We start from the raw sequence: 1,153,433 nt of genomic DNA on the forward strand, positions 1-1,153,433 counted from the left end.
GAGCCGGGACTTGATACTTGAAACCCCCAGAGCCAGGACTAGATACTTGAAACCCCCAGAAACAGGACTTGATACTTGAAACCCCCAGAGTCAGGACTTGATACTTGAAACCCCCAGAGCCGGGACTTGATACTTGAAACCCCCAGAGCCAGGACTAGATACTTGAAACCCCCAGAGCCGGGACTTGATACTTGAAACCCCCAGAGCCGGGACTTGATACTTGAAACCCCCAGAGCCGGGACTAGATACTTGAAACCCCCAGAGCCAGGACTAGATACTTGAAACCCCCAGAGCCGGGACTTGATACCTGAAACCCCCAGAGCCGGGACTTGATACTTGAAACCCCCAGAAACAGGACTTGATACTTGAAGCCTCCAGGGCCAGGACTTGATACTTGAAGCCTCTCTGTGCCAGGACTTGATGCTTGAAGCCTCCAGAGCCACGGTCTCTTCTTATTCATGGGACAGACTCAGATACAGGACATAAAGCATTGAGCCGGGAATCCTCCTTAGACACAGGACAGAGTCGGGACTCTTCTTGACACAGGGTCAGGACCCTTCCAGGGTACAGGGCCGGGACCCCTTTTAGACACAGGACATGGATACGGAGACCACACAACAATGGACAGTGCTATAACTGGGCACAAGTACGCTCCAAGCAGCAGCGAGATCTTGACTCACCCCGACGGGTTAACGTTGACTGACCTGCTCTAGCAAGGGAAGGCGGCTTGCTGGCACTTGCTTCGGGAGGAGTCTTGGCTTGCTCTGGCAAGAAACTTAGTTGATTCCGGCCAGATGACATTGGCTCGCACTACCTTTGGTGATTTGGTTAACGCTCTCATGCCGAACGTCTGAAAGCCGGAGATTTATAAACTGCCGGATTAGCCGAGAGTAAATTGCCTCCAATCACCAAGCCTGAGGGACACGGGAAAACAGGGAACCAAAGGGAAACAAGGAGTCAACGGTCTGGATCATCACACAAACAAAGTAAATTTAAAGGCAACCCGATCTGGACCATGACACCTGCAGTATCTGTTGACCCTGTGTTCCCTGTCTTGGAGGGTGATATCAGAACATCTTTCAAGAGGGTGAACACTCGCAAGCTTCAGGCCCTGAGGGTGAACCTGCTGGGTCTCTGAAAACCTATGCCAGCCAAGTGATGGGAGTGTTGAAGGAATTCTTCAGTCTCTCAGTTGGAGGATTCCACTGTTTCAAAAGGATGACCATCATACCAGTGCCCAAGAAGAGCAGGCAGAGCTACCTAAATAACTATCACCCAGATATATTCTCATCTGCTGTGATGAAGTGCTTTAAGAGTTTGGTCATGGCCTGAGTTAACTCCTGCCTGGACTCACTGCAATTTGCCTATCTCCACATTAGGTCTACAGCAGATGCAATCTCATTGGCTGTCTGTTTGACTTTGAATCACCTGGACAATAGCAATATCTACATCAAGCTGCTGTTTATTGATTACTGTTCAGTGTTCAACACCATTAGTACCCTCAGTACTAATCAACAAGTTCCAAAACATGGGGCTCTGTACCTTCTTCAGCAAATGGATTCTTGACTTCCTCGTTGGGAGACCACAATCAATGTCAATTGGAAATAACATCTCCTCCTAGCTGACAATCAATACTGGTGCACCTCAAGGATACGTTATTTCACACACTGCTCTACTCTCTCTACATCTATGACTTTGTGGCAAGGCACAGCTCAAACACCATCTATACATTTGCCAATGACACATTGTCGCTGGCAGAAGTTAAGATTGTGACGAAGGGGCATACAGGAGAGAGGTAGATGAGCTGGTCGAGTGGTGTCACAACAACAATCTTGCACTCAACGTCAATTGGACCAAGGAGTTGATTGTGGACTTCACGGAGGGGAAGCTGAGGGAACACACCATGTCATGAGCCCTATGGGCCTCTACAGCGTGCTGTAGAGTGTTGGTCTTCTAGATTTCTTGAGCACCTGTAATTACTAATTGCTGTTTTAACAAGAGTTATTACACCCTTGTACTTTCTGTTCAATCTTGTCGAATTTATTGTTGCTGGATAGGTTTCTATGATTACTTATGTACACTTACGTTTAGTGCTGTTCGCGGAGACCTTGTGTTGAGAATGATCTGTCTCCACAGTGTTGCTCAGTCGTGCCACTGATATTCTGATGGTGTTCCTATGTCTAACCTCATGCTTCCATCTCTACATGGGAGTCTGCCTTTCCTCCACACCCGCGTTCAGTCAATTCCAGCATTCACCACGACAGAGTCCGCCTTTCCTCCATGCCCGGGTTCAGTCAATGCCAGCATTCACCATGACACAGTCTGCTGTTCCTCTGCACCTGGGTTCAGCCATTGCCGGTGCTCATCGTGACATACTGGTCCACATCGAGGGATCAGAATTGGAAAAGGTGAGCACTTTGATGTTTCTAGATGTCAACATTTCTGAGGATCTATCCTAGGACCAACATATTGATGCAATTACAAAGAAGGAACTACAGTGGGTATACTTCATTAGGAGCTTGAGGAGAATTGATATGTCATGAAACATTTTCACACATTTCCATAGATGTACCATGGAGATCATTCCATTTGGTTGCAATACCATCTGGTATAGAGGGGCCACTGCACAAAAATGGAAAAAGCTCCAGAAAGTTGTAAACTAAGATGGATCCCTCATGGGCATTAGCCTCCCCAGCACTAATGACACTTTCAAAAGATGATGCCTCAAAAGGAACAACATCCATCATTGAAGATCCCGTCACCCAGGACATGCCTTTTTCTCAATGCTATCATCAGGAAGGTGGTTCAGGAGCCTGAAGGCACACTCAATGTCTTAGGAACAGCTTCTTCCCCACTGTCATCAGATTTCTGAATGGACAATGAATCTTTGTACACTACCTTAAGAATTCTTTTTCTTTTTTTGCTCTCTTTTCTCACTACTAATTTAATTAAGTTTTTTGATATATTTCTTACTGTAATTTATAGTAATAAATTGCAATGTGCTGCTGCCACAAACCAACAAATTTCTTGACAAAAGTTAAACCTGACTCTGATTCTGATAAACGCAAACAACAGGAATTCTGCAGATGCTGGAAATTCAAGCAACACACATCAAAGTTGCTGGTGAACGCAGCAGGCCAGGCAGCATCTCTAGGAAGAGGTGCAGTCGACGTTTCAGGCCGAGACGCTTCGTCAGGACTAACTGAAGGAAGAGTGAGTAAGGGATTTGAAATGGAATAAGAAGGGGAGGGGGGGATCCAAAATGATAGTAGAAGACAGGAGGGGGAGGGATGGAGCCAAGAGCTGGACAGGTGATTGGCAAAAGGGGATACGAGAGGATCATGGGACAGGAGGTCCGGGAAGAAAGACAAGTGGGGGGGGGGAAACCCAGAGGATGGGCAAGGGGTATAGTCAGAGGGACAGAGGGAGAAAAAGGAGAGTGAGAGAAAGAATGGGTGTATAAAAATAAATAACAGATGGGGTACGAGGGGGAGGTGGGGCATTAGCGGAAGTTAGAGAAGTCGACGTTCATGCCATCAGTTTGGAGGGTACCCAGACAGAATATAAGGTGTTGTTCCTCCAACCTGAGTGTGGCTTCATCTTTACAGTAGAGGAGGCCGTGGATAGACATGTGAGAATGGGAATGGGATGTGGAATTAATATGTGTGGCCACTGGGAGATCCTGCTTTCTCTGGCGGACAGAGCGTAGGTGTTCAGCAAAGTGGTCTCCCAGTCTGCGTCGGGTCTCGCCAATATATAAAAGACCACATCGGGAGCACCGGACGCAGTATATCACCCCAGCCGACTCACAGGTGAAGTGTTGCCTCACCTGGAAGGACTGTTTGGGGCCCTGAATGGTGGTAAGGGAGGAAGTGTAAGGGCATGTGTAGCACTTATTCCGCTTCTAAGGATAAGTGCCAGGAGGGAGATCAGTGGGGAGGGATGGGGGTACGAATGGACAAGGGAGTTGCGTAGGGAGCGATCCCTGCGGAAAGCAGAGGGGGGGGAGGGAAAGATGTGCTTAGTAGTGGGATCCCGTTGGAGGTGGCGGATGTTACGGAGAATAATATGTTGGACCCAGAGGCTGGTGGGGTGGTAGGTGAGGACAAGGGGAACCCTATTCCTAGTGGGGTGGCGGGAGGATGGAGTGAGAGCAGATGTATGTGAAATGGGGGAGATGCGTTTGAGAGCAGAGTTGATAGTGGAGGAAGGGAAGCCCTTTTCTTTAAAAAAGGAGGACATCTCCCTCGTCCTAGAATGAAAAGCCTCATCCTGAGAGCAGATGTGGCAGAGACAGAGAAAGTGCGAGAAGGGGATGGCGTTTTTGCAAGAGACAGGGTGAGAAGAGGAATAGTCCAGATAGCTGTGAGAGTCAGTAGGCTTATAGTAGACATCAGTGGATAAGCTGTCTACAGAGACAGAGACAGAAAGATCTAGAAACGGGAGGGAGGTGTCGGAAATGGACCAGGTAAACTTGAGGGCAGGGTGAAAGTTGGAGGCAAAGTTGATAAAGTTAACGAGCTCAGCATGCGTGCAGGAAGCAGCGCCAATGCAGTCGTTGGTGTAGCGAAGGAAAAGTGGGGGAAAACTTTCACCCTGCCCTCAAGTTTACCTGGTCCATTTCCGACACCTCCCTCCCCTTTCTAGATCTTTCTGTCTGTCTCTGGAGACAGCTTATCCACTGATCTCCCAGTGGCCACACATTTTAATTCCACATCCCATTCCCATTCTCACATGTCTATCCACGGCCTCCTCTACTGTAAAGATGAAGCCACACTCAGGTTGGAGGAACAACACCTTATATTCCGTCTGGGTAGCCTCCAAGCTGATGGCATGAACATCGACTTCTCTAACTTCCGCTAATGCCCCACCTCCCCCTCGTACCCCATCTGTTATTTATTTTTATACACACATTCTTTCTCTCACTCTCCTTTTTCTCCCTCTGTCCCTCTGACTATACCCCTTGCCCATCCTCTGGGTTCCCCCCCCCCCAACTTGTCTTTCTTCCCAGACCTCCTGTCCCAAGATCCTCTCGTATCCCCTTTGCCAATCACCTGTCCAGCTCTTGGCTCCATCCCTCCCCCTCCTGTCTTCTCCTATCATTTTGGATCTCCCCCTCTCCCTCCCACTTTCAAATCTCTTACTAACTCTTCCTTCAGTTAGTCCTGACAAAGGGTCTCGGCCTGAAACGTCGACTGTAGCTCTTCCTAGAGATGTTGCCTGGCCTGCTGTGTTCACCAGCAACTTTGATGTGTGTTGTCTGATTCTGATAAAAGTTGTTTATGAGCAACTTAATAACTTTTTGGCATTAAGCAACTGTATGGATGTTTTCCAGTCTGAATTTAGACAATACCATAGCACCGAGACCCAAATCACGGGAAACAACAAAATAACCTACCTTAATTACACGGATGACACTCAGATATATATAAAAGTGCCATTAAGTGACTGTGGTCCCATACAATCACTAAAAAACTGTATTGAACAAATCACTTATTGGATGAGCCAGAATTTCCTCCAGTTAAACAAAGAGAAAACTGAAATAATTGTTTTTGGTGCTCACTTAGGATCCCTGTTGTTACAGACCACAAGCCAAGCCAGAAACCTTGGTGTAGTGATGGACTTTGGCTTAAATTTTAACGACCACACTAAGACAATTACAAAGCCAGCCTACTACTATCTTAAAAATGTAGAGAGAGTTAAAGGGATTATGTCTGAGCAAGATCTAGAAAAACTCACCATGCATTTGTTTTCAGTAGGCCTTACTACTGTAATGGCGTTTTCACAAGTTTCTGTGGAAAAAATCCTTCAGACTGCTGCAGCTCATTCAGAACACTGCTGCTAGAGTCCTCACTGAGACCAAGAAAGTAGAACATTTCACTCCAGTTCTCAGATTGCTACACTGGCTTCCTGTCCATCAAAGAATTGACTGTAAAATATTACTTTTGGGTTATAAAGCACTGAATGTTCTAGGGCCAATATACTTCCCTGATCTCTTGCTGCATTATGAACCGTCCTGAGTTCTCAGGTCATCTGGAGGCAGGTCTGTTTACCATCTCCAGGGTTAAAACTATACATGGTGAAGCAACTTCTAGTTACTATGCTCCACATATCAGGAATAACCTTCCAGAGGATCTGAAGTCTGCTCCAACTTCAAGCTCTTTTAAATCGTGGCTGTAGCTTTTAATTAGAATCTCCTGCACTGTAACTTCTATTTATCATATCTATTTTTGAGTGATTTTATTCTCTTATACATTGTCTGAAATTTGGGATTTGATTTTTATATCTTGTTCTATATAAAGCACTTTGAACTGCTTTGTGTTTGAGAAGTGCTATACAGATTAACTTGCTTGCTTGCTGATCTATCAGAAAGGGGGTGAGTTTCAGGATATTTTACTGCAGCAATATACACCAGAACTAACAAAAAGGCAATGCAGAATCTAGTAATGATTAATGAATAAGCTTTGCTTTATAGTACATAGGAGTAGAATTAGGCCATTTGGCCCATCGTCTGCTCCTCCTTTTCATCATGACTGATTTATTAACCCTCTCAACCCCATTCTCCTGCTTCCTCCTCATAATCTTTGACACCCTTACCAATCAAGAATCTATCAACCTCTGCTTTAAATATACCCAACGACTTGGCCTCCACAGTTATCTGTGGTAACACGTTCCACAGATACACCACTTTCTGGCTAAAGAAATTCCTTCTCATCCTTGTTCTAAAGGGATGTCATCTGATCGTAGACTCCCCTACTGTGGGAAACATCCTCTCCACATCCACTCCATCTAGGCTTTTCAATATTTGATAGGTTTCAAAGAGATCCCCCATCATTCTTCTAAACTTCTATGAGTACAGCCCAGAGCCATTAAATGCTTTTCATATGTTAAACCTTTCACTCTCAGATTCATTCTCGTGATCCTCCTCTCGACCCTCTCCAATGCCAGCACATGAGGGCCCCAAAACTGCTTACAACAAGTAATAGTAAAGGAGCATTTACTTAAAAGAGATTCTGAATTGCTGGATGCAATCTACTTATTGAAAGAAAACCACGTTATGGTCAACAAAACAGTTGAGGGATACCTAAAGGGCACATATATTGCAGACAGTGATGTTGATCTGGAGGCTTTAAAATGTTGCTAAGAATAGGAAGGAAGGACAAAAGAGATATTACAAATAGAAATATTGATTATGAGGGAAAGCTTGTGTGACCTATCACAATTAATACAAAATGAATTATGGATATGTTAGAAGAAAACAATAACTATGATAAATGTCAGCCCTTTAAAAGCAAATACATTAATGTTGGCAATGATGGAATTGGCAGCTGCTGAATAATCATTTTGTGTCAGTCTTCAGAGTAGGAAAGGAGAATAATGTATTTGGCATTGGAAGGGAATAAAGTTAATATCAGCAAGAAAACAGCATGAAGAAATAATTTCTTTAGAGACTGCCAAAATCTCTGGAACTGATAGTTTCCAATTTAGGGTTTTAAAGGAGAAGGGTGAAAAGAATTACTAATGTTTTTTTTCCATTATCTTTTAAAGTTCTCTCACTCAAAATTGTTCCTTTAGATTAGAAGACTGCATTTTATTTTGAAAACTTTATATTTGAAAACAGTGAGAGAGACGCAAATCTGGAAATTACAGGCCTATTAGTCAACAGTTGTCATGGGAATCTGTAATTAAGGAGAGAGTCAGCACATTGAGAAATTGGAACTCGTTAGAAAAGTAAATGTATTAGTGAAAGCCAAGCCATGTCTAGCAAAATATGTTGAATATTTTAAAGAAGCAATTAACATGTTAATTAGGAAAAGGCTTACACATTGACATGGTTTACATGGACATTATAACGGTGATTGATAAGATTCCACATGAGACTACCAGTTAAAATTAAAGATCATCGTGATGTTAACAAATAATGGTTAGATTAAAGTGTTGGTTAGAAAGAGAAGGTAGACGGGTGAGAGAATGGGCAAGCATAGAATCAGGTTTATTATCACCAGCATGTGATGTGAAATTTGTTAACTTAGCAGCAGCCTTGCTGAGACACTGCTCCCTAGAGATGTCCTTGGTACTTTGTAGGCTAGTGAAAAAGATGGAGCTGACTAGATTTACAAACTTCTGCAGCTTTTTTTGGTCCTGTGCAGTAGCCCCTCCATACCAGACAGTGATGCAGCCTGTCAGAATGCTCTCCATGGTACAACTATAGGAGTTTTTGAGTGTATTTGTTGACATGTCAAATCTCTTCAAACTCCTAATAAAGTATAGCCACTGTCTTGCCTTCTTTATGACTACATCAATATGTTGGGACCACCTCAGAGATCTTGACACCCAAGAACTTGAAGCTGCTCACTCTCTCCACTTCTGATCCCTCTATGGGGATTGGTATGTGTTCCTTCGTCTTACCCTTCCAGAAGTCCACAAACAGCTCTTTCGTCTTGCTGATGTAGAATGCCAGGTTGTTGCTGCAGCGCCATTTCACTAGTTGGCATATCTCACCCTTGTATGCCCTCTCATCAACACCTGAGATTCTACCAGCAATGGTTGTATCATCAGCAAATTTGCAGATGGTATTTGAGCTATGCCTAGCCACACAGTCATGTGTATACAGAGAGTAGAGCAGTAGGCTAAGCACATACCCCTGAGGTGCGCCAGTGTTAATCGTCAATGAGGAGGATATGTAATCACTAATCTGCACAGACTGTGGTCTTCTGGTTAGAAAGTCAAGGATCCAATTGCAGAGGGAGGTACAGAGGCCCAGAAGACCACTTCTCAATCAGAATTGTGGGAATGATGGTATTAAATGCTGAGCTATAGTTGATGAACAGCATCCTGACATAGGTGTTTGTGTTGTCTAGGTGGTCTAAAGCCATGTGGAGAGCCATTGAGATTGTGTCTGCCATTGACCTATTGTAACGATAGGCAAATTGCAATGGGTCCAGGTCCTTGCTGAGACAGGAGTTCAGTCTAGTCATAAACAACCTTTCAAAGCACTTCATCACTGTCGATGTGAGTGCTACCGGGCGATGGTCATTAAGGCTGCCCATATTGTTCTTCTTAGGCACTGGTATAATCGTTGCCTTTTTGAAGTAAGTGGGAACTTCTGCCCATAGCAATGAGAGGTTGAAAATGTCCTTGAATACTCTTGCTATTTGGTTGGCACAGGTTTTCAGAGCCTTACCAGACTTCCACTCTCTTTAAAGACAGTCTAACATCGGCCTCTGAGACAGAGATCACAGGGTCGTCAGGTGGAGCAGGGATCTTCACAGCTGTAGTTATGTTCTCCCTTTCAAAGCGTGCATAGAAGGTGTTGAGTTCATCTGGTAGTGAAGCATCGCTGCCATTCATACTATTGGGTTTTGCTTTGTGGGAAGTAATGTCTTACAGACCCTGCTAGAGTTGACGTGCATCTGATATCGCCTCCAATCTCATTCGTACTTTCAGCAGGAAAGGAAAGAAGCAACATGGAGGTGGATAATTTGCTCCTGTTTTTTCTGACACTTCATTCAACTGCCTTACCTGAATAGCTGCCATTACCTTGGGCTCTGACATGTGAAGTTATATTTGCCCTCCAGAAGAGCCAGAGAGGACATTGTGCAGCCTCTTCACCCTAGGATGCAGCATGTATGCAGGATGCCACATGTAAAAGAAATTCCCACAATTCTGAGGATTCCACTGTAAAATTTCCAAATTCCCCAAGCCCTTGATGCTTGGGTCCAAGTAAGTTCCTAGCCTGTGTGTGTCGGGTGTGCAGAAACAAGGAACTTATGCTTAGAAGCAATAATAGAAAGGGTTATTTACCCAGCGTGGCCTGGAGCAATAGCTGCACTTACACTGAAGATCGATGATTCCACGTTTGTCTGTGCTCTGTGTGGTGATATCACGTGCAATGATGTGCCAGTATATTATTGGAGAGCACTAAGCATGCGCGGGGTTTGCCAGAATGTTTCAGCATATGGCGAGTTTATATAAACCATATGGTTTAAGACGTGTTTGTTGATTTCAGAATATGATTCTTTACTGTTAACCCACGGTACGTTTAAACAGAAGTAACATAACGTGGTGTCAGAAGTGGTTCTGGAAGAATAATACGGGAGAATTGAGAGTCAAAGATAATCGGAAAAAAAAGAAGAAAAAAGTTTGAACGGTAATCGGTGAAATGGAAGGTTTACAACCCCCAGCAAAACTGCAGCTGACTGGCAGTGTAGCTGAGAATTGGACGATATTCAAGCAACAATTTGAAATATACTTATCGCGATCAGAGCTGATAGAAAAGTGGACAAAACCAAAGCTGCAATCCTGCTCCATGTAATTGGAAATGACACAGTAGAGTATATAATAATTTTGCCTTTGAAGATGGAGATAATTTCAATTTGAAGTCGATAATGGACAGATTTGAAGCATTTTGTGTACCTAAGTGTAGTTTAACGTATGAGTGGTATAAATTCTTCACATGTGCTCAGGGAGCTACTGAAACAATTGATCAATATGTGACTGAGTTAAGAAAGTGTAATAGAACGTGTGAGTTTGGATTGCTCACCGACTCTCTTATTAAAGATAGCCTAGTTTGTGGCATTCGAGGTAATGCACTGAGAGAAAGGCTTTTGCATGAGCAAAATTTAAATTTTGAAAAAGCTTTCACTCTCTGCAAATCTTCTGAGACCGTAATGTCACAGGCTGAAGAGCTTTTTGTCAAAAACTGCAATGTAAATGCTGTAAAAAAGCGCAAATATATCAAGAAATATAATAATCCGTCGACAAAACCGACAGAGAGCAAGACAGCATTTGAAAAAAAGTCATGTGATCACTGAGCACGGGAACACCGTCCAAATCAGTGTTTCGCATATGGCAAAATTTGCTACAACAGCGTGAAAAAAGATTAATCATTTTTCACGCTGTCGTAGAAGTAGAAAGAAGGAAAATGAAATGAAACAAATAAATGCAGTGATTGAAGATGAACGTGAGGAATTTTATATAGATGCGCTTTATGAAAACGCTGGCATGGAGAATATAAAGCAGTAACTGCAGCATCTGAGATGGCCAAACAGGAGGCAATTGATGATGTGAAAAAGTGATGGGAGGATGCAGTTGCTTCAATGCAAGCAATAATGAAAGAGACACTGAGGGAATATGAAATTCAGTCTAATCACCGTCTAGAGCAAGAACGTTCACAGTGGGCACAGTATAAGGAAGAAGTGAAAGCACAAGTGAGGGAATTGAGGAGTCGTATTGAAATGATGAAGTCTCTGCATAAAAAAGAGATTACACAGTTAGTCTTCCTTCAGTTAGTCCTGACGAAGGGTCTCGGCCTGAAACGTCGACTGCACCTCTTCCTAGAGATGCTGCCTGGCCTGCTGCGTTCACCAGCAACTTGTATGTGTGTTGCTTGAATTTCCAGCATCTGCAGAATTCCTGTTGTTTACACAGTTAATGAATGAATTAAATGAAGAAAAGAAGATTCGTATTTCATTACAAATGGAAGTGGAAGGAATTAGGAAAGATACAGTCCAAACAGAAGCAGGGAAGCAGATTGCTGAGGAGGATAGTGTGAACTGTTTACCTGAAATTCCAGATTCTAACCAGGAGACATGTGAGAGTATACCAAAAAGTTTAGATGAGATACATAAAGAAAAGCTTAAAGCAGGAAAGAAGAAGAAAAAGAAGCACAAGAAGTGTCATGGCTCAGATAACGAAGAGCCAACTTCAGAATTTCAGTTAGCTGATATAGATTTGTTTATTGGTTAATGTTGTTATTTATTGTTTTTCTTTTTAAGGAAAGGACGATGTGGTGATATCACGTGCAATGATGTGTCAGTACATGATTGGAGAGCACTGAGCATACGCGGGGTTTGCCAGAATGTTTCAGCATGTGGCGGGTTTCAGACATGTTTGTTTATTACTGTAAATAAAAGTTCTCTAATTCTTCCAGAATATGATTCTTTACTGTTAACCCATGGTACATTTAAACAGAAGTAGCATAACACTCTGAACACAGCTGGACTAAGCCACCTGTTGTAACAGACCATCTCTTCCTCAGATATTTCTAAAGCTCTCTGCTGGGTAGTTATGTCATAAAATAACAGCAATTTTTTTTGCAATTGGAATTGAAATAGAATTAGATAGAAAGTCAAAGGAATTCATAATTAACAATTTTTTAAAAAGGTATTGAAGCTCAACAAAGCTATCAAGTGCTAAGCAGTTGGGATTTTTTTCAAGGCGTATAAAGATCGAAAAATTGGAAAGATGTATTAAACTTGTATAAACACAAGAAAATCTTCAGATGCTACAAATACGAAGCAACACAAGCAAAATGCTGGAGGAGCTCAGCAGTCAGGCAGGATTGATGGAAATGGCTATACAGTCAATGTTGTGGGCTGAGACCCTTCTTCAAGATTGAGAAGGAAAGGGGAAGATGCCAGAATAAAATGGTGGGGGGAAGGGAAAGGAAGCTAGCTGGACAGTAATAGGTGAAGAAGGTGGGTGGGGAATGTCAAGGGCTGCAGAAGAAGGAGTTGGATAGGAGAGGAGAGTGGACAAATGGGAGAAAGGGGAGGAGGTGTAGACCTGGGGGAAGTGATAGGCAGGTGAGAAGAGGTAAAAGGTCAGAGTGGGGAAAAGAGGAAGGGAGCGGGGGATATTTGTTTACCAGAAGCAGAAGTCTATATTCATGCCATCAGGTTGGAGGGAATGTAAGGTGTTTCTCCTCCACCTTGAGGATGGTACAAGAGGAGCTCATGGATTGACATGTCAGAATGGGAATTAAAATGTTTGGCCACTGCATAGTCCTGCTTGTAGAGGATGGCGCGGAGGTGCTCAACAAAGTGGTCCCCCAACTTGTATAACCCCAGTCTAATCTCCACTTTCGAACACAAGATTAAAATCCAAAACTCGACTTAAAGAACAGTTGCAAAAATCTGTGTGATTGCAGTTATCTGAAACAATTGAACAGAATGTGACTTGTCTTCTTAGAAAACTTACAGGCAACCTTACAACTTTTAATTTCAAAATATTGCCAAAGATTTTGGAAAGCAGCCTCTTAAATATCACAATGATTGATCTCCTTTCCAGTGTCAGTTACTTGAACACACTAATATGTTTGTAGAATTCAGTCATGCTCCCTGAGCAGCGCCATCGTTCCTACGTGCTTCAAGGCCGCCACCATCGTCCCCGTGCCGAAGAAGTCTTCAGTGTCCTGCCTCAATGATTACCGTCCCGTTGCACTCACATCCATCATCATGAAGTGTTGCCAGAGGTCTGTCATGAGGCACATCAAATCCCTGCTGACCTCCTCAGTGGACCCCCTGCAGTTCGTGTACCCTCCCAACTGTTCAACAGACGACGCCTTTGCCATCACCCTCCACCTGGCCCTAACCCACCTGGACAAAAAAGACAGGTACGTTCGAATGCTGTTCATAGACCTCAGTTTAGCATTCAACATAATCATTCCTCAGAAACTGATTGGAAAGCTGAGCCTACTGGGCCTGAACACCTCCCTCTGCAACTGGATCCTAGACTTCCTGACTGGGAGACCTCAGTCAGTCCAAATTGGTAGCAGCATCTCCAACACCATCACACTGAGCACGGGGGCCCCCCAGGACTGTGTGTTCAGCCCACTGTTGTTCACTCCGCTGACCCACAACTGTGCTGCAACACACAGCTCGAACCATATCAGCAAGTTTGCCGATGACACGACCGTGGTGGGTCTCATCAGCAAGAATGATAAGTCAGCATACAGAGAGGAGGTGCAGTGGCTAACGGACTGGTGCAGAGCCAACAACCTGTCTCTGAATGTAAACAAAACAAAAGAGATGGTTGTTGACTTCAGGAGGACAAGGGGCGACCACTCTCTGCTGAACATCGACAACTCCTCCGTAGAGATTGTTAAGAGCACCAAATTTCTTGGTGTTAACCTGGCGGCGAATCTCACCTGGTCCCTCAACACCAGCTCCATAGCAAAGAAAGCCCAGCAGCATTTCTACTTTCTGCGACGGCTGAGAAAAGTCCATCTCCCACCCCCCATCCTCACCACATTCTACAAAGGTCGTATTGAGAGCATCCTGAGCAGCTGCATCATGGCCTGGCTCAGAAATTGCACCATCTCAGATCACAAGACCCTGCAGTGGATAGTGAAGTCAGCTGAGAAGATCATCGGTGTCTCTCTTCCCGCCATCACAGACATTTACACCACACGCTGCATCCGCAAAGCAAACAGCATTATGAAGGACCCCACGCACCCCTCATATAAACTCTTCTCCCTCCTGCCATCTGGCAAAAGGCACCAAAGCATTCGGGCTCTCACGACCAGACTATGTAACAGTTTCTTCCCCCAAGCCATCAGACTCCTCAATACTCAGAGCCTGGCTTGACACCAACCTACTACCCTCTACCGTGCCTACTTGTTTATTATTTATTATTTATTGTAGTGCCTGCACTGTTTTGTGCACTTTATGCAGTCCTGGATAGGTCTGTAGTCTAGTGTAGTTTTTGTGTTTTTTCTTACGTAGTTCAGTGTAGTTTTTGTATTGTTTCATGTAGCACCATGATCCTGGAAAACGGTGTCTCATTTTTACTATGTTTTGTACCAGCAGTTATGGTTGAAATGACAATAAAAAGTGACTTGACTTGAAAATATATCGCACATAAATTCAGTCCAGCTATAGTGTCCAAACCTGACAAAACAGAGCTACCCAAACTACTTCCATCACTAAGTATGGAGCCTAGTAAGGCCATCATTCTTGTAACAGCTAACCAAGCACTGAACAAATGTGATATGAGTTTCTGCTTCTATTGTCCTTTTAGGCAGTGAGTGCTGAACCCGTATGGCCTCTGGGTAAAAAAAAATAATCCCATCTCCTCTAACCATTCCAGCAATTGCTCTACATCTAAGTCCCCTGATGTTTCAGCGCTTTACATGGAAGATACGGTAGTTCCTTCCTACTTATTTTATCAAGGCCCCTCATGTTTCTATTGTACTTTACTTTAATAGAATTTCTCCACAAGCTCCTCTGTTACAAAGAAAACAACCCCGCATTATCCACTCTTTCCTCAGAGCTAAAGATTTATAGGCAAAATCTTCATAGATCTCCTCTGCACCCTCTTCTGTGCAATCATACCTTGTCTGTCACATGGGAACGAGAAATGAATGGAGTAACCAAGCTTTGGCTTAACAAGAATTGCAGCACAATCTCCCCACACTTCTTTCATTGCCACATCTAATTTAAAGCATGCTATATGTCCTTTTAACCGTATCTGTTGTGCTACCTTTAATAATCTGTGGATATACATCTATTCTAATATCCCTTCGTTCCTCCAGAGTTCCCAGTTTTTATTTTATATATATATATCCACTCCAAATATTTTACCTCACACTTATCCAGATTGAATTCCATTTTCCAATTCTCTGCCCATTATCCTCCCGCAGTCCAGAACTTTCCTTGCCACTGTCAACCACATAGCAATTTTTCTTTAATCAGCAGTCTGGAATCTTCTTTAACCAGGCCTTACGTTATCTTGTGCAATTTCATGGTGGTTTAGGATCTGATTTTATAAAGTTTTCAACTTCACCAAACTCTTCTGTATATTGTGGAGCGGTGAAGCTGCCTCCATAAATCTGATTTATGTTTGATGTCAATTCTTTAAAATTGGCAATTACTGAATATTTTTCTCAAGGGCCACAAACATATGGGATGATTTTCTTGAGGAGACTTGCAGAGGATGGCTATCAAGTGAATCTATATTTCTTAAATCATCTATGTTCCTCTTGTTCTTTTCTTTCAGCTTCAGCTGTGCAAGAGCATAGAAGCAGAATATAAATGAGGCTGAGAAACACATGACATAGAAGCTTCAGATAGGGGCCACAAAGTGGCCTGGAAAGGTAGTCCACTGCCTTTGCTTCAGATTTACTTGCTTATCTAAAACTCTTGGAGTATTCTGCAAAGGAGTCTATTAATCCTGTTATATTATTGGCTCATAAGCTGTGATAGATGTTCACTTCTATCTCAGGTTTGCTGAACTTGCTTTTGTATTTCAATAACCATATAACCATATAACAATTACAGCAGAGAAACAGGCCATCTCGGCCCTTCTAGTTCGTGCCGAACTCTTACTCTCACCTAGTCCCACTGACCTGCACTCAGCCAATAACCGTCCATTCCTTTCCTGTCCATATATCTATCCAATTTAACTTTAAATGACAACATCGAACCTGCCTCAACCACTTCTGCTGGAAGCTCGTTCCACACAGCTACCAATCTCTGAGTAAAGAAGTACCCCCCTTATGTTACCCCTAAACTTTTGCCCTTTAACTCTCAACTCATGTGCTCTTGTTTGAATCTCCCCCACTCTCAATGGAAAAAGCCTATCCACGTCAACTCTATCTATTCCCCTCATAATTTTTAATACCTCTATCAAATCCCCCCTCAACCTTCTGCCATCTTTCAGCCCACTCTTCTAAGTGGTCTATCTGCCAGCTTTGAAAACCTACTTCATTATCCACAACTCCACCTATCTTAGTATCATCTGCATACTTACTAATCCAATTTACCACCTCATCATCCAGATCATTAATATATATGACAAACAACATTGGACCCAGTACAGATCCCTGAGGCACACCACTAGACACCATCCTCCAATCTGACATATAGTTATCCACCACCACTCCCTGGCTTCTCCCATCCAGCCATTGCTGAATCCATTTCACTACTTCGATATTAATACTTAACGATTGAGCCTTCCTAACTAACCTTCCGTGTGGAACCTTGTCAAAGGCCTTACTGAAGTCCATATAGACAACATCCACCGCTTTACCCTCATCAACTTTCCTAGTAACCTCATCAAAAAATTCAATAAGATTTGTCAAACATGACGCACAAATCCATGTTGACCGTTCCTATTCAGACCCTATCTATCCAGATAATTACATATACCATTTCGAAGAATACTTTCCATCAATTTACCCACCAATGACATCAACCTCACGGCCGATAATTGCTAGGTTTACTCTTAGAACCCTTTTTAAACAATGGAACAACATGAGCAATATGCCAATCCTCCGGCACCATCCCCATTTCTAATGACATTTGAAATATTTCTGTCAGAGCCCCTGCTATTGTTCGGACCTGAAGACTTATCCAATCCTATCTTCCTTAAAAGCGCCAATACTTCCTCTTCTTTAATCATCACGCTTTCCATAACTACCCTTCTTGTTTCCCTTACCTTACACAATTCAATATCCTTCTCCTTAATGAGTATCGAAGAAAAGAAATTGTTCAAAATCTCCCCCATCTCTTTTGGCTCCGCACATAGCCATCCACTCTGATTCTCTAAGGGACCAATTTTATCCCTCACTATCACTTTGCTATTAATATAACTGTAGAAACCCTTTGGATTTATTTTCACCTTACTTGCCAAAGCAGCCTCATATCTTCTTTTAGTTTTTCTAATTTCTTTCTTAAGATTCTTTTTACCTTCTTTATATTCCTCGAGCACCTCATTCACTCCAAGCTGCCTGTATTTATTGTAGATCCCTCTCTTTTTCCAAACCAAGTTTCCAATATCCCTTGAAAATCATGGCTGTCTCAAACTTTTAACCTTTCAACCTAACAGGAGCGTAAAGATCCTGTACCCTGAAAATTTCACCTTTAAATGATCTCCATTTTTCTATTACATCCTTCCCATAAAACAAATTGCCCCAATCCACTCCTTCTACATCCTTTCACATCTCCTCAAAGTTAGCCTTTCTCCAATCAAAAATCTCAACCCTCTGTCCAGTCCTATCCTTCTCCATAATTATATTGAAACTGATGGTATTGTGATCACTGGACCCGAAGTGCTCCTCAACACATACCTCCGTCACCTGCCCTATCTCATTCGCTAACAGGCGATCCACACTGCCCCTTCTCTAGCTGGTACCTCTATGTATTGCTGCAGAAAACTATCTTGCACAAATTTGACAAACTCCAAACCATCCAGCCCTTTTACAGAATGGGCTTCCCAGTCAATGTGTGGAAAATTAAAATCTCCCATAAACACAACCTTGTGCTTACAATTAAAATCTCCCACAATCACAACCTTGTGCTTACAATGCCAGAAGTATTGTAGAAAAGGCAGATGATCTCAAGGCATGGATCAACAAATGGAATTATGATATTGTAGTCATTAGTGAGACTTGGTTGCAGGAGGGACAGGGCTGGCAGTTCAGTCTTCTGGGGTTTCATTGTTTTACAGACAACAAAGCAGGAAGGATTAAAGCAGGAAGGGTGGTCAGGGAAAATGTCACTGCAGTGCTTAGACAGGACAGAGTGAAAAACTCGTCTCGTGAGGCTTTTTGGGTGTAAATGAGAAATAAGAAAGGTATGACCACATTATTTTGGCTATATTACAGATCACCCGACAGTCTACAGGATTTAGAGGAACAAAATTATGGAGAGATCATAGACTGCTGCAAGAAACATAAGGTGGTGATAGCAGGTGAGTTTAACTTTTCACACATTGACTGGAACTCCCATACTCTAAAAGGACTAGATGGGATAGGGTTTGTCAAATGTGTTCAGGAGAGTTTCCTTAATCAGGATATTAAAGTCCCACCAAGAGAGTGTGTGATACTTGTTCAGCTATTAGGGAATGAGACAGGGCAGGTGATAGAACTTTGTGTAGGGGAGCACATTGCATCTAATGATCATAATGCCATTCATTTCAAAGTAAATATGGATAAAATAATTCAGGTCCATGAGTTCTGAACTGAAGAAAGGCCAATTTTGATGGTATCAGAAAGGATCTTGCAAGTATGGATTGGGACAGGCTGTTTTCTGGCAAAGGTGTACTTGGTAAATGGGAGGGCTTCAAAAGAGAAATTTTGAGAGTACAAGTCTTGTATGTTCCTGTCAGGATAAAAGGTGAAGATAACCAGTTTAGGGAATCTTGGTTTTCAAAAGATATTGAAGATTTGGTTAAGGGAAGAAGAAGGTGCATAGCAGGTATGGGCAGGTAGGAACAAATGAGGTATTTATGGAGTACAAGAAATGCAAGAGAACACATGAGGGGGTAGCTTTGGGGTTCTAACATTTAACTGTCATTCATTCTTTGGGGCACTCCTCTGTTTTTGTGGATGTTTGCAAAGAAAAAGAATTTCAGAATGTGCATTGTATACGCTTCTCTGACATTAAATGTACCTATTGACCTACCTATGGAAGAAATCAGGAGGGTTAAAAGAAAACATGAGGTTGCCCTAGCAGACAAGATGATAGAGAATCCGAAGGGATTTGACAGATATATTAAGAGCAAAAGGATTGCAAGGAACAAAACTGGTCCTCTGGAAGATCAGAATGGTAATCCATGCATGGAACCAGAAAAGATGAAGGAGATCTTAAATTGATTTTTTGCATCTGTATTTACTCAAGAGATGAACACAAAGTGAGGCAAAGCAGCATCAACTTCATGGGGCCTATACAGACTGCAGAGGAGGAAGTGTTTGCTGTCTTGAGGCAAGTTAGGCTGGATAAATCCCCAGGGCCTGACAAGGTATTCCGTCAGACCCTGTGGGAGGCAAGTGCAGAAATTGCAGGGGGCCTCTGCAGAGGTATTTATCAGATCCTCAGCCGGAGGTGAGGGACTGAAGGATTGGAGGATAGCTAATATTGTTCTGTTGTTTAAGAAAGGCTCCAAGAATAAGCCAAGAAATTATCGGCCAGTGAGCCTGATATCAGTAGTGGGTATGTTATTGCAAGGTATTGTAAAGGGCTGGATATATGAGAACTTGGATAGACAAGGATTTGTTAGGGATAGCCAGCATTGCTTTGTGTGTGGTAGGTCGTGTCTAACCAAACATATAGAGTTTTTGGAAGAAGTTAACAGGAAGGTTGCTGAAGACAGGGCATTACAGATAGATAGGGTTGTAATAAAAGCTTTTGGCATATTGGCCTCCATAAATCTAAGTATTGAGTACAGGAGATGGGATGTTATGTTGATGTTGCATAAGACATTGGTGAGGCCTAATGTGGAGTATTGTATGGAGTTTTGGTCAACTACCTACAGCAAAGATACAAATAAGGTTGAAAGAGTACAAAGAAAATTTACAATGATGTTGTCAGGGCTGGAGCACCTGAGTTATAAGGAAAGATTGAATAAGTCAGGACTTTCTTTCTTGGAACGTAGAAGATTAAGGAGAGATTTGATAGAGGAATATAGAATTATGAGGGTTATAGATAGGGTAAGTACAAGCAGGCTTTTCGTTGGTGGATGGAACTACAACTAGAGGTCAGGGGTTAAGGGTGAAAGGTGAAAAGTTTAAGGGGAACATGATGGGAAACTTCTTTACTCAGAGGGTTGTGAAAGTTTGGAATTGGCTGTAGTGCAATTTGTGCATGTGAGCTCAATTTCAATGCTTAAGAGAAGTTTGGATAGGTACATGGATGATAAGGGTATTGAGGGCAGGTTGATGGGAGTAGGCAGTTTAAGTGATTCAGCAGTTAAATAAAAGTCAGTCTTCAGTTCTTAAAATGTAAATGACAAGCAGTTTGAAGTTAGTAACTACAGCTTTACAAATAAGCTCGAATTTTAAAGACTGTCTGGAAAGAGTCACTGAAATGCTTTACTATTGCTTAAGGGTAGACAATGGGCAGTTTAATTTGGATTGTTTCAAACAGTCAAGCAGACTCTTAAGTTGCTTAGTTCAAGGTAGCTTGCAGAACAGATAGATAATATCATTTAGCATATCAATGACTAATGTTTTTATAGTTGAGAGTTTTATGAAATTAGCTTTACATCATTAATGATAGCTAGCTAAGATCTATGTTTCCAAAAATGCTTTTAAACTGTTTGTATTAAAAGGACATCTGAGGAAATATCACATGCTTATGAAGTCACTCAAGTGGGAGAAAAGGGGGTATAAATATAGAGAGCATTTCACGTTTATTAAGAAGGGGGTAAGGAACATTAAGACACATGGAAGAACTAGAATCTATTCCTCCAGGTTTGTTTCTGTGACAGACAATTTGTGAATCTGCACCTTTGGTACGTCTTTTTAATTTATAGGAATTGTACCTGTGTTTTGGAAATCCTTGGTGCTTCATGTTTGAGAAATACTTTGTGCTTTATGCTTAATGGTTTGTAATTTGGAAGTGTTTTATGATGTTTCAAGATTCACAATGATGATTCAAGATAAGACAGAAATCCTCTGTGAGTTTTAAATGTGTTTTGAGAATGTTATGTGGATTTAAATGTATCCCTGTAAATAAATGAACCATTTTATAAATTACCTTGTTAGCTGGAAATATCTTCTTCTTGGTAGCGAGAGGAGACCCACCACTCAAACAGTGGATAATGGCAGCTAAACTTGCCATGCAAAATAAATAGAGAGCTGAACTAGTCTTTGAAGATTGGGTAGTTACAGTATAACCTCCCTTTACTGTGAGTACTTGTGGCTATTTATATCTGATAGCTTCATTTGAGTTTAGAACTTCATGGTCAGCAAACCCAATACCATCACAAAGTAGTTAAGTTATATAGAAGTCACAATGGATATTCCCAAATGTTTAAATTCCTTCAATGGAAGAAATTGTAAAGATATAACTTTTTTTGGCAGATCAAAGTGAATAGCTTAAATGAGTCGAGGATGGGAATGCTTTAAGTACTTGGCTTTGTGGATCTGCAAGAAGTCACTGGAGGGCTTATTAACTGTGGTTAGAATCTTGGCCAGAGCCATAGAGATTAATGATACACCTCAGAGTGGAGATCAGCTGCAAGAGTTTTTTTCAAATTATAAATTAAAATCTTGGCCAAAAAGCATTAATTGTAAATTACAATATAATTTCCTATAATTTTTCTGTTTTTCTGTAACTGAGCACAGCTAAACTGAAAAATAAGGAAACAGCTGTCAGGAAGTAGAGTTCTCGAGGAAGCTCCACAATTTAATAGGCCCTGCTGAACTTCTACTTCAACTTTAACGGCTCTCCCAACCGGCAGTTTTTCCTTGATGGTCTTATTTTTTTTAATCTATTGATCTCTGTCATGCATATACTCAAAACTGAACTGCAATATTTCAAAGACTAATAATCCTTTAAGTAAATTGTTTATCTCCTTTCAATCCTTATGGCTGGTCCTTTACCCAGAGACAACATCCCTAATTTAAAAGCTCTGGCTACGAGAGTAAGTCTCTCAGCATCTGCCCTGTTAACCCCTAGCTGATTTGTCTATGTTTCTGTCATTCTTCTGAATGACCATTTCACTTGTCCAGCCTCTGCCACGGCATTCGTAAACCCGTAGCTGGATTATTAGTGCAAACTGCCCTAACCCTTCTTGCATGTTGTTGATATGAGGTGAGCAGTTATGGTCCGTATGCTGAGATAGAGATAGAGATAGAGAAATAGAGATAGAGATAGAGAGAGAGAGATAGAGAGAGAGAGAGTGAAATGAACTGACTTTCAAGAGGAACTGTGTAGAAATAGAGAAAACCAATTAATACTAGGCCATCCAGCCGTTAACTAGAACTTCCACACTGAAGCTAGCTCTGATACAGTGGCTTGGCAGAAGTAGCCTCGTGCTAAATATATACCTTAACAGTGTCAGTCTAAATGGTACTCTTCTTCTGAGAACCAGGACAATGGTAAACAGAGAGTGTTGACACTCCTGTGCTTTTGGCCAAGTCCCCACAAAACTGAAACAAAAGGAAGAGAGTTAAGTTCCACCAAAATGAAACACTAATTAGCTGGAATGTGCATACTCACATGCAGGATTGGTGACCCTATTCCACAGTCCGCCTGCAAGGAACCATGGACCTGTGCAGCACAGAAGCCCTGGCCTGTCTCCATGTGCACTTCTAGCATTGGACCAACTGTTAAGAGCGGTGGCAGGAATCTCTTCTGGCAGTCAATGGAGGACATGTCAGTTGAAGTCAACTGGAGGTTATTGTGGGCAATCTCTGCCCAGACCATTTAGGAGCTCCAGCATGTGTGGCTGAAAGAGGCAAGGTAGTGCAGAGTTGTCTCTAACTCCTGATTCTCAAGCACAGACTATGTCCTGGGGGAAGCCAGGCAGCATGCAGACTGAACGTATGCCGAACCATGAGGGAGTCTGTGTTCAGTCTGCATGGCTTCCCTCATGACATAGTCTCTGAATGAGGATAACAGTTCACGTCCCATTTTTGAATGACCTTCTGTTCTCTTGTGGGAGCTACCGCCAGCCTTTTATCTGGTTTCCACCCCCAATCTAACAGCCAAACAGAGAGAGTGAATCAGGAGCTCCTTAAGCAATGAAGCGGGCAGCATTGGAGAATCGGTCCACAACAAATTCTCCAACACCAGAGTGCTGGAATGAGATCACTCTCCCCGTTTTGTTGGACATCCAGGAATTCAACGCACCCTGGAATTTATCACTAGATGATTTTGGTGCTACCTTTGTCCCAGGACATCCACAACTTCATCTTTGCCCAGAATAAGACACCACACCAGTGTTAAAATTGTTTTTATCAAATGGGGGTAGACAAGTGATGAAATTCACCAGGTGGTGGGACCAGGGGAGGTGAGGCAAAGACAGCAGACATAGTAGATCCACAGAGCACTGGCATGACTTCTTGTTCTGCCTGGTGGAGGATCACTCAGTACTGGTCTGGAAGTGGTTGGGGAGTTGGCACTAGTGGTCGTGGTTGATGAGGCTGTTGAAGAGGAGGGCTTGGGGTATGCTGAGAGTGGGACTGACATGGCTAAAGGCTGCTGAATTGTAGCAGCAACAGCGGCAATGGCCATCACCTAATTCTGGCTATATCTGTGCTGCTGAATCATGGCCATGAGAGCATTATTGACTGTCACCTGATTCCAGCTGTCTGCAGTGAGCTGCCACACTGTTGCTGTGAAGACTGACTCCCGTTCTTCTAGTTAGAACTGAGCTAGCCATTCTGAAAGTAGCTGTCGCGTTGCGTGAGACACAAATGCCCGCACAGTCTCTACTGATTTTAGTTTCTACATCACAAACTTCAGTCTGGAATGGGCTTGTCATTTTGCAAATAACTAACGCACTGCTTGAATCACTTCTCCAAACACATCTTCAATGGACTGTAAACACAAGGAATTCTACAGATGCTGGAAATTCAAGCAACACACATCAAAGTTGCTGGTGAACGCAGCAGGCCAGGCAGCATCTCTAGGAAGAGGTACAGTCGATGTTTCGGGCCGAGACCCTTCGTCAGGACTAATTGAAAGAAGAGCTAGTAAGAGATTTGAAAGTGGGAGGGGGAAGTGGAGATCCAAAATGATAGGAGAAGACAGGAGGGGGAGGGATGGAGCCAAGAGCTGGACAGTTGATTGACAAAAGGGGATATGAGAGGATCATGGGACAGGAGGCCCAGAGAGAAAGAAAAGGGGGAGGGGGAGAAAACCCAGAGGATGGGCAAGGGGTATAGTGAGAGGGACAGAGGGAGAAAAAGGAGAGAGAGAAAAAGAATATGTGTATATAAATAAATAACGGATGGGGTACGAGGGGGAGGTGGGGCATTAGCGGAAGTTCATGCCATCAGGTTGGAGGCTACCCAGATGGAATATAAGGTGTTGTTCCTCCAACCTGAGTGTGGCTTCATCTTTACAGTAGAGGAGGCCGTGGATAGACATATCAGAATGGGAATGGGATGTGGAATTAAAATGTGTGGCCACTGGGAGATCCTGCTTTCTCTGGCGGACAGAGCGTAGGTGTTCAGCAAAGCGATCTCCCAGTCTGCGTCGGGTCTCGCCAATATATAGAAGGCCACATCGGGAGCACCGGACACAGTATATCACCCCAGCCGACTCACAGGTGAAGTGTCACCTCACCTGGAAGGACTGTCTGGGGCCCTGTGGTAAGGGAGGAAGTGTAAGGGCATGTGTAGCACATGTTCCGCTTACAAGGATAAGTGCCAGGAGGGAGATCGGTGGGGAGGGATGGGGGGAACGAATAGACAAGGGAGTCGCGTAGGGAGCGATCCCTGCGGAAAGCAGAGGTGGGGAAAGGGAAAGATGTGCTTAGTGGTGGGATCCCTTTGGAGGTGGTGGAAGTTAGGGCGAATAATACGTTGGACCCGGAGGCTGGTGGGGTGGTAGGTGAGGACAAGGGGAACCCTATTCCTAGTGGGGTGGCAGGATGATGGAGTGAGAGCAGCTGTGCGTGAAATGGGGGCTTCCCTTCCTCCACCATCAACTCTGCTCTCAAACGCATCTCCCCCATTTCAGGCACATCTGCTGTCACTCCATCCTCCCACCACTCCACTAGGAATAGGGTTCCCCTTGTCCTCACCTACCACCCCACCAGCCTCCGGGTCCAACGTATTATTTTCCCTAACTTCCGCCACCTCCAAAGGGATCCCACCACTAAACGCATCTTTCTCTCCCCCCCCCGCTCTGCTTTCCACAGGGATCGCTCCCTACGCGACTCCCTTGTCCATTCGTTTCCCCCCCCCATCCCTCCCCACTGATCTCCCTCCTGGCACTTATCCTTGTAAGTGGAACAAGTGCTACACATGCCCTTACACTTCCTCCCTTACCACCATTCAGGGACCCAGACAGTCCTTCCAGGTGAGGCGACACCTCACCTGTGAGGCGGCTGAGGTGATATAGATAGATAGATATACTTTATTGATCCCGAGGGAAATTGGGTTTCATTACAGCTGCACCAACCAAGAATAGAGCATAAATATAGCAATACAAAAACCACAAACAATCAAACAACAATATGCAAACTGTGCCAGATGGAAATAAGTCCAGGACCAGCCTATTGGCTCAGGGTGTCTGACCCTCCACGGGAGGAGATGCAAAGTTCGATGGCCACAGGCAGGAACAACCTCCCGTGATGCCCAGTGTTGTGTCTCGGTGGAATATGGCAGGAGTCCAACAACAAAAAGTTCAATATCCGGTCTACAAACACGTTCCTCGATTATAATATGACCTGGATTGCACCATCCGTTGTTAACCAGCACAGTAAGCACCCAACTCCTTCACGCTTACCGCTCTCAGTGCACTTCTGGTCAGCCCGAATGGTCTGGAAGCCCTCCATGGAAAAGTTTTGGTCGGGTATGTCCTCATGCAGCCATGTTTCAGTAAAACACATAACACTGCTCTCCCGAAATGTTCTCTGACTGCTGGCTAGCACCGTCAACTCATCCATTTTATTACCCACCGAACTCCTCTTCTCCATAAGTCTCTGTTGTCTCGACCCGGTCCTCTTTCCTCGCCTTTGTGATCCCCCTCTGCACCCTCTGTGCGTTTTCCTCCAGATTTCAGCCGGTGTGTCTGCCGCTCTGTTCGCTAAACCGGCCGGCATAAGCGCAATCAGCCGGTCCCTGAAATAAATAATGCGACCATACTGCTGCCCCGCTAATGAGACGTGTGCGAATGTAACTATTTCCAGCGCTAAAAACCCAAATAAAACTCTCTGCACCAGCATGTTAGAAAGGGTGCAGCTTCAATGTGTTACCGTGAAAAAAAATACAACAAATAACGTAAATTAAAAGAGTAAGAAGAAAAAAGTAAGAATACTAGTCGGAACGGCTGTAACAGGCTGCATGCACGACCGGCGCATGCGCACTTACTGCGTCTGGTGCTCCCGGTGGCCTTCTATATATTGGTGAGACCCAACGCAGACTGGAAGATCGTTTCACTGAACACCTACACTCTGTCTGCCAGAGAAAGCAGGATCTTCCAGTGGCCGCACATTTTAATTCCACATCCCATTCCCATTCTGAAATGTCTATCCATGGCCTCCTCTACTGTAAAGATGAAGCCACACTCAGGTTGGAGGAACAACACCTTATATTCCGTCTGGGTACCCTCCAACCTGATGGCATGAACATCGACTTCTCTAACTTCTGCTAATGCCCCACCTCCCCCTCGTACCCCATCCGGTAATTATTTATATACACACATTCTTTTTCTCTCTCTCCTTTTTCTCCCTCTGTCCCTCTGACTATACCCCTTGCCCATCCTCTGGGTTCCCCCCCCCCACCTTTTCTTTCTCCCTGGGCCTCCTGTCCCATGATCCTCTCATATCCTTTTTGCCAATCAACTGTCCAGCCCTTGGCTCCATCCCTCCCCCTCCTGTCTTCTCCTATCATTTCAGATCTCTTCCTCTCCCTCCCACTTTCAAATCTCTTACTAGCTCTTCTTTCAGTTAGCCCTGACGAAGGGTCTCAGCCCGAAACTTCAACTGTACCTCTTCCTAGAGATGCTGCCTGGCCTGCTTCGTTCACCAGCAACTTCAATGGACTGTAACTTCTTTCCTATCTGGCCAATAAATGTCAGGGCCAAAGTCAATTGTTCTCTCTCTGCTGGGTCCACTTTCTTTGGTTGAGACTTAATGACACAAGATTCAAATTTCAAAGTTCAAAGTAAATTTATTATCAAAGTACATATATGTCACCATATACACCTTTGAGATTAATTTTCCTGCATGCATACGCAATAAATCTAAGAAACACATTAGAGTTAATGAAAGACTACGCCCAACAGGACAGACAAACAACCAAAGTGGAAAGGACAACAACCATGCAAATCTGAATGAGAAAAATAAATAAATAAGCAATAAATATTGAGAACATGAGATGAAGAGTCCTTGAAAGTGAGTCCATAGGTTGTAGCAACAGTTCAGAATGGAACGAGTGAAGATGAAAGAAGTATCCCTTCCAGTTCAAGAGCCTGATGGTTGAGGGGTAATAACTGTTCCTGAACTTGAAGGTGTGGGTCCTGAGGCACCTGTACCTTCTTCCTGATGGCAGCAGTGAGAGGAAAGCAAGGCTTTGGTGATGGGTTCCTTCATGATGGATGCTGCTTCCCTGAGACTGCGCTCCATGTAGATGTGCTCAATGGTAGGGACAATTTACCTGTGATAAACTGGGCCATATCCATGACTTTTTGTAGGCTTTGGTGTTTCCTTACCAGGCCATGATGCAACCAGTCAATATAATCTACATATATAGAAGTTTGTCAAAGTTTTAAGTATCATGCTTAACCTTTGCAAACTTCTAAGGAAGCAGAGGCACTGCTGTGCTTTCTTAATAATTGCAACTATGTGCTGGGCCCAGTACCGATATTCTGAAGTTATAATCCTGAGGAATTTAAATTTGCTGACCCTCTGCATCTCTGATCCCCCCCAATGAGGGCTGGCTTACGGACCTCTGCTTTCCTCCACTTGAGGTCAATAACTAATTCCTTGGTCGTTCGGACATTAACTGAGAGCTTGAGCTGTTGTTGAGAGGTGTGCAGTTATTGCCCAAGTGCCAAGAGAGAGACACTGAGGTGGATCAACAGTTCACTGGCTTTAATAGGAATTGTGCAGACATAAACAAAAAAAACACGCTAGTCCAACAGGGCTGTTAACTAGAACCTTCAAGCTAAAGCTACCACCAATGAGGTGACCCGGCAGTAATAGTTTAATACTAAATAAATATCGTTCCTTAACAGCATCAGTCTAAGTGGTCGTATTCTTTCCTGAAATCAATACAATGGTAAGACGGGAGTGTTGACATTGGTATGCTTTTGGGCTACTGCAGTGGTCCCCAACCTCCAGGCCGTGGACCGATACCAGGCCACGAAGCATGCAGGGGTGCAGCAGTAGCTGGAGCGCACCCAGCACATCTTTAAGAAAAAAGCCAAAATAAACAAGCTAATTAATTAGGTGCCGCCCAGAAGCCAGTTTTCATTAGATGAACTGAGGTGGAGAGGATCAATAACTTTAAATTCTTCGGCATTAAGGATTGACGTTTCTCTCTCTGAAAAGTGTCAGAGGATCTGTCCTGGGACCAGCAAGTAACTGTCATTACAAAGAAAGCACGGCAGCGCCTATACTTTATTCGAAGTTTGGGAAGATTCAACATGTCACCTTGATCCTGACAGCCCTGTCTTTTCAGCCTGTTTGGGCTGGTGTTTAAAATACCGAACAATGGAACAGCTAAAGGCTCCAGTGCCCTGGAAAGAGGAGTGAACATTGCGTAGAGCAAGTGAAATCAGCAATCGCCTCTGATCTGGGCCGAAATTCATGTGCCAGGTAACACCTAATTAATTAGCTTGTTTATTTCTGCTTTTTTCTTAAAGCTGCGCTGGGTGCACTCCGGCTACCGCTGCACCACTGCATGCTTCGCGGCCCGGTATCAGTCCGCGGCCCGGAGGTTGGGGACCACGGGGCTACTGCACTGGACCAAAAGAAGCTGCAGAGGGTTGTAAATCTAGTCAGCTCCATCTTGGGTACTAACCAACAAAATACCCAGGATATCTTCAGGGAGCGGTGTCTCAGAAAGGCAGCGTCCATTATTAAAGACCTCCAGCACTCAGGACATGCCCTTTTCTCATGGTTACCATCAGGTAGGGGGTACAGAAGCCTGAAGGCACACACTCAGCGATTCAGAAACAGATTCCTCCCCTCTGCCATCCGAGTCCTAAATGGACTTTGAACCCTTAGATACTACCTCACGTTTTTTAGCATACAGTATTTCTGTTTTTTGCATGTTTTTAATCTATTCAATATATGTACACTGTAATTTATTTATTTATTATTATTTTTTTTATTTCATTTATCATTTTGTTCTATATTTTGTATTGCGTTGAACTGCTGTTGCTAAGTTAACAAATTTCACGTCACATGCCGGTGATAATAAACCTGATTCTGATTCTGTGGCTCCTGAATTGTGGAAATCAGTTTGTCAAATGTGTTTCCTGGAATGGATAGAAGCTCAGTCTGTCCCTGCTGATGGGATTGGCATCAGTAACAACTCTTGACTGAGGTCTTTGCTGTTGTAGACATTGCCGGACAATACCTGGACTATGTGAAAGACATATTGGCTAAGTGGTGAGGACCGCTTTTACTTGTCGAACTGAAGCACTGTCTTTTTTCAATAGCCAAAATGGATTAGGACATATACTTTGATAAGATGCATTGGCTGTAGCGACAGCAAAACATGACTGGTTCTGGTTATAGACTCACCACTGCTTAAGTCAGCTGCTGCTTCATACATATTTGACTCTGCTGAAAGTGCAGCTTCAGCTTCACTTCTTCCTTGAAGGCAATTAATGTAGCTTCAATGTGCACTCTCTCCATGTCTATAAATGCTTTCTCCATTTGCATCTCAACTTCACGCTTAGCATGTGCTACTTTTATTCTTACCGCTTCAGCTTTGATCATTGTGGCTTCACCTGAGTGTTGTGAAGATGCAGTAGACTAGCCATGTTCTGACCTGACCTCCAGGTCTTGGCGATTCACATTGCTCAGGTTGGAAGCTGACATTATCATCTACTGCATTCAGACCTCAGATGTATCTCTAGTCTGGGGCAATGTCCTTTGAAGGTGATTTCCCTTTTTGCTCTTCTGCCCACACTGTGCATGTGGACAAAGCAATCCAACAAGATAAACAACTTCTCAAAAATCACCCAAGATGGAAGCTTTCTTTCAGCATTTTAATGAGATTTCTTTCTTTCTTTCCTCAAAATATATCTGTTAAATGTGGAAACCATAGAAAGGGTACAGAGGAGATTTACAAGGATGTTGCCTGGATTGGGGAGCATGCTTTATGAGAATAGGTTGAGTGAACTCGGCCTTTTCTCCTTGGAGCGATGGAGGATGAGAGGTGACCTAATAGAGGTGTATAAGATGATGAGAGGCATTGATAGTGTGGATAGTCAGAGGCTGTTTCCCAGGGTTGAAATGGCTAGCACGAGAGGGCACAGTTTTAAGGTGCTTGGAAGTAGGTACAGAGGACATATCAGGGGTAAGTTTTTTACGCAGAGAGTGGTGAGTGCGTGGAATGGGCTGCCGGCGACGGTGGTGGAGGCGGATACGATGGGGTCTTTTAAGAGTCTCCTGGACTGGTCTATGGAGCTGAGCAAAATAGAGGGCTATGGGTAACCCTAGATAATTTCTCAGGTAGGGACATGTTTGGCACAGCTTTGTGGGCAGAAGGGCCTGTATTGTGCTGTAGGTTTTGTATGTTTCTATGTTTATAAATGTTTACCAATATTAACAAAAACTCAAGACACACAGATATTGCTGTTTCAAAGGCAAATAAAAAGTGGATAGAGAAGAGTGTTTTTTCACCATGTGCTTCAAAGCAGAATGAAAAGCCAGCTGTGCTGGTCTAAAGACAACTCATGTATAGGAAGTGATGTTCATACCAAATGAATTGCACCTCTAGAGGCCAGAACAACCTTGATGTGTTCAATTAGTGCAATGGCCTCAAATGAACCCCATCAGGAATCTCTTTCTGTTTTTTCTCATTGTTAAATGATTATTGACTTCATGGGCTTGAAATGTTAGTCCACCTGGAAGCCACTCTGGCCAATATAAAAATATCACACTCTGCTGTGTGGCTTGTGCTTATAGCCCACTGCTTTTGTTGTTACCAGTCTAAAGTGTTCAGAGTCTCAACTAATATTACAGTACAGTAAAGCTATTCAGCCCCCAACCCTTTGTTTGCATAAGTGAGTATTATAACCAGGAATCTTGATCAATTTAACTGAAAATTTTTGGTTGTGTATCACATGCTCCTTTTTTCACAGTTGAGCCCCAAAAAAGGGGAAATTGTAAAGCGTGAAACACTAAAAGTTCAAAACCTGAAATGGCAGCATTTCAAAAGTATTCGTCCCCCTTTTCTCAGTACTTAGTTGAACCACATATTGCAGCTATTACAACCAGTAGTCTTCTAGGATAAGTCTATTAGCTTTGCAGAATCTGATGGAGCAAGACTTGGCTATACCTCCTTGCGGAATTGAGGTCTTGCCAAAGATATTGGATTGAGTTGAGGTCAGGACTCTGAATGGGCACAGAAGGACATCAATTTTCTTCATTTGAAGCCAATCCATGGTTTCTCTGTACTTTGTGTCGTATTCCTGCTGAAGATAAATTTCCTCCCCAGTTTAAGTTTTCTGGCAGAGGCTAGCAGGTTTTTATTCAAGATTTTTCTGTATTTAGTAGCATTCATCTTCCCATTAATCCTGTCTTCCAGTCCCTGCTGCTGTAAAGCATCCCCATAGATTGATGATACCTTTACAGTAGGGATGGTGTTACTTGGCTGATGCACAGTATTAGATTTATGTCACACATATCCCTTACTGTTGAGGCCAAAAAGTTCCACTTTAGTCTAATCAAACACAAGACCTCTTTCCACATTTTTACAGTATCTTCTAAGTGATGCTTTTCCAAGTCTTTACGGGTAAGGATATGTGTTTATTTTTAGCTAGAGCTTTTTCTTTGACTGTGCTGAGCTCTGAGATATGTTCTGTACCTTTGAGATGGTTTTGTGCCCCTCCTTAGATCTGTGTTCCTCTGTCATCATTTCCCTGACCTGCCTCTTTTGTCTTAATTTTGAAAGGCAAATACGAGAAAATCTGCAGACGCTGGAAATTCAAGCAACACACACAAAATGCTGGTGGAACACAGCAGGCCAGGCAGCATCTATAGGAAGAAGTGCAGTCAATGTTTCAGGTCGAGACCCTTCATCAGAGTTGACTTGTCTTAATTTTGGTTTGGTCTGTTGAAAATCTAGAGAGAGAGGGGGTATTTATTCAGATGATCCTCCAAATTTCTACATCAATAAATTGGATGAGTTGGAAGGGTAACGTACAGTATTGCATCTGAAGAAAGTTAACATGGTAATTACAAAAGGGATGGATACTCACAATTTAAGTTTTTAATTTTTCATAAATTATTGACCGCTTTCAGAATTTTTCATTTGATTTGACATGATGCACAAGGTTTATTAGATTAACTCAAAAATTCTTACTTCAATATATTTTAAGTTTAGCCAATAGGACAGTAAAATGTGAGTTGTGAGGGTTGAATACTTTTTCAAGGCATTGTAGCATGCAGCTGATCTGAGCAAAATATATTCTATCTAGATCAAGGTGCCATGTATTGTGAAATACAGAGATTTTGCAGTAATCTATGAATAGCACAGGAATCATTCAGTACGGGTCAACTTACAGAGAAGCATATGAAGTTGAGAAGGTTTTATGCAATATCTGGGCTCTCTCAATGGTTATTGTGCAAAATCTTAACTTTGCTTGTATCTTAGGTGTCATTTCGCTTGCATTGGGAAACTTTATTTTGCAAGTTTTTTATGAAAATAACTTTCTATTAGAAAGTCTGTTATATACTCTCTGACCAAAGCCTGCTCCTTTCACTCAACATACATCAAAGTTGCTGGTGAACGCAGCAGGCCAGGCAGCATCTGTAGGAAGAGGTGCAATCGACGTTTCAGCCGAGACCCTTCGTCAGGACTAACTGAAGGAAGAGTGAGTAAGGGATTTGAAAGTTGGAGGGGGAGGGGGAGATCCAAAATGATAGGAGAAGACAGGAGGGGGAGGGATAGAGCCGAGAGCTGGACAGGTGATAGGCAAAAGGGGATACGAGAGGATCATGGGACAGGAGGTCCGGGAAGAAAGACGGGGGGGGGGTGACCCAGAGGATGGGCAAGAGGTATATTCAGAGGGACAGAGGGAGAAAAAGGAGAGTGAGAGAAAGAATATGTGCATAAAAATGAGTAACAGATGGGGTACGAGGGGAAGGTGGGGCCTTAGCGGAAGTTAGAGAAGTCGATGTTCATGCCATCAGGTTGGAGGCTACCCAGACGGAATATAAGGTGTTGTTCCTCCAACCTGAGTGTGGCTTCATCTTTACAGTAGAGGAGGCCGTGGATAGACATGTCAGAATGGGAATGGGATGTGGAATTAAAATGTGTGGCCACTGGGAGATCCTGCTTTCTCTGGCGGACAGAGCGTAGATGTTCAGCAAAGCGGTCTCCCAGTCTGCGTCGGGTCTCGCCAATATATAAAAGGCCACATCGGGAGCACCGGACGCAGTATATCACCCCAGCCGGCTCACAGGTGAAGTGATGCCTCACCTGGAAGGACTGTTTGGGGCCCTGAATGGTGGTAAGGGAGGAAGTGTAAGGGCATGTGTAGCACTTGTTCCGCTTACACGGATAAGTGCCAGGAGGGAGATCAGTGGGGAGGGATGGGGGGGACGAATGGACAAGGGAGTTGTGTAGGGAGCGATCCCTGCGGAATGCAGGGGGGGGGAGGGAAAGATGTGCTTAATGGTGGGATCCCGTTGGAGGTGGCGGAAGTTACGGAGAATAATATGTTGGACCCGGAGGCTGGTGGGGTGGTAGGTGAGGACCAGGGGAACAATATTCCTAGTGGGGTGGTGGGAGGATGGAGTGAGAGCAGATATACGTGAAATGGGGGAGATGCGTTTAAGAGCAGAGTTGATAGTGGAGGAAGGGAAGCCCCTTTCTTTAAAAAAGGAAGACATCTCCCTCGTCCTAGAATGAAAAGCCTCATCCTGAGAGCAGATGTGGCGGAGACGGAGGAATTGCGAGAAGGGGATGGTGTTTTTGCAAGAGACAGGATGAGAAGAGGAATAGTCCAGATAGCTGTGAGAAACTTCCGCCACCTCACCTGTGAGTCGACTGGGGTGATATACTGCGTCCGGTGCTCCTGATGTGGCCTTTTATATATTGGCGAGACCCGACGCAGACTGGGAGACCGCTTTGCTGAACATCTACGCTCTGTCTGCCAGAGAAAGCAGGATATCCCAGTGGCCACACATTTTAATTCCACATCCCATTCCCATTCTGACATGTCTATCCACGGCCTCCTCTACTGTAAAGATGAAGCCACACTCAGGTTGGAGGAACAACACCTTATATTCCGTCTGGGTAGCCTCCAACCTGATGGCATGAACATCGACTTCTCTAACTTCTGCTAAGGCCCCACCTCCCCCTCGTACCCCATCTGTTACTCATTTTTATGCACACATTCTTTCTCTCACTCTCCTTTTTCTCCCTCTGTCCCTCTGAATATACCTCTTGCCCATCCTCTGGGTCACCCCCCCCCAACCTTGTCTTTCTTCCCGGACCTCCTGTCCCATGATCCTCTCGTATCCCCTTTTGCCTATCACCTGTCCAGCTCTCGGCTCTATCCCTCCCCCTCCAACTTTCAAATCCCTTACTCACTCTTCCTTCAGTTAGTCCTGACGAAGGGTCTCGGCCTAAAACGTCGACTGCACCTCTTCCTACAGATGCTGCCTGGCCTGCTGCGTTCACCAGCAACTTTGATGTGTGTTGCTTGAATTTCCAGCATCTGCAGAATTCCTGTTGTTTTCCTTTCACTCAGCCGGGGTTTAGGACTGAATACAGAACCATAACATTTCCAGTCGTGCTGCTCTTGGTGGTGGTCGAAAACTGGGTCTCCATGGTGCTCTTCCTCTGGCATTGATTGCCGTTTTCAGGGAGTCGGTTTATAAGGCATGTGGCGAGCTTCCACATCTGCTCAGTGGGTACTCTGGTGTTCTTCCGGACTGACACAGGCAATAATAACTTATTTTGAGGAGACCGATGGTGGAAATAGTGTTACATGGTGAATAAGCTCATGGTAGGTGCCTGATGCTAAGAAAATATCAGAGGCACTAGTAAAAAAAAATGCACATATGTACTTTGAACCAGTCTTGTGCTTCGTACATCTTCACCCAGAAATTGCTTTGTTGTGATCTACATTGGGCCATATCAAAATTAGACCAAGCCCATATAAATCACAATACTGAAATTTTCTTCCTCCATTCCAAATTTTACTCCAGCCATGAGATAATTTGTTTGAAACCTGCTGTTGACCAACTATTGCAGAGTTCCTTAATTCCACACATAAAGGCAGAGAAAAGCATGAATTCTCTTTGGCGGAAAGGGTAGCAAAATTGGCTATTTTTAACAGTAAAAATATGACATGTGGGTACTAAGAATAATTTGAAGATCCTTTAATAAAACACAGAAAATTATCATGCAGGTAGAGCAGGTAATCACAAAGATAAATGAGGTGTGCATATTTATTGCAGGACAATGTTAGTGTAGCCACATACTGTGTATGGTTCTGAGTACTTATCTCAGAGAGCTGCCAATTTATTGATAGCAGCATATTGACTCTAAGTTATATTAGAACTAGGTGCTAATTATCAGACTGACAGGATGGCATATGAGTCAATCTTAATTCAATTGCAAGTCCAGTCCTTGTAGAGAGGGCTAAAACTAAAGTTCACATTATGATACTTCATGCCAAAAAGAAAGAAACAAAATGTAAGAAATAGGAGCAAGGTTAACTCATTCAGCCCCCTGAGCCAGATTTGCCATGCAACAAGTTCACTGCCAACTCTCTGGCTGAAAACCACCTTCCTTACCTAACCCCCATATCCATTCATTTTTCCAATATCCAGAATTCACCATCTCTATCTTGAAAGCTATCAATGCCAGGGGTATAGAACTCCAAAGACTCACCATATTCTGAGTAAAATAATTTCTTCGTATTTCCATCCCGAGCAACCCGTCACCCAAAAAAAAAAATCATCCTCACTGCATCTTCCATTTTGAGTCTTCCAAGAATTTTGGACAACTCAATGAAGTCACCACCAATTTATCTAAATACTACATATAGAGGCCTAGCCTACTCCAATACTTCTCAAATGAGAAACCTGCCATTCCAGGAACAAGTCTAACGACTCTTCATTGTGCTCCTTTGATAGCAGTTTTAACTATTTTTTTTTAAGTACGTAAAAAGCTGAAGCAGAATGCAGACATCCCACCTCTCCCGGAAGTTCCGGGAGTCTCCCGCAAATTAATAGTGGCTCCCTGATGCCCGCAAATTATATACAATGTCCCAGAAATTGATTTTTTTGAGAGCGAGCGTGAGAGAACGCGTGAGGGAGAGCGAGAGAGCGAGCTCAAGAGCAAGAAAGCAAGCGTGAGAGTGAGAGCGACCATGAGAGAGAGATCAAGAGAGTGCGCGCGAGAGAGAGCGAGAAAGCAAGGGTGAGAGAGAGTGAGAGCGAGAAAGCAAGTGTGAGAGAGCAAGAAAGCAAGCGCAAGAGAGCGAGATCAAGAGAGAGAACGAGAGCAAGAGTGAGAAAGCAAGCGCGCGAGAGAGAGAGCAAGAGCGAGAAAGCAAGCGCGAGAGAGCAAGCGCGAGTGAGAGCGACCATGAGCAAGAGAGCGCGCGTGATAGAGAGAGAGCAAGAGCGAGAGCGAGAGAGTTCCAAAAAAAGTCAGAGTGGCAGAGTTTTCCAAAAAAAATATAAAACGTACATCACCCCAGACTACACAAAAGTGTACCCCTGCCTAATAGGGGTCAAAATAATGACAGTGTTTCTCGCTGCACTGTTTGCAACAGTGACTTTTCTATTGCCCATGGTGTGTTAAAATGTAGGACATGTTGAGGTGAGTTTAACAGGTCTCATTCGTTCATTAGCATAGCTAACATTATTTAAACTAGCTGGCTGGCTGCTAAGGAGCTACTCTATTGCAGACATGCCACCTCTCCCGGAAGTCTCCTGCAAATTGATGGTGCTACCTCCCTGAAATGAGTTTTTGCAGGGTGGGATGTCTGAGAATGTGTCTGTGTTATTTGAAATTTAGAAAGAGAGAAACATCACCTATTTAATAGAAGTCTATAGAGTGTAGATGCTTGGCATTTTTTTGTCACTGGACTCTAGAATCACAGGATGTAGTGTCATCTAAGTGGTCAACCACTTAGGACTAGGTTGAGGAGAAATGTCTTTATTTAAGAGTCAGTCAATAAATAGAGTATTAATAGCAGGGATTAATCAGTCTTTGTAGTTTGGGATCAAAGAGGAAAGTGAAATCCAAGTGGACATTCAGCCATTACTTTAATGAGTGATGGTGTAAGCTTAATTGACCATCTGCTTACCTTTGCTCTTAGTCCTTGTGATCTTCAACTTAAACTCACTGGATTTGAAGGTTAAGGCAGTTTTGTGGCTGTAATCCTAAAGCCTGGACTGTTATTCAGAATAAGTTTAAGGCACATATCAGCCTGGTCATTTGCTGATCAGAATTCAGTTCTAGTACATTTTGGGTCCACATATTATTATCAATAAAATGAGTCTGATGCAAATAGATTATTGCAAAATTTCGACCACTTCATAATTACTGTTCGGAGAACCAATTCCACTTGTCTTTTATTTGGTTCTACATCCACACCAGCTGTCTTTTTAGCTGCAAAGAAAAGGTTCAAGAAAGTAGGTCATCGCTGTCTTCTCAGGACAACTCAGTATGAGGAATGACTGCCTCCTGTGCCAGGAATTTTAACATCACTCCAGTCACTCATGTCCATTCTCTGCTCAGTTGTTTTGTTTGAAAAACTAATGTTGAGTTGCTGGTGATATGTAATATAGAATTTCCTAGCCAATGGGATATCAGCTTTGATTCTGTTTAGGTCCTAATACATTTGAAGTTCAGGAAGTGTTCAAACATAAAAGTAATAGGGAAATATAAATTCCGAAATCAGTTGACAATATTCTAGTTCTAACATCAATGGATGGGAAATTCCATGGAATTGCTTCTGTACACCCTGACAGTTTTGGCAGGTTTTCTATTGTAAAATGTTATTGTGATGGAAAAGGAACAGTGCCAAAGAAATCCCATACCTTTTGCATGTATTGCTGACTATTCTCACTTGTGCCACACCAATCGGATAAGATCAAATTGTAAGAATCAATTCTATTCCTCGCTTGGCATTAATGATAACTAAGGTGTCACCACAACATGGCGATACATTGCAATCAGCCCTCAGCAGGTCTCATTCATTATTTCTATTGTAATCATCCCACTCTTTTGAATCTAAATTCTGAGACCTCGATATACCGGTGTGATGAAATGATCTGCATAGCATGCAAAGCACAGTTTTCACTGTGCCTTGGTATCAGTGATAACAATAAACCACCTTACAAATTTATCAGTATCGTTTTGCCCTTCATATATCACTTTGCGGTTTTAGAAGATTCAGACTCACTGATTCAGCAAAATGTAAAATGTAAGATTTTATTTGCCTCGTGTCAAGCAAATTTCTACATATACAACATTCACAAATTATGAAATCTATCACAGGACACAGAAAAAAATGTATATTTGACAGACACATGTTTACATAGAGACTTTTCATACTCTAGATGCCCACAAGATAGAACATTACTGGTAAAAAAGGGGACCATTTCAGTTACTACAAACTTAAACAATTTTATCAGTCAGAGGCAGTGCAGTCAAGCATAGAAATGGATTCTTCCTGCACACCTTATTTTCCCAACTAATAGATGGAAAACACAGAACCTAGCAGATGCTATATATAGACATGGTCATGGGTATAAAATCCTGATCACAAGACACAACTAGTTGAGTAACAAGTCAATCCAGTAAGACTCAAATTAAATCTAAAAATACAGTATTATCAGCCATTATTGGAGTACAGCACAATTTTCTCTGCCACATTTAACTATAGATTGTTAGATTTCTTTTACATTATTCTAACAATGTTAAACAGTTTGATGTATGCTGATTTAGAACTGACAGAATGTCTATTGAGGAAGGGGGACAAGTTGCTTCTCCTCATGCTCTATAACCCATGTTGAAAATGTACTGCGTTACTGAGTTAGTCAGCACTCGTTTGGTCCAGGTCTTGGCATTAATAATGGTATGCAGGATCCTCCAGTAATAAACAACTTGAGGCCATGGTGGGAATAATTAACCATCTCCCTGCATAATTAGCCCTTCAAGGCACAAAAACGCTGACAAACAATTCTGGATTTTTCAGACTAAACAAGAGCATTTTTGAATCGGTATCCAGAAGCAAAAGTCAATACTTTGCAAGCAGCTCTGGAAAAAAAAGGGTTAAAACACACAATTGGGTGTTAGTAGGCTTTCTATAATTCCCTGCAGCTATTACAATTTTCATAACTAAAACATTTAGTAGCCTCATTGCACAATTTAAATTTGCAACCTATCTTGTAGTTAAAAGCACTAACAAATTAGAAAACTCCAATTATTATCTATGTCACTTGGAAGTTCATGGTCTTTGTATCGCAAACTCATTTTACATTAATTAGGTACCTTTTGCAGTCTATAAAAGAACAGAATTTCTCTAATGCAAGTTGCAAACTAGGTGCAGTGGCAAACTACATACCAGGGGATAGGTTATCAACCTTTCCTTTTATGCTTCACCAACCCAGATTATTGTGTTGCCTTTTTCCACCTCTGTGATCTCACAGTTTAATTTATTAAGCCTTCCATCAAGAATAAACAGTGATTCCTTGGATGGTGTCATCAGATATTGGCCAAACAGGTCACTGTCCACAATAATTCGATTTTTACTATTCCATGGCCATTCTTCAGTCTTCATGGGTTCCTTCAGACTCTTCACCATCTTCACTTTCCCTGTGGAGAGTTCCACGAAGAGCACCTCCGTTTGCACACCTGAACTTGCGAAGATATTGTACTGGTTGGCTTCGGTGAAAGAAGGTTGGAAGGTGGCATCGGAGATGTGTAAATTGGTGTGAATATCAAAGGATTCGAGGATTTCCCCTTGGATGGTGATGGACTGGACTCTCAGGAGCCCCTTTTGATCATCAATACTGACCAAATAATGTCCATCTGGAGAAACGTAAGGTGCACCTGTTATATCACCATTGTAACCAATGACGGAATCTGTGACACTATCCACTATAATCTGTGGCTCAGTTGCTCCAGTGTTGTCAGCATTGCAGTGAACAAAGTAATATCCACCAAGATGAGTGTAGGCAAGTGACTGTGGAATGCAATTATAGTCTTTCAAACTGATGGTCTTGATATACATCATGGTTTCAAGATCAATTTTGTGAAGGGCTGGTTCACCTTTGTGAAGAATAAATCCAAACCTGTAAACAGAAACAAACAAAACAACATTGAAAAGGTGCAACATTTATAACAGGAACATAATTACAGGAGCATATAAAATATAAAAAACAAGTTTATTTTTATCATGTATTGTAGATAAAAAGAATTGACAGGAAAGGACTCTGTAATGTTTTAGAGGACTATATTTTCCAATGCTTTCACTGAAGTGCTATGAAACAAACATGTAATTTTTATATTGATTTCCCGTATTCTTTACCATAAAATCATCCTATCATTCAGTCAGATTCTGTCACAAGTAAAATACTGCACTCTATCCAGCTGATTATCTAATGTCTGTTGACGGAATGTAAAAGTCATCTCCCTGTCACTCACGTGGGTCTGCAGTGTACATGATGTATACCTTAGTTCAAGACTTAATGCATTAACATTTACCACAATTCTATGACCACGAATCAGAAGATTGACACCCACGGCTTTCAAACAGAGACTTCACCTGTTTCCCTGAGGTTTTCACAGATTCCAGTGCAATATCAGAGAGTGTGGAAGGGCATGGTGGGAGCAGTAACCAAAAATTGAGATGCCAACTTGGTGAAGCAGCATACAGCACCAGATGCACATTTAAAAGAAAAGTTACACGGAATAGATGGTGCTAAATGATTCTACAATGAATGTATCACTTCAAAGCTCTGTACGCCTGTCATCACCGGTCATGAATCATGTCTTTGTTTCAGGATTTCACAATGTGAAATTGGGCTGACTAGTAGAAATTGAAAATTTGGCCAGGATGTAATCAACAGTGACATTTCTATTTGCCGTTCTTACAAGTCAAGTCCCACTCCTGGAAGCTAACTTTCAACAACAGGGTCTGCGTTCACTTTGCTGAGCAGACATGTCTGACCCTTTATGCAGATGCGTTTGATAAGGTTTAAATAATTTTTACTTGAAGTCTTCAGATAATATCTGATTTCCATTGTTATTTTTAACTTAGTAATATTTCTTCTAGTCAAACTTTGAAGTATTGATTGAATATAGTCAAACAGAAATTTTGAGCATATTATTCAAGATACAAGGAGACTGGAATAAATGGAGAGAACAATAAGTCAGAATAAGGGAGCTACATTCTCCAGAGTAAGTAAGAGCTTCACATATGTGTAACTCCCTCTTCCAAGAGAGAGGGAATTACACACCTTCCTGGAGAGAGAGTTAAGCAGTGACCAACATACCAACTAACAGAGTGAGAGAAAGATTCCATTTCTCTCACTCTTTCTCAGAGGAAACAAACGAAAGAACAGAAAAGAGAAAGAAGGAGAGAGACAGCAGAAGGAGAGGAGAGAGGAGAAAGAGAGAAGAAAGTGAGGGGGGAGAGGGAGGGTGAGAGACAGAGAGAGAGAAAGAGAGACAGAGAGAGAGAGAGAATTGACATTTGTATTGTAGAGAATTAAAGAATGAGCGAGGTACACACCTAATGAGAAGATTGAGAAAGTGAGAGACTGAGAATTAGGAGGATAGACAAAGTACAGGAGATATAGGACCATACATGTGTTGAAAGAGAGACGTGAAGAGAAAGATAGGAAGGGAAAGTGCAGGTAGACTGGAATGGAGCACTAATCATCTATTGAGAGAAAGTGAGTGAAAACAACTGCAATATATAGAGTCAATGAGGGTGCTACCAGCTCATGGGAGATACATAGGGTTAATATGAAAAAGAGAAAGCGAGCAAGAGATACATGCCTACCAAGAGAGAAGAGGGGAGTGAGAGGGAGCAAGTGAGAGCTGCACACCTACCAAGAGAAGGTAAGAGAAGGTTTGGGGAGTGAAATAGACGAGAAAGAACGATAAAATAAACCATAAAATCCTATAATCTCAAGAAAGAGTTACAGATGGATTATAGAAACATGGAAATACAGAAGAGTACATCTTAGCCATTTGTCATTGAAGGTGATCAGGAGTCATCTATCTCAATATCATATTTCTGCTCTCTTGCAACACCTCTCTGACGCTCTTTGTAGCTAGAAATCTATCCACCTCCTTCTTAAATATATTCAGTGACTTGGTTTCCACTGCCTTCTGTGGTAGAGATTTCACAGGTTCACCACTCTGAGTGAAAAAAACAATCTCCCCAACACAGCTCTTCAGTCCGAAATGTCTTGCCTGGTATCCTGATGTTGTAACTTCTGGATTTAGATGGGATCCCATTGTCCATTAATATTTCCTATTCAAGTATCACCATTTAAATCACAGTTTGCATTTAGTTTCCTTCTACTGGTGGGTAAATTAACATTTATGCTTGTTTAATAGGTGCTTTATGCACCTATTTTCTATGTTTCTATGTTTCTATGTTATACCGCAAATGTTATATATTTGCCCAGTCATGCATCTTGTCTAAATCACCTGAGAGCCTCATGTATCTTTCTCACAGCTCAAAATCACACTCAGGTTTGTCCTGGCAGACTGAAATATTATGTATGGATCCATCATCCAATCTTTGTCATATATTGTGAATAATTCTGGTCCAAAGAGTGAACCCATAGATACTCCATAAGCCATCACCTGCCCGCAGAAAAAAGAACTACTTATTCCTTCTCATTGCCTCCTTTCAGTTAACTAACTTTCAATCTATGGCAGTCTATTAACCACAGTTACATGTACTTTAATTCGTTAACTAACTTTTTACATGGGACTTTATCAAAAGTCTTCAGAAAACTTAAATAAATTGTTCTCCCGTATATTCTGTTCTACCAGTTATATTTTCAAACAAACTGTGACAGGTTTATCAAAAATAATTTTCCCTTCATAAATCCATGTTCAATTTTTCCTATTCCTATTGATAAATTTACTATTATTGCATCATGTATAATAGACTCCAGCACTTTCCATACTACCGATGTTAGGCTTACTAGTCTACAGTTTCCTATTTTCCCTCTCCTTCAATTTTCATATTTGCTACTGTTCAACCAGCAGGAGCTGTTGCATAATTTATAAAATTTTGGACAACCACTAGTTTCATGACTACTTCTTTTTTAAAATCTGAGGTGCATATCAAGCCATGGGGATTTATCAGCTTTCAGTCCCATTAATTGGTTTGGAATTTTATTTTCCTAAAACTAATTCACTTTAATTACTCATTTTCATTCAATACTTGGTTCCTTAGCATTACTGGGAAGCTATTTGCATCTTTTTTCTAAGAAGACAGAGCCAACATATGTGCTTAAATTTCCTCTCCATTATAAATTCTCCCGCTTCTGACTGCAAGGTATCTACATTTATTTTCATTCATCTTTCTCCTTTTACCATGTGCTTTTAGGTAGCTTGCAAGTATAGTTTCGTATGTTATTTTACTCTCTTAATCAATCTCTTGGTCCATTTTTGCTGAATTCTGCATTGCATCCCACTCTCAAGACTGCAAATTTTAGTGGCAATTTTATCTAACTCCCCTTTTGAACAAATACTATCATTTTTTTTTTGCTAACCATAGTTTCTTTTGCTAATCATGTTTGTTCATCAGAAAAGGATGTAGATTTTTTTGTAGTCCCTGCATTTGTTCCTTAAGTGTTAGCCATTGCCTACCACCATTATACTTTTCAATGACGCCTCCCAATATTTCACAGCCAACTTATTCCTCATAATTTCATTGATTCCTTTGTTTAGATTTAGGATACTAGTTTCAGGTTACAATACTTCAGTTTAGAATCAGAATCAGATTTATTGTTACTGACTTATATGATGTGAAATGTGTTGTTTTGCGGCAACAGTGCAGTGCAAAGGCATAAAGATTATTTAGTAAAACTGTAAACAATGTCAAGAAAAGGAATGTTCATTGAACATTCAGGAATCTGTATGCAGAGGGGAAGAACTTGTTTCTGAATCATTGAGTGTCCATCTTAATCTTAATCTACTTTCTTACTGAGTGAAGAATTCTATTGTGTCATGGTTACTGTTGTGTATTTAATGTTTCAGTAATATTTGAGTAATCTTCTAAATGTATTGATTGATTAAGTATCCTTGTTCTTTTAAATAATTCATTATGGGTTATATGTATAAATATGTAAATTGCATACGTCATCACGATACCATGTAATATGTAAACACAAATTTACACTCACATTTTAGACTTCCGTGCCTTCCCTTAAATTAATTTAATGTTTTGAAGTTACAAAACATAACAGTCTCTCTTCCTGAAAGATCTTTATAAAATACCATCAAGCACTAATCCCATTACATTGAACAATATCCAGTCTTGGGTAACCTCTTCCCCAACATACTGGTCTAGAAACATATTATACATAACTTCAGGAATTTATCCTTCACAATGGCAATACCAATTTGCTTGACTAGTCATAATCACCCATGTTGCTCCTTGGTATTTCTTAGCGCCACTCAGACCTACTCTAGATTTTTAGATTCTGAGGCAATCTCTTTTCCCAAAATTGATCTGATTGCCTTCTTTAATAACAAGGATGCACCCTGCCTCCTTTTCCTATTGCTTCTCCTCCAAAGTATTGAACACATGGAAAATGAAAACAACTGTCCTCAGGAACCATAAATGGAATAATAATTTGACAATCAGAGAGAGTGACAGAAAAAGAGAATGTTAAATGTAAGTGTTGTAAAATGTTACACAGCAGTCATGATGAGAAAGAGGGCCACACTCCAACTAGCATAGATAGAGCATCACACCAACCAGGAAGGAGAGAGAAAGCTGTGCAACCATGAGGAAGACTTGTAACCTGATGGTAAGAGAGAGCCACAATCCATCCATGAGAGGCAGAGAGAGCTGGGCACCAGGCAGGAAAATGAGAGGAAACTATGCAACCATGGAAGAGAGCAATGCATTAGCCACAAGAGAGGGCCACAATGCAACCATGAGGGAGAGAAACACATCAGTCAGCAGAGAGCGGCCAAGAAAGAGAGAGGGCGTTATGCAATTATGAGAGAGAGAGCTATGATCTGACCACAGAAAAGAGACACAATCCATCGATCAGCATGGGCCATATCCTAACCAAGAGGTAGAGAGGGTATTACACACTCACTAGGAGAGAGAGGCGGTTATACAACCATGGGACAGAGTTTCAAATCTGACCACAAATGTTACGAAGAAACATTGTCTCACTTCTATATACATTATATGGTTATATATGTTATATACATGTAAGACAATAAACTTGACTTGAAGAGAGGGCCACAATAATCCGTGTGTGAGAGAAAGATAGAAAGAGATACCCACCAACTAGGAGAGGAAGAGAGACCAAGTTACACACATATCATGGAAGACCGAGTTATCCATCAACCATGAGAAAATGCTATGATCTGACCATGAGAGAATTTCACACTGAGGACAGAGAAAGAGTCATGTGTACCAACCCACAAGAGACAGATGAGGGTAATCCCAGAGCAAGAGGTAGAGCTAAATGTCAGCTGAAATAATTTCTCTTACTGATCCTATGCAGAGAGACGAATTTTAAGACAGGCAATATTTTCTAAATTTGTGGATTGTTTTATAAAATTTGGTGCACTTTCTGATGTGGCCAAATTTTGTACGGGTGGCTGACAGTAGGGTCATTAGATACTGTAATATCTTATTGCAACAACAAGTTGCTGGGTGTATCTGGGTGTAAGTGGAACAAGTGCTACACATGCCCTTACACTTCCTCCCTTACCACCATTCAGGGCCCCAAACAGTCCTTCCAGGTGAGGCAACACTTCACCTGTGAGTCGACTGGGGCGATATACTGCATCCGGTGCTCCTGATGTGGCCTTTTATATATTGGCGAGACCCGACGCAGACTGGGAGACCGCTTTGCTGAACATCTACGCTCTGTCCGCCAGAGAAAGCAGGATCTCCCAGTGGCCACACATTTTAATTCCACATCCCATTCCCATTCTGACATGTCTATCCACGGCCTCCTCTACTGTAAAGATGAAGCCACACTCAGGTTGGAGGAACAACACCTTATATTCCGTCTGGGTAGCCTCCAACCTGATGGCATGAACATTGACTTCTCTAACTTCCGCTAAGGCCCCACCTCCCCCTCGTACCCCATCTGTTACTTATTTTTATGCACACATTCTTTCTCTCACTCTCCTTTTTCTCCCTCTGTCCCTCTGAATATACCTCTTGCCCATCCTCTGGGTCACCCCCCCCCCCGTCTTTCTTCCCGGACCTCCTGTCCCATGATCCTCTCGTATCCCCTTTTGCCTATCACCTGTCCAGCTCTCGGCTCTATCCCTCCCCCTCCTGTCTTCTCCTATCATTTTGGATCTCCCCCTCCCCCTCCAGCTTTCAAATCCCTTACTCACTCTTCCTTCAGTTAGTCCTGACGAAGGGTCTCGGCCTGAAACGTCGACTGCACCTCTTCCTACAGATGCTGCCTGGCCTGCTGCGTTCACCAGCAACTTTGATGTGTGTTGCTTGAATTTCCAGCATCTGCAGAATTCCTGTTGTTTGGGTGTATCTGATGTTGGTTTGCTCAGTAAAAGGTTAATAAGGAGAAAAGCCACTTTATGTGGATAGTATGTGAATTCTGTTATCTGCTTCTGGATTTTGGTGATGCATTCATCACATCTGCTTCTTTGTCCCTGTTTTGGGTTCGCTGCCAGCTATCTAACTTCCACTCCTGACCAACAAGTTAGCTGATATTCTCAACTTTGAAACCAACAAAGGACTTAGAGGAATCCTGGGTTATTTGGTCTTATGGAGAATGTAATAAATTTTTAATAGCTGATTTTCTTTGGGTTTTTTTGAGTCAATTCTTCTCAACGTGATACCTCTCATTCTCCCCAACTGTAGAAATACAGGCCTAGTACAATTCGATAGCATTATAAAATGTGTTCAGTTCACAATTTGTGATCAACTCGTGCCTACTTATCCTGATATGACATCAGCAACTGGCCAACACTGACAATTCCGTCACAGTGAATCACTGCAGTCACCCCTGGTCACCAGTTCAAATTAGCTAGCCCACTCCTCTTTGAAATGGTGTCAGAAGTCATGGCACAAATTATTGGAGCTTTCTGGAGGAGATGGCAGAACAGAGGGAGGAGACGGCACTCTGATTTTGTGAAGTGGTATGGGAGATGCTGGTAGGCAGGATGGGAGAGGATGAACTTTTATCTGAGGAGGCCAAGGGGAACGCCGGTCACTACTCACAATTCAATTTTATTGGAGATTCAGTGCACATCCAATGTATGTATAGAAACAGAAATAAGACAAGCATCACTCTACACTATATCGTCTTATAGTGTAGGTCTGATGAAATGCCAAGCAAATTATTTTCAATCCTGAAACTGTATATAGACACTGCATAATGGTAAAAGCTTTCCTGAATTAATTCAAAGTCCCAAAGGCTCTTAACTTCAACCCTTTAGATGGATGCAGCAAAATTCAATGAGAATATATATCACATTTGATCTCTTGCACAGTTAGAAAAGTTGAAGTTCAAATTTACTATCGTCCTGCTGTGCATTTATACAGCCAAACAAAACAGCATTCCTCTGACCATGGTTCACCCTCACATTTATCACACACAGCCCATCAGCCCAAATATTATGCGATAAATAAGCTAATAAAATATAATTCAAAATGCATGTAGTTAAGTGCAGCACAGGTAAACAGTAAAGAGTATATTAAACAATTTGCTGTCCTAGTGATAAGACCTCGGTGTTGGTAAGGTATTCATTTGTCTCACAACCTGAGGAAAGGAGCTGTTACCCAGTCTGACAGTCCAAATCTTGACGCTTCGTTACCTCCTTCCTGATGGCAGTGGGTGAAAGAGATTGTGGGATGTGGAACCTCAACAATGCTTTGGGCCCTTCATTTGCAATGCTTCTGGTAAATATCACAAATGGGGGAAGGGGGAGGAAGGCCCCAATGATCTTTTTGTTATTCTTCACTGTCCTCTGTAGGGTCTCGTGCTCTGATGCCTTGCAGCTTCTGTACCACACAATGATACAGCCAGACAGGACACCTTCAATGGTGCTCTTGTAGAAAGTTGCTAAAAATGGGGGCAGAGAGCCTTGCACCCCTCAAGCTCCTCAAAAAGTGTCGAGGCTGCTGTGTCTTCTTGACTAATGAGGAGGTGTTTTAGGCATAGGTTAGATCACCCATTATGTGAGGAAATTACAGGCAGGGTTGACAAAGGAAATGCAGTAGACGTGGTGTACTTGGATTTTCAGAAGGCCTTTGACAAGATGCCGCACATGAGGCTGCTTAGCAAGATGGAATTACAGGGAAGTTACTAGCGTGGATGGAGCATTGGCTGGTCGGCAGAAAACAGAGAGCGAGAATAAAGGGATTCTATTCTGGCTGACTGCTAGTTACCAGTGGAGTTCCATAGGAGCAGGTGTTGGGACCACTGCTTTTTACAATGTACAAACGTTTGTATGTCAATGATTTGGACTATGCTATTAATGGATTTGTGGCTAAATTTGCTGATGATACAAAGATAGGTGGAGGAGCGGGAAGTGTTGAGGAAACAGGGAGCCTGCAGAGAGACTTAGATAGTTTAGGAAAATGAGCAAAGAAGTAGCAAATGAAATACAATGTTGGAAAGTGTACGGTCATGCACTTTGGTGGAAGAAGTCAACAGGCAGACTATTATATAGATGAGGAGAGAATTCAAAATGCAGAGGGCAAAGGGACCTGGGAGACCCTGTGCAAGATACCCTAAAGGTTAACCTCCAGGTTGAGTCGGTTGTGAAGAAGGCGAATGCAATTTTGGCATTCATTTCCAGAGGTATGAATGTAAGTAAAGGAGCCATTAGGAGGTAGTGACCATAAAATGATGTTTTTATCTGCAAGTTGAAAGGGATAAGGGCAGATCAGAAGTGTCAGTATTGCAGTTGAACAAAGGAGACTATGGAGCCATGAGGGAGGGGCTGGCCAAAGTTGTCTGGTCGGATATCCTAGCAGAAAAGACAGTGGAACAGCAATGGCAGGTATTCTTGGGAATAATGCACTAGGTGCAAAATCAGTTCATGCCCCCAGAGAAGGAAGGATTCAAAGGGGGGAATGTGGCCACAGTGGTTGACAAAGGAAGTCAGAGATAGCATAGCATTAAAAAAGAAGTATAACAGAGCTAAGGTGAGTGGATAGATGGATGATTGGGAAATTTTTAAGGAGCAACAGAACTTAACTAAAAAGGCAATACGGGGAGAAAAAATGAGATATGAACGCAAGCTAGCTAGGAATATAAAGGAGGATAGCAAATTTTTTTTTAGGTATGTGAAGGGAAGGAAGATAGTTAAGAACAATGTTGGGCCCTTGAAAAATGAATTGGGAGAAATTGTTATGGGAAACAGAGAAATGGCAGATGAATTTAGTAAGTACTTTGGATCTGTCTTCACTAGGGAAGACACAAGCAATCTCCCAGATGTATGGATAGGCCAAGGACATAGGGTAACAGAGGAACTGAAACAGATTGACATTAGGAAGGAAACGGTGATGAGTAGACTGATGGGACTGAAGGCTAACAAATCCCCAGGTCCAGGTGGTCTGCATCCTAGGGTACTAAAGGAGGTGGCTCTGGAAATTGCGAATGCATTGGTGATCATTTTCCAATGTTCCTTAGATTCAGGATCAGTTCCCGAGGATTGGCGAATGGCTAATGTTATCCCACTTTTTAAGAAAGGAGGGAGGGAGAAAACAGAGAACTATCGCCCTGTTAGCCTAACATCAGTAGTGGGGAAGATGCTAGAGTCCATTATTAAAGATGAAATAGTGGCATATCTTGATAGCAATGATAAGATTGGGCCGAGCCAGCATGGATTTACCAAGGGCAGATCATGCTTGACTAATCTATTGGAGTTTTTCGAGGATGTAACCAGGAAGATAGACGCGGGAGATCCAGTGGATGTGGTGTACCTTGACTTTCGGAAGGCATTCGATAAGGTACCACATAGGAGATTGGTGGATAAAATCAGAGCACATGGCATTGGGGGGAGGGTATTGACATGGATAGAAAACTGGTTGGCAGATTGAAAGCAAAGGGTGGCAGTGAATGGGTGTTTCTCGGAATGGCAGGTGGTGACTAGTGGGGTGCCACAGGGCTCGGTATTGGGACCACAGCTGTTTACGATTTACATCAATGATTTAGAGGAAGGCATTGTGAATAACATCAGCAAGTTTGCTGATGATACTAAGCTGGGTGGCAGTGTGACATGTGATGAGGATGTTAGGAGAATTCAAGGTGACTTGGATAGGCTGGGTGAGTGGGCAGAAACTTGGCAGATGGCAATTAATGTGAATAAGTATGAGGTTATTCACTTTGGGAGCAAGAACAGGAAGGCAGATTATTGTCTGAACGGTGTGGAGTTAGGTAAGGGAGAAATACAAAGAGATCTAGGAGTACTTGTTCATCAGTCTCTGAAGGTGAATGAGCAAGTGCAGCAGGCAGTGAAGAAGGCTAATGGAATGTTGGCCTTTATTACAAAGGGAATTGAGTACAAGAGCAAGGAAATCCTTTTGCATTTGGACAGGGCCCTGGTGAGACCACACCTGGAGTATTGTGTGCAGTTTTGGTCTCCAGAGTTAAGGAAGGACATCCTGGCTGTGGAGGAGGTGCAGCGTGGGTTCACTAAGTTAATTCCTGGGATGTCCCGACTGTCTTACGCAGAGAGGTTAGAGAGACTGGGCTTGTACACGCTGGAATTAAGGAGATTGAGGGGGGATCTGATTGAGGCATATAAGATTATTAAGGGATTGGACAAGATAGAGGCAGGAAATATTTTCCAGATGTTGGGAGAGTCCAGTACCAGAGGACATGGTTTAAGAATAAGGGGTAGGTCATTTAGGACAGAGTTGAGGAAGAACTTCTTCTCCCAGAGAGTTGTGGAGGTGTGGAACGCGCTGCCTCAGAAGGCAGTGGAGGCCAATTCTCTGGATGCTTTCAAGAAGGAGCTAGATAGGTACCTTATGGATAGGGGAATCAAGGGTTATGGGGACAAGGCAGGAACTGGGTATTGATAGTAGATGATCAGACATGATCTCAGAATGGCGGTGCAGGCTCGAAGGGTGGAATGGTCTACTTCTGCACCTATTGTCTATTGTATAGAATATAACAGCAGGGATGTGATGTTGATATAAAGCACTCATGAGACCACACATGGAGTATTGTGTGCAGTTTTGGGCTCCTTATTTGAGAAAGGATATACTGACATTGCAGAAGGTTCAGAGAAGATTCACGAGAATGATTCCAGGAATGAAAGGGTTACCACATGAGGAATGTCTGGCAGCTCTTGGGCTGTATTCCCTGGAGTTCAGGAGAATGAGAGAGGATCTCATAGAAACATTCCAAATATTAAAAGGCCTGAACAGATTAGATATGGCAAAGTTATTTCCCATGGTAGGGGAGATCCTTTTAGAACTGAGATGTGGAGAAATTCCTTTAGTCAGAGGTTGGTAAATCTGTGGAATTTGTTGCCACGAGCAGCTGTGGAGACTAGGTCATTGGGTGTATTTAAGGCAGAGAGGGATAGGTCCTTGATTAGCCTGGGCATCAATGGGTATGGGGTGAAGGCAGGGGAATGGATAGAATCAGCCCATGATTGAATGGTGGAACAGACCCAATGGGCTGAATGACCTACTTCTGCTCCTAAATCTTATGGTCTTATGTGCACACCAAGGCACTTTGTGCTCTTTACTCTCTCCATGGAGAAACCATTGATGTGCAATGGAAAGTAGTCGATCTGTGCCTTCCTTAAGTCCACAACCATCTCTTTGGCCTTGTCGATGTTGAGATTCAGGCTGTTCTCACACCATTTGACAAAACTCTCTACCTCCTCTCCGTGTGGTGACTCACTATTGTTGTCGATGAGGCCAACCACTGTAGTGTCATCAACGAATTTGATGATACAGTTTGAGTTGGATCTGGTAGTGAAGTCGTGAGTCAGCAGCGTGAGCAACAGTGAACTGAGCACACAACCCTGAGGGGCACCAGTGCTCAGTGTGACGGAGCTTGAGATGTTGCTGCCAGCTCAGACTGACTGGAGTCTTTCCATCAAGAAGTCCATGATCCAATTACAGAGAGGGCTGTAGAGTCCCAGTGAGGATTGTTTACCCACCAGCCTCTAAGGGATGATCGTGTTAAACACAAAGCTGAAATCGACGATCAACATCTTAGCATATGAGGCATCATTTTCTAGGTGGGACAGGACGGAGTGGAGGGCTGAGGCTACAGCATCATCAATAGACTAGTTTGTGCGGTAGATGAACAGGAAAGGGTCAATGTAGCTGGAAGGTGGGATTTTATATGATCCATTACCAGTCGTACAAAGCACTTCATGATTGTTCAAGTCATTGCCACTGGCGGCAAACATTTAGGTCAGTTACCATTGTTGCCTAGTGAATCAGATTGATGGTGGCTGCCTTGGAGCCTGCAGGGATAGTAGACTGTTTCAGAGAGATGTTAAGGATGTCCATTAATGCCTCTGTTACCTAGGCTGCACAGTCCCTCAGCACCTGACCAGGTATGTTGTCCAGCCCTGCAGCTTTGCCTGGATTTACTCTGGCTGGGGTCCTCCTCAGCTTGGCTGTGGACAGACAGGGTCCCTGTCCCTCAGGAAGAGTCGGGGCCTTCCTTGATATCATAGTATTCAATTGGTCAAATTGTGCATAGAAACCATTCAGCCTATCAGGGAGAGAGGCACTCTGTCATTGACACATAAGGTGAATTTGTAATCTGTTATGCACCGCAGGTTTCTGCTGTCATAAAGGTGTTTGTGCATTTTCTCTGCATATTCACGCTTTGGCTTCCTGATGGCATGGGAGAATATGGCTTTTGCTGACCTGTCCCCACTGTGAAGGCAAAGTCCTGATCCCTAAGCAGTGTACAAACCTTTGCGGTTAGCCATGGTTTCTGGTTTGCCCTGGTAGTGTGGTGTTTAATCATAGTAACGTCCTCAATGCACTTTCCTGTGTAGCCAGTCACTGATCCCACATCAACGTTGATGTGATGATCACAGGCAGCCACCTGCCTGAATGTGCTCCAGTCTGTGCTTTCAAAGCAGTCCCGCAGTGCTGAGGTGGCAACTTCTGGCCAGGTCTTATTCTTCTTGTGAACTGGTTTGACTCATTGAACCAGCAGTCCTGATGCAGGGATTAGCAAAATGGATATGTGGTCTGAGTAACTGAGGTGAGGACTGGGGATAACCTTAAATATTGGTATAAACAAGGTCTAATATAGTCTCACCTCTGGTCATGAAGTTGACATGCTGGTAGACCTTTGGTGCAGGACTGAGTAACACCCTGGTTAAGATTTTTACTGCTATGCTGTGTGTGGGCACGTGGCCAAGTGGTTAAGGCATCAGACTAGCAACCTGAAGGTCGTGAGTTCAAGCCCCAGCTGAGGGAACGTGTTGCGTCCTTGAGCAAGGCACTTAATCACCCATTGCTTCGCGGCGACACTGGTGCCAAGCTATATGGGTCCTAATGCCCTTCCCTTGGACAACATTGGTGTTGTGGAGAGGGGAGACTTGCTGCATGGGCAACTGCTGGTCTTCCATACAACCTTGCCCAGGCCTGCACCCTGGAGAGTGAAGACTTCCAGGCGCAGATCCATGGTCTCACAAGACTAACGGATGCTATGCTGTAGGTATTTAATTTTGCCAGCTCTATAAGAGCAGTGTCTTCTGCTTTTAGCATGTTTGGGTTTGAGCTAAAGATAAGAGGCTTTGTTGTTCAGGTTAGGAATGTTTTGTCAGCCAACCAGGATGATGAAATTGGGAGGAGGTGATGAAACTGGGAGGACGTTCTAGAGAACGCTGGGCGGAGAGGTTTTTGTGATGGGCACTGGTGTGGGTTGAGGTCTTTTTGATAGCAGCTGGGAGAAGACAGATGGCTGAGGATGCTGTCCCCGTTGCACAAAGTGATTTGTGCAGATGAATGGCCTCAAGGAGGAAGGGCCAATAATCCAATTTGTTCAAGATGGATTTTGAGCGAAATTCAGAAAGTGGTGTGTGCTTTCACGCAGACTGTAAGTCCAGCGCATGAGCTAAAGGCAACTTCAAGATAAGCTCCAACTTAAGTACACATTTGGACGGGGTTAACTAATGAACCCTTTTATTTTTTTTTCTATGTTTTTCCTTCTAACTGTTCAATTGAAAAAGCTGAAATTTGTAACTGTATTTTCTTTATAATTGTATGTAGTGTACGATCTGTTATTTCTTGCTGATAGCTAATTGCATGGGGGCAGCACTTACACAGTATTCGCACAAATTGAGGTTCAGGTGGTCAAAACATCCCAACTTTCTGGTTTTGGTGGGACTAAATTCATACGGAAAGGTGGTTTTCTCACTGCAGAGTTCCAGTGGCCGTTAGCAAGGGGCTAACAAGTCACGTCTCTAGAGACGCATAGTAAAAAGGCGTTCCAACTTTTTTTAAGTTGGCACGGTTGAAGTTGTCTGCAACAATGAAGATACCATTGGGGTGAGTGGCTGCGAGATTGCAGATGGCACTGTAGAGCTCCTGCAGCACTTTCTCAGCATTAACACGGGGGTAGTGGGAAGGTGTAGACAGCAACAATCACAAAAAAAAGTGGGTAGCGAAGTTTGCATTAAAAAAATATGAACTCACAACAGCTACTTAATCAAATCATGACTGAATAAAAAATCGGCTTGTGCACAAGAAGACAAATCCTCCCCTCTGAAGTAATCAGGAGCAGAGTATTGGTTTCACAGCAGTTTCAACTAAATGAAGCCACATTATTGGTCCTTGCTGTTACAGGAAAGTAAGTTTGAAAGGATCCAATCAATCTCCACCATATGTTTGACATGATAACAGAAAAAAATATCCTTTTAGAACATTGAACTTCTGTTCAATCAGCTCTGAAACCATTATGATCATCAATAAATTCTGATAATAGCTTTCTAAAATTGGAATCTCAGTTCCCATCCAACTGCAGTGCACTTGATTCTCTGCAGTAGAAATTCCCTTTCATACCATGTTAGATACACAATACAATTTAGAGAGCTGCATTTTACATTCCTCTGGAACTTTTCTCCATTCTAATCATTTGCTACAACCAACCAGTAATACAACTGAGGACAACTGTGGTCTAAATTTAATCTTTAGTCAAAAGAGACATTGTATTTTTTAAACAATTGGCAGAGTGCTTTTTTTTTAGCTTATCTGATTATATATTGTATTGAGTTTGAGATTTAAGATTAATTCAAAATTAAAACACTGCTGGTGATCCAAAATGAAAACAGAAAATGCTATGAATGGAAACTGTTGAAATGCCACAATCACCTCACTATAGGAAGGATGTGGAAACATTGGAAAGGGTACAGAGGAGATTTACCAGGATACTGTCTGGTTTAGAGAGTATGGATTACGATCAGAGATTAAGGGAGCTAGGGCTTTGCTCTTTGGAGAGGAGGATGAGAGGAGACATGATAGAGGTATACAAGATAATAAGAGGAATAGATCGAGTGGATAGCCAGCGTCTCTTCCCTAGGGGACCACTGCTCAATACAAGGGGACATGGCTTTAAGGTAAGGGGTGGGAAGTTTAAGGGGGATATTAGAGGAAGATTTTTTACTCAGAGAGTGGTTGGTGCGTGGAATACACTGCCTGAGTCAGTGGTGGAGGCAGATACACTAGTGAAATTTAAGAGACTACTAGACAGATATACAGAGGAATTTAAGGTGGGGGGGTTATGAGGGAGGCAGAGTTTGAGGGTCGGCATAACAATGTGGGCCGAAGGGCCTGTACTGTGCTGTACTGTTCTATGTTCTATGTTTATGAACAGCCAGCTTTTGGGTAGAAAAAGAGTCAACATTTTAAACTGATGCGCTTTCTTTGTTGCTGTGATTTCCCTTTAATTAAAAAGAATGGATATGAATCACAGGTGATGGATGTGTTAATTCCAATAAAAATTGGCAGTAAAAATTATTATATATTTATGTAACAAATTTGAGAAAAGAGCATGGTTTTGATTTCTCACATTTTTCCTCGGTTCTATTGATTGTTGTGATAAGATCATTAATGAGGCATTTAGGACAGTGTCATTAGCAAACTTATGTTTCAGTGCATTGAATATAATACAACATGATGGTTTATCTGCAGCATGTTCAATATAAAATACTATCTACTATGTTATATTCCAAATTTAAATTATTCGATCCGACTATCCATAAAACTTTGCTGCATGTGATCTGTGGGCTGAAAATCTTGATAGCCCTTGGCAAGGGGAATATTGTTTATTTATATTACTTCTCCTCTGTCCACACGTACAATTCCTCTGGTATTTAAGAATCAGCATAAGCAATAAACAAAGTAAGATGATTCAGAGTCCTCAGTGTCAGTAAATGCCAATATGCAAGTTGTGTTACCACTCACAGAGATTTATGGTACGAGGGCCAGGCAACTATTTGGATAAAAGGGGACTAATTGAAGCATTCAATAAGTGGTTAATTCTTACTTAATAATAGTAAATCGAAATGATGGGAGTACAAGATAATTACAGAATCAATTTTATTTTAAGTTTATTTTAAGGGAAATCTGGAATGACTAGAAACCGGCTTCCACTCAAAAACTGCTGAACGTCAGAACACAATTTGCTGGGAAAGATAATGCAGGAATTTAATTTAATCCTTCATGGTTACCAGTGAGAAATGATAGAATACTGATTTAGTGTCTTTTATATTATTCAGCAATATCTGAATTAGAGAATCTTACTCCGCTTGTTTTAGCACTGGCTTTATTCTCAAGAACAAAGGTTACACTGAAAGTTACCGGTTTGGGATTCAGTAGTCAATAGTGAAGAAATAGCAATAGCAAGTTGCAAAAACCAATGGACAATTTATGAGACGTTTCTCTAGATCAGAACTTGCAGTAATTAGAAAGCCAATTTGGTACATCATTCACCCTGGGGCATCTCAGACAGGGGTGAAGAGGGCAAGCAATTGCATTGCTACATAAATAAGCAATCCTTACTGAACCCTGCAAAACCTAATCCAGGAATTGTCAATTAAAACAATTGATAGTGAAAACATAGTCGATGGAAAGAAAGACATGATTAAGGGAGAGATTAAAAGATAAAGTGGGAAAAAAAGTAAAATAATGTTTTAGATTCCAAGTAATAATGAAAACCTGAAGCTCTATGTTTGCACATAATAATTTTCATTGGTAATGTTTGGCAACAATTAGTAGTTACCACAAAGCTGAGAATCATTTAGAACTACATGAACACGTTCTAACATTTTCTGGTGAGTTTAGTTGGTATCTATCATATTCACAACTCAGCTTCATTCTGCAGAATATCTCAGTAACACATTAATTTAATACAGCTTGTGGAAGACCGGGTTATGGTAGAAGCAACTTCCCCATGTCATTGTTTAAATGTGGGTGTATGTACTCTGGAAGTTGTTTGCTTTACATTAAGGGCAGCGAGATGCTGATGGCATCACTGTTATTTAGAAACTAAGCAGATTATGTTAACTGTGTAAATTTCAGTGCACCTACATAGTGGTGCTGGAATGACATTAAGATGTTATTACTTTCTGTTCAATTCCAATCAAAGGAGTGTCGCATGTTTCTTTAGTTGAAAATAGTGGAAATTCACAGCTAAGAAGTATTCTCTAGAAGTAAGCCATTGATTGCCTAAGGCAGAGATGGTGGATTTTTGTTTTCATCAAAAGGCTTTGGAATTAACTTCATTATTGGATGGTGGAAGCGGAGCCTTTAAGTATTCTTAAGACACGGATATATAGATACTTGAGAAGCATGGGTATAATTGATTCATATCATAAAATGGGAATGTGGCATTGAAGTTAAAATTAGATCAGTATGATATTATGAAATGGCAAAGCAGACTTGATGGTCTAAGAATCCTACTTTGCTCCTAACTTGTATGTTTGTAGATACGTAGGCAAATTGAGTGATCTTGCAGAATACAAAGCCTGATATGAACTGAACACAATTTGTATTTGAAAACATTATTCTTTTGGGTTTGCTGAACTGATATCAGACAAATTCTACCAAAGGAAAACTGCTCAACCCCATTGGACTCCAAGCCAAAATGCCAGGTAGCCACAGTCAAGTTTATTTTCATTTAAGTGAGGGAACAGATGTAATGATGCTGAGATACATCCTAGGATGCTCTGAGACACATTATCAGTAGGGTAACCTGTGGTCGTCAAGTGTTTCAAATCTTTCAACATCAGAGAGTCTCGCCCAGACGACCCAGCCAGGGTTGACGAGGCCCCGGCTTGTATCCAGCAGCATTGGTCCACGGATAAAACCTCCTGATCCATAGCCATTTTGAAGCTCACTCAATAGGCTCTGTAACAGTCCTGATAGCTGTTTTCTTTGCAGCCCCTGTAATGCCAAGGGGAGAATAGGTTCTGCATAGCGAACAGCCATCAAAACCTCTGCACCCCACATCTATGGGCTCTTATCGTGCCCTCCACCCCTGTCCCTGGCACTGCTCTACCAGCTCCTGGTATCTGGCTTTCTTACACTCAAACACCTCCTCAATCTGGTCTTTCCAAGGGACTGTCAACTCTACCATGACCACTGGCTTCGAGGTTTCAGGGATGATGATGCAATGAAGTCAGGGGGCTTTAATTGCTTGCTAAGATTGACTTTCGCAATAATAATGACTGGTCACCATCATTTGGTGAAGAAGCAAATTATTTGATGACCCAATTAGAATATTTTGTGACAGTAATAACATGAATTATAGTTTGGAGGTACCACTTGTCAGTTGGCAGGAGCACACCTCCTGCAGAATAAATCAAAGTGTTTCAGGAAAATTTCAGCTCTATAACTTTATGCCAAACTGTCTTTATTGACAAACATGTCAACTGTCTTTATTTTGTGTTAAGGTACATTATTTACATTGGACAAATACAATGCCATGTGGCATTCATTCACAAAAGACAAAAATAATACAAGATCTCTATTTAGTCAGGATTTATCTTTACATCTTTAATTTTTAATAACTGATCAGTGTAGAAAATATGTTTTACTTATGTGGGCATCTTTCAAATAGAAGAGGCTGAGAACTAATTTTAGAATCACATGATAAATGCAAACGAGGAAAATCATATCCAGCTATTTTAGTTTATCCATTCTAAGGGGGAGAAACAGGAGTTCTTCCATAAACATTATCTAAGTTACTATCCAAATGATACAAGACCTTATTCTCTTCTGTCCAATCATTCTGTGAGTAGCTTGATCCGTGTGTGAATAAAGTGCTAATCTGCCTTGCACTAGTTTTAAATGAGCTCCCCTGCCCTATCATTGTTCAATTTGATGTCATTTTCTGCATTTAAGTGCTTTATGTATCCATATATAATACTAACTCTCAGCAGAGAAGCCAGCACAATGTATCACACCACTCTGACAAGGAACTTATAATGTGTTTACCTTTTTCTATTAATGCAGTTCTCTTTAAAATGTAAAATATAGTCACAGAATTACACAACTTGGAAACAGATTCCAACAAAACATGATCCATTATACCCTGAGCTAAGATCTAATCAAGCCAGAGGATGTACTATAAAGTCATACCAAGTGATGCTGCTGCAAGTAAGTTTTTCATTGTACCAGTACAAACGTGTACTTGTGCATAGAACAACAAACTCAACTTCGACTTTGATTTAATTGTAATTTAGAGCACTTCTCCTTAGATTGTCACCTTATCGTGGTGGAGAAGCTTGTATGGTCCTGTGATCCCGAGAGCAATGCCATCTGGAGCTATGCTCTTGGTAGAGTCACTCATGGCAGTAAGGTTGAGGGTGAGGTCCCTGACAAAGAACAATCCAACCAAGACCTCAACGGTGGAACAAGCGGATGAAGTTACTTCGAACTCAATGGCTGTGAAGGCGGATGAAGGCTGCAACAAATCCATCAGCTCCAGTCGTCGTGGTTTCCATGCCATTGGAATCAGTTGGTTGATTTGTGAAGTATTGTGTGCTTCTTGGAGTGCATCATCAAGTACATCTCAAACAAATACACGCACAGTTGTCTTCGCTCTGTGGGCCACTTCTTCAGAATGAAGACCATCATCCTTGACCTCAAGGGATAGCCACGACGATGATTAATTTAGAGCATCAGGTGCATGTTCTGCTCACTCTTAATAAACTGAATTAAAAAAGTCCCCAGAAGAGCATGCAGTAAAAATATAATTTAATATTAATGGGTCATAAGAATAATCTAATATATTTTGATGTAGGAATTTACCTTGTTAATATTTGCTTTTCATGACAACATTTCATGATAAAGCAACATTGCTTTGCACTGCTGTAACTATATGTTATAATTATGTGGTTCTGTCAGTGTTAGTCTTTGGTTTGTCTTGTTTTTTTCTGTGATATCACTCTGAAGGAACATTGTATCATTTCTTAATGCATGTATGCATTTCTAAATGACTATAAAAGAGGACTGAGTGTTCTCATAACCTAATTTTTAAAAAAATATTGATTACTGATTAAAGAATTAATTTATCATGTTGTAAAACCAAGGGGTTGTGAAAGCTTATACTTATCACTTCCTTCCTCATTTTTTAAAATATCTTCCAAACTTTCTTTTGTTAGGGTTTTATCCTTTTTTTTACAGAGAAAGAAAACCTAATTAAGTGCATATCCACATATTTAAGATGAATCTTATTGTTGTTGTTGAGTTTCTCTCCATGCCTTGTGCGGCATCGGGCAGAAACCTTGCCGTTACTTCAGAATTTTGTCTGTTCTTTTATGAGGTTGAGTTGGTAGCTCAATTCTCAGCCCAGCACGGATGGAAAGCGTGCAAGGGGCTGACCGGATTCGAACCCGGGACCACTCGCCCCGAAGTCCAGTGTGGATGCCGCTATACCACAGGCCAGGTTAAGATGAATTTTGGAAGAATATTTTTACTATCTGAATTAAGGCAGAATAAATAATTTCTTTTAATTATGTTGTACTCTATTAAAACATATAATTAATAAAGGTATTTTCAAAGATTAAAAAACTAAATCTGTTTCGATATCATGAATATTTGATATTTTATCAGAGGTCACATGTCCATCTGATTCTCAGGAAACTATTGACTTTCTACTGCAAGAGAAGATTCAAAATGAGAATCTGTAAGAACTGTGCTGCACATAATTGACAAGGTCAAAGCTGATATTGGAAATCCCAACCTCCTTGCAAAACCTTCATTATCATTTTGATACTGTAAATATTCAATTGGGAGAATATTCCAATTTAAAATCTACCTGATGTCAGATGAAAATTAATGACCAATGTTTCAGTTAGTGATGCTTGGAATTCAGTAGCCTTAGCTTGGGGTCACTTCTTCTTTCTTATAAATATTATACATTTCGGCTTCCAAAAATAATGTTGTATTGGGTTAAAACTAGAAATCGATTGTGCACTACATACTCATGCTTCGAAGTAGTTGCATATGCACAATTCCCTCTTCACAGCCGCAGTGAAATCCTACTATTTATTGATTCATATGAAGCAGAGAATTAGTTTATGAAAAGTGCTGCAAATCTGAATAAATCCACTTAATTTTTGTTAACACTCTCACCATGCGTGAAATTAAATGAATCCTTATTTAGCTATTTTACTTAAATGCTTTATATAATTTTAATGCTAATCTAGGGGCTGACCTATAAGTTTGGTTTCTTCTCACATCCTAAAAATATGCCAGTAGCTTAATTAAGCTTAATTAACAATAGTGAATGCTAAGTATTTAATATTTCAGTAATAATTGAGTAATCTTATATATATATATAGTTTGATTAAGGATTTTTGTTTAAGTATTTCATACAGGTTATATGTATAAATGCATAAATTGCAGAAGTCATCATGCGACCACATGATGTGGGCATGCCCCGCCTTGCTTAAAGTAAAGAACAAAGTTTGGCTCTCTTTTCGGACTCCTAGCAATATGGCTTACCTGTACACAAGAAGTGAATGGCAAATTACTTAAAATGGAATTAGACACTGGTTCGGTTGTTTCAGTCATTCTACAAAATGAGTTTGAGGGGCATTTCAAAGATACTAAACTGAAGCCTGCAGATATCCAACTAATAACTTATTCTAAAGAAAAGATAACTCCTGTGGGAATGACATTTGTAGTAGTGAAATACAACAATCAACAAACGACATCGGGCTTGTATGGGGTAAAAACAGAGGTGCCAGCATTGAGAAGAAGTGATTGGATGAGCCAACTACAGCTTGATTGGAGATCCATCCACAATTACAAGCCATATCCCCTGCAATTAAACCATCTGAAAGCCAATTAAGGAAGGTGCTGGATGACTCCACTACTGTCTTCATGAACTGTTGCCCAACAGAGGGCAAACAGGCATTGGTACCAACCCCTTAAACAGCACATTGGACCAAGGAAGGAGGACTATGCTGCTCGGAGGAATCAAAAAGTGACACGAGCAGTGGTCCAACTACAGCAGTTAATTGGCAACATATCTGAGAAAGTTTCTGATATGTTAATGAGGAAGTTACTTGCAAAATGTTGCTTCACTTTAAGCTAGGACAGAGTTCAAGAAACTTCCAGAAAGTTGCAAGTATTTGGCTTTTGTGAATATAAAGAATGAGAATCTACTTTGCGTGCGTTAAGACTTACTGTATGAGTTTCAAGTGGGAGACAAAAAGCGGTTTGTAAAAGTAGATGCAAAGACTAAAGCTCAGCTGGATGAACGGAAGGTTAAAACGAAAGGAGTCAATGGAGCTATGAAAACAGAGGATTTGTCAGATGATGTTGTGGACATGGAAAAGAAAAGGAGAGATCAGATCATAAAGGGAGCAATAGAAGGATTAATACGAGAATACTCCAGTGAGCTAAATAGACCTTCCCAAGATGAAGAAGCATAAACTAGAAGAAGAAACAGGAATGAGAAGGAAGATGCCCAGAGCTGTCAGAACCACTTCCTGTAGTCTCCTAATCAACTCCTACAACCTCCACAGAGGAAGTCCCAAAACCTGAGATTGTTTCACAACTACTAGTCTTGTCTGCCAAACAGTGCGATCCCCCTTGTCAGGGAAGATGTTATCCAACAAGAGTAAGAAATCCTCCACACTGATTAAATCTTTAGGGCTGAATGGAACAATTTAAAATTTACTATGCTGTAGATATCTGTATGGAGCTGTATTATATAGTATACTGTATATATAGTTGAGATACATTCTATATTGAATTAAGAGTTTATAGCTAAGCAGGGAGGAGTGTTGTGTATTTAATATTCCAGTAATTTTTGAGTAATCATATATATATATATAGTTTGATTAAATAAGTCATTACATGTATAAATGCATGAATTGCATATGTCATCACATTACCATGTGATACGTGCACGTCACACTTAAAGTAAACTCAAAGTTAGGCTCATATTTCAGACTCCTGTGTCTTCCTTTGGAATAGTTTAACGTTTTGAAATTACAAAGCATAACAGTGATATAGCCCTTAGTTTACATTTATGCCAAGAAACGGTATGTAGATGGGCAGATATAAGAGAGAATAAAGGTACAGGAAGAATTAAACAAATGAAATTGGTGTGGTAAACCATGTATATATGTTGTAACTGGGTTAACTGTCTGGACACACCCCTCTGCTGACTGCCCCTGTGGCTCCTCCCACAAAATCCTGTATAAAGGTGTTCGCCTTGCCCCTCCCCCTCAGTCCGGGGGCAGACACTCACTGTGGAGGTCGTATTGTACAGCGAATAAAAGCCTTTCAGTATTTTACCAAACCTCAATCTTTTTGGAGTAATTGAAGGTGTTTCAATTGGCAAAGACCCGAATGGAGGGATTTGCTCCAACTGTATTGCTATAGGATAATGAAATGTGAAAACATTATAGGAAGGATAATGAGGAGGAGAAGATGGTGGTGCGACGCAGCACGCGCGGCCACTTCGGTGTTGATATCTGTTATTTGTCAAGTAGTGGACTGTGCACAATTCTGATTTGATGGAGACAGACATGAGAGTATGGAGGAACATCTGGAGAAACTTCTGAAATGCCCGCTTTGCTGCCGCTGTTACTGTGTGGTCTGGAATCTCCGGAGGAGAAGGCCCTGAATCCTCGGCTTTGCTTGTTTTGGCAGCCAGGCGAGGTCGAAGGCGCTTGGCAGAGGATGGTGCTCGGGAGGCTGTATTGGAGGGTCTGGTCGGAGGCTCGAAGTTTTCGGACGGATGGACTCAGTGTCGGCTGTTGTCGGGTGCTTCCAATGCATCGGCAGTTGTCAGTGCCTGGAGGTTTATGGCAGGGAGTTTCTCCCTTTGCCCCCTGCTATCAGAGACTGAGGAGTCGATCAACTTGGGACTTTGAGACTTGTTTTTGCCTTGCCCATGGTCTGTTCTTTATCAAATTATAGTATTGTTTTGCACTGCTGTAACTATATGTTATAATTATGTGGTTCTGTCAGTGTTAGCCTTTGGTTTGTCCTGTTTTTCTGTGATATCTCTCTGGAGAAACATTGTATCATTTCTTAATGCATGCATTCATTTCTAAATGACAATAAACGAGGACTGGGTGTTCTCATAATCTAATCTAAAACTATTTGTTACTTATGTAATATATTGTGGTGGAATTAACAGAAGGATAACATTCTTGGAAATACACAGTCAATAGAAACATTAGAAGTAAAAGCATATTGAAAGCATCTAGAAAGAGAATTTTTGTGTGTCAGCCTGCAGGCAAAATGCAGAATCAAACTTCCTCTCTGCATAGTCGAAGGCAAGTTGATTGATTAAGCCTCTGCCAATCGTTCAAAGGGATGTTTGGATGGTCCAATTCTCTTGTTCTTTCCCTAAAATGCTTACAATTTTTCTCTTCAACTGTTTATCCAGTCATATTTTTAAACTTACTATTGATTTTTTTCTGCTGTGCTTTCAGGATTCCAGAGCATAAACTGCAGAATAGATTTCCCGGTGGCCAGCCATTTCCATTCAACTTCCCATTCTGCTGTCTCAGTCCATGGCCTCTTCTACTGTCATGAGGAGGCCACTCTCAGGCTGGTGGAGCAACACCTCATATTCTGTCTGGGGAGCCTCTAGCCTGATGACATGAATATCAATTTCTCTAACTTCCAGCAATTTCTCTCCCATCTCCCTTCTCTCTTTTCCCATTGCCCATTTTTATTCCCTTCTCTTCTTCTCGCCTGCCCACCTTCTCCCTCTGGTGCTCCTCCTATTTCCCTTTCTCCCATGGTCCACTCACTTCTATCAGATTCTTTCTTCTTCAGCCCTTTACCTCTTCCACCAATCATCTCCCAGATTCTTACTTCATCCCACTTCCCCACTCACCCACCTTTCCCCTCACGTAGATTCACCTATCACCTTCCAGCCTGTACTCTTCCCCTCCCCCACTTTCTTACCCCTTCCTTCTCAGTCCTGAAGAAGGGTCTCTATCCGAAACATTGACTGTTAATTCATTTCCACAGACGCTGGCTGACCTGCTGAGTTCCTCCAGCATTTTGTGTGTGTTACTCTGGATTTCCACCCTCTGCAGAATCTTTTGTGTTTATCAACAGATTTCCCTTCTTTACTTCTCTCATGTGAGGTATCTTAAATCTGTGGCTTCTGTTCACCATCCTACTTGCCAATAGAAACACTTTTTACCTTTTTACTCCATGAACGTTCCACATAATTAGGTTGAGCTCCATTAAAAATAGTGGGAAGTGAAGGGCAGAGTATCTGAGATTTTCTGGCGTGTGTAGGTAGCATTGGAGGACTAAGAAAATGTACCTTAAGTGCCTTATAATCTTTCTCCTAGCAACTAATATTAATGCTTCATTCATGATCAGTAGCATTAAATCACTAAGTAGCCATCTCAATGTTTAGTTTTCAAAATTGACCAAATTAGCAATACCAAATGGGGTTGCATTTTGAGCACAAGATTACTACTGTTTGCCTATCAACAGGCTTGGTAATGAAGGGTGGGCTTTAGCAGTACAGTCATTATGGAACAATTATTTTGCAAAAAGCTAATCTGAGGTTACCATGCTGCCATGAACTCAAAAACATGAGCTTTTCTGGATGTCGGGCTTCAGAGAGGATAAGTAGGATAAGACAAGGATAAGACCAGACAATTTTCTTTTCTTCAGTTATTTAATGGGGCAGAAATGACAGTCAAAGGAGTGGTAATGCATCTTCTGTGAGATATGGGAAATCAAGGAATGGCCAAATGTCTCTGACGACTATGTCTCCAGGAAGTGTGTTCAGCTGCAATTCCTCTCTGACCTCAAGGAGCAGCTGGAGAGGCCACTGGACTTACTGAAGAGCATACAGAAGGCACAGGGAATTCTGAAAGGGCAGAGTGAGCAGGGTGGAGATACAACTCTACCAAAGGAGGTGTAAGACCTTCCCTCCACTAGCCTGCAGGCCACCCTTGGACAAGGTGTGGTACTTACTTAGCCACCCCCCTCCCCAGATCAGGGTCACATGAAGCCCCATAGCAGCAGGAAGTGGAAGGTCTAATGAGCAGCTTGTGTGTATCACAAGTCTTGGTTGTTCGACCACTGATGCCAGGCAGATGATGTCTAAGAGTATTGATAATGGCTGGGGTCACCCATGTTGTAAAAACACTGTCTAGAAGGTGGCAATGGCAAACCGATTCTGTAGAAAAATTTGCCAAGAACAATCATGGTCATGGAAAGATCGTTATTGTCTATGTCATACAGCATGGCACATAACGAATGGATGAAGAGTGAGCAGAAGGTTGTGTCCATATTGGGACTAACAGCATCAGCAGGACGAAAGATGAGGCTGTGAAAAGAAGGATCGGGGATGTTTCTGATCACGTCCATGATATCCTGAAGTGGGAAGGAGAACAGCCAGAGGTCGTGGTACATATTGGTACCAACAACATAGGTAGGAAAAGGGAGCAGGTTCTGAAAGCAGACTACAGGGAATTAGGAAGAAAGTTGAGAAACAGGATCACAAAGGTAGTCATCTCGGGATTACTGCCTGTGTCACACAACAGTGAGTATAGGAATAAAATGAGGTGGAGGATAAATGCGTGGCTGAGGGATTGGAGTGGGTGCAGGGATTCAGATTTCTGGATCAGTGGGACCTCTTTTGGGGCAGGAGTGACCTGTACAAAAAGGATGGGTTGCACTTGAATCCCAGGAGGACCAATATCCTGGTGGGGAGGTTTGCTAAGGCTACTGGGAAGAGTTTAAACTGGGATTGCTGGGGGGTGGGAACCAAACTGAAGAGACGGAGGAAGAGGTGGTTGGCTCACAAATAGAGAAAGCTTGGAGACAGTGCGGGAGGGAGGATAGGCAAATGAAAGAGAAGGGATGCGTTCAGACCGATAGTTTGAGATGTGTCTATTTTAATGCAAGCAGTATTATGAACAAAGTGAATGAGCTTAGAGCGTGGATCAGCACTTGGAGCTATGATGTTGTGGCCATTACAGAGACTTGGATGCCTCAGGGTCAGGAATGATTACTTCAAGTGTCAGGCTTTAGATGTTTCAGAAAGGACAGGGAGGGAGGCAAAAGAGGTGGGGGTGTGGCACTGTTGATCAGAGATAGTGTCACGGCTGCAGAAAAGGAGGAAGACATGGAGGGATTGTCTATGGAGTCTCCGTGGGTAGAAGTTAGGAACAGGAAGGGGTCGATAACTCTACGGGGTGTTTTTTAGAGACCATCCGATAGTAACAGGGACATCGAGGAGCAGACAGGGAGACAAATTCTGGAAAGGTATAATAATAACAGGATTGTTGTGTTGGGAGATTTTAATTTTCCAAATATCGATTGGCATGTCCCTAGAGCTAGGGATTTAGATGGGGTAGAGTTTGTTAGGTGTGATCAAGAAGGCTCCTTGACACAATATGTAGATAAGCCTACAAGAGGAGAGAATGTACTCGATCTGGTATTGGGAAATGAACCTGTTCAGGTGTCAGATCTCTCAGTGACAGAGCATTTTGGAGATAGTCATCACAATTCTATCTCCTTTACCATAGCATTGGAGAGGGATAGGAACAGACATATCAGGGAAACATTTAATTGGAGTAAGGGGAAATATGAGGCTATCAGGCAAGATGTTGAAAGCGTAAACTGGGAACAGATGTTCTCAGGGAAATGTATGGAAGAAATGTGGCAAATGTACAGGGGATATTTGCATGGAGTTCTGCATAGGTACGTTCCAATGAGACAGGAAGGTACAGAAACCATGGTGTACAAAAGCTGTTGTAAATCTAGTCAAGAAGAACTTATGAAAGGTTCAAAAAAACTAGGTAATGATTGAGATCTAGAAGATTATAAGGCTAGCAGGAAGGAGCTTAAGAAAAAAACTAGGAGAGTCAGAAGGGGCCAAGAGAAGGCCTTGGTGGACAGGATTAAGGAAAACCCCAAGGCATTCTACAAGTATGTGAAGAGCAAGAGGATAAGATGTGAGAGAACAGGACCAATCAAGTGTGACAGTGGAAAAGTGTGTATGGAACCAAAGGAAATAGCAGAGGTACTTAATGAGTACTTTGCTTCGGTATTCACTACGGAAAAGGATCTTGGCGATTGTAGGGATGACACAGCGGACTAAAAAGCTTGTAGATATTAAGAAAGAGCATGTACATATTAAGAAAGAGGATGTGCTGGAGCTTTTAGAAAGCATCAAATTGGATAAGTCACCGGACGAGATGTACCCCAGGCTGCTGTGGGAGGCGAGGGAGGAGATTGCTGAGCCTCTGGCGATGATTTTTGCATCATCAATGGGGACAGGAGGGGTTCTGAAGGGTTGGAGGGTTGTGAATGTTTTTCCCTTATTCAAGAAAGGGAGTAGGGATAGCCCAGGAAATTATAGACCAATGAGTCTTACTTCGGTGGTTGGTAAGTTGATGGAGAAGATTCTGAGAGGCAGGATTTATAATCATTTGGAGAGGCATAATATGATTAGGAATAGTCTGCATGGCTTTGTCAGAGGCAGGTCGTGCCTTGTGAGCTTGATTGAATTTTTTGAAGATGTGACATTGATGAAGGTAGAGCAGTAGATGCAGTGTATATGAATTTCAGCAAGGCATTTGACAAGGTACCCAAGGAAAGGCTTATTGAAAAAGTAAGAAGTCATGGGATCCAAGGGGACATTGCTTTGTGGATCCAGAACTGGTTTGCCCACAGAAGGCAAAGAGTGGTTGTAGACAGGTCATATTCTGCATGGAGGTCGGTCACCAATGGTGTGCCTCAGGGATCTGTTCTGGGACCCCTACTCTTTGTGATTTTTATAAATGACCTGGATGAGGAAGTTGAGGGATGGGTTAGTAAATTTGCTGATGACACAAAGGTTGGAGGTGTTGTGGATAGTGTGAGAGGTTACAGCTTGATATTTTTTAAGATGCAAAACTGGGCTGAGAAGTGGCAGATGGAGTTCAACCCAGATATGTGTGAGGTGGTTCATTTTGGTAGGTCAAGTATGATGGCAGAATATAGTATTAATAGTAAGACTCTTGGCACGTGTGGAGGATCAGAGGGATCTTGGGTTCCGAGTCCATAGGACACTCAATGCTGCTGTGCAGGTTGACTCTGTGGTTAAGAAAGCATAGAGTGCATTGGTCTTCATCAATCGTGGGATGAGATTAAGAGCCGAGAGCTAATGTTGTAGCTATGTAGGACACTGGTCAGACCCTACTTGGAATACTGTGCTCATTTCTGTTCGCCTCAGTATATGAAGTATGTGGAAATCATAGGAAGGGTGCAGAGGAGAATTACAAGGATGTTTCCTGGATTGGGGAGCATGCCTTATGAGAATAGATTGAGTGAACTTGGCCTTTTTTCCTTGGAGCGACGGAGGATGAGAGGTGACTTGATAGAGGTGTGTAAGATTATGAGAGGCATTGATCATGTGGATAGGCAGAGGCTTTTTCCCAGGGCTGAGGGCTGAAATGGCTAGCATGAGAGGGCACAGTTTTAAGGTGCTTGGAAGTAGGTACAGAAGCGATGTCGGGGTAAGTTTTTTACACAGAGAGTAGTGAGTGCGTGGAATGGGCTGCCGGCGACGGTGGTTGAGGCAGATACGATAGGGTCACTTAAGAGACTCCTGGACAGGTACATGGAGCTCAGAAAAGTAGAGGGCTATGGGTAACCCCAGGTAATTTCTAAGGTAAGGACATGTTCGGCGCAGTTTTGTGGGCCAAAGGACCTGTATTGTGCTATAGGTTTTCTGTTTCTCTATGAAAATACAGGGAGCTAGGTAGAATGTTAAAAAGCAATACCTTTAGGGTTGTAACCTTGGAATTACTTCCTGAGCCATGTCTTATTGAGGCAAGGAATAGGAGAATGGTACAGCTGAATTTTTGCTAAGAAATTGATGCCGGAGAGGGGGTTTTAGGTACATGGATCACGGGAATGTCCTCCAAAGGAGGTGAACCTTTACAAGAAAGACGGTTGACCAAAACTTGAGGGGTACCAAAGTCCTTGCAAGGAAGTTTTCTGGTGTTATTCAGAAATGTTTTAGTTAATAGTTGACAGATGGGAACGAAGGCAGTATATTGGCAAGTGGAGGGATTGAGGGGAATGTAGAGGATAGGTCAAGTAAGGCTGAAAGAAAGGACAGTTCAGTGAACATGGTGATACTGCTGGGCTGAAGTATATACACTCAAGTTCAAGTTTAATGTCTTCTGACTGTACATACAGTATTTCCAACCAAATGAAACAATACTCCACAATGCGCCCACACAACATATATCACACACAACACATAAATAAAAATATTATATGATAAATAAGCTAAGAAAATATAATTCAAAATGCATGTAGTAAAACGCAGCACAAGTAAACAGTAAACCATACAGTGAATACCTCGGTGTCCTAGTGATGAGACCCCAGTGTTTACAGGGTATTCATTAGTCTCACAGCCTGAGGGAAGAAGCTGTTGCCCAGTCTGACAGTCCTAGTCCAGATGCTCCTGTACCTCCTTCCTGATGGTAGTGGGTCAAAGAGATAATGGGATGCTCGGTTGGGATCCTCAACAATGATATGGCCCTTCATCTGTAACGCTCCTGGGAAATGTCACAAATAGGAGTGAGGGAGTCCCCAATGATCCTCTTGGTGATTTTCTACTATCCTCTGTAGGGTCTTGCCATCCATACCACAACAGGTAGTTGTGGGTCCAGGTTATATCATCTGTTATGTGCACTGTTACGTTTGTGGTATTGGGAAGCTGGTGGCCATGAATAACACACATAAGAAATGGTGAAGTGAGGAGCAAATTTGAAGATGTTTATTTTAGTTGTAAGTCATCTGCACAGAATGCCCTCTCACATTATGATCAGTATGTAACACACAGGGAAGCTCGACAGCAACCCCTGAGGGTCAAAATATACATAAATAGATATGTGTACACCAAGGAACTTCGTGCTCTTCACTCTCTCTGTGGCAGAGCCATTAATGAACAATGCAGAGTGGTTGATCTGTACCTTCCTGAAGTCCACAGTCTTCTCTTTTGTCTTGTCCACGTTGTGACTCAGGTTGTTTTTCTCACACCATTTGATAAGACTGTCTACCTCCTCTCTGTATACTAACTCATCATTGTTGCTGATAAGACCACCCACTTAGTATCATCAGCAAACTTGATGATGTGGTTTGATCTGAATCTGGCAGCGCAGACATGAGTCAGCAGCGGGCTGAGCACACAGCCCTGAGGGGAACCAGTGCTCAGCGTGATGGAGCTTGAGGTGCTGCTGCCAACTCGGACTGACTGGGGTCTTTCTGTCAAGAAGTCCAAGATCCAGTTACAGAGATTGGTGTTGAGTCCCAAAAAGGACAGTTTACCCCCCAGCCTCTGAGGGATGATTGTGTTAAACGCTGAGCTGAAGTCAATGAAAGACACCCTGGTGTATGAGGGACTGTTTTCTAGGTGGGACGGGATGGCGTGGAGGACTGAGGCTATAACACCATCAGTGGACAAGTTGAAGCAGTAGGTGAACTGGAAAGAGTCTGATGTAGCTAGGATTTTATACCATCCATCACTAAACGCTCAAAGCACTTCATGATTGTTGAAGTCAGTGCCACTGGGTGGTAATCATTTAGGCCAGTTACCATTGCTCTCTTGGACACTGGAATGATGGTGGCTGCCTTGAAGCTTGCAGGGACAGTGAACTGTTTCAGAAAGTTATTAAAGATGCAAAGAAGATTCCAGGGAAGGCAGGAGAACCAAGTGCCTGGATTAGTGTAAGGAACCACTATATTGTGGCCGTTTCAAAGACTTGATTGAGAAAGGAGCAGGACTAGCAGCTCGACATCCCCAGGCACAAAAGAGAGGGGTGTATAAGAGGTGAGTGAGTTAGTTGTGGTACTCTCCAGGGAGAATGTCACAGCTGCATGGAGAGGACATCTTGGGGGGGCTCATTCAGTGAGGCAATATGGATAGAGCCCTGAAATAAGAATGGTGCAAACACTGTGGTGGAGTTTATACAATAAGCCTCCAAATAATGTTGGAGGTAGAGAAACAGATAGATAGGAAGATCATGGAAAGATGTAAAAACACCTCATTGTAGTGGATATCTTTAACATTCTCAATAATGACTGTAGCTTCCTTACTGCCAGAGGCTTATATAGGGCAGAATTTGTTAAGGTGCTTTTAAAAGTTTTTTTTTAGTTTTGTACAATTAGCTAAAGTTGCTAATTTAAATTTATATCCTGTGATTAAGCATTCTTTACAAATTTGGCTCCAGTTTCGTATTTTTTTAACCTTAAAAAATTTAAACTTTTTAGTTTAATTTATCGAAGTTACTTTTTTAAGCCTTCATTGAGTGATCCAGTTTTTTTACTTTGGAAGAATAAAGGCATTAATTCTTTTTTGGATTTATTTATAGAAGATAGACTAATGCCTTTTGAGCAATTAGTTGAAAAATATTCTCTTTCATATTCACACTTTTTACAATACCTTTAAATTAGACATTTCTTACAAAAATATTTAAGTAATTTTCCTTACATATTGGATGCTGACCTGTTAGATATCATTACGAGTATGAATCCTTTGATGAAGGGTTACATTGGAAGAATTTATAATTTACTATTACAATGGGATAAGCGTCCTCTATTTAAGATTAAACAAGATTGGGAAAAGGAACTTAATTTGATTTTTGTGACGGAGGACTGGATGCGGATTCTGAAGTTGGTTAATTCTCCTTCAATCTGTGCTAGTCATCCACTGTTCCAATTCAAATTGTACACCGTTACTATTTAACGAAGGAGAGATTGTCTAAAATATTTCCTAACGTTGATAATTATTGTGATAGATGTAAAACTGAGACTGCTATATTAACGCATATGTTTTGCTCCTGTTCTATATTGGAACATTTCTGGAAGTCAGTTTTTTCTACAATTTCTAAAGCACTAAAAATTGACTTACAATCTAACAAATTAACTGTGCTTTTTGGAATAATTCCTCAAAATATAGGTGGTATCTCTTTGTCTGACCAACAGGTTATTGCATTTGTCACATTGATAGCTAGGACGGCCATTCTGTTGATGCATTCGCTTCCACTCTGCCACAGTGGCTCTCTCACGTGAAGCAATGTTTTAGTTTGGAGAAAATTAGAAGTCGAAATTTTGAACCTATGTTTGATTTTGAGAAAAGATGGGTTCATTTGCTTGCTATTATCATTTGAGTTAATTGATAGATTTCCTCACAATCTAGTTGTAAATTTTTGTATATTTTTTTGCTGGCAGTTTGATGTTTATGTTTTTTTTAGAAGCGTTTTGTATAACGCATGGCTCCGGGGTTGAACACCCAATGTTTTTTTTTCTTTCACCTTTTTTTTACTTTAGTAGGGTTTTTTTTTCTTTTTGTCATAAAAAAGTTTTCAATCTTTTAATATGAATGTCTTTTTTTTCTCTTCTCTTTGAGGCATTGTAAGTAATGTTTACTTCGATGTACTCTTGTTAATTTTGGATTGATAATAAAAGGATTTGAAAATGAAAAAAAAGTTTTTTGTTTAACAGTATATAGAGAGCAACACACACAAAATGCTGGAGGAACTCAGCAGATCATGCAGCATCTTTCTATACAGATAGTTCAAAAAGTGAAGGCCATACGAGACCATCTGTTGGAAAGTGAGCTTGGCTAGGTGATCAGATTTCACAGAGATGGAATTTTAGGGATTTTTATCATATAACTCCACAGCTTCAGATAGTTTTGGTTAAGGCTGAGATAGGGTCTTGGGGAATGTGCTAAACTGGGGTAAGGCTAACTACAACAGTATTAAGCTGGAAATGGGGAGTGCCGAATGGGAGCGGCTGTTACTGGGTAGTTCCCATCTAATATGTGGGAATCATTTAAAGGTCAGCTGGTTAGAAATCAGGGCCCATACGTTCCAGTGAGGAAGGAAGACACGTTTGAGAAACTTTGGATGCTGAGAGATGATGTAAATATCGTGAAAATGAGAACAAGAAAAGAAGCATATGTAAGGTGAAACTGGACAGGACCTTGAGGAATATAAATGAAGCAGGAAAGAACTTTTAAACAGGAAATCAGGAGTTCTAAAAGGCATCCTAAATGTTCTAAGTGAATAGGATTAAGGCAAATCCCAAAGCATTTTAAATAGACATTAAAAGTAAGTGGGTAGCTTGAGAGAGGGTAGTACTACTCAAGGACAAAGGATCAAAAAGGAAGCAAAGTTGAGTTTCTTGAAGAAAATTAAGGTGGGTAAGTCTCCAGAGAATGATAAAATTGATCCTAGTTTACTGAAAGAAGCAAGGAAGTATTTTGCTGGAGCCTTGATGGAGATCTTTGCATCCTCTCTAGCTGTAGGCAAAAGACTTGAAGAATAGTCCATGCTGTTCCTTCATTTACTATAGATATAAAGGTTGGTGAGCTGATTTTAATAAACCATCTGATAAGTTCCCTCATGGTAAATTAATCCAAAAGATTGCAATGAAAGCATGTTTACTTTCATTGATCAGAGCATCAATATAAACGTAAAATAGTCATGTCGCAGTTGTATCACAGGTTTCTTTGGGCCACATTTGGAGTATTGTGTGTGATTTTAGCTGCTGCATTACAAGAGGGATGCGGAGACTTTGGAGGGTGTGCAGAAGAGGTTTACTCGGATATTGCCTGGATTAGGGAGCACTATCTGTAAGAAGATTTTGGACAGGGACGGTAGTGCAATGGTTAGCACAACGCTTTACAGCACAGGCAAGCCGGGTTCATTCCCCACTGCTGCCTGTAATTAGTGTATATTTGTATATTCTCTCAGTGTCTGCGTGGGTTTCCTCCAGACGCTCCGGTTTCCTCCTCCAGTCCAAAGACATAGCGGTTGGTAGGTTAATTGGTCATTGCAAATTGTCCTGTGATTGGGCTAGGATTAAAAATTGGGATAACTGGGCGGCATGGCTCGAAGGGCCGGAAGAGCCTATTCCACACTGTATAAACAAATAAACTTGGAATGTTTTCTCTGGAGAACTGGAGACTGAGTTGCAACCTTAAAGAAGTATATAAAATTACCAGAGGCACAGACAAGGTAGTCAAAGCAAGCCTTTCTCCCAGAGTGGGAATGACAAGTAGCATTGAGCACAGGTTTAAGGTGAGAGGAGGAAAGTTTCAAGATGTATGCAGTGAGTTTATTTTTTTACACGGAGAGCAATAGGGGCCTGGAACATGCTGCCAGGGGAGGTTGTAGAAACAAATAACGCTTAAGAAACATTTAGGTACATGACAGGCCGGGGAACACAGAGGGATAGGGACTAATAGCAGACAGGTAAAATTAGTTTAATTTAGTATCATGGTCAAAGCAAACATTGTGGGCCCTAGGTCTCTCCCTGTGTTGTACTATACTATGCTCTTCAATAAACCTACTCAAAATACCTTTTATCTAGAAAGGTACATTGCAGAAAGTGCTGCAAGTAAAGTACTGAGGCAAATCAAGGCAACTCTATTTGCTAGTGTTGTTTTCCACAATTAGTAAGGCTGATGGTTTGAAATCCCAGTAGCTCAGTAAAATTACAAAAAAAATTCTCAAATATTCTCCGGGTGAAGTAATGAAAGCAGAGGGAAGACGAAATAACACAATACAGACCTCAAAATTCAGCTTCATATTCTGCTCTTACCCAAATGCCAAATCCTTCAAATATTTAATTCATTTTATTTAGGAAAGTTATTATTGAATCTTCTTATACCATCTTTTTTAGATTTTGCATTCCAGAATTCCAGATCTTAACAACTTGCTGCATTAAAAAGAAACACCGTTTGCTCTTTACTGAAACACTAGGGCCTGTTTGTTACTGACCTTTTTGTTGTTAGAAGCAATCTTTCCTTATTTACACTATCAAAATCCATCAAAATTTGAAGCAGATCATTAAATCTCCATTTAACATACTCTTGCCTAATGACAGTCTCCCATCGCTTCATTTGCAAAGCACTGGAAGAATAACTTAATATGATGCAACAGACACAATGCGCTGGAAGAACTATGCTGGTCAGGTAACATCTATGAAAAAGAGTAAACAGTCAATGCATTGGGCTGAGACCCTTCTTCAGGACTTAGCTCTAAATGTTGACTGTTTAATCTTTTCTATAGATGCTGCCTGACCTACTGAGTTCCTCCAGTATTTTATGTCTATTCCTTCGGATTTCCAGCATCTGCAGACTTTCTTGTGTTCTGTTTTGAACAATTATGATGATAGGCAAAATGAAATTAGTCTCACAAATTCTGAATCTGCAGAAAACATTTTACTTTTCTATCAAAGTTGTCTTAGATCAAGGTGGATTTTGTTTTCTTTTCAGCATTAATTTTTGCAAGATAGCTATTGCATTTGGGCCTCAAGTAACTTGCATGACATCATAATGTTTGGGAATTAAAAGTCAATATGAAAGCAATAGCACCTGCCACTGAGAATGAAGACAATCTCCATAAACATTTAGTGACCTTTGAGGTGACAGCTTCTTCGTTTTCACCTTCTGCTGCTGATGATAGGCTTCAGTTCAAAGTGTCCAGTGTGTCACTAACATCAAATTGACTGAGCTGCCAGTCACATTAAATAATTCTCATTATAAAACAGGAGAAAACAAATGATAATTTTGACTTAATAAATAAATGTTATACAGACTGTTAAATAAGGTTGCAGCATTCTCATTTGATTAAAAAAGCTGAAATATCATGAAAATGCTTGCTTTTTTAATTATGTTAAAGTACCATATAGTTTGAAATATGAGAGAAATTAGAATTCACAAATGACATGATTATTTAGGGTGTTAATTAGTTAAATATCAATTATGGCTTTGTGCATTAATCAGATCTTCTGTTACAAAGCACACCGTTTTAATATTCTTTTGCAGTGGGAGAAACAGCTAAATAATTTTAATTCAGATAACTTCAAGCGATTTCCCTCAATTGCAAAGGAGAAACTTGCAAATAATTCACTCTGTGGATGTACGCAAAATTACTGAAAGTTATCCTGAATTTGAGTAAAGCCACAATAACATTAAGCTGCAAACAAGAGAACATCTGCCAATGCTGGAAATCCAAACAACACACATAAATTAAGCTGCTGTCAGTTTTGTGTGGCAATAAAGGCAAACACATTGTTCACTATTGCTACCACTACAAATTGTGGGCTAATCTTTAAAATACTAATGTCAATTTGTCTTTTGTAAAAAATTAACATAGAACATAGAAACATAGAAACATAGAAAATAGGGGCAGGAGTAGGCCATTCGGCCCTTCGAGCCTGCACCGCCATTCAGTATGATCATGGCTGATCATCCAACTCAGAACCCTGTACTTGCCTTCCCTCCATACCCACTGATCCCTTTAGCCACAAGGGCCATATCTAACTCCCTCTTAAATATAGCCAATGAACTGGCCTCAACTGTTTCCTGTGGCAGAGAATTCCACAGATTCACCACTCTCTATGTGAAGAAGTTTTTCCTCATCTTGGTCCTGAAAGGCTTCCCCTTTATTCTCAAACTGTGACCCCTCGTTCTGGACTTCCCCAACATCGGGAACAATCTTCCTGCATCTAGCCTGTCCAATCCCTTTAGGATTTTATACATTTCAATAAGATCCCCCCTCAATCTTCTAAATTCCAACCAGTACAAGCCCAGTTCATCCAGTCTTTCTTCATATGAAAGTCCTGCCATCCCAGGAATCAATCTGGTGAACCTTCTTTGTACTCCCTCTATGGCAAGAATGTCTTTCCTCAGATTAGGGGACCAAAACTGCACACAATACTCCAGGTGTGGTCTCACTAAGGCCTTGTACAACTGCAGTAGTACCTCCCTGCTCCTGTACTCGAATCCTCTTGCTATGAATGCCAGCATACCATTCGCCTTTCTCACCGCCTGCTGGACCTGCATGCCTACTTTCAATGACTGGTGTATAATGACACCCAGGTCTCATTGCACCTCCCATTTTCCTAATAGGCCACCATTCAGATAATAATCTGTTTTCCTGTTTTTGCCACCAAAGTGGATAACCTCACATTTATCCACATTAAATTGCATCTGCCATGAATTTGCCCACTCACCTAACCTATCCAAGTCACCCTGCATCCTCTTAGCATCCTCCTCACAGCTAACACTGCCGCCCAGCTTTGTGTCATCCGCAAACTTGGAGATGCTGCATTTAATTCCCTCATCTAAGTCATTAATATATATTATAAGCAACTGGGGTCCCAGCACTGAGCCTTGTGGTACCCCACTAGTCACTGCCTGCCATTCTGAAAAGGTCCCGTTTATTCCCACTCTTTGCTTCCTGTCTGCCAACCAATTCTCTATCCACATCAATACCATACCCCCAATACCGTGTGTTTTAAGTTTGCACACTAATCTCCTGTGTGGGACCTTGTCAAAAGCCTTTTGAAAATCCAAATATACCACATCCACTGGTTCTCCCCTATCCACTCTACTAGTTACAACCTCAAAAAATTCTATGAGATTCGTCAGACATGATTTTCCTTTCATAAATCCATGCTGACTTTGTCTGATGATTTCACCGCTTTCCAAATGTGCTGTTATCACATCTTTGATAACTGACTCTAGCATTTTCCCCACCACCGATGTTAGGCTAACCGGTCTATAATTCCCCAGTTTCTCTCTCCCTCCTTTTTTAAAAAGCGGGGTTACATTAGCCACCCTCCAATCCTCAGGAACTAGTCCAGAATCTAAAGAGTTTTGAAAAATTATCACTAATGCATCCACTATTTCTTGGGCTACTTCCTTAAGCACTCTGGGATGCAGACCATCTGGAACATAGAATAGTACAGCACAGTACAGGCTCTTCGGCCCACGATGTTGTGCCGACCCTTAAACCCTGCCTCCCATATAACCCCCAACTTAAATTCCTCCATATACCTGTCTAGTAGTCTCTTAAATTTCACTAGTGTATCTGCCTCCACCACTGAATCAGGCAGTGCATTCCACGCACCAACCACTCTCTGAGTAAAAAATCTTTCTCTAATATTCCCCCTTGAACTTCCCACCCCTTACCTTAAAGCCACGTCCTCTTGTATTGAGCAGTGGTGCCCTGGGGAAAAGGCACTGGCTGTCCACTCTATGTATTCTTCTCAATATCTTGTATAGCTCTATCATGTCTCCTCTCATCTTCCTTTCCTCCAAAGAGTAAAGCCCTAGCTCCCTTAATCTCTGATCATAATGCATACTCTATAAACCAGGCAGTATCCTCTGTACCCTTTCCAATGCTTCCACATCCTTCCTATAGCGAGGCAACCAGAACTGGACACAGTACTCCAAGTGTGGCCTAACCAGAGTTTTATAGAGCTGCATCATTAAGTATTTCTTCTGAGAACCAAGTTATTTTGTCCGTAATACACACACATTGAATGCAAATAACCCATGAATTTGCTGGAGCTTTGCTTGATTTTTTCATAGCAAGGTAGGTCTGGATGTGAGAGTAAAGCAGTTTAGTTCAGTGCTCGCAGGAATTATAAGTTCTGAGATCATTTTGTGAAAATGGAGAACAGATGGGCAGTAACAGCTCATCCCCATTTAATCCGCAATCAATTTTGCTGGACTGTTGAAGTTAATTCCTCACAAATTTTTATGACCAATTTAATGTCTCTTTTTTAAAATAAATTTTACTGCATCAGTGTCCTGCAAATTGCAATACTTTATTTTTTTTAAAAGCAAAAATCTGGGTCACCCTCTTGCCTTTGGGAAGATGTTTATACTTTACAACTACCATGTTGTCTCCTGAGGAACACGTAGCTTGCACAGATGGTAAATTGTCAAATTTCAGTGCAAGACCTAGACTAATTACTGCTGGCAATTAAGACAAAATGCTTAATCAATGGGAGGCAAACAATTAACTGTTTATTAAGAATATAAACAAATATGGAAGGAAATTGTAAAACCTGGCATATTTACAGAAAATTATTTGATTTAGTACATACTAAAGTTAACAGTCAATGAAGTAAATTTAGAGGACTTCCCTGGGCTTTCTATAATCTGATAACTCTAAATTTAATACCGGTTTCAAATAACTTCCCTGATCTTTAATTCCACCTCTACTACTTTGTTTCCTTAACTACACTCGCTTGCCCCATCATCAAAATGTTCCCACAACCAATGTTATCACTTTAAGTACTCTTTATCTCATGTTCTCATTATTTATTGCCATTTATTTGTATTTGCATTTGCACACTTTGTTGTCTCCTGCGCTCTAATTGACACTGTTATAGCTAAATTTGCTGAGTATGCCCACAAGAAAATGAATCTCAGGGTTGTACATGGTGACATATATGTACTTTAATAATAAAATTTACTTTGAACTTTGAACTTTAAACTTTGAAATGAAGAAGAAGTATGTGGTCATTTCCTTTCTTTAAAAATGAAATGACAATATAGGTCAAGTTTGAGGTCTACAAAACAAACAATAAAAAACAAGTCTTTATCATATTTAAAAACACAGGCTAGTAATGCAGACTTCATTTTTGCTTTAGCGAGGGCTTGAATCTAGGCCAAATAGTGATTATTTTGGCTTGGTTGAAGTAAGCAAGACCTCTCTAAGGTTGAGCTGATATGAAAAATCATGTCCAAGTTTAATTCCTAAACCAGATAGGATTCCAGGGTGCAGGTCACAAATGATGATTTGAATTGGCTCATTCAGATGTTCTCTTTCAGTTGGATACCAAAAAGCGAGCTGATGATGACATTATAGTCATAGTCATACTTTATTGATTCCAGGGGAAATTGGTTTTCGTTACAGTTGCACCATAAATAATAAATAGTAATAGAACCATAAATAGTTAGATAGTAATATGTAAATTACGCCAGTAAATTATGAAATAAGTCCAGGACCAGCCTATTGGCTCAGGGTGTCTGACCCTCCAAGGGAGGAGTTGTAAAGTTTGATGGCCACAGGCAGGAATGACTTCCTATGACGCTCTGTGCTGCATCTCGGTGGAATGAGTCTCTGGCTGAATGTACTCCTGTGCCCACCCAGTACATTATGTAGTGGATGGGAGACATTGACCAAGATGGCATGCAACTTAGACAGCATCCTCTTTTCAGACACACCACCGTGAGAGAGTCCAGTTCCATCCCCACAACATCACTGGCCTTACGAATGAGTTTGTTGATTCTGTTGGTGTCTGCTACTCTCAGCCTGCTGCCCCAGCACACAACAGCAAACATGATAACACTGGCCACCACAGACTCGTAGAACATCCTCAGCATCGTTCGGTAGATGTTAAAGGACCTTAGTCTCCTCAGGAAATGGAGACGGCTCTGACCCTTCTTGTAGACAGCCTCAGTGTTCTTTGACCAGTCCAGTTTATTGTCAATTCGTATCCCCAGGTATTTGTAATTCTCCACCATGTCCACACTGACCCCCTGGATGGAAACAGGGGTCACTGGTACCTTAGCTCTCCTCAGGTCTACCACCAACTCCTTAGCCTTTTTCACATTAAGCTGCAGATAATTCTGCTCACACCATGTGACAAAGTTTCCTACCGTAGCCCTGTACTCAGCCTCATCTCCCTCGCTGATGCATCCAACCATGGCAGAGTCATCCGGAAACTTCTGAAGATGACAAGACTCTGTGCAGTAGTTGAAGTCCGAGGTGTAAATTATAAGAATATAAATGCTTAGACAATGTATTTTGAATTAGAATTTAGATTTCTGAGAGCTTGTTTATTTAGGCTGTACCTGGAGTAAGTAAGATTTAGAGATTTGAAGCTATTGACCCAAATTTTGCATTGAGGATAAGGTGAAGCTATCAGTGCACATAAACATTATCATATATATTAGACAACTTCTGCAGTCCTCATTTGTGCTGTGGAATGTAGACATCCAGAAATGCCTGTCCTGGCCACCCCACCCCTCCAAATTGCCTTCACAATAATATTACCTCGTTGACAGGCAACATTAAACTTCACGTTCTTTACTCAATAATTACCTATTGAACACAGCAGACAACATTAATGGGAATGGGCACTCTAATTTTCTCAAGCAATAACCAGAGACATTGCTTAGTGGTGAAGAAGGGACACTACTGTCAGGTTAAGGCTGGGGAATGTACTTGAACAAATTACTTTAGTCGAGAGCCAGTGTGGCTTGGTGAGCCTGGCCATTATTTTTTGTGTGTGAATTTCTTAGTCACCTATCTCAAACTCTGTAATTAGTACAGCGTCTTTCAAAGTTAGCATCATGTGAGACACTATGCTCCTTTTCATTATTATCTGTCTAGTTAATAATGTTTCGGGTAGTGAAACAATAGAAAATGATGGATAAAGAGGAGTGCAATATTCGTCCTGGTATGCAGTTTTTTCATGGCCATTTGCCACTTCTGTGTTCATCCACATGTCCAACCAAAGAATTGGACAAAAAAGTTAGCATTGATATACATTTATTTTGATATATATGTTTAATCGAATTTATAGCCTAGCTTGTAAAATTGAATACTTGGCTATATCAAAAGCTGCATGATATTTACTACTGTATGTACAAAATTGATGAAGTGCAGCCAGCTTTTCCTATGCTATAGACTCATGCTCTCTCACTTGACGCTACCAGAATCCCAGTGAGGAAAATTAATCCATAAACTACCTTCAATACAGGAAGCAGAAGTGTCTATAATCAAAAGGCCATTGCTTTAAGGCAAGGAATAGAAAGATTAGAGGACAAATTGTGACAGCTAAAGCACCTGAGTACCTGCCTCGCCCAGCTTCCTGTCAAAATTGGCATAAGCATGATTGATTGAATGATTCACCTCCATGCTGTCTAACTCTACGAAACTGTGACCCTCGCTACTGCATTTTAGATAAAATATAGAGGATAAGATGCACACAAGATTTTCTTGGAATGTTTCTAGGGATCATTCTTAGTTTCTAGGAAAAGGCAAAAAAAAGTATTTTTCTCCTTAGAGCAGTGAAGATGAAGAGGAAATGCAATAGGGCTGCTCTAAGTAAAGAAGGGAGTGAACCAAGAGAAATTATTCTCACTTCTGGAAGGTTGAATGAGAAAATGTAGAAGGGGCAAAAGAACCAAAGGAGACAGGTGGAAAATCACTTTTACGCCACCAGTGACTAGCATCCTGAATGCATTTCCTGACAGGAGGAAGATTCAGTCTAAAGGGAAAGGGATCATGACTTAACTGAAAATAATTGCAGTGACAGGAAAGTGAAATGGAGCAGAATGCATTCCTTTTACAGAGAGCTAGTACTGTATTGAATCCAATGGCTAATTCCTGTGCCTTTTCCATTTATTCTCTTTATAGTGTTATATAACAAGCTTAGGATTTGCTGCCACATGCTGGGGAACATATAACCATGCAAAAGTCTCTTTTGTTTATCATTACTCCCTTGTCGCTGAGGATAGTTTAATATTTTAGAAGAAAACTTTACACAAATATACATCATTTATGCTTTCTTAGGATAAGGATTTAGGATCTATCCACAGTAGAAAACTAATGACATGTTTAGCTTTGTATAAGTAAGTTAGGTATGATATAAAACCCATCAATAGTCAAAACAGCATCACGTTTTGTAGGAGAAGCAAAATTAAATCCTGCAGTTCATCCTGATTAACTCTGGGCAATTTCACTACACAAAGCATCGCCAAATTGTGATCATTAAGGGTGAATTTGGGGACTGCCGACAATGTGCAAAAGCCTTAGAGTAAGTCAGCAGCTCTACATGCTTTACAATAAAAAAGGCTGACCTGGCTTAAATGGGAGGTTACGTTCCTGTTAACATGTTCTCTGAAATCCACAATCAGCAGTTTCACTGTCCAGATGACTAATGTGTCCAAATGCAGGCAGTGTATTACAGTTACAAAAATCTATAGACAACAAAGAAATAAGTACACAGTGCAGTTGGTGGATAACACTTTACACTCCCTTTGAGACTAGTGGGCAGGCATCGATTCTCTGACATGTGCTCACCTTCAATGAGACTGTTCACCAGCAGTATTAAAATACTGAATAATTCTGACATTTGAAGTTCCTACTTTTAAATTAGATTTTATATTTTGAAGGGTGTTAAATTAGACATGCTGGTAAAGGGAGGTTTTAAACATCACCTGCTAGACCCTTTGCAGGCCACAGATGGAATTCATTGTTCAGTCTTATTTCAGAATCCGGTTAACATTAACGGCAGTATTAATTGTAGTTTTTAAATTATTCATTCTTGGAATTTGCATATTGCTGAAAAATGTGGCATTTATCGTCTATGTCTATTTGGATCCTAAAATGAGTGGCTTGCTAGCCCATTTCAGGGAACAGTTGGGAGTCACCCACTTCCATATAGGACAGATTGGGGCACACCAGTGAACAGATAGGTTTTTATGACACTACAATAGTTTTATGGTTATAGTTTCTGATACTAATTTTTCATTTTCATTCCAGATTTACTTAATTACTTGTACTTAAAATTCCCCACCTGCCATGCTGAGAGTGAAACTACCTTCAAATCAGTGATCCAAGTTTCTGGATGCCTGTCCAAAAACCCAAACATTGTGCCACAGTGCCCTTTCCTTCTGCCTGAATGCATAACCACAATTATCAGAACCAGTTCAGCACCTTAAAAAGTAGAATCCACACATTTTAAATGGTGTGCAGTTTAAATATTACACATAAACTCAACATCACCAGCACAGAGAGTCCTGCTGTAATGGATACTGGTCTTTACATTTATAGTCAAGATCGACAATTCCATCATCAAAACCCATTTCCTGCCTATAACTTCAGACACTGTTCGTTGAAACAGACCTGCGCCATTCAACTCTCGATTAAAGGTAGGACTGGAATGTACCACCACACGCTCACACATGTATCTCATGCATCCCACCACCACCGAAATTGGTGACACACATCAAAATAACAGCCAATACAGAATTTAATTACACAACCCACAGTTTTAGCTCTGACTAGTGAAATGGGTGTTGCTTCCAAAGCTTGGCGGTAATTAAATGAAAAACCCATCCATCTACTTATTCAATTAACTGTCAAAAGTATTAGCCATGGTAGATTGTTAATTAAGAAGCACTTGCTTATGTTGTTCAGAATCAGAATCATAATCATGTATAAGATGATGAGGGGCATTGATCATGTGGATAGCCAGAGGCTTTTCCCCAGGGCTGAAATGGCTAACAGGAGGGGCCATAGTTTTAAGATACTTGGAAAGAAGTACTGAGGGGATGTCAGAGATAGGTTTTTCACACAGAGAGTGGTGGGTGTGTGGAATGCACTGCCAGTGGTGGTGGTGGAAGCAGATACAATAGGCTCTTTTAAGAGCCTCTTAGATAAGTACATGGAGCTTAGAAAAATAGAGGGCTATGCAGTAGGGAAATTCTAGGCAGTCTCTAGAGTAGGTTACATGGTCGGCACAACATTGTGGGCCGAAGGACCTGTAATGTCCTGTAAATTTCTATGTTCTATGTTCTATAATCAGGTTTAATATCACTGGCATATGTCATGATGTTTGTTGTTTTGCAGAAGCAGTACTTTGCAATACATAAAAATAAAATCTATAAAACGAATTGAATGCACGTCAGTTCTGGCAGGGTTTGCAGGCCATTACTTCCAACAAAGCAGAACCTAACACCATGAATGGCCATGATGCTTCACTCGCAGATGAGCTCAATACCTTTTATGTATACTTTGAAAGGGACAGTAAAGCTACACCTGTGCAAATCCTTGTAGCATTTGGTGACTCTGTGATCTCTGTCTTGGAGGCCAACATCAGAACATATTTCAAGAGGATGAAGACTTGAAAGGTATCATGGACTGGTGGTGTACCTGATGGGGCTCTGAAAACCTGTGCTAACCAACTGCGGTTGCATTTTTTAATCTCTCAGTCAGAGGTTTCCACCTGCTTCAAAAGGGCAACAATCATATCTGTGCCCAAGAAGAGCAGGGTGAGCTGTCTCAACAACTATTACCCAGTGGCGCTCACATATACTGTGAGGAAGTGCTTTGAAAGGTTGGTCGTGGCTGGAGTCAACTCCTGCCTAAGCAAGGACCTGGACCCACTGCAATTTGCCTAGAGGCAATTAACACTTGGCTGAACCAATAGCTTATAGTCTCCAGCTTTCAGCCATTCGGTGCGGGAGTGTCTGCAAAGTCACGGCGTACCAATGTCATCTGACTGGAGCAAGCCTTATCTCTGCCCAAAGCGAATGCCGGTAATTTGCCTTTTCTCACCGGAGCAACCTTGTCAAGTTACCTCGCCAAAGCGAGCCTGCAAAGTTTCCTTACTGAGGTGGGTCCGTCAGTTAACCCGCCAGAGGGAATCAAGAACCGCTGTCTACTGTTCCCGGCCTGAGTCGAGAGCTCGCCACTATCTGAAGGCTCCAAGTCAAGTCCTGGCTCTGGTGGCGTTCAAGTACCATGTCAAGTCCTGTCCCTAGTGGCTTCCCAGTTCTGAGTCAAGTGCTGGCCCTGGCGGTCTGTGATTCCTGTCTTACCCCCTTGTCTGAATCCCTTCTCTGCCCCTCTCGCCTCTAGCCCTCGTCTGCAGCCCCAGCCTGCACTTTGGTCTAGTTCCATCGCCGGAGCTAGATAGGTACTGTCTGGTGTTCATTCGTGTTGGTCTTGTCGTGTCTTTGCCTCCGTGGGGTAACTCAGGCCGTCTTGCCGTTGCCCCGCAGGTGGTCATGTCTTGTCTTGTCTGGTCCTTGCCTCTGTAGGGGTAAGTCTGGCCGTCTTGCCGTTGCCCCGCAGGGAGTCATGTCTTGTCTTGTCTTGTCTTCGCGCTGTGGGGGTAAGTCAGGCCATCTTGCCTTAGCCCCGCTGGGGGTCATGTTCTGTCTTGTCGTGTCCTCGCCTCCGTGGGGTAAGTCAGGCCATCTTGCCGTTGCCCCGCGGAGGGTCATGAGACCCGGCCCTATGTCCTGTACCCTAGGAGGGGTCCCGGCTCTCTGTTCTGTGTGCGAGTCCCAGCTCTATGTCCTGTACCCAAGGAGCGGTCCCGACCCTGTGTTCTGTGTTTGTGTCCATGGTTCCATGTCCCGAGACGGAGGCTCTGTGTTCCCAAGTTCCTCCTCTCCCTAGCCCACGTCATGTCCATGCCTGGATCTGGGGTCCGAGCCCGAGGCAAGACCCAGGTACTGGGTCCTTGCCCAGTCTCGGGCTCGGAGTCCATACCCTAGCCTCTTCATGTCTCCTCTAGTTCTGGGAGCCGATTCCGAGTCCTAGCCCAGACCCTTGGTCCCAGCCTAGTTGTAGTCCTCAGTCCTTGTCCAGTTCGCTTCTCCTGCTCCTGCCTAGCTCTCCTGATATCAAACAATAAACTAACTTTAATTAACCTCACAAGATGTGTCTTGCATTTGGGTCCACCCTTGCTCCCAATGCCCCCGCCATTGTGACAACCTGGACTGTAATAATATCCACGTCAGGCTGTTGTTTATTGATTACAACTCAATGTTCAACACCATACCCTCAGTTCCAATCAACAAGCTCCAAAACCTGGACCTCTATACCTCCCTCTGGTTCTGGATCCTTGACTTCCTCACTGGGAGATCACAGTCTCTGCAGATCAGAAAAAAAACCACCTCCTGCTCACTGACAATCAACACTAATGCACCTCAAGGATGTGTGCTGAGCCTTTTGCTCTACACTCTACACTCCCAATTGTGTGGCTAGGCACAGCTCAGATGCTGTCTTTGCATTTGCCAACAACACAACCACTGTTGGCAGAACTCCAGAGGGTTATGAGGAGGCATTCAGGAGTGAGATGGATCAGCAGGTTGAACGATGTCACAGCAACAACCTTGCACTTAACATCAGTAAATGCCAAGGAATTGATTGTGGACTTCAGGAAGGAGAAGTGAAGGGAACACACACCAGTCCTCATCAAGGGATCAGCAGTGGAAAGTGTGAGCAGTAACATGTCAGGATGTTTACAACTTTTCCACTGGAGTGTTGTCGAGGAAAAGTACTGTATAAATACTGAAGGTGAAATGTAGGTCTATCCAATCTATCCAAACAAAAAGGGATCTGCAGTGGAAGGGTGAGCAGTTTCAAGTTCCTGGGTGCTAACATCTCTGAGCATCTACCCTGGACCCAACATGTTGATGTAATTAAAAAGAAGGAATGACAGTGGCTATATTTCATTAGGGGTTTGAGGAGAATTAGTATGCTACCAAAGACACTAGCATATTTCTGCAGATGTACCATGGAGAACATTCTTACTGCTTGCATCACCATCGAGAATGGAGGGGCCACTGAACAGGATCAGTAAAACTTTTAACTCTGCAGAAAGTTTTAACTCTGCCAGCTCCATCATGGACACTAGCCACTCCATCATGCACACTAGCCTCTCCATCGTGGACACTAGCCTCTCCATCATGGACACTAGCCTCTCCATCATGGACACTAACCTCTCCAACGTGGACACTAGCCTCTCCATCATGGACACTAGCCTCTCCATCATGGGCACTAGCCTCTCCATCATGCACTCTCCAACGTGGACACTAGCCTCTCCATCATGGACACTAGCCTCTCCATCATGGGCATTAGCCTCTCCATCATGGGCACTAGCCACTCCATCATGGACACTAGCCTCTCCATCATGGACACTAGCCTCTCCATCATGCATACTAGCCTCTCCATCATGCACACTCACCTCTCCAGTAGCCAGGGCACATTTAAAAGGCAATGCCTCAAAAAGACAGCATCCATCAATAAAGACCCCCATCACCCAGGACATGGTTTCTTCTCATTGCTATCATCTAGGAAGAAGTACAGGAGCCTGAAGACACACTCAAGATTTAAAGAACAGTTTCCCCTCTGCCATCAGATTTCAGAATAGAAACATAGAAACATAGAAAATAGGTGCAGGAGTAGGCCATTCGGCCCTTCGAGCCTGCACCACCATTCAGTATGATCATGGCTGATCATCCAACTCAGAACCCTGTACTAGCCTTCCCTCCATACCCCCTGATCCCTTTAGCCACAAGGGCCATATCTAACTCCCTCTTAAATATAGCCAATGAACTGGCCTCAACTGTTTCCTGTGGCAGAGAATTCCACAGATTCACCACTCTCTGTGTGAAGAAGTTTTTCCTAATCTCGGTCCTAAAAGGCTTCCCTTTTATCCTCAAACTGTGACCCCTCGTTCTGGACTTCCCCAACATCAGGAAAAATCTTCCTGCATCTAGCCTGTCCAATCCCTTTAGGATTTTATACGTTTCAATCAGATCCCCCCTCAATCTTCTAAATTCCAACAAGTATAAGCCTAGTTCATCCAGTCTTTCATCATATGAAAGTCCTGCCATCCCAGGAATCAATCTGGTGAACCTTCTTTGTACTCCCTCTGTGGCAAGGATGTCTTTCCTCAGATTAGGGGACCAAAACTGCACACAATATTCCAGGTGTGGTCTCACCAAGGCCTTGTACAACTGCAGTAGTACCTCCCTGCTCCTGTACTCGAATTCTCTTGCTATAAATGCCAGCATACCATTCGTCTTTTTCACCGCCTGCTGTACCTGCACGCCCACTTTCAATGACTGGTGTATAATGACACCCAGGTCTCATTGCACCTCCCCTTTTCCTAATCGGCCACCATTCAGATAATAATCTGTTTTCCTGTTTTTGCCACCAAAGTGGATAACCTCACATTTATCCACATTAAATTGCATCTGCCATGAATTTGCCCACTCACCTAACCTATCCAAGTCACCCTGCATCCTCTTAGCATCCTCCTCACAGCTAACACTGCCGCCCAGCTTCGTGTCATCCGCAAACTTGGAGATGCTGCATTTAATTCCCTCATCCAAGTCATTAATATAAATTGTAAACAACTGGGGTCCCAGCACTGAGCCTTGCGGTACCCCACTAGTCACTGCCTGCCATTCTGAAAAGGTCCCGTTTATTCCCACTCTTTGCTTCCTGTCTGCCAACCAATTCTCTATCCACATCAATACCTTACCCCCAATACCGTGTGCTTTAAGTTTGCACACTAATCTCCTGTGTGGGACCTTGTCAAAAGCCTTTTAAAAATCCAAATATACCACATCCACTGGTTCTCCCCTATCCACTCTACTAGTTACATCCTCAAAAAATTCTATGAGATTCGTCAGACATAATTGTGCTTTCACAAAACCATGCTGACTTTGTCCGATGATTTCACCGCTTGTCTGACAGTAAACCCATGAATGCTACCTCAATAGTTTTTTCCTCTCTTTTTGCACCACTTACTTAATTTAATTTTTCTTGTTTATATACGCTTACTGTATTTTATAGTTTTCATTATTATGTACACTGCAAAACAACATATTTCATGATGTATACCACTGATATTAAACTTGAATCTGTTTCTAAACTGTAAGTATTTATAAAAATAGAAAATTAAATGAAATCATTTCCTTGATCTTACTGATGTTGAGTGCAAGGTTGTTGTTGTGACACCATCCAACCATCTGATCTATCTCACTCCTTTTGTGCCTCCTCATCACCATCTGAAATTCTGCCAATAGTTGTGTCATTGGCAAATTTATAGATAGCATTAACCAAATTATGCCTTTTACCAGCTCGGTTAGATTTTCTGCACATTCAAGACAATGATAAAATCATGAATTTACTTGGATCTTCATGCATTATATTTGAAATAAACTGAAACTGCAGTAAAGCTAACCTATTTTTATCGAAAAGGCTCTATTGCATTCAATTCAGTTAATACTCAGTTATTATACGTTGTACCAGGTGCAACTTTGAGCAGTCTGACAGCTAAGTTTGCGACTTTAATTACCCTGAAACAGTAGTGTTAATCTGTGTACATCTTACATGACATGAAAATGTCTTTTCCAAATCACTATATGAATTCCATGAAAGTTACTTCAGATCAAAGCATTCCCTTTTGTTTTCAGTTACAATTAAGGAGCTACGTATTCATCCATGACAACAGGAAATGCATGTAAATTTTCATCCGAACTTCAAAAGGCAATCAACAATATATGATATCCCAGTTATATTGTGACGGTCTGTTTTTCCTGTTTCTGGAGCTTGGGAGGAAGTGACTATTAATGTTTCGCTCTTCAGAATTACGAAGGAAAGCAGGTTTCTGATTTTGATTATCCTTTGCCCTGCCTGGGGACCTTGAGTAGATCTCAAATAACCCCAATTTACTTCCTGCTAATGTTACCCTTGCAGTATCAAGTAAGAAAGCTCAATTCACACCAGCATTGAAATGTGGGGGGTTGTTAAAAGGTTTGAGAGGATGTATACGGAGGTGGTGTTTGTCCATTTAGGAGTATCTCAAAAGAAGGGGTCAGCTACTCTTCACTGTAGGCTGGTGAATGTTTTGAATTCACTAACCAAGGGAGTCAAAGAGACTCAGTGGGATGCTGATGGAAATGGCATTGGGGTGGTAGTTGGGGACAAAGGTGGATAGGTGAGGACCCCTATCCCTGTTATGTCATGGGGATTTGTGTGATGGGATGAGGGACAGATGCATAGAAAATGGAGGAGCTGTGGGTCAGGGCCACTTCGATGGTGGTGGAAGTGACTCCATATTTTTTGAAAACGTTCTGGAATGGAAAGCCTCATTCTGAGTACAGATGTGATGGAGCAGGAGGAACTGAGAGAAGTGAATAGCATTTTTCCTAGTGACAGGGTGGGAGGAGGTATAGTAAAGATAACTGTGCGAGACAGTGGGTTTGTAAAAGATGTTGGCAGATAACCTGTCTTAGGAGATGGGGTCAGAGAGATCAGTGCGAGGAAATGGCAGAGTTAAAACATCAGCCATGAATGTATTGAATAGGAAGAGGAGGGACACAGGCCATGAATGGACTTATGTTCTGATAACCACCAAACTTAACATGTCAACATCAACAATTACAGCTGTCTTCTGTCCTTTTTGTAATAGGACTTGAATTTGGTCAGAGTAATTATTACTTTTTAAAACTGCCTATACTATTTTACTCCTATTGCCTCGTGCCTGCTGAGTTTACACCAGATGCATTTTCAGTTTTATGACTGACTAAGGATTTAAACAGTATGCAAACAGCATGCACATTGATGTACACTGTTAACAACCACTGTGCACCACTATTATCCTGAAAGCCATGACTAACTTAGTGAATCAGTCTGCTTGGATCTGAGGCCAACATTTATTTATTTTCATCACCAAGTGAAAAAGTAGACCGCTGAACAAAAGAACGTTTTAAATCTCCCAAAACTCATCTTTAAAAAAATCCTCAAATTCACCGTTTTCCTCATCACTTACATAATATTGCATATTTTACTGATATCAGACATTCCTCTCTGTTACCACACTGAAGACATAATAAACTATATTTTGAAATATTTCAAACAATTTTAGATTGCTGAACAGTAATGAGATGTTTAATTACAAGAAAAAAAAACAATGTTATATAGCCTTCCCTGCAGTAAAAAAGGTGTTACTGCTACCTTTTAGCTGTCTTTAATATCACCCCCCACAGAAAGTCCAAGCTCTGAGTGAAATTGATCCTGTTGTGGGTGTACACACACACACCTACCTGATATGATTAATGATGAGAGTTGTAGATGGAATGAAAAAATCATCCACCCTATCAAACTGTTTGCCGACTGGTTGAGTATGGATGGTGTGATGGGCTGCACTCCCACTGGCCTGATTAATTACCTGCAGAGGAAAAGTCACCAAAATAGAAATATACTCAAATCAAAGAGAAAAATTTTTAAATGGCCATTTGTGAAAGGCACAAAAATTACTGCTATTTATTACAGTGCTTGGGTCTTCCATTAAAAAATGGAATGGACTTGAGGTAACATTGAAAAAGTAGATTTTTAAGAGACTTCATTGTTCAGAAAGCCAAACTGTGTTGCTTGGGTTTCTGGTATTTCCTCTTGTTTGTGGTATTCCTACCTTAATTGATCATTCAAAATAAAATAAAGATGATTTGTTGTTAGTGCAAATTAATATTTTATTTACTGGCTTCTGTTCTGATTTTATAATAATGCTGCTAAACCCCACTTATGGAACTAATGATCCTAATGTTTCCTGATGATGTATTTTAAAAAACTATTGAAGTATTTTTATTTGGTCATAACATGATGAATTAAAATTCATTTAGGCTGGAGAATTTTTAATGCTATTAAATGATTTTTACTTTCATTTACACTAACAGGTGATTTATGATGTATAAAAAATAGGATAGCTTATTATTGATGCAAAAAGTAATCAACACCTTCAATTGGAGGTCATATATATAAATATAGAGGCAAGGATGTAATGTTTTGGCTTTATAAAGCACTGGTTAGCAATTTTGGGCCCCTTATCTAAGAAATGATGTGCTGGCATTAGAGAGGGTTCAGAAAAATTATCCCGGGATTGAAAGGCTTGTCATATGAGGAGCATTTGATGGCCCTGGGCCTCTAGTCAATGGAATTCAGAAGAATAAGGGAGGATCTCATTGAGACCTATCAAAGACACAGCGTCAAAATAGAGGGGTATCCTTTTAGAACAGAGATAGATATGTGTTTGTTTTAAAGGCCAAGTAATGAAGAGCAAACCATGACTAAGAGGTTTTTAGCTAAGAAGGACAGGTTAAGATAATAAAGATAATAAAAACATTAAAAAGTGGAAGCAAACACAAATGGAGGCACCATATCTTTTGGTCTGTAGTTGTTTATAACATGTATGAAAACTTTTGCAGCTATAGCTACACTTGAGAGACATAAGTTCACATCAATATTGTAGAATGATAATTGTTTCCTGCTGTTAGTTTTAAATAGACATGAGGAACTTTGATGATAAATTAACATTTCTAAGTTATCGCTGTATTTTTCTCTGCAAAGACCTAAAGGCATCGTGCGTACATGGCATTGAGATATTAGGTTAAACATTGTTTCTTGGTTTTGAAGTAGATAGTGCAGAGCTTTACCCAAAAATTCATTAATTTTGTTTATACCTTCAGCAAATCATAATTTTCATAACAGTCCACATTCAGATCAGTGTATTAATGTCATTACAGTTTCCCATGGACTGACATCCACACTGTTGCTAAAGTTTTGAGCTGAAAGAACATAAATTTGATTTTGTTAATAGTTTAAAATGAATCACTTACTGCAAATGAAATTACCTGCAGTGTTGGTGATGTTTTCTCCATATCACCCCAGCTAAGAACCCAGACTTGATCATGTGATTTATCATAGTGAAGTTTTACTGGAACTGGATCAGTGATTACAACCTATAATGGAGAACAGAACTGAATGAAGTACTGTTACTATCCCTGAATTATTAATTAACAAAAAGCTCACATCTTTTCCAAAATATATTATAACTTACAGAGAAGATTACTCAACTGTCATGATCATCCCATTTCACTTGATTCAATAAATTCCAAAATGCTATCAACCTCTGACTTGATTATATTCAGTAACGTTGATCTTGAATGGTGAATTCCAAACATTCACTAACTTCTAAGTGAAGAAATTTATTCTTACCTCAGTCCTCAACGGCTGACCACTTCCTTAGAAACTGTGATCCCTGATTCCAGACACTCTAGCTTATAGAAAAGAGTTTTTGCACTCCCTATATCTCAAGTATGCTTTTTCCTGGATCAGAAGATCAGACTTTTACCCAACATTCAAGCTGCATTTGCAGTTGGGAGCTATGTAACAGAGGTAATATGTATTTTAATCTGTGTTCATTTCACTTCTGCTCATTTTTCTAACCATTTCCCATCCTGCTTGCGATTGCTGCATGCTAAACTTCAGTGAATTATAAAGTACAGCCAGTTCCCTCCAAACAACAATACTTTCAATGTCTCACCATTTTAAAAGAACTGTCTTTGTACATCATCTACTAAAGTGAATTATATTTCATCTGCTGTTTCCTTATCAATTCATTTAAGACCTTAAGATACAGAAGAAGAATTAGGCCATTTGACCAATCAAGTCTACTCCACCATTCAATCATTGCTGATAATTAGCCTTCTCAACCCCATTCTCCTGCCTTCACCCCACAACCTTTGATACTCTTACTAATTAAGAACCTATCAAACTCCATCTTCCATCTTCCCAATAACTTAGCCTCCAGCTTACACATACCTTTGGGAAAATTCTCTGCAGCTTCTTAAATCAATCTGCAATTTTCATCCTACCAAGCCTACCCAAATGAAACAGTTCCTTATGACCCATAGGCTGGTGCCAATGCCACATGAATTGAAACCCATGCCATATTTGCAATCATTTCTCTGATTTTTATGATCTCATATCCATTTGCAGAGAATGTCGCATTTGTGTATAAAGAAGGTAATAATTTTGATTATTAAGTGAGAGAAATATAAGCTCAAATCTCATAAACCCGATGATCTCTGACTTATATTTCTGAATGAAAAATAAGCAAGGCATTTTTCTATTCTCTGATGTTTTCCCTTAACATAAACCTGCATCCTTGTCCTTGACATACCAAAGTCCTATAAAGTTTCATCAAGACTCCTCTGTTTTTGTATTCCACTCTTATTACTGCCTTCAGAACTTTTCCTATGCTGGTTCTATGATATGATGCTCTTGGGGTACATCCTCCAAACCGTGTTTGTCAATTTGCATTATTCATCTTGGTGGGTTAGTTTTGTTAGTTTTGCTGCAATCTTATTCTATTTCTTGATTACAATAATACTTTGCCCAGAATTAAAGCGACTGAATGGAAACCTGTAAAACTACTCCTGATTATGTTTTGGACTCTCTCTGTTCTCTTATCTCTATCTGCTCTGTTTCCATTATCTGAACTTTCAGCTATTTTTTTCATCACCAGGACTGACACTGCATCGTCAGCCTTTATCTCTATTTCTATTCTGCTTGTCCATTTGCATCATCAAGTACTCTAGAATATTTAGCTACCAACCTTGGTCATCATGCAGCTATTCCTCTTTAATGACTATTAGATTGAATCTCTTTATCTCCAGTTGTTCCATCAGTCCTTCCAACTTGTTACAAATGCCTTGTGCAATTAGATAATTTTAACTCTTTAATCATTTCCTCCATAATTTGACCTTATTCACAGCTTTCTTACCATTAAATTTACTGTTTCAATCTATTTGGTTTTCACTAAACTGCTAGAAATCACTGATTTTTCTTTCTTAACAAATTTCCTCTTATGTCAGCTCATCAGCTCCTTGCCGCTTTTTGAAATGATGGTGATGGAAACAGTAAGGAGGCCAGGGTTGCATTTAAAACCCCATTTGCATTTGCATCCCATTATGTAACTTTAACAAAGCAAATAATAGCTTTCAAGTGAACTCAGGAGCACATAGAAGTGACTATAACTTCACAGCACGAGAAATGTTTGTGCAATAAAAGATCTTCAGCACAGCAAGATGCTTGGCTGCATGAAATCAATAATTAAACAAAAAAAGAGCCCAGCCTTCAGCTCTTGAAAACTGCCAGCTTTTAACCTCATCATCCCTACCAGCGTATTAGAATTGGTTATGGAAATTTAGTAACTAATGTAATCAAAAATTATTCTTATGCAATTATTTGAAAGTTATTATATGCTGATAACTGCCTGCAAATAAAGCATGTACATCTCTTTTGTTATTTATGATGTTTTGTTTCAAGGGAAGATCAAAAATTACTTATTTCTGAAGAAAGTTCCAGTGACTTGCTTGAATTAAATAATTTATAAATGAAAACTTACTGTTGATCGGGAAGAACAGTTAGAATTAATACTTCATTTTTCTGTAAGATTCTTCACATGCTTTTGCTCCCCACTCCCCTGTCCTCAGCCACACCACATCATGTCAATTCAGATATAGGAGCATCACCAACAACTTTAGAAAATAAAGATTTGAAAATAATGCCTGGCTCATTGGAAGTGTTAATCTTCTTTAATCATCCTTCATTTAATATCACAGGACAGCGTTGAAGCCAGGTTGCTGCGGGAGGAGGAAGCTGGAAGGTGATTGGTGGAAAGGGTAAAGGGCTAAAGAAGAAGGAATCTGATAAGAGAGGAGAGTGGGTCATGGGAAGAAGGAAAAGAGGAGGAGCACCAGGGGGAGGTGATAGGCAGGTGAGGAGGTTCCTGATGCCGTCTGACCTCTTGAGTTCCTCACCTGCCTATAAACTGCCCCTGGTGCCCCTTCACCAAACAGCCTTTCAACATTCCCCTCCCCCACTGATCTGTATTCATCTATCATCTTCTAGCTTGTACTACTTCCTCCTCCTAGGCGTGGAGAGGATGTTTCCTCCAGTGAAAGAGTCTTGGACAAGAGGCCACAGCCTCAGAGTACTATGATGTCCCTTCAGAACAGAGATGTGCTGGAATTTCTTTAGCCAGAGGGTGATGAAGTCATGGAATTCATTGCCATAGATGGCCATGGAGGCCAAGTCATTGAGTATATTTAAAGCAGAAAGTGATAGGCTCTTGATTAGTCAGGGTGTCAAAGATTAGGGGTTGAAGACAGGAGAATGGAACTAAGTGGTATAATAAATCAGCCATGATTTAAGATACCTCTTAATATGGACTGAATGGTCTAATTCTGGTCCTATGTCTATTGTCCTTAATATTTGATGCTAACATGCCTCTTTGGAGCATTTACCATTTCTATTGAGTCCTTTCTTCACAGCTCAAAACACAATTCTTTATAACCAGGTTCATTTTGTTCTTATGTTCTGCAGTTCTGTAAGTTACTTATTTCAATCTTTTACTTAGATCATCTAAATGTATTAATTATCATTTCAATAACTGTCCACTTAGTAAAAGCAAGGTCAAGTTATACCTTGAAATCACTTATGCAATACCATTCTAGCTTACGACTTTTCTTTGCAAAAGCAAGGATCTTGAATTTTGACATTTTGCACATCACAGTCCTGAGGAGACATCAGACTGTGTAGAGGGAGAAAGAGTATAAAAGAAGCGAACAGAGGCAGCTGGCACATTTGCATGCCATAGTTCCTGAGAAGACTTTGGATTGTGCACAATTAGGCACTTGGCAAGGACCAATAAAAAGATGGTAGATTTAAGCAGAGCAGTCGTTGTGTGAATAGGTCAGTTTTGGAGTGGGGGCAGATGATGCCAGAAGAGGCATAGGCCGTAGGCAGATAATACTATTTTCATTGATTAGAACATAGAACATAGAACATAGAACATAGAATAGTACAGCACAGTACAGGCCCTTCAGCCCACAATGTTGTGCCAACCCTTAAACCCTACCTCCCATATAACACCCCCCACCTAAAATTCCTCCATATACCTGTCTAGCAGTCTCTTAAATTTCATTAGTGTATCTGCCTCCACCACTGACTCAGGCAGTGCATTCCATGCACCAACCACTCTTTGAGTAAAAAACCTTCCTCTAATATCCCCCTTGAACTCCCCACCCCTTACCTTAAAGCCATGTCCTCTTGTACTGAGCAGTGGTGCCCTGGGGAAGAGGCGCTGGCTGTCCACTCTATCTATTCCTTTTAATAGCTTGTATACCTCTATCATGTCTCCTCTCATCCTCCTTCTCTCCAAAGAGTAAATCCCTAGCTCCCTTAATCTCTGATCATAATGCATACTCTCTAAACCAGGCAGCATCCTGGTTAATCTCCTCTGTACCCTTTCCAATGCTTCCACATCCTTCCTATAGTGAGGCAACCAAAACTGGACACAGTACTCCAAGCAACACACATCAAAGTTGCTGGTGAACGCAGAAGGCCAGGCAGCATCTATAAGAAGAGGCGCAGTCGACGTTTCAGGCCGAGACCCTTCGTCAGGACTAACTGAAGGAAGAGTGAGTAAGGGATTTGAAAGCTGGAGGGGGAGGGGGAGATGCAAAATGATAGGAGAAGACAGGAGGGGGAGGGATGGAGCCGAGAGCTGGACAGGTGATAGGCAGAAGGGGATACGAGAGGATCATGGGACAGGAGGTCCGGGAAGAAAGACGGGGGGGGGGTGACCCAGAGGATGGGCAAGAGGTATATTCAGAGGGACAGGGGGAGAAAAAGGAGAGTGAGAGAAAGAATGTGTGCATAAAAAAGAGTAACAGATGGGGTACGAGGGGGAGGTGGGGCCTAGCGGAAGTTAGAGAAGTCAATGTTCATGCCATCAGGTTGGAGGCTACCCATACGGAATATAAGGTGTTGTTCCTCCAACCTGAGTGTGGCTTCATCTTTACAGTAGAGGAGGCCGTGGATAGACATGTCAGAATGGGAATTCCCATTCTATGTCTATCCATGGCCTCCTCTACTGTAAAGATGAAGCCACACTCAGGTTGGAGGAACAACACCTTATATTCCGTATGGGTAGCCTCCAACCTGATGGCATGAACATTGACTTCTCTAACTTCCGCTAGGCCCCACCTCCCCCTCGTACCCCATCTGTTACTCTTTTTTATGCACACATTCTTTCTCTCACTCTCCTTTTTCTCCCTCTGTCCTTCTGAATATACCTCTTGCCCATCCTCTGGGTCACCCCTCCCCCCATCTTTCTTCCCGGACCTCCTGTCCCATGATCCTCTCATATTCCCTTCTGCCTATCACCTGTCCAGCTCTCGGCTCCATCCCTCCCCCTCCTGTCTTCTCCTATCATTTTGCATCTCCCCCTCCCCCTCCAGCTTTCAAATCCCTTACTCACTCTTCCTTCAGTTAGTCCTGACGAAGGGTCTCGGCCTGAAACGTCGACTGCGCCTCTTCCTATAGATGCTGCCTGGCCTGCTGCGTTCACCAGCAACTTTGATGTGTGTTGCTTGAATTTCCAGCATCTGCAGAATTCCTGTTGTTTACAGTACTCCAAGTGTGGCCTAACCAGAGTTTTATAGAGCTGCATCATTACCCCGCGACTCTTAAACTCTATCCCTCGACTTATGAAAGCTAACACCCCATAAGCTTTCTTAACTACCCTATCTACCTGTGAGGCAACTTTCAGGGATCTGTGGACATGTACCCCCAGATCCCTCTGCTCCTCCACACTACCAAGTATCCTGCCACTTACTTTGTACTCTGCCTTGGAGTTTGTCCTTCCAAAGTGTACCACCTCACACTTCTCCGGGTTGAACTCCATCTGCCACTTCTCAGTCCACTTCTGCATCCTATCATTGTCTCTCTGCAATCTTCGACAATCCTCTACACTATCCACAACACCACCAACCTTTGTCTTTCCTTGTTATTATACGGTTAGATCAGTGTGGATGCCAGACAAGATATTGGAATGCTTCTCATGCAGGATATGGGAGGGTAGGGAGACCGCCATTATCCCTAATGACTTCAGCTGTGAGAAGTGCATCCCGCTGCAGCTTCCAACAGACCATGTTAAGGCAATGGAGCTGGAACTGGATGTGTTTCAGATCATTTAGGAGGCTGAGGGGTTGGTAGACAAGATATACAGGGAGGTAGGTACACCCAAGGACACAGGTAACTGGGTGACAGTAGGAAGGGGGAAAGGGAATAGGCAGCCAGTGCAGAGTACACCTGTGCCCATTCCCTTCAACAACAGGTAGACCGTTTTGGATACTGTTGGGGAGGGATGACCAGCAAAGAAAAGCCACAGTGGCTGGGTCCCTGGCAATAAGCCTGGCTCGATGACTCAGAAGGGAAGTGGGGAGTGGTGATAGAAGATTCATTGATTAGGGGAATAGAAGGAGATTCTGTGGGAATGAATGAGATTGCAGAATGGCTTGTGCAAGGTTCAGAGACATTTTGAACTGAGTCCATAGCAATCTTAAGTGGAAGATGAGTAGCCGAAGGTCGTAGTCCATATGACATAGGCAGGAGGGTTGACGAGGTCCATTCAGGGTGTTAGGTGCTAAGTTAAAGGACAGGACCTCCAGGGTTGTGCTCTCAGCTTTGCTACCCATACCATGTGCTAGTAAGCTCAGAAATAGGAAAATCATACATGTGGCTAAGAAGTTAATACAGAAGGGAGGGCTTCAGATTTTTGGGTCATTGGGCTCTCTTCCAGGATAGGTGGGACCTGTACAGAAGAGACAGCTTGCACCTGAACTGGAAGGGGACTTGTATCCTAGCAGGAAGGTTTGCTAGTGCTGCATGGAGGGTTTCAAATTAGAGCTGCAGGGATGGGAACCAGGGTGTTGGAACAGACAGTGGAGTGGTTGTGGATAAAGATGTTGTTAAACCTACTTTCAAAGTCAGGAATTGAAAGGTCAAGCATGAAGCATGGTGGGACTAATGTTCTGAACTGCATACATTTCAATGCAAGAAGTATTGTAGGAAAGGCAGATGAGCTTAGGGTGTGGACTAACACATGCAATTATGACATTGTAGCCATTAGTGAGACTCGTTTGCAGGAGGGACAGGACAGGCAGCTCAATCTTTCTTGGTTCTGTTGCTTTAGATGCAATAGAGTGGGAGGGATTAATGGGGGAGGGGAAGCATTATTAGTCTGAGAAAATATCATGGGCAGTGCTCAGTCAGCCCAGACCGAAGAGCTCGTTGAGTGAGGCTTTATGGGTAGAACTGAGAAATAATAAATGAATAACCATGTTAATGGGATTATATTATAGACCATCCAATTACCTGTGGGACTTAGAGGTGCAAATTTGCAGAGAGATCACAGACTGTTACAACAAACAGAAGATTGTTATGGTAGGTGACTTTAACTTTCCTCATATTAACTGGGACTCCCATACTGTCGAAGGACTAAATGGGACAGAGCTTGTAAAGTGTGTTCAGGAGAATTTTCTTAATCAGTACATAGAAGTCCCGACTAGAGAAAGTGTGATACTAGATCTCCTACGAGGGAATGAGATGGGGCAGTTGACAGAAGTTTACGTAGAGGAACACCTTGTGACTGGAGGTGATAGTGGCATTAGTTTAAAGGTGATTATGGAAAAGGATATGTCTGGTCCTTGGTTGAAATTCTAACCAGAAAAAGGCCAATTTTGATGGTATCAGAAAAGAAAGGATCCACCAAGTGTGGATTGAGACAGGTCCTTTTTTGGCAAAGGTGTACTTGGTAAGTGCGAGGCCTTCAAAAGTGACATTTTGAGAGAATAGAGCTTGTATGTTCCTGTCAGAATAAAAGGCAAGCATAACAGGTTTATAGAACCTTGGATTTTGAGAGACATTGAGGCCCTGATTAACGAAAAGGAGTTGCATAGGAGTTATAGATAGGCAGGAACCAAGAGGTATTTCAGGAGTATAAGGAATGCACGAGAACACTTAAGGAAATCAGGAGAGCTAAAAGAAGACATGAGGTTGCTCTAGCAGACAAGGTGAAGGAAAAACCTCAGGGCTTCTATAGATATTTTAAAAGCAAAGGGGTAGCAAGGGACAAAATTGGAAGATCAGAAGGGTAATCTATGCATGGAGCTGAAAGGGATGGGGAGATATTAAATGGATTTTTTTGCATTTGTATTTACTCAGGCGATGGACCCCGAGTCTATAGATGTGAGGCAACGGAGCAGTGAGGTCATGGACCCTATACAGATTACAGAGGAGGAGGAGTTTTCTGTATTGAGGTAAATTAAGGCGGATAAATGCCCAGGGCTAGACCCTACAGGAAACTAGTGCAGAAATTGCAGGGGCTCTAGCAAAGATATTTAAAATACCTTTAGCCACAGGCGAGGTGCAGGAGAACTGGAGAATACTAATGTTGTTCCATTGTTTAAGAAAGTGTATAAGATGATGAGAGGCATTGATTGTGTGGAATTTTTTTTTATTTTAATAGCCCTTAACTCTGAGTGGAGTCATTGGGACGCCATAATAATGGTGTTTTTTTAGCAGGCTTTCTTATTTTTACAAGGCCGAGTCGCTAGCTCGACGCTCAACCCAGCACGGGTGGAAAGCGTACAATGGAGCTGGCTGGATTCCAACTTGGGAACCTTCACTCCGAAGTAAGGCGCTGATGCCACTACGCCACCAGCTGGCCGATTATGTGGATTGTCAGAGGCATTTTCCCAGGGCTGAAATGAATATCACAAGAGGGGACAGTTTTAAGGTGCTCGGAAGGAGGTACAGAGAAAATGACAGTGGTAAGTCTTTTACACAGAGAGTGGCGAGTGCATGGAATGGGCTGCTGGTGACGGTGGTGGAGGCGGATAATAAAGGGTGTTTTAAGAGACTCCTGGATAGATACATAGAGTTTAGAATGATAGAGGGCTATGGGTAACCCTAGGTAATTTCTAAAGTAAGTACATGTTCGGCACAGCATTGTGGGCCGAAGGGCCTGCATTATGCTGTAGGTTTTCTATGTTTCTAAAGGCTCTAAGAATAGGCCAAGAAATTATAGGCTGGTGAGCCTGACATCAGTCATGAGAAAGTTATTGGAAGGCATTCTAAGGGACTAGGTATATGAGTATTTGGATAGACAGGGACTGATTATGGAAAGTCAACATGACTAAGGTAAGGACATGTTCGGCACAGCTTTGTGGGCTGAAGGGCCTGTATTGTGCAGTAGGTTTTCTATGTTTCTATGTGTGCATGGTATGTCATGTCTACTCAATCTTATAGAGTTTTTTGAGGAAGTTGCTAGCAACGTTGAAGGCAAGGTAGTGGATGTTGTCGACATGAACCTTTAACCAAGGTTCTACATGGTAGGTTGGTCAAGAAGTTTCAGTTACTCAGCATTCAAGATGAAACAGTGAACTGGTTTCAACATTGGCTTTGTGAAAGAAGCCAGAGAGTGGTAATGGATGCTTGTCTCTCTGAATGGAGAACTTTGACTAGTGGAGTTCCGCAGAGATCGTTGGTACTTGGTCCATTGTTTTTGGTCATCTATATTGATGATCTGGATGATAATATGGTAAACTAGATCAGCAAATTAGTGGATGACACCAAGATTAGGGGAATAGTGGACTATCTATGCTTGCTGCAAGATCTGGATGAGCTGGTGAAATGGGCTGAAAAAATGGCAGATGGAACTTAATGCAGACAAATGTGAGTTGTTATAGTCTGGCAGAAGCAAACAGGATAGGACTTACATGATAGGGCACTGAGAAGTGCAATAAAACTGAGGGATCTGAGAATACAGATACATAATTACTTGAAAGTGGCATCTCAGATAGTCAGATTTTGGCGTATTGGCCTTCAAAAGTCACTGTATTGAGGACAAGAGTTGGCATGTAATGCTGAAATTGTATAAGATGTTGCTGAAGCCGAATTTGGAGTGTTGTGTACAGTTTTAGTCATCTACCTACAGGAAAGACGCAAATATGATTGAAAGAGTGTAGGGAAGATTTACAAGAATGTTGGCAGGACATAAGGGTCTGAATTATAGGGAACATAGGTCAGGACTTTATTTCTTACTAGGTAGAAGATAGAGTGGAGATCTGATAAAGGTATACACAATTATGAGGGGTATAGACAGGGTACATGCAAGCAGGCTTTTTTCCCACTGAGATTGGGTGAGACTAGAACTAAAGGTCATGGGATAAGGGGGAAAGGCGAAATGCTTAAGGGAAACATAAGGAGAAACTCCTTCACTTTGAGGGTGGCGAGAGTCTGCAATGAGCTTCAGGTGCAAGTTGTAAAAATGGGGTCAATTTCAAATCTGAAAACCACTGATTCACAAGTCACAGCGATTCGCTCTGCAGAGAGTCATCATACTCCAGGTCAGACGAGAGATAACCCAGGTCATGTTTCAGACCACAGTACCCAGGTAGATCCCTCGCATGATGGTGGTGGTGTGGAGGGAGAGAAGAAGAGGAAGTTCAAGTGGCCAGCAATGGCAGATGAGAAGGCTTGGCGTGTATTTGATGAGGATATCAGTATGATGTTGGAGAACACTCTCAGGGGAACGTCAAAGAGAAAGTTGGAAGTGATGGGCGATATGATTTACGATGTTGGAAAGTACAGGTTTGGTTTGGTTGAGTTGAAGAAGGCAAAGCCTACACAGCAACCAAACAGGCGCCAGAAGGAGATTAGTAGGTTGAGGAGAGAGCTTAGATTATTGAGACAGAAGTGGAAGGTAGCAAGTGAGGGCGACAAGCCAGGGCTTGCTGATCTCCGAGAGCATTTTTGAATAAAGTTAGCATCACTCCGTCATGCAGAGTTACAACGTAAAAAGAGAAAGAGAGAGAAGGCAAGAAAGTTGTTCTTTGAGAACCCTCAAGAGTTCACAAAGAAACTGTTTGAACAAAGTAAGAGTGGGCAGCTTATCATCTCTCAACAAGAACTTGAGGATCACCTGGCAAGCACTTACTCTAATGAACAGCAGGAGGCTCCTTTGCTTGACATTTCAGGGCTTGTGAAGCCTACCAAGACAGGAGTGAAGTTCGATCTGTCAGAACCCAAACTGGCACAAGTCAAACGGTTCATCAGAAAGGCAAGGTCAGGCTCAGTGCCAGAACTTAATGGAGTGCCGTATAAGGTGTTCAAGAAGTGTGAACAGCTGAGGAAATACTTGTGGAGGTTGTTAAAGGTGGTGTGGAGACAAGGTGTTGTTGCTTTGTCATGGAGTGAGGCTGAAGGAGTATACATCCGGAAAGAAGAGAATTCTACTGCATTGAATCAGTTCCGACCAATTTCACTCCTGAATGTAGAGGGGGGAGATTATGTTTGGAATGCTGGCAGAAAGAATATCTTCATTTGAGATAGAGAATGGATTAGTAAATACATCTGTGTAGAAGGCAGGAGTACCAGGTTTCCCAGGATGCTCTGAACATTCTAGTATGATATGGCATACCATCCAGGAGTCAAAAAGGTTGAGAGGAAATCTGGCTGTAGTTTGGCTTGATCTGGCAAATGCGTATGGTTCTGTTCCCCATGTCCTGATTGAGTTTGCGATGGAATTCCTATGGATTCTTGCTAAGGTGAGGAACTTTGTTATGCAGTACTACAACGATTTCTAGATGAGGTTTTCCACTCAGCAGTTTACAACCAGGTGGCAGAGCTTGGACGTTGGAATCCCAGTGGGATGTGCAATTTCACCCATCCTTTTTGTGTTAGCCATGGAGGTCATTGTGAGGGCTGCAGAATCAGTGGGACCAGGTGTCGCACTTGATGGCGGAGGGGAGTTACCACCAATATGAGCGTTCATGGACGATCTTACCCTTTTGGGTTCCAGCACGGAGGCAGTGGAAAATGTACTATTTAGACTCGAGGAGCTAATGGAGTGGGGAAGAATGAAGTTCAAGACCAAGAAGTCAAGGAGCCTTGTTCTTAGGAAAGGAAAGCTGGTTGACTTTCATTTCACCCTTTGTGGAGAGGAGATTCCATCCATTCAGGACCAACCAGTTAAGAGCCTCGGACGATGGTACACAGAGGAGCTAAGAGACACCAAGAGGGTTCAAGAGACAGGAGAACAGATCAGCAGAGGCCTGATGTCTGTTGACAAGTGTGGCTTGCCTGGCAAGTTGAAGTTGCGGTGCTTGCAGTACGGACTGATGCCACGGATAATGTGGCTACTAACTGTCTATGAAGTGGCAATGTCCCATGTTGAGGCAATGGAACGGAAGATCAGCAAGTATGTGAAGAAGTGGCTTGGAGTAATGAGCAGCCTCATCAATGTTGCAATCCACAGTAGCCAGACAAAGCTTACCATCCCAGTGCAATCCCTTGTTGAGGAGGTCAAGGTAGCCAAGGTGAGATCATTCTTGATGCTTTGAGACTCAAAAGACCCTGTCATCAAGAGCACCCAGCCGGATGTGAGATCAGGCAGGAAGTGGTCAGCCTATGTAGCAGTTGTTGAGGCAGAGTCTAGATTGAAGCACAAGGAGACGGTTGGGGCTATCCAGCTAGGCCGCCAGGGACTTGGATGGACAACCCACAAGTGGTGGTCATCTTCTACAGGTGAGGAGTTCTGTGAGCTTGTAACACAAGAAGTACGAGAGGTAGAAGAGGAGAAGAGGTTAACTAAAACAGCTGGCCTGGCCAAACAAGGGGCTTGGACCCGGTGGGAAAGTGTTAAACAATGACATCTATCTTGGAATGTTCTGTGGCAGATGGAACCGCTCCGCATTTCTTTTCTATGCAGAGCAGCGTATGATCTGCTCCCAACACCTGCCAACCTCAGCACCTGGTATGAAGATAAGACAGACAGGTGTGCTGCTTCTGGCGAGAAGGGAAAACTTCAACATATTTTGAGTGCATGCAGAGTCAATCTTTCCAGCGGCATGTACACTTGGAGACATAACAACGTTCTCAAAGTTGTAACAGGAGTGGTTGAGCAGAGAGTACTGCAGCACAACTTATCTCATGCCCCATGTTGCACAGAACATCGCATATCATTTGTGAAAGAAGGCTCCAAGTCAAGGGTGTACAGCGCAAGCTCACGATCAAGCATACTTTCTTCAGCCAATGATCGGTGTGTCAAGGCCGACCTGGATGGGAAAGGCAGTTTCCCGGAGCAAATAGCTTTCACGACATTGCGTCCAGATATAATCATATGGTCTGACACCAGTAGAGAAGTGGCTATTGGTGAACTCACAGTCCCCTGGGAAGACAACATCGATAAAGCTCACAGGCGCAAGTTAGCCAAGTATGCAGAATTAAGATCAGAGTGCAGAGACAGAGGGTGGAAGGTCTCATGCTATCCATTCGAAGTAGGTTGCCATGGGTTTATTGCGTTCACTCTCCAGAAGTGGCTGCGTGACCTTGACTTCACTAGAAGAGAGATCAAGTCAACCAGCAGGGCTGTAGCTGAGGCAGCAGAGAAAGGATCAGTATGGGTGTGGACCAAGTATCTCCAGAGGGGCAGATAGTCGGACAGTGTATACATATCTTACAAACCCTTCAGTAGTTGCATAGACACCTGAACAGCAGACTATCTGTTGGATGGAAGTAACCAACAAATCTGATAGAGGCAGATGCCAAGTTTTTAAGCTCACCAGTGGGAGGTGGTGCTTTAGCACTGCTGGCCCACCACCTCGAGGGAGTCTTGATCATAAGCAGACCGAAACTCCTGAAGACAGGTGGCAGATCAACTGATGATCCCACTGATGATAGCACAGGACAGTTAACATCTTAGTCCATGTGAATTTTTTAACTCTGGATAGGTACATGGATGGGAGGGGTATGCAGGCCTATGGTCTGGGTTAAGGTCAATGGGACTAGGCAGATGATTGGGTTTCTGTGCTGTTGTGTTCTATGTCTCTACCAACTACATGCAGCATGTTTAATGTGGATGCAATAATAGGTCAACCATATTTAAAGCTGTACACAAAATATAATATAAATGTCTATTACTTATTCCTAAACTCTGCCCATTGAATAATCCTCAGCTGACACCCTATAATACACCCTTACCAAGCACACTAATCTTGCTTAATAATCTCTTGAATATCACCAATATTAAAGGTTTACTGAAATTCCCAAGTAAACCCCATGAACCCTTACCTACCCTGCTGCTTACAACCTCACGAAATTCCAATAGATTGGCCAAAAGTAATTTCCCTTTCATATATTTCAAAGTGGTATTGTCAGATTATACTGTTATTTTTTCAAGCAAATTGTTGCCATTTTTCTTCCAATTGACACCAGGTTAACTGGTCTACAGTTCCCTATTTCCTTCCTCCCTTTTTTTTTAAATAGTTGAATGTTCTTGTGAATTTCACATCTGCAGTAACTGTTTGGGAATCTATGGGCATTTGAAAGATGACAATCTATGCATCCACCTTCTCCGTGGCCAACTCTTTCAGAAGCCTAGGATTTGAGTAAATACCGCTCAAGCCCCTTCAAATTCTTCATTTCCAGATTTTTACAAATGTTTCTTTCTTTGCCCTGCTCACTCATTCTATCTAGATCCCTAGTCCTCACTATTTCTTGAAGATGTCCTCCTCCATCCATGAAGATAGGTAAAACATATTTGTTTAAAATCTCTGCATTTCCTTTTTCCCCAAAAGAAGTTCTCTTGCTTCAATCTGAAATGGACCATTTTCTATATATTTCTTTTATTTTTACATATATACAAGTGTAATGTCCTACTTAAGATTTCTACTGCTATGCCATGAGTTACTTTTATTTTAGCAGTTCTCTGCAAAAGCAGTGTGTCCTGCTAGTGAGAGTGCTGTGGTTTGGGCTAAGGATAAGGAGCAATGTTGCAGAGTAGGTTGCAGAAACTTGTGAAATTACATGGGTACCAGCTTGCAGAGTATCTAAGACACCTTCAAAGAGCAGCGCCTGAGGAAGGCGGTGTCCATCTTTAAGGATCCCACCACCCATGACATACCCTCTTCACACTGTTACCATTTGAAAGGAGGTACAGAAGCCTAAAGGCACACATTCAGTGATTCAGGCGAAGCTTCTCCCCCTCTGCCATCCGATTTGTAAATGGACATTGAACCCACAAACACTACCTCACTACTTTTATAATTCTATTATTTTACACTATTTATTTTAACTTAACTATTTAAAAGACATATATATACTTAATGTAACTCAGTTTTTTCTCTATATTTATTTATTATGTATTTCATTGTACTGCTGCTGCAAAGTTAACAAATTTCAAAACATATGCTGATGATATTCAATCTGATTTTGATTGTGATGTTGTTTCAGCCAATCAGGATTGTCTTGGTACGTGTCGTAACCTTCTGCCCAGTGGGATGCCGTGGAAGATTCAAGAGCTGGGCGGGATCAGGTTTCTGAAGGACAGTAATCTTGCAGCGGGAGCTGCGGAGCAAGATACAAAGGAAGATGTTTGCAGAATGTTGCTCAAAGGAGAAACCCCGTTGTAAGAAGTGCTGTGTGAAAATGAATGGTTCTAAGGAGGTAGTGCCAGTACTCCTGAGTTAGCCAGTTTGTTTGAGATGGTTCTTGACAGGAAGTTCAAACCGTGGCTGGTGTATTTCACACAGAACATGGGTTCAGCATGTGAGTAAAGCAATACATCCCACTACTCCAGAAATGAGCTCCAACGTTTATGTGCACATTGGACTTGTATAACTGTAATGGGCATTTTAATTTTTCTTTTCTTTTTCCTCTTCACTGTTTGGTAAAGTTGATATATTGATAAATATCCTTTTTTTAAAATCATTTTATGCTGGTGTATGATCTGTCATTTCTTGGCAAATGATGACTGTGTATGGGGCAGTATTTACACAGCATTCACTACAATTAATGTTGTTTAACCAGAACATCCTAACTTTCCTGTTTGGTTAAACCCAAATCATACTGACCTTGACATATATTACATATGAAACGTGTCCTTCTCACTGCTGAGTCATGTGGCTGCTAGCAGAGTTTGCTAATGAGCTAGGTTTGTACACAAATACGATGAGGGGTTTGCATAAGTTTACCATTTGTTTTTATGTTTCTCACTAGCTTTCCTTTTCCCATTTTGCTCAATAGCCTGATCTTTTACAGAACTCTGGAATTTCTCATTGCTGTCTTTTGTTTTCATCACATTATATTCCTTTTCCTTTGACCTAATGCTATCTTTAACTTTTCCATAGCTACAGCTGAACCACTTTTTCTGTTGTGTTTCTTTCTTTCCAAATGATATTCTGTTTATAAAGTATCTGCTAATTGCTAACCACCGCTGGATGATGAACAGATCTTTTAATTTAACTTCGGTCCACCACAGCCAGCCAGCTCACATCTCAAGGCTTCACATTTAAACCTTGGAAAATCCAGAGCAGATTAAACAGGAATATAAGGATAAACCAATCATGGTCAGCACAGTAGCACAATGGTTAGTGTAACACTATTACTGCACACACAACCTGGGTTTATTCCCACCAATGCTTGTAAGGGGTAGATTTGTTCTTCCGTGACCATGAGCATTTCCCATGGGTCCTCTGGTTTCCTCCCACATTCCAAAGCCATATGGGTTAGTAAATTAATTGGTTACATGCTTGTAATTCGGTCACATGGACTCATGGGCTGGAAGGCCCTGTTACTGTGTGGTTATCTTACTTAATAAAATAATTGGAAGGCAGAATCTATCCAAGCATAAATAGCCACAGAGCTTGATAATTTAGAGAAGTTGTTAATAATACTGACCAAATCAAATTGAAAGTAATCATAGGAGAATGTGCTATGTGCCATAGTCACAAGAAGTGCCCTTCAACAATGGAAACTAATCATACAGTGGAACAGAAATGGAGAAATAGATAATGTTAGAGAAGAACAATTCTTCCTTTTAGACATTTTAGGAGCTAAACTGGAAAGGGGATGCTGAAGGCTATTAAACAATTTATTAGAGTTGATTCAAATTTAATACTGCGAAGGTTTTAAATTGCTAATTTGTTGCAATAGACCCATTTCATTCTTGTTTAATGCTAAGCTCAGTTTACACAAAAGTTATAAATGCCAAAATAGATGCTTCCTATTAAAATTCAGGATATCAAATTAGACAAGTTTGATGTGCATTCACCCAACAATGATCCAAGCGCTGGCAGGTATGTTAAGTGGGCTGCTTATTAAACAGCTCATTAGATTGAAGGATTCTTCCAAGGGTCTGGCAGGAGGATAATGGACCAATATTCAAAAAGAGCAGTGAATTAGAACCAAGAAATTATTGACCTATTAGCTTGATATGGTTATAGGCAATTTGTTATAATGGATCGTACGCGTTTTTCTATATTGCCCACCTTGAAAGAAGGTTTACTGCTGAATCTGAACATGTCTTCTGTTGAATTTTCTGAAAAGATTTCAAGGTTGGTAAGTGAGAGTTGTTTGGTTTGACAATGTGCTACACAAAAGGCTAATTATAAATTGGAGCTCGTAGAGATGCAAGGGCAGATTGAGGACTGACTTTAAAAAAAAATAGCAATGTTCCACAGTGAGAAAGCAATTATCAGGCTGTGAAATTTGTCTTTCCAGAAGCTGACTTTGGATGCTGAGGGCACTGATTTGCAGAGAACTTGTGAGAAGCCTGTGGGTATATCCATAGTAAAATTTTCACTGCCTTTCATGTCTGTAGGGATGATTGCTACCAATGCAAGGAAGTTTATGCCATTTTTTTCAACTTGCAGTTTAGTGTTTAGTAGCAAAAAAGATTCTGCCTTCCCTTAACTTCAGCACTCAAAACATCTGTATCATTTAAAGTGATCATTAATTAACACTTCATAACAAAGATTTTGCTTCCTGAGTACTTTTGGGTGTATCTTATGGATATTGGGCAACTGATCATGAAAAGCAAAATGAAATCTCCCTATCACGCACCATTTTAAAAAAAGCCTATACTTGTTACTTCAATTCATAATTTCCTCCAGTGGGACTGGAGAAAATTGTATGGAAGGCATTCAAGGATGTTGTTGAAAATTTTCTTGGTAACTACAGAGCACCAAACTACACACAGCTGGTTGATACCATGCTTCAAGAAGTGCAACATTCAATAAAGATTCATTTTCTCATTCCAATTTAGACTTCTTCCCTGCAAATCTTGGTGCTGTTAGAGATGAGCATAGTGGAAGGTTTCACCAGGACATTGCAGTCATGGAGAAACAGTGTCAGGGCAAATGGAATCCATCAGTGCTGGCTGTTTAATGTTGGACACTTAAGCAAGAAGCCTCAGACACTGAACACAAATGAAAATCATCAGCAAAACATTTTTAGCTTAGTTGAACTATTGCAAAGTGTCAGCACTATTATACAATTAAATACATTATATTCAATAAAAGTTAATTTCTTGTTTCTCCAAATTCCTGTGATACAAGTTGTCTGAAATTAAATTTATGTTCAGCTTCAAGCGGTCTATCATGCACCAAAAAAAAAATGTTGAGGAAGGAACATTTTCAAAAACATTGTTGTCCAGTGTTACTTAGTTATTCATGATGCAGTTGAAGAAAGGCTGGAGTTTAACTTCAATGGTTTTGATTGTCTACATTAGTAAAGTAAGCTGAGTCTATGTTTAGTACAAGATTCAAGGCAATTCTTCTACTCCTAGATTTGGGTGTTCGATTTGCAACATGACATGGAAATTGAAGGGAAGCTGTGCAGAGGGCAACAACCTGCTGCAAGAGGGAGAAGAGTGAAGGTGGGAAGACTCTGCCATTGGCAGTTTAAAGCAGCAGATTGTAAGGAGACAGTCTCCTTTGTACACAACAGGGAGGAGAACTGTGTTAGGAAACTCCTCTTCATGAAGAAGCTGATGACTGAGTTCAACCACTTGCCCCAGTGAAATGTAAGTGAGACTTGGAATGTTGAGAATTGGGCAAGGGGCAATGGGGCACATGAAAGGTAAGTCCATGTACAGATTGTTGGAGATGCTTGCTATGTCAGCGATGTGAGTCTGATGCAGGCAAGTAACAGATAATACTCCTGGTACCCTTGATGTGAGATAGCACTCGAAGATGAAATGACCTCAGAAATTTCCTCTTCTCACTCAGTCTTAAAGTATGTCCAGAGGGCATCTGAGCCCTGCACATAGAAATCCCAACACTGGTTGAACAATAGTGCTCCTAGAGTCAGGCAAAATTGTTGTGTCTACCCTTCCTATTGACCAGTCGTTGCTCCAAGCAAGCTGTTTAGCTCTTTGGAAAGATTTCTAACCCGATTTGCAGGCATGCAACATCTCTCCTTTAAGAGGCTTTAATTGCTCATTGGAACTGTTGCAGAAATTCATGACACTTAGCCCCATGCTGATACACAGAAATACTTTTTAACTCATGACTGACCCTGAATCCTGGCCCTGTTACACTGACCTCCAAACTTACTTACTCCAACTGCCGTATGTTTGTTGGGCCTCCTGACACCCTGTGAAATGAGATGCCTCCAATACATACGGCATGCTTAGTCAGTTTACAGATAACACCAAAAGAGAGTGGTATGGCGCACGTTGAAGAAAGGTGTCTCAGGTGGTAACAGGATCTCAATCAGCTGAGAAAGTGGGCAAGTGAATGGCTGATGGAATTTACCTCAGGCAAGTGCAAAGTGATGCATTGTGTACAAGAGTTAGGAATTCATATTCCAGCTGCAAATTGTTGCTTAGACCAGACTTAAATGTATTATGTACATTTCTGGTCACCATCCTTGTGGTGAGCAATGTGATAATGTTAGAGAAAGTGCAGAAAAGATTTACAGGAACGTTGCCTGGACTGGAAGACCTTAATTGTGCAGAGAGATTGCATAGGCTAGGACTGTTGACCCTGAAGAGAAGAAAGCTGAGGGATGAAAGGGTCAGGGTTATGGGCAACTGGGATTAGCACAGTTAGCATCATTGAATTGGGATAAAGGACTTAATTCCTTGTTATATATTCTTTGTTTATTGCTCTTTTGGGCAAGTTTGAAATGAGGCAGCCTGCAGATAATGAACACAGAACTGAACTGAGTATGCCTGGACTCTTTTGATTTTCACTTTTTCATTGTTGCCATTTGCATGATTTATTTTTTTTACTCTTGCACGCGAAGTGGGGGCGGGGGGTGGTTGATGTTTTTCTTTGTAAGGGTTCCATGGTTCTCTTTGTTTTCATGGCTGTCTGTGCAGAAGACAAATCTCAGCGTTGTATAATACATGCATATTTTGATAATATGTGTACTTTGAATTTGAATCTTTGAATATAACCCCATGAATCATCTTTTTATCTCCACGCCGCCCTCTATTTCTGTGCCTGAAAACCTTACTGCCTACTCTGTCCTGTTTTGCAGCATTCCTCCCTAATCTCTGATCCTCTTTGGTTACAGGAACCCACCAGCATCATCATCAGAATGCTCATGCTGGAATGTAGCTCCCTGTTAAAGGCACAGACCAGCTACTAGTGGAACCAACCATTCATGACATGGCCTCTGCTGACACCAGGTTCAACTGCACATGCTTGACGATTCAAATGCATTTTTCAGGGTGTTAAAGCGGCACAGATGCATTTTATTTTTCATATGCATAAAACTGTATGCATATATCATTTTTATTTTCATTCAAATCCTGAGGCCATAGACAAAACCATCCTCTCAAGCAGCACACTCTCAATATGATTTTCCAGAATGCTTCATCATCAGAATGCACAAAATAGTACACTTGGTTGCATAATAAAAGGGGATCTCCACATTAGATCTGATTTACACTGCAGTAGTCTCATTCACAATGCACACTGACTTTGAGATGGCTATGGTAAGTAAAGCTTGGAAAGGAACGCTAGAGTTTTTGTCAAGGTTTGTCCCTATCAGCTTTGTAACAGAGGACACCATGATCTTCCAGCTGTTCCCTGAGACAAACATCAACTACTGCTGGAAGATCAACTTGAGGAATGATGCATTTTGGTTTGCCCAAAGTAAAAATTTCTTAAGTGCATAGAAACATAGAAACATAGAAAATAGGTGCAGGAGTAGGCCATTCGGCCCTTCGAGCCTGCACCGCCATTCAGTATGATCATGGCTGATCATCCAACTCAGAACCCTGTACCAGCCTTCCCTCCATACCCCCTGATCCCTTTAGCCACAAAGGCCATATCTAACTCCCTCTTAAATATAGCCAATGAACTGGCCTCAACAGTTTCCTGTGGTAGAGAATTCCACAGATTCACCACTCTCTGTGTGAAGAAGTTTTTCCTCATCTCAGTCCTAAAAGGCTTCCCCTTTATCCTCAAACTGTGACTCCTCGTTCTGGACTTCCCCAACATCGGGAACAATCTTCCTGCATCTAGCCTGTCCAATCCCTTTAGGATTTTATACGTTTCAATCAGATCCCCCCTCAATCTTCTAAATTCCAATGAGTAATTCCCTCATCCAAGTCATTAATATATGACATGTTCTAGGGTGCGGGAGTATATATTGAGGGATAAACTCATGTTGGTGTAGTCATAACAAGGACTTTGAAAGAAATATGCTATAGTCTAGAGTCCTGCCTCACTGGACGCAGAGGGGCTGGGCCCTGTGTCCGGCTTCTCAGACACCGCATTGGTGTGTTGCTTACAGTAGGGTTGATGCATTATAATCGAATGTATTCAGTTGACGGTACAATAAATGTAGAGAAAAGTGTGAACTGAATACATGTATTGTATTTCCTGTATAAAATATATGTTTAAAGATGCCTTGAGATTTCTCTAATTCAAGATTTTGAGACAGTTATTGGAAGCAGATCCTTTAGCTCACTGGCTTCATGCTGACATCAACCATTAACTCTGTACTCTGCCTTCAAATGTAATCTTCCAAAGTGAATCACCTCACACTTTCTGGGTTAAATTCCATCTACCACCTCTCAGCTCAGCTCTGCATTCTGTCAATGTCACATTGCAACTTATGACAACCCTCCACACTGTCCATCAACCTCCGTGTCATCTGCAGTTACTGAACCACCTTCATCCAAGACATATATATATTAAAAAATCACAAAAAGCAGAACAGATCCTCATAGAACACCATGGTCTCCAATCTCCAGGCAGAATACTCTCCATTTACTACCACACTCTGTCATCTATGGCAAGACAACTCCTTATCCACACAGCCAAATTTCCCTGAATCCCATCCCTCCTGACTTTCTGAATGTGCATGGGGAATTAACTTGGGGAACCTTCTCCAATGCTACACTAAAATCCACGTACAACACGTGTACTGCTATGCCTTCATCAATCTGCTTTATCACATCCTCAAAGAATTTAATTAGGCTTGAGATGTGTGACTGGATCCTCACAAAGCCATGCTGACCATCCCTAATCAAACTATGTTTCTCTAAGCGCGAATATTCTTACTACAATGTAGGTCATAGTAATAAAATTGTATGCATTGGCCACTGTAGCAAAAGAAAATACAGTGGATATATAATGCACTGATAATATCTGTACCATTTATTCATATCAAGTATCTTTAAATGGAGTAACAAATGTAAAAGGTTGAAATTCATTATAACCCAAGCAACAGGATATTGTGAATAGACAATTAATTATATCAGAAACCAACTTTACAAATTTCTCTGTTTTTGTTTTCTAAAAATGGTTCCTATGAATAAGCAAACCCCTCCCCCAAATCTGGTGGGCTCAAATGTTACACTCACTAGACATTCCAAGTACACCTTACATATTACTAAGTAAATGGGAATCAAAATCAATGCAACTACATTGTAATCAATAGAGAAAAAGAGACACCTAATTTTCATGCAAACAAGGTACTTTCAAGTTAGCACTGCAAGCACTTTTCTATGCTTTGAAGCTTAAAAAATGGCTTTTAATCACTGCAACTTCCAATTAATCATCAGAACAATAAATAAAAGGTGTAAAGACCTGCACTGCTTTCTGGGACTGAATGTCAACAATCAGCACCCTGTTCAGTTTTGGCTGTGTCACGTAGATGTACTTGTCTTTGACGTTCACTGCGGTTGCCCAAACGCATCGCTGGAAGGCTTCACTCTCAGGTTTAGGGCAGACTTCATCCTAAGCAAGAATGAAGGGGATAAAAAACAAAGGGTACAGTAAAGTGAAACTAGCCTGAATTCCTTGGCACAAACAAGGACGTTGAAGTAATATATGATGCGGTTTTAAAATACTTCAGAAAATATTAACAGCAGCCCTCATACCCTTTCAAAAACCTAGGAATAAAATCCGTATCACCAATATTGTATAATGAGCAATAATTAGTATAGGCAAACAATCTTAGCTGACCATTAAAACTGACATATTGGGGAGAGGTAAACTGTTCTATTTTAGATCATAATTCTGTCATGGTTAACAATAACTGAGAAGGGACTGTATCACATTAACCTTATGGCTGGCAATAGAACTTCAGGAAGTCTCAGACTTCTGAATAGGCAGTGTAAAGCTCAGAAGATTGAGACATTGTGAAAGTTAAATACCACAACAATAATGAGCCTTATTGAAAGACTCATTATCATGCCCTACAGCAGGTTAGTATCTCAATGAAGAAGGAGTCTGGATACATTTTATGCCTAGTCCTTCATTTTACACCAGCATGGGAATGGTAACCTCATCCAGCTGGCAGACATCACTGACCTTGTGGAAACGACAAGTGCAGATAATTGCCTCACTTATTGCCTTACTTCAATGTTTTATTTTGAGCATTTTAAGGTACTTTTATTTAAATTCAACTTAATCTAATTATAATTTCTCCAACTAGAAGACATATAACACAATTGTTAGGAGGATTCCTGATGCTTTTGATAGCTGGCTAGCTGTCAACAATTGTATGGGTGTTCTGAGGTTTGGGCCTTGAGAGGCCCTACTGAGATCTACTCATATCCTGAGCCTCATTAGATAGTCATTGAGTGTGGAAGGGGAAGTTTATCCAGTCAAATGCATCCTGGGAAAGTAAATGTGGGCTTGCAGGAGTTGTGGACAAAAAAACCAGGCAACAGGCTAAGTTCAAGATAATAGGGACTCTTAACAGTTCAGGTTATCTGGCCACTATCCCATTGCTACTTCCAGGATTTTCTCTGTGCAAACCAAGTTCTCTGTTTCCTTAATTAAAATTATGTCCATTCACAAATCATATGAGTATATACATGGACTGTGTGAGGTGTTACATAAGGGTAAACATTTTGCTTGTATTAATTAATGCAGTGTACATGGCAGTAACAGTAGGAGACAGTTCGGCTTGAGTAAATTTCTAACCATGGTACAATCTTGTATTGCATTTCATGTAGATTTATATTTTGGACTGGGTTAGATGAGGAAAGGATGAGATGGTAAGTTATTGGAGGCTCCTAAGCCTAACGGCTACCATAGTCTAGACACACAAATAGAACAATCATAAGTAAAGCAAAATTGTTGACCTATTTTCACAGCTCAAAGCAAATGTTGAAGAGTAGAGAGAGTTTAGAATAACTCAACACGGCAGACATAAAGTTATAAAGCAATACTTGAGTATTGTGTATATGTATTGTATTGTATATTCCCTGTATGTGTTGACTAACGACTAGATGTGCTCAATGTATGTTTTTGTTCTGTGCAGAATCCGGTACTTATCACTTTAGAATTCTCGTGAAAATGGATTTTAAAGGCAGGGATCTATGTTTAGAATTACTCTGATGGACTAAGAGTGATATAATTATAACAAACAGGTTAATGACATGTTGCCGTGCTAATAAAATGTTCCATGTTCTACTAATAAAATGTTTAATTTTCTTTGGTAAAGAAAACTTTTAATAGGAAATATAAACAATGTTTTGAAGAAATTTATATACTGAATAATAGCCAATTGACCATAAATAATATTAATTAATCTATCACAATTTTTTTCAGACAACCAGTTAGAAAAGGCTGGTGTGTTATTTTAACCACATTTCAGTAAACATTAGCATGATAGAACAATCATAAATAAAAAACAGGCTTATTGCTCTAAGTAACTATTACCACAGAACAGAGAATGTGAGGGATGATTTAATACAGAAGATACAAACTTGTAAATTAATTTTTGATTGAAGTGCTCCACCAAGCTCCCTTTCTCACATTCCAACTTAATAATGAAAAATCTTCCACTAATTCAAGTCCATACGTACAAGGTTTTCTTGCATTACAAATTACTTGAGTTATGGAAATCCAAACTGATGCAAATGCTCCCATAAATTTTTAAAATATGTTTCAAGATAATAATAATCACTGCACAATAGCATGAAGCAATTAGGGCGATGCAGCAATATTTATCTACACTAAATCTCCAGAAAACCACAACACAAATGCCACTAGAATAGAAGAAAAAGTTAACCAATGGAAGAGCAAGACCCTCCGTGGAAGACATGTCCACGATCTGAGCAGACTAGATGTCAACAAAGAAGCGTCAAATGCCTGGTTCAGAATTGGAGACCTTTTCCCAGAAACACAAGGGTTCCTTGTGGCAATATACAGAACCAGGTGGTTAACACAAAAAAGAAGATCAAAATACATAATAAAAGACCAACAAATTCAAGAATAAATGCAGAAAATGCCAAGAGAAACCATTACAGAATTCTGCAGCAGTTTAACTCAATCTGATTACTTACACAAGCACAATCAAGTAGCAAACATTATTCACCAAAATCTTGCTTTAAGATACATATTCATAAAAGAAACCATACCTTACCCATAGATACAAGCCTGCTCCAGGTTTAAGGTCAGAGTCACACAAATTATATTTTCACTGATCTAATGTTACAGATATGACAATTCATAATAACTATCTGGATAGAATATTGCAGAATAACAAGTAAGAACAAATTACTTATTAGATATAACCATTCCAAACACACATAACTTACAGAAATCAATGTGAGAAACACCAGAAATATTCTCAATTAAAAGAGGAAATTGAAGGACTATGGAATATGAACAGGGTACACATTGTCCCAATAGTAATATCTGGGCTAAGTAACTACACAATAATATTAACCAATTAGGGCTGCGCAGCAATATCTATGTAAATCTTCAGAAAGCCCCAATAATAAACAGCCCTAGAATAATTGAAAAGTTCCTTGCATTTGAATGAAAGGGTTACCGTATGAGGAACGTCTGGCAGCTCTCAGAGTGGAGTTCAGGAGAATGAGGGGGCTCTCACTGAAACATTCTGAATGTTAAAAGGCCTGAACAGATTAGAAATGCCAAAGTTATTTCCCATGGTAGGGGAGTCTAGGACAAGAGGGCACGACTTCAGGATTGAAGGACGTCTATTTAGAACAGAGATGAGGAGAAATTTAGTCAGAAGGTGATAAATCTGTGGAATTTGTTGATACGAGTGGCTGTGGAGGCCAAGTTATTAGGTGCATTTAAGGAAGAGGTAGATAGGTTCTTGATTAGCCAGGGCGTCAAAGGGTATGGGGTGAGAGCAGGGGAATGGGAATGACTGGAAGAATTGGATCAGCCCATGATTGAATGGTGGAGCAGACTTGATGGGTCAAATGGCCTACTTCTGCTCTGATATCTTACGGTCTTGTGGTCTTACTTGAGAAATGAGCATGCTTGGCTATGCCTGTACCTCAGGTTTTACCAGCTTGAGCTGAGAAAAAAATAAACAATAATAACAATACTGTTTCAGGGTGAGCTGCACAATTGGCATAGAATTACCACCCTGCTAGGTCCTGGGTAACATTAACTTTATATCAACAGATAATAATGTCCAGCTCTGGATCTTTGGCTGGAATTCTAATAGCAAAGAGTGATAGATCTCTGTCACTGCCTGTGGAAGCATTACATTCAGGCACATTGCTCTTTGAAAAGTTAGGGGTAAGAATATAGAATCCTGTATCCACGAGAAGAAAGGGTGTGAAGCCTTGAGATGTTTTTCCTCTCTCCCTTGACATCCTCAGCCTTGTCTGCCTTGCCCAGAACCCCTCTCTTCTAGCTCCCTCAGAAGCTGATAGTTGAACTAATATCTTCATCACTAGCCAAAAGCTCTGTGAGCTTACTAACTCTCTTACTAATCTCTTACTAACTCTTCCTTCAGTTAGTCCTGACGAAGGGTCTCGGCCTGAAACGTCGACTGAAACGCTTCCAATAGATGCTGCCTGGCCTGCTGCGTTTACCAGCAACTTTGATGTGTGTTGCTCTGTGAGCCATTTGCTTTAAAGGTTTTGGAAGCAAGCCTAGTGTATAGAGATTAGATACAGAAATTTGTTATCTCACAGAATGACGGAACAGGCTCAGGTTTAAATAGCCCATTCTCGTCTCTATACTGTTTCTTCAATTCTTCTTTAAAATCAGCAATTTGTATGCTGCAAGTCCAATAAAGTTTCAATTTGTCGCCAAATACTTATGTAACTGTATTCAATTCTGCTGGGTAGAACTTCTAATTTAAAATCTCAAATAAATGATGACTGACTGTCATAATAACTGTGGGGGTGAAAATACAAACACATTGAACAAGAATTAATTCCAAACATTAACAATAATATGTACAAAGAGGTCAAAATGCATGATGATGCAAACAGATAACAATTGAAAATTGCAGTTAAATGTCAAGTAACAGCCATTGTCTATGTTTTTTTTCTCTTTCCTACAAAGCATCAATATGGTATTTGAGTTTCATCATCAATGAGTTATCTACCTGGGAGAAAATCACAGCTGCCAATAGAATACTGGAAAGATTCTCTCAAATACATTTCTTATTCAGCAGTCTGGAACAAGGTCCTCAATCACTTTAAGTGATTTTTTCTTTCACAACAGTGGCACATTTATAAGATTGTAAAATATAAATTGTACCATAAATCTTAGTGAAGTTGTGACCACAAATAAATCTCAAAAATGTAAAAAATGAAGTGGCGTATTAATCTAAAAAATCAATCTCTGAAAACATATTCCATAAGCTGTGCAGAATGGGAATTGGATTACATCAAGGAAATAAGAATGTAAAAAATAGTAGTTTTCCAAATGGTGTGGCACACACTCAGACATGGCTAAAACTGAATGGGCAGAATAATAATGATGTTCATATACTATCTTGAATCAAAAAAGTGAAAAAAAGAAACAGCTTTGTATGTAATAAGACAATGAGTTTGTGAAAGAAGAGTTTTTTTCTCCATCTGGCCTACCTACCTGTAACTGTATTTCCTTGATAATATTTCTATTCTCAAATCCCATTATTAGGAGAAAACTTTCACATTTCCTATCTATACAGAGTGTACTCATGCCCATTACAAAGATTCCTTTAAAATGTGATTGCCTGTGTCACATGCAGGTTCTTCCAAATATTCCATAATTTTAGCACCTTCATCACATTCTCTCCTTAATAAAGGAGATCGAAACTATGTGCCGTACTCTACTCATCAAAAAACATGTAGAGCTGTAGTAAGCATTCACTACTTTTACATTCTATCCTATTTGCAATGGTGTCTACCATTCCAGTGATGTAGGTGTTTGCTACAATTTGGACTCACATATGTGGACTCTCAGATTCATCCATCTGTGGTCTCTTATAAATTAAAAAAATACTAATAAATTTAATCATAATAATAAATTTAAATAATATTTTGCTTTTTCATTCTTCCTACCAATATGGATAACCTTACATTTCCCAATTTTTTTACCCCAATTGACAATTTTTTTGCCCACTGACTTTGTCTATCAATATTGCTTGTATCCATCACACACAATTTGTTTTCCCATTTAACATCAGCAAATCTGGTTGCAACATATGAGGACCCTTCAGAGAGTTATAGAGTGACAATGCTGTTTGTCCACTGAATCCATGCTGACCATTACGTACCTATTTCCATTTTATTGTCACACCTAAGTCATTAATGTAGAATGCAGTTAGAGATTGGCAGGTATGATGTTGTGGGTATCACAAAGCCATGGCTAAAAGATGATTGTAGTTGGGAGCTTAATATCCAAGGAAACACAATCTATCGAAAGGACAGACAAGTGGAAAAGACAGGCAGAGGATGAGGAACATACACCAAAAGCTGGAGGAACTCAGCAGGCCAGGCAGCATCTATAGAAAAGAGTACCGTTAATGTTTCAGGCAGAGACTCTTCATCAGGACTGGGGAGAAAAAGAGATGAGGCGTGAGGATTAGAAGGTGGGGAAGGGGAGGAAGAACGACAAGGTGATAGGTGAAACCAGGAGGGGCGGAGTAAAGAACTGGGAAGTTGATTGGTGAAAGAGATGCGCGGCAGGAGAAGGGGGAATCTGATAGGAGAGGATAGAAGGCCATGGAAGAAAGAAAAGGAGGAAGAGCACCAGAGGTGGGTGATAGGCAGGTAAGGAAATAAGGTGAGTGAGAGAAATGGGAATGGGGAATGATGAAAGGGGGTGGGAGATTTACCAGAAGTTTGAGAAATCAATGTTCATGTCATCAGGTTGGAGGCTACCCACACGATGGCCTCCTCTACTGCCGCAATGAGGCCACACTCAGGTTGGAGGAGCAACATCTTATATTCTATTTGAATAGCCTCCAACTTGATGGTATGAACATCAATTTCTCAAACTTACGGTAAATTCCCCCCTCCCCCTCCTTCACCATTCCCCATTCCCATTTCCCTCTCTCACCTTAAATGTTAAAAGGACTAGCAGAGGACAGGAATTTGAGTCACTGTCAGGTGAGGGAAGAGGAAAGGGCAGGCAGAGCAGGGTTCCCCTGTGGCCATTCCCCTCAACAACAACTATACTGCATTGGATACTGTTGGGGGGGATGACTTACCTGGGACAAGCTGCAGTAGCCGGATCTCTGGCACTGGGTCTGGCTCTGCAGTGCAGAAGGGAGGGTGGAAAAAGAGGAGAGCAGTAGTGATAGGGGACTCGATAGTTAGAGGTGCAGATAGGAGGTTCTGTGGTCATGACAGAGAATCCAGGATGGTTTGTTGCCTCCTGGGTGCCAGGGTCAAGGATCTCTCTGATCGCTTGCATGACATTCTGAAGTGGGAGGGTGACCAGCCAGATGTCATGGTGCACATCGGTACCAATGACATAGCAAGGAAGAGTGAGGAGGTCCTGGAGAGTGAGTATAGAGAGCTTGGTAGGAAGTTGAAAAGCAGGACCTCGAGTAATCTCAGGATTGCTACCTGTGCTACGTGCCAGTGAGGGTAGGAATAGGATGGTCTGGAGGATGAACAAGTGGCTGAGGAACTGGTGTAGGGGGCAGGGTTTCAGATTTCAGGATCATTGGGACCTCTTCTGGGGCAGGTGGGACCTGTACAAGAGAGATGCGTTACACTTGAACTACAGGGGGACCAATATCCTTTCAGGGAGGTTTGTTAGTGCTATTGGGGAGGCTTTAAACTAGATTTGCAGGGGGATGGGAACCAGAGTGTCAGAGCTGACAGTGTGGCTGGGGTGAAAATAAATGATGTTAAAAGTTCAAGCAAATCCGCTGATAGAAAGGTTGTGAGTGGTGGTAAAAATCTTCTGAGGTGTATATATTTCAATGCTAGTAGTATTGCGGGGAAGGCGGATGAGTTGAAGGCGAGGATTGACATGTGGAATTATGACGTTATAGCAATTAGTGAAACTTGGCTACAGGAGGGGCAGGACTGGCAGCTTAATATTCCAGGGTTCCGATGTTTCAGATGTGATCGAGGCAGGGGAACGAAAGGTGGGGGAAAAGCATTGCTTGTTAGGGAAAATATTACAGCAGTGCTCAGGCAGGACAGATTAGAGGGCTTGTCTACTGAGTCCTTATGGGTGGAGCTGAGAAACAGGAAAGGTATGGCCACATTAGTGGGATTGTATTACAAACCAATAGTCAACGAGACTTGGAAGAGCAAATCTGCAGAGAGATAGCAGGCAACTGCAGGAAACATAAAGTTGTGGTGGTAGGGGATTTTAATTTTCCATACATTGATTGGGACTCCCATACTGTTAGGGGTCTAGATGGTTTAGAGTTTGTAAAATGTGTTCAGGAACGTTTTCTAAATCAATATATAGAGGGACCAACTAGAGGGGATGCAATATTGGATCTCCTGTTAGGAAACGAGTTAGGACAAGTGACGGAAGTCTGTGTAGGGGAGCACTTTGGTTCCAGTGATCATAACACCATTAGTTTCAATTTGATCATGGACAAGGATAGATCTGGTCCTAGGGTTGAGGTTCTGAACTGGAATAAGGCCAAATTTGAAGAAATGAGAAAGGATCTAAAAAGCGTGGATTGGGACAGGTTGTTCTCTGGCAAAGATGTGATTGGTAGGTGGGAAGCCTTCAAAGGGGAAATTTTGAGAGTGCAGAGTTTGTATGTTCCTGTCAGGATTAAAGGCAAATTGAATAGGAATAAGGAACCTTGGTTCTCAAGGGATATTGCAACTGTGACAAAGAAGAAGAGGGAGTTGTATGAAATGTATAGGAAACAGGGAGTAAATCAGGTGCTTGAGGAGTATAAGAAGTGCAAGAAAATACTTAAGGAAGTAATCAGGAGGGCTAAAAGAAGACATGAGGTTGCCTTGGCAGTCAAAGTGAAGGATAATCCAAAGAGCTTTTACAGGTATATTAAGAGCCAAAGGATTGTAAGAGATAAAATTGGTCCTCTTGAAGATCAGAGTGGTCGGCTACGTGCGGAACAAAAGGAAATGGGGGAGATCTTAAATAGGTTTTTTGCATCTGTATTTACTAAGGAAACTGGCATGAAGTCTATGGAATTGAGGGAATCAAGTAGCGAGATCATGGAAACTGTACAGATTGAAAAGGAGGAGGTGCTTGCTGTCTTGAGGAAAATTAAAGTGGATAAATCCCCGGGACCTGATAGGGTGCTCCCTCGGACCTTGAAGGAGACTAGTGTTGAAATTGCAGGGGCCCTGGCAGAAATATTTAAAATGTCGCTGTCTACAGGTGAGGTGCCGAAGGGTTGGAGAGTGGCTCATGTTGTTCCGTTGTTTAAAAAAGGATCGAAAAGTAATCTGGGAAATTATAGGCCAGTGAGTTTAACGTCGGTAGTAGGTAAGTTATTGGAGGGAGTACTAAGAGACAGAATCTACAAGCATTTGGATAGTCAGGGACTTATTAGGGATAGTCAACATGGCTTTGTGCGCGGTAGGTCATGTTTGAGCAATCTATTGGAGTTTTTCGAGGAGGTTACCAGGAAAGTGGATGAAGGGAAGGCAGTGGATATTGTCTACATGGATTTCAGTAAGGCCTTTGACAAGGTCCTGCATGGGAGGATAGTTAGGAAAATTCAGTCGCTAGGTATACATGGAGAGGTGGAAAATTGGATTAGACATTGGCTCAATGGAAGAAGCCAAAGAGTGGTGGTAGAGAATTGCTTCTCTGAGTGGAGGCCTGTGATTAGTGGTGTGCCACAGGGATCAGTGCTGGGTCCATTATTATTTGTCATCTATATCAGTGATCTGGATGATAATGTGGTAAATTGGATCAGCAAGTTTGCTGATGATACAAAGATTGGAGGTGTAGTAGACAGTGAGGAAGGTTTTCAGAGCCTGCAGAGGGACTTGGACCCGCTGGAAAAATGGGCTGAAAAATGGCAGATGGTGTTTAATACAGACAAGTGTGAGGTATTGCACGTTGGAAGGTCAAACCAAGGTAGAACATACAGGGTTAATGGTAAGGCACTGAGGAGTGCAGTAGAACAGAGGGATCTGGGAATACAGATACAAAATTCCCTAAAAGTGGCGACACAAGTAGATAGGGTGATAAAGAGAGCTTTTGGTACATTGGCCTTTATTAATCAAAGTATTGAGTATAAGAGCTGGAATATTATAATGAGGTTGTATAAGGCATTGGTGAGGCCGAATCTGGAGTATTCTGTTCCGTTTTGGTCACCAAATTACAGGAAGGATATAAATAAGGTTGAAAGAGTGCAGAGAAGGTTTACAAGGATGTTGCCGGGACTGGAGAAACTCAGTTACAGAGAAAGGTTGAATAGGTTAGGACTTTATTCCTAGAGCATAGAAGAATGAGGGGAGATTTGATAGAGGTATATAAAATTATGATGGGTATAGATAGAGTGAATGCAAGCAGGATTTTTCCACTGAGGCAAGGGGAGAAAAAAAACAGAGGACGTGGGTTAAGGGTGAGGGGGGAAAAGTTTAAAGGGAACATTGGGGGGGGCTTCTTCACACAGAGAGTGGTGGGAGTATGGAATGAGCTGCCAGGTGAGGTGGTAAATGCAGGTTCTTTTTTAACATTTAAGAATAAATTGGACAGATACATGGATGGGAGGTGGTTGGAGGGATATGGTCCGTGTGCAGGTCAGTGGGACTAGGCAGAAAGTGGTTCGGCACAGCCAAGAAGGGCCAAAAGGCCTGTTTCTGTGCTGTAGTTTCTATGGTTTCTATGGTTTCTAGATAGAGTGATCTGAAGTATTGTGCGTATTGTATTGGTAGATTCAATCTCGTCATCCTGAAAGTCAGCATTCACTCTGTGTCATTTTCTTATCAACAAGAAGTACAGATAGAACCATAGAATACTACAGCACAGAAAACAGGCCATTCGGCCCTTCTAGTCTGTGCCGAAACTTCATTCCGCTAGTCCCATTGACCTGCACCCAGTCCATAACTCTCCAGACTTCTCCCATCCATGTAACTATCCAATTTATTCTTAAAACTTGAGTGAGCCCGCACTCACCACTTCAGATGGCAGCTCGTTCCACTCTCTGAGAGAAGAAGTTCCCCCTAATGTTCCACCTAAACCTTTCCCCTTTCACCCTAAAGCCATGTCCTCTCGTATTTATCTCTCCTAATCTAAGTGGAAAGAGCCTGCTCACATTTACTCTGTCTATACCCCTCATAATTTTATAAATCTCTATCAAAGCTCCCCTCATTCTCCTACGCTCCAAGGAATAAAGTCCCAACCTGTTCAATCTTTCCCTGTAACTCAACTCCTGAAGACCCAGAAACATCCTAGTAAATCTTCTCTGCAGTTTTTCAATCTTACTGATATCCTTCCTATAGTTAGGTGACCAGAACTGCATACAATACTCCAAATTTGGTCTCACCAATGTCTTGCACAACCTCACCATAACATCCCAACTCCTATACTCAATACATTGACTTATGAATGCCAGAATGCCAAAAGCCTTCTTTACAAATACTTGTATATCCGATCTCTCAGAACACCTACCAATAATTTACCTACTGTTGATGTCTACCTGTGGTGCCGCTTTCAGGGAATTATATATCTGAACTCCCAGATCTCTTTGTTCCTCCGCACCCCTCAGTGCCCTACTATTCACTGTGTATGTCCTACCTTGATTTGTCCTTCCAAAATGCAACACCTCACACTTGTCTGCATTAAATTCCATCTGCCATTTTCTGGCCCATTTTTCCAGTTGGTCCAGATCCCTCTGCAAGCTTTGAAAGCCTTCCTCGCTGTCCACGCCTCCAATCTTAGTGTCATCAGCAAACTTACTGATCCAATTTACCACATTATCATCTAAATCATTGATATAGACAACAAACAACAATGGTCCCAGCACAGATCCCTGAGGCACACCACTAGTCACAGGCCTTCGGTCTGAGAAGCAATTATCCACTACCACTCTCTGTCTTCTTCCACACAGCCAATTTCGAATCCAGTTTACAACCTCTCCATGGATACCTAGTGTCTGAACCACCTGAACTAACCTCCCATGTGGGACCTTGTCAAAGGCCTTACTAAAGTCCATGTAGACAAGATCCACAGCCTTTCCTTCATCTACTTTCTTGGTAACCTCCTCGAAAAACTCTGCAAGATTCGTTAAACACGATCTACCACGCACAAAGCCATGCTGACTATCCTTAATCAGTCCTTGGCTGTTCAAATACTTGTATATCCAATCTCTCAAAACATCTTCCAATAACTTACCTACTACTGATGTCAGGCTCACCAGCCTGTAATTACCTGGTTTACTTTTGGAGCCTTTTTCAAACAATGGAACAACACGAGCTACCCTCCAATCCTCCAGCACTGCACCCGTGGCTAAGGACATTTTAAATATTTCTGCCAGGGCCCCTCCAATTTCTACACTAGTCTCTCTCAATGTCTGAGAAAATATCATGTCAGGCCCGGGGATTTTATCTACCTTTATTTGCTGTAAGGCAGCAAGCACCTCCTCCTCTTTAATCTCTATATGTTCCATGAAACTACTGCTTGTTTCCCTTCCTTCCATATACGGTATGCCAGTTTCCTGAGTAAATACTATGCAAAAACACTGTTTAAGATCTCCCCCATCTCCTGAGGCTCCACACATAGACGACCACTCTGATCTTCTAGGGGACCAATTTTGTCCCTCACTATCCTTTTACTCTTAATATACTTGTAGAAACCCTTCAGGTTTACCTTAACATTATCTCATTATCTGCCAAAGCAACCTCATATCTTCTTTTTGCCTTCCTGATTTCCCTTTTTTAGTATTTTCTGACATTTCAAGTACCTCAATTGTTCCTTGTGGCCTATACTTGCTCTACACCTCTCTCTTTTTCTTAACTAGATCTCCAATATCTCTTGTAAACCAAGGTTCCCTGTGCCTGTTGACTCTGCTTTTAATCCTGGCAGGAACATGCAATCTCTGCACTCTCAAAAGATGGAGGTATTTACAGAATGAACTTTGAACCTTAAAGGCTTGGCAGTTGAAGACAGGACATCAAAACTACCCCAACTAAGATGCCCAAGCAGTTAGAATTTGCGGAACACAAATATCTCGAGTGTTAATGATAGTGATGGCCAGACCATGAAGGGATTTGCAAACATCCATTAGAAATTTCAACTTGAGCTACTGCATTAATGTGAGCCAAAATTATTCAGTCATCTTTGGAGTGATAGACAATCACTGACTCCATTGGACTTGAGGCATGCAGGATGTCTCTTAAAAACCAAGTCACGTGGTGCCCTGTAGAACATCGAAACATTCATTCTCAAAACATGCCTGTTTGATGACAGGAGTTGAGATTGGAAATTCCACTGGGTACCTCTACTCTTGTGGTAATCCAGTGTTGGCATACTTCAATGGCATCACTTCATGTGTAATGTTCCTTTTGGAATGTTATGCAGGAATCTAATTCTCAAGATTCAAGATGGTTTAATGTCATTTCCTGTACACTAGTGTAAAGCAGAATGAAATAATTGTTACTCCAGATCTAATGCAGTATAAAAAAAAACCCACAAAAGATAAAGAGCACAAAATAATTAAAAAAAATGCAATAAATATAAATACACAAGATTGTTTCTATACATAGATCAGCGGTCCCCAACCACCGGGCCGCGGACTGGTACCAGGCCGCAAATCGTGCTACCGGGCTGCGAGGAAATGATATGAGTCAGCTGCACCTTTCCTCATTCCCTGTCACGCACTGTTGAACTTGAATATAGGGTTGCCAACTGTCCCATATTTGCCGGGACATCCCGTATATTGGGCTAAATTGGTTTGTTCCGTATTTCCCCCGCTAAGGTAGAGCATTCCTATGAAACCTTTCATGCCGAAATGGCGTAAAGTGAAGAAAAATTTTTGAGCATTCCCAGACCCAAAAAATAACCTACCAAATCATACTAAATAACACATAAAACCTAAAATAACACTAACATATAGTAAAAGCAGGAATGGTATGATAACAGCACAGTCTAAATAAAGTAGAAATAATGTATGTACAATGTAGTTGGGAAGATTAAGCCAAAACCGATTTGTGGAAAAAAAATCGGCACGTACACGCATGCGCATGTCACATATGCACATGTCACTCACACATGCGCACACAGGTGCCCGTGCAAGGCTTCATGGTCATGGTAGTCTTTCACGGGGTAAACAAGTGTTCCGGGATTTGACTGCTATTTTTGTCCCTTATTTGGGAGTGAGAAAGTTGGCAACCCTAACTGTAAAAGACATGTTGAGGTGAGTTTAACCCTGCCTGAACACCACCAACCTCGGTCGGCTGGTCCGCAAGAATACTGAGAAATATTAAACCGGTCCGCGGTGCCAAAAAGCTTGGGGGACCCCTGACGTAGATTGTATGTCCGTAAATTGACGCTAAGCATAGGAATGTCTTTGCACAAGGTGACTGACAGGAAATAATAAAGTAGTGGTGGATGGAAGCATGGAGTAGTGAGTTGGTGGGTGGAGGTGTTGATCAGCCTTACTGCTTGGGGGAAGTAACTGTTTGAGTCTGGTGGCCCTTGTGTGGATGCTTCAGAGTCTCCTCCCTGATGTGAGTGACACAATCAGTCCATGAGCAGTGTGCCTGGAATCCTTTATGATGTTACTGGCCCTTTTCCAGTACATTTTTATGTATATGTCCTTGATGGTAAGTAGGTTGGAGGCCAACATGCGTTGGGCAGTTTTGACTACCCATTGTAGAGCCTCCCTGTCTGTCACAGGGCAGTTTCCGTACCAAGCATTGATGCAGCTTGTTAGGATACGCTCTACTGCGCAAATGTAGAATGACCTGAGTACGGATGTGCAAAGTCCAGTACTCTTCAGCCTCCTCAGAAAGTAGAGGAGTTGGTGCGCTTTCCTGACTGTGAAGGATATGTTCTGGGACCATCTGATGTTCACTCCCAGGAGTTTGAAACTGCTTGCAGTTTCCACTGCTTTGTCATCAATGGGGGTTGTGAGTGTGCAAGTTCTTCTGAAGTTGAAAACTGTCTCCTTTGTCTTGTCGACATTAAGGAAGAGGTTTCTTGTCTGGTTCCAGGCCTTGAGCTCTTCCAACTCCTCTCTCTAGGCTGTCTCATTGGTCTGAGAGCAAGTCAGGCAGTGGCCACTTATGGAACAACTGGGCTTTATTAACTATATATGGGAAGGTTTCTCAGGTAAATCCCTCTGTTTAGTCCTGTATTCAGGCCTGTGCACGTGTAAAACTGACTCCCAAATACTGACTCCCAATTTCCTTCCAACCTTTGTCTCCTTACCACAAAGCAAATCCCAGGCCTCCTGAGGCCCAATCCACACTTCATACCCTAGATCTGGACCTCACTCCCAATTCTCAGTGCAAACTTGTGTATTCGCGGTAGATTGACTTCATTGAGGTTAACCTATCATGTACACACCAGGGTCTCTGCTGCCAGGCATCACCGTGAAAGTCAACTACCTTGATCCTGATGCTCCTAGATCCAGATGTTCTTTGGAGCACTACACTCCCTGACAGTCTTCAAATCACAAAACACTCTGATGTTCTGAGAATGTTGATGTTAACCAAGTATATGACAGGTGCATAACAAAATGATTATAGGGCCGTCACTTACTCTGTTTGCAGCCTGTTTTACTGGTATTCTCTAGTGTTCAAACCATTAGGCTTACACTGTTTTTCTTTCAAGCAATTCCATTCACACACTGACTGATTGGATTGCCTTCTAATGTTCCCTAAAAGACCCTCCTCATTGTGAAAAAGACAGCAGTGGTTCACAAGGTCTGCCCATTAAAACAAACATATATCCATCACAAACTGATCCTATTGGCATTCTCTGTAACACAAGAATGAATTCAAATGCAAAATCATACTTTGTTAATATTTCAGGTGCTATTTATTCACTCTATAAATACAATGATTTCTCTCTTGAAAGAAAATAAAATGACAAATTAATTGCTGGTTTATCCAAGGAAAAGCAATGTTGCAACTGGATGGGGCAAGCTTTAGAAAGTGAGAGAAGACACAGATTTCTAGTGGTGACTAGCTCAGTTTGAAGACACAACAAATGTGGAGCCTGGGCTAGCAGCATTGCAGGAAATGGTGACATTCCTTGACATTGCTCCATGAATCAATAGCTTTGAATGCAATTACAGAAAGACAATTACCTGATGCCCTAGGAGTTTCTCCGAGGGCTTAATGTGCCTCTGAATCTCACATTCAATTGGCTGAATCACCTTGATCCCATCTTCATAAAATATATAGAACATGTTTCCTACTCCCAACCCTAGTGAGAGACAAAACATGAAAAGCAGGTTTAAAAGATAAAAGGAAATATTACAACACAGGAGATGGAAATTAGAACAAATAAGGCTGGAAGTGCACATTCAATCAGTAAGCAGGAAAAAAAAAGGGAAAATTCACCTATCATTGCCACCATTGCCACTATGCTACTTCCTGAACTATATTGAGGAAGATCCCACTGAAATTAACATTGTAGTCTTTTTCCAGAAGCTGGCTGACCAATTATGCACTTCCCTTGTTTATTTTTAAAAGCAGTATAAATTCTAGTGTATAAACAATCTATATTTAGACCAGATGCAATGCATAATTTTTTTTACAGTGGTTCAATGTGACCCGGGTAAACAATAATCTATAGCATTGGTCTAAGCTATTAAACATTCTCTAGAGAATTTTATAGCACTACTGCTATTAATGGCCAGCAGTTATGTACTTGCTATTACAAAATGTCCCAAGGGTAATTTACTATTTACCAACAGTACTTATTTAAATGTTTGGATGGAAACATTCATAGCAATAGCTTTAATGATAAATCAATTTTTAACAATTACTCCAGTAATGGAAAGGTGACAAGTACATAATCACTACAAGACAAGAACTTGCTTCAGTACCTTCCTCTCGCCACAGTATGTTTGCAACTGCAGCATCAAGAAAACAGAGAGAGCCAGAGTGTGATTAAACAGCTGCGAAAATATTAATTTCAACAACAAGCCAAAATGTCATAACTGACAATGTTAGATAGCAATGGTAATTTTTAACAAGACCGACAGAAATAAGCCATGCACAAAGTGTTCAGAAAATGTTCCAATATATTCCCAATGGTGGGAGCATCCTGAGAGAAATAAAATGATCTTACAGCTTTATTTATCAGAAAGCGGGTAAGTGCGGTAGCCACTGTTCTAACTCTTATCTCTCCTTGGAAAATTATAAATGTAAAATACGTAGCCATATAATTTCTGATAACTTACTGTACTTTAACCTTTCCTTAAATATTATCAGATATAGAGCATAAATAATCTCATTCAAATTTCGTGGTCTCTAAGAGAAAAATTGAAATATCCACGTATTCCTAGAGCTCAGGGATTAAATGTCAAAGGTAATAATAACAGTAATAATAAGTACTTTATTGATCCTGAGTGGGAAATTATTTCATTACAGCAGCAACATTTAAAAACACACTTAGCGATAATAATAAATATAATAATAATATTAACTAATAATAAAGCACCAAATAATAATGAACAAAATAATAAAGTAGAGACTATTGTACTCTGATATGTGTTCTCCTGTTGTACAGAGATGAAATGTTGTATATGCTTATTGCATTGGATAGGAAAGATTTTCTGTAGCGATCCTTGTGAGCGCAGAGCTGAATGAGCCTGTTCGAAAGGGTGCTCTGCTGCTTTTTCAGTCGGTCATGGAGAGGATGTGCCTGATTGTCCATAATGGATAACAATTTGTTTAGTGACCTCCTTTCCACCACTAACTCAAGAGCGTCTGGGTTGTATCCAAGGACGGATCCAGCCTTTTTGATGAGTTTATTTAGTCTTTTTGCATCACCAGTACCGATGCTGCTCCCCAACATAAAGCCGCAAAGACGACTGCACTCACTACAACAGACTGGTAAAAGATCTATAATATCCTGCTGCACACATTGGAGAATCTCAGCTTCCTTAGAAATTAGACTCTGCACATCCCTTTCTTGTAAACAGTCTAGTTTTCCACTCAAGTCTGTTGTCGAGGTGACCACCCAAGTATTTGCACTCCTTCACCACCTCAATTTCTCCTCCCAGAATGTATGCAGGACACTTCACAGTCCTCTTCTTCCTAAAATCAATTGTCTTCTCCCCAGTTTTGGCCACATTCAGGAGCAGGTGGTTCCTCCGGCACCATTCCACAAACCTGTCCACCAGTCCTCTGTACTCTGACTTCTGCTCATCTCTGATAAACACAACCACCGCAGAGTCATCTGAGAAAATTTGCAAGTGACAAGACTCAGATTTGTACTGAAAGTCTGAGCTGTACAGTGTGAACAGAAACAGAGACAGGACAGTCCCTTGTGGGGCTCCAGTGTCACTTACCACCATCTCAGACAGAGAACTACCCCAGGTGTAGAAACTGAGGTCTATCTGTCGGGTAGTCAGTAATCCAGGAGACAGTGGATTTGTCTATGCCTATCCTTTGCAACTTCTCACTCAGAAGTGGCTGAATTGTATTGAAGGCACTAGGGAAATCAAGAAATGAGATTCTCACAATGCCACAGCATCATCCAGGTGGGAGTGAGCTCTCTGAACAGGTAGATGATGGCATCATCCACTCCCGCATGGGGTTGGTAGGGAAACTGTAGCGGGTCCACTGAAAATCTCACCTGTGGTACAAGGTACGTCAGGACCAGCCGCTCCAGCACCTTCATCACATGAGATGTGAGGGCAATTGGTCTGTAGTCATTAAGATCAGATGGAGTCACCATCTTGGGTACAGGAACTAAGCAGGAAGTTTTCCATAGCACTGGCATCTTTTCCTGACTCAGACTCAAATTGTAAAGATGCTGCAAAATACCAGACAGCTGGCACACCCAGGCCTTCAATACCCTGGGCTGATACCATCTGGTCCAGCAGCTTTGCCTTGATGTCGTCTCTCCAGCTGTCTCCTAACCTGACCTGCAGTCACAATCAGGTGGGGGAGGGTGGTCACCCCCATGGAGATAGGATACCCCAAAGTTGAGGGGTTTGGAACACAAGCATTCACCAGAGGGGAGGGAGGGGTGTAGGGAGAAAGCTTCAGGGGCAGAGAGGGTGTGTGGTTTGGGCACATGGAGGAGGGGACAGCAAGAGGTCCCATGCTGAACCTGGTGAAAAACAAGTTCAGTTCGTTGGCCCTATCCAGGCAGCCCTCCATCTTCCTTTCCTTAATCTTGATCTGCTTCATGCCCAACCACACGTCCCCTGTGCTATTGTGCTGGAGCTTGTACTCCAGCTTCCTCTTGTAGGATTCTTTGCCCTCCCTCAGCTTTATCATCAGTTCACTCTGTACTCACCTCAGTACTTGTCTTTCTCCAGACTTGAAGATTTTCTTCTTCATATTCAAAACTTCTTGCAGGTCACTGGTGATGCAGGGCTTGTTGTTGGGGAGGCAACATACAGTCCTGGCTGGCAAGATGGTGTTCTCACAGAATTTGATATAGTCTGTGATACAATCAGTCATTTTGTTAATGTCCTCCCTGTGTGGCTCACATAACACACCCCAGTCCATCCTCTCAAAGCATTCCTGTAGTGTCTCATTAACATCCTGATCCACCTCCTTAGAATCCTTGTTGCCACAGGCTGCCGCTGGACAAGAGGTACGTACCTGGGTGTTAGCAGGACCAGGCTGTGATCAGATCTGTCAAGTCGGGGGAAAGTAGAGGCACGGTATGTGTCCTTTACATTCGCATAAAGAAGGTCCAGTGTTCCATTGTCCCATGTAGGGCAGCTGACATATTGACAAAATATTGGTATTGTTGCCTCGATTAAAATTCCCAGTAACAGCCACAAAAGCATTGGGATATTGAGTTTGCATTCTAGTGACGGCCAAAGGAACAGCATAGCACGTTACATTCAGAGGAACACGAGGGAAAACGTCTTTACTCAGAGGGTCGTGAAAGTGTGGAACGAGCTGCCAGTACAAGTGGTGCACGTGAGTTCAATTTCAACATTTAAGGGAAGTTTGGGGAAGTACATGGATGGTAGGGGTATGGAGGGCTATAGTTGCAGTGCAGGTTGATGGGAGTAGGCAGCTTAAATGGCACGGTACAGACTAGATGGGGCAAAAGGCCTGTTTCTGTGTTGTACTTTTCTATAACTCTATCAATCTATGTACTATGGTCCAAAATAATCCAACTGGAATTCAATTTTGATTACAGCAACAGAGTTTAAATGCAATCTAAATTAACCCCAATTATGGCAATTTTAAAGATGCAGTATGTACCATGCTATAAAACAATAGATCGGAACTACTGATGAATTCTTCCCATGGAGTAATGATGGAATGTTAATCTAAATTGATAGATGTACTGAATAGCACTTCAGTACTTCAAACTCAAAGAGGTCAATAGCTGCCTACAGTAAATTACCTTTAATAGTGATGTTGTGATGTAATTAAAGGATTGTCACAAATTACTATCTCTTTACCCAACACGGATTGTCTTTGATCAGTACGAAGATATTTTGAAGAGAAAATTTGATGTGAAAGGGAAAAAAGTTTTTTAAACAGTAGGGCAGAATTAGAATGTCTACCTTGATCAGACGTGAGAGTGTGGCCAAAACTGAAGGAGAATGTGAAAAGGTGGAGTGAATTATTTTTGGCTCGACTTGAGGAGCATACAGAAAAATGTGGTTTCAAAAAATTAGAAAAGACAAGTATTTTCATGAGGAAGGAGTCACAACCTTCTGATGTACATAACTGGAGCAAAATCTCAAAGACTTGTCTTTGCACTGTTTTCCAAGGATGGCTGACAATTTTAAAGCAAATTTGTGTCGTAATATTTTGAGTATTCCCACAAACATTATACAAGAAACTGTAACTCAAGAATAGAGCATTTACTCATTAGGTCAATTTCTCCAGAAATTTTGCTCACCCAAATTCTCTACAAGTCACAAACTTCTTTCATTTCTTCAACATAGGTTGTAGTATTTTTTTCCATCAATATGGATTGAAAGGGATGGATGATATTAGGTTAATTAGTGACAGTGGCAAACAGCAAAATAAGTAATCATTCCATTTGAATCTGCTCGAATTAGTTGTCCCAAACATTCAGAAAATGTCATTGTTATTATTTCAGCCGAAGGAACAATAGATTTGGAAAGTACTATTTAACTCTCATTATGAATAAAAATATATAAAATTGTATTTGCTATCAATATTTTTCAGTGAATGAGTCTCTAAATACTGTTATTGGTCACAATACCACCAAACATGCTTCTTTCTAAATACTAAAATAATCTAGGGAACAATCTCTGTTTTGTGATCTACAAGTTCTCTAACGATTTTTTGGGATATGTTCTTAGTGCTTAAAAAAAGCACAGTATACTACTGGTGCAGTAAGACATTAGAGCATCATAGAATGGCTACAGCTGAGGAGGAAATGGGCCATTTGGCCCATCATAAGCATGCCAGCTCTCTACCAGAGCAGCATTCTAGTTTCCGCCACTGGCCTTTTCTGTTGAACTCCAGTCTGATAAATTTATTGCGGCAAACAAGATGCTCGCCTAAAGGGGAAGTCTAACATCTGCAGTCTCTTATGCATTCTGTTATGTAGCTAAGAAAAAAAATAAGATAACATGCCTGAAGGACAATGACTAGTGGTTCTGACATCCGTCATCACGAAGTTCTTCAAGGGGTTGGTCAAGGCTTGAATTAACTTCAGCCTTCCGGACAACTTTGAGCTACTGCAATTCACCTACCACCAAAACAGGTCTACAGCGGATGCAATCTCCAAGGCTCTCCACTCATCCCTGGAGCATATGGACAGTAGAGACAACTATATTATACTATAGTTTATTGACTACAGCTGTGCCTTCAACACTATAATTCTAAGCAAACTCATTTCCAAACGTTGGACCCTGTAAGTCAACACCTCACTCTGCGATTAGATTTTTGACTTCCAGACCAAACGAGCACAATAAGGAAGATAGGCAGTAGCAACTCCAGCAAGATTATTCTAAACACGGGCCTCCAGAAGGTTGCGTGCTCAGCTCCCTACTGTAGTCCCTAAACACTTATGACTGCACGAGATCCATCTACAAGTTTGCAGATGATACCACTGTAGTGGACTATATTTCAAATAATGTGTCAGAGTACAGGAGGGAGATAGCTTAGTAAAATTTTTAATGATAACAACCTTTTCTTCAAAGTCAACAAAGCAAAACAGCTAGTCAGTAACTGCAAGAAGGGGGCAGTGCACTTGCTCCTGACTTTATCAAGAGTATTGAAGCTGAAAGATTTGAGAGCTTCAAGTTCATAGGAGTAAACATCACTAGTAGCCCGTCTTGTCCAATCACACAGATACCATGGCCAGAAAGCTCACCAATGCCTCTACTTCCTCAGGAGGCTAAAGAATGCTGGCATATTCCCATTGACCTTTACCAGTTTTTAATGTTGCACCACAGAAAGCATCCTATCTCAAATGGTTGAAATGGTTCAATTTAATATCAGATAATATATGCAGTATACAACCTGAAATTCTTACTCTTCACAGACATCCACGAAAGAAGAAACTCCATAGAATTTTAATATATATTATTTCTGTTTTTGCACGACTTTTAATCTATTCAACATTCATATACTGTAATTGATTTACTTATTTGTTTATATTTACTTTTTTCCTTCTATATTACGTATTGCATTGAACTGCTGCTGACAAATTAACAAATTTCATGACACATGCCGGTGATAATAAACCTGATTCTGATTCCCAATGGTAGGATAGAAACATCAGAACCCTGAAGGCCTCCTCTCCCTCCCTCGCACAAGCAGCAACAGAAGCATTAACCCTCCCCCCCCCCACTTGTGCCAACAGAAGCACAAACACCACACTGCCCCCCCTCCCAACCATCATGCAATCAATACGAAAAGCCCCCAAGGAGACCTTGATCTGGAGTCCATCAAGAGCATAACCCAGCACTTCGGTCTCTCAGATAGGCTCTCTCTCCTCATTGAGCAGAGAGAGGTTGCTCCTGCAACAATGAGAGCGGCAAGAGTAACTCACTGTTCCAATGTTACAATCTTCTGCGCCACCTCTCCAAGCCCCCCGCACCTGAAGACCAACAGGCTCTCACTCACCCTCAAAAGAACGAGATGAATGGCTTGGTATGGCAAATACTCTGCAGGCAACCATGAGAAACTGCAGAAAATTGTGGACACAGCTCAGTACGTCATGGAAATCAGACTCCCTTCCACGGTCTCTGTTTATACTTCGCACGGCTTCTATCAAGAGCCAGCATTATCAAAGAACCCACCTACCCTAAACATTCTCTCTTTCCCCCTCTCAGCAACAGGCAGAAGGTACAAAAGTCTGAAAGCACGGACCACCGGCTCATGGACATCTCCCTCCCTGCTGTTTTAAGACTATCAAATGGTTCCCCAGTATGATAAAATGGACTACTGACATCATAATCTACCAGGTTATGACCTTGCACCTCATTGTCTATATGCAATGCACATTTTCTATAGCTGTTGCACTTATACCTGTTTTCTATAGGCATTACACTTTATATTTTGTATTCTGTTATTGTTTTACCTTGCTCTACCTCAAAACACCGTGTAATGATGAGATCTTTGTGAGCAGCATGCAAGACAAGCTTTTCAGTGTATCTCAGTACATGAGACAATAAACCAATTATAATTCAAAAATTCTTTGTTAAATTGCTTGAAATACTAATGACGTTTGCAGTCATAATTACTGCAATGAAAGCTTGAATCAAGGAGTTACAAATATTTCAGGCTGAATGGATGAAAATGGCCTTGTGTTTAAATTGAACTTATTTTCTGGCTTCAGGCAGTGCTATTTTTTTCACCCAGCACGTCTGGTTAAATAAACAGTAGATGTTGCAACATGCTTAAGGGTGACACATAATTCTCCAGACAAATTGTGCCCAATGATTAGAAATTAGTTGTAGCTGCTCACAGCAGCTGATCTACAACAATGTGTTGCCTGGATCTTCTTGGTAAATATTATTTAAATTCTTTTATAATCCATTTAAACAGAGCAAGCCCGGGACTCCAGTGAACATTATTCAAACTGGCTGACAGATTCAGAGCATCAGCAAGGCTCCAAGACCAAATTCATTTCACTGGGGATTGCAAGGCTGCAGATAAATTTTGAAGTGTATTATCTATATACTTCATGTTTCCTGATATTTCCTTGGCCCAGGCTACTGTAATCTGTGATGATTCAGAATATTGCAGACAGCCTGTGTCAATAATACTTGGCTGAAATACTCTGACTGTGCTTAGTAGTAAGCTGTCGTAAATTGGCATTTTACATATTTAAATAAGAATAGGATTATATAGAATTATATAAGCACTATGATGGGTCCTTTTACACTTTGCTTAAACCTTCTTTACTCATCTACATCAATTTGCATAACTTTCTAGCCCTTCTGCAGTTTACACTTTAAAAATAATTTGCAATCCAAATGGCATCTTTTTACATTACTTTAAGGATTCCAGCAAGTCCAAATACTAATTGTTGTTGTTGTTCCTTTTTGTGTCTGCGTGGTTTTTTTTTTGCTGTTTCCTTAGCATTTGTCTGTTTTTTACAAGGCCGAGTTGCCAGCTCAACACCCAAGCTAGCATGGATGGAAAGCCGGTCGGATTCGAACCTGGAACCATTCGGCTCGAAGTCCATTGCTGATGCCACTACACCACCAGCCTGAAATACTAATTACAAGAGCACAATATGGGAAAGCTTGTGTAGCTGGACAAATTTCATCTCTCTTCCCCTTTTAATGTTTGTAATGGAGTGGTGTGCACAACCAAAATTGTGAACTTACGGCTACCTGTCTGACATTTTAAATTTTGATAAATGTACAGAACTGCATTAATTGCAAATTAGGACTAAATGATGTCTTTACAATCACAGAATTATTGGCTCTATCTGGTAGCAATTCTGGTTCTTGAAATAGCCACACATCTCAATGCATTGTTGCAACAAAATGGAAAACACCCAGTTTCAACTTTATTTAAGGAATCTCAGTTGCAGCAAGGGAAAGCTTGAAACAAGTTTGAAATAAAATTGACAGCAGTCACATGTGAACATCGAGCCTTAAATTCTTCCATCCTTTAATGCCTTTGACAATCAGGTTCTTCTTTGAAGAAATAACAGGCACAGGTCAGTGGATGCTGTTTGACATGAGATTGCTGAACAAGATTAGAGCCTATGGTATTACAGGAAAGATATAGGCATGGATAGAAGATTGGCTGACTGGCAGAAGGTAATGAATGGGAATAAAGGGACCCTTTTCCAGATGGCTGCCATTGACAAGTGGTGTTTCCCAGAGGTTGTTGTTGTGTCTGCTACTTTTCACTTGCTATGTTAATGATCTGGATAATGGAATTAATAGCTTTGTGGTCCAGCTTGCGGATAGTAGGTTGAGGGGTAGGTAGTGTTGAGGAAGCAGGCGGTATGCAGAAGGACTTGGGCAGATTAGAATGGGCAAAGTAGTGGGAGATGGAACACAGTGTAGGGCAGCGTACACTTTCTTAGAAGGAATAAATGTGTAGACTACGTTCTAAATGGAGAGTGAACTCAGAAACTGGAGTTGCAAAGGTGGGAATTGGGAGGAGCAAGGAAAGATGGTGCCAGAGGTTTTTGTAGACCCAGGTGACTTCTTCCAGATTGTCCACAAAACAGTTTATTCTTCCTTTCTTATGTCTTTCTTTTCAAGGTGGCCGGGATTCTGTCAGAGCCCGTGACCTACAGTTCAAACTATGTTTTTCCGCAAGTGGTGAGTTTTTGCACTGGCAGTTCGATATCTCCAGGAGCGGTCTGGAAGATGTGCACTTTTTGGGTTGGGGGGAGCCGGTGCAGCCCCGTAGATGACCCTACTCCTTTCTGATTTCCCCAACCGAAGCACTGTAGAAGACGGGAACATTGAGACAGCAGGCAGTGGAAGAAAGCCCCTGTACTCAAGTGATACTTCTCCCTGTCTCTCTCTCTCTCTCTCTCTCACTCTCTCTCTTGATGGAGGGGGAAAACCTGTTGGTCTCCGAGCCAGAGTGGGGGGGGGGGGAGATTTGGAGAAGTGACACAGAAGATTGTAACATCGGAACAGAGAGCTATTTGTCTCTCACCCTCGTTGTTGTAGGAGTGACCTCTCTCTCCCTCACTGGTGAGAGAGAGCCTATCTGAGATACCAAAGTCCTTTGTTATGGACTGTAGTTTTTGATGGACTTTAGATCATGGTCTCTTTGGGAACTTTTACTATTGATTGCATGGTGCGGTGGGAGGGGCTGAGCTTCTGCTGGTGCAAGTGAGGAAAGGGGGAGGGTCAATGCTCCTGTTGCTGCTTGTGTGTGGGAGGGGGTGGGGCCTTTGGGGTTCTGATATTACAATCATTCAGTTTTGGGGCTTCTTGTTTCATGGATATCTCTGTGAAGAGTAAGAATTTCAGGTTGTATACTGTAGACATTCTTGGATGTTAAATTAAACCACTTGAAAGGGATTTTGGAGTCCTGGTACATGATTTCCTAAAGATTAATTTGCTGGTTGAGTCATAAGTAAGGAAGGCAAATAAAACGTTAATATTCATTTCCAGAAGACGAGAATATAAAAGCAGGGACGTGATGCTGAGGCTTTACAAGACATGGGTCAGAGTAATTTTAGAGCTTCGTGAGCAGCTTTGGGCACCATATCCAAGAAATGATTCACTGGTATTGGAGAAGGTCCAGAGGAGGTTCACAAGAATAATCCTGGGAATAAAAGGGTTAAGCATTTGATGGCTCTGGGCCTGCACTCACCAGAGTTTCAGAGAATGATGGGGAATCTCAATCAAATCTATTGAATATTGAAAAGCCTAGAACAGATAGAGTAAACTGTATGTGCAAAAGATGTTTCAAATAGGGGAGAGTACATATATGACCAGAAGTCACATCCTTAGAGTGGAAGACCGTGGCTTTAGAAGAGAGATGAAGAGGAATTTCTTTAGTCAGAAGGTGGTGAATCCGTGAAAATTATTGCCATGGATGGCTGTGGGGACCAAGTCACTGGTTGATAGGTTCTTTTTATTGGTAAGGGTGTCAAATGCGAGGGGGTAAAGGTAGGAGAATGAGGGAAACTAAATCAGCCATGATTGAATGTCAGAGTAGGTTGAGGGGCCGAATGGCTTAATTCTGTTCCTACAGTATGTCTTATAGTCTTATGGTCTCAAAGCAGCTGTAAACTTCTAACCTTAAACTCTTCCATCATCTAATAGAAGTTATAAATTGTCTTTTTCATATTTAGCGTTCCACTTTAGCTGAAGATAAAATCATAAATTATACTAACTATTTCTAAAGGATTTGGAATTAATTCCAAGTTTGAAATTTTGGAAATACATTTATTAATATGCTTAAAATATCAATTGTTTAATACCAGACAAAAGTCATTGATTTGCAAATTGGATGATAACAATGCAGTGGGAATCTCAAGATCTATGGTGCTTTTCATCATGACTGACAAGTTAGAAGGGACAGACTGAAGGCATTCTGATGAATGCTGGAAAAATATTTTAAAAAATCAATTTTCTGTATTCTATGGTGCAGAATGTAACCTGATAGCACAGCAGCAGAAATCCCAAAGATTTGAAGAGATATTGACAGAGTGCAAATAGCAATGTCAAGAAGCCATGTGTCCTGATTATACCAATTATTAAAGCATTGATGAAATGGATGAAGGCAATCTGAGGTAAAATTTACAGTTTAAATAGAATGCGATACTACTGGAAGAGAAATTGGTCTTTGTTGTTGCCATTTCACTGACAGAAATGAACTAATTCCGGAGAGCTCTCTTCTGTACCTAGAATCCTTGAAAAAGGTCTGCCACAAAACTGGTCTTGGATCACATCCAGGCATTCAACAATTTCATGTGGAACATGGCTCAGGAGTTGGGGGCAGAGGAGACACTTCCAATGAAAGTCAAAACTGGGTAACAATCAGTTTTCAATTTGTTCATGAGTTGAAAAATACATTTAAAAAACACTCTATGGTCAGGACAGCTTCACAATATTGCAATAGCATCAAAACTGCTCCAGAGTGATTATAAAGAACAACTTCTAGAAATGGAGAAAGAGAAAAAACTAGTTATGTCAATCATAGGAACATATGTATCTTGACTGTTGAAAATAACATTAGGGGAGCTTCTTCATACCTACAGATGCTAACAAATTGAGCATCTTAACCCTGGTATGGTCTATATTTAAGAGGTGGCCAGCTGCATTTCTCAGGAGTAAGTGTGGCCTAACCAGTGGCAGTCAGGAGGACATATCTTCTATATTTTACCATTATTCAGAGCCCAGAGGAATGGGATTGGGAATGGGAATGTTCACAAGACTCCTGAGGGATAATGCCATCCCAAGTGACTGATACCCTGCCCCATTATCTTTTCACAAACAAGAGAATATCTGCAGATGCTGGAAATCCAAGCAACACAGACAAAATGCTGGAGGAACTCAGCAGACCAGGCAGCATCTATGGAAAAAAGTACAGTCAACACCTCAGGCCTAGTCCCTTCAGTAGGACAGGAGAAAAGAAGATGAGGAGTGGAGTTAAAAGGTGGGGGAAGGAGAAACTTAAGGTGATAGATAAAACTGGGATGAGGATGGGTGAAGTAAAGAGCTGGGAAGTTGACTGGTGAAAGAGGTTCAGGGCTGGAGAAGAGGGAATTTAATAGGAGAGGACAGAAGGCCATGGAATAAAGGAAAGGGGGAAGGAGCACCAGAGGGAGGTGATGGGCCGGCAAGTAGATTAGGTGAGAGAGGGAAAGGGGGAGCGGGACTGGTGAAGGAGGGTGGGGGTGGCATTACCACAAGTTCAAGAAATCGATGTTCATGCCATCAGGTTGGAGGCTACCCAGACGTAATATAAAGTGTTATTCCTCCAACCTGAGTGTGGCCTCATTGCAACAGTAGAGGAGGCCATGGATATATCAGAATGGGAATGGGAAGCGGAATTAAAATGGGTGGCCACTGGGAGATCGAGCTTTTTCTAGCAGACAGAGTGTAGGTGCTCGGTAAAGCGGTCCCCCAATCTACATTGGGTCTCACCAATATACAAGAGGCCTCACTGGGAGAAGCAGACACAGTAGATAACCCCAAAAGAGTCACAGGTGAAGTGTCGCCTCAACGGGAAGGACTGTTTGGGGTCCTGAATGGTAGTGAGGGAGGAGGTGTAGGGGCAGTTGTAGGACTTGTTCCACTTGCAAGGATAAGTGCCAGCAGTGAGATCAGCAGGGAGGGACAAATGGACGAGGGAGTTGGGTATGGAGCAATCCCTGCAGAAAGCAGAAAGTAGGGGGAAGCGGAAGATGAGCTCGGTAGTGGAATCCTGTTGGAGATGGCGGAATTTGAGCAGAATTATGTGCTGGACGTGGAAGCTGGTGAGGTAGTAGGTGAAGACAAGAGGAACCCTATCCCTGGTAGGGTTTTGGTAGGATGGGGTGAGAGCAGATGTGCATGAAATGGAAGAGGACAGTATTGATGGTGGAGGAAAAGAAGCCTCTTTCTTTGAAGAAGGAGGACATCTTCTTCACTCTGGAATGAAAATCCTCATCCAGAGAGGAGTTGCAGTGGAGACGGAGGAACTGAGAGAAGGGGATGGCGATTTTGCAAGTAACAGGATGGGAAGAGGTATAGTTCGGGGAGCTGTGAGAATCAAATGGCTTATAATAGATATCAGTAGATGAGCTGTCTCCAGAGATAGAGACAGAAAGATTGTGAATGGGGAGGGAGGTGTTGGAAATGGACCAGGTAAAATTGAGGGCAGGGTGGAAGTTGGATGCAAAGTGGATGAAGTTGACGAGTTCCACATGGGTGCTGGAAGAAACACCAATGAAGTCGTCAATGTAATGTTGGAAAAGTGGGGGGCGGCCACCAGTGTGGGCTTCAAACATAGACTGTTCCACGCAGCCAACATAAAGGCAGGCATGTCTTTATGGGACCCATGCACGTGCCCATGGCTGCACGTTTTGTTTGAAGGAAGTGGGAGGAGCCAAAGGAGAAACTATTAAGTTTGAGGGCAAGTTCCGCTAGACAGTGAAGAGTGGTAGTGGAGGGGAACTAGTTGGATCTGGTGTCCAGAAAAAAACACGGAGAGCTTTGAGGCCTTCCTGGTGGGGGAAATTATCTTTTTCTAATTCCTCCCACAACTGACAGCAGCAGCTGATAAAGAGAAACAATGCAAACTGGTACTGCAGTTACATCCTCCATTCTGCTGTGAAGGCATAGAGCACACAAACAGATCCTTGGGCAATGTTGGTGGTTTCTTGTTTGTACTTGAATAACTAAAAGAATTAAAGACTGTAGAAAAGCTACATAGTGGAGATCCATGATGAGGCAAAGTGATTCCATTAGGCTCATGAAGCAGTCAAAAGACCAGGCTGTAAGTCACGTTCTGAAAGCTTTTACTTTAACATAGTTAATGTTCTAACTGAGAGATTGCCACTTGATTTTGATAAACATCGGCCTGTCAAACCAGTTGCAACTGAACACATATCTGTTTATTTTATGAACATTCTGTGTAGAAAATTGTACTAGAAATGGATCAATTTAATGGCAAAAATGCTTATCATTTAACTGCCTCATATATGACATGCATGAGGCTGAATAGATAGACAAATAGGAAACTAATTCTGCTGTGGAATTACTCCACTGGAAACTGGCTGCTAAAACAGTAATTGCATTGTCCTTCTCATTTTAGAGTTCAATGAGAAAAATAAGCACAGTGCCTCTTCCCCCAATGTCTACCCTCATCGTTTATTTCTCAGTCTTGCATCTGGCCATTCAAAATATCATTGCAATTTATTTGTTTGTCATTGCTACTTCATTTACCTCTTATTGTTTGCAATCTTTCTTCAATTTAGTGTCAACTACAGGAGTGTACATATCTGCTTGCTGCAGGTCGTTCAAATCTATGTTAAACAATTAAAGACCAGAACTCTTTGACTGGGCACTCTGAAGTGGATCTCTTGCTGTGTCAACTCATGTTTATTCAATTTATTCAATGAGGGAATTTCTCTGAGTACAATTTTCTGAGCTTACGGCAAACCTGTCTCTTTCCCATAGATATAGCCACAGTGCCGCAGTGAATGCCTTAATGGAATAATTGGAAAAAGAGCTCAAACCCCACAATTGCATTTTAGAATTTCAAATTGGATTTAAAAAATCTTCAAGCTAAAAAACAAAATTGACATTAGCAAATTTAAGTCACAAGGCTGATGGATTATTGCAAAAATTTGACTGTTTTGCTGGCGGTGCAGGCTCGAAGGGCCGAATGGCCTACTCCTGCACCTATTTTCTATGTTTTCTATATTCATTAAAAGCCAGCCAATATTTAAGTTACAATATTGTCAGCTTTCGAGTGACTTATGAAGTGGCCTTTCATGGTACTTAGAAACTCCTCCAGTTGGTCAGCCTGATCACTGCAATGGTTTAGTATAAAGAACCTTCTCTCGGCAACTAGATAAAGGATAACACATGCTGCTGATGAGAATGAAGAACAGAAAATGAAGCTTCTTACTCCACCCTTTCACATTGTTCCTATAAATTTTCTACCTCAGTTTTAGCCTTACCTGGATCATTGGTGACCAGACCAAAGTCATTTCCTGGAGAAGTTCCTTTTGCTCTGCACCCCTTTATCCCCAGGCAGTTACTAATTTCCCTTCTAATTCAATTTCTTCTACCTGCAAATAACTTTCAAATGGAACCTTTCTTTGAGAAACTTTGGAAGCTGTTGGAAACTGACTGTAAGCTCCATACCCCTGAGCATTGTCAGTACAGTTCTGACTACTCGCCTTTAGCCCAGCTATTTCATAGATCCCGTAGCTCCCCACTGCAAATACCACATGCATCATTAGTCTCACTCCTGAACCTGCTGCAGCTATATATTTGAACTTTCATTTTACAATTTCTCCAAATGCTCAGGCTCTGCTTTGCCCTTTTTGGCCTTCCACCTCATGCGATAAAGGTGGCAGAGATTTAAATTACTATTGGCAGAACCAGCAAAGGGAAATGAATATATTTAAGCATTCAAAATCAAAACTTAAATCTCAGATATCTGAATGTTATGAAAGCTTAATCAATAAAATAAGAATTTGTCTTAAGTACAAATTTAAAACCAACTTAGCTGCAGTATAAGGAGTATTTCAACAAGATAAATCATAAACGTGCAACAGGAGAAAATGCAGGCAAGAACCATCTCATAGCCAATTGGGATTTTGTTTTATTCATTATTAGGCCAGGCTGTCACGTTCTAATAATACCCATTCCAATTATCACTCATCCCTAATTGCCAACAAGCTGTTCAGCATTGTTGTGTATTTAATATGTATCTAAGTAATATTTGAGTAATCATGTATAGATATTGTTTGATTAAGCATTCTTGTTTATTTAAATAATTTATTGTGAGTTATAATTATAAATAAGTGAATTGCATATGTCATGACACTACCATGTGATATGTGTGTGCCTCGTTAAAAGTAAACTTGAAACTAGGCTCACATTTCTGACTCTTGTGTCTTTCTTTGAATTAGTTTAATGTTTTGAAGTTATGAAACATAACAAGTTCATTTTGGTAGGTCAGATATGATGGCAGAACATAATATTAATGGTAAGACTCTTGGCAGTGTGGAGGATCCGAGGGTTCTTGGAGTCCGAGTCCATAGCTGCTGTGCAGGTTGACTGTGTGGTTAAGAAGGCATACGGTCCATTGGCCTTCATCAATCATGGGACTGAGTTCAAGAGTCGAGAGGTAATGTTACAGCTATATAGGACCCTAATCAGACCCCATTAGGAGTACTGTGTTCAGTTCTGGTCACCTCACTACAGGGAGAATGTGGAAACTACAGAAAGTGTGCAGAGGAGATTTACAAGGATGTTGCCTGGATTGGGGAGCATGCCTTATAAGAATAGGTTGAGTGAGCTTGGCCTTTTCTTCTTGGAGCGACGGAGGATGAGAGGTTACCTGATCGAGGTGTATAAGATGAGAGGCATTGATCATGTGGATAGTCAGAGGCTTTTTCCCAGGGTTGAAATGGCTAACATGAGAGGGCACAGTTTTAAAGTACTTGGAAGTAGGTACAGAGGAGATGTCAGGGGTAAGTTTTTTTACACAGAGAGTGGTGATTGCGTGGAATGGGCTGCCGGCGACGGTGGTGGAGGCTGATACAATAGGGTCTTTTAAGAGGCTCTTGGATAGGTACATGGAGCTTAGAAAAATAGAGGGCTACGGGTAACCCTAGGTAATTTCTAAAGTAAGTAATGTTTGGCACAGCATTGTGGGCCAAAGGAGCTGTATGGTGCTGTAGGTTTTCTATGTTTCCAAGTGTCAGCAATATTGCTGAAAGCCTGGTGTTACATATAACCCACAGAGAAGTTAGCTACTGGATTTTATGATCTATGATAATAGGGAAGAAAATTTTCTTTGACCCTTACATACTGTTCGGGTCAAATTTGACCCATTTTGACACTTGACAGCAGTAAAAACACCCTAAATGCCATTTTTTTTGCTGAAATTTGATGACTTTTCTTAAAGTGACACAAAATGCTCAAAAATGAAAATATTTAAAAATTTTATACTTTTGTACAGGTGCTACAGATTTTTGTACATTGAGGCTGTTCCGGATCAAATTTGACTCTTATCTATTGAAATGGATTTTAGATCTCTGACACATTAATTAAGGATTAATCACCCATTTATTAATGTCAGATAGGCTATTTATACATTCTAAATAGATCTGTGATTCAAAATTTGGTATAGACACTTGTTATGAGGGGATTCTTGGGCCGGGTCAAAATTGACCAGGAACATACTGTGAAGGTATAGAATATGAACAGGTTGTCTGGATTAATCATATTAAGAAATGTTTCTTTAAGCATATTCTTCATTTTACTCTGTGTGAATTCATACACTAGACTATCAATCATATAGTGTGCCTGTTATGCAACAATGTCAAAATGTCTCAGACATTCAGGTCATAGTGTGAGTTTAAAGCCTCAGTCTGTAAATAATGTAAATATCCTGCCTTAAAAGCAAGCCATTAACTGGATATATTGCCTAACAATTTTATTATGCAGTCCAATACTTTCATGGACACTGCATTAGTTTTTCTTTATGGATTCTTGCTTAATTAACTGAACTTAAATTCCCCTGTTGCTGGAACATAATTTGAACTGCATCTCTGAATTATTAGCCCAGGCTGCTGAATTATCAACCCAGTTAAATAATCTTCATGTCACCATAACCACTGCAGATGAGAAATGTTGAAATATTAGAAGAATCAAAGTGAAGATCAGCCAATATTTGGCAGAGGGATTTGAAGGCATGATTAACCTGCGCCCACTTGGCCTAATGTAGTCAGGACATTAAATTTAATCTATATTATGGTAATGATGATTACAGTAGGCACTGTTTTTGACCTCAGCAGAGGGACCAATTTCAACAGTGGCCACCAGCGAAACCTACCTAAAGAAGCTTTATAGTGGAGATGCAGAAGGATCTGGTAGCTACTGTTTAGTGCAACAAATGGGGAGACAGAGGCAGCCATTTCCTGGAACTCCTGCATTATATCCATAGTGTCCATCTCAGACTTCTAGTTATAGGTCATTTTAACTCTCTGCCCTACTCAGACACTGATCAATCTGTCATTGGTCCTCTCCATATACAGGAAGCAAACTGGAAGGAAACTGTTTCATATTCTGCTTACAATATGATGGCATTGTGGCGACCCACTTTCTGGCACCCACGAACCGGCTCACGAAACAGCACGCGCAGGCAGAGGGCCGGCAGCAAAAAGGGCGCCAGGCCATCTTCACCAGCAGGGGGAAAATCCCGCGCGCAGAAAGGGTCTGGGAATATGCATTCCCCACAGTAGTCCCGCCCAGGGAGGGCGGGAACGGGAAGGCTTTAAAGCGGGCTGCGAAGTTTGAATAAATCTCTTTCATCGCAACTCTAACTCACCGACTCCGTGTGGTTATTGTAGCGCTGTGTGTAGCACATCGCTACAATTGGTGACCCCGACGGCCCAAACGATATTTGGACCAGAGATGACCGACGCTGCATCTGTTCACGCAGTTTCGTTAAAACTGCCAAGCTTCTGGACGCTGCGACCCCATTTATGGTTCGAACAAGCAGAAGCACAATTCCACATTCGGCAGATAACCTCGGAGTCCACTCGCTACTACTACCTGCTGAGCTCCCTCGACCAGGAGACTGCTGCACAAGTTGAGGAGTTTATACAGTCGCCCCCGGAGGACGGCAAATACACAGCATTCAAAGCCCTGCTCATAAGGACTTTCGGACTCTCACGGCGTGAACGAGCACGCCGCTTAATGCACCTGGATGGTTTGAGAGACAGGCCGCCATCAGCATTAATAAACGAGATGCTGGCCCTGGCTGAAGGACACAAACCCTGCCTCATGTTTGAGCAGGCGTTCCTAGAGCAACTGCCCGAGGACATATGCCTGCTGCTGTCCGACGCAGATTTCAGCAACCCCCGGGAGGTGGTGGCCCGAGCAGATGTGCTGTGGAATGCCAGGAAAGAGAGAGGGGCATCTGTCGCACAGATCACCAAGCCGCGTGCCCAACGACAGACCAGACCAGGCCCGGCAGCAGAACCTACAAAACCCGGCGACGGGAGTGAGGAGCCCAACGAAGAATGGTGTTTCTACCACCAGCGGTGGGGCACGGAGGCCCGCCGCTGCAGACCGCCCTGCAAATTCCCGGGAAACGCCAGGGCCAGCCGCCGCTGATGGCTACGGCGGCTAGCCATCAGGACAGCCTCCTGTACGTCTGGGACAAGCAGTCGGGACGCCGCTTTTTGGTCGACACCGGAGCGGAGATCAGCGTCTTACCTCCAACGAGTTACGACACCCGCAACAGAGAACCGGGACCCACCCTGAGGGCCGCTAATGGCAGCACAATACGAACCTACGGCACCCGCACGGTGCGGCTACAGTTCAGCTCCAGCCGGTTCACGTGGGACTTCACACTGGCCGCCGTGGCCCAACCACTGCTGGGGGCAGATTTTCTACGAGCCCACAGCCTGCTGGTCGACTTGCAAGGGAAGCGATTAGTCCACGCCAAGACTTTTCAAACGTTCTCCCTGGGTGAAGCACAGTTGCCAGCCCCACACCTGGACTCCATCACGCTGTCCGACGATGAATTCACCAGGGTCCTGGCGGATTTCCCATCAGTACTGACACCGCAGTTCACGGCAGCCATGCCCAGACACGGAGTACAGCACCACATCCCGACGCAGGGACCACCCCTCCACTCCCGTGCTCGAAGGCTTCCCCCGGACAAGCTCCGACTGGCGAAGGAGGAGTTCAAGAAGATGGAGGAATTAGGGATCATACGACGGTCCGACAGCCCATGGGCCTCCCCCCTTCACATGGTGCCCAAGGCAACGGGGGGGGCTGGAGACCATGCGGTGACTACCGCAGACTGAACGAGGCTACAACGCCAGACCGCTACCCTGTGCCGCACATTCAAGACTTCGCAGCAAACCTACACGGCGCAAGGATCTTTTCCAAGGTAGACCTCATCCGGGGATACCATCAAATCCCTGTACATCCGGACGACATCCCCAAAACAGCACTTATCACCCCGTTCGGACTTTTCGAATTCCTCCGAATGCCGTTTGGTCTAAAGAATGCCGCACAGACTTTCCAGCGGCTAATGGACGCGGTGGGACGCGACCTGGACATTGCATTCATCTATTTGGACGACATCCTCATAGCCAGCAGTAGTCGGCAGGAGCATCTGTCCCACCTCCGCCAGCTCTACTCCCGCCTGAGTGAATTCGGCCTTACAATCAATCCAGCCAAATGCCAGTTCGGACTCGACACCATCGACTTCCTGGGCCACAGGATTACTAAAGACGGGGCAACCCCGCTGCCCGCCAAGGTAGACGCGGTCCGCCACTTCCCCCGACCCAACACAATCAAAGGCTTGCCGGAATTCGTGGGTATGGTGAATTTCTACCACCGTTTCCTCCCCTCAGCAGCCCGAACCATGCGCCCCTTGTTCACTCTAATGTCGGGTAAGGGCAAGGACATTACCTGGAACGAAGAGGCCGCAACCGCTTTCGTTAAAACCAAAGAAGCCTTGGCAAACGCCGCGATGCTAGTGCACCCCAGAACGGATGTTCCTACTGCCCTCATGGTGGACACATCCAACACAGCAGTCGGTGGAGTGCTGGAACAACTCATCGAGGGTCGCTGGCAACCCCTGGCGTTCTTCAGCAAACACCTACGACCACCCGAACTCAAATACAGTGCTTTCGACCGGGAGCTATTGGCACTATACCTGGCAATCCGGCATTTCAGGTACTTCTTAGAAGGTAGGCCCTTCACCGCGTTCACAGACCAGAAACCGCTTACCTTTGCGTTCACTAAGGTGTCCGACCCCTGGTCGTCCCGCCAGCAGCGACATCTGTCCTACATCTCCGAGTACACGACGGACATCCGGCATGTCTCTGGAAAGAACAATATCGTGGCAGACGCACTTTCCAGACCTACCATACAGGCCCTGTCCCAGGGGGTGGACTATGCAGCACTGGCAGAGGCACAGCAGGCAGACGCTGAGATCCCCAGTTACAGGACTGCAGTCTCCGGTTTGCAGCTCCAAGACCTCCCCGTAGGCCCAGGTGAGAGGACCCTACTGTGTGATGTAGCTACTGGCCAACCCCGCCCCGTCGTCCCAGCAGCCTGGCGCCGGCGGGTGTTCGAATCCATTCACAACTTAGCGCACCCCTCCATCAGGACAACTGTCCGGCTGGTCTCCAACAGGTTCGTGTGGCATGGATTTCGTAAGCAGGTCAGTGAATGGGCCAAAACGTGTATGCAGTGCCAAACGGCCAAGGTGCAGCGGCACACCAAGGCTCCACCGCAGCGGTTCGAACCCACCCGCTGGAGGTTCGACCACATCCATGTGGATATCGTGGGGCCCCTGCCAGTGTCACGAGGAGCGCGGTACCTCCTAACTATGATAGACCGGTTCACCAGATGGCCAGAGGCAGTCCCGCTCAGCGACACCACCTCCGAATCCTGCGCCCGAGCACTGATCGCAACCTGGGTAGCACGCTTTGGGGTACCGGCCCACATTACCTCCGATAGGGGTGCCCAGTTCACCTCCAGCCTGTGGTCGGCTATGGCCAGACTTTTAGGAACACAGCTACACCACACAACTGCCTACCACCCACAGTCGAACGGACTAGTGGAGCGCTTCCACCGTCACCTGAAATCGGCTCTCATGGCCCGCCTGGAGGGGCCTAACTGGGTGGACCAACTTCCCTGGGTCCTGCTCGGAATCCGCACGGCGCCCAAAGAGGATCTACACACCTCGTCGGCCGAGTTGGTGTATGGCGCGCCCCTGGTCGTCCCAGGAGAGTTCATACCAGCCCCAAGGGGGCAAGAGGAAGAACCCACAGCAGTCCTGGACAGACTACGGGAGAGGCTCGGTAACCTGGCCCCCATACCCACTTCACAGCACAGACAGAGCCCGACCTGCGTACCCAAAGACCTGCAGAACTGTAAGTTCCTATTTGTACGACGGGGCGGACACCGGGCACCGCTACAGCGGCCCTACGAGGGGCCGTTTAAGGTGATCAGGAACAACGGGTCCACGTTCGTGCTGGACATTGGGGGGAGAGAGGAGGTTTTCACGGTGGACCGACTCAAACCGGCCCATGTGGACTTGGCGCAACCGGTCCAGGCTCAGGCACCGCGGCGCAGGGGCAGACCTCCCAAACAGAGGCCGATCCAGACTGTGGACATTGGGGGAGGTATCGCCGGTTCTGGGTGGGGGGTTATGTGGCGACCCACTTTCTGGCACCCACGAACCGGCTCACGAAACAGCACGCGCAGGCAGAGGGCCGGCAGCAAAAAGGGCGCCAGGCCATCTTCACCAGCAGGGGGAAAATCCCGCGCGCAGAAAGGGTCTGGGAATATGCATTCCCCACAGTAGTCCCGCCCAGAGAGGGCGGGAACGGGAAGGCTTTAAAGCGGGCCGCGAAGTTTGAATAAATCTCTTTCATCGCAACTCTAACTCACCGACTCCGTGTGGTTATTCTAGCGCTGTGTGTAGCACATCGCTACAGCATCATCATTGTATTTTCCATTTTCAGATAATTCACACCTCCCGTGTTCTTCTCCCACACACATTTTCATCAGTTAAGTTTCTTCTCCTTTTGTTCACCTTTCACATCCCGTCCCTATCCACCTCCCCATCACTTACCAGCCTCTGCAAAACTCCTCCCTCGAACTGTTAAAAACTGGCAATCTCTCCCCTTATCTCTGTAGTGTTTTGAATATTTCAGTAATATTGTAAATATATAGTTTGAATAAGGATTCTTTGCTTGCATAACTCATTGTGGGTTATATGTATGAAGTACGTGAATTGCATGTGCTGTTATGCTATCCCGTCATATTTGAGCGCCTCACTTTCTTTCTTTTTAAATCTTTTTATTGAGTAAGTATACAAAAAAGGTAAGCCATATAAACATTAATACAATGTTAAAGTATAATAAAATTCCAAAAGATAACAATACCAAAAAGAAAATACTACAAACAATGTAATTTAAGCATAAGAAACCAAGATAACATAATAGTATACTAGATTTTATATATATCAATGGAAAAAAAGAAAAAAAAAACCCCAAAAAAAAAACCCACCGTGCAACTAACTAAAAGCAAAGCAAAGCAATGGGCTAACTTGAAACCAAACAGAGTTAAACTTAAAATCACGTCCTCAATCCCGACCTCCATTAAAACAGTGAAGAGAAAACAAGAAGGGTAAATATTACATTAAATGAAAATATCGAATAAAAGGTCCCCAAATCTGTTCAAATTTAAATGAAGAATCATAAAGGTTACTTCTAATTTTCTCCAGATTCAAACATAAAATCGTCTGAGAAAACCAAAAAAAGGTAGTTGGAGCATTAAGCTCTTTCCAATGTTGTAAAATACATCTTTTCGCCATTAAAGTAAGAAATGCAATCATTCTACGGGCTGAAGGGGAAAGATTACTAGAAATTTTAGGTAGTCCAAAGATAGCAGTAATAGGGTGAGGAGAGATATCTATATTTAATACCTTAGAAATAATATTGAAAATATCTCTCCAAAAAGTTTCCAAAGTAGGGCAAGACCAAAACATATGAGTTAAAGAGGCTATCTGCCCCGAACATCTATCACAGAAAGGATTAATATGCGAGTAAAAACGCGCTAACTTATCTTTGGACATATGTGCTCTATGAACCACTTTAAATTGAATTAGGGAATGTTTAGCACAAATAGAGGAAGTATTAACTAATTGTAAAATCTGCCCCCAATCATCCACAGAAATGGTTGAGCGCCTCACTAAAGAAAAAGAAACTAAGCTCATGCTTTCCAGGCTCCTGTGTTTTTCTTTCGATTAGACTCTGGAGTTACAAGATATAACAGTGGCAATGAGGAAGTTTTGCAACAAAGCCAAGACAATCACCTACCTTTTGAAGTGCAGCACACTTTTCTCTTCAGAAGGGGAGAGACGTTCAGATTTTTAAAAAGGCAGAAAATGGAGAAAAATCATGGATTCGTAAACAGAGGGTACTGGGTGATAATAATAAATCAGAAAAAAGCAAAAATGGTTGGCTACATCGGAAAGCTAATCATGTTTGATTGCACAATAGATAACTGGATGATGTATTCTGAACAAATTGAGCGAACATGTTGGAGGAACCACATACCAGTCATTTAAGCATGGTGAAAATGAATGCATTGGCTTGAAGCTTTGCTTGATGGCCTTGGATAGATTAGCAGATCAAGCAGCTTGCCATGCACTGTTTGGGATGCCAGTATGTCCAGAAATGTAAAGAGCAGTATCTCTGCATCACTGTGAATGGCCTGGCAGAGGATTCATGTGGATTTTGCCGGACCATTCATGGGTACAAATTTCTTGGTAGTACTCAATGCACAAAAGGGAAACCAAAATGTGCAAACATTAAAAGTGAGCAGTAACATTCAGAACTGAAGTTCACAAAAGTGAATCCACAGCCATGAAGACTGTGATCACTGCATCTGATCCAGGAGCCAATTAGTTGCAGACCACATCCTCAGTTTAGTACAGAGATGAGTAAACCTTGTGAAGCAGCCAGCTGAACACGGGCCTGTCCCTCTCCTCTGGTCCTGAAATCCTGACCTTTTCAGTCTGGCCAGGCTCTGAAATAGGCCAAACCTCGGGTCATTCCTTGCTCTTGCCTGGGCCCGGGCCTGGCCTCCTTGACTTGGCCTATACGTAAACTTTTCAATCTGGTCCGGTGTTTAAGTCATCCAAAGAGCAGGTTGTTCCTTGCTCTCAGGTCTGGACCCCAACATGTCGACTCTGCCTCGCCTTGGTTCTGTCGCACTGAATTGCTTCCAGGAAGTCATTGCTCTGCTTTATCAATTCCATTTGAAACTGGAAGATAGTGTAGGTGGTGTAGGAGAGAAAGATACCTCCCCTATCAGGCATGCATCCAGAAGTCATTGCCAGCAGTCAAATCTGAATGCAGCACTGCAATAGTCAGGAGTAGCTTTAAACGTTACATCCTCCCAAAGCACAGTTGGTGTCAGGTACTACTCTGTGTACTGCACCACATCAATCACCCACCAATACTCTCTGTCATTCAGGACTTTGAACTTCCTCTGGATAACCCAAACACTTCACAACATTGCTAACCTCACAGTTACATCTCACAGCTTGTACCTATTGTCAGCTATCTGTGGATGGCATATACCTCACCCAAGCGCATTGTGCATCAGTCATTGATGCACCGCTTTCTCTTGGTACAAGGGTGTGTCCAGCCAGGGCAGCAGCAGAAACCCAGAGGAGCACCATGACTAGTGACTGATTCGCAGTTTTTGATTCAGCCATTGTAGAGTCCGTAGACGTTAGAAGGGTGGAAAGTGTGAAAGCTGGTGGTATTCATCTCCTTATTCCTCAGCCTTACATCCCATTTGACTCACATCCCAAACAGTTGCTGACTTACAGGCTGTAAATGGTGAGAGTGTGCACCCCTTTCTCACATATCTACCTCCTCCTGCGACAACCTTACCCTTGTGCCAGATGTAGATTTGCCCAAAAAACAGCTGCTCCCAATTAACTCTCCTTACTTCCTGCCTAATTCCCTCATAATTTTTCCTGCTCCAACTTAATACTTTGGTCATCTATAGCTATCCTGGAAGTTAGGGAGTTGTGGGCACTGTTCCCTAAGTATTCACCTGGACAGGCTCACTAGCCAACACTAGGTCCAGTACAGTTCGACCTCTTGCTGGACCATCCACATAGTGAGTTAAGAAACCTTTCTGGATGCATCCAACAAATTCTGCCCCACCTAAACCTCTTGTACTGGAGTATTTTTCAAAACTCGTTAGATTCTGGACTAGTTCCTGAGGATTGGAGGGTGGCTAATGTAACCCCACTTTTTAAAAAAGGAGGGAGAGAGAAACTGGGGAATTATAGACCGGTTAGCCTAACGTCGGTGGTGGGGAAACTGCTGGAGTCAGTTATCAAGGATGTGATAACAGCACATTTGGAAAGCGGTGAAATGATCAGACAAAGTCAGCATGGATTTGTGAAAGGAAAATCATGTCTGACGAATCTCATAGAATTTTTTGAGGATGTAACTAGCAGAGTGGATAGGGGAGAACCAGTGGATGTGGTATATTTGGATTTTCAAAAGGCTTTTGACAAGGTCCAACACAGGAGATTAGTGTGCAAACTTAAAGCACACGGTATTGGGGGTAAGGTATTGGTGTGGGTGGAGAATTGGTTAGCAGACAGGAAGCAAAGAGTGGGAATAAACAGGACCTTTTCAGAATGGCAGGTGGTGTCTAGCGGGGTACCGCAAGGCTCAGTGCTGGGACCCCAGTTGTTTACAATATATATTAATGACTTGGATGAGGGAATTAAATGCAGCATCTCCAAGTTTGCGGATGACATGAAGCTGGGTGGCAGTGTTAGCAGTGAGGAGGATGCTAAGAGGATGCAGGGTGACTTGGATAGGTTGGGTGAGTGGGCAAATTCATGGCAGATGCAATTTAATGTGGATAAATGTGAAGTTATCCACTTTGGTGGCAAAAATAGAAAAACAGATTATTATCTGAATGGTGGCCGATTAGGAAAAGGGGAGGTGCAACGAAACCTGAATGTCATTATACACCAGTCATTGAAAGTGGGCATGCAGGTACAGCAGGCGGTGAAAAAGGCGAATGGTATGCTGGCATTTATAGCGAGAGGATTCGAGTACAGGAGGAGGGACGTACTATTGCAGTTGTACAAGGCCTTGGTGAGACCACACCTGGAGTATTGTGTGCAGTTTTGGTCCCCTAATCTGAGGAAAGACATCTTTGCCATAGAGGGAGTACAAAGAAGGTTCACCAGATTGATTCCTGGGATGGCGGGACTTTCATATGAAGAAAGACTGGATGAATTGGGCTTGTACTCGTTGGAATTTAGAAGATTGAGGGGGGATCTGATTGAAACGTATAAGATCCTAAAGGGGTTGGACAGGCTAGATGCAGGAAGATTGTTCCCGATGTTGGGGAAGTCCAGAACGAGGGGTCACAGTTTGAGGATAGAGGGGAAGCCTTTTAGGACCGAGATCAGGAAAAACTCCTTCACACAGAGAGTGGTGAATCTGTGGAATTCTCTGCCACAGGAAACTGTTGAGGCCAGTTCATTGGCTATATTTAAGAGGGAGTTAGATATGGCCCTTGTGGCTACGGGGGTCAGGGGGTATGGAGGGAAGGCTGGGGCGGGGTTCTGAGTTGGATGATCAGCCATGATCATAATAAATGGCGGTGCAGGCTTGAAGGGCTGAATGGCCTACTCCTGCACCTATTTTCTATGTTTTCTATGTACTCAGAAGTTCCCAGTTTATATTAGGGATGACCTCCTGACAACCCTATTATTTTTACACCTTTCCTTAATCAGCCTGCATATCAATGTCCCAATGGCTATATGAGGGGGTGAGGGTATATGTCGTACAATCCCATTCGAGTGATTTCATCCTTCCTGTTTTTGAGTTCAACCCATATAGACTCAGTGGACAAGCCTTCCACAGTGTCCCCTCTGAGTGCAGCTTTGATATTGTCCCTGATTAATAGTGCTTTTACATCCCTCTCTATCTTTTGTAAAAGATCAAAACCCTGAGACATTAAGCACCCATTCCTCTTCCTCCATCAATCAAGTCTCTGTAATGTCCACAGCATCACAGCTCCATGTACCGATCCAATCTCTAACTTCATCACCTTTACCAATAATATTCCTAGCATTTAAAATATACATGATTCGAACTATCCGTTCACATGTAGTTCACAGATCAAACTAGTTAAACCGAACTGGAACTCAGGTGGTGGATTTGTCTTCATGGTAATATTGAAAAAGAAAGCTTCAAATAAGGATAAATTAATATGCACTGAGAGAAGGTTTAAGGGTTGCTGAGAAAAATAACAACTTAAATAAAACCAGACAAGTTGTATTAGGAAATATAGCAAATTAATAATAATAAGGTACTAAGTAAGGCCACAAAAATAAAGTAAAATCGTGGGAGTGAACTGCAGAGTGCTTTTTTATTACCAACAGTAGATCATGTTAAAAGTCATTTCTGCAACACATTGTACCAATCACAAAATTGAATCTGGCATTCTGGGCGCCTCACTAACATGCCTGGCAATTTCCCAGCATCAGGCATTCTTGTAATGATGTCATTCATTATCACTGTCTTTAAGGATAATTTGATGATATCAGAAGGTTTGATAAGCAGCATGGGAAATCACTACAAATTGCTCAAACAGCTTCCAAAGCCACAGATTATGCTACAATTAGCAAGGCGTGTCTCTCTGAGCATTCAGCTTTGACACAACTCAGTGTATGTGTTCCTTAGTGATGGCACCTTTAGCAACAGTCCATTATTGAACCCTTTGGAAAAGGCACACTAGACCACTAAATACATGTTAGGTACCTCATGACAGAAGACAACAGCACACCTATCTTTGCAGAGCCCATTCCCAAATTATCGTCTCATCCACCACATGTACATACCTACACCTGTTTCAAAAGGAGAACATTAAAACTCTGTCAGGACTGCTGTGTGAAGATTTTCATGAATGCCCATGGCTCATGCTCATGTTTGACCTCTCTCTGTTGAGGTTAAATTGATGGTCATTTTCAGTTTTCTAACTACAAGATCATTTCAGGCAGTTGCAGCAGATCCTTGCCACATTTCTCAGTTCGCTGCTCGCAACAGCATGGGAAATTTTCACTGAGGCGTTATTGATGGAGTGATGGAGGGAAGTTCTCACCTTTTTGCTATTTCAGTGAAGATAGGGTGGCACCTCAACATTGGGATTTTGCAGCAGTGCTGGCTTCTGATCAGCGCAGGCAGCCTTTGAGGGCTCCATTATATAAAATGCAACTTCTCATCAACAGAAAGTTTCTTAACTCACTAAATCTATTTTGGAATGTATATCATCAGAAGAATTCCTTGGTGGTTAATGCTGTTTTTTTCCATTATCTCCCATCATACCTTCATCTGAGGGAGTGCACACTCCAGACATCTCAAGGTACAAAGACTATCTTTTACTTAGATCATTCTCCAAGTAATCTCTCCAACATCAGATGTGCACTGTTACAATGATAGCCACCAAAGTACTGGGATAGTTGTGAAAAATACCTTTGGTCTCTTTAAGATGAGATTCCATTGCCGTTGACAATCCAGAGCACTTAACAACATACACGAGCAGGCACAGAGGATTCCATGGTCCTGTGCTGCCCGCAATACATCCTCACAAATGTCAGTCAGCAGACTGTGTCAAAGGAAGAACTAAAGGAACCTAGAGCCCAAGGAAGCAGGAAGCAGGACTTAATGACTGCAGAAATAACAGATGCTGGACAACAATGAAGCCAAACATAGATGGCCCAGTTCAACAACAGTCTCTTTTCCCAAATGGGTAAAAGAGGAATGTATCGTTGACAGGGGCTGTGAGGGTTACACCATACCTGGAGTATAGTGTTAAGTTCTGGCCTCCTCATTATAGGAAGAGGAGGGGGCAGAATTTTATAGAGCTGTAACATTACCTCACAGCTCTTGAACTCAATCCCATGACTAATGAGGGCCACCCACACCTTGTACCTTAATTATCCTAATGATTTGCCCAGCAACTTTGAGTGATCTATGGACATGGATCTCAAGTTCCCTCTGTTCTTCCAAAATACTTAAATGGATTGCTACAATATCACTGATGAATGACATTTTACCTGAAAAACTCCAGGCTCTGCACAAAATATTCTTCCCTTTAAAGGATGTAAACGGTGTTGGGGAATTGAACTCTTTGGATTTCAGTTCTCCATTGATGATAGTGGATGACTATTGTAGCTAGCACATCCTTTGTTTTTGATGAACTCTAACAAACCATCCCAATGACCATCCATGCAAATCTTCTCATGAAAGCATCCTAATCATGGTCATTATCTGAGAATTGGGGCAATATATTTGTAAGGACTACCACATCTGGTGAGCTTCATGTGAGATCCATTTGTATCACCGTGCCTAGCTGCACCTTGCTTGCCTATGATATCTCTTCCCATGTCACGCACCCGTCTCTTCTAGTGTGACATTCTTCTCAATGCCTGTGTCTGAGATGGTGAATCAGAATCAGAATCAGGTTTAATATCACGGGCATATGTCGAGAAGTTTGTTGTTTTGCAGCAGCGGTACATTGCAATACATAATAAAGATCACTCTAAATTTACTCTAAAAAGTATATACAAAAAATAAATTTAAAAAGTGCTGCAAAAAGAGAGAGAAAAATAATACTGAGGCAGTGTTTATAGGTTCATTGTCCACTCAGAAATCTGTGGGCAGAGGGGAAGAAGCTGTTCCTGAAATGAAGAGGGTCTTCTGTACCCCCTCCTGATGGTCACTATGAGAAGAGGGCATGTCCTGGGTGATGAGAGGTCCTTAATGATGGATGCCGCCTTTTGGAGGCATTACCTTTTGAAGGTTTCCCGGATGCTGGGGAGGCTGGTGTCCATGATGAATCTGGCAGAGTTTCTGCAGCTTTTTCCAATCCTGTGCATCGGCCCCTCTATATCAGATGGTGGCACAACCAGTTAGAATGCTCTTCACGTTACAGCTATAGAAATCTGTGAGAGTCTTCAGTGACATACCAATTCTCCTCAAACTCCTAATGAAATATCGCCGCTGTTGTGCCTCCTTTGTAATTACATCAATATGTTGGGCCCAGGATAGATCCTCGGAGATATTGACCCCTCCTCCCCAGAAATTCACCCTTTCCACTGCTGATCCATCATTGAGGACTGATACGTGTTCCCTCGACTTACCCCTCCTGAAGTCCACAATCAATTCCTTGGTCATACTGATGTTGAGTGCCAGGTTGTTGCTGTGACACTACCCAACCTGCTGATCTATCTCACTCCTGTATACCTCCTCCTCACAATGTGAAATTCTGCCAGAAGTATTTGTGTTGTCGGCAAATTTATGGATAGCACTTGAGCTGTGCCTAGCCACACAGTCATGGTGGTAGAAAGAGTAGAGCTAAGGGCGAAGCATGCATCCTTGAGGTGCAGCAGAGTTGATTGTCAGTGAGAAGGGGTTGATATTTCTGATCTGCACAGACTGTGGTCTCCCAGAGAAGTCAAAGACCCAGTTGCAGAGAGAGGTACAGAGGCCCAGGTTTTGGAGCTTGTTGATCAGAAGGTATGATGGTGTTGAACACTGAGCTGTATTCAATACACAGCAGTGTGCCGTAAGTATTACTATTGTCCAGGTGACCCAAGGCCGAATGGACAGCCAGTGAGATTTCATTCTCTGTAGACCTAATGTGGCGATAGGCAAATTACAATGGTTTTTGCTTAGGCAGTATTTGATTCTAGCCATAACCAACCTCTCAAGCACTTCAGCACAGGAGATGTATGAGCGCCACTGGGCAGCAGTTGTTGAGGCAGCTCACCCTGCTTTTCTTGTGCACTGGAATGATGGTTGCCCTTTTGAAGCAGCTGGGAATCTCCGCTAATCAATCAGCAGTGAGAGATTACAGACGTCCTTGAACACTCCCGCCAATTGGTTGGCACAGGAATGTCAGGTACAAAGATTCCCTTAGATCGTGATTATTGAGTCCTTCTACTCTACTGTCTCCTTTTTTTTGTGCTCTTCTACGTCCTCCTGCTCCTTCTCCTCCTTGTGTCCTGGCAAATGGAAAGAGAAATGCTCTCTAAATGATGTAGAAGGGCAGTAGCAGAAGTGAGATGCACAGGTAAGCTACACCCAGAATACCTTCATGATCATTGAGGTGCGTACATCACAGTGAAAGTATATACTGCATATAAATTCAATAAATCTACTGTAATCACAGCAAAACATTGCAATTAGTGTTCCTGACATCTTCTGTATGAGCTTTTGCTTTGCGTAGTTGTGTGCCCTGAGGAGGAGGATGGAGTCCCTCAGCTTGGAGAGATGCAGACTTTGGTTGCATTTCCTCCTGGTTCTTTTGCCTCTTTTTTCACTATTTTAACCTAAATATGGGAGGTTCAGTGACCTTGTCATCGTTTTATTTTTAGACACTTGGCCACTGGAAGGGACAAGAAGTAGAAGGCCAGTGGAGGAGAAAGTTGTGTAGATGGCAATGGTTTTCAATATTGGTCCTGAAGAAGTTTCACTCCTGGAGACTTGATGATGCAATGACCAAAAGGCATTATTGTAACAAACACCTTCAGAAGCATAGATCCACCTCAGAGAACGACAAGTACAGTCCCCAAGCCGCCTTCTGCCAGGATCTTCTCACGGTAACTCTGACAACTCACTTGGCCCTCCTAGTGGTCATGTTCTGCCTCCTGCAATGGCTTTTTTAAGATTTTATATATATAGTCCCTTACAACATGCTCTATGCTAACATACTGTAGATTTACTTGAAAAGTTGAACGTATTCTTTGATGTCAAAAGGGCTACTTAAATGACTTTATAAAGGCATGAAACAGAATTTCAGTATGACCCATCTTATGATAGTGGAATTTCCACAGGCTCCTTATCTATTCATGCTTTGGTTTAGTTAACAACACCTGTAATTTTTTTATATAGTCTGAAAGCTGGAGATGCAAGTCCATCTACAGAGAAATTGCGACTACAATTTAGGCTGCCTTTTAGATGATATATTAAATGAGGGAATTAAAAATTAAAAAAAAACTGTAGGTGCTGGAAGTCTAAATTTAAATTTAAAATTTAAAGTAAATTTATTATCAAAGTACGTATATGTCATCATATACTACTTTGCGATTCATTATCTTGCAGGCATTCACAGACTGAAGCAGAAACAAAAGCTCATAGACCACATTATAGATTAGGTGACATCTGTGGTATGAGAACTTAAGTTAACGATTAGTACCAGAGTCCCTTTCCTGAATTCTGATGAGGGATCTTTGACCCCAGGAATTAACAGACGTCACCTTATCTTCTGACTGTTTACATCATTTGCTGTTTCAACTTTATGTTAATTCAGATCCCTGGTGTTATCAGGTTGTACAAGCTCTGATAAGTTGCATGGAACAGTTACCCCAAGTCTTCTAGCCAATCTTGATATCACAATCGGCATCATTAAAATGCATATTATATGATTATTTTCACATCATTGTGGGAACCTTCTGTGTGCAATTCAACTGTCAAATATTTCAACAGTGCTAACACTTTTAAAGTACTTTAATGTCCATAAACTCTTTTGGGTGGTACTTTAAGGGAGCAAATAGTGATATAGAAATTTTTAATATAGTATCTTTCAAAGTGTATGTGGGAATTCTGGGGAACTTTGTGAAGCTCTGTCAATTAAGGTAAGGGCGAGGCATCACTGGGAAATACTTGTGGATATCTCAGAACATGGGCAGAATAAACTTTGTAAGAACAGGAAGAACATCTGCACCATAAAAAATCGTATGTGTCTTGGCTCTGGCGAAAGGTGCAACAGTACCTTTAATTAGTGCTGATTAGGCTCTACAGCACAACATCTAGTCATTATTGATTTCACATTTTTAAGCAGAATCCTATTGATGCCCATAGGTCTAAATTTCAATGGAATGAGCAGGTGGATTGAGTTTCCTTCCTGTTTCCATCTGATAGGGAGATGGAGTGAGGCCCCTGTCTGTTTCCATTGGATGAGCAAGTTGGCATAGATCTGCATTGAACTGTGGGAAACGTTTGAGAGGCTGGATGGCCTACTTCTGCTTGTATTTTCTTGTGTTCATTTGTTTCAGCATCTGTTTCCATGGGATTATAAGACAGAGAGAGGCTGGTCTAGCAAGTACCACCTGCATCTGGAAAAATGAATTAAAAATCACTTTTCCAAGAATAAAAATTGAGGATTGAACAGCACATAATTTTTCAAGTGCTCCTTTAAATGGCTGGCTGATGAAGAATACCATTTATCTGAATTTTTATCTGCTTTTGGGAAACTGAAGTCAAGAGAATTTAAATATCAAACTGGCTACTCCATGCAATTGCTTACATTCCCAATTATTTTAAAGTGATCTTCATCTTAGCTTATAAATATATTTATCACTTTTACTCCCAAGATGAACATATTCTTGAAATCAATCTCTCGTTCCTCCTTGGATGTTGCAGCAGGACATAGGATGGGAGCAAACACATCTATGTCTCAAGTAGATCAGGAAATCAGATCACCTTTATTCCAGCTATCTAATCCACTCATTTTTCCCAGGAAATTGTTTACTCCCCAAACACAGAGGAAAACAAACCTATGCCTGGTTAATTAAATTCATTGCACTTTGTCTACAATAAATAAAGAATTGGGTTTGTTGCAAAAGCAAATAAATCCTTTAATCTTCATAGAGATGAAGAAACATCAGTGCAAAATGATGGTTTCCTGCACTATCTATAATTCTATTGCCTTTGCACTACGAAATGGATAGTGAAGTCGGTCTGTTTAATGGAAATAACCTTTCATTCATTTTTCACAAAGTTATTAGGCGTTGATTGCTATAGTGTTCATTAAAACATTTAGGTTTCTACAGGATTGGTTCTGAAGTGTTACTATTCCTCCTTACTGAAATTCTAGGGCTGTACCAGATCTCTTAAAGCATCTTACAATGAAGCTCTATTAATTCACACAACAAACATTCTCAAGGGCTGTACAGCTCTTACACTTGAAGTAACTGTGAAAACATTTCATTTCTTTCAATTTGGATATACATTTTAAAGATGTTTTGCACTACCAATATAGAATATTCAAAACAATATTTCTATAGATTCTACAATTTTTGGCAGGATTAGTTTACCATAATTAATATAATTTGATTTACAATTCAGTTTTGATGTGATACGAACGCCTCAGCGAACCACAGTCCACTAGGTGCAGTCAGTGGGGGTACAGTGATTCTGTGAATAGGGTTTCTGTTTCACAGGTCCAGCAAGATGGATTCCATCCTGATCACCTGTACAACCAGTGTCAAGTTCAAATTGTCCCGCTGTGACCACATAGATGTCCCCCCATGTGTTCCAGTTTTTTACCCTTAGTCAAAGCCATGTGGGTTAAAACATTAATTGGCCAACACAACTTGCTCTTAGTGAGTGGTAGAATCTGGTGGTGGTGGTAGTGGGAGCTGGGGTTATGGCGGCAAGGACGACAGCATCGTGTTGTAGGGAGATGGGGAAGTGAGAAGAATAAAACTGGATTGGTACTGGTGTAGTCTAAATGTGTGGACTCAGTAGGCTAAAGAGCTTGTTTCTGTACATATCTGCCGATCACTTTCATTTATTCTCCTACATCATTACGGATAAAAACATAGACTTTGATTGACACCCAACATTCGGTGAGGAATACCAATAGAATTCTCTACTCTACTATGGGCTCCAATAGGGGAAGGACATGTCCTATTATTGCAGGAATATTAGATGTAAACATGAAGCATCGGCACTCCCCGATGACCCTCCTATACCTGAGAGATACAGAGCACCAAATATTTCTGTCTTACATGATGCTGCAGCATTCCATTTGAGCCATCTTGCAGACTCCTACCATTTTAAAGAAACTAAAATGACAGACTTTGAAAACTTCCATGGTTAATATCCTGTCCTAATGTCAGCAAGAGCCCACTGACTCTCCTGATTTTAACATGGTGTTTCAGGCCAAAAACAACAGAGTCCATTTTCACAGCAGATGCCATCTCTCTGGCCCTACATTCCACCTTAAACATCTGGAGAATAAAGATGCAAATGTAAGGCTCCTTTTCATTGACTACAACTCTGACTTTAATATCATCTTTCCAAATAAACTGATTCCTAAGCTCCGGAACCTGGGCCTTAGCACTCAGATCTGCAGCTGGATCTTCAACTTCCTCACAGACAGGACCCAGGCTGTAAAAATAAGGGACGAGCTCTCCTCTACAATCACTCTGAGCACCGGTGCCCCACAAGACTGTGTACTCAGCCCCCTGCTGTACTCACTGTACACCCTTGATTGTGTTGCCAAGTCTCCATCGAACTTAATATATAAGTGCCATGGTCTGGTCCGTGAAGTCCGCATTCTGGTTCATGGTCCAGTCCATCGACCCTTGCTCCAGGTTTTCCTGTCTACCCTGTTTCTGTTCTTGTTGAGCTCTAATTGAGGCAGCTGATGCTCGTTGGGACTGGCTGCATAAATACCTCCAGAGACCAGGGTGTGGCTGCTGGATCGTTCTTGTCCTTACTCCTTGTATCCCTTCCTCTGCCTTCTGTTTCCACGCCTGAAGCCCTGCCTTGTCTTGCTGGTAACTTTCACCTCGCCTGAAGTTCTGTCTTGCCTTGCATTGCCTGAAGCCTTGCCTTGTCTTGCTATCTTGTCCTGGAGCCACCCCGTAACTAGCTTCCTTCCTGTCCCTTGCCTCCGTCGGGTAAGCCAGACCATCTTGCTGTTACCTGTGGTTGGTTCTGTCCCTTCCTGTCCTTTGCCTCCGTCGGGTAATCCAGGCCGTCTTGCCGTTACCTGTGCTTGGTTCTGTCCCTTCCTGTCCCCTGCCTCTGTCGGGTAAGCCAGGCTGTATTGTCGTTTTCTATGGTTGGTTCTGTCCCTTCCTGTCCCTTGCCTCCGTCGGGTGGAGTTCCGCACCCTGCCCAGGAGGAGCTTCCAATCTCCTGCCTCCAGCTTCCAGCCTCACCTCGCCTCAAGTCTCCTGCCTCCAGCCTCCTGCCAAGCCTCGCCTCAAGTCTCTAGCCTCAAGCCCAAAGACTCCAGCCTCGTCCTGCCTGCCAGCCTAGCCTCATCCTTGCCTAGCTCTGGGGTCCGAGCCAGAGGCAAGACCCAGGTACTGGGTCCTTGTCCAGTCTCTGGCTCGGAGTCCAAGCCCGGGCTCCTAGCTCTCTTGTCCAGTCCTGTTCCAGGTTCCTGGTTTTCCTGTCCATGTCCTTGCCATCGCCCTGTATCTTAGTCCTGTCCCTAGTACTTCAGTGTCTGTGTCTTGTACTTGGGTCCGTTCCCAGCCACCGCCTTATGAGAATAAGTTTGCTGATGACACCACAATTGTAAGCTGTATCTCCGTAATGATGAGTTTGAGTACAGAGAGGAAATTAAGAACCTGGTGACATGGTGCGAAGACAATAACCTATCCCTCAATGTCAGCAAGTTGAAGGAATTGGTTGTTGACTTCAGAAGGAGTAGCGGACCGTACAACCCCATTTACATTGGTGGTGCGCAAGTGGAACAGGTCAAAAGCTTTCAGTTCCTCGGGGTCAATATCACAAATGGCCTGACTTGGTCCAACCAAGCAGAGTCCACTGCCAAGAAGGCCAACCAGCGCCTTTACTTCCTGAGGAGACTAAAGAAATTTGGCCTGTCCTCTAAAACCCTCATTAATTTTTATAGCTGCACCATAGAAAGCATTCTTCTAGGGTGCATCACAACTTGGTATGGAAGTTGTCCTGTCCAAGTCTGGAAGATGCTGCAGAAGATTGTGAACTCAGCCCAGCACATCACACAAACCAATCTTCCGTCCTTGGACTCACTTTACACTGCACGCTGTCGGAGCAGTGCTGCCAGGATAATCAAGGACAAGACCCACCCAGCCAACACACTTTTCATCCCTTTTCTCTCCGAGAGAAGGTTCAGGAGCTTGAAGACTCGTACAGCCAGATTTGGGAACAGCTTCTTTCCAACTGTGATAAGACTGCTGAACGGATCCTGACCCAGATCTGGGCTGTACCCTCCAAATATCTGGACCTGCCTCTCGGTTTTTTTGCACTACCTTACTTTCCATTTTTCGATTTTCTATTTATGATTTATAATTTAAATTTTTAATATTTACTATCAATTTGTACTCCAGGGAGCGTGAAGTGCAGAATCAAATATCGCTGTGATGATTGTGTGCTCTAGTATCAATTGTTTGGCGACAATAAAGTATAAAATATAAAGATGCATGTTGCCTCAGCACACCATTAGGATAAGACAGCACTTTTACCCAGCAGCTTGACTCCAATCAGAGGGGTTGGTTTTGCCTTCTTTGTGAAAATAGGAGGTGTAAGACCCATGGTCATAGCTTCTGACTTCCTGATGAATGATACCTTGTCAGTTTCCGTTGAGTTCGGCCAACGCATTTTATGCCCAACATACACACAAGAGTATTCAACCCTGCATAGATTGCTTCCAACCCCTAGTAAATTCTGAAATACATGAATAATGCAAAATAATGGGAAAATAAATACTGAATTTTGAATAGTTGATGAACAGAAGTTTGTAGAAATTAGTTTCATTTGCTTCCTTCACAAATACAGTTAGTATATTACAGTGTAATCTAAGCAACACCATTGTAACGTCACCCCAATCATCTCTAATACCATTGTTGCAAGACCCTCCTTGTTCCTACCCTCATTTCTCTCCCTTGCCCAATAATTACTTATTCTCCATTTCCTTCTCTCACTCCCACTTCCCTTCCTCACTCCAACCCCTCTATTTCAACCTCTCTTTCCCACCAACCTTGTTCCACAACATGAAAGCTCCCTCCATCCCTCCCTCCCTCTTTCTCGGACGTTTTTCCTCTTCCAGTCCACTTCTACTTACTCCTCTCTTTCCTCCCATCTCTTGTTTCTCTGCTATTTACCCCTATTCTCACTCTAGCACTTGCCCTCTCCTTCCCACACACTTCCTTCCCATCTCTCTGCATCACCCCTCTGTCTCCACCCTTCCTCTACCTTTCTCAATTGCCTCTCTCACCTACCCTCTTCCCAACTTCTCCTCTTCACTGCCTTCCTCTGTTGTGTATTTAATATTTGTTAATAATATTTGAGTAATATTGCAAATATATTATTTGATCAAGCAATCTTTGTTGTTTAAATAATTTGTAATGGGTTATATGTAAAGGTACATGCATGACATATGTAATCACAAAGTCAAGTCATGTACTCTTGCCTCAATTAAAGTAAAACTAAGAATGTATATGAGTTATCCCAGCTCCATGTTTTTCTTTTTGTTAGTTCTTTATGTTTTGGAGTTACAAAATATAACAGTGATGATAGCGGAGTTTTAAATGAATCCCAGATGACTATAGACTTGTTGAAGTACAGCGAGACTTTCAAGTTAAAGAAAAGCACAGTGAGAAACTGTCAAGAAAAAACATGGTGCAGCAAGTGCTTCTTTGGGAGGAGACAGAGATGTTTGACTTTAAAGCAGGCAGAAAATGGACAAATCCACAGATTTATAAACTGAGAGTACTGGGTGATAATCATAAATTAAAAGAAACACAGAAATGGTTGTGATTGATTGCACAAGGGATAACTGGATTTTGTATTCAGAAGAAATTGAACAGATCTTTTTAAAACAAATTGAGTAGCCAATGAGAAACAAAAATCAGTCTTGCTGAAAGCATTCCATTGAAAAGCATACAGTTTGCTTAGGAGTTTAACTGGTCCAACAAAACACACCAAAATGAGCTTTACTGATATCATGAAAGTCATGCAGGAACACTTAGAACTGAAACCATTGATGACTGCTGAAAGGTTTTGGTTTTAGAGGTAGAATCAAAAGGAAGATACATTTCACTGTACATAGCTGAATTGAAGTAGTTTTTGAGCATTGTCAGGTCCATGACAGATCTAATGAAGCACTGAAAGACTGTTTAGTTTCTGGAATCTTACAAGAAAACATTCAAAAATGGCTCCTTGCTGAAGCATTTAGAAGAGCATTTGAAATAGCTTATCAATAGAAACTAGTCAGAGACACATTTGACTTGCAGTCGGGAATGAAGGTGAGCATGAGCAAAATTTTAATGACTGAACATAAATCAGCCTGGGTGAACAAATTGTGTTACTGTTGTGGCTGGGGCTCACATACACCAGAGCAATACCACTATAAAGGTGAAACTTGCAAAAAATGTAACAAAATAGAATATTTAAAAAGGAATTCTGCAGATGCTGGAAATCCTAAGCAACATATACAAAACTGTGGAGAAACTCAGCAGGCCAGGCAGCATCCATTGAAATGAACAAACAGTTGATGTTGTGATGTCACCTTTCTTCAGGACTGTGGGCAGACAAAAATAAATGGACTGCACGGGGAAGAGAAAAAGGTAAAAAGTCAAGTTGCAGATTCAAAAAGAGCATTAATTTGTATGCTGTTGATGAAAAATCTGATAATGATGAGAGTGACACAGAACTAACATTAGACAAGCAATTTGGCTTACACCAGAAGTGAATGGCAAATTATTTGAAATGAAATTCGATACTGGCTCAGCTATTTCAGTCATTCCACAAAATGAGTTTGAACAGCATTTCAAAGATACTGAACTGAAGCCTACAGATATCCAATGAAGGACTGATCCTGGAAAAGAGATAATGGCATTTGTAACAGTGAAATACAACAATGAACAAGCCACATTAGGCTTGTATATGGTAAAAACAGGAGGGCCAGCATTGTGGTGATAAGATTGACTGAGAAAACTACAACTTAATTGGAAATCCATCCATGTCACATTCCCTGCAATAGAGGCAACTGAAAGCAAAATTTAAAAGGTACTGGATGATGCCACAACAATCTTCTAGGATAGAATTAGAAAACTCAAAAATATCAAGTGCAAATAGTGTTAAAATGAAAATGCCATAACCAAGTTTTACGAAGCCCATTTGGTCTGTGATAAAGTAGCCAGTGAGCTAGATTGTATGGAGGCTGAAGGAATTCTTTCCAAGACTGATTAAAACCCATGGGCAACACTGGTGGTCCCAGTAGTCAAGAAGAACGAGTTGGTCAGGACCTTCAGTGTTATTCAGCACACTATCAACCCAGTACTGAAAGTGGTTTAATACCATCTGCCCAAGATTGAGGATGTCTTTGCAAACCTTTCTGGAGAAAAGCAATTCAGCAGAGTGGGCTTAGCTGAGAACAACCTACAGATAGAGATGGAAGAAGAATCCAAAGTGTTTCTGACCATGAACACTCACAAAGGGCTTTATCATTATAATAGACTTATTTCTGTAGCATTATCTGCATCTGCACTCCGGTGGAAAGCTATGGACAAGGGACTGCAAGACCGTCCAGGCTCTCAGTGTTACCTGGATAACATCATTGCTACTGGTGAGGATGACAAGGAACATCTCCAAAATCTCAGGACAGTGCTAAAAATATCAGAAGATTATTGACTTAGAGCATGATGCAACAAATGTGAATTCTTTAAACCAAGCACCAGTGACTGTGTTGATTCTACTGTTGCACAAGGATTACACAAGTGTGCTGAGAAAATTCAGGCGGTGGTGGATACCCCAAGGACAAAGGACATGTCTCAATTGCTGTCCTTTTTCGGGATCTGTCGGCTACTATAACAGGTTTCTGTCAAACCTGGCTATCCTGTCCTACCCCTTGAATTCATTATGGTATAGGTGCATTCATATCATATGTTATGAGTGATGGAAGTGAACTCCCCATACCTTTTGCACATGTTCACTTATTATTGCAGAGAAAATTTACGCACAGCTTGACAGAAAGGCTTTGAGTCTGCTTTGGGGTGTAAAACGTTTTAACCAGTACTTGAATGGGAGAGAATTTACCTTTGTTACTGATCATCAACCACTAGTGTCCATTTTCAATCCACAGAGGGGTGTTCCTTTAATACCAGCCAAATGAATGTACAGATGGGCTCTGTTTCTTAGAGGAAACAATTACAAGTTCAAATTCAAGGGGACTACTAATTATGAAAATATTGATTAATTTTCCTGTTCATCCTTGGAGAAGGAAATAACTGAAAAAGTTACAAAAGAGAACACACCTCTGGACGTATTCTCCCCAATGGAAATCCAAAATCTCCCTATTATGGCAGAGATGATCCAAAGGAAAACCAGGAAACATCCCATTCTGTCTTATGTCTACACGGCCATCCAAAATGGCTGGAATGTGCAATGGAAATTCCTGTTCCCCTATTTTAGCCAGCACTGGATTGACTTGACCTTGATAGAGGTCGCCTTATTTGGGGAATGAGAGTTGCTGTACTATCCAATTACTACATCGACTCAGGCCTAGGCAGCCGGCATCAGGCAAAAGCTGAGAGCTAAAGTATTGGAGGAACTACATGCCAGGTGTGGTTAAAATGAAAGCTTTGGCTTGAAGTTTTGTCTGGTGGCCTGGATTGATCAGCAGATCAAGCAACTTGCCATGTTCTGTTTGGGATGCCAACGTGTCCAGAAGATGCCAAGAGTTACATGTCTCCATCCCTGATAATGGCCTGGATTGCCCTGGCAGAGGATTAATGTGGATTTTGCTAGACTATTCATGGGCAGAAATTTCTTAATAGTAGTGGATGCAGCTACAATGTGGCCAGGAGATTTCCCAATAGACTCCACTACAGCCTCTTTGCAAGGACTGGGGTTCCAGAGCATTCAGTCAGTGACAATACACCAGTTTGTGGTGGAATAGCTTCAGTAATTCCTGAAAATGAATTGAATATGACAAATTACATCTCCACTGTACCAATCAGCTACAAATATCTTGGCAGAAAGGTTTGTCCAGAGTTTAAGGAAAGCACTGCCAGCAATGTCCACAGAACACTTTACACCGATACTGAATCAGAACCTCACCAATTTCTTCCTCACATATCATAATGCAGCGCACTCCTCAACCAACAACTCACCCACTGTACTGTTCCTGGGCCATCCCTTACGCCCATGCTTGGATCTCCTCAAACCCAGTCTCAGAAGGAGTATATAGGACAAAGAGCTGAGACATATTGAGAACCCCTCAAACAATGAAATTTGATGTTTCACTCCTGGCAAGGGACTACAGAGATGATCAAAAATTGGTAATCGGAAAGATTAAGGACACTCTCCTACACAGCAGAGATTGCATCTGATATCATCTGGAGATGATGCATTGATCATTGGTGAGGCGCAGACTCAATTGTCAGAGAAGGAAGGTGTCCAGAGCTGTCAGAACTGTTCCCTGCAGTCCCAGAGTCAACTCCTACAAGCACCATGGAAGATGTCCTAGAACCTGAGATTGTTTCATAGCCACATCTTGCCTGCCAAGCAGAGTGACCCCCTTCCCCCTTGTCAGGAAAGATGTTATCTCACAAGAGAAAGATATCTTCCGCAACTGTGCATGTCTATATAGCAGATTTTTAAAATATAGATTACATTAGTATAGTGTGTGTGTGTGTGTGTGTGTGTGTGTGTGTGTGTGTGTTTGCTTGCATGCACGTGAAGACAGATTCCGGCGGATTGAGCGGACGAGACCAATGGAAGGTCCAACAGTCAAGAAGGTGGTCTCTGCAAGCGTCATGGAACGTATAGAGCAGTACAAGACACAGAAGAAGTCCTGGTCATCCACTGCACCTAGTCCCATTTCTATGTTTCTATGTCTCTATCTCCAGCCCTCTCAACTCTGTCTTGCCACTGGATCCAGATGGGAATTGGGAAGAGAGAGTGAGGCTGACGCTGCGCAACTCTCCCTCAATTAAATCCAAATCATGCTCTAGTCTCGGCACTGTCATAACGGTGTCGAGGTCCTCATCGACGTCGACGATGGATGAACACACAAAAAAAGTGTGTGTGTATATATATATGTATACAAGTTAAGATGGATTTTATATTGAGCTAGCGTTTATAGCTAAGCAGAGAGGAGCATTATGTTTTTAATATTTCAGTAATATTTAAGTAATATTGTAAATATATTGTTTGATTAAACATTCTTTGTTGTTTAAATAATTCATTATGGGTCATACGTAAACATACGTGCATGGCATATATCATTACACCACCATGATGCTTGCACATCTCTCTAAAAGTAAAACAAAGAACATACACGAGGGGTGAATAAGAACTATTCCCTGGGTTGGGGGTAAGAACTAATGCAACCCTCTCACTGAGGCTTGTTTACAATCTTGGTTCTTTAACTAACTCTGCTAACAGCCACGTGACTCAGCAGTGAGGAGGTCACCTTTCATAAACTATATACATCTAGGGTTGGTATGATATGAGGTTCAATGAAGCTGGAAAGTTGGGATTTTCCAATAAAGGAACATTAATTGTCATGAATACTGTGTAAATAATGCTCACACATAATTATCAGTCACCAAGAAATGACAGAACGTACACCAGCATAAAACTATAATGAAAGGATATTTACCAATTTTTCAACTTTATCAAACAGTTAACAGAAAAGCAAGATAAAAGGGCCCATAACAGTTAAATGAGTCCAATGTGCACATAAGCATTGGAACTCGTTTCTGGAATATTCGGGTATATTGCTTTACTCATGCACTGAACCCACATTCTGTGTTAAAGACATCAATTCAGGAGTATTGACACTACCTCCTTAGAACCATTCATCTACATAAAGCACATTTTACAACAGGGTCCCTCCTTCGAGCAGCAATCTGCATCTTCACTTGTGCCCCATTCCGTAGCTCCTGCCAAAGACCCCAAACCAGACAACCGTCCTTCACCCAGCCCTCTCAAGTGTTCCTTGTCATTCCACTGGGCTGAAATTTACCGGATGTACCAAGACAACCCGAATTGGCTGACACAAAGTTCCTAAGTTGGACAATATGGCTCCTTATCTTTAGCCAAAGCCAAAACACTCTTACTAGCAGGACACACTGTTTTGCAGAAAACTGCTAAAATAAAAATACTTCACAGCATAGCAGTAGAGACCTTAACCAAGGCATTACACTAAGAACATACATGAGGGGTTAGAGGTTCCCAACCTGTGGTCTACGGACCACTTGCTAAATGTTATTGGTCCATGGCATAAAAGAGATTGGGAACTCCTACCTTAGGTGAACAAGTGTGGTCTACTTAGCAGCACCTACATATGATCTTGGTACTGAAGCATTTGGAGACTCATTGGGTCGGTAAAGGGTTAACAATGGTGGTACAGTGGCTGCTCATAACTTTAGAGGCACTTCGTCATCTATTCATTTTCTTGGAAGCACAGAGTTCATTCTGATAAGTAACACTGATAAAAATGACCACAAAGAATTAATGCAACACACATCAAAGTTGCTGGTGAATGCAGCAGGCCAGGCAGCATTTCTAGGAGGAGGTACAGTCGACGTTTCAGGCCGAGACCCTTCATCAGGAGCCTGACGAAGGGTCTCGGCCTGAAATGTCGACTGTACCTCCTCCTAGAGATGCTGCCTGGCCTGCTGCGTTCACCAGCAACTTTGATGTGTGTTGCTTGAATTTCCAGCATCTGCAGAATTCCTGTTGTTTACAAAGAATTAATATTCATGTCTTTCTGAGTGAAACTTTCACAAAGAAATATCTTCATCTATTTACAATGAAACAGTGGATTTGGGTTAGATTCCAGGCTATTATAGTTCTGTACATTTTAATTCCCTTTTATTGGGAATTCTGAGAATTGAACTAAGTGTAATGATGACTGTCTCAAAGAAGCTTTTTAAACCAATTGGCCACTCAGTTCCTTGAAATCATTACTCTTTATCCTTAAAATGAGATGCTTGTGGTGCTTCTGCGCAAGTTTCACTGTCCAATCCTCTTGATGTAATAAAATAATTCTCTTGAAATATTGTGTCCACTTAATGTACAGATGGACCTTGATTAGAAAATATTCAATTATCAAACCTTTATTTAATAAACTTTTTGAAAATGTAGTAATCATTCCAAATGTAAAATGTTTCTTCTTTATCACATTTTAGTAAGCAATGTTTCTTAAATAGAGCGTTGCTTCTGTTTTCTGGTATACTTTGAGTAAATGAAAGTACATTTGGAAATCAATCCTAATTATTTATTTCTCCAATCAGCCTTCTCTTAACATACCTTAGTAGCAAATATTTGATGAGCTTTACTTACTCATTGGAACATTGTATGAACACGTGTTAAATCTTACCAATAATAAACTAACTTCATAGTATAAATATTGCAGGATATGGGTTAGATCTTTTTGCACTTCAGTTTGTACAAGAATATCATGTACAGTACAGCAGAATCCGTTCACAGTCTTGGAAACATACAAAATTCATGCTGATTAAAGAAATGACAGGAATGCTGTCAGAGGTTTAACATACGTGTCTTTCTGGCTGAGTCTTCCACAAAAAGAGATGAGATGTCTTCATCCACTCCTGCATCATTCTTGGCAATGCAAGTATAAGCTCCAGTATCTTCATAGCGCACATTGCTAATGTGCACTCCACTTCCATTTGCTACAAATGAAAATCACACGTCACTCCATTTATTTTCATATTTCCATTACTGTACAGGCAATCATATTAAAGGATGCTATTTAGATATTTGATATTTCATTACTTAGGCATTTTAAAACTGCACTGCATAAAAGACTAATGCCCTTTCAAACAATGATGAAAATAGCCAAAATACACTGGAAACAGATTCAAAATACACTACAAACTAACACTCAGAAACCTGCTGCAAAACAGGACTTACACAGTTCCTAATGGAATCAAACTTACCTGAATGCAGCTTCTGACAATTTCCTATGTACCAAGCAGAGAAGGGTATCAGCAGGGGTTCCCAAACTAATTTTTTGCCATAGTGCCTGACCATTAACCAAGGGGTCCATGGACCCCACGTTGGGAACCCCTGCCTTGAAGGTACCCTCCCCACACATGCATTCATTCAACAACAAGCTACATTAGGGTTGCCAGTGAGAAAGCAGAAGTTACAGAAGAGTTAAGAGAGAAAACCTACCATCACTGAAAGGGACATGAAGACCTTAATAGTGAAGTAGAAGGAAGGAGAGAGGCCCTGTACCGCAGGGGAAAATGGAGACCCTGTACGTTCATTTGTAGAAGAAACTGGCAAAGCTGGCTTCAGCAATTCACTCCAGGTATGAGAAACCCCACTTATCCAAGAAATAAGTTTCATGTTCTCACAATATATATCAGGGTGAACTGTAGTTCAATATCTCAATCAAAAATCCCTTCATTTGAAAATATCTGTAAGGAAATATCATGTGGATTGACACAGCTGCATGCTTGGGCTATGTTGATGTTAAGGTTCATTGGGTGTGGCGGGTCCCTTTCATTCCGGCAAAGCTCCTTATAAAAAAAAAATTTCCTTATCAAAATTTCCTTCCAGCAGAAGTGGTTGAGGTAGGTTTGATGTTGTCGTTTAAAGTTATATTGGACAGCTATATGAATAGGAAAGGAATGGAGGGTTATGGGCTGAGTGCAGGTCGGTCGGACTAGGTGAGAGTAAGAGTTCGGCATGGACTAGAAGGGCCGAGATGGCCTGTTTCCATGCTGTAATTGTTATATGGTTATAATATCACTTACAGTCCATACAATAATGTCTATATCCTACACGCTGCTAGGACTTTCCCTTGATAATCTCGTTCCAGGATCACATTCATGAGAAGATCACTGGTATTTTATACTACACATATGCTGTTTATATGGTTTACAATGCTGCAGCACAGAGCTGCTGTTGCATTGTGAATAAGAATTAGTAAACAGGAAAGCAGATGGCATCACTTGCCTTTTAGGATCTATCCCTCCAGACTATGCTGGCTGTGGAAAATGCCTGCCTCCTTTGTCGCCCTAAACATGAAAGCATTTGTTGAGGAAAATATCTGTATTATTAATGATAGTCTTTATGACCAGATGTGCATTCAATGGCTGCCTGCACTCATGGGAAGCTGGAATATCCCAATGCCCCAGATGCCTCCTCGTCATCATTTGGATCAAAGTGTATGGAGGTGCACCTGGGTGATCCCATTAATGTGTGGTGAGCTGAAAATTGGGAGAGAGCACAGAGATATGGAGACAATCAATTGGTGAGGAAACTCAGAGTCAAGGTGAACTTGGTCTCCACGGAACGAGCAGCCCAGGCAAAAGAATGTGAGCAAAAACCAGTTCTGGAGAATTCCTCATTGACTCAGTGATGACAGTGTTGGAAAACTTGAGCTTGTGAGCCTTTTGAAACACTACCAATGGAAAAGATCAAAGTTCCATGGCCTTGACACATCCAGTGACTATTTTCTCTTAAGCAAGAGACTCCAAGCATTTCCCCTTCATCAGTGATGACAGAACCTATCACCAATGCTAAAGGCAAAAGCCAAAAATTCATAACTATGTTTGGATATAAGTGCAGATTAGATACTCCATCTCGGCTTCCTCCACCATTACAGAAAGCGGTCCTTCAGCTAATCTGATTCACTATGTATGATATCAAGAAACAAGAGTACTGGATATAGCAAAGATAATGAGATCAGACAATATCTTAGCTGTGGCATTGAAGACCCACTCTCCAGAATTAGAAATTTCTCTCTGTACTATTTCATTTACCACTCTGGAAATACTCATTAGGTTACACACACAAAATGCTGGAGGAACTCAGTAGGTCAGGCAGCATCTATGGAAAAGAGTAAAACATTGATTTTTCAGGCCAACATCCTTCTTCAGGACCGATAAGGAAGAGGGAAGATACAGTACCAGAATAAAAAGGTGGGAGGAGAGGAAAGAGGCTAGCTAGAAGATGCTGGTGAAACCAGGTGGGTGGGAAAGGTCAAGGGTTGGAAAAGAAGGAATCTGATAAGAGAAGAGAGTGGACTATACAAGAAAAGGAAGTAAGTGGGGACCCAGGGTGAAGTAATAGTCAGGTGAGAAGTGAAAGGTCAGAGTGGAGATTAGAGGAAGGGGCGAGGGAAGAAATTTGTGTACTAGAAGGAGAAATCGATATTCATGCCATCAGGTCGGAGGCTACTCAGGCAGAATATAAGATGTTGTTCCTCCATCCTGAGAGAGGCCTCATCTTGGCACAAGAGGAGGCCATGGATTGACATGTCAGAATGGGAATGGGAATGGAAATTAGAATGTTTCACCACCAGGAAGTCCCATTCGTGGCGGATGGTGTGGAGATGGTCGATGAAGCAGTCCCCCATTGATGTCGAGCCTCACCGATGTACGGGAGGTTAGCTCAGTAGGTTAGCAGCCTCTCTAGGATAAATCTGGAGTTTACATTTCTAATCCTTGACGTTTCATAAGAATGCCGCATTCCTAATTCTGTTTTTCTCTCTCTGCAAATTCTACCTGACCTGCTGAGTACTTTCACCATTCGCATTTTTTATTTCAGATTCACAGCATTTATAGTTTTGTTTTAATTTCCTCTTTTCAATTACTAAAGGAAATTGCCTTGGTACATTTTCACCAGAAAATTGGGTCAAATTAAATCAGCAAATTAGTCTAATTTCAGTCATCAGCTACATAATGGAAAACGTCATTGCATTTGCTACCAAGCTGCATTCATCCACCCAAAAAAGAAGTGTTCCTGGATAGCTGTTTTGTGTTCACCAGGATCATTCCACTCTGGACCTCATTACACAAGTCCAAAACATGGATGATGATGAAGAAGAAAGCCCTTAACTCCGGGTGGTGTCATCAGGACGCTATCATGATGGCGTTTTTTTTTTAGCAGGCTTTCTGATTTTTATGAGGCCGAGTTGTTAGTTCAACGGTTAAGCCAGCACAGATGGAAAGCATGCAAGGGAACCAGCTGGATTTGAATTCGGAAGCCTCCGCTCCAAACTCCGGCGCTGAAGCAACTACGCTACCAGCCGGCTTAAAACATGGATAGGTGTACTGAATTCAGTGGATGAGCTGGGAGTTACTGACCTCGACATCCAAGTAACATTTGATTGAGTGCAGTATCAAGGATTCTTGGTGAAACTGGTTAAAGGACACCACAGTGAAAACACACTAATGGTTGGAGTCATACCTCACACAAAAGAAGATGACTGCAGTTTCCCGACAATAATCACTCATTCTTACCCCAGGATATTATGGCAGCAGTTGGTGGTGGTGGTGGGGGGGAGCATCCTTAACTTTGGCTTTCCTTCCATCGTGAGGTTAGAAGTGGAATATTTTTTAATGTTTGCAAGATATTTAATTCATTCATAATTCTTCGACAAATGGAGTAGCCCATGCCTGCTCTCAGCAACAGGTTGACAACATTCAGGCATGGAGTGACATTTGGCAAAAATACATCCACACAACTAAAGTATCAGGCAATAACTATCTCAAAAATCAAGTCTAAACAGCTACTCTCGTCATTCTATGGCAGCAGTCGAAAATCTTTTGGGAGCATATGCCCAAGTTGCTGATAATCTTCTAAAAATTCTCTTACATGCCATGGTAACTTTGAGCAGAGATTATTATTGATTAATAAATTAGTAACAATAATTACAACCCTTTTTTAAGGAAAAAGGATGAGTACTGTTGCTTATTTATGTGAATTCATTGTAACACTATTGATAAGAATATAATGAAGATAGAGCAAAATAAATGAAGCATTTTAGAAAACCTGTTCAAATGATTATTAATCTTTTAAAAAGACAAGTGAAAAAAATAATTTCTAAAGGGTATTGCTATGGTACCTCATATATAACATAAAGTGTGAACTTGAAATTAGAAGTTTTGGTGTACGTTCATAAAAGGTCAAGAATAGGAAAGTAATTACACATTACTCCATAAACGCTATTGTTGTTTCACTAATGATGACAAATATTTTATATCTGGCTTGTAATACACAAAGCAGTAGTTTCATCAGTAAGCTTACTCCTATAATTAGACTTGACCAAGTTCATCACTGAAAATGCCTCAGAAAAATCATGCCAATGAAGATACTATTAATATTACCATTGCAAGATTTTTCAGACAGTTAAAAGTTTCAGGAATTGATTCCAGAGTTTCACAACCTCATTGTCTGGATTTTTATGCTTTGACTTAGTCACTAGTCAACCTCTTTCAATATTTTCCATTTCAGCTCTTAAATTGACAGATTATTTCCTCTAAATTTGAGCTGCTTTGTAAATCAATCAATCGTATTTCAAAATTTTCTAAATTAATCAACAGCAAAATTTCCGGATTCAGTTCATCTACTGCTACATTGTCTGCATACTTTACAAACTTTGCAGGTTTTTCACATGGCTTGGAATATAGTAAATTGTTAAGGAAATTGTTCAGTAGTTGAACCAATGATGATTAAAAATTGCTTTGGAAGGTTTTGAATGTCTGTCTTTTGGGAAATTTCAATATCTATGCGTTTCTTTAGATTTGGAAATATTTAAAAACACCATTTTGGTGTCATATTTAAACCATATTTTATTTCAAAGGCCTTTTTATTATCAAACATAACATCAAGTGCTTTATCAGATTCCTGTGATTTGATATTTATGTCACTTAAATGTGTAGAGGAATCTGCAAAAAAACATTAATTTACAAATCCACACAATGACAAATAATTTTTGACAATTTTTTTCATTCATCAAAAACTGACATGTTTCATCTAAATACGCAATCATTTAAGGACAGAATCTCTACTAAGCCAACAAACACTGTTGTACGTAAATAGTTCTGTGCACAATGTAGTCACTTCATTCAGTAAATTCTGAAATTGTCTTATTTCCAAAGCATGCCCAGAATTAAATTTAATTACCTTGGTTACAATTTGCATCACTTCTTCAAGTTCCTAAGGTCAGCTTTTGCACACAAAGCCATATAATGAAATTATCAGTGGAAACCCAACTTATTTTACAAACAGACTGATAAAACCTGTTTCTTTACCTATTATACTGGGTGGACCTTTGGTTAACTTGGAAACTAATATTGAAGGGTTAATGTGTCAACCAGAAAACTGTTTAACTACCTCCTTACATATTTCAACCCTGGTGGTATATTCAGGTAGCATTAACCAGTTCTTTGCATATTTCATTACCCCAACAGGATCAAGCAATAATGGTTAGCCTAGCTGATGATAAGTCCATAAGACAATAAGATGTAGGAACAGAATCAGGCCACCTGGCCCATTGAGTCTGCTCCACCATTTCATCATGGCTGATCCAATTTTCCTCTCAGCCCCAGTCTCCTGCCTTCTCCCTGTATCCCTTCATTCCCTCACCTTTCAAGAATCTATCAATCTCTGCCTTAAATATATAAAGGCTTGGCCTCTACAGCTGCCTGTGGCAAAGAATTCCAAAGATTCACCACTCTCTGGTTAAAGAACTTCCTCCTCATCTTTGATCTAAAAGGACACCCTTCTCTTCTGAGACTGTGTCCTCTGGTCTCAGGTACTCTCACCATAGGAAACATCCTCTGTGCATCCACTCTATTAAAGCCTTTTGCCATTCGATAGGTTTCGGTGAGGTCACCTCACATTCTTCTGAATGCTAGTGAACACAGGCCCAAAGCCATCAAACACCCTTCAATCCTGGAATCATTTTCGTAAACCTCCTTTGAACCTTCTTCAGTTTCAGCACATCCTTTTTAAGATAAGGGGCCCAAAACTGTTCACAATACTCCAAGTGATGCCTTAACTTATGCTTCATAAAGTCTCATAATTACATGCTTTCTTTAATATTCTAGTCCTCTTGAAATGAGTGCCAACATTGCATTTGCCTTCCTTACCACAGATTCAACCTGCAAATTAACATTTAGGGAATACTGCACAAGGACTCTGAAGTCCCTTTATGCTTCAGTTTTTTTTTGTATTTTCTCTCCATTCAGAAAATAGCCCATCTATTAATTTCTTCTACCAAAGTGCATGACCTTACACTTCCCGACACTGTATTTCAGCTGCCATTTCTTTTACCCATTCTCCTAATCTGTCTAAGTCTTTCTGTAGCCTTTTTACTTCCTCAAAACCAGCTGCCCCTCCACCTATCAACATATCATCTACAAACTTTGCAATAAAGCCATCAATTCCATTATCCAAATCACTGACATATAACATAAAAAGAATCAGTCCCAACACAAACCCCTGTGGAACACCACTGGTCACTGGCAGCCAACCAGATAAGGTTCCCTTTATTTCCACTCTTTGCTTCCTGCTAATCAACCACTCCTTTATCCATGCTAGAATCTTTCCTGTAATATCATGGGTGTTTAGCTTGTTAAGTATCCTCATGTGTGACACCTTGTGAAAGACCTTCTGAAAATCCAAGTATGAACATCAACCAATTCCCCTTTGTCTATCCTCCTTGTTGTTTCTTCTGTTACATACCTCGTGGGTATCTTGTGACTGTCTTATGACCATGATGTAATTGAGTATCTTGTGAGCATGATATAATGGTCTTGTGATGGTGGGATGATGTAATTCTCCTGCCGGTGTGAAGTCACGAGATGGCGTATTCCCAACAGGTATATAAAGGGGAATCCCCTGTGGTCACGCAGTTAATTCATCAGATAATTCGTTAATTACTTCGTTGTGCTGTGTATTCAGCTCGTGACGCAGTTTCGATTTGAAGTGGAGTTTTACTTTCTATTGTAAGGTACAAACACGTTGTACCAGCAGTTTCGCCAATCACTGCCAGTTTTTGTTTGTTGCACCTTTGATTTACCTTTAAAGTCTAGTATTGGAGAGTGAAGACCTTACTAAAGTATGGGAACCCGAAGGATTGAATAAAGTTCGTGTCATTCGGTGGTTTTATAAAGGATCGACCTTATTGATTCTTCGTTCAGGAATAGTGGCCTGCATCTGAGATAACCCCTGCAAGATTAGGAAGGTTTGGGCACTGTTTACCCTCCAGGAGAAAGGTCAGTTACTTTAAGCCATTTTATTTCCTTCATCGTGAATTCTTAGGACAAGGCATTTCTCAGCTGGGACCAGTAGTAATGTCATGTCTTCAAAGAAATCAGTTTTCAGGGAAGTCTCTCCTTACTGACTGTATAGATCACTTGGACTTTTGAGATAACCACTTTAAGACTATGTTCGAATTTACCACTTTAAGAACTGTTCCAGAGTTTGGCTGTTTGTTAAATTCCGTATAGCAGTTAACTTCTGGTTAAGTTAGTCATTTGTTTACTTTTCACTAGTGTTGAGCGGAGTTTAATAAATGTTTATGTTTGTTTATAAAACCTGACTCTATTCTACATTCATTTTTGCTGATGACATAACACTTCAAGGCATTCTAACAGATTTGTTGGCCAGGAATTTCCCTTGGGAAATTCATGCTGACCACTGCCTATTTTATCATGTGCCTCCAAGTACCCTGAGACCTCATCCTTGATGATCAACTCCAGGATCTTCCTAATCACTGAGTTCAAACTAACTGGCCTATAGTCTCTGCCCAAATGTTGACTATACTCATTTCCATAGATGCTGCTTGGCCTGCTGAGTTCCTGCAGTGTGTGCTGCTTGAATTTCCATTACAGGTGTCCCCCGCTTTTCGAACGTTCACTTTACGAAACCTCACTGTTACGAAAGACCTACATTAGTTACCTGTATTTGCTAACAGAAGGTGTTACCACTGTTACGAAAAAAGGCAGCACGTGCCCCGAGCAGCCGATCCTCCCCCGGAACTGCATTCAAGCCAGCATTGCCTAAACACGTGCCTGGGAGCAGTTGTTGGCAAGATGAGTTCTAAGGTATCGGAAAAGCCTAAAGGAGCTTGTAAGGGTGTTACACTTAAGTGTAAAACTAGACACAATTAAGCATTTCGATTGTGGTGAACGAAGTAAGGACAAAGTGAGTTTGGCTTGTGGAAGTTGACGAAGATGATGTTGAAGAGGTTTTGGCATCCCATGACCAAGAACTGATAGATGAAGAGCTGATGCAGTTGGAAGAGGAAAGGATAACAATTGAAACCGAATGCAGTAATGATCAGACCGAAAGTGAAGTCGTCTAGGAACTGAATGTGAAGCAACTGCATGAGATGACAGAAAAATGTGCGAGGCTAAGCAATCAAGCATACTGTCATTTTTCAAGCCTTCCACATCAGCCACAGCAGATGATGAACCTCGACCTTCGATATCGAGGCAGGTAGACATAGAAGAAGATGACCTGCCTGCCCTGATGGAAACAGACACGACGATCAGATGACACCCGATTGTCCCACCACCCCAACCCACGGACCAATACATTGAAGCGGTAGCTGGGACGCACCCAGCACATCTTTAAGAAAGAAGCTGAAATAAACAAGCTAATTAATTAGGTGCCGCCCAGCACGTAAATGTCGTCCCAGAGCAGAGGCGATTGCTGATTGTGTCGCCTCTGATCTGGGCCGAAATTTACTTGCTGGGCGGCACCGAATTAATTAGCTTGTTTATTTCAGCTTTTTTCTTAAAGATGTGCTGGGTGCGTCCCGGCTACCACTGTACCCCCGCATGCTTCGTGGCAATGTATCGGTCGGCGGCCTGGATGGTGGGGGCCACTGCACCACTCCAGCCTCCGACGACTCAGCCTAACACACCATCATCAGTGTGCTCGGCGCTGTCTTCCCAATTCCAGTAAGTGATACTACACTGTCCATACATTATTTCTACTTTATATTGGCTGTGTATTTTTATGTGTTATTTGGTATGATTTGGCAGCTTCATAGCTTAAAGGTTACTGGAGAGAGTGTTTCTGCCAAGAATGTTTGCGTGAGATTTTCGCTACGGAGATCAGCGCGGCAATGATTGTAGAGAAGTATTTCTACTTTATATAGGCTGTGTATTTATCATATTATTCCTGCTTTTACTATATGTTACTGTTATTTTAGATTTTATGTATTATTTGGCATGATTTGGTAGGTTACTTTTGGGTCTGTGAACGTTCATAAATTTTTCCCATATAAGTAAATGGTAATTGCTTCTTTGCTTTACGACATTCCGGCTTACAAACCATTTCATAGGAACGCTGTACCTTCGAATGGCAGGAGAAACCTGTATCTGCAGATTTTCCCTTGTTTGTGATTGGCCTATAGTTTATTTTCTTCTGCCTCTCTCCCTTCTTGAAGAGCAGAGTGACATTTGCAATTTTCCAGTTTTCCAGAACCATTCAAGAATCTAGTAATCCTTGACAGATCATTACTATTGCCTCCAAGATCTCTTCAGTCACCTCTTTTAAAACTCTGGTGTATACACTATCTGGTCCAGGTGACTTACCTACCTTCTGACCTTTCAGTTTCCCAAGAACCTTCTCTCCAGTGATGGTAACTTCACACTCTTCATGACCCTGACACCTACAACTACTACTATACTGCTAGTGTCTGCCACAATGACAACTGGTGCAAAATACTTATTCAGTTCATCCGCTATTTCTAGTGGTCTGATATCCACTTTAGCCTCCCTTTTTAGACTTTATGTATTTGAGGAAATTTTTGGTGGCCTCTTTAATATTATTAGCTAGCTTCCTTTCGTATTTCATCTTTACCTTCTTAACGACATTTTTAGATTCCTTCTGCTGATTTTTAAAAGCTTCTTAATCCTATAACTCTCCGTTAAGTTTTGCTCTATTATATACCCTCTCTTTGGCTTTTATGCTGGTTTTGACTTCTCTTGTTAGCCACAGTTATGTTACCTTTTCTTTGGAATACTTCTTCCTCTTTGTGATGTATATATCCTGTGCCTTCCGAATGGCTTCCAGAAATTCTAGCCATTTCTGTTCGGCCGTCATCCCTGCCAGTGTTCTTTTCCAATCAATCCTGGCCAACTCCTCTCCCATGCTTCCGTAATTCCCTTTACTCCACTGTAATACTGATGCATCTGACTTTAGCTTCTCCTTTTCAAATTTCAGGGTGAATTCAATCATATTATAATTACTTTCCCCTAAGGGTTCTTTTACCTTAAACTCTCCAATCAATGCTGGTTCATTGCACAACGCCTAATCCAGAATAACTGATCCCCTAGTGGGCTCAACCACAAGCCGCTATAAAAATCCATCTTGTAGACACTCTAGGTATTCCCCCTCCTGGAATCCAGCACCAACCTGATTTTCCTAATCTACCTGAATATTGAAATCCCCCATGAGTATTGTAATATTGCCCATTTGGCATGCATTTTCCATCTCCTTTTGTAATTTGTAGACTACATCCTTACTACCGTCTGGGATTCTGTATACATCTCCTATCAGGGTCTTTTTAACTTTGCCGTTCCTTACCTCCATCTACAATTATTCATCACCTTCTGACCTAGGTCACCTCTTTCTACTGATTTGATTTCACTTTTTACCAATAGAGCAACACCACCCTTTCTGCCTAACCTTTTGATATCATTGTGTATCATTGGACATTAAGTTCCCAGCAATCTTCTTTCAGCCATGATTCAGTGATGCCTGTAACATCATACCTGCGTCTGCAAATGTGCTACAAGTTCATCTACCTATTCTGTATACTGCGTGCCTTCAAATACAACACCTTCAGTCCTGTTTACATGCTTTCAAATTTGCCTGCCTTATTACATTGCAACTCATCTTGTTGACTGCAATTTCACTCTATCAGCAGCCTCTCTTCACTACACATTGCCTCTGTTTGTAAACCAGCTAGCTCATTTTCAGCACCATCATCTGCCTTTCCTACGATATTTCTTGTATTGAGATATATGCAGCTCAGGACACTAATCACACTATGCTCAATCTTTTGATTCCTAGCTTTGCTTGAGGTCTTACCAACAGCAAGGGAGGAGAAGATGGCAGCGCGACGCAGCACACGCTGCTATTCCGAATGAATATCGATTATGTGTAACTAGGGGGCATGCACAATCCGGATTTGATGGGGACAGCCGTGAGAAGCGCAAAGGAACATCTGGAGTAACTTCTGAAATGCCTGCTTTGCTGCCGTTGCTACTGTGCGATCGAGAATCTCCGGAGACGAAGGACCCAAATACTTGGCTCTGCATATTGCCCGTTGCCGGGGCCAGGGTTGAAATGCTCAGCAGAGATGGTGCTCGGTGCTCGGTGTCGAAGAGGTGGTCGGAGGCTCAGAGTTTTCGGACGGACTCGGAGTCGGACTGTGGTTGGATGCTTCCGGGATGATGCATCAGCAAGTTGGCAGCGCTGGTGGTTTACCGTCTGCGTGAGATGATGGGACTTCCAAGAGACTTTGAGACTTTTACTGTGCCATGGTCTGTTCTTATCAAATTACAGTATTGCTTTGCACTTTTGTAACTATATGTTATAATTATGTGGTTTTTGTTAGTTCTTAAGTTGGTTTGTCACGTGTTTTCGTGATATCATTCTGGAAAAACATTTTATCATTCTTAATGCATGCATTACTAAATGACAATAAAAGGGGACTGCGTGTCTTCATAAGCATATTCATAATCTGCCTCCATAACCTCTCCACTAACTCCTCTGGCACTCTAGTTCCCATCCCTCTGCAACTCTAGTTTAGACTCCACCATGCAGCATTAACAAGTCTTCCCACTAGGATATTAGTCCCCTTCCAGTTCGAGTGCAAGCCGTCCATTCTGTACAGGTCCCACTTTCCCCAAAGCAAGTCTAATGATCCAAAAATCTTATGTCCTCCCTCCTACACCAACTCCTTAGCCACGTATCAAACTGTATAATCTTCCTATTTCTGGCCTCGCTCATGGCACGGGTAGCAATCCTGAGATCACAACCCTGGAGGTCCTGCTCTTTAACTTAGCACCTAATTCCCTGAACTCTATATGCAGAACCTCCTCACTTATCCTACCCATGTTATTGGTACCTACATGGTCCACAACTTCTGGCTGTTCACTTAAGAACGCTGAGGACTCAATTCAGGAGACAACATACCATCTGGGAATCTCTTCTCGCTCACAGCTCCTAACTAACGAATCCCCTATCACCGCAGTATGCCTCTTCTCCTCTTTTCCCTTCTGAGACACAGAGGCAGTCTCAATGCCAGAGTCCCAACCACTGTGACTTCCCTCTGTTGGGTCAATCCCACTCCCCACCCCCACAACAGTATCCATAGTGATATACCTGTTGTTGAGGGAGATGGCCACAGGGGTACTATGCACTGATTTCTTAACCACTTTCCCCTTCTTGTCTGTCACACATCAGAGCTCTCATCAAGACAAATTGAAAGAAATTTACATGAACTAACATTGTTTGTTCGTTGCTCTGTTATGCTCGTTTCCAGAATCTATCTTTTACTGCATTTCTCTTCACTGGCAAATCCTTAATGCGCTAATATATTGTTCTCTTTCTGGAAAACTGTCAAAAACCCAAGAAGCACACTTCAGCCGTGATTTTTCAACATTTTCCCCATCACTGAGCAGTTTGCCGTGTTAATCAATAATCTTTGAAGCCTCAAAACTAGCAATAACTAGGATGGAACTACCTGAATACTCGACTGAAAATTTTGATGTTGATTTCTCAAGAAGTGTGTTACTTCTATTCTTGCTAACTTTATTTCAAAGCCATTTATGAACAGTTTCATAATGCTGCTTTACAGAGGAAGTCCTGCACACCACTGTATCATAATGTAAGATGTATAATGCTTTATCATCTTTTTTAATCATGCCAAATCTTTCACTCCATTGTTCTTGAATGCCTGCTATTTCTCCCATCATTTTTGTGTTTTTGCTGGTGTATCTGACATTCTGAACAAGTTGAAGAGTGTTAGGACTCGAGGCTGGTCAGCTGGGACAGACATAGTTCCCTCAGGGATTTTTCAGAACTGGACTCTCCTGTTATTGATCGTGTTCCCAATTAATGTCTGTGTATTTAAATACTATTCCCTGTACCTTAGTTTGATCAGTCTTAAAGTGTGGTTTTGTAAGTAGCAAGAGCCTCTGTGTGTGTGTTTTTTGAGTCTTTTCTGTGTATGTTTTATATGTCTACTTAATGCCTACCATTTCTGGATGTTATTGTTGCATCAAGAATTTTGATTACTGAATTTGTGTTTGGATTACTGCATTCTTGAGTTGGGCTGGTTCCTGTTTCTTGTCCATCTTGGCTAAAAGAAAGCAAAACTTGCTTTTGAATCTGCATATCAACTCCTGTCTGCATCATGGATTCTGCAATTGGGTTCACTCTCAATCCTCAGTGGTACAGTTGACTTGCAACCCAGTGACCTGAGTTTGACAGCTGATTGGGCCACTTCCTTTACACAATTTAAAAATATCTCAACAATAACTTTAAATAATGTAGTTTCACACAAAAATAAAATGCTTATTTTATTTCTAATAAAAATAAATATTCATGAAGGTGCTAAACTACATCCAGTATTTACCATTATCATCATTGAATTTCCAGTGTTCACTCACAAATAACAGAAGAAAGAATATAAGTGAGCGAAGCCAATGCCATCTGCCCAACTGTTTGCTATCCGAATACTGATGTGTCTCACTGGGTGAGTGAGGATTTCTAAACTACCGTCCAATGTCATGTGTTCTTGCCACTGTTTAGCGAGCACCAAGCCAGCGTAAGACACTTCCTGTGAAAAACATCTCACTGCTTTCGGGCCAGTTACTGCTTCATTGGGCCGTAAAGATCATTGTTGAGTATCTTTGTATTTGCGGGTGCGATTTAAAGAATCAAGGGTCACATTGCATGCTCGATGTCAATGAGTTTTTTTGCATGTGCCTTCTTTGGCACGCATGCCATAGTTGCCCCCAGCGTTTGCTCGGCAGAAGACAAGCTTTATTGTGTTCAACTGCAGAATGCTGCAGTATTCACTACTCAGGGTCTTGAACTATATAATTTTAGTGTGACTGTATTTTACTGATATCTTAGATGTGCTCTGTGCCTTGTGCTGAGGATGACTTGGTAATGTATATTGCACCTTGGCCCCAGAGTAACGTTGCTTCTTTTGGCTGTATTCTTAGGTATTAATGTGCGGTTGGATGACAACTAAACATGAACTTACACACAGATTCACCACCCCACTGACTACGGCATCTCCAGTACTGAATCTGCCGCGACCCATATCCTTCAGGGTCACCTCCCACCAGAAATTCAATTGAATTAGCCACACAAATAGATGGTTTTGCAAAAAGCTGGATATCTTGAGGCAAATGATTCATCTCCTGACACCTAAAACTCTTTTTTTTTTGTTATCTATAAGGCACAAATCAGATGTAAATGAAATAATTTATTGCAAGTTGTACCATGATTGCTCAAAAGTCATCAACGGCACCAGATTATATTGGTAAGGAAAAGAATGGGCACAGAGTAACTGGAGTTGTCACCTCACCAATGAGAAATGTTAATTTCATGGAGTTCAAAATTCAAGTTCAACTTACATTCATTATTTAAGTATTCACACTATAAACAACTTAGAGATTTGCCTTCTTGCAGGCAAAGAAACACAATAAAACCCATTAAAACCCACACAACAAAAACCGTCAAACAATCAACGTGCATAAAAAAGAACAGATCATGCAAATGATAAAAAAAAGTAATAAGTAACACAGAACATTAACCGGAGAGACCCTGATAGTGAGTCCATAGCCATGAAGACAGTTCAGTGCTGATATGAGTGAAGTCAGTCCAGGAGCCCGATGGTTGCAGGCCACAGTCACCGAGACAGTTCGGTGCTGAGGCGAGTGAAGCTGGTCCAGAAGCCCGATGGCTGCAGGTCACAGTCACGGAGCTGGTTCAGTGCTGAGGTGAGTAAAGATAGTCCAGGAGTCCGATGACTGCAGGTCACAGTCACGGAGCTGGTTCAGTGCTGAGGTGAGTAAAGATAGTCCAGGAGTCCGATGACTGCAGGTCACAGTCACGGAGCTGGTTCAGTGCTGAGGTGAGTAAAGATAGTCCAGGAGTCCGATGACTGCAGGCCACAGCCACAGAGATAGTTCAGCACTGTGATGAGTGCCGATGAGTGCATGCCACAGCTACAGAGCCAGTTCAGTGCTGAGGCGAGTAAAGCCTCACAAAATAGTGAGCTGAGCATCAGTTCGTCATTTGCCGTCAGCCTTAATCTTTTTAATCTGGGTCAGCATCTAAGTCAGCCAAATATTGATCTGATTTTCACTCGTGGGCCTGGATCCTGCTGCTTAAATCTGGCTCCACGTCCATTCCAGTAATGGCCGAACATTGGTTCACTTTTTGCTCTCGGGCCCAAAGTCCACTCAGCAATGGCAGCTGTGACAGTACCAGCATTCTAGAGAGTCCAGTTCACTGAATCTTTCAGGATACTACAGAAATGCCAGGCCGTACAGGTGGTTCAAAAACACAACTCCCAAAGAGTAGGATGTGGATGCAGTGATCATAATCCACAAAAAGTGTAATTAGTAGAATAATTAGTATTGACATTTGCTGCCTGCAAACCATCACCAAGTCTTGCAGGATTTTACTGTTATTCACATTTCTATAACTCTGCATAGCTATTATATCTCAGAACAGATTGGTAACTTACTTCCTAACCCTACCCAATATTCACCCCATCAAGCTTGCTGGTAGTAAAAGAACTGTAATGATAACAAGTTACAAACAAGAGAAATTCTGCAGATGCTGCAACTCCAAGCAACACACACAAAATGCTGGAGGAACTCAGCTGGCCAGGCAGCACCTATGGAAAAGAGTACAGTTGACGTTTCGGGCTGAGACCCTTCAGCAGACCTGTCAAAAGGGTCTCGGCCCAAAATATCAACTGTACTCTTTTCCATAGATGCTGCCTGACCTGCAGAGTTCCTCCGGTGTTTTGTGTGTGATAACTAGTTGTCTAATTGTCTGATCTTGACTTGATGCCTTCTCAATCTTAGATAGGAGAAGAAATCCTATCAAATAACAGTTTCTTTGAAAAGAACATTATTTTTGGAATGTGCAATTTATCTCTTTGCTTGGCATGCTATTTTTTGGTAAGTTCTATAAAACTGAAATTAAATTCAGAGCAGCAGGGAAGCACTGAAGATTGAGAAATAATGTGTTGGGAAACACAATGATAGGAAAATTGCTGCATTAGAGATATTAATAGAGCAGAGATCGATTAACCATTCTGAGATACTCCTGAGTTCTGCAGGAAGCAACAAGAACAGATATAAACTCTGCCAAGGTTTAGAGATATGCTTCATGGGCTGAAGCCTTTTTCCAAGATCACAAAGCTGTTCAAGTAAATGGGATATAGTACCTTAAAATGTTAACAAAAGGGGAACAAAAAGATGCATGAAAACTGCATTCTAATTCTATACTAGATTAATATAAAGACCTCAAGATTTTGCATTTTCTAAATAAACAGCACATCCATTTTCAAGGTTCCTGTTATCCATGCGATACCTCTAGTATTTTATATAATTTGATAAACAAACGTTCCTTGTTACAAGTAGAATATTTATAGACATGAGTGCAGTATTACCTTGCAGAGTAAGCTGCTTTGATAGTTTGGGCATAATGTCAACTCCATTTTTCAACCAATTGATCATGGGATTCGGAATGCCTTCGGCATGACATCTGAGACTTGCGGTCACACCTGGCTCACGAGCTTGGCTCTCGGGGTAAACCCTAATAACAGGAGGCACTGTAAAAGAAGAACAAAAAAATACAATTCAGAGCTTCCAATGCAGTATTGAAATAATTAATGGAATATTGTTCATTGTAAGACTATGACGGTAAAATGCCATGGGCAAGAAGATCAAATTGAATTCTGAAGAACACAAGGCCATATTTCATCTAAACTGGTGGCTACTAATAATGGTGCTACAGTATTGAGTTTATTATAGATGTCCTCTGCGGGTAGTTGAATCGGTTTTCGTCATTGCTGAGTTTTTGAAACTTTCTATTAACTTAAACCAAGTACAAGAAGGAGAATGGCAAACAGTAATTAGTTGAGAACATACTCAGTCTCAAACAAGCATCTGTTGCAATTAATAACACTAGAGGGTATGGGTGTGAAAGACTGCCTCAGCTGGAAGGATGGTATGAGGCCCTGGACGGTAATGTAGGGACACGTGTTTTACCTCCTGAAGATACGGGGAAGAGAGCCTGGAGAGTGAAGGGGTTGGGTCATAGAGTCACTGAGTCATAGAGCACTACATCTCAGAAACAGGCCCTTCAGTCCATCTAGTCGATGCCAAACCATTAATCTGCCAAGTCCCATCGATCTGCACCAGACTATAACCCTCCACATCCCTCCCATCCATGTTCCAATCCTAATTTCTCTGAATGTTGAAATTGAACCCACATCTACCACTTCTGCTGGCAGCTCATTCCACAGTTTCACCACCCTTTAATTGAAGTAATTCTACACCGCATGTTCCCCTTAACATTTCATCTTTCAGCTTTAACCCATAATCTCTGGTCTAGTATAACCTATCTTCAATGGAAAAAAGCCTGCTTGCATTTATCCTATCTATACCACCCATAATTTGTACACCTCTATCAAATCTCCCTTCATTTTTTACACTCTAGGGAATAAGGGTCCAACTTATTCAACCATTCCCGAAAACTCAGGCCCTCTAGTCTCAGCAACATCCTTGTAAATTTTCTCTGCACTCTTTCAATCTTAATTACATCTTTAATGATCCAACAAATGCACATAAAATGCACATAATAATCCAAATTAGGCCTCACCAATGTCTTCAACATAATATCCCCACTCCTGTACTCAGTACTTTGATTTATGAAGGCCAATATGCCAAAAGCTTTCTTTGTGATTCTACCTGTGATGTCTCTTTCAGTGTCATAGTCATAGTCATAGTCATAGTCATAGTCATACTTTATTGATCCCGGGGGAAATTGGTTTTCGTTACAGTTGCACCATAAATAATAAATAGTAATAAAACTGTAAATAGTTAAATAGTAATACGTAAATTACGCCAGGAAATAAGTCCAGGACCAGCCTATTGGCTCAGGGTGTCTGACCCTCCAAGGGAGGAGTTGTAAAGTTTGATGGCCACAGGCAGGAATGACTTCCTATGATGCTTTGTGTTGCATCTCGGTGGAATGAGTCTCTGGCTGAATGTACTCCTGTGCCCAACCAATACATTATGTAGTGGATGGGAGATATTGTCCAAGATGGCATGCAACTTGGACGGCATCCTCTTTTCAGACACTACTGTGAGAGAGTCCAGTTCCATCCCCACAACATCACTGGCCTTACGAATGAGTTTGTTGATTCTGTTGGTGTCTGCTACCCTCAGCCTACTGCCCCAGCACACAACAGCAAACATGACAGCACTGGCCACCACAGACTCGTAGAACATCCTCAGCATCGTCCGGCAGATGTTAAAGGACCTCAGTCTCCTCAGGAAATAAAGATGGCTCTGTCCCTTCTTGTAGACAGCCACAGTGTTCTTTGACCAGTCCAGTTTATTGTCAGTTCGTATCCCTAGGTATTTGTAATCATCCACCACGTCCACACTGACCCCCTGGATGGAAACAGGGGTCACCGGTACCTTAGCTCTCCTCAGGGCTACCACCAGCTCCTTAGTCTTTTTCACATTAAGCTGCAGATAACTCTGCTCACACCATGTGACAAAGTTTTCTACCGTAGCCCTGTACTCAGCCTCATCTCCCTTGCTGATGCATCCAACTATGGCTGAGTCATCAGAAAACTTCTGAAGATGACAAGACTCTGTGCAGTAGTTGAAGTCCGAGGTGTAAATGGTGAAGAGAAAGGGAGACAAGACATTCCCCTGTGGAGCCCCAGTGCTGCTGATCACTCTGTCGGACACACAGTGCTGCAAGCACACGTACTGTGGTCTGCCAGTCAGGTAATCAAGAATCCATGACACCAGGAAAGCATCCACCTGCGTTGCTGTCAGCTTCTACCCCAGAAGAGCAGGGCGGATGGTGTTGAACACACTGGAGAAGTCAAAAACATGACCCTCACAGTGCTCGCTGGCTTGTCCAGGTGGGCGTAGACACGGTTCAACATTATAGATCTGCATTCCCAGATCCCTCCATTCTTCTACACTCTTCAGTGCCCTACCACTCATTGAGGGTGTGGAAGGATGAGCAAAATGTCTGATTTATTTAAAGGACAATAGGATTTATGCATATATGATCACCCACTAGGGGATCCACTCTAATTTTTTAGATTCTTTTGCAACTTCACTGCAGCATCGAATTAAACTTTCAACAGCTTTTCAGGATGTGGGAGAAAATTCTCTTTGCCAACGGGGAGAACATGCAAACTCCACACAGACAGCACCCAAGTCAAGGATTGAAATTGTGTCCCTAATGCTGTGAAGCAGATGCATTGACAGCTATACCACCATGCTTCAGGATTTAAGTTGCACCTCAGGAGGTTGTGGTTTGTTTCACACACAAGAGTAGAAATAAAAACTCTGGAATTCTGGACTTGAGGTGCAACAATTTGACAATTTACTTCAGTCCTCTGATGTAGCAATCGGAACTAATGCGGTAACAACACTATACATTGTGCAATAGATAGGAAGTGCTCTTGCTGTTATAAAGTGGTACTTCCAATAGGCAACATCTTGTGCTTCATATCGCTAAAGAAGCAGAAGAATATTTCTCATCTCTGCTATCAACTTCTCAGCTCTTCTTCCTCTGCTCACATGTTTTCCATTCCTAATCACTTATTGGGTCATTTCATGCTTTTGCACATTGGTTGGAAAGTGATCATCAGAATCAGAATGAGATTTAATGGCACCTGCATATGCTGTGAAATTTGTTAACTTTGCAGCAGCAGGACAATGCAATACATAATAATAGAAAAAAAAACTGAATTACTTTAAAGTATATATATTATATATTAAATAATTAACCGTAAGTAAATAGTGCAAAAATAGAAATATAAAAAAAAGTAGTGAGGTAGTATTCATGGGTTCAACGTCTATTCAGAAATCAAAGGCCAGAGGGGAAGGAACAGTTCCTGAATTGTTGAGTGTATGCCTTCATGCTCCTGCACTTCGTTCCTGATGGTAGCAATGAGAAGAGGGCATAACCTGGGTGATGGGGATCCTTAATGATGGAAACCGCCTTTCTGAGGCACTGCTCTTTGAAGATGTCCTGGATACTGTGGATGTTAGAGCCCATGATGGAGCTGACTAAGTTTAACAGGTTACTTCGATCCTGTGTACCCCTCCGCCCCACCATACCAGATGGTGATGCAGCCAGTTAAAATGCTATCCATGGTACATTTGTAGACAACTGCGAGTGTTTTAGGTGACACACCAAATCTTCACAAACTCCTAATGAGATATAGCCACTGTTGTGCCTTCTTTGTAACTGCATCAATATGTTGACTCCAGGTAAGATTCTCAGAGATGTTGGCACAAAGGAACTTGAAATTACTCACTCTTTTCACTTCTGATCTCTCTATGAGGACTGTTGTGTATTCCCTTGTCTTACCTTTTCTGAAGTCCACAATCAGTTCTTTGGTCTTACTGATGTTGAGTGCAAGGCTGTTGTTGCAAAGCCTCCCAACCAGTTCTTGTTTCCATCTGAAATTCTGCCAGTGATGGCTGTATCATCAGAAAATTTATCGATTGGCATTGGAGCTGTGCCTAGCCACATTTCATAGGAGTAGAGCGAGTGGGTTAAGCACATGCTCCTGTGGTGCACCAGTTTTGATTGTCAGTGACGTGGAGATGTTACTTCCAATCCTCACAGATAGTGGTTTTCTGGTTAGGAAGCTGGGGATCTAGTTGCAGAGGGAGGTACAGGGGGACAGGTTCTGGAGCTTTTGATCAGAATTGTAGAAATGATTGTATTAAATGCTGAGCTGTAGTCAATATGCTGATTTATTGTCAATTTAATGAGATGGTAGTGCAGTTTAATTTCCATTTTTGCTGAAAGATTGCTATGCTCAAAACTCGTGTTTACCAACAGTACTGCAACTCTAAGGTGTTTCTGGTTCTGAGTGAACATTTTTTAAAATTTTTCTTTCTTTAAACATCTTTTATTAACATTGGCCTGTAAAAATTGGGGATTGTGCAAGCTTGCCACCTCTGAGAACAGGTCCAAATTTGTATGTTTTTCTTCACAACGTCATCCCCCCACGTGTCAGAATGCTATTTCTGACTCATTAACCTGTGATTTTTGAGGCAGAAACCTATCTTTATGATGTCACTGACTTCGAAGATCTTGTTCCATGCCGTTTCTAATCGGCTGTGCACCTACCTAGCAAAGAACACCTACATTGATACATCAGTCCAGAAGGGTGGCATTTCAGGGATGCCAGGCTGTCTGGAGTATACTGGTGTGGTGACACAGCTCATCAGGGAGGCCAGAAAGGACAAGGGAAACCTGTCAGTGTTGTGGCTCGACCTGGCAAATGCATATGGCTTCATTCTGCACAAGCTGGTGCAGCTCACACTGGCCAAATATCACGTCCCCAGCAGAATCAGTGACCTTATCGCTGATTATTACAGCAACTTTAGGAGCAATTACACCAACCTGGCACAAGGTGGAGGTCGGCATCATCACAGGGTGCACTATCTCAGTGACACTGTTCTCCATAGCCATGAACATGCTCACTAAGTCTGCTGAACCAGAGTGCAGAGGGCCCAGAATGAATTCCACTCAACAGCAACCACCTATCAGGGCATTCATGGATGACCTCACAGTCACCACAGAATCAGTCCCAGGCTGCCGGAGGATTCTGCAAGGGCTCGAAAAGCTGGTGGAGTGGGCCCGGATGCATTTCAAACCAGCCAAATCAAGATCGATGGAGCTGAGGAAAGGGAAGGTGGAGAACAAGTTCTGGTTCAGCATCGCAGGCACAGCCATCCCAACCATCACAGAAAAGCCAGTCAAGAGCTTAGGCAAGGTTTTTGACAGCTCTTTAAGGGACACAACACCCATTCAGGCAACCTGCACCAAATTGGATGGCTGGCTGAAATCTGTGGACAAGTCTGGCCTACCTGGGAAGTTTAAAGCCTGGGTGTATCAGCATGGCATTCTTCCCAGAATCCTGTGGCCTCTCCTTGTCTATGCAGTTCTGATCTCGACAGTCGAAACCTTAGAGAGAAGGGTTAGCAACCACCTCAGGAGATGGCTGGGGCTGCCAAAGAGCCTGAGCAGCATCGCACTCTATGGACACCACAACAAACTGCAACTGCCCTTCAAATCCTTGGAGGAAGAATTCAAGGTAACAAGAGCTGGAGAAGTGATACAGTATAGGGATCAAGTGATCTGAAGGAGTCTAGAGCAGGGATCCAAGTGAGGACTGGCAGGAAGTGGAGGGCAGAGGAAGCTGTTCAGGAGGCAGAGGCGAGGCTGCGTCACAGGAGGCTGGTGGAAGTGGTTACACGAGGCCGAGCTGGGCTAGGATCCTTTCCAACTCCCCAAATGGACACCAGAGGGAAGGAAAGGCGTCGTCTAGTTCAGGAGGAGGTGAGAGCAGTAGTGGAGGAGACGAGAACCTGCAAGGCAGTGGGAATGAAGCAACAGGGAGCTTGGACAAGATGGGAGAATGCGGTAGAGAGGAAAGTGACCTGGGCTGCGCTTTGGAAAGCTGAACCACACCGCATCTGATTTCTCATCTAGGCAGTGTACGATGTGCTTCCAATCCATCAAACCTGCACACATGGGGCAAGGCAGAGTCATCTGCGTGCCCACTGTGCTCCAAGCGAGGAACCCTGGAGCACATCCTCAGCGGCTGCGCAAGGGCACTTGGTGAGGGACGGTACAGGTGGAGGCATGATCAGGTCCTGAAGACCATCGCTGAAACCATCAGCGCAGGAGTTGAGTGGGCAAAGCGGTCCCGACCCTCCAAGCAGACCATTGCCTTTGTCAGAGCTGGGGAGCAGCCAATACCTGCCAAAAGAACATCTGCAGGCATTCTGACCTCTGAAGGGACTGGCAGCTGTTGGTGGACCTCGAAGGGCAGCTGAAGTTCCCCAACCATATCGCAGCCACCACCCTGCGACCAGACATTGTCCTAGTGTCTGAGTCTACTAAGCAAGTGGTGCTGCTGGAGCTGACAGTCCCATGAGAAGATAGCTTGGAGGAGGCCTTTGAAAGGAAGCTCTCCAAGTATGCAGGACTGGTCAGCAACTGTCAGCAGGCTGGATGGAGTGCGAGGTGTCTCCCAGTGGAGGTTGGTTGTAGGGGATTCACAGCCTGCAGTCCGTTCCTTAGTTAGAGCTTTCAGCAATTTGGGCATTGAGGGAGAGGGGAAGAGGAGAGCCATCCGCAGTACCACCGATGTGGCAGAGATGGCCTCAAGATGGCTGTAGCTGAAAAGAGGGGAGTCATGGAGTCATAAGTAGATAGCCATCTGGACACAAGCCGGGGTCAGATCAGCCCCGACTGGGTCACCTGGAGGAGAGTGTTGAATGACCGGAAACACCCAATGATTCCGGGAACATCACTGAAGATGTGTCCAGAGGCATCAGTAGATGTATGTACACAACTTGTATTAGTACTTCAAAATTTTCCATGGTAAGCTCTTGAATAACTGGCCTGACATGGAGTAATATATTGACTTCTCTTTCTAATACCACAGTTATGGAATGCTGCATAGCCTTACTTTTAAAGAACTTTAATGACACTGCTATCATATTGAATACAGTGAAGTCAATTGGGATCAGAAGGATGCTCCAGTGGCTGGAGTCACACCTAGCTCCGAAGGGAACTGTGACGATTCAAGGCATAATGTCAGTTGAAGGACATCATTGCAGGAAATACTTGGGTATTTATTTGCTTTATCAATGGCCATCTTTCCACTATGAAGTCAATATATATTTGTTCAGTATGGACACTTGCATGTTATTGAAAGCAGCATTAAGGTAGACTTGGTGATATAAATAGCATTTATCAGTCCGGGCACTGAGTGTAGGAGCTGGCACATTATGTTGTAGTTGTTTATGTCATTGGTGAGGTTGCACCTGGAGTACTGTGGGTATCTTGCTATAGGAAAGATGTGGTTAAACTGGAAAGAGTACAGAAAAGATTTATGAGGATGTTGCCGGAACTGACTTCTTACCCTATCCTTTCCAGTCCTGAAGTAGAGTCTTAGCCCGAAATGTTGACCGTTTATTCATTTCCATTGATGCTGCCTGACCTATGTTACTCAGTATGACTAGTGTGCTCCATTCACACAATATACTGCAGCAACTCCTGATGGCCTTTTTTCAGTGGCATCTGTTGGACGCTATCACTTGGAAAGACAAAGGCTACAGGCACAACGAAACACCACAATCTGCCATTGTTCCTCTGTAATGTACCGCCATGGCTTGGAAATACTCAACAAATTGATCAAAATCATGGACCACCCTACTTAGCACCAAGAAGTGCTTTGATCAGATGGAGGGCAGAGGTTCAAGTAGAAGGTTGAAACGGTACCTTTTCAAAGCCATTCTGGAATGGGCTTTAAGGACTAAACTTGTCAGAAATAATCACTTATTTTTTTCTTTTTACTGCTTATTGGTTTTCTTTTTCAAGATGATAATTTTTTTGAAGCAGGTATGTACCATCAGTTTCACCTAATGCTCTATGATTCGGTATTGGAAATGTTACTACACATTATAGGGCAGACAAATATTGATTTTGTAGTTACATTTTACAATAAAGAGCAGAATGGTTCAGATATACCTTGAGCCAATTAACACCCATAACTGTCATCAAATGCAATTCCAGTTTTATTTTATAACCAATTATAATGCTAATTCAAATAAAATTAATTTGGGAATTAACTTCATAAGTATGGTTAAGGAATGAACATAAAAATAATTTATTTCTATAATTATCAGCTGCTAATTTTCTCTTGTTGGGTATTAGTATTGACAGAATAGTGACATGGTCAGTCACAGCTCACCTCTTTGCATCTAAAATCAATTGGATGACAGCATTTGCAGAAGATAATTAATTAGATCTTTTTAGCTAAATAATTGGAGATTTTATCTCTATCTATTATTCAAATGACAGGTTTCTGTAATGAACATGCAGTTGCACAAATGAAGGTCACAACAAAACAAAGTTCCCCCCACCCCGCCACCTAAATGGATTTAATTTTTGTAAATTGAAAGGCGAGTGTTAATTCACAGTTACATTACTGGAAGTTCCAGAGCTGGTCTCCCTGTCACAGCTAAGAGTGATCTGTCAATCTATCATTTTACCTACTCAGTGTATTGAGCTGACTGTACTTTGAGGATAAGATATTAAATTGTTGATTTAGAGTTGCTGCTAAATGCAAATATGATCTTGCGGATTGGAGGAGGATATTATGATTGAAGACTCAATGGTAGAGAATATTTGGCCATAAGTATATTTGTTTCTACTCGGAGTAGAATAATTTTACAACACCAACTCATGCTAAAGTTCAGAAATTATTCCAATAATAACTAAGGATTCTACATCAATAATGAGATGTGGAAGTTGGTCCACCCTGTTTGACTCCTGCATTACAGAACATTCAAAATGCCAGTAATTTTATTCTGAATGCAATAGTTTTCAAACTATCTATAAGATAGTAAAAGTGGTTACTTCCGGCAAATGTGATGATGTATTATCAGAGATAGCACTGGTATCCTCCACGGAACTGGCAATGCTACCAGAGGTGGTGCCTGTGAGCTAGTGTTTCTGGATAAATTTCAGAAGAAGTTTCAAGCATACTATGAGGATTGTATTCATGCTTTATTGGCTATGGACAGGGAAGAAACAGCAAGGACCAGAGGGTGATTCCAATGACTTTAGAGACAGGCAAGGTATATTATGTATTCTTGTCACTTCACTCCACAGTGGCTCAATTGTGCAATGTATCTGCTTGGTAATTGCAGTACAGATTGCTTCTGAAGTCTGACCTTTAGAAAATGTGTAGTAACAAAGTCTTTTCCTCAAGGACAATGTTGTAGGCAGAGTCTCTAATGTTAAAACTTTGCCACTTAGAACATCCACAACCTTCAAATTTTTGCTGCTTGAAGGTGCAGCAGAAAAAAAATCACAGATGATATTCAGCTTCAAAATGCAATGCTACCTTCATTATTAACTACAACCAAGGAATGACAGGGGCCCACAATCTCCTATCTGCTAACTGAGGCTTCGGAGAGTAATTCAGTCAACTCGTGCTGCCTTTTAAGTAGCTTAGAACAATGTTATGCTCTGCAAGAATGGAGAAGAGATTTTTATTTTAAAGTGCTCTTTTTATATAATGTGAGCGGACTGCCATTGAAACATGTAGCTCAGTGCTTCCTGTTCTGCAGCTCTTGTAGAGCACTCAATTTCAAGAAATCTATTAAGCCGTTCTAAACTGAAGAAAACTGATGAACGCTAGTCCACCTTAAACTTCCCCGGTGGAAGGAGTATCTATAATTCCTCCGTGTCACTGAATTTCTTTAAAGACCCTAGTTCATCTGGTTGTAAGGCAGCATTCTGCTTCTGAGTCAGAAGATTAGGTGTTCCAATGCCATTTTAGAGAATTGAGTACAAATCTTTCACCAGTGTTCTAGAACAGTACCAGATGATTATAAGTACTATTTTTGAGATGAATAGTTAAACAAAGATCCTTTCTGGTCTTTCAAGTAGTGTTGGCTGCATTATCTTAAAATAGTAGTGAGGAGTATTCCCTGCTGCTTTTCCCAATACTTATTAACCAAACAACATTCTTACACTGATTATGTTTCCTCTGATCTTGTTGTTTGTGCAGGTGTTTTTGTGTTCTCCTCTAGATATGTGGCTTCCTTCAGTCCTATGGCATTTGGAAGCTCTGTAGAGGACTGGCTGAATGTGAGAAAGATTCTCACATTTCCATTCCTATTCTCCATAATCTAGGATTGGGGACTGCTACTTTGTAACTTGTCTGATCAATGGCGTAACAGAGTTAGATTTCATGAGCACATATTTATAAGTTGATTGCAGTCCTGTGTATGATATAACATGGAATAATATACAGAGGGATGAAGACTGAATGCCATTGAGGATTTCAACCGGGTCTGCTTCAATACAGAAGCTTAATGACAGGAAGACAGACTGAAATTTGTGGGAAAGATGGGCATGGAGCAATAACACATTCGAGCTTCTGGACAAGACAGTGGGGTAGGAGGTGTCTAGTCATTTACATGGCCAGTGGAGTTGAGGATATATTTTAAAGGATGTGGTTAATGCCAGTAGTTTTGAAACAGAGGAAAAGACTGACAAGAGAAGGAGAACCAATTATGGTACCAGCTGGAACAAAAGCAAGGAAAGAAAGTGGAATGCTAAATTCATGATCAGTACGTAAGAGGTGGCTCTTACCAACAAGCTGAAGTTAGGAGAAAGCATAGAAGGGGATTTGACAACAACAGAGGAGGAATAGAAACACAGGATCAGTATAGGAGTTGAATAATGGCATGCTTAGTATGGTAGAGAAGGGGAATAAAGTAGCAGCAACTTATCAACTTACATTAAATAGTTAAATTAAATAAGTCATTCAAAAAATAGAAATAAAAAAAGTGGTGAGGTAGTGCTCATGGGTTCAATGTCCTTTCAGAAATCAGATGGCAGAGGGGAAGAAGCTGTTCCTGAATCACTGAGTGTGTACCTTCAGGCTTCTGTACTTCGTTCCTGGGATGGAAACAGGGGCAATGTGTCCAACATGGGAATGAGGGAATGGTTGACCAGCTTAGCACCTTTGGAGATGTCCTGTGAAAGAGTCCAAACGCAGAATAGCTTGTGATTTGGGGCCATTGCAAGTTGTAGGGAAGATTCTTTCCAGAGGAGGTGCAGAATTTATGAGGAGTCAATAAATTACTAATTTTTATGATCAACCTAAATATAGGTTACTATTTATTTTACATAAATAACTTAGTCAGATTTTGCTGAGAGTATCATCTTTGTGTGATCATTACTGCGTGTGGTATTCCATTACATCAATGATAGCAATGTATAATTCAACTCCTAAACAGAACTGTATAAACCAAAAAGAAAGTAACAAACAAAAAAATAACATCATCAAATAAATTGAGCTATCTCTGAGCCAAACCTACAATTATGAGAAAAGTACTTTCTTCTACAGTGGGTGCTTTAATAAGGTACAAAAAAAAAGATAACTGTACTGGAATACATTTTACACATTCTGGGTTATGGTAGAAGATAAATAGTAAAAAAAAAATGGGAAGTGCAATTTTGTAGTAGCTTTGTGTTGATCCTTGTAGAAAATTTCAACCCAAGTTTGAAATGTCTAATGCCATGGTGGGAGGGGGTAAGTTCATAGGAGAATTGAGGGGCAAGTTTTATTTAACTTCACAGAGTGGTGGGCGCCTGGAATGCACTAGACTGGGGTGGTGGTAGAGGCAGATACATGAGTGAGTTTTAAGAAATGTTTAGATGGGCACATGATGTGAGGAAAATAGAAGGACATAGACATTGTGTAGGCAGAAGAGATTAGTTTTGTTAGCTATTTAATTGCTAAATTTAATTAGTTTGACACAACATTGTGGGATGAATGGCCCGTCCCTGTGCTCTACTAGTAGAACATGTAACTGTGATTTCTGAGTGTCTGCATATAGACAGGCACAACTTTTTAATTCCGGAGCCAAGTTATCAAAAATACTGGAAAGCTATGAATGCATACAGCAGAACAACTTTTAAACTATTGCACTGACCTAAACGGTGAAAAAAATCTCAATATCAGATTTAGATGCATTTATTTATCACATATATACTGAAACATACAGTGAAATGCGATGTTTGTGTTAACAACCAACACAGCCCAAGGATGTGCTGGGGGCAGCCCACAAGTGTCGCCATACATTCCAATACCAACATAGAACGCACACTATGTCTGCAGTACACACAAGCAACAACAAAGCAACAGCAACAAAACAAACCCTTTATTTCCCTACTGCCTACTCACCCACATGCACACAGACGATCCTCTAACCCCAGGACAGGCCATCTCTGGGCCTACAGTTTCCACAGGACTTGACTTGTTGATTTGCAAATAATCAGCCTTTGACTTCCCAGTGGGCATGCAGACCCAGGACTTCAGCCGTTGCGCCTTGACCTTTGATCAACTTTGGGGCTTTGATCTCATTGTTGACCCCAGGGCTCACCAATGATGACAAGTATGGACCTGAATGAGGACTTTGAACTCCAGATTTCGAACTCTGGACTTGCCGTTGATGGGATCCCACACATTAGACCTTGACCTTACCCTTGCCAACCAATGTACGCAGGGGGTCTCTGGCCCTCATGTCTGCACAGAATTCTGATTCCGAAACCCATCGATTACCCACTGACCTGGAGGAAGAGGGCACCAGCCCTTGTTCTTGCTGGTCTGCTAGCCTGATCCTCACCACAGGTGTCCTTTGTTACCCATCCACGTTGCTGGCATTTGTACACAGATTGGAGGCCTGGACTCTGATTTGACCTAATCCCCTCACATACTTGTCTCTGAACCTTCAGCTGACCCCTAATTTCCCTCCCTGTCCCAAAAACCATCCCTTTGAACTTAAAAATCAACTAAGTTTTAGTCTCCTCAGAGGACCACAACCTTGTTGTTGGGTTTGGAGGCTTGCATGTCTTGAAGACCCAGAAAACTATGTTGGCTGGAGTTGGGGTTTTATACTTTGGCTCTTGGTAAGATCACCCATGCCAAACAGGTCAAAGGGTAGATGACAAACTAAGATTGCTTCTCCAGATTTGTGGGTTCAGCTCAGGGCTAACAACCCTGACTGGTAAAACAAAATTGTTATGGAAACAGCAATGAAGCATTCTTCAGCATGCGAGTGTGGCGGTATTCCTGAGTCTCCACCCAGGACGTGCATGACTGATAGTAGTGAAAACCAAGAGGAAGCTACTGACACAATGGAGGAAGCCCTAAACACTGCCAGAGATGGAGGACCTTCCATGTTGCATTAAACACCAGCAGCATAACAGGCAGTAATGGAGAAGAAGAAGAAATTTGAGCCACGACCTTGAAGGAGACCGCAGCTCAGCACCATCTTGACTGGAAGATACATTTTTATAATCAGGCGCGCTATGGAAATCATCCTTGGGACAATATTGTATCACTTTTTCAGTCTTCACATTTAATTATTGTATTTAATCACTTTGAAGATATATATTTCTGTAAATCATTATACTATTTAAATGAATGCACATCCATCCCCGAAGTGTGTGCGGTACGACAGACCTAAACAAGACAACTTCAAGACTCATCTGCAGTTCTTTGGTGCTTTTACTGGAAGTATAAGTCTTTCTCCCATTAATATTATTCACAGCACAAACACTTTTTATTTTATGATAAATGTACTCAAAGGTTCAAAGGTTCATTTAATATCAGACAACGTATGCAGTATACAACCTGAAATTCGTACTCTTCACAGACATCCACAAAACAAGAACCACATTGTATGACTGTCAGAAACATCGAAGCCTCGAAACCCCCCTCCCTGTTCTTTGCATGAACAGTGGCAAAAACATTGACCCTCCCATTCACGCCAGCAGAAGCACCGACCGTCCCCACCTCCCCACCATGCAAGCAGCAACAGAGGCTCCACCCAAAGAGACTTTGATCCAGAGCGCATCAAAACTACAGACCACAAAACATCAATTATTTTGTAGTGCATGTTTCTTGTGTATTAACTCAGCTTAGTGGCTCCAAAAGACAATGACATTGTCCTTTGGTTACTGGACATATCCCATGGCTTTGAAATTTTCATTTGTTGCTCAGAAATTTTTAAAAAACATTTTGCCAAAACGGTAGAATATTGATATTCTTATATAATTCTGTTTTAAATAAAATAGAACTGAACTCGGTAGAAAATAAGTAAGTCTAAACGAGACTTATCACAATGAAGACCTAAGGATCAGAAATTATACAAAAGAAAAATGTATAAAACCTCTAAATGCATACAGTATATCTTAGAAATAAGGAATCGATTTTAATTCATAGGAGCATAACTTTAGAAGCTCCTCTGAGAGAATATGAATCAGAATTATCTCCAGATTAGAAACTTTCATTTCTTTATTAATATAACCAGATTTCAATGTCAATGTCATCTTCAACAAAAGGCTTTTGCTTCAAAATTCAATTCATTAAATTATTAAAATACCAAGCTGGTGAAAGAGTTATGGTATGATCAACTGAAGATATTAATAAAGCTCTACAGTTAGCTGCATTCAAATGCAAAATAAATTCAGTTCCATCAGAGAAAAGGCTCTTGCCAATATTTGTGAGGAGCCTTTTAATGCTGTTAACAGAGATTACTCTACTTAATTGAAATATTTTGTGCATAGGATTGTAGAAATGTTTAATTCTAGAAGTTTGCATCTTGGAGCTTTACTCAATTTCAATGGGATATTAACATTTGAGTCATTCAGGTCCTCACTGATGTTGATGGTGTGGCCTTCCTATGTACCTGAAGTCAACAGAGAGGCCAAAGCCTGTGAACTGTGGTTGCTAAGCATTGCCTTGTGTGTGTGTGTGGGGGGGGGAGGGGAGTGGGGGCAGAAAATAGATCAACCATTGTAAGCCACCTATCAGGTCAAGCTTAGAGAACTTCAGCGGTTTAGAAATTTATTTTGTGCACACAACCAAACTAATAATTTCAACATATTTTGTGGTCTTCCATGATCTGCTTTTGGCTACGCACTGTAAAGTAAACTGCACAATGTCTCTCAGAATTGAAGGGAGCAATGTCTGAAAACTTACATTAGTATCTAATAAGTAAGATAGATTAGCATATTTAAACCAACACCCACCAGAGTTGCATACCCACTTACAAGTCTGGGATTGAAAAATTGCAACAAGTGGGTCTTAGGCATCAGGAGAACAGTGTGCCTCCTTGTGAATTTTACCTTCCTTCATCCTTACTCTCAGTGGGAATCTGTGAGGCAGTGCTTGAAAATCACACCTTCTTTTAACCAGGCACTTTCTACCTTCCCAAAAAAAAACTGTGATTTTAATCAACTATGGTATAGTTAATACCTCTTATCATAAAACATGTTCATAGCCTTTGTCCAAAGCTTGCTCCCCATTGCACCATCTCTCCCATCCTTTATAACAAAAGCATCAATAGCAAAACTACCACTCAGTCATGAAGAAACAAACACATTCTAAAAAGGAAAACCTTGTGCCAAATTAAGTAAATTATATAATTATAATAATAATGAATTATACTTGCCATTCACTTGCAAGATATGAGTCTGGTACAGCTTTTCATAACCATCTGCATGGCAGCTATAATTTCCCATGTGAGTTGTGGTTACCTTGGTTATATACAGTGAGCCATCATCTCCAAAATCCTAAGGGATAAAGTTTTAGTGAAAATTGATTTATTAAGATAAACCTTGTATTTTGACCCTCTATAATAAAACACATATTTGTTAAAACTAAATAAATCCCATAAAAATCTTCCATCATTTAATATAATGACACTTAAAATCACTGCATAAGTTTATTATTAAACATGCAAATCAATGTTAAGCAACTAATTGCAGAATATTATCTTCTTAAACAATAAAATAGCTAAAGCACAATACAAAGGTTTTAAAAAGGGTCATCAATGCCTTGTATTAATAAATGTCATAAATGTGGCTGCTATGAGATGAGTGATAATTTCTATTTCAATTTTAAAGGCCAAATAGGAGCTGTGAATATTTAATGCTCAGCATGATGAATTTATATCACCAGAAGAGATATGCAGAACTGTAAACGTTTGACAGTAAATCATTCATATGAAGAGTATTTTTTATAGCAATTTTATTTTTTTCACTATTTTCAGATTATGCACGCCCATTGCTTATGTCAATAAAAATAGTGATCTATTGGTGACCAACTTTCAAATCACTTGTAGGTGACATTATCCAGGGGAGAACCTATCTCAATATCCACAGTAACTTCCTTTTACAATTCACTTTAATTCATTTCATTCAGAGAGATGAACTGTGATTAACAAGCTTGTCATCGCCATCTCTCAGCCAGCACAACCACAGTTGCTCATGTCCATTATTCTCCACCCTTTCACTGACAGCCCTTATGTTCTCCTCACCCTCTTTCCCTTTCTGCATCTCAAAGCCTGATTTCTGATTTGTCTTAGTTCTACCGACCCGAGGTGCTAACCTCCAGAGATTTCCTCCTTCTGATTAATGTTTCACTTTAACGTCAACAAACTCAATTTTATTAAACAGGCATTCTAAAGGAAAACTATAGTTCTCATGCATATATTCTGGCATATTTACAAACTGTTTGTGACCTTGTGAGTGTTGCAAAGTATACTGTGAAGTTCTATCAGTCTACTTTCTTAAAAGTGAAGTAATGACAGATGGAGTTACAATGAGATTGGGTTGGGATTCATAAAAAAACTTCATTATTCTCTGAGCATGAATTCAGAGAAAATTGAGAAACCATTTTCCTATGGCATATTAAACCATGGATGAAATTGATTTATGTGGAGTTGAATATGGCCTGAGATAATGGTGAGAATAAACTACAGGAGCAGAGGGGAATTTATGACGATATGATGTTGTGTCATGCTCTGTGATGTTCCAGGACCATTCCTATTAAGCTTGGACAGCGCTCTACAATTATACTTTTTTCTCTGCCACTTGGGTGACTTTACTCCAACACAACACTTTGATCTTTCCAAGTGTCAGCTGCTGTGTTTAGAAATCTGAGCTTGTCGAAAAAGAAAGACCCCTCTATGGTGACTATCCACCACACCCTGAGCACTGTGATCAGATACGGCTTCTGTTGAGAGCCCTTCTCCTCACCACACACCACCTCTTCCAGCCTTAATCTATGTATCCTCCACCCACTCTCTTAAGCATGCTACACTGTATCGTTTTGTAGAGGAACTTTTAATTCAGCAGAATTTCCTTCAGTATCATCCATATTAGTTCTTGTTGTCAAGTTAAGTCACGTCAAGTTTATTGCTATTTAACTATATATGTGTTTACCACCAAATGAGACAGTGATTCCCTGGACCAGGGTTTAAAGCACACTAGTGCACATAACACACAATAACTTAGGAAAGTAAAAATTAGACTACCATCACTTTAAAGCTGATTAACCAAGGCTATCTTTTAATACTCTGACAGAAGTCACTCTCATTCTTGCTAGAGTGTACTGTTTTTTGTTTATTAAAGGAAAATAGATAATTGAGCATAGATACCCTTTTGTTTATGTTCAAATTATCCCTCTGTTGATCCAATAGGGACTTTCTCTGTGATTGGCAGGCAGACAGGATCTTCTCTGTAACTGGCAGACAGGCTTTTTCATCAGTGATCCAGACCATGCCAATGGAAACTGGTGCACCTAAAGTACCGAAGGAGAATCTGCCATGGCTGAGACTTGGTCTATCCAAGCTTACTCCTGCATGCCTGGGCTCAAATGTATCCATGCAGGGCTTACTACTGATTGCCTGAACTCAGCTGCAAATAATTCAATCTTGCTTCCATTTTCTCTGAGCTCAGACCCATATTATTCCAGGCTTAGATTTAAGAGTCTGGCTTAGACCTGGTACGTCTCAAGTTTAATTTTTAGTGTCTGGACTGAGATCTACTCCATTCTAGCTTATTCCAAAATATTTGGGCACAGACCTGGTCTATCCTGGGCCTAGCCTGATTATCCTGTGCTCAGATCCATGTGATCCTGTGCTTAGTTGCAAGGATTCTGGACTCACAGGACCATCAAGGGCTAGGTTGTGAGTGTTGGAGTTCAGGCCAAGGCTACTAGTCCCCAGTATTACATACTCAGCTCCAATCTACTCTGGACTTAAAACCAAGGCTCCCGGTCTCAGTCCCAGTGTTGAGTGTGTACTACATTTAGAATAAGATTCTTCAAAGAGCTTGCTCCTTCTAGTAGTTGAGGAGATGAATATGAACAATACTATGCTATAAACTGAAGTGAAAGAAAATGGTCAGGCCAATTCTCCTCATTAAAGCAAGACTGAAATAAAACAAAATTAACAGATCATTCACTTGATGGAGTTTTTGCGATCTTGCTGTATACATCAGCTGTTTTTTTTTAACCATCTGAAGTTCAAAGTTATTCATCATACAGCATGTTTTACTGAGAGTTGCTGAAAAGTATAAATACAAGTTTCTTACAGTTAAAGATAATATTTGCTGAATAGATTTTAGTACAATTATTTTAGAAAGGACAACCATGTCTTTGCAGGCAGCACAGTGTACTCTTTATTAAAGGACCTCACTAATCATCTGCATCCAGCTTCAACTTCCAAAATGGTGCTTGGAAGCAGACTGATAAACACAGCATGCTCAAAATAGCAAGCTTAATCCAGCAAAGTCTGTGCCACAAATGTGCATGAAAGTGCCCAAAACAATTCTGCCGGCTGCAGTAACAATGCAACACAAATTATAGAACTGATCCAGTTGCTCCGTCTCTGAGAAAGCTAGTCAATTACAACAAGTAACATCTAAAACTTTAGTGCATGCTGTGTTTTCTGGCACATTGATGGATGCCTTGTGTTTTCAATGCCTACTTGTCAAGCCAACAATCTCTACAATTTCTACGAACATCGAGAACCATGGTTTCAAAATGATCAAAACAACATGCAGAGCTTATCCCAGTGAAAGGTTAACTAGGCAGTTTAAAAACGACTGGACAGCATGGGAAGCTGAAAAGCAAATCTTAGCATAAGTTTACCTAACCATTACTGAGCGAACAGCAATATAGAAAATTATGTAAACATCACTCTGAGCTCTGGTCAAGTGCCAATGTACTATGACTGACCACTTTAGCTGGCAAACAAAATTGTTACCACATGCAGCGATCTTTTCCAGAGCTTTACTTGTGTGTTATGATGCCAAAACAATATTTCAACTCTTGATGGAAACAGTTTCTGGCAATGAATGTGACAATAGTGACTGTTTTGACTTCTTTGGATGCTCGCTCTGAAGTGAATGTTTATTTGTCTAAGACAACTTGCAGCTACATATAATTTGCTAATTTTTTATGAAACATGATCAATATGCTGATAAATATTACTTTAAAGATTTTGGATAAAGCACAGAAAGGAACATGTTTGATGCGTTTGACGTCCTTTTGCCTATACTCAATGGAGTTCACAAGGATGAGGGGACCTCTCAATGGAATACTGGATACTGAAAAGACTGGATAGAGTGGACATGCAGAGGTTACTTTCATTAGTAGGAAAGTCTAGGATCTTATGGCACGGCCACAGAATAAAGGTTTGTCTCTTTAAAACTGTGATGAGGAAGAATTTCTTCAGCCAGAGGGTAGTGAGGAATATGTGGAATCTGTTACCACAGAGGGTGGTGCAGCCTTCAGTGGGTGTATTTAAGGCAGAGGTTGATAGGTTCTTGATTGGTAAAGGGGTTAAGTGTTACAGGGAGAAGTGTTTTGGGCTGAATGGGGTTGAGAAAAAACATCAGCCATGATTGAATGGTGGAGCAGGCTCAGTGGGCCGAATAGCCTAATTCTGCTCCTATATCTTATGGAAAATCAGGTGCAAAGAAACAGAACAGGATTTCAATGGATGCTGGCAGTTAATGCTGCTTTCTCACGGCTCCAGCAAACCGTGGCAGGGTCATACCTGACACATTCGGTGTCTGGAATTTGCACATTCTCCTGTGATTACATGCATTTCCCTGGGAGTCGAGTTTCCCCTCACATCCCAAAGAGCTGCTTGTTCATAGTATAATTGGTTGCTGTACATTGACCCTTGTGTGGCAAGAGAATCAGCAGGGAATTAAAGGGCATGAGTGACAGAATGGCTTTCAGTAAAACAACTGGTGACGAGGAATGCTGTGATTACTCTGATGGTCCAATTGGTCCCCTTCTATGTTGTAAGGAAATATGAAAATACAGTTTGATTCTGTAACTGATGCTATGGATCTTCATTGATATCATTCACTGAGAAGATGTTTAATACTTAAGTGGCAAGACAAAATCTCAGCACAATAGTTATTTTTATGGCAAAAGGGAATTCTATTCTATACAAGACCTTAGTTAGACTCCACTTGGAGTACTGCGTTCAGTTCTGGTCACTTCACTATGTGTTCAGTTCTGGTCACCTCACGACAGGAAGGTTGTGGATGCTACAGAGAGAGTGCAGAAGAGATTTACAAGGATGTTGCCTGGATTGGAGAGCATGACTTATGAGAATAGGTTGAGTGAACTTGACCTTTTCTCCTTGGAGCAACAGAGGATGAGAGGTGACCTGATAGAGGTGTATAAGATGATGAGAGGCATGGATCATGTGGATAGCAGAGGCTTTTTCCCAGGGCTGAAATGGCTAACATGAAGGGGCATAGTTTTAAGGTGCTTGGAAGTAGGTACAGAGGGGATGTCAGGGGTAAGTTTTTCCACACATAGAGTGTTGGGTGTGTGGAATGCACTGCCAGTGAAAGTGGTAGAGGCTGATACAATAGAGTCTTTTAAGAGACTCTTAGATAGATGCAAAGACTTGAGAAAAATAAGGGCTATGTGGTAGGAAAATTCTAGGCAGTTCCTAGAGTAGGTTACACAGTCGGCACAACATTGTGGGCCAAAGAGCCTGTAATGTGCTGTAGATTTCTATGTTTCTAAATATTTCACAATGGATTAGATTAGATTATGAGGACACTCAGTCCTCGTTTATTGTCATTTAGAAATGCATACATGCATTAAGAAATGATACAATGTTCCTCCAGAGTGATATCACAAAAAAAACAAGACAAACCAAAGACTAACACTGACAAGACAGCATAATTATAACATATAGTTACAGCAGTGCAAAGCAATACCATAATTTGATGAAGAGCAGACCATGGGAACCGTAAAAAAAAAGTCTCAAAGTTCCGATCGACTCCCAATAGTCCCCGATAGCAAGCGGCAGAAGGGAGAAACTCCCTCTGGCGTAAACCTCCAGGCACCGACAAAATGCATTGGAAGCACCCGACCACAGCCGACTCTGAGTCCGTCTGAAAACTTCGAGCTCCAAACAGCCCTTCGACACCAAGCACCGAGCACCATCTCTGCCGAGCGCTTCGACCCTGTCCCAGCCGCTGAGCAACAAGCAAAGTCAAGGATTCAGGGCCTTCAGAAGTGAAGGGCTTGTTAGTTCAGTGGCTAGGCATTGTAAAGAGGTATGGGGTTCAAGGTAATACATTACGAGGTGATGCTTCGATGAATATGACTGGACACGTGCCTGCAATAGGCACAAATTCAATATCCTAGTATGGAGGGTGAATGACTGAGTAAGGAAGTGTGTTGCGGTGTTACATTGATAGTATGGCCTTGGAACATTGCTTATGTCTCAAACTGTTTGTTTCACACTTCACTGTCTCTTTCTGTGAAGCTGTCAAACAACTGCCCCAAAAAAATTGGCTTGTCCTGCACAGCATGTAAGGAGAGCCTGAAGAAAAGTCTAACCACAGATGAGATGTTCACTGATTTCTTTTAGCAGTAGCTTTGAGGATTGGGGCAACAGAAGACTGAAAATGCTTGGCCCTATCTTTGATCTCAGGATTTGGTGCAAAGTTTGGCCAAGTTTGAGGATGGAAAGTGATGTTTCTGAACTGTGCCACCATCCAGGGGCAGAACAACGAATGTCTCTTGTATCTGATATTGAAGGGAGAAATAGGAAGAAAAGTATTCCATGGCATGTGAGCATCTTAAAAATGTATTTAAGTATGGATAATTTTCTTAAGAAATTATTAAGTTATTTTGACAACAGCAAAATACATCTTGCCATTTCTCTCTCCTTTGATTGAATTATCTACACCAATGAACAAAGAGGCAAACTTGTTGTTAATTGCACATATTAGACACCAATTCGTTCCGCAATGTCATTGCCTTTCTTTTCTCGCCACCTTCATTAGCACTTCCATCCTTCCCATCAGCCTTTCTTTGGATCCTTCCAGATTGGTAGAATGATCCTTTTGTCTCAGCGCTCAAAATTAATACAATCAATACACACATATCTCTGAGTTATTACCCTCTTCCACCATTGCAAGGCTAATTGTTCCATGGCAGACTGATGTAACAAAATTGACAGGCCTTTGGAGATCAGTGTAATGCATCCTGCTACACTGCCACTGCTCTGTGAGACTAGTAAAAAGCACAAATTCGCCAGAGCAACAGCAAACTGCTCACAAAGGAAATGAAAAATTGTAATTGCTGCTGTGATTTTTTTTGTCTTGCTGTGCAAATCTTCAGCCTTTTCTGGATTCTTTGCATAAATCTGACTGTGTATACAGTATTTGATAGGAATGTATTATACATTCTTGCATGAATGTTACGCAGATAACTAATTGGAAAGATGCCAAATGCTAGCCGTGCCTCCATACATATTTTATGTATTCATTTATCTATATCATATCTGGGGATTTGTATTATCACCACAAATCTCCTGACTGCAGTTTTCGGATTCCAATCAAAGTTATGACTTTAAAGCATTTAAGTCGGGTATGTTTAAATCTTGGTATACTTTGAATTCTCCGTGTGTGACTAAATGTGGAAAACCTAGTCTTGCTGAGTGACAGCTGATGTTTCACTATGGTCCTATATACATTGTATACAAGTCCACTTGTATACGATTCACTGTATAGGAGTCCACTTACCAATTCTAAACCAGTTAGCCATCGAGATCCCATTCAACTGAATGAGATTTCAAGACTGGGAGGAAAAAAAGTAATTTGTTTTTCATTTATTTTATTTGAATATTTTAATTTTAAAATTTGTGGATTTTATAATGTTTTAAATATTAATAATTTTTATACCTTGCTACTGATAAAACGCAGCAAACATTCGTCAGATTGATTCTTAAGATCACAGGCCTGTCATGTGAGGAAAGATTAAGTGGGTTAGGCCTCCAGTTGAGAGTTCAGAAGAATGAGTGCGACTGTCATTGAAATATACAAAATGCTTCGAGAGCTTGAGAGAGGGTAGATAGAAGAGGATGCTTCCTCTGACTGAAGAGTCTAAAATTAGGGCTTAAAGGTAGGTAATTTAGCAATGAAATGAGGAGAAATCTCTTAACTCAAAGGGTGGTGAATCTTTCAAATTTGCCGTCTCAGAGAGCCATGGAGGCTCAGCCACTGATTACATTCAAAACTGATTTTGAGAGATTTTTGAGTAACAAAAGAATCAAGTGATTTTGGACAGGAAAATAATTATCAAGGTGGAATATCACCCACCATTTTAATGATTGTCAGAATAGAATTCAGGGGCAAAATGACCTTTTCCTACTCTAAATTCTTATGTTCCTACTTGCGCTTGTTACAATAATTTGCATATATCCCTCAATGTTAAAGATTTAAAGGCAAAGATAGAAAACTTCCCAAGCTTTGACAGAGGCAAAGCTCTGCATCACCTTGTCCTCTGGCAGGGTGCTCTAGGGTGTTGTCCCAGCAGCACACCACCTGACTCCTAATTATGCCTGCAGACTCATCATCCATTTCCTGGATGGAGAGAATAACTTCGATCACCCCTCATATCTGAACAACTTGCAGCCAGAAAGCTCTCACGAAGAACAATGTAATTTATGGCAAATGTCATCCAAGCAATAGACATGCATACCTTTCTGAACTTCTGAATACTGCTATGGGATCTTAGATATTGAGTCTAGCATATCTGCGGATTTGTGTTTGTTACTTCTTGTTTTATCTAGAGGCATTAAGCCCTTGTGCTTTCTGTTGAATTTGTCAAGTTTATTTTGACTGGCACGGGTTTTCTGTGTGCTATGATTATTCCTGATTAGCACACCTTGCGGGGTCATTGTGTTTCCAGAATGATTCGTCTCGCAGTGTCGCTCGGTCGAGCCACCGAGCTATTTGAACTTGTATAGATAAGCTCTTGTTTCTGTCTCTACATGGGAATCTGTTGTTCATCCGCACCTGGGTTCAGTCACCTGTCAGCACACATCGAAACACATATCACTTGACACTTTCATAGTATTGGCTTAATACCTTGTTCTAAAGATGTTATGGCCTCCTGATAACAGGTTTCATTAGTACAGAAAGCAGAAGTTTTTGACCCACTTCACTTCTGCTTATGGAGTAATTTAAATAATTACTAAGACTGATATGTGAATTCAGAAGAATCAATTCAAAATTAAACAGAATATTAATTTTAACTTTCATGACATAATTTTAAAGGTTTATTCATTTTATCTTAAACAACTGAAAAAAAGATTTAAGTCTATGAAAACTCTGAAAAATCTTGAGGCTTTCTTTAATAAAATATGCTCATCATTATTGAGAAGTCTAGTAGTATATTGACACTGTGCAGCTCAGATCTTTGTGTGCAGCTGAAGTATATTACAGTGACTTATTTGTTAAGGTGATGTAGTTGCAGATGTTTCTAAAATCTGAGTGCTAAGGCTAGTGCTGTTTGATGCCACAAGCTCTTGTATCCCTATAGCCATGATAATCTCTTTCCCATGCTGTTTGCCACAGTCTGTATCAACTTTGTCTCTGAAGAAGATATCCTTTCACCTGGTGTGGTTCAATCAAGATGAGTACTCAGATTATGGTAGCTGAAAGCAGCAGGGCAGAACTTAATCACCCTCACCATACTTCTTTGGCTTTAGAAACATGAGAGGCTTTTTTCAGAGCACAGCACAAGGGTACATTTCATCTCACTGTATCCATCATGAGGCTGCTTGGAAGAATAATCCAATAATCCTCTGATCCTGCCTCTTAACCCAGCAATTACTTCGGGAAAACATTTTGTAATTCACTTCTGAAAACCATGACTGACATTTCAGTGAGTGTATTCTAAATCATAATTACTTGGGTAAAATTGTCCATTTTTTTTCACATTGGATTTATTTGTCAATTATTTTAAATATAAGACCATTAGACATAGACACAGAATTAGGCCATTTGGCCCAACGATTCTGCTCCATCATTCGATCATGTTTGATTTATTATCCCTCTCAACCCTATTTTCCTGCCTTCTCCCCGTAGTCTTTGATGCTCTGACTAATCAAGAATCTATCAAATTCCACTTTAACTATTTCCAATGACTTGGCCTCCACAACAGGCTGTGTCAATGAGTTCCACAGGTTATATACCCTCTGGCTAAAGAAATTCCTCCTCATATCTGTTCCCAATGGGTGTCCTTCTATTCTGAGGCTGTGTCCTTTGGTCCTAGACTTACTCATTTATTTCTTCTACCAAAGTTCATGACCAGACACTACGCTTCACTACATTCCATCTGCCATTTCTTTGCTCATCCTCCCAATCTGTCTACATCCTTTTACAGACACCCTGCTTCCTCAACACTATCTGCCAATCGACCTATCTTCATATCATCCACAAACCTAGCCACAAAGCCATCAGTTCTGTCACCCAAGTCATTGACATATAAAGTGAAAAGTAGTGTTTGCAACACCGCCATTTGTGGATCACCAATAGTCACTGGCAGCCAACCAGAAAAGGCCTTCTTTCTCCCATTCCTTACCTCCTGCCAGTCAGCCAATGCTATATTCATGCTAGTATCTTTCCTCTAATGCCATAGGCCCTCATCTTGTTAAGTGCCTCATGTGTGTGGCACGTTGTCAAAGGTTTTCTGAAAATCCGAGTAAACAACATCCAGTAACTCTCCTTTTTCTATCCTGTCTGTTACTTCCTCAAAGAATTCCTACATACACTATATGTCCTGGTGGTAGAACTGAATTGTCTCTGTCAACTCCAGTCAAATCCTGCCACGATCCTGAACTCAGTAAAATTTAATTTTATCCTTCTTTGCTCTAAAGAAAGTAACTCCATTTCTCCAATTCCTCCATGTAGCAAAAGCCCCTCATGTGGTAGCATGCTTCTACATCTCCTCTGTAGTATTCAGGGTTTTTACGTCCTTCTGTAGGTGTTTTATATTTCTGAAAACATCCTTGCTTCTGTACTGAAAAGGTTCAATATTAATTCATCCACTCTCCCTACAAGTAGCCAGACATCATTGCAACAAGGTAAATCTTATGATAAAAAACTATTGTGACTGCACCTCTGAAAAAGTTTCTGTAACCAGGAAGTTTAGAGTGCAGGTGTTCAGAGAAGAGGGACATTTTATACAAGATTAAATGTGTCTCCTACATTCAAATGCTGACCTGTTTTAAGGTCAATGTTTTTCATAGCATCCCATATGGGCCTGCAAGAAGAGCAGTGCATTCCCAATACCCCAAAGAAGCCCAGCCAGTGGTGACCCTCTCTACCTTCTGCTGGGATCATCACCTGGATCTCTGTCTGTTTATCAGCCCTCAAACCTTTGAGAATCATCAGCAACCCTCCCATTGTTGAACTCTGCTCAATGGACAGCCAGCTTATAAATCCGGTCATCCTCAAGATTCAAGATTGCTTATTGTCATTCTTCAGTCACAAGAGTAAAGAGAACAAAATCATTGTTACTCCAGATCCGATGCAGCATAAGAAACACAGACATAAAGAACACAATAAATATAAATACATAAAATAGTTTGTATACATAGACTGATGGTATGTACACAAAGTGGCAGGAGCTAGGTACAGAAGTATCTGTATATAAGGTGTGGTGGGTGGGTTAATGGGTGTAAGTGTTGATCAGCCTGATGGCTTGGGGGAAAGTAACTGTTCTTGAGACTGGGGATCCTGGTGTAGATGCTGAATAGCCTCTTCCCTGATGGGAAACCATCCATGAGCAGAGTGAGCAGGATCCTTCATGATATTGCTGGCTTTTTTCTGCAACCTTTTTATGTACACTCTATGTTCTTGGTGGTGGGTAGCCTGGAGTTGGTGATGCACTGGGCAGTCTTAACTACCTGCTGTAGAGTCCTCCTGTTTGCCACAGTGCAGTTTCTATACCCTGCAGGTATACGACATGTTAGGATGCTCTCAGCTGCACATCTATAGAAGCCATGAGTATTGAAGTGCTTGTCGCAGGAAGTGCAATACAATTTCCAGAGGTCCTACTGTCAAATTCAGCAGGCTTGCCAAAAATCTGCTTGGGTCCCCTGTAAATATTATGCCTTGCATGGCTGCTAATAAACCAAAATCCTACATGCTGCAGATGGACAAGGAATATTGGGCCTTCCAGTGATGATCATATAACAAATAAATAAATGTACTTTAACAGACAAAAACTTGTTTCACCACCTTCAAAGTTTTGTGAACATGAGCCAAAGTTTGTGCTCTTGTATCCTGTTAAATTATGTTATCTCTCTCCCACTTAATTTTCAAGATGCATACCTCTTCATATCAAATTTTATTTGCCAACTTTCTACCAATTTCATCCTTTTGTCATGACCCTCTCGTAATTGCCTTTTTGCTCTTTATAGTTCCATTGTTTGTGCAGTTTTCTTCAGCAAGTTGCGTGAAATGTAAGAAATATGTATTGTCAAATTAACCCTAGAAGTTTCAACTGGAGTGCTGTCATGAACCTTAAGAATCACCTTGGATACGGGCTAGGATACAAGTTGTTTAACACATTGATCTAATCATTGTGCCAAAGACATGAATGGCTTGTGCAATCATCTTGCACATTTGCACACTATCAAGAGAGGCTATAAAGTATGTGGGCATGATATTAGCTGGTATTAATGGAAAAAACACATAGGTAGTCATTAGAATACTAACTTCTGAGCATAATTCACCACTTTTGAGATAGCTTTCATTACATTTTTCACACATAACTATTTATAAAGTGGGATAAAAGTGAAATTTTACCTCTTACTAAAGGAGACTACAGTCAATGTCGATTAGTAACCCAATTTAGATGGCCGGTAAATGGTATAAAATATTTAGGTATAAGACTTGATAATGATCTAAAGAATTTATATAAATTTAACTATTTACCACTATTGAAAAAAATTCAAGAAGATCTTGACAAATGGATGATATTACCAATAACATTAGTAGGTAGAGTCAATGTTGTAAAAATGAATATATTTCCTAGATTACAGTATCTGTTTCAAACATTACCAATACAATTGCCACAGAAATTTTTTCAAGAGTTAAATAAATGTGTGAGAAAATTTCTTTGGAAAGGTAAAATGTCAAGAATATCACTGGAAAAATTGACATGTAAATTTGGGTTAGGAGGGTTACAACTTCCAAACTTTAAAAACTACTATAAAGCAAATCAACTTAGATTTATTGCATCTTTCTTCGATGATCGAAAACCAGCATGGATTAAAATAGAACTAGACAAGATAGGAGAAAATAGACCTGAAGATTTTATATATAAATGGGAATCTAAATTGATACGGGAAAAGAAAGAATCTCCTATATTAACACATTTGATTGATCTATGGAATAAGATAAATGTTGATAATGAAACACAGAAATCTCTATTAGCAAGGAGTCCTTTGTTCCAAAACAGACTTATTCCTTTTACAATGGACAATCAACTTTTATATAATTGGTACCAAAAAGGGATTAAATTTATAGGAGATTGTTTTGAACGAGGTATATTGATGTCATTTGAACAATTAAAGGATAAATATAAAATATCTAATAATACTTTCTTATGTTACTTTCAATTAAGGGCTTACTTAAAAGGTAAGCTGGGTCAAACAACGTTTTTTGCCAAAACCTAATGAAATTGAAATTTTAATTCAAAAAGGGAAAATTAAAAAATTTATTTCTTGTATGTATAATTTGATTCAAGAACAGACAATTAAACAAGGAACCCATAAGTCAAAGCAAAAATGGGAAACAAATCTGAATATTATTATTGATGAAACAAATTGGTCAAGACTTTGTCTTGACAAAGAAATTGGTACTTTTTTACATTCTACTTGGTCTTGTTTTAAAATTCAACCCTTTTGGATAAATTTAAGAATCTTATTGGAACAAATTACTGCAATTCAACTTCCACATAACCCTGTATTATTTTTATTAGGTGATATTGAAGGGATAAAACCGAAACTTAAATTGAATAAATATCAGAAAGAATTTATAAAAATTGCATTGGCAGTAGCTAAGAAGACTATAGAAGTTACTTGGAAATCTGATTCGTATTTAAGTATGGATCGTTGGAATAATAAAATGGCTAGTTCTATTCCACTTGAAAAAATTACTTATAATTTAAGAGATAAATATGTAACATTTTTGAATATTTGGCGCCCTTATTTACAAAAGATAGGATGGCATATTTAAGTGCTCCGATAAAGACTTTGGTCACTTGGGGAAAGTAACGAATAATTATACCAAATTCATTTTGAATCCCATGGAGCATGTGGAAACCTTCCAATAACCAGGCAGTTCTTTTCCTTTCTTTTTAGGTAGGACTATATATGGGGGGGGGGAGGGTTAAGGGGAGGGGGGAGGGTAGATTCTTTTTTTTCATGTATTCTTTTTGAAAATTCAATAAAAATTATATTAAAAAAAACTATTTATAAAGTGAAATAAAAATTTGCCTAATACATTGGCAATATTTTCAATTTATTTATCATGAGATGATGAAATGAAAATCCCTCTCCTAAAGAACTGATTATCAATGCTGAAGACATAAGTAAACCAACACCAGAAAATTTGGAGATTATGGGCAGACACACACCATTATCAAGTTGTCCAGCAACATGTGGATGAAATTTTTCTGGAGGACCAATGCCTGTGAGTTTGTGTGTCCAGGCCAGGAACTGGAGGTTGGAGGACTGATGCCTGTGAATCTAAGCGTCCAGGGCCAAGCACTGGAGGCGCCCAGTGCTGGGGTTGGAGTGTGAGTGTGAGTGTGTGGAGGTGGTAAAGGGGCTTGTTCTGGATTTGTGTTGTTGGTATTGCTTGTGTTGTTCTGCTGACCAATGTGGGCATGCTATGTTGGCACCAGAATGGGTGGTAAGACTTCTGGGCTGTCCTCAGCACATCCCAAGGTTGTGTTGGTTGTTAATGCAATCGACACAGTTCACTGTATGTTCCAATGTACATGCAATAAGTAAATAAGAATCATAATCGGAGATAATTATGATTGAAAAAACAGTCCAAATTGCAAACTAAATTCAAAGTTTTACAAGATAAAGAAACATTTACCTCAACAAAATATATCACTTACACTGATATCTTCCAGATCCAAGTTATTAAGAACAATATTGTTGCGTTTCCAAATTATTGGTGGCCTGAGGATTCCCTGAATTGAACATGTTAGGACTGCACTCTGCCCCACTGTTGCCGTAGTTACACTCACTTTCTGATCTTCTGCCAGAGTCAATTGAACCACCTCTGGAAAAATAATATTTTTAAAAATTAGTTAACATTTCCTATTGATCTGATTAAAATGTCTGTATATAATAACAAATCAGAAATATTTTTAAAAAGATTCCAGGAACTCTTCAAAGGACATTACATTTTAGCATTTATTCCTCATTGGGATTGACTAATATCATGCATGAAAAGCCTTTTACTTTAGATATGTTTGTAGTGAGATGGAAAGGAGTGCAGAAATTAAATGGGATGTAAATTTCCAAAAACAGTAAATGTTCAGAGAAACAACTAATTTGAATTATCATCTGCAGCAAGAAATATAATTATATTTCCATTCTCAACCAAAATATCACCAAATATTTGTATATTTATACAAAATACAAGTATTTGTATAATGCTAAATTCACTCAATATAATTCAGTAAGGTCTGGCTTGCATATCGTGATAGCAAAATCTTAAGAAATTAACAAATAAATTACTTTGGTGTAGCTATGATTCTATTATAAAAATAATTTTAATAAGCACATTTTATACCTATGAATGACAAAATGTTATTTTGATTGCATTGCGTTAAACAAGAGTATCAGCTCCACATTCACCAACAGAACAGGTGCACCACAAGTCTGTGTGCTTAGACACCTGCTCTGCACTTATGGCTGTGAGGCTAAGCATGGCTCGAATGCCGTATTCAAGTTGCTGAAGACACCATTGTCGGCTCAAAAGTGGTGATGAGTCAACATACAGGGGGGAGATTGAAAAGCTGACTGAATGGTGCCACAACACAACCTCTTACTCAATGTCAGCAAGACCAAGGACTTCAGGAAGAGGAACTATCAAATGATCAGAGTTGGAGAGGGTCAGCAACTTTAAATTCCTCGGTGCTGTCATTTCAGAGGACCTGTCATGGGCCCAGTACATAAGCACAATTATGAAGAAAGCATGGCAGTGTCTCTACTTCCTTAGAAGTTTGTGAAAATTCAATTTGACACCTAAAACTTTAACAAACTTCTATAGATGTATGGTGGAGAATATGTTGACTGGCTGCATCACAGCTTGGTATGGAAACACCAATGCCCTTGAAAAGAAAATCATGAAGAAGTAGTGGATACTGCTCAGTCCATTATGGGTAAAGCCCTCCCCACCATTGAGCACATTTACATGGTGCATTGTTGCAGGAAAGCAGTATCCATCATCAAGGATCATGCTCTCTTTTCACTGCTGCAATCAGGAAGAAGGTACAGGAGCCTCAGGACTCACACCATCAGGTTCAGGAACAATTATTACCCCATCAACCATCAGGCTCTTGAACGAAGGGAGATAACTTCATTCAACTTCATTTGCCCCATCATTGAAATGTTTCCACAATCTATGGACTCACTTTCAAGGACTATTCATCTGATGTTCTTAATATTTATTGCTTCTTTATTATTATTTCTTTCGTATTTGCACAGATTATTGTCTTTTGCACACTAGTTATACACCTAGTTGGTCTGGTCTTTCATTGATTCTACGAGGGGTGATTGATAAGTTTGTGGCCTAAGGTAGAAGGAGTCAATTTTAGAAAACCTAGCTCATTTATTTTTCCTACACTTACACACTTAGTCCAGCAGTCGTGGAGCATACAGATCCTTTCTTTGTAGAAGTCGGCATCTTGGACCTCCAGAAGTGGTCCACAGCAGGGGTGATTGATAAGTTCATGGCCTCAGATAGAAGGAAATGAGTTACTACCTTAAAACTTTCTGCATTTTCACTCAAAGAGCTGAACTGCATGTGCACGTAACGAGAACTCATTTCCTTCTACCTTAGGCCACAAACTTATCAATCATCCATCTCTGCTGTGGACCACCACCTGGAGGTCCAAGACGCTCTTGTTACATGCACATGCAGTTCAACTCTTTGAGTGAAAATGCAGAAAGTTTGAAGTTAATAACTCATCTCCTTCTACCTTAGGCCACGAACTTATCAATCACCCTGCTGTGGACCACTTCTACAAAGAAGGATCCGTATGCTCCACAACCACTGGACTAAGTGTGTAAATGTAGGAAAAATAAACGTGCTAGGTTTTCTAAAATTGGCTCCCTCTACGTTAGGCAACGAACTTATCAATCACCCCTCGTATTATGGTTTTTATTCTATTATAGATTTATTGAGTATGCTTGCAAGAAAATAAATCTCAGTATTGTACATGGTGACATGTTTCCTTTGATAATAAATGTACTTTGAACTTAAACTCATTCTGTCCAAGTGAACAATATTTTTCAGTTTAACTTTTCACTTTTACTTTTGGAAAATTATAGAAACATAGAGAAAAGGAATAGGTCAGCAAGTCCTCAAGCCTGCTGTATCATTCAATGAGATCATGGTTAATCTTTTATCTTGATATCATATTTGCAAACTTTTTTCCTACCATTTGAATGTTTTTCTGTCTAGAATTCTATCTCTTGCTTAAATACATCCAGCAAGCTGACTTCCACTGCGATTTGTGGTGGAATGTTCTACAGGTTCACCACTCTCTGGGTGAATTGTCATCATCTTTTTAAGGAATTCTTCATGATGTTCAGTCTGTTCCTAATTTCTCAACCAATATTACTAACTTGGTCATCTGGGCATTATCATAGGGCTATTTATGGGACTTTTTACTTTCCGGTAAAAAACATCCCCACCCCCTTTTCTCCACTCTGACCTTTTACCTCTACAGATCTGCATATTACTTCACTCTGGGTCCCTTTCTCCTATGGTCCACTCTCCTCTCCTATCAGATTCCTTCTTCTCCAGCCCTTGACATTTCCCACCCAGCTGGCTTCACCTATCACTTTCCAGCTAGCCTTCTTCCCCTTTCCACCACCTTTTTATTCTGGTGCCCTCTCCTTTCCTTTTCAGTCCTGAAGAAGGGTCACAGCCCAAAATGTTGACTTTCCATAGATGTTGCCTGATGTGCTGAGCTCCTCCTGCATTTTGTGTGTGTCGCTTTATAATTGACTTGTGTTTTCTACATTACAACTGGGCACAACACACCAGAAGAGATATTTCAATGAATATAAAGTGCTTTGGTAAGTTCTGAAAATGATTTGAAAGACTTTGTATAAATACAACACTTTCTTTTGTATTAAAAATCATCATATATACAAGGACTTGAAATGAATGTTAGCATTCATTTCAAGAGTCTAGAATACATGAGTATTGATGTGATGCTGAGACTTTATAAGGCATTGGTGAGGCCTCATCTTGACTATTGTGAACAGATTTGGGCTCCTCACCTAAAAGAAAGATGTGCTGGCATTGGAGAAGGTTCAGAGGAGGTTTGCAGGAATGGTTCCGAGAATGAAAAGGTTATCATACGAGGAATGTTTGATGGCTCTGGGTCTGTACTCACTGGAATTTAGAAGGATGGGGGGTGGGGTGGATCTCATTGAAACCTTTCTAATATTGAAAGACTTAGATAGAGTAGATGTGGAAAGGACGCTTCCCATGGTGGGGGAGTCTAGGACAAGAGGACACAGCTTCAGGATAGAGGAGGCATCCAGTTAAAACAGGTGTGGAGAAATTCTCTTTAGCCAGAGGGTGGTGAATTTGTGGAATTTGTTACTACAGGTTGCTGTGAAGGCCAGGTCATTGGGTATACTTAAGGTAAAGATTGATAGGTTCTTGATTGGACATGGCATCAAAGATTATGGGGAAAAGGCCGGGGAATGGGGCTGAAGAGGGGGAAAATGCATCAACCATGGTTGGAGCAGACTTGATGGGCCAAGTAGCCTAATTTTGCTCCGATATCTTCTAGTCTTATAGTTGTGGACTTGGAACTTACAGTACCACTTTATAACTTAGAGCCTTTTCTAAAACATTGTACCTGTCATATTGAAGGGTTGCTGTTGCATTTTCAAAGATCACATCAACATTTTTCATTATCCATATACTACAATTCACAATGCCTTAAAAAATCTTCAACCCGATCCCAATTCAATCTTATCCCAATTTTTGTCAAATCATAAAAAAAATGCTGATCTACTTGCAATGGAAGAAGATGTATTAAGACATGGACAGGTTATATTGATGGAAGAGGTATCTGAGTAGCTAGATGCACTAAAAGTGGACAAATTAGTCAGGTCAAATAGGATACATTTTAGTTTGCCTGGGGAAAGAAGGGAGTAAATTACAGGGAGTAGATGTCCTAAGTGTAATATTCTCGCCACCTATAAATTCAAGGATAGCACTCAAAGACTGGGAAATTGCAAGTGCTACATTCCTGTTCATGTTCATAACATCTATTTAATGTTCAACCAACCACAACAGCATTAATATTTTCTTGAACACAAGTCAAACTGGCACTCATGAGGTTTACCCCTATATGCCAAGACTGTAGGGATAAACTGATTGACTGGTAGTTATGGGATTTAAGTATAGGTGGAGCAGGTTACAGAAACAGCAGTTTGGAGCAGAAGTATATTGGTTTATTGTTACATGTACTGAGGTACTGTGAAAAATATTGTTTGTACAGATCAATAATTAAAACACTGCATTGAGGCAGTACAAGGTAAAACAATAACAGAATGCAGAATAAAGTTTTATGGTTGCAGAGAAAGTGCATCACAGGTAGACTATAAGATGCAAGATCATGATGATGTACATTGTGAAGTCAAGAGCCCATTCTTATCCATACTAGGGAACTGTTTTGTAGTCTTTTAACAGCAGGATAGAAGCTTCCCTTGAGCCCGGTGGTGCGTGCTTTCAGGCTTTTGTATCTCCTTCCCAATGGGAGAGAGAAGAAGACAGAATGTCGATGGCAGGTGGGGTCGTGGACAATACTGGCTGCTTCACCAAGGCAGCGAGAAGTGCAAACATGGAGTCCATGGAGAGGAGCAAATTTCCATCATTGTGTCCACAATTTGCTGCAGTTTCTGTCTTGCAGTCACTGGCAGAGCAATTGCCATATTGAGCCAATTTGCAGATAGGATGCCCTCTTTAGTGCATCCAGATAAGATGCATCAATAGTTTGATCATGGTCAGAGAGGACATGCCAAATTTTCTTTTGCCTCTTGAGGAGGTAGATGCATTGGTGAGCTCTCTTGGCCATGGCATCTACATGGTAGAATCAGGACTGTCTATTGGTGAAGTTCACCCTTAGAAACTTGAAGCTGTCTGACAGTTTGACCTCTGCGCCATTGACAGGCAGACCTACTCCAATTACCAGAAATGTCGAGAATCAGGAAACATTGAATGAAGGTCAAAGTTTTAAAAAAGCATGGTTAGAAACACTGAATGGGGCAAATGGTCAGTTCAATGTTCAAAGTTCAAAGAAACTCAACAGAATCCAAAAAAACACACACAAGACGGTCAGACATATAATGTGCAAAAAATAGAACAAATTGTGCAAACAATAAAAGAAACGTGGACAAAAATACGAGGGATGATTGATAAGTTCGTGGCCTCGGGTAGAAGGAGTCGATTTTAGAAAACCTAGCACATTTATTTTTCCTACATTTACACACATAGTCCAGCGGTCATGGAGCATACGGATCCCTTCTTTGTAGAAGTCGGCGTCTTGGACCTCCAGAAGTGGTCCACAACAGGGCTGATTGATAAGTTCGTGGCCTAAGGTAGAAGGAGATGAGTTATTAATTAAACTTTCTGCATTTTCAGTCAAAGAGATGAACTGCATGTGCATGTAACGAGAGCTGTATAACTCATCTCCTTCTACGTTAGGCCACAAAATTATCATTCACCCCTGCCGTGGACTACCTGGAGGTCCAAGATGTTCTCATTACATGCATGTGCAGTTCAACCCTCTGAGTGATAATGCAGAAAGTTTGAAGTTAATAACTCATTTCCTTCTACCTTAGGCCACAAACTTATCAATCAACCCTCATACATAAAACATGAACTGCAGAATCCCTGAAAGTTAGTCAACAATCAGTGAGCCATTTCAGTGCTCAAATGACATATACAGGAAGTGGAGAGGAGTGATAGGTTAAAGATGAAATTTAATTCTGCAAAATACAAAATACTTATAAGCATGCCATTTAGGAGCATAACTGCGCTCTGCCAGTTAAAGTTGATTATAGAAGATGTGATGTTAACCTTGGCTTCTTCGCAGAATGTTACACTATCATGAGAGGCAATATAAAGGAGGGGTTATAATTGTATAAGGGGTACACAGATGGAGAGATTAGTGGGTATTTGTGAATGGGTCATTGAAGATGGCAGGGCAGATTAGGAAAGAGATTAAGGTGGCATATGGAGGTGTACTTTAACAGATTTTGTGTGCATGAGGACTCATGGTGAGTACATCAGCTACATGTGGAGTGACAACTATGGGAACCACACTTTAAAGGTAAAGAAGAGATTTACTGAAGTGGATTCTGGTGATGAAAGACATTAGACCTGTGGATAGGCTAGAAAACAGAGGAGGATAAGAGGAGAACAACAGGAATTCTGCAGATGCTGGAAATTCAAGCAACACACATAAAAGTTGCTTCACCTGTGAGTCGGCTGGGGTGATATTCTGCGTCTGGTGCTCCCGATGTGGCCTTTTATATATTGGCGAGACCCGACGCAGACTGGGAGACCGCTTTGCTGAACATCTACGCTCTGTCCGCCAGAGAAAGCAGGATCTCCCAGTGGCCACACATTTTAATTCCACATCCCATTCCCATTCTGACATGTCTATCCACGGCCTCCTCTACTGTAAAGATGAAGCCACGCTCAGGTTGGAGGAACAACACCTTATATTCCGTCTGGGTAGCCTCCAACCTGATGGCATGAACATCGACTTCTCTAACTTCCGCTAAGGCCCCACCTCCCCCTCGTACCCCATCTGTTACTTATTTTTATGCACACATTCTTTCTCTCACTCACCTTTTTCTCCCTCTGTCCCTCTGAATATACCTCTTGCCCATCCTCTGGGCTCCCCCCCCTTGTCTTTCTTCCCGGACCTCCTGTCCCATGATCCTCTCGTATCCCCTTTTGCCTATCACCTGTCCAGCTCTCGGCTCTATCCCTCCCCCTCCTGTCTTCTCCTATCATTTTGGGTCTCCCCCTCCCCCTCCAACTTTCAAATCCCTTACTCACTCTTCCTTCAGTTAGTCCTGACAAAGGGTCTCGGCCTGAAACGTCGACTGCACCTCTTCCTAGAGATGCTGCCTGGCCTGCTGTGTTCACCAGCAACTTTTATGAGGATAAGAGGAGAACTGACACAGATAATTAAAATCATGAAGTAGAGTCTGTTCCCTTGGTGGAAGGATCAAGGCAAAAGAAAAACAAACTGACATGATGAAAATCTCTTTTTCTAAACGGAGCAAGTGGTTAGGGTTTGGAAGTCACTGCCTTGGCAAGAAATAGAGACAGCAGAGACAGCTTCAATATTATAGTGTTCAAAAGGGATTTGGATACGTGACTGAAATGAGAGCATGAGGAGGTTTGGAGTATAACAAGCTGGACTGTCTTCCAGAGAGCTATCGATGGTGGTGAACGCAAGTGCAGAGTGAGGTCTAGAATGCACATGGACTCAGACTCAAAATAAACAGGGTGACACAAATTAAATCCAAAAGCAAAATGACAAGCAATAGTACTAGAACTGGAACTTTTATGATTGAGTACTAAGCGCTCAGCACGAGGCCTTTATGCATGGACTTTCCATGAAGGAATGGATAATTGGCAGTCTGAGTCTTATATGGACAGCGGCAGCTAACCATACCCCAGAGGATGGGGGCATTGAAATTTGGATGCCAACCGCTGTTCAGTTGGGATCATGACAGACCCCACCCGCCCCCCACAGCCCCAATTACAGTTGGATCCTGACGGCCCAGGGTGACCTGGATGATGCTGCTGAAATTCCTCCATCAAGATAACATCTAGGGTGTCCCATGAAGGAATCCAGTTTCTTTCGTCTGGGCTATATCCTTGCTAATCGATGAGATACTGCCTTTTACCTCAAACAATGCCAGTGTCCAAAAGTTGCCAGACTGTGTAGGTGGGCTGTCCTTCAACAATTCTTGGAGGTGGAGGAGGTTTGGGAACCAGAGTCAAGGGGCTGGCACTCAAGGGCTTGAGGTGGGATGTGGAATGTAGTGTGGATCCATATAGTGCTCGGGAGTTGGAGATGTTAAATAATTGGGTTGGCACGTTGCAGGATTTTGAACGAGCCATCATAACAATTTTCTGGATTCAACCTGCACGGGGAGATGTCTGGTTGAGAGCCAGACCCACTGACCTGGATAAAATGCTCGTCACTGTCATCTCCAGCAGTTAAACTGGTCTTGTTGTTGTCACAAATTGGCCAGCAACATCTCACTCACCTTAACCCATTTCTGGCAACAGCTCTGGCCCAGTTGATCCGCTGATGGAACCCCTACTTCCGCTTCTTGTTGCACGAACAGCAGAGGATGGTACACAAATTGGCACTTGAAAGGGGACATCCTAATAAACGAATGCTAAAGTGTGTTGTGCCGAAGCTCCACCCAGAACAGACTGTCACTCCAAGTGGTAGGGTTCCACAAATCTAGACACCTGAGTGTCCCCTTTAGGTCCTGGTTAATGCTCTCCATTTGCCCATTGGTCTGCGATGGAACCCAGACAACAGACTGGCAGAAGCCCCAATGAACTCACAAAAAGCCTTCCAAAACCTACAGGGAAACTGGGGGCTGTGGTCGGAGATGATGTCCGGGGAAACCCTGAATCCTGAAGACATGCTGCACCATAAGCTTGGTGGACTCTAAAGGGGAAGGATATTTGGGAAGGGGTACAACGTGGTAGGGCTTGGAGAATTGTTCTATGATATCATGATAACTGTCACTGGTCTTCTGGCATCTCAGGGTAATAAAGTCCATAGAAATGTGGGACCAAGGGTGAATAGGATGGGGAGAGGCTGACGCAGACCATGAGCTGTGCTCGGGGTTGTTTATTTATTCATTTATGTGTGCAGACATCACACGCTAAGACATATTCCCAGATATCTTTAGTCACATCTGGCCTCCAGTAATGTCTCTGACAAACCCCTAAATGCCCCCAGTTGAGCACCTTTAAATGAGCAAGTTTGGGAACAAAGATACATTGGAGAGGGTCTGTCCCATGTTGCTCTTAGGCTTGGTGCACTCACTATCAAGTCCATGTTTCTGCGGATGGACGCCACCACTCTAGAGCTGGGAATTATAGTTGAAGGCTTCTCTTCCTCATTAGGTATCAAGAGAGGTCATCTGGTTTTTGATTTTTTTTATCCTGGGCGGTAAGAGTCTCAGGGGGTATTTCAGGGGCCCAGCCCAGAGTGACACCAATAGACTCTTAGATTGCGCAATGACAGCCAGAGATGGCCCAGAATGAGTGCACTTTTGGGGAAGTGAATGAGGTGCAGCAGGAACGATTCCATACGCTGGCCAACCTTGAGCTTAAGTGGGGACATTTGGTCGTTGATCTGCCTCAGCATCAAAGACCTCCCATCCAGGGCCATGGCAATGGGCCATTGGTTGAGAAACAAAAAGGGGATTTTTAATCTTCAGGCCAGTCTAAGGTCCAAAAAAGAAGTCCCACTGTACTGGAGTCAATAAATGCATTTAGGAAAAATTTTGTTCTCCCCATGAGAGCTACATGGGGAGCACCACACTGGATGGTGCTGAACTGGGAGTGAGGCTAGCAACCATCGTAGCCCTCACTATGCTGGACAATTCTGGGAGTTTCCTGGCAACTTAGGACAAGAGGTGCAGTAATGTCTGGTCTCTCCACAGTAAATGCAGCACCTCTTCCTCCCAACTTCACTCTTTCAGCTTGAAAGAGCCCGGTCTAGTCTAATTGTATAGGCTCCTCAGAGGTTGGGTTCAGCTGCGACCGAGGAGAAATCCTAGCCTAGGGAACAGGAGAGGGCAGCAGATGGTCAAGCTGCAGGATCCCTTTGGAATAATCTCTTGGGTCTCAAGGGCATCCTTTAGCTCGTCACTCAATCCCTTATGGAATAGAGCATCCAGTGCTTTCATATTCCAGCTGCTCTCTGCGGCCAAGGTACATAACCCAACGGAATAACTATCCACAAACCAATTCCCCTGGTGAGAATTGAAGAGCTTTATCACAGACCCATGTCCTCTATTGGGGTGATAGAACACCGTCCTCAAAGTCACTGAAAAGTGGTCTACACTGACACAAATGGGTGAATCATTCTCCCAGAGTACAGGTGTCCAGACAAGGGCTCTTCCAGTTAGGAGCAAGATGATATTGACTGCCTTACTGCATTCTGACTGGAACTTGGGAGGCTGTAACTTGCATTGTACCAGGAATCCTCAGTATACTTCAATTCACATTCATTCATATTCTGCAGGGTCTATGATGGCTCAACCAAAGTGCAGAGTAACATCTAGAACTTTAACTCAGAATCAAAATAAATAAGACAATACAAACAAAATCAAAAGGCACAATCACAAACAGCCAAACTAGAAATGGGACTCCTATGAATAATCACTGAGTGCTCAGTACAAGACCCTTAAGTACTGACTTTCCATGAAGGAATGTTGCAGGCAGTAATTAGCAGACTGAGTCTTATAACCATATAACAATTACAGTACGGAAACAGGCCATCTTGGCCCTTCTAGTCGCTGCCGAACTCTTAAAAGTCTTAAAGGGACAGTGTCAGCTAATCACATACGGGTGAAATGGAGCACCGAAACCTGGATGCCTGTTGCAGTTAGTCGGGGTGGGGTACCAATGGTCCCCCCTCTGTGTTTTTATCTCTGTGAACAACTTACTCTGAAGTGAACATTAAAATCTCAAAGTAACGTATTCCTGAGCAAGTTATCATGGGCGACAGCTTGACTTTTGTCCAAGGAAATATTGATGGTATTTTGATTAGTTGAGCGTAAAATGGATGTTGAGAACATGTCACAATCTGCTTCAGTCTTACCTTGGCATGGAAAAGAAATAAAACCTCCAAAGCCAAACAAGCATAATTAATACATGATTAAATCCATAATGTCAAAGATTGCTTTGTTATTTTTTTGTAGAATTTTTCCCTTGGTGCTTGTGGTACCAAGGCCGTTGGATGACAAACAGGGATACTGTAGCTACACAGCTTCAAATTTCAAAGTGAATTTTATTATCAGAGTACATATATGTCACCACATACAATCCTAAGATTCATCCTGGAATCAGGAAAGGACTAGTAATGTAAGACACAGAATGAAACAGATGAGAGGGAATGAAAATCTAACAGGGTGAGAACATGTAAAGAAAGATCTTGATGATGAATGTTATTAGAGTTGCATTATTATTCTAATATAGATAATAGTAAAATAAAGATAACAGTGGAGGTAATTATTGTTTGCAGTTGTAGCAATGGAAACTTAGGAACATTTAAATTAGCTGGATTACTCATAAATATAACATGATTTTACAGCTAATCAGAGGCTATGACCATAAGTAGCATAAAAAAAACAATCAGTCAGAAAGATCTGGAGTGGGCAAATAAATAGATATCTGGAGACCTTCTGGCCTGAAATTATGCCTTTTGATTCAGAGATGATGTGGCAAAATTAGTGCCTGCTTGCCCCAAGGACTCTCAGGACTAAGCACCATATTGAAACAGGTGGGCTACAGCAGCTCGGCACCTTACTGCTCGGGATCGTTCCAGCTTAAAGAAGGTTGAAGCCGATCACTGAGACACAAAAATCTCCCCAAAAGTCAGACTCATACTGTGGGTTCCTGTTGTCTATGCTTATTGAGTTGGGACTATCACTCATAACTGCTTTTTCCTGTCTTGCATTTAATCTCTGCAGAGAGACTAGAGAGTCCTCTTCAGGCACCAAGACTGGGCAGAAGGAATAGAAAGCCTGGGCTGCTCAAATGTTAAGGAGTCCCCTCAGCCATCCCAATTGTGTCCTAAGGAATGCAGGGAATTATATTTGGCACAGGCTTGGTTGCAGGAGCTATTAGGTAGATGAAAGTTTTTATGAAAAGTAGTCTGCTTTTTTTCTCCACAATAGAATTTCACCCAAGTTTATTCTCTTTCCGTTTTTCACTCCTCAGATACCTACAAAGACAATAAGGTTTCTGCTGTTTGGTTTACGAGTGCCTTGGGATTTTATACACTGGTACACCTGCAGGCCCTGAGGGCTAAACTTACTTTGAACTCCCCTGAAGCTTTAGCCTGGAACCAGAAGTATCCCAACATGGTAGAGGACTTGGACTGACAAGGAGAGGTTGACTCATTTGGCTTTCCACTTCATATTCAAGCAAGTCAGCAGAGATGGCTGAAAGTAAGAAGTGAACTACTGCACTTACACACAAATAGTGCCAACCATACGTGTGTAATATGTGCTCCTGGCATCGTTGCTGGACCAAAGTGGTATGTAAAACTTTGTTTTGTGTTTTTCTGCAGTCATGTTCCTCTTCCACGGGGCACAGCCATCCATACAGAGGTTAAGTGACCTCTCTGTTGACAATTAAAGCATCTCACTGTCCTGAACCAACACTTGTGCCGAATGATTTCTATAGCAGTGAGAGCAGAGTTTTCCACCAGACCTGTTTATTGTATCATTTATGTTCATGTATCATGAGCACAATGATGGAAACCCCCCTCCATGCTCATGTCATTGGCCCATGCACTGCTTTTGCGCAAACATTTGGTACTGGCAGAAATTGTTCCTTGTTTTTAAAGACTATTTTCATAGATGCAGTTATCTTACATGTCTATTCGAATGCCAGATTTACTGTGCTTAGTTACTTGGACTGGAAGTTTGATCAGTTCCACATACAGATAGAATATGGCACCTATAGGACATAGAGCAGTACAGAACAGAAATAAGTCCTTCAGCCCACAATTTTGTGCTGAACCAACTGAAAAGTAAATCAAAGAAAACAAAACTAATCCTTCCAACTACACAATGTCATATGCCTCCATCTTCCGCATATTCATGTGCCTATCTAAACGTTTCTTAAAAGTCTCTAATGTATTTACCTCTACCACTATACCAGGCAGTGCATTCCAGGCATCCACAAATCTCTAAGTAAGAAACTTACCCCTCACATCCCCTTTGAACCTATCCCCTCTCACTTTCAATGCATGCCCTCTGCTGTTAGACATCTCTACTCTGGGAAACAGATTCTATCTCTTCTATCTATGCCTCTCATAACCTTATCAATAGAACATCAAACAAATCTTAAATGTAAGAGATTCGGCAGTTGCTGTAAATCCAGAGCATCACACACACACACAATGTTGGAGAAACTCAGCAGGTCAGGCAGCATCTGTGGAAAAGAGTACAGTCGGTGTTTCAGGCCGAGACCCTTCATCAGGCCTGAAACGTTGACTGTACTCTTTTTCAAAGATGCTGCCTGGCCTGCTGAGTTCCTCCAGCATGTTGTGTGTGCTGCTTGGATTTCCAGCAACAGCAAATTTTCTTGTGTTTGTGTTACATAATTTATAGTGATCTGCATGGACTCATACTGCCTATGTCCTTGATGACTTTACCAGTTTTGATAGCTGCAATTCTTCAGACCCCTATCCTTATCAGCAGTATAAAATGTGCGTGCTCACTCAGTTCTTAATCCGTAGCACTGTGTCACAGATGGCAATGCTGCGAAATCAGAGACTAGAGCTTAATCCTGATCTCTGGCATTATCAGTGTAGAGTTTGCATATTCTCCCTTTTCCCCACAGGTTCTTCTGGGTGCTCTAGTTCCCTCCTACATCACAAATACATGTGGGTTACTGGGTGAACTGACAGGTGTAAATTGCCCTTCGTGTTTAGGTGAGTTGTAGATTTTTGGGTGATTTGAAGAGAACATGGGGAGAATAAGAAATGGGCTTAATGGAGGATTAGTTTCCAATGGATGACGGGAACTTGATGAGCTGAAGGGCTTTTCTCCATGCTTTTATAATCCTGATTAAGTCCATTGCAGAGCAAGACAGCCAAGGGATACATGTGAACAATGGGGAACCCAGAATGGATACAGTTTACTCAGGGCCACCCGACACTTCATATGCACAACACTGCAACTCGCGAGCAGTTGATTACATGAAACAATACTTAACTTGGTGAAGCACCAGCAATACATCCACAGTCAATCTCTGCTATCTGGCACATGACAGACATGCCTAATGCTGATTGATCACATTTGCCACTTAGTCAAGTTGGCCCAGCTGTTCCTTCAGTGTGGCCCCTCTTTCAGCCCTGTCACTTAATCAGAAATGCTGGTAACTATAACTGAATAATAAAACTTTCAATGTACTACCATCTGACGGAAGAAACTTTCATTAATTTCAGTGCGTGGAAATGTTTGGGGTGCTGCTGAAATAAAGGCATTTTAAGAGGTATTTATCAATTGATAGATTTTAGTTCTTTCAAGACATGTACTCCTTCAAACTATAAATGAATTAAGGATAGGCAGTATAGTTAGTCAAAACATTTTTGAGGAGGAAAAATTCAACTTACTTATAGCAGAAGCTGAACAATTACAGTACCTGCTAAAATTGTAGTATGCTGTTTACTTCCTTTAACTTAACAATATATACTTGGGTAAAAGAACAAGACTGAAAATATTATTATATTCCAGTAAGGCCTGACATGATAGAGCTGACTACCTCCTGTGTGCCAGCCTCAATGTAAAATATTGCTTGCCATGTAAAAAGCATGGCTGAATGTAGAGCTCAATACAAGCCACACAACATGCTTCCTTTTAGATTAGATTATGAGGACATGCAGTCCTCTTTAATTGCCATTTAGTAATGCACGCTTTAAGAAATGATACAATGTTCCTCCGGTGTGATATCACAGAAACACAAGACAGACCAAGACTGAAAAACTGACAAAAACCACATAATTATAACATATACAAACAGTACAAGCAATACCATAAAGAACAGACCATGGACACAGAAAAAAATAGTCTCAAAGTCTCCTGAAAGTCCCAACATCTCATGCAGTTAGTAGAAGGAAGAAAACTCTCCCTGCCATGAACTTCCAGCGCCGTAAACTTGCTGATGCAGCACCCTGGAAGCACCCAACCACAGTCTGACTCTGAGTCCGTATGAAAACTTCGTGCTTCCAACCAGCCCTCCGACACCAAGCACCGAGCACCATCTCTGCCGAGCGCTTTGACCCCAGCCCCAGCGCTTTGACCCCAGCCCCGGCCGCCAGCAACAGGCAAAGCGGAGGATTTGGGGCCTTCCCTCCGCAGATTCTCGATCGCACTGTAGCAGCGGCAGCGAACTGGGCATTTCAGAAGTTTCTCCAGATTTTCCTCCGTGCTTCTCAAGTCTGTCTCCATCAGATCAGAATTGTGCACGGCATCCTACTTACAAATACGATATCATTCACCAGAGAAGCTGCGTGCGCTGCATCGCACCACCATCTTCTCCTCCCTCCCTTTTTCTTAGAAACATGAGGAGCTCTTGGTTGTACAGGGGAAAAGAAAACAGCTTTACAGACACTTGAATGCCAAGGTTCAAGAGAAAACCTCTGGTTTAAAGAACAAATAGTAGGTGGAAAGACCCCAGGAGATCCAGCAACACTAGTTACTACAACAAGCATAGATTCTTCAATCATGGATGTACTACAAGACCAGCTAAAGCCCAAACACTTAACTGGTTCCAATGAGAGGACTAAGATCAGAAAACAGCTTTTCAAAAACAGAGAGGCAGTTCAGTAGCTGTTGAAAGTTAATTTGTTGGAGAACCATGATTCTGCCCTTGACAAGAGTGCCCTTGGGTTTATTCCACAGCTCTCTTGATCCTTTCTGCTATCACTGCCCAACAAGGAGCTGAAAATGCCATTATCTTGCTGGAAAACAAGGCCATGAGAACAGACAATGCCCTTGATGAAGCCCTAAAGCTTTCTGGGCTGGATTTCATTCTCAAACTCACAGCATCATCTACATCAGGGAAAAGGAGGATCAGGGAAAAGAAGGCTCTTGCATATACTGTTATCATGAACAGCATCAGAGGAGACAAATGCAATTGTCCATCATATGGAAAATTGTTACCAGACTCCTCCTCAACTACCTCCTTCCAATAGCCAAAAAGCAGCTCCCTGAATTACACCGTGGATTCCATTGGAAGCACAACAATCATGACTTGCAGAATGTATCAACTCCAGGAGAAATGCAAGGAGCAGTACATATCATGGCACACACCCATTCTAATTTTGCGGAAGATTTTGACTCCTTCAATCAAGAGTGACTGTGGAATATCCTACCAAAGTCTGCTTGCCTGCTGAAATTTATCTTTGTCTTACATCTGCTACATGACATCGAGCAAAACCATATATCTATCCAATAACTCCACAACAAACCCAACCTCAGTAGAGAATGATGTCAAGACTGTGACATTGGTCGAATGCTCTTCTAAATCTTTTCACTCCAGTACTACACCTATCTCACCTCTAGCCATCTTCCTGTTAGAGTGTAACTAACCTACATGGAATTTGGTCAGTCAGTCATCTCCACTCTTGAACCAATGTCACTCCAACATGAGTCATCAAGCTGTCATACGGAGATGAAATTTGTTTATGTGCATATTCAGAGATTGTGCTCAAATTTGTTCACTGGAGTACCTGATAGAATGAGTCTTATGCCTATCATCTGTACAATGATCCACTACTAATTTGTCCCAGCTACATGACAATAAATACCCATAATGATTCTTGGGAAACGATGTCTTAGAAGCTACTTCTCAGCAAAAACAGAGATCACTGCTGAAATTCACAATTACACGCAGTGAGTGAACACAGACTTTGGTCATCTGAGGAAAAGAATTTTTAAACATAGCCTAAAATGTGTGGTCTACAGGAGTAAACTCTGCCCTCCTGAGTGGTCCTAAAAGATGGATGATCGAAAGCACGTCACTCAAAGTACTGGTGAGACACCACCTGTGCTGTTTGTACAAATTCCTTCAAATTCACCAGTGGGATAAGGAACATCAGCATTCTCTCCTGAGCACTGAGGCTCTGATTTTACTGAGATGTCTCCAATGGCCAGCCCATGTTGTTCATTTAACAAGAGGTTACAAGGTGGACACTTGAACCAAATCAAGAATGTTGCAATCACACCATTTCTTACTAATCCCTGCCCTATAATAGAGGAGGATTCAGCAATGAGTACCTCAACATCTCTTTCAGAAGCATATAAAGCCTAGTTTCATACATTCCCAAATTGTTCACCCATCAACCCACTTAACTCCTCTTACACCTACTATGGAAGAAACTCTGAGTGCTACATTGACCTCGTTCAAACTGGAGAAAAAGGCAGTCACTCTTAAGCCCAAGGAACTGTTTAAAGTTTAAAACTTGCTGTATTGATCATTTGATTGCTTTGAGGATCAAGTTTCTTAAGGTTTCAAAAAGAAGACTATCAATAGTGAACCAGTGAGAGGGAAGAGAATAAATAAAAGTCAATGTAACAAAAATTAAAAGCATTAAAAGCACCGGGAACAATAACCTCAAAGTAAAGAAAATTTGAGCAGATTTCCTTTTTAATGGAGGTAGGGAGCATTTAACTGAGGTCCAAAACAATCGACTGCCACCAAGAAGTGTCCAACTGAACCAAAAACAAGGACATCATTCATATTTTATGGTTCTGCTTCCAACATTATTGACCTTTAGGGAGCAACAAAGTGGTTGGTGGTCACAACTGGCCACCTTTGGGGAATGAACCCTGGGAAGTTGCAGCAGTATGAGTGAAGCCAGGAACAGAATGACTGAACAGAATAATTAAAGTCAGAGGTTTCTGAGGGCTGAAAAGTATTCCTCCGCATCCTAGCCATCAGAGAAGGCTGAGAAATATGATTAACCTTATGGGTCACCTTGTTTCTGACTCCTGTAGCTGTTTATTAAAAGAGTTGAATGCAGTCTGAAGGCCAGATCATGGTGCATCTGAACTCCTACCATTTGACTTAAGCATATACAGCACTCCCTCGGCAGAATACAAACCTTCAGGACTGGTGACCAGATACACTTTGCAACTTGTACTATCCGCTCAATAGTGGGTGCAGTGATTTCCCGTAGGTACATTGTGTGTTTATTTATTTTATTTTATTGTAATGTAATTGACAAACATTATAAGGTCTTTGATGACATTGGAGAAACTGAAGTTTGACACACGTATCAATCAGTGCTCCACTATACAAAAACTACTTGGTACAATTTCAACCTCCTGCTAACAAAATGGTTGCTGCAATATTGTACAAACTACATAACAACAGGGGGTAATTAGCAATAAGCAACGTGATGACACAAACAATACGTACACAGTCCAAAATCAGTGATTCCCTAGGAACCAGTTCAGAAAGATGGAGGTTGGAAAGCAAGGTAGGTGCCAGGGATAGTTAAAACAGGCAGGAGCAAAGTAATAGATAAGATAGGATGCATAGTTTGAAGTGTGTGTATTTTAATGCTGGATAAAGGTGATGAATTAATACATGGAATCATGATGCTGTGGTCATTACCAAGACTTGGCTGAGAGAGGGACAGGGATGGGTGCTTAATGCCCCAGGATTTCAATGCTTTAGAAAAGATAGGGAAGGAGGTAAAACAGGTGGGAGAGTTACCGTACTAATGAGGGACAATATCACAGTTGAACTCAAAGGGGACATAATGGATGGTTTATCCACTGAGCCTACTTTGGTAGAACTCAAAAATAGGGAGGAAAAAAATCACTTTGGTGGGATTGTACTACATACCTCCCCCCCCCTCCCCACCCCCCGAAATTGCCACCAGGGCATTGAGGAACAGACATGCAGGCAGATTAAGCGAAGCTGTAAAAACAACAGGGTTGATGTCATTGGGGACTTCAATTCCCTAACATAAACTGGGACCTTCTGAGTAGAAGAGGTTTTGATGGGGCCAAGTTTGTTAGGTCCATCCAGGTGGGTTTCCTAAATCAATTATGTAGATAGTCTAACAAGAGGACGGGCTGTACTGGACCTGATGTTGGGTAATGAGCCTGGCCAGGTGACCACACTTTTAGTGTGTGAATAATTAGGGAGCAGTGACCACATCTCCTTAAGTTTTAAGATAGCTGTAGAAAAGGGATATTTCCAAGAAGACCACAGCCTTGTCATAAGGTTTGGAGGCTTGCCTGCTCAATGATCGGAGGGATACGGTGGCTGAAGTCATGACTTTATGCGTTGGGTTTTGATAGGTCACCATGCTGAACAGGTCAAAGAGTGGTCCACATGTCCTTCAGGTTCAGGGGTTCAGCTCAAGGATTACAACCCTTACTGGTAAAACAAAGTTATTACAGAAACGGCAATGAAAAATCCTTTTACATCTGAATGCGACGGTAGGCCGGTGAGGTTTGCCTGGATTAGGGGGCATGTACTACATCGAGAGGTCAGACAAACTTGGGTTGTTTTTTCTCTAGAGTGGCAGATGTTGCGAGGAGACTTGATAGAGGTTTATAAGATTATGGGAGGCATCCACAGATAGAGTAGATGGACAATATCTTTTTCCAAGGGTGGATATGTCTAATATCGGAAGGCATGCATTTAAGGTGAGAGGGAGTAATTTCAAAGGAGAACTGAGGGGTAGAGAGTGGTGGGTGCCTGGAATATGCTGCTTAAGATGGTGATAGAGGTAGAAGCATTAGAGATTTTTAAGAGAATTTTTAGGCACATGAATATGAGGGAATTGAAAGGATACGGACATTGTGTAAGCAGAAGAGATTCAGTTAGATGGCCGTTTGATTACTATTTTTACTTAGCTTGGCACAACACTGTAGGTTGAAGGGTATGTTCCTGTGTTGTACTGTTCTAAGTTCTGATGTAGAACACAAGATAACTGCACCATGGGCAGTCAATTTTCTGGAGATAAACCATGAAAGAGTGACAGCAATAGGAGGATTTATAGGAATTCATGTTTTCCATTGGGAATAAAGGGGACCTTTCCTGGATGGCTGCTGGTGAATAATGGTGTTCTACAGGAGTCAGTGTTGGATCTGTTATTTCTCATGTTATATGTTAATGACCTGTCTGATGGAATTGAAGGCTTTGTGGGCAAGTTTATGGATGATACAGAAATAGGTGGGGGAGCAGATAGTATTCAGCAAGCAGGGAGTCTGCTGAAGGACCCGGAAAGATTAGGAGAATAGGCAAAGGAGTAGCAAATGGGATACAGTGTAGGGAAATGTACGGTCATGAACTTTGGAAGAAGGATTAAAGGAGTAGACTACTTTCTAAACAGGGAGTGAATTCAGAAATTGAAGGTGCAAAGGCATTTGGGAATGCAAGTGGAGCATTCCCCAAGGGTTAACTTGCAAACTGAATCAGTAGTAAGGAGGGAAAACGCAATGTTAGCAGTCACTTCGAGAGACTAAAATATAAAATCAAGGATGTAATGCTGATGATTTCTAAGGCGTTGGTCAGACTTGGCTTCTAATTATGAACAGTTCTGAGCTGTACTGACCGTGCTGGGTTTGGACTGGGTCCAGAGGAGATTCGGGAGAATGATCCCAGAAATCAAATGGGTAACATATGAGTAACTTTTGATGGCTCTGGGTTTGTACTCACTGGAGTTTAAAAGAATAAGGGGGAATTTCATTGCAACCTATTGAATATATAAAAGCCTAGTGGTTGTGGGGAGGATGTTTTCCATAGTAGGTTAATCTATGACCAGAGGGCTCAGCCTCAGAATAGAGAGACCTCCACTTGGAACAAAGATGAGGAGGAACTTCTTTAGCCAGAGAGTATTGAATCTGGAACCCCTTGCCACAGGTGGCTATGGAGACTGGCAATGGGTATATTTAAAGCATAAGTCGATAGATTCTTGGTTAGTAAGGGCGTAAAAGGTTATGGGGTGAATGCAGGAGAATGGGGGTGTGAGGGAAAATAAATCAGCCATGATGGAATGGTGGAGTAAACCTGATGAGCCAAGGCCTAATTCTGTTCTTATGATTAGGAAGTCCAGCTATATGTGCATTAAATTGACAATAACAATGAGATAGTAGGCATTCAAAATCTTTGCTTTATTTTCTTTCCCTCTGCAGTTGCTGAGTGCCTCACCTGTAAAAGGTAAGCTGTGCATATCCCTGAATTTGCATTCATAGGAAGAGTCATGGGTACCTAGCATCAGGCTGAAGAACAGCTGACACAAAGTTCTTTTCGGTCTTTATGTTCAAGGAGTCAGTTTCATATTCATCTCCACTGTTTGGAGAAAAGTCACGGTGATCATACTTGCACAGGCAGTTTTCCTGTTTTTCCAATTATAGTCCTCACAAGACCTTGGCAGGAAATAGACCTAGCGTGGGGCCTGAGCTAAGAAATAAAAGTGTTTCCACAGTTGTCCATTTCTGGTTCACTGACTCTCCTCAAGGCTGATGAATGGGGTTAGTGGTAGAATGGATATCAGAAAAGAAATGGGTTCTTTTAATTTACTATTTATGAAAATTGGACAGTATATATTCTGCCAACAGATGTGATTGCCGCCATAGGGCTATGGTTCCCTTCCCCGTTAAGAAGACCTCCATCATCCTAGTATGAAGGAAAACAAGATAATGTGCTTTAATGACTAACGCCCAGTGACATCTACTATCATGAAGTACTTTGATAGGTTGAAGTACTTTGATAGAAAGCCGGGGAGTGGGACTAAATGGGAGAATGGATCAGCTCATGGTAAAATGGCCGAGCAGACTAGATGGGCCGAATGGCTGACTTCTGCTCCTTTGTCTTATGGTCTTATGGTCTTATGGTCATGGCATGCATCATCTCCAGCCTTCCAGGCAACCTTAACCCACTGCACTACTACTACTGCTGAAACAGGCCTATATCATCAGTCATCTCTCGTATCCTACACTTATCCCTTGAATTTCTGGACAGTAAAGACACCTACATTAGATGATTATTTATTGACTACAGTCTTTCTAAAATACTACTATTCTAAGCAAATTTATCACCAAATTCAGAACCCTGGGAGTCAATACCTCCCTCTGCAATCGGATCCTTGACTTCCTGACCAACAGACGACAATCTGTAAGAAATGACAGCAACACCTCTGCAGTTATTCTAAACACTGCCGCTCCACAAGGTTGTGTTTTCAGCTGTCTGCTTTACTCTCTGTATGCTCATGACTGTGTGGCCAGATTCTGCTCTAACTCCATCTAGACGTTTGCAGACTGATACCACTGTACTGGGAAGCATCTCAAATAATGAGGAATCAAAGTGCAGGTAGGAGACAGATAGCATCGCGACATGGCATCATGATAACAACCTTTTCCTCGATGTCAACAGAACAAAATGGCTGGATGTTGACTTCAGAAAGGGGCACAGTGCACATTCTCCCGTCTACATTAATGGTGTTGTGGTTGAGAGCTTCAGGTTCCTAGGTATGAACATCACCATGAGCCTGTCCTGATCCATCCATGTTATATCATGGCCAAGAAACCTCATCAATGCCTCCAATTCTTCAGGCAGCTAAGAAATTTGACCCTCAACTATTTTGTTGATGCACTATAAAAAACATTCTGTCTAGAGGCCTAAAAGCTTGGTATGGCAACTGCTCTGCACATAACTACAAGGAACAGTAGAGAGTTGTGTACATAGGTCAGCACAGCACAGAAATTAACCCTTCCTCTATGGATTCTGTTTGAACTTCTCACTGCCTCAGTAATGCAGCCAGCATCATCAAGACCCCACCTACCCAGACACTCCCTCTTCTCCACTTTCCCATTGGGCAGAAGGTACAAAAGCCTGAAAGCATGTATCACCAGCGCCAAGGACCGACTGCTTCTATCCCACTGTTTTGGACTCTTGAACAGACCTCTTGTATGCTAAGATGGACTCTTGGCCTCACAATCTATCTCATTATGATCTTGCACCTGTCATTTATCTGGACTATACTTCTTTTCTGTAGCTTTTACACTTCTACATTTTTTAACCTTGTTCTAGTTCAATGCACTGTGTAGTGATTTGATCTGAACAAACATATGCAAGACAGTCTTTCTACTATTTCTTGGTACACATGACAATAAACCAACACTAATACACTTTACTTGGATGCATCTTTGAAATGTATTCTTCTTCTTAAAACAAAGTACTCTGGAATTCAAGAGAGCCCATAGCTTGTTTCCTGTCATAGATTCTGGCTGTTTACTGTCTGCTCTTTGTTTTTTAATTGCAAAATTATCTACTTAGAGCGGGGATATAGGTCAGATGAAAGGAGGTGTTAAATAATGTCAAGCTTCACAAAGTGTGCCCAGAGAAATGACAAGCTCTTTAGCCTTGCATGCTCATCGCTGTATTTTTATTGAAGCAAAAAGCTCACCACTTACAAAATGGCCTGTCTGAGGTATTGCAAATCACGAGAAAATGCCATAAGGAATTCATTTAAAATTTCTTTATGTCCTTGAAAAAAGGCAGATGATCCTCCTAAAATCTGATCTCACTTTTAGCCTGAAGTAATTTTTAGTGCATATGAAGCTGTTCTATTTAACAAACTTAACTTGATCAGTATTTTAGTTTATATTCATGGAATATGTGGGAACAACATTTGAAGTACCATATTGAATGTCAAGGATCCCATCTTAAGGCAAGCAATGTATTTGTCCTTGATGGCCCAGTTAGCAAATAGTGCTGGGTATAAGCAGATATGAACTATCTATTAAAAATGTTTTACGTGATCATTTCACTTAAATTAGACATCTATTTGCTATCAAAAAATAACGTTAAACTACTTCAGATGTTCTTAATTTCCCAGAATTCCTCTCATTAGCCAAATGAAAGGAAATCATAAGGCATTAGTTTATGGTTATAACAACTTTGATTTTGGATTGTCTTTCATGTTAACAGACTTTTTCCACACTAGATAAAATTGAATTTTAATGCAATATCATTTACCCTGATACTTTAGTTTATTAAATGGTGGATGGGATCTTCGAGATGGTTTGATGAGCCATCTGTAATTCCATCTGCATGTCTTGTTTCCACTTCAGAAGCTGTCAAGTTAAACTATATTTATTAAAATCACATTCCATATTTTCAATATGAATTGCACAATGGATGATAGTGCTCTGGGTTTGGATAGAGTATCATACTAAATCTTCAAGAGTAACAGTAACTTGTATTCATAGCATACTTTTAAGGTATTAAGTTATTCCAAAGCTTTTCATGGGAGCATTACAAAGTAAAGTTTGATATAAAGCTACATATGGGGATCATAGTCATGACACTGGTCCCTCGCTAAGACAATAAGCAATTGATTGAAGCATGGCCGCACTTGCTGTGCACGGCAGTCACTGAAGCAAGGGAGGGGCGGATAGGTACAGAATAAAGTGTTCACACTGCCTGTACCAAATCAGAATTGATACACCTCATACATGCTCCATGAGGAGCTATCCAACTTAACTCCTTTATTCTTTTATTCTCTTTAGAAAACTTCCAATAGCTATTTGCTTTCAGCTGACATTTAGAAGCCCTATTTTGGCTTTAAGATGAACATTGAGCTAATTATGTAAACCCTGATGGTTGAAGTTCATATGAGGTTTATAATATTGATACAGTACACTTTTTATCACTCAATGTTGTACATTTCATTATGGTACAAAGAAATTATTTTCATTCAGGCACGTCATTAAATTAAACTGTTGCAAATCACATTACACAACAAAAAATTACATCTATTTAATGTTTAATGATAGCAATAACAACTTTTAAATAGACACAGGGTACACTGGCATTGGTGATCTGTAGTTGGATACAAATCAAGACAAATATTTCCTGATTACCAACTTTATTATATAAAACTATAAAAAGAGCTGCAGCATTGCTATGATTTGGAGTTTGTTCTTCTTTCAGATTTTAGATATAAGCATCTTCAGCTTCAGACTCAAAACTGATAATGACATTATTACCTTCTGTTTGGGTGGCGAGGTAGGGATTCATCTTTACGAAAGGAAGTGTAAGGCACTCCTTCCCTCTGCTGGCCTCCACGTCACACTTGGGCAAGGTGTAGCACCTGCTTAGCACCCCCCCGTGCCCACCCCCACCCATCAGGGTCACGTGAAGCCATGGGAGCAGGTGGTGGATGATTGGATGAACAGCTGGTGCTTATCACATGTCCTGGCTATGTGACCTGTACACCAAGCAGACAATCTCTGAAGAGTATTGATGATGGCTGGGGTCACCTGTCCTGTAAAGCCACTGCCCAGAAGAAGGCAACGGCAAACCACTACCGTAGAAAATTTTGCCAAGTACAATCATTAACCCTGATTGGGGTGGGGGGAGGGGGAAGCAGGTGTTTCACCTTACCCAAGGGTGACCTGCAGGCTAGCAGGGTAAGGAGTGCCCTACACCACCTTTGGTAAAGACGTATCTCCACCCCACCAGCTGAACAGCAGGTTATGATTTCATACCAGTTTTGAGTCTGAAAGACCATGATCACCCACATCATATGACTTGAGAATGAACCTTCTGAAGATTTTTGGTACACTCATTATTTATACCCTCTGCTCACAAAAATGTTTGCAGACTCCGCAGAGGCATTACTCATGAGAGTCGTATGCTGCTGTGAAGCTTTTGATTTGATTTTGACCTTTTATCTCAGTGTATGAGTTTGGCTGGGAAGTCCAATGCTTATTGCCAATTCAAACTCCCTGGGAAAAAAATGTGGTGAGCTAAACCCTTGAATTACTCCTATTGGAATGGTACAACAGCACACATTGCCAAGATTTTTGTGGGCTTGATGCCATACAAAGGATTACATATTTCCTGCCTTTAGATGCATTATTGAATCACTTGGTTTTATGTTATTCTTGGAGAACAGTCAAAAACCAACATGCATACCTACCTACTGACCTATCCAGCTATCTACCTATTCTTCAAGAATACCCTTTAATCTGGACACTTCTGTCTCTGTATCACTCTTCAGATTCTCAATAACTGGCCAATAATCTGTCCACTTTGCTCTCATCTCCAATGCTTATCTGCCTCAGTTAGCGGATGTCCATAGCTTTCTTATCTGCTTAACAACTGCTCTGTTTGTCTGTACCTTAATGTCCAAGGCATTACACCCCCACCATCACAAAGAAAGAGCATCCTCACCTCCACCCACCTCACAGCCACCTATCTCCCTTTCCCATCTGAGAACGTACTATATATTGGCCTGTGTCAAATTAAGCCATACTGAACACCTCAACACTGGCTTAATTATCACTTTGCTAAGAAGATCCATATCAGTCACATCTCTGATTCCTGGTCATTATCATTTAGATTTGGTATATCATCAAAGACCTTAACAAATTTCTACAGATGGATCATGGAGACATCAGCACCTGGTACAGAGGTTCCACTATGCAAGATTGAAAGGTGCTGCAGAGGGCTGTAGACACAGCCAGCTCTATTATGGACACAAGCCTCTCCACCATTGAGGACATCGTCAAAAGATGGTTCCTCAGTAGATGTCACCATTTAGGACATGCACACCTCATTACTACCATCAGGGAGGAGGTATAGGAGTCTGAAGACCTGCGCTCAGTGTTTTAGGAACAGCTTCTTCCCCTCTGCCATCTGATTTCTGAATGGTCCAGGAAACCATGAACACTATCTTGCTATTTCCCTTTTGTATTATGTATGTTACTTATCTTTATTGTAATCTATATTTATTATTTATGCCTTGCACTGTACTGCTGTCACAGAACAAAACCAATTTCATGACATACATCAGTAATACTCAACATGATTTTAATGATCAAATTTTATTTATTTATTTATTTATTGAGATACAGCGCAGAATAGGCCCTTCTGGCTCTTCAAGCCACACTGCCCAACAATCCTCTATTTAATCCTAGCCTAATCATAGGACAATTTACAATAACTAATTAATCTACCAACCGGTATATTCTTGGACTGTGGGAGGAAGCCAGAACACCCAAAGGGGAGAATGTACAAGCTCCTTAATGAAAATTGAACCCCAGTCACCTGTACTGTAAAGCATTGTGCTAACCATGCCCCCACAAAGTTTGTATACTATATACAACCTTGAGATTCATCTCCTTATAGTCAGCCACAAGACAAAGAAACCTGGGGTGAGAAAATGAGTAAAAGCTCAAATATGACTTCTGCATTTAATTTAATGGGCATCTACCTCATGACGGTCACCAGGATTTTCTTTATGAGCAAGTCAGATGAGGGCAGCTCATGATATGGAGATCAATGCTCCAACAGCATATCAACTATAGCTGACAAAGGCGAGGCACTGCCCAGTATAAGTAAGTTATCTTAGTAGTGCACAAAGATAAAAAAGAAATGATTTACACTAAAAACTTCACACAAGTGAAGAATTACATTGCACTCTAGGACATTGATAGTAAATGGCTGAACCTTTCATCTAACTCAATGGTGAAATCACTGTCTCGTGAGATTCATTCATTTTGTATTGGATCAGCATCTCTAGCATTGCCAGCAAGGTACATCATAAATTAATAAAAAAAAGTTTTCTATTAATTCTGCAATTATTTAAATTCATTCTTTCCCTAATGTTAATGCACAATGTTTCTGAGAAATGAGACTGATTAGGGCTGATTGCCTTTGATTGCGAATGATCTTTGCAACCTGTTCAGGAATATTTCAGATGAAAATTAAATAAGATGATGAACATAGATGTGATTATGACAATGCGGTTTCACAGTTGCCAGGTGAATTACATTTCCTGACACACTTTAGGTGCAATTGTCAAAGTGAAATAGGATGTAGTGCAGAAGATGGGAATTGGTGATCAGTTTGAGGGTAGAGAGTTGGGAATGGGACAGAGTGGTGAGTATGTTGTATGGAACATCTCAGCATAGAAATTACTTCATTATATTTTAATATCAGTAAATTAGCACTGCATGTGACCCATGATCAAAGTGACTTCTAATGATCATCCCAGAAAAGAGTTGCTATGTTTTCCTATGTGATGCCTGTAACAGTTTCAGAAGAAGTTTTAAGCTGGAAAGAGCGTGAAGGAGATTTACGAGGATGGTGCTGAGACTCAAGGGACCGAGTTATGCAGAGAGGTTGAGCAGGTTGGGCCTTTTTTCATTGAAGCATAGGAGGATGAGGGGTGATCTTATGGAAGTGTTCAAAATTATTAGGAGTATAGATAGAGTGCTTTTTCCAAGATTGGGGAATTAAGACCTAGAGGGCATAAGTTTAAGGTAAGATTTAATAGGAACTTGAGTGGAAACACCTTCATCAGGAGAGTGGTCAGAATATGGAATGAGCTGCCAGAGGAAGTGGTTGAGGCAGGTCCATTAATATTTACAAGGTACTTGAACATGCATGTGGAAAGGAAAGATTTGGAGGGATATGAGCCAAACGTAGGCAAATGGTAGAGTAGATTAAGATTCTTGATTGGTCAGGGCATGAAGGGATACGTGGAGAAGGCAGGAGATTGGAACTGAGAGGGAAAATGGATCAGCCATAATGAAGTGGTAGAGCAGACTTGATGAGCCAAAAGGCCTAATTCTGCTCCTATATCTTAAGGTTCAGTGGTCTAGTGTTCGGTTTGGAGCAGTTGGGCCAAAGCGTCTGGTTCTGTGCTATATGACTCAGGGAGTTTTGATCAACTCCATGTTCTCACAATTGCTGGTACTTGGCCTACCCTTCGAAGCAGGGGTTCCCAAACTTTTCTATGCTATGAACCAATACTATTAGGCAAGGTGTCTGTGGACCACAGGCTGGGAACCACCGTATTTCCACAATACGAGTAGCACTCTTCCAGCTCCATGGGAGTGGTGCTGCATATTAAATGGATACTTCACAGCTGTGTGTGGGCTGGGGGGGGGCAAATGTGGATGATGGGAGAATCCTCCTGGGGAGGGTAGCAGTAGGGTCGAACAGGCTTGTGAGGAATGGTGCTCACAGAAGGTCGCAGGTTCAGGTATTCCAGGCAGGAGGTGCCAAGGAGATCTCACACTTCATCATTCTAAACAGAACAGAGAGCAGTACCGCACAGGAACAGGCCCTTTGGAACATGATGCTGTGGCTAACTAATTAAAACAGCAATTAAAGGCCTAAATAATCTAATCCCTCTTGCCTACACAATATCCATATCGCTCTAATGTCTGCTCGTTCAGCTGCCTATCTAAGAGCCTCTTGAATGTCCTAATCACACTTGCCTCCACAATCATCCCCAGCAGCACATTCCACCCCTCTCAGTGAGTAAATGGTACTAAATGAGTGCAGTATGGGAACTCCTGCACTTTGGTGAATCATAGGAGAACTGATGAAATATTCTGGCAGTTTCCTGGCCTTGGCTACCAAGAAACACCATATCATAACCCCACTGAGCAAAGTAGACACAAACCTGAGCCTTTCTTTTTAAGATCACAGATGATCATAAACATTTATGAAGACAAAGGATGCTGTATGAGATCAGCTGATTAAATATCAATGTTCCAGGGAAAGCAAGATAAGTTAAAAAGTCAGTTGTATCATAATATCAATTTAGGCTGGGGGCAATATCTCCTGAAGAGCACAGGGACCCCCATAAATGTGCATAACTACCTGCTAATCTTTCACATTGGAGTGCTGGTTTTCCCAACGTGCAAAGTAACTTCTCATGAGTTTTATACCTGAAGTCTCCAGGGAATTGGAGAGAAAACACTGGAAGCAATCTGGGAAGAAGTGACACAGAAGCAAAATGAACTCAGGCTGAACACTGAGCTTGTTACGCTGGTGTTTTCCCTCACACACTTCCCTTTTCTAAATCGTTGTTTGGAAGGGGCTGAGTGGTCCTCAATGTTGACCTTCAACTAATATTACTGATCAGTTTTGCTATCATCAAGGACCTTATTTGTATATTCCTTGGCTGTATGATTAGTGTCGGGACACAGTGGAATGTGAGTAGCAGCAATGAAGATAAATGATTGGCTTTACTACATCTTTTCTGTCTTCTCCCCTGCACCCAGTTACCAACAGTTCAAGAGGAGTAAAGCTGATGCAAGAGACAAATAAATTCCAAACCAAAATTATACTGCGCTCCTGGTTATGTGCCGTTTCAATTCCCCTTCCTTTCCCACATCAGCCAATCCATCCTTGACCATTGGGTGAGGAAGGCCCAACAAGATATCATACTTAGGTAATCCACAACCTAATAGCATGAATACTGAGATTTCCACTTTTGTAACCCTCCCCCGGTGGGTTTCCCTCCTCCCTCCTTTTCTCCTTGCAATCCCTTTCTGGTCCTTCCATCTTTGTCTCCTTTCTCATTCTCCGCCCCTTTTCACTTCTCCACTACTCATCTCCAGTCTCCTCCCCTCCTGTTTCCATCCACCCATTACACACAGGGTTCTCCCATAGGTTTTCCCTCCCTCCTCCATCTGGTACTGGCTCCATCCACTATTCACCTTGATTCTAACGATTCACATTCTCACCTCCCTAATTTATCAATTCCAACACTGATAGTCACTTTGTGGTCCTGCCTATCACCCCCCAGTGGCTGCCTCCACCTTCACCATCCCCTCCGTCAACTTCACTTGATTTGTTTCCCCATTTCCCCCTTTTTTTCTCTACCTCCATCCAACATACCCCTGCCCGTGTCTTTCAGCTCCACCTCCCCGCTGTGAACGTCACTTCTCTTTGGACCACCAGTCAATTCAGGCACTTGTCTCACAACTCCCCCTGTCCCTTGCATACCGTCCACCTTTCCTCTCCTCTCTACTCTTAGCTCTGATGCAAAGTTTTGACCTGAAATAACAACACTGCCTTTGCCCTCATCATTGTTAATGAGTTCTTCCAGTAGATTGTTAAAAGAAATTATAACAGTGCATCTACAACATCATGTTAACTTTTTTTTACTTTTTATCTCTAAAAAGAGAAAGGAGCATATTAATATTCCCAAGAAATAATGTAAGAAGTGACTTTCACTATTGCTCTTTTTTACAAGCCATTTAGGTACCACAATTTCCAAACATTTTCTGGCTCCTGCGCCATTTGTCTTGCCAAAAATTTGGAACATTAACTAACATAACTGTCCCTCCATTAAAATCAAAAGTGATCACAAATAGCTTAATTAGCTGTAATTTCATCCCTGCTGCTTTCTTGAATAGAAAATAATAGCACTTGAAGCCATTTGGTGGCTTGGGAGCAGCACGATTTATTGCTCCAGGATTACTTTGCTTGAAACAATTGATATTTCAATTGTTCAATGTCACATCAGTAGTTTTTAACCAGAAAGTTAAACACAATAAATTCCCACTAATGTGAAGATTCTCTGCCTCAAAAAAGTTAAGCACTTACAACTTAAAGCTATCACTTTGTGTTTGAAACATTGAAATACAGGATGATCTGAATGTGTCAGAAATATCTTGTTTGATTAAATTAGCAGGGTAGGAAACACTGTTCAAACAGGATCAGGAAATATAGCTAATTTGTAAAATGTTTTGGCAAAATACTAGATAACCAATAGGATATCCTTCATGGTGGCATGAATATAGATTTCTCCTTCTGGTAAAAAAAATTCCTATCCCTCTTCTAATCCCCACTCTGGCCTTTTACCTCTTCTCACCTGCCTATCACTCCCCCCCCCCCCGCCCTGGGTCCCCTCCTCTTTCCCTTTCTCCTATGGTCCACTCTCCTCTCTTATCAGATTCCTTCTTCTCCAGTTCTTTACCTTTCCCACCCACCTGGCTTCATCTATCTCCTCCCAGCAAGCCTCCTTCCTCTCACCTCTGCCTTTTTATTCTGCTGTCTTCTCCCTTCTTCCTCGGTTCTGAAGAAGGGTCTTGACCTGAAAAGGCGAGTGTTCATTGATTGACATGGATGCTGTCTGACCTGCTGAGTTCCTCCAGCATTTTGTTTGTGTTGCTTTGGATTTCCAGCACCTGCAGATTTTCTCATGTTTAGGATATCCTTGTGTTTACAAGAATCACTTCAAGTGCCATCAAGGCTCAATATTAAAATTTTAATGTACAATCTTTGTCATGTTTGAGAAAGAAAATCTTTACCCAGCCTCTGCAGCAGAATACCCAATTATCCTGCTTCCTGAAATAAGTCTAGTTATAGGTTGTTAGCTCTGTTATGGTAAGTTCAAGTAAAATTTTACAACATTTACCCAAGCTCCTGTCACGTCTCATCTTCTTTGACAGTCCCTGAGGACAAGCATAATTTAGTTTCATGCAGTTCTGTAGATTCAGATTTGACTAATGAGTTCTATGCTAGGCTGGCAGTCTCTGTCACACTAGCTTGGGCATTACTTGGCAGCAGTGGAGTGTGTACTGTTTGAGATGCTGTGTATATCCTTGCTATGGAGACATGAGATGTTCAGCTCATTTTGTGTAGACGTGCCAGCGATCAGTGGGGAATTTGCAACTTTGATATTTAGTGGTACAGACAGGAGATTCAGTGGGCGAAGAAGAGATGCCAGAAGGGTATGATGCCTCATGAGTGCTAGGGGTGAGGATGTCTTGGAATGATCATGGAATATTCTCAAGGGGGACGGTGAGCAGCCAGAGGGTGTGGTGCACATTTACACTAATGACGTAGTAAGAAAGTAGGAACTTGAGGAACAGTTTCTTTATACAGACGTATGTGGAAGACCTGCCAGAAGAAGTGGCTGAGGCACATACAATCACACAAAACGCTGGAGGAGCTCTGCAGTGCTGCTGAAGGGTCTCAGCCCAAAACATCGACAGTACTCTTTTCCATAGAGATTGCCTGGCCTGGTGAGTTCCTCTAGCATTTTGTGCGTGTTACTTGGATTTCCAGCATCTGCGGATATTCTCTTGTTTGGAGAGACGTACAATTACAACCTTTAAAACAAGTTGGACAGGTACATAGATTGGAAAAGTTTCTAATGTTTTGGGCCAAACACTGGTAAATGGGATAAGCTTGGATGGGGAATCTGGTTCCCATGGACAGGCTGAAGGGTCTGTTCTGTGCTGTCTAAGTCTATAAAAATGTGAAGTAATGTATATTAGCTGGAGGTCACCACACATTCTGGCACCAAAATAGCATGCCCACAATGCTCTCTAAAATAGCACAGAACACAACAAGCAACAAAAAAAAGAACAGCAAAACAAGCCTCCTTCCCCCCATCACCAATACACATGGACAGTCTTCCAACTCCAGGCCTCCAGTCATCCTGTCCCAGTCTCCATCTAGGCTTCCTATCTTCCGTACTTCCAATCGACCCTTGAGCGTCACTGCATCTGCCACTCGCCTAGAGGCAACGAGCGTCCTTGGCAATCCTAACCAGCTCCCAGCGAGCTAGGGAGGCTGAGTCTGCAGCAAATCCCATCCCATGCTTCTCTGAATAGTGTGTGCAGAAGTCATCTGATCAGCTGTCTCACACGTAGATTGACAAAGGGTTCTTGACCTGAAACATTGGCCCACATTCTCTTTCCACAGATGCAGTCTGCAAGCCGAGTACTTCCAGCATGTACTGTTTTCACTTCAGCGCTCTCAATCTATCTTGGCTGATGCAAACTCCAAGGAATGAGAGCTAAATTCAGGACAGCCTGGAGGATTCTCAAATTGCCACAATTTGCCAGAAGTAGGAGTCCATCCAATGTAAAAAAAAATCACAAATTAAAACTTAATGTACATTAAAGTAAACATCAAATTATTTTCAATGCAGTTAATCCTATCAGTACTTCTAGATACAAGTATATGAGTGATTGTAGTGTACCTATACTTCTCTCCTCTCTGCCCTCCTATCAGGCAGATGATACAAAAGCCTGAAAGCACATACCACCAGGCTCCAGAGCAGGCGACCTCGTTGTTATAAAGCTACTGAATAAACAGCATGTACAATAAGACGGACTCTTGACCTCAAAATTTACCTCGTCGCCACCTTGCACTGCCTGCACTGCACTTTCTCTGTAACTATAAGAGCTATCATCTTTTTCTCCCTTGTGCCACCTTGATGATCTGATATGATGAAATGTTGTGTATGGGTGGCACGCATTCAATGATTTTCGTTGCACCTTAGTTTACTGACAATAATAAACCAATTTACCAATTTTGAGGATGGCTGATGCTTAATGATCTTCTGTGCTATGTTGTTGATCGTACTGCAATAAGGACATTATAAGTGATCACAATGCTTCTGTGCTGCTGAATGGAAAACTTAAGTCAGGGTTTCTGCTTCTAAAAAGTTCCTCACTAGAAATTCACATTTGGATATCACTAAGACAAGAATGGATTCAGCTTTTAGTCGCTAAATAATCCATGAACATTGGCTGGCCAGTAGTGTAGTGGTATCAGCACTGGACTTCAAAGTGAGTGGTTCCAGGTTCAAATCTGGCCAGGTCCTTGCACACTTTCCATTTGTGCTGGGTTGAGTGTTGAGCTAGCAACTTAGCCTTGTAAAAAAAAAGACAGAATTCTAAAGAAAAGACAAGGAGGATGATTTTTTTTTTTTTGCAGCCTGATGCGCTACAAGGCGTGGAGAGTAATAGCAATAACAATCCATGGACATACATTAGATTAGCTCAGACATGAAGAACTGTGACTAAAATAAGTCACTTGTGGGTGCCGGTGGGTTAACTCTTGCTGACATTAGGGCTATGCATAAGGCAAGAGGAAAAAAATTAAATTTCTAGAAATTGCTTTCAATGAAATTTGGAGATAATTCCAAGAAAAAGTGTGTGTTCTGAATTACAGATCCCTTATGAATTGGATTTGGTTTATTATTCAAAATTCGAGATTCAAGATTCCTTAACGTCATTTCCAGTACACAAGTGGAAAGAAGACTATTGTCTGATGTACTGAGACAAAGTGTAAAGCTTGTCTTGCAAGTTGTTCATACTGATCAAATCATTACACAGTGCATGCAGGTGGAACAAGGTAAACAAGTGTTTCCCATATATTATGCAAAATCTTTCATTGGAAGATGAAGACCTGTGTGTGATCAGCAAAATGTAAAGTGTGATATGGAAAACATATATATGCAGTGCAGTATTATTCATTCAAATTGTATATCAAGAAGTATTTCCATTGCTCAAATGCTCTGAAAACATTATAAGATCTTATTGAACAGTCAGGCAGATTGGACTGGCCATGTGATCTACCCCCGGTCCTATTTGTATCTAGGGCCGACCTCATTCATTCTTATTTCTCTAACAGTGCGAAATTCAGATGCAGATGGAGGCACTTGTTCAATTTCACTTTGTGCCGTAATCAAAGAGAGGGCTCCATCATCTTTGTTCTCATGCAAAAGAGCATCTGCTTCCTACAGCTGCTCTCCCCAGCTATCCTGTCTGTAGCAAAGCAATGATTGATCAACATCCTGCTCATAGTATGACACTGTGAAATAGATCTTATTCTAAAATAAATTTTCAACTCTGGATGGATTGGTTCCTTTTCGTTAACTGGGTATTAATGGTACTCAGAATTTTCTATGTCGCAAGGGAAAAGAACCCTTCTTCAGCAGTTGGAATGAAGTCATAGCTGCACATCCTGTGGCAGGATGCCCTTATTCATCCAAACTGAATCATCCATTCAGAGATACTTACGGTGCAATTTACCTCATCAAGCAGATTAAAGTCTGCTTTTCTCCTATAGCAATTGCTGTTTTCATAAGCAATCTGAGACTGTATATTTTGCTAATTTTAGGTTAAATTTACTTCCAGATCAAATAACATGCAAAGAGAATATGACATAGGCAAGATACTAAATAAATTGGTACTACACGGGAAAATTATTTATTTAATTGCTTAGCGATACAGCGCAGAATAGGCTCTTCCGGCCCTTGGAGCCATGCCGCCCCAGCAACCCCGGACAAACCCGATTAACACTAACCTAATCACAGGACAATTTACAATGACCAATTAACCTATCCAGTACATCTTTGGACTGTGGGAGGAAACTAGAGCACCTGGGGAAAAACCCAGGCATTCCACGGACTGCTTACAGAACAGCACTGGTTATGAAGTTCGAGAGCCCCCAAGCGTAATAGCATTGCACTACCTGCAACGCTACTGTGGCATGCAGTTTGTAAACTGAAACCTGTACCACCTGGAGCCTAACTGGCCTGGCACAGCACACAGTTCAAGTCATACACCATTGTCGTAACTGGTCTCTGATCACCGTATTTCCTTTCTCGCAATCTAAGTAACATTACTAATTTGTTCTGTATTCCCTTTCTAATCAGCACAGCGCACAGACTGAGTTACAAGCCCCACAGCTTTCGCAGCCAGGCACCTCCCACCATGCAGCAAAGTGACAAACTCTGAAGCACTAGTTGAGGACGTCACCCACCAGTGTGAATACTGGGAGATTCCATGGTTCCGGACAGTGAGTGTTTAGTACATAGATGCTCAGCAAGCCTGAAGGAACCTGAATTAAAACCATTAGTGGCCATTTACTTTCTTCAGTCACTATAAACTCATAATATTTAGTCCCAACCAAGTAGTCGAAGCTGAGCTACTCAGTAATTAATTATACTTAAATAATAATTCTTCCTCCTATGCTCTTAAATGATGTTAATGACTAAAACCTCCAGTAAATTAATTAGGGGATGTGCTAGAAGATTAAACTGCCTCTCAGAAAGGTATTTTAGTCTCATACTTCAAATTAAGAAAACATAAATTAAGAAAACATAAATGGCCTGAAATTTCAGGGGAGATGCAGACAATGTGTCAGCCTGCATTTGTCCATTTAAATGCCACATGTAATTACAATACTGGGGTCCTCATAAGGTGTCAGTTTCTTGTAGCTTGCTCTCAGATACACAGTGGAAGAAACTCACATCAGGTTGGACCTGGCACTGATTCAGCCAGCCCATTCACTTCCAAGTGATCAAATGGCTCATTGGAGGGCAATGAGTTTCAAACTATTTCCATTTTAAATCAATTAAGTTAATTTAAACAGTCAACTACTTTGGAGTGTTTTTTGATGTTCTCAAGTGTCTTATAATAGTTTATTCTATCTTTAATAGTTTTGATGTTTCCAAATGTGTGAAAACATTGAAACCAGTTAAGAAATTGAACAGGGAGTTCAGTTTGCAGGCTTGGTTTAACCATCTGTCAAAGCATTTTGTGTGGCCTACAACTGGAAGGCACTACAGTAATGAGGATTATGCCAATCAAGTTGAAGTCAGCTTTAGAACTGCTGGAAGATCAGCTCTGGGTTAGTGCACAACTCAGGGGAGGAGGTAGCTGCTGCTCCTAGGAAGTTCTGAGCCTTTAATTGAAGCATTTTTACTAATTGTGGAGGCTGGGGCTATGAAACTTGGTTCGAAGATAAGAGCCAGGTCTTTCAGTAAAGAAGTTACAAACATGACAAACTGAGATTAAGTTTAGAAATAAAATAGAAAATATTAGAGATACGCAGCAGACCAGGCTGTATATATGAAACTTAATTAATGTTTCAGATTGATGATCTTTCATCAGAACTAGCAATATGGGAAAACAATACACAATTCTGCATTTTAAATATGCAGAAAGGGTCGAGTCGTGGAGAGACAAATGGAGATTAGAGTGAAGACAAAATTACTCCACAATCTCTGTTGGTGCCATCTAAGAGAAATAGGAATACATTTGGTAATCACAGCTGATCTGTCCGGAATTGGTTTAAGTGGAAGTCAAAAACAGAAAATAGAACAAAATACATACTATTCAGAGCACATTTATTATCAAATTATGTATGCAAACTAAATTTTACCGTTCAAAGTACATAGACTTCACCACATACAACCCTGAGATTGCATACTCAGCAAATCTATAGAATAGTAACTGTAACAGAATCAATAAAAGATCAACCAGAGTGCAGAAGACAACAAACCGTGAATATACAAATATAAATAAATAGCAATAAATAACGAGAACATGAAATAGCAAGATAAATGTAGTATACATCCCTGAAATTTGTCTTCCTCACAGGCAGTCATGAAACAAAGAAGCATGGAACCAATCCGTTCAGACAGAACCATCAACCCCCTCCCCCCACATACAAAAACAATCACGGAAATGGCAACAAGAAAATGATCGGAAACAGAATATAAACCACGAAAGGCATACTTCTATAAAGTTCAATATGGGAACTGTGGGAGGCAAAACAGAGCAGCTGCTGCAAATCTGAAATGCTAGGGAATGTTGGAAGGCAGCTGTGAAAAGAAAAGTAATGTGTCAATATTATGGGTAAATGTCATTAAGTTCAGATGTGGGCTGATTCTGTTATATACAAGATATACATACTGTCAGAAGACGTTGAATTCAGTACTGAGTCCCAAGAGCTGCTACACACCTAGGTGGAAGATAAGCTGATGTCCACAGAGCTTTGCACATTGTAGGAACATTGTAAGAGGCTAAGGACAGAGAGGTGAAAGTAGGAGGGAAAGGGGTGAAAAATTAAGGTATTTGGAAGATCAGGGTCAACCTTGTAGGTTAAGTTCAGAAAATTCATTCACAAAGATACACATTCACTAACACTAAAGTTAGTAGACTGCTGTTAATTGAAAGCAGCAAGAGAAATTGGGCAAAAACTGGATTTTCGTCATAGGTTAGTAATTGAATAGATCTGAAGAATCTACTTCCTCACCATTCTTCTGACATTCCTGAATTCCTTGAAAGTAAATTTCATTCAGTACTTAGAAGAATTACAAATGATTTTCACTCATTTTACCTGGTAGAACCAGGACGTCGTGATATAAAAATGACCGAGCCACTTGCTGACCTGGTTTTGCTGCTAATCTGGCCACCGTCAAGTTGAGAAGAATCCTAATGGATCGGGAATTGTTCAGCGGAGAAACATTGATTCTATGATAATCTGAATTTCAATGTTAATGAGCAAATCGGCCAACATGCTTTGCTCATGGCCCATGTGTAATAGGACTACAGAAGAGCTCAGAGAAAATATAAAACCATAAGATAACGGAGCAGAATTGGGCTATTTGGCCCATCGCGTCTGCTCTGCAATATCATCATGGCTGATCAATTTTTCCTCTCAGCCCCAATCTCCTGCGTTCTCCCTATATCCTTTCATGCCCTGACTAATCAAGAATCTATCCACCTAAAGACTTGGCCTCCACAGCTCTCTATGGCAATAACTTCCACAGATTCAGCACCCTCTAGCTAAGGAAATACCTCACCATCTCTGTTTTAAAAGGACACCTGTCTATCCTGAGGCTGTGTCCTCCAGTCTTAAACTCTCCCACCATAGGAAACATCCTCTCCATATCCACTTTATCCAGACCTTCCACTATTCAATAGATGTCAATAAGTTCACCCCTCATTCTTCTGAATTCTAGTGAATACAGACTCAGAGCCGTCAAACACATTTCATGTGACAAGCTGTTCAATCCTGAAATCATTTTTGTGAACCTACATTGAACCCTCTCCAGTTTCAGCACATTCTTTCTAAGATAAGGGGCCCAAAACTGCTCACAATACACCAAGTGAGGCATCACCAGTGTTTTATAAAGTCTCAACATTACATCCTTGCTTTTATATTTTAGTCCTCTTGAAATGAATGCTATCATTGCGTTTTCCTTCCTCACCACAGACTCAACCTGCAAATTATCCTTTGGAGAATTCTGACAAGGACTCCCGACTCCCTTTGTGCCTCAGATTTTTGTATTTTGCTTTTAGAAAATAGTCTACCCTCTCATTTCTTCTATCAAAGTGCATGACCACACACCTTCTGACACTATTCTGTCTGCCACTTCTTTCTCCATTCTTCTAATCTGTCTATGTCCTTTTGTAGTCTCCTTATTTCCTCAAAACTACCTGCCCCTCCATCTATCTTCATATCGTCAGCAAACTTTGCAACAAACTCATCAACTCCATCATCCAAACGTCAGTGTTTTATTTTCAGCAGGATATAGTAGTTCAGAGAAAGATTTCCATTACCAAAAAAAATCCCAGTATTGCCAACATATCTAAGACTATCTCACTATGACTTATGTTCAACAGGGTACTTTCTTTATACATGTGGCTCAGTCCTTCTATCAGCAATGATGCATGGGGGCTGGTACTTACTGAATCCCAGTCCATAGATTATTGACCAAGTCAAAAATCATCCTTAACAAATAAGATTGCTTGCGCAAAGGTATATTTCCCTAACCATGTTCTTATAACATTTTTTTTCCTGCAGGTATTTGATAATCCTCTGAACTGGGTTAGTTATCTAGTTCTTTTCTTTCAAAGTCATTAATCAGTTTTATATTATCTGGAAACCTTTTTCAACTTTCCACAAATCAATAGGGGAAATAAATCTTAACCTCCACTCTTGCTTCAGGCATGTTAATTTTAAATCATGTCCTTTTATTCAATGCCTACCCTCCAAATTAAATGAATTACTCCCCTTTGCAATATCCACTATGCTCAGCATTTTACACAGCTCCCTCTGCCAAAGACCACTTGTGTTAATTGATGCTGCTAAAACAATATTCTACAAAATTCATTGATCCCAAATGACATTACACAATTCTAGCAAATTACTTCCATAATATGTAAATGGACTTTACTAAAGTTAAAACATTAAAATGCTCAGGAAATGATATGTTATAATATTAATTCTTGCAAATGAATTAATATTATTCCATTATCTACCCTGATATCTTATAAACAAGAAAATGCTCATAAATATTCAAAGTATCAGCTTAAAATCAGAAACATTTTGGTACCAGTGTCCTTCAAGAGGGTGAATCCACAGAAAGCAACGGGCCCAAATGTGGAAGCTGGCCAAGTACTAAAGACCTGTGCTGGCCAGCTGGCTGGAGTGTTGACGAATACCTCTAATCTCTTACTTCAGCAGTCTGAGGAACCCACCTGCTCCAAGCAAGCTTGAATTATACCACTGCCTGGAAAGGACATGGTAAGCTGCCTCAATAACTATTGTCCTGTAGCACTTAGATCCACAGTGATGAAGTTCTTCGAGAAGTTGGTGATGAAACATATCAACTTCTGTCTGAGAAGTGACTTGGATCCTCTCCAATTTGGGTACTATCACAACAGGTCAACAGAAAATTTCATCGGCTCTTCACTCAGCCCTGGAACACCTGGACAGCAATGGTGCATACATCAGGATGCTCATTATCGTATACAGCTTGGCATTCTACATTAACGTCGCCTCAAAACTTATCAATGATCTTTAGGACCTTGGCCTCAATACCTCCTTGTGCAACAGGATCCTTGATGTCCTCACTTGCAGACCCCAGTCAGTTTGGATGGGCAACAGCATCTTTTCCACAATCATCATCAGCACAGGTGCACCATAAAACTGTGTGCTTGGTCCCCTGCTCTACTCATTTTATATTTATGACAGTGAGGCTAAGCACAGCTCCATTACCTTATTTAAGTTTTCTAATGACACCACTGTCATTGGTCAAATCAAACGGATCAGCATATGGGAGGGAGATTGAAAACCTGGCTGAGTGCTGCCACAACAACAACCTCTCACCCAGTGTCAGCAAGACCAAAGAGTTGATTATTGACCTCGGGAGAAGGAAACTGTTGGTCCATGAGCCAGTCCTCATCAGAGGATCAAAGGTGGAAAGGATCAGCAAATTTCAATTCCTTGGTGTTATCATTTCAGAGGATCTGTTCTGGATCCAGCATGTTCGTGCTATTACGAAGAAAGCACAACCACACCTCTACTTTCATAGACGTTTGCAAAGAGATGGCATGTTACCTACAACTTTGATAAACTTCTATAGATGTGCACTGGTTCATCAGGGCCTAGTCTGGAAACATCAATGCCTCAGAATGGAAATGCCTACAAAAAGTAGTGGGCACAGCCCAGTCGATTATGGGTAAAGCCCCTCCCCAACCATCGAGTACATCAACATGAAGCGTTGTCACAGGAAAGCAGCATTATTACTCAAGGACCCCCTCCATCCAGGCCATGCTCTCTTCTCACTGTTGCCATTAGGAAGCAGGTACAGGACCTCAGTACCCATACCACCAGGTTCAGGGACAGTTATTACCCCTTACCCTTCAGGATTTGTACCAGATGTGACAACTTCACTCACCCCATCACTGAAATATTCTCACTTTCAAGGAATCCTGTGTTCTTGATATTTATTGCTTATTTGTTTGTTTGTTTATTATTTCTTTATTTTTCTTGCTTTTTGCATCTGCGCAGTTTGTTATCTTTTGCACGTTAGTTGTTTGTCCATCCTGAGAGTGCAGTCTTTCAATGATTCTATTGTGTTTCTTGTATTTATTGTGAATACCCACAAGAAAATGAATCTCAGGGTTGTATATGTTGACGTATAAGTACTCTGATAATAAATTTGCTTTGAACTTTAATTATCACGATATTTCGCAACATCAATGTTCCATCTTCATGGTACAAAAGCATGCTTTCAGAATTGTGTGAAGCCAAGAATTGCATGCAAGGTAACAGTAGTTTTCTGAATATAAATTGGCCTTGATGGATTCTACAAAATAGCCTCTAGCAAATTACAACCCACCTTATACATTGCTTGTCTTCCATTGAAGGGAAAGAAGTCTCTCGTATGAAGCAATGTGTTGAATCACCAATGCTTGCTTTGTGCCTCTGCCAATCACACTGTTTTAAATTAGACACTCTTCTTATCCATATCTTTTATATTTTCTTTATAGAGCACATCGTAAGAAGAAACACAAGTAGGTCAGTTTGTCCCCTAAGCTGTTTTGCCATCCAGTAAGTTCCTGGCAGATCTAGTTTTGGCCTCTACACGCCTCTCTGCTCTCTCTATATACAGTGGCCACTTTATTAGGTACATCTGCACACCAGCTCGTCAATGCAAATATATAATCGGCCAATCATGTGGTAGCAACTCAAAGCATAAAAGCATGCAGGCATGGTCAAGAGTTTCAGTGGTTGTTCAGACCAAATATCAGGATGGGGAAGAAGTGTGATCTAAGTTACTTTGACTGTGGAATGATTGTTGGTGCCAGACAGGTTGTTTTGAGTATCTCAGAAACTGCCGATCTCCAGGGATTTTCACACACAGCACTCTCCAGAGTTTACAGAGAATGACACGAAAAACAAAAAAGTAAGTCTGGAGAGCAGCAGGTTTGTGGGTGAAAATGCCTTGTTAATGAGAAGGGTCAGAGGAGATTAACCAGACTTATTCACACTGACAGAAAGGTGATAGTAATTCAAATAACCACACTTTTCAACAGCTGTGTGCAGAAGAGCATCTCTGAATGCACAACACATCGAACCTTGAATTAAATGTGCTTTAGCAGCAGAAGAGTGCGAACATACACTCAGATGCCACTTTATTAGGTACAGGAGGTACCTAATAAAGTGGCCACTGTGTACTACTGTCTGTCAGTCCCTGCCTTGAATATATTCAATGATTCCACCTCCACAGTTACCTGGTGTAAAGAATTCCAAAGATTCACAAACGTCAGGCAGAAATAATCCTGCCTCACCTCTGTGATGAAGCAGAGATCCCTTATTCTGAAATATTGTTGTTCTTGACATCTCCACTAGGGGACATATTCTGTCAGTACCTACCATATCAGAATACATCTCTCTTTCTCTCTGAAAATGCCTTGTTAAAGTACTTTGTTTAATATCAGTCACTCTTCAACTTGCTTAAACTCTTGTCCGAAAACTGGCATCTCCATTGGAACAACATTCCCTCAGCATAAACACTGAAAGGTCTGTCTGGGACCTGCAGGTGTCTGGACTATGACATTTGCTTTTCATGACTAAATGGTGAGAGATTCATTATGGAAACAAATATTCATTTAACATATTTTCTCCACTTTTATATTTTCAGTTTTTTTTAATCACCTTTTCTATTTCATCCTGCAATTCCATCCCTTTGATTTTAGTGGACCGTGTAATATATCCACAAGTGCACAGCTTTTAGCATGGCATTTTAATTAGTGATGTCGGTAGGTTGGCCGTCTTTTATTTTTTATGCAAAGTTCAGAAGGGCCACAAGATAGAATCACTTAACACTTCCTATAAGAGGACATGGAACTTACAGATATTTCTCCATCATATCTCTTTCTTAAGAAGATCTGTCATAGTTTAGGAGTTCTACATAGTATGGCTTCTTCCAGCTAAGGTGACACTATGATAGCGTGTGACAGCTCTCTGGTAGTTAAAGGATAAGAAATCTAACTAAAAACAACTTTACTGAGGTAATTTGTGGTAAATTATTACTGCAAACAATGAAGGGGTGAGTATTGGTGAGGCGAGGTCGGAGGATGAGTTGAGATTGTGTGTTGCAGATGGAGTTCCAATGCCTGCATGACTGGTCTGGTTATGAGGGTGGATTGCTCTGAGTGCTGAGAAGAGAAGTTCTGGCCTGGGCAGAGGAGATTCAGTTTCCGTACAACTGGCCAGGGTGCAAGTTGGATTGCACTGGGTGCCGAGCTGATTTGAAGAGCTTGAGAGCAACTTCAGGCTGGACAGTGAAATCTGGGCCCAAAGTGAGTCACTGAGCAGCTTGGTCTAGGCCCAGAGCCTTTCACTTCAGTGATGCCTAATTCTTAGCGTGAGGTACGATAAGATGTTTAGACAATTAAAACACCAGCCTAGATTGGAGACAAGAGCCGATTTTGCTCATTCTTCGTGATGGTTACTCCTCTCTCCATGGTACTGAGGCTATGAAGACTGCACCAGTTGCTTTGCTCCATGCTGGCTAACATGTTGAACAAGACTTTGGGCCTACTCTGGGCTGCTCCAGGGTTCAGATCTGAGGATTCCATTTTGGTTCAAAATGTTGTTTTTCGCTTCAATTGTTTGCATGATTTGTTTTTTTTTCCCCTTTCCCTTGCGTCTTGAGTGTTGGTCTTTTATTTTTATTTTTTATTTTTATTCTTTTTTCCTTTAATTGGGTCCCTTCGGGTTTCTTGCTTTGTGGCTACCTGTGAGAAAGCAAATCTCAAGGTTGTATAATTTATACATTCTGTGATAATAAATATATTTGAATCTTGAATCCTAGAGACTAATTTCACATTGCCCTGAATGATAAAAGCAAATGTGCCACATGCGTTCTTTACCACAATATCTATTTTCATTACCTCTTTTAGGGAACTGTCGACTTGGATCCCAAGATCGCTCAGTATTAATTCATGAAATGATTTTGCTCACATTCAGAGTCAAATTATTTGACTGCAGTAGTTCTAGAAAATCACTTGTTAATTACATGAAAAATCACCTCAGTCTATAGGGAATGAATTTCTGATAATTTTGATAATTCATTGTATTAGAAGTGAATGCTAGATATATTAAATAAATCTCATGAATTATAATATATTTCCATTCAAGGCATATCTATAGGACTGAGGAGTAAAAGGTAGTATTAATTTCAGCTCTGAAAATAATGAAAGGGAAGACGGTGTCAAATAGTCATGAATGGTTCTAAAGCTAAAAGGAAATTAAAACTTGGTTTCTTACTCATTTTTTGATTCAATCGCTCCACCATGGGTGATCGTGCTCTGGGACTGAAAACTTGTCGATCTTTCTGTTCCTTTGTAAAGTTATTCTACTTGGATTGATTTGCAAAAGAAGTGGCAAAATCATTTCCAGAACCAGACCTGACAGTTCTTAGCCTTTCAGTGGCCTCTGGAATATGACTGGAAGATATTAATCAGACAAAGTCAGTATCATTGGAGAGGTCAGCAGGGACATTCAGATCTTAGTTGATGAGTTAAATGCCAGAGGGTTGGTCTCGTATGCCGGATGTCAGGCCTACAATGAATAGAACCTTACAGGGGCTGATACAGCAGTCTGACAATCCCACACAACGGAACAATATGGAAGGAAATGTCATGTCCTCAGTAGACATGATGAGATAGTTTGTGCAGTACTACTTACTCAGAGTGAAGATCCAGAAGAAAATAATTTTTATGTAGTGTCTGTTTTTTTAAGAGTTAACGCTTGTACAGAGATGCTGTAATAACCCCATTTAAGTAAATCGAGCAAAATGAATGGCCCTAATACCGCTCCTATGCCTTATGGTTTTTTGTATTGATTTCTTCATGTTATAATCAGTATAGAAATCCTGATCCTACCAATATATTGATCAGTAGAAGGTCTAGGTACAATTCAGAGCCTCTGAAGATTGTCTGGGAGAATACTCTTCACTGGTGGGAAGCTCTTTGACTCCAGCCCCAAGGAAGGAGGCCCCATGTCATTATAGTCATGTTGTAAAGTTAAAGTTACTATTACGACAGAATGAACATCTTAGTAGATAAATAGTGGAGGAAGCACTCTGCGGACCTTGGAAGGAATCTGAACAGTATGCAGTGAATTCTGAAGTTGCCAGTCAAATATTCTGTCAGCTGCATTGTGATCCTTAAAATCTGTCTTTCCGACAAGCCAATGCAATGTGATCTACTTCTACAGAGACTGTTCCACGGTATGTGTTCGGATGCATGGAAGTTAATATTGCACAAGTAATGAAATCATTAGTTATATGTCTGATGAGGGGAGAAGGTCAGGCACACCAATACTAATCACACATGAAAGTGAACAATTCAAGTTCAAGTTCAAATTTAATTATCATTTAACCATATATGAATATAACCAAATGAAACAACATTCCTCTGGGCCCAAGGTGCAAAACACATTACCTATACCATGCAGCACACTGCACAGGGCACAAATAGCATGTAAGGTTATGATTTCAGAGAAACATACAGTTACAAAGAAAAAAGTAATATAGCCAAGTCCCAGAGTGGTATGACAGTACATTGTCCTGTTCCAGTTTGTTCCTCCATCAAGTGAACACCAGAAGGCAGCACCAAGCAAACACTAAAGGGCAACTGGTCCTGATTCGTGACTGGTGAAACTTCAGGCTTACTAGCATGATTGATTTCAGGTAAAAATCATACTGTATGTCACTTGAACTTAAGAAATAGGTGCATTGCAATTCAGTTTCTAGGCAGTGGCAAATGATTGAACATATATACACAAGAATTTTGGCTCCTTTCCACTCTATTTTCCTTAGCTTTGTTTTCTGGTCATTAATCTGAATATTTACAATGGAGAGAAGCAACTTTGCTCCTTGATGTACTGCCAGACATTGATTCATGGATGAAACAGAAATCCCATTGTTTTTCTTTTCATTTCTAATACTGCTCAGTGCTCAAGTTTTAGTTGGGATGAAACAAAATACCAGTGTCAGTTCTAATTTTGTGAGTGATACTGCCTATCATTATTTCTCTGTTGAACTTGACTTATTGTGGAGAAGGGATTTTATGTTGTGATGCATATGAATGATCTTGATGGATGGCCTTCTCGACACAATTAAGAGCCACTACAATTAATGTCAAAACTATACATTGCTGTCTAAGAAGGTTGAACATTTTTCAGCTAACCCAGAGAGACTTGTGGTAACCAACAATTAATAACAGATTATCAAGGAAACAGACCACAGGATAGGGCCACCTAGCTTAACCGGTTATGTTCCAGATGGATCATAGATTTCCAACTGACCAAGTAACTTCAAAACTTCCAATCCCTTGATGAAATCGGTCTTAGAACTTTTGGACAATATGCTGTTAATGTAATGTATTTTCAGTTTTTCTGTGTGATGTTGGTCAGTGCTGCTCTCTCAACATGTCCAGGCTTTCACATGATATGGTGAGGAATTATGGCCTAGAAAGTGGCTGCTTAGTACGCTATTCAGGAAGCAAAGTGCTTAGACCCACATGTTTGTGCTTGCAGCCCATTGCTAAATACTATTGCTCGTAAGGCCAAATATGTCCAGTGCGATAGAATCAGCTATGCACATTGTGATCTATTTAATATATCCGTCATGAATTTTGCAGAAGTTGAATCCAATTGTCTGCTAAATGATGTAGGAATTTTGTGCTTTGTCCAGGTCAGGAAAAACTAGATCCAGAAGCAAACTTACAACCTTTCCAAACTTGCCTGCAGGTATCCAAACATACTTAGCAACTGCTTTTTGATAAAATTCCATCATGTTGCACACAAAAAAATTGCATCAAGATAAATAATTTCAAGGCCCTGCACCTTAAGGTAATCATTCTTCAAATTCAAATGTTTTTTTTTTGCAAATTGCAAATCAACCAGGAAATTATTGATGTAAACTAATGATGAGCAAAACTTACGATTAGCAGATTCAATTTAAACTTAAAGCAGAATATAGATTGACTGACGACCCAGGTATTCAACAGGGTTGTTACTTATATACTGATTTAGATGGTGGTCTGAGATTTCACCGATTTCAGGTTACTTCTGTGGACAAATCAATATTAATGAAAGCTATACACTAACAGCTATTTTTAGCAGCCCTACAGCCAGAAAACCACTCACCAATTTTGTTTTGGTATGTACTAATGTTATAGAAGTAAAATTAGGGTATAAGTGCTAGTTTTATAGAGGGTGGTTAGAATCTGGATTGGCCTGAGGAAGTTGGGGGTCTGGGAATCCAGGGACGTAAAGAAACTTGGAGATCAGAATGTGGTTGATTGTGGTGTTGAAGGGGTATGAGTGGGGATCCAAAAAGATGCACGGTTAGTAAATAATGTCCCCAACAGCTGTGCCAGTCTGATGGTGTGATGTGTAAGCAACTTTGTCCAGAATCTGCCCTATGGACAAAGTGGTTCAAGTTCTCCTGATAAAGCAGCATTCCACAGAGAATGGTGATACCCATCTCTTTCTGAGGGAGAAATCATCAAGGATGACTCACACTTAGAGGTGCCTCATCAAATTTCCAGACCAATTGTGGTGACTTGGAAATGAATCACAAACAAGAGAAAATCTGCAGATGATGGAAATCCAAGCAACACATGCACAAAATACTGGAGGAACTCAGCAGACCAGGCAGCCTCTCCGGAAAAAAGTCGACCCTTCAGCAAGACTAGAGAAAAAAAAGATGAGGAGTAGATATAAAAGCTGGGGGAGGGGAGAGAGAAACACAAGGTGATAGGTGAAACCGGGAGGTGGCGGGGGGGGGGGGGCGCGCTGGAATGAAGTCAAGAGTTGGGAAGTTGATTGGTGAAAAAGATATAGGGGTGGAGAAGGGGGAGTCCGATTCATCCCTCCCCACTGATCTCCCTCCTGGCACTTATCCTTGCAAGCAGAACAAGTGCTACACCTGCTCCTACACCTCATCCCTCATTACCATTCAGGGACCAAAAATATCCTTCCAGGTGAGTCTGTTGGGGTCATATACTGTGTCCGGTGCTCCCGGTGTGGCCTCCTGTATATTGGTGAGACCTGACATAGATTGGAAGACCATTTCGCCGAGCACCAACGCTCCGTCCACCAGAAGAAGCAAAATCTACCAGTGCCTACCCATTTTAATTCCACTTCCCTTTCCCATTCTGGTATGTCAATCCATGGACTCCTCTACTGTCACGATGAGGGAATACTCAGGTTAGAGGAACAACACCTTATAAAACATCTGGGAAGCCTCCACTTTGATAGCATGAGCATGAATTTCTTGAACTTCAAGTAATGCTCCCCCCCCCTTCACCATTCCCCATTCCTTTTTCTCTCTCTCAGCTTATCTCCTTACCTGCCCATTGCCTCCCTCTGGTGGTCATCCCCCCTTTTCTTTCTTCCATGGCCTTCTGTCCTCTCCTTTCGGACTCCCCCTTCTCCAGTTTTGTATCTCTTTCACCAATCAACTTCCCAACTCTTTACTTCATCCTTCTCCCCTCCCGTTTCACCTGTCACCTTGTGTTTCTCTCTCCCCTCCTCCACCATTTAAATCTACTCCTCAGATTTTTTTCTCCTGTCCTGCTGAAGGGTCTTGGCCCAAAAGGTCAACTATACTCTTTTCCATAGATGCTGCCTGGCCTGCTGAGTTCCTCTAGCATTTTGTGTGTGTTACTTGGAAATGGATGCTATGTTTCACTCCAGGAAAAATCAATTTTCAATCACTCAATGATGAAAATGAAAAAAAGAATTGGTGCAATGGAGTTTCTTGGCAATGATGTTGGGCAGATCCAATTCCAGTTGAACTTCAGGATTTGAGAGCTCAGATTCTATTTCATTGTGTCAGCACCACTGTACACCTCTAAAAGTGCCACAGCAATAGGCTATCATTCATATTCAGTCTGTATAAAGACAATCTCTAACTGATCAGATATTAAACTCAAAGTTAGTATTTTTACATGCCTGTAATCTTGGATGGACAACTGTATTTAAATATATTACTGGAAACTTTAGCAGATGAAACATCGTACATGAACTAACAGGAATATGATTTTAACACTTTGAAACAGTTAGGATCATATTGACACTGAGCTTTGGTTCACATTTTGACTTTTGCCAGAATATTTGCATCTACAGAACTGAGTGTTCCTTACACGAATGGTTTGCACTGCTGTACACTGGGAGCTTTTGGAATCCCGACAAGCAGTTTTATACTGTCACCACCCTTGAATGTTCTACTCAAGTGTAGTTTATCTTTTAAAACTAAAGAGGGCTCTGAGACTACAGATCTATGTGCTCTTTAAGAGCTGTGATCTCTTGATCAGACAAATTTGTCTTTAGAACTGTCTGCAGTTCCCTAGGCAAACAAAATGGCTTGAATTGCATGATTAACAGCGGAGGTGTAGCTGTTCAGAAAATTATGGTGTGCTTGAGCTCCACCTCTGTAATTCTCCTCCACTCAGTCACTGCTGCTCTGAGTAGATGAGGTTCATTGATAGAGCATTCATAAATTAGATCCTCCCATAAAATGTTATAAGAGATCACTTGAGAGAGGTTATGAAATGTTTCTTGGTGCTTGCCTGAAAGCACTTTCTTTCCTTTAGCTAGAGGATCTTTGGCAGTGACTATCTGACATCCTAGTGTTGATACAAGCCTCACTTATGTATGCTCTCATAAGCAGAGTGCAAAAGTTTGATATGGCTCTCTGTGCAGGATTCACATCAGATTTTTCAGCCCTTGTCTCATCATTTTATCCCCATCAGTTTTTTTTCAGGCAGCTCATGTGAAAGTCATTCAACTGTGAAAACATGACACCAGTAGACCATCCAGGAGTCTTTTGACAACAGAATGCATTTTATACTTTCTGTGCTGTTCATTTTCTGATGCCTCTACACTCCCATAAAATTGCATGTAGACTTCCAACTCTGGCAGTTTGCTCTTGATTTTTACAGTAATGTGACAATGAAATTCAAAGGTAGGGGAATCTATTCACTGTAGGAGTAGTTTGGCCATTATCAGACCTTTTCAGAATGGCAGGCGGTGACTAGTGGGGTACCGCAAGGCTCAGTGCTGGGACCCCAGTTGTTTACAATATATATTAATGACTTGGATGAGGGAATTAAATGCAGCATCTCCAAGTTTGCGGATGACACGAAGCTGGGTGGCAGTGTTAGCTGTGAGGAGGATGCTAAGAGGATGCAGGGTGACTTGGATAGGTTGGGTGAGTGGGCAAATTCATGGCAGATGCAATTTAATGTGGATAAATGTGAAGTTATCCACTTTGGTGGCAAAAATAGGAAAACAGATTATTATCTGAATGGTGGCCGATTAGGAAAAGGGGAGGTGCAACGAGACCTGGGTGTCATTATACACCAGTCATTGAAAGTGGGCATGCAGGTACAGCAGGCGGTGAAAAAGGCGAATGGTATGCTGGCATTTATAGCGAGAGGATTCAAGTACAGGAGCAGGGAGGTGCTACTGCAGTTGTACAAGGCCTTGGTGAGACCACATCTGGAGTATTGTGTGCAGTTTTGGTCCCCTAATCTGAGGAAAGACATCTTTGCCATAGAGGGAGTACAAAGAAGGTTCACCAGATTGATTCCTGGGATGGCAGGACTTTCATATGAAGAAAGACTGGATGAATTGGGCTTGTACTCGTTGGAATTTAGAAGATTGAGGGGGGATCTGATTGAAACGTATAAGATCCTAAAGGGATTGGACAGGCTAGATGCAGGAAGATTGTTCCCGATGTTGGGGAAGTCCAGAACGAGGGGTCACAGTTTGAGGATAGAGGGGAAGCCTTTTAGGACCGAGATTAGGAAAAACTTCTTCACACAGAGAGTGGAATTCTCTGCCACAGGAAACTGTTGAGGCCAGTTCATTGGCTATATTTAAGAGGGAGTTAGATATGGCCCTTGTGGCTACGGGGGTCAGGGGGTATGGAGGGAAGGCTGGGGCGGGGTTCTGAGTTGGATGATCAGCCATGATCATAATAAATGGCGGTGCAGGCTCGAAGGGCCGAATGGCCTACTCCTGCACCTATTTTCTATGTTTCTATTATTTGGTAAGCTCAAAGAACAGCTTTCCTGCTGCATTATGATACATTATTTCCATTGTCTTGTATTTGGGTTTGAAACCAAAATTGTCATAAATTGAAGGGAAATGTTCAATTCACTGTTTCAGGCCAGACCTAGATTGGTCATTCACGGAAGAGTCATCTGTATACAGAAGATCAGAGTCTCTAATATTGCATTTGAAGACAGCAAAGTAAACATACCGCAAAACCTGACTGTCTTCAAACTGCAGAAAGGGAATTGCCAAAACAACATAACCATCAAACATATATTGATATGAATTCCAAAAATATTGAGGAAGACATGACATCCTTCAGATATGCAGCATACCTGATCACAACCAATAACTTCAAGAATTGTTTGACGGGAACAAGCTTGACATTGGGGGATTAGTAAGTATAAAACACTGAGGCTTATTTGGAAGAATGTTGTATTCTATAATATCAAGAGTAATTCCCAAGTAAACATAGATGAGAGAAGTAATATGCTGGCTGTGTTTAATGGGTGATGCATAGCAAGGGAAGAAACATTCTATTCAAAGTTTTTGTCAATGTAGAACACTTCAACATTAGCAGAACCGGCCTTGCAGATTTTATGGGTTCAGAGGGCTTTTCTTCACACACATACATTGTCAATACAGTGCAAATATAGGTTTGGGGTAAGGGTCCTATGAAAATGTGAAAGACACTGGAGTTAAGATAGGGCTGGAGTATCAGTTGGAAAAGACCAGGTGGTCAAATTGGATGATCAGTTGAGTAGGGGTTACGACTGGCATTACAAGAGTGGTGTCATCTTGCAAATGTTGTGATGGTGTTGGACAAAAATAAGGCTCAAGATCAGTTGATGAGTATCTGAAAATGGGTGGGAAAGTCCATTGGAGGACAAAAGCAAAGGTCACTCTAGAATTCATGGACTAGTAAATGCCCTGTTGGTACCGCAAGAAGTGCGCATTTTACATTAAGAGGATCTATCTAAGGTAGATTCCAAATATTAGAGTCCAAGGGCTGGGACCTGATAATTACAGAGCTAAATGATCAAAGCAGATTGTTCAACCGTTATGAGGTCTATGTTTGCATGATCTTACTGCACCACAGGTTGATCACGAAAGTGCAGACCAACATCAGATATATTTTATAAACAAATAGATGCCACTGAAGGTAGTAAGAAATAGGAACAGGAATCAATCTGGGGTAGTTTCACTGCACTCTCTGAATCTTCCTCAGATAAAGAGAAAAGACCCACAATGCTCTACAAGAGATCTTACCAGGACCCATATGATTGGAGTATGATTATTTTACTCCTCTACTCAAATAATTCTTCAATAAAGGTTCCATTCTACATCTATGCATCTGATATAAAGAGGACTTTCCCTCATAAATTAATTATTTAAACACAAGCGATTCTACAGATGTTGGAAATCCAGAGCAGCACAAACAAAATGCTGGAAGAACTCAGGCAGTATCTATAGAAATTAATAAACAGTCAACGCTTCAGTCCATGACCATCTATCAGGACCTTGATGAAACTGAAACATCTCCTGACTGTTCGTTCATTTCCATTGAAGTTACATGACCTGCTGAGTTCCTCCACCATTTTGAGTATGTTGATTTTTTTTTGCACTTACAGTATCCAATATATGAATGTAACATAAGAAGTAAAAACAGGCGTTGACTATTCAGCCCATTGTGTCTGCTCTGTCATTCAATAAGATCATAGATAATATTTCACTCTAGCATCACTTCCATGCATTAATCTCAGATTCTTCAAATTCCTTTATATTTAAAATCTACAATTTCTGTCTTAAGTATCCTTAATCACTGAGCCTCCACAGTCCTCTTGGGTGGAGAATTCCAAGAAATTCGGGTTAAGAAGTTTCTCTTTATTTATGTCCTAAATGCTTTATCTATTAACTTTAAACTATGGCACCTAGCTCCAGACACCTCAATCAGGAAATGCATAGTTGCCCAGCAATTCTGTCAAGCCTCTTAAGAATTTCAAATAGATCACCCCTTATTCTTCTATACTTATGAGTGTTTAGGCCTAGTTTGCTTATTTCCACCCGCCCACCCCCCACCATATGACAAATTCACCATCCTAAAAGTGAATCTTGTACAATGTGACCCAGTTTCTTGGCCAGATAGTCACAAATCTCAGAGATGATCAAATAGGACTAAGAATTGTTAACAGCTTTGCTCTCTATTGACATAACATAATTTACTGAGAAGTTCTTGAATTTTCTGTTTTTTATTCATTTCAGATTTCCTTATTTTCTTGCTTTTCACTTTATGAATTAATGAATTTGTGAGGGCAATCTAAAGGCTATAGGTATCAGGAATATTATCAACAATGTGTCTTAATGGTACCATAGTTCTCATTGATGAAGAAGGTATTGTGAGAATACTTCTATAACACCTTCAATGAACAATCAATTACTTGTGAGGGGGCCATTGATTTGTTGACCTTCCAATGTTGACTGAAGCCATGGAAGTAAATAACCTGCTGTCAAAAGGCAAAATACCTGGAAGCAGAGTGCAGAGCACAGGGCCAGGGATTTGCGTAAATTCCTGAAACTGCACGAACATGTCAATATGAACTCTAGGAAATATACCCCTGGCATACAAGGGTCTACAAGTGGATAGGTAATGACCAACAAGCCAGCTTTTTTGCTGTCAACAGTTGATGCAACAGATTAATGAAGGAGGTGTTAATTTATGTGAGATATTACATGCTACATCCTACAGGCAACACTGAAGTACTTTTCTCTTGTACCCTGATTACTTTCAGAATAAATTACTAGGAGTATTTCACATCATGATAATTCCATTGCATCAGTGATTTATTTTCTATATGCTGTAGTTACTTTTGAAGGCACTTAAAGTAACACCATTTATTTCTTTTAAACACAAGAGATTTTGCAGATGCTGGAAATCCAAGGCAACGCACACAGAATGCTGGAGGAATTCAGCAGGTCAAGCAGCATCTATGGAAATGATTAAAGAGTTGACGTTTTGGGCCGAGACCCTTCATCAAGACCATTCATTTCTTGTAGTGAATATCATACACAATATTTCAGCCAAACTAATTAGAGTTGGGCTAACTTAACTTTCATCTGACATTCAGGACATCCAGCTGATATAAAAAGGAACTTGGATATTGTCAAGTTTTTCAAGCCATTAACGTCACTTTTATAGCTTCTTAGTTCATTTTGCAGTGTTGTTACAGTAATCATATTAGTACACAAAGGAAGAAAATTGCATACAATAAAAGCCACATTGTAAATGCCAAGATGGTAGGACATATTTTGGGAAGAAGATGGCGCCAGCAAACCACGCTACCAAGGGAGACATCCTCCAGACAGTCCACAAAACTACTTCTTTCACTTATTTTACATCTTTTTCTTTCCAACATGGTTCTGATACTGTTGAAGCCTGTGATCTACAGTTTGGTGGTGTGTTTTCATGCTGATTGAGCAATCTGGCGCTTTGCTGTCTCTGTGAGGGATATGTTAGGTTTCAGGTGAAGCATGCAGTCTGGAGTTCAAGAAGTTTGGAGGCGGGGCATGAGCCCACGATTGACTCCATTTCTCAATGATCTTACTGATGAAAGCACTGAGAAAAATTGAAATCACCAAGGAGAGTAAGTGCTCTGCTTCTCGCTCGCTGATGCCTGAGGAAGGCATCTGCACGTTATGGTCTCTCTGTCCCTCAGTGCTGTTGAAGGATGGTGCTAGAGTTCTTGGGCAAGGTTTAAGTGACACAGCTTGTTGATTGGCCTCTGTAGCTCATGTTATAATGTGTTTCTGGTTTCTTGTCACTCTTTTTTCTTGCTATTTTGAATCGGGGTGGCCTGCTGATAACGAACACTGAGCTGAACTGAAATATGCTTAGACTCTTTTGATTTTGTGTTTCTCGCTTGTTTTTTTTCTTGCCGTTTGAGCAATTTATTTGTGCATGGAGGTTGGGGAGTGGAGGGAGGTTGATGCTTTTTCTTTGAATGGGTTCCATGGTTTTTCTTTGTTCTGTGGTTGTCTGTGGGGAAGGTGAATCTCAGGATTGTACACTACATACGTACTTTGATAATAAGTGCACTTTGAAGGTATGAGACGTGAATTAGCTAAGATAGACTGGCAAATGACACTTAAAGAGTTGACGGTGGATATGCAATGGCAAGCATTTAAAGATCGCATGGATGAACTACAACAATTGTTCATCCCAGTTTGGCAAAAGAATATATCAAGGAAGGTAGTGCACCTGTGGCTGACGAGAGAAATTAGGGATAGTATCAATTCCAAAGAAGAAGCATACAAATTAGCCAGAAAAAGTGGCTCACCTGAGGACTGGGAGAAATTCAAAGTTCAGCAGAGGAGGACGAAGGGCTTAATTAGGAAGGGAAAAAAGATTATGCGAGAAAACTGGCAGGGAACATAAAACAAAAACAAAAACAACAGGAATACTGCAGATGCTGGAAATTCAAGCAACACACATCAAAGTTGCTGGTGAATGCAGCAGGCCAGGCAGCATCTGTAGGAAGAGGTACAGTCGACGTTTCAGGCCGAGACCTTTCGTCAGGACTAACTGAAGGAAGAGTGAGTAAGGGATTTGAAAGTTGGAGGGGGAGGGGGAGATGCAAAATGATAGGAGAAGACAGGAGGGGGAGGGATATAGCCGAGAGCTGGACAGGTGATAGGCGAAAGGGGATACGAGAGGATCATGGGACAGGAGGTCCGGGAAGAGAGACAAGGGGGGGGGGTGACCCAGAGGATAGGCAAGAGGTATATTCAGAGGGACAGAGGGAGAAAAAGGAGAGTGAGAGAAAGAATGTGTGCATAAAAATGAGTAACAGATGGGGTACGAGGGGGAGGTGGGGCCTTAGCGGAAGTTAGAGAAGTCAATGTTCATGCCATCAGGTTGGAGGCTACCCAGACGGAATATAAGGTGTTGTTCCTCCAACCTGAGTGTGGCTTCATCTTTACAGTAGAGGAGGCCGTGGATAGACATGTCAGAATGGGAATTGGATGTGGAATTAAAATGTGTGGCCACTGGGAGATCCTGCTTTCTCTGGCAGACAGAGCAGGAACATAAAAACTGACTGTAAAAGCTTTTACAGATATGTGAAAAGAAAAAAGATTGGTTAAGACAAATGTAGGTCCCCTACAGACAGAAACAGGTGAATTGATTATGGGGAGCAAGGACATGGCAGACCAATTGAATAATTACTTTGGTTCTGTCTTCACTAAGGAGGACATAAATAATCTTCCAGAAATAGTAGGGGACAGAGGGTCCAGTGAGATGGAGGAACTGAGCGAAATACATGTTAGTAGGGAAGTGGTGTTAGGTAAATTGAAGGGATTGAAGGCAGATAAATCCCCAGGGCCAGATGGTCTGCATCCCAGAGTGCTTAAGGAAGTAGCCCAAGAAATAGTGGATGCATTAGTGATAATTTTTCAAAACTCTTTAGATTCTGGACTAGTTCCTGAGGATTGGAGGGTGGCTAATGTAACCCCACTTTTTAAAAAAGGAGGCAGAGAGAAACCAGGGAATTATAGACCCGTTAGTCTAACATCGGTGGTGGGGAAACTGCTAGAGTCAGTTATCAAAGATGTGATAACAGCACATTTGGAAAGCGGTGAAATCATCAGACAAAGACAGCATGGATTTGTGAAAGGAAAATCATGTCTGACGAATCTCATAGAATTTTTTGAGGATGTAACTAGTAGAGTGGATAGGGGAGAACCAGTGGATGTGGTATATTTGGATTTTCAAAAGGCTTTTGACAAGGTCCCACACAGGAGTTTAGTGTGCAAACTTAAAGCACACGGTATTGGGGGTAAGGTATTGATGTGGATAGAGAAGTGGTTGGCAGACAGGAAGCAAAGAGTGGGAATAAACGGGACCTTTTCAGAATGGCAGGCAGTGTCTAGTGGGGTACCGCAAGGCTCAGTGCTGGGACCCCAGTTGTTTACAATATATATTAATGACTTGGATGAGGGAATTAAATGCAGCATCTCCAAGTTTGCGGATGACACGAAGCTGGGTGGGAGTGTTAGCTGTGAGGAGGATGCTAAGAGGATGCAGGGTGACTTGGATAGGTTGGGTGAGTGGGCAAATTCATGGCAGATGCAATTTAATGTGGATAAATGTGAAGTTATCCACTTTGGTGGCAAAAATAGGAAAACAGATTATTATGGTGGCCGATTAGGAAAAGGGGAGGTGCAATGAGACCTGGGTGTCATTATACACCAGTCATTGAAAGTGGGCATGCAGGTACAGCAGGCGGTGAAAAGGGCGAATGGTATGCTGGCATTTATAGCAAGAGGATTCGAGTACAGGAGCAGGGAGGTATTACTGCAGTTGTACAAGGCCTTGGTGAGACTACACCTGGAGTATTGTGTGCAGTTTTGGTCCCCTAATCTGAGGAAAGACATCCTTGCCATAGAGGGAGTACAAAGAAGGTTCACCAAATTGATTCCTGGGATGGCAGGACTTTCATATGATGAAAGACTGTATGAACTAGGCTTGTACTCGTTGGAATTTAGAAGATTGAGGGAGGATCTGATTGAAACGTATAAAATCCTAAAGGGATTGGACAGGCTAGATGCAGGAAGATTGTTCCCGATGTTGGGGAAGTCCAGAACGAGGGGTCACAGTTTGAGGATAAAGGGGAAGTCTTTTAGGACCGAGATTAGGAAAAACTTCTTCACACAGAGAGTGGTGAATCTGTGGAATTCTCTGCCACAGGAAACAGTTGAGGCCAGTTCATTGGCTATATTTAAGAGGGAGTTAGATATGGCCCTTGTGGCTAAAGGGATCAGGGGGTATGGAGGGAAGGCTGGTACAGGGTTCTAAGTTGAATGATCAGCCATGATCATACTGAATGGCGGTGCAGGCTCAAAGGGCCGAATGGCCTACTCCTGCACCTATTTTCTATGTTTCTATGTTTCTATGAATCTTTGAAGAGCACTCCATTACATTTGTATGCAACTAACAATATGACAACTTTAATGTTTATCACTAACTAGAAAAATAAAAAAGAAAAAGCCTAAATTTAGCATCCTAGACAAAGGATTGCATTCCTGTTGCTATAGCAGACTTTATACATGAATGAGCCAGTCTAATACTGTTGCATATCATGGAGTGAAGCTTGAACTCTCAACTCTCTAATATATTACAATCGAATGTAATGCTATTTTCTTAAAGGCATTTTCAAGATATGGTATTACTGGCATGACCTCCATTAATTGCAGGTATCTAATTGCCAGAGTCATAACCATAGGAACAGGATCTGCTTACTGAGTCCACACCAACCATCGAACACACATCATCACCGATTCCTACACGATTCCCATTTTCTTCCCTCCACATTCCTATCATCAGTGAGATGTATAGTGCCAATAAGAGTCATGATTGATGATGTTCCTGATGTCAGTGGTCCTCGTCAATTTACAGATTCAGAAATTGTCCTCATCAATTTACAGATTGTTATGGTTGTACTGACCGAAATAAATTTTATTCATTCATTCATTCATAAACAAAGTAGAACAGAATCTGAAATAAAAAAACAGAAAAAAAAAACTGATAACATGTTGATGAACTGTCTCTTCGAACTGTTCTCCTTCTGGTAAAGACATTCCCAGAATACTCTTGGGGATTTTGACCCAGCAATATTTCCGGGTCAGTACGATATGCAGTTTTGAAGGGAGCCCCAATGTGGTGGTACTTCCACATCATGTGGCATTTGTCCTTCTATGTTAGGAAGAGCTGCTGGATTAACAGAGACAAGTATCTGCAGTGTATTTTATACACAATCTATAATGTAACTACGATGTGCTAGTGGTGGTTGGGGCATGTATCAAGGATGCTGCTTTGTCCAGAATGGTTCTGAACTTCTTGTGTGCTGTTGGAGCTGCACTAATCCAGGGAGCATTCTATTACTCTTTAGCTTCTGCCACATAGAGTGTGGATATCAGTGACTGAAAATAGAAGCATGGAAATCTACCGCACATTACAGGCCCTTTGGCCTGCAATGTTGGGTCAACCATGTAACCTACTATAGAAAATGCCTCGTTCCCCTACTGCATAGCCCTTTATTTTTCTAAGCTCAATATACCTACCTAGGAGTCTCTTAAAGAACGCATTGTACCCTCCTCTACCACCTTCGCTGGTAGTGCCTTCCACGCAACCACCACTCCCCGTGTGAAAACCTTATTTCGGACATACCCCCGCACCCCCCCCCACCCCACCCTGGTATCTAATTCCAAGCACCTGGCTACTTCACACGATCAATGCCTCTCATCATCTTATACACCTCTATCAGATCACCCCTCATCCTCCGTCGCTTCAAGGAAAAAGGCCAGCCCTGTTCCTTTGTTTAGGGGCTACAGGGAATTGCAAGCCAGTGTGCTTAAATTAGTGGAGGAACAATTATTGGAGAAGATCCTTAGCAACATGATTTACTTGATTTGGAAAAACAGACTTATTAGGGAGAGTTATATGGCTTTGCATGGGGTAGAGCCTGTCTTACAATTTGATTGAGGTTTTTGAGGAAGTGGCAAAGATGACTGACAAGGTAGGATAGTGAATGTTGTCTCCATGGACTTCAGTAAAGCATTTTTCAATGTTCTTCGTGGAAGGCTGGTTCAGAAGATTAAGTTGTATGCTATCCACGGTGAGTTGGTAAAGTGGATCCAAAACATGGCTTGGTCATAGAAGAAGGAGGGTAGTGGCCGAGGGATATAATGTGTTTCTAACTGGACATCTATGGTCCGTGGTGTTCCACAAGTGTCAGTTCTTGGTACTGTTGCTGTTTGTAATGCATTCTGATGATATGGATGAAAATGTAGGTTTGATCCCTAAGATGCAGATGACATGAACATTGATGGAGTTGTGGAGAGTGAGGAAGTTCTTCAAAGAGGCAGCAGGACAGAAACCGTTCAGAAATGTGGGTGGAGGAACAGCAGATGGGAGTTTAATCGGATGTGTGAGGTGATGTATTTTTGGAGGTCAAATGCAAGAGGAAAGTATATGGTAATGGCAGGACCTTTAGGAATACTGATATAGAGGGCTCCCGGAATTCAGGTCAACAGGTCCCTGAAAGTGGCAATGGACGTACACAGATGGTAATGAAGGATACAGCGTGTTTGCGTTCAGTATTTGGAACATTGAATATAAATATTGGGAAGATATGTTGCAGCTGATTAAAACTTTGGTTTAAAACAGAATTGTGGGCAGTTCTGGAGACCACGTTATTGTATGGATGTGGAGGCTTTGGAGGTTCACTTTTGGAGGTCTACAGAAGGGGTTCACAAGATGTTGCCTGGATTTTATAAAATTTATTCATTTACGGACGTGGGCATCGCCAGCTGAGCCCACACTTATTGCCATTCCCTAGTTGCCTTTGAGAAGGTGGTGATGAGCTGTCTTCATGAACCGCTGCAGTCCCTGAGGTGTAGGTACACCCACAGTGCTGTTAGAGAGGGAGTTCCGTGATCTTGACCCAGCAACAATGAAGGAACTGCGATATGCTTCCAAGTCGGGATGGTAAGTGACTTGGAGGGGGATTTCCAAGTGTTGGTGTTCCAGGTATCTGCTGTTCTTGTTCTTCTAGATGGTAGTAGCCGTGGAAAAGGAAGGTGCTGCCTTAGGAACTTTGATATGTCCCTGTTGATATGTGTCATTGCAGTGCATCTTGTAGATAGTACACACTTGCTGCAATTGTTCGTCGATGGTGGAGGGATTGGATGCTTGTGGAAGGGGTACCAATCAAGTGGGCTGCCTTGTACTGGATGGAGTCAAGCTTCCTGAGTGTTTATGGAGCTGCACTCATCCAGATGAGTGGCGAGTATTCCAGTACACTCCTGTCCTGAGCCTTGTAGATGGTGGACAGGCCTTGGGGAGTCAGGAGGTGAGTTACACACTGCAGGATTCCTAGCCTTTGACCTGCTCTGGTAGCCACAGTGTTTATGTGCCTAGACCAGTTCAGTTACTTGTCAATGGTAACCTCCAGGATGTTGATAGTAGGGGATTCAGTGATGGTGATGCCACTGAATGTTAAGGGACTCTGGTTAGAGCCTCTCTTGTTGGAGATTGTCATTGCCTGGCACTTGTGTGACGAGAATACACATAAAATTAAGATGTTTGCTGGCCTGGGTTAGCATCAGTGACATCAGCAAGTGGTCTGCCACCTGCCCTCAGGGGAAGGAGAGATAAGGAACAATGGAGCAGCGTCTGGAGATGTGTAATGAAGGGACGTGGGAGAGAGAGCTGTCTGGAACGGCTTCCCCTTTGAACCCTGAACTGTTTGAAGTGATGGACAGGCGATACCCCAGCAGGGGGATAAAAAGGGACCGGTTCGCTAAGGCAGGACACACACGCCACCCGAGGTAACGAGACCCTGGAAGCGGTACGCTTCTCACGAGTCGGTGGGAAATACCAGACAACGGCCAGGGTGGAAAGGTACGATCAGCGGGAACCTGGTGTGTGTCCGCCCTTGCCTGGGTGCCGGGTTCATTGCAGAGGATCGACCGCATCTGGTGGAGGGGTCACAGTCGGTGACCTCGGGTGACATCACCAAGGACCCACCCAAAAGCTGCTTGTGAGCTATCTCGCCGGTCTGTGAGTGAAGCCGTGTCTGAATGATCAGTTGTTCCTGTTCCCTCTCTCTCTCTCCCCCCACGTTGTCCATCGCCATGGCAACGATTACTGCGAACTGAACTACTAAACTGGACTGAACTTTGAGTCACTTTGAAATTTGGTCATTTACCCCTAGACAACGATAGAGCTTGATTGATGCTGTTATCTTAATTCTGTGCAAATGTGCGTTTATCATCGCTGAAATGTTGCATTTATCATCCTTTCGATTACTGTGTTGCTTGTTTCTTTAATAAAACTTTCTTAGTTCTAGTACTCCAGACTCCAACTGGGTGATCCATTTCTGCTGGTTTGGCAACCCAGTTACGGGGTACGTAACACTTGCATCACTCGAATGTTACTGTCCACTTGTCAGACCAAGCCTGGATATTGTCCAGGTCCTGCTACATTTGGGTATGAACTGCTTCACTCTCTGAGGAGTCACGAATGGTGCAGAACATTATGCAGTCATCTGCGAACATCCCCACTTCTGACCTTATGACAGAAGGATGATGAAGCAGCTGATGGTGGTTAGTCCTAGGACATTCCCTGAGGAACTCCTGCAGTGATGTCCTGAGGATGAGATGATTGTCCTCCAACCACCACAACTATCTTTCTTTGTGTCAGGTATGATTCCAACCAGCAGAGGCTTTTCCCCCTAATTCCCATTCACTCTACTTTAGCAAGGGGACCTTGATGCCAGTACGGAGCATTAACTAAAAATGAGGTTGGACAAACTTGTATCATTTCCTCTGAAGCGTCAGGAGCTGAGGGACGACTGTATGTAAGTATATTAAATTCTGAGAGGTATACAGGTCGGGTAGATGATCAGCCTTTAGGCCAGGGTGGAAATGCCAAATATTAGAGGGCATAAGTTTAAGGCATGAGTGGAAAAGTTGAAAGAGATTTGTGGAGCACTTTTGTTTAAGATGCCCCAAATGCCTGGGGTGCTGGTGGAAGCAGAAACAAAACAATAGCAATCCTTAGCAGGCACTTAGACAGAAATATGATCGAGCAGGGAAAAGAGGGATTCGGCCCAGGTGCAGGCCGACTGGATTAGTTTAGCTTGATATAATCATTGGTCCAGACGTGGTAGGCGGGAAGGACATGTTCCTGTACTCAGTACAGTGTACTGTACTGTTCCATGTTCTTCTCACTGTTCAAGAGGATGAACCATTCATTGTAGGATACTTGTTCTTGTTGAGTTTCTGATCAATGGTAGCCTCCAGTTTGTTGTTAGTTACTGCTGGTGGTGAAATTGACGATCAAGGTTACATTGTTGTTCCCTCTCTGTTTGGACTTACATTATTGCTCTTTAGCAGTCCATGTCTGAACATTATCTACGTCTGAGTCTTCAGGGCTATGGGGCTTCCTACTCAGGCATCTCAAAGAATAAAATGGAAAGGAAGAAATCATTACTCAAGGGACATGAGCTGCCAGGTTTCCTTCTCCCAACCCACTAGCACTCACAGAGCATAACAGAGTGCCAGACGTGTCTGTCTTGAAAATGTTGCTCCTTTTCTTTAAGTTTTCCACTCTATGCGTATTCTCCAAAAGGTAATTCTTTCAATATCTTCAGGAGTGATTTATAACAACTAGTGCATCCAGCAAAGGAACAAAAGAGCTTCTGATACAATTGAAGTACCTTTGAAATCAGATTATAATGGGTGATGATTTACACTATCAAATATCACATATCTACCAAAGGTATACCTCACAAATTTAAGCTTGTGTATTTCTTATTGCTTGCCTTCAGTGATGGTAGGTTATTTAGCTAAATCATGTATTTGTCATTAACCAGGATTCCAGGAGAAAAACGAAGATGTTTTCAGCACACAAATTGAGACATATAAGGCAGGAAAGTAATTTCTGCCTGAAATCTAACTCCAAGATAGCATACTAGCTAATAAAGTATTTGAAATAGAACAAATCACACTTCTCTGTGAAATTTAATTACATTGAATGTGGTAATGCATTTCATTTGATTTTTTTTTTCACCAACTAAATCAGTTTTGTTGGCAAATTTCACCCTGAAACGTTCTACTGGATATTTTCACCGAAGGGCATAAAAAATGGTTGTTAATATACTGTACTGTCAAACTGCAGAAATCATTCCCTTCAAGCCTTGCTCTCTTATACATTACAATAAAGGTTTCTAAAAAACATTTCCAGCGAGCACTTGGAAGCCAGGTCTATTCCATAATGCAGGGTATAAAGGCTAAACTTTATAATTTAATACACCTCACAAAAATGAAACACTATCTTTGACAGTATCACATTACAGTGATACTGTATGTATATTGAAAGTTTTTAACAAAGATGAAAGAGAATATATATGGTAATGACCTTCAAGCTTTTCTAAACATCAGTGTTGCTCTGTTCTTAAATTTCTATCCTGGTCATCCCAATTTGTCTGGAATAGCTCTGATTTTGCACTTGTTAAATTCCTGAATTTTCATCGAATCCCTAATATTTCACTGATTTTGAGACAACGTTTGAAAGAAATTATATTCTAAAATTTGATAGTTTAGCAGGGTTCGCTGTTTTTCTTTCATACAAACTCCATTTAAGAAGTAAGAATCTCTGTAGCTATGGCCACATTGTTTACAAAATCAATCTTGCAACATAACTGGTTTGACATTTATTTATTTAATATAGAGATATAGTGCGGAATAGGCCCTTTGGCCCTTCAAGCCATGCTGCCCGTTAACCCCTGATTTAACCTTAGCCTAATCACAGTACAATTTACAATAACTAATTAAAGTTCAAAGTTCAAAGTATATTTATTATCAAAGTACATATATGTCACCATGTATAACCTCGAGATTCATTTTCTTGTGGGCATACGCAATACATGCATAGAATAATAACCATAACAGAATCAATGAAAGACTGCACCGGCTTGGGAGTTCAGCCAGTGCACAATAGATAACAAATTGTGCAGATACAAAAAGAAATAATAATATTAATAAATAAGCAATAAATATCAAGAACATCAGATGAAGAGTCTTTGAAAGTGAGTCCATAGGTTGTGGGAACATTTCAACGATGGGGCACATGAAGTTAAGTGAGGTTATCCCCTTTAGCTCAAGAGCCTTATGGTTGAGGGGTAATAACTGGTCATGATCCTGCTGGTGTAAGTATTGAGGTTCCTGTACTTTCTTCCTGATGGCAGCAGTGGGAAGAACACATGTCCTGGCTGGTGAAGTCCCTGATGCTGCTTTCCTGAGATAGCTTTTAGTGTAGATGCACTCAATAGTGGGGAGGCTTTTACCCATGATGGACTGAACCATAAACACTCCTTTGTGCAGCATTTTCCATTTAAGGGCATTGGCATATGCACACCAGGCTGTGATGTAGCCAGTTAGTATACTCTCCACCACACATCTATAGAAGTTTTTCAAAGTTTTAGATGTCATTCTGAATCTTTACAAACTCCTAAGTAAGTAGAGGCACTGTTGTGCTTTCTTCATAATTGCACTTACGTTCTGGGCCCAGGATAGGTCCTCTGTAGTGGTAACCCCGTTGAATTTAAAGTCGCTGACCTTCTCCATCTCTGATCTTCTAATGAGGACTCTGGTTTTCTTCTCATGAAATCAATAATCAGCTTCTTGGTCTTGATGACAATGAGTGAGAGGGTGTTGTTACGGAATCAATAGAGATTATGGAGAGAATGATGTCAATCTAAACTGACGGGGGTCTGCAAGTGAGGAAGTCGAGGATCCAATTGCACAAGAAGGTATTGAGGCTAAGATCTTGAGCTTATTGATTCGTTTTGAAGGGATGATCGTATCGAATGCTGAGCTGTGGTCAATAAAGAGCATCCAGATGTGTGCATCTTTGCTAGCCAGATGTTCCAGGGTTGAGTGAAGAGCTAATGAGATGACATCTGCTGTGGATCTGTTGCTCCGGTAGGCAAACTGGAGCTGATCCAAGTCACTTCTCGGACAGGAGTTGATATGTTTCATCACCATCCTCTCAACACACTTCATCACAGTGGATGTAAGTGCTACTGGATGACAGTCATCAAGGCAGGTTTCCATGTTCTTCTTAGCCACTGGTACAGCTGAGGCCTGCTTGAAACAGGTGGATACCTCAGACTGCTGAAACAGGAGATTAAAGATCTCATTGAATACTCCCCAGCCAGTTGATCAGCAGAGGTTTTAAGTACTTGGCCAGGTACCTTATCTGGCTTAATGATTTTCACTGTGTTATGTACCCCGTAACTGGGTTGCCAAACCAGCAGAAATGGATCACTCAGTTGGAGTCTGGTTTACTAGAACTAAGAAAGTTTTATTAAAGAAACAAGCAACACAGTACTCTAATCAAAAGGATAATAAATGCAACAGTTCAGCAATGATAAACACACATGTACACAGAATTAAGATAACAGGATCAATCAAGCTCTATCGTCATCTAGGGGTTAATGACCAGTTTCAAAGTGACGCAAAGTTCAGTTCAATTGAATTCAGTTCAGTTCGCAGTAATGATTGCCGTGGGAGATGGAAAGTGGGGGGAAGGAGAGAGAGAGCAAAAGCGAATGAATATTCAAACGGCTTCCACACAGACCTTCGATATTCTTCACAGTCAGCTTTCGGGCGAGCCCTTTGTGATGTCTTCTGAGGTCACCGACCGTGACCCCTCCATTTCCAGATACGATCGTTTCTCTGTGGTGAACCTGGCACCCAGGCAAGGGCGGACACACACCAGGTTCCCGCTGATCGTGCCTTTCCACCCTGTGCGTCTATGGCTTGCCCCATGACCAGCCCTCCAAAACTTCCCACCGACTTATGGGAGGCGCACCGCTTCCAGGGTCTCATTACCTCAGGTGTCGTGTTGTGTCCTGCCTTAGCGAACCTGTCCCTTTTTATCCCCCTGCTGGGGTATCGCCTGTCCATCACTTCAAACAGTTCAGGGTTCAAAGCGGGAGCCGATCTTGACAGCTCTCCTTCCATTAAACTCTCCCGTCCCTTCATTAACATCTCCAAATGCTGCTCCATTGTTTTCCTTATCTCTCTTTCTCCTGAAGACAGCTGGCAGACCAACTGCTGATCCCACTGGTGCCAGCACAGGACAGCTAACATCTTAATCTATGTGTATTCTCGTCACAACGGGTTCACCCATCTGAAGGCTCCTCGCATGTTGTCCACAGGGACTGAAATCACTAGATCATCGGGGGTGGTGGGAGTTCGTGTTTTGATAGTCAGAGCAAGGATAGAAGGCATTAAGCTCATCCAGAAGCGAAGCCCTGTTGTCGCTTATGACCTTTGATTTAACTTCATAAGAGGTGATAATATTCATGCTCTGCCATAACTGTCGAGCACCCTTTGTTGACTCAAGTTTAGTCTGTAATTAACATTTGCCCATGAGGTGGCTTTTCGGACCTCCTGTAACCTTTTCGGTCACCAGGGTTGAATGTCTCTGATCTGGACCTCAGCGGATTGTGGATCTCATAGTTCATCCAGGGCTTCTGATTGGGGAAGACTCTGAATGATTTTGTGGGGATGCACTCATCTACAACCATTTTAATAAAGTCTGTGACAACCGCGGTGTATTCATTCAGATCCACAGATACACCCCAAATACACCCCAGTCTACTGACTCGAAGCTATCCTATAGCCACTCCTCTGCCTCCTGTGACCACCTTTATGTTCTCCTAATCTCTGGAGCTTTGATCTTTATCCTCTGCCTGTGTACAGGGAGGAGAAGGACAGCTGGCTGATCCAACAAAATGAAATGCAGTTTGGACATGGAACGGTAGGCATTCATTATCTTGTTCTATGTTGGGATCTCTGCTGCTACATATTATATGGTGATGATAATTGAGCAGGGTTTTCTTCAAACAGGACTGGTTGAAATCCCCAACTATGATTTTAAATGCGTCAGATGAACTGTTTCTTGATTGGAGACGGCATCATGCAGTATCTCAAGCACTTGATTATAGTCGGCTACAGGTTGTATGTAAAATACAGTCAGAATTATGTAAGAGAACCCCCGTGATAAATAGAATGGGTGACACCTGATCGTTCGGTGTTCAATAGGGGAACATGAGTTTCACAAAACTGTCACATCGGAGCACCACTGACAGCTTATCATGAAACACACACCTCCACCTTTTTGCCTTTTCCAAATCAACAGTTCAGTCCACATGGTAAATCGAGAAGCTTTCCAGTTTGATTGCTGTATCTGGTGTGCACAGTGAGAGCCATGTCTTGCTCAGACATAGAACACAGCAATCTCTCATTTCTCTCTGATATAGCAAGCTTGCCCTCAACTCCTCAATTTTGTTCTCCAGCAACTGCACATTTGCTAACAAGATCCTAGCTCCAGGCAGTCTCATCCTTCTGTGTTTCAGCCTGGCTTGGAGCCTCCATTCCATGCCCCCCCCAAACCCCACTCCTACCAGCCTTGCTTCTGGCCATGGCAATGAATCTTCGTCATTTTAGTGCCGTTCCTGTTCAGTCCACTGCGTGCTTCAGAAGAACATGAAGTTTCTAGATCATTAAGTTGATTTAAAAGTACATTGATTAAAAGGAAATTACATGCTGCAGAATGTAGCAAGAGTAATTCAAAAGAGATATATTTAGAATTATTGTCTGCAGCTTGCAGAACATTGCCAGGGTTTACCTGCACCATCTTGCAGATTAACCTACTAACCCGTATGTCTTTAGACTGCGATAGGAAGCCAGAGCAGCTGAAGGAAACCCATGGGGAGGACATACAGACTCCTTACAGAAGACATCAGAACTGAACTCCAAACTCCAATGCCCTGTCCTGTAATAACGTGTGCACACTATTTACCTTATGGTGGTAATTCTGATTTTGTAGTAATGCCAAACAATTGATAACAAATAACCATCCCATTATGATGATTTTTATATGAAAATCAATAGAAATAAAAATTTGAAGATATTTAAAACTAACTGATGAACTAACATCTACATCATAGTACAACCTTGGAATGGATTACTGTCTTCACTTCTTAAGCAATATTGTAGCAGTACCTATGCCAAGGGAATCCCATCGATTTTCCCTCTGTTAGTTTTAATTCAATGAACTGTCAATTGTTTGTTTAATTGTTGATACTGCACAGGAGCTATTCGTCACTCAACCTATGAAGACAAGTATTTTCCTTGGCATGTATGTTATACAATTCCACAGGATATCTGTAAGGTGGTATACAGTATAAGCAATGTCTGCCCTTCCCAGAATGCTGGGGTAGATTGGGTGTTGTTCTCTCTTCAATTCTACTTCATGCACTACGCACACTCCCTGAGAACTTTTTTGGACTTCAAAGTGACGTGTTTCCTCTTGGCAGTGGGAACCCCGGCATTTCAAATGATAAAAGTAGCTAACAGGAGAAGTTGTGTAGGAGAGGGAATTAGAGTTAACTACAGCTGTGTGCTAATGCAACATCACCGCTGGGAAGTAAACTCTAGCACATGCCTTTTGTTGGCCCACCCTGCATTCTTAACTTCCTCATAACTCTCAGCACTAGGCTACCCTTGCAGATTTCTCATTGCAAAAGGCTGTATTGCTTGTGGCCATCTACTGTTCGCTCCCTGTTGATAGCTAGAGCCCAGAAAATGTTAAGCACAATGGAATTAATTTTGATTTTGGATAGCAGTGTAAAAATTGTGAAATATGCTCAGTCACTCTTTGAGATATTACTCCAGATCTTTAAGTTCCACATTTTACGCAAACATTCAAAATTAAAATTATCTTTGTGGAGGTGAAATTCTTTGATTATGATGCTAGCCTTTTGCTTTAAATTTTAGATTCCAGTGTCAACAATTTTCATTGACAATGCAAACAGTTTTTTTGAAAGCACACCTTTGTACAAACTACTGAAATTAGATACTGGTTGAAAGAAGATAATAGTATGAATAATGTCGTTTTGGTTAACAAAAAAAAAGATTTATAAATTCCTTGTACAGCCGACATGAAATCAGGTTGAAAATTAGACTGCTAACATTAATTAAGTTAATGATTTTTTGATAACTAATGCTTAATGGTACATGTACATTTCAAGCAATTTATGTGATAAACAGCAGACAGTTCAATATAATTAAATAACATCTCATGAAATATCACATGTTTTATTTATGGAAGTAACGGTTTTGAGCCACAGTAATTGCTGTGTGGTAACGTATTTGATAAAGCAAATTTCAATTTTTTAAATTTGTTAAAAATGCAATAATATCTGATCAAGTATTAGATGATTTAATCAAAGTTACACGACTGTCTCTGGCAGCTCAATGGTCTCTATTATGGCACCTGAAAACTGAGCAACACAGTCATTATTCATTGGCATTCTGTCAATAATTTAAGCAACAGTTATTTGAGTTCCAATAATTTGATTGATTGAGGTTTCAAAAGAAATGGCTGGCTACCTGCCATTCATATCTCAGGATATCTCTGATTTCTGCAGTTGCTCAGTGTTCCATCACTGAACTCTCCATGAGCTCAGCAGAGGAGCACTGACCTACTGAAGAGAGAATGCAACTTGCAACCAGCTTTATGTCAGGAAACTCAGCCATGGGAACTGGGCCTTCTTCATTTGAATGAGATTGCTACTCTGTGAAACAGGATGATTGGGGTTATGGTCTACTTAGTTTAATTATTTACTTATTCGTTAATTATTTAATTAGTGCTTAAATATCTTTCATTATTTAAAATCACTTTTAAAGTTTTTTTTTAAATGTTTAGATCTGGTTGAATAGTTTCTAATTGCCTCTATCTGAGACATTTAAAAACCCACTACCTTTAGCAAGCTTCCAATGTCTGCATTGTTCTGGGCCATGCCCTCAGGATACACTGCCCTACCTTTCCATTGGAGACCCCTCTGCTTTGCCAGCTGCCTATCATGTCCAAAGGGTCAGCTTGGATAGCTGGCTGCATTAGGAAAGAGTGTGGGCCAGCAGGGACTGCAGATGGCAAATAAGGGCAGGATTATCCAACCAAACCCAATGAGAATAGTTTAGATCCATTGTTTGTCATCATAGCCTTGATAAATTGCTGGTTTAACAAATGCTGGTTGGTCTTTGATGGCAATAAGAAATTTCTGATTAACAGTTAAAACTTTTATCACCCTGACAGTTAAACACTGTTTGTTAGGATGGAATTTTGCCCACAATCATTTCAGTAATGCTGTATTTGAAATCCTGAAAAGCAAAACATACAAATAGAGTCTTTTATTTAGAAGCTACACTGTTTGAGGTTCTCAATCCCAGCACTACTGAAGTACTTCCATCAGCTGTCACCCCGTCAAGCAATTTTGCTTACAATTTGAAAGATTTTCATTTCCAGATGTAAATTCTTATTACCAATTTACATACTGCATCAATTTCGAAACATCTACTGAATAGATTCCTAATATCCATGTTGAGCAAATCTGATCAGACAGCCCTCAACTCCATACTCCTTTGAGGCATTCCCTGTATTAAACAGGAAATTGACTGTCGAACACAGCTCATTGGGAGGCACCCTTGCTCCTGTACAATTGTCCTGAACCAGGATTATGTCCTGGGTCAGTCCTGTGGTGAATGATTCAGGACACTACTTCTCGTGGATCTGCCAACTGGTACAATGGAGGGGGACTACCAAAATACATCAGAGTCCAAATAGGATTGACCAGAAATCACTGGGAATAACTTTTCAAGGCAACACAGAACAAACCAGCCTACAAAAGTGCCTACTGTATATGTTGCCATATACAACCCTGAGATTCATTTTTGCAGGCATACTGAGTACATCCAAGAACTCTAATGGAATCAGTTAAAAATCACACCCAAAATAGTGAGCAAACAATGTGCAAAAGGCAACAAACGGCAAACACAAAAGAAAAAAATATATACTAAATAAATAACCAATAAATATCAAGAACATGAGACAAAGCGTCTCGAAAGTTGTGGGAACAGTTCAGTGACGGGGCAAGTGAAGTTGAGTGAAGTTCATTAGTTCAAGAGCCTGATGGTCGAGGGGTAATGACTGCTCATGAACCTGGTGGTGTGAGTCTTGAGGCTCCTGTACCTTCTTTCTGATAGCAGCAGTGAGAAGAGAGCATGTTCTGGGCAGTGGGGTCCCTGATGATGGATGCTGCTTTCCTGTGACAGCGCTCCATGTAGATAGGCTCAACAGTGAGGTGCGCTTTATCTGTAATGGACTGGGTTGTATCCATTACTTTTTGTAAGATTTTCTATTCAATGGCATTGATGTTTCCATACTAGGCTGTGATGTAACCAGTCAATACACTCTCCACCACACACCTATGGAAGTTTGTAAAGGTTTTAGTTTTCATGCCGTATTTTCGCAAACTTCTAAAGAAGTAGACAATATTCCAAAAATACATATATATTTGATCAAAATATTTGACTGGAACAAGCAAGATGAAGGAATTGGTTGTTGACTTCAGAAGGAGTAGCAGACCGCGCGACCCAATTTACATCAGTGGTGTGCAAGTGGAACAGGTTAAAAGCTTTAAGTTCCTCGGGGTCAGTATCACAAATGACCTGACTTGGTGCAACCAAGCAGAGTTCACTGCCATGAAGGCCCACCAACGCCTTTACTTCCTGAGAAAACTAAAGAAATTTGGCCTGTCCCCTAAAACCCTCTCTAATTTTTATAGATGCTCCATAGAAAGCATTCTTCTAGGGTGCATCACAACCTGGTATGGAAGTTGTCCTGTCCAAGACCAGAAGAAGCTGCAGAAGATCGTGAACATGGTGCAGCACATCACACAAACCAATCTTCCGTCCTTGGACTCACTTTACAGCGCATGCTGTCGGAGCGGTGCTGCCAGGATAATCACGGACACGACCCACCCAGCCAACACACTTTTTGTCCCTCTTCCCTCTGGGAGAAGGCTCAGGAGCTTGAAGACTCCTACAGCCAGATTTGGAAACAGCTTCTTTCCAACTGTGATAAGACCGCTGAATGGATCCTGACCCGGATCTGGGCTGTACCCTCCAAATATCCGGACCTGCCTCTCGGTTTTTTTGCACTACCTTATTTTCCATGTTTCTATTTTCTATTTATGATTTATAATTTAAATTTTTAATATTTACTATTGATTTGTAATCCAGGGAGCGGGAAGCACAGAATCAAATATCACTGTGATGATTCTATGTTCTAGTATCAATTGTTTGGCGACAATAAAGTATAAAGTAATTACTCTGAAGTATGTTTTCTTTTAAATTATTGCTTGAAACTGTCCTGCAAGATACTAAGAAAGACAGTAAAGTGTTCACAGGAAAACCAGAACTGGAGCAGATTCAAAAAGCAAGAACTTGGAAAGGACACATTCCAGTGCGATCTTCTGTGGAAGCTCAGACAGCCATGAGGCAGTCAAGTGTAGCTTGACAATATCATAGTGTTCAGCATCAGAGAAGATTAATGAATGGATTTGATTTGCGTCATCCATATACCCTGCTTCATAGCTGAAGGAAAAAGAATTGCATCAAGAAAATACCTCTCACAACACCAGAAGAACCTAAGGCCATCAGTGTATTTCTTAAGTGCTCTCTCTGCTACAATGGGGAAACTGCATGAATCAAATGTACAGAGTAATCTTCCAAGAATAACAATGTAATCATGACCGGATAAATGCCGAAATTCCAGTTCAGTCAGGTTGATCAGTGCCCCTGTGGTTTAAGGGTCTGCGTTTTGTTAAGTGCCTGCAAATGGAAATTGTGACTCAGGAATACAGAGCAACTAAAAGGCTGCTTCACGTTTCCGTATCTAGAGAAAGTGTCACCAAAGACTGAAGCATGGTGCAGGGCAAGGTGTAGGGCAAAGTCCAGGCTCTGTTTGTGGATCAGATTCTGGTGGTCAGGTCTGTCCGCAGTCACCCTAAGCACCTGGTGACTGGAGGTATTAGACAGAAGAACAGGCACTTGGAGGAAGCAGGGCAGTTGGGGGTGAAGATAAGATGAAAGTCTGGCAGTATGCCAGGTGTTTGGGCCTTAGGTGGGTTGGGGTAATGGGAAAAGTAGAAAGGTTAAATGTTTCAGGGGTTTAGAGGATTGATTTGATATTTCGTGGTAGGGCTACTGGGGAGGATGAAGAATAAGGCCAAGATCTTATGGGGATGGAGATATGAGTGGTTGTGGCTAGTGCCCTATTTTGCTGATGTGCAGATTATGAGCGTGCCACGGAACTCTTCACTAATCCTCTCTGCTACATTGCAGAAGATTCTGTTACAAAGTGCATCAGATCCTCTCCAACAAACTGGGCTCAATAGTCCATCCAGCAGCTGAGCAGAAAGTTGTGTGCACCAGTAATTCAGGATTCCTTCATGCTTCCATGTTTATCAGACATTAGTTTCTAGCGCATCCAACATTATTCTCCTGCATTTTTTTGTATTCATTTTCATTGTTGCAAGCTCCTCTCTCTTTGTCTGCCATTACTTATCCTACTACTCCAACAGCATATCCCAAACCTCTGACTTCTACAAGGAAAGGGCAAGAACAGCAGCTGTTCAGGAACATCATGAGTAGACCGTATTCTTTTCTGACTTGGAAATATATTGCTAGCCCTTCATCGCTGTTGGGTCTGAGTCCCATTGGCACCCTAGGGGTAGCAAACAATTTGCAGGGGGATCTCAACTGGTTAAGCAGCACCTCTGGCTGGAAAGGAATTGTCGACGTCCAGGGAAGGGCAAAACAATATGCTGACCGTATCAGTGAATCCCTCATATCACAAGAACAAATGGATGAGTAACTGAAATAACCCGTTTCCTTCGCTGTTCATTTGTGACAGGCAGCTGAGATTAGATTTGCAACCCAATTACGGTGCCTTGCAAATGAGAGAAAACAGGCTACAGAATCATTGCCTGGATTGCAAAGTAGGAGGCTGAGACATTATCTTTCATCACAAAAAATACACACCCACAATGACATATATAAAGCTCTGCTGAAACAAATTGACAAGCATAAAATCACAAACATTGACCAATTCTTTCAAGAACTTTCTTTTGGACCATGAGTCCATCAGACACAGGAGCAGAATTAGGTCATTCAGCCCATAAAATACGTTGAGCCATTCCATCATGGCTCATTTATTATCTCTCTCAATCCTATTCTCCTGCCATCTCCCCGTAACCTTTGATGCCATGACTAATCAAGAACCTATCAACCTCTGCTTTAAACATACCCAATACCTTGGCCTCCACAGCTGGTTTTGGCAATAAATTCCAGAAATTCACTACACTATAGCTAAAGAAATTCTTCCTTATCTCTGCTCTAAATGGACGTCCCTTCACTCTGAAGCTGTGCCATCTGGTCCTGGACTCCCCCACGACAGGAAAGATCGTTTCCACATCCATTCTATCTAGGTCTTTCAATATTCAATAGGTTACAGTGAGATCCCACCTTATTCCTCCAAACTCCCGTGAGTACAGACCCAGAGACATTCAATGCTCCACATAAATTCACCCTTTCATTCTCCGTATCATTCTCATATCCCTCCTCTGAATCCTCTCTAAAATGACGGCACGTTTTTCTTAGATCAGGACCTAAAACTGCTCACAATACTGCAAGTGCTGTCTGACCAAGGCCTTGTAAAAACTCAGCATTACATCCTTGCTCTTATATTCTAGCCCTCTCAGAATAAATGCTAACATTGTATTTGTCTTCCTTACCACTGACTCAATCTGCAAGTTTTCGTGTGTGAGGAGGAATTTAGGGGTTGATGTGCCTGATCCATTTTGTTTTTTTTTATGGGGAGGTGGAACTTGGGGGTTAATGATCGTGCTGTCTTTCTTTTCATTCTTGGTTTCATGGCCAGAGAATTGAAGAATTTCAGAGTTTTATACTTTGATAGTAGAATGAACCTTTGAAATTAACCCCTAGGTAATCCTTCATAAGGATTCCCAAGTCCCTTTATACTCTTATTCCCACTCTTTGCCTCCTGCCAATCAGCCAATCTTCTATCCATACTAGTATCTTTCCTTGAAAATATCTGCCTCCAAGTATGCCTAAACTTCATCCTTAACAATGGACTCCAACATCTTCCCAACCACTGAAATCAGGCTAACTGACCTATTATTTCTTTTCTTCTGCCTCCCTCCCTTCTTGAAGAGCAGAGGGATGTTTGCAATTTTCCAAACCTCCAGAACTATTCCAGAATCTAGTGATTCTTGAAAAATCATTACTAATCCCTCCAAAATCTCTCTGCTCTGCTGCCTGTTAGGAGCTTGTACATTCTCCATGTGACTGTTTGGGTTTCCTCTGGGTGCTCCGATTTTCTCCCACAGACCAAAGACGTACCGGTTGGTAGGTTAAGTGGTCATCGTAAGTTGTCCTGTGATTAGGCTATGGATATATCAGAGCTGCTGGGCAGCGGGACTCAAAGGTCCCAAAGGGACTATTCAGTGTTGCATCTCTCTCTCTCTCTCTCTCTCTCTCTCTCTCTCTATATATATATATATATATATATATATATAAAAAATAAATCTCTTCAGGTACCTCTTTCAGAAGCCCGGAGCCAGAGTCTGTCTGATGCAGGTCATTTATCAACTTTCTGACCTTTCTGCTTCCCAAGCATCTTCTCCTTAGTAATAACAACTACACCCACTCTGCCTTCTAAAGCTCTCAAACATCTGGCATACTGCTAGTGTCTTCTACAGTGAAGACACTTCTCCCCAGTCTCCACTTGTGCCTCTCTTTTACTCTTCATATATCTGAAAAAACTTAACTGAAAAAACATCTGGTATCCTCTTATATTATTAGCTAGATTACCTTCGCAGTTCATCTTTTTCTCTCCTTATGGCTTTTTAATTGCCTTCATTTGATTTTTAAAAGCATTCTAATCCTCTAAATTACCACTATTTTTTTCTGTCTTATATTTCCTGTTTTACTGAATTTGACTTCTTTTGTCAGCCATGGTCACCTCATCCTCCCTTTAGAATAATTCTTCATCTTTGGGACGTATCTATCCTGCATGTTCCAAATATCCTCCAGAAACGTCAGCCAATGCTGTTCTGCTGTCACCCCTGCTAGTGTCCCCTTCCAATCAACTTTGGCCAGCTCCTCCCTCCTGCACCTATTGTTCCCTTTACTTCACTATAACACTGATACATCTGACGTTATCTTTTCCCTCGCAAACTACGGGGTGAATTCTATCATATTATCCTCACTGCCTCCTAAGAGTTTCTTTACCTTGACCTCTGTAATCAAATCTGGTTCATTACATAACATCCAATCCAGAGTTGTCCTTTCCATAGTGGGCTTAACCACAAGCTGCTCTAAAAAGTCATCTTGTAAGCATTCAACAAATTCCATCCCTTGGGATTAGGCACCAAATTGATTTTTCCTGTCTACCTGTATACTGAAATCCCCCATGACTAATGCAACATTACACTTTTTACATGCCTTTTCTATATCCTGTTGCAATTTGTATCCCACATCCTGGCTGCAGTTTGGAAGCATGTGTATATATATATATATATAGATATAATTCCCATCAGGGTCTTTTTTCCCTTTCAGTTTCCTAATTCTACCCACAAGGATTTTATATCTTCCTATCTTATATCACCTCTTTCTAAATATTTGATTTCATTTCTTGCTAATAATCCACACCACCCCCTCTGCCCACCTGTCTGCCCTTTTGATACAATATGTACCCTTAAGTGTTAAGCTCTCAACTATGATTTTATTTCAGTCACAGTTCAGTGATGCCCACTACATCATATCTGCTAATCTCTAACCATGCTACAAGAACGTCCACCTTATTCTGCATACTGCGTGCATTGAAATATAACACCTTCAGTCCTGTAGTCATCTCCTCTTTTAAATCTTCCCCCAAGTTACACTTCAACTCTTCCCACTGAGTGCAATTTTGCCCTATTGTCTGTCTGTCCTTCCTCACAGTCTCACTACGCACTGTATCTATGGTACTTGTATACCAACTACCCCATCCTCAGCCTTATCACTCCAGTTCCCATTCCCTTGCCATATTAGTTTAAACTCTCCCCATAGCTCTAGCAAACCTGTGCACAAGTCTCCCTCACGTTCAGGTGTAACCCATCCTGTTTGAACAGGTCATGCTGTACCCTTCCCAGAAGAGATACCCATGATCCAGAAATATGAAACCCTGCCCCTGTGCACCAATTTCTCAGCCACACACTCATCTGCCAAATCATCTTATTCTTATCCTCAGTGGTGCGTGGCACAGTCAGCAATCCAGAGATTATTACCCAGGAAGCCCTGCTTTTCAGCTTTCTACCTAACTCCCTATACCTTCTCTTCAGGACTCCTCGCTTTTCCTACTATGCCGTTGGTATTGATGTATAAAACAGCTTCTGGCTGCTCTTCTCACCCTTTAGAATGCTGTGGATCCAATTTGCGACATCCCGGACCTTGTTACCTGGGAGACAGCATACAATCTAGTTGTCTCTTTCAAATCCATAGAATCTCCTGTCTGCTCTTGTAACTATGGAATCCCCTATCACCACCTCACTCCTCATCTCCCCTCTTCCCTCTGAGCCACAGAGGCAGACTCAGTGCCTGATACCTGGTACGTTTGGCTTCCCCCGATAGGTTTTTCCATACCCTCCAACTGTATCCAAAGCTCCATAATTATTACTGACGGGAATGACCACAGGGGTACTCTGCACTGTCTGCCTATTCCCTTTCTCTTTCCTGACAGTTACCCAAGTACCTGCCTCCAGCAACTTAGGTGTGACTACCTCCCTGTAGCTCCTATCTACCATCTCCTCATTCTCCTGTATGAGCCGAAGGTCATCAACCTGCAGCTCCAGTTCCTAACATGGTCTGTAAGGAGCTGTAGCTTGGTTCCCCTGGTGCAGATATGGTTATCTAGGAGAGTGGTGGTCTCCTGCAGTTCCCACCATTTCACACAAAAAACATACCACTAACTCTGGACCTACTAGCTATGTACTAATAGACACACTCATCTGCCAAATCATCTTATTCTTATCCTCAGTGGTGTGTGGCACAGTCAGCCATCCAGAGGTTATTACCCAGGAATCCCTGCTTTTCAGCTTTCTACCTAACTCCCTATACCTTCTCTTCAGGACTCCTCGCTTTTCCTACCTACGCCGTCCGTCGACCGTCCAGCTTGGCGCAGCAAGATCACCACAGGAGCCCGTGCAGCTGAAGTCAGGCGCATCATCGAGGCGCAACGAAAGCGTGCTGTGCGCAAGGCCCGAGCAGCATCCACTGCCACGACAGCACCCACCCGCTTGTGTCCCTCATGTGGACGAGCCTTCAGGGCCCGGATTGGCCTCATCAGTCACCTCCAGACCCACAGCCACCAATCTCCCATTTGACTTTGAAGCCATGGTCATCTTCAACTATGAAGGACGAACAACAACAACTAATAGAAAAAGAAAGAGGGAAAAAAAAACTCACTGGAACATCTGCCTATACTTGCCCAAGCCTATTGAGCCAAAGCCTGACCACTCTAACATTGTCCGCTCACAAAATGACCATGCCACTTACAGCCCACCTCTTCTTATTGGCCTCTGCTGAGTTCCTAATAGATTATTATGATTGCTGTATGCTGAAAAGTTCAGAAATCCCCCAAGCTCTTTTTAAAACTCAGTCAATCAAGCAACTGCTCTTGATGATTGCAGCCTTGCCAAGAATTTCTGAATACAATGTTAAATCTTTAGTCATTTTACAGTGATACATGCCCTCATTTGCACTTCATTTCTGCCAAATGCTTCTTCATACACTGGAGTTAGAAAATTTAATTGTCAGGTCAATCAGCATTCATGACAAAATCCCACACAGCATTTTATTTTTTGATTGCAATATAGGGAATAGCCAATGGCAGGATGAGAACAGCACTGGAGGCTTTTGGCAGACATGCTATAGTATTATAGCACTATTTGGGTAAATGGCATGTTTGATTCGTACCTGACAAGTACAGGCTAGAATCAAATAAATTCTATTGGGAAATCTATTAAAAGTAATTAAATGATGAAAGCAAAAGAATGCTATTCTTTAAAATGGTGATTTTGAGGGGATCTTTGAGAATGATAGCAGCTTTGGTGTACTTGAATGAATACTTTATCCATGCAAGTCTTTTTACAGGTTAATTAGCAACACGAGATTTTCTATAATATGAAGACATTAAATTGCTATTGTGGTAACACTCAATTTTTACACAAGGTGTTATTACATCAATGGGACAATGTGTTTATGTGCTTCACAAATTACTCGAAATTTTACATCTGAAACATAAACCTCACAAATTTGCGATTGCATATTTGCCTGATATCTTGCGAATATTCTGGAATATATATATTCACAAAGGCAGTTGGCATTATTAAGTCCAGCAATTTGTGAAAGTAGGTTGTACTCTGTATATTCTGGCTCACCTCCCATGATGCCTTAGGCTAAGGAAAAGAGCTGTATTTAAATTTTCATTTTCCTATGAGAACTTTGGATCTTCCAAAACCTTAAAAGTTTTTCTCTGTGAGTAATCATATGGCAAGTGCTTAACTATTAAGTAGTAGTTAATAGTTCTAATAATAAGCTCTAACCATTCTAAAAACCGATTTATGATTATTATTACTCATAAAATCACCCAAAAAATTAGATGTAAACTTATTAAATAATCATATGCCAATATCTGTATGGTGCAGTTTCAAGTTTTAAATCATTAAAGATGTATTCGATGTTACCCTTCTTTTCGTTCATGATGAGTTTATTTCCACATCTTAGATAAATATTAAGGTATTGATTTTCTTTGGCCAGTAGGTTCCTTAACTTAAATGCAAAACTTAAATGCTACTAAGTTAATATTTCACGAGATCAGAGTTTAATTGCTCTTCCGGCTGATAATATCTGAACGCAATTGTTTTATATTCTGAGGATCATGGATATTTTACTCATTGTGTCAAATCAAGTGTATGTAAATATTGGCTCATTTTGCATATTCCATTCATTAACTTTATTTATTTCATTACAGACGACACAAATATTGGGCCATTTTGAAGGAAGTGTGAACTAAAAGCATTACTAAATATATATTTGTATTAAGGCTGCTGATGAACAGGGCGTCTCAGTAACACAGCAAATAAGAGGTATTACTGCATCACAGTTCCAGTGACCCTGTTTCAATCCTGCCCTCTGGTGCTGTCTATTCCTCTGTAAACATGTGGGGTTTCCCAGATGCTCTACTTTTCTCCCTTGTCCCAAAGACTGAGTTGGTAGGTTGATTGTATAACTTCTGTAAAATGTGGTGTGGGTGAAAATCAAAGGAGTGAAAGAGCAACAGATGTGAGCCTCTGCCCCTGTGACTAATCTGACAGCTCAACTACACCCGCTCTGACAACAGCTAGCACAAGTCTGGCTTACTCATTGACTGAAGGTGAGTTTAATGATGATGAATTCCTCAGCATGTCTCGGGAAAGTAGGACACCTCACAAAATGGATCCATGTAGAAGGTTTGAAAGCAGTTGAGGGGCTGATGTCACCAAGCCAATCCTTATCTGGAATGGCAAGATGAAACATTGCACTGTGTATCCGTAATTATGGGACACAGTTTCAATCTTGAGAAGAACAGCTACAGCAAAAACAGCTTTAATGACATTCAGTGGATCAGAGAACCATCATTGTTTCCATGGGTAACCATTTCATAATTACAATGCAGTAAATAGATAGTAGGTGTTTCAAAACAGTATATATCTGAACTGTAGCATTTGTCTACATGAAACAAATTCAACCAAGAGCTAAAAGTGAGGCAGTTTCTCACAAAGGCTTTTGAGTCTCCATTTAGTTTTGGTCTAAATAACAACAGCATCGGAATATAATTTGTTCCCTTTGAATCAGCCTATAAAAAACAAATTATAAAAAGGTCCTACGAGACAGCCTTGTTTTCTTAATGCTTTGGAAAAGATAGACTTTGCTGAAAATGGCTAGCAATTATTTCTCATCACTACCTCTTGAGCAGAAAGTGATTAGTCACCCTCTTGATGTGCTGCTGTCATTCTGGGGGAGTTACTCCAGCAAAGCTGCTTGGATAACGGCCTGCAAGGCTTGGACCTGGTGACAATTAAAGTCTAGCAATGATAAAAAATCGTTGGGCAAACATTATTTTTTCCCTCTTGCTTCAGGTGCCATCTGATCTGAAGAGCATTTCCAAAATGTTCTGCTTTTATTGTTGTGTGTGCAAATTGCTTTACTTCACTGCAATAAACTATTCATTATACAAACATTGTTTAGCCCAATTAAATCAAATTTAAATTCTCTTTTCAAGATGGTGAAAATCCAAAATTCCTTAGGACAGTAGAGTAATGTCTGGAATATAAGCCTGGACAGGGAAGCTCCTATCCCTGCTCTGATCTTGGCGATTATGTGGGGCCTTGAGAGGATTGGTCTTCTATATTCCATTAAACACCAGGGGCTTGGGAAAGGATGTGCTTCTAGTTCTGTTATTGTCGTTGTCATCATCTACACAATAAATAATTGCAGAAATCCAAAAGAAGAAAGGTGCTTTGACCTGCATGTGCAGTTATAAGGAAAGACAATAAGTTTAAGTCTTTATTCCTTGAAATGTTCAAGATTGAAGGGAGAGTTGATTGAGGTATGCAAATTTACTAGGGGTAGAGTTAAGTAAATGCAAGCAGGCTTTTTTCTCTGAGGTTGGGTGGGACTGCAACTAGAGGTCATGAGTTATGGGTGAAAGGTAAAAAGTTCAAGGGGAATATGAGAGAACACTTCACTCAAGGATCATGAGAGTCTAGAATGAGCTGCTGGCGCAAGTGGTGCATGTGAGCTTGATTTCAACGTTTAAGAGAAGCTTGGATCAGTACATTGATGGTAAGAATGTGGAGGGCAATGGCCCCAGTGCAGGTTGATGAGAGTTGGCAATTCAAATGATTGGTCTATGGACTAGGTGGGCCAAAAGGCCTGCTTCTGTGCTGTAGTTTTCTATGACCCTTTAACCTGACAAAGTGCATGTGCAGCTTCTGTCTGGGAAGTGCAACTAATGTTGTGGCTCAGGATCTCAGAGAGAGTAAACAAATTTAACTCCCAACAAAGAGCATCAAAGGCACTTCTATACTCAAGGGCACTATAATCATTACTGTACTTTATCTGACCTGTCAGAGATGTCAGGGATGTACACAAACAGCAAAGGAGAAACATAAACAAGAGAAAATCTGCAGATGCCGAAAATCCAAGTGACATACACAAAAAGCTGGGGGAACTCAGCAGGCCAGGCTAAAGCTATGGAAAAGAGTACAGTTGACATTTCAGGCTGAGACCCATCTTTCTTGTGTATGAAGAAGCTAGTGGCAGCTGGTGAGGTGAAGAGCTAAATGAAGCCCATAGCCTCTTTTATATACTCCTATATTGCACTTCTCTATGGGCCTGAGGGTGCATATAATCGACCCTGTGGGAGGCGAGAACTAGGCAGTAGGCCTACAGCACAGTCATAGGGTTGGTGTGGTGGAAGAATTGAGGGTTTTCCCTTGCTGAAGACCTCTTCCAAGTTCTTGTAGACGGAAGGGATTTCAACCGAGTTGAGTGTTGCAACCTCCTCCAGACTTTCCTTCGAGGAAGACTCCTGAGGCTTCTTAAAGTGGGAGAGGTGATTCAAAAGACTTCAGAGTCCCCTCCCTAGGTTTGCAAAACTCATTCAAATGCTCATCCAACCAGAAGAGATAACGAAGACAACATTTCTGCACACTGAAGGGATTTCGAACACTAAGAGCATTGAATGGGGAAGCTGTGGTAAGAGCCTGGGTCACGGTCGATTCTCTCCGGGATTGGAAGATGTACTGGCTCTCTAGAGCAACCAACTGGCTCTCCCGAGCGACTCTGGCTTCCTCCTTGCGAAAGAAGACAAATGGCTACCTGGAGCTCATGTATCTCCAGGCACAGCGGACGAAAGACTCTGATACCTTGCTGGGTCCATACTGGCTCAATCGTACTGTGATGAGAGTCCTTGACAAGGATGGCTTGGACACAAGTGCTGGAATATCTGAAGCAAAGATTGAGACACAAAATAAAACTGGATCGAGAACAGAGCACAAAACAAAATGCTAGACGATATTTCTTGTTGGGCTTCTGACTGACCATTGAGGCTCTTTAAATGCTCAATTCATGGCTCCCAAAACATTATTGCAGAATAGCGTGGCGGTACTGAATCCTTAAAGGAGCCATGCCAGTTATCTATACACCGGCGAGTTACCAAGATTTTCCCTGTAGAAGTGGGATGCTGGGGATTCTTTGCTACATCTATGGCCAGTCTATTGAGGAAGATAGGGGTGATGTGTCACTCCCTCCAACAAGCAATCAAGTCCTTGTCAAACACAGTAGAAGAAAGCAGCGATTGGATTTGGATTAAAAGGAAAGACAACAACTGGGCTGCAAGATGAAGACAGGAGGGTATTGAACTGAGGGAGGTGTATCTGGGACACCAGGTAGCACCGTTGAGCCCTCTGGAGACGTCGTGGGCATATCAACGAAACGTCAAAGAAGGAGGGTGCCCACCTGATGACCCCGATGACGTACCTCCCCTCCCTCCCTGTCACCGCTCCAAGCACACTGCCAACATTGAGAGTGCCGACTTACCACAGAGATTGAAACATCAAGTCCTGGTAGCTCTACAGCTCTACTAAACCCCAGAAGCTGGCGCAGTTGGGCACGTCTTGCATTGGTGCAAGAATATTTTCAACAATACCAAGAGTGTTGACTCAAAAAAAATGGATAAGATCTTTGGATAGTATTTAAGGCATTGAACATTCTTGCTTCACTTCAGTTTCTTGAAGTGAAAGTGCAAGAAAGGCACTTTGACGTGAGTATTGATTGTGCAGAAGAATATTCATCCTATTGCTAAAATTTTGCAGGATACTTCCAATCTCATCACAAGGATTACATGAGAGACTCAAAAATCAAAGAAACCGAGTTAAATGAAAGTCAACCCTCTGAATGTTTGAAATTTTTATTAAGTCAATTACGATTGAAAAACGGGCTGGATGTAATATAGGTTGGATTAGTTGAAGCTATTTTTGAACACTTTTCTAACAATGCAATAATGACAACACTTCTTCCATACCAGTCCTAATAAAGATTTAATTATTCGCTTTCTTCAAATGATCTTTTGCAGAGCTTTTGTTTCGTAAAAAGTTCCTATTAATTAGTGGACAAATGAGCAAATAATTATATTTAATAGCCCTTCATGGAGACATTCTAAATTGTTCAACAGAGAAACCATGTTATTTGTCTCATGATATGGATGAATATACAAGCTGGGAACTGAATTGAAATGTATTAATATCCATACCTTAATCTTTTTGGCTGTTGTTTTCCAATGAGAGAATATTGTACTTCTTGTTGTTATACACAGTTAAAGAATATAATACACTTTAATAAGAGTACATCAAATCAGGTCATATTTAATGTGCTCTTTGCTTCTCCTGGGAGGTGGTCAAGAAGAGAGATTTGATCCTGAATGATGCACGATCTGTAGGATAAGAATCATGTTCCTGACCTATGCTGGATTTATATAATATGAATTACATATGGCTGTATGATGAACAACAAGATAAGTGATGAAATGTTTTCACTTGTGATCTCCAACTCTGATTTACAGCTGAAGTACTGCATCCAGTGTGGGAGTCCTTACTGAAGGAAGAACATACTTACATTGTAGGAGGTTCAATGATGATACAACCAGATTAATTTGTATACAGGCTAGAGTTTGGAAAAAATGAGGGGATTTTATTGAAAATATAAGAAGTTGAGGGGGCTTCTCATGGTTGATGTAGAAAGGATATTTATCATCATGGGAATCTTGGAACTTGGGGGATGGTTTCAGAATACCCCTTCTATTCATGAATGTGGCATCAAGATGCTCCAAGGGACATGAGTATTCATGAAGTTAGACTTGCGGAGTGCATACAGTCTGGTCCGTATAAAGGAGGGTGATGATTGGGAGACGTCATTCAATACACCGATGAGGCACTATGAGTAGCTGGTTATGCCCTTTGCTCTTGTGAACACTCCAGCGGTCTCTCAGGCCTTTATAGATGATGTTCTCTGGGATACTCTCAGATTGCCTTGGTCTACTTGGATGATATCCTAATTGTCTTGATGACCATAGGGGAGCACATCGCTTATGTCAGGGACATCTTTAAAAGGCTTCTGGACCATGATCTTTATGTGAAGTTGGAGAAGTCTGAATTTCACTCGATGACAATTTCATTTTCTGATTTCATCATCTACAATGGCAGTCTCAAGATGAACCCTACCAAGACCCAGGCAGTCTGAGACCAGCCACAACCATCCAGCATCAAACAAGTCCAACAGTTCCTGAGGTTTGCAAACTTTTACTGGAAGTTCACCAGGAACTTTGACTTGGTGGCAGCCTCTGCTGAATATACTAATTCAGAAGTCCAGGGGCTCTTTTGTCTGGACTACTGAAGCAGAGACTGCTTTTGCAGAGCTTAGACAGTGGTTCACGTTAGCTCCCATCACATTTCTGGAGAGCATTCTGTAAGCTGACAGCGGCAACAGCAAGTCTTTCCTCTGGATCCGCAGTCCAACGACCAAATGGAGCAGGCCATTGAGATTTGGAATGAACCCTAGGATGCCTGGTCTCAGATAGACCTGAGGCATGGTGTGACCATTTAATAAGGGCAGAGGTCACCCACAGCACCTCAAAGCTCATAGAATGTCACTGTTCGAGTACCAGTTTGGTTATTCTCCACCACTCTTCTGGATCAGGAGGCTGAGGCTGGGACTCCTGTGGCCAAAGATCCAGTCCAACGTTGCAAGCAGAAATGGATCAGGGCAGGAGAGATTTTGCTGGCCTTTACCCAGAAGATCGAGATCAAGGCAAAGCAAAGGAGAAGTCAGAGACCAGCTTTGTAGTCTGGGCAACAGGTTTGGCTGTCCACTCATGATATACATCTCCAGGTGGAGTCTAGAAAGTTGGCCACCAGATTCATTGGACCTTTCAAAGTCCTGAGGGAAGTAAACCTGGTGGCTTACATCTTTAGCTCCCCAAGACCCTAAAGATCAATCCCACCTTCCACATCTCTATATTAAAACCTGTCAGTACCAGCCCCCTAGCCCCTCCACCATCAGCCCCGCCGCCACCCAGGTTTAGCAATGGAGAACGGTCTCATGCTGAGAAGACTTTTGGACTCATGAACTGTTTAGTGTTTAGCAGTACCTCGTGCACTGGGAGGGATTTGGACCTGAGGAGAGGTGCTGAGTGCCTGAAAGAGACATCTTAGATCCGATTCTCATCCATGACTACCAAGCAACAGCGCCATCAGCAGTCAACCGCAGGGGAGGGGTCCTGTTACGAGACATGCCCAAACATGCCAGTTTCCAGAGTTTAGAAGCTCTAACTCTCAGGAGTATGGATAGCTGGCACGGCCCCTTTAAGGGTTCAGGACTGTTCTGCTAATTGGCAGCCATGTTCTGGGTACCAAGAATTGAATACTAAAAGAGCACCTGAAAGAAGCCTCAGTTCTCAATTGAAAGCCCAACCAGAGATACTGTCTAGTATGTTGTTTTGTGCTCAGTTCTCGATCCTAGCCTTGAATACTCCAGCATATGGGTCCAAACCATCCTTGATAAGAACTCTTGTCACAATTTTAGCCTTTAGACATATCTGTTGCATGCCTGACAAATCACATAGTGGTCAGACTGGTAAGATACCACATAAACAATAATCTCAAAATATGCTTCCAGAGACCTTATTGCTTAAAAGCCTGTTCCAACGCAGATTCATAATTTCCTTGGGGGTTCTGAAGGTAGATTGGTATTAAACATTCTGAAAATTGTTCTGGATCACTGCTATTGCTTTCTAAGCAAACAATAAACAAATTAACAATTCTGCCTTTAACTTAGAAAAGAAGGAATAAAATTAAATTGTAGTGGGTGTTTATTACCACATCCTTTACATGTGTAAAGATATGTGTATATTTGTAAATCCCCATATCTGTTATATGAAAGGCGAGTAAAAATAGAATGGTTTCTATACGGAATCGATTGATCTGATTTTATATCAGGGCACAATGTTAAAAAATCAAACTTCATCCCTTTCCTCATGGGTCACACAAGCTTCGTTTTATTTTACTAAAAGAATTGCATATGAATTTTGTCTCAGTAAGTTTCTGAAATTTCCCTTCTTGATGGTTAAAATTATTGGAAAGGAAGGATTGGGTACTCTGGCAAAAATACGTCAGAAATGCAGCTAACTGAAAGGGACTCAAGGGTGATGGGTGTGAAGTATACCAAATAGGCTATCATTTCTTATTGAAATGCTTACCTATCATACTGAAGTTAACAGTTTACAAAATTTCACAAAGTTCTTGTCACAGTATTTATCCCACATTACTTCTAAAAATTATATTTCATATCATAGGAATTACTTTGCTAATCTCAGAGAAACCTTCAATCTCTTAATAGTGATCCCAGGCTCTGTCTGAAACAGAATTTCTCACTGCCTTGGTAAAGCTGTAAAATCTCATGTCTATCCCTTAATTCATGACGTCCATGGTTCACTGAATTTTAGAACAATGAGCCTGACTATTTCCCCAGATTAACTATCTGTTACTGGTTATTGGTACTCAAATCAATAGCCTATGGTGATGATGATGATGATGATGACGTCAACTCCGGCCTGAGAGGCCAGCGTCGGGCATTTTTCATGCCTGACAAGGCGCGGATCGGAAGGCTGTGTGGGGCACCACTCCTCACACAGACATTTCTCAGTATTTTTCTTTATTTTATGAGGTCGAGTTGCGAGCTCAACACTCAACCTGGCACGGATGGAAAGCATACTCGGGAGCGGCCCAACTGGATTCGAACCAGGGAACCTCCGTTCCGGAGTCCGGCGCTGATGTCACTGCGCCACCAGCCTATGGTGAAGTCTGGAAAAAAAACTGTGACATTTACACGTTTGATGTCTCCAGTATCTCCTCTGCTAAAATGGGGATAAAAATTGCTAAGTACAAACTGGTTATTGATTGAATCTTGTTAATCAGTTGTTATACTTGTTTGTGCAAAGCTTCAAGAGAAAATCATTGTTGTGAGAAAGTTCCTGGGATGATTTACAAACAGATTAGAATGGTAAAATTCACAATGTTGTTCCCTCTATTAGATGATATGGCCTTTAATAAAGAGACTTATCCAGCAATGTTCTTGGAGAAGGAACAAGAAGTGATTGTTTTACTATTCTAAAGGCCAAATCAATCTCTCAGTTAAATCTACGAAATTAATAAAACTGCTGAAAAGATCTTACAATTTCATTTACAATGCTGATAAAATAAAACAAACTGATCAGTTGCAAATTAACTTAATTTAAATTAATTCAAAGTATTTGACTAGAATCACGACTTCAAATCACAGCTAAATCATACAGGGTTACTTATTACACCAGTAAGCCAATTTCGAAATTCTCAGGAGACTCTGAGAGGAAAGAAATCCAATGCATAAAAAGATCTTGTCATTCACAGTCAAAACAAAACACTCTCTCTTCATTAATGGATTTAACCTAAGAAGTATATTTTCTATACTTTCAAAACAAAATCAAGTTTTACCACAGTTGTTAAAAGCAGTGATCCTACAGTTTAATAATAAAAGTCTTGAATCTTCGAGAGGATTTGATCGAATGTCCTGCTATCTTTCCAGGTGTTGCCTTCTGGAATGCCTTAAATGTATTTTTTTCTTCTTTCTTGATATTTCTGCACAATAGGTGTATTACGATGATGTGCATTAAAAGTTGTACATTCTATAAAAGGTGAACATTTGGATGTGCAATTAGTAATTTTAATTTGAAATTCTGCTCCTATTTTCTCCCCATCTTTACTGTGACTTCTGCTGAATAGATATTTATGGAATTCCCTCCCTTTTGATATGTATGTCACCAAAGGTATTTTATTTTTAACCTTATACCTTACCCCTTATTTTATCCATGACCCACCTCAATATAACACTGTCAGAATTCAAGAATGCAAACTATTGTTTATTTTCCACTTTCTAGCTGGAATACTGACTCCAGCTGTAAGCACCTTTAATGCATGCTAATGAGATAAACTAATAAGTACAAAGAGGCAAATTTGGTAGGCTTCTGGTTAGATCATGTGAATCCTGAGGAAGCTTGTACTATAAAGATGACCTGTTTTTCTGCTGGCCACTATAGATTAAGGAATAAGATCATTATGAATTCGGATTATAGCTATGATCCATACAATTGTGCCTCTCTGTTGATTGTCCCAATCAACTGGAGGAGCCTAAAAATATAGAGCATAAATGAAAGACGTGCCTTAATTACAAATAAGATTACTGGTAAGATTGTGGCGTGCTCAGATACAGCGGCCACTCTGGGCCCAATTAAAGGTGTATTTGTTTGTCCTGTATGTCTGTTTTTATGATCACAGTCACTGCTGTATATTTATATCAAGTACTGCGGGACTATCCTATCCTTGATAGCAATGGAGATGAAGATGGCTGACCTCACCTGGTCTGTTAATATCACCTCCCTGAACAAAAAGACAGAACAGCGCCTCCACTTCCTAAGAAGATTGAGGTAAGCAAGGCTCCCATTCTTACAGGAGCACCACTGGACTTGTTGTGTTGGGTCATGCTGTGATGGTGCACTGTGTAAGTGATTGCCTTAATGTTTTTATTTGGATCACAAGACCCTGTTGGGCATTGGTAATGCAGTTTACTGAAAGTACGGTTCACTGGTTCATTGGGAGACCGATGGCAGTGGAGCTGTGTTTCGTTGGTTGTGGAAAAGACCAGGCCAAAGCTGTGGGCTTGTCCCTTGCAATCACCCAGGAGAGGAGATGCCAAGTTGGTGTGGTACAGCCTCTCTGGGTGTGCCGGAATCTGTACTGGGTTGGGGCCTGGCTCCTCCCAACAGTGCTGCCCTCCAGTGTTCTCTCAGCAGAAGAACAAGTTGGACCAGGACAATAGTAATGCCACTCAAGGACTTGGGGCTATATCATTATTTTCTTTGTGACTCTATGTTTTACTGAAATTGTAACCATATGTGCTCTGTGCTGTTGGTAATGTGTGTTACACCTTGGCCCCAGAGGAACGCTGCCTTGTTTGGTTATATTTATGGGAAAATTAAATGAACATATAGAAGTGGCAATCAATGACTCGAGGAACTCAACAGGTCATGGAACGTATGTGAGAGGGGAGAAATTGTTGATTTTTCAGGTTGAAACTCTGTATCAGGACTGAGAGTGGAGAGGGCAGAAACGTATAAAAGGAAATAAATAGAATGCACAACGCAGAGACAAGCCATTTGCACAATCATTCCACACTGCTGCCTCTATCTCTTTGGAGCTTTCTTATCAAAGTTCAGCAAGATGATTAGATTGGAGTGAGAGGAAAGGAAGGAGATTATCATGGATCACAATTTCCCCCGGGATCAATAAAGTATGACTATGACTATGACTATGACTAAGACTAAACACTCTGCGTCACATGCAATTTCATCTAGTTGCAGGTGTAATTTTATGCAACTAATTCAATCACGTGTTTAACTACGGAGAAAGATAATATAGTTTAATTGTGTTTTGTGCAAGTTACAAGGTAATTTTCTGAGTTTCACAGGTCAGAAAAAATTGTAAAGAAAGGGAAACTATGATAAAACAGATTGTTGCCCTGTGTATCTTTTAAAGACACTTCATACTGAGGCTTAACAAACTGTCTCTGTTTCTCTGCACTTTGGCAAAATAAAAGAGCCATCCAATCTTCCAGTACAATGCCCATGAATTGCCTTTTCTACATAGGGTTACAAATCCAATACCACAGAAATGATATAAAAATCATATAAACATGAGAAAAACTGCAGACACTGAAAATCTGAAGGAACACACACAAAATGCTGGAGGAGCTCAGCAGGCCAGGCAGCATCTATGGAACAGAGTAAACAGTCAAGGTTTCGGGCTGAGACCCTTCATCATGACTGGAAAGAAAGAGGAGAAGTCAGAGTAAGAATATGGGGGGGGAGGGGCTCCACTCCCCCCCCCCCCCAACCTTCTTACTCTGACTCTTCTGTTTCCTTTCCGGTCCTGATGAAAGGTCTTGGCCTGAAACATCGACTGTTTGCTCTGTTCCATAGATCCAGAGATGCTGCCTGGCCTGCTGAGCTCCTCCAGCATTTTGTGTGTGTTGCTAAAAATAATATGTGGCGATTGGAAAGAAAATGCATTCAGAAAATTAATGGTTGGTGTCACTTCCACAGTCAGCAGCAATGTAACTGGAGCCACTCATGATCCCCTTAAAATAGGATCTGGGATTACCTGTACTTCTAACAAGTACTCTCACAAGACCTCAAATTCTATAAGCACCATACTCCGAATGGTATGGACAAAGTCCTTGCAGTACAGTGACCTTCTTTCTAGGGAACAACATTTATGACCACAACATTCCCGTGTATCCCGTTTCATCTCTGAGAATAAAAGAGTTATCAGTTGCAACAATTATCAGACCACTCTACAGAACAGCAAAATTTAAGTATCCAGGAGTAATTTTACACCCTCTTTCTGGCAGTGTTAACCATGTACATATTTGGAATCCTCAGTGTTACTAAGGTTAATTGTAACAAAAAAAAAGACTGCTGATACTTTTGCTATACCAGTTTGGGTGATTTATTATCACGTTAAATTGATGGCGACAATTCCAAGCTGACATTCACACACCTAAAATTAGATTTAATGCCTCCATTGTGATAAATCAGCATGGAAATTAGTCAGTGTAAAGGTCACAAATCATAACCTTTCAAATTATATGAACGTACATGTACATGATTGCTTAATCATTCTTTAACCATAATTATGATGAGTGAAGGCTGGCACTATGGAAACCATTTTATTAGTGGACAGCCAAAAAGAGCTGTTGTCTAAAATAATGCATCCCTCACAGTTCTTTTAACTCAAACTTTTAATCATTATATGCTAAAGTATGAAACTTTACCAATCTTTGGTAGAGAAGTTCTACATTTTAGGTATATAAATCTGACTTAATTTCTTGGAGTTCTGCCACGGTTTATTATGGCATTATGCTGTTAACAAAAATTGAGACAAATGCATTAAAATTGCTTTGAACCCTTCTTGAATAGTCACAAGGGGTTAGCTACATTAGCAATCAAAAGACGCACAGAACTGAAAATAAAATAAAGCATTCTGACCCTTATTATTCAATGAATTAATATTCACAGTGGCATCAAGATTCCTGATGTCTACCAGCTTTAAAATAATTTGCAAAACCATCAAAAATACATGTACAAGTCATGTTAGAGTATTCTTAACATCTGGCCTGGTAATATTATCAAAAAACTTCATTTGAGTAATATGGGCCATCGTGTTTTGCATTTTGTAAATTAATTTTATAATGTTTTCTCATAAATCTATTTCATCAATTAACAATTTTTCATCAAGCCTACTTTGAAGTCATTCTCCTAGTGACTTTAATAAAGTCATATGATGGAAATTTAATATTGATACTATATTATAACATTTGAATCATTATTTGTAAGCTTGGCTAGAAAAAATAAAGAAAATATTCACTTAGAGGGTTGTGAGAGTGTAGAATGAGCTGCCAGAAGAAGTGGTGCATGTGAGTTTGATTTCAATGTTTAAGGGCAGTTTGGATAGGTACATGGATGGGAGTGGTATGCGCCCTATGGTCCCAGTGCAGGTTGATGGAACTAGGCAATTTAAATGGTTCAGCATGGACTCGATGGGCTGAAGGGTCTATTTCTGTTCTGTACTTTTCTATGTCTCTATATTATATGCCATTTACATGAAAAATGTATTGATCTATATTACAGCAGTATAAATCTTGACATTTGAATATTATCATTTGAGGTTACAAAGGAGCACTGAAATTCATATCACATCAGCCTGATCATTACTGCTTTTCCTGGACTTATGTGTTCTGGGAGAATAATTTTGCACCTCATGGATATTTGCACTGATAATGGATTATGCTGAATGGGATTAATTGCTGGGTGACATTTGAGGTGCTAAGAGATTGCAGATTTATGTTCCCCATAATAGTTGTTTTCACAAATATCCATAGTGATGAAGCATTAGCAATATGTCCATCAAATAACGTTATCAAACAACTGTTAAATATCAGCCAAGTCCATGGAAATAGCAGAAGGATGTAAAATATGCACGTGTTGTAAAACTCGATGCTGGAATTAAGTCTTCACCAAAGTATTGTCCTTAACTTTGCAAAGTCCTCCCACTTCAGCTTTAGATGGACTAATCATAGAAAAACAGAAGACCGATTGTCTCATTGGCATAGATGTCATAGAATGCCCACATCATTTGTCTCTCTGGAGATTTTATGGAAGAAAAACAGAATCTCATTGGGAAGTCAATAAATGGTTGATTCAAATTGAAAGCATAGACACTGCAAATGGCTTCCTGCACTTTAAATAGCTTTCATTGATTCTTCTCTTAGTTTCAGGTCTATCAGGTTCAACTTTTGACCAAACAATTAGCTGTACTGAATTTACCATTATCTCAAAAAAGAATCTGTCCAAATTCAAGGCTTGGCTGCTCTACCAAGATTGTGGTCACCTTTCTCATATTCCAACCAGAACTAAGAGTCCACTGTATGTGGGAGAATGCCCGGTATATTTAGACTTATTCATGTATCTTCTGGTTTGCAAAATTTTGTCCACAAGTTTGTTGTCATCCTGATCCGGCGAACTACTGTGTACAATGGAGTGTATAGGTTGTCCTGGTATGGGTAGCACATCTGGTGAAGGGGCTTGTCGTGTTCATTCTGGGGCAGCTCACTCGGCTTTGACCTGTGACTCCAAGTAGCTATTTGCATGTGACAGCGGCCACACCCTGGTACACTGCTTCGACAGGCAGACTAAAGCAGGTGAGGGTAGCAGGTGGTCTCATCGGGACATGCCTATCCCAGCATCCAAAGTCAGCTCTGGCGGACTGGGCGGATGAGATCTACAGAGGGATCCAATGGTCAGGAAGGCAGTGCTGCAACACTCTGAGGAGAGCGAAAGGTAAGACAAGGCACAGAAGGTGTCATGGTCATCCACTACAACCAAGGAAGACCCCAGTTTGTGATATTTGTTTGTACCACTGGACCTGGACTTCTGAGGTCAAGAGAGTGGAACTGCGCCAGTGCAACAGATATTTCACTTTAAAAACTCTCCTGCAAAGGTTTCCCATCATAGTCAAACACAACAGACAAGCACCACCATTGTGCATACTAATGAAAGGTCATCGGACTAAATTTTTGAACCAGAACTTTCACCACATTGTTCATCAGGTATTCATCTTAATGTTAGATTTTTATTGATTGCCTCTCAGCAAACTTTGCCAGCTCTGTCTAACCCAGTAATCCATTGGGCTTATTGCTTAGTGCAAGTTGCCATGTGATGGTGCCAGTACTTAAAGCATGCCCTTCAAAAATTGCTTTTTAGCTTCATAGGCAATCCTTGACAGCGCTGTAACCTGAAGAAGCTGTGATCATTGCTCCTCCGCTAGGCACAAACTGAGTCCAAGTGATGTGGAATTTGAAATAAACATCAGGAATATTCGATCCTAAGTTCATGAAAAACAATTTAAGAGCAAATAAATCGCAGCCACATAATTCAGAACGTGAGAAAAGTCGATTTGTGTTTAACCCTATGTAGCAGGGATGGAAGTAAAGCCAACACAGTGTGAATTTGGAATTGTCCAACTCTAATGGTTTTAACTTTGGGCTTTTGCCTTTCTAGCGGTTTAAGATCTCACATACAGATAATTGTTTGTATAGATATTAAAATCAACTGGTAAAGCATGTAATGCCATCAGGACTATCAATACCTTTAACTAGCCAACTCAAAAACATAATCATACTGTTTAACGGGAATGTTTGTTTATCTATCAAGAGACAGAACATAGCTACATTTATTTAGGCACCAGATGAGAGCTTTGACGGGAATTGCCCAGTAGTACAGAAAAGAGTCAGGAGAAATTCTGAGCCTACTTCTCATCTCGCAGAGATAATGAATAGTGTTCTGGTTCAGTGCTATTTATTGGTCGGAGACAAACGAGGTCCTGGAGTTCAGGCTCACTTGTATTTCTGTGATATGTTGGAAAGAAGTGATTGTTATGTAGGAAAATTCAGCAACCAACTGTAACACAGCAAAGCCATTATGTACATAAACAAGATAACACAGTTGTTTTTCTTGTGTTGACTGAAGGAGGAGTGTTGGTCAGGAAATTGGAATAAACCTGTCTGTTCTGTGCATTCTGCCATGAGATCTTAATTGCTCATTTGAGAACTAGGCTGCTTGTTCTGGGCTAGTGTGACAGTCTTGAAGAGCATGACAGGACTAGAGGGGTTTGATTTAACAATTCATTTGGAGAACAACAGAGCTGACAAGCAATGCTCTCTCAGTATTGCAGTGGAGTTTATAGAGTTTAAAGCCCTGGAGGTAATAGTTCAAATTAGCTCAAATAACTAATCACACTATAGATGTATGTTCCTAATACACATGCAAGAGTGGGTTATGCCAAACCCTCTCAACCACATATGCTTTCTATAGATAAATAAACACTGTTACTGTGGAATACATCTTTTGAATCTCCAGAATCAGAATGTTTCTTTTTCTGATCATTTCTTTTTGTTCCCCTGGTTTTGTTTTCAATTAATTAATTGGAGACTTTATAACAAAATTTGAGATATTGTTGTTACTTTTTATGAATCACTATTTTTGTGTAATGTTATTCAACATCAAGGACAGTGTTTTTATAAAGATAAATTAGGGACCTACTGGTCATTTCAGGAAATCCATTAGTTATTTTGTAAATTATCTCTATAGGTGACACGGGAAGAGCCCAGTGGTATCCAGCAGCATGGAACACATGCAACACACTTCAAAGTTGCTGGTGAACGCAGCAGGCCAGGCAGCATCTCTAGGAAGAGGTACAGTCGATGTTTCAGGCCGAGACAAAGTCTTGATGAATTTCCAGCATCTGCAGAATTCCTCGTGTTAGCATGGAACACATATCTGGATGCCACTCTTGGAAACGTCATTGTCCTATTCGTTCCGGAACAGGCTTTCACAAGACTGAGAATTTGTTTGATATTGATTGAAAGGGACTGAATGCTGAAAACCTCCCATAGCTCACCCTCAAACATTATCTCAGCATAGCACCTCCCCCAGCTTCAAACCTACATCTAGGCCAGCAGGCAAACAAGTCTGACCATTTCCCATCCCCAATTTCCCTATGCACAACTCATTGTCCCAAGTGCCAAGTATACCAACCTGCAATAGGATTTATATTGACAGGTCCTTGTTATTTTGCAGGTATGTTGATACATGATTTCCCCAGCATGGCCAATGTAAGACCTGTTTAACCCAGGTGACAAAGAATATTCCAACAAAAAAGTACATTACAAATGAAAAGACACAGCAGAAGATAAAATCAAATCAATAACACTGAAAGGTTAAGTCATGGTTATTGCATTTTGGTTTTGTCTGAGGTCCAGCATATGGTGTGAAGAAAATGAAGGGACAACATGTCTCACATAGACTGCTGAGACAGACAACACAATGATAGGAAAACTGTGTAATAGGCATTGCAGAAGATTATCAAAGGAACAGAGAAGCAATTTCCCTGTTACTGACATCTTGTTCCTGCTAAATCATCAATCCTGTTTCTTGTTGAGACCTGTGATCTGCATCCTCAATTAGCTTCACAAACACTGCCCAGTATGGCACTCATTACAGACGCTATCAAAATATGCAAAAATTAGAACTCTTGCAAATAGAATTTTGCGAATATTGATTAAATTACAAAACTTACAAAAACAAGTGGAATGTCATTAACCATCACTGACTAAGAATGGGTGAGTGCAATGAATGAGTTCGACTCCAGTAATATTAAAAAATGCCAATACATTTCAGGGTTACTTCTAGCTCTGCCTTAAAAGTCTACAAAGACTCTGCTTTCACAACTTATAGCATAGAGAGATCCATAGACGCATGATGCCTCATTGTTATATTGCTACTGGATCATTGACTTCCTGACCTACAGACTGCATTTATTAAGGATAGGCAGCAATACCCCTGCCATGATTATTCTAAACACCAGTGCTCTACAAGTTATGTCCTCAGCCCCTTACTCTAATTCCTGTATAATCATGACTCTGGGGCCAGATTCTGCTCTATCTCCATCTACAAGTTTGCAGATGATACCATGGAAGGAGCCACACCTTGAATAATGATGAGTTGGAGTACAGGAAGGAGACAGAGCGCTTAGTGACATGGTCATGACAACCACCTTTCAATGTCAACAAGGGAAAAGAGTTGGCCATTGACTTCAGGAAGGGGGACAGTGCACATGCTCCTGTCCACATCAATGGTGCTGATGCTGAGAGGATTGAGAGCTTCTAACTTCAAAATAAATTTATTATTGAATTACATATAGGTCATCATATAGATTTAGATTATTTTAAATTTAGATTATGAAGACATGCAGTTCTCTTTTATTGTCATTGAATAATGCATGCATTAAGAAATGATACAATGTTTCTCCAGAATGATATCACAGAAACACATGACAAACCAACTGAAAAACTGACAAAAACCACATAATTATAACATATAGTTAAAACAGTGCAAAGCAATACCGTAATTTGATAAAGAACAGACCATAGGCACGGTAAAAAGTCACAAAGTCTCTCAAAAGTCCCATCATCTCACGCAGACGGTGAACCTCCAGCGCCGCAAACTTGCCGATGCAGCATCTGACCACAGTCCGACTCCGAGTCCATCCAAATACTCCGCACCTCCGACCAGCTCTCCGACACCGAGCACCGAGAACCATCTCTGCCGAGCACTTTGACCCCGGCCCTGGCAACAGGCAATAGGCAAAGCATAGGATTTGGGGCCTTCCCCTCCAGAGATTCTCGATTGCACAGTAGCAGCGACAGCAAACCGGGCATTTCAGAAATTTCTCCAAGTGTTCCTCCGTGCTTCTCACGGCTGTCTCCATCAACACATACGATATCATTCGGAATGGCCATGCGTGCTGCGTCGCGCCGCCATCTTCTCCTCCCTCCTTACAACCCTGAAACTCATTTTCTTTCAGGCATTCACAAGTAACAAGGAACACAATAGAATCAATGAAAGACTGCACACAACAAGATGGACAAAAGACAACAAACAGTGCAAATACAAAAAGAAAAAAAAATGATTATAATAAATAATTAAGCAATAAAAAATCATGAACTTGAGGTGAAGAGTCCTTCAAAGTGATTCCATAGGTTGTCTTCAGTTCAGAGTTGGGATGAGTGAAGTTATGCCCTCTGGTTGAGAGCCTGATGGTTGAAGGATTCCTGAACCTGCTGGTGTGGGCCCTGAGGCTCCTGCACCTCCTTCCTGTTGGCAGCACTGAGGAGAGAGCATGGTGGGGGTCCTTGATGATGGATGCTGCTTTCCTGCAACAGCACTCTATCTAGATATGCTCAGTGGTGGGAAGGACTTTACTCGTGATGGATTGGGCTCCATGCACTACTTTTTGTAGGGTTTTCTATTCAAAGGCATTGGTGTTTTCATATCAGGCATGATACAACCAGTCAATATACTCCCCATCGCACATCTATAGAATTTTGCCTAAGTTTTAAATGACATGCCAAATCTATGTGAATATCTGAGGAAGTAGACACTGTGTGCTTTCCTTGTAATGGCACTTATGTGCTGGATCCAGGACAGATCTGCTGAGATGATAACACAAAGGAATTTAAAGCTCCTCTCCACATTTGATCCTCTGATGAGGAATGGCTCAAGGACCTCTGGTTTCCTCCTCATGAAGCCAATTATCATCTCCATGGTTTTGCTGACATTGAGCGAGAGGTTGCAATCTCCCTCGTATACGTTAACTCATCAACTTCTTTGACTTGGCCAACAATAGTGATGATGCCAGCAAACTTAACTAGAGTAATGGAGCTGCACTTGTCCTCAATGGTATAAAGCAAGTAGAGCAGGAGACAAAGCACACAGCCTTGTGGTGCACCTGTTCTGACGGAGATTGTGGAGGAGATGTTGTTGCCAATCTGAACTGACTGGAGTCTGCAAGTGAGGAAATCAAGTATCTAATTGCACAAGGAGTTAATGAGGTCAAGGTCTTAAAGATTATTGATTAGCTCAGAGGGGATGATAGTATTGAATGCCAAGGTGTAGCTGACAAAGAGCAACCTGATGTACAGTATGTATCTTCATTGTCTTGATGTTGCAGGGTTGAGTGCAGAGTCAGTGAAATGGTATCTGCTATTGACTTGTGATGGTTTGCAAATTAAAGCGGATACAAGTTGCCTCTCAGGCAGGAATTGATATGTTTCATTATCAACCTCTCAAAGCACTTCATCATGGTGGGTGTAAGTGCTGTTGTATGATAGTCATTGAAGCAGGTTACCATGTTCCTCTTCAGCACCAGTGGAAATGAAGCATGCTTGAAGCAGATTCATGTTCTTAGGTGTTAACACAACCTATAGCCTGTCCTGGTCCAACGATGTTTATGTCATGGACAAGAAAATCTCATCAATGCCTATACTTCATCAGGAGGCAAAAAGAGTTTGGTATGTCCCCATTGACTCTTACCAATTTTTATCAATGCACCAGAAAGCATTTTGTCTGGATGCATAAATGCATGGTGTAGCAAGTGCTCTGCACACAACCACAAACAACTGCAAAGAGTTCTAGACACATTTCCGCAGATCACAGGAACCAGTCTCCCCTCTATGGACTCCGTTTATAGTTTTTGCTGCTTCAGTAAAGCGGACAGCATAATGAAAGACCCCACCCACCCTTTCTCTTCTCCACTCTCCCATTCGGGCAGCCTTAAATCACATATCACCAGGCTCAAGGTCAGTTTCTATCACATTGTTATCAGACTCTTGAATTGAATTCTTGTCTGATAAGATGGACTCTCAACCCCACAATGTATCTCATTATGATCCTGCAGTTTATCATTTACCTGCAATGCACTGTTTAGCTAGATTTTACTCTTCATTCTGCATTGTTATTGTTTTACATTATTCTAGCTCAATGCATTGTATTGATTTGATCTACATGAACAGTTTCCACAGTATATATGTACATGTGACAATAATAAACCAATACTAATACCAAGTAGTCTCTTGCCCTCTACCTCCTGTCCATTTTCTAGATTCTTCTGAAAGAGGAATCCTCCTCTTCAGATGCACTTAGTCAAGATTTTTATGTTTCAATGTGTCTCCATGCACTCTCTCAACAAACCTAACTTGTCTAAACTTAACAAACCTAACTTGTCTAAACGTAGAACCATCCCAGTATCAGTACATGAAATAGTCTTTGAACTGCTTCCAATGCATTAATGTCCTTCCAAGATCATTATTGTACACAGTACAGAAGATGTTGTCTCACCATGCCCTACACATCTGAAGCATAACTACACTATCTCTGCCTTCAATTCCTCCCAGAATGAACAATAATATTTTTATAGTATTCCTAATTACTTGCCGTACCTACATAGCAAGCCTTTGGTCACCCAAAAAGCTCTGCATCTCAGAAGCCAACAACTTCTCACTGCACTGATTCTTGTGATGTCTTTGGAAAATCAAAACAATCCCATCAATATCTCATGAGCCATTTTTGATAACATTAGGATGAAGCCTATTAGGACCTAGAGGTTTGTCAGCTCACAATAATTTACTCAGTGCCACTTCACTGGTGTTAATAATTTTCCAGAATTACTCCCTCCCTCCCAATTTGCAGTTACTTCTGGAATATTATTATCTCTGGCATTGAAAAACCTGATGAAAAGTTCACGTTTAATTCATCTGCTGATTCCTTGTTTTCTATCCCTAATTCCCAAGACTTACTTTCTATCAGTCATTGTTGATCCATTTCTTTTCAAAATATCTATAGTTATTCTCTCATATTTCTAGTTATATTTTACCTGATATTTTTTTTCCTCTTTATTGATCTTTTCATCATTTTTGCAGATATTTTAAGGCTTTTAGTTTAATTTTCTGTCCTGTTCTTCATCTCCATTCAATTATACACATTTTCATTGAGTCTGATGCTTTCAATAAATCAGAACCACAAATAGCCCAAATTTATCAATCCAATTACAACTCAAAGGAGATCTTCATATGAAAGGGAATTACAAATGATTATTGTGCCAAATGAGCAAACAGCATCAGTTCCTTGAGAAGATGTACTGAGAATGAAAAGAGAAACATAACAGCACATGTTGATATGTCAATCCTATGGATAATACCAAAAGTTGCAACATTAAAGATCAAGCAATTCAAGAATAAATCTGTGTTCTCAACATGGAGTTGTGCCACACTGAAGCATATGAAATGGACTGGGGGGCTAGAGTTTCTTTGCCTTCAACTAACTTCAATAAATTGGTACTTCATGGGTCACTTTGACCTGGTCCAACCTGCACTCAGCCTTCATTCACTTGTAAAACTTTGCCGATTACTGTGGCTACGTGTGTAATAAATAAATGAACGAATAAGTACTTGTGAACTTGATGCTGTGCAAAGTGATATCAGGGTACTAGTTACCAAAGGGCAATCGACCACAAAGCTACACCATTGCTTCAAATGGTTCTACACCTCTATGTACAGGTGAGTTGAGCTTCCTGTACACATACAAATACACACCAACGCACGCGCGTGCACCTTCACACAAACTCATCTGCACATACTTACACACAACAGTACTTGCAATCAACAGCTCACTGATGATGTCTCCTCACATGGTGATGAAACATTTGCAAGTAAATTGCCAAGATCAGTGAACAACTCAACCCAACTAAACAGACTTGTACAGACGCATGCATAAACATACATACGGTACATGTACCCTTGTACCACCCACACACACACAAACTCACCTGCATATACTTGCACATACACATGCATAAGCATGCATACAGTACATGTACCCTTGTACCACACACACACACACACACACACAAACACACTCACAGCCTCTGCAGCCGTCATTTAGTTGTAATACATTGAAACTCAAATTTGCTCTGACTTGCAGGATAAGGTCTGGGCAGGATTGCTGGATTTTGTGTGTAAAACTGAACCAGAGTGATTGCTAAAAGAAGTAGAAGTGACATGAGGAAACTTTCTTTTTTAACATGACAGATTATTGTGATGAAGAACACACTGCTTGAGAAAAGTAGTTGAAACACATTTAGTAGTAACTCCTGAAAGAAGTGGGATAAATAGTTGAAGACAGAAATATCGAAGGAGTGTGAATGAGAAAGGCATTGTATGTAGATGATGAGCCAATAGGTATTTTTCGTTCTGATTTTGAATTTGATACTACAAAAGATATCTGAATTAGAAAATGTACAACTGGAATATAGATATCCTGTTCTAATCCATTTCCATTCTATCTTTACTATTTAACAACAAACATTTATGGCAAATCTCTAGAAAACAAGGACTACTTGCCATATTTAGGAACCACCTCTCAGTGAAGGCAAACTTCAGTGATGAATTTCACTTTCATCTTCAGTTCATTAGCTCGGACTTTGGCCAACAGGGGAAAAGGTGTTTGCAGGTAATGTGGTAGCAGTGATCTCTGCACTTCCACATAGTTCTGAGTCCTGGATTGGAAGGATATCACCAACGTAATCTGTAAAATCCTCAAAATCCTAATCCAACACCCAAAATAGATATCTGCCTTCTGAGGAGAATTTTATCAGGTGGATAGAGGAAATGATTCAAAGATATTCTCAAAGCCACTTTGAAGAAAATAAAGTAATACCGAAAAAAACTGGAAATCTATAGGACATGAATGCTTAAAGTGAAGAAAGAGTATATGGGATGGCACTGAGAACGTTTAGGCCACGCCTTGGAAACGCATAGAAGCCCATCTTGAAGGAGGAAGAAGTGAAACATCTGACAAGTTACCCACAACCTGTTCATCCTATATATGCATTCCAGTTTATAGATTCTACACAAGTCTCCTCAGTCACTCAATGACTACCTGTAGTGGAAGTAAATTATCGTTCATCCTGTGGAACTGCCTAAGACAAAAACATGTATTTCAAAAATGCTTTTCTTCTCTATTTTTATCATAAGCAATGTGATCTAGAAAGGATGGAGACATTCCTCCCACACTGGGCAGTCTATAAAAAAGATAAAGATGTAGAGGTATAGTAACTCCAGATAATTCTGGGAGAAACTAAAGTTTAATGAGGGAAAATACTTGTTGAAGCTTAAGGCTGACTAGAATTACATGTGTAAGTACATGTAAGTATTTTGATTTTTATGTGACTGTCCAGTGAACGATACACTTGGATGAACTGTACATATATTTTGCAGATAGATCTCTTCTGAACGGAACTAAGGTCTTCATTATAGGTCAGCATATTTCTAACTTTTGTGTATGCAAGGGGTCAGATTCCAGAGGACTGTCTTCCACTTTGTGCCAGATTCCAGCACTGAGTCTAGAGCTGGGACTTAGCTGTCCTGAGCCAAGCAAGCAGATACACTTCATATCTGGACTCTGATCTTTGAGCTTCCATATCTATGAGCTGAGTGTCAGACATGGCAAACAGCACTGGGGCCCTACTGTTGTTGCCAGTATTGGCCCCTTTCCTGTTTACCCTGTATACCTTGGACATTAGTTACAACATTAACTCATGTCACCTGCAGAAATTCTCTGATGGCTTAGCAATAGTTCACTGTATAAAGGGATGATGGGAGGGTTACCACAGGGTGCTAATGGAGGACATTGTCAAATGGGGCAAACTGAAGCATCTGCAGTTCAACATCAGTAAGACAAAGAGATAGTGATGGACTTTAGGAAGACTAAGCCTGCATTGCTTCCTATTACTACTGATGGTGAGGACGTGGATATGGTGAGGACCTACCAATACCTGGGGGTGCACCTGGATGACAGGTTTGAGAGGAGCTCCACCACAGAGGCTGTGTACAAGAAGGGCTAGAGTTGTCTCTACTTCCTGAGCAGACTGAGGTCCTTTGGAGTATACAAGCCTCTCCTTCACATGTTCTACCAGTCTGTTGTCACCAGTACAATCTTCTATGCAGTTGTGTGCTGGGGCAATGGCATCAACACTAGTGATGTCAACAGGCTCAATAAACTGTTTAGAAAGGCTGGCTCTGTTATAGGAGTCAAACCAAACACACTGGAGGCTGTGGTAGAACAAAGGACCCTACAGAAAATCCTGGCAATTCTGAACGATGTTCATAACCTCTGCATGCCAACTTGGCTGAACAGAGGAGCACTTGTAGTAATAGACTAAAACAACTGTGCTGCCACAAAGAGCGCTATATGAAGTCAATCTTGCCCTCAGCCATTAGGCTCTATAATGAGTCAACCTACAGCCAGGGAAGTGATGATTCTTTCATGTCAGACTATTTGAGGTAAATTATTTTTCAGTCTTTCTACTTCTCCTCTAATATTTATATCTGTGCACTCATAATGCTACTGTGACACTGAAATTTCATTTGCGATCAGTAAAGTATCTATCTGTCTATCTATTACGTATACAAAAGTTTTAAGGAGAATAGATAGTGTATATAGTGAAAATATTTTTCCCTAAGACATGGGTATCTAAGACAAGAGGGTAGAAATATAAGATGAGAGGTGGAAGGTTTAGACTGGCTCTGAGGGGGAATCTTATTAGAGTGTGGATGGAATCTGGACTGTGGTGCCAGAGGAAGTGGTGGAGGCAGATACTCCCACAGTATTTGAGAAGTATCTGAACAAGCCGCTGAATCAGTGAGACACTGCAGGCTATAGACCAAATGCTGGTATATGGAATAAATATAAATGATTTTTTTATGGTTGTAATGAATGCATTTCACTCTGGGGCCTGTTTCTATGCTGTATGGCCAAATGCAATGGGCAATGGAGCCTGTTTCTATTTCGCATGATCGAATGCAGTGGGCAATGGGGCCTATTTCTATTCTGTATGGCCCAATGCAGTGGGCAATGGGGCCTGTTTCTATTCCGTATGGTCGAATGCATTTGGCAATGGAGCCTGTTTCTATTTCGCATGGTCGAATGCAGTGGGCAATGGGGCCCATTTCTATTCTGTATGGCCCAATGCAGTGGGCTTCGTGGCCTGTTTCTATGCTGTATGGGTGAATGCACTGGGCAATGGTGCCTATTTCTGTTCTGTCTGGCCCAATGCACTGGGCAACTGGGTCTGCTTCGATGCCGTATGGTTCTAGGGTGGTGCCATTATATTGAATAGAGTTACCAACCTACACAGAAAATATAAGTGGAGTTTAATAGTATATTTTCTTCCTCAATGACTATAACCCAGTAGCACTCACATCGACAGTGATGAAATGCTTTGAGAGGTTGGTCATGACTAGACTGAACTCCTGCCTCAGCAAGGACCTGGACCTGTTGCAAGTTGCCTATTGCCACAATAGGTCAACGGTAGATGCAACCTCAATGGCTCTCCACACGGTTTTAGACCACCTGGACAACACAAACACTTATGTCAGGATGCTATTCATCAACTATAATTCAGCATTTAATACCATCATTCCCACAATCCTGATTGAGAAGTTGCAGAACCTGGGCCTCTGTACCTCCCTCTGTAATTGGATCCTCGACTTCCTAACTGAAAGACCACAATCTGTGTGGATTGGTGATAACATCTCCTCCTCGCTGATGATCAACACTGGTGCACTTCAGGGGTGAGTGCTTAGTCCACTGCTCTACTCTCCATATTCCCATGACTGTGTGGCTAGGCATAGCTCAAATACCATCTATAAATTTGCTGATGATACAACCATTGTTGGTAGAATCTCAGGTGATGACGAAAGGGCGTACAAGAGTGAGATATGCCAACTAGTGGAATGGTGCCACAGCAACAACCTGGCTCTCAATGTCAGTAAGACAAAAGAGCTGATTGTGGATTTCCAGAAAGGTAAGATGAAGGAACCCATACCAATCTTCATAGAGGGATCAGAAGTCGAGAGGGTGAACAGCTTCAAGTTCCTGGGTGTCATGATCTCTGAGGATCTAACCTGGTCCCAACATATTGATGCAGTTATAAAGAAGGCTAGATAGTGGCTATACTTTATTAGGAGTTTGAAGAGATTTGTTATGTCCACAAATACACTCAAAAACTTCTATAGATGTGCCATGGAGAGCATTCTGCCAGGCTGCATCACTGTCTGGTATTGGGGGTGGCGGGGCCATTGCTACTGCACAGGACTTGAAGAAGCTGCAGAGGGTTGTAAATTTAGTCAGCTCCATCTTGGGTACTAGCCTACAAAGTACCCAGGACATCTTCAAGGAGTGATGTCTCAGAAAGGCAGAATCCATTATTAAGGACCTCCAGCACCCAGAGCATGCCCTTTTCTCACTGTTACCATCAGGTAGGAGATATAGAAGCCTGAAGGCACACACTCAGCAAATCAGGAACAGTTTCTTCCCATCTGCCATCCGATTCCTAAATGGACATTGAACCCTTGGACACGACTTCACTTCTTTTAAAAATATATAGTATTTCTGTTTCTTGCATGATTTTTAATCTATTCAATCTACGTATACTGTATAAAGTACACTGAATAAGATTAACTTATTTATTAATTATTATTATTTTTTTCTCTATGAAGTATTACATTGAACTGCTGCTACTAAGTTAACAAATTTCACATCACACCTGATTCTGACCCTGTCACCTGAGGCCTAGTAACCATGGTACAGTTGTACTACTTTGGTGCTGCTGCGGGCTGGCCTTCAGCTCAATTGAGATGTAAAAGTTTTATGGCTCCACAAGACTTATTGCAGAGCAAATGTGAGCCACATACTAAGTCAAACATTGTTCACCAATCAACTGTGATGGTCATGGTATCTGCTGCAATCTGTATACCTCCCTACTGGCCTAGTTTAAATGAGGATAGTGAACAGACATCATTGAGAGGCTCAATGAGTGAGGTATTAAAATAATCCCAAGGGGCAGCCACTACGAAATGAAGAGTTTCCAGAAGAGCCATTTTCCAAAGGAAAATAAGCCTGGTGAACCTGGAAAGGTGCAGTAACTGGGGAAAATGATGAGGAGGTGGAGTCGCAGCTTGGCAGTTGCACAAATCTCTGCTGTTCCCACAGAAATACTTTAGCATTACTGATAATTGATTTTGCAGGATCTATCATTTGTGTCACAGGTTGAAGCCTGTATCTGGCACGTTCCAACCTAAGGTGCCCTAAAGTGCTTAGAACACACGTTAAAAGACATCTATTAAAAGACACTTCTGATGTACAATGCAGCAACTTGCAAAATGTAGTCACTGCATCTCCAGTGATGGTTTGGCAGCCTGAACCTATTACCACTCCATTAATGCCAGAAGAAAGCAATTAAAATTGACTCTGCTGTCTCGGAACAGAACATAACAATTTGCATCTGACATTGTTTCACTTAACTAATTACAAGTTTGACAATCTGTTTGATTCAAATCATACAAGAGGATACGGGGAACGTACTAAATACAATGAAACAATCCAAGGCAAACCCAACTTTTCTATTTTACTTATTTCCCGAATTTAGACTTTCATGTGTGCTTTAAATAAAAGTAGACACAATTTAAAGTGCAGAGAAATTCCATTCACCTCAGGGTTTCAGACTTCCAGTTCCCCACCAGCCCTTATATTTTGATTTCCAGTCCAATTTTTACACATCTTACAGTGTGAGAGAAATAGACTTAGCATTCTCTGGACTGAGCTTGGATGTTCTAATCACATTGGGGAACCAAGGTTTTGGTTTTGCTATATAAGTTTCAAAAGAACTAGTTTATTACATTTAATTTTTTAATTCATTTAGATCACATCCAATGTATTTTCTCAGCACTCTCTGCTATCTCTCCATTCTGTGAACTTACTTGAGCCCAGTTACCTTTCAAAATTCTGTGTCCAAATATTACTAAATAGTACAAAAGAAACAAGAATCCAAGAAATCTGAATAAAATACCTGTGTACTTCTGCAAAAGTCTACTTGTGGCAATAACTTGCTGATGCTATTTGACTTGTTGGATGTCTTTTAACCTCACATACCTTTTGTAGGTTCTTATAAATTCTACTTTATAAAATTCAGAAGGTTGCCAACACTTAAGTGAAACTAACTGATTTATAATTTCCTTAACCTATCGCTGGATCATTTTTGTGATGTCCATATTTCTGGCATAATTGTTCTCTCAGTCTTTTACACACAATTCATTGAGATTGTCTTCACTACTAAAATGGAACAAATTGTTTGATCATAGTAATGAACTGGGATAAAACTTGGATGAGCTTGTCAAAGTTACCACTCAACTGATGAAAATACAGAATCATTTTCTTTTCTTAATATTTCAGCAAATAGGATAACTGGTTGGGTTGAATTGTTCTCTGATCTTGGCAACTTACCTGCAAACTTTTATCATCATGTGAAGTGACATCTTCAGTGTGCTGATGATGGTGGTGGGTCCTCTGAATACCTGGCCTTTATATACTTTTCAATCAGCTGATTGAACTTCATTTCAGAAACTGAATTGTGATGTGAGGAAGAAATATTATCACTGATTGGCTTTGCGGTGAACTTTGTGCGTTATGGTTTGGAATTTTGTCTACATTAGCTCATAAATAGTATCAAAGTCGACGTGTTTGTTTATAGAATTGTTTGCAAGAAACCATGTGTCTCGGAATTCTCTTACATGCCGCATGTTCGCTTATGCCAAGACTTTCACTGATGCCCTGCCAAATTTGTGCCCCTCTCAATGTTGATCATTCCACTTTACAGCCAATTGATGTTCATAGAAGCACGGGTTTCCACAGACTGAAAAGTACGTAAAGCCAAGCATTCGGAGAACACACCACAATCAGTAACACACCGACGATGTCTCCTCGTATGGCGATGAAACGTTTCCAAGTAAATTATCAAGATGGGAGAACAACTCAACCCAACCATCAACCACCTGAGCTACACATTTTCTGAATTATTTCCAATTGGATAACTGCAACAATGGATGTTTAGTGAGTATTCATTTTTAAATCTTTTTTATTAATTATTATTGAAGATCAACAAAAAATATATACATTAAAGCAATCAAGTCAACATGTCAATATGTACAATGAGAAATTAAATTATCAAATAACTGATTAACAAAGCTAAACAATATATCAATAATAAGAAGAAAAAATAAAATGTTAAAACCATTTTTTTTTGGAAAAAAGAAAGAAGGAAAAAAGAACCCCACTAACTAAAACAAAAAAAAACCCACTGACAAAAAAAATGAAAATAAAAACCATTGGGAGCTCAACCCTAGAGCTATACGCCATACAAGCTTCCATAAAAGAAAAACATCAATCCTCCAACTCAAATCCATTTAAACAAGAATCAGAAGGGAACCATCTTAATTAACTCAAATCAAGTGACAGTAGCAGGCAATAGAACCCCACCTTTTCTCAAAGTCAAATAGAGGATCAAAAGTTTGACTTCTGATTTTCTCCAGACTAAGACATAACATCACCCGAGAGAACCATTGTATCAAAGTGGGAGCAGAGGCATATTTCCATTTCAATATAATAGCCTTTCTGGCCAATAATGTAACAAATGCAATTACAAGTTGGTCTGATATCGAAATACCATGAATATATTGAAGGATTACACCAAACAAAACTTTCAATTTATTAGGTTGTAAATTAATTTTTAAAGCTTTAGAAATTGTCGAGAAAATAGATTCCTAAAACTGTTTCAATACAGAACATGACCAAAACATATGTGTCAATGTAGCTGTCTCAGTTCTACATCTATCACACTGACTATCAACATTAGGGAATATTTTAGACAATCTCTCAAATAGTAACGATGTACAATTTGAATTGAATCAGTGAATGACTAGCATAGATCGAAGAAGAATTAACCAACTTCAAAACTCGCAACCAATCCTCTGTTATCAAGGTCATGTTAAGCTCTCTTTCCCAATCTTGCTTAATCTTAAGTAAAGGATAATTGTACTGTTGTAATAGTAAATTATAGTTTAGTATGTATAAAGTGACAGCAGCACCTGTTCTAGTAGAGACCATAGTTGCATACATTTAAAATATTCTCTTAAGAGTAGAGCAGAATAAGTTCATGAAATGATAAGAAAATAAGCAATAAGTTTTGCCTCAGTATACAATTTGACATGACCTTGTTATATATGACACACAAAAAACTATTGGTGGCACATTGGATTTCAAGGCAATTTCAGCATTTGGCAGTGCCTATCCATAACAACAGACTTAGCTTCCTTCGTAACATTGATATTAAATTGAAAACATGCTTTTCAATTTTTTCAAACATTTATTTTGAGCCATTTATTTGGCTTGACCTTATTCTTGAGGAACCTTGCATACCTTTACAAAATGTCACTATATAACAAGAGGCAGGCATTTCCTTGTATACAAGGATATTGAACTGAAGGCAATAAGACAATAACAACAACATGCTTTTGTATAATATGTTCATGTATTAAATTGTGACAAGTACTTCAAGACAGTTGGATTTGACATCAATCTACTAAAGAAAAAGTTAGATCAGATGATGGGGAAAAAAAACTAGCCTAACAGATAGGTTTCAAGGAAAAAAATTAAAGAAGGAAGCAGGGAAGAAAGGTATGTTGATAGCAAAAAATCCAAAGATTATGCTCTGGTAGCTTAAGACAAGTCCTCACTAGTGAAGCAATTAAAGACAGGAATTATCAAGAGACCAGAACTGGAGATTTGTAAGGCTGGAGGAGAACAGGAGAAACAGAAATTGAAAGACTATGGAGGAATTTGAAAACAATTATGAGAAATTTAACTCCAAGGGAATGCTGATCTTGGAGCTAATCTATGTCAGCCAGTACAGTGATGGTGGGTAAACAGAAGAGTACAAATTGAGGCTCTGGTTGCTGATTATTAGAGAACTATAATTTGCTGAGGTAGAACAAATTAGTAAATTGGTTTATTATTCTCCTGTGTACTGATACAGTGCAAACCCTGTCTTACATACTGTTCATACAGATCAAATCATTACCAAGTGCATAATGTAGTGCAAGATAAACAGAAAAGCAGAGTGTAGAATAAAATGTTACAGAACAGGGAAAGTGTGGTGCATTTGGACAATAAGCTGAAAATAAGGTAGAATGTGAGGTTAAGGGACCATCTTATCATAGTAAGAAATGATAATGGGGCAGACTGGTAGTGTAGTGGTTAGCACAATGTTTTACAGTACCAGCAACCTGAGTTTAATTCCTGCTGCTGCCTGTAAGAAGTTTGACCACATAGGTTTTCTTCCACAAAACAAAGAAGTACAGGTTGGCAGGTTAATTGGTCATTGTCCATTGTCCTATGAGTAGGCTAGGAATAAATTTGGGGATCGCTGGGCAGTGTGGTTTGAAGTGCCAGAAGGGCCTATTCTGCTCTGTATCTCAATAAATAAATAAATATCTCCACAAATAAATTCAATAGTCTTAAAACTTTGCAGTAGAAGCTGTTGTTGAGCCTGACAGTAGGTGCCTTCAGGCTTTTGTGGGATGGGAGAAGGAGAAGGGGGAATGTCTGTGGTGGGTGAGGTCTTTGATTATGCTAACTGCTTTACCAAGACAGCAAGAAATGTACACAGAGCCCAGGGTAGGGAGATTTGTTTCTGTGATGTGCTGAACCACAACTCTCTGAAGTTTCTTGTGGTTCTATTGCCTTCCTGTACTCCGACTCATCATTATTTAAGAATAGAAACATAGAAACATGGAAAATAGGTGCAGGAGTAGGCCATTCAGCCCTTTGAGCCTGCACCACCATTCAGTATGATCATGGCTGATCATCCAACTCAGAACCCTCTACCAGCCTTCCCTCCATACCCCCTGATCCCTTTAGCCACAAGGACCATATCTAACTCCCTCTTAAATATAGCCAATGAACTGGCCTCAACTGTTTCCTGTGGGAGAGAATTCCACAGATTCACCACTCTCTGTGTGAAGAAGTTTTTCCTCATCTCGGTCCTAAAAGGCTTCCCCTTTATCCTCAAACTGTGACCCCTCGTTCTGGACTTCCCCAACATCGGGAACAATCTTCCTGCATCTAGCCTGTCCAATCCCTTTAGGATTTTATACGTTTCAATAATTCCAGAGAGTATAAGCCTAGTCGATTCAGTCTTTCATCATATGAAAGTCCTGCCATCTCAGGAATCAATATGGTGAACCTTCCTTGTACTCCCTCTATGGCAAGGATGTCTTTCCTCAGATTAGGGGACCAAAACTGCACACAATACTCCAGGTGTGGTCTCACCAAGGCCTTGTACAACTTCAGTAGTACCTCCCTGCTCCTGTATTTGAACCCTCTTGCTATGAATGCCAGCATACCATTCGCCTTTTTAACCGCCTGCTGTACCCACTTTCAATGACTGGTGTATAATGACACCCAGGTCTCGCTGCACCTCCTCTTTTCCTAATCGGCCACCATTCAGATAATAATCTGTTTTCCTGTTTTTGCCATCAAAGTGGATAACCTCACACTTATCCACATTAAATTGCATCTGCCATGAATTTGCCCACTCACCTAACCTATCCAAGTCACCCTGCATCCTCTTAGCATCCTCCTCACAGCTAACACTGCCGGCCAGCTTCGTGCCATCTGCAAACGTGGAGATGCTGCATTTAGTTCCCTCATCTAAGTCAATAATATGTATTGTAAACACCTGGGGTCCCAGCACTGAGCCTTGCGGTACCCCACTAGTTACTGCCTGCCATTCTGAAAAGGTCCCGTTTATTCCCACTCTTTGCTTCCTGTCTGCCAACCACTTCTCTATCCACATCAATACCTTACCCCCAATACCGTGTGCTTTAAGTTTGCACACTAATCTCCTGTGTGGGACCTTGTCAAAAGCCTTTTGAAAATCCAAATATACCACATCCACTGGTTCTTCCCTATCCACTCTACTAGTTACATTCTCAAAAAATTCTATGAGATTCGTCAGACATGATTTTCCTTTCACAAATCTATGCTGACTTTGTCCGATGATTTCACCGCTTTCCAAATGTGCTGTTATCACATCTTTGATAACTGACTCCAGCAGTTTCCCCACCACCAACGTTAGGCTAACCGGTCTATAATTCCCCAGTTTCTCTCTCCCTCCTTTTTAAAAAAGCAGGGTTACATTAACCACCCTCCAATCCTCAGGAACTAGTGCAGAATCTAAAGAGTTTTGAAAAATTATTACTAATGCATCCACTATTTCTTGGGCTACTTCCTTAAGCACTCTGGGATGCAGACCATCTGGCCCTGGGGATTTATCTGCCTTTAATCCCTTCAATTTATCTAACAGCACTTCCCTACTAACATGTATTTCCCTCAGTTCCTCCATCTCACTAGACCCTCTGTCCCCTACTATTTCCAGAAGATTATTTATGTCCTCCTTAGAGAAGACAGAATCAAAGTAGTTATTCAATTGGTCTGCCATGTCCTTGTTCCCCATAATCAAATCACCTGCTTCTGTCTGTAGGGGACCTACATTTGCCTTAACCAATATTATTCTTTTCACATATCTATAAAAGCTTTTACAGTCAATTTTTATGTTCCCTGCCAGTTTTCTCTCATAATCTTTTTTTCCCTTTCCTAATTAAGCCCTTTGTCCTCCTCTGCTGGACTCTGAATTTCTCCCAGTCCTCAGTTGAGCCGATTTTTCTGGCTAATTTGTATGCTTCTTCTTTGGAATTGATACTATCCCTAAATTCCCTTGTCAGCAATGGGTGCACTACCTTCCCTGATTTATTCTTTTGCCAGACTGGGATGAACAATTGTTGTAGTTCATCCATGCGATCTTTAAATGCTTGCCATTGCATATCCACCATCAACTATTTAGGTATTATTTGCCAGTCTATCTTAGCTAATTCACGTCTCATACCTTCAAAGTTACCCTTCTTTAAGTTCAGAACCTTTGTTTCTGAAGTAAGTGTGTCACTCTCCATCTTAATGAAGAATTCCGCCATATTATGTTCACTCTTACCCAAGGGGCCTCTCACGACAAGATTACTAATTAACCCTTCTTAATTGCTCAAACCCAGTCTAGAATAGCCTGCTCTCTAGTTGGTTCCTCGACATGTTGGTTCAAAAAACCATCCCGCATACATTCCAAGGAATCCTTTTCCTCAGCACCCTTACCAATTTTGTTCACCCAATCTATATGTAGATTGAAGTCACCCATTATAACTGCTGTTTCTTTATTGCACGCATTTCTAATTTCCTGTTTAATGCCATCCCCAACCTCACTACTACTGTTAGGTGGCCTGTACACAACTCCCACCAGCGTTTTCTGCCCCTTAGTGTTATGCAGATCTACCCATATCGATTCCACATCCTCCCGGCTAATGTCCTTCCTTTCTATTGCGTTAATCTCCTCTCTAACCAGCAATACTACCCCACCTCCTTTCCTTTCATGTCTATCCCTCCTGAATATTGAATATCCCTGAATGTTGAACTCCCATCCTTGGTCACCCTGGAGCCATGTCTCTGTGATCCCAACTATATCATATTCATTACTAACAATCTGCAATTTTAATTCATCCATCTTGTTACGAATGCTCCTTGCATTGACAAACAAAGCCTTCAGGCTTGCTTTTACAACACTCCTAGCCCTTATACAATTATGTTGAAAAGTGGCCCTTTTTGATTTTTGCCCTGGATTTGCCAGCTTGCCACTTTTACCTTTCACCTTACTACTTTTTGCTTCTACCCTCATTTTACACCCCTCTGTCTCTCTGTACTTGTTCCCATCCCCCTGTTGTGAACTAACCCTCCTCTCTCCTAGTCTCTTTAATTTGATTCCCGCCCCCCAACTATTCTAGCTTAAAGTCTCCTCAGTAGCCCTCGCAAATCTCCCAGCCAGCATATTGGTCCCCCTAGGATTCAAGTGTAACCCGTCCTGATGGTACAGGTCACACCTGCGCCAAAAGAGGTCCCAATCATCCAAAAACTTGAATCCCTGCCCCCTGCTCCAATCCCTCAGCCACGCATTTATCCTCCACCTCACTGCATTCCCACTCTCACTGTTGTGTAGCACAGGCAGTAATCCCGAGATTATTACCTTTGTAGTCCTTTTTCTCAACTCCCTTCCTAACTCCCTATATTCTCCTTTCAGGACCTCTTCCCTTTTCCTACCTATGTCATTGGTACCTACATGTACCACGACCCCTGGCTCCTCACTCTCCCACTTCAGGATATCTTGGACGCGATCAGAAATATCCCGGACCCCGGCAGTAGGGAGGCAAACTACCATCTGAGTCTCTGGGGTGCCTCCACAGAAGTGCCTATCTGACCCCCTTACTATCCAATCCCCTATTATTACTGCCCTCCTCTTCCTTTCCCTACTCTTCTGAGCTACAGGGCTGGATTCTGTGCCGGAGGCACGGCCACTGTCGCTTCCCCCAGGTAAGCTGTCCTCCCCAACAGTACTCAAACAGGAGCAACAGGGGTACTCTCTAGTACCTGACCCTTCCCCTTTCCCTTCCTAACCGTGGCCCCGGTGTGACCACCTGCCTGTAACTCCTCTCTATCAACTCCTCACTCTCCCTGACCAGACGAAGGTCATCGAGCTGCAGCTCCAGTTCCCTAACGCGGTCCCTTAGGAGCTGCATCTCGGCGCACCTGGCGCAGATGTGGATGTCCAGGAGGCCTAGAGACTCCAGGACCTCCCACATCCAGCACTGAGAACAACAAGCTGCCTCACATTCATACTGCCCCTCTCCTCAAATAACAACAAAAAATGAATACCAAACCTTCCTCGCCTCGCCTGTTTCCGCCTAAGCCCGTTGAGCCGAAGCCTTTAAGCCCTCACTCTGCTCCCGGCTCACTCTGCTGCCTGCAAACTACGCTGCCCGCTGTATAAGGCTCTGTTCCTTTTAAATCTTCCGCACTTCACTGCCCGACGTCACACGCCTGCACAGTCCCGCCTCGCTGAACACCGATGGAAAAAAAACCGAAAAATTCAAAAATGGCTTCCTCCGCACTCCCGCTCTGATTCTCAGACTTCCTTCTCCGAATTAAACCCAGAGCTGGATTTCTGTCCTTTTAAATCTTCTGCACTTCACTGCCCGATGTCACACGCCTGCGCAGTCCTGCCTTCTGAACGCCGATGGAAAAAAAACCGAAAAATTCAAAAATGGCTTCCTCTGCACTCCCGCTCCAATTCTCAGACTTCATTCTCCGAGTTCTCAGACTTCCTCAGAATTCTCAGAATGGAAGGATCCTAGGAATGTCAAGAGGGCCCTATCTATAGATTACATGAATTATGGTGGTGGCAGCAGATAAGATGAGACGGGAATGGAATTAGGTGAAAATATGATTTGGTGGTGAAAATGAGCTATCTTAATGACAAAGCAGATGTATGAACTGAAGCTTTTCTCAGGGCTAAAATGACATTGAGATTGCTTACAATTTGGTTCAACCTCAGACATTTACCACAGAAAGTCACAAAACTGCTGACTGAGGAACAGTATTTGTGACCAAAGACAATTGGCGAGGACTATACTTAATCCAGCAAAGCCTCAAGTCTGATCTCCTTACTTTTGCTGTGACCACAATTGCACCTTACTGCCAAGTGAACATCCAACAATATTGAGGCCCTGATGTCACGGCTACCCGATGAGCCAGACCTGTCTACAAGAATCAACTAGGCCTCCTGAAGTCCAACTCTTGGGCTGCCCTTTAAGTGCTGTTTATGGACGTGCCTGACCATTTACCTGGTTTATACTAAATAAAAGTATTAATATTAATTTAAAAAAGACAAACTACTTATCATTCCCATCCAAGTGAAATCATCAGCTGTGGTTGCCATAAGCTGAGTGACCAGTCCCACATGTGAAGATGACCATAAACTGCCTCAACCTTCTGAATTCACATCCAAACCTCACCACATTTGTTATCTCCATGTTGTTGTTTTCAGGTGTGTAAGTCTTGAGTGTGGCCACCTGCGAGGTACTTTTTTGGCAGCTCTCTTGAAAGCTATTGGTAAAAAGGATGTTCCAAAAAGTTCAAAATAAATTTATTATCAATGTATGCAGATGCCATTATACATGACCCTGGGATTCATTTCTTGCAGCCATTTAGAGTAAAAAAAAGCAATGCAATAGAATCAATGAAAATCTCCAAACAAAGAATTAGTGTGCAAAAACAAACCTTGCAAATAAAAAAACAAATAATTATAAATAAATAAACAAACAAATAAATAAGTACATTTGACAACACGAGTTGCAGAGTCCTTGAAAGAGAGTCCATAGATTATGGAATCAGTTCAGTGTTGAGGTGAGTGAAATTGTCCATGCTGGTTTAGGAGCCTGATGGTTGATAGATAATAACTGTTTCTGAACTTGGTGGTGGGAGACCTCAGGCTCCTTCCCAATGGCAACAGAGAGAAGAGAGCATGGCCTAAATGGATGGTGGAGGTGCTTGATGACTGATGCTGCATTTTTTGTGGCAGCACTCATTGTAGATGTGCTCACCAGTGGGGAGGGTTTAACCTCTGATGGGCTGGGCTGTATTCACTACTTTTTATAGGCTTTTCTGTTCTTGGGCATTGGTATTTCCATACCAGCCTGTGCTGTAAACGATCATGAATTTTGGCCTTCCCTATATTCAATCAAGGATAGTTTCTACTCATCTAGAATAGGATAACAGCCAGTCAATTCAATTTTGAGGAGAGTAAAGTGTACAATAAGTAACCTGTCAAGTAGGAGGCCGTGCACAATTCTGATTTGATGGAGGCAGACGTGAGAGCGTGGAGGAACATCTGGTGAAACTTCTGAAATGCCTGCTTTGCTGCCGCTGCTACTGTATGATCCGAAATCTTCATAGGGGAAGGCCCCGAATCCTCGGCTTTGCCTGTTGCTTGGTGGTCGGGGCTGGGGTCGAAGCACTCAGCAGAGATGGTGCTCAGCGCTTAGAGTCGGAGGCTCGAAGTTTTCGAACGACTCAGAGTCAGACTGTGGTTGGGTGCTTCCAGGATGCTGCATCGGCAAGTTTGCGGTGCTGGAAGCTCATGGCAGGGGAAGTTTCTTCCTTCTACCGTTTGCGTGAGATGATGGGTTATCGGGACTTTGAGACTTTTTTTTACCTTGCCCATGGTCTGCTCTTATCAAATTACAGTATTGCTTTGCACTGTTGTAACTATATGTTATAATTATGTGGTTTTTGTCAGTTTTAGTCTTGGTCTGTCTTGTGTTTCTGTGATATCATACCGGAGCAACATTGTACCATTTTTTAATGCATGCATTTCTAAATGACAATAAACGAGGAATGAGTGTCCTCATAATCTAAACCTAATCTAAAAAGATTAAGGTAGATTTTTGTTTCATTACTAAACATATGGAAACTTTGTCTTTGGATGGTGTTGGCAAGAGGCAGTATTTACTTGGGAGATTGGAGAGGGCATGGACTGAGCCTTGAGAAACAGCTGCATCAACAAGAAGAGATGCTGAATCCGGGATTGTGTGTGCATATCTGGATAGCAAATTTTGAATTAGCTGGGTGAGAACCCACTCAACTTGATTGTGATGTGGAGGTGTTGAAGACGACAATGAATTCAACAATGAACTAGGGTATAGGAGTTGCCCCATCACGGTGTGTGATTTATGGTTTAGAGAAGAACCAGCTTGGTACCTAGGCTGAAATGAAAGCATGATTGGAGTACCTCATTACTCAAAAGTTCTATGAACATCTCATGAACCAGGTCTAATCCTGGCAACACATGAACCAAAAACTGTGTAGTTCCAAATACTGGACACTGACCTGGGAGAAAACTGTATGGACAACAAATATTCTGTTATCCGAGTCAAAGTAGAGGTAAAGCAAACTAAAAACAAAAATGACATATTTCATAAATTCCCTGAAAGCTTATGTACGTGGCAAAGGGATGCTGACAGAAAAGTAATTGATGAATAATAGTCTATAGAAATAAAACTTAAACACATAAATATAGCAAATTTATCTAAGGCTTCTAGGAAGTATTATTTAATTATTACAAATAAAGCAAAATATTTAACAAGCTCTAGTTTGTTTACACAAATGAATCCATCTGGCACAAGTGGAACCACCCAGTGGCTAAACGCTTTAAATCTAGTTCCCATTCTCCTTTCATCATGTCAGTACATAGACTCCTCTTGTGCCACGATGAGACCTCTCTTAGCGTGGAGAAGCAACACCTCATATTCCACTTGAATAGCCTCCAACCTAATGGCATGAACATCAATTTCTCCTTCCAGTAAAAAAAATCCCCTCCCCCTCCTCTATTTCCATTCTGACCTTTTACCTCTTCGCACCTGCTTATCACTTCTCCCTGGGACCCTTCCTCCTTTGGTCTACTCTCTTCTCCTATCAGATTCCTTCTTCTTCAGCCCTTGACCTTTCCCACCCACCAGGCTTCACCTATCACCTTCCAGCTTGGCCTCAATTCCCTTCTTCCACCTTTTTTATTCTGGCATCTTCTCCTTTCCTTCTCAGTCCTGAAGAAGGATCTCGGCCTGAAACATTGGCTGTTTGTTCAATTCCATAGATGCTGCCTGACCTGTTGAGTTCCTCCAGCACTTCATGGGTGTTGCAATGAATAAAAAATATTATTTTGCTAAATAATTGTTTTGGGATTAAAGACATGATGTTCCGTTCTGTTCTGTTCTTATATTGCATTCGGTAAGATCCCAAACCTCTTTTCCTTGGAACAGTCCCTGACTCCCTCCTCAGCAGTATATCCGATCTGAGATGATTCTTTTCTCTCCATTGTCACAAAATCACATCAAGGTAACAGCAAGGAAGGAGACTGCTGAGTTTATTCCTGCTCTATGTCTGAACAATCAATTTGCTCCTTTCACCAGCTCTCTCCTTATGGCTTTGCAAATTCTTTCCTCCAAGATATTTACTCATCTGCCTTTCAAAAGCAAATCTACAATTAAATCTGCCTTCACTATTATTCTTGGGCATTCCAGATCCAAACCACTTAATGCATAAAAATATTTTTTCTCATGTTAGTCTTAGTTCTTTTATTGTCCCAAAGTCTTTGACTCCTCTGCCCATGGGGACATTTTCTTCCCATGTACTCTCTCCTTTATGATTGAAAAGATTTAAAGATTTTTTTAAGATCAGCATTATTTGCCACATGTGCAAGCATACATGAAATGTGTTGTTTGCATCAAATTAAGTCAGCAAGGGTTTTCCTGGGCACTCCACAAGTGCCGCCATGCTTCCAGTGCTAATCCTAACCTGTACGTCTTTGGAGTGTGGGAGAACACCGGAGCACCCAGAGGAAACCCACATGGTCACAGTGAGAACATTCAAACTGCTCACAGACTGTGGTGGGATTTGAACCCTGATCAGTGATTGCGGGTGCTGTAATAACATGACACTAACCACAACACTACTGTGTCACACTCTTTATTGGAAATCCTTACATTCATCTTGTTCCAAAGAGAACAACCATGACCCCTCTCATCTATCCACTTAACCCATTCTTGGTGCCATTTTGGTGAATCCCTTCTCCTTTCCTCTAAAGCCCTCTATATTTTTCTTAAAGTGGATATCCAGAATTGAACACAACTTTCCATTTCTGGCCAAAGCAGAGTTTTATGATGATTCAATGCAACTTCCTTGCTCTTGAATCTCCATATCTCCAATTACAAAGCCCAAGATTCCATGTGCTTTCTGAACCTAGCCAGCCACTTCATTCATGGCTCTAGTTTCCTCCCACAGTCCGAAGACATACTGGTTGGTAGGTTAATTTGTTATTGTAAGTCGTCCAGTGATTAGGCTAGGATTAACTCAGGGGATTGCACAGCTCAAAGGGCTGATAAGTATCTTAGATACATGGAAGAGAGACCCTGATGATCCTTTCAGCTCTCCTCATAAACTCTTTGTAGGGACTTGCGCTCGGATGTCCCGCAATTCCTGTACCGGACAGTGATGCAGCTGACCAGGACACTCTTAATGGTGCTCCTATAAAAATTGGTTTGAATGAGTGGGAGGGACGAGCATCGCTCACTTCAGTCTCCTCAGGAAATGGAGATGTTGCTGTGTTTTCTTAACTAAAGAAGTGGGGTTTATGATTGCATTAATTTTATCCTCTATTAATGCAACCACACTTTGAATGTAACTTGGACATTTGGTCAAATACTAACTCATCTGTTCTGGGTGGGTGAGGTTCAAACAGAGCTTTTAGTTCTTTCTCTAATTGTTGCATTTAAGTCTTCCCAGGATTCATATTGAATATTAAGTGCAACATTAAGGCAACACAATTAGCTTCATTGTTGGAGGATTTGAGCACTTCCACCCTGCTTGTGGTTGACCACTGCCTGTAAAACGTATTGAAACATATGACCCTTCAATGCTTGGGAAGAAGATTCCCAAAGGTGCCATCATGTTGAATCCACTGAAAACAGTCTAGTTAGTGAGCTTGGGTTCATAGAAAATCACATTACACTCTGTGATCACCTAACATGCAGTGATAGATCTACAAAGCACCTGATTAAGGAAAATTAGGGAAATCCTTAAAGTGTACATAACCTCAGCTACAATTTCAGGTCACAGGTGGTGCTTTGACTTAGCTGCCTAGCCTGTGATATTAACACTAGTCAGTGAATATAGAAGTAGGCTTTCATTAATGAGCCACAATCCACTCCTTCAGTGGAATTAAGAGTTGCTGTGGAAACCCTTAGTCACCTCTCCTTTCTGCTCAGTTTGGTGTAGCCTTGGGTCAATTAAAATTTTATCCCTGCTCATTAAAGAGATGATTTTCTGTGCTGACAGCCTTTTATATTAAGCATTTCACACTGATCAAAGAATGACTCCAATCAAACCATTGGATGAAAAGGAACTGATTCACAACTGTTAGTCTAATGTTATTGGTATATTAGGATAATAGCCACACCACAGAATCCATCTTGCAGTGCATACAAGCAATTAGTGGACTCCATTGTGGGATATGACAAATATATTAAGTTGTTAACAGTGCAGAAATATATGTTTTTGCCTCAGGGAACCTTTTTTTCCATTCCATTTTATTCAGTCTAAATACATATGTCTTCACTTGTCCAATTTCTCCCAATATTCACTTCTGAAATGCTTAGCTACTTGAAAACTAATCCTAGCCTTTTTAACATTGATTTCCAGCCCTTTTGCGTTGCTATCCTTCATTAGTGTGTCCTGTTAACACACTGCCAATTCCTGGAATAGCAGCCCACATCCTGCCCCACTATTACTGATTACAAAACTGTACAACTTTTCCTTTAAAGTCACCTGCTTTCTCCAAATAAATGTAGCTATGTCTATGCTTTTGGGGATTATGAAACACTGTTTGATGTAATGCTGTGTTGCAGGTATTAACCCTCAACAATAATGATCCGTCAGGCACAGAGAGGAGGAGTTGAGGATGCCATTGTCTACCTGCTGAACTGTGTCTATGCCCACCTGGACAAGCCAGCGAGCACTGTGAGGGTCATGTTTTTTGACTTCTCCAGTGCGTTCAACACCATCCGCCCTGCTCTGCTGGGGGAGAAGCTGATAGCGATGCAGGTGGATGCTTCCCTGGTATCATGGATTCTTGATTACCTGACTGGCAGACAACAGTACGTGTGCTTGCAACACTATGTGTCCAACAGAGTGATCAGCAGCACTGGGGCTCCACAGGGGACTGTCTTGTCTCCCTTTCTCTTCATCATTTACACATCGGACTTCAACTATTGCACAGAGTCTTGTCATCTTCAGAAGTTTTCGGATGACTCTGCCATAGTTGGATGCATCAGCAAGGGAGATGAGGCTGCGTACAGGGCTACGGTAGGAAACTTTGTCACATGGTGTGAGCAGAATTATCTGCAGCTTAATGTGAAAAAGACTAAGGAGCTGGTCGTAGACTTCAGGAGAGCTAAGGTACCAGTGACCCCTGTTTCCATCCAGGGGGTCAGTGTGGACATGGTGGAGGATTACAAATACCTGGGGATACGAACTGACAATAAACTGGACTGGTCAAAGAATACTGAGGCTGTCTACAAGAAGGGACAGAGCCGTCTCTATTTCCTAAGGAGACAGAGGTCCTTTATCATCTGTCAGATGATGCTGGGGAAGTTCTATGAGTCTCTGGTGGCCAGTGCTATCATGTTTGCTGTTGTGTGCTGGGGCAGCAGGCTGAGGGTAGCAGACACCAACAGAATCAACAAACTCATTCATAAGGCCAGTGATGTTGTGGGGATGGAACTGGACTCTCTCACGGTGGTGTCTGAAAAGAGGATGCTGTCCAAGTTGCATGCCATCTTGGTCAATGTCTCCCATCCACTACATAATGTACTGGTTGGGCACAGGAGTACATTCAGCTAGAGACTCATTCCTCCGAGATGCAGCACAGAACGTCATAGGAAGTCATTCCTGCCTGTGGCCATCAAACTTTACAATTCCTCCCTTGTAGGGTCAGACACCCTGAGCCAATAGGCCGGTCCTGGACTTATTTCATAATTTACTGGCATAATTTACATATTACTATTTAACTATTTATGGTTCTATTACTATTTATTATTTATGGTGCAACTGTAATGAAAACCAATTTCCCCCTGGATCAATAAAGTATGACTACTACTACTACTACTATTTGCTGACAAATACTTTTATTAACAACAGCCATGTGAATTATACAAAATTAAATACCTGTGTGGACACACACTAGGTTTCTCAGACCTTTGCTGAACAGTCAAAGAACAGAAATGGTGATACCTTGGGAAAGGAGTCTAGGGTGCCCAGATACTTCTCGTGATCCTGATCCACGTCTCCAACATGAGGTCATCCACTTCTATGATGGAAGGGCTTCAGAGTTGTTACTGCTTGTATTCCCAAAATCCTCCAATCTAACCCTCTCCTTTATCATATAAATTTGTTATGTTTTGATTTTGTTGGATCAGGCTCATCTAACATCTACGTCCACTTTTCATTTGATCTGGCCCAAAGCCCTAAGCATATACTTATGCCTCAGGTAACTTTCTTTGTTCTTTCCAAATCAGACCCGTTCAAACCAGCTTAGCCAGGCCAGCAAAACTCTGGGTTCAGGCTTCTTCAGATCATAAGCTGTTCTTTCTACAAGCCTGCCATTTCTACATAATCAAATATGTAGCCTATTGTCTCAGGTTTAGCAGATCATCAACAGGAAGTTCATTTCACTTTCAATTGCTCTGATTAAGCTTCCCCTAAGCAAGAACCAGTTCCCTGAAATGGAAGCTGCAAGAACAGTCTCAACAAATGGCAGCCTCCATTCCTTAGACCACATGGCAAGAACAAACATTTGCTTGGTCTCTTTCTGTTGCCTTTGCCCCATTCTGTTTGCTGATTTGTAGATCTGGCCAAAGCTGGTAAGAAGTAATTTCAGGGTCCACCCTAACTTCTTTATTTGGTGCACTGATGACTTAGTGTCATTTCCTGCTCTTAATAAACTGGAAACACCACCTTTACTTTGAATTACCACCACCCTGATGCCTGGACATTGCTATTTCTTTATCTCTATTTCTTTGGCTTTACTATTGTAGATTTTATGCAAAGGCTATCAACTAATATTCATTGAATGGTCATCAAGTTTTAGAGTTTCATTTGTAGCCCCTCTTCCTGTAAGGAGCATATTCCTTTCTCCCATTTTCTCTGTTTCCACTGCATCTTTTCTGATGATACCATCTACAATGCTGCAAGTGCATCCCATGCTCTTGAATTGTGGAATTAGGAGCGTCAAGGGAGATAGCGATTATCCAAGATTCCATATCTCCAAAGAAGAAACCTGGAATAACCCCCAACAGACAGGTCACTTCACATTCTCAGCCATTGCCAACACCGCCTACAAAAATGCCACCAACTTTGCCCTCTCCTTTTTCAGTTTTCTGAAGGAAACATTCATTTTTGGATAGACTGGTCCCTCTCCTTAACCACTCCCAAAATATCTCCCTTTTTCAATGCAACCCATGCAGTTGCAAGAGTTAAAACACTTGCTCTTTTACCTTTTTCCTCCCCACCATTCAGGATCATTCTAGATGAATCACTGTTTTAGCTGAAAATCTCTCAGTTTCATGTACTGCATTTGCTGACCACAACGTGACTTTCTATTACAATGGTGAAACAATTGATTATTTTTGCTGACAGTAAACATGAAAGTGAGATCTTGAAATTCCCACTCCCACTCTGGCCTCTCAATCCAGGGCCTCCTATACTGCTCCAACAAATTTCCAGATACTTCAGTCATTGGACTCAACATTGAGGATAGAATTATTGAATGTTTTTCCAAGAACAGCTGATGCTAGAATTTTTTTCTCTTAACATTCTTCACATCTTTGTCTCATGCGCACAATGTGGGCATTGGTGACAAAATTTATTGCTCATCTCTAACCTTAAGAAGGCGGTACTGAGCTGTGGTTTTAACTGCTGCAAACTCTATGATGACAGTGCTCTGATATGGTGCTTCTAAAATTATTTGTTCTCTTCTATTAACACAAATTTTCATGGAATCAATGAAGGGATCAGCATGTAAGCAAGCCACGTGTCATTAAGAGCTTACTAGCTCTTTGCAAGAGCAGTTAGACCCATGCCTCCCCCAGAATTTCTAACATGTAAATTCTCATGTCATTCACGCTAGAATGTCATTTTGTTCTTTCCTGTAGGTCAGCTCCTTGTAAACTTCATTTTCCTCTTTACTTAGAGTCTTTGAATTTGAATTGACTTCATTACTTAAATCCTTCATATACATGAGGAATAAAAATCTTTACGTTATGTCTCCGTCTAAATGTGCAATGTGAAATTTATTGTAATTTGTAATAAATAGTATGTACAACAGGGTAGTCAATATAACATAGAAATATAGTGGTGTCAGCATGAGCTAATCAGTCTGATGTCCTGGTGGAAGAAGCTGTCTCAGAGCCTGCTGGTCCTGGCTTTTATGCAGCGGTACCATTTCCTAGATGGTAGCAGCTGGGACAGTTTGTGGTTGGGACGACTCAGGTCCCCAGTGATTCTTCGAGCCCTTTTTACACACCTGTCTTTGTAAATGTCCTGAATAGTGGGAAGTTCACATCCACAGATGCACTGGGCTGTCCGCACTACTCTCTGCGGAGTCCTGCATTTTAGGGAAGTACAGTTCCCATGCCAGGCGGTGAGGCAGCCAGTCAGGATACTCGCAATTGTTCTGCTGTAGAAAGTTCTAAGGATTTGGGGGCCCACACCAAACTTCTTCAACCGTCTGAGGTGAAAGAACCGCTGTTGTGCATTTTTTACTGCACAGCCGATATGTACAACCACATGAGATCCTCAGTGATGTTTATGCCAAGGAACTTAAAGCTGTTCACCCTCTCAACCCCAGATCCGTTGATGTCTATAGGGCTTCGTTTGTCTCCATTCCTCCTGTAGTCAACAGCCAGCTCCTTTGTTTTTACGACATTGAGAGAGAGGTTGTTTTCTTGACACCATTGTGTCAGGGTGATGACTTCTTCTCTGTAGACTGCCTCATTATTATATGAGATTAGGCCTATCAGTGTAGTGTTGTCAGCAAATTGAATTAGCAGATTGGAGATGTGGGTGGTGACACAGTCATGAGTATACAGAGAGTAGAGGAGGGGGCTTAGTACACAGCCCTGAGGGGCACCTGTGTTGAGGGTCAGAGGGGCAGCGGTGAGGTGAGTCTGTTACATCTCCAGCTGTTTCTTTTCTTATTGGAAGGTTACAATCTGAAACATTAGCTTTAAATACTGTTCTGCACATCCTACCTGACTTTCGGTATACTTCACCACTCTCAGCTATTTTAACTTCCTATCTCCTGCATCTTACTTATGTTGTCCTTTTGCAGCAGCTCAAACAATACTTTATTGCTGATTGCCTCAGTTATACCCACACATAAAGTAAAATTAATTGCTTCAGGAATGAGAGGAACAATCATTCAACAACTTGCAAAATGCACTTCTTGCTCAGGCTACTCCAACATTAAAGCTGATGTTAATTGACATTGTTATTGATTTTGGTGGACCTTCGTATCTTTCAGAAGTTTGCAATTCTGTTGTTAAATCCAGTGAAGACATATTCAATAAATGCAGAAATGTGAATGACTGAAGTCAACCTTAAGCACCTTGTAAAATAATTCATCACCTTTGTGCCTCCGAGTTAAACAAATAACATCCTGTTGTCTCACCGGCATCGGAATCTAGAAAATAACAAAGAACAGCTCGCACTAGTATGTTTTTTCCCCTCTTTTTACAGTTGGAGAGATGTCAGTAGTGCCAAGAAAAATATTTTCCTTACACTGGCACCTTGTGATATAATTAAGTCCTTTGTTTTCCCAAGTACATTATAAGGCTATGGTAATGCCATCAAACTGAAACCTCTAAAGATCTTCTCTGTTGTAACAGCAGATTTATCCATTCCAAAATAACTTCAGCTCAGACATTTGGGAGTTCAGAGAAATGGATTCTTGTTAGTTTGCACTCTGAAAATGCCTGTAACAATTTTATTGTGAACCTTATCTATCACCAGAAGCACTGAAATACTGTCTTGCAGAAGCTGAATCTCCAAAGCAGTTTACAATATGCGTACCTGTGCTTGCTTTATTAATTTTAATAATTAGATGAGACTGATGTGTGGTGCTTTGGAACTATGTTGTAAGTTATTCAAGCCTTCCATTGAGTCACAGTGTTAAACATAATGGGAATAGGCCCCTTAGCCAATCTCATCATGTCAACCAAATTATCCACTTGTGATAGATGAAGGCCTAACCATTGACTTACAACACTGACTGTCCTTTGTGCTCCACTGATTACGTCCAGCCCTCTGGGTATTGCTGTTGACTCAAGCTAATCCCATTTCCTCATATTGGCCTATAACGCTCTAAACATTTCATATCCAAGTACCAGTCCAAAGGTCTACCTATCCATTCTCTCCATATAGATTGAGCTCTCAAGTTTTGGTGCCATCCTTCTGAATTTTCAGTTTACCTTTACCAGCTTAATAATATTCTTCTCATAATATACTCATGTGACCAGATGTGCCTGCTTCTTGTCGCCTGGAAGCAAAATTAGGATATTCAGTCCACAGAGTCTGTAAAGCCATTCAATCATGGCTGATTTATTTCCCCTATCAATTGCATTCTCCTTTCTCACCATAACCTTTGATGCCCTTACTAATTAATAACCTCTCAACTGCCTCTACAAATACATCCAACAACTTGGCCTTCACAGTTGCCCACGGCAATGAATTCCACAGATTCGACACCCTCAGGCTAAAGAAATTCCTCCTCATCTCTATTCTAAAGGGACATCCTTCTATTCTGCGGCTGTGTGCTAGACTCTCCCACTATCAGAATCCTCCTCTACACGCTCACTGTATCTGGGCCTTTAAATATTCAGTAGGCTTCAATAAAATCATCTCTCACTCTTCTAAACTCCAGCAAGTACAGGCCCAGAGTCATCAAATGCTCTTCATACATTAACCCTTCATTTCCAGGATCATTCTCATAAACTCACTCCGGACCTTTTTGCTAGTACATCTTTTTTTGAAGATATGGGACCCAAAACTGCTCACAATACTCTAAATGTGGTCTGACCAAGTCTGACCAATGTCTTATAAAGTCTCAGTATTACACCCTTGCTTTTATTTTCTAGTCCTCTTGAAATGAATGCAAACATTGTATTTGTCTTCCTTACCGTAACTTAACTTTGAGGGAATCCTGTGTGAGTCCCTTTGCACCTTTGATTTATGATTTACTCAATGTTTAGAAAATAGTCTATGCCTTTATTTCTCCTACCAAAGTGCATGACCATAGATTTCCCTGCACTGCATTCCATCCGCTGCAATTTGCCCATTCTCCTAATCTATCCATGTCCTTCTACAGATTCCCTACATCCTTAAAACTACCTGCTGCTCCAATTATCTTTGTATCACCACAAGCCTGGTCACAATCCCATCAATACTGTCACCCAGATCATTAACATATACCATGAAATGTAGTCGACCCAACACTGATCCCTCAGAACACCACTGGTCACTGGTAGCCAACCAGAGTATGAGTTCTCATCAACGTATTGAACAGCTCTAGCATGATAGCCCAAAACTAGTACTCAATGCCCTGACCGATACATGCACCCTTGCTGAATCCTTCTTTGCTGCCCTCCCTATCTGTACCTCAATTTTCAGGGATCTATGCAGCTGTACCCCAGATCCCTCCATTCTACCACACTTTTGAGGCTCTTACCAACCTACCATGTAGGCCCTTGTCAAAGTGTTGCTAAAGTCCATGTTCATTAATCAACTGTCAACCCTCTTGGTCATCTTTTCAAAGAAACAACATCAAGTATGTGATATGATTTCCATTGCACAAAGCTATCTTCTTTGTCCCTAATCAATCCTTGCCTTTTCCTCTCCCTCAGAATCCCTTCGAGTAAGTTTCCCATCATTGATATCAGGCTCACTGGCTTGTAGCTCCCTGGCTTGTCCTTGCAGCGCTTTCTGAACAAACCCACAACGTCAGCTGCCCTTTGATTTCTGTTACTGAACCGTGTATTTAACTATAAAAAAAGGAAGATACAAATAGTACTGCCAGGACCTCTGCAATTTCTTCCTTACTTTTCTGCAATGTCCCAGGATACATTTGGTCAGGCCCCAGGATATATCCATTTTAATATGCTTTAAGATCAGACTTCCTTTTTTGTAATTTGGATATTTTCCAAGACATTACTAATCGTATCCCTTAGTTCCTTAGCATGACCTTTTTCAGGAGTAAATACAGATGAGAAGAGTTAATTTGAAATCTCAGCTATCCTTTGTGGCTCCACACATGGGCAATTATATTGATTCTTAAGGGGGGTATTCTTTCCCTAGTTATACTTTTGCTCTTAATATAGTTGTAGAACCATTTTGGATTCTCCTTCATATTACCTACTAGAACTATCTCATGCCTTCTTTTGCCCATCTGACCATCCTCATTCATGTTTGGTCCCTTATTAAGCTAATATATCTGAGGCAATAGATCAGTTTATGCTGGACCAAAGTTTCAACGTTTCAAAGTGCATTTGTTATCAAAGAATGTAAAAAATATACAACCTTGAGATTTGTTTGCTTACAGGCAATCACAAAGCAAGGAACCTGAAAAAACTCAATTAAAAAAATAAGACTACCCCTCCCCAGCCCCTGTGCCCACAGAGAAAGAAAAAAAACACAAGACAAATCATATAAACGATAGGAGCAAGCAACAACAACAGTATTCAAACCAAATTGAGTCCTTAGATCCAATCCCTGGAGCAGGCCCAAAGCCTCGGTATTCAGCTCATCATATTAGCAAGGCAAATCACTGCAGATCATGCAGACACAAAGCACAGTAGCTGGGGGTTGTCTCACAGCCTTGGGCTTCATGGACAGAGAAGGCCCCAGACTATCTGGGCCAGCACATAAATTGTCTGAACCTCGCACTAGGACCTGGGCTCTGCAAACGGTGAATTGCTCCAGGCCTAGATTTCGCTGCCAAAGGAGCCATTCTTGACGTCTCCAAATTGGCTTGGCATTTAGAGCAATCCACCCTCATACCTGGGTCAGTTGGACAGGCACTGAAACTCCTCTGTCCTGTCTTCTCCCCTCTAAATCATTCACTCCAACTCCAAGTGTGTCAATTTTGCAGCACACCAGCAGGGCGCATCCCATAAATTTGCTTTTCCTTCTCTCGCTTGTTCATTGCTTGTAGTGATAGTTTACCGCAATTTACTTCAAAAAATGCATTATTAATCACCGTTTTAATCAAATTCCTTTGCTTTCGAACTACCAGTGAGCTGTCAAACATCTTCGGTAGCACCATTTTAAACTGTAAGTCCACTGTGCAGGATCAGCTTTTCAGCTCCCCCACCCCCCACCACCCCACCACCCCACCAACCCGATGCTACTTCAGACACGCCCAATCAGACAGCCTTGATAGTTGGCAAGGCTGGGGAGGAAGCTATAGGCAGTGGAACTTCAAAAGTTACTTGCACAGCTTTCTGATGAGTTAGTAAAGGGGAGGGAAGGAGAACTTAATGAGGACAGTGCACTTGTTGTCATCTATACAGATTTTAATGATAGTATCAATTCCAAAGAAGTAGCATACAAATTAGCCAGAGAAAGTGGCTCACCTGAGGACTGGGAGAAATTCAGAGTTCAGCAGAGGAGGACAAAGGGCTTAATTAGGAAGGGGAAAAAAGATTATGAGAGAAAACTGGCAGAGAACATAAAAACGGACTGTAAAAGCTTTTATAGATATGTAAAAAGGAAAAGACTGATAAAGACAAATGTAGGTCCCCTGCAAACAGAAACAGGTGAATTGATTATGGGGAGCAAGGACATGGCAGACCAATTGAATAATTACTTTGGTTCTGTCTTCACTAAGGAGGACATAAATAATCTTCCAGAAATAGTAAGGGACAGAGGGTCCAGTGAGATGGAGGAACTGAGCGAAATACATGTTAGTAGGGAAGTGGTGTTAGGTAAATTGAAGGGATTGAAGGCAGATAAATCCCCAGGGCCAGATGGTCTGCATCCCAGAGTGCTTAAGGAAGTGGCCCAAGAAATAGTGGATGCATTAGTGATAATTTTTCAAAACTCGTTAGATTCTGGACTAGTTCCTGAGGATTGGAGGGTGGCTAATGTAACCCCACTTTTTAAAAAAGGAGGGAGAGAGAAACCGGGGAATTATAGGCCGGTTAGCCTAACGTCGGTGGTGGGGAAACTGCTGGAGTCAGTTATCAAGGATGTGATAACAGCACATTTGGAAAGCGGTGAAATGATCGGACAAAGTCAGCATGGATTTGTGAAAGGAAAATCATGTCTGACGAATCTCATAGAATTTTTTGAGGATGTAACTAGTAGAGTGGATAGGGGAGAACCAGTGGATGTGGTATATTTGGATTTTCAAAAGGCTTTTGACAAGGTCCCACATAGGAGATTAGTGTGCAAACTTAAAGCACACGGTATTGGGGGTAAGGTATTGGTGTGGGTGGAGAATTGGTTAGCAGACAGGAAGCAAAGAGTGGGAATAAACGGGACCTTTTCAGAATGGCAGGCGGTGACTAGTGGGGTACCGCAAGGCTCAGTGCTGGGACCCCAGTTGTTTACAATATATATTAATGACTTGGATGAGGGAATTAAATGCAGCATCTCCAAGTTTGCGGATGACACGAAGCTGGGTGGCAGTGTTAGCAGTGAGGAGGATGCTAAGAGGATGCAGGGTGACTTGGATAGGTTGGGTGAGTGGGCAAACTCATGGCAGATGCAATTTAATGTGGATAAATGTGAAGTTATCCACTTTGGTGGCAAAAATAGGAAAACAGATTATTATCTGAATGGTGGCCGATTAGGAAAAGGGGAGGTGCAACGAGACCTGGGTGTCATTATACACCAGTCATTGAAAGTGGGCATGCAGGTACAGCAGGCGGTGAAAAAGGCGAACGGTATGCTGGCATTTATAGCGAGAGGATTCGAGTACAGGAGCAGGGAGGTACTACTGCAGTTGTACAAGGCCTTGGTGAGACCACACCTGGAGTATTGTGTGCAGTTTTGGTCCCCTAATCTGAGGAAAGACATCTTTGCCATAGAGGGAGTACAAAGAAGGTTCACCAGATTGATTCCTGGGATGGCAGGTCTTTCATATGAAGAAAGACTGGATGAACTGGGCTTGTACTCGTTGGAATTTAGAAGATTGAGGGGGGATCTGATTGAAACGTATAAGATCCTAAAGGGATTGGACAGGCTAGATGCGGGAAGATTGTTCCCGATGTTGGGGAGGTCTAGAACGAGGGGTCACAGTTTGAGGATAGAGGGGAAGCCTTTTAGGACCGAGGTTAGGAAAAACTTCTTCACACAGAGAGTGGTGAATCTGTGGAATTCTCTGCCACAGCAAACTGTTGAGGCCAGTTCATTAGCTATGTTTAAAAGGAAGTTAGATATGGCCCTTGTGGCTACAGGGGTCAGGGGGTATGGAGGGAAGGCTGGGTTCTGAGTTGGATGATCAGCCATGATCATAATAAATGGCGGTGCAGGCTCGAAGGGCCGAATGGCCTACTCCTGCACCTATTTTCTATGTTTCTATGTTTCTATGTCTTTAACCAAACCTCACGACAGGTAAATGTCCATGGAATCCAAGGGTGAGCGGCAAATGGTATCCACAGTCAGCTTAGTGACAGGAAGCAAATGATTGGCAGTTGTTTTTTATGACTGGAAGCTTTGTCTAGTGAGTTCCTCAGGTCTCAGTACTTAATTCCTTTGTTTCTTAATGTAGGTTAATGAGTAAAGCATCTCCACGGCACTTCACTCTGCCTTGACCCACCTGGACAGCCCCAACTCTTACGTCAGAATGCTGTTCATTGACTTTAGCTCAGCATTCAATACTGTGATCCCCTCCAAGCTGATCGCCAAACTTCGCCAGCTTGGTATCAGCTCATTCCTCTGCAACTGGACATTGGACTTTCTGACTAACAAACCCCAATCAGTTAAGTATCAAGCTTCAAATTCCTCGGTGTCCACATTTCCGAGGATCTCACCTGGTCCCTGAACTCCTCCATCCTGATCAAAAAGGCATAAAAGCGCCTTTATTTCCTGCAAAGCATCAAGAAGGCTAACCTCTGTCCCAGGATACTGATGGACTTTTACCACTGTACCATACACACCAACTGCATCTCAGTGTGGTATGGCAATTGTCCCATATTGGACCACAAAGCACTCCAGCGTGTGGTGAAAAACTGCCCAGCGGATTATCGGCACCCAGTTGCTCACCATTGATAACATCTACCATAAACACTGCCTGGGCAGGGCGAAAATCATTCTCGAGGATGCATCTCACCCTAACCATGGACATTTTACTCTCCTCCCATCAAATAGGCACTACAAGAGCCTCCGCTCCCGCACCAGCAGGCACAGGAAGAGCTTCTTCCCTGAGGCTGTGACACTGCTGAACCTCTCATCATAGCACGAAGCAGTATTGCACCCATATTGTACTGTCTCAGTACTTTTATATTTGTGTGCTGTAGCACTTACTTTTTGTTCACAGTTATTTTGTAAATAACACTATTCTTTACATTTCAGTTCAGATCCTAAATGCATTTCATTGGCTTTGTATCTGTACTTGGCACAATTAGGCCATTTGGCCTATAGAGTCTGCGCCGCCATTTCATCATGTCTGAGCCAATTTTTCTCTCAGCCCCAATCTCCTGCTTTCCCCCCATATCCCTTCATGCCCTGACCATTCAAGAATCCATCAACCTTTGCCTTAAATATACATAAAGACCTGACCTCCACATCTACCTTTGGCAAAGAATTCCACAGATTCACCACTCTCTGGCTAAAGAAATTTCTCCCCACCTGCATTCTAAAAGGATGTCCCTCTGTTCAGAGGCTGTCCTCTTGGGTCTTAGACTGTTCCACCATAGGAAACATACTCTCCACATCCACCCTATCAAGACCTTTCACCAGTTGCTAGGTTTCAATTAGGTTACCCATCATTCTTCTGAATACTAGTGAATACAGGCCCAAAGCCATCAAACACTCTTCATATGACAAGCCATTCAATGCTAGAATCATTTTCGTGAAACTCCTTTGAACCTTCTCCAGTTTCAGCACATCCTTTCTAAGATAAGGTGCCCAAACCTGCTCACAATACTTCAAGTGAGATCTCACCAGTGCTTTATAAAGTCTCAGTATTACATCCTTGCTTTTATATTCTAGTCTTCTTGAAATGAATGCTAACACTGCATTTACCTTCCTCACCACAGACTCAACCTGCAAGTTTACCTTTAGGGAATCCTGCCCAAGGACACTCAAGTTCCTTTGCACCTCAGTTTTTTTGTATTTCTCTCCATTTAGAAAAATTTCTTCCCTTTCATTTCTTCTACCAAAGTGCATGAAGGAAACCTAGACTGCAGGACAAGATAACTTGGAAGAAAATGGTAAATAGAGTTTAATTCTGTGAAATCGAAGGTAGGTGCCAAAAGGCAAGAGATGCAGAACAAATTGTATATGAGGTGTGAGGGTGGCAGGGAGATGTAGAAGAACAGACACTGAATCAAAACAGGTCAATATGCTGGTTAAAACACATACACAATGCTCTCCCTTAGATATAGGCATAAAATATGCAGCAGGAGAATATGCTTGAACTACGCGCAACATGGGATATGCCAGAGATTCCCAGCTTATACAGAACATTACACAGAATCCACAGAATATCCACAGAATAGTTTGGTTATAACATGAAAAGAAAGGCATGACTGCACAGGAGAAAGTGCAGAGGATTTACAAGGAATGAAAAGCTGCATCTGAGAGGAAAGATCAAATAGACTGAGGTTTTATTCCTTGGGTAAAAGAAGGTCAATTGAAGATTTGATCGAGGTATATAATATTATTTAGAGCTTAGATTATGTCAGTAGGAAATGCTTATTTCCCCTACCAGAGGGTTGCCAACTAAGTGCATAGATTTGTACAAATTAATATAATATAATTATATGATAGAATAATCTCCTTCTACAGTATATTGTACATTTTCTGACTCTGGTAAATTTTAAATCTCCTACATATTGAAAAATGAATAATCAAAAACAAAAACTACCAAGAAAAAATAAAAATTATACTAAATAATTAAGGATGATAAAACACATCAATGATAACAAATATTATATCAAATCAATTAAATGTTCTGGCATAGACTTGATGGGCCGAAGGGCCTGTTTCTGTGCTGTATTTTTCTTTGTGAATCCATGAGTGTAAGCTACAATGATTCACATAACGCTACCACCAGGTCTGAGTGAGAGATGTTTTACCAATGTTGCACTGGAAATTCCCAGCAAGCTTGAGCACTGCTGTTGGGCTCCACTCAAATCCATCAAACCTGGGACTTCCACATTTCATACAACATGCCTTGAAGTCTCCGACTTTGGGCGGTCTAAATATCCGATTGCTGGCAGTTCAAACTAGAACCATTGGTGAAACTCTGGAAAATCTGGTCAAATGTTTCTTGTGATAAATGAGAGAATAACAAGATCATACTGAAGGAAGGCAACTGGTTAATGGTCTGTGGTGGAAAATTAAAAGTTTATGATATAATGATACTTATTTTATACTCATGCTCTTTTTACTCTTCATCTGCAGAGATTAAACAGATAGTATATCTTCCCTAAATCAATAATTATTATTCTGAGATAATGGAAGTGTTAGGTTTAATGAACAGAATACTTCTGTATAATCAATACTTCCCTTGTATTTCTAAGATACAAGATAGATGCAAGGAGGCACAGGAAGGGATCAGTGCTTAGGACTGAAAGAAGAGGTGTCATAGAGCCCAGAAGCTTTGGAGATGAATATCTGGATTTGGAGAAGTAAACTGTGCTTGGGACAAAGAGTAAGGTTAGCTATGTGTGGGACTGCTAGGGAGAGGGTGCAGGTAACTGGAAACACACACTGAAGGGTGGGGTTGGTGAGAGAGCACTGAGGGAAAGGTAGGATTTACTGGGATTTCTGTTGGAAATTTAGCATACGTCAAGCTGTTAATATTCGTGGGTCAGGCCGGTTCTTCTCACTGCTCTGTGACATTTTCTCTGCTCCACGCTGCACTGAGGCTGTAGCCTGCTCCCAGCTTCGTCTGCGGGCTCCGAGCCGATTATCCCGCTCTGTGCTGAACTGATGTCGAGACCATGGCCTGCTCTGAGCTTCGTGCCTGTGGGATCCATGACATTTACTTGTCTCTGCGCTGAACTGAGCCTGAGGCTGTGGGCTGCCCTGGACTTTGTGTTTGAGGACTCACTTTTGATCTAAATGGTATCTGCTTACCTTTATTGTTTGCATGATTTGTTTTTTTTCACTTCCTGCACATTGGGTGTTTCTTTTTTTCTAGGTTCCTTGGGGTTTCTTTGTTTTGTGACTGCCTATAAGGAGATGAATCTCAAGGTTGTATAGCCTATATACAAACTTTGATAAATGTACTTTGACTTTGGAGGAGACAATGAAGACAAACATTAATTCCACTCTCTGTCGCAGCTGTTGTCTCCCAGGAAGAAATGCTGAATTCAGCTCCTGGAAGAGACAGGGAAGGTGAGGACAAAATTAGTTGTATGGTGGTACAGAGATCCACCTGGGAAAATAAGTGGCAGAAGGCAGCAACTGGATGCTTCCTGATAATATAATAATTGTTCCAAGTTTGAGTTAGCAAGTGAAAGGGTGGAGAAAAGGAGGTAGTAGGCTGACTATTCTGAAAATAACTAAAAGGAAACTGTGACTGGCAAAAATGAGACCCATGGAGGACAGTATATGAACTATAGATCCTGTGGTAAACACTTATCTTCTAGAGCCTCTAGTTCACATTTTTTTTCATATCAGGCTTCCAAGTATGACAAGAACTTTCGGTTTGAAAAGGGCTCACAACTACTCTATGGGAAACATGTTAGGGGGTTAACAGATATGCTCCTAGAATCTCACAGCTACTGACATTGAAAGTGGAACAGTGTTGTATATGATAGGAAGTTAACTGCGGTAAAATAATAGAAACATTTAAGCATAACTGGCTTGTAACACAGAACATGATGAGACAAGCATAAGGAGAAAATACTGCACTTGTGGGAAGTGTATATATAGATGCAAGCATTTTAGAGATAATTATTTTTCTTCATTTGGAACTGAACACTGAGAGAAAATACTGCAAATGTCAGCTCAAGCTTGACTTGCAGGCAAATCATTTTATGTCCGTTAACATGAAGCATTACGTATGCCCAAAGGCGAGAGATGAAAGCTAACTCTTCAATTTATGATATTGATCATCCATAAAATGGTGAAAAAAACTGGCGTATTAACAACACCAAATCTTATAATCCCAATAATATTTTAAATAGAAAAAAAGAATAGTACAGCACAGTGCAGGTCCCTCAGCCCATGATGTTGTGCCAACCTTTTAACCTACTCCAAGATCAATCTAATCCTTCCCTCCCACATAGCTCTCACTTTTCTTTCATCCCTGTGCCTATCTAAGAGTTCCTTGTGTTCCTAATGCATCTTTCTCAACTGTGATAAACCCTCATACCTTCCTCCAATCACCTTAAAATTATACCCTCTCATATTAGCCACTGTTACTCTGGGAAAAAGACACAGACTGTCTGTTCTAGCTTTGCCTCTTATCATTGTGTACACCTCTATCAAGTCACATTTTATCCTCCTTCACTTCAAAGAGAAAAGCCCCAGCTTGTTCAACCTATCATCATAAAACAAGCTGTCTAGTCCAGAGAGCATCCTGGTAAATTTCCTCTGCATCTTCACTAAACCTTCCACATGCTTCCTATAGCAACGTGACCAACCAGAACTGAACACAATACTCTAAGCAGAGTTTTATAGAGTTGCAACAGTACCTCTCAGTTCTAGAATTGAATCCCCTGACTAATAAAGACCAACGTATAATATACCTTCAAATCACAAACAAGAGAAAATCTGCAGATGCTGGAAATCCAAGCAACACACACAAAATGCTGGAGGAACTCAGCAGGCCAGGAAGCATCTGTGGAAAAAAGTACAGTCGATGATTTGGCCGAAACCCTTCAGCAGGACTGGAGAAGAAATGCTGAGGAGTAGCTTTGGAAGGTGGGGGGAGGGGAGAGAAAAACACCAGGTGATAGGTGAAACCTGGAGGGGGAGGGGTGAACCAAAGATCTAGGAAGTTGGTAAAACAGACAGAAGGCCATGGAAGAAAGAAGATGGGGGGGGGGGAAGGTGCCCTAGAGAGAGGTGATGGGCAGGCAAGGAGATAACATGAGAGAGGGAGAAGGGGATGGGAAATGGTGAGGGAGTTTGGAGGTATTACTGGAAGTTTGAGGAATTGATGTTCATGCCATCAAGTTGGAGGCTACCCAAAGGGAATATAAGGCATTGTTCCTCCAACCTAAGTGTGGCCTTATCACGACGGTGGAGACATATCAGAATGGGAATGGGAAGTGGAATTAAAATGGGTGGCCACTGTGAGATCCCACTTGTTCTGCCGAATGCCAAAGCGGGCTCCCAATTTACGTCAAGTCTCACCGATATACAAGAGGCCACACCGGGAGCACCGAACACAGTATATGACCCCAACAGACTCACAGGTGAAGTGTCGCCTCACCTGGAAGGATTGTTTGTGGCCCTGGATGGTAGCGAGAGAGGAGGTGTAGGGGCAGGTGAAGCACTTGTTCCCCTTACAAGGATAAGTGCCAGGAGGGAGATCAGTGGGGAGGGACGAATGGACAAGCGAGTTGCGTAGTGAGTGATCCCTGCTGAAAGCAGGAAGTGGGGGGGAGGGAAAGATATGATTCATGTGGAATCCAGTTGGAGGTGTCGGAGAATTATGTGCCGGACGCGGAGGCTGCTGGGGTGGTAGGTGAGGACAAGAGGAACCCTATCCCTGGTAGCGTGACGGGAGGATTGGATAAGAGCAGATGTGCGTGAAATGGAAGAGATAATGTGCCTTTTTAGCCACTCTAACAATTGCACAGCAACTTTAAGGGATCCACAGACATGGACCCCATGGTCCCTCTGTACCACTAAACTGCTAAGAACCCTGCCCTTTACCTTGTACTCTGCCTTCATCCTCCAAAAGGACCATAAACCTGTTGTAGGTTGGAGGCTTGCATGCCTCAATGATCCAGAGAGCTATGTTGGCTGGAGTGAAGACTTTATGTTTTGGCTCTTGATAGTGTCCCCCATGCCAAACAGGTCAAAGGGTAGAGGACAGACTAAGAATAGGTCAGTATTATTCCAGGTTTGGGGGTTCAGCTCATGGCTAACAGTCCTGACTGGTAAAACAAAATCGTTACAGAAACAGCAATGAAAAATCCTTCTTCATCTGAGTGCGATGGTATTCATGAGTCTCCATCCCGGACTTGCATTACCTTAGCAGCAAAAACTGAGGGGAAGCTACTGACATGATGAAGGGAGTTCTGAACACCACCAGAGATGGTGGAACTTCATTGATGCCCAACCTCCACAGGTATAACAGGCATACTTCTGCCTTCACATTCCACCTTTCAAAATGTGTTCCTTCTCTTCAAAATTTTCTGGATTAAGCTCCATCTGCCACTTCTCAGCCCAGCTCTGCTTCCTATCGCTATATCATAGTAACGTATGAAAACCTTCAACACTATCCAAAACAGCACTAATCATTGTGTCATCTGCAAACTTACTAAACTGCCCTTGTACCTCCTTATCTGTCATTTATAAAAATCAGTAAAAGCAAAGGTCCCAGAATAGATCCCTGTGGAATACTACTAGTCACCGACCTTCAGGCAGAATACACTCTACCATCTGCCTTCCGTGGGCAAGCTAATTCAGAATCTAAACAGCCAAGTTTTCCTGTATCCCATGCCCCTTGACTTTCTGAATGAGCCTACCATGGGGAACCTTGTCAAATGCTTTACTAAAACCCATATACTCCACATCCATTGCTCTGCCTTTATCAACTTATTTTGTCACTCTCTCAAAGAATTCAATCAGATTTATAAGGAATAATCTTCCCTCATGAAGCCATGTTGACCATCACTAATCAGACTATGCTTTCTCAAATGCACATACATCCTGTTTCCAGGAGCCATCTCTAAAAGTTTGCCCGTCACTGATGAGAGACTCACTGGGCTATAACTCCCACAATTATCCCGAATACCTTCTTTGAGCAAAAAAATTGCATTTGGCCCCACCAATCTTCAGGTACTACTCCTGTGGCCAGTGAGAATGCAAAGATAATCACCAAAGGTGCAGCAATCACTTCCTTCACTTCCATTGTAACCTGGTGTATATTCTATCTGGCCCTAGGGACTCAAATTTAATCACAATCCCTTTATGAAGATTAACTAATTAATAACCTCATTGAACCAGAGTGGGTCAGTCAGAACTGAGAAATAGATAACTCGGAGAAAAGACCATTCTGATGCAGGTTTCTTGACTCAAAGTTGAATTCTACAATGTCAATTTCTCTGTCTATACCTGTATTGGTCATTTCATGTAAATTATTAATGTATGATCATCAGTTCAGCTTTTTCTTCTCCATGATCTGCTGGATGTGTTCTAGGAAAGAATCTTGAGCTTGTATTTCATGTAACTCATCAATCTATGATATTGGCCAATCTCTTCTCTCACCATTTTGGCAGTCTAAACTGCTGGACGTGCCCTAACAATATAATTTGCATCTTCTCACAACACTTTTTGTGTCTTTCTACTTTCTTACTGCCCCCATTAATCCATCAAGTAGATGACATATGCAACTTAATCCAAAAACAAACCTGGCCATACAGTTTCATATATATATATCTCACCTGTGCCCAATTCATCATACCCCTGTTTTCTATGTAGCTTAAGCTAACTTGGTCTCTCTTTCCCCAGTTTTAAAAAAGGAACTTCAATCTGAGATGTTAATTTTCTTCTCTTTTCTTTCACACTTGTCAGTTAACAAGTTAAGTATTTACCGGTTCTATTTCAGACTTTTTGCATCTACAATTTTCCCTTGATTTTCGTTGTCTCTGCCAATAGTATATTGGGGTGGCATGGTAGCATAGCAGTTAGTGCAATGCTATTACAGTGTTACCAAGCGCTGATCGGTGCTCAATTCCCACCGTAGTGTGTAAGGTGCTTGTATGTTCTTCACATGACCATGTGGGTTTTCTCCAGGTTCTCTGGCTTCTTTCCACATTCTGAAGATGTATGGGTTAGGGTTAGCATGTTGTAGGCATGCTATGTTGACATCAGAAGTGTGCCTATGCCTGTACAGTCTTGGTTGATTGATTCGACACTAAGCATCGCCTTTCACTGTATCTTTCGATGTGCATGTGATAAATAAAGCTAACCTTTAAATCTTTACCTTTGTTGGATGTGGAAATACTTTCTTTTTGCGTGTGCCTGCGTGCGTGCGAGCCTGTGCGTGTGCGTGCGTGCGGATATATGTGTGCGTTTGTGATGATGTCTTTTTCATGGCTTTTACAGGGCGCGGAGCGAGAGAGAGACTGTGTGGTGGGCCACTCCTCACACAGACATTTCCGCAGTATTTTCCCTTTATTTTATGAGGTCGAGTTGCGATCTCGACACTCAACCCAGCACGGATGGAAAGCGTATTCGGGGGCGGACCCGACTCGTTTCAAACCCGAGAACCTCCGCTCCCGGGTCTGGGGCCAATGTTGTTGTGCCACCAGCCAGCCCGTGGAAATACTTTTAATAACTAAGTACACCAAGTGTTATTACTTCTGATGTGTTGTACCAACTAATACAGTTAAGCTGAGTGCCTTAAATAAAGTATGCTTCATTAGAAGCTCCACCTATGTTCCATATTTCTGCTTCACAAAAAGCAACAGAGATGCTGTATTGGCAACAAGTTTGAGAAAATGATGTGGAGTATCTGGTAAGGCACGAATCAGATGTGAGAGGAAAGGGATCAAGCTTCTCTGAAAGGAGTAGTCATGGCTGCATTTGATGAACATGGAAGATAATCATTCAGCTGACAAGTATTAGTGACTGCACTGAATTTGCCTGTCTTTGGAACTGGTGGAGATTTCCCTGAGAGTAATTCATGTTAACGAGGTCCTGCGGAAAGACAGAACAAAATAGAACATAGCTATACATGAAAAGAAGAAAGCAATGCTACTCTAGTACTATGGCTGGTCCACACAGAGAGCTAGCTAGCACTATGAACCAAAGTGAGATCTCTCACAAGGGTATTGTGGGGAATTTCCAAGGTCATTTTAATCTAGCACCTCCATAAGCCACATATCACATATGTGCAACCAAGCACAAAATAAATTGCTGGGGAATAGATTGTTAACTTAAAGATACTGACTGAATGCTGCATCCTCCAGATCTTGCTTCAGTCAGGTGCCATGGGATCTTCTGGACAGCAGGGTGCTGAGTGATTGAATTTAAATAAAGCTGTCTCATTAAGTCAGATGTTCATGTGAGAACACATGATAGATGCTAGTATGGAATGCATATTGATGAACACAAAACAGGTTCCCTTATTCAGATGTATAACACTGAGTAAGCCATGGGTTGGTAACAGCAGTGTGGATTTCTTCTGTGTTGCCAAGCTATGTAGTAGCTATAAGCGAGAGTTTAATACAAAAATAGGAGGTAACAAAAATGTCAAAGGTGGAAGGTTGTGAGTCACATGGGTGGGAAAGGCAGAGGTTATGCTATGACACGATAACTATTATGGAGGTCCCCCAGCCTTACAATGCACGTTCATGATGTTCCAGTCTTTTAGTTGCCACATTAAAAGTTCGACATATCGTATGAGTATGAAGATTCTATAAGTAAGTAATTGCTGTTAAGAATGGTAATCTCCCTTTGCCTCAGGTGTAAGATGGCAAAGATGTGGAACATTTTTGTTTCCGTGTCATATCTGAATTGGAAAGTGGAGTGGTGCAGGTGTAGTAAATGGAATTTACCCCACATCAACAGGGAAATTGTGCAAAAATACATTGGCAGACTATCAATCGAAGATACCATAATCACTGTGCACATTGCTACGACTGAAAGATGTGTGCCGCAGATATATTGAGCCTCCTGTTGAGGCAAAGTAACCACCTACATGGGAAAGACTCTTCAGGTAATAGGGGAGTTGCAAGAAGAGATGGACAAGTTCAATTATTTAGTATGTTAGTAGCCTAGCACTGTGCACTTGGGCATCAGTTGAATCAAGTGAGACTGTATGCTTCAAAATATTAGACACTGGGTAGTGACAAAATCCTGAAGCCACAAAAACTATGGCTTGCACTGGATAGAGATCATTGGTCAGATGAGGTCCAGAGGCAGAGAGCTCACAGAGGCATTCACACCAGAAATAACCACTACAGTTCTGACAAGGTCATGATGGAGCCACTGCTACACTGGCTTGTACAGTACATAGCAGTTTGAATGGAGAAGAGGATATGTGAAGGCAGGTGATTTGCTCTACGGCAGTCAAGTGATTGAGCTACAGGCAGTGATGCATCAACACTACTACCAGTAAGTCTCAGGACAATCCATGTGAAGCAGAGTATCCAACTTCTGCTGTCAGATGAACAAAGGGCGAAGCTTTTGCAACAGGAGGTCATTTAGGAAGTTAAATCGACATAGAGAATGGTTGTCAGCCTGGAAATACAGAGAAGATTTGATCTGCTGCAGTGGAAATGGGTGGTATTACAGTACATGGGAAAGTGATACTGTTTAGTCCGATGTTATGAGATGTGAGAAGATTAATGAAGAATACACAGAACCTTCTGAAAAATACACCTTCTGAGATAAGAATGCTATCCTTTAATCTAGAACTCTGCTTTGCTGATCGTTGTAATCGTCACCAGCGCACAAATTTAGCCTGCTATAGACTGCAGATATAGCAAATACAGCAGTACAGTCATCGAGATACTCAGATGCTGGGTGTCCACTGTGGAAGCATAAGTGGAGGCCACCCAAAGGGGAAAGGAGATATTAGATGACACGCTTGAGAAACCAGAAGTGCATATCAGGAAGAAATATCCTGAAGTGAAGATAAGTGTTTTATGAGCAGTTTCCAGGGTGCAGGGGAGACAATGATCGTTGCTTTTCTGAGTGAAGGGTTATTGGTAGCTTTCAGTAGTGAGCGGTTTGTAAGTGGGCTTTGCCGAGATGTTTAGATGTTGCAAGACAGCCAGTTGACAAGAGTGTCAGGATAACAGTTATGCCAGTGCGGGAATCCGCTGTAAAGATGGAAGGAGAGAAGCTCAACATGGTGCACAGCTGCTTATGACTATATGCACTTAGTGGCCACTTTATTAGGTACAGGGTTAGGACCTGGGGTAGTCTTCTGCTGCTGAAGCCCATTCACTTCAAGATTCAACGTTATGCATTTGACATGATGCTCTTCTCACACCACTGTCGTAACGAGTGGTTATTTGAGTTACTGTCGCCTTCCTGTCAGCTTGAACCAGGCTGGCCATTCTCCCCCGACCTCTCTTGTTAACAAAGCATTTTCACCAACAGAACTGCTGCTAAATGGATGCTTTTTGTTTTGTGCACCATTCTCTGTGAACTCTAGAGACTGCTGTGTATGAAAATCACAGGAGATTAGAAGTTTCTGAGATATTCAAATCACCCACGTGGCACCAATCATCATTTCACAGTCAAAGTCACTTAGATCACATTTCTTTCCCATTCTGATGTTTGGTCTGAACAACAACTGAAACTCTTGACCATGTCTACATGCTTTCATGCATTGATCTGCTGCCAGATGATTGGCTGATTAGATTTTTACATTAAAAAGCAAGTGTACAGATGTACCTAATAAAGTGGCCACTGAGTGTGTATACGTGTTTGTAAGTTATTAGTTTCTGGTACAATTTCACACTGTATGTAAAGATTGATAAAAGATTTTAATGTATGTATATAGTCCTTGTTTTATTCGTTTTTCCTTCTTTATGAAGTGTAGTATTTGTGTGTGTATATTAATATACTGCATATATTTTATGAATTTGATAAAGCAGATTATTATGACTTCTGATTCATTGCTGACCACACTTCTGTTGCTTTTTTCGCTCAAAAAGATGAGTGAGACCTGTTTCACAGAACTGTGAAATTATGCTTGTCTCTCAAGAATGAGACAAAACACTACATCTTTCATAAGACTAATAGAACAATTCCTTTGCAAAATCACTAAACCTACAGATGTTGACTGGCAGATCACATGCAGTGCAAGGAATAAACAATAATGAATGCAGATTTGTAATAGTTCCTCTTTGCAGTACTCAAAACACTGTTGGTGAATCCATCACTCCTTCCATCGCAGCCTTAGCCTGCTGCTCCATCGTCCATTTGAACTCCCATCCCAATTTAACATCCCACAAAAGATTTGCTCCTTCCTTGCTCAGTTTCAGCATGCATCTCAGCTCATGGCCCTCTCCAGGTCTCCATCTGGCACTCTTGTTGTCCATTCTAGCTTGATTTGGCCTCTCTATGTGCCTCAGAGCTCAGTCTGAGAATCCCACCTTAGGCTCATCCTTCTATTCTCAAAATACAATTCCTTTCCTTGGCATCCAAGCTGTCCTGGATCCCTCATGCCTTTATTTACCCTCCACCGGGCCTGTTGCTGGCAAGCTTCCCTGCAATTTGCAGATGATACCACTGTAATGGGCTGCATCTGAAATAACAAATCTCAGTACAGGAAGTGACACAGTGCCGCGACAACAACCTTTCCCTTAATGTCAACGAAACGAAAGAGCTGGTCATTGATTTCAGGAAGGGGTTTGGGGGTAGGAGGAGAGGATGAATGTGCATGCTCTTGTTTACATCAACAGTGCTGAGGTTGAGAGGATTGAGTCCGTCATGGGTAAAGTCCCCACCATCATCGAGCACTTCTACAGGGAGCGCTGTCACAGGAAAGCAGCATCCATCATCAAGGACCTCCACCATCCAGGCCCTGCTTGCTTCTTGCTGCTGCAATGAAGAAGGCAGCACAGCAGCTTCAGGACTGACGCCACCAGGTTCAGGAACAGTTATTACCTGTCAACTATCAGGTTCTTGAACTAGAGGGGAATAACTTGGATCAACTTCAGTCACCCCATCACTGAACTGTTTCCACAACCTATGGACTCACTTTCAAGGAATATTCACCTCATGTTCTCAATATATTTATTGTTTATTTATTTATTATTTCCTTTTATTCCTCTTGCTTTTTCAATTGCACATTTTGTTGTTTTTTGGGGTTTTTTTTGCACATTGTTTGTTATCCACCCTGTTGAATGTGGTCAGTCACTGATTCTATTGTGTTTTGTGTAGTTATTGTGATTGCCTGCTGAAAAGGAATCTCAGGGTTGTACACGTTTGGTGACAAATGTGTACATTGAGATATATATATATATCTTAGATGTCAACATCACCAAAAGCCTTTCCTAATCTAACCCCACTGATGTCACAACCAAGGAAGGTCATCAACATCTCTACTTCCTCAGAAAGCTAAAAGACATTTACCAACTTTTCTCAACGCACAATAGAAATCTTTCCGTCTGGATGCATAAAGGCCTAGTATGGTAATTGCTCTGCAGGTGACTGCAAGAAACTGCAAGGAGCTGTGGATGTAGCTCAGCACATCACAAAAAAACATCTCCTGTCTCTGGACTCTCCCTTCTCACTTCTCACTGCCTCAGTAAAGCAGCCAGCATATTCAAAGTAATACACACAAAATGCTGGAGGAACTCAGCAGGCCAGGCAGCATCTACGGAAAAGAGTAAATAGTTGACATTTTGGGCTGAGACCCTTCATCGGGGCTCCTTCATTGGGAGGAGCATTTTGTGTGTATTACATTGATTTCCAGCATCTGCAGATTTTCTCTTGTTTGAGCATAATCAAAGGCCCACCCACCCAGGGCATTCTCTCTTTTCCCCTCTCCCATTGGGCAGAAGATACAAAAGCCTGAAAGCCCGTACCACCAGGCCCAAGAACAACTTCTATCCCACTGTTATCAGACTTTTGAATGGACCTCTCGGCCTCACAATCAACCTCTTTATAATCGTGCACTTGATCGTTCGGCCTGAAACGTTGACTGTACTCTTTTCCATAGATGCTGCCTGGCCTGCTAAGTTCCTCCAGCATTTTGTGTGTGTTGCTTGGATTTCCAGCATCTGCAGATTTTCTCGTGTTTGTGACAGGACTGCACATATTTCATAGCTTTTACATTGTGTGCTGCATTGTTATTGTTTTACCTTATTCTAGCACAATGTACTGTGGACAATTTGATCTGTATAAGCATCGTACAAGACAATATTTTCACTGTATCTTGGTAGTGTACATGTGACAATAATAAACCAATACCAATATCAACTCCTTGTGTTTATTCCCATTTTTATGGCTCCACTGCCTCATGCAGGACCCCACCCCTGACAACCAGCTGTCACATTTTTATATTACTCCCAGTCATTCCTCCTGTTTTTCCCTTCTGTGGATGTACAGGTTATTTATGGTTTTTATTTTCCCCTATATTGCGTAGGAGACACGACAGAGAAGCAAACAACAGAGCACTTGAAACAGAGGGATGGTACAAAAGGCAGGATTGATACACAGGACAATGATGTAGATTAGTAAGAGCTCGCGGCAAAATAGAAAGTCAGAACAAGTCAGAGGGAAACAAGAGTACAGAGTGAAGTAAGCAAGAGAGGCACATCAGTGCAATGAAAGGGATCAGAATCAGATTCAGGTTTATTATCACTGACATACATTGTGAAATTTGTTGTTTTGTGGCAGTCGTACAGTGAAAGACTTAAAAACAACAACAACCAATTAGGAAGACACAGGCCCTGACATTGGAGTTTCTTCACATACCCTCCCACATCAGAACGATATAGGTATTGCAATTACAGTATATTGCGGTCAGGCTGTTTACCACGTTTTACAAAGACCAAATCATTTTTATTTTTTATTACAGAGAATATAATATGCAATAATGTGGAGGTGGATGTTCTTAAGCCATGAATTCTCATTGATTTGGAACTCTTTTTGCAATTGAGAATTACATTTTATGCTTAAGCACTATTATATTCTATGAGAGTAACAGATCTTAGTAAGATTTACATTTTTAAATATTTGATGCTGACTATTTATCTGGCACTCTATGCTATCTTCATTCTTAATTCTCTGTCATAAGATGATAATAGCAAGTGATGAAATAAGAATTCTTTGAAGTTTGAAATGCACACAGCTCTCTCATGCCTCAGAAGAAACCTCTTCCCTCTTATACCCTTCAGAGGTTTATGTGGTAAAATGAGATTATATTGTAGCAGCTGTTTAGCTGTATGCCATTCAAAATGATGGATGCAGTAAAATATGCCCTCTGACACTATCATTACTAATTAGTCTTGAAGGAAAGGTATCAGGGCTTTCATGCACTGTGAATCACACTCCTCCTGAAAATACGCTTCATGACGTTTGTGAAATAAGATGAACTTCTTTTCCTGGCAGCTACCTATCATCCGGAGGAGATGAGTGCCTTGCAATTAAGTTACAATGGAGAATATGCAGCATCAAGCCAACGATATAAAAGAAAGAAACTGTCTGCCTTCACATTATGGCTTTTGTAACATGGTGCCCTAATTGCAGTGTAACTCCATAGCAACTTGAATTTACAAACCACTCCTCAAATACACATTGCACAGTGATGTGCAGGTTGCGTGCTGAAAGTTAGCTACAATGAAGACCCTGCCATGGTGTATTTTAAAATCGTGGGTTATCTAATTGGCCTCAGCTCTTCTTTGATTCAGATTCCCATAATCCTCGATTCTCCTTTAGTCCGGAAATCTATTTTTTCAGTTAGGGATCTAAAAAAAGACTCAGCATTCAAACTTCTCCGGAAAAGAGGGCTTCTAAAATAAAGAGAAGAAATTCCTCCTGTTCTTGACTTTAAAGTGGTGTCCCTTTACCCTAAGACAATGCACTCTAATTGCTGCTTTGCCCCCAGAAGATGCATCCTCACAATGTTGTGAAACACCTAGCCCTCCTGTACGCCCGGAACGTCATCTCCGCACCCCACTGCCCACGGGAGGACTGCAGTGAGGAGGAGTCTGTGACCCACCTCTTTGCACACTGCCAGTTCGCAAAGAGGGTGTGGAGGAGGATGGATGGGCTAGTGTCACGGTTTATCCCCAGCAGCTGCGTAACAGAGGACTCTCTGATCTACGGGCTGTTCCCGGGGACACACATGGAGACCAACGTCCGGTGCTGCTGGCAGATCATCAACTCGGTGAAAGACGCTGTTTGGTCAGCCCGAAACTTGATGATCTACCAGCACATGGAGATGTCCGTGGGAGAATGCTGCCGACTGGCACATTCTCGGCTGCAGGAGTATGTGCTGAGGGACGCACTGAAACTTGGTGCAGCCACTGCAAGGGCCCGGTGGGGAAGGACCACAGTATAGGTTTCTCCACCCGTGGGAGTGGGAGGGGTCGGAGGGCGGGGAGTATACCCCTCAACAATGATATGGTAAGCTGAACTACTGGAGTGCCACGTGGGTGGCTATAAATACGGATATGTACTGTGTATAATGGAAACGTATGTAAAGGATGAAAAGTTATTGAATGGTTTATTGTATATATTTATTTTTGAATAAAGTATATTTTGAAATAAAAAAAAACCTATGCGTCATTGCCTGTTTGCCCGTTCCTTTGAGTCGAGTAAGACTCCCAGAAGCGACGGCTTACCGGTTGAGTTGTATCTGGCTCACAAACTTGCCAACAAGTGCCAAGATCCAGCTTGGCTGGTTTCTCACAATCACATCCTTCCTGTGCAGGTGCCATATAATTCCCTATGCACCTTGCCCTTGGGACAGCTACTCTGTGGAAGAGGCAGTGACCCATCTTCTTGTAGATGGTGGATTTACTAAGAGAAAATGGAGAAGTATGCAAGGGTCTTGTCTCAGCTCATCCCCAATGGCTCGATGACAGAGGGTTTTGAACTATAGGCTAATCCCAAAGGCATACCCTGGGACAGAGATCAAGTACTGTAGGAAGGACATTGGTTCAGTAAAAGACATCCTTTGATCAGACCGAATTTTATTGGTCTTTTAGTACAGTGAGGTGTCGAGAAAGAATCCTGCCAATTGGTATATTCCAGGTTGCAGGAGTACTTGTTGAAGGATGCACTGAAAGTTGGTGAAACCAATACAAAGGCGCTGTGGGGAAGCACTACCACCTCTAATCTGCTTCCACTACTGCACCTTCAGGGTTGAACCAGCTGGGAAGACCCTCAGATGATGAAAGGCTGTATCATCTCAGGAGCTCACAGATGTGTCAATGGTGATATGGTTTTGAAAATTAAGCTAACACTACTGAATTTAATGACCATGAATGTAAACATTTTCACTCTTTCTTCTTTTGTTTTTTTATTATGAATAAAGATTACTCTTGAAATATAAAGAAATCCTATTTCTTTCTTTTGAAATAATGGGTAATAATTCAGAGATGAAAAGGTGAATACATGAATCCATGGTAAAAAGCTAAATTGACCTGCCTACTTGGATGTCCATGCTAGCCCTTTTATATTCTGTTTGAGATTATAACCAGATGATTAATAAAATAAATACAATATCTGGCAAACAAATCTAATTACTCTCAGCCTAATGAGTTAATGCGCTTTGGAGAAATAAAGAAAATAATTTGTAACATGTCAGGTAAATAGCCCATTCAGGAATTGAACTCATATCATTGGGTTGAAAGTCCAGCACTCTACCAGTGTACCACAGAGTACTGTGAGTAAACAACATTGCAGAAACTATGATGGAGACAGGAGTTGATATGCAGATTCAAAAGCAAGTTTTACTTTATTTTAGCCAAGGTGGACAAGAAAAGGCAACTAGTCCAACTGAAAAATGCATTAATCCAAACACAACTCCTACAACCCAAGACCTTGATGCACAAATAAGATCCAGAAATGGCAGGCAATAAGCAAATATAAAAAAACACACAGAGGAGACTAAAAAAATACCAGAGGCTCTTGCTACTGACAAGATCACACATTAAGGCTGAGCTAACTAAGGAATAGGAAGCGGAGTTCAATACACAGACATATATTGGGAACATTGTGCAGTCACTGATCAATAACAAGAGAGTCCAACCAATTCAGAAAAAGCCCATAGGGAATGATGTCTGCCCCTTGCTGGTCAACCCCAGAATAGACCAGAGTCCTGACAGTAACAGTCTCATTGTAAAAAATACACTCATAGATCAAAATGATATCTTAGTATCAAAGATGAGGACTATAATTTTTCGATTTAAATCAGAACTGTGGTTGATAGTTTTCAAGATAACAGTGGAATAACAGGATCTAAGGACAGGGCAGGAAAATTATGTTTAGCTGGAAGATCAACTATGATCCTATTGAATGACAGAGCAGGATGGACTGGAGTTCTATCTTTTTTTATGTTCTTCTTTAGAGTGCCATGCTTGTTGGTATACATACTCTATGTGAGCCTCAATATATCTCACTATTCCCTTCTTCCCCAACTACTTATCTATCTCCATGTTAAATGCATTAACGATTTTCCTCACAACCACTCATGGTGACAAGTTTTTTTTTAATCATTCCCTAAATATAAACAAATTTCTGCTGACTTCCTTGTTGATTCTTTTATACTGATGGCCCTACACCCTATGCAAGTGGAGGCACTTACACTGTTGCCTGATAAAATGCTAGAGGATGCTGCACTGAAGTGTGTCCAGATCAGAAAAGGTATTATCCCCTGGCAGTAAACCAACTCTATCAATGCAAGTGCACAATATTAGGGGAGCTGGTGTTTAGCGCAGACATTTTTGTAATTGAGAAAAACTGTTGCAAATTAGCAGGGGCGATAGGTGCCCTGAATAGATGGTGGTTGGTAAATATTCATTTCAGTTGCAATGAATTACTGCATCAAGACAGTTAAACTCCTAAAACTGCTGACACTGCTTTTGGCTCCAAACCCTAAATCAGAATTGCAGCTCAGAGTATTGCACTGTATAAATTTAATGTCACCAGAGAGATGACCAAAAGTGCCACAAACATTACAATTTCATTTCAGGCAAGATCTTTTTTTTACACATCAGCTCCTGAAAGTTTCTTTCTCAATGTAGCCACAGACATTGAATTAGCCTCTCAGCTATGTTTTGCTCTTTTCCTCTTTTTCACATATTTATACCCTCATCAATGTCATACACCAAAGACCAATTAAAAAAAGACACTCATTCAGTTTACATTTAGACAACTACAAATAATGACTTACAACTGGCTATTGGTAATGTGAAAATAAAATAAAACAGTCTCTGCTTGCTTGCCAGTTATCAGCTGGATCCCTGCTTTTGTGAAATCCCTGTGGGAAGCTGCTTTCACGGGATATTGGGTTGGAGTTATGACAGCACATTGGATTTTACCCATTTCTAGTGTGATAAGTACATGCTAAGGTTAATCATAATATAAAGTCAGAAGTCATACAATAAAAATATGAAATTGGCGTATCCTTGATATATCAAGGTATTCTCTCTGAAAAGAAAGCTTCAAAAACTAATTCTTTCATTTGATATTTTTACTTGATGATAGGCTGGTGACTAGTGAAGTTCAATTAAATCAGATGAGCAGTGACAAAAATCACGAAAAGCTGAGAGTGGGAAGAGGGAAGAGACTTACAGCAAGTGTCTTCTGGGAAAACCATCCCATAAGTTTTGAGTTGGCTCTGGGTGCTCCTGAGCTCTCGTAATCAGGTCAAGACATTGTCTCAGAGGCTGAGGATTCGTTTGATAGGTAGAAGGATATTTACCCATCTTTTAATTTATGCATTAGAGATACAGCACATAAACTGGCTCTTCTGGACCAGCTATGATTGACAGCTCTCAATTCTCAGAAGTCTTGATCTATAACAAGGGCAGCTTGAAGTTTTGTGGAAATGAGAAGTTATAAGGCATGATTTCGACATGTAAAATTGAAATCCCTGGGAAACACATTAAACTGCATACATATCATTGCTTTCAACATGATATCCATTTTTGTGGTGCACATTAATTATGCAGGCTGCAAATCATAACATTTTAATCCAACTTCTGCTGCAAATAATATAGAGAAATAGCATAGTATAAGGGTAAATTGCAACATGAAGCACCTGGTCTAGTTTTTAAATGGCTGGTATTTCATCAGATTAAGATAATAACAAAATATGCAAACATGTTTATGATTAACAGTTGGAAAAAAATTGATATTTTAAATTCAACTTTATGCAGCTGGGTTTCCTGCAAATGGCCCCTGTTACTAAGGGAGAAACACTATTTTAATTTTCTCTCTTCCTAATACAAAGATTTTCCACTCATTTCCTTTCCTCAATTGGGATCAGAAATGAATGAACTGTATAAATTGGTATTCTAATGTCTATTGCACAATGATAGCCATTTTGACTTTGTGCAATGGTGTACAATAGGTCTTATCACTTCAGCAACCCATTGAATGCCTTTCTCTATTCTACTGCCAATGACATAAAGACAAATAGTAAACAACAGAATCAATAACACCCATTTTAAACAGTACCATAAGGTTAAATTTAACTTCTGTGCATTGGTGCAGACAATAGAATATTTTCAGGTGCACAATTACCTGAATGGAAGTAGAAGGTTTCTTTTCCACCAAATTAGACCTCTCAGAATCAGAGCGAGAATCAGGTTTATTATCAATGGCACATGTCATGAAATTTGTTGTCTTTGTGGCAGCAGTACATCTCAATACATAATAATAGAGAAAAAGGGAATTACAGTAAATGTATGCATAAATAGTTAAATTAATTAAGTAGCGCAAAATTTAAAAAATAAAAGTAGTGAGGTAGTGTTCATGGGTTCAATGTCCATTTAGAAATCAGATGACAGGGGAAGAAGCTGATCCTGAGTCATTGAGTGTGTGCCTTCAGGCTCCTGTACCTCCTTCCTGATGGTATCAATTAGAACAAGGCATGACCTGGGTGACAGGGGTCCTTAAAGATTGATGTCGCCTTTTTAAGGCATCGCTCCTTGAAGATGTCTTGGATACTATTAAGGCTAGTGCAAATGATGGAGCTGATTAAGTTTACAACTCTCTGCAGCGTATTTCGATCCTGTGCAGTGGCACCACCCTACCATATCAGACAGTGATACAGCCACGAGGAAATCTGCAGATGCTGGAATTTCAAGCAACACACATCAAAGTTGCTGGTGAACGCAGCAGGCCAGGCAGCATTTCTAGGAAGAGGTACAGTCGACGTTTTGGGCCAAGACCCTTCGTCAGAACTAACTGAAAGAAGAGATAGTAAGAGATTTGAAAGTGGGAGGGGGAGGGGGTGATCCAAAATGATAGGAGAAGACAGGAGGGGGAGGGATGGAGCCAAGAGCTGGACAGTTGATTGGCAAAAGGGATATGAGAGGATCTTGGGACAGGAGACCTAGGGAGAAAGAAAAGGGGGGGGGGGAAGCCCAGAGGATGGGCAAGGGGTATAGTGAGAGGGACAGAGGGAGAAAAAGGAGAGAGAGAGAAAGAATGTGTGTATATAAATAAATAACGGATGGGGTACAAAGGGGAGGAGGGGCATTAGCGGAAGTTTGAGAAGTCAATGTTCATGCCATCAGGTTGGAGGCTACCCAGACGGAATATAAGGTGTTGTTCCTCCAACCTGAGTGTGGCTTCATCTTTACAGTAGAGGAGGCCGTGGATAGACATATCGCAATGGGAAAGGGACGTGGAATTGAAATGTGTAGCCAAAGGGAGATCCTGCTTTCTCTGGCTGACAGAGCATAGGTGTTCAGCGAAACGATCTCCCAGCCTGTGTTGGGTCTTGCCAATATATAGAAGGCCACATCGGGAGCACCGGACGCAGTATATCACCCCAGCCAACTCACAGGTGAAGTGTTGCCTCACCTGGATACAGCCAGTTAGAATGCTCTCTACAGTACATCTGTAGAAATTTGCGAGTGTCTTCAGTGACATAGCAAACCTCTTTAAGCTCCTAATGAAATAGAGCCACTGTTGTGCTTTCTTTGTAGCTACATCGATATGTTGGGCCCAGGATAGATCCTCAGAGATATTGACACCCAGGAACGTGCTCACTCTTTACACTTCCCATCCCTCTATGAGGACTGGCATTTGTTTTCTCGTTTTACCCTTTCTGAAGCCCACAATCAGTTCTTTGGTCTTACTGACAATGAGTTCAAGTTTGTGGCTGTGACACCACTCAACTAGCTGATAGATCTCATTCTTGTACACTCTCTCATCACCATCTACAGACTTTTTAAAATTTCTTTTCAGACAGAGGATAAAAGACAAGGTCCTTGCCATTCCACTAATAGGACATACTTCTTCATTGTTTAATTCATAACATCAAGTTTCTTATCATAATTGTACATGTTATTGGAGTTTAGTTATATCTGCACGTGCTCTATTGGAGCTCTAATAAAGCAAGAAATACAGCACATGAATATAACATGAACAATAAAGAAATTTACTTTTAAAAACTGAAGTATCAGCCTCTATTTGTTGTGGCAGAAATGACAAGATTTCCCTAGTGGGAGATACTGTACAAATTTAATTATACACTGAGATCCTATTGAGTGGAAGGTAATAAAATTGGAGAAGGAGTCTTTGGCTGTGCATGTGGCATTTTCTTACTGAATTTGGATTCTGATTTTAAAAAGTCCTTATTTTTCAGATGTCTCAGCCTCTTTTCCATCCACTGGATGGTTGGCTAAAAAGAGAAAATCTTTTGTATAAAATAATCCTGCACCTGATTCATTTATCATATTTTTGAAAGTTAATCTGTTTTTGACATCTTCTGAAGATACTTAAAGTAATGCATGAAAGCTAGATGAGATGTCACAGGAGCGAAGATTGGATTCAAAATCCATATATGAATTGTCAATATTGTATGTTTCAACAATGAATCTGTGGTGCATGAGAGTACACGGGGAAGTGAAATATTCAACAATCCACTATTATATCTAATGGCAGTGTTGAAATTGAAATAATCATAGTAAATGAATAATTGAATTTTATCCACCTCATATTTGTGTTCTATTTTCCCACCACGCTGCTTCACTCTGACTAGTATGACTTGATAAGAACACAACCGAACACAATGATTCCCCAAAGTGATATGGTGTGTCTTGCTGTAAGTTCTTAACTTACACAGGTCAACTGTTGGAGAGGGAAATACTTCAACGTCAGGCAAATGCTATTTTTTTTTACTTTTATTTTGCAATACAGCACATAGTAGGCCCTTCTGGTCCTTTGAGCCACGCAGCCCCAGTAATCCCTAACAACCCCAATTAACCCTTTCTTAATCACAGGACAATTTGCAATGACCAATTCATCTATCTGATACGTCTTTGGACTGTAGGAGGAAACTGGAGGACACAAAAAAATGGATTCCACAGGGAGAACATACAGAAACTACTTACAGAACAGTGCCATAATTGCCTACAAACTCTGGAGCTGTAATAGCGTTGTGCTAACCACTGCGCTACTGTGGCATATGAAGTCAGTCATGGTGTAGTACAAACATTTCATCCTTGTGTTTCATTAAAGAAGAGAATTGCAATAATAGTCCAAGGCATAGTTGTAGCTTTTGTTCCTTCCGACCCCCAATCTCAACCATCTGGAAATTAGATGGCTGTTACCATAAACTCTCCCTTTCTTGCCCCTTGACCATCCGGATTGCCTAATTTTGTGCCCTTCTTGAACCCAAAGGCAGGCCTGAGATACTTGGCTTGAGGTAAACAACCTTTATGAGGAACAAACCCTAGAAGGGGTCAATCCTCTTGTTGGTGCTACCAAGCAACTGGTTTGCCCATTTCAATGTTACCTGCTCAACTTCCTCACATGTGAAAGGGTAAAGAGGAAGTAAAATAAAGTGAGTAATAGCAAGCATCACAGTCTTCATTTCAATCATCATGGATGAAACGTGCTTCCAAATATGAACAGTTGGCAGGTCTTCAACTTACTGGTTTTATGGAGACTGCATTTTGTTAAACTTAAGGACAATATTAAATTTTAAAAGGCAAAGGTACACAGTGATTAAGTTGTACTTAAATTTATTTTCTTTGTCAGTTTCATTTTCTGAATGGTAAATTCTAGACTTCCATTAGGTTGGAGATGCACTTGATGAAGATAAAGTACACTTGACTGGACGTTCATTTATATAATGCTATTTCAGCTCTGTATTAATGAAAATGAGCTCTCCCCAGAGAAACTATCACAATTTCTGTGTTACTTCAAATTCACTACAGAAAAGTGGGATGGGTAGTTCCTGGAATGAATCCCAAAATTTCATTACCTGTTGTACATCTGATTCCTTCAGTCAACACTATCAGATGCATTGCTGACGAGATTAGATAACTGGTTCTGAAGAGCAATGATCATCCTCTGCACTGGGCGCAACCTTTGTGCTGTTCAGGATGGAGATCCCACTGAGGTAAGTCCCATTCCTCATCTTTAATCCATCAGGCTCTCTTTCTGTCCCACGGTGATCCCAACATTCCAACCTCAAATGTAATTCACACCTCAGTACCAACCAATAAGCTTCAAAACCTGGGCCACCGTACCTCCCTCTGCAACTGGATCCTTGAGTTCCTCCTTGGGAGACCACAGTCAATGTGGATCTGTAGTAACATCTCCTCATTGTTGAATCTCAAGATACGTGCTTATTCCGCTGCTCTACTCTCTCTACACCCATGACTGTGCGGTTAGGCCCCGCACAAGTATCGTCTATAAATCTGCCAGTGACACTACTGCTGTTGGCAGAATCTCAGATGGTGATGAGGGGGCGACAGGAGTGTGATGGATTAGCAGGTTGAATGATGTCGCAACAACAACCTTGCACTCAGCATCAGTAAGACCAAGAGATTGATTGTGAATTTAAGGAATGGAAAGTCAAGGGAACATACACCGCGGTCAAGGGTGAGCAGTTTCAAGTTCCTGGCTGTTGACATCTCTGGAGACCTATGTATCCTGAGATGTCAGCGTTAGGAGTTTGAGGAGCCCTTATATGTCACCAGAGGCTCTAACAAATTTCTTCAGGTGTTCTGTGGAGAGCGTCACTATCTGGTAAGGAGGGACCACTGCACATGATTAGAAAATGCTGCAGACGGTTGCAAAAACTCAGCCAGCTGCTTCATACCACTACCCTCCCCAGCACCGAGAACATCTCCGAGAGACAATGCCTCAAGAGGGTGGCATCCATGATCAAAGACCCCCACCACCTATGTCATGACCTCTTCTCATTCCTACCATCAGAGGGGTGGTAGTTGGAAACAGCTTCTTTTCTTCTACCATCAGATTTCTGAGCAGACAATGAACCCTTGAACACTACCTCACTATTTTCCGTCTCTTTTTTGCACTACCTTTTTTGATATGCAGATATATTAAAATTAATAGTATACTTTATGTCATGCACTGTACTAATAGCAAAATACATCAAATTTCATGACATACGTTAGTGATAATGAACCTGATTCTGTTTCTGAATGTTCTATTGCCCTAAAACTTAGCACCAGTTGTCCCCCCTCTGTCCCCACCACTACACTCAATTGATTTCTTGATCCACAGCCTTCTAAACTGATCGATACCTGAAGCTCCTCGTTGCTCACCACAAACTCCCCACCCCAACCTCTTCCTTCCAGGGAGTCAATCCCTGTCTAGTTTAACCCCTCCTCCACTCCTGTCAGGCATCTGAATATGAGGGAAAATGTAATATCACTATGGAGAGGCCGAAGGTCTGGGACCCTGGGACACTTCATAGTTTGCTGCAGCAAGGCCGCGACCAAATTGTCCGCTGGTACATAGCACAAACACTAGATGGGGGACTTTCCATTCCAAACCCAGCCACTTCCCTTTCCATGGAACATTTCACAAGTTGTGCCTTCGTGGCTTTAAATGTAAACAAGTGATAAAGCTGAATGTGCTGAGAATTTAAATTAATCTATTTTCTAATGGTTAGAGCTCCACATGATGTCAATACCGCTGAGAAACAAAAATTACTCTGACAAGACCCTCTAAAATAACAAGACATATTTGCTACCTAATTATCTAATTGCATATTCTATTAAAATGTGTCAAACATGTGCTGGCAGCAAAATCAGTGCAGAGACATGTGAACTAAATGTTTCTTCTGAGGTCAGTTTATCTCTAACCTCAACTGCCTAGTGTACCCTCAGCTGGTTAGGCTATTCAGTGACGTGTACATAGGCCTGGAGGGTGGACAATGCATTCTGCCTTTTCAACCCTGAAAACTTTCAAGACTTTTTTTTCTTAAAACAGCCACTTGCAAAAATGGGGAGAGGCTTTCTGCTCTGTCTTTCTGTGTAATGTGATAAGGCAGTGGATTGGATCCCATACATAAGGCACAGTCTATCCATAACTAGACTTGAGAAGCAGTCATGTTAACTATCAGCATCAAGGCTATCAGTCCTGCCGTATAAATCTAGCAGTAGACATATTTATCGTGCCTGTTAAAAAATGGTACCATTCTTATTTGGTCAAGGAAGTACTCAGCATTGATTTCACATGCTTCAATACCTGGATAAATTCATCTACAAGAGACAAGAGAACATAAGCTCAATGAAAAATATTTGAGAGCATTCCATCATCTCAGCACGGAGTACCACTTAGTGAAATGATAAATCTGATCTGGCTTAAAATCCGTCATACACTCTTCCAAGATTTTGTTGGAAAATCCCACTAATACTGCGCTCCGCCACAGGACTCTATGGGGAGTGCTATAGGGGAGCAAATTCACAGATCTGGTCATTCTAACATGTCAACATGTTGTGGACCTGAGTGGTTTACAGGGAGGGAGTTACACTCAAGGTGGAGGGCACAGTAAACTGGGGGATCGACAGGAGGGGAAAACCGGATAGGCAACCACTGCAGACTACCCCTGTGGCCATTCCCTTCAACAATAGGTACACCACTTTGAATATTGTTGGGAGGATGACTTAACTAAAAAAAGCCACAGCAGTCAGGTCACTGGAACTGAGCCTGACTCTGTGGCTCAGTAGAAAAGGGGGAGAAGAGGCCGGCGTCAATGATAGGGATTTTGCAGGTTAGGGGAACAGAAAGGAAGTTCTGTGAGCGAGAACAACATTCCTGGATGGTATGTTGCCTCCCAGGTGCCAGGGTCAGGGATATCTCGGACCAAGTCCACAGCATTCTTAAGTGGAAGGTTGAACAGGCAGTGGTTGTGGTCCACGTCAGGACCAACGACGTTGGTAGGAGCGGTGTTGAATCCTACAAAGTGAGTTCACGGAATTAAGTACCACATGCCAGCAGGGTCAGAAAAATGGCGGGTAGAATTTAATGCAGACAAGTGTGAAGCATTGCACTATGGTAAGACCAACCAGGGTAGGTAGACCTAACACAATCCACTGAGGAGTGTGGGAGAACTGAGGGATCTGGGAATTCCTTGAAAGAGACGTCACAGGTAGATAGGTTCATAAAGAAATCATCTGGCACTTTGGCCATCATAAATCAATGTATTGAGTACAGAAGAAGGGATATTCTGTTGAAGTTGTATAAGACATTGTTGAGGCCTAATTTGGAGTATTTTGTGCAGTTTTGGTCACCTACATACAGGAAAGGTGTAAATAAGATTGAAAAAATGCAGAGAAAATTTACAGGCATGTTGCCAGAAATTGAGGACCTGAGTTATAGGGAAAAATTTAATAAATTAAGATTTTATCACCAGAACATAGAAAATTGAGGGAGGATTTGATAGACGTATACAAAATTATAAAAGCATCTACGGAAAAGAGTGGACATTTTGGGCCGAGACCCTTCAGCTGGACTGGAGAAAAAAAGATCATGATGAAGGGTTTCGGCTTAAAACATAAACTGTCCTCTTTCCCACAGATGCTGCCTGGCCTGCTGAGTTCCTCCAGCAACTTGTGTGTGTGTTGCTTCCATCACCGCCTCTTTCGTAGGCTCCAAAGTGTAGGATCAAAAGACACAGCAGAGGTTCATAGCCTCAGCCGACATCATCACTGACACAACCCTCCCCAGCATCGAAGACATTTTCAAGAGGCAGCGTCCATTGTTAAAGACCCACATGACCGGAGGCATGCCCTCATCGTGTTGCTACCATCAGGGAGGGGGCACAGGAGCCTGAAGACCCAGAGGCAAAATTTCAAAAGCAGCCTCTTCCCCTCCTCCACCAGATGTCTGAATTGTCCATAAACATCTCATTATTCGCTTTTGCATTATTTATTTATGTTTGAACTTACAGTAATTTTTATGTCCTGTACTGTATTGCTGCCACAAAACAAATAAAATTCACAATATATGTCAATTATAATAAACCTAATTCTGACTCTTGTTTATTGCTGCTGTCGTATATGACTTGAAATTTGCTATTTTGTGCTTGCAATGTAATGAAAAGGCATAAAATTACTATAAATTACAAAATAAATAAATTGTGCACTGTAAAGCATTTACAATGGAGTGTACATAGGTTCCTGGAGCACTAAGAAATCTGATGGCAGAGGAGGAGAAACTATTCCTGAATCACTGAGTGTGGGTCTTTAGGCTTCTGTACCTCCTCCCCAATGAAAGGAATAAGAAGAGAGCATTTTGTGGATGGAAGGGGCTCTTAGTGAAGGATATCACCTTCCTGAGGAACCAGCTCTTAAAGATGACCGAGATGCTGGGGAGTATTGCGCCTGTGGTGGAGCCGATTTAATCTACAGCCACCTCTTGGTATTTTGTGGATTGGAGCCTATGTATCAGGTTGTGACACAACCAGTCCGAATGCTCTTCACCATACATCTACAGAAATTTGAAAGTGTCTTTGGTGCCTTCCCAACTCTCCTCAAAACTCTAATGAAGTTGAGCTGCTGGCAGGCCTTCTTCATGATTGCATCAGTGTGTTGGGCCCCAGATAGATGCTGCTCGTCTTTCCACTGTTGACCACATAATGGATGTGTGTGTTCTCTGAAATTCCTCTTCCTGAAATCCATCATCAGTGCTGTCTTCACCCATATCTCCTCCATTTCCTGCACATCTGCCCTCACCCCATCCTTCCGCAACAATAACAGAGATGGAATTCCCCTTGTCCTTGTCTACCACTCCACAAGTCTCCATATCCAGAACACTATTCTCTGTAACTTCTGCCATCTACAACAGGATCCTACCACTAAGCATATCTTTCCCTCTGCTCACTCTCCACATTCCATAGGAATCACTCTCAATGTGACTCCTTTGTATACTTGTCCCTTCCCACTGATCTCCCACCTGGCACTTATCGCTGCAAGTGGGACAGGTGCCATACCCATCTCCTACACCTTCTCCTTTACTGCCATTCAGGGTCCCAAACAGCCCTTCCAGGTGAGGTGATACTTCACCTGTGAGTCTGTTGGCATCATTGACTGTATCTGGTGCTCCTGATGAGGCTTGCTTTACATTTCAGAGTAGTTAATGGTGACATATATGTACTTTGATAATTTACTTTGAACATCAGTGACACCGAACATAGTTTGGGGAACCGCTTCATCAAACTCCTTTGCTATGAATACCACCAAAGGTGGGATTTCCCATTCGCCACCCATTTCATTTTGACTTCCCTTTCCTATTCTGACATGTCAGTCCATGGCCTCCTCCCATGATGAAGCTGCCTTCACGTTAGAGGAGCAACGCCTCATATCTGGTCTGGGTAATATCCAACCTGATAGCAAGAACGTCAATTTCTATACCTTCTGGTAATTTCTCCCCCCTCCCCCTTTCCTCTTTTTTCATTCCCATTCTGGTATCCCTCTCACTCTTCTCTTCTCACCTGCCCAACACTCCCTCTGGTGTCCTGCTTTCTTTCCTTGTTTCTATGGTCCACTATCCTGTCCTATCAGATTCCTTGTTCTTCATCATTTCACCTCTTGCACCTATCACCTCCCAGCTTCTTACATCATTACCCCCCCCACCCCCCAGCCTGGTTTTGCCTATCATGTGCTAGCTTGTATTCTTCCCCTCCCCTACTTAAGGAGCTCAGCCCAAAATATTGACTGTTTATTCCCCACCATAGGTGCTGCCTGACTTGCTGAGTTCCTCTGGCACTTTGTGCTGCTCAAGATTTCCAGCATCTGCAAAATCTCTTGTGTTTATGGTTTGCTGCTCCACAATCTATTCCTTGGTCTTGCTGATATTGAGTGTGTGGTACTATCAATCTCAATTTAATAACCCACATCTCAGACAATGGGTTGAATTCCCTTACATTAAGGGTGAAGACTAACCATACCACTGGAGCTAATTTATTTCCAAAATTTATAACCTAAAAATGGGATCGCAAGGAAGTTATAGTTCCAACAATTTGTCTCAAATGTGTAAAAATTAGTAGGAATGTTTCTGAAACTGCTATCCTGAGGAAATGGGCATATTTATATTGGATATCACTAAAAATGTGTACCAAGATTGCAATTAACTCATGTCTACTATTTCCGGTACAAGCCAATTAACTTTAGACATCTTGTTCATTTACCTGATTACTCTATGCAGCTGAATCTAACAACATGATTCACAGAATGTGCATAATCAGATGAGACCCAATCACAACTTAAAACTGGCCAAGAGGGGAGGAGCATTCAGCCTTCACAGATGCTGATAAGTATTCTACAATTTACATTGCTTGTGTTAAATTGTTGAATGATACAGCAAAGGAGAGAGTAGGTTCTGCTGTTCTTGGGCAGTCTGGGGAACAGGGTTGAAGGTAAGAGAGATGCATGGTATTTGCAGTAAAAGGGTTAGCTCTTAACATGAACTGCAAAGGATAGCTGAAGAACCTAATATAAGTGCTTAATCTGCCATTCCAAGCTTATTAAAGCCATACTCATACTTTGCACTTCACTTGGTTCTGGAAATTGAAAATTGCTTCCAATAAAGAGACTGGACATCCTGCTTTCCTACGTGTAAGTGTTGCTTCCACAGAATTGTGTTTTTGTTATGATACACCACTTGAAGCTGAACACAGATGTAATTTCAGACTGCTTATATCATGTAGAAATTTGGATAAACAAGAAATTATCTTTTATTGAACATACTGTGTTTTATTGCATAATGGTGCGGATGCTTTGCAATAGTTCAACTAAGCTAAATAAGTTTTGTTGATGATTTTCATTTGTACTGAGTGCCTGAGGCTTCTTGTGAAAGGGTCCAACAATAATCAGGCAGCATTGATGGATTCTAGTTGCCCTGACACTGTTTCTCCATGACCACAATGTTTCACCATGCTCGTCACCGACAGCACCAAATTAGTAGGGAAGACGTCTAAATGGGAATGCAGGAAATGAATCTTTAGTGGCCTGTTGCACCACGGTTTTTTATGCTTGAAGCATGTGGTCAACCAGCTGCACGTAGTTTGGTGTTCTGTAGCTGTCAAGGACATTTTCAACAATTCTGTGAATGTCTTCCATGTGATTATCTCCAGTCTCACTAGAAGTTCTTTGAATTGCCCATCATTGATGACTTGTTTGATTTGTGGACCAACAAAAATGCCTACCTCAACCTTGGCATCAGTTATTCTGAATTGAATATTGAATTGAAATAACAAATATAGGCAATTTCAAAGGAAATGGTGCACAATAGGGAAATTTCATAGTGATTTTTATGATCAGCATCCCAAAATCCATAAGGTACACCAAAAATATTCGGGAAGCAAAACCTTTGTTGTCCAGTGATATCAGAATATCTTGTCAGCATGTGAAAATTTCACTGACACTTAACCAACACCTATTTTGGTCTCTAACTTATATAAGTGCTGTGCATTTCCTCCTTACGGGATTCCTAACTGGCACTTCTAGACTCTGAATCTCTACTCTCTGTAGATAGGGGGATATCTTTCCTTCTCTGGACATCACAAACCTTTGTGGCTTTTCTGAATCCAGGACACATACAGTGCCTATAAAAAGTATTCACCCCCTTGGAAGTTTTCATGTTTTATTGTTTTATAACATTGAATCGCAATAGATTTAATTTGGTTTTTTTGACACTAATTAACAGAAAAGGATTCTTTCATGTCAGAGTAAGACAGGTGTCTACAAAGTGATCTAGATTAATTATAATATAAAACACAAAATTGATTGCATAAGTATTCACCTCTTTTAATATGACACATCAAATTATCACTGGTTCAGCCAATTGGTTTTAGAAGTCACATAATTAGTTAAATAGAGATCTGTGTGCAATCAAGGTGTTTCAATTCATTGTAGTGAAAATACACCTGTATCTGGAAGGTCCAACTGCTGGTGAGTCAGTATCCTGGCAAAAACTACACTATGAAGGCAAAAGAAAACTCCAAGCAACTTCATAAAAAGACTTTTGAAAAGCACAAGTCAAGAGATACTTACGAGAAAATTTCCTAGTCACTAAATATCCCTTGGAGTACAGTTAAGTCAACCATCAAGTAATGGAAAGAATATGGTACAGCTGTAAATCTGCCTAGAGCTGCCCGTCCTCAAAAACTGAGTGACTGTGCAAGTGAGGGAGGTCACCAGGAGACCTATGGCAACTCTAGAGGAATTACAAACTTCAGTGGCTGAGATAGGAGAGACTGCCCGTGTAACAACTGTTGCCCAGGTGCATCACCAGTCGCAGTTTTATGGGAGAGTGGCAAAGAGAAAGCCACTGTTGAGGAAAAAAAAAGACACATGAAATCTTGGCTACTGTTTGCCAGAAGGCATGTGGGAGACTCTGAAGTCAGCTGGGAAAAGGTTCTATGGTCTGATGAAACCAAAATTCAACTTCTTGGCCATCAGACTAAATGCTATGTTTGGCATAAGCACATCATCAAAAACACACCATCCCTACTGTGAAGCATGGTGGTGGTTGCATCATGCTGTGGGGATGCTTCACTGCAGCAGGCCCTGCAAGGCTTGTGAAGGTAGAGGGTAAAATGAATGCAGCAAATTACAGGGAAATCCTGGAGGAAAACCTAATGCAGTCTGCAAGCGAACTGCAACCAGAGAAAAGATTTGTTTTCCAGCAAGACAATGACCCCAAGCATAAAGCCAAAGCTACATAGGAATGGCTTAAAAACAACAAGTTAGTGTCCTAGAGTGGCCAAGTTAGAATCCAGACCTCAATACAAATGAGAATTTGTGGCTGACTTGAAAAGGGCTGTTCACTCACGATCCCCATGCAATCTTATACAGCTTGAGCAGTTTTGTAAAGAAGAATGGGGAAAAATTGCAGAGTCCAGTTGGACAAAGCTGACAGAGACTTATCCACACAGACTCAAGGCTGTAATTGCTGCCAGAGGTGCATCTACCGAATACTGACTTGAAAGAGACAAATACTTATGCAATCCATTACTTTGTGTTTTATACTTGTAATTAATTTAGATCACTTTGTAGAGATCTGTTTTCACTGTGACATGAAAGAGTCTTTTCTGTTGATCAGTGTCAAAACAGCCAAATTAAATCCATCGAAGGGTCTCAGCCTGAAATGTCGACTGTACCTCGTCCTAGAGATGCTGCCTGGCCTGCTGCGTTCACCAGCAACTTTGATGTGTGTTGCTTGAATTTCCAGCATCTGCAGAATTCCTGTTGTTTAAATCCATTGTGATTCAATATTGTAAAACAATAAAACATGAAAACTTTCAAGGGGGTGAATACTTACACTGTATAACCTCCCTGTGCAGATCAGTGCAAGCTTTCAGTGTAACTGAATGTATGGAGTCTAACAACAAAAATGTCTAATCTTCACTTCACTGCTAAAACTGCAGATGTCTCTTGGAAGTTTGAACAGAGTTTAAATTGAGCTTAACCAGCAGTTAAGACTATAATTGTGCATTAAATCCAGATATTCTATTGGACTTGTCTTAGAACCACAGCACATGCTTATTGCTTTACAATTACATCAAACAAAAATTTCTTCCAGTTTCGCTTGGATCAAGTAGTCTCTGGTATCTGGTTAAATCCTTCCAGGACAGAAGCTAATTGTCTGATTCCATTAAAAGCACGATAGAAGTTTAGCGAGTACACTGAAGGATGAGATATTCAATTTGGTCTGAAGGTCAGCGTTCTTGATATTCAAGGAGTAATATGATTAGTTTTCATCAGAATGTGTCTTGGGAAAGTATGCATTGATTTTCTTCCCTACAGAAAAAGCAATGTCTTAAAGCAATGTATGTTCTATCATTGCTAGATGTAACTTCAGATTATAAATGACTTTTGCAACAGTTTTTTTTAATAAAAAAGGCAGAAGTATCATGATTAGAAAGCCCTGGTAACTGTCACATTATTGTCAAGAGAGTGGGGGATTGCAGATGTGCAATAAACTATCATAACAGAAGCAAAATAGAATAGTGTCCCTTTAACCTTCAACTGTATAAGCCCATAAGAAAATATTTAATTTTCACTTATTTATACTGAAAAACTACAATTACATATGGAGTTATCAAAACTTCATAATGGCCTATTTTCAATTACAAACAGCTAAATTTATGATTTTAAGGAATTCTTTAAAAATTTCTAAGTCAGCACAATTAAGCTTAACACCATGCAGGTTAAAGTCGCTCAGTCGATTGAAACTGATTTCACTTCTCTAAGTCATTGTCCCCTCCCTCCACACACAGTGGCAGGCTCATGCACTCTCAGCAAAATGCACTGCAATTACCCTCCAGGATATTCTGACAGCATCTCCAAACCCACAACATCCATTACCATTGAGAGGGAAGGGCACCAGTTGCATGGGAAGAATACCACCTCCAAGTCATACACCATCCTGACTTAGAAATACATTGTCCTACCTTTATTTTTGCTCTGTCAAAGTGCATAAACTCTTCGTTTACAACACTGACTCTTTATCTGAAAGGCTAATTGTGGTTCAAGAATCTTCTTACAAGCAGTTTGGAATGGGCAATGGGCGATTGCTTCAGCAGCAACATGTGAATTCCCCCAAACTAAGACAAATAAGTGAATAACTAACAAAATAATCTCTCCTCAGTTAATATAGTTACTGCCCCTGCAATTGATTCTCAGTGAATATATCCATTTAAATGTATTTCTTTTCTGCAATAGCTCCTGGAAAACCTGGCTAACAGTTTTGGTATTATCAGCAAAAATATAACGAGTAATCAATCTTAGGACTTCATCCCATTGTTTGGATTCATTAATAGCATAGCCATCTATAGCTGTGCTGAAAGTATATGCTTGGGATGGGATGTGGATTTGATGTTTCTCTGAACGGGTTGGTTCCATGGTTTTTCTTTGTTTCCTGACTGTCTCTGGTAAAGACAAATTTCAGGGCATATGTAATTTGATAATAAATGTACTTTGAATCTTTGAATCAAAATTATTTCAGCAAGCTATCTTGAAAATGGATAAGTGTTCCTGGAGAATAATCTCTGTGCAAACTCTCTGCTCGCCTGTGGTATCAGATCATTGGCGGCACCAATGTTTATTAGATTTAAACTAAGAGTTGAGTGTATAATACCTCTTTTTGGTGGTCAATACTTCAGCACAGGATGGAGAATTTGAAGTGATAATAGTTCGGGGGGGGGGGAGACAGCAAAGATATTGAAGAAAATGGGAAGACCGGTATTATGGAATGTCTGAGTTTAATGGGATATTTCTCCATGTTATATGCATGTGGAATTCTGAGCAGTTGCAGTATGTATGGAGTTTCTTGGCAAATGTGTATGTGAGTGATGCTATTCACAAGCTAAAAATCACATTTTTTTCACCAGTGCTTTGTCTTCAGAGTGTGTCCACAGACTGCATGATACTATTAAGTTTTATTCTAATGCATTTACCTTCAAATGTATCTTATTGATGCATGATGGGCTTTGGGATAGGATCGTGGTGAATGAAGAGAGTCATTTCAAAATAAAATGAGAGTTACAAAAATTATTCATTTCTGCATTATACATGAGAAGAAAGTTGCTCCTCCTTGTTTAATTAAACCATTTTAATTACAGGGGATTCAGTAAATCTATAAGCCCAGATTAATGCAGTGGAAACCAGTAGCCCACATATTGTTAAGGTATAAACAGATATAAAAGCATTTACACTAAATTAATTAAAGGTAGGTGAATGAATGACACTTTTGAAGCCTGAATATGAAATTAAATTTAAAGAGTACGAATAGAAACAGGATTTAACTGCATGTTTAGTTTATATGTCATTCCATGCATGGCAAATTTATAAAATAGGCACATATCAAACCATGGAACAAATCCAAAGACATTGATATTGCTGAAGGATATGATACCCTAGGAAAGATAATGTAAACATAGAATTAAACAGTGATTCCAGTATCCAAGTAAACATATTGTAATACCATCAATAGCTTTTGTTCCAAAAAATTATTTGTTTATTGGAAACAATGCGGAATAGATCCTTCTGGCCCTTTAAGCTGTGCCACCCAGCAATCCTAGCCTAATCATGAGACAATTTACAATTACCATTTAACCTACCAAACAGTAAGTCTTTGGACTGAGAGATGAAGTAGGAGCACCCAATGAGTCAAGAGAAGAATATACGAACTCCTTATAAACAAAGGCAGGAAATTGAACCCGGGTCACTAGTACTGTAAAGCATTTTGCTACCCAGTATGTCACCACCACCCATAACAATGACAAAGAGGAAGAAATCTATCCTTGAATGTACTTTCAGCACAATGTTGTAACAACTTTCTACCTAGCTCCACCACGGAGGTACCTTCATACCAACAACTGAGGAAGTTCCGGAAGGCATCCCAACTTCATTAGGGCAATTTGTGCGCGGCCAAATTTTTATTTCTTGTATCTATTCTGTTTCTTTCCAGCTAGGACAACCTTAACCTTAATTATATTGCATTGTAAATTTATTAATATTTTCTCATTCTTGAGGAAAACCTGTTATTGCTAACTAATAAAATACATATTTGCAATCCGATATTTATCTGATTATATACTCTGTACCAAATGAATAATAAGTTACCTGTTGTTCAATTTCTAAGTTTAGAAACAGAATACTGACAGGGAATAACATGTGCCTTGGACAGAAGAATTTAGTCAATAGTAAACTTACAGCCTGTGCTGCCCTCCCACAGCATTTTGTGTGTGTAGCATATTTTATGCTCTGCCATATTTCCCAGGCAGACATGAATACAGAAGCAATGCACAGAAATACATTAGGCATGTTTTTTTTTTAAAGGCATTATTCTGAAGAATCTACAAGACAGAACTACATGTATGCCAAACAACATCCAGAAGTCCAAAATGACTCCAAAACCAATAGCTCAGAGCAATAACTGTTCATTCTTGCCATCTCGCTTTGTGAATTATGATAGACAAGTAGGAAGTGAATGGGAGGAAAAAGAATCAAGTTAATTTCCACTTTCAAGAGCCTAGCTAAAGACAAGACAGAAATTTTCGCAATCATGCTCAGCCAGAACAATGAGCTCCTTCGTCACCATCACAGAAACCGGACACTAACCAACTCTGTTCACTCCATGTGATATTGAAGAATGCTTAATTTACAGCAAAAGATATGAAATTAGAAAACATTATTGCTATGGCACTGCAATTTGCACATCACAATAAACTGGCTCCAGCCAAGCTATTCTAATACAATGATATCACTGGAATCTATCAGATACTAATCTGATATGTCCTGTTCACAAAAAAAAAAGCAGGGTGAATCCAACTTGGTTAATCAGTCTCCTCTCAAACATCAGTTGGATCATTGTTAAGGCAGTAGAATGGCACTTGCTCTCCAATAGTCTGTTCAATAATGTGCAGTTTTAGTTCCACCAGGACAACTGGGCTTCAGATCTCATTTGTCCTGGTCTATAAAGACCAAAGAGCTCACTTTCAGTGATGAGTTGAGAGTGGCTGCCCTTCACATCAAAACAATGTTCGTCTGCATGTGCGATTAAGAAGCCCTGGTTAAATTCCTCCCCGCTACCATCAGGAAGGAGGCACAGAAGTATGAATGTATACACTCAACAATTTGGGAACAGCTTCTTCCTCTCTGCCACCTATTTTTAAATGGACATTGAGCCCATGAACACTACCTCACTAATACCAATTTTTTGCACTACTTATTTAACGTAACTAATATTTTTTCTACTGTAATTCACAACTTTCTCTCTTGTGTATTGCATTGTACTACTGCTGCAAAGTCAACAAATCTCAACATAGGCGGTGATATTAAACCTAATTCTCATTCTGATTAATTGGGCAGGCCACAGGGGGAGTAAAAATCAATAGTTGGAGGCCATGCACAGGAAGTTGCTTATGGTTGCAATGCACCATCTACAAAACACAGAATCAGAATCAGGTTTATTATCACCGGCATGTGTCGTAAAATTTGTTAACTTAGCAGCAGCAGTTCAATGGAATACATAATCTAGAAGAAAAACATATAACAATAAATAAATCAATCAATTATAGTATATGTATATTGAATAGATTAAAAGTCGTGCAGAAAACAGAAATAATATCTTTTAAAAAGTGAGGTAGTGCTCATGGGTTCAATGTCCATTTAGGAATCAGATGGCAGAAGGGAAGAAGCTGTTCCTGAATCGCTGAGTGTGTGCCTTCAGGCTTCTGTATCTCCTACCTGATGGTAACAATGAGAAAAGGGCATGCCCTGGCTGCTGGAGGTCCTTAACGATAGACGCTGCCTTTGTGAGACACTGCTCCTTGAAGATGTCCTGAGTACTTTGTAGGCTAATACCCAATATGGAGCCGACTAAAGTTACAACCCTCTGCAGCTTTTTTGGATCCTGTGCAATAGCCCCCACCACCCCCCCATACCAGACAGTGATGTAGCCTGTCAGAATGCTCTCCACAGTACATCTATAGAAGTTTTTGAGCGTATTTGTTGACATACCAAATCTCTTCAAACTCCTAATAAAGTATAGTCACTGTCTTGCCTTCTTTATAACTGCATTGATATGTTGGGACTAGGTTAGGTCCTCAGAGATAGAAACATAGAAAATAGGTGCAGAAGTAGGCCATTCGGCCCTTCGGGCCTGCACCGCCATTTATTATGATCATGGCTGATCATCCAACTCAGAACCCTGCCCCAGCCTTCCCTCCATACCCCCTGATCCCTGTAGCCACAAGGGCCATATCTAACTCCCTCTTAAATATAGCCAATGAACTGGCCTCAACTGTTTCCTGTGGCAGAGAATTCCACAGATTCACCACTCTCTGTATGAAGAAGTTTTTCCTAATCTCGGTCCTAAACGGCTTCCCCTTTATCCTCAAACTGTGGCCCCTTGTTCTGGACTTCCCCAACATCGGGAACAATCTTCCTGCATCTAGCCTGTCCAATCCCTTTAGGATTTTATATGTTTCAATCAGATCCCCCCTCAATCTTCTAAATTCCAACGAGTACAAGCCCAGTTCATCCAGTCTTTCTTCATATGAAAGTCCTGCCATCCCAGGAATCAATCTGGTGAACCTTCTTTGTACTCCCTCTATGGCAAGGATGTCTTTCCTCAGATCAGGGGACCAAAACTGCACACAATACTCCAGGTGTGGTCTCACCAAGGCCTTGTACAACTGCAGTAGTACCTCCCTGCTCCTGTACTCGAATCCTCTCGCTATAAATGCCAGCATACCATTGGCCTTTTTCACCGCCTGCTGTACCTGCATGCCCACTTTCAATGACTGGTGTATAATGACACCCAGGTCTCGTTGCACCTCCCCTTTTCCTAATTGGCCACCATTCAGATAATAATCTGTTTTCCTATTTTTGCCACCAAAGTGGATAACTTCACATTTATCCACATTAAATTGCATCTGCCATGAATTTGCCCACTCACCCAACCTATCCAAGTCACCCTGCATCCTCTTAGCATCCTCCTCACTGCTAACACTGCCACCCAGCTTCGTGTCATCCGCAAACTTGGAGATGCCGCATTTAATTCCCTCATCCAAGTCATTAATATATATTGTAAACAACTGGGGTCCCAGCACTGAGCCTTGCGGTACCCCACTAGTCACCGCCTGCCATTCTGAAAAGGTCCCGTTTATTCCCACTCTTTGCTTCCTGTCTGCTAACCAATTCTCCATCCAGATCAATACCTTACCCCCAATACCGTGTGCTTTAAGTTTGCACACTAATCTCCTGTGTGGGACCTTGTCAAAAGCCTTTTGAAAATCCAAATATACCACATCCACTGGTTCTCCCCTATCCACTCTACTAGTTACATCCTCAAAAAATTCTGAGATTCGTCAGACATGATTTTCATTTCACAAATCCATGCTGACTTTGTCCGATGATTTCACCGCTTTCCAAATGTGCTGTAATCACATCTTTGATAACTGACTCCAGCAGTTTCCCCACCACTAACGTTAGGCTAACCGGTCTATAATTCCCCGGTTTCTCTCTCCCTCCTTTTTTAAAAAGTGAGGTTACATTAGCCACCTTCCAATCCTCAGGAACTAGTCCAGAATCTAACGAGTTTTGAAAAATTATCACTAATGCATCCACTATTTCTTGGGCTACTTCCTTAAGCACTCTGGGATGCAGACCATCTGGCCCTGGGGATTTATCTGCCTTCAATCCCTTCAATTTACCTAACACCACTTCCCTACTAACAAGTATTTCGCTCAGTTCCTCCATCTCACTGGACCCTCTGTCCCCTACTATTTCTGGAAGATTATTTATGTTCTCCTTAGTGAAGACAGAACCAAAGTAATTATTCAATTGGTCTGCCATGTCCTTGCTCCCCATAATCAATTCACCTGTTTCTGTCTGCAGGGGACCTACATTTGTCTTTACCAGTCTTTTCCTTTTTACATATCTATAAAAGCTTTTACAGTCAGTTTTTATGTTCCCTGCCAGTTTTCTCTCATAATCTTTTTTTCCCCTTCCTAATTAAGCCCTTTGTCCTCCTCTGCTGAACTCTGAATTTCTCCCAGTCCTCAGGTGAGCCACTTTCTCTGGCTAATTTGTATGCTTCTTTGGAATTGATACTATCCCTAATTTCTCTTGTCAGCCACGGGTGCACTACCTTCCTTGATTTATTCTTTTGCCAAACTGGGATGAACAATTGTTGTAGTTCATCCATGCAACCTTTAAATGCTTGCCATTGCATATCCACTGTCAATCCTTTAAGTGTCATTTGCCAGTCTATCTTAGCTAATTCATGTCTCATACCTTCAAAGTTACACCTCTTTAAGTTCAGAACCTTTGTTTCTGAATGAACTATGTCACTCTCCATCTTAATGAAGAATTCCACCATATTATGGTCACTCTTACCCAAAGGGCCTCTCACGACAAGATTGCTAATTAACCCTTCCTCACTGCTCAAAACCCAGTCCAGAATAGCCTGCTCTCCAGTTGGTTCCTCGACATGTTGGTTCAAAAAACCATCCCGCATACATTCCAAGAAATCCTCTTCCTCAGCACCTTTACCAAGTTGTTTCACCCAATCTACATGTAGATTGAAGTCACCCATTATAACTGCTGTTCCTTTATTGCACACATTTCTAATTTCCTGTTTAATACCATCTCCGACCTCACTACTACTGTTAGGTGGCCTGTACACAACTCCCACCAACGTCTTCTGCCCCTTAGTGTTATGCAGGTCTACCCATATCGATTCCACATCTTCCCGGCTTATGTCCTTCCTTTCTATTGCGTTAATCTCTTCTTTTACCAGCAACACCACCCCACCTCCCCTTCCTTCATGTCTATCCCTCCTGAATATTGAATATCCCTGAACGTTGAGCTCCCATCTTTGGTCACCCTGGAGCCATGTCTCTGTGATCCCAACTATATCATAATCATTAATAACAATCTGCACTTTCAATTCATCCACCTTATTACAAATGCTCCTTGCATTGACACACAAAGCCTTCAGGCGCTCTTTTACAACTCTCTTAGCCCTTATAAAATTATGTTGAAAAGTGGCCCTTTTTAATGCTTGCCCTGGATTTGTCGGCTTGCCACTTTTACTCTTCTCCTTAGTACTTTTTGCTTCTACCCTCATTTTACACCCCCCTGTCTCTCTGCACTGGTTCCCATCCCCCTGTTGTGAACTAACCTCCTCACGCCTAGCCTCTTTAATTTGATTCCCACCCCCCAACCATTCTAGTTTAAAGTCACCTCAGTAGCCCTCACTAATCTCCCTGCCAGGATATTGGTCCCCCTAGGATTTAAGTGTAACCCGTCCTTTTTGTACAGGTCACGCCTGCGCCAAAAGAGGTCCCAATGATCCAAAAACTTGAATCCCTGCCCCCTGCTCCAATCCCTCAGCCACGCATTTATCCTCCACCTCATCGCATTCCTACTCTCACTGTCGCGTGGCACCCAGGAACTTGAAGCTGCTCACTCTCTCCACTTCTGATCCCTCTTTGAGGATTGGTATGTGTTCCTTTGTCTTCTCCTTCTTGAAGTCCACAATCAGCTCTTTTGTCTATAATACATTACATTTACACGCCACAGCTACATTGACAAACCAGTAACTCTACCACCAAATAGGACGAGAATAGCAGGCACCTGTAAGCTCTCTCCTGAGTGACACACTATCTTAACTTGGAAATGTATTATCACTGTGGCTCACTGCTACCTCCCAAAGGGCAATTAAGAATGGGTAATAACTGATGGTCTTGCTGACAACTGCCAGATCTTTAAAATCAAATTGAAAACTGCAAAAGAAAAAATCAGCAGATGCTGGAAATACAGAGCAACACACACAAAGCGATGGAGGAACTCAGCAAGTAGCCTGAGTGCTATTCTTGCCCATATAGCTCCTCCCTCACCTCCATACAGGACCCCAAGCAGTCTTTCCAGGCAAGGCAACACTTCACCTGCGAATCTGCTGAGATTGTCTATTGTGTCCAGTGCTCCCGATGCTGCCTCCTCTACATGGATGAGACCTGTCATAAATTGGGAGACCGCTTCGTTGAGCCCTCCGCACCATACGTCAGAGGCAGGACTTCCTGATGGCCAAATATTTTAATTTGGATTCCCATTCCCATTCCAACATTTCAGCCCATGGTCATAGCTCAGCATTTAATACCATCATTCCCACAATCCTGATTGATAAGTTACAAAACCTGGGCCTCTGTACCTCCCTTTGCAATTGGATCCTCGACTTCCTAACCAGCAGACCACAATCTGTGCAGATTGGTGATGACATATCCCCCTTGCTGACGATCAACACTGGTGCACCCCAGGGGTGTGTGCTTAGCCCATTGCTCTGCTCTCTTCATACATATGACTATGCAGCTGGGCATAGCTCAAATACCATCTATTAATTTGTTGACAATACAAATATTGTTGGTAGAATCTCTGGTGGTGACGCGATGGCGTACAGGAGTGAGATATGCCAACTAGTGGAGTGGTGCTGCAGCAACAACCTGGCACTCAACATCAGTAAGACGAAAGAGCTGATTGTGGACTTCAGGAAGGGGAAGACAAAAGAACACATACCAATCCTCATAGAGAATCAGAAGTGGAGAGAGTGAGCAGCTTCAAGTTCCTGGGTGTCAAGATCTCTGAGGATCTAACCGGGTCCCAACATACTGAAGTAGTTATAAAGAAAGCAAGACAGTGGCTATACTTTATTAGGAGATTGAAGAGATTTGGCATGTCAACAAATACACTCAAAAACTTCTATAGATGTTTTGTGGAGAGCATTCTGACAGGCTGCATCACTGTCTGGTATGGAGGGGCTAGTGCACAGGACTAAAAGAAGCTGCAGAGGGTTGTAAATCTAGTCAGCTCCATCTTGGGTACTTGCCTACAAAGTACCCAGGACATCTTCAGGAAGCGGTGTCTCAGAAAGGCAGTGTCTATTATTAAGGAACTCCAGCACCCAGGGCATGCCCTTTTCTCACTGTTACCATCAGGTAGGAGATGCAGAAGCCTGAAGGCACACACTCAGTGATTCAGGAACAGCTTCTTCCCCTCTGATATCTGATTAAATGGACTTTGAACCCTTGTACGCTACCTCATTCTTTTTAAAAAATATACCGTATTTCTGAATTTTGCATTTTAAAATCTATTCAATATACATACTGTAATTGATTTACTTTTTTTTTATTTTATTATTTTTATTTTATTTTTTTTCTCTTCTATATTATGTATTGCGTTGAACTGCTGCTGCTAAGTTAACAAATTTCATATCACATGCCGGTGATAATAAACCTGATTCTGATTCTTGTGCCAAGATGAGATCACCCTCAGGGTGGAGTAGCAACAGCTTATGTTCCATTTGGTTAGCTTCCAGCCTGATGGCATGAATATTGATTTCTCCTTCCAGAGAACAAATTCCTCACCCCACTTCCTCTATTCCCTACTCTGACCTTTCACTTCTTCTCAACAGCCTGTTACTTCCCCCGTCCCCCCTCCTCCTTTCCTTTCTCCTTTTGTCCAGCTTCTTCTCCACCTGTTGACTTTTCCCATCTACCTGGCATCACCTATCACTAGCTAGCCTCTTTCCCCTCCCTCCACCTCTTAATTCAGTCATCTCTTCCCTTCCCTCTCGGTCCTGATGAAGAATCTCAGCTTGAAACATTGACTGTTTACTCATTTCCATAGATGCTGGCTGACCTGCTGAGTTCCTCTAGCAATTTGTGTGTGTTAAATTGAAAACTTCATTCATTATTGTCATTTTTAAAAATTTTATCTATATAAATTTCCACTCTTTATGAAATGGCTACGCAACCCCTGAGAAACCCAATTAAACCTAACTTAATCATGGGACAATTTACAATGACTAATTAACTGGACTGTGGGAAGAAACTAGAGCAGCCAGAGGAAACCCATGCATTCCATGTACAGAGACTCCTTATAGACGGTGTTACGTACCCCGTAACTGGGTTGCCAAACCAGCAGAAATGGATCACTCAGTTGGAGTCTGGAGTACTAGAACTAAGAAAGTTTTATTAAAGAAACAAGCAACACAGTAATCGAAAGGATAATAAATGCAACAGTTCAGTGATGATAAACACACATGTGCACAGAATTAAGATAACAGCATCAATCAAGCTCTATCGTTGTCTAGGGGTAAATGACCAATTTCAAAATGACTCAAAGTTCAGTCCAGTTTAGTAGTTCAGTTCGCAGTAATCGTTGCCATGGCGGTGGACAACGTGGGGGAAGAGAGAGATAGAATAGGAACAACTCATCATTCAGAACGGCTTCACTCACAGACCAGCAAGATGGCTCACAGACCAGCGAGATGGCTCACAAAACAGCTTTTTGGGCGGGTCCTTGGTGATGTCACCTGAGGTCACCGACTGTGACCCCTCCTCCAGATGCGGTCGATCCTCTGCAGTGAACCCGGCACCCAGGCAAGGGCGGACACACACCGGGTTCCCGCTGATCGTACCTTTTCACCCTGTGCGTTGTCCGATACTTCTCACCACTCGTGAGAGGCGCACCGCTTCCAGGGTCTCGTTACCTCGGGTGGCGTGTGTGTCTGTCTTAGCGAACCTGTCCCTTTTTATCCCCCTGTTGGGGTATCGCCTGTCCATCACTTCAAACAGTTCAGGGTTCAAAGGGGGGAGCCGCTCCAGACAGCTCTTCCTCCCACATCCCTTCATTACACATCTCCAGACGCTGCTCCATTGTTCCTTATCTCTCCTTCCCCTGAGGGCAGGTGGCAGACCAACTGCTGATGCCACTGATGCTAGCCCAGGCCAGCAAACATCTTAATTTTATGTGTATTCTCGTAACAACGGCACCAAACAGAACTCTGAACTCTGGAATGCCCGAGCTGCAAAAGTATCGCGCTAACCACCATGTTACCATAGTGCCCTGTCTTCGTCACCATAATATGTTAGAATTTTTTGCACTATTATTTTTCCAAACAATTTCTTGCCCCATCTGTATTTATTAATTTTCAACTGTTTTTATCCCTATCAAAAAATACCATTAGTTCATGTTAAGTTTGGCTTTGCTTTGCAGTTCATCAATCATTTGAAAGTAATCGTCCACGTCTGGCTGCATTAATGTACATTGATGATTTTATTTGGTTTAAAAGCTCATTAGGTGTTGCAGAAGCATTAAAATATCATTATCGCATGGGTAAAGGTTACTAATTGTTCATTATTATTAACAAAAGTACATCCTATTAACTTGCTAATTTTAAAACCACACTCCACTTCAAGTTGAAATGAGATTAGCTATTAATTTTAAGTAAGGAAGAAAATTGTCCTAAATGGAACAATCCATAAAAGGAAAGAAAATCCATTTTGACAGTACACTGTATCATTGTAAGGCACAAATAGATAAAATCTTTGAAAGTATCCAATAGTTACTCAAATTTTTACAATGCCTGTTTTTGTTCTCCAAAACCTCAGGTTAAGGATAAACATTTAACTTGCCTGGAAATTTCACGTGAATGTGATTCCAATAAGGGATAATTTTCACCAAAGTCTATATACAGCAGATATGCTGGATGATATACCCTTAAACAGGCAATTCCTGGGTGGAGGCTGTAGCACTATGTACCACTCAGCAGAATTCCAAACGTGACATTTCTGTGCTATTCTGCAACGTTTGGAGTCAAGGATGAGGAACTTCAAATGATTTCCCAGCCCTCAGTCCGGGAAATCTACATACTGAACTGATGCTAGTTTAATCTGGCTGGGGGGAGAAAAAAGCTTTGAAATTCCTTTCCACCACAATTCATAGTTGCAAAGTGGGACAGTATACCAATCTGGTCAGTAAACACAGAAGTTCCATAAAATACTGACAAGAATTCCTCCGTGTTTTGAGATGTCACAATAAAAATAAATTCCAAAGAGTACAAACAGAATTTTGAAGCAGCTGATGGTGTTAACTATCACCTCCAAAATCCTACAGTATTTTTCATTGGAGAAGGCTGACCAGTAGAGTTAATTTGAAAATGTAGCATTGAATTTCTCCATCCCATCAATGATCTAAGGATCATTGGCTTTCCCCAGCAAGACTTGAAACATGCTTTATTACATTTGTGCAAATTGCTTTCAGTTGGAAGCTCTTGCCATGCAACAAAGGCTTCAGCAAATTTCTACAGATGTACAATGGACAGCATTCTAACCGGTTGCATCACTGTCTGGTATGGAAGGCCACAACACTGGATTGGAAAAAGCTGCAGGGAAAAAGCTGAACCTCAGCCAGCTCCATCGTGGGCACTAGCCTCCCCAGCACTGAGCACATCTTTAAAAGGAGATGCCTCAAAAAGACAGTATACGTAATTTCAGGCTCTCACTACTCAGCACATGCTCTCTTCTTGCTACTGCCATCAGAGAGGAGGATAGGAGCCTGAATACACACACTCAATGTCTTCCTTTCCACCATCAGATTTTTTGAACAGGCGAAGAACCAACCTTGTGTATATAGGACCTGCACAGGCAGCCACCTCCTACTGTCCACCCAGCTAACAGAAGTCACCTGCCATTCAGTTCCAACTCATCACCTGCAGCCTATTTAAACCCAGCTCTCATCCACAGTTCTATTCACCCTTTGAACCTTGTCATGTTGAGTATCTTTTCCTTATTCTACATACAGACTGAGCCAAGATTGGCTTCATCATCTCCCAGGTGAGCTCTAACCAAGGCTGCTGCCAACTGGGACAATAAAACCACCATTTACAATAACTATCACCGCTGAGATGCATCAGGTTTTCGACCATCCAGGAAGTCAAAGGGGGTCATCAGATTGGATACCTCACCAGCGTCAAGTCTCATGCTTGGTGCTGGATTATATGGTGGAATTCAGGACCCTCCCAGTGCAGAGCAGCTGGAATGTAGAAGTATTGCTGGCCCATCACCATCACAGCCTCTCAGAGCACTTCAAAGCTGAGCTGGCTACTTGGGAGATGCTCACTGACCTTGAAAGTCTCATCTCTCTGGCCTTCTGAGTTGACAGACATCCACAAGATCAGTGGTCCCCAGCCACCGGGCCGCAAAGCATGTGCTACCGGGCCATAAGGAAACAATATGATTTGGCGATATGAAACGATATGAGTCAGCTGCACCTTTCCTCATTCCCTGTCACGCACTGTTGAACTTGAACATAGGGTTGCCAACTGTCCCGTATTAGCCAGGACATCCTGTATGTTGGGCTAAATTGGTTTGTCTCATACAGGACCGCCCTTGTCCCGTATTTTCCCCGCTATGGTAGAGTGTTCTTGTGAAACCATTCGTAAGCTGAAATGTCGTAAAGTGAAGAAGCAATTACCATTAATTTATATGGGAAATGTTTTTGAGCGTTCCCAGACCCAAAAAATAACCTACCAAATCATACCAAATAACACATAAAACCTAAAATAACCCTAACATATAGTAAAAGCAGGAATGATATGATAAGTACACAGCCTGTATAAAGTAGAAATAATGTATGTACAGTGTAGTTTCACAGAATTGGGAAGATTAAGCCAAAACCAATTTGTAGAAAAAAATCCGCATGTACACATATGCGCACACAGTTGCCTGCGCAAGGCTTCATGATCATGGTCATCTTTCTCGGGGTAAACACAAGTGTCCCATATTTGACTGTTGCTTTTGTCCCTTATTTGGGAGTGAGAAAGTTGGCAACCCTACTTGAACAACCTCCCCCCACCCCACTGTCCGCCGGTCTGCAAGAATATTGTCAATATTAAACCGGTCCACGGTGCAAAAATGGTTGGGGACCCCTGCACAAGATTATCAGCCAGAACCCCATTTCCATGCCCAGAATCAGTTCAGGCTACAGGACTCTTATCACCAGTGTCTCCAGAACTCAGTTAATTAAGAAGAACACCCTTAAACACCCCTCCCCAGGTGTCAATAGAGAAACAACTTGTATACTTACTGAAGGGCCACCAATCACCCATGCATCAAATGCCCACCACGTCCAGAAAAAACACCAAGTGACGAAGGTCCTTCTATTTGATAAGTCCTTCGTTCCAGCTCCATAGCCTGACTCGCTCTCTCTGTCCTCCATTACATGTCGATGGCTCTATGCACACCAGTGGATTCCAGCGCAGCAGGCAGCTTTCAGCACCGGACTGTGTGTGTGTGTGTGCGCGCGCGCACGCGCGCTGCTTGAACTCCCTACCATGCACATCTCTCACCACGTCTGCATTACAGCCATTGATGGATGTTCTTTGGGGTTAGAGATGGTCAGAGTGTACTCATGGCCTGAGCACACGAGCGTCAGAGAACACTATGTATCCATCCAATTCCTCCTTATCGACTCACCCAACACTCCTCCCTTCTTGAGTTACTCCTGGCTCTTCACTCATGACTCACTTTGCCTGATCACTACTAAGTTGGGGATCCTCCTGTTGGACCACCTGCCTACAACATCGGGTGACCTCACGCCAGGTAAATCCGTGGAGGCAGAGGAAACTCTCAACCTCACCAAATGCCCAGAAGACTACCATCATCTTCAGTAAAAAGGATGTCTGCACCCTGCCGCCTCTCAGACCATCTGACTGTGCCATCAATTACCTCCTTACCACCCCTCCCTCAGGGTAATTTCTTCTGCCTCACCCCTCCGATGACCCAAGCCATGAATGACTGCATCACTGAAGCGCGACAGCATGGATTCATTCGACCATCCCAGTCCCCAGCCGGTGCAGGATTCTTCTTTGTCTAAAAGAAAGATGAGTGTCTTTGTCCTTGTACTGACTACCATGGACTCAACAAAATCACCATTAGGAATTGCTACTTCCTCCCCCTTGATGGACAATGCATTTGAGACACTCAATGAGGACCAGATCTTCACCAAACTGCATCTATAGAGTGCTTACAACCAGATCCACATCTGCCATGGGATTGAATGGAAAATGCCCACTACAAATACTTAATGATACCTTTCAGACTTTCCAACAGTCCAGGCATGCTGTAAGCCTTCAGTAGATCCTCCGAGTCATGCTAACAGTATGTATTCGTCTACCTTGATAACATCCTCACCTTCACCATGGACCCCTGAGATCACATCCGTCAACTCTATTCAGTCCTTCAGCAGCTCCTTGAAAACCAACTGTACTACTAGTTAGAAAAATGCAAGTTCCACATCCCAGTCATTTCCCCCCTGGGTTATGTCCTTTTACCCCAAGGCATAACCAAGGGACCAAGAGAATGTGTGCACCATGTTTGTATGGCCCGGACTGTGCCCCCTCAGAAATAGCTACAGCGCTTCTTGCGTTTCTCCAACATCTACTGCCGTTTCATCAGGAACTTCAGCCAAATCAATACTCCTCTCTCCTCCCTCGCCAAATCACCTACTTCATGGATAACCATGCCTGCTGCCACATACCGCACTTCTGAGAGCTCAAGATGCTTCACCACCGTTCCCATTCTCCACCATCCGAACCTGTCTGGACCTTTTATGGTAAAGGTGGACACATCCTCTCCCAGTAAGGGCCAGACTAGAAGACACCATCTTCTCACACAAGTTCATCTCACACAAGTTCAACTCACACAGCACCGTATGGAGTAGGAAACAGGGAGCTACTCATCATCAAATGGGCCTTGGGGGAATGGAGACATTGGCAGATGGGAAACACCGAGCCCTTCCTGATCTGAACTGACCACCAGAAACTTGTATACACAACAAACCTACCAACTCAATCACCATCAGGCTTGCTGGGCTCTCATCTTTTGCCATATCCCACAGACCTGGCTCCTAGAACACCAAGGTGGATGCCCTGTCACAATAGTTTGACCCAGCTGAAATGGAGATTGACCCTCTGCCCATCATCTCATCCCCCCCAGATCTTCACCCCAATCATCTGGGACTTTGAGAAACAGATCCACTTGCAGCATGATCCTGCTCCCCACAACACACCTACGTCCCAGTAGTCGTGCAATCTAAGACACTCCATTGGACTCTTTCCTCGCCCCTCTCTGGCCATTCAGGTGCTGGATTTTCTGTGATAATGGTTCTGGTGGCCCACCATGATCACAGATGTCTGTCAGTTCCGATTCCTCCAGCCAACAGCCCTCTGGGCTCCTGCGGCCAATGCCAGTCCCTTGATGCCTGTGGTCTCACAGCACCATGGTTTTCATCACGGGGCATACCACCTTCTGATGGGGCCAAGGTGACCATGACAGTGGTGGATTGGTCCTCCCAGGCGTCCACTTCATTGCTCTTACCACTACAGCAAAATTGTCTCTGGGTCTCTGTGTCTGGGACAGGCCTCCTCTACCTATTCTGACATCTTGTTGTAATTTGTAGCTTTTGTATATATATTGCACTGTACTGCTGTCGCAATACAACAAATTTCATGACAGTGATGTCAAACCTGATTCTAATTCTGAAATAGTAACTAATTTAGGGTTTAATATCTGTGGGCATCGATGCAAAAGAGGCTTAGAAAGGTTGAATTTTTAGGCTTATAAATTCAGGTGTGCTTTTTTAAGCAGGGGCAAGGTTTTGGGTACATTCCTGTGCCTGGATAGTAAAGTTCAATATTAAGCCCTTCGAATGAGATACAGAGGTCAAGTGCTGGAATCATAGACTGAGGGTTGCATGTTCAGGAATAGTGAGAAAGAGCTGACAGTCAGAATTTCAGAGTTCAGAGTGGCGACCAGTGATAAGAAAAAATAACAAAGAATTGTCATGTGGTGTGTGTTTTGAAGATGAAGGCTTAGATTGGTCCTTGTTTATGCCATTGGCCAATACCATTAAGCAAGATGTCTGTGGAGCCCAGGCTGAGAACCCCTGGTTTAGAACATTGGTGAAAGCAGGCAAGGCAGTAAAATGTTGATGAATGAGGTTGGAAGGAACATACTGCTTATGACTCCACATTATGATAAATATAAAGGAAAGGTACGTCGCATCTGGAGTTTCTCCGGTTAGCGGACGATTTCCCTCCACGCCTCTCTGACATAGGGGGAACCGCGTACGAGGCAAGTTACAGCAGTGGTTTGCCATTGCCTTCTGCCGGGTGGGTTTCCAAAGAGATTACCAGCTCGTAACCCAGCATGGATGGAAAGCGTGCAGGGGAGCCTGCTGGATTCGAACTCGGGATCTTTCATCCTGAAGTCTGGCACTGATGCCACTACGCCACCAGCCGGGTAAATATACATGAAATTATTACCAGGGACATTACAAAGAGTTTCAAGGTCTCAATTAGCCTATTCAGAACAATCTAAACTTGCAGCTGTGCTCATAAACAGGTAGTAACCCTTACTTGTATAGATAATGGCCTTATTATAATTTCAGGCATAGATTTTGGTGTTTTTCCCAATGAGCAGGAAGATGACCATTACAAAGTCTTAGTAGATTAAGTGGATCCAAGGAATCGATGCTGGAATAGAGGGAGTGGGGCAACAATCTTTCTGACAAACATGGACAAATGGAGGGATGTAATAGAATGTAGAATGTCCCAATGTCTACTGATTTCACAAGGAGAAATTCACAAGAAAAAAGCTTGATGTATTTTGAAATAATCTGTACCTTAGGATGAACGATGAAAGACAATTCAATTAGAGACAAGAAATAAAACTAATCTGATGAATGACAACTCTCTGTTCAATTCCATTCCCACATGTATAGATTATGAATTAAAATGAGTAAGAAATGCAAAATTATTAATGATTCTGATGAAATATTTTCTATTTGAAACATCAATGCTGTTTCTCTCTTCACACAGATGGTATGACCTGCTGAAAAAAAAATTAGCAAATTCTATGTTATTGCTATTTTCTAACATCTGTAGCACTTGTGTTTTCATTACCGAGGGATCACAAACCAATCCTCGTAAGGGATCAGAAATGGAGAGAGTGAGCGATTTCAAGTTGTTGAGTGTCAAAATTCCTGAGGACCTAACCTATATGCAACATATTGATACAACTATAAAGAAGAAAGACAGCAGCTCTATTTCATGAGTTCATGAAGAGTTTGGAGAGATTTGGTTTGTCAACTAAAATACTCAAAAACTTCAACAGACGTACCTTGGAAAGCATTCTGACTGGCTGCATCACAGTTTGGTATGGGCAGGGGAGGAGTGGAACTACTGCACAGGATTGAAGTAAGTTGCAGAAAGTTGCAAAATTAGTCAATTCCATCATGGACATTCGCCGGCTGGTGGCTTAGTGGCATCAGCGCTGGACTTCGGGGTGAGAGGTCCTGAGTTCGAATCCAGCCAGCTCCCGCTAAGAGCTAATGATCTCTTAAAAAAAAACTCACCCGGCAGAAGGCAATGACAAACCACTGCTGTAACTTGCCTCATACGCGATTTCCCAATATGTCAGAGTGGCGTGGAAGGAAATCATCCACTAACCGGAAATAATTCCTGATGCGACATACCTTTCCTTATCATGGCTACTAGCCTTGGCAGTTTTTTATTTCTGTTTTTTGCACAACTTTTTAAATTTAGTGATTATATATGTATTATAAAATAGTTGTATTTCAGTTTCTCTATATTCATCATGTACAGTTTTTCATTGTACTACTGCTGTAAAGTTAACAAATTTAATGACATATTCCAGCGATATTAAACCTGATTCTGATTGACTACGTAAAAGAGTACTACCTCTACATGATGAACAGCTGCATTTCTGGCAATGTAATACTTTTCAAACACTATAGTGTTACTCATTTCTCAAATCATGCTGTTCCATTTATGGAAACAATATTTCATCCTTGAATGGTATTGACTTTGGTATTGTAACTACAAAGAGATTCTGTAGCTAAGCAGATTTAGTTGACATATACATCACAGTAACCAAGGAGCCAATTCTACAGCAAGTTTCTAAGTCATTAATAACATGTTAAGTTGGGGTATGATTTTGTGAAAGTCTTTCAAATTCTGCTCAGTTCGCACCTTGCTTCATCTGTCCGTTGGAGATATTCAACCGCTGGAAATATTACCAATAAAAACCCAGAAATCTACTGGTACAAAACTGAATGATGAGGGAGAACTCGAGGATGATTGACCTCAATGTTTATGTCTGTGGTTTATTCCTGAATATAAAGGTGATTTAGCAAATTCACCTTCCAAAGATAAATCAATGCGCACCTTAATTTCCATTCCAGCTAAATCAAACAACAATGTAATTTAGCCGCACGGGTGAAATTCCAATCTAAAGCTGATCCTGATGTCAGGAAGTGATCAAGCTTGTGCTTCAATGATTTAGTGTGTGAGTATGGAAACTGTCAAGATGCTGTACCGCAGTAAAAACAAGCAGTACATTGGTATGAATTGAACGGCACCTTTGTTTGTTTGTTTGTTTGTGAATTTATTTATTTAGCGATACAGCATAGGCCCTTCGAGCCACACTGACCGAGCATCCCTAAAACCCCAACTAACCCTAGCCTAATCACGGGACAATTTACAATGACCAATTAACCTACCTGGTATGGCTTTGGACTGTAGGAGGAAACCAAAGCACCCGATTATGGCATAAAACCATAAGCACTCTACTGGCACCCAAACTACTGAGCAATCTTGCTTTACTAGATCAAGTACATGTTCCTGCAAGTACTGCACATAGTGCTCAGCCTAAAGGCTCCATTTGCCTGTGACGGTGCAGTCTCAAATTCTGCATAGAGTTCATCAGTGAGCTATCACAACTCTTTGCCATTCTGATATTCTAGTTTGGGGTACTTCTTCGTCCCTTTCCTTCACACTTTACATGGAAACATAGAAAACCTACAGCACAATACAGGCCCTTCGGCCCATGATGCTGTGTCGAACGTGTCCTTAGCTTCGAACTGCCTAGAGTTACCCATAGCCCTCTATTTTTCTAAGTTCCATGTATCCATCCAGGAGTCTCGTAAAAGACCCTATCGTTTCCACTTCCACCACCGCCGCCGGCAGTCCATTCCATGCACTCACCACTCTCTGTGTGAAAAACTTACTCCTGATATCTCCTCTGTACCTACTTCCAAGGACCTTCCAACTATGCCCTCTCATGCTAGCCATTTCAGCACTGGGAAAAAGCCTATGACTATCCACACGATCAATGCCTCTCATTATCTTATACACCTCTATCAGGTCACCTGCCACCCTCAGTCACTCCAAGGAGAAAAGGCCGAGTTCACTCAACGTATTCTCATAAGGCATGCTCCCCAATCCAGGCAACATCCTTGTAAATCTCCTCTGCACCCTTTCTATAGTTTCCACATCCTTCCTGTAGTGAGGGGACCAGAACTGAGCACAATACTCCAAGTGGGGTCCTATAAATTTGTAGCATTACCTCTCGGCTCTTAAACTCAATCCCATGGTTGATGAAGGCCAATGCACCGTATGCCTTCTTAACCACAGAGTCAACCTGCTTGGCAGCAGCTTTGAGTGACTTGTGCTTCCATTCAGAATTTTCTATTTGTTCACTTGAACCATCACTTCTTCATTTTGAAGTGCTTTCAAAATTGTTTCTAAACTCTAAAATGCTTTTAACCTTCCTAATGAGTAACTTCAGTATGAGCTGCTTTGCATAAAATGTCTATTTTTTAATTTTGGAATACAGCTCCTTAATGGGTGAAGGTTGTAACATTTTGTGACTTTTTTCATCTCACTGGCACTGAGAAAGCTTGGATGTGTCAAAACAAAATTTATAACTGATGCTGTAACTTTCCAGGAGACTAGTGTGTGATTTAGTTAAAAATGCTGAATTGGTCCTGTGTTATTAGTTCCTAGCACAAAGACAGAGAATTGTTATCATCACTGCTCTCCGCAGCTGAAATGTGCTAATTGAAAAGTGTTAATTGAGCTTTCTGATCCCTAACAGAATATTTGTTCATTGCAATTACATGTTGTACTTCGTATGAATAAAGTCACAAGTGCTGTTAATGGCTGAAGCAGAATGCACGCTCTTTGATCAAAGTGGAATGGAGAATTATCTCATACAATGGAACTTCACAAAAGTGGAATTATGCCACAGCAATGCATCCTGGTTATGAAACCAGCATTCAATTATACTAATTCAGATTATTTTAGACTTACGGAATGCTCTGTAAAATTCCTCTTGTGTCAGATGCTTGTCACTATTGTAATCATCATATTTCAGTAGATCAAATAATGAGCACTGAGAGAGATCCTTTCCAAGCCGATCCTGTTTAATTACCTGGAAAAAGGAAAACGCTGGAGTTATTACTGATCATCTTTCGAATCCCAAACTTTATACAATATTAAAATTGCAACAACTTTTCAGAAAAAAAATCAGCAGAAGAAATGCAAACCTATTGCAGTATTCAACGGGCAGAAGAGAAAGAGTAATTATGAATGCCAGATAAATGTCATTTAAAGGAGTGCCAATACATTAAAGAAGGCCCTGGGCCTGAAATGTCAACTATTTACTCACCTCCATAAATGCTGCCTGACCTGCTGAGTTCCTCCAGCACTTTGTGTGTGGTGTAATAAGAATACAGTAACTATTCAACCCTGTCAGCTTTCTGTATGATTTATTGATAGGCAATATCTAGCCTGTAGCACTACACATTAACTCTACGTTTTTAATGTTTGTATTATATATAAACCACATGCATTTTCACTAGTTTATTTTACCACATCTGTAAGTTTGTTTGTTTTGCAGTATCAATCAAATGTGTATTTTCATGTCCTTCTATCACTTTCAGACGTCATTACATTCTGTTACTTCCCTTTCTTGAAAGTGTTAAAGGCATATCTACATTATCAGGAAGCATCCAACAAATTCCATTTCTTTGTAAAGCTTTCATACTCGGTGATAAAATTGCAAGATGGTATAGTTCCTGGAGAACAAGCAGCAATATCCTCCTCACAAGTCAGTTCAATGACTGTGAGACGTGGAAGTCAGAGATGAGCTGGATTTCAGTGTTCAACTTTTGAACTCCAGCACTGGACTCAGTATTGCCCATGAGTGGAGCACCATCCTGGATTGTGGGAAGCTGTGTGCACTTCACAGGCAGTTCCTCAGTTTTACTTCAAGTCCGACTGGCATTGGCCTCGATTGAAAGGAAGGGACTGGTAAGTTTATTTTTGTCTGCTCTTTTGCTTTTAGTTAATTTCTACTTGTTCAAGTGATTTTCAGTGATTTTTTTTGAACATTTATACTATCTTAACATGTGTTTTAATCAATTTGAGCTAGTATTTTGGGTGGCGGTGTGGAGGTACATCTTCACCAAAGGAGGTGTAAGGTGCTCCTTCTCTCCACTAGCCTGCAGGTCACCACTGGGCAAGGTGTAGCACCTGCTTAGCCCTCCTGATCTGTATCATGTGAAGCCATGGGAGCAGGTGGTGGATGGTCATATGAGCGGCCAGTGCATCTCACAAGTCCTGGTTATGCAACCACTGATGCCAGACAATCTCTGAAGAGTATTGATAATGGAAAGGGTCACCCGTCCTGTAAAGACACTGCCCAGAAGAAGGCAATGGCAAACTACTTCTGCCAAGAATTTGCCAAGAATAATCATAGCCAATGACGATGATCGTTCACATCATATGACACCGCACGTAATGATGATAATGACGATATATTAAAATTAAAAACATTCCTTTCAAAACCAATGATGGGTCTTCAAGGCATTCTGAGTTTGAGGCCTCCACATAATGTCATTTGAAATGGGCCCAACCACAAATATCATATAGGAATATTTACACATGTCACTCAGAAACCTACAAAAACTTCTACTATTAGACTTTGGGGAGTTATCCACTTTTAAGCCTACTAAGACATTTGATACCTCCCTTTTTTTGTAATTTATTTTTTATTGAATTTCATCATCAAACAAACATTTCCATAAGATGTATTTCAGATACTGTACATATTTTTTTAATGATAACAAGTTCAGGAATTTCAACATCCTCTTTTGAATCTGCTTATTTCTTTAACCGGGGAATTATAGACCGGTTAGCCTAACGTCGGTGGTGGGGAAACTGCTGGAGTCAGTTATCAAGGATGTGATAACAGCACATTTGGAAAGCGGTGAAATGATCGGACAAAGTCAGCATGGATTTGTGAAAGGAAAATCATGTCTGACGAATCTCATAGAATATTTTGAGGATGTAACTAGTAGAGTGGATAGGGGAGAACCAGTGGATGTGGTATATTTGGATCTTCAAAAGGCTTTTGACAAGGTCCCACACAGGAGATTAGTGTGCAAACTTAAAGCACACGGTATTGGGGGTAAGGTATTGGTGTGGGTGGAGAATTGGTTAGCAGACAGGAAGCAAAGAGTGGGAATAAATGGGACCTTTTCAGAATGGCAGGCGGTGACTAGTGGGGTACCGCAAGGCTCAGTGCTGGGACCCCAGTTGTTTACAATATATATTAATGACTTGGATGAGGGAATTAAATGCAGCATCTCCAAGTTTGCGGATGACACGAAGCTGGGTGGCAGTGTTAGCAGTGAGGAGGATGCTAAGAGGATGCAGGGTGACTTGGATAGGTTGGGTGAGTGGGCAAACTCATGGCAGATGCAATTTAATGTGGATAAATGTGAAGTTATCCACTTTGGTGGCAAAAACAGGAAAACAGATTATTATCTGAATGGTGGCCGATTAGGAAAAGGGGAGGTGCAACGAGACCTGGGTGTCATTATACACCAGTCATTGAAAGTGGGCATGCAGGTACAGCAGGCGGTGAAAAAGGCCAATGGTATGCTGGCATTTATAGCGAGAGGATTCGAGTACAGGAGCAGGGAGGTACTACTGCAGTTGTACAAGGCCTTGGTGAGACCACACCTGGAGTATTGTGTGCAGTTTTGGTCCCCTAATCTGAGGAAAGACATCTTTGACATAGAGGGAGTACAAAGAAGGTTCACCAGATTGATTCATGGGATGGCAGGACTTTCATATGAAGAAAGACTAGATGAACTGGGCTTGTACTCGTTGGAAATTAGAAGATTGAGGGGGGATCTGATTGAAACGTATAAGATCCTAAAGGGATTGGACAGGCTCGATGCAGGAAGATTGTTCCCGATGTTGGGGAAGTCCAGAACGAGGGGTCACAGTTTGAGGATAGAGGGGAAGCCTTTTAGGACCGAGATTAGGAAAAACTTCTTCACACAGAGAGTGGTGAATCTGTGGAATTTTCTGCCACAGGAAACTGTTGAGGCCAGTTCATTGGCTATGTTTAAGAGGGAGTTAGATATGGCCCTTGTGGCTACAGGGGTCAGGGGGTATGGAGGGAAGGCTGGGGCGGGGTTCTGAGTTGGATGATCAGCCATGATCATAATAAATGGCGGTGCAGGCTCGAAGGGCTGAATGGCCTACTCCTGCACCTATTTTCTATGTTTCTATGTTTATCCTTGTCCAGAATGGATGGGACAGGCACAGCAATGAAAGTGAAAGGTTGGGGCTGGCCAGGTCTTATGAACTGGAGCAGATGGAGAAAATGGTGGAGTGCTCAGGAGAGAGCTAATGAGGATAGTGTTGAAATGGCTTGCAGCAGATTCCTTGTGCTGGACTGCTTGGGAAGTACCCATGCATATCTCCTTTAGTAGACACTGAAATGAGGACCTTTCACTGCTGATGGGTCTTAAGTGTGTGCAGGAAAATACGAGCACTACCATTGCATGAGTCCATGCTCCATTGCATATTAGCACATCAGATGATTAGAGTAATCCAAAGAACATTGTAGGCTTTGTACATCTGGCACTATATCCCTGATTTGCTTCCATGGATGACTTTTTCAGTAAAATTGAATCATGTGGCATGTATGATCCAATTTCAAGGACTGTTACAACTTTTTAATTTGGCTATCTCAGTTTAAGGTCAGAAAAGTGTTTTTGTCCAGTAGGATTTTTTTGAAACCTCGGGTCAAATAGAACAACATGCCCGATTCTATGTGCACCTTAATTATTAGTAAACAACTGGTAAGAAATTCTCCACACTAACATTTTGATAAAACATTATGAGGGTTTGAAACTGAAGTCATTGGAAAGAACTTACAGTAATAGAACAAAATACACAAAGAGAACTGCATTACATATTTAAAATGTACAGCTGATAATAACTTTTAAACCCACATTTTGCTGGAATGTTCATGCTAATAAATTTTATGTAATGAATGAATAAAAGTAATACAATATCTGAATTTGTGCCTTTGAGTTTCTCTCTAAAGATGCTGTTAATAATATGGTTTACTGACTTCACTTTTTGTTAATTATCTAAAACCATTGCTAATTACATGTGCATGATATTTACCTGCAACTCAACACTGTTTGCCTCAAGAAATTAGACTCACCAGTTTCACATATTTAAAAAGAAAAAAAAATGGAAATGAACATTATGAAAATTGTCACTAATATATTTAAACTCAAGTTGACAAGACTTTCACTTCAAAACTAATTATTTTCAAAAGCAGAAAAAAGACTATCAAGTAAAGATTTTTTAAACCAACAGCACAGAGGATTCAGAAGATTGGTTTCAATGGACAAATTCAAGTAAACCAAATGAGGATAGCATGTCTCTGAAGCATATCCAACATAAATCAGACAGCTTGAAAGTCCAGCAGATTCTCAGCATTTCCATTAAATTCACTCATTCATTCATGTGGAAGTTTTTTTAAAAATATGGATCAGAACAAAGAAATTGAATTAAGTTCTTCACAGAACCCTTCCTGGCTAATAGCATTCTAAAAGATAATTCTTATTAGAAAGTATATTTCGTGGTTGGAAGTTAGAAATTAACAAGAGAACTATTAAAGACATGATGAGGGATAACATGTGAGCAAACTGGGGTTTGTTAACAACCAGACTCTGCTTGTAGCATAGCTTATTTCTCACCTGTGCATTGTAAGCTTCAAAGATAACATCAAATTCAGCCTGATGAAATTCAACATTTCATCTAAAAACTGGGAAGACATTGCACTCAATAGGTACTGCAAACCTGGAGGACCTAACCAGTAAATACAGCCACCATTTCCTCTAGCCCACGCTGCTCCAGAATATTTGGATCCTAATCGGCATTTTCAGCCACCTGAAGACCCACCAATGGACAATCCCTTAGGAGAACATCATACTGGACTCGAGTGATTGCATTATACCATTGTAAGCTTAGGTGATCATATCCAAAATGCAGTACATATTATATAAGGAACATAAAGCAGTGCGATGAAAGGTAAAAAAAGTCAAACATCATAATTCAAAGGAAGTCAAAAGAACCCTAGGCCAAAATTAAAGTTCAGGTCAAGAGAAGGTGAGTTTTTAAACCTCAGTTCTGTGGAAAAGAGTAAACAGTCAATATTTCTGGCCGAGATCCTGATGTCCTGATGAAGGTTCTCGGCCTGAAACATCAAAGGTTTACTCTCTTCCATAGATGCTGTCTGGTCTGCTGAGTTCCTCCAGTATTTTGTGTGTGTTGCATATCCCTCTATTCTTTTCCTTATTTGCTTGCCCTGCCTCCCTTTTAAGATAGTTTAGGGTGTTAATGTCTATATCATCAGTTGTGAGGCTAGTGGCAATTAATTATGCTTTTTCTCTCAAGTGCCACTCCTGATTTGAAATGATTTGCTTCTTGTGAAGTTCTGTAAAAAAAAATCAGCTGTATATTTGAGGTCCATGAAGTCAGAGAATGTTAACATAATCTCCACTGATATTAGTGTTGGTGCAAACAACCTGAATCTTTCAATAACTCCTGTTTGCACTTGCATTAATTGTCCTTGTTCAGTAATAATCTAAATAATTTCAGAGCTGACTCAGCTTTGGCTGCCAACTGATACTGATATGTGCATGGCTGTAGCTCAAACTTCTGAAATATGCAGGTCAAAATCATTGACGGATGACAATTACAGTCCCCACAGTAATGTTATGTGGTTAGCCTTTCACAAGCATTGAATCATGCATCTTCCTTTAAACTCACCAAGAAAGAATACACTAGGGGTTCCCAACCTGGGGTCCATGGAGCCCTTGGTAAATAGTAGGGGTCCATGGCATAAAAATGTTTGGGATCCCCTAGAACAGACAGAGGGAATGAAGCAGGTAGTTGTGTGGATTCAGCTTGTTTATTGAACCATGGATAGAAGTTCTGTCAGCAATTTAAATACAAGTATAACATGAGAGAAACTTACTGAATTGCCTGCATCATCAACCATAAAGCCAGATTAAAGTCTGGTTTTAATTAGAATTAAGGCTTTTAAAATTGATTCCTATACTACTGGTAAATGGTTAGCATTATTTTCCCATTACATACATATGGTTAGCATGCTTGATGTAAGTGGAAGTTCTGCTAAGATTCAACATTAGAATGGAAGTCTTTACTAAATGGTCGCCAATGTTGTTGTCTTTAATTGGTCAGATCAACGCTGTCAAGATGATGATTTTACCTAAGTTTCTATATTTATTTCAAGCATTGCCAGTTTTTATCCCGAAATCCGTTTTTGATAATGTTGATTCAAAAATGTCTTCATACATATGGCAGAATAAAAATCATAGACTTCGTAAAAGATACTTACAAAAGCCCAAAAAGGAGGATGGTTTAGCATTGCCAAACTTTAGATTTTATTACTGGGTAATTAATATTTGTTATTTAAAATTCTGGACATGGAATTTGGACACAGTTTCAAGTCTACAATGGGTTAATCTTGAATGTAAATCTGTTTCAGGGTTTTCATGGGGTCTATTTTAGGGACCCCGCTCCCTTTGATTTTTCTAAATTGGATAAACAAATGGAAAACCCAATAGTTAAATGCACTCTTTGAATATAGTTCCAGTTTCGAAAATTTTTTGGATTGAATCAATTTATTTTAGCAAGCCCTATTTTAACCAATTTTCTTTTTCAACCCTCTTTTTTGGACCAAGCCTATCTAGTCTAGAAAACAAAAGGTATAATACGATTTTCTGATTTATTTTTGGATAATTGTTTCATGTCTTTTGAACAATTATCTAATAAATATAATTTGCCTAGATCCCATTTCTTTAGATACTTACAGATTAGAAACTTTTTAAATACTGTTCTTATTACCTTTCCGATTTCATATTCATTGGATATAATGGAAAGAATTCTAGATTGAAATCCTTTTCAGAAAGATTCAATAGCAATTATTTATAATATGATTATGAAAATGAATCCAAATGTATTGAATACAATTAAGAACAACTGGGAAAGGGACTTAAGCTTACTTTACCTACAGAGAAATGGCAAACATTTTTTCAATTTATTAATTCTTCCTCTATATGCGCTAAACATGCTTTGATACAGTTTAAAGTTGTACACAGGGCTCATATGTCTAAGGATAAATTAGCTCATTATTACTCTCATATAAATCCTGTATGTGATAGATGTCATTCTGAGATTGCTTCATTAACTCATATGTTTTGGTCATGCCCTTTGCTGAAGAAATACTGGGATGACATCTTTGATATCATTTCAACTGTTTTGAATATTGATCTACAACCTCATCCTATTACTGCAATCTTTGGTTTACCAATAAAAGAAAAACGTCATTTGACCGCCTCAGCTTGTCGGATGATTGCTTTTGTTACACTAATGGCTAGAAGATCCATATTATTGAATTGGAAAGAGATTAGTCCTCCTACTACATTTCAATGGTTTTCTCAAACTATGTCTTGTTTAAATTTAGAAAAAAATAAAAGTGTCATTTATGACCCATCTATTAAATTTGAAGAGATTTGGAGACCATTTATTCAATACTTTCACATGATGTAATTTGACCCTTTCCAATTCTATTTTGTTACTTCAATATACGGGGAGAGGAGCGGAGTTAACGACACTAATGGTTTTTTCTGAGGTATCATAATAGCGCATTCTTTTTCTTTTTTTTCTTTAGTTTAGTTTTCTTTTAGTTGGTTTAGATTTTTTTTTCTTTTAGGGTATATATATATTTCTTTCTTTTTTCATGGTATTTTTATACTTTCACTTTATATTTTTCCTATATTATATTTGTACTTTCTGAATTTTTGGGAGGCTCATTAATGATGTGTCAATTGAGTTTATACTTGTATAAACTAATTATCAATAATCCCAATTGCTCTGTATCTATTTTCTGTAATGTTTATAATGCTGAAATTAATAAAAAGATTGGGAAAGAAAGAAAGATTGGAAGTCAAGCTGAGCTCTCTTGAACTGATTACCTCGTAGCATCTTACATTTAAAATGAAAAAATTCTGAGCACTCATTATTTTCAACATCATACATTTTTTTAACCTACCTGAGCAAGTTCATTGCTGTCTACAAGCCCGTCGTTATTTGAGTCAAAATATTCAAACATGTTGTCAACCAACAATTTTTTGAGGGACATTTTGTCATTATTCTCCTTCTTACTTCGGTACCGAATGTATTTTTGATTCTGGACATCCAGTAGCATGTTTTTCAGTTTGCTGTATTCAATCAGTTTGCATTTGTCACCTGGAACAAAAAGACAAGAATTAGTGACATTTCATTGCAAATAATGCTATCCAATCAGAACAGAAATTACAACACGTTCTCCTGTAGGCCAAGAATCAGGATGCCTTTTCCTGATATAAAACAGATTCTTAGGAATGCTAATTATTAACTGAAAGATAATGCATGTCAAAGTTCAACTTGTGTCTGTGAGCCAATAAACTGTGACCAGATCTGGAGGAATTCAATCATATGTATGTTAATCAATGGGATATGATAACAAAGGCACCAGGAACTGTCAGTCATTGAACTGTAATAATGCAGAGAAGAATCAGAGCTTATTAGAAAGTGTACTGTAATGGCACACAGAGTGACTCATCGCTCTTGCGTTAGCCAGTGCAAAAGTAATAGATTGAACTCAACCAAATAATGGGGAAATTTTACCACAAATTTCTCTGTAACAACACAGAGTAATTTAATGCAATTGTGTTATCCAGTCTACAATTATACTGAACTAAAGAGCTTGATGCTTATGTGTCAGCCAGGATTCTGTCATAACACAAAGGAGTACTGACAGGAAAAATATTACCCAACAGACAGTGTATTTAAAAAAAAAGCAGAGGAATCATTTTGTCTGTTCCCTTCATGGCATTTTGTCTTGACAGGGATTGGAAAAGATTGTTAGCATTGGATGTGAAGTCCAAATCCTGCTGAAGTGGACAAGATTTAATTTAGGGTTTGAAACTGAGTTTGTTGGTCTGAAAAGGACGCAGGCATGGATTTGCTGATTCTGTCAGTGAACTTAGCAGGTTTTCAGGAGACAGCATTTGTGCTAACTCTCCAGATCTTTAGGTGCCTTCTTGAGAGAGGTTATGTGTCAGAAATAGTTTGGACAGGAATGATTACTTCTGTGAGCTAAGCCATGAGCACCAAAATAGGTTTGAAGTCTTAATTTTCAGACTTTCCTCAGATTGCCAAAGGCTGGGCTAGTGCACTGACGACATAGGGAGATTTCTTGCACGTTTGAGAAGCCATCTCTCAACAATGCCTGCCTTCATTGAGTAGTGGCTCCTGAATTATGGAAATAGCCAACATTTTCCACGGTCAAGTTGTGGATCTTTATTGTTGGGAGATGATGCCATACAAATAAGGGTAGAGGATCTTTGCCTTGAGATGTTAAGCATAAGACCTGTCCTCTTGTGCGCTCAACAAAGACGCGGAGCTTGTTATTCAGATGCGTGCACAAGCAAACCTCCAATATGATGACTGATGTCAACATGCCTCTTTGTATTGGAATGGAACATAGTTGGAATAGGTTGCTATTTGCATGGCTCATTAGCTGCACTTCAATGGGAAGTTTGTAGGAAGTGAAGTGCAGTACTGCACGGAGAAAGAGTACAAAAAGTGCTGAGACAATGTCACAGCCTTGGTTAACATCTGTCTGTATTGAGATCATATCCTTTGCAGACATCTTAGTTAAGATCAGGGCTTATTCCCCACCAAAATTTAATGAACAGATCGTGGAAGAAAAGACCCTAGCCCCATCTATGCCCCAAACACCCAAGCACCAAATACCTCAGTACATGTGACAATAGTACACCAATTCTAATTCCAACAGAGGAGAACTAATCAAGGACTATAATGCAGTCAGTGCCTAACTGAAGGAGACTTGTTTTCTGTTTCGAGTGTTTTTGATTAGATCCTATAGCAAACTACCCTGCTCAGCCTCATAACCTTACCCAGCTGACAAGGAGTCAAAAAGGCCATAGGCCAGCTGACAATCAGGGTCTCAGGAGCAGACAGTATTCCTGGCAGGGTTTTAAAAATGGAGAGAGATTTGTGTCACAAATTCTGAACCTCATTTCGTGCATCTGGGACAAAGAGGATATGCACAGGCCTCATAGTCACAGGAAAATGATTATCTTCAAGAATAGAGGCAACTTTGATTGTCATTATTACAAAGTTTAGTCTCAGTTTACCACAGGGAATGTTATTGCCATTGTCTTCCTTAATTGTCTACTCCCAGTGGCGCCACAGTACCATAGCAGTTAGCATGACGTTATAGCAGCTCAGGGTGTCAGAGTTCAAAGTTTAATCCCAGCACTGTCTGTAAGGAGTTTGTGCATTCTGTCTATGACCCTGTGAGTTTCCTCCAGGTGCTCCACAGTCTAAAGATAAACAAGTTGATAGGTTAATTGGACATTGTAAATTGTCCTGTGATTAGGTTAGGGTTAAATGAATGGCGCAGTTCATTGGACTGAAAGGGCCTATTTCAAGGTGTATCTCAAATAAATAAACACATAAATAAATAATAAACAAATGCTTCCTGAATTGCAATGTAGATACACTGCCCATCAATCTGGAAAAATCTGCATCAATCACTATTCATAGGTTTTCTTGACATTATAAAAGCCTTTGACCCTGTCAATTGTGAGGGACTGTGGAGTATCCTTCACAAACCTGGGTGCCTACGAAACTCATTTCCGTGTTTGTGTGATCCAGAGAGAATAAAACACTCCATTGATCAGCTCAGGGAAAGGCAGTAATGAAACTTAGCGACTATTGTTTACAGTGTGTTTAGCTGTTGTCGCTCATGAATGGTGGACATTATCGGGAGACAAGCCTTTATTGCTCATCACCAATTGTGTGCTGTTTGTTTCTGTTCCTTCTCACGCCTTATGGCACATCAGGCAGCATGTTTGCCATTTCCGTAGCATTTGACTGGCATTTTAATAGGTCAAGTTGCTAGCTTGCTGCTCAACCCAGCATGGATGGAAAGTGTACAAGGAGCCAGCTGTATTCAAAATCACGACCATTCGCCTCTAAGTCTGGTGCTGATACCTCTACACCAGCAGCTGGCTGTATATTGTTTGCACTGAAGGAATGCCTGTACTGCATTTCCTCTGTAACAGTAATACTGTTGCCTGTATTCCAATATTGCGTTTCCTTGTACTACCTCAAGCACTGATGTGATGAGCATATCTATATGGATGGCTTAGTTATTCACTGTTCTTTTGAGCATGTGACAATAATAAAACAATCTACTAATATAATTTTCGCAATTTACTTTGGCTTTGTGGCGGAAAGCTCTAAATTTAAAAATAAGGGAGGAAAAGTAATGGGCATTTTGCCTCGTCATGAATGTTTCTGTAGGTGTTAAAACACCTACGTAAGTGGAAATTGTCCTTGTCTTTGCAGTTAGTTCAGGTTGAGACAGTGCCTTACTGTTCTGCAAAAGCTTTTTCTTAATTTTTGTTTAAAGATACGTCATGGCAACAGGTCCATCTGGCCTAACAGCTTGTGCCACTCCAGTGCACCCGCTAACCCTACATCTTTTGAACGTGGGAGGAAACTGGATTATCCAGAGGTATCTTCATGGTCACAGGAAAAATGTGCATTACAAACTCCTTACAGAAAACAGAGGAATTGAACCTGGGCCACCGGCACCGTAATAGCGTTTTGCTAACCAATAAGCTGCCATGCCACCCTTTGTTAGGGTGTTGACTTCTGTTTGGTGTCAGGTCCATTCTATAGATCTTGTGCCATTGCTGGACTGCTGTGAAAGTGATAGGGGATTCGGTGAACTAAAATTCTAGGCCCTTGGATCCCAAACTTTTAAATCCTGGAATTTACTGTATGTCACATTAAATCTGGATTTGGCACAAATAATTTGTGGTGTTTGATAGATGGAATTAATTAATGCATATATATAAAGTAAGGGCCAGAAGGGTTCTTCTCACCTGGCAGTCCTTACCTTCCTATGGTACAAACTGACAGGCTTTGCCGTAGGCAGTTTAAAATTTCATGCACAATTTCATGGGATGATAAAAGAAAAGAAATCCCTTGGAAGAGATTTCCACCAATTCTGCTTTTCCCAGTTTATACCCTTTCACCAGAAGCAATTGGAAATTCTATTGTTAGACACCAAGAAAGGCAGTCACTTGTACTAACCGAGCCAGATGATGTTGCATTTCTTACTTGTATCGAGCTCCTACAAAACATGAATATCCAGCAATTGTATCAAAGCTATCATAGAATCTATCTTTGGACACTCTCAGTGTGTAATCATCATTCCTACTCTGTCAGAATAATCAAAGCAGCTTCTTCAAGTGCATTCCCCCCAAAAAAAGCATGAAGGAATTCATTTTCTGCCAGCACGGATGATAGATTCAATTTCCTTCAAGTACTTCAAAACAGAGGTAAGTTGCATTTATCTTCCTTAATGTGTCGGAGAGGAAGCTGAACTTTCATGCATCAGTTCTGCAGAAAATGACTTAACCTGATTTTCTCTTTCTTCCCAAGTAGACAACTGTATCGTGGCAGTGTTTGGAATAACAGGATGTACTGATTTATAATGCTACAACTAAATGAATAATGTTCAACTAACATCTCTAATCAGTCACACCATATGGAAGAAGTCAACTCTCAAAAATTCCACACCCAAGAGAGAATTGCTGCTAATGTTGAATAATAAAAGGCTATTAAATTAGTGATCCATTTAACATGAAAATGGAATACTGATCTCCTTTTGAGGTGCTGAACATGAATTATCAGGTGCAGTTTCAAAAGAGATGTGCGTATGCTTACTAATGTTGTGGATTACTCATCTCAGATGTGTAGCCCATGTGAAGATTCTAACTATGCATTACAAGTACCATGTGTCTGCATGCGTTGTGACCCTTATGCAATACTACCCACGAGTCTTCATCAATAGGGTCAATGTCAACAGGCTTCTCCTTTGCAACACACAAAATTGTCATCATCTCTTTACAAACAAGATCTCTTTACTCTTCCCCATTTCAACTTCTGTTACTCAACTCCCACAAAGCAATAACATCTCTCTCTGCCACTTTAAACTTCCGATCTTGATATCCTGCTGAAGTATTTCAAATTTTAAATAAGTGCCTCTGGGATTGGGGAGAAAAAGCTGCAGTTAAATATCATAGTACTTGTGAAGAAATGACAAGTAATTACTAATATTGAATAAAAGCAATTTAGTTATTTGTGGAAGGTTGGGGTACTACGATATATAAGTGGAAGATTTGGATATGGAACAAAAAGTTACTGGGTACATTCAGAAAAACATGAATACGTTTGCTAAAATCCTGTACAGCATATGTGTTATCTACATAATAATTCAGTCATAGTAATTCACTCTCTTCAGTGAAATGGTTTCATTTGGAGAATTACCCACCAAGGTATAACAGCAAGAATAGCTTCCATTTATACTACTTTAAATGTAGCAATACAAACCATGAATTTTGTGGCAGTTTTATTGAGCAAAAACAAAAATAACACCAGTTAAAATTAAAAGAAATTAGGACTTGGAGAAAAATGTTGGTCGAAAGCTCTGTTTTCAGGAGCATTTTCAATGAAGAAAGAGATGTGGGAAAGCACAAAGGTGCAAAGGTATAAGCAAGCATCAGGGTTTTAAAATTTCAATGCTTAGGTTCTTGGCAGTCAATGACTGAGCATTCAAATTAGGAAATGAGCTAGAAGCCAGAATTGGAGGCCTGTGAAATTCTCAAAGGGTTACTGAAGATCATTGCAGTTAAAATCAACTGAACCTGAATACAAGTGGATTTGTAAGAAGAAAATAATTTAAAATATCAGGTGTTGTTTAATCAATGTTCCATGCATGTCAGCACAGGAAGTGTATGGGTGGTAGGTGAATGGCATTTAATCTGAGTCTAGTTACAAGCATCATGGGTTTGAATGACCTCTGACCTACTATGGGTAGAATGAAAAAGGTCAAAGTGCATGGTAATTGCCTGGAGATAACAAGGGCATGAATGAGATGAGGTAGGGCCAATTGAAGTGGTATGAAAAGGCAAAAGTAAGGGACCTTGCTAATGGTACAGATACCTTGAAGTTATCTTAGATCATTGATGCCCATTTTTGTTCCTGCCAGTGCTGTGTAGAGTATTAGCTAATCTTTAGGTCCTTGAAGAGAAGGTCAGATATCACAGTTAGAACCTCGCTGAGGATTTGATTTTAAACAGAATCAGATCTAATATCACCGGCACATGCCATGAAATTTGTTAACTTTACAGCAGCAGAACAATGAAATACATGATAAATAAATATAGAGAATTAAAAACTGAGTTACATTCAGTACATATATGTCTATTAAATAGTTAAGTTAAAACAAGTAGTGCAAAATACAGAAATAAATAAAGTAGTGTGGTAGTGTTCATGGATTTGATGTCCATTTAGAAATCAGATAGTTGAGGGTAAGATGTTGCTCCTGAATACTTAAGTGTGTGGCTTCAGGCTTCTGTACCTCCTTCCCAATGGTAACAGTATAAAGAGGACACGTCCTAGGTGGTTAGGATCCTTCCCAAGGCACCGCTCCTTGAAACAGGTACCATTCAATTATCTTGCAGATCTAAACAGCAATCACTTCCATAAGATATGATCTTCAGTGACTCATACTTTTGAAGGTCACTCTTTACTCCTCCTCTCACGTGCCTCACTATGGCTTACATGCTCAGTCGTTAGGGGGTCTTTTGTGGCGACTGTTGACCACTCTTATACTCTGTTGGAAAATCTACTCACCACTCCAGGCTGGTGAGAAAGAGGTTAAAATGTTTATAATCTGATAAATGACAAATCAAACACCATCCCTTCAAGAATGAAGCAATTTCTGGTTTAAGCATAGTAAGTGACCCACTCACAGGAGATGGGAATGTAATTATATTCCTTCAATAGGTTGCATTTTGCAGGGTTTAGCATCAATTTGATTTAATAGCTTTGAGTTGGGTTTCTCAAAGCTCATTAAGATCAGGCATTTGAATGTAAGGAAGAGCGATTGTTTCTAGCCACTAAGGGGTTTTCAAATACCACTGATCTGAAGAATGTTTCCCTGTGCCCCTTAAAGCTATGCCTATGCCTAGCCACAGCATCCATTCTCTCTCCTGTCATTCTTGTCTTCTTGGAAAAGCATGTAGTAAAGAAAACTCACAATCAACAATTTACTCAGTGTGGCCTCCTTCTCCATTCTTTCCCAACATTGCCTTTCACTCATACATTTTGAGTGCCCTCTTGCTTCTCTGAGCAAGTTTCCAACATCAACCCCAATAGTTTCTTGCACAATTAATGTTTTTTTTTTCCCTTTGATCCCACTTCTGTGAAACACTTACTTATGCTAATTTATCCCTTACCCAGTGAAGTTGATCTTAACCGAACTGGAAGAATTTAATTCTGGCCAATTTTTGGTCTTTTCTGTAGTTATGAAAAATCTTAATAACTTATTATCACAACTATCAAAGTCATCTCCCAATGTTATAAGTCCATAATATCAAAGATATAGGAACAGAATTAGGCCATTCGGCCCTTTGAGTCTGCTCCACCATTTTATCATGGCTGATCTGATTTTCCTCACATCTCCAATCTCTTGCCTTCTCCCCATATCCCCTCATGTCCTGACCAATGAAGAAGCTATCAACCTCTGCTTTAAATACACATAAAGACTTGGCCTCCACAGCTGCCTGCGGCAAAAAATTCCACAGATTTACCACTCTTTGGCTAAAGGATTTCCTCCTCATCATTCTAAAAGGACATCCCTCTATTCAGAGGCTGCATCTTCTGGTCTTAGACTCTTCCACCATAGGAAACATCCTCTCCACATCCACTCTATCAAGGCCTTTCAACATTTAATAGGCTTCAATGAGGTCATCGCTCACTCTTCTGAATTCTAATGAATACAGGCCCGGGGTTATCAAATGGTCTTCACGTGACAAGCTATTCAATCTTGGAGTCATTTTTGGGACACTTCTTTGAATCCTCTTCAGTTTCAGCACATCCTTTCTAAGATAAGGGGCCCAAAACCACTCACAGTACTGAGTGAGGCCTCACCAGTGCTTTATAAAGTCTCAACATTACAGCCTTATGCTTTCCATCTGTCCAGCTTTACGTCCTAAACTCAGGTGAAGAAAAACGCTACTCTTAAATACATTTCCATTTTCACTTCCCTCTGACTTCATCCCCATCAGTGCAATTCCCATTTTCATATTTCTCAGATCAGCCATTTGGTTTGACTTGTTGATTTTATAGGATCTCCTCCTTCCTCTCAGTTGTATTTCCCCCATTATCAGTATTGCACCCTCACTTTCTTATCACTACAGCGTAACTTTATTTCAAATGAAAACTTGTAACTGACACTGCAATATTCTGGCCATATTTATGCCTTATTTCTATGACAATTATACGGATATTGGTCTATCTTTTCCCTCAACCTTTTCACATTATTTTTAAGACCCCTCACTTTGAAATGGTTAAGTACTGGTAAGCTCTTGTTACTTTTTTCTCAAGGCTTCTTCTGCATTCCAAATCTGCTTAGCAGATCCTATCTTAATGACAAGTGCTGTCTCCCTCCCTTTTGAAACCACATTAGAATCTTCCCCCACATGCCATGCTTGTTTCATCCCTCTCCAGTGCAGTGTCACAGTCCAGGCCGTCCCTCCTGTTTATTCCTCATGATCTCCTAATTCCCTTTTCCCCGTGTCTGTGTGTGTGGGCGCGGTGGGCATGGCGTTCCTTTTGTTCTCCCAGGCTTCCTGATTGTGACGCACCTGAATCTCATCTAACCTGCAGCATAAATACCCCGGCTTTCTATCCACTCATCGCCAGATCGTTGCTTCAGCCAGTGTGGCAGTTCACGTTCTAGGCCGCTTAGAATTGCGTATTCTAAGCTTTATTTCCATGCTGTTGTTTGCCTGTGTTAACTCTGTCTCTCGGTGTTAACAGGAGCACTGCATGCCACCTGTCTTCCCGTTCATCCTCCTGCCTGAGGTTCTCCAGCCACGCTCACACCCTTGTCTGCATCCCTGCTCTGCCTCATCCCACCGCCCGCCTACATTCTCCGCTGGCTCAGCGGTTAAAAGTCGCGCTTTCACTGCAGCGACCCGGGTCCGACCCCTGGTCAAGCTTTGCTCTCTCCTCTGCTTTGCTTGACCTAGTCCTCACTTCCCTGCCATCCCTGCAACCATTAATAAACACTCTTCAGAGTACTCTACCTCCATGTCAGTGTCCTGCGTTTGGGTTCACCCATTCGACACAACATCCAGAGGCACGAGCTATCTATTCAACATGAATTGTTACCACCTAAAGGAATCTAAAGCACTCTCTTCTGCACCATGGATTCATCTTCACTATCCTCTTCCTACCTTTGCACGCACTTGGTGGCAATGACAATTCAGAGATGATTAACTCTGAGGTTCTGCAGAATCTCATTTCTTTTCTGCCTAGCTCAGTACCTGGATTGTGTACTTCTGTATAACCCCAGCTATTACTCACCTTAACACTGAACAAGTGGACAAGAATTGCTGGAAGTGTACTCATGGGACAGGATATGAAAATGATTCTATAGTTTGCTCTCAGTCAGTATATATGTACATTTAATGTAACTTGGGTGCCTTGCCATGACTTTTAATTACCAAACTATCAATCACAAATATACAATTTATCACAGCTCTGTGTTCTCCAAATCTTTCCTTGTTTATTTAATTAGTCAAAGTTTTGCTTAATTTTTCTACTGAAAGGATATAAACTGATATTGTAACTGTTTCTCTCTCCAGAAATGCTGTCTGACCCACTGAGCAGTCCTAATGTGTTCTGCTTTTATTTCAGATTTCCAGAAATTTTTTTTCTATTTCACTTTTTATGTACTTTGTATTTTAGTTGTAGTAATGAAATAATCAACTTCAATAAATAATTTATTAAAGAAATAATACTTATATTTTCTTTTTTTTTACTTCAAGGAGCCAACCAATTGTTTTGCCACTGTCATATGTTGTTACACTTTGATTTGTTGTCAGTGTTTAATTCATCATATTTGGCATATTAGAAGAAATGATTTGTGATTTTTCAGGAAATTTGCTTAGCTGGCCAACAGTGGTAATTATTTGTTTACCTATAGCCCATCAATTATATCAGTAATGGAAATTTTTATATCAAAAATTAGTCTAGTTAAAAGATTGTAAAAGACACAACTTTAAGAAAGATACAGGCAGTCCCTAGCTTAGGGAAGGGTTCCATTACTGAGAACTGTCCATAAGCTAATGTCTCCCTAACTCAGAAACATCTGTAAACCATATCATATATTTCTGCATACACTTACTATAATTTACTTAAATGACATTTTTCTCTAACACTATCCCTAATTAAACTAATGGAAAAGGAACATAATTCAGTAGTTAATGAACATTACAAAACATCTTAATATTATTGTGATCTTGAAAAAAACTGTAAAAATACATGGGGAGAAAAGGCATTACATCAGATTTTTGTCAGTCAGGTGACGTGTAACATGGGCAGCCACATATAATTGAATGGTATTACCTCTGGAGAAACGCAGATGACAAGGGGTGATAACAGATCAGTAGTTCCCAAACTCTTTGGGGTACCACCCCCTTGGCCATTACAAAAAAACGGTAAAGATTTACAATGCACAGTGAAAGAAAATAGTAATTTCAAATTCAAAGCAGTTATGAATAATTGCAAAATTTATTAAAATCTATTTAAAGCTACAAATAAAATTATTTCTTTATTTAATTACAGTAAAACAATTATCATCAACAATTTTAGAGCATACATTAGAAATCCAATTATTCACTATTTCATTGCTTTTTCATCTTTCAGTGAGATGGTTGAGCTTGGTGCAGTGATATTAGCTTCTCAACATCAGGCTGAATGTCACTCAGCAGGAATCTCAGATCCCCACGTTTAGTAATATGCCATCTGTTTTGTTGCTTTGAAAGAGATTGGGTGTCTGTAGTGAAACAGCGCTTCACTAAATGTGATATTGGAAAGACAATAAAGAACATCTTGACCTTTTTCGTGTCAGGAGATGTATAGGAACTTGACCCAAAAGCAGAGCAGTGGAGACAATTCAGCAATGATTGATAACTTTAATAATAGACTGCAAAAACAACTGGCCATGAGGGGCCATAAAGTAAGAGAGAACAGATACTAAACACCATAGCCAACAAGGGAACTGAAGGCTTAGGAGCAAATGATTGAGGCTAGCTGATTCAATGAGTGAACAAGGGCTGTGGATGAGGGCTGGGTTTAAATAGGATGCAGGTGATGAGACAGAAATGAACGGAAGGTGATGAATTGGAAACAAGTGGCAGGTGATTCCTTTTAGCTGCATGGAGGCTGGGAAGTGCCTGCCTGTACAGGCCTGACATTTTCAGGTGTAGGATAGCATTCAGAGATTTCCTTCTGCAACCAAAAGTCTTGATTTGATATTTGAACCTCAGCTTCAGCTCAAAGTAATTTTATAGCGAGATCAGTTCCTCCTCCATTTGGAATTGGATCAAGAGAAGATCCTGAAATCTCACACGTTTCTATGCAGCTCACCCAGGTGGGCTCAGTATACTTGAAGATTATCACCTGGTATGCATTTTTTCTCTTCTAACTCATAAAGGCTTGGAAATTGGAAAAGGTCACAACAACCAATGTTGCATTTAAATAGAGTTAACAGCGTACTGGCTTGACTATCGCAAGATTCACAATATTTTCTTGTAATTGAAGACCAATTTCATTAAACATTCTGAATTATTCTCAAAAATAAGCAATGTTAGGCATAATATTCTTGAGTTGATTATTGAATGAAACATGCGAGTCTTCAAAGAATGTTATCGCCGTTTCAAAAAGCACATAAAAGCATCTCAGACAGTTTCCTTTGAGAACCTCTGGCTTCAGAGTGCAACAGCAAGTTTTAAAACTGTTCATTATTCTCAATAGAAATCTCTCAAAATAATTGAGAATTGAGAGCATGGGACTTGATTTTATTTACCACTGTGATAACAGTATTTAATGATTTGTGCAGCAGATTGTTTAATTTTTTTTGCAACAAGATGTTGTCTGTGAATTACACAGTGAATAGTAAAAAAGTTAGGCACAGCTATTTTTTTAAGAAAGGAATAACCCCATGGTAACGTCCTGTCATTGATGGTGCCCCATCTGTTGCACAAACAAGAATGTTGGTGAGCAGAATGTCCTCTCTGAAAAATTGCTCAACAACCCAGAATATTGACTACCCCTTCATATATGTTTCTAGTCCCCATGCAACTAACAACTCCTGAACCATGCTTTCATCTTTTATGACGCAAACATAACCAAGAAGCAAAGATTCATTACCTGGCAAAGTTGACTCATCCAACTGCAGAGCAAGTTCTGTTGTGCTAAGTACGTTACACAATGTGTCTTCCACATTCTCAAACATTTCATCTTTGAATGGAGTTTTCACTCAGTGGAATCACTTTTATTACTTTGTCTAGTAACTTATGCAAAACTGTACTCAAAACTTCCCTTACTGCTGGCAGTATCAGTACTTCTCCAATTGTATGGGGCTTTCCAGATTTAACAATGAGCAATGAAATATCATATAAAACTTGCAAAACATCACTGTTTTGCTGTGAAATGCTGGCAAACATGTTTTAAAGTGTTTTCCCTTTCTGAAAAGTTTTATGAAGTGACTTAAATTAAGTTAAGACATCATAATAGCTCAGGCAAAGCCTGACTGTCTGCCTGAAAAAGTTCAAAGCAAATTTATTATCAAAGTGCATATTTGTCACCATATTCATTTTATTGAGGGCATACTCAATGAACCTATAGAATAATAACCATAACAGAATCAATGAAAGACCAGATTGCAAAAGACAACAAATTTTGCAAATTCAGAAAAATAATAATAAATAAATAAGCAATAAATATCAAGAACATGAGATGAAAAGTCCTAGAAATTGAGCCCATTGGTTGTGGGAACACTTCACTGATGGGGCAAGTGAAGTTGAGTGAAGTTATCCCGTTTGGTTCAAGAGCCTGAAGGTTGTGGGATAATAACTGTTCCTGAACCTGGTGGTGTGAGTACTGATGCTCTTTTACATTCTTCCTGAAAGCAGCAGCGAGAAGAGAGTATGGCTTGGGCAACGGGGTCCCTGATGATGGATGCTGATTTACTACAACAGCATTTCACGTAGATACACTCACTGGTGGGAAGGGCTTTATCCATGATGAAGTTGGTGATGTTCACTACATTTTGTAGAATTTTTTGTGCAAAGGCACTCACGTTTCCATACCGGGCTGTGATGCAGCCAGTTGATATACTCTCCACTACACATCTATAGAAGTATGTCAAAGTTTTAGATATTATGCCAAATCTCTGCAAACTGTTAAGGAAGTAGAGGTGCTGCTGTGCTTTCTTCATAATTGCACTTACCTGCTGGGCTTAGGACAGATGCTCAGAAATAATACCACTCAGAAATTTAAAGTTGCTGACCCTCTCCATATCAGATCCTCTAATAAGGACCGGCTAATTGGTTTTCTCCCCCTGAAGTTAATAATCAGCTCCTTGTTCTTACTGACATTGAGTAAGAGATTGTTGTTGTGGCACCACTTAGCCAGATTTTCAATCTCCCTCGTATATGCTGATTCATCACCACCTTTGAGTCGGCCTACAAAATTGATGTCATCAGCAAACTTACATATGACATTGGAGCAGTGCTTGGCCACACAGTCATAAATGTAAAGTGAGTACAGCAGGGGGTATACAGCCTTCTGGTGCACCTGTGCTGATGGAGATCATGGAGGAGACGTTGCTGTCAATCCGAACTAACTGAGGTCTGCAAGTACGGAAATTGAGGATCAAATTGTACAATGAGGTATTGAGGCCAAGGTCTTGGAGCTCATTGATTAGTTTTGAGGGAATGATGGCATTGAAAGCTGAGCTTTAGTCTATAGAAAAGCATTGTGATGTTCTTTGCTGACCAGATGTTCCAGGGTTCCAGGGTTCCAGGGCTGAGTAAAGAGCTGATGAGAAGGCATCTGCTGTGAACCTGTTACTTCAGTAGGCAAATTGGAGTGGATCTAAGTCACTTCTCAGGCAGGAGTTGAAGGTACATAAAGTGGGGCAGTGATATCTCAGTTGGACCTTAGGCCAGAAAAATTTGGTCAAGATTATTTGAAAGGGCAGATTCTGAACCTTAACCAATTGAATACCATAATTCGCAGAAATTGCATCACTGCATGATTAGAGTATGGGAATCATCCTAGCTAACAACATACTACAGCAGTGAAAGGCAATAATGTGAAGACCGAGCCTGGAAATAGCATGATTTCTTCAGTCCAGATTTTTCATGATGTGCTAAATATAGAAGTCTCACATTGCTTTACAACAACCACAGTATATAGCGAAGTCTAAGAGAATGGTGGGTTAGCAAGAGATGAGGTGATTACGTGATCATTGTATCAATTATGAGTCACTGAAGATCAAACGCTTATAATAGGTAATATATCTCTTAAATTAACTCTGTAATCTCTCAGCTGCCCTTTGCACTGTTATCATTATCGACCCCTTAGACACTCCCACCTCTCCCGGGGTGGGGGGGGGGTGGAAGGGGAAAGTGATATCGCCACATCACTACTTTGGGAACCACTGCAATAGCGGAATATAGGGCAACATCAGATATGGAACACAGCAAGCAACCGAACTGTATTCTTCACAGCATGCTAGGATCGCATGCTAGGATCACATGCTACACATTTATCCGGTCTTTATCCCAATTAATGCTGAACTTTGTGGATGTAACTGCAGGTTCATTCTTGCATAGAAAAGATTTGTCTTCTACTTTTCTTCTCCAGACAGACGGGTTATGATTAACAAATCTTCACTAACCTCTTCTCAATTGACACCACCAGTACTCGTCTCCATCATATCACCATCATCCCCTTTGTTCTCCCCACATCTCCTCCCTCTCTTTTAACATAAAAACAGTTGACATCTAAATATTAATGGAATGTCATTGGTCTGAATAGGTGACCTCTTTCTCTCCATGGAGATACTATTTCATCTCATGAATATTTGAAGCAATTTGTGTTTTTATTTCAAATTTCAGCCACTTGCTGTTTTTTTTTGTTTATGTTACGGGTTGAGACCTCAGATCATCACCTAAATATCAGAGTGAATTTCTGCATGTGATAATAGATATGATAAAGATAACAGTACTCTCAAGACTAACTGCTAACCCTAGAAATCATGTCACCAAATTTAAACTACATTTCTTCATGACATAAACAATATTGTAGTAACTTCAAAACAACTGACTTTCTTTTTGAAGCAAGAAAAGATAACTGTACTGCAATTGGAATTATAAGTATCTCAATTCCAAAGATTCAGGAAAAGAATTACTTAATGATACTCCAGTGAAGTATGAAGAAACTACTGTGTTTCAGTATTCACCAGTGAGAGGTGTTACGAGAATACACATAAAATTAAGATGTTTGCTGGCCTGGGCTAGCATCGGTGGCATCAGCAGTTGGTCTGCCACCTGCCCTCAGGGGAAGGAGAGATAAGGAACAATGGAGCAGCGTCTGGAGATGTGTAATGAAGGGACGTGGGAGAGAGAGCTGTCTGGAGCGGCTCCCCCTTTGAACCCTGAACTGTTTGAAGTGATGGACAGGCGATACCCCAGCAGGGGGATAAAAAGGGGACAGGTTCGCTAAGACAGACACACACGCCACCCGAGGTAACGAGACCCTGGAAGCGGTGTGCCTCTCACGAGTGGGTGAGAAGTGCCAGACAACGACAAGGGTGGAAAGGTACGATCAGCGGGAACCCGGTGTGTGTCCGCCCTTGCCTGGGTGCCGGGTTCACTGCAGAGGATCGACCGCATCTGGAGGAGGGGTCACAGTCGGTGACCTCAGGTGACATCACCAAGGACCTGCCCAAAAGCTGTTTGTGAGCCATCTCGCTGGTCTGTGAGCCATCTCGCTGGTCTGTGAGTGAAGCAGTGTTCTGAATGATCAGTTGTTCCTATTCTATCTCTCTCTTCCCCCACGTTGTCCATCGCCATGGCAACGATTACTGCGAACTGAACTGGACTGAACTTTGAGTCATTTTGAAATTTGGTCATTTACCCCTAGACAACGATAGAGCTTGATTGATGCTGTTATCTTAATTCTGTGCACATGTGTGGTTATCATTGTTGAACTGTTGCATTTATTATCCTTTCGATTACTGTGTTGCTCGTTTCTTTAATAAAACTTTCTTAGTTCTAGTACTCCAGACTCCAACTGAGTGATCCATTTCTGCTGGTTTGGCAACCCAGTTACGGGGTACGTAACAGAGGGACCTTGAGAAATGTGAGGACAGCATACAACAGGCTAATATGCTGGAGCATGTCAACGTTAAGAAAGAGGATATAAAAACATTAGGGTAGATAACTCCATTTGCATCCCATCCTCTGCTCCAACTTCATCAATGTGCTTTGTCACATCTTCAAGGAATTCAGTCAGGCTCCTGAGGCAAGACCTGCCCTTCACAAGTCATGCTGACTATCCCTAATCAGAAGATGCTTCTCCAGATGCTCAGAAGTCCTGTGTCTGAGAATCACATTACTGATTTAAGACTCATTGGTCTATATCTGTCAGGATTATCTCTCATGCCTCTCTTGCAAAAACACTTGCCACCTTCCAATCTTCTGGCTCTATTCCTATGACATAAAGATCATCACGAATTGTGCAGCAATCCTTTCCCTAATCTCTCATAGTAACCTGGGGTATATCCTGTCCAGCCCTGGGGGCTTATTTATCATCCAATACGTAAAGGAAATACTGCATGATATAGAAACATAGAAACATAGAAAAATAGGTGCAGGAGTAGGCCATTCGGCCCTTCGAGCCTGCACCGCCATTTATTATGATCATGGCTGATCATCCAACTCAGAACCCAGCCTTCCCTCCATACCCCCTGACCCCTGTAGCCACAAGGGCCATATCTAACTTCCTTTTAAACATAGCTAATGAACTGGCCTCAACAGTTTGCTGTGGCAGAGAATTCCACAGATTCACCACTCTCTGTGTGAAGAAGTTTTTCCTAACCTCGGTCCTAAAAGGCTTCCCCTCTATCCTCAAACTGTGACCCCTCGTTCTAGACCTCCCCAACATCGGGAACAATCTTCCTGCATCTAGCCTGTCCAATCCCTTTAGGATCTTATACGTTTCAATCAGATCCCCCCTCAATCTTCTAAATTCCAACGAGTACAAGCCCAGTTCATCCAGTCTTTCTTCATATGAAAGACCTGCCATCCCAGGAATCAATCTGGTGAACCTTCTTTGTACTCCCTCTATGGCAAAGATGTCTTTCCTCAGATTAGGGGACCAAAACTGCACACAATACTCCAGGTGTGGTCTCACCAAGGCCTTGTACAACTGCAGTAGTACCTCCCTGCTCCTGTACTCGAATCCTCTCGCTATAAATGCCAGCATACCGTTCGCCTTTTTCACCGCCTGCTGTACCTGCATGCCCACTTTCAATGACTGGTGTATAATGACACCCAGGTCTCGTTGCACCTCCCCTTTTCCTAATCGGCCACCATTCAGATAATAATCTGTTTTCCTATTTTTGCCACCAAAGTGGATAACTTCACATTTATCCACATTAAATTGCATCTGCCATGAGTTTGCCCACTCACCCAACCTATCCAAGTCACCCTGCATCCTCTTAGCATCCTCCTCACTGCTAACACTGCCACCCAGCTTCGTGTCATCCGCAAACTTGGAGATGCTGCATTTAATTCCCTCATCCAAGTCATTAATATATATTGTAAACAACTGGGGTCCCAGCACTGAGCCTTGCGGTACCCCACTAGTCACCGCCTGCCATTCTGAAAAGGTCCCGTTTATTCCCACTCTTTGCTTCCTGTCTGCTAACCAATTCTCCACCCACACCAATACCTTACCCCCAATACCGTGTGCTTTAAGTTTGCACACTAATCTCCTATGTGGGACCTTGTCAAAAGCCTTTTGAAAATCCAAATATACCACATCCACTGGTTCTCCCCTATCCACTCTACTAGTTACATCCTCAAAAAATTCTATGAGATTCGTCAGACATGATTTTCCTTTCACAAATCCATGCTGACTTTGTCCGATCATTTCACCGCTTTCCAAATGTGCTGTTATCACATCCTTGATAACTGACTCCAGCAGTTTCCCCACCACCGACGTTAGGCTAACCGGCCTATAATTCCCCGGTTTCTCTCTCCCTCCTTTTTTAAAAAGTGGGGTTACATTAGCCACCCTCCAATCCTCAGGAACTAGTCCAGAATCTAACGAGTTTTGAAAAATTATCACTAATGCATCCACTATTTCTTGGGCCACTTCCTTAAGCACTCTGGGATGCAGACCATCTGGCCCTGGGGATTTATCTGCCTTCAATCCCTTCAATTTACCTAACACCACTTCCCTACTAACATGTATTTCGCTCAGTTCCTCCATCTCACTGGACCCTCTGTCCCTTACTATTTCTGGAAGATTATTTATGTCCTCCTTAGTGAAGACAGAACCAAAGTAATTATTCAATTGGTCTGCCATGTCCTTGCTCCCCATAATCAATTCACCTGTTTCTGTTTGCAGGGGACCTACATTTGTCTTTATCAGTCTTTTCCTTTTTACATATCTATAAAAGCTTTTACAGTCCGTTTTTATGTTCTCTGCCAGTTTTCTCTCATAATCTTTTTTCCCCTTCCTAATTAAGCCCTTTGTCCTCCTCTGCTGAACTCTGAATTTCTCCCAGTCCTCAGGTGAGCCACTTTCTCTGGCTAATTTGTATGCTACTTCTTTGGAATTGATACTATCCCTAATTTCTCTTGTCAGCCACGGGTGCACTACCTTCCTTGATTTATTCTTTTGCCAAACTGGGATGAACAATTGTTGTAGTTCATCCATGCAACCTTTAAATGCCTGCCATTGCATATCCACCGTCAATCCTTGAAGTGTCATTTGCCAGTCTATCTTAGCTAATTCATGTCTCATACCTTCAAAGTTACCCCTCTTTAAGTTCAGAACCTTTGTTTCTGAATTAACTACGTCACTCTCCATGTTAATGAAGAATTCCACCATATTATGGTCACTCTTACCCAAGGGGCCTCTCACGACAAGATCGCTAATTAACCCTTCCTCATTGCTCAAAACCCAGTCCAGAATAGCCTGCTCTCTAGTCGGTTCCTCGACATGTTGGTTCAAAAAACCATCCCGCATACATTCCAAGAAATCCTCTTCCTCAGCACCTTTACCAATTTGGTACACCCAGTCTACATGTAGATTGAAGTCACCCATTATAACTGCTGTTCCTTTATTGCACACATTTCTAATTTCCTGTTTAATACCATCTCCGACCTCACTACTACTGTTAGGTGGCCTGTACACAACTCCCACCAGCGTCTTCTGCCCCTTAGTGTTACGCAGCTCTACCCATATCGATTCCACATCTTCCCGGCTTATGTCCTTCCTTTCTATTGCGTTAATCTCTTTTTTAACCAGCAACGCCACCCCACCTCCCCTTCCTTCGTGTCTATCCCTCCTGAATATTGAATATCCCTGAACGTTGAGCTCCCATCCCTGGTCACCCTGGAGCCATGTCTCTGTGATCCCAACTATATCATAATCATTAATAACAATCTGCACTTTCAATTCATCCACCTTATTACGAATGCTCCTTGCATTGACACATAAAGCCTTCAGGCACTCTTTTACAACTCTCTTAGCCCTTTTTAATGCTTGCCCTGGATTTGTCGGCCTGCCACTTTTACTTTTCCCCTTTGTACTTTTTGCTTCTACGCTCACTTTACACCCCTCTGTCTCTCTGCACTGGTTCCCATCCCTCTGTTGTGAACTAACCTCCTCACACCTAGCCGCTTTAATTTGATTCCCACCCCCCAACCATTCTAGTTTAAAGTCACCTCAGTAGCCCCCGCTAATCTCCCTGCCAGGATATTGGTCCCCCGAGGATTTAAGTGTAACCCGTCCTTTTTGTACAGGTCACACCTGCGCCAAAAGAGGTCCCAATGATCCAAAAACTTGAATCCCTGCCCCCTGCTCCAATCCCTCAGCCACGCATTTATCCTCCACCTCATCGCATTCCTACTCTCACTGTCGCGTGGCACAGGCAGTAATCCCGAGATTACTACCTTTGCGGTCCTTTTTCTCAACTCCCTTCCTAGCTCCCTATATTCTTCTTTCAGGACCTCATCCTGTATATTATGAGATACTGTTTCCAGTATCTTTAGTGGTAGTTTGTTATAACTGGATAACAGTGAGTTCTCTTCAAAAACACTTCCTTCCTTGGTAGGAATTTCCTGAGATTGCTATAAATGTTACTTTAAGACACATCATTCTTCATTTTGCAGTTGCATGAATGCCTAAGGCAACAATTTTTGAATTTCTGAAGCACAGTACTGTACAAGCAGAGAGACATCCTACAAGCAGTGTGAATGCATAAAATTGATTCGCAGTTTAACCATAGCTGTCTACGCTCATGGTACAGATCAGTAACAGGAATTGCTCACACATATAACCATATAACTATATAACAATTACAGCACAGAAACAGGCCATCTCGGCCCTTCTAGTCCGTGCCAAACTCTTACTTTCACCTAGTCCCACTGACCTGCACTCAGCCCATAACCCTCCATTCCTTTCCTGTCCATATATCTATCCAATTTAACTTTAAATGACAACATTGAACGTGCCTCAACCACTTCTGCTGGAAGCTCGTTCCACACGGCTACCAATCTCTGAGTAAAGAAGTTCCCCCTCATGTTACCCCTAAACTTTTGCCCTTTAATTCTCACCTCATGTCCTCTTGTTTGAATCTCAATGGAAATTCTTCCTTGAAGAACTCTAACAGATTTGTCAGGGAAGATTTCCCTTTACAGAAACCATATTGACTTTGACTTATTTTATCATGAGTCTCCAAGTAACCCTAAACCTCGTCCTTAATAATAGACTCCAACACTTCCCCAACCATTGAGGTTAAGCTAACTGGCCTGTAATTTCCTTTCTTTTGCCTTCCTCCTTTCTTAAAGAGTGGAGTGATATTTGCAATCTTCCAGTCCTCTGGAACCATGCCGGAATCAAGTGATGCTTGAAAGATCATGACCAATGCATCCATTATCTCTTCAGCAACCTCTCTCAGGACTCTGGGATGTAGTCCATTTGGTCCAGGTAACTTACTCACCTTAAGATTTTTGAGTTTGCCTAGCACTTTTTCCTTTGTAATAGCAATGGTACTCACTCCTGCTCCCTAATGCTCACAGACCTCTGGCACAATGCTAGTGTCTTCCAAGGTAAAGACTGATGCAAAGTACCCATTAAGTTTATATACAATTTCTTTGTCCTTCATTACTACCTCACCAGCATCGTTTTCCAGTGGTCCAATATCAACCCTCACCTCCCTTTTCTCTTTATATAAACTGAAAAAAAAAATTTAGTATCCTGCTTTATATTATTGGCTTGTTTGCCCTCACATTTAATCTTTTCCCATCTTATAGCTTTTTTAGTTACCTTTTGCTGGATTTTAGAAGCTTCCCAATCACTCAACTTCCCACTCACTTCTGCTACATTATATGACCTTTCCTTGGTTTTTATGCAGTCGTCAACTTTCCTTGTCAGCCGCGGTTGCCTAGTCCTGCCATTTGAGAACAACTCCTTCTGTGGGACCTATCTATCCTGCACCTTGTTCACTATTCCCAGAAACTTCATCCTTCTCTGCTCTGCCATCATTCCCACCAGTATCCGCCCCCAATCCATCTGGGCAAACTCCTTTCTTATGCCTCCGTAATTCCCTTTATTCCATTGAGATGCTGATGCATGTAACTTATGCTTCTCCCTCTCAAATTGCAATATGAATTCAATCATATAATGATCACTGAGGGTTCCTTTACATTAAGCTCCCTAACAACACACAATCTAAGATAGCTTTTCCCCAAGGAGGCTCAAGCACAAGCTGCTCTAAAAAGCCATCTCTTCCATCCCTTGGAGTACAGTTAAGTCAATCAAGAAATGGAAAGAATATGGCACAGCTGTAGATCTGCCTAGAGCAGCCCGTCCTCAAAAACTGAGTGACCATGTAAGAAGGGGACGAGTGAGGGAGGCCACCAACTCTGGAGCAGTTACAATCTTCAGTGGCTGAGATGGGAGAGACTGCACAAACAACAACTGTTGCCCAGGTGCTTCACTAGTTGAAGCTTTATGGGAGAGTGGCAAAGAGAAAGACACTGTTGAAAAAATCTCACATGAAATCTCAATAGCGATTGCCAGAAGGCATCCCTTTTTCTTTACGTAATTTAGGATATCAACCAAAGCTCAACTGAATTTTATATATCCTAACATACTATCCGTCATCTGGTCTGTGAATGAAACAAGACAACTAACTTGTAGGCAGCACAATGAGATAGCAACTGTCACTATGTTGGTTGAGGATTGAACATTTGTTAAGAAATGCCTCAGAAGTGACAATTGATAATCCTGCTTGATCTCATCCTCACTAATTTATCTGTGGCAGTTGGATCCAACCATGACAGTAAGTGAAGTCTTAACTTCTCATTGAGACTGGTCCCAGCCATATTATGTATCATATCATACTAAATCAGGCAGGATAGATCTGGCAACTCAAAACTGGGTCTCCAAGAGGCACTATGGACCATTTGCAGAAGTATACTATCCCAATATGTAATCGCCTGACCCAATATATTCCTCATTCTAACATTATCATTAAGCCATGGGATCTATTGTGGTTCTTTAAGGAATGCAGACAGGCAGGGTACAATCAGCACAAAGGCATACTGTATGTAGAGCCATGCTATAGGGTTAGCATGGAGTCGATGGGCCAAAGGACCCATTTCTGTACTGTATGGCTGTCTTACACTACTGCACATCCAAAGCAAATTGCAGCACACATTGGTAATAAACATAAGAATCAGATCACAGCTTTTACAGTTCTGCAATGTGAATGGTGACGAAACATTAAATGGAAGCTCCAGAAACATCCCAATCTATATAGAAACCAGCATATGGATGCTAAAAAAATAGTTGAAATATTCATAACCATATTCAAGCACAAGTCCCAGTGGACAATCTCCAGCCAATACAATACATTCCACCTGACAGCAAGAACAGGCTGAGTGCACTGGATACAGCAAAGGGCAGGGAATCTTGACTAGAAGTATGTCAGACATCTAGCCAAACTCCATATTTTCTCTCCAGAAGCACTGCCTGATCCAGATTCAAAGGCCAGTTATGTGAACGTGGATACCCATGGTTGGATGTTGGGTTGGCAGAACAGTGAGTATGGGATTGGTGACCTTCCGGATCACCATGTCCTCAGTGGGTTCTGGGATTCAAATGCCATGTAGGCAGGAGGCATGAGGTACTGGTGGTCCCCTAGATATGTGAATCAGTGACACCGGAGTTTGAGGGCTAGAGTTTGAGGTCCCATTGTCCGTGAGTCCAGAGTTAGATGCCCAGTGTTCTGGCTCCTATTTGTCATCATTGGTGAGCCATGAGCTCGGTACCAAATATCAAAATCCACAGATCTATGGAAGACTGAGTCTGCAGATCTCTGTGAATCCGATGAGGAAGTTGAAGCCAAATACTTGCGAATCCACAAGACCACTGGAGGCCTAAGACAGCCTGTGCTGTGGTTAAAGGACTGTATATATGTGTTGCTGTTTTATTACTGTTGTTGTTGTGTTCTGTCTTGTTCTGCCGAACATTGTGGCCAAATTATGTTGTTCTGGAATGTGTGGTGACACTTGCAGGCTGCCCCCATTACATTGTTAGGTTTTGTTAGCTGTTAAAGACAATGACACTGTACATTTCGATGTACGTGTGATAAGTAAATGAATCTGAATCTGATTTGGTTTTTGCAGTTCTGTCAATATCTTAGCTGTTCCAGCACAGTCATCACATTGATATTTACCCAGGATTGCCCTGGTAAATCCTGTTCCCAGAACACAGGACAAATCCAATTCAATTAAGCTAATTACCTTCCAACCAGTCAACTTTCAATCAGCAGCCATCTGATGAATGTGTTCCCAATAAGTAGGTACATACTCACCAATAACCTGCTGAGTTTGGCTTTCACTTGGTTCAGTCAATGGAACTCCAGATCTCGCTACAGCCTTGATCCACAAGTGGACCAGAGAGCTGAGATATAGAGGTAAAGTAGGAATGATGACTTTTGCCATCAAGGCAACTTTGAAAAAATTGTGGCTTCAATGAGCCCTAGTAAAACTGAAGTCAATGGGCGTCCAGGAGAAAACATTTCAATGGCTGAACCGATATTTGGCATAAAGGAAAATTGTTGCACTTATTGGAGATCATCATGCCAGCCTAGGGTGCCAATATAAGAGCTCCTCATGGTAATGTTCTAAGCCCAACCATCTTCAGATGCTTCATTGATTTTTTTTCCCCCATCATCAGGGCAAAACAGGAGATGTTTGCTGATGGTTCAATTCTATTCACAACTCCTGAAAAGTGAAGCAGTCCATGCCTACATGCAACGACACCTGGAGTTTTCTGGCAAGGGTTAGTAAGTAGCAAGGAGCATCCACACCACCGAGTGGCAGGTATTGACCAGCTCCAATCTATCAGGTATAACCACCAACCCGTGACATTCAACACATCACCATTGCTGAGCAACATCCACAGCAGTCAATAAGTTACTATTGACTAGAAACTCAACCTTACAAGCTATAACAGCCCAGGGGTTGAGTACTTTGCAGCATATGATGATTTCCTGAGAGGACAAAGCCTTTTTTTACCAGAAGTAGCAATGTTTTAAATACTAACCACTTCCTGAAATGAATGCCCCTCCAACAAAAATGAAGCTCAACCCCAGCTAGGGCAAAGCATCCTGCTTGATTGGCACTTCATCTTCTACACTAAATATTCATACTTTCCAACTTGATGCCCAGCAGCTCTTGTTTGTACAATTAGCAATATTCCTTACAGTTACATGCCTGGTCTATTCCAACAGTGCTCCATAAACCTATGATCTTTGCTGCTGAGTACAAAAGGAAAAGGCACATGTCAATGCTGTTGAATACAGATTTCCCTTCAAGTTGCCCATGGCCCTAAATTATATTATTCTAGATGTCATTAAATCTAAAATCATAATTAAATTTGTCCAATAACTACTCATCAATTCATTCTCAATCATCAGCATGAGCTGCTCTTATTGACCTGGTTAAGTTACATCAGCAGTAGTAGAAATACATCTCTTCCCATCCCCTCCACCGCACACCCATTTGCAAGTTCTCTACGTGACCAGTGGGTAGTCAAGCACTGAACTTCATTTTCTGTTCTTCATGTTTCACCCTCAGGTTAATTTTAGCTATCTGTTTAAAAGCTGTCCCTAACAGTATGTCCCCAGAAATCTAAATAGATACTTTATTATAAATATATCTTAGTGTATTCAATTAAAACCTATTTCATTTCTGTAGATTGGCTTCACTTTAGAGTGCTTAACTACTTTTGTTTTCATATTAAGCTGCAAAGCTAAAGCCTTACTATAATACCGTAACTTACTGCTGTAAATTAAAAACTTTCAGCCCTGGTAAGAGGATTGCTGTGAATCGGTAATCACTCAGCCCAGAGGTAATAACAGTTAAAATACCAATTCTTAATCGTTAAAGCACCTTATGCATTTGGGATAATCTTGATTATTGCAAAATTTTCTAAATTACCTATGATATTAATTCAATGGAAATTGTGAATTTATTCCACTTGAGGGAAAATCTTGAGTCCTTACTCATGGCACAATTCTTCAACTGTGAAATTCTATGTTCCAGTTTTGTGATTTGTATTCCCTATATACATATTCAGTGCTGAGGCGGCATAAAAATTTGTCCATAGATTGATTCTTATGTAATAGGTTGTCTTGAAGGACAACCTTGTATTGAATGGTAACACAATTTGAAATCTGTCATGTAAAAATTAAATAACAACCACTTCATTGGTAATTCAGTCTTGGTGTTATTTATTGCAGTACTACACAATTGAAAATGATCCTGTGACCTTTCTTGGAGGGAAACGTGAAAATGATCTTTTTCAGGTCAAACGTGAGGAAAACTGCAGATGCTGGAATTTCAAGCAACACACATAAAAATTGCTAGTGAACGCAGCAGGCCAGGCAACATCTGGTACAAACAAGAGCGTCTTAGACCTCCAGGTGGTCCACAGCAGGGGCGATTGATAAGTTTGTGGCCTAAGGTAGAAGGAGATGAGTTATACAGCTCTTGTTACATGCACGTGCAGTTCAACTCTTTGAGTGAAAATGCAGAAAGTTTGAAGTTAAGAACTCATCTCCTTCTACCCTAGGCCATAAACTTATCAATCACCGCTCGTACTGTGTATGTTAGAAAGAACTCAAGTGAAGCCACTTCCAGGGCAACACTGCTTTAGGCAGGAGCCCACACTGTCCTGGGGCATCACTGCTCGAAACTCCACTGGACTGTTCTAACTTTTCCTTTATTATCAGGCATATCTCACAAGTTTGTGATTCCGGTGCAGAGTTTCATCTGTAACAGGATTATTTATTGGGAATTCAGGCATGAAATCCAAGAGTTCACAGTACTTGTATCCTATAATTTTAGCTCGCAATAATACAATTCATAAATGTAACCTTGGAGGCTTCCAACTGTGAAATTTGTGTAAATTATGGAGGCACAGTATTTAGAGTGTAAGGTCCTTTGAAAATAGCATTTTTATTTCTTCGTATGTGCTGTGTCATATGACATGGGTGATCATGGTCTTCCCAAGACCACGAATGCTCTTGGCAAATATTTCTACAGAAGTGGTTTGCGATTGCCTTCTTCTGGGCAGTGTCTTTACAAGACAGGTGACCCCAGCCATTAGACCATAAGATCTTAAGGCCATAAGACATAGGAGTAGATTTAGGCCATTCAACCCATTGAGTCTGCTCTGCCATTTCATCATGGCTGATCCTGGATCCCATTCAACCCCATACACCTGCCCTTTCACCATATCCCTTTATGCCTCGACCGATTAGGAATCTATGAACTTCTGCTTTGAATATACCCATGGATTTGACCTCCACCACAGTCTGTGACAGAGCATTTCACAGATTCGCCACTCTTTGGTTAAAAAAAATTCCTCTTACTTCAGTTCCAAAAGGTTGCCCCTCAATTTTGAGGCTGTGCGCTATAGTTCTAGATACACCCACCAGAGAAAACATCCTCTCTACATCCACCTTATCTAGCCCTTTCAACGTTTGGTAGCCTTCAATGAGATCCTCATGCATTCTTCTAAATTCCAGTGAGTACAGGCCCAAAGCTGCCAAATGTTCCTCTTATGTTAACCCCTTCATTTCTAGACATCCTCATGATCCTCTTCTGGACTCCCTCCAATGACAGTACATCCTTTCTGAGATATGGGGTCCAAAACTGTTGACAATACTCCAAATGCAGCCTTACTAGTGTCTTATAAAGCCTTAGCTTTATTTCCTTGTTTTTATATGCTATTCCCCTTGAAATGAATGCCTACATTGCAGTTGCCTACTTCACCACAGACTCAACCTGTAAATTAACCTTCTGGGAGCCTTGCACGAGTACTCTTAAGTCCCTTTGCACCTCTGATGTTTGAACTTTCTCCCTATTTAGATAATAGTCTGCACTATTTTTCCTTTTACCAAAATGTATTATTATACATTTCCCAACACTGTATTTCATTTGCCACTTTTTTGCCCATTCTTCCAATTTATCTAAGTCCTACTGCAATCGCATTACTTCCTTAGCACTACCTACCCCTCCACCTATTTTGGATCATCTGAAAACTTTGCCACAAAGCCATCAAGTCTTGCTGAGTCTTGACCAAAAGCATAGCAACGTTTACACTCACTGCTCACCCTCAAACTAGTCCGGGAAAGAGGACTACCATTTCAATTGATTCTGTAAAGGAGCATTATTCATTTAGTATTTAGTTATTGCTTGCAGCCACAGTGTAGGCATTTTACTTTCAGTTTGAGAGCTTTAGTTAAATGGCCCTGTTGATTCAGAGTTTATTGTTTTGCTTTTCCTTTAAATTCCGCAACAGATCTCATTAAAGTCAATGAATGTCAGTGTCTCTCTCTCTCTCCACACTTGGGCCATATCCTAACGTTCGAACGATTTGTGCTTATTATGACAGAGGTTGTGGTGTGGGAAAATGCTATGAAGTAGTCTTGGTGGGCCACTTAAGTGCATTTACAGGTTGTACATACTACAGCCTCGACATGCTGATGATGGACGCTAATGTTTGCGTCAGTGGACAGATTACTTTGTCCTGGATCCTGTTGATTTTTTTGAGTATTTTTGGCGCTGTATTTATTCATGCACATTGGGAGTATCGTACCATGCTCCTGATCTGTGACCTGTTCAGAAGCAGGCTAATCACTGAAGAATACTGAGTCTCTCAGCTGGTCTTATAAACTGCAGAATGAATGTGGCTAGTCAGGTTTTTGTTAAAATGGTAATACCCAGGATGCTGGAGACAGGGATATTACAACATCCCCAAGGGAAATGGTGGAGTCCTACTGGGAGAACCTTTGCACAAACCAATTTTGTGGTGTGTACATTACTCACTACTTCTTCGCCTATGCCTGCATGTTGCTCAGATATTGTAGTCATGGTGTGGGTTGCTTCATTTTCTGAGCAGACGGCCTCATTCTCAAATTGCAATGAAGGTGAGTCATTCATGAAGTAGTTGAGATGGTTTCGGACACTGTACTGAAAACCCTAGAGAGGGTCTGAGAGAGTTTTAAAGAACAATGGTCCTTGGTATCCAAAACCATAGATACATTAAGCTGCTGCAGAGTGAGACAATGTGTTGAAGAAGAGATATGGAATGCTAGCCTTCATCAGCTGAGGCAGAACATATAAAAAAATAAAGATCCTGGTATAATTTTACAAAAATTTGGTTGAGTTGGAGTATGATTTCTATTTCTGATCACTCCTCTTTAGGAAGAATATGAATGCTCCAGATAGAAGCAGAGATATATCAGGATGGAACATTTTAGTTAGCAGCAAAGCTGGGATGTTAATTTCAATTAAAATTAAATTATGTTTGTCATGTTTATAATGTACTGTACTACTGCTATAAAATGCTAATTTTCATTGTGTTTATACCTGGATACGTATGACCATGACAGCAAACTTGAACATGAATTGGATAGAGTGGATGTGTCTTGCTCACAGGAAATCTAAAAGAAGTATACAGAATTATGGGAGCCATAGGGTGGATGCTGAGAAACCTTTCCCAATAATGGAGGGAACAGGTGTAAGGAAGGTAGTAAGAGGGCTGGAGGGGATAGTAGGTATGTTTCATCCAGTGGGTGGTTGCAGTCTGGAACACACTGTCTGGAATAGCAGTGAATAGCAGTACTCCTACAGTGTTTCAGAAGCATTTCAATAACTACTTGATAGTCAGAATGAAAATTGTGGGTCAAGGAGCCTGTTTCTGTGCTATAGGTCACGCTGTCTATGACTCCAGCAGTCAGGTCCCGGAGCTGGGATGATTGACTTCCATCAATCATAACCATCTTCTTTCACGGAACTCATGCTTGCTGCCAGCATTGCTCTTCATCCATTGACTTCAGTTCTACCGGTGCTGCATGTGCAGTGCTTGGCCTATTGTTGTGTAGATGTGAAGGACAGTTGCTCTCACCTCAGACTCAGCTCCTTTCAACAAATTAGGACTGAGATTGTAAGGAAGTCTTGATGGGTTCATATTTACCAAAGGCAAACAACACGTGGGCAAAACCATTAGTAGTTGAACAAAACTTGCTCATAACGTATAGAGTCTGGCTCTTCAGCCCGTTGCATCTGTATTGACCATCATGGCTGTCTGTACCAATCCCACGTAGCTGTGTTAATTCCATATCCCTCTATGTCTTGCTCATTCAAATACCTGTCCAAATGCTTCCTAAATGCTGCACTGTTCCTTCCTCCACCATTTCTACTGCCAGTTCATTCTAGATACAATTAACCCTTTGCATGAAAATTTTACACCTCAGATCTCCTTTGAGGTTCTTTTTTTTTAATAACTTCGATCTAAAGCCTTTAGTTTTAGACTCCCTTGCCATGGAAAACAAACATTGGCTCTCTGTCTCATTTCAGCTCTCAAAATGTTATATTCTTCCATTCGGTCACCTCTAAGTCTCCTTTGCTTCAGGGAAAACAAACCCAGTCTATCCAATCGCTCCATATGGCTCATGCACTCAAATCCAGGCAATTGGCAATATCCTTGTGAGTTTTTTCTGCACGCTCCTTAACTTAACCAATTCTTCCCTGTGTGCTGGTGGTCAGAAATGCATACCGTATTCCAAGTGGGGCCAAACCATCAATTTGTGTAAAAGTAAAATCTCTCTACTCACGTGCTCAGTGTCTGAGCTGACGGACTTTAAGTGAGATAATAGCTTGATCACAATGTCAAAGGAATTTTATATAAAGAACAAGCACATTTATTAATTATCATAGACTAATTTATTCCTAAATATAGTTAAAGTTCATTAAACATCTGTATAAAATAATCCTGCAAATAAAGATAGCCGTCTATCAATATATAAATTATTATATGAAGTATTATATAAAGAATCGATCCAGGAAAACTTACTGATGCTATAAGAAACAGATGACAATTATCTAATTAAGACAGGCATGGATAATGAAACATTTCATGAAACATAATTGTTTCTGTGTGCTGTAGGGACAAGGACTATTTCACTCATAAAAAAGTAGAACAGTATAATGGGTATCAGGAGTCTTGCATGATTAATTTTCAGTTCTGATCATTTTCCTCAAGATGTAAAAATTGGACAACTATCCATGGTCTGTGAAAGAGGAAGACTTGCTGAACTAAACTATATATTCCAATGTACTTCTAACATTTTCTCTATGTTTGTTTTGCAAATACAAAACTTAATCTTTACAAACTGAGCTCAGAGACTGAATCTGATTTAGCACACAGCCACTGCTCTGTACATTAATGTTTCTATGTAACAATGGGCAATGCAGTCAGCTGAATTGCTTAGCGATATGGAAGCATTATCCATTTAAAGTAAGTATTTTGAAGTTTCTATTAAAATAATGTTGAGAGTCGAGGGCGAATCTACAAAATACACTACCACTAGAAGAACAGGAGTGCCTGACACGGTTTTAGCCAAAGAATCAGTGCATGCAAGAAGCGTCATTTTAATTTCTAGGCATTCCTAAATTCTGGTCAGAATCTGTAGGATCCACATCTGTGGAATTGACTTGAAGATGTATGAGTGTATGTGAAGCACTCACAAATGTGTCAATGTTTGGAGAAGTCCACCAGAATGTGCCAGTGCCTACAACAAAATACATGGAATGCTATTCATATTTGCAGGAGCTTCTTTGCAAAGAAAAGCAAGCAAATAAAAGCATAACAAAAGAAAACTCAGTGTACCTCTTGCAGAAATGTTGAAGTAGAAATCTAATGCATTTAGTTCCACATGAGCCTGCAGATGCTGTGATTCGGATCAAGCTGCTGGAAGAACTTGGGCAGCATCAGCAGAGGTAGAGGAATAGTCAACGTTTCCGGTCAAAGCCACTAAAAGTGTAAAGGGAGGGCAGCAGGCATAAAGTGGTGAGAGGACAGAGTGAGGCAGGTGCTGGCAAGATCAAGGTGAGACAGGGTTGATGGGCAAAAATGGAGCCATGTAAGGAGAGAGGGGTGGAGATAGCAACAGGTGCTGTGAGATGACAATGGAAACAGCAAAGGGTTGTAAGTAATGGTATCTATAGGACACCAGATAAGGAAAGGGTCCTGGGCAAATAGGGAACAGTGGGGAGAGGGGATGGAGGATTAAGTAAGTAAAAGTGTTAGGATGTTAGTCAAATGCAACCAAAGGGGGAGATGGCGAATCAGGGACAGGGAGAGGGAAAGGTTGAAAAGAAGAGTGAAGTGAAAGAACTAGGGTGGATCAGGAGGTGAAGAAAGGAGAACAGGGGCACAGGTACCTGAAGTTGGAGAATTTAATGTTCAGACATTGGGTGGTAAACCCCCCCCACCCCCAGAAATGAGCTGCTGTTCCTCTAGTTTGGGTTTGGCCTTACCCTGGCAGTGGAGAAGGCTGAGGACAGGCAGGTCAGTGGGGGAATGGGGAACGGAGTGGAAATGGCTTGCATCAGAGAGCTCAAAATGTCCTCATGCAGTGCCTCGAGTTGAAACACCAGTCATCCTTGTGCCTCCAGATGCTGCCTGACTCAGCTTCTTCAGCAATTTGTTTTTTTCCTGTTCTGTGTAATGCACTCAGCCTGTTCACATTTATCATTCCTTTACTCATCATAAGATCATCTGAAACCATGTCTCATTACACTCATCTCTCATTTTTTAAGGAAATACTCTCCATTACTTTATATTTTAACTTTAAATCATCAAAACATAGATTTACAGAGCAATACAGGATTGAAAGAGGCCTTTCGGCCCAACTCGCTCGTGCTGATTGTGTTGCCCACATTTCAGTCTTCGCCCTCTAAACCCCTCCTATCCAAACCTAGTAAAATACAGTTCTGATGCAAGTTCTACTCCTTGAAAATTAACACTGCCTCTCTATCCACAGATGTTTCCTGACTTGCTATGCCATACCTCCATTATTCATTTTCATTTCCTGCTTTGTAGAGATGTCCTGTATTTAGCTATTAGCATCATATCACTGTGGGATTCCACTCATAACCCCTGTAAAAAACCCGAATGGAAACGTAATGCTTGAGCGCTGACTTTCTGGTTCCTCAGATTTGGTGGGTGCTACTCCTGCATTTGGAGGAAGATATAGTAGGCAGTGAAGACCTACACTAAAACTTATTCTCTAAATAAAACCCATGCTTCCTGCTAGTATTAAAACTTTTTATCATCAATGCAAATATGACAATTTAATATTTGTATTTTAATTTGATCTATTTGGCACAGCCAGCCAATTTACCAGTTTAAAACTAAAGCATTTCCTTAAGAGAACAATAGTGTTGTTCTCACTTTAGTGTATAGATCTCCCAATATTATTCTATCTTTTAAAAAGAAATAATGAATTTTATTAAAGGCTTTCCCATGTTAAGTGGTGCCATATAAACAGAAGATTTATTTTCATTGTGATCACGAGACCCTGTTGGACATTGGAAATGTAGAATACTGCAAGTACGGTTCACTAGTTCATTGGTGAGACCAACGACGAGGGAGCTGCATTGCCTCAGTTGTTGTGCGGACAAGGCCCACATGCCTCGGAGTTGCCCACTGCGGTCACCAGCAAAGCAGAAGCCGAAGCTGGCTATGCTCTTAGATATTGTATTGGGTTGGAGGTTGGCCCCTTCCATCAGTGCTGTCCTCCAGTGTTTGATACTGCCCTCTGGTGTTCACTCAGTGGAAGAACAAGTACCTGGACAACTCAGGGACTTAAGCTATACTTTATTTCTCTTTGTGACTGTATGTTTTTCTGAAATCATAATCACATGCACTACTTATGCTCTGTGCTATGTGTTATGTGTTGTGTGCTGTTGGTAATGTGTTTTGCACCTTGGCTCCAGAGGATGATGTTTTGTGTGGCTATATTCATGTATGGTCGAATGATAATTAAACTTTTTTGTGCTGCAGACAAAAAAAAATCCCAGCTTCCAAACAAATCACTGCAGTAGATCATAAATAAAAGCCACGAAAAACATTAACATATAACGACAAATTTTTTTTGAATCTTCATTAGTGAGATTGACTTATTCCTGCCACATCTGATAGATTTGTTGCTTACCTTGGCCATTATATTTGGAAATATATACTACAAATTCCCTCTAATATATTATAATATAAAAACATCCTCACATGGCATGAGTGGACAGTATTGTGATGAACTTTGTCAGACCTTTTACTGCAAATCAATACTTGTGTTTGAAATAAATTCTACTTGACTTGCTGAATACACAATGCCCTGCCGGAGGGAATGGTAGAAAAAGAACCCAAAATAGATCTTAAAATGAAGTGGATAAATATCGGAAAAACAAAGCAAAAATATAAAATGGAAAGGCTATAGAAAAAAAAATGAGTGTAGATTCTTTCAGCTGGTACAAGTAAAATACAACACACACAAAATGCTGGAGAAAATCAGCAGGTCAGGAGCATCTTTGGAAATGAATAAACAGTTGATGTTTCAGGCTGAGATGCTAATTCAGGACTAAAAATGCCAGGGGAAGATGCCAGAATAAAAAGGTGAGCAGAGGTGAAGGAGGACTAGTCAGAAGATGATAGGTGAAGCCAGGTGGGTGGGAAAGGTTATGGGTTGTAGAAGAAGGAATCTGATAGAAAGGTAACTAGACTATGGGACAAAGGGAAGAAGGCGAGGCATCAGCAGTAGATGTTAGGCAGATGAGGAGTTGAGGTAAGAGTCCAGAGTGGGAAATAGAAGAAGAAGGGAGAGGGAAAATTTTACCAGAAGGAGAAATCAATGTTCATGCTATTAGGTTGGAGATTAACCAGGTGGAATATGCGATGTTGCTCCTCCACCCCAAGAGTGGCCTAATTCTGCAAAAGAGGAGGCCCTAGACTGACATGTAAGGATGGGAATGGGGGTAGAAATTAAAATGGTTGCCCACTGGACATTCAGCTCTTGGCAGATGGAGGATTTGCGGGTGAGGGAAGCATCAACAGTGAAGGACCGTTCTTTGAAGAAAGGACATCTCTGATACTATCTCTGATGTCCTGGAAAGGAAAGCTCCGTGCTGTGAATGGATGCAGTAGAGACAAACGAACTGAGGAAAGGGAATAGTATTTTTACAGGAGGCCATGTGGGAAGAGGTATAATCAAGATGGCCATGGGAATTGGTAGGTTGATAAAAGATGTTGGTTGACAGTTTGTCTCCAGAGGTAGAGAGATCAAGAAAGGGAAGGGAGATATCAGAAATGTACCAAGTGAATTTAAGATCAGGCTGGAAATCGGAGGCAAAATTGCTGAAATTGACAAACTCAGCAATGGTGCATAATGCAGCACCAATGTAGTATTGAATGTAGTGCAGGAAGAGCTGGGGAGCATTTACCAGGGAAGGCTTGGAACATGGGCTGTTCTACGTATGCCCTCTTTCTGTCTTACAAAGAGTGGCAGATAAGGTTTCTTTGAATTTCTGCTAATTTGCCACTCACATTTTGAAGGAGGTTTACACACAGATAAGCAGGATCATTCCTAAAGCTAAGTCAGCAGAACATAGTCCCAAATTATGATTCTCCAGTGTGTTTGATCAATGTATCACTGGCAGATCGGCCATTAGAATGGGGTGAAAGTAATTATATTATACAAAGTACTGTCTGGTGTTATCACCATAGCAACGCTTGGTACAGGGAAAGTGGGTGTTCAGCCTCCAAGCGCGAGAAGTAATATGTCTAGTATGTAGGTATTCCCAAATCCACAGACAGAGAAATACCAGGAAGGTGAATGAGCAGGAAGACAGCATTCAATAAACAACAATATCGGAAATGGAGTCCAGGATCAGAGGATCCAGCCTCAGAATAAAAAAAAAATCCCTTTAAAACCAATGAGGAATGGTTTCTTCAGCCAGTGGGTGATGAATCTGTGGAATTCGTTGGCACAGAGGGATATGGAGGCAAAGTTATTGGGTGTATTTAAGACAAAGATTGATAGTTATTGATTGGTAAGTGAGTTATAGGTTATGAGAAGAAGGTGGGAAAATAGGGCTGAAATGAAATCAGTCGTGAATGAATGGTAGAACAGACATGTTAACACAAATAGCCTATATTTTATGGTCTAAATTGTTGGGAATCACCCCCCCTCCCCCCTTCCTCTGGTGGTGATGATTCTGCTTTGTGCACAACGTAGTGGGTGTAAGTAGCTAACTTTACCATGCACTGTTTATCAATCTGCATGTGTGATCCTGGGCACTGAACTTTGAGGGCTGTTCGATCAGATCCTCATCTCAAGTGACACATTCACGCATGCCTTCCACCGGTGTTAAACAGTTGGCTTAAACAAGAAACCTGCTTCACGTTGTCCCATCTCTAGTCTTAAGACGTTGAGTTAGTACATGTGGTAATGGGTTTTAATATGAAGGTATGGCTACTAACGCGATGCGATTTGTTGCACTTTCACACACAACGTGGATGACTGCAAGCACACAAAGGCATCCTGGAGGTCTACTTGAGATCCTGGCATTTGAAATGTAATGTAACAGGGATCATTGCATCCTGGTTCCATTTCAGCACATTTCAGTCCAATAAAATGGAGAATGTACAGTTTAGTGCAACATGAGTAATGCCCTGTTCCTTGGGGTCACCTTAAACATATTAGCTCAAACTCACAATGACCACCAACAACTGAAAATTACTGGCAAAATGACCATTATCAGGGTAACCATTGAAACACAGCTCAAGGGACATGGCTGAGGAAAACGATGTACCCATTGGATAGATTAACCCAGGCCCCATCACTACTTGCAGTTGAGTATTATGTTTCTGTGTGATGCCAGAGGCCTCACATTCAATGTGTTGACACACGGATGAATGTGCCATACAGACTTAAAGTGGTGTGTGGATACCCATTATATTTCCATGGTTCCCAGTGTTGCAGGTTGCCATTCCTCACATTTAACTGTGCATTCAGCATTAGGACCGAATCCCAAGAGAGAATATCTGACCCCTGATCTCCGTATGAAGACCTCATGCCTAATAACTAGGATGGTTACTGTGCAAAAACAGGTCATTCAGTTCATGGTGTCTCTGCAGCTCTCTGCCAAAATAACTCATTTGTTTAATTCCTTTATCCTTGCAAATTTTTCATCACTACATAATTATCCAATTCCCTCTTGAAAGTCACAATTGGATCTGCTTCCACTACAGCTGCAGGTGGAGCTCTGGATTCCTACCACACTTCGCATAGATGTTCCTCCAAATGACACTACTAGCATTTTTCCCTTTTGCATTATTCCTGAGACCTCGTGTTTTTGACTCTCTACTGATGGAGTTAACCTGTCATTGAGCACACTGCCCACACACCTCATCATTTGCCTACTTCCATCAAAACTTCCTTCTGCCTTCTTTGAAGATAACAATCTTTTCAAATCTATCCTTGTAACTGTAGACTCCCCTCGTAAAAAAAAACATTTTATGATCTTTTATGGCCCCTGTTTAATGCTTCTACATATTTCTACAATATGGAGACCAGAACTGAACAGAATACTCCAGCTGAGACAAAACCATTGCTTTATAAAGGATCCATACAGCTTCTTTGATTTTGTATATTATGCTGCTAAAGCACAGGATTATGTATGCCTTTGTAAATGCTTTCTCAACCTTCCCTTCCATCATGAATGGCCTATGCATCTATTTCCCCCCAGTCCTTTTGCTCCTGCACCCCTTTTGTACAACAGTATCTTTCATTCTGTTTTGCAATGCCTTGTTCTTCCTGTCATACATCATCTCCTCTTGCTCTACATTAGTCTTCGTCTGTCAAGGGTCTGACCATTCCAGCAGACTGTTTATATCCTGTTACAATTTATCACTAACCTCTTCAAGGTTCACCTGCAGATTTAGAATATGTGGAGTGTAATCCTAGTCCAGGGTATAGAATTAAATCAAGAATAGCAAACCCATGGCGATCACTATTGCTTGCTTTTCTCCGGTCTGGAAGACAACCATTTACCATGATTTCCTGTTTGCTGTTAATTTTCCGGTTTCATGCTATCAATAGCTCTTTTATGCCACATGCTTCACCTTTGTTGAAAGGTTTGTTATGCATTGAGTTACCAAAAGAATTCTGGAAGTACATGTATATCAAATCAACTGTATTATTCTAATGAACTCAATCCAATACTTATTCAAAGTACTCTTTCAGGTTGGTTCATCAGAATTTGCCCTTCAAGATGTATTGGCTTGCTTTAGTTAATTCACTCTCCTCTGGCTGACCACTAATCCTTTCAGGATCAATATTTCTAACAGCTTTTCTTTCACTGAGGCCTGTCATTTTTGGGCTTATCTTTACTCTCTATTTTGAGCAAAGGAATAAATATTGCCATGTAAATGTTCTGGCACCATCTAAGAACATTGGAAGGTTATAAGTCAGTGCCTGCAATTTATTCACATATTTCCCTCAAGATCCTTGCATGCTCCAAAAACTTAACATAATTTCAGCTGACAATTCTGATGCCTTCGATGCTATGATTATTTATTAGTATATCGTGTCAGCTGCTGTACCCTTCACTATTCCTTTGTTAGCACCCACTTTCCTTTTGAAGACAGGAACAAAGTACTCATATAGTATCCTTGAACTGCCTTCAAAATTCATGTCATAAATGGGCCACATTTCTGCATGTACTACCCTTACTATAATATTCATACGCAAAAAGTTACTTTTAAATTATCATTTATATTTCAATTGGAGCTCATGCATCCTATTTGCCTCTCTTATTTTAGTTTTCACCTCCATTCTAATTCTTCAGGAATCATTTTACCTTATATTGGAAACTATAATTGGTGCTCAACATGAGCAGCCTTTTACCTTTGCTGCATCTTCCTCTGTAACTCCATTGCCATCCATGGAGATCTGGATATGCTTGTTCTTCCTCTGTTCACAGAATGTAGGTAAAAAGGAGTAGGAGCAAGTCACTTGTGCCCTTAAGTATGGCCTACCATCCAATATGATCATGGCTGATCTGGCCTACCAGTGGTCCCTAACCACCGGGCCGTGAACCTTGAACACAGGCTAGGTCCACAAGAATATTGTCAATATTAAACCCGTCCGTGGTGCGCAAAAGGTTGGGAACCCCTGGCCTAGACAACTCCTCCTTTGCGCTAGTTCCCCTTAGCCCTCAATTCCCCAATATTTCCAAGTTTTAACTATCTTTTCTTTATTTTTAATGAGCTTGTATTCTGGGGTAGAGCATTCCAAAGCTCAGTATCTTCAGTTTCCCAAAGAAAGTAGCTTCAGCTACTGGAAGAGTATTTTCCTTAAAGGCAGTTTATTTCTCAGCTACAAATTTTCTTCTTAATTGTTGCTTCTAATTTATCCAGGTCAGGTCCACTCTCATCTCATTGAAAGTGGCCTTCTGCCAATTCATTATTTTTACTGGGCTCCTTTTCTATGGCTAATATAAATCTTCAGATGACATGATCGTTATTTCCTAAATGTCCCCCTACTGAAAAGGCACGTGATCCACCTCATATCTTTGAACCAGTTCTAGCAACTGCTCCCTCCTTCCTTCATAATTCCAAGGAGCATTTGTCAAAGGTTAGGCTTGTTAAGCCACCTTTCTATTCACATGTTTTCCAACTTCCATCAAGTGATCTGAATGCTGAGAGACTATTTTGATAACAAAACAAAACTAGACCAATAGGATTTGTCTCTAACAAAAAATCAGTTGAGGATCCCATCATCTAGGTTTAACCTACAATGTAAATTCTCGATTCAAACAGGACATAGAATGCGTGGTGTGAGGGGATTCTGAAGTACCCTTATGAACTGTGCTTTTGAGAGGAGAGAGAGAGAGTTACTTAACATCCATAGCTTGTTTGTAAAAGAGAGAGAGAGAGAGAGAGAGAGACGAAGATTAACGGTTGGACTGTCACTTTAAGGCACTGGAAGTAACTTTGGATTTCTACTGAGTTGGAGTTGGAGATAGCACCGAGCAGCTCATAATTTGCTATGGTGACTGAGGGTGTTATTTAATGGACACTCGATGTTATGATTTTCAGCAGGTTGTTGACACTTTCTTCAAGGATTTTTGCCTGCTTGCATTTCTTTCACAGAGAGGGACGGAGAGGGCATTGTGCATTAAACAAAACACTGAAAATGATAGGGAAACACCAGACAGGATTGTGTGAGGAATGTCAGGAAGAGGAGTCAGTAGAACATGTAGTTTTGTGTTGCAGGAAGTATGGGATACAGAGAGAGATGATGAGAAATAAATTAAGGGAGTTGGGGATGCAGGAATTCACATTAAAAGGGTTGCTGGGCATGGGTGAGAGAGCACAAGTCCGGGTATTTTTAGCGTTTTTAAGGGGTACAGGGGTTTTTTATAGAATATGACGAATAAACAGGAATAGGATACTAGGATGGTCAAAGATGGGAGGGTGAAGTGTAGGTTTGTGTGTGTGTGTGTGTGTGTGTTTGTGTGTTTGGGTGAAGGGATTTAGAATGTATGTCTAGTGCACATTCTGGAGCAGAGGGTGGCAGTAATGCACCATTAAGCTGGATGCCAACCGCCGTAAGACAAGATACAGAGAGAGAGAGAGAGGGACGGGGGGATTATCTGAATGACAGTTGATGCTCAGCACGGGAAGATAAAATAGGAGGTCAGATGATACAGACCTCAGACACAGGTTTGGACACTGAATGAGCATTGCTGTGCCCGCAGAAAAAGTGGGTTTTGGAGGATCAATCAGGCGGATCGATCCATCACTTTTGCAGTGGAAAAAGGAAAAAGGTTGACTGGTGGGGAGTTGTCCATGTGTCCACCCTCGCCCGGGTGATAGCTCCACCACAGAAAACCGGTCCCCTTTGTTAAAGTCACAGTCGGTGACTTTTAAAGGATTTCGAAGGACAACGAGAAGATCGACGGCGTCAGCTCACCTGAAGACTCAAATCTCTCCCTCTCTCTCTCTCCATCACTACTCAACTCAATACCATGAACTGAACTGAACTGAACTGAACTTTACTCATCATCGTAAGACTGTACCTTTTTACCCCTATACTTAAAGAAGCTTGGTTTTTCATACATATATTTCCACACTTACTGATGTACTTACTTATATATATAATCATTGCTAACCTGTTTGATTTATTTACATTTATATTACGGTATTGCGTAGTTACTAATAAATATTATTAGTTAATAGCAATACTGGACTCCAAAGTGTTTTCTATTTCTGCTGGTTCTTTATTCCCATCACGGGGTTCATGACAGTGCCTAATAATTGATGAGATTATTGCTGAAATATTGGAAGACCTAGATAGCGTGGATATGGAAAGGATGCTTCCAATAGTGAGAGAGTCTAGGATCAAAATAGAAGAGATGAGGAGGAATTTCTTTAGCCAAAGGATGATGATTCTGTGGAATTTATTGCTACAGTCAGGTGTGGAGGCCAAATCATTGGGTATATTTAAAGCAGAGGTCGACAGGTTCTTGGTAAACAAAAGCATCATAGGTTATGGAGAGTAGGCAGGATAATAGGACTGAAAAGGAAAATAAATCAGCCATGATCGAACAGTGGAGCAGATTCAATGGGCTAAATGGCTTATATCTGTTCCTATGCTTTACGGCCTTATGGAAATGAGACATTCTGAATTACAAGTGGAGCAAGGTGCAATGAATGAGACAGCTGTAAACATTTACATTGAACTTGCATGTTCAATAAAGCAATCAGGAGAGTCACTCCAGATATCATGAGGAGTGATGATACCAAAATTCATCATACATTTCTTTACCTTGTTTTGACATAGCCAAAGGACAAAATTGGAGGTGAATTCTGGAATCTTCAGTGTTACATTGGATGAACTCAGCAAACTGTGTGCATTTCTGAGATTGTGCTCATGTTGTGACAAGCACTAGGTAATGAGCTACATTAATTTATTAAAACCACTAGGGAATTCAGCTCAATATTATTTGATAACTTAAAAGAAAATGGAAATATCTTAGTGAAGCATTGCTGTACACTGTGAATATTTTCTAAATGGCTCCTTTGGAATCAATTGAAATTTGACATGAACATGTAAAAAGAAAATGATTCTGTTTTAAATTGAACCATATCAAGGTCCTATTACAGGAAAATTGCTTCTACATCTGGGAGTGGGAATCATGGCCATCTCCCCGCTAGCCTTCACAATGGCCATGGAGGTGATCATTAGAGCATCTCGATGGGTGGTTGGAGGACAGCACATAAGACCTGGCCTGAGGCTGCCGCCTATCAGAGCATACATGGACGATTTCACAACACTCACTACGACCAAGGCCTGTACTCAATGCCTGTTGAGAAAGCTTCAAGAGAACATCGAGCAGGTTCGGCTGAAGATCAAGTCGAGCAAGTCCAGAAACATCTCTATCGTCAAGGGGACGCTGGTAGACCAACGCTTCTACATGGGCGATAGACGATTCAGACAGTCTTCGAGAAGCCTGTGAAGAGCCTATAACACATCCCTCAAAGACACAGAGCAGGTAGATCAGCTCAGGAAGGGTACCGTCAGTGGCCTCGAGAGCATCGACGGAACCACACTCCTTGGCCAGTTGAAGCTGTGGTGTATGCAATTTGGGCTCCTTCCATGCCCCATGTGGCTACTAACCCTGTATGAAGTACCACTCTTGAAGGTGGAAAAGCTGGAGAGACTGATCAACTCATATGTAAGGAAGTGGCTTGGCCTTCCCAGGTGCCTCAGCAGCATAGGGCTCTACGGCAAGGGAGTCCTAGAGCTACCCATTTCCGGTCTTTCAGAGGAGTACAAGTGCACCAAAGTAAGTCGGAGATGATGTTAACAGAGGCGAGTGATCCATTTGTAGCACAAGCTGCCCACATCCTGGATACTGGGAGGAAATGGACTCCATCAGAAGCAACCGAGCAAGCGAAGGCGGCACTCGAGCACAGGGACATCGTGGGCCGAGTGCAGCACGGGAGGAGTGGTCTTGGCCTTGGGGACAGTCCACCAGCCTGGAACAAGGCTGCTCCATCTCAGAGACCGCAGGCTCGTGACACAGGAGATACGGCGGCAGGAGGAGGCAGCAAGGTGCGCAAAGGCCGTCGCTCAGGCAAGGCAAGGGCAATGGATGAGGTGGAAGGGAGTGTGGAAAAGAAAGATCTCCTGGAAAGAGCCGTGGGAGATGGGGACATTCAGAGCGAACTTCACCATCAGGGCTGCCTCCGACGTCTCCCATGAATCTCAGCCAGTGGTATGGAAAGGACCCCATGTTCTCCCTCCACCCGACTTCAGCAACACTAAAACACGTCCTGGTGGGCTGCAAGACCAGCCTTACTCAAGGCTGATACACCTGGTGACACAACCAGGTGCTACGGTGTCTTACAGCAGTGCTGGAAAGTCAGCAGATGAGCATCGACGCTCTCCCTCCCCCTTCATCCCACTGGCCGATAACAGCATTTGTCCGGGAAGGTGAGGGTCAAGCCAGACTCGAGACATTGAGACCAGACACCGGGTGGCTAGGCGGGGTATGTGATTGGAAAATGGTGGCAGACTTAGGCCAGAGGCTCTGCTTCCCAACTGAAATCGCAGAAACCAACCTCAGACCAGACCTTGTGCTATGATCGGCCTCACTCCATCTCGTTTACATCAACCAGCTTACAATGCCCTGGGAGGATGCAGTGGAGGAGGCCTACGAGTGCAAGAAGCTGAGGTATGCTGAACTTGCAGCCGATGTGCAACAACGTGGCTGGAAAGCAAGGGTCTGACCGGTCGAAGTAGGCGGCAGAGGATTTGCAGCCACATCAACATCAAGGTTACTCCGGGAGTCGGGAGTGCGAGGGAAGACACACCAACAAGCAGTCAAAGACCTCTCCAGAGCTGCTGAAGAGGGTAGTCAGTGACTCTGGATGAAGAGAAAAGATTCCACCTGGGCCCCCAAGTGAGTGAAAGGCATCTAGGAGGTGAGCTCGGGATGCCAGGATTCACTGCTGAACCCTCCGGAGGTGTCGTGGTCCCATCAGCAAAACACTGAGGAAAGAGGGCGCCCACTTGATAACCCAGGAGATGCCACCACTCACTTGGCCACCCCACAGAGTCTAGGCAGCATGTCTCAGGAGTGCAAATAAGGAATAGTAACATGTAGTCCGACATAACATACCATAGCTACATTAATTTATTAAAACCACTAGGGAATTCAGCTCAATATTATTTGATAACTTAAAAGAAAATGGAAATATCTTAGTGAAGCATTGCTGTACACTGTGAACATTTTCTAAATGGCTCCTTTGGAATCAATTGAAATTTGACATGAACGTGTAAAAAGAAAATGATTCTGTTTTAAATTGAACCACATCAAGGTCCTATTACAGGAAAATTTTCAGCTCACTGTTAATGATTGTATTTGGCTCTGTAGATGGTGTATGTTTCTCGGCAAGACTAAAACTCAGTGTTGTCATTCCGGAGGACCTGTCCTGGGCCCAGCATGTAAGTGCAGTTATGCAGAAAGCACGGCAACACCTCTACTTCCTTAGTGGTTTGCAAGCACTCGGCATGACATCTAAAACTTTGACAAACTTCTATAAAGAGGTACGGTGGAGAGTATAGTGACTGGCTGCATCAGAGCCTGGTATGCAAACACCAGTGCGCTTGAACAGAAAATCCTACAAAAAACAATGGATATGGTCTAGTTCATCAAAGGTAAAGTCTAGCTTACCATTGAACATATCTGCATGAAATGTTGCAGGAAAGCAGCACCCATGATCAGAGATGCCCACCATGAGGGTCATGCTCTTTTCTCACTGCTGCTATTAGGGAGAAGGTACAGGAGCCTCGGGACTCACATCACCAGATTCAGGAACAGTTATTACTCCTCAACCATCAAGCTCTTGAACCAAAAGGGATATCCACTCAACTTCAGTTGCCCCATCATTGAAATGTTCCCTCACCTATGGACTCACTTTCAAGAATTCTTCATCTCATGTCCTCAATATTTATTGCTTATTTATTATTATTATTTATTTTTGTATTCGCACGGTTTGTTGTCTTTTGCACACTGGTTGAATGCTCAAGTTGGCGTGGTCTTTCATTATTATTCTATTATGGATTTATTAAATTGAAAGGAAACGAATCTCAGGGTTGTATGTGGTGACATATATGCACTTTGATAATGAATTTACTTTGCACTTTGAACTTTGAAAAGAAGTCCACATGTGTCAAATATTTGGGAACAATCATGAGTTCAGGAAGCATCAATGGAAAGTATTCCAGACTCAGAAACTTCCGTTAAAACTATTCAGGATGGTTTCTGTATAATGGCTGAAGGAAATGATATTGGCAGAATGAAAGGGAAAAAGTGCATACTCTTTCATGTTAGTGCTGAAAATTCACTTCCTCTGTTAGAGCAGTGTCAATAGGTAGGATTTTCAGGGATATTCTCCACATAGGTGCCACCAACTTTAGATTTTGCAAGTCGTAAAGCTGCTGGCTGCTCTTTTTGAACTGCCATCCAAGCATAATAGTGCTTGTAATAGTCAAAACATCACTCCTCAAAATAATGTGATGTAATTTCCCAGATAGTTTCTAAACTAATGCATGGCTTAGTGGAGTTTGTGAAGGATGATTCATATCCACAAGTGCTCAATGGAATTTCCCAAATGTGGCAATTCAACCATGAAATATTGACAACTGTATTATCCTTCAGAAATAAATGACTTCTGGACAAAGAACACAAAACAAAGAGCTTTATATCCATAATATTAGAAAATATCCACACATCAATGGCATCACTAGCTCTCTGACTATTTATTTCAGTCCTTATGATAGAGAACAACCAATGATATCTTTATCATTACACAAAAATATTTGTAATAGATACGATTTACAACTTTTTACACACTGCACATATATATTTCGGGAACCTAAGACTTTTACAGAGTACTGTAGTAATTTTATGTATTACATTATACTGCTGCTGCAAAACAAAATTAATTGTGAGTGTGAGTGATGATAGACATGATTCTGATATGGGTCTCTATTGCGGACTGAAAGTGGGTGCAGGGAGAGGGGAATCATGGTTTGGAAAAAGGGAAGGGAGAGGGGAGGGAGCAGGAAGCACCAGAGAGACATTGTGCAGTGATTAATAAACCAATTAAAATCTGTCACTAGCCTTGTGGCCCATCAGGCCAGTGCTTATGCCGGTTTCTGTGGCGTGAAGCGACTGAGAGTACGGGAGTCCCACCTGGATAGGACGCCAGTCTATCACAAGGTTAACCCCCAGCATTTTTGCCGGTACCCATTCTCAGCTGGGTAGACTGGAGCACTGTATGGTTAAGTGCCTTGCTCAAGGACACACACGCTGCCTTGGCTGTCTCAGGGCGGGGTGTGGCTGTACCCACACCTCCCCTCCCCCCTGCCCCTGGAACCTCTTCTCTGCCACCTGTCCTGCACCCCTTCCGCGACGCTCCACCCTTGCCATTCTCAACATCCTTTGCTCCCGCCAGATTTACAAGTTCGCTTCTGCGTCACATTGACAAATACAATATTGTGCAAAGGTTTTAAGCACCCTAGCTTTACCTATGTGCCAAAGACTTCTGTATAGTACTGTATATCTTAAAAACTGATTAATTTCCAGTATCCTTAAGCACATACATTATCTGTATAATTGCTTCCTGTGCACCAATACCTCCTGCAGCTTTTTTGTTTGAATATTTTCAATCACTGTCATCCGTCTGCTTAAGCCTTGAATGAATATTTCTCCAATGATATTAACTTGCAATAATAAAAAAGAACAGCAACATGTGGTCCAGTTTGTTATTTATTTAACTTTACTTGTAGCCACCTTGGTTTCTCTCCAATCATTTTGTCAAGATAGTCTTGTATGATTTTCATGCTACAATAAAAATTGTGATTTTTAATTTTAATTTAAGAAATGGTGTAGAAAGAACCTTGGGAATTATAAACCAGTGAGCCTCATTTCAATTATTGGAGAGAGGATTCAGAAAGACAGGATTTATCAGCATTTGGATTTCAGGATCTAAGGAGAATGTTTGAAATTATTGATATTAAATCTTACTGAATAATTTATATTTCTAAATAGTTGCATTTTGTTTTCAATAAGGCCGCTGCTTAATTCATGGAGCAATTAGCTTTTGTTTGGTGTACAATCCCTCTAATTCGTTTGATCCATTTTTACTGAAGCTCATCTTTGCCATAAAGGGAGCTACATTCTATTAAACACACTATCATTAATATGTCAACTGTGTAGCATTTCATGCTTTGGAAAAAATCACTACCCATTGTGAATCATCACAAATTGTTGTACAACTTGCCCTTATCTGCCATTAGATTTGCAAAAATGGAGATTACCATGAGCTTCTGAGGTGCAGGAAATGTTGCTGTGTCAAAACTACATAAAACTCAGAACAGAAAGCCCAGCTTAATACTTAATGATATAATCATCCTTTTAATACTAAGTTTTATGTTGCTGCAAGGCTATGCCATTATCCTTGCCCAAAAAGGAAACAAATAAAAGACATAATTTGATTCCAGCAGGGAGTAAATTATTCTTAGAAGATTTTTATACATTTAAAATGCAGCTCTTTATTCCATTTACTTATTTCTCTGTCCTTTTCCTGTTTAATCTAATCCATCTTTATTTACTTTGCTTCCTATCCAGACTATAATGAATTATCCCTATTTCAATTTTTTTCTCTCACATTTTTGAACCTATTGCTCACCAAAGTTACAGAAGAATGTTTGTCTTCGTCACACTCACAATTCCAGCAAAATGTGTCACGACCATTTTGGAAATAGGGCACAACAGAAGGCTCATTGCCTGACCCCCAAATGAAGTTTTGATTCATATCTGATCTATAGTTTGTAAAAGTCCAAATGCTAAAGCCTTAACTCTCATCAGCAAACAAGAACCAAAACAAAAACTAAACCTTCCAATCCTCTCCCTCAGTCTCACAAATTTCTAAAACTTTCTCTTTTTTTGCTTCACAATCACTTGAACATTCCAAAAATTAAACATAGAATAGGGTCAGATGTCATAACTCCCAGTGGGAGTGCATTTCAGAGAGTGTGACTACAACATCATGATTTTCCCTGTGGCCTTGGAAAGGGTTAGGAGCAGACGGTATGGGAAATTATTTAATTAGGCAGGTGAATTATAATGCTATTAGGTAGGAACTGGGGAGCATATGTTGGGAAAATATGTACTCAAGGAAATGCACAACAGAAATGTGGATATGGATTCCGAGATAGCTTCTTTAACTCACATGTTTTGGTCATGTCCTTTATTGGAAAAATATTGGAAAGACATTTTTGACATTATTTCAATGGTTTTGAATATAGACTTACAACCTCATCCAATTACTGCTATCTTTGGATTACCAATGATAGATTCAAATTATCAAAACTCTTCAGCACGTAGGATGAATGCATTTCTTACTCCAATGGCTAGAAGATCCATTTTGCTGAATTGGAAAGAGATTAACCCTCCTACTGTATTTCATTGGTTTTCACAAACTATGGTATATTTGAATTTGGAAAAAATTAGAAGTGCGGTTTATGACCCTTCCATTAGATTTGAAAAAACTTGGAGGCCATTCATTCAGCATTTTCATTTGATGTAATTTGACCATTTCCAAACTTGTTTTATTTCTCTGTACTGTTGGTTAAGAGGAATGGAGTTGTCGACACTAAGGTTTTCTTCTTTCCCATTTTCAAGTTGTTAGTATTGCCCAAGTCTTTTAGTTTAGTTGACTAATTCTGTTTAGTTTTTTTTTGGGATGGGTTTGTTGTTTTTTCCTTTTTTTTCTTTTTCATGATTTTTCTTCAGTTTTTTTTTGCTTTGTATTATTCACTATTATTCTACATGATTGGGAGCTTCGTTAATTTTTACTATTTGGTTTTACAATTACTCATTTTAAATGTAACAACGTATCTCCTACTACTTGTATTTTTGCTTTGTTATGTTTTCATTCTATGAAATTAATAAAAAGATTGAAAAAGAAATGTGGATGTTGTTTAGGGACACTTACTGTGGTGTCTAGATAAGTTTGTCCCACTGAGGCAATGAAAGGATGGTAGGGTGAAGGAACCATGATTGATAAGAGATGTGGAACATCTCGTCAAAATACGAAGTACAAAGTAAAATTAATTATCGGAGTATACATGTCATCACATACAACCAACCCTGAGATTCTTTTTCCTGCGGGAATACTTAGCAAATCTACAGAACGGTAACTGTAAACAGGATCAATAAACAACAAGCTGTGCAAATGCAAATATAAATAGATAGCAATAAATAACAAATTTGAAATAACAAGGTGAAGAATTCTGAAAGTGAGACCATTGGTTGTGAGAATGATATAAGTAGAATAAGTGTAGTTATCCCCTTTTCTTCAAGATTCTGATGGTTGAGGGGTAGTAACTGTTCTTGAACCTGGTGGTGTGTATCCTGAGGCATCTGTACCTTCCACCTGATGGCAGCAGCAAGAACAGAGCATGGCCTGGGTGGTGAGGATCTTTGATGATAGATGCTGCTTTTCTCTGGCATCTTTTAATGTAGATGTAGATGTGCTCAAAGGGTGGGAGAGTTTTCCCTGTGATGTACTGGGCTAAATCCACCACCGTTTGTGGGACTTTCTGCTTGAAAGCACTGGTAAAGCGGCCAGTCAGCACACTTTCCATCAAACATTTACAGAAGTTTGATAAGGTTTTTGAAGACATGTCAAATCTCTACAGACTCCTCAGGAAGTAGAGATGCTGTTGTGCTTTCTTCACAAGTATATTCATCTGATGAGTCCAGGACAGGTCCTCTCAGATATTGACACCCAGGAATTTAAGTTTCTTACTCTTTCCACCTCTGATCCTCCAATGGGTACTGGCTTCTGGACCTCTGGTTTCCCTCTCCTGAAGTCTACAATCAGTTCCTTGGTCTTATTGACATTGTGTGAGAGGCAGTTGGTATTACACCACTCAGACAAATTGTCAGTGTCCCTCCTGTGCGCTGATTTATCAACACCTTTGATACATTCCGCATAGTGGTGTCATCAGCAAACTTGTATGTAAGTTGAGGGGAAGAAAGAAGCTTACTTGAGGTTTAGGAAGCAATGACCAGATAGAGCTCTAGAGAGTTACAGATAGCCAGAAAGAAACTGAAGAATGGACTTCAGAGAGGTTGAAGGCCTTCAGGAGAAGGCCTTGGCTAGTAGGACCTTGACAACTGCAGGATGTGTGGAACATGCTGATGTGCTTGGACATGTTGATGTCAAAAAAGAGGATGTGCTAGAATTTTTGAAATCATTAGGATTGATAATCCCCCGGGGCCAAATGGGATATACCCCATGTTACTATAGAAAGTGAGGGAAGAAATTGCTGTGCCTTTGATGATAATCTTTGCATCTTTACCAGCCACAGGAAGCGTACCAGATAATTGGAGAATGGCAAATGTTATTCCTTTGTTCAAGAAATGCAGTAGGACTAACACTGGGAACTTTAGACCAATGAGTCTTACTTCAGTGATTAGCAAATTATTGAAGAATTGAATTGACTTTATTACTTATATCCTTCATATGCATGAGGCGTAAAAATCTTTAGGTTACGTCTCTGTCTAAATGTGCAATGTGCAATTTATAGTAATTTATAAAAAATAGTATGTACAACAGGACAGTCAATATAACATATAAATACAATTGTATCAGCATGAATTAATCAGTCTGATGGCCTGGAGGAAGAAGCTGTCTCAGAGCCTGTTGGTCCTGGCTTTTACGCTGTGGTACCGTTTCCCGGACGGTAGCAGCTAGCACAGTTTGTGGTTGGAGTGAGTCAGATCCCCAATGATCCTGTGGGCTCTTTTTACACACGTCTTCGTAAATGTCCTGAATATTGGAAGTTCACATCTACAAATCACTGGGTTGTCCGTACCACTCTCGGCAGAGTCCTGCGATTGAGGGAAGTACAGTTCCCATACCAGGCAGTGATGCAGCTAGTCAGGATCCTCTCAATTGTGCCCCTGTAGAAAGTTATAAGGATTTGGGGGTCCATACCAAACTTCCTCAACCGTCTGAGGTGAAAGAGGCGCTGTTGTGCCTTTTTCACCACATATCCTGTATGTATAGACCACGTGAGATCCTCGGTAATGTAGATGCTGAGGAACTTAAAGCTGTTCACCGTCTGCACCGCAGATACATTGATGTCAATAGGGGTTAACCTGCCTCCATTCCTCCTGTAATCCACAACCAGAGTATTCATAGAGACAACCTCTATGAGCATTTGAAGATATAAAGTCTGATTAGGAATAGTTAGCTAGGCTTTGGGATGGGCTGGACATTTCTCACAAGCCTGATTGAATTCTTTCGAAGTTAAAAGTAAATTCATTATCAAAGTACATATACAGAATGTTGTCATATACAACACTGGGATTTTTTTCTTGTGGGCATATGCAGTAGATCCAAGAAACACAATAGAATCAATGAAAGACTACATGCAGCAACATGGAGAAGCAACCAATGTGCAAAAGCCATTAGGCTGTGTAAACACACACAAAAATAGGAAATACTAGTGCATGGTACTGGTCCATTATATTTCCTATTCCCATTCTGACATGTCAGTCCATGGCCTCCTCTACTGCCAGGATGAAACCGCATTCAAGTTGGAGGAGAAACACCTTATATTCTGTTTGGATAGCCTCCAACCTGATGGCATGAACATCGATTTCTCAAACTTCTGGTAATGGCCTCTCCTTCACCATTCCCCATTCCCGTTTCCCTCTCTCTCACCTTATCTCCTTACCTGCCCATTACCTCCGCCTGGTGCTCCTCCCTCATCCCTTTCTTCCATGGTCTTCTATCCTCTCCTACCAGATTCCCCTTCTCCAGCCCTTTAGCTCTTTCACCAATCGGCTTCCCAGCTCTTTACTTTACCATCCCCTCCCAGTTTCATCAATCACCTGCCACCTTGTACTCCTTCCTCCCATGCCCTGCCTCCTTACGCTGACTTCTCCCCTTCCTTTCCAGTTCTGAAGAAGGGTCTCTGCCCGAAACATTGACTGTTTACTCTTTTCCATAGATGCAGCCTGGCCTGCTGAGCTCCTCCAGTTTATCATGTTAAGGTGATTGGAAGACCATATAGGGGGAAATGTCAGAAGTAAGTTCTTTACACAGAGAGTGGTGGGTTCATGGAATGGCTTGCTAGAGTTGATGGTAGAGGCAGGTACATTAGGGGCACTTAAGAAACTCTTAGATAGACACATGGATGGAGGGTTATGCCAGAAGGAAGCGTTAGATGGGTCTCAGAGTACGTTAAAAGTTTGGCACTTCACAGGCCAAAGGGCTTGTACTGTGCTGTGGTGTTTTGTGTTATCAGTTCAGCATGGGAAAAGATTCTTTCGCTCATAATTATGTAATGGCCTAATCAAATTAGTCATTAAACTTCTTCCTTCTGCCTACACAATGTCTATATCCCTGCTTTCTCTGTACCTTCATGTGTCTTTCTAAGAGCCTCTTATACGCCTCCATCATATTTGCTTCCACTACCACACCAGGCATATCTCCTTCAAACTACCTCTCTTTCACCTTAAATACATAGCTTTAGGTTCACCTCCAGAAAACAATGCCAGCTAACTACCCTATCGATACCTCTCAATCTTATAAACTTCCATCAGTTCTCCTCTCAGCCTCCAGAGCTGCAAAGAAAACAACCCAAGTTTATCGAACCTCTCCTTATAGTGCATGCCCTCTTGCCAGGAAGCATCTTGGATTACCCTCATCTTATGCAAAGTTGGTGGTACCTCCTTCCTACAAAGTGATGATCAGAATTGTATGCATTCCTCCAGAAATCAGCATTTCTTAAAGCTGCAACACTGAACTCCTGACTCCTGAACTCAGTGCCTCAGTTCATAAAGGCAAGAATGTTCTACACTTTCTTCACTACCCTAGGAACCTGTGCAGCCACTTTCAAGGAGCTGTAGACATGGACCCCAAGATCCCTTTGCGTATTAACACTGTTAAGGATCTTGTCATTAACTCTGTCTGTCCCTTTACATTTGACCTCAAAAATGCAACATCTCACATTTGGTCAGATGAAACTCCATATGGCATTTTCCACTCATACCTGCAATTGATCTATAGTATACTTTCTACAGTCTTCTACACTATCCACAACATGACCAATCTTCATATCATCTATAAATTTCCTAACCCACCCATTTGTATATTTATCCAGATCATAAATATCACAAACAGCAAAGGACCAGTATGGATCCCTGCATACCTCCTCTGATCATGGGCCTCTAGCCAAATTAAGCCCCCTCAATCTCTACAGTTTGCCTTCTGTGGGCAAGCCAATCTGAATCCATATGACCGAATCACAATAGATCCCAATCACAATGATCAAATCAGAATAGATCCCAATCAACCTAAAATTCTGGATGAGTTTCCCATGAGAGATCTTTTCAAATGTCTTAATAAAATCCATGTTGACAACATCTACGGTTCTACTTTCATCAGTCACCTTTGTCACTTTATCAAAAACCTTACTAACGGACTATTTAAAACCCAACCATAATCTATGAAACCCAATTAACTCACTCCAAAAAAATCAAAAAATAACAATGTATATCTTATTGTTCCTTTGTCTGTTGTTTTTAATAGTTTTTTAAATCTAAGATCCTACAATAAATCTTCATCCAATTTTATTGATTACGTCCAAGCTCCATAATTAGTCATTTGTGTACAACTGCTTCCAAATTCTTATACAGTGTCTATGAAAAGTATTCACCCTCCCTTGGAGGTTTTCATGTTTTATTGTGTTACAACATTGAATCACAATAAAGTTAATTTGGATTTTTTTTTAACACTGATCAACAGAAAAACTCCTTCAGGTCAAAGTGAAAACAGAACAAAGTGAACTAAATTAATTACAAAAATAAAACACAAAAATAATTGATTGCATAAGTATTCTCCTGCTGATACACCAGTACATCACTGGTGTAGCCATTTAGTTTAGGAGTCACATAATTAGTTAAATGGAGATCACCTGTGTGAAGTCAAGGTGTTTCAATTGATTGTAGGAAAAATACACCAGTATTTGGAAGGTCCAACTTGCTGGAATGATGTTTCTTTTCGGGAGAGGCTGATTTCGGAGTGGGTGCATGTGTGAATGTGGTTTGGAACTTGTTGAGGGAAAGAGAGTGGGGAAGGAGCAGAAATTGCTGGGAGGGGGTCGCGCGGGTCTGGTAATGATGGACAAGGTGAGCGGTGGGTTGAGGGAAAGAGAGTAGAGAAGGAGCAGGATAGGGATTTGGGATCAGAGGTAGGCAGCTGGGGAGAAATGGATTATTGTGAAGGGAGAAATAAAGGGAATGAGGACGTAGTGAGGGGACGGATGAATGAAAATCGAGACAAAGGAAATAAAAGAATATGAAATGACAGTGGAGAGAGCTCCGAAAGTGAGGAAGATAAACAAGTTCAGAGAGAAGGTGGTGTCATAATTAGGTTTAATGAGAAGGCTCAGGGACACATGAAGAAAATTAACCCATTTGTGCTAACAACAACTCTGGCAAATAAGATAGGGGAAATAGTATTGGCAAGAGTCCTTAATGATGGCAACCTATTGGTAAGATGTGCGAATGAGGAACAACTTGAGAAAGCACTCAAGCTAAAAGAGATAGGAAAATGCAAGGTGGAATACACGGGGGCGGGGGGAAGCACGAAATAGTGGTTGTAAAGGAGTGATCACGGGAGTACCAATTAGTATAAATATGGAGGATATAAAGAGGAATATCAAAGGAGGAAAAGTAATGAATGTTCAAAGACTGAAAACAACAAAGGAGGGAGTGAAAAAGGAAAGTAAATCAGTATTGATTGAATTTGAAGAAGAGAGTGCCAGGGAAGGTATTCCTGGGCTTCATGAGTTACCCAGTAAGGGTGTATATGCCAAAGCATATACCCATACACCCTATGTTTTGGACACATGGCTAAAAACTGTAAAAGGCAGAGGAGATGTGCTAGATGTGGGGGTGATCATGAATATGGAAAGTGCGGAACAGGAGTGCAAACAAAATGCTGCAATTGTGGAGGAGCTCATGATGTGGCATATAGTGGGTGTGAGGTTATGAGACAGGAGAATAAAATTCAAGAAATAAGAGTGAAAAGAAAGATCACTTATGCAGAAGCTGTAAGAATGTCAAGAGAACAGAATAATGCTCCTAATGAACAGGGAGCAATAGGGATGCGAGAGATGCAACAAAGAACAAATGACAGAATTTATGTAGACAAAAAGGCTCTAGTAACATTCATTGCAGGAGTGATTAATAGCACAGCTGAGGTAAAGTCAAAAAGTGACAAAATTCAGCTGGTGGTCAAAGCAGCAGAAAACCATTTAGTGTTAGCAGGACTGACATGGGAAGAAGTGAGGGAGAACCTCACTAATCAGTCAAGCCAGGAAGTGCCGTGGGTTGGTTAATACTAATTATGGTGACACTTTTACGATGCAATGCAAGGAGCTTACTGGCCAATAGCCAGGAATTCAAGCACTTTATTAAAGAAATGGTTGTAAAACCAGATGTAGTGTGTATTCAGGAAACTTGGTTGAAACTAACTTTAGACTTTGTAGTACATGGGTACACAATGATAAAGAAAGATAGAAATTTAGGGGGAGGAGGGGGTTGTGTTATGTTAATCAAGCAAAGTATACCATATAGGGTACTGGAAAAAGGAGATGATCAGAAATACATAGTGGTGGAAGTGTGGGAGAGAGGGGAGGGAGTGGTTATAATTAACTACTACAATCCATGTAAAAGGTTGGATTTGGACAGCCTATTAAGGATACAAGGACAAAACAGACATAAAGTAGTGTGGTGTGCAGATTTCAATGCTCATAGCACAATATGGGGGGATCCAATTACAGATTCAAATGGAAGGGTAATTGAAGATTTGATGGAAGAAAGGGATTTGGTGTGTATGAATGATGGTAGAGATACAAGGATAGACATAACAACAGGAACTGAGTCAGTATTAGATATCACATTAGTGTCTAATACCTTGGCTGGCGTTAGCAACTGGGGAGTTCGGACTGCTTCAACAGTAGGCAGTGATCACTACCCAGTTTTATGTTCAGTGGGTGAAAGAGTTGAAGTAAGACCAGGTGGTGGAATCCCAAAGTGCGTGTTTGGAAAAGCAGATTGGGGTAAGTTCCAGAAGTTGAGTGAAGAAGATTGACATTTCTGGAAATATAGATGAATTAAACAGTCAGGTGACTTCAGCAATTATTATGGCAGCAGGAGGATCTATACCCAGGAGTAAAAATAGGATGAATAGAAAACTGGTACCATGATGGACAGGGGAAAGTTGTCAGGCTGTAAAAAACAGAAATAGAGCATTCAGGCTAGTTAAAAGAACTCATAATATGCAGCATTTGATTCAATATAAGAAGGCACAGGCAGTGGTGAGAAGAACTATACGTCAAGCTAAAAGGGCAAGTTGGAGGCATTTTTGCAGCAAAATAAGGAAGAACAACACCTGTGGGAGAGGTATGGGGAATGATTAAGAGGATGGGGGGAGATAGAAGGAAATGGGAATATCCAGTAATGATATCTGAAGAGGAAATGGCAGTCTCCAGTAGGGATAAGGCTGAGATCATGGCCAAGTCGTTTGTACAGATACACAGTTCAGAAAATTTGTCTGAAGAAGGGAGAAAGAGAAGGGAAAGAACAATGAGTCAACACCCAGGTGTGTTAAACAGGGGGGAAGGAACAGATGATATAATTGATGATCCATTTACGTTAGCAGAAATGGTGAGAGCAATAAAGAGATCGAGACCAACCTCCCCAGGGAAAGATCTGATATGCTCTGTGATGCTAAAAAATCTAGGAGAAGGATCGCTCTTGAAGTTGCTGCATTTTTATAACAGAGTGTGGGAGGAGGGAAGATTACCAAGTGCATGGAAAGAAGCAGTAGTAATTCTAATAAGGAAACCTGGCAAGGATCCATCAAAACCCAGTAGTTACAGACCAATAGCATTAACATCAAATATATGTAAGATAATGGAAAGGATGATAACAGAAAGGTTATCGTATGAGCTTGAGAAGAGGGGAATGCTGGCAAGTTACCAGAGTGGTTTCAGGAAGGGAAGAAATTCCATAGACTCAGTGATAAGGTTAGAGTCTGAAATAAGGAAGGCCCAGGCAAATAAAGAAACAGTAGTTGCAGTGTTTTTTGACATTGAAAAAGCCTATGATATGATGTGGAAGGAAGGATTATTAATTAAACTGCACAAGGTGGGGGTTGGTGGGAGAGTTTTTAATTGGATTAAAGATTTTTTGTTTGGTAGAAAATTTCAAGTTCGGTTTGGATCAGAATTATCAAAACAGTACATAGTGGGAAATGGCACACCTCAAGGTAGTGTGATTAGCCCGTTACTTTTCATCATTATGCATTATGATCAATGATATCTTCACAAAGGTACCAGTGGATATAGGGAGGTCACTGTTTGCGGATGATGGGGCCTTGTGGAAAAGAGGCAGGAACATGGAGCATATAATCAGGAAACTACAAGGAGCAATTGATGAAGTGGTGGAGAGGGGTTATGATTGGGGATGTAGATTTTCAGTAGAAAAAACTCAAACTGTATTTTTCACCAGGAAAAGAATTGAAGTAGGGAAGGAGTTAAGGATGTATGGGAATGAATTAGAAAGGGTTGGATCATTTAAATTTCTGGGAGTTATATTTGATTCACGATTAACATGGGCAGACCATATCAGGAAAGTTGAGGAGAAATGTAAAAAAAGTAGTAAATGTGAATGAGATGTTTGACTAGTAGGAAATGGGGAGAAAGTTGTTCAGTGTTGAAGTGAATGTATGTGGCTTTAGTAAGATCTGTGTTGGACTATGGAAATATAGCATATGGATCAGCAGCTAGGTCTCTTATAAGGAAACTGGATGTGATTCAGTCTCAGGCTTTGAGAGCATGCATTGGGGCTTTTAAAACATCACCAGTGTCAGCCCTACAGGTAGAAATGGGAGTAATGCCTTTGGAACTAAGAAGGATGCAATTGATGGCAAACTGCTGGGCTAATTTGCAGGGACACAATAATTCTCACCCTGCAAAAGGAGTGTTGCAGGAGTCCTGGGAAAATAGGAGGCTTCAGAGGGATAACTTTAGTCTGGTAGGCAATGATATTGCTAAAGAATGTGGAGTGTTTGATCTAAGGATGAGTCCTTCAGTAGTTTATCTGGTTGTAGCTCCATGGAAGCTTGTATGGCCTGACATAGACTGGCATTTGTTAGAGGTAAAAAGGAAAGGAAAATATAAAACTGATTTGGTAAGTGCATTTAACTGTCATGTGATGGAAAAGTATAATGATTATACTCAGATTTATATGGATAGTACTAAGGAACCTGAAACAGGAGTGATAGGGTTTGGGGTGGCTATACCAGCAAAAGAAATCGGAATCAGCAGAAGAACATCTGATAAGTTAGGGGTGTATACAGTGGAGATGCTGGCAGTGTTGGTTGCATTGCGATGGGTGGAGAAAGCTAGACAAGTCAAAGTGTTGATATGCTCAGATTTATCCTCAGTTCTATCAAGTTCAAAGTATTTTCACTGAAAACAGTCGGCAAGATGTACTTTATGAAGTCCTTCAGTCAGTCACAAGAATTGCAAATAAGAGAAGTCAGGTAAAATTTCTATGGGTTCCAGCACATGTAGGGGTGAAGGGGAGTAAGAGGGTGGATGAGTTGTGCGAGGAATGTCAGGAAGAGGAGTCAGTAGAACATGTAGTTCTGAGTTGCAGGAAGTATGGGACACAGAGACAGATGATGAGAATTAATCTAAGGGAATTGGGGGTGCAGGAATTCACATTAAAAGGGTTGCTGGGCATGGATGAGAGAGCACAGGTTAGGGTATTTTTAGCTTTCTTAAGGGGTACAGGTGTTTTTTATAGGATATGACGGATAAACGGGAATAGGGTACTAGGATGGCCAAAGATGTAAATGTAGGTGAGGGTATGTGTGGGTGTGTGATTGGGTGAAGGGATTTAGAATGTAAGCCTATTGCACACTCCGGAGCAGAAGGTGGCGGTAATGCACCATTAAGCCGGGTGCCAACCGCGGTAAAACAAGACGGGGGAGAGAGAGAGAGAGAGAGAGAGAGAGAGGTCCAACTGCTGCTGAGTCAGTATCCTGGCAAAAACTACACCATGAAGACAAAAGACCGAGCAATTCTGCGAAAAGGTTGTTAAAAAGCACAAGCCAGAAGATGGATACAAGAAAATTTCCAAGTTATTGAATATCCCTTGGAGTACAGTTAAGTCAATCATCAAGAAATGGAAAGAATATGGCACAGCTGTAAATCTGCCTAGAACAGGCTGTCCTCAAATCTGAGTGACCGTACAGGAAGGGAACTAGTGAGGGAGGCCACTAAGAGACCTATGACAACGCTGGAGGAGTTACAAGCTTCAGTGGCTAAGATTGGAGAAACTGTGCATACAACAACCGTTCCACAGGTGCTTCACCAGTTGCAGCTTTATGGGAGAGTAGCAAAGAGAAAGCCGTTGGGGAAAAAAAACTCACATGAAATCTCATCTACAGTTTGCCAGAAGGCATATGGGAGACTCTGAAGTTAGCCGGCAGAAAGCTCTGTGGTCTGATGAAACCAAAATTGAATATCTTGGCCATCAGACTAAATGCTTTGTTTTGCATAACTCAAACACCGCTCATCATCAAAAACACACCATCCCTACCATGAAGCATGGTGGTGGCTGCATCATGCTGTGGGGATGTTTCACTGCAGCAGGCCCTGGAAAGCTTGTGGAGGTAAAGGGTAAAATGAATGTAGCAATATACAGGGAAATCCTGAAGGAAAACCTGATGCAGTCTGCAACAGAACTGTGACTTGGCAGAAGGTTTGTTTTCCAGCAAGACAATGACCCCAAGCATAAATCCAGAAGTTACACAGGAATGGCTTAAAAACAACAAAGTCAATGTCCTGGAGTGATAAGTCGAGTCCAAACCTTAATCCAATTGAAATTTTGGCTGGTCTTGAAAAGTGCAGTTCCCTCATGATCCCCATGCAGTCTGACAGAGTTTGAGTAGTTTTGTAAAGAAGAATGGGGAAATATTGCAGTGCCCAGATGTGCAAAGCTGATAGACTTGAAGGGGGTGAATACTTAGGCAACCATTTTTTCTGTGTTTCATAATTGTAATAAATTTAGACCAACTTGTAGAAATTTGTTTTCACTTTGACATGAGTCTTTTCTGTTGATTAGGCCATTACATAATTATGGGCTAAAGAGTCTATTCCTGTGCTGTACTGATAACACAAAACACCACAGCACAGTACAACCCTTTGGCCTGTAAAGTGCCAACCTTTTAACCTACTCTGAGACCAATCTAACATTTCTTTCTGGCATAACTCTCTACCTATGTGTCTATCTAAGAGTTTAAGTGCCCCTAATGTACCTGCCTCTACCACCAACTCTGGCAGGCCAATCCATGCGCCCACCACTCTCTGTGAAAAGAACTTACTTCTGACATTCCCCCCATACGGTCTTCCAATCACCTTAACATGATAAACTGGAGGAACTCAGCAGGCCAGACTGCATCTATGGAAAAGAGTAAATGTCTCGTCCTGACGAAGGGTCTCAGCCTGAAACGTCGACTGTACCTCTTCCTAGAGATGCTGCCTGGCCTGCTGCATTCACCAGCTACTTTGAAGAAGTACAAGGTGGCAGGTGACAGATGAAACTGGGAGGGGGTGGTAAAGTAAAGAGCTGGCAAGTTGATTGGTGAAAGAGATATTCATTTTATAGGCACTGTATATCTGAGCTGATTGGTTCAAGACTTTTAAGGAATTGAAATTTTTTTACAAACTGCTTATTATTAAAGTCTGAAATAAAAACTGAAAATGCTGGATACAGCAGAATGTGGTCAAAGAAAAGAAACATATCAGGTCAAAGGCCCTTCATCTTTGTCTTTAATAAACCTGGTTATTTGGAACTGGTACCATTGAATAATATGAAGTGAAATGTAAGCAGAAACCTAATCTACTACCCTCACATGGCTTGGCTTTCATCTGACACTATTCACAAACACAAACACAATTTCTGCTTCCTGCTGCTCTCTGAAGTGCTCCAACAAGCCATTCAGCTGTGTGTGAGCTTGCCAGCACTTCTTACAAGCTATTGTAAATTTCTAGCGAGTGACACTGTAATGATCCTGTTTACCTGAGTATGTACTGACTGGCAAAAAATAGAAAGATGATATTACCTTGAAAGCATGAACAGCATTTAAAAATATTCTACTATGTCACAACAAGAAAACTGTTTGCATCCTTCTTTCCCTTCTGAAACACATAACTGAGATGAAACATTTCAGCATTGCTTCAATAGGTCCAATCTCTCAGTCACTGAAAATTAACAACCATATGTAGTCTCAGTTTTCTCAAGTATTTTTCGTAGTCTGATTTTAAAAATATATTTAATATTTTCTCTTTTCTTTCTCCCTCAGTCTTTCTAATTTGATGCTGAATTTAGCTACTCAAATTTATACTTTCTTATATTGGTTATTTCACAATCATTTGAATCAATTAGTGAAGATGATATCCTTGTTTTTTACGTTAAAGTGGATCTCACCCATAATGAATGTGCCGCTTTGAAAGACAGCAGTTTGCTACTGAAAAAAGATTAAATCCTAAATGCACAGGTGGCAATTAAAGCGATCCAGAAGAAACTGGTGCCAGTGAACAACACTACCAAAGGCGACATCTTCAAGACAAGTCACGAAGCAACTCTCTCCCTTCTTTTGCATCTTCTTTTTATTTTAACTATGACTCTACTACAACTAGAGTCTGTACTCTACATTCCGGTGGTGTGATTTTGGGCCGATCAGGAGATCTGACACTTTGCTGTCTCTAAGAGGATTCCATGAGACTGCAACCAAAGCATGAGGTATGGAAGCCAGAAGATAGTGTGCGAGCCCATGGTCGACTCCATTTCTCACCAATTAAAGTGCCAAGGAAGATTGAAGTCATCAAGATAGGTGCAGAGGGTGAGCAAGTGTTCAGTGCCATCTACCAGTCCTTTGCTCATTGCTGCCAGAGAAGGTGTTTGCATGTAGCATTCTCTCGCTCGCTACTCCAGAAGGAAGGTCCTCATGTTTGATCGATCTCTCTCTTTCTCTCTCCTTTGGTACTGTTGATGGATGGTGCCGTAGCAAGGCTTAATCAACACAGATCATAGTTATGGAAGCTATTTCTGGTTTATGATGTGTCCTGTTTTCAAGTTCTAGTTCTGGACGTTCTTTTTTATTACTACTTTCGGGTGATTTTTGAATTGGAGTGGCCTGCAGATAATGAACGCAGAGCTGAACTGAACTGAAATATGCCTTTTGGTTTTGTGTTTGACATTCTCTGTTTTTGCTCTTTTTTTTTGCTGCCATTTGTGCAATTTTTCACATGGGGAGGGGATTTTATTGATTAATGTTTTTGAATGAGTTGGGCACCGTGGTTCAACTATGTTTCATGATTGTCCATGGGAAAGATGAATTTTAGGATTGTGTACTACATGCATACATTGATAATAAATGTACTTTGAATACCGTACTGCGCTCGGTTCTGGTCACCTCATTACAGCAAGGATATAGATGCTATAGAGAGAGTGCAGAAGAGGTTTACAAGGATGTTACCTGAATTAGAGAGCATGCCTTATGACAATAGATTGAGTGAACTTGGCCTTTTATCATTGGAGCGACAGAGGATGAGAGGTGACCTGACAGAGGTATATAAAATGATGAGATGCATTGATTGTGTGGATAGCCAGAGGCTTTTTTCCCCAGGGCTGAAATGGCTAACGTGAGGGGAGATAGTTTTAAGGTGCTTGGAAGTAGGTACAAGGGGGATGTCAGGGGTAAGTTTTTCGCACAGAGTTGTGGGTGCGTAGAATGCACTGCCAGTGAAGGTGGTAGTGGCTGATACAATTTGGTCTTTTATGAAACTCTTAGATAGGTACGTGGAGGTTAGAAAAATAGAGGGCTATACGGTAGGGAAATTCTAGGCAGCTTCTAGAGTAGGTTAACTGGTTGGCACAACATTGTGGGCTGAAGGGCCTGTGATGTGCTGTAGATTTTCTATGTTCTGTAATGTGTTAGGTACCAGACAAATTCTAATATAGGGTTTCTGGTGCATATGTGAACTACGATCCCTGTATATTAGGTGACTATAGCAATTTCATGTTTTGACAGTGTGCAGAGCAATTTTGAAATTTGATCATGTTGTGCAAATGAACATTTACAAATATGAAATTGACAAAGAAAACAATGCAATACATTTGGGGCCTTTACGATCGATATAGCAACCCTGTGGTTTACCTATTTTTTTCTTTAAATATTCAGTACTGTTGTGACAAACAAGGTGCTACTGTCAGACCACTTCTATGATTTGCACGAATGGGTTACTCATGCAGAAACTGGCCTTCGCAAGGCATGAGGGCAGTTTCATTGAAAATGTACAAGTTAGAATGCCGGCAAGGCCAATATTCATTCCCACCCCAAGAAGATGGTGGTAAGCTGCCTCCTTGAATGTGATTGATGACCACAAAGCTTTTTTCATTTTTATGGTAATTCAGTGTTACAGCTCTCACTGAAAACAGAACAGGAAGTTTAACAGCAGAATAAAATCCTGTTAAAATGTCTTTCCCCAACACTCAGACTAACCCACAAGGGACTTACTGGTTTCCAGTGATGGGGTCAGTCTGAACTGGCAAAGGCATTTTCCCCAGCTAAGCTGCTGGCTGGTCTTGCACTGCTGCAGTGGACTCCTCATTGAGTCTAAGAGTGCATTACGGTCTTGCACAAATCTCTGACTTTCCCATTGGGCCATCTGCTCCTCATCCTATGCCACGTTCAGATGGCATGATCATTGTAGCCCCCATTCAAGTAAATAGGAACAGCAGGTAGCAGAATTTAATTATTAGTTTAACACTGATTGATTTTCAGTGTAATATTTCTATGAACATACAATGTCCCTGATTGCACTGACTGATTTGACACACCATGGATTGATTGGGGAGGTGGCATGTTAGAGTGAGTAGGAAAAAGTTTAAAAGTTGTGTGCATTCCATTGCCTTTTCACTCAGCCCCTGTGCTGCGCCACGCCAGACTGGGTACTGGAAGCCAGGGAGCCCCCACCTGACTCTCCCACAGAGCGCTGTGCTGGAACACATACCGAGAGTTGGTAAACAGGGATTCTAGGCTAAGTGGAAGCTCTACCACAAGATTTGATCTGGATGAGTGCATGCTTGCCTTACTGATACAAGGGAAAGAAATTTCTAGCAGGCTGTTCAGATACTTTGGACATTCATCGACTTAATTGAGAATATAGCACAGCAAATTTTTCAAAAAAGCTTGTTTTGCTGGGAATTATTTTGTCAATGGCATTACACATAACATTTCACATCCCATCACAAACTGAAGAAAATTGAAGTGACACCATGGTCACAATAAACTAATCTCTCAGTAGCAATTTCATGTAAATGGGATTTTTGAAATTAAGCTCATTTCATTTCTTTTAACTTATAATAAGAATGTGATCCTGCATATCATAAAATCATATTGTTTTACTCTATTCAATTTAGCTAAGTGACTAATTTAGTGATGGATACTTGGTAATTGTTCTCCTCACGTAAACTATTTTTAGAACAAATTTAACTAAGCGTCTTGGGAAGAAGGAGAACTTTTGGCAGTCTGTGTTCTACTGTATGAAAGCTAAAAGGTCTTCTTATTTTTGCTGTTACTCATGTTTACCTTGATTAGTAACAGAGATTGGCAGATAAACACAGTTTGAAATGTGCGCAAAAATTGAATGTAAAAGAAAAAAAAACACCAAGCCTGTATATTGGGAATACCTCTTTTGGAAAATAACACAATATATATTAAGTCATATATTTGTACATCTGGCCAGACTTGGCAGACATCAATTATACATTAAGATATTGAAGACGAAGGCCAGCTGGAATATATGGAAATTGGCAACTGCACAGAAAAGTGTTATTTTATCCAGCTGTGTGATACCACCTTGCTAATACTGTAAAATTAGACTCAGTCACACAATGCTATTAAACTAGAACAATTTCTATCTATTCAATTTTTGTGTACTAACTGCAGTCTATATTAGTCGTAACTCATATCAGTAAGTCACCAATTACTGTTTCAAGTGGCTAACCATTACGATCAATTCAATTTGACATGCACAGAGTAATTGATCCTTGGATTGCTAAATTTAAAAATGCAATAATACAATGTCTATGCCTCTCAAAGTCCAACCCTACATCCCCATCGTGAGAGGTGGAAATGTGTAAGGCCAGTCAACAAGGCTCTGGTGAAGCTGTATTGGCAAATCCCCTGTACAGTGGATGCAATGGATTATAGAAACATTGATAAACTCCAACCATACCATCGACTTTGGGCGATGGTGACGGGAGGTCATCAATGGTTTAAGCTCCACTGGAAACTAAGGGCCCAAGAAGAAGAATACAATGTCTGTATGTTACCTTCTGCATTGAAACATTCCTGCTTTATGTGTGAATGTGAATATACCGCTGTCTAATTCCCTCTCAGCCAACATAAGCTGCAAGGTTTCCAGAGAGGTTTTACAAGGAAATACATATTGTAAGTGAGCCATGAATTCCTGCTGAAATTAAATTCCACGCTAATATTTCTCTAGAATACCAAGAGAATGCTGCTTGGGAGAGCTCAAATATTTCTGAGAACTGTTTAAAGAGGAGGAGTGTTTGATCAGTTCATGCTCACTGTTGCCATGTCTGAAGCTACCAAAGTAGGATACTCATTTATTTTCTACTTGTGGAATTTTTCCTGTCTCAAACTAAGTGCTACATTTGCTAATTGTTTGTAATTCTATTTTAGGACTGAATAATTGGCCATGATTTGGGATAATACAAGGATGTGATAGAGACTAAGGAGAAAGATAGAGACTGAGGAGGAAATCTGGAACAGCAACTTTTGTGAGATACACTGTAATTTAAGGAATGACGGACTAAATAATGAAGAGAAGAAACCATGTGTGCTCCATATACACAGTCAAGGTTAATGACCACCAGTGCTAGCTATTTTTTTTATTTTCTACTCCCAGTCTCCAATATACTCTATTTTCCTCTTTTCAACTATTCTAAAACTTCTCACATCAAGAGCTGTACACAACATTAGAACACAGAACAGTACAGCACAGGAACAGACCTTTTGGCCCACAGTGTTGTACCAAGCCAGCTAAAAAGTAAATAAGAAAAAATCAAAAAATATTCCCTCCTTCTTCCTCATGTCTACAAATCTACATTACTGCTGAACTATGCTATTGTGCCAAGAGTTCCTACTGTCTTGTCAAATGTTAAGACTAACTTTAAAGAGGCATTAGTACTGTATATGGAAAAATTACTAAAATCAAACTTTTATTACTTACAAGAATATTCCCATGCATCAAAATTGTTTGTTCTGCGGAGGCCAGAAGAGGTAAAAATAACCTGAGTTGAGAGTTTAGGTACATAAGCATTCAATGAAGCTAATAATGATACAAAAAATCCTAGTGTCAGCTGCTTTATGCTGATGGTCAGTTGATAGTTCCATAGAGATCCAATAGCTGTCAACATGGCAGTCCAAGCCATCAAAAGTCCATCAGGAACATCCATGCACCAGGCCTTACCTTTCTGCAGCCCAGGTCCTGATAGTAACTACTAGCCCGCTGTTTAATGGAAAGGCCACAGCAATAATACCACCTAGTTATTAAAGACAATAAGTGAAAATAATAGGAAATTAATAGAACTTGCAAAGGCATTAGCACAAGGTGTTGGCAGGGCCCAGTTAGATCTGGGCCATTAATACTTCTGTATTGAAAAGACACCTTCATTGACAGGGCTGAATTAGATAGTTTAAATGTAAAGTGCATCTTCTCATTCCTCTTACTTTAATTCATTATAATTTTTGAAATGACAAAATACTCAGTACAGCTTTTCTGACAGATGACCATAATTTCCATACACTGCCGTTCCTTAACAAAAACAGCCAATTATAGTTAAGTACGATGAATCTGTTTACTGAAATGTTTGCGTATTTCTCCATGCCATGTTACCATTGTAATAAATTAGTTCAAGCAAATATCACAACCTGAAGTCTATCTATTAGAGAATAAGGAAACAGTGGCAGACAAGACCAAATCTTTACAGAAGTATGGTTTCCTGATCTCACCCTTTCAGACTAAATACCACGCAGGCAAGGAGCTCAGGCCATGGATACAGGAGAATGAGGCAGCTCATATTCTCCAAACTATGCTTCTATTGATGGTAGCACCTAATAGACGGCATAAAGATGTTTAATAAATGGAAAATTGATATTTATTAGTTTTTTAATAATGACATCTCCAATAACGTTTAACAAACCTACACTGGAATCTGATATGTCTATCCACGGCCTCCTCTACTGTAAAGATGAAGCCACACTCGGGTTGGAGGAACAATACCTTATATTCCGTCTGGGTGGCCTCCAACCTGATGGCATGACCATTGACTTCTCTACCTTCCATTAATGCCCCACCTCCCCCTTGTACCCCATCAGTTATTTATTTATATATATATATTCTTTTCTCCCTCTGTCCCTCTCACTACTTGCCCATCCTCTGGGCCTCCCCCTCCCCCTTTCTTTCTCCCTAGGCATCCCGTCTCATGATCCTCTCATATCCCTTTTGCCAGTCAACTGTCCAGCTCTTGGCTCCATCCCTCCCCCTCCTGTCTTCTCCTATCATTTTCGATCTCCCCTCCCCCTCCCACTTTCAAATCTCATACTAGCTCTTCTTTCAATTAGTCCTGACGAAGGGTCTCGGCCCAAAACATTGACTGTACCTCTTCCTACAGATGCTGCCTGGCCTGCTGCATTCACCGGCAACTTTTATGTATATGTGTGTTGCTTGAAATTCCAGCATCTACAGATTTCCTTGTGTTTGGAATATGACAGATGATCTTGTAATGCTCATCTTTCACTCCTATTAAATAGGTGAGTAATGTTCATTTAAATCCCTTGATGTCAGCCAGGGTATCTCTAATTACAAATGTAGACCTCAAAATACTTTCATTTTCAAAATTGTCATTCTATATGTCTTAATCTTTCTAGTCAAATGAATAAATCTGGTACTGACAGCATCTATAACAACAATCATAACATTATGTGCACAGGTTATTATAATCAAGGATTTATTTATTTTCTCAAGAATATTTTAGTACATCAAAGCAAGCTATTCAGCAAAGACCAGATGATGCAAAGACAAACTGTGTTGAGTCTCTAGGTAGGTACGCTTTCTAATGCTTTTTTGGCTCAGTTTGGTTTTGATAGAGACTGATCAGCTATAAATACCGTACTGTTAACATCATTACACAGAAAAAGCAGCATACTACTTCTGACCACTGCTCAAGCTTTTCCTCATTTGTTCTCGTGATATTCCTTTTGTTCCACCCATTACCTTCACTCCTAACAAAACTAACTTGCTTTTCTCTTGTTCACAGTTCTGGGGACAATTCCTAATCCTGTTATGCTATGAAGTGCAAGAACAAGCAATGGAAATCTGTAGAACAGCAGGTACTGGAAATCTCAAAGAGAAGAGAGAATGCTGGAAATGCTCAGCAGGTTAGGCTTCATCTGTGGAGGGAGATACATAGTTAACATTCCAGGAAGATGGGGCTTTCATCTGAAATGTTAACTCAGTTTCACTTCCCTCAGAGGCTGTCTGATCTCGTGAGAGCTTACACTATTTTCTGTTCTTATTTAAGTATGAATATCAAGTTTGCAGAGCCATTAGTGAGCAACACATTCTGAAATTACATATTCTGACTAGAACTAATTATGCGTCTAATCTGAGACTTGCAATTGTAGAATCCTCTATATTTTGCAACATGTTGTGCTTAATGAAGATGGATGCAAAGCAGTTGCTCAGTCTGCCCAACATAATCCTTCAAAGGTCTTATAGCGGCTTTCTGTTCCTTTACAAGATTGAAGAGCTGATTAAAAACCAACCATTTACCTATTTAATAGCTATATAAATACAAGAAAACAAGCCCAGTTAGACAGGTATGATGTGCAATGATCCGAGACATTGACTATCCATTTCCCTCCATAGATCTGCTTGAACTGCTGAGTTCCCCCAGCATTCTGTGTGCGCTGCTCCAGATTCCAACACCTACAGCCTCCTTGGGTCTGGAATGCAGATATTGGAGAATAGGTAGAGAGAGGTAGAAATTCTCGGTGTAGGTTGGAAGTATGACTGAAAGCTTGGTAAAGGACTATCAGGTATGGGAAACAAGCATGAGAGAGGCCAATAATGTATCAGCTATCTGTCCTTAGCAATGATCATCAGGATGTCTGCCACTTTAACTCACCATCTCATTCATGCTTTGACCTTCATATGTGTAGACTCTATCACTGTTAAAATGTTGCTCAATGGAAGCTTAAGGTACAAATTTTCTTCCACTTGAGCATGTTGCAGCCTTCTGGACTCAATATCAATTTTTCCAACTGTAGGAACTCACTGTTTCTTTATGTCTATATCTGAACTAGACATTTCCATTTCCATTCATTTTGGCTAAGTTTTGTTTTCGGTATACAGGTGTCCCCCGCTTTTCGAATGTTCGCTTTACGAAACCTCACTGTTACGAAAGACCTACATTAGTACCCTGGTTTCGCTTTCAGAAGGTGTTTTCAATGTTATGAAAAAAATTCAGTGCGCGAAAAAAATCAGCGCGCGATAAAAAGCAGCGTGCGCCCCGAGCAGCCACTCTCCCCGGATTTGGAACGGCATTCTCGCCAGCATTGCTTTAACACGAGTCTGTGAGCAGTCATTTGCAAGATGAGTTCTATGGTGTCGGAAAAGCCTGAAAGAGCTCGTAAGGGTGTTAAACTTAGCGTAAAACTAGACATAATTAAGTGTTTCAATCGTGGTGAATGAAGCAAGGACATAGTGAGTTTGGCTTGTGGAAGCTGATGAAGATGATGTTGAAGAGGTTTTGGCATCCCATGACCAAGAACTGATAGATGAAGAGCTGATGCAATTGGAAGAGGAAAGGATAACAATCGAAACCGAATGAGTAATGATAAAGTACGACTTTAATTTTGAAAGGGTACGTAGGTTTAAGGGATATTTGCAAGATTCTTTGAGTCCTTACAAAGAACTGTATGATAGAAAAATGTGCGAGGTTCAGCAGTCAAGCAAGCCTTCCACATCAGCCACAGCAGACGACGAACCTCAACCTTTGACATCGAGGCGGGCAGTCATAGGAGAAGATGAGCTGCCTGCTCTAATGGAAGCAGATGACAAGATGACACCCCAGTATCCCACCACCCCAACACCCAGGCCGCGGACAGATACTGTACCGATTCGCGGAGACCGCAGCAGTAGCCAGGAAGCACACAGTACATCTTTAAGAAAAAAGACAAAATAAACATGCTAATTAATTAGCTGCCGCCCCACACGTAATTGTTGGCCCAGATCAGAGGCGATGCAATCGGCAATCGGCACTGATCTGGGCCGACAATTACGTGTCGGGCATCTGCTGATTTGATGATGAATGCCTGCAACCTACGTTTGACAGATGTGTTTGCGTTGCCACATTACAAACTAAACCAATGTGTTTTCTGCTCAAATGATTTCAACACAACTTGTACACCCATCTATCAGGCATACTGCACAAATTTCTACTTTCATTAATATTGTCATTCAAGTAATTTGATATAATTAGCGATAGAAATAAGGCCAATGGAATTATTTAAAACAAGCATGGTGAAAATTAACAATGGGTCAATTAGCACTTGAAGGAGATGAGCCAATTATTTTGAAATGCACACGTTGTCATCAAAGGGAAATGTGGTGTCATTTGATATCTTTCCTGACATTAAAAAGCAAACAGAAAGAGCTGGAAATACGAGGGGTGATTGATAAGTTCATGGCCTAAGGTAGAAGGAGTCAATTTTAGAAAACCTAGCACATTTATTTTTCAACATAGTCCCCTCCTACATTTACACACTTAGTCCAGCGGTCATGGAGCATATGGACCCCTTCTTTGTAGAAGTCGGCGTCTTGGACCTCCAGCAAATGGTCCACAGCAGTTAATGAGTTATTAACTTCAAACTTTTTGCATTATCACTCAAAGAGTTGAACTGCATGTTCATGTAACAAGAGCTGTATAACTCATCTCCTTCTACCTTAGGCCACAAACTTATCAATCACCCCTGCTGTGGACCACTTTCTGGCGGTCCACGACGCCAACTTCTACAAAGAAGGGATCCGTATGCTCCACGACCACTGGACTAAATGTGTAAATGTAGGAGGGAACTATGTTGAAAAATAAATGTGCTAGGTTTTCTAACATTGACTTCGTCTACCTTAGGCCACAAACTTATCAATCGCCCCTCGAACATAGCAGGTCAGGCAGCATCTGTGAAATAAGTAAACAAACTATTTTTCTTCCCACAGGTGTTGCTATCTCTTCTGAGTATATAATTTTTGTTTCAGACTTCCAGTTTATGTTTTTTTTTCCTTGGCTATTTTATTTATTTTATTCTTTCTGTTTGAGAAATACATCCTATCCCTGACAAAGGATTTTTTTTCATACTTGTAACATAGAGCCTTTAGCATCCACCTAAGGCAGAGGTTCCCAACATTTTATGCCATGGAACAATACTATTAAGCAAGATGTTGGTGGACTCCAGGTTGGGAACCCCTGACCTAAGAAGACCAAAACGATCTTAGTTTTTATCTCAACTTCGACTATGCCCTGTCACTGGATACAACACTATTTTTTAAATCTGTTTTAGAATCTTGGCAAGTTGCTACTTATTGTCCTTGATAGTAAATTGCCTTCTTGAACTGCTGGAAGTTCTTCCGGTGAAGGTACATGCATAATGCTGCTGGAGGAAGCTCCAGTATTAAGACCTAACAACGATACCAGTGAAGCAAAACTTGATAGTAAGTGCTGGTGATCCCACAATGAACCATTGTTACTAAGCTCAGGATCTTATCATACACAGCTATGGAAATACTGAGAATGATCCTACCTGCCCATCAATCAGTCACAACAATGGAATCATTATGGAGTCAAGCTTAAAAACAATAGTGATGTCAGCAGCCCCCAGTATATGCTACATTCGACAACAAAGATTTTGCTTCCTGAATACTTTTGGGTGCATCTTATGGATTTTGGGCTGCTGATCATGAAAATCACTATGAAATTTCCTTATTACATGCCATATTTTTGAAATCACCTATAACTGTTATTTCAATTCACAGTTCAAGTCAATTAAAATGTTGCCTACAACATATGCTGAAAAGTTTTCTCTCTTGTCCAGGTATGCCTGGGCATACTTAGGCAGGGAAGACACTGCACAGCAGGTCAGGTTTTAGAAAAGCTTTAAAAGCATCACACACACACCATTCTATGCATTGCATTTACAAGTATATCAGTTTGTGATCACATTGATATGTATGCTCTACACACATAGCATATTGTGTGTACTCGTTAAAATAAAGTAATTGTATTTTCAGGAGTGTTTGTGATAACAAAATGTCTTGCCAATGTTGCAACAGTCACAGTACTTTTTGTTATATTTGTGGTGAGTATACACTTAAATTTCAAAGACAGAGCATGACTCCTCATTAAGAAAGCCTATGAGCTCTATTTTGGGTATAAATTTAGTGACCAAGACAAAGCCTGGACAATATGCCCTGTTGATCCTAGAGCTTGGTTCAGTGGTACATGGAAGTCAATGTCATTCGCTATCCAATGATATGGCGAGAGCAGAAGGATCATGTGACAGACTGCTACTTCTGTCTGACCAGTGTGTCTGGCTTCTCTGCTAATAACGAGAGTTCTACTGAATACCCCAATCCCTCTTCAGCTATGGGACCTGTGCTGCATGACAATAGTCTTCCAGTACAGAAGACAAAAACATGGAGCTTAGAGGAAGCAGATGAAGATGCCATGATGCATGAGCCAGGAATGGAAAATGACACTGATACAGACTTGGACCCATTTATGTTATCATCTGTTAGCTCAATCTGAATTAAATGACCTGGTCAAAGACTTGAGTTCATCAAAGGCAAAGCAGAACTACTGGGTTAAAGACTGCATAGATGGAATCTGCAGTCAACAGGCACAAAAATTTCCATCAAGGATCTTGATATTTGAGACAGATGTTTCCAGAATAACTGATGCCAAGATTAAGGAAGGTGTTTTTGATGGTTCACAAATCAAACAGGCCAACAATGACAGGAAATTTGAAGAAATTCTAGAAAATCACATGGAAGGCATTCAAGGATGTTGTTGAAAATTTTCATGGCAACTACAGAGCACCGAACTACAGTATGTGCAGCTGGTTGACAACATGCTTCAAGCATACAAAACCATGAAGTGCAACATGTCACTGAAGATTAATTTTCTACATTCTCATTTAGACTTCTTCCCTGCAAATCGTGGTGCTGTCAGTGATGAGCATGTGAAAGGTTTCACTTGCACACTGCAGTCATGGAGAAATGGAATCCATCAATGCTGGCTGATAATTGTTGGAACCTTAAGCAAGAAGCCTCAGACACTGAGTACAAATGAAATCATCAACAAAACATTTTTAGCTTAGTTGAACTATTGTAAAATGACAGCACTGTTATGAAATTAAGCACATTATATTCAATAAAAGTTCATTGGTTTCTCCAAATTCCTACATTATACAAGTAGTCTGAAATGATATTTGCGTTCAGCTTCAAGCAGTCTATCATAACAAAAAAATCCGAGGAAGCAATACTTTCAAAACAATTTGCTGTTCAGTGTAATCATTGGTTTATATCATTGTTGGAAAGCTTCCGCCATACTCCAAAAATATGATTGATAGAATACATTGTAGTGAAGTGTATGGTCATGCACATTGGTAGAAGGAATAAAAGCGTAGAATATTCTTTGCCCAGGGAAACAGTAGAGGCTACCTTACTAAATATATTTAAGACAGAGTTACATAGATGTTTGCATTGCAGGGGAATTAAGTATTATGGGGAAGAGGCGGGTAGGTGGAGCAGAGTCCACGGCCAGAGCAGCTATAATCTGTAGAATGGCAAAGTATGCTTGTAGGGCCAGAAGGCCTACTCTTGCACTATTCCCTATGTTTTCATATGTTGTCATAGGAAAACAGCATCCTCATCAAAAATCCTCACCACCCAGCCAAGCTCCTTTCTTGCTGCTGTGATCAGGTAGAAGGTACAAGTGCCTCAGGACCAGTGCCAGCAGGCTCTAGAACAGTTATTATCTCTCACCCATCAGGCTGTTGAACAAATGAGGATAACTACAATCATCTACTGGGATGTTCCCACAACCAATGATCTCACCTTAAGGCCTCTTTATCTTGTTATTTCATGCTCTTATTATTTATCACTATTTATTTATATTTGCATTTGCACAGTTTGTTGTCTTCTGTGCTCTATTTGATCTTTCATTGATTCTGTTTACAGTTACTATTCTATAGATTTCCTGAGTATGCCTGCAGGAAAAAGAATCTCGGGGTTGTATGCGGTGACATATCGTACTCTGATAATAAAATTTACTTTGAATTTCATTCTAAGATGCATGGTTTGTCCGCTGGCCTATTTTCTCTACACTCATGACAATATGTCTAGGCACAACTAAAAACACATCTATAGATTTGTTGATGACACCACTGTTGTTAGCAGAATGTCAAATGGCAACAAGGTGGTATACAGGAATGAGGCATTTCGGTTGGTTGAGCAGTGTTGTAACAAAAAACTTGTACATAATGTTAGTTCTTACTTTTCTGGCTTCTCCAAAAGATCTCCATCTGCCACTTCTCAGCCACCTCTGCATCCTTTTAATGTCTGATTGTAACTACAGCAAATATCTATATTATCCACAACACCACCAGCCTTTGTGTCATCTGCAGAAGTACTAATCCATCTCTTCACTTCCTTATCCAAGTCATGTATAAGAACCACAAAAAGCAGGCGTCCCAGAACAGATTATTGCAGAACACCACTGGTCACCAACCTTCAGGCAGAAGTTGCTCTATATAGGGTGAGCAGCTTGGAGTTCCTAAGTAGCAACATTTCAGAAGACCTATTCTGGTCCCAACATATTGATGCAATCATATAGAGAGCACACCAGTGGGTATACTTCATTAGGAGGTTGAGGGGATTTGGTGTGTCCATCAAATTGCTACTGAGGTACTGTGGACAGCATTTTGACTGATACATCACTGCCTAGTTTTGAAGTTCCAACATGCAAGATTGAAAGAGGCTGCAGAGGTTAGTACACTCAGCCAGCTTTATGATGGGCAGAAGCCCCCACTGAGAACATCTTCAGAAAGTGTTGCCTCAAGGATGCAGCACACAAGAACCTTCACCATCAGGGATATCCTCTTTTCATTCTTACCATCAGGGATGAGCTACAGGAGCCTGAAGGTGCACACTCTATGTTTTAGAAATAACTTCTTCCACTCTGCTAGCAGAGTTATGAACCCATAGACATTATCTCAATAGTCTACCTTTGCATTATTTATTTATTTATGTTTTTATTGTAAATTATAGTAAATTTTTATGGCTTGCACAGAATGATGCACATAAACAATAAATTTCAGTATTGGATGTCAAAGGTCAATGTAAATTTATTATCAAAGTACATATATGTCCCCATATACAACCCTGAGATTCATTTTCCTGCAGATATACTAATTAAATCCATAATAGCTTATGACCATAATAGAATTAATGAAAGACCTCACCAACTTGGAAGTTAAACCAGTGTGCAAAAGACAACTAAATGTGCAAATACAAAAAGAAGGAAATTATAATAAATAAATAGGCAATAAATATCAAGAGATGAAGAGTCCTTGAAAGTGAGTCTATAGGTTGTAGGATGGGATAAGTGAAGTCATCCCCTTTGGTTCAAGAGCATGATGGTTGAGGGGTAATAACTGTTCCTGAACCCGGTGGTGTCAATCCTGAGGCTCCTTTAGCTTCTTCCTGAAGGCATCAGGAAGACGAGAGCTTGTCCTGAGTGGTGGGGGACCCTAACGATGGACACTGTTTTTCTGTGACAACACTTCGTGTAGATGTACTTAATGGTAGGGAAACCTTTACTAGTGATAGACTGGGCTGCATTCACTACTTTTTCTAGGATTTTTCATTCAAGAGCATTAGTGTTTCCATTCCAGGCTGTGAGTATACTCTCCACCACACAGTCATAACTGTAAAGCAAGTAAAGCAGGGTCTAAGCACACAGCCTAGAAGTGCGTCTGTGCTGACGGAGATTATGGAGGAGATGTTGTTGCAAATCTGAACTAAATAGGCTCTGCAAGTGAAGAAGTCAATATTCTAATTGCACAACAAGGTATTGAGGCCAAGGTCTTGAAGCTTACTGATGAGTGTTGAGGGAATAGTGGTATTAAATGCTGAGCTGTAGTCGACAAAGAGCATCCTGATGTATGCACTTTGGCTGTGCAGGTATTTCAAGGTTGAGTGAAGAGGCAATGAAGTGGCATCTGCTGTGGACTTATTGCTCTGGTAGGCAAATTGGAGTGGATCCAAGTCACTTCTCAGGCAAGAGTTGATATGTTTCATCATAATAAACCTGAGTCTGATCTGAATCAGAAACAGAATCTTACTTTGAAGTGTTTGTAACTTTTTGCTCTTGATGTGACGAGACACTTCCTTTCATAATTCACTTGAAGGCCAATGCTATTACTCTGCCTTACTTTGCACTAATGGTTGTGTCACCAATGTAGGCAGTGTTCATTAATCACTGATAGAAATTAGATTAAAAGTTAATGACAAACAACCAACATAATTAACTCATATTCACCTGCAATAGTATTTCTCTGTGTGAATTGTCTGTGTGTTTGTGTGTGTGAGTGGGTAGGGAAAAAAATGGCTTGTTTAGCTGTTGTTATCTTGTTGCTGTTATTCTTTTGTTGCTACTGTTCTGCCGAATATTGTGTCATGCTATGCTGGTGCCAAAATGTGTGGCAACACTTGCGGGCTGCCCCAGTACATTCTTATTTTGTGTTGACTGTTAACAGAAATTGCACAATTCACCTGCATGTTTTGATGTACATGTGGTAAATACATGAATCTGATTCTGCACATTTTCTTCCTGTAATTGTTATTCATATAAAACTTTGTTGTTAGAATTACTAGATACAGACTGAGAATTCTGTATCACTGATCCCTCAGAATGTGACATGATGACTGTTTTAATTGTAGGGACTCAGGTTTGCCTATGACTGCACTGTTCAATTAGATATATCATGCTCAGAGTAGTCTCCCTAGGAGATGCATGCACCATTGCCCCTTTCCTAACCTCTCTGTATTTCCCTCTTTTTCATAATGCCTCCTGTCTCGTTTGATTTTATCTTCATCAAATTCCCACAGCATGACCTTCTTTCTCATGAGTCACTATGCAAATCACTTGCTATTGTCTACCTCTCAAGTGACAGGGAACACTTTTTAATGATTCTTAAAGGGGAAAAAATACAATTATGATTTCTCAAAGAAATTTCTTTCATCACTTTCATCTCAATCTCTTTTCATCACTGTTAACTTGATGTCAGTGCCCAAATAAAGCATTGAATATAGGGAAATACAATTTTTAAGCAAACTTGCTTCTTTTGTTAGACATTAAAATTAAATAATAGAATGAGGTCAAAATTGAGTTTATTGACATATACATACATGCATAGTTGCATGCTCAAATACTGTACATGCATGCACAAGTGTAATGAAAAGCTTATCTGCAGTAGGATCTCAGGCACACACCATCATATAAGCAGCATTTATATATTAAAAAATGAATGTAATTCAACACAATATTTTTTAATAAAAATCAACAAAGCTTGAACAAAAATTGCTATTTTAATGAAATATGGTCAAAGTGGCCACAGCTTGGTTAAACTTAGTGATCTTGAATAGTTGGTGCAAGAAATGTATGGATGAAGAGCAGTAGCTGTCCTTGAACCTGATGGTTTGGAACTTCGATCTTATAAACCTCTTGCTCAGTAGCAACTGCAAGAAAACAACTGCCATAGCCTGAATGGGGATCTTTGATGTGGATGTTGCCTTTCTGAGGCAGCACTGCTGGGTGGGAAATGATACACTGGGCTGATTGCAGCCCTCTCTGCAGCGTGCTACTTTCCTGAGCATTCGAATTGCTGTACCATACCATGATGCAATCATTCAGAATGCTTTCAACAGTACATCTGTGGAAGTGTATTAGTGTTCAGCGACAAGCCTAACCTCCTTAACTTCCCGAGAAAGTAAAGATACAGGTGTGCCTTTTTCGTGATTGCATCCAGGAGAGGAAGCAATGGAAATCAATGGAGTCATTGCATGGAATGGGACAACTGCTGGCACTGCTTTATGTCCCTATTGCCCCATTGTAAATTTATCCCAGCGCTTTCTGAGGAAGCAAATTCAGTGTACTGCAGCCGGCGTAATCGTAAATCTGGGAGGCTAGAACAAGTGCAGTCACTAGTTTACCCCACTTGTCTCAAGCAAGCAAATCAATCCTAATCTGAGGAGCTTGTAGAACTCTGCAGTCCACAGATCTGTATTTCTACTGATGTACTGTGGAGAGCATTCGAACTGACTGCATCACTGTCAGGTATGAAGACATCCCACCTCTCTCAGAAGTTCCGGGAGTCTCCCACATATTGATAGTGGCACCCTGATGGCCAGAAATTATATACAATATCCCGGAAATCGATTTTTTTGAGAAAGAGAGGGAGAGCGAGCATCCTGATTAGTCTCTCTCCGTGCTAAGAGTGGTCCCCAACCATCGGGCCACGAGGATACAATATGATTTGGCGATATGAAACGATATGAGTCAGCTGCTCCTTTCTTCATTCCCTATCACACTCACTGTTGAATTTGAATGCACGCAAGGTCATTACGCATGCGTCATCCACGTCAGCGTGGGAAGAAGATCAACTCCTCGAGCTTGCAGATGACGACAGGCTGTAAGGGATGTTTGACATAACATCTCTGCCGGCATTCTGGATCAAACTCAAGGCTGAATATCCTGAGATAGCTGCGGAAGCACTGAAAACGTTGCTTCCATTTCCAATGTCTGCGGAGTTTTTTGCAATGAATGCAACGAAAACTAAACTGCGGAACAGACTGGACATAAGGAACCCCCTTCGAGCATCGCTGTCTCCCATCATCCCTTGATGGCACTGTCTTGTTGCAGGAAAACAAGCCCAGGGCTCCCATTGATTCAGCGATATTGGTGTGTTGCAATGATTTTGTATGTTCATATGGGCAAAATATGCGCTGTGTGTTTAATATTAAATTTGTTAGATAAAGCCTTTTAGAAACGAAATTGAGTGTATTAGCTACTTATAAGTGACTTATAGTTGATTTATCACCTATATTCCGGTCATGATTAACACACCCCCCCCCAGCGGTCAGCCCGTCCGCAAGAATATTGTCAATAGTAAACCGGTCCGCGTGCAGAAAAGGTTGGGGACCCTTGCTAAGTAGGCCTATCAGTTTTCTCTGTGGGCGGGTTTTACAGTTGACCTCAATAATAATGACAGTGTTGCTCGCTGCACTGTTTGCAACAGTGACTTTTCTATTGCCCATGGTGAGTTAAAATGTAAAAGACATGTGGAAGAGAGTTTAACAGGTGTCATTTGTTTATTAGCATAGCTAACGTTATTTAAACTAGCTGGCTGGCTGCTAAGGAGCTACGCTATTGATGTCCTACGTGATGAGGCCAAACGCCCTGTAGACTTGCTTGAAGTTGTAATAGAATAAACATGATAATATTATATAATATAAGTACATATTTTAATGTCACATTTTCTGCATATGCCCAACTTGGTCTACAGGTTAGACAAAATCACTAAACAAAGTATTACATACACCCTTGGAGGTCGATCTGGGGGTGGGAAGTGGGGTTGCAACCTCCCTGAAATGAGTTTTTGCGGGGAGGGATGTCTGGGTATGGGGGTGGAGTGGGGAGCTACTGCACAGGATCAAAATAAGCCGCAGAGAGTTGTAAGCTTAGTCAGCTCCATCATGGGCAGTAACCTCTATAGTATCCAGGACATCTTCAAGGAGTGATGTCCCATCCATCATGAAGGACCCTATCACCCAGGATGTGCCCTGTTCTTATTGCTAACATCAGGAATGAAGTACAGAAGCTTGAAGGCACACAGTCAACAATTCAGGAACAGCTTCTTCCCCTCTGCTATCTGATTTCTGAATGGACATTGAACCCATGAGCATCTCACTAACTACCTTACTACTTTTTTTACTTTTGCACTACATATGTGATTTAATTATTTTAATTATATACATACACACACACATTGTAATTCACAGTTCTTTTCTCTATTATCATGTATTGCATTGTACCGCTGCCACAAAGACAACAAATTTCACAACACATGCCGATGGTATTAAACCTGTTTCTGATATTTTCTACTCTATACACTATATTACTGGATCAGTACACTTCCTGGTCTATCTGATTCCAATAAGTTTTAAATTCACTTGTTTTAGATGGTACACTGTAAATATATGTCCGTTTGGATCCAGCAGGTGTAAAGGGAGCACTGTAAACAAGGGACTAGGGGAGACAGCAGTAGGCGTGTTTCAAGAATGCATGTAATACAAAATCAGATGAATTCTAAGGAACCATGATATGAGTGATCAGAAAGGAGCACAGAAAACATCACCTGGTCAGCCAGCTACCCAACCACCAGAATTTCCAAAGCGTCGTACCGCATGTTATGAGAGTTTTGCTGTACCTAATCACTTACATGGAATTATCTGAGTTATATTGTATTTGGGAATTTTTTTTTAAGTCCTTAGCTTTATTAACTGGGATTATGATGAAGTTGTAGTTAAATTTCTGGACACTAGAGAAGTGAAGTTAAGCTGCTGTAGGCCACCCAGCACAGTCTACCTGGCAAACCAGTAATATTTGGCACATTTTCAAAAGGTGGTGAAGTGACACAAATGTCCAGTGAAATTTTGCAGCAGCATATGTAACATTGTAAATCACTAACACCAGAATTTCTTGAGACTTTTACAATGTGAAACAAGTCCAACACCTAAGGTGTGCCAATCCATTGGTGCAAGTCCTCTAAATTTCTAGGCCATTAACCCAACCTTCGTCCTTACTGCTTCCAGGATTTGCAACCTTCATTTCATTTTTTTTCAAACTTGCAGCAGTTTATTTTGTATTTTAATCAAACCTGAGCCCAGAAATTGGATTTAAAAAAGGTTGTACCAGTCTGTAGAACTAAATCAGATATACAAAAATGTTGAGCATGTTTTGATAAGTTTACCAGCCATGTCTGATGGCTGTTCCATTCACAGGGAAACTGGACATGTAGAACCATAAGACAATAAGATATAGGAGCAGAATTTGGCCACTCAGATCGTTGAGTCTTCTCTGCCATTCCATCATAGCTTAGTTATTATCCTTCTGAATCCCATTCACCTTCCTTTTCCCTTTACCATTTGATGTCCGAATTAATCAAGAACTTATCAAACTCTGCTTTAAATATATCCAATGATTTTGTCTCCACAGGAGTCTGTGGTAATGAATTACACAGATTGACCACCAGCTGGCTAAAGAAATTCCTCCTCATCTCTGTTCTAAATGGATGTCCCTCTATTCTAGGCCATTCCCTCTAATCCTAGATTCTCCCACTATAGGAACATCCTCTCTATGTAGGCTTTTCAATGTTCGATAGGGTTCAATGAGATCCCTCTTCATTTTTCTGAACTCTGGCGATTATAGGCTCAGAGCCATCAAATGCTTCTCATATGTAACCCATGTCATATCTCAAATCATTCTCGTGAACTACAACTGGACCTTCTCCAATGCCAGCACATCTTTTCATTGATAAGGGGAACAAAAATGCTCGCAGTAAGTCAAGTGTAACCTGACCATTGCCTTATAAAGCCTCAGCATGACATCCTTGCTTTTATGTTCTAGTTCTCACAAAATGAATGCTAACATTGCATTTACTTTTCTTACTACTGACTCAATCTGCACGTTAATCTTAAGGGAATCCTGCAGTTCCAAGTCTCTTTGTCCCTCTAATTTCTGAATTGTTTTCCCCATTTAGAAAACAGGCTGTGCTTTCTTTCATTGTACCAAGTTGCATGACCACACACTTCCGAACATGATATTCCATCTACTACTTCATTGCCCGTTCTCCAAATCTATCTCGTGTCAAGGCAAGTCAAGTCACTTTTGCAGACCCCCTGCTTCCTGAACACTACTTGCCCCTCCACCAATCTTCGCCACTCATCTATCAATTCCACCATACAAATCATTGACATATAATAGAAAAAGAAGTGGTCCCAACACCGACACCTGAGGAACACCACTAGTTACTGGCTGCCAACCAGAAAAGGGCCCCTTTATTCCCACTCCTTGCTTGCCGGTCAACCAATCTTCTATTCATGTTGGCATCTTTCCTGTAATACCATAGGCTCCTATCGTGTTAAGCAGCGTCATATACAGCACTTTGTCAAAGGCTTTCTGAAAATCCAAGTAAACAACATCCACTGACTTCTTTGTCCATCCAGCCTATTATTTGCTCAAAGAGTTTTAACAGATTTACCAAGCAAGATTTCCCCTTAAGGAAACCCTGCTGACTTCGGCCTATTTTATCATGTGCCTCAAAGTATCCTGAAATCTTATACTTAATAATGCACTCCAACATCTTCCTAACCACCGAAATCATGCTAACTGGCCTATAATTTCCTTTTCCATGCCTCCCTCCCTTCTTAAAGAATGGAGTGACATTTGCAATTCCTCAGTCCTCCAGACCATTCCAGAATCCAGTAATTCCTGAAGAATCATTCATTACTAATGCCCCCACAATCTCTTTAGCTACTTCTTTCAGAACCCTGGTGTATAGTCCATCTGGTCCAGGTGATTTACTGTTGTACATTCAAACTTCTGCCTCTGACATCTTGAATTTTGTGCATAGTGCTCATGTCTTCCACAGTGAAAATTGAACAAAATACTTATTAAGTTCATCCACATTTCTTTGTCCCCCCATTATTACCTCTCCGGTGTCATTTTCCAGCAGTCTGATATTCACTCTCACCTCTCTTTTATTTTGTATATATCTGAAAAAAAACTTCTGGTGTTCCATTTGTTATTGGCTAACTTACCTTCATTTTTAATCTTTTTTCTCCTTAAGGCTTTCTTGTTCCCTTCTGGTGGCTTTTAAAAGCTTCCCAATCCTTTAACTTGGCAGTAGCTTTTGCTAGACTATATGTCCTCTGTTTTGCTTTTATGCTGTCTTTGAATTCCCTTGTTACCTAGTTGCCTCATATTCCCTTTAGAATACCTCTTTAGCTTTGTGATGTATCAATTGTGCGCCTTCTGAATTAACCAGAGAAGCACCAGCCATCATCCCTGCAGGTGTTCTCTTCAAATCAACTTTGGCCAGCTCCTCTCTCATGCCTCGGTAATCTTCTTAACTCCACTATAATAATGATACATTTTACTTTATCTTCTACCTCTCAACCTGCAGGGTGAATTCTATTATATTATGATAACAGCCTCCTAAAGGGTTCTTTCACCTTATGCTCTGTAATCAAATCTGGTTCATTATACAACACCTAATCCAGAATCCAGAACACGCTGAATCTACTGTACTTGTATACCAAATGCCCAATCCTCAGCCCTGCCACTCCAATTTCCATCCCCCTGCCAAATTAGTTAAAACCCTCCCCTACAGCTCGAGCAAACCTGCCCATAAAGATATTCGTCCTCCTTGGGTTTAGGTGTAAACCATCCTTTTTGAACAGGTCATAACTTCCCCAGAGTGATCCCAATGATCCAGAAATCTGAAACGCTGCCCCTAAACCAATTTCTTAGCCATGCACTCTTCTGCCTAATCATCCAATTCATACCCTCAGTGGAGTGTGGCATAGGCAATCCAGAGATTACTACCTGGAAGGTCCTGCTTTTCAGCTTTCTCCCCATATTCACTCTTCAGGGCCTCCTCACTTTTCATTCCTAAGTCATTGGTACCAATATGGACCATTACACCTGGGAGCTCACCCTCTCTCTTTAGGAGGCCATGGACCTGATCTGAAACATCCCTGACTCTAGCACCTGAGAGGCAAAATACCATCCGGGGACTTTTTCACATCCACAGAATCTCCTGTCTGCTCCTCAGAGAGCCAGACTCAGTGCCAGAGATCGGTTGCTGTGACTTTCCCTGGCAGGTTATTTCACCCAAATAGCATTCGAAATGGGACACTTATTAATGAGGGGAATGGCCACTGAGGTACTCTGTACTAGCTGCCTATTCCCTTCCCCTCTCGTGACAGTACCACCCTCCTGCAAATTAGGGGTAGCTGCCTCCCTGTAGCTCCTATCTATCACCTTTTCATTCTCTCGTATGAGCTGAAGGTCATTGAGCTGAAGCTCCAGTCCCTTAACACAGGCTCTAAGGAATTGCAGCTCAGTGCACTTCATGCAGATGTAGTTAACAGGAAGACTGGAGGTCTCCCAGAGTTCCCACATCTCACGCAAATCTCTTGACCCATTCTCAGTACACTTCATAACTATGTACCTAACAGAAAAATCCATCTATGCATGCCAAAGCTTGTTGAGCCAAAGTCTTGCAGTCTAACATTGGCCCACTCCAACAATTTCCACTCCATTTACACCTCTCTTCCTTTTATTGGCTCAAATAAAAGTCACTCACAGTGAGACTTGTTCTTTTCAAATAGCTCCTGTCTTGCAACCAACTCTCTCTCACTTACTACTTCTAATTATGTCTCACACTTGAGGAGACTTGATCTTTTCAAATGGAGATCAATGTGGCAGCCACTGAGCCCAGTGGGGAGTGCTCAAAGAGAAAACATCCAATGATTTCAGACCGTAGTTATTGTCTGAATATTCTAACTGGCTTCTAACATTTTAACATGGAAGAAATTACAGCAATAATTCTGTGAAATGCTGATTTCTTAGGTTGGTAATTCTTGTCATGATATCCAATTCGACATTCAGAGAAAATATGAACTGCATTTAGTGCACCAAAAATGGTAGATGACATTTCAAGAATCATTAGGTTCTAGAATGGTTCTGAAAGACTGGAAAATTGCAAATGTTACTCCACTCTTCAAGAAGGGTGAGAGGCAAAAGAAAGAAAACTGTCGGCCAGTTAGTCTGACCTCACTGGTTGGGAAGGTGTCAGAGTCAATTATTAAGGATTACGTCTTGGAGGCACTTGATAAAAAAGGCTATGGTCAGCATGGTTTCCTCAAGAGAAAATCTTGCCTGTCAAATCTTTTGGAATTCTTTGAAGAAATAACAAGCAGGATAGGCAAAGGAGAATTGGTTGATGTTGTGTACTTGAATTTTCAGAAGCCCTTTGACAAGGTGCCACACATAAGACTGCTTAACATGCTATAAGCCCATGGTATTACAAGAAAGATTCTAGCATGGAGAAAGCAGTGGCTGAGTGGCAGGAAGCAAAGAGTGGGAATAAAGGGAGCCTTTTCTGGTTGGCTGCAGGTGACTAGTGGTGTTACTCAGAGGTTTGTGTTGGAACCGATTCTTGTTACATTACATGTCAATGATTTAGATGATGGAATTTACAGGTGCAGGGCAAGTAGTTTTGAGAAAATAGAGAGGCTACAGAAGGAGACAGATTAGGAGAATGGGCAAAGAAATGGCAGATGGAATACAGTGTTGGGAAGTATATGGTAAATGTATGGTCATGCACTTTGGTAGAAGAAAAGAAAGGGTTGACTATTTTATAAATGGAGAGAACATATAAAAAAAAACTAAGGTGCAAAGGGACTTGGGAGTCCTTGTGCAGGGTTCTCTAAAGGTTAATTTGTAGGTTAAGTCAATAGAGATGAAGGCAAATGCAATGTTTGCATTCATTTCAAGAGGAATATAATATAAAAGCAAGGTTGTAATTTTGAGACTTTATAAAGCACTAGCGAGGCCTCACTTGGAATATTCTGAGCAGATTTGGAGCCCCCTTCTCTTAGTAAGGATATGCTGAAACTGGAGAGGGTTCAAAAGAGATTTGTGGAAATTATTCCAGGATTGAATGGCTTGTCATATGAAGAGTGTTTGATGACTCTTGTTCTCTATTCACTAGAATTCAGAAGAATGAGAGGTGACCTCATTGAAACCAATTGAATGGTGAAGGGCCTTAACAGAATGGACGTGGAGAGGATGATTCCTGTGGTGGGGATGTCTAAGACCAGAAGACACAGCCTCAGAATAGAGGAGTGTCCTTTTAGAATGGAGATGAGGAGAAATTTCTTTTGCCAGAGATTGTTGAATCTGTGGAATTCTTTGCCACAGGCAGCTGCAGAGGCCAAGTCTTTATGAATATTTAATACAGAGGTTGATAGAATCTTTATTGGTCAAGGCATGAAGGGATATAGGGAGAAATTGGGGCTGAGAAGAAAATTGGATCATCCATGATGAAATGGTGAAGCAGACTCGATGAGCCAAATTGCCTAATTCTGCTCCTCTACTTTATGGTCTTATGAAATTCAATTCTTGACATTTTAATTCTACTCAAAAGTACTTCACATCAATTTTGTGAAAATTATTCTGATTATCCATAATTGCTCCATCTTCTGATTTTGCCTTCAGGTTTGGATTCCCCATTGGAAGCAAGTATCATGGAATTGGCCACTGATGTAATGGTTTAATTAACAGAATTTAAAGTTCCTAACAGCAGATAATGACTTAATTAGCTTGTTAATTCACATTGTGACATTGGCCGTGCTACTTTCCTCTGCCTTCTTTTTGTCTCACCACCTTCAATTAAAAATCAAAAGCATTTCTGTGACTTCTCTTATTCCTAGGAATCAATTTGACAGCAAATTAGGAGAAAGTAACTGCCCTATACACAAATTAGAAATAATCCAAGATGTTTCCTTTTTAGTGCTGAGTGGAGATTAACACAAAGGGACCTTCATTCTTCAAACTTCTATTTCTATCACATTGGGAAAAGTAAATACATGTTAATACTGGAAAATGGAGCAATCTTCAGTCATAGCATCTAATGTATTCAAAGGGTCAATACTGCAAAATCTTATTAAGTGTCTCCCTCTTTGTTTTATAAGATACTTTCATTTGAACGTTAAAAGCATATTCCCAATGAATCAATGTGGCATTTTCAGTCTATAAAAGCCATCTCCGGTGTTAGCTCAGTTACACTACCAGTCTAGTATCACATACCAAATGATCTCCATCCCCAAGAAGCTGGAGACAGGTTGCACAAACTAATAATCTCTGTCATTGTTACAAACATCCAGAATAGTATGCTAGGATTTAAAGCTGACTATGTTTGGAAAGAATGTGCAAGAGTTATATTGTATACACATACAGTATTAAACACATTCTCACAAACAACATGACTCAAATGATTATTGGTGAGGTGTGTCCCGTCCCTAGTGGCCACTCAGCCAGTGCCCGCATATGCCACAGGAGACGTCATTCTAAACTGAACTATCATTCATTGAGATCCCACAGACAGTTTCATCCTATTTACGGAGATTCACTTCCTGCAATTTTTTTTTACCTGTGAGAATTCTGGTTAACAAAATTAAGGCTGGAGCATCATGTCTTAAAATGACTTTCCAAACACGGTGACCTGCAGTTCCAGAAACCAGATTTGATCCTACCCTTGGTTGTTATCTCTGGGTGACTGTAAGGATTTTCTCTTGATGCTCAATTTCCTTAGGCATCCCAAGGGCATGTGGGTTGGTAGATTAAGTGGTCACTATAAATCTCTTCTTCTCTGTAGAGGCATAATTTGGCAGGAGTTAATGGGAATGTGGGGAGAATTTTAAAAATGGGATTAATATTTTCACTGTAACTTAGTGGCATATTTCTGTGCTGCATTTCTCCATGACTCCTTTTGAATCAGGTACTTCATGTGGTTTGGAAAACTGGATTGGAAGTGTTACCACTTTCCCATTCTGCCAGTTTTCATCGTGAAAAGCTCCCTAACGATAGAGCAGAGTCACAAAACTGTACCTGGCATGTGCCTATCTATGTTTTAGTATAATCAGGGGAAGGCCTATGAAAGCATGTCAGCAGGGGTTTTAGAACGAATACAATGTGATGCCAGGAAAGGTCATTGACTCAGACATTGCATTCTGAAATAAGAACAAAATTAAGAATAAACTGAGCAGGACTATAGATGGGTTTCAGTGAAAAGTAGTGAGTCTAGTAGTCCTCTGGGTGATGCTCTTAAAAAATTGTAGACATATTTGAACAAATAAGAATTTTATTTTCTCCACACTCAGTTAAATATATCTCGTTATTACTTTAATTCTGCACTGTACAATTATTTACAATTACTTCTATGGAAACAGAAAGATTGAACAACACGTTATGGTCAGATGATTAATTACTAAGGGCAGACAACATCACAAAACAAAGGACAATCTGCCTCCAATTATGCTGAGTAAATCCTATATCTATTTAAGAGGATTGATGCTAGGATATATTTGCAGAACAGAAGGGGCTAGGATGTTTATACCACAATGAAACAACTTCAACAGATTGCATTCATCTGCAAAGCTCTCCCATCACTCATTAACAAACCTCGCTCTTCTTCTCTTGGCAATCAATCGCGGTCAAAAGGGGCCTTGCAGTGCTGACAACAGCTGACATCTGGTGCTCGCAAACAAACCCTTGGAGGCATAGTGAGCCTCTGGACAAAAAAAAACAACCACATGATAGAGTACCTGATTTAGCAAACTGCAATATCGATCCAACAGCATGAAGATAGAAAATGATGGTGGACAGCAATACACACACACATGAAGACAAAAGTTTAGCATGTTGGAAAGAAGTGAACACATACTACATCATCTGACTCATCATCGAGTAACTATTATGGATGGTATTCCTGGACTAATCTACTACAGAGTGACTATCCTTGACATCTGACCATCTATTGTGGCCATCCACTGGTAAAGCAGAGAAAACAAATTAAGGGGGGTACTCTTCGGTAATTTAAGTGGCTGTGATTGTTTAAGGCTTATCATTTCAGCTCCAGGACATATTGTATCAACAGTGTAAGCCAGCTACAACTGTAAGGTCATGAAGACATAAGAACCAGAAACGGCAGCAGGCCACTTCACACCTGACGTCCTCCTGTCAGCATGAACAACTCTGGCCATTCTCCTGCGACCTCCATCATTAACAAAGCAATTTTTCACCCACAGAACTACTGCTCGCTGCATGTTTTCTTTTGTTTCTTACACTATTTTCTGTAAACCCTAGAGACTGCTATGTCTATAGGAGAACAGCAGTTTTTGAGATACTCAAACGACCACATCTGGCACCAACAATCATTTCATGGTCAAAGTCAATTCGATTCCCCATTCTGATGTTTGATCTGAACAAAAACTGAACCTCTCAACCATTTCTGCATTCTTTTATGCATTGAGTTGCTGCCACATGATTGGCTGATTAGATAATTTCAATAAGGAGCAGGTGTACAGGTGTACCTAACAAAGTGATCAGTAGGTGCACATTTCCATTCCTTGAATGCTGCTGGGTGGAATTTTTGGCTCTCTCTGCTTGGTACTACTGTAGTTGTACTTTCACCACAAAGGCTGCAGACAGAGGAACAAGACAACAGCTCTCCACTACCTTCTGTAAGTGATCAGTAAATAATAAATGCTCTGACTTTCAGCAAAACTACATCCCAGGAAATCATTTTATCAAATGACCTGGGGGCAGAAGATTTATCTTTTTTTAAATGAAAGCTATTTTGTCATTAAAATATCACCCTTCATCCTGCAAGATAAAATCACAGATTTACATGGGAATTATCAACTTTGTCTTCTTTACACTTTCTTCCTATTACTTTTATGCTAGGGTATCTTCCGATTTATTTTAAATAACCTCTAAAATCCCATAATAAGCAATTTTCTCGATCATGTTCTGAAAGTGAAATTTAAGCAAATCTCAGCAATATTTTCAACATTTTTTATTTTGAAAGATTACAGAAAGCAGGAAATCTGACCCAAGGAGTACTGTAGTCAGTGTGCCATGTTGCTGAAGCTCCCTGAACAGCTTACCTGGTTGGTTTGCTTAACAATGCTAAATAAAGTCATAAGATCAACAAAGTCTGCCTTTGATTCCAGAAGCTGTCTTCCATTATATGAAACTATTATTATCAGGGGACAACAGAACCAGACACACCGCTGTTTCTTTTCTGCACAGAAAAACAGGACAAGCTGTCTCCTAACAGGTGGTGGTGAATCTCTGGAATACCCCACCCTGGAGGATTGAGCAGGCCAGATTACAGGGGATATATAAGAAAAAAATAGATACATTTTTGAAATGATCAAGGAGCTGAGGGCTTTGACAGAAAGGAGGAGATGACAGAAAGGAGAGGCAAATTAACCATGGCGGGACAGACTTAAAGGGACTAATGGCTTACGCTTGCTCCTATTTCTTTTGTTCTTAACTTATCATGCTACATGTGTACATGGGTGTATATATAACACTAACAAAAGTTAAATGCATTTTTATTATGCACATACACATGTCTTCGCTTTTCTCCACAGCATGGCCCTGTTTGCATTTAACATATTCCACATGCGAGCTCACGCAGGCACAGAAATATAAACCTTCAAATAAGATTGCATTTTACTGTTACTTTCCTCAATGAATGCACCCTCCCAAATGGTTAATGGAAGCGTCTCCTTATATTAAAGAGATCTGGCAGATAGATTGCACACAACTGTTCCTGGCCAAAGGCTACAGTTACCTCATCAGGTAACTAAAGAGAGCATCCCAGCGTGTGATGCAAGCAATCTCTCACAAAAAATAGCAAGGTGTTAATGGACAAATAATTAGTTATTTTAGAAATGAAGAAGGAAATACAAATGCCGCCTAGCACATTGCACTGGAGTGTCAACCCAAGTTCCTTGTGAACATAAATAAGATAGGGCAAGAGTGTCTAGCAACTGCCAAAACGTATTTCAGCAGAAGTTAGTGCATTTGGCACTAAATTAAAGGGGCAAAGATAAAAGACAGCACTGTCACTGGTCTTGTTGTGGAAGCTTCAATATCCATTCTTGGCTACGTTGCTAATTTGGCTTTAATAGCAGGGGAGGTTGCTGTGGGAGGTGGCGGGGGGGGGGGAGTTAAAGCAATCTGGATCTACAATCCAACCAGGCAGAAGAATGGGAGCACAGCTGTCAGCTGCATTAGACACAAGTTGAGAAGAAAGTCCTGTCACCGATTACTAAAGCCCTGATCGCAAACATCCAGGTTAATGGGCTGCATGCTGTGTGCCTGGAGTCAGAAAATCTACATTGGTGTACTTATTTTGTTATTTCATGCTCTACACCAGCAAGAAGAGACTGACAGTGAGTTTGATTTACCAAAGAAACACAGGAAGGGACCAATTTAACATCTAAGTCCTTTCTTGTTTTGCAGAACAATTTTAAGCCTGTAAATAAAATCAGAAAAGGCTGTGAATACCCAGCAGGCTAAAAAACAAACATGCTTGTGGAACAGGAGAGGGTGTACTGATGTCACAGCTCTGTAAATCCTTCCAGAGAGCTTGTGTTACAATCTTTCAGTTCAGCTGGGAGCTGATGGATGTCAGATTAAGTAGAAATACATTTAAGAGAGCTCCAAGTGAATAATTTCATCTTTGTTGGATATAAAATAGTGATGAAGGTGATTACCTGTCCTACCAGCTCATTTCTCTCTGAAACAGTTCACTGCCATTGAAGGAGATTGTAAATAATGTTCTATCCAGGTGTATCAGAACATTTATGTGTAAATTTTCCCATTCAGTCTCCATTAGGCAAGTTCAAAAGCCATGGCTTGTCCACATGTTAACCTATAAATGTTGAGGAGACTGGTAACAGTCGGCGCAGTGCAAAGGCAGAGAAACCACTGACATCACAAGTGCTTTATTTGGGATTTAATCAATCAACCCTAGGTTTTACTTGTACCTGCCCTAAAACAATGTCATTCCACTTCCTTGCATCTATATTCAGAAATTTGTGCTGTGGTATGGAGACCCTAGTGTGATATTGTCAGTTCAAAAGATCTGCAACACAATGACATCTTTCAAGCCTGTGGTCTGGAACAGAGTGAGATAAGATTATCTCAAGTATAAAGACTGTTCTGCCTGGAAGAATTGTTTCCCAGTCAAGCTGCCAGAAGATAAAAATAAAAGCAATAACAAAATGGAGTAATATATATGAAGGAAATCCTTCTATTTACTATTTTAGCACAGTTGCAACTTATTTACTTTAAATAGCAGTTTCAGATAAAGGCAAGATTTTCATTACTTTTTATTGAGATAAAGTCAATCGAACTGCATGATCTAAATGTCAATGCGTGTTGTTCACATCTGGGGAAAAATCTCAGATTTATGAACTAAAGTATAAAAGCATCATTTATAAAAGAGTGAAAGCATGCAAATTCAATCTGCACTGGTGTATGATAAATTCCTATGAATCACACAAGGTAAAATTTGTCACTCATGGTCAGCGTTGCAGCAAATGTATGCATTTAAAAATTCCAGTCATAACAATTCTTTACAGAGATCAAACTTTGCATCACTAAATTAAAAGGCAGTTTTTATTTACATTTTCAAGTGCATTATTTGCACAGTGATAACTATTTTGGAGAACTTTAATCTTGGACTTCCAAGAAAATGTGCTGTTAGCTTCAAGACTGACTACAGATTCTGTTGTTCAATCACAGGTAGATCTTTTGCTACCTATTTTGATAGAGATAAACATCATCTGCTTATTGCAGTCACTTCCTGAAAGACCAATTCTTATTACAAGAAATAGACATATTACAAGGCCAGCTAGTGCTTACACTACTGGAAGTTATCGGGGCTAATTCATTTTAATCACGCAGTTTCCAATAAAAATCAATGAACTGCTGATACTGGAAATCTAGATTAAAAGGAGAAAATACTGCAGGGACACAGGGAACATCTATGGAAGCATGAAGAGTTCAGGATCTTTCATCTGAATTTCTCTTTCTACATACGCTGCCTGACCTGCTGAGTGTTTCCAGCATATTCTGCTTTTATTCCAAAGAGAACACTTAAGTTTTAATGGACAATATAATTACATGATAAAAACATAGTAACCTGGCTTAATAAAAATTGTATATATTACCTTCATGGTTCGAAAATAGGTAATAATCTTTCTCTTCATCAGGAAGTTCCAGATTGCATTGCAGTTTAATTACATCAGGTTAACTTGATGATCTGTTACAATAACTGTTAATGACATGTACTTAGTGCATGAATCTGAAAAGGATTGGACTTGACCTTGCAACATTCTGGCTAAAATCAATAGATCTTTTCTGCTGTATTACCCAGGACACAGCACAGCACAGTCAAGGCTGTGCATTGCTTTGAAAAACTATAGGACAGTGCAGCATAATAAGACCATAAGACCATTAGACAAAGGAGCAAAATAATTTAGCCCATTCAGTCCGCTCTGCCATTCTATCATGGCTGATTTATTATTCCTCAATTACCCCATTCTCCTGCTTTGTCCACATAACCTTTGATGTCCTGATTAACAACGAACCTGTTAACCTCCACTTTAATTATACTCAATGTCTTGGCCAGCACAGCTGTCTGCAGCAATGAATTCCATAGATTCTCCACCCTCTAGCTAAAGAACTTCTTTCTCACCTCAGTTCTATATGAATGTCCCTCTATTCCGAGGCTGTGTACTCTGGTCCTAGATTCCCCCACTATAGGAATATCCTCTCCACATCCACTCTATCTAGGCCTTTCAATATTTTGATTGGTTTCAATGAGATCCCTCTCATTCTTCTAAATTCCAGTGAGTACAGGTCGAGAGCAATCAAATGCTCCTCACATGTTAATCCTTTCATTCCTGGGACCTTTCTTGTGAATCTCCTTTGGACCCTCTCCAATGCCAGAGAAAGAGCCCAAAACTGTTCACAATATTCCAATTATGGTCTGACCAATGCCTTGTAAAGCCTCAGCATTACACCTTGGCTTTTTTTAATTCTAGTCCTCTCGAAATGAATGCTAATATCCCATTTGCCTTCCTTACCACTGACTCAACCTACAAGTTAACCTTTAGGGAATCCAACACAAGGTCTACCAGGTCCCTTTGAACCTCTGATTATTGATTCTCTCCCCATTTAGAAAAGTTCTCACCTTTATTCCTTATGCAGAAGTGCATGGCTCACACCCCTACATTATGTTCCATCTGCCATTTCTTTGCTCAATTCCAGCAATCTAAGTCCTCCTGCAGACACCCTGTTTTCTCAACACTACCTGGTTCTCCACCTCTCTTTGTATTGTCCGCAAACTTGGCCACAAAGCCATCAATTCCATCATCCAAATGATTGACATATAATGTGAAAAGAAGTGGTCCCAACACTGACCCCTGCGGAACAGCACTTGTCACTGAGAGCCAATCGGAAAAGGCCCCCTTTATTCTGGCTTGTAATAGGGCCTTTGGCCTACCTCACCTACACTGAACATGATGCCAATCATAATATAAAGTATAAAGTATATTGCTCATATCCCTCTGTTTCTATTCATATGTCTGCCTTAATGTTCTTAAAGACTTCTGCGTCTGATTCCACAACATTTCATGGCAGTATGTTCCAAGCACTTTGCATTCTGTGAAAAAACACTTTCCTCACACATCTCCTTTAAACTTTACCCTCTTTCACTTTAAATCTGTGCCTTCCAGTATTATGCATTTCCACTCTGCTGATAAAAGACTCTGACTATCTAACCTATCAATGCCCCTCATAATTTTAAACACTTCTATCAGTGGTCCTTTCACCTCTGATGCTTCAGAATAGAAGAACCCAAGCTTACCCAGCATCTCCTATATACTCCTATCCAGACAACATAAACTTTTTACACCCTCACCAATGCCTCCTTCCTGTAGTATGGTGACCAAAATGCACTCTGTACTTCAACCGTGGCTTAAGCAAAACATTATACAGCTGTAACATGATACATGAAAGGTTTGATTGGTACTTACAAATGGTCACATAATAGTCATTCTGATACACAGCGATAAGGGAGAAAACGCAGGAGCTGGCTAAGCAGATCTGTCAGATTAGTGTACTTGTTTCCCAGAAGGATGGAAAGCTGCATACTTCATTCATTTGGGCTTGTCACCAGCAAGATACAGCACAAATATCTAAGCATGAGGATAAATTATAGTCTACACCTTCAATCTTCATTCTTTTCACACTCAGTTAATCTGGATTGAAACCCGCTGGTTGTCCACATTTAGTCATGTTTGCCAGCCATTAAATCAACTATTGGATCCATAATCTGTTGCTGCTGTACTTTGACCCAATGTGTCACATGTTGATGAAATGATGGAAGGGCTACTTCTGGTCGTTTTTACAGTTACTCAGTTGAGAACTGCTTTGTCTTAAGCATTTACATTAGAAGTTCTCAGCTGGAATGGATGTGAGCAAACACTATATAGGATGGAATTGCTTGTACAAAAGGCTCACAAAATTGTTGTCATCCTGTACAGTGTTTGCTCATAACCAGCTGCTATGTTACTAACTCAAGAAGTTGCTGACATTCTACAAAATGCTGCCGTTTGACTGCTGATTGCATGATATTTTTGAAGACACAAAGAGTTTTGATGACTATCCATTGAATTCTGGAAGAGAATAAGAATGGCTATTGGATGCAAAGACCCTTAACTATCTCAAAAATAGGGGTGATACTGCGGCACAACAGATACTGCTGCTGTCCCTCAGATTGATCCTGACCTCCAGAGCAGATTGTGTGGACCTTGCACATTATGTGGTTTTCACTGGTCATCTAGTTTTTTCTCATGTCTCAACGGTGGTGGTCAACTGGCTACTGAAAACTGCTCTTTTGTGTAGTTGAGTAGCAGGAGTAGATTTAGGGTGGAGTTATGAGAGAGGTTACAGGGAAATTAGTGAGGGAATTTACTGAGATGCTCCATAAGCCAAAAGGCCTCTTTTTGTATTGTGAAAATGTAATAGGATGAAGCAATGGCCTAGCATTATATTGGGAGGCAGCTGAGACTGGACCATTAATGCTGGTATCGGAAGCTACTGACAGGACGGAGAACAAATACAAAATTTAGTATGACCGTCTGATGCTCATTAACCGAGTTCTCTGCATGTGATCTTACTTTCCTCCACTATAGTGAGTTTATTTAGAATTAAGGTTTATGCAGCACCCACATATGACCCCAGTAGTGTGAAAAGAATAAAAGCCTTGCAAGAAAAGATGGTCTACACTTGTCCTAGAATCCTTTTTTCTGGATCACAATCTTCACTTCACAATATATTCCCTACTTGCTTGTGGCAGAGTCTGGAATTCCCACTCTGCCCTCAGCGACTACCTGGAAACCCAGAAAACTGAAGTTTAATTGAGTCATCCTAAATACTAAGAGATTGCTTCAGATGATGACATCAGAGGTAATTGATCTCATTGCCCACTGTTTGCATTTTGCTGTGTAATGTGGACATGATGAATTAATTGAATTGCATAATGCATATAGTTCATTTTGCTTAACCTCTGAAGCTGAGGAAGGCAACACAAGCTATCAACGTTTATACTGGAGAATATGAAGTTCAGCGAGATATTAGTAAGTGTGAGTCTTAGTAACAACAGAAGTAATATTGACAGAATTGCACACCAAGTGTACTTATTGAGCTTTTGTATGACAATTTAATGTCTACTGTTGTCAACGGACTTAAGAAAAATGACTATCAGAATACGTCAATTAAGCTAAAACTCAGTAAAAGGAGCCCTTCATTCGGAGTCCAATTCATGAGGTTATTCTCAACGTTTGACAATTAGCAAATGGGGGCACTTTGATACTTTGATCAAACGAGACTGTTGTGTATTTAATATTTCAGTTATATTTGCGTAATATTGTGTGAATGTGTGTATATATAGTTTGATAAAGCATTCTTACTTGTCTAAATAATTAATTATAGATTATAAGTAAACATACAATACTTGCATACGTCAGCATGCTACCATGTGATACACGTGCCCCTCACTTGAAGTAAACTCAAGTTACACCCGTATTTTTGGACTCACATGAGTTTCTTTGAATTAGTTTAATGTCTTGAAGTTACAAGACATAACAGAGACTACCAAACATGAAGCCCAAACAAAGTAAATGATGCACTACAGAAAACATTATAGCAAATTTGGATGTAGAAAAAAGCTTTTAATCGTAGCAGAAGAAGGGTGAAAGCGAGGCATTTGTGGCAAATAAAATCCAGAGATGTTTTTACCCCTTTCTATTATGAAAGCATGGGTATTCATCGCAGAGGTTCATAGAGACCCTTAGCCCACCAAGTCTGCATTGACCATCAAACACTCATTTATACCAACTTCATTTTGATTTTACAATTTCCTCTCAACTCTCCACAGATTCTACTATTCACCACACACTTGCGTCAGTGCACAGAGGACAATTTTTCAACCAACTCACACATTTTTTAGATCGGGAGGAAAGCCATGCAGTTACAAACTCAACAAAGTCAGAACCAGCAGTCAGAACTGAACCCTGTAAGATGTGCAGCAGCAACACTACCAGCTGTGCCACAGTGCCACCCAAGTTTTCGGCAGAAACCAAATCAAGTTATGTACTTCATCCTAAAGACCAAAGTTCGTAAGTGTGCTGAAGTAATGGGTCATCCAACCCTTGTGGGTAAAATACGGAATTGCTTTTATGTCCTTCGCTGACAGCTATGCACGTGCATTTTCCAATAAATATGGCAAGCAATGACCGTCTGCAACACAGAGTTTGATACTTGAAGGAGTTTTGTGTTGTTTGAGTTGCAAACTGTTGCTGATGTCAAGAATCAATTCTGGAATGCAATGACAATAATCAAGAACTGACAGGCAATTATTCATTTTCTCTCAGGAAAAGCCATTAAAAACTGATCAGTTGATTGCCAACCTTTTATTGATCACTAATCTTATCAATACATATCGTTTCTTTCTGCGATTAACTGCTGCACTTCTAGCAGTCCTTCTAATTCAAAATATTTTAATGAGAAGCACCAAGGCATCATACATATAGGCTTTTAATTGAGCAAGTAATTTCCCTTTCAGTTCATAAGTAGTTCTGCTTGGTAAGGGAGATCGATTTAGGACTGACCATCGTACTTGAAAAGGTAATCACGTTTTTATCAGAGCCTCGAGGAACACACATTGAGGTAAATTTATATATTTCTCTGTTAGGCACAAGACTCAAGAAGCCAAGCCAATCGTCAAGCTCACCTCTTTCTAAAACTGCGCTTTTGCTGTGGGGCACTTTACCTTTCACGCAGTGCCTTCAGTTGGAAGTGGATCACATGATCCATTATTGAATTCCTGACCTAAAGCATCACACTAATTTGTGCAGTAATACAATACATAATGGGAAAAGCATCTTAACCATATCAGTAACTGATATTTCTCTAATTTACTGACAAGGTTAGATTTAAAAGCTTCAAGGATTGGTAAATTTACAATTACATTATATAATAGGAATAAGATTTCTGTTCGCTTGATTGTATCAGGGAAACAAAGCACCACATTAACTTATGTTGTCGAATTAATGTCACAACTTAGGCATTCTGCAATTGAAGACTTTGAATGATTTTTCAATATTCTTTTAGGAACAGTTACATTGGAGCAGTTGATCCAATTTTAACGATCATCTGACATCATAATTCTGCTAAATATTGTAAGTAATGAGGATTAAAGCATTGCTATTGCATATGACCACTTGATTTTTTATGAAAAAGAGGCTGATATTTGCATTATAATTTGGATTTTATTTTCTGAAAAATATATTAGTCATTTCAACAGCCAACTTGGCACCTTCTAAAAGCCATGAATTAATGTATTTTTATAATAGTTGTGGCATATTCTTGCTTTTCAGTCATGAAAATAGTTCCTGCTTTAAGAATTTAATGGGTTAACCTCTTCTGAGGTAGTACATCTACAAGAATGTAGGTGGGTTGACCTTAATGGAAATATCATGTTCCTCATTGCAACTATTTAGATGTATAAATGAGATCATTGGATCTATAATCTAAGTCCAGTATTGGCAGTAAAGTTCTCACTTTGGAAATAAGTTGTCTTACAATGGTTGATCTTTTATAACCTATCAGGAACAGCATAATCATTTTTGGAAGACTTCTTTACTGATTATTTCTTTCCTCCTGAAGTTAGCGGCTAGAATTTGATTTGCACCATCTCATCAGTACTTGCTGGAAAATTGGAATGATTCTTGTGCTCTGTCCTTGTGAATGTTTCATTCACATGATGCCAGTCACCTGTATATATTTGCTGGGCATCTCCAAACAACATATCAGAAGGAGAATTTTTCACTGTTACACCACTAAATTACATTTCAATACAATCACCTTGCTGGTAGCATTGAACAAAATGAGCGTTTTTGGTGTTCTTCTACAGGTAGCAAATGGATTTTACTTGTCTGATAGTTGGAAGTCGCATCAAATGTCACCTTTAACATAAACTCTTTCAGTTTAACACTCATAATCGTCTATTTAATACTTGTCTGGCATTTTTCATTCTCTGCATATTGATTTGTACAGAAACTGTAGGAACTGAAGTAAACAATAAAAATAAGTAAATTCAAAAAATATAAAACAAAATAACATTCTAAGGATAGCTTACATTGCTGGATGTAGTATTTCAAAATGTATTTGTGAACACTTCTCATTTATATACCAAGTGAAATCATAAATACAATTTTCTTGATGCAATTTGAATTTTCACAGAAATATTGAAGACATTTAATCATATTGACTGTTAAAGGTAAATTGAATACTGTGGTATAATATATTAAAGAACATAAAATATTATTACACAATAAATTTGCTATAAAATATTCTTGACAAAAGAGTTAAGCTATTGTACACAGCTGACAGATTTTTAAGTTAATGGTTCAGTGGATGCAAAGCCTCCAGGGAAAGTGTACTAAGGTAGCAGACAAAGTCAAAGATGTCACAAGTGACAGAAGAGGCACAGAAAGACCTTTCACCTGTGGACAACTTCCACTGCAGAGAGTGGAGCTTACAGACGAAATAAACTGGGCAACAGATATGTGTGGAGAAGGGGACCAGGAGGTGGAATGGTCGGGGATTTGATCAGGCAGGGTAAAGATAGGGACATGAGCTTGAAATCAGCACCAGGGGCCTGATCAATAATGGATGGACTGGTGGGAGTGATCCCTGAAAGAAAACATTTAAAGAACCTTTCAAGAAATGATAGATACCTTGGACCCATTGTCAGCATCGCAACTAAGGTTGGTCGGACACCTATTGAATAGTGCTTAAGCAAACCAGTTAAAACTGACTTCAAAGTTTGTGGTCTGTGTTGCTCATGCACTTTTAAGCACAGAAATATTTTTCAGGAATATGTATGTTTATTATTACAATCACATAGGCAAATGACTATGAAAATGTGCAGTAGACATGGTGAGCCGACAACAGAAATCTGGAAGAGCAAAGTAACAACTGAGATTTGAAATTAAGTTATATCAGAGGTGACACTGGAGATATAGCACACACAGTTGTGCATCGTCTGAAGGAAATATAGGGACTGGAGGACTCCTTAGGGCAAAGGAAAAACATGGTAGATTCCATAATGGCAGAACTCATCTACACATGAGAGAGTGAAAACAGTTATTCTCATAAACTCTGGAGAACTAGTAAATGCTGATGGCAAGTATGGACACGATTGAAAAGGTGATGGAGAATAACAGCCCAAAGCAAAATCTTCTGAATTACACTCGATATTTCTCATAACATACAGTATGAAGAGGCCATTGAGAATATGAACTTCATGCCAGCTCTCAGGGCAATCCTATCCCTGCAATTAGTTCTTGGTGACTTATTCTCCCTTACATTCCCAGCAACACCTCCTTCATCCATTGCCACTTTTCTTACCACCCACCCACACTCGGGGCAATATATAGTAGCTAAATAATCTACCGACCAGCACATCATTGGGATTTAGAAGAAAATTAGAGCCCCCAAGGGAAAACTGAATGGTCACAGAGAGAATAACCTTTTTGATTGACATTTGCAACTCTGGTCCCTAGAAAGAGTTATTTGCCATGATAAGAATGACCTAGTCAGTGGAATGATCGTCCAAGTCCAAGGTTAATGCATCTAGGCTGATGTTAATGTGTTTTATTCTGTAATTACAAATGATACAATAGTGGATCAACATCACAAAGAGGAAAATAGTATATTTGGCATAGACTTGTAATGTTTGGGTTTATTTCCATTTTCCTGACAAAGAGATTTCAAAGCGACTCCATTTGTCCCCCATCATTTCTCATCTCTCATCAGTTTCCCTTCTGGCCTCTGTCTCAGCCATCCACTTCTCCTCTTTCTGAAACTTCCCTTCCCTTTTGACCTTCAGTCTCAATGCAGGCTTTTAAACCAACATACTAACAATTTCTCACTCCCACCCCACCCCACAGATACCACTTAACCAACTGAGTTCATCCAGCAGACTGCTTCATTTTGAGCAGACATTTAAATTAAAGATTATGTATTAAATACTTCAGAAAACACTGAGTTACATGTTAACCCTGAAATTCAATTCACAGCTGCTCTGCTGATGGGTAGTAAATAAGTTTCTAATTTCCCAAGCTCTTTGTTTGAATAAAGTTACAAGTTAACATTACCATTGCTTTTAATGCAAATTTCCACTAAATATGGAACAATTAATGCATTTATAAAGCTCTGTTTTCTTAATTCATTGTTGCTATTCCATAAACTCCTTCCTCATCCCTAAACAACTTCACAAGCAGGAATTTACTGGCAGTGAAAGAGGGCTTTTTATCTGCATGATGAAACTTGCCCTTGACAGGGCTGGCCAGTGGATTCTGGCAGAGGCAGAGAAGAAGCAATATTACCAAAGTTAGATTCTCTGAGTCCATTCTAACAGACATTTCCATTCTCTTATTGCTACCATCAGAAGTACCCACCTGCTTCCAAAGGGCAACAATCATATCAGTGCCCACGAAGAGCAGCGAGAGCAGCCCTCACATCTATAGTGATGAAATGCTTTGAGAGGTTGATTATGGCTAAAATCAATGCCTGCCTCAATAAGGATCTGGATGCTCTACGATTTGCCTATCGGCACAATAGGTCTACTGCAGACTCAATGTCATTGGTTCTCCACATGGCATTGGATCACCTGGACAATACAAATAAGTATGCCAGAATGCTGTTTGATTGTAGCTCAGTGTTTAACACCATCATTCCTACAGTCCTGATTGAAAGGCTACAGAACCTGGGCCTCTGTACCTCACCTTGGATTCTCAACTTCCTTACTGGAAGACCACAATCTGTGTGGATTGGAAAAAACACCTCCTCCTCGCTGACAATCAACAGTGGTGCACAATGTGGATGTGTGCTTACCCACCTGTTCTACTCTGTCTACACCCATGACTGAGTAGCTAGGCATAGCTTAAATGCCATCTATAAATTTGCTGGTGATACAATCATTTCCGGCAGAATCTTAGATGGCAACGAGAGGGCATATAGGAGCAAGATATAGAAGCTTGTCTTAGCAACAAGCTTGCGCTCAACATTAGCAAGACCCAAGAGCTAATTGTGGACTTCAGAAAGGGTAGGATGAGGGAACACAAAACAATCCTCATTGAGGGATCAGAAGTGGAGAGAGTGCGCCATTTCAAGTTCCTGGGTGTCAAAACCTCTGAGGATCTAACCTGGTCGCAACATATTGATGTAGCTATAAACAAGGGAAGACAATAGCTATATTTCATTAAGAGTTTGAGGAGATTTGCCTTGTTCTCTAAAACAATCAGGAACTTCTACAAATGTACCGTGGAGGGCATTCTGATTGGTTGCATCAGCATCTAGTATGGTGGCCTCGGGGTAGCAAGGGTGGGGTGGGGGGGGGCTACTGCACAGGATCGAAGTAAGTTGCAGAAAGTTGTAAAATTAGTTTGCTCCATCAAGGAAGCTTGCCTCCATAGTACCCAAAACCTCTTTCAGGAGCAGTGCCTCAGGACCCACCACCCAGGGCATGCCCTCAGGAAGGAGGTACAGAAGCCTGAAGGCACACACACAGCAATTCAGGAAGAGCTTCTACCCCTCTGCCATCTGATTGCTAAATGGGCAATGAACTCATGAACACTACCTCACTACTTTTTATTTCTGTTTTTGCACTACTTATTTAATTTAATTATTCAATAAACGACCTGTAATTCAGTTTCATTTTCTATATTTATCATGTATTGCATTGTACTGTTGCCACAAAATTGACACATTTCACGACATATGCCAGTGATATTAAATCTGATTCTGATTCCGATATTGATTCTTCTGGATCAGTGAGAATGTCAATTCAGATTGATTAGCCAAGATAGTTTAAAGTATAAAGATGAAAATTTCAAGGCTATAGTATATGAAGATATAACACCTATCTGCAAGAGTATTTCAACCCCGAGCAGTTCTGACTAAATTCCTTTCTAGAAATCAGCAACAAAAACGGAATTATAGTATCAGTAAGTCATATGCACTGCCCTGCTTCCTAATGGCTGCTTGATTATGGAACATCTTCTCTCTTGGTACAGCTTCCCCTTGATTTGCCAGCAGCAAACAGTGGAAAATATGCTGGGTATAAGCCTGGAGTCTGGTGTTCTCACAACTCTCAATTAGCTTAGAACCAGAACAACATTTGGAAAAAAAAAGTTGTGATGTTTGTGATTTGACATTTGAAATAATTCTTCCATTCGCACCTTGTTTTTTGTCTCTAGTCCTATTAGGATGTGAGAATGACTGCATTTTCTGACTCACACAATGTTATTCTTTTACAAGCACATCTTGCAATGTTTGTGCATCTGTAACAGCACAGGATGAATAATTCAAGACGTAAGTAATCTGCTGTAAGTATTGCAAATCATATGACATTTCCAGTTTGACTAAAATTAGCAAAAGTACTAAGGATCTAGAGAAGCAATAAATATTGGTTCAACAGTATACATTGCCTCCATTTTATTTTTTCAATAAATAAGCTACAGTGTCTCTTCTTGGCAATAAAGTTTGCTTTAATTTGCCTAGACATCTGTCAAAATGCCACTAAAGCTGTCTTTTCCTCTACAAACAGATGTGCTCTATTGTGACCAATTCAACAATCTCAAGTCTGTTGTATTTTGAGTCATTTAGTAAGTTTCTTGTGGGCATCCATCAGGCAAATATTATGCCTGGAATCAGCACAAAGCTACTAGGAGAAAGATAAACATGTACATTTGAAACATGTACATTTGGTAAAGAAGGCAAATGTAATGTTGGCATTTATTTCAAGAAGAATAGAATATAAAAGCAAGGAGATAATGCTGAGGCTTTATATGACACTAGTCAGGCCGCACTTCGAGTATTGTCAATAGTTTTGGGCATCATATCTCAGAAAGCCTGTGTTGTCATCAGTAAGAGTCAAGAGAAGGTTTACGAGAATGATTCTGGGAATGAAGCGGTTAATATATGAGGCTCCTTTGGCAGCTTTGGGCCTGTACTCACTGAAATTTAGAAGAATGAAGGGGGATATCATTGAAATTGACTGAATGTTGGAAGGTCTAGATAAGGTGGATGTGGAGAGGATAATTTCCTATGATGTGGGTGTTCAGAACTAGAGGGTACAGCCTCAAAATTGAGGGGTGACCCTTTAAAACAGGATTTTTTTTTTAGCCAAAGAGTGATGAATCTTTGAAATACTCTGCCACAGACAGCTGTGGAGGCCAAGGCAGTGGATATACTTAAAGGAAAAATTGATATTTTCCTGATCGGTCAGGGTATCAAAGGATATGGAGAGAAGGCAGGTGTATGGGTTGAGTGGGATCCAGGATAAGCCATGATGGAATGGCAGAACAGACTTGATGGGCCGAATGGCCTAGTTCTGCTCCAATGTGTTATCATCTTATGGTCTAAGGAAGATTATTAATATTTCACTGTGGTTTGGTAACCCAACACAGAAAGAAGTGACACAAACATGAGAAAATCCGTAGATGCTGGAAATCCAAAGCAACAGAAAGAAGCAAGACTCTTTGCTTTGGTAATGGTTTTCACTGAAGCTGCGGATTGGGTACTCAAAGCGATTGCACCTCCCCAGCACCATCGGAAGTTCTTTGAGTTTAAAGAGGTTTTTTGTGCTATCGGTGGAATCTGGGGCCAATTATTCAAACAACATATTTGAGAATAAAAAAACATTCAGCGGCCATTTCATTAGGTACACTTCTACACGTGCTTATTCAAGGAAATATTTAATTAGCCAATCATGCGGTAGCAATCAATGAATGAAAGCATGCAAAGATGTTCAGAAGTTCAGTTGTTGTTCAGAGAAAATATCAGATTGCGATGAAATATGATTCAAGTGACTTTGACAATAGAATATAGGAGCAGATTTATGCCATAAGGCCCATTGACTCTGCTCTGCCATTTCATCATGGGTAATCCATTTTCCCACTCAGCTCCAATCTCCCACCTTCTCCCCATATCTCGCCACGCCCTGAATAGTCAAGAATCAATCAAGCTCTATCTTATCTATACACAATGACATGGCCTCCACAAATTCACCACTCTCTGGCTAAAAGATTCTTCTTCATCTTAATACTAAAAGGATGCCTCTCTATTATGAGGTTGTGTCTTTTGGTCCTAGAGTGGCCCACGATAGGAAGCATCCTCTCCACATCCACTCTATCGAGGTAATTCGATAGGTTTCAATGAGGTCGCCCATCATTCTTCTGAATTGCAGTGAGTAGAGGCCCAGGGTCAACTTATGCTCCTTGTATGACAACCCTTTCAATCTCAGAATCATTTTCACGAACCTCCTTTGAGCTCTGTGCAACGTCTACAAATCCTTTCTTAGATAAGGGGCCCAAAACTGCTTACAGTACTCCAAGTGAGGCCTCACCAGTGTTTATTAAAGACTCAACATTACACCCTTTATTTTATATTCTAGTCCTCTGAAATGAATGCTAACATTACATTTGCCTTCCTCAATGCAAAGTTAGTATTCATCAATGCAAATAATTGTCGGTGCCAAACAGCACCGTTGAGTATCTCAGAAACTGCTGATCTCCTGCAATTTTCACACACAGCAGTATCTAAATTTTACAGAGAATGGTGTGGAAAAGAAAACAGTGAGTAACAGTTCTATGGGTGAAAACGCTTTGTTAATGAGAGAGGTCAGAGGAGAATGGCCAGACTAGTTCAAACTAACAGTAACTCAAATAACCATGCATCACAACAGTGGTTTGCAGAACAGCACCTCTGAATGCACAACAGGTCGAACCTTGAAATGGATGAGCTATGACCATACACTCAGTGACAACTTTATTAGGTCTTGGAGGTATCTAGTAAAGAGGGTATATATCCACTCAGGGTATATTTTTCTTTCATTTTGACAACACTTTCTAATGCAAATTACTTTTATCTATGCATTTGATGGTGTCATATGTCAAATGCATGGATGAAAATCAAATTGCCAGTTATAGGTCCCTGGGTATCAGAGATAGAGATGTGTGTGCTATAAAGAGGTAATTCATCTAAGCCAGTGGTGATGAAATAAGACATACCCACTGGCCTTAGACATAATTAGCAAATCGGAGAGGTAATGTTCTTTGTGGGTAGTTTCAGAAGGCCTACGTTGATACAGAACCACACGCTTATCCGTAAATGTAGCTGGAGATCTTTGTCAGAAGTGGTTTTACTCCAGCTAATTGGAATCAGAAGTTCAATGACCAAACCTGGAGGACAGTAGCATTTGCACTCAGATGGTGGACATGATGGCACCCAAATATGATTACGGATCTTCTGATAATAAACTGAGCACATCAAAAGTATCCGAACAAGGTTCAGAGTTGATTGCATTTGAAGCAATTTGCAGCCCACGTACATTAGAAAGTGAAGAGAAGTCAAAGTCCATCCTTCCTTGCACAGTGCCTAAAATGATCTCTGATGCTGCATATAAAATCATAAATAATATCTTGTAACCTGTCCGAAAGTAGCAGAATGGGTGTGGAATGGGCTGCCGGCAACAATGGTGGAGGCGGATACGATAGTGTCTTTTAAGAGACTCCTGGATAGGTATATGGAAATTGAGGGCTATGAAAATTGAGGGCTATTACCCTAGGTAATTTCTAAGGTAAGGACATGTTCGGCACAGCTTTGTGGGATGAAGGGTCTGTATTGTGCTGTAAGTTTTCTATGTTTCTAATAGTGTATTTCAATTTCAAAAAGCCCCAAGTATCTTGGTAATAGCAGTTGTTCTGTTAGCATAGATAACTACCGAGCAACAACACTAGGATCAATTGCCCTAATCATAACCTATCAGGGGATGTTAAAGTGCAGATGTCTCTGATATATATTTGCATGTGGTTTACATTACTGCATTCCATTTAGCCAGAGCCAGGTGCACACAACTTGTACAATTATATTCAGAAGCAAATAGGAAGACAGTATAAGGGCTCATTCATCATGAATACTCCAGTCAGTGTGCTGCATCTCTTTTGAAGAAAGGCAGAGATAAATTGACCTTCTTTTTCTCAAGTGACAGGAAGCCAGCTGCAAGTATCCAGAAAGCCATAATAATAATGCAGCAAAGAGAGGAGGCTCTCCATTATAGGCTCAGAAATCGGCAAAGGGTTTCTTGAGATTGTTTTAAGGAGCAAAAAGAGAACGGAGCTTTTCCTTGATAAATGTATCCCTGCTTTGTCTGAATACTGTGACAAATGCTTCATTTTGAATAAAGTGATTGTGCTTTATGGTTTGTGGTCTGACAGACAATTTCAGATTTACCAGACGTATTCAGTGTGTATCTGGCATGTTAGTTTCAGCTTTTGTTCTTGTTCATCCACAATATAATATTTAAGGGATTTGATATCTTGGATCTGTTTAGTCCTTGCTTTGCACCATGTTGTCTGTGCAAGGAATAACTGTGCCACTATGAATGAAGGCACAATGAGAGCGAGAGATGCAAGTAATACTGACTAAACCCCAATGTTTCGCAGTTCATGCATTATCACCAAGAAGCCCAAGTTACATGTTTGCCTGATATCTTTAGCTGACTGATACAGATCAAAAATACAGTCAAAATTGATTGCATTACACATTGATTGCATTTCTAGACAACACAGTAGTATGGTGATTGGCCCAGTGCTTTGCAGTGCCGGGAACACGGATTCAATTCCCGCCACAGTCTGTAAGGAGTTTGTACTGTATATTCTCTCCGTGAGTGTGTGGTTTTCCTCTGGGTGCTCCGATTTCCGCCCACAGTCCAAAGACGTACCAGTTGGTTATTGTAAGCTGTCCTGTGATTAGGCTGGGGTTAAGTTGTGAGTTGCTGGGTGGTACAGCTCTGAGGGCCTGAATGGCCTATTCTGCACTGTATCTCAATAGTAATAAAGAAAATGGACCACATCATGATTTTCTTTAATGTGAAGATGTCAATCTATGCATCTGCCAAGAAATGTCAGCTTAAAAAAAAGTTAATTTATTTATCTTTCTGTTTTTTAAGTTATAATCCGTAATTTTTTGGGGTTATGATTGGTAAATTCAGTAAATTTCTAACTGTAATATGGAGGCTGCATGTAAAGGTTTTTTTAATCAGCCTTTCTATATGAGAAACCAGTAAATTTGTTTTTATTAAAATAGCATAAATGCTTAAGAAATAAGAGGAAGGAAAGTCCATTCAGTTACTTGTCTCTGCTAAGTATTTCATTAAGAACATGACTGATCTTCATCCCCAGCTGTACCCTCACACCTTAATCCCATTTCCCTTGATTTCTTCATCGTTCAGAATCCACTGATCTTTGCGATGTATGTACTTAATGAATGCGGAAGGACAGTGTCTTCGGGCATGGAGTTACGAAAGTTCACAACCATATGGCAGAGAAGTTTCCCTTTGTTATTAAATGCCCAACACAATATTCTCACCTCAAGTTTAGATACTAGAATCAGAATCAAGTTTCTTATCACTGGCATATGTCATAAAATGTACTGTTTTTACAACAGTTGTACAGTACAAGACACTAAAAAAAATTTTCTCCACAATGAGGGGCATTATCCTCCAGGTATCTACTGTGTCAAATCCCTTCACATTGTTTTATCCAATTTTTAATTAGATCAATCTCATATATTTTTTTTAATTCAAGGGGAATGGGGTCACTCACACAACCTTTTCTCACAAACAATCGTCCCAGGAATTTCTAGTGTTGCTTCACTGCATTCCCTCTCAGGCCATATGTTCTAACATTGCGCAAATCTATTCAGTCTTTTACTAACATTTGATCAAAGTGTGGAGAAACTTATAAAAGTCTCTGCACTACTTTGTTCCAATACCGCAAGTATACATTAGAGAAACTTCTCATGAATATAGTGATGGTTAATTATCCTAACCTTTAATTCTGGCCCTTAAGGCACTGGAGTAAATGGGATTCTTCATAAAAGCAAAGTACAGATTCTGAAATCACTTTATCAGCGGAAATTCTAGGGACTCTGGGAACCATGACAATGAGTAAGACAGCTCCAGGAGTAGAAAATATTCCAACTGCCACTTTTAAATTCTTGGGCTGTCACAGTGCCTCAGGTAATAATCTCCAAGGATTCTCTAATTTCTTACAGAAACATCTGCCTGATGCTAAGCTAGGGCACATCATCAGTGACATTATCTGGGATCATCAGGTGTTTCGGGTCTTTCAACATCATACACCCTCGCCCAGGCGACCCGACTGGGGTTGATCAGACCCCGGCCTGTGCCCTAGCAGCAGCCCACGGATCAGCCCTCTTTATCCAGAGCCAGCTTTATGCCTTCTCTGCTGCACCTGTGGTGGTAGAAATGGCTCTTCTTCTCTCTCCCGTGATTCCAAGTGCAGTGTATACTTGCAGAGTGACTGGCCTGCAAAGCCACGACACCTGAGCTCCACGGGCCAACACTTTGCTCTCCAGCCTCTTCTTTGGCAGTTGTTCTTCGGATCTTCATACTTGGCTCTTTTCCGCTATAGGCCTCCTACATGCGTTCTTCCCACGGCATGGTAAGCTGAAGCATAAGAACATGCTTTGTTGAGTTGGACCACAACACAATGTCGTTCTGCAATGTGGTCTTTGTAATGTGGAGAGGGAACTGCAGCTGTTTTCCCAGGTCTGCTTTCAGCTTCCAGTCCTGTGCAGTGAAGAGCAACCTGGTTGCTTTCTGGTGTTCTGTTGGTCTTTCCCCGTCTTTGACAAAGCAGGTGGTATTCTTGACCGGACTTGTCTTCCAGTAGAAGTTAAGGGCATTGTAGATTGTCTCAGCAATTGTCCGGAGGACATGGTCATACCGCTACCGATAACGGCCATCGGCAAAAGCTCTGGGGCAGCAGCTCAGAATATGCTCCAGCGTACCGGCCTTCTCACAGAGGGGGAAAGCTGGTCGTTCTGCAAGGCCCCAGCAGTGCAGGTTGGATGGGCTAGGCAGGACGTCATAAACAGCATAAGAATGTGCTGTTAAAAATTACCAAATGTCAATGTTATAATCTGAAGTGAGCTTCCTTACTGACTGCCCAGCCTCCTTAATATGATCTGGGGAAGCTGCTAGCACATCTATCAGCAGCTAGTTCTTACTGGTGTGATCAATAACTGACAACTTGCTTCCTCACCAACATAATCCTTATGGTGAATGAGGAGGGGTGCTCTGTTGATCCAGAGCACAGTACAAATGAAACCCCTTTGGATGTATTTTGAGGCAATCATTCAGCCCTAGAATTTAAAACAAGTTAAAGTTAAAACAATTTAAAACAATTTAAAGTTCAATTATCTCCTGCTTCTGCAGCATTCTTACCTGTTGTCATAGTGCCGAGAGCCTCAAGAACTCCAGCTTATAAAGTCTTGCATTTGGGTTTCTTGCAGTGCTATTGTGAAGAATCTCTCTAAATCTCTGTGCTATTATTACAGGGTTTAAAGGATAGGATTTTCAATTGTCATTATATTTAGGGGAAAGAAATAGTACGTGCAATTATAAAAATAATGCAAGGACCTTTCTTCAAGTTCCTCCATACTTCTGATCACATTACTGTGTTTGATTCTATTTAAAAAAAAATGGCAGCCATGCTTCAGATGAGAGCAAATGTCCAGAGGAACTAAGCTGAAATATCTTCAAAGACGGATTGGATCTCTTATTAACTCTTATTATCAATAGAGAGATCTAACAAATAAGAAGGTGGTACTGCAATGCTTCATGGAGAATGAAAGGGATGACAAGGTACAGAAGAATTCATGGTCATCCACTGCAACCAAGGAAGACCCAATAAGGACTACTCTTACCATTGGACTCAGACTTCTGTGGAACTGGCCGAGTGCAGCAGCTTTTCTACTTTAAAAACCTTCCCGCACAGGTCTCCTGTCATTGGATACGACAGACACCCACTATGTAACAATGGAAGATTGCCAAGTTGTGATGTTACAACACAATGGAACAACACTATGGGGCAATGTAACATTGTACACAATAGGTAACACACTAACACCTGATCAGCTCAGACGGGTGAGGAATAATCAGAGTTGGTCAATACAGACGAGGTGTATGCAAGGTTGAAACTGGAATGCTTGTAAATGTTGACTTTAGCCTTAAGCTGAGATTGATACCTGGGCCATCAGAGGCAAAATGTTTCAATAACTCTGTCAGTGCATGGTTTCCCTGGTTATTTTCTGTCATTGTTCAGAAATAGAATAAGATTTATTATCACTGACTTAAGAGACTTGAAATTTGGTGTTTTGAGGTAGCAGTAAAGTGCAACATTGTTTGCAGATACATGATTAGAATAAATCGACTGCATCTTATTAACGCAACAATAGTCCTGACGAAGGGTCTCGGCCTGAAACGTCGACTGCGCCTCTTCCTATAGATGCTGCTTGGCCTGCTGCGTTCACCAGCAACTTTGATGTATGTTGGTTGAATATTTTAAATGTATCTATTTGGTTTTAAATTACTTTGAGATGTACTGGAACCTTGGAAGTGCTATGAAGATATAAACTTTATAAATGAAAGTTGTTTCTATATTAGTGGTTTTTTTTAGATTATGAGGACATTCAACCCTCGTTTATTGTCATTTAGAAATGCATGCATTAAGAAATGATACAATGTTCCTCCAGTATGATATCACAGAAACACAGGACAGACCAAGACTAAAACTGTCAAAAACCACATAACTATAACATATAGTTACAAAAGTGCAAAGCAATACCGTAATTTGATAAAAAGCAAACCATGGGCACGGTAAAAAAAAGTCTCTAAGTCCCAATAGCCCCAACATCTCACGCAGACGGTAGAAGGGAGAAACTCTCCCTGCCATAATCCTCCAGCACCGCAAACTTGCTGATGCAGCGTCCTGGAAGCACCCGACCACAGTCCGACTCTGAGTCCATCCGAAAACTTCGAGCCTCCAACCAGCCCTCCGACACCGAGCACCGAGCACCATCTCTGCCGAGCACTTCGACCCCGCCCTGGCCGCCGAGCAGCAAGCAAAGCCAAGGACTCAGGGCCATCCCCTCCGGAGATTTCAGATCACGCAGTAGCAGCCGCGGTGAAACAGGCATTTCAGAAGTTTCACCAGATGTTCCTCCGTGCTCTCACGTCTGCTTCCATCAAATCAGAATTGTGCACGGCACCCTACCTGACAGATAACAGATATTCATCACCGGAGTGGCCGCTGTGTGCTGTGTCGCACCACCCTCTTCTCTTTAATGTAGAAATATAATCATTACACTGATCCAGTGAGGAAGAGCTGAAGAATGGCATCAATATGAAATGAAATCAACAGGGGGATTTACCATACGAGAGGGATGCAGAAGGAGTTTTTAAGATGGAACCCAAGCAGTTGAAGTTAGGAATATAGAACATTGAACGGTAACCGCACAGACCCTTTGGCTTACGTTGTCTGCGCCAAATATGGTGCTAAATATTGAACTAAGTCTCTCCTGCTGTGATGGTATTGTGTTTGCTGTCTGCAAAGTTCTGAACTCAAAACGAAAATTGAGTTCATCTGATACAGATAGCAATGGGTACATTCACTAAAGGGAGACTATACAGTAGTCACCTACCCTTCAAAGGCTAGATCACTTGCTTGTTTATACTCCACGGAGAATTTTGTTGCCAATATCCACTATCTGAGCTGTGAGTCTCATCTCCCTACCAAGGAGGAGATACTGCCAGCTACAAAGTAGTTTAAACACAGTTCATTTATTTATAGTGATACACATTTAAATTTAGATAAAATTCTGAAAGCATATTTAAATTTCACAGTTTTCTATCTTATATAAGATTTCCAAATTACGAACTATTTCTAAAACACAAAGGATTCCCAAAACATAGATAAAATTCCTATGAGCCAAAAAGACATACAAATGAGTTGCAGATGAGTGACTCATCTGTCACAGAAATTGAAGGCTGAAGAACAGATTCTAGTCATTCCCGTCTTTCTGTTATTCTTCTTACTATTAGTTGACCATTTCTAACAAGTCTTATATTTATACAGTATTTTGTTACTTCAAACCAATCTTCCGTCCTTGGACTCACTTTACACTGCACACTGTCGGACCAGGATAATGAAGGACATGACCCACCCAGCCAACACACTCTTCGTCCCTCTTCCCTCTGGGAGAAGGCTCAGGAGCTTGAAGACTTGTACAGCCAGATTTGGGAACAGCTTCTTTCCAACTGTGATAAGACTGCTGAACGGATACTGATCTGGATCTGGTCCGTACCCTCCAAATATCCGGACCTGCCTCTTGGTTTTTTTGCACTACCTTACTTTCCATTTTCTATTTTCTATTTATGATTTATAATTTAAATTTTTAATGTTTGCTATCAATTTGTACTCCGGGGAGCGAGAAGCGCAGAATCAAATATTGCTGTGATGATTGTCCGTTCTAGTATCAATTGTTTGGCGACAATAAAGTATAAAGTACTTGGCGACTTCACACATATGACAATTTTTTAGATACCTTTTCCCACAGAAAAGCTTCTGCGGACAGAGATACCAGACACCTACAATTAATGCAGTGAAAGCTAATTCTCTGAGTACACAAATCCCCCAACTATTGATAGATCAGGTATTTGATGTGCCAAGTGATAGTAACAGTCTAGTATGCAAGCTTCTTTGAATGAAATAGCCAGTTTTTAAATAAAATCTAGTGCTTTAATTGATCTAACCAGTGTTGTCCAGTTTGATGCAGGCCCAATTAACATAACTCCATTGTCTCACAGAGCATCTATTCAGAAGTCATCCCCATGCTGTGGACCAGTAGCCTGTGCTTTAGAGATAGTGCTGTTTGCTTGCAAAGTTGTCTTTTTAACTTTAGACTGATTTTTGCTTACAATTTAAATTAAGAACTGAAGACTGGTTCTTGCGTATGACAGGAAGCTGAACAAAGAATATTGGTTGGGCATTTACCTTCCTCAAACACAACTCTTTGATCCCTGGAAGTGTCAGCTACTGTATTAGAAAGCTGAGCTTGGGTAAATGCAAACCCACCCCCCATCCCCCCCCCCCACATTCTGAATAGTGAATATACACCACACTCTCTGCACATAATACATACATTCATGTGAATCCCCTGAATATCCATGTGCCTATCCATGAGTATATTAAAAGTTACCATAATATCTGATTCCACTACTCCCCCCGCAGCACTATTCAGGCATCTACCAATCTCTCATTTAAAAAAAAGCTCACATCCTTTAAAACTTCTCCCTCTCACCTTAAATGCATATGATATATGATATACTATATGATATTTCCACCCTGGAGAGAAAAAAATATTTTGTCTGTCTCCTACATTTATGCCACTCATAATTTTATAATCTTCTATCATATCTCCCCTTAGCAGAAAACATGCCTCTCTGCAAGGAAAACAATTTCTCCTTGGAGCTCATATCATCTAATCCAGACAGCTTTGGGTACCATGTCCAAACTCTTCACATTCTTCCTGAAATGTGCTGGCCAGAATTGCACATAATAACATCATACTTCAAATAAGGACTGGGAAAAGTTGTATATAACTGAAGCATAACCTCCTGGATATTTAACTCAGTGCCCTGACAATGAAAACAAGCATGCTACATGCCTTCTTTACCATTTGCGTGGGCCTGTTCAAGGAGCTGTGGATTTAAATCCCAAATCCTCTGTACATCAATGCCGAAAAGGGTGCTGACATTAACTGTACACTTCCCCCTTGCATTAGACCTCTCAAAGTGCAACACCTTACACTTTCTCAAATTAAACTCCATCCATAGTTGTTTGAAATTCTGCTCTGTTCCTTGGCAACCTTCTTTACTGTCCACACCTCTACCAATGTTTTCTGCAAACATACTACCCCACCAATCTACATTTTTATCTAAATCATTTATACATAACAAACAACAGACTCAAAAATATTTAATTAGGAGAGAATAAAAAGGGAAACAGAACAAGAAGGTAGTGTTGGAAAACAGAAAGTCTGGCATGATTAGAATATCGATGGAGGTTACAAAAACATAACAGAATAAGGCCATGAAATGAATTAAATGTGAAGGGGACAAATTTAAATTTAAGCCACTGAGCACTGAGATAGAATGCATATAAACAAATGCCATGTTGATGGATGAGAGAAACCTGGTGACAGATGAGATAGCAGCAATAGTGTTTTGAACAAACCATTAGGCAGAATAATTTCATTCAGCAGCAATCCATAATGCAGCTCCCAAATGAATGCAATTTGTTTCATTTAGTATTTATAACAAAGATTCCTGGAAAAGTATTGATTGGATGTTAACCGTATAGATTTGCTAAGCATAATTCATTTCCTTAATTAGAATAAGAGCTCCTTAAAATGTTCATAGATTTTAAGCACAACTTTTGAAAATGGAAATATCTGCAAACAATTCAAAATAAGTGAGCACATTAAGAATAGTTGGAACATTTTACACTCTGATAGCAATCTGTTAATGCAATTCCATTACAGATAAATGGTGCTTAACAGTTGTGCACAGTACCATTAACAACTGTTTAAATATTCTAAAACATTGACACTTTTTCTTAATGAAGAGTGACAAAAATAATGCAGCACTATATTTACAGACTTAAGTTTTCTGAATAAATGTAAATTAAACAACACATGATTGTCCAGATGCACTAATGTCAAGCAATGAATGATCTTGATACCTGAGAGCTAATATAGTGGTTACATCCAAAATTTTGCACGGCTGGGTCAAGATTTTCATTGGTGACCTAAAAGTTATATATTTCCTTTGGCAACTGGTTGAATGCTAAGCCATTGTAGATAAAAATCTACTCTGATTATATGGATAGGGTGGAAGAGCCTGGAGAAGCTAAGTTAATGCAGTAGGGATATGAGTCTAAGGACAATTTTGAGATATTTGGTTATTGAAAACTTCAAAGGTTTCAGTAAAACTTTAATGTTGAAATTCAAAAAAGGTTTGGTTGGTGGGGGAATTGTGGATAATTGAGAGGCAGGAACAGCAGGCCATAAACACATGAAAGTCTGCAGATGCTTGAAGCCCAAAGCGACACACAAGAAGTGTTGGAGAAACTCAGCAGGTCAGGCAGGATCTATGGAAATGTTTTGGGCCGAGACCCTTCTTTGGAACATCAGACTAAGATAAGAGCATTATGCAATATTCAGAGTGAAATTATATATCACATGAATTAATCAAATTTGATAGAAACAAGTTCACATACATATATATTTATATATTATCTTCAGGATATCCTGAAAAGATCCATGACTCTTCACTGTCTAGTCTGTGGTTAGAGGTATAATATGAAAAAGATTCCCAGTGGAATCCATAGATCCCTGTATGTGGTGACATGGCTAGATAAGGTGATAATGAAGGTGTTTAGCTCACTTATCTTCATTAGTCAGGGCATGAGCTCAAGAGTTAGAACATCATGTTACAACAATATAAGATGTTGGTGAGAGTACATTTGGAGTACCATACGCAGTTGTGGTCAGCCAGGTGAGGGAAGAATATCATTAAGTTGGAAAATATTAACAAGGACAATACTGGGACTCATGAGCTTGAGTTATAAGGCCATCTACATCTACATTGAGACATCTACCTGAAACGCTGTTGTAGGAAAGGAGCTACCATCCGGTCCATGCCCTTTTCTCAATGCTGCCATCAGGTAGAAAGTATAAGAGCCTCAGGACTCGCACCACCAGGTTCAAGAACAGTTACTACCCCTCAGCCATCAGGCTCTTGAACAAAACTACACTCACTTGACTATCCATTGAGATGTTCTCACAACCAATGATCTCACCTTAAGGACTCTTTATCGTATTATCTCATGTTCTTGCTATTTATTTATATTTGCATTTGCACTGTTTGTGGTCTTCTGCTCTCTAGTTGATCTTTCATTGATCCTGTCATGGTTATTATTCTCTAGATCTGACAAGAATGACTGCAGAAAATGAATCTCACGATTATGTATGACCCGTTTGTTATTGAGGGATGGTGCAGAGCACACCAAGAGACCAGCATGCAGGATACTCAACTGAACTTTATTGACAATCCTACTTGAACAGTATGAGAACTGCTCCTATGTGGAAGTGGCTGAGTGAATGGTCTAAGAATAGCACTATTAACTACCACTGCCTTATATGGTGACATATACAGTACTTTGATAATAAAATTCACTTTGAATTTTGAGCCTCTGGGGTGTAGGAGCTGAGGGATGACTTTATTGAAATACATAAGAGTATGCAGATCACAAGTAAGGTGATGGTCGCAGAGTGGAGGTGTGGGTGTCTAAGACTACAGGGTACAGATTTAAAGTGAGAGGAGAAAGGGAACGGGGGGCAAATTTTTCACGTAGAGACCAGCAGGCATATTGAAGGAGCTGGTGGAGGAAGTGGTAGAAGCAGGTGTAGTTACAACATTTAATGGACAGAAAAGATTTAGAGGAATATCGGTCAAATGTGAGCAAGTGAGGTTAACTCAGGTAGACACCTTGATCAGCATGGACAAGTGGGACAAAAGGTAGTCTCTGTGTTGTATAACTCGATCATTATGACTCACTTCCATTACTCATCTAGATGTGAAAATATTGTTGCTGAGGCTGGATATTATTACTCATTCCTGAATGAAGTAACTAACTGGACCATTCAAGTTATTTAGTGTAAAACTTATTTAGGCTAGATCACATTAGGATGCAGTTTTTTTTTGTCAAAATAAAATAATTACAAAAAAAGATTCCACAGAGAGCAAGGAATCAAGTTTACAGTGAACATGTCTTGACCACGTAGTACCCTGGGTGAACACTGGTCAGAAATACAGGAGGATATGCTTATACTTTTTTTTGCAGCCATCATGGGATTTTACTTTTTTACAATTTTTATTTGAAAGAAAAAATCCTTATTTATCCATTTAAATTTCCGGCTTCCTTTTCCAAATCAAATTATTGTTGGAATACAACGGTGGAAAGTGTATGGTTATGCAGTTTGGTACAAGAAACAAACGAGCAGACTATTATTTAAATGGGGAGAGAATTCAAAGTTCTGAGATGCAGTGGGACTTGGGAGTCCTTGTGCAAGATACCCTAAAGGTTATCCTCCAGGTTGAGTCGGTGGTGAAGAAGGCGAATGCAATATTGGCATTCATTTCTAGAGGAATAGGGTATAGGAGCAGGGATGTGATGTTGAGGCTCTATATGATCTTTATAAGATCTCACTTGGAGTACTGTGTGCACTTTTGGGCTCCTTATTTAAGAAAGGATGTGCTGACGTTGGAGAGGGTTCAGAGAAGATTCACTAGAATGATTCCGGGAATGAGAGGGTTAACATATGAGGAACGTTTGACCGCTCTTGGACTGTACTTCTTGGGGTTTAGAAGAATGAGGGGGGACCTCATAGAAACATTTCGAATGTTGAAAGGCATGGACAGAGTGAATGTGGTGAAGTTGGTTCTCATGGTGGGGGAATCTAGTACAAGAGGACATGACTTAAGGATTGAAGGGCGCCCATTCAGAACAGAGATGCGAAGAAATTTTTTTAGCCAGATGGTGGTGAATCTGTGGAATTTGTTGCCACGGGCGGCAATGGAGGTCAGGTCATTGGGTGTATTTAAGGCAGAGATTGATAGGTATCTGAGTAGCTAGGGCATCAAAATTTATGGTGAGAAGGCGGGAGAGTGGGACTAAATGGGAGAATGGATCAGCTCATGATAAAATGGCGGAGCAGACTCGATGGACTTCTGCTCCTTTGTCTTATTCCTTGAAGTTCCAGGTGGATATGCAATTCTTGTTGAGTTCACCATGGGAAGAACATTGCAGCATAATGATCTTTTCTCAGAACATCTGTCCAAACTGGTCCTAAAACAAGCATCACATTTTCTCAGTAGTACAAAAAATGCAATTTTGAAAAGATATTATTTCCTAAAGGGTTTTCAATATCTCCTGCTTGCATGGCATGTGATCAAATTGTTAGTGTGCTAGTCTAATCAATAGGAAAGCAGTGAAAATGACAACCACTCTTCCATTAAATTTAAAAGAGATGAATCTCTCTCTTATCTGTGCTGCAGATCAAATGTATCAGTTTTGTTTATAGAATCCTTCCTGCCTTAAACCTTCACCTAGGAAAAATCTTGTGGGAGCTGTTCAAATTTAAAATAACTGAGGTTCAATAATTTATTCTCCTCAGTGATATATTTTTGATGTTTTCTGCCTAATATTATTTTTAACATGTATGGTTTAAATGATGAAGAAAACAAGCCACCAGAGATAATGCAAACATTATCTTTTTCTAACATTTAGCTTGTTTGGTCTGAAATATTTGTTGGTAGCTTATTGATATTTTTACTTAGCTATTTAAAATCATTTGATTCTATAATTATTGTCCAAACCACTGGGTTTATTTATGTCATTTTTGCAAATATGCTTAATGAAGTGCAAGAATAAATCAATATGTGTTACATTTTGAGGTGCGATATTTTGCTGTGAGGATATGTAAGATAGTGATTTAGGAAGCAAAGAACCATAGATTATCAGCTAGATTGCCAGTATACTGCGGAGGTGCGGGGGCCTTAGGCTATGCATTGAAGGGGTTCTTAGGCTCTCAGCTCAATTTCTTGGTAAAATTCCAGACAGTGTGCTCTCTTGCTGACAGCTTCTCTCCACCAGAACATAGTGTCTCTTTCATAATTACCCGTGGTATTCAGTTAAGATTCATATTTAAACCCCACACCAACTTCTGACACCACGTTATGTTTGTTCTTTAACAAAGACAAACTTACATGGGTAAAAACACTAGAACTATGTTATTTACAGATTTACAGAATGGTTTCAGCTGGACCATGTCTTACTCTGGACACTGCAGCCTGCCAAGAGCATGTGTGAGTCCTGTTCACCTATGTTACTTCTGGTTCCACATGAACTGCCCGCAATGCACACTGAAAACTGAAGGTCTTTATTATGTACACACAATAATAACACAACTTTCACTCAAACAACAGCCTCCTGAACCAAAGTGGATAACTTCACTCACCCCAAAAGTGAACTGATTCCACAATCAATGGACTTACTTTCAAGGACTCTATATCTCATGATCTCAATATTTATTATTATTAATTATTATTATTATTATTGTTATTATTTTGTTTTGTCCTTTTTGTATTTACAATTTGTTGTCTTTTGCACATTGGTTGTTTGTATGTGCAGATTTTCATTGATTCTATTGAATTTCTTTGTGTGAGTGCTCGCAAGAAAACGAATCTCAGGGTAGTATTGTATATGGTGACATATACTGTACGTACTTTGATAATAAATTTACTTTGAACTTTGAAGTACTCTCTGGGCTTCTAAAAAGTTATAACAATAATGCTGTTGACACTTGTGAGTTGAAACAAAACACTATTAAGATACTATTAAGATCACCTCCCATTTTTCAAAAACACCAGTGAGAGTTGACTGATTTTACCTCCTCTCTCCTTGTAGTTCAAACCTAAAGAAACGATTTTTGATGGATTGTTACCATTGTCAAAATGTTTCCAATGTTTTAGACTGTGTGAAGAGATTAATAATTTGAGTTTATATGCTTCTTCCTAAGGGTATAAAATATACCCAGAATAAGAATAAGCACTTCAAATGTTAAGCTGTGCATTTTTGCCTAATTTTTACTGTGTTTCCAGCATGAACTGCTGTTATACCACATTTCCAATATTTGCAGTCTTATTTTCAATGTGTAGCAGAGGGCCAGGCAGAACAGAGTCAGGCTTTTGAATTCTCAGTGGCTACTTTTCCAGTGGGCTTCATGTTTGGCTTGTAGATCATCAATGACATTCAAAGGATATACATAGAGGCTTAGATAGCAGTCTGTTCTGTTGAATTTCGATTCAATAGAAATTCTGTGAATATGTTTTGCTGTTGCTGTATATGTAATATAAGTCGTAGGCAATATCTGTTGCTATGGCTCTCACTCCTCTATGGATTGTGTCATGTCACTCACTGCTCTTTGAGTAGAAAGTTACAGAGGTTGTCTGTGAAGGGCCTTTGAAAAAACTACATACACTTGTTTGAGTGTCTCATGTCTGCACTCTGCAATGGGTTTTGAAGCGATTAAAAACACATTGAACACTCACACTTCCCAGTAATCATTCCAGTCAATACAATTCCAAGCTGGAAGAACAACTATTGTTCTGTTGAAAAAGCAGGCATCTGTCTGGCAGAATCAGGATCAGAACCAGGTTTAATATCACTGGCACTTCTTGTGAAGTTTGTTGTTATTGCGGCAGCAGTAACAATAATAATAATAATAGTAAACTGTGAATTACAATAGTTAAATTAAATAAGTAGTGCAAAAGAAGTGGTGAGGTTATATTCAGGGGTTCAATGTCCATTCAGAATGACAAAGGGGAATCACTGAGTGTGTGCCTTCAGGATCTTGTACCTCCTTTCTGATGGCAGCAATGAGAAGGGTGCATGTCCTGGGTGATGGGGTCCTTTATGATGGATGCCACCTTTTTGAGGTATTGTTCCATGAAGATGTCCAGGATGCCGGAGAGGCTAGTGCCCATAATGGAACTGACTGAATTTACAACTTTCTGCGACTTCTTTTGATCCTGTGCATCCCATTCCACACCGCCCCAACCTTCATTCCAGACAGTTATGCAGCAAGCTAGAACCCCCAACATTCATTCCAGACAGTGATGCAGCAAGCTAGAACCCCCAACATTCATTCCAGACAGTGATGCCACAAGTTAGAATGCTGTCCACAGTATATCTGTAGAAATTTGTGAGTGTCTTTGATGACATGCCTAATCTCATCCAATTCTTAATGAAATATAGCAGCTGTCACACCTTCTTTCATACTGCATCGATATGTCTGGGTTGACATCAAGGGCCTTAAAATTGCTCACTCTTTCCACTTCCGATCCCTCTGTGAGGACTGGTGCGTGTTCCCTAATCTTACAGTTTCTGAAGTCCACAACCAGTTCAAAATAACCATGTACTTTCTGTGTTATTATATATCTACATAATAGAGAACTTCAGTTCCTAGGTGGTTCACCCAGAACATGAAATGACATTGTTGAGCATGTCATGCACGCTGTTGGTGGGCTAGAGTGTCCCAAGTAAAATGTATTCGAGCTGAAGCTATTCTGTAAATCTGTAAATAAAATATTTCTAGCATTTTTACCCATGCATTTATCATATGTGGCCCTTTAATATTTAATTTATGAGGAGCTGTGTCATGGAAGAAGACTCTTCCTGATGTTATGCAGTTTGAAGAACTTCAATGTGCTGGGCATTGGTATAATCAGCCATCATCCAATGCCCACACTCCCACTTCCCACCCACAAATAAATGTTATTGGAAAAACCTGAATATTTTCACTTAATTCATGATGAACATGTGTTTGCAACTTTGTGCACTGTGTACCTATTAAAGATGAAACATCAGTTGACAGTTGAGTACTGAAAGTAAAACCACATGTGTTAGCCACTGCTTTTATATATTTACCTATTTCTTAGGATGTAGGTCAGCATTTATTGACCGATGCTAAATACCCTTGAGAAGGTTGTGTTGAGCCAGTTTATTGAACCATTGCAGTGCTTCAGGTGAAGATGGTCCTACAGTGCTGTTGGGTAGGGAGTTTCAGATTTAAAACCCAGTGATGACAAAGCAAAGGACTGGTGACACACTTCCAAGTCACAATGGAAAGTGACATGAAGGGTGTGATGTTCCCATGTGCCTCTTACCCTTAGTCCTCTTGCTGGTAGAACTCCAGGTGCTGTTCTAGTAGCTCGGGCATATATGGTCCATAAAATAGCTAACATGCATCAGTGGTGAAGGAAAGGAATGTTTAGGATGGCGATGGGATGCCTGTCAAATGAGATGCTTAGTCACGATTAATGTTGAGCTTCTTGAATATTACTGAAGATCCACTCATTCAAGCAAATGGCACATATTCCATCACACCTCTGGCTTTTCCCTTGTAGCTAGTGACAAAGCCAGAGGGTGTTTGGACATGAGTCATGCACTAGGGAATATTCAGCTTCTTACCTCATTTTGTATAAGAAATGTGCATGTGGCTGTATCTGCTGAGTTTCCGGTCAATGGACTACCCTGCCATTGTAAAATTACAGAATGCCAACTGTAGGTGGTTTGGCACTCTCAGTGAAGGAAACCATTGCCTAATTCCTGCAGCATGTGATGTCACAGAAAGAGAGGTCAGCGAATGTGCTGCTAGTTCTCTTCCTGTGTTGGCAAAATAAAATTAAAGCAGTGAGGAGTGAGACCAGTCTGGTCATTGTGTAAGGCTATTTCAGTGATAGGGAGGTGGGATAGAAGAACACTCTCCATTAATATAGTATTTGGCTCCTGGGAAGGTTAAGAGATTTTTATTCTGATTTCTGTACACACAGTAGGACAATAGTATTAGCCTCTGGTGTTAACAATAACCAAACTAAATGTGATCTTTTGTAATTGACAGAGGGAGCCACATTGTTATCTCGGTTGTTACAGCTCATGAATTAGGTCATAAATCAGAGGATGATGCTGTGTACAAAAATAGATCAGAGCAATAAAATGTAAAGACAAAAATGAGTTTATGGTCGTCTGCACTAGTATTCTCTAATGGATTCATATTGTGTTGAACGTGCTGGGAAAGTGGAAGTGCATTTGGTAATTGTTTTTATTATAAATCAGTTACTTTGATTTCTTAACTTACTTTTGTATTGTTTTACTTCTCACTTGAAACATATTTATTATTTGCCTTTGTTCTTAGGTATAAACCAATTTCAAAGTAAGTTTAATTTTATGGTACTTTGACCTTCCTATGTTTTAGAAACTGATGAAACGGTGCTGTATAAAGTTAAGGATTAGACCAGAAGAATAAGGGATTGACTTGGAACTCTAACCCAAAACTATATAAAGAATGAAGATTTATTAGGCTGATTATGTGCCATTTTTATTCTTCAGGGGACTACCAACTTCCACATTGCTTTATTCACTTTATGACATCATTGAACAAATACATTTGATTGATTCTTAAATATTGATAGGATATACAGAATTGTACCTGACTGGCTTTAGATTATCATGAAGGGGCATTGCTGTGCTAATTTATATCAAGGCACCAGGCCCTCAGGTAAAAGGTAAAAGAAGCCTCAGGACTCGCATCACCAGGTTCAAGAACAGTTACTACCCTCAACCATCAGTCTCTTGAACAAAAGGGGATAATTAATCTCACTTGCCCATCCACTGAGATGTTTCCAGAACCAATGATTTCACTTTAAGGACTTTTTATCTCATTATCTCGTGTTCTCATTATTTATTGCTATGTATTTAGATTTACATTTGCACTGTTTGTCTTCTGCACTGTGGTTGATATTTCATTGATCCTGTTATATAGCTACTATTCTATAGATTTACTGTGTATGCCCACAGGAAAATGAATCTCAGAGTTGTATATGGTGACATATGTGTACTTTGATAATAAAATTTACTGTGAATTTAAAGAGACTTTCTGCTAAACCTGGAAGTATTTTTGTTCTTGTGGTCTGATAATATGATTGAAGGAGAAGTGCTGGGCATTTGAGATATAGTATCTGTATGTAATGCCCTAGTTAAGATTTTACTTCTAATGCTGTAGGGTATTTCATTTAATAGTTTTCTGTAGAAGCAGTGTGTTCTGCTAATAGTGTTTGTGTTTCACTTCAAGGTAAAGGGTTGTGCTGTTCAACGTAGGACTGTTGGGTCAGCCAATCAGGATGGTGGAATTGGGAGAAGGTTCAAGGGAAAGCTGGGCAGAGAAGTTTGTGATGGATTCTGGTAGGGTCCAGGTCTTTTTGGCAGGAGATGGAGAGAGAAGGAGATTGGGAAAACAGGCTGTAGGATTCGATCCAGCTGGAAAACATGATTCAATGAAGTTCTAACGGTGATTGGTGAATAGAAGTTGGCACCATGAATAAAAGTATGCATCCAGGTTTTGGAAGGTATGCACACATGACTGGTCTAATTATAATGGGTCCTTTTGTTTTTTGTTTTTTGCTTTTTCTTTCTTCTTTAATAAAAGTTTGACTAAGCTGACATTCATATATACACTTTCTTTGTAATTGTATGCAGTGTATGATCTGTTATTTCTTGTTACCAGATAATTGCATGAGGGCAGTATTTACACAGTATTTGCTTAGATTGGGGTTTGGGTGGTCAAAACATCCCAACTTCCTGGTTTGATGGGACTCAAGATATACTGACCCTGGACATACAGAGTTTGAGAAAGGTGGCTTTCTCACTGCTGAGCCCAGTGGCTATTAGCAAGGGGCTTCTGAGCCAGGTTTTTAGATATGCCTGGTAAAAAGGAGTTTCGTGTATAAGCACTGCCATTAACCAACAGCCTGCCCCCTCCTTATACCAGTGAGCCAACATCTATCAATAATCTAGACATCCTTGGTGATAAGTGGGAGGGGAGATAGCACATCCCCTGTGCAAGAGCTGAAATAGAAAGGAGAAGGTAGAGGATGGCAGCTGAATTATTCACACAGAATGAATCACCCTGAAGCTAGAAGCAGAACTCCAAACGATTTCATGATCTGACAGAGTATTTCAAAATGAGGCACGTGTTTGAAACCCTCAAAATAGTTCCCAGTGTTATTACTGGTTTGAAATTATAGTTGATTATATGACTTTATTTAAATTATACCAGCATGAAGAAGTATGGAAATGCATTTCATTTGCTTACATTATGGTGACTGCAAACCTTGACACTTCCTACCTAGTTAATTGTCAATGGCTTATTCTCCACATGCAGGTGAAATCACTAACTAATTTTCAAAAGGGCAAATATTTTAATGTAACGTGCAGTCAAACAGTCCTGCAGCCAAGCCCAGTGGCTTGTCATTCTCATCATCAGCTTTGTTTGTGGTCAAGGTTTTGCCCAATAACTACAGAGCATTTTATATTTTAACAGTGTTCGCTGCAGTAACATTGATTTTCCAAAGCCCCTATTAAGCAGCAAACTCTAAACCTCCCAGTCGCTAGGATTAAAGCTCCTCTAATCTCAGTGCTGCAAATGGCATAGTCACCCAGAGTGTCTCAGTTGTTGTCACAGAATTACAGACTTCTAGGATCCTCTTGAACAAATGTGATTGATCTCTCATTTGAATAGACTTTAATAACTGCAGTTTTCTTCTGTAAGAATTCTTAAAACGGATCAGAATTGAAATGATCGCCAGAGAGGATGAAGCTCTGCCTTCTGTACCTCTCTGCAACTATGACCCATCAGAACTGATTGGCTTTTTTAAGGCTTAGACTCCTTTTGAAGGTAAGGAATTTGTCATTGTACCAACTCTAACGGCCCATCAAGAATGTTTCCATTGTGACCAAAATGTCCAACAAAAACCTAAGAAACTGACCCCCTCTAGTCGTTAATTGATACTACAATCCCTTTACTTCTTGGTGCCACAACACCAAATAAATGAGCAATTGAGTACATATTTCAGGTGAGAAGTCCTGGTTTAAAAATCACCGAACAAAGCCACAAGACAAAGGGAAACAAAAGGAATTCTGCAGATGCTGGAAATTCAAGCAACACACATCAAAGTTGCTGGTGAACGCAGCAGGCCAGGCAGCATCTCTAGGAAGAGGTGCAGTCGACGTTTCAGGCCGAGACCCTTCGTCAGGACTAACTGAAGGAAGAGTGAGTAAGGGATTTGAAAGTGGGAGGGGGAGGGGGAGATCCAAAATGATAGGAGAAGACAGGAGGGGGAGGGATGGAGCCTAGAGCTGGACAGGTGATTGACAAAGGGGATATGAGAGGATCATGGGACAGGAGGCCCGGGGAGAAAGACCTGGGGGAGGGGAACCCAGAGGATGGGCAAGGGGTATAGTCAGAGGGACAGAGGGAGAAAACGGAGAGTGAGAGAAAGAATGTGTGTATAAAAATAAATAACGGATGGGGTACGAGGGGGAGGTGGGGCATTAGCGGAAGTTAGATAAGTCAATGTTCATGCCATCAGGTTGGAGGCTACCCAGACGGAATATAAGGTGTTGTTCCTCCAACCTGAGTGTGGCCCCATCCCTACAGTAAAGGAGGCCGTGGATAGACATGTCAGAATGGGAATGGGATGTGGAATTAAAATGTGTGGCCACTGGGAGATCCTGCTTTCTCTGGCGGACAGAGCGTAGGTGTTCAGCAAAGCAGTCTCCCAGTCTGCTTCGGGTCTCGCCAATATATAGAAGGCCACATCGGGAGCACCGGACGCAGTATATCACCCCAGCTGACTCACAGGTGAAGTGTCGCCTCAGCTGGAAGGACTGTTTGGGGCCCTGAATGGTAGTGAGGGAGGAAGTGTAAGGGCATGTGTAGCACTTGTTCCGCTTACAAGGATAAGTGCCAGGAGGGAGATCAGTGGGGAGGGATGGGGGGGACAAATGGACAAGGGAGTCACGTAGAGGGCGATCCCTGCGGAAACCAGAGGGGGGAGAGGGAAAGATGTGCTTAGTGGTTGGATCCTGTTGGAGGTGGCGGAAGTTACGGAGAATAATATGTTGGACCCGGAGGCTGGTGGGGTGGTAGGTGAGGACCAGAGGAACCCTATTCCTAGTGGGGTGGCGGGAGGATGGAGTGAGAGCAGATGTGCGTGAAATGGGGGAGATGCGTTTGAGAGCAGAGTTGATGGTGGAGGAAGGGAAGCCACTTTCTTTAAAAAAGGAGGACATCTCCCTTGTCCTGGAATGAAAAGCCTCATCCTGAGAGCAGATGCGGCGGAGACGGAGAAATTGCGAGAAAGGGATGGCGTTTTTGCAAGAGACAGGGTGAGAACTAACTGGCGCAGAAATTAGGAAAAAATGTTCACTAACAAGATTTCGAACTCAGTGATGGCAGAAGAGATGCCAATTTCCTCTATCTACACACTTATTAAGTACTTCTGAAGTTAACCACGTGGGATCTTAAACATTCAAGACATACAATATAAAATCTGGGATATTGTGCTAGGGCTGAATGCATTTCTGTATTCCTAGCCATACCCTGTATTTTACACATGAAGGGCCAGTAATGTTGCCTATGGCATCTTACTTGGTTAAATGTATCCATTGTGCAAATATATAATTCACATAAAAGTTCTGCCCTGAGTTTGCTGTATGCGAATTTAAATGGATACAAGGAAAGTTTCCATGTGTGCACAGATTGTTCCCAATTGCTAGATGCTATTCCTGAAATTCACATTAGGTGAGAAATCAGGGTCACCGATGCAAGTCTTTAATGCTTTCAGCGCTCAAAAATGATTACTGTGATACAAACCCGAAGATTTAATTTGAATTATGCCATATACAGTGCTATAATAGGGAGGATGCAGCAAAATGTTCAAAAGCCATTTGCCGAGCAGATATATAACAATTTCAATCACGTACAGGACTGATTCGATGCTCGCTCTGTCGTTCTAGAGCGTAGTATCTAACTGACCTTGCATGGCTGAACTTGCTCTCGTTTTCAGTTGCTTCCGTGCCAGAAAAGCCCAAGGAGGATAACAAAGTACGCTTGGAAAGGAGGACTGCATTAACTTAACCGATTCAGGGCAGCGTCTGACAGAGACGCAACAATTACAATTTCGTATAGCACTGAATCAGAGAAAGTTTTGGCAAAAGTATACCATTTGGCCTCTTGTGTCCAGGGTATTTGACAAGGAAACACTTTTCAATCAAATCCACCCTCCAATGCTAGGTACAGCTCCAAAACTTCTTCAATATGATGAGCATATTGAACTTCATCAGCTCGAAGGGGTCCAAGATGTTTGCGAGGAAGATTTGCAATCGACATCTTACAAACATTCATGGACGGATAGAGAGAAAGGGCAACATTCAGGTAAGAAACATAGTGTGACTGGTTGCCATTAGAGGGTGCCATAACTTCCTGGCACATCCTGGCTTGTCCGGGTATGATCAGAAAAGATAGGCATATAGAGTAAAATTCATGGCAATGACACATCACTGTATTTTTAGTCATGGTGTATGTCATATGGTCTTTACAAAGCTCACGTTCTCCTATAAAAGCAAATCAGAAGCTTCATATCCCCCGTTGTTAACCCTTGGGAGAGTACAATCAAGACAATCAAGTTCAATAACCTTTCATTTTCTTCCGACCAGAGACCTCTCGCTCCAACCACGAAACCAAAATACTCCACTGACTCCGTACCTGTAGGCTCTTTTATCTGACGTGTGAGGTGTTTGTACTTTCCCTCCTTCTCATTCCATGCTCTTTCTAGGGACTGTACTAAGTAGACTGTACCTCTTCCTAGAGATGCTGCCTGGCCTGCTGTGTTCACTAGCAACTTTTATGTATGTTGCTTCAATATGATGAAGGTTTCTACCAAAACTACCTCCAAACAATTGCAATTCCCAGCATATTCTCGGTGAAAAAAAAGATATCTTCTCTTTAATCCTTCTTTAAATTGATGTCCTTTAACTTTTTTACCATGCTGTGAGGTAGAATAGATCTTTCTTATCTAGACTCCTGATAATCCAATGCACTTTTAATTAATCTTCCAGCCTTCAAAGGAAACAACACTGACCCATCCTCAAAGACATAAATTTCCACTCCTGGCAATATTCTTATATAAATCATTTACACCTTCTCTAATCGAGTCATGAAGTGACCAGTTCCAAAAAGGTGGTGACCAAAACTATGTGATGTTCTCAAGTTCTGCCTTAACTGGTATTGTGTTCAGCCCTACATAGCATCCCAGATTTTATATTGCATGCCATGATGATCAATGAAAACACTTCATATGCTGGTTCAACCATTTAATCTATCTATCCTGTTACCTTTAATAACTGGTGAATGCCCACCTAGATTCTTCTGCTCCTCCACACTCAGAGAATCTTCCACTTATTATATGTACAAGACCTGACAATTTTCCAGAATCAGTTCCATTTGTCATTTCACTGTCCAAATGATCATTCCATCATATCATCCTCTTTAACAATTTTTCCTCCTTGCTAATAACCGCACTGATATCCGCTTGCGCTTTCTTTATCCTCCATTAAAGTCATTGTCACTAACATATATTACAAATTGAGAAGTTCAAGGACTGAGTTATGTGGACCCCACTGAAAAGTCTCCCATCCAACGCTTTTTCCTTCCTGCCGCTGAGCTACTTATAGATTCAACTTGCCCCTCTCCCTTGGATCCCATGGGCTTTGACTTTTGATCATCTTGCCAAGCAGCCTTGTCTAAAACCTTGCTAAAATCCATGTTGACTACATCAAATGAACTGTCATCATCGATCCACCTTGTTATCCCTCAAAAAAATAACCAAGTTAGTCAGACATAGTCTTTCCCGAAGAAATCCTCGCTGACTGTGCTTAGTTCATCTGTGGCCTTTCAAAATGAAGTTTTATACTCCCTCTCACAAATGAGTACAATAATTTGCCCACCTCCAAAGTTAAATGAATTGACCTGTAATTTCCTGGTTTATCCCTCTCACCCTTTATAATGTTATCAATCCCCTATCCACAAGTACCATTTGTGTAATCAGGGGGAATGAAAATTGATGATCAGACTTTCTGCAAATTCCGTCCTTGCTTCATTTAACAGCCTGGAATATAATTCACCTTGGCCTGATGTTGATGTTTATCCCATCGAATATTTCAAACTCATCCTACATAACTACAGTCAGCATTGTCCTCCTCCTATAAAAAGACAGCCAGATATTATTTACTAAGACCTTTGCCACATCCTCATCCCCTACATATCCTATTATAAAGAATCGTTAGATTTTCCTTGATTTATGGTACACGCTTTTTTTTATTTTCCTGCTTTTCTTTCTTTTTTACTCCTACACTTACTGCTCTTTCAGGCTTTTTGTAAATATTGAGCTCTTGTTGTCTGCCATAATCCTCCCTTTCTACCTTTTCATACTCCCCGTGTATCTTGACAATAAGAGGCTCTAGCAATTCCACTTGTGTTAATATGTTTACCAGTGGCCCTTGTAACTTCTTGAATGCTTCTGGCACCAATTTACCTTCAAGTAGTTGTGTCAGATCATTTCTCAGCCCAGCAGTTTTTCTCTTCTGTCAATTTATAAAGTTTCCCGCTTCTCATATTCTCCAGTGATGCTACATCTAACTGAGTTACAGTTACTACCATGGATGCTCTGTCCATCTTCTGAAAAACTCGTTCCAGGTTTGCAACCCCTGCTATTTCTGTTTCCTTACCAATCTCATTCCCCAGCACCTTACTAAACACTAGCTGAAAAAATTTCTATGAATGCAATTTAGGAATTCTTCTCGAGAGTTTGGATAGAACTGTTACAAAGAGCCACTGTATTTAGTGCTAACATCCAACTAACTCTTTGCAAAGAGTTGTGAAATATGTCAGCGAAATGTTCCTTTGGATTAGCAGGGAAGAGTCTACCAGGAGGTGGCTCCAATTACCTTTTCAAAGTTTGGGAGTCCCCTCTCATTTCATCATTACAGTATTAAGTTTTAGGTTTTCACAATTTAAGAAGGTGATTTACTCACTACAGGAAACAATTGCATTCAGCCATTTCAATACGTGGATCAGGGATTTATTTATCCATTGAGGTACATTGTGGAATTGGTCCTTCTGGCCCTTCAAACCATGCCACGCAGCAAGTCCCAATTTAACCCCAGGCTCATAACAGGAAAATTTGCAATGACCAATTAACCTACCTACCGGTACGTCTTTGGACTGTGGGAGGAAACCAGAGCACCTGGAGAAGAACCACACACTCCATGGGAAAGATGTACAAATTTCTTCCAGATATTGTTGGATTTGAACTCTGAACGCTGATGCTCTGAGCTGTAACAGTGTTGCTATAATGGTTACGCTTACTGTGGTGCCCGAGTTCATTCCAGTATGTGTTATGATCGAGGCAGCTGGGCCTACGAAGGAGGACATGAAGGTTTCTATACATCATTTGGCCTCTCTCCACTGATTTAAAGATAAACTATTTTGGTGGTAAGAACTGTCGTGTGGAAGGAGTTATTTTATCCACACTGGCAGGCTCCTTGTAAAAGATATGCTTTGACTAACAAAGGGAAGCTTTCCATAAGCCTCCTTTACCACCCTTTCAGTCTGTGTTGCCACTTTCAGGAAGCTATGAACTTGGACTCCAAGATCCCTCTGGCTCATCAACATTGTTAAGGATTTTGCCCTTAACTGTCTACTGTCTTTTTAGATTTGACCTACCAAAGTGCAACATTTCATATTTGGCCAGGTTAAACTCCATCTGCTATTTCTCCACCCATATTAGCAACTGATATACAGTATATCTTGTTGAAATCTCTCGTTCTGGGAGCTCTCTTTTACACACTGGCTTGCACAACATGACAATGAACTTTGGTCATTTCCACAACCACTATTGGATTGGAGCAGGCAAAGGAATTTCATTTTGAGAAGGCCAGTGGCACTTCCCACAATGAATCTGGTATTTTTGTGACTGTCACTACACCAGTGCCGGCTGCAAGTTGGTGTCAACATCTAGGATTGCGATGGGTAATCACTGTCTCTCAGGATCCACACATATGGAAATTCTGGTGGTGATTGACAACCACCTAAGCACTGAGGAATCAGAAACCTTTCCAGTTGCAGAAAACCTTCCAATTATTAATGGACATTCTTATGGCCACATGAGCGTAGTTAATGGCTGTCAGTCATGCTGGCAAATCCCAATGCCTGCGATGTCAGTTATTTCCCAGTAAGAGTACTGTTTCTGAGCAATCTCTCACGCTGTGGCCAAGGGTAAATTGAGAGTCAACATAATCATGGAGAGAGCACTCAAGGCATGAGATGAGGCTGAAGGTCCTCCGACAGCTTTTCACAAATTTAAGTAGTGGCAACCTCGAGAAGCCTAAGGCAGCAAGCATAATTGAACAGCAGTCCAGGACAACGTATCTATGTGAAGTATGTTCTTCACAGTTGGGCTTGGCTTTATCTCTTGCTTTGAAGTCCCCAAGGCACACTGCAAAACCAGACTTTGTCAAAATGGCCTTCTATTACAGGAGTGCTGCCAGCAGTAAGTACCCTAGCAAATCAGTGCTGGACAAATTGCTCACTGTTAGTTGTAACACTGTTTGGATCAACTTTTTCAAACAAAAAAGAAAAGCAATGAAGTGGTATTCCTTATATGAATGTTAATTGCTGGGTATAGGCTGCACTCTAGCATCATCTTACATCAATAGTAATGGAAATGGACATTGTTCAAATAGTGATATTATTGGGTTCACACCCGATGATGGAAAATTAACAGGTATGATAATGTGAATAGAGAACAGAATTGTCCTGTCCTGTTTCGCAACGGATGTGTTTTACCTTGAAGTGATCGATTGTCTGATACATTCCAGACTCAATCACATTAAAGGAAAGATTAATATTGGCTTTATTTGTCACGTGTGCCTTGAAAGATCGAAACATACAGTAAAATGCAATGTGTGCAACAAGGACAAGCACACTCCGAGGATGTGCAGTGGGCAGCCCACAAGTGCCTCCGTGCTTCTGGTCCAATGTAGCATGCCCACCACTTATTAATCCTTATGTCTTTGGAATGTGGGAGGAAACCAGAGCACTTGGAAGAAACCCACAAGGTCACAGGGAGAACGGATAAACTCCTAACAGCCAGTGGTGGGAATTGAACCCAGGTCCATAGCATTGTAAGTCTTTGTGCTAACTGCTATGCTATGCAAGACTTGCGCATAAAAAAGTACCAATTAGTCCCATTTCTTGGCTACAATGTTTCTTGTCACTTTCTCTTTCTTTTTCTCTGGCAGAAATAGAGCCTGATGTACCATTTGCTACTTCCTGGAAAGATACTACTGTGAGCTTAACCTACTAGTATCTAAACACTATTGCAGCTGCAAATATTACAACATATTTTGAGTAGTTGCTTCCTGTGAGATTGGATCCTGTCTAGGTGGTTAGCAGTAATTGAAAATTTGGTCGATCCTTACAATTGAATGACAAATGACAGTGTGCAATCTACTCACTTCTTGTCAGTTACAAAGCAGCACAGTATTGACTAGGTTTGCTACATTCGAACGCAGCAGCATTAATCATACACAAAACCTCCATGTTGTGGTTTTCTTGTTTGTGTCAATTGCATGAACTATAAAAGTAATGGAATGACGGAGAGGAAATTGGCTCACTCATGAAAATGTGCATTGGTACAAGGATTGAAATTAACCTGAAGCCATCCATTGCTTCTTGGCCTCTGGTCTTCATTGGCTGTACAATCTCCAGGGCCCAGTAGGGCAAGTGGAGAGCACTACCTAAAGATAACCTGAACTCTTAAAGGGGAGGTGCTTTGTTGCTGCAACAAATTGTCAGTATTATTAAGAAAAAGCAGATGTAGTATCTTGAGCATCAAATAAGAACACAAAGGCAGCTGATTATATAAATGGATAAAGACTGCAGTTGAGCAAAATATAGAGGAATCCAGATGGTATGGTACATAAATCACAAAAGGTTAGCAGGCAGGTGCAGCAGCTAGTCAGGATGGCAAAGAGTACACTGCCCTTTATTGCAAGACGGCTGGAAATTCGACCTAGTGAAATGTTGATACAATGGTACAAGGTGCTGGTGGGACTACTGTGCATAATTTTAGTCCACTTATTTAAGAAAGGATATAGTGGTATTGGAGGAAGTGTGGAAGAGATTGACTGAGCTAATCTTCGACTTGAGAGCTTTGCCCTACCATGAACAGTTAAAAAGCTCTGAGTAGCCCTGTTCTGCTCCTATTTTCTTGTGTTCATATATTTTAAAGCAAAATGGAAGATGTGAATAATAAAATTTTCAAATATTTCATAGGGATGTCTTAAGTGCACCAATCCCACGTGAGTTGCCATGGTGATTATAATGAATTCCCAATGTCACGTTCCATGAGTGTGCTGGCTTCAGAACCTGCTCAGTTCACAATCACCACCTGCTCACAACCTTTAGTAATCAGTGTTCAATAATAAACTGTTTGTGCTTTCTCTCACCCTCAACCTCACACTCACAATTCTCAGATGTTAGATCATCACTCTCAAGCCTTTTTAAGCATATTGCTGGATCATCATTGACAGATTTCACGTTTTCAGGAGAGGAGAGGATGACACAGAACCGAAAGAGGCCAAGCACAGCTAAATGCTTTAAGAACATATGGAAAAATCTGTTGTCATTTCTTCTGGGAAGAGGAAGAATTGAGAGAGTAGCCACTGTGAGGGCTGGTGCCACCTATGATGAGGAAAGTGACAAAAGAGACTGCAGATGCTGGCATCTGAGACAATGAATAAGAAGCTGGATGAAGTCAATTGGTCAGGCAGCAACTGTAGAGAAAAATGGGAAATTTCAGGTTCTCAAAGTTTCAGGTTATCAAGATGAAGGTCTCAGTGCAAAACGTTGACTGTCCTCCAGCATCTGGTTTGTTCCTCGATGATGAGGATACATGGGTCCCCTCATTCTCCTGGTCTTTCAACACCTATTTTGTTCTACAATCTCTATTGATCTTCACGCAGAAGGTGTAACCTTGCACTACTGACTTTTTCCCGTTCAACACCAAGCCTTCACCCCCCCCCCCCCATTTTGTATTATAGATCCCCAGGATCCTTTCCAGTCAGCAGAGACTTGAGAAGTCATGAACTTTGTTGCTAATTCTTACAGCTATGGCTACCAATTGTAAGATTTGGCCCATTGAGTCTGCTCCACCATTTCATCATAGCTGAGCCATTTCCCTCAAAGTAGTGCCTGCTAAGACTAGTGGACTGTGGCAATGTCTCCAATGCCCTCCTCTCATTATTACCATCAGGGAGGAGATACAGGAGGGCTGAAAAACTGCAGTCAATGTTTAAGGTTCAGCTTCTACCTTTCTGCCACCTGATTTCTCAAAGGTTCTTGAACCCATGAACTCTATCTCACAACCTTTGTTTATCTATACAGGTATATATACATTGCAACTTACAGTAATTATTATGTCTTGCTCTGTACTGATGCCACAAAACAACAAGTTCACAACCTATCTTAGGAATAGTAAACCTGATTCTGTTTCTGAACTGTGTGGATGTCTCTAATGAGCTTACTTTTTCTGCTAGACCACAGCAAGAAGCCATTCAACAAAACTGTTACTGTTCACAAAGAGGCTCAGAAGTTTTTCTTTTCTTGTACAGTGCAAAGTACATCATATTGTTCAGACTTCCAGCAACAACTTGGAAAGGACAGAAGTATAAAAGTTAGGAGCCACAATTGCCATATTAGGAATGTCATTGCCACCTCACAATTTTGCAGCTCCGGCAATGGAAAGAATCTTTTTAGGTGAATGAAGATACATTAAATCTGGCCATTGCTTAATGTCCTGAAAATCCTGTGTGGATGTATCCTCTGGAATTCCATTACTCCTCTTTTTTCTTCAAGCTGTTGTCTTGCTCTGCAGTGTCTCTTCATTCTCCAAGGCATGCTCCATTTCCAGAGGAAGCTCTGTCAGGTCATCAGTCCTTGAGAGCAACTTATTCACTATAAGCCTCTATATGAAGAAGCCCTATCATTCCTCAAGTCTACACACGCTGCAGGCAAATGCTGGAAGGTGACACAGTGGTTCGGTTGAGTTGTCCTCCAATCTTGGCAATTCATTTGCAAATGTTTTGTCACCAAATGAGGAGACATCACCAGTGCACTGTTAATTTGTGGTGTGTCTTCCGCATGCTTGGCCTTTATATACTTACTAATCATCTGATTGATCGTCATAACGGAAGCTCAATAGTGATGTAGGAAGGAGATCTTGTCACTAATTGGTTGTCTGGTGAACTCTGTGCACTGTGGTCTGGAATTTTTCCTACATTAGCTCATAGATAGGATTGAGGTCTACATGCCTGTGGATAGTCAAGTGTCGAGGAATCCTCTTGCGTGCTATGTGTTTGCTTGCACCATGACTGTCCCTGATGCCAGTTGAATTTGTGCCCCACTCGATCTTTATGGGTAGAGACTAGGGAGAGTTGGTCATGTTACTTTACAGCCAGTTGATGTTCATGGATCCTTGTGCATAGTTTTTCTCCCAGTTTGGCTGACGTAATATCTGCCGCAGCCCCCGCGTTGGCTTTTGTAGGCCACGTTGGTCTTGTCCATTAGCTTGGTTTGTTCTTTTGTTCTGCAGAGTACTCCCTTCAATGTTCCTGTTGGCTTATGTGCGACTGGAATCGCAACAATTCTGGTGTTAGAATGAACAATCCTGAAAGTAGCCAGTAATTGTTCACAGTCCTTTTTTCTTTGAAATAGTGTTGAGTGCCCTGTTTCATGCAAATTAACAAAGTCCAGAGCTGTATGAGCTTGGGATGAGGTTTAGGCCAAAGTCTGCAATTTGACAATGGTAGCAGTAACAACAATCTGCATTCTATGCTGATTGACATCATTATCAGAGGCAAAAAAAACACAACTGATGGAGGAAGTCAATGTGTCGAACATCACCTGCAATGTCTTGTGTCTGTTGCCATTATCTGTCTGCTCTACGTTAGTGTTGGGTATTTGATATTTCAGTAATATTTGACTAATCTTGTATATATTGTTTGTTTAAGCATTCCTGTTTGCTTAAATAATTCATTATGAGTTATATTTATAAATACGTCAATTGCATACATCAACACGCTACCACGTGATAGGTGGGTGCCCGACTTAAAGTAAACATGAACTTAGACCTGTGGTTCAGACTCTCATGTCTTCCTTTCCAATTAGTTTAATGTTTTGAAGTTACAAAACATAACAATTAGGAAGATGATTGCTGCAGAGTCAAATAATATTAATAAGTATGTCAACAAAAAAGTGAATCGTTTGAATCGTGAGGCTAATTTTGAATCATTTAAATTGAGCAAACAATAGTCCATGGGTCATGGTACAACCCAACGTACACATGATGATCCAGCTTCCTCCTTTATATCTGTCATCTTGGCTTGATTAATTCCATTCTCTTCCATTTGGAGGCAAACTGTATAAGAAAATCATTATAACAGGAGTGTCACCAAGGAGCAGTCCCACTTTCTCCACTACAAAGCCAAATTCTATTGAAGAACAGTTAAGGCTGAAGATGTCCTTAGCTGCTTGGGTGACGATGACATCTTTAGTGTCATTCGCCCTGCCACTCACAATACCATGCTCTACCACTTTCATTGCCATAGATTCACCCGAATGTCTTTTGAGCAGTTTGCCAATTTTTTCCCTTTTTTGCCATGGGTGGGAGACCTTGTGCCTCCCCTCACCAGGTTTGTCTTGCTTGTTAAAGGACCAAGTTCTAATGGCTGTTTATTTTGCTTTCCATTATTATATTTCATGTGTGCAGTCATTCACATCAACAATTGTGGTAGTATGAACCACACTCTCACCCTCTTTGCAGAAGTAATACTGCAACACATTTTCTCCACCTTCCAATGTGATTTTTCACCTACAATGATCTGAAAAAGAAAGTACTTGTCTACCCAAAGAACAACAAACTTTTGCTAATCCACTTCCCCTGAAACCATCCACCAATTGAAAGCAAATCTTTTTTACTTTGCCAGATGACTCTACAGCATCTGCAGGTTTGCTGTGAAATCAGCCATTTGATCAAACTTCAAAATTCAAAAGTTCAAAGTACATTTATTATTAATGTATGTATGCAGTATACCGCTGAGATTCATCTTCTCCAGACAGCCACAAAACAAAGAAAACCACAGAACCTGTTCAAGGAAAAACATCAACGCATTCCCCCCCCCCACCCCCACACCACATGCAGAAAAAAAGTCACACAAACAGCAACAAGAACATCAACCCCACCCCCCAGTACAAAAAAAAATTGCTCAAACGGCAACAAGAAAGAATGAGCAAAAACTCAGAATATAAAAACCTAGGATCGGAAGAGTCCAATCAAACTACAGTCCAATCCATACATCACAGACCAAGATCTTCAACACCATCCTCCAATAGCACTGAGGGAAAGAGAGAGACCATTCAAACACAGAGACCTTCCTTTGGGAGCAGTGAGCGCGAGGGAGAGAGCGACTGTCACACAGAGACACCTTTCTCCAGCAGCACTGAGTGAGAGGAGTGAGAGGATAGTAGATGTTGAACATTCACTTGCCCTCCGCACCCATCTCGATGTTTCAACCTTCCTCCATGCCAGGATCTTTCAAGAATCACTTGATTCTGGCATGGTTCCAGAGGACTGGAAGATTGCAAATGTCACTGCACTCTTTAAGGGAGGAAGGCAAAAGAAAGGAAATTATAGGCCAGTTAGCCTAACCTTAGTGGTTGGGAAAGTGTTGGATTCTATTACTAAGGAGGAGGTTTTGAGGTACTTGGAGACTAATGACAAAATAATTCAAAGTCAGCATGGTTTCTGTCAAGGGAAATCTCACCTGTCAAATCTGTTAGAGTTCTTCGAGCAGGGTGGACAAAGGAAAGGCAGAGAATGTCATTTACCTGGATTTTCAGAAGGTATTTAATAAGGGAGGTTGCTTAACAAGATAAAATCCTATGGCACTACAGGAAAGATACTGGCATGGATAGTGGAATGGCTGACGGGCAAGAGGCAATGCGTGAGAATAAAAGGGTCCTTTTCTGGTTGGCTGCTGGTAACTACTGCTGTTCCTCCGGGATCAGTATTGGGACTTTTGCTTTTCACATTGTTTGTCAATGATTTAGATAATGGAATTGATGGCTTTGTGGTAAAGTTTGCAGGTGATATGAAGATAGGTGGAGGGGTAGGTAGTGCTGAGGAAGCAATGCAATTGCACAGGACTTATGCAAATTGGAAGAATGGGCAAAAAAGTGGCAGATGGAATACAGTGTTGGGAAATGTATGGTAATGCATTTTGGTGAAAAGAACAATAGTGTAGACTATTATCTAAATGTGGAGAAGGTTCAAATATCAGAGGTGCAGAGGGACTTAGGATTCCTAGTGCAAGATTCCCAAAAAGGATAATTTAAAGGCTGAATCTGTGGTAAAGAAGGCAAATGCAACGTTGGCATTTATTTCAAGGGGAATAAAATATAAAAGCAAGGAGATAATGCTGAGCCTTTATAAGACACTAGTCAGGCTGCACTTGGTGATTTGTCAACAGTTTTGGGCACCATATCTCAGAAAGGATGTGTGATCATTGAAGATAGTCCAGAGGAGGTTTCCAAAGATGACTCCGGGAATGAAGGGGTTAACATATGAGGAGCGTTTGGCAGCTTTGGGACTGTACTCACTGGAATTTAGAAAAGTGCAGGGGGGATCTCATTGAAACCTACTGAATGTTGAAAGGACCAGATAGGGTGGATATGAGAGAATGTTTCCTCTGGAAGGTGTGTCCAGAACTAGAGGACACAACCTCAAAATTGAGTGGTGACCTTTTAGAACAGAGGTAAGGAGGAATTGCTTTAGCCAATGCTCTGTCACAGACAGGTGTGGAGGCCAAGTCCGTGGGTATATTTAAGGTGAAAGTTGATCGTTTCCTGATCGGTCAGGGCATCAAAGGATAAGGCGAGAAGGGAGGCATATGGCGTTTAGTGGAATTCGGGATCAGCCATGATGGAATGGTGGAGTGGACTCGATGGGCTGAATGGCCTAATTCTGCTCCTATGTCTTATGGTCTTAAGCTCAAATACAATGGTGTAAAACTGGGGGCAGCATAATGGCACACCTTCAGTGACCTGGGTTCAGTCGTGACATTGATCCTGTGCATATGGAGTTTATGCATTCTCCTTACAACCAAGAAGTTTTCCTCCAGCATCCCAAGTTTGCATGGGTTGGTAATTTACTTGGCCACTATAGGCTGTCCCCAGTGTGTGGATGAGTGGTAGAATCTGGAGGACTGATGAGCAGAATGAAATGGGAGAAGTGTAGGCTGAGTGGCAATGTGTACTGAGTGAGTTTATGGCAAAATTACACAATGGCGACACTGCCTTCACAATCAAAGATAAGGCCATCTTTCTTCTCAGCTTCCAGCCTCAGGGTCATTCCAGGTTGCTGACTCTGATCTGTGTCACTTCTCCTAATTTGTTCTTCGCTGCATTATAGAGCTCACCCCAGCTCTGGATTCAAGAAGAAAAAACATGAAATAGCATTCCCTCAGCTGATAGTATGATGCAAACTGGGCAGAAGGATTTATTAGCATTGAAAAGTTTCCTAAAGGTTATGCACTCATAAATTATGCAGGTGTATGAATTTCACTTCTCGCAGAGATGGCCTGAACAGCCCTCTGCCTAGCGTGGTTGGCTGTAAATATTAAGGATCTCCGTGGTCTCTGGGTGCCGCCCATCCTGCGGATTCATTTTGTCAGCCTCTCCAAATCTCTCCCAGAATTATGACGGACTCTTATCCCACTGTCCAGAAAGAGTGCTCAATTGGTGTGCATCCCCTTTTAAAGCCAGACTGCAAGGACACAGCTGCACAGCTGCTAAACCATGCAACAATCCTAAAGAATCAGTTGAAGATTTTGACCATGACGATATTTTGGAAAGCGGAGCTCATATCTTACCACTATTTTAGTAGTAACAAAAAAGTCCAAACTTTTCATAAATTATTCACACTATTTTCATAATTATATACTGTGTCTGTCTATTAAATCATGCTTAAGCCTTCTCTCTCCACGAGAAAAGGAACCTAGCCCATTCACACTTTACCAAAGTTATGTACTTGCTGTTCAGTAATCATCCTTGTAAATCTTCTTTTATACCTTCTCCATATTGTTTTGCAATCTGGAGACCATAATCATATATAGTACTTCAATTGTGATCTACCATCAGTTGAAACAAACATGGCATACATCTGTACTTCTTAATTTCATTACTATGGAAATAAACTCCGATACATGGCTTATTTTTAATAGGCTAATAAACCTGTCATCACTTTACTGATTTGTTTACTTGTACCTATATGCTTCAACTTAACTTATAGTTGTATTTTCCAACTGACATGTGCCCTTACTTTTGTTACACAAATGTCAAACCTCATACTTGTGAAATTTATTTGCCAATTTTATGACCATTCTGAAAATCCATTATTCTCTGTAATTTTTACCAACTCCCAAGTCGTGCTATCTGTGAATCTGCAAGTTGTGGTTTTCATTTCAAAGTCTAAATCTTCAATATAGATTCTGAACACATTGTACAGCGTCTGTCCTTGTGGAACTTCATATTCTGGCTTTCTCAATATTGACGAGCTTTCGTTCAGCCTTACTGTCATCATCCAGAAACTTGAAATTATCCATTCTGCGAGCAGTTCATGATATTTGAAAAGACCTGACCTGAATCATTACTCATTAAATGGCATATTATTGAAAGTCTTTTGAAAATCTAAATATCTTCATCTGCAGCATTACTGTTATCTTCTCCCTATCTTACTTCCTCAAAGATTTCAGAGAGATTGAGGTATGTAAATGTTCCATTTTGAAACATTATTGTATTGGTGTTTTTAGTCATTTTTCTGTTGTTTCCTGGAGATATTCTATTAAGATTTAATTGCAGTACAAAGCAACTTTCAGATGATCCTGATACAAAGACCAGTACAGCATTTTTGAAAAGTGGAGCTATTGGACAACTGGTGAACTGTGGCTCTCCTTACAAGATCATATTACTAATGTTGCCTCAGTCCATATTTAACTAATTGAAACACAGCAGCAATCATTGCAAAGCAAACTCCAAAACTTCAACATTAACATTTTAGTTTAAGTGAAGAGCTCCTAACAAAAGATGATATTAAAAATCTAACTAGCTTTGAATGCTAATGAGCCAGGCTATGTGATAACAGAAGTGTAAAGCTGCACTTGTCTAATCTAAGGGATAAAGTAACAGTAACAAAACAACAACTTGATTTTAAATGGTGTTTTTAATTATGTGAAATTCCCAAGAAGATACTCTCACATTAATCAGAAAATGATTGACTCCAAATCACATAAAGAGATGAAAAGAAAGGAGATGACTTTTAAGAAACAATGAATGAGAGAAGACGAGCAAGAAGTTTACAGAGAGAATTATATTGTTCCAATGAAGCAGGGAAAGGATGGTAGGGAGAAGGAACCATGGTTGACAAGAGATTTGGAACATTTAGTTAAGAAGGAGACTGAAGCATATTCAAGATATAGGAAGCAAGGATCAGATAGGACTCTTAAGAGTTACTAAGTAGCCAGGGAGAAATGTAAAAATGGAATTAGGAGATCTAGAAGGGGCCATGAGAAAGCCTTGGTGAATAGGGTTAATGAAAATCCTAAAAGTCCTACATGTACACGAAGAATAGGAGATGACTAGAGTGCGGGTAGGAATGATCAGGGATAGAAGAGGAAGCATATTCCTGAAGTCGGAGGAGGTAGGGGAGGTCCTTCAGTATTCACCAGTGAGAGGGAGCTTAACGAATGTGAGGCCTATGAAAAAAACAGGTTGATGTGCTGGTACATGTTGACATTAAGAGAGAGAGGATGTACTGGAACTTTTAAAAAACAATAGGATAAATAAGATCCGGTGCCAGAAAGAATATAATCCAGGTTACTGCAGGAAGTGAGGGAGGAGATTGCTGCACCTTGTGCAATGAGCTTTGCATCTTCACTGGCCACCAGATGACTGGGGGGGGGGGGGTGACAAATATTATTCCTTACTTCAAGAAAGGAAATAGGGATAACTATGGATTTAAAGACCAGTGAGTCTCATGTCAGGAGGCAAGGGATCCAAGGAAACATGACTGCAAGGATTCAGAATTGGCTTGCCCACTGGAGGCAGAATGTGATAGTAAATGGAGTTCATTATGTTTAGAGGTCAGTGATTAGAGATATTCTGCAGTATCTGTCTGGAACCTCTACTCTTTGTGATTTTAAAAATGACTTGGATGAGGAAGTGGAAGGGAGGATTAGTAAGTTGCAGATGACATCAAGGTTTGTGGTGTTGTGGAGCGTGTAGAAAGAAGATTGTCATGGGTTACAATGGGGCATTAATAGGTTTCAGAACTGGACTGAAAAATAAACACATGGAATTTAATCTGGAAAAGTATGAAGTGATTCACTTTGGAAGAATGAATTTGAAGGCAAAATATAGAGTTAAGGGCAGGATTCTTAAAGGTGTGGAAGAACAGAGGGATCTTGAGGTTCATGTCCATAGATCCTTCAAAGTTGCAGCACAAATTGATAGTAACACACATAAGTGTCGGAGAAACTCAACTGGTCAGGCAACATCTAGGGAGAGGAATAAACAGATAACAACATCTAGGGAGAGGAACAAACAGTTGACGTTTGAGCTGAGGCTCTTCATCAGGCTCGAAAAGGATGAGGGAAGGAGCCAAAATAAGAAGGTGGGGCCAAGAGGGGTGTTGATATGGTGGTTAAGAAGAAGGCTAAATTAACCTTCATTAATCAGGGGACTGAGTTCAAGAACCATGAGGTAATGTTGCAGCTCTATAAAACTCTGGTTAGGCCACACTTGGAATATTGTGTTCTTTTGTGGTTGCCACATTATAGGAAGGATGTGGATGCTTTAGAGAGGGTGCAGAGGAGATTCACCAGGATACTGTCCAGATTAGAGCCATGTATTATGAGGATAGGTTGAGAGAGCTAGGAGTTTACTCTTTGAAGAGAAGGATGAGGAATGGTGACTTAATGGTGAATGAGGAATGGAGTCAGGAGGAGAAGGTGGCGGCACACCTGCGCGTGCGCAGCCCTCCGGTGAAAAATGATATCGTATCTGTTAAATAGGGGCCGTGGACAATTCTGATTTGATGGAGAATGGACGTGAAAGTACAGAGGAACATCTGCAGAAATTTTTGAAACGCCCGTTTGCTACTGTCGTTACTGTGTGGTCGGGAATCTTTCGGAGGGTAGGCCTCAAAATCTCCAGCCTTGCCTGCTTTTGGTGAACGAGAAGGAGGTTGAATCATTCGGAGAGAGATGGCGCTCAGTACTCGGTGGCGGAGAGCTGATCAGAGCTCAAAGTTTTCGGATGACTCAGAGTTGGATTGTGGTCGGCATGGCAGGGAGAGTTTTTCTTCCTTCTCCTGGCTGCATGAGATGTGGGACATTTGAGAGACCTTGAACTTTACTGTGCTCATGGAGTTCTTCATCAAGTTATGGTATTTTGCACTGTTGTAACTATATGTTATAATTATGTGTTTTTTTCAGTTTTTTCAGTCTTGGTCTGTCCTGTGTTTTGTGATATCACACCGGAGGAAACAATGTATCATTTCTTAATGCATGCATTACTAAATAACAATAAAAGAGGACTACATGTCTTCATAATCATAATAGAGGTAGGCAAAATGATAAGAGACATAGATCGGGTGGACAGCCAGAGAATTTTTCCCAGGGTGAATATAGCTAATAGGGTGGAGCACAATTTTAAGATCTTTGGAGGAAAGTATAGGGAAAACTCTAAGGCAGTTTTTTTTTTACACAGAGAGTGGTAGGTGTGTGGAAAGCACTGCTAGAGATATTGGTAGAGGCAGATACATTAAGGATATTAGATATGCACAGGGAAAGAAAAACTGAGGGATATATGGGTGGGAAGGGTTCGATTGATCTTGGAGTAGTTTAAAGGGTCAGCACAATAGCGTGGGCTGAACGCCTATTCTAAGCTGTGCTGTTCTGCATTATGTTTCATGATCCATTATATTGGCTATGTTCTGCTTTAAAGCTGGCCTTGCTGGACCAGCTGCACTGTGATTTCCACAGCCTGAAGATAGCTCAGCAGCAGACGGTAGAATCTGATAATCCCCTGAACGTCTGCAAAAGCATGAATGATGGAAAACCAAGACAGAGCCAATCAAGTAATATCTCCTAATAGACTAAAGGGGATCAGGGTGAAAATGACTTGCAGTGACAAAGAATAATGTATGTGGTCTTTTTATCAGCTGCTTCCTTGAATTGCCAATATTACTCAGGAGAATTATACCTTCTCATGTATGTACATGTGTGTACACATATGTACATATTCCGAAAATATCCTGATGTTGATGCTTGATAGAAGCAAATATCTTTATCAATGGGAACCTGCTAAGGTTTAATTCTAAAAATTATTGACAAATGTTTTGAAATCATTTGAGACATATGCCCAAATACTTAATAAATTTTGTAATAACAGTGAAAGATTCTCTAATTGCAGCCCCAAGCCAACAGGTACTGTAGCTGTGACTTATAGATTGGCATTCACCGTCTGAGAAAAAAATGTGATTGGCAAGATAACTACATTAGTGTGGCACAGTAATGTGGTTAGCACAATGCTTTACTGTACCAATGATCCAGGTTCAATTCCCACTGCTGCCTGTAAGGAGCTTGTACTTTCTCCCCGTGACTGCGTGGGTTTCCAGCAGGTGCTCTGCTTCCCTCTCACATTCCAAAGACGTACTGTTTGGTAGGTTAATCGGTCACTGTAAATTGTCTCATGATTAGATAAAATCAGAGGATATTGAGTGGTGTGGCTTGAAGGGCTCGGAAGGGCCTGTTCCACACTGCACCTCAATAAATTAAGAATTTAAAAAAAAAGATCTTTATCAATTTTGAATGCAGGAACTTGCTGAGTTTCAACTTTACAAATTATTGCCAAATGTTTTGAGACATATTCCTAAATACCCAATATTGTAATTTTAGTAAACAATTATCTAACTGCAGCAACAAGCTGACAGGTAACTGTGACTTTCAGACTGGTATTCAAATCAAACACTGAGAACAAAATGTGACTGACTATAATTGTGGCCACTATTCACATACATGGGCTCAAGAAAATCAGCAACTGAGCAGTGTTGGCACTTATCAAGCATAGCCACTGCCATACAAGCATGATAATTCCTGTTTTAAAAGGTAGTGCACAGATATGTTCCAAACATATTGGTAGCATGGTAATTGCTTAAAGCTGATTCACTGAAGCCAAATAATTATTGTGCTTATGTTAATATAAGTTTGAATAAAGCTATGACCTTTAGTGGAACTGGTTCTTTCATATATTAAGGAAGAGAAGACAGGAAAATAAAAACATGAATATGTCGTCCCACTACCTCAAAGTAAATGCAGTTTGTGCATGTAACATTTGATTTTCCAATGATGTTTGACCATTTTCTGGGGATTTGGTTTTTGGAGTCCTAGTCAGTGCTGTGAAATGATTGAAATAAAGGCTTACTTTTCAAGAATTAAGAAAGCACAATGTCACTGTTTTTACCTAATGCAGGGCAGTGGATTAAAAGACCAGCTCAATGCCATACATGACCCAATAACTTAGGTCCACTTTCCCAGCAGATCACCATCATCCCGTTTACATTTCTGAACCCAATATTATTGCCACCAGCATTGAATATAAATTACAGATTAACCAATGTTCTCAGGATGAGAAAACTCCAAACATTTATCACAATCTGAATGAAAGAATATTTCTTTATTTTTGTGCTGCATAGCAGAACACGCATTTCTATGCAACCTGTCACCACAATGCTTAAAGTATCTATCACTGCATTCTTGAATAATTGAGCACCCACAATCCTCTAATGTAAAGAATTCCAAAGATTTACAATATGCTGAGTAAGCAAGTTTCTTTTTATCGTACTTACTAAGGCTGCATACTTTGCTGATACAATTATCCCAGGACTAGGCTTGCCAACCAGAGAAAATGGTCTCTCAGTATTCAATAAGCTTTTCCAAATGCTTGATATTCTTGCATGATAACTTTGTGTTTTATGCACAAAGACACACAACTTCCTGTAAGCATTAACTTCATTGTTTCTTACTATTTAAGAAATATTCTGTTTAAGTATTCTTCTGAACAAATAGGAAAAAAAAAACCTCCTATGTCCTTCATTACATTCCACCTAGAGGGTTATCCAACATCTTCTTCAGTGTTACCACTAAATTTAGCCTCCAGAACTTCAAAATGGTATTGAAGTGTGCATTATGCTTTGAGTCAAAGTCAAAATAAATTTTATTATTGAAGTATATACACCTGTACGTCATCATATATCAGCTTCATGATACCCATGCAAGCTCCTTATGCGCTGATCCTGGTATTTTGACCAATGCCCAGGCTTTCTGAACCATCTCCTTTCCCCGATCCCAATCCTACGATACAACTGCTTCGAAGGCCACAATCCTCATAAACATCCTTGCTTCCTGGCCATGATCCAGCCTGGTATTTTTAAAATGGCAGTGGAATTCTTATCACTTTGTGCTTTGGTTTAAGAAGTAAAATGAAGTCTTAACAGAATGGAACGAGGGAAATTGGTGGAAATGTCATTGCTGCCATTCGCAGAACCTTGCAGACCTTCCCACAAGCTGGATGAGTTGAAATTGTACGTACAGTGGAAGTACTTACTCATGGAAAATGGAACAAGCCTAATTAGATAGTAAAAAGATTGCTTTCAGCATGGGTGTAGTCTGGTTTCACCAACTAATAACCTGCATTTCTGTGTCGCAGTAAACTGGTTTTACTTCATCCAGCTGTGTCCAGCACCCTCTGGTTCAGTTAATGACAGAAGGTCAATAGCTTCTCAGGAGGAAGCAAGGCCTAATGCCACGAGGGCTTCCCACTGGAACATTGCAACCTGTCCACTGCCTCATGAGATGCATTATGAATCCAGATAATTATGATGAAATTACATTTTGTTTGCAGGGACAAGTTTTCTCTTATTTTGTAGGATAAAAAAAATCACATTAGAATGTACAACTCACCTTCCCACAATGGATAACAGAGAATATAATAACTAAAAAAGAACTTGAACAAAACAATCATGTAATTATGCCTTGGGATATGAGCACATGAATCCATGATTGTGCCTGAAATTCTTTTCTATGGTTTATTTAGCAGAGTCGATAATCCATGTAGAAGAAAGAGTTTGGCCAAAATCAAGTGCTCTGTACTTCCCAGGGGACAGTGTCAGCATGCTTGCTATGATACTTCAATAATCCATTTGGCAGAGAAAAGCACTTCACTTCACTGTTCAACTTGCCATTATGCTGTGGGGGTGAGTTTCCTGATCAATTATTGTTACATCAGCAGCAGAGTTTGTAAAATGAAAAATGGTTCAGAACAGCTATTTTGTTGCTTTTTTTTGTGCCTTTCTTCTGTGTTCTGAGCAGAGGTTCAGAGCAAACAAGTTGAAGAGACCCTATGGAGACTCAACACTATGTATCTTGAGAGGAGTTCTTCACCTGCACTTTGATCAGGTTGAGGACTCCAAGAAAAAGAATACTTCAAGCCTATTTTCTTGCTGTAAAATGCTTTGGCTCACCTTATCACACAAATTTGTACGGGTAGTCTTCTGTTTCTCAGTGAGGTTTCAGACTTCCATTACTTGCCTTCCCCCCTTTCAAAGGGCATCAGCTGAGCAGAAGTCAATATTTTATAGAGGATGAAACAGCCCATTCTGTATTGTGACCACAAGAAGTCTAACCACACTCAGCTTGGTTCCTTTTACTAATCTGAATAGGAACCTAATGGGAACTCTATTGGTACAGCAGTTTTCTCAATGTAATGTAGCTTCCTTTGTTCAAGTTCAGCTTTAATTGTCATTTAACCATACACGTGAATACTGCCAAATTAAACAGCATTGCTCTGGGGCCAAGGTACAAAACACAGGACCATAGTCACACACAGCACGCAGCACATATAGTATACCTATGATAGCAGAAAAACATATAGTTATCAAAAAGTATTTAAAAATTAATAATATAGCTGAGTGTCACAGCCTGTAGATTAATGGTGTATGGACCTTGTCCTGGTGCAAGAACAGCCTGCAGCAATTCCTCATATCGCAGAGTGCAGCTGCAGGTGAATGCAATCCAGTTTGTCTTCCACCAAGCGAACAGTGGAAGGGAGTATTGATAGGTGGGACCAGCCTCCAGCCCAGTGTGCAATCCAGCTCCAATGTCCTCTTCCTTGGCGGCCGCAAAAGGCAAAACCGAGAACTCAATGAGGCCTCGTCTGCACCACATCCAGGGCCATGCAGCTCCTCTTCTGTCAGTCTCGCTAGTGAATCAGACTTGCAGTCTTCTACATTGCCAATGTTCAACAGCGTCCTGCGATCATAACAAAAACATCCCAGATAATTACCCCGATCCATTGGATCGCACGCCACCTCCGCACACCGCTGGCACCTTCTTCCCTGGATGGCTGAAGCAGGCTACAAAAAAGTGCGCAACAAGTCTAGGTTCATCACTATCCAGCAACTCGCTAGTGGAGTAGGCCTGCAGAACTTGATGTCCTTGATAACTAGCAGTGTCTTGTGACTGTGAAAAAGACACAAACAACAGGCAATCACACCTTTGGTTGGACACTGAGAGGTAGCCATCTTGTGAGTTGTGTGCTAACAGAGTGAACAATATTGGTGATAAAAAAGAGAATGCTTCACTTGGTCTCACCATTGAGGATTTTCAGATGAGAGTCATCCTGTGAAGAAAGAAAATAAAGCTCAATTCTTTCTAAATATGTGTCCACCATCAAATTCCAAAATATATCTGTGATAGCTTCATGTAATTTCTCCTCCTTTCCCGTTCATTTCCCTCATCAACCAGCAATAAGATTTACCCGATGCCAATGGTCAGTTGAATTCTAATTTTTGATGAATTGCGAACAGTATTATGTTGTGGTTTGCTGCAGTGAGAAATGGGTTGAGCCCAAGCTTGGGTAAAGTCTAGCTTTTACTGATTACATTTACAATTTGAAAATAGAGTACAGATAACTTCTAGAAAAGTTATTAAGTAGAAACAGCTTATCAGTGCTGTAAATCCTGATACACAAGATATTGTTGATGTTTTTGAAATTAGTGGGCCCAATTTCTGGCTTTTTCCTATTAGTAACCCTAACAGGAGTTTGGGCACCCTGCATGGTCAGTACTTAGTAACACCCCACTTGGCAAGTTTCACAGCTTGTAAATGCTTTCTGTAGCAAGCTAAGAGTCTTTCAATTCTTGTTTGGGGGATTTTCGCCCATTCTTCCTTGCAAAAGGCTTCTAGTTCTGTGAGATTCTTGGGCTATCTTGCATGCACTGCTCTTTTGAGGTCTATCCACAGATTCTCGATGATGTTTAGGTCGGTGGACTGTGAGGGCCATGGCAAAACCTTCAGCTTGCGCCTCTTGAGGTAGTCCATTGTGGATTTTGAGGTGTGTTTAGGATCAGTATCCTTTTGTAGAAGCCATTCTCTTTTCATCTTCAACTTTTTTACAGACAGTGAGACGTTTGCTTCCAGCATTTGCTGGTATTTAATTGAATTCATTCTTCCCTCTACCAGTGAAATGTTCCCCGTGCCACTGGCTGCAACACAAGCTCAAAGTATGATCGATCCACCCCCGTGCTTAACAGCTGGAGAGGTGTTCTTTTCATGAAATTCTACACTTTTTTTTTCTCCAAACATACCTTTGATCATTGTAGCCAAAAAGTTCTATTTTAACTTCATCAGTCCACAGGACTTGTTTCCAAAATACATCAGGCTTGTTTAGATGTTCCTTTACAAACCTCTGATGCTGAATTTTGTGGTGAGGATGCAGGAAAGGTTTTCTTCTGATGACTCTTCCATGAAGGTCATATTTGTGCAGGTGTCGCTGAATAGTAGAACAGAGCACCACCACTCCAGAGTCTGCTAAATCTTCCTGAAGGTCTTTTGCAGTCAAACGGGAGTTTTGATTTGCCTTTCTAGCAATCCTACGAGCAGTTCTCTCGGAAAGTTTTCTTGGTCTTCCAGACCTCGACTTGACCTCCACCATTCCTGTTAACTGGCATCTCCTAATTACATTACAAACTCAGGAGACGGCTACCTGAAAATGCTTTGCTATCTTCTTATAGCCTTCTCCTGCTTTGTGGGCATCATTTATTTTAATTTTCAGAGTGCTAGGCAGCTGCTTAGAGGAGCCCATGGCTGCTGATTGTTGGGACAAGGTTTGAGGAGTCATGGTATTTATAAAGCTTAGAAATTTGCATCACCTGGCTTTTCCTAATGATGACTGTGAACAAGCCATAGCCCTAACAAGCTAATGAAGGTCTGAGAGCTTGATAAAAGTTATCTGAGAGCTCAGATTTCTTGGGTGCCAAACTTTTGCATGGTGGTTTTTTCCTTTTTCTCACTCTAAAATTGTACAAAACAAAAATAATACACTAATCTTGCTTAAAATGTTGAAAAGAATGTTTCATCTTTAACTTTCTGACTTTTGGAGATCAGTTCATCTTCTACTCATTTAACTGTTCACAGTAACAGAAATTTTGACCGGGGTGCTCAAACTTTTGCATCTGTATGTATGATGGGCCTTTTTTCTTTATTTTGTATTATATAGTATTACTGTGTTTGTTATAGTTTAAAATAATTTGTCAATGCAATTTCAATCTTAGTTCATACTGGCGTGGGTTAAATTATTGCTTCCTGGTGAACAGTAAATTTGTATGGGTGTTCCAGTGTTCATACAAGTAATTGTCTTTGTTTTTCCTGAGAAGGTTCATTCATAATTCTATAGTTGTGTTTACCTGAATCAAATTTATTCTAAGTGTGTTTATTTAATGGAAATAACCTTTACATTGTTATTCCCATGCATTGTTGAGTTATGTTGCTGTTAGCTTGTATTCACAGTAATAGTTAACTCATTACGAGCCTAAAGTGAGCGGGTTACACGTACTTGGAATGAACTTCATTTGGTTGTCACTATGTGTTAAGTGTAATTAATATTCAATATCACAGGGCACTTTTATGGAGGTAGGAGTAGGCACTTGTTGTTTTAAGGCAGCTATCAAGCAGATTCCACCAGTATGTTTCTATTCTAGAAAATGTGGTGCATGTTAGGAGATGCTCAGTTTAGTGCCTCTTACTGGCTACTTTTGCAGGAAGACTTCAAGCTCCATTCCAAATCAAGCACACCCCGCAAGCCAAAGAAATCTCAGTAAACCAGATGCAAAATAAATATGGCAGAAATCCATACTTTTCTCTTGGACCGCACTCATGGAGTAGTCCACTACTCATGCAAGAGCCCAGAAAATGTGTTCATCCTGTTCACGCATGAAGGAAGTATTTAACACATATATAGCTGGTGTCAGGAATTCCGTATCTGACACCAGACTCCCAAAACAAAACACTATCTATTAAACTCTGTCATTAGAGGAGATTGCCAAGCAGACAAAGGAAAAGAGGTGAAGGATGTCTTGGAGTTGCAAAATTGCTGTTGATTCCTGGCAACCTTTCACAAAAGGAGGAGTATGCAGGATGGTACAGAATACTTGAGATCATGAAGCAGGAATGCACCAAAGACTTGTGTGAGTGAGGAAAGGAGCATACCGCCTCACACACTATTGTTTAATTGGTTTGAACAAGTGGCAGTATGTTGGTAGACTCTGGTTTTGCAATGAACCCTAAGAGGAATATACTACATGTGACAAATTTCCAACCTCACTGCAGAGTTAGAACAGCCATTAAGATCAATGTAATCAACATATACTTCTCAACTAAAAGGAGGGATTACTTTGATAGGGTTGTACTATAGCCTCCCTAGTAATGAGAAGGAATTTGAGAAGCAAATATATAGTGAGACCGCAGACAACAAGAGGTCTCAGCTGGCCACACACCGTTGGCCACAATCATTCTAACTAGCACTTCCTCTGTCACAGGGAAAAGTTGGTTTTCAGCGTGCCAATCCTGCAATACCATTTCCTACAAAACAGGAGGAAGCATATTACTTTACAAATTAAACATTATATTGCCAAATAATGTAATTAATTAGCTGTTTGTGTGTGCAAGCTGGATGATGCAGTGTGTGGTATATTTAATATTGCAGTAATATTTGAGTAATATTGTAAATATATTGTTGGATTAAGCGTTGCTTGTTGTTTACATTATGCGTTGCGAGTCATATGTATAAGTATGTAAATAGCATACATCATTATGCTACCACATCACACGCACATGTCTTGCTTAAAGTAAACATGGACAAGACCTATTCTCTTGGGCTCCCATCCTTTTCTTGCAATTAATTTAGTGCTTTGGAGTTTATATAACACAATGTAGGACAGTACTTGCATGTGAATGCTTCTGAGGTGTAACTCTCATTGCAAACGGGAGGAGAAGATGACGGCGTGACGCAGCGTGTGTGGCCTCTCTGGTGAAATGATATTGTATTTGTTAAATAGGGGCCATGCACAATTCTGATTTGATGGAGACAGACGTGAGTAGCACGGAGGAGCATCCAGAGAAACTTCTGAAATGCCTGGTTTGCTACTGCTGCTACTGTGCAATCGAGAATCTCTGGAGGGAAGGCCCAAAATCCTTGGCTTTGCCTATTGCTGGCGGCTGGGGATGGGGTCGAAGCGCTTGGCAGAGATAGTGCTCGGTGCTCGGTGTTGGAGGGCTGGTCGGTGGCTCGACATTTTCGGATGACTCAGAGTCGGACTGTGGTCGGGTCCTTCCAGGATGCTGCATCGGCAAATTTGCGGCGCTGGAAGCTCACGGCAGAGAGAGTTTTCTTCCTTCTCCTGTCTGCGTGAGATGATGGGACTTTCGAGAGACTTTGAACTTTTTTTTACTGTGCCCATTGCCTGTTCTTTATCAAGTTATGGTATTGCTTGCACTGTTGTAACTATATGTTATAATTATGTGGTTTTTGTCAGTTTTTCAGTCTTGGTCTGTCTTGCGTTTCTGTGATATCACACTGGAGGAACATTGTATCATTTCTTAATGCATGCATTACTAAATGACAATAAAAGAGGACTGCGTGTCCTCATAATCTAATCTAATCTAATCTAAAATTGCTGTTTCCTAAAGACTTTTGGCTCCTAAGTGATGGAAGATTCATTTCTAACATGATAGAAAAAAGAATAATTGAAGATGCTGGTAATCTTAAATAAAAATAGATAAAGCTGGAGACCCTCAGCAAGTCAGGCAACATCTGTGGATAGAGAAACATTAGCATTTGAGGTAAAGTACCCTTCATTGTTGTAGATTGGCTTATAAACCAGAAGATGCAGTGTGAGGCAGTGCCTATGTACTTTACGTGTAAGAAAGAGTTCATATTCTCTCTATATAATTCTCCAATTTTCAGCCTGGCACTCAAAAATTCTTTTTGAATTGACTTGGATGGTCCATTATGTTGAAATCTAATTGAATCATTGGACAGATATTAACAAACAGTGCTATCTTTACTGCAAAGCTGAGAATGTGGTATTCACTGTAATAGATTATATTAGACCATTGTGAAAATCTAATATGAAATACGTATATTTAATATATCAATCAATATTTTATTATAGAAGAAAGTACCATACTTGATGAAACCATTTTCTCAGCAATCAGCAAGACGCCACAGGAGAACCGAAGGAAGCCTTAATGAATACATGCTTTGACAAATGACATAGAGATATTTTGAAAAGCAGAATGTAGCTGATGCACCATTTGAGAGGATGTTGAGGAAGGAAGAAAATAGGAACCTGAAAGGATAATTGTTCAGCCAGCCAACCTTTCTCTTCATCTCAATAATGTTTTGATCATGAACACTTCCTTCTTCAGTTACAAACTCACACACAGGCCTATTCTCTAACACGTGATAACATGGTGCCCGTCGTGTGCCATGGTAGGGTAGTGGTTAGTGTGACATTACTGCAGCTCAGGGCCTTCCTGAGTTCAGAGTTCAATTCCAGAGCCATTCTGTAAGGATTCCCTGTGGAATGTGTGGGTTTTCCCTGGGTGCTTTTGTTTCCTCCCAAAGTCCAAAGACGTACCGGATAGGTTAATTGGTCATTGTAAATTGTCCCATGATTAGTTTAGGGTTAATCAGAGCTTAAAGGGTCAGAAGTACCTACTCTGCACTGCATCGTTAATGTCAGAAATTTTAAATTCTTAAGGTGAACTAATATTCATCACCTTTAGTATTTATCCATTTATTATGTGAAAGGCCAGTGTAATGTGTACAGAATTCACAATCAGTGGAGTATTTGGCACTTAAATTTTGAACTTTACATTTATGTAGTTCAAGCTTAAATTTATTGCTTTCTTTGTATCCTTAGCTATGAGTCAGTTTGAACCAGCAATACATAATGAACTGCTTGTAAAAAGTGGCGATTTAATTGCCTCTGTTCAGCATCTTTTCACTGTGGTTTAAATCTCGACAGTTCAAGTGGGAGCTCAGTGTTAGGTGGAGCAAGGGTAACGGGGGAAGAGCTGTTGGAAGAGAATGCGGTCTCATCCCAGCAAGGGTTCGGCCTCAGAGTGCGTTCAGCCCTGAGGTGCCACAGCAGGAGTTGCGATTCGATTTCTGTGGAAGTTTTGGTGCTGTAAACAAGCAGGCTAACACAATATATTTCACTTCAGAAACCTATTATGACATATGTAGTGGTTAGCTCATACTGGGTCTAAATCTCTAATTGCTTAATATAGAACTGTCAATGTGTATTAAAATGGAACCTGTATAGCCCAATCCCTCCCTAGCAATGAAAAGTCCTCAAGCCAAAAACCTCCCACCTCATAATCTTTTCAAAACAATCAACATTATTGTCATGGTACTTCTGTGTGGGCAAGTGGAAATATGTGGGGGAAACCCACAAGGCAACAGAGTTGGTATAAATTAATAATAAAAATGATCTGAACAAATCTGTTTTAACTTCTAAGCGGTGTGCACCCACACAACAAAACCTCAGAGGCTTTTACAGCTAATATCCACAGAAAATGGAGAATGAATGGCAAATACACTACAGGATTTCTAGAATTAATATGGGATGCATACAGGAACAGAGGGACATACTTTCTCCTGCAATTGAAAACCTGCTTCTCCCACACAAAGAGAAAGCTTAGGAGGTGAGCAGCAGGCATTTACTGTTCAGCTGATAGATCCAAAAATAAGAATAGGATTAATGACCAATCCAGGTCAAGAGAAGTGCAAACTTTTTTTGCTTTTTTAAATAATATTCAGTGCTTTGATTTATCTTACAAAGTCGACTCCATCTCATCACTTCAGCACCATACAACCTTCACCGTCCATACACTTCATCAGACCCCCATCTATTCATTCATCATTACCATTCAACCTCATCATGAAAGAATGCTTTTGCTTCATAAACACAACAAGAAGGCTGAAGGAACTCAGCAGGTCAGGCAGATCTATGGAGAAGAATAAACAGTCAGTGTTTTGGGCTGAGACCCCTCATCAGGACTGGAGAGGAAGGCAGAAAATGCCAGAATAAGAATGCTGGGGGAGGAGGAAAATGAGTGCAAGATGGCAGGAGATAGGTGAAGCCAGGTGAGGGGAAGGTAGGAAGATTGGGCGGGGATGAAGTAAGGAGCTGGGAGATGATAGGTGGAAAAAGTAATGAGCTGAAGAAGAAAGAATCTGATAGGAAAGGCAAGTGGACTATGGAAGGAAGGGACAAAGGAGGGGCACTAGAGGCAAGTGAGGAGATGAGGAGTAACAGGAGAGCCAGAATGTGAAATGAAACGAGAGAGAAGGGGAGCAGGATAATTAAAAACATGGAATTAGCTAGGTCAGTACTTGACAGGCTAATATCTTTGGCTTTTGTAAGAAAGGTGGGCACAAAATGCAAAAAGATTAGGACTGGAGAATGACTTCCACAAAATGACAAAAATAAAAAGTAAGTGTCACTTATGAAGTAAGTGTCACCCTCTCTTGTGCAGACAGAGAGATTAGAATTTTGATGATAACTGGTGACCGAATTAGCAATATTTCTTTTGCACACATGCTGATTTAATTCCATCAGTGCCTGAATATTAGAAGGCAAGAAGACTGATCCTGCTGATAATCAAGTTTCAGAATTTTCTATGATTAATTCATTTATCTTTGCATATCAAATTTCAGATTCTAGACAGCTCGATTAAAAGGACACTAAAGCAGTCTGAAAAGTTCACAAAGCCATTGCTGACCCATGAGTCAATCACTCCAGCTGTCCAAGACTGTTGCAGATTGGTTAGTAAAGAGTTGGATTCTTCCGAAAGGAGTAGAACAGGAAAATTCTTGATTGACTGAGGAAATGAAAGCTTCCAGTAGGTTGGGAAGAATTTGGAATGCCATTGGGGGGTGGGGGGTGTAATAGAGGGAATGCTTCACACGGTCTAGTAAGCAGATGGAAATTTCCAGATAGGTAAGTGAGGATTTGGAAAGTCCCTGAATGGAAGTTGGGAATTGGAATGCTCCTGATAGGCTAGTGAAGAGTCAGAAAGTCCTTGGTAGGCTAGCAAGGAGTTGGCAAGATCCCCAAAACAGTGAGGAGCTGGAATGCTTCTGATTGACTATTGAGAAGCTAGAAAGCCTCTAGAGTGCCAGAGAGAAACTGGAATGTTCTTAATGGTCCAGTGAAGAGCTGGAGTGCTCCTGGTGAGCTAATGAGGGAGTATTTGGCTCCCTGTAACAACAGAGAGTGATTTTATTGGTCCTGTCCTTCCTCAAGCATTTAGATAATACAGTGCAGATTCTAACAGAAAATCTTCGAGATACATCACACTGTACCCGGGGCAGACATAATGCTCTTCATGGCATCTACTCTTGCTGATGGATCACTTCAGCCATTTGTCCAAGTTACCTAAAGCATCCATTTCAGGGAAAAGAGAACCTCCCCTTGTTCATTATAGTTTTCCAAGAAAGGAAATCTTCTCTGGTCTGTCACCTGTGTGTACTCTATTTCACATATCTTCACACAAAATAAAAATTCAAAACAAAACTGCATTTTGGCATTTCCTAAGAGCAAATATCCAGATTATCGTCAAGCTTCTCTCAGGTAGTCTTGATAGAAAAGACCATTTACTTCTTTTGGATTTTTAAATACAATTGAATTTCAGAGTTTATTGTACTGAATCACTTATATTGTCAAAATTAAATCCTGAGGGTTGTTACCTAACTTCTCCAAAGTTATTTTGCCTTTGTTTTCTTCAATAGTTGACATATTTTTCTTTTTTTCAATCTTAACCTTCAAACATCACATGCCACTGAGCCAAGTTCTCAATACATCATTTTTTAACTCTACAATAAATGAACTTAGGAACCAAATAAGATCAGAAGTTTGACCTGTTTTACAAGAGCTAAACGTAGAATGCAATAATATGTGCTGAAAATTTTATTGTGAAGGCTTTAGATCAATGTTTTCGAGTTGCCCTCATGATAACTCAACTCTGGATTATGATCACCAACCTAGAATGTGATTACAGTACAAAAATGCGGCTTTGTATAACCCAGGTTAATTAAACCCAAAGATGTAACATTAGACACCTCCACCTGTGGAGGTCCGAAAATGAGATTTCTGAATTTTAAAGAAAGAGAACTTGGGGGGGGGGAAAGCTATGTGAGAGTGAGGCGTTGCTGACACAGGCAAGGACAAGTGAGATAAACCCAGTAAACTATTAGAAGCTAAAGATATAAACTGTTAAAAGTGGAATTAGTAGTGAGTTTCTCTACCCTATTTACTTGAAAACCTCAGGGTAAAACCCCTGGAGGAGAGACAACAGCAATAAAAGATTTGTTGACGCTATGACTATCACAAACAGCAGCCGCTGTAATGAAACAATATCAGCAGAGACAAGTGTCCAAGATTTCTCCTGTATAACCAGGAATTAGTTAAATCATACCAAGGGATTTGGTCATTTTTATTTTGTGTAAGTGTTGCAAATCAACTGTCTGTGGATGACCCAGCAATTCATCCAATGAAACAGGAAACAAGATGGCAAGCCACCCAAGTTTGAAGATCCAGCAGGGGACCGATATGTTTCAAGATGTAGAGGACTTAATAACAGTTGGATGTATATGTTTATTTCTCATTCGAAGGATCAGAATTTGATTTTCTAAAAGATGTGACTATTTTTGCAAAAACTTTTGTTAAGTGACTGAATGAGATTTACTTCGTTTAAAAGTTGTGATGTTGGAGAATTTGTCATGAAAGGAGTTAAGCTCTGTATATATAATTTTGAATTTGAGCTTGTAGACATATTGACTTGAGCTGAAAGTGAGGTTAACAATAATACTTAAGAATAGGAATTCAATTAACTTCTAACTAACTTGTAACTTGTAACGTACACCTGTTCGGGTGCATTCTCCAGATACTTTTTTAGGTAACCATAGCCTTCAGCCAGGAGCAGATGTCATCAGATAGTTCCCAACCTTCACAGAGTGTTTTGACCCTTAACCACTACACTCCCCAATTGGTGGACCGGCAGTGGTGGCCAAATCACTGCCCATCTGCTCCTGGCTTCCAGCTCCCCTCCTCTCGCCTACTCCAAATCCAACAAGAGGCTCGTTCTGCCTCTTCCCCCATCCTACGAGCTGCTTGAGAAAGGAAATTGTTACTTTGTAAACCTTTAAATAGGGAATACACTAATCTAATTAGTAAGAGAAACTGGAGTAACAAAGTTTATTCTATTGAATCTTGCTGCTTCTAACTAAACGTGGCTTTGGTTTTCATTTGCTATTTCAGATTTAGAATCCAAATAGAAGGCTGGAATTTTGAATTGTTTTTACTCATGTAAATCTTTTGTATATATTGCTTTTTTTTAACAAACAAAACTTGCTTCCAGAAGTGTGAGTTTTCTATTCACTGCCTCTTTCCAATATCTAGAGCTTCTGATGGCCTATTGGCATCTAGTGTGGTACTATGCAATTTGATTTTCTCATGAAGAGTGAGGAGACCAGTCACACAAGATAAGACAAGTGCTACACAGGTGTTACATTTGGTAAATTTTGAGCGTTGATTCAATGCATAAGAAAAAGCATGAGTCAAAATGTGTGCACTATGACCTTCAAGCAGCAGAGGAAATCCTCCATCAGGATCCCCAACATTTAAAGTTACGGGGTGATTAGGAATGTTTTTCAGCTTGTACAAACAACCTCCAGAGAGCTCAATATAACAGTTCAATGTTTCAGCATGTGGTGCTTTAAATGATGTTGCTGTAGGTGCATGCAATCTGAGAGAAAATTGTTTACTTTGATGACCAGCATCATCCAATTTATATCAGAAGTGATGAAAAATGGCTTTGTATGATGATTGTTGTTATTAGGCTTGTGCCTTACTCTGACAAGCCATTAGATGCACAAGTACATTCCCTAGTGAGAAGTGCCCAGGGAAATTTCCAGCACAATCACCTTCCACTCGGAATTAAATTTCACAGTGCTGTGAAAACTAGTAATTTCTAGGCAACGGCTTCATTTAGGGTTGTATTCCAACAATCAGGGACAGGTCATGGGTAAGGTTTGTTGCAGATGGAGATTGTGATAGTAAGGTTGAAAAAATCCCTCTGTACAACAGAAGATTGCAGCAGCAGCAGCACAAGTTCGAGAAACAAACTATCTCTTGTAACAGCGTGGACATTGTGTGAGATCATAATAGGGAAAGGAAATAAGGGAAATATAAAACAGGATCTTTCACTAACACATTCCTGTATTCTGATCATTAAACTCTAAAGGCAACACTTCAGACTTTTCCAAAACAAAATGCACACACCCCGAAATGTGTTTTTCAAAAAGCTAGCTATTCACATGCTAACCTCAGATGGCAGACTAATTCCACTCCCTAGGTCAAGAAGCTGGATCTTCCATGAATATCTTTCTGAAGGACTGTCCTTTGTAGCTTTCTGGTTTGTCTGGGAATCACTCAGATTCATATCATTTTGTTCAATGTTCACAAAAGCGAAATCTGGCCAGCTTCAGACACTCAGTGGCCTCTTTATTAGCTTCCTCCTGTATCCAATAATATTGCCCCGAGTGTATGCTTGAAGTCTTTTGCTGCTGTAGCCCACCTACTTCAAGGTTCAATGTGTTGTGCATTTAGAGATGCTCTTCTGCACATCACTGTTGTAATGAGTCTTTAACTGAGTTACTGCCACCTTCCTGTCAGCTTGAACCATTCTCCTCCGATCTTTCGAATTAACAAGGCATTTTTGCCCACAGAACTTCTGCTCAGTGGATTTTTATTTTGTTTCTTACACCATTCTCTGTAAACTCTAGAGACAGGTGTGCGAGAACATCCCAGGAGATCAGCAATTTCTGAGATACTCGAACTACCCCAACTGGCACCAACAATCATTCCACGGTCAAAGTCACTTAGATCACATATTCTCCCCCATTCTGATGTTTGTCCTGAACAACAACTGAACCTCTTGACCATGTCTGTGTGCTTTTATGCATTGAGTTGCTGCCACATGATTGACTGATCAGATATTTGCATTAATGAGCAGGTGTACATGTTTATCTAAAAAGCTGGCCATCACTAATAAAGGGCAGATCATTGCGTCTTTTAAACAACTGTCTCAAATTGCAGCTAATGTCAACGAGAGACTAGCCATGCTTTTTCAAATGTCCTCAGGCCAGCCTCAAAGAGACCTGGACTCAGGATTATGTTTCTTGAGAATATGATGGCAAGTGGAATACTGAACAGAGGGCAATGGAAGTCAACGTTCTCTCTCTACTTGGTGCAGAACTTCAAGGCAAACTGGAAGATGAAATCATCTATTACTCCTTTCAAAGCATTGTGGATGCCTTGGTGATCCCAGACTTGTCTCGTTAGCTTCTGTTGGTCTCAAGAGAAACTAGTCTCATGTTGGTGTCATTAGGGACAGGCATTTTGCTGTGAGGTATATGATCTCATACAAAATGAGACTGTCAACAGCCCTAATATAATTGGAACAATACTTTAAAGCAGAATGCAGTGCATGTACAATATGATCATCATATCTTGCACATTTAGCATAAATAATTATGGACCGATTTTGACTCTGTGTTTCCATTCTTGAAGGAGCGGCAAATGTTGAAACTTTTCATGATCCATGACTCAAAATTTTGTTTAAGAGTCCACCGCAGTAAGCATCATTTACCTCAAATTATTAGAGGCTGTTTTTTTAATTCTCCTAAAATTCCCCAGATGTAACAGAGCCCATGTGAAGGCAAGAAAATCTGAAACAAAGACAGCAAAAACAAAGAAAGGGTGGGTGCAGTGGGTGCCCCATGAGGGAAGTAATTTGAGTTTGCATACATACACTCGACTACAGTACTTATGAAGGCTGAGCTTTTATTGTAGCAGCAATATTTAAATATTTAAAAGCACAACTCATTTAGTGTCAGTCACACCCTCACACTTGCTTTTTAATGTAGCTTCTCCAGTTAAAATACTTGCGCTGGGTTATTTGAGTTCTGAAATAAAATCAGTAGAAATACTCAGCAGGGTTAGCAGCATCCACGGAAAGAGAAACAGGGTTAATATTTTATAGAAATAATCCAACATTCGAAATGCAAAGTTAAAAAAAACACAAACCAGTGATAATAAAGCTGATTCTGATTCTGATAACAGCAGCAAGGAAGGAAGATTGATTTACTTATTTATTGATTGATTGAGATACTATGCAAATAGGCCCTTCTGGCCCTTTGAGCCACGCCACCCAGAAATTTAACCCTAGCCTAATCATCAGACAATTTACAATGACCAACTAATCAACCAACCAGTATGTCTTTGGACTGTGGGAGGAAACCAGAGTACCCAGAGGAAACCCACATGGTCACGGGAAGAATGTACAAACATACTATAAGCAGCGGTGGGAATTGAACCAGGGTCACCTGCACTGTAAAGTGTTGTGCTAACCATCATGCCACCATGGCTGTGAGCCTTCTCTGTTTATTTTTTATAGACATGCAGCACAGTAAGAAGGCCTTCAAGTCCAGTGAAGCTCCATTGTCTAATTACACCGATATGATCAAGTCACCTACGAACAAGTATGCATTTGGAATGTGGGAGAAAGCCAGAGCACCAGAGGATATCCATGCAGTCATGGGGAAAACATACAAACTCCTTTCAGCCCCCGGCAGAATTGAACTCGGGTTGCTGGCACAGTAATAGCGTTACACGAACTGCTATGTTACCATGCCAACCAGCATTGGAATGGAGAAGATGTGGATTCAAAGGGTGTAATAATACTTGGTCCGTACTGGAGAAACAAATTGCTCGGGGAAAAGGCAACAGAGTTTCTCAACATGTGTTAAGGCTCTTGGTTGATGCTCATCATCAGTGTTCATGGAAACCAGTGTGAAAGTAGAATGGGAAACAGAACAAACACAGCACCATTACTAAAGTTGATATTAGCTTTAATGCCAGCATGTCCTGTTCCAGCTAGATTATCAATTGGGGTTTTGAGCAGCCATCTCCTTCTATTACAGGAAGCAACCTGGACATTAGGAGAGATGCTCTCAGCATTGTTAATGGAATGGTTTACACTCCATTCCAGCATTCCAACATTCCAACAGTCAATTCTAGCCACGTTCCATTTCACGTCAGCAGAGATGCATGCACAAATTCCCCGAAAAAGAGGGGCACAGATGTAGCCTTTATTTTGAAAGCTACATTTGTGTACTGAGCTGTTCAAAGACTTCTAAAATGCAAGAATGTCATTATATGCTGTTGTTCTATCTGGCCCCAGCGCTGGGAAAACTGGATCTATCCATGATGCCAAAGAATGTTCCATTCAGATGAACTTTCCTTCCCTCAGAGAAAAGTATGACAGACCATTGACTTCAGATTAGTCAGGAAGTTCTCTGCATGGAATATCCTCAGTGGTCACTAGGTAAAAGAGAAGGTGGATCCTGTCAGATGGTTCCCCAAGCAGGCTGTCAATGTTGCCTATACGCTTTTCCTAGATGCTGCCTGGTCTGCTGAGTTCCTCCAGCACTTTGTGTGCTGTCAATGTCAATGCCTCACCTCCAAGACATTGCTTGGCTGGAAATAAGAATGGCTAATGCATCAGATTCTTCACATACAGCTGAAGTTTTTTTCAGCATTTCTCATTGCTGTCATGGTCACTGTGTTGGAGATGAGAAAATCATCTACTTTCTTCTGGAATGTATGTTTGCCAAGAAGGCCTGATAAAGGATACAGTGCTTATTGCCAAGCTTCTTCCTACACAACTGTGTCTCACAGCATTCTTCTCTGCAACCTACTTCCAATAACTCACGTTGGGAGGGGTATCAAATGTTGCCTTTGATTTATCCGTGTGGTGAAAGCCAGCCTCAAAGCTGTCTGAAGTAGTGTTCTTCCAGTCCAAGGAGATGGCCACACATGAATGTTGCAGACACCACCTTCCAAGATGCAGGCTATTAAGGATTGGTTCCTAGATAGGCACGGTGTGGAAGAAACACAATATAAGGCACTTCCACCAAGTCAGGATGAGGTGGTGTGTCATGGTTTGATCAGGACAGTCAACCTCTGATTTACATTAGTAGCTTAGTTAAAGCCTCTTATATGCATCACCTTGTAAAAGTGGTCCACAAAGCTGTGTCATATTTTTAGCTGCAGATGTCAGTAAGACTATTCACAAACTTTGTATTAGTGTTATTCAGATGCAGAAAGCTGACAAGTATAATTTCATTTTTTTCTGATGCACACATGATTCACTGTTTGCAAGCTGCTCAGAGAAAAATTGAGTAAAATCCTTGGACTCCAATGAATGTCGATAAGTTGAAGTAACCCCCTAGGTTTAGCATACATAAACATAAGCTACCCACAGGTACATGACATTTATCAGAGACCATGATCCCTTTTCCCAGAAGGGTATCTATTCCTTGAACCCTTTTATGCAGTCAGCATCACTGATTGCAACATTGCTGATTTTTAAGTTGTTCTTCCTAATATTGAAATATTTCCCATTAGGAACAAATGACTGCAGTCTGTTGTGGCAATTTCCTTCATAATCTGGAGAACCTCAGCTGATTATCTTGATGACTTTCCTTTTCAAGTCGTTGCACTTTTCTCTCTTGAAATTTCTCACTGAAGCCATATTGATCAACAACTTTAATCATAGTTTTTGTTGTATTTCTCCAGTAGCTTACCATAAATGTTGGCACAATCTTCGTGTAAGGGAACAGGGGATATTAGTTTGATTGTTCTGAAGCCCTCTGAGTCAGTCAGGACTGTAGTTTGCAGAGTGGAGTTGTGTGGTGGTGGGTGTGGAGAGGGATAGGAGGAATAAGACTCATACTATCAATAGCACTTCGCTGCAATGACCATCAAGTGCACCCATTTAGCTACATTAGAACTTCAAAGCCACTGATTTTTCAGACATCAGCAAAATTTTAAACTTTTGCCTTCCTTTTTGCAGATTTAACGATGATTTCTACTCAGGATAACATCTACATAAGGAAGGTGCAGTCCCATTCTAGACCATACATACATAGTATACTTGTCTGGCTAATTAAATTTCACTACATGCTGTGAATTTAGACAACTCAAATTTCAATGTGTTTTGCAAGGTCACTCTGCCACCTCCATTTCCTTGTTAGTTAATGAGTGCATCAAGACAACCCACATTAGAATTACATCAGCTAGGTCAAACTTGATAGCACTGTCAGAGAATACAATTCTTCTAATTTCTGCCTGTCTCCAGAATTACAATGCGTCTTTGTCGATTCTGACAGCATTTATTAAATATTTGAAATAGTTCATTTCAATACATTCCAGACATCAGCACCATTTTCTTTTATCAGTCTCTAGATATTAATTGCATTTTGTAGTTGAACCAGGTTGATCAATCTTCAATATCGTGAACATTTAAACATAGACAGCTAAATTCCTAGCCTACACAGTTAGGCACGACATTACATCAAATGCTTGCGTCAAATTAACATGACTTATTTGACTGTGGTGCTTACTTTACTTCGTATAAGTCACCCCACAGTTAACCTAATTGAATGTAAATAACGCTATTTCAGAGCTTACCTTAATAATCAATCTGCGCAATACTTCATTTTACTACACAGTACCTTGCAGTATATCTTGACTCTGTTGATCATTCATAATACAGTTTTGGAAGCATACTGTTGTAATTGACCTTGTGACAAGCCATTGACCACATACTTAGCTATTTCCAATTCAATAAATTCAGCTTCCTCATGCCAGAGGAAGGAGTCTGTGTGCAATGGTCTCTCTCTCTCCCTCGTGAGGGAAGGCCCCTGTGTTTGAATGGTCTCTCTCTCTCCCTTGCGAGGGAAGACCCCATGTTCAAATGGTCTCTCACTCCCTCAATACTGCCAGAGGATAGTACCGAAGTTCTGAGTCTGTGGTTTGAGGATTGGACTGTAGTTCCTAGCCGCTCCTTTCTCTGTTGCTATTTTGGGTGACTTTGGCTGGCCTACAGAAAATGAATGCTGAGCTGAACTGAATGTGGACTCCTTCAGTTTTGTGTATTTTCTGTGTTTTCACTCATTCTTTCTCACTGCTGTTTGTGTGATTTGTTTTTTTGCTCAGGAGGTTGTTCTCGTTACCATTTGTGCGATTTGTTTTTTTCTGCGCGGGGGGGGTGTTAATTTTTTTTTGAATGGCTTCCATGTTTTTCTTTGTTTTGTGGCTGTCAGGGGTATCCTACATACATACTTTGATAATAAATGTAACTTAAATCCTTTGAAAACCTGAATTTATTTTGGTTCGTCTACTACTTGAATCCTTTCCATATCTTTGCTCTCTTAACTTGATAAAGCCATGGCTCACCTGGCTAGCTTCCCATCTTCTGTAAACTGGATTCACTTAATTAATGACATCAATATGGAGGGTTGTGACTATCACAATTCACTGAAGTTTAGAAAAAGATTCTGTTTGTGACGCAAGTTAAATTCCACCTGGAAAAAGAATTGCATACTTCAAATTTAATGACAATGACAGAGCTAGCAAAAGTTAAAGTTAGATTTCCTTTCAACTCTGTGTGTTTACACATACAAGGCCAACTAAATGAATGCTGTTGTAGGCCAACTAATAGTGGGAGATGGGTGGTGGCGGTGAAACAATGTTCATTTATGTATTTATTGAGATACAGTACAGAATAGGCCTTTCCACCCTTTGAGCCACACTGTCCAGCAATCCCCAATTTAGTCCTCGCCTAATCATGGAACAACTTACAATCATCAATTAACCTATCAATTGGTTTGCCTTTGGACTGTGTGAGGAAACTGGAGCACCTGGAGGAAACCCAAGTGACCATGGGGAGAACGTACAAGTTTCATACAGGCAGCGACGGGAATTGAACCCAAGTTGCCTCAGTAAAGCGTTGTGCTAACCACTATGCTACCGTGCTGCTCTTCAGGACGTTCACACGTCACTGGGAGAGGATTCCATCTCAATTGCAAAATAATTTCTGGGAACCTGTTTGCAGTAGTTCAGATTAACCTTAAAGATTCATCTAAGGGAAAATCGGAGCTATGATTTCCCACCGTGCATTTTTTAAATCTAGTCACCCAACTTCCTATCTCTTTTGAAGCTGAGCCAAAATTTTATTTGTCCATCATCTTGATTTACATTGATGGCTATTACAGCAAAAGGGATCCATTGACAAGGCAGAAAAAGAAAGAAAAACAGCCTTGGGTTCATTCAGCTTTTTAATTCTCTAGCTAATTTTAGAAATCCCGTCAGATTTATACATTTCAGCTTACTTGCACGAGATCTCTTAAAGTGCAGTGGAAAAGTGTCCACACAAGACACTCTTGTACAGTCCATAATCCTTCCCTGATCTTGGCCTCCAACAATGATCCAATGAGTCCCAATGCAAACTTGAGGGACAACATCTCATCTTCTGAACATAACATACGACAGCCTTCAGGAATATTGAAGTCAGCAACCTGGGATAACCATCAGCAACCTGGGATAACCACATTGCCAGCAGGTTTTATTTTCTCTCTCCTTCTGAAATACGAGTTCTGAGATGTTATTCTTCTCCTCTGATATACATCATCAGCTGAATGAAATACCTTTCCTTCCTTCTGCCTGCTAGCACAACCAGAACGTGTATCATTTAAACTCCATTGATCTCCACTTTATCACAAACCTTCCCATTTGTTCTCTCCATCCACCCTCAGACACCTATTGGGAAATAAGAATGGGCAAGTGGCTGTCAGTGGAGGACCAAACACTGTAATTTGATCAGTTTCATAACAGCAATGGAAAAAGATAGAACTGGTCCACAATTTCATTTTGCAAATTGGGGCAAGACTTATTTTGATGATATTAGAGAGGACATTCCAAAGCTTGATTGGGAGAGGCTGTTCGTAGGTATAGGGACCGTTAGCAAGAGGGAAGCTTTTAAAAGTGAAATAGGGAGCGGTCAGCATTAGCGGGATCCTGAGATATTAAAAGGAAAGGCTGGCAGGACCAGTGATTATCGATGGATATTGAGGCTCTGATCAGGACAAAGGAAGCATATGTCAGGGATAGGCAGCCAGGATTAAGCCAATGTATTGAGTATAAATGTAACAGAGAAATCAGCAGTGCAAAAATAGGAGATGAGATAGCTTTGGCAGGTGTTAAGGAAAAATCCCCAGATTCTGAAAGCAATATTAAGTGCAAAAAGGACAACTAAAGAGGAAATAAGTTTGCTTAAGGATCAGTGTGGTATCTATATCCCTTCACCTCCACGCAGGAACCTCAGGTAAGACAGAGTAAGTCATTTTAGGAACTATTTTGGTGTCAATGAATTCTTCAAATATAAATGTCACAACCAACTATTTTGATACATCGCTCCTAGATCCTTTGAAGACTAGAATGATGACCTGAATAATCTCCGATCATCTTAGCACCAGAGTTAATTGATGTCTTTTTCAATATTTATTACATAAAATTATATATTGATCAATCATGATGTATACTGTTTCAATCATACATTTTCAATATCAGGCATTCGGCTATTTTCATGCCTGCCTTGTTTGCGTTAGTATGTAAGTTATTGTCTCACTAAGAGGCAGCTACTGAAGATGCAGAAATTGTCTTGCTAAATTTCAGTGCTTGTCTGCATCTATGTTCAAATTTAAAGATCTTATTGGATTAGTTCTCTTCAGAATGTTAAAGTGAATATTGGGTCCACAATGAAACAATTGCCAATGGGTTCAGTTTCTTAGAATGTGCAGCTTTACATCTGGCAGCCAAGTGTTGTCTATTCTCTCTGCGAGGCAGTTATCACCAATCCTAACCAGTTCTACCCTTTTGCCAGTGTACATTCCACCCTTGGCAGATGTCAGGCGGGCACTGGAAGATCTGAGCACCTTGATCAGCAGTCAAGAAACTGTGCACCTGAGGCCTTCCAGATTATTATGAGGAACTTCAACCAGACCAACTTGAAGAAGTGTCTGACCAACTACCACCAGCATGTCACCTATGGAACCAGAGAAACAAACACAATTCACCACTGCTATAACCACCAAGAATGCTTACCATCCCATCCCATATTTACACTTTGGCATCATCTTCTGTACTTCTATTCCTGGCACACAGCAGAAAGTGAGGACCATAGCACCAGTTGTGAGCACCATGTCAAGGGAGGTGGAGGACTACTTTGAATCGGTAGACTGGACCATATTCAAGGATTCACCCTTGGATTGGCATGAATATGCCACAGCTGCCACAGCTTCTATGTTAGTGGGTGTGTGCTTTTGAAAACATATTGGACATACCCAAACCAGAAGCTGCGGATGAACCAGAAGAATCACAGTCTGCTAAGGGCTAGATCTGTGGCATTTAAGACTGGTGATCCAGAACACAACAAGATGTCCAGGTATGACCTATGGAAAGGGATCTTAAGGGCACAATATCAATTCTGAGTGAAGTCAGATACAAAATCAAGTGCACGCGTCAGCTATGGTGGGGTTTACAGGCCATTACCTTCTAAAAGGAGAAACCTAACATCATAAATGGCTGTGATGCCACACTCTCTGATGAGCTGAATGCTGTTTGATGCATGCTTTGAAAGGAAGAATAAATCTATACCTGTGTAATTTGCTGCAGCACCTGGTGAACCTCTGATATCTGTCCTAGAGGGTGACATCAGAACCTTCGCAAGGCATCAAACCATGATGATGTTGCTGAAAACCTGGGCGCTGAAAACCTGGGCCAACTAACTGACTGGAGAGTTCAAGGACGTCATTATTATCACACTGCCACAGTTGGAGGTACCCACCTGCTTCAAAAGGGCATCAATCATACTGGTTGTGCCCTAAAAGAGTATTGTGAGCTGCCTCAATGACTATTGACCAGATGCATTGCTTGCATTCACATCTACTGTTCTGAGAGTGTTTTGAGAGGTTGGTCATGACCAAAATCAACTCCTACCTAAGCAATGATCCTGACCCACTGCAATTTGCCTATTGCCACAATAGGTCTACAGCTGATGCAGTCTTACTGGCTCTCCATTCTGCCTTGGATCATCTGCACAACAGCAATGCCCCTCTTAGGCTGCTGTTTACTGATTACAACTCAGCATTCAACACCATCATTCCCTCAGTATTAATCAACAAGCTTCAATACCTTGGCCCCCATACCTCCCTCTGCAACTGGATCCTTGACTTCCTCAATGGGAGACCACAGTCAGTGTGGACTGGGAGTAACATCTCCTCCTCGCTGACAATCAACACTGGTGCACTTCAAGGATGCATGCTTAGCCTACTGTTCTACCCTGTCTACGTTCATGACTGTGTGGCTAGGCACAGCCCGAATGCCATTTATAAATTTGCTGACAATACAACCATCGTTGGCAGAATGTCACATGGTGTCAAGAAAGTGTACAGGACTGAGACAGGAGTAGTGTCACAACAACAGCCATACACACAATGCTGTCAGTAAGACCAAGGGATTAATTGCTGACTTCAGGAAGGGGAAATTGGGAGAACACACAGCAATTCTCATCAAGGGGTCAGCGGTGGAAAGTGTGAACACCATGAAGTTACTGGGTGTTAACATCTCTGAAGATCTATCTTGGGCCCAACATAGTGATACAATTACATAAGTCCATACATTTCACGAACTAAGCTACTTTCAACAAGTATTTCTTGTACGCCAACCACGAAATCAAAGTTAATCAAATATGAGCATCTTGTGAGATTTTCATCTTAACTTTTAATTATTAGTGCACATTTGTCAATGTTCATCAATTAATTGTCGCTGAGATTAACATGATTGAACATTCCTACATTGCCCACATTAAGTTGATTGGAAACTAGTAGATTAATGCCTGTTCCATTTCTTTTAAACTGTGATACAATATTTGCAAACCTCTGAACAATTCCATTACAGAGAAGATCTGAAAATTGTGGCCATTCTCAGTAATTTCCATCCTTACCTGCCATTCCATCATTTCCACTTTCAATCCTGCTAGCTTTTTAATAATAACTTGCACAGGGATGCAAATATTATGCACACAATAGGAGAATTACTGCAGAGGACAGCTTCAGAAGTCTACTCCATGTATTGTGAGAGTCTTGCAGCACAAACAAGTTCATTTTTAAACCCAATTCTCTCACGAATGAAACTTTTCTTACATTCATTCACGTTAAGCACCTTTTAATCATTAATATGTGTGGCACAAATCAAGATATTAGTGTGAGTACAAGTATATCCTAAATATTAAATCACAATATATTTTACCAAAAGTCTTGGTAGAAATTATAACTGCCATTATTGGTGACTGAATGGTGCCACAACAACAATCCCTCACTCAACGTCAGCAAAACCAAAGATTATTGATTACAGAAGGAGGAAACCAGAGATCCTCATCAAGGAATCAGAGGTGGAGAGGGTCAACAACTTTAAATTCCTTGGCGTTATCATTTCAGAAGAATGGCAAAAAAGGCATGGCAGTGCCTCTAATTTCTGTAAAGTTTGCAAAGATTTGGCACGCCATATAGAACGTTGACAAATATCTATAGATGCATGTGGCGAGTAACGGACTGATTATATAATGGCCTGGCATAGGAACACCAATGCTCAGGAATGGAAAAGTCTTCAAAAAGTAGTGGATACGGCCCAATATATCACAGAAAAAGTCCTCCCACCATTGAGCATATCTACAAGGAGCAGTGTCACTGAAAAGCAGCATCCATCATCAAGGACCCCGACTATCCAGGCAATGCTCTTTTCTCACTGCTGTCATCAGGAAGGAATTACAGGAATGTCAGGGCTCACACCAGGTTCAGGAACACATTGCTCCTCTTGAACCAGAGGGGATATCTTCACTCACCCGAACAATTGGTCTGATCCCACAACCTAGGGACTAACTTTCAGAGGTCCATTTATTATCAAAGTATGTATGCAGAACTCTGAGATTCTTCTTCTCCAGATAGCCATGAAACAAAGAAAAGCCATGGAAGTCAGTTCAGAGAGAAACAGCCAACCCACCTCTCCCCACACAAAAAAGCATGGCAACACCTTCATCAACCAATTCCCCCAAACTCTGTTCCCCACCACACAAAGCACAACAAGAATATCGACCTCCAAATTGTCCCTTCCAAACCAACAAAAACTCAACAAAATCATCATTCCCTCCCCCCTCACGAGTCAAGGACTCCTTAACTCATGTTCTTGATATCTATTGCTTATTTATTTATTATTATTTTTAACTTTTTATATTTACAGTTTATCATATTGTGTACAATGGTTGTTAGTCTGTTTTTGTCTTGTGTGGTTTTTCATTGAACCTGTTGTGTTTCTTTTTATTTACTGTGAACGTCCGCAAGAAAATGAATTTCAGGTTTGAATATCATGACATATGTACTTTGATAATACACTTACTTTGGACTTTGAACTCTGCAATATTCTTATATTAATGTAATTCTATTCTTTCAACATTAATGACTTTTTACACTTATTTTTCTGCTTGCAAATCACAGAAACAACTTCTCTCATATGACATGAGGAAAAGGAGAAAACATTTTCCTGCAGCCTGTCTGCTCTCTGTGACCATAGTTTATTTAAAATTAAAAAAAACAGTAGTGAAAAGAAGCTGTTCTATGAAGACTATTATACTGGCTGGTTAAAGTTTCATCTAGACGCTAGACACTAGAATACTACAGCACAGTACAGGCCCTTCGGCTCTCGATGTTGTGCCGACTCATATTTTCCTTTAAAAAAGTACTAAACCCACACTACCCCGTAACCCTCTATTTTTCTTTCATCCATGTGCCTGTTCAAGAGGCTCTTAAATACCCCTAATGTTTTAGCCTCCACCACCATCCCTGGCAAGTCATTCCAGGCACTCACAACCCTCTGTGTAAAAAACTTACACCTGATGTCTCCCCTAAACTTCCCTCCCTTAACTTTGTACATATGTCCTTTGGTGTTTGCTATTCATGCCCTGGGAAACAGGTACTGGCTATCCACCCTACCTATGCCTCTCATAATCTGGTAGACCTCTATCAAGTCCCCTCTCATCCTCCTACGCTCCAAAGAGGAAAGTACCAGCTCTGCTAACCTGGCCTCATAAGACTTGTTTTCCAATCCAGGCAACATCCTGGTAAATCTCCTCTGTACCCTCTCCATAGCTTCCACATCCTTCCTATAATGAGGTGACCAGAACTGAACACAATACTCCAAGTATGGTCTCACCAGAGATTTGCACAGTTGCAACATGACCTCTCTACTCTTGAACTCAATCCCCCTATTAATGAAGCCTAGCATCCCATAGGCCTTCTTAACTATCCTATCAACCTGTGCAGCGACCTTGAGGGATGTATGGATTTGAACCCCAAGGTCCCTCTGTTCATCCACACTACCAACCATTAACCCTGTACTCAGCCTTCTGATTTGTCCTTCCAAAATGCACCACCTCACACTTATCCGGATAACCTATCTATGATTATCTTTGATAACCTATCTAGTAGACGGTCACACTAACCAACTAACATGAGAATTTCTGAATTATTTGACCACCTTAGAAAACCTGTGAAAAAAATGGCCAGTTGCATGCTTCACGCCAGAATTATTTATAACACAGTTTCTGAATTGACAAACAATATTGTCAGTCATATTTAATAATATTGCTTAGCTTTTTAATACTTGTAATTTTCCTGTAAAATGAATTGTACAGTCAGAACTATACTGTCTAATTACAAAGACAACTAATTAAAACAGTGTTTCAGTTAAACCAATGTAAGTTGGGATTGAAAATAGATGATGGAATGTAACAAGGTAAACAAAAGAGACAAGCAGGTAAAGTTAAAGATCCGAGAAATTCTTTCTAGCAATATTGAAAAAAAAGAGCTGTGGAATTAAAGGTAGGTTTAGCTCAGAATAGAGAAATATCTGTCAATGACTCCTTGTACTGGAATATCCCCACCCCATCCAGGTGAAACATCCTTTCTACATCTGGTCTGTCCAGCTCTGTCAGAATTTTTTGTATATTTCAATTAAAATCCACTCATTCTTTTAAACTCTAATGAAAACAGGCCAGTCAACCCAATTTCTCTTTCAATAGTCCTGTTGATACAGACATTAGTTTGGTGAACTTCTGTTTTACCCTTTTTATAGTCTGTACATACTCAGTGGCCACTTTACTAGGTACAGGGGGTAGCAAATCAAGTGGCCATTTAGCTTTTATTCTCTCACATAGGAGACCAAAATTACACACACACATCCAAGGGTGGTGTCCTTAAGGTATAATTGCAGTAAGGCATGCCTGCTCCTACACACAAAGGGAAAGAAATTTAAGGAGAATTAAAATTAATTTAGATTAGAAAACAAAGGGTTAATATAGGTAAATGGGATTTTTATTTCTGTGAATTCATATACAGAGGCCAGAGTTGACAGAAGATGGAAGAAAAGAATTCAGCCAGGAGTGCACAGAGCAGTCTCAAGGTAACACAGGCTTGGATAAGAGTTTCAGTTCGATCTGAGCTGAAGAGAATTGAAATTAGGTGATTCTACAGAGGCAGCAACAGAAGGATTAAGGTGCAGCATGTGGCCTGAATTGATACTATATGACAACAAGATTATGATAAAAGTGGTCTGGATTCAATGAAGTACTAATGACTAAGAATGGTTACAGTGGTTACCTCTCCCTTTCACTTTGATATTTAAGGAGGCTTTGGTAAGACTAAGACAATGACTGATATTTTGTGTTCACCATTAATTGCAGAATTAAGTTAAAATTTACCTTCCTTGCCTCTCACAGAGGGCAAACACAGGAAGAAACCATTCAGACAAATTTTAAGTTTTCTAGCATTTTAAGCATATTGACTTTTTCCATAGTTTTTTAACATGCACCTCAGCCCACCAAACACCATGCATATTGTTATTCAACACCCTGATAATCTTTCTCTTTTCTTCTTCGATACCTCATAAAATAAATTAGTAATAGAGTTATTTTCTTTTTACCTACCCAGCTCACAACCGGGTTTCTGTGAGTAAAATTAAATGTCCAGCGGATTTAAACTACAGCTGTAAGATTAAAATTATTCGTAGCAGCGAACATACCCACGATGTAATTCAGCCAATTTTTCCCCCTCGATTGAGATATCGCCTGCTTTGCATCCTTGTCAAACTTACCATCCTCAAGGACCCTGACTACTCAGGCCATGCTCGCTTCTGGCTACTGTTACTAGGAAGAAGGAAGAGAACCCTCAGGACTCACACCACTGGGTTCAGGAACAGTTATCCCTCAACCATCAGGCTCTTGAACTAGTAGAGATAACATCACTCAACTTCACTTGTCCTGTCACTGAACTAGTCCCATAACCTATGGACTCACTTTCAAGGACTCTTCATCTCATGTTCTCGATATTTATTGTTTGTTTATTTATCTGTTTGTTTGTTTTTTTGTTTACTCATTATTTATTTTTTCCTTCTTCGCTATTTGCACAGTCTGTTGCCTTTTGCACACTAGTTGTTTGTCTATCCTGTTGACCGTAGTCTTTCATTGATTCTGTTGTGTTTCTTGGACTTACAGTGTATGCCCACAAGAAAACAGATCTCAGGGTTTTATATGGTGAGTTATAAAAACTTTACTTTGTACTTTGTAATCTCCACGCTGGGTACTGCAATATATAGACACTAGCTTACTGTTTCTACTTATTTCCTAGAAAGTCTCATGTCCCGTTTTCACTTGCTATACACACTCCCCTGATCACTAAAATCTACTTTTGTTTGCTTGCTAATATTTCCTTTTAATCCTTTCTGCTCTTGTGCTTTCACTTATCTATATTTTCCAATATTCTATTTAATAAGAGTATATTAAACACTTAAACCATTGGCCAGTTGTTGGAAAAAATGATTTACCTGATTAACAAGCAGTTTCATTAAAGGAGACACAGATTGATACATTGGTCTGGATGTTCCTTACACTCCAGCGTACAAGACATAATTCACCTCCACTGCATCTTTTCCTGTTGAAATTTAAAATCTACACAAATGACTGTATAAGCTGTACTGGTTTTGGAGGAGAGCGTTTAAGTATGAAGTCTCCACAAAATCCACATGGATATATGTATTGCACTTGTCAATGCAACTAGTTTGTCTTTGTAACATTACTCATTACACATCATTACATGCCAAACCCTGGTTATATTTAAAAAATGAGGACAAAGCAGAAATGTAAAGAATTTAGCTGGTAACATTAAAGATGTATGAAAATTGCCAGACAGTGCATTTGTCAAGAGAGAAGATTCTCTTTAGTTTAATACAATGAAAAATAATCTCATTGAAGCTTTAAAAATCCCTTATGGGCAGAGGTGGAATAGGTTCTATATCTCCACTTTCTGGAGAATCTAATTTCAGAGATTTTAGTCTCAACAATAAAAAAAAACAGAATTGGCTATCCAGGCCAAAGATGAGACAAATCCTTTGGAATTCATTGCACAGGAGAGTGGTCCAAGTCCACCTGCTGAGGACATCAGTCAATTTTTTTTTTAAGGTATTATACTAATTAAGGGATAAGTGGTTAGTACAGAAGAGTAGCGCTGAGTTAAAAGTTCAACTATGATTTGATTGAAAGGCAGAACAGGCGAGAAGAACAGATTGGGCTGCTTTTATTTCTTACGAACTCATGTTTGTTTGGGTGAAAAGGCAAGTTAAAACTACACATTATAAAACAAGATACTGACTTCTTTACAAAAATCTTGATTGCATTTGTTATTATATAATATGTAAATATATAAGACAAACCACTGTTTAGCTGAGTAACAAATCATTTCTTTAAATGAAATACATAACAAATTAGAACACTACCAACACTACTGGTGGCCGTCCATCATACCTGCCAATGACAGGAAATCTGTGTGGGAGATCTTTCAAAGTGGAAAAGCCATTTCCCTCAGAGGTCTGGGTCCAGTGGGATGAATAGACATCACAGCTGGGGTCTTCCCTGGTTGCAGTGGATGATTTCAATCCCATGCCATGCCCTTCACTCTCCAGAGAGTGTTGCAGAACCACTTTCCTGGCCATTGGATATCACTGTAAATCTTATCCACTCAGACTGCTGGAGCTGACTTTACATGTTAGGACAGGTGTACTCCTATCTCACTGGTGGACAAAACTGCCTGCTACCTTCACCTGCTTTAGCTCACTGGTTGAAGCGGTATATCTGGGTGTAGCCACTGTGGCATCCAAGCAAATACTTGGAGCCATTGGTGAGAGCAGAGACTCCCATGGGGACCAAAGGTAACATATAAAGTGACTGTCAATACCTTCAAATTTTTCATAGTGCCTAACTTGTTGAAGTAGTGAAATTGTTTCATTTTTACTCCCGGTTGTTTCTGGCATTTCCAGCTTTGAATGTTTGAAACTGTAGTGAGCAAAACAATTCTGAATTGTCTTACTGCTTATTTCTCACCAACTATCAGTGACTATATATATACATACACACACACACACACACACACACACATATATACACACACACACACACACAAACACACACACATATACATGCTTGCTCGCATTGAAATGTGAAAAATATGCTCTCTGAGCATTGAAATGCCTCATTATTCCATTCATGATTATTTTTATATTTTGTCCATCTTTTTCAGCTGACCTGAACAGATGGGACAAAATCCAAAGTTAAAGAAACCTAAGCATTGAAGCAGATTTTTAATGCTGAAACCATTTAGCTGTCAATGTTAAGATCCAGATATTACAGAATTGCCTTTTCTTAAACCTCACTTTCAAATTTTGCAAACTTCTCTGTTTCCAACTACACTTCCTCCATCAAACTTTCATTTACCTTCCCAGATGGTATTGCCTGCAGTTTTTTTTTACCATTTGAAGCACTTTGTGACTGTTTTCCATGCTACACTAATTCAAGTTGCATACATTACTTATATCAAACAGTGCAGAATTGGAAGAATACAGGCTGGATCAACAATAAAATATTGATACACTTACCTTATTTGACCACCTCTCTGCATCACTGCTAGCCCCAGTTGAGGCCATTCAAAGAGAAGCTGACAACTTGGTACTAATTGTTAATGAATTATGGACAATCTTCAAACAAGTACCTTGTCCACTTTAATAATACCAAGACTGTCAAAGATAATTTTATGCAGACCCAAGTGGAGGGAACATTTTCTCAAACATTGCTTAAGCCCAGTCCCACTGGTAAAAGAGTAATGTTCCAACTTTCTAAACCTAACAAATTCTGTTTGATTATAAATAAAATCGTGCAAAATGTCAAAGAATAATATCTTGCAAATTATAAACGATCTTCAATATCCCCGTGAATAAATATCACACAATGTGTTTTACATGCTTCCTGTATCATCGACATGCACCCTCACTGCAGTTGAGTCTCCAGCTTATTTAATCAAATTTTAAATGATACTACGTTTGTAATTCAGGAATTTGTCACTGTCAAAGAATTGACAGAATTGGTAGTGTTTACAGTGGGGGGGCAGAGGGAGTTTCAGTGTGGTTACTTCAGGTTTCAATATAAAGTAATTAATCATCAGTAATTTTTTATTTAGAATGTCTATATTGGACATTCAAAAAAAACAATGAATTTGCCTTTGAATTTGTGTAAAAAAGGAACGTCAAATTGTCTTCTTAAAAATACTACTGTGACAGAGCAGTCTGCCACAAGTAATTTCTTCCCTCCTTCCCCCGCCACCGCCCCCCCCCCCCCACCCCCATAGCCCTGCAATTCTTATTATCTCTGTCTGGCAGAGTTGGCGTTATGCTAACGCATAGCATGGACACTTTTGTTTGTACTTGCACACTCCAGGACAGTGGTATTCTTTTACACGTCCTACTTGTTGTTGCTTCCGGTCTCAGGGAAGGGACCTGACTGATGGAGGGGGGTGGTGGTGTCTTAAGAAGGTGCCTGTTTGCGGTGGCACGCGCTCAGTGCTGGCTCAGTAGAAGAGTACACTTTGGGGGATGGGAAAGAGTGCTGGCTCCTGGAAAAAGGTTAGCTGTTGACTGATTTTGTTGCACAGTGTAATTGTGATCTTATTGTGATGAATGTGTTTGTGGACATTTATGATTGTGAGGAAGGATGTGAATTCCTCTGTTTTGGTTTGTGTGTAACTGTTCAGGCTCATGGTAACAACTCCTCTCCCCAACATGCATTCCAAAGAATGGACTATTCCTTTTCTACTAGAGTAAGGAGATCCTTACTGAAAGCCTCATTTTGGTGTAGGGAGGGAAGGGAGAGGGGATGTGGTAAAATGAGGTGGATTACTTCAGACTTACGTTTTGGAGCTGCAGTCCTATTGGACTGATGGTATTCATCTGAATTTTTTCTTTCATCATTTTTGTGATTTTGACTCTTTTTGTGCTCGGTAAGTATCTTTGCACTTTTTCTATTTTTTTTTTAACCTCTGGCACACAATAAACACCTTTGCACTGAATGTGCAATTGTGGCCTGCCATCTGATCTTTAAAGTCCAGAGATTCATAAAGGCACACGAACCTCACAAAAGCCAGAGTGTGACACCTACATCACATGATATTCACTATAGAATTTCAAGGAAAGGGGTTACTTAAACGAATGCTGCAACAATTTCTTTTCTCAACTGAAGCAGCAAACATTCAAGGGGAGTGCTGAATGCAACAATAGAGACTAGAAATATAAAGAAGCTGGAGACTTTATTTCTGAGATGTACTCTGTCACATATTACTGTCATATTATCAGTCACCACATCTTTTCAAACCAGACGAGGTCATGCAGATTGTATCTCTAAATGTAAGTTCTGTCACTTCAAGCATGCTGCCAGTTACCAGATCATACTTTGACAATGGGAGAAAACCGTAAGTAACCAGAAGTCATAATTGACATTGGAGACTAGATCACTAATATCATCACATGTCAAATGAAAAGTGGTATAGCATTATTCCTCTGCCTTTACTTGGCACACTTCAAAAAAAATGTGGATAAATTTTGCATGTCCTATCAAGTATGATCTACAGAATTTTCTGGAGTTATGTAATGATGTGAATATAGTAGATATCAATTCAACAAGAATCAGTCTTCAGTTCTTAATATAAATTGCAAGCAGTATTCGATTTGAAGTTCAGAAGACAGCTTTGCAAATAAACTGTACTGTCTGTCTACAGAGAACAGCCTACTGGCCCATAGCAAAGTTAGGGCTACCCAACAGATGTGGTTAGCAAATTGAAGTGAGCCTGAGACATCCTTGACTGCATCAGTCAAATGCAAAACGATGGGGTTATGTTAATTGGCCTGCAATGAACTAGGCAAATATGGGCTGTCACTTACACCACCATGACTGAGTTTACAGGGGTTTGATACATTTCTTTTTATTGAGACACAGTGCAGAATAGACCCTTCTGGCCCTTTGAGATGAACCACCCAGCAATCCCCCAATTTAATCCCAGCCAATTTACAATGACCAATTAACTTATCAACCGGTACATCTTTGGACTCTCAGAGGAAACTGGAACACCCAGAGCAAACCCAAGTGATCATGGGAAGGCAAACACAAGGAAATCTGCAGATGCTGGAACTGGCGAGATTGCCAGATTGGCAAGACCTGACGCAGACTGGGAGATCGTTTCGCTGAACCCCAGACAGTCCTTCCAGGTGAGGTGACACTTCACCCGTGAGTCTGCTGGGGTGATGTACTGTGTCCGGTGCTCCCAATGTGGCCTTCTATATATTGGTGAGACCTGACGCAGACTGAGAGATCGTTTCGCTGAACACCTACGCTCTGTCCGCCAGAGAAAGCAGGATCTTTCAGTGGCCACACATTTTACTTCCGCATCCCATTCCCATTCTGATATGTCTATCCACGGCCTCCTCTACTGTAAAGATGAAGCCACACTCAGGTTGGAGGAACAACACCTTATATTCCGTCTGGGTAGCCTCCAACCTGATGGCATGAACATTGACTTCTCAAACTTCCGCTAATGCCCCACCTCCCCCTCGTACCCCATCTGTTATTTATTTATATACACACATTGTTTTTCTCCCTCTCCTTTTTCTCCCTCTGTCCCTCTGACTATACCCCTTGCCCAACCTCTGTTTCTCCCCCGTCCCCCTTTTCTTTCTCCCTAGGCCTCCTGTCCCATGATCCTCTCATATCTCTTTTGCCAATCAACTGTCCAGCTGTTGGCTCCATCCCTCCCCCTCCTGTCTTCTCCTATCATTTCGGATCTCCCCCTCCTCCTCCCACTTTCAAATCTCTTACTAGCTCTTCTTTCAGTTAGTCCTGACAAAAGGTCTCGGCCTGAAACGTCGACCGTACCTCTTCCTAGAGATGCTGCCTGGCCTGCTGTGTTCACCAGCAACTTTGATGTGTGTTGCTTGATCATGGGGAGAATATACACACTTCTTACAGGCAGCACTGGGAATTGAACCCGGATTGCCCGTACGGTAGAGTGTTGTGTTAACCACAATGTTACCATGCCACAAGAATATTGTCACTTAGTGCATCAAATATGGTCACAAGCACAGACGATCTATTGTTTGTTGGGTTATTCAAGAGCCAGCCCTAACAACATTAATTTTAGCTGTTTGGATTCTCTGTCTTCAGAAGCTTTTAGACCATCCGTGTGAATTGCTTTGTCACACCAAATGTGTTTGAACATTCAGAGATGTCTCCCACTGAGAAACGTAACTCAAAGGATACATTGGAATCATTGGAAATAGTATCATTGGAATAACTAAAATTGTATTGAATCACCTGCTATTATTTTTGATCTGAAAGATATAGAAATGTGATGTACTTTGAGTTTGAGAGACTGTAGTAAGAGGGTCTCCAGGAGAATAAATAAAGACTTCTGTATCACTAGCTTCAAGTGTCTGTCCAGTGACTCATATTACAGTGACAACATTGTTGGCTGTCCTAGTCTGCACCAACAATCAATCACCCAGATACACTATCTCTATCCTAATCTTATTTATTCTCCCTATGTCCCCACTAATGGGATGACAACAAATTAAACATGGTTTGAGATTCTGTGGAGGATGAGAACAAAAAGCAGATGGATTCAAGCCTGCCAATGCTTTTGAGGTAGAAAATCCCCAATTAACCTGCCATTGGAATTTCTTCATTTAAAGCCAGGCAAGATTCTGAACAGAATCATAGAACCATTGAATCAACTTTATGGAAGTAGGAGGCCATTTTGCTCATTGACTTTTTACAGCTCCTTAGGAACCTATGAAGTACCTTTTTATTCCTATTCTCTCAAATTATTTTTGATTGCAAGTTTATCTGATTTGATTTTCAAAGTCTAATCCTTGTTCCAACATTTTTATAGATGATCAGGACTAATATCTGTATAAAAATGCTTTCGTCACCTGCTCCCCTGCTATTTTCCCAGGATTTTCAATATGTATTCCTGTCGTCCCTTAACAGAAGTAGAGCGGCTTCTATTTATCTGATTGAAATCTGTGGTGACCATCAACAAATCTCAACATTTTTGATCAGAAGGAGGACCCCAGTTTCCTTTGAATAACCCATGAGTGAAGTCCCCTCTAACTGGCAACATTTTAGTTAATCTTTTCTTCATTCTTCCTCAGACTTTCACATCCTTCCTAAAGTCAAATGACTACATTTGGATGCAATGCTACAGTTGTGCTCTGATGTGACTAAAAATCAATGCTACAGAGTTAGCTCTTCTTGGACAGTGTCTTCCATGCAACCTGATTGCTTTCAAACAATGGGTATCACAGAGCATCCACAACATCCTAACTGTTCTAAAATCTGCCTTAAGGTGTACCCAAGTGCTGCTTCTCACATGTCCTGTTGCGAGGCATGGAGAGAGCATTCTCTGCGAGCCATCAGTCATGGCCATAGCTCTGCAAACTGTGAATGTCCAACATCAGCTTTATTCTCATATACACAAGGTGTATGCAGGATGTAATGAAAAATCACTCGTAGCAGCATTGCTCACACTAGCATTCCATAAGCAGCATTCACAAGGAAACCAAAATTAAACTGAAATTATACTCAATTTTTAAAAGAAAGAACACAGTTAGAACAAAAAAATTCAATTTTAGCAAGAAGTGATCAATGCGGCCATGGTGTTCCTAAGTTGAAGAAATTAGGGCTTGCCAGCTGGTCCATGAGCCACATAGTTGAAGAGAATATGCTATTCCTGAACCTTGTGGAAAACTTAAGGCTTCTGAACTTTGTGCTTAATGGTAGCTGTATAAAGATGGTATGGCCCTGATGGTGATGATTTTTGTTGATGAAATCTTCCTTCCTGATGCAGAATCTCCTATAGATAATACCAGTGGTCAGGATGGATGTGCCCATTATGTATTAAGCAGAGTGCAGTACTCTCTGTGGCTTTTTACATTCATAACAGACCAGGATGCAACCAGTCGGAATACTTTCAACAGAACGTCTGTAGAGATTTGTCAAAGTGTTTGGTGTCAAGCCAAAAACCTACTTAACTTCCGACGAAAGGAAAGATGCTGGCTCACTTTCCTTATGATTGCTTCTATGTGCTGCACCCAGAACAGGTTACAATGGCAGGAATTTAAAGCTGCTGACTCTTTCCACTGCTGATCGCTCAATGTAGAAGAAGGTATGTTTGCAAGTGGTTTCGCTGTGGCACCACTGAACTTAAGTCCTATCACGCTTCAGTTAACTAACTGGTTAACACCTGTGGTTCACCCATTACTGTTGTTAGAAAATTTGAAGACGACTTTGAGCTCTGCTTGGCGACACACTCTATAGAAATTCTCAGTGACATTGAGGCTGTGAGGCTGCCCCTGTGCTGATGACCAGCAAGGATTCAAAGATTTGAAGTACATTTATTTTCATAGAATGTATAAATTATACAGCCTTGAAATATTTCTGTTTAGAGGCGGCCATAAAGCAAGAAACCTGAAAGAACACAATTAAAAAAGACCAACTACCAACGTGCAGAGAAAGAGAAAAAAAAACACAAATCATGCAAACAATCGACGCGATCAACAGCATTCCAAACCAAATTGAGCCCATAGGCCCGAATCCTGGAGCAGCCCAGTGTAGGCCCAAAGCCTCAGTATCAGTTCATCATATTAGCAGGACAGATCACTGTGAAGCTCACAGATACAAAGCACGGCAACTGGAGCAGCCTCACAGCCTCAGTGTCACAGAGACGGGAGTGAACATTGCGGGTGAGTGAGTGAAATCGTCCTGGCTCTCACCTTGGGAGGGGATACGTTATTACCAATCCTCACCGATTGAGGTGTGTCATCAACACAGACAAGAATTCATTTGCAGATGGAGATACAGGGGCCCAGGTCTTGAAAGTTGATGATGAGTTTGGACAGGGTGAATTTGTTGAACACTGTGCTGAGGTTCACAAGAACCAGCCTGACATTTGAGTTTCTTTTGTCTAGATCGACTAGAACAGAGCAAAGAGCAAAGATATTGCATCTGCTGTTGACCTGTTATGGCAGTGGGCAGACTGGAGTAGATCCAGGACATCCCTGAAGCAAGCGTTAATGTGTGCCATATTTAATTTTTCAAAATCATTTGAGATGGAGGCATTAAGGCAGGTCACCACACTATTCCTGGGCACCTGTATAATAAATACCTTCTGAAGCGGGTGGGAATCTCTGACCGCTGATGTAAGAGATTGAATATATCCATAAATGATCCAGCTAGTTGGTCTACAGAGGTGTTTAAAACTTAGCCAGCTTTGCTGTCTGAATCAGACACCTTTCATGAATTCATCCTCTTGAAGTTGTGCGGACGTCAGACTTGGAGACTGAAATGACAGGGTCACCTGGAGAGGCAGGGGCTCGTGTGGGTGTGCCACAGTTCTCTTTATCAATGCATGCATAATGGTATTGTGCTCCTCTGGGAGTGATCGGTCTTAAACTACCTGGTCTCACCTTGTAGGCGGTTATATTGAACCTGCATAAGTACACCAAATTAATGTTTTACTGCCAAATAATAAACTTCTCAGTGAATGCATGCACCAAAATTCTCAAGCTGGTGAAGTAGAAATATATAAATATTACTTTTCCTAAAACTGTGAAATTCTGTCAGTGAGTAAGTCAACTTTTAATTATTTAAGTTTAGTTAATTCAGTTGGCCAATTAGTAGCTGGGGAATGGAAATTTTCAGCTGATGATAGGCAAAGAATAAATTAAACTTAAAAAAAATGTAAATAAATACAAACAATGTGCAAGTATTTTCTTCTTCTTTTCTTACATTTTCCCTAGTTCAACAAGTCACTCTCCCTTGATCAAGAACTATGCAGCTCCACTTCACAGGCATTTACCATGGAACTCAACAACGCCTGAAACTGTTTCCGGGTGGTAGTTCACCATACCCAATAAACCATGATACAATTTAAAATCCTAAGATGTTTAAGTGGAGTTAATTTTATTTCATGACAAATATGTAGACACTGATTAACTTAGCAGTAAGTTAAGCTTATATTCTGTCTGGGTAGCCTCCGACATGGTGGCATGAATATCAATTTCTTCTTCCGGTAAAACATTTTTTTCCCTTCCTCTCCCTTCTTCTATTCCCCACTCTAGCCTTTCACCTTTTCTTATTTTCCCATCACTTCCCCTGGGTCCCCTCCTCCTACTCTTTATCTTATGGCTCACTCTCCTCTCTTATCAGATTCCTTCTTCTCCAGCCCTTGACCTTTCCCACCCGCCTGGCTTCACCTTCAACCCTGTAGCTAACCTCCTTCCCCTCCCCCCACCTTTTCATTCTGGCATCTTCCCCCTTCCTTTTCAGTCCTGAAGAAGGGTCTTAGCCTGAAACATCGACTGTTTATTCCTCTCCATAGATGCTGTCTGACCTGCTGAGTTCCTCCAGCATTTTATGTGTGTTACTCTGGATTTCCAGCATCTGTAGACTACCTTGGGTTAGTAAATCAAGGGTAATTCTTAATACTTTTTTGTTTAACATGACTTTGCTTCACTTCCATTACTATATAGTTGTACCACTTGAGCAGTTATTTTAACTTTAATGTCTTCAACTGATCATCCATTACTTTAGAGTGGTTATATTTAATTACTTATTCATCACTAACAAGGCTGTTAGTGATAAGAAGTAAATTATGAGCAGTAGCTCAGCAGCCGTAATGTTCAGTGTGCAGTGTTGAACTTCAATTGTTCTCACGCTTCTGTGAATTAAATTGGAACAGTCTAGATTTGGCATGGTGAGCGTTGGGAAGGATGAGGAAGTGGAGAGCTATGGCTGACGGGCCCTGGAATTCCAGAGACATTACCCTGCTTTCTTCCCATCACTTTTGTAGAACATTGATAGGTCTGAAAGTGATGCTGATAAATCGCCATGGGCATTGCTGTGTATTATATTTGAAGAGTAATATCTTGTGGCACTGATTATGGAACATCCTATTTCAGAGTCAGTAGCTTATGCTCCACTACAGAAAACATTTTCCAATTATCTACTCTTTCTTGCAACAGGTGCAAATATTATTTGCATCATAATGTTGTTGAGGTTGCATGCTCTCTGATTGGCTTCTGTGATACTCACATGAGAATAAGGGCTATATACTTAATAAATAAAAGTTCCTCTGTTGAAAGCGTTAAAAGCACCAAATTTCTTGGTGTCAACCTGGCGGAGAATCTCACCTGGTCCCTCAACACCAGCTCCATAGCAAAGAAAGCCCAGCAGCGTCTCTACTTTCTGCGAAGGCTGAGGAAAGTCCATCTTCCACCCCCCACCCTCACCACATTCTACAGAGCATGTATTGAGAGCATCCTGAGCAGCTGTATCACTGCCTGGTTCGGGAATTGCACTGTCTCGGATCGCAAGACCCTGCAGCAGATAGTGAGGTCAGCTGAGAAGATCATTGGGGTCTCTCTTCCCGCTAGTACACTTACACCACACGCTGCACCCGCAAAGCTAACAGTATTGTGAAGGACCTCACACACCCCTCACACAAACTCTTCTCCCTCCTGCCACCTGGCAAAAGGTACTGAAGCATTTGGCTATCACGACCAGACTGTGCAACAGTTTCTTCCCCCAAACCATCAGACTCCTCAATACTCGAAGTCTAGACTGAGATCTACATCATATTATATTGTAATTTGTCCTCCGCTGTGCCTATTGTCTTGTTTAATAATTATTGTACTGCCCTGCACTGTTTTGTGCACTTTATGTAGTCTAGTGCAATTTTTATGTTGTTTTTACGTGGTCTAGTGTAGCCTTGTGCTGCCTCACATAGTCTAGTGTAGTTTTGTGTTGTTTCATGTAGCACCATGGTCCTGGAGGAATGTTGTTTTGTTTTTACTGTGTACTGTACCAGCAGTTTATGGTCGAAATGACAATAAACTTGACTTGACTTGACTTAATAATTTGGCTAGGAGCTGTACACTAACATTTTTGTTGCAGTTTTAGATATAAAATATATATCAACAATGATATTACATAATGGAAATAAAATGAATATTACCTGTAAGCTAATTTTGAAGGGATATTAAGGCAAGTTGAAAAGGAAATCCATTTACTTTTAACAGACCTACGTCTCTGTTTCTCCAACATTATGACATTACATATCAATTGGTTATTTAAGAGAACTCTATACTGGCACTTGGACAGCATAAATGATATTTCGTACGTGCAGCTAATTTTGCAGTAACATTGCCAAATCTGGCAGGTACACTATTTTATTGTGATAAATGAGGTTTCCAAGAGAATTAGAATAAACTTGGTAAAAGATTGTAGGCTGGTCCTGCGGAAAATGTTGGAGTAAATACAGTAATCTGTAATTATGATTCATAAATTAATCACAAATTTACTGAACATGATGCCATATGTTTGGAAGTTAACCTTCAGGATTTACTAAAGCAGTGAAGCCCATTCCACTCCATTATCTTCAAGTACTTCTTCAACCATGTTGGCAGGCATTTCTGAAGCGTACTTGGTAATTTCACACGGAGAGCATCAGAAACAGAAGTAAGAACCGGCTACACAGCCCCTTGTGTCTACTCCAACTTCAGTAAGGGCCTTTGTCTCATTACCATTTTTTTGCTCTAACTTCATATCTCTTTACTCTCATAACATCAAAAAATATCAGTTACTGACTTCAACATGCGTAGTGACTGCGTCTCCACAGACATGGAGAATTTTAAAGAGCCACTTGCCATGAAATGAAAAAGAAATTCTTTTCATCTGGGACTTGAATGGTTAACACCTTACCTGGAGAAAAAGATCCCTGGTCTGGGCGTCTCATTCAGCAGAATAATTATCCCATCATCCTTGCATCCAGGCTATTAAATCTCATAAGAATTATGCATTTTTTGTATTTTTACCACTGACTGCCCGAAAGCCCCCTGGCTAAAAAATACTGAGTTTGAGCAGAGTAATCTTTACGCAGCCAATCATTCTTCATAATTTCCACCATCTCCAATGGGATTCTACAATTCATCCCATCCTCTCCTAACCCACCCTCCCACGCCACCCCGTCACTTCAATACAACTCCTTTGCCCACCTGTTCCTCCCCATTGATCTCCCTCCTGGTACATATCCCTGCAAGTGTAACAGGTGCTTTTCCTGCCCCTACACCTCATCACTCCCCACCTTTCAGGGCCCCACTCAGTCCTTCCAGGCAAGGCAACACTTCACCTGTGAATCTGTCGGGGTCATCTACCGTACCTGGTGCTTCCAGTGCAGCCTGCTCTGCACTGGTGAGACAAGGTCTCCTGCTGGCTACCCATTTCAATTTGACTTCCCATTTCCATTTTGATGTATCTTCCATGGCCTCCTCTACTGCCATGATGAGGCCAAACTCAGGTTGGAGAAGCAACACTTCATACTCTGTCTGGATAGCCTCCACCTTGATGCCACAGACATCAATTTCTGTCTGGTTAGCCTCCAGCTTGTTGCCACAGACATCAATTTCCCTAACATCTGGTAATTACTTCGCCTTCCCTCTTCTCTCTTTTTCCATTTCCTTTTCTAGCTATCCTTTCATCCCTTCTCTTCTCTTCACCTGCCCATTACCTACCCCCTTCTGGTGCCCCTCCTACTTCCGTTTCTTCCATCGTCCTCTTCTATAAGGTTCCTTCTTCTGCAACCTTTTACCTCTTCCACCTATTCCCACCCAGCTTCTTAATTCATCACCCCTCCTCCATCCACCCATCTTCCCCCCTCACCTGGTTTTACCTATCATCTGCCAAATTGTGCTCCTTCCACCTCCCCCTTTCCACCTTCTGATTCTGGCTTCTTTGCCACCCCGCCCTTTTCCTTCTCAATCCCAATGAAGCATCTCAGCCTGAAAGCCAACTGTTTATTCCCCTCCATTTTAACTACCTGACAGACTGAGCTCCTCCCGCATGTGTGTGTGTGTGTGTCTGTCTGTCAATGTAGCCACCAGGTGAGTAACCGAACTTTAAATAACAGTAAGTAACCTTAAACAAATAAACAGAGCTACTACTGACAAATAACTTCTATGATACCAGGAAATCTGAAATAAAGGTAGAAGTGCTGAAGATACACAGCAAGTCAAGTGGCAGAGGAGCAGAGGAAGGAGAAACAGTTAATATTTCAGCTAAATTATTTATCACCTGGGTGGTGGCAGGGAATATTCAAGAGTTGTGCTGACTGATTTCAGGTGAACCTTACTGAACGATCACAATGAAAATAGTGTTGGAATTCAGATAAACTATATTTGTTAAAAACAACTCACTTGGAAGGTAAATCCTTTGACGTAGTAGAGCAGGATGCTCCTGAGCAAACCAAATGGAGAGCCAGCTGTCCTTTCTTCAGTGCTCCCATTCCTTTGCCCACCAAACTAAGTTTTTTACAGAGTATAGCCCTAAATAGATTCTAAAGTTTTTTTGATTTACATAACAACCATACGTTGTAACTTGTATGTCCGGCTACTGTTCATGAACTGCAACTCGGCGTTCAACATAAGCATCCTATCCAAACTTATCATCAGGCTTCGAGACTTGGACCTTTGTACTCCCTCTGCAACTGGATACTCAACTTCCTCATCTGGTGACTTCAATCAGTGAAGACTGGTCACAACACCTCCTCCTCCTCACGGACCACAGGATTCTGTGCTTAACCCCCTACTCTGCTCCCTATACACATACGGCTATGTTGCTAAGCACATCTTTGGTGTCATCTCAGATTTGCTGATGCCACTTCTGTTGTTGGATGAATCACAACTGGCGATGAATCAGTTTACCAGAATGAGGTAACATGCATGGATAAGTGTTGCTGCAGAAACAACCTCTCCTGGAATATCAACAAACTGAAGAACTGATTGTAGACTTCAGGAAGGGGATGAGGGTGAACATACACCAATTGACAATGGCATATTGGAAGTAGAGAGACCCAGCAGCTTTAAATCTCTGGCCCAGCACATAGATGCAAGCATAAGAAAAGTGAGCCAACATCTTTAGGGAAAAGAGGAGAGCAGTAGTGATAGGGGATTCGATAGTTAGGGGGACAGATAAGAGGTTCTGTGGAAGAGATTGAGAATTCTGGATGGTCTGATGCCTCCACGATGGTCCACGATATCTTGGATCGAGTTCTTGGTATTCTCAAGAGGGAGGGTGAGCAGCCGGATGTCGGGGTCCATGTTGGGACCAATGAGGTGGGTAGGAAGAGTGAGGAGGTCCTGAAAGGTGAGTTTAGGGAGTTAGGCGCCAAGTTAAAGGACAGGACCTCCAGGATAGCAATCTCAGGATTGCTACCAGTGCCACGTGCAGGCGGATTTAGAAATAGTAATTTGGTCACTGAATTATAGGAAAGATGTCAACAAAATAGAGAGAGTACAGAGAAGATTTACTAGAACGTTACCTGGGTTTCATCCTAAGTTACAGAGAAAGGTTGAACAAGTTGGGTCTTTATTCTTTGGAAAGTAGAAGGTTGAGGGGGTCTTGATAGAGGTATTTAAGATTATGAGGGAGATAGACAGAGTTGATGTGGATAAGCTTTTAACATTGGGAGTGGAGGAGATTCAAACAAGATTGGCTGGAGCCTGGTCTGGTATAGCATTTCAAATCCACAGGCATGTAAGAAGCTTCAGGGAATACTGGTTTCTACCCAGTACATCACCGGGACTTCCCTCCCCACTATCAGTAGTACCTATAGGAGGCACTGCCACAAGAACTTAACATCTTTCAAAGTTCAAAATTCAAAGTACTTTTATTATCAAAGTACGTATACATTATACAACGTTTAGATTCGTCTCCTTACAGGCAGCCATAAAACAAAGAAACCCAAAATAACTCAGAAAAATGACAGTCGAACACCCAATATGCAGAGAGAGAAGAAACAAACCGTGCAAACAATAAAAGTAAGCAAACAGCATTCAGAACAAAAGTTGAATCCACAGCTGAGTAAACGTCATGGAGCCCTCAGACACGGGGCCAGGAGCAGCCAGAACAGGCCGCAGCATTAGCCTCAGTTCAGAGCAGAGCCGAGTAAACATCATGGAGCAGCGAGCAGAAACGCCCAACCCTGGCCTCTCATCCCGACACCCTGCCTTTTCAATCCATCTGGCCAGTTGATTAAGTCACTTAAACATCGTCTATTTATCAAAGACCCCCACCAGCCAGTCCAAGATATCTTTTCGCAGTCACCTTGGAAAAGGAGATGCAGAAGCCTGAAGTCCCAAACTACTAAGTTCAAAAACTGTTACTTCCTTTCACCATTCAGTTCTTGAAGCAACTAGCAAAGCCCTAATCACCAGTTAGCAACAATGTGATCACTTTGACTTTGATCTTCTTTAGTTCTAATTATGTGATTCTTTTTTTGTAAAAATTGCGTATAATTTTGTTTTTCTCTTGAATGCTGCTGATACAATATGTAGCAGTAGCCCATGATGTCTACACAAGTAAGGTACCACTGCACCTGTGCATACATGTACTTGCATATGACAATAAATGAAACTTTGACCACATATCTGAAGAGCCAAGGGTAGAACATGCCTTCAATGTACTGAGTTAAAACTAACTTCCAAAGTGAAAGAAATTCTGCATTATATCAATCCAAAACACATTATTCTTAAGCCTCTCCTCTCTCTAACTCTCCGTTTTCTCTGAGACCCACCTCTTGACACAATTCTCACTAAAACTGTATCCTCAAATGTTTTTCATGAAAATCTAAAAACAAGCTCCTTATGAAAATGTATAATTTTTAATAAATGCAGATAAACACAAAACTTCTGTAGATTCACACTAATTCAGAACAGGAGTAGGTCAGGCCTCAGCACTCACATAAGGAAAATTGATTATAATTATTATCTCAGCACTGTATTCTCTTATACCTGCACTAACTTTTTGCCACCTTCCTTATTAAACATCAGCTTTCCTCTACCCTAATAATACTTAAAGACTGCTTCCAGTACCCATTGAGGAATCAGATTCCAACGACTCATGGTTTTATGACCGAAAATAATTCACTTCACCCTGTCTGAACTGACCACTGCCTGTATAGAATGGTGACCTCCGGTTCTAGGTTCTCCCATGAAATGAAACTTCTTTTTGATATTCACACTATGGGGAGTCCTCAGGATTTTATATGTATCAGTCCTGTCATCTTTCACTCTTCTAAATTCCAGTGAGTACAAGCTTAGCCTATCCACCCTTTCCTGCCTATTCTACATAATTAGGATCACAAACCTTCAATTTTAGCTGTTCAACTAAATCTGGTATTCAATTCCACTCACTATAATTAATATCAATGTGTCAGGTTTCGTGTATGAATCATGCATGGAGACACCCAAATCTTCAGTATCTTGGAGTTCTTCAATGCTTTACCATTTAGATAATGTGTTTCTTATTTATTTTTCCTACATTCTCTGATCGAGCTCAATTTGGTAGCTATTTGTCCATGTATTTAACTTACCTGTATCCTATTTTAGCCACCTCATGTCACCTTCACAATTGACTTGCTGCTTGCTTTGGGGAAATTTTGCAAGCGTACCTTCAGTGCCTTTATCCAAAGATTATTTACGTAAATTGTGAATGTTGGCACCCAGCACCAATCCCTGTGGCGCTCCACTTAGTACATCTTGCCAGTCAGATAAAGACCCTGCTCCCCATTTCCTCTCTGCTAGCATGCCAATATGCCATTCCTATACCGTGTGTCTTTATTTTCTGCAATAACTTTGATGTAATATCTCCACCCCCCTACGATCTATAATAAGTTATGAAAAAACAAGCAGAGGTGAACTGCACCAATCAAGCAGCAGCTGTTGAAAGAAACCAGTTATGTTTTAGGTCAAAGATCCTTCATGAGAAGATATGTCCTGAGTTCTGATGAAGAGTCTCAGCCCAAATTGTTGACTGATTGTTCCCCTCCATAGATACTACCTGACCTGCTGATTTCCTTCAGCATTCTGCTTGTGTTGCTCAGTCCTGATGAAAGATATTTGACCTGAAAAGTTTACTACTTTCTCTTTTCACTGATGCTGCTCGACTGGCTTGAGTTCTTCCATTATTTCTTTTAGTGTTTCAGAACCTATTATTTACTGTCTTATTTGTGTGCAACCATATTAAACAACGTTTGGAAATCTAAAAATAGCACACCGACCAGTTCTTTTATATCCTGAGCGCATGTTAGAACTTCAACCAACTCCTAAAAGCAGTCAAACATGTTTCTCTTTCAGAAGATTGCACTGTAGTAAACAACTGAGGGGTTATTGAATGACTCTATCAGAAGGCTAAAGGGCGGAAGGGCTGCTGTCATGTTCAAACACAGTGCAGATGAAATTTAACAATGCAGACATCCCACCTCTCCCAGAAGTTCCGGGAGTCTCCTGCATATCGATAGTGGCTCCCTGACGCACGGAAATTATATACAATATCCCAGAAATAGTTTTTTTTGAGTGTAACGCTCAGTTATATTGGCATGTATAGGTCTAGGGGAAATCCCACCCAGCACCTGCCTGAATGCTTCCCACTGAGTCAGTTGCTGAACCACTGCCACCTGAATCAATCCCAAACATCAATCATCAGCCAGCACACACAGTATGTTTTACCAAGTACACTTTATAGATATTACTAAGTCTATGAAATTAATATAAATTCGATACAGAAAAGGAAGTAATGGAAAAAAAAGGTGCCAGACTTATCAAAGTCCAAGTTCTTCGTGCACCACTGTTGGAGCTCAATAAATTCCCGACGACCACCCGGATCCTGTCGACTCATGGCTCAGGACCACCCGGAGCCTTTCGCACGTCCGCCGTCCTCCCCATCTCTCCTCTGACTCCCTGCCAAAAACCCCCGTCCCCAGTCATATGAGACAGCATTATCACCCGAAAAAAATGATAACATGAATACCCATTGGCTAATAGCACCCTGTTATCTGTATTAACCCAAGCAAATGTCTAGCTAGAGACTTCCTCAACATTTAACATAACAAAGAAGCATTCCCAAGTATAACATAACAAAGAAGTCATTTTAAATTTAACATACAAAAAAAAGACCCCGTACATGAGAAAGAGAGGGAGAGGGAGAGCAAGCATCCTGATTGGTCTCTCTTCGTGCTAAGAGTGGTCCCCATCTACCGGGCCGCGAGGGAACGATATGATTTGGTGATATGAATCAGCGGCACCTTTCCTCATTCCCTGTCACCTACTGTTGAGCTTGAATGCATACGAGGTCATTACCCGTGGGTCATCCATGTCAGTGCGGGAAGAAGATCAACTCCTCGAGCTTGCAGATGATGGTGGGCTGAGAAGTATGTTTGACATAACATCTCTGCCGCATTCTGGATCAAAGTCAAGGCTAAATATCCTGAGATAGTCATTAAAGCACTGAAAACGTTGCTTCCATTTCCAACATCATATCGCTGCGAAACTGAGTTTTCTGCAATGTATGCAACGAAAACTAAATTGCCGAATAGACTGGATATAAGGAACCCCCTTCGAGTATCGCTGTCTCTCCTCACCCCTCGATGGGACTGTCTTGTCGCACGAAAACAAGCCCAGGGCTCCCACTGATTCAGCGATATTGGTGTGTTGCGATGATTTTATATGTTCATATGGGGAAAATATGCGCTGTGTGTTTAATATCCAAACGTTACTGAAAATGTTATGATGCTATTGACTTATAATTGACTTATCACCTATATTCCGGTCGTGATTAACACCCCCCGCCCCCCGCCCCCCACCGGTCGACCGGTCCGCAAGAATGTTGTCAATATTAAACCGGTCCGCGGTGCAGAAAAGGTTGAGGACCCCTGCTAAGTAGACCTATCAGTTTTGTCTGTGGGCGGGCTTTACAGTCGACCTCAAAAATAATGACAGTGTTGCTTGTTGCACTGGTAGCAACAGTGAATTTTCTATTGCCCATGGTGGGTTAAAATGTAAAAGACGTGTTGAGGTGAGTTTAACAGGTGTCATTCATTCATTAGCATAGCTAACGTTATTTAAACTAGCTGGCTGGCTGCTAAGGAGCTACGCTATTGATGTCCTATGTGATGACGCCAAACTCCCTGTAGACTTGCTTAAAGTTGTAATAGAATAAACATGATAATATAATATAAGTACATATTTTAATGTCACATTTTCTGCATATACCCAACTTGGCTTACAAATTAGGCAAAATCACTAAACAAAGTATTACATACACCCTTGGAGGTCGACAGGGGGTGGGGGGGAGGGATATGGGGTTGCTGGGGGCAGGGGTGCTACCTTCCTGAAATGAGTTTTTGCAGGGTGCGATGTCTGACAATGCATTGTGGAACACTATGGATTCTGGCATGCAGTATGAAGAAAGTTAACGGTGCATAAGGTGTACCGATCTAACGGGAGTGTGGGAATAGAGAGACCTGAGGTATAAATGGACAGATTGTTGTACATCAGACTAGGGAAGTAACCCACAGAGGATCTTAGGCCTTGCTAAAAAAGATACAGAATGCAATATTTCTGAAGTTATGTCGCACCTTTACATGTGACACACTGGGCCTAACATATTGGTGCAATTACAATTGCGATTGGAGGCATGACAGCGGCTATATTTCACTAGGAGTTTGAGAAGTCCTGGTATGTCACCATAGGCTCTCACAAAGTTTTACAGATGTACCATGGGGAGCATTCTAACTGGTTGCATCACTGTCTGGTACTGAGGGGCCCCATGCGCAGGTTTGGAAAAAGCTGCAGAAAGTTGTAAACTAAGCCAGTTTTGTCATTGGCACTAGCCTCCCCAGCATCTAGGACACTTTCAAAAGGCAATGCCTCAAAAAGGAAGCATCCAATGTTAAGGATCATCATCACGCGGGACATGCTGTCTTCACATTGCTCCCATCAGAGAGGAGGTACAGGAGCCTGAAAACATACACTTCATGTTTTAGGAACAGCTTCTTCCCCTCTGCCATCAGATTTCTGAATGGACCAATGAACCTATGAACACTACATTTTTTGCTACCTTTCAGTACTACATACTTAATTTTTTATACAATTCTTAATGTATGTTATAGATTTTTTAAACCGTGTTGGGTTGCAATGCGCTGCTGCTACAAGAGAACAAGTGTCATGACATACACCAGTGAGGGCTTGTCTACTGAGTCCTTATGGTTGGAGCTGAGAAACAGGAAAGGTATGGCCACATTAGTGGGATTGTATTACAGACCACCCAATAGTCAATGAGACTTGGAAGAGCAAATCTGCAGAGAGATAGCAGGCAACTGCAGGAAACATAAAGTTGTGAGGTAGGGGATTTTAATTTTCCATACATTAAATGGGACTCCCATACTGTTCGGGGTCTAGATGGTTTAGAGTTTGTAAAATGTGTTCCGGAAAGTTTTCTAAATCAATATATAGAGGGACCAACTAGAGGGGATGCAATATTGGATCTCCTGTTAGGAAACGAATTAGGGCAAGTGACAGAAGTCTGTGTAGAGGAGCACTTTGGTTCCAGTGATCATAACACCATTAGTTTCAATTTGATCATGGACAAGGATAGATCTGGTCCTAGGGTTGAGGTTCTGAACTGGAAGAAGGCCAAATTTGAAGAAATGAGAAAGGATCTAAAAAGCGTGGATTGGGACAGGTTGTTCTCTGGCAAAGATGTGATTGGTAGGTGGGAAGCCTTCAAAGGGGAAATTTTGAGAGTGCACAGTTTGTATGTTCCTGTCAGGATTAAAGGCAAATTGAATAGGAATAAGGAACCTTGGTTCTCAAGGGATATTGCAACTCTGATAAAGAAGAAGAGGGAGTTGTATGAAATGTATAGGAAACAGGGGGTAAATCAGGTGCTTGAGGAGTATAAGAAGTGCAAGAAAATACTTAAGAAAGAAATCAGGAGGGCTAAAAGAAGACATGAGGTTGCCTCGGCAGTCAAAGTGAAGGATAATCCAAAGAGCTTTTACAAGTATATTAAGAGCAAAAGGATTGTAAGGGATAAAATTGGTCCTCTTGAAGATCAGAGTGGTCGGCTTTGTGCAGAACCAAAGTAAATGGGGGAGATCTTAAATAGGTTTTTTGCGTCTGTATTTACTAAGGAAGCTGGCATGAAATCTATGGAATTGAGGGAATCAAGTAGTGAGACCATGGAAACTGTACAGATTGAAAAGGAGGAGGTGCTTGCTGACTTGAGGAAAATTAAAGTGGATAAATCCCCGGGACCTGACAGAATGTTCCCTCGGACCTTGAAGGAGACTAGTGTTGAAATTGCGGGGGCCCTGGCAGAAATATTTAAAATGTCGCTGTCTACGGGTGAAGTGCCGGAGGATTGGAGAGTGGCTCATGTTGTTCCGTTGTTTAAAAAAGGATCGAAAAGTAATCCGGGAAATTATAGGCCGGTGAGTTTAACGTCAGTAGTAGGTAAGTTATTGGAGGGAGTACTAAGAGACAGAATCTACAAGCATTTGGATAGACAGGGGCTTATTAGGGAGAGTCAACATGGCTTTGTGCGTGGTAGGTCATGTTTGACCAATCTGTTGGAGTTTTTCGAGGAGGTTACCAGGAAAGTGGATGAAGGGAAGGCAGTGGATATTGTCTACATGGACTTCAGTGAGGCCTTTGACAAGGTCCCGCATGGGAGGTTAGTTAGGAAAATTCAGTCGCTAGGTATACATGGATAGGTGGTAAATTGGATTAGACATTGGCTCGATGGAAGAAGCCAGAGAGTGGTGGTAGAGAATTGCTTCTCTGAGTGGAGGCCTGTGACTAGTGGTGTGCCACAGGGATCAGTGCTGGGTCCATTGTTATTTGTCATCTATATCAATGATCTGGATGATAATGTGGTAAATTGGATCAGCAAATTTGCTGATGATACAAAGATTGGAGGTGTAGTAGACAGTGAGGAAGGTTTTCAGAGCCTGCAGAGGGACTTGGACCAGCTGGAAAAATGGGTTGAAAAATGGCAGATGGAGTTTAATACAGACAAGTGTGAGGTATTGCACGTTGGAAGGACAAACCAACGTAGAACATACAGGGTTAATGGTAAGGCACTGAGGAGTGCAGTGGAACAGAGGGATCTGGGAATACAGATACAAAATTCCCTAAAAGTGGCGCCACATGTAGATCAGGTCGTAAAGAGAGCTTTTGGTACATTGGCCTTTATTAATCGAAGTATTGAGTATAAGAGCTGTAATGTTATGATGAGGTTGTATAAGGCATTGGTGAGGCCGAATCTGGAGTATTGTGTTCAGTTTTGGTCACCAAATTACAGGAAGGATATAAATAAGGTTGAAAGAGTGCAGAGAAGGTTTACAAGGATGTTGCCGGGACTTGAGAAACTCAGTTACAGAGAAAGGTTGAATAGGTTAAGATTTTAATTCCCTGGAGCGTAGAAGAATGAGGGGAGATTTGATAGAGGTATATAAAATTATGATGGGTATAGATAGAGTGAATGCAAGCAGGCTTTTTCCACTGAGGCAAGGGGAGAAAAAAACCAGAGGACATGGGTTAAGGGTGAGGGGGGAAAAGTTTAAAGGGAACATTAGGGGGGCTTCTTCACACAGAGAGTGGTGGGAGTATGGAATGAGCTGCCAGACGAGGTGGTAAATGCGGGTTCTTTTTTAACATTTAGGAATAAATTGGACAGATACATGGATGGGAGGTGTATGGAGGGATATGGTCGGTGTGCAGGTCGGTGGGACTAGGCAGAAAATGGTTCGGCACAGCCAAGAAGGGCCAAAGGGCCTGTTTCTGTGCTGTAGTTTCTATGGTTCTATGGTTTCTATGGATATTAAACATGAAAATAACATTTTGAACTGTTTAAAATCATGATGTGTCTGGAAGAAATGGACATTGATCAACATCCCCTAGTGACAGAAATGACGAATGGAGATTAAAATGATTGGCAAAAAAGAACAGAGGTGAAATGACAAAAAACTTATTTACACAAAATAAACATTTGAGACCTGGGATTAACTGCCCTTCAGGTCATGGAAGTGCAACTTTCAAAAAGAACTTTGGACGGGAAATATAGAAGCATGAGAAAGAACTAGGGAACAGAAGTAACAAGACTCCTCTCATAAGGTACAATCTTGTTGGACAGAACAACCTCTGTGCCTGATGACTTTATGATTCTATAATTCAACTGTATATTTTAACTTTCCAGTGACTTGTAAACAACTCCAGAACTGTAGGAACTCGATGATTTTTTTTCAAATCTAGCCCCGTCTGAATCTTCCATTTCTTCTTTCTGATATTGGCTCCAGGACCTATAATCCTACCCAGCTCTGCTCTTTTTCTGTTTCCATTTTCTTCCATCTGGTTTAAACTTGTGTTTTTGACCAACCTTTCAATCAACTACCTTGTTAATTTTTTTTTGTTCTGGCATGAACTTTAAGCTGATTAACCTCCAGAACATTTTGGGTTTTTTTTTCTACATTAAATGCTACTGCAGAAATGAAAATATGACCATAATGATGCCTTAAGTACAATATTTTTCATAAGTAGCTGTTATTGGAGAATTCTTACTTCCTAGCTGTAGTTTTTCACATGTACTCACCGTCACTTTGCTAATTAATTTTGCTGAACATATCCGTTGAACACTGCTTAATGGTTCGTTAATCAAAATAAAACAACAAATTTGACCAGCAACTCCAGCAGAGACCACTACAAAATTAACTAAGCGGTACTGCAGAGCAGTTTTAATGATTTTCTTTAAAAAATCTAAGAGTTTTAAGAAAAAAGTGCACTATGATGTTCAAGACAGACCCCCTGAATTCTTAAGAGCATTAGCAATTGGTGTCTGAAACTATACATCACCAGGAAAATATGGGGCGAACTGCAAATTGTAACTCATGCCATTGGCATCCCTGAACATGAAATTTCTTCCCGAGAAATCAGCAGGAAGAATAGTTCTGAGCTACATGCTATTCTAGCATGGCAAATTGAACCTTCTTTTTTGCTCGTTTTTCAAGAAGGCAGCACGTCCATGAAAAGCAAGGAAAGGCATTCATAATATGACTAAACTATACATCAAATAGCTGAGGGCTTCCGATTTTCTTTTATATTTTTGCTGATGACGTAGAAGGATGCTGTTTGGTCTGCCTAGTCTATGTCATCTTTCAGAACAGTACATCAGTCCTATTTCCCCATTATTTATTACGAGTTGGAAGAAATAATTTTTTTCACAAGACTGACAGCAATTGGGCAACATTTAAGTGAGTACTTTTTTTACTGAAAAGCTTTCTTCATTTTGTTATAAATCACACTGAAATGCATCTTGTTGAAATAACAAAGGCTCTTGCAAATGCTCCTTCCAAACAGAAACAGAAAAAAAATTGGATAATCTGTGCTGCATTTCACTCCACAGCAGTTATCTCTTGGCACTTAAAATTTTTCCAAGGAATGATGTACAAGGATTGCCTTTCCATGTTTATAATGTCATTCAGATTTTGCCTGTACGTATCAGCAAATCAGGGCCCATCGTTCATCATTCCTGTTCAGTATCATGAATGCTTTGGACATGAAATTGAGGCCTTCAAGGTCACAGTTAAACAACATTGGTCGACAGCCAGCAGGTCAAATTCCCTGCAGATGATTTCTAGAAAGCTGAACTGCAAAGGTTTATTCACTGTCATCAATACCCCTGCATCCAAATACAATGACAAAATAGCAGCGTTTTCCTAATAAAGGGTGGCAACTGTCAGAAAACTCAGGACACTGGTCTACAGTGTGCAGGTACACAAGTCATGAAATTCCTGGCAAGCTCACATCAGTAATTTCTCCACTCCATCAGACAATCTCAACTTCCCGCTGTTCCCTAACTACTACTCTGGGATTCTCTCCTGCTGTGAGATAAATGTAATGTTTTAGTCATTGTGCAGGCAGAAGAGATGAGTTTAGTTGGCCATTTGATTACTAATTTAATTGGTTTGGCATGAAATTGTCGGCTGAATAGCCTGTTCCTGAGCTGTACTGTTCTATGCTCCAATATTCATTCATTTTAAAGAGGGAGAATAACTATAAAGGAGTAAGATAAATTTCAGGTCATATACACTGAGGTAACTTGGATGGTTTAGATGTTTAAAATTATTTAGTATTATTTCACTTCTTTAAGCATATGATTACTCTTTAATAGTTTCTGAATACTCTTAATATTTGTGGATGGCAAACACGTTGACAAACATTAATAGCATTTAACAGTTTTGACAGATGCTTATGTCCGGGGGCATAGCTGAATCAGATGTCGAAAGCATTTCTACAGGTGGAGCTTGCTCACTGCACCATGTGGTTTAATTTAAGATCTGGAGGCCCTGCATTCTACAGGTTGCTACTGACAAGTCTGAAACCATCTTTGTGGTTGAGCAATGAATGTATGTGATTCATCACTTCCAGAAAAATTTCACTGCAATAAACTTAACTTAGAATTCCTTTTTGGGGTTGAAATTTTATTTATTGATTGAGATATAGCATGGAATTCGCCCTTCCAGATCTTTGATCTGCACTACCCAGCAATCCCCCAATTTAGTCCTAGCCTAATCACGGAACAATTTACAGTGACCAATTAACCTACAAAACCAATACGCCTTTGGCCTGTGGGAGGAAACCAGAGCACCCACACGGTCATGGGGATAATGTACAAACTCCTTACAGGCAGTGGCGGGAAATAAAGACAGGTTGCTTGTACCGTAAAGCATTGTGCTAACCAGTACATGACTGTGCTGCTCCAACAGACATGAATAGTTGAATGGCTGATAAACTTAGTGGTGGTGCCTCTACTTCCTTAGAAGTTTGCAAAGATCCTGCACGACATCTAAAACTTTGACAAGATTCTGTAGCTGTGTAATGGAGAGTATATTGACTGGCTCTATGACAGCCTGGTATGGAAACACAAATATCCTTGAATGGGAAAACCTACAGAGAGTAGTAGATAAGGCCCAGTCCATCATGGGTAAAGCCTCCTCACCATTGAGCACATCTACACAGAGCGTTATTGTAGGAAAGTAGCATCATCATCAGGGAGCCCCACCTCCCAGGACGTGTCCCCTTCTCACTGTTGCCGTCAGGACGAAGGTACGGGAGCCTCAGGACTCACAACAACAGGTTCAGGAACAGTTACTACCCTTCAACCATCAAGCTCTTGAGCCAAACGGTTCACTTGTCCCATCACTGAACTGTTCCCAACACCTGTGGACTCATTTTCAAGGACTCTTCATCTCATGTTCTTGATATTTATTATTATCATTACTTTTTAAGTTTCTTTTTGTACTTACACATTTTGTGGTCTTTTGCATACTGATTGTCCGCCCTGCTGGTGCGGTCTTTCATCGATTCTAATACAGTTATTGGATTTGTTGTGCGCGTATATGGCGACATACATTGTTTGTACTTTAATAATAAATTTACTTTGAACTTTGAAATATTTCATGGTCATTTGAGTTTATATGTCACTTTTGTTCTGACATTTCAGAGGTCTGCTGATTAAAAAGAGTTTTTCTAACTTGGTATTCCTTTGTAGCACAAAGTCAGGAATGACTATATTTAATGAACTAGACTCGTCAAGAAAGGAACAGTTCTCACAGATTTACTACATTATGTGACCTACTCTTGTTCCATTTTTGCAGTAATAATCACCAAAGGATTCCTCTAATGAACAACATTATGTGAAATATTACTTAAAGCAGATCAATGAGATTATTAATTTTGATAATTCAAAAACACACACATTCAAAATAATGAACAGTTTAACAATATAACTAAGATCTACTTCATGCTCTTTTGATCTATTGGTTTGAAAGTCAGTCGTATTCTGTAAAGGGGGATGAGGGAAATAGAATGTACTCCAGTGGTCAACTGTAAAACTCCAGCTATGATCTGTATGTTCATGCATCAAATAAATGACAATTAAACTACAAGAAGCAAAAACTTGTTTATCTTACAGTTAATTGATAGCTGCTGACCATTTTGACTACATTCCTGTCACTCCTGAAGGCCCTTTGTTGCTTCCTTCAACTGGTAACCATCTAGTTCCCAACCACTAACACTCTGCTAGCATAACTTGTTCTCACATTAAACAAACTTTCTTTCAATTCCTGTGTAAGTTTCCTCCAGGTGTTCCAGCTTCCTTCCAGTGGAAACCATACACTTTATTGTACATATGTAGCACAAGAATCAAGAATAGTTTGATGGGCATGCGAGAGATAGTAAGATGTCCAGGGGCATAATAGAGGGAATGGTAAAGATTGCGATTGCTTGGCTGAAAGCTGGCCTTCCTCTGTAACATAATAAAAATAAGTAGTACAAATAGTTTGTTGTTTGTTAATTGGTTTGATATGAACAAAAACAGTACAATATACTTGGTTATATTCTCGAATTTAGCAATGATCCAAAAAAATTTCTCTGACTTTTTCATCTATCTTTCTCGTCATTGTGATCTATGGCATTTTGCAGTGAAATCACAATAAAACTGATTTTAATAAGATGCACATAATGCAATTGTGGTATCTTATATATTCTGATTTTAATTATGCCACTGATGACAGTTTTATCTTTAACAGCCTCATTCTCGACCTCCAGTATTCCCTCCTGAAACCTTTCTATTTCTATCAATGTTTCCTCCTTTAGAGTGCTTATTAATTGCAGAGGCAAATGCAAGGTGGCATGTTGTGTAGTTAATACAACACACATAACCTAATGTAAATTTGTATTTTCATTAACATCCAATGTATAAGTTATTACCCCTAATAAGTAAAATTGCAGTTTCCTTTAAGCTATCAACATGGCCTAGAGAATGAGCATGCAAAATTATGTAAGTAAACCATCACTTTCATATACCACTTCATAGTTAATTTTCATTCATATTTTAATGATAGAATTTTTGCTCCAACTCTCAGTGTTCATCTCTGAAACCTGCTGAAATCAGAAAGCAAAGAGGACATGTTCCACTTGAAAGGTAAGATACGACCTTGCAACTTAATGGTTTTGGATTTTACCTTTGAAAAAGCAGTCTTCGTTGTGAACGATTGAAATTTTTTGTTTCTTCAGGCAAGCGGCACGATGAAGTTCACAGTGATTTTCATAAAGTTCGCCATCAGAACCACACACAGGCTTGTAATTGGGCTTGCAGCGTTCCATGCACACACAGTCCGCCTGGCCCGTCTCTTTGTTAACAATGCAGTGCCGGCCAAGCCCACAATATTTGTTCTCGCAGGGTCCGAAATGACCATCCTGACCATGGTATGCTGAAAAGTAACAAGAACCAGGTGTTTCACTTTCTTTGAGGTTGATGAATTGTAATCATTTGATAGACTCACGTAATTATGTTTTTGATGAAAACTTACTTCATTACTAGCTATAAGTTGCTATTTACAACAAAGTTAACAATATTTCAGCAAACTGCAGATTGTCTGCACAAGAACAAAAGTCAAAATGTGGGGGAAAGAAATTCATCACTGGTTGCTGGCAGTAAATGGCATGTAATTAGAAGCTACCAGTTGTGCTCAGCTCCACATAGCTGGTTGCATTACCATCAAAGTGACTCCATCAGAAGAGATAGGTGATACCATAAAAAGCATTTGGTGGTAGCAACCTCTGATGAATTTCTCCCCTGAGGAGTTCAAGAGACTATATGTGGCTCCAGATAGTCGCTGATTTGATTAACAGCATTGTTGATGAATGTTTGTCTCACTCATCAATTATCTCATCCAGTTAAGAGAATTATTTCTCACATTTAGGTAAGAGAATTATTTCTTACATTTTCTTATGAAGCATATTGAGCTCTCACAACATCCTCATCAGCCCTGTTCTTCATTTACCATAAGGAAGAAGATACAGGAGCCTCAGGAACCACACCACCAGTTTCGGGAACCGTTAATACCCTGCAGCCATCAGGATCTTGAGACAGAGGGGATAACTTCATTCAACTTCTCTTGTCCCATCACTGAATTGTTCCCCCAACCTACGGACTTACTTTCAAGGACTCTTCATCTCACGTACTTGCTATTTATTTATTTATTTATTTGTTTGTTTGTTTATTTAATTTTCTCTATTGTATTTGTACAGTTTGTTGCCTTTTGCACATTGGGCACGGTTGGGCACGGTCTTCCAAAGGTTCTATTGCATTTCATAGATTTACTGATTTTCCCGCAAGAAAACAAATCTCAGGTTTGTATATGGTGACATAAATCGAATGCGCTTTGATAATAAATTTACTTTGACCTTATTTCCCTGTAACCACTTTGCTCTACGTCCCCTTGAACTCCCCCTGCTCCTCTGATTTTCTTAGCACTAACCTGCACTGCTTACAAAATAGACAAACCAATTAACCTAGCAACTAGTGTGTCTTTGGGATTTGACTGAAAATGATCACCCAAGGGAAATACATATGGTCACAAGGAGAACGTGCAAATTTCACACAAATGAAACCCGCAGTCAAGGTCTATCCCAGATTGTAGATTTTGTGTGGCAACAACACACTGCACTGCTGTGCTCTCCTGAACACAATTTGCTTAACACCCAGGTGAATATAATTTTTTTGCTGACATCTTCTACACCCACCCCTCTGCTTCTTTTCCAGCTGCCAGTCTTGTTCTTTGTGCCTCTGCTCATTTCACCATGTTAAACTGTTACATTATGTTAAAATCATGTTATGCTGCAAGGAGTCCACCTATTAATGCACCCTGAAAGGGAAATAAATGTTGCCTGCAGATATCTTAAAGTTAGCACTTGTTACACTGTTCCATGTGAACTGCAAGTTGAAACTACAGATTTTCTCTGCATACATTTGGGATGTACAAGGGCATAAAAAAGAACCCACAAAATTGTTTTTAAGAATCAAAATTTCACACCAAAAGCAACATGCAGAAGAATTCTATGTGCCATTTTAATACACTTCTTATGAAGCTGCAAAATACTCATAAACCTCCCAGAACATTCTTATAAATAATCCATATAACAAAGCATAATTACAACTATGACAGTGTTTTGACATATTGATATTTTGAAAAATGCTAATAAAACTATCTGAGCCTTTTGGGACTGTACATGCAGAATACGAAGGTTGAAAAGAGTACTACCATAAAGTGTACAAGAGCAGACCTCCAGCAACCAGTAAAATCCTTTTGCTTTCATTCATTCTTCCTTCAGATTTCAGAGCTGAGATCTCGGCTCCGAATGTGTTAAATGTTCATTCAGTAATAAAAGAAATACTCAAAGTTCAATTGACCTTGTTTTCACACCTTATGAGGAAGAGGTTTCTTTCCTCCCCTCTGTTACAAAAACAAACAATCATCAGGGTATTCCCTCGGACCTTGAAGGAGACTAGTGTTGAAATTGCAGGGGCCCTGGCAGATATATTTAAAATGTCGGTGTCTACGGGTGAGGTGCTTGAGGATTGGAGAATGGCTCATGTTGTTCTGTTGTTTAAAAAAGGATTGAAAAGTAATCCGGGAAATTATAGGCCAGTAAGTTTGACGTCGGTAGTGGGTAAGTTATTGGAGGGAGTACTAAGAGACAGAATCTACAAACACAAGCATTTGGATAGACAGGGACTTATTAGGGAGAGTCAACATGGCTTTGTGCATGGTAGGTCATGTTTGACCAATCTATTGGAGTTTTTCGAGGAGGTTACCAGGAAAGTTGATGAAGGGAAGGCAGTGGATGTTGTCTATATGGACTTCAGTAAGGCCTTCGACAAGGTCCCGCATGGGAGGTTAGTTAGGAAAATTCAGTCGCTAGGTATACATGGAGAGGTGGTAAATTGGATTAGACATTGGCTCAATGGAAGAAGCCAAAGAGTGGTAGTAGAGGATTGCTTCTCAGAGTGGAGGCCTGTGACTAGTGGTGTGCCACAGGGATCAGTGCTGGGTCCATTTTTATTTGTCATCTATATCAGTGATCTGGATGATAATGTGGTAAATTGGATCAGCAAATTTGCTGATGATACGAAGATTGGAGGTGTAGTAGACAGTGAGGAAGGTTTTCAAAGCTTGCAGAGGGATTTGGACCAGCTGGAAAAATGGGCTGAAAAATGGCAAATGGAGTTTAATACAGACAAGTGTGAAGTATTGCACTTTGGAAGGACAAACCAAGGTAGAACATACAGGATAAATGGTAAGGCACTGAGGAGTGCAGTAAAACAGAGGAATCTGGGAATACAGATAGAAAATTCCCTAAAAGTGGCGCCACATGTAGATAGGGTCGTAAAGAGAGATTTTGGTACATTGGCCTTTAGTAATCAAAGAATTGAGTATAAGAGCTGGAATGTTATGATGAGGTTGTATAAGGCACTGGTGAGGCCAAATCTGGAGTATTGTGTTCAGTTTTGGTCACCAAATTACGTGAAGGATATTAATAAGGATGAAAGAGTGCAGAGAAGGTTTACAAGGATGTTGCCGGGACTTGAGAAACTCAGTTACAGAGAAAGGTTGAATAGGTTAGGACTTTATTTCCTGGAGTATAGAAGAATGAGGGGAGATTTGATAGAGGTTTATAAAATTATGATGGGTATAGATAGAGTGAATGCAAGCAGGCTTTTTCCATTGAGGCTAGGGGAGAAAAAAAAACAGAGGACATGGGTTAAAGGTGAAGGGGGAAAAGTTTAAAGGGAACATTGTGGGGGCTTCTTCACACGGAGAGTGGTGGGAGTATGGAATGAGCTGCCAGACGAGGTGGTAAATGCGGGGTTGTTTTTAACATTTAAGAAAAAATTGGACAGATACATGGATGGGAGGTGTATGGAGGGATATGGTCCGTGTGCAGGTCAGTGGGACTAGGCAGAAAATGGTTCGGCTCAGCCAAGAAGGGCCAAAAGGCCTGTTTCTGTGCTGACGTTTTTCTCTGGTTCTATTTTCTTAGTATACCAGTTGTAAGTATAAAGTATAAAGTATAAGGTAAGTACCCCAGCAATCAACAGATCTGAATAATATGGTATTAATTTTAATTTTAATTTTTTGATTTCAACTTTTGTCACTTTTTTAAATTGTTCAGAATTTAAAATTGTTTTTCTACTTCAATCCTAACAAATCCATTTATTAACTTAGACATCTCAGATTAATATCTCCTTGACTTAATAAACAGTGAAATATCAGCCAGGCTTATGCAGCCTTCCACACTAGTTAATTCTCAAGGATTCTGTAAAACTCTGGTAACCCTGCACTAGATCCCGTCCATGCTCAATAGATCATCTCCGAAGTGTGTTACTCATAACTGTTATTAGCTATGAAACTGCAATCTCAGAGGAAAAAAAATCTGGTTCAAAATTGTAAATACTGAGATGGTGTATTTTCTAAGTTTCCTCAAGGAACACATTATCTCATAAAGTGACTGCACAAATTGCTCGATTTTCTGTTTACTGATTCCAAAGATAATTCTTCCAACATAGTGTAAGGAAGAAGAAAAATCTCCAACATAATAATAAATCTGGACCCTAAGAGCAGCAAGTGGTTACCAAGATGTTCTGTAAATGTCAAATTAGAATCACCTTATTAATTCATTTTCTCAATATATGTTCTGTATACACAAAAACACCTGAATAGAGAGCCCACTTTTTTTTCAGATCTACTTGGCAGGAATCAATCAATACTGACAGTCAGATTTTAAAATTATGGATCTATCCATATACAATCAAGTTTTCTGCTTACTTCAATGCGTGCAACTCAAAATATATTTTCATCTACTTTGTGTGGATACTAAGCCATTATTTTGCACTTTGTGGGTTACCACACAATGCAAGCAGTCCAGTGTTTAAAAACTAGGTTTTGGCTACTGGCCTACTTAATTGCTGAGTTTGCTGCCATCAATGAACACCAGCTGATCCGATTTTTAATCTGGGTAATCCCAATGAACATGACCAAAAAACTTTAGCGTCTTGAGCACATAATTGGCCACATTTCCACAGAACATCTATGAGATACCATGAACAGTTATCTGAGACTTGCACTGAAGGTTTTATTGATTTATTTATTGAGGAGATAGGAGGCGGAGCGAAGTTAAGATGGTGCTAAATGGCGACTCCTTTGCTTGCAACTTCGGAAGCAGCTCTACTTCCATCTGTAATATCTTTATTTTTCTCTTTCAGGGTTCTTTTGAATACCCTGACCTGGAGTTACATGCTGACTTCGGTTCTTTGCGGGAATGGGACCCGTTCTCGGGGTTTCAGGACTGGCCGTTGTTCAGCATACCAAGGTTTCAGCCTGAGAGTCCAGCTCGGATTTGGAAGCCTAGGATGTCAGGGCTCTGGAGATGGGCGGATCGAGCGTCGTTGCCGTGGCAGGAGAACCGTGTGTCGTCGGGGGAGTTGAAAAGTCTACTGCTGTGTGACCAAAGATCCAGGATCTTTGAGATCTTTGGGAACAGAGCTCAGAAAAAGTGACGTAATGGACTTCTAACATCGTAAACCAGCGAGTTTTTTGTTATGTCTCCCAGCTCGCTGGGAAAATGGAGACACCTTTTTCTCCCTTATTAGGGAGAGAGACAGAGCCTGTGGTATGTTGAATGCCAGTTGAAACTCAAAGTCTTTGGAGTAACTGCAAGTCTGTGTCTTTACTATTGCTTTGCTCACGCTTGAGTGCTGGGTGGCAGTACTGATAATTGCTTTTTTTTGCCGGTGGGTGGAGGGGAGATTGTTGCTCGCTGCTGCTTCTGCGCAGGATGGAGGTGAGCTGGGGGGAACTTTGGGGTTCTTACGTTTATCTGTCATTCATTCTTTGGGGTACTTCTCTGTTTTCGTGGATGTTTGCCAAGAAAAAGCATTTCAGGATGCATATTGTATACATTTCTCTGATATTAAATTGAGCCTTTGAGAGAGAATGCAGAAAAGGTCCTCATGGCCCTTTGAGCCAAACTATTCAACAATCCCCCGATTTAATCCTAGCCTAACTGAGGAATAATTTACCATCAACAATTAACCCACCAAGCGGCTCATCTTTGGACTGTGGGAGGAAACCGAATCACTGGGACGATACCAATAAGGCCAGAGGGAAAATGTACAAACTCCTTACAGGCAGCAGTGGGAACCGAAGTCAGGTCACCTATTCTGTAAAGCGTTGTGTTAACCACTGCACTACTGTCTCGTCCATGGTACTAGATGAAAGGATACAAATGGGTTTCTAGTCAGAGTGAAGAACTCTGTTGGAATATGAATTGAGAACGTGAGAGCAGCATCAAATTTTTGTGGTGTCACAGCAAATCTTTCAATCTTAGATTATTAACAATATTATAAAATAAGAACAGAGTAAATACTGGAAATAGGGCCAAAATTGAAGGCTCGTATTGAATTGGATAACTGTTACATCTCACAAACATCAGAAAATCCGCAGATGCTGGAAATCTAAAGTATCACACACAAAATGCTGCAAAAATCTGCAGCATCTATGAAGAAAAAGTAAACAATTGATGTTTCAGGCCCAGACCCTTCATCAGGAGGGGAAAGGAAGACGAAAAGTCAGAGTAAGAAGGTGGGGGAGGAGGGAAGGAAGAAATACAATGTGGTAGGCGATAGATGAAACTGAGAGAAGGGGAGGTGGTGAAGTAAAGAGCCAGGAAGTTGACTGGTGAAAGAGATAAAGTGTTGCAGAAGGGGGATCTTATAGGAGAGGACAGAAGACCATGGAAGAAAAGGAAAGGGAAGGAACACCAGCGGGAGGTGATGGGCAGGTAGGAGATGAGGTGAAAGAGGGAAACAGGAATGGGGAATGGTGAAAGGGGGGTGCAATTACTGAAGTTCGCGAAATTGATGTTCATGCCATCAGGTTGGAGGCTACCCAGACAGAATATAAGGTGTTGCTCCTCCAAACTGAGTGTGGCCTCATCGGAGCGAAGGTGCTCGGCGAAATGTTCTCCCAATTTACATCGAGTCTTCACTGATACACAGGAGGCCACACTGGGAGCACTGGATACGGTAGAAGACCGCAACAGACTCACAGGTGAGGTGTCGCCTCACCTGTTAGGACAGTTTGGGGCCCTGAATGGTAGTGAGAGAGGAAGTGAGGAAGGAAGTAAAGGAGCAGGTGTGGCACTTGTTCCACTTGCAAGAGTAAGTACCAGGAGGGAGATCCGTGTAGAGGGATGAATAGACAATGGAGCTGCGCAGGGAGTGATCCCTGCGGAAAGCGGGGGGGGGGGGAGGGAAATACGTGCCTGGTGATGGGATCCTGTTTTTAAGTTGCAGAGATCTATGTTCCGGATACGGAGGGGTGAGGACAAGAGGAACCCTATCACAGGTGTTGTGGTGGGAGGATGGGATGAGGGCAGGAAGGCAGATGTACTCAAAATAGAAAAGATGTAGGTTAGGACAGCATTGATGATGGAGGAAGGGAAGCCCCTTTCTTTGAAGAAGGAGGACATCTCTGTAGTTCTGGAATGAAAAGCCTCACACTGAGAGCAGGTGCGACAGAGACAGAGGAACTGAGAGAAGAAAATTGCGTTTTTATAAGTGACAGGGTGGGAAGAGGAATGTCTCCTGACTTTGCCCAACTGAGTCACACTGGAAATGAAAACACTGTGTATCAATTTATTTACAAGTATACTTTTGAATTCCCTTGCCTTTAGCACTCTGTGTAACACAACAGTTACACAGTTGAACCTGTTACTTTCTAACACTGAATACAGTTTCATCTCCTCATGTACCAAGTCAGTCTAGCTGGAAGCTTCCATTTCTTAACAATGTACATCCTGTGTGTTTTAATGCTGTAACCAATGCCAGTGGTGAAAACTGCTTACACTGCCACCACAGAAAAATATTGCTGTCAAATTAAATATTGAACCTCTCTTGAGCACAGCAGGTCCTGAAGAATCCCAAGTGAAAAATCTCTGAGATATTAAACTTTTAAATAAGACTGATCAGTCAATGTTTCAAAGGATTTTATGTATATTCAGTTACGTTGAGAAATACAGACACGATCACTTTGACAAACGTGCCTACTAATAAGATGTTGGTCACTGCAATCAGCTAAATGCTTTGGCAGTGCTGATTGAAGGGGGAATATCAGATTATCTGATCACCTTCAGTACTTCAACAGTCACTTGCCAATAGATTGGTGAATGGACTGGCAAATGCTCCTTTCTTTGCTTATTTCTCTCTACCTTTGCTCATTAATCTAGCAACCATTTGGCTTCATCAACAAATCATCAAGATAACTTCAATCTCACCTTGTCTGAGATTGTCCCTATGTCATATCCATCCCTCAGTTTAAAGTTAATCTGTTTGTCCTTTATCCCAGTTCTGACAAAAGATCCTCAGACTTAATGAGTTTCCATCATTTTCCATTTTTTACCTAAGATTCCCAACATCTACAGTTTTTTTCCTTAATTTTTACCTCTCTTATTTTATACCTTCTAATCCAATCCTCTTAAGACTCCTACAGTTCCAATTCTGTCTGACCACCGGTGATCCCTACCCTGCCTTGAGCTTTACCATTTCCATCCTGTACTGATCAACTTAATTCCAGTTCAATCCTGGCCACCACCCTTCCGGTCACAGTCTGACCCCTTCTTTCTCAGGCCAGTCTGGACTTCCATGGATCCCATCCAGTCATGATCTACACCATTTCACTCCTGCTCTCTGAGATTTATCATTCTACTCCTGGTATAGAACATAGACCAGCACCAGGAATGGCCCTTTCAGCCTACAACATCCATGCCAAGCATAAAGCCAAAGTAGACTAATATCTCTATTCCATGCATTTTCATGTGCGTGTCTAAAAGCCTCTTGAATGCCACTATTGTATTTGCTTTCACTACCACCCTTGGAAGAGTATTCCAGGAGCCTAACAGTCTCTGTGTAAAAATAAAACTTGCCCTATGCATCCTCTTTGGGCTTTTCACTCTCTCATTTTAAAGCTATGTCCTTGAGCATTCAAAATTTCTACCCTGGGGAAAAAGATTCTGGCCTACCCTTTCAAGCCAGAGGTCTATGCTGAATCTTAACTCTACTGATTCACTCTTTACTCCTATCATTTCAATCCCACCCTGATTTTGTCCTTTCCAATTCTGCTATAGACCCCAGGTTTCTTGACACCCATCCCATCCAATCTTCCCCTTGGTTCTGGGCTGAATTATAATCCAACAACATTTCCTTCCATAAAACTTTGTGAATCTTGTTTTTCATCTTGGTATTTCTTAATAGTTTTATGATACTCCCTCACATTGACCCCTTAGTAATCAATAATTGTTGGTAGAATCTCAGGTGGTGACAAAAGGGCATACAGGGTGAGATATGCCAACAAGTGAAATGGTGCCACAGCAACAACCTGGCACTCAATGTCAGCAAGACGAAAGAGCTGATTGTGGACTTCAGGAAGATATGATGAAGGAACACATACCAATCCTCATAGAGAGATCAGAAGTGGAGAGAGTGAGCAGTTTCAAGTTCCTGGGTGTCAAGATCTCTGAGGATCTAACCTGGTCCCAACATATTGATGCAGTTATAAAGAAAGCAAGACAGCAGCTATACTTTATTAGGAGTTTGAAGAGATTTGGTATGTCAGCAAATACACTCAAAAACTTCTATAGGTGTACCATGGAGAGCATTCTGACAGGCTGCATCACTGTCTAGTATCGCGGGGGTGGGGGGGGGCTACTGCGCAGGACCACAATAAGCCGCAGAGGGTTGTAAATTTAGTCAGCTCCATCTTGGGTACCCAAAATACCCAGGACATCTTCAAGCAGCAGTGTCTCAGAAAGGCAGCGTCCATTATTAAGGACCTCCAGCACCCAGGGCATGCCCTTTTCTCACTGTTACCATCAGGTAGGAGGTACAGAAGCCTGAAAACACACACTCAGCGATTCAGGAACAGCTTCTTCCCCTCTGCCATCTGATTCCTAAATGGACATTGAACCCTTGGACATTACCTCACTTTTTTTAAATACAGTATATACAGTATTTTTGTTTTTTTGCACGATTTTTAATCTAGTCAATATATGTATACTGTATAAAGTATACTAAATAAGATTTACTTATTTATTATTATTTACTATTATTTTTTTCTTCTATTTTATGTATTGCATTGAACTGCTGCTACTAAGTTAACAAATTTCATGTCACATGCCGGTGATAATAAACCTGATTCTGATTCTGAATAATTTGTTTCATGTTTTGTATCTTCTATTGTTCAAACGGATTCAAAATATTTGTTTAACATTGCTGATATTTCCAAATTCTCCAGTGTGTTCGCTTGCCACTACCTCTAAGGAAGTCATTGTTTACCTATGCTAATTTCATTGTGATGACTTTTTAAAATTTCTTGCTGGTTTACTTTCATATGGCAGTTGAAAACAACGTCAGTTCAGTGCTGCTGTGCTAGCACATTCTATTATGGTAAAGAGGCACAGAGAACCCCAGTTTGCAGGACACTGTCACTGCATTCACATCGCAATTCCATTAATGTGGCAAGACTCACTCGTATTCACTAGCAGAATGGAATAAGGAATGCACACCAATTTATAAGCAAGTGAAAGGGAATAACTGATATCTGGAATGAATAGAAAAATCTTTCAAAAGATGAATGTATGTTTGGATAAAGCATTTGTAACGCATCTAAACATCAAGCTGTTGTCTTCCAGACTGTCACAGAACTAACTTCTTCAGAACTTCCCTTCACAGAATCCAGTACAGTATCATTGTTCCCTAGACTCACATTGTCTGCTTCTGCATCATTCCCAATACAAACAAGTAGGACTGTCCAGCAGATCAGCCAGTTCTTGTCGCACCAAGTGTGCCTCTTTCTACTAACTCTTGCTTATTTGTTCACTGTCTGCCCACTTACGTTTATAAAACCTCTGATGATCTTTGTCATTTTGACAGTTTCCAGTTTCCTGGCTCTAATTAATTCACATCAAGATACCCTTTAATGAATAGACGCCCAACTAGCTCCACACCATGGTTCTGCATGGCTGTACTCATTCCTAAATTGCAGAACTTTGCTGTATTCACAAGGATCCAGATGAGGTCAGCCTCTATGAGATACACACACCAGTTCTACTCAGGCCCCTTGCTTTGTTTCACTTACTTCCCGTGCATTGATCATTGTCCTGGTTCTTTTTCCTGCTCTTCTACATTCCTACAGAACTGAACGTTTCATAATTTTGCAGCTGAATTTTTCTCCTCCTCTCAGTTTCACATGGTTCACCTCTCACTCTTTCTTCCTCTTCCTTGAACTGTCTCACTCTATTACAGCGGAAAATAAGTATTTGATATCCATTGCAAGACTGCAGGCTGTCACAGCTATCTTAACTGAACCTCCTTGCCCACATCCTACTCCTGTTCTCCAAAGCTACCTAATAGAACAATTCCATTTTTCAATTTTCTCTGGCTCTGTTCAATCCATTCTGAAGATGACACCTTTCACATAACTGCTTCTGAAATGCCCTCGCTGATCCTGGCTTGCTTTCCACTGCAATTGATAAGACTGTCAGACCCATCTGCTCCATGTCCCATTCTGTTCCTTTCCATTCTCTTAGATAGGATAGTTCCTTGTTTCTCACCTTGCATCCCACCAGCCTTCATACTGAAAAGACCATCCTTTCTGAATGATCCTGAAGACCCATCTGCTCCTCCTCTTCAGTTCAGCATTCTAAAGGGACCATTCCTTCTATGACTTCTGAGTTCACTCTTCCAATCTACAAGAACCACTCCCTTTTGCTATGTAATTGCCCATGCAGCAGTAGAAGATACATTATTTGTTTGTTACCTCTTCCCACCATTCAAAGTGAACATTGATACTCTTATACCTCTATCAACTCTGTGTTCACAATGTGGTCTCTCCTACTTTGAAGAAATCAAACACAGTGTTAGCTGTGAAGAACACTTTTGTTCCGTCAGACAGGGGAACTCTAAACTTCCAGCTGCCTGTCACTCTAATTCTCCATCCCATCCCATTCTGACCTCATTGTCTGTCCTCTCACATTATTTGAATGAAGTCCATGAAAATCAAGAAGTAGCATTCCAATTTTCATCTGAATATGGCAGAGCTTTCAGGACTCAGTAGTAAATTCAACAGGTTCCAATTTGTGTCCAATCTGGTCTGCCTGACATCAAGCCTATAACTGTAACACTAACTCAAGAGATTCTGCAGATGCTGGAAATCCACAGTCACACACACAAAATACTGGAGTAAATCAGCAGGTCAGGCAGCGGCTATGGAAATGAATAAAGGGTTGATGTTTTGGGCCAAGACACTTCAACTGTTACATTACCTGCCCTTTTTTTAATCTCTTCATAGGTGTGACCTATGACTTGCCGGGCCTTTGCAACATTCTTGTTAATTTCAAATTTCCAGCAGCTGCATTGTTTTAGTATCTTAGAGCATTTATGTCTCTCCTCACTCGCATACTCCTGCAGACTGATCAGTTGCAAGTAAAAGCCTTCACCAGCCTCTCTCAACCTCAACAGGAAACAACAGCATCTGATCATGCAATTCCTCTTGGTGGCCACCATCGACAATCATTACTTTCATCTCCACCCCAATCCCTTGTCTACAATTTAAAACACATTTGCTCTCTCACCTTCCCTAGTTCTGCTGGATATCTGCCTTTGTCCTTTTCCAAAGATGCTGCCTGACCTGTTGAGCATGTCCAACATTTTCTACTTTTATATTAACATAGAAGTGTATCCAAATAATACAAAGATGAATTGCAAGCAAATTAATCTAGGCAATCTTGTAACTTTGCGTGGAAAGTAGTCAAGTGCCATTATCACTTTTGGCATGCCAACGCTTTGACATATTTATGCTTGTGAGAAAGTATAGGATTTACCTAAGACTTCATTAACAAGTTGGTTTCTCAGGTAAGATGACAAAACTGGTGCGTGCCTAGTCAGTTGGTCCATTGCTGCTCCTCGCCTCTTTCTCCTATCACAGTATATGTTCAGATTGGCAACGCCGGCTGATGGCACGTGACTGCTGTTTGAAGTTAATTTGGTCCTTTCATTATTTCTTGCTGAGTTCCTAACTGGACCTCTGCTGAATCAATTCATTCCTCAAATGCCATGTCCACTATCACTATTTTTAGTGCCATCTATGTTCAAAGTCAACCAGCAGTAAAGCTGCATATTTCCTTTAATTGGTACTAAATAAGCCTTTTATGCTTTTAAAGGCTTTAAAACAAACTGTGTCTATGCACTGTTCTGTGTGAAACCAGGTTTCTCCCTAAAGGAATTTTAAAAGATAAGTAACATTTACACAAACACTGTCAAAGGACAAATGATTTTCTATTCATTAGGTGTGTCAATTAAATATCATTAACACGTGTGACTAATACTAAATGAAATTGTCAGAGAACAAACTCCACAAGAGTTTTCACAAACCAATACCAGCAGAGACTGCATTCAGCCTGTAAGGTGCCTCCAACGTCAGGAACTGTAACACTCACTCCAGCTCCTGTGGTGGACGCCCTCCCAACTGCTGTCTCTCATGCTTGGCCATTCTCTAACCTATGGTCCCACCTTGCCACTCCTTGCAATGCCTGCTTCCAGCCCTTTCTACAAAATCCTAAACATAGAACACTGAACATTACAGCACAGGAGCAGGACCTTTGACACAACAACGTTGTACTGAACTCAATAAATTAGTAATCAAATGCCACCTACATTACGTCAATATTCTTCTATTCCTTGCATGTTCATACCCAAGAGCCTCTCGAATGCCTCTATCGTTTTTGCCTCTTCCAACACACCTGTTATCCTATTCCAGGCACTCAGCACTCTCTGTATGAAAACTTGCCCTACACACCTTTAATTTTACACCCCGCCATCTTAAATGCATGCACTCTGGTACTCATGACACTTGAGCCATGGGAAAAAAAGATACTGCCCATCTATCTACAGCATTCATAATCTATAAACCTTCATCAGATATCCTTTAAGCCTCTGCTGCTCCAGAGAAAGTAGTCCAATTGTCACATATATTCTGCAGGTGATGATGATATGTTTGTATGTCAGTGATTTGGATGACAAAATTGATGGCTTTGTGGTCGAGTTTGCGGATGACACGAAGATAGGTAGAGGAGCAGGTGAGGAACCAATGAGGCTACAAAGGAAATTAGATTGGGGGAATGGGCAAAGATGTGGCTATTGGAATATAATGTAGGAAGAGAATGGTCATGCACTTTGGCAGAACGAATAAGGGCATAAACTATTTCCTAAATGGGGAGAAAATTCAAAAATCAGGAGTGAAGGAGGAACCGGGGGTCCCATGCAGGTTTCAGTAAAGGTTAACTTGCAGGGTTGAGCCAGTGATATGGAACGCAAATGCAATTTTAACATTAATTTCAAGAGGGCTAGAATACAAAAGCAAGGATGTAATTCTGAGGCTTTATAAGACCTCAGTCAGACGCACTTGGTGTAATACAAGCAGTGTTGGGCTCCTTATCTAAGAAAAGATGTGCTGGCATTGGAGAGGGTCCAGAGGAGATTCATGGGAATGATCTCAGAATTGAAAGGATTGACAAATGAGTGTTTGATAGCTCTGGGCCTGTACTCACTGGAATTTAAAAGAATGAGGGGGGATATCTTTGCAACCTATTGAATATTGAAAGGCCTGGATAAAGTGAATATGGAGAGAATGGTTCCTATAGTGGGGGAGTCCAGGAACAGAGGACACAATCTCAGAATTAAGGTGTGTCCTATTAGAATAGAGCGGACGAGGAATTTTTTTTTGCCAGAGAGTGGTGAATCTGTGGAATTTGTTGCCACAGGTAGATGTGGAGGCCAAGTCATTAAGTATGTTTAAGGAAGATGTTGATAGATTCTTGGTTAGTTAGGGCATGAAGGGATACAAGGGGAAGGCAAGATTTTGGAGAAGAAATTCAGAAATCAAAGGTGCAAAGAGACTTGGGTGCCTTTGTGCAGGATTCCCTAAAGGTTAACTTGTAATTAGTGTAAATCTCTCCCTGCTAAATCCCCATCTCCCAAGACACCATATGGAGTCTGCCAAATCTTATTTGCTGGATGATAATTGATTCAACTCACCAAAAAAAAGTTAAAATTAGTAACTGTTCGACCAATCTGCTAATAGTTCAAGACCAACGATCAGCTGGTTAACCAACTACCATATCTACACTCAACCAACAAAATACTGGAGAAACACAGAGGCCAGGAAGCATCTGTGGAGGAAAATAGACAGTCAATGTTTCAGGTTGAGACCCTTCAACCGTCCACAGACAAAACTAAATAGTTTCACTGGTCACAACGTGGGCCCCACTCAGTCCTTTGTTCTGAGACTTAGACATGTGTCGAGGAGGCTTTACTCCCTGTGTTTCCTTCTTCTCCTTCACTCAGTCACTCAGCCAGCACTCTGCTCTTGCCATTTTGTAACCACCCAGCCTGTCGAGTCGGTTGGCCCTGCTGGATGCGTTATACATCCCCTGGATATTTGAGACTTTGATTCCAGCAAAAAAAAATGTGTAAGACATGCATAAATGCCCAAGAAGCAAGGATTGTAAGTAACAAGATGAAATAGCATCTTATTGCTAAAACATATTTCGTTATCCATTGGTCAAAATTTAGTGTAGACTATATAATAAATTAATAGGCAGGGTATTTAAGAAAAGTTCACCATAGCAAACTCAAAGGTATATTCCACAAAACGCCTTAAATAGATTTATTAGCAAATGGTCTGTATGACCATAAGACCAGAAGACAAAGGAGCAGAAGTCGGCCATTCGGCCCATCGAGTCTGCTCCGCCATTTTATCATGAGCTGATCCATTCTCCCATTTAGTCCCACTCCCCCGCCTTCTCACCATAACCTTTGATGCCCTGGCTACTCAGATACCTATCAATCTCTGCCTTCAATACACCCAATGACTTGGCCTCCACTGCTGCCCATGGCAACAAATTCCATAGATTCACCACCCTCTGACGAAAAAAATTTCTTCGCATTTCTGTTCTGAGTGGGCGCCCTTCAATCCTTAAGTCATGCCCTCTCGTACTAGACTCCCCCATCATGGGAAACAACTTTGCCACATCCACTCTGTCTGTGCCTTTCACAACATTCAAAATGTTTCTATGAGGTCTCCCCTCATTCTTCTAAACTCCAAGGAATACAGTCCAAGAGCGGACAAACGTTCCTCATATGTTAACCCTCTCATTCCCGGAATCATTCTAGTGAATCTACTCTGTACCCTCTCCAACGTCAGCACATCCTTTCTTAAATAAGGAGACCAAAACTGCCCACAGTACTCTAAGTGAGGTCTCACCGGCGCCTTATAAAGCCTCAACATCACATCCCTGCTCCTGTACTCTATTCCTCTGGAAATGAATGCCAACTTTGCATTCACCTTCTTCACTACCGACTCAACCTGGAGGTTAACCTTAAGGGAATCCTGTACGAGGACTCCCAAGTCCCGTTGCATCTCAGAACTTTGAATTCTTTCCCTATTTAAATAATAGTCCGCCCGTTTATTTTCTGCCAAAGTGCATAACCATATACTTTCCAACATTGTACTTCATTTGCCACTTCCTTGCCCATTCTTCTAATCTATCCAAGTCTCTCTGCAGACTCTCCGTTTCCTCAGCACTATTGGCCCCTCCACCTATCTTCGTATCGTCAGCAAACTTAGCCACAAAGCCATCTATTCCATAATCCAAATCGTTGATGTACAATGTAAAAAGAAGCGGCCCCAACACAGACCCCTGTGGAACACCACTGGTAACCAGCAGCCAACCAGAATAGGATCCCTTTATTCCCACTCTCTGTTTCCTGCCAATCAGTCAACGCTCTATCCACGTATGTAACTTTCCTGTAATTCCATGGCTTTGAGGCACAGCATTATGCACAGGATTTCCATCTGATACCAAAATATGATCGTTTCTCAAGAAAGTACAGTTTATAAGGCTGTGAAGATCACAGAAAAATAAGCTTTATCAATCACACAGCAAGATATATAGGGCATCGATCCTGAGAATTGTATCAAGCTAGGTATTTATTTCTATAGCAGAACAAACCTTCAAAAAGGATAAGTTGAGAATTTTTTCTGTCTTCAGTCTTTATTCTATTTTCAACTGTCAAATTCCTTGACTGAGCAGTTGTAAGAGCAGCATAATATGTGCACTGACTGCATGAAAGTATTTGACTGGATTAGGCACAGGGATCACTTTAGATCTTTAGAATGCTCCACTCGAGCTTAGCAACATCACCCTGAATAACAATGAAGGACAGAGTGTAGTGAAGGTTACTGACAAATTGACAGGCTGATTCAGAATATGTGGCAGAGTGTCTTCCTTTACCTCCACCTCATTCCTGGAACAGGTCATGCCATGGTAACAGCCAAGTACCTAAGTCAGATCATATCAGTGATAGGCTATGGACAAACATAACATTAACGAATGAAACCGCACCCATGGCTGAATCCAAAATTCATGCGATGCCATGTGTGTGATCATCCATTAATGATTAACGTAACATGGAAAACTAAATGTATGTAATTCTGTGAAATGTGAGACATGTTAGAATTAAAATTGAAGATGATGATTTAAACATATCCAGCTTTGAATATTTTGAGTGCATTATCATTACAGACAAGAGTTAAGATGGTAATTTCAGATACTTCTACACTATCTAGGTGTCGGACTTCCTAACGATCAGACCTCAGACTGTCAGCATGCACAACTGCTCCTCCCTCCCCATAACCCTTAACACAGGTGCCCCCCAGGGCTGTGTGTTGAACTCATTACTCTACACTCTGTTCACACAATTACATGGTGAAACACCCCAGAAATCATATTGTCAAGTTCACTAATGATACAACAGTGGTGGGGCTCATCACCAATAATGATGAAATGGCCTACAGAGAGAAGGTGGAAGAGCTCGAGGCCCGGTACAAGGCAAATAACCACTTCCTTAAATTCAACAAGACAAAAGAGAAGATTATCAATTTCAGGAGAACTCCCACCACTCACACTCCCCTTTACATCGGCAGCACAGCAGTGGAAACTGTAAGCAGTTTCTAATTCCTGGGAGTGCACATCACACACAACCTGTTATGGTGCCAATACACATCCAGGGAGGCTCACCAACACCTCCACTTTCTGAGGAGGCTGAAGAGAGCTGGAAATGGGATATCAATACTCACGTCATTCTTCAGATGTGCAGTAGGTAGCATCCCAACAAACTGCATCACTGCACGGCAGGGAAACTGCATTGTGACAGACAGGAAGGCTCCATAATTGATAGTCAAAACTGCCTAACACTTCACTAGCACCAGCCTACCCACCATCAATGACATACACACAGAAGGGTGCCGGAAAAAGGCCAGTACCATCATAAAGCATCCCACCTACCCTGCTCATGGACTGTTTGTCCTACTCCCATTAAAGAGGATGCTATGTTTCAACCACACCTGGACCAGAAGACTCAAAAATAGTTACTTTCCCAAAGGTTGACAAAAACCTTGACCCACCAACTCCATCGCTACATTTATCATTTCCTGTTAGTCACCTTACGGACAGCTTAGCACCATTTTTGGGCATAAAATCAACCTATGTATATAAGCTATCTCATGTATGTATATTAATTATTTTTATATTGTTATATTCATTATCTTATCATTTTTGTGCTGCTTCAGATCTGGAGTGACAATTATAACATCCTCCTTTACAATTGTGTACAGGAAATGACATTAAACAATTTTAAATCTCTCTTCAAACTCTTAGTCATTTGAAGAGGATGTAAGCTAATTAAAGCATTTTGGCTGCTGGAACTGTTTTCTCGGTTCTGAATTCAAGATACACTCTATATTGATGAGTATTTTCCAGTAAGAATATGCATAATATAGGGATAAGCAGTGGTCTTATTACAATCCTGTCAGCGTGGTACAGAAACTCAAAACTGTGTTATTGACATAAATTAGCTGAAGAAAGTATAATTCACCACCATAATTCAGCTGTTCTCTTACTGCAAAGAAGAGATTTCCCCAATATATCGAATTTGCTTCCAGCTTATACTTTAAAAAATATATTAAAAGAGAAAAATATACACATTTGCCATGGACACCATCCCAATCTTCAGAACAATGTGAAGATCCTAGAAGGGTAAAACAATAAAAAGTGACATCATCGTCTTTGCGGCAGAAAGAACAGAACTTGATCATGACTGAAAACTGAGAGCCCTGGGCAACTGAAGGAGAAGAAGCAAAAATTGAAGTTTATGGATCAAATGGTCTGAAGCTAGATCCAACTATGTCAGAACAGTGCAGAAGGTGCTGAGCTCAATGAATGCTAAATGAGTTTAATAGGCATCCATTACTCTCGTGAGACCATGGATTTGCACCTTGGAAGGTTTCCAGGGCGCAGGCCTGGGCAAGGTTGTATGGAAGACCGGCAGTTGCCCATTCTGCAAGTCTCCCCTTTCCACGCCACCGATGTTGTCCAAGGGAAGGGCACTAGGGCTGATACAGCTTGTTAAGTGCCTTGCTCAAGGACACAACACGCTACTTCAGCTGAGGCTCGAACTAGCCGATGCCTTAACCACTTGGCCACGCACCAACATGCTAAAGGAGTACAAGACTTTTATCAACTGTCTGAAGAAATCTCTATCTGAGTGAACTGTGGATAGGCATTGGTTGAATGCCCATGAGCAAGCAGTCAAATAAATTAAGCTGATGGCAACAGCAGAGCCTGTCTTCTGATACATTGCTGATAAGATATGACACTGCTGCCATATGCTTCAGAAAAGGGTTTTGGCAAAATTTGTACATTGATGATAAAGCACAGAGAATGTTTGGTTTTATAAACTTCATTGCATACAAAAGAAGTTGCAGATGATACTTGTGAAGATACAGGGGTATATGTTGTTAAGATTCAATACTTGAAATCAAAGAACTGCAAAAGATGGAAATGTCAAAAAAATGTAGCTTGGGAAGAACAGGTGGAATGAAACAGAGTTAACATTTTAGGATAATGAAGGTGGTTTGCATGTTCTGATGAAAGGTTACTGACCAAAAAGAATATGGCTGTAACTGAGGTGCATTGCCAGGTCTATAGCATGGAAACAAGGGATACCAAGAACGCTGAACCCAAGACAATATTCTAACCTCTCAACTTCAGGAGACTGAGGTTTTAAAACAAGGTAGGATGATACAGAACAAAAAAAAAACAATGGGGTAATTGGTGATGAGCATCAGGAGACAAGCATTTGCCAGCAGCCTTCCTCCATTGGCAGCTGGATGCCTGGTGAGGATGAAGCTCATATGAGTTCAACACCAGATGTGGCACAAGACATAGATAACGTCATGTACTCCATATTCCAGAAAATGGGATAATTCAGGATTATATCCTATCTCAGAAAAATTGGCACTGTCTCAGGTAGACCATTAAAGATGCTTGTTTGCCAGAAGCAGATATGGAAGTACCATCAAAGTATCATCAACCTTGCAGACTGAGAAAGCCAGCTCAGCAATAAGCCCCGAAGAGTCTGCATCATATTTGGAAGGACAGAATGTCGATCAAGTTATACGGAGGACTTTGCAGCAGACTGACGCATACAGAGTTTATTGTTTTAACATATTCAGTGGCCACTTTGTTACGTAGAGGAGGTACCTAATAAAATGGCCACTGTGTGTATTTCTGTATGTTCATGATCTTCTGCTGCTGCTGCAGCCAATCCACTTCAAGATTCGTTGTGCTGTGTGTTCAGAGATGTCCATTTGCATACCACTGTTGCAATGACTGGTTACTTGAGTTGCTGTCACCTTCCTGTCAACTTGAACCAGTCTGGCTATTCTCCTCTCATCTCTCTATTAACAAGATGTTTTTGCCCACAGAACTGCCGCTCACTGGATTTTCTTTTTGTTTTTTGCACTATTCTCTGTAAATTCTAGAGACGGTGGTGCATGGAAATCCAAGCAGTTTCTGAGATACTTAAACCACCCTGTCTGGCACCAACACCCATTCCATGGTCAAAATCACTTAGATCACATTTCTTCCCCATTCTGAACAACAACGAACCTCTTGACCATGTCTGCATGCTTTTATGCATTGAGTTGCTGCGACATGATTGGCTGATTAGATATTTGCATTAATGAACAGGTGTATAGTTGTATCTAATAAAGTGGCCACTGTGTGTATATTTTGGCTTTTGCTTCATGAAGGAAGATGCCACAATTGTGCTTATGTAATGTTATATGTTCTTCAATCTTTGTTTAATCTTTCCATCACAGGAAATCTGATTATCTCTGCAAGTTATTTTTAATAAAGCCTTTATTTGTTTTACTGACTGATTATCCACCCTGCAACTTAGAGAATTGAATACTGGGACATCAAAAATAATCTTACAAATTTATCAAAGTCATTAGACACTGGATGTAAAATTTCTTCAGGCAGACTCTGACATGTAAGCATGAATAACAAGATACTTGCTTAACCAGTATTAGTATGAATTGGACCTGTATGATGTGAACAGAGAGTGGATATTCATAGTACATTCATTCATATACTCTATTCTCTGGTTTCTAAGGTTATCATAGCCAAGGGTGGTAGTGAGGATAAGCTCCCACTACCTATAAAGTGTTCCAAATGGCGTGCGTCTCTAACAGCCTCTGACAACCAGTCCAACTCTTGGCCTTCACGTGTGGCTTAACTACTAGGCCCGACAGAACTGTTTCTACTGACAAGAGAAGGGGAAAAGGCGGACCACTGGCGTCTCAAATCCTGTTGCTTCAGGCAGGTGGGGTCTGTCAGCCTTGGAGGGCTGCCTGCCTAGGAGAAGGAGAACTCTGATTTTAAACCTCCGCTGTCTTGCTGCCATACCCACCCATGGGAAGAGCTTTGGGAGTAAATCCCGAGGAAGAAATCCGGAGCCGGGGTCCCTTGGGCAGTTTGATGTTGATTATAACTTCACTGTGGCAACCTCTGAGATGACACTGGTACCAAGCCATATCAGTGCTTGCCCTTCCCTTGGACTACATCAGTGACGTGGAGAGGGCAAACCCACTGAATGGGCAACAGCCGGTTCTTCAAATCTTCCTGCCCAAGCTTGCACTCTGAAGAGGACGCAGTCCACCAGAGGCGCAAACCCATGATCCCCTGGGATTGACGGCTGCCTACTACTACTCTAGTCTTCATTTTTTTTTCCATTTATATGCTTCACAAATTAAAAAAAATCATTTTCAGGATGTGGGTTTTGCTGAGTAGGTCAGCATTTAGTGTATATCCCTAATTGCTCACGAGATGGTGGCTTTCTTGAACTGTAGTTGTCCTTCTTCTGAAGGTCCTCCCACCACACTTTTAGTAGGGAGTTCGGGAATTTTGACCCAGCAACAATGAAAAAGTGCTGTTTGAAAGGAATCCATTGCAGTTTCCATTAATTTGCTGATAACTGACAGGAAACAATGGTTCTGCAATTGCTTAGCTCTTGCATGCTGTTCGTGCAGCTTCACCAGGCTGGCACCATATTATTTTTAGGTATGCCTGGTGCTGCTCTTAAGTATACAGCTTGAATCTGCTCAGTTGATAGTTATGGTAGAGTGAGGAATATGTCAGGATACAGATTGTAGAAACCTGTTCTGACTCGATGCCATTTGCTGTGTCCATAGTCCCACAAACATAATGGATTGTGCCCTTTGTATGACAGGTCTTTATCTCCTCAGGACTGTGCAATGTGAACTTCTACCAAAGCTATCAAGGACAGATCCATCTGCCATGGGTGGGTTGGGGTAGACAAGATCAAACATGTTTACTCTCTGTGCTGGTTTACTCACTATCTGCCACAGGCTCGGCCTAACAACTATGACCTTCAGAATTCAGTGAAATCTGGCTTCTGTTGCTATTTTAATGTCAAGCATTAAAGATCCCTGTTCTGTGTTGTAACTCCAGATTATTAAACTAATTGAAAGAAAAACAAGGGAGCTGGGAGCTGGGAAATGAGAGTCTTAGTTCGTTTTTACTTTAAATGAGGCAGGCACGTATCACTTGGTTGCGTGATGACATATACAGCATATGCCATTTACTAACTTTTATAGATATCCCATTCTCTTATCAATCTTTTTCTGGTTCCCTTTATGATTTGATCTGTCCTTTGGGTTTCCTCATCCACAACATCATATAAAGAATCCTCCGTTTTCATACCTCCATTGACTCCTTTGCTTTTGGCCTTTTATTTGGGCTTTGGTCTTTACATCTACTTTTACAAGCTGTTTCTGGTCTCCCACTTGAAGTTTATGCATTCTCCTTGATGCACGCAGAGTAGATTCCAGGTTGGCTGCGCGCCAACTCCAGGAAAAATGCCAGGAGCAACACAGCGACCTCTTCGTGACCTTTGTCGATCTAACCAAGGCTTTCGATACGGTCAGCAGAGAAGGCTTGTGGAAGATCATGGAGAAGTTTGGCTGCCCCAGCAAGTTCATCACAATCGTCCGGCAGTTCCACGACGGTATGATGGTGAAAGTTCTGGATGACGGCGACGAGTCGGAGGCCTTCCCAGTGACAAATGGCATCAAACAAGGCTGCGTTCTTGCCCCGACTCTGTTCAGTAAGGTATTCTCTGCCATGCTGACAGATGCCTTCCATAACTACGAAGAAGGAATCCACGTCAGCTACAGGACTGACGGCAGGTTGTTCAACCTTAGGCGCTTGCAGGCAGTTACAAAGGTGCGAGACTGTCATCAGAGACTTCTTGTTTGCTGATGACTGCGCACTCAACGCCAGCACAGAGCAGGAGGTGCAGCGTGAAATGGACCGCTTCTCACAAGCCTGCGACAACTTCGGTCTCACTATCAGCACCAAAAAGACCGAAGTTATGTACCAGCCTGCCCCAGGAAAGCCATACCAGGAGCCGCGCATCACGGTGAAGGGCCAGAACCTCCAGGCAGTCAACAACTTCACCTACCTGGGCAGCATACTCTCTCGCGCAGTGAACGTAGATGCTAAGGTCAACAACAGGATTGCCAAAGCCAGCGCTGCCTTTGGGAGACTCCGTGAGAACGTCTGGGAGCGGAGAGGACTCAGCCTTACCACCAAGCTGAAGGTCTACAGTGCAGTGGTCCTTACCACCCTCCTTTACGCTAGCGAGGCCTGGACTGTCTACAGCAGACACGCCAAACAGCTCAACCACTTTCACCTGAGCTGTCTCGGCAGACTCCTCCACAGCAGGTGGCAGGACAAAGTCCCCGACACGGAAATCCTGGAACGAGCTGGGCTCTGCAGCATCTACACCCTCCTGCTGAAAGCCCAAGCCAGGTGGGCTGGACATGTGGTCAGAATGCCAGACAGCCGATTGCCTAAGCAGCTGCTGTACGGAGAACTGTGTCACGGCAAGCGCTCAGTTGGGGGGCAGAAGAAATGTTACAAAGACTGCCTGAAAGCATCCCTCAAAGGCCTGGGTGTCGACATCAACACGTGGGAGACGCTTGCCCTCGACCGTCCAGCTTGGCGCAGCAAGGTCACCACAGGAGCCCGTGCAGCTGAAGTCAGGCGCATCATCGAGGCGCAACGAAAGCGTGCTGTGCGCAAGGCCCGAGCAGCATCCACTGCCATGACAGCACCCACCCATTTGTGTCCCACGTGTGGGCGAGCCTTCAGGGCCCGGATTGGCCTCATCAGTCACCTCCGGACCCACAGCCACCAATCTCCCATTTGACTTTGAAGCCATGGTCATCTTCGACTACGAAGGACGAACAACAACAACATATTAACTGTAATTGATTTACTTCTTTTTTTCTATATAATGTACTGCATTGTACTGTTGCCGCTAAGTTAATAAATTTTACGACATATGCTGGTGATATTAAAACTGCTTCTGATATGTTGCCTATAAAAATAGTTGTAGTTGGACCATTGCTTCCGATAATTCGATAATTCCTCTGAGCAGCATGGTCCTTCCTTGGTCCAATATGCTTTCCAACCAGAGGCACAGAGGTTGGCACCAGTACCTGTTTGCTCTCTGTTGAGCAATGGTTCATGGTGTACAGCTTGGAGGCCATTATGGTATCATCCAGAATCTTCCTTAATTTGCTCTCAGTTGACTTTATTGCAGTGTATGAGACATGCAAATGGTGGCTGGAACTCCAATTAAGTTGCAGTAGCTTCAGTCACAATGCTGGTTGTCCTGTTTTTGCAACATACAAGATCGAAGTGTCTTGTTGGTTGTTGTCCCTCTGTCATGAACATTATTCCATCAGGAGTTATCTTTTCTCCAATATAAGTTCTTAGCTGGATATCTGCAGAGGTCATGCCACTATCTTTGAAATGCTGTTCAAACTCATTTTGTGAAATGACTGAAACATTCGAATCAGTGTCCAATTCCATTGTAATTAATTTGCCATTCAGTTCTGGTGTAAGCATTATTGGTTGTCTATTGCTAGTTTTCACAGTGAACAAAACTAATCAATAAGCTCCTGGATCTTGGTGTACTTGGAGTACTGGAGTACTGTGTCCAGTTCTGGTTGCCTCACTATAGGAAGGATGTGGAAGCATTGGAAAGGGTACAGAGGAGATTTACCAGGATACTGCCTGGTTTAGAGAGTATGCATTAAGATCAGAGATTAAGGGAGCTAGGGCTTTACTCTTTGGAGAGAAGGAGGATGAGAGGAGACATGATAGAGGTGTACAAGATAATAAGAGGAATAGATAGAGTGGATAGCCAGCGCCTCTTCCCCAGGGCACCACTGCTCAATACAAGAGGACATGGCTTTAAGGTAAGGAGTTCAAGGGGGGATATTACAGGAAGGTTTTTTACTCAGACAGTGGTTAGTGCGTGGAATGCACTGCCTGAGTCAGTGGTGGAGGCAGATACACTAGTGAAGTTTAAGAGACTACTAAACAGGTATATGTACAAATTTAAGGTGGGGGGTTATATGGGAGGCAGGGTTTGAGGGTCGGCACAACATTGTGGGCCAAAGGACATGTACTGTGCTGTACTATTTTATGTTCTATGTTCTATGTTCTATGTTCTATCTTGGTCTCAATAGCTCCTTGTGCAATTAGATCCTCAATTTCCTCACTTGCAGACCCCAGTCATTTTAGATTGACAACATCTCCTCCACGACCTCTATCTACATAGGTGCACCACAAGGCTCTGTGCTTAGCCCCCTGCCCTGCTCATATTACACTTATGACTGTGTGACTAATATCATATTTAAGTTTGCTGACGATACCACTGTCATAGGCTGAATCAAAAGGGGGAGATGAATCAGCACATAGGAGGGAGATTGAAAATCTGGCTGAGTAGTGCCACAACAACAACCTCTTACTCAATGTCAGCAAGACCAAGGAGCTGATTACTGAGTACAGGAGAATGAAACCAGAAGTCCATGAATTAGTCCTCATTGGAGGGTCAGTCATGGAGAGGGTCAGCAATCCTAAATTTCTCGGTGTTATTATTTTGTGGGACCTGTCCTGGGCCCAACACGCAAGTGCAATTATGAAGAAAGCATGGCTTTACTTTTACTCTACTTCCTTAGGAGTTTGCAAAGATTTGGCATGGCATCTAAAACTTTGATGAACTTCTAGAGATGTGTAGTGGAGAGTGTATTTGTTGTGTTAAGTTTTGTAAAATACAGGACAAATATCTAAACACTTCAAAGTGGCAATTTCATTCTTTGTGAGCTCGCAGCATGTAGTCTGTCTGTACAAGGAAAACGTATAGGTTTGTTAATGTCTGATGTTTGCTGATAGCAGCTGGAATCTTTCTTAGTGTCGGTTAAAATAGCATGGTGGATTCTTATTTTTTGATTCTGGCTTATTGCTTATATGTAATATTAATGTTATTGTGTAACTAAAGGAATGTTATTTCCAAAACATTACTGGGTTGATGGATAAAGTGTGATGATTAAAGTGTCTAATTGATTTACTTCATAAGAGTATGCTGAACGCTGTCTTAATGAACACCTGAATTGCTCAAATGAAAGAAAGCAGGCTGAATTAATGGCATGAGAACAAACGATCAAAGAGTTTGACTCTTTCGGAGTGTCTCTATGCTTGTGGAACTCATTTTTATTGGGGGTATCTTTCGGTGGACTTCACCTAGACTGAGAAGCACAGTTGGTGCCAAGGACCCAGGGTGGTTTCACGGCTGAGCTGGAATTCAGAAATCCCCCCCCGGAAAACAGTGACAAACAAGTCATGACTAAGAATCGTGAGCCCCTGAAATCATTGTGACTTACTATGTAGTATTTTGTGTGCTTTATTTATGTTATTTTATAATAATACATTAGGCTGAAGTTACTTTGTTGTGCTTGTATGCTTACTACCACATCTCCTGGATATTCGAATAGTTTGGGTCTGATCAATCCAGCCCACTAAAATATTCACTGGCTAAATCACATTCTACTATGGAAACACCAATATCCTTGAATGGAAAATAGAAACATAGAACATAGAAAACCTACAGTACAATACAGGCCCTTCGGCCCACAATGCTGTGCCAAACATGTACTTACTTTAGAAATTACCTCAGGCTACCCGTAGCCCTCTATTTTTCTAAGCTCCATGTAGCCATCCAGGAGTCTCTTAAAAGACCCTATCGTATCCACCTCCACCACCGTCACCGGCTGCCCATTCCACGCACTCACCACTCTCCATGGAAAAAACTTACCCCTGACAACTACTTCCAAGCACCTGAAAACTGTGCCCTCTAGTGTTAGCCATTTCAGCCCTGGGAAGAGACCTCTGACTATCCACACGATCAATGCCTCTCATCATCTTGTACACCTCTATCAGGTCACCTGTCATCCTCCATTGCTCCAAGGAGAAAAGGTCGAGTTCACTCAACCTATTCGCATAAGCCATACTCTGTCACGGTCCCGACCATTAATTCCCCATTTTCTTCTAATTCCCTTTGATGGCAGTACACCTGGTTCTCATCAAGACCTGCAGCATAAAACCCCGGCTTTGCATCCATGCGTTGCCAGGTCGTTGTTTAGCCAATGTGTTAATTTGGTTGGAGCAGTCAAATTTCTAAGCAAACTGTAAACCTTAAAATCCAATCCACTCAACAAAATTAGCCAGCCGGTGCTGCAGTGGCAACCACTTCCAGCCAATTGGTCCCGGGTTTCGAATCTGTCCAGCTCCTTGCACGCTTTCCACCTGTGCTGTGTTGAGTGTTGAGCTACCAACTCGGCCTCGTTAAACAAAACAGGAAAAAGTGCTAAAGATGTGGCAAGATTGCCACCTGAAGCTCCAGCTCCACACGGCACAGAGAGGAACAACACGGCACAGAGAGGAGCAACACGGCACAGAGAGGAACAACACGGCACGGAGAGGAGCAACACGGCACAGAGAGGAACAACACGGCACAGAGAGGAGCAACACGGCACAGAGAGGAACCACACGGCACAGAGAGGAGCAACACGGCACAGAGAGGAACCACACGGCACAGAGAGGAGCCACACGGCACAGAGAGGAACAACACGGCACAGAGAGGAGCAACACAGCACAGAGAGGAGCAATACGGCACAGAGAGGAACAACACGGCACAGAGAGGAGCAACACGGCACAGAGAGGAACAACACGGCACAGAGAGGAGCAACACGGCACAGAGAGGAACAACACGGCACAGAGAGGAGCAACACGGCACAGAGAGGAACAACACGGCACAGAGAGGAGCCACACGGCACAGAGAGGAACAACACGGCGCAGAGAGGAACAACACGGCGCAGAGAGGAACAACACGGCACAGAGAGGAGCAACACGGCACAGAGAGGAGCCACACGGCACAGAGAGGAGCCACACGGCACAGAGAGGAACAACACGGCACGGAGAGGAGCAACACGGCACAGAGAGGAGCCACACGGCACAGAGAGGAACAACACGGCACAGAGAGGAGCCACACGGCACGGAGAGGAACAACACGGCACAGAGAGGAGCAACACGGCACGGAGAGGAGCAACACGGCACAGAGAGGAGCCACACGGCACAGAGAGGAACAACACGGCAAAGAGAGGAGCAACACGGCACAGAGAGGAACAACACGGCACAGAGAGGAGCAACACGGCACAGAGAGGAGCCACACGGCACAGAGAGGAACAACACGGCACAGAGAGGAGCAACACGGCACAGAGAGGAGCCACACGGCACAGAGAGGAACAACACGGCACAGAGAGGAGCAACACGGCACTGAGAGGAACAACACGGCACGGAGAGGAACAACACGGCACAGAGAGGAGCAACACGGCACGGAGAGGAGCAACACGGCACAGAGAGGAGCCACACGGCACAGAGAGGAACAACACGGCAAAGAGAGGAGCAACACGGCACAGAGAGGAACAACACGGCACAGAGAGGAGCAACACGGCACAGAGAGGAGCCACACGGCACAGAGAGGAACAACACGGCACAGAGAGGAGCCACACGGCACAGAGAGGAACAACACGGCACAGAGAGGAGCAACACGGCACAGAGAGGAGCCACACGGCACAGAGAGGAACAACAGGGCACAGAGAGGAGCAACACGGCACTGAGAGGAACAACACGGCACAGAGAGGAACAACACGGCACAGAGAGGAACAACACTCAGCAAAACTGTTACTTGTTTCGCTTTAGCTATTCATTTGCTTTAAAATACTGCTTAAACCGCTCAGTATGTAACATCCAGTTACCTGTTGTGTAATCAAACACTTATGTTTTTGTGATTATGAAGCTGTGAGCTCTCCGTCATACCTTTTTTCTTAACTCGACCAACTTTCTCCCCTTGCAAAAAAAAATTAAGTGCAGCACTGCTTTTTTAAAACTGTAACAGATAGCCCAGAATGCATTATTAAATAACAAAGGAGGTTTAATCAAACAATATAGTTGCAATATTACTCAAATATTACTGAAATATTAAGTACCCAACAATCTCCCACCCTGAGTACATTCTGTCCCTTTGCTACTTTCGGTGCCTCTTGCAAGTGTTATTCAACGTGGATGGCACTGATTCATCAGCTGAGGGATGACCATGGGTGGTAATCAGGAGGAAATTCACTTGTCCATGATTGAATTGATGTCATGAGATTTCATGGGGTCTGGAGTCATTGCTGATGACCGGAAGGACTACTCCCTCCTATACATACTCCACTGTGCCTCACCTCTAATGGGTCTGACCTGGCAATGAAACACAACGTACCCAGGAATTGCAAGGAATTGTCTGCAGGGCTTGATCTTATGGTTCCCAGGTTGTTCCTTGACTAGTCTGTAGACACACTTAGCAAATTAAATGGGCTGAGAGTAACTTTGCCGTGTTCAAGTTCAGTCCCTCATTTGATCCCGTGTCAGTCTGTTCAGTGTTATTCCACATCTGTATAAATATGGAAAGAAAGGTGCAACTGAGTGGCTAGGCCACATCAGAGTCAGACTCACAGAGTGGGACTGAAAACACAAGTAGACCTAATGAGGTGAGGACAGAGATTTCCTGTCCAGAAGGACACTAACAAACCAACTGGGGCTTTACGATAATCTGGTAGATTTCATGATCATTACAGAGACTGATGTTTTCTTTTCAAATTCCAGAATAGTGATACAATAGTGATACACAGCTGTTGCTGTGAACTCTGGTCTCTGGATTATTAGTCCAGGTCTCTTGACTATGGCATCACCACGGTCTGTGTCATCGGAAAAATTTGATACATGATTTCCTATCTCATCATCTCATAACAACTGATGAATAACTGAAGCCCCATCAAAGATCCTTGTGCCATGTCACCAGTCACAAACTGGCAAGAGCCTGCCGATTATTATTCCTCCCTGTTTCCTTGCGCTCAACCAACTCACCCACCAAGTAAATTCTATAAGTATTAACTTTGATTTTGGAAGGAACTATATCAAATGAATTCACAAGTCCATATGAATAATGTCCATTTATACTTTCATGTTTCCTAGTCCATTACATTAGTCTAAACTTCAGACTTTTTCTCCTGCTGTCTGGCAAGAGGAAGTGGAATGAATTTAGCAATCTTGCAATAAGGAAAGCAATGGATAGCAAACGATGAGACATCTCCAGATCTAGCCTGGTGGCATTCCAATTCATCAGTTTTAATGTCCAAGTTAGCCTAGAACACCAATGGGAAAGAATCTAGAGCGTCCAGTGGTATAGTACAGCACAAATCCATTGGCCTAGGATGCATTGCTGAACTTTTAACCTACACCAACATCATCCTAACTTTTCCTTCCTATATAGCCCAGAAAACTTGTTCCAACCTGCCTGCAGGAGTAGTTAAGGAAAGCTTCAATCTCTCACTGCTGCAGTCAGAGGCTCCCACCTGCTTCAAAATGCGACAATCATGCCAGTGCCCAAGAAGGCCAGGGTGAGCTGCCTCAATGACTGTTGCCACCGTCACTCACATCTGCTGTGATGAAGTGCTTTGAGAGGTTGGTTATGGCTAGAATTAATTCCTGCCAATGCAAGTACTGGACCCACTGCAATTTGCCTATCAGCGTAATAGGTCTACAGCTGTTGCAATCTCACTGGCTCTCCTCTCAACCTTGGATCACCTGGTCAATAGTAATAGTTACATCAGACTGTTATTTATTGACTACAGCTCAGAGTTCAACAAGCTCCAAAACTTAGGCCTTTGTACTTGCATCTGCAATCTGGATCCTTTACTGCCTCACTGGGAGACCACAGTCTGTGCAGATCAAAAATAACATCTCCTCAATAACTATGAATGCTGGCACACCTCAAAGGATGCGTGCTTGGCCCACTGCTCTACTTTCTCCACACCCAGAATTGTGTGGCTAGGCACAGCTCAAATACCATCTGTAAATTTGCCAATGACACTACTATTGTTGGCAGAAATTAAGATGGTGACAAGGAGGCATACATCATTGAGATCAAGGAATTGATTGTGGACTTCATGAAAGGAAAGTTGAAGAAACAAACTCCAGTCCTCATCGAGGGATCAGAAGTGGAAAGATTGAGCACATTCAAATTCCTGGTTGTTCACATCTCTGAGGATTTATCCTCAGCCCAACATATTGATGCAACTACAAGAAGGCACAACAGTGACTACGTTTCATTTGGAGTTGTTGAATAATTGATATATCATCAAAGACACTCACAAATGTCTACAGATGTACCATGGTCACCATTCTAACTGGTTGTATCACAGTCTGGTGTGGAAGAGCCACAGCACAGGATCGCAAAAAGCTGCAGAAAGTTGTAAACTTATCAGCTCCATCATGAGCATTAACCTCCCCAGCATCCAGGACACCTTTGAAAGGTGATTCCTCAGAAAAGGCTGCATCCATCATTAAGGATCCCCACCAGCAGATCATGCCCTCCTCTCATTGCTATCATCAATCTCCCTTCTCTTAGAGAGGATGTGCTGAAACTGGAGAGGGTTCAAATGACATTCACAAAAATTATTCCAGGGTTGAATGTCTTGCCATACGAAGAACATATATGGGCCTGTGTTTGCTGGAATTCAGAAGAATGAGGGGTGACCTCATTGAAACCTATCAAATGGTGAAAGACCTTGATAGAGTGGACATGGCGAGGATGTTTCTGATGGTGGGAGAGTCTAAGGCCAGAGGACACAGCCTCAGTATATTGGGGCCTCCTTTTAGAATAGAAATGTGGAGGAATTTCTTTAGCCAGAGAATGGTGAATCAGTGGAATTCATTCCTACAGGTAACTGTGGAGGCCAAGTATTTATTTATATTTAAGGCAGAGGTTGATAGATTTTTGAATGGCCAGGGCACCAAGGGATATGGGGAGAAGGCAGGAGATTGCATAAAGGAGCTATATTTTATAGACATTGTCTTTTAAGTAGAGAGGCCTCAATGTGTGGATCCCACCTCCTGGTACTGTTAGGCTATGGGAGCTGTTAACAAACAAGTAGCTTTGTATCTCCTTAGAAAATCAAATCATAATAAAAGAGATCATTCCGTTTAACACAAAGTTGTGTAGTGAAGATTATCATAGCACCTGATGCTTTAGAGGTTCATCATTAATATTTTCGTTTATTTTTGCACTGAAATGGCGCATCAGTAGGGAACTGTTAGCAGAATGATGTGCAGAACCACTGTTTACATTACATTTCTGATATAATTACTATGATATGAGCCATCGAATTATAGCCAGTGAAAATGAAAATGTTTATGCTCTCCTATTATCAACACGGACCACGTATTAATGCCTTAACCAAAGAGTTCCTGCATCTGTCCCTTGTGAAGTGAGCATTTACCTAGACTCATTTAAATATATTCTTTTAAAGTTATTTTAGAAGATTATGGGTGGGTTGGGGGGGGGGGAAATAATCTACATTAAGGGCATGCTGCCATGGTAACTTGCTGGCTTTGAGAGGTATATATTTCAGAGCTCGGCTGTCAAAAATGTAACCAGCCTTCACTGCTAATCAGACAAGATTTTATGAACTTATCCTCCTGCATTATTATTTATTTTACTCAGTTCAGTCATTGAGTTAGGGCACCCAAATTAGTCAAATTCTTTGGTATTTAGCATTTTAGATACTTTCCACGACTGAAGACCAATACAAATCTCCCCTCTAGAATCATGATATGAAAAAGAATTCATCAGGAAGATACCCATATCACTAACCTTTGCTGGCAATGTAAAGGTTAGCTTCCTGACAGGTGGTGTGTGTCACACCTCCGCAGGAAGCTTGTACATCTTGCAAGCTAGGCTCCTCCATCTGCTACCTCTCATTCAACAGATTGAAAACAAACTTTCTTTGAAACTCCAATTTTTTTTTCCAGAAAAATAAATGGAATGTAAAATATTACAGATTTTTGCATGCAGACTTCCCTCTGTGATGAGGTATTCTTAGGGGCCATAGCATTTCATCCACAGGATAAGTACCCTTGCCAATTCAATGAATGCCATGGAGAAGAATTAATTTGTGGAATCATGTGTAAATACAAGCTAACCATGGACCTAATGAGTCAAATTGTGGCAGAGGTTTGCAGGAGAAAATTGTTCATCTTAATCCAACATCAAGGTACCGCTTCTAAATCTGAGCTAAGTATTTCTCAAGTCTGCTTGCAAACTTGCCACCAGGCTGATTAATTCACACTGATACAATTCTATTTCTATGCTACATTGACTGTCCTGTTGTACATACTATTTATTATAAATTGCACATTGCACATTTAGACAGGGATGTAACGTAAAGATTGTTACACCTCATGTATGTGAAGGACGTAAGAAATAAAGTCAGTTCAATTCAATTCAATTCATATAACTTCCATTCTCTACTAATTCAATAGGAGTTTAACTTAGTTAATGTTTGGTGTCCTCAGTAGTAATTTAGTTTCTAAGTCAAGATTTCTGAAAAGAAATAAAAAGTGATTTTGACACTGTTAAACTCTGACCTGAGATATAACATGCCTTCCAATCTCAATTGGGTTTTGTTGTGTTCAATATTGAGGGATAGTGCAGACAGACACCGGAATGTGAGATTTGCAAGATATTCAACTGAACTTTAATGATAATGCTGATTGTACATGCAGTGTTCTCAGTAGTATTAACTGCAATGTTAACTGTTAACTGCTATTCATAAAATGGTTTCTCGGTAGTGTTATAATGAAATGGCTTCTTTGTAATGTTAACTGATGAGGTAATGTTCTCTGTAGCTGAAATGTTTGGGTTATAATTAGAGATAACAGGGAGCTAACCAATGGAAGTCATGTTATTCTATCTGTATGTGTGGGAACCTGAGTGAGTGCGCGGGAATTCGGCAAGGAGAGGCGAAGAGGAAGGACGTGTGGGAAGTGCTGTGGTAGACCACCGTGGTTGGTCCCAGTCTGAGGGTCGAGGAGTTCGGAGGAGATCGAGTGGTGGAGAGACGACTCTGTTTCTTGAGCTCCAACGACTGTGCACAAACTGATTAACTCTGATAAGTGTGGCGCATTTTTCTTTTATATTTGTGTCCCTACTAATCACATAGTCACAGTAAGTTTACAAAGTGTAATCCTTTAATCGTACCTTGTGTACTGTCTGATGTTTTATGTTGTGGAGTTTGTACCGGGGTGCATTACACAGCATCTACCCAAATGCGAGACACAGTTTGAAGGGCAGATGGCGGTTTCTTCTAGAGGAACGTGAGGTGACAGCACTGAGTGTTACATTTGTGGGTTCTCATCCAGTGACTGAATTCTGCGGATGCTGTGTGACCACTCTCCTTAAAGTACAGTTGTGATGGCGACAGCCGCATTTCAGCGATGGTGTGGGGCTGCGGGGGTGCCAGCGAGCAATGTGTGCGTGTTGAGGGGGGTGGAGACTAGTGCTTTGGATGAAGTGTTACTTCGAGGTTTGAGTACGGTTAAAACTGTTGACAAAGTGGAAATTGTATCGCAAAACTTTGATTTTGAGGCAGGTACAGACATAATGTCCGTACAGACAGGCGAGGACATAGGAGGGGCGGAGTTGCCGGAGGAGATTGGCGTCCCAGGGAGGCAGGAACATGGCACCTGCAAATTGTCGGGGGTGGGGGCCAGAGCTCAGTGAGCTGAGTCGCCAGCGGGTGAGGGAGGGGATCTCAGGGAACGAATTCCCTCGGTGCTGAGGGATGAAGGGAAGGAGTGGTCAGATTCGGAAAATTTGGTTAGTTCCCGTCCCCCAGCGAAAGGCATGAGTTCTGAGCTGCATCTGCATTCTCCTCCCTGGTGAGAAAGGCAGAAGGGCCCCGCCAGAAGATAAGAATTTCCAGAAGATAAGACTTTTCTTGGGGATAATACTCACCCCCGAAGGTGAAGAGGGGTATGAGACATGGGTAGAGCAAACGTCGCAGTTGTTAAGAGAGTGGCATTCCTCAGATGAGGAAAAGTGACAGAGTTTGGTTGAAAGTTTGTGAGGAGTGGCGGCTGGGGTAGTGCGAGGTGTGAAGATTAACCTGCCTTTGGTCACTCTGGATGACTATCTGGATCCTTGGAAGGTGCTTTTGGGTTGACCGGGAGCTCCTCGGGGAGTTTCAAAACATGCGTCAGGGGCAGGGTGGGAAGCCCTCCGCGTACCTTTCTCAGCTGGAGAGATGGCTTGGGGGGGTTGTGGCCCCGGGGGTGTCATTTGGGTTGAGGGGGTGGATCAGTTAAGGATGGATGAGGTAGTTAGGGGTGCTCAGGCTGAGGACAAGATTGCTTGGAGTCTCCGGCAATCCTATAAAATGCGCCCTCCTCTGACGTTCGTTTAGCTGATCAGAATCATGAGGGGGGATGAGAACGCGTTGAGGCCGCGGGAGGACTCTGTCAGTGGGGTGAAATCCTCAGGTGTAGACCCTGGTGCTGAAGTGAGCAGAGCCGGTTCTACCCGGAAATTGATAAAGGAGGTGGTGGCCGAGCTGAGAACTGAGGGGTCAGGAGGGCCCCCCCCCCAGGGGACTGATAGCGCAGAGGGCTACGAGTGGTGGGGGGTTCGCAAGAAGAGGGGTGGTCAGTGGTGTGTGCTATAACCGTGGAAAAGAGGGACACTTCTGGAGAGAATGTGAGTGGCAGGGAGCCCTCGGAGGGCAAGTCCCCCTTCCTGCCCCTGGGGTGAAGGCCATGTGTCAGTTTGCTACCACCGTGAAGGTCGAGGTAAAGGAGAGGCCAGATAGCGCAGTGGACCCATTGAGGGCTTCTGATGACGCCCTACCCCCGGTTTACTGTGACCTGACAGCTCTGAAGGCGAAGCAGCTGCCGGAATTAAGTCCTGGGGAAGTGGCAGCTGCTCAGCGCGATGACCCGAGCATTGTCACAGTCTAGGACGCGGTGGAGAAGGGGGATATGGCGTGGGTGGAGAAGATGAAACACATTTCGATGCCTCCATTACTCAGGGAATGGCCTCATTTAAGGTTGAGGAAACAAATTTTATACCTGGTAACATCACCCCCGGACCGACCTCGGTGTTGGCAGTTGGTCCTGCCTGAGAAGTATCGGAAGATTGCATTGAAGTCACTGCATGATGATTCTGGACATTTGCGGGGGGTGGCGGAAAAGACCTATAGATTGCTCAAAGACAGGTTTTACTGGCCCCCAATGAAGTCAGAGGTTGAAGAGCAGTGCAAGTCGTGCATTCGCTGCATACGCTGGAAGATACTGCCTGTGCAGGCCGCTCCTCTGTCACACATGCAGAGTGTGGGACCCCTGGACATAGTGTGTATGGATTTCCTGTCCATAGAACCCAATGCCAGCTACACAGCGAATCTCTTAGTCATCACGGACCACTACACTAGATATGCTCAGGCATTTCCTACCAAGGACCAGAGGGCGACTACGATGACAAAAGTGTTATGGGAGAAGTATTTTGTGCATCATGGCCTTCCCCGGTGGATACATAGTGACTAGGGACGGGACCTTGAGAGTAAGCTCATCTATGATTTAGTGGGCATGCTGAGAGTTGAGAAATCGAGGACCAAGCCCTATCATCCGCAGGGCGATCCCCAGCCTGCGAGGTTTAATCGGAACTTGCTAGACATGCTTGGGACTCTGGAGATCAGCAAGAAGAGCAGGTGGAGTCAGCGTATTGGGCATCTGGTTCACTGTTACAACTGTACACGCAATGAAGCTACTGGGTATTTGCCCTATTATCTGATGTTTGGGCGCCAGGCGACGTTGCCCATTGACCTGTTTCAGGACTGACGCGGGTGATGAGGGAATTCGGCGAGGAGAGGCGAAGAGGAAGGATGTGTGGGAAGTGCTGTGGTAGACCACCGTGGTTGGTCCCAGTCTGAGGGTCGAGGAGTTCGGAGGAGATCGAATGGTGGAGAGACGACTCTGTTTCTTGAGCTCCAACGATTGTGCACAAACTGATTAACTCTGATAAGTGTGGCGCATTTTTCTTTCATATTTGTTTCCCTACTAATCACATAGTCACAGTAAGATTTGTAAAGTGCAATCTTTTAATTGTACATTGAGTACTGTCTGATGTTTTATGTTGTGGGGTTTGTACTGCGGTGCATTACACAGCATCTACGCAAACGTGAGACACAGTTTGGCGGGCAGATGGCGGTTTCCCCCAGACGAACGTGAGGTGATAGCGCTGAGTGTTACATACAATATATGAACTCCTCCCACGTGGCAGTGGCTAACATAGGAGCAATATAGGAATACCAATATTAAGACCATTTCATCATGGTTTTTCTCCACCCAGCATACGCAACAGAAGGCAGAATAAACTTCTCCCGCCTCACTGCATTATTCAATTTTGTTAGATCAACACAGACACTCACTGTGCCACCTGGCTTGGGGTCAGAAGCAATGCCTGCACTCCAGTCAGTAGGTCCATTCTCTCTAGTTATGATGTCAAGTGCCTCCATTCTCTCAAAGTCAAAGCTTTGACTTTGTTCATCAATGGGACTGGCATACACCTTGCTGTGATCTTTAGGGCATCACTGTTGGCCTCAGTGGGATAAGGTACTCTTTGTAGGGGAGCACTTTGGTTCCAGTGATCATAACACCATTAGTTTCAATTTGATCATGGACAAGGATAGATCTGGTCCTAGGGCTGAGGTTCTGAACTGGAAGAAGGCCAAATTTGAAGAAATGAGAAAGGATCTAAAAAGCGTAGATTGAGACAGGTTGTTCTCTGGCAAAGATATGATTGGTAGGTGGGAAGCCTTCAAAGGGGAAATTTTGAGAGTGCAGAGTTTGTATGTTCAGTTCAGGATTAAAGGCAAATTGAATAGGAATAAGGAACCTTGGTTCCCAAGGGATATTACAACTCTGATAAAGAAGAAGGGGGAGTTGTATGAAATGTATAGGAAACAGGGAGTAAATCAGGTGCTTGAGGAGTATAAGAAGTGCAAGAAAATACTTAAGAAAGAAATCAGGAGGGCTAGAAGAAGACATGAGGTTGCCTTGGCAGTCAAAGTGAAGGATAATCCAAAGAGCTTTTACAAGTATATTAAGAGCAAAAGGATTGTAAGGGATAAAATTGGTCCTCTTGAAGATCAGAGTGGTCGGCTATGTGCGGAACCAAAGGAAATAGGGGAGATCTTAAATAGATATTTTGCTTCTGTATTTACTAAGGAAACTGGCATGAAGTCTATGGAATTGAGGGAATCAAGTAGTGAGATCATGGAAACTGTACAGATTGAAAAGGAGGAGGTGCTTGCTGTCTTGAGGAAAATTAAAGTGGATAAATCCCTGGGACCTGACAGAGTGTTCCCTCGGACCTTGAAGGAGACTAGTGTTGAAATTGCGGGGGCCCTGGCAGAAATATTTAAAATGTCACTGTCTACGGGTGAGGTGCCGGAGGATTGGAGAGTGGCTCATGTTGTTCCGTTGTTTAAAAAAGGATCGAAAAGTAATCCGGGAAATTATAGGCCGGTGAGTTTAACGTCAGTAATAGGTAAGTTATTGGATGGAGTACTAAGAGACAGAATTTACAAGCATTTGGATAGTCAGGGACTTATTAGGGAGAGTCAACATGGCTTTGTGCGTGGTAGGTCATATTTGACCAATCTATTGGAGTTTTTCGAGGAGGTTACCAGGAAAGTGGATGAAGGGAAGGCAGTGGATATTGTCTACATGGATTTCAGTAAGGCCTTTGACAAGGTCCCGCATGGGAGGTTAGTTAGGAAAATTCAGTCGCTAGGTATACATGGAGAGGTGGTAAATTGGATTAGACATTGGCTCAATGGAAGAAGCCAAAGAGTGGTGGTAGAGAATTGCTTCTGTGAGTGGAGGCCTGTGACTAGTGGTGTGCCACGGGGATCAGTGCTGGGTCCATTGTTATTTGTCATCTATATCAATGATCTGGATGATAATGTGGTAATTTGGATCAGCAAATTTGCTGATGATACAAAGATTGGAGGTGTAGTAGACAGTGAGGAAGGTTTTCAGAGCCTGCAGAGGGACTTGGACCAGCTGGAAAAATGGGCTGGAAAATGGCAAATGGAGTTTAATACAGACAAGTGTGAAGTATTGCACGTTGGAAGGACAAACCAAGGTAGAACATACAGGGTTAATGGTAAGGCACTGAGGAGTGCAGTAGAACAGAGGGATCTGGGAATACAGATACAAAATTCCCTAAAAGTGGCGTCACAAGTAGATAGGGTTGTAGAGAGAGCTTTTGGTACATTGGCCTTTATTAATCAAAGTATTGAGTATAACAGCTGGAATGTTATGATGAGGTTGTATAAGGCATTGGTGAGTCCGAATCTGGAGTATTGTGTTCTGTTTTGGTCACCAAATTACAGGAAGGATATAAATAAGGTTGAAAGAGTGCAGAGAAGGTTTACAAGGATGTTGCCAGGACTTCAGAAACTCAGTTACAGAGAAAGGTTGAATAGGTTAGGACTTTATTCCCTGGTGCTAGAAGAATGAGGGGTGATTTGATAGAGGTATATAAAATTATGATGGGTATAGATAGAGTGAATGCAAGCAGGCTTTTTCCACTGAGGCAAGGGGAGAAAAAAACCAGAGGACATGCTTTAAGGGTGACGGGGAAAATGTTTAAAGGGAACATTGCGGGGGCTTCTTCACACAGAGAGTGGTGGGAGTATGGAATGAACTGCCAGATGAGGTGGTAAATGCGGGTTCTTTTTTAACATTTAAGAATAAATTAGACAGATACATGGATGGGAGGTGTATGGAAGGATATGGTCCGTGTGCAGGTCAGTGGGACTAGGCAGAAAATGGTTCAGCACAGCCAAGAAGGGCCAAAAGGCCTGTTTCTGTGCTGTAGTTTCTATGGTTTCTATGGGTTTCTTTCAGTACTCCCAGGCTTGTGGGTATTTCTCTCGCCACTGAACATTGTTTAGCAATCCCCCAGCCTTGTGTTGAAGTTCAGCTTCTCGATGGCACGTTATCCCAGTAGAGGTGAAAAGAGATTTGCAGCAACAGAGACACCCTCTTTTAACCGTTTCTCATTTTTATGAATGGAAGTAGTAAGCATTTCTTTCACACTGAGCTTATGTTTCCCTAGCCCCATGAGCATTTTCTTTGTTGTGTTCAGCATAATGCCTGTTTTCTTTGCCAGTTTTGTGAACAGACGTTCAGGGATGGCTATGACATCTGTCCCAGTGTCCACTTTGAATGTTACTGCCTCATTTTGCAACTGAACCATAGTACAGCAGCCTTGCCTATTTGAATCTAGGGCCCCAAGGAAAACTCTCTATTCCTCTGAATCATGGTCTTCTTTGACCTCCTGAAGGACTGTTTTTAAGTGACACTGCCCTTGATAATGGCCAACTACATTGCACTGGTGGCATTTCACTTCTTTTGCCGAACAGAATTCTTTGATGTGGAATGAAGATTTGCCACATCTCCTGCAGTTGGATATTTTACCTGCTCTTTGTTTCGCTTGTCTGTTTTGTTTGAGCTGAGTTCTACTATCACCTCTTTCTGTAGTCTTTCTGACTGCATCTTATTTGTATCCTTCTTTTTGTACAGCTCTTAGCTTTACATCAGCATTGTTTTCGTGCCTGAGTTCTGCCTGTTGCTGACAAACATTCTCACTCTGCCCAACCAGAGTAATAGTTTCCACTAGTATGAGATTTGCCTGCAGCTGAAGTCTCTGATAATTTGGTGTCTAGTAGCCCAAAAACAATTCTGTCACTAATGAGCATATCTGTCAGATTTCCATGTACACAGTTGTCTGACAGGGCACACAATGCGGTGATGAAGACATTTACACTTTCATCTGGCTCTTGTTTTCTGGAGTTGAACCTTGCCCTGTCATATATTACATTTTGCTTTCCTGTGAATATTATTTGAATTTGTGTTCATTGATTGGTATTCCGTTCTCGGAGCATCTGTCGGTCCAGATGTCACTCATGATGTCATCTGCTTTGTCGCCCATACGGTATATCAGTATGCTTACTTGCTACTTTTCTGAAGCCTGAGTTATGTTGCCTGCGCCTAAATCTCTCAAAGAATCTGAGCCATCTTTCAAAGTCCCTGGTTTAGAGAAATCAAATGTCTCATGGGCCTTAATTCAGTAAGTAGATGTAGGTACTGCAGGTATTTACTCTATTTTCTTGTTAGCTTATTTATGTTTTTTTTTAAAATTGGACTACAAGTGTCTTCTTTTCTCTCCCTGAGAGAATGAATGACTTCTCTGCTGTGTCTGTGTCTCTGTGCATTTCCTCTGGCTAGTGACCCACAGATTATTATAATGCATCCATCTTTGGGTGTAGCTTGAAGGCATTGGCTAGCAACCCTGCCCAGTTCTCAGCTCAACTTCATGGTGCATACCTTTAGTAACCAGCATAGGCATTTTAGGCTGATAATTCTCTAGATATTTTTCATAGATACAGGTATTTACATTATTTTTTGTTGGGATCTCCTTTGGTCTGTACGCCAAACTATTTGACGACCAACCACTTCTGAAACTATGTTGTGTTTGATATTGAGGGATAGTGAAGAGAAATACCTGGATGCCAGCCTTGTAGGATATTCAACTGAACTTTATTGATAACACTCCTCTGTAAGATGTAAATTCCTCCCATGTGGGAGTGGCTAACTGAGTGACATAGGAATACGATTATTAATTATCACAACAGGTTGAAGTACTGGATAAGCACAATAAACAAATATATGCCCAGAAGTGGTCTTAGGCTTTGAGATCAAAGAGTTGGAAAAGTAACTAAGGTCAAAGCAGATCAAAGAATTGAGGCCTTTTTTTTTCAATTTACTTTGTGGGGCTAGAGATAAACTGGCAGGTGATCTGGGTGAGTTTCTCCCTCCCCTTCGGGTAAGCCTCTGTCAGCTGAACACCACAACAGCAGATCTAGCAGCACTCTGTGATGCCGGATGGGGGAAAAATCAGAACTTTCCTAATCAAAACAATTCCTCACTTGGCCCACTGATTCATTAGTGCTCCCTCAAACTTTGCTTTTGATTCTGCCAAGGCTAAATTCTAATAGATGTCATCATGAGCTGGCCTAAATATGCACTGTTACAGCAAATAGTTTCAGGCATTCAACACAGCAAAAGGCAAGTTCAACACTGTCAAGCACAAACACTTCAATTGTTTCTCAGTATGCTGGCAATTCACATTATCTTTCTTTACAATTATGCAAACTGGCTGAAAATATCAGCTTAAAGCAATATTGTCAGCAAATCTCCAAAAATACAGAATGCTCTAGTGTTTGCTGTATTCTCTCTTGCTTTCCCACGCTTTTTTATCTATCCACTGTAGCCATTCTAGCTTTGCCCACTTACCAGTCCTTCCATGAGTGTACACACAGAAGGGTTTTATAGGCTTAAAGCACAACCAACGAGCCCCTTTCTGAGATTCTGCTTACAAAATATAAGCGCCTTTCTATTTCAAATTGAACACAAAAGTATATGGATTCCAATCTAAACTCAATAGAATAAAAACTCTGCAGGAAGTTGAAACGCCATTAGTGGTGTTTAATGGACATCCAGGACCATTACATAAGTAGGGATTCTCTTTATTTACTTTGGTACCAGGTACAGTTTCATATGAAGCCAACATAGTATTCCCCTGCTGGTCCCAAATGCACGCCTGGATGCTTAACACCACCCTCTTCAGATCTCTAACACCCAAGGCCTTGATCTAAAAGCTCTGGTTCCTGAACACTGAGCCCCTAATTCCATGACCCATCCAAACCATAATCCATCCCCTGAAAGACCCAATACAATTCTGACTCTCAATCATCTATCTCTCCCACTGTACATGATTCTCAATCCTGAGACACGGATTATACAACACCAACTTTCAGCACAACAGTAATCATATGATGCAGGTCTCACCTACCTCTAAGTGCCTCCCAAGCCTTTCAAACAGCATCTGACAAATGTCACCATTGGCATTTCATACAAAATGCTGGAGAAACTCAGCAGGCCAGGCAGCATCTACAGGAAGGAGTAAAACATTGGTGTTTTGGGCTGAGTCCCTTTATCATGATCTTTGCCATTTACCTCGATGCTGATGCCCCAAGCACAAAATAGCCCGAGGAAATTTGCTGCTCTCTGTCTGCCACAACAGGGAGCACAATTTAATTCTAAAATGTGCAAGAGTAGATGAAGGATAGAGTAACATGGCGCCATGAAAAATTCCTTCCCTCAATGTCAGCACAACAAAGGAGCTGGTCATTGACTTCAGAAAGGGCGGGCGATGGTACACATCCTCCTGCCAACAATGGACTGTGCTGAGTTTGAGAGGGTTGAGAGCTTCAAAAGCTCTGAGGCGAGATTATTATCTACATCCCGTCCTGGCTCAACCATGTTAGCACCATGGCTGGGAAAACTCACCAAATTCCTCAAGAGGCTACAGGAATTGCATATGGCCCCATTGACCAATACCAATTTTTAATCGGTGCATCATAGAAAGCATCCTGTCTGGATGAATTACAGCCTTGGGATGGCAACGGTTTTGCACGTGACCTCTAGAAAATGCAGAGAGCTCTCAACATAGCACAGTACATCACAAGTACCAGCCTCCCCTCTGTGGACTCTATACCTCTTGCTGTCTCGGTAAAGCAGCTAGCATAATCAAAGAAGCCACCCACCCTGAAAATTCCCTCTTCTCCTCTCTTGCATCAGGCAGAAGATACAAAAACTCAAAAGCACATACTACCTTACTTAAGAAATGCTTCCACCCTGCTGTCACATTGCTGGCTATTGAATGGTCCCCTAGTACAATAAGACAGACTTTTGATCTCACAATTTTGCACGTTATTGTTTGTCCACACTGCATTTTCACTGTAGCTGTTAAACTTAATTTTGCGTCCTGACGAAGGGTCCCAGCCCGAAATGTCGACTGTACCTCTTCCTATAGATGCTGCCTGGCCTGCTGCGTCCACCAGCATATTTTGTGTGTGTTGCTTGAATTTCCAGCATCTGCAGATTTCCTTGTGTCTGCATTTTTAATTCTGCATTATTATTGTTTTACCTTGCTCTATCTCAATGAACTGCAAAGTGATTTGATCTGAATGAACAGTATACAAGACAAGCTTTTCACTTTCTCTCAGTACGTGTGACAATGATAGTCCAATACTAATTCTAAACTGATGTCAATGGACCCATTACCAAACTGGTGATAGGCTATAACCACAATGCTCTCCAGCATCAAAACTACAATGTTCCTCCAGGCATTCAACAGCATTCTAGAAATAATTTAAAACTATTAAGAACTATCCATCAATTCAAAACTTAAAATTGTTTCAACATAATAAACAAAAAGAAAAATAAATCTAAAAACACTTGACTCTTAGGCAATGTAAAAATCTATATTGACAAACCCTTGGTTTGAAGCACCATTTCACTAAATGATTGGAGGAGTGGGTCAGGCCTCAGGTCTCACTGGAGCAGGATCTTGATGGCGATTCCATACGGAATACAAAGGACTGCTAACAGCAACTCCCGATTTCTTTGTTTATTTGTGGCCATGCGCACAAGTGAAATTTAAAGGTTGCCTACACCTATGCAAGGACCTATCAGCAATTTCATCTATATCTTTGTACAAAGTTTGGGGCAACGTTATATATCTATAACCAGCCTTATCGCACTAATAAAATGTTTTATTTGGATACTGGCATTTTATTTGAAATTTGGTTATAAATTGTGGTATTGAGATTTTTTTTCACAAAAGCTGCTGCACTGCTGTTATTATGGTAGAAATTCTACCCCTTCTCTTTATTATATATTGCCAGTCATGTTATCTAAAGGCCAGGGACTAACCAATGGAGCAACAAAGCTATGTCCATTTTCATCTATTATTCAATTTACTGTGCCTTTATATCAGTGCAAGGAATTATGTATGCATACCACACAGTTTGACATTAGCTTCTAAAAATCACTCAGATGTCACTTATCCTGCACATGAGCAACAATAATTATTGTTATAGTTTAATCTAATAAAGACCTTTTGGGAGATAAAGCATGATATTTTGTCAGTGAAGTTTTCACACACATATAAAATAAGTCAAAGTCAGCATGGTTTCTGTAAAGGGAAATCTTGCCTGACAAATCTGTTCGAATTCTTCGAGGAAGTAACAAGCAGGGTGGACAAAAGAGAGGTAGTGGATGTCATTTACTTAGATTTTCAGAAGGCATTTGATAAGGTGCCACACATGAAGCTGCTTAACAAGATAAGATCCTACAGTGTTACAGGAAAGATACTGGCATGGATCGAGGAATGGCTGACAGGCAGGAGGCAGTGAACGGGAATAAAGGGGCCTTTTCTGGTAGGCTACCAGTGACTAGTGATGTTCCTCAGGGGTCAGTATAAGGACTGCTACTTTTCACATTGTCAATGATTTAGATGGTGGAATTGATGGCTTTGTGGCAAAATTTACAGATGATACAAGATAGGCGGAGGGGTAAGTGGTGCTGAGGAAGCAATGCAATTGCAGCAGGTCTTAGATAAATAAGAAGAATAGACAAAAAAAGATGGAATACAGTGTTGGGAAATGTATGATAATGGATTTTGGTAAAAGGAACAATAGTGCAGACTATTATCTAAATGGAGAGAATATTCAAACATCATAGGTGCTAAGGGACTTAGAAGTCCTCACGCAAGACTCCCCGAAGGTTAATTCACAGGTTGAGTCTATGGTAAAGAAGGCAAATGCAATGCTGCCATTTATTTCAAGGGGAATACAATACAAGAGCAAGGAACTAATGCTGAGCCTTTATAAGACTCTAATCTGGCTGCACTTGGAGTGTTGTCAACAGTTTTGGGCCTCATATCTCAGAAAGGATGTATTGTCATTGGAGAGAGTCCAGAGGAGGTTCACAAGGATTATTCCAGGAATGAAAGGGTTAACATATGAGGAGCATTTGGCAGCTTTGGACCTGTAGTCACTGGAATTTAGAAGAACACGTAGGAATCTCATTGAAACCTACCAAATGTTGAAAGGTCTGGGGAAGGTGGATGTTGAAAGGATATTTCCTCTGGTGGGGGTATCCAGAACTATCGGGCACAGCCTGAAAATTGAAGGGTGACCTTTTAGAACAGAAGTAAGGAGGAATTTTTTTTTAACCAAAGAGTGGTGAATTTGTGGAATGGTCTGCCACAGACTGTGTTAGAGGCCATCCATGAGTATATTCAAAGCCGAAGTTGGGGCATCAACGGTTATGGTGAGAGGGTAGTTGTATGGGGTTGAAAGGGATCTGGGATCAGCCACGATGAAATGGTGGAATGGACTCAGTGGGCTGAATGGCCTAATTCTGCTCCCATGACTTATGGTCTTATATAGGCTCAGAATTCCTAATCAAGTGAGAAAGTTCTTCCATAGCAGTTGACTCAAGACAGTTTGAATCTGAGCCAGTTCCATTCTGTCAGGTCTGAACTGTGTACAAATGGTACAAACTTGAGTCTGGTGGCAATAACAATTGTGGTAAGCCAATCCTCCCAGTGCCTTCTCTGGATCCACTGGTAGCTTTGGGGTGTCGCAGGTGAATGATAATGGAATGCTCGTGACCATTGACAGGGAAATTGAATGCAAAAAGAGTTGGATATATTCTAGTTATACAGTATGCTGGTGAAGTTACTCCTGGAGTGATGTGTGCTTATTTTACAAAAGATGTAAATGCATTGAAAGCAGTTTAGAATGGAATGAAGGGAAAGTTGGACAAGCTAGACTTCTAACCACTGACATTTAGAAAAGTGAGAGATGATTTGATTAAGATATGCAAGATGCTGAGAGACCTTAACAGTGTGGAGAGATTTCCTCAATCAGGGAAAAGTTTGAACTAGGGGATACTTTAAAAATAAGAAGCCCATTGAAGATATATTTTCTTTTCTCTCAGAAGGTTCCAAGTTTATGCAATCTTCTTCCTCAAAGTCAGTGAAAGATGAGACTTGGATTATTCTTCTGACAGATGCAGATCGATTATTTATCAGGAAAGGAGTGAAAGGTTGTCAGCATTAGGCAAGAATAAGGAATTAAGGTGTTCCCTTAATTAAGGTGCACTTGTTGGTAATTCAGACATCCCACCCTGCAAAAACGCATTTCAGGGAGGTAGCACCATCAATTTGCGGGAGACTCACGGAACTTCCGGGAGAGGTGGGATGTCTGCAATAGAGTAGCTCCTTAGCAGCTAGCCAGCTAGTTTAAATAACGTTAGCTATTGCTAATGAACGAATGACACCTGTTAAACTCACCTCAACATGTCTTTTACAGTCCTAACCCACCATGGGCAATAGAAAAGTCACTGTTGCAAACAGTGCAGCGGGCAACACTGTCATTATTTTTGACCCCTAGTAGGCAGGGGTACGCTTTACTGTAGTCTGGGGTGACGTACGTTTTATATTTTCTTTTTTTGGAAATTCTGCCATGGCGCTCTCTTGCTCTCTCTCTCTTGTGGTCGCTCAGGCTTGCTCTTGCGCGCTCTCTCTCTGTCGCCCTCGTGGTCTCTCTCGCGCTCGCTCTCTCTCTCTCATAGTCGCTCTCATGCTCCCTCTCTCTCAAGCTTTCTCTCTCATGCGCTTGCTCTCTCTCGCTCTCATGGTTTCTCTCATGCTGTCTCTCGCTCGCTCGCTCTCAAAAAAATTGATTTCCCGGACATTGTATATAATTTGCAGGCATCAGAGAGCCACTATTAATATATGGGAGACTCCCGGAACTTCCGGGAGAGGTAGTATATCTGATAATTGATGTAGATATTGTTCCAAGTGTTCAAAATCACAAAAGTGTTTCAATATGTACAGAAAATATATCTACAATTATTTTTCATTCATTTTGGGGAACATATTGTATTTAAATATTTCTCTAGGTCTGTTGAGGGCTTCCCTCTATAACACGAAGGAGGTGCAAGAATATTTTCATACATTTCTTAATATATATCAATGCAACATTAAATTAGACCAGTCATTTCCTGTCAGCATTTGTTCCAAAATTCTAAAATTTTCACCATTTTTTTTCTTACAATGAAGTCATCAATACATTAATATGTGTTTATGGCTCACAGTAAAACAAGGAGTACAACACACAAATTAAAAATATCTCTATTGGCTTCTGTTTTATTTTTTATTACACTCTGTGATCTATGACAATCTCTGATGATCATTCATCACAGATTGGACCTGCTCAAGCAGTTCCACAATGTCGGAACTCAATCTCCCAATAAGAAGCTGTATAATTCTTCTTCCATTCCTCATTTTCCCTTCCCTTAATTTTCACTGCACTGCTCATTGGTTTCCCTGCCGAAGCCAAATTTCCTCCTATTTTTTTCTCTCAGCTCCACGGCAGCCTGCAATAGCTACCATGGAGAGAGCTCATTAACAGCACACCCCTGTGAACGAGATGGTAGCTGAGAGCTCAGACAGCAGCTGTTAACTGTGAAAGCACATCTGTCTCTAATGCTTTTAAGTGCCTGTCTAATGATTCTTGAAGGGAGCTGATCCAGCTTAAGTGATTTTTTTTTCCCCTGGGTGACAGCAATTGGTACTCCAAAAATGGGTGATACCTAGTTCTTCCAGTCAACTGCCTCTTGTGCTTGGTGATAATACAACACTGAAGTTTTAACTGGATGTTGTTTCCTGCACAAACATTTTAATATCAGAGTTGTAATCATAATATATTGAGTGGAAAAATACCACTGATGGGATCACACCCCCAAAGACTTCCAATTCATTAGCAAAAAGGATAATAGAAATTCACCAAGATATTAGAGTCTTTTATTTAAAGGACAATCTATAGTGGTCCAGCATCTTAGCGGTCTTTGAGATGTGAGAGGAAATCAGAGCTTCCAATGGAAATCCATACCATCACGGTCATTCTGCTGTGAAATATTGATGTTTACTGGATGAATATCTTATTTTTATATATAATAGGCTCTGACATCATCCTACTGATTACTGGCAGGTCACAAACAAAAGAAACTCTGAAGATGCTGGAACTCTGAGCAACACACACAAAATCTGGAGGAGCTCAGCAGGCCAGGCAGCATCTATGGAAAAAAAGTACAGTCGGTGTTTCGGCCAGCATTTTGTGATTACTGACAACTGTTTATTTCAGAATAATGTTTCTGAACAATTTTCTAGTAGAGGAATTAAAATGTTTATTCATGGAAAGCATATTAATCAGTCAAATAAATAGTTTCTTAACATAAATTTAATTGCAGAAAGGCATCAATGTGGAATAGAAGAGGCCATTTTTCTCAGATCCTTACAGCCATTCAGTCAGATTCTTCTTCGGTTGTCCATCGAAATCCGATGACGACGTCCACTCCTTTAACGGTGAGATCTTCGATGACTATATAGTCCTATCCTGGATTACAAGCTCTATTGTAGGTGGGACATGTATACGTGGTAGTGGTGGCAACCATGGCTGCATTTCTCCTGGCTCCCTTCTTTTGTCTTCTGGTTGTTCTTTCCATCTCCAGAATACGAACCCCATCCCTACACAGCTGTCGCCAAGTGGTACAGTCAGCAGCAACATCCTCCAGGTCCTTGGGTCTGATCTTGCACCTCCTTAAAGCATTCTTCATCTGATCCTTATAGCACTTCTTCAGCCCTCCAGCTGAGCGTCGACTACGATGTAGCTGGCCGTATAACACTCTGCGGGGTAGCCGACATGGGGGCAACCTTATCACGTGCCCCAGCCACTGCAGCTGGCGCTGAGTGATCATGCCTTCAATACTTCTGCAGTTGGTCTTTACAAGTATTTCACTGTGAGGCACCCGTTCACGCCAGGATACGCTGGAGGTAGCTTATGTGGAAGTGCTCCAAGGACTTTTTGTGACGGCTGTAGGTTACCCAAGCTTCACAGCTATAAAGGAGGGTAGTGACACAGACTGCTTGGTATATGGCGACCTTCGTGGAGGGACGAAGGCTCCTGTTCTGAAAGACTCTACACCAAAGTCTCCCAAAGGCAGCTGATGCCTGTTTAATGTGGCTCTGGATGTCGTTGTCAATGCCGCTATCCTCAGAGAGAATGTTTCCCAGATATTTGAAAGATGGCACTACTGACAGCTTTTCATCACCAACAGTGAAGGCAGGTAGAGTGGGTGGGACACTGGTACTCCACTGGCAAACCACTTCTGTCTTGGTGGTATTGACAGTCAGCCCCATCCTGCTGTACGCTCTCACCGCCACAGCAAGGACAGTTTGAAGATCTCCCGGAGTATGGGCCACAAGAGCACAGCCGTCTGCATACTGCAGCTCCAGGACCCACTCTCTACCGAGTTTGGTGGTTGCGTGGAGCCTCCTGATGTCAAAGAGGTTGCCATCTAATCTGACGTCCACTGCCACACTGCTGCTGTCTTCAATCTCGTTGTGGAGAAGCTTGGTAACACACAAGAGGAAGATGTTTATACTTGTAAGAAAAGCTGGAAACACTAGTTAAGTCAGGTGGCATCCATGGAGGGAGAAATAGAGTTAACATTTTGGAATCATGATCCTTCATGAAAGGTTATCAAACTGCAACACTGTCTCTGTATCTCTCTCCACAATGTTGCCCAATGTTCGGAGTACAGTATTTCCAGCACTTTTTTTCTGTTTTATTTGTGTATTATTTTAATAAGCAATCAGCATTTTACCTTTATCTTATTGTATTTCACTTGAAAACAAGAAGGAAATTTGAGAGGAACACTGAAAGTTGTTAGTAGGTTTGCTACTAACTTGATGAGAATTTCACATAATCTGTTATTGGTAAGCCTGTAAGCAACTCTCCTTTAATGCCATCTTTTCATCTCTCCAGTGAGTTACCCCCCTCCCACAGTTACAGATTCTATGGTGACCAAAAGATGCTCTGCAAGGGCATACTGACAACTTATCGCCAGGAAAAAAGCGTAGATATTACAGTCTTGGGAGACTATCAAATCAAATGGCAAATGGTATTACTTCCTCTGATAGGCAGCACCCTACTTAAAAGGAAAGTGTCTCCCTCAAAACTGAAGGAAAAGGAGGGAGGAAAGAGAATTAACTCCCGCCATAAGGCAGCTAAATTGCGAGGAGACAACTGAAACTTCTCTAGGTGAGTTTGCGGCTCCAGGATCAAACTTAGCTAATTTCAAAACACATAAATACATTTATAATCGAGATTATTCTTGAACAGAGGGACTGACTCTACCAATGATGAATAGCTTAGCGAGCTTATAAAAAGGCCTTTAGGAAAGTCATGAAGTTTCAAAGCCCTGTTAAGACACAGCCATTTGGCTGAGTGCAACTCATAACCAAGTGCCCTGACTTCAGCCATTACTTGTCCCAAATCCTGCTGGTAATATCCTATTAATTTGAAGTTCTCAAGTGGCCTTTCAAATCAGAAAAACCTGAAAACTTAATTTTTGTTTAACTGCACTGTAACAGGAGGGAAGCAAAGTGTCTCCATTTTCAAAGTAACTGATGTCCTTTGGGTTCAATCATATATTTTTGTACTGTTACTGAAGCGTTTATTAGGTTCACAAAAGAACTTTGTCCATGGCTCCATAGAGTCTAAAGAGATTTCACTGTCTGCATTTCTTAGAGTTAGCCCATGGACACTTTAAAACTGTCTGTGGAAGTGGCTGGATGGCAGAGCATCCTTCCATATCTCAATATTTGAATTGTAGTGCAAATTTCCTCTGTAGAGAAGCTAAAAAGAGTTTCCTTCTATTTCAGTGAAGTAGATTATAAAGAGAACCAAATAAGATCATAGAAGCTGTCTGTACTGTTCGAATATGTTTAGTTGCAAATATTCACTTTCTCTTCGTTAGCCTCATTCCTGCTGAAACTTAGTAGCTGTTTGTCATCTTATAATTTCATTGATTCTCAGTTTATTTCTACAAATAACTTGTTTATTTATAACATGACTCCATAAAAGGGTGCATTAAGTACTTTATTAAGAAAGATTATCCTAAATAAATATAATTCACACAATACACTATCTTTCAAGAATATAAACCAAATGTGATAAATTATAACTCTTAGGAGTAATGAACAGTCACAGTTAATGGGGTTGACAGAAAGGTTACAAAAAGTAGGAACAAATTAATTTTCAGTTGGTAACGAGCTAAACTGCGCCGTTTAGTACTTGAACCACAACTAATCACAATACATATTTCTGATTTAGATGAACGAATTAGATTGTGGAAGACATAAAACTGGTGAGAATGTGAACTATGAACAGGATGCAAAGAGGCTCCCCGGTGATTTGGACAGGTTGAATGAGCATGCAAGTGCATAGCACATGCATTATAATGTGAATAAATGTAAGTTTTCTATTGAAGAGACAAAAACAAGATATCAGATTATTAATGAAGGACGAGAGATTAGGAAAGGTAGGTTTACAATACAATGCAGCTGTTCTTGTGCACCCCTCAATGAAAGCAACTGTGCATGTGCAGCAGCCAGCGAAGAGAGCAGACAGTGCATTGGCTTTCATATGAAAGCCAAAAGGATTTCAGGGGCTTGGTTACCATCTTGAAAGTTATATGTAGTTTTTGCCTTCTTATCTGATGATGGGTGTTCTTGCTGTAGGGGAAGTGGCCTATAGTACCAATGACCGGGGTTCAATTCCCGCCATTGCCTGTAAGGAGCTTGTACATTCGCCCTGTGACCAAGTGGAATTCCTCTGGGTGCTTTGGTTTCCTCCCATAGTCCAAAGACTGATAGCTTAATTGGCCATTGTAAATTGTCTCATGATCAGGAAAGGATTAAATCCGGGGTTGCTGAGCGGCGAGGCTTGAAGGGCTGATTCCACACTGCATTTCAATAAATAAGTAAATGATGCACAGAGAGGGATTAGGATGATTACATTATATTCATTTGGGTTTCAAAGATTGAGAAGTGAACTCTTGGAAACTTCTTCAGGGCAGAACCGGACAGGCTAAATTCAAGAAAAAAAAGATCCCGATGGTGGGATCATTTAGCACATAAACAAGGAGAAATTTCTTCATGCAAACAGTGGGAAAACTCTGGAAATATCTACCAAAGCAACAGTTGAAGCCAAAATATTAAATACAATCAAGAAGGAATTATATATTCTACTAATGGTTATAAAGATCAAGAGCAATGGGGTAAAAGCAAGAACAGGGTACCAGCTATGATCATATTGAATGTCAGAGCAATATTAGAGGTCAATCACCTACACTTGGTCCAAATTTCAATGTTTCTATGTTTCTATTAAATTAGGATTAACCTTCAATAAAAGTTAACTTGAAGAGACTACAAAGTCTTTAGACTTGAGAAACTGTTTTGGTGGTATTGAGGCCCCTGGTGCTGTGTTTGATGCTAGTACTAACAGAGGTTCTCAATGATGCAACTACACATGAGAATATTGGTCGATAATTGCCAGGAGGTCAGTCGACTTTCAATGCAGTACAATAGACAGAATTCAAGTTGTTCTTTTGTTAGTTTTATGGTGTGTCTTACGTGAAGCCGTCAAAGGAAAAGAGCAGAAAAATGTCAAGGAAGCAATAAGATCTCACAATGTCAACCTTCTGACGGTTCTTAATGCAGTATGAATAAATGTGTGAAAGAGCAGGTGCCCAGGGGTGGAGGTTTAAGGAACAGCTGTTACAAGAGGGAGGAGATCATAGTTTCCACTAATACATTTCATCTGCAGGACTCCAGATAAGAAATTCAAAAATGACTACCAGAAGATAACTATTTCTATTCTACTACAAATAAACAATTGTAGAAGTAACCCTTCACTGTGCAAGGGTTTCCTTAATTTTGAAATTTTAATTTATCACAATCTCTCAATTATTCTGCAGTTTTTTTCCCTATTATCTACTTTGCATTTTACTGAGGTCCCTTTGAGCGTACTGCCAATAGGTTTTTTTTATTTGCCTCTCAACAGATCAGAATCACCAGATTATTTCCTCTTTGTTTTCTGCCCCTTTGGTTATTTGCTCTATAGATGCAGCTTATGGTATATTTTCATCCATTTAATTAAACATTTACTCTCTTGGATCTAGTCAAGGATTCTATCCTTGGGTACTTGAATGTTCAAAGAAGGAAGCAGTGACATTGGAGAAGGAGGGGAGAGAGGAACCAATTCTGTTAATGAAACAGAATATCAGTAAGCCTATGTTACTGATGCTTTAGCATTGTAGTACATCAGATGGTTTACATTTCAATGATTACATTAAATCATTATCCATTTACAATGATAATTGAATTTTTCACTGGCTTTCTTTTACAGCTTTTTTTGAAGAATAAATCTCACAATGCACTGAACACATCATCAGTGAAGTAACCTGGTGTCATTGTGTGTTTTTGGTCTTCCAACATCAGACACCCACACGCTTACGGCTCAGCTGTGGTTGATCAAACCACAACTTGTGTTCAGGCCGCATGTTCTGTAGATTCCCATGGGCTTGTTCTCTTCTTCCAGAGCCATCTTGAGGCCTTCTCTGCTGCCTCACAATTGTATTCATAGAAACTTAAAAACTGGCACTATACCCATGATCAATAATCAACTACATTTTATGCAAATAACATTTCAAATTGTTGGTCACATACTATTTTCTCTATTCTTGAAATGTGAGCAACAATATTAAAATATGAATAGAAACCTTATTTAATGCACATAGATGCATATATTCAGAAATAAATCTTAATAGCTACAATGGATAAAGCTGCATCTTTATTCCAAAATAAATCTCCAATTTTTCAAAAGGCAAAGCTGATGATATTGCGGTCAATAAAGTGCCTGCTACTGCAAACACTTAAATGGATTACATGGATCTGATGGATGTGAGGAGTAACTGAGTCTGCCTGCTCAGTAATTCAGCATTTGCATGCAATCTCTCCAGAATACTTTATATGAGAAACTTGGTGTCTTAGTCAGTAAAGAGAGTTAACTTAAAACATACTATAATGCACCTTATGAGTTTTTTTTAAAGACTGGGGAAGGAATGGTTGATCATTTATTTTGTTTCACTGATGCTGTTGTAGGAAAACAGCATCCATCATCATCTGCACCACTCTGGACATGCTCTCTTCTCGCTGCTGCCAACAGGTAGAAGGTACAAGAACCTCAGGACTTGCACCACCAGGTTCAAGAACAGTTACTACCCCTCAACTATCAGGCTCTTGAACAAAAGGGGATAACTACATTCAACTTTACTTACCCCAATTACTGAAGTGTTCCCACACCAATGATCTCACTTTCATGGACTCTTCATCTCATGCTCTCATTATTTAGTGCTATTAATTTATATTTGCATTTGCACAGTCTGTTGTCTTCTGCACGTTGCTTGACCTTTCATTGATCAGTTACTATTTTATAGATTTGCTGAGTATACCCACAAGAAGATAAATCTTAGGGTTGTATATGGTGACATATACTGTACATACATTGATAATAAATTTTACTTCAAACCTTTTCTGTGCTAGGAACATGTAAAACTGCCAAGAATCAATCTAGTGACGATTCATTGCATTTTCTCTAATCATATCTATCTACTTCCTTGGCTGGAGAGACCTGTACATAATATTCCAGGTGTGGTCTCATTGTGCTTTTTGAGCGTGGTGTTTCTATTCCTGTGTCCAATTCTCTTGCTGCCTCAGCCAACATACTATTTGCTTTCCTAACTGCTTGCACTGTACTTACCCATTAACTTTCAGTGATTCTTGTGCAAGGTTCCTCTGAAAGCCAGCAGCTTTCAATTTTCACCATTTAAATTTAAACAGCTGAAAACTAGCTAATCCAACATATGATGACCAACTGCAACCAAATCAAAAACCTGAAATTACCTACACAATATTCTAAACCACAAAATCGGAATAAACATTTCCTTATTTCTTTGTATTTCTGAGGTGGTAGGACTAATTTTGTTAAAGATCACCAAATCCATTATGTTGTGTGATGGTATTGAGCTTGTAACTGTGAAGTTCTGAACTCAAACAAAGACCTTAAGCCCTATCAGATATAAATAGCTATGAGTACCCTCACTAAAAGGAGGTTATATTGTAACTACTCAATCTTCAAAGACTAGTTCACTTCACTGTTAATTCTCCATAGCCAGTTTAGCTGTCAATACCCATTATTTGAGTGGTGGGTCCCCTCAGCCGACCAAGGAGAAGATACCTCCAGCTAACATAGTAGTCTAAAACACTGTTCATACACACTTAACTCTAAATAGCACTCTTAAAACATATTTAAAACACAGAGGATTTCTATCTTACCTTGAATCATTATCTTGAATCTTACAACATTATAAAATATTTCCAAATTTCAAACCATTTCTAAAACACAAACCATTTCCAAAACGGAAAGCATAAAGCATTTCTAAAATATAAAATATTAAGGACAAAGGATTTCCAAAACACAGTTACAATTCCTGTAAATTAAAAAGACGTACCCACTAGGCAGACAACGAATTGCCTGTCGCAGAAAGTGAAGCTAAGGGAATAGATTCTAGTTCTTCCCTTGTTTCCCTCATCACTTCTTGATGTTCTTTACCCCATTCATAATAAGCCTGAACTGCTTTCTACATTCATACCCTTTTTCTACAACCTGGATGAGTTCATAGGCATGTGATATTTCCTCAGATATTCCTTTAACACAAATGGTCTAAAAGCATTTTTGGAGACACAGATCTTTACTAGCTACTACTAATGTTGTAAAGCTAACTTCTCTGAATACATAAAACCCTCAAGCTATAAACAGATTAGTTATTGATATGCTAAATGATATTATGCATCTGTTCTGCAAGCTTCCTTGAAATAAGCAATATAAGAGTCAGCTTGTCTGTTTGAAACAACCCTAATTAAACAATCACTTGTCTTGAACCGCATCTTGATAGGCAATAAAACAGGTGCAGAGATTAATGTCTGCTTCTGCAAAGTACAGAGGTTGTTTGCAAAGTATTCTAAATGCAATACCTTGTTTTAACTTTCACTTGATTACTGCTTTCTATTTACATTTTCAGAACTGATGACTGATTTTCATTTATGACTAGAAACTAAACAAACTGTTAGAACTTACAACTGTTTGTGATCTTTCAAGTGGCAGCTGTGATTACAAAGCAAGCTTTGCAAAAATTCAAGGACTGGTAAAGGAGTGAATATCCATCATAGTTGATGCATTTCTAATGTATAAAATCTAATAATATGCAACATCAGCAAATATACTGTACAACTGTTCTTGGCAAAATATTCATTATTATGTTTGCAGAAATAAGAAAACTGATGGATGTTTTGATTAAATGTTTGATTCTCTTTCACTTATTCTTAAACAGGAAGTGAAATAGTGAAAACAAGAATGTAACAGTGTTTTTGCGTTCACCAGCAATTTTTATGAGTGTTTTTTATATCCCTTGATTCCTCAGAATCAAAAGGGGAGAAGCTTACCTTCAGCTGCCACATTAAATGCATACAACAGTTTCAGTTGTTGACTTTGTGCACTTTTGTGAATTGAGTTCCACTGAAGTAATAGCTGATATTTCCCTACCGTCTAACAGCTGAAAGTAATTTTTACCTTTCCACTTCAACCTTTGAGTAAGTGTAAGATGAGTAAACTCTTCTCGGGTTTCTAGCCAGGTACAGATATTGATTATAATTGATACCTGTACTCGGCCAGAAGCCAGAAGAAGAGTTTGTTCATCTTATATGTCAGGAAAGCACTAGATACTTTTTCAAGTATAAGATGCTTGAATCTCCTACTGTTTTGAAGATATTTCTCAACCACTGGTTGCAACCCACATAACATTTAAATCGATGGATTGAAAGCTATTGAGATAAAAATTTAACAAGTGATTAACTTCACAAAATTACAGTAGATATTGTGAACTTCAAGATGTTTATCTAAACTACAAAGACTAACATTTTATGAAAATCGCTAGTTTACTCAGCATCCCTGTTACAAAACTAGGCATGTGTACATTGTACAATTTAAGTTAATTAAATTCTAATTTAAACAATCTCATATCACCAACTGCAGGCCCTCCTCACACATCATTGTGTCAATGGTCTCAACATAAGACTTTACACAACAGGCAACACCAATTTCACAATATGTCATAGCCAAAAGTTACAAAGACAATCATTGTCACCTATGAAACACCTAGGGCTGAACCAGATGTTTAACTGGATCTATGTGGTGCACTGTGGACCTTGAATAACCAACAAAAACATGAGCTTTTTGAACTTATCACTGATACAAATTCAATATTACCTTCTCTAATTAACTGAAGTCACTGTGCTGCCCAATGCTGTCCTGATCCAAAAATGCAAAGACATTCTAAAGAAAGTCTCTAGCAAACCTATCACTATTGCATGGGTGGAGCAGGACAGCAGAAAATTTTGTGGCTAAGCAACATACCACACTGGACTGTAAACTTATTGAAAAACTACTGAACCAGAAATATTAAAAAAAAGATCTATGATGTCTTAAAAATAGTGGTTTCTTTCTAAATACTGGTTCAAACACTGCAATGGATGCAGAAAAGGATGTACTAGAAGGAAACTAGAGCAGGACACCAATGATTACTTTGTTTGTGGCCTCTGAACCTTCAGTTGCTACAAGCCTCAGTTTTAAATGAAGATGTGCCCTTTGGAATATCATGTCAAGGCCTCAGGAAGGCCATGTACAAAGGTTGAAACATGCTGCTGCTGCAGCAAAAATGGGCTGGAGAATGGGAAAGTACTGCGGGGGGAGAAACTTGATTGGGTAATGGCGTGTTCAGGGATTGGAATTCAATGATATGGGGTTAGAGAGAGACACACACTGGAGAGTTGTTGTAAAGATGATTGAGGAGAGGATAGAGGCAGCAATACGTTTCGCTATGACAGTGCTGAGATAGACTGCATATACCATTGATTTGATGCTTTGGATTGTCGAACAGAAGAGGGGTTCCTGCAATTGAACAGAGTGTGACATAAATCGAGGTGCATTGGAGACCGTGTATGGGAATTCATAGTTGTGCCAACGCCTTCACTTTCAGGGGATTGGGATCTGGGATTCAGGGTCCACGGGAGGTGGGGTTTATGATCTAGTTCAGAGGGGTGATACCACTATTGTTCCAGTGAAGGTGAGGGCTGTAAAAAGATGCTTAAGAGCTTTATTGGATGGAGGTCCCAATCTGAAGCTCTGCGGGAAACACCTGGTTGTTCTTGGGGAATTCAACTATTGTCACTCCCACCAGAGATTCATGTTCCCTGCTATACTGAATGATGCCATCCTACCTTCTCTGTAGATTGTGTCACAGGTGTCTAACGGTGACTCATGGTTAGAAGTATCTGAGGACATTTCTGGAGTGATGCAAAACAAACCAGTGAAGGTAGTTTTTGCATTTCACTCCAGGAAACATTGATATCTAATCACATAAAATGTTTTAAAAATATTGTGTTTGTTATTAAAATTCTAGGCTAAAGCATTCAAAACTGATTGTTTTGGACAATTAAAAATAGTTAAGTAAAGTAACTTAAAACAACTATAATTATCACATCACTTAACAAATTTATTCAAATGAGTGGACTCACTGTTGATGCATCAGATCTAACCTAAATCTAAGCCGACAGATCCCCCCAGAGTCTGCTGTCAAGTGCATGTGGAATGAGCTGACCAGGAGTTCAGAAAAGGCCCACGATCTTTTCATTCATGCCGGAATTTGGGATTTCCAACAATCATGCTAAGATATGCCAAAAGTTCAGTTAAATTCCTCATTGGTAAACTATCACACCTTCCAGCTCTTTGTGGATTGTGTTGAGAAATTAACACTGTTTACTACAGTACATTATTAAGAAGAAAAAAAGTACATGGGCAACTCAGGTTTAATTTTCCCCTATTAACAATTTTTACAAAAAAAATTCTATAAACTTTGACTCTGTTTTGCGATATCAATATTAAAAAAGACCCTAAAACAGGCTGTAAAGTTGGGTGCCACTGTGAAGTCCCATTTTTGCTCATTTGCCTAAAAAAAAACTTGTTGCCATACACTTCCAACCCAGAGTTCCTGTAACACCACCAAACATGGATAAGCCACAGGAGATATGCTCCAAATGAGGTCATGGAAAATATTACATTTACCTCAAAGCACTGAATCCCGCCCTCTCCCGCCCCAAGGAAGAACATTCTTAATATACTTTTATATCACATAAACAGATATACAATGGGGATTTTCATTATGTTCCGCTAATGAAAATGATATTAATATTCATTGGCACCTTGTACATTATGATATTCTCCTTAATAATGAAATAAACAAGATGTTCCACATTCCCTGCTGTTTAACCTTTCTGCACGTTTTATTAATTGGACATAGAAGAGAACTGTATTTCTAAAAGGTGCAATACCTCTTTAATACTAAACTAAGTGTTACATTTGGTAAGTTCCAAGTTCAAAGTAAATTTATTATCAAAGTATATATATATATACACACATACAAGCCTGAGATTCATTTTCTTGTTTGCAAACTCAGTAAATCCATAACAGAATAATAACCATAGTAGAATCAATAAAAGTCCACGCCAACTTGGACATTCAACCAGCATGCAAAGACAACAAACTGTGCAAATTCAAGAAAGAAATAATAATCATAATAATAATAATAAATAAGCAATAAATATCTTGAACATGAAATGAAGAATCCTTAAAAGTGAGTCCAGAGGTTGTGGGAACATTTCAGCAATGGGGCAAGTGAAGATGAGTGTAATTTTCAGGTTCAAGAGCTTGATGGTTGAGGGTTAATAATTGCTCCTGAACCTGGTGCGGTGAGTCCTGAGGCTCCTTCACCTTCTTCCTGATGGCAGCAGCGAGATGAGAGCTGTGTTGCTGTGTTGTTAGAATACAAATTGCAATTACCAACTATATTAAATTAACAACATTTACTGCAGGTACAAGTTATTTTCCCACTGTAACAAATAGAAAAGTTATCTATGCATAACTAAACTGTACTTTCAATGCAACAGTCAAATTCAAAGAAAGAAATTAGCATGTAAAATTAATCTATAGCAATTTATATTTCCTTCCTGACTGACTAGCTTATTTTGGACATTAATTACTTGTAAGTTTGCTGAGAAATGATTGGATACTTCAAAGATTCTGACAAGGCTAATGCATACATCTGTGAAAGTACACTGATAATTTAATCAGCTACATTATTACATGAAACAAACATTCATTTTTAAAATCAGATTTGCATTTTGCAAATGAGCAAGCATTGATTACTAAGAAATACCAAGACTTCTTGAATCTAATTATGTCTAAGCAAAACCTACCTACATGTGGGCAGGTAAATGAACAAAGGTGGGGGCGGAGCATGTAGTCACATTTGGGTTGGGTAAGATACTCCATTTCTTTTTAAGGGCTTTGAAGCATTTTTAAATTTATTTGGTGATGAAGACATGTTTGAAAAAAAAAGTTCAATATGTCCTGAATAATTAGAAAATTTAAAATAGCTTAAGTCACTGGAAATCAATTTCAAGCCTAAAGATTAATGAACAAATAACAAACAATTTAACTTTACTGAATAGCGTAATCAAGCTTGACAATTTTATTCATGTGAACAGGATGCACTTTTTTTACGGCACCTATCCCAGGTGAAAAGCTGAGGGGCAGGAAGGGAACTGAAAACTGTTGCTTAGCACCATGTCCTTGTGTTCTGAAATGGACTCAGCCCTGAGGCCAGCTGTGCAGGGAGGTTGGATACACGGGCATATGATCCTCAGCTCATCTCTGACTTCCATGTTGTAATACACAGGCTTGGAGGTCAGGGACATGAGGAAAATACGTGCAGTGGTAACCACTGACCACAGCTGAGTAACTCAGCTGAAGCTCAGCCAACAACTGATTTATTTGGTTATCATTTCACATCTCTTTTCTGAACCTCATACTTGCATAAAATCCTTATAATCCCACATAACAGTGTTATCAAATTGCTAAGCAATTCCATAGATACAACCCATGTCTCTCTCAATGTACACAAACACGAGGAAATCTGCAGATGCTGGACTTTCAAGCAACACACATAAAACTTGCTGGTGAACGCAGCAGGCCAGGCAGCATCTCTAGGAAGAGGTACAGTCAACACAGCAGATCAGGCAGCATCTCTAGGAAGAGGATGCTGCCTGGCCTGCTGCATTCACCAGCAACTTTTATGTGTCTCTCTCAATGCAGCTCACATCAAACCTCTTTGCTCTTGCTAGCAAATTGAATCACCTCATAGAACTCTGTTTAGCTTTCATCTGTTATATATTTGTGCATTTTAAAAGTCCACAATTACCCTCCTTATTCTTGATCATTTTGAATTTTGTATCATCTTCAATTTATGACAATAATTTTTGCATACCCTGGGTCACTAATATATGCCAAAGTAAGGAGTAATCATAATCACAGCTCTTGGAGACAACACAGTATATTTCCTTCCAGACTGATAAACAACCGTTCATAACCATAGGGAGTAATGCATTTGTGTTCTTCTTTTATTCCCTGTGAGCATCCAGTTAAGTAAGCTCAAGCCTGCTTACTATTGGATGGGAGACCACCTGGGAATACTGGGTGTATTAGATTTGCTGCCTTGGGAACAGATGATCTAACCAACAGAATAAATTCATGTTCCGACAGGAATCTCAGTCACAATGCATATGCTAAAAAAAAACTGCCTTCCACCCTTTCTGAATTTTGCATTCATTCTGTCAATAATCTTAAAGACTTCATTTTTGCCTCAAGCCTGTTGTATGGTTTTGTCAACACTCCATGCACAGGTAACCTCCAAATTACAGGAGAGGGGGTTGTAGTTCCAGAAAGCGATCTGTGTTGTGATTTTTCCATTACACAAAGCCACCTCATCTATGCATGTGTCAGAGAAGAGAGTTGCAAAAAAAAGTGTTGATTTATTTACCTTTTTCTACATAAAATTCCACACAAGTTCTGTATCTCCAAATTCTGGGTAGTGATTTCTGAATTCTATAAGAGCAGATTTCCATAATCCAAATGTGGGTGCTGTTGATAAACTACCAAGCAGTTCTAAACACTTCTTCCATTCCTTTCCCAGGAACAATATTAGCTTCTAAAAGATCTCTTGTTTTATTGTTAGCAAATGCAAATATGACATGGATTATCACCACATAAAAAAAAATACAGTTGGTAGGGAGATTGGCAGAAACCGTGATGATTAATTTTCTACTGTTTTTTCAATGCTTGGAATATCAGAATCAGAACCAGGTTTAATATCACCGGCATATGTTGGAAAATTTGTTGTTTTGTGGCAGCAGTACATTGCCAGCCTTAATAATAAAAAACTCCGAATTACAGTGTGCGTATATATATATTTGTATATATAATATCAAGTAAGTGGTGCAAAAAAAGTAGTAGTGAGGTAGTGTTCATGGGCTCAACGTCCGTTTAGAAATCAGATGGCAGTGGGAATTAAGCTGTTCCTGAGTTATTGAGTGTGTGCCTTCAGACTCCTTTACCTCCTCCCTGATGGTAGCAAGGAGAGCAGGGCATGTCCAGGGTGATGGGGATCCGTAATGATGAATGGTGTCTTTTTGAGGATTTGCTCCTTGAAGATGTATAGGATGCTGCAGAGGCTATTGCCCATGATGGAGCTAATTGAGATTACAACTTTCCGCAGCTTATATCGATCCTGTGCAGTAGCACCCCACCCCAGCATATCAGACAGTGATGCAGCAGGTTAGAATGCTCTCCATGGTACACCTGTAGAAATTTGAGAGTGTCTTTGGTGGCATACTAAATCTCCTCAAACTCCGAATGAAATATAGCTGCTGTTATGCCTTCTCTGTAATTGCATCAATATGTTGAGCCCAGAACAGATCTTCAGAGATGTTGACATTCAGAACTTGAAATTGCTCACTCTTTCCACTTCCAATCCATCTCTGAGGATTGGTGTGTGTTCCCTTGTCTTACCCTTTCTGAAGTCTACGATCAATTCTTTGGTCTTATTAACATTAAGTTCAAGGTTACTGCTGTGATACCACTCGACTAGCTGATACATCTTGCTCCTGTACGCCTTCTCATCACCATCTAAAATTCTGCCAACAATAATTACGTCATCAGCAAATTTATAGATGGCATATGAGCTGTACCTAGCCACATAGACAGGAGTATAGACAGAGTAGAGCAGTGGGTTATGCGCACATCCTGGAGGTGGGCCAGTGTTGATTATCAGTGAGATGGAGATGTTGTTTACGATCCGCACAGACTGTGGTGTTCCAGTGAGGAAGTCAGGCATCCAGTTGCAAAGGGAGGTACAGAGGTGCAGGATTTGGTGCTTTCTGATCAGAGCTATAGGAATGATTGTGTTAAATGCGGAGCTGCAACTTGACATAGGTATTAGTATTGTCCAGATGATCCAAGGCCACATGAAGAGCCAATGAGATCACATCCACTGTAGACCTATTGTGGTGGTCGGCAAATTGCAGTGGGTCCAGGTCCTTTCTGAGACAGGAGTTAATTCGAGTCATGACCAACCTCTCAAAGCACTTCATGACCGTAGATATGAGCATTATGCGTGATGATCACCTGCTTGAATATTTGCAGTCTTCCAAGAGACTGCCAATGCCCAGCAGTCAAGGGACACTGGAAGCTCCTAAACAGACTCAGAATCATATTTGTTACCATTGATTTATATGACATGGAATTTGTTCCTTAGTGGCAGCAGTATGGTGCAACAAGCATAAAGGTCTATAATAAAAAAAATGAATAGTGCAAAGAAAAAGGAAAAACAAGGCAGTGTTCATGGACCATTCAGAAATCTGATAGCAGGGCTCCTGCACCTCCTTCCGATGGTAGTAATGGTAAGATAAGCTTGGTGAGGGTCCTTAATAATGGATGCCAAGTCTCGAGGGTCTGCATTTTTAGCAACTTCCCTTGCTCTACTTCCTCTAAGTTGACTTTCTGACATTGGTTATCTAACTTGCACCAGCTCCCACATTCCCATTACCCTTGTGATGAGAAATATTGGCCTGAATTAAGCAAATCATGCCAGATGCTCACCTGCTTGTACCTTTCTTCAGCCCTGCAACCCTCCATAAAATCTCCATCCTCTCAATTTTGGCTGTTGGCATGTCTCCAACTTTGATTGCTTACCATTGACAAACGTGTCTTCAGTTGTCAATGTTCCTTTCCTAGCACTTCTTTCTTTTCTCCCTTTACTCTCCCACTTTGTGCTGCTTCTAAACTGTTTCTTTAACTGAGCTTTTAGTCATCTGGCCTGATAACTACTTCTGTGGATTGATGTCAAATTTTATTTGTTCACATGCCTTGGACGTTAAAGATGGCCCATAAATAAATGTTATTGTTTTACAGTCAGGGCACTAAACCTTAGCTTCAAAATTCTCAATGGCTCTCAAGCTATAATGACCTGGCTGTTCCCCTGCATTACTTCTGAGCAACAAAGTAAAAGCAGTGCCCAAGATCTCTTCTTCCCACCAACTCCAGAGTCATGCTTATAAGGAACTGAAAAAATGCTATAAACTGGCTTCCACATGGTGAGATAAGCATCTAAATTAACATTTTGATGATCCTATTTGGATTTCAAGCTCTCAGCAAATCTGCACTGCAGTAAATTTAGTTAGGTGTTCTTAATGGAATATAGGACTCCTAAAATATGTTAATTTTCTTCTTGCTTCTCCACTGTAGGAACCTGATGGACTCACCAGTGGCAACTGAAAATGACAGCAGCTGCTTTGGCATTGGAAAGCGCAAGATTTTGCAATTTTCATGTTTTAACTTTGCACTTGAGACCCATCCATCTGGAGATTAATTTCAAGGCTGTAGTTTTTGGGAAGCATCCAACTAGGACTGTGAAATTTGTTAGAAGCAATTCTTCAGCTTGTGCACTGAGAGGTGGGAACCATCCAGCTTCAATTGCTTAGCCTGCTGTTCACATTCTAGAAATGCCATTAATACCATTATGGCACTAATGGCATTTGAAATGCCACATCTCCTCCAACTGGTATTAAATTAGTTTGGGTTTAGATAACATGATAATAGTAAGCCAACACATCTGATCCTGCAGAAGGGTGAGGTCGCTAACATCGTGTCACCTAGCCCCAAAGCAAACTAATATCAGTTAGCGGAGGTCAAAGATTGATGCTGAATTCTTTCTGTGGACAATTGGCACCAGGAGCAGGATAGGCTGAACTCACGGGACAGAGCTTAAATAAAATGACAGTTTGCAGGTTGCAGAGATTCGATTGGTCCTCCTTCAATAAAATAATGTAAGCAATATTAGAACATGGAATAGTACAACACTGGACTATGTAATGGATGGGAGACATTGTCCAAGATGGCATGCAACTTGGACAGCATCCTCTTTTCAGACACCACCGTCAGAGAGTCCAGTTCCATCCCCACAACATCACTGGCCTTACGAATGAGTTTGTTGATCCTGTTGGTGTCTGCTACCCTCAGCCTGCTGCCCCAGCACACAACAGCAAACATGATCGCACTGGCCACCACAGACTCATAGAACATCCTCAGCATCGTCCGACAGATGTTAAAGGACCTCAGTCTCCTCAGGAAATAGTGACGGCTCTGACCCTTCTTGTAGGCAGCCTCAGTGTTCTTTGACCAGTCCAGTTTGTTGTCAATTCGTATCCCCAGCTATTTGTAATCCTCCACCATGTCCACACTGACCCCCCGGATGGAAACAGGGGTCACCGGTGCCTTAGCCCTCCTCAGGTCTACCACCAGCTCCTTAGTCTTTTTCACATTAAGTTGCAGATAATTCTGCTCACACCATGTGACAAAGTTTCCTACCATAGCCCTGTACTCAGCCTTATCTCCCTTGCTGATGCATCCAACTATGGCAGAGTCATCAGAAAACTTCTGAAGATGACAAGACTCTGTGTAGTAGTTGAAGTCCGAGGTGTAAATGGTGAAGAGAAAGGGAGACAAGACAGTCCCCTGTGGAGCCCCAGTGCTGCTGATCACTCTGTCGGACACACAGTGTTGCAAGCACACGTATTGTGGTCTGCCAGTCAGGTAATCAAGAATCTATGATACAAGGGGAGCATCCACCTGCATCGCTGTCAGCTTCTGCCCCAGCAGAGCAGGGCGGATGGTGTTGAACACACTGGAGAAGTCAAAAAACATGACCCTCACAGTGCTTGCTGGCTTGTCCAGGTGTGCGTAGACACGGTTCAGCAGGTAGACGATGGCATCCTCAACTCCTAGTCAGGGCTGGTAGGCGAACTCTCATATTTTTAACAACCTCTATCAGGTCCCGCCTCAGTCTCCGGTATGCTAGGGAGAACAAATCAAGTTTGTCCAACCTTTCCTTCTAGCTCATACCCTCCAATCCAGGCAGCATCCGGGTGAACCTCTTCTTCACCCTCTCCAGTCTCTTCATCCTTCCTGTTCTGGGGTGGCAAGAACTGTATGCAATACTCCAAATCTGGCTTGACTGAGGTTTTATATAGCTGCAGTCTGACTTCCTTGCTCTTATACTCAACACCACCACCAAATAAAGCAAGCATGCCTTATGACTTCTTTACCACTCGTGAGGCGCTTTTGGAGAGCAATGTTATCAGACTCTTGAATGGTTCCTGAATACAATAATATGGCCTCTTGACCATATCCACTTCAGTATGACTCTGCACCTTATTGCATACCTGCACAGTACTTTCTCCGAAGCTGTTGCACTTTATTCTTTGAACTTGTACTATCTGAATGCACTGTATAATGAGTTGATTTGCATGATCAGGTTACAAGACATGTGTTTCATTGCACCCTGGTACAACTTTGTACATGTGACAATCCTCCAAGAGAATCACAACCTTGTCGTAGGGTTTGGAGGGTTGAGTGTCTCACTGACCCAGAGAACTAGGTTGGTTGGAGTTAGGGCTTTATGCCTTGGCTCATGGTAGGGTCACCCATGCCAAAGAGGTCAAAGGGTAGAGGCCAGACTAAGAGTGGTCCACTGGTGCTCCAGGTTCGGGTGTTCAGCTGAGGGCTAACAACCCTGACTCGTAAAACAAAACTCGGAAACAGCAATGAAGAATTCTTCTGCATCTGAGTGTAATGGCCCACCCAGAACTTGCATGACTGACAGCAGTGAAAACAGAAAGGAAAGTACTGACATGATGAAAGAAGCCGTGAACAGGAGGCCAGAGATGGAAGGCGTTCATTGCGGCCCTAAATACCAGTGGCATAATGGGCAGTAAGAAAGTAACGTGACAATAAGAAAGTGATTTTTTTTTAAAATTGCTAATTCAAATCTTTAATGCTGCAGCAAGTAAGTTTTTCATTGCACCTATGCATACATGTACCTATGGGTATTTCAGTAAACTTGATTTTGATATTTGAGATTAACATCTTTTAAACTCATTAAGGTTGCGAATAGTTCAGCTCTGTAGTTGCTCTTGTGACTAAATAACCTGCCTACATCAAAAGGAATAAAAAGTATTCAGCAGATGCTGAAAATCTGAAATAAAACAGAACGTAGTGGATATATTCAACAGGTTAGAATTCCTCAATGGACAGTAAAACAAAGTTGATATTGCAGGTAACAGGTCTTTCATCAGAAATAGGTAGAAAATAAGGCCTGTGTAAAAATGCAGAAGAGGGGAGAGGTGAGTGAACATGGAGAATGTCCATTGTTGTGTGGAAGTGAAGAGGAAATGACTAACTCAGATCAGTATTCAGTGAGAGAAGTTTGTGCCCAAGTGTTAGAGTAGGCAGATCTTCTCTACTGAAGATCAGCAGAGGAAAGAAGGTAGAAAGAAACCCTTGAACAGGCAGCTATAAAACATACCGTTTGCTGGAAATCTGAAATAAAAGAGAAAGCTGGAAAAGATCAGCAAATCAATCAGCACATGAGAGACAGACAGACCAAAAAAAGAGACAGAGAGTGAAAGGAGGGGTGGGGCGGGGGGAGTGGGGGGGAGAGAGAGAGAGAGAGAGAGAGAGAAAGAGAGAGAGAGAGAGAGAATGAGTGATAGATACATAGGGGGAGAGAGATAGGGAGGTAGCAGGAGGTAGAGAGATATAAATGGATAGGGATAGAGCAAAGTATAAAGCATCATAACATGATGGCCTGGAAATGTTATCCTTTCACTTTTAGTTCAGTTTTCCAGCTCTTGTTGTGTGTGTATCTCACAGTTTGAGCAATCCATTTCTTCCTCTGTCCTTCTTCTACCTACAGCTCCTCTGCACAGGTAATCTGCAGCTCCCCTTCTTGCAATACACTTAAAAGATGTTGGTGGAATGCAGCAGGCCAGGCAGCATCTATAAGAAGATGTACAGTCAACGTACCTCTTGGACATCACTCTGGGGGGCATATTTGCCCTTTATTCCTACATTGTCTCCCCTTCTCTGTTACTTTGCCTGAAATATTATCTTTTAGCAGCCTGTGTATTTGAACAGTTTTTTTTTGTTTTTTTTACGTCAATGGATACCACACCTTTCATTACTTAAAGTTCAAAATGTTCTCAATGAACTCACCCACTCACCCCCTCACCTTCAAGTTACTATTTTCCAGGGAAAACCACTTTAGCTGTTGCAACCCCGGAAACTTTCTTTGAAACCCAACACTGGGCTGAAATCACATTCAAAGGACCCACAAAAATCTACTATAGTATTCTAAATATGGACAACCCACTCAGTTACATAGGATCAGAATAACCCATTTTGATATAACTATGATTCTCAAGACACATAGAATTCAATTAACTCTGTAGATTACAGCATCATATTGATCCCATATTTTCAGTGAAAGGAAATGATCACACTAAAACTTGTTTTATCTATCTGTCAAGCTAATGAAAACCGAACCACTGTGCACTTTTATTTCATGTTTCCCGCATCATTTTCCATATTTTATATTGTCTACAATAAAATCCATTTAGCAATTCCCGAGCCCATGAACTAGTCTGCTTCATTCTGAATGGTAGCAATCTCTCCTTTAGTCATCACCCAACCGCATATCTTTGTACTACTAGCAGGTTGTTAGATAAGCAAGAGAGAAGAGTACATCTTCAAAATGTCATAGTGCTTTCTTTCCAAAATTAAAAGCACTAACTCCTAGCTATGAATGCAGCCAAATAACCAGCAGGGCTACTTAGAAGCCATATGGAAAGGCTGTGCTGATTTTGATGGGTCTGGTATCTCCAACGTGCCGCCGGCTTATTTCCTATGTAAAGCCACTGTGAAGCCTTGGGAAAGCATCTGGAAGTTGGGAATGGATCAGTCAGTCAGTCTTCTGCAGTTTGGTGAGAACACTGGAAATGTTCAGCAAGTCAAACAGCATCTTTGGAAAGAGAAACAGTCAAAAGGGTGAGAGTGTGTGTGTGTGTGTGTGTGGTGCGTGCGTGTGTGTGCGTGTGTGTGTGTGTGTGTGTGTGTGGGGGGGGGGCGGGGGAGTGGAGGCTTTTATGATATTGAAAGCTAATTTGTTATTTTTCTTTCCCAGTTCTGATGAAGGATACCACACCTGAGATGATTCTCTTCCACAGATGCTGCCTGACTTGTGTGTTTCCTGCACTTACTTAAGATTTACAGCAGTTTTTGATTTTCACGCATCAGGTGAATGTGGAGGGCCTATTCAGGGAGTGTGTGGTTGACCAAGAAAAGCCTGCCCTCCCTATCAAAATGGAAACATTGTAACTTAACTGACATGGGCGCTTCTGTCACGGAACCAGTTCCTTCTGATTAGGATCCCAGTGGTGTACTAACACAATAGGTCCGATTCTCTCAGGGGAAGATCATACATGTTTGAAAAACCAAGCCATTTAAAAATAAAAAACTTAGAGTGAAATAAGTGCATTTCTTGCTGTATTATGAATGCCTACTGCCTGATGTTTGCCAGATTGAAGGCAAATATGGGAGGCCACCTTCCCATGCGCCTCATTATCACACATGCCTGAACTAAATTCAATGTGCAGTCTCAGAAAAAACACAACAATATATGTTCTATTCTCTCAGTTCTCACAGATTACTTGTTCTCAATTAATTAAAAATGAATTACAAATCATAAAGTTAAAGTATACCCTATATACAGATATATAAAAAAATCTCCATCGATTAATAATCTCTCCTACTAAAAGGACCACAAACTTGTCATGGTTTGGAGGCTCTTGTGCCTCAGTGACCTGGAGAGCTCTGCTGGTTGGAGTCAGGGCTTTATGCTTTGGCTCTTGGTAGGATCACCCATGCCAAACAGGTCAAAGGGTAAGAGGCCAGACTAAGAGTGATCCTCCTGTCCTCTTGGTTCGGGGTTCAGCTCAAGGCTACCAATCCTGACTGGTAAAACAAAATTGTTATGGAAACAGCAATGAAGAATCCTTCTATATCTGAGTGCAGGGGCATTCCTGAGTCTCCACCTGGGACGTGCATGAAGACAGTCGTGAAGACCAGGAGGAAGCTACTTTCATGATGAAGGTAGCCCTGAACACCACCAGCGATGGAGGACCTTCATTGCTGCCCTAAACAGCAGCAGCATAATGAGCAGTAACACACTACTTTGAGGAGAAAATTGGGGATGACAAGAAATCATGTATGAAATTCTTCATGCATCTACCAAGCAGCTAAAGAAACCAAAGTGAAAAGGCTCAGTTCCTTGTTTCCCTTCTTAACTTTAGCCACATCACAATTAATGAGACAAATTTTCATATTCCCTTGGAGCCTATTGAAAAACAATAAAGATCTGAAGTTCAGCGTTGTAAATCCACTAGGCCCAACTTTTATAATGGCAGCTAAGCATATTGAAAACAGCTGCTTGATTAGAGAAAAAAATAAGGCATTCACCAGGTTCAGGAGAAGTGAGAAGATACATTAACTACTGCCAGGAAATGCAAGTGTGAAGCATAAACTTAATTATGTCCAGCTTTTAGTTACTACAGAGAATAGCTGTATGTAAAACTTACTCTCAAATGGTACATTGCCTTGCAAGATAATTTAGCAAGTTATTCAGTGGAAAAGAGCACAACAAACCCTTCTGGCATAACAAATTTGAAATAAGAAAAACTCATTAAATAAGCTTGCATTATTCACCAGAGTGATTTCACCATCTGTATCTTCACAAGTTGACCAGTTCCATGAGTGATCAACCTGAATTTTAACTTGGGTAAATGAGGTTTGATATAATTATGAAGCCTTCATAGACTCCCTGGTGTGAGGAGGTGTCTTCTTAACTTCTGCATTGCAGTTTATAAAGTTTCCAATATTTTCCAGTCAGAGAGGTGGAAATGATGGCAAGACATTTCAAAAGGAGGTTTGAAACAGTTAGGAGTGTAGACTCAAATAAATAGAAGGATCCATGAAAGATGGATGAAAGTAGATCTGTGGGAGCCAATAATTCTTGGTAGGTTCACAGCACATGAGGTATTATTTCAGAAAAAGGGAAGCATACATATTGTATATTTTCCTTTTCGGGCCATTTTGCTGCTTTCTGCAAGATTTTCCATCATTGCTCAAAACATTGGTGTGACACTGAAGTCATTCTCGGGGTGCGATGCTCAAATTTTAATTTGCCTCAGCCTTCTATGGAGAGTATGCTTAATACTGCTGGGATAATGAGAGCTGAAGTAGTGCAGGCATGGAGCTCAGAGCAAAATAGCCTCTACCCTGCCATGATTTGAACTCTTTATCCTTCATGATTTCTTTCAGAGGACTGGATCAAGATCAAGACCAATTCTAATGCATCTTGATTTAAATGTCACCAATTAATAGAGCTTCTCTCACTTCCACAGGAACTGGGCTGCTCCGTATGACATTGAAGTAGGACATCCTATTTAACTATGTTCTTTATAGCCTACAATGACTGAAAGCTTTTACAGGAAACAAATAATAATGTATCAGGAGGACTCTGGATACGCAGTAAAACAAATTGAAAACTCACCAGGTAGCCAGGATCCTTGAAAAGCTGGGGCAATCTCTTGTTGAGTATCAGACAGGGCCCAGCCCAAACAACTAACGAATTCCAAGCAGTTCAGTGTCCAATCTTCAAGCTGAGGTGCCTAACCAATCGCCAAAGACTGACAATAAATGTTGGGAGCAGAAAGGATTTAAGGGGAGGTCAATGAAAGGAGAATGGGGGCAACAGGGACACTGGCAAGGAGAGGTAAGAAGAGGAAGAGTTGGGAGGATCGAAAAAGATGGAGTCTTCTGAACACTCATTCTGGAAAGAATACCCTGAATTTAATTGTGAAGTGGAATACCTGACATAATATATGCAAGGGACGTCCATTCTCTTATCTAAAATTTCACAACTTGACCTCTGAAAATCAATTCACAGACTGATACCAAGCTGGACCACATTTTGTTCCAAATCTACCTGATAGACATGTCGGCCCAGCATTTTGTAATTGAAGGCAAGGGTTGTCAGTTCACCAGTTCACCACTGACCTCCAAATTAATTGAAACCTGCTTTGGGCAACCCTTTCAGCAGCGTTTCCAAACAAAGGAAGTATACCTCATTCCAAACAATGGATAGTCCACCACTCCTGCTCCACTAAAAAAGAAGTGATCTGTTCATGACCTAATCCTTTCATCTGAAGTATATTCTGAAGGATGTACTGGCTTTGGAGGCTATGCAGAGGATGTTCACCAGGTTGATTCCAGAGATGAGGAGGTTTAGGCTATGAGGAGAAATTGGGTCACCTGAGACTGTACTCGCTGGAATTCAGAAGAATGAGAGGAGATCTTATAGAAACATATAAAATTATGAAAGGGATAGATAAGATAGAGGCAGGAAAGTTGTTTCCACTGGTAGGTAAGACTAGCAACACTCACAGCACGCTGGAGGAACTCAGCAGGTCGGGCAGCATCAGTGGAAATGATGAGTCGACGTTTCGGGACGGAACCCTTCACCAGGACTGAACAAAGAAGAAGGGGGAAGGATTTGAAGAATGCTTGTAGTTTCAGTTGAAAGACCAGTAATTTGAAAGGCAAAGGGGTGGGGGAGGGGAAGCAGGGACGGCATAGGCAGGTAAACAATGGGTAGTAGAAGAAGGAAGCGGAACCATGAGGGAGGTGATGGGCAGCTGGGGGAGGGGGCAGAGTGAAATAGGGATAAAGGAAGGGAGGGGGAGGGAATTACCAGAAGTTGGAGAATTCTATGTTCATACCTAGGGGCTGGAGACTACCTAGACAGTATATGAGGTGTTGCTCCTCCAACTTGAGTTTAGTCTCATCATGGCAGTAGAGGAGGCCATGTATGGACATATCTGAATGGGAATGGGAAGCAGAGTTGAAGTGGGTGGTTACCGGGAGATCCTGTCTGTTGTGGCGGACGGAGTGGAGCTGCTTGACGAAGAGGTCCCCCAAACTGCGTCGGGTTTCACCGATGTAGAGGAGGCTACACCGGGAGCACCGGATGCAACACATGACCCCAACAGACTCATAAGTGAAGTGTTGCCTCACCTGGAAGGACTGTTTGGGGCCCTGAATGGTGGCAAGAGAGGAGGTGTAGAGACAGATGTAGCACTTACGCTTACAGGGATAAGTGCTGGGTGGGAGATCCGTAGCCTCAAGATTCGGGGGAGTAGATTTAGGATGGAGATGAGGGGGAACTGCTTTTCCCAGCGAGTGGTGAATCTGTGGAATTTTCTGCCCAATGAAGCAGTGGAGGCTACCTCAGTAAATATATTTAAGACAAGGTTGGATAGATCTTTGCATTGTAGGGGAATTAAGGGTTATGGGGAAAAAAGCAGGTAGGTGGAGATGAGCCCATGGTCAGATCAGCCATGATCTTATTGAATGGCAGAGCCTGCTCGACGGGCCAGATGGCCTATTCCTGTTCCTATTTCTTATGTTCTTATATCGTAACTGTATTGGCGCGTGGCCAAGTGGTTAAGGCATTTGTCTAGTGATTTGAAGGTCGCTAGTTCGAGCCTTGGCTGAGGCAGCGTGTTGTATCCTTGAGCAAGGCACTTAACCACACATTGCTCTGCGACGACACAAGTACCAGGCTGTATAGGTCCTAATGCCCTTCCCTTGGACAACATTGGTGGCATGGAGAGGGGAGACTTGCAGCAAATGCTGGTCTTCCATACAACTTTGCCCAGGCCTGCACCCTGGAAACCTTCCAAGGCGCAAATCTACAGTCTCATGAGAATAATGCATGCCTATATATCATAACTGAAGTGTAAAAGGGTCAGAAATGCTTGAATTTAATTGTGGGAGATCAGATGATTCCTCCTTCACCTATTCACGAAGAAACCATTTCTTTTTTATATATATCAACCAAGAGAAATTTATACAGGATAAGGAACATCTTTGCAAACCTACAGTGTCCTAAAAAATAACCCTTCTTAGACAGTCCCCAGGAGCAAGGATAACCTGCTTCCACTCTGGTACAGTATTGTTGTTCTGATGTAATTAATAAGACCTATGTTCTGGAACCACAGACTCAGCCCTGATGGGGCTGTGCAGGAGGGGAGATAGTTTGTGAGGGAGTGTAGTCTATCCACCAAGTCTCTTCAATGTATTATGCCCTTACTGTTCTCAAAGCCATCCCAAGTGTTCCTTCTCCATTTTGAACTGTCATGTGTTAGAGGTTCCCACAAATCAGAGATTGTTGCATTCCTTGTGGATGCTTTCAATATACCCTGGAAGCTTTTTCTCTGTCTACCTGTTAATCACCTCTTAAGAGAGTACAGGATAGCGACTCTACTGCAAGGAGTGTCAGGCATGTAGAATACTAACAACTCTAATAAGCACTGATAACCACTGATATATCAATGCAAATGTCTTGCATTATTTTTAAATTAAGTCACGGGCAAATAGGCCGCATAATTGCTGCTCACCTCATAGAACATTATTGCAATCATCTTTACTTATCTAGTCAGATTATGGAATTTCTTTCAGCACAGTTCCTATCTGTTGAATGATTTAAATCCAGCTTGTGACACCTAACATCAGAATGATGGATTAGACCACAAGTATAAGTAGTACAAGAGTTCTCCAGTGTGAGAGGTTGTACATCAATAATGATATGCACAAAGGCGACAGACAAACCTACACATTAGGGTTTGTAGATTTGTACTAGATGTATGATGGGAGGGAGCGTGGTCTACCACTGTCTGTAAGGAGTTTGTACATTTCTGCTGTGACTTCCTGGGGTTCCTTTGGGTGCTCCTGTTTCCTCCCACATACACTCTAAAGAGGTATGGGTAATAAGCAGTGGGCGTGCTATCTTGGCTCCAGAAGCATGGCGATACTTGAGGGCTGTCCTCAGCTCTTCCTCAGAATGTGCTAGTCATTGACGCAAATGACGCATTTCACTACATGCTTCGATGTTTCGATGTACACGTGACAAATAAAGCTAATTTTATCTTTAACCTTTAAATTAGGAGCAGCAGTAGACTAGTTCAAAGTTCAAAGTAAATTTATTATCAAAGTGCATATATGTCATGTACTGCATTGAAATTTGTTTTCTTGCAGGTATTCACAAGAAAATAGAGAAATACAATGGAATTTATGAAAAACCATAAATAAAAATGACTGACAAACCACTACTCAGCCCCTCAAGACTGTTGTGACATTCAATAAGATTCTGGCTGATCTGTTTCTATCTCTGAGCTCCCTTCAGTGGATTACTATTCCTCTTTAAATAATTGTGCGCAGTACTCCAGAATGTAAAAGTTGCCTTGAGGGAATTTTCCTCCAACTTCTCACAGTTTTGGAACTCGAGGGCTCTTCTTCTTCTTTGGTTTACTATGCTTTAACATCGTCTGGTACTGGGCAGCAGCCAATGGAACAGAAGCTCGTTTCAATGGGCAAAGGCTGTTAAAAATCTTTGTGCCTCAATGAATTGTCAGGTTGCTTATGCATAAACTCTGCTTGATATCAATTGAAAGTAGATTGATCTTATGCAAGAGCAGAGAAGTGACACTTAAAAAGAGAGCACTTTACTTCCAAAATAGCGTACACCACAGCCATCAGTGAGCACATGATTGCTGTGTGGCAATTAATTGTCAGCATTGGTCTGGCTCTAGTAGCTTTGACAGAGAGTTCCAGGTCATACCAGATATACAACCCAGCATTTACTCAATCTCAGGGACCTTCCACTGGCATTGTAGATCATGAGAAAGCTCTCTGCTCTCAGGATGACTGACCCCTCCACTATATGAGGAGAGACATTGGTAGTGGATCTCTTTCAACATTATTATGATCAACAGCAGTTGTCTCCTTGATGAACAGGCAGTTTCCAGGATGTTCTATGGCAGACTCCAAGTGCAGTGAATGCAGCATTACGAAATCACACTTCTCCTGAGTGCTTCCATTCAAGATGGTGCTAGGCTAAGATGTCTGTCGAGGTCGTGGCTCAGACTTAATAGTTCATTAGATTTTTAGGATTGGTTTTGGGCACAGCAGGGGGAGTTGGTGGTCAGATTAGGTTCAGGGATAGTTGTGAGAGAGACTTGGAGGATAGTGCAGTAAATGAAGAGTTAGGGGCAAGAGCTAGAGGTTGGTTGAAGAGCAGCAATCCCTGAAGACTGTGGATATAGACCAGTAATACCCTTGATCAAAGACTGAAAACAAAGGCCGGTGACCATTCAAGTTTGGCAATGCACAGTTCAAAAGTCTGTGTGGGGCAGGTCCAAAGGCCCAAGTTCGGTCAGCGGGTTTAGATGTCAGACTCCAGTGATCCCCAAGGACTGATGTTGGGTTGGCGGGTGCTGAAGATGAAAAACAGTCCTGTGATTAAGGACTGAAGTTGCAGACCTCAACAATGAGAGCCAGTAATCCCTCTTGGCAGGGGGAGGAGTGGGGATAGGAAGAGGCTTGTTTTACTACTGTTGTGTATGTTTTAATGTACATGTGACTAATAATTTTAATCGAATTGATTCTAATCTAATCAGAAATTTTTCATTTTCCAGTAGACAACATCTAATTTTCCCCTGGTAACCTAGAACATTGCAGGATGAGTGACATCATTCATGACACGTCCAACATCTCAAGCAAATAACATCTGCTGGTGCATGTAGTGAAGGAAATTCTTGATGCTCTTCAATTACTTGATCATGTAGCTCTTAAATTTAGTATTGTGCAACCCAATTTCCAGGCCAAGGATTTGCTGCTTTCTTTTGTTGAAGTTTAAGTACTTCTTTGTACAGCTTTTGATGCAAAAGAAAAGCTGTGCTACTGTCTAGATAAAAGCTACATAATCCAATGGAAGCATGGCATACTTCACCTTCATTTGGACTCTGGGATCCAGAATCAATATCAAAGAGATGTTTGTTTTACCAGTAAATCGCTTTATCAAATGCTATATTGCTGAAAACCTACAACTCCGCCAGTGCCCCACTAATGTAATTCCAGTCATGCAATCCAAGAAGGCCGAGAATTGGATTTTCTTGCTCTGTGACTTAAGATGGGAGATCAACAGACTTCACTGAGGTGAAATAGATATTCCCAATAGTCAGGGTTCTTGTGGCTTCAATCTCCTAGCTTTGCAAGTTATAAACCTAGAGTATTAAAGAAGGCTGAGGACAAAAATGTGACTGGAACACTGAAACAAAGGATAACATTTTAAATCCTGACGAAGGGTCTCGGCCTGAAACGTCGACTGCGCCTCTTCCTATAGATGCTGCTTGGCCTGCTGCATTCACCAGCAACTTTGATGTATGTTGGTTGATAACATTTTAAATATATTTATATATTGTATATTTAGTGCAACTCATTGACAGCATTTGATAATTCTTATTATCCCCACCACTCACCTCCTCACCCAACATTCGAGAAACTTTGAACTTTACTGTGCTCACGGACGTCTTCATCAAGTTATGGTATTGTTACACTGTTTGTAACTGTATGTTATAATTATGTGGTTTTGTCAGTTTTTTCAGTCTTGGTTTGTCCTGTGTTTTGTGATATCACACTGGAGGAAATAATGTAGCATTTCTTAATGCATGCATTAAGAAATGACAATAAAAGAGGACTATGTGTCTTTGTAATCATCATCAATAATGTACTGCAATTTGCAGGCTTAGCTGAGTGAGTAATCCAGATTTTTTTTTCACTGTCCCATTAAAAGTAAACCACCCTCCCTTTCTTCTAACAGTTAATTCCAGATTGTGACTGCTCTCAGACTATACAACTGCAAATTCCATCTGAATGTTAGGTCACTTTCTCAGCATTGTGATGAGTTTATCTGAATGCCATTTGAAGTGTTCAGTGTTATACCAGGACTGAGGCTGGTCATGAGTTATACAGCTCTTATTATGTGCATGTGCAGTTCAATTCTTTGAGTGATTATGCAGAAAGTTTGAAGTTAATAGTTCATTTCCTTCTACCTTAGGCCACGAACCTATCAATCACCCCTGTTGTGGATCACTTTCTGGAGATCCAAGATGCCGACTTCTACAGAGAAGGGATCCGTATGCTCCATGATCGCTGGACTAATAAATGTGCTAGGCTTTCCAAAATTGACTCCTTCCACCTTAGGCCACAAACTTATCAATCACCCCTCGTATTTCCTCATGATCTCTCCAGCTAATATCTGCAATATGGATGCATTGGATGATGTTTCAAAAGGGTTTTATGAATTCCAGTAACTAACTGATTTCTTATAATGTAGTGGCTATTAAAGCTATGTTAATCAATATCAGTAACACATTCATTCTCCAGTGGGGTCTTGTGCTGAGTAATGTTTTAGAAAAGGGATATTTTCAGCTGTCAGAAGGAAAGTGGGTCTGTGAATATTAAAGGGGAACAGTGATAAAACATTTTGAACAGTCAGCGAGTAGGTAGACGATTTTCCTTGGCATATTGGAAGTTTGAGGCAGTGAAGTACCAGCAATTGGCTTAGAGCTCTGCTCTGCTGAAAGCTGAGCTCGAGCCCAGAATACACAGCCTCTGATTGGTACTGGGGAAAAACATCGCATATTGTTGAGGGAATTTGGAACTAGCACATCAGTTTGGAAGAAGAAACTGACATAATTGAGGGATGGATTGGCCCCATGGAAGGTAGGTAGATAATTTACTTAAGGAATAGGTATCCCATTTTACCACTGAGCTAACAGCACAGCTTCATTGTGAGTTCATCTGACACAATTCATCCAAAGTCTCCTGCAATGCTCTAAAAAGAATGTCACATGGAGAAAGATTACTTGGATTTTCAGAAGGCCATTGAAAGATGCTGCACACGAGGATGCTAAACAAAATGGGACCTCATGGTACAACAGGAAAGATACTAGCATGGATAAGAAGATTAGTGGACTGGCAGGAGGCAAAGAATGAGAATCAAGCAGGTCTTTTCTGGTTGTCTGCTGATGATTAGTGGTGATTCACGGGGGCCAATGTTGGGATCGCTTCTTTTTATGTTATATATAAAAGATTTGGATGATGAAATTGATGGATTTGTGGCCAAGTTTGGAGACAATGCAAAGATAGGTGGAGAGATAGGTAATGTTGAAGAAGCAGGTAGAAGTCTGCAGAAAGACAGATTGAGAGAATGGGCAAAAAAGCGGCAGATGGAATATAGGTGTAAGAAAGTGTATGGTTAAGCGCTTTCATAGAAGGAACAAAGGCATGGACTATTTTCTAAATGGGAAGGAAATTCAGAAATCAGAGGTATAATTGGACTTGACAGTTCCAAAAGCAAAGGAGCTGGTTGTGGACTACAGAAGGAAGGCAGACAGGCTAACCCCTATAGACATCAAAGGATTTGGGGTTGAGAGGGTGAACAGCTCTTAGTTCCTTGGCATAAACATCATCGAGGATCTCACTTGATCTGTACTTACCGGCTGTGTGGTGAAAAAGGCACAGCAGTGCCTTTTTCACCTCAGACAGTTGAAGAGGTATGGTTTGGCCCCCCAAATTCCAAGAACCTTCTATAAGGGCATGATTGAGAGCAACCTGACTGACTGCATCAGTGCCTGGTATGGAAACTGTACCTCCCTCATTCACAGGACTCTGAAGAGAGTGGTGTGGACAGCCCAGTGCATCTGTGGATTGAACTTCCCACTATTCAGGATACTCACAAGGACAGGTGTGTAAAAAGGGTCCGAAAGATCATTGGAGACCTGGGTCACCCCAATCACAAACTGTTCCAGCTGCTACCATCCGGGAAACGGTACCATAGCATAAAAGCCAGGACCAACAGTCCCTGGGACAGATTCTTCCACCCGGCCATCAGACTGCTTAATTCATACTGATGCGACTGTATTTCTATGTTATATTGATTATCCTGTTGTACATATATTTATTATAAATTACTATAATTGCACATTGCACATTTGAACAGAGACGTAACATAAAGATTTTTACTCCTCATGAATTTGAAGGATGTAAGTAATAAAGTCAATTCAATTCAATTATGCAGGATTCCCTCAAGGTTAACTTGTAGATTGAGTTGGTGGTAAGGAAGGCAAATGGAATGTCAGCATTCATTTCAAGAGGATTAGCATACAAAAGCAAGGATGTAATGCTGATGCTTTATAAGATATTGGTCAGATCATACTTGGAGTATTTTGAGCAGTTTTGGGCCTCTTATCTATGAACGGATGTGCTGGCATAGGAAAGGGTCCAGAAGAGGTTCACAAAAATAAACATGGGAATGAAAGAGTTGACATATGAGGATTGTTTGATGACTCTGAGCCTGTACTCATTGGAGTTCTGATGAATGAGGAGGGATCTAATCGAAATCTATCTGATATTGAATGGCCTTGATATAGTGGATGTGGAAAGGATGTTTCCTATAGTGCAGGAGTCTAAGACTGTAGGCCCAGTCACAGAATAGAGGGACATCTCTCTGGAACATAGATGAGGAGGAATTTCTTTAGTCAGAGGGTGGTGAATCAGTGGAGTTCATTGCCACAGAGGACTGTGGAGGCCAAGTCATTTGGCATATTTAAAGTTGAGGTGGATAGGTTATTTAATAAGAGTGTCAAAGTTTATGGGGAGAAGGAAGGTGAATGGGGTTGAGAGGGATATTAAAATCAGCCATGATAGAATGGTGGAGCAGACTTAATTGATGGGCAGAATGGCCTAATTCTGCTCCTATGTCTTATAGTCTGGTGACAACATGTTCAATTTGATGCACAAATCCATTGAAATCACAATAGTGACAAGGCCAAGACATGCACTATTACAGAAAAATGTGGGAAATCCTGTAAGTCATTGTTAACACACCTTCCCTAAAGAATAAAAACCATTCTGAAATGCATAATGCTGAGAAATAGAACATCTTGTAACTCAAATGATAGATGTAACTCTCACTTCTGCTAGTGGCTTAGTATAGGGGGTGATAGCCCCCGGCCCAGCCAAACTTAAAAAATCTCATTTGGGTGGATGCTGTGGGATGTGTCCCCTGTTACAAATCAATACCCGGAAATAACAAACAGTACACAATATGCAATTAAACGATTAAGCTTTATAATTCTTACTTCAGCTATATGGTTAGTAAAGAAACAAAAAAGAAAAAGAAAAAAAGGGCCCAATCTTATTAAACAGTCTGTTGCGCAAAGTTGGAGCTCACTGATAAGTCGATCATTCACCATTGACCTCCTCCAATCATCGCTGCCCTTCAGACCCTCGCTCCAAGTCCACCCGGTCTGACATTCTACCAAATCTCTCCATTCACGTCTTCTCTCCTCATCTCTCCCCGGCCAAAAAAAAGACCATGAAAAATCTCCTTCCAGGTTCACAAGACAGAGAAACAATCTCCTGATTGGCTAACATGTATGCCACAATCCTGTTATCTCCAGCCATAACCCAAACATTGCTGCTACAGAGAAACCGTTACCTCAGCAGTGAACACTACAGAGAACCCATTACATTAGCAGTGAATCCTTACAGCACGTTACATGGACAATTATGTTTATTATCAGAGTAAACCTGTCTGTGATGATAACTTTGATTTCTATATCAAGAAGGAAAATTGAACCATGGAGGAGTTATGACGTTTTCTTTTCCTGAACTTACTGACTTTTTAACTTGTGCTTATACACTGAAAAATTTTTCTCTTGTTTCCTTTTGACAGAATCTTAGCTTGATCCCAAATACTAATGGTGAATCATCATTTTTATGTTTTTAAGCTATCATTTGTAAAATATCATTTACAATAAATATGTATAGTGCCCTGCTTAATGGCCTAGTTATGCTCTGAGGTATTTTACTTTAGCGGGTTTCTGTAAAAGTAGTGTGTCCTGCTGGTGAGTATGTTTTGGATTCGTCTAAAGATAAGAAGCCATGCTGTCCAACTTAGGAATGTTATGTAACTTTCTGCCCAGTGGAAGATTCAGTAGAGCTGGGTGGGATAAGATTTCTGAAGAACAGTAGTCTGGTCTGGTGTCTTCTGGCGGGAGCTACAGAGCGGGGCACAAAGGAAGATGCTGTAGAATGCTGTTCAAAGGAGTGTCCCCATTGTAAGAAATGTTTTGCGCAGATGACTGGTTCCAAAGAGGAAAGGCCAGTGTTCCCAAGAGAGCCAGTTTGTTCGAGATGGTTTTCGAGGGAAGTTCAGGCTGTAGTGGGTGTTTTCACGTAGACTGTGGCTTCAGTGCATGAGTAAAGGGATACTGCCCCAACTAGTCCAGAAACGAGCTCTAATGTTTATGTGTAGACTGGACAGGTTTAACTGTAATGGTCCCTTCTCTTTTTCTGTAACTGTGTGTTAAAGTTGAAAATTTGGTAAATATATTTCCTTTGTAATTTTATGCCGGTGTATGATCTGTTAATTTCCTGGTGAATGTTAACTTTGTGAGGAGCTGTATTTATACAGCATTCATTACAAATCATGTTCCATAATCAGAATGTTCCAACTGTCCTATTTGGTTGAACGCCAAATCATACCGACCCTAGATGTATATTGGTTACAAAAGGTGGCCTTCTCACTGCTGAGTCACATGGCTAGCTAATGAGCCAAGTTTGTTTCCAAGCCCCGGTGAGAGGCAAAACTCATCGCGACTAACTCCCATTTTAGGACTATTATCAGAGCCTCTCCCATCAGAGAAAGGGTGCACATTTAACAGGTTGTAGATATCGAGCAGATGATGAAAACAGAATCAAATTATTCATGTGTCCAGTACAACATTATAACCCCCATGGATGTGTTGGCCTTCACAACCACAATTTTTAAATTATTTTTGTATTATTATTGTATAAAATACAAGCACAGGTGAAATGGTAGCGACTGCCTAATATTAGAATGATGTTCATTCTGCAGACATAGTTTCCCCCAATCCAACTCACACCGCAACAACTACAGTCCAGTTGGAAATGTGCCTTCACTGATAGCTAGCTCCTGAGATATGGGAAGCTGCTTTCATTTTCCAAGGTCATTTTTGGATCCCTCTTGTCAAGATAGAGTGGAGCAGCAGGGACTGGCTGAAGGGAAACCTTTGTCTTGTCTCAATCACATTAGGGAATGCATCAACAAGGATTTAGAGGTCAGCTTCCGACATATGCCTGTACATTCAGCTATATGACTAAAGTTTGGATGCCCTTGAGTCGATAGTGAAGCTAATATGCTTTGAAGAAATTCTCATTGTGTCACCAGGTTCAGATATGGCCCAAGTGCGGGGTGAGAGACACTAAAGCAGTTCGACATTTCACAGACTTTAATGCGAACAGTGTTAAAGGAAAAAGAAAACAATAAACACTAGGCCAAACAGGGCCATTAACTAAGCCCTCAAATGGAAAATGAAGCTTACGATGCAGCTGAAAAGAACTAAGAATAAAACAAATACCACTAGTCTTCAGAGTCAGTTGACCCGACAGTCCAATTTCTCAAGCAAGGCTGAATGCAAACATGCAGCAAAGCATTACTGTGCTGTGTCCAAGTCTTGACAAATACTACGACAGAATGAATGGAGTTAAATACTACCACAATTAGATAATAATTAGCTGACACATGCATATTCACGAGCGCTATTGCAGTATCTGCTGCGTTGCCGAATCTGTGGTTATGACACATTGGTCATGCAGGTTGGCTTCACTCCAGCTGGCAGGTCTTTGGAGATGAGAAAAGCTTCAGCAGCTGTTTTGATCCCTGAGGTACTGACTAGTAACTACCTGCCACCTATCTCTTAACTAATACTGAATGCATGCCATGCACTTTCATTTTGCTCTGATGTGAGATGCGTTGGGGCAATGAAGCACAGCCTTACTTGACATTCTACACTGAGGATGGATCCATTGTGAACATATCAGTTAGATTCACACTTTTCACACCATTTTTAAACTGATATAATACGGAGACAAATTGTATCAGCCAGCCAAATTTGTAAAGGATGCTCCACGGTTCCTCTCAAATGATGTAGCCAAACGTTTTGTGAGATCACAAAAGGCCAAGTGCACCGATTGGTGCTGCTGCCTGCCTGTCCTAGATCACCTCCCTCTATCTCATTTTATCTAGCCTCTTCCATCTCTCCCTCCCTCTCCTTCTCTTTGTCTCTTTCCAATGTTGCTTTCCCTCTCATTCCCAGTCACTGGGATTGCCTCTTGAATCCAATGATCTCCCACAAATGCTACTGCCTTCATGAGCTTGCCACGGCAGGTTGAAGGGATGAGAACGATTGCCTGGCCCTGTTTGGTGCCAAGGGGAGGGAAAAAGTTCTTCTGGATGAACTGTACATATTTGCTTGATTGAACTATGGGTGTTGGAATTTGGGAGGAACTGACCAAGCCAGTGTGAACCAGGTGAGCTGGGAGCCCTGTCTGTCACAGTTTGGAGAAAGCATACAAATCCGGTTTCACTGCAACTAAGCAGTTCATGTCGGCACGCAGCATAGCTTAGACAACAAACAGGAACAGGTTGAGGTGGTTATAGAGTCATACAGCTCAGAAATAAACCCACACATCAATGCCAACCTTTTTCACTATCTACAGTAATCGCATTTGACAATATTCATTTATGTCACACCAATTTCCCAAGTGCCTGCCTAAATATCTCTTCAAGGTTATGATTTTATCTGACTCCACCACCTCTTTCGGCAGCAGCAAGTTTTGGGTATCAACGACACTCTGTGTAAAAACTTTCCCTTCAAGTTCCCTTCAAAGTTTCTTTCTCTCACTTTAACTCTATGCTGTCTTACATTTGATACTGCTACTATGGGCAGAAGATTCTGACTATCTTTTCTAAATTTTGTATAATGTTATGTACATCTGACAGGTCTTTGCTTCGGGTAAAACAAACAGAGCCTATCCAATGTTTCCTGATAATTAAGGTCCTCCAATCCAAACAACATCCAAGTGAACATCCTTTGCACTTTCTCCAGTGAAACCACAGTCATCCTATGGTGTGGTAACCAGAAATACACACAACATTCCAGTGTTTTGTGAAGTTGAAAAATAATATTTCAGCATTTGGAAGACGATAAAGTTAAATTTATCTGGCACTAGGAGTGATATAATGTCATGGATTGAGGTATGGTTAGCAGATAGAAAATGGAGAAGAGGAGTAAATGGGTCATCTTCAGATTAGAAGGCTTTGAGTAGTGTGTGCTGCAAGGATAATTGCTGGGGCACCAAGAATCAAGTATAATATAAACACGAGAAAGTCTGCAGATGCTGCAAAACCAGATCAACACACACAAAATGCAAGAGGAACTCAGCAAGTCAAGCAGCATCTATGGAAATGAATAAACAGTGGATGTTTCGGGCCAAAGCACTTCTTCATAACTGAGGAGGTAAAAAAACTATATTTCCCTCCTGCTCTCGTCTTCCTCTATTACCCACTCTGGTTTCTTACCTCTCCTCATCTACCTATTACCTCCCCCGGGAACCCTTCTTCTTCCTTTTTGTCTTTAGTCCACTCTCCTCTCCTATCAGATTCCGTCTTCTCCAGGCTTTTTTCCTTTCCCACCTACCTAGCTTCAGCTATCACCTTCTAGCTAGCCTCCTCCCCTTGTTGTTCTGGCATCTTCCCACTTCCATTTCAGTCCCAAAGAACAGTCTCGGCCTTTCAGCATTTTGTGTGTGCTGCTCAAGTATAATATGTGTAACTTTTCTGATGATACAATAATAGGTGGAATTATTGAATATGAGAAGGATGCAGAGAGTCTTTGGAGGATATATGCTGGGTAAGTGAATGATGTGGAAATTGAAATATGATGTGTTAAAATGTGAGATCATCAATTTTGGTAAAACAAAGTGGATTCTTTTTAATAGTGGAAGACTGAAATTTCTTGGTGTTCAGAGAGATTTGGGTGTCCTTAATACAAATCACTGAAGGTTAGCACCTGCTCAGCAAGCAATTTGGAAGGCAAACAGTATGTTGGCCGTTATTCAAAATTTTTAAAAACATGAGTAGAGTCACCTTGCTCCAAATACATACAGTCCTAGTGTGACAGCATCTGGTACACTATGTCATGGCCTGGTTTCACTACCTGGGTAACTGATGATAGAGGAAGTCCATTAATGGTTCAATTCATTGATTGTTGGGATTAAGATGTTTGTTGTATGATGAGAGATTAAACAGATGACCTTATTTAAATGTACAGATTTCTTGCAAAGCTTGACAGGATGTATATGTGGTTGAGTTTGTTTATAATAGGCTCAATATAAGGACTCAGCATTTCAGGACAGAGATGAGGAGAGACTTCTCTACCTTGAGGGAAGGAAATATGTAAATTCTCTCCCTAGAGGACTGTGGAGATATAGTTGTAGGGTGTTTCCTTAACAGAACTGTATATATACTTGGATATTAAAGAATTCAGAAAAATATAGGATTGATACATGAAAGTTTTTCTGAGGTAAAAGATTAGCTATGCCTGTACTGAATGGAGGAACAGGGACAAGAAGTTAGATGGTCTATGTCTGCTTCAATTTTTTATATTCTTTTGAACCTGAATCTCTTCCTTTTAAGATCATCCTGAAAATTTACCTTTTATCACCTTCTTCATGGCTTCTTCTTTGCCCCAAGACCCTTTTTACCAATGGATCTGTTCTGTCTACAGTTGTTAGAAATGTCACTCTGCAAAATACAATTCGCTAATTGTCTTAGTTGTTGCTTTTGCATTGTAATAAAACTCTGGGTTAAAGCAATCAGTTTAAACTATCTGGAAAGTATATTAATGTGAGAAACATTACCAACAGATTATCAATATGTACAATTATTTCTCCATCACTGGACTGTAATTTAGCTTTGAACAAAAAGCACAAAATGAGGTTACTTGATATTTCTGTCAGCTTTGCTATTTTCTTAAGATTTTTTGACAACTCATATTCAAATATAATAGATGAAATTTGTTAAATGTTTCAAGAGATTTGAAATTTTAGGAATGAAAAGAACAAGAATTTGATGGTGTGCAGAGAGCTCCTCAGCAATAAGAGGTTTAACAGCATTTATTTCAAACAATTTCATTCGAAGACAATAACCCATGTATGCGAGCACAATTGTTAAGAGTTGGAGGTTTCAATGCAAACAAGGTTACAACTAATCAACATGAGAAATTCTGCAGATGCTAGAAATCCATAGCAACACACACAACAATGTTGAAGAAACTCAGCAGGTCAGGCAGCATCTATGGGAAAAAAAACAGTTTGTGTTTTGGGCTGAGACCCTTCTCCAGGACTGGAAAGGATGGGAGCAGATGCCAGAGTAAAAAGGTGGGAGGAGAGGAAGGAGGATAGCTCGAAGGTGATAGGTGAATCCAGGTGGTTGGGAAAGGTAAAGGGCTGGAGAAGAAGGAACCAGATAGGAGAGGAGAGTAGACAATAGGAGAAAGGGAAGGAGAAGGGACCTGGGGAGGTGATTGGTAGGTGACAAGAGGTAAGGAAATGTAGGCTTAACCCACACACAGAGCAGCAGAGATGCTTTAGCGTTGAGTGATCTTTTTAATGATAAACTGCAAAATAGCAAGCCACCAAGGGGCACAAAACCAGAGAGAACAGATAATTAACATGGCAAGTAGGTAACTGAGTGCTAGGAGTAACTGCTTGAGGCTGTCTGGTTTGACGAGCGAACAAGGACTATTGATAAAAGTTGAGTTTAAATTGGCTACAGGTGATGAGTTGGAAATGAGTGGAAGGTGACTTTTTTTAGCAGGGTGGAAACTGGGAGGTGCTGACATTTGTAGATTCTATATTTATGGCTTGCATAATCATCCAATCTGCACGCCTTCACCACCGTGACTAAACACGACATGTGTAATGGTGGTTTAGTCACAGCAGTGAAGAATTGCAGCAATCATAACAAATTCTCAAGGCATGCCATTTTTTGGGATCTATTGGTGCATGCATCAGAAGCACACAGAAGCCATGTTTAAATGGCATGACCACATAATCAACCTACTCACCCACCCTGTCAAGCATGTCCTGTGCCATCTGTGGAAGAAAGAGTCTGTGATTCCTACCCCTTGATGAGGACCCCACTTCAGACCATCAGAATACTGTCTCTGACACAATCCCTGACCTCATCAACTTTGGAGAACTTGCATCTACTATCACCAAACTCATAGTTCTCCTTCCCCGCACTGCTCATTTCTACCTCCTACCCAAGATCCACAAACCTGATTGTCTGGGTAGGCCTACTGTCTCTGCCTGCACCTACCCAACTTGTGTCCTCATACCTCAATTCCATTCTATCTCCCTTGGTCCAGTCCTTTCCCACCTACATCCACAACACTTCTCATGTCCTCAAGCTCCTCACTAACTTTCAATTTCCTGGTCCTGATCGTTTCAACTTCGCAAAGGACGTTCTGTCTCTATATACTTTTATCCCTCATCAAGAAAGCCTCAAAACTCTCTGCTTCTTTCTTAACAAAACAACCAAGCAATTCCCCTCCATGACCACCTTCCTCCATTTGGCAGAACTGGTCCTCATCCTCAACAACTTTTTTTTTAGTTCTCCCCCTTTCTCCAGACTCGGGGGACATCTATGGGCACTTGCATGAACCCCAGCTATGCCTGCCTCTTCTCTGGCCACGTAGAACAGTCCATGTTCCAAGACTTCCCCGGTATTACTCCCCAGTTCTTTCTCCGCTACATTGACAACTGTATTGGTGCTGTTTCATGCACTCTTGCTAAGTTCGTCAATTTTATTAACTTTGCCTCTAAATTCTACCCTGTCCTTAAATTCACTTTGTGTATCTCTGACACCTCCCTCCCCTTTCCCGATCTCTCTGGAGCCAAACTGTCAACTGACATCTTTTATAAACCTACCAATTCTCACGATTATCATGACTATACAGTACCTCTTCCCACCCTATTTCCTGTAAAAAATTTATTCCCTTTCCTAGTTCCTTTATCTCTGCCATATCTGTTCCAAGGATGCGACTTTCCTTTCTAAGACATTAGAGATATCCTCCTTCTTCAAAGCACAGAGTTTCCCTTCCTCCACTATTGTTGCCCTTACCCGCATATCCTCCATTTCCCAAACATTCATGCTCACCCGAACTTCCCGCCACCTTAACAGTGATTGAGCTCCCCTTGTCCTTACCTACCACCCCATGAGCCTTTGCATCCATCGCAGCATCATCTGCAACTTCCGCCATCTCCAGTAAACCGCTAAATATATTTTTATCTTCCCAACTTCCCCCCTTGATCTGCTTTCCAAAAGGATTGCTCCCTCCACAATTCCCTTTTCTATTTGTCGCTCCCTAGTAATCTACCTCCAAGCACTTTCTCTGCAAGTGGCCTAAACGCTACACCTGTCCATTCACCTCTTCCCTCACCTTCATTCAGGGCCCCAAACAGTCCTTCCAGGTGAGGCAACATTGCATCTACAAATCTGCTAGGGTCATCCATTGACTTCATTGCACCTGATGCAGCCTCCTCTGTATTGGTGAGATCCATTGTAAGTTATGGGACCGTTTCGTTGAACACCTCCACTCCAACCACCAAAAGCGGAACTTCCCGGTGGCCCAATAGCTTAATTCCAATTACTATCTTGTGCCAATATGAAGCCACCCTCAGGGTGGAGCAGCAACACCTTTTATTTCTTCTGGCTAGCCCCAGCTTAATGGGATGAATACCAATTGCTCCTTCCGATAAAGAAAATTCCTCACCTCTCTCCTCTTCTTCTATTCCGCATTCTGGCCTTTTACCTCTTCTCACCTGGGTCCATTCTTACTTCCCTTTCTCCTATGGTCTACTCTCCTCTCCCAACTTCTCCAGCTTTTTATGTTTCCCATCCATCTGGCTTCACCTATCACCTTCTTGTTGGCCTCTTTCTCGTCCTCTCAACTTTGATTGGTGTCTTCCCCCATTCCTTTTCAGTCCTGAAGAAAGGACCTGGCCTGAAACATTGACTGTTTATTCATTTCCATAAGACGCTTGTCAATCAAGATCTGCAGAGATCCTGCAGCATTCTGTATGTGTTACTTTGGATTTTCAGCATCAGCAGACTTTCATGTTTATGGATGAACCAGCAATTGGCCCAGCAGAGTTTGCTTGCCTAAAGGAAGTTGTTCACCAACTCAAGTACATGAACCAGAAGTAGCAGGAAACCATTGACTATCTGCTCGCCACTCTCTACACATTCTCTGTCCCATTACAGCAACCCCGTGTCAGTCTGCCTCCTCCCTTCGAGCCCCAGATTCCAATGACCCACTGCTTCAACAGATCCTCTACCTGATGTCACAACTTCCTGTCTCATTGCTCTTGCACCTCAAGCTCCAGCCACCTCTACTCTACAGACCGAGCCAAGATTTCCTTGGTCACCTCTTGACTGGGTGAGCTCTGACTTGGATGGCCACTAACTGGGACAATAAAACCACCATCTGCAATACACGAGGATGTACTGAGAGGGTGTTGCACTGTACAGTACAGTAGGTGTACAGCACTGAGAGGGTGCTGAGTTCTCGGCCATCCGGGAATTGGATGACAGGCAGCAGATAGGATTCTTCACCTGTGTCAAGACTCACACTCAGTTCTGGATTACCTCATGGAACTCAGGACCCTTGTGGTGGAATGCAGCTGGAACACTGCTAGTCCATTACCTCATGACCTCTCAGACCACATTAAAGATGAGCCGTTTACCAGGGAGATGCCAACCAACCTTGAATGCCTTATCACTCTGGCCCTCCGAATTGACAACTATCTTATGGTACCATTATCAACACCTCCAGAAACCATGCAATTAGGGAGAGCTCCATTAACAGCCCCCTCCCTCCACTCCCCACCTCCCCCAAGTGTCAGTGGAGAAATCAATCATCCATGCACCAAATGCCCACTGGGTCTGGGAAATCTGCAACACCAGGTAGTGACAAGGGTTTTTCTATCTGATCAGCTCACCCTGTCCCCTCATTCCAGCACCATAGCCTGACTCACTCCCTCTGTCCGCCTTCACACCCCATCGGTTCTATGCGCACAGGAGCCTCTGGTGGATTCCAGCACAGCAGGCACTTTTCTGGAGTGGACTCTATATACGCAGCTTGGGCTCCCTACCGAGCCTGTCTCTCACCTTTTCTGCATTATGGTCATTAACAGATGTCCCTTGGGATCTGAGATGGTCAGAGCACGTACCCGGCCTGTGCACATATGTATCGGAGAACACTGCAATTCCAACCAATTCCTCTATTGACTTGCCCAACACTCCTCTCATGGTGGGTTACCACTGGCTCTCCACTCATAACCCTCACTTTGCCTGGTCATCCAGTTCACTGCGGAGTTAGGAACCCACCTGCCTGCAACCTCAGTTGACTTCACTCCATTGATCCTTGGAGACAGAGGACACCACCAACCTCATCAAACTCCCTAAGGAATACCATGACTTATCCATCAGCTTCATTGAAAGGGAAGTCAGCACCCTGAAACATCACAGACAACACCACTGTGCAATCCTCCTCCTCCCAGGTACTACCCCTCCCCAAGATTGACTGCTTGCCCCTCCCCTCCTGAGACTACATTGCTAAAGCGCTACAGCACAGTTTCATTCAACCATCCCAGACCCTTCTTTTTTATCAAGAAGAAAGATGGGTGTCTCCATCCCCGCACCGACTACCATGGACTCAATAAGATCACCAATAAGAACTGTTTCCCACTTCCCTTGATGGGTAGTGTATTCAGAACACTTCGGTAGCTATCCCAGATCTTCACCACACCCGATCTATGGAGCGTGTACAATGTGATCCAAATCTGCCAGGTGTATGAGTGGAAAATGCTGTCATAACTGGCCATTATGAAAACTTGGTGATTTCTTTCAGACTTTCCAACAGTCCAGCCATTTTCCAGTCCTTCATTCATGAGATCCTCCAAGACATGCTATACAGGTAGGTGTCCAGCTACCTCATTGACATCCTTATCTTCTCCAAGACCAGTCTGTCAGGTCCGTTCAGTTCTTCAGATTCTCCTTGAAAACCAACTGTACTGCAAATTAGAGAAATGCCAGTTTCACGCCCCAGTCATTTCCTTCCAGGGTTATGTCCTTTCACCCCGAGGCATAACCTTGGACCCAGAGAAAATGTGCCGTGTTGTTAAATGCCCCTGACTATGCTCCCTCAAACAGCTACAGTGCTTCTTGGAATTCTTCAATGTCTACTGCTGTTTCATCAGGAACTGGAACCAAATTGATGCTCCTCTCATCACCCCCAACAGATCATCTACCTCATGGATAACCTGGTCTGCTGCCACGGACCATACTTTTAGGGAGCTCAAGAGACACTTCACCACCACTCCTATTGCCCTTCATCTGAACCCCACTGGACCTTTACTGGTAGAGGTGGATGGTTCTGATGTGGGTACTGGGGCCATCCTCTCCCAGCAAAGACCAGATGGGAAGTCACACCCTTATACTTTCTTCTCAGGCAAGTTCAACTTTTCACAGTACTATTGTGGAGTAGGGAACAAGGAGCTACTCGCCATCAAATGGGCCTTGGGAGGAATGGAGACATTGGCTGATGGAAACACTGAGAACTTCCTGAGGTGGACTGACAACCAGAAACTCATATCCATTCAGCAGACTGGCCAATTCAAGCCACGTCAGACTCAGAATGCCCTCTTCTTCAATCAATTCAACTTCATCATCTCCTGCTGACCTGGCTCCAAGAACACTAAGGTGGATATCCCGGTATGACATTTGACCCAGCAGAAATAGAGACTGATTCTCAGCCCATCACTTGATCCTCACAGATCCATGCCCCAATCACTTGGGATCTTTAGAACCAGATCTGCCCAGCTCTAAACCATGGTTCACTACTGCTGGAATGCTTGGAAGAAAACTCTCAAAGCTATCCAAAGTGCCAATCCTGCCTACGGGCACCAGGGCAGCTACTGGTGGCCCAATCCAGACCTGGCCTGGGGACTTTGTCAGGCTGTCCACCTGAGATCTGCTCCTGCACACCGACCCTCGCAACTTCTCACCCTGGTTCATTGGGCTCTTTATAATTACCCAACGCATCAACCCAATCACTTATCTTCTCCAACTGCTACCGTCCTTCAGGATCACACCTATCTTCCTCGTGTCCTGCCTCAAGTCCATTGTCCATGGAGAACTCTACCCACCTGAGCCTGCATTTCCGGAACCTAGGATGGTGGAACGTGGTCTGGTGTCCATGGTTTGCTGGTTGATGAATTTACATCATCGTGGACAGGGTGTGCAGTACGTGGTTGATTGGGAAGGGTATAGCCTGGAGGAGAAGTCCTGGGTGCTTTCCAGTTTCTTCTTGGATCCATTACTCAACAAGCAGTTCCACTAGACCCATCAAAATCATCCTGGAATGTCGGGTACTGGCTGTAAGAGGGTGTTCCTATCAGACTTACACAGGCAGGCACCTTGTAGTCTTCACCAAGCTGACAGAAATCACCTGCCACTCATTTCCAACTCATCACATGCAAACTATTTAGAAACAGCCCTTGTTCACCTATTGAACCAGCCAGTTTCAAATAGTTGCTCTTAGCCTTCAGTTACCTTCCAGCTTTCCAATGCTGAGTATCCATTCCCTTTTGCTTTGTGGCCCATTTTTATTTACTATTTTGTAGATTATTACTAAAGTGATTGTTTACCTCTAAGTTGTCTCAGCTGCTCTGCATCTGGGTTCAGCCTCCTCTACATTTCCTGACAACACATTTAAAGTGCATTATTTATTTGCTCTCAGTAGATAACAGGCAGGAATTTGCTTTGTGCAACCTGTTTTTTCCCCCTCCATTTTACCTGATTCAGTACATTTGTTGTCATTAAGCTCAGCACAGTGGGAGTCATGTTGTGAGAGAGATGCTTTGGGTGCATGCATAATTTACTGTATAATATTGCACACAGAGCATAGAGAGGACAATTGCCAGTGTTATGTTGACAATAAAATCCTCCTGGAATAGGTTTCTATCTGCTGACTCAGTCAAAAGTTCAGAAAAGCCCAAAGCATATGAAATCCTAAAACGGGAATCAGATGCAAACCGGTGCTTATGTGCCGGCTAAGTATCATGCGTGGCATGGTCATCATCTGGTCCGGAGCCCAGCAGCATTTTTCACATCCTTTTCCAAGTAGCAGAAAGGCTGCATGATAAAGCTTGCAATGTCACAGAAGTAATCTAAGCAATATCTAACAAAGTCTACATTTCGTTTAACCTGTGCAATGATAGCTGCATGCTATGACTAGACTTGGAATAATTAAACATGTGCAGATCTTGTATGGGCTTGATATCTCAACCATAGTGAGGAACTCCATAGTAAATAAGAGTATATTATTTTACTGCTTTTATCAAAGCATTTCACAGAAGTAAAGGTATCTTAAATCACTGAGGAGAGTACCTGGCAATAATCTATGTATATTTGTAGAACACTTTTTGAGCCCCACTTGTATACTCTCTACTCCCTGTTATGCTGCTAGCATGAAAGGTAACAATGAGGGTCCTCCATCTCTGGTGGTGTTCAGGGCTTCCTTCATCTTGTCAGCAGCTCAGTTTTCATGACTGTCTTTCATGCAAGCTCCGGGTGGAGACTCAGGAATACCGTCGCAAACTGATGTAGCAGGATACCGTTCTTCATTGTTGTTCCTGTAACAGTTTTGTTTTACCAGTCAGGGTTGTTAGCCCTGAACCAAACCCCTGAACCTACGGGACTGGTAGAGCACTCTTAGTCTAATCTTGACCTGTTTGGCAAGGGTGACCCTACCAAGAGCGACTCCAGCCAACGTATGTCTTCAGCTCATTGAGGCACACAAGCCTCCTAACACTATGACAAGGATGTGGTCCTCTTGGAAGCTACTTGTATACAAATGGTTTCAAAAACCGAAGGATCGCTTCCAATCCTTAAGAAATTTGGTTAGGTTCTGAAAAACAGATTTTGAAATATAGGCACAATGGAAAATAATGACATTTACATTGCAACATTTTAACGAATTGATTAATGGAAATCTACAATTCCTTCAATTATTGTGTTCATTAAAAGGTTAATAAATTTCAACAGAATGGAAGAAGCACTCTACCTTCCTTGAAAGAGTTGTCATGGGCTCCTTACTCCGACCCTCACTCTTTTACTATTTATCTCTCCCTTCTTTCTCACTGTTCTCTCTCTCCCTCTCTCGGTCTCTCTCTCTCTCTCTCTCTCTCTCTCTCTCTCTCTCTCACACACACACACACAATCACCCACAAAATACCTCTGTCTCTCTTTCTCACAACTCCCTTTGTCTGTCTCTCCCACACTGTCTGTCTCTCTCCCTCTGACATCACTCTTGCCATCAACTCTGCATCTCTCCCTCTTCCCACCATCACTCTCCTAACCTCCATCTCTTCCACTGCCTATGGAAAGCAACACACACAAAATGCTGGAGGAACGCAACAGGCCAGGTGGCATTTATGGAAATGAATAAACAGTAGATGTTTCAGGCCAAGACCCTTCTACAGGACTGAAAGGGAAGGGGGAAGATGCCAGACTAAAAAGGTGGGGGGAGTGGAAGGAAACTAGCTGGAAAATGATAGGTGAAGCCAGGTGGGCAGGAAACATCAAGGGCTGGAGAAGAAAGAATCTCACAGGAGAGGAGAGTGGACCATAAGAGAAAGGGAAGGAGGAGGGGACCTGGGGGAAGTAATAGGTAGGTGAGAAGAAGTGAAATGTCAGAGTGGGGAATAGAGGAAGTGGGCGGGGGGGACTTTTTTTTACCGAAAGGAGAAATCGATATTCATGCCATCAGGTTGGAAGATAACCAGATGGAACATAAGGTGTTGTTCATCCATACTCCTCCACCCTGAGATGGCCTCATCTTGGCACAAGAGGACACCATGGACTGACATGTCGAAACGGGAATGGGAATTAAAGTGTTTGGCCACAGGCAAGTTCCACGTATGGTGGATGGAGCAGAGGTGCTCCAAGCTATAGAGAGCTGTCAGCAAATATTGGTAAGTAGACATTCACTCCTGCATGTGGAAGCAAAGGTGAGTGAGTGAGAAGGGTTTGATGGTCTGTTGGTCCCACTGCTCTTTGACAAAGGAGTATTGGGTAACAGTGTACTGGTCCTGCTGGGTGCGTTGTTCCTGTTTATATGGGGGGAGGAGGCTGTAGGAAGATCTATTGGTAGCAGATTAGTATGTTAGAGAAAATGAATTACCAGGGAATTGATTGGGACAATGAGATTGATTGGATTTCACCAGAAGATGGCAAGGAGGGCCAAATGGTCTCCTTCCATGTCATAAGTAGATGTAAAAGATTGGGATATCTGAAGAATGATGGAAGAAGTAAACAATTGTGAAATGATCATGAGGGGAGAAGGGGGGAGGGTCTGGAAGCGTTAATGTGGCATCTAGAGAGAAGGTCATGGGTACTGGGGAAATCATTGTTGGGAAGTGGACAGAGTGGAAGTACTGAGTAGTGAGGGAGGCCAATGAATTCATCAGAGAGATAAGAGATGTGGTGGTATAATGGAAGGGAGGGGAAGAAACTGGGATTGTAAACTGAGATTCAGGGTAGATTCAGGGAGGAGATAAAGAGACCTAAGACATGTTCTACTGTTCAATGCCCATGCCATTTGCCGACCTTATATCCTTGGAAGAATTCTGCACCATTGATACCAGTAACATCAATAAACATGGCAAGTGATTGTTGTTATCCCTCACGCATATACAGGTCATAGGCACCGAGAATTTAGATCGGATTTCCAGGTTTTTATGTGGGTACAAAGTACCAGCTGTTGTTAGTGATCTAGCTTTTACTCATTCTGCCTAGAAGAAAACTGCCAAGAATTTCTCAACTACTGAGTCTGCTTTCAAACAAACATGTTAATTGCAGCTGAGCTTCTCCTTGGGCGTAAACTTTAAAAATACACTATCTGAAGTTTGGCATGGGATTTTTTAAATGTATATAAACATATTTGAATTTCTCTTTCTTAAAAAAGGAATCATAGTACATTTTACATATTTAGTACAACTGCTAATGCATGCAGCAAAGAATTTATCATTAACTGATCCTTACATAATTTAAATAGCAGTTAGGCAAATATGGGAAGATCTCATTCATAAATAGTGACAAATGTAAAGAGAACATACAACTTACATTTATAACAAATTGTCGCATTTATCCAACACCATTTCAAATGTAAGCTTTTCTTGTTCCACAGATACTAGTTGACTTGTGGTCTACTTATGGTAGTTCTTGTTTATGTAATTTAATTTAAATCTAGGTACTGCTTGTTTAAGTATATATAATATTTATTTCATTTTAAATCAAGAAGTATATAGACAAAAAAACACCCAGAGAAGAAAGTGTTTGAAATGCCATAACAGACTGGTTAAATTACTGTGTAATCAAAGGTTCAGATCCCACCAGAGATGCAGGAACACTTAAATTCATCTAATATAAAAATCTGGAAATAATTTTGAAGTATCGATGATGGCAGCTGAGAAATGAGTACTGTAAAAATTTAGGTTCACTTTAGGGTAAAAGTGTGGCGCATGGCCAAGTGGTTAGGGCATTGGGCTCACGATCAGAAGGTCGTGGGTTCAAGTCTCGGCCAAGACAAAAATATCTTTGACCGAGGCACTTAACCACACACTGCTCCAGTCCACCCAGCTGAAAATGGGTACTGGCAAAATGCTGGGGGTTAACCTCGCGATAGACTGGTGTCCTATCCAGGGAGGAGTCTCGTACTCTCAGTCACTTCACGCCACAGAAATCGGCATAAGCACCAGCCTTATGGGCCACAAAGGGTCAGGACAGACTTTAACGTTTTTTTAGGATAAAAACTGTCATTGTTAATCTGTCTGTTCTCTGTAAGACCATTCAGTCTCCCCTTCACGAGCATCTAAGTACAGCACAGAATCACAGAGGGCATAGTGCATGGATGTAAACTTTTGATCTATTGCAATGGCACAAGTCAGAGTAATCTAGCTCATCCTCTCCTTCATACTCTCCCACAAGTTGGCAACTTTATCCTTCCTACAAGCACATATCCTTTTGAACATCATGATAGAACCTACTTCCACTATTTATAGTGATCCAAACACATCCAGCAGTGCTTTCTCGATCTTAACTACTCAGCGTAGACAAATTTCCTCATTTCATGTCTGGTTCTTTTGCTAATTATCTTCATACTAAATGGCTTTTGACCATTCCAACCACACATTTCTCAATACCTCCCATAATTTTAAATACTTCCATCAGTTCTAGTCCAAGGAGTATTCTCCTTTCTAAATATGTAATTCCATGGGTTATATTAGTAAATGTCTACTATCCCCTCACAAAATCTTTTTTACCTTAACAAAAATGTGCCTTCAGAAATAAAGACAATATTCCAGTTACGGATGAACGTGAAGCTGAAGTTTCACTAGTGTTCTATTGCTCGTGAACTCCATGCTCATTTCTCAAGCACAGGATCACATGCTGCTTTACCACTCTCAATAAATAAGGCCCATACCACATCCTGGATCTCTCTGTCCTTTGACCTGTTTTAGAACTGTGCCCTCTAGATTCTACTACATCTTCTCATTTTTCCAACTAAAAGGCATAACTTTGCATATTTCTGATTCTTGCATTACTCTGAATGTGCAACACAACCATTCACTCTACTACCTGCCACTGAACAGATTTTCATAGTTACAAGACCAGTGCTGTGATTGATAATTTTATTCTATGGGCTTTAATCTTGATGGCAAGTTAATCATGTAGCATTTTTTCAAATGTCTTTTATACACATTAGCCAACTTTCCTGCACCAATCTTCTCCATGACCTTATCAAAAACCCTTACCACGCCATTTAAACATGAATGATTAATTTTAATATATCCACCTGTGTTTTCTTTTCCTATTCAATCCATACTAATCCAACTGACAGCCAATTCTGCTCTGGCTATTGTTTTTAATAGTTGCCCCACCAGCAAGGTTAAACTAACTAGCCTGTAGTTATTATGTTTATTTTATAAACTCTTTTAAAGAATTTGTAATTTTCCATTTCCATGAAACTACCCCTATTGATGTAACTAAATTGGTTGAACTGATTCACAATCTAGACCAACAAAAGAATTCACATCTTTAAGCCAATGGCCCTGGTCATAAATCCTATGTCCCACTGTTAGGGATGATCATGGGCAAGAAATAGACCAGTTGATTTACATATTCTATCTTTCTTCATCTCCTGGGGTATGTTAAGGTTATATAACTTATACATTCTTTATCAAACAATTTATACTTTCTTTTACCAAATGTACTTCAAATCAATGGCAGTAAGAGTTCGGAATTTACTCTGGCTGTGCTCTGTAACAATAACAAGTTCTGAAAGATCACACTACAGGTGGAAAAGAAACTAATGGGAAAGATGAACCAGATTGAATGTGTCTTTACTTGCCACCCATTTATCTATGACAGCATTGGTAGGTTTCTGTCTTTATGTGGATTTCACTATAATGCTTTTAGCAGTGGCATTGTACAAAATGGGTTTATCTTAGTTAGCATGGTGCACTTTGAAACTGGCTGGGCAGAAAACATTGTGGATGATCAGCAGAAACACAAATGTAACCTTTTGGTCCAACATACTCCTCACTTTATCACCAGGCCAAGGGATTCACTGTAGCTCAGTGAAGAGTATAGAATCATGGAAAGTTCCTCTTTGTTGAATCTGGTTTTCTACTTCTTGAACTTCTGGTAATTGCAGCCTCCTCTTCACTATTCCCCCATTCCCATTTCCCTCTCTCACCTTATCTCCTTTCCTGCTCATCACCTCCCTCAGGTGCTCCTCTTCTTCTTCCATTGTCATCACCCTCTCCTATCTGATTCCCCCTTCTCTGGTCCTTTATCGCTTTCACCAATTGACTGACCAGCTCTGTGCTTCACTCCTTCCCCCTCTCCTGTTTCACCCACCACCTACCACCTTGTACTTCTTCCTCCCCTCCCCCGACCTTCTTGCTCTAACTTCTCATCTTTTTCCCCAGTCCTGATGAAGGGTCTTGGCCTGAAAAGTCAACTGTTTATTCGTTTCCATAGATGCTGAGTTACTTCAGCATTTTGTGTATCTTGTTCTCAAATAGCACTTTCACTAGAATATTTTTTAATATTTATGGAGTGTGATAACTATAGTAAGAACAGTAAAGATGCTTAATTCCACACTTCCAGTTGGAACATATATAATTTTATGATTAAAATTGTTTCAACAGATTCCATCTTCAAATATGAGATGTACATTTTTTCAAGAAAAAGAACCTTTTCTTTAAAAAATCTATTGGTGATTCATTACTCCAATGAAGAATGTTTTAGTACAATACTATTATGAACATCCCTGAACACTTTAATTTATGGAAAAGTGAGTGTAGTTGTACTACAAGCTGCAGTGTAACCTTACTTTTGATTTCAAATTATGAATTATCTCTTAGTTCACCATCAACATTTTTTAGAAAACTGAACATATTCCAAATACAAATATACAGATTTAGAACGAAGTATAAACAAAATAGATTTTAAACACCAGCAGATTTTTGGCAAGAAGTCTTGGCAAGTTTTTGTTCACATATTTTATAATGACAAAGATGATTTTTCTCATTAACTTCCTGATGCTTTGCTTCCTACAACGATGAGGAGCTAAGTAAGTGGAAAGAAGATTCTAGCCTGTAGAAAATTGCAAGGCAATCAGCTATCAACCTGCAAAATGCAAACAGGGTTCCCTGAAGTCTCATTTCAGCAGTGGAGGTCTGGGAGTGTAAAGGACTGACCATCTTGGTGCATTTAGTGAAGCACTCCTATTCCACACCCAAAACAGCACTTGAGTAAAATTGATTTCAACATCTACCATACAGACATAAGCCATTCATAACATCTTGAATAATTTAAACAAATCTCATGAAAGCCTGTAAGAAAATGAATATCAGGGTAGTATATGGTGACTTTGATAATACAATAAATTTACTTTGAATTTTGAACTTTGAAACCTTAGGCAAATTAAATTCAGGTATCTGCTTTGGTCAGAAGAAGGGCATCTGGCATAAAGAATATAAAATGCAAAATGGTGATGTTAAAGGATAAATTAAACTAAAAGGAAAATATTTCACTATGCACAAACTAAATAGCTGAATAGTGTAGGATTGGATATTGAATTAATGAAGGGCAATGTGATCTAAAAGGTGACTGAGGAAGTGGAAGTATGAGAGGTGGGATTGTAGCACCTTCCTAATCTGTGTTCAGGATCTAAGAAGTATTAGATATTACTTAAAGTCCTTTGAGTACTTTTGCAGAGTACTTAAGGCTGAAGTCTCAGAGCTTAGCTGAGGACAAAAATTACTTAAGAATTACACCAAGTTGCTGATGCTGCTTGGCAGCATTGATACTGTAACTGAGTAGTGGCGACCCCTGTGTTAGAGAGGGTTGTTTGCATAGAAACCTCTCCCTATCGTGATTTTCCACAACACAAATCTACGGATGCATTAAGAAACACCTTGAGAAAAAGTGTCTTGCTGAAGTGGCTTGGTCCTGAAATGTTTACGGTTTATTCCTCTCCATAGATGCTGCCTGACCTGCTGAGATCCTCCAGTATTTTATGTGTTGCTCTTGGAAAAAAGTATTTTTTTTTGTTTATCTAGTTTTTCATGTACATTTTGTAAAAATGAATGTTATTATGCACTTCACATTTTTGTGTAGTGATTTGTGAATAGTGTAAGGGTTAATTTCTAATACTAGAATGGCTATTGCTCAGGGGTTGCCTGTATGCTTAACTGCATGGATTAGTAACACTATTTAGAATCAGGCAAGTGTGCAAAGGAGTCTACTCTTAGGTGATAAAATAGAAATGGTAGCTGGATTATGTGAACCACAGGCTCATTCATATGTTTAGCAGCTTACTGGCATTGGGATTGTTCTTGTGGACTGAAGAGAGGCCTTTATAATGCCAAGAAGTGCTTTGATAAAAATTTGGATATTAGCATCTGTGCCAAAACTGGAGTTACTCATTTCCAAACTGTCCCCTGGAAAATGGTGATGGTTATGCCATCAAAAATTTCTGCTGCTACTTTGGTGACTGTACTCCTGCAGTGCTATTATACAGGTGTTCTCAGGATCTTGACGAACAACGATCATTTTGCAATTCAGGATGTTTATAATTTGGAGGGTAAGTTGGTGATTGTGACACTCCCATGAGCAGATGCTCTCCTCCTTCTAAGTAACAAAGGCCATGAGTGTAGGAGGTGCTGTCAAAGAATTTCAAGATTTACAATATTATCTCACGAATGTGAAAGCTGTGTGCATAGTGCATGGGTGATAGGAACACCACTTAAGACGTTGCACAGGATATTACCAGGAAGATCATGAGTCTGTAAAGAAATTTAAGCATGGCTTCTGAAGGAGGAAAGCATATCTCAATAACTTCACTAGGAATGGCCTGGTGCCGGCTAACAATGGAACTGAAAATGTAGTTTCCTGATGGATTTTTTGAAGTTATAGTGTTCAATTACGAAATTCTTGACAAGCACGCCTCAAAGTGTTATATAAGAATACTAAATCAGCCTGGACTTTATGGAACTGGAAGTTTAATGCTGGAGCACAGATAAGTCATGAACACAAAATACTACATAAAATGAACTGGGGTCCATCACTACTTTGAATCCATTGGGTTGAGTATAAAGGTTTAGGTGAAGATGTTCAGAGGACAATATAGAAGATTTTGGAAAAGATGAATAAAGATGTTGGGCAAAAGATTTAAACAAAATAATTTGTTTGCAGTTAGTTTTGCACAGAAGAGTGGAAATTGTTTATAGCAAATATCTGGCAACAGGGACAGAGGCAGCATTGTTCTTTTAGCCAGGTTTTACTCCAACATTGTACAGTACTGCAATAAAATGCAAGGGAGAACAATCATGGTTCATTAGAAATCCTGTCAGTTAAAGTAAAAGATGTTTATTAGAATTAGTTCTCTAGTCTACCAGCACTAGGCAATGTCAGGATGGACTAAAATACAACAAAGATTTTTTTTTCTCAAGGGCACAATTCAGAAAAACAGATTTGTGAGTTGACATAATAACATATTAATAATGAAGAGGTGACGCAGTGCAACCTATTTATTTAGTGATTCTGATTGGGAAAATATTATAATGTGTTCTTACAAAGAACAGAGAGATGATTAACAAAGACAGATAACTGGTATGAAGCAGCTCAGGAGTCCATCTTGTGCACTTGTCCTTTATCATTGCACAGCTAAATGGGAGGGATTAAAGATCTGATCCACATACAGAGGTGTGTACTTAGGTAATGTGGATCCACAGAGACAAAAGTCAGAGAAGACAAACGGGGAGCTGGGAGAGAGAAAGAAACAGAGAGAGATGCAGGCAGACAGAGAGAATGAGAGAGAGAGTGAGAGCAGGACAGAGAGAAAGAGAGACAGAGAGAGAGAAACAGGGAAAGAAAGAGAGAGAGCATAGAGAATGAGAGGGAAATAGATATGGGGCAGAGAAAGTAATGGGGAGAAAGATCTAAGAGAGACTGCAAAGTAGAAAGACAGAAGCTAAGACAGAGAGAGAAAAGATTGTGAGAAGGCTGGGAGAGGAAAGAGCCAGAATAGAATAATGGAGAAAAGAAAAGAGGTACAGAAATAAAGAGACAGACAAAAAAAAAGAGATAAATCTCTAAAGTAGTGTAACACTTTAAAGCACCAGTAATTAGCAATGAGGGTTCAATTCCTGCCACTGTCTGTAAGGAATTTGTAAGTTGTCCCTGTGTGTGGGTTCCCTGCAGATTCTCTGTTTCTTCCAACATTCAAAGATGGATGTGTTAGGGTTATTATTGTGTATTTAATATTTCAGCAATATTTAAGTAATATTTTAAATATCTTTTATGACTAAGCATATTTTGCTGTTTATTTAATTCACTACAGGTTATATGTAAAAGTATGTGAATAGCACACACCTTTACAGCACTACATCATATGTACATGCCTTACTAAATGAAAAAAAAAATGAAATACGTACATTTATACCAGGCTCTCCTGAAATTTTCATTTGATTAGTTTTCAGAGTTACAACACATAACAGTAGTAACAAGGAAGTTTTAAATGAACCCAAGAAAACTACCTACCAGTTCAAGCGCAGCAATACATTTGAGCAAAAGAAAAATACAACATGTTTCTTTGGGAAGGGACAGTGAAGGACTAGTTAAAAAAGCAAAGAATAGACAAAATTTACAGGTTCAAAAATGGTGAGTATTGGGTGAAAATAATCATAAATTCCAAAATAAAAATCAGAAATGGCTGGCTACATCAGAAACATAGGTGCATTTGAGATTGAATGAATAACTGGATATTTTAAACTGAGCGAAAGAGTAATATTTTGAAGCAAATTAAATAGCCAATGGAAAGCAAGAGTCAGTTTTACTGAGTGCATCAGGTGGAAAGACATACAGTTTGCTTAGAAGTTTGATTGCTCCAACAAAGCCAGTGAAGTGGTTATTGGTATATCAAGAGCAGAGACCCAAGGATGGAGTGGCAAAGGCAAAAGTTCGGGATCCAAACAGCCAGCTGGAAAGTAAATTGAATGATCAGTAATCAGTGGGATCCTGATGCTGGAAACAGTTGAATAAGGATAAAAGCTATTCCAGGAAATGGTTGAAGGGGGTACACAAAAATGAGAAGAAAAAGTGAATCAACAAGGGAGTTTCTTCAGAGTCAGTGCATGAATGACCAATCAAACTGATCATGTTAGAGGTAAGCAGGGTCAGCACAGGGATGGCAGAAAGGCCACTGATTAGATCCTGCAGCAATAGGAGAGGGAGGAAAGGATCAGTCAAGTAGACCACTAAGGAACTGCAGGATAAAATGAAAGTGCAGAGACTCTGTGTCTGTGTTGGGAATAGCACAGAGTCAGAATTCTATTCTGAGTGATGGTGAGTATGGGATGGACTGGAAGTGTACGAGGGAATAGGATATGTGAACTAGAATATGAACCTAGACAACGAGCTCCTGGGCTCTCTCAGCTATGCAACAGACATGGTCGCCCTTGGGCTGATGGGCCAGTTAAAAGAGCTTAGGAGATGTTAAATTATGCATTTATTCTCCCATAAATCACAATTGAATTAAAGCATACAGCAGTAATTCTGTAAAAGCTAGGGATGGAGTATGTTGGGCAATTTTTAGAGGTGAAGCATTAGTGGTATTGAATTGCCTTAACTGGTTGAAATGAACAGTAAATTACCATTTACATTAAATGTATTCTGCATTATCTGCTGTCTCTTCAGCAAGAAGAGATCCTTTAAGAATTTAAGGCAGAGGACAACAATACCCAATTGAGATGCACTGAAGGTTCTCATTCTCTTCCAAGCCAGCTGTGGCCAACAAACATTCAGGCTATGGGAAGGGAACTGGTGGAGGTCATCGGGAGATCAAAATGCATCGTTACTGGGGGCTCCTTAAGATCATTGAAGAGGTCGCAGTAAGACTAAAAAAACAACTTAACCTGGAACCAAAAGCTACAGGGTGGGCTATATTATCAATGTGGTCTGTAAAATAATTTCAATTGTAAATGTAGATAGCAATTTAAAGAGAAGGAGGACTATGTCTCTTCTAATGAAGTAGAGGAAGGGGGAGTGAGGGGGTAGGATATTGTGGAAGAGAGTGGGAAGGAGAGCGACATATGATGATAAACTTATTTTGACTTGAGAAAGGCTTTTAAGTTATTTATTTCTTTAGAGATACGGCATGGACTAGATTTTTCCAAGCCACTGAGCTATCCCACCCAGCAGCCCAGTGATTAAACCCTAGCCTAATCACGAGATAATTCACAATGACCAATACTGTGGGAGGAAAGCCATTTACTTCGAGGGAAGGACATGCAAACTTTCTTACCGAGAACACCAGAATTAAGCTTTGATGCCCTGAGCTACAATAACATTCGCACCAGCAGTTATGCTATCACAGTGCCCCTGGAGAATCTACTTGTGGACGGAGAGTTCAGTACACACAAACTTCTGTGATGAATAAATGCAATTCCAAGAAAAAGCTGCAGGCAGCTAGGTAACCAAAGTCCGAATAAATGAGTATTCCTGACAGGTTTTGCACTTGTATTTGGAAACAAGTATTGATACTTAAACATTTTCTCAGGCAGGTGCTGGGAAGTTTTGAAAAGTATTTTTTTCAATCTCCTCACCTAGAATGTATCTGGTTGTGAATCTATACTTATTGATTAGTTCCACACACAAACCCCATTATAACTGTGCTTAATCACAAGCTATGTTATTTGGGATTATGACTTTGTAATGTGGAAAATGATATCAGGAAGCTGACACAGTGGCCAGGCAGGAAAGGGGATGAAAACTGAAACTTTGCTAGAGAGGAGGGGGCAGGAATAAATGTAACAGCAGGGTTTGGGAAAAAGGGAAAGGCATCCTCGTGCTAAGATTCAAATTGTTGTAAACTCTGAAGAAAACCATTTCATACCACAATAAGAAATAAAAAATATTTTGTCATTAATTAAAAATGTCTAGTTAGGACCCCTGGTCTGTCACTTGTAATTCCATGACAGGCCTCTTGTAAATGTAAAAGGCAAGAGAAGACTCCAGCCCCACAATTCGGAAGCAGCATTCGAGAAGGAAAGGTCAGGGCTCTGGCTTGATGCTCCAACCAGTTCAAGAAGACAGCCACACAGATCAACCTGCTGATTGAACTGCCTGAGAGTGAGGGAGAGTGTGACCACATGACCAAACAATGGTTCCAGTTCTACTTCTCCACCTCTACATCTGGTAAATGTTTATTTTATTCTGATTTAAGTTGTAGTTATGTATTTTTGAATACATGAAAAAAACTTCATATTATAAACCAACCCTTTGGATATTCTGTGACCTTTGAGGGGGGTTAAACTCCTACCCTTCCAAGAGGAACACAACCTTGTTGTGGCTTGGAGGCTTGCGTGCTTCAGTGACCTGGAGAACTATGTTGGCTGGAGTCAGGCTTTTATGCTTTGGCTCTTGGTAGGGTCACCCGTGCCGAACAGGTCAGAGACAGAGGCCCGACTAAGAGTGGTTCACCAGTCCCTTAGGTTCAGCGGTTCAGCTCAGGGCTAGCAACCTGACTGGTAAAACAAAAATATTATGGAAACAGCATTGAAGAATTCTTCTACATCTGGCTGTGACAGTCTTCCCGAGTCTCCACCCATGACTGCATGACTGACAGTCGTGAAAACGGAGAGGAAGCTACTAACACGAGGAAGGAAGCCGTGAACACCACCAGAGATTGCTGCCCCGGCTGCCAGTGGCGTTATGGAGAGTAAGTAAGCTCAAAGTTCAAAGTACATTTATTATCAAAGTATGTATACTTTATACAACTGACAGTAAAACCCTACACTTTGAGGTTGCTGAAACGTTAGAGGGCTTGGTTGAAGTTGATGACTCAGTGAAGTTCATGTCTTGTTTCATGAGGACGCTGCCTAAATGACCAAAATGATCAGATGTGTTTATTGTCAGCATTAGAGTTAGAACCTGAATTAACTCCAGAAAAGAGCAGAAGCCTACTTTTGAGATTTTCTCTTCATATACGTGAGGAGAGGAGCCTCTGCCTTTCTTATGCAAGACTAAACACCTCAAAAGATTGTTGTTATAACTGGGAAAATGGCATAAAGAAATGTCCTGAACTGTTAAAATTCAGGAAAAATGGTGCTTCATTTTTAAAATCCTGCATCAATTCCTCATGCCAAAGAATGTTCTATAATAACTTAACAGCTTGTGTTTGATAAGCTATTATGTCGGTCATCTATGGGGATAGGCTGGCTGGTAAACTTGACAGTATATACTTAACATTTCTGTGGCCTTCCAAAATTTGGCTTAATTGAATGTTAGAGAAAGATTGTTTATTTCAGCAGCTGTAAGTATTAAAGTAGGTGAAAATCCAATTGATATGAACGTTACACCACTTCAAATATGCCAAGATTGCTCCAGTTTCCATGGGTCAAAACTGTTGGTGCAGCAATCATCTGAGACATACTGCAGATTAAACTTAATTGCTTCAGACAGCTCAGCCCACCCTTTCTGGTAATGAATGACACTATCTTTTTACTTTGACCTAGAGAATAAAATGGATGCTTTATAACAATTTTACTGTAATTGTACCTGGCAAGCATTTTACCAGACTTTAATTTGTATTTTCACTTTCGTATTAGGCCTTCATTATTATGCAAACACTAACAAACCTCGACACTTCTGGTAACATTCTGGTGTACTTGTCAACTGCATGTTAGCCACATTAGTGCTTCTACAGAGAGAAAATAAAATTTGTTTGGATTATGTGGCATTCAAAATAATAGTTTACTGAAGCAGCATAAATTTATAAGAAACGTGTTGACTTTTTAAATCCTGATTTATCCCGCTCGCAAATTGAATTTAAAAGAAGTGTAGTTACGGGTGAATAATGAAAACTAGATGAAGGTGAGTGTGTGTGTGGTACCCAGAAATACAGGTCCATAGTCCCAAACACACTTTCTCTCAGGTTTCTCTGAGCTAAAGTTCTTAATATGCTCCAATCAGCATCTGCTCACTTGGGCTCTAGGTAATCCAACCAAAGTACCAAATCCAGGGTGTAATTCCACCTCTCGTGTTAAATACCATTACCTTCTACTATGAATGCATTTGGGCCCCTTTTCCAGGTGTTATGAATGAGAAGCTGTGGTTCAGTTAGGAAGCCTGAGGAGAGTTAATGCCATATTCTGCATGTGTCTCTTTCGGCTGTCTGAATGTCTCTATCATTGGTGGCAGAGTACAAGGGGAATGCTATTAGGAAATCCTGGGAAAGTACAAGAAACAAAGACACAAAACATAAAAAAGCAATGGCACAAACATTCTGACAAGATCTAAAGGAGGGAAAATGCTTTATAATAGAGAAAGAATTCTAAAGCATTAGACACTTCCTGCATTATGTTAATATACAAATTGTTTTAGGAATACAACTCCAAATAATTTTGCTCAACAGTGTGGCCCTCCTTAATTGCTCGCTCCATCATTGTTCTCTCATCATATATTCAATGAAAAATTTAGCCTTCTTTAGCTTCGATCCCCAGCCAGCTGGTGATGCAGTGGCATCAGCACTGGAATTCCAGGTAGATGGTCCTGAGTTTGAATCCAGCCTGGTCCCAGCAGCAGTATCTGGATGGATACTTCCATATCTTGCCATGAAAACCCTATGGACCCTATGGTCCATGAGGTCACAAAGAGTCGGACTCAACTAAATGACTGAACAACAACAAAGCTTCGACCCCTCTCTCATCTCACTGGACTAACATCTCAAAGAATTCAAAGTACATTTATTATCAAAATATGCAGTGGACAACCCTGAGATCCACCTTCCCCACAGACAGCCATGAAACAAAGAAAACCGTGGAACCCATTCAAAGAAAAACATCAAACCCCACATTCCATGTGCCAAAAAAAAGCAAAAAAAAACAAGCGAGAAACAGAATATAAAACACAAAATCAAAAGAGTCCAGGCATCATAATGTGAACTACAGTGAACTAGCTGAACTACAGTAATTAATGGCACCACTAATTACACTTAGAACATCTGCTATATTTACATTGACAATTTAAAATAGTTCGTTACAGCATACAATAATATGCTGTCTTAGAATGTCAATATTTGCTTTCACACAAAGATGTTAGAAAGCATTTGCCTATGAAAAATATCCTGCCTCTTTAATAATAATGCATGAATTTTGTTCTTTAATCAAATATTGGCTTTCACCTCAAACAGTGATTCTCACACTATACTAAAAGCATCTGAATTTATTCCCAAACTTTCCATCATTTGTCAATTTTAACAATTACAAATTTTCAAAGTAATATTTTTAATTCCGACACTTTCCACACAATTCAGCAAATGTTGTAACATTTCACAGGTTTTCACAAATAGTGATCTAAATATTTGGAGCAACATTACTTCTGAGTCAGAATTTCATGGCTTCAAGTCTTATTCCAGTATTTGACAGCTTAAGCTCAGGTGACATTTCAATGTACTATGAAGGGATATGCTGCACTGCACTTTACCTGAGATAATAATTCTTCAACATTTATTCCAAAGAAGTACAAGTTAGAGATTGGGGTTATAGCTTAAAATTCAGGTCTGCAATGGAGCCATGGGATTGTAGTATTGTCTACTTTAATCATGTGTTTTCCTGTTAGACACCTGAACATTGAGCTTGTATCACTGGCAGAGATTTGATAAAATGCTAAAAAAAAAATGCAAATCATTACTTTTTGAAAAAATACCTCTAATCTCTATGAGTAGCTTATGATTTCAATGGGACAAGAGGATACCTTTACTGGGTACTTAAGTATTCAGCAAAATACATACCCTTGGTATTTCAAAAATGTCACCAACAAAAGGCAAATGAAAAAAAGAATGTTAAGTCAATGTTTGTTTCCAGATTGCTTGGATACTGACATATCTGTAAAGTTCAGTGCAGGAGAGTGACAACTGAAAAGAAAACAGGGCTAGGATGAAATACTTTATGGGAAGCGAGTAGTAAAGCAGGAAGAAAGAAAGATTTCATTTGTGAAGAGGCCAGTGGTAGTGTAGAAGATAGCTAGTCAAATCATCAGAAAACCAGGAAATATCACAACGAGGAAGATAAGGGGATGTGAATTCCTAACCTTCCCATATTTAATTGACATCATTTGAAAGGTACTTGGACAGGTACATGGTTTTGGGTTTCTTCATTGTGTGGCTGCCTGTAAGGAGGTGAGTCTCAAGGTTGTATAATGAATACATACTTTAATAATAAATGTACTTTGAACATTGGTTTGGAAAGGTTGAGAGGGAAATCGGCAAATGGGAGCAGCTTAGATGAGAACGTTGGTCAGTATGGACAAGTCGTGCCAAAGTGTCTATTTCCATCCCGAATGACTCCATGACTCTATTTCATTTAGTACAGTCACAGAGTTTATATTAAACCTGATGCATTCCAACCTAAATCAATACCTTGCATTGTACTTTGTAACACTAAAATCTCAGGCAAGTTATTGGCTGTTTAACAAATAGTGCATTGTTCAAATATCTATGTTTAAATAGAAATACATCAAATTCTTTAATATTATAGAGCAGAGGTTCCCAGCCTGGGGTTCTCAGACCCTTGTTAATGGTTTGGTTCATGGCATAGAAAAGGTAGGAAACACTGTTATAGAGCAATGTTCTGAAAGCATGTTAAAGTAGCAACCATATTAACTCAGTTTCAACATGGGATAAGGTCACAGAATGATAAATGAAGTCAAAAATGATGCTAAGAAACTGCTGAAGCAAGAATATATTTAAAACTTGCAGACTGTGAAGGTCAGAAAATATATGAAAGCACTGTTGCCCTCGCAACAACTGGAAACAGGATATTACTGGATACAGGATATGACTGGAAACAGGGTACGACAAGATACAGGGTACAACTGGATACGGGATCGGACTGGATACAGCACGACAAGATATAGGGTGCAACTGGATCCAGGGTACGACTGGATACAGGATACGACTGGATACAGGGTACGACTGGATACAGGATATCAATTGAGTACAGTGAATGTTTTCATTGAGGATGGTACCCAAAAACAACTGAATTAGAATGTAGGGAACATTGGGAGAATGATAATCCTTATCAATGGAACAAGCGCATTTGGGCAAAGCGAGGGATTAATTTTGTGAAAGTTCAAAATCATGAGCAGTTCAATTTGAGAAAGAAGGAATAAATTTGGGAAATAATAAAATATCAAAGGAATCACAACTGAATAAAAGAATGAGGGAACTCAGGAAGCTATAAATACCTTGCTATATCAAAGAGTAAAATGACAGAATGAAGGAAACTCATATTTTGCCAAGAAATTTTGTTCCACCTGTTATTGAATGCATTTAGCACCTAAAACTGATTTGGATATCACCCATAGTCTATGAAGTTGCCCAAAGAGACACATTGAATGGTGTTAGGATGGCTTACATGCAGAAAGGTGTACTAGAATGGGATCATGTGGTTCACAATGGACCCACATTCAGTAAAAATCAGCTTCCATTCGGAGGGTTCCTGTCCTTAAGTACATATTTTTCACAGCACCCCCAAGGTAATAATGTTATTTAATATAGAACTGAGCCACTTCAGACCTGAGCAACATGCACAAAAGGTTGGAGGAACTCAGCAGGCCAGGCAGCATCTATAGAAAAAAGTACAGCTGACATTTCGGTACTCTTTTCTATAGATACTGCCTGGCCTGTTGAGTTCTTCCAGCATCTTGTCTATGTTGCTTCAGTTTCCAGCATCTGTAGATTTTCTCTTGTTTGTGATTGGATTACCACACTTCAGACCTGAAGTGAGTAGTCTGAAGGTCTTTCAAATTACAATATTTACCTGGGATACACATTACAGTTCAAACACTGTAATAGTTCGTGCGTTTTGGTCCTAATTTAATAGATTCAGCAGCTTTAAAATATTCTCCAAATACTTATAACTCTTGTTTCATCTACTCTTTTCAAATTACAAAAGTAAAGCTTACGAGGAAGTCTTTTGAAATACTTAACTGGCTACTCTTCCTTTCTGATTCCTCCATTTATTGGCTGTTTGGGCAGTTCAGTGTTGCTGCTTGTAGACCTGTTGCTGCCACAATCCCGACCTTGGGTGCTCTCTTTCTGAAGTTTATGAGATCATTTGAGTTTCCCTCAGGTGCTGCAGCTACTGTCCACATCTTTAAAAAGATGAACTGTTTGGTCGGTTAACTGGCTACGTCAGAGTATGGAAATGATAGAATTTTTGGGAAGTTGATGGAAAGAAGAAGGAATTGGTTAGAGAAAATGACTGGGGGAATAAGGTTGCTTGGTGAGTTGGCATAGATTCAAAAGGTCAAATATGCCATCTTCTATGTCGTAAAGAAATATGGAAATAGTGTATATTTTGGAAGGGTCAGGCAATGATTGTGCACAATGTCTCAAAGACATGCAGCTAAGTTGATTTCAGTGTGGTAACTGCTCCCTCCCTGAATTACACCACAATTTACTGTATAGAATCAAGTTATATCAAAGTTAAATACTATATTTAATTCAAAATGCTGACTTTAAACCAGTGGTCCCCAACCACCGAGCCGCAGACCGGTACAGGGCCGCAAAGCATGTGCCACCAGGCCACAAGGAAACAATATTATTTGGCGGTATGAAACGATATGAGTCAGCTGCACCTTTCCTCATTCCCTGTCACGTCCACTGTTGAACTTGAACATACGCGAGGTCATTACCCACGCAAGGTCATCAGTCTGTATGAGTAAAAAAAACGTCACTTGAGAGTTTCTTTAGAAGAGGTGGAAGAGGACATAAAAAGCCAATGATGATGATAACGCAGAGACAGCTGCGGCAGAGACTGCAAAAAAAAAAGAAAGCTTCCTTCAACAGAAAATCCGACGAGTCGTACATAAAATATCGCTTTATTGCGATCGGTGACTCACGTGCTCCAAGCCCCCTGTGTGTGATATGTGGAGACAAGCTGTCTAACCAGGTATTGAAGCCCTCAAAACTGCTTCGGCACCTTGAGTACAAGCACCCTGCACTTAAAGACAAACCTGTTGAGTTTTTTGAGAGGAAAAAACGTGAGCAAGTGGGACAGAAGCAAGTGCTGAGAACAAACATCTCCAGAAATGCTGCCGCTCTGAGAGCATCATACTTAGTGGCTATCTGTGTGACATCTTCAACCTGCTCAATGAACACAGTTTGTCACTTCAGGGGAGAATGACAACTGTCTACAAGTTGGCAGATAAAGTGTCTGCTTTCAAAGCCAAACTGGAACTGTGGGGATGGCGAGTGGACAGGGGCATATCTGACTTGTTCCCAACATTAACTGGGATTTTGGGAGAGACTGAGGCTGCACCGTCTTTCTCACAGCTGGTGCGCGATCACCTGACTTTGCTGTCGGCAGAATTCCAGTGTTACTTCCCAACCGCAAATGACCCAAGATGTGCAAAGGAATGGGTCCATGACCCATTTGTGAATGTCCCCGGTGAATCATCCATGTCAGCACGGGAAGAAGATCAACTCCTCAAGCTTGCAAATGATGGCGGGCTGAAAAGTATGCTTGACATAACATCTCTGCCGGCATTCTGGATGAATGTCAAGGCTGAATATCCTGAGATAGCCACGAAAGCACTGAAAACGTTGCTTCCATTTCCAACATCATATCTCTGTGAAGCAGAATTTTCTGCAACGAATGCAATGAAAACTAAATTGCAGAATAGACTGGACATAAGGAACCCCCTTTGAGTATCGCTGTTTCCCATCACCCCTCGATGGGACCGTCTTGTTGCAGGGAAACAAACCCAGGCCTCCCCCTGATTCAATGATATTGGTGTGTTGCAATGATTTTATATGTGCATACGAGGAAAATATGTGCTGTGTGTTTAATATCCAAACATTACTTAAAATGTTATGATGCTATTGACTTATAAGTGACTTATAATTGACTTATCTCTAAATTCATGGGAGGAAAATATGCACTGTGTGCATAATATTAAATTTGTTAGATAAACCCTTTTAGAAATGAAATTGAGTGTATTATTAACCCCTTATAAGTGGCTTATAGTTTCACCTATATTCCGGTCGGCCGTCACCCCCGTCGGCCGGTCCGCAAGAATATTGTCAATATTAAACGCGGTGCAAAAAAGGGTTGGGGACCCCTGCTTTAAACTACACTTGGATTTTTGGACAACTTGTGTCATAAATCCGTCTTAAACTATATTAGGTTTCGTGTTAAGTTCTATAGTGCTTTTACAAAATCCCAACGAATAATTCCAAAACTTTACATTGCGACATTGGGGAGACTCAGATCCAGAAATCATTTCTGCACAAATAATTTCTGCCACAGATGTCACTTGCATTGTCATTTCCCCTTCACCATTTATAATTATGTCCTGTCCTGTTGCATTTCATGAAGATGTGAAATATCTACGTCATAGCGTAGTAGCTATTTCACAGTAATTTAACTTGCCATTAGACAAATCTGTCTAGAAGAAGAAGAGTCTCCTGGACACAGATTATCTCATCCTCATCTTGGAAACTATAAGGAAACAATGCAACGCTTGGTATTAAGATATAAGAAATCAGTTATCTTTTTTGATCCAAGAAATCCAGAGTTATCACAGCCAACAAGTTAATATGTATCAGTCTGCAAACTGATACAATGACTATTTTATCATGTTGCACTCATGAACAGTGTACATTTACATTCCACACTGTCAGCATACATTTACATTTACATTTGACCTACCTAAGTGCAACACTTCACATTTGGCCGGGTTAAACTCCATCTGCCATTTCTCCACTCATATCTGCAACTGATCTATATCCTGTTGCAATTTTTTGCCAGTCTTCTATGCCATCCACAACACCACCAATGTTCACATCATCTGCAAACTTACTAATCCACCTATCTACATTTTTGTGCAGGACATTTATGTATATTGTAAACAGCAGAAGTCCCAATACAGATCCTTGTGGAAAACCAGTAATCACAGGCCTCCTGCTGGATTCTTCAACCACTACCATCTGTCTTCTAAGGGCAAGCCCAATCCAAATCCAAACAGCTAATTCACCATAGATCCTATGCACCTTAATCCTCTGGGTGAAACTCCCATGACTGTCCTTGTTAAACACCTTACTAAAAGCCATATAGGCAACATCCACAGCTTTAGCTTCATCTATCATCTCTGTCACCAAAAGTTAATAAGACATGACTTGCCCTGCACAAAGCCATACTGGCTCTCCATAATTTGGCCACGGCTTTCCCAATGCTAGAAAATCCTCAGCCGGACAGGAAGACCTCTGGAGGGAAATGGACAGTCAATGCTTTGCCTCGAGACTCTGCATCTGCTCTAATCGACTGTCTATTTCCCTCCACAGACGCTGCCTGACCCACTGTGTTCCTGTCGCAGTTTGGTTTTTGCTTCTAATTCTAGCATCTCTGGTCATTTTTCTCTCCACAATGTTAACTCATAAGTTTTGTACAATAACATAGCACATAGACCATTACGGCACAGCAGGCCCTTCCACACACTATGTTGTGCCAACATTTTAACCTACTCTAAGATTAATATCACCCTGCCCAACAACAAAGTTGATATTTCCTTCCTGAACCTACCTTTGTCCAGGTGAAAACAGAAATGCACGGGTGTAGCCACACAACTGAAGGGAGGAGCAAAAGGCCTTTTTACCCAAGCACAATTGTTTCTGTAGTAAGATTGAACAGCTGAGTTATCTGGCCTTAAAGCTCTTTTGCTACACTGGCAATTTGAAAGTTTCAAACTCTGGATGTGGCAGGAGGAATCAACATACTTAAAATCACTTCTTCCTTTAAGGTCTAAATGCTGTGTGTTATGACTCCAAGACAAGTGATGCGTTATGGAGGAGTCACAGAGTGGATTTGTGACTGACAATGTCTATTCACTCTTCACTTACTTTTACTGCTCTTTCTTCATTTACCTGTGATATTAAACTGTGGAGGAGAGATGCAATTTACAATTGTTTATATTGCAAAGGGAAAGTCAGGACTCCTTAACTGTCCAAATGAAATTAAAAACTTGCCAGAATTGTTGTAAATGGGGAAGCAGGCAATTCATCTCAAGCAGCTTGGTTGTTTAAGGCAATTTGGAGGTGTATGTAAGTTATAGGTTTCTTGTTAAAAACTCGGGCAAAAATGAGCAGAGAACAGTTCATGATTTGAACACAAAACAAGTTAACTAGAGAGCTTTCAAGTGATTTGCCTACGTTATTTCCCTTGGCCCCCAAAGCTCACCTTAGCAATTAATGTAGTTTGATTATGCTCAGCGCTTTATATTCTTTTCCTTATGTAACTGTATGGACACTCAGCTATTGTTTAAATATTAATCCATCAAGTATGCTCAGTTCCTCTCTAATTCTGAAGCCCATGCTAATCGCAATGACATTTCCTTTCTGACTGTTTACTAATATCCATGTTCAATAATTTCAAATCTTAGCTTGCTATGATATATGACCAAATGTCTTTCTCACATAGTATTGTGGCAGCTTAATGTTTTCTGTTACCAAACATAAATTAATCCTTGTTGTAAACCATTTCTGTCAGATCAGCTGAGTATTTTCCGGTTAGCATGGCAACAACAATTATACCCTTTCTTATAAAGAAATACTGTATTTATATTTTGATGCTGTAAATGGTATTAGTCCAGTCTTTATTAGAGATCACTATTCATTCCATGTTTTTTTTCTCTACAACAATACTGCTTAAACTTCCGTAAACCAAACAAAGAACAAATTTCCATTTGAACATGAAGATGAAACTCAGCTTTGGCAGGTAATGGATTGTTTATTTCTAATACAATACATCTTGTAATAGGGAGGATGTGATAACTGCCTGTCAAATACCTGCCACCAGCTTTGACAAACTTGAAAGTTGAATTCTGCTCCCGTTTATCAAGTGACCTACATATCCAGGACGACTTTCTTACATTTCTTCAGAATTACATTACTGAACTATGTCTTACTGATGATAAAATATTTTACTGGTGATGCTTGAAATATAATAATGACATTTTGCATATCCAAGTATTTCACATAATGACTGCCCCATATAAAATCCTCTTTCATTAATGAGTTTAGAAAAGGGAACATCCTTGAACATCAAACTTTGTAGATAGGGGTGTCAAGAATCATCCAAAGAGCTTTTCTATCAACAGATGTCTTAAATTCTAATTTGACATTACAAGAAGAGATATTGATCTTTTTGACAGTTTGTGAGGGAATTATGAGTCGGCATGTTCACAACATTGGCACTGGAGTGTTTTAGAGGAAAAGTACTGAATAGATACTGGAGGTCAAATGAAGATCTATCCAATCTATCCACACAGTTAGAGATCTGCAGTGGAAAGGACAAGCAGTTTCAAGTTCCTGAGTGTTAATATCTCAGAGGATTTATCCTCAGTCCAACATACTGATGCAATTAAAAAGAAGGCATATCAGCAGCTATATTTCATTAGGAATTTGAGGAGAATTGGTATGTCACCAAAAACACTCATACGTTTCTACAGATGTGCCATGGAGAACATTCTAACTGGCTGCGTCACTAACTGGTGTATAGAGTGGTCAATGCACAGGATTGGACAAAGCCTCAGAAAGTTGTAAACTCAGCCAGCTCCATCATGGGTACCAGCATCCCCAGCATTCAAGACACCTTCTAAAGGTGATGCCTCAAAAAGGGGGCATCCATCATTAAGGACCTCCATCATCTAGGACATGCCCTCTTCTCATTGTTACCATCAAGGACGAGGTACAGGAACCTGAAGACACACGCTCAATGTTATATAATCAGCTTCTTCCCCTCTGTCATCGAATTTCTGGAAGGTTAATGAATGCATAAACATTACCTTAGTATATTTTTCCTCTCTTTATGCATTAATTTAATTTTCTTTTCATGTAAGTACTTGTTGTAATTTATAGCTTTCATTATTATGTATCGCAATGTACTGCTGCCACAAAACAACAAATTTCGCAACATTTGCCAGTGAGAGTAAACCTGATTTTGACTCTGAGGCTACAACTCTGCCCCAAGTCTCATCGTTAGGCCCAGGGGCGGTTCAAAATTATCCTGAGCTAAAGTTCGGGGGGGCGGGGTAGGGTTGAATAAATTTCCAATTTTGCTCCTCAGCTTTACCCCAGCTCTTTCCTTCATGTTGACCTCAGTCCCATTCAGTTGAAAAGTGCCCCAGACTTATTGAAAGTTTTATTCATTTCACTCAATATTTATGCTTTTAATTATTCCACCGCAGTTCAGTTAACGTTTAACAGTGCAACACACACAAACTGCTGGAGGAACTCAGCAGACAGGCAGCATCTTTGGAAATGAATAAACAGTCGACATTTCAGGCCAAGACCCTTCAGCAAGACTGGAAAGTAAGGGGCAAGATGCCAAAATAGAAAGGTGGAGGAGGGGAAAGAGACTACGTGGAAGGTGATAGGTGAAGCCAGGTGGGTGGGAAAGGTCAAGGGCTGGAGAAGAAGATTGAAGAGGAGAGTAGACCATAAGAGAATGGGAATGCTGAGGGAATGAAGGGAAAGTGACAAGCAGGTGAAAAGAGACATACGGTCAGAATGGGGAATAGAGGAACGCGGGGGGAATAATTTTTTTAACTGGTAGAAGAAATTGATACTCATCCCATCTGGTTGGAGGCTACCCAGGTGGAATATAAGATGTTGATCCTCCACCCTGAGGGTGTGCTCATCTTGGCACAGAAAGGGGCCGTGGACTGACGTGTCAGAAGGGGCAAGGAAATAAGAATTAAAATGTTTGGCCTCTGAGAAATTCCGCATTTTGTGGATGGAGCAGAGTTGTTCAACAAAGATTAGATCACATTATGAGAACACTCAGTCCTCTTTTATTGTCATTTAGAAATGCATACATGCATTAAGAAATGATACAATGTTCCTCCAGAGTGATATCACAGAAAACAGGACAAATCAAAGACTAACACTGACAGAACCACATAATTATAACATATAGTTACAGCAGTGCAAAACAATACCATAATTTGATAAAGAACAGACCATGGACACGGTAAAAAAAAATTCTCAAGTCCCGATCGACTCCCGAGTCCCCGATAGCAGGCGGCAAAAGGGAGAAACTCCCTGCCATAAACCCCCAAGACACCGATAACTGCCGATGCCTTGGAAGCAGCCGACCATAGCCAACACCAAGTCTGTTCATCCGAAAACTTCGAGCCTCCAACCAGCCCCTCCGATACAGCCTCCCGAGCGCCATCCTCTGCCGAGTGCCTTCGACCTATCCCCGGCAGCCGAAACAAGCAAAGCCGAGGATTCGGGGCCTTCTGCAAAGCGGGCATCTCAGAAGTTTCTCCAGATGTTCCTCCATACTCTCATGCCTGTCTCCATCAAATCAGAATTGTGCATGGTCTCCCAATAGACAATGGATCGCTCCAATGTAGAGAAGGCCGCATTGGGAGCACCAGACACAATAGACAACCCCAGTAGGTTCACAGGTGAAGTGTTGCATCACCTGGAAGGACTGTCTGGGGCCCTGAATGGAGATGAGGGAGAAGGTATAAGGGGCAAGTGTAGCACTAAGGCGCATTCAGGGATAAATGTCTGGAGCGAGACTAGTGGGGAGAGATGAATGAACAAGGGAGTTGTGGAAAGTTGGGGGGGGAGGTAAGGATACAGTTAGTGAAGGGATCCCTTTGGAGATGGTGGAAGTTGTGGAGGATGATGTGTTGAATGCGGAGGCTGATGGGGTAGTACGTAAGGAGAAAAGGAACTCCATCACTGTTAAGGTGGCTGGAAGATGGCTGAGTGCAGATGTCCTGGAAATGGAGGAGATGTGGGTGAGGACAGTATAAATAGTAGAGGGAGAGAAACTTGGTTCTTTGAAGAAATAGGACATCTTTGATGTCCTGGAATAGAAAGCCCATCCTGAGAACAGATGCGGTGGAAGCGAAGAAACTGAGAAAAGAGAATAGCATTTTTACAGGAACTAGGATGGGAAGAGATATAATCAAAATGACTGTGGGAATCAGTACGTTTATAAAAGGTATCGGTTTACAGTTTGTCTCCAGAGATGGCGACAGAGAGACCAAGAAAGGGAAGGGAGGTGTCAGAGATGGACCAAGTGAATTTAAGGGCAGGGTGGAGTCAGAGGCAAAGTTTGTAAAATTGATGAGCTCAGTATGGGTGCTTGAAGCAGCATAAATGCAGTTGTCAATGTAGTGGAGGAAGGATTGGGGAGTTGGGGAGTCATGTAGAGCTTTGTATTTTTTTAAGCATTTCAATTGTTAGATAATAAAACATAAGAGCAGAATTAGGCCATTCAGCCCATCAAATCTTCTGCACCATTCAATCATAACTGATTTATTTTTCCCTCTCAACTTCATTCTCCTGCTTTTTCCCCATAACCTTTGACACCCTTACGAATGAAGAATCTTTTAGCCTTCACTTTATATATATCCAATGACTTGGCCTCCACAGCCATCTGCAGCAATGAATTCTGCAGATTCACCAACCTTTGGCAAAAGAAATTCATCCTTATCTCTATTTAAAAGAGATTTTTTTTATTCTTAGTCGGCTGTAGTCGCTGGTCCTACATTTTCCCTCTACTGGAAGTATCCAATTCAAATCCACTCTATCTAGACCTTTCAATATTCAGTAGGTTTCAGTGAGATTGTTCTATACTCCAGTATGTACAGGCCCAGAGCCCTCAAACACTCCTCCTATGTCAACCCTTTGCTCCCCAAGATCATTCTCATAATCCTCCTATGCACCCTCTCCAATGCCAGCACATCTTTCCTTGGATATGGGGCCCAGGACTGCTCAGAGTACTCCAAACATGGTTTGACTAATGCGTTAAAAACCTCAGAATTATATCCTTACTTTTATATTCTAGTCCTCTCAAAACGAATGTTAACATTGCATTTGCCTTCCTTACCACTGACTCAGCCTGCAAGTTAAACTTTAGAAATCTTACACTAGGACACCTCGAATTTCTGAATTCTTCCATCGGTTAGAAAAGAGTCTCAAACTTTATTCCTCCTATCAAAGTGCATGATCACATACTTCCTTTCATTGCATTCTGGCTGCCACTTCTATACCCATTTTCCAAATTTATACACGCTTTTGTTAGTCTTCTGCTCGTCAATCAATCTTCTATCCATACTAATGCCCTACCTGTAATACCATGGGCTCCCATCTTGTTTAGCAGGCTCATGTGTGACACCTTATCAAAGGTTTTCTGAAAATCTCAGTAATCAACATCCACTGACCCTCCTTTGTTGATCCAGCCTGTTACTTCCTCAAACAATTCAAAGAGATTTTTCAGGCAAAATCTCCTCTTAATGAAACCATGCTGACTTCAGCCTATTTTATCATGTTCTTCCAAGTACCCTGAAACATAATCCTTAATAATATACTGTTTCCAACCACTGAATTCAGCCTACAAACAACAGGAATTCTGCAGATGCTGGAAATTCAAGCAACACACATCAAAGTACCTGGTGAACACAGCAGGCCAGGCAGCATCTCTAGGAAGAGGTACAGTCAACGTTTCAGGCCGAGACCCTTCGTAGGACTAACTGAAGGAAGAGTGAGTAAGAGATTTGAAAGTTGGAAGGGGAGGAGGAGATCCAAAATGACTCAGACTCGCTATCACAGCCATATATCTTTTCTTGGAACGTGCCTCCGTCGCCAACTTACACCAGTTGGCTTTAGGATTCGTTTCCAAGCCTCTCAATTTGGACCTTCTGAGGATCCCAGGTACTCACATTTTATTGACTCTGCCTCTCGCCGCTTCTCCCGTCAAGCTCTGAAGGCGACGCTCTCCGCCATGAGGAGGTACTTGGTGTCCCTATCCCACACCCTTCCACACCTTCGGGACACTTTCTTCGCCGTCTGTAATGGTCCTACCCGTTATTTCATCCTCTGTCGGATTCACACCTGCAATCGCAGTTTTTTTGACTTTGTCATGTTAGGCAAAGATCGCAAGATCCTACATCTACGGACTCCAGAGCCTGCTGGCCATGAAACTAGCAGGCATGAACTTCAGATTGCGGCCCCTGCCATTGATCTCGCCGGCTCCAACACCTCAGGGCATATTCAAAACCCAGACTCCAACAACGATCATGGACACATTCAAAGCGATTGTGCAACCACCAACTGCGACTCCAGCCTTGAACTCCAGGCCGGGTCTTTATGTGCTGCTATTGTGACTCCCGTCTCCCCTTCCCCCACCACCACTCTGCAACCCTGTCTTCCTCAGATCCCACCGTCAGCTCCTGGGCCCTCAGAGGCTCCATCTGCCTCTCACCCCAACCATCCCCTCTCCACTGACACCCCCAGCCTCCCCCCTCCCCCCTCTGATCCCAGCTCTCATCCATGCCGGGTCTTTACCATCCCCTCCGATCTTCAACTGTCGGAGGCAGAACGCTCTGTTCTCAGTAAGGGCCTCACCTTTGTTCCCCTTTGCCCACACCTCAGCGAGTTCTGCATTTGCCATGATGCGGAACTCGTTTTCCGCCCTCTCCGTCTCCGAGCCTACTTCTTCGGCAAGGACTCTTCCACCCCCACCGATGACCCCTTCTCCCATCTTCAACCCTCCTCTTCTTCATGGACACCCCGCTCTGGTCTTCTGCCTGCTCTGGATCTCTTCATCGCTAACTGCCGACGGGACATCAACCGTCTCGACTTCACCGCACCTTGTCCCCATTCCAACCTCACTCCTTCGGAACGCTCTGCTCTCCACTCCCTCCACACTAATCCTAACATTATTATTAAACCCGCCGATCAGGGGGGTGCTGTTGTAGTCTGGCATACTGACCACTACCTTGCCGAGGCACAGCGACAACTCACGGATACCTCCTCTTATTTACCCCTCGATCGTGACCCCACTAAGGAGCACCAGGCCATTGTCTCCCACACCATCACCGACTTTATCCGCTCAGGGGATCTCCCATCCACTGCTACCAACCTGATAGTTCCCACACCTCGCACTTCCCATTTCTACCTCCTACCCAAGATCCACAAACCTGCCTGTCCTGGCCGACCTATTGTCTCAGCTTGCTCCTGCCCCACCAAACTCGTTTCTGCATACCTCGACACGGTTTTATCACCCCTTGTTCAATCCCTTCCAACCTATGTTCGTGACACTTCTCATGCTCTTAAACTTTTCGATGATTTTAAGTTCCCTGGCCCCCACCGCTTTATTTTCACCATGGATGTCCAGTCCTTATATACTTCCATCCCCCATCAGGAAGGTCTCAAAGCTCTACGCTTCTTTTTGGATTCCAGACCTAATCAGTTCCCCTCTACCACCACTCTGCTCCGTCTAGCGGAATTAGTCCTTACTCTTAATAATTTCTCCTTTGGCTCCTCCCACTTCCTCCAAACTAAAGGTGTAGCTATGGGCACCCGTATGGGTCCTAGCTATGCCTGCCTTTTTGTTGGCTTTGTGGAACAATCTATGTTCCGTGCCTATTCTGGTATCTGTCCCCCACTTTTCCTTCGCTACATCGACGACTGCATTGGCGCTGCTTCCTGCACGCATGCAGAGCTCGTTGACTTTATTAACTTTGCCTCCAACTTTCACCCTGCCCTCAAGTTTACCTGGTCCATTTCCGACACCTCCCTCCCCTTTCTAGATCTTTCTGTCTCTGTCTCTGGAGACAGCTTATCCACTGATGTCTACTATAAGCCTACTGACTCTCACAGCTATCTGGACTATTCCTCTTTTCACCCTATCTCTTGCAAAAACGCCATCCCCTTCTCGCAATTCCTCCGTCTCTGCCGCATCTGCTCTCAGGATGAGGCTTTTCATTCTAGGACGAGGGAGGTGTCTTCCTTTTTTAAAGAACGGGGCTTCACTTCCTCCACTATCAACTCTGCTCTTAAACGCATCTCCCCCATTTCACGTACATCTGCTCTCACTCCATCCTCCCGCCACCCCACTAGGAATAGGGTTCCCCTGGTCCTCACCTACCACCCCACCAGCCTCCGGGTCCAACATATTATTCTCCGTAACTTCCGCCACCTCCAACGGGATCCCACCACTAAGCACATCTTTCCCTCCCCCCCCCCTGCATTCCGCAGGGATCGCTCCCTACGCGACTTCCTTGTCCATTCGTCCCCCCCATCCCTCCCCACTGATCTCCCTCCTGGCACTTATCCATGTAAGCGGAACAAGTGCTACATATGCCCTTACACTTCCTCCCTCACCACCATTCAGGGCCCCAGACAGTCCTTCCAGGTGAGGCGACACTTCACCTGTGAGTCGGCTGGGGTGATATACTGCGTCCGGTGCTCCCGATGTGGCCTTTTATATATTGGCGAGACCCGACGCAGACTGGGAGACTGCTTTGCTGAACACCTATGCTCTGTCCGCCAGAGAAGGCAGGATCTCCCAGTGGCCACACATTTTAATTCCACATCCCATTCCCATTCTGACATGTCTATCTATGGCCTCCTCTACTGTAAAGATGAAGCCACACTCAGGTTGGAGGAACAACACCTTATATTCCGTCTGGGTAGCCTCCAACCTGATGGCATGAACATCGACTTCTCTAACTTCCGCTAGTGCCCCACCTCCCCCTTGTACCCCATCTGTTACTTATTTTTATACACACATTCTTTCTCTCACTCTCTTTTTTCTCCCTCTGTCCCTCTGAATATACCTCTTGCCCATCCTCTGGGTTCCCCCACAGCTCCTTGTATTTCTTCCCGGACTTCCTGTCCCATGATCCTCTCGTATCCCTTTTGCCAATCACCTGTCCAGCTCTTGGCTCCATCCCTCCCCCTCCTGTCTTCTCCTATCATTTTGGATCTCCCCCTCCCCCTCCAACTTTCAAATCCCTTACTCACTCTTCCTTCAGTTAGTCCTGACGAAGGGTCTCGGCCTGAAACGTCGACTGCACCTCTTCCTAGAGATGCTGCCTGGCCTGCTGCGTTCACCAGCAACTTTGATGTGTGCTGACTGAATTCAGCCTATAATTTTCTGCCTTTTGCCTCCCTCTCTTCATGAAGAGTGAGTGATATTAGTGATTTCCTGTCCTCTGGAACAATTCCTGATTTGACTGATTTCTAAAAGATTACTCGTTCACTCCGCAATCACTTCAGTTACCTCCATCAGTGGTGACTCAGTCTTGACCACGTGACTTATCTACCTTCAAACCTTCCCAAGCACCTTGACCTTAGTAATAGTGTCTACACTCACCTCTGCCCCCCTGACTCTCTCAGATTCCAAGCATGTTGCTGGTTTCTTCCACACAAAATACTTAATCAATTCATTTCTTTGTCCCCCAAAGCGACTTCTTCAGCATCATTTTCCAGCGGTCCAATTTCCATTCTTCCCTCTATTTTAGACTTTATATACCAGAATACTGTTGTGTCATACATTGTTACTAAAGGTCTTGGAGGCAATTATAGTAGTTGGAGTGGTATCTGACAGCACAAGCTGTCTGGTTTCATTGCCTAAGGCCTAGTCACTACAGCACCAAAACAGTGAGGATTTTGGGAGCCATGTGGCTGTAAAGATTGGGAGAAACCACTAGACATAGACCATGGTGTGTGTAATTTAGCCCAATGTACTTTGTTTTTTTCTTCAATGTGGGTCAAACGCCTTTAAGTAATATAAGCTCATGTTCATTATCATTTTTGACATTGAAAGTCATCCTAAGGCACTTCATTGACATACAAACATCCAGAAGTACCTGGTTAGACAAATAAGGAACTCAAAGGAATGGTGACCAGAAACTTGGACAAATGAAGCTGTTTTAAGAAGAATCTTAAAAGTCAGAAGGTGAGTAAACAAGACCAGGACAATAGAGCTCAGGACTACCTTAGCTGCTTTATATTTTATATTTTGTTCTAGCAGCATGGAAAAGATAGTTCTGTTGTTTAGAGATCTTGTTCTGGAACCAATTTAAGTCTTCGTGCCTTAACCGAATTATAACTCGTGAACTAAGGAGGGATATATGCATGGCCATGAAGGGAATTTTTTTTCTTGCTAGTATGAGAATACAGTAGGCTAGATCTGATTAAAAACAAAGATACAGCCACGTCTTCACCAGAAGTATAACTGCATATCTTTATGTGGAATTAAGCATTATAGAGACTAATTTTACATTATTAATTAATAATTCATCACTAGATTAACAACTACATACAGCACAAAATAGGGCTCTTCAATTCAAAAAAAAGTTCTGAATTTTCAAAGAACATTTCCTATTTTTGCCATGAATCCTTGACCTTTTCTCTCTGCCTCCAATCCTTCCAGGTGCAATGACAGTGAGTTTTGAATGCAGTGCTTTGTGTTTCACTGCCAGCTATATCTTAGGCTACATTCAGCATAAACACTATCACGAAATACCAAGCATATTTGTGAAAAGTAGATCAGCACTGGGACTTTTTAAAATTCAAAACTGTGCCTGAAATGCTCTACTGCAGAAAATCATTACAATCATGCCAAAAATATATGTTTATCATCGTTTCAATTAATTTTCTTACATCAATGTCCTTTAGGTTTGCTGATGTGATTTGATGAATACCACTCAGTGATAGGGGAGCAAAATGGACACTGCGGTCCAGGAGAAAACCTAACTACAAGTTTTCAGATTTGCCTCAAGCAGAAAAATTTAATAGAACACAACCCATTTATGTCTGTAAAACCAGCAAAGGATATTTCACTGCAATTATCTATCTGAGCATCTGTTTAACAAATCTAAATGCTAGTTAATACATGGCAAGTTGTAAATGGTCAGCTGAAAACCTGTCCACACGCTAAACAATCCTGTTCTCTGAATTTAATATCACTTCTATTAAAAACAAATTTTTGTTTTGTGGTAAGTGTCCTATTTTTCCTTATTATGTGAAATGGGAAAATTAAAGGTGCAAATCTGAATGCCATTCATTCTGATCTGTGTCAGTTTACACAATTACAACTTTCCTTTTGCAATAAATGGAGTAAAATAGAACTTTCATTTCCAGAGGGACCAAGGTAAGGACCTACGTTCATTCAGTCATACTCGTCTGTAATTTGTATTTATTTTTTGGCATACAGCACAGAGTAAGCCCCTTCAGAACTTTGAGCCACACCACCCAACAATCCCCCGAGTTAATCTTAGCCTAATCACGGGACAATTTAAAATGACCGATTAACCTACTAACGGGTAGGTCTTTGTACTGTGGGAGGAAACCAGGGCAGCTGGAGGAAGCTCTGGCAGTTGCAGGGGGAATATACATGTTCCTTTCAGGCAGTAGTGGGAATTGAACCCGGGTCCCCTGTACTGTAAAGTGTTGTGCTAACAACCACTGTGCTACCCTGTCGCCCACTAATTTAGGTTTTCTAGTCAATCTCCTTTTAGAATTAAAAACATTAAATACCAAATCATAATAATTTTTACATATGCGTTATAATGTGCGTGTTTGTGTGTGTAAGTGCGTGCGCGTACTTCAAGTTTGCACGCAATTCCATAATGTGCTAAAGAACATGGGTGGCTGCTCGTTGGATGATAGATATACAGTACCATGGAGACGGGCACTTCATCACACTGAATCTGAGACCATTGACACACCCTTAGCATTGATCCTACAGTAATCCCATTTTTCATTGTCTTCCAATTCTCAAGATTCTCCCCACTCACCTACACTAGGATCAATTTGCCGACCTGCCCAACTTTGGGAGGAGGGAAGAAAGCCATGCAGTTACAGGGAGAATGTACAAAATCTGATCAAGTAGCCATCCAAGGTTAAGATTGAAAGCCAGGTCTCTGGCACAGTGAGGCAGTGGCTCTGTTCACTGCACCACTGAGGATTGTGTTCACTTACAAGAAATCTAATTGTTTCATTCACTCACATTGAGTCCATAGCACAGAAATGAAGATCTGACCCACCCATTACTTTTCATCCATAGAAGCCTTCTCCCACCATTTACAGCTTTTCATTCTGTTCCTATTTCCACATGTGCAAATCTAAACTTACTTTAAATGCATTGATGTCATTGGCCTCTATTACACTCTGAGGACATATGAATTACATTTTAAATATACACTATTTGAAGATATTTCTGTTAAATTTCCTGTTGGGTTATTGTACTTCCGGACCCTAAACTTAGACCTTATTATATTCATTATGTTTGCACTAGCAACCATCGAAAATTATGTAAAACACTTGTATAAAGTTTAGAGAAAAGGTTCTCTAGATGTGCTGTTCCTATGCTGCTTTGTGAAATTATCATAATATAAATGATAAAAGCTGTGCCTTGAGAATCAAACGTCAATGCTTTCATGTGTAATTTTACGGCCTGAATAATTATTATCACTACTCCTAGTAATCCGAGAATATTTTATCCTAGACGGCGTTGTTCCATCAGCCACTGAGACACTTAGTTTCTAACTTGTGTCTGGCTAATATGTAGATTCATTTTTCCCTCCAAAATGGACTACTATTGAGTTGTCAAAACTACTTTGCCTGTCACACTTTAATTTTACATTTATGAATCCATTCCCATATGGTGTTGCATTCTTCTATTCGCATCATGACACATTTTAAAATCATGTTCTAGTTACCAAGCTCTGCCAATTATCAGTCTGCATTACTACACTGTGTTATCTGTTTCATTGCCAGTTAGCATCTTGTCCTGTTACTCCCTTTTTTCTTCATAGTCAGTAGTTTATCTTGCCTTGCTGAAAGTCTATTGGAAAGCCAAGTACATTACATCCAATATATTATCCTTGTCTATTATTTGTTACATGTTCAAAAATTCAATTAAGATTTCCATTTTTGAAAAGAGTATTGATTTTCTTTTTAACTATTCTTTTGATTTATAGCTGCTTTTTAAATTGCATCTTTGTGTAAAAAAAAAGTCCATTATCTTTTCTGCCACTATGTTCAGTTCACTGATCGATAGTGCAGGAATTTTTATACCTCCCTCTTTAAATATTTGAATCACTTTAGCTGATTGTCAGTCTTCCGGTATTTCCTCAATTCTAAATAAGCAGAGCATCATCTGTAATATATCTTGCCTATCTTCTTTGAATATGTGACCAGTTCAGGAGCAGTCTCACTTGATGGATTATCAATTCTCTCTCCCTTTGCTATTTCAAATAACCTCATAATCTTTTTACCTCCTCTTCTAATGCCATGTCCAAATTTTCCATGTCCCAGTCAAAGTAACTATTTAATATTCTGCCTTTTCAATGTCACTACCTATGAATTATTTTCTGCCGCCTTTTGCTACTATCTTGCTGTTCTAATAGAATATTTTGCTATTTCTTTATTTTCTTGACAATTTAATTTGGAACTATCACTTTGCTTAGCTCTGTTTCAGATTTCCTTCCCAATATTTTCATGTCCTCTTTTATCACCTTGTCTTTTCTTGTTATATTTTCATGGCATAGTTTTCCTCAGTTTCAATTTTACACTTTGTTTTTGTTCATCCATGAAATAGGCTACTTCGTTCTGATTTTTAGTGGAATTTATTCTCCTTAAATACTATTGATTACTGAATTAAATATTTCCCACTACTGTATGCCTATTTCTTTATTGATCAATATATTTTTCAGTTCACCCTTCCCAGTCCATTCTTAACTCCGCATTCTTAACTCAGTTCCAACCTATGAACTGTTCTATGCCTTTCCTAATAATTATTTGAACATTTATTGTGGTAGAATTTCATTCTCTATTTGAACCCCACTTCTAAAGTTTGACTTCACTGAAATCAATAGAACTGTATTCTGGAGTGGAACACAATGCGTGCTTAATATTGTACTACTTACCTAACCTATGTCCAAGATCTTTTACACATAGTTTATATTACTTCCTCCCCTGTTTCACTTCCACTATTAGGGGAACTGTAGAATAGTCTCATAAATACATGTTAACCCTCATTGCCTTTTGTTATGATCCATTCACATTACTTTTCTACCTTAGTTTTAACAGATACACCGGACATTCATACATTAATCTGTGGACATTTTTTCCTCTTAGGGTTGGAAAGGGAAGGAGTTGGAAAGAGGTGGACTGCTACCAAGTAAAGGTGAAAATTCCTGGTTGTTTGTGCAGGAAAGAGAGAAAAATTAAGTGGATGATTAGTTCTCAAAAAATAAAATGCTTACCGAGGAATTCATCCCCAAACAGGTGTTCTAAAGAAAACATGAAGTAGCAGCTCTAAAGGCCATTCCTGATTCTGAAGACAGAGTAGAATGTGCAGCCTCTATTGCGTCATGCATTTTTAGTGCTTATGACCTGGCATGCATTTCTGGGCAGGTAATGAACATCACAAATTTGCTTGTGACATAACTAGGACATAGAGAGGTCATTACACCCAATGTGCAGGACACAGGAAACTGGGTGACAGTCAGGAAGGGGAAAGACGTTAAACAACCAGTACAGAGTACCCCTGTGGCCATCCCCCTCAACAAAAGGTTTGGATATTGTTGGGGGAGGCAGATGACTTAGCAGAGGAAAGTCCAGTGTTCAGCTCCCTGGCACTGAGTCTAGCTCTGTGACTCAGAAGGGAAGTGGGGAGAAGTAGGGAGCCCTGGTGACAGGAGATTTGTTAGCTAGGGGTACAGAAGGAGGATTTGTGGACAAATATGAGATTGCCAGATGGTTTGTTGCCTCCTGGGTGCCAGGATACAGCACACATCCAGATGTCAGATTGAGTCCTCAGCATTCTTCAGTGGGTGATCAGCCAGAGGTCGTGGTCCATGTAGGCACCAATGACATGGGTAGGATGAGTGACAAGGTTCTGCAGGGAGTTAAATGATAAGTTCAAGGTCAGGACTTCTAGCGTTGTGATCTCAAGATTGCTACCCATGCCACATGAGGCCAGAAATGGGAAGATTATACAGTTTAACACGTGGCTAAGGAGTTGGTGTTGGAGGGAGGGCATAACATATTTGAATCATTGAGCTCTCTTCCAGGGAAGGAATCACTGAGCTCTCTTCCAGGGAAGGTGGGACCTGTTTAGGAAAGACAGTTTGCACATGAGTTGGAGGGGGACTAATATCTTGGACAGTGGGGTTTAAACAGGAGTTGCAGGGGGAATAGAACCAGAGTGCCAGAACAGATAGTGGAGAGGTTGTGGAGGCAGATGTTAGAAATCAAAAGGATGAGCATGGTGTGACTTGTCCTGAGCCGTGTGTATTTCAATGCAAGAAGTATCACAGGAAAGACAGATGAGCTCAGGGCATGGATCAACACATGAAATATGACATTGTAGACATTAGTGAGACTGAGTCGCTGGAGGGGCAAGACTGCAGCTCATGTTTCATTGTTTTAGATGTGACAAAGGGAGGGATTGAAGGAGGAGAGGTGGTGATACTAGTCAGGGAAAGTATCACGGTAGTGCTCAGTCTGAACAAAATGTAGAACTTGTCCAGTGAGGCTTTATGAGTGGAAATGAGGAATAAGAAAATTATAACCATATTAATGGAATTATATTACAGACCACCCAAAAGGCTATCAGATTTAAGGGAATAAATTTATAGAAAGATCACGGACTGTTGCAAGAAATATGAAGTCGCTATAGTAGGTGATTTTTATCTGCATTTTGACTGGGACTCCCATACTCCCGTAAAAGGACTAGACGGGATAGAGTTTGTCAAATGTGTTCAGGAAAGTTTCCTTAATCAGCATGCAGAAGCCCCAATGAGAGGGTCTGTGATACTTGATCTGCTATTCTGAAATGAGATAGGGTAGGGGACAGATGTTTGTGGAGGGGAACACTTTGCATCTAGTCACCATAATGCCATTAGTTTCAAAGTAAATATGGAACAAGATAGGTCTGGTTGGCAGGCTGAGATTGGAGAAAGGCCAATTCTGATGGTATCAGAAAGGATCTGGTAAATGTAGATTTGGACAGACAAGAGAAAATCTGCAGATGCAGGAAATCTGAGCTCGGTGAAGTGGTCTTTCCAGGTGAGGTGACATTTCACCTGTGTGTCTGTTGGGGTCATTTACTGTGTTCGGTGCTCCCAGTGTGGCCTCCTGTGTATCGGTGAGACATGACGTAGGTTGGGAGACCGTTTCGCCGAGCATCTATGCGCCATCCGCCAAAGCAAGCAGAATCTCCCACCCATTTTAATTCCACTTCCCATTCCCATTCTGATATGTCCATCCATGGCCTGCTCCACTATCGTGATAAGGCCACACTTAGGTTAGAGGTATAACACCATATATTCTGCTTGGGTAGCCTCCAGTCTGATGGCATGAACATTGATTTCTCACACTTCCGGTATTGCCCCCCACCACTCCCCCTTCACCATTTCCCATCCCCTTTTCCCTCTCTCATCCTAACTCCTTGCCCACCCATTGCCCTCCTGGGGTGCTCCTCCTTCCGTTTTTCCTTCTTCCTTGGCCTTCTGTCTCTTTCAGCAATCAACTTCCCAGCTCTTTACTTCATCCCTCCCCCTCCAGGTTTCACCAATCACCCAGTGGTTCTCTCTCCCCTCTCCCCCACCCCCCACCTTTTAAATCTACTCCTCAGCATTTTTTTCTCCAGTCCTGCTGAAGGGTTTCGGCCAGCCGAGTTCCTCCAGCATTTTTTGTGTGTTGTGGATTGGGACAGGCTGTTTTCTGGCAAAGTGTACTTGCTAAATGAGAGGCCTTCAAAAGTGAAATTTTGAAAGCTTGTATGCTCCTGTCAGAATGAAAGGTAAAGATAATGTGTACGGAACTTTGACTTTCAAGAGTTATTGAGGTTAAGAAAAAAATGGAGATACATAGTAGATATAGGCAGGTAGGAACAAATGAGGTACTTATGGAGTATAAGAAGTGCAAGAGAACATTTAAGGAAGAAATCAGAGGGTTAAAAGAAGGCATGAGGTTGACATATCAGAGAAGGAGAAGGAGGATCCTAAGGGATTCTGCTGATATATCAAGTGCAAAAGGATTGCAAGGGACTAAATTGGACTTCTGGAAGATCAGAACGGTAATCCATACATGGAACCAAAAGAGATGGGGGAGACTTTACATGAATGTCCTGCATTTGTACTTACTTAGGAGATGAGCACAGAGTCTACAGAAGTGAGGCAAAACAACATCAACTTCATGGACCCTATACAGATTATAGAGCAGAAGATGTTTGCTGTCTTGAGGTAAATTTGGATGGATAAGTAAATCCCCTGGGATTGGCAAGGTGTTTCCACAGACTCTGTGGGAGGCAAGTGCAGAAATTGCAGAGGTACCAGCAGAGATATTTAATGTTGTTCTGTTGTTTTTAAGAAAGGCTCTAAAAATATTCAAGGAAATTATAGATTGGTGAGTCTGAAGTCAGTAGTAGGTAAGTTACTGGAAGGTATTCTAAGAGAACTGATATATGAGCATTTGGATAGATATGGACTGATTACTGATTGTAAGCATGGCTTTCTATGTGGTAGATTTTATCCAATGTTCCCTCTAAGGAGTGCTTGCATGTGTGTGCACACATCTTTTGCAACAAGCACACAAAGGAATTTAAATTGGGCACAAAATGTTGTCAGCCTCTACCTTGTTGGCATGTTAAGTACATCTCACGATCATAAACAGTACACTTCCTTTTCCAGTTTCTGATTCAGATGGTGTTGACAACGTGGAGTTTGCAATGATTTGTCTGCAGGTTTTAGAACTGCCTTGTTTATATTGTTTTTATTGAAGAAATTATTGATTCACTATGTCGAATTCTAATGAAGCAAAGGCGTGAAATGTAAAAAGAACTGCTAGTTCATTTAAAGTGGAATGGCTTAATGAAACAGTAGAAACTGCTACATCAAAAGTTCATGAGGTCAGGAACATTCAGCTACGAGAAATATTTATGTACAATACAGAAACTTATGTTACCTGCATGTATTGTTGCAATGCAAAAGTTTCTGAAGAATTTGCAAGTGCAAAGAGGTGGAGTGATATTTGGAAACTTGACTTTTTAAAGCATCATTTAGCAAGCAAATCACATATGGACAGTGAGAAAATCCTTCAGACCTGCTACAGGCCTGCTATGCATGTTTTGTGAGAGTGCAGATGAACAGGAGCAAAAATGATCAAACCAGTGGAGATCAAAGTTCTTACTGACAGTGTTTTGCTAGCTGTTAAAATGAATACCTCTCTAAACAAGATTGAGTGTGCATATGTTGTTGTCACTGGGCAAAAAATTGCACAGCAGAAGATTTTTGTGCACACTGGTCATTACAAATTAGAGAGAACATTGGTTGTTTTTTTTTGAGGGAGTTGCCAGGAAAGTTGATGAAGGCCTCTCTGCCTCTCTGCCTGGAGGCCTGGGACTAATGGATTGGTGGATGTTGTCTACATGTACTTCAGCAAGGCATTTGATAAGGTCCTGCATGGGAGCTTGGTCAAGAATGTTCAGTTGCTTGGCATTCAAGATAAGCTAGTAAATTGGACTAGACATTGGCTTTGTGGGAGAAACTAGAGAGTGGTAGTAGATCATTGCCTCTTTGACTGGGGGCCTGTGATTAATGGAGAGCAGCAAGGATTGGTGCTGGGTCTGTTGCTGTTTGTCATCTATATCAATGATCTAGATGATAATATGGTTAACCCGATCAGCAAATTTACAGATGACACCACTTTGGGGGTGTAGTAGACAGCAAGGAAGACTATGAGAGCTTGCAGTAAGATATCGACCAGCTGGAAAAATGGCCTGAAAAATGCTAGATGGAATTTAATGCAGACAAGTACAAGGTGTTGCACTTCAGTAGGACCAAACAGGGTAGGCTTACGCAGTGAATGGAAGGGCACTGAGGAGTGCTGCAGAACGAAGGATTTGAGAATACAGGCCCGTAATTCATTGAAAGTGGCATCACTGGTTGATAGGATCATAAACAAAGCTTTCAGCGCGTTGGCCTTCATAAATCAAAGTATGAGTGCAGGAGATGGGATGTTATGTTGACATTGTCTCAGATGTTGATGAGGCCCAATCTGGATTATTGTGTGCAGTTTTGGTCACCTAACTACAGGAAATGTGTAAGTAAGACTGGAAGAGTACAAAGAAAATTTACAAGAATGTTGCCAGGTCTGGAGGAATGACTTATAAGGAAAGATTAAATAGGTTAGGACTCTATTCTTTGGAACTTCGAAGATTGTGGGGAGATTTGATAGAGGTGTACAAAATTATGAGTGGGCTTTGCCACTGAGGTTGGGTGTGACTATAACGAGAGGTTAAGGGTTAGGCGTGAAAGGTGTAAAGTTTAAGTGGAACGTGAGGGGAATACTCACTCAGAGGGTGATGAGAGTGTGAATGAGCTGCTGAGATAGAACAATTCAGCATAAAAATAAAATCCTCACTTGTTTAATGACAGTTGTAAAATTTTGTGTGGTTCCTCATCACTGGCTTCCAAATTAATGAAAATAAACTTACCGTTTTAACCTGATCTACGTCCTCCATAATAAAAGAAATTAACTAAATCATCTTCTAGACCTTTCTGCTTCAGCAGAAAATGTGTTAATATATCACATTTATTCTTTTAACTACAGTTTACCATCTTTGGTATCGTTCATTGAATCTGTGTTGTGATTTCTTCCTGACTTTCACTTTCCAATGTCAATGATAGTGTGGCTGAACCATTGCCATGTACAAATTTATAATTTCCATTTACTCTTGGGTTTCCCTATACTGTTAGATTCCTATTTGTCAAAACAGAAATACTGCTGGCCTTTTATTATATTTTATTCTGTCCGCATCAACACTTGCAGGGAATTATGTAGCTCTGTTCATTTCAGGTGAATGGAATGATTTATCCTAAGGTGCAATCATTTTGTCCATGAGCTTACATGACAGCTACTTTGCATACAGCAAGCTCCCACAAATAGTAATGAATTGAGAAACCACTCGACAGGATAGACCTTGATTTTATATTCCAATTTAAAATACGCTAGTCATTCAGCAGCTAAGTTTACATTACTATTTTTAATTGTGTTCTTTTTGGCTCAGTTGGTAACACTCTTTACTCTAAGTCAGAAACTTGAACATCAAGTACCATTCCTGATTTAGAGCCCAAGCATTTATGCTGAAACCCTAATGTCGCCTTGAAGGTTCTGTCTGTCCAAGGAGATAGTTAATTGAAGGCCCGAATGGTCGCTTGGACAGATGTAATAAAATCTCAAGGTGCTATTTTGAAGAAGAGCAAGGTATTTATTCATGATCTCCTACCCAATATTTATAGTCATAGTCATACTTTATTGATCCCGGGGGAGATTGGTTTTCGTTACAGTTGCACCATAAATAATTAAATAGTAATAAACCATAAATAATTAAATAGTAATATGTAATTTATGCCAGGAAATAAGTCCAGGACCAGCCTATTGGCTCAGGGTGTCTGACCCTCCAAGAGAGGAGTTGTAAAGTTTGATGGCCACAGGCAGGAATGACTTCCTATGACGTTTTGTGTTGCATCTCGGTGGAATGAGTCTCTGGCTGAATGTACTCCTGTGTCCACCCAGTACTTTATGTAGTGGATGGGAGACATTGTCCAAGATGACATGAAACTTGGACAGCATCTTCTTTTCAGACACCACCGTCAGAGAGTCCAGTTCCATCCCCACAACATCACTGGCCTTACGAATGAGTTTGTTGATTCTATTGGTATCTGCTACCCTCAGCCTGCTGCCCCAGCACACAACAGCAAACATGATCGCACTGGCCACCACAGACTCGTAGAACATCCTCAACATCGTCCGGCAGATGTTAAAGGACCTCGGTCTCCTCAGGAAATAGAGACGGCTCTAACCCTTCTTGTAGACAGCCTCAGTGTTCTTTGACCAGTCCAGTTTATTGTCAATTCATATCCCCAGGTACTTGTAATCCTCCACCATGTTCACACTGACCCCTTGGATGGAAACAGAGGTCACTGGTACCTTAGCTCTCCTCAGGTCTACCACCAGCTCCTTAGTCTTTTTCACATTAAGCTGCATGTTTCTACCGTAGCCCTGTACTCAGCCTCATCTCCCTTGCTGATGCACCCAACTGTGGCAGAGTCATCAGAAAACTTCTGAAGATGACAAGACTCTGTACAGTAGCTGAAGTCCGAGGTGTAACTGGTGAAGAGAAAGGGAGACAAGACAGTCCCCTGTGGAGCCCCAGTGCTGCTGATCACTCTGTCTAATATTGATAGGTTCAGTAAGAAGGCATGTAGTGTGCTGGCCTTCATTAGTCGTGGGACTGAGTTCAAGAACCATGAGGTAATGTTGCAGCTCTATAAAACCCTGGTTAGACCACATGTGGAATACTGTGCTCAGTTCTGATGGCCTCATTATATGAAGGATGCAGAAGTTTTACAAATGGTGCAAAGGAGATTTACCAGAATGCTGCCTGGATTAGAGAGCATGTCTTGTGAGGATTGGATGAATGAGCCAGGGTTTTTCTCTTTTGTGTAAAGAAGGATGACAAGCAACTTGAAAGACATGTACAAGGTGATTATCGGCATAGATCGAGTGGCTAGCCAGAGACTTTTTCTCAGGGTGAAAATGGCGAATATGATGGTCCATAATGTACATAATTTTAAGGTGATTAGAGGAAAGGATCAGGGGTATGTCAGGAGTAAGTTGTTTTTTTTTACAGAGAGTGGCGCATTCATGGTATATCTTGCTGGGGTTACATTATACATTAGGGGCATTTAAGAAACTCTTAGATGCAAGGATGATAGAAAAATGGAGGGAAAAGTAGGAGGAAAGGATTACATTGATTTTAGAGCAGGTTTAAAGGATGGCACAACATCATATGTTAAAGGGTCTGTACTTTGCTGTAAGTGTTCTATATTCCTGTAAAGGAGATTTTCACATTATGCTATCATAGGGCTGAAAACTAGTTTACAAATTTGACATTGTGTTTCTTCTGTTATAACTGTACTTCATTAGCCCTTCCAAATTGATATCAATCAGTTCTTAAAAAATTGAGATATTTGACTGAGATGACAGGAAAATTCTTTACTCAGATAAGAGGGTGAATATGTGGATTTATTTTGGCATGCAATGCAGTGGAGGCTAAGTTGCTAAGTATAATTCAGAATGAGTTAGCTAGATTCTTAAACATACAAGGTATGAAAAGGAATTGGGAGAGAATGGGAAAATGGCATTGAGATAGAGGGTCACCCTTGGTTGTATTGAATGGCAGAACTGAATCAAAGGGCTGAATGCACTACTTGTGTTCTTATTTATCTATGCTTACCAGTTTGATTCTTGAGATGGTGGAATAGTTCTTTGAGGTGATACTAAGCAGACTAGACCCATAGTCTGATAGCAGCGTAATATACAAAATAGCCTCTGAGTAAACAAGAGGAATCATGTTTCCTCTGATTGGTTTTCTAGCTCCATCACTCACACTTGGTAGGGTTGGGGTGGGGGGTGGGGGTAGGATTTGCCATTCAGGAGAGACTTGGGGAAAAACTTCTTCACTCAGTAAATAGTGCATTGCCTGACTTCTCAGCAACCAAGGCTGTAGAGGCTCAGTCTTTGAGTATATTCAGGAAAATAAGAGCGATTAATAGGTTTTTTGATATTAAGGGATAAGAGACTAGTGCAGGAAAGAAATGCTGAAGGTAAGAGTTCAGCCATGGCTTAATTGATTTCAGGAAAAGAATGTTTGAAAGTCAAGATCACAAACCTATCACAAAGCTCATTGTCTGCAAAGTGGATGTGATCCCTGCCAAAATAAATGGTTCTTTATGTATAACAAGCATCACAAGATGTTGGAAAATACCACTTGTTTTGTGTCCACAAAATCCTCCAAATCCAGTGGCAGGTTAATCAAATCCAAATCAGCTTACTTTGCCAGGCCAACATCCCCAGCAATGAGACCCTAATTATATTTGGTCAGTTCTGCTGAGCAGACTTCATCATTCACATGCCTGATGCCGGACTCGCAAAATATTTATTCTGTTCTGAGCTCTGTCACAGGAAAAGATTACTAATCAGACTGAACAAATGATTGCAAGATGTTTTTAGCCTCCCTGAAAAGGTGCAATACAGTATCCCCATATGAAGTCTCTGCTTGCTTCCCACTCAAACTGGAGAAGAGCATTTAGGATGATGTTGAGGACCTTGTGCTCATATATAAGGAGAACACAAAATCCCAGTGTAAATGGTAGAAAGAGTATCCACACATGCATCTTGTCAAGCGCTCGCTGCCCTACCTAGGGAAGGGTCTGCCATTCTGCATTTGGCTCACTACATTGCTCAAGATGCATAGAATTGGTGCAAAAGCAAATCATCCCTAATCTCAAGCAATTTCTAAGGCACGGAAGAAGAATGGAGAGTAAGCACAGAGGGCTGAATAGCCTAACCCTGTTTTATTCCCTTTTGTTAAATGTCATCTCTCCCTATTATTAACTTTCCAGTCATTAGATAATAAGTTTACTATGAACTTTTGAACTTCAATGTTATATCTTGTATAAAGTATTCAAGAACCCTATATAATAATACCAGTGTTTCATTTAAACATTTTGACAAATAGATGGAAGTACTAAAGGCAAATAGGGTCAAAATACACTTTCCTGCAGCCAGTGGTGCTATGATACTTCTTGCAGCTCAGCTCGTCCCTGTCTTCTGCACCTGCATACTGGGACAAAGTCAGAGCTGAGCTGCAGGTCAAGATCCACTGACACATGGACATACTGAGCTCAGTGGCTGGACCTTTACCTCAGTCCTGAGTGGGACCTCTGACCCTGAGTGAAAAAAGTTAAGTGCAGGGACATAGAAACATAGAAACATAGAAAATAGGTGCAGGAGTAGGCCATTCGGCCCTTCAAGCCTGCACCACCATTCAGTACGATCATGGCTGATCTTCCAACTCAGAACCCTGTACCTGCCTTCTCTCCATACCTCCGATCCCTTTAGCCACAAGGGCCATATCTAACTCTCTCTTAAATATAGGCAATGAACTGGCCTCAACTGTTTCCTGTGGCAGAGAATTCCACAGATTCACCACTCCCTGTGTGAAGAAGTTTTTCCTCATCTCGGTCCTAAAAGTCTTCCTCTTTATCCTCAAGCTGTGACCCCTCGTTCTGGACCTTCCCAACATCGGGAACAATCTTCCTGCATCTAGCCTGTCCAATCCCTTTAGGATTTTATACGTTTCAACAAGATCCCACCTCAATCTTCTAAATTCCAACGAGTTTAAGCCTAGTTGATCCAGTCTTTCATCATATGAAAGTCCTGCCATCCCAGGAATCAATCTGGTGAACCTTCTTTGTACACCCTCCACGGCAAGAATGTCTTTCCTCAGATTAGAGGACCAGAACTGCACACAATACTCTAGATGTGGTCTCACCAAGGCCTTGTACAACATCCTAATCTATTTTTCTTTAATTTGTTAAGTTTTTAAATTAAATTTGTATCTTAATTTGTACTTGCTACTTGAACTGTTTGAAGATGATTCAGACTATCAAGAGACATTTGAAACAGTTCAAAGGCATTTGGCATCAATGAATTGTCAAAACACTAACAGGATGTTATTGGAGTGTGATCTCAGGATCCACCACATGCTCTCAGACTAATCTGCTTCATAGGAGAACCAGTGGGTATGAAGCATCAGCTCAGTTAGCAATCTGTTTCTGGATAAGGTTTGTTTGGGCAGATGGATGCCACCTTCAGCGATGACTTCAAGCCGTGGGTCACGATCAGTACTATTCTGCTTCAGAAGGCACATGCAATGAAGTCTTATTTTACTCAGGAATAGATTGAGATTGAAAAACAGGAATTAACGTCCTTAAGGTCCTTGTATTTCCACAATAAGACAACAGTAACAGTCTGGTGGTTATTGAGCACTGCTACGGAAGGACAGAAACGGCAGAGGGAAAAGAAATATGGAGTTGCAGAATTTGATACTGTATTCCAAAGAAGAAATACCTAAAAGATCAAAAATAGTTTTCAAACCTGGAGGAGAAAATGAAAATAAAAGTAAAGATTTAGTTCTTGGCGCTCAATAGCAACTTAGTCTTTAAGACAATACTGTATAAGTTTATCCTATCCATAGCCTAAATCTACCTTGAATATTATTTTACAATACTTCAGTGTAATGGAGTCATAGAGCAAGAGCATGGATACAGGCCCTTCAGCCCAACCGGCTCATACCAACCATGTTGTCCTCCTCCCAGCTAGTCCCAATTTCCTGTACTCTTCCAAGCCACATCCCTTCTGCTACCTATCCTTCTTAAATGACACTATTGTACCTGGTTCGACCACTTCCCCCGGCACGCTCAACATGCAGAGTCTTGCCCCTCAGGACCCTTATAACTCTTTCCCCTCTCACTATGAACCACCCTTTTTGGAATCTCCTACTCTAGGGGAAATACTCACCTCCCAGTTTATCCATGCCTCTTCTAGTTTTAAGCACTTCTATATGGTCACCCCTCATTCTCCGAAATTCCAAATAATAAAGACTTAGCCTGGCCAACCTCTCCCTGTAAGTCAGGCCCTCTATGTGAATCATCCTTGTTAATCTTTCCTGCTCTCTTCCCAGTGTAACGCCCTGGGAAAGGTTTCACTGCCAACGTGATGGTTGTTCTGTAGCAGCAGTGTTTGGGTTATGACTAGAGATAACGGGGGCTTTGGAATATTCCGCCATCCAATGAAGGGAGTGTTTTTTCCATGTTTTATGCCTGAGAGCAAGTTGTTCAAGGTCTTTTGTTTGGTGGAAGATGCCGGAACGGAGAGGTCGTAGCCTGCAGGACAGAGTGGATGTGGAATGGGGCCGGGAGTCGATGACGCCTGGGAGAAAGCGACGGAGAACTAACAGATGGGAAAACCATGAGTCCAACCTGCACATTAGACTGTTTCATTAAAATGGGCCCTTTTCTTTTTGTTTTCTTTACTAACCCTGTAGTCTAATTAAGAATTATACAGCTCAATCGTTTGATTGCATATGGTGTACTGTCTGATATTTCGTGGTACTGATTTGTAACAGGGTAACACATCACGCATTAGCCACACAAATGAGATTTCACAAGATTGGCGGGGCCAGAGACTGTCTTTCCCCTCGAGCCTAGATTAACGCCGCCGGCCGAACCTGGGGGTTATACCAGTTTAACTATATATTTCCTATAATTCGGGGACCAGAATGGTACAGCCTCACCAACAACTTAAGTAACTGTCACAAATCTGATAGTCTATGCTATTTTTTAGTTTTTTATGTATTCAAATTAATTTTCTCAAAGGCATTGATTCCTCAGAGGATACAAGTCCAGGAGCAACAACAGACTTCCTCCCTGCTAATCTTTCACTAGGAGATTATGGTCTTAGATAAATAGTATTAGGGAAACAGGAATCCAGCAATGTTTGCTGGCTGATTATTGTTGGATACTTAAGCAAGAAGCCTCGGACACTGAGTACAAATGAAAATCATCAACAAAAGATTATTACTTTAGTTGCCCTATTGCAAAGCATTAGCACTATCATGCAATTGAATGCATTTTTTGTTTCTCCAAATTCTTACATGATACAAGTAGCCTGAAATTATATTTGTGTCCAGCTTCAAGAAGTGCATCAAGAAAATTCTGAGGAACCAACACTTAGAAAAATAATTGTTGTCCAGTGATATTATTGGCTCTTGCTCAGTTGCAATAGATTACACAACTAAGCATGCTCCAGATTTCACCCTTCACAGTTCAAAAGGGAATTTGCCGAACATTCTTAGCAACATATATTCCTCACAAATATTGCAAGCCATGTAATATTTTATTATTTAACCACTTTAGCATTGAGGATATTGAACAGTGGTTAAATTCACTACCACTTTATGACAATAGTTGCACTACTGAGTTCAATCAATCCTTTGGGATGCCTTGAAAGGGAACATATCAATGTAAATATGTGTTTCCTTCCCTTTTCCTTTTTTCCCATGGGCACATGAATCACATGTGGTCTTGAAATGAAGCATTAGGAAAGTACTTGAGTGTGATGAGAGGAGTGGGGTTTTGGTAATGGTATTGGGACAGTGAGCTTGGTGGGATCAGACTAGGATGTTAAGTCTTAGCCAATCATTGCAGCCTTTTTTCATTTGTCTTTCTCTGAGCTCTACTGGGAGTCATGAATGGGAGCAGTGGATAATTATTTGTCATTTCTAATCTACAATCATCTTCTTCCCTTTCCCTTGATCTCTTCTTCACTCACTAACCCACACCAATTTGTTACGAATAAGGAGCTCAATATTGGAAATATCATTATGACTACGGAGCTTGCTTCTTGATCCTGCTGTTCTTATCCTTCCCAAAACTAAAATAAAAAGGTATTAACTTTGAAGGCAACCATAAAATGAAATGCCCAAGAAAATTTCTTAGTTTTGGTGTTGAAAATGAATATACTATGCAGCTATGTCATGTTTTACATTGCAACTGACTTCCAGAATAATTCTGCAAGGACAAATGTTGACAGTTTGTTCAACCAAGAAACAGCCATGTTGCTGGAAAGTGTTCGTTTAAAATACTATTAACTATCAAGTGCCAATAATTTTGGATTGCAGTTCTTCAATACTTAAGTCAAATTTTATTTAGTTAAGCAAGTAGTTAGCTATTCCACCCTCCTCACAACCAGCCATTTTCTTTTGTGAAATTAACAATTGCAATTGACAATTCCCCAAGTAAGTGAGTAGTTTAGAATTATTCTAATAAAAACAATGTCTGTATTCATTTCACTAGCAGGTGCAGAATAAATTTCCATATAATATCCATTTAAATAATTAGGCTACATTTCACATAAAATCCAAGAGGATTACTCAGTAGCACAATCTCTTCTCTATTTGAACCATACAGTGTTGTAGTGGTGGACAGAGTCTATCTGCCACATTGTGAGAAATGGAAAACTTTCATTTGCAGTGAATGAATATGAAGAAGTTTATTACAAACATGTTTAGAGAGACTGAAGTAACTCTGAGGAGGCTCACATGGACCCAACATTGGCAAGACCTGTTAGACCAGATGGCACATTTCTGCATAGTAAGTACTATGTAACGTTCTCTATTTTTCTTTAGTCTTTGCAAAATAAATACATGCATGCATGCAGTAGAAAAACTTGAATGTTGGCTTTGGCATAATGGAAAATTGTAAGTGTACATAAGTGGTTTTTCCAACTGTTTTCTCAACAGATAGGACCTCCAAGACCTAAAAAAAATTAATATTAGCAATGTCTTCTCATGGAGGGAATATAAAAACAATGTGCTTCTCTCACTTTTCCATGAAATTGGTTTGTGAACATTTGCAATGAGTATCAAGAAAATATTCTTTGAGCTAAACTGCACCCTTTCTTACCAAATATATCTACATCCTTTCTTACTGATTACATAAATATTCTTCAGTAACCACTTTATTGTGTACACCTCTAGACCCCCTGCTCATTAATGCAAATATCTATTCAACCAATCATATAGTAGCAACTCAATGTAGAAATGGTCAAGAGGTTCAGTTGGTGTTCAGACGAAACATCAGAATGGGGAAGAAACTATAATCTAAGTGACTGTGATCATGGAATGATCATTAGTGCCAGACAGGGTGGTTTGAGTATCTCAGAAACTGCTGATCTCATGGGGTTTCATGTTTAATAGTCTCTAGAGTTTACAGGGAATGCTGTGAAGAACAAAAATCATCCAGGAAGCAGCAAAAAAATGGCTTGTTCACGATAGGTGTCAGAGGAGAATGGCCAGACTGGTTCAAGCTGACAGGAAGGTGACAGCAACTCAAATAACCACATGTTACAATAGTGGTGTGCAGAAGAACATCTTTTAATGTACAACACAGTGAACTTTGAAGCAGAAGACCACACCATGTTCCATTCCTGTACCTAATAACGTGGCCACTGGGTGCATATTAAACTGGGGCATTTCTGAGGTTAAAATATATTTCAGTCAATCTACAAGTTACAATACACACTTGGGTTAACTACTTTGAGTTAATGGTAAAACAAAATCTTATGCCATTCATCAATTCAAGGCATTTAATCTCTGCAAGTGCTACTCTGACAGATTTTACATGTTCTTCCTTTGTGAAACTTTATGAGAAATAATTTTCATCACTTGACAAATACAATGGAAGTGATAATAATCAACACTTCCTTGCACACTGCCACAATCCATATACTTAGGCTCTTCAGACAGAATAGCTTACCATGATTTGTGGACACATTTCCAAATACTTCAACTGGATTAGCAAAATTGTGTTAAATGTTTCAACCCTGTCTATTTAAGTTCCTGGTTTAGGATTAATAACATAGGGTTAAAAGAAATAGGAATTTATTTTTAAAACCGCAAATCCAGAATGGTTTATTTGTTGTTCCTTACCGTGCCATCTGGCACGTCGGGTGGCAAACTTGCCAGTTCTTCAGAAATGTTATCTGTTTTTTTTACGAGGCTGAGTTGCTAGCTTGATGCTCAACCCAGCACAGATAGAAAGCGTGCAAGGAGCTTGCAGGATTCCAGCCTGGGACTACTCACCTCAAAGTCCAGTGTGGATGCCACTACGCCCCGGCAGCAAGGGTTCAGTACATGTTACAAAATGTTATACAACAGAGGTGGCATGTCCCAGCGAAATTCTTCTACTCAAAAAGTACATATGCTGAGTCCTTCTTTAGCCTTAGTGTGTAACAAGATAGAAACTAAAACAAAAGTGCTGTAAATCTAAATAAGTAGAGATCAGGAACTTCCACAGATTCAGGGTACTGGCAGGAATTCACCCAAGAACAACATTTCACAAGTACAAGATCATGAATCAATTAAATAATTCATTTAAAATATTTACCCTGATTTGATGCACTGAATGGGTTCTGCACAGAGACTGCACAACTCAGAGTTAGAAATGCTGATTAGACTTTGCCCATTACTGTTTGGATGAACATCCGGCAGATTGATTATGACATAACTTCAGAATGAATGGTGCTAGAGAAACATCTGGCATAGCACGATAGAGAGCACCTAGAAATGTCCGATCCAAATTATCATTTGGTGGGTTTCCATAAGAAATGCTTTAAAACATGCACAAAATAATCCTAATGTGCAACTTGTACAGAAGAAACAGGAACTATGTGCTTCAGTTTCCAGGTCAAGCCTTCCATTCTTAAGTTTAACCGATCTTTTCCACAACTTCATTGGGCTAATTTTAACTTGAGCAGTAAACACCCAAAGTTAACCAATTTTCATTTGATTGATTTAATTGCAACTCCACAAAATAGCACATATGATTCTGGTAATATCAGCATATCCCTGCAAATTATGATTGATTCTATGATCAACACTATAAAAAGCAAACAGATGACAAAGAAGTTATTTTCATACAGTAATTTCAATCTGGTAAATAGTCAGTGAAATCCAGAAATCCATGAGTAAATTGATTACTCACCTTTTAATCTAATGCTTTCTGGGCTTCCATCTTGCTGCAATTAAATAAGAACAAAATAAAAGTCAATAAATATCAATTTCACGATTTTTATTTCATAATTGTGGGGTATTTATTTGTGTCCTTTACTTACTGAAAATACACAAAATGAAATTTCTGCAGCGAGATGAGTAATAACTTTATACTCTAACTTTTCATTGACTGGCAGTGCTGCTTGATTGATTTCTTGTATCCATGGCATTATTAGACCGGCTTTGAGATCTTTGTCATTTGGTCGGGGCGGTGGGGGAGAAATGAGGTCTAATGATCTAATGAAATGATTCTTTTTTTCACCAAAGCAGATGGTGAAGGTCAGGAGGCAGGTTTTAAATCAATCGGAAGGAAAAAGATAGAACAGATAAAATTGACCACATCAGTCAGTAGAAAAGTACCAAAAAAATCTTTGAATTATGAGAACAAAGAAAAGAAAATACAAGTTTGATTAAGTTGAAAATATGTTTTAATTTATAGATTTAAAAACTTTTAGTGATTATGTCAAAACTACAATGTTAACCATTTCCTTCTTAGTCAGTGCTTGCAGGATCCAGTTCTATAGGTCATGGTCTGTGGATCCTGCATTCTATCCCCACAGAAAGTGTAAGATGCTGAATATGGCAGGTGGGTACAACTAGGAGAAAGTGCTCTCCTTCTATCATTTACATTGGATTCTTTGTGCCCCCAATAAATGGATTTGAGATGTTCATTTGCATTCCAAATTCCTCTTTTGCATCTTGGGCTTTCAAGGGCCAGGGAGTACTCAAACTCCTCAGCACATCAGACAGATTTTGTGGAGCAAGAAGAGTCACTTACATGAAACACTAACTCTCTCTTTTCACCATGACCTGAACCTTTTCCAGTAAATTGTTTTTATTTTTGATTCCCAGCATTTGTGGCCTTTGTTTTTCAATATGCATTGAGAATTTTCATTGTGCTGTTTACTAGTTTCATATTAATTTGCAAAACAAAGAAAGAATTGTGTTCTTGGTGGTTGAATTGTCGAATAATGAAACAGAGAATTCATTCATTTCATCTTTTGTGCCTGTGCCATCTCTCTAAAAGAGCACATCTCTAAATGGTCTACTCTTTCCCTGCAGTAGTTTCAAATCTTTATCTACAGTGTTTCTGAAAACCATCCTTAAGTAGGTTCCCATCAATCACTCAGCTGCTGTATTCTAGTTCATATAAACTTGCTGTGTGGCAATCAAGAAAAACCACATCACTTCTGATTCTTGTTTCATTCACCCTTAATTGTATTATTTGCTTACTGATTATTTTGTCACTGCCACTGGAAACATGTTAACATTATGCTGAAGATCTCTCTAAATCTCTTAACTTATAGTGTTCTATAAAGAGCAAACATACTTTTGTTTAGATTCTTCACATTAACTGAAGTCCCTCATTTCTGACACTGTCCAAGTACATTTAATTTGTACTTATTCCATTAAAGTCCTGAAATTTCCTGAAATGTATTATCCAGAGTTGGCAGCAATCGGGGCCAATGAGCATTTTATGGAGATTTAACACTGTTTCCTTGCTGTGAAGTATAAAACTCATTCTCATTTACTCAAGCTGAAAGTTTGGTAGACTCCAGTTCCACCAAACTGAAATTTGGAAGTTAGTTCACATTCTGTCCAGCGCAAACAAATGAGTACATTCCACCCCTATGCTTCGAACTTCCCCCCCCCCCCCCAACTTACCTCCAGGCACCTTCATATTTGTATATTTACTCCTTGCCTTATGCTTTCTGTGATTCCTTTTACAATTTACATTTAAATCACCTTCTTACCAAAATGAAGTACTTCACTGCTATAAAGTAGCTTGCTTTTTTGTAACTGGTTTATTACTATTCTCCCCTTTGTCTGTTATATGCTTTGAGATTATTATTATCTGCAAACTTCAAAATGATGCTTCATACATCAAAGACAAAGACATTAATAACTATCTGATAAAGCAGTGACCACAACATCAGCCCCTGGATGACACACTTCACGTTCTTCACTTGTCTGAAAGAAAACTACCCACCACTGATGTCTTCTATTGCCTTGAGTCTGTTTTGTATGTACAGAGCTTGTACCCATTAGTCCCATGATATTCACCTTATCCATACAAGTCCATAATGAGATAACTTATCACTTGACTTTTGAAAGTCTATCTATACCATATTACCTACATTGCCTTCATCCAATTTCTCCATTCTTGATTCAGAATCTATCTGATTTGTATGTTCCCAATAGTAAAGATTGTGTAGCTGAAACATGTTATGCTTTTTGCCATGAAAAAGATACAAGTATGTGGAATGTATTCTTCCATTCTTACACAATGATTACTGTTGTTTACACAGGCAATCAGATTTCAATAAACATAATCATCTTATCCAAGTGTTATTTGAATGCTGTGGAGAGCAAATAACAAATATAGCTTTTCCCATTTTCTCAAAAATACGGTTGGCCCTCATTGATGATCAGGATAAATAAATATTTGTGAAATTCTGACTGGACTGCACAATGGTTGAGAACACTTCTCAAAATGGATCAATACATTTAAGAAGTGGAGGCTGTTATAGGATCTGCTTCAGAGTGCACCTAAAAAAAATGAAATGAGATACGTGGAGAAGGTTGGTGGAAAGTACAACCTACCACCTATTGCTGATACAATTCATGACTCGGTTGGTGAACAAGAATAGACTGATTGGACAATATTTAACAATCTTCCACATTGTTGGGTAGTTGCCGGTTTTGTTTTGCTATACTGCGGCAGCATGGCTACAGTGTTGAGACAGGGACGTCAGTCAGAAGTCAAGTTTGATCACCCATTTAGCACTCAGGCTGAACAGCTTTGTCAATGCTTCAATGTTATCTTAGGAAAGATGCTGTCTTGAAGCTGAACTAATTATTTGCTTAGTACCATTCACAATTTAATGTAACAGACTACTGTGGTCTGTTGCTTGAGGTCAAATAACTTTCTTTATTGCGATGTAAATTTATGTTTCACATTTGCTAGGTCGTCACTTCACCTAGCAGCTTTGGCTGTTGCTGCTTCAAACATTACCCTTCTGCACTATAAATAAAGCAGTCCTGATGTCTGCGGATTGGGACAGGTTTTTTTTCCAGCAAAGGTGAACTTGGTAGGTGAGAAAACTTCAAAAGTGAAAGTTTGATAGTACAAAGCTTGTATGTGCTTGTCAGAATAAAAGGCAAGGATAACAGGTTCAGGGAACCTTGGTTTTTGAGGCATACTGAGGCCCTAGTTAGGAAAAAGAAAGAAGCTGCATAGTGGTTATAGGCACATAGGAACAAATGAGGTACTTGAGAAGTAGAAGAAATGCAAGTGAACACTTAGGACAGAAATTAGGAGAACTAAAAAAAGACATGAGATTGCTCTAGCAGACAACGTGAAGAATCCTAAATTATTCTACAGATATATTAAGAGCAAAAGGATCGCAAGGAACAAAACTGGTCCCCTAGAAGATCAGAAAGGTAATCTAAACATGGAGTCAAAAGGGATGGGGAGATCTTAAAAAGGATCTCACTTGCTTGGGGGATGCACGTAGAGTCTATAGAAGTGAGGCAAAGTAGCAGCAAGGTCATGGACCCAATACAGATTGAGAAGAGGAGGTGTCTGCCATCTTGAGGCAAATTAGGATGGACAAATCCCTGGGGCCTGACAAGGTGTGGGAAGCAAGTGCAAAATCTGCAGGGGCCCTAACAGATATATTTAAATCATCCTTAGCATCAGGTGAGGTGCCGGAGGATTGGAGGATGGCTAATGTTGTTCTATTGTTTAAGAAAGGTTGTAGAATAAGTCTGGAAATTATAGGCTGGTGAGCCTGACATCAATCATGATAAAGTTAATAGAAGGTATTCTAAGAGACCAATACATAAGAATTTGGATAGACAGGAACTGATTAGGAAAGGGACAGGACAGGAATTCATATCCCTTTTGCCAATCACCTGTCCAGCTCTTGGTTCCATCCCTCCCCCTCCTGTCTTCTCCTATCATTTTGGATCTCCTCCTCCCCCATTCAAATCTCTTACTAGCTCTTCCTTCAGTTAGTCCTGACAAAGGGTCTCGGCCCGAAATGTCGACAGTACCTCTTCCTAGATATGCTGCCTGGCCTGCTGCATTCACCACCAACTTTGATGTGTGTTGCAGGAACTGATTAGAGATGGTCAACATGGCTTTGTGCGTGGTCAGTTGTGCCTAATTAATTTGAACTGGAATCCCTACTACATTGAGTTCAAGGCTGACTGGCAACTCCTGCAACACTGCTACAGTTCGACCACCGGTGCCAAACTGTATCAGTCTTTGCCGTTCCTTTAGATTCATCAGCTGCATGGAGGGGGCAAGCCTGCCGCATGGGCAACAGCTTGCGTATCGACTTTGACAGCTGGGACACAATATCCCTGGCCGACCCCAACCCTCAGAGGGCCATTTAATTTACAATTTTATAAAGGAACAATTTCAGCGAATTGGGAGTGAAGTCAGAGTTTGAGTCATCTCTTGTACCTGTAGGTATCTCCCTCAATAAGTGACCCTCTTTTGAACCACATCCCTATAGTTTTCCCTCTTAATTGGCTGATAAGGTTTTAATTCAGTCCTCGAATTTCCCTACTTGCGGCCCATGCAAAACTTTTGATTCTTTCAATGGCACTGCAGGACTTCACTGCCTCCAGCAATGCCTGAGGCTCTGTTTTCCACCTCTTCCTTCAGAAGATGCCTATTTCTTTGTTACGATTTAACACCATGCAAAATGCTGCCTGGCAGTCAATCAGTCAAACAGAACACTTGATTTTGTTATTTTCCAGCCCAGTCTTGAAATATTCAGGGTGTCTATGCTTTCTGAAGACTGCCGTTTAAATTTGCAGCCATGTCCGTGCAACGTTCCCAGGTTACAGAGTAGCATGCAGCTGATGGTGATAATATGAAAATGAGTCAACCCTATAGCTGAAGGAAAAATCTAAATGTTGTGGGTAGTTTGGCACAAGTCCCATCTCAGCATTGCGTCACTGATGGAAACTTCAAGGGCAAATTTTTCTCCAAAGGAGTAAATGTCTAATATTCATTTCTTTCAACTTTACTCTGCTCCTGCTTAGTTAGTAAAAAGAATCAACTACAATGATACAATTTGACCACATATAGAACCATGATAAAAGTTTCAACTCAGCAGATATCTATCATCTTTTAGAAGGAGCTTCCACGAGTCATCACTCCAATCTAATTCTTCTAAAACATACGAAATCCATTCGCTGCTAAACAATATATTTCTGGATAAAAACGATAAAAATCTCAGAAATACAACCTTCAGAAAGCATTTGTGAATGTAGTGTAACTGAGCATTACGTCAGTTAATCACGTACATTTGAAATCAAACATGCTTCTGAATTTTAAAAGTTACCTCCCAGATTATTATCTAGATTGGCATCATTTTCCTTCATGCCTTCTTTTATTTTCTTCATCATCATTTTCTTCATGGCTTTGTACTACTTTGCTGTGATTTCATATTTGTATTTTTCTAGGAGTCACTTCTACTTCTTTTATATCTGCCTATGTCCTTTTGATTGGCGTTTCTTCATTATCTTAGTCTGTTCAATCTTCCTATTTAAGAAAAAAGAAACCTGTGAGGTTATTTCAGTTGACAAATGTCCTTTGGGAAGGAAATCTGCCACCTTTATCTGGGCTGCCCTACATTCTGTTCCAACTACTGTATATCCCACTTGATTGCCTCTGGCAAACCAAACAATTAGTGTCAGAATCATGCAGCATGGAACTGGGCCCATTGGCCCATCTGATTTATTCTGGCCACAATTCTTATCTAAACTGGTCCAGTTTGTCTGTATCACTCTTAATTTTTCCTATCCATGTAGATATCAAAGTATCTTTTAAATATTGCTAATGTAATGTACCTGCTGCAAGCTCTTCCTCGGGCAGCTCATTCCATATCCTGACCACGCTCTGGATGAAAACGTTACTCCTCGGGACCTATTAAATCTCTTTCCTCTTACCTTAAACTGTTTGCTGTCTTACTAAAGAATTAAAACTGGAAAAGACACCCAGTCTTGACCAAATTCAGGCATGACTAATTTACTCCCAATCCAGCTGATCTTGCAATGTTTTCTGGTTTGTGTCTAACGTGAGGGAGCATCTAGTCAAGCAACAGGATTAGACCTTAGAGATAACATGTCAGACTCCTCCATCATATTTCCTAAGTATATCTTATTCTACTATAGAAGGCAGTCGTAGCATATAGGTGAAAGCTCTCTTCTTGCTGCTGCCATCAGCTAGAAGGTACATGAGTGTCAGGACTCGCACCACCAGGTTTAAGAACAGTTACTACCCATCAACCATCAGGTGTTTGAACAAAAGGGGATAACTACACTCACTTGCCCCATCATTGAGATATTCTCACAGCCAATGATCTCACTTTTAAGGACTTGCATCTCATTATTTCACGTTCTTGTTATTTTTTGCTGTTTATTTATATTTGCATTTGCACAGATTGTTGTCTTTTCTACACTCTGGTTGATCTTTCATTGACCCTGTTATAGTTACTATTCCATAGATTTGCCCACAAGAAAATCAATCTCAGGGTTGTCTATGGTGACAGATACGTTCTTTTGAAAAAGCATCTAGTACTTTCCCAGTGTAAATGATGTACAAAGTCTTCTCGGGCTTCGAGCTGGATACAGATGTTGACTTTAACAAATGTTTCGATGGCAAACTCCACTATCTTCGTCAGGGCTGATGCCTAAGCATGCCTAGTCTGATGGTATATACAGTATACTCAACTCCAATCGTCCATCCCTCCTGATGGGTTAGTCCTCAACCAATCAGGTTTCCACTGTCCCACCTTATTTAAAATCATATTCCAATCCTTACTTAGAGCAAAACCTTTGTCTTGTTTAAAATTCTTATTCCTTAGTCTTACGTCAAAGGCTTCCTTCAGCAGGCAGTCTCAAAAACCATTGGCACTGCACAGTAGTTTTGTGCTGTCGGTCAATCCTGAGGTCATTGCGCATGCAGTATTCTGCTACCACGGATTTCCCCAGTAACTCAAACAGATTCACCTCCTTTGCTCCTTGATGCAAGTTTTCCACTGTGCACCCTGTCTGGCCGATATATGCTGTTCTGCATTCACAGGAAATCCAGTGAAGGCCAGCTGTACTCAGTCAGCTTCGACGTAGTGTCCCTGTTCAGGAGAGTTCCCATTAACGACAGTGTGACCTTTTTGAACACATCTTTACATCAACATACTTCCTCTACAAGGGGAGCAACTATGAATAAACGGACAGAGTGGTCATGGGATCGCCCTTGTCGCTGGTTATTGCTAATTTCCACATGGAGGGCTTTGAGGGGAAGGCACTGAGTTCATTGCCCTTACACTCCAATTGCTCCTTCAGATATATTAGTGACAGTTTCGTAGAGTGGCCTCATGGACTCCAGACACTCCAACAGTTCCACGACCATCTGAACAGCATACAGCCAAACATTCAATTTATGGTGGAAATGGAGAAGAATTGTTGCCCCCCTTCCCCCCGTTCCTGGACATTCTAATACAGCAGAAACCGGACGGTTGCCTCGGGAATAATGCAAATTGGAAGCCCACTCACATGGACTTATAACTGAAAATAACAGTTATCATCATGCCTCCCAACGTAGAGTAGTTCTTTCTACTTTGATTAACCGTGCGAAAACTATTTTGGACCCGGAGAGACTCCACAAGGAAGTAAAGAAGATTAGGCATGATGCTCCTACAGAATGGCTACAAGGCCAAGGAGATCGACTGGGCCCATAAGAAGACCGATGGTAAAAGCAGGAAACCTGACAACGAGGAGGTAACCAGTCACTACCACCTGTCTTCCCTATCCTTCCACAGTTTCTAAAAGGATCGCCCCAATCCTGAAGAAATACCGTGTTAATACCATCCACAAACCTGTGAAGAAGTTTAAATCTCGGTTTATGAGGGTCAAAGGTGACCTGGGACTCAAGACTGCTGGTGTTTATAGGATTCCCTGTGAATGCGGAGCAGTGTATAGTGGCCAAACAGGGTGCATGGTGGAAACCAGCATCAAGGAGCATAGAAGGTGTTATCTATTTAGGTTCCCAGAGAAATTGGTGGTAGTGGAACATTGCATACTCAATGACCACAGGATTGAGCTTACGGGCACAAAACTACTGTGCCACACCAATTGCTTTTGGGACTGCCTGGTGAGGGAAGCAATTGAAATAGGACTAAAGAATAAGAATTCTAACAAAAACGAAGGTCTTGTTCTATGCAAGAGCTGGACAGCAGAAACCTAATTGGTTGAGAACTAACCAATCATGAGGGATGGATGACAGGAGTTGAGTATAGATACTACTGGACTAGACGTGCCTGAAGAAGATAGCAGAGTTTGTCATTAAAACATCAGTTAAAATTGACACCTGTAGCCAGCTGGAAGCCCACAAGAACACATGACCAACAAACCTTCCTTATGGAGGCAAAGTCCCACCTTCACATCGAACACACGCTCCATCATCTTGCGTGGCACTACAAACCTGTCCAAAAGGACAAAAATAAATGGGAATAGCTTTGGCAGCTCAGAATTGAGCATCCACAAGGTATTGTGGACCAGGGGCAGTAGAACAAAAATTAACACAGGTACAGCCTGTATCCTCATAAATTTGCATATCTCACGTTCTACCAGTAGTAGCAAGCAAGGGGGCCAACACTTGTTCAATGAGAATTGTAAAGGGCCATGCTGCGAACAGTAGCAGCCATTTCTAAAATGAAACGCAAACCTGGTGAGGACAATACAGGACAACATGGAGTACTAAACAACAAGATACAGTAAGCAATAGACAGAGCTATACAAGGGGTTGCACGTTAGTATAGTGGTTAGCACAGCCCTTCACAGTAGAGGCGACCTGAGTTCAATTCCCGCCACTGCCTGAGTTTGTACATTCTCCCCGCGACCACGTGGGCTTCCTCTGGGCACTCCGGGTTCCTCCCACTCCCACAGTTGGTAGGTTAATTGGTCATGTAAATAGCCCCATGACTAACCTAGGATTAAATTGGGGGATCGCTGGGCAGCATGGCTCGAAGGACCGGAAGGACCCATTCCCCACGGTATCTCAATAAATAAATAAATCTATCTCAAGATAGGCAGATCAAAGCAAAACTTAGTTATCATACAGGTGTGAATGTTGGTGAACAATTAAACAGCTAAATGGTGGGGAGGGCTCCCAGTCTTGTGCTCCAGAATTATCTATACTTCTGGCTAAGGTGTTCCAGTACTGTTACAATTGCCCGACAACATGGAAAAATTCCCAGTTTTGCTTTGTTCAAAAAAACCATTAAACATTCTATCAGGCTAATTACTGCATATGAATTGGTGTTCTCTCATTCACCAGCATGGCGATGGAAAGTGTCACTATCAAGCTGAAAGAGGCAATTAAACTCCTATTAACCAATATCTATTTTAGGTGAAAATGAGTATTTTTGACATCAAGGAAGCATATAATTAAGTGTGGCATTAAAAAGCCCACTGAAACTGACATCAATGGGAATGAAGGGAAAACCATTCTAAGGATTAGAATCATACTTCACATAAAGGGAATTGTTCGAGACCAGCTCGAGAAAATCATGACACTAACCTAATGTTGTGCTGAGAGGCTGGATCTTCTGCTGCAAGTGACATACTTTCTGATACACAAAGTCTTTCTATCACTTGGAATTGCAGTTGTCGAGATACACTTTCACATCACACTGCTGATGGGCTTTCTAAGACCACTCAATAAACTCCAGAGCATCCAGAACTATGTAGCCATTTGATTGACACCCTAACCAACACCTTAAACATTCACTGCCTCCACTAGCAATACAAAGTGGCTACCAGGCATATCATCTGAAGAATATGTGGCCATCCTTCACCTAGGCTACCCTGACAACATTCCCAGACCCATGATCTCTAACAGAATGGAGAACAATGGCAGCAAGTTCAGGAGAGCACTAACATTACAAGTTCTTCTCCAACTTATATACCTTCCTAAGTTGGAAGTAAACCGTTGATTCAGCATGGTCTATGGTCTAAATTCCAATAGCTCAGTCAGTGCACCTTCACCAGAAGGACTATCGCTGCTCAAGAAAATGCTTTTCCAACATCTTCACAAAAGCAATTAAAGGTGAGTAATAAATGCTGAGCCAAGCAATAACATTCATTTATTCAATGTGTGAGGTGTTGCACTTTAGGAGACAAATCAGGTAGGACACTGAGGAGTACAGCAGAACAGAGGAATCTGGGAATACAAATCCATAATTCCTTGAAAGTGGCATCACAGTCAGATAGGATCATAAACAGAACTTTTGGAATATTGATCTTCATAAATCAAAGACCTGAGTACAGGCGTTGTGAATGTTATGCTGAAGTTGTTTATGAATTTGGTGATGTCTAATTTGGAACATTGTGAGCAATTCTGGTCACCGACCTAACCAGGAAAGATGTAAATAAGTTTGAAACAGAGCAGAGAAAATTTACAAGGATGTTGCTGGGACTTGCAGAGTGAAAGGAAAAGGTTGAATAAGTCTTGACTTTATCAGATCTTCCCTCATTCTCCTATGCTGTAGGGAGTAAAGGTAAACAAAATGATGATGAGTATAACAGGAAACAACAGGAATTCTGCAGATGCTGGAAATTCAAGCAACACACATCAAAGTTGCTGGTGAACGCAGCAGGCCAAGCAGCATCTGTAGGAAGAGGTGCAGTCGACGTTTCAGGCCGAGACCCTTCGTCAGGACTAACTGAAGGAAGAGTGAGTAAGGGATTTGAAAGTTGGAGGAGGAGGGGGAGATCCAAAATGATAGGAGAAGACAGGAGGGGGAGGGATAGAGCCAAGAGCTGGACAGGTGAAAGGCAAAAGGGGATACGAGAGGATCATGGGACAGGAGGTCTGGGAAGAAAGACAAGGTGGGGGGGGGGACCCAGAGGATGGGCAAGAGGTATATTCCGAGGGACAGAGGGAGAAAAAGGAGAGTGAGAGAAAGAATGTGTGCATAAAAATAAGTAACAGATGGGGTACGAGGGGGAGGTGGGGCCTTAGCGGAAGTTAGAGAAGTCGATGTTCATGCCATCAGGTTGGGGGCTACCCAGACGGAATATAAGGTGTTGTTCCTCCAACCTGAGTGTGGTTTCATCTTTACAGTAGAGGAGGCCGTGGATAGACATGTCAGAATGGGAATGGGATGTGGAATTAAAATGTGTGGCCACTGGGAGATCCCGCCTTCTCTGGCGGACAGAGCGTAGGTGTTCAGCAAAGCGGTCTCCCAGTCTGCGTCGGGTATCGCCAATATATAAAAGGCCACATTGGGAGCACCGGATGCAGTATATCACCCCAGTCGACTCACAGGTGAAGTGTTGCCTCACCTGGAAGGACTGTTTGGGGCCCTGAATGGTGGTAAGGGAGGAAGTGTAAGGGCATGTGTAGCACTTATTCCACTTACACGGATAAATGCCAGGAGGGAGATCAGTGGGGAGGGATGGGGGGGACGAATGGACAAGGGAGTTGTGTAGGGAGCGATCCCTGCGGAATGCAGAGAGGGGGCGGGGAGGGAAAGATGTGCTTAGTGGTGGGATCCCGTTGGAGGTGGCGGAAGTTACGGAGAATAATATGTTGGACCTGGAGGCTGGTGGGGTGGTAGGTGAGGACCAGGGGAACCCTATTCCTAGTGGGGTGGCGGGAGGATGGAGTGAGAGCAGATGTACGTGAAATGGGGGAGATGCGTTTAAGAGCAGAGTTGATAGTGGAGAAAGGGAAGCCCCTTTCTTTAAAAAAGGAAGACATCTCCCTCGTCCTAGAATGAAAAGCCTCATCCTGAGAGCAGATGCGGCGGAGACGGAGGAATTGCGAGAAGGGGATGGCGTTTTTGCAAGAGACAGGGTGAGAAGAGCAATAGTCCAGATAGCTGTGAGAGTCAGTAGGCTTATAGTAGACATCAGTGGATAAGCTGTCTCCAGAGACAGAGACAGAAAGATCTAGAAAGGGGAGGGAGGTGTCGGAAATGGACCAGGTAAACTTGAGGGCAGGGTGAAAGTTGGAGGCTAAGTTAATAAAGTCAATGAGCTCTGCATGCGTGCAGGAAGCAGCGCCAATGCAGTCGTCGATGTAGCCAAGGAAAAGTGGGGGACAGATACCAGAATAGGCACGGAACATAGATTATTCCACAAACCCAACAAAAAGGCAGGCATAGCTAGGACCCATACGGGTGCCCATAGTTACACCTTTAGTTTGGAGGAAGTGGGAGGAGCCAAAGGAGAAATTATTAAGTGTAAGGACTAATTCCGCTAGACGGAGCAGAGTGGTGGTAGAGGGGAACTGATTAGGTCTGGAATCCAAAAAGAAGCGTAGAGCTTTGAGACCTTCCTGATGGGGGATGGAAGTATAAAAGGACTGGACATCCATGGTGAAAATAAAGCGGTGGGGGCCAGGGAACTTAAAATCATCGAAAAGTTTAAGAGCGTGAGAAGTGTCACGAACATAGGTCGGAAGGGATTGAACAAGGGGTGATAAAACAGTGTCGAGGTATGCAGAAATGAGTTCGGTGGGGCAGGAGCAAGCTGAGACAATAGGTCGGCCAGGACAGGCAGGTTTGTGGATCTTGGGTAGGAGGTAGAAACGGGAAGTGCGGGATGTGGGAACTATAAGGTTGGTAGCAATGGATGGGAGATCCCCTGAGCGGATAAAGTCGGTGATGGTGTGGGAGACAATGGCCTGGTGCTCCTTAGTGGGGTCACGATCGAGGGGTAAATAAGAGGAGGTATCCGCGAGTTGTCGCTGTGCCTCGGCAAGGTAGAGGTCAGTACGCCAGACTACAACGGCACCCCCCTTATCTGCAGGTTTAATAATAAGGTTAGGATTAGTGCGGAGGGAGTGGAGAGCAGAGCATTCCGAAGGAGTGAGGTTGGAATGGGGACAAGGTTCGGTAAAGTGGAGACGGTTGATGTCCCGACGGCAGTTAGCGATAAAGAGATCCAGAGCAGGCAGAAGACCAGAGCGGGGTGTCCATGAAGAAGAGGAGGGTTGAAGACGGGAGAAGGGGTCATCGATGGGGGTGGAAGAGTCCTTGCCGAAGAAGTAGGCTCGGAGACGGAGATGGCGGAAGAAAAGTTCCGCATCATGGCGAACACGGAACTCGCTGAGGTGTGGGCGAAGGGGGACAAAGGTGAGGCCCTTACTGAGGACAGAGCGTTCTGCCTCTGACAGTTGAAGGTCAGAGGGGATGGTAAAGACCCGGCACGGATGAGAGCTGGGATCAGAGGGGGGAGGGGGGAGGCTGGGGTTGTCAATGGAGAGGGGAGGGTTGGGGTGAGAGGAAGATGGAGCCTCTGAGGGCCCAGGAGTTGACCGTGGGATCTGAGGAAGACGGGGCTGCGAAGTGGTGGTGGGGGAAGGGGAGATGGGAGTCACAATAGCAGCACATAAAGACCCGGCCTGGAGTTCAAGGCTGGCATCGCAGTTGGTGGTTACGCAATCGCTGTGAAGGTGTCCATGGTCGTTGCTGGAGTCCGGGTTTTGAATATGCCCTGAGGTGTTGGAGCCGCCGAGATCAATGGCAGAGGCCGCAATCTGAAGTTCATGCCTGCTAGCGTTGGGGCCGGCAGGCTCTGGAATCCGTAGATGTAGGATCTTGCGATCTTTGCCTAACATGACAAAGTCAAAAAAACTGCGATTGCAGGCGTGAATCCGACGGAGGATGAAATAACGGGTAGGACCATTACAGACGGCAAAGAAAGTGTCCCGAAGGTGTGGAAGGGTCTGGGATAGGGACACCAAGTACCTCCTCATGGCGGAGAGAGTCGCCTTCAAAGCTTGACGGGAGAAGCGGCGAGAGGCAGAGTCAATAAAATGTGAGTACCTGGGATCCTCAGAAGGTCCAAATTGAGAGGCTTGGAAACGAATCCTAAAGCCAACTGGAGTAAGTTGGCGACGGAGGCACGTTCCAAGAAAGAATATATGGCTGTGATAGCGAGTCTGAGTCAAAGTGTGGTCAAAAAGTTAAAGAACCGAAGAAATTACAGATGGGGAGCAGTGAGAGATGGTTTCACTGAACTCCCGTCGAAGAGAGGATCTAAACTTCTTCGGTGTAGGCATCACTGGAAGAGGCTTCGCATTAGTGAATTTAAACGCAAACAACAGGAATTCTGCAGATGCTGGAAATTCAAGCAACACACATCAAAGTTGCTGGTGAACGCAGCAGGCCAAGCAGCATCTGTAGGAAGAGGTGCAGTCGACGTTTCAGGCCGAGACCCTTCGTCAGGACTAACTGAAGGAAGAGTGAGTAAGGGATTTGAAAGTTGGAGGAGGAGGGGGAGATCCAAAATGATAGGAGAAGACAGGAGGGGGAGGGATAGAGCCAAGAGCTGGACAGGTGAAAGGCAAAAGGGGATACGAGAGGATCATGGGACAGGAGGTCTGGGAAGAAAGACAAGGTGGTGGGGGGGACCCAGAGGATGGGCAAGAGATATATTCAGAGGGACAGAGGGAGAAAAAGGAGAGTGAGAGAAAGAATGTGTGCATAAAAATAAGTAACAGATGGGGTACGAGGGGGAGGTAGGGCCTTAGCAGAAGTTAGAGAGGGGTATAACAGGCTTTTTCCACTGAGGTTGGGTGAGACAAGAACTAGAGGTCATATGTTACAGGTGAAGGGTAAAATGCTTAAAGGGAAAATGAGGGAAAAACTTCTTCACTCAGAGAGTGGCGAGTGCATGTAATGAGCTGCTAGTGGAAGTGGTGGGTGTGGGTTCAATTTCAACATTTAAGAGAAATTTGGACAGATACATGGATGGGAGGGGCATGGAGGGCTATGGTCTGGGTGCAGGTCAATAGGGTCCAGGCAGCATAATAATTTGGTGTGGACTAGACAGGGCAAAAGCCCTGTTTATTTGCTGTACTATTCTTTGGTTCTATGAATAAGTAAAATTTAGTACAACGCAGTGGAACAAATGAGGTAGCTAAATCCATGTTGTTGCATTCAAGGGTGGTGTAGCTGAAAATGGGAAAAGGGTTGTGATCCTTACAGTGATCCAGCTCTCTGCCTCATTCTGAATTGCCAACATGTTCAGATTACAAGAAGAAATGTGCGCAGCAAAACTAGTGCAAAGATTTTGTTACAGACCATGAGAGATTGATGGTTTATAAGTTTATGAAAAAGATTCCCAAGTGAGGTAAAATTAAATATTTTGCATTTGTCTCTGTAAAAAGAGTAGGTAACTAAGCGGCACATTCTACGATTGAAAGCAAATTGCAATATTGATTAATCACAGGCTATGGCATAATTATCAATAAAATCAACCTCTAACCAAAGAATTGAGTGTACATTTAGATATAAGGACAATGGGCACTTTATGGATTCACGTCCCTTCCTCTTTCAGGTGTGAACGCCACGGTCAAAATATGTATGTGAGGTAGGAGGCTTTCAGAGACCTAGATCAGCAGAGTTTCATGACAGGGTGCTTATGAAGCAGAAAACATAGATAAATTCTGCAACAATGACATGACAGTACGTGTACGGCGTGTGGCGGCAGTTTGTGCTTACTCTGGGAGAGGAACACTGCAGCATCAAGGCCCATGTGAGCTGATCAGTGCAGCAGATGAGAAAAGCTGACAAGCAGCTTCTGTCTTAATCTTATCTCTAAATCCCTGGGACCTCATTTTACTAAATCATTACTTTCAACTGTGATTGTCAGGCACTCTCCGTGGTTATGTTTTTATAATGTCGTTATATCTCAAGAGATGGTGATTGTCCCAATAAGCCTTAAAAATCCTTTCCATTTGTTGGCGAAGGTCCAGGCTGGGATCCGCTGGGATGTTTCAGTGGAACACCAGCTCGACAGGAAAGTTCATTAAATTACTCAGTTTTATCTTTCACCATATATGTGTGTTGTGTACCTGATATTGCTAGGTGATTCCTCCCAGGTCTGAATCCCTCTTTTGAATCCTAATTCCTGTAGGAATATAGTTCTGCCAGTTCTGGTAGCAACTTCAGTACCTTCCAGTAATGTAAATCTAATACTAGACTGCTATCACAGGTGACTTAAATTTTGCCAGCAACAAATTCCTACTAACATGTACGGCATTTGTAGACTAGTTATCGGCACAGCAATCAAGGCTGATTTTTGACAAGTGTCACTGCCATGGCAACTATAGAAATAAGTCGATTATAGACCTGCCTGTTTGATTCTACGTACTGCTTACCAAGTGAGGCTTTGTGTTAATTTAAAAGATGTACAATTTTTTTCAGGATAACTGAGTTTGGTACACTGTTTATTTGGACCACTCTACATAACCTGAGATGGGAAGGATGCATTAAACAATAAATACTGGCAAGACATGTACATCTCTTTGATGATCCCAACACATTGTACAACAAAGGGGAGCACAAAACTTCAAGACACAAGAAAATTAAAATTGGTTGGAATTTAACTTAACAGAATGAAACTGAATACAGTGAATGAATAGAGAGGATTGAGGATAGAGTTTATGTGGTCTGAAGCATAATGCGGATAAGTGAACTTCCATTAAACTAGAGCAGCAATGCATTTGTTAAATTTCTACATAAGGGACCCAGTGGTCTTGCCTAACAATCCAAAATCATGATTTTAAATCAGACAATGGCAGTTGTGGGGCTTAAATAATCTGGAATTTTAAAGTAAAACTACTCTGCATAATGATGATCATATAGCAATAGATTGTCATTAAATATCTATTTGATTAAGTACTGTTCTGTGTGGCTGGAAGCTTGCCTTCATTATGTGGTTTGGCCAGTATGTATGTCCAAAGTGTCAACAATATGGTTGTTAAGTGCCCTTTGAAATAGACAAGCAAACCACTCAGCTATATCATACCATACAGGAAAAGGATTAAAGTAGATGGACTACAAATATTGACACCGCTATTGAATTCAGACACAGAAGAGTTGTTTAAAGGTCTGGTGGGTTTGCATTATTCTTCATAATTCTCTGGGGACTGAATTAAAAGTGGGAAAGCAGTTTCTTAACCAACTCATGTACAGACTGAGAGGGTCAACAGACAGAATCATGTATTACAGATAATATAACTGTCTCCTCTATCACAGTCCCTGAATACATCTAGTCCCACTGCTGCACAGGTTAATAAGGTGGTAAAGATATCATATGGCATGCTTGCCTTTATTAGCCAAGGTATTGAATTAAACAGGCAGGAAGTTAGGCTGCAATTTTATAAAACTCTGGGTAGGCAAATCTAGAGTGTTGAATTCGGTTCTGGTTGCCCAATTATCCCATTATGGGAAGGATATAGAGGCTTTGGAGAATGTACAGAAGAGATTTACCAGGATACTACCTGAATTAGATGGCATGTGCTCAAAGCAGACATTGGCAAAACTTAGGAAGCTTTTCTATGGAGTGGCAGAATCTGAAAAGAGTTGATATAGGTTTATAATATTGTGAGAAACATAACAATGGCAGCCGGTATCTATTTCCCTACAATCAAAATGTCTATAACCAGAGGGCATACACTTAAGGTAAAAGGGGTAAGTTCGAAGCTGATGTGTTGGTAAGTTTTTGTGAAACACAGAGTGGTGGGGGCCTGGAATGCACTGACAGATGTGATAGTAGAGGTAGAAACAGCCAGGTCCAACAGGAGTGAAACAAACCATATCGTTATGGAGCCTCCAGCATCCTCCTGGGGTAGTTGGGGGGGGCATGGGGTGGTATGGTCGTTATTAATCAGAAACTCAACTAAACCAGCACATGATATGGCTACAAGAACAGTTCAGAGGCTGAGTATCTTTGACAATTGTCTCATTTGAAGTATTTCCAAAAGAAATTGATTAGAATGTCGAGGCAATTTTGTCAACTCTAGAAATGTTTGAGTTCAGTTTGCTTACTTTGGTTTAGAAAATGCCTGTATGAGGAACGAGTATAAATGAATACATCCAGTACCTTATGCCGTAAGCGCACTAAAGGCAGATAGTGTTTTGGACCAAATCCTTCTTTAGTTGGCACCCCATCAGTGCTCAAGTAGAAAACACAGAGCAATAAAAGTGTTGACCACCAGTCTGGCATCATTGTTGGTCTTCGCCTGAATGCTAAAGGGGAATAAACATTAGGAGTTTACTCATTCATCATGAATTATTATTAAAATCAGATATGAATTTACTGACTATTTAATACACTAGTAGCAACATAATTATCACAGTGTGAAGTAAAGATCAATATCTATTTAATTTTCGTATTTTAATTGCATATTAATTTAACCATTGAGCATATCAGGTTGCTTAATTTATTCATGCTTTCTAAAATACACATGGTAATTCACTGCTGAAGAATATTGTAACTGTAATAATGCTTGTAGCAGTGATTATAAACAACAACTTAGCCTGAATACCTGTTGTTCCAATTTTTTTTTTACATATGTTATTCAATTGCAGGAAATGAAGCTACCAAGTTCTAATTTCAGTCAGGACACCTGGGACAATTATCCTCAAGGAAGCTGTCTTCTGCCTGACTGCTAAACCCCGAAGCAATATCAGTGCCAAGCGACTGTCGATCCCACAGAAATATTTTGACAGCCAGTGAAGCCAGCCTGAACCAACTACAAACTACAGCAAACGTGAATTGGACATTCAAAAATATTCAAAAACTTTTGAAGTTTAAGTGTATTTATTTTTTTTAGGAATTACAACACTTAAAACACTAGAAAACACTAACTAAATTAAATAATATAATTAAATTATTATTTATTAAAATATTATTAACATTAAATTAAATACAGTGGATTATGGTTAATTGGAACACATTGGGACCAGCACATTTTGGTCCTATAAAGCAGCAGCCCCAGTTAGCTGAAGTTCCATGGAAATAGTTTAAAAGATATAAAGAAGAGCAATTACCACTCAGGTGAGTAACAAAATTTGTATTCAGATGAGTAACAAGTTATGTATTTAAATGAAATAGAGAAAAAAATAGAATACTAGCAATACTTCTACAGTGCTATAAAACTGTGTGTTGGTTCCTAAAATTTATCGAAGGAGGATTTCAGCCAGTGTACTCTGCTGTGTTTTTTTTTGATTGACTGCAAATGAACAAATTCAGTGCACACACCTAGTGCTGATCCAGTATACGATGCATTGCTTTCTTTGAACATGATAGTGTTGCATGTTTGCAGCCAAGGGAACCGTTCAGCGTGGCACAATAAAAAAAAGCCTGTTTCATTGCCATTGCAGATATCAACTGCAGAAAATTTTTGAAGCAAGTCGGTGAGTTTTGTATATTCCCATGTTTCAGCACTTACAGCATCAGCATTATCTTTCTCACCGTGTGCTTTCTTGAATTTAATGTGGTACCAACATTTCCATCGAGAGAACCAACCATCCATGGCTTTAAAATCTTCGTGACCCGCTTCTTAGCTAACTCGTCTGTCGTGTTTCCTTTTTAAGCCTGGTCCACTGACAAGCACACTTTGTCCAGTTACAATGGAAAACCATTGATTGAGGGCCTCTTCAATATCTGTACCTTTACCTTCATGCTTTCATTTTTGGGATGTTCCCTATTGTCCTAGCGAAATACCCATTCTTCTCGTTGTTTATCTTGCAAACGTATCAAGCTTCCAGTTGTAGATTTCTGCACTCCAGTTTTCTCTGCCAGTTGACAATGAGTGGTGTTAGGCAGATGGCTTTTAATTTGGTCCAGTAAGGTAATTTTTTCAGCTAGTGCTGCTACTCCCAGCATCTCATTGAGCATCTTGTTTGATAGGAATGGTGGAGAGAGAGGAAAGACTGGGCCCTGGTGTCATTGATTCTGATTGAGTAGTCGGCTGCTGAGAATGAGCCAAAGCATCTCACCAGCTGAGACAAGACTTTAGGTGATAATCGATTAGATTTCACTGCTTGGTTTGATCTGTAAGACAATGAGTTCCAGAGTCAATGTTGAAGATCCCAACCATGACTTACTTCTGGCTGGGCACCAACTTGCAAGTAGATACACACCAGTACATACTCATTCATGTCTACCTACTAGTAATGAAACAGGCCAAACCCAAGTTGCAGTAAAAGAAAGTAACAAACTGCTCGTAAGGCATGATTCTGTGTTAGAATCTTCCACAACTGATCCAGGGACATTTCTATAGATTTCATTTTCTATAGATGCACATTTGCCATTTTGGATCAATGCAGGGTTTGTCCAGCTTAATCCTTATACTTTAACACTGAATGACTTCCTGGGCTATTTCAGCAGGCAGTTAAGAACCAACCATACGGCTGTTGGTCTTAAGTTGCACATGGGCCAAGAAAACAGATTTCCTTCCCCAAAAGATATTAGTTAACCAGATGGGTTTTATGGAAATTTATTACACTGCATGAGACATCCAATGAGAGAATGTAGTCGGAATAATAGCAACTGTCAGCTGAACCAAATTTACACACTCTTCTGCAGGAATCCGGCATCAGCCAGTCACAGAAAGTTCAGATCTTTATACAGTGTAATCTCACAGTGATACCAGCAAGCATGGAATGAGGAAATACAAAACTGTCAACATAGAGTCATAGAGGTATAGAAAAGTACAGATCAGAAACAGGCCTCTTGGCCCATCTAGTCTGTGCCAAACCATTTAACCTGCCTACTCCCATTGACCTGCACCAGGACTACAGCCCTCAATACCCCGACTATCCATGTACCTAACAAACTTCTCTTAAATGCGGAAATCAAGCTTGCATGTACCACCTGTGCTGACAGTTCGTTCCACACTCTTACATCCCTCTGAGTAAAAATGTTTCCCCTCATGTTCCCCTTAAGTGAAGTGAAGATACTGAGGATTGATCTCTTACATAGATCACCACAAAAACTGAAAGAGAAATACAATATCAGTGATCTCTCAATAATATTATATGTCAATTTAAATTTCTACATCCATAGGCAGTAAAAATCAAAAACTCAAATAGCTCAGCACTTGCACCTGAATTACTGGTGTGCAGTTCTGAGCAAAAATCACCCATACTTTATTCACCATCATCACTTACTGAAAAAGAAAATTCTCCTTAGTAGATTGTGCTCCTATATTGAAGCTCTTAGCACCAGAACAACCTTAACTGAAATGCATATCTGAATACTGCAGGCATTCAAATGGAGGAAGATTGACATGAAGCTTGGTAGATGATGAAAGGGAGAATTGTGGAAGGTGTCATATAAATTGGTAAGATTGGAGTCAAGAGCCCCAGCATCAGGAAAAGGGAGTGGGGGGAGTTCAAAATGGTAGAAGGGTGAAAGAAAGACCATAAAAGGTTGTGTGGTTTGGAGTCAGAGGATACGAAGAAAATTAGGGATGTTGCACAGGGTGGGCTTTGCAGTGGAGGAGTGGACAGGTGATCAACAAGTTTGTTAGATTTTTCACTTATCTCCAGTTCTCCTAGGTATATATTCTCCTCAATGCAGCTTGATACAAGCATCTCTGAGCTATTACCTGGTTTCTGTCCCTTTGCAGCATTCTGAAATAAGTTCTGCATGAGAGAAAAGATCATTCTGGGTGTTTCTAAATGGAAGCTATGTCGGGAAACAAGAATGACTCACACCAGAAGTGCCCAGTCAAATTTCCTGATTGGACTCAGAAATATCTGTAAACATAACATAATCTGCATGGCAGTGGTGGGGGTGGGGGGGGGGGGGAGGTGGGAAGTGACATGCAATTAAACTTCTAGGCATTTTTTAATACTTACTATTGCTGCATGATACTCTGGTGAAGGGGAGAGGCCAACTATTTTTCCACATATTTCCATAGGAACATTCATTCATTAAGATGATCAGTTATTTTGTCTTTTCTTGGATTGGTGCAAAGATAGTAAACCAAGAATTTATCATTGTATCCACTAAGGTGACATAAAATGACAAATTTACCAAACAATGGAGAAAACTCTTTCTCAGTTTTTATATTCAACCGGGAAAGTTCTCCACGAAATGCTGACAAGGAGATGTTGTTAGCTGCAGGAATATTTATAACCTTATACAGTCACAACTGAATGCAAAAATTACCTGTCAAAGATGATCAAGACCTCAACTTTAAACATTTTGTACACAAATAAAATAATCAGAGGGAGGAGTGGAATGACCATAAGACCATAAGAGCAGAATTAGGCCCATTCAACCCAACGAGTCTGCTCCATCATTCCATCATAGCTGACTTTTAACCTCCCTTAAGGTTTCAAAGATACATTTAATGTCAGAGAAATGTATACAATATACAACCTGAAATTCTTTTTCTTCACAACCCCCTTCTCCTGCCTTCTCTCTCTGTAACCTTTGATGTCCTTATTAATCAAGAACCTATCGACCTCTGCTTTAAATATACTCAATGATTTGGCCTCTACAGCTGTCTGCAGCAATGAATTCCACAGATTGACCACCCTCCAGCTAAAGAAATTCCACCTCATCTCTGTTCTAAAGGGATGTTCCTCTATTCTGAGACTGTGTCCTTTAGTAAACTGCTCCACGAAAGGAAACGTTCTTTCCACATCCACTCTATCTAGGCCTTTCAGTATTCAATAGGTTTCAATTAGAATCCCCCCTCCACCAACCCCATTCTTTTAAACTCCAGCGAGTACAAGCCCAGACCCATCAAACGCTCCTCATATGTTACCCCTTTGATTCCTGGAATCATTCTCAAACAGGTATCAGCAATTAATGTAACTAAAGGTAAACATACCCATGGACTTGATGGCTTACATCCTATTGTCATACAATAGTGGCAATGGAGGCATTGATCGCATTGGGTGCGAACCTTCGAAATTAACTAGATCATAGAAGAACCCAGAGGACTGGGAAACCACAGGAGGAGTTGAAACAATGCTAAATACTATATATTCCAGTCCTCTGCTAGTGGTAAAATGCTGCAATGCATTATTAAAAAGGTATAAGCAGAAAATTTTTAAAAAATGCAATCATGCAGAATCAATTTAGTTCTATGAAAGGGAAATCATGTTTGACAAATTTATCAGAGCTGTTTGAGAATTTAACAGGCAGAGTGGAGAAAGAGAAATAAACCAATATAGCAAATTTGGCAAAGGGTGTATAAGGAGTGGAATGGAAAAATTATCTTCTCTGGTAAAAAGAACAGGAAAGTAGAATGTTATTTAAATGGGAAAACCACAGAAAATTCTGATGTTCAAAATGATCAGATGGTCATTATATGTAAAACAAAAAGTAAACATGCAGGCTTAGACATTTTATTAAAAGTATTAGCATTTATTGCAAAGGAGATGGTGTGTACAAAAAGAGTATTCTATTATAATTGTTGATGAGAACATATCTGCAATGCTACAAATAATGCTTGTCTTTTTTCACCAAGACAGATGCACTAGCTTTGCCAGAAGCTCAGGAAGATTTACTAAGTTGATATCTTGGATGATAGGACTGAATAATGAAAAACATGAGCAGGTTGAGACTATAGTCCTTTCTGTTTAGAAGAATGAGGGTTAATGTTGTTGGAATATATAAGGTTATGTTAGGGCTTGACAATGTCACAGAAACATGCCCTTCAGTCCATCATACTCATGCCAATCATAAAGTACTCATTTGTACTAAGGTTGGAGAGGATTGGGCAAAACAGTGAGAAATGTTATTTATAGGTTTTCTGCATTTTGGATATGGACTTGGCCTATAGATTTTTTTTCAGTCTTATCATCTTTTTTTACTCTATGTTTTTCATTCGATCTTTCTCATTTTTTTTGTGTGCAGGGGAGCAGGATTTTGGGGTCTATATGCCGTGTTCTGTTTTTGTTTGTTTTTCTTGTGCAGGAAGGAGGGATTTGTGGGTTAATGATTGTGCTGTTGTTCTTTTCTTTCTTGATTTTGTGGCTATTTGGAAAAGGAGAATTTCAGAGTTGTATACTGTACTTTGATAATAAATGAACCTTTGAACAGGCCCTACACCCTACTGTATCAATACTGTCATGTATCTATGCTAATCCAGTTTAATAGCACTAGATGCTACTGTGCCTTCTGGAGTCTCAGGGAATCTATCGATCACTGAAGGTTTTCTTGCTCTCTGATCTTTGATCCCAACATATTTCTCCGATCTTGTTTCATCTCCCTTTTCCCCTTAGCCGGTGACCACACTCTTCTTTATTCCTCTGTCGATCTTCAAAATTAGCCTCCTTACCCATTGAACAATCTACTCATTGTCAATTATATCTCTCTTCTAATGAATTCAGCTTGGCTGGACAATGCTTAAAGCCATAGATCACCAAATAGCTTTAAAAGACAACAAAGATAATCAACCAGATATATGTACTTAGATATTAGCAGTAAGCATAAAATAGTCATGGCATCAAATTGTATTCGGCAACAAAATCTTGCACTCTTTGGAACCAGAATTTTGCTGCAGATCACTGAGCATATTTCCCGTATTCAACACCACCAACCTGATGATAAGTTCCCATTCCCTACTCTGGCTGTTTACCTCTCCTCACCTGCTTATTACTTTTCCCGGATCCCCTCCTCCTTCCCTTTCTCCTCTGGTCCACTCTCCTCCCCCCTCCAATTCCTTTTTCTCCAGCCGTTGACCTTTCCATCCACTTGGTCTCACCTCTCACCCTCTAGCTAGCTTCCTTCCTCTCCCTGCACGTTTTTGTTCTGATACTTTCACCCTTCCCTTTCAATCCTGAAGGAGATCTCGACTTGAAAAGTCGACTGTTACTCATTTCCATAGATGCTGCCTGACCGGCTGCATACATCCAATACCTTGTGTGTGTTGCTTTGGATTTTCAGCATTTGCAGACTTTCTCATGTTGATAATTTCCAATACTTTTATATAAAAGATTATGCTATAAACCTAATTTTAAAAATTCATTCTGCTCTCAGAATCTTATTTTTCAGCATTCCTGGAATCCTAAGATTATAATACCCAGAAGTAACCATGCAGAAATGCAACATCTTTTGGTAGCTGAATCAATTGGATTAATGTTCTAAGTAAAAGCACTCTACACTGACCAGGAGTGCAGAGGGAAGGATTACTTTTATGCTTAACTGAGGTCATTTCCTGATAAAACCTGTGATTTTCTGTCAATCTGCTCTCCATACGTGTATCCACAAGAAGCTACTCTAGCTGAGAAAATCAATTATCTGCCATATATCTGTTCTGCTAGAAACTACAGAGGATCTGTTTTGTTTGCTTCACTAACACTTTATTTTGAGACCCTTATCTGATAACTGGGCAACACTCCAAATTCTGTGTGGGCACATGGCCAAGTGGTTAAGGCATTGGACTAGCAACTTGAAGGTCGTGAGTTCGAGCCCCCGGCCGAGGGAATGTGTTGTGTCCTTGAGCAAGGCTCTGCGACGACACTGGTGCCAAGCTGTATGCATCCTAATGCCCTTCCCTTGGACAACATTGGTGTCATGGAGAGGGGAGACCTGCAGCATGGGCAACTGCTGGTCTTCCATACAACTTTGCCCAGGCCTGCGCCCTGGAGAGTGAAGACTTTCCAGGCACAGATCCATGGTCTCACGAGACTAACGGATGCTTTTACTCCAAATTCTATCTGAACCACACACATAGATGCCCTACCTAACTACAGAAACAAGAAGATCCCTTTCTCTCCGACCCAAACCCACAGCTCAATCCCACATTCAGTAATATGCGGCAGAATCTACATCAATAACTAAAGGTACCTAGGCATCAGACCATATGGTCACCGATAAAACACTGACCTTGGAGCACCAACTCTATATATTAGAAGCATGGAGATATTTGTACTGAAATTTTACATGTAGGGGTCAGTCAATAAGAAAAATCGATACACCAGCATTTGGGAAAAGATGTTACACCCATAAGTGTTTCTGCTTCAGACAAGTATTTTGAAACCTTGCAGTGATGCTGCATTTTTGACCTTATAGAATTGTCCCTGAATATCTGCAGGTGTAATCTTTTGGATCTCCATACATGTTAAATCAAACAGCCCCAGGGTGATTTTATTTGCATACTTACCTCCGGGAACCAGACTCACGCCTCCAAAATTATCCCCATAATTCTTTTCAAAACAAATTCAAGAATATTCTTGCCATTGGGAAGGTCAGAAATTATTGTCTATCCTAAAATAGCTTATGAAGTCAATTCAAAGGGGAGTTAAGACTTATCCTTGTTAGTGAAGTTATAGAATCAAACAAAGATAGGACTGTGTGATTTATTTTCCAAAAGGATATGGCAATCAATGCAATTAATCAAATGGAAGCTGCATTTAAAACTACAAAACTGCCTTGTTCATCCTCAACTGGAATTAAAGTTCATTTTCTTCAAACCCAGTGATAATACTATTGTTGTCAGTAGAGGTTAGTGAGAGTGTGGAATGGGCTGTCAGTGCAAGTGGTGTATGGGATTTCAATTTCAATGTTATAGAGAAGTTTGGACAGGTACATAGATGGGAGGGATATGGAAGGCTGGGTGCAGGTCAATGGGACTAGAGAGTTTGAATAGTTCAGCATGGACTAGATGGGCCAAAGGGTCTGTTCATGTGCATGTGCTTTCTTATGCCTCTTTGACTCTGATCACAAGTGGCAATGAGTCAGCTTTTCTGAGTGAGAGAGGTCATCTAGTTGAGTGATGACACTGAAACATCTTGCTCACCATCAGTAACAGTAAAGAACTGCTTGTTGACTTCAGGAAGGGAAAGTAGGGTGAACATTCACTGTTCTACAATGAGGAAAATCATCAGTAGAGAGAACCAGCAGCTTTAAATTTCTTAGCATTAACGTATTGATGACTTGTCCTGGGCACAGCACATAAATGCAACCACAAGGAATGTTCCAGTGTCTTTACTTTCTTAGGATGTTAAGAGGGTTTGGCTTGTCATCACATACTCTAACACATTTCTACAGATGTACTGTTTGAAAGTATCCTAACTAATGCCTAGTGTACAGGAATGCGAGAAGTTGCAGAGAGCAACAGACTCTACCCAATGAATCGTGGGCACATGCCTACTCTCCATTAATATAGTTAGAGGAAGCACTATCTCATGAAGACAACATCCATCATCAAAGATCCCTACCACCTTCACAATGCCAATGTTTCACAACTAACACTGGGAACGGGGTACAGAAGCCTGAAGTCCCACAACACCAATTTTGTGTGACGTGTTAAACCTGCCCCTACACCTCCTCGCTCACTGCCATTCAGTGCCCAAAACAGTCTTATAACAGTAGGGTAGGTGCTATCCTTGAGCCTGGTAGTAGGTGCTATCAGGCCTTTGTACCTTCTCCTCAATGGAAGAAGCGAAAAGTAGATGGGGCTTTGACTGTGCTGGCTGCTTTACTGAGGCAGCAAGAAATATAGACAGATTCAATGGAGGGGAGGCTGGTTTCTACAGATCACATGCTGCACTAATCCATTATGCATCCAGATAGGGTGTTTTCTGTGGTGCATTAATAAAAGTTGGTAAGGGTCATTGGAGACATGCCAAATTTCTTTAACATCCAAGGAAACTGAGGCATTGGTGAGCTATCTTGGTTATGACATCTACGTGGTTGGATCAGTACAGGCTCTTGGTGGTCATCACTTCCAGGAACTTGAAGTTCTCAACCCTCTCACTCAAAGCATCATTGATGGAGACAGGAGCACATGGACCTTTGTTAGTAATCTCGCTATCCCTTTAATCTTTTTTCTTGTACTCTGAGTTATTTGAGTTATGACTCACTATATTGGATAGAGATAAAGCGGAATTTGGCCACGCAGTCATAAGTAGAGTAGGGGGCTGGAGATGCAATCCTTGTAGAGTATCAATGTTTAGAATAATTGTGACGGAGGTATTGCTGCCTATCCGCACTGGTTGAGGTCTGATGATCATGAAATTGAGGATCCAGTTCCAAAGAATTACATTTTCTTCTATTCTGAGAGAATAAAAATAATTTCACGTGTGAGTTTTCTGTTGAATAATATCCTACCTTTTGTGGTTTGACCAATGCTGGCATATAAAACTCAAGGACAACAAAAATTGAAGCCACTGTCCAAAGTGTGATAAATAAAGTGAACTCACAATTGTGATAAAAATGTAATAAAATGAATAGGAATATCAATTAAAATTGAACATAACATAGTAAATTTAATTCCAAAACAAATATCATCATTTTCCATATGATGGACACAGCAAAATCAAATTGAGGATGCTTTCAATGCAAATTATGAGTGCGAATGAAAACATTCAGCTAAATCAGGTTCAAATCAGCATATCTCAGTCTCATTTTCTACAGTATTCCCTACAAATCCAAGTATGCTTGAGGTCTCCCTGCTGCATTGCAGGAGCAGTTTTAAAGTGGCCAGTCCTAACACCCTGCCTTTGGATTTCCCTGAGGGCCTTTCGATAGATCACTGCTGTCAAAGACCTTTGCACAGTTTCTAATTATAGTACATACAAGGATTTCAATAACTGAATGTTAATAAATATTACAAAATAATAAATACATTTTCAGACAAGTTAAAAGTGTTCAGGCTAACAAGAAAAATAATGCAACTAAACAGACCACTGATCTGCATTTCCTTTTGATCATTGACAGGTAAAAGATACAGTATGGATATTTTTCTTTTCTCAATACTTTCACAGTTGTAGAACTAATTGCAAAAATAAAACACATTCTATAACAAACAATTGAAAATTACAAGTGAAAGGAAAACATACAGTGTTTAAGTCATTAAATAGGAAAAAATTTGAAAGAGTTGTTTGATGCAACAGTGCTTGACAATGGTGAGTGGATTTGCATTTGAAGAAAGGGCATGTCTGATAAGCTTTGAAACAGTTTGAAGTCAGATACTGTTGTCTGCTTGTCCATCTGGAGCATAGCAAATGACATACTCTTCAGATACAGGAGAAATCTACTGTATGTTACCAACCATGAGCTCCTACAGAAACTGCCAGCCATTATTAGTACATAGTGGAGATTATATTACAAACAAATATCATACTGTGGAAGTATTAAATGGTCTTTGGAACGAGAGAAACATTAGTAGAAGAATGATTTGTATTTTCAGCAAATTCATTGTGCATCAGGATCTTAACTGGCCGCCTGAACTATAATAAACCTCAAGTGTCTAATAGCAGAGGGCATGCATTGAAGGTGAAAGTGGGTAGGTTTAAAGGGGACGTGAGGGGTAAGTTTTTTTACTCGGAGAGTGGTGGATGCCTGGAATGTGCTGCCTGGTATAGTATTAGAGGGAAATACATTAGAGGTTTTTAAGAGATGTTTCAAGATGGCTGGGTTTCTGTCGGGGTCGGTAATCTACAGCTGCACTCAAACTAGGTTCTTTACGGGTGGTGGGTTCTTGCTCTCATAACTCGCCGAACGGCCTGGCATTTCAATATCACCAGGCGTGGCCTGGAAGACGTGTGCCTTCGGGGTGGATGACCCAATTCCTCGCTGGTGTTGCCAACTGAAGCATCACAGGAGAGTAAAATATCGCGACAGCAGGCAGGCAGTGTACTCTGCTGTCGAAAGAAGGCCTCTGCCCTCGAGCGGTTTCTCTCCCCCTCCTGAAGGTGAGTGGGAGGTTGTGGGTCCTCGAGTTGGAGGAATTCGGATAAGTGACATGGCTGATTGTAGCACCGAAACAGCGAGCTGTTGGTCTCCTCTCTCACTGAGGCAGGAGCGATCTCTCTCTCTCTCTCTCATTAGTGAGTACACCAGTAGCCCTTCTTGGTTCATCAGTTTTCAAACCAAAAAAGGTTCCACTATATTTCCATGTGCCTGGGAATGAAACACATCTACTTGTTATTTCTTTTCAGTATCTGTTGAATTACCATCTCATTTTGTTTCTTCAACACTGTGTACATCTTCTTGTAATGGAGCCCTGCCAAGATATCTGGAAGATTGCCAATGATTGGCACATCTGGAGCTACATTGCTGAGTCTATGCTTGACAATGGCAAACTGCTGGGAGAGACTCAGTACAATATCCTACAATGCACCTCTGCAGTGAGTCATAATAAAAGCACAAAAGAAGTTTTTAATTACATTTAATACCATTTGCAGAAATACCAACATAATCGTTTTGCAAGCCAATTTAAGTATTTTAGCTCTAATTTTTTTTATGGGGAACATCACATTATATTCTTGCCACGAATTCTCCACTACTGCAAGAAATAAAGAAAAAGAAACACTTAAAAAAAGTCTCAGCACATCAGGCAGCATCACCTGCTGATTTCTTTCCAGTATTTTCTATTTTCATTTGAGACTTACAGCACAAATGTAGAAATATTAGCACTTCCTACTGGAATGATGTAGTGGGCAACAGTTCTTTTAATCTGCCTCATATGAAAATTGAGTTGTGATTGAAGCCCCGGTGTTGGTGCTGTATCAGAGTGCAGACTATGGAGGAGCATGTGCTGGTATTGGGATACCAGTATTTTGCATATTCCTGACAACTCTTACCAACTTTTATGGATGCAGCATAGAAAGCATCCTATTCAAATGCATCCCAGCTTGATACGGCCACTGCCCAAGACCACAAGATATTAATGAGAGCTGTGAACACAGCCCAGTCCATCACACAAACCAACCGCCTCTCCGCCTGCATTTCATGCTGCCTTGGGATAGCAGTCAACATAACTAAAGACCATTCTCATTCTCCCTTCGTCCCTCTCCCATCACACCGAAGACAAAAATTTAACAGCATGAACCACTAAACTCACATAGTTCCTATCCCACTGTTATCAGACTCTTGCAGGGGCCTCTCAAATGGTAAAGAACAAACTCTTGATCTCAAAATCTACCTCATTATAGCCCTTGCCTTGGACTTTTTGTCTACCTGCACGGGGCTTCCTCCAATTGTAACACTGTATTTGGCATTTTGATTTCTTTTTGCTACTTTGATATAATTAAGTATGGCACAACCTGTCTGAATGGCACACAGAAGAAAGCCTTTTCTTTGATTCATGGTGCATGTGACAATAATAAACCAATCCCAATGTTGCATTTGTGAATGTCCAAGTTGAGCAGTGACAAGAAGAAGGGAGGTCTATCAGTAAGCATTGTCGTTCAGTGGGGAAGGACAGCACAGAGGATTAGTAGGAGGATGACGAGTTTAAGAGGGAACTAGCAGTAAGCATTGGTGATCAGTGGAAGGGAAGGTGGGCATTCTGTATCTGTGACCTACAGGTCTTGGAGAAGGATCAGTTTGTGCTTTGGTAATTGGCAAGGGGAAGCTGTACTGGAGGCCTACATTCTGCACTGGTGATTGTGAAGGCAAGAAGCAGCACTCATTTTGGGGAAGCAAGGATAATGATTGTGAGGTGTAGCAAATTGTAGGATGTCATAATGTTATAGGCAGTTTAGGTCAAAGATATGGGGGATTGCAGCTTCGAGACTGCAGCAGTGTTGTTTAGTAAGGATCTGATGGTGGTGGTCAATGCAGAGGGGACATCCAAGGATGTAGGTGCTAATTTCCTTTACTGGTCAGGCTTCCCCACCCACTGTCATGGCAGTGAAGTCACATGCTCCTGGAAAGTCCAGTACAGGTCTCTCCAGGGCAGGGAAGTCTAGGTTCTCTGCAATATTCCTCAAGCAGGGACTGACGTTACCTCAGGGGCACCATCACAAGAAGTACTGTGTTGGATTTTACAAATAAGGTGAAAGAGATCAGAAATGGTCATGACTGGGTTTCACTGGAGGAAAAATAAATTGTTTCAATTGGATAGTGTTGAAAAAAGAAGCAGAATGCATCACGGTGCTAGGCAGAGTTCAATTGTGCTATTACCTGGCCACAGTTGTTATTCAAACGAAAGGAAAATATGCACTCAACCTTGTAATTTGTTTTACTGAGAAACAATATGCTTGTTTCTCAGAAGTGAAATCTACCTCTATGGTGTACCCAATGTTCCAGATCTTCCAGTCACTCAATTATTTAATCAAAAGATAAGTTTGGGATTACAAACTGTACTACATGACAAAAGTTTATAACAGTCTTCAAATAACAGCAAAACATTGGGAACTTCCAATAAGCAATTATGAAGTAAAAGTTGTATGATATAAGAAGTACACTAATTGAGGTGCATTTTCTTAACTTTGAAGATATACAATATCAACAAAAAAATTGAAAATAAAAATAATCATAACAATCCACCAAACTTCTCCCCCCACCCCACATATACACATCATCCAACATGACTCTTTGGGTCTTAATTTACACCCAGGGCTCTCTCCCAGAGCTATTTTCTACACCTCCTTTTTATTAATGACAAAGCAAGTAAGGAATGGGCTTTAGGCACGATTGGTAAGAGGTCTGACTGTTTCTGGCTGCTTGCTTTGAGCTTCGAGCAGAATAGAACCTTGCAACAATGAGTCATTAATTTGACATTGGTTGCCTTACTGCGGACAAACTACTTAAAGCAGCTTTCCAAGTGTTAACGGACCCCTTGGATAATGGTAGGAGCTCATGGAATAAAAAACGTTTGTAGGACTACACATCATGTGCACTTCCTGTCTGTGTTTTTTGACTTCCTATGCTGACATGTCTACATTTTTTTAAAGTACAACGTAATTTTTTGATTACTGATCTGGCAAAAGTAAACTCAACTCTAATTTAGAGAGCCTTAAAAGCCAAGAAAACCTCAGTGAAAAAAAAATTGGAAGGGCAGAAGGATGATAGAAGTGATGAGCAACAAAGGGAAAGGGAAGATGGGAAATTGGTGGGAAGTGGAGAAGTGTCTGGAAGATAGTGCAAAGAAAGAGCCCACGCCACAGGAAAGTGAAAGAGTGATGTGGTCCAGTGGGAAAAAAGGGTTTGTAATGAGCAGAGGGCTAAAAATAAAGGGGGAGAGAATAATTTTAAAAATAAGTAGATAGAGAAGAATTGAGAGAAAGGATGAGAAATGACCTGAAGGAGAATTTTGGTTGAGCAAAAAAAAGGGAGTTGAAAGGTTGAAGGAGCATTGGGAGAGGGAGGGTTTAAGAAGGTACACAGAACATAGGAGTACAGAACTACAGTGCAGAAACAGTTCCCTTAGTCCACCATGTCTGCACCGACCACCATGCTCATCTAACTAATCCTATCTAACTGCCCCTATCCTTCTATTCCTTGACTGTTCATGTGTCTGTCTAAATGCCTCTAAATGTTCCTGTCACATATGCTTTCATTACGTCTATATTCAAGGCACCTGCCACTCTATGTTAAAACAAAACTCACCTTGACTATCTTTAAAATTTCCTCCTCTTACCTTAAACCTATATCCTATAGCATTTTATATTCCCACCACATAAAAAGACTTTTACAACCTACCCAATCTACACCTTTCATACTCTTATACAATTCCATCAAGTCTCTCCTTAAATCTCCACCACTCCCAAAAAAAAATAATCCAAGATTGCTCAGCCTCTTCTTCTTTGCCTGGCTTCAATCCGGGCAAAATCCTGGTGAACCTCTTCAGCACCTTCAACAAAACTTTCTTACCTTTCATATTGTGTGGCAACCAGAACCACGCACTATATTCAAAATGTGGCCTAACCACAGATTTATACAGCTGCATCATGGCTCTTTGGCTTTGTACTCAATGCCCTCAACTGTTGAAGATATCAATACTGTAACCCTTCTTCAAAACCCCATCCACTTGTGTTGCTACTTTCAGGAAACAATGGGCTTCCACTCCAAGATCCCTCTATACATCAATGCTCTGAAGAGTATTCACCGTATACTTCCCTCTGGCATTTGACCACCAAAAATGCAACTCCTCACTCTTTTCTAGATTAAAATCCATCTGCCATTCCTCTGCCCAAATTTCCCACTGATCTCTTTCCTGTTGTTATTTAACAACCTTAACTTACTAATCGGTCCATCTACATTTTCATCTGAATCATTTACATATAACAAATACAAAAGAGGTACCAGCATTGTTCCCAGCTAAATCCCAATGGTCACAGTCCTCTAATCAGAAAAAGACCCCCCCCCCTTCATTATTCTGTTTTCCTTGACCAAACCAGTTTTATATCCAACTTAAAAACTCACATAATACTTATTCTAACCATGAGTAACCATGACAGGCTATGCAAAATGCTTTACCAAGTTCCAGGTAGGCAACATCCACTGCACTACACCTAAACATCAACTTGATCACTTCCTCAAAAACTAGGTAGATACGTAGAAATAAGAAAGGAAAAGCAGAGTTTCAACATGGCAAGTTAAGGCACAGTTTCAGTTATAATAGTGGTGACAATAATTTATATAGGTAGTCAATATTTTACTGCACTGAATTGCAACATGCCAAGTTTACACAGTTTCTATTATAAATGTGGTGACAAGAATCTATATATATTGGTAGTAAAATATTGAAATGTGCACTGAATTATATGTGCTTGACTGTCCTGTTACTCCATACCGTTAAATGGCACCTTGTTTGAAAAAAAGTGTAACATTACTTTCACAATGTTTTAGCCATTTGATTAACAGTAGTCTAGACTTTGATGCATTGGTTCATACGGGAAGTGAAACAAAATAAAATTACTGTCTCATTCTTAAGTTACTTTGGATTTAATTTCCATTATGCTACAGTTACAATTGCAGAAAGAAAGAAACACCAGACGATGAAATCGGTCACTTATCAATGTAGTTTTCTTTTAATCAGTTATTTGTGTATTACAACCATAAACTATATTTAAACATCACTTTAAAATATAAAACTAGGTTAGAGTGAACAATCATGAAATCATGCTAGTTTTATGAGGAATGGCAAAATGTTTGATGACATTATCTGATATTCAGTGAATCATTTTCTCTTGGTCCATGAAATCTCATTGCTCAAAATTAACAACCTTGTTGAAGTTTCTTCTGTTGATAAATGTTTGGCTGACAGATTGGCAGCTATGTTAAAGGCAAAAAGTTCTACAGGACCTCAAAATTATTTACAACAGCAATAGCATTACCGGCTGAGATAACTCAACATAACCGCAGTGCTGAAATCCATTTGAAAATTTAGGACAATGCAAGGACTACAAAATCAAAATGCTTGAAGAACAAAGGAAAATATAGAAAGTGCTGAAAATATTCAGCAGTAGTGGAGAAGAAAGCAAAATTTAAAGTTCAAAGTCAATTAATTCTGTCATCAACACAACTCTTGCTAGTGACACACCCACCATCGATCTCATCTCCAACTTCTTTACCACTGTCGTCTACACATCTGACCTCTTGCTGTTGAGCTCCTCACCTCTGACTTCCTCACCTCCATCTTCCTCACTTCTGAAAAACCTCACACTTTAAATCTTCCCACCTTTGTCCTCTTCAGCAACAATGTTTTCACCACTGAACTCCTCTCCTTATGACCAACCTCACCACCATAGACTTCCTCACCACCTACTGACATGGTAAGTCTAAATTTAAACTTCTCCCAAATGGGTACTTGTGTCTCATTTTCTCACTAAGTAGTCCTCAGAAATAAGCCAGCTTGGGCTTTATGCATGTAACTTGCTGATAGGGCTGGTGAGACCAGGGTTTAGAACAAGCCCGGTGATAACCAGCTGAATTTTTCCCCCCAGTTAACAAAGAATATTTCTTCATGTCTCTGACTTTATTAGGCACAATGGTGCTGTATAACTGCCTTCTTGAACAATTGCAATCCTCTGTGCAGTACTGTAAACACTATTAGTTCTTGGATTTACTCAACAATTATAAAGGGATATCAATATATTTTCAAGTTCAGACATTGTGTGACATAGAAAGGAACTTGTAGTGGCAATGGTTAACCCATTCACCTCTTGTAGATAGAAATGTTCACAGATCATTTCAGTTCCATTTGTAACCCCTAAAGTGATTAGAATATCGTTGTCCATAAGCAGTAATTCAGTCATAATCTTTATCTCCAAACATGCACCAAACAACACTAATCCCCCAATAATAGTCTAACTACCTCCTCTTATTTGCAGCTGTGTTACTATAGTGAAATTCTTAACTATTAACTTCCTGGTGTCATTATTGACCACAGACTCCATACAATAGGATCTATGGCAGGGTATGGCTGTTTTGAGTAATTGATTTTCTGACTTCGCGAAGTCTCTTCACCACCTACATGACTTCTCAGCAGTTTGGTGAAAGACACTCTATTCATCTGAATGAGCACAGCTGTGAAATCACACAAGATATTCAACACCATCCAGGATGAAGCAGCCCATTTGATTGCCACCTCGTTTATTACCCTTGAAATTGAACCACTTGCGCCATCTACAGCAAAGGATTTGCAGCAAGTCATGAATAACTCTTTGTACATGGTGACCTCTGCCACTTTGAAAAGGATTGATACACCAATACCATCTGCAAGCCCCCACATCACCCCAGATCCAGATTTGACAATATATTGCCATTCCTTTAGACTTACTTGGTGTGAATACTAGTAATACTGTACAAACCTTGCAATGTTTCAGGAAGGAAGGCAGTCATGGTTATGCAGTTGCACACCACTTACTGCAGCCTATTAGGAATGAACAATAAATGTAGGTCCTGACAGCGACTGGCAAATGGATGAGCAAATTTGAAGAATACTTGCAAAGAGAGAAAATAAACAGTAGGTTTGCCCGAGGGGTGATAGAAGCCCACAAGATGCTCTGGAATAGTTGCTCCTTACAGATACCACTTCCGTTCTGATGGGTCTCAAATACTAACACAGCTCCTGAGACCAGACTGCGGACATGTCTTACTTGAAATAGATATATCTGTGGAAAACAAATAAGACTGCAGATGCTGGAGTCTGGAACAAAAACAGAAATGTTGGAAGAACTCAACCAGTCAAACAGCACATGTGGAATGAAGAAACAGCTAATGTTTCAGTTTGAAAGCCCTTCATTAAAACTGGGAAAAGGAGGAAGTATTCAGTCCAAGTAACAGAAAAGATAGGGAAGGACATGGGTGAAACAAAGGGAATGTCATTGATATGGTGAAACAGTAAATAGCACTTAATAGTTGTATCTGCAGCTCTCTGTAATTGTGTTTTATACTTAATCTAGTTCAACTTTTATGATTCTTTTTCTTTATTTATCCTAATTATGTCTTGTGTATATTTCAAGATTAAGGTAATCAACAGATGTTTACTGGCCACAGACAAACCTGATGCACTGATGAAAGAAAACTGAAAATTATATGTGATTGGGAAGATAGAGCAGTAAATCACAGAACAAGCCCAAGATGAAAGCCAGAGGTATAATGGTGTCCACATACTATGGGAAAAAAAAACCTTAAATAAAGATATTTTGCCTGTGGAAAGTGTGCTGACTTGTGTGAACAAAGGGCAGAAGGACAGAAATCCATTGATCATGTTGGGTCAGCTGATTTTAGCTATGGCAATTGCAAAAGCATTACAGAAAAAAGATTGAAAACGTAAACAGGTCATGGTGCATCAGTAGAGAGGAAACAGTTATTGGGTTGGAATAAACTGCTGGCTTGCTCATGTTCCACGCTGTACATGTAACTTTGTTTAAAGTTAAGTTTACTTACATTTATAGTTTCATTCATTTCACTGTATATTTATTTGAAGTAAAATAATAGCAATTTAATATCAATTCAGGATTATATATGTCAGCTGGGAGTTAGGTGGAGCAATGGGAAATGGAATTTAATTCTGACAACGATGAGGTGATGCATTTTGGGAGGGTAGACAAGGGTAGAATATATGACACAGTAAAAAGGTATCGCTCAAACATTGATGAATTGAAGGACCTTAATGATTAAAAATTAGCTTTATTTGTCACAAAGGCATTAAAACATATGGTTAAAAACATTGTTTTTGTCAAATCAAATCAGTGAAGATTATGCTGGGCAACCCATAAGCATCACAATGCTTCCAGCGGCCACAGATCATGCCTAAATTTCTCTAACTCTAGCCCATACATCTTTTGAATGTGGGAGGAAACCAGAGCACCTGGAGGAAACTGGTGTGGTCACAGGGAGAATTTACAAATTCCTTACAGACAGTGGTGGGCATCAAACCCCAATCTCACAGCTGACACAGTAAAGCATGACACCAAAGGATACAAGTCGACTGATTTCTGAAAATGGCAGCAGGGGTAGATAGTGTGGTGGGAAAGGCAATTATAATGCTTGCCTTCATTGGCCATGGCACAAAATATAAATGCAGAGTCAATGCTTTAAATATTTTATGGGTTTAAAAGCATAGAGTATTCTGTCACAAACAAAAGAAAATCTGCAGATGCTGGAAATCTGAGCAATACACACAAAATGGTGGAAGAACTCAACAAGCCAGGTAGCATCTAGGAAAAGAGTACAGTCGAGGCAAAACCCTTCAGCAGGACTGTCCGTACCTCTCTATACCAGTAGAGTCTCCTATTCTCCTTCCTGGCAGTATCTCACATCTCTTCCTGAATATCCCAACACCAATACTGTCTCCAATGCTTCTCTCACCCAGCCAAATGTGTCCACAGCTCTGGGACGCAGGCTGGTTAAGTCTCCTGATTGGTATGATTTCATCGAGAAATGATCATAACTACAACTTTATCAAGGTTAAATTGCTGAGAGAAACACTGCTAAGCAATCCAATTTCCAGGCATACATCTGACTAGACTGCACTGAAATTTAGCTTTTGATAAATCAGCCTCAATTCCCACTGCAACCTAAGTATGCACTTCTGCTTGTTAGATGAGAACAGTTAAGATCAGCTGATAGCTCCCTCCCTGGCATTATGTAGTAAGAATAAATATTAAGACAACAGCTCCAGTATTTATACACTCAGATTTGCGGAAGATGGGAGAAAGGATTTCAATAAGGGACTGAAATAACACTGAATAAGCACACTGAAAAACATTGCTTACAATAATATACACTGAACTAAATCTCTGCTCGTGCAACCACTAAATCTTACAGACTTGGTGCACCTTTCTTAAGATGGAGCTTTTGTTGAGAGACACAACCATAACCTAATTAATCATCAAGGCCAAGTAATTCAAAGGTTCAAATAAAAGGCTAAAAGTTCACTTATTATCAAAGTATGTATGTAGTTTACAACTCTGAAGTCTGTCTTCTCCAGATAGCTACAAAACAAAACAAAAACCATGGAGGTCTGTTCAAAGAGAAGAGCAAACTCATGCCCCCCCCCGCACAAAAATGAACAGCACACAATCATCAACCCCACCAAACCCCACTCCCCAAACCAAAAAGTTAACATATCGCAACAAAAAATACACTCCTCCCAAAACCCCCTCTCCACACAAAAAACTAAAAAAAACACAACAAGAATGGCGACACCTAAGGCCCCTCCCCCCACACTTAATGTAGCAATAGTTTGATTTTTGACTTCTGCTGAGGAGTCATTCTGAAACAGGGCAGCGTTTGCTTATGACAAGCAAAAGAAACTGGAATCCTAAGATTACAGACAGTTCCCATTTTTTGCATCTGTTCACAAGTCTATGCAATCCAATATTTTATGCATTACTGCAAAAAATTTGGCAGCAAGCAAAAGTCTTTGGACTATACACTGTTTTTCACTGTGTAGAGTCCTAAAGACTTCTGCTTACAGATAGAGAAAGCTGTAAATTGGCAGACAGCTTCATCAAGCACCTACACTCCATTGGCTAAAATTGGAATTTCCCAGTGGCCAAACATTTGAATTCCAATTCCTATTCCCATTCTGACATGTCGGTCCATGGCCTCCTCTAATGCCAAAATAAGGCCACCCTCAGGGTGAAGGAGCAACACATGGGTAGCCCCCAACCAAATAGCATGAACAGTAATTTCTCCCTTTGGCATAAAAACTTCACCCTGCTCCCCCTTCCTCTATTCTCCACTCACACCTTTTACCTCTTCTCACCTGCATATCACTTCCCCTGGGTCCTCTCCTTTTTCCTTTTCCCCTATGGTCAACTCTTCTCTTCTATAAGATTCTTTCTTTTCCAGTCTTTGACCTTTCCAACCCACCAGGCTTTACCTATCACCTTCCAGCTAGCCTCTTTCCTCCCTTCCACCTATGCATTCTGGCATCTTCCCCCTTCCTTCTCAGTCATGAAGCATTGACTGTTTATTCACTTCCATCGATACTGCCTGATCTGCTGAGTTTCTTCAGCACTTTGCGAGTGTTGCTTTGGATTTGCAGCACCTGAGGACTTCTTCGTGTTTAAGATAAAGTCTATGCAGATGTTCATAAAGGAACATTGTGCACCAGGGTTGATAAGAATTCTTGCAAAAAATCATGGAAAATAAGTCATTGAATATATTCCCAAATCTGCTTTTCATTATAATGCATCTGTCTATTTTCTGGTGACCATGTCTGCACATTGCTAGTCTGCTGCAAAAGACAAAACAGCATTATGGTGAACTGGCATAGTGCACAATTTTTCTTCTTTTTCCAACTTATTTTGTCACTAAAAAGTAATTTATGAATTGTCTACTTAGTTCTGCAGCAAGGGTTGTAATCACAAACTAAAGACAGCAAGATTTGGTGATTAAATATTTTAACACTCATTGCACCTAGATTAATCATTACATTCTCTCGAGCACTGCCTGGCTAGGAGCTAGGTAAAGCCGTTAATGCTCTGCATTAGTAATGGGAACATTTTGTCTGCCTGCCTAATGATTATAGCAAATCACACTTGTATTCTCTGTAAACATGTGTACCTGACGTACAGGAAAAATATTCAATGGTTCTTAAAGCCAGACCCCGAATGGCAAATAATTGATTGACAACAAATGATTTATACTTACTTTACCAATATACAAATGCCTAATTTCAACATTAGTTTCAGTTTATAGAATCCAAAAGTCTCTACAAAAATAAATAACATTAACCCAACATCATTTATTGAATAATCTTCTTAATAACACAGATAAACTTTTCAGAGTGATACAGTTTGATGGTGCAAAGTATTCAGTGACATCTACAATAAATATGATAGCAGTTTTCAAGTAGCATTACAACAGTTCTATTCACTGTATTGTCAATGTGTTGGTCAGCCACATGAGATTGCACACTTCACATCAATACCATTCTAGTAGTCTTGTTAATTGATCTTGTTACTGCTGCTTTCACAGAACCCTAGAGATTTCACACACACAACTGTTGACTACTGACACTTTGCCTATTAAGGTTAACCTTTCTAACCATCATCATGCATTGGGTTTAAGACTTCTGGATTGTAGGCAAAACCTCATCCATTACTTTGATAGTAAATGTACTTTGAATCACGCTGTACTTTAATCTTTTTTAAAATATACTATTTATATAAATAATGCAATAGGTTAGGGATCCAAGAGAAAAAATGATATAGTTAAAAACTTGAATTAACATATCAGTATATTGCCAAAACATAGATATATTCATGTCAAATTTGTAGTGTTGTTTTCACAGTATTGATGTATTCTTTCGCAGAAGAATACATCAAGTATACCTTAATTTACAAATGCATTTTGTGATCTTTTTAGTTGTCTATTTTCTCCAGTTAAATATATTTAACTGAATTGAGCTGAACTGAATATATATCTAAACTCTTTTGATGACTTTTGTGGTTGATGTTTTACACTGTGTTTTTCGTCTTTTTTTTGCTGTTTGCATGATTTGATTTTTTTTTCCAATGGGGGGGGAGGTTGATGTTTTTCTTTGAACGGAATCAATGGATTTGCTTTGTTTGCTGGCTGTCTGTGGGAAGATGAATTTCAGGCTTGTATACAGCATACATACTTTGATAATTAATGTACTCTGAACTTTGAATCTTGGACCACTCAAGGACCATTTTGCCATTAACATTTACTTTTGATAATGTCCCTGTTATCAGTTTACAATATTCTAAATAAATTCTAATAAGGTAGTATAATTAACCCTTCAGCCAAATATCATGCATCAAATGTATGAAAGTTGGAATATTCTCCAACGAGTACCAGGTGGCATGAAGCCCAAGATTTATCCATGTATTATTGAAACCACAGCAATTACAAAGATTATATCAAGTAACACACATCAAAGTTGCTGGTGAACGCAGCAGGCCAGGCAGCATCTCTAGGAAGAGGTACAGTTGACGTTTCAGGCGGAGACCCTTCGTCAGGACTAACTGAAAGAAGAGCTAGTAAGAGATTTGAAAGTGGGAGGGGGAGGGGGAGATCCATTTTCGGATGGGGCATTAAGTGTCTATCCACGGCCTCCTCTACTTTAAAGATGAAGCCACACTCAGGTTGGAGGAACAACACCTTATATTCTGTCTGGGTAGCCTCCAACCTGATGGCATGAACATTGACTTCTCTAACTTCCGTTAATGCCCCACCTCCCCCTTGTACCCCATCTGTTATTTATTTATATACACACATTCTTTCTCTCACTCTCCTTTTTCTCCCTCTGTCCCTCTGACTATAACCCTTGCCCATCCTCTGGGTTCCCCCCACCCTCCGTCTTTCTCCCTGGGCCTCCTGTCCCATGATTCTCTCATATCCCTTTTGCCAATCACCTGTCCAGCTCTTGGCTCCTTCCCTCCCGCTCCTGTCTTCTCCGATCATTTTCGATCTCCCCCTACCCCTCTCAAATCTCTTACTAACTCTTCCTTTAGTTAGTCCTGATGAAGGGTCTCGGCCTGAAACGTCGACTGTACCTCTTCCTAGAGATGCTGCCTGGCCTGCTGCATTCACCAGCAACTTTGATGTGTGTTGCTTGAATTTCCAGCATCTGCAGAATTCCTGTTGTTTGCGAATATATAAAGTACTGTTATTTCCACATATTTCTTATCAAGTAATTATTAGGAAAAGTGTTTTGCTGAACATTCTTGCGTGTTACTTGCAATGTCATGTAATCCTTTCAATAGCTTCTACTTGCTGGTGTTTTCTGATTGTTATCAGTTAAACTATTTAGCTTCATCTGAGCTGCTCATTAATCTTTGAAATTCCATCTCAAGTGACTTAACAGAAGTTTTCTGTGAATTTACATTATTATTGACCAACACACAAATAACGTCAGGACAGCGTAAGCCAGAAAGTATTTTCATAAGCATCATTAGGCATGTACTTTAATGACTTCTATATTTCTGAATAGGTGGTGATAGTAACTTTCAGAACAACATGCTATTGAATATGCAACATAAATAATAACAAAACCAATTTTTGAATGAAACTCCTATGGATTATTACTGTCAGTGTTTCTATTATTTCTGTACCTTTTTTTCCCTTTGTTCTTGAGTGTGTATTTTTTTTTAATGTTGCAGTTATATGTCCCCAAAAGTAGTATTTGGAAATATAGTATTTTCCCAATATGATAACACCATGAACAATGCAATATTATTCAAAATTATGTCATTATTTTATACATAAAAGGTCAAGTGAAGTTCATTTTCATTTATCTATAACATGTATATAATGTATGTAACCATATAATGTATATAGAAAGGAGACAACGTTTCTCCAAACCAGGGTGTAAAGCACAGTAGTACATATAACACTTGATAAGTTATGAAGGCAATGATAAAATCTATAGATGAATCACACATAAATAACAAAGTAAAGTGTATTAATATTAAATATTGTAAGGTAAGGAACAGATTAACCAGTGATACCTCGAATGCGATGTGACCAGGAGTTAGAACCATAATGGTCTGGGGGAAGAAACTGTTTCTCATCCTGACTGTTCTTGTCTTTATGCATTGTAATCTCTCGTTTGATGGTAGAAAGTCAAAGAGGATGCTGGATAGATGGAAGGAGTCCTTAATAATGCTAAGGGCCCTGCATTCACAGCACTCCTGATAAATGTCCCCAATGGATAGTAGGGAGACCTCTATGATACTCTCAGTTGTTCTCACAGTTCTTTGTAGGAACTTCTGGTCTGATACCCGACTGATCCCCTACCAAATTTTTGCTCCTGTAAAACGCAGTTACAGTTATGGGAGTGGGGAGCCTTGCTTGCCTCGATCTTAGGAAGTGAAAGCACTACTGTGCCTTTTTGTTCAGGGAAGAGATACTAAGGGATTGGGTAAGGTCACCCATGATATGAACTCCCAGAAACTTGGTGCAGTTAACTCTCTCTACAAAGGAGCCATGTATTTGCAGACATGAAGCCACGAAGTCCTCAATGATTTCCTTTGTCTTCTCCACATTTAGGCTTAGGCTGTTCTTCTCACACCAATCCACCAGCCGTTCCAATTCCTCTCTATACTCAAAAGTGATTCTAATGTACATTGTCTTTAGCCTCTATATCTGGCATTGTAATACTTTAATCACTTAGGAAGCCCTTATATCAACTGTGGATCACAAGAGCCCTTCTTTGGGGTCAGTAAGTTTACACAGAGTACAGGGCAGTGATTCTTTCTTTCTGTTACATGAGTAATTTACATTTTTTCAATAAAACTCATCCTTCTAACTCATTTAGTATGGGAAGCTCAGTAACTTCATGATGACGTAAGATTTTGTGTGGCAAAGCAGGAGTGATAGGAATACAAAGCACAAAGTCAAAAGAATTGACTAAATCATTGAGCACATTGACATTTTTAAAGACCATAAGACATAGGAAAGAATTTGGCCATTCAGCCCATTGAGTCTGATCCACCATTCCATCATGGCTGATTTAATATCCCTCTCAACCCTAATCTCCACCCTTCTCCCCCAACCTTTGATGCCTTACTAATCAAAGATCTAACAACCTCAGCTTTAAATATACCCAATGACTTGGTCTGCACAGCTATCTGTGGCAATGAATTCCACAGATTCACTACCGTCTGCCTAAAGAAATTTCTCTTTCACTCAGTTCTAAATGGATGTCCCTTTATTCTTATGCTGTACCCTCTGCTCCTCACTCAGCTCCACTACTATGGGAGACATCCTCTCCAGAAACACTCTATCTAAACCTTTGAATATTTCATAACTTTCAATGAGATTCCAATCCCCCACACCGCCCCCCCCCCCCATTCTTCTGAACGCCAGTAAGTACATGTGTTAGTTTCTGGTTATACATGTGTTTTCTACATCCAATTTTTTAAAAATCTGCAATGTTGATAAACCTTATTGTCCATATCCAGCCTTTTTCTCATTTGCTTCAATGTTTAACATTTGCAACATTATTTCTTATTATTATGACTGATGGCTGAGAATACAAAACAATTCAATTATGTTATGCATTTTAAAAATCAATTTGTAAAAATAACAATAAGGAGCATTCATTCAGTTCTAAAATAGCTATTATACCCTTCAGATTTCTGCAGTACAATAAAATAGCCACATTATTTTCCTAATCCATATTTTAACAATAAGTTGTAAATGACTAGTTTTACTGCAGTTTATTTTCTGTTAGTTAAATATTCTCATTTGTTTTAAACTTTTCAAGAGTTTTGGATAGAACAGGACCAGAGGCACGGTTGTTAAGTATAAAATGTATACAAAGTACTTGCTCTACCTCAAACATTGAATTAAATTGAAAGCAGCACGTTAGCATAGCAAGCTGCACTGCCACCTCACAGCTCCAGCAACACAGACGTAATCCTGATTCCTGGTGTTGTCTCTGCAAAGTTTGTATGCTCTTCCCGGACATGCACGGACTTCTTCTGGCTGTTTCAGTTTCCTCCTCCCACACTCTATAAATTTACAGGTTGATATCTTAATATCAATTATAAATTGCCTCTAGTTGAGTAGAAGGAATTCATGGTAAAAGCGGGGAGAATAGAAGGGATGAGGGTAGGATTGGTGTGAAGATAGATGCAGATGATTCGTGTAGACTCAGTGAGCTGAGGGATACGTTTTCCTATTGTGATTCTCTAAGGTTCAATGAAACTCAATTGCCATTTCTACTCTGCGTTTCCTCTCATTATACCTATCTATGGAAACATCTGTATTTTCAACTGATACAATTATTATTTACAGGGGATACACCACTATTTCTCTCTTGCCAGCATTCTGTAAGGATGTTGTTCCACTTTTCCAAAGCTCCCCAAATTCACTTTCCTTCCTGCGGCAAACACAGGACAGGCAGCACCAGATCTTTCAACTCTTCTCTCTGTTCTTTAAAATTGGAGTCACAGAATCATAGAAAAGTAAGGCACAGGACAAGGCCCTTTGGGCCATCTAGTCTGTGCCAAACCATTTAAGCTACTTAATGTTATAAGGGGCTGTTGGGAGCGGACCCATTTGCAAGGCACAGACACTGAAGTACTAGGAACAGGACAAGGTTTATCAAGAAAGCAAGGGGAGTCAGGAAGAAATGATGCTGGACTTGGACACAGGCCTGGATGAGACAAGGACACTGGGCCTGGGCTAGGACCAAGACTAGGAAAGTGGGACCAGGACAAGGAACTTGGAACTAGGAGCCTGGGCTAGGACTTCGAGCCAGAGACTGGACAGGGACCCGAAACCTAGGTCTTGACTCAGGCTCAGACCCCGGATCTAGGTGAAGACAAGACGTGGCTAGGCTACAGGACTGGACATGGAACTCCTGCACAGGATGAGGCACATGGACAGGATGAGAACACAAAGCCTTGACTTGGACAGGACGAGGTTCTTAGACGTCGCCTGGACTGGACGAGGGAACTCCAGGGCAGGACGAGGCTCTTGGACTGGGTTCAGCTCAGCTCTTGGACTCGGCTTGGTTAGGCTCCTGGGTACAGAGCCAGAACTCCTCCTTAGAGCGCAGGGCCGTGACCCTTTCTAGGACACAGGGTCAGGATGCTTTCGCAGGGCTGGGACCCTTTCTTGGATGCAGGGCCAGGATGCTTTCTAGGACGCAGGTAAACTGCCGAGTGACTCCTGGACTGGATGAGAACATGAAGCCTTGACTTGGACAGGACTGAAACATGGCACCTGGAACTTGGAACACAGGAACACAGACCACAGAGCCGGGAACCCTCCTTGGGAACAGGACTTAGGGCTGGGACTCTTCTTTGACACGGTCACTAAACATGGGGACACAAAGAGATAGTTCCAAACTCAACGATAGATAGTTCCTTATCTTGGCATGGCAGGGCTGTGGTCTCACTCCAGTGGTTGAACTTGACAGGGATGCAGGCAAGGCTTCAGAAGGAAGGGGAAGGAAACAGTCTAGCGGGGAATCCTTGGTTTGAGAGGTATTCGTGTGCCAGCCCAAAATGAGAGTCAGGTGCCTCAATTAAGGCACCCAATGGAACAAGGAAAAACAGGAAAACCCAGAATAGGGAATCGATGGACCAGACCGTGAACCAGAATGCGGACTTCATAGACCGGACCATGACACTTACTCTCATCGATCTGAACCGGGACCATAGCCCTCCATACCTGTCCCACTCATGTACCTATCCAAACTTCTCTTAAATTTTGAAATCAAGCTCGCATGCACCACTTCCATTGGCAACTTGTTCCACACTCTCGTCACCCTTGGAGTGAAGAAGATTCCTCTCATGTTCCCCTTAAACATTTCACCTTTCACCATTAGCCGATGACCTCTATTCGTAATCCCACCAAAACTTGGTGGGAAAAGCCTGCCTGCATTTACCCTATCAATAACTAAAATAATATATTTTTAGTTGCCATATACTGCATTCATTGTTCAGGACATTGTCACCACCACATTGGGAGGGCCATATGTAGGTTGAGTGTTCGTTATAATGAAGAAACCAATTGTTTGGGGGACCATCCAATCAATGCCACTTAATTTTCCGCCCTCTCCCACTTTGACTTCTTATCAGCCTTCTGACTTGTTTCTATGAAACTCATTTAACAAAAAATCAAGGCATGGAAAGCAGCTTACGTTAACCCTGAGTTCAGCAGATTTCAGATAATGACCACTGCCCCTTCTTCTCCACATGTGCTGATGATGGTAGTGCTGTTAATTCTTCCTCCTCCTTTGGATCCATCTGTTTGCTTCACTTGCTTTGTATCATCATTATCCCTTTCTGTCATTAATCTCCCCTGCCTTTCACCCAACCTTTGCCTTCAGTTCTGTTACTCGTTCAAAACCTGTTACATCCAGCGGCTTTCGGCTGGGATGAAAAGGCATTAAACTGAAATCGTCGCTATTTCACTCACCAAAGCGGCTGCCTGAGATGCTGACTTTTTACCAATAGCCTCTCCTCACATTTAGTTGTTTTAAACTGCATTAGAACAAAATCCCCAGAATTATTTGAAAGGTCAGAAACTGCCCAAAAAATGTGACACGCCAAACAATTCAAACTGCATGGCAGTAGCTTAATGGGAATGCGAGAAAGTCAGCCTCCTCAAATCTTCAAACTGATTGGTTTAACTTTATATTTTGGCAATGGCTGGATATAAAAATAAGACAGGCGATTACACCGTCCATTGATATTCCCTCTGAAACACATTGATGGATGTATCGCAGTCTCACTCAAACGCACCCACACACAAAATCCAATCATTGTGAAGCATCATGTGCTACGAATCTACGCCGATTCTGTCGTTACTTGGAATCGTCGATTCCTAATCAATTACCTAATGTTATCTGATGGGCCGTGCCCCCGAAATCAAATTCCTTACGCACATGTTCGGACTGAATCACATTAGATGGAAGCTTATCCTTATCCGGTACGATTTTGCCTCGTAACTATCCTCTTCCCAAAGGCAAACCCCCTTTAATACTGCGCATTAGAAACGTAGCATGTGCAATTGCACATTTGTCCATGGCACAGCCTCAGTTTTGAACATTATTGTGAATAACTTTTGAAATGTAATTTTCTCATTGTTACCTAAATATAATAATTCAAGTAAAATAAATTGGAAGCTCGCCCAGTACTTAGGCAAGTGTGGAAGAGATGGGAACCACCTCTAAACGAGGTTAGTAACCGCCAGAGGGATTAGCCGCGGGAGTTCTGGTAAAGCACATCAAAGGAGATTGAAGAGTCTGACACTTTATACGTCTTAATCTATTCTCTCGAAAGCTCGAGTCAAATAAAAAAAAACTTCAACTGATTCACATGTTAATTTAGGCTGAACTTCATCCACACCAGGTTCCCCGCAGCTGCCTAGCGCTGCCATACAGCAACTGTGTGCATTTGCAACCGTTTACAAAGCCGAGCAAGTTAGGGCATTTTTAGTAACAGAGCTCCATCAAGGCAGAAGAAAAAGGAATTGCCTTGAGTCTTCTACAAAACTGAAACGCTTCAATAACAATATTGACTCCGGGGCGTTTTGCAAGATGCAAGGAATAAAAACTCATTAAATGTCTCGAAATATCTTCCAGAATTTACATCTCGTCCGCCGAACAGCAATTAACCCAGGATCTGAAAACGGTATTGTAAACGTACACTGGAGCTCGCTTCGGGCAAATCTTCGACTCCTGCTAAGTGTATTCTTGCTATATCTGACGCCGAGACAATTGTCCAGTTTAATCTATCAACTTTATTAATGTCACTTACTACGTGCCAAACTTGGATTTCTAACTGATCAACGACACCGTTGCATGAAATGTTAAATATCGTATGCCGGTACCTTCCATAGTACTCGTAGATTTTGTTCCCAGTAGTTTGAAACTGTACGTTTTCATTTTAACTCCTACGCAGTCCGAATCTGTCGTCTCTTTTACACATGCTCCTGGATCTGTTGGTTATTTTCAGCAATGTCTTATTTCATCCCTTTAGAAATCTGTAGGCCTGGTTACTGTACTTGAAAGACACCGCGAAAAATAGTAGCAGTTCACGAACAAACACACTTCACCTTCAGTGGTTCTCCATCACCTCAATATATCAGATATCTTACCTTTTGACCTACGCGGCGTTGGGAAGCAATGCAGTTTCTGCTTCTAGCCCAAACACTTCCAGATAAACCGAGTAAGACACTCGAACTAAAAGCCGTCCCTCAAACCTCAAACAAAATTTGCTAAATAAAAAGAAAACAAGTGGAAAACACTGGATGTGTTAAGTAGTGAGTTGATATCAGAGCTGCAATAATCCCGTTTTGGAATTTCCCGTGTGGTATTGGGTCGGAGGGCAGCTGGCTGCTGCCTGCTATCCGCTGCACTCTAACCGTGCACGGAGCCAGGCGCTCCGCTCAGTCTGTCTGGCCGGCTGTCTGCGCCTCTTTAACCCAACTAGCACTGAGTGAATGAACAGCTCCCAGCGCCGCTGCCCGCGCCGACGCTTCTGCCCGCCCCCTCATTTACATACCGGCAGCAGCCCGGCCAATAGCGTCCTCAGAGTTCACCTCCGCCTGCCACGGGTGTCGGGTGTCGGGTGCCGGGAGTCATCTCCGCCTCTTCGACGTCGGACTCCCGCGTTCTCAGCTGCGTCTGGAAGGGATTTCCCTGACCGCTTACACTCTTGCACGTAAAGTATGTTCTCACTTGATAGAAAATACGCGTCCGGTAAGCTTGGTTATTATTTTAAATGGGCTGTTTTTGTGGCAAACAGCAAAAAAAAAATAACTGTCTCATCAGAAAGCATCATCTCGGCGGCTTGAAAAGTTACATAAAAAATCTTTGCTCCTGCCCAGTATAATTGACAGAATTGCATCAGAGATCGCGTGAGTTTGCGAAAATGTTATTTCTTACTCACAATCATATTCTGTCACCGTAACGAAGGTCCATCTTTTCCTAAACAAAAATTACAACTCTCAGTTGAAACACGCAGCAAATAGCTGAAACCAGTATTTTCAAGTTGATACTAAACGTGTGATTGCAAAATGCAGCTTGTCACCAGGACAGATGCTTGAAGCTGGTGCTTTCAAGAAACTGATGAATTTACAGAAAATGCCTGGTTGTAGATCAAGACACGGATCAACTATGGATTTCTTCAAGTTAACTTAACTGGTTTCTCAACGCTAATTTGCAAATAAATAGATATTTAAATTACTGATGCTGCAGATAATATTAATATTTTCTAGATTTCATTAAGTTAGTCAGTGTTGAAATGACATTCATCAACCCAAATAAAAAGTTTGCATTTATATAGACTTTTCACAAGCTCATGATGTCCCGAAGTAATTAAGTTTATTTTTTTTTCTGTAGCGTACATACGGCTTGTTTTTGGAAAGTATAGAAAACCACGAAGCAGATTAGGCCACTAGGGGCATAGTATACACACAAGGACAATTTCGAATTTGGACAGAAATGTCATTATTATGGAAAATAGCTTGTGGGAGCTACTGGAAGATAAAATGTTGTATTTTCTGAAATAGGGACAAAGCAAAAGCAACTAACTATATGTCCATTATCTTTATACCATCAGAAAAAAGTTGGAAACACTTAGCAGGTCAGGTTGCATCTGTGGAGAGAGAAACAAGATTAAAATATGACCATTCAGCTTCTTGAGACAGGTGGAGGGGATTATTATAATAGAGCTGGATGGTGAAGAAAAGGTGAAAAAGTCCACAGATGCAGTTGTGGCATTGTTCAGGAAGTTAGTGTCACTCAGGAAACTTAAAAATAAGTGCAGTGCCTTTATCAGTGATTCTGTAATTTGTACATTTTACTTTACTTCACAATTTCCATGCAAATAGTAGTAGGGGCCCTTAACTCCAGCAGTCAAAGGATCTGGGGTTTTCATGAAGAGCCATAGGTTACTTGCTTTAGAGGCTAACTGGCTGAGACTGCTTCAAATACATTTTCTTCTGGATTTCATGGAGAAGGCTGTAACTTTCCAAAATAAGTTTTTTCCTTCTTAGTGTTGGGAAGAGAAAGCCCCTAGAAAGCATGTTGGATGTTGGAAGTTAGTAATATGGGTATAGGTAACAATGCACAAACTGATTCAGTGATCTTAGTGAGTAGTGAAGATAACAGCTTTAGCACATTACACTTTGATGTTGTTCGGTCGAGTCCAACTCTTCGTGATCTCATGGACCATAGGGTATTCATGGCAAGATACGGAAGTAGATTGCCAGGCCTTTCTTCTGCACAGATACCGCTGCTGCCCAGGTTGGGACCCGGCTGGGTTTGAACTCAGGACCATCTGCCTTGAAGTCCAGTGCTGATGCCACTGCACCACCAACCGGCCCAGCACATTATATTACATCCAAATAACTATATCAGGCTAAATCTCCACGTCTGTCATCTGAAAACCACTCCAGGATGGTATTCCTGCAATTGTATCCATCCATCTGTCTCTTTAGTTCAAATACCAAATACCAGAGAGAGTCAAAGGGCCAGATTTCACCCCATAATTAACATTTTCAGAGGAGGAGACACAGGAAATCCACAGAGTCTTGTTTGTTAAGGTGTTGGAGATGTGATGGCCCATATACTTCATAATAACGTTAAATCTCAAGCAACTGCATACAGGATACACTTGATGCCATTACCCAAGAGCGTCAGGTACATACTAATAATTTTAAGTGTTCTGACCTTCAGAGTTACATACAGTATTGGTTGTCAAAGTAAATAGTTTATCTTCTTAACATTTGAATCTACTGTCGGTTTTTAAGCAAAGCCCGAGGGACATAGGCTCTGAGATTACTCTGTTCTTTTTAGTGTCTTAATATTATCTTCAGCCTATTTTCTTTTCCTACACTTGTCCAACAGAATTCAGTTTACAATTTTTCCAGTCCTCCAGACCAGTGTTTTTCTGCATTTTACAACTTCGTTCCTTGATATCCACCACACAGAATCGATGCATCAGAATTCCAAAACTCTGAGGTGTGAATGAGAACCATAGAATGTGTGAAGTAATTTCATAAGTGTACAAAATAACCATTCAGCACAGACATTGTCAGCAAGCTTTCTAACAGTAATCAAGAAATCCACAGAAAATAGTGAGTACTTAATGATAATTTTACCAATTGTGATTTCACTTCTTCACAGTGTTGTGGTTTTTTCACTTTGTTTTCATGGTGAATACTGTGAAGTTTGGGGACTACAGCCATAAATAGTTTGTAAATATCCCTGCAATCAAATGATTTACTTATTGGCTACTCCTCAAAGCAGCCAAAACCCTTAGTGAAATGAAGTCAATAGAATGGTAGAGCTGATTTCTGATAAGGCCATAAGACCAAAAGATATAGGAGCAGAATTAGTCTATTTGGCCCTTTGGCTCCATCCGCTCCACTATTTCATCATGGCTGATCCAATTTTTCCTCTCAGTCACATTCTCGTGCCTTCTCCCCATATCCCTCATGCTCTGGCCAGTCAAGAATCTATCAACCTCTACCTTAAATATACATACAGAATTGGCCTCCACAGCTGCCTGTGGCAAAGAATTCCCCAGAATCACCACTCTTTGGCTAAAGAAATTCCTCCTTATCTCAGTTCTAAAAGGTCACTCCTCTATTCTGAGCCTGTGTCCTCTGATCTTAGACTATCTCACCGTAGGAAACATCCTGTCCACATCCACTCCATCAAGGCCTTTCACCATTCATATAGTTTCAATGAGGTCACTCCTCATTCTTCTGAATTCTAGTGAATACAGGCCCAGAACATCAAATGCTCTTCATATGACAAGACGTTCAATCCTGGAATCATTTTCATGAACCCTGTCCAGTTTCAGCACATTCTTTCTAAGATAAGGGGCCCAAAATTGCTTACAATACTCCAAGTGGGGCCTCACCAATGTTTTATAAATTCTCAACATTACATCCGTGTTTTTATATTCTAGTCCTCTTGAAATGAATGCTAACGTCTTATTTGCTTTTCTCACCACAGACTCAACTTGCAAATTAACCTTTAGGGAATCCTGTACAAGGACTCCCAACTCCCTTTGCACCTCAGTTTTCTGTATTTTATTTCCATTTAGAAAATAGTCAACCTTTTTATTTCTTCTACCAAAGTGCATGACCGTACACTTCCCAACACTGTATTCCATCTGCCACTTCTTTGCGCATTCTCCTAATCCATCTAGGTCCTTCTGTAACCTCTCTACTTCCTCAAAACCACCTGCCCCTCCACTTATCTTCGTATCATCTGCAACTTTACAACAAAGCCATCAATTCCATCATCCAAATCATTGACATATAACATCGAAAGAATTGTTCCCAACACAGACCCCTGTGGAACACCACTAGTCACTGGCAGCTGACCTGAAAAGGTTTCCTTTACTACCACCTTTCCTCCTGCCAGTCAGCTACTGTTTTATCCATGCTAGAATCTTTCCTGTAATACCATAGACTCATTGCTTGTTAAGCAGCCTCATGTGTGGCACCTTGTCAAAGTCCTTCTGAAAATCCAAATCCACAACAAAACTCAATTCTCCTTTGTCTATCCTTCTTGTTATTTCTTCAAAGAATTCCAACAGATTTGTTGGGCAAGATTTTTTCTTCTGGAAATCATGTTGAGTATGACCTATTTTATCATGTGCTCCAAGTTGCCGGGGACCTCATCCTTGATAATTGACTCCAGCATCTTCCTAACCACTGAGGTCAGACTAACTGGCCTATAGTTTTCTTACTTTGCCTTTCTCCCTTCTTGAAGTGTGGAATGACATTTGTAATTTTCCTGTCTTCCGGAACCATTTCAGAATCTAGTGATTCTTGAAAGATCATTAGTAGTGCTGCCATAGTTTCTTTCAGGAGACCAGGGTGTACACCATCTGGTCCAGGTGACGTATCTACTTTCAGAGCTTTTAGTTTCCCAAGAACCAGCTCTCTACTTATGGTAACTTCACATACTCCATGACCCCTAGCACCTGGCACTTCCCCACACTGCTAGTGTCATCCACAGTGAAGACTGATGCAAAATACTTACAGTTCATCCACCATTTTGTTGTTCCCAATTATTACCATCCTGCATCATTTTCCAGCGGTCCAATATCCACTCTCCCTCTCTATGACTTGTTACTTATTACATACACCTGTTAGGGTGCATTCTCCAGTAACCTTATAAGGTAACCGTAGCCTTCAGCCAGGAGCAGATGTCATTTTAATGTATATGAAGAAACTTTTGGTATCCTCATTAACTATCACAAGTGCGGAGCAAGAGTGGACCCAACTGCAGGACACAAACACGTTTTGTAGGGTTAACTAAATAGAGTTTATTAATAAATTACAAGGAAAGCCATGACGCAAGGATAGAACAGAGAGAAATCAAGGAGCGAGCAAAGCGGAAGTGGGAATAAGCATAATGGACAAGGACTCAAGTCCTGAACTAGGCTGGGACTCAGGGTCTGGGCTAGGACTCGGAGCACGGACCTCGGAGCCAGGACTCGGAACACGGACCCCGGAGCCAGAACTTTATACTTAAAAACCCCGGAGCTTGGACTTGATACTTAAAAACCCCGGAGCCTGGACTTGGTACTTGAACCTCGGAGCCAGGACTTGGTACATGAACCTCGGAGCCAGGACTTGACACTTGGAACCTCAGAGCCAGGACTTGATACTTGAACCTCAGAGCCAGGATTTGATACTTGGAACCTCGGAGCTTGGACTTGGAACTCAAACACAGGACATAGAACACTGAGCCAGGACTCCTCCTTTGACACAAGATATGGAGCGGGGACTCTTCTTGACACAGGGTCAGGACCCTTCCAGGGTACAGGGCCGGGACCCCTTTTAGACACAGGACATGGATACGGAGACCACACAATGATGGACAGTACTATAACTGGGCACAAGTACGCTCCAAGCAGCGGCGAGCGCTTGACTCACCCCGGCGGGTTAACGTTGACTGACCCGCTTTGGCAAGGGAAGGCGGCTTGCTGGCACTTGCTTTGGGAGGACACTTGGCTTGCTCTGGCAAGAAACTTAGTTGGCTCCAGCCAGATGGTGTTGGCTCTCACTAGCTTCGGTGACTTCCTTAACACACCATAACGCTCTCACGCCGAGTGGCTGAAAGTCGGAGACTTATAAACTGCTGGTTCAGTCAAGAGTAAATTGCCTTTAATCACCAAGCTCGAAAGATATGGGAAAACAGGGAATTAAAGGTAAACAAGGAGTCAACGGTCCCGATCATAACACAAACAAAGGAAATTTAAAGGGAACCTGATCCAGATCATGACATTGATATTACTGGTAAGCTTACTTTTGTATTCCATTTTTACCCTCTTAATGACTTTCTTAGTTGCCTTCTCTTGGTATTTGAAAGCATCCCAATCCTCTTACCTCCCACTAATTTTTGCTCTATTATATGCCTTCTCTTTGGATTTTAGTTTGGCTTTGACTTCTCTTGTTAGCCATGTGTCATCTTGCCTTTAAAATATATCTTCCTCTTTGGGATGTACATATCCTGTGCCTTCCAAATTGCTTCCAGAAATTCCAGCTATTGCTGCTCTGCCTTCTTATCTATCAGTGTTCTTTTCCAATCTTTTCTGGCCTACTCCTCTCTCATGTCTCTGTAAATTCCCTTTTCTTCACTGTAATTTCAATACATCTGACGTTATCTTCTCCTTCTCAAAGTTCAGCGTGAATTTCATCATGTTATGGTCACTTTCCTCTGAGGGTTCTTTTACATTAGGCTCTCCAATCAATTCTGGTTCATTGCACAACACCCAATCCAAAATAGCTGATCCCCCTGTGGGCTCAACCATGAGTTGCTCTAAAAAGCCATCTTGTAGAGATTCCAGAAACTTCCCCTCCGGGAATCCAATACCAACCTGATTTTCCCAATCTACCTGCAAATTGAAATCACCCATGATGATTGTAACACTGCCCTTTTGGCCTGCATTTTCTATATACTGTTGTAATTTGTAGACCGCATGCTGTTTGGGGTCTGTATATAACTCCCGTCAGGTTCTTTTTAATCTTACAGTTCCTTACCTCTATCCACAATGATTCAACACCTTCCGACACTATGTCACCTCTGTCTAATGATTTGATTTCACTCTTTACCAACTGAGCAATGCCACCCCCTCTGTCTTCCTGCCTGTTTTTTTTTTTGATACAATGTGTGTCTTTGGACATTAAGGTCCCAGCTATAATCTTCTTTCATCCATGATTCAGTGATGTCTACAACATCATACATGCCAAACTGTAACTGTGCTACAAGTTCATCAACCTTATTCTATATACTGGGTGCATTCAATTATAATACCTTTATTCTTGTATTCACCCTTTTCAATTTTGCCCACCTTTTATGTTGCAACACAATTTTGCCATGATCAGCCCCTCCTTGTTTGGAGTCTCACTACACATTGCCTCTGTTTGTCAACCAACTACCTCACCTTCATCAGCACTATCACCCAGCTGCCAAATTAGTTTAAACCAATCCGAACAACTCTAGCCATCCTGCCCACAGGGATATTGGACCCCCTCGGGTTCGGGTATAACTCGACCTTTTCGTACAGGTCATACTTACCCCGGAAGAGATTTAATGGCCCATAAATATGAACCCCTGCCCCTTGCTCCAGTTCCTCAGCCACGCATTCACCTGCTCAATCATTCAATTCTTACCCTCACTGGCATGTAGCACAGGCAACAAACTAGAGATTACTACCATGGAGGTCCTATTCCTAAGCTTTCTACCTATCTCCCTAAAATCTCTCTTCAGGACCTCCTCACCTTTTTCTACCTATGTCATTGGTGCCAATATGCACCAAAACCTCTGGCTGCTCATCTTCACCATTGAGGATGCCATGGACCCAATCCTAGACACCCCTGATCCTGGCACCAGAGAGGCAACATACCATCCAGTTGTCTCTATCATGCCTACAGAATCTCATCTCCTCATCTCTGTTCCTCTGACTAAGGAATCTCCACTGCAGTCCTCTTCACTCCTGAGCCACAGCACCAAACTCAGTGCCAGAGACCCAGTCACTGTGGCTTCCCCGGTAGGTCGTCCCCCTCAATAGTATTTAAACTTATAGTTATCACTGAGGGAATGGCCACAGGTGTATTCTGCACTGGCTGTGCATTTTCCCTCTTTTGTCTGACAGTTGCCCAGTTACCCTGTAGTTCCTGTTTATCTCTTCCTCATTCTCCCGTATGAGTCAAAGGTTATCGAGCTGCAGCTCCAGTTCCTTAATACATTCTCTCAGGAGCTGCAGCTCGGTGCAGCAGGTGCAGGTGTGTTTATCTTCCCACATCCCACACACAGTACAAAACACTGCCCTTGGATCCACTCTCACGACAATATGCACTAATAGATGAGGAATGAACAAATACGAACGGGGGGGGTGGAGGGAGTGTGTGTGAGTGTGTGTGTGAGGGGGGAGAGAGGGAGGGAGAGAGCGGGAGGGGGAGGGAGAGAGAGGGAGGGGAAGGGAGTGAGAGAAAGGGAGGGAGAGGGAGGGGAAGGGAGGGAGAGAGGGAGGGAGGGAGGCAGGGAGAGAGGGAGGGAGAGAGAGAGAGAGAGAGAGAGAGAAAGAGGAAGAGAAAGGAAAAGAAACTTACAAGACAGTCTATCTCACCCAAGCCTGGTCTCACCTAAGCATGATGAACCAAAGCTACTGTAAAGACTGGCACACTCACACAAGAATGGCCACTCTACTTGCACTTGAATTATTCTTATTGGCCCTTTCTAATGAATCCCTCTTGCTAAATGGTCGCTCTTCAGAACAGAAAAAAACTGCAGCGAAACTCTGCCTTCAAAATCTCGATTGTCCAACGCTCGAAGCTCTGCTTTTAAAGTCTTGAACATTGACCTGACTGAAAGGTAGATTGCTTTATGCACTGCTGCTTACTGATTGGTCATTCCTCATATCACAAAAACTGCCATGAAACTCTGCCTTCAAAATGTCGAACTCCGCCCTGATTTAAAAGTAGCTCGTCTCACTCATCCCTGGTGTGGATTGTCCAAGTTTTTTACTGGAGTTCTGATTGTTATTGGAGTTGATCTCCTCAGCTCCACTCAACCCAGTATACCTGTCAGGTATACTCCCTATTGCAAGAACACCAAGGCACCTGAGAAAGGATGTATATAACCAAATCTAACTATATTTTTCAAGAAATCAGAGATTTAGGCAATGGGATTTTGGCAAGATTTTTATATGAAATATACCATCATCTGGTAATCAGATGTAATCCATTGAGAATGTATTGATAAATGACATAACAGAACAAAGCCAATAACCAGGCATTTTTTATTGGTGTGACAGCCAGGGTATTTGCTACCAACTAACTTTATTGATGATTTAGAAGTTGGGGAGATTGATCTGCAAGTATGTGGGTGATTCAGAGTGGTACAACACTTTGGGCTTAGTGGCGGATTGTGGTCCTGGGTGTATTAAGTCCGTTATTAGAAACTTTAAACGCTGTGCTTTGGGAATACTTATGGTCCAACATACATTTATACAAGAGGAAATTAATTAAAAGTTGTATTGGAAAATCACATCGGGATGCTTTAATGTAGTACATTTCTTAAGAATTGTGTAACATTAAATATCTAATCCAACTGAACCCAACCCAACCCAAAGTAAATAAGCGTTCACAGGACAATGTATTAGAAAGTAAAGCAGATCTTAATAAGCTTGTCTAAGAATCCATTTTATCTTCAGTTAGAATGCTGTGCCCATTTCTCACTGGGATGAGGGTGGTTTTTATGAGGCTTTGCAACGAGTACATTGAAAGTGCACCAGAATATTTTGTAGTTAAAAGTGCCTTAGTAACAGAGATAAAGTACTATTTGCAAAGAAGCTCTGTCTCATAATACCTTGTGGATCAAGGTGGGATTGAAAGTCTTTACATTGTGAACTTCCAGGCATTGAAACTACCGTATAAGTGATAGACTGGATTAATAATAGATTTTGTCTGTCTTGTGTGATGCCAGTATCCAAATATTCAAGCTTGCAGCACATCTGGTCAAATACTGTGACTCATTTTGTTGATGTTCAAGATTTGACAAGTTTCTTGTTGCTATGCTATTCATTCTTTGTCTGTTATCCAATAAAGCTATTTTCAAAAGAAAGACTATTTACTTTTAGTATTATATCCAACACCAAATAAAACATCCAGTAACTAGACAGCTTTCAGATGCCACTTGTCTATAATGCTTCTAAACATAAAATCATACAGCACAGATAAAGGCCCATCAGCACATCTGGTCCACGCTGATTAAGACGCCCAATATTTGGCCCATACCTCCTATGCTTTACCTATTTTATTCCATGTATCAGTCAACAGTCTTTTAAAAGATGTAATTGTACGTGTTTCAAGCACTTCCTCTGGCAGGTCATTTCACCTTTGTACCACTCTCTGTGTAAAACAAAACCTGCCCCTCAAGTTTGCATTAAATCTCTCCCCTCTTATCTAGACCCTCTTATCTTGATTCCCCATCCCTGAGGAAAAAGAACTGAGTGTATTCACCCTATCTACGTCCTTCATAGCTATTTTCCTTAAAAATTGAGGTTATATTAGGGAATGAAATTTGTATATTCCTTTTGGACTAAGTATCAATATTGTGTGATTTGGATATACAGTAGGTCTTTGTTTACCTCACAATGTGTTTTAAAATACTCCTAAAAGAATGCTTTGTGGTATTAACTTAATGTTTCAGTTTTGTTAGGCAATTATTCCTCGAACCTTTAACTGCAATTGTTAATTCACAAGCCAAATACTGGTTATAATGAAAAGAAAGTGAACTGCAGACTCGAGAAATGCGAAAGAAACAACAAAAAAAATTAAAGTGTAGAATAAGTGAAATGAAAGGAAAGAAAGAATTGCATTTACGGTATATCTATTTCATAAAAAGTACATAAAATAGGCTTTATGAACTACAGTCTTTGATGTCACATATGCAGATATATCAGTTATTTTGTTCACAATATGATCCATAAACCACAATAAAATTCATGATCAGTTGATCTGACCAGTTTGCATAACTTTGCTAGTATCTATGGCACAAAAACAGATACATTAACACAATAGATTTATTCCTATTATCCTGTTCCACACAGACAATCTCATGCCCTTCTTTGGCTAATCCCATTAATATTTCTTGTAATTCTTCACTCCGTTCTATGTTAGTCTGTTAATTCCCACTCCTGTAACATTTGCTACAAATTTCTAATTTCTCTGGCCTTAACCAATTATTTCTTGGGGACAGTAGAGGAAGAATACTTACTTTTAAGTTAAGGACTAATTTCACAGATTCATTTTCTCAGAAGGAGCAGTATATTTGCAGAATTAAATCCATGTGGTTAAAATTCATCCCTGTTTGTTTGCAGTACATATGCAGTATATAATCATCAAATCCAGCTGACTCATAAATGCCTATGAAAATGGTCCACCAAATTATTCAATCGTACTAATTATATTAGTTCAAACAAAAAAGGAATGAGAGCAGAGAAAAAAAGACCTGTCATTCATCTAGGCATGAAATACTGTCTTGTCAAAATTGCTCCCAGCAAAACCATCTAGCTAAGATTACTTACAAATCTCAGAGGTCTGTGGACTAAATTGGGAGAGTATTTGCACACATTAGCAATAGAGTAGTCACAAAACCGAAGCCGTATTTCAAGTGCAGGCTTCCGTGAGGTGCTGTCGCCCATCCGCAGAAAGAATCTGAGCGTCTGTCAACGGCATTACTTTTGCTGGCTCGTAACAGCATTAATGTCAGTGACATGACCATTGACTAGAAGCTCAACTGGCCCAGTACAGAGACCACAAGAACAGATCAGAAATTGGATATCCTATGCAGAGAAACTCCTTATATCCTGAAGCATTTCCGCCATCCGCAAGGCACACGTCAAGAGATTGAAGGAATGCTCTTAACTGACCAGGATCAGTACAACATAGATAAATGTTAAGAAGCTCAGTATTATTCACTATCCCATTTGATTTGCACTCCATGTACCACCTAAACGTTCATTCCCTACGTCATTGGCACATCGTGGTTTTAGTGCATGTATTCTACCAAAAGATAGGCCACCCCAACACCATTTTTTAAAACCTAAGTTCCTTATTGTGAAAGTAAGCAAAGGCAGCAGGCATATGGGAACATCGATAAGTCCATATCATCTTCCCTTGGAAATATACCACTGTTCCTTCATTGATGTTGTATCGCGTGAGTAGCTTAAGCTGTTCAAGGATTCAGCTTGCCAGCAACCATTCAAAAAAAGATGCTGGTCCTGCCAGTAATTCCCACTTTCTGAGCAAAGTAGTTGCTGTGCATTGTACTCCAATTCTGAAATTTGGTTCCATTGATATATTTTTTTGAAGTTAGTCACTTTGGGAAGAGGTATCATTGAAAAAAAACAGCATTTATTGTCCAAGCCTAAAGATGGTAGTGATCTGGCTTCTTAGACCTTGAAATGTTATTACTGAATGTGCCACCAGAGAGTTAGAAGGTAGGGATCTGTCGTGTTTAGACACATCCACAATGAATGGATATTTGTATATTTATTTATTTGGATCATATGTGATTTAGAGGGGAAGATGTAGATAGTAGAATTATGATACCTCTGCACTCCTAGTCCATAAGACCACTGAAGCAGAATTAGGCAATTTGGCTCATTGAGCCTGTTCCAGCATTTGATCATGGCTGATTTATATTCCCTCTCAACTACATTCTCCTGCTCTCATGCCCTTACTAATCAAGACTATATCAACCTCCACTTTAAATTAACCCTATGACTTGGCCTCCACAGCCATCTCTAACAATGAATTCCACTGATTCATCACCTCTACCTAAAGGAATTCCTCCTATTTCTGTTCTAAAGGAACACCATTGTATTCAGAGACTGTGCTCTCTATTCCTAGGCTTTCCCATGATTGGAAGCATCCTTTCCACTTCCACTATATGTAGGCTTTTCAATATTTACTGGATTTCAATTAGATCTCCCCCTCATTCTTCTAAACTCCAGCAAGTACAGGCCCAGAACCATCAAATGTTCTTACTTTAGCGCTTTCATTGCCAGATTATTCTCATGAATCTGCTCTGGACCCTCTCCAATGACAGCACATGTTTCCTTAGATACAGGACCCAAAACAACTCATAGTACTCCAAATGCAGTCTGACCAATGTCTTATAAAGCCTCAACATTACATTCTTGCTTCTATATTCTAGTCCTCTCAAAATGAATGCTAACATTTCACTTACTTGCTGGTGCGTGGCACAGGCAGCAATCCAGAGATTGCCACCCTGGAGGTCCTGTTTCTTAGCTTTCTGTCTAGCTCCCTAAAATCTCTCATCAGGACATCCTCACCTTGTCTACCTATGTCATTGGTGCCAAAATGTACCAAGACTACTGGCTGCTCATGCTTGCCCTTGAGAATGCCACTGAGATTATCAGAGACATGCCTGATTTTGGCACCAGGAAGGCAACACACCACCCAGGTGTCTATATTGCCCCCACAGAACCTCGTCTCTGTTCCTCTGATTAAGGAATCTCCTATCAACACTTCAGTCCTCTTCTTCTCTTCACTCTTCTTTTTCTCAATATTTTTATTGGTATTATATAAAATGCATGAATACAAATACAAAATTCATAAGGATACAAGTAAATAATATGAATTACATTACATTTAAATCACAGTAATATGATCACAGTATCCCATATTCCAAATCAATCATATAGAAAAAAAGATTGAATTATCAAATGAAATAAAATCAAATGATTGTATTTTATTAAAAGAATCTACCCCCACTACCAAAATGAGCTCGTTGGTTAAAAAAAAGAAGAAAAAAGAAAAATACCTTACCATGTGATATTATAATAATAATGGCTCAGTTCCATACTTTCATAACAGTTCAAAGATTGTGAAAATAATTCAGAAAGTGTCCCCATAACATAGAAAATCATGTTTAGAATCAGAAATCGAACAACAAATCTTCTCTAGATCAAGGCACATCATAACGTCAGATAGCCATTGAACATGAGTGGGCGGGGCGGCCTCCTTCCACTTGAGCAAGATCACCCTCCTGGCCATGAGAGACATAAACGTCAATACCCGCAAATTAGATAGCTTCAGTTTTGTAGCACTATTCTCAACAATACCAAACAAGGCAGTCAAAGGATTGGGCTGAAAGCTGACATTGGAAAGTGCAGAAAAAGTTTGAAATACATCTTGCCAGAATTTTTCAAGGCTCGGACATGTCCAAAACATATGAATTAGTGCGGCCTTCTCTACTCTTCCGAGCCACAGCACCAGTAGGTCATTCACCTCAATAGTATCTAACATTATATACTTATTATTGAATGGAATGGCCATAGGTGTACTCTGCGCAGGCTGTGCATTTCCCCGCCTTCTCCTGACAGTCACACAGTTGCCTGTCTCCTGCAGTCTAGGGCTGACTAACTCCCTGTAGCTCCTGTCTAACAGCTCCTCATTCTCCTGTTTGAGTCAAAGATCGTCGAACTGCAGCTCTAGTTCCTTAATATGTTCTCTCAGGAGCAGATGTGTTTATCTGGGAGACTGCAGGTCTCGTAGATTTCCCACATCCCACACATAGTACAATACACAGCCCCTAGAACCATTCTCACAACTATGCACTAAAAGATGAGAAATGAACAAATGAGAACAGACAGAGAGAGAGAGAGAGAGAGAGAGAGAGAGAGAGAGAGGGAGAGGGTAAGTTATAGACAGTCTACCTCACCCAAGCCTGTTCTCGCCTAAGCCTGATCAGCCAAAGCCATTCTAAAGACTGGCACACTCAAAAACAATGGCCGTTCCACTTGCACTTGAATTATTCTTATTGGCCCTTTCTAATGGATCCCTCTTGCCAATTGGTCACTCCTCAAATCAGAAAAACTGCCACAAAACTCTACCTTCTAAGAACACACATCAAAGTTGCTGGTGAACGCAGCAGGCCAGGCAGCATCTCTAGGAAGAGGTGCAGTCGACGTTTCAGGCCGAGACCCTTCGTATGAAAGGTAAATCCATTTCCATCTGATGAATTGCATATCTAGGGCTATGCATAGGGCTTTAAACTAAATCGTAAGGGAATAGATTTAACAGCATGGAAAAGTGAGGATATAGTAAAAGGTAAGGAGAGTGCAAGGGAGATTACTGAAGTATCCAGACAAAGGTTAGAAAGGGATAAGAATTTAACTTCAAGCAATAAGCTGATAAAATTGAAAAGAAAGGTGGTGGATACGAGACTGAAGATGTTATATTTGAACGGACGCAGTGTACAAAATAAGGTAGATGACCTTGTAGCACAGTTAGATATTGGTAGGTATGGCATTGTAGGCATCACAGTCTCACCGTTTAAAGAACATACTGTCACTGGCAGTCTAACATCCAACGATACACATGGTATGAAAGCAATCTCTCTATTAATATGGATAGGTCTAGCCACTACAGATCACTACTGATGAGTAACTGTAGATGGCAGACTCTGTAACCATAAAGTACTAATAATCAAAGAAATTAATGTTTGTTTAGTAGAACTGGATGCAATGCCAGTTTACTGAACTGATTTTGTGTAATTTTTTGAATGTTGTTGGAGCTGTACACTTCCATGCAAGTAAGGAGTATCCCATGATCTATCTTTCTTTTTTTATATAATTTTTATTGAGTTTTCAAAGTAAATACATGAGAAAATAATATCTACTCTCCCCCTCCCCTTAAGTTTCCCCCCCCGATATATACTCCTACCTAAAGAGAAAAGAAAAAAAGAAAAAAAAGAACCGCCTGAGTATTGGAAGGTTTGCACATGCTCCATGGGATTAAAAATAAATTTTTATATATATTCGTTACTTTCCCCAGGGAACCAAGATCTTCATCATCGGAGCTGTAAATAAAGGATCCAAATATTCAAAAATGTTTCATATTTATCTCTTAAAGTCTAAAACATTACTTTGCTTCTCAACTCTCATAGTTCCCTGGGGAATCTCTTCGAACTTCACCATGTTGCTATGTGTTTCCCTCCCAACCATCCAGGCAAAAAGAAGAAAAAGATAGATAAGATACAAAAAAAGAAAACACAGAATACCCGCCCACTAATGTTGTGAATGAAAAGATACACAACACTACCCCCCTCCATTGTGCGGGTCGTGGCTATTGCCACGCTTGCACACGTGAATAACGTAGCAATTGGACAATGTTTCTTCCAGCTCCCCCGTAACAAAAAATTGTATATGTATAAAAAAATTAATGCCATTATTCCCAGCTAATATTCCTCAAATTTTAACCTTTCTTCCCCTCCCTCATATAATTAATAATATATTTATATATTCATCTGCCTAAACATCCAACAGGCCTAATCCTTGATCCAGTCTCCATCTTCAATCCATCTTGGTCCCCTGGGTATCTTCTTGTATCTGGTGAATATTCAAAGAATCTTGTACAAACTCCGCCGCTTTCCGGTAATCGTCAAAAAATCTTTTTTCTCCACCAGGCAAAAAAATCTTCAAGGTTGCAGGATAACGCAATATAAATTGATAACCGTGATCCCATAGGGCTTTTTTCACTGGATTAAATTTCTTCCTTTTCTTCAAAAGTTCATAACTTATGTCAGGGTAAAAAAAAAATTTTCTTCCCTTCTATCATCAGTGGCCCTTTTCTCTTCTTGGCAGCTTGGGCAGCCGCCTGTAGAATCCTTTCTTTGTCTTGAAATCTTAAGAATTTTATTAAAATTGATCGTGGATATTGGTCATCTTGTGGTTTTGGTCTTAGAGCTCTATGTACCCGCTCAATTTCAATTGATCGGTCTTCCTCTTTGATCGGTCTTTCCATCTTTGAAAAAATTCTATTGGATTATCTCCCTCTATACCTTTATTAAGACCAAAAATTTTAATATTGTTACGTCTACTAAAATTTTCCAACACGTCCACTTTCTCCAAGAGTCGATTTCTTTCCGTATTCCAGACAAGCACATCATTTTCTGTTTTTTCCACTTTATCGTTAATATGCTCCATTGTTCTTTCCATCTTCTGAAGTTTCTTATCCATTTTATCCTGTCTTTTCATAGCTTTATCATAGCACATCTTCATGTCTCTAAGCTGTGCTCTTAATTTTCTTAGTTCAACTGTTAATTGCAATAAAGCCTCTCTTATGTCTCCATCGTCTCCTTTACTTCCAGTCTCTTCCAGTTCTTCCTCCTCTTCTTCATCTGTATTCTCTGCGGAATCCAATTCTAACTCTGTGTCGTTTTCAGTTGCAGTGGCCGTCAGCTCTTGTAGTTTAAGTTGTGTCAATTTGCGCATGCGTACTTCTTTACGCATGCGCAATTCCAGCATCTTCTTCCGAGAGACCGCTACCGCCGTCATTGCTCCCTGTTCTTCTATGCCAGAGATAAAATACGTCTCCTCCGAAGGAGATCCAACCTGAATCCGAGGCTCCATCGCTGCAGTAGGCCCTTTTCTCTTCCCATCTCGCGGCGACTTCGCAACAACAGACTTCTTCTGTTGCGGTTTACGAGGCATATCGTAGAATAGTCTTACTAAGTTTATAAGTAGTTTTCGGAAAGTATTTATTAACTTTACTTTGTTTAAATGGTACTTTGCTGATTTTTTACGGGACAGCTGGATTTACACGTCTCAATCCCACGTCATCACGTGACGCCCCCTCCATGATCTTTCTTAACTCCTCCTCCGTGTATTGTAGATGATGCAAACAGACTGAGACATTACTTTCTTTACTCCTTCTTCTTTCAAATATGATTCAGCTACTGTTGGAGTCTGTGACCTACGTTTTGATGGCGTGATTTTGGGCCAGTTGGGAGGGAGTTTAGTGAGGTTTTGAGGAGGATTGAAATCAACGGGGATGAGAACGGAAGGCGAGCAGATGTTCGGCACCATCCACCTGTGGGTGATCGGTCTCACTCTCTCACTTGCTGCTCCTGAAGGAAGGTGCCTGCATTCAATTGGTTTCTGTCTCTCCTTCTCGTTCATTGCTGCCAGAGGATGGTGTCAGAGTCTTGGGTCTGAGGCAAGATTTAATTGATGTGGTTTGTGGTCTGGAGCCTGTAGCTCATGTTATGATGTGTTTCTGGTTTTTGGTTGCTCCTTTTTTTGTTGCTATTTTGTGCGATTTTGATCGGGGTGGACTGGCTCTGCGGCTTACAGTCGGTGAACAACACAATGAGCTGAACTGAGCTGAAACTAAACATTCCTGGATTGTTTCGTTTACTTCGTGGTTTGATGTTTTATATTCTGTGTCTATCGATAATTTTTTTTTTGCCATTTGCGTGATTTGTTCTTTTTTGTGCGTTTGATCTTTTTCTTTGAATGGTTTCCATGGTTTTCTTTGTTTTGTGACTGTCTGTGGAGAAGATGAATCTCAGGGTTGTAAACTGCATACTTACTTTGGTAATTTGAATTTGAATTTGGAATTGGCCTCAGGATTCAAACAGCTAGCCTGCTTTTGTAGCCTTAGTGCTCCTAGTTAAGCTTCTTATCAAGAACAGCCTCCAGGATATTCATCATGGAGGATTAGTGGACGACAAAAGGCTAGATCATATTTGACCTGCTGCTGGGATCTCCTTGCACCCCATGCATTCAACCATACATGAATATCCATGTATACAGCCAAACAAGGGAGCATTATTCCAGGGTCAAGCTACAAAACACAGTACCACCAGTCACACACAGCACATAAAAGATAGAAAGATAAAATAAAAGAGTCCAAATAACTAAAGGAGTCCAAACTCGTGCGATCTAACCACAACAGAGCTTGTCTTCTGCCTAGTGAACGCTGGGTGGGAGTCTGGACGTTGTGCCACACTGCCCCCCGTGGAGTGCACCAGCTCTGACGCCTCTCCCTGTTAATTCATTTAAACAAAAATATACAATGTATTGTAATTAGGCATAGGCTTGAACAAACTTTGTAGTTTTGTTTGGACCCTCTAATTAAGAGATAATTAGAAACATTTTAGAGGAGATTAGCACAGATCAAGGATAAAATGCCAGATTTCAAATCTAGCATGACTCACATATGCAGTATATCATTATTCATTTTTGTGGACTTTTTCTGCATATCACTACGATGCTCAAGTTATTGACTATTCCCAATCAGTGTCGAACAGCAAGTGGTAAGCCACAGCATAAGACCATAAGACATAGGAGCAGAATTAGGCCATTTGGCCCATCGAGTCTGCTGTACCATTCAATCATGGTTGATCCATTTTTTCCCTCCTCAGCCCCACTTCCCGACCTTCTCCCTGTAACCTTTGATGCCGTGGCCAATCAAGAACCTATCAAACTCTTAAATACACCCAACGACCTGACCTCCCCAGCTGCCTGTGGTAACAAATTCCACTAATTCACTGCCCTCTGGCTGCAGAGTGTCTCTGCTTCTCTGTTTTAAATGGAAGCACATCTATCCTGAGGCTGTGCCCTCTTGTCCTAGAGTTACAAAATTCACGTGGACTAAGATGTTAACTGTCCTGTGCTATCATCAGTGGGATCATCAGTTGATCTGCCACCTGTCTTCAGGAGTTTCGGTCTGCTTATGATCAAGACTCCCTCGAGGTGGGAGGCCAGCAGTGCTAAAGCACCAGCTCCCACTGGTGAGCTTAAAAACTTGGCATCTGCCTCTAATACCCTGCCAAGGGAAACATCCTTTCCACTTCTACTTTGTCTAAGCCTTTCAACATTTGAAAGGTTTCAGTGAGATCCCCCTTCATCCTTCTAAATTCCAGCAAGTACAGACCCAGAGCCATCAAATGTTCCTTGTATGATAACCCTTTCATTCCCAGAATCATCCTTGTGAACCTCCTCTGAACCCTCTCCAATGCCAGCCCATCTTTCCTTAGATAAGGAGCCCAGAGCCGTTCACAATATTCAAGGTGAGGCCTCACCAACACCTTATAAGGCCTCTGCTTCACATCCCAAGACTAGAACTCTTGAAATGAATGCTAACATTGCCTCTGCCTTCCTCACCACTGATTCAACCTGTAAGTTAAGCTTTAGGGTGTTCTGCACAAGGACTCCCAAGTCTCTTTGCATCTCAGATATTTGGATTTTCTCCCTACTTAGAAAATAGGCTGCACATTTATTTTTTCTACCGAAGTGCATGACCATACATTTTCCAACATTGTATTTCATTTGCCACTTTCTTTCCCATTCTCCTAATCTGTCTAAGTCCTTCTGCATCCTATCTGTTTCCTCAACACTTCCTGCCCCTCCACCAATCTTCGTATCATCTGCAAATGTGGCAACAAAGCCATCTATTCCATCATCTAAATCATTTACATACAGCATAAAAAGGAGTGGTCCCAGCACCAACCGCTGCGGAACACCACTAGTCACTGGCAGTCAACTAGAAAAGGATCCTTTTATTCCCACTCGCTGCCTCCTATGAATCAGTCAACGCTTTAACCATGCTAGTAACTTTCCTGTAATACCATGGGCTCTTGACTTGTTTAGCAGCCTTATGTGTGGCACCTTGTCAAAGACAATTCTGAAAATCTAAATATGCAACATCTACTACATCTCCCTTATCTATTCTACTTGTAATCTCCTCAATGGATTCCAACAGGATTATCAGGGAAGAGTTTCCATGAGGGAAGCCATGCTGACATTGTCCTATCTTGTCCTGTGTCACCAAATACTCCATAACCTCATCCTTAACAATTGACTCCAACATATTTCCAACCATTGAGGCCAAGCTAACTGGTCTATAGTTTCTTTTTTGCTACCTCCCTCCTTTCTTAAAGAGTGGAGTGACGTTTGCAATTATCCAGTCCTCCAGAACCATGTCAGAGTCTAATGATTCTTGAAAGATCATTACTAATGCCTCCACAATCTCTACCGCTACCTCTTTCAGAACTCTAAGGTGCAGTTCATCTGATCTAGGCCAATTATGTACGTTTAGGTCTTTCAGATTTTTGAGCACCTTCTGCCTTGTAATAGTAACTGCATTCAATTCTTTTCCCTCACTCCCTTCAACAACTGGCACACTGCTAATGTCTTCCACAGTGATGACTGATGCAAAATACTCATTTAATTCATCTGCCATCTCCTTTTTTATTTCTCCGGCCTCATTTTTTGGTGGTCCTATATCTACTCTCACCTCTCTTTCATTTTTTATATACTTGAAAAAGCCTTTTATATCCACCTTGATATTGATTGCTAGCTTGCTTTCATATTTCAACTTTTCCCCCCTAATGATTTTTCTAGTTGCTTTGTGTAGGTTTTTAAAAGTTTCTGAATCCACTTTCTTTCCACTATTTTTGCTTTATTGTATGCCCTCTCTTTTGCTTTTACATTAACTTTGACTTCTGTTGTCAGCCTCCTTGTATTATTTTGCCATTGTAGTATTTGTTTTTGGAATACATCTATCCTGCACCTTCCTCATTTTTCCTAGAAACTCAAGCTATTTCTGCTCTGCTGTCATCCCTGCCAGCATCTGCTTCCAATTTACTTTGACCAACTCCTCTCTCATACCATTGTAATTTCCTTTGCTCCACTGAAATACTACTGCTATATCAGTCTTTACTTTCTCCCTATCAAATTTCAAGTTGAACTCAATCATATTGTGGTCCTAAGAGTTCCTTGATCCTAAGCTCCCTGATCGCCCCCGGTTCATTATATAACACCCAATCCAGTATAGCCCATCCAGTAGTAGGCTCAACAACAAATTGCTCTAAAGAGCTATCTCATAGGCATTCAACAAATTACTCTCTTGAGATCCATTGCCAAGCTGATTTTCCAATCTACTTGCATGTTAAAATCTCCCATGACTATCATAACATTGCCCTTTTGACACATCTATTCTATTTCCCAATGTAATCTGCAGTTACTAGCTACTTTTTGGAGGTCTGTATATAATGGCCATCAAGATCCTTTTACCCTTGCAGTTTCTTAATTCAAACCACAAGGATTCAACATCTTCCAATGCTATGTCACATCTTTCTTCTGATTTGATACCATTCTTTACCAGCAGAGCCACACCAGCCCCTCTACCTACCTTCCTATCACTCCGATACAATGTGCAACCTTGGATGTTCAGCTCCCAACTACAACCATCCTTCAGCCATGATTCAGTGATCACACAATATCATACCTGGCAATCTGTAAAAAGTGCAACAAGATCATCCACCTTATTTCTTATGCCTTCTGCACTGAGATATAATACTTAGAATACTATATTTGCTACCCTTTTTGATTCTGCATTTCTAATGCACTGATACTCACCCTGTTGGCTGCAATTTTGTCCTATCATCTGCCTGTCCTTCCTGACAGTCTGACTGCACGCTAACTTTGCTTTTTTTATCATCCTTCCTAATCTGAGTCCCTTCACTTCAGTTCCTATCCCCATGTCAAATTAGTTAAAACCCTCCCCAACAGTTCTAACAAACCTGCCCGTGAGAATATTGGTCTCAAGTACAACCCATCCCTTCTGTACAGGTCAACCACCTCCAGAAGAGATCTCAATGATCCAAGAACCTGAAGCCCTGCCCCCTGCACCACCTTCTCAGCCATACATTTATCTGCCACATCACCCTGTTTCTACCCCCACTGGTACGTGGCACAGGTAGCAATCCAGAAGCTACTACCCTGGAGGTCCTGCTTCACAGCTTTCTGCCTAGCTCTCGAAATTCTCTCTTCAGGACTTCTTTGCTTTTCCTGCCAATGCCATCAGACAATTGCCTGTGCTAAAGGTTTTCTGAAAGTGTTGTTTGAAGTAGCCTACTTGACCAGCAATGAGTGTAAGGACACAAAATAAAGGAGCAGAAGTATGTCACTAGGACCCTCAATCCTGCACTTGTAATGAATATTGTCATGGCTGATCTATGTTTGCTTCAAACTCCTCTTCTGTGCCAATTCCTCTTGACTCTCAATTCCTCAATCATTCAGATTTTTATCAGTTTCTACTTTAAATAGATATACAGTGGATCCCAGTTAACCAAGCCATTGGTTAATCAGGACAGCCGCTTATTTGGGGCAACTCTTAAAGAACAAAAACTAACTGACAATATAGATGGGGTTCTTTTCATTTATTTATACCACTTAATCGGGGAAGGAGACTGTGGCTGAACGGTTTCTAACTAGCGGCAGTTGCATGCACTGAGTGGCTGTTAGGCACAATATCCTGCTCAGAGCAAGCAATTTTTAAATAGTATCAGTTGTGTTATGTTATCCATTTGGGCCGATGGACTCCGATTCAGAAAGCAGTGATTCTTGATAGTTTTGTTTTGTTATTTTTGCCTTAAAAAAATTCAGACTCTTGCCATGATGTCATGAAAACATCTGGCAATAGCCGAAAAATTATCCTTGGAGATGCCAGAAACAGTTGGGAGTGAAAATGAAATGTTTGAACTACTTGAACGAGTTAGGTACTGCAAATAATTTGAAGGTATGGGCAATCATCTTGGATGTTACCATGAAAGTGAAGATTTAGAGGATGCAACCACCAAAAGCATTGTATGAAAATACCAAGGTGGGAAATTTGAAGATGAAGAAAGTGATGAAGATGATACATCTGAACTTGAACTAGTGACTACATAGGATGACAGGAAATTGTTTGCTGGATTACGACACTACTTCATGCAAGAAAGCATTGAAGGCAGTCCATTATCTGTACTGTACTAGGTGTCTGCTCTGATTTTATTAATTTACAATCGAAAGAAAAAGGCAGCATACACTGGATGAATTCCTCTGTCGATAACCATTAGAAACTAATACACAGGTTTATCGTACTGTAGTAGTATTGGCAGTGTTCTAATTTGTTCTGTATTTCATTTAAATGTATAATCTGTTACTCAATTAAATTGTTTCCATGAAACTTCTGCTAATTGTGGCAGATGCTTAATTAGGCCAAACTACTGGTCCTGATGTGGTCTCAATTAACTGGAATCCACTGTGTAATAATCTGGCTTCTACTACTACTGGAGCAAAGATTCACTACCCTCTGAAAGTTAAAAAAAAATATTCTGCATACTTCTGTTTTAAATGACCGACTGCTTATTTTGTAGCTGTGTCCCCTTCTTCATGGCTGTCCCACTTGTGAGAAAGATCTAAGCACTTACCCTATCAAACCCTGAAAGTTAATCAGAGGGAAGCTTTCAGGCGCTCATGTTCCCTTACATCTGCTGCCCTCGTCATTCTCAGTGACAAAGCTCCAGGGTCAGGTGATAATACGCACAAGACCATAAGATATATGAACAGGATTAGGCCATTTCGCCTGCTGAGCCTGCTCTGCCATTTCATCATGGCTAATCCATTTCCCTCTCAGCTCCAATCACCTGCCTTCTCCCTGTATCCCTTCATGCCTTGACTAATCAAGAATCTATCAACTTCTGCCTTAAATATACCCAATGAATTGGACTCCAAAGCCACCTGTGGCAACGGATTCCACAAATTCACCACTATCTGACTCGAGGAATTCCTCCTCAACTCCAGTCTAAATGGATGTTCCTCTAATCTGAGGCTGTGTCCTCCGGTCTGAGACTTCCTCACCATAGGAAACATCCTTTCCACATCCACTCTATCGAGGCCTTTCAACATTCGATAAGTTTCAATGAGGTCCCCCCCCTTCATTCTTCTGAATTCCTGTGAGTCCAGGCCTAGAGCTATCAAATGTTGCTCTTTTCAATCCCAGAATCATTTTTGTGAACTTCCTTTGAATCCTTTCCAATGTCAGCGCATCCTTTCTTAGATAAGGTGCCCAAAACTGCTCACAATACTCCAGGTGAGGGATGTTAGAGTGAGTTGCTGCATGTGGTACAGATTGCAGCCACAATGTTGTAGAGTTAAAAAAGTAAAATCATTGTGAAAGAGCTGATTGAGGATTAAGGAATTATGCCCTGTTTACAGATCCCCAATAACTTAATAAGAGTGGGTATGGAGTAATCAAATTTTCAGAGACTGGATCAGCAATCAGAAACTATTGATCAGCATTTATTAATTTCAAAGATAAAAATCTCATGATGCAGTAGACTCCCAAATTCTTTAATGATAGTTATGCATTTTTTTTCTTCAATTTCTTATGGTCACGACAGCAGAATAATGTCTGCTTCACTGATTGATCTCTATTCCCCACTAAACTGAGGATGGAATCATTTGGAATGCATTTCTATTTTGTTGCTTTTTTCAAAATGTTTATATGTTTACACGTTAATCGTTAAACACCCGTGAAATACTTTGACTTGAAAATATCCTTCTGTCAGGGTTATTTTTCAAGACATTTTATGCTGGCCATTGAGAAACCCATTTTCCACACCATATCTCATTTCTACTTTGTATAAAAAATACATCTTGACTTGTTTGAACATTGTTATATATTTTTGAATTAAGTGAGATTCCAAAACTGAGCATTCATCTACAGTATATCTGTCCTGTCTGAGAAACATCCAATTACTATTTTATAGGATTGAAAATGCATTGCCTGATCCCAGAATCATTAGTTGAAAGAAGGTAGTAAATGTACTGTTATTTTCATAATGGCCAGCTTTGACCAGCAACAAAGATCTTGCCCAGATTGCTTCTTTGAAAATGTTCAAAGGCACAATACAAAAATCTAGCTCCATTACTATAGTTGAATACTGTGGAATTGGCCACACATAGTTCCTATCCCGAAAAGTGGCTATTTATTTAGCATGATGAAGCAACCCTTTGAAATGGTCCTTTCTTTTAGAATATGCTGCTGAAAGAAAAATCAATTTATGCTGGGGTAAATTTTCAAAGAATCACAAAGGCTAATATTACTGACAAAGTAATTTCTTTTGGCAGCGTTACTTTGAAATCAATTCTTAACAAATCTCAATGAAATGTTCTTCATATAGAGAATGTAGTGTGTATTTTTCTATTGTGCTTTCACTTCTGTACTGATTTATTTTTCTTCAAGGCTTTAATATAAAGTTTGTACTATTTTATCTACTGAATTGTGAATTTGTTTACCTTTCTGCAGCCTCTTTATTTTAGACATGCTGGAGTACCCTTTGTTTATAATTTTATAATATCAACAGAAAAGGTCACTTAAATTATAGGAGGATAATTTCAATTTGGGAAATATTTTCATTATTAAAGTGTTTTTTATACATTGGTATGGAGCTTGCACATTCTCTTGTGCCCCTCTAGGTTTTCCCTGAGTTCTAAGGACAATACCCACGAAAACTATATCACTACTTTTGTTCTCTTTTTTGCACTGTTTGTATACTATTAATTACAATAAGAAATACATTTATTTATTGATTGATTGATTGGGACATAGTGCAGAATAGGCCCTTCTGGGTCTTCAGCCTTGCTGCCCAGCAATCCCCAAGTTAACCTAGCCTAATCATAGGACAATTTAGAATGACCACTTAACCTACCAATCAGTACATGGTTGGACTGTGGGAGGAAACTGGAGCACCCAGAGGAAACCTACGCAATCACAGAGAGAACGTAAAACTTCTTACAGGCAGTGGTGGGAATTGAAACTAGGTCGCTGGTACTGTAAGGTGTCATGAGAACCACTATATGTAAAATATTTCTTATTGTAAGTTGTATCTTATGTGTAGCACAGTACTGCCGTTGTAAAAGTAAAAATTTCATGATATATCAGTGATAATAAACATGATTCTGATTCTGATCGTTCTGTTTGTCAGGTTTATCAGTCACTGTAAGTTATTTCTAGTTTAGGAAAGCAGAGGGAGAATTATGGAGAATATATAGCCACATGAGAGAGAATAGATTACTGTGAAGTAGAATTAATGGAATTGCACTGAGAGCTGACTGTCGGTACCTCCAGCTGAACTCTGTCTCTTTGTGTATTTCCCCCAGCTGTCAGGCTGTGGTTTTGTATTGCCATGTTCTCTTCTTTGTTTTCATGCCCCATGTATTCCTATTCCTATTCCTATTCCTGTCCCTGCTGCTGCTCTACTCCGGCCCCTGTATTACTGAGTACTCCGCCTCTCACCTGTTTCCCATCATTACCTGTATTACCGCCACCCATGTCTCATTGTACTCCACCCATCATCTGCCTCTCTGTTTATTGCTCAGTGTATTTTAGTCCTGTGTTTTCACCTGTTTGTTGCCAGATTGTGTCAGTGAGTTTTCCTGATTCTGATTTTTGGGTTTCTCTGGATGGTTTGATCTCTGCCTGAACTTTGATGCCAACTTTGTTGCCCCTCTGGATTTGTTACTTAATAAATATCACAGTGTGCACTGTACTTGCTCTGCAATTGGGTCCTGGCTTCAGTGCCCTGACAGCTAACATTGACTTGATGGATGGAATACCCTGTCATGTGAGAAAGTATGAAAACATGAAATTTTCATCAAAGGTTAGATGGGAATGCAATTTTTAACTATAACTAATTAAATCAATAACATTACAAGCTTCCATAAAATTGTTCTCAGCTGCTCTTTGAACTGAATCAGGTTTATTATCACTGACTTATGTTGTGAAATTTGGTATTTTGTGGCAAAGTACAGTCCAAAACATAACATATACTATAAATTACAGTAAAAAAGTATTAAAAAAATTAAATATGAAAGAACAGCTAGTCAGATAGTGTTCATGGGTTTTCTGTCCATTCAGGAATCTGATGGAGAAGATATTCCTAAAATGCTAAGTCAGTGTCTCCAGGCTGCTGTACCTCTTCTCTGACAGTAGTAATGAGAAGAGGGAATGTCCTGACTGGTGGGAGTTCTTAATGATGGATGCAACCATTTTGAGGCATTGCCTTTTGAAGATGTCTTTGATGGTGTGGAGGCTAGTGCCCATGATGGAGCTGGCTAAGTTTACAATCTTCTGCTGAATTTTCTGAACCTGTGCAGTGGCCTCTCCATCCTCTATCGGATGGTGATAAAACCAGTTAGAATATTTTCCACGGTACATCTGTAAGGTTTTTGGTGACATACCAAACCTGTCTATACGTATCATCTGTAATCATGCACTCCTGTAATTGCTTAGAATGTAAAATCCTCTTTCAATATTTTTATTAATATTATATAAACTGCATGAATACAAATACAAAATTCATAAGGATACAAGTAAGTAACATGAATTACATTACATTTAAATCACAGTAATATGATCACAGTATCCCATATTCCAAATCAATCATGTAGAAAAAAAGGATTGAATTATGAAATGAAATAAAATAAAATAATTTTATTTTATTTAAAAAAATCTACCCCCACTACCAAAATGAGCTGGTTGGTTCAAAAAAAAGAGAAGAAAAAATACCTTACCATATAATATAATAATAATAATGGCTAAGATCCATACTTTAATAACAGTTCAAAGATTATGAAAATAACTCAGAAAGGGTCCCCATAACATTAGAAAATCATGTTTAGAATCAGAAATTGAACAACGAATCTTCTCTACATCTAGGCACAACATAACATCAGATAGCCATTGAACATGAGTGGGCGGGGCAGCCTCCTTCCACTTGAGCAAGATCATCCTCCTGGCCTTAAGAGACATAAAGGCCAATACCCGCGAATTAGATGGCTTCAGTATTGTAGCACTGTCCTCAACAATACCAAACGTGGCATTTAAGCCCCAGTCAAGGGATTGTGCTTAAAACTAACATTGAAAAGTACATAAAAAGTTTGAAATACATCTTTCCAAAATTTTTCAAGGCTCGGACATGTCCAAAACATATGAATTAGTGTGGCCACTCGATTAGTACATCTATCCAAAGTTCTCAACTTCTGCACAGGTAAACTGTGACTGTTTCCTGATTGTACTCCAGCTGTGGACACCTCAACAGTTAAGTGTGTCCTACAACTTCTTCTGCATTTATGCAGGGACACCATCTGCTATTCTTTTGGTACATTAGACCTTTGTGTCCATTCTCTTCAATGGATGGTGTTGATTACAAATAAAGGGAGTTACAAATTGAGTTTAATATGTTTTTTTGTATTTTCAAGTGCCTTAAGTGTTTTGATCTTTTGTTCCAAGACTTGAAGGTAAATATAAACCTGATTCTGATTCCACAAACCAGTGAGCACAAGCAGCACATGAAGTCCATGGAAGATATGGGATACTATAAGCTTTTGCATTTGCTAATTTATTATTTTTAGGGAAATCACTGCTTGCTCTTCACAATGCTCTGAATTTTATATGAATTCAGTGCAAGTTTTTAAGACAGTTTCTTTGTGTTAGTTTCAATCTGTGACTTCATTATAAGTAAGTTCTCCAAACTATAATTTTAGACAGGGCAAATTCCACACATCTTGCATCTATCTTCTAAAGTCTGCAGAAGCAAAAACCTCAGAGTGTATTAACAACCTATAATTCTGACACTTTACAAACCCCACTCCCCCTGCCTTATTTTTTGGAACAGCGAAAATGAAGAATAAACATGGCCTTTGTAATTTTCCCATATCATGTGGACATTTATTAATAAGATCATGTTAATTATTAAATAAACACAATGCTGTTTATGTAATTAGTATTCATCTATAGTCAAATTGAAAATTTGAATTAGGAGTCTGTGTGAACTCTGCAATCAAACAAGATGAAATAAAGACTGCATTGAGGATACGTGCTAAATGAGATTGTTTTCCTTTGCTCCTTGGTACAATAAAGGTCTCCAGTATATCAAGCAAGTTATTTCACATGGTGTGACAGCCCAAGAGTTCAGAAAACACTGTTGGGCATAGCATGGAGAAGAAACCACTGACATCCATAAGAAAAATAATGGGCTTTTCTATTATATATTTTGCTTTGATACATTAATTCAACAAACACCAGAAGCATCGAGCATTTAAACTGAATTAATATTGAGAGATATTAGGGCAGTATTCTAACAGCTTTTACATGAAACATACTTCCTCATCTCACTTCTGATTGGTCTAGGTTTAATTTTAAGATTATGCTCATTATTCTAAGATCTAACTGTACTTGAATTAACTGATCTTCATAAGAAGTGCTGAACGTCTCTTTCATTTAAAACACTTCAAATAATCCCCATTCAACCTACCAAACTCATGGGAATAAACAAACCAAGATTTCTCAGTGTTTCTTTTATATCCAAGATTCTTCAACCTGACCTCAAAAATTAAGTCAGTAATTTGTCTATTAAGTTGTTAGACCATAAAACATATGAGCAATTCAGCCCATATTAATCTCTATATCCAATAAAAGTGGGCTTATCAATGACAACCTCATGCTTTTTTGTTTATCGTGTCGCACCAGACAGTCAGCCATTCTTGTCTGGCGTGTGGTGTCAGGGTTGGTCTCCTTTCGGATTAACCGGGTCACGATATCAATGTTCCTGACTCGACCCTTTTTTTTCACGAGACCGAGTGTCTAGCTCGATGTTAAACCTGGCACGGATGGAAAGCGTGCTCGGGGGGTGGCCCGACTTGGATTCGAACTCGGGAGCCCTAGCTCCAGAGTCCAGCGCTGATGCCATTGCACCACCAGCCGGCCAACCTCATGCTGTAAACGTATTAAAAGAACTGAAGTTTTATGTTTCACTCTGTGCTTTAGAAATGCAAACAATTTATCAGGAACCTTTTATTTTTACCGAACATATTTGGAAGGTATATAATCCTAAACATACCCACTCCAGACACAGGGGATAATGGGCAACCATAAATGGTTGTTGACCTATAGAACCTATGATTTTGGTTGATTTCCCACAATCCACTCAAGCTTATTTATCCAATATAACACCAATGTGTTAAAAAATAGCCACTCTTAAACTGGAGTATCATTCTTCAGAAACACTGACACAGAGAAGAATAATGATCTATTCTGTGGAGTAATATTTCTGTTTGCTATAATATTCTGGATGACGCCATCGGCTCCATTCTATCCATGATAACTGCCAAACAAGTCTACAGGTGTCAAAGGTACTTGCCAAAATAGCACTTGGAATAACACCAAGTGCCAACTTAATATGGTGCATCACTACAATTCTACACCATCATGGCACTTTCCGTGACTGCTGAGATGTCAGACAGAGTTTAGCTTCTTTCCTTCATGCTCGGGAACAGGGATCAATGTTATTCACCATATACATTTTTCATTTACTAGGAATTTCTTGCAGTGTGATGGAGCTACATGTGATAACGGCAACGCTCTACAATTACAAAGAATAAAGAATTATGTAAAAATAAAGTTCAAGTATGGATATGGAATGAAATGTGTGCAAATGTATAAATATCTGCATTTGTAATGTAAAAAATATTTCGAAAAGTGGTTTAAAGTGTTTATAGTACCGTGCAGTAATATATGGGGGTGGGGTGGTGTTGGAGAGCAGCTAGTTTGAATTGTTGATCAGATTAACTGCCTAGGGGAAGAAACGATGATGGTGTGATGTTTTTGTTTTCATAGCCCTACAGTGCTTTCCAGAAGGGAGCTTTTGGAAAAGGTAGATGGGTAGTGTCAGCAATGATATTTCCTGTCCACTTCTTTGTCCTGTTTACAGACAAGTCCTGCAGTGATGGTAGACTGCAGCCAATACCTTCAAATTTTTTGCTGTCCTGATGGTTCTCTGTAGTTTTTGTAAGTTCTGAAAGGATGATGCACCAAACTAGACAGAAATGGCTGATGTGAGAGTGCTCTTTATGATGGCAGTGTATAATTGCACTAGTATGCGCTGGTTGATGGCATTCAGCTCTCAAGTGATTGTGATTGCAGCAAGACACGAGCTTGTTTACTTCCTGGTGGTATTTGGACTCATCGTCTCTGGTGATTAGTCCTGTGACAGTAGTGTCGTTTGCAAACTTTATCAGTTAAACTGATGGATCACTGGAGACATAGCCATTAGTGTGTAGAGAAAATAGGAGAGAGGAAAGAGCACACCCCTGTGGCACACCAGTGCTTCCTGTCAGAGAGGGAGTTTGTGACCCACCTGCAGGTGGGACCTGGTATGTTAAGTTTGGAGAGCTTATCTTGCAGAAGCTAAGAGATGACGGTACTGAAGCACAGCCTATGTTGTGGCATTTAGAGATTTAAGCTGATATACTTGCATGCACTTCCAGCACATTTTAATGGCTGCAGATATTATGCCTTTCAAACACCCTTCTCACCTGCTTTTTGATTCCCCCACAGCAATAAAACATTTGTAGAAGGGGACAAATTATTTTCTTTCTCATAAACAAAGCAGGGCAAAAATCTCTGTTATCACCTGCTGTTCCAATGGTTGCAGATCAGCAGCAATAGATAAAGGCGGAACCTGCGCAGCCTTAACATGCTACTCGGCTTGGGAATGGTGCATTGCATTAGAAAACCTACAACAAGAAAGGGAGGGAGAACAAACAAATAGAGCAGATGCTGGCTCAAAGGGCACATATTAGTCATGTGTTTCTGTGACATCAGTCTTCATTTAAGAGCTGAATTATGGCTCACTGCACAGACATCCAATTCAAAGTACAACATTGGGAGGGCAGATTATAAGCAAATCAAATAACGCATAGTGGTTTAGAAACGAATGTTTTTTTTTACAGAGACATTACAAAGTTCATGATGGGTCACAGAACAAATCTAAAGGTACCTCATTGATCATCTTAAATAAAGTTAATCAAAAAGGCTTGCTCAATTAGGATTTTTGCACAAGAGTTTGGTGCTGGGGAAAGTGGCAGCAGGTAGCAAAACATCCTTAGGTTTATGTTGGGAACTTGAAAACATGGTGTCTAAATGACTAAAAGCAGGCCTATCAATATTTATCTGGGTGGAGAAAGAGTAATGGTAATTTACTCCAAGATCAGTCTAGCTCTTCCCTCCCACATAGACCTTCATTTTTCTTTCATTCAAGTGCCTATCTAAGACCCTCTTAAATCTCCCCAACATGTCTACCTCAACCACCACCTCTAGCAGTACATTCCATACACTTATCACTCTGTGTGTAAAATTACCTATCTCTGACATCCCTATATAATTTTTTCAATCACCTTAAAATTATACCCTTTCATACTAGCCATTACCACTGTTGGAAAAAGGCACTGGCTGTCCAGTCTATTTATACCTCTTTTCATCTTACACACATCTACAAAATTACCTTTCATCCTCTTTCGGTCCAAAGAGAAATGTCCTAGTTCACTCTACCTTCCCTCATAAGATATGCTCTTCAGTCACAAGGAAGGGGTCTGTGGAACATTTGAAAAGCATTAGGACAGATAAGACCCCAGGGCCAGATGGGATGTATCTCAGGTTACTGCAGGAAGTGAGAGAAGAGATTGCTAGGACATAGATGGTGACCTTTGCAACCTCACTGGCCACAGGAGTATTACCGGAGGATTGGAGGATGAGAGTTCTTTTTTTCAAGAAGAGTAATAGGGATAATCCTAGGAATTATGGATCAGTAAGTCTTCCATCAGTGGTGGGCAAACTATTGGAGGGGATTCTTTGGGACAGGATTTAGAGCATTTGGAGAAGCAGGGTCTGTTTAGGAATAGTCAGAATGGCTTTGTGAGGGGCAGGGTGAGTCTCACAAGCCTGATCCATCTTTCTCAGAGTGGTGAGTATGATGGTGTCTGTGGACTTCAGTAAGGCATTTGACAAGGTTCCCCATGCTCGGTTCAAGCATGAAGTCCTGAGGCATTGGATCCAGAGCAACTTGGCTGTGTGGGTTTTCAAGATTTTACCTAAAAAGGTTGTGGAAGCTGATTCCATCATAAAATTGATCCCTTAATGTAGGTTTAAATAAATAATTTTGATAAATTAAACAAAAAATTTAAAATCTTTTGAGATTTAAAAAAATACAAAACTGGAACCAAATTCATAATGACTGCTTAATCACAGGATATAAATTTAAATTAGCAATTTTGGTCAGTTGTAAAGGTAGAGAAGCTCTTAGTAACGAGGTTAAGTGAAACTGTTTCACAGCTTTCAATTCCAAATCAGCCCAAGGTGGTCGTTCATTATAATATAACCCAATATAACCGAAAACACATATAACATATATTAACAGCCCAATAATACATTCTTAAATTAGGCAGAGCAAGACCTCCCTCCTTTTTAAAATTTTTTGTAAATGATATTTACCAATTCCCGGTCTTTTATTATTCGAAACAAGAGAGGAAATAATAGTCAACCTGATCAAAAAACTTCTTAGTTACATATTAAAGATTTCTTGTAAGTTGATCATAAATGGCAATTATAGGGCAATATTTTTCATGGCTGTAACTTCCTTCAGAGAGCATACTAACTGCTTGCATGTGACCTGGGTTTTTAATTCAACTGAAGAAGCCATGGCATGCAGATGGGTGAGTAGAATAAGGAATAATTTTCACGCCGTAATTTTTTCTTCAATCCCTCAATGAGCACCTTGTGGATAGTATAACATTTACAGAAGAAGCAACAGGAACCATCAGAGCCTCATTTTTCCCAGTGTGTCTGTTCCTTCCAAAGGATCAGTGGTATGCTGGATGGATTTCTCCAGATTAGATCAGCCTGGTACTGAATCATTGACAATTTCTTCTGCTTAGTGTACTGGGAAGTTGCAAGATAAGGTGATCTCAGTAGATTATATTAGACTTTAGGCAAACCTTCTCTAACCATTCCTTCTTCCCTACCTTCTGTAACATATTGACTTTTCTCTCACCTAATGCAATGTTTGGTTTCCAACCTCCTGGCCATTTTAGCTTCCACCCTCCCTGCCACCCCCCACCCCAAGTACTACAAGTAAACACCACCAATGCCTCCACCCATGAGGGTGTTGCTCCTGTTCTTATTGAAGTTCCAATCTCTGGATTGTAGAGGTCCTAACTCTACCAGAATGTTTCCAATTCCCCAAAGTTCTTTCTCCTACTCGTCCTGACTAGCAATGCATCTTCTTGCTTTGTCTTCCTCTTCCTGCACCCACTAGTGTGACACAATGAGGAAATTACTTCCTCTGAAGTGCTACTTAGACTTTTTCTTGTTTCCCCAAATTCTGTCATCAGGACTTGATCCCTCTTTATACTGATGTTGTTAATACTGATATAGACCATAACATATTGCTTTTTATACTCCCCTTTCGGGATGTTTTGCAGCTGTTCAGTGATGTTTCTTTAGTTTTAGTAGGAAAACAGGCCATGCCTAAGTAACTTCTGTGACTACAGATGTTAACAATTGACTAATATTGCTAACCATTTCTTAACTACTGAATCTCTTACTCTTCTTCCTCCCTCTTCTCCGACGCAACTGAGCCAGTCATGGCACCACATTCCCCTGAGGAATTTCACTCTCATCAGTATTCAGAAGGAAAAATCTGTTTTGTAACAGACGTGGACTCAGGGGATTCCAGCAGAACCTGTCTACTTCTCCTAGTTTTGCCTGGCAGGTAGCCATTCCTTCAAAGTCCCCTCATACTTATACGGCACTGTGGCCATAGCTTTAAATAGGCTATCCATGAAACCTCCATAGATCTGCTACTTTGTCTAACTCTGCTGTCCAAATTCTGACTGACAAAAATTCACATACATGCATCATTCCTTTCAAATGTCAATTATCCTTTTCATAGTCTCCTTGCGATCTCTGAAATCTTTCTTTTCTATCCTCTTGTACACCCCAAGATGTATATGCTTCCCCATTGGTAGCCTTGCCATCAGCTGCCTTGACCATGAGCACCAGAATCTTCCTGAAACCTCGGCCACTCCACCTCTTTGACCAAGCTTCGGGTTATCTGCTCTACAATCTTCAGAGGTGGTGTCGTTTTTCACTTAATAACACTCCTGTTAAGTGCTTGGGATGCTTTACTATATTTTAAATGCTACAATAAATGCATTTATTTTCTTGGTGACCTTCAGAAAAAGTAAATGAATTCGTCTTGTTCGTCTGTTTTTTGTATCTTATTATAGACAATTAGCAACATTTCCCAATCGAAACTTTTCTTGTCACTGTTTTGTAATATAGCCTCCTACTTTTCAAATGATAAATTGGACCCTTAGGCTTTAAAAGACATTTCAGTAGAAAAGGTTTAAACCTACAGTGACATTTGAACAGTCAGAACATTCAGATATGGCCCAAGTGTGGAAAGAGATTCACTAAAGCGTGTCAACAGTTCACTGACTTTAATAATAAATGTTGTAGAATTTAAAGGAAAAGAAAAACAATAAGGGCTAGGCCGATGGGGCTGTTAACTAAGCCTTTCAAACTGGAAGTTAAATGCCAGACTGCAGCTGGAAGTAATAACTAAATGCTAAATAGATACCACTCCTTTATAGCATCTATCGAAACAGTAGTCTTCCTTCCTGGACAGGGACGGAGGTTAGCAGGGAGTGTAACATTGCCGTGCTTTGGTCAGGTCTCAACAAGACTACAATAAAAGGAAGGGAGTTAAAGATCGCCATAATGAAACAGTAATTAGCTGGACGAGCGCAATTGCTGACTTTGTTACACAGCCCACCTGTGGGGACACGTAGACCCTGCAGCAGAATCCATGGTTGTGACATGAAGTGCTGGAAATCATGTTAATATTTTTATTCTTTGGCCAACCAATACCATCTATTTGACTAGTATTTCTTACCGCCACTTCCTTAGCATTTGAAAACATGTATTTTTTTAAAAATCAATTCAAACTTGTGTATTATAACCAACAGCAGTTAAGAATTAAAGTATGCTTTTACATTTATTAAGTACTTTTTAAAATATGGAAATCAAATGTTATCAATTAGAAATTTTCGAAAACACTGCTGCTTACACTAAACTGCCAGCAAGTATAGACTTATAGAGATCGTAGATCTTTCATTTTTATCTTAACTCACTTTGATTTTAATAGTTATTACTTCAGCAGCTTTCTATCAAATTAAAATAAGGAAACCACAAATCATCCTTTAATCTTTCTGTTATAAAATTCTCTAATCTGAAACCTATTCAATGGAAACATTTTGAAGATGTGCTACTATCTCCACTTCCACAAGAGCCAAGCTCCCAGTTCTCCATTTGTTATTGAGTGGAATCCTTTCATAAAAAGGGAATGGAAACAGAAATCAGTAAAGCTGTCATTCCAACACATTGACAAAAGCTAGCTATATGTTGGAACTGAGAGCAGAAAGTTATGGATCACATCAACTTCTTACCTAGTACGATAGTAAAACCCAATATAAACACCAGAAATACCTGCATAATTATGTAATTTAACTCTCGAGCTCTAATTAGGATACCTGGTTCATTATTTCTCACATCCATTTTGCATTTTTTACACTGTACTGTACCTAAATACAATTAAAACTAAAGTAGATATAAATAAAAGTTAACATTTCTTTTTTTTTGTAATTTTTTATTGAAATTCATCATCAAACAAAACTTCCCATAAGATGTATTTCAGATACTGTACATAGGTAAATTGAGGGGATTGAAGGCGGATAAGTCCCCGGGGCCGGATGGTCTGCATCCCAGAGTGCTTAAGGAAGTGGCCCAAGAAATAGTGGATGCATTGGTGATAATTTTTCGAAACTCGTTAGATTCTGGACTAGTTCCTGAGGATTGGAGGGTGGCTAATGTAACCCCACTTTTTAAAAAAGGAGGGAGAGAGAAACCGGGGAATTATAGGCCGGTTAGCCTAACGTCGGTGGTGGGGAAACTGCTGGAGTCAGTTATCAAGGATGTGATAACAGCACATTTGGAAAGCGGTGAAATGATCGGACAAAGTCAGCATGGATTTGTGAAAGGAAAATCATGTCTGACGAATCTCATAGAATTTTTTGAGGATGTAACTAGTAGAGTGGATAGGGGAGAACCAGTGGATGTGGTATATTTGGATTTTCAAAAGGCTTTTGACAAGGTCCCACACAGGAGATTAGTGTGCAAACTTAAAGCACATGGTATTGGGGGTAAGGTATTGGTGTGGGTGGAGAATTGGTTAGCAGACAGGAAGCAAAGAGTGGGAATAAACGGGACCTTTTCAGAATGGCAGGCGGTGACTAGTGGGGTACCGCAAGGCTCAGTGCTGGGACCCCAGTTGTTTACAATATATATTAATGACTTGGATGAGGGAATTAAATGCAGCATCTCCAAGTTTGCGGATGACACGAAGCTGGGTGGCAGTGTTAGCAGTGAGGAGGATGCTAAGAGGATGCAGGGTGACTTGGATAGGTTGGGTGAGTGGGCAAACTCATGGCAGATGCAATTTAATGTGGATAAATGTGAAGTTATCCACTTTGGTGGCAAAAATAGGAAAACAGATTATTATCTGAATGGTGGCCGATTAGGAAAAGGGGAGGTGCAACGAGACCTGGGTGTCATTATACACCAGTCATTGAAAGTGGGCATGCAGGTACAGCAGGCGGTGAAAAAGGCGAACGGTATGCTGGCATTTATAGCGAGAGGATTCGAGTACAGGAGCAGGGAGGTACTACTGCAGTTGTACAAGGCCTTGGTGAGACCACACCTGGAGTATTGTGTGCAGTTTTGGTCCCCTAATCTGAGGAAAGACATCCTTGCCATAGAGGGAGTACAAAGAAGGTTCACCAGATTGATTCCTGGGATGGCAGGTCTTTCATATGAAGAAAGACTGGATGAACTGGGCTTGTACTCGTTGGAATTTAGAAGATTGAGGGGGGATCTGATTGAAACGTATAAGATCCTAAAGGGATTGGACAGGCTAGATGCGGGAAGATTGTTCCCGATGTTGGGGAGGTCTAGAACGAGGGGTCACAGTTTGAGGATAGAGGGGAAGCCTTTTAGGACCGAGGTTAGGAAAAACTTCTTCACACAGAGAGTGGTGAATCTGTGGAATTCTCTGCCACAGCAAACTGTTGAGGCCAGTTCATTAGCTATGTTTAAAAGGAAGTTAGATATGGCCCTTGTGGCTACAGGGGTCACGGGGTATGGAGGGAAGGCTGGGTTCTGAGTTGGATGATCAGCCATGATCATAATAAATGGCGGTGCAGGCTCGAAGGGCCGAATGGCCTACTCCTGCACCTATTTTCTATGTTTCTATGTTTCTATATAAATCATATAGTAATATTTGTCACAAATCTCCACATAATATTTATCTGAGATATACACTTATAGAAAGGAGAGGAAATCAAAAGAAGAAAACTATGTACAAAGTAGGGAATGATTTTTTTTATTTTACAACATATTCATTTCAGTGGATCCCTAAATAAAACAGGAATTAAGAATTCCATAAGTGGTTTTGTGGCATTTTTTTTTTCAACAACCTGGAAACTATATACATGAAACACTATCGTAAGAAAGCAGCATCCATCATCAGAGATCCCCTCCACCCAGGCTATGCACTTTTCTCGCTGCTGCCATCAGAAAGAAGGTACAGTATCCTCAGGACTCACACCACCAGGTTCAAGAATAGTTACTACCCCACAATTATCAGGCTCTTGAACAAAAGCGGATAACTACATTCATCTGCCCATCCATTGAGATATTCCCACAACCAATTATCTCACTTTAAGGGTTCTTTATCTTGTTATCTCATGTTTTCTTTATTTATTGCTATTTATTTATATTTACATTTGCACAGCTTGTTGTCCTCTGCACTCTGGTTGATTTTTCACTGATCTTATTATAGTTACTATTCTATAGATTTGCTGAGTATGACCACAGGAAAATTAATCTCAGAGTTGTATATGGTGACATATATATACTTCCATAATAAAATTTACTTTGAACTATTGTGATTTGTGAAATTGTGAATTATTTAATGTACTAAATGAAAATATTGTGAACATTGGTCGGTCACCAGATGCACAGTCAAACAACAGCTGGACGAAGAGGGAGTGGAGTCTTTTTCATTTCAGATTATCTGCAGTTTGACATGTGATGCCTGTAGGGTGCCATGCATGCAGGCGAAGGCAGTGTCTACTGTGGGGAAACCTGTCATCTTCACACCCTGTGCTCAATCTTGCTGGTGCTCTCTGGCAAGAGAAAGTAAACATGTTGAATTCTCCTGGAATAGACCGTGCCTCTAAATATTCCAATACAAAAGTTGACAGCAAACTGCAAGCTTTTACTAAACACTCCAGGTGCTTATGTCTACGTCCATGATGATCTTGACCTTGCTGAGGTTGTGGCTGGATCAGATGGAGTATTTCATTCATCCGCTGCTGTCGTTACTGTGTGGTCGGGAATCTTTCGGAGGGTAGGCCTCAAAATCCCCGGCCTTGCCTGCTTTTGGCGACCGAGAAAGAGGTCGAATCGCTTGGACCGAGATGGCGCTCAGTACTTGGTGTCGGAGAGCTGATCAGAGCTCGAAGTTTTCGGATGACTCAGAGTCGTATTGTGGTCGGCATGGCAGGGAGAGTTTTTCTTCCCTCTCCTGTCTGCATGAGATGTGGGACATTTGAGAAACTTTGAACTTTACTGTGCTCATGGACTTCTTCATCAAGTTATGGTATTGTGCACTGTTGTAACTATATGTATGATTATGTGGTTTTGCCAGTTTTTTCAGTCTTGGTCTGTCCTGTGTGTTGTGATATCACACCGGAGGAAATAATGTATCATTTCTTAATGCATGCATTACTAAATGACAATAAAAGGGGACTACGTGTCTTCATAATCTAATCTAACTATATTCACATAAGTGCAGAAACATCATATATTATTACTCACTCAGTTTCACATAGGAGAGATGACTCTAGGTAAATTATGGTCTAGTCAGCATTTTTCTCCTACTTCCCTTCTTCCTTGCATGCCATTTCCTTATTTTCCTGAGTCATGATGCATTAAAGGCATAGCCTTCCAATGCACTCACATTTGGGTGAAACTTTCTTCTGGAAAGGTCCTCTAATCAGAACATACATATTCCCTGTACATTTGGGAACTCTAAGGAACTCATGAAAGTACCAAAGCTTTGTATAATCACAAAGCAGAAATCAATCATGAAAATAATATAACATTTTAAAAAAGGGTGAAATGGAGCACTCATTTTAAAGCAGCCTTTGTATGAGTGGGCCAGTTTAGGAGTAGGAATCTGAGGTCTTGCTTGAGAGCCTTCGGCAAGGAGGCACAGGTGAAAGGCAGGTAAGGATTTTCCTAATAGTCAAATAAAAAGAAACCAGGTTGCACATAATTAAATAAAGTAGCGATGTGGGGTCGGGTGATTTGTCGCAGCTGCATGTTTTGTGAGCTGATCATAGTCATAGTCATAGTCATACTTTATTGATCCCGGGGGAAATTGGTTTTCATTACAGTTGCACCATAAATAATTAAATAGTAATAAAACCATAAATAGTTAAATAATAATATGTAAATTATTCCAGGAAATAAGTCCAGGACCAGCCTATTGGCTCAGGGTGTCTGACCCTCCAAGAAAGGAGTTGTAAAGTTTGATGGCCACAGGCAGGAATGACGTCCTATGACGCTCTGTGTTGCATCTCGGAGGAATGAGTCTCTGGCTGAATGTACTCCTGTGCCCAACCAATACATTATGTAGTGGATGGGAGACATTGTCCAAGATGGCATGCAACTTGGACAGCATCCTCTTTTCAGACACCACCGTCAGAGAGTCCAGTTCCATCCCCACAACATCACTGGCCTTACGAATGAGTTTGTTGATTCTGTTGGTGTCTGCTACCCTCAGCCTGCTGCCCCAGCACACAACAGCAAACATGATAGCACTGGCCACCACAGACTCGTAGAACATCTTCAGCATCGCCTGGCAGATGTTAAAGGACCTCAGTCTCCTCAGGAAATAGAGACGGCTCTGACCCCATTGTGATTTTTGGTGACCACATTTGCAGTAAATGTTGTTGCTCAAGGACTTCAGGCTCAAAGATGATGACTGAGAATGTGATCTTCAAACACGGGGCGATGCATCGAGGAGGGGGAGAGTTGGTTGGGCACTGTGTTTCAGGAGGCAGTCACACACTTTAGATTAACTACTTCAAATTCCCAGGGACAAGAAGGTGTGACTGCAAGTGAAGCAGGTAAGGTGATCCAAGAGGTAGTGCTGGAGGAACCTCAGTGGTGAGCTTGCCCAACAGCTCTGAGGTTCTTGCTCCATGTTCAGATGGGAATGGGGGCTGCAGGAAGGATGAACACCATGTTTCAGGAAACCATTCAAGAGGAGGGAGAGAAGAAAAATGTAATTGGGGATAGTATAGTCAAGAGAATAGACACAGTTCTCTATCGCAAGGATCGAGAGTCCTGAAGGCTGTGTTGCCTGACTAGTGCCAAGATTCTGGACATCTTATCTGAACTGCAGAGGAATTGGAGTCGGAGTGGAAGGATCCAGCAACATAGGAAACTAGGAATGAGATTCTGCTCAGGAAATTTGAGCAGCCAGGGACTAAATTAAAGTGCAGAATCAAAAATAGTAATAATCTCTGGATTGTTACTGGAGCCAAAAGCAAACTGTTCCATGGTGAATAAGATCAGAGGATTAAGTGTTTGGTTGGTGTAGGAGAAGTAGAACTGAATTCATTGGACATTGGCACCAGTATTGGGGAAGGAGGGAGCCGATCTGATGAGATGGGATCCACCTGAAGTATGCTGGAACTAGGATTTGGGCAAATCATACCATCAGGGCTGTGGATTAGGCTTAAACACAAATAGCAAGGGGTTGTTTCAAAGGCCTGGAAAAATATGGATTAAGTGAAAGGGAATGAAAGTGCAGGAGAGTTCAGTGCAGTCACCGGAATAGAGAATAAGGCATTAAATTTGGAGAGAGTTAAGCATTTAACTTCAGGCAACATGGAAACAAAATAGAGAAGGCATGTGGTGAATACAAGACTGAAGGTGTTATATTTGAATTTACACACGATACGAAATAAGGTAGATGAACTTTAGGTGTAGCCAGCAATTGGTAGGTATGACATTATGAGCATCACAGAGCTGTAGTTGAAAGAAAAGGAGATCATAGCTGGGAGCAAAACATCGAATGATACATATCCTATTGAAATATAGGCAGGTAGATAGAGGGGGTGTGGTGACTCTGTGGGTAAAAAGTGAAATCAAATCCTTAGAAGGAAGTGACAAGATTAGAGTATGTAGAATCCGGTGGGTAGGGTAAGCATAAAAGATTGCGGTGGGAGTTATGCAACACACATCAAAGTTACTGGTGAATGCAGCAGGCCAGGCAGCATCTCTAGGAAGAGGTGCAGTTGACGTTTCAGGCCGAGACCCTTCGTCAGGACTAACTGAAGGAAGAGTGAGTAAGAGATTTGAAAGTTGGAGGGGGAGGGGGAGATCCAAAATGATAGGAGAAGACAGGATGGGGAGGGATAGAGCCAAGAGCTGGACAGGTGATAGGCAAAAGGGATATGAGAGGATCATGGGACAGGAGGCCCAGGGAGAAGGAAAAGGGAGAGGGGGGGAAAACCCAGAGGATGGGCAAGGGGTATAGTCAGAGGGACAAAGGAGAGTGAGAGAAAGAATGTGTGTATAAAAATAAATAACGGATGGGGTACGGGGGGGGGCATTAGCGGAAGTTAGAGAAGTCGATGTTCATGCCATCAGGTTGGAGGCTACCCAGACGGAATATAAGGTGTTGTTCCTCCAACCTGAGTGTGGCTTCATCTTTACAGTAGAGGAGACCGTGGATAGACATGTCAGAGTGGGAATGGGATGTGGAATTAAAATATTAAGAGGGATAGACAGAGTGGACAGTCAGCACCTCTTCCTCAGGGTACCACTGCTCGATACAAGAGGATGTGGCTTTAAGATAAGGGGGCGGGGGAAGTTCAAGGGCGATATTAGAGGAAGGTTTTTTACTCAGTGAGTAGTTGGTGCGTGGAATGCACTGCCTGAGTCAGTGGTGGAGGCAGATACACTAGTGAAATTTAAGAGACTACTAGACAGGTATATGGAAGAATTTAAGGTGGGGGTTTATATGGGAGGCAGAGTTTAAGAGTTGGTACAACATAGTGGGCGGAAGGGCCTGTACTGTGCTGTACTGTTCTATGTTCTATGTTGCACTTCTTTATTAAGGATAAAATTTTGGGGTACTTGGAAGCACATGGTATAATTGGCTAAAGTTAGCTTGTTTTCCTTAAGAGAAAATCTTGTCTGACAAATTGGTTAGAATTCTTTGAGTAAGTAACAGAGTAGACAAAGGGGAGTCAATAAATGTTGTTTACTTGGATTTTCAGAAGGCTTGGAACGACTAAGGGAGCTTCACATGAGGCTACTAAACAAGATAGGAGTCCATGGTATTACAGGAAACATACTAGTACAGCTGGAATATTGGCTGACTGGCAGGAGGCAAAATGTGGGAATGAAGTGGGCCTTTTGTAGTTGGCTGCTGTTAATAGTGGTGTTCAGCAGGGGTCATTGTTGGGTCCGTTTCTTTTCATGTCATATGTTAATGATCTGGATGACGGAATTCTCTTTGTTTTAAAGGGAATCCGTAGAAGAACTTGGACAGATTAGGAGAACGGGCAAAGTGGCAGATGGGATACAACATAGGGGAGTGTGCGTTCAGGCACCTTGGTAGAAGGAATCAAGGCCTAGTCTATTTTCTAAATGGGGAGTGGAATTTAGAAATTGGAGGTGCAAAAGGACTTGGGAGTTCCTGTGATGGATTTCCTAAAGATTAGCTTGAAGGTTGAGATAGTGGTAAGGAAGGCCAATACAATATTATCTTTCTTTTCGGGAGGACTAGAATATAAAAGCAATGAGGATGTATACGGTTAAATGAGTTTAGTGAGTAGTTTTGGACTCCATATCTAAAGAAAGATGTGCTGGCAATGGAGAGAGTCTGGATGAGGTTTATAAGAATGAGTCCAAGAGTGAGGAGTGTATGATGGTTCTAGCCCTGTACTCACTGCAGTTTAGAAGTAAAAGAGGTAAATCTCAATGAAAACAACTGAATATTGAAAGGCCTGGATAAAGTGGACATGAGGAGGATATTTTCAATAGTAGGAGAGTCTAGGACCAGATGGTACAGCCTCAGATTGGGAGGACGTCCCTTTAGAACAGAAATGTGGAGGAACTTCTTTAGCCTGATGGTGATGAATCAGTGGAATTCACTAGCACAGGCAGCTGTGGAGATCAAGGCATCTGGTATATTTAAAGTGGAGTTTAATAGGTTCTTGATTAGTAAGGGCATCAAAGGTTACGGGAAAAGGGAGTCGAATGGGGTCGAGATGGAAAATTAATCAGCCATGATCGAATGTGGAGCGTATTCAATGGGCCCAAATGGTCTAGTTATGCTCCTATGTTTTATCATTGAAAGTACTTAATTTTATTCAAAAATAGCAGTGGTGAAGGGCCCTTATGCTGCTTAATAATTCAACCATTTGTTCCAAAGAATATATTAACGCAAGCATTGGGTTCAACTTGGTTTTCTCGTTGATCCTTTTTCTCTGCATCTTCTCTTCTTTCCAAGGCCTGAGGATAAATTGTTTCCTCTTTAATTTTGTAGGTGCTGAGGTGACTCCTAAAAATCAATGTTGTAACTGTAGGCTCTCCAGAATTTTCCGTGGATGGCATAGGAAGTGTATGCAGGGCAGGTGAATGCAGAGCTTGTGAGATGGTGTAGCCTTAATACTACCCCGAATGCCTCTTCTCCATTTTGAGGATTCGTGAAGCTGGGGCTCCCTGAAATGAGTGGGGATGTTGCATTTATTCAGGGATACTTTGAAAACATTCTTGAATTATTTCCTCCGTCCACTTAGTGAAAGGGAAATGAATTCATGACTGGGCTTGTAACAGAAAATTTGGCTCAGGAGTATCGTTGACATGAAAGCAGTGTTGTCAAGTAATTGATGCCCTGATCTGCCTGTTATGAACAAAGATCGAACAATGTTTGTGATTGTTTAATATACAAAAAATATGAGGGAGCTATGTTTCATCCTTCAGGAAAGTTGATTTATTCTGTTCTTGCCTGCTGTGTGCATGTTTGCAGATATAAAGCTTGCAGAAAAACAAATTAAAATTGTGTCTGCCAATGATCAAAGGACTAATACAAGGTATGTCTAAACTACGCACTCCCAACCCCCTCAAAAGTGTTCGAGGCCAACTGACTTGGAGGAGGAAAACTATGAAATGTATTCATTAGTACATTCCACCTCTGTGCTTGAAGTTCACTAACATTATTTCAATATTCCTTCAAATATGTTGAAAACCACCCCTTCCTGATAGAGTGCTTGATCTTTGATTAAAGCAATATAGGATCTTTTCCTGATAGCTGTCCAATTTGAACTGTACTCATAGGCATAGTGTCCAGATGATCCATCTGCTGCAGTTGTTTCTGAGACCAGAAGGTGCTTGAGGACATTTGTGCTTCCATCCAATGTTGCTACTTTGAAAACAGTAGTGTATTCATATGTTGTCAAAACCTATTTTTAACTGATGAGTAAAACATACAAAGGAACATTTCATGCAAAAATGAGTATTGTAAAAGACAAAGAAGAGAAGGACCTTACAGAAGCAAAAGACATCATAAAGAGATGGCAGGAATACACAGAAGAATTGTACAGGAAAAATCCCAACAGCGAAGGCACCTGCAATGACTCCTTCATTGATCAAGAGCCAGACATTCTGGAAAGTGAAGTCAAATGGGCAATAGAAAACTGCCAATAATAAGGCTGCAGAATATGACAGGATTCCAGTTGAATTGCTTGAAACTTGAAAAGGTGATGCTGTAAAAGTGTTGCATGCAATTTGCCAGCAGATCTGGAAAATCCAACAATGGCCTTTAGACTGGAAAAGATCAGTTTATATCCCATTTCCCAAGAATGGAAATGTAAAGGTATGTTCAAATTACTAAACAATTTCACTAATTTCACATGCTAGCAAGGTAATGCTAAAGATCATGAAAGCAAGACTCCAGCAATATACGGAATGAGAACTGTCAGATGAAAAGGCAGAGGCACCACAGAGCAAATTATTCTTCTACACTGGATAATAGAGAAATCAGGGGAATTTCGGAAAAGTATTTATCTATGTTTTATTGACTAAGCCTTCGACAGTGTGGACCATAATAAACTATGGAAAATCCTTAAAGAATTGGGGATATCTGCATATCTGATCTGCCTTATGAGAAACTTGTACAAAGATCAAGAAGCAACAGTTAGAACTGAACACAGAACAACAAACTGGTTCAGGATTAGGAAAGGAGTACAACAAGGCTGCGTACTGTCACCCTACTTATTTAATCTATATGCTGAACACATCATGAGAAATGGTGGTCTAGAGGACCCAAATGTTGGAATCAAAATTGCCGGATGAAATATTAACAACCTCAGATATGCAGATGATACTACTCTAATGGCTGAAAGTGAGGAGGATCTGAGTAAGCTTTTAATCAAAGTGAAAGAAGAAAGTGCAAAAGCTGGCTTGTTGCTCAATATTAAGAAAACCAAGATTATGTCAACCAGCCCTATTGACTCTGTGGTAATAAATGGAAAGGAAGTTCTGGGGAGGGCAGCAATGGTAAATTTAGAAAGATACTGAAGAACAGAGACTTAACATTGTCTATGAAGATCCCTATATTCAAATCTATGATATTTCCAGTGGTGATATATGGCTGTGAGAGCTGGACTATTAGTAAGGCTGGATACAGAAGAATCGACACCTTTGAACTTGGATGCTGGAGGACAGTGTTACCAGTTCATTGGAAAACAAGAAGATCAAACAAATCAATACTTGAAGGAATACAGCCAGACTGCTTGCTAGGAGGCTTGATTATGAGACGAAAGCTCAAATATTTTGGCCACTTCATGAGAAGACAGGATTCCTTGGAGAAGGCAAAACAGAAGGCAAAAGAAGGAGAGAACGACAGAGGCTACAATGGATAGATAATATTACTCAGACAATCCGTATGACCTTGGGGTATCTCAGAGAGGCAGCTTCCAACAAGAAGGCTTGGTGTGCAGGAGTCCATGAGGTCATGAAGAGTTGGGACTTAACAACTGAACAACAACAAAACATACAAATCACAAGGAACTCGAGATTCATAACTTGTATAAATAGTGAAGTGAAGTCCATAAATGTACTAATGGAACTGTTGTATGGCCATTTTTGACCAGCTAAAAAACCCATTGCTGCTGTTGGTATTCTGGAGATTAACTCTGTAGGATTTTCAGACCCATCTTCCATCCAATGGGGAAACGGAACACCAAAACCTTATGGTTCTGCCTCACAAGATAGGATTAATTGTCAGCCTCTTGAGCAGTTGACGAGCACATCAACAGTGTGCAGATTGCACAAACGTATTTCCCTGAGCCTCTGTGGACCTCCACTTCATAGTCTGGTGCAATGGAGCTAAGAGTGTTACTAGATTTGGCCAAAGTTTATAATAATAATTCAGCTTACCCATAACTATCTTCTATTGAACTGCTTACAGTCCTTTTGCATCTGCACAGTGTACCAACAACTGTATTGCATTTGCCAAGACAATAACTAATGCCTCATTAAATGAATGCCTGTTTAAGTCTTCTCAGCACTTCTAGATTCCACAGATATTCATCTCTCAAAGCTCTCATACCAAGGATATCCTCTAAGTACGCAGTGACCTCTCCATGGCTCTCTCAAAGGGAATAGATATAGATGAAACACATCAGAATAATCAGCTACATGTAACCTAAATAGACCATGAACATTAAAGCACAGTACGGGCTCTTTAACTCAAAATATTGTGCCAACCTTTTAACCTAATTTTAAATCAATCTAACCCTTCCCTCCCACATTGCCTTCCATTTTCCTGTCAACCATGTGCCTACGTGAGAGTTTCTTAAATGCTTCAACCACCACCCCTGGCAGAGCATTCCACACACCCACCACTCTCTGTGTAAAGAAAAAACTTAACTGATATGCCACCCTCCTATACTTCCCTACAAACACCTTAAAATTATACCCCCTCCTATTAGGTATTTCAGCCATAGGAAAAAGTCTCTGGCTATCCAGTTGATCTATGCCTCTTATCATCTATATCAAGTCACCTATCATCCTTTGCTCCAAAGAGAAAAGCCCTAGCTTACTCATCAGATTTACATTGAAGATCTGTGGTGAAGTGTTGGACTTGGCTTAAATTTTTGCTTGAGTGCCCAGATCATCTTTGCAAACATCTTCATGTTTCCTGAGCTACTCCTGCAATATTTCAACCCCACCCATCTAAATGTGACACATCTTCCTCTAATCCAGGGGAATTTCAATTTCTTCCCAACAGATTTCTTCTGAAACCTTGCAACTGGTTGTAATCAACTAAAGTGGCATTTACAAGAAATGTAAATTTTTTTTAGTATTTCACAGTCATGTTACCAGCTCCACTAATTCATTGCTTTCACCTCGATAGGATTTCAGATTTAGTTATGGCTTTTTAAGTTCAGGTGTGATGTTTTCTGACAACTCAGCTGCAATATTAGTCTGGTTCATCAGTGTGACATTGCACCCTGTATCACACTGATGAACCTCAAGCCTCAGATGTGTTCAGATGTGTGTCTCTGACATTGCTTTCATGACAGCTCTGAGGGTTTCTACCTTTCATAAGTGAGACCTATTTCATTAAACATTTTGATTACTTCACCTGCATTCCAGACTTCACCTGTTTCCATTGTGTAACTAAAGTGATACCAACAATAAACATTTAGAATACCATCCTTTCAACGCTTGCCTTCACTTTCTTTGCCATCTTTATGTGTATTTGGACAAGCTCTGGCAACATGGCCTTTTAAACCACATATGTGACAACTCTCTTGCCCAAACCAGCAGTCAGATGGCATATGTGTCCTCTGCTGCCTTCGCTTGCCTTTTTAGAATGATGTTTGGTTTGCTTTGGAACACTTGCTGCACCAATTGTCCATCGTATATGTATTTACATGAAGCAGCCAATCAATTTTTCAGTCCCAGCATGGCTTTACTTGCCAACCAGTGTCTGGGTAATTTTCTCAAAGGGCAAATTCACATCTGATCACAAGTTCCTTGGAATCTAGCCATTAATGATTCTGCATATCGAACTGTCCCTTAGCATCGAGGATGTGTGCTCTTCTAAATGCAACCTCACAATCATTTCCTCTTTTCAGCTACATGTCCACCCACCGTTTTGTTAGATTTTGTAAAAAGTGAATCAAACTTACACCTTCGTACAATCCCATTTAGTTTCAGATTGAGGTGATTTTTCAACAAATCCAACACTTTCTTTAATTTTTTATGACCTAGTTTCTTCAAGCTCAGCAGAATTTTCATTATATCCATAAGAACCCATTATGCTAGTTAGGATAGACCTCTGATTATTTTCTTCATCGATATCATTTGCTGCAAAGAAAAGTGGAATTGTCCTACAATGTTCTTCTTCTGTTTGTGTTTCAGAGTCAAATGCTGTATTTGAGGCTAATGTTGTGACCATGTTCGTGGTCATAGATGGATACAGCATCAAAATAAACTGATCAACCCACCGATTCCACACTGAGTATCAATCATCCATTGACAATAATCATATATTCATCCTCTTTTTTAATCCTCCCTATCTTTTTATCAACTCTCTCAAATTTTACCACAAATTAAGGTAAATTTATGATGGTCAATTGACCTAAGGGCCTGTGCATCTTTGGACATGGTAGTCAAAGTAAGAACGTGCAAACTCCACATGGACATCACCCAGAGTCAGATTTGAATTGGGTCTCTGAAGTTGCGAGACAGCTGCTCTACTAACGGTATAGCACCTCCATTTCCTTTCCTTATCTTTTAAAGCTTAGAATTGTTAGAGATTGTTAGTTTGGGAACAATTGTACTCATCACCAGTATATTATATATTAACATACGACACAGGACAATGGCTGAGTTTCATCCATTTGGAGTCATAGAGAAGTACAACACAGAAAAGGCCCTTTGGCCCATCTAGTCTGTGCTGAACCATTTAGACTGCTTACACCCGTCAATAGGATCTATTTTATTGAAGTCAACTAAATGCACATCTCTGAGAGAGATCAACTAAAGTGGCATTTACAAGAAATCTAAACAGTGACACAAATAAGCTGCCAAAACATGAACTCTGTTGGCTTAGAAGAAAATTATTTTCAACAGTATTCATTCAAATTATGGCTAGATGACTATCCAGGACTGCTGGCTAATTGGATACATAATTGGCTTGATGTGGAAAGCAGGGGATGATGCTGGAAGATTGTTTCTTGGACTGAAGACCTGTGTGCCTCAGTGGTTGGTACTGGGTCCACTTTTCCTGTAATCTACATCAATAATTTAGACAGGAATGTACAGGGCATAGTTAGTAAGTTTGCAAGTGACTCAAAAATGGGTAATATAATGGACAATGAAGAAAATCATCAAAAATTACAGGGGAATCTTGATTAGATGAATAAGTGGGCTAGGGAATGTTAAATGAAGTTTAATTCGGATAAGTGCGTGGCACTGCATATTGGAAAGTCAAATCCAGATAGGACTTTCACAGTAAATGACAGGGCCCTAGATTGTGCTGCACAATAGAGAGATCTTGGAGTACAAATACATGGTTCATTAAAAGTGGAGTCACTGGTAGACAGGGTAGTGAACATGGCTTTTGGCGTGCTGGCTTTCGCAAGTCAGGGTATTGAGAATAAAAGTTAGGAGATCATGATGCAGTTGTTCAAGATGCTGGTAAGACTGCACTAGGAGTATAGTGCTCGATTTTGGTCACCCTGCAATAAGAAAGATGTTATTAAACTGGAAAGTGTGCAGAGAAGGTTTATTCGAATGTTTTCAAGACTTGAGGGACTGAGTTATAGGGAGGGGTTGTTAAGCTAGGATTTTATTCCTCAGACTAAGAGGCGATCTTATAGAGATGTACAAAATCATGAGGAGAGTAGAAAGGGTGAATGCACTCAATCTTTTTCCCAAGAGGGAATAGCTTTAATGTGAGAGTGCAAAGATTTAAAAGGAACTGTGGGGCAGCGAGTGTTTACACAGAGAGTGGTATCTATGTGGAATGAGCTGTGGAAAGTTGTTGAGGCAGGGACAATAACAACTTTTAAAAGACATTTATTGCTACATGGATTGAAAAGGTATGAATTAAACACTAACATATTGGACAAGTTTAGGTGGGGCATTGGGTCAGCATGGATCAGATGGGCAGAATGGCCTTCTTCCCTCTTGTATAAATCTATGACTCCAGTTTAATTGTGATATTTTTTCAATAGGTACATTTAATATCAGAGAAATGTATACAATATTCTGAAATTGTTTTTAAGTAGATATTATAAATAGTTACTACAGTTAAGAGCTACCATTGTCCATAACAAAGTTCAAGTTCAAAGTAAATTTATTATCACAGTACGTATATGTCTCCATATACTACTTTGAGATCCATTTTCTTGTGGGTATTCACACTAAGTAGAAAGAAACACAATAGATTGAATGAAAATCCAGACATGACAGAGATGGACAAACAACCAATCTGCAAAAGACAACAAACTTTGCAAATAAAAAAGGAAAAGAAAAAAAAAATAAGCAATAAATATTGGGAACACGAATTGAAGAATAATTAAAAATGAGTCCATAGATTATGGCAGTTGGAGACTCATACCACAAATGTTAATGCATGTCCGTTGTTATATTGGAACCCATCTGGCACCTATAGTGGCAAAAACATTATTCTTAATTTCTATGCTTACATCAAAAAATGGAATGGGCAAGTGATAATGGCTCCCGTAAGTCATTCGACAGGAACACCTCTCAGTCATTATATCATACAATATCATAGAATACTTACATAAGTGAATTTTGTTCAGGAAATGGATGGAGTTAGAAGTAAGTTTGACACTTATGTGGTAATTTTTTTATACATGATCATGTTTCTCATTCCATGTGGAGCAAAATATCATTTCTAGGAATGAGGTTAAGTGGGATGCTCACAGGTTTCCAAGTTGACACAAACGTGGTCATAAATTTGAAAATGAACCTTTCAGAGAACAATGCTTTATTGTTGTTCTCTCAAAAGCAGCACCAGGGAACTCATGTTCACTTCTAAGATAGGAACTTATGTATCAGTTAAAAAAGCAAGAGCAGTAGCTGATTTTATTGTAATTTTCAGCTGCCCTGGGCTGAGTAAGCTCATATCACTTGTGTTTTCTTTCTATTCCAATCATAGATTGTCAGATGACATTGCTGTAGGGCAATTTTAATATTTGCATTTCAATCCTCTTAACCTGGTGTCGCACAAACAGGAGACTTCCCGATTTTCTGAAACACACATTCAATTGCATCCATTGCAAATTGGAATCTAGCCGTGCAATGCTTGCTTTGTCACCTTTAACGGCCTTGTGATAAAAAGAACCCATTACAAGCTGAAAAGTGTTCAGTAACCTCCACTGCTGTTCAGGAAGATAATACTGCAGAGTTGTTGAGATGCTGAGCTCCATGTGAAAGACAAATTCCAATCTCCAATTAAAACAATTTATTTCCACAGCCGTTAGTGACCTTTAATAACAATAACAGTAGATTGCCAGAGAAAACACACCAGAGTGGAAGCCTGCTTGAAGACATTAGATCAGAAAATCAAGCACATATCACACAGCACTTGATTTATTGTCCTAATTTTCTGGTCATTAATTTTTATGAATCTGCTGGGAGTAAGGTGTCTGAAATTCTTTTTAAATTTCTATTGGCATTCACGAAATAGTTAAAGTGAATTGCTCCCTTGTTGATCATATGAATTAAGTTTGCTGTTGTATTTTATGCCAGGCACAGAAGAAGAAGAAGAAGAAGAAAGCCCTTAACTCCAAGTGGAGTCATCGGGACACCGTCATGGTGGCGTTTTTTTTTAGCAGGCTCTCTTATTTTTATGAAGACAAGTTGCTAGCTCCACACTCAACCCGGCACGGATGGAAAATGTGCAAGGAAGCCGGCTGGATTTGAACTTGGGAGCCTTCGCTCCGAAGTCCGGCGCTGATGCCACTACAGCACTACGCCACTAGCTGGTCACCCAGGCACAGAGATGTGCAAAATCTGAGGTAATGATATGAGTATTTCCAACATTTGATGTTTTTATTTAATATTTTGGGTGTTTTGCATTTTTGATTATAAGATTTTTGCTTTTGAATACTGCACAATGTTTTAACAATGGTCATACAGGTGTCCATGCGTTCAGCTGTCTAATACTTATATTGACAAAGTGCACAGTTCGGGCAAATTCTTTAGGAGGATATACTCAAAGTGAGTCTGGAAACATGTGCAGGAAAATTACATTTAGCATTCAGAAACACAGGCTAAAGATCAATAAAGACACTCCTGTTTCAAACGTTGCATTCAGTCACATTGATTTTCTAATCTGTTCATGTTGAAACCATAATCCCCGTATCATACGAGTGAACACATTCCCTATTGCCTATTGTTTTGTTGATCAGTCTTTTTTCTCATGCAGGCTATCATAAGGTCCAAAATTAGATTTCCAGTTACATTTTATTCCAATGTACTACAATAACGTGATAGTATTTCACATGTACTCTATTGGTATTATTTTTATTACTATTGCTATTATTTTTTTTCTCAGCTCAAGCTGGTAAAACCTGAGGTACAGGCATAGCCAAGCATAGTTATTTCTCAATTGCTAGCAACTTTCGGACTATTCTAGTGGTGTTTAGCATTTTGGATTTCTGGTGATTTACATACATGTAGGCCTAATTGTTTAATACTATTGTGTAGTGACTTGGGGATTATACCAGTTGTAAATATTACTATCAGGACAATGTATACCTTGCTCATGTTCCAAACTCTTTCAATTTCCTCTTTTAATTCAGCAGATTTTTGGTGTTTTTCACTTTGATTTCTGTAAATTATGTGTGTTTGGAATGGCTATAACAATTACGGAAATTGTTCTTGCTTGTTTGTCCTGGATTATTATATCCAGACAGCTATTCTAGATTGTCCTATCTGTAATAGCAGAATGGTCATTATATAATTTGTGGGATTTTGACTCTAAACCTGGATTAGGCTTGTATTTATGAGTTTGTATTTTAAAGCAAGATTTTGGTGAATTGTTTGCCATTGTTTGTGCCTGTGTAAGTAATCAGATTGAGTTAACTTGCTACAGGATCCTGTAATGTATTGGAGTGTTCCTTTCTTTCTTGGCATTTTCTGCGTTTATCAATTTGAATTTGTTGGTATTTTATTATGTATTTTTGATCGTATTTTTGATCATATTTTTGTGTTAACCACCTGATCCTGTATTGCCACAAGGAACTATTCTGTTTCCCGGAAGATGTCTCCAACTCTGAGCCAGGCGATTGACACTTCTTTGTCAAAACCTATTCTGCTCAGATCGTGGGGATGTCTTCAATGAAGGGTCATGCTCTATTATTGGTTAATCTTTCCTTCAATAGCAATAATTTTTTCATTGTTCTGTGTTGTGCTCTCATTTAAGTTTAGTGGTGTGTTCTTCTTATCAGTATTGTATATGCTCACATGGAGCGCTGATTCCTGTTTTCTGTTGATGAAAATATATCCTTAGAAATTATATCTGACTGTAGTATAGATTTTTAACATCTGTTATTCCTCTTCCCCCTTCAGTCCTAAGTAGTGTAATCTGAGTACATTATATTATTATTATTATTACAGATTAAGTATCCCTTATCTGAAATACTTGGGGCTGGAAGTGTTTCAGATTTCAGCCTTCTTCAGATTTTGGAATATATAATGAGATAACTTGGGATTGCCATCATTCTGTCTCTGAATTTACATGCTACTGGTAAGCAGTCTTTGTCTTATACTTGTTCATCACACATATGTACTGATGCAGTTGTTCATTATGTTAGATTTTTGTCAGTGATGATCTTGGCAAACTCTCCAATGAATTTCTCTGCCACATCATGATCAGCAGGTGCTTTATCACTACAAAAACTAACAATGTGCCTTTTCTTCAATTTCTACAACCAGCCTGTTGAATATTGACAATTCCCTTCAATTTTCAGGTTGTCGTGATAAATGTTTATATGTTTCATGCTGAGCATACCATTAAGCAACATATGTTCACTCCAATTCTCATGAATCCATTCTTTCAATTCACAATCAAGATCTTCTTTTTCACTTTATGCAGTGTTTTTCTATTTTCCGTTAACTTCTGTTCATTACATAGGTGAAGTAACTTCTCAGAACTGTCTGTACTGTGCAGAGACCTGCACATTGCCTGGGAGGCATCCCAGCACCTTGTGGAATTTTTGATTTGTGACGTCATATCAGTGCTCAAAAAAATTTACGATTTAAGAGGTTTTCAGATTTCGGAATTTCGAATAAGGGGTACTCAGCTTGCAGTTGCAGTAATTTTTCAAAACTTATCAAATTATATTCTAATGTGTATTATATAATTTGATTGTTACATCATAACATTTGATCACAGATAAAGAACATCTTGCATTGTTTATATTTATCTGGAACTCTCTACCCTGAAAGGATGTGGAAGCTGGATCTTTCAGGGTACTCAAAGAGGAAGCAGATACATTTCTGAAAGAGGAGGGAATTGAGGATTATAGGAGGCAACTACATTCCAGTCAAAATGTCAGTTTGCCAAAAGACTTCTTCATCACCCTGTCTGCCTATTATAGACAGGGTGGTGAAGAAGATTTTTGACAGACTAGCATTGTAGACAGAATGTAATCAGCTTGTTTAGTGAATGAACAACATATTTGTACCCCTGGAACATCTATTACCAGTCCTTCTCCTGAAGTCATAGCCCAGTGGCTGAAGCTTGTGTACTGGAGGACTGTCTGTGTGTGTGGGTGGGAGGGAGGATGGGCACAAGGAAAGAAACTTGTTTCATTGTTATTGTTTTCATGTGTTCTGTGTTGTTCAGCCAAGCATTGTAGGCATGCGAAGGCGACACTTGCAGGCTACCCCCAGCACATCTCGAGGTGTGTTGGTTATTAATACAAACAACACGTTACCGTCTGTTTCAAAGTATAAGTGATAAATAAGTCTGAATCTGAGAAGAGTTGATAAGGCTATTCACATTACAAGTTTGTGTATATTAATCAAAATTTAAGTGATGATGATGTGAAACACTGTATATCCGTTCACCAAAGAAAAAATTGTCAACTAATTACTTTGACTGACAGTAGTAAAACTTACAATTTTGTAATATGTCATAAGGTATTGTGTTAATATTCCAGAAATTATTATATTTTATGTTTAGCAGATGTTTTGTGGGAGATATTTACTTGCAGTTGATCAGCGGAGAGAACGCTGCTGTTTTTGGAGCTTTCTGAGGACATCTACTGGTAAACAAAAGGTAAAAGGTTTAAAATGATCAAATTTTCAATTATCTCCTTATGTAATGCTTAAATTTTAAAGTGATCATACTGAACTGTTTCTTGATATTTTGAATGCCGCTGGCACTTGCAATATTGACAAAAGATTTTATCAATCTTGAAATGCTGTCCCTTGTTTCTCAAAGTCCTTTGTACTCACCCACACTCACTACCGCAGCCACTCATCCTTCTTGGGAACCTGCCTTCGATCTCATCTTGTTCTACATGACTTCCAGCTCTGTTTTCTGATCTCTCTGGGTTGGACCCACTGAGAATCTCACATATTCACATTTAATTGACGATCAAATACTATTGATACTTGACCATGCATAGCAATTTCTACTTCCGGTAAAAAAAATTCCCTCTCCCTCCCCTCTTTTACTATTCCCATCTCCGGTCTCTTACCTCTTTTCACCTACTTATCACCTCCCCCTGGGTCCTTTCCTCCTTCCCTTTCTCTCATGGCCCATTCTCCTCTCCTCTAAGACTCCATCCTCTCCAGCCCTTTACCTTTCATGCTTACCTGGCATCACCTATCACCTTCTAGCTATCCTCCTTCCTCTACCCCACCTTTGTTTATTCTGTCGTCTTACCCCTTTCCTTTCCAGTCCTGAAGAAAGGCCTTGGCCTGAAACATCAACTGCTTCCTCATTTCCATAGAGGCTGCCTGACCTGCTGAGTTTCTCCACCATTTTATGCATGTTGCCTTTTGATTAGTTGGCATTAGGGTAAAGCTTTCCATCAAGCCACCTAGTAACACCTCATGTGATATTTCTTGCTGGCTCCTGCTATACTTGTGGAGTCAATTTACAAGAGCAGGCCAGCAAACATATGCACCAATGCAGCAGTCCACTAATAGTCTTCCCTTGGCAACTGCAGTTACCAGAGTTGTGGTCCCGGAGTACTTTGTCACAGCATAGAATAGTTATAGGATATATTGAAAGACATCAGGAAAAAGCATGGTGATAATGGAAAAGATACATTTAAAGCTGTTTGTCGGATGGTATTCAGTATACACTGCTCCTTCACTTGGAGAAGGTGTGTGGATGTCCATTGACAATAGCAGGCATCCTTAAGTAGTCCTGCTGGGAGACATCATCAATAGACAGGTGTGGTCCGACAATACCTCAGGAAGTTTATCTCCTAATTGGTCTTCTCCTTCAGAATGCTTCAAGGCTGTTATTGTTCCTTCCTTTGCTTCTGACGCTGCCTTCATTATCAATGTCCATTGACAACCATATGACAAAGGCTCCAGGATAGAAATTGGAACTGAAAAGCAGTATACTGGAATTCTTTCCCAGCTGAACGTTGTGCAAAGTTTTTTCTTAATTGCTTCAGCCAAAACTAGTGCTTCATACAAAGTTTTTAAAGACTCGACACCTGATAACTTTGCAGTTTGATTCATATGTGCAAGTGACGTACTGCTCTTCCAAGCTATATAATTTAAGTGAGGGCATGGCCATAGGAATAAAGTAGTCTCTAAGGACTATAATGTTTCTCTCTTTATATCCATGGAGCAGTTAGGAAGTAATATGTGGTCCACCTATTATCCATTTGCAATAGAGTTAGTTTTCCTTCTGGCCTCTGGGTGTAAATCTTGTAAATCCATAGGGGTGTGTATTCCACTTAGGGGTTTACAATCCAAATTCTGATCCTAGTCACAAATTGGTATTTGTGAAGTTCAGCCACATTGCAAATTAATAATTGATAAGTTAATATTGTAAACTACAAATAAAATTGACGGATCAATTTCTTACAGGTCTTGATATTATTCAATGCAACTTTTGTTCTGTTTGTTATCTTACGACAGAAATGCTAATGCCCTGATCATTTTATCTTGAATATTTAATTCAAATAGCAGTTATCACGTCACAGGCCCTTTTTTTTTGCTGTAGGTTGTTCAGTTCACTTTAATATCATGCAGTTATTTACTCCGACACAGGTGATTGTAAACCATGTACAGACGTTTATACAAAGTTCCGTCAGATTGCCCAGCAAACTACTCAAAGTACAGCACGATGAAGGAGAAATGTACACAACTGACCTCAGTATGTGAAAACAGCAAAGTTTTGGAGGATTCGTATTTTTATAGTTAAGCATATGGATTTCGACAGAAATGAAAAACTCATCAGAAAAGCCACTGAAGTGGGAGTCAGTGTAAACATGGATTCAGCAAGAATCACAATGGATGCATATATTGAGAATTTAAGCCATCACCAGCAGGACAGGTATGTATTAAAATTTGACAAATACACAGAATTACAAATCAGTTTCTATCGATTCAGCTGAACCGCTGCAACAAATCACCAACTTCAAAATAGACTCACTCCATACAGCAAACTGTACATCACAACATGGACCACCTCAACAAGACCACTCCACACAGCAAACTGTACATCACAACATGGACCACCTCAACAAGACCACTCCACACAGCAAACAGTATATCACAACATGGACCAATCTCAACAAGACCAGTCCACACAACAAACTGTACATCACAACATGGACCACCTCAACAAGACCAGTCCACACAGCAAACCGTACATCACAACATGGACCACCTCAACAAAACCAGTCCACACAGCAAACTGTATATCACAACATGGACCACCTCAACAAGACCAGTCCGCACAGCAAACTGTATATCACAACATGGACCACCTCAACAAAACCAGTCCGCACAGCAAACTGTATATCACAACATGGACCAATCTCAACAAAACCAGTCCACACAGCAAACTGTACATGACAATGTGGAGCACTCTCAACAAGACTCACCTATAGAAGACCAAATATTTACCCAATGGGAAGATCAACTTCCAAACAAATAATCACACTGGAAACCCTCTGCACAGGAGACCTTTCTTGCACATTGGAGACCCTCCCTCCACAATGCAGAACCTCCCACCAATGGATGTCACCCTCCACACTGCAGAATCCCTACCCCTGTCCTTTTGCTTGCTCTGTCTCTCAGCCTCTATTAACATCCATCAATTACATCTGTCCATTCTTCCTGCACCTTCTCTGCAATTGAACACTTTAGTGATTTATGTTTTGGATTATGATTTAAAGATGACGTCAGATTGTAAACCCCATTGAGATTATGGCTCAGGCTTAGTCATTTGTGAGGTTCACAGTGGAGCATCTAGGAGCAGTGGAAGGAGTTAGGAAACAAATAGAGTTTCGGGACAAGGATGATGGGAAGTTAGATGTCAGGGCAGGAAATGAAGAATCAGAGGCAGCAGCTTGTGTTCAGAGTCAAGGTTGGACTGCTCCGTGATTGAAGGCCCGTGGATGGCAGACACTGAGGTTAACAAAGGCAAGTGATCTGTGTGGTCAAAGACCATGGTCAGCAGGCCCCATTGACAAGAGCTGCTGAGCCCTCCCAGGTCAGCGAATCCCACGCTCAGAGGTCCATGTGCATGATGTGGGAGCTGGTGGACCCCATTGTGACCATAACTGTAGTGAGTGTTAGCTACTCTGGCTCAAAGAGGAAGACCTAGAATCTGAGTTTCAAGCATTGTAATATATCAGGGAGGGAAAATGTTACCTGGACACTTTCTTTCAGAAGGACCTCACACTCATTTGACCAAATGTTTAAAATTGATTGATAACCAGGGACAAGAGATTGACTGTGAATGCTCTCTCAAGATGGTGTTGGTAATTGACAGTGACATTCACAGACAGCTTACAAAACTGCTAGATCCTCTAATAGATACATTTCTTCCTCAGAACTGTGATTGCTGCCGTCTGCAGCCTTGTGAAATTCTGTTTTAAGGATGTTCTTTTCAACCAACTAAATGATCTGGCACATTTGCAATGTCCTGGGGATTCGGTGAATTAGACTCTTGGAGTGTAAGTACTGGGGCTGGACTCCGTGTTGAGGTTTGATTGTGTCCATTTCCCTTTCAGTCACGGTCCCGGCCGTTTATTCCTCAGGTTCTCCTAATTCCCTTTTCCCCGTGTTCTCCCGGGCTTTCTGATTGCAGCACACCTGATTCTCATCAAACCTGCAGCATAAATACCCCGGCTTTGCTTCCACTCATCGTCAGATCGTTGTTTCAGCCAGTGTGGTAGTTCACGTTCCCGGCCGCTTAGAATTGTGTATTCTAAGTTTTGTTCCAGCGCTGTTGTTTGCCTGTGTTAACTCTGTCTCTCCGTGTCAGGGTAAGTATTGCCTGCCGCCTGCCTTTCCGTTCATCCTCCTGTTTGCCGTTCAGCTCCAGCCACGCTCACGCCCTCATCTGCATCCCAACTCTATCTCCATGCCAGTGTCCTGTGTTTGAGTTCACTCGTTCTCCGCAACAGAACGATCTGGCCACCATGGACCCAGCGGACACAAACACCATCCAGCAAGCCTAGCCAGCCCAGACAGGCTTTAGGGGCAACCCCCCAAGCTTCACCAACACCCCTGCTCAGAGAGCCTCACGCACCAAAGCCGGAGCACTAAGTGGGAGATCTGGGGAAGTGCCGGGGCTTCCTCCTTCAGTGCTCCCTGGTGTTTAAACAGCAGTCGTTGACCTACTCCACAGGTAAGTCTAAAGTTGCTTGTGTCATGGGGTTGCTACGGGGGAACGCATTGGTGTGGGCCACAGCAGTCTGGGACAACCAACCTGATATCTGCTCCTCTTTCGCCAGTTTCATTGCGAGATGAGAAAAGTTTTCGATCACCCCGTCCGAGGAAAAGACACCTACTCATTCTCCACCAGGGCTCCCGCAGCCGCAGTGCTGCTGAATATTCAGTGGAGTTCCTGACATTAGCAGCCGACTCGGGGTGGAATGATGAGTCACTCCAGGGATTTTTCTGAATGGACTCAGCAAGTTGGCGGCGAGAGATGATTCCGATAGCCTGGATTCCCTGATCTCCCTGGCCACCAGGTTGGACAATCGCCTCTGACAGAGCCATAGAGAGAGAACTGATCATCCTCCACTTCTGGCCACTTCTCAGCTCTCCTTACCACCTCCCGCCAGAAGCCTGTCTCCTCCTTTGGCACCCCGAGTACCTCCCAGCCTTGCTACTTTGACCACCCCGAGCAAAGAACCCATGCAGCTGGGACGGAACCGGCTTTCTCCCGCTGAATGGCTCCAGAGATGGAGAGCGGGTGAGTGTCTATATTGTAGTCAGTCCGGACACTTTTTTTGCCACCAGCCCCCTTTGGCCAAAAGGGAGGGCTCACCGGTAGCAGGGGGGACCCTGGTGAGCCAGACAACCTTCCCTTTCATCCCCCGACCCCGGATGCAGCTTCAAACCACTCTGTGTTACAACCAACAGTCCCTGCCTCTGCTAGCGCTAGTGGACTATGGCGCAGAGGGAAACTTCCTAGATGAAAACCTAGCCCTCCAAGCTGGTATTTCTCGTGAGCCTCTGTGTACCCCCTGGACGCCAAGGCACTAGACGGTAGACTCCTGGCCCGTGTCACGCACTGCACGGAATCCCTTCTCTCCAGAAACCATCGGGAACAGGTATGGTTCAATCTAATCTCCTCTCCTCAAGCCCCTTTAGTTTTTGGCCACCTGTGGCTAAGCCGTCATAACCCCCACATTGACTGGCCCACCAGGAAGATAGTCAGCTGAAGCTCGTTCTGCCATTCCTCTTGCCCGCAATCAGCCCTTCCCCCAGTGGAGGCCACTGCGACCTTGTCCGCCTCTGAGCCCCCTGACTTGTCCACCATTCCACCATTCCCGTGGATTATCATGATCTTGGAGAGGGGTTTAGTAAGCAGCAGGCCCTTTCTCTGCCTCCACATCGCCCTTACGACTGCGCAATTGACTTTCTCCCTGGAGCCTCATTATCCACTAGTCGGCTGTATAGCTTGTCCCATCCAGAAAGAGGAGCGATGGAGAGGGACATAAATGACTCCCTCGCGGCTGGCATCATCCAACCCCCATCTTCCCCTGAACAACATTACCATAAAAAATAAGCATCCCCTGCCCCTGATCAACTCAGCGTTCGAGATCCTTCACGGAGCCACTGTGTTCACTAAATTAGACTTGCAGAATGCCTATCACCTGGTCAGGATACGAGAAGGAAATGAATGGAAATGAATTGCCTTCAATGCCCCCCTCGGCAATTTTGAATACCTGGTGATACCTTTTGGCTTGATTAACGCTCCCGCGGTGTTCTAGGCTCTGGTCAATGATGTCCTTAGAGACTTTATCAACCGATTTGTCTTTGTTTATCTGGACAATATCCTAATCTTCTCCTGTAACCTCCGGGAGCACACCCTTCATGTCCGGCAGGTCCTTCAGAGGCTCTTGGAGAACAAACTACTTGTTATGGCCGAGAAGTGTGAATTCCAAGCACGTTCCATCAGTTTCCTGGGATACATCATTGAAAGCGGGCAGGTGAGGACAGATCCCGAAAAGATCTGGGCAGTGGCAAAGTGGCCTGAACCCATGTCGCTTAAACAACTCCAGTGGATTCTGGGATTCGCCAATTTCTACTGTCGCTTCATTAGGGATTACAGCCGGGTGGCAGCGCCCCTTACTCAGCTCACCTCTCCTGCGACCCCCTTCCATCGGACCCCCGAAACAAACTCAGCCTTCTCGGAGCTGAAGAGGCATTTCACCTTCGCTCCCATCCTGGTCCAACCTGACCCCTCTCGCCAGTTCATTGTGGAAGTGGACACCTCCAACTCAGTCCCTGCGCTTTCTTCTCTCGCCATCTATCCCCTGCTGAACGGAACTACGACGTAGGGAACCGGGAATTGCTGGCCGTCAAACTCGCCTTGAAGGAGTGGAGGCACTGGCTGGAGGGAGCAGAACACCCATTCATCATCTGAACAGACCATAACAACCTGTACATTCAGACAGCTAAATGTCTTAACTCCCGCCAAGCCCATTGGGCACTGCTCTTTGGCCACTTCAACTTCACCATCACCTACTGTCCTGGTTCCAAGAATGTGAAGCCTGATGCTCTCTCTCGCCAGTATGTCCCCAAGGAGGGCCCTTTCAATCCGGATACCATCCTTCCACCATCCTGTGTTGTGGCTGCCCTCACCTGGGAGATCGAGTCCGTAGTTAGAGAGGCCCAACGGACTCAACCTGACCCAGGCGATGGCCGCGCCCCCACCCCCCCAGTCGTCTCTTCGTGCCTGACTCTGTCCGTTTTCGGGTTCTCCAGTGGGGGCATACTTCCTGATTCGCCTGCCATCCTGGAATCGGTCGAACCCTATCCCTTTTGAAGCGACATTTCTGGTGGCTCACCATGGATGCTGACAGTCGCTCCTTCGTCTCTGATACAGATCAATACGTGGCTGAGAGGATGGTGCAGGAGGGAGGGCTTCAGGTTTTTAGATAATTGGGCTTTGTTCCAGGGAAGGTGGGATCTGTTCCAACGGGATGGTTTACACCTGAACTGGAGGGGTACTAACATTCTTGCAGGAAAGTTTGCTAGTTCTGCTTGGGGGGGCTTAAACTAAATTTGCAGGGGGCAGGGATGCAGAATGTAAGAGAGGATAGCGAGATGAAGTATAAAGGACGGGTGGGGATTACACGGTTCCGGAATATTAAGTGTGAAGTAGGGAAAGGTGAGGCGGAACAAGTGATAAGGAGGATACATGTGCAAAGGGATGGTCTGACGGAGCATGGAGTTAAATGTGCAGAAAGAGTAAGTAAATTTAGGAAGGACAACAAAATTCAAGGAGCGTGTAGCCCGGTGAGAGTTCGGGGAGCTGGGTTATGCACAATAGGCAGCGATTTAAACAGAGAGAGGAGAAATGGGTTAAAAATTCTATATCTGAATGCACGAAGTGTCAGAAATAAGGCGGGTGAGCCTGAAGCTCAGGTGTGAATGGGTAACTGTGATGTTGTTGGGATAACGGAGACATGGCTGCAGGGGCATCAGACCTGGGAATTGAATATACAAGGGTATACATGCTATCGAAGGGACAGAAAGGTGGGCAGGGGGGGTGGGGTGGCCCTGTTGGTGAGGAATGAGATTCAGTCCCTTGCAAGGGGGAACATAGAATCAGATGAAGTGGAGTCAGTGTGGATAGAACTGAGGAACAGTAAGGGCAAAAAGACCCTAATAGGTGTTATCTACAGGCCCCCAAACAGTAGCATGGATATTGGGTGCAAGTTGAATAGGGAGTTAACAATGGCATGTGGCAAAGGAAATGTCGCAGTAGTTACGGGGGATTTCAACATGCAGGTGAACTGGGAAAATCATGTTGGTACTGGACCCCAGGATAGGGAGTTTGTAGAGTGCCTACGGGATGCATTTTTGGAGCAGCTTGTACGAGAGCCGACTAGGGATAAAGCTATTCTGGATTTAGTGTTGTGCAATGAACAGGATTTGATAAGTGATCTTGAAGTAAAGGAGCCATTAGGAGGTAGTGACCATAATATGATAAGTTTTTATCTGCAAGTTGAGAGGGATAAGGGCAGATCAGAAGTGTCAGTATTGCAGTTGAACAAAGGAGACTATGGAGCCATGAGGGAGGAGCTGGCCAAAGTTGACTGCTTGGATATCCTGGCAGAAAAGACAGTGGAACAGCAATGGCAGGTATTCTTGGGAATAATGCACAAGGTGCAAAATCAGTTCATCCCCCGGAGAAGGAAGGATTCAAAGGGGGGAAAGTGGCCACAGTGGTTGACAAAGGAAGTCAGAGATAGCATAACATTAAAAAAGAAGTATAACAGAGCTAAGGTGAGTGGGAAGATGGATAATTGGGAAATTTTTAAGGAGCAACAGAACTTAAATAAAAAGGCAATACGGGGAGAAAAAATGAGGTATGAACGCAAGCTAGCTAGGAACATAAAGGAGGATAGCAAAAGTTTTTTTAGGAATGTGAAGAGAAGGAAGATAGTTAAGAACAATGTAGGGCACTTGAAGAATGAATTGGGAGAAATTGTTATGGGAAACAGAGAAATGGCAGACGAATTTACTAAGTACTTTGGATCTGTCTTCACTAGGGAAGACACAAGCAATCTCCCAGATGTATGGATGGGCCAAGGACATAGGGTAACAGAGGAACTGAAACAGATTGACATTAGGAAGGAAACGGTGATGAATAGACTGATGGGACTGAAGGGTAACAAATCCTCAGGTCCAGATGTTCTGCATCCTAGGGTGATAAAGGAGGTGGCTCTGGAAATTGCGGATGCATTGGTGATCATTTTCCAATGTTCCTTAGATTCAGGATCAGTTCCTGAGGACTGGTGAATGGCTAATGTTATCCCACTTTTTAAAAAAGGAGGGAGGGAGAAAACAGAGAACTATCGCCCTGTTAGCCTAACATCAGTAGTGGGGAAGATGCTAGAGTCCATTATTAAAGATGAAATAGTGGCATATCTTGATAGCAATGATAAGATTGGGCCGAGCCAGCATGGATTTACCAAGGGCAGATCATGCTTGACTAATCTATTGGAGTTTTTCGAGGATGTAACCAGGAAGATAGACGCGGGAGATCCAGTGGATGTGGTGTACCTTGACTTTCAGAAGGCATTTGATAAGGTACCACATAGGAGATTGGTAGGTAAAATCAGAGCTCATGGCATTGGGGGGAGGATATTGACATGGATAGAAAACTGGTTGACAGATAGAAAGCAAAGGGTAGCAGTGAATGGGTGTTTCTCGGAATGGTAGGTGGTGACTAGTGGGGTGCCACAAGGCTCGGTATTGGGACCACAGCTGTTTACGATTTACGTCAATGATTTAGAGGAAGGCATTGTGAATAACATCAGCAAGTTTGCTGATGATACTAAGCTGGGTGGCAGTGTGACATGTGATGAGGATGTTAGGAGAATTCAAGGTGACTTGGATAGGCTGGGTGAGTGGACAGAAACTTGGCAGATGGCGTTTAATGTGAATAAGTGTGAGGTTATTCACTTTGGGAGCAAGAACAGGAAGGCAGATTATTATCTGGGCGGTGTGGAGTTAGGTAAGGGAGAAATACAAAGAGATCTAGGAGTACTTGTTCATCAGTCTCTGAAGGTGAGTGAGCAAGTGCAGCAGGCAGTGAAGAAGGCTAATGGAATGTTGGCCTTTATTACAAAGGGAATTGAGTACAAGAGCAAGGAAATCCTTTTGCATTTGTACAGGGCCCTGGTGAGACCACACCTGGAGTATTGTGTGCAGTTTTGGTCTCCAGGGTTAAGGAAGGACATCCTGGCTGTGGAGGAGGTGCAGCGTTGGTTCACTAGGTTAATTCCTGGGATGTCCGGACTGTCTTACGCAGAGAGATTATCGAGACTGGGCTTGTACACGCTGGAATTAAGGAGATTGAGGGGGGATCTGATTGAGACATATAAGATTATCAAGAGATTGGACAAGATAGAGGCAGGAAATATGTTCCAGATGTTGGGAGAGTCCAGTACCAGAGGGCATGGTTTAAGAATAAGGGGTGGGTCATTTAGGACAGAGTTGAGGAGGAACTTCTTCTCCCAGAGAGTTGTGGAGGTGTAGAACGCACTGCTTCAGAAGGCAGTGGAGGCCAATTCTCTGGATGCTTTCAAGAAGGAGCTAGATAGGTATCTTATGGATAGGGGAATCAAGGGTTATGGGGACAAGGCAGGAACCGGGTATTGATAGTAGATGATCAGCCATGATCTCAGAATGGCGGTGCAGGCTCGAAGGGCCGAATGGTCTACTTCTGCACCTATTGTCTATTGTCTATTGTCTCTGCCTGTTCTGTGTGTGCCTGCGGAAAAGCCTCCCTTCAGCCACCTGCTGGGCTGCTTCGTCCCTTACCTGTCCCTGGCCGCCCTTGGTCACACATTGCTCTGGATTTCGTCACTGGACTACTCCTTTCACATGTTAACACAGCTGTACTCACCGTGGTGGACCATTTTTCCAAAGCCTTGCACTTCATAGCCCTTCCCAAACCCCCTACAGCCCGTGAAACAGCCGACCTCCTTGTCCAACACGTTTTCCACCTTCCTGGAATCCCCTCCAACATCGTTTCTGGCCAGGGGCCCCAATTCATCTCCCAAGTCTGGAAATCCTTCTGTCAAGTCCTCAGAGCTTCAGTAAGTCTGTCTTCTGGTTTCCATCCACAGACTAATGGTTAAACGGAGAAAGCAAATCAGGATTTTGAAGCAGCACTGCGCTGCATTTCCACCAGTAATCCATCATCCTGGAGCACACATCTCACTTGGGTGGAGTATGCCCACAACTCCCTGGTCAGCGCTGCCACCGGTATGTCCCCTTTCGATTGTTCCCTGGGATATCAAGCCCCTCTGTTTCCTGCCCACGAAGGTGACATTGCTGTGCCTTCAGTTCAGGCCCATTTCCGCCGGTGCCGCAAGGTCGGGAAGGATGCACGCTCAGCCCTGCTCTGCTCCGCTGACCGCAACTGGATGATCGCTGATTGCCATTGAATTCCAGTGCCCAACTATTGGTCCGGTCAGAAGGTTTGACTCTCTTCAAGATACATCCCTCTCAAAACTGAATCCAAGAAACTCACCCCTCGTTACCTCAGACCATTCAAAATTGAGAGCATCATCAACCCCTCGGCGGTCAAACTCAAGCTACCCACATCCATGTGCATTCATCCCACGTTCCACGTCTCCCAACTGAAACTCGTGTCTGTCAGCCCTTTGTGCCCTCCTGCTGAACCTCCTCCACCTGCCCGTGTCATCGACGACTACACCGTCCGGCCTCACCAGTGCTTTATAAAGCCTCAACGTTACATCCTTGCTTTTATATCCTAGTCCTCTTGAAATGAATGCTATCAACAGATTGGCTTTCCTTACTACCAACTCGACCTGCAAATTAACCTTTAAGGAATCCTGCAGGAGGACTCCAAAGTCTAGTTGCACCTCAGATTTTTGAATTTTTCTCTCCATTTAGAAAGTAGTCCCCAGCATTGGGAAAAGAGGGAGTTGTTCCAATGGGACAGACCCCACCTGAACCATGCTGGGAACAGAGTCCTGGCCAATCATATAACTACGACTGTGAATAGGGCTTTACGTAAAGTCCTGTGTTGTAGTCATGGGGGATTTCAATATGCAGGTAGATTGGTGCTGTAGCCCAAGAGGAGGAATTTGAAGAATGCCTCTGAGATGGCCTTTTAGGGCAGCTTGTAGTTGAACCCACTAGGGAAAAGGCATTTCTGGACTGAGTGTTGAAACAGATTTGTTTAGGGATATTAAGGTAAAGGAACTCTTAGGAGGCAACGGTCATAATATGATAGAATTTACTCTGCAGTTTGAGAAGGAGAAGCTAAAATCAGATGTATCAGTATTATAGTGGAGCAAAGGGAACTCCAGAGGCAGGACAGAGGAGCTGGCCAAAATTGATTAGAAGGAGACACTAGCAGGCTGGAGTTTCTGGGAGCAATTCTGAAGGTGCAAAATTGGAATAATGTTTAATATCATTGGCATACAGTATGTCCATTCTGAAATCTGATGGTGGAGGGGAAGAAGTCATTCCTAAAATATTGTGTGTGTGTCTTCAGGCTCCAGTACCCTAACCTTTGATGGTAGTAATGAGAAGACAGCATGTCCTGGACGATGAGGGTCGCTTTGAAGATGTCCTTGATGCTGAGGAGGCTAGTGCCCATGATGTAGCTGGTCGAGTTCGCAACTTTCTGCAGCTTTTTCCAATTCTGTGCAGTGGTCCCTCCGTACAAGATGGTGAATCAACCAGATAAAATGCTCTTCATGATAATCTGTTAATTCTGCAAGAGTCTTTGGTGCCACACCAATTCTCCCAAAGTCCTAATCAAATATAGCCACAGTTGTGCCTTCTTTGTAATTGCACCAATATGTTTATATTTAATTAATTTATTTGAACTTTTCTGCTGAGTCGTCAGGACTGATGAAGGGTCACAGCCTGAAACATCAACTGTTTATTCTCATCCATAGATGCTGCCTGATGTTGTGTGCATTACTCCAGATGTCCAGGCTTGCAATAGGTAAAGTGAAAATGTGAAATAAAAGACAAAAAGTTATGTTAGTTAAAAGCAAAATAATATATGCTGGGCCTAGTATAGGTCTTCAGAGATTTTGACACTAAACAGCTTGAACCTGCTCACCCTTTCCACTGCTGATCCCTTGAAGAGGACTGGCATTTGCTCCCGCGACTTCCCTTCCTGAAGTCCATCCCAAACAAGAAGCGTTCTAAAGGGTGGGGGGGGGGGGGGAATGAGGCAACCATGGCTGACAGAAGGCAAAGGCAGAAAAAAAGCTGAAGAGAGGTCAAATAATATCACAAAAATTTGTGGGAGGCTAGAATAATGGGAACTCTTTTAAAAACCAATGGAAGGCAATAAAAATATCAACGAGGAAAGTGAAGATGAAATATGAAGGTGAGCTAGTCAATAATATAATAGAGGATGCCAAAATATTTTCATGTATGTAAAGAGTATCTGAGAGGCTAGACTGGACATTTTCTATGTATTTATTTATTGAGATACAGTGTGGAATAGACCCTTCCTGTTGCACGGGCGTAGTGGTGGACGAACTCGTGCAGAACGCGGGCGCGGAGGCGTTATTGACATAGCAAGCGTGGAATCAGTATCCAGGAGAGTCTTTTACCCAGAGTCCTGGGTTTGGAGAGAATCCAGGAGTGATGCTAGACTTGGAACTGACAGTCCTAAGAACCATGAAACGTGGTTACTCACACCGGAGTCGACCAACGAACTGGCAGCTCCTTGTTGTGATCACAACATCTTTATCCTGCATTTTCTAAAGGAAAGCAGGTGTGTGTAGTTAGTGGAACCTGGGAATGATTGGAAATGAAAGGAGGGGATTGAGGCCCAATTCCTGAGGTAAATAGCAAAGTGGCAAAGTGGGGGATTGCCAGAAAGGACCATGACACTTATGACCTTTTGAGCCACGCTGCCCAGCAACCCCTGATTTAACCCTTGCCTAATCACGGGCCAATTTACATTGACCAATTAACCTATGAACCAGTATGTCTTTGGACTGTGGGAGGAAACCAGAGCACTGGAGGGAACTGAATTTTCTGCTTTAGTCTTCACTATGGAAGACAACAACAGTGTGCCTGAAATTGGAGAGGGTGAGCATCAGGTAACAAAAGTGAGTGTAGTCACTATTGGTAAGGAGAAGAAACTTGGGAAGCTGAAAGGTCCAATGGTTCTGTAGATGAATCACCCAGACCAGTTAGACTACACATGAGAGACATAGCTGAAAAGATTGTGGAGGCGTTAGTGGTGATCTTTCAAAATCCACGAGACTGTGGAATGATTCTGCAGGACTGGAAAATTGCAAATGTGTCTCCATTCTTTAAGAAGGGGGAGAGACAAAAGATTGAAAATTATAGGCCAGTTAGCTTGATTTCAGTGATTGGCAAGGTGTTGAAATTCATTACTAAGGATGAGGTTTCAGAATACTTGGGGGCACATGATAATAGTCAGCATGGTTTCCTTAAGGGGAATCTTGCTCAAAAAATCTGTTGGAATTCTTTGAGGAACTAAAAGGTAGAATAGACAAAGGAGAATCAATGGGTGTTATTTACTTCGATGTTCGGAAGGCCTACGACAAGATACCGCTGGAGCTTAGAAAATTGAGAGAGGATCTCATTGAAAGGCCTACATGGAGTGGATTTGGAAAGGATGTTTCCTATAGTTGGGGAGTCCAGGACCAGAGGGCACAGCCTCGGAATACAAGGATGTCTCTTTAGAACAGTAGACGAAGGAATTTCTTTAGCCAGAGGGTGGTGGATCTGTGGAATTCATTGTCGTGAATGTCTGTGGAGGCCAAGTCATTGGCATATTTGAAGCAGAGGTTGATAGGTTCTTATTAGTAAGGGTGTCAAAGGTTATGAGCAGCAGGCTAGAGAATAGGGTTGAGAATGATAATAAATCAGCCATGATGGAATGGTGAGTCAGCCTTGATTGGCCAAATAGCCTAATTTTGCTTCTGTGTCTTATGGTCTTATGTGGACCAAGGCCTTGAGGTCAAAGTTGCATGGTCAGTGAGTCCTAGGGTCGATACCCAGGGATCAGTGCATCCAGAGATAGAAGACTGAAGGTTGAAGCTCAAAGTCAGCAGGTTTGGAGATTGAACTCTAAAGATCAAAGCCCTTGGGTCAGCATATCTAGAGATCAGAGACCTGACGTCTGCACCAAGATTTGAAGGTTGGAGCCCAATGTCCACAAATCTGAGAGCTCAATTACTGGAGGTCAGAGGCCAAAATGTGCCCTGTTCTGTGATTGTGCGTGTGAGTGGGGGAAAGGGCCTGGTTTTGCTGTTGTTATGTTGTTGTTGTTACACCTTGTGTTGTTCTGCTGAAATGGAGTGCATGCTGCATTGATGAGGAATGTATGACAACACTTGTAGGCTGCCCCCACCATATCCTTAAGTTGTGTTGATTGTAACACAAATCGCACATTTTTCCTTACGTTTTGACATATACGTGACAATAAATGATTCTGAATCTGAACACTAACTAATTTGTTTTCTCACTTACAATCAAGTGTCTTTGACCTCAAACATTAACTCTTTCTTTCTTTCTGTCGAAGCTGGCAGACCTGCTGTGTATTTCTAGCATTTTCCATTTTTCAGTTATCTAATTTGTTTCGCTATAAAAATTCTAACAATGCCATTAAAAATGTCGCACTATTTCTGTTAATCTATCAATCCTTTTTACACTTTGCATCGCTCTCAGCCATGGCTAAACCTCAGCAAAGTTGAAACCTATTATGAATTTGGTCTTCCATTGTCATAGAACCTTTATCGTGAGCAGTCACTATTATATATGCAAAGCACTACTAAATAGTGGTTAACACTAAGACCAGTGTGTTGCCGGTAACGAATGAATCATGACCATTTCATGGTTGTGAAAATACTCAGAAAAGTTGCCGGAATTATGGAAGCACAGACCGTGGGTTAAGTGAGAAATTGATCTCTTTGGGATGCGAGCAAGTGAAGAGAAAGGAAAGTACGCTTAATGAAGAACTGAGATTGGAAGCAGAGCTCAAAAATAATGGAAGGTTGAAAGAGGAAGCTAACCAGGTGTAAAATGAGCACAGTGGGGAGCTCAGTCATACAAATGAGAGGACAGAATCTTGGTGTGAATCTTATAAATAACTGTGGAGAGAAATCTTCAATTGAGAAGAAAAGTTTGGAAGCTGTGATAAGGCAGTGACATAAACACTTTGTTTCAGACAAAAAATAAACTCATGACAATATATAAGCAGCTTCCTGAAGATTTTTTTTTATTCGAGCCAATTTGTAAATGCAGTTTTTCATCTCTCTGAACATTGGCTAAGTACTTACCAGAGTGAACATTTCAAACTTTAGTTATCTGGAACTACAGACCACAGTAAACAATGCAATGCAACACCGGGGGATTAAAATCGAACTAAATGCTCCATCTATCAATATTGAGATCATCCCCCAGACAATAAAACTCCAGAAAAATTGCACTGCATACAGTATAATCAGTGTACTATGTTCCATGCTGTGCTGCAAATGGATCAATAAAATTTTATAGTCCTGATACATCCTATTAAAATATATATAGAATTTTGTTTAGCTTTCTAGTGTACACTAAAATTTGATCAAGAAATAACATTTATGGTAGTCATAAATATATTTTAAAGGACATGCTTACAGTAATATGTTGCTGATAGGACTGGTTTTAACTTTAGGGGGAGAATGAAAACGGGCAACAGTTGATGAGCTGCCTGCAGCACTCTGTTTTCCAGTGCCTTCAGAGCGACCTAGTGTGGGGAACAGGTCTACTGATATATATATAGTTTAGTAGTCAATCACTTCCTCGGCAATCATACATCATTAATGATGGTAGGGTATGACCTGAGTAACTCTTGAGTTTCTGTGGTAAGCAAATTAAAATCCACCAATAACATGAAATATAATGGATCAAATTAAGAAACGAACTTAAAGTTGTACAGTTGTACTAAATGGAGTCAGGCTATTCAGCCCACCATATCATTTGGCCTGTAGCCTTCTATGCCCAGCCAATAAAAGTAGTTATCCAGACACTGCTTGCATGCGGTCAGTGACTCTCCATACACCACTCTCGCTAACAGTGCGGTCCAGGTTCTCACCTCTACCTGACCTGGTATGACAAAACTAACTGGTGTTAGCTTGACTTGGAATTGGTGAAGTGATTTTAGACCAACTAATGATGGTAAAGACTGATAGGTAACCTGGGCCTGGATGGCTTACATCTTTTTTTGCAGTTTGGAGATTGATTCGGTGTTTCAGCACTCTGCTGTCTCCGAGTGGATTCCGAGAGTCAGAGGCAGCATGCGGGAACCTGGTGGCGAGAGGCTGTGAGTCAATAATTTGACTCCACTTCACCGATTAAAGCTTCCATTGTTTGCCGAGCGGCAATGGAGATTGAAACAACGGCTGCCTGCCTCTACTGCTGGAGAGGGGAGACTGCCTTTTTATATATGGTGAGATTGCTCTGCTGCAGAGAGGGGAGACTGCCTTTTTAACGTTGGTGAGATCGCTCTGCGATGAAGATGGAGGAATGTTGTTCAGCTTTTCAGCATTTTAGATGTGGACTTGGACTGTGGATTTTTTTCAGTCTTTTTTTCTGTATTCTGTATTTTTTTGCCTGTTCTTTCTAATTTTTTGTGTGTGGGGAGAGGGATTTGGGGCTCAATGTGCCTGTTTCATTTTTGTTAATTTTTTTATGTGTGGAAGAGGGAATTGAGTGTTGATGATAGTGCTGCCTTTCTTCTCTTTCTTGGTTTCATAGCTATATGGAGAAGAAGAATTCCAGATTTGTATACTTTGATGATAAATGTACCTCCAGCAGAACAACACGAGAGAGGTCTGGAGTGGGATGAGGACCATCACTGGGTTTCGGCAAACTCTCAACAGAGGAGCTGAAGGCAGTGTGGACAGGGCCAACGAACTTAACCTGTTCTTTAACAGATTTGACATTGTGGCCCCTGCCCATCCCCCATATGAGTCATCTGTTGTTGGCTCCCAACCAACACATATTCCACTCTCCCCTTCTACCCCTCCTCACAGTCCCCCACCCTGCTCTCATGACTATACCCCTTCCCCACACGAAAGCACCATGGTAGGCTTCACAGCTGAACAGATGAGATAACAGCTGAAACGTCTCAACCCAAGCAAGGCTGCAGGACCTGATGGTGTCAGTACCAGGGTGCTCAAGGCCTGTGCCCCTCAGCTATGTGGAGTACTTCACCATGTCTTCAACCTGAGCCTGAGGCTCCGGAGGGTTCCTGTGCTCCGGAAGACGTCCTGCTTCGTCCCTGTGCTGAAGATGCCGCGCCCCAGCGGCCTCAATGACTACAGACTGGTGGCATTGACCTCGCACATCATGAAGACCCTGGAGAGAGTTGTTCTGGAGCTGCTCCGGCCTATGGTCAGGCCACACTTAGATCCCCTCCAGTTCGCCTACCAGCCCCGACTAGGAGTTGAGGATGCCATCGTCTACCTGCTGAACCGTGTCTACACCCACCTGGAAAAGCCAGCGAGCACTGTGAAGGTCATGTTCTTTGACCTCTCCAGTGCGATCAACACCATCCGCCCTGCTCTGCTGGGGGAGAAGCTGACAGCGATGCAGGTGGATGCTTTCCTGGTGTCATGGATTCTTGATTACCTGACTGGCAGACTACAGTACGTGTGCTTGCAACACTGTGTGTCCGACAGAGTGATCAGCAGCACTGGGGCTCCACAGGGGACTGTCTTGTCTCCCTTTCTCTTCACCATTTACACCTCGGAATTCAACTACTGCACAGAGTCTTGTCATCTTCAGAACTTTTCTGATGACTCTGCCATAGTTGGATGCATCAGCAAGGGAGATGAGGTTGAGTACAGGGCTATGGTAAGAAACTTTGTCACATGGTGTGAGCAGAATTATCTACAGCTTAATGTGAAAAAGACTAAGGAGCTGGTGGTAGACCTGAGGAGAGCTAAGGTACCGGTGACCCCTGTTTTCATCCAGGGGGTCAGTGTGGACATGGTGGAGGATTACAAATACCTGGGGATACGAATTGACAATAAACTGGTCAAAGAACACTGAGGCTGTCTACAAGAAGGGTCAGAGCCGTCTCTATTTCCTGAGGAGACTGAGGTCCTTTAACATCTGCCAGATGATGCTGAGGATGTTCTACGAGTCTGTGGTGGCCAGTGTGATCAAGTTTGCTGTTGTGTGCTGGGGCAGCAGGCTGAGGGTAGCAGACACCAACAGAATCAGCAAACTCATTCGTAAGGCCAGTGATGTTGTGGGGATGGAACTGGACTCTCTGACGGTGGTGTCTGAAAAGAGGATGCTCTCCAAGTTGCATGTCATCTTGGACAACGTTTTCCATCCACTACATAATGTACTGGTTGGGCAGAGGAGTACATTCAGCCAGAGACTCATTCCACCGAGATGCAACACAGAGCGTCATAGGAAGTCATTCCTGCCTGTGGCCATCAAACTTTACAACTCCTCCCTTGGAGGGTCAGACACCCTGAGCCAATAGGCTGGTCCTGGACTTATTTCCTGGCATAATTTACATATTGCTATTTAGCTATTTATGGTTTTATTACTATTTAATTATTTATGGTGCAACTGTAACGAAAACCGATTTCCCCAGGATCAATAAAGTATGACTATGACTATGACTATGAACCTTTAAAAGTGACTACTGGGAGAATGGTTTCACTAGATATGAAGGAAGGTCATGTTTGACAAATCTTATTGAATTTTTTGAAGAGGTTACTAGGAAAATTGACAAGCGTAAACCGGTGGATGTTGTCTATATGGACTTCAGTAAGGCCTTTGACAAGGTTCCACACAGAAAGTTAGTAATTAATAATTACTAAATTATTAATAAAGTATGACAATGACTATGACTATGAAAAGGAGGGAGGCAAGCAGCAGGGAACTATAGAACAATTTGCCTAATATCTGATGTTGGAAAAATGTTAGTATCAATTGTTAAGGGCATAGTAGTTGTATATATGAAAAAACATTAGCAATAATCAAACAGGTTCAAAATGGCCCCAGAGGGTCGTAGAGCAAGGCAGCTTGGATAAAGGCCCTTCAGCCCAGTGATTCTATGCTTTCCATGAAGAAGAAGTTGTTTCTGGCAAATTAGCACTATTTCAATGGTCGATAGAAAGGAACCAGTACATGTACAGAATATAGACTAACAGAAGGCACTCAATCTTAGAAATGGTCAAGTTGTAAGTGCGCATGGCATTGGAGGTAACATTGTGTCATGGATACAGCATTGCCAAATAGCCAGCAAGGAGCAGTGGTAAACTGGAGGGGCAATCTTGTTGAAGCATATACAATGCATATGAGGCTACCTGGAACAAATTCTGGGAAGGTGTATCTTCTTAAGGGGCCGTCTTAAACCAGAGGGCATTTTGTCACACTAATGGAATGTTAGTTAGAGACTTTTATATGTAAGAATTTCTTTTCATGCAGTCATGTAGCTGTACAGGAGAGAAATAGATCCTTCAACCCACATTAATGCCCATCACACTAACCACAGTTGTGTGTATTTAGACCATATCCAGCTATGTCTTGCCTATTCATATACCTATCTACATATTACCACCAACTCCTGTGGTAGTGAGTTCCAAATATTAATCATACACTGTGTATATATAAAAATAACCTTCTCCTCAAATCCCCTTTAAAATTCCTCCACACCTTAAATTTACGCCCTTTTAATTTGGGTATTTCTACCATGGGGGTTGCGGGGGGGGGGGTAGTGATTCTGACTATCTACCCTATTACTCTTGTAATTTTATATTCTACATTTATTTCACTCTTCGGCTTCCTTCTTTCCAGGGAAAACAATCCAGCCTATACAGTCTCCCTTCATAAGTATTATTCTTCAATCGAAGCAACATCCCACTAAATATCCTCTGTAATTTCTCCGGCACCACCACCTCCTTCCTATAGTGTAGTGACCAGACTGTACAAAATACTCCCAGAGCAGCCCTATGGCGTTTTGTAAAGTTGCAACATAGCCTTCCAACTTTTATATTCTCTACTGCAAAAAATGAAGTTAAACATGATGTATGCTTTCTTCACACCCCAACCAACACTTTGATGGAACTGGGAACTTGATCCTCAAGCTTCTTCTCTCTGTCATCATTCTTTAGTGCCCTACCATTAACCAGAAATATTTTACCCCTTTTGACTTCCCAAAGTGTATCACCTCAGGCTTGTCAGGAATAAATTCCACTTGCTAATGCGCCATCTGACTTCAAAGGGTTGTGGATCCTCGGCATTGAAGAGTTGTGCGGATAGACTTCTTTTATTTTTATTATAAATCTTTTTTATTAATTATTATTGAAAATCAACAAGGAAAAATACATTAAAATAATCAAGACAACATACCAATATGTATAATAAGAGTTAAACTATCAGAGAGTTCTTGAATGTATTTAAAGTTGGGATAGATTTCTAATTAATAAGGAAGACGAGGGTTATAGGTAAAGGCAGGAACGAGGAAGATCAGCCATGATCCTGTTACATGATAGAGATGCTTGAGAGGCTGAATAGCTTCCTCTTCCTTATGGTTGATTGTTTTCAGTTGAAGATAATATCTATACTGACTTGATTTTCAATTATTTAGGCAGTTTGAATTAAAAGGTGCACTGTAAAAAACCTCAGTTTTTTCTCTTTTTTTTTTCTGTTGAAATGATAGGTGAGTTTGGTATGGTAGTTTGCAATCAACCAAATCAAGATCTGCTCCTATTTTTATTTACTATGTAATATAAAGGAAAGGTATGTCACATCCGGAGTTTCTCCAGTTAGTGGACGATTTCCCTCCACACCTCTCTGACGTAGTGGGGAACCGTGTACGAGGCAAGTTACAGCAGTGGTTTGCCATTGCCTTCTGCTGGGTGAGTTTCCAAAGAGATCACCAGCTCGTTTGTGTTAGTATAAATGGAACTGTGGCATTTTTTTTTCCGCACAGTAGTTGCCGCAGCACTGCTACTGCATTTTCCTGACAGTCAGTTAACTTGTTCTTGAGATGTTGTTTTGACTGATAAGTAAGTTAACCAATTTTTATACAGTTATATAACTGTATAGTTATAGACCAGTTAGCCTGACGTCGGTGGTGGGAAAGATGCTGGAGTCAATTATAAAAGATGAAATTACGACATATCTGGATAGCAGGAACAGGATCGTTCCAAGTCAGCATGGATTTACGAAGGGGAAATCGTGCTTGACTAATCTTCTGGAATTTTTTGAGGATGTAACTATGAAAATGGACAAGGGAGAGCCAGTGGATGTAGTGTACCTGGACTTTCAGAAAGCCTTTGATAAAGTCCAACATAGGAGATTAGTGGGCAAAATTAGGGCACATGGTTTTGGGGACAGAGTACTGACATGGATTGAAAATTGGCTGGCTGACAGAAAACAAAGAGTAGTGATTAACGGGTCCCTTTCGGAATGGCAGGCGGTGACCAGTGGGGTACCGCAGGGTTCAGTGCTGGGACCGCAGCTGTTTACAATATATATTAATGATTTAGATGAGGGAATTAAAAGTAACATTAGCAAATTTGCTGATGACACAAAGCTGGTGGCAGTGTGAAATGTGAGGAGGATGTTATGAGAATGCAGGGTGACTTGGACAGGCTGGGTGAGTGGGCAGATGCATGACAGATGCAGTTTAATGTGGATAAGTGTGAGGTTATCCACTTTGGTGGTAAGAACAGGAAAGCAGACTATTATCTAAATGGAGTCAAGTTAGGAAAAGGGGAAGTACAATGAGATCTAGGTGTTCTTGTACATCAGAAACTGAAAGCAAGCATGCAAGTACAGCAGGCAGTGAAGAAAGTTAATGGCATGCTGGCCTTCAGAACAAGGGGAATTGAGTACAAGAGCAAAGAGGTCCTTCTGCAGCTGTACAGGGCCCTGGTGAGACCACGCCTGGAGTACTGTGTGCAGTTTTCGTCTCCAAATTTGAGGAAGGACATTCTTGCTATTGAGGGAGTGCAGCGTAGGTTCACAACGTTAATTCTCGGGATGGCGGGACTGTCATATGTCGAAAGATTGGAGCAACTGGGCTTGTATACTCTGGAATTTAGAAGGCTGAGAGGGGATCTTATTGAAACATATAAGATTATTACGGGATTGGACACACTGGAGGCAGGAAGCATGTTCCCGCTAATGGGTGACTCCAGAACCAGGGGCCACAGTTTAAGAATAAGGGGTAGGCCATTTAGAATGGAGTTGAGGAAAAACTTTTTCACCCAGAGAGTGGTGGATATATGGAATGCTCTGCCCCAGAAGGCTGTGGAGGCCATGTCTCTGGATGCTTTCAAGAAAGAGATGAATAGAGCTCTTAAAGATAGTGGAATCAAAGGTTATGGGGATAAGGCAGGAACTGGATACTGATTGTGGATGATCAGCCATGATCATAGTGAATGGCGGTGCTGGCTCGAAGGGCCGAATGACCTACTCCTGCACCTATTGTCTATTGTCTATTGCAACTACTGTGCAGAAAAAAAATATGCCACAGTTCCATTTATACTAACACAAAGTAAATAATATCAAAGAGGATTTTCAGCATTTTCACTTTCCATTAATTCAAATGAATGACTAAACATTGGGCAAGAATTTTTTAAGAAAGATCTTAAACAAGAAGAAGGGGGTGTTTATTAAACTAGAAATTTCAGAGTACGCAGAATAATTAATAAAAAGCTGTAATGAGATGAAAAAATGCCGTGATGTGACGACAAGTTGTGGTGGTTTTGAGAGGAGGAGGACAGAGGTGCAGATGGAGATGGAGTGGGAGTGGTGAATGATTATAAAAAGGAGAGGAAATGACAGAAAAAGATTTGGCTGCTTGGAAGGACTAAGTTTTCAGTGGAAAAGCAAATTGGATGCATAATGGAGAGACAGTCTGTCATTACTTGTTTCACCTACTTGCTGAAATTTAATATTAAACACTGCTTCAATTGGTAGTTGATGAATATTCATTTATTTTTCTATTTTTATTGGAATCACAAAATAATATGAAGGATTTTGCATATAAGAAGACTTGTTAGCTTGAACGACTGATTGGTCTGGCTTTAACTGATCCAACCCAGCTCTGCATCAATAACATCTAAAACTGGTCTTTCCCTTTGCTGACCAGCAGCATCCTTACACTCTGCATTCTTGGAGTCAGCCTCTCTTAGTAACCGCATCTATTTAGTGTTGTGGACGAATAAAGAGTAATGAATGGCACTTGGGTTAGGCTGAACTGGGGAAGTCCAAAGATCTGTTAATCCTATTGATAAATGGACCTCAATGAATTTGTATTCATCAGATGTCTACAGATGTCACAGGTGTCATTAGCCATATCTGGCTGGCTGCACTGATACCCAGAGAGCTGAATATGCATTTAATTTTCAAGATCCAACAGTGAAAGTCTTGAATACATCATCACATAATAATAATAGGGTGTGGTAGTAGCATGATAAAAGTGGTCCCTGATCTGTGTAGTCCTGTGGTTACAGGCCAACATACAGTACCTCTTAATTATGTTACCTGTGCAGATTTACAGGTTATCTATAGTGACACACTAAGGTAGTGTTAGAACCATTAATCCCACCTAATTTCTTGTAAGTACCAAAAAAAAACATAGTCTGTCTGCCTCCCTGAAGCAGTTCTAGATATGTGGGGCACTGGGTCCGTCGTTGATAAATCATGTTTAACATAGAAATGGACAAATGAAGATCAATGCTGAACATACTGTACACCAACAATTCAAGATTCAAAGTACAATTTATTATCAAAGTATGTATACAGTATACAACCAAAGACTTGTCTTCCCACAGACAACTACGAAACTAAGAAAGCCATGGAACCTGTTCAAAGAAAAACATTGAATATCAAATACTGACTACCCACGCAAAAATCATGCAAATGACAACAAAAAGATGATCGAAAACACAGAATATAAAACACAAAATCAGAAAGCACTTTTGACTTCAGTTCAGCTCAGCGTTCATTACCTGCAGGATGCTCTGATTCAACCAGAACTAGAAACTAGAACACATCATGAACCTGAATTTGAGTTGAAATCTACATTTGTAGAATTCGTATTGATTAAATCCTGTTCCAGCACCATCTGCCGACAGCATTGAAGGGAGAGAGATTACTCAAATGCAAGGACCTTCCCTTAGGAGCAGCGAACAAGAGACCACCACACGCAGGCACTTTCTCTGGTAGTAGCGAGCGAGGGGCTGGTAGACAGCGCTGGACACTGACTCTGTATGGTAACGTAATTGGGAGAATTGTACATAATTCGCAACCACCAACATTGATTTGGGGTCTCACTTTCAAAGGCTGGTCTGTCGTGATGATGTCATTATGTAAAATGTTTTTAGCGTACTTTTGCTGTGTAGATTTTGAAGTTCGATAAAATGTGTTACGGATATCGTTCAACATAAAACGCCTCACTTTGTTTTATTCGTGGAACCCTACACTGGTGACCCTGATGCTCTAGGATGATTTCGGAGATACTGAACATGTCGTCCAGCGCAGTCATTTTGAAACTGCTGGAGTTTTGGGAGCAAAATACCGCTGCTTGGTTCATACAAGTTGAAGCCCAGTGCGATCTTCGAGAAATCTCCACTGACAAAACCAAATATTTCTACATGGTAGCATCGCTCAAAAGGTTTATGGTTGTGAGAGTGGTGAGTCTGCTTAAACACCCACCTGAACTCGATAGATACCGATCGCTGAAAACTCGGCTTTTACTGACGTTTGGACTATTGGAGTTCGAGCGCATCAAACAGTTGCTCTCTTTACCTGGTCTCGGAGATGGTAAGCCTTCGGAGCTAATGGGCCACATGCTATCACTCCTGGGAAATCACTGTCCTTGTTTTATTTTGAAAACTCTTTTCCTGCAGCAAATGTCTGATGAAGATTGTGTAGCCTTCATTAATGCACACGTGATGGATTAAAAAAGCTGATAGTCTACACTCAGCTAGGCAGCAGTGCAGCATTCCCTCTCCTTTCTCTCCCTCTATAAGCCTGGACAGCAAGGCCCCCAACATAAGTACGGCCATGATTGCGAAACAAATGGTGCCTGGCCTATATTTTTATCACTCTTGCTTTGGAAGGAACGCTAGGATGCACCAACCACCTTGCAGCTTCAACAGTGCCAGCACATTGGGACCCAGGGATCTGTGAAGACCATGGGTTCCAGCTGCCGGGGTTGTCTAATGCTCATATGGACCCCCTTTCAGAGTGACACTTCCTGTGTGACACAGATGCTCCAGTGAGTGTATGTATTAAAAGACTTAGATTTTCTTTTTCTTTACCTGGATGACGGAATTGTCGCCAGTGTGTCCAAATCCGAACAGGTATCCCATCTCCACACACTTTTTGAGTGCTTAAGCCAACACGGACTGTTTATTAACCCTACTAAATGTCAGTTTGAATTGTCAACTATTGACTTTCTCAGCCACCTGGTACTGTGCCCCCTTTCAGCTTTGCTTCCCTCCCTGACGAGCTCAATTACTTCTATGCTCGCTTTGACCGAGAGAGCAAGGAGGTCACCCTCAAAGCGGATCTCCCACCTGGTGAACTGCCTCTCTCACTTTCCACCTCGATGTTTGCGGCACTCTGAGCAGCGTGAATGTACAGAAGGCAGCTGGTCTAGATGGACTACCTGGCTGTGTGCTCAGAGTCTGTGCAGGGCAGTTGGCTGAGGTCTTCATGAACATTTTTAATCTGTCCCTGGTCCAGGCAGTTGTCCCCACAAGCTTCAAGACTGCCACCATCGTGCCAGTGCCAAAGCATTCCACTGCCACGGGCCTGAATGACTTCCGCCCAGTTGCACTCACCCCCATCATTGCAAAGTGCTTTGAGAGACTGGTTCTATCACATCTAAAATCCTGTCTGCCCTCTACCCTGGACCCCCATCAATTTGCCTATTGTACCAACAGGTCAACAGAGGACGCCATCTCCACGGCACTTCACACTGCCCTGACCCACTTGGACAAGCCCCAACTCTTACGTCAGAATGCTGTTCATTGACTTTAGTTCGGCATTCAATACTGTGATCCCCTCCAAGCTGACCGCCAAACTTCGCCAGCTTGGTATCAGCTCATCCCTCTGCAATTGGACCCTGGACTTTCTGACTAACAGGCCCCAATCAGTTAAGTTAGACAACCTCTCCTCCTCTACTCTCACCCTGATCACCGGCGTGCCGCAAGGCTGTGTGCTGAGCCCTCTTCTGTACTCCCTTTTCACCTATGACTGTGTTCCTGTACATGGTTCTAACTCCATAATCAAGTTCGCAGACGACACCATGGTGATTGGCCTGATCAGAGGGGATGACGAGACAGCCTACAGGGATGAGATCCAGCACCTGGCCATGTGGTGTGCCAACAACAACCTGGTCCTTAACACCCAGAAGACCAAGGAGATCATTGTGGACTTCAGACATGCTAGGAGCCACACTCACGTCCCCATCTATATCAACGGAGCTGTAGTGGAGCGTGTATCAAGCTTCAAATTCCTTGGTGTCCACATTTCCGAGGATCTCACCCGGTCCCTGAACTCCTCCATCCTGGTCAACATGGCACAACAGCGTCTTTATTTCCTGCAGAACATCAAGAAAGCTCACCTCTGTCCCAGGATACTGACGGACCTTTACCGCTGTACCATTAAGAGCATACTCACCAACTGCATCTCAGTGTGGTATGGCAATTGTCCCGTATCGGACCGCAAAGCACTCCAGTTTGTGGTGAAAACTGCCCAGTGGATTATCGGCACCCAATTACCCACCATTGAGAATATCTACCATAATTGCTGCCTGGGCAGGGCGAAAAGCATTATCAAGGATGCATCTCACTCTAATCATGGACTTTTTAGTCTCTTCCCATCCGGTAGGCGCTACAGGAGCCTGCACTCCCACACCAGCAGGCACAGGAAGAGCTTCTTCCCTGAGGCTGTGACCCTGCTGAACCTCACATCACAGCGCTAAGCAGTATTGCACCCATATTGTACTGTCTCAGTACTTTTATATTTGTGTGCTGTAGCACTTACATTTTATTCGCAGTTATTTTGTAAATAACACTATTCTTTGCATTTCTGGTCAGATGCTAACTTCATTTCATTGGCTTTGCATCTGTACTCAGCACAATGACTATAAATTTGAATCTAATCTAATTGCATCTCAAATCAAAGGTAGCTGCAATTATGGAATTCCCACTGCACCCCACTACTAAAAAAACTACAGGAGTTTTTAGGCAAGGTGAATTTCCATCACCGCTTCATTCTGTGAGTTGCTGAACATATGCTCCCCCTGTATTGTGCGACTAAAGGCAATACCCCTAATCATGTGCTTGACTGGTTAGCGGACATGACTAGGTATCAAAGATGATATCAAACGTGCTCTTTCTAACGTGACCTTACTGGCACACTCGCTCCCCAACTGACCCAATAGCCTTTACAGCTGATGCCTCAGACCATGCTGTGGGTGCCATGCACGAAATGTTGGTCGGAGGCACATGACAGTCTTTCTCCTTCTTCAGTGGCAGCTCCATCCCCCTGAAAGGAAGCACAGCACGTTTGACCATGAGCTTCTCGTTCTCTATCTGGCTGTCCGCCATTTTCATTTTCTGCTAAAGGGTCACCATTTCAGAACACTCATTGACCACAAGGTCCTTGGGCACATGGCCAAAATATCAGACCCTTGGTCTGCACGGCAGCAACACGACCTGGCCTATGTATCAGAGTTCACAACGGATATACAACACATCAAAGGGAAAAATAATGCCGTGGCTGATTACCTCTCATGAACAACTGTTGAGGCCGTACACTAGAGGTTGATTATGTCAGCATGCCAGCCAACCAAGCTACTGACTCAGAGGTCCAAGCTTACCGAAGAGCAGTCATGGGCCTGTGGTTGGCTGACATTAAGTTCAGGGAAGCTGGGGTTTCTCTCCTGTGAGATATATCATCTGGTTGCCCTTGCCCCATCGTGCCCGCAAACTGGAGAAAGACTGTTTTCATCTCCATGCATGGCCTCTTGCATCTGGGCCGGAAAACTTCTCAGAAGCTCATTGCACTAGAGATAGTTTGACATGGCCTCAGAAAGGACGTGCCTGATTGGACTGCAGCCTGTGTGGAGTGCCAGCAGGTAAAAGTTAACCGTCATGTTCAGGCACCCTTGGCATCTTTTGAGGTCCCTGCGTAATGATTTGCCCATGTCAATGTGGACTTTGTTGGTCTTCTTCCCCCCTCCTGCGGTTTCAGACACCTTCTTACCATGGTGGACTGTACCAGCAGGCAGCCAGATGTCGTCCCGCTAGCATTGATGATGGCTGCAGGCATGGCTCGAGCATTCATCACTACCCGATGTTTGGCTCCCCATCTGATATTTCCTCTGAGCATTGTCCCCAATTCGTTTCAAACCTCTGGACTGCGATGGCACAGAACCTTGACATTAGGATACATCACACCACGGTGTATCACCCGCAGTCCAATGGCATGTGTGAGCAGTTTCACCGTTCCTTAAAGGCTGCTCTGAGGGCTTCCCTCACCAATGTGTGCTGGCATGATCAGCTCCCATGGGTCTGCTTGGGCTCAGAACTGCTCCAAACGAGGACCTGCAGTTGTCCACAGCTGAGTTGGTATATGGGCAGATGTTACTAGTGCCAGGTGATTTCATTCCTGATGCCACGACTGCCTGGGCAGCCTCTCAGTAGTGTTCCATCCTCCTCAGTAAATTCAATTCCTTCTCACCTATTCCTACCTCCCATCATGGCGTTCAGCACTCCTGGGTTCCTGTTGACCTACATTCCACCTTGTTCATTTTCATCCATCATTAAGCACACTAACATCCCCTTAGGTCCCGCTATGATGGCCCGTTCCATGTTTTGGAATGGGGAGAAAAGACTTTTATCATAGATAAGAGGTAAACCTGAATGCATTTCGGTAGATCGCCTTAAACCAGCCCACCAAGATTTGGAGTATTCTGCTGCTCTGCCCCTGGCATCAGGACATGACCATGAGCGTGACAACGGACCTCTGGATGAGCTAGAGGCACCTGCATCTCTTCCTCCCCTGGAACACTGGACACAAGCTCCAGGCAGGCTCACGGTGCCACTGTTCCAGGGGTGGGGGGCCTGTGTAGGGTAACGTAATCGGGGGAAATGTACATAATTCACAACCACCGATGTTGAGTTGAGATTTCGCTTTAAGAGGCCGGTCTGATGTGATGGCGTTATTATGGGAAAGGTTTTTAGCACACTTTTGTTGTGCAGGTTTTGGAGTTCAATAAAACGTGTTACGGGTTTTGTTAAACAAAATGCCTCATTTTATTTTATTTGCAGAAACCTACAGCTTGCCCTTTGCACCTGCCTTGATGATTTCAATCTTCCTCAGCACTTTAATCGGCGAGATCAGTGAGAGATGAAGTCAAACATGGGCTCCGTGTTGCATGCTTTGCTCACAGCCTTGTGGAACATTCTCAGAGATAACAAAGCACCAGGTTGCCCAATCAGCCTAAAATCACACCACTAAAAAGCTCCACAGCGGCAGAATCATGACTAAAATAAAAAGAAGATGTAAAGTAAGTGAAAGGAGTAGCTTCCTGAACCATCTTGTGGATGTTGCCTCTGGTAGTGTTCTTTGCTGGCACCAGCTTCTTTTAAAGAAAATAACACAGAATATTATTGACAGTACTGTATGAGCCATGAAGCTGGAAATTGAATAACGCTTATAGTTCACACCAAACAGATCCATGTACTTGGAAAATAGTCTATTTAAATAGTAGTGAAAAGAGTACAGTCACTATTATTGATAAAATTGAGGAACTTCTATCTTCCCCATCTTACTAATTATAGAGGGTAAAGGCTAGCTAGTAATAAATTACAAGTAATCCTTATCTCTTCTGAAGCAATCACTTGGAATGAAGAATTACTTGCTCCTGTCTAATCTAAGGTGATTGATTGGATTACCTGAGAACCGGGTTTGCAGACAGGATAGGAAGTATGTGAAGAAGTGTTGTGTGAGATACACTCCTGTTATTTATACTGAAATGCCTCCAATACGTGGACATCTGGCTTTCAATAACATCACAGAAGCTCCCTCTTTATTTTAAATGGTCATGGGCCAGGGATTCCCTAGATCCAGTGCAGATGTTGTGTTTCTTCTGTCTGCCTGGTAATTTGTTTATGTGACAGAGCTCAGGAGAGAGCTTCTGATCCAGGAGTCTGGTGTCAGCATGTGAACGCTGTGGCCTGCTCAACAGGGCTTGCTGAGTGCTAATTGGAACATCAGAACCGGGGATGCTGGCCAGAGACAGAATGCTAACATTGGTCCTGGGTTTGGATGATCTTATGGAGACAGCATCAGTGATATCCTTGCAGCGCCTTGATATGTCTGTCGATTTTCCAGGCCACAGAAATTTATCAGAAGGCAGGGAACATTGCTGCCTAGAAGACCAAGAGTATGTCTGAGTCTGAGGTTTGGTTTACAAACAGTAGTATTTTCAGTCAAAAGCTGTGCCGGTGTTTGGAAAATGTTTGTGAATTTCATCATTGATAGCCACTTCTGAAATACAGAAAGTGATGTGTGTTGCTGTATTGTTGGAGGGCGACTGAGGTAATGAACACAGGTAGGTGGAAGATCTTTGCCTGGCAAATACTGTGTGCAAGGCCCATTCTCTGGTACGCTTCTATGAGTGAGTCCCTGAGAACTTGGAGCTCAGCCTTTGAGCTTTCAGGGTTCGAGTGTTATCTCTATACTGATGGAGGGGTGACCTTAGTTCTGGGATGTAGACTGTAGTGGGCAGTAAGCAACAACACTACACTTCTGGCAAGGCGAACGTAGCAGGAAAGCTGTTCGCAGAAGACCCTGACGTGTGCTTGGTTGCAGGACAAGGAAGATGGGCCGGTTTGTGGCTTGAGTCAAGTCAAGTCAAGTCACTTTTTATTGTCATTTTGACTATAACTGCTGGTACAGTACACAGTAAAAACAAGACAACGTTTTTCAGGACCATGGTGCTACATGAACAATACAAAAACTACACTGAACTACGTAAAACAACACAAAAACTACACTAGACTACAGACCTACCCAGGACTGCATAAAGTGCACAAAACAGTGCAGGCATTACAATAAATAATAAACAAGACAATAAGCACAGTAGAGGGCAGTAGGTTGGTGTCAGTCCAGGCTCTGGGTATTGAGGAGTCTGATGGCTTGGGGGAAGAAACTGTTACAGAGTCTGGTTGTGAGAGCCCGAATGCTTTGGTGCCTTTTGCCAGATGGCAGGAGGGAGAAAAGTTTGTATGAGGGGTGCGTGGGATCGTTTCATAATGCTGTTTGCCTTACGGATGCAGCGTGTTGTGTAAATGTTTGTAATGGCAGGAAGAGAGACACTGATGATCTTCTCAGCTGAACTCACTATCCGCTGCAGGGTCTTGTGATCGGAGATGGTGCAATTTCAGAATCAGGCAGTGATACAGCTGCTCAGGATGCTCTTGATACAACCTCCTTAGAATGTGTTGAGGATGATGGGGGTGGGAGATGGTCTTTTCTCAGCCTTCGCAGAATGTAGAGACGCTGCTGGGCTTTCTTTGCTATGGAGCTGGTGTTGAGGGATCAGGTGAGATTCTCCGCCAGCTGAACACCAAGAAATTTGGTGCTCCTAACGATCTCTACGGAGGAGTTGTCGCTGTTCAGTGGAGAGTGGTCAGAGCCAGAAGCAGGGAGCAAATCCAGTTCTCTGGATAGAGCAAGGCAAGAACGCGAGCGGGCAACCAGGCAGAGCCTGGCTAGGAATGAAGTTAGGGTTAAGGCTTGTTTGCAGAGGTCTGAAAACAATGGACATTGAACCCTTGAACACTCGCCCACTACTTCTTTTAAATTTTTGTTTTTGCACTACTTTTTTAATTTCACTATTTAATATATATAGTTACTGTAATTTACAGTTTTTTTCTATTATTATTATTATGTATTGCATTGTACCGCTGCTGCAAAGTTAACAGATTACATGACATCTGCCGGTGATATTAAACCTGATTCTGATTCTAACTGGTGTAATGTTATTGTGACATATTCTGTGAGGTTATGACATTTCTTTCTATGTGGCATGAACGAGTAGGGACTCTCACACCTGGTGAAACAACTGGAGCCACCAGACTCTTCCTATAATGGACCTGCTGGCCTCTTGATCCTCTTGGTTCATGAGATCACCATCCTACTATGCAGTACAATGATTAGGGCTGAATTTAGGTAAGATGGCTTTTGCACCTTTTTTCCTTTTCAAAACAGTCAGAGTATGTGTTGCCAGTGTCTTGCTGCCATTTAATAGCTGATAACCTTTTCAGAAAGATGTGCAGAAAGCTGTCAGGAACTGTATTCGGTGACACCTAATGCTCTCAAGACCTATGGAGTTACTGATTTAGTCCATGGTTCTGGAAGCAAGACATTTCAAACATTTTTCTAAATTTTTTTTAGCCAATTTCATAACTTTTGGTTTTTTTTCTGGGGATCTGATTGGGTATTTGTATAGAAGGCAGCAGCAGTTTAATGTATCAAAAAAAAGATTAAAATTCACTTTCTAGGCACATGCGTATATGGAACATCCATTGATCACTTATGTTTACAAGAAGTTGCTATATGGGAGAGGAAGCCCATGTCATTCATGAAAGCTCCCTCATTTTGGACTGAAACAAACAAAGCAAGTAATCATCCCGCAATCCTGAAATCAGGGCAAATTTTAAGATTTTGTCTTTGTTCAAATTGTTTTGCGTTGTGATAAGCAATCCGAACAAACAAATGCTTTATACTTGTATAGATTGCAGTGAGGTGAAATTACTGATGCTCACCGTGGGAGTTTTATAAAACCTAAAGGCAAAATAAAAATCAGGGCTGCAATAACTAGTTCTAAAAGTTGGCTGCTCGTCATCATGATTTATATGACATAACTTAACAGTCTTCCCATGAAATATTGTACAATAAAGTTTCCGTAATCTATTATCCTATTGTTTGGAAATCTCAGTTGTCCGCCAGGTTCTGCTTCCTATGGTCCCTTTAAATTCATCATAGCCCTTTTCCAATCCTTTTAAACTAAGAGTGGTCTTAGTCTGTACTTCATCCCCGATGGTGGTAATGAGAAGAGAGCAAATCCAGGATAGTGACAGCCCTCAATGATGTCCCTCAATACTTGAGGCACCACCTAATGAAGCTGTCTTTGATGATGGGGAGGGCTGTGCCTGTGATGGAGCTGGCTGAGTTTATAACAGTCTGCAGTCACCTGTGATCCTTTACATTTGAACGTCTGTATAAGGCTGTAATTCAGCCAGTCAGAATGCCCTCCACTGTACATCTATATAAACTTACAAGAGTATTTGTTGACGTAACTGATCTGCCCAAACTTCCCAAAGACATAGAGTCACTAGCATGCCTTCTTCATGCTTGCATCAAGGTGCTGGGATAGATCCTTGAAGACGTTGGAACTCAGGAACGTAAAGCTGCTCATCCTTTCCCCCCATTGACCCCTCAATGAGGAATGCTGACATAGCCTTCCTATATCCCTCAAAGAACTCCTTGGTTTTCCTGACGTTAATTGTAATGTTGTTGTGGCGACACCTCTCAATTAGCCAATCTATCACACTTCTGTATTGTTATTGTCATCTGAGATTTCACCAACATCACCTGCAGAGGCAAACAGAGTGAGGGTGTCCACATGAAACATTGGCTGTCCCTTTGTCTCTGTAGGCGCTATTTGCAGTGGAATTCTTCCAAAGGTTTTTCTCCCTTTAACCTCACCTGGTTCACTGTAAGTATTATTGTCCTGCTGTGCAAAACCAAAGAAAGTGAATATAAAGTGTATTGATCCAGAAAAATCATGCTGGAATGTTCTACTAATTACTGGACCGTTTGCTTCACCTGTATTCTTGATTGGAAGGCTAGGGATAAATGTCCCAAGCTGTGTATTTCAGCCTTTATCCATTTAATTGAGTGAAAATAAAAAGAAAATAAAAACCATAGCTATGAGAGCTGGTGCAAGATCATCACTCACTATTGTGCGAAGGATTCCATTCTGATGTATTACCCTGGAAATTATATAGAAATAAGATGTTCATTTGTCTTAGCAGTAATGTCGTACTCCAGTAATCGGTTCCTTCTGCTATCATGCTTACGGCAAACTTAATTCTTGCTTGGGATAGAACTTCCATAATTTGGTAAACATCTTTTCACCACCACTTTCAATTTTTCACACCCAGGTCACTGCTAAACTTTGATGATACTGATTTTTTTTTTCATGTGTACTAGAGAATATCGCCTTAAATTGTTGAATATTACATTCTCTGAGTAAAACCATGTTCTCTACATACATTTCTGTGAATGAACTCTGTGGCCCAAGTCAAGGCAGATTGGACCTGAGTCTCACTGAAGTTGAAAGGTCATGGGGAGAGCGTAGGAGAATGGGGATGTGGGATAATAGATCAGCCATGATGGAATGGCGGAGAGGACTCAAGGGGCCGAATGGCCTAATTCTGCTCCTATGTATCACTGGAAAATCATATTCTGTTTGCAATCTGGATTATATTTTACTAAGTAAAAGTTGTTACCAAAGCGAAACTGCATTGCAAGACATTGCACGTACTATTTGGATTTTCTACTTTTGCATTCAGTTGCATATATTATCTATTTGCCTATCATCTAATAAAAAGTTATGATCTAAATAATTTTATCTTACATCTGATTGGATGTCTTCTTTGCCCTCTAGTAATCAATTAAGATGTTGTTGTTTAAAAGTCAGCAAGTGAAAATTTTGTTACCGTTCAATCAATGCATAAAATGTCATAATAGCTCTGGCACTGAAAGTCAAACCCAGGAGTTTCCTATTAGTTTAGTTTAGACTACAAATGTAATTAATTAAATCAAACAATATGATGCTGTGAAAATCAGCAACTTTATTCCTCAGTCTACAAAACTCTGAACCCTTTGGATCCAAATGTATTTTTGTCTGTTAATCTAATCAAGACATAATCTGGATTCAGTTGAAAAAGTAAATATATGTCTTGAAACAGCTGGATAATTAGCCTGATGCACAATGGGGAGATAGTTAAATACTTACTTGTTTACACCAGGGTTTCACTTCTGTCATGAAATCCTAGTTAATTCTGTTGCAGTACATAACAACCTGCTGACAATGTCTCAGCTTGTGACATGAGCATTTCCCACTCTGCACTAGTCTAAGTTCTTTAGGTGAAAGAGTGCAACCATGCTATCTTATTTAAAACCTTATAAATTATTTATTTATTAACAGTGGAGAAACATTATATGAGTATCCTCATGTTGATAAGATAGTACTAGACATTTTAATCTACAGTTCAGTAATTGGATGTATAAATTATGTAATTTCCCATATTATTGGGTATCATGCTAATAAAACACTGTTTTAAAACATTGATTCTTTCCATCATTCTATTATTAAGTACTAAATCAGATCTTACAATTTAAGCAGGTGCTAATATGGCCAGCTGCTTGGGTGATGTTTTGAGCAGTACTTCATGCATGGAACAGTCTGTTTAGTTCTTGGTGAGTGTGTGGAGGGATCTGGCAGACAGACAACTCAGGTGGCTTAGAATCAGAGAAAGAGGGCTCAGGTGTTGCTCACAGCACTGAGTATCCTGGACAGTGAAGGATTGAGAAGGGATAGGGGACATACAAATATCAGTTATATTTCTGAAGTCCTCGCCTTTGTCCTGGCTTCTATGTTGTAAGATACAACTAATTTATGAAATATGCCATGTGGCCATTTCTATAACACTATCAGTATAACAAACTCAATACATTGCATAAACCATCAGATTACACATTGGCATTCACAAATACCTAAATATTACATTTTTGACAAGCACGATCACAGTTCAAAGTTGAAAGTACATTTATTATCAAATTATGTATACATTGTACAACCTTGAGATTTTCCTCCTAACAGGCAGACACAAAACAATGAACCAAAAAACAATATTAAAGAACATCAAGCACCCAATATTCAGAGAAAAAGCTAACAAATCATGCAAACAATAGCGTTCTGAACTGAAATCCACAAACAGAGTTTGTCCACAGATCTTAATTCAGCACAAAACTGAGCAGCAAGCTGAACCAGCCCACTCCTCGCCCAGGTCCTGATACCCTGACCCTTTCAATCTGGCCCGGTGCCTAAATTGTCATCCGAATATTGGGTTCAATCACTGTGATATGCTTTGGGGCCTGGACCCCGCTGCCTCGATTCGGCCTGTGTCATCACAAAGTTTTTTATCTGTGTGAGGCATCCCATACACATAGAATGCTACTGCAATGATTTCTCTCCCAGGAGAAATAAAGAATGCTACAGTAGGAGTGACTGATGAAAGAGAAGAATACCCACATCATACAATAAGGAGGCAACACTAGTCCTTGATCATAATTGCTGCTGCGATCATTTAAAGACCAGAGGCCAAGTTATTTGTCTGGATGTACAATATATAGCTAAACAATTTTCCTCAAAAACTCAATAATTTGTGATCTCCAAGCACCCATACTCAATCCCAAAATCCTCTCCTATACAACATATACCAATGCTAAAATTCATTGGCCCATTCTTCAGCTGTATTTTTTTTCCCACAAATTACAGTGACAATCTAAATTTTAGAACCAAACGCACCTGCTTAGCTCAGTCCATGGGATGTAGATGCATTGTTGTGTTTTTCAACCTTGGACATTTATCTCTGTATATTTAGATCAGAGATTTAATCACAAAATTGCTGCATCTGGTCTTAGCAAGGGAAGCAACGTGGTCGTGACACATCTTGACAAAATTTTGTGCAGCACGGTCACCTTGATATAGCTGTTAATGTGACCCCGCCCCACCATGGCTGCCAAGGCTGTGAGAGGATGGTGTGCACTTCTAATCTTTCAAACAATCAAAAATCCTTATTAAGAATGTCTTGGGGAAGAACCTGGTGGGGGTGGGGGGAGACAAAGGGTGTCGCATGGACGGTGCCATTTGTCGCCAAGAGTCGTAACTATGGTAGAAATTGTTAGTTTAGCTCTCCACCTGGAATGACTGCTGAAAATTATGGAGCAAGGCAGGAAATGACATGAACTCCCAAGGCAAGGTGAGACCTCTAACACTTCAGTTTGTTCATCGCAACTGTGGAGATCCTATTAAAGCAAACGACATGCACCTGCCTGGCAATTGCAAAGGGGGAATCTTTTTTCTTGGAGCAGGCCAATGAAACCATGTTGGAAAGTACTCCAAGGGGAATGTAGTACACTGGGTATTACTGGCATGTCAATGTGATCATTTCCATTTTGAACAGAATCTATATATTATAACTTTCATTAAAATACTATTGCTTGGACATTGTGTCAGGAATCCAATTTAACTAGGCAATGAAGTGAGTGGGCAGACTGCGCACAATGAATTAATTCTGTGGACCAGTGTGACCCTCATTGTAGTGTTAATCTCTCATTCAGATAGTGAAGGTCAATGACAGATGAGAGTGCATGAAGGATTCTCCGAAAATATTGAAGCACAGCAGTTAATGGTCTCATATTTCTCTTCAGTAGGAGGAGGATCTGTTGAATAAAATCATGAGAAGGACTGAATTCTCAGACAAGCTCAATATTTTATTTTTATTCATAAAAATATATACAAGAAATACAAAACAGTACATGATTTTCTTCATGTTCGTAATTTAACCAAGTCTATCAATCATAGTGTCACCAAGGTAAGACATCCCTTCTTCACCCAGTATACCCAGTATTCATGTCTTTGCAGGGTTGTTACACAGGTCCTAGGCCTTCAATCCCCTCTGGTGTCAGGAGTTTAGAACAGGTGTCCCCAATCTTTTTTGCACTGCGGACTGGTTTAATATTGACAATATTCTTGCGGACTGGCCGACCCGGCGGTGGGGGGGGGGGGGGTAGGGTTGCCAACAGACAAGACTAGCAGTCAAATACGTTGTGTTTACCCTAAGAAAGACTACAATGACCATGAAGCCTTGTGCGGGCACCAGTGCGCATGCGTGAACCTGCCGATTTTTTTTCTGCTCATCGTTTTTGGTGATTCTGTTCGGGGGGGTGGGTGTTAATCATGACCAGAATATAGGTGATAATACACTCAATTTATTTTCTAAAAGGGTTTATCTAACAAATTTAACATTAAACACACAGCGCATATTTTCCTCGTATGAATATAGCGATAAGTCAATTATCAGGGGAGGACAGGGGAGCTTGAAGTAAGTATTGAACGAACTTCCAGTAGAAGTGGTAGAGGCAGGTTCAATATTATCATTTAAAGAAAAATTGGATAGGTATATGGGCAGGAAAGGAATGGAGGGTTATGGGCTGAGTGCAGGTCGGTGGGACTAGGTGAGAGTAGCGTTCGGCACGGACTAGAAGGGCAGAGATGGCCTGTTTCTGTGCTGTAATTGTTATATAGTTATATAAGTCACTTATAAGTCAATGGCATCATAACATTTTAAGTAACGTTTGGATATTATACACACAGCACATATTTTCCTCATACGAACATATAAAATCATTGCAACACACCAATATCGCTGAATCAGTGGAAGCCCTGGGCTTGTTTCCCTGTAACAAAACGGTCCCATCGAAGAGTGATGGGAGACAGCGATACTCGAACGGGGTCCCTTATGCCCAGTCTATTCCACAGTTTAGTTTTCGTTGCATTCATTGCAGAAAACTCTGCTTCGCAGAAAAATATTGGAAATGGAAGTAACGTTTACAGTGCTTTCGTGGCTATCTCAAGATATTTAACCTTGACTTTGATCCAGAACGCCGGCAGAGATGATATGTCAAACATACTTTTCAGCCCACTGTTATTTGCAAGCTCGAGGAGTTGATCTCCTTCCTGCGCTGACATGGGTGACGCGCAGGTAATGACCTCACGTGCGTTCAAGCTCAACAGTGGCCTTGACAGGGAATGAGCAAAGGTGCAGCTGACTCATATCGCCAAATAATGTCAGTTCCTTGTGGCCCGGTAGCACATGCTTTGCGGCCTGGGACCGGTCCACAGCCCGGTGGTTGGGGACCTCTGGTTTAGAATGCAGTCCTTCCTCATCAAGCTCCTGTTGCCTGGAATGTGCCTTTTTGCAACATTCACTTACACAGATCTCATTGTACAAACTTTGGACAGATCAAGTTACCGAGTTAATAATTCTCCAGCAGCCTTGTCCATTTTGGTTGTCAGCTCTGTGAACAGCTCATAGACCAGAGAGTCTACACGACAAAGGGGATGAACCTTGACAAGCTCCTTTCCATCCTTTTCCAGACTTTATTTGCAAATGTGCAGTAATTGCAGATGTCTTAAAAGCGGCATGCGTTGGAGTGAGACCTAACCATACAGGAAGTATCTGATGGGGATGGCCTCTTTTCCAGTGCCTTGATGCTTGGTGAGTTCTGACGTTGCGGTATGCCATCAAAAGGTTACGACTTGCCTCACGGGACCCCACAGCAATCTATTGTGTCCTTCTGTGTCTGCAGGATGTCCCACACTGACTACTGTCTGATGGATTTGTGGTCAATGGTGTTCCCCTGTGAAGGATGGGTACCATGGGAAGCTCTATCTTTGCACGGCAACAAAGCCTGACCCATCCTTTGGAACCCTGAGGACAGGTATAAAATCAGCACATTGTGGTATTTTGTTCTACACAGCTTGGTGCAGTCACACACAAAGGTGACCGTCAGAAAAGGGGTGATGAAGGGTGTGTTTACTCTCTGTTTTCCGGGGTCTTGCATGTTGTAACTAATTGCATGTGCTTCTCCTTGTATCTCTAGATGAAATGGAAGATGGCTCGGATGACTGCTGTGCTGCAGGAAAGAACAGGTCACGGGATATACCTTTGTCCAGTGGAGCAACACCAAGTGCAACTCCCACCTAATCTCCAGGTTCGTACCCGAATCCAATCGCATGCTCCTAGTTCTGTCTTTGCTTACCTGCTTCTGCCAATCTTCAATGGGTGCTTTGATTCTCCCAAAGGAGAACCTCAGCACTTACAGTTAGTCAGACTTGGCAGTGAAAGGAACAGTAGATAAAGAGCATGGCCTCACACATTCAGTGATTCTATCTTCTGAGGCCAGGGCAACCTGGTTGTAGATGCTAATCAATCCATGGACCAACCCTGTAATTGAGCAGAAGATAAAGAAGATATTGTCCACGTAAAGGGAGGGTTTGATCTGAGTGCCCCAGTGCCTAGCATTTTTATTCCTCTCAAGCCTGCACTTTACCTGATGGTTTTTGCAAAGGATTCCATACAACACATAAACAAGTCAGGGAGAATGGGCAACCTTGCCTGACTCCAGGTTAATGTGGAAATACACATTTACTCAGACTACACTACTGATGTTTAGGTAACGAGGGTTGAATCTAGTTCCTGATTCCTTCCACAGAGCCCATTTTGGATCTCACATCCATCATGAACTTGTGAGATGTCCTGTCAAAGGTCTTCTCCCAGTGTAAGCTGACCAGGCAAGAGACCACACCCCAACCAGTAAGTAGGTAATTGTATCACTGAACAGAGCAAAGCTGTCAGAAAGACTGCAGTGTCTTTCTATTATTGGCATTGCTTGCGCATCTACTTCACGCTGAAGTGGAGGCTTCATGAACATAATATTTCTCTGCCCTTGGATCACCTGACATGCAAATCATGAGTTCTGAATGGTGTTCGCAAGGGTTATAGCAGTAAGAATGGTACAGAACAAAGACAATATTGAATTCCAAATCTTCACTCTGCACCACCCAGCCTACGCTAACACCAGGCCTCACAGATGCTGAGCTGTAGTTGATTCTTTGCTGTGTAAGTACCAGTGAAAGGCATGTATTCACACCAAGGTCCCAGCACAGCAGTGAAGAGAACAGGGGATCAACCCAACACCTACAGTCCTCATACAACCTGTAGTTACTCGGTAATTGAGAGGCCCACATTTAAGGGACTGCCCCAAACAACAGAACCTGCAGTTTTCTCCTTGCTCTAAAATTGTCCTCTCTATTTCTCTCTTTCTCTACTCACCTTTTTGCTATAACTAACTATACCACAGCTTTCCTTCTGTTTTACGTCTTAGCTTTTGTTTCAAATCAAATGTGATAATGCCAGAGTTTTAAATTAGATTTCAGACAATCAATAGAATTTCAGTAATTACAATGCAGTACATTTGAGATGAAGAAATCCAAACTATTAAACTTCCTCAGCATCCGCTGTCTGCTGCTGAATGAAGCCAAATTCCTGCCTGTATAAACAAACAACTCCCACACCTCTGTATTTCTAAACGTTTCTTTGGGCAAGACTCAGTCATAAGGAACCTTTATCTTACAATGACACTGTGAAAGGTAGCTCTGTGGATAATCAAACCCTAAAGAAGGTAAGACTCCCACCATCTCTCTCTCTCTCACTGCCAGTGAGGTGTTTGTTTCTCACAATCCACTGCCTGTACTGAGAGCCTTCAAGAACTTGATTTTCACACACAATAGTGAAAAGGGGAATTATGATGTTTCTGCCAGTTCCTGCAATATTTCACAAACTACATGTGCTGGTACAGTCTTAGCAGTCTTGGTACAACCAGCCATTCCTGCAAGCATTGCCACATTATGTAATGTATGCATATCCTCAGTGGCCACTTCATGAACACTTGAACAGATGAACAGTGAGTCAGACCCTCACTGGGTCTGAGACATGGGTGAGCAATGTGATGATGAAATTTATTCACAGATATCCAGTCAGTGCATGCATATTAATAAATGATGCAGCAGGAATTTAGAACTCATCTTTCTTGGCTACTGCAGCCTAAACCAGCGGTCCCCAACCAAAGCAAAGCATGTGCCACCGGGCCGCGAGGAAACGATATAAGTCAGCTGCACCTTTCCTCATTCCCTGTCATGCACTGTTGAACTGGGACATAGGGTTGCCAACTGTCCCGTATTTGCCGGGACATCCCGTATATTGGACTAAATTGGTTTGTCCCATACGGGACTGCCCTTGTCCCGTATTTCCCCCGCTAAGGTAGAGCGTTCCTATGAAACCTTTTGTGTCGAAATGGCATAAAGCGCAGAAGTGATTACCATTAATTTATATGAGAAAAATTTTTGGGCGTTCCCAGACCCAAAAAATAACCTACCAAATCATACCAAATAACACACAAAACCTAAAGTAACACTAACATTAAAGCAGGAATGATATGATAAATACACAGCCTATATAAAAGTAGAAATCATGTATGTACAGTGTAGTCAGGAAGATTAAGCCAAACCCGATTTGTGGGAAAAAAATCGGCACGTACGCCTATGCGCACATCACGCTTACGCACACAGGTGCCCGCGTAAGTCTTCATGGTCATGGTGGTCTTTCTCGGGGTAAACACAAGTGTCCGTATTTGTCTGCTACTTTTGTCCCTTATTAGGGAGTGAGAAAGTTGGCAACCCGAACTGTAAGAGACATGTTGAGGTGAGTTTAACCCTACCTGAACACCTCCCCGACCCCGGTCAGCCGGCCCGCAAGAATATTGTCAATATTAAACCGGTCCGCGGTGCAAAAAAGGTTGGGGACCCCCGGCCTAAACAACCCTTAGCTTGATCAGCAATAGTTTGATAGTTTGTCTTATCTTGAGCTGAATCACTATTGGGCCACTTCCCAAGGCGGAGGCACATTGTTTCTCTTATTCCAGCAAAAGACTCTTATAATGTTATTATACATGCATTCCAATGTCAGATGATTGACTGTTAAGGCTTCCAGTCCACTGGGGTTTCATCGACAGGATCAGCTCATGTGATGATGCTGTAATGTTCAATTGACTGCAGTATATTTCTATTAGTGGCATTGCTTGCACACCTACTTCACGCTGGAGTGGAAGCCTGCTGAACGTAGGATTTCCCTTGCCCTTGGATTGCCTGATATGGAGATCAAGGGCTCTGAGTGCTATTCAGAAGGATTGCAACTGTTAGAATGGTTTAGAAGAAAGAGCAACCATTTCTTACCTCAAAGAATTTTTCTGACGAATGTTTTAGCTGAATGACTTAAAAACCACCCATTTCAGAGAATAGATAATTAAATAGATCAATTCTTGCCAGTTTCTGAGGTAGCTGATGTGAAGGCAGACAAGTACTTAAAAGGTTTCTCTTTATTAGCACTAAGCTGCAAAACTAATTATACAACATACTTACTCATCAGAATACTGCGGAATCCTGGATTATAACAATTTAATTCTTTGAGGCAGCTCCTTTCTTGCTAGGTGTTGACATTAACTAAGGGAACTGTGGGTCAACATTAATGATCTTTGTAAAATATGTAACAAATTTAATGCTAACTAAGTCTCTTTTGAGGATGTTCTGTTTTATGGATTCTGGATACAGCTGAGGGGGGAGACATAGCTGAGCACAGCAGCAACAGCCAGGCCAGAGGCATTATAGAAACATAGAAACATAGAAAATAGGTGCAGGAGTAGGCCATTCGGCCCTTCGAGCCTGCACCACCATTTATTATGATCATGGCTGATCATCCAACTCAGAACCCCGCCCCAGCCTTCCCTCCATACCCCCTGACCCCTGTAGCCACAAGGGCCATATCTAACTCCCTCTTAAACATAGCCAATGAACTGGCCTCAACTGCTTCCTGTGGCAGAGAATTCCACAGATTCACCACTCTCTGTGTGAAGAAGTTTTTCCTAATCTCGGTCCTAAAAGGCTTCCCCTCTATCCTCAAACTGTGGCCCCTCGTTCTGGACTTCCCCAACATCGGGAACAATCTTCCTGCATCTAGCCTGTCCAATCCCTTTAGGATCTTATACGTTTCAATCAGATCCCCCCTCAATCTTCTAAATTCCAACGAGTACAAGCCCAGTTCATCCAGTCTTTCTTCATATGAAAGTCCTTCCATCCCAGGAATCAATCTGGTGAACCTTCTTTGTACTCCCTCTATGGCAAAGATGTCTTTCCTGGTTCTGAAGCTCAGCAGGGAGGGGTAAAGTCAAGCAGAACAATAGTGATAGGAGACTCGATCGTTAAGGGGATGGACAGCAGATACTGTGGCCACGAAAGAGAAGCCTGGATTTTGTATTGCCTCCCAGGTGCTAGGGTCCAGGATGTCCTGGAGTGGCTGAACAAGATTCTCAAGAGGGAGAGTGAGCAGCCAGACGTCCCGATGCACACTGCACCAATGACAGAAGTGGAAAAGGGGTAGAGGTATTGTACAGTGAGCTAGGGAACAGGCTGAAGAGCAGGACCTCCAAGGGAGTAATCGCTGGATTACTTCCAGTACCATGTGCTGGGAGTAATCTAGAGATTACAACCTCGGTATGGAAGTTGTCCTGTCCAAGACCGAAAGAAGCTGCAGAAGATCGTGAACACGGCGCAGCACATCACACAAACCAATCTTCCATCCTTGGACTCACTTTACACCACACGCTCTCGGAGCAGTGCTGTCAGGATAATCAAGGACATGACCCACCCAGCCAACACACCTTTCGTCCCTCTTCCCTCTGGGAGAAGGCTCAGGAGCTTGAAAACTCGTACGGCCAGATTTGGGAACAGCTTCTTTCCAACTGTGATAAGACTGCTGAAAAGATCCTGACCCGGTTCTGGGCCGTACCCTCCAAATATCTGGGCCTGCCTCTCAGTTTTTTTGCACTACCTTACTTTCCATTTTTCTATTTTCTATTTATGATTTATAATTTAAATTTTTAATATTTACCATCGATTTGTAATCCAGGGAGCGGAAAGTGCAGAATCAAATATCGCTGTGATGATTGTACGTTCTAGTATGAATTGTTTGGCGACAATTAAGTATAAAGTATAAAGTATGTGCTAGTCAGGGCAGGAATAGTCTGATAGTACAGATGATTGAATGGCTAAGGAAGTGGTGCAGGGGACAGTATTTCAGACTTCCGGATCATTGCGATCTCTTCTGGGGAAGGTAAGTCCTGTGGAAAATTGGACATGTTAAACCTGAACCTAAGGGAACCAATAATCTTGCAGGCAGATTTGATACAGCTGTTGGGGAGGGTTTAATCCAAGTTGGCAGAGGGAGGAGGTGGAATGGGTACAAGACTGATAAGGGCTGAAAATGGGGTAGTTTGTGTACAAGTTGATGCAGTGCACAGTGAGACCACGAGGAAGGAGAGGCAAATGAAAGGGCAAAATTACAGTCAGTGGGGTGAGATGAGTGCAGCATGGGGGAAAAATCTAAAAGGGTGATCGATACAGGACTGAAGGTGTGATTGCATGCAACACACAGAATAGGTAGATGATCTTTTAGCACAGTTAGAGATTGGCAGGTATGATATTGTGGGCATCCCGGAGTCATGGCTGAAAAAAGACCACAGTGGAGAGTTTAACATCCAAGGACAGGCAGGTAGGCAGAGGTGTTGGGGTGCCTCTGTTGGTAAGCAATGATATCAAATTCTTAAAAAAAAAGGTGATGTTGTATCGGAAGAAGAAATCTCCTTTGTAAATGGAGTTAAGAAACTGCAAGGGTAAAAAGACCCGAATGGGAGTTACAAGACCATAAGACCATAAGACAAAGGAGCAGATGTCGGCCATTCAGCCCATAGAGTCTGCTCCGCCATTTTATCATGAGCTGATCCATTCTCCTATTTAGTCCCACTCCCCCGCCTTCTCACCATAGCCCTTGAAGCACTGGCTACTCGGATACCTATCAATCTTTGCCTTAAATACACCCAACGACTTGACCTCCACTGCCGCCCGTGGCAGCAAATTCCACAGATTCACCATCCTCTGGCTAAAAAAAATTTTTCGCATCTCTGTTCTGAATGGGCGCCCTTCAATCCTTAAGTCATGCCCTCTCGTACTAGACTCCCCCACCATGGGAAACAATTTTGCCACATCCACTCTGTCCATGCCTTTCAACATTCGGTATGTTTCTATGAGGTTCCCCCCTTATTCTTCTAAACTCCAAGGAATACAGTCCAAGATTGGACAAACGTTCCTCATATGTTAACCCTCTCATTCCCAGAATCATTCTAGTGAATCTTCTCTGTACCCTCTCCAACGGCAGCACATCCTTTCTTAAATAGGGAGACCAAAACTGCCCACAGTACTCCAAGTGAGGTCTCACCAGCGCCTTATAGAGCCTCAACATCACATCCCTGCTCCTATACTCTATTCCTCTAGAAATGAATGCCAACATTGCATTCACCTTCTTCACTACTGACTCAACCTGGAGGTTAACTTTAAGGGAATCCTGTATGAGGACTCCCAAGTCCCGTTGCATCTCAGAACTTTGAATTTTCTCCCCATTTAAATAATAGTCTGCCCGTTTATTTCTTCTGCCAAACTGCATAACCATACACTTTCCAACATTGTATTTCATTTGCCACTTCTTTGCCCACTCTCCCAATCTATCCAAGTCTCTCTGCAGACTCTCCGTTTCCTCAGCACTACCAGCCCCTCCACCTATCTTCGTGTCGTCAGCAAACTTAGCCACAAAGCCATCTGTTCCATAATCCAAATCGTTGATGTACAATGTAAAAAGAAGTGGCCCCAACACGGACCCTGGTGGAACACCACTGGTAACCGGCAGCCAACCAGAATAGGATCCCTTTATTCCCACTCTCTGTTTCCTGCCAATCAGCCAACGCTCTATCCACGTATGTAACTTACCTGTAATTCCATGGGCTCTTATCTTGTTAAGCAGCCTCATGTGTGGCACCTTGTCAAAGGCCTTCTGAAAATCCAAATATACAACATCCACTGCATCTCCCTTGTCTAGCCTACTGGTAATTTCCTCAAAAAATTGCAATATATTTGTCAGGCAGGATTTTCCTTTAAGGAATCCATGCTGAGTTCTGCCTATCTTGTCATATGCCTCAAGGTACTCCGTAACCTCATCCTTGACAATCAACTTCAACAACTTCCCAACCACCGATGTCAAGCTAACAGGTCTATAATTTCCCTTTTGCTTCCTTACCCGCTTCTTAAATAGCAAAGTGACATTTGCAATCTTCCAGTCCTCCGAACCATGCCACAATCTATTGACTTTTGAACAATCATTGCTAATGCCTCCGCAATCCCCACAGCTACTTCCTGCAGAACAGGAGGGTACATTCCATCTGGTCTGGGAGATTTATCTACCCTTATACTATTCAGCATCCTGAGTACTTTCTCTGTCGTAATTGTGACTGCGCACACTTCTTTTCCCTGACAGCCTTGAGTGTCCGTTATAATGCTGATGTCTTCCTCAGTGAAGACTGATGCAAAATACTTATTCAGTTCCTCTGCCATCTCCTTATCTCCCATTACAATTTCTCCAGCATCATTTTCTATTGGTCCTATATCTACTCTCATCTGTCTTTTACTCTTTATATACTTGAAAAAGCTTTTAGTATCCTCTTTGATATTATTTGCTAGCTTCTTTTCATAGTTTATCTTTTCCCTCTTAACGATCTTCTTAGTTCCCTTTTATAAGCTTTTAAAAAATTCCCAATTACTCTTCCCATTAAGTTTTGCTTCCTTATATGCCCTCTCCTTTGCTTTAACTTTGGCTTTGACTTCTCTTGTCAGCCATGGTTGCATTCTTTCTCCATTAGAAAATTTCTTCTTTTTTTGGAATATATCCATCTTGCACCTTCCTCACTTCTCGCATAAACTCCAGCCACTGCTGTTCTGCCGTCCTTCCTGCTAGTATCCCTTTCCAGTGAACTTTGGCTAGTTCCTCTCTCATGCCACTGTAATTTCCTTTTTACTCCACTGAAATACCAACACATCGGATTTTGTCTTCTCTTTCTCAAATTTCACAGTGAACTCAATCATGTTATGATCACTGCCTCCCAAGGGTTCCTTTACCTCATGTACAGGTCCCAAAAACAGCAATCAAGATGAGGGATATAAATTTCTATGGGAAATAGAAAAGGCATATAATAAAGGCAATATTGTGATAGTTATGAGGGATTTCAATATACTGTACAAGTATATTGGGAAATCAGGTTGATACTGGATCTCAAGAGAGGGAATTTGTATAATGCCTATGAGATGCTTTTTAGAGAAGCTTGTGGTTGCGCCCTCTAGGGAAAAGGCAATCTTGGACTGGGTGTTAAGTAATGAACCAGATTTGATTACAGAGGTCAAGGTAAAAGATCCCTAGGAGTCAGTGATCATAATGTAATAGAATTCACCTTACAGTTTTAGAGGGAGAAGATAAAGTCAGATGTATCAGTAAAGGAATTACAGGAGCGCAAGAGAGGAGCTGGCCAAAGTTAATTGAAAGGGGACACTAGTGGTGATAATAGTAAAACACCAATGGCTGGATTTCTGGGGAAACTTCAGAAGATGCAGGATAGATACATTCCAAAGATAAAGCAGTATTCTAAAGGGAGGATGAAAGAAACATGGTGACAAGGAAAGTCAATCACAGCATAGAACCAAAACTTAGTAAGAAGTTTGAGGACTGGGACACTTTTTAAAAAGCAAGAGAAGACAACTAAAAAGAAACAGAAGGAAGTAAAAGGTGAAATATGAAAGTAAGCTAGATAATAATATCAAAGAGGATACCAAAAGTACTTTTTAGAGATATAAAGAGTTAAAGAGAGGTGAGGGTATATTTGCAACTGCTGGAAAATAATTCTGGAGAGGTAATGTAATGTATGGCTTCATTTCTTTTAGAACAATGACCCCCCTCCCCTGAGCACTATGTGTTGATCTGCTGTCCATGCATACATGTTGTTCTGTCTCATTGCAATGTGAATACACCAGTTAAAGCCTTTTCCCGCGTGCTTTCTTTTACTTAATATGTATGTGGTTGTGCACAAACACAACAAATTGGTGATGAGTACAAACCTGAATGTCAGAAAATATCATGAACTGCACCAACAGTTATGAGACAAAACTGCGAGAGTTAAACAGAGCTGAGAAGGCTGTCATGGATGCCAACAAAGGGTACAGTGCATAGCAACAGTGAAAGACATGCTGAATTTAAAGTGAACATAATATGGCGATGGCTTCAGTCGGGAAAGTTGACAGACTTAATAGCGCTAATAAAGGCTGGGAGTCATATATCGAGAGGGTGGAACTCTTTTGTAACACAAATAACGTGGAGGAGCAAAAGAAATGCGTCTTAGCTTAATGGGCCCAAGAACATACAGTCTCTTATGCAACTTAGTAACCGCTGAAAATCCAGCAAACAAGATGTTCAATAAAATTGTTACATTGTTAGAAAATCACTTGAGCCCTAAACCGTTGGTGATAGCTGAGGATTTAGATTTTACAAAAGGAACCAGTCAAAAGATGAAAGCATTTCTGAATACACTGCAGAACTGCACAACTCTCCCAGTACTGTGTCATTAGAGATGGACTTTCTGATGCATTAAGGGACAGGCTTGTAATCAAACGAGGCTACTGGTAGAGACTGACCTAATCTTAGAATGGGCATTGATCATTGCAATGGCGTAAAGACTACAGCAAAGAATACAGCAGGAGAACAGAAAAGGAGGTTAGAATGTGAAATTCACAAAATGTCCCTGAATGGTGCAAAAAGCCAAAGATGTTGTCGATGTGACAAATCCTCCCATGATGCAGAAAGTGTCACAGACAAGGTCACATCAAGAGAGTGTGCAAGGCAGACAAAAAACACAACCAAGTGAAAAGTCTCAAACACGAAACTAAGCAAATGCATAAAGTTACCGAATGTAAAACAAAATCAGACAACATCGAGTCTGATAAAGGTGAACTGTCATGCCTAGAACTGCAGAGTATAACTGTAAACCGATCACAAAATCATCTGGATCACAATAGATGTGTCTAGTGTAAAATTGAAAATGGAGCTGGTTACAGTAACTCCATTACAGTCTCCGTAACTTCCGCCACCTCCAATGGGATCCCACCACTAAGCACATCTTTCCCTCCCCCCCCCCACATTCCACAGGGATCGCTCCCTACACAACTCCCTTGTCCATTCGTCCCCCCCATCCCTCCCCACTGATCTCCCTCCTGGCACTAATCCGTGTAAGCGGAACAAGTGCTACACATGCCCTTACACTTCCTCCCTTACCACCATTCAGGGCCCCAAACAGTCCTTCCAGGTGAGGCATCACTTCACCTGTGAGTCGACTGGGGTGATATACTGCGTCCGGTGCTCCCGATGTGGCCTTTTATATATTGGTGAGACCCGACGCAGACTGGGAAACCGCTTTGCTGAACATCTACGCTCTGTCCGCCAGAGAAAGCAGGATCTCCCAGTGGCCACACATTTTAATTCCACATCCCATTCCCATTCTGACATGTCTATCCACGGCCTCCTCTACTGGAAAGATGAAGCCACACTCAGGTTGGAGGAACAACACCTTATATTCCGTCTGGGTAGCCTCCAACCTGATGGCATGAACATCGACTTCTCTAACTTCCGCTAAGGCCCCACCTCCCCCTCGTACCCCATCTGTTACTCATTTTTATGCACACATTCTTTCTCTCACTCTCCTTTTTCTCCCTCTGTCCCTCTGAATATACCTCTTGCCCATCCTCTGGGTCACCCCCCCCTTGTCTTTCTTCCCGGACCTCCTGTCCCATGATCCTCTCGTATCCCCTTTTGCCTATCACCTGTCCAGCTCTCGGCTCTATCCCTCCCCCTCCTGTCTTCTCCTATCATTTTGCATCTCCCCTCCCCCTCCAGCTTTCAAATCCCTTACTCACTCTTCCTTCAGTTAGTCCTGACGAAGGGTCTCGGCCTGAAACGTCGACTGCGCCTCTTCCTATAGATGCTGCTTGGCCTGCTGCGTTCACCAGCAACTTTGATGTATGTTGCTGGTTACAGTGTCAGCTTTGTCAATAATTCCAGAGGCTGACTACAACAGACTGTTTTCTAAGATACTATTAGAGAAGACTTCACTGATGCTAAAGACCTACACAGGTGAAAAAGTGTCTCCCAAAGGCAAACTGAAATGTAAAGTATGGAGGCCAAACACAGCAGTTAGAGCTTTGTGTATTGAAAGTTGGAGGGCCAGCACCTTTTTGGATGTGAATGGTTGAGAAAAATCCAACTGGACTGGAACTCAATTGAAAACTTGGCCTCAAGCTGTTTGGGATGCTAAGAAGTTCAAAATGCCCCACAGGCACCATTATACCCATGGGAGTGTCTGTTGTCACCTTGGAAAAGAGTACATATTGACATTGTTGGGTCTGAATGGAATGAATCCATTCATGGACTCTATGTTTCTGATTGCTGTGGATGCTCATTCAAAGTGGCTGGAGGTTATACCATGGAAGTAAACCACCTAAGCAAAGACCATCTCTACCCTGAGGACTATCATCACCAAAAATGGCTTACCAGAACAAATTGTGAGTGACAACAGACCACAATACAGGTCGGAAGAATTATGAAAAAAAATGGCATCAGACATTTCAAGTCAGCTTCTCACCACCCAGCAACAAATGGGTTAGCTGAAAGGTTTACCCAAACCTTCAAGAAGTCCTTAAAGTGATGGACAAGGTCGATATTTATCTATAGCACAAGGTGAACATTTTCCTTCCTGTGTATCGGAACTCTGTTCAAGCATCGATAAATCAAACACCTGTTCATTAGCAGGAATCTGAGATCTTACATTGACCTTCTGAAACCAGACCTCTAGAGAGAATACAGAATAAACAAGGAGCTTCGAGGTTGGACAGCAAGTCCTAGTGTACAATTACCAAAAAGCCAAGTGGACACCATATAGGATAGCTACAAGAACTGGAGCACTGATGTACACAGTAGATGTTGAAGATCAGACATGGAGATGTCATGTGGACCAGATACTGCATGTTCGACCGAAGAACACCCCTGAGTCAACTGCATACAACAAGATGGACACATTACAGTCACTGGACTTATCTCTTAGTGATGATGTCACTGACAGCAACGTGACACCAGAAACTGAGAACATTATCGTTGATAAGATACCCACTAAACCTGATACCACTTCACAGGTCCAGGGGCACTATCCTGAAAGAGACAGAGCATCACCCAAAATACAGAACCTTTGGAACTGTGAAATTAGTTATGGACTGTTATTGTGAAAGTGTGTTTATTTGGAATATTGGTTTATGAAAGGGAAATTGAATGTTTTGTACATATACAGTTTTATGTTGCATTAATTTAAAGGGGGAGGAAGTGTAATGTGTGGATCTATTTCTTTTAGAGCAATGACCCCCCTCCCTTAGCATTATGTATTGATCTGATGGCTGTACATGCGCTGTTGTCTACACATGCACATTGCTCTCTTTCTCATTGCAATGTGAATACACCAGTTAAAGCCATCTCTTATATGCATGCTTTTATTTAATATATATGTAGTTGTGCACAGACACAACAAGCAGTAATGGGGACCAAAGAAATGGTGGACGAACGTAATAAGTATTTTGTGTCGGTCTTCACTGTTGAGGTCACTAGCAGTATGCAGAAGTGAGTGTTGTCACTATTAGTAAGGAGAAGGTGCTTGGTCTAAGAGAGGTCTAAGAACTGTAGACCAAATGGACTACACCCCAGTGTTCTAAAAGAGGTGGTTGAAGAGATTGTGGAGGCATTAATAATGATCTTTACAGAATTGTTAGATTCTGGAATGGTTCCAGATGAATAGAAAATTACAAATGTCACTCTGCTCTTTAAGAAAAGACAGAAGCAGCAGAAAGGAAATGAATAGCCCAATTAGCCTGACATCCAGTGGTTGCGAAGATGTTGGAGTCCATTCTTAAAGATAAGGTTTTGGGATATTTGGAGGTGCATGGTAAAGTAGGCTAAAGTCATCATGGTTCCCTTCAGGGAAAATCTTGCCAGACAGACCTATTGGAATTCTTTGAGGAAATTTTAGGCAGGACCGACAAAAGAAACCATGTGACAAGGTGCTGCACATGAGGCTGCTTAAAAAGATAGGAGCCCATGGTATTACACAGAAGATATCAGCATGGATAAAAGACTGACTGACTGGCAGGAAGCAAACAGTCAGAATAAAAGGGGCCTGCTCTGGATGGCTGTGGTGTATCACAGAGGTCAGTATTTCCTATAGTGGGTGAATATAGGACCAGAGGGCACAGATTCAAAGTAGAAAAATGTCCATTTACAACAGACATGAGAAAACATTTCCTTAGCCAGAAGGTGGTGAATCTATGAAATTTATTGCCATGGATGGCTATGGAGGCCATTTCATTGAACATAGTTAAAGTGGAGATTGACAGGCTCTTGATTGATCGGGGTGTCAGAAGTTAGAGGGAGAAGCAGAAGAATGGGGTTGAGAGGGATAATAAATCAGCCATGATGGAATGGTGGAGCAGACTCGATGGGTTGAGTGGCCTAATTCTGCTCCTACGTCTTAGAGTCTATTGTATGAATAATCAACAAAGCTCAGTGTTTAAAGTTACTGAAATATTGGGCATTGCCCTAGGGCAAGTCATGGTAAGAATCCTACATGACAATGTAATGCTCCTCTATTTAATGAAAGCCAAGTGCCTTTTATTACCAATTTCAATTACTGATTATTGCCCAATATCTTAGAGAGAGAGATAATAAACCTCGGTGAGACATGCTGATCGAAGTGCTGCCTGATGAACTAAAATTTAGTCACCATCCCTGAACAGAAGGCATGATCCTTCCAAATGAAGATGAATCTTGAACATGTACAGTATGAACCGTAAACAATCGAACAAAATAAAGGCACTCCACTTCCTTGAATGCAGAGTATGGTGGAAAGAATTTATTGAGGTGACAACGATAGCAAATCAGGGAAGATTAAAATAAAAAGGTTGGGCTAGATTGTACTGTTGGCCAGCTGGCGGTTCCATCATGAATTGTTGCCTAGCTACAGTGCACACATTAGCATGTTCCAGCCCTGAGCTTGCACAATGCAGCTGTTGCTGTTTATCAATCGTTCCCAACTAAAACCAGGACATTAAGTGTATAGTGCTGCAATGTATATGAAGACGGCTGATTAAGCTACTCCTAACTTGAAAGTTCCCTTCTAACAGGTGACAGAGGGATGCTGTAGCATCATTAGCTCTTGATTTATGAGACTCTAGTTTCCTCTTTTCTTCCTCCATTTTAGCTTCTTCATATGTGTGAGCACCTGCCAAGTAGGATGATCCAATGCCTGCTGTTTCTTCTGGTATGTGACAATATTGAAACTCTTCAGGGATGTTCAAGAAATCTCTGAATCTCTATTTATGTGACCATGTGAGTGTTTGCTCATAGTCAAATCTCCAAAGCATAACTGCTTGGTATTCTGTTATCAGAGCCTCTTCCAAAGTGCCCTGCCCACCAGATCCGTGATTCTTTCAACAATGTTTAAATGCTGGGGGAATTTTGCTTGGGACAGAATCTGTATCCAGAATCTGTCTTGCCATTTGATGTGCAGTATTCTGTGCACACAGATTTTGAGGAAGTGATTAACTGGTCTGGCATGTGTTCTGTATTCTTCCGGGTATATTAAGCATAGAATAAAGTGGGTATGACAGAAACAAACAGATCTTTTATCCAATTCCTCTTCCTTCCCACACTGTACACCTAAACCTTCCAAAAACAGAGCTGGGTTTTACTATCCTGTTGTTGACTTTGTCATCAGTGCTGACTGATCGTGAGGGAGTGCTGCCAAGATATGTGAACATGTCCAGTACCAAAAACTATTAACCATTCACAAGGATGTTTGTTTCTGTGTATGGGGAGCTTAGTTGAAGTTGATGCATAATTTCTCTTTTCATTGTGCCAACTGTGAGTCCAAAGTTGTCACAAGAACTGGCAAATTTGTCCGGGCTTTGAATGTACTGGAGCTTAGATGTGGGTGGATCTGACCTCTTGCTCTGCCTGTCAGGAAATGTAGAGGAGCCTGAACCCAAATGCAGAGCAGTGGAGACTGTTCAGCGGTGAGCCATTACTTTAATAATCAACTGCAAAATAACAGAACACGAGGGGCCATAAAACAAGAGACAGCAGATACTAAACTCACAGGCAACAAGGTAACTGAAAGCTAGGAACAACTGGTTAAGGCTGGTTGACTCACTGGGTGAACAAGGATTGCGGATGAGAGTTGGGTTTAAGTAGGCCGCAGGTAATGAGTTGCAAATGACTACTACCAGCTGGATGGGGATAGGGAGGTGCCTGTCTGTGTGGATCCGACAGGACCCCCTCCTATTGCTGGCACCTGATGGCCCAGGACGATCTGGATGGGTTCAATGGAACTCCTCAATGAGTGATGGATCAACAATGAAACTGGATGGCACCCAAGATCTCTCCTCCAGGACGTACCTTTTCTATTTGACCAGGCACTCATCCACAATGATGTGTATCCATCAAACGGTAAACCGTGTACACTGGTTCCCTTGGTGCAAGTGGGTTGGGTGGCTTTTGGACAACAGGTTTGAGTCAGGACACATGGAAAGTAGGTGCGATCCTGTGAGATGGGAAGTGATGGGATTGGTACAATGCACAGTCTTCAAAGGACCAATGATCTGGGGCAAGAGCTTGTGGGAGTTTTTGTGCAGGAGCAGATCTCGGGTGGATAACCAGACAGGGTTCAAACCTGGGAAGATACTTCTTCCACATGGAAGCATTAGAGGCGGCAAAGCATTGCAAAACCGTCTCCATTTACTGATTGGTTCCTTCTGACTGCCATTGATCCATGGATAATAGTGAGAGGACAAACTCATTGAGGTGCAGACGTGGGAGCAGAAGGCTTGCCAGAACCGAGAGACAAATTGTGGGCCATCCTGAGGCACAATGTCCCGAGGGAAGCCATGGAGGCAAACTACATATTGAAGAACCAGGTCCACTGTCTCAGTGACTGATAGAAGTTTGGGGAGGGCAACGAAGTGGGTTGCCTTGGAGAGCCGGTCCACCACTGTCATGATCTCCGTAGCCCCATTGGAAGGTGGCAAACCAGTGATGAAATCCATGGAGATGTGGGTCCATGGACATCGAAGGGCCAGCTGGGGCTACAGAAACCCAGAGGGCTGCAGGTTGGAGGAATGGGATTGGGCACATTGAGAGCAGGCAGCAACAAACCAATGTGCATCTGCGATCATGGTTGGCGAACAGAACCAGCATCGCAGAAAACTCAGAGTCTATTGTGCACCTGGACTGTTGGAGAGGATTGAAGAATGGGCCCATTGGAGAGCACATGTATGTGGTTGTCATGTGTGTTAGTCAGAGCAGGCTTGGGTTGTTGGGCTTGGAGGATCTGGTCCTCAAGATTCCAAACAATTAGGTCAATAGTCTGTGAGGATGGATTGATGGGCTGATGGCCAACCTTCGTTTCAGCTGAGTTGATCTGTCATGACAGGGTCTCCTCCTTAGTGTTTTTGGAACCAGATCAGTAAGAGATGGTAAAGTAGATTTGCAGGATGAACAGGGCCCAGTGAGCCTGATTTGAGTTGAGTTGGCGGGTCTGTTGTATGGATATGAGTTTCTGGTGGTAGGTCCAGATCAGGAAATGCTCGGTATTTCCCATCAGCATATGTCTCCATTCCTCCAAGGCCCATTTAATTGTGAGTCTCCCCTGTCTCCTACTTCGAAACAGCGCTGTGTAGACCAGAACTTGCACAACAAAAAGACACAAGGGTGTGTCTTCCCATCCGGTCCTCGCTGGGAGAAGATGGTCCTTCCGCCCACATCAGATGTGTCTAGCTCTACCACATAAAGTCCAGAGGGGTTAGGATGGTAGAGAATGGGAGCTGTGGTGAATCTTCTCTTGAATTCACAGTGGCAGACCACTTAACCATGAGGTAGGTGATTTGGTGAGAGAGCTGAGAGGAACAAAGATTTGACTATAATTCCTGATGGTAGAAGTTGGAGATGCACAAAAAACACTGCAGACATTTGAGGGAACACAGTTAAGGCCAGTCAGTGAGGGAACACACTTTCTCTGGGTCAATATTTATGTGTTGGGGCATAAAAAGAACATAACCCAGGAAGGAAATGACTGGGGTGTGAAACTATCATTTCGCTAACTTGCAGTACAGTTGGTTTTCAAGATGATGCAGAAAGACTGAATGGACATGACAGATGTGGTCCTAGGGGCTCTTGGAGAAGATAAGGTAGATGAACATATACTTGTGTAGCATGTCTCAGAGGATTTCTTTAATGAAGGCTTGGAAAATTGCTGGACAGTTGGGAAGCCTGAAAGGCATCACCAAGTGTTCATAGTGGCCAGTGAATTTTATGAACACTGTAATTCGCTCATCCCTCTGATGGAAGCAGATCAGGTTATCTGCGCTCTGTCGCTCCAGTTTGGTGAAGATCTGGGTCCCATGGAATGTTTTGAACGTACTATTCATCAAGGGGAGAGGGTAGTGGTTCTTAATGGTGATTTTATTGGATCCGCGAAGACCTCCATCTTTCTTTTTGACAAAGGAGAATCCTGTACCTACTGGGAATGGGGATGGACGAGTGAAACTGTAGTGTTCTCGTGCAGTGTGTTGAAACTCTGACTAAGCGCCAAGTTAAACCGGAGCCAATGAAGGCAGAGTCATAGTAAGGTTAACCATTTACTGTTCACTCTTCCACATTAACATCATATGGTGAAAACTGTTGATAAAAAAATACAAACATATACGGCGTCTGTTTCATTCTGGAGACCACCTGCGCTCTCTTCTTTTAACGAGTGTCTCCAGCCACCCCGAGTAGGGAGTGAAGGGGTCACGTCAAACTGCCGTCGGGCCTGAGCCCACCCCGCGTTTGAAATTGAAAAGCCGACACGCGCACCGCTTCCCTTAACAGAAACCGCGTTAATATTTTTACTTCAAATACTTTCTTATGAACTTACGGCGTTGCTTCTGTAATGTTTCTTTGTGGGTAGAAATGGAGCTCTTCACGATCATGCTGCACGCATAGCACCCACCTTCACACCTTCCTGAACCGGAAGTTACACATAAGACGTGGCGAAACTGTAGGTGACGTCATCACATGCCATGATATACCATAGACAATGAATTTGTTAAACTGTAACATGATTATCAACCGTTAACTTTAACTAGAAAATAGTTACAAACAAATCATTTAAAGCGTAGACCCAACAAAGTCAAATAAATGCCTTAAGGGCAACACAGAAGCCATGCAGTAAAGCCTCAGTAATGCAGTCATTCAGGGCTTGGATCTCAGCAGGGGACAAGAAGATTAGTCAATCTTGGTGAGGGGGTGGTGCCTGGGAAGAGACTAATTGTGCAGTTGTGTTATCTGTGAGGCAGTAAGGTGCTAGCTTCCCTTTTACTGAAGGTGATAGCTAATTCTTGGTATTCCTGTGGGAGTTTGGTGAGGTCGAGGATTTCCTCCATCTTCATGGATTTACAGAGTCAACTGAGATTGCAGGCAGCTGGGTGCCCAACACAGCAGCGAACCAAATGACCAGGTAACGTGAGGGTCATGAGTGGAGAGCCAAGGGTAGCCTTGGATGAGATGCGTGTTGGGTGAGTCGATCAGGAGGAATTGGATAGACTCATGGCGCTCTCCAATGCTTGTGCACAGGCCGTGTGCACGTTCTGGCCATTCCAGAGCCCAAAGGACATCCGTTAATGGTTGTGATGCAGAAAAGGTGAGTGATAGGCTCATTAGGCAGTCTATGCTGCACACACAGAAAGCTGCCTGCTGTGCCGGAATCCACCAGAGCCTCCCGTGCACAAAGAGCCGTCAGGGTGTGGAGGAAGACAGAGAGAGTGAGGAGGAGGCCGCACATTATCCAGCACATTATCCTCCGCAACTTCGGCCACCTTCAACAGGACCCCACCACAAAGCACATCTTTCCCTCTCCACCCCTCTCCGCTTTCCGCAGGGATCGATCCCTCTGCGACTCCCTTATCCACACGTCCATCCCCATGGATCGCCCACCCGGCACTTATCCCTGTAAGCCTAAGTACTACACCTGTCCCTACACTTCCTCTCTTGCCACCATTCAGGGCCCCAAACAGTCCTTCCAGGTGAGACAACACTTCACTTGTGAGTCTGTTGGGGTCATCTATTGCATCCGGTGCTCCTGGTGCGGCCTCCTCTACATCGGTGAAACCCGACGCAGATTGGGGGACCGCTTCGTTGAGCACCTCCACTCCGTCCGCCACAACAGACAGGATCTCCCAGTAGCCACCCACTTCAACTCTGCTTCCCACTCCCATTCGGATATGTCCATACATGGCCTTCTCTACTGCCATGATGAGGCTAAACTCAGGTTGGAGGAGCAACACCTCATATACCGTCTAGGTAGTCTCCAGCCCCTTGGTATGAACATAGAATTCTCCAACTTCCGGTAATTCTCTCCCCCTCCCTTCCTGTATCCCTATTTCACTCCGCCTCCTCCCCCAGCTGCCTATCACTTCCCTCATGGTTCCGCCTCCTACTACCCATTGTGTTTTCCCGTATTCTTTCTTCACCTTTCCTGCTTATCACCTCCCTGCCTCCCTTCCCCCACCCCTTTATCTTCCCTCTTACTGGTTTTTCACCTGCAACCTACCAGCCTTCTCCTTCCCACCCTCCGTCCACCTTCTTTATAGGGCCTCTGCCCCTTCCCTCTACAGTCCTGACGAAGGGTTCCAGCCTGAAACGTCGACCGATCTTTTCCACGGATGCTGCCCGACCTGCTGAGTTCCTCCAGCTTGTTGTGAGTGCTGATAAAGATTCTGCAGCCTGAAATGTTTCTGGGAATGGGACTGAGTTTTTGGCTGATGGTCTGGAGGGTCATTCTGTAAGACGTTTGTCAATTCGGAGGTGAGACTTTTGAGGTCAGTGGCATCTCCCAGCAGAGAGCTCATCTTTCAAGCACGCCAAGAAGCCATGATAATAATGGTCCAGCAGCGCTTTTGCATTTCAACTACAATCTGTAGAGTGTGAGCCTTGATGCAGGTGAAGTATCTGATATGCTGCCCCCTTCCACTTCCTGGATGTTCAGGACCAGCACATCTCAGCGGTGAATTCCTTAGATTTATTGTAAATGGTGGTTTTATTGTCCCAGTTAACAATGGCCCAGGTCAGAGCTTGCCCAGTCAGGAGAGGGATGATGAAGGCAGTTTTGGCTCAGTCCATGGAATACAGAGGTGGCTGGAGCTTGATGTGTAAGATGTAATGGGACAAGAACAGGTTGGGAATCCACCTTAACATTCCAGCACCACAATCCGGGGCTCAGAGGGAGGAGGTTTCTTGTCATGGGATTGCTGTGTTGAGATAGAGAGTTGGAAGAGAGTGGCAAGCAGGTGGTCAGTGGATTCCTGCTGCTTAAGGATCGTGCACTCATGTTGACAGACGACTTCCTTTGGCAAGCATGCTCTGCTGGGTCATCGATGATTCACCCATCCTGTCAGGAAATGTAGAGGAGGCTTGACCCAGAAGCTGAGCAGTGGAGACATTTTAGTGGTGAGCGATTACTTTAATAACCAACTGCAAAATAACAAGCCACGAGGGGCCTCAGAACAAGACAGAACAGGTATTGAACTCATATACAACAAGGTAACTGAAAGCTCAGAGCTACACAGAGAACAGTGATACAATCGTGAGTGATAGAGTTTTAAAGGAGCAAAGTAAATCATCATCTCTGTCTGAGATATAAATATCCCTGCTTTCCTAATGTCAGGTGAAATTAAGGTATCTAAAAGAACTGTCTAGTATTAATGTGATTTTTTGCCAAAAAGTTTTCTAGATGGTTAGTTTGATGAACTATTCTTCCAGCTCTTGTGCCAATGGGTTGAAGTTCACTCAAAGCCTGCAGCCAACTTGAAATGTTCTCATCATTCCTGATTTGTGGAGTATCTTCTATTATTTCTATATCTGATTCCATCAAGCAAACCCCATCAGTGGTCTAATTGGAATAGTGCCTGCTCCTTGTAGATGGGACACTTTCCTCTATCACGACCTCATAAGACTTGGGATGCGGTGTGTTGAGTCAATCCTGCTTTCTACCACAAATGACATTATTCTAACACAGGGTTCATCTTCACTCTTTACCCAAATCTAAGCAGTTTCCTGTCCTTGCATTCTCTACTGTAGCTGCATTCCTTCCTTTTGAGGTCATTTCTATTGTCTTCCCAGACCTGGTTGTAGGGACATTCTTCCTATTGATTGGAGTAGTGTTCAAATGTGTCTGCCATTAAGTCTCTGCACAAGTCTGACAATTTCGTCCTGGGTTGTGGAATTGCTGAAAGCCAGGAACGTGTCAGATATTGTTTATTTCAGTAGTTCCTTACCTACCTTTACAATGTTGCCTACCTTTCTATTGCTCTGAAAAATGAGATTATGTTATCCAGTGATCGAGCTGCTAATCCTTTGAGAACTTCATTCAGGTTGTTTGTTTGGAACTGCAGCTAATCATCTGCGACCCACATTTTAGGAAAGTCACATTTAAGAAACTGCCTTTTGAATTTTAAGTCTTACTTCCAAAAATTTGCAAATTAATCAATATGCAACAGATACCTTCTCATATCCGGAGAAACAATTTGAATGTACCCCAACATCTCCCAATTCATTTTGGTCTGTGTTGATTGTATCTGTGGAAAAAGTCGCAGTAACAAAATTGTCCTGACACTCTAAGTTTCTTGTTCATTTAATGAAGTATCACAGTTGTTGGTTTGAATTGGTTACCATCTTCCAAGAAGGAATACTGAGGCAGTGGATCTTTCAAAGGAATTGTAACAGCTGAGGAAGTTGAAATACCGAGGATGCTTTAAAGCAAGACTGATCTGATTTTTTGTTCACTTTTCAGATATTAACAGTGTGCTTCAGAAATAAAATGAAATTCTGTGGGCCCCAACAGTGAACTCTCTACTGACTGCATGCAGACTTTTATGTTGTTCTTGAATACTTGTTCCTTCTGCAGTGCACAGTGCTTTATTTGCTAAGTTCTTAAAGTCCACCTGAGTTTTATTTACTTAGTACATAAGGTCCACCTGAGTTGAAGTGAATAATAACCATGGGAAAGTGACCTGTTGCAATGAGTAATCAATCACCATAGTTTAGTGCTGGTATTAGTTCCTTGCCAGTGTATGTGCCATGGTTTGTGTTGGACCATGGAATGAGCTATTTAGAAGAGCTGCCAGGCAATTTAACAGCCTTTGATTGCACATTTATTTTTGTGCTTGTATTTATTACTACATATATTGTTTCCTCAGTGATCTTCATGCGAACAAGGTGCTCTGGTGTGTATAACAACAAACTAAACTAATCTAATATAATTTCAACAGGGCCTCCCTTCCACGGTGTATAAGATAATCCTAATGCACTGGCAACGTGCCTGTTACTGATCATTTTCTTCCAGCCCAGTGCTCTTGTTGTAGACCCCTGGGGAAATGCTTAGTTTTCTTTGTTTATGTTAGGTAAGATGCGGGGAGAATAATAGAGTATAAAATTCTGTCAGATATATCTTGTACAAAGCCTTGGAAAGCCGATATGCTCTCGAATCTCACTTGTCTCGAATTCAATCCCATCTTTTTTCTCTGGTTCAAGGCTTTAGTTGCAGCTGGAAGAAAGACATGGGTAAGAAACCAAGAAAGGCAAGTTAGTTCTTAAATCCAAAATCCCAAGAAAGGACAGTAGATTTTAATCTGAAGATCCAGCTGTCCTTCCCTGGAAAAGAATACATTAGAGGCTGGTGTTTAACAGAGGTTGTCAGAATGTACAGGAAGCTACTAGGGCTCCGCAGAATGTAAATGGTTAAGCATTAAAATTTGGTGGCCCTTTGATTTGCTCAGCAAGTCAGTAAATAGCTCTGAAAATCTTTGTTCCTACCTACAGAGAGTACAGTTTGGAAAAACACCACTCAATGTCCACCAGCAGTGCACTAGCCATTATTGTCTATGAGAATATGACATGTATCAGGTGTAGAAAGTACATCATTGGGTACAAGGATGCATCTCATCTAAACTGCCCAGTCAACTTTTCAGATAATGCTTTTCAGCTCAGAAGTGGCTACAATTATACTTCCCTCTGAAAATATTTTTCCATGTGCAAAACACTAACAAAAAAGATCAATGCTACATGAATGCATATCATGGAGTCATAGAACATTACAGCATAGAAGCAGATCCCTCAACCCATCTAGTGAGTGCAGAACCATTAATCTGCCTTGTGCTATTGAAATACACCCAGACCATAGCCCTCCATGTCCCTTTCATCCATGTACCTGTACAAATTTCTCTTAAAATTTAAAATTGACCCTGCATCCACCACTTGTGCTGACAGCTCATTCCACAATCTCAACCCTCTCTAATTGAAGAAATTTCCCCTCCTGTTCCCCTTAAACATTTCACCTTTCATCCTTAACCCATGAAATCTAGTTCTAGTCTCACATTCTCAGTAAAAAAGCCTACTTGCATTTACCCTGTCTCTACCCCTCATAATTTTGTATACGTTTATCAAATCTCCTCTCAATCTTCTATGTTCTAGGGAATGAAGTCCTAACCTACTCAACCCCTCCCTGTATCTCAGGTCCTCAAGTCCCGGCAACATCCTTGTACATTTTCTCTGTACTCTTTGTCTTATTTACATCTTTCCTGCAGGTAAGTGACCAAAACTGCACACCACACTCCAAATCAGGTCCCACTAATGTCTTGTACAATTTCAACATGCTATCCCAACTCCTGTATTCAATAAACTGATTCATGAAGACAAATATGCCAAAAGCTTTCTCTACAAACCTACCTACTTGTAACAGCACTTTCGAGGAATTATGTATCTGTATTCCCAGATTCTTCGTTCTACCACACTCCTCAGTGCTCAGATCTCACCGTGTAAGACCTACCCTGGTTGTTCCTCCCAAAGTGCAACACCTCACACTTGTCTGCGTTCCATCTGCAATTTTTCAGCCCACTTTTCCATCTGGTCCAGATCCCAATGCAAGCTTTGATAGTCTTCTTTGCTGACCACTAGACTCCATATCTTGGTGTCATCCATAAATTTGGTGATCCAGTTTATCACACTATCATCCATATTATCGATATAGATAACAAACAACAACAGACCAAGCTCTGATCCGTGTGGCACACCACTAGTCACAGGTCTCCAGTAAGAGAGGCAACCGTCTACTACCGCTCTCTAGCTTCTCCCACGAAGCCAATATTTAATCCAATGTACTACCTCATCATGAATGCCAAGTAATTGAACCATTTTGACCAATCTCCCATACAGTATCTTGTCAAAGGCCTTGCTAAAATCCTTGTAGACAACATCCACTGGTTTGCCTTCATCAACTTTCCTGCTAACATCCTCAAAAGTATCTATAAAATTAGTTAAACAAGACCTACCATGCACAAAGCCATGCTGACTATCCCTAATCAGTCCCTGTCTATCCAAATACCCTTACAATACCTTCCAATAACTTTCTCACTGCTGATGTCAGGCTCACTGGCCTATAATTTCCTGGCTTATTCTTAGACAACTGAACAACTTTAGTTATCTTCCAATCCTTGAGCATCCCACCCATGGCTAAGGATGTCTTCAATATCCCTGGTAGGGTTCCCTGCCATTTCTGCACGAGCATCCCACAGGGACCAAATGTACACCTTGTCAGGCCCTGGGGATTTATCCATCTCAGTTTGCCTCAAGGCAACGAACACCTCCTCCTCTGTAACCTGCATAGGGCCCACGGCCTCGGTGCTGCTTTACTTTACTTCAATAGTCTCTATGTCCATATCTCTAGTAAATATAGGTGTAAAAAATCCTTTTAAGATCTCCCCCATCTCTTTCAGCTCCATGCATGAATTACCACTCTGATCTTCTAGAGGACTGATTCTGTCCCTTGCTATCTTTTTGCACTTATCATACCTGAAAAAGCCCTTAGGATTCTCCTTCATCTAGGCTGCTAGGGCAACATCATTCCTTCTTTTAGCCCTCCTGATATTTTTCATAAGTGTTCTCTTGCATTTCATCAAGTACCTCATTTGTACCTATTTGCCTAACACTGCTATGCACCACCTTCTTTGTCTCAAACAGGGCCCCAATATCTCTCAAAAACAAAGGTTCCCTAAACCTGTTATCCTTGTGTTTTTTTCTGACAGGAACATACAAACTCTGTACTCTCAGAATATTACTTTTGGAGGCCTGCCACTTACCAAGTACACCTTTGCCAAAAAAGCAACCTGTCTCAATTCACACTTGCCAGGCCCTTTCTGACACTATTATAATTGGCCTTTCTCCAGTTTAGAATTTCAACCCAAGGACCAGACCTATCCTTTCCATAATTACCTTAAAACTAGTGGCATTATGATCATTGGATGCAAAATGTACCCTCATACGAACTTCTGTCATTCCCTGATAGATCTAGTATTGTGTTCTCCCTAGTTGGGAATTCTATGTACTAATTAAGGAAACTTTCCTGAACACATTTGACAAACACTTTCCCATCTAATCTTCTACTGTATGTGAGTCTCAGTCAATGTGTGGAAAATTAAAATCACCTACTATCACAATCACATGTTTCTTGCAACAGTCTGATTTCTTTACAAATTTGCCCCTCTAAATCCCACGGACTGTTGGGTGATCAATAATATAATCTCATTAATGTGGTCATACCCTTCTTAATCCTCAGTTCTACCCCTAAAGCCTTACAAGATGAGCTCTCCAGTCTGTCCTGTCTGAGCACTGCTAATCCCTCTATCACATCTTAAAGAACAGGTACCTGGAACACTGACCCTATCCCAGAATACCTGTCCTGCAAGAAAACCTCACTGATGGCTACAATATCATAATTCCATGTGCTGGTCCATGCCCTGAGCTCATCTGTCTTTCCTACAATGCTCTTTGCACTGAAGTATAGGCAGCTCAGAAAATTATTCCCACCATACTCGACCATTTGATTCCTGACTTTGTATACAGGCAAAACAACATCTCTCCCAACAACTCCACTATCTGTTCTGACGCTTTGATTCGCATTCCCCTGCAAATCTAGTTTAAACCCCACCATGCAGCATTAACCAACTTCCCCACTAGGATATTAATCCCCTCCAGTTCAGGTGAAAACCATCCCTTCTGTACAGGTCCCACCTTCCCTGGAAGAGAGCCGAATAATCCAAAGATCTGAAGCCCTCCCTCCTGCACAATTTCTTTAGCTACGTGTTAAACTGTATGGTGTTCCTACTTCTGGCTTCACCAGCACGTGGCATGGGTAGTAATGTTTAAATCACAATCCTGGAGGTCCAGTCCATTAACTCAGCACCTAATTCCCTGAACTCACATTACAGGACTTCGTCACCCCTCCTTTTCATTGGTACTAACATAGACCATGACATCTGACTGCTCACCCTCCCATTTAAGAATAATGTGGACTTGATCATGATGCCCCTGATTCTGGCACCCAGGAGGCAAGTTACCATCCGGGAATCTCTTTTTCGTCCACAGAGCCTCCTTTCTGTTCCCCTAACCAACAAATCCCTTATCATTACAGTTCGCCTCTTCTCCCACCTTCCCTTTAAACCACAGAGCCAGATTCGATACCAGAGACCTAACCACTGTGGTTTTGCTGGGTCATCCTCCTCAAACAGTACCAAAGCAATATATCTGGTGGTGAGGGGAATAGCTCCAGGTGTACTCCACACTGGCTGCCTATTATGTTTCCCCCACCTGACCGTCACCCAGTTACCTGTGTCCTGCACCTTAGGTATAACTAGCTTCCTGTATGTCCTGTCTATCAACCCCCGAGCCTATTGAATAATCGGGTGTTCATCCAGTTCCAGCTCCAGCTCCTTAATATGGTCTGTTAGAAGCTGCAGCTGGATGCACTTCTGGCAGGTGTAGATGACAAAACATTGGGAGTGATGGTCAACAATGAGGGGGACAGGAAAAATTACCAGAAGACATAACTAAGTTCAAGGAATGGATATGTATTGTGTAAACAATTTCAATGTAGCTAAGATAAACTTTATTTGGCAAAAAGGCTGTATTCCTTCAAGGTAATAACTTGCCTTAATAACGAGACTATGACTCTCATTCTGGACCCTGCAGAAAGTAAAGATAGTCTTTCAACTTCTAAACACTTACTCACTTTCAGAATCCATCTTGATTCTCATGAAGGATCTTAAATCTTTAACTGTTTCTCATTCCATTGGTGCTGTTTGATTTACAGTACTGAGACTTTCCAGCATTTCTGCTTTATTTCAACCCCACTCAGAATATTGGATGTTAAATACAATCAGCAACCATTTCTTCAACTCCAGTAAGCATATGGCTGTTTCATTCGAACTGTCGATGTTGGACTACCTGCTGCTCGAGCAATTAATGTGGTGAATTTGCACTGCACTGTCACTATCAGAGGAACAAAGTTGCACATAGTTGCCTAATTGCTGATCCAGGTGACGGTGATACAGGTAAGGGCAAGGACTTGAATAATTGACTACAACTCTAGCAGGTAAGAAAATCACAACCTCATCGTTCAAAGTTCAAGGTAAATTTATTATCAAAATGCATATATGTTACCATATACAACCCTGAGATTTATTTTATTGTGGGCATACTGAATAAATCCAATAAACATAACAGAACCAAAGAAAAACCACACCAAAAGGTCAGACAATCAGTGTGCAAATGGCAACAAACTGTACAAGTACAAAAAGAAAGAAGAAAAAATATAATACTAATAAACAAACAATAAATACAGAGAACATGAGAAGAAGAGTCTTTGAAAGTGAATCTATAGGTTTTGGGAATAGGTCAGGGAATGGACAAGTGAAGTTATTTTCTTTGGTTCAAGAGCCTGATGGTTTAGTGGTAATAACTTTTCCTGAACCTGGTGTTTCAAGTCTAAGGCTCCTGCACCTTCTTCCTAATGGCAGCAGGGAGAAGAGAGCACATCCTGGATGGTGGGGGTCCCTGATGATGGATGCTGCTTTCTTGTGACAACACTCCATATAAGTGTGCTCAATGGTGGAGAGGGCTTTACCCAAGTTGGACTGGACCATATCCACTGCTTTTGTAGGATTTTCTGTTCAAGGGCATTGGTGTTCCCATACCCGGCTGTAACAAAACCTGTGAATATACTCTCCACCACACATCTATAGAAGTCTGTCAAAGTTTTGGATGCTATGCTGAATCTTCACAAACTCCTAAGGAAATATAGGTGCTCCCGTGCCTTCTTTGTAATTTCTCTTACATGCTCGGCCCAAGCCATGTCCCCTAAAATAATAACACTGAGGAATTTAAAGTTGCTGACCCTCTCCTCCTCTGATCTTCTGATGAGGACTGGCTTATGGACAACGTTTCCCCCTCTTGAAGTTGACAATCAGCTCCTTGGTCTTGCTGACATTGAGTGAGAGGTTATTGTTGTGGCAATGTTCAACCTCCCTCCTGTATACTGATTACTTACTATGTTTGATTTGGCCTACAACAGTGGTGTCATCAGCAAACTTGAATATGGCATTGGTGGTGTGATTAGCCACACAGTCATAAGTGTAAAGCAAGTAGAGCAAAGGGTTAGGCACATTACTTTGTGGTGCACCTGAGCTGATGGAGATTGTGGAGGAGATGTTGCCAATCTGAACTGACTGGGGTCTTCAAATGAGGAAATTGATGATCCAATTGCACAAGGAAGTATGGAGGTCAAGTTTTTGAAGCTTATTGATTAGTTTTGAGGGGATGATAGAATTGAATGCCAAACTATAGTTGATAAAGAGCATCCCGAAGCATGTATCTTTGCTGTTCAGATGTTCAAAGTTTGAGTGAAGAGCAAATGAGATGGCATTACATGAGATGGCATTAAATGAGATGGCATCTGTTGCGCCAGTAGGCAAATTGAAGTGGATCCAAGTCACTTCTCAGGCAGGAGTTGGTATGTTTCACCTCTCAAAATACTTCATCACAGTGGATGTAAGTGCTACTGGATGATAGTCATCAAGGCAGGTTACCATGTTCTTTTAGGCACTGGCGTAATTGAAGCCTGCTTGAAGCAGGTGGGTACCTCAGACTACCAAAGTGAGAGATTAAAGTTCTCAATGAACACTGCAGCCTGTTGATCAGCACAGGTCTTTAGTACTTGGCCAGATATCCTGTCTTTTCACCAGCTCACCCTCCTGAAGGAAGCTTGCAACTTGGCCCCACATGATCATTGAGGGCTGTAGGGGTTTGTGACGGTTCCTCCATGTTTTGACAGTCAAAACGAGATAAGACGCCATTGAGCTTATCTGGAAGTGAAGTCCTGTTGTCATCTATGTCACTTGATTTTACTCTACAAGAGTGATTACAGTCAAGTCCTGCCACAGCTGTCGAGCAGCCTCTGTTGATTCAAGTTCAGTCTAGGATTGCCACTCCATCCATGAGACAGCTTCCTGGAGATCATCCCTGAACTTCTTGTAACTTTCTTGGTCGCCAGACTTGAATGCCACTGATCTGGCCTTCTGTAGATTGTGGATCTTATGGTTCATTCAGGGCTTCTGTCAGGGGAAGACTCAGAGTGATTTGTGGGGATACACTAGTTACAGCTGTTTAATAAGGTATGTTACAACCATGGTGTATTCAATCAGATCCCTGGAGGAGTCCTTGAACATGGTCCATCCACTGACTCAAAGCAATCCCGTAGTTGCTGCTCTACCTCCCGCGACTTCGTCTTTGTTGTCTTAATCTCTGGAGCCTTGCTATTTAGCCTCTGTGAGTATGCAGATAGAAGGACAGCCAAGTGATAGATTTCCAGAAATGCAGCCTGGGCATGGTATGGTTGACATTCCTTATTTTAGCATAACTGTGGTTTAGTGTGCTGAGTAGGCATTCCTTATCTTAATGAAACAGTGGTCTAGTGTTGGGACCTCTGGTGCTACAGGTTATATGCTGATGGTAATTTGTTAGGGTTTTCTTCAAACAAGCCTGCTTTAAGTACCCAACTGTGAGTTGAAATGTATCAGGATCAACTGTTTCTTGTTTGGTGATGCTATCATGCAGTATCTCAAGCACTTGATTATAGTCAGCCACTGGTGGTATGTAAACTGCAGTGACGATTGTGAACGAGAGCTCCTTAGGTAAGTAGAACAGATGGCGTTTGATCATTAGATGTTCAAGGTTGGGAGAACATGAGTTTGACAAAACTACTACATCAGAGCACCACCGAGAATTTATCACGAAACACTCACTTCCACCTTTTGCCTTTTCCAAATCAGCAGTTTGATCCATCCTGTGAATCGAGAAGCCTTCAGGTTTGATCAGTGTATCTGGTGTGCTGGGAGTAAACCATGTCCCAGTTAAACAAAGGACACAACCATCTCTCCTTTCCCTTCACTTGCCCTCAGGTCCTCAGTTTTATTCTCCAGTGACTGCACAATTGCTAACATGATGCTGGGAAGAGGGGATCTCATTCCTCTGTGTTTCAGCCTGGCTTGGAGTGTCCCCAACCCCTCCTGTCTTGCATCCAGCCATGGCAATGAATCTTTGTCCACTTAAAGGTGTTCTACCTGTTTGCTTGAGACTTAAGTCCACTGAGTCCTAGAGAAGTCTGTGAAATCTGTAGTTCATTAAGTCAGTTCAAAAGTACATGACTTAAAAAGAAATTGCATGCTGAAATTGCAGTGAGAATAATTCAAAAAAGATATATGTAGAAGTATTGTACATAGCCTGCAGAACATTGCTGTGGTTCATCAGTGCCATCTTAAAAGGTGACATTGGTTGTTCAACAGATATCAGGATGCTAGTAGTTGATGTTCAAATAAGCCTGATATAGACTGTTGCTCCTGTTACACTGTGGAATTCCAAACGTATACAAGGCAAGTGTGTGCAGCTGAACTGAACAGGACAATTTAATTAAATTTATGAAACATTAACTAACCCGTTCCTGCAAAATATGGTCAGTTATTGTTCAATGTAACTGCATATTCCATTTTCCCCTTTCCTGAGAAAACTCATAAACACACTTGTTAAACAAGTTTTCATTTTTATAATATTCAAGTCATAATGATATAATTCATGCTTGAAAATGGAATTTACATCATTATCAACCTCACAGCACTTTGAACATGCTGTTCTCACTCCAGGAGACGAGTGCAAATGTAATAAAAAAAACTGTATTTGTTTCAACAAACACAAACATAAACCTACTTGTGACTTTTCCATTTGTTCCTTTGAAAGGTTACTGTGATGTACTCTGTTTTTGATACTAATTTATAAGTGGCAAATTGGAAAAAGGAAGGACCAACAATTAATTACAAAACCTTTGTATATTTTTGTTGCCTAGCCTGTTTTGCTGAAGGGAAGCTCTGAGACTTTGGGAAATAAAAATAAATTGCTATATAAAAGTCAACAACATTCATGAAGAGAGAAACTGAGTAGTGCTTTGTATGATTAACCTTTCATTGAAACTCTGCACAGCTACATAGCAAATTCATATCAGCTTATCTAAAAAATACACCAGAACTGAATCACTGTTGCAGCTGAGAAGCAGCATACATTTCCGTAAAAACACAAGAATGCATAGATTATTATCAGCTTAGTTCATCTTCCAGCTAAGTTTTAGAAGTCTCATCAATGTGTTCTAATCCCTACATTGGCTTCCCCTTCCTAGCTTTGTACCCCCTCCAGCCCTAAGCGAAATGAGAGACAACACATGTAAAATTGGTAAAAAAAAAGATTACTAAAATTTCAGTTGACACCTACACCCTTGCCAATCTTCCAAGCACATCAGAATAAAATCAAAAATTGAAATTTACTGTATATTACCCAATTTTGATCAATTACTTTCATCAGATCTATTGCCGTGTTGATTGCCGTCGGGGACGTAATACATTGCATAATTTAACTACCTGTCTACATCTAAATATTTATCTATTTATAAATGTAAGTCCCATTCATAATTCGTCTTACTAATTGACAAAGGCTTTGGTGAAATACTACAGAAATATTCCAAAGAAATTACTCCAATTAATTAAACAATCTATGTTGTAAAATCTATAATGTTTTACATGTTTCAGTGGGGACACTGGCACAGAATTGAGCCACTGAGTTCCATGTCACTGTGCCACTTTTCAAATTGATGTTGGTTGCTCTGTAATCTACCTTCACGTACTATTCCTTTGATGATGTAATCATTACTGGGTTGTTAGACTGATTTTTGGGTAGGACATATACATTTAACAATTGACTTTGGCTCCCAGTCTTCACATCTGAATATGCATTGTGGATTTAATTTGGAGTGCAGCTCTGAACAGTGGGTTCCTAAAAGCCATGAATCCCAGACCAAACAACGCTGATTAAAATTTCCACTAAAAGTGTCTCCATATGATGCCTGCTGTACCTGGTTTTGTTGAATAAAGAAGCTGCTTTGTATCTACCAGTGATTTTCTCTGGTGACCTCATTCACGCAACAACATGGATGCTCTGTTTTCATCCCACACGCTGAAGACCTACAATTTGCAGGCTAATTGGTCATATGGGTGTAATTGTGTGAAGCATGTTTGTTGGACTCAAAGGGCCTATTACCAAGTTGTATCCTGAAATATATAAATAAATAGATATGAAAGCTGTAAATATTAAATTAACAAGATCTATAACACTTGTTTTAAGGAAGAAATCTCCAAAGTTATGCCAAACATTGTAGACAGAATTGTTTGCTAACTTCACTTCTCCAAAGTGTGTATTTAGGTTATATTTAGCTGTATTTAGGAGGAGAAGACAGCAGCATGACACAGCTCGCAGCGGCCACTCTGGTGGTGATATCTGTTACCTGTCAAGTAGGGTGCCAAGCACAATCCTGATTTGATGGAGATAGATGTGAGAACATGGAGGAACATCTGGTCAAACTTCTGAAATGCCCGCTTCACTGCTGCTGCTACTGTGTGTTCCAGAATCTCTGGAGGGGAAGGCCGCGAGTCCTCGGCTTTGCTCATTGCTCGGCGGCCACGGTGGGGTTGAAGCGCTCGGCAGAGGATGGTGCTCGGAGAGGCTGTGTCGGAGGAGCTGGTCGGAGGCTCGAAGTTTTTGGACGGACTCAGAGTCCCCTGTGGTCGGGTACTTCCAATGGTGCTGCATCAGCAAGTTTGCGGCGCTTGGAGGTTCGTGGCAGGGAGAGTTTCTCCCTTCTGCTGCCTGCGTGAGATGATGAGGCGATCGGGACTTTGAGACTTTTTTACCGTGCCCATGGTCTGCTCTTTATCAAATTATGGTATTGCTTTGCACTGTTGTAACTATATGTTATAATTATGTGGTTTTGTCAGTTTCAGTCTTGGTTTGTTCTGTGTGTTCTTGTGACATCATTCTGGAGGAACATTGTATTATTTTTTAATTCATGCATTTCTAAATGATAATAAACGGGGACTGAGTGTCCACATAATCTAATCTATTTAGTTTTGGTCCATTTAGTCTGTGACTCCTTACCTTAGACTTCCTAACCACAGAAATAATTGATCTTTCTCTATTCATAGTACCCTTTTGTATCTTTCAGTTTAGTTAACTCTTTCTTTATAAATTTCATATCATATAAACCTAACTTGTGAAGAAACTGCCCTCTTAACTTGATGTTTACTGCCTAAATCTCATTCCTGAAATTCGGAACTATATTTCCTTTTGAGTCAATATCTCCTTCTGAAAGTGTGATGGTAAAGTAACTTTATACAGCTGCTGAGGCCTCTGTTGGTCAGGGTCAACCATGGATGTTGTGTCCTAGCTGTCTAGATACGCAAGCCTGGGCAGTACATTATGGAGAGCAGGCTGTTGTCCATGAAGCAAGCTCTTCCACTCCACCCTGCTGATGAACCCAACAGAACGGCAGAGACTGATAAAGCTTAGCACCAGTAGTGTCGCAGGAGTTACCAGTCAGTGTTGAACTCAATGTGGCACTGCTTTAGGGACTCTAGCTCTGGATTTTTCCCTCAGGGTTTACTCCCGAAGTCTTACCCATGAGCGGGTATAGCCACAAGGCAGTGGAGGTTTGAGATCAGAGTTTTCCTTCTCCCAGATGAGCCTCCAACCACAGCTGATGAGCCCCATCCGCTCGAAGTGATTGGTTTTAAGATGATGGTAACCCACCTTTGGTCCTTCTCCTGTCAGTAGAAATGGTTCCACCGGGCTTAGTAGCTAAGCCACACCTGCTGGCCAGGAACTGGACTTGGTTGTCAGAAGCTATTTCAGGTGCACGCCAGTGGGAGCACTTAGTAGGTCCCCATTACCAGACTCGGCTATAATAATGTTAAGGAAGGGTCAGAGCCACCTCTATTTCCTGAGGAGACTGAGGTCCTTTAACATCTGCTGGACGATGCTGAGGATGTTCTACGAGTCTGTGGTGGCCAGTGCTATCATGTTTGCTGTTGTGTGCTGGGGCAGTAGGCTGAGGGTAGCAGACACCAACAGAATCAACAAACTCATTCGTAAGGCCAGTGATGTTGTGGGGATGGAACTGGACTCTCTCACGGTGCTGTCTAAGTTGCATGCCATCTTGGTCAATGTCTCCCATCCACTACATAATGTACTGGGTGGGCACAGGAGTACATTCAGCCAGAGACTCATTCCACCGAGATGCAGCACTGAGCGTCATAGGAAGTCATTCCTGCCTGTGGCCATCAAACTTTACAACTCCTCCCTTGAAGGGTCAGACACCCTGAGCCAATAGGCTGGTCCTGGACATTTCATAATTTACTGGCATAATTTACATATTACTATAACTATTTATGGTTCTATTACTATTTATTATTTATGGAGCAACTGTAACGAAAACCAATTTCCCCTGGGATCAATAAAGTATGACTATGACTACTATGACTATGACTTATACAGCTGCATTGCTAAATTATACTGCATTGAGAAGTAACCTTCCTGATATAAGATGAAAATTTATTTCTGCAATATTCCCTAATATTATAATAAGGCCCTCGAGTTTTTCTTTAATTCAATTCTACTCATTTCAACATTCCTCCAGTCTTAAGTAACCACATTTACTTTTCCTTAGATTGAAATTCATTTGCAACAGACTAGCACATCTATCTAATTTATTACATTCAATTTTAACAATGTAATTTGTTCCTGGTTTTATGTTGTTGACAAACAAAATTAAGGATGACACAACGATGGCTCATGTATAAAATTTGCCTCACAGGATTTCTTAGTTTGTGTTACCAAAAGGGAGCACCCTTGAAGTACACAGGCTCAAGAGCACAACACGTAAAGGCCCAAGGTACTGTGATTAACATTCCCCTTAATTATCTCTTGCTGTTATGGAGGCTACAGGCGTCAGGGGAAGGGAGATGGGCAAGAATCTACTGTTGGGGTAGTTGGAACACAGTGTGCAATGGGACCAAGAATTGAAAGCAGAATCTTGAGCAAGTGAGAGAGATTAGAATGAAGATCAATGACGACGATGAGGGAGAAATAGGCAGAGGGGGTTGGAGGTGGTCAGGGTGTCAGAGGGGGAATCACACAGGTCATATGAAGATGTTTAATACATTGATGAGTGAGGTGGTGGTTATGCTGCTCCCCAATCAACTCCGCAGTCAAGGAAGTATCGGTGATGTGAGCATGCTATTCATTGGGTCGATCAGCAGTGGTGAAAAATGTAAAAAGACAGCTAAATGCATACAGTAGACAAAACTGTAAGTAATTCAAAAGTAAACTTGTTATGTTATCATGTACATTTGACCCTTATGGGTTGCTGTCAAGCTTCCCATTACGTTCACCTTATGTACTGAACATAATGAGAGAAAACATTCTGGATAGATGTCCTGCAAGCAAAATAAACATCTGCATGTCTTTTCCTCATCTCTCTGTCTTTCGTGTATGCTATTCACGGCCACCTGACTTCCCAGTACCACAGACATTACGGCGGGCAATGAGATGGCAAGTCCTCATATGATATTTATTGGTTTGTTCCCTTTGGCAAGAAAAGTCCGTGTGCAACGCTGCCGGTGTACTGTGATGTAATGTAGGTGAGCGAAAAGGGAACGGCTGCAGGAAGCATGGAGAGCGAAGAATTTGAGGGGAGAGAACGAGAACAGGATGGTTAAATTAAACAAATAAGAAAGGGCGAGAGAGACAGATAAGACTAGTTAACTTTTCTGGAAGGTGATTGTGTTTGAAAATAGCAGCAATGTTTGGGAGTATGTGGCCTTGTGATGAAATGACAGAGCAATTGAGTTTATATACTAAAAGATTTGAATATTTTGCACTGGGAAATCAAATTCCAGATGATATTCGTGTTACAACTTTTCTGACTCTGACCGGTGCAAAAACATTTAATTTATTATGCAGTTTAGCCTGACAGTGAGCCTTATGAGAATGTAGTTAACATCATAGAGAATCACTATTCACCTAAACATTTCATTATTGCTGAGAGGTTTAGATTTCATAAAAGAAATCAAGAGGAAGGCAAGTCTATTTCAGTTTGTGGCTGAAGCAATTGAATTGTCTGAACACTGATTTTGTGCAGTCGCTGAATGACTGTTACGTGATAGACTCATATGTTGTATGCATAGTGAGGCAATTCAGAAATGTACGCTTACAGAAGACAGACTAACACTACAGAGGCAATTGATATTAGTACGCCTAAGAAGATGGCAGCTAAAGAAACACAGTTATTAAGCACACCTTGCCAAATTCATAAAGCTTCTACTGACTTTAAGATTAACACACCTACTTACAATCAATGTTACTGCTGTGGCAAATGAATGCTGGTATATGGATTTAGATTGCTGAACCTGTGGCAAAAAGGGACATATTGAACACACCTGAAAAAGTAAAAAAGACACTGTCAACCAAAAGCACTATAAAGAAAAATTACTTTTGGAAAAAACAAAAAGAAATATGAACAAGATGGAACATACTGAGGATGGACTGAGCGACTCTCACTCTGTGGTTGAAGAAGATTTGCATGTTTCATCTGTTTCATGAGACAAAGATGACTATTGGTGTCCCCCACTCTTGGATGGGGCCACAGTAAGGATGCAGGTGGACAGGGGTGCTGCAGTATCGCTATTGTCAGAGACAGTATACAAGAAGAAATTGCATTATCTCAGTCCAGAAGGGGCAAGGTTGACGTTGTTCCAGTGAGGGGAGTAGCACATGTCACAATGGAGATGAATGAATGGAGAAAGAAATTTCCACTGTACATTGTTAAAGATAGTTATCCAGTACTTCTGGGCTGCTCATGGTTGGAGCAGCACAAACTCAACTGGCATGGTGCACTTACACTTTATTGTCGTCAAACAATTGATACTAGAACGTACAATCATCACAGCGATATTTGATACTGCGCTTCCTGCTCCCTGGAGTACAAATTGATAGTAAATATTAAAAATTTAAATTATATATCATAAATAAAAAATAGAAAATGGAAAGAAAGGTAGTGCAAAAAAACCGAGAGGCAGGTACGGGTATTTGGAGGGTATGGCCCAGATCCGGGTCAGGATCCTTTCAGCAGTCATATCACAGTTGGAAAGAAACTACTCCCAAATCTGGCCGTACGAGTCTTCAAGCTCCTGAGCCTTCTCCCAGAGGGAAGAGGGACGAAAAGTGTGTTGGCTGGGTGGGTCGAGTCCTTGATTATCCTGGCAGCACTGCTCCGACAGCGTGCGGTGTAAAGTGAGTCCACGGACGGAAGATTGGTTTGTGTGATGTGCTGCGCTGCGCTGTGTTCACGATCTTCTGCAGCTTCTTTCGGTCTTGGACAGGACAACTTCCATACCAGGTTGTGATGCACCCTAGAAGAATGCTTTCCACGTTGCATCTCTATAAATTAGTGAGGGTTTTAGGGGTCAGGCCAAATTTCTTCAGCTTTCTCAGGAAGTACAGGCACTGATAGGCCTTCTTGGCAGTGGACTCTGCTTGGTTGGACCAAGTCAGATCATTTGTGATATTGATCCTTAGGAACTTAAAGCCTTAGACCTGTTCCACTTGCGCACCGCCGATGTAAGTGTGGTTGTGTGGTCCGCTACTCCTTCTGAAGTCAACAACCAATTCCTTCATCTTGCTGAAATTGAGGGATAGGTTATTGTCTTTGCACCATGCTACCAGGTTCTTAATGTCCTCGCTGTACTCAAACTCATCATTACCTGAGATATGGCCTACAGTTGTGGTGTCATCAGCAAACCTATATATTGAGTTTGATGGAGACATGGCTACACAATCATGGGTGTTCAATGAGTACAGCAGGGGGCTGAGTACACAGCCTTCTGGGGCACTGGTACTCAGAGTGATTGTAGAGGAGAGCTTGTCTACAAGAGGTATTGAAGAAATATGCAGAAATATTCAATGAAGAACTGGGCAGCATGAATGGAATCTCTGTTAAGCTCGACTCAACACACAACTGCCTGAAGGCAAGGCCTGTTCCATATGCCCTTCAACCAAAGGTAGAGGCTAAATTTCAAAAATTGGTCCAGAAACGGGTATTGGAACCAATGTGTGTAAGTAATTGGGAAACTCCATTTGTTCTTGTGCTAAAAAGGGATGAGTCTTTAAGACTTTGCGGAGACTTCAAGGTGACCATTAACCTGGTTCTTACGGCAGAACAATACTCCCTTCCCTTACTGATGACCTTTTACAGGATTGGCCAGAGGACGGACATCTAGCAAGATTGACTTGTATCAAGCATACTTGCAGATGCATGAGGAGCCAGAGTCACAGGAACTGTTGACCATAGTGACTCACAAAGGAATGCTCGGGTACTGAAGGCTTCCATTTGGCATCACCTCAGCTCCTGCACTTTTTCAGTGAGCAATGGACCAGATCTTGAGTGCGTTGACAGAGGTACAGTGCTGGGAAAAATGAGTGTGAGCACCTACAAAACTTGTATACTGCACTACAAAGACTCATGGGGCATGGGCTAAGGGTCCAGAAGGACAAGTGTGAGTTCATATTTGGGCCATGTGTTCGACAACTCAGGGCTTCACAAAGCACCATCAAAAGTGAAGGCAGTTATGGAGGCTCCTCCATCACAGAATGTATGTATGGATCACCAACATATTTATGCAAAGTTTGTTACTAACTTAGCTAGCTGCTGAGCTATTAAATAAATCAACACACTGGCAGTGGACAGATCACCATGAAGAGGCTTTTAAAAAGGTGACAACAGCTTTGTAACAATCTGAAGCACTCACTTGCTTCAACCTATCATTGCCCATAGAGATGGTCTGCAACACATCACCCTTTGGTGTGGGAGCAGTTATCTCACACATTATCTGTCGCGTGAAGAGCATCCAATTGCTTTTTGCATCAAAGATATTCAGCAAGGCAGACAACCACTCTGACCAGACTGAGCGGGAAGCACCTCATAATTTACCTTCGAGTTAGGAAATTCCACCAATTCCTCTTTGGTCAATAATTTATAGTTCTGACAGATTATCACCCCTTGATGCCAATTTTTGGTCAACATGAAGGTGTTCCTTCCCTGGGTGCTAGTCGAATGCAATGTTGGGCTCTGCTACATAAACAAGAGGTCCAAGCACCATTTGAATGCTGATAGACTCTCCAGACTTGCCTTAGATACTACAGCTCCAGAGCCTTCCCCAAAAGAGATCTTGTACTTCAAGGAAGTCCCTAAAGCTCCAATAACCACGGTGTATGACCAGAAGCTCACACATACTGACCCTATTCAAACGAAAGTGGTGGACATGGTAACTCACGAATGGAAAGGAGAGCCAACTATGGAACTGAAACTTTACCGGGCTTGACGGAAGGAGCTCACAGTCCACACGGGATATTTACTATGAGGTTATCATGTTGTCATTCCTTCACCTTGAAGAAAGCAAGAGGTTGACGAGCTACATACAGGACAGCGTGGCGTAATGTGCACGAAAGAAATTGCACACAGCTACTTCTGGTGACCAGGATTGGATGTAACCATTGGAGGGAAGACCAAAGCATGCCCCATTGTTAGTGAGTGAGAAATGTTCCTCATCTTGCTCCTTTGCATCGATGGAATGGTCTGAAGAACCATGGCAGAGGATTTATACAGATTTTGCATGACCTGGGGAAGTCCACACGTTCTTGGTCTGTCATAAGGGGGCGCTGGTGGCGGACCCAAATGCAAGACACAGACACTGAAGTACTAGGAACAGGACTAGCTGTGTCTAGAAAGCAAGGGAACTGGGGAAAAAATGACGCTGGACAAGACACAGACCCTGGACAGGACTAGGATATAGGGCCTGGGCTAGGACTAGAGTAGGAAAGCAGGACCTGGACGAGGAACAAGGAACCTGAAACCTGGACAAGGACTCCGAGCCAGAGACTGGACAGGGACTCGAAACCTGGGTCTTAACTCAGGCTCAGACTCCAGATCTAGGCGAGGACAAGACATGGCTACAGGACTGGATATGGCGGAAGGACGTGGGACCAGAACTGAATGAGGACACGAAGCTAAGACTTGGAACTTGGAGACTGGAACACAGAGCCTTGGTCTTGGAAGACAAGAATGTGGAACACAGAGCCTTAGTAATCTTGGGAGACAGGAACACAGATCACAGAGCCTTGGTCCTGGGAGACAGGAACGCAGAACACAGAGCTGGAACCCCTCCTTGGGAACACGACGTAGGGCCGGGACTCATACACAGAACGCTGAACATGACAAGATGGTTCCCAACACTAGGTAGTGGCAAACGGCCAGACCTACCTAGCAAAGGCGTGGACACAGAGTGGTTCCCAACACAACGTAGTGACAAACGGCCAGACCTACCTATTGAAGGCGTGGACGCAGAGACAGTTCTAAACAACGAAAAATAGTTCATTATCTAGACACAGCAAGGCTCCGGTCTTGCTCCGGCGGTAGAACCTGACAGCAAGAATAGGTGAGGACGCAGGCAAGGCTTCAGGTGAAAGGCAGCAGGCGAGACTTTAGCCAAGGGCTACAGAAGGAAGGGGAAGGGAACAGTCCAGCAACTGAAGCTGAACCCAGGAGTTGTTTATGTAGCCAGCCTAAAATGAGAATCATATGCCTCAATTAAGGCACCAACAAAACAAGGGAAAACTGGAAAACCTGGAAGATGGATCAATAGACCGATCCGCGAACTGGAATGCAAACTTCACAGACTGGATCATGACAGTAACCCCCCGCCCCCCTGCCTTCTATGGGAGACTGCTGGCAACCAAACAGGCTCTCCAGGGCTAAGAACAACATGGGCAGATGGGGGACATTCAAGAGGAGGGAAACCGAGATTGCGAGAGTAAAACGACAGTGTCTGTGTTGCTGGGTCTATGCTTGGCTGGACTGTTCTGTCATAAGGGGGCGCTGGTGGTGGACCCTAATGCAAGACACAGACGCTGAAGTACTAGGATCAGGACTAGGTGTGTCTAGAAAGCAAGGGACGTGGGGAAAAATGATTCTATACAAGACACAGGCCCTGGACGAGACTAGGATACAGGGCCTGGGCTAGGAAGAGACTAAGAAAAAGGGACCTAGACGAGGAAGAAGGAAATTGAAACCTAGACAAGAAATCCAAACCAGAGATTGGACAGGGACCCAGAACCTGGGTCTTGACTCGGGCTTGGACTCCGACTCTGGATCTAGGTGAGGACCAGACGTGGCAAGGTAACAGGACTGGATGTGGTGGCAGGAAGCGGGACTCCTGGGCAGGATGCGGGACCAGAACTGGATGAAGACATGAAGTTGAGACTTGGACTTCGGAGACTGGAACAGAGAGGCTTGGTGTTGGGCAACAGGAACACGGGACACAGAGCCTTGGTAATCTCGGGAGACAGGAATGCAGAACACAGAGCCTTGGTAATCTTGGGAGACAGGAACGCAGAACACAGAGCCTTGGTAATCTTGGGAGATAGGAACGCAGAACACAGAGCCTTGGTGGTCTTGGGAGCCTGGAACGCAGAACACAGAGCCTTGGTGGTCTTGGGAGACAGGAACATGGAATATAGAGCCAGGACCCCTCCTTGGGAACAGGACGTAGAGTTGGGACTCATACACAGAACTCTGAACACAATGAGAAAGTTCCCAACACAAGGTAATGGCAAATGACTGGACCTACCTAGCGAAGGCATGGACACAGAGATGGTTGCCAACACTAGGTAGCGGCAAACGGCTGGACCTACCTAGCAAAGGCGTGGACACAGAGACAATTCCCAACACAAGGTAGCGGTAAATGGCCGAACCTACCTAGTGAAGGCATGGACACAGAGACGGTTCCAAACAACGACAGACAGTTCCTTATCTAGACACAGCAAGGCTGCTGTTTTGCTGTGGTGGTAGAACTTGATGGCCAGAATAGGTGAGGACGCAGGCAAGGCTTCAGGCGAAAGGTAGCAGGTGAGGCTTCAACCAAGAGCTACAGAAAGAAGGCGAAGGGAACAGTCCAGCAACTGAAGCTGAACCCAGGAGCTGTTTATGTAGCCAGCCCAAAATGAGAATCATGTGCCTCAATTAAGGCACCAACAGAACAGGGGTAAATCAGAAAACCTGGAATAAGGATCGATGGACTGGTCCATGAACTGGAATGCAGACTTCACGGACCGGACCATGACATGGTCATCATGGATACAACACAGCAAATGGCCCAATGTTGCCAGCATGAGGAGCACTACATCTGAAAAATACACTGAGGATCTATGTTCCATCTTAGCTACTTTGGGCTTCCTCAAAAGGTTAGCAGTGACAATGGCCCACAACTGCTGTCTGAAGAGTTAAAGGAATTCCTGGAAGCAAATATTATTCAGCACATCAAGTCAGCACCATACCATCCAGCCACTAATAATTTTGCTGAATGATTTGTACAAACAATAAAACAAGGGGATCCCACTTTTTCTGGTGGCCAAAGCGTAGGTGCTCGGTGAAGCGGTCTCCCAATCTGTGTCAAGTCACTGATATACAGAAGGCCACACCAGGAGCACCGGATACAGTAGGTGACCCCTATAGATGCTGCCTGGACTGCTGAGTTCCTCTAGCATTTTGTGTGTGTGTTGCTTGGATTTCCAGCATCTGCAGACTCTCTCATTTGCCTTAGCACTTCCTTGCTGACATACTGCAACACACTTCACACGACCACGAAAAAGGCTCCAGCCGTTGCACTTATGAAAAGACAGCTTTGCACCCGTCTTGACCTGCTTAAAACAGATTGGGCTAAATGAACAGAAAACCCAAGCAGAGAGATGTATCCAAGCACAGTACAGAAGTTTCATGGCAAGAGAGGGAGTACTTGCCTGGAACTACATCTCTGGAGCAAAGAGGATACCTGTGACAGTGGTGGCACAATCTGGTCCTGTGTCACACACAGTAGAAACTAGTGACAATAACATTTGGGAAGGCATATTGATCAGCGGTTGCCCACTTCTGAGGCTACTGAAAACAAACACAAACTGACCAATTCAGATCCAGTTTTAGAAATGGAATGGGATTCTGAGATAATGACTGCAGAACCACTAAGAACAAATGTCACAGCCAGTACTCCCCCTTTCTGAGGTGCCCTTTACTAATAATGCAGTATCCAAGCCAAGATCTACAGTGGTGCTAGAAAATTTGTGAACCCTGCATTTTCGCTATTATTGCATGAATATGACCTAAAATATGATCAGATCTTCACGTAAGTCCTACAACTAGATGAAGAGAACACAATTAAATAAACAAAGAACATTATACTTGTTCATTTATTTATTGAGAAAAAATGATCCGATATTACATGTATTTGTTAGAAAAGTATGTGATCCCTAGCTTTCAGTAACTGGTGTGAGCCTCTTGGACAGTAATAACTTCGGGCAAACATTTACAGCATCTGTTGATCAGTCCTGCACGTCAATTTGGAGGAATTTTAGGCCATTCCTCTTTACAAAACTGCAATGTGGGTGAGCTTCCTTGCATGAACTGCTTGCTTCAAATCCTTCCACAACATTTCTATAGGATTAAGGTTAGGACATTGACTCAACCTTTCCAAAACATGAACACTTTTTTCTTTTTAAACCATTCTGTTGTTGATTTACTCGTCTGTTGGATCATTGTCTTGTTGCATTATCCAACTTCTGTTAAGCTTCAGATAATGGACCGCTACACTGACATTATCCTGTAAAATGCCTTGATACATTTTTGAATTCATTGTTCGCTCAATGATTGCAAGTTGTCCAGGCCCTGAGGCAGCAAAGAAGCCTCAAACCATGATGTTCCTTCTACCATGCTTTACAGTTAGGATAAAGTTTTGGTGTTGGTGTGCAGTGTCCTATTTTCCTCCAAACATAACAATATGCATTTCTTTCAAAAAGTTCAACTATTGTCTCATCTGTCCAAAGAACATCATCCCAAAAGTATTGTGGAGCGTCCAGGTTGTTTTACAATGTTTTTTTTTGAAGAGAAGATGTTTCCATCATGGTGTCCTTTCATGAAAACCATTCTTGATTAGCGTTTTTCATTATAGGGGACACAGGAACAGACTTAGCAAGTTCTAGAGATTTCTGCAAGTCATTTACTGTTACCCTTGAGTTCTTTTTCACCCGCTTCAACATTGCATATTGTGCTCTCGGTGTGACCTTTGCAGGATGTCCACTCTAGTGGTCATGTATTCATAGACCTAAGAGGCCCAAGAATCCGTCTTTGGAAAGTTGCATTCAGACAGCAGGAGAAGAATTTCAATTAAAGTATTTGATACCATGTTTGTGCAGGAGATGTACTAGTGCACAGAGACTGCTGGGGTTGTTCAGGGAGAAGTGTCATACAAGTATCACTTATCTCTTCTCAAATTCCCACCATCTATACTAAGCTTCCCATCTGTCTGTCTAGGTACCATATCCGATGCAGACTTTGGTGACCATGGTTTTCCATATAGATCTATCCTTCGTTTTTTGGATGACTTCCATTTCCTCGACGTGTAGCCACCTGGCTATGCTTTTGATGTACATAAGCCGAAGTCCTCCTCTAGATTTGCTCCCCTCAATCTTTCCAGAGAGTATGAGTTTTTCTAGTTCATCTCAGCAGTCTTAGAGCAGCAACACTACTAGTTTCCTCCATTTGTATACAATTTCTCTTACTTGGACCGATGAACACTCGGGTCTTTAGAAATGCTTTTGTAGCCTTTTCCAGCTTCGTGCATTGCTACAATTCTTCTTCCAAGGTCTTCTGAAAGTTGTTTTGATTGAGGTATAGTGAACATAAACAGATCTTTCTTGAGAAGGGCAAGCTCTGACTTTGTGTGTCTTTTTCATAGGGGAGAGTACCTCTACGACTCACACCAATCTCTTCTCATTGATTGGAACACCGGACTCCAAATAGCTTTTGAAGAAGGCATTACCCCAGAGGTTCACACACTTTTTCCAACAAATACATGTAATATTGAATCATTTTTCTCAATAAACAAATGAACAAGTACAATGTTTTTGTGTTATTTATTCAATTGGGTTCTCTTTATCTAGTTTTAGGACTTATGTGACGATCTGATCATATTTTAGGTCATATTTATGCAGAAATAGAGGAAGTTCTACAGGGTTCACAAACTTTCTAGCATCATTGTATGAACACATCAGCAAGAGATAAAATGGCTTGGCACCATCCTCAGGTTGTCAGTATCCTCACAGGACAGGAAGCCTCTAGACAGATTGAATCTTCAGTTTAGTGACTAACCCTCAGCACATGGGGCAAAATAATACTCAGATGTACATTATTTCTGGAGATAAAAGTAGTCCCTCTTTCCCTAGTTTTAAAAAAGGATTTTTTTTTGTTAATGATCAAATTTGATTATTACTTCATTGAATGTTAATAGTTCAGCAGTTGGTCTGTTCTGGGAAGGGGGGAAAACCTTTAAATTAAGGGGGGAGGGAAATGTTATGTGGCCATATATATATTGACCCTTACAGGTTGTTGTCAAGCTTCTCTGTGTTACACACAGAACATAATGTGAGAGGTTGTTCTGGCTAGTTGAGAGGGCATTCTGGGTAGATGACTTACAAGTAAAATAAACAGCACCTCTCCATCTCTTGTGTGTTATTCATGGCCACCTGGCTTCCCTGTACCACAAACATAACACTTCAACCCCTTTATTATTTTCTTCTTGAGTAAGCTTAGTACATCGTACAATAAGCCTGATGAGCCACATGGCAAGAATTATTTTCAGTGTAATCATGGTAAGAGCAAGATGCTGTATAAAACCAGAAATCAGTAAAGAACAATACGGCTTTGTGGAAAACACTGGAACCAGAAATGCAACTTTCATGCTACGGATGATCTGTGAACGAGCCATCCAGGTACAAAAAGATATCTACCTATGTTTCATCGACTATACAAAAGCTTTTGACACTGTCAGACAGCAAGATATTCTGGAAATGCTTCAAGATCTTGACATCGATGGGAAAGATATACATTTCTTAAGAAACTTATACTGGGAACAGACAGCATCCATCAGAATAGAAGGAGAAGTGAGTGAGTATGTGAATATCATGAGAGGAGTCAGGCAAGGTTGTGTCTTTTCACCAGACTTATTTAACCTGTATAGTTGTCAGGTTCTGTCGGGTTTTGGCGGGACTCAAGTGCAGACCAATGAATACTATTTCACTAGGATTATTAGGGAGCACAAAGGCAACAGTCTTTCAAAAACAGAAGGCAGGCACGAATCTGAAATGGCAGGCAGAGGTCTTACCAGGAAAGGCAGTCAGGCGAGGGCAGACAATCCAGAGCGCACAGGCAAAAGTCAGATCCAAGAACGGGCAAAATCGGTTGGCAGAAATCGCAATGACAGGCTGGAACGACACAGGTCAGAACTGGGACAAACCGGCCGAGGATGCTAGTCAAGGCGGGGTTTAAATGGATAAGGAAATGAGTGAAAATTAGAAACAGGTGGGTGCAAATGAGGAGACAAGCAGGTAGTTGGAGGAAGTCCAAAAAGGGAAAGGGGCTGGGCCAGAACCCACATGGCCAGGTGAAAGAAAACAGAAATTAAAGACTGTTGTGATCCAGAGCTACCAGCAGAGGCCCTTTGACCCAGTGTTCAGGCCGGATCCTTAACAGTACACTCCCACCCCCACGGGCATCTCCAGACACCCTTCTTGCTGGTACGGGATGGCTCCTATGAAAGTCCTTAATGAGAGAGGGATCCAGGATATCTCGAGTGGGAACCCAACACCTCTCTTCGGGGCCATAGCCCTTCCAAGCAACGAGGGTATTGCAGTCCATGACCTCTGCGTCAAACGTCCAGTAATCAGCACACAGTGAAGGTCTCTGAGCCATCGATGAGACGGCGAGGGAGGGGGGGCTTGGGGGTGGGACAGAGGGGGCTGCAGACAAAGGGCTTAATCCTTGAAACATGGAATGTAGGATGGATTCTGCGAAGGGTAGGGGGTAGTTTTAGACGTACCGCCGAAGGGCTGATCACCTTGGTGATGGGGAAAGGTCCAATGTAGCGTGGCGCCAGCTTGCGGGAGTCCATCCTCAAGGGGGTCTCATGTGAAGATAACCACACCTGCTGACCCTGGCGGTAATGGGGGGCCTCGATGCGGTGACGGTCTGCTTGCTGCTTCATTCTGGCTGTAGATTGAAGCAGCACCTTGCGGGCTCGTCTCCAGGTCCGTGAACACCTCTGGACAAATGCTTCGGCTGAGGGAATGCCCACTTCCTCCTCCTGAGATGCAAATAAGGGGGGTTGATAGCCAAGACTGCACTGGAATGGTGATTAACCTGATGAAGCAGAAGGCAAAGAATTAATGGCTTACTCGACCCAGGGAAGTTGCTGACTCCAAGAGGAAGATTCCTGAGACGTCATACAACGGAGCATCACCTCCATCTGCTGATTAGCCCGCTCGGTCTGGCCATTACTCTGTGGATGAAACCCAGATGAGAGGTTAACCCTGATCCTGAGTAGTTTGCAAAAGGCCCTCTAAAAGTGGGAGGTAAATTGTGAACTTCTATCAGATACCACTTCAACGGGGAAACCGTGAATGTGGAAAACATGCTGAATCACCAGGTTGGCAGTCTCCTTAGCAGAGGGCAGCTTGGGGAGGGGAACTAAGTGGACTGATTTGGAAAAACGATCCACTATGGTAAGAACGGTACTGTTACCGTCGGATGGATGGAGTCCAGTGCAATGTGTGACCAGGGCTTTCTAGGAGCAGGCAGGGGTTGCAGGAGACCAGTTGGTGGCTGGCAGGAGGTCTTGTTCTGTGCACAGACTGGTCAGGCAGAAATGAAACTCTCAACATCCTTCCTCAGGGATGGCCACCAAAATCTTTGACTGATGAAGGCCGTCATGCGTCTGATGCCAGGGTGACATCCCAGTCTGGAGGTGTGTCCCCACTGGAGAACCTGGGAGCGGACAGACTGGGGAACATACAAAAGATTAGCAGGGAAAGCACTAGGAACAGACTCACCCTGCTGGGCAGACTGGACCACAGATTCAATCTCCCACTTTGCTGCGACGACCAGACATTGCTTGGGAGAATGGTCGTAACCTCGGGCGCCTCGTCGGTTGTTGGAAACTGCCTGGAGAGCACGTCAGGCTTGCCGTTCTTAGAGCCAGGATGGTAGGCCAGGGTGAATCTAAAACGGGCAAAAAACAAGGACCACCGAGCCTGGTGGGAGTTGAGGTGTTTGGCTTGAACGGATATATTCCAGGTTCTTGTGATCCGTCCAGACTAGGAAAGCAGTAGTCATTCCCTCAAGCCAATGCTGCCATTCCTCAAGAGCAAGTTTAACATCCAATAGCTCTTGATTTCCGATGTCATAGTTGCGTTCTGCAGGCGAAAATTTGTGGGAAAAAAAGGTGCACGGGCATAGCTTGTCGTCCTCTGCTGAACGCTGTGACAGAATAGCCCCTACTCCTACATCAGAGACGTCAGTCTCTACAATAAACTGCCTTGTATGATTGGGCTGAAGGAGGATAGGTGCCGTGGTGAAACGAGACTTAGTTCAGAAAAGGCTTTCTCAGCCGCTGGATTCCAGGTGAACTTCGACTTGGAGGAGGTTAGAGCAGTCAGCGGGGCGGCCAGGATGCTGAAATTTCGAATGAATCGGCGTTAGAAGTTGGCAAACCCAAGAAAGCGTTGAACATCTCGTTGAGAGGCGGGTTGTGGCCACACCTCTACCTCCTTGATCTTCTGAGGGTCCATCTGGATTCCTCCAGTGCTGACCACATAACCCAGAAATGAAGTTGAACTCCCGTGAAATTCACACTTTTCCGCCTTCACGAATAACTGATTCTCCAGGAGTCGTTGGAGCACCCGATGAACGTGTTGGATGTGTTCAGAGAGGGACCTAGAAAATATCAGAATGTCATCCAAGTACACAAATACAAATTGATTCAACATGTCTCTGATGACGTCATTCACCAGGGACTAGAACACAGAAGGACCATTAGTAAGTCCGAAAGGCATTACCAGCTATTCGTATTGCCCAGATGGCGTATTGAACGCGGTCTTCCACTCATCCCCCTCTCTTATGCGGACCAGATGGTAAGCGTTGCGGAGGTCGAGCTTGGAGAAGATAGAAGCACCCTGGAGCAATTCAAATGCAGATGACATAAGAGGAAGAGAATAGTGGTTCTTAATGTTGACCTCATTGAGACCTCATAGTCCATGCAAGGACGCAGGGACCCGTCCTTCTTGGCTACAAAGAAGAACCCTGCCCCTGCTGGGGAGGAAGAGGGACGGATAATTCCTGCAGCCAAGGCCTCCTGGATATACTCGTCCATCGCTTCACTTTCAGGTGGAGACAGGGAATACAGACTAGGTGGCGAGGTACCGGAAGGAGATCTATAGTGCAGTCATAGGGGCGATGTGGGGGTAAGGTGGTGGCCCGAGTCTTGCTGAATACCAGCTTGAGGTCCAGATATTCCGGGGGTACAGAGGACAGATCGGGAAACTCTTCTGTAGGCAGAGGAACCGGACTTCGAGCAGCGTGAGCAACACACAGACAATGATTTAGGCAGAAAGGACTCCAGCTTAACACACTGTTATTAGACCAACCAATGTGTGGACCATGCTGAGCTAGCCATGGGTGGCCTAACACAACGTCAGCTTTGGGGGAACCTATTACATGGAAAGCAATGCTCTCCTGGTGATTGCCAGAAATGAGGAGACTCACCGGAGCTGTAGAGTGGGTAACCATGGCAAGTTTCACTCCGGTTACACAGCTGGCCTCCAGGGGTTGCTTCAGACGGGAGAGTGGCATCTCGAGATTGGCCGCCAAGCTGGCCAATAAAGTTTCCCTCAGCCCCAGAGTCGATAAAAACTGAAACGGTGCGTCTCCTCTCTTCAGCCAGTATAAAAGCAGGTAGCAGGGCTCGAGTGATGGGGAACTGGGGGAACGAAGTACTGCTCGCCCGTAGTCCCCTATTTACGAGTGAGCGTTGGCTCTTACGGGACAGGTAGATACACAGTGACCAGCCTGACCACAATACAGACAGGAGTTGGTACTGATTCTCCTCCTTCTTTCCGAAGGAGACAGACGGGTACGATCAATCTGCATGAGCTCTATTGGGTTGAATGGGGGTGACTGAGGACTCCGGGAAGGAGATCTGGGTGCTGGCTGGGAAGAGGTCAGACGCCCCCTGGTGGTTCTTCGTGATACCCGGACATCACGCACCTGCTGACGCTGTTTTATGCGGCTGTCAATCTTAAAGGCCAAATCGACCAGCTCTTGGAAGCCAGCAGGCAGGTCGCAAGTGGCTAGTTCATCCTTAGCCTCTTCGCTAAGCCCATAGAGGAACACGTCAGTCTGGGCCACCAAATTCCAGTTGATAGAGGCGGCTAGTGTGCGGAACTGAATGACGTAGTCTGAAACAGAACGATTACCTGATGAACTTGCAACATTTCCCTTGCTGCCTCTCGCCCCTGCTGGGAACGGTCGCAGGCTCTTCTCATCTCCTCACAAAAGTCCTTAAACGTGTGGTAAAAAGGGGCTCTGCTGTCCCACACAGCTGTACCCCACTCTCTTGCTCTTCCTGACAGCAGCGTGATAACATAAGCAATACGGGATCGATCAGTGGGAAAGGTAGTGGGCTGCAGCTAAAAAATCAGCGAGCATTGAGACAGGAAGAATCTGCAGGTGCCTCGTTCACCATTGTAAAGTTCAGGTGGAGGTAAACGGGGCTCTCGGGCTGGTTGGGTTGGAGTCTGTGGGGCTGATGACACAGTAAGAGAAGGCGGGTTAGAGCTCAGCACCAGCTGAATCTGCTGTAGCTGGGAGGCCATGCTGGTCAGAGTGGTGGAGAAGGCTTCCATCGACTGGTTGATAGAGGTGAACTGCGTTTCATGTCTCCCTAACAACACGCCCTGTCGGGAGAGAGCCTCACGCACCTGGTTGGGGTCCGCTGAGTCCATCTTGGCCCGTTCGTTCTGTCGGATTTCGGTGGGACTCAAGTGCAGACCAATGAATACTTCTTCACCAGGATTATTAGGGAGCACAAAGGCCCTTCGACCCACTGTTCAGGCTGGATCCTTAAGAATAGTGAAAATAACTTGAGAAGTATCAAAGACATCAAAGGATTCAAAATTGGAGGCCATAATTATAAATAACATCAGATATGCTGATGACATCGTACTAATAGCTGACTCAGAAACAAACCTTCAAGAACTACTCACTATAGTAGCAGCAGAAAGTAATTGCAGAGGCCTCTCAGTCAACACCAAGAAGACAGAAAGCATGGTCATCTCCAGAAAGACAAACATCCCACAATATGTGATCAAGATCGGAAATGCAAACATCAAACAAGTCAACAAATTCAATATCTTGGCAGCCTAATAACAAGTAATGGCAGGTGCGACACAGATATCAAATACAGAATAGCAATGGCGAAAGATGCTTTCCAAAAAATGAAGACCATATTAACAGACAGAAAGATGAGCACGTACACTAAAAACAGAATACTGCAGTGCTACACTTATTCCATCCTGACTTATGGAAGTGAATGCTGGACCATTTCTCCAGCAATGGAAAAGAAACTAGAAGCAGCTGAATTACAGTTCTACAGGAGAATGTTAAAAATATCATGGACCACACACACATCAAATGAAGAAGTTCTCAGAAGAGCCCAATCAGTTCGATCACTCATACCAACAATAAGAGAAAGACAACACAGATTCCTAGGACACATCATGCGGAAAGATGAACTAGAAAAACTCATACTCTCTGGAAAGATTGAGGGGAGTAAACCTAGAGGAAGACCTCGGCTTATGTACATCAAAAGCATAGCCAGGTGGCTACACATCGAGGAAATGGAAGTCATCCAAAAAACGAAGGATAGATCTATATGGAAAACCATGGTCACCAAAGTCCGCATTGGATATGGTACCTAGACAGACAGACGGGAAGCTTAGTATAGGTGGTAGGAATTTGAGAAGAGATATGTGAGATTTGTATGACACTTGTCACTGAACAACCCCAGCAGTTTCTGTTCACTATCTCCTGTATAAACATGGCATCAAGTACTCTGATTGAAATTCTTCTCCTGCTGTCTGAATGCAACTTTCCAAAGACGGATTCTTGGGCCTCTTAGGTCTATGAATACATGACCTCTAGAGTACAAAACAAATCCTTGCTGAGAATTGCCCATCATAAACTAACAATTAGCATGCCTGGGCTTTATCATTATTCTCTGCCTTCTCCTGCTCGGTGATTTCATACATCTATTCCAATCCTATGATTGTCCATGAGATATGACTGATGTATGGAGTGAACTTTGCAGATTGTTCGTTCCATCCCTTATATGTTGGCATCTTCCAGTCCTCCCACACACCAGCTTAATAACTGAATGGTACAGGTGCAAACTGTTCTCCTATTATAGCTGGGAAGTATCACAACCCACAAACTCCAATAGGTAGCAGCTCATATTCACAATCAGTCATGTCACATTTCAGCCTGTGCATTTTATTTGTGGAAAAACGATTGACTGCCTTCAATTACCAGTTTCTTTTGAATGACCTTTACTGTGAAAGGCTTTGTATGGAATTTCAGATGTACTGCATTCACCTTGAAGATGTGAAGTACCTGCTGAATGATTAATATAATGGATAACAAAAGTGAGCATATTTCCAACTGTAATTTTACTTGTCTTCATATTCAGCTAGGTGGTGACACTCTTTGAAGTGCACATTATTTAAAGTTGTGCTCTGTGCATTGTTCAGGAGGCATACTCAATTTCTGAATGCCCTAATCCTTTACTCAATCAATGGCGAACGTGTCTATCATTTCCTAGGGTGATAATCAGCACAAGGGCAGTGATTAGGGATTCCTCGGCACCGGTGTTCAATCACATGATTAGAATGATCCTCTCGTCTGTGCTCTGGAAGACATGAGTGCACAATTTTGATGAAGATCTTTTCATTTCTGAGACCTTTGATGCAAAGATAACATTGGATGATACCTGAAAACTCCCAACAGCAGTACTGGTGTCCCCCGCTTTTCGAATGTTTGCTTTACGAAACCTCACTGTTATGAAAGACCTACATTAGTACCCTGTTTTCGCTTTCAGAAGGTGTTTTCACTGTTACGAAAAAAAATCAGCGTGCGATAAAAGGCAGCGCGCGCCCCGAGCAGCCGCTCTCCCCCGGATTCGGAACAGCATTGCTTTAACATGTGCCTGTGAGCAGCCGTTTGCAAGATGAGTTCTATGGTATCGGAAAAGCCTAAAAGAGCTCGTAAGGGTGTTACACTTAGCGTAAAACTAGACATAATTAAGTGTTTCGATCGTGGGGAACGAAGTAAGGATAGAGTGAGTTTGGCTTGTGAAAGCTGATGAACATGATGTTGAAGAGGTTTTGGCATCCCATGACCAAGAACTGACAGATGAAGAGCTGATGCAATTGGAAGAAAAAAAGATAACAATGGAAACCGAATGAGTAATGATAAAGTACGACTTTAATTTTGAAAGGGTACGTCGGTTTAGGGGATATTTGCAGGACGGTTTGAGTCCTTACAAAGAACCGTGTGATAGAAAAATGCGCGAGGCTCAGCAGTCAAGCAAGCCTTTCACATCAGCCACAGCAGACGACAAACCTCGACCTTTGACATCGAGGCGGGCAGAGATAGAAGATGACCTCCCTGCCCTAATGGAAACAGATGATGACGAGATCACACCCCAGTGTCCCACCACCCCAATCCCCAGGCCACGGACAAATACTGACTCGCGGAGAATGCAACGGTAGCCGGGAGGCACACAGCACATCTTTAAGAAAAAAAGCCGAAATAAACATGCTAATTAATTAGGTGCCGCCAACACATAATTGTTGGCCCAGATCAGAGACGATGCAATCGGAAATCGGCACTGATCTGGGCCGACAATTACGTGCCGGGTGGCACCTAATTAATTAGCATGTTTGTTTCGGCTTTTTTCTTAAAGATGTGCTGTGTGCCTTCTGGCTACCGCTGCACCCCTGCATGCTTCGCGGCAATGTAACGCTCGGCGGCCTGGAGGGTGGGGGCCACTGCACCACCCAAACTCCGACTCAGCCTAACACACCATCATCAGTGTGCTCAGCGCTGTCTTCCCGATTCCCGTAAGTGATACTACACTGTACATACATTATTTCTACTTTATGTAGGCTGTGTATTTTTACGTGTTATTTGGTATGATTTGGCAGCTTCATAGCTTAAAGGTTACTGGAGAGCGCTTGCGCCGTGTTTTTACCAACAGTGCTTACGTGAGATTTTCTGTCGACGGTGCTAGCGTGAGATATTCGCTATGGCGAACAGTTCAGTAATGATTGTGGAAAAGTATTTCTACTTTATATAGGCTGTGTATTTATCACATCATTCCTGCTTTTACTATATCTTACTGTTATTTTAGGTTTTATGTGTTATTTGGCATGATTTGGTAGGTTATTTTTGGGTCTACGAACACTCACAAAATTTTCCCATATAAGTAAATGGTACTTGCTTCTTCGTTTTATGACATTTTGGCTTACAAACCGTTTCATAGGAACTCTCTACCTTTGGATGGCGGGGGAAACCTGTACTTCTGATTCACTGACAAATTAACACAACCAAGTCCATGAGAGTAACAATTGCCGTGGATCGAGCCAACAGAGGATTAAAACAAAGCAGCTTAACTGTTGTAGTTCAGCTCCTCAAAATAAACTACAGACGTAGAATGATTCTGGGAATGACAGAGTTAACATATGAGGAACGTTTGTGTGCTCTTGGACTGTATTCCTTGGAGTTTAGAAGAATGAGGGGGGACCTCATAGAAACATTTTGAATGTTGAAAGGCATGGACAGAGTGATGTGGCAAAATTGTTTCCCATGGTGGGGGAGTCTAGTATGAGAGGGCATGACTTAAGGATTGAAGGGCGTCCATTCAGAACAGAGATGCAAAGACATTTTTTTAGCCAGAGGATGGTGAATCTATGGAACTTCTTGCCACGGGTGTCAGTGGAGGCCAAGTCATTGGGTGTATTTAAGGCAGAGACTGATAGGTATCTGACCAGTCAGGGCATCAAAGGTTATGGTGAGAAGGCGGGAGAGTGGGACTAAATGGGAGAATGGATCAGCTCATGATAAAATGGTGGAGCAGACTTGATGGGCTGAATGGCCAACTTCTGCTCCTTTGTCTTATGGTCTTATAGTCTAAACTTCTAATAATCTTGCTTTTATCCATAGTTATTCAACTATCTAATAAATATTTCAACATCTCCTGTTTCAAAAGTGTCAGGTCAAAAATTAACATAAATTGTGTAGAGAGCATATTTTAACTACATTTTTAATGAGAGTTAATATTTTACACTTTAAAGAAATGTCTGCAATTTATACTTGCTACTTCCAGTTTCAGGTCATAAGCTTTTTTTCCAACTGAGGTTAAGACTATGAACATAAACCATATTGTGTATTCTTCTAGTAACATCAGAAACTTGTCTTCATCCTTCTTCCTGTGACCTCTTTGAGAAATTAAAGTGTGCAACAAATGCTCTCCATGACATTGATTGTAAAAGCTTCTGGGAGCTAAGCTTTGACCTAAGATTAAAACCCAACCAGACATCAGACAATTCAATTTAATTTATTGAACATTCCTTCCCACCTTTAAGAACTAAATGGAATTTATCACCTATTGGATAATGACAGCGATATGCATCATCTTTCATACTTACTTTATCCCTGGAAATAAAGTGACATTGATTGGCTGTGATTTCATTTACAGGCCTGGGTAGATTTTTAAGATAAACTGAACCTGCCAGCATATTCCATTATATCAACATTATTATGTTCCACTTACTCAAAGACTGAGCAAAATTTCATTGTGTAATTCGACCTACAGTAAGCAGTCAATAAGTTGGTAATATTAACCAACAATCTGGGTGGGCTGGGAAATAAAAGTAAATAATTTAAAATATATAAAATATTTATAAATTAAATATTTAATTTTTCAAATGGAATCAAACTGAATTCAGACCTTCCCATCTGCTATTGATGAAGGTAAGATGGGAATGGGCATTCTTCAGACTTTGCATCAGTCATAAACATATTACTGAGCTTTAAATGTGAATGATGCTGTACTCTGGTCTCCAGAAATTCAGCAGGGTGAGAAGAAGTAGTTCATGGATGAATTTAAGAAAAAAAATCCCTGCACCACTTTGCATCAGGAGGAGCAAGAAAGCTTTAGCTATCCTCATAGGGATCTGTTGCTTTCCCACAATAAATTATCAGCCCATAACATACATCTTGAACTCCTTCATCTGAAACCCCAAATATCCCTCCAACCTCCCATAATCATGCTCTAAACTTTCAAAACAAATGCATAGAATACTACTCAGTGCCCCATAATCTCTTCCACAGGAATCAGAAAAAATTACCAGCCCTGAACGCCACCATTCCTCAGCCCACAGATTAGCTTCCTGGAGCAGTATCTCCCAGTTTTCCCTCAAGGGGCAAAATTCCTGGTAAAGAAAGAGGCAAAGGTGAGCCAATGCTATTAAATAAAAATTGGTTATATATTAGAAATTGTTAATATTGCAAAGCAAATTACTTGCGTGGTCTTGATGCTAAAATTGCGGAGAATTTCTTCTAGGTCTTCGAGAAATCTGGCCAAAGTTAATATTCAGCTCCATCTGCAAGTTAAAGACTTCATTGAAGGTGTGAACCTGCAATGAATAAATTTTGATGTTTCTTTGCTCATGATTCTTCAGCAGCACCCATTGCTACTAACTCAAGTAATCATAAATGCAAGAGATTAGGCAGATCCTGGAAATCCAGAATAACACACACAAAATGCTGGAGGAACTCAGCAGGTCAGGCAGCATCTATGGAGGGGAATATACAGTCAACGTTTTGGGCTGAGCTTCTCTGGCAGTTTCTATTTGAAACTTAAGATGTCATCCTCCCAGCTGGAGCTGCAAACTGAATTAGAATGACTCCAGATGCTGAGCTGAACCTATAAATAATCATAGGCACTAAAAGAGAGTTATGATCATTTTTTCAGGCAATAGCATACTAGTACAGTAGAACAGAATAGCTTAGGAATTCCTTGCAACTGAAATAAAGAAACATCTGGAGATCCAAGTTATGTAATCCAATTAGAGCATCAGAGCAGGAATGCATAACGCAAGGCTTCCTTAGTGGTCCATGGTAATCTGGAACCTTCTTCAGAGTGTGCTTCTCTTTCCAATGCAGTTGTATGTATTCTGATATATAAAGGAACGTGCATTCTGCAAGGTCAGTGTCAAGCACCTCTGTTGTGTCCTGACTATCTAACATCCTGTAGTGTACCATTGGTGTTTTCCTCAATAATCAGAGAGGTAAATAGCTCGCTGCTCGATGCTCATCATTTCTAATGTGATAATAACAACTCTGCTGTGTATTTGATATTTCAATAATATTTGAATAATCGTATATATTTTGTTTAACTAAGCATTCTTGTTCATTTAAATAATTAATTATGGATTATATTTAAAATACATTAATTCCATATGTCATCAGACTATCATATTATATGTGCGTGATTCGCTTAAAGTAAAAGACAAAGTCACATCTGTATTTCAGACTTCCCCACATCATTAGTTTAATGTTTTGAAGTTAAAAAATTGCAACAAACTCCGCTCCAATAGGAAAAATCTAAGTAGATAACAAAACTACACCAAAAGTCAGTGGGAAGATTTAAAATGGTGCACTTCATTTTAGAGCTAGTTTCAAATTCCTTCTGCCTCCTCTTCAGTACTCTTGACCACCCTTGGTTCTCCAGGACAAACCCGGGAAACAGAAACAAGTGCAAATGCGGACAATAGGCAAAAGAGTGAAACTGGAACATTTAATGTATGTGCAGTAGTACTAGAAAGTTTGTGTACCCTGTAGAATTTTCTCTATTTCTGCCTAAATATGATCTAAAAATGTGATCAGATCTTCATGCAAGTCCTAAAACTAGATAAAGAGAACCCAGTTAAATAAATAACCTAAAAAAACAACATTATACTTGTTCATTTATTTATTGAGAAAAAAAATAGATTCAGCATTACATGTATTTGCTAGAGAAAGTACATGAACCCCTGGGGTAACGCCTTCTACAAAAGCTATTTGGAGTCAGGTGTTCCAATCAATGAGATGAGATTTGAGGTGCGGGTTGTAGATGTGCCCTGCCATATAAAAAAGACACACTAAGTCTGGTTACTGACAGAGCCTGCTCTTCTCAAGAAAGATCTGTTTATGTGTGCCATGCTTCAATCAAAACAACTTTCAGAGGACCTTAGAATTGTAGAGATGCAGGAAGCCGGAAAAGGCTACATAAACATTTCTAAAGACCTGAATGTTTATCAGTCCACAGTAAGAGAAATTGTCTACAAAAAGAGGAAACTCAGTACTATTGCTACTCTCCCTAGGGGTGAGCATCCTGTAAAGATCACAGCAAGAGCACAACGTGCAATGCTGAAGGAGGTAGAAAAGAACCCGAGGGTAACAGCAAAAGACCTACAGAAATCTCTGGAACTTGCTAATGTCTCTGTTCACGTGTCCACTATAAGAAAAAGATATTGTTGCATGTCTCAAGTTTGCAAAAGACCACCTGGAAGTTCTACAATGCTTCTGGGACAACGTCCTGTGGACAAATGAGAAAAAAGTTGAACTTCTCGGCAGTAATACACTTTGCTATGTTTGGAGGAAAAAGGACACTGCACACCAATACCAAAACTTCATCCCAACTGTGAAGCGCAGTGGAAGGAGCATCAGGGTTTGGGGCTGCTTTGCTGCCTCAGGGCCTGGACAGCTTGCAATCGTTGGGGGAACAATGAATGCAAAATTGCATCAAGACATGTTACGGGAAAATGTCAGGGTAGCAGTCCAACACCTGAAGCTTAATAGAAGTTGGATAATGCAACAAGACAATGATCCGAAAGACAAGAGTAAATCAATAACAGAATAATTTAAAAAGAGGAAAATTTGTGTTTTGGAATGGCGGAGTCAAAGTCCTGTCCTTAATCCTATAGAAACGTTGTGGAAGGAGCTGAAGCAAGCAGTTCATGCAAGGAATCCCACCAAAATCCCAGTTTTGTAGGGAGGAATGGCCTAATATTTCTCCAAGCTGATGTGCAGGACTAAACAACAGTTACTGGAAATGTTTGGTTGAAGTTATTGCTGTACAAGGGGATCTCACCAGTTACTGAAAGCAAAGGTTCACATACTTTTTCCAACAAATACATATAACATTGAATCATTGTTCTCAATAAATGAATGACCAATGTTTTGTGTTATTTATTTAATGGGGTTCTCTTTATCTAGTTTTAGAACTTATGTGAAGATCTGGTCACATTTTATGTCATATTCATGCAGAAATAGAGAAAATTCTATCGGGTTCACAAACTTTCTCGCACCACTGTAGAAGATAATGGTATTGGAAAGAACTATAGGCTATAAATTCATTCACTGAGACCTCACTTTCTGACCCCTATGCAGTGGGTCTGGGTCAGAACACTCACCTTGACAAAGCAAGATGGGTCATGGACTTTGTTCTAACACTGTTTACAGAAGTGAGAGACTCACTCATGATGTAGATACATCACACATCACTGTCTTGCAGCACAAAACACCCTGAAACTCAGGTTAACAATGCTTTATATACTTAAAATATGCCTGATTTTCCTAAGGCTGGTGATAGAACTCAATGTACCTGATGCACCGACATAGAGCGGCAAATGTTGCCCACACGTAGTGGTGGTCAATGTTCCTCTTTATATGGGAATAAATTTTGCGGGAAGTGTCCACCCTCTTCACTCTATATTGATTTATCACCTTCAACTGATTCAACTATTCATGCTGATGTGTTAGATTAATTATATTCTGGATGCCATACTTCATCTATTACACTTCCTTTATCGTGCTGATTCTGTCAAACACCAGATTGTGATGTTAAGTGAAGATGAGGCTGTGGAAAGGATAAGACACCATTTCAAAGTGGTGTAGTTATACAATTATATAGAAAGAATTCAGTCACTGCACTTAATGGACACAAGGCTATGATGGGATATGAATGACTAAGGTTATTTAAGACAACCACAGCAAGATTAGGTAATAGCAGATGATTCAACTTCTAGGGAAATAAGTTAAAGCCTGGTGAAGATGACATTGGAGGAGAAATATTAGAAATTTTGGTTTTGCGCTGTGTTTTTCCACTCCACAAAGGCTGTTAAAATTATGCACAAGGTCTCTTTTAGGACAGATTAGACAGAGCAGCATGTCTTCTCTTTAAGACTGCTGTAAATTTACTTCATGTTGTCCATGTTTGAGAACATGTTGCAGTTTTGTGAATATAGCAGATATTAATTTCAGTCTTCACTTCTTAATGTAACTTGTAAATGGCAAACAGTAATCAGTTTGAAGTTAAAAATACAGCTTTGCAAGGTGCACTGTCTTCAGAGCACATGGTCTTGGCCTATAGTAGAGGCCCAGCTGCTAAAAGATATGGCTTGCAATGTGAAAGCCATTTTTATATGAATCAGCCAAAAGTAAGACAATTGGGTTATGTTAATTGGCCTGCATGAAACCAGGCATATAGCCTAAGTTATTTTGCACCATTGTGCCTTGAGTTCAAGCTGGCAGACTAGACCGATGTTGCTACTTAGCATATCAAACATGGTTACAGGTATAGGCAATCAAAAGATGGGATATTTGTGCACTCAGAGTCAGCCCTAACATGATTAATTTTGGGTGTTTGGGATCTTTCCCCAGAGGCCTATAGAACATCCATATGAATTACTATGTTCTAGCAGAGATGCTTGTATATTCAGAGGAGTCTTCTATTATAGATATATAATTCAAAGGAAGAATTGTCAACCCAAAATATAGAAGTAAATAATGTCACTGTAACAATTGAAATTGTATTGAGTCATCTGCTGTTACCTTTGATGTTAAGGGTATAAAAAATGCAATGTGCTTTGAGTTTTGGGAGACTCTATCGAGAAGGTCTCAAAAGGATGCCTACTTGTCTTGATGAATAAAAAACCTTTATGTCACCAGCTTCAGTGTCTCTCTGGTGGTTTAGATCACAGTCACAACAGTACATATGTTTTCAAACTTTTTAAAAAGCCACCAAGGCCTGATTTACATAAGAAAAGTGATTTCCAGTTTCCAGCTAGACTGATGCTCATCAGTGAGAACTGAGTGAATGCTGTGCACAGTTACTTCATCAAAATCATTAAATTGTGTTGCCTCAAAATCTGTTTAATTAATGTATAACATTTAAATGTAAGCATGCACAGAAATACAGTGTGTAATATACTGTTCAGTTTCAGAGTTACTCCCTTCAATAAAAGATGTCTGACAGCTCCTTCTTTGATATTGCTTATGCAAGAGGCATCGTGTCAGAGCCACCATGAGCATTAAGTTTGGGATTTTATTGTTTGTGATGTGGCAACAAAACAATGCTTCTCTGTGAACAAAGTAACAGGATCCCCTCAGCACAACCATGATGGTCAGTTAATACAGAAACTTACTGGAAATATGTCAGTGTCTGTCGAGAACAAAACAGGGTTAACTTCTCAGACTGAGCACCAAAATATCAACCTGAACTGTTAACTCCGTTACTCCTGTCACAGATTCTGTCTGACTGCAGAATATTTACAGCATTCTGTTAGTTTGTGTTGCAAATTTTCAGCATCTGCAGATTTTCCCCCTTTTTTTTGGAGCAGTGGTGATGGTAGCAAGTGAGTATGACAGAAATATGGGGGAGCTTGGGAGGCGTTAGTGGTCCCAGTTTTAACTCTTCAATATAGAATGAGAGGCAACATTCCTGAGGACTGATATCACTGAGGTCCAGTGGAGAACATGGACAAGTGCACCCACAGTGAAGAAGTGCAGAGGGAGAATATGAGGCATTGGCGACTGCACACTACAAACCACAATGGAAATCTCATGACTTCACATTGCAATCCCTGAAGAAACACTTTAATCTTCCACTATCAGAGATTGGAAATGTACAGGCCTGGCACGTGCATCCAGACATTCGACGTTGCTGAATCTGATCCTGAGATAAAGGAGAAATTTCATGACTCAAAGAATGAACCTTGCTTGATTTGCAGACTGATGTACAGCATGAAAGAACTTAGGTAAAGCTATCAAACACTGATAGCGTTTTAACAATTAAGAGTGAAAAGTAGAATAGCCACCAGAATGGAAATGACATTAAGAATGAGGCAATTTTACTTGGGTTGTAATTCAGTGGTGGTAATGCCCCTAAATTTATACACACAGGGACAGGTAACACGATCACAGCAAGAATCTCTTGGATCACAAAAGCTCAAGAAGCAGAAAAGCCCAGCCCATTGCAGAAAGTTGCCACCAAGGATTACTGCATAGTGAATGTGCTGAAACCACCAAGCAGCCTCAAAAATATTCATCACCAAGTATGAGCATATAACACTTCTGTAAGTACAAAGCTAAGGCCGTGATGACAGGTTGTCCAGTCAAAATGGCAATTTGTAAACTGAGAATAGCATGTTTATCATTATAATTTGTGCGGGAACATCTGGAGTTCTGATGAAAGGTGTCTGACCTGGAATGTTAACTCTGTGTTTCTTTCCACAGAGACATCTGGGAATGAGCTCTCACTATGAACCACTTGCAGTAAAAGAATTCTGCAATTAACAAGGAACATCTAAGGCAGAGAAAACTGGGGAAGGTTGGATCAGGCTCCTGTTATGCATCTCCTCTGTCTGTCATCTGTATTTCAGAGAAGGTTCCTTTCTTATGCTGTTATTCAAAACCAAAATTGTACCCCAGGATAATCAAAATCTCGCTGAGATGTACAGACAAAATCCAACTGCTCAAAGATTAACATATGACTGGGAGCAGGAGTCACACTATAGGCATTTCAAGCCTACTCTGCCACCAAGCTGGGCTTGGTCTCAGCTCTGCTTTGCTGTCTCCCCATAACCTCACTGCTGTACCTCAACAAATACAGACTGCCAAACTGGACAGGATCGATTTATTCCTACTCTCTGTTCTTTGTTACTCCCAAGTTTAAAGTACGTTTATTATCAAAGTATGTATACATTATAGAACCTTGAGATTTGTCTCCTTACAGGCAGCCACTAAACAAAGCAACTCAAAAGAACCTATAAGAAAAAGAATGACAAACACCCAATGTTCCCAGAAAAAAAAATCCTGCAAACAATAGAAGTAAGCAAATAGCATTTAGAAGAAAGTGAGTACATAGACACGGAGCCCAGAGTATCCAGAGCAGGCCGCAGCCTCAGCCTCAGTTCAGTGCATAGTGGGGTAAATGTCATGGAGCTCTCAGACACGGAGTCTGGAGCAGCCAGAGCAGGCCGCAGCCACAGCCTCAGTTCAGTGCATAGCAGAGTAAACGTCATGAAGCCCTCAGACACGAGACCGAAGTAGACAGAGCAGGCCGCAGCCTCAGCCTCAGCCTCAGTTCAGCGCATACTGGGATAAATGTTGTAGAGCCCACAGACACAGACTCCAGAGTAGCCAGGGCAGGCCATGGCTACAGCCTCAGAGCAGCAAAGAGCAGAGCAAATGTGTCAGAGTAGCGAGCAGACCTGGCTTGACCCTTGTCTCTGGTCTTGACACCTTGCCTTTGCAATCCATCTGACTCGGCATTTAAATTGTCCATACATTGAGTTCATTTATCCTTTGTCCATGTAATATATTTTTCCCTTATGCTGTCAGCCTCTTACCTTATGTCAAAACCATGTGGCACCTTAATTAATACCAATTGGAAATCCTAATGTCTTAAATCTATTATTTCCTCTTTCTATGCACCACTCGTTCCATCCACAAAGATCTCTAACCAAGAGAATTTTAGAAGTTTATAATTAGTGCGTTTACTAACACTGCGGTACATGTCTTAAAAGCCCGCAAATGCAGGTCAGCAGGTTCACAGCAGCAACTACTAGTCCCATTAGATTCTCCATAATTCTTTTCTCCAGTGATTGTGCCATGAATTTTCTAATATTATTGGGATGCTTTTGGTATTTTCTATTAGGAGATGGGATACTTTGTTTAAATTCTTTGCATATACTTGTTTTATATTATTAATTCATCAGTATTACCCTCCAGGACATCATTTTGCCTCAATTCCTTTTTATATAATGCATGAACTCTATTTTTATAGTTCTCGCTGGCATACCTTGATAATTTACTTCTTCATACTTCATTTTGCCCTCAGTCATTCTTTGTAATTTCTAAAATGTTTCTAATCTTTTGCCCTATCATTAACATTTACAACATTATGAGTTTTTTCTTTCATTTTGGTACCATCCTAATATCCTCATTGATGGATCATTCTTCTTTTAGAGTCTCAACAGATCATCTCTTCATTGAGAAGTCTGAGACATCTTAACTGACTTACAGCATTTTTTCTTCGGATTTAGCTTTTAAACAATTTTACCAATTCATTTTGGCCGACTCCATCGTCACTTCTTTGAATTTGTCTTTATTTCAGATCATGTTTCCTACTCTGCAGCCGAACGTGAAGTTTTATTATGTTATGGTTATTCTTTATCAGAGAAATTCTTATTATGAGATCATTCATTAATACTGCCGCTTTGCTCATGATAAGATCTAAAATAGCTTGTTCCCAGATTGGTTTCACAATGTTTTGTTCTAAGAAACCTCCCCAAATACACTTCAATACTGTCCTGAAAGCTACCTTTACTTATTTGATTTATCCAGTTGATATAAAGATTAAAGTTGCTCAGGATTATTGTACCTTCCTTGCAGTGCTTTATTATTTCTTGATTTGTATTTCATCCAATGCCATAGTTACTATTAGCATTCCTTCTGACTACTCCAAATGTAATTATTCCATTGATTATCAGAGAAAGTATACAGCATACAACCTGGAATTCTTACTCTTTACAGACATCCACAAAACAGAAGAAAAACCCCAATGAATGAATCACAGGAAGACATTAGAACCTCAAAGCCACCCTTCTCCCCACGCACAAGCAGCAGCAAGGAGCATCAGTCCCCACCACCTGCCAAGCAAGGAGAAGCAAAACCCCCAAAGAGAGCATGATGTACCACCCATCAAACAACATCGCTGTACACCTTAAAAGTTCGACATTCCACAGGCCGTCTCTCTCCCTAATGATGGAGCGAGAGAGTAGACCAACAGCGGGCTGTTTCAATGTTACAGTCTGCAGCGTTTCTTATTTCAACAGCAGTGTACACTGATGTCTTGATGTTCTGACCTTCCACTTCAGTTGGCGACACTGGTGAGGAATCAGTTCATCCGCAGGCTGGAGGGCCACCCCAAAGGTGCCCATCTTGCAGGCTGCTCCTCGAGATATCAAAAACACCAAGCCACTCAGCGAGCTTCAAGAGCGAAAACCCACTGTTGTGAAGATCCGCAGTTTGAGTGCAGCTGTAGATCAAGGACTCTGACAGGACCCCAGCCACCGTGAAAAGGAAAGGAGAGACACTAGGGAGAAGAATTTAAACTGTTTCACAGATGGTCTGGGAGTAGTTTCCCTCTGACACCATCTTTAGCTTTAGCTTAGACAACTTCTGTGCCCAGCCAAATTTGAGAAACTCTTCTTGATTGATGGTTACTGAAAGGTTTTTGGATGATTAAAATAGGCCCTGTGTAATGGCTGGTATTCCAAACAGTTGCCATAGCCGGGTTGGTGGTGGGGGTAAACTCCCACTGCCTATAAAGTTCTCCCAATGGTGTGCGTCTCAAATTAGCCTCTGATAACCAAGTCCAACTCCTGGCCTTCACATGACATAATTGTTTACATTGACAGGAGAAGGGGCAAAGTTGGGTCACTGGTGTATGGCCTCTCTGCTGTATGGCTGTGAGACATGGACCCCATACCACAGGCTTATAAAGATGCTTGACCAGTTCCATCCGCGATGGCTTTGCAAGATCATTGGCCATCGTGGCAAGACAGAGTCCTCACCACGGAAGTGCTATGAAGGGCTGTGAGCTCTGGCACGTAGACACTGATTATGAAGACTCAATTGCAATGGGTTGGACGTGTGGTCCGGATGGAAGACAACTGCCTTCCAAAGATAGTATTCTTTTCCAAGCTGGCATATGGCATCAGAAAACAGGGAGGACCCACAAAGCGCTATAAAGACTGTGTGAAAGTGTCTGTGAGGGCATGCAATATCCCTGTGAATGGTTGGGAGGGCTTGGTCAAAGACCGCAACGCTTGGTGCCTGGCATCTACAAAGGTACCAGCACATTCGAAGAGCAGCGGCTGAAGGCCTGATCCTTCAATGACCCTAATGTGTCCGACCTGCGGGCGCATCTGTGCTTCCCAGTTCAGGCCTTGCTCTCATCAGAGGTGTCACTGATGTTATCATCATTCCCGACGGACTTCCAAGGAGATTTCCCATAGGTTTGTTGTCCATTGAAGATCTTGTGCACGATGCCATAACATGGACAGCAACCACTTTGTGATTCAGGGAGCAGCTTTTCAACACTAGAAGGAGGCATTTGAGGAGCATGTTGGCAATGGCTCTCCTCTAGCACACTGACAGGAAACCTCTCTCTATTTCAAGTGATCAGATGGCTTTGTTGTTTAATGTGGTAGATTACATCACTTCTGAAGTCCCCTGGCATGTCCTTCTCCTACCTAAGGTTGGAGATGAGATTGTGAATTTGTGACCAACGTTCTTCTCCCAACTCTTAGAACTCAAACAGGGATATTATCTGCTCTTGAACTTTTGTCATTTTCATTTGACCTAGGGCTTCATTGGTTAGGGATGTTCGTGAGCCTGGGCTGCTGTGGAAGGACATTTCATAAAGGGCAGAGATAGGATGGAGGAGTACCTCAAAATGTCCTTGGAAGCCAGGTCCATCAGGAAACTCAAATATAAATTGTGGAAAAAAGAGAACAGGAAACCCAGCAACACCCTGAAACCATGAAATTGAGATCACTATTAGCCAAAGTCTACCTCAATGAGCACCAAGAACGGAGGTGAATATCAAGGATAACGAGGCAATCAGTCTTAAAACACTGCAAATACTTTTTCAGCAATGGGTCTGACAATGACCTGAGTAGACTAGTCTGACTTTCAGTGCATTTACTACGGAAGAGGCCAGTGGTCAATGCTGTTTCCTTCACCATTTTCCACACACGACAGGCACAATGCAACACTGGCCCTGATACTGTTGACATACTTCATTATCAATTAAATTTCTTTGGTTTTCATTTGTAATTCTCAAACTGCAAATTAATTTAGATTATACGGTTTTAAAGCATCATCTTGAGACACACATTTTGCATATGATCATAATGTATGGCGAATCACTCTGAGACTGAGAGAAAGGTAAACTGCAAGATTCAACATCAAATTACGTTCCTATCTTCCTGTGACAATATCACTGGAAAACTTTTCTCCTGTTTCACAAATCCTTGATATAGGTCACCACTGCTTCTTATCAGTTCAACTCTTTCTTCCATTTTATCAAATTTCCAAATTATATGCATTATCCCCATGACAACCCTAAGCTTACACACATTTACGTTTTACTGTAGTTCTCCTTTCTGTCGTCTCTGATTTCGGCCTCTAACTTTGCGCCTATTATGGCTAGCATATGGAACAATAATCCATTGCCATCAGGACTTAATACTGAGTTTAACCATTTCAGGTAAACCACTCCTATCTCCACAGATGTAACTGCCCCTTTCTAATTCAATATGTTCCTTGTAATTTTTTTTCTTTTCTGTTTTTAGTTGCTGGTTTTAAAGTAATTACAACCTTGACAACTTTGGTCTGAGTGCTAAATCAGATATTCCCTCTCTCCCCTCCAGTACTCAGCATCCCTGCAACTTAACATAATTGTTCCCTCACATTTCTAGTTCTGATTAAGGATTTTTTAATTTTTATTTTTTTGTAATTTATTTTTCATTGAATTTCACCATCAAACAAACATTTCCATAAGATGTATTTCAGATACTGTACATATATATCATATAATCATATTTGTCACAAATCTCCACATAATATTTATCTGAAGTATACACTTATAGAAAGGAGAGGAAAGAAAGAATAATCGAAAGAAGAAAACTATGTACAGAGTAGGGAGTGATTTTTTTCTTACAACATATTCACTGACTTGTGAGAATAAAATCAGGCCTATGAGGTGTTATGTAGTTAAACCATTCTTTCTAGTATGAATAAAATTGTTCCAACTTATGATTAACAGATGCTGTTATCTTCTCCATTTTGTAAATATCCATTGTAATTTCCATCCATATATTTAAAGTTGGGCTCTCCTGAGATAACCATTTCCTGGTAAGGGTCTTTTTAGCAGCCATCAGCAATACATTAAGGATTTTAGACCAAAATATTGATCTTTCATTATCTCCCAACCGATGCTGGCTGTCCTGTTGGGTGGTTTCAACATGCCTTTACATTTTTTTTCTTTCATATATTCAGCATTTGCAGTATTTTACTCCTGTCCCAAGTTGCATTCTCCATGAAGCTAGATTAGCAAAGACTTCCTTAAATTAGGTTAACTAAAACTGCAAATGCAGTAACTAGTATGTTTCCAATTCTAGCCCACCACACCTTTAACTTTGCAATTAAATATATCTTGGTTGTCTCACATATCCCAGAAACCCAAACCCAATCTAGAGGCAAAGACAACTTGGTGGCAATGAAAACAAATGATAGTCAGTCCTGTCATATTTTATGTAATTCAGCCTTGTATCCAGTGAAAACTTATGGGTAGACCCTGCAGCTTTTCTGGGGTTATGATGCCTTGAAACCCATTTTTACCTCAGATTTTAAGCACATAGAGTAATAAAGCCTTTGATGAGACACTCTGTAAATGTAGTGCTGAAAATATGCACAACTGTTTCTCAAAAGCAATTGATTTAAAGTGCTTTGAGGCATCCTTAAAAACTGATAAGATGTTGTATAAATGCAATTCCTTCCAACTATCGGTGTGTTAAAAGCATCAGTTTTATCTTTTCCAAAGAAAAAATATAATATAATTTAAAGTGTATTTTTCTCTGGGCTGTTGATTGTGAAATGCTTGCCAGTTTGCCAGTCTGCTGGTTCAGTTTGAAACTTGTTTGTTTGTAATAGTTCATTTCTAGAAATACATTGCAATTAAAGAGATTTCATTTTGATCAGCAATGAGTGTACAACATTTCCTTGAAATGCTCAGAAAAGAGATGCAAAGTTAATGAGGCAAACTTATAAAGTGTGTGACTTTATTACTATTCATTTCACAGGGCTGGTATCATAAACATAGAAAAGCAGCCCTGTGGTTGAGCTGCTAAGTTATTGATGTTCCTATGGCTGTACAAATAAGAAGCTTGATATAAAGATCATTAGCATGTTTCTTTGTGTGAACATCTCTGCCCGGAATGAAATTCCAAATAATCTTCATTTTCAAACACTTCTAGAAGAAAATGAAAAAAGACTTCAGCTTGTAAGAATTCTGATATTATTGAAAATTAACTGTGGATTACAGCTATGCATTATAGCCTTCCCCATGTTTTTGAAGGCAGAGGGAACTGATACCAAAGGGATCCAAATGCAGGAAATATCATTTATTATTGATAAAACCAAATTAGCCAAGGGCCGTTTGTCAGAGGTGTGTGGCTACGTCAAGCTGCTCACGGATTCTGGGTAGTTGGCTACCAAGTGGCACTGCATGCTGGGAGTTTGTCTCTCCCTGATGTCGAGAGGAATGGCTGTGGCTGCATTGCTGCTGATTGTCCCTTTGAATTGGATTTTTCCACATTCTCTGCCTTTTAAAGCACTCTTGGTCAAAGTTCATCAAAAAGTAGTCTACAAGATATGCCACAAGAGCCCTGCAGATAAAAGAAACATAGGATCTGGTTGGATGGTTCCACAAGCAGCAAAGTGTCTCTTCAAGCACCAAGACCTGGATGGTGGTGAGAAGAATATCCATTCCAATACCTCCTCAGCTCATCAGTTCTCTGTTCCTGGGTTTAATGGTGAGCAGGAGACCAGATGTACTAGCATCCAACCTTCAGGCTTTGTTCGGTTTCTGCTTTTGATTTAGCTGGGGAAATCTGAGGTGGGATGAGTAAAGAGAAGCTATTGGCTAGGTCCACCTCATTAACATTCAATTATGATAATCATGAGTCAATGCCTACTAATTAACAACTATTTGTGGCATTATTAAATAAACTAAATCTGAACATAAAATCTGAAATCATATTAACCCAAGACAAGCTCTGTTAACTTTATAGATGTTAGACTTACAGAAATCGATGCATTTAGAATTAGAATACCAGATGACATTAGTTTCTCAGTCGCATTTTAAATTATTATTTTGAACAATATAAAATCATGCTCACTTATTTTATAAATAAAACATCTACATCTACAAATGTGAGTTACAGATTTTAATTCATCAAACTCACCTTAGCATAACTGTGCACTCTGGAACTTTTGTAAGTTAGGTCGAGTGATTTCACAAAGAAAGAATTTTATATAACCTAATTTGCAAACTTTACCTAATTAGTACAATTTGTGTTGGTTATCATTAGCACCATTTTCACGATTTACTTCAGCTTTGTAAAATTATAATTTAAGGACTAATGCAATTATATTTACACAAATTTTCATTCCAATCGAGATTCAGCCTTCTGCTCCTCAGTTATCGATCTAAATTACAGAAATAACTTCTAATTTAAAAAATTTTATTGTTCTATTTAAAAGGTATTGTTAATATTAATTAATTAAACATAAATATGTAGGGAAATAAAGAAAAATAAATAAAATATTTAGTGAAACGTACCTTTTTAATTAAGATAGATGAGAATATGTTAGGTGCATCAACAATAACTAGCGTACAACTGAGAGGCCTGATCTGAAGTACGAGGGGTCATTGATAAGTTTGTGGCCTAAGGTAGAAGGAGTCAATTTTAGAAAACCTAGCACACTTATTTTTCAACATAGGCCCCTCCTGCATTTACACATTTAGTCCAGTGGTCGTGGAGCATATGGATCTTGGACCTCCAGAAAGCGTCCACAGCAGGGGTGATTGATAGGTTCATGGCCTAAGGTGGAAGGAGATGAGTTATTAACTTCATACTTTCTGCATAATCACTCAAACAGTTCAACTGCATGTGCATGTAACGAGAACTGTATAACTCATCTCCTTCTACCTTAGGCCATGGACTTATTAATCACGCCTGCTGTGGACACTTTCTGGAGGTCCAATATCCGTATGCTCCATGACCGCTGGACTAAGTGCGTAAATGTAGGAGGGGACTATGTTGAAAAATAAATGTGCTAGGTTTTCTAAAATTTATTCCTTTTACCTTAGGCCTCAAACTTATCAATCACCCCTTGTATCTCCAATTGCACAGCTTTGGATTTATTGAACATGCCTCAGTGAGTTCCACACTTCTTAGCTGCAGGACAAAAGCATGGAAGCCTGGAATGTGCTGATTATTGTCAATGGTTCTCTGCAAAACGATCCATGAGTTGTCCGCAAAACCATTCTTGTTTCATAAAACAAAAACATGCAGATAGCAGAAATAATGAAAACAAAATGAAAGAAAGTAGTGTTGGATAATAAGTGTTCTGTTGAGGAAAATAATGGTTGGTTACCAGTTGTCTTACGGACAAAGGTGATCTACTTTCTGCTCTAATTAGGAATCTATTCTTCCAGTTATACAAGCACCCTTGAATTCAGGGATGGCATGTAGCCATTCTTAATTATATAAACTGTAGAGAACATGGATGCAAGAGCTTATGTTCTGTGATTATTATTAGATTTTATAATACTTACTTTTGCCTGATCAGGTGGTCCATATGCTTCTCCATCTGCGCACAGCATTCTTCCTCCTCTGACAACTGTGGTTACATGTTATCATTTGGCTTTCTTACTAAGGGGTTGGCACAAACCTATAGAGACTGTGCAATATAGATATTCCTTGAAATGGATGGGAGAATGCAATTAACTGAACAATATTCTTCTCACAATAATATCAAAAGTAGAGGAAATATTCTCATTTAATTTTTGAGAATAACTTCTTAAATTATTCTGAAAACTTATGTTTGTTTAGGCAGTTTTTAAAAAGTATGAATTTATTGATTTTGTTTTTAGATTCCTGTGAAAAGGGAGTTTTTAACCAGTATATTTTTGGGAAGTAAATAGAACTATATCTTTATCTTTACTTACATTTTATATCATCTATCTTCCAAGTCATTTGTTTCTGTTAAAACAATCCTGAACAATTTGGAATTCAGGTTTTGAAACTAGCTGCAGTTCTATAACTATATCTCCAAAATCACCACTCTATGTCATATCGAGGAAGCATATTTACTATAAAAATAAAAACTCTGGAAATACTCAGGCAGCATCTGTGAAAAGAGAAACAGAATTAACATTTAAAGTCAAAGAGCTTTCTTTGAAAATGGGATAATGTGAAAACAAATGTGTCTTAAGCTGAAGAAGTGGATGGGGGAAAGTATCTCTAGTAGGGTGAGGCTAGGTTTGCCAAGAAGATTGCAGTTTACAGTTTGTTTTTAGGTTGGAGGTTATCACCTGGATATTTGAGTACTTCTTTTGCTGGTTCTAGTGAGGTATAGGCTGCAAACCTTGCAACTGAACAGAAAGATATTAAAAACAAATAACTTTTGGCTTCATTAACATCAAACCAACGATGTGGAAGCAGCTGGCAGAGTAAACTAATAGAAGGGAGATTGTTGTCAACCTGAAGGGGAATGAAAGGCTATCTCACAGGAGAACAATCATTGATCCCAATTGAGGAATCTCATACCAAGGAAACAGGAATTATTGGATTGGATGAGGTGACCAGGATCTGCGTTCTTAACACTTGGAGCATAATGGTTTGAGGATCTCAGGGAAGAAGAACATTAATGGATGAAAGAGACCAGTTTGTCAAATGGCCATCAATGTCAAAGAGGAGGACAACATGTTACCAGGATGATTAATTCATCCAGAGCCATCTGCTTGCCTGACAAAGGAATGGTTAACATCTGACAATGTGAAGCTAAAAATGACCTTCTGTGAAAACACTTAACATTTGTTTGACACCCTTCTGTCCTCTAATATAAGTATCTCATTAATTCATGTAGCATAATTCATGGAGCTAGGAAGGGAGTTGAGAAAAAGGACCGCAAAGGTAGTAATCTCGGGATTACTGCCTGTGCCACGCGACAGAGTAGGAATGCGATGAGGTGGAGGATAAATGCGTGGCTGAGGGATTGGAGCAGGGGGCAGAGATTCAAGTTTTTGGATCATTGGGACCTCTTCTGGGGCAGGCGTGACCTGTACAAAAAGGACGGGTTACACTTGAATCCTAGGGGGACCAACATCCTGGCAGGGAGATTAGCGGGGGCTACTGAGGTGACTTTAAACTAGAATGGTTGGGGGGTGGGAATCAAATTAAAGAGGCTAGGCGTGAGGAGGTTAGTTCACAACAGAGGGATGGGAACCAGTGCAGAGAGACAGAGGGGTGTAAAGTGAGGGTAGAAGCAAAAAGTACAAAGGAGAAAAGTAAAAGTGGCAGGCCGACAAATCCAGGGCAAGCATTAAAAAGGGCCACTTTTCAACATAATTGTATAAGGGCTAAGAGAGTTGTAAAAGAGCACCTGAAGGCTTTATGTGTCAATGCAAGGAGCATTCGTAATAAGGTGGATGAATTGAAAGTGCAGATTGTTATTAATGATTATGATATAGTTGGGATCACAGAGACATGGTGACCAGGGTGACCAGGGATGGGAGCTCAACGTTCAGGGATATTCAATATTCAGGAGGGATAGACATGAAGGAAGGGGAGGTGGGGTGGCGTTGCTGGTTAAAGAAGAGATTAACACAATAGAAAGGAAGGACATAAGCCGGGAAGATGTGGAATCGATATGGGTAGAGCTGCGTAACACTAAGGGGCAGAAGACGCTGGTGGGAGTTGTGTACAGGCCACCTAACAGTAGTAGTGAGGTCGGAGATGGTATTAAACAGGAAATTAGAAATGTGTGCAATAAAGGAACAGCAGTTATAATGGGTGACTTCAATCTACATGTAGACTGGGTGAACCAAATTGGTAAAGGTGCTGAGGAAGAGGATTTCTTGGAATGTATGCGGGATGGTTTTTTGAACCAACATGTTGAGGAACCAACTAGAGAGCAGGCTATTCTGGACTGGGTTTTGAGCAATGAGGAAGGGTTAATTAGCGATCTTGTCGTGAGAGGCCCCTTGGGTAAGAGTGACCATAATATGGTGGAATTCTTCATTGATATGGAGAGTGAGATAGTTAATTCAGAAACAAAGGTTCTGAACTTAAAGAGGGGTAACTTTGAAGGTATGAGACGTGAATTATCTAAGATAGACTGGCAAATGACACTTAAAGGATTGACGGTGGATATGCAATGGCAAGCATTTAAAGGTTGCGTGGATGAACTACAACAATTGTTCATCCCAGTTTGGCAAAAGAATAAATCAAGGAAGGTAGTGCACCCGTGGCTGACAAGAGAAATTAGGGATAGTATCAATTCCAAAGAAGTAGCATACAAATTAGCCAGAGAAAGTGGCTCACCTGAGGACTGGGAGAAATTCAGAGTTCAGCAGAGGAGGACAAAGGGCTTAATTAGGAAGGGGAAAAAAGATTATGAGAGAAAACTGGCGGGGAACATAAAAACAGACTGTAAAAGCTTTTATAGATATGTAAAAAGGAAAAGACTGGTAAAGACAAATGTAGGTCCCCTGCAGACAGAAACAGGTGAATTGATTATGGGGAGCAAGGACATGGCAGACCAATTGAATAATTACTTTGGTTCTGTCTTCACTAAGGAGGACATAAGTAATCTTCCAGAAATAGTAAGGGACAGAGGGTCCAGTGAGATGGAGGAACTGAGTGAAATACATGTTAGTAGGGAAGTGGTGTTAGGTAAATTGAAGGGATTGAAGGCAGATAAATCCCCAGGGCCAGATGGTCTGCATCCCAGAGTGCTTAAGGAAGTAGCCCAAGAAATAATGGATGCATTAGTGATAATTTTTCAAAACTCGTTAGATTCTGGACTAGTTCCTGAGGATTGGAGGGTGGCTAATGTAACCCCACTTTTTAAAAAAGGAGGGAGAGAGAAACCGGGGAATTATAGACCGGTTAGCCTAACGTCGGTGGTGGGGAAACTGCTGGAGTCAGTTATCAAGGATGTGATAACAGCACATTTGGAAAGCGGTGAAATGATCGGACAAAGTCAGCATGGATTTGTGAAAGGAAAATCATGTCTGACGAATCTCATAGAATTTTTTGAGGATGTAACTAGTAGAGTGGATAGGGGAGAACCAGTGGATGTGGTATATTTGGATTTTCAAAAGGCTTTTGACAAGGTCCCACACAGGAGATTAGTGTGCAAGCTTAAAGCACACGGTATTGGGGGTAAGGTATTAGTGTGGGTGGAGAATTGGTTAGCAGACAGGAAGCAAAGAGTGGGAATAAACGGGACCTTTTCAGAATGGCAGGCGATGACTAGTGGGGTACCACAAGGCTCAGTGCTGGGACCCCAGTTGTTTACAATATATATTAATGACTTGGATGAGGGAATTAAATGCAACATCTCCAAGTTTGCGGATGACACGAAGCTGGGTGGCAGTGTTAGCTGTGAGGAGGATGCTAAGAGGATGCAGGGTGACTTGGATAGGTTGGGTGAGTGGGCAAACTCATGGCAGATGCAATTTAATGTGGATAAATGTGAAGTTATCCACTTTGGTGGCAAAAATAGGAAAACAGATTATTATCTGAATGGTGGCCGATTAGGAAAAGGGGAGGTGCAATGAGACCTGGGTGTCATTATACACCAGTCATTGAAAGTGGGCATGCAGGTACAGCAGGCAGTGAAAAAGGCGAATGGTATGCTGGCATTTATAGCGAGAGGATTCGAGTACAGGAGCAGGGAGGTACTACTGCAGTTGTACAAGGCCTTGGTGAGACCACACCTGGAGTATTGTGTGCAGTTTTGGTCCCCTAACCTGAGGAAAGATATCTTTGCCATAGAGGGAGTACAAAGAAGGTTCACCAGATTGATTCCTGGGATGGCAGGACTTTCATATGAAGAAAGACTGGATGAACTGGGCTTGGACTCATTGGAATTTAGAAGATTGAGGGGGATCTGATTGAAACGTATAAGATCCTAAAGGAATTGGACAGGCTAGATGCAGGAATATTGTTCCCGATGTGGGTAAGTCCAGAACGAGGGGTCACAGTTTGAGGATAGAGGGGAAGCCTTTTAGGACCGAGATTAGGAAAAACTTCTTCACACAGAGAGTGGTGAATCTGTGGAATTCTCTGCCACGGGAAACTGTTGAGGCCAGTTCATTGGCTATGTTTAAGAGGGAGTTAGATATGGCCCTTGTGGCTACAGGGGTCAGGGGGTATGGAGGGAAGGCTGGGGCGGGGTTCTGAGTTGGATGATCAGCCATGATCATAATAAATGGCGGTGCAGGCTCGAAGGGCCGAATGGCCTACTCCTGCACCTATTTTCTATGTTTTTATGTTTCTATAAGTAGAAAATGCTGGAAGGGCTGAAAATCTAAATCAGAAACTAAATCCGGAGAAATAAGTTGAGTGTTTCAGGTTGCCAACATTTCTTGATCATCAAGGTGAAAGAATAACTGAACGTGTCTCTGAATGCAATAGGAATGTGTAAGGCTAGATGACGCAAGTTTAAGGTGAGAGGAAGGGAGTTTTAAGGGGTATAAGGGGTACATCTTAAACACTAGAAGTAGTTGATGCCTGAAGTGAGCTGCCAGAGAGGTAGTGGACAGTAATAGGTAATTGAAAGAACAGAGCATAGAAGGCTATAGAATTAACACATGCAAGTGGAATTGTTAATAGATTGGAATGACAGTTAACATTATCACAGTGGGCAAGGGGCCTGTTTCTACACTGTACAATTCTTTGTCACTATGACTTCCCAAAACTCTGCAGCTGTGCCTCCCCATTAAGTGGCCTAAAATTTGCTTGGTAGGCTTGTCACCTGGTTCTAATCATGTCTCTGCAGGACATTCAGAAGCATTAAAATCTAGTAGAAATTAAATTCTCATTTTAAAAATATTAAAATTATAGAAAAGGTAATATACAGAAAAAAACACAATTTTTTTAGGTGAACCATTCAATCCTGTGCAGAGGTCATCAGTAAACTCCCCAGTGAAGATTTATATTTCACTGCTGGAGTCTGAAAGGAATTCAGTAACAGAACCTACTGACATACTTAGAAACAAAGAAAACCTACAGCACAATACAGGCCCTTCAGCTCACATAGCTGTGCCGAACAGGTACTTACTTTAGAAATTACCTAGCGTTACCCTCTATTATTCTAAGCTCCATGTACCTATCCAGGAGTCTCTTAAAAGATTCTATCATATCCACTTCCACCACCGTCGCCGGCAGCTCATTCCACGCCCTCACCACCCTCTGCATAAAAAATTTACCGCTGACAACCCTCGGTACTACTTCCAAGCACCTTAAACTTATGCCCTCTTGTGTTAGCCATTTCAGCCCTGGGCAAAAGCCTCTGACTATGCACATTATCATTGCCTCTCATCATCTTATACACTTCTATCAGGTCACCTCTCATCCTCTGTTGCTCCAAGGAGAAAATGCCAAGTTCACTCAACCTATTCTCATAAGGCATACTCCCTAGAATTCCATGTCTAGATCTATATGTATAGATCTGTATACACCACTCATGAATTTACTAGAATTTACTCAGTAAACATCAGCATTTCACCAAACTATTGACATTCACGAGCAGAATGCCAATTGTTCCTTTTTTCCTATCCATCTCTCCCTCATCCTCTCTGCAATTTATATCTCAATTTTTCTTTACCTTTCCCAATTTTGCGCTATCTCTAACTCAAGGAACAGCTTAGTGAAAAAGGAATTTGTTGAAGGGCCACCTCCTAAGTATTAATTCTGTTGTTCTTCCACAGATGCTAGTTAACCTGTTAAGTATTTCCAGCTTTTTATACAGGCAGAGTGCAAGGTCAGAATGCTACTAATATGAATGAGTGAATTCAGTTGCAGCAAAGCCTTTATAGTTGATTTAGTTTACATATTTGTATTGTTTTCCATTACCTTTTTAACTACAAGTTTAAAATGTTACAAACATGAGAAAATCACCAAATACTGGAAATCCAAAGTAACACACACAAAATGCTGGAAGAACTCAGCATCTATGGAAAAGAGTAAACAGCTAAAAATACATTTTTAAAACATGTTCCAAGTGTTGATGAATATTTGTAAATATCAGCTATCGATTCTGGGAGTAGAACTTCACCAGCCGTTGAGACTGTCCAATGAATGTGGCCATTTGGCTAAGGGAGGTTCGGCACTGCACTGTCTCATGTCAGTAGCTTGATCCAATGGTGGATGGCTGATGATCTCACCTGGCAGTGAGTGACCTGCCCCAGTTATTCAACTCATTCATTGCTCTTGTTTAGTCTGCTCTTACTCTGACATAGTTAATCATCATCACATCCCACGCGAACTAATTTTTAGTACTAAACACTAGCACCCTACTTTTCCATGCCATGCCATAGGAATTTTGATCTGCTATTCTGTACAAGTGATATTCCTACATACAGCAAGCTGCTGATCATGGGCAGTGATATCAAAAGACATTTTACTTGCTGCAGAATTTTATTGTGCTCAGAAAAATGCTGTAGATTTCAACATTATAGGAGGTCATAACAAAAGGACTCGTACAATATATATATTTTTTAATTGGCTAAAGAGCTCACTCCTACCTGGGCAGTTAAAGAAAGTCACTGATATCGCCAGTACATTCTTCAGGGTACATTCCTTCTTTAACATTTCATATTTGCTCACTGCTTCCTCCCAAGCTGGCTCCAAAGGTAGTCATAGCCAAAGGGTGATAGTGGGGCCGAACTCCCACTGCTAAACAAATGCTCTTCATGGCGTGCGTCTCAAACAGCCTCTGACAACCCAGATGGATGATCTGAGATTATAACAACCTTCTTCTCTTCAGATTAACTGATGTTGTCACCCTGCTCCAGGGGATGTCATTGGATCAGATCTTTATATTTCATATACCTCCCTGCTTCATTCCTGAGGGGGCAACTTTCCTACTCAAAAGTAAATGTTCCATTGGGTTATGGTGGTACGAGTAGGAGGCCATAATGTGTAAAATATTTAGCTTACTTGAACAGTCACGCCACCATCTTGTCTGGTAGTCCTCAGGTAAGGAATGTTCACAATTTGAGTAGGATAACACTTTCATTTTATTTTATTGAGATACAGTGCATAGTAGGCTCTTCTGGCCCTTCAAACCACGCTGCCTAGCAACCCCTGATTTAACACAAGCCTCATCACAGGACAATTTACAAAGACCAGTTAACCTACCAACCTATACGTCTTTGGAAGGTGGGAGGAAACCCATGTGGTCACGGATCAAATGTACAAGCTCCTTACAGGCAGTGGTGGGAATTGAACCCAGGTTGTCTGTACTGTAAAATGTTGTGCTGACCACTACACTACTGTGCTGTCCCTTCACTGTAATCACAATTTAATATCTTGAGGTGCCACTTTCGTCTTTGTCCTTTATTCTGCAGACATACAGCTGGTTGATTTTTCCAAAATAGAATTTATTAGGCAATTTTAGTCAGTGGATTAAAGACTTCAGCAAAGGCAATTGTTATTCGGATCCAATCAATTTTTATCAATCACAAATACTATCCAGACCAAACAAGATTTTAGTTTTAAAATACCAAGAAATATTTAGTAATTATGCAATTTAGATTTCATTAAATGTTTAAAGATTCTTCAAGTATCTCCTGAAGAGTTAATGAACAATACAAATTCTTCAACACATTCTAACATCTTTGCAATACGTATATCAAAACTTAATACAAGGCCAGGAACTTTTATATTTGCAATGCACGTGCTATGAATTATGTTAGCTTGCTCCAGGATCATACTAGTCAAGAATTATATGAGTATATTTATCATATTTGTGTACTTTCAGAACATGTGATGGGGTCCTCCGAGAAGACACTAGTAATATAATTAAATTTTGAATTTGATTAAATTTTCAATATAAATTTGCAGAAGTCAAAGCAATTTTTTTTCAAAATGCATTGGAGAAATACAAACGTTGATAAGAAAAATTGCATTTCCTTATTTGTAAAGGAATTGCAAGATTTTGGCAAATGCTCATACACATGGCAGAAGATGATGAATCCTACTATGAGTTGTTATCAGCGGAACACCAATACAGCAGTGTGCTATATACATGCGCACGTGTGTGTGTGTGTGTGTGTGTGTGTGTGTGTGTGTGTGTGTCTGTGGACGTATGTGCCTGTGTGTTGCGTTGACACAATGCCCATTAGAAGTGGACACTTCTTCACTTCTTGCATAGCTGGAACCCAAATTATCTTTCTCCAACAGCTGAGTGTTTACAGACACTGGCCGAACCGTCTCTGTGAAAACTGTAAACTGACATGTTATTTCCACCTTTCATTAAATTAAAAATGCAACACATTTCATAGTACTAGTCAGTTCTTTAGTTGGATTTGATGTGCTTTTATCTATCTCTTGTCATGAACTATTTACAATAGAAGGGGGAAGTTTTAAAATAAAACCATCCCAAACAATGAGAGACTTCAGTGCTGTGTAACTCCATTCTTGAGAAAGTTGTTTGCCTCATCAAGGCAAGTCCATGGGTTATTCAGTATTAAGTTCAAAAGACATAGAACAGAATTAGGCCATTTGGCCCATTGAGTCTGCTCTGCTATTTGATCATGGCAGATTTATTTTCCCTCTCCACCCTATTCTTCAGTCTTCTTCCCATAACTTTTGATGCCGTTACTAAATCAAGAACCTATTAACCTCCATTTTAAATATATCCAATGGCTTGGCCTCCAAGCCATTTCTAGCAATGAATTCCACAGATTCACTACCTTCTGAAGAGGAAATCCCTCCTCATCTCTGTTCTAAAGGGACATTCTTTTGTTCTGAGGCTGTGCCCTCTGATCCTAGATTCTCCCACTATTGGAAACACCCTCTCCAGTACTTCCAATATTCAGTAGGTTTCAATGAGGTTCCCTCTTCATTCTTCTAAACTCCAGTGAGTAAGGCCAAGATCCATCAAATGCTGCTCATACGTGAACTCTTTCATTCCCGTGAACCTCCTCTGGACCCACTCCAATGGCAGCACATTCTTTCTTAGATATGGGGCTTAATACTGCTCCAAATGGAGTCTGACCAATGTCTTATAAAGCCTCAGTATTACATCCTTGTTTTTCTATTCTAGTCCTATCGAAACTATGCTTTCCTTACCACTGACTCGAACTGCACCAGAAGTCCCTTTGTACCTCCAACTTCTCCAATTTCTACACCTTAATCCTTTTGCTGAAATACAAAACTATGCTTGTCAACTGACTTAGTTGTTCCTTTTCACGGACTTGTGGCAACCTTGTCAATTTTTTAGCCATTTTTATCTGCTGCTATTTTTTTTTTACGAGACCGACTTGCTAGCTCCAATCTGAAGACTGAATGGATAGAAAGTGTGTAAGGAGCCAGGACCACTCGCCTCGAAGTCCAGCGCAGATGCCACTACACCACCGGCCGGCTTGGCAACTGACATACAGAACAAAAACATTGTTCTGTACCATTTTGTTAACATGGAATCACATGCAAGTGAATAGAGTTTGATTTATTTGATTTGGGGAAGCTACCTTATAGTTTGGCTCTATAGTTGTAGGATAAGTACATTAAGTACATTAATATAGTTAGGCATCTTGGGATAACTGCACTTGATGGGAAGCAGTGTGGGTTAAGAAAATGGGTAAGTATTTTGCTTAGAATTTCAGGGATGACATAGAATGTCTCCACTTACTAGTGATTGTCTCAGTTGGTTCTTCATGATCAATAATAGATTCTGCTATGAAAGTGTCCTCTATGCTTTTTCTCCAGTTTGTAGGTACAGGTTGAATGTTTCTTATTTTGATTGGGAATGTGTTCCACATAGGCTCCAGGCATATTTAATGACAAAGAGGCTCCGGTTATTCAGAGTGCATGGATGCACCATTCTGTTCCTTGCTGACTTGGACTTCCCTCTCTTCAGTGGTGGGCAATAGTAAGCTCAGAACTCTGGTATTGAAAGTGTCATGGTCATCATTGTGGAATCTTGGGGCATAACACCGTGTGTCCATTTGTTTAAGTTAGCAGTCCACCTGGACATTCTGTGGAGTAGAGATATAGTGTTTATGGAATTGATGTGAGTCTTCTACATGCAATACTTTATCTAAGATAAATATGTTGTTTTAACATGACATAAATTGTAGTATTGACTGTCGAACTGTGACAGATGTAATGAGAGAGGCAATTAAAGATCTTTTAATGGAAGTGCACAATAGTTGAAAGATGTAGGATGCTTTTATGCAAACTAAATGTCGACATTTAATATTAGTAGATAACCAAAATTATCATATTAAACATTTGCATTCACAAAGACCCAGTAAATTATACTATGAATTGTCAGATTCTGTGCAATCACCATTGCAAAGAGAGTGTTATTGCTGTTTGGTGTGCAGAAACTTCCTATAATATTTTAGGCACTATTGAAGTTTTATGAGAAGTCAGTTCTGTCCAAGTGTAGTATTTATTCTGTCGTGGGTATGTTTTATAAGGATTCTATATTGTCCAGCTAGTGCATTTAACAAGATTGTAAGTGCTGTACAGTGGGTGCATTTAATCAGGAACCTATAACTGTCCTGACAGTTTTCTTCCAAAGATACTTTTGCTGTCCAGTGAGTGCAAGTTGATAGATGCTCCATGCTCTCCATCTGGTGTATTACTACTCAGCTAGTGTAGTTCATATGGACACCCACTTTATCCAAAAATGCTATAGTTTTTTTAAAGGGACCATGAGTATCCAGCTGATAAAGTTTCTAAAGAACTTTGTGCTGTTTTCTTATATTTTCATAACTATTTGGCAAACTTATAGCATTCTTGACCATCAGCTAGATCTATGACTAATATGATTTCTTGCCAATATTTTGAATGATCCTTATTTTAGATTGGCTTGAAAAGCATTCTGTTTAAAAGAGTCAATTTTGTCCATTACTGGAATTCATTTCCAGAATGACTTAGCATGAGAAGTCTGATCTAATATTGTGTTTAACATTCTTGGCACGTTGAACCTGAATTATTTTACAAGACAAATGTAGAAAATCTGTTGACATTTCGGGCCATGTTGAGAAGAGAGGCCAACTACATTAAGATAGGACTTCATTGGACCCCTGAAGGGCAGAGGAAACGCAGGAGATTGTCATACCAGGGTTTCTGGTGAGGGCCATGTGCCCTTATGAAGGTGTGGACTTCAAAAATCAGACAGTAGGCCACAATAGCACATCAGTGTGAAGGTGCTTATGGTGTGCCTGAGGTGAAAAACTTTTAGAAAATGTGCAAAAATATTTAGAGAGCAAAAAGTGAAAATTAGATTATTTAGATTAGATTAGATTATGAGGGCACGCAGTCCTCTTTTATTGTCATTTAGTAATGCATGCATAAGAAATGATACAATACTCCTCCGGTGTGATATCACAAAACACAGGACAGACCAAGACTGAAAAACTAACAAAAACCACATAATTATAACATATAGTTACAACAGTGGAAGCAATACCATAACTTGATGAAGAACAGGCCATGGGCACGGTAAAAAAGTTCAAAGTCTCTTGGAAGTCCTACATTTCACGCAGACGGGAGAAGGAAGAAAACTCTCCTTGCCAAACCCGACCCCAGTCCGACTCTGAGTTGTCCGAAAACTTGGAGCCTCCGACACCTAGCACTGAGCACCATCTCTGCCGAGTGCTTCGACCCCAGCCTCGGTCCCAGCAGCAGGCAAAGCCGGGGATTTTGGGGCCTTCCATCTGGAGATTCTCGATTGCACAGTAGCAGCAGCAGTGAACCGGGAATTTCAGAAGTTTCTCCAGATGTTCCTCTGTGCTTCTCATGGCTGTCTCCATCAAATCAGAATTGTGCATGGTACCCTATTTAACAAATACGATGTCATTTCACCGGAGAGCTGTGCGTGTTGTGTCGTACCACCATCTTCTCCTCCCGCCTGAAAATAACAAAAATGACAAAAGAGAAAATACAGATACAATATAAACCATTAGACCTTTAGGACTACAGCTCCAAAACATCAGTCTGAAGTAAAACACCTCACCTTACCACACCACACTTCACTGCGCTTCCCCACTTACACCAAAATGAGGATCTCCTTATTCGAGGAGAAAAGCGATAGGCCATGCTTTGGAATGTGGGGGGTGTTGTTACTATGAGCCTGAACAACTACACAAAAACCAAAACACAGGAATTCACATCCCTTTTCGCAATCATAAATGTCCACAAACACATTCATCACAATAAGATCACAATTACATTGCACCACAAAATCAATCAACTACTCACCATTTTCCAGAAGCCAGCACCCAACCCCACCCCTCAAAGTGTACTCTTCACTGAGCCAGCACTGAGCATGTGCCAACGCAAACAGGCACTTCTTTAAGCCACCCCACCCATTAGTCAGGTCCCCTCCTGGAAATTAGAAGCAGCAACGAACAGGACGTGTCAAAGAATGCCACTGTCCTGGAGCGTGCAAGTACAAACAAAAGTGTCCACTCTGTGTATTAGCCCAATGTGTGCACCCTATCAGCATAACATCAGCACTGCCAGACAAGGGTAATGAGAATTACAGGTCTACTGGGGGTGGGGGAGGAAGTAATTACTTGTGGTAGACCTACTGTGTCACATTACCCTCCCCTCTCGTCTAGTTTACTCAAGTTGTGTAAACAGGACAAATGACCTGCAGTGACATCCCAGCTGCCCAGTATGTGACAGATTGTGAAATGGAAGGTTTGCACGGCCAAATACCATCTGATAATGCAAGCATTTTGATCATTCACGGTTTGGATCCAGGTCAAGGCACAGCGGTCTGTCTCCAAAACAAACTCCCTTCCAATGAGGTAATAGCGTAGACTGTCTAGGGCCCGCTTGATAGCCAGAGCCTATTTCTGAATAGTCAACTACCAAGTTTCCCAAGGTAGCAGCTTCCTACTCACATATAAGACAGGTCTCTCATTGCTCAGGTCTCCTTGGGCCAAAACAGCAACTCTTCCTATTCCAGAAGTGTCCACTTGCAGCAGGAAAAGCTTGTTGAAATCAGGACTTACTAGTACTGGTTCTTCACAGAGTGCCCCTTTAATCTTACAAAAGCCCGTTCACACTCCTCTGTCCAACGTACAGGATTCTTTGCAGACTTTGAAGTCTAACTGGGCAGAGGAGTTGCCACTTCAGCAGACCATGGTGTGAAATGCCGATGCCATCCAACCAGTCCAAGAAGAGACCTGACTTGTTTTTTTTGTGGGCATAGGGGCTGTCCTGATTTGATTGTACCTTGTCACTTGAGAGCGTATCAGCCCGTTCCCAAGCTGATATTGGGTCTCTGTCTTCACCCACTTTCATTCCTGTAGGTTGAGCTCAAGAACTAATGAGGCTGGCTGACCCAGGAACTGGTTGACATGCTAGAGATGATCTTCGCAACCCGTGCTGCAAATCTCCACATCATCGAGGCAGGCCGTGTTGAACTCTTCACACCCCCTGAATACACAATCCATACAAAGGCCAAGTTGGATCTGGAAAGCAGTGTATTCTTTAGACTTTTCATCCAGCAGAACTTGCCAGTAACCTTTACACAAATCCAGTGTGGTGATATACTGAGCACATCCCAATCTCTCCAACAATTTATCCACAGCATAGGATAAGCATCAAACTTGGAGATGGCGTTGATTTTTTTTAAGTCAATACAGACCCTCAAAGAACCATTGGGTTTAGGCGCATTAACTACTGGACTGCACCATTCACTGTTTGATGGCTTGATGAAACCCAGTTTCAACATAATCCTTATCTCCACCTTCAAGGCACTGACAAGACACTCAGGCACTCTGTAGGGTCTCTGACAAATGGGCTGGTCATTTTTTATAAGGAGGGTGTGCTTGATCAAGTTGGTACACCCAGTCTGTAGTTTAAACAAGGTGAGATGCTGGGAGAAGAGACCTTTTAGGGTTGTCTTTTGGTGAGGTTCAAAGTGGCCAAGATGAGTCTGAGTTGAGGTTTCCCATGGCTAGTGATATTGATTATTATCCTCCTCTGCTTCCACCCTCTGGATCATTTGGGACATCTCAGCCTCCTCCCTCTCTTTCAAGACGATAATATGGTAGAACCTGGAACCTTTTGCTCTTCCTCAGATGGTTCACTTCCTCAAAGCCTCATAAGGACCTTTCCATTTGTCCAGCAACTTGATGCTGGAGGTAGGTAAAAGAAGCAGGACCTTTGGACTTGTCTGGAGCTCCCTTCATCAGGCGTTGACACTATACCAGATCTTCTGTTTTACTTTTCTGTGCCTTTAGTACATTCTGGTGGGCTTCCTCACAATACTGGTCAAGACGATCCCGCATCTATAGAATGTCGGAGACAATGCTTTCTCCTGCTTTATCTAGGTTCTTCTCTTCTCAGTTGCTGCAGAGTAGATCCAAAGGACCTCGGACAGTCCACCCATAAAGGAGTCTGAAAGGTGAAAACCAAGTGGAGGCCTGGGGAACATCCCGCTAAGCAAAAAGGAGAAACGTGAGCCCCTTATCTCAGTCCTTCAAAGTGTCAGAAACAAACTTCATCAACATGGACTTCAGCATTTGATCAAACCGTTCTACAAGTTCATCAGTCTGCCGATGGTAGGGACTGGTGCGGATGCTACTGACACAGATGCTACTGACACAAAGCTGTCGGTGTAGCTGGGACATCAGCCGGGAGGTAAAATTGGTGCCTTGGTCAGTATGTATCTCCTCTGGAAAGGCCACTCTGCAAAATAACTGGATGAGAGAAGGGATTATCGTGTGAGTAGTTATGGAGCATGAGGGAAATGCCTCAGGAAATCTGGTGACATAATCACAGGCCACAAAGATGTATTTGAACCCACTACTATTCTGCTCAAAAGGAAGATGCATTTAAATGATGTTGTGATGATGGGCGTCAACTGAAGAGGGGCTCTGTCGGACCTCTAGACTGGACTTGTCTTAAAAAGCTCTGGACAAGTGCGGCAGTACTTCTGCACATCTGCATACATGGTGGGCCAGTAGAACTGTTGCCAGATTCTCAGGTAGATCTTCTGCTGACCCAGGTGGCCTGCCCAGGGTAAGGTATGTGCTAGATGGAGGACGAGGAGTCTGCACATCTTTGGAACTACTAGATGGTTTTCAGGGCAGGTAGATAGATAGAGTATGTTGTTGCAAATGCCCTACTCATCTGTTCCCAGACATGATCCCTTACTGTCTTCCCTCCTTACACTATCGGATAGAGGGTGTAGGGATAGGTCAGCTTTCTGGAGATCACTTATGTTACTGGGAACCTGCCATTGACCAGTGATGAGGAGGGTGGTGTCAGGGGTAGGGGAGGGTGCACCTACGGCCTTTCTCCAGGTGATGCAGACGATATGCTTTCCAAGAGCTCTTCCCACCTCCTTCAGGCGAGCTGTCACAAACAGCAGGTAAAGGCTCAAGCCCGGCCTTGGTCTGAGCTCGGCTTAAACACAGGGCATGAAAGATGAACAGTGCTACCAGATTCATCTTTACACAATGTCAGACAACACAGGCAAATCCCACCCAATGACCATAACTCTTGGCAAGTTGCTAAACCACTCCCACCGGCAAAAGAGAGACCTGATCGTCAATGCCAAGGGTAAGATCTGTGGTAGGATATAACTTAACATCCTCAAACACACATTTAGAATAGTTAACAGCAGCAGGCGAAGCTAACTGTCTCTTAATCAGAGTCACCACACTGTCAGTGTCCAATAATGAATAAAAAGTTCCTTTTCCTTCACATACTCTTCCTTCCCCTTAAAATGTTCCAGGACTCTGTTTCTTCTGCCTCTCGGGGAATATAACAGTAGTTTGACAATCTTGGCTGCTTAAGGGGACAACAAGAAGCTTTGTGGCCTGGCTGTTGACAGAAGCAGCAAGTTAAAGGTTTGGTCTTCCACTGTCTTTCTCCTGTGAAGGCCTAGACATAGCTTTCTTAGGTCCCAGAGAACCTTTACTCACAGCAGCTATCCTCTGTTCCTGTGGCTGGATCAAATCCAGCCAGGCTTGACTCGACCAAAATAAGCCTTTAGGGATCTCCTTACTCCATGAGAAAAGGGATAGTCTTTTAGTCCATTCTTTGGAAAGGTGGCGGTGGGGAGCGTTGTTACCATGACCGTGAGTAATTACACAGAAGACAAAACACAGGAATTCACATTCTCCTTCACAATCACATTCATCACGATAAGATCACAATGACATTGCACAATAAAATCAATCAACAACTACCCATTTTCCAGAGGCCAGCACTCTTCCCCATCCCCCAAAGTGTACTCTTCCACTGAGCATGTGCCGCCACAAACAGGCACCTTTTTAAGACGCCCCACCCATTAGTCAGGGCCCCTGCCTGAAACTGGAAGCACCAAAGAAGAAGGATAAATCAAAGAATGCCACTGTCCAGGAGGGTGCAAGTACAAACAGAAGTGTCCATGCTGTGCGTTAGCCTTGTGTGTGCACCTGCTAAGCATAAGGTCAGTACTGCCAGTCAGGGATAATGAGAATTTCAGGGCTATGGGGGGAGGAAGAAATTACTTGTGGCAGAGACCAAAGACAGCTTGGTGCTGTACCGTATAGAAAGAAATGAGGAGTCTGAACCTCATTTGGGGCACTGTAGTGAAGATGGCCAAGGACAGGCAGAGATGGGGGACCTTCAATGCTGCGTTAAGCACCAGTGGTGTCAGACCATCAGAATTAGGCCATTCAGCCCATTGAGTCTGCTCTGCCATTCCATCATGGCTGATCCTGGATCACACTCAACCTGATATGCCTGCCTTCTTGCCATATCCTTTGATGCCCTGACCAATCAGGAAACTATCAACTTCCACCTTAAATATACCCTTGGCCTCCACCGTAGTCTGTGGCAGAGCATTCCACAGATTCACTACTCTCTGGCTAAAGAAATTCCTCCTTACCTCCGTTCTAAAAGGTCGGCCCTCAGTCTTGAGGCTGTGCCCTCTAGTTTTGGATACCCCCACCACAGGAAAGAAACATCCTCTCCACATCCACCCTATCTAGTCCATTCAACTGGCAGTAACTAAGTTAGCATGAAAATTCTGATCTAACATTGTGTTTAGCATATTTGGCACAATGAACCTAAATAATTTTGCAAGACAAATATGGAAAATCTGTTAGTCGATGTTTCAGGCTGAGACCCTTCAGGGCACCCCGAGGAAGAGTCTCGGCCTAAAGCATCTGCTATCTATTCATTTCCATAGATGCTGCCTAGCCTGCTGAGCTCCTCCAGCATTTTGTGTGTGTTGCTTTGGACTTCCAGCTTCTGCAGATTTCCCCTTGTTTATGTGAAGAATCAGCTTTAAATCACTGACACCAATCTGAAGTGGGTTTAACATTAATGGGATGGCTCTTCTATTGAGTTATGGAGCTGCTAAGGGGCAGTTTGGACTTGTGGAGTCTCAGAGGTGTCCAATGTGGCCTTTTGGACTACACTTCTGGCCTATACCTCATGAAAGATGCAACCTCGGTGAAGGAATTTAATTATGTTCCCAGAATAGCTGCCCAAAGATGACTAAGCCTGTGATAACCAAATAACATTCATTTAACATATTACAGAACACTTTGCTGGGTTGTTCTTTAATTACCAACCTCTTCATTCAAAGAGCAACTGAACCAGTGAGATTATGAACATGATTAAAGCTGTGCTTACCGTTCACTACTCACTTGTTGGTTGAGACTGACTGACCTCACTGTGTTTGAAGAGAAGTTTTGTTATGCATTAGAAGTTCTAAGACAGTTTGGGGAAAAAAAGTTTTATTAATATTTTATGGTATTTTCCAGAAATGTGAAATATTTCACTTTAAAAGCCTAAGTGCTGTGCTCATCCTGGTTGAAGCCTTGTAAAGTCATCACAGGAAAGAAGTGCTTGACCAGGAGCCGAAGCCTACCCCCACCATCCAATGAGTGTGCACATGTATGCATGCAAACGTACACGCACACCTTCCAAAATGTGAAAATGGATTCGCCCAAACAGAGTTGTTCCAGTTGCTACAGAAGCAAGATTGGAGTGATACAAAAACAAGGTTGTGATTAACCATGATATCCAACTCAGTTCTGAACTTCCAATAACACACTCCAGATGAGCCAAGGCTTGGCATTGGGCTACCTTTTACCAATGTTGTCAGAGACATCAGAATCGATATGGAAGGATTAGACTTTGCAACACAGTCCGCTTTCTGCTGCATGCGGTGATCAAGGTCAGAGCAGCAGTTAATTGCAAGCTACTAGGACTTCATACATCTTTTAAAATTCTCTGGGTGCTTCGACTGACGGGAGGTGTCCACAGTTTTCATCATTCCCCACTGCTAAACTATGAGTTTACCAAAGACAGTGTATAAATGTAGCCATGTGAGTCATTCATTTAAGCCCAAAGTGTTCAAGACAGAAAGTGTTATAATCACATACTACAATTTGTCTGAGGTCACTTGCAGGACATCCTATAGATAAGTATCTGCTATCTAGGCAGAAATCAAAATTTTAGATGCTGGAAATTTAAAATTAAAACTGAAAAGGCTGGAAATATTTAGAAGGCCAGGCAGCATTCTGTGGAGAGAGAAACAGGTTTACTGTTTCAGGTGAATGAACTTTCATCAGTAATCTCTTTTCATCAACCTAATCCTTGAGATGGAGATACAGAAATTGAGGAATGAAAGGAAGACTCAAAGATCAACAAGTGAGAGAAACACAGAAATAGATAGTGAAAGTGATAATATTTCAAAGTTGCCAAGTGAGTTTGTATGGGGACATTTATCTACCACACAATTCTTTTATCCCCAACAAAATGAATATGAATGAGAAGGAATGTTTTTTGTTGCTATGGTTCACGAATTTCAGTGGAAATCCCAGAGGTCAGTCCATGAATATTATTGAAAAGAGCAGCATAGTCCTCAGAGTGCCAGTTTGTCTCCTGAATTAATCAGAAAGATTTCTACTTTATATGGCTGAAGGTTTAATGGATCTGTGGTGACTTGCTGCATGCTCTATATTCTGGAGTTTGTAAGAAATCTGTGATTACTATCAGTCGTTTGTGAGAAAGCTAATGGAGTCACAGAGATTGTTTGTCTTCTGAGACAGATCTGGTAAAATGAGAGAAGTGTCAGAAATGCTCTAGGTAAGTTTGAGAGCGGGGTGCAAGTTAGGCAAAGGCAATAAAATTGAGAACTTCTGATGGATACAGGATGCAACATTAATACAATTTCAATGCTGAATGCCACTTCATTTCTCCTTCCCATTCCTACCCTGACTTGTGCACCCTTGGCCTTCTTTGCTCTTAGGCTGAGGCTCAATGCAAGCTAAAGAAACTGCAGCTATGTAGCCTACAATCCAATGCATGAATGTCGAGCTTTCCTGTTTTAGATCGTCCTCCACTCTGCTGGGTTGTTTTGGTCACCCTACACCCCTCCAGTCCTCTTCTGCTCTTCCCAATTTGATCCCTTTCCCTCAACCTCCACCACCAGAACCAATCTTCATCTCCCACCCTCTCCTAGTTCCATCCACCCATGACACACACTCTGGTCACTCCCACTACAGCAACCACCCCCCCCCCCCCCGCCCCACACCTCTCTCTTTGATTTTGGTTCCAACTGCTATTCAATTTGTTCCCATTCTTAGAGGAACATCACTATCTGTATATTCACCTAGTCACACACCACTCTGACTTAAGATTATATAACTGGTCATTTATCACTACTGAGTATTGTAATTGGATGGATTGTTCAGACCTAACTATTCAAGTGTCCAGGAGGTGTGGTAACCAGTGTACAAATACAACAAAGTAACTTAAGCCTAATTTATTATCACAAAATAGAAAATTCAAATAAAACACACAAACTACTACATTGCAAGTCACAAAGATTTCTGGATTCACGATTCTTAGTCACCACTTGATTGTTGTCGTCAGGGGAACTCCAATTTCTGACTCACTTGTGAAACCATCCATTGGTCCCAGATACCAATCCTGGTCTCAGATGAAGTCCAAAGAAGATTCATAAAACAGCACAGAGTATATATTCACAAGCACAGAGTAATCATAAGGCAAACTCTTTGATCATTTGTTCACATGCCATTAACACAGCCTGTTTTTTTCCAAACACATTGTGTGTTCATTAACATAGCAATTAGCATATCCTCATAAATCAATTAGTAATTTTAATGGTCACTCTTTGTTCACTAGTCTCTCACTGTCTGTACACACTAAATTCCTTCGACTTACAAAGTTTACATATAAATGATAAGCCTGAATCCAGAAATCAAACCACTTGACAGACATTGTCAGAGTTGCTCTCCAAGCTTCACTTGCTACAAGATTAGAATGACTAGACAGAAATTCATTCAATGTTCTACAAAATCTAATATGGTACAAGAATAAATCTCTGAATTTCTCTTTCAAAAGCGTTCTGGAAGTCCCTACTTCTGAAGGATTGCAGTGGATCCAGAAGGCGGTTCACTATCTCCTTCTCTGGGGCAGTTAGGGATGAGCAGGTAGTAGAGTCCTGTTCCACAATCACCAAGCCATTGTGTTATGCTTTGTAACTACAGAAACTAATTGAAAGAAAAACGCAGGACCTGGGATACAAACGTGGAGATCTGTTAGTCGATGTTTCATGCCAAGACCATTCTTCAGAACTTCTTCAGGAAGAAGGGTCATGGACAGAAACATCATCTATTTATTCATTTCCATAGATGCTGCCTGATCTGTTGAGTTCCTCCAGCATTTTGTGTGTGTTGCTTTGGATTTCCAGCTTCTGCAGACTTTCTCTTGTTTATGTGGAGAATCTGCTTTAAATCACTGGCACCACTCTGAATTGGTTTCAACATTAATGAGATGACATTTGCATTGTATTGTGGAGCTGCTAAGGGACATTTTGAGCTCACAGAGACTCAGAGGTGACCAATTTGGTCTCTTGGACTGCATCTCATGAAAGATGCAATCTCAGTGAAGGAATTTAATTATGTTCCCGGAATAGCTGCCCAAAGATGACTAAGCTTGTGATAACAAATTAACATTAATTTAACATATTACAGAACACTTTGCTGGATTGTCCTTTAATTAACAACCTCTCCAATCAAAGAACAACTGAACCAGTGAGATCACGAATGTGATTAAAGCCATGCTTATCCTTCACTACTCACTTGTTGGTTGAGATTGATTGACTTCACTGGGTTTGAAGTCAAGTTTTGTTGCACATCAGAAATTGTTCTAGCACAGTTTTAAAACAGTGTTTCACTAATAATTTAAGGTATTTTCCAGAAATGTGATATATTTCAGTTTAAAAGGGTAACTGCAGTGCTCATCCTGATTGAAGCCTTATAGAGTCACCACAGGAAAGAAGTGCTTGACTAAGAATTGAAGCCTGCCCCCTCCATCCAATGTGTGTGCACATGCGTGCATGCAAACATACACACACACATTCTAAAATGTGAAAATGCATTCATCCAAACAGAGTTATTTCAGTTGCTACAGAAGCAAAAGAGGATTGATACAAAGACAAGGTTATATTCAAACATGATATCCAACTCAGTCATGTGCTTCCAGTAACACACACCAGACAAGCCAAGGCTTGGCATTGTGCTACCTTTTACTAATGTTGTCAAAGACATCAGTATCCTTTTGACTATGAAATGCTTCGAGAGGTTGGTCATGACTAGACTGAACTCCTGCCTCAGCAAGGACCTGGAACATTGCAATTTGCCTATGGCCACAGTAGGTCAATGGCAGACGCAATCTCGGTGGCTCTCCACACGGCTTTAGCCCACCTGGACACCTATGACAGGATGCTGTTCATCAATTATAGCTCAGCATTTAATGCCATCATTCCCATAATCCTAATCTTGATTGATAACTTGCAGAATCTGGACCTCTGTACCTCTCTCTGCAATTGGATCCTTGACTTCCTAACAGAAAGACCACAATCTGTGCTGATTGTTGATAACATATCCTCCTTGCTGCCGATCAACACTGGCACACCGCAGGGGTGTGTGCTTAGCTCACTGCTCTACTCTCTGTATACACATGACTCTGTGGCTAGGCATAGCTCAAATACCATCTATAAGTTTGCTGACGATGCAACCATTGTTGGTAGAATATCAGGTGGTGACAAGATGGTGTACAGGAGTGAGATATGCCAACAACCTGGCACTCAAAGTCAGTAAGACGAAAGAGATGATTGTGGACTTCAGGAAGGGCAAGACGAAGGAACACATACCAAACCTCAGAAGTGGAGAGAATGAGGTGTTTCAAGTTCCTGGGTGTCAAGATCTCTGAGGATCTAATCTGGTTCCAACATATCAGTGTAGTTATAAAAAAGGCAAGACAGCAGCTATACTTCATCCGGAGTTTGAAGAGATTTCGCATGTCAACAAATACACTCAAAAACTTCTATAGATGTACTGCGGGGAGCATTCAGACAGGCTGCATCACTGTCTGGTATAGGGGGAAGAGGTGGTGGTGCTACTGCACAGGGCTGAAAGAAGCTTCAGAGGTTTGTAAATCTAGTCAGCTCCATCTTGGGTCTACAAAGTACCCAGGACATCTTCAGGCAGCAGTGTCTCAGAAAGGCAGCATCCGTTATTAAGGACCTCCAGCACCCAGGGTATGCCCTTTTCTCACTGTTACCATCAGGTAGAAGGTACATGAGCCTGAAGGCACACACTCAGTGATTCAGGAACAGCTTCTTCCCCTCTGCCAACCGATTCCTAAATTGAACCCTTGGACATGCCCTCACTTTTTTTTTAATATATAGTATTTCTGTTTTTTGCACTGTTTAAAAATCTGTTCAATATATGTGTACTGTAATTTATTTATTTATTTATTATTACTGTTATTTTTATTTCATTTATCATTTTTTTTCTACATTGTGTATTGCATTGAACTGCTGCTGCTGAGTTAACAAATTCCACGTCACATGCCAGTGATAATAAACCTGATTCTGATTCTTATTCTGGAAGGATCAGTTCTTGCAACACAATCGGACTATGCTGCATGTGGCATTCAAGGTCAGAGCAGCTGTTTATAGCTATGATACCAGGACTTCCCTTGTCGACACACCATCTTACATCTTTTAAAATTCTCTGGGAGGTGTCCACAGCTCTCTATCATTCCCCATTGGTGAATTGTTTTTTCACTGTTGCAAGTACTGAGGCATATTTTCATGCCATTCATAAAGATAATTTCATTACAACACTGCATTGAGGTAGTAAACGGAAAACAAAAACAGGATGCAGAATGAAATCTAACAATTACAGAGAATGTGCAGTGCAGGCAGACAAAAAGGTGCAAGGCCATGAAAAGGCAAATTGTGAGGTCTAGAATCCATTTTATCGTACAAGTGATCCGTTCAATGGTTTTATTACAGTTGTCCATGGTCCAGATGATGCATGCTTTCAGGCTTTTGTATCTTATGCCTGGTGAGAAGGGGGGAAAAAGGATAATGTCTGGGATGCAAACACGAGGAAATCTGCAGATGCTGGAATTTCAAGCAATACACATAAAAGTTGCTGGTGAATGCAGCAGGTCAGGCAGCATCTCTACGAAGAGGTACAGTCGACATTTCGGGCCGAGACCCTTCGTCAGGACTAACTGTAAGAAGAGCTAGTAAGAGATTTGAAAGTGGGAGGGGAGGGGGAGATCTGAAATGATAGGAGAAGATGGGGGAGGGGGGGGCGGATGGAGCCAAGAGCTGGACAGTTGATTGGCAAAAGGGATATGAGAGGATCATGGCACAGGAGGCCTAGGGAGAAAGAAAAGGGAGAGGGGTATAGTGAGAGGGACAGAGGGAGAAAAAGGAGAGAGAGAAAAAGAATATGTGTATATAAATAAATAAATAATGGGTGGGGTATGAGGGGAAGGTGGGGCATTAGCGGAAGTTTGAGAAGTCAATGTTCATGCCATCAGGTTGGAGGCTACCCAGATGGAATATAAGGTGGTGTTCCTCCAACCTGAGTGTGGCTTCATCTTTACAGTAGAGGAGGCCGTGGATAGACATATCAGAATGGGAATGGGATGTGGAATTAAAATGTGCTGCCACTGGGAGATCCTGCTTTCTCTGGCGGACAGAACGTACGTGTTCAGCAAAATGATCTCCCAGTCTGCGTCGAGTCTCGCCAATATATAGAAGGTCGCATCGGGAGCACCGGACGCAGTATATCACCCCTGCAGACTCACAGGTGAAGTGTCATCTCACCTGGAAGGACAGTCTGGGACCCTGAATGGCAGTGAGGGAGGAAGTGTAAGGGCATGTGTAGCACTTGTTCTGCTTACAAGGGTAAGTGCCAGGAGGGAGATTGGTGGGGAAGGATGGGGGGGGGGCAAATGGAGAAGGGAGTCGTGCAGGGAGCAATCCCTGCGGGAAGCAGAAAGAGTGGGGAGGGAAAGATGTGCTTAGTGGTGGGATCCCGTTGGAGGTGGCAGAAGTTATGGAGAATTATATGTTGGACCTGGAGGCTGGTGGGGTGGTAGGTGAGGACAAGGGGAACCCTATTCCTAGTGGGGTGACGGGAGGATGGAGTGAGAACAGATGTGCATGAAATGGGGGAGATGCGTTTGAGAGCAGAGTTGATGGTGGAGGAAGGGAAGCCCCTTTCTTTAAAAAAGAAGGACATCTCCTTCGTCCTGGAATGAAGAGCCTCATCCTGAGAGCAGATGCAGCGGAGACGGAGGAATTGTGAGAAGGGGATGGCATGCTTGCAAGAGACAGGGTGAGAAGAGGAATAGTCCAGATAGATGTGAGAGTCAGTAGGCTTATAGTAGACACCAGTAGATAAGCTGTCTCCAGAGACTGAGACAGAAAGATCTAAAAAGGGGAGGGAGGTGTCAGAAATAGACCAGGTAAACTTGTGGGCAGGGTGAAAGTTGGAGGCAAAGTTAATGAAGTCAATGAGCTCAGCATGCGTGCAGGAAGCAGCGCCAATGCAGTCGTCAATGTAGCGAAGGAAAAGTGGGGGACAGATACCAGAATAGGTTTGGAATACTGTATAGATTGTTCCACAAAGCCAACAAAAAGGCAGGCATAGCTGGGACCCATACAGGTGCCTATGGCTACACCTTTAGTTTGGAGGAAGTGGGAGGAGCCAAAGGAGAAATTATTAAGAGTAAGGACTAATTTCGCTAGATGGAGCAGAGTGGTGGTAGAGGGGAACTGGTTAGATCTGGAATCCAAAAAGAAGCGGAGAGCTTTGAGAGCTTCCTGATGGGGGAATGGAAGTATATAGGGTCTGGACATCCATGGTGAAAATAAAGCGGTGGGGGCCAGGGAACTTAAAATCACCAAAAAGTTTCAGAGCATGAGAAGTGTCACGAGCATTGGTAGGAAGTGCTGAAGGGCTGGGATGATTAGTGTCCTTGACTATGCTGGCTGCTTTAATGAAGCAGTGAGAAGTGTAGACAGAGTTGATGGAGGGAGGGGGGATGATGCTGGTTTCTGTGATGTGCTGAGCTGTCCAATTGCAGTTTCCTGCCATTTCATTGCTGGGGAAGGCCAGTGTGTCTGAGCTCAATGATAAAACGAGACTCTGACATTCACCACTGCCCAGTGTAGCATGAGCTATACATTTAAACTCAGAGTGTTCAAGAGCAGAAAGCATTACATTGATAATGTATACGATTTGTCTGAGGTCACTGGCAGGATATCATATCAATAAGTGTCTGCCATCCAGGCAGTTATCAAGATTTTAGATGCTGTAAATGTAGAATTAAAACAGGAAAGGCTGGGCATACTTAAAAGGCCAGGCAGCATTCTGTGGAGGGAGAAACGGGTGTACTGTTTCAGATGAATGAATTTTCATCAGTAATCTCTTTTCGTCAACCTAATCCTTGAGATGGAGATACAGAAATCGGAGAATGAAAGGGAAGACTCAAAGATTCAACAAGTGAGAGAAACACAGAAATAGATAGTGAAGGCGAAAAACACTTTAAAGTTGCCAAGTAAGTTTGTATGGAGACATTTATCTATCACACAATCCTTTTAGCCCCAACTAAATGAATATGGTTGCCAGCTGGATGAGAAAGGAACGTTTTTTGTTGCCATGGTTCATGAATCTCAGTTGAAATATTAGAGGTCAACGAATGGCAGCAATGCTTCACTACCCGATGAACTCAGCGCCTTCTATGCACACTTTGAAAGGGAGAACACAACTACAGCTGCGAAGATTCCTGCTGCACCTGATGACCCTGTGATCTCTGTTTCAGAGGCCAATGTTAGACTGTCCTACTGCACAGGACTGAAAGAAGCTGTAAATCTAGTCAGCTCTACCTTGGGTACTAGCCTACAAAGTACCCAGGACATTTTTAGGGAGCAGTGTCTCAGAAAGGCAGCATTCATTATTAAGGACCTCCAGCACCCAGGGCATGCCCTTTTCTCACTGTTACCATCAGGTAGCAGGTACAGAAGCCTGAAGGCACACACTCAGTGATTCAGGAACAGTTTCTTCCCCTCCGCCATCCAATTCTTAAATGGACATTGAAGCTTTGGACACTTCCTCACTTTTTTAAAAATATAAACAGTATTTCTGTTTTTTGTGCATTTTAAAAACTCTATTCAATACACGTAATTAAATTACTTCGTTATTTATTGTTATGTTTTATTTTATTTATTATTATTACTTTTTTTCTCTCTCTGCTAGATTATCTATCGCATTGAACTGCTGCTGCTAATTTAACAAATTTCACGTCACATGCCGGTGATAATAAACCTGATTCTGATTCTGATTCTGAATATTACTGAAAAGAGCAATGTTTTCCTCAAACAGAGTGTCACGTTGGTTCTCTCAATTAATCGGAAAGATCTCCACATTATATGGCTGGGGAGTTCACTTGCTGCATCTTCTATATTCTGGGTTTATAAGAGATCAGTGATTACCATCAGCAGTTTATCAGAATGTTAATGGAGTCACAAAGACAGTTTGTCTTCTGAGACGGATCTAGTAAAATGAGAGAAGTATCAGAAATGTCGAGGTGAATTTGACAGCAGGGTGCAACGCAATAGAATTGTTAAATTTGGAGGGACACAGGTTGCAACATTAATGCAATGTCAATAACCAATGGATACCATTTCAATTCTGCTTCCCATTTCCACCCTCATATGTGCACTCTTGGCCTTCTTTACCCTTCGGCTGAGGCCCAATGCAAACTAAAGGAATATTAGCTAGGTGGTCTACAATCCAATGCATGAATATCGAGTTTTCCTGCTTTAGATAGTCCTCTACTTGGTAGGTTGTTTTGGCTTTCTCAGATCCCTCCAATCCTCTTCTGCTCTTCCCAATTTGATCCCTTTCCCTCAACCTCCACCACCAGACTCAATGTTCATCTCCCACCCTCTCCTAGTTCCATTAACCTATGATACACACACACACTGGTCACTCTCACTACAGCAACCACCCATCACCTTCTTATTTGGTTCTGGTTCCAACTGCTATTCAATTGGTTCCCAATTCTTACTTCTGAGTAACATCACCATCTGTAGGTTCACCTGGTCACACACCGCCCTGTCTTAGAAATATATCACTGATCACTACTGAGTATTGTAACGGGTTGGGTAGATCAGACCCAATTATTCGAGAGTCCCAGAGATGTGGTAATAAGCATACAAACAAAACAAAGTAACTCCTTTAAGTTTTACAGGTATTTCCTTTTCCAAGGATAAATGGGCAATCCATCTGCATTTCCATGATTATTTGTTGTCTTGCATTCGATCTTGCAATTGTCCTCCAAGAAACAGATAATCTCGGCATTTATTTGCTGCTGTTAGTGGAACACATTTTGTGGATTGAAAGTGGACGCCAGTGGTTGATGATCAGCAACAAGGATAAACTCTCTCCCATACAGGTATTGTTTAAGATGGTTTGCACCTCGAACCAGACTCAAAGCCCCTCTGTCAATCTGTGCATAATTTTTCTCTTCAGAATTAAGGGAACATAATACAAATACTACGGGGCGTTCACATCAATCACGCGTATCATGTCATGACTGAACCTTTACCATAAGGTGAAGCTTCACTGTCAAGCTTCACCTGACGATGTGAATCATATTGTGTGAGTACAGTGTCTGATGTCACCATTTCCTTTGCCTTTAGGAAAGCCATCTCACACTGCTTTGTCCATTGCTATTTCTTCCTATTCAGTAGTAATGAGTACAGTAGGTGGAGAACAGTAGCCAGGTTTGGCAGAAACCTCTTATAGTAATTGATAAATCCTAAAAAGTACCACAACCGTGATATGTTCTTTGGTCTTGGAGCATCCAGCGGGCTTGAATTTTCGCACCATACTTCGGCAACTTACGCATCAATGGTGTAACCACAGTAAGTGATGATTGTCACTTTGAGCTCTGAGCCTATAATCTTCTTGTCTTTTTAACACTATCTTGAGATTTGAGAGATGTCCCTTGCCATCCTCACCGGTAACAATGATGTTATCCAGGTTACACTGAGTAACTGGGCTGTCATGCAGTACCTGATCCATAGCTTTCTGCCAGAGAGCCAGTGCAGATGCTATTCCAGAAACAAGTCTATTATAGTGATAAAGCCTTTTGTGAGTGTTTATCATGAGAAACACTTTAGACTCTGCTTCCATCTCCTTCTGTAGGTGGGCTTCATCTAAGTCCTCTTTGCTGAAGTGTTTTCCTGCAGAAAAGTTTGCAAAGATATCCTCTATTCTGGGCAGAGGGTATTGAACTACATTCAGTACTGGGTTTATGGTGACCTAAAAATCATCACAGATCATGACAGGCCCATTCTTCTTAGCAAATTGGACCATTGATATTGCCCATGGGCTCCACTCAACCTTGGAAAGAATTCCTTCAGTCTCCATATGATCTAGCTCACTGGCTATTCTATCATGGATGGTATAAGGAACCAGATGGACTTTGCAAAACTTGAGTGTGGCACTTTCATTTAACACTATTTTACTCGTAATATGTTTGAGTTTTCCAATGCCATCCTTGAATACTGCTTTAGCATCATCCAGTATCTTTCTTAATTTGCTTTCAGTTAACACTACTGCAGGGGAAGTGGCATGCAAATGGTGGATGGATCTCCAATCGAGTTGTGGTTATCTCAGCCAATCACAGCCCTATTATGCTGGCCCTCCTGTTTTTACCATCTACAAGCCCCATGTGGCTTGTTAGATGTTATATTTCACTGATACAAATCTCATTCCCACGGGAGTTTTCTTTTCTCCAGTATAAGTTCTTAGTTGGAAATCTGCAGACTTCAGTTCAGTCTCTTTGAAATGACATTCAAACTCATTTTGTGGAAAGACTGAAACAGCCAAACCAGTGTCGAATTCCATTTTATTTAATTTGCTGTTTTTACATTGTAATTCTTAAGGCTACCAAGTCCTCTGTCACTCATCATTATCAGATTTTTCATCAATAACATGCAGATTAGTGCTCTTTTAGAAACTGCTACGTAATTTTTTAGCTGTTCCTCTTCCCTGTGCAGTCCTGGCATGTGCTTTATATGTGTCTTACTTTGTTGCATTTTCTACAGGTTTCACCTTTAAATCTGCATTTGTATGGTGCATGTGAGCTCCTACCACAATGGTAACACAAATTGTTTGGCCAGGAATGGTTTCTTTTTAGATGCTGCAATATCGTTCATGCTCACTTTCATTCCTGAATGCAACTCGATACTAACACCGGCTGCTGTTTCCATTGATACAGTGATTACAACTGTTCCTTTAAATGTGAGTTGTGCTTCAGTTAGGAGCCATTTTTGAAAGCTTTCTTGTAAGATTCTACAAACTAAATGATCTCTCTGTGCATCATTAAGCCCATTACTGGACTGACAATGCTGGGACAATTTTTTCAATTCAGCTCTTTCAACTGCAAAGGACTCCCCCCTCCTTTTGATTACATTTTGAAATCTAAAGCATTTTGCATCAACAATGATTTTGTTTCCAAATGTTCCTGCATTACATTCACAATATTAGCAAAGCTCATTTTGGCTAGTTTGGTTGGAGCAGATAAACTTCTAGGCAAAGGTTATGGTTCTCCACCCACTGCACTCAGCAACACTGGCACTTGTTTTTCATTGGCTATTTCATTTGCTTCAAAATACTGTTCAATTTATTTAGTGTACATCATGCAGTTATCTGTTGTGCAATTGAACTAATCTATCTTTCCAATATAGCCAGCCATTTCTACTTTTCTGTAAACAGTTCTCACAGTTTATGAACCCATGGCCATAAATGTTGCTTATTAATTTCATCTGTTTTCTGCCTGTTTTTAAATTCGAAAGACTCTCTCCCCTTCCGAAGAAAAACATGCTACATTTCAACGGGTAGGTAGCCTCGAGTCCATTTAAAAAATTTCTAGTCACGACTGTTATATTTTGTAACTCCAGAAACTCATTGAAAAGATTACATAGGAGCAGGGGACCTTGTCTACTTATTTTTTTAACTCTTTTTTATTTAGTGAGATGCTCACATATGACATGGTTGTGTGATGATGTATGCCATTCACATACTTTTCAGAATCAAAATCAGGTTTATTATCACCGGCATGTGTCGTGAAGGTTGTTAACTTCGCAGCAGCAGTTCAATGCAATACATAATCTAGAAGAGAAAAAAATATATACATAAATAAAGAAGTAAATCAATTACAGTATGCATATAATTAATACATTAAATATCATATACATTAAATATCATGCAAAAACAGAAATTATATATATTTAAAAAGTGAGGTAGTGTTTACGGGATCAATGTCCATTTAGGAATTGGATGGCAGAGGAGAAGAAGCTATTTCTGAATTGCTGACTGTGTGCCTTCAGGCTTCTGTACATCCTACCTGATGGTAACAGTGAGAAAAAGCCATGTCCTGGTTGCTGGAGGTCCTTAATAATGGATGCTGCCTTTCTGAGCACCGCTCCCTGAAGGTGACCTGGGTACTTTGTAGGCTAGTACCCAAGATGGAGCTGACTAGATTTACAACCCTTTGCAGCTTCTTTTGGACCTGTGCAGTAGCCCCTCCCCCACATACCAGATAGTGATGCAACCTGTCAGAATGCTTTTCATGATAGATCTATAGAAGTTTTTGAGTGTATTTGTTAACATACCAAATCGCTTCAAATTCCGAATGAAGTACAGATGCTGTCTTGCCGTCTTTGTAGCTGCATTGATATGTTGGGACCAGGTTAGGTCCTCAGAGATCTTGACACCTAGGAACTTGAACTGCTCACTGTCTCCACTTTTGATTCCTCTATGAGGATTTGTATGTGTTCCTTCATCTTACCCTTCCTGAATTCCACAATTAGCTCTTTCCTCTTACTGACTTTGAATGCCAGGTTGTTGCTGCGACACCACTCCACTAGCTGGCAGATCTCACTCCTGTACACCTTCTTGTCTCCATCTGAGATTCTACCAACAATAGTTGTATCATCAGCAAATTTATAGATGCTATTTGAGCTATGCCTAGCCAAACAGTGATGGGTATAGAGGGAGTAGAGCAGTGGGCTAAGCATACTCCCTTGACGTGCACCTGTGTTGATAGTCAGTGAAGAGGAGATGTTATCACCAACCCGCACAGATTGTGGTCATCTGGTTAAGAAGTCGAGGATCCAATTGCAGAGGGAGGTACAGAGGCCCCGGTTCTGTAACTTCTCAATCAGGATTGTGGGAATGGTGCTGTTAAACGCTGACCTATAGTCAATGAACAGCATCCTGACATAGGTATTTGTATTGTCTAGGTGGTCTAAGGTCATGTAAAGAGCCATTGAGATTGCATCTGCCATTGACCTATTGTGGCCATAGGCAAATTGCAGTGAGTCTGGGTCCTTGCTGAGGCAGAAGTTCAGTCTAATCATGACCAACCTCTCAAAGCATTTCATCACTGTAGATGTGAGTGCTACCGGGCAATAGTCATTAAGGCAGCTCATATTATTCTTCTTAGGCACTGGTATAATTGTTGCCTTTTTGAAGCAAGTGGGAATTCCCACCCATAGCAGTGAGAGGTTGAAAATGTTCTTGAATACTCCCTCCAGTTGGTTCACAGAAGTTTTCAGAGCCTTACCAGGTACTCCATCGGGACCTTCCACCTTGCAAGGGATCACTCTCTTTAAAGACAGCCTAACTTTAAAGATAGCTTCTGAAACAGAGATCACAGGGTCACCAGGTGCAGCAGAGATCTTCACAGCTGTAGTTATACCCTCCCTTTCAAAGCAGGCATAGAAGGCATTGAGTTCATCTGGTAGTGAAGCATCACTGCCATTCTTGCTTTGTAGGAAGTAATGTCTTGCAAACCCCACCAGAGTTGTCGTACATCCGATGTCGCCTCCAACCTCATTCAAAATTGTTTCTTCACCCTTGAGATAGCCATCCACAGGTCATACCTGGTTTTCTGGTACAGGCCTGGGTCGCCAGACTTGAATGCCACAGATCTAGCCTTCAGCAGACAACGTACCTTCCGGTTCATCCACCGCTTTTGGTTTGGGAATGTACAGTAAGTCTTTGAGGCACACACTCAATCTTACAGGCTTTAATGAAGTCAGTAAGAACTGCAGCATACTCATCCAGGTTCAAAGATGAATCCCTGAATGCTGTCCAGTCCACCGATTCAAAGCAGTCCTGTAAGTGCTCCTGTGCTTCCCTTGTCCAAACCTTTTTGGTCCTCACTACTAGTGCTGAAGTCTTCAGTCTCTGCCTATATTCAGGGAGTAGAAGTACAGCCAAGTGATCAGACTTTCCGAAGTGAGGGCATGAAATAGCACGGTAGGCATTTTTGATGGTGGTATAACAATAGTCCAATGTGTTGTTTCCTCTGGTATTGCAGTGATTTGTTGATGACAATTGTTTAGTGATTTTTTTCAGACTGGCCTGGTTAAAATCCCCCAAAACGATGGTGAAGGTGATAGGGTGTGCTGTTTCGTGCATGTTGATCCCATTGCTCAGATCACCTAAAGCCTGATTGACATTGGCCTGAGGTGGAATGTATACCACTACCAAAATGGTCACAGAAATCTTCTGTGGTAGGTAAAACCTATAACTCATAATGAATTTTGTAAACAAAGAATGCTTAATCAAACAATATATTTACAATATTACTCAAATATTACTAAAATATTAAATACACTACACTTTGACTTTGACAATTGCTCACTCACTCCATCTGCTGGAAGACAAGATCTGAGCATCTGATGCACTCTGCAAAGACAAATTCTTCTCAAGTGAAAACAGAAACTGCAGAGAGCAGCAAGAATTTCAGGATCATTTGTAGAAACTGGTACCTAAATAGTTAAAGACTCCTTTTTAGTGCTGAGAAAGAGAAAACTAGTTTAAGTTTCAGATATGTTAGCGGGAGCATGAATCAGAGAAGGAAAGATATCTGATGAGGTGAGGACAGGGTTGCGTTGTAATAAACTTTAAAAGTTATAATTTGCTCAGTGGGTTTAATGAGGGCAGTATGAGGGAGAGAATTGGTACTATGTAACATAATAGCTCAGAGATGAGGACAGTAGACAAATATTCATTTGTTTATAACCCCATTTAACAACTTTTATGTTTCTTTGTATAAAATCTTTTTGGCTCAAACTATCTTCATCAGTGATCCACTGGATGAGTTCATTTTCAGCTTATTTCATGGCAAACTTGGCTTCAGTCTAGCAGAAGTATTGTCTTTTTTTCCTGCTGAATCTCCAGCTCACCTTCTCCATGACTTAAAACTGTTTTTCCCTCTCTTTCCCATTCCTGATGAGGGGCCTTTGGTATGATACATTATCTCTGTTTCTCCTTTCACAGATGCTGCCTGGCCAGCTGACTTTACCAGTGTTTCCTATTTTATTTCACATTTCTAGCATCTACAGTTTTTTGATCTGTCCCTGCTGTCCAAAATCATTGTTGGCAGCTCTCTATATGTCTGTTGTAGAATTCTGACCCTTGACATGGACAGTGATGATGTAATTACAGTTTTCTTGAGCATTCAATGTAGCTGTTGTGTCCTTCTTGGAAGCAGGGAAAGCTACAACAGCTATGTCATCACATGCTGCACATTGTTGGATGGTCAAATCCGAATCTAAACATGGACCAGGCTAGGGCAGACTCTTGCACACACCCACCTCCCCCTCCCTCTCTCCCTCGAACCACACACACACACACACACACACACACACACACACACAGACAAGATACATTTGTACAAGTATATGAGAAATTCTTACGTGGCCTACAGTTAAACAATTGGAAAGTGAAAGAATGAGATCCTTCTACAGTAATTCCATGTCAGTATATAACTGGGTGTTGAGCTATGTATTAATGGAATGGTTTCTTGTCTTTACACTGCATTTAAATTGTTAATTTTTTGCAATACCTCTTTCCATGTCCCAATGCTAAATTACTTGCATTCTTTCACTTACAAGCATAAATCATCCACCTTCATCAAGACCTTGAAAGCTGCCTCTGAAAACCAATGCATTTTCTAGTCCTGACAAAGGGTCTCGGCCCAAAACGTTGACTGTGCCTCTTCCTATAGATGCTGCCTGGCCTGCTGCCTTCACCAGCATTTTTTGTGTGTATTGCTTGAATTTCCAGTATCTGCAGATTTCCTCGTGTTTGCATTTTCTCTCTCCCTTGGTTTCACTCTAAAACAGCACACTCTAGGTCTTTACTGGAGCCAAATACCAGGAGGTTATAGTTATTCTTCCAGGAACACTGCTACTAATCGTTTCTCCAGTGCTAAACCTATAGATTCAGGCTTCTGCATTCGCAAGCAGTTATACTCATGACTGCAAATAAATTTGAAATTTTTTAGTAGAAATGTTTTATAGTTCCTCACCATCACTTCCTACAAATTGTCACCCTTTTCCAAAGTAACACCTTCCTGTCTAATAGTCCAAAAGGTGTCTCAACTGTCAGAATATGATTGTTTCTTACACAGGGAAATATAAAAATAACCTCTCTTTGGACAAAAATGTTCTGTGACTTTCCCCTTTCCCTAACCCCACCTTTCAACTGCATGTTGTGATCGCACAGTTTTAAAAAGTGCAATTAAGTTTGCAATCTTGCTTCGTAAATTTTATCTATGGTTATCTAGCTGCAGTTTCGCCTGCTTCTCAGAGAAGTCTAGCAATAATTATGGGGTTCTGGATGAATAAAGATGTCTCATGCTTTCACCCATGTAGTTCCTGTATGTGTCTGCAAAATCTCTAACACCTGATCTATATCCTCCACTGAGATGCATTAGATGTAGCTAAATCTCCACTCATGTTCACAGTGCATAGAGGAAGCATAGAAACTGCAGAGTGCCAGGCGGCAGCTTGGCAAACAACATCACTTGAGCACGGGATCCTTAAATAGGATGATTTCAGTGGCACAGGGCTAGTAATAGCTGATGTTTTGTGAGCAAACAAAAACTCTTTCTTTTAGTTCAGAATGGTTGCAAATCATGCTGAAATCAAAACCAGACATTGTACCATCATTGACATTCCTTGGGGGAATCTTACACTGGAATCATGTTTCTGCCATTAATGTAAATCCCGGCATTAGATCAAGAAATACCCGATGGATACTAAGTGGCCTGGAAATGAATACAATTTTGTACTTTTCCAAGTTAAACCAATTTTCAATTACACGACAGTTTGTCAGTGTTCCGCAAGTGAATTTTTTAAGCTTTAGAAATGCATGATCATTCAATCAAAAACAGGAATCCCATCTCCTCGTTCTCTTGCAGAGCCACGGAATGCTGTGATGGTATTAATCCAATCAATATTTAGTCTGAATTTAGAAGATATCTTGCAACCGGGTTCTTTAAACCAGGCAGTCTTACTCTACCAGTGCTTTTATTCATCACTTACAAAATATTTACATTGGAAAGACATTAAGATTGGAGCCTGCTTTGAAATTTTACCTGAAAGATGGTGAAGTAGTAATAGAAGATAACACGAAATCGAGAACAGTGCTTCCAATTCCTCAACTTTCTTCTGGGATTTTACAAAGAATGTTATGATAATGGTGATAATAATAGCAAATGACAGTATTGATTCTGATACTCTCAAGGGAGGGGATTATGTTCACGGTTTGCCTTCCCCTCTGTCTGGTTCCCAGTTAACCTTTATGTTGACATGTATTTCTGCAACACTAATTTCAGTCTTATCAAATATTTTACCAGGCTTTTTGCTGGTTTATGGTGTTTGAAAACATATGGGTTGATTATCAAGGTTGGAGCTCTGCCATTTTGCAGTAAAGTCGGAGATATATTTCATTCAAAAGGTCACAGAAATCTGAATTTCTCATGCTTATAAGAATATCAAAGTTATAGCTTGTTAAGAATATGTCAGAATTTTGTTAACTTCAGGCATTAAGGAAAATGGAATAATGACAGCTTGATGAATTTGAGCTTGGGGATGGCCTAATTAAACAGCAGAACAGGCTGAATCTGCTACCCTTGTTGCTGTGATGGGATAGTAGATATAAACAGAGGCAAATTGCCTTCTGGTGATGGTTAGCAACCCTGGAGGAAGAAGGGCAGGACAGTGGCCCTACCTTGCCAAAACTTTACAATAAGCTATGACGCTTTTTAATTTATTGATTGTTTCCATTCTATGAAAATTAATCTATTCATTTTGCAGTTCTGTGAATAGCAGAATGCATCTGGCTTCTGATTCTGCTTCTGAAATATTTATTAGAATAAGACATATACCAGTTAATATTCTGCGTATGTACAAATTTTTCTACTTGCACTGGGAGGAAGCACTACCATTCAGTGAAGAAAGATGTCATGTCAACATTTATTAAGAAAGGACATCTGCCAGCTGTCAATGGCTTGGGGGCACTACACCAACCAATGGATTTTGATGAAATTCTGCTCCTCAAGTGTGAAAAAAAGCCCATTTGTTCAACTGCATTTTTTTCCAAAAATTGCACTACTACTGCTAATTCACTGTTGTACTTTGCTTTTTTTCATACCTTAAGTGATTTATTTTGAAAATGTGGACTAACCTCTAATTCTATAGCACCTCACAGATTATGATTCAACGTTGGATTCAAAATCTTATACATTGAAAAATTAGTTAGAATGTTGAGAGAGTCAGCGAGGAAGTAATCGTAAGCATCCATGCATGAATTGCTTGTTTGCAACAAAAAAACACTTTTGAAGTACCTGTCACGGTTAAGTTCCGAATTCATTTTTTTATTTTTTAAATGCCAGATATTGTGAAAAACTGATAACGAATTCAAAAAGATTTAATGGAGAGTTTCTTTAAAACACTGATTGCTTCAGGACAATAGTAAATTAGATTAGAGAGAAAACAAATCTAATAAGCTAAACCAATATAACCGAACAGTCATATCACAATTTAATCCAAACGTATAATGTACTAATGTAACTTGATTTATTGTACAGCTACACAAGAATTGCATGGCTTATCAAAAAAGAACTTTTTCTCAGGTTACAAAGATGATTATAATATGCACCATTAAAAACAATATGAACCACATTATTTGAAAGTAATTTTAAGAGTTTTATTATTTATATATTGTCAGTTTAAGATTGCACGTTAGAGAATTTGAATTTATACTTCAGCAGTCTTCGTTTTTATGCTTTTTTCCACTGGCTTCTTTCTCGACTCTGCTCTGAAAGATGCTGCATTATATTTGGATTATGTTTTCATCATTCACAGATGTGGATGCATCAGCTGCATATAAACCTTGGCAGTTGGTATTCGGAGGATGTTTAAAGGCAGCCAGCCATGATCCATTCAATGGCCGATTTCTTGCTGTACGCACTTCTCCAAATAATGTTACTGATTGGAAAGGAAAATCTTGAGTGATTTTTCATCTCACTATCTGTTAAGTACACAGGGCAATCACGACAATGCTGGCATTCTCACCTCTTCCATCTCCTTTGTCTCCCTTTCTTTCTATTGGAATAGAAACAGTGACTGAATGACTGACTTTTCTATCTTGTTGAAATTATGATAGAAAGTGTATTTAAAATTTAAGAACTTTTAAATTTATGGTCTGCAATGTCTTTGCTATTAATCCCATTTTTTAAATCCTACATCCCTATTAACACCCGTCCCTCCCAGACTCTACCACCCACCTACAAACTGTACAGCGGCCAATTAAACCTACCAATTCACATGAGTATGAGATGTGAGAGAAAACTGTCCAGTCACTGGGAGAATGTGCAAACTCTGTAGACACAGCCGCCGAGGCTTGGATTGAACCTGGTTTACTGGAGCTATGAAACGGATGCTCTACTCGCTGTGCTGTTGTGTTTCTCAGTTGTCATATGCTGAATAGTACAGCCAACGTGCCTTCAGAGGAACAAAATATCCACACTCCATTTCAGCAAGCAGCTGTTCAACTACAGTAAGGGGCCGGTTGAGGAAAAAGGTTTTAGAGGCAATTTTCCTGTGACAGACAGCAGAGAGACTTCTTTGCAGTTTCCACATCAGAACTTGTCTTTCTTCTTGAAGTTGGTCATGGTTATATTGAGGCTATGTAGTTGCGATGGAAGTTCCTCTTTGACAGATTTTCGTGCTATAACTGTGATATTTTCTAGTTCAGAGGTTAATTCTTAGTTGACATTTATTTTAGCTTTTTACAGTCAGTTGTGGGAGCAAAGGTGGATAAGATAATTTGATGTAAATTGGAAACAATTGACTTTGAACTTATCTTCTGGGAGAACTTCCATGTACGCCTTTGCTGCTGTTCCTTTTGGTGCATCAGGCGGCATGTTTGAGATTTCCATAATACTTGACTGTTTTTTATGAGGCTGAGTTGCTAACTTGCCACTCAACCCAGCACGGATGGGAACCGTGCAAGGAGCCGGCTCGATTTGAACTCAGGACCAATCGCCTCGAAGTCCTGTGCTGATGACACTACACGACCGGCCCGCACGTATGTCTTTGTACCTCGGTTTCAAATGACTGACCTCTTTTTTTAAATTAGTCCCTCTTGTTTGAGATTCTCCTTGAGGCAACAGTTCTGTTCGCATTAATATGAGACCAGACTGTTGGAGCTAACAAAGCTCTAGGGGTGATTGCCATTCCAAAAACCACCAGTGCAAGTGATGGCATGGGTGATGTGGGAATCTTTATGAACACTCACACTTGCAATAACATACCCTAAAAGCTGCCAGAGTATTTTGTTAGGAAGACCATAGTTTATCTGTCTAGTTGAACAGGGTGTTGATTAGAACAAGACCATGCTCCAAGAATTTTGTCAGAAAACAGGCTTTGTTGGTATTATCATAATAGAACATAGAACATTAGATGACAGTACAGGACCTTTAGCTCACTGTGTTATGCCAGCTCTTCAGCCTACTCCAGGATCAATCTAACTGTTCCTTCCTGCACTACCCTCCATTTTTCTATCATCCACAAGCAAGAGAAAATCTGCAGATGCTGGAAATCCGAGCAACACACACAAAATGCTGGAGGAACTCAGCAGGCCAGGCAGCATCTATGGAAAAGAGTAAAGTTGATGTTTCAGGCTGAGACCCTTCATCAGGACTCTGGTCTCAACTTGAAATATTGACTGTTTACTCTTTTCCATAGCTGCTTCCTGGCCTGCCGAGTTTGTCCAGCATTTTGTGTGAATTTCTATCATCCATGTGCCTATCTAAGAGTTTTTTAAATGCCCCTAATACATCTGCTTTTAACACTACCCCTGTCAAGGAGTTCCACGCTCCTATCACTCTGTATAAAACCCTCCAATGTACCCCTTGTACATTCCCCCAATCACCTTAAAATTATGCTCACTCTTGTTAGCCTTTTCCAGCTTAGAAAAATGTCTCTGGGTATCCACATAATCATTGTCTCTTATCATATAGTACACCTCTATCAAGTCACCTCTCATCCCCCTTCGCTTTAAAGAAAGAAAAACTAGGTTGTTCAATCTAGCTTCATAAGACATTCTCTTTTCGTCCAGGCAGCATCCTAGCAAATCTCTGCCTTCTCTCTAAAGCTTCTACTTCCCTCCGATAATAGGGTAATCAGATCTTGACAAAATATTTCAAGTGTGGTCAAACCAGGGATCTCTAAGATGAAGTTAAGATGGCGCCAGTAGCTGGTGACTCTGCACGTGTTCTCCCGAGCAAATTGCCTTCTACACTATCCTATGCCTGAGAAAAGTATAACCAGGATGTTAGCAATTTCCCGATTTCTTCTGTGCCAATCAGGACATGCTAGAAGCTTGTGTCCTTTCCAGGTCTTACATTGACATTCCCAGGGAAAATCAATTTTGGCACTCTGTGCACCATTTTTTTTTCACATTTGGACTTCTACTTGCCTCACCTGTACCCTCCAGGATTGGAATCCATGCATTGATGGCTGATGCTGGTTTCTCATGACACTGAGCTGGAGAGTCAGTTTGCTTTAATTCAAAGCCAAAGTCAAAGTAGCATTTATTATCAGAGTACATACATGTCACCATATATAACCATGAGTTTTTTTTCTGTGGGCATTCTTAGCAAATCTATAGAACTGTAACTGTAAACAGAATCATTGGACGAGAAACTGTGTAAATGCAGATATAAACAAATAGCAATAAACAATGAGAATGAAATAACAAGATAAAAGAGTCCTTAAATGAATGTAGTTATTCCCTTTTGTTCAAAAGCCTGATGGCTGACGAGTAGTACCTGTTCTTGAACCTGTTAGTGTGTGCCCTGAGGCATTTGTCCCTTCTACCTGATGGGAGCCTTGAGAAAAGAGCATAGCCTGGGTGGTGAGGATCTTTGATTAAAGATGCTGCTTTCCTCTGGCAAAGTTTCATGTAGATGTGCTCAATGGTTGGGTGGGTTTTACCTGTGATGTACTGGGCTGAATCCACTACCTTTAGGAGGATTTTCTGCTCAGAGACATTGGTGTTCCCATACCAGGCCGTAATGCAGCAAGTCAGCACACTTTCCACCACACACCTATAGAAGCTTGCCAAGGTTTTTGATGACACATCAAATCTCCGCAGACTCCTGAGGAAGTAGAGGTGCTGTCGTGCTTTCTTTGCAATTATATTTATATGATGGGTCCAGAACAGGTCCTCTGAGATAGTGACACCCATGAACTATCCATGAGGAAATCACTAAGATGCCACACAAGCTCATTCTTCACAGCAAAACCCATCCTGTGAAGTTTGTTTCTCTTCCACTTTGCTCTTCCAGCCACTAATTTGTTCTGTGAGCTGCCTATTGTGTTTCATTCAACACCAAAGGTCTTGGATTATGGAAACATCCATGTCCTGTTCTGTCACTGCTGGGAATATCCAGGAGATCCCTCACACTTCACATCCCAAATTTCATTCTTGGGAATGGGACGTTGCCTGTGCATGAATTCTTTTAACAGCAGAGAGCCATCACTAACAGGCTGTGACCTAAGCTTAATAGTGCAATGTCTTGGATTCTGCTGCAGAAATATCAAAATTCAAAGTACATTTATTATCAAAGTACGTACACATCATACAACCTTGAGATTCATCTCCTTACAGGCAACTAGAGAAACCCCAAAAGCATAGACTGTCAAACACCCAATGTGCAGAGAGGAGAGAAAAACTGTGCATACGATTTATACAAAAGTACAGTTCGCATACAATAAAAGTAAGCAAATAGTATTCAGAACTGAAGTTTGATGAAAGTCCGAGTAGGCCACAGCCTCAGTTCAGCGCAGAGCTGAGTGACGTTTGTGGAGCAGTGAGCAGAACTGAGCAGAACCGACCCATCCTTGCTTCTAGTCCTGACCTTCCCAATCTGGTCCAGCGCTTAAATTGTCCAGTCATCGGATTGTTCCTCGCTCTTGGACAGCTCTAGAGCCTCGACACCCCCCCCCCACCCCCAACCACGATTTGGCCCGTACCTCACCTTTCCAATTCGGCCCAGTGCTTAAATCAATCAGACATCAGGACTATTCTCACTCCCATCTCCACTTGCCTCTGGCATGCCTCGGCTGCATGTGTACGTGAATGGACATACATTTAGGCGACTCTTGGCATATACGCACAGGTACAAACATCTGGGCGAGCTCAAGCACAATCACAGTCGCTCCTCGTCTGCCCTCCCCCTCACTCATCCTGTCCTTGACAGTGAATGTACATGTTCACTCATTGAAATTCCTCTTGCACACTTCAATTCCAGCGAGAGCGCAGACAGCTTTAAAATATATATAAACCACTGAGCTGATGAAAATTTCTGCAAGGGATGTGACAACAAATTAGCTTAAAAGAAAAGTTCAGAATTAATGACAGGGAAAGGTGCAGAATGGAATAAAATGGAAACAGCGTCCTAACTATGTGGGCAATCAATAAGAAATATCATCAGATTACCTGAAGGTGATGCAGACAGATACCACAGTGTTAATCTTCTTCTTCTTAGGCAGTCCCGTGGGATCAAGATAACTTGCTTCCACCTTGGTTTTTTGAGTTCTGAGGTGCCTAAAGAATTCAATGTAAGAACCACAGGCTCTTCAATAGATGCAGCAGGAGGTGCCCAAATGGGCAGGCAGATGAGTAATTTGTTCTGTGGTGTGCTCCTGATTCCTCTTAGACTGGGCTTCTGTTTCCTGAGGACTAGCCTTCACATTCTGAACACAATCCTGAATCCTCCTTTGCCACTTAGGCATAGCAGCACAGCTGCAGAGCTGCTGTCTCAGAGCATCAGGGACCTGGGTTCAATCTTGACTATGGGAGCTCTTGGTGTTAGGCTGTCTGTTCTCCCTGTGATCACTGGGTTTCTTGTGTTATGATTTTCTCCCTCTTCCCAGAAAACTGCAGTTTGGTGAATGAATTGTTGATTCCAGTAGAACCTGTGGGAATTTGGTCAGAATGTGGGTAAAATAAATAAAATGAGATTAATGTAAGATTAGTGTGATGGTCTGCAGGGTTATGGATGGAAAAGCTGGCTTCTGTGCAATACATATTTATGACAATGTGGAAACTTGTTGGAGTTGAGGTTCAGCACTGTGGTAAGAAAGAGAGAAAAGTGTTGAAGTAATGATTCAGTCTTTCTTGACATAGCTTCTTCACTGCGATTGATGTTTTTGCAGATCCATTGGTTTGTATCACGGTGCAGACATAGAATAGAAAAGATAAAATCCAAACTGTGATTGGGGAAGCATCTGTTCAATGACTGGAAGAGGAGGTTAAGGAGGATTTTGGTGCTCATAAAATCTCTGAAACTCCTTCTGTATCTTCTCTTCTCAAACATGGCCAACGATTTGCAACACTAGTCCATTTATCTCCTCCCTTCCTATTATTCAGGAACCGAAAGCCCTTCTAAATGTGACACTTCTGCTAACCAAGTGTACAGTGTTTGGTGTTTGCAATGTGCACTCTGCACCGGAGAAGCCAAATGCAGACTGCATGTTTGCATTGCAGAACACTGGCATTTAGACCATAGGAGTGACTCTCAACTTCTTGTTGTCTACTACTTGCATTCTCCATTTCATTTCCAGTCTGATCTTTTACTATGTGCTCTCATGACCTTTACAATGCGAACATGAGGAACAGTATCTTATTTTCTGAATAGGCATGCCAACCTTTCGGGATCAATAGCTAATGCTCCATCTTCCAACAAGATGCCTGCTTTGGCTCTACCAGAACTGGCCAGTTTTGCAGTAATTAATATTGTAAACACAAGAAATTCTGCAGATGCTGGAAGCCCATGGTAAGACACACAAAATGCTGGTGGAACTCAGCAGAACAGGCAGCATCTATGGAAATCAATATTTATTCATTTCCATCTATGTGGCCTGACCTGCTGAGTTCCTCCAGCAATTTGTGTGTGCTATCTGTAATACTGTCTCAGTTTATTCTCCCTCACCATATGCTCATCCAGACCTACTGTTTGCAAAACATCACATTTTCTCACCACTTTCTAACTACCACATTATCAGCCCATCGTCCTGAGTCTCCAGGCCATGACTTATCAGGGAAATGCTTCTTTATTGAATTGAATTGAATTGACTTTATTTCTTACATCCTTTACATGAGGAGTAAAAATCTTTACGTTAGTCACCATCTAAATGTGCAATGTGCAATCATAGTAATTTATAGTAATTTATAATAAATAGAACAGTCAGTGTAATATAGAGTACACTCAAGTCAGCGTGAGTTCTTCAGTCTGATGGCCTGGTGGAAAAAACTGTCCCTGAGCCTGTTGGTCCTGGCTTTTATGCTGTGGTACCATTTCCCAGATGGTAGCAGTTGGAATAGATTGTGGTTGGGATAGCTTAGATCCCCAATGATCCTTCGGGCCTTTTTTACACACCCGTCATTGTAAATCTCCTGAATCATGGGAGGTTCACAACAACAGATGTGCTGGGCTGTCCGTACCACTCTCTGCAGAGTCCTGCGATTAAGGGAGGTACAGTTCCCATACCAGGCAGTGATGCAGTCAGTCAGAATGCTCTCAATTGTGCCCCTGTAGAAAGTTCTTAGGATTTGGGGCCCATACCAAACTTTCTCAACCGTCTGAGGTGAAAGAGGTACTGTTGTGCCTTTTTCACCAAGCAGCTGGTGTTTACAGAACATGTGAGGTCCTCAGTGATGTGGATACTGAGGAACTTGAAGCTGTTTACCCTCTCAACCCCAGATCCATTGATGTCAATAGAGGTTAGCCCGTCTCCATTCCTCTTGTAGTCCACAACCAGTTCCTTTGTTTTTGCAGCATTGAGGGAGAGGTTGTTCTCTTGACACCACTGTGTCAGAGAGATGACTTCTTCCCTGTAGGTCACCTCTTTATTGTCTGAGATAAGGCTTATCAATGTAGTGTCGTCGGCAAATTTAATTAGCAGATTGGAGCTGTGGGTGGCAATACAGTCATGGGTACACGGAGAGTACGCAGACCTGAGGAGCTCCTGTATTGACAGTCAGAGGATTAGAGGTGAGGGAGCTCACTCTTACAACCTGCTGGCGATCTGACATGAAGTCCAGGATCCAGCTGCACAAGGCAGGTTCAAGGCCGAGGTCTCTGAGCCTCATGTCGAGCCTGGATGGAACTATAGTTGAATACTGAACTGTAGTCCAAGAACAGCATTCTCACATAAGCATCCTTTTTCTCCAGATGCATAAGGACGGTACGTAGAGCAGTGGCTATTGTGTCATCTGTCGATTGGTTGTGTCAGTAGGTGAATTGTAGGGGGTCCAGTGTGGGTGGCAGCATGCTGCAGATGTAATCCTCGACCAGCCTCTCAAAGCATTTGCTTATTACTGAGGTGAGTGTGACAGGACGCCAGTCATTCAGACATGTTACCCTGGTCTTCTTTGGTACAGGGACAATGGTGAATTATTTGAAGCAGGAGGGCACTGGGAGAGGGAGAGATTAAAAATGTCTGTAAGCACACCTGCCAGTTGTGCTGCGCACATCCTGAGTACTTGCCCTGGGACACTGTCGAGTTTCGCAGCCTTGCAACTGCCCACTCGTTGGAAACATCTGTGTGCCTCAGCCTCAGAGATGATCAGGTTGCAGGTTGTAACGGCGGCTTTCCTCAGAGGATCAGAGTTAGCAACATTGAACCTAACATAAAAGCAATTGAGTTCATCTGGGAGAGAGGTCACGATGTTGGTGATAGCACAACTTTGGGCTTTGAAGTCTGCAATGGTATGTAGCCCTCGCCACAAGTCACGTGCGTTATTTGTTGTGAATCTTGACTCAATCTTGTCCCAATATTGTTGTTTCACAGCCTTGATAGCTTTGTGCAGATCGTAGCTGTTTCTCTTGAGCTCTAGTTGAACGCCAGCAAACGCCAGCTATTTCTAACTCCCAACTTCTCTGAAACTTAAAACTACATTTTTGATTCTCAATCTCACTTCTGATGAGGAACCTTATAACTATATAACCATATAACAATTACAGCACGGAAACAGGCCATCTCGGCCCTTCTAGTCCGTGCCGAACTCTTACTCTCACCTAGTCCCACCGACCTGCACTCAGCCCATAACCCACCATTCCTTTCCTGTCCATATGTCTATCCAAATTAACTTTAAACGACAACATCGAACCTGCCTCAACCACTTCTGCTGGAAGCTCGTTCCACACAGTTAACATTCTCTGAGTAAAGAAGTTCCCCCTCATGTTACCCCTAAACTTTTGCCCTTTAGCTCTCAACTCATGTCCTCTTGTTTGAATCTCCCCCATTCTCAATGGAAAAAGCTTATCCATGTCAACTCTATCAATCCCCCTCATAATTTTAAACACCTCTATCAAGTCCCCCCTCAACCCTTTACGCTCCGAAGAATAAAGACCTAACTTGTTCAACCTTTCTCTGTAACTTAGGAGATGAAACCCAGGCAAGATTTTAGTAAACCTTCTCTGTACTCTCTCAATTTTATTGACATCTTTCCTATAATTCGGTGACCAGAACTGTACACAATACTCCAAATTTGGCCTTACCAATGCCTTATACAATTTCAATATTACATCCCAACTCCGATACTCAATGCTCTGATTAATAAAGGCCAGTATACCAAAAGCTTTCTTCACCACCCTATCCACATGAGATTCCGCCTTCAGGGAACTATGCACTGTTATTCCTAGATCACTCTGTTCCATAGCATTCTTCAATGCCCTACCATTTACCATGTACATCCTATTTTGATTAGTCCTACCAAAATGTAGCACCTCACATTTTTCAGCATTAAACTCCATCTGCCATCTTTCAGCCCACTCTTCTAACTGGCCTAAATCTCTCTGCAAGCTTTGAAAACCTACCTCATTATCCACAACGCCACCTATCTTAGTATCATCTGCATACTTACTAATCCAATTTACCACCCCATCATCCAATCATTAATATATATGACAAACAACATTGGACTCTGTACAGATCCCTGAGGCACACCACTAGACACAGTCTTCCAATCTGACACACAGTTATCCACCACTACTCTCTGGCGTCTCCCATTCAGCCACTGCTGAATCCATTTTACTACTTCGACATCAATGCCTAACGATTGAACCTTCCTAACTCACCTTCCATGTGGAATCTTGACAAAGGACTTACTGAAGTCCATATAGACAACATCCACTGTTTTACCCTCGTCAACTTTCTTAGTAACCTCATCAAAAAATTCAATAAGATTTGTCAAACATGACCTTCCACGCACAAATCCATGTTGACTGTTCCTAGTCAGACCCTGTCTATCCAGATAATTATATATAGCATCTCTAAGAATACCTTCCATCAATTTACCCACCATTGACGTCAAAATCATAGGCCAATAATTGCTAGGTTTACTCTTAGAACCCTTTTTAAACAATGGAACAACATGAGCAATACGTCAATCCTCCGGCAGCACCCCCGTTTCTAATGACATTTAAAATATTTCTGTCAGAGCCCCTGCTATTTCCACACTAACTTCCCTCAAGGTCCTAGGGAATATCTTGTCCGGACCTGGAGACCTATCCACTTTTATATTCCTTAAAAGCACCAGTACTTCCTCTTCTTTAATCATCATACTTTCCATAACTACCCTTCTTGTTTCCTTTACTTTACAATCCATATCCTTCTCCTTAGTGAATACCAAAGAAAACAAATTGTTCAAAATCTTCCCCATCTCCTTTGGCTCCGCACATAGCCATCCACTCTGATTCTCTAAGGGACCAATTTTATCCCTCACTGTCATTTTGCTATTAATATAACTGTAGAAACCCTTTGGATTTATTTTCACCTTACTTGCCAAAGCAGCCTCGTATCTTCTCTTAGCTTTTCTAATTTCTTTCTTAAGATTCTTTTTACATTCTTTACATTCCTCGAGTACCTCATTAACTCCAAGCTGCCTATGTTTATTGAAGATCTCTCTCGTTTTCTGAACCAAGTGTCTAATATCCCTTGAAAACCATGGCTCTCTCAAACTTTTAACCTTTCCTTTCAACCTGACAGGAACATAAGGATCCTGTACCCTCAAAATTTCACCTTTAAATGACCTCCATTTCTCTGTTACATCCTTCCCATAAAACAAATTGTCCCAATCCACTCCTTCTAAATCCTTTCGCATCTCCTCAAAGTTAGCCTTTCTCCAATCAAAAATCTCAACCCTAGGTACGGTCCTATCCTTCTCCATAATCATATTGAAACTAATGGTATTGTGATCACTGGACGCGAAGTGCTCCCCAACACATACCTCTGTCACCTGCCCTATCTCATTCTCTAACAGGAGATCCAACACTGCCCCTTCTCTAGTTGGAACCTCTATGTATTGCTGCAAAAAACTATCTTGCACACATTTGACAAACTCCAAACCATCCAGCCCTTTTACAGAATGGCCTTCCCAGTCTATGTGTGGAAAATTAAAATCTCCCACAATCACAACCTTGTGCTTACTACAAATATCTACTATCTCATTACAAATTTGCTCCTCCAGTTCTTGGTCCACATTAGGTGGTCTATAATACACCCCTATAAGCATCACAACATCTTTCCTATTCCTCAATTCCACCCAAATAGCCTCCCTAGACGAGTCCACTAATCTATCCTGCCAGAGCACCGCTGTTATGCTTTCTCTGACAAGCAATGCAACACCTCTCCCTCTTGCCCCTCCTATTCTATCACACCTGAAGCAACATAATCCTGGAATATTTAGTTGCCAATCACACCCCTCCTGCAACCATGTTTCACTAATAGCTACAACATCATATTTTACAATGCTCCTAGCATTAAAGTAGATGCATTTAAGAAACTCTCCACCTCCTACTCTCTGTTTATCCTTAATGGAGCAAACAACTTTATCTTTCTCTTCCTTGTCCCCTACATCTTTGGTCTGAGTGCTCCTGAACTCTGTTCCCTGCCTATCCTCCCTCACACACTGTCGACCAGCTTTCTCTATTTGTGAACTAACCTCCTCTCTCCTAGTTCCTTTAATTTGATTCCCACCCCCCAACCATTCTAGTTTAAAGTCACCTCAGTAGCTCTCGCAAATCTCGCCGCCAGGATATTGCTCCCCCTAGGATTCAAGTGCAACCCGTCCTTTTTGTACAGGTCACGCCTGTGCCAAAAGAGATCCCAATGATCCAAAAACTTGAATCCCTGCCCCCTGCTCCAATCCCTCAGCCACGCATTTATCCGCCACCTCATTGCATTCCTACTCTCACTGTCACGTGGCACAGGCAGTAATCCCGAGATTACTATCTTTGCAGTCCTTTTTCTCAACTCCCTTTTTAACTTCCTATATTGTCCTTTCAGGACCTCTTCCCTTTTCCTACCTATGTCGTTGGTACCTATATGTACCATGGCCTCTGGCTCCTCACCCTCCCACTTCCGGATCTCTTGGACATGATCAGAAATATCCCGGACCCTGGCACCAGAGAGGCAAACTACCATCCGGGTCTCCTGACTGCGTCTACAGAATCACCTATCTGACACCCTAACTATCGAGTCCCCTATTACTACTGCCCTCCTCTTCCTTTCCCTACCCTTCTGAGCTACAGGGCCGGACTCTGTGCCAGAAAATTATCCAGAAAATTTAGCTTGGTTCCTCTTTCCACAAGTGTTGCCTGACCTGGGTCCTTACATTATTTTCTGTTTGTTTAATAAAGATTATATATACAGTGTACTGCAGGTACAGTGCTGTACTATAGATAAAAGGAACTAGTAGATGTTCCAAAATTATAAAATTAGGTCATCAAAAGTCATTGTGAAAAATAAATTCTCATGGTCTAGGGTGGTACAGTAGTATTGTGGTTATCACAATTCTTTACTGTGCAGGTGACCCGGGTTCAATTCCTACTGCTGCATGTAAGACGTTTGTACATTCTTCCCTGACTGCATGGGTTTCCTCTGGGTGCTCCAGTTTCCTCCACAGTCCAAAGACATACCGGTTGGTAGGTTAATTGGTCATCGTAAATTTTCCCATAATTAGGCTGGGATTAAATCAGGGGATTGCTGGGCAACACGGCTCAAAGGGCCGGAAGGAGCCATTCCACTCTGTATTGCAATAAATAAATTTTAAAAACACAACATATGGCCATTAATAGAAGGCTGGCTGGCTAACAGGAAACAGAGAGCAGGCATAAATGTTTTTCTCTCTGGTTGGCAAGATGTAATGTGTTCTGTGCCACAGGGATCAGTGCTGGAGCCTGACTTTTAACAATTTATATAAATGACTTTGATAAAAATCCTGAACGTATGGTTGTTAAATTTATTGTTGACACAAAGAGAGGTTGGAAGGTAAGTTGCATTCAGTTCTGGTTGCCTCATTATGAGAGAGATGTGGAGACTACTGAGAGAGTCCAGAAAAAGGTATACCAGGATGCCTCCCGGATCAGAGAGCATGTGTTGTAAGGAGATGTTGTACAAATCCGAGTTGTTTTCTCTGGAGTGCCAGCGGCTGAAAGAAAACCTAATAGAAGTTTATAAAATATGAGAGTCATACAGAGTAGCGTAAAATAGTGCTCTATTATAGAATAGTAGATAGTATAAAATACTGAGTAGAGAGCCAGTATCTTTCCCTTGAGTCAAAGTGTCAAGTATTAAATGAATTGCATTTAATGAGAGAGGAGGAATATTCAAAGTCAATATGCGAGCCAGGTTTTTTGTATCGCGAGTGGTGGTTGTCTGGACTACGCTGCCAGGGTTGGTGCTGGAGACAGATACATTTAGATGGGTACATGACTGTGCGGAGAACGGAGTGATATGAACCGCATGAAGGTAGAAATGCTTCAGTCGTATTAGCTCAGCACAACATTGTGGGGGCCTGTACCTGTGCTCCTTTCTTCTATGTTCTACTCTACTGTACGATCTCCATTGTGAAATGAACATAGGAAGTCTACACAGGATATGCACTCAGTGGCCATTTTATTGGATTCACCGGTATGCCTGCTGATTAATGTAAGTATCTAATCAGCCAATCGCATGGCAGCAACTCAAAGCATAAAAACATGCAGACATGGTCATGAGGTTCATTGCTGTTCAGACCAAACATTAGAATGGGGAAGAAATGTGATCTAAGTGACTTTGACCATGGAATGATTGATGGTGCCAGGCAAGGTGGTTTGAGTATCTCAGAGACTACTGATCTTCTGGGAATTTTACACACAACTCTCTCTAGAGTTTACAGAGAATGATGCAAAAAACAAAACAAAAACATCCAGTGAGTGACAGTTCTGTGTGTGAAAATGTCTTGTTAATAAGAGAAGGAAGGTCAGAGGAGAATGTCCAGACTGATTAGAAATGACAGGGAGGCAACAGTAACTTATTACAACAGTGGTGTGTAGAAGAGCGTTTCTGAATAACCAATGCATCAAACCTTGAAGTGGACAGTTTACAGCAGCAGAAGACCATGAACATGCACTCTGTGGCCACTTTATTAAGTACAAGATGTGATTCGTGTGATAGGTTATACGTATGAGCAAAGATGTAGTGAATGGCTTGGAACATGGGAAGCTAAAAATTTTTCATTTTGACAGGAGAAAAGTGTAATTCAAATAGTGAGAAACTGTAGAACTCTGAGATGCAGCGTGTATGATTTGCTGAAGTCTTATATGTGGGTAAAGCAAGTAATTAGGCAAGTTAACAGAATGTTATTGTTTATAGCAAAAGGAATTCAATACTGAAGTATGGAGATAATGCTTCAGTTATATAAGGCAATAGTGAACAGCTTTATTTCTATGTTTAATATCTCTTTATTTGCTTTTCAAGGTTCTTTTGAAGACCCTGACCTGGAGTTACACTTTGACTTTGGTTCTTTGCGGGAATGGGACCCGCTGTGAGGGCTTCACGACCTGCCGCATTTTGATATCCCAAGGACGTGGCCTGGAAGACGAACATGCCTTTATGATTCCAGGTTTTCAAGGCTTTGGGATGTGCTGATTCTAGGCCGGTGCCCCTCACTGAAGCATCGCGGGAGAACACAAAACATCGGGAACAGCGCGTTCGCTTCCTGGTGCCGACTCGCTGGACGCTGAGCTCAGTAAAAGCGACGTAACAGACTTCTAACATCGTAAATCAGTGAGTTTTTTGTTATGTCTCCCCTCTCGCTTTGAAACAGGGCACCTCTGTTTCACTTATTAGGGAGAGAGAGAGCCTGTGGCATGTCAAATTACCGGGTGAACGAGTACTGTTTGGGGTACTGCAAGTCTGTGTCTTTATTAATGCTTTGCTGCACGCTTGCATGCTCGGTGGAAGGTGCTGATACTTTTTTGTTGGTGGGTGGTGGAGTTGTTGCCTTGCTGCTGCTTGTGCGTGGGAGGGGGCTTTGGGGTTCTAATGTTTGAACTGTCATTCATTCTTTGGGGCACTTCTCTGTTTTCATGGATGTCTGGGAAGAAAATGAATTTCAGGATGTATATTATATACGTTTCTCTGACATTAAATGTATCTTTTGAAACCTATTGAAACTGTATCTGTAGAACCAAGTACTGTATTGGTTTCCCTATTACAAGAAATATTCAAATGCATTGGGAGCAGTTCAGAGAAAGACTAAAGATAAAAAATATCTTTATTTGTCATGTCACATGGACATCAAAACATAGTGTCCTCTTGCATCAATGACCAACACGGTCTGAGGATTGAACCATGCTGCCAGCACCAACATAGCATGCCCACACTTACTCGCGCTAACCCGTACATCTTTGGAGTATGGGAGGGAACTGGAACACTCCAAAGAAACCCACACAGTGATGGGGAAGATGTAGAAAATCTGGAGAAATCAGAAAATGCTGGAAAATCTTAGCAATTTTGGCTCTTCCAGTGAGAAGAGAAATAGAGTTAATATTTCAGGTCAAAGACCCTTCTTCAGAACTGGGAAGGAAGCAAATGAATCTTGTTATTCCCTATTACCCAGAATGGATAGTTGTCTTTCAAGAATAAGTAGACTTGTATCAGCTGGTGTTTAATAAAAGTGTGGAGTCTCCTTGATTTAAAATTATGAGATCCCCTGGGCTATTGATGGAGAATATTTCCTCTTGTGGGAGAGTCTACATCTCTAAGTATACAGGGTTTACACATAAAGCTATGGACAGATAGAGTGGATGGAGGAGAGGAAAGAGATAAAGTGATGGGGCCAGGTGGATGATTGAATCTTCTTACCCCTCCCCTAACCTCTTCATCTGCTCATCACCTACACACTCTTCCCTCTCTATCTCCATCCCTTTATTCAGCCTTTCTCTCCTATCAAATTCCATCATCATCAGCCTTTTGTCACTTCCACTTCTCACCTCCCAACTTCTGACACCATTCCTACTCTTAACCCTCCCACATCTGCCTATCAGTTCCCTCACCCAGATCAACCTATCACCTGCCTGCTCCACTTCACTTTTCTACTGCTGATTATCTCCCCTCGACATTATTGCCTAGATCAAGGGTCTCGACCAGGAAGTTCAACTGTCCACCTGTCTCCATAGTTACTGCCTAACCTATAACATTAGGCCAGCACTTTGTGTGTTGTTCAAGTTTCCAGCATTTGCACTCTCTTGTGTCTCCATGTATAGAGGCCTACCCATTTAAGATAGAAATAAGGCAAACATTTATCTCTAAGAGGTGTAAGCTTTGCAATGCTCTTCATCAAAGGGCTGATAAAGCAACCTTTGAATACTTTTACAATAAAAGTAGATATATTCTTGAAAAGCAAAAAGGTGAAAACTTAACAATGGAGTTGAAGTTAAATCAGGTCTATGATCTTAAGACCATAAAATATAGCAGCACAATTAGACCAGTTGGCCCATCAAGTCTGCTCTTCCATTTCATCCATGGCTGATCCATCTTCTCTCTCAGCTCCAATCTCTTGCCTTTTCCCCTTATCCTCTCATGCCCTGATCAATCAAGAATCTATCAACCTCTTCCTTAAATATACCCAGTGACCTGGCCTCCACAGCTGCCTGTGGCAACGAATTCTACAGATTCACCATTTAAATTTGAGGGTCCAAGTTACTTACTACTGTTCCCAAATCATAAATATTCATATCATAAGCTTACTCACTTCCCAGTTATTAATTTTGTTCTCTGTAAAATGTTTAATATAGTTCAAATGTTCCTCTTTACTTCTTTGTTTCTTGTCTATGAGAATTCTTCATCACAACCAGTTGCACTTGTATTGTGGGAGGTTAGCAGTGAACAGCTTGTTTTGCCACTAACCGTACAACCGGGCGAATAAATCAATCACCTTTGAACATTGGTCCAGAGTGTTTTCTTCTAACCACTACATGAGACTATTCTGATAGACAGAAAAGAGTACACATGCCAACTTAGTGAAAACTTTGATGCTGATTCAAGTCTGGTTCCAGTTGACTTCACTATTCCATTTAGCATTTCCTCTTCTAGATGTCAAATGTTACAAAATATATTCTTAAAGGAATCTTTTAATTCCCAAACACGTTTAATTTGTAACACTCTAGAGTCTAGACTGATCGACACTGGGCAAGGGCATTGTAGCTGTCGTGCTAGACAATGGTCTGGGCAGGTAATATTTCAATTTGTTTCCATGCATTCTGCTGCTAAGTCATGTAAAAGATGAATATAATCTTAACAGTTTCATTTTTAATATTGGATGTAGTTTAATGTCAGACTCTCCCATACATGATTGACAAAGGCATAGCCAAATTAGATGTGTGTTAGTAAAATAATTATAACAAAACTAAAGGAACTCACTCCAGTGTCTATTTTATAAAGACAGCATGTAACTGGTACACATAGACCAGATGATTCTTCTATCAATTGCTATTCAGTTTCAAATCTCTGTAACATTAGAAGATAGGCAGACTGAAAGTCATCCCAACAGCAATGCAGAAACTCATCTAATGATAGCTATTCAGTGCTCACATTGCAATTGTTGGGTCTGTTCAGAATTAAGGTCTACCAAACTGCCCCTTGCACTTTGAATGGCTGCCAGCCTTTTCTCTGTGGTGATCAAAACAGCAGTGTTACCAAATAGTTACCGATGTGGAATCATGGTCCAATTGGACATGCACATCTTCAGCTGGAGACTATGGTATTGCTAATGGTTGGTGAAATTTAATCTATAATCGAAGCACTCAGGAAGATATTGTGTGATTTTCACAGTGTGTATGTTGTAACTGACTAAAACTGAACCACACAGAAGTTGTAACTGGGAAATACAAACACCTTTAATCACACAGCAAACTGTCAGGAGAGAAAGAGTCCGGGATGGTCCAGATAATCTCACTCTCCTAACATGATGTTTTATACCTCTTCAACAAAAATGTAACAATAAAAAATTAACAACACTTTCAATTGCTACTTATCTTTAACTTATGGATTATGGTAAATTTACAGAATTACTTATTTACAATGGTAGAACATTCCAACTAGAATTTGAAGGTGCTCTGAAAACAGCATCAGTGATGTAACCTAGGTTCATCGGTTCATCATGCTGACATACAGTTGGAACTTTAGTTATTTCTCCGAGTCAGTCTTGATCTGCCAGCCGTTTGCAGGTGCCAGAATCCCCACGGGTGGCTTTACTCTTGCTTCCAGTTGCTCTCCTGATCTCACGAAGATGATGATTCAATTGTAGGGTTATGCTTGTATACTGGTACTGATTATTAAGAAGATTGCTTCCGTGAGGGTCTTCAGTGGCTGGTCGTGTCTCCAGTGGTATCAGCCCTCTCCAAGAGCTTGTGCTTGTCCCTCCCATTAGCAGTGTCATAGCTGGGGACTGGGAAGCTTCCGAGGCCAGGCAGTTGCTCCCTTGGACATTGTGGCACAGCGGATATTCAGCCTGCTACACCGCCCTCCTGGACTTCACAATGAGCCCTACCTGGGCCACCTTTGGGTCGCTGGACTCCCCATACTGCATCTCCTCTCTAGCTCTTGTCACCTTGAACTCTTCCTCCAAGGATTTCAAGGACAGCCTCAGCTTGGTGTTCTTTCCATAGAGGGTGATGCTGCTGAGAGTCCAGGGCAATCCCGGCTACTTCTGAAGAAAGCTGCTGACCCTTCTCTCTAGGTTCTCGGCAGTAGAAATTGGAACTTCATGTACCAGCGGCGGCCAAAGTATCCTTGGTATGTTGCCATGCTTGTATATCCACACCTTGAACTTGCCAGGCTGTCCTGATCTGTCACTGCTTTCAGCCAGCCTTCCAGCTCCTGACAGGTTGCCTGGACTGATAACGTGTCTTTCAGCTGCTGTCAAACACCTTGCCGAGGCTCTTCACTACTTCACTAGCTTTTCAGAGATGGTTGGAATGAGTGTTCCTGCGATGTTAAAGTGGAATCTGTCAGTGACTCTGCCCTTCCTCAACAGCAATAATCTTGATTTTGTGGGCTTGAAACTTATCCTTGGCCACTTGATGAGCTTCTCCAGTCTTTGCAGAATCTACCCGGCTCCAGCCACAGACTCCGTGGTGACTGTCAGGTCATCCATGAAAGCTCTAACTGGTGGTTGCGGTACACTGGACTTGGAGCGGGGTCCATGGCACTCTGGACCATTCCAGAAGACTTTGCAATCATGTTCATTGCAAGGACAAGGAGGGTCACAGAGATGGTACAGCCTGTGATGATCCCGATCTCCAGCCTCTGCCACTCCAATGTAGCTTGGCCTGATGAATGGTTGTAGTAATGCAGGATGAGGTCTGCCACTTTGTCTGGAACATGATGCTTGTCCATGGCTGTCTGCACTAGCTTGGGGGAGATTGATCCATAGGCATTGGCCAGGTTGAGCCAAAGCACTGTCAGGTTTCCCCTGTTCTCTTGCATCTCTCAAGTGAGCTGGGCCACCACTCCTGCTTGCTCTAAACACCCGAGCACTCCTGGAATACCTCCTTTCTGCACAGATGTATCAACGTCGCCATTGCTGGAGAGGAAAGCTGCCAGCTGCCTTGTGACAATGCTGAAAAAGATCTTTCTTTCAACACTGAGCAAAGAGATGATCCTGAATTTGTCGATGTTCCTGGAGTCTTCTTCCTTTGGGATCAGGACTCCATCAGGAAATGTCCACTGCTTTGCCATCTTTCCTCTCTTCCCAATGACTCTCAGTATCCTCCACAGCCACTTAAGCAGTCAGGGACAGTGCATGAAGCCTTTGTACAGGACTACACTCATTGCAGGTGTGGAGGTAGACCTTGACTTCCTCACCACATCTTGTACTTCTTTCAGGAGTGGTTCCCTAATGTCGAATTCAGTGCTGGCTGGAGGTGGATCTATCAAGATGCTACAATGACCCACATCCCTTCCTCTGTTAGGGTCACTGGAAGTGGTCTGGATACACAGGTCTATTTCCTCTTTGGAGCACACCAAGGCCCCTGCATAGTTCTGCCCCAGTAGTTGTTTGGTGCCCCCAAAAGGGTTGACTATAAAGGCTGCTCATCCCCTGGTTTTCTCCTTGTGGTGTGTTCTATGCCACTCAGCTTTGCACAGGGTCATTAGCCTCTTCCTGAGGGTGTTACAAAGCTCCAGCTCTACTAGAGGTAGTCACTCTCCTCACTGGCCTTCTTGTACTGGTGTGTCAGAGACTTCAGCTCCTGGCAGATTTTGTAGATCTGGCCTGTGCTCCGGTTCAAAGCGTATTGCCTTCTGGCTGGCTTCTGTTCCGCTGCACTGAACCTTCCCTCAGCAAAGTGGACCATGATTGTTGTCATTGCCTGCAATCACCTTTTAGCAACTCCCTTTGATATTGCATCCAGCACCCTGTGGACATCCTCATCAAACCGTCCCCAGACTGTCGTCTCGCAGGCCTGTGGTCATTTTATTTGAACTTTCTCAGATGTTCTGCATCTATGGGCTTGCTGCAACACAAGGAGGCTCCAGGCACTGTGGGGCGACTCCCAGCCTGGTTCCTTCTGCATCTCACCAGTTGCTTTCCCTGTGCATTGTGCAGCTGCTTCAACCTCCAGACATTTCACCCAGAACTGGTGAATATTGAAGCCTTGGTTGTTCTTGCAGATCTTTCCGCAAATGTGTTCCTCACTCATCATTGGTTTTCCATTTTTGTGGTTTGTTAACCTTAGGACAGTCAGGTTGGGGTGCTCATCCTTCCCCCACCCCTCAGGCTCCCCTGAGGGTGAGCTTCCATTAGATGATCTGTAGATGGCTTTGGGTTTCTTCCTCACAGAAGACACAGCTTGGATTGCTAACCCTCCCCACCCCTGTTGCTGTCTTTCCAGGCTGTTAGCTGTCTCCAGTTGTTACCACGCTATTCATGGTTGTCAACCAGTCTGTTCCTGGTTGCCACCGGTAGCTCCAGCTAAGTCATTTAAAGAATATCCCTCACAATGATCTGAAAACATCATCGGTGGTGTAACCTGAGATTATCAGGTGTTTTGGGTCTTTCAGCATCAGACATCTTCAACCAGGTGACCCAGCCGTGGTTGATCAAGCCATGACTTGTGTTCAGGTAGCATGTGCTGCAGATCCCCATGGGCATGCTCTCATCATCCAGAGCCATCTTGAGACTTTCTCTGCTGCCTCAGAGATGTTGCTGATGGCTCTCTACCTCCTTGTACCAGCAATGCCCAATGTGATGAGAGCACTGTGAAAAGACTGTCCAATGAAGTCCCAGCAGCCTTCTTCAACAGGCATGCACTTTGCCTTCCATTTCAGCCTCCAATAGTCACTGACCAGTTCCTCTCATAGGCCTCCTGCAGACACTCCTCACGTGGCACCGTCAGCTCCAGCAGGATGATGTGTTTGGCAGCCTCTGAGACCAGGAGGATGTTTGGTTTCAAACCGGTCTTGACAACATGCAGTAGGAACTTTAGTTGTTTATTCAGGTGAGTCATGAGCTGCCAGTCATGAGCAGGTGTCCAAATCTCTGTGGCAGAAATCCTTTGAATATTCAATACAAGTATCCTCCAAAAGCCTCAGTACAAACTCCAAGCACCCAAAATGTAACCTTTTGTTACAGTATTGAAGGATAGCTCTATTAATATACAACTATCCAGAAAGTTAAGTGACAAGACGGATCAGTCCTGAGCTGTGCCTCAAGTGGCAGAGATGCACCTTTAACAATGTACAAGAACATTTGCCTATTGTCTTTCCGTTTGTAGTTTCAATTGAACAGAATCAGAATGTCCCACACTACTAGCCATAATCTATCAGTTGGAAGTTAAAATCTGTTCAGATTTTATTTCCTGATGATGGGTTTTCGTTTTAGTTAATCCATAATTATGCTATCAAAAATGTTGGAACTCCACAATGATCCCTAACTTACCATCCTCTTGACCCCTGGACAGAAATATGTCCCAGGAAGGCTAAACTTTAAGGAGAATCTAATTAAGAGGTAAATTCACTTAGGATTCCCTCCAAAAGTACTTGTTAACTATGTCTGTAGGTGGGTCTATATCTACACTATTTATCTTTCCTAACTAGCTATCTGTAAGTCTAGCAGAGGTGACAATAAAACATTTAGGCATTTGATCACATTCTCTTCTTGGACGTAGTTTTATCCTTGATTTCAACCAGTCTTTAAAATGCAGTTTTGTCATTCGTGGCACTTTGCTTGTTGCCTCCTTCACTGCTAGTCTACATCACATCCTGCCTTTGTCCATTCAATTTCTGATAACTGAAGCTATTAAACGCTGCTGTCATTAGTCATTCTGTGTGCAGGAGCCACCAGTAGGATAACTTTGTTTCAGGTTCATAGACAACAGTTTACATTCCATGCCATGATCGTAGACTGTCTTGATCTACAGAGGGTTGGGATGAATGGCTGCAAGAATCTCACCCTAGTCGCAACCCCTCCTGGAGTTGAGCACCTTTGCTCTGTTGTATCAAGCAGGATTTCCCGGTGGCCAACCATTTTAATTTCTATTCTCATTCCCATTCCGACATATTGGTCCATGGCCTCCTCTACTGCCAAGGTGAGGCCACTCTCAAGTTGGAGGACCTCATATTCGGTCTGGGTAGTCTCCAAACTGTCAATATGATCATTGATTTCTCTAACTTCTGATAGTTCTTCCCTTCTTCCCCCTTCTCTCTTCTTCAATTCCCCATTCTAGCTCCCCCTCACAGCTTCTCTTCTCCTTATCTGCCTAAGGCCTCCCTCTAGTATCCTCCTCCTTCCCTTTCTCCCATAGTCCACTTACCTCTCCTATCAGATTCCTTCTTCAGCCTCTACCTTTTCAACATCACCTCCAAGATTCTCATCCTGTCCCTGCCCAACTATCTACCCCTTCACATGGCTTCACCCATCACCTTCTAGCTTGTACTCCTTTCCCTTCCCTCACCTTCTCATTCTGGCTTCTTTCCTTCTTTCTTTCCAGTCCTGAGGAAGGGTCTTGCCCTGAAATGTCCACCCTTTATTCCTTTCCATACAAGCTGCTGAGTTACTGAGCTCCTCCAGCATTTTATGTGTGTTACAATGGTCCTTCACATCTCCATATAATCCTATTAAATTGCCATTTGTAGTTTCTTTCTCTGCACCTTCAATTTCTGTCATTTTTCTTTGCTCTCTTTGCTCCATGATCTGCACACTTGTTCCCTTTCTGCTCCTTATTCTCCCCTTTCTACTGTGTCTTTAATCACTGCCACTTCTGCAGGTAGCTGCAGGACTTTTAACAGTCCTTGACTGTGTTTGGCCCCTAACCTTTGGACCTCCTAACATGATTCACACACATTGTTCTATCTCCTGTCCCTGAATATCATGTATGTTCGTTGTTCCTGTCTTGTCCAGGTAATTCTCCCTTTCCTGAATCTGTGATAGTACTTGCCTTATTTAATATTTTTTATCCCAGCAGAATACCCTCAGTGTTTGGGCACACTGAAAAATCTGCAGGAAGTTGCACTCCCTCTATCACAAGCACTTGAGGATTACTTCTCTCTGTCCTCATTGTTTCACCCCCTGTACTTGTATTGTAAGTTGTCTCTCCAGTCATGGGCAAGGATAGATCTGTTATCAACACTGTTTACCCTGTCTCCATTACATATCACATTGCTGGTACCCTAATGAACCTTTTGTATTTATCTGTAGGTGACCACCACTAGCAATGCCAGCCATTTGTCTGACCTGGACATTAACAGTAAACAGTGACTGTTTACTCTTTTCCATAGATGCTGCCAAACCTGTTGAGTTCCTCCAGCATTTTGTGTCAGTTGCTTTGGATTTCCAGCATCTGCAGAATTTCCTGTTGTGGTTTCTACCTGTTTTGGTGGGTAACCCTCACACCTTCCTTCCTTTATAGGATATTGTCTCCAACCCTGCCTGAGAGACTACAACTGTAACCAATCATCTCCTTTACCCTTCTTCCGGTAATTCGTTGCTAGGTGCACCGATTGAAAGCGCACAGAGCAAGTCCTCAGTTCCTTTGCAGCAGCTACATCCACAACCACTTTACGACTTTTCTTTCCCCTTCTCTGGTCTGTTTCCTCAGCTTGTGATACTACCCTGGGGAAGGTTGATTCCACTGCTATCTCCAAGTCTAAAACTTACTGGTACGGTGAGCTCAGGCCTTCCTTCAGCATTTTCAAGAATACTGAATTATCCCTCCCTGTGTACTCCTCATATGCTCGATAATTATACTCTGTATAATCCATGGTGTCTCTGAACTACCAACATGATAATTCCCCAAATACTCTGACCAACCTCATTTGCTTCCTTACTTCCTCCTTAAAGTAGTGATGCCTCTCCTCAGTACTGGCACTCTCATTTCTTGCCCATGTACCATCCCACACTTCCTGGACCATACTGTCCTAAATATTCCTCGATCATTTAGCTTTAACCAACACATGCACTGTATGTCCTTTGGGTTCATCTAGATGGCTGGACTGTCAGGATTGTCAAACTGCAGTTGTTTGACCTCAATAGGTGCCAGCCCGACATGTAAATCCGTGTATAACCTCTCCCTCAAATATTTTCATACTAATTATCAAATTAAGCAAAAGACAAGGAAGGAATAAAAATAAAGCAGTACATACATAAAACTGCAGAGTACATACTCTGTAATCTTCTACTTCTTTGACTCTGAAATCATGTTGGCTCTTGTATTCCCGTTCATATAATACTCTTACCCCAAAGTTTCAAACTTATTCTTAAAATGCACAAGCACACAGATGCATTGCTATTCAGGTTCCTGGACAAGTTTACATGCAACCGCCTGGTGTTCAGAACCATCAGTAACCACTATTTACATCTGGTGTTCCTGTCTCACCAAGCCACCTCAATACTGTTTGATAGTTACACACACACACACACACACACGAGGGTTGATTGATAAGTTTGTGGCCTAAGGTAGAAGGAGTCAATTTTAGAAACCTAGCATGTTTATTTTTCCTATATTTACACACTTAGTCCAGTGGTCGTGGAGCATACAGATCCCTTCTTTGCAGAAGTCAGCATCTTGGACCTTCAGAACTGGTCCACACTAGGGGTGATTGATAAGTAGAAAGAGTTGAGGAGAAACTTAAAACTTTCTGCATTTTCACTCAAAGAGTTGAACTGCTGTGCATGTAATGAGAGCTGTATAACTCATCTCCTTCTACCTTAGGCCACAAACTTATCAATCACCTCTGCTGTGGACCACCTGGAGGTCTAAGATGCTCTCGTTACATACACGTGCAGTTCAACTCTTTGAGTGATAATGCAGGGAGTTTGAAGTTAATAGCTCATCTCCTTCTACCTTAGGCCACGAACTTATCAATTATCCCTGCTGTGGACCACTTCTGCAAAGAAGGGATCGGTACGTTCCACAACCGCTAGACAAAGTGTGTACATGTAGGAGGGGACTATGTTGAAACATAAATGTGCTAGATTTTGTAAAATTGACTCCTTCTACCTTAGGCCACAAACTTATTAATCACCCCTTGTATATCTTCCAGTTCAGCTCTCCACTGTGTCAGAATTCCAGAATGACCCCTAACAAAGTATTTACGTGGAATCAAATTCATCCCAATTTTTATCCCTTTGATTTTGGTAAAGTGCAACTATATTCTAAAACTTAATCTTGTAACTCCTGAATATCTTTAATCAATTTATGGAAGGGACATGCATTTTTCAGCAGTTCTAGGAAACTGTTTCAGCCTCTGATGGTGCTTTTCCTCCCTAATCTCTGGCATGATGGCAAATTTCTGACTCTGCTCCAACCTCAGCTCTCACTTTACTTGTTTCTCTTCGGCTGACGACTGAATTTAATTTCAACAATGAGAATATTATTTGTGGCTGCCTTTTCAGAAACAGTTCAGGGTCTTGCCCTAGTCATGTTGTAGGCTGTATTTCAATACATTTTGCGAAAGTTTGCATGTTTGGTATTCAATAACTGAATTTATATCCAGCACTTTCATTAACAAGGGTCAATTTAATTATTTGTAATCTACATTCAACGGCTCCATTAGAACTGGAGCAATATAATGGAACTCCAGCATTTTCTACTACTACTCATATCTTGTGTACATTTTTCTGAATAAGGTTGAGACTCATTATTGTTCACATTATTTTCCAGAAATTTAAATGAGGTAAACTTGGCAAAATTGTCCAGGCTTTACTGAGAATTGTTCAATTCATCAGAAACACATCACCCTGTTTTGAATTGCTATTATTTATCATTTAAGTATCATGCAGACCCATTGCTATCCTTCCAACTCCACAAACCTCTGTCATACTCTAGTGGACAACTTACAGGGGTCCAAGGGAACTGAGCACCTCTCAAAGTCCAACCCCATCTCCCCAACGTGAGAGGTGGAAGTGGGTAAGATTGGCCATCAGGACTCTGGTGAAGCTGTATAGGCCAATCCCCTGCAAGGGAATTCTGAAGCATTGATGAACTGTAAACATACCATTGATTTCAAAGGACAATGGAGATGGGAGACCATCAATGGCCTCTGCTCCACTAGCAGTTAAGGGCCCAAGAAGAAGCGAGGGAACTGAGGGCTGATATATTTTTTTTAAATAGGTGCAGGAGTAGGCCATTTGGCCCTTCGAGCCTGCACCGCCATTTATTATGATCATGGCTGATCATCCAACTCAGAACCCCGCCCCAGCCTTCCCTCCATACCCCCCTGACCCCTGTAGCCACAAGGGCCATATCTAACTCCCTCATAAACATAGCCAATGAACTGGCCTCAACAGTTTCCTGTGGCAGAGAATTCCACAGATTCACCACTCTCTGTGTGAAGAAGTTTTTCCTAATCTCGGTCCTAAAAGGCTTCCCCTCTATCCTCAAACTGTGACCCCTCGTTCTGGACTTCCCCAACATCCGGAACAATCTTCCTGCATCTAGCCTGTCCAATCCCTTTAGGATCTTATACCTTTCAATCAGATCCCCCCTCAATCTTCTAAATTCCAATGAGTACAAGCCCAGTTCATCCAGTCTTTCTTCGTATGAAAGTCCTGCCATCCCAGGAATCAATCTGGTGAACCTTCTTTGTACTCCCTCTATGGCAAAGATGTCATTCCTCAGATTAGGGGACCAAAACTGCACACAATACTCCGGGTGTGGTCTCACCAAGGCCTTGCACAACTGCAGTAGTACCTCCCTGCTCCTGTACTCGAATCCTCTAGCTATAAATGCCAGCATACCATTCGCCTTTTTCACCGCCTGCTGTACCTGCATGCCCACTTTCAATGACTGGTGTATAATTTACTTGTCAATTGACAGATGATACACTTTCTCATTATAACCTTCATATCTTTTTCTGCCTACTGTATATTATCATAGATAGCTCAGTGCCAGACTCTTTGTCAGATTAATTCAAGGGATTGATCATTGAAACACCTTAAGAACTTAGATCAGTATTTCTTGGGTATCAATACTCTGGTCCTCAGGTGGCAAATAGTTAACTGAACACACACAAAATCTGATTAAAAATCAAATGTCAAATTCATATGAAGATAACATAGTCATAAAACTTGACTAGAACTGGACCTTTTTTGGTTGCCTTTCCCATTTCCCAACAAATCAAAGTAGAGAAGTGAAACATGTCACACTACCTGCCCCCCCCTTGTAAAATACATTAAACAGGAGAAATATTCAATTAGGTCAATCAGGCAGTTAATTCTGATTCTAACAGACTGTCCAGATCATTTAACAGAATGTCTCATCACCAGAAGCCCTGAAGTAGTATTCACACTTTGTTTGGCTAGAAGTGAGAACAGACCTCCCTGTCAGAGTCTTCATGCACAGCCAGAGTCTCAGTGAGATTCCATGCTGCCTTTCAGTTAGTTGTGCTGAGGATCAGTTGGTCCTCTATTTCAATCTTCAACCAAGATGATCAAAAAAAGGCATATATTGGTCTTGGTCAAGGTTCATTGGGAACGGTGAGTTTACTGTTTCCAGGGACACATATTGAGTCATTATCATCTGCTGCCTGAAGATTATCAGCTTAGTGAAAGACACCCTTGGGCATTCCTAAAACCTGGCGGTTTTCCAATTCCAGGTGCTACCTAAGACTAAATATTGTGGACTGCCATGTTCCACAGTTCAGGACTGCATACTGACAGATACACTGAAGACTGTTGCAGCTACCAATAACTTTGTTGGGCACAGATCAGGCCTTTCTTGTTTGCAACTTGAAGAGCAAATGTCTTTGACACTTACGCAAGCAGTGTATGCAAAGGAAAATCTGTGTCATGCTGATAGAATACACATAGAATTATGTTGCAGCATATGTATAGTGTATCTAATTTTTGTAATTTTTATGAATAAGAACTATTTGTAAAGTTATTTTTTCCTCAGATACCAGTATTGATGCTGGCAGTTTGACATAGCATCAGAATTTCATTGATACACTGATCTTTTGTACTGAATATTCATAGCTGCAGGCAGACATAATTAAGGCCTGCTTTTGTATTTGTGCTGCTTATTTCCTTCTACTAATATCCAGTTCATTGGACTATAATCCCTTGCTTCATCATTCTCTTTTTTCTTACATAATGCTGTTATATTTGTTACTTGCAAATTTGTGTAAGCCATCTCATGAAAGAATGACCTCCATATGCCATAAGACCATAAGATATAGGAGCAGAATTAGGCCATCTGGCCCATCGAGTCTGCTTTGCCATTCAATCATGACTGATCCTTTCTTTTCTCCTCCTTAGCCCCACTCCCCTGCCTTTGCACTGTAACCTTTGATGTCATGTCCAATCAAGAACCTATCAATCTCTGCCTTAAATACACCCAACGACCTGGCTAAACAGCTGCATGTGGCAACAAATTCCACAAATTCACCACCCTCTGGCTAAAGAAATTTCTACACATCTCTGTTTTTTATGGACGCTTCTCTATCCTGAGGCTGTGCCCTCTTGTTCTAGACTCTTCCACCATGACAAACATCCTTTCCGCATCTACTAGATCTAGGCCTTTCAACATTTGAAAGGTTTCAACGAGATCCCCCCTCAATCCTCTAAATTCCTGCGAATATAGACCCAGAGCCATCAAACGTTCCACGGATGATAATCCTAAACAACAGGAATTCTGCAGATGCTGGAAATTCAAGCAACATACATCAAAGTTGCTGGTGAACGCAGCAGGCCAAGCAGCATCTATAGGAAGAGGCGCAGTCGACGTTTCAGGCCGAGACCCTTCGTCAGGACTAACTGAAGGATATGATAATCCTTTCATCTTTGTGAACCTCCTCTGGACCCTCTCCAGTGCCAGCACATCTCTTTTAAGATAAAGAGCCCAAAAACCGTACACAATACTCAAGGTGAGGCCTCACCAGTGCCTTATAAAGCCCCAGCATCACATTCCTGCTGTTGTATTCTAGACCTCTTAAAATGAATGCTAGCATTGCATTTGCCTTCCCAGACATCCCACCCTGCAAAAACTCATTTCAGGGAGGTAGCACCATCAATTTGCCGGAGACTTCCAGAATTTCGGGAGAGGTGGGATGTCTGCAATAGAGTAGCTCCTTAACAGCTAGCCAGCTAGTTTAAATAACGTTAACTATGCTAATGAATGAATGACACCTGTTAAACTCACCTCAACATGTCTTTTACAATGGGCAATAGAAAAGTCACTGGGCAATAGAAAAGTCACTGTTGTAAACAGTGCAGCGAGGAACACTGTCATTATTTTGACCCCTATTAGGCAGGGCTACACTTTAGTGTAGTCTAGGGTGATGTACATTTTATATTTTCTTTTTTTTTGGAACACTCCACCATGGCGCGCTCTCGCTTGCTTGCCCTCGATCTCTCTTGCGCGCTCTCTCTCTCTCTTGGTCCTCTTGCGCTCTCTCTTGCTTTTCTCTCACTCGCTCTCAAAAAAATTGATTTCCGTGATATTGTGTATAAGTTCTGGGCATCAGGGAGCCACTATTAATATCATAGTCATAGTCATAGTTTATCGATCCAGAGGGAAATTTGGTTTCGTTACAGTTGCACCAACCAAGAACAGAGAGTATAAATAGAGCAATATAAAACCATAAATAATTAAATAATAATATGTAAATTATGCCAGGAAGTAAGTCCAGGACCAGCCTATTGGCTCAGGGTGTTTGACCCTCCAAGGGAGGAGTTATAAAGTTTGATAGCCACAGGCAGGAATGACTTCCTATGACGCTTTGTGCTGCATCTCGGTGGAATGAGTCTCGGCTGAATGTACTCCTGTGCCTGCCCAGTACATTTATGTAGTGGATGGGAGACATTGTCCAAGATGGCATGCAACTTAGACAGCATTCTCTTTTCAGACACCACCGTCAGAGAGTCTAGTTCCATCCCCACAACATCACTGGCCTTAGGAATGAGTTTGTCGTTTCTGTTGGTGTCTGCTACCCTCAGCCTGCTGCCCCAGCACACAACGGCAAACATTATAGCACTGGCCACCACAGACTTGTAGAACATCCTCAGCATTGTCCGACAGATGTTAAAGGACCTCAGTCTCCTCAGGAAATAGAGACGGCTCTGACCCTTCTTGTAGACAGCCTCAGTGTTCTTTGACCAGTTCAGTTTATTGTCAATTCGTATCCCCAGGTATTTGTAATCCTCCACTATGTCCACACTGACCCCCGGATGGAAACAAGAGTCACTGGTGCCTTAGCCCTCCTCAGGTCCACCACCAGCTCCTTAGTCTTCATCTCCCTTGCTGATGCATCCAACTATGGCAGAGTCATCAGAAAACTTCTGAAGATGGCAAGACTCTGTGCAGTAGTTAAAGTCCGAGGTGTAAATGGTGAAGAGAAGGGGAGACAAGACAGTCCCCTGTGGAGCTCCAGTGCTGCTGATCACCCTGTCTGACACACAGTGTTGCAAGCACATGTACTGTGGTCTGCCAGTGGTATGCGGGAGACTCCCGGAACATCCGGGAGAGTTAGGATGTCTGTCTTCCTCACCACTGACTCAACCTGCAAGTTAACCTTTAGGGTGTTTTGCACAAGGACCCCCCATTCCCTTTACATCTCAGATTTTGGATTTTCTCCCCGGTTAGAAAATAGTTTGCACATTTATATCTACTGCCAAAGTACATGACCACGCATTTTGCATTTTCATAGATATCCCCTCCAAAAAATTTCGGATTCTGTTTATGATCCTGAGGTCTATTGTCCTTCCATTGTATCCGTTTCCTTTGTTCTAATATTATTTGCTCTTGCCAGTTTCTGTGAGGTTCTCATTCACTTTTATACTGTATGTTAGGGATTATTCTGTAGTTATGAAATTATGTGAATATAGCAGATACTAATTTAAGCAAGAACCAATTTTCAATTCTTAATGTAAATTGCAAGCAGTGCTCAGTTTGAAGTTAAAAGCACAATTTTGTGAACACCACTGTCTACAGAGCACAGACTGCTGGCCCACAGCAAGCGGCTGGCTGCTCAAGAGATGTGTTTGCAAAGTGAAGTGACTGTGAGATGTTCTTGTCTGTGTCAGTTAAACATAAAACAATGGGGTTATGTCAATTGGCCTGCATCAAACCAGGCAACACTGGCTCCATTACTTGTTGCATTGTGACTGAGTTCAAGCTGGCAAACCAGACTACAGTTATCACTTAACATACCAAACATGGTTGCAGGTACAATTCATCAATCAATAGCTGGGTTCTCAGAGTCAGCATGAACAACACTAATTTTGGGTTTCTAGGATCTCTGTCCCCAGAAGCTTTTAGACCATTGGTGTGAATTACTTTGTCCCAATTATCTTAAAATGGTCTTGATGGCCACAGTTAGACCTGCTTCTCTGTTTTTTTTTGTTGTGATTTGTAATCTATGTTCTAGTTCCTTAAACATTCAGAATAGGAGACCATAAAGCATAGAAACAGAATTAGGCCATTCAGTCCATCAGGTCAGCTCTACTATTTGACCATGGCTGATTTTACTTTATTGAGGCGTACATCATGGTAACAGGCCCTTCTAGCACCATGAGCCCACCTGCCCAATGAAGGACCAGAGATCAACTTTATTCCAGATGGTTCATAAACCTATTTCTTTCTCTTCTTTTTCATCTTCTTTTTCTTTCTAAGGTCGTTCTTCAATTGTCGAAGACTGTGTTTTATACCTTGTGGTATGTTTTGGGTCTGATTGAGCAATCTGGCATTTCTTGTCTCCGAGGTTGTTCTGTGAGGTGTGCAGCTTCGAAGTCAAAAAGGCCTGGAGATGGAGTGCGAGCCCATGATCAACTCCATTTCTTACTGACCTTGCCGATTAAAGTGGTGAGGAAGATTGAAATAATCGAGGCAAGTGCAGAATGCGGGTTGGTGTTCAGCGCCGTCTGCCAGCATCTCACTCGCTGCTGCCGGAGGAAGTTGTCTGCGTGTGATGGTCTCGCTCTCTCACTCTCTCTCTCTCTCTCTCTCTCTCTCTCTCTCTCTCTCTCTCTCTCTCTCTCTCTCTCTCTCTCTCTCACACTCTCTTTCTCTCTCTCTCTCTCTCTCTCTGTCTGTCTCTGTCTCTGTCTCTCTCTCTCTCTCTCTCTCATTGATCCCAAAGGACGATCCTTGCTTTTGAATGGTCTCCCTTTCCCTTGATACTGTCAGCGGATGGTGCTAGAGTCCTGGGAAAGGTTTAATTGATACACCTTGTGCATTGCACTACACTTCACACTTTGATGTGTTTCTGGTTTCTGGTTTCTGGTCACTCCTTTTTCTGTTGCTATTTTGGGTGTTTTTGAAATGGGGTGGCCTATAGATAACGAACACTGAGCTGAACTGAATATGACAGGACTTTTTTTCGATATTGTGTTTTATATTCTGTGTTTCTCTCTTTTTCTGTTGCTGTTCGTGAGAGATTTTTTTTGCATGTATGTGTGTGGGTGGGGTGGGGTTGATGCTTTTCTTTGAACAGGTTCCATGTTTTTCTTTTTTCTCGTGGCTGTCTGTGGGGAGGATGGATCTCAGGGTTGTATACTGCATACATACTTTGATAATAAATGCACTTTGAATCATGAATCTATTCACTATATACAGTGGATTCCAGTTGATTAGGACACATCACAACCAGTATATTTTAGCTTAATTAAGGAGCTGCCCCAATTGACTGAAAATTCCATGGAAATAGTCAAACGCCCATCTAACTCAGCAACAATTTACATATTTAAATGAAATACAGAACAAATTAGAACACCATCAATACCTCTACAGTACTATAAACAGTATATTAGTTCCTAATAGCTATTGACGGAGGAATTTATCTGCCATGTTCTTTTAATTGAGTGTAAATGAACAAAATCAGTGCAGACACCTTTGTGCAGATAATGGTTTAGGTGATAACATCCTCATTTTCACTGTAACATTCAAAACGATTGTCGATACCTTCAAATGCTATGTAGTTCCTAACTTACTGAAGTAGTGAAATTGTTCAATTTTCACTCCCGACCATTTCTGATACCTCCAAGCATGAAATACTTGAAAGCACAGTGATCAAACAGTTCTGAATTTTCTTACTGCTTATTTCTTGCCACCTATCGGTGACAAAAATCACTGCTTTTGGAACACGGCACCCACAGCTGATGCTACTTGAAAACAGATGGCTGCAAGCACAGTGTAAGGTCTAATGGCCACACACGTGCATGCTACTGATGCTGGTTAGAAACTGGTAACAGCCTCCTGTCCCAATTAAGCGGCATATTGTCCCAAATTAATGAAGGAAATCTCAGCTATTTTTTGAGTTAGTTTTTGTTCTTCAAGAGCTGTCCCAAATAAATGGCTGCCCCCGTTAACCAATGGGCCTAATTAACTAGAATCCTCTGAACATTTATGTGTATTAGGAATTTGCTAATGTTGGTGCTACGTGCCACAAAAAACAACAGCATTCAACAATTATAAAGAATAAAGAACTATATAAAAATAAATGGAGGTTAAGGTACCTTTTTGGAATAAAATGTGCATGAATTCATAAATACCAGCTTGTATTTATAATGTAGAAACATTATAAAAAGTGGTTTAAATTGCCTAGAGTTCATTGAAATGTTTGAAATAATAGATAGAGGAGAGTGGGGGGGGGGGGAGGTCATATCTAAACTTACAAGAAGCAAGAATATCAGACCTGTTGGATAACCTCAAAGGCCTAGACTCTTTCAGCACTACCTCTTGGATCCCCTACCTGCCTCTCTCACTATTGCTTGTATAGTAGAGAAACAGAGAAATATAGAAAACCTGCAGCACAATACTGGCCCTTCGGCCCACAAAGCTGTGCCAAACATGTCCTTACCTTAGAACCACCTAGGCTTACCCATAGCCCTCTATTTTTCTAAGCTCCATGCAACTATCCAGGAGTCTCTTAAAAGACCCTATTGTTTCGGCCTCCACCACCACCGCCGGCAGCCATTCCATGCATTCACCACTCTCTGTGTCAAAAAATTACCCCTTTGTACCATAGTATCCCAAAGTGCCTGCACCAACTCACACCCCACACGCTGGGGACAGTTTTCTTCATTCATACTTCAGATTAACAAAAATGTTTGTTAGTTTTAATATAAAAGACTATCATATGAGGGTCGCTGTTCCCTAAAATACATTAATACCAAATAATAAACTTGCACTTTCTAATTATACAGCGGCAGTTCTAAAATAGCATTTCCCCTAATTGGTTCCACAACATACTAATCTATTGAAATACCTCTTACACTGTTTATGAATTCATCCTCAGGTTACAATCGCTTATTTGTAGATTAACAATTCTGTGTTTTTTATCACCACTATATGCATCTTTACTTTCCTGCTTTGCACTATGAAAATATCATCCAAATACGATACATAAAACATACAATTAAAAACATTTTGACCCCTGGGGCTGTTTCTGTCATATCTTCATCTCCTCATCTCCTCGTTGATTGGTTTCCTTTAGGTTCTCTGGTTTCCTCTCACATCCCAAAGATTCTGGGAATTGACCATAGTAAATTGCTCCTAATGTCTATGTGAGTTGTACAAGCAAGGGTGAGTTGATGGGAATGTGGGGAGAATAAAAACTGGGATTAGTATAGGATCAGTGTGGTTATATGGTTGATGGTTAGTGCAGGCTTAGTAGGGCGTGTTTCAATGGTGTATGACAAACATGAGAAACTCTGAAGATGCTGGAAATCCAAGCAATACACACAAAATTCTGGAGGAACTCAGCGGGCCAGGCAGCATCTACAGATAAGAGAACAGTCAACGTTTCAGGCTGGGACCCTTCATCAGGACTGGAAAGAAAGAAGAGAAGTTAGAGTAAGGAGGTTGGAGCAGGGAAGGAAGAAATACAAGGTGGTAGAAGATGGGGCAGGGGTGATGTAAAGAGCTGTGAAGTTGATTGGTGAAAGAGATAAAGGGTGAAGAAGGGACAATCTGATGGGAGTGATTAGCAGATCATGGATGAAAGGGAAGGAGGAGGTGGAGCAGAGGGAGATGATGGGCAGGTACATCAGTACCAATTTCAATTCTACTTCCCATTCCCATTCCAACATATCAGTCCGTGGCCTCCTCTGCTGCCGCAATGAGACCACACTCAGGCTGGAGGAGCAACACCTTATATTCCTCCAACCTGATGACCTGAACGTCGATTTCTCTAACTTACAGTAATCCCCCCCCCCCCACCACCATCCTCCTTCACCATTCCCCATTCCTGTTTCCTTCTCTCACCTTATCTCCTTACCTGCCCATCACCTCCATCGGGTGCTTCTCACAATACTCTGTAAAGCCTTACCAGTGCTTTATTACATCCTAGCTTTTATATGCTAGTCCTCTCGAAATGAATGCTAATATTGCATTTATCTTCCTCACCATAGCTTCAACCGAGAACTTAATCCTTTTGGAATCCTGTATGAGTATTAGGCAATTTACATGAAAGCTACAAAGTTGGAATTGGCTTATTGCTGTCACATGCATGAGATGCAGTGGAAAAACTTAGTTTTGCAAGACATTCACACAGATCATGTCAAAAAAAAAATATATATAGAGGTAGTTCAAGGTAAAAGCAATAACAGATTACAGAATGCAGCATTACAGTTACAGGGAAAGTGCAGTGGAGGTAGACATTAAGGTGCAAGAGCCAGAACTAGGGAGATTGTGTGGATTTATGTGATTCCTTAAATGACTTATAAAGAATAGCTCCTGGAACAAATGTCCACAAACTAACAAGTTACAAAGGAGTTTCCAGTTATCCATGGACTGGGTAACATCCAAGCAGGACATAACTGCAGACTCTTTACATCAAAATTACAAGCTCTACACATGCTATTCTGCCAACAGGTTAAAGCAAGGAGTCTGTTTTGTGAGGGGATCCTGAAGTACTCCTATTAACTGTGCTTTTGAAAAGAGAGAGAGAGAGTTATTTACCACCGATAGCTTGTTTGTAAAAGAGAGAGAGAGAGAGAGAGACGAAGACTAACTGTTGAACTGTCACTTTAAGAACTGGTTAACTTTTGGATGTCTGCTGAGTTGGAGAGAGATGGCACCGAGCAACTTGGAAGTTGCTATGGTGACCGAAGGCAGGTTGTTGACACTTTCTTCAAGGATTTTTGCCTGCTTGCATTTCTTCCACAGACAAAGGAAGGAGGGATTATTTGAATGACAGGTGGTACCCAGTACAGTGAGATAAAATAGGAGGTCAGATGATACAGACCTCAGGCACATGTTTGGACACTGAATGAGCCTTGTTGTGCCTGCAGAAAAGGTGGGTTTTGGAGGATCAATCAGGCGGATCGATCCATCGCTCTTGCAGTGGAAAGAAGGAGAAAGGGTTTGACTGGTGGGGAGTTGTCCATGTGTCCACCCTCGTCTGGGGGATAGCTGCACCACAGAAAACCAGTCCCCTTTGTTAAAGTCACAGTCGGTGACTTTTAAAGGATTTTGAAGGACAACAAGAAAATCGATGGCGTCAGCTCACCTGAAGACTCAAATCTCTCCATCACTACTCAACTCAATACCACGAACTGAACTGAACTGAACTTAACTTTACTCACCATCGTAAGACTGTAACTTTTTACCCTAGACTTAAAGAAGCTTGGTTTTTCATACATATATTTCCATATTTACTGATATACTTACATATATATATAAAAAAAACATTGCTGACCTGTTTGATTTATCTACTTATTACGGTATTGCGTAGTTACTAATAAATTTTATTAGTTTGTAGCAATACTGGACTCCAAAGTGTTTTCTATCTTTGCTGGTTCTTTATTCCCATCATGGGGTTTGTGACAGCTTCATCTGGCTGACCAATTCCACATTATTTTTTTGTTCTTCATTGGCCATCCCACCTCCTGGGATAGATGTAATTTACCATTGTTCACTTTGGTGGCTGAACCTAACATGGAATAAAACGAGTACGGTAAATGATGAAGTGTTTTGATCCTGCTGAATTGGGTGGTGATTTACTTTTTAATTGTTGCTGCCTTTATAGATATTCTACGGAGATTCCTTGGTAAAGATATTCTGCATTCACTATATCATGAATATATACTGGAATTTCACAACATTGCGGAGCTTTGAGAGTCTCCACAACATATAAAGAGAGTTGCTGAACATTCCCAGGGATCTATATAGTTCTGTACCCTACAATAATTATAAAACCATGAGACCATAGGTTGGGAGTAGAATTAAACCATGTGGCCCATCGAGTCTGCTCCACCATTTCATCATGTCTGATCCATTTCCCTCTCAGCCCCAATCTCCTGCTTTCACCCCGTATCTCTTCATGCACTAACTAGGAATCAATCAACTACCTTAATTATACCCAATAACTTGGCCTCCATCACCACCTGTGGTAATGGATTCCACAGATTCACCATTCTCTGGCAAAAGAAATTCCTCCTAATCTCTGTTCTAAATAGATGTTTTCTGTTCTGAGGCTGTTCTGTTCTCTGGTTTTAGACTCCCCCACCACAGGAAACATCACATCCACTCTGTCGAGGCCTTTCAACATCAGGTAAGTTTTAATGAGGTCCCACCTCATTCTTCTGAATTCCAGTAAGTAGAGGCCCAGAGCTCCTCATATGTCCAGCCTTTCAATCCCAGAATCATTTTCATGAATTTCCTCTGAACCTTTTTCAGTGTCAGCACATCCTTTCTAAGATGCGGGGCCCAAAACTGCTCACAATATTCCAAGTGAGGCCTCACCAGTCCTTTATAAAGACTCAACATTACACCCTTTTGTTGCAAATGACTTTTATGCTGCAAGTCTGCACACTAACATCATGCACAGGGACAAGAAAAAGCTCCACCTGGTGTGCAAACAATTAAATTTGACCTTTCCCTCCCTCATTTCTACTGGTAACTTTTAATTAACGTTTCTCTTTTTATTCATTCCAGTGCATACTCCAAACTTATCCCTTCAAATTCAGACAGTCTGCAGTTGTGAAGAACCTGCATTACTATGAAAAACAACATCAAATTGCAGAAATAGGTCAAGCCTACATGCAACCTACGTATTTAAATAAACCTTCAAAACTATCTTTATACTGTCTTTCTAATTAAGTTATTAACCCCTTGACACCTATCTGCCCTTCAGTCAAATGGTTGCAAACTGAAGGTAGAATCTGGTGCAAGCCCATAAAGTTAGTACATTTGTACTTACAACATCTTTCACCTAGCTTTATTAAAAAAAACAATTCTTTCATTTCTTACATGGTTCAACATTATTGCAAGGTTTTTAAGCTGAGGTCTAAGGTTCAGCATTTGTGTGTCCCAATGTTGAAGTTTGGCACTAAGGCTTCAGAACGTTGTATTGGTAAAAACATTTAGTCTCACTATTCTCAGGTAAGTCTTCCCCAACCTCTCCCATTTCTATCTCAATGTTCTCTGTTCACCTACGTTAAAAGACCTTTAGTTGTTCCTCTTGTTCAATATGTTTCAGCAGCATCTTTGTAACTTCATATGGACATGCTCTACCTGTTCTTCAGTCTTAAAATGCTAAATTAAATATGAGTATAAAAGGCAAGAGAATTTTGTTTGCCACAGAAATATAAATAATCTAATCTTGCAACTAAAAATATTAAACTTCAAGATTTACATTTTCATAGCCCGCGAAAATATACTCAGGAGAACAAATCTTTATCAGGTCTTTAATTCCCTTATCTATTTTAGATGTTTTAATGCAGAAAGAAGATATCAAAATAAAAACAACAAAATGACTTTAAAAATAACAGTTCCTGCTGGTACAATCTCAGCTCAATTTTGGCCCACACACTTGTGTATCATCTAGTTATGTATGCAGTATGAAAATAAATAAAACAAGACAATCTAAACCAATACGATAGTGGCAATGCTAAAAGACAATACTGAGAACATTGGAAGCCCACCAAGCCTGTACCTTGTACACAACATCAAAAAATAAATACATCCAATCTTAACTAAGATGTATATTCACTTTGGCACACATATTCTTAACTTCCAGACACGTATAGACTAGATCCTGAAATGAACTCTCTCTTCAGTCATGTTGCGTGGACAGAGATTAACATATTCACATTTCTCTGTTACATTCACATTCGGTCATGAAGCAATAAAGTAAGGCAAAAAATATATTTCCTTGTCAATAAGTTATGAGAAAGACTAACCAACTAGGCCGATAAGGAACTCACATGACCACGCTATCTAACGGCGATACCTTACTCGCAAAAATCTTTCCTCACCATGCGACCAGCATGCCTGGGAGAAGCAGCTCCCAGCACTTCGTATTCACCTTTCTAGATCATTGTACTATTGCTTTCTGCTCCAGACTTGCATAATGACGTCACCGTCTTCTCTTAAAGGCAGGAGCAGCTGTTTCAGCATTGCCAGGGGAATACATAAGTGCACTTTTAACAATAAGCATAATATTTAACAGTCACCTGGTTACATAAAAGCATCCTCTACACTTCCAGACCATGAGTCTACTTGACCATTTGTTCAGATCATAGCTTTTATTCCATTTAGCCAGTGAGGTTCCATAACCTTAAATACACTTGTTTAAATAAATATTCATAAAGTCCATCATGAAACTTTCAATTCACCATTCTGGAGAAGAGAGTATCTTATTTCTACTTTCCTTTTCAAAGGAGTTTATTGTCATATGCACGGGGATAATGAAAAGCTTAATTGCAGCAGCATCACAGACACGTAGCTGCATTCACAGGAAAAGTAGAAATTCATTATAAAATAGACATTATTTTAACAAGGAAGAGCACAAGTAGATTAAAAAAAAACTCTGGGTTCATCTTAGGGCCAAGTGGACAAAGTGGTCACAGTGTTGCTAAACTACAGTGATTAGAGTTGTGCCATTTGTTTCAAGAAATGAATGGTTGAAGGAAAATAGCTGGTCTTGGACCTGTTGGTGTAGGACTGCAGGTTTCTCTTTCTCCTTCCTGATGACAACTGTGAGAAGATGGCATGTAACGGACGTTGGAGATCTTTGGTGATGGATGTTGCCTTCTTTAGGCACTGCCACTTTGCAGGTGAATGATGGTGGGGAGGGATGTGCCTGTGGTGTATTAGGCTGACTCCACTACTCTCTGCAGCTTCCTCTGTCCCTGTGCAATGTGGAAGGAAAAACCTGCTGACAACACCTCTAAATGGCAAAGCCTAATCTTAATATTATGCTCTTCTAATCAAATTTCCCAAGTAAAAACATTCAGTTGCTTACAAATCCTTTGACGCTGATCAAGACTCAACATTTCTTTATACACCTCCCTTTGCATCTGAGCCATTGCAAAAACTGCAAGGAAAATTAATGTGCAGGAAATGAGTGGTGGTCCTGAATTTTCAAAGTAGATTAGGACATTTGTTGAGGGTCACATGTCCAATTGGAAAGTCAAGTTAAGCGTCACAGTGAATAGAAGAATCAGAATTAGAATCAGAATCTGGTTTATTATCACCGGCATGTGTCATGAAATTAGTGAACTTAGCAGCAGCAGTTTGATACAATATATAATATAGAAGAAAAATTCAAAATAAAATAATAATAATAAATAAGTAAATCAATTTACAGTATATGTATATCGAATAGTTCAAACATCATGCAAAAACAGAAATAATATATATTTAAAAAGTGAGGTGGTGTCCAAGGGTTCAATGTCTGTCCATTTAGGAATCGGATGTCAGAGGGAAAAAAGCTGTTGCTGAATCGTTGAGTGTGTGTCTTCAGGCTTCCGTACCTCCTACCTCATGTTAACAGTAAGAAAAGGGCATGCCCTGGGTGCTGGAGGTCCTTAATAATGAATGCTGCCTTTCTGAGACACTGTTCATTCCTTGAAGATGTCCTGGGTACTTTGTAGGCTAGTACCCAAGATGGAGCTGACTAAATTTATGATCCTCTGCAGTTTCTTTTGGTCCTGTGCAGTAGCGTCCCCAATACCAGACAGTGATGCAGCCTATCAGAATGCTCTTCATGGAACATCTATAGAAGTTTTTGAGTGTATTTATTGACATAGCAAATCTCTTCAAACTCCTGGTGAAGTATTGCCCCTGTCTTGCTTTCTTTATAACTGCATCGATATGTGGGAACAGGTTAGATCCTCAGAGATCTTGACACCAAGGAACTTGAAACTGCTCACTCTCTCCACTTCTGATCCCTCTATGAGGATTGGTATATCTTCCTTCATCTTACCCCTCCTGAAGTCCCAATCAGCTCTTTCGTCTTGCTGACGTTGAGTGCTGCGACATCACTTCACTCGTTGGTATATCTCACTCCTGTACGCCCTCTCATCACCATCTGAGATTCTACCAACAATGGCTGTATCACCAGCAAATTTATAGATAGTATTTGAGCTATGCCTAGCCACAAAATCATGGGAATATAGAGAGTAGAAGCACCCCTGAGATGCACCAGTGTTGATTGTCAGCAAGGAGGAGATGCTATCACCAATCCGCACAGACTGTGGTCTTCCGGTTAGGAAGTCAAGGATCCAATTGCAGAGGGAGGTACAGAGGCCCAGGTTCTGCAACTTCTCAATCAGGATTGTGGGAATGATGGTATGAAATGCTGAGCTATAGTTGATGAACAGCATCCTGACATAGGAGGCAACATCTAATGTACGACAACTCTGGCGGGGTTTGCAAGACATTACTTCCTACAAAACAAAATCCTATAGCATGAATGGTAGCAATGCTTCACTACCAGATGAACTCAATGCCTTCTATGCACGCTTTGAAAGGGAGAAAATAGCTACAGCTGTGAAAATCCCTGCTGCATCTGATGACCCTGTGATCTCTGTCTCAGAGGACAATGTTAGGCTGTCTTTAAGGAGAGTGAACCTTTGCAAGGTGGAAGGTCCCGATGAGTACCTGGTAAGACTCTCAAAACCTGTGCCAACCAACTGGCAGGAGTATTCAAGGACATTTTCAACCTTTCACTGCTGTGAATGGAAGCTCCCACTTGCTTCAATAAGGCAACAATTATACCAGTGCCTAAGAAGAATAATGTGAGTTCCCTTAATTACTATTGCCCAGTAGCACTCACATCTACAGTGATGAAATGCTTTGAGAGGTTGGTCATGACTACACTGAACTTCTGCCTCAGCAAGGACCTGGACCCATTGCAATTTGCCTATGGCCACAATAGGTCAACAATTGAAAGAGTTGCAGTTGGGGGTCAATGGAAGAGTAGGGTGATCTGAAACTCACAACCTAAATAGTGGATTTTGAGGCAAGGAGGGAAGGTAAGAAACAAAATCAATGTGTTGGAACTTGCTAAGGGAACATCTTATCAAAGCATTGTTGTGAGAATACATGACAGGTCGTTTGGGGAATTATGTCATTCTATTCATAACAGACATGGAAATTGCATCTTTGGTATAAGTTTAATTTTTGACTGAAAATGACTGGCTAAATTTCTACAATGGTGAAATCTGACTCAGAAATAGTTGCAATATTGTGGAATAATTATTTTCTTAAACAATGCTTAAATAAATAAAGTACGGCACATACACACTTATCAGTCAGGTTTTCTCAGTCTTCTTTTTCGGTACCTTCAGTCAGCTTCAGTGATACCTCAGTTGGGGTAATTAAGAGGAACTGTTACAATGGTTAAGCAACCAAGATTGACTTAGGCTAATGATTGAGTGATATAAGTTTTAAGTCCTGCTGCAGCAGCTGGGGAACCTTAATTCAGTAAATTAAATAAACCTGAAATATTAGTAATGGTGATGTTAATAGATATAGTAAAACCCCATCTGGTTCTCCAAATGTTCCTAAGGGAGTATTGCTTAGGCTGCCCAAAATGTGACTCCTAATAGTTCTCTGAAATAGCTCACCAAGCCATACAGTTGAAGGGAAATTAAGGATGGGCATTAAGTGTTGGCCTTGGCAGAGATACTCACATCCTGAAATAAATGAACTTAAAAAAATCCTAATCACCTCAAGTAGATTACTGCTTAATTTTTTTATGCTCAAGGGACTACATTGCAATCTGGCCCTGCAAATTAATGTTATTAGTTTCAGCATTATTCTAGTGAATAAGTGCTGCCAAGGTCAAAATGTCCTTCCTCAGTACAATACTTGGAACTGAACGCTCTATCTCAAATGCAGTTCTAGCCAGCGTTTTATATAATATTACTTTCAGACCTTTTGATTTTTTATTAGTCTTTTAATTACCTAGTTCTCCAGTTTTTAGTGATTTCAGATAATACATAAGGCATTCACATGAAGCAATGAATGAAAATTCATTGAAAATGATGCGTCCACCTACCTCAAAGAGCTGACAACAACACACTGCATCGATGGAAACCTGGAAAGATGCACTATTTACCGAGGAAGCGTGGGAAAAGAGCTGGGCTGCTGGTCAGGTTGAAGCTGAGGGGCTTTGGGTCCCTATGCCCACCATCCTACTAGCTAATGTGCAAGCCATAGAGAACAAGGTGGATGATCTTAAAGGGAGACTCACCTACTGCAGGGAGATGCAGAACTGCTGTGTATTCTGTTTCACCGAGACCTGGCTTTCCCCTGCCACCCCCGACTGTGCCATTCGACCAGAGGGATTTTCAGTCCATCGGTTGGACCACACGGCGTCTTCGGGCAAGATGAGGGGAGGTAGTGTCTACCTACTGATCAACACTGCGTGGTGCTCGGACACAGTGGCACTGACAAGCTCCTGCAACCCAGACCTGGAACACCTGTCAGTGAAGTGTCGTCCCTACTATCTGCCACAGGAATTCACCTGGGCCATACTGACAGCGGTCTACATTCCCCTCCCAGGCAGACGTGGAGTGTGCTCTGAACATACTGTATGCCAACATCAGTGAACTTGAGATCAGGTATCCAGAGGCGTTGCTCATTACAGCCAGGGACTTTAACCAGGCCAACCTCAGAAGGGCGCTGCCAAAGTTATACCAACACGTCTCCTGCGCCACTAGAGGCCCGAATATACTTGACCACTGCTACACAGCAGTCAAGGATGCCTACCGTTCCGTCCCACGACCTCACTTCGGAAAATCGGACCATCAGGCCGTACTCCTCCTCTCGGCTTACAAACAGAAACTGAAGCAGGAGGTCACGGTGTCAAAAGTAGTGTCGCGTTGGATGGAGGAAACCGATGAAGTCCTCCATGACTGCTTTGAATCGGTGGACTGGTTAGTATTCAAGGACTCGGCAGCTAACCTCGATGAGTATGCCTCAGCTGTCACGGACTTTATTTGGAAATGCACGGAGGACTGTGTGTCTCGCAAGACAATCCGGGTATTCCCTAACTGGAAACCTTGGATTAATTATGAGGTCAAGTCCTTTTTAAAAGCTAGAGCTGCGGCTTTTAGGTCTGGGGATACCAGTCGCTACACAGAATCCAGTCGTGAACTCTGGAAAGCCATTAAGGGTGCCAAGAATCAATATCGAGCCAGGTTGGAAGCCCAGGCTAACCAAAGGGATGCCAGTAGTCTATGGCAGGGTCAAAATGAGATCACTGGGCGCAAAGAAAAGGCTGGGAATATCAATAACTGTGGCGCTTCTCGTCCTGACGAACTTAACATATTCCATGCAAGATTCGAACAGAGGAGGAGCGTCCCACTCCCTCTGGATGAACTGGACCTGGTGGCATCGAGATTCATCATCACCGAGGAGGATGTTAGAAGGGCCTTCCTGAAGATAAATCCAAGGAAGTTTACGGGCCCAGATGGCGTCCCAGAATGGGTTCTTCGGGCCTGTGCAAGCGAGCTAGTTAGAGTGTTTGCTGACATCTTCAACTGCTGTTTGCTTCAGTCTAAGATCCCCTCATGTTTTAAGAAGGCAACGATAATTCCAGTGCCGAAGAAGAGCAAGGTGGCATGCCTGAATGACTGTCGACCTGTGACTCTGACATCAATTGCTATGAAGTGCTTCGAGAGATTGGTTATGGTACACATCAACCACAGCCTACCGGTCAACCTCGACGCTTTGCAATTCGCCTAACGGAGCAACAGTTCAACGGCAGATGCCATCTCTCTGGTCCTACATTTCTCCTTAGAACACCTGGAGAATAAAGATGCATATGTAAGGTTCCTCTTCATTGACTACAGCTCTGCCTTTAATACCATCATTCCAGATAAACTGATTCCTAAGCTCTGGAACCTGGGCCTTAGCACTCATATCTGCAGCTGGATCTTCAACTTGCTCACAGACAGGACCCAGGCTGTAAAAATAGAGGACAAGCTCTCCTCTACAATCACTCTGAGCACCGGTGCCCCACAAGGCTGTGTACTCAGCCCCCTGCTGTACTCACTGTACACCCATGATTGTGTAGCCAAGTTTCCATCAAACTCAATATATAAGTTTGCTGTCGACAAAACAATTGTAGGCCATATCTTGGGTAATGATGAGTTTGAATACAGAGAGGAAATTAAGAGCCTGGTGGCATGGTGAGAAGACAATAACCTATCCCTCTACATCAGCAAGACGAAAGAATTGGTTGACTTTAGAAGGAGTAGCGGACCACACGACCCAATTTACGTCAGTGATGCGCAAGTGGAACAAGTCAAAAGCTTTAAGTTCCTCGGGGTCAATATCACAAATGACCAGACTTGGTCCAACCAAGCAGAGTTCACTGCCAAGAAGACCCACCAGTGCCTTTACTTCCTGAGAAAACTAAAGAAATTTGGCCTGTCCCCTAAAACCCTCACTAATTTTTATAGATGCACCGTAGAAAGCATTCTTCTAGGGTGCATCACAACCTGGTATGGAGGTTGTCCTGTCCAAGACCGAAAGAAGCTACAGAAGATTGTGAACATGGTGCAGCACATCACACAAACCAATCTTCCGTCCGTGGACTCACTTTATACCGCATGCTGTTGGAACAGTGCTGCCAGGATAATCAAGGACACGACCCACCCAGCCAACACACTTTTCGTCCCTCTTCCCTCCGGGAGAAGGCTCAGGAGCTTGAAGACTCCTATGGCCAGATTTGGGAACAGCTTCTTTCCAACTGTGATAAGGCTGCTGAATGAACCCTGACCCGGATCTGGGCCGTACCCTCCAAATATCCGGACCTGCCTCTCGGTTTTTTTGCACTACCTTACTTTCCATTTTTCTATTTTCTATTTATGATTTACAATTTAAATTTTTAGTATTTACTATTTTTTACTATTTTAATATATTTAATATTTAATATTTGTAACCCAGGGAGTGAGAAGCGCAGAATCAAATATCGCTGTGATGATTGTACGTTCCAGTATCAATTGCTTGGCGACAATAAAATATAAAGTATAGAGTATCAATGAATGAGTGAGTGTAAGTCTGAGGTGGACTTCAGTTGACTGAGAAAATAATTTGATCAGTAAGCAATGGCACTGAGGTGGGATTATTGCTGAAATTAGTTCAGTGAATGGAAGAGCGAGTGAAGTTAAGAATCACAGACGGGGTGGTTCTGAAAACTATTCCCTCGAAGTTGTATGAGTGTGCTACGTGGTTTTTTGTTGCTGTGCAGATGGAATAAAAACAGATGAGAAAAACTTTACAAAACATGAAAGATTTTCTTTGTTATGCTGTATTTCATTATACACTTCAATAAGATCAGAAGTGTGTTTTTTCTACTTTCATTCTAAATATTCATATTACAAAAAAAATTTGAAGTGTTGTGCAGTTTTCAGGCTGTGTAAATATTGCCTGCTCACAGCAATGATTAGTCCGCACTGCTGTAAATAAAATTAGAGGGAATGTTGGTTCTGAATTTCAAATGATAACCAAATAAATTTGTCGAGGTGCATCAAAAGTTGTTTGGCACTAATTAATACAAATATTGAAGACAAATAGCCACAGGAATATTGATATTTTTAATTATAGTGAAAGACCTGTGGAACTAAACTGAAATTAGGAAGCTGGTGGCATGGTGCAAAGACAATAACCTATCCCTCAATGTCAGCAAGACAAAGGATTTGATTGTTGACTTCAGAAGGAGTAGCGGACCGCACGACCCAATTTACATCGGTGGTGCGCAAGTGGAACAGGTCAAAAGCTTTAAGTTCCTCAGGGTCAATATCACAAATGACCTGACTTGGTCCAACCAAGCAGAGTGCACTGCCAAGAAGGCCCATCAGTGCCTTTACTTCCTGAGAAAACTAAGGAAATTTGGCCTGTCCCCTAAAACCCTCACCAATTTTTATAGATGCACCATAGAAAGCATTCTTCTAGGGTGCATCACAACCTGGTATGGAGGTTGTCCTGTCTAAGACCAAAAGAAGCTGCAGAAGATCATGAACATGGCACAGCACATCACACAAACCGATCTTCCGTCCTTGGACTCACTTTACACCGCAAGCTGTCGGAGCAGTGCTGCCAGGATAATCAAGGACAAGACCCACCCAGCCAACACACTTTTTGCCCCTCCTCCCTCCGGGAGAAGGCTCAGGAGCTTGAAGACTCGTACGGCCAGATTTGGGAACAGCTTCTTTCCAACTGTGATAAGACTGCTGAACGGATCCTGACACGGATCTGGGCCGTGTCCTCCAAATATCCGGACCTGCCTCTCGGTTTTTTGGCACTACCTTACTTTCCATTTTTCTATTTCCTATTTATGATTTATAATTTAAAATTTTAATATTTACTAATTTTTATTATTTTAATATTTAATATTTGTAATCCAGGGAGCGGGAAGCGCAGAATCAAATATCGCTGTGATGATTGTATGTTCTAGCATGAATTGTTTGGCGACAATAATGTATAAAGCCGAACGCTTACTCTCACCTAGTATAAACTTACTTTCTTCAGAAAAGGCTGAACAAGTGAGGATTAATTTTATGAAATCAAAGGTAGAACACAGATCAAAAGTAGCTCAGCTTGTCTTAGTACTATAGATGCTATGGTTTGTATTGCATTGCACAATAAGTAGGGATAGTGAAATTGATGGTTGCACTGTTAATTTCTGGTAATTAACTTCAACGAACAGCAAATTTCATTACATTTGTCAGTGATATTAAACCTGATTCTGAAACTTCTAATTCAGTTAAAGCATAGGGATGGGCACGCTTGGATATGCAGCATTAAAAGAAGCATAAAGTTTTGAAGTTTCCAGACACAGTTCAAAAAGATATCAAAGTTATCTGAGAGTTCAGCTGAATGTCTGGGGAAAGAGAATGTGTTTTCTCTTTCTCCTCCATGTTATGGTTTTGTTCTTTGATTCAGAATTGCCAGAGGATAATTCACGGTGGGAGCAATACAAAGTTGTAAGTCTGAAAAGTCAATAGAAAATGCCTAAGAGTGTGATCATTGAGAGATAATGATTATTCTGTTTTGAAGCAGATAAAAGCTCACACAGAATTTTGGTTTGACCATGGTGTTGTGATAGTAAGACTGTCAGCATTCATAGAGACAGAAGATGTGGATCCATAACCTATTGCAATGCCTTTGGGCCACTGTCTGATTCTGAATCAACGCTGGTGCTACTTGAGCTTCCCACTATTTTTATATAACCATATAACAACTACAGCACAGAAACAGGCCATCATGGCCTTTCTAGTCCATGCCAAACGCTTACTCTCACCTAGTCCCGCCGACCTGCACTCAGCCCATAACCCTCCATTCCTTTCCTGTCCATACAGCTATCTAATTTAACTTTAAATGACAATATTGAACCTGCCTCAACCACTTCTTTTTCTTTTTCTTTTTAAATCTTTTTATTGAGTAAGTATACAAAAAAGGTAAGCCATATAAACATTAATACAATGTTAAAGTATAATAAAATTCCAAACGATAACAATACCAAAAAGAAAATACTACAAACAATGTAATTTAAGCATAAGAAACCAAGATAACATAATAGTATACTAGATTTTATATATATCAATGGAAAAAAAAAAGAAAAAAAAACCCCAAAAAAAAACCCACCGTGCAACTAACTAAAAGCAAAGCAAAGCAATGGGCTAACTTGAAACCAAACAGAGTTAAACTTAAAATCACGTCCTCAATCCCGACCTCCATTAAAACAGTGAAGAAAAAACAAGAAGGGTAAATATTACATTAAATGAAAATATCGAATAAAAGGTCCCCAAATCTGTTCAAATTTAAATGAAGAATCATAAAGGTTACTTCTAATTTTCTCCAGATTCAAACATAAAATCGTCTGAGAAAACCAAAAAAAGGTAGTTGGAGCATTAAGCTCTTTCCAATGTTGTAAAATACATCTTTTCGCCATTAAAGTAAGAAATGCAATCATTCTACGGGCTGAAGGGGAAAGATTACTAGAAATTTTAGGTAGTCCAAAGATAGCAGTAATAGGGTGAGGAGAGATATCTATATTTAATACCTTAGAAATAATATTGAAAATATCTCTCCAAAAAGTTTCCAAAGTAGGGCAAGACCAAAACATATGAGTTAAAGAGGCTATCTGCCCCGAACATCTATCACAGAAAGGATTAATATGCGAGTAAAAACGCGCTAACTTATCTTTGGACATATGTGCTCTATGAACCACTTTAAATTGAATTAGGGAATGTTTAGCACAAATAGAGGAAGTATTAACTAATTGTAAAATCTGCCCCCAATCATCCACAGAAATGGTAAGCCCCAATTCCTGTTCCCAATCTACCCTAATCTTATCAAATGGAGCTTTCCTAAGTTTCATAATAATATTATAAATCATAGCCGATGCACCTAACCACTTCTGCTGGAAGCTCGTTCCACACAGCTACCATTCTCTGAGTAAAGAAGATACCCTCATGTCACTCCTAAAATTTTGCCCTTTAGCTCTCAACTCATGTCCTCTTGTTTGAATCTCCCCCATTCTCAATGGAAAAAGCCTATCCACGTCAACTCTATCTATCCCCCTCATAATTTTAAATACCTCTATCAAGTCCCCCCTCAACCTTCTACGTTCCAAAGAATGAAGACCCAACTTGTTCAACCTTTCTCTGTAACTTAGATGATGAAACCCAGGTAACATTCTAGTAAATCTTCTCTATGCTCTCTCTATTTTGTTGACATCTTTCCTATAATTCGGTGACCAAAACTGTACACAATACTCCAAATTTGGCCTCACCAATGCCTTGTACAATTTCAACATTACATCCAAACTTCTATACTCAATGCTCTGATTTATAAAGGCCAGCATACCAACAGCTTTCTGCAGCACCCTATCCACATGAGATTCCACCTTCAGGGAACTATGCACCATTATTCCTAGATCACTCTGTTCTACTGCATTCTTCAATGCCCTACCATTTACCATGTATATCCTATTTTGATTAGTCCTACCAAAATGTAGCACCTCACATTTATCAGCATTAAACTCCATCTGCCACCTTTCATTCTTCTAACTGGTCTAAATCTCTCTGCAAGCTTTGAAAACCTACTTCATTATCCACAACTTCACCTATCTTAGTATCATCTGCATACTTACTCATCCAATTTACCACCTCATCATCCAGATCATTAATGTATATGACAAACAACATTGGACCCAGTACAGATCCCTGAGGCACACCACTAGTCACCGTCCTCCAATCTGACAAACAGTTATCCACCACTACTCTCTGGCATCTCCCATCCAGCCAAATAGCATGTTTCCACTTTTTTACATTAACTGGCTAGGATCCCGTTTCAAGAAATTTGCTGTCAATATGCTCATCTGTTTTTGTCACCTCCTGACTTTTCCATATCCTTATATTCCACCCTACATGAACACTGATCTTGCAACATAACTCACATCTAAATCTCTGTAAATTTCAGTACCTCTATTAAGTTGTCCTGTAGTCTTCTGCTCCTTTGTCTTATAGTCGTATGGTCTTCTCAAATCTCTCCACAGAGCCAAGGTCATCATCCCAACAATTATCATGGTGCATCTGTGTGCTACTCCAGGTGAAGTCTCTCTGCTTTGGTATAGTTTTTCATAAATCCTATTGTGTTCCTTATTTTCTGTAGATGCCTGAAAAAAATGAATCTCAGGGCTGTATATGGTGGCATATGTGTACTTTGATTAAAAAAATTACTTTGAATTTTGAATTTAAAAGCACCAGAACATTGGACAGTTTTCCAGATGAAGCCCGTCTGATAACTGGCAAAGATTCAGTATCTTTCTCATTTTTGTATTCAGCGTCTCTCCCCACTATACCCATTACCTTTCTTAATTGTTTTAGAAATTTGTGCTGCTATCCTTTAGTACACATTTTTTCTGGGTCCCAGTTCCTTGCAAATTATTTCTCTCAAGTTTCCTCTCTTCTGCTAGGAAATGTAGACGAGGCTAGACCCAAAAGCAGACCAACAAAGACAATTTAATATTTTAAATATTTAATAGTAAAATCACCATTTTACTAATAAATTACAAAATAACAAGCCACGAGGAGCTACAAAACAAGAGAGAACCGATACTACACATGACAGGACAACTTGGTAACTGGTTGAGGCTGGCTGATTCAATAGGTGAACAAAACGCTACAGATGTGAGATGGGATTGAGTAGGCTGCACATGACTCCTGATAGCTGGGTAGAGAATGGGACGTGCCTGCCTGTGCAAACCCGACAGCTTCACCATACATTTTCTCTGAGTTGTTGCTCCCTACTTCTAACCTTTGCTACATTCATACACTTTACATTGTATTATCATGTCTTACAATTTATACAAATATGAAAACTGTGCTTTCAGCATGCAAATGCATCATTTATACATAACAATAAAAGCAATTACCCTAACACTGACTCTGGGGATCACTGCCTACTGTCCTTGAGTCAGTAAAATATCTTAAAGCCATGTATGTCTGCTTCTGATCCTTAACTAATTATAAGTCAACAATGCCACCAGGCACTTAATGCCTTGTAGTTTTATGTTCAGAATATATTTTATTTTATAATCTATCAAATGCCTTTTGCAAGTCTAATTTACAACATCCATCGACAGCCCTCTCTACTAATGCATTATTAAGAAAGTACATCATTAAAAAGTGTTTGAAAAAGTTTCTGCTAAAATTCTAGTAGGTGATGTTCAGCAGAAAATAGTAGTTTTGGGCGAAATGGTGGAATGATGGAATTAGTTTTGCAGTAATCCATGGGTTTGAATTAATAGTTCCAAAATGGAGTCTTGGACCTGGAAATACACCTATGCCACACCAATAGAAAGGTATTATGAAGTTGAAAATGGAAGAAAGATGGAATAGAGCAATATTACACATAACCTAAAGTGTTTTAGAACTAGCAGGTTTACATTATATGCTCACATTGGGTGGGATTTGGGCAAAGCTCAAACAAGAGAAAATCTGCAGATGCTGGAAATCCAAATAACACACAGAAAATGCTGGAGGAACTCAGCAGGTAGCAACTACAGAAAAGAGTACAGTCAACAGGAAAGGTCTTGGGCTGAAACGTCGACTGTACTTTTTTTTTCATAGATGCTACCTGGCCTGCTGAGTTCCTCCAGCATTTTGGACAAAGCTTTTGTGTCTGCTGCTACTGCTCTTCTTAAACGAACAGTTACTTCCCTTCAACTATTCAGTTCCTAAACCAAGCGGCAAAATATAAGATGATTAAGGCCACAAGATAGAGGAGCAGAATTAGGTCATTTGTCCCATCGAGTCTCATTTACCATTTCATCATGGCTGATCCATTTTCCCCCTCAGGCCTAATCTCCTGCCTATTCCCATACCCTTTCATGTCCTGACTAATAAATAATCTATCAACCTCTGCCTTAATTATACCCAATTACTTGGCCTCCACAGCTGCCCGTGGCAACGAATTCCACAGATTAATATTGTTCAACAACTCTGTGACCTTTTCAATGTTTGGACTAAAATATATAACACTTAACCATTAATAACAAATTAAGTCATCAAAATATCCATTTTATTCTATATCTTCCAAATGAACCTCTCAAATTAAGCAATATAAATAACGATTCCTTGGTGTAATCACTTCAAGTAAGGCAGGGAGCTCAACAACACAAATCTGCTGTATGATTATGTATATGTTTCAAATAGGGCCCACGTGAAGAATAAACAAATTATTTTTCAGTCAGTTAATATGGCTACTAGCAATGGAGTCCTTTCTGAAATGTCCCCCCTATAGGTCAAGTTACAGATAAACATCTTTCACTTTCCCTGTTTCTGCAAGCTTGCTTGCATTATACACTCTAGAATCAATTAAGCTTCTCGCACATTGGGCATTTGTAAAATGCAAAGTGAGGGAACTCAGGTGGAATAGATTAGTTGCATAAAATTGTACTTTAGCTATGTTTTCAACTGATAGAGAATTATCTTCCATGTCTAAAATTAAATATACAATTAAAAAAAGTAATTTAATTGTATGTAATTTCTTATTTGTATTTATGTTTGATATATCCTGAAATATTCAATTTTTGATGTAAACTGCAGATCTGTCATAATTACTCTTTCATTAAAATCACTTAAAATGTATTATGTGTTTACTTCAGTCACATACTACAGTGCTGGTCTGGTAGAATCAGACAATCAGCATGCAACATGTCATGACTACCAACTCTTTTAGTTAATCACATATTCCAATATTTCCTCCCAATCCCCTCAAATCTCAAATCAATTCTACGTCTGAATGCCTTTTGGAAGTTGATACCACACAGTTTCAGATAACATGGGGTGACAGAGTGGTGCGTTCATTTCTGACGTCCAGATTAGCATGGATTTAGCATATTCTCTCTATAAGCACGTGTACTGCTGCCAGGTCCTCCACATCCCAGAGATGTGTGAGTGGTGGGTTAATTGGCCACTGGAACTTGCCCCTAGCCTGTAGTTGAGTGGGTGATCGAATTTGGGAGAAGCTGGTGGGATTGTGGGAACTAGCATAAAGTCAATTGGCCAAAATGGCTTCCATCCCATGAGGATATGTGAAAATCATTTTTGTTTAAGGAAAATATGCATATACTGCATTTCACCTCCCCACACACATCTTTTGTTCTAACTATATTAACAACTGATGCTTGCAAAAGGCCATAACCATTGGTTACAACCCTTTGCAAGTAACTTCTGTTTGCATTCCTCTTCTAGATTCCTTCCCTAACTTTCCCTACATTGCTTCTTCTGTTATATTATCCCTTGCTTCTGTGATCACTCCTCATAACTGAAGTTTCTCAATGTGCTGTTATCCTGATAAATCTCCTTTGTACCCTCTCCAGCATTTAACGTTCAATTAAAAGCGCTCCGAACAGAGTTGTTTTGTTGTTTCGTATGGCAGGTGTTTTTCTCTTCACACTTCTAACTGGTTGTTGTCAAGCCACTCCTCCAGCTCGTGGCCACATTGATGGACCAGTGCAAAGCTGTCTCGGACCTTGGTGAAAGGGCATGCTTGGATCAGGTGGAGGTCCAACCCTGGCTCCTAAATGGATAGACTCACTTCTGCCCTTCCCAGGCTACACTTCATCATGAATCTGAACAGAGTATGGACATTATACTAGTTGAAGTCTTACAATGATTTGTAGCAGTTAGTTTTTGCATTTGTTGATTCTGTTTACATAGCACAGTAGCTCATATACATTATTAATTGCGCAGAAAAATGTCTCTGCGACTTTCAAGGATTGTAGATGAGCAGCCAATATATGGTAGCATCAGGATGGTACTGCCTCTGTACATGGTGCGATCCGAACTGCAAACGTTCTCAATCATCCTCACTAAATGGCATCTGCCATATGTCTGCCCATTTCACCACTTGTACTTCCTTCTGAAATCTGGTACTATCTTCCTCGTTATTTAACATGTTGTTAAGTTTGTTTCATATACAAACACAATATATAGGTGATGGACCCAAACTGACTATGTGTTTTACGAGATAATTTATGCCACAAACTTGTCATTTGCTTTGCTGAATTTTGAATATTCTAACCTTGCTGCTCCTGAGATCTCAGTTTTAAAGCTCGTTTATTTTAAAACCTACATGGAGATATATGAATGTAGACTTGGAAAAGTGTCTGGATAACTCAATTTGTAAGTGAACATGTCCCATGCAAAGCTGAACTACAAATGATATGGACAAAGATGTAAGTGATCCGATTAGTGAGTTTGCAGACAACACAAACATTGGCAGAGTTATAATCAGTCATTAAAGTCAAAATCAGAGTAAATTTATTATCAAAGTACATATATATCAACATATACAACACTGCAATTCATTTTCTTGCAGGCATTTACAGGAAAGTAAAGAAATACAAAATTCTTTACGAAAAACTATACATAAACAAAGATTGACTAACAACCATGTGCTAAAGAAGATAAGTTGCACAAATAAATAAGTAATTCTGAGAACAGAAGTTGTAGAGTACTTGAGAGTGGAGCTGCAGGTTGTGGATTCAGTTCAAAGTTCAGGTTAGTGAAGTTATCCATACTGGTTGAAGGGTAATAATTGTTCCTGAACCTGATAATATGGGACCTAAGGGTCCGGAACCTCATGCCTGATGGTAATCAGGAAGGCTGTCAAAAGTTCAGCAAAATCTACAGTAGACCATTAGGAAATGTGAGTAAAGAAATGGCAGATGTGTAAAGAAATGGCAAATGGCAAATCCAGCCAAGTATGAGATCCTACATTTTGGGAGGACAATTGTAAGAGAAAAGTATACAATAAATATCAAGATGCTGAGGAGCACTGATGTGCAGAGGGACCATGGGTACAGGTCCATAGTTCTCTTGAAGTGGCAACACGAGATAGGTGACAAAGAAGCATACTTGCCTTCTTCAGTGAGGAGTTGAATATAAAAGTTGGGAAGTCTTGTTGCAAATGTGTAAAACTTTTGTTAGGCTACATTTGAAGCTTTGTGTACATTTCTGATCAGTACATTACAGTAGGGGTGTGGAGGCTTTGTAAAGGGTTTAAAAGTGGTTCATCAGGATGTTGCCTGTATGAGGGATCGTTATTCCATACAGAGAGGCTGGATCATTATTCTATACAGAGAGGTTAAATCATTATTCTATACAGAGACGGATAAGTTTGGACTGTTTTCTCTGGCATATTGGGCAAGCAAAGATAGGGTTGATAGTTAGTCTTTTCCCCAGGACGGACATGTGAAATACTGTGGGCATAGCTTTAAGATGAGAGTCAGAAAAATTAAAGGAGAGTTTCATGGCAAGTTTTTTTTTAATAGAATGCTAGGTGTCAGGAACATGTTGCCAGGGAAAGAGGTGAAAGTAGATATGATAGCAACATCTAAGAGGTAGTTAGGTTGGCACATGATCAAGCAGGAAATAGAGAATAATAGGTATTCCATGTGCAGGTTGATATGCAGTTTAAGTTGGCATCATCGTTGATACAGACATCATGGGCCAAAGGACTTATTCCCGTGCTGTGATGCTCATCTGTTTTGTCCGATGATGGCCGTACTTGTACGGCTCATCTATTATGGACCCAACGGTTGCTGTAGAGTCCAAGTCTTGAGCAGCAAACCCATTCACAGTGAGGGCAGGGATCTGTTGCAGCTTTCCGACGCTCTTGGACAGCTATCAGGTCTACAAGACACCTCCTTTCAAAGTTGTCGTGAGCGTGTCTTATCAAGGCATGCTACCTAGTCCGGTTTTGTACACACTCTTCCAGCCGCTTTGGAGTAAGTCCAGCATATGCGACATTAGCTTTCACATAATCTTTGAAAGTCTAATGAGGCCTACCTTGGTTCCTCTTGCCCAGAGATAGCCCATCGTACAGTAGCTTTCTGAGCATTCTAGAGTCCTCCTAGCATATGACATGTCCTGTCCACCGAAGCTGGTCTTTCAGGATCATGGCCTCAGTGCTCATGGTCTCCACTCTGTTGAGGACTTGTAGGTCTGTGACTCAGTCCCATCAGCAGATGCCTGGCTATGAATCTGGAAGCACCCTCACCGTCCGAGATGTGTTCTGTAAATAGTCCATGTTTCACAGCCATAAAGAAGACTATGAATGGCGACAGCATTGTACACCTTGAGACTTTGTCGATAGTCAAATAATGTGCTGGTTCAACACTTAGTAAATGCAGATGGTCAAGGTTCTGGCAGGCTTTACAAATCCTGCCATTGATTTTCTTGTTCAAGGAGCCATCAGTGGAGACGATGCTGCTGAGGTACCTGAACTCATCAACTGTATTCAATTTTGTTTCCTCGATGGTGATGGAATGAGGGGAACAGCAGATCCAGCCGCAGACTGAAGTAGGAATTCCATCTTTACCAGACTGATGGTGAGGTCAAAGAGATGAGAGGCTTCTACATAGCTGTCACACTAAGTTGGAGATTAAAATTCTGCATGGGTTATCAGGGCATGGTCATCAGCATAAAGCACTTCAAAGGTAGAGAAGAAGAAGAGAGCCCTTAACTCCGAGCAGAGTCATGATGGCGTTGTTTGTTTTTAAGCAGGTTTTCTTATTTTTGCGAGGCTGAGTTGCTAGCTCTACGCTCAACAGAGCGTGGATGGAAAGCGTGCAAAGGAGCCGGCTGGATTCAAACTCGGGAGCCTTTGCTCTGAGTCTGGCGCTGATGCCACTATGCCACCAGTCGGCTACTTCAAGGGTAAGTTTCGCAATTACCTTTGACTTTGCAATGCAGGTCAAAGAGTGATTCATCAAGCCTGTACTTCAGACACACTCCCGGTTCAAGGTCTCTGATGGCATGGCTCAGCACGATTAAGTGAAAAAGCACAGGACCTACCACACCATTTGAAATGGCGAATGGCTCTGAAACTTCTCCATTTGACAGGACAAGGCTAGTCGTATTGTCGTAAAAGAGAACAAAGTTGATGAATCTGTGCGGGTATCACAGCTTCAACAATATGGTCCACAGCACTGCTCTGTTGACAGTGTCGAGCGCTTTGCTTTGAGTTGAATTGAATTGACTTTGTTACTTACATCCTTCATATACAAGTGGGGTAAAAATCTTTATACTACCTCTCCATCTAAATGTGCAAAGTGCAATCGTAGTAATTTGTAATAAATAGTATGTAAAACAGGACAGTCAATAAAACATAGAAATACAATTGTATCCACGTGAATTAATCATTCTGATGGCCTGAGGAAGAAGCTGTCCTGAAGCCTGTTGCTCTGGCTGTTATGCTGTGGTACTGTTTCCCAGATGGTAGCAGCTGGAACAGTTTGTGGTTGGAGTGACTCGGATCCCCATGATTTTTCGGGCCCTTTTTACACACCTGCCTCTGTAAATATCCTGAATCATGGGAAGTTCACATCTACAGATGTGCTGGGATGTCCGCACCACCCTCTGCAGAATCCTGTGATTGAGGGAAGTACAGTTCCCATACCAGGCAGTGATGCAGTCAGTCAGGATGCTCTCAGTTGTGCCCCTGTAGAAAGCCCTTAGGATTTGGGGACCCATACCAAACTTCTTCAACCGTCTGAGGTGAAAAAGGCACTGTTGTGCTTTTTCCACCACATAGCCTGTATGTACAGACCACATGAGATCCTCAGTGATGTTTATGCCAAGGAACTTAAAGCTGTTCACCCTCTCAACCCCAGATCCATTGATGTCAATAGGGGTTAGTTTGTCTCCATTCCTCCTGTAGTCCACAACCAGCAACTTTGGTTTTGCAACATTGAGGGAGAGGTTGTTTTCTTGACACCACTGTGTCAGTGTGATGAATTCTTCTCTGTAGGCTGCCTTGTTATTGTTTGAGATTAAACCACTCAATGTAGTATTGTCAGCAAATTTAATTAGCAGATTGGAACTGTGAGTGATGACACACTGATGCGTATACAGAGAGTAAAGGAGAAGGCTTAGGACACAGCCCTGAGAGGCACCTGTTTTGAGGGTCAGAGGGACAGAGGTGAGGGAGCCTAGTCTTACCACCCACCGGAGATCTGACAGGAAGTCCAGGATTCAGCTACACAAGGCAGGATGAAGGTCAAGGTCTCTGAGCTTCTAGTCAAGCCTGGAGGGAATTATGGTGTTGAATGCTGAACTGTAGTCCAAGAACAGCATTCTCACATAGGCATCCCTCTTCTCCAGATGTGTAAGGGCCATGTGTAGAGCTGTGGCTATTGCGTCATCTGTTGATCGGTTGTGTCAGTAGGCAAATTATAGAGGGTACAGAGTGGGTGGTAGCAAGCTGCAGATGTAGTCCTTGACCAGCCTCTCAAAGCATTTGCTTATTATTGAGGTGAGTGCGATGTGATGCCTGTTGTTCAGACATGTTACCCTGGTCTTTTTAGGTACAGGGACAATGGTGGCTGTTTTGAAGCAGGTGGGCACTCTACACTAAGAGAGGGAGAGATTAGAAATGTCTGTAAACACACTTGGCAGTTGTGCTGTGCACATCCTGAGTACCCACCCTGGGATGCCGTCCGGTCCTGCAGCCTTGTGACTGTCCACTCGTTGGAAACATCTGTGTACTACAGCCTCAGAGATGACCATGGTGCAGGTCGCATCAGCAGCTCTCCTCAGGGGCTCAGCGTTGGCGATGTTGAACCGAGCGTAAAAGGGGTTTAGCTCATCTAGAAGACAGGTAGCGATGTTGGCAGCACCATTGGTCTTAGCTTTGAAGTCTGTCGTGGTGTGCAGACTTTGCCCAGCTGCGTGTGTTGTTGGTGGAGAATTGTGTCTGGATCTTGTCCCTGTATTGTGGTTTCACTGCCTTGACGACATTGTGCTGATTGTAGCTGCATTTCTTGTGCTCCTGCTGATCACAGGCAATGTAAGCTCTGTCTCGTGTGGTAGGTGCTGCTTATACAGAACTGCTGATCCAGGGTTTCTGGTTTGGATAGACCCTGACCAATTTCTGGGGGACAACATCCTTGATGAAGCTCGTGACGTGATCTGTGAACTTGGAGACATCCTCATCATGAAAGACATTCTACTTGATGTTATCAAAGCAGTCCTGTTGCATGGAGATTCATTGGTCGGTTTTAACTATGGCCGCTTCTTGTTTCAGCTTCTGCCCGTACATCGGCAGAAACAAAACGGAGGAGTGATCTGATTTTCCAAATGGCGGGTTAAAGAGCGCTTTGTAAGCATTGTGGAAGGCAAAGTTGCAGTAATCGAGTATACTATCTCCTCAGGACCTCACCTAGATGTATTGACAAAACTTCGGAGAGACTTTAGACAGTGACGCTCAATTCAAATCACCGGTGACGATGAAGGCAGCCTCTGGGTGTGTAGTCCCCAGGGTACTGATGGTCTCATACAGTTCCTTGAGAGCCAGGTCAGTATCAGCCTGCAGCGGAATATACACAGCAATGATACTAACAGCCGTGAACTCCCTAGGCAGCCAGGAAGGTCTACACAGCAGCACCAGGTACTCCAGATCCGGGGAACAAAAGGATTTGAGGATATGCACATTCTGGGGGTCGCACTAAGCATTATCGATCTGAAACATACCCCACCTCCTTTACACTTTGATCTAAAAACAAGAGAGGCAAAGCTGACCGTGGTAACTTCTGTTCATTGCTGGGAAGGTCTGGCCTGTGTTATTCTCAACAGCCTAATCCGCAGCAAGTCAGAAGAGAGCGTGCCTGAGACACAGTGTCGTTTTCCCTCGGGCTGCAGCAGCAGCGACATGGTTTTCGCTGTACGTCAGGTTCAGGAAAAGTGGATAGAACAAAATTTGAACCTGTATGTAATTTTTTATAGATCTAACCAAAGATCTTGTGCATGTTATATGTTAATTAATGATTTGGATGATGGAATTGATGGCTTTGTTGCAAAGATGGTAGATGATATGAAGATAGGTGGAGGAACAGGTAGTTTTGAGGAAGTAGAGAGGCTACAAAAGGACACAGACAGATTAGGAGAATGGGCAAAAAAATGACAGATGGAATACAGTGTCAGGAAGTGTATGGTCATGCACTTTGGTAGAAGAAATGAAAGGGTAGACTATTTTATAAATGGAGAGAAAATACAGAAAACTGAGGCACAAAAGGACTTTGGAGTCCTAAAGGTTGATTTACAAATTGAGTTTGTGGTGAGGAAGGCAAATGTGATGTTTGTCTTCATTTCAAGCGGACGAGAGTATAAAAGCAACGACTTTATAAAGCACTGGTGACACCTCACATGGAACATTGCGAGCAGTTTTGGGCCCCTTATCTTAGAAAGGATGTGCTAAAACTGGAGAGGGTTCAAAGGAGGCCACAAAAATTATTCTAAGATTGAATGGCTTGTCATATGAAGAGCATTCGATGGCTCTGAGCCTATATTCACTGGAATTCAGAAGATTGAGGGGTGACCTCATTGAAACCTATCGAATGGTGAAAGGCCTTGTTACAGTGGATGTGGAGAGGACAATTCTTATGATGGGAGAGTCTAAGACTAGAGGACACAGCCTCAGAATAGAGCAGTGTCCTTTTAGAACTGAGATGAGGAAGAATTTCTTTAGCCAGAGGGTGGTGAATCTGTAGAATTACTTACCACAGGCAGCTATGGAGCTTTCACTGTAATAAAATGTTGAGCGTAATATTCAACATAATAAAATAATAACAGTTGAAGTTTACACTGGAGAACTGCAGAATTAATTCTGCCCTAACATGATTTGCACTATTAGGGCAGAAAGGTGAAAATTAAAATCTTTCTTAGTAACCCTGAGTATGTGTGCAGGTGGAAGCAAGTTGGTGAGCGGGAATTTTGTGATTATTACTATCATCTGAAATGTATCTGTACTATGTTATGAGTGTGTTGATATTTAAAATTAGTAATGTTGTATAGATTAGAAAGGAATCAATATATGATTTTCTAATCCTCAATTCAAGACATTCCCTCTGCATTTGTTATTTCTTATCTTATTATTTATACAATCCATCTTAACCATGAGACAATTTATTTCTCTTCCAGTCAGTGTCACGTGGTTTTGCTTGAAGCAACTTTAATTATATTCAATCAAGCAACTCGAGGCCATGTACCGGAAACCTTAACTAAGAGAATGAGCAATGCTCTGAATGCAAATGTTCAGCACCCAGTTTTACTGTTTGTCATTTCCATCAGTAGTGAAATAAAATGAGTTCCAAAAACACACACTCAAGCTGTTTCGCTTGATAGTATTTTTTTCTACTATTATTAAAGGATTACAGTAGAAAATGAATAATCCTTAACATTTAACTAGTCTTTATACCATTCCTGTGGTATAGCTATAGTCCAACCAAAAATGAGTCCCAGTTTGTAATGGGTTTGTGGTCCAGCAATTATTTTGTGCTGAACAGTTGAAATGAACCATTGAAATCTTACAAAAAGTAGTGGATATGGCCCTGTCCATCACGGGTAAAGCCCTCCGCACCACTGAGCACATCTTCATGAAACATTGTCGCAGGAAAGCAGCATTCATCATCAGGGATCCCCATCACCCAGGACAAGCTCTCTTCGTGCTGCTGCCATCAGGAAGAAGGTACAGGATCCTCAGGACTCACACCAGCAAGTTATTATCCCTCACCCATCAGGAAGAAGGTACAGGATCCTCAGGACTCACACCAGCAAGTTATTATCCCTCACCCATCAGGACCTTGAAACAAAGGGGATAAGTTCACTCAAATTCAATTGCCCATCATTAAGTTGTTTCCACATCCTATGGACTAACTTTCAAGGACTCTTCATCTCATGTTCTTGATATTTATGTGTGTATGTATGTATGAATTTATTTATTATTATTATTATTTCTTTATTTTTTGTATTTCCTCAGTTTGTTGAATGCTCAAGTTGAAGTAGTCTTTTATTGATTCTATTATGGTTACTACTCTATTATAGATGTATTGAGTATGATCATAAGAAAATGAATCTTAAGGAGTGTATGTGGTGACATATATGTACTTTGCTAAATTTACTTTGAACTTTTGAGCTTTGAAACAGGTGATTCGAACAATCCCTGTGCTGGAGCAGGTTAGTTTGAATGGTACTCATTTAAATATAGACAATTGCTTCTGATTCTCCTGAACACATCCAGTAAATCAACGATAGGTTTTGGGTTGTTTCAATACAATCAATGCAAGTTGAGTACCCCTTATCCATAATTATTAAACAAAAAAACTTACGAAATCCGATTTCTTTTTCTAGCATTGACATGATGTCACATAATGGAAAATTCTGCAAGGTGCTTGGAAGGTTCCCAGATGATGCATAGGTCTTTGCAGATCACAGAAAAGACTGAGAAATGAGTTCATATATGTAATGAACAGAAATTAATGATAAATATTCTGATTTAAGATGGCACTGGTGAAGGTTAGTGACTGCTTGATGTTGGCAAGTAAAACTAAGAAATAACTAACACACATAAAAGTTGCTGGTGAACGCAGCAGGCCAGGCAGCATCTCTAGGAAGAGGTGCAGTCGACGTTTCAGGCCGAGACCCTTCGTCAGAACTAACTGAAGCAAGAGTGAGTAAGGGATTTGAAAGTTGGAGGGGGAGGGGGAGATCCAAAATGATAGGAGAAGACAGGAGGGGGAGGGATAGAGCCAAGAGCTGGACAGGTGATTGGCAAAAGGGGATACGAGCGGATCACGGGACAGGAGGTCCGGGAAAAAAGACAAGCGGGGGGGCGGGGGGACCCAGAGGATGGGCAAGAGGTATATTCAGAGGGACAGAGGGAGAAAAAGGTGAGTGAGAGAAAGAATGTGTGCATAAAAATAAGTAACAGATGGGGTACGAGGGGGAGGTGGGGCCTTAGCGGAAGTTAGAGAAGTCGATGTTCATGCCATCAGGTTGGAGGCTACCCAGACGGAATATAAGGTGTTGTTCCTCCAACCTGAGTGTGGCTTCATCTTTACAGTAGAGGAGGCCGTGGATAGACATGTCAGAATGGGAATGGGATGTGGAATTAAAATGTGTGGCCACTGGGAGATGCAGATGTTTCTTTCAGCAAAGCAGTCTCCCAGTCTGCATCTCCCCCACTTCACGTACATCTGCTCTCACTCCATCCTCCCGCTACTCCACTAGCAATAGGGTTCCCCTGGTCCTCACCTACCACCCCACCAGCCTCCGGGTCCAACATATTATTCTCCGTAACTTCCGCCACCTCCAACGGGATCCCACCACTAAGCACATCATTCCCTCCCCCACCTCTGCATTCTGCAGGGATCGCTTCCTATGCGACTCCCTTGACCATTCGTCCCCCCCATCCCTCCCCACTGATCTCCCTCCTGGCGCTTATCCGTGTAAGCGGAACAAGTGCTACACATGCCCTTACACTTCCTCCCTTACCACCATTCAGGGCCCTAAACAGTCCTTCCAGGTGAGGCAACACTTCACCTGTGAGTCGACTGGGGTGATATACTGCATCCGGTGCTCCCGATGTGGCCTTTTATATATTGGCGAGACCCGACGCAGACTGGGAGACCGCTTTGCTGTACACTTATGCTCTGTCCGCCAGAGAAAGCAGGATCTCCCAGTGGCCATACATTTTAATTCCACATCCCATTCCCATTCTGACATGTCTATCCACGGCCTCCTCTACTGTAAAGATGAAGCCACACTGAGGTTGGAGGAACAACACCTTATATTCCGTCTGGGTAGCCTCCAACCTGATGGCATGAACATCGACTTCTCTAACTTCCGCTAAGGCCCCACCTCCCCCTCGTACCCCATCTGTTACTTATTTTTATGCACACATTCTTTCTCTCACTCTCCTTTTTCTCCCTCTGTCCCTCTGAATATACCCCTTGCCCATCCTCTGGGTCTCCCGCCCCCTTGTCTTTCTTCCCGGACCTCCAGTCCCATGATCCTCTCGTATCCCTTTTGCCTATCACCTGTCCAGCTCTTGGCTCCAACCCTCCCCCTCCTGTCTTCTCCTATCATTTTGGAGCTCCCCCTCCCCCTCCAACTTTCAATCCCTTACTCACTCTTCCTTCAGTTAGTCCTGACGAAGGGTCTCGGCCTGAAATGTCGACTGCACCTCTTCCTAGAGATGCTGCCTGGCCTGCTGCGTTCACCAGCAACTTTTATGTGTGTTGCTTGAATTTCCAGCATCTGCAGAATTCCTGTTGTTTAAGAAATAACTAAGTACTTTATTAATCACACTTTTTTGGAAGCAATCACTACAAACGATAGACTCTAACTTCTGCTGGAGCTGAGCTTTTGAACTGCCTGTACAACCTGGCATTTTTGCGGTGGGAACTGAAGTCACCAAGGTGCAGAGCGGTTGCAGTGTGGTGCGTGCGGGCTGAATCGTGGCCGGAGAGCGGGAAATGGCTGGTGCAGGCATGGAGGCAACTTAATCCAACAGAGGCGAAATAGTGAGTGCGGAGGCGATGCAGAGTCAATGTGACGGGGCCCAGACCCAGGCCTGAGAATGAGGAAGGACCCAAGATTTGATTGATTTGGGCACTGAGCCGAATTGGAAAAGTTGGGTACCAGCCGAATTGAGGTAGTGGGACACCAGCCCGAGGGCTTATCAAAGCAGCAGGGTTTGGGTCTGAGAGCAAGGACTAACCTAAGGTTTGGATGATTTAAATGCAGGGCCAGATTGAAAAAGGTCAGGGTGTCCAGGCTGGAGGCAAGGAATGGGCTGGTTCAACCACATGCTCCGCGAGGTTGAATCATCTCTGCACTGAACTGTGGCTGTGGCTAGCAGCTATCAAAGTGTGGACTTAGTTCTGAGTGCGATTTGCTTAATTTCATAACACCCTGGTTCACATTTTTACTGTTATACTGTAGGTATTTCATTTAGCAGCTCTGTAAGACAGTCTGATCTGCTTTCAGCTTGTTTGGGTTATTGTTGAAGGTAAGAGATGATGAGGAATGTGTGCCATGGATGCTGGAACTGGGGGGAGGTTTTTGGTGAGGGGCACTAAGGTTGGTCTTGGGGCTTTGTTTGGCGGGAGATGAAGAGAGAAGCTGCTGGAGAGAGCCGGTCATAGGATTCAATGGGACTGTGATTCGATGGAGCCAGGTGGCAAGATCGACTGAGGATCGGTGAATATCAGAGAAGTGTTGAGCTCCAACTTGTGCCCATTTGACTGTTTCATTAAACTGGGCCCTTTTCTTTTTATTTTTCTTTACTAATCATTTAGTTAAGATCCATAAGTATAATCCCTTTAATCGTATGCAGTGTACTGTCCGTTATTTTGTGGCACTAATTTGTAACAGGGTAGCAAATTACACAGCATCCACATAAACCAGGGTTTGTGGTGGGAGAGCCGTCTCAATCCCATGGGTTTGGCAGGACCAGAGTGTGTGTTGCCTAGACTTACACAGCCCAGGAAACTGGGGGGTTCACTTTTATTGGTGGCACTATTTTTTTTTTGCAAGTTGGGTGTTTGACAGTTTTTTTTCATGGGTTCCATTGAGTTTCTTTGTCTGTAACTGCCTGTAAGAAAATGAAACTCAAGTTTGTATAAAGTATACAGACTTTGATAATAAATGTACTTTGAAATAGAAAAATGCTGCATAAAGTGAAATATGCGATCTCAATCATGTATTGAAAGAGCGTCGGAGTGAATATATGCCACTTAACAGCATGCAGATTATGAAAAAAGCAAAGATCTATCACAATGAACTGAAAATTGAAGATAATTGTGAATATTTAGCAGGCTGATTGCTGAAATTTAATAAAAAGCAGGGTGTAGGTTTTTGTAAAGGAAACAACAGAGGCGATTTAAGCTCAAGGGAAATCGTAACAATTTCATTATTGTCATAAAGTGCAGTAAAACTTCACATAGTTATGTCATCACATCAGACCAGTAATCCCCACTCAATATTGGTAGTTTTGAATTATGCATATATCTACATCCATTACATTACTCTCCACAGGCGCCCCAAGAATTCACCAAGACTGGCATTGTGAGCCTGGCTCAGGTCCTGTGTTCCATGAGTGGGGGAGCAGCAGTTGCCTCAGGCTCATCCAGATGTATGTTAACAGGATCATGGTCATGTTGTGATGGCAGGGGCATTGAAGGGGAATCCTCCAAATCTTGGTGGGTTGGTTTAATGCAATCTACCAAAGTAAATTCAGGCTATCTATGATAGAAGTCTTTTCTCTCCAAAACGTGGAACGGGCCATCGTAATGGGGCCTAAGGGGATGTTGGTGTGTGTCATGGCGGACGAAAACAAATGAACTGGAATGTGAGTCAACAGGAACCCAAGAGTGCTGGACACCATGATGGGGGGTAGGGATAGCTGAAAAGGAATTGAATTTACTGAGGAGGGTGGAATGCTGTTAAGAGGCAGACCAGGTGGTCATAGCATCAGGAATAAAATCACCTGGTACTTGTAATGGCTGCCGGTATACCAACTCTTTAGGAGCGGTTCTGAGCTCCAGCAGGGCCCGTGGAGATGATCTTGCCAACACTCATCCATCAGAAGAGCCCTCAGAGCAGAGCAGTAAAGACCGGTGAAGTAGCTTGCATAGGCCATTCAATTTCAGGTGATACGCCATGGTGTGATGTTGCCTAACACCAACGTTCTGGACCATTGCAGCCCATAGGTCTGGGGTGAATTGGTAGCTGCGGTCAGAGGAAATATCAGATGGGGTGCCCCAGACCGAGCAACCCAGATGCTGATGAAAGCCGAGCCACGTCTGCGGTCGTTGTTGATGCTAGAGTGATGACCCCAACCCCCTGGTGGTACAGTCCACCATGGTAAGGAAGTGCATGAAACCACGGGGGCGTTGGGGAGGAAGAGGTCCAACAAGGTCCGCTTTGACATGTTTAAACCCTGGCTCAGGGATCTGAACAGATGCCAGGGGTACCTGAACATGGTTAATTTTCACACACTGGCGCTCTACACAGGCTGCACTCCAATTGTGCACCTCCTTTCAGAGGCCATGCCAAACTAACTTTAGTGCAATCAGTTTTTGTGAGGCTGTCCAGCCCGGATGTGAGAGGGCATGTATGGAGTCAAAAACAGTCCACCTCCATTTTGTGGGCTCGATGGGGTGAGAGCAACTGGCTGAGACATTACACAGAAGAGAAATCCCTACTTCCCCAAAATTAATGTCAACCAACCACAGGCCCATTACAACAGGAATTCTGCAGATGCTGGAAATTCAAGCAACACACATCAAAGTTGCTGGTGAACGCAGCAGGCCAAGCAGCATCTGTAGGAAGAGGTGCAGTCGACATTTCAGGCCGAGACCCTTCGTCAGGACTAACTGAAGGAAGAGTGAGTAAGGGATTAGATCACAGGCCCATTACTGCTGTTTGGTAAGCCTAGACCTCTGGGCCAGTAACTTGGTCAGCTGCCATGTTGAAAGGCAATCATGAGGCAATTGTCAATGACAGGCAATCAGCCACAGCATTATTTTTCCTCTTGATGTGTTGAATATCTATTGTGAACTCTGATACATAGGCCAGGTGGCATTGTTGCCATGCAGACCAAGGGCCTGATATTTTAGCCATCGCTTGCACAAGGACTTTATGGTCAATGAACATGGTGAAATAGTGACCATAGAGAAGAAAATGAAAATGGCAGACTGCCCAAGAAGCTCAGGGTTAAACACGCTGTATTTCCTTTTGTGGGGGGGGGGGGGCGCGGAGCTGCCACTGAAGAAGGCGAGTGGCTGCCACAGGCCTCTGACCAACTGCTCATACACATCACCCACAGCATGGTCTGAAGTGTCAGTAGTAATGGCTATGTGAACATTGGCAAGCAGGTGCACCTGCAGGGTCGTGTTGGAACGAGCTTGTTTGGTGTCATCACATACTCTGGACATGTCTGCTGACCAGTTAAGCACGTGATTAGGGGCGTTGCCTTAAGCACACTATACGGGGGTGGGGGGGGTGTAGTTTCAGCAGCTCGCAGAATGAAAGCAGTGATAGAAATTCACCATGCCTTTTTAGCAGAGCAGGGTGGTGGGAAATCCATAATAACAGCTACTTCTGATGGGAGTGGTATTGCATCTTCTGCAGAGGTCACTGAGAAAGTCAATGGCTGACAACCCAAACTGGAATTTAGCAGGATTAATAATCAGCCAGTGTTGGCTTAATGCTCGGAAAGTGTGCTGAGATGAGGTCCATGTTCACATTTGGATGCACTGGAGACAAGTATGTCATCCAGGTAAACAAAAAGAAAATCTAAGTATTTTAATTCAGAGTCCATCCGCCATTGGAAAGTCTGTTCAGCATTTTTCAGCCCACGCGACATCCACAAAAACTCAAAAAGCCCAAATGGGGTTTTCACAGCAGTTTTTGGAATGTTGTCCATGCACACAGACACCTGATTGTAGCCCAAAACTAAGTCAACTTTAGAAGAAGACTAACTTTTTTGGCTAAACATGCTGAAAACTCTTGGATGTGTGGGACTGGATAATGATCAGGGCTGGTAGCCTTGTTAAGGCATCGGTAACCATCATACGGGTGGCAACCATCATTGGATTTAGAGAGATATGGAGGGGGGATGCCCAGCGGCTATTCAACCTGTGTAAAATGACAAGCCTTTCCATATTGGCAAACTCATCCTTCATGGTTGCCAGCTTTTCTGGGTCTAGTCTATGCACAAGGACATGGATCGATGTGCCAGTTCTGGAAACGTGGGGCTTGACCCCATGTTTTGTGACTGCAATGGAGAATGCGGGCTTGGTGTGGTTTGGGAATTTGCCCAGCATCTGAGTAAACTCGCATGCGGTTGTGCATGTGCTTGTCAGAGTTGTTGTGGAGAGCTTACTAGGGGAACAAGTTAATGACCCAAAGTCCTTGATGTCCACAAGCCGGCAGTTTTTAAGATCAACTAACAGTCCTTGGGCACACAGGAAATCTGCACTGAGCAGAAGTTACCACTTCAGCCAGGATGAAGTCCCATGTGTAATGTTATCCACTGAAGCAGAGCGTCACCCGTCGTGTCCCATAAGTCAGAATCCTGCTGCTTTTAGCGGCTTGCAGTTTTGTTGCTCTTTGCCTTCTCATCAAAAGGTGATGAGAACAGCACACTCACTTGAGCTCCCGTGTCACTCTGGAAATGTCGCCCAGAAAGGGGGTCTATCATGAACAGTAGAATACCCTGGCATGGGAACCCACGGTGCTCACAGACCTCTGATCTCCCGATGTACCAGCACTGTCGAAGCTGCAAGGCAGTTTGGACATCCCAGCATTTCACGGCCATGCGTGTCCTTATGTTTGGGGCCTTGCTGACCGGGTTTATTGAGCCAGGGAAAGGAGGAGAAATGATGCATCTCTACCTGGCTGAGTGTAGACTATCCTCAATTTTAACAAGTTCACAGGTGTATTAGTGAGGGCTATGTAAACTTGATCAGGCATTTGCTGCATAAAGAGTTCTTTAAAAGTAAAACAAGGATGGTGATTTCCCAGAAGAGACAGCATATGGTCCTTTAGCTCTGAAGGCCTAGCATCCTCCAGGCCAGGCAAGGATTGTGACTGTTTGGCGTGCTCAGACTCCGATAGTCTAAAAGTCTGTAAAAGGTTAGTTTACAGTGATCGATATTTATCTTGTTCAAGTGGAAGTTCAAGCAGATTCACCATTCTTGCTGCTGTGGACCTACTGAGTGACATTGCTACATAGTAGTACCTGCTGTCACCGATGAAGGCTTCTCGCAGCACGAATTGGGCCTCAGCTTGTATAAACCAAGTGATGGCATTTTGCTCCGAAACTCCAGCAGTCTCAAAGTGACTGTGTTGGCCGACGCATTGAATAACTCTGCAATCATCCTAGAGCATTGGGGTCACCAGGATAGGTTTTCATAAATAAAAAGGCAGAGGTGTTTTAAGTTTAAGGGAAACTTGTTACGGCACTTACCCATTTGCGTCAGCTTCCAAGGTTTAGATGCTCTAACTCCCAAGAGTATGGATAGCAGATGCAGCCCTTTTAAAGATTCAGGACAGTCCCACTAATTGCCAATCATGTTTTGGGCGTTAAGGAATGAGCATTTAAGGAACACCTGAACTGAGAATCGGTGCTCAATTGTAAGTCGACTCTTGACTTTGTCTAGTGTTTGCTTTGTGCTCAGATTCAAGATCCAGTTTGAAACCATGTCTCAATCCTTGCCTCAGATACTCCAGCATCTGCGTCCAAACCATCCTCGTCAAAGACTCTCATTGCAAAACCATAACAGCTTCTTTATTGTCCTCCAAACACAGAACCTAAAGCGTGATAGAACCTGAGATAATCATGTCATCATGTCAGAACAGCCTCTTAAAGTGAACCCCAGCTCAGTGTTGGTGGTTGTGAATTATGGATATGTTTCCACCAATTACATTACTCTACAACACCATTAACTTATTTAAAATTTGTGGTTATAAAGTGTATGCTGATCATGTAGCACTGATAAATTTGCAAAGATCGTCACTGATAAAAAGTAACACCAGAACAAGTCTATGATGCTGATTCTTTTTATACCTAAGAAAAAACCTAAAAAGGAAGTACATAAAATACAAAAACAGTAACCTTTTAATCAAAACACAGCATTGAAAGTGGAGAATGAAAGCTTGCTGTTGTTTGAATTTCTTCAACAGCTGATTCAGGTATTCTCCCAATGCTGCTGTGCTGCATTTGTTATCCAGCACACACTACATTTTCATCATACTAATGGTATGTAATATTTTTTATTCTTAAGTATATATGTGTTGTGAACAAGTGTAAGACAAAGATTGTTCACTAGTATCACATAAATACAGAATCAGAAATTATGGTGATCCCAAGCTATCTCATAATATATTCCAAAATCTGAAACTCTTCTGGCCCCAAGCATTTCAGATAAAAGGTACGTAACCTATACTTGTAAGGAAAGGCTTGAGAAAGTAATTGAAAATTTGGTGAGTAGGGATCAGAATCAGGTTTAATATCACCGGCATATGTCATGAAATTTATTTTATTGATGGCAGAAGTGAGGTAGTGTTCATGGGTTCAATGTCCATTCAGAAATCTGATGGCAGACGGGAAGAAGCTGTCCTTGAATTGTTGAGTGCATGCGTTTAGGCTTCTGTTCCTCCTTCCTGATGGTAGCAATAAGAACAAGGCATGACCTGGGTGATGAGGGTCCTTAATGAGCCAGCGATTGTCATTAACCTAGCCCAGGGGATTACTATTGTAACTTGTCTATACTTCCTGCTGTCTCAGAGAAGCACTCACATTCATTCTTCCTCCTTCCAAAAGTCAGAAGATACAAAAGCTTGAAAGTACACACCACCCGGTTCAAGGAAAGCTTCTGTGCTGCTGATATAAGACTGTTGAATGGAGTTTCTAACATTCAAGATGAACACTTGAGCTCCTAACCAACATTATTTGACTATTGCCTCTTGTTGTCCACATTTTTGTGGTAACTGTAACAATACATACTGAACTCTGTTATTGTTTTTTCTTGTACTACCTGACTATACCCAGGTTTTATAATGGTCTGTATGGATTGCTTGCAGAACTAGGTTTCATTTTGTCACTAGGTTTCATGCTGAGCTCGTTGACTTTATTAACTTTGCCTCCAACTTTCACCCTGCCCTCAAGTTTACCTGGTCCATTTCTGACACCTCCCTCCCCTTTCTAGATCTTTCTGTCTCTGTCTCTGGAGACAGCTTATCCACTGATGTCTACTATAAGCCTACTGACTCTCACAGCTATCTGGACTATTCCTCTTCTCACCCTGTCTCTTGCAAAAATGCCACCCCCTTCTCGCAATTCCTCCGTCTCCACCACATCTGCTCTCAGGATGAGGCTTTTTATTCCAGGACGAGGGAGATGTCTTCCTTTTTTAAAGAAAGGAGCTTCCCGTCCTCTACCATCAACTCTGCTCTCAAACGCATCTCCCCCATTTCATGCACATCTGCTCTCACTCCATCCTCCCGGCACCCCACTAGGAATAGGGTTCCCCTGGTCCTCACTTACCACCCCACCACCCTCCGGGTCCAACATATTATTCTGCGTAACTGCCGCCACCTCCAACGGGATCCCACCACTAAGCACATCTTTCCCTCCCCCCCTCTCTCTGCTCTCCGCAGGGATCACTCCCTACGCGACTCCCTTGTCCATTCATCCCCCCCATCCTTCCCCACTGATCTCCCTCCTGGCACTTATCCTTAGAAGCGGAACAAGTGCTACACATGCCCTTACACTTCCTCTCTTACCACCATTCAGGGCCCCAAACAGTCCTTCCATGTGAGGCGACACTTCACCTGTGAGTCGGCCGGGGTGATATACTGTGTCCGGTGCTCCCGATGTGGCCTTCTATATATTGGCAAGACCTGACGCAGACTGGGAGACCGCTTTACTGAACACCTACGCTCTGTCCGCCAGAGAAAGCAGGATCTCCCAGTGGCCACACATTTTAATTCCACATCCCATTCCCATTCTGACATGTCTATCCACAGCCTCCTCTACTGTAAAGATGAAGCCACACTCAGGTTGGAGGAATAACACCTTATATTCTGTCTGGGTAGCCTCCAACCTGATGGCATAAACATCGACTTCTCTAACTTCCGCTAATGCCCCACCTCCCCCTTGAACCCCATCTGTTATTTATTTTTATACACACATTCTTTCTCCCACTTTCAAATCTCTAACTAACTCTTCCTTCAGTTAGTCCTGACGAAGGGTCTCGGCCTGAAACGTCGACTGTACCTCTTCCTAGAGATGCTGCCGGCCTACTGCGTTCACCAGCAACTTTGATGTGTGTTGCTTGAATTTCCAGCATCTACAGAATTCCTGTTGTTAGCCTATCTAATTAGTCAGCTTTTCCTGGATTCCATGTGACTGAACCTTCCAAAGAACCTACCATACAGAACTTGTTCAAAAGCATTACTGAATTCCATATAAACTACATCTACTCTACTTCCTTCATCAACTTTTTCGGTCACCTCATCAAAAGTTGGTATGGTTGAACGTGTTTAACTTGCTTCACTGGTCAAAGTGCTGCAGGAGCAATCCAGCAATAATCTGGTTACTAATTAATTGGAGTCTGGATAAGGATGGTTGAAGCAGGAGGTCATAAATAACAGAGGACCTCATTTACATTTTAAGGCTACAAATGAAAAGATACTTGCTATACATTTGCATCAGTCAAAAGCACTCTGGCTAGAGAGCGCAATAGATAAGCCTTAAAAAATCGTCTCCACGGAATCTTTGTTGTTAATTTTAAGTGGCTAGAAGTGGCAATGTGGCTCTAGATTCACGCAAAAATGTGATCTCATAGAGAGTGTTTAACCTGAAGTGTTAATTCTGTTTCTATTTTCTTTGCTGCTGCCTGACCTCTTGAACATTTCTAATATTTTCTGATTTTCAAAAGTGAATGGCGCTGCAAAAAATCAAATCCCTGTTACCAAAAGGAGCTAACTGCCATCAACGCAACAAAAGAGCTGGATAGCTTCTTCCTGTACCACATCTAATAAACATGTCTGGAACCCATTGCACACCATGGAAAGGGAAATGATCCTCCTGCTGCTTGTCATATGGCCAAAGTATGAATGGGCCTGATGTCTTCTCAAGGCCTAATTAATATGTTACAAAAAAATGAACATTTCCTCACAAAGTGCAATAATTCACCACGGAGTCATTAACATAAAGTGACTGCCAACCCATCAGAAGCATAGATTCCTCACTGATAGCCTCATATATAGCTGTATAGGCATACAGCTATGGAATACTTCGCTTAATAAGTGGGAGGAGAAGATGGTGGCGCGACACAGCGCGCACAGCTCTCCGGTGAAATGATATCGTATTTGCAAGTAGGACACCGTGCACAATTCTGATTTGATGGAGACAGACGTGAGAAGCAGAGGAACATCTAGAGAAATTTCTGAAATGCCCGGTTTGCTGCCACTGCTACTGTGTGATCGAGAATCTCTGGAGGGAAGGCCACAAAATCTCTGGCTTTGCCTGCTGCTGGTGACCGAGGCTGAGGTCGAAGCATTCGGCAGAGATGGTGCTTGGTACTCGGTGTCGGAGGGCTGATCAGAGCTCAAAGTTTTCGGACAACTCAGAGTCGGACTGTGGTCGGGCATGGCAGGGAGAGTTATCTTCCTTCTCCCGTCTGCATGAGATGTGGGACTTTCGAGAGACTTTGAACTTTTTTACTGTGCCATGGCCTGTTCTTCATCAAGTTATGGTATGGTTGCATTGTTGTAACTATATGTTATAATTATGTGGTTCTTGTTAGTTTTTCAGTCTTGGTCTGTCCTGTGTTTCTGTGATATTACACTGGAGGAATATTGTACCATTTCTTAATGCATGCATTACTAAATGACAATAAAAGAGAACTGCCTGTCCTCATAATCTAATCTAATCTAATCATTCATAGCTTCCACCCTGCTTATCACATTCTCCCAAGACTCTACACAATACTTACTCAAGTAATCTACCACCTTATTTAGCTTAGTTAAATACTGTATATGATACTCTTGCAAAGTGTTTGGGAAATTTTAACAAGCCAAAAGAAGAATAAAAATCCAAATTAGTCAAATTGGTTTTCTGTTTGGTCACTAAAATTAAACCATTAAATGGATCCATTGTAATATCCAGTAGAGTGTCCAAAGTTCAAAGTAAATTTTATTATCAAAGTATATACAGTATATGCCACCATATACAACCCTGAGATTCATTTTCTTGTGGATATACTCAATAAATCTATAGAATAATAACAATAATAGAATGAATGAAAGACCACCCTACTAGGGCACTCATCCAGAGTGCTGAAAACAACAAACTGTGCAAATACAAAAAGAAGAGATAATAATAATAAATAAATAAGCAATAAATATCAACAACATGAGAGGAAGAGTCCTTGGAAATAAATCCATTGGTAGCGGGAACATTGGGCAAGTGATGTTGAGTGTAATTATCCCCTTTGGTTCAAGAAATTGATGGCTGAGGGGTTATAACCGTTCCCGAACCTGATGCTGTGAGTTTTGAGGCTCCTGTACGTTTTCCTGATGGCAGCAGTGAGTAGAAAGTATGGTCTGGGTGGTGGGGGTCCCTGATGATGGATGATGCTTTCCTGCAACAGTGTTTCATGTAGGTGTGCTCTATGGTATATCAGTACAGAAGATCAATGAATTTTGTGAATTTTCCAAAAGTTACACAATGTTTTTCTTGCAGTTGATTCCTACTTGATGGAAGGATTGCTGTATATTTTCCTATTTTTTTCACACCAAGACAGGAGGAATGGAGTTAATCAATGGTTTTCAAGCACATGGTGAAAGCATACTGAAAGATGGTATATACTTGTTACAATCATTCTACACAGCAAATTATTGCATCACTATTCCAAAACCTAATGTGCCCTCGTAATCCTGCTTGTGACTTTACGTAATAAATTGCAGTGCCAGATACAGAGTATTTTTAAATTTGCCACTCATCCAAAAGAACAAGGGGTTTGATCATGAAGTGCACGTTTCATGGATTAGTCACAAGAGTTAATATTTAATTACATCTGTGTTTTTTTTATCATTGCAAATGAGCTTCACTGATGCTGGAATTGATAATCAATTACCTCTTTTTGAAAAGCATTTGACAAGGTCCTTTGTGGCAGACTAGTCCAGAAGATTGAGTCACAGGTGATTCACAGTGAGTCGATCCATCAGATGCAAAATTCACTCTGTCATAGATGACAGAAAAGAGTGGAAAAGGAGTCTTGAAAGAAGGTAGAGAGGAGATGTCAGGGGTAAGTTTTTTACACAGAGAGTGGTGAGTGCATGGAATGGGCTGCTGGCAACGGTGGTGGAGGCGGATACAATAGGATCTTTTAAGAGATTCCTGGATAGGTACATGGAGCTTAGAAAAATAGAGGGCTATGAGTAACCTTAGGTAATTTATAAAATAAGTACATGTTTGGTATAGCATTGTGGGCCGAGGGGCCTGTATTGTGCTGTAGGTTTTTTTATGTTTCTATATTTCTTTGTAAACTTCAGAATTGTAGTAAGACCAAAGAGCTGATTATGGACTTCAGAAAGGGTAAAATGAGGGTAAAATTAGGTATACAAGATAATGAGAGGCATTGATTGTGTGGATAGTCAGAGGCTTTTTCCCAGGGCTGAAATGGCTAGCACGAGAGGGCATAGTTTTAAGGTGCTTGGAAGTAGGTACAGAGGAGATGTCAGGGGTAATTTTTACACAGAGAATGGTGGGTGTGTGGAATGAGCTGCCGGCGGCGGTGGTGGAGGTGGAAACGATAGGGTCTTTTAAGATGCTCCTGGATGGAAACATGGAGCTTAGAAAAATAGAGCGCTATGGGTAAGCCTAGGTAGTTCTAAGGTAAGGACATATTCGTCACAGCTTTGTGGGCCGAAGGGCCTGTATTGTGCTGTAGGTTTTCTATATTTCCATGTTTATATCTACCAGTTCTCACAGAGGGGTCAGAAGTGGAAGGAGAGCAATTTCAAGTTCCTGGGTGTCAATATCTCTGAGGATGTAAGCTGGGCCCAACATATAAGAAGGCCTAACAGTGGGTATAGTTCATTAGGTGTTTGAGGAGATTTAGTATGTCACCAAAGACACTTAAATTTCTACAGTTGTACTGTGGAGAGCATTCTAACTGGCCACACCACGATCTGGTATGGTGGGGGAAGCGCTACTGCACAAGATCGAAGTGAACTGCAGAGAGTTGTAAACTTAGTCAGTTCCATCACGGACACCAGCCTCCCCAGCATTCAGGACATCTTTAAGAAGAGTGACCTCAAGAGGATTGTATCCATTATTAAGGGCCCCCGTCACCCAGGACATGCCCTCTTCTCATTGCCACCATCACGAAGGAGGTACAGAAGCCGGAAGGCACATACTCAATGATTCAGAAACAGCTTCTTTCCCTACGCCATCCAATTTCTGAATAGATGTTGAATCCATGAACACTACCTCACTACTTTTTTTATTTCTAGTTTTTGCACTACTTCTTTAATTTAGCTATTCAATATGTATACTTATTGCAATTCACATTTTGTTTCTAATATTATGTATTGCATTGTACTGCAGCTGCAAAGTTAACAAATTTCATGATATATGCCGGTGATATAAAACCTGATTCTGATTCAAAAATCTTTTGTACCTGTTTGGAAAGCTCTAAGGTTCTACCTTTGCCAGGCTAGCTCTGTCATAGTGTAGTTGGTGCTAAATTGGAGATTGTCACCTGCTCTGCAGCAAGAACATATTTAACTGAAAGTAGATCACCATTGATGTAGTTGAGAAGCTGAACCATAAAAGCAGCTTTGTGATCTTCACACAGAAAAATTGACAAAGCTTCATATCCCAGATGCCGTAAAGAACTAAGGAGACTCATAAATCAGCAATTATTCACACAAGGATATATAATGAACCAACCTTACTAAACAAGGAAATGGCTATGCAATATGCATTAGTAAAAACTGAGTACAATGTACTCCTGTGGTCAGATTACCAACAAGATCTTGAAAACAATATGAGTGGTATAATTTATGGTTCCGCTGAGTTTGGATTTCTTCCAACTGCCTCTTGAAACTTCATGGATCTATAAAGAAACAGAAAAGTTTAAAACGGTACGATTATAATTGGGGTAAATTAATTTGCATGGTATGTTTTATTGTGCATTACAAAAATGCAGTATTTATTGACAAGTGTTGGCAATGGGAATGAGTACAGCAGATAGTTTGCTCACTTGTGCAAGTGCAAATGGATCATCTGAGTATTCACCACAGTGACTGGTGTTTGAAATCAAAGAGAATGCAACAGAACAGAATGGGAAAATAGAGCTTGAAGTGAAAAAATGGGGCGTTAAGGACAATAGCCTTTATTGCATTTGTTCCCCTTGTAGTGCACATAACTATTAAAAAAAATTGAATTGTACTGCTTGTGAACTTCAGCTAATTAATTCAACTCAGACACTTTCAAGTCACATTTATGGTGGTCGACGATAGATGGAGGTTCACCCACATTCAAAAGTAGTGAGTTCAATTTCTTTCGCACGGACCAAACTACATTATGTACTGTATGTTAGTACTTCAGTGTATTACTGAATGTTAGACTGTTGATCAAATACCCCTATTTGTCTGCTCAAAACAACCATTAAAACATAAGGCCATTTGGACATTCTGAGGATATCAGAATCAGAATCAGGTTTATTATCACCTACATGTGTCGTGAAATTTGTTCACTTAGCAGCAGCAGTTTGGTGCAATACATAATATAGAAGAAGAAGAAAATAATGAAATAATAATAAATAAATAAATTGCAGTATATGTATATTGAATAGATTTAAAAATCATACAAGAACAGAAATAATATGTATTGAAAAAGTGAGGTAGTGTCCAAGGGTTCAATGTCCATTTAGGAATCGGATGGCAGAGGGGAAGAAGCTGTTCGTGAATCACTCAGTGTGTGTCTTCAGGCTTCTGTACGTGCTACCTGATGGTAACAGTGAGAAAAGGGCATGCCCTGGGTGCTGGAGGTCCTGAATAATGGATGCTGCCTTTCTGAGACATTGGTCCTTGAAGATGTCCTGAGTACTTTGTAGGCTATTACCCAAGATAGTGGTGACTAAATTTACAAACTTACAACCCTCTGCAGCTTCTTTCAGTCCTGTGCAGTACCATCCCCCCGTACCAGTCAGTGATGCAGCCTGTCAGAATGCATTTACTGAAGTTTTTAAGTGTATTTGTTGACATAGCAAATCTCTTCAAACTCCGAATGAAGTGTAGTCACTGTCATGACGAAAGGTCCCAGTCCGAAATGTCGACTGTACCTCTTCCTATAGATGCTGCCTGGCCTGCTGCGGTCACCAGCATTTTTTGTGTGTGTTTCTTGAATTTCCAGCATCTGCAGATTTCCTCGTGTCTGTGTTTTTAGTCACTGTCTTGCCTTCTTTATAACTGCATTGATATGTTGGGACCAGGTTAGGTCCTCAGAGATCTTGACACCCAGGAACTTGAAACTGCTCACTGTCTCCACTTCTGATCCCTCTATGAGGATTCCGGTACCACTTCCGGTAAGTTTTTTGTTCAGATTATTTAGAGTAGAGAGAATGCCAGGCAGGATATTGGAATGCTCCTTTTGCAGGATGTGGGAAGTCAGGGAGCCCTCCGGTGTCCCTGACAATGACTCCTGCAAGGAGTGCATCCAGCAGCAGCTCCTGACAAACCGCGTTAGGGAACTGGAGCAGGAGCTGGATGACCTGCAGATCATTTGGGAGAATGAGGAGATTATAGATAGTAGCTACAGGGAGGTAGTTACACCAAAGGAGCAGAGGACAGGAAATTGGGTCACTGTCAGGCAAGGGAAGAGGAAAGGGCAGGCAGAGCAGGGTTCCCCTGTGGCCATTCCCCTCAACAACAAGTATACCGCATTGGATACTTTTGGGGGGGATGATTTACCAGGGACAAGCTGCAGTAGCTGGATCTCTGGCACTGAGTCTGGCTCTGCAGTGCAGAAGGGAGGGGGGAGAAAGAGGAGAGCAGAAGTGATAGGGGACTCGATAGTTAGAGGTGCAGATAGGAGGTTCTGTGGTCGTGACAGAGAATCCAGGATGGTTTGTTGCCTCCCGGGTGCCAGGGTCAAGTATGTCTCTGATCGCTTGCATGACATTCTGAAGTGGGAGGGTGATCAGCCAGATGTCGTGGTGCACATCGGTACCAATGACATAGCAAGGAAGAGTGAGGAGGTCCTGGAGAGTGAGTATAGAGAGCTTGGTAGGAAGTTGAAAAGCAGGACCTCAAGGGTGGTAATCTCAGGATTGCTACCTGTGCTACGTGCCAGTGGGGGTAGGAATAGGATGCTCTGGAGGAGGAACAAGTGGCAGAGGAACTGGTGTAGGGGGCAGGGTTTCAGATTTCAGGATCATTGGGACCTCTTCTGGGGCAGGTGGGACCAGTACAAGAGAGACGGGTTACACTTGAACTACAGGGGGACCTTTATCCTTTCAGGGAGGCTTGTTAGTGCTACTGGGGGGGCTTTAAGCTAGATTTGCAGGGGGATGGGAACCAGGGTGCAAGAGCTGACAGTGTGGCTGGGGTGAAAATAAATGATGTTAAAAGTTCAAGCAAATCCGCTGATAGAAAGGTTGTGAGTGGTGGTAAAAATCTTCTGAGGTGTATATATTTCAATGCTAGGAGTATTGCGGGGAAGGCGGATGAGTTGAGGGCGTGGATTAACACGTGGAATTATGACATTATAGCAATTAGTGAAACTTGGCTACAGGAGGGGCAAGACTGGCAGCTTAATATTCCAGGGTTCCAATGTTTCAGATGTGATCGAGGCAGAGGAACGAAAGGTGGGGGAGTAGCATTGCTTGTTAGGGAAAATATTACAGCAGTGCTCAGGCAGGACAGATTAGAGGGCTTGTCTACTGAGTCCTTATGGGTGGAGCTGAGAAACAGGAAAGGTATGGTCACATTAGTGAGATTGTATTACAGACCACCCAATAGTCAACGAGAATTGGAAGAGCAAATCTGCAGAGAGATAGCAGGCAACTACAGGAAACATAAAGTTGTGGTGGTAGGGGATTTTAATTTTCCATATATTGATTGGGACTCCCATACTGTTAGGGGTCTAGATGGTTTAGAGTTTGTAAAATGTGTTCAGGAAAGTTTTCTAAATCAATATATAGAGGTACCAACTAGAGGGGATGCAATATTGGATCTCCTGTTAGGAAACGAGTTAGGACAAGTGACGGAAGTTTGTGTAGGGAAGCACTTTGGTTCCAGTGATCATAACACCATTAGTTTCAACTTGATCATGGACGAGGATAGATCTGGTCCTAGGGTTGAGGTTCTGAACTAGAAGAAGGCCAAATTTGAAGAAATAAGAAGGGATCTAAAAAACGTGGATTGGGATAGGTTGTTCTCTGGCAAAGATGTGATCGGTAGGTGGGAAGCCTTCAAAGGAGAAATTTTGAGAGTGCGGAGTTTGTATGTTCCTGTCAGGATTAAAGGCAAAGTGAATAGGAATAAGGAACCTTGGTTCTCAAGGGATATTGCACCTATTTTCTATGTTTCTATGTTTCTATGTATAGGAAGCAGGGAGTAAATAAGGTGCTTGAGGAGTATAAGAAGTGCAAGAAAATACTTAAGAAAGAAATCAGGAGGGCTAAAAGAAGACATGAGGTTGCCTTGGCAGTCAAAGTGAAGGATAATCCAAAGAGCTTTTACAGGTATATTAAGAGCAAAAGGATTGTAAGGGATAAAATTGGTCCTCTTGAAGATCAGAGTGGTCGGCTATGTGCGGAACCAAAGGAAATGGGGGAGATCTTAAATAGGATTTTTGCATCTGTATTTACTAAGGAAACTGGCATGAAGTCTATGGAATTAAGGGAAACTAGTAATGAGATCATGGAAACTGTACAGATCAAAAAGGAGGAGGTCTTTGCTGTCTTAAGGAAAATTAAATTGGATAAATCCCCGCAACTTGACAGGGTGTTCCCTCGGACCATGAAGGAGACTAGTGTTGAAATTGCAGGGGCCCTGGCAGAAATATTTAAAATGTCGCTGTCTACAGCTGAGGTGCCGGAGGATTGGAGAGTGGCTCATGTTTTTCCATTTTTAAAAAAGGATCGAAAAGTAATCCGGGAAATTATAGGCCAATAAATTTAACGTCAGTAGTAGGTAAGTTATGGGAGGGAGTATTAAGAGACAGAATCTACAAGCATTTGGATAGACAGAGACTTATTAGAGAGAGTCAACATGGCTTTGTGCGTGGTGGGTCATGTTTGACCAATCTGTTGGAGTTTTTCGAGGAGGTTACCGGGAAAGTGGATGAAGGGAAGGCAGTGGATATTGTCTACATGGACTTCAGTAAAGCCTTTGACAAGGTCCCGCATGGGAGGTTAGTTAGGAAAATTCAGTCGCTAGGTATACATGGAGAGGTGGTAAATTGGATTAGATATTGGCTCAATGGAAGAAGCCAAAGAGTGGTAGTAGAGAATTGCTTCTCTGAGTGGAGGCCTGTGACTAGTGGTGTGCCACAGGGATCAGTGTTGGGTCCATCGTTATTTGTCATCTATATCAATGATCTGGATGATAATGTGGTAAATTGGATCAGCAAATTTGCTGATGATACAAAGATTGGAGGTGTAGTAGATAGTAAGGAAGGTTTTCAGAGCCTGCAGAGGGACTTGGACCAGCTGGAAAAATGGGCTGAAGAAAAATGGCAGATGGAGTTTAATACTGACAAGTGTGAGGTATTGCACGTTGGAAGGACAAACCAAGGTAGAACATACAGGGTTAATGGTAAGGCACTGAGGAGTGCAGTGGAACAGAGGGATCTGGGAATACAGATACAAAATTCCCTAAAAGTGGCGTCACATGTAGATAGGGTCGTAAAGAGAGCTTTTGGTACATTGGCCTTTAGTAATCAAAGTATTGAGTATAAGAGCTGGAATGTTATGATGAGGTTGTATAAGGCATTGGGGAGGCCGAATCTGGAGTATTGTGTTCAGTTTTGGTCAGCAAATTACAGGAAGGATATAAATAAGGTTGAAAGAGTGCAGAGAAGGTTTACAAGGATGTTGCCGGGACCTGAGAAACTCAGTTACAGAGAAAGGTTGAATAGGTTAGGACTTTATTCCCTGGAGCGTAGAAGAATGAGGAGAGATTTGATAGAGGTATATAAAATTATGATGGGTATAGATAGAGTGAATGCAAGCAGGCTTTTTCCACTGAGGCAAAGGGAGAAAAAAAACAGAGGACATGGGTTAAGGGTGAGGGGGGAAAAGTTTAAAGGGAACATTAGTGGGGGCTTCTTCACACAGAGAGTGGTGGGAGTATGGAATGAGCTGCCAGACGAGGTGGTAAATGCGGGTTCTTTTTTAACATTTAAGAATAAATTGGACAGACACATGGATGGGAGGTGTATGGAGGGATATGCTCCGTGTGCAGGTCAGTTGGACTAGGCAGAAAATGGTTTGGCACAGCCAAGAAGGGCCAAAAGGCCTGTTTCTGTGCTGTAGTTTCTATGGTTTCTATGGTTTCTATGATTGGTGTGTGTTCCTTTATCTTACCCTTCCTGAAGTCATAAGCATGAGAGAGATACATTTTTTTTTCCTTTCAAAAATTTCATTGAAACTAATGGGACCTTCTTCATCTTGGATCAATTCAGAGAAGGTAGTATCAGCACTTATATCATTAAGATATAAAAAGCGATGATTATATTAATAAGGGCAATAGTCATGGGGGATTTCAATATGTAGGTAGATTGGGAAAATCAGTTAGTGCTGGATCCCAACAGAGATAATTTGTAGAATGTCTACAAGATTACTTTCTTCCAAGCAGCTTGTGGTTGAGGCCATTAGGGGAAAGACAATTCTGGTCCCGGCCTGAAACGTCGACTGCACCTCTTCCTACAGATGCTGCCTGGCCTGCTGCGTTCACCAGCAACTTTGATGTGTGTTGCTTGAATTTCCAGCATCTGCAGAATTCCTGTTGTTTTCTGGATTTGGTGTTGTGTAGTGAAACAGAATTGATTAGGGAACTTAAGGTAAAGGAACCCTTGAGAAGCAGTGATCATAATATGATAGGATTCAACCTGCATTTTGAGAGGGAGAAGATAAAGTCAGAGGTATCAGTATTTAAGTGAGTAAAAGGAATTACAGAGGCATGAGAAAGGGACTGGCCAAAGTTAAATGGAAGAGGACACTAGCAAAAATGACAGCAGAACAGCAAAGAGGAAAATTCAGAATGCACAGGATTGATACTGTATATCTCAAAGATGAAAAAAGTATTCTAAAGGGAGAATGAAGCAACTGTGGATGACAAAGAAAGTCAAAGACTGCAAAAAAGCTAAAGAGAGGGCATATAATGTAGCATACATTATTAGGAAATTAGAGAAGTAGGAAGCTTTTAAAAACCAATGGAAAGCAGCTAAAAAACATAAGGAGAGAATAGATGATAGATCAAGGTAAGCTAGCCAAAAATATCAAAGAGGATACCAAATGTTTTTTCAGATGTATAGAGAGTAAAAGAGAGGTAAGAGTGGATGTTGGACTAATGGAAAATGAAACTATAGTAACTATACTAAGACATGGCAGATGAACTAAATAAGTATTTTGCATCAGCCATGACTTCAGAACACAGCAATGGTATGCCAGAAACTCAAGAGCGTCAGGAGGTAGAAGGGAGTGTAGTTGCTATTACCAAGAAGAAGGAAAGTTGAAAGATCTGAAGGTAAATAAGTCATCTGGACCAGATTTGCCTACACCTCAGTGTTCTGAAAGATGCAGTCAAAGTAATTAAGAGACATTAGTAATGATCTTTCAAGAATCACAAGATTCTGGAATAGTTCCAGAGCAATGGAAAATTGCAAGTGTCACTCCACTATTTAAGAAGGAAGGGAGGCAGAAGAAAGGAAATTATAAGCTAGTTATCCCGACTTCAGTGGTTGAGAAGACAGAATGCATTATTAAGGATGAGGTTTTGAGGTACTTGGAGGCATACGATAAAATAGACCAAATTCAGCATGGTTTCCTGAAGGGGAAAACTTGCCTGACAAATTAGTTGGAATTCTTTGAGGAAATAATGGGCAGGATGGACAAAGGAGAGTCAGTGGATGTTGTGTACTTCGAATTTCAGAAAGCTTTTGACAAGGTGGTGCACAGGAGGCTGCTTAACAAGATAAGTGCCCATGGTATTAAGGGAAGATACTGTGGATTGAATGGATAGAAGATTGGGTGATTGGCAGGAGGCAAACAATCAGGATACAGGCAGCCTATTCTGGTTGGCGGCCAGTGACAAGTGGTGTTCTGCTGGGGACGGTATTGGGATGGCTTCATTTCATTTCATACATCAACAATTTGGATGACAGAATCGATTGTTTTGTGGCCAAATGTGTACACAATATAAAGATAAGTGGAATGGCAGGTAGTGTTGAGCAAACAGGGGGACTGCAGAAGGGCTTGGACATAATGGGAGAATGGGAAGGAAGTGGAAGATGGAATATAGTGTAAAGAAGTACAATACCGTGCAAAAGGGAGGGAGTGTGAAACACCAGAGAGACGTTCTGCTATTGATCAATAAACCAATCATTTGGAATCAAGTGACCTTGCCTGGTTTCTGCTGCTGGGTGTGTCTGCACCCATCCCATCCCCCACCCGCCCATGGCACTGCTCCTCTGCCACCTGTCCCATACCCCTCTCACAGTGCTCCACCCTCGCCATTCCCCACATCCTTTGTTCTCGCCAGATTTACAAACTCGCTCTCCATTCCATGTTGACAAATACAATACAATGCATAAGTCTTAGGCACTATATATATATATATATATATATATATATATACACTATATACACCAAAGACTTTTGCATAGTACTGTACAATGTCGTGCACTTTGATAGAAGGAATAAAGGCATAGGCTATTATCTAAATGAGGAGGAAATTGAAAACTCAGCAGAGCAAATGACTTGGGAGTCCTTGTAGAGGATTTTCTAAAGGTTAACTTGTAGGTTGAGTCAGTGGTAAGGAAGACAAATGCAGGACTAGAATGTAAGTACAAGGATGTGATGCTGAGGCTTTAAAAGACATTGATCAGAGAAGACAGGGTATTACGAGCAGCTTTAGCCCCCTTATTTAAGAAAATATGTGCTGCCATTGGAGAGGAACAAGAGGTGGTTCACAAGAATGATTCCGGGAATGAAAGGGTTAAAGCATGGGGAGTGTTTGATGGCTCTGGGCCTGTACTGCTGCTGCTTAGAAGAATGAGGGGGGGATCTCGTTGAAAGCTATCAAATACTGAAAGGCCAAGACAAAGTGGATGTGGAAAGGATGTTTCCTATTGTGTGTGAGTCTAGGACCAGAGGGCACAGCCTCAGAATAGAGAGACATCTATTTCAAACAGAGATGAGAAGGAATTTCTTTAACCACAGTGTGGTGAATCTGTGGAATTCATTGCCAAGGACGGTTATGGAGGCATGTTATTGAGTATATTTAAAGCAGAAGTTGTTAGTTTCTTGACTAGTCAGGGCATCAAAGAGAAGGCAGGAGAATGAGGTTGACAGGAATAATAAATCATCCATGGTGGAATGGCGGAGCAGACTAGATGAGCCCAATGGCTTAATTCTGCTCCTATGTCTTATGATCTTATTGTATAAGGAATATCTTTCTAATAAAGCAGTGACTATTAGGTTAAATTACTTTGCATTACCCATAAAAGTACAACGAATTAATAACATTCATTCTCTATTCTGAATATAAGACAGGTGCATTGGTAAGTGCTGGTGGAATAACTGAGGTTGCAGCATTTATGGCCTGACCTCAGGTCCATGTTCTGTGAGCACAATTCCCTACAGGGAGCTTGGAACCACTTATTATTGTAACGTAAATGCAGGTACTGATTACAAATAAGCATATTAATCACTTATTTGCCAACAGTAAAAGATCTGACCAAATATCTAAATCCTCAAGTTACAGAGACTACATAACTAAATACTGAACAGACAATACTCAGCTAAGAGTGCACATGGAGTCCCCCAAGACTGGAGCATACTTTCCCAATGGTTCTTCAGCACTGGTCATGACCTCAGTGTGAAGCACACCCTGGGAACAAAAAAAGAGAGGACAAGCCTTCTGCATGTGCTATTATAATACCCCTGAGATATCTGAAGCTGGACACTGGTGCTATGGCACACAAGGCAACCACTGGAAAGAGCTGCTGCATACTTCAACGAGGCCAATCGATCAACCGATTACCCAATCGATGATGGAAGTGCTTTCAACCGACAAGTAACCCCCACGTAACAATTATGCTGCAGCACATTTTGCTATCTGAAGCATAGCGTCGATCACTTTGCCCTCATGCCTCCATAGGGCACCCCCTGACAGTCACAACTTCTCACATAAAACTCTTCCACAGTACTGCAGCTGGACGTGAAGGACATACAGCTGTGCTACAGAGCACATCACACTCTCTCAGCATAATAATGCAGAAACTTCTACATGCTGTAAATCACCCTGTCAACTGCATAAATTGTCTTTATGTCTGCTATAATATATTGTACAAAGGTAATGACTCCCAAAGTCTGCAGTTTAACAAGTAATGTAATGTAATGTAATCACTCATCTTGCCTCAATTATGCATTTGCCTTACATTAATGCATTTTTGCTAAGCACTTAATTTCCCTACATTCAAGAATAAAACTGTGTGCCACATGTGTTTTACAGTTGAAAGGAAGAGAGAAGCATTTGAATAATGAAGGGACAAATCGGTGAATAAAGAGCCAAAGCAATTAAATGCAGTTTCTGTGCTTTTATATGTGTTTCCTAGAATAGTTCTTCTTGGTAATTGCTTTTAATCTTAGCACTGACAGTCATTGCCCAATTGATCACATGTTCACCTCTGACTCAGAAGATGGGTCTTTACTTCCCACCCCAGCAACTTTTCAAAACTCTTGTCGGAATATCCAGTGCAATGTTGAGGGAGTATTACACTGCCTCAGATGACAGAACCATGTTTTCTCATTCAGATGGGAGTAAAATACCGCATGAGATTATTTTGAAGAAGAGTACAGATGTTATTTATCTTTGATGGGGACATAAGAAACTGCAGATGCTGGAATGTGGAGCAAAGGACAAGCTAGTAGATGTGTAGGTGTACTCAGTAGGGTGAGACAGTATCTCTGGAGGAATTGACAGTTAACGATTCAGCTCAAGATCCTACCTCCATTGTTCAGCTCCCGAGTTCCCTCCACAGATGCTGTCTGACCCACTGAGTTTGTCCTGTAACTTCTATTTCTGCTCCTGTTTTCCTTGTTGTCCTGGCCAATTCTTCTTCTCTTAAGCAACATCACCGAAAGAGCTTATCCAGTTATTATTAATTTTCCATTTGTGAAAGCTTGTTATGCGCAGAATTTTCTGGTGTATTCCCAATATGACAACCATGAATATATTCCAAATATACTTCACGGAGTGGGACACAACCCTTCCTCCTTCCATTCTCCATCACCAGCACAAGTGACTGCAAGGTAAATTTAAGTCTATCTTTCCTGAAGAGGCAAGATCGGCCAAGATTTTAAGGTTTTTGAATTAAAGGCTTTATTAAAGGCTGGATCTGGCAAGCCCCCGCACTGGCTCTTGTTCCAGCCCCATAGCCATACTCACTCTCTGTGTTCCTCCACAAGCCAAAGGGTCTACACACACAGAAGGGTCAGGTGGATTTCCAGACCAGATTGTGTGTGCACAGCTTAATCTCCTGACCAAGTTGAACTCTCACCACTTCTACATCAAGGCCATTGATGGACATCCCTTAGTGTCTCGGATGGTCAGAGTGTGCACACAGCCTGTGCACAGGAGCATCAGGAAGCACTCCAGGTCCATCCAATTTCTCCCAGTTGACTCACCCAACACTTCCCTCATCGTGAGTTACCCCTGGCTCCTCACTCATGACCCACACTGCCTGGTCATCCGGTTCATTGCTGGATTGGGGACTCATTGGCTTTCAACCACAGTTGACTTCACCCTGTAAACCCGTGGAGTTGGAAGAAACTCTTGACCTCACCAAACACTCACAGGAATATCATGACTTAGCCATTGGCTTCAGTAAAAGGGAAGCTAGCACCCTGTTCCACAATTGATCTCATATTGACCCTCCTCAAGGTCATTAGTTTGCCTCTCCCCTTCTGAGACCCAAGTCATGAATGACTACATCACAGCTTCATTCTACCGTCCCAGTCCCCAGCTGGTACAAAATTCTTTCTCGTCATCACATAAGATGAGGTTCTTTGTCCTTGCATTGACAACCATGGACTCAACAAAATCACCATCAAGAACCGCTGCCCTCTCCTCCTTGATGGACAATGCATTCGAGACACTCAATGAGGCCCAGATCCTCACCAAACTGTATCTACGGAATACATACAGCCTGATTTGCATCTGCCAGGTGAATGAGTCAAAGATGGCATTCATAATACCCACTGGCCACTAAAGAATACTTGGTGACGTCTTTTTGACTTTCCAACAATCTCACCGTTTTGTAAATCTATCATGAGATCCATTGAGATGTGCTACGCCGGTATGCTCGTTTACCTCGACAACATCCTCATCTTCTCCAAGGACCCCCAATACTAACCCTATTACATCCGTACAGTCCTTCAGTGTCTCCCCAAGAACAAGCTGTACTGCAAATTAGAGAAATGCCAGTTTCACACCCCAGTTATTTCCTTCCTGGGTTATGTCCTTTTACCCCAAGGCTTAACTATGGACCCAGAGAAAGTGTACATTATTGATGAATGGCCCTGACTACACTCTCTCAAACAGCTACAGCGCTTCTTGGGCTTTTCCAACTTCTAACATTGTTCCATCAGGAACTACAGCCAATTTGCCATTCCTCTCACCTCCCTCACCAAAACTCTTACCTCATAAATAACCCAGTTTTGCCACAGATCATGCTTTCAAGGAGCTCAATGCTCTCATCCTCTGCCATCCGAACCCTCTGGACCTTTTGTGCTCGAGGTAGACACATCTGAAGTCGGTGCTGGAGCTATTCTTTTCCAATGTGTGCCAGATAGGATGGCACACCCTTGTGACTTCTTCTTGAGCGAGTTCAACTCTACATATCACCGTTATGGAGTAGGAGACAGGGAGCTGTTAAATAGGCCTTGGAGACATTGGATGATGGGAAACCCCAAGCCCTTCCTGATCCGCACTGACCATCAGAACCTCATCTTCATTCAGCATACCTACCAACTCAATCTATATCTCCTCGCTGGGCCTACAACTTCAAACAATTCAGCTGCACCATCTCCTAACAACCTAGCTCCAAGAACGCAAAGGCAGACATCCTGTCTCTATAGTTCGAACCAGCTGAAAAGGAGATTGACCCTCAGCCCATCATTCTATCTGCTCAGATCCTTGTCCTGATCATCTGGGATCTTGAGAATACAGTCTGCATGAGCCTACTCTGGCCAACACTCCTGACAACTGTATGTACCTGCCGGCAGCCATGCCTTCTCAGGCATTCCAGTGAGCTCAACCTTCACCACTCTCTAGTTATCCAGGCACACAATGGATTCTGCATTTTCTCTGGTGTCTGTTCTGGTGGCCTGCCATGATTGCTGATGTATGCCAGTTCGACGCTGCCCACCCTCAATGTGCCCGGTCTGATTCTTCCAATCAGTGGCCTTCTGGGCTCCTGCGGCCCCTACCGGTCTTTCGACACCTGTGGTCTCACATCACAAAGGATTTCATCACAGGTTTACAGCCTTCCAATGGGGCCACTGTGATTATGTCAGTGGTGGACCAGTTCTTCAAGGTGGTCCCCTTCATTGCCCTCCCCAGACTTCTGTCAGCCGCTGAGACAATGGAACTGGTTTTCTAGCAATGTAGTTTGTCTCCACAGTTTCCCTGATGGCATGGGGTCAGACCAGGGCCCACCATTTATCTCCCGCTTCTGGCTGGCCTTCTGCTTTCTCCTCCATACCTCAGTGAGTCTGTCCTTTGGCTAACGTCTGCAGACCATTTGTCAAACAGAAAGAGCCAGTCAGAAAGTGGAGAAGTTCTGCCATGCACACAGAAGAAGTCTTTGCTCTGGGAAAAGCTGTCCTACAATCTACATACCTCCTTTGTCACAGGTCTATCACCCTTTGAAATACTTCATGGCAACCAATCCCTGTAGTTTCCCATGGAGGAGCCAATGGTGAAGGTCCTGTCTGCCAGGGTCCTGGTTCACTGAAGTATGAAAGCTTGGAAGAGAGCACGGAGGGTGATCCCAGCTGTTAACCACATCTACTGCCATCAGGGCTAACCACCGGCAGCGCCCAGCCGGATTATTCTGGCCTGGGGACCATGACTGACTGTCCACCCACGACCTGCCCCTGCACACCAACCCTCACAATCTTTTGCCCCAGTTCGCTGTTCCCTTTAAGAATACTCATTGTATCAATCCGGTCACTTAACATCTCCAGCTGTCACCATCCCCCTGGATCACACAAGCTTCCACATGTCCTGCCTCAAGCCCATTATCCATGGACCACTCAACCCACCTGGGCCTGCAGCTCCAGAACCAGGGCTGCTGGGCACTGTCCAGTTTCATCTTGGATCCATAGCTCAATGAAGGGTTCCACTGGATCCACCTGGATCATCCTGGACCATCGGATGCTGGTCCTAGCTGAGGTGGGGGGAATATAACCAGGCCTGCACAGGCTGGCACCTCCCAGCCTCTACCCAGCTAGCAGGAGTCACCTGCCACTCATTTCTAACTCATCACCTGCAGCCTATTTGAACCCAGCTGTCATCCACAGTCCTTGCCCATCCATCAAACCAACCAGCTGCTGCTAGTCTTCAGTTGCCTTAATGCTTGTTGTGTTTAGTATCTGCCCTCTCTTGTTTTGTGGCCCCTCATGGCTTAATATTTTGCAGTTTATTAGTAAGATATCATTTATTGCTAAATCATGTCCGCTGTTCTGCTCTTGCGGTAAGCCTTCTCTACAATTCCTGACCGAAAGAAAGCACCTGTTGTCAGGCTCAGCACTTCATAAGCAATCACATCGGAAATATGAAGGTAGTCATTTCAGCAAAAGTCAGGATGTTCATTAAAGAGGCCCCCAGGTGGTCCATTGATGCCCGGGCCATTTGAAGTGATCTATTTTATATTATCTGATACAAGATAGAAATGTAACATCATGCTGATCAGCGCTGGTCACTGACAGATATCCGATGTAGAAAGAGTTCAGCAAAAAGAGAGAGGTAAGAAACCAATGAAATAATTGTGTGGTACTGTGGCCAGGGGCATAGTTGACAACTCATCCCAGTATTCCCGATGGTCTGCGCTACCTATTGTTCTTGTGTTAAAATATGTTCGTGGGATTATAGTGGGATGTTCCAGTTCATTAATCGTTACATTTTAGCTTGGGTTATACAGTTACGTGCATGTGTGCTTGTGGGAGGCCCACTTTCAAATCTCTTACTGGCTCTTCTTCCAGTTAGTCCTGACGAAGGGTCTCTGCCCAACACGTCGACTGTACCTCTACCTAGAGATGCTGCCTGGCCTGCTGCATTCACCAGCAACTTTTATGTGTCCTGCTGGTAGAATGTTTTGGTTTCTGGCTAAAGATAAGGAAGCAAATTGTTCAACTTAGGAATGTGGTGTCACCTAATCAGGATGGTGGAACCGTGAGAAGGTTCCAGAGAAAAATGAGTGAAGAGAGATTTGTGACAGGTTTGTAGCCCTTTGGTGGGAGATTAGGAGAAACACCCATGGGATTGGATCCTACAGGAAAATACAATTGCAAGGAGTGCTTAGTGAGATGAATAAGTCCAAATTGGGAAGCTCTACTGGTGATTGGTGATGAGAATTCAATGCCGTGAATAACAGTTATACCCAGCTTTTGGAAGAGATGAGTTCCAACAGTCATGTGCACAGTTAGATTGGTTTGACGGTAAAGGGACTTTTTATTGTTTTCTCTTTTTTTTCTTTTCTTTCTCAACTATTTGATAAAGCAGAAATTAGTAAATGTATTTTCTTTATAATTTTATGTGGTGTATGATCTGTTATTTCTTGCTGACCGAAAAATGTGTATGGGCAGTATTTATACAGCATTTGCTCCATGAAGGTTTCATTAATTGGAACATCTCAACTTTACGGTTTGGTTGAACAAAAATCATACCGATCCTGGACGTATATTGTTTAAAAGGTGGCCTCCTTACCACAGAGTCACACGGCTGTTAGAAGGGCTAGCTATCAAGTCAAGTTTGCATACAAACCCCGGTGAGAGGGTTACACAGCATCATGCCTTTCCAAAGAACCCTGATGAGGCGAGTGTACCCAGGGGGACATCGCGGAGTGTATCACCAGCCTCCCTTGTGGCCTGCTCTGGGAAACACAAGACACCGAAGCCGTGGGAGGACAGGCACCACTGACACCAACAATGCAAGAGGAGGACCAACGGGCCTCAACAATTGGTGCCACAAGCTCCACCCTGAAGCGACCCAGGTACGATGGTACCATCCTTGTCTGGCACAAGTCAAACTTGCCACATGGCACCATGGGTGGAGCCTCACCGAGACAGCGGAGTGGGATCGTCTGTGGACCTCCTTGACCTAGCCAGCTGATCAGTGTGACTACAGGGCCCTTGCAGCAGTGCTGGAGCGGTGTTTTGAGCAGAGCCTATCAGAGGAAGCAATGAGGGAAGAGCTAGGCAGCAGGAAGAACCGTGTGGGAGAAAGCCTGGGGCGCTCGTGGCAGATCTCCATCACTGTGCTAGGTATGGCTACCCCCAGTTCCCTCCCACAGCCCAGGAAGAGCTTGCCCTCCTCGTGTTTGTAAAGGCACTGACGTCAGAGCGCCTTCGGCAGAATGTTCGCCTGACATCACCATCATCACCGGTCGAGGTGCCGGCAGAGGCGGAGAGAGCAGAAGCAATTTTAGACTGCCAAGGCATTCCAGTGTCGCCCTGCACACCGCGAGCCTGGGCTTGTGTCAGTGAGGCAGAAGAGGAAACTAACGAGGAAGAGGCTGGTAGACAGGTCCGACCAGCCCTGACTCGAGCCGCTAAGCGAGCTCTGCTCGTGGTGTGGCAAGGCAGGTCACGCAGCCCAGACATGCCCCGCACCAGCACCACACCACAGCCCAGCGCAGCCATCACGATACACCGAATGACCGGTGGCACCCAAGACATGCAGCAGAATCCCTCCGTTGTCGCCTCTCCGGGTGGGTTGCTGGGGTGAAGAGCAAAGCTTATACATGGACTGTGTGGTGGATGGCATTGGGTGCCGTGCGTTGGTGAACACGGGGTCAACCATCACCATTATCCGTCCGGGTGTCCTCCCCAACACGGACCAGCCATCCCCGCCTGGGTGGACCATGACAGTAGTCCAGCTGGCTACGGTCACTGGCGACTGCATGGTGATGAGAGGGAAGAGCTGGCTGCGCATCTCTGTGAGGAGAAGCACAGTGGAGCATGAGGTGTGGCTAGCCAACATCTGGGACTCCTGCATCATTCGCCTGGACCTGCTGTCCCACTCGGGACCCGCATGGATGTGCCGTGGCTCTCCAGCAGGGCAGCTCCAGAAAAGCAGACCGGGCAGGCACAGCAACAACTACCGCTGGTCCCATAGTGGCCTACGGCAGTGCAGCACACCCCACAGCAAGACCCAGGGCAAGCATTGGTGGTGGCACTTCAGATGGCAGCCGGCCGCGAGATAGACCTCCCCACCCTAGACCAGCAGCTGCACAGTGAGCCAGTGAGCCTGGGTGAGGGGATGGGTTGCCAACATTCTCACTCCCAAGTAAGATTCAAAAGTAGCAGTCAAATACGGGACACGTGTTTACCCCGAGAAAGACTATGATGACCATGGAGCCTTGCGCGGGCACTCGTGTGCGCATGCGTGATGAGCACATACATGACATGTGCACGCATGTTCGTGCTAATTTTTTTTCTACAAATCGGTTTTGGTGATTCTGTTCAGTGAAAGTATACCATACATACATTATTTCTACTGTATATAGGCTGTGTATTTATCATATCATTCCTGCTTTTACTATATGTTAGTGTTATTTTAGGTTTTATGTGTTATTTGGTATAATTTGGTAGATTATTTTTTGGGTCTGGGAACGCTGAAAAATTTTTCCCATATAAATTAATGGTAATTGCTTCTGCGCTTTACGCCATTTTGGCACGAAAGGTTTCATAGGAACACTCTACCTTAGCGGGGGAAATACGGGACAAGGGCGGTCCCGTATGGGACAAACCAATTTAGCCTGATATACGGGATGTCCCAGCTAATACGGGACAGTTGGCAACCCTAGTGAGGGGATAGGTTAGCATGGAATGGTGGCTGAAATGGGCGGAGGTCTCCGCCCTGGATCAAAGGCCTATACACTCAGTGAGACACGCTGGAGGCGCGCGACGGGTTGCTTTTCCGGTGGTGGCCGCTGTCCGATGGTGACAGATCTCTTACAGCTGGGGCTGAGGTCGGTGTGCAGGCTGGTGGGGGCCAGCCATTTTGGGGTCGCAAGGACACTGGGCAAGCTGCACGAACGCTTCTACTGGCCTGTGTACAGGCAGGACATGGAGCTGTTCATGCACTGCTGCGATGCTTGCATGTCCCAGAAGGGGCCGGGCCTGCCAGTCTGGGGCGCCAATGCGGCAGTGCCTGGTGCGGGCCCCAGTATGCGTCTACTGTCCTACCAGGAAGAAGAGACTATCCCTCAAGCTGGGAAGCCCTTGAAAGGAGCCGGAAGAAGTGCTCGACTGTATCTCTGATACAGTTCATTGCGTGCAGTTGCTTGAGCAGCGGAAGGCATTTGTGCTTCACTGGGACCAGCGGGCACCGTGCCGACCCTTTGCCACTACTGACTGAGTGAGGCTGAAGGAAGGTGATAACACTTCGGGTGCCCTGCTTCTTGCCTCATCAAACAGTGCCTCCCCTGGAGGTGCCTAGACACAACCCAGTGCCCAGGTAGCAGCGTCGACCGCCATTAGGAGTCTTGGACCTTGTTGTGGACTCTGGGGTTGCTGGGGACGGCTGACCCCTCAGGTGGGGGCAATGTAGAGCTCTGGGTGGGGGTGAGGGCGACAGCTTTCCCCAGCATTCCTGGAGGACAGCGCTACTTATTGTCCTTGGGTTAAAATGCATTTGTGGGATAATAATGGGATGTTCCAGTTCATTTATTGTTACACTTTAGCTTAGGTTAGATAGTTATTCGCTCATGTGTTTGTGGGTCACCCTGACTGTGACTAAGTGGGTTCTCTCCCTGGGTCTTAGCGCCTGGTTCGCATAAAGCTAAGCTAAATGAGCTTCTTTTGTCAATCATCAGAGATCAGAAGCTCACCACGATTCTTGACCCATTGGCAGGAAACAAGGATTAGAGTCCGGCAATGAAGGATAGGACTGGAGGCAGGGGTGGAAATCATAGCTCATTGTGCCTCTACTGTTCCTATTCTTCCCTCTGATTTTGTCTCAAAATTTGTTACAAAATTAACTATTTTCTTCGGTGATAAATTTAAGCCTGACTTCATTGTGCTCATAATAAAATCACAGAACATAATTTCAAATCAGATGATTTCTTTATCAATTAATTTTCTCAGAATTGGCAGCATCATCTGCTAGGCATTATATATTTGTGCTGACCCATGAGGTTTCCTTTATGTGGCCCTTGTGTGGTTACTATCGTTGTGCTTCCTGCTTCTCTGCATTTTGTGGCTACAGCAACAATAATTGTGGACTTCCTGCCAAATCATTTGCCTCTTGCTTTATTCCCTGGTCCTGTCCTCTTCATTCACTTGGGAAGGTTCTGCTTTTGAAGGTGCTCTAATAATCATTTACATAGAAAGCTGGCACAGAGCATTTGAAAATACCTTAGCCATTTCATTTTGCTCATTCAGTTGCTATGACTAACCACGATTCGTCTGCATTTAGCCAGTTCAGCATAAGCAATGTGACTTCCAACCATCTCTCCTGTCCCATCCCTGGCTGCCAAAAACACTTGCTATTAAACCTCTCATCAAATCCACGCAAAGGGATATACTGATGGCCAACAAAAAGTACATGAGATTCAGCAAGTACTGGAAGTCCAGATCAACACACTCAAAACGCTGGAGGAACTTAGCAGGCCAGGCAGCCTCTATGGAGAGGAATGAACAGTCAGCATTTCCGGTCAAGACCCTTCAATAACATTTGGACAATAAGGACAATGGCCAATAATATTTTTAAACTTATCAATGAGTTGGATCTGTCCAGGATTTGTTGCTACTGAAGAAGATGATATTCAGAATCAGAGTCAGGTTCATTACACTGACATAAGTTGTGAAGTTTGCTGTTTGGTGGCAGCAGTGCAGTGTACTACATAAAAATTTATGGTAAGTACAATAAGACATCACTGAAATTTCTCTTTAGCTGACTGGAGATGCCTTGTTGTGACAGAATTTACTGTATTTCTTCAAGGAGTCTGCTCTCAGGCATGTGCGATATATGGCATGTTTATTGAAAGTGGCTGAGCACGAGAGCAAGATATTCCAGTCATGGTCATGGGCTATTCAGAGATTTGTTGGTGAAGGGGAGAAGCTGTTCCTAACAAGTTGAGTGCGCATCTTCAGGCTCCTGTACCTCCTCCTAATAGTAGCAATGAGAAGAGGGCATGTTATGGATGGCGAGTATTATTACTAATGAATCCTGCCTTCTTGACGCACTGCCATTTGAAGCAGAAGGTTGAGCTGTTTACTTGAATGACCACAGTCCTATTAATGAAGAAGTTTCCATCGTTGTGTTAGAAAGGGAGTTGCAAAATCTTGACCCAACAATGGGGTTAAACTTTAGATCATAAGACATAGGAGCAGAATTAGGCCATTTGGCCCACTAAGTCTGCTCTGCCATTTCTTCATGGCTGATCCAATTTTCCTCTCAGCCCAAGCCTCCTGCCTTCTCCCTGTATCCCTTCATGCCCTGACCAATCAAGAATCTATCAACCTCTGCCTTAAGTATACATAAAGAGTTGGCCTCCACAGCTGCCTGTGGCAAAGAATTCCACAGATTCACCACTGGCTGGCTTAAAAAAGAACTTCTATTGCATTGTTCAGAATGAACAGTCGGTCTTCTTTTGCATTAATAAGCTTCTGATACCTTATACATATGCAATAATGGCACCTTCTGCAATAAATTTGATTTCTATGAACAATATGCCATTTAATCTGCATACTGAGATGACATTTATTGTATTACTGCCAATTATTGTTAAAATCTTTCAATTTTTAAATATTACAATCGAATTACATTCTTTGGTAAGTTTAGAAATTCATCCATGGTAGGGATGAATTCACCGTCATAGGTGAAGCCCCCCCTACACAGAGCATTGTCACAGGAAAGCAGCAGCCATTGTCAGAGACCCTAAACACGCAGGCCAAACTGCTCTCAACTTCACTTGTTCCATCACTGAACTGATCCCACAACCTATGGACTCACTTTCAAGGGCTCTTCTCTCATGTTCTTTATATTTATTGCTCACTTATTATTACTATTTCTTTTTTTCTTCTTTCTTTTGGTATTTGCATAGTTTGTTGTCCTTTGCACACTGATTGGTGCAGTCCTTCGTTGATTCTATTGTTTTTGATACCTATTGTTTATTTATTATTATTATGTCTTTTTTTGTATTTGCACAGTCTGTTGTCTTTTGCCCACTGGTGGTCTGTCCGTGCTATTGGAAGCGGTCTCTCATTGATTTTATTATGTTTCTTAAATATACTGAGCATGCCTGCAAGAAAGTGAATCTCAGGGTTCTAAATGGTGACAGGGTTCTTTATACTTTATATGAATCTATAGGCAAGTATTTGCTGTAACAATTTTCATTTGTTAAAACATTTTGAAAATATTCTGCTGTTGGAACCTGTTAAATATTCTTTGTTTTGTTTATAGACCAAATAATGGTCCTGTGATTTGACATATAAATAGTTTCCAAAACATTGCGTGAAAAAATGTGATTTTTCTACAATAGTCATGAAATGCCTTGCCCTCTTTCACTGTTAGTTTCACATTGCTACATTGGTTGCTAGCTTCATGGCACTTTCTGTTGCTAAGCTAAGAGTTCACTTTGCTCTGCAATGCCCCACTCGAAGCTGAATGTTTGCAATGCTAATTATATCTTTGTCAGTGAAAGGAATACCAAAGCTGCTAACCACTGGTGTTCAACCATTTAAACAGCAGTAAGTCCTGGACCCATGAGCATTATATTTGGAAATTACCACCAGAATCCAATGCCAGGACAGATCTGAAACAAGATATGATAGCCCATTGAATTAGATGGAGAATTTAGTGCCACAGTTTCAGATTTAATTTAATTAATTGCTCTGGTGATTTTCATTTTTTATGCATTTCAGGTGCTTTTAGGCAACTTTTTATTTTTATTTTATTTTGAAAATGTTTGATGATTTTTGTCTTACTTTATATTTTAATTGTAACAGTTTTCAGGTGATCTGAAGGACGATTAAGAGCCCTGAGGTTTGACATTTAACACATAAACACGAGGAATTCTGCAGATGCTGAAAATTCAAGCAACACACATCAAAGTTGCTGGTGAACCCAGCAGGCCAGGCAGCATCTCTATGAAGCGGTACAGTCGACGTTTCGGGCCGAGACTCTTCATCAGGACTAACTGAAGGAAGAGCTTCTCCCTGGGCCTCCTGTCCCATGATCCGCTCATATCCCTTTTGCCAATCACCTGTCCAGCTCTTGGCTCCATCCCTCCCCCTCCTGTCTTCTCCTATCACTTTGGATCTCCCCCTCCCCCTCCCACTTTCAAATCTCTTACTAACTCTTCCTTCAGTTAGTCCTGACGAAGGGTCTCGGCCTGAAACATCGACTGTACCTCTTCCTAGAGATGCTGCCTGGCCTGCTGCGTTCACCAGCAACTTTGATGTGTGTTGCTTGACATTTAACACAGTTGGGATTGTGCTTTGCTGACTGTGAAAACCTGCAAATAGTGTTTTGGGGGCAGAACAACCTCACATGTTGTTTATCATTACATTTGGGCTGCTGAGGCCGGTATTTACTGCCTACCCCTAATTGCCCCTGAGCAGCTGACATTGAGTTACCATCTCGGACTACTGAGCCCTTCTGTTTCCACAGTGGCGTTGTGTAGAGAGTTTGAGGAATTAGATCCAATTATGATGAAAGAACGAATACGTATTTCCAACTAATAATGGTGCACAAATAGTAGAAGAACTTGCAGTGGTGATGCTCCCATGCACCAGCTTGCTTTGTCGTTTTTGTCTTGGAGGTCAAGAGTTTCGCAGCAGCAGAGCCTCTAGAAGCTCTGGTCACACCACTGGACTCCAGGATGCAGTCAGTCAATAACGTTGACACTTCATATCCAAGCCAAGATAATATTCTGCAGTTGTGGTGCAGTGATCTTGGACAACATGCAAGGGTTTATGACATTTTTAAAAAATCAGTGGTTTTTATAAAGTTATACAGTATTCATCATAATCTATTGGTGGCATTGGAACATAAATAGAGGGACAGAAATGAACTATTCAGCCCCTCAATGCTGATCCATTCAATTAGATCTTGGGTAATTATAATTAACACCCGTTATGTGATTTTGTTCCATATCCTTTGATATCAATACAGAGTAAAAATTCTGATGGTCCATCTAAATCAGAAACAATTCTGGTTTGCATAGCATCAATCCTAAGGGAGTGAATTCCATATTTCTGCCATTCATACTGAAATGGGCTTCCTGATCCACTATAAGCGTTTGTCTTTAATTTTAGGGTTTCATAGCTTTGTTCCTTATCCAGTAATTTGAGGAAATAACTGTCTAGATGTATCTTATTAAATATGATGAGCATTCCTTCATAAAATTGAACAAAGTGATAGAAAATTAAATGGAAAACTCTGGGCAGGAGTCTGATCAGTTGGAGTATCTCAGAGAATCGAACCTTTGGTCCCATTGGAACATGACAAGGATGATACTCAATTGTAAAGGTGCTGATGCTCACATTTAGCACTATATTCTGCCCGTGTGAAGATGCCTGTAAAGAATTTGATAAAGGACTATATAATATTTAGTTGTTGCAGTTAACTTCTTCATGTCTGCTTGTATTTTATGTAATTACCTAAATACATGTAATTGTTCTGTGCGTTCTCTAGTGTATTACACTTCTTTGTATCAATCTGAAAGCGTTATTGATATCACATTATTTGAATAGGGGATATCTAAATAGTCATCTCTTATTTACAAATTTGAATGGAATATCTCTTATCTATGATTTAAGAAGAGCTGAGCACATTGGGTCACCATCATTTTCTGTTCTTTGTTCTTAGCCACTAAACTTTTGCTATTTTCCATTCCCAATTCCTTTGATCACTTAGCACTTAATAAAATAATTGGGAAAAAAAACATTTTAGGTCTCTTTCTTGACTTCCAAAAGAACCTTTGATCAAAGATATCAGAGTCCAACAATCTGGCATAGTCAGCAAGAATGGTTGTGAAGATTTAAGGACACAGAAGGAATCCAGGTGAAGTGAAAAGGAGGTAAGAACTTCCTCAGATTTCAAATTGTCTGAGAGAATTGATACATTCTGCTTCAATACACCATCTGGTGGAAATGCAGAAGTGAGGAAACTACTATACGTTGCTATTTTGAAAAACAGATCTGTCAGTTGCAATCTATTGTAACTTTGGTTGCACGGCAATCTATTTAAACTTCAGTTGCAGTCTAGTGGAATTTCAGACTGCAGTCAAAGTAATAAAAAGTACGTACACATGAAGTGTTGCACAAGATTGGATAAAGGCAATGTCCAAGATCATGAAACTGAGATCTTACTGAAGTAAGCATTTAAGTTTGATAAGATGAATGAAAAAAACATATGAAAAATACCATCAATTTATTAAGAAGGCATGTGATAAGGGACTGCAGCGGTTTCAAGAAAGCAGCTCATCACCACCTTCTCAAGGGCAACTAGGGAAGGGCAGTAAATGCTGGCTGAGCTGGCGATGCCCACATCCTGTAAATGAATAAGTAAAAAAAAGATCCAGAGAAAGCCTGAAGGGATGGGAAAAAACTGGAATATATGAGTTAGAGATACAAACATGTGGTCAGCTTGATTGAACGTGTGAACAAGTGAAAAAAACATAATGGGGCAAATGAAGGAATTAACTAATCGATTGAGATAGAAAGTTGAAATGTGTGATAAACTACATAAACAGTATGATAGAGACAGTAAATGGTCTAAAGAGCAAATCTCTGCACAAACTGAACAATTGAAAAAACATAATAATTGTAATCGAATTGAAGTGCATTGCATGGAGCTTCAAGACCAACTGAAACAATATGAGAAAGGTCAGGAAGTTGGCGGTCCTGTCAGTGACACTTCTCCTTGGAAAATACTCCCTACGTCAACCATTGCTCCAATACAGTGCCGCCATCTGAACCCTGGGGAATTACAGGATGGATATGACAAGAACTCCACAATGGCCTCTAGTGACTCAAGTGCTGAAGCAATAGGATTGGTAGATATGTCACAGCTTGCTCCAGTAAAAACCAAAGAAGGGAAGACACATCGGACTGAAGAAAGAACCTATGCAAGGAAACTCACAGTGGGCTACCAGGCTGCTAATCAATGTATTGACAAGCTAACCCCTCTGGTGGCAGATCCATCAACTGTTTTCAATGCCCTGAAGCCATTGCACAATTGACATCACAGTGGTTTACAGTTATTGATATGTCCAATGGATTCTGATGCAAACCACTAGTGTCTGAATGTCAACTATGGTTGGCTTTCACAGTTGATGGTCAACAAGGCCAGTGGATGGGGCTACCACAAGGGCTCCAGCACTGTCCCACTGTCTACGACATGGCTTTGTGACAACACCTGAGAGACTTACCAACCACTGATCGGGCTATCATACAATATGTGGATGATGTTCTTAATTCATCTGAAGCTGTGAACCAGCATGAACATGATGCGATTTATTTGCTTGATTATTTATCCTCCAAGGGTTACAAAGCAAATCTAGTCAAGGCACAATTGCAGCAAGGAGTAATTTACTTGGGACAGAAAATTTCCCAAGGTAAGCAGGAAATCATTGAGGATCCTGCAAAAGCCATTAAGTTAGTAAAACCTACTTCAACAGTCCATCAACTTCGATCATTTCTGTAACTACAACAGAGCATGGGTCGATTCATAAACTGAAATTGCCCAGCCACTCAAAAATCTGCTGAAAGGCAGTAAGCAGTCAGATGACTCTGTGACTCTTAATGAAGAACAACTGAGAGTGTTTCAAACTTTAAAGTTACAGCTGAATTCGGAGTCCTTAATACAGGTAAACTATTTACACTGTATGTCAACGAAAAATACATGATGGCAGTCTTAACTCAGGAACGTGAAAATGGACAGCATCCATTTGGTTATTACTCAGCCATTGAGATAGGAATTCAAATGGCTGGACGAGCCAAAGTTTCAGAAACATCAGGAAGCATGGGTCCTGGTCCCTCTGAGAGCTCTGATTGAAGCGTATAAGATGGCAGAGGGAAAATCAGCTAATATCTACACCGATACACAATATGCTTTTGGAGTTGTTCATGATTTTGAAAATTTGTGAAGATGAAGGGGATTTCTTACAACTGTAGGAGACCCAATCAAGAATGGCCAACTAGTGCAAGAACTCACAAATGCTATACAATTGCCGCCAGAGGTAGTTTTATTAAAATGTAAAGAATAATCAAAAAGACTACAATGGAAAGTCATGGAAATTCATTCATAGATAAAATTGTGGAAAAAAGCAGCATGGGAAGGTGTAAAAATAATAAAAGAAGTCACAGGAGTGTTAAAGTTCAAAGAGTTAAAAGAAGTATGGTACAAAGGACATGTGCCGTGAGCCCAGTCACTGAAATTATGGAAACAAATCTTGGATTTGTGGAAAAGCTACCCCAACTAAGTGCTCATGCCCTACCAGGTCCATTTTTATACTTACAAGCGGACTACGTTACTTTGCCAAGATGGATGAAGGCTATTCCAGCGAGGATAGCCACAGCCACACACACTGCAAGAACTCTTGGCAAGGACTATATTCCGAGATGGGGGTTGCCATGTGACATCAACTCTGACCAAGGAACACACCTAACTTGTAAAGTTTGTCAGGAATGATGTCGACTGATGAACATTGAATGGTCTTTCTATCGTCCACATCACCCAGAGTCATCAAGTCAAATGAATGAGTGGAACCATCCAACAACAACTGACTGAGTATCACGAGGAAGGCGTACCATGGCATGGCCTATGGATCTTCCTCTGGTCTTATGTAGCATCAGAGCAAGAGCAACCCCAAACAAAAAAAAACTAAACTTAGTCCATTTGAGGTAATAACAGGTCATTGAGGTAATAACAATCCTATGTCACTGCCAGAAGCTCTTGATCTCAGAGAGGCTGTTATACACATTATGGCAGAGAGTCAGTTAACTATAGTGTGAAATTAACCCAAGCTGTCTAGTCTACTTCTCAACAGGTTTCTGTCACTTGGAATGACCCAGTAGAGGGAGGGCGCACCCAGATTCCTGGTGAATAGATCTTGGTTAAGAAACTACTTAAGGAAACACTGGGAACTGGATGGGAAGGTCCATATCAGGTGTTGTTAATTACTAACTTGGTGGTGAAGGTAGAAAGTAAAAGTACATAGAGCCTCTCAATATGACAGCAAGCAAGCTAAAGTGGTGCCTGATGAGGGAAAAAAAGCACTGCAAGTAACCTCTGACTCGGTACCTCCATTGCTGGGTTACAGTGGGCAAATCACTAACCAGCCAGGAGACTTCAAAAAGAGTTGACAACTATTGGACATCATGAAGTTTATTGCAATATTATTTGTGTGTTTATGTCTCTGACTGTTGGGTGTGTCAATGTATACCACATACTTCAAAATATTCACCAATGCTAGGCTTTTCTGCAGATCCAAAACAAACATACGCCCTCTTTCTTAAGCAAAGTTCACCTAGTAATGGCAATATTGATATTATGCCCATGATCATCATTGTCAAGGGAGACTTAAATATACAATGATCATGCCCCCGCCCCCACACACTATCTTGAACTGGATCATTTATGTAAATATAATCGGCGTGATTTAGGGAATCATATCAAACCTGATCCCATTCCTGTCTTATCTGGGATACCTCTATATCTGCATCTAATGTTAATGACAAAGATATAAAACCTTTTCACTATAAATGCTACCTTTAGGTTGAGTTCAGAAGGCACCATTTTCATAGGGAATATTTTATGCAATTATACTTTACATTGTCTTAAAAAGGGTAATGGCTCTGGAATCTTCATGGACAATATCCATCAGATAAATATTAAAGTTCAACAAGATTCCTGTTGAGTAATAAGAAATTGTCTAAGATCATAGAACAATACATATTTTATGTGTGGAAATGGGTCTTATACCTCCCTCCCATGTAACTGGTTAGGATCTCGTTATTTAGTGTAAGTTTCTCCTGCTATCTGACATACAAACACTTCACCTTTACCTCCTGAGTCCAGAGACATTTTAGAAGGAGATCATTTTGCATCAATTTTCTTCCCATTTTATGGTGTTTCAGGGAATATAGGAGAGATTAAAAATATTGCTGCAGCTTTAGAAAGAGTGAGCAATGACACTGCCGATGCCTTGGGAAAAGTAACAACAGGAACAGTCTCCAGGTGTAAAATTGTTCTACAAAATCCTATAGCATCAGATCCTCTCATGGGAGTTAAGGGGGAAACATGCACAGTTATAGGCATAGTGTTGTACTTACATACACAATGAGTCTGAAGATATAACTGATTTGGCTGATCACAAAGAATCAGCTAAAATACATCAAACTGATAGATGGTATTTCTTTGATTGGATTAATTTACATTCGGAAGCTGGGATTGCTCAGCACTATGAGTTATAATATTTGTTCAGATATACCTTATCATATTTTCCATTTTTAATTGTATAAGGGCAAGCATAAATAGAGTAGTGAAAAACTCATGCAAGTTTTTCTACTAATCTGTCTAACAATGACATAATCCTATGAATACCTTATGATATTTCCATAACTATGTAGTTTATTGATTAATTTATACTTAATGTAGTTAGCACAGGTTTTTCTGCCTCTGAATTTTCAGATGTAATAATTCTAAACGTGTAATTTAGAATCAAAAGGGGGAATGTTGGATTAGACGGCATAATTCATATTTTTTGCAGTTTAATCTTCTCATGCCTGCTTATATTTTATATAATTACCTATATACAGATAACTATTCAGTGTATGTCCTAGTGGTTACATTTCTTTGTATTATTCTGGAAGCTTCTTCGGTATCACATTACTTGAATAGGGGCTGTCTCTTATCTATTATATCAGAAGAACTGAGCACATTGGCCCGCATCTTTTTCTGTTCTTTGCTCTTAACTATTATACTTTCATTATTTTTCATTTCCAGTTCCTCTGTTCTCCTTGCTCTTAGTGAAACAATCATGAAGCAACAAACTTTACGCCAATTTCTTGACTCCCAGAAGATCCTTGAATCAGAATCCAACAACACGCTGATAATGAAGAATTATTGAAAATTTCCAAGTCAGCGTGGAGTGTGATTTCGAGGGGTACTTGCATTTTATAATGTTCCACCATGCCTGCTGTGGGCGTGTGCCCTTTGAAATTACAGAAACCTGTCAGCACATTTTTTGGGAGGGTCATGTCAAACCTTGTCAACATTCAGCAGTGCATTTTGTAGATTATACACATTGTAGCCATGGTACACCCTTGTTGAAGGGTCTGAATATTAAGGTAACAGTGGGATGCCTTTCAAGTCAATTGTTTTTTCTGGATAGTGTTAATCTTTTTAAATTATTGATGGACTGTCACTTATTTAAGAGTGAGAATACTCAGTAACACTTCTGATTCATGTCTTGAACAAGGCAGTTACACATTAAGAAGCCAGTGTCTGTGCCTCTTGCCACAAGATATCTAGTTCCTATCTCACTAAATACAATGTGATGTTCCAGTTTATCTTCTGATCAATGGTAACCACTGAGGTGTTGATTCTAGACGAACTGGTGAGGTTAACTTAACTACATTAGAAGCAGAAGAATTACACCAAACTGAGAAGTGTAACACTACAATAATCTTCACTCCAAATGAGAATGTTATGCAAAACTGCATCTGTTGTTCAGTAGTTAGTTGTAGATTGTACAAATGAGCAAGACAAATTATTGCATTTCTTGAAATGAGGTCAATACATTAATGAAAAATAGGTACAGGTGATTGGACAGTATACTAGATTCAAATTTTGTGACAAGTCATGGCTAGGTGGGTATGAACTCTGAGTAGGATGCAGAAAGTTGCTTCTTTGATATTGGATGCACTTTGATTTCTTTGGGCAAAAATGATTTTTCATTTCGGAAAATAAATGTGTAAGGAACTGGTTTCTCTCAGTATGATGACCTTAAAATATCTTTGAAGCCAATGGTGTATTCTGTAGTTGAATGGAACAGGAGGAGAAGAAACTATCAAGAATAATTATGAAGAAATGTGTTCTGGACGCTGCTGCAGGTAGGAAGAGCCTTAAGCTAAGCTCTCAATCACACTGTTCAATATGCAGTTAGTCATCATGGATGCAGGTAACAAACCACTTCAGTCTTAGATCTGAATGGGTTCAGGTTCGTACTTGGATATGAATTTTCTACATTTATCCCACTAGTGGAAATGTGTCAGAGCACACATGACACATGTTACTGTCATAAGGAAGTGGCTAGGAATGCACCCAAGTGCAAGACACAGACACTGAAGGACTAGGGACAGGACTAGGATTCAGGGTGAGAGCAAGGACGTGGATACGAAAACAGGAACCCGGAACAGGACTGGACAAGAGAGCTAGGAGCCTGGGCTTGGACTCTGAGCCAGAGACTGGACAAGGACCCAGTACCTGGGTCTTGCCTCTGGCTCGGACCCCCAGAACTAGGCAAGGACGAGGCTTGGCAGGCAGGCAGGACAAGGCTGGAGTCTTCAGGCTTGAGGCTAGAGGAGAGGCTTGGCAGGAGGTAGGAGGCTGGGGTCTTCAGGTTTGAGGCTAGGCAGGAGGATGGAGTCTTCAGGCTTGAGGCTAGGCAGGAGGCTGGAGTCTACAGGCTAGAGGCTAGAGGCTTGAGTCGAGGCTTGGCAGGAGGCTGGAGACTTGAGACTTGAGGTGAGGTTTGGCAGGAGGCTGGAGACTTGAGACTTGAGGAGAGGCTTGGCAGGAGGCTGGAGGCTGGAGACTTGAGGCGAGGCTTGGCAGGAGGCTGGAGGCTGGAGACTTGAGGCGAGGCTTGGCAGGAGGCTGGAGACTTGACACTGGAAGCTCCTCCTGGGCAGGGCACGGTACTCCTGGGCAGGGTGGGGATCTCCACCCGACAGAGGCAAGGGACAGGAAGGGACAGAACCAACCTCAGGTAACGGTAAGACGGCCTGGCTTACCTGATGGAGGCAAGGGACAGGAAGGGAGCTAAGTATGGGGTGGCTCCAGGACAAGACAGCAAGACAAGGCAAGGCTTCAGGCAATGCAAGGCAAGACAGAACTTCAGGTGAGGCGAGAGTTACCGGCAAGGCTTCAGGTGAGGAAACAGAAGGCAGAGGAAGGGATACAAGGAGTAAGGACAAGAACAATCCAGCACCCACGCCCTGGTCTCTGAAGGTATTTATACAGCCAGCCCCAACGAGCATCAGCTGCCTCAATTAGAGCTCAACAAGAACAGAAACAGGGTAGACAGGAAAACCTGGAGCAAGGGTCGATGGACCGGACTGTGAACCGGAATACGGACTTCACAGACTGGACCATGACAGTTATTTGCTTTTGTTTGAGTGACTGATACAGTTTTTTTGGAGATACTGAGTATGTGGTTCATATTGTCCTCTCGATTCTTATACCCATTTGAATCCAGAATACTCAAACCCAGCATGGTACCAATAATAAGGAGAAATGAAGTCAGAATTTTGGCCTAGAAATTCAGACAGCTTGAAGGAAAACTGTATCTTCAAGGGATCCTACAATTTCTCTTCCAGTCCTGTACCCAGTCATTACCCTACCCCCACCCTCCTGGCTCATATTTTATACCACTGATTCTTTGTCAAAATGCTGGAGTCCTGTATCTCATGGCAATGCAAGAACCATCTCTACTACTTGAACTGTTATCACTCATCCAGAAAGCTACCTTCCCTAAGGCAACTAGGAACAGAGATAAATCTTTCCCATACTATCACTAACAATCATCCAAGAATGGATAACTTAAAAATAGAGCTGTTGGAGCGAGAGGCAGAGTAAATTACGTTTTAGGATTTGATATATAGTACAATGAATATGAGCTAACATAACAAACAGAAGAAATAGGTACCTTAAGGCCTGTGGTTCTGAAAACTTTCCAACACTGTGTGTTCCCTGATGTCACATCTAACCAAAGATTTAAAGAATCACGTTGCAGAGAAGGAGACTAGATGGCTATCATGCTTGTGTAGGCTCATTGAAAGAGCTATCAAATCAGTCCAGTTATCCTGCTCTTAATCCAACCAGCCATATATAGTCCTTTCTAATGCTTACCCAATTTGCTTTCTAAAGTTGCTACTTAGTTTGCCTCAGCCATCTCTTAGACTGGAAACAGATAGTTTGTTCCACTGGAGAATATACCGGTCAACAGACACCCACTTTCACACAAGTGCAACCCCAGCCCAATTCATTCTCTCCATGTTACCTTCAACTCCCCCAACAATCTACCACTCATCTGCCCAGTAATGTATAGTAGTCAATTTGCAGTTGCTGATTAACCAAGCAAGCCACGTGTCTTTGGAATAGTAGGAGGTAATAGAAGTACGTGAAACCCACAGTGCAAAATCCCCACAGAGAGTCCTAAAGGGCAGGACTGAACCAAGTCACTGATGCTGGGTGGTAGCAGTTCTATCGGAAGTGCCCCTTACCCTCTTATTACGGATCTTAACTATTCACTGCATAAATCAAACAATTCAGCTCATTTCCTTTTGGATTTTTGCAAATTACCTCCCATCTGTGCCTTCTGTTTCTGACCTAACGCCAGTCAGACAATATACTGACTGTAATAAGTATAGTGGCCATGATTGTCAAGAACTCCATTGCTGAACTGTGTAAATACTAAGGCAATAGAGGACAAAGCCTTCTGTCTGACACAGTCATCGTGAGCTTCTCGTTGCATGTCTGTTCCCACATCAGCCTGTCTATCCTCAGGCTTCCCCATCGCAAACTAAATCCAACCTCACATCTCAGAGTCCACAACCAATGGTATAATCATTAACTTTTCCAATTTCAGGTAATCCATTCCCATCGAGGCAACTGTAATAGCATTGGGCAAACTGCTACATTACTGTGGTGCCCCATACTGATGCCACAACTCACCTGGTTCTACCTCTGCCAGCCTTTGTCTCACCCCTCCCTCTCACCTCTTTATGCTGGCTATTTTTCTTTTACACTCTCAGTCCAAAACATTGACCATCCATTTGTCTCCACAGCTGCTGCCTGACCTGTTGAGTTCTTCTTGCAGTTTGTTTCTGTGCTCTAGATTACAGCATCTGCAGGCTTTAATGTCTCCAAAAACATATTTTCATCTGATATCAATGAGTAACTTTTGTATTTCTAAGGACCCAAAGAAATTATGGAGGATTCCTTAAGAACCAAAATACCTCCTTATGACAAGGCTGCCAGGAATCCTACACTTCTGCAGATATTGAGGGTGGGTGACACATTTCTCTTAGTACACTCAAACATATTGCAAGTTGAGACCAGGGAATTTTCCGATCGTGTGTTCCTTGGTGTTTAACCCTGACTGCTTTGAGTTTATTTGGTGTTATAGGAATTACAGGAATTACTGTACCGAATTATAGGAAAGATGTCAACAAAATAGAGTGAGTACAGAGAAGATTTACTAGAATGTTAACTGGGTTTCAACACCTAAGTTACAGAGAAAGGTTGAACAAGTTGGGTCTTTATTCTTTGGACCGTAGAAGGTTGAGGGGGGACTTGATAGAGGTATTTAAAATTATGAGGGGGATAGATAGAGTTGGCGTGGATAGGCTTTTTCCATTGAGAGTGGGGGAGATTCAAACAAGAGGACGTGAGTTGAGAGTTAGGGGGCAAAAGTTTAGGGGTAACACGAGGGGTAACTTCTTTACTCAGAGAGTGGTAGCTGTGTGGAATGAGCTTCCAGTAGAAGTGGTAGAGGCAGGTTTGATATTGTCCTTTAAAGTAAAATTGGATAGGTATATGGACAGGAAAGGAATGAAGGGTTATGGGCTGAGTGCAGGTCAGTGGGGCTAGGTGAGAGTAAGCATTCAGCACGGACTAGAAGGGCCAAGATGGCCTGTTTCTGTGCTGTAGTTGTTATATGGTTATATGGTTTATGGTAGACAGAGAGGTATCATAGTTACTGCAACGTATAGACATTTCAGCCAGTCTGATGTGCCTCCCCCACATTTCCTCCAGAGGGATAAATATAGAAAGTTCATAACCAAGTTATCTATTCAGCTCCAAACTCTACTTTGTTTTATTGAACATGAAAAATTAATCTTCTGGCTAGACTTTATGAATGCTTTGAGTTCTGCCGCAATGTATCACAGCCTTTAGGTGAAGAAAAGAAAGGAGAAAAAGAAATAAAGGTCCAGAGGACTGATCAAAAGATGCTGAAAGGCAAAAATTTCAATTAATTTTCCCATCAAAAATGCATGGACACTGAATGAGGCCAAGCCGTTCATTCTCAGGCAATCGCCAAATATTAAAAGCCACAATTTTTCATTGCAGTCTTCATTAGTTCAATAATTTGATTTTGAGAATACTCAGTGATTTCAGAACTCAATATACTTATTATAGAAGATGACGAACAAACATAACAGCACAATGGTAAGTTGGCATAACTGTAAATGAATTGAAGAATACAGCTGTCGCTTCTTGAGACTTTCTGACCTTACCTATTTTTGATCTGATAAGACTAGAAAATAATACATTCTATGTCAAAAATATGTTTTATGTCTATGAGTGGTGCACCTTCTATTCTAATTTTATTCATGCAAATATACTGCAAGATGCTTTTCAGGTGTTTATGACAATATTCAAATAGAATCATGTCTGTTCTCAAAGATCTTGTAAAATGGAGAAGCCAATGACAAGAGTAACAGGAAGTGGCTGATAACAGGTCTATTAGTTTTTCCAAATGAGTACCAGGAGATACAAAAGAATACATTCCTATAGTCAGTCATTCCTGTGTGTCAGCCCACTGCATGCATTATTGAGATAGAAGGGAAAGCTCAAAAATATAGCATCTAGGAGGCTGAACAATGAAATTGGAAATATAATACATCAGGTAATTGAAAATTTTCAAGCATACAGAAAAGCAAACGTGATTTGAGTTGCTGAAGGGTAATGTATTTGAGTCATATTTTCTGGTGTACATAATTGATGTCATCTCCAAAGTAATTATTCCATGGTAATATGATCATTCAAGTTTAACACTTTTGCAGCCTTGGGAATTACAATTGATTTTATCAGGACTGATATTCTTTTAAAAAAAGTCATTTTAAAAATTGAGGCTTAGAGTAATGAAACAGATTGCAAATTTAAACATTTGATTATAAATTCCAGTAAATTTATATATTCCAAGGAAAGTAATGCAAAACTGATTATATTTGATCTGGATCTCTTATTTATTATGTTTTCATGGATATATTTTTCCTTTTCACTTGAAGGAATGAATTCCCTTGTAGATACAATATGTTTTTGTTAAATTTACCCATCTATTCATTACCTTGTTGAAAATACCAAGAAAACTGAACAGGACTCTCTTTCCACAAATACAAAGTTTGTACCTCAGTGGCGTGCCTCCCAAACTCAAGCTGAGAAATTTTTAATGTCTAAAGACTCACTTTAACCATTCCCCTTCTATTCTATGAGTTATTATGCATTTCATCCTGTGGATGGGAACTCAACCTTGTTCCACTCTTTGATGAAACATTTTGAATCACTTGTACCCAGGCTATGCTCTTTTCTCCCTGCTATCATCAGATAGAAGGCACAAGAGCCTCAGAACTTGCACTACCAGGTTCAAGAACAGTTACTACCCCTCAATCATCAGGCTCTTGAACAAAAGATAACTACACTCATCTATGGAGATGTTTCCACAACCAACGATCTTACTATAAGGACCCTTTATTTTGTTATTTCATGCTCTCGTTATTTATTGCTATTTATTTATACTTGCATTGGCACAGTTTGTTGTCTTCTACACTCTGATCTTTCACTGATCCTGTTTACAGTTACTGATCTGTAGATTTGCTGAGTACGCTCACAGGTAAAAGTATCTCAGGGCTGTATGTGGTGACATGTATGTACTCTGATAATAAATTTTGCTTTGACCTTTGAACTTTTGAATGTTTAAATATGAAGAACATATGTTATTTTTGAATAATATCACAGAGGTAACAAGTAAAATCTGTGTCTACTTCTAAAGACAATTCACAACCAGCAATATTCATACAAAAGTAATTTTATATCTGATATTTTGTATTTATTCTTTGCCTCTCATTTGGCCTTTTAAGATCTGCACATCATCACAGGATAAATAAATAAACCTATTCCAAAGCTGTTCTATTATCAACCAATAAGGAAAGGTAAAGGAGATAAGAGTGTTTCTTCATTGGATTTGTCCTTATCCCTTGCTGTGAGGAATTAGTTAGATCTTTCACTGCAACCTTATAGCACAGTAACACTCAGATAAGGACTGCATCTTATCAGGAATTCAAGATTTAAGTTAATATTCTAATATCCTGGGGCACATCACACTATTGAACATGCATCTCACCGTGCTGTAACCTTGAAGTAGAGGTGTTGAGTGACATTGTTGTCCTGGGCTGAGTACAATAGTATTTTATGTTTTTAATATTGATTTGAATCTATTTCAGATTAGTGCACCAAATCTTTTCTTTTCAGAAGTCTTTGAGTATATTAGTTGAGATGGTTTGATCTTATCTTAAGTCCTCTCTGAAAACTTATAGGGTACTTCAACATCAAACATTTCCTGCTTGGATGCCGAAAAAGTAATTTTTCTCTGCACCTGACAACTGTCCTGACCATAAACTCACAAAAAGAATCTTTGCTGCATCACTTCCAGAAGGCACTTTCATTAAAATTGCTCAGCTAAAACTCCAATAACAATGGTAATTCTTCTGTCATTTTGGTGATGCAGAACATTGTAAAACCAATAGTTAAAGGCAGAATTAGTAGTTACATGAGTAAGTATGGATTGATTACAAAAAGGCAGCATGCATTTTCTAAAGGCAAATTGTGACTAACTATATTGATAGGGTTGCTGGAAGTTCAAAGTACATTTATTATCAAAGTATGTATACATTACAAAACCTTGAGATTTGTCTCCTTACAGGCAGCAACAAAACAAAGAAACTCACCCCAAAAGAACCCATAAAAAAGACCATCTAACACCCAATGTTTAGAGAGAATAAAGACAAATATTGCTATCAATCAAAGTGAGAAAATAGCACTCAGAATGAAAGTAAGTCCACAGACATGAAGCCAGGCATCACTTCAGCCAAAGCAAGCCCCAGACTCAGTTCAGCGCAGAACTGAGCAAACGTCGCAGATCAGGAGCAGAACCAGCCAGATCCCCGCCTCTGGTCATGACATCCTGCCTTTTCAATCTCGCCTGGCATTTAAATCATCCAAACATTGGGTCATTCCTCGTTCTAGGACCAGGGTCTGTCGCTTCAATACCCTCTGGGCCTGGACCCCGCCGTTATGTTCCAGCCCGTACTTA

General features: G+C 41.4%; 1 protein-coding gene across 2 annotated transcripts; it reads right to left on the minus strand.

The window, feature by feature from the left end:
- Positions 1-38,827: 38,827 nt before the first annotated feature.
- fstl5 (follistatin-like 5) lies at positions 38,828-831,168 on the minus strand. 2 transcript variants are annotated; one of them, XM_063045028.1, is made up of 16 exons: positions 830,818-831,168; positions 799,171-799,316; positions 781,181-781,214; positions 632,485-632,733; positions 426,852-427,048; positions 418,706-418,826; positions 227,615-227,781; positions 212,808-212,928; positions 197,147-197,308; positions 180,213-180,347; positions 134,576-134,602; positions 133,832-133,950; positions 117,985-118,134; positions 95,092-95,199; positions 93,508-93,632; positions 38,828-40,689 (listed from the first exon to the last, which is right to left on the minus strand). In XM_063045028.1, the coding sequence occupies exons 2-16, from the start codon at positions 799,294-799,296 to the stop codon at positions 39,987-39,989; spliced, it is 2,544 nt and encodes an 847-aa protein (XP_062901098.1). In that variant the 5' UTR covers positions 799,297-799,316; positions 830,818-831,168; the 3' UTR covers positions 38,828-39,986. The 2 variants fall into 2 exon arrangements, with proteins under 2 accessions (XP_062901098.1, XP_062901099.1); XM_063045029.1 differs by lacking the exon at positions 134,576-134,602.
- Between the last annotated feature and the right edge of the window lie 322,265 nt (positions 831,169-1,153,433).

This window comes from Mobula hypostoma, chromosome 4 (genome assembly GCF_963921235.1).
Source record: "Mobula hypostoma chromosome 4, sMobHyp1.1, whole genome shotgun sequence".
NCBI classification, from domain to species: Eukaryota; Metazoa; Chordata; class Chondrichthyes; order Myliobatiformes; family Myliobatidae; genus Mobula; species Mobula hypostoma.

What these genes read in the sequence shown, in the direction of transcription:
- fstl5 (XM_063045028.1), bottom strand. Translation starts at nt 799,296, where the DNA reads ATGATGCCAGACTGGTGGTCAACACTTTTATTGCTCTGTGTTTTCTAC. An exon ending in CGAAGACTGCTTTTTCAAAG is followed by an intron (nt 427,049 to 632,484) that starts GTAAAATCCAAA and finishes TTTTTGTTCCAG; the next exon opens with GTGACAAATGCAAACTGATT. An exon ending in AGAAACTCCTAGGGCATCAG is followed by an intron (nt 118,135 to 133,831) that starts GTAATTGTCTTT and finishes ATTCTTGCTTAG; the next exon opens with GATGAAGTCTGCCCTAAACC.